Genomic DNA, 1,153,433 nt, shown 5'->3' on the forward strand with positions numbered 1-1,153,433 from the left:
GGGAAAATAAAGGAATAAATATCAATGGTCAGGGCTTAGTCATCTACGATTTGCAGATGACATTGTCCTGATTTCAGATGACCTAAAAATTGCCAATGATATATAGCGATGCAGCACATAAAGTAGGTCTAAATATTAATTACCAAAAGATAAAAATGATGACGAATTTAGTTCCGAGCCATCCTTTAAAGGTAGACGACGTAAAAATTGAAGTTGTTTACAGCTACATATACCTTGGACACATGGTAAAAATTAGCAAAGATAATCAATCTGCTGAGCTGCTAAGGAGAATAACTCTGGGATGTTCTTACCTACGGCGTAGAGACACTTAGTCTTACAAGGACATCGGTTTGTTGGGCATAACGTTGAAAAATAGGTTTAGAATCGAAGAAATTTGTAGAAGTTGTATAAAGGACATTATAAAACACATAGCAAAAATTAAATGGAAGTGAGCAGGACACATCGCTAGAGTGAAAGATAATAGATGCACCAAAAAATCTTGGAGTGGAGACCGAAAGCAGATAGACAAAACCCGGGAGGATATGTACCAACAGGATTGCAACCGCGCAAGGTAGATCTGAATGGAAGTTTTTCGAGGAGCCTATGTTCAACAGTGGACTACTATGGGCTGATGATGATTTAGCACTGGATCAATTTTCTTTGAAAATATTACTGATCAAGCAATGTGTCTAAATTGCAAAATACAGACGTGGCAGATTCCAGGCAGGTTTCAACAAAGAAGTTGCCAAATGCTGTAGAGCTCAAAATGTTGGACCATTTTATTTGAGATTTTTTCATATAATCTATAACTCTATTGTGTATACTTTATTACTTTAAATACTTTTTTTAAATTTTATGATTTTTAATTAAAAACATATATTTTTTATTCAAACCTGGTTCTTGCGAGAATTTTAGGATATCCTTTTGAAGATGCTTCCACTGCACTGATAGGGCCAACAGCTAGACAAGATAAATATCATTTGGTTTATTTTAAAAACTAGTCTTACTCTTAGTATCACATTTTCTAATGAAGCACTTGAATTTCACTCATTTTTAATACGTATTGTAATAAATACTTTTTCTATTGTATATATATATATATATATATATATATAAAATTTTATGTAGTGAAAGTAATAAATTTAAAAGGACTTTTTTGGAAATGGTTTGTATTAGCAAAAATGATAAGAGTTTAAACAAAAGATCTGAGATTCAAAATTTAAGTAAAATATATAATTATATTCTTTCTTTATGATTTATATATAAAAATTGTAAAATGTCATATTCAATTCTCCATATATCTGTCACATTCTTTCAGACATCTGTCAAGGGTGAATAAATCTTCTTCTTTTTGTTACTAAACAAAAAAGAATGTTTAAACGAAGTTTTACTTTTGGCAATATAATTGTCAAAAATAAAAAATTTTATGTTGGCATTTATGACATTGAGGCTATTTGTAATTGGTTGCTATTTGAACTTATTTATAAATTCAATTATTTTTATATTAAAAAAAATGTTTTCAAAATTATAGAAATTTTCGGAGAAACATTTGTTAGATCAAAACATTTTTATATAAAATATTTTGAACATGTAAGCAGTGATTTTTTACTTACCAAACTAATTTTTATTTGGTAAGTTAACAAAAATTGTTTTTTCTTTTTAGTTCAACCTTGTAAGTATTTTGTCTTTTTTAGCTCTTGATAATAATTGTAAACACAATTGAAAGCTCGAGATTAAAAAAATAGTTAACCAATAGCCCTATTATTGACTCCAACCCATCCAAAACAGTTATATATTATATATATATATATATATATATATATATATATATATATATATATAACGAGTTTATTACAGCTGCCGCCGTTTCTCGCAACCTAGCTTCCAACGCTTGCGATCGTTCCAGTCATCTACTTGTAGACCCCTATCTTCCATTGCACCTTTTACTTTTTGTCTCCACGATCTTCTTGGTCTTCCCGTTTTCCTGCGGTTGGTGGGGATCCACTGTAACATTCTCTTTGGCCATCGTTGATCATTCATCCTTTCTACATGGCCATACCATTTCAGCCTTTTGCATTCTATAGTTTCCAGGACGTCAATGTCTATGCCCATACGCTCTCTGATTTCAGTATACCTTACTCTATCTCTTCTAGTGAGTTGGCAACATCTTCTCCAATAATTCATTTCCATTGCTTTTATTTTGGATGCGTCATTTTTATTTATTACCCAAAGCTCTAAACCATATGTAGCAATGCTTTCTATGATACTTTTGTATATCCTAATTTTTGTGTTTCGGGTGATGTGGTTATTCCAAAGTATACTATTCAGTTGACGTATTGCTGAATTTCCTTGACCAATTCTAGTAGCTATTTCTTTTGTATTCCGACCATTGTTTGTAATGTTTACACCGAAATATTTATAGCTATCAGTATTTTGAATTTGTTTGCTTCCTAGTTCTAAGTTCTTTCCTTCACCTCCCACTGCTACGTACTCTGTTTTTGATGGATTAATTGATAAGCCCCACTTAGTATATTCTTCATCTATTTTTCGTAACATGTAGTGGATATCATCTTGATCTTCTGCAAGTATTACTTGGTCATCAGCAAAATGCAAGCTGTACAGTGTATGGTCTCCAATTTTAACACCCATAGGTTCACATTTTCTTTTCCAAATATCCAAAACCCCCTCCAAATAAATCTTAAAGAGTGTAGGTGCAATGCAGCAGCCTTGGCGAAGTCCTTTGGTCACTTTTATCTTTTTTGTCACTTTTTGTCCAATCTTTATTACACTCGTCATATCATCGGACAACTCCCTTACAGTATTAATGTAAATCGGTGGAATATTCTTGTCTTCTAGCACCTGCCATAGCTTGGCTAATGGGACACTGTCATACGCTTTTTGAAGATCAATAAATACCATGTGTGTCTCCATATTATGTTCCAAACGCTTTTCTATTGTTGGTTTTAGGCAGAACACATTGTCTATACAAGAACGACCAGTACGAAAGCCACTCTGATCTTCAGCGTCTTCCCAGCAATCTTCAATTCGGCTTTTAATTATCTTCCCGTAGACTCTACAGATTGAGTTAGTTACACTAAGCCCTCGGCAGTTCTTACAATCTTTTCTGTCGCCTTTATTTTGGTATAGATTACTGATATATGCAGTTTTCCATTCTGGGGGTAGCTCTTCTCCTCTCAAGAATAAATTAAAAGTATAAGCCAATAGCTGAAATAGTTTGTCAGGGCCATATTTAATCAGTTCAATGGGTACTCCCCCCGGTCCTGGAGCCTTTCCATTTTTCATAGCGTTGGCGTGTTTTTTAATTTCTTCTGGTATTATTTCAGTTTCTTCGCGGTAGGAAATATCATATTTTTGGTAGCCAATATCTTAGAATTCTGTTCGATCTTCTGTCAGCATTTGTTCATAATATTCGACCCATAATTCTGGGGCTATTATAGTTAACCTACTGCATTCTTTTCTATCTGTTCTACTACCTCTAATTGTTTTCCAGGCTCCTTTACTTCTTGCTGTACCCATAAAATTTTCTACGTTATCGCAGGCTTTATTCCACATCTCATTTTTGGCTTTATTTACCTCTTTTTTTACTTCTTTGTTTAAGCTGTTGTACTGTTGTCGATAGTAAGGGTCCTTTTTTGCTAGCCATTTGTTATACGTATTCTTCTTCTTCCGCACAAGATGTTCTATTTCTTTATTCCACCATTCATTTCTATTTTTTATGCTATCCACTTCTCCAATAGCTTCCATTGCAGCTTCGTCAAGAGCTTTCATAATTTCGTTGTACATATTAATTGGTGAGGAGTAACAAACATCGTGCAATTTCAGATTCGACCTCATTCGATACAGAAACTGGGTAGACTCATTTTTCTATTGTATTACAATTAATTCAAACTTGAGCTATTACAGTTTAGAAGCTACATCTGTTGTTCTTATTTTCCCTACCACTTTAATGATCGATTCTATGATTATCTAAGTTGGGAAACATCCCGTTTAAATTAAAAGAAAAAATCACAGTGGTTAGCTGTTTACCATTCTTCTTCTTGATGTGCCTATCCGTTACAAATGTTGACAATCATCATGGCAATGTTTATCTTATCTGCAGCAGCGCGGAAAAGCTGCACATACATATGTTGTATTGAACCAGATTCTGAGGTTCTTTATCCAAGATGTTCTTCTTCTTTCTGGACCTCGTTTTCCAAATATTTTTCCTTGCAGGATGGCTTGAAGGAGAGCATATCTGGATTCATTTTGCTTAATATGTCCGAAGAATTGTAACTTTCGAGATTTGATGGTGGTCAGTACCTCTCGGTTCTTATTTATTCTTCTGAGGACCTTCTCATTTGTGACTTGTTCAGTCCACGGGATCTTAAGTATTCTCCGATATAGCCACTTCTCAAATGCTTCTAGTTTTCTGCACCTATCTGCGTTCAAGGTCCACAATTCAACACCATAAAAAAGGACAGAGAAGATGTAGCATCGCAGCATTCTTACTTTTGTATCAAGAGAGAGGTTGTGACTAATCTCCTGGTGCTCTAATCTCCCGTAGTATTGTTTTGCAGAGTTTTATTTTTGTATTTCTCGTTACAATTGTGCATTTAAGCAGAAGATTGAGCCCAAAATAGCATCTGTTTGCCGTGCAAATTCTGCGGTAGTATTAATTTCAGTGTTAAGGAGCGCTCCCAGGTATACAAATTCGTTCACTGCTTCGATGACGTCGTTATCTATAACAAGTGGTCGTAGGATTTGTGATTGCGTGCTTATTTTAATATACTTCGTTTTGTTGGTGTTTATTATTAACTCACATACTCATAGGCTAGTAACAACACTGTCATGTCATTTATTTATATTAATATTTTTGGTTGTGGTTTTCTAATCAAACTGATAGTTTTATTTCCTACTTGTATTTTATATTTTTATAGGGAATTCTTAAGATGTTGTAGATGAAAATTTAGACTTTTCTATTTATGTTGGAGTACGTGTTCAGCTGTAAAAAATATATTTATAAAAACATAATTAGCTTAATACAACCCAAAATATCTTGAAAGCATCATGAGAAAATGTGAACGTTATACTTAACTCAAAGTTTATAAATAAATAAATTTTTAATACCATAACCCTAAAACTATTAATGACAAAAATAATTTAATAAATTCGAAAAACAATTTCAGAAGAAAAAATATATTTTGTTTCAATCTTTGTTTATCGAGAAGAGAATTGAGCAAAACACAAAACTTTTTAAATGAATACTTTTGCGCAACGCATAAAAATTTTAATATAGAATCAGAGCTAAAGAAAAAAAATCGGAAACGTTAAATGCTCTAAATCAAATAAATACGGTGATGATGTTTAACCAGATGTCTAGATAATTAAAATATACCGAACAGGCGAACAGTTTATCCCTAAAAGGCCGCTTAGAAACGTAATATACAGACAAATTTTTTTTTGCATTATTTCTAATACACCAAACCTTTTTTACTCGATTCTATATATTTTTATAAGTTCAAATGTATCTTTAAAAATTTTTCCAAGTAGGCGGGCAATTGTTATTAACAAATAACTTATATAACAAAGACAATTTCACCGAATCAATTCGGAATCAATTTTTTTAGGCGTATCTCATCGAAATAAACACTTTTCCTCTTTCCTCTCTTAGTAGTTTTTCAAAAAAGCTTGCTTTTAGAGTTATTTGCAATTTTTTTTTAAATCCGTTAATTAGTGATTTTTGGAATAGACTTTTTTTTAACTACTAAATGAATTGTAATTCTATAAAAAACTTTATAATATTTAAACCTTCAAGTAGGTATAAGTATGAATATTTGCACAAGAAGATTTTGCCCATGAAAACATGGGCCCAAATATTTCGAATATGCCTTTCGAGCTATCTACCGTTAGGTGTGTACAGCCAGTGGTTGCAGCAATACAGGCGCGCGGATTCCTACATCTTTGTTTAAATTTAAAACATTAATTTAATACAAATAATATTACCTACCGTTTATTTAGAAAAAGAGATATTTCTAATTATCTTTATAAAGACTTATAAGTAAAACAATTGAAATTCATTTTTTGCAATGCCACAATAGTGTCCATTTTCTTTTAATATACGTGGTGCCTATTATTGAATGTTTTATCACAGTGAAATATTAAAATCAATATATAGTTTACTTTTCGTGGAAAATATAATAAAATAAAAATATAATATTACTTATACATCGTTTTTATTGTCAATAATTTGAAATTTTTCGCCAGCAGCAGCAGGATTTCCATCTAAAGAGCTGATTTTATTGTCTTCAATATTTCGTCTTTTTTTAATTTTAACATCGTCTTTAACATTTTTATGATTCTCTGGTGTACATGCTCATACAGTCGACTCGCGTTAATCCAAACCTGCGATAATTCGAACCTCTCTATAATTCAAAGTTATCACGAGTTCCCTACAAAATCTCTTTATATTTCGAACTAAATCAATACATTTTTATGCACTTGGTAATTCGAACGAAAAAAATCATCAATGCTGGAGTACTACTAAAGAACTACTAAAGGTGAATTTCCTTGTCTGGAAAAAAGTCTGGTCATTTGGCCAGACTTTCAGACAAGACAAAGTAGAGGACAAAAAGTGGCTATTAGCGGAAACTTGTTGAAGGGAAAAGCAAAAGAGTTCGCGTCTACTCTAAGCATCAAAAACTTCGCGGCAAGTGGAGGGCTTACAGCTGAAATTTTATCTGCGGCAGACAAGAATGAAACAAGTAACGATGAAGATGAGTACAATACATCAGAACCTTTGGCAGAGGTGTCAGTTAAGAAAGCAAGATCATCATTCGATACCTTACAAACCTTCTGTCTACAAAAAGTGATGAAAAAGCATTTCAGGCATTTTTTGTCTTAAAAAAATGTGAGCAGTCTGAGCAGCAGCAATGTGCTTTGAAGCAAACTAGTTTATTACAGTTATTTCGAAAGATTGATTAATTCACAAATTCTCTCGCAAATTTCGAACCCTTTGATATTTCAAACACTCAGTAATTCGTAATATTTTAAGAGTTCCTCGAGTTTGGAGTTAACGAGAGTCGACTGCACAGCATCCTATATTGGAAATACAATAAGAATTTTTCGTGGAACGTTTTTCGCGACATGAACAGAAATATTTTTGTAACATCTTAACAAGTTTCGCCTTCAAAATATTTAAAATCGAGAAAATTATTTTCCATGCGTTAATGGATCAAGAGATGAAATAATACTGTTTTTTGCTTGAATCCTTTCTAAAATTTGCCAATTTGCTTTTAGGTAATGTTGTAATAATGTTGGTTTCGATGATTGTAATTTCTCATTAGATGCATTTATAGTTTAATTATGGATTCAGTTTTTTAAACTTAATTTGAGGGTCATATAGTTTAGATCAGAATAGTGTCAAAATTTTAAGTCCTTTGTCTAAAAAAATACATTTAAACTGAAAAATATAGTCGGCTTGTACTCTGTTTATAGAGGTAAACCGGTCGGCTATAAGGACTAGGTAGTTCTCGGTGTTTATAATATTTTAAAATTTAGTGGAATCAATGCCTGAATTCTTTTCAAGAAGTCATTAAAAGCAAGTCTAGACATTTTTTATTTAAGCTAACCGAGCGGGCATGTGAATGCTTCAAACTTCTAATAAGATTGTAATTAAATAGTCAGATTTGTAATTGGGTCCAATATAAACGATCATAAATAACCATATCAATTTTTTTTATTGTTTTTTGCGCATTTAACTAGTACCGTAGTTCTAGCTTTCAACTTTCCTTTAATGGCACATTTGTAAATGGACTAATTCTATTAAAATTACTAAAATATTAGTTGATTTATAATCAACGTCTAACAATTTGTTTATTCTAAGTCTATTTAGAAATGTGCTATTAAATAAAAATTTCACAATAATCAAAATCACATTAGAGAATGATAGAACAATACCAAATGTATCAGCAGCTATAATGAAGGTATTAAATAATTTTTTATTTAAGCGAAACATTAAGACCATTAAAGTGAACATTAATATTAAATCAAAATAGGGAATTTGACGGATCTTAGATATGTAAATAATACATGGGAAAATAAGCCTATAATTAATTGAATGTAACATTCATCTATAGTTCCAGTAAGAAGGACCAACGATTTTCAAAGTGGAAACCAAAACGTCGATTTAAAGTATTTTTAATCGAAATTTTTGGTGTATTTATATAGTAAAATCTGCACTCAGCTGGATTTTTATTTGGGTTTGGGCACTTGAAAGTACATATATTTAGAATTCTATTTAACCAAATTTTTAGCTCCCTATCGTAAAAATATGTTTTTTCGAAAAAAAAAAAATCTTTTGCTTGAAAAATTCTGAAAAAATTCACGAACATTCATTTTATAATGCTCAAAAACTCTCTGATTTTTTTTCAGATTTTTTGCATTAAAATTGAGCTTAGAAAAATATTTGATTTTTTCAAAAAATTTTTAGGTTGTGTAGGTAATTTTTGGCAAACTTCTAAATCATTATTTTTGTGTATTTTTTTCCGGTATTTTTAATGGCGGGGTTAGATATTTCATTTTCGTGCCAGAAAATCCTTAAAACTCGAAAAAAAAAATTTCTTGATTTTGTTTCCATGTATTCCAAATAATAATTTTTGATTCTTTTCTCCCTTTATTCGAGTGATTAAAGTGACATCGTATCCTCTCTTAGAGTTAATGACAGTGAACGCTCGCATTTAAAATAATGCATTTAGCAAGAAAAACTTGTTAGTTAAAGTTATATGCTAAAAACATGGAAGAAATATCAAAAAAGAGGGTTTGTCGTATTTTGAGCAAATTCTGGTCTGAATATGGCAAACCAGATTGCGCTATTAGAAATAAAAAAAATATATATAAAATCGTTATTTATTGACACATAGTTGGGTTTATGTGCTAAAACCATGGGAAAAAAACATAATAAATGAATTTTTTCGAATTTTGACAATTTTCCGGAGAGAAAATGAAAAATCTAACCCAGCCATTCAAGAAAAAAGGAAAAAATACGAGCAAAATAATAATTTGGAAGTTTGCTAAAAATTACCTACATACATAAATTTTTTTTGAAAAACTCAAATATTTTTTCTGAGCCCAGTTTTGATGCAAAAGATCTAAAAAAAATCAGAGGGTTTTTGGGCATTAAAATGTATATTTTTGAATTTTTCCGGATTTTTTAAAACAATGAATCGTTTAGCAATTTCTTTTCAAAAAACACGTTTATTGCGATAGGGGCCCCAGGGGCCACCTAGGGACCTAAAAATTTGGCTTAAGGGGTTCTAAATATGTACTTTCAAGTGCCCAACCCCAAATAAAAATCGTTCCAAATCTTATTCCGCTATAGCCTCTGCAGCAAACTGAATAAATTTGAGAATTATTGGTGATGGGGTAATAGTGGTCTATAAATATACCAAATATATTCTTTCTTTAAGTCTTTCATGATCCTTGGACTATCTGAAATTGTTTTCAATTAAAATATGTTGTATAAATCTTTTAAGTTATACTGTAATGTTTATCACTAAATATAAACTTATGCGCTTCGCGCTTTTTAACAAAATTCCATAGCTTCCTTATTTCTGTTTCTAGCGTATTAGCCGACCCAAAAAGGAACGGCTGAGATACGTTATAAGATCTATAAACGACATTGTATAAGTTAGATTCAGATAAAACCAACGGTTCAATATCGGTATGAGTAAAATTAAGTTTCTTAAAAAGAGTACCGGTAATGTGGACGTCGTCTATCCAAAAGTAATGCGACTTCTGAGCTTCCTTGTAAATAGCAAATATCACATCTGGTGTGTAGAGCAGCACCCACCCTGGGCAATACGTCGGGTAAACCCGTTCCGGATATTCCGAAAAAGACACCCTCCATTTTGATCTATAGGATCTTAAGACTAAACTATTATATCTAGGTGTACAAAATAAACCTTTCCTAGCACCATGAGGGGATAAATCGTAGATCAGAAAATTTTTCATAGTTGGCATGTTGACAAATACATCATCATCAGTCTTCAAGATATATTTGGCCTGAGAGCAATGGTAAACGAAATATTTCAAAGTCATCACATGCTTATAAGTAAGATTTCTGTATGTATCTGCGAAACTGCCTTGAATAACGTCATTGTGCAACACATTTTCCGCTTCGATCATCTTCTGTGTGTGCTCGGAATGAACACTGCCAACCATAAATAATACTTTCACGTTTTCTTCCTTTTCTCCCCACGTTTCTCGTATAGTCTGTCTTTTATCAAAGTTTACTGGCGCTGAGTGCACTAATACTAGAAGTAATAGAGGAATGGTTTCGTTGCAAATGAAGTTAATCATAGAAAAATTAAAGTTGAGATCAATCAGTTGGTTGTAATCGTTCTCTGGTACATGTAGAACTTTTTCAGGAAAACCGGTGTCATCCTCCGTCAAAACTATGTATGGTGTAGATATTGTAGTGGACGCTGGAACTACTATATAACGAGGGGTTGACAATTTGTGCCATAATAACAACACTATCACAAATCCCAGTAAAAAAACTACCAACTTTGACCATGATCTTTTCTTAAGCATGTTCAGTTGTCATCCTGCAACAAAAAAAAATACTTAAGAATAAATAGTAAAAAATTTGTATTTGATATTTATGTGAAGCTTTCAAAGTATACTAACACATTCGAAATAATTTACCAATAAAAACATTTTAATAGACCAGTCAAAATTATATTGGGAATGAAAATCAAGTTCACGCTCTTATAAAACAATTTGTATTAATAAGAAACCACTTTGGAAATTAACAGTATTATTAAACAACAAGATTAATAATTATTATAATATGAAGAAGCAACTTTTATATAGCACTAATAACAAAAAGAAACTTCCGCGGTTTTCAACGGATATCATTATAAATATCAGAAAGAAACACTTAGCTCGGAACAATTATATAAAAATATGGTAAGTCAACACTGTGTCAAAAAGTTTTCAGCAATTATGATTTTTATTCGAAAAAGGGCAACATAACAGTTATTGAACTGGCATTAGATGCTTCTGTCATCAACCAGACGCCGACAGGTAAGGAGCCCCCAATTGATACATTCGTCTTCGCATGTATCACTACTGTTTTAATTTCGTAAAAATTGCAACAAACCAATTGGAGCAAAAATTATTTCAAACAAATTATTTTTATTTTTTCATGTACATTTCATGTTGACATGGGGAAACTTTGCACCAGGGTAATGAACTAACAATTTGGAGCTGTGCCGGACAAAATAAAAATAAAATGTTATTGTTTTTATGGATTTATTTAGTTTCCAAGGGGTATTTCGACGAGATAAATCAGAAGTGACTAATATCGGGTCATTCATTTATGAGTTGCGACAAATTGAAAAGCGAAAAAAAGCAAGAGAAGTGTCAGCTACCTATGGATTTGGTAAGAATGATGACAACAGCTGTAAAGAAAACACCATTTCTTGTTATATTAATGAACCGTGAGGACTTCTTCGATTTTAAAGTTGCTTCTGAAAGTTCAATCAGTACATCCAAGCTTCAAATTTCAAAAGCTCAATGGATCAACATTAACCGACAAAATTCGGGATTAGTTAAAATACGAGAAACTCTGAGTGAATTGGAAACTTGGAAATCAACAAAGGTTTTAAAGAGAAATGCTACAATTAAAACTATTGCAGAAATGACTCTTCCTAACTTGACCTGCCAGAGTAGAATTTCTGAAGAAAAAAAAAAAAAAAACAAAACTTGTTGGGAATGGTTCCCTATTTGAAGAAAGGAAATAGAAAATTTTATGAAGACCTATTTAATCCCAATACTCCTTAGAACCTACATGTTTTGTGTTTTTCATTATTACTTACCCCAATATTTTATATTTTTGTGATGGCACTTAGCACATTCTAAGATTTTATAGCTGTTTTATTTTTTTTACAAATATTTTACAAAAAGTTCGCAAAATTATTTAATGCACAAAAACATAATTCACTTGAATAAACCTATGTTTAATTTTGAGAAAGTTATTTCTAATACATTCATTGTGGAAGAAAAAAAATCGATTATTTCGAAATAATGATTTTGGCACTTACCACATTATTTATTTCAAGTCTTCAATTACCTATCCAAAAATTCTTTCAGATAAAAAATATACTTTTTATATAATATAAATCATAATTTTTACTTTAATTCTGTAAATTAAATTTAATCTCATAAAATTATTTTGTAAAGTTCATTTTTATTAATGTATCATAAAAAATATTAAAAAAAATTAATTTGCTCAAATATTTTCGCCTTTCTCAAAGACGCAAGCTGTTATCAAAAATCTAATATTTTACTTTGTATAGGTTTAGGTGTATTTCTAATTATGTATTGCTATGGTTAATATTCTATTGTTAAGTTCTAACTCTGTACCACAATTCATACACGCTAATCACCCTGCGTGGTTGATGCGTCGTATAAGAAAAAAAAAAGATTGTTTAAATAATTATACAGCTTTCAAATGGGAATATTGTATTTAAAGCGTTAAAAGATACACGTTTGCTAAGTTTTTCTACAAAAAGTATTCAACATAGGAAAAAATATGTAGTATTATTTTGTTATAAATAAATTAAGTTATTTATAAAAAAAATAAAGCATATCTCGGATTTGGTAATTTGGTATTTAGGTCTCTCTATTTGAGTTACAACGGATTAAGAAAAAAAAATAAGAAATTTTTTTTTACGTATAGATACCGATTTTGAACTTTTGAAATATTTTTGAAATTTATGAAATAAAATTTTCTTCAATATATTGTTTCTATATCCGTTAGTTCAACTGGTTATCTGTTATAATATTGATATAGATATTATCCATTTACAAGAACGTGGCAGTTGTGAATCAGATAAAGTGCCTCCAAAACGATAAATGCAGGAATACAACGAAAAATAGATCTGGCATAAAAAGGCTGGCATAAAAAGTTCTAGGTGGTTAAAGGCTGGTAAGGGGTCTTGGGGGCGACATGAAGCTGCCGATGCTTTTGTAGTAACAAAACGCTAAGAAATGCCCACTGTTTTCCAACGAATGAGTTGGAGGTTTTAGGAATAAAACTCAGCTCTGCCAGCAAATCCTACTCTCACGTCCACGAAGACATACCATGTCGCGTAACCACTGGGTGCATGGCGTACAATGGGAGTACGTTATGTAGCAGACGAGAGAGGGTAAAAGGCGAGTTTCTGGCGCCTAAAAACTGGAACATATCGGCTAGGGGAATAAACCCCAACAGAAAATTCGGTCCTCCAAGGATGGGGGTAAAGTCGTAAGGCTAGCGACCTTACACTTGTGAAAATTCTACAGTGCTAAAATACCCAATGAGCCTCGGTTACCGGACGGAAATTACAGTAGACGAAAACAGCAACGAAAATGGACCATGAATTGCGGAATCTGGAATATACAGGGAATCCGGAACAAACAACAAGAAATTATGCAGGAATTCGTAAATCGAAAATTAGATATAGCCATTCTCTCTGAGACCAAGAAAAAAGGAAATGGAAGCGAAAAATTAAAAGACTATATACATTTCTTCTCAGGAGTGGGAAAGGATCAAAGAGCAAGAGCAGGGATATCAATATTTGTACACAAGAAATTTGAAAAATATATTAAATCTTGGGAAGCATACAACGAACGTTTTATTAAAGTGACGGTTCTCCTAAGAGGAACACAAATAACAATTCTGGGGGTATATGCCGTAAATGATGACTACTCAGTGCAAGAAAAGGAAGCTTTTGAAGAAGACTTTAGAAAAATCCTGAAATTCCTAACAGCCATGAAATTATATGCGGAGGAGACCTGAATGCCAGAGTAGGAAAACAAGTTCAAAGTAAAGTGGTAGGCATGCATGGAGAAGAAACTGTTAACAACAACGGAGAAAGACTCATAAATATATACCAACAATATGAGTTAAAGATTTTGAATGGTTTTTTCGCCCACAAGAACATACATAAATACACCTGGTATCAGCACACAAGAGGTCTAAAATCGATAATAGATTATTTTATAACAAGACAACAAACTAAGTTAAGAGTACAGGACGTAAAGGTGCATAGAGGAGCAGAGTGCGGCTCGGACCACTGCCTGATAATAGGAAAAATATATACACCATTCGTAGACAGGAACCACACAGACATCAACAAAGAACACAGAGAAAAAATAGAGAAAACTACGTACACCGTAGATAATCTAGATAACGAGAGCACACAGTTACTTTACTCCTGGAGACTAACACAAAAACTACAGGAATCACACAGATCAACGACGGATGAATACGAACATATAAAAAACTGTATGAAAGACGCAGCGCTAGATAGCCTTAGGGCCACAGGTACGAAGAGTAGATAAACCATATTGGTGGAATAAAGAAGTGGAAGAAAAGATAAAAAGAAAGAAGGAAGTATATCTACAGTTATTACAACAGGGAGACGAACATACAAAACAACAATATAAAAACTTGAATAAAGAAGTCAAACGAGAAGTGGTTAAAAAGAAAAATAGTACATGGGAACAAAAATGCCATTACCTAGACAACCATATAGGAGGGACAAAGAGCTCTGAAGCCTGGAGAACTATAAAAACGATGAGAACAACGACAAAAAAACCAAGTCATAATAAATAGAATACCAGAGAACACATGGGTAGAGCATTTTGAGAACTTATTAACAGAGAGAAGAGAAAGGTTTAAACAGACAAATGAACAAGTGGAAGTAGAAGGAAGAATCGAAATATCAATAGAACAAGTGAATGAAGCAGTTAAGGGAATGAAATTAAAAAAATCTCCAGGCCCAGGCGGAATACATCCAGAGTTGATTAGGTATGGATCATCAAAACTGTTTGAGATGATCCGAAAATTATTCGAAAGATGCTTAAACGTAGAAGAAGTTCCAGAAGAATGGAGACAATCGTATATCTCTTCAATACACAAGAAAGGCACAAAGATGGATCCTAAAAACTATAGAGGGATAACAGTGATTGCTACTATAGGCCGACTATACTCAAAAGTACTACGAAACCTGATAGAAAATGATATCAAAGACAAACAACCCGAAGAACAAGCGGGATTTAGGGCCGGACGCTCCACTATGGATAATATCTTCACATTAAAAATTGCAATGGAAAAACGAGTGCAGAGAAATAGAGAAACTCATATAGCTTTAATAGATTTGGAAAAAGCATATGACAGTGTACCGATCTCCCAACTATGGATAGAAATCGGTAACTTGAAAATAAACCCAATTCTTATTAACGCCACTCAAAAATATTACGAACAAAACTTTGCAAGAATTAAAATGGAACAAGAAATCACCTCTCCTTTTCAAACAAGAAAAGGACTAAGACAAGGCTGCTGTCTGTCACAAACCTTATTTAAAATCTATTTGGACAGATCCTTAGTGAAATGGGTAAAAAAATGTAGAAACATGGGAATAAAGGTGGAAGAAAACAAGCTATATACACTTTTCTTTGCGGATGACCAGGTAGTAATTGCCGAAGACAGCTACGATCTTAGCTATATGGTAAGAAACCTGCAAGAAGAATATGAGGTAGCAGGTCTAAACATGAATATGACAAAATGTGAATATCTCTCAGTGGGAACAGATGAAATATGTGACCTAGTCTTGGAAGACGACAAAATCAAAGGCGTGCAATCCTGCAAATATTTGGGGGTCATTTTCAACAAGAAGGGAAATAGCGCAGATGAAATCAGGGAAAGAATAAACAAGGGCAGAGCAGCGACCCGTGCCTTAAACTCTCTTCTCTGGCAAAAAACAATTCGATGAGAAACCAAAAAACACATTTACGGTAGTATAGTCCAAAGTATTACACTTTACGGTTCGGAAGTATGGGACGTCACCAAAGCTAATAGAAACAAACTTATGGCGACAGAAATGGATTATCTGAGACGAAGCTGCGGTAGATCGAAATTGGAGAGAGTTAGAAACGAACAAATAAGAAACGAAATGAAAATGGAGAGAAATATCAATGATGACATAGAAAGAAAACAATTAATCTGGTTCGGACATGTTAAAAGAATGCCAGAGTACAGATGGCCTAGGAGAGTACTGGAATGGATCCCTCCTGAAAGAAGAAAGAGAGGACGACCACAGAGAAGTTGGCGCAACGATATTGATGAAGCAATGGCGGCAAGAGACTTAGAAGAGGCAACTGCATATGACAGAAAAAGATGGAAATTGGGGGCGGAGAAGCGGCGACAGCCGTAATAAATCCGTTATTATATATATATAAAAAGTTCTAACTCATCCTAGCTCATTGTTGTATAATGAATCTCGAAATGAAATAATAATAGTTGGATGTGGTAGTAAAGATCTTGGTTGCAGATTTATTTGAAAATGGTAATAAAATTTAGATTAAAGGATTTCCAGGACTTTCAAATCAGTTTCTATAAATAATTTTGTTGTAGCTAATGTAGAAACGACCAACGATTCTTGAAGTTAAAGACGCAGTTATTATTATTGTTATTATATAACAAATGAGGCAGATGAGCGAGCTCCTATTATGCCCAAAGAACAAAGAAAAATATCCTTTTTAAACTAATACCAAATACAAAGTTACAATAAGTATATCATACAAAAATTCTGAAACAATAAATAAATGATGCGGTACTAAAATAACAGAATCCTATAAATAAAATAAAACGCTATCAAGTTTATTTTTAAATACGATAACACTAGTTGCTGGAGCAGATACACTTTCGTCCGGAATATCGTAATGAGTTCAGTTTTACCTTAAATTTTTATCTGAAGAAATAACACTTTCGTCCAAGTCAAATATTTTGGCATATACACTTTCGTCCACGGGTCGAGCTCCGCGGGGATCAATCCCATTAAAAAAAAGTTGTCTTACTGCGTTATAAAGTTTATTATCTTAGATTACTGAATTCCATTTACAACTTACAATATAAATAACAAATAATAATAAACTTACTTAAAAACTAAACTAATGGGATGTATATTTAACATATTTCAGCCTAGTAATAGTTTTTTCATTAAAATTTTCTATTTTACTTTTCAAAAATTTCTCACGAGCTACAGTTTTGTTATTAGGTCTACATTTATGAATACTTTGAATTGTAATGTAGATCTCATTTTGATATTTTCCCAAGCCTGGGAAAGATGTAATCTACATCCGATTATTTTAGATTGACCCCAAACTAATTTAACAGCCTTATGAATTGATTTTTCAAATCAATGACAATATCTTTTGGAAGAAAATTTAAAGTTAGCTCTGAACATTTGGTTCTTATCAAATTGAAACATGTTTCATATGTAGATGATAATTTATCTGGCAATAAACAAAATACTAGTGGAGAGATTTTTAATACTACGAAATTTAGAGAATTACAGACCGATTAGCCTCCTCAGCCATATATATATATATATATATATATATATATATATATATATATATATATATATATATATATATATATATATAAGTTGTTTACGCGAATACTAGTTAAGAGAATGGAAAGAAAATTAGAGACTTATCAACCAAGGGAACAGGCAGGATTCCGAAAAAGTTACGGAACAAATGACCATCTACAAAGTATAAAAACCCTAATAGAGAAAGCAGTGGAATACAATAAACCTCTAGTTCTAATATTGATCGATTTTCTGAACTGAAGAGAAGAATCGGCCTTGGGTGGGCAGCATTTGGAAAACTGAGAGAAACTTTTAAAAGTGAGCTGCCCACATGCCTAAAGAGAAAGGTATTTGATCAGTGCGTCCTCCCAGTCTTGATGTACGGAGCAGAAACAATTACCTTAATAAAAGCAGCAGCTACCAAACTGAGAGTCACGCAGAGAAGAATGGAGCGGTCTATGTTAGGAATAACTCTGTGAGACAGAATAACCAACGAAGACATCAGGAGAAGAACCGGAGTGACTGACATCATCGAGAAGATAGCCAGACTAAAATGGAGATGGGCAGGACACATAGCCAGAATGACAGATGGGCGATGGACAAAGAGGTTATTGGAATGGAGGCCAAGGGAAGACAAGAGAAGCGTCGGTCGACCACCTACAAGATGGACTGACGATTTAAGAAGACTCAATAAAAACTGGATGAGAGCGGCGCAAGATAGACGGGGTTGGAAACATGAGGAAGAGGCCTATGTTCAGCAGTGGACTCTTGAGGCTGGATGATGATGATGACCTCTTTTCGTTACACTTTCTTTCACCACCATACGTTTGTCGAAATTCTCCATAACGTTTCAAGAATAAATGATTTTCATAACACAATTCAAGACTATAGAAATATAAACACTTTGAGAATATTTTTACAAATGAATAAACTTGAAGATTCGTACATATTTATATATTTAATATTAATTGCTTCTTCGAAAAGCATGACAAAATTTACCTGATCCTTTGGACGAACTTGTATACCTCAATTTTAGGGGCTTGGACGAAAATGTATACCTTCTTTTATGACATAATAATGTATACCCTCATTATTTTGGACGAAAGTATAATCGCCGAGTTGCTGGTATGGTGTCTTTATCCAAATTGTTCCAGATAATAAATATTCTATTTGGCAAGAAGTTCACATTGGTCCTTGCAGTAGTTTGTTCACTCTTTAATTTGTAACTCGCTGTGAATATGGTGTTTAGGTTCCAAAAATTATATTTTAAAGTACGGAAGGACATAATTAGCTCACCTCAAAGACGTCGCTGCACTAATATCGTGAGATGAGCCATGGATAGTCTATCTTCATAATTAGATCTTATACGGCCGTATACCAGTCTTGTGGCTTTGCGCTGAACATTTTTAAGTAGGATTTTATCGCGACTGAGATCGGAATTCCACACTGGCCCGGCAAACTCAAGAATAGGTCTAACGTATATTGAGTAAAGTTTACTAACAGAGGTTAGAGATATGTACGTTTAAAACATTTACGGATCAAAAACAGTTTCGAGTTTGCGCGTTTACACGTAGACACTATGTGATCAGACCAATTTAAGTCACTATTTATTATCACTCCAAGATCGTTGTGAAAGCTTACAGATTTTAAGGGATGTCCATTATTAAAGTACGGTAGTAATGGGTTATTTTGCCGATATGTAAACAACGCATTTTTCAATGTTAAGCGGAAGTAACCATTCTGAGGACCATTCATATATTGCATCAAGACCTCGAAAAGGGGTGGCAAACACCCTCAGGGTGGAAGCGCACATCGGCACTATATAACTTTTGTTCCTCAAGTAATTATTTACCAACACACAAAATTTCAAATGAATCGATTCAGTTATAAAGAATTCGGAGGTAAAAACCCTCAGTAACTGATCTATAGTGTTAAGTTCAATAGATTAATTTAGCTGTTGTTAGCTGAACAATAATTTAAAAATTTATTAGTTTATAATTTATAAATTTAATATGTAATATTTGCATGATCTATCGTAAAATGCGTATTTCGTTATATAGTCTGTCTATCCTATCTTCGGAGGCTTAGGTGGAAGAGCAGTTGTATGTCGCTGTTACACAGTGGTAAAAACTGAATCTCTTCCCACTGATATAATATTTTATTGTAAAAAATTGATTTGTTTGTCAATAAAGATATTTTATACTATTATTATTATTACTAATACTATTTTGCCGTTTTACACAGGTGTAGTTTCTAAATATAAAAATATATAATAAAAAAAGTCTTACCAAAACAACTTTGTTTTAACTGATTTGTATGCAATAAATACCTTACAATGCGATTTGCAAATTTCATCTGATTTTATGAAATACTGTAACTAATATTTATTTAATGCATATCTATTGATAACACTATCACTACTACTTTATCGGCTGCATAATATTGAGTGGTAGGTTTTGAAAATAATATTTTAGAAACTATTATTATATAACTTATAACTGAAAAATTCTCCGCGGTTATCTATGGAGTTTAAATATCTGGGCATAACATTATCTAGCTACAGAAAGCTCGAAACGAAAGTGGGAGATCAAGTGAATAGAACAAACAGAGCCGCAGACTGACTGAATGAAACAATATGGAGAAATAAAAATATCGAAAGGCAGAATTTACAAAACAGTCATCAGACCAATAATGAAGGACATACGCGGCAGAAACAAGACCTGACACAGAGAGAACAAAAAGGATGTTAGAAACAGCAGAGATGAAAACACTATTCATACAAGTAAAAACGAATGAATTCATGTCAACATCGAAATCACTCCATAACGGAATTCCTCAAGGATCGGCCTTAAGTCTACTATTATTCTTAATCGCAATAAATAATATAAAAAAATCACATCAAGATTCCCGTAAAAGCTAATCTTTTTGCTGATGATCCAGTAATATATGTTAAAAGTAAAAATATAGAATTAGTTACGCAAATTTTACAGAAAACATTAAACAGCTTAGAAACGTGGTCTTTAGAGACTTTAACTTTTTCAACTGAGAAGATTAAAGTAATAATGTTTGACAAAAGAAGAGCAGAATACAACATAAACTTGTATCTAAATGGTCATTCTCTGAAACAAGTCCGTGAAATCAAATTTTTGGGTGTAATATTTGAATCACAACTCACATGGACTTCACATATCAACAATTTGATCAAATCCTGTCAGAGAATAAACTTACTAGTTTTATCCAATCATAGATTCAGATACTAAAATTCTTCTAAATTTATATCAGACATTATTAAGAAGCAAACTCGACTACGGATGCATCTGTTATGAAACAGCAAATAAAAATCAAGTAAAAAAAAAAACTTGATGTTATTCAAACCACATCTCTACGACTAATATTTGGAGCCTTTAGAACTACTCCAATAAGAAGCCTTTAAGTGCTAGCAGGAGAAATGACACTATACCTCAGAAGAAAATATATATATCACTATGCTACGCTTCAAAAATTCTAAGCGCAAAGGATTATACCTTTCTCGCAAGTTTAGTATCGGTAGAATCACTAGAACAATACACTAATTACACCACCAAGATAGTACAATTTTACGAACAAGTTAAAAGACTACCATATTATATAAATCAAATCACCTTGGCCCCATAAAAATATACCAGACACCTCCCTGGACAGTTTCTTTACCAATAGTAGACCTCTCATTACTTAATCATGATAAGCATTCACACATTTCTGCTAAGGTCAGACTTCAGTATCATGCAAATTTACTTAAATATTCCACTTACAAATTGTTCTTCACTGATGTCTCCAAAGATTGCAACGGAGTAGCAGCTGCTACTTTATCAGAAAACGTAATTTCTACCACTAGATTAACTGACGGCTATAGTATTTATACCGCAGAGCTCCAAGCAATACTTGATGCACTAAATCATTGTAAAACCACAAATGAAAAACAAATACTAATATGATCACATTCATTAAGTTCTTTACAGACCATTAAACATGTTTATCGTACACACATCAATCTATTCCTAATTAAAGACGCGTTGCAACAGCTCCAATTTTCTGGGAAAACCATATCATTTATGTGGGTCCCATCACATGTCAGAGTAACTGGTAATGAGCTAGCAAACAAAACAGCGTTTGAAGCAATAAACAATGTGAATATTCCGACTACAACAGGTATACCAATATCAGATACTAAAACTTTATTCAAGACTCATGTAAATAAAATCTGGCAAGAAATATGGGATCAAACAAACACAAATCTTAAAAGCATCAAACCAGACGTATGTATCTTCAAAAAATTTTCCTATACCACCAAAACGAAAAGACCAGGTAATTATCAGCAGACTCCGGCTTGGGCATAGACGACTTACGCACGGCTACATAATCTCAAAAGAACCACCAATGTGCCAAAGATGTCAAACAGCTTTCACAGTCAACCATATAATAATAGAATGTCCAGAGTACACCTCATCCAAGGCGATATTCAAGATACCGAACAACCTGAAAGAAGCACTGGTTACAAAATTCAATAAAGTTCTGTCTTTTTTAAATTACTGTAACTCTATAATAAATTATGATTTAATTTTTGTTACATGTACATGCATATACATTGTACCATATTGTTATGACTTTTAAAATGTACCTTATTTTCTCTATTTATCATATCATAAACCTATCGCTAATAACCCCAGTGGTTGATGCGGATAAATAAAATAAATAAATAAGTAAGAAAATAATAAATAAATAGAAAATGATTATAGTATAAGTTTATTGCTCTCAAATTTGTTTCAGGGCCTGCGTAGCGCAAGCGGTAGGATGCTTGACTCGCAAGCCGGTGGTCCGGGGATCAAATCCCACCGCCGGCAAGAACATCTAGACATTTTAAAAATGTCTATAGGCCCCAGGTCGACTCAGCCTGAATAAAAATGAGTACCTTGGGTAAAACCAGGGGAAATAATAGACGGTTGAAGCGTAGCACTGGCCATGTTACCTTCCTTGTATACCGTAGGCCCTAGATATAGCAGACTACCCTGCTATACTCCCAAAGCCGCGACAGCGGTATAAAACGGGAGACTATTATTATAAATTTGTTTCAGATGCTTCAATTTTTGCCGATAGACGACAAAAGCGAAAATTTACCGTTTTTGACGTTAATTTGTTAATAACTAATTAAGTTGAAAAAATCGACTGCAGGAAACATATAGGTTGTTGTTTTAGAGGTCCATACTACTTAAAACAACTGTCGTTTGCGTGGCCCGACGAGTTTTACGAAAAAACAGCTTATTTCCCAGGGCTCTTATTAGTTCAACTGTTGTTTGTCTCCGATCAGAAATTATTAGGTTTGAAATTAATTACTTAATTCAATTTAATTCAAAATATTAAAAATCTATATGTTTATAAAAGTACTTACCCAATGAAGCAGCACAATTATAACATTTTAGATCGAGTACTTCCTCGAATCGATTCTCGAATCGATTATCGAATAGATTATTAAATCTATTATCGAATCGAATCGATTATCGAATGGAGTCGATGTGGCACTCCCAGAGTACCACATTCCGTGTTTTTGTTTTTTACTTGAACCCATCCTACAGGACTCTTAAGCTAGCGGGGACAAATGAATCCAATTTAACCCACGTAATATTTTTTCACCCATTTTTCATCAATTTATTACCACCCTAATAACTTTTCACCACCAAACCAACCTTAAGGGGAGCGATTCTGCTGGCTTAAGGTTCAAGCTAGCAGAATTCAGAAAAAAAGTTTGTGCCGATGGCATATTTTTTTTACCCATTTTTCACTAATTTATTACCACGCTAATAATTTTTCACCACCAAACCAACCTTAAGGGGAGCGATTCTGCTGGCTTACGGTTAAAACTAGTAGAATTCCAAAAATAATATTTATAATATACCACAGTGCTCTGCTAGGTTTTTATGAAGTTATTATCATACTAATAATTAGACTTCGGCAAATATGCATATTGCATATTTTGCATATTGTGCATATTTTTTGCAAATATTTCATATTTTGGCATATTTGTATAAAAGTTTGCATAAAGTGCATAAAAGTTCAGATTTTTATACTGTATTTGAAAATTTTTAAACATACCAATTTATTTCAATTCTTGTATAAAATTTTGTAGTCATTTTAATCAAGAAATGATCTAAGTACGTAATCTCTACAGGTACAAAACATTTACAATTTCAAAGAAGATCAATTTAAGTAGCCCTCAACATTCTTAGAAAGTCTCGGTCACTGAGGCATTCAGTTATTGGATAATCGCTAAGGGTTCGCTCATTTGCATTTTATGATCTAATCCCCAAATCTATCTACAATTTATTGTATCTTAACAGCAGGTAAACGGCTAATAGTTTTGTTCCTAATTTAGGGATTTTCCAAAATCTCCCAGTTTATTGAATTAGGTACCTAAACATTTCTAATTTGATGCCCAGATTTGTAAATCATTTTTGTTTTGATATTCAAAGCGCAAACACTCGTTGTGCGTAACAAAAAGGAAGATTGTGATTTTATAATGCCTAAAACAACCAGTGCTTCAACTTGGATTAAACCTTATAAAGAGCTGTCTATGGATATGGGAAAAATCTACTGTTCAGTCTGTGGCAAAATTGTAAGTATCCAATATTTTCTATTAAATATCTAATATTTCATACATACAGGGTGTTTCCAAATGACACTTACAACGTTTGACTGTAGATACTTCTCGAAAAATTGAACAAAACGATATAGTTAATGAGGGGTCAAACTTATTTACTTTTCGAGATACAGGGTGTTAAAATTAAAAAAAAATTAAATTCTTTTAGTTAATAACAACAATAACTTTAAAACCAATAAACGTATTTACTTGAAATTTAGTACTCGTAGGTTGTTTTTAAATGAAAAATAGCTTCCTTTAGTGAGAAAAAATTGTCCATGGTACAATACAATGGTGTGTATTTAGAAAAAATTTTCACCTTTACTTTTTTTTATGAAGTCAGCTATTCTAAAACACAATTATTTTTATTGTAATTGAATTAACAAAAAAAAAACTTTTGTTGAATTTTAAAATAAGTTATATGATGTACTAATGGTTAGTAACAAAAACTAATTTGTGGATTAATACTGCATTTAAAACACTTAGCGAGTGTTTTTTTTTCCAAACCAGTTATTTGATTAACCAAAAACACCTTGTATATTTTTATATTTTAAAGGTTGGGTTAAAATAAAGGTTTTTATTTTTATTTATAGATAGCATGTGAGAAGAAATTTCAGATAGACCAACATGTGAGAACTGCTTCACACATTGCAAAAAAAGGAAAAATAGGAGGAAAACATCAAACTTCAATGGCTAAATGTTTTCAATCTACTTCAAAAAAATTAGATGAGCAAGCCACTTTTAATGAAGACTTGTGTCGCGCATTAGTGTCTGCAAACATACCGCTTTCAAAATTAGCAAATGTAAATTTTAGTTCGCTTCTAAAAAAATATTGTACACTTAATGTTCCAAGTGATCGGTCTCTAAGAAGAAATAATGTGAACGGGCTATACTCGTCGGTGTTAATTAATATTAAGGAAGAAATTGCAGATAATTATTTTTACATATCTGTAGACGAAACCACTGATTCATCAGGAAAGTATATTGCTCATTTATTGATTGGTGTTCTTAAAGAAGATACCTTACCAAAATCTCATCTTATTTCATGTCAGCAACTTGAGAAAATAAATGCTTTAACAATTTCGCGTTTTATACAAGAAACATTATCAACTTTTTTTCTTCCGACAACTATTCCTTCTAATAAATTACTGCTTATTTTATCGGATGCTGCTCCTTATATGGAGAAAGCAGGACAAAATTTAAAAATATTTTTCCCAGATTTAATACATGTTACTTGTGTAGCGCATGGATTAAACAGAGTTGCAGAGGAAATACGAAAAAAGTTTCCTCTTGTAAATACCATGATATCCAGTGTCAAAAAAGTATTTCTTAAATCTCCTATAAGAATTCAACTTTATAAAGAAATGCTACCTAACATTCCTCTTCCACTACAACCTATTTTAACGCGATGGGGAACATGGTTAGAAGCAGCTAATTTTTATGCAGATCATTTTGTTAAAATAAAGAACATAATTGATACGTTAACAGATGAAAGTTCCCAATCTCTTTTGGATTCTAAACAAACTTTTCAGAGTAACTTGCTTTAACAAGAACTTTCATTTATAAAATCAAATTTTAGTTTTGTTCAAAAAACAATTACTCAGTTAGAATCACCAAAACTGTCATTGTTCGAAAGTACAGCATTAATAAAAGAATTTGCGTCATGTTGTCGGAACGTTAGAGGTAATATTGGAAAAGATATTTTAAAAAAATTTGAAGCTACTATGGAAAAAAATAAAGGTTACTTCTTTCTGAAGTAGTCAGTGTTCTAGCTGGAAATATTTCGGAAACAATTAATTTAGAACCAAATGTTTTGGTTAGTTTGAAAAATGCTCCCGTTACATCAGTTGATGTTGAACGAAGTTTTTCCATATATAAATATATGTACTCAGACAGAAGCCACAAGTTTTTGTTAGAAAATTTTGAACACCACTTGGTCATTTATTGTTACCATAATTCTAAATAAGTTTATTCATACTTAAAAATGATGTAGTTACTTAAAATAAATGTAAATCTTAATAAATAGTAGGAAATATTTAGTTATGTACACTTTTTTTTTTAAATAAAATTGTTACTATTTTACGATTTTTTTATTTATTTGTATGCATATTTTGTAAAATATTTGCATATTTTCGGGTAAACACGTGCATATTTTTGCGCATATTTTCTACATTTTTATTTGCATATTTGCCGAAGTCTACTAATAATAATTATTCACCTTTCAACTACTCCTTATGAGAATTCAATAATTCTGTTGGATTAATATCTAACGTGATAAAAAAATCTATTTTTACAATTTTACTGTACTCCTCTTGTAACTGAAAGTTTAAATTGCTTGCAAGGATTTTACTGAATTTTATCCACCCCCATAATTTTTAACCCCTTAAGCCACAGTTAATGGGAAACATTCAACAAGCTACGCATTCACGATAGCTAAATGCGAAATCTTTTTGGAAATACAAAAGTGCTCTACTAGATTTTTACTATATTTTTACCAGCCTAGTCATTGTTTTCTTAACTACCCTAATTAAAAACATTCTGAAATGTTACTCTGTACTAACTAATATTTATTTTTTAAATGTTTAAATATTGAAAATATGAAAATACTTTATTACAAAAATTATAAATTTTAACCTTTTTAAAAAATTGACTCTGATTATAGTAGTGAGTACATGGCTAAGAGAAATCGAATCTTGAGTCCATTTTATGAATATAAAATAATTGAAATCAAGTTGAGTTTTAGTAAATACAATGGAATTGTTATATTTCACAGAATAATTACCAGGTAAGAAAGATTCAAATTCAAATAATTTTGTTATGTCTATTACATTAATTACCTAATTGTAAAGGAGGGTCGGGACACCTTGCACCCCTATTGTTAAAAGATTAAAAGATTTGTATTTATTGGGTACATCCATAGACCTGAGCTAAGTGTACCGCCAATCAAGAATTGTGGGCTGCAGTCTTAATCGGATTTTAGATTGATACCGCCCTCTTCACTATTATTTAACTTTGGCAATAAATTGCAAATATAGCGCCTCTGTACTGTCCCTGAGTGTGTTTTATGCTAAGTACAATAGTTGTTAAGTAATTTTTAATAGTAAACACCCGTGCACATTCATCTACGCACGATCACGGCTATAGTTGATTTTTTTTATACCGGACGAAAAAATACGACTTTACGCCTCCAAAATTAGAAATTAAAGTGCGGAATTTATACTCAGTGTGTTAGGTGAAAAATATGAAGATAACAAAAAATAGTAAAAGGTTGAAGTAAAAGTACAATAAAAAAAATTATTAAAAATACCTTTTATAATTTTGTTTTGTCTTCTTATTAGCTATATATAGCTTATATAGAATTATTGGCTTCTTATAGAGGGGTAAACAATTGTGAAGGTGGTAAATGAATTGGAAAAGCTTTGTAGCACACAGTGGTATTTAAAACTCACTTTTTTTATTTTAACCTAAGCTACCACGGGTCAGTTGAGAGGCGAAAAATAAATAAAAATCGAGCAGAATCATGTGGTATTTCAGAATTTTTATTGGTACTAAATTCATTTAACAGAAAAGTAGCCGACAACAAATGCATGTACAGAACACGCGAAACCTGATATTTATATAATTGTACAGGGTTGTATTAAGATTCTAGCAATCTATAACATCTAAATTTGAAATGAATTAATTTATAATTTTTAGGATTACTGTTAAAATAATAGTAATCAATGATTAATCTTCCAAAGAAGTATACTTTAATATTAGTTTTTGTAAACTGTCATTCACACATCATTAGATAATTGTGGTATTAATCAAAAGGAAAAAAATAGAAAGTTGTTTTTATACATTTTACGCTTTAAGACCAATATTTGGAAATAAGTAATAATATTATCATTAATGATATAAAAAAGAGACCTCTTCTTGTGTAAAAGTTAGGGAAAATACTTATACATATATTATTGGGTAGATAGACTTATACATTTAACATTACATTAACATTAAAAATTAAAATTTATTAAGTCGACGTTTCGATTTCGATTTAGCATTTATTTGTGTCAGCAGAAACGAATGTATATTTAGAAGAATTGTGACGTCACTATTTTTGACTTTGATGCCGGTTATGTCGAAGATGGTTCGACATATCAAAATGCCGTTTTCAGATTTTGATTCAGGAGACAAAACTATATATGAATCCATTGATAGATCGTCCCCAATGTTGCATAGGCGACAACTCACAAAGAAACGTACTTTACGGATGTAAAACTAAAGGTTTTCTTTGAAAATGATGAAAAAAACTTTTTACTATTACATATAAGTAATATCCAATTACGAAAAATAAGTACTGGAAAACTACATAGGTACAATGAGTAAAATGGGTTACAGTTTTTCATTTTTAAAATATTCCATTTTGTTTATGTAATTTCGAATAATTTCGTATCTTTTATTTATCATTGCTACTCATTTCCACATCAAAAGCTAGATCCATCTTCAACCGGATGGGGGCCTTCTTCAAGAGCCACAACCTCTCTCTTGCTATAAAATTAAGAATGCTGCGATGCTACGTCTAATCTGTTCTTTTTTATGGCGTTGAATCGTGGACCTTGAACGAAGATATGTGCAGAAAATTGGAAGCATTTGAGATGTGGCTGTATCGGAGAATACTTAAAATCCCGTGGACTGACCGAGTCACCAATGAGGAGGTCCTCAGAAGAATGAAGAAGAACCGAGAGGTACTGACCACCATCAAATCTCGAAAGTTACAGTACTTTGGACACATTATGCGAAATGAATCCAGATATGCCCTTCTATAAGCCATCCTGCTAGGAAAAATATTTGGACAACGGGGTCCAGGAATTACATGATGGATTCTTCAGACCTGTCGAGAGTCCATCCAAAAATGCTTGTCTTGATGAGGTGACTGACTTATCAATGCATGTTTTTCATTTAGTATGACCGGCGTTAATCCAAGTCTCATCTAAATAATATATTTTACGATAGCCATTCCTATATCTGCCTTAAAAATTCTCTTCTCCAGATTACAAGGTCATCTCTGTCTGTAAGCATACTGTTCCTGCCACGTTTTTCAAATTTGAATTGAAGTTTTTTTAAAAGCTTGTAAAAAGTAGTACGTTTGAAATCAGGTAGATTGGGTCGTCGTTGACCTGTTGTAGAACTCGTATCTATCGTGGGAATTTCATTTCTAAAAAAGAATTGATGCACTATTCTTCTTATCGCTCTAATAACTTTAAACACAGAACTATCCGATACTCCAACAAGATCAATACTCAAAATCTTTATTTCAAGGTGTTACAGAAGCGACCGATTTCGAGGCTTACAATATTTGCCTCATCCTCAGGCAAAGCAAAAAGTTTGTTTTGTTAAAAAACAATAATATAGATATCGGCAATAAGAAGTTTTCCGCTTACATCCAGGGTACTGTCTGTCTTCATCTTTTCCTTTATGACTCTATCCATTGTAGTGAGCTGATATGTTGATCATTATATATGTTGTTGTTATCAAAGTTTTTTTATTATTAAAAAGGTAGGATTATCTTCTGGTGTGTAATAAAATTAAAAGTAGTTAAAGACAAATACACATATGTACAGTAAAAGCTGCCACATCCGGACTTTATATAGTTTAAAAACTTATGGAAGATGGAAAATCACATATTATGCAGTATGATGTCCTTTTTTTGTTGTTTTTGTCACAGGTTCTTACAAGGTAAAGACCTAATCAGTTACAGTATAAGTGATTTTGCAACAAGGAGATACCTCTTCAGCATCTCTAGATTTTGGGAATGAATATATCACGCGTCCGTAGTGTTGATATTCTACTTTTCTGTTAGGCGAATATAATATAGCTTAATATTCGAGATTCCGCTTAATAGCTTAATATTGATTTTCCACAATGAGTAGTTAAGAAGTGAAAAATTAATAGGGTGGTAATAAATTTGTAACAACCTATCAAAACACTGTGGTACTTCAAAAATATATAAGTTTTTAAATTCTGCTGGCTCGAATATTTAGCTAGCGGGAACTTTTCAAAATAAAATTGCTTTAGTGGTGGAAAATCAGGGTGGTGAAAGTGTAGCAAAAACTTACCAGAACCCTTTTTTATTTCAATTATGGAGTAGAGTACAGTGGAATATAAAAAAAATTTTCGCCATAAATTTTAACCTAACAGAAATATTGATTGATAGAGTACAGTAAAATGGTAAAAATCGATTTTTCATCACCTTAAATTTTAATCTAAGAATTGTTGACTTTTCAGATGGAGTAGTTGTAGGTGAAAAATTACTAGGTTGGTAATAAATTCGTTAAAACCTAGCAGAATACTGTGGTTAGTGTTGCCCAAATGCAAGAACAAGACGAGACTTAGACAGTCTTGGTCTTGGTCTTGCGCCAATACACCTGGTCTTGGTCTTGGTCTTGGTATTGCACTCCCGGTCTTGGTCTTGGTCTTGGTCTTGCAGCAAGAGTCTTGCAAGTCTTGCAGTTACCCATTAATTAGCCTATTGCTATTTATTAAACGTTACTTTAGATCTTAGAACAACGTAACAGAGTAAATACATTTTAAGCTTGAATTAACATAGCCATAATAAAGACTAACCAAATTAATAAATGTCTAAACAACTGAGACCGGGTGGGGTTTGAAGCGACGATCTAAGCGATCCGTGCCTATGCTCTAACTAACTCAGCTATCTACCAGGCCATACGGAAGTCAATCTGTTTCTTAATAAATGTTTGCATTTACTAAACTTACATGTGCTAAAACATGGTTAAAACAAAAAAAAAACAAATTAATGACATAAGCATGCCTGTATTTTAAAGAACATTATCTGCCTAGAAAGGGATTGATGGACATATGGGCAAAAAATCCACATACATGTATCATGGGCACAGATTTTTTAGGTGATAAGATAACAAACTATAATCCACTTATTAAAGCAAAATAAATGTTTTTACCAATCTTATCTCTACTTTTATATAAAAAACTAACTTGAAAAAATAAAGAATAGTTAAAAAAGTAATGGTAATCAAAAGAAGTTATTTTAAATTAAGAAGATCCTACTTAATAAATACATTAATTTACCAAAATAAAGTAGTAGGTACATAATATATGTAATTGGTAATAAGGTAATAACTATATTTTTTTACATGTCCACCTTTTCTAGAGGTTATTAAAAAGCTTGTGATATCTCCACCGAATTTTTGTTTTTCGGGAAGAAATATTTGTAATTCCCTTTTTGTGAAAAGATATTAGATGCTTCCTTAAATCTGACGTGTTTCTGTTGATCATTCTCATTTCACCCTTTTTATATAGGCACAATTTACACAAAGCAATTTGGGATGCATGAGAAGGATTAGATGAAAAACAATTATTACATTAGACTCAATGGAAAGCTCAATTGGAAATAAAGTTAAGTGATGTCGAAAAAGTAACTACTATACTACTAGTTACTTTGTGTTCGTTACTATCCAATACCCTAACTATCTAATAACAAACCGAGAATTATATATCGTTACTTCGTTATTCTAAATACTTCATTACTAACATTATTTGTTATTACTAATTTGTCTCGGTACTTTTGAATATTAGCCACGCTCTTTCAGCAAATTTCGTTTAACCGAATGATCTCATCGCACACTCAGCAGAAACAATTTATAGTCTTAGGCCGATAAGCGATAAGATTTGTTTATTTAGATTCCTCCTGACTAAATTATAATGGGAAAAAAATTGAATTATTAAGTGGGTGTCCGTAACAATTATATTTTTTATTAGCTAGGTTGACATATTTAAAAAAATATCGATACGATATTACTGTCGGCGTCGCAAGAATATTATTTAGAAGACGGCTATTCTCAAAATATGGACAATTAATTTCGGAGCGAAGAAGTCGTCTGCTGGAAAAAAATGTACAAAATATTTTATTTTTACATTGTAATTATGACCTCTGAGCACGTGTCAAATGTGTTTTTTTAATGAATATTTTGATTCTGTATGTATGTTTATGGTATTGTTTGTAATGCGCATAAGTCCAGTTTTTCAAATTTTTATTACATATTTTTTTGCGTCTCATAGAGTCTTTAAGCATATACCCGAACTACTATACTCGCTAAAACCACACTCAGTCCTAACTGCAAGACGCAAGAGTCTTGGTCTTGGTCTTGCTAAAATTAGGCGGTCTTGGTCTTGGTCTTGCAAAAACGCAAGAACAAGACCAAGACTGCAAGACCAAGACCGATTTTGGGTAACACTAACTGTGGTATTTCAAAAATAGTTTGTATTATTTCCGCTGGCTCGAATATTAAGCTAGCAGGAACGTTTCCAAATAAGATTGGTTTAGGGGTGTAAGATTATCAGAGTGGTTAAAGTTTAGTTAACATTTAAAAAAGAGTTTTTTATTTCAGTTATAAGTACCTAAAGAAGAGTGAATTTGAAAAAAAAAAAGAATTTTTCCCCTTAAATTTTAATCTAACAGAAATATTGACTTTTCATTGAAGGGGTAGTTAACGGGTGAAAAATTACTAAGGTGGTAATAAATTCATAAAAACCCAGCAGAGCACTGTGGTATATCATAAATATTTTTTTTACAGCCAAATTGCTCCTCTTAAGGGTGGTTTGGTGGTGAAAAAATATTAGGGTGGTAATAAATTAGTGAAAAATGGGTAAAAAAATATTACATAGGTTAAATTGGATTCCGTTCATTTGTCCCCGCTAGCTTAAGGGTCCTCCATCCTACCGCTTCCTCACATATCATCCTCAGAGATCATCCTCACATATTATCTTGCTGTCTGAAAGAACTAAAGTAACTGTAGTGCAACGGTAATAGAGAGTCCTATGAATTAAAAACATTTTCCATTAAAAAAGCCAGTATTTGAGTTTAAAAATATTTTATTGTCGTTATAAAGTAAATATATTCCTGGGAGGTTCATGCGTAGAAACATATTTCCAAACAGTTTGCATCTCTGTTTTGTCCATTAATCTAAAAAGGAATGGATTAATTGTAACATTCGTGAAATCTTTATTAATAGCATCCAAACTTTCGCCTGATAACACTAAAGATTCGATATCTGTGTGTGTATAATTTAGCTTTTTAAAGAGAATACCAGTTACGAATGCATCGTCTACCCATAAAAAGGAATTTGATTTTTGCGCTTCGTTATATAGAGCTACTACTACTTCTGGTGTGTAAATAAGAACATATCCAAGACAATACGGTGGATAGACTTCTTCTGGATATTCTTCAAATGTTACCACCCATTTTGACTCGTTTCTGTCTACATGGCTGTCAGTTCTCGTAATACAGTATATGGTTTGTCTATCACCAGAAGGACACAAATCGTAAGTAAGGAAATTTTTCATACTTGGCCAGTTGATGAAGACGTCGTCGTCGGTTTTTAATAAAAATTTCGCATGCGGACAATGATAAACAAAGTATTTAAGAACCGTTACGTGCTTGTAAGTCAGGTTTCTGTAAGTGTCTATAAAATTACCTTGTACAATATCACCAAATAAAGCACTTTCTGCTTCAATCTTTTTCTGTTGTTCTAGAGAACTTGGATCTCCTATTATAAACACAACTTTTTTAGTTTCATCCACTTGTCCCCATGTATCCCTAATTGCCTGCCTCTTATTGAAATTTAAAGGTGCAGAATGAACTACTGTAAGCACTAACACAGGGTTACTTTCGTGGCACACTTGATTTATTATAGAAAAATTAAAGCTGATGTTTAATAGACGATTGTAATCCTCATTTGGTAGCAGGAAGGTCTTTCCATTTAGCAATAATTTTATAGGTTGTAATGTGGTTAACGAATAAATGTCGTTTTGGAACAGCGAATCTTGAAAACTCATTAAAAAAATTATTGTAAGTCCTAAAATGACTAATCCTATTAAACTAAGCTTTAACGCTGGATTAATCTTAGTCATAATTAGTAGGCACCCTGAAAAAAAAATGGAAGATTTAGTTTTTCTTATCAGAAATAATTACAGTTTTATTTTAATAAACACAGCTTAGGTACTACAATATTTGTCAAAACTGGCAAAAGGAATATGGAATCTTTTAACCTCTTGGGGACCAGCGTATCAAAAAATGATTCTATGTACAGTTGGTACAGTCTAAATCACGATGCGCGTCATCTGCGTCATAATAAATGATGTCACATGATACCAACACAAAATATCGAACGAAGGTGACTTTTGACTACTTATTTAACAGTTGCGGTGTTGAGACTTCAGATTTGTTTTTATTATTTACTATAAATATTAATTAAACTCTGTTCATTGTCAAACAAAATTAATGTGATTTAATTCCAAAATGTCACATAAGAAGTGAAGAGATGGTAGCTTCTTTAATTCATTATTTTGAACAGAAACGTGATAATAACGGTCCCATTCTACCGTTGACTGCTGTTGACGGAAGTATGTAATATATTTTTTATATGTTTATGTAAATGCTTAAAATAATTATACATTCTTGTTTTAGCGTGTAGCTGCAACTTTAAATTTACATATTTCAACTGTGAGTTCTATCTCTCAGGTCGTCAAATCTAATACACCTCTAACATTACCACCCAAAATACGCAGTAGGCCTAAGAAAGTTACCAATACTGAAATACTAAATACAAGCGAAATTCGTAATACAATATGGAATATGATCATATACATAACTAAATGATCATATGGGATATTTGATATTCTTTTACGTACTCAATTAGTACCTTCATTGTAAATATTTAAATAATCAAATGTACTGTATCCTTTTATGAATACTGCTTGCTCTTTGGTTTGGTAGTTGTCTTTAGAAGTTGTTGGTTATTATTTTAGTGGATTATTTAGTAGTTACACTAGATTCAACCAACTTACACCTATAAACGATTAATGGAATTCGCATAAACCCTTTCGTTGTAGTAAAAGGCACGGTCAACTGCACTGGAGTTCTAAATAATCTTTATAATTACTTACTTTATTTAGAATATTTTGCAAATGTAATTTTAAATATTATTATTTATATTATATTGTATTTGGCTAATAATGAATGTATAAATATAATGGTTAACCTGCTGTACACTTATTTTGTAAATAACATTATAATACTGTACTTCTGATTATTTAAATTTATAAATCATCATCATCGTCACTAAATTCACTACCGCTATCATTATGTAAGTCTATAATCACTGGATTAATTTCACTAATTTTGTTTTCCCGGATCCATCACTCTTCTATTGATTTTTCACATTTATTTACAGTTTTGGCCCATATTTCTGGAGTTGCAGTTCTAAGAGCTTCTTGCCACATTTCCCTAACTGCATCATCACTGTATCCACTGCATCCAACGTGATTATCATAATACGGTTTACATATACTCCAGATGTGTTCGATGGGATTAAACTGGCAGTGATACGGCGGTAACCGTAGTACTTGATATCCATAACTTGATACAATTTGGTCAAGTATATAAACTTTGGTTTTCTATTACGTTTCGAAATCTCCAGTAACTCTGATTTGAAGGCGTATTCCGTAAAATTAATATTATTTTTAACTAACCAATTTTTTATGCTCGGTACGTTCCACGACTGTTTTGGTTGTTTCTCCAAAATCTCCAAATGGTAAGGTGCATTATCTAAAACTATAACTGATGGTTCACTCAGACTAGGTAACAGTTTCTCCTCAAGCCATTTGACAAACATATCAGCATTCATGTTGTCATGGTTATCAGCAGATTTTGATTTTGAAGAAAAAATCAAACCTGCGTTTTAAAGAATGATGTGAATGATAAAGAATGATGTGTCTTTTGCCTTCATTATCTGTGTGTTTTATTGATTTTATGCTGTCTTGCCAAATTTTTTAAATTAAACCATTTGCAAATATCCATGTCTCAACTAAGTATACGAATGTTGCATTTTCAGATTTAAGTCTAGTATATTCTCTCAAAAATTTAATTCTTTTGTGAGCCAAACTACTCCTTCACATAAAAGTAACCTATTATAATTTTTTTGAATTTAAATCCTAAATCTCTCAACACTTTCTAAAGGCTAGTCCTGTTAATTTCAGAAACTTGTCTTTCTCTTATTTTGGCCAGCAAAGTATCTAAACTGACAAGTTGATTGTTTTCACGCATTCGATACAAAATATTGCGAATTTCAAATGTTTCTCCATCAGGTAAGTCAATGTTCCTAGAATGTTTACGAGTTGTTTTCTTGTCTTCGTGATACTCAGTCACAGTAAGATCTTCTTGAGAATCTCTGACAGTCTTCATTACATTTTTTAGCTTACTTTCACTTATCCCGACTGCGTCACGAACGCGTTGATTTATACATAATAATGACTTTAAAGGTCCACCATTGTCTCTTTCCATGGTAAAGTATTTATGCACATTTGCAATTAATTCATCAATATCCAACTTACGTCTAGGCATGATGGTCCATTGAAACTACACGTTTGAATTACAATATACTGAGTTTTAGATCAATATGACAGAAACTTTCTAACTGTTGTGCTTAAGAGGTAAAATATAATATAACCGTTTACAAACATCCTAAACACATTAAGCAAATAAGTCTAATGATCATTAGGAATGCCGACTGTAATTTAATTATGTTTGATAAATAGTTTAGAAATGGTTGGAAACCGTACATAAACAAATTAAAATGTTTCCCACAATTATTTTATTTTTAGTACAAGTATTTTCATTTGAAAATAAAAAGTTAAACATATTTACCAAAACCCTAACTTTAACCCGTAATCGCAGACGTCTCAAAAACGGTACACTCTAACAGACATATGGTCAATCTAACCACCACTATTAAGATGTTCTATAGAAAATGTCACACCGAGAGTGCAGTACGGTTAATATAGGAATGCACAATTACCGGATTTCACGCCTTGTGCTTGGCGATACAAACAGGTCCAAGTGGTAGTCACAGAACCGTACCCAGATCTCTACGCCGGGCTTTGTTATTTATTATAAAATAATATATTGATAAAATAATTGCCTTCAAGTAGCCAAATAAGAGGCATGAATTTGAATAAAAAGACCTTAAGTTTTTAGCGAGAATTTTATTATAAAACTGTATACTTTATTAAACTAACAAATGTATTTTAAATTACATTTCTTGATAGCTATAAATATACCGGGTGGAACCTCCGGTAACTCGATTTCCGTGCACCCAGCCCAATATCCAAGAAAAACTTTTTCTTTTGTAAATATGTGAAAAATTATCAGGAATGGGAATATCGAAAAAGCTTTGCACATTTTTTAATCCCGGCGATGTTATTAAAAAAACAAGTTGCGCGCTTGAATCACTGCGAAATTTTAACACCTACTATGAAATTTTTTTTTGTGGAAATCTGAATTGCAGTTTTTGTCCTTGTTAAAACATAATGCAGTCTCGCATTTTTTACACACAACATAAGTTTACCTAGTTCCTTGGCATAGCAACCTGGTAGTTTTCAGCGAAACCTTGTGTTATTCCATATGGGATAATAGTTTTCCTTGCCCACGCTTGACCAGATGAGCAGGTATAAGGTTTATAGTGTAAGTTATTTAACATTATATTATATTTATACTTTATTAAACTAACAAATATATTTTAAATTACATTTCTTGATAGCTATAAATATACAGGGTGAAACCTCCGGGAACTCGATTTCCGTGCACCCAGCCCAATATCCTAAAAGCCCATACTCTGATTGGACTGGTAAATGCATTTTATTGGTTATACAGTGTAAAATAATCGAGGTTACTCACAGATATTCAATTAATTATACTAAAGTCGTCCTCTACATCCGAGATGTCGGATTCGCTTTCGCTACTCTTCCCTGTGTTCGCGTGTATTATCAATTGGTCTACGTCATCTTGCAGGTTCTCCGCAGTCCACATCTCAGTTTCCGTTTTCTCAACAACATGAGTGACATAATTGCGCCAATTTTGCTCTGTGACGCGTGCGAAACCGTCGTCGATTAACTGGCGTACCTCGTCGTTTTTAAAAGTGGTATTATGGGTACCTACATATCGCTTAACTTGGTTCCACACCATTTCTATAGGATTCAATTCGCAGTGATATGGAGGAAGCCTTAAAATATAAACATTATGTTGTGAAGCATACTCATCAAGATGATACTTATCGTATTAATCTTTAAAAGCACGCGCTGCTTCTAATAGCTCGGATTTCAAATATTACTCCTCAAAAAAAATTTTTTTTTCTACTAGCCATTCCTTGATTGCAGCTTTATTCCAGGAATTGTTAGGGAATCTCTCTTTACGGGAGTGGTACGATGCATTGTCCATTACAATGACATTCCTGCGACCATTATTTGGTAAATTTGATATTAATGTCTCCTTAAACCACGACTCAAAATATGCGGCATACATTTCGTCGTGATAGTCGCCATAATTTTTCTTTGCCAGAAAAACACGCTGTGTGCCAGGAAGGAAACCTCCTGAAAAACCTGCATGCAATAAAACATATCGTGGACCTCGTTTAGTAGGTGCTTTTAAGCCAGTACTTAATCCTTTGAGAAAAGCATCACGACTGTTTTGTATCGTAGTATCGCACCATTCGTAATTTATAGATTGGCCAACATTAACCCACGATTCGTCCAAATATATGATATTGCAATGGTCTTTTCGCAAACGTCGTATAGTTCTCAAATAATTATGGCGCCAATGAATAATATCCTCTCGCTCCACCATGATGCTTCTTCGGCCACGTTTCTTATAAACAAATCCAATATCTTTCAGAAGTCTGTATAAAGTAGAAAGAGACAACGGCTGTATATTCTCATTACCTTGTATGAAGTTATGTATATGCTTTAAGAATGGCGGCAAATTTTTCATGAAAAATTCACAATGAACAATTCTCCGTAGAATACTTCTTACACCCTCGTCATATGTGAATATTCTAGAATTTGATTGACACACTCGTTTTTTACGTTTTTTTGGTGATTTCAACGTTCCACTCTGTTCTTTTTCTTTTTTGAAATTGCAAATGCTTCTTTTGCTAACACCAGTCATCAACGAAGTACGTCTTACAGCAGCACTTACATTAAGTTGTTCCGTATTTTGTAAGAAACACAACACATTTAACACTACGAGTTTAGCGCAACCGTTAAATAATTCACCGGATTTAAACTTATGGGACTCCATGCTCTCTGTTGAAACTCGGACTAAATTTTGAAGTGTAGTTTCGTTTTCCAAAAGCACTTTCACCCTAAGGATGGGTGGGGGTGAAATAGGGAAAGCTTGGAGTTTATCAAATACTAATTATGACAAACAAGTTTATGGCCATATTTAGGTCATTATGTTAATGATGGTAATTTGTAGCAGAAGTTTTACAAAAGAAATGAAGACCTATTTATAGAAACAACATAACTGTATTTTTAATATTTTACATACAATAGAAAAAATCTAATTTCTATGAAAGAATTGGAAATTTGAATATTATATATAATACTTATCTATAAATAATATCATTTCCAAGTTTCCAAATTCTTTCCTAGAAATTATGTAGGTTTTTTCTATTTTATGTAAAACATTAAAACTACAGTTATTGTATGTTGTTCTTGTAAAGAGGTGTTTAAATGTTACTCTTATGAATATGATTCAATTGTATATCTCATGTTGACGTTTTATATGCAAAATTCATAGTTTTCGTTGTCAATAACTCATCAATGCCTTTTGTATACGTATACATGATATAAAATATTTTACTCGTACTGCCGGCAGATGCATTTTATCCAAGCCGGTCCTGTGAGACAATGAGCAATCAACAGCTGGAGAAAACCGACAACCCTGCGCGTTTATTCTCCATAAGAAAAGCATTGCCGTATCTTACCCGTACTGCACTCTCAGTGTGACATTTTCTATAGTTTACTCCGAAGTATTTTTTAACAAAAATTATATCTACTTTGAATATAAATTATCCTTAGCACGGTAATGTTCAGAAAAAAATTATTAAACAAGTAGGTGAAAGAAATGTACGTTAAATAACATTATGCAAAAATACTATTTATTAAAAAAATGTAACAAAAATGCAAAACTAAGAACAACGGGTTAATGACCTACTGTAGGACCAACTGTATGTCCAACTGTAGGACCATCAACGCCGTCTATGAACAACGGGTTAATGACACATAATATATTTATTTTATACCTAAAATTTAGCAAACTGACCAAAGTGTTAAACATTATGGAGAACGCCAGTGCAGTTTACCGTGCCTTTTGCTACAACGAAAGGTTTTCTGCGAATTTTGTTAATCGTTTAGAGGTAAGTTGGTTGAATGTACTGTACTTGAACATAACATGAAATAAACTAAATGGACAACACTGTATAAAATAGTTTAAATCAAATGAAAGTGATTCATATTATCGACAACAAGAAGCCATTGACACAGTAGTTTTTTATGTAATTATCAATTGTTTGACTTTTAATTTCCTACATATCTATTAGAAATCGTTTAGGTAAAAAAAGTAATAAATAATTTAGTGAATTTTATTGACGTAAAAGGTTGGATAAAAAATTGTTTTCTAAGCAACTTAATATACATAACATATTATGTGTCTTCCGTTCGTGTATGTAAATACATGAAAATAAATAATCTGTAAATAATTAAATAATGTTTGTAGTAACTTCCACAGTATAGACAACAACACTTCTTTCAATCAATAATATTCATTAGATAACTTATTTTAACTATTTTTTAAAACACAAAATTCAGCAAAAGTTACATTGAACTATTTTTTTTTATGTTTTTAGGTATTTTTATATAATGTAGTATTTTTGTAAATCTACGTAAAAAGATTATTTGAAGTTAAACGAACTTGCAGTTAATTACTTAAATATCTTTGTGTAGACTATGAGTGGACTATCTAAGGCACGTGTGGTGCACCCCAGAAATAGTGTCATGCGCCGAATTGTTGGACTACGAGATTGAAAATGTTTCTCGGTGGCTGTGGACGAAAGCTGTGAAATCACAGATAATGTGCAGTTGAGCATATTTATACTCTTCGTAATACAGTGGAACTTGATTATAGCACAGTATATTGCTGTGGTTATAGCGTCATTTCTAGAGGCACTGGTAGAGTACAACGAGGGCATCAAGATTAATGGCGTACCAATAAGTAATTTTCGATATGCAGATGATACTGTTATACTGGCCGATAACATCGAAGATTTACATATGATGCTAAATAGAGTAAATACAACTGGCAACCAATTTGGACTGAAGATCAATAGAAAGAAAACTAAATTTATGGTGATCAGTAAAAAGAACATTCAACATATCGACCTGAATATTGAAGCCGAACGTATTGAAAAAGTACACCGATTTAAATATCTGGGATATACAGTAAATGATAAGTGGGACCCAGATTAAGATCCGAATTGAAATAGCAAGATCCAAATTCATCAAAATGAGAAATCTCTTAAGCAACCGCCACCTAAGCGTTAACCTCCGATGGCTAGCCACGAAATGCTACGTACTCTCTACGCTACTTTACGGAGTTGAAGGGTGGACGTTAACAGCAGCAACTACAAAGAAGTTAGCGGCTCTAGAAATGTGGCTGTATCGACGCATACTGAGAATACCTTGGACAGACAGAGTGACCAACACAGAGGTATTAAGACGAATGGGTAAAGATGTGGAATTGTTAACAACTGTTAAAAGAAGGAAAGCGTCATACCTGGGCCATGTGTTCCGTAATGATAAGTACAGTCTACTACAGCTTATTGTGGAAGGCAAGATTGAAGGTAGAAGAGGTTTGGGCAGAAAGAAGAAATCCTGGCTGAGAAACTTGAGAGAATGATTTCAAATACCAGAACCTGCGAACATAATACATGCGGCACAAAACAGAGAAACTTATCGTTTGATGGTCGCCATGCTTCGGTAGAAGACGGCACATAAAGAAGATAGCGTCATTGAAGGGTCCAGTAAAAAAATGACGCAGAGTGTCGTTATAAAAGAGGTAGAAAAAAATCAAATTTTAACGAGGCAATATTTTATTACAGCATTATTTATTATTACAGCTGCATTTAGGATAAAAAAATTAAAAAAAAACATATCATGTATATAAAACTTACATTTTTTATGAAAAATTTCTCTAATGCTAAAAAAAGTCAGTTATTTTCTTCTGCAGGGTTCCGAAAAATAAAGATTTTCTGTAGTGTCCTTAATAATCTGAGCTGCTTGTTTGGTAGCTGTGGATGCCTTCCTAAACTGGTAAAACCTGGATATGATCTCAGCAGCTCTAATTGCTTCTTGGATTGTAGGACCATCAACGCCGTCTTCTTCTTCTTCACTATCTTCATTAACATCCATTTCCACATTTTGCACTTGTTCCACAATTTCTTTATCACTTAAAACTTGAAATGTTTCTACCTGATGGTCTACTAAAATGTAGGAGTCAAGATCAGTTTCAAACTATCTCTGGTTTACATTAAATTTTTGTATCTACTCTGACAAAGGCATTTCGTCATCCTCGTCAACATCCTGAACATTGGGAAAACTACAGTCAATTTAGCTTGATGAAAGCACTTAAAAATTGTCACAGATGTAACCGCACTCCACGCATTGTCTAAAAACTGAACTACACGGTAATGGTAATGTTCACGAGTTCATCATTGTCCATACAAAAAATCATCTTTTCAAAGGCTGTTTCCGATAATGGCACTTTAAACTTCTTATTACTCCTTGGTCCATAGGATGCAAGACACTCGTGCAGTTGGCTGGTAAGAAGACTAGGTTGATATTGGTCAAATTAAGCTTGGGATGGGCTGCTAAGAGTTGCGTTAGATGCGTTAACTAAGAGAAGAATTTTTCTCTTTTTTGAAGAGAGTTCCTTGTCCCACTTTCTTAATTCTTCTTCAAAAATAGCAGAAGTCATCTACGCTTTTTTATTGGCCGTGTAGTTTACAGGCAGTGTTTTTTCTATTTTTGAAACATGTAAACTTTAACCAATATCCAAAAGCTTTCTTTTCTCTACACATGTCATGTTTGCACAAACAAAAGCCGTGACATTTGTTTTGAAAGCTTTCCACCGACACATTTTTGATTTTTGAAAGTTTGTCTGGCGTTAATTTGTAAAAGACAACAGTTTCATTGCCATTGAAGATATCTTTATCCTTGCATGGTTGCTTTAGTTGTGGCCATGTGTTTTGTAACCAATCACCTGTCACGTTCTAGTCCACACATTTTGCCTCTCTAACAATTTAGGAAATTGAGTGCCGGGCACTCAATTTTCGATCTAGTCAGGCGTTAGATCATGTGAAATCTTCACCAAACAGTTTTGTGAACTCTGTAGCTTTCTCCTTTAAAAGTGGCATGGACACAGGAATATCAGAACTGCGATATTGCTTGAACCATTTGAGTAAAGCTGAACCTACATCACCACGAACGCACTTCCTAATCTTTTTAACATTTTCTCCGTCTTCATTAATGGCTTTCAAAATTTTCTCCTTGTTTTTTAGGATTGAGCCGACATTCGAATTAACAAGTCAAAATTGCCGCAAAATTTTTCGACCACTTTCAAATGCTCTTAACACGCACTTTATCTTTAATATGCAAAGCCTTCCTTTTAGTATTACAACTTGCCATATTAAAAAATAAAAAGGTAATTACTAAATTAAAATCTAAAAACAAAATCAGTCGAACACAATTTCACGGTAGCAAAAATGTCTCAAACTGACTGTTCTGAAACAGAAAATTTGACTGTTAGGATGGCACTGATAAATGAGAAATTATAGAATTGTCAAGGTCACCTAACTGTACACAGAAGGAATAATCGGGCTTTCTCACATTCTTGGAAGGAACAATGCAGCAAAGCCGGAAACTATTCTTCATAAAATAAAAAACTACAACCTACTATAAAATTTTATGACGCTATAGACGAGGCTTACTTTATTTTTAGCCGATAAAACCGGGTTTTCAATAATGTTATCGAATAGTCGGACGCTCAGCCGGCGAGGAGAACAAATTCTATTTTGCCAATTCGGCGGCTGAGTGAGCCAGCACACACAATCTGGACACAAGTCCCAAATCCTGCAAAAGTAACTTAAGTCAATCATAGGGAGAAAAGCTCTTCTAGCTACCCCTAAAATAAGGTGGCTTCCAGTTCCATTACCCAGGGCATCCAAAGTAACGTTCAGTACAAAGCCTCCACAATCGTTATGTTCTGCAATGGGGAGGGGCGGTGGGTTATAACTTGGGGGTCAAAGAGGTGTCTGTCAAACAGCAGAGATTAAAAATTGAGGATAAAACACTATGGGACAGAGCTAGAAGTACAGATATACGACGTAGATGCAAGGTGGAGAACATCAAGGACTGGGTAAAAAATATAAGAGTAGGATGGAATGATCATATAAGCCAAATGACAACAAATAGAGTAGTAAAGATGGCAAGACACGGTTCTCTAATAGGAAGATGATCAGTAGGATAACCACAAAAACGATGGAACGACAACTTACTGGAGTCACATTGAAAAACAGAGTTATGTCTACATAAAAAGAAGAATACAGTCATGTTTACATAAAAAAAGACGAAGAATAATAATATTATTATTGTAGGATCTTCTAATAGATATAGCCATAGACATAAGCAGAAACAATGGGAAAATATATATCTCAACACTGCTAATAAATCAAATATTCACTATTATTGCATACATAAACACCTTCCCAAAGCATTCCTCATCTTTCATACCCAGTTGCCAAATTCTGTAAGTCTATTCTACATACATCCAAGATGGCGGAAAGTAAAAATGTGCCGTCACCTCTCTCTGTAGTAAAAGAGGTAGATTTTGAAGAGAATACATTTAAATGTTGTCAAACTAAGCCTAATAAAATACTCGTTTGTATAGTATGTGGAAATAGTTATCACATCTCATGTGCTGTGAAAAACAAAGTGAAATTCTTCAAGATAGGAGATTCACGTGTAATCTGTTGCCAAAATAGTGATGGACAACCCATCGAATCATTTAGTGCCATAGCGGTAGAAAATCAGTGGTTAAAAAGGCTGTTAGCTGAAAAAGATGATAAGTACAATTTATTATTAAATAACAATAATTTATTAAAATCAAATAATGAACACTTGCTAGAAAAATTAAATTTATTGAAATCAGAAATAACCAGAACCAGAATCTCACAAAAACCCAACTCAACTGTTAATGAGGGTTTAATAAAAACTCAAGGTAATGAAGATAAGACGGCCAGTGTCCAGTTGACTAATTCTAAATACAAAACAAACAATGAAACTGACTCAAATAAAAATTTTAATGATAAAAACACCAAACATGTTGAAAGGAATTCCAATATACAGGGCATTTCAAAAATTACTGCAAACAAATTAAATGCACAATTAATGGAAATTCAAACCAAACAAACATGTGACTACATTACAAATTTAGTTGTTGAGAATGAGGAAAGCACAAAAATAAATCTTAATCATATCACAACAGGGGGTTCAGAGAATAAAGCCGACGATGAAGGATATCAGATTGTGACAACAAGACGCAAGAAAATAATGGGAACTGGAATTGGTGATAAGGATTTCTATGGAAAATCCGAAAAACCAGACAAAAAATTGTGGCTATTCATCTCAAAAGTTCCGGATAGTGTAAATGAGGACCACATCAAGAATTTCATAATAACTAAGACAAACTGTGAGAATATACAAGTAAAATTGTTACCAACTGACCATAAAAGAAGGGATAATCAATGTTTTATGATAGGTGTACTACCTGACTTAAGGGAAGAAATTTACAATCCTGCTTTTTGGCCGAAAAAAATTGGCATTGAACGATTTAACTTTAGGTTAGGAAGAAGATTCTTAGATCGAGAGCATCATAATAGAGGTCTGTCAACTGGAGAAGATAGACCAGACTCTTTTTTAGTCAAGTAAATCCAAGAGAAACGTTACTTTTATCATCACCAGACAGTTGTTTAAAAATATTGCAACTAAATGCTCAATCTTTGACAAATAAGTTACTCAAACTTGAAGTCTTAACATTGCAGGTAACACCTGATATAATTTGTCTATCAGAACATTGGTGTACTGAAGAAAACATCCAATTTATGACCCTGAATGGATACAACATCGCCTCTTATTTTTGTCGAAAGTTCCATCTCCATGGAGGATCCATCATCTACATCAAAACTGATATTAAATTCAAAACATTAGATGTCTCTAACTTTAGTGAAGAAATGGTGTGTGAGTGCTGTGCGATTTCTCTGTTTATAGCCAATAGGAAAATTTGTGTTATTAGTGTTTATCGTTCGCCATCAGGAGAAGTTCAGAGTTTTCTGTGTAAATTACATAATATATTGGAGCTATGCAGTAAGTCATATCATGATATTTATATTTGTGGGGATCTAAACATTGATTATCTTGTCATGTCTAATAATAAGCAATCCTTTAACGAGTTTTTAGTAAGTTATAATCTGAGAGTCACATCTGAGGCTCCTACAAGAGTTTTCGTAGATAAAGTAGGTAAAACATCATCTACAAAATTGGATTACATATTGACAAATATCGAACCACATCTTTATAAATCAAATGTGTTCGAGGGTCACTTCAGTGACCATAAAGTATTTTCACTTAGTGTAAATTTGCAAGCCAATAAAGTATCGAAAAAAGATAAAAAACCCATCAGTTACAGGGATATGTCAGATGAAAATATGCTGATGTTTAAAGCAGGGATTTCTTCTACAGTTTTTGATGAAGTTTATTCACAATTGAATGCTGAATATGCCACAAATTCATTTGTTAGCATTTTAGATTACAATCTAAATTTATATTGTCCAATAAAAACACGGTATAAAGCACACAAAACAAACAAGGCTACATGGGTAACAAATGAGGTAAGACACGCTAGTGAAAAACTAAAAAATTTACACTGGATAGCAAAAAATATAGGGAGTCTCGAGTCTCAAGATACCTATAAACAGGCAAAAAAAGAATATAATTCTCTATTAATAAATACTAAAAAAAACTTTCATAGTGACTTAATTAATCAATCTTACAATATACCAAAAACAGTTTGGAATTTAGTAAACAGTGAAACTGGTAGGCAAAAGAACAGGTCTGATATTATTCTACATTATGATAATAAAATTATTACCAAGTCTTGTGATATTGCTAATTCGTTTGCCTCATATTTTGCTACAATTACAGAATACAATATTCAAACTCATTTTGGCACATCGTTACCTTCTTCTTGTACTACCTCAAAAATGTGTAACAAAACATTTTTCTTTTTACCGGTAACTCCAATTGAAATAAAAAATACAATCGATCAACTAAAAAATAAGCCTAGTACTGGTATTGATAACATATCTGTAAAAATAATAAAACTGATAAGTGATCATATATCGATTCCTTTAACCCATTTAGTTAATCTCTCAATAACAACCAGCCAATTTCCATCCATATTTAAAATGGCAAAAGTTATTCCAATCTTCAAAAAGAATGACCCTCATGATATTTCAAATTATAGACCAGTATCTGTCCTTAGCATAATTTCAAAAGTAATAGAGAAGGTTGTATACAACAGAATGTTAAATTTTATAGAAGAATACAATTTATTAACTCCAACCCAACACGGCTTTAGATCAAAAAAGTCAACGCTCACGGCTGCATGCAGCTTGTTTGAGCGTATTTATGATGAATTAGATAGTAGAAACCACGTGGCAGGACTATTTTTTGATCTATCACGTGCTTTTGACTGCTTAGATATAACATTTATTCGCAATAAATTATATAACGTTGGTTTTAGAGGGATATTTCTAGAATGGATAATAAATTTCTTAAGTGACAGGAAAAGTGTTGTTAAGATGAAAGAATCAAGCTCAGAACCATACACGACAAATAAAGGAGTACCACAGGGATCCGTGCTGGGACCATTATTATTCCTAATTTTTATTAATGACCTACCAGATCACATAAGGGCACTTATAATATCAATGTTTGCTGATGATACCTCGTTAATAGTCTCTGCACGTACACTAGAGGAATTAAAAATGACAATGAAGACTGTTGTTGACTGCTTTATACGCTGGTGTAATACCAACAGACTAATATTAAACATTGACAAGACGCAAATTATTTATTTTCATTCATACAACTCATCTAAATATGACTATATCTTAACCATCCACGATAGAAACAATATGTTATCTTCCACTCACTCTACAAAGTTTTTGGGTGTATTCATTGATTGTAATCTCAAATGGTCAGAGCAAGTGAATTCAGTGAACATGAAATTGAATAAAGCTTTTTATGCTATGTCTAGAATTAAAAACACACTACCCATCTCGGCATTAATGAACGTTTATTATAGCCTTGCTTACAGCCACATGTGCTACAATGTAATTTTTTGGGGGAACTCAGTAGATAGTAACAAAGTGTTCATTAACCAAAAAAAAATTATCCGTAAAATTTTTAATTTGGATTATCAACAGTCTTGTAAACCAGTTTTTATTAAACATCAAATTTTAACTTTCTACTGCCTATATATCTATAAATGTTTACTTTATGTCACAGAGGAAATCAATACATTTCCAGTAAATTCAGACAATCACTACTACAATACAAGAAGTGCTGAATCTTTACGAGTTCCTAAGCACAGAACATCCAAATTTCAAAATTGCTTCAGATATATGGGACTGACCTTATACAATCATTTGCCAAAAACTGTGAAAGAAATACCACATATCTCTAAATTTAAAAAAAATGTTAAAGATTTACTCTTAAGAAAAGCATATTATTCTATAAATGAATATCTTGAGGACAAACTGCAATAGCTTCATATTTTACTTGTAAAAATGTTATTTTATATATTTTATGTTTTGTCAATTTCTTTTACACTGTGAATATTGTATTATACACACTAATGTTTTTTATACCAAATTCTGTAGTGACGTATCCTATACATTTATTTTGAATGTCTTAAAGGATCAATAAAGATGACTATGACTATGACTATTATTACAAGATTAAAACTAAATCATAAGCGTTTTCCCGCTCATGTATATAAAATGAAAATTATAGACTCACCTAACTGTTCTTGTGATAATAAGACGTTGGCAGATCAAAACCATACATTTTTCGAATGTCTTAAATATGATAATGAAAGAACCTCTTTAATGTCCTTATTAATTCGACTACTGTTTCCTCAACCAGCCAACGTTTCAACCCCTCTCGCTTGTTTTGATTGAAATGTTTACGATTTATACGGTAACTTTGTAGTAAAAAGAATGGACTTCTGTCCATACACACACTATATAGGGATTACATTCAATTTCTGATAATTTAAAAAAATATATATTGTGTGTTATCTATAAAGGTGTCATTTTTGTTTGCCAATGATTGCACAATAACAAAATTTTATATATTTTATTACATAAAAAAGTTTGTGGTATTATAAATATGTCAAGTGGTATTTATTTAATGAATTTTTGGTACTCATACTTTTATTATATAAAATTAAAGTGTCTTGCTGTAATCACCCTGTAATGATGACGGGCTAATTAACAAACCACGTAACTCACATTATCCTGTTTGTACAGGAGCAACAAAAAGCTAAATAACTTTGAAAAAGTAGGCCTTACTGACTTTATATTTTTAGAAACATAATAAATATAATTATAATATCAGTAGGATCTTTTCTTTGTATAAATATACCTAAAATATAATCCTTTATTGGAGTTAGGAGTTTTTCCTGATTTAGTTACGGAGTTACGTGGTATTACTTTAACAGATACGTGGTGTGCAAACCTTCAATTAAAGAGTTAAGTAATTTTAAACCTAATATTTTATTAATTCGAATAACTTTCATTGGACCCAATGTTCCGAATATTATCTACATAGCAGAAATAAAATAAGGACAACTGTTTTAAAAAAACTCTGGTTCCACCAACAAAGGTCATTTTTACGTCTGGGCGGAAAACGAGGTATGTTATGGAAACATGTCGGACAAAAAAACAAATTTAAAGTTACGCGAATGCTATCTACTGAATTTTTTGGAACTGCCGAGTTGGAAAAACAAATAATAAACAGAAAAGTCGATGTGGAAAATAAGGTTGTAATAATAAGATATTTCTTGATAAAGAAAAACCATTTTCTATTTTTTGAGAACAAACTTTGAGAGTGATAATATTTATTCTGAAATAGATATTAGAAAAAAAAACAAGTGGGCCGACCAGCAGTATTTAAAGATCTACTACTACCTATGTGGTTCAATGGAAAACAAATATCAAACCCAAAACTAGTAGACATAAAATCAGTAATGCATTTGATTCCGAATGATTGCAAACATTTTTATACAAATATTACCAGCACAGACATTATGGACTATGTTGATGGCTTCAGTGGTGCGCCACATTTTGAAATGGAATCGTCAGAAATTTAATTATTGTTAATAATGTTTTGCTCTCTGTAGACAATAAAGTATCTTTAAACAGAATCTGATAATTTGTATTTTGTATTTAAAAGAACCAACCCACAAAATATTGTGTGTAAATTTTCATTTTTAATTTGTTAATAATTATGTTGTATTTACATTTTTAACACTTTAACTTCTGGGCCCTATGTGTATGAGTTAATTCTCTATATGTTCTATATGTATGAGTTAATTCATATAATGACAATTTTTTTTATTTAAAAAGGGCTTTGTAGGGTGCGTTTATTTTTGATACACGCAGTTCACCTAGACGACTTTTTTTAATGTCATTACTCATAGCCTATATGTATTGAAGTTGATACACATTATTTATGAAACTTATATTATATGCCGGTAAAAGCAATCCCCCACTAACTGAACAACGGCTTCGGGCGGATGAGTTAGTAAGTGGTAGGGCACTTTTTTGTCCTGGGGTTGAGAAATTGACCTCAAAGGCGGATGAGCCTATATATGGTCAACGGCATAAGGATGTAGAAGGCAACGGGAATACATTAAAGATCGTCAGATTTCCCTAGACTAATGACCATGCAAAGCACAACCACACGATTGGTCCCCAGTCCGTGGCAGACCTTAGATCGTCAGGGGTGCTAAGAATCCCCACGAAGAAGGCTAGGACCCACCCGAAAGTGGAAAGATTTAAAGATAAACAAATCATACAAATTGAAACCTGGAATGTCAACAGTATGTTTGAAGCCGGCAAAATCCACAACACCATCCAAGAAATGAATAGACTTGACATTAGTACCCTTGGCATCAGTGAGATGAGGTGGCCTAATTCAGGAACGATGAAAATTGACAACAAGACAATATACTACTCAGGTAACAATCAAAGACAGCATTGGAATGGAGTTGGTATCATCGTAAGCGAAGGTATAAAAAAATGCATTAAAAACGAGTGATCGTATGCTACTTCTACAATTACATGGAAGTCCAATCGATATCATTATCATACAGGTATATGCTCCAACAACTGATAAGCCCGACACTGAAATTGAAGACTTCTACGGAGACCTACAAGGACTAATGCAGCTTACAAAAAAGCATAAAATATCGATAATAATGGGAGTGAAGCAAAAGCACAGTGGCTTGTAGAAACTTGCGAAGATATAGAAGACCTACAGAATAAACATGATCATAGACTTCTCCATAAGAAAATTAAAGAAATGTGTGGGATCAGAAACGCTAGGCAGTGTAGCACAATAACAAGCACGGATGATAGAGTCCTGACGACAATAGAAGAAATAAGCGTTGAATGGCAAACATACATACAAAACCTATTCTCAGACAATAGAACAATAAATATTGATAGACAAACAAACATCGAAAATAACGACTTGCCCATCTTAACATCAGAATTAAAATACGCCTTAAAAATATGAAAACCGGAAAAGCCTCTGGACCTGACTAAGTTCATAGTGAAATTAAACAACTTTTGGAAGAAGACAATTTAGAACTATTATCAAGACTCTTCAACAGTATATACAAAACTGGTACAATTCCACAAGGTTGGTTAACGTCTACGTTTGTGCCTATACCTAAATCAAACTACGCAAAAAAATGTAACGACTTTCGATTAATAAGTCTCATATCCCATATTCTGAAGCTATTTATAAAAATTATCCATAACAGAATTTGCAAAAAATGCGAAGAAGATATGGGTCCGGAAAAATTTGGCTTTCGAAACGGTATGGGAACTCGAGAAGCTTTGTTCAGTTTCATTGTTCTCGTGCAAAAGTGATGGGATCAACAAAAAGATGTCTACTTGTACTTTATAGATTATGAAAAGGATTTTGACAAAGTCAAACACGATCAGCTAATAGAATGCTTGCAAAAAAAAAGAACCTGGATCCAAACGACATTAATACAATACGTGAACTCTACTGGAACCAAAACACCTCTGTCAGAACTGAAATGGGTGATACTGAAACCATAAACATCCAAAGAGAAGTTAGACAAGGTTGTATACTATTACCATTATTATTTAACGTACTCAGAGGACATCTTTGCACATGCTCTAGATGAAGCACAAGAAGGAATAAAAGTCAATGGAAAAATCGTGAACAATATCAGGTATGCCGATGATACAGTACTGATTGTTGGCAGTGAAGAAGAGCTGGCAGTAAGTATCTTGCACACATATTTAGACACGACAGGTACAACTTCCTTCAGCTTACTATAGAAGGGAACATAGAAGACGGACGCGGCCCGGGTAGACGACAAATGACCTGGCTGCGAAACATCAAAGATTGGACAGGATTAGACTTTCAAAGTTTAATAAGGAAAGCCCAAAATAGGGAAGACTTTCCAGAGGTCATCGCCAACCTTCGCTAAGAAGACGGCACCTAAAGAAGAAGATATTATATCTAAACAAATTATTGTAAATATACATTATGTGTTTAAAAAAAAAAACAATTGTTACAAATCATTTTTTTTTCTCTACATTCAGTACCAGTACAGCTAGTGTTGCACTGTTTGGAAATCTTAGATGCATGTGCGTGACCAAAGGATTTTGTCAGTGTGCTGTAACATATAACACATCGTCCTCTTTTGTCATATTCTTCCAGCCTATGGTGTGTTTGTTGAGATTTTGTAACATTATTGTCTTTGCAAATGGAAGTCACTAATTCTTCGCGAAATTGTGTTACATCCATTGTTTTGTTCAATGCTTTGTTGTACAGAATTAAAGCATTCACTACGGCTGTATTAGTCAATAACCGTTCAATAACTCTATTCCCACTTTCCGATACCATTTTATAGACCGTCTGATGGGATTACTGTAGGAAGCTTTTTGATCAGAGACGTCAGTGTAAGATTTAACAGAATTATATTCTACTATTGTAGACGGTTTTCTTTTTATTCCTGATTGTTTATGAACGTCGACCATTTCTGGACAAGATTTTGTAGTCAAAAATGTTACCTCTCTTTTGTCGATCCATTTTCCTACAATAACTTTTGTGTTGCTCTGTAGCGCCATCATATCTCCTTAATTTAACTTTTCTTCAAACACCGACTTAGGATTGTATTTCCTATTTTTACGAAGTGTTCCAATTAGATGAATATTGTTATCATTAATTCCATGACCACTAGGGATGCTAGTGATTGTTCCTTTAATCTTTTTTGCTTTCCACCATAAATTTTTGCGTGATATGTGTAGCCGCCTTTTCCACAGAGTTTGAAAACTTTTACGCCATATTTATTACGTTTGCCAGGTATGTACTATAAAAATGACAAACGTCCTCTAAAGGGAATCATCGATTCATGAATGCAAACGTATTTGCCTGGTATCAAAGCAGATTAAAAACTTCTATTGAACGCCTGCAACAATGGTTCAACTTTGAACAATCTGCTTTCTTCAGGACAAGCTTCATTATCTGAAAAATGGAAGCAAGCCAGAAGAGCCTCAAACCTACACCTCGACATGTTTGTCGTCTTGTATATTGAACAATGATGGATAAAATTAGTGCTCCAGTAATCTCGTAGTCGTGGTTTTGTATTTAAATCCATCCATATCAAAATTTCCAAAAATTTTAATATTTCTTCTCTGTTAGTATCATTCCAGTTAGTGAGATTTGAATTTGTCCTTAACGTTTTCACGATTTATAGCATCAATAATTTTTTGTTCGGCATATCGATTTGTTTACTGCACTAAAATATCGAGTATCTCGTTTGTTAGGAACAGTCTATAAAATGTTAAAGGTATATCAATTTCCGAACTTTCTACAACTGTACCAAAAAAAGTATTTTGTACTTAAGTTTGTAAACAGACTTAAGATTTATGAAATAATGTCGCAAGTAGAAAAAAGAAAAGTGGTGGAATATTTGTATAGAAAGGGTGTCCGAAACGTTAAAAAATTAGTGCAATTGACTGAACTCAACAAAAGTGCTGTGTATGAGACAATAAAGAGGATAAAAAATGGCATAGATATGAGACATAGACCTGTTTCGGGTTAGAACAATTTAAATGCTTTTGTGGCTTTAGGACGACAACATCCGCGCCAAGGGTTTCGAAAATTAGCGAACAGATTTGAAAATCAACGATGAATAAAAGTGTGCCCAGAAACTGTCCGCATGTCACAGAAAAAGCAATACTACATATCAAGGAATCAAAAAAAGTCCCTACAATGACACCTCTGCAAAGGCAACAAAGAATAGGTTTTTGTCAACGTTTTCGAGAAGATAATTTTAATAATGTCTTTATATCTGATGAAACTTGTTTCCAGCTTGGTGCAAATCATCTAAAAGTCCTATCAAGAGAAAATGTTACCGTTCAAATTTCCAAATTTCCCACTATAATAATGGTTTGGGGAGCAATATCTCAGCGTGGTGCTACACATCTCTGTATAGTTACCGGTACTGTTGATAATGCGAAATATTGTGACATCCTAAATGGTTTTCTTCTTGAAACGGCTCATGTTTTATATCCAGAGGGGTGGCGTTTTCAGCAAGATAATGCAAGATGCCATACTTCTGCTTATACTTAAGCTTGGATCCAAGAACACGAATTGACAACAATTCCGTGGCCAGCAGCATCTCCAGATCTTAGCCCCATTGAAAACATATGGGGACCGATGAAGATTGAAGTGGAAGAGCAGCGCCACGAGATAAAGAAGGTTTGATTCGGTCAGTTTTACAGGCCTGGAACACCATTACCAAAAATTATGGCCTTGACCTAGTTTCGGGTGTACCTGGACATTTAGTTGAGTTTTTAGATTTAAATGGAGGTTATGTAAGTAAATGATATGAAATATTTAATTAATAAAATTATAATTCTTTCTTTTTTCCGGATACTTTCTAGACGGACTATATTAAAGCCGATGTACGAGTATGTTTTAAGTTTAAACTATTTTTGATCTGAACTGAATTGTCAATTACCATCAGAACTTTAACGCCAATTTACTCAAGAATACGATTTTGGGGTTGGTTCCTTTCTACAAAAAGCAGTCCAATTTTAAAGTATTCGAATTATATACCTACACTGTAATCCCTCTAATCTTCTCATTGTGGATGCCGTAAAGAAAAAGATGAATAATAAGGAATCGCAATAAGGACAAAATCACATCAGAAAATAAAAAGGTATAAGTAATTGTTAAAAGTATTGTTATTAAATAAAACCAATATTTGAGTTTTTTTAACAAAATTTTATTACCGATATAATTTGTAAATATTCTTTGGAGGTTCATGATTTGAAACATATTCCCAAACAATTTTCATTCCTATTCCATTGAGCAATTTAAATAGAAACGGTTTAATTTTAACGTCGGTGGATTGCTCAACAATAGCATACAAATTTTCGTCCGATAATTCCAAAAATTCGATATCTGTGTGAATATACCTCAATTTCTTAAAAAGAATACCAGTTACGAATGCATCGTCTACCCACAAAAAGGAATTTGATTGTTGCGCTTCGTTGTATAGAGCTACTACTACTTCTGGTGTGTAAATAAGAACATATCCAAGACAATACGGTGGATAGACTTCTTCTGGATATTCATTAAATGTTACCACCCATTTGGAATCGTTTCTTTCTACAGGGCTGTGAGTTCTTGTAACACAGTATATGGTTTGTCTATCACCGTAAGGCCGCACATCATAAGTAAGGAAATTTTCCATACTTGGCCAGTTGATGAACACGTCGTCGTCGGTTTTTAATAAAAATTTTGCATGTGGACAATGATAAATAAAGTATTTAAGAACCATTATATGCTTGTAAGACAAGTTTTTATAACTGTCTATAAAATTTCCTTGTATAATATCACCAAATTGCGCATTTTCAACTTCTATTTTTTTCTGTTTTTTTGAAGAACCAGGATCTGCTATCATGAACAGTAATTTTTTATTTTCTCCCACTTGCCCCCATGTAGTCCTTATTGTCTGCCTTCTCCTGAAATTTGAAGGTGCGGAATGGACTAATATAAGCGCTAATAATGGGGCATTTTCATGGCACACTTGATTCATTATAGAAAACTCAAAGCTGATATTAAGCAGGCGATTGTAATCGTCAGTTGAGAGTACAGAAGTCTTTCTATTTAACAATAACTTTATAGTAATTGGTTTGGATAACTTATAAAAAATGTCGTTTTGCAACTTTGAGCTCTTCAAATATATTACAAAAATAATTGTGATTTTCGATATCATCAATGCTATTAACATTAACTTTGTTTTATTCTTAACCATAATTGATAGTCAACCTAAAACAAAAATGAGTAATGATTCTTACAATCAATAATTAGTTTTGTTATAAAAATAAGTTTACGGCATTACTACTGACAGACTGGGAGTAGACATCCATTTAAATGTGAAAACTTTCTCACATATACTTCATCCAATTAACATACCGTTGCACGTCATCGGCGTCATAGCCCGTGACGTCACATGATACTGTAGCGTTTTAAACTTTTTTAACTACGAAATATTTATATGTTAAAAATTTCTAAAGACGCCCCTGTTTGTCTGTTTGCAACGTTTAAAATAATCAATAAAAGGCGTGTTGTTTATCTCGTAGTAAAGACGTATTAGCACTGGAGTGTTTTTTTCTTTATTTACATTCAAAATTCCCCATTTCGTACATGTTATTTCTAACTATAATATTTCAAGATTTTTTTGTTGCTGAACAACGATTTGTTTACATTCAAGCCCCCAAATATTCCGGTTGAAAAGAGATTCTTAGAAAAAATATTGCGAGACAGGTACTCAATTTTTCTAAAACGTAATAAAGCTGGGAATATTTCAATGTTTTTTTGTCGGTTCGTTGCTAAGAATGAGGTCAAGAAGGGTAGATTGTTTGTTTAGGTTCATAGACCACAAAAACTAGCTGTGAGGCGCGAGGTGAATTCATTTTGGTTGAATTTGTAAAATCTAACGCAAAGGAGTCAAGCAAGAGATCTCAGACAGAAAAGATGTTTGGGTGATTAGGAATCAGGAGTTGATTCAATTTTCTTGGTGTGGATGTCTTAAGACCGGTTAAGATGATAATCGTCATGGAACAACTACATGAAACAGTTCGAACCAGCCGCAAGAGCGAATGGATGGTCTAAAAAAGAAAAGGCTGTAAACCTGACTATCGCTCTTCGAGGAGATGCCTTAGATGTGCTTCAGACCATAGCCGTAGAGGAGACCGATGATTTCGAACAACTGAAGAAGAGGTTAAATATGCGATATGGCCACGAACATTTGGAGCATGTATATCAGTCGCAGCTTAAAAATCGTAGACAGAAGAAAGATGAGGCTCTTCAAGAATATGAGGTAGATATTGCCAGATTAGTACGATATGCTTATCCAACAGCTCCCGAAGACATGATGGAAAAATTGGCCGTTCAAACGTTTATTGATGGTCTTCGTGATCATGAAATGCAGAGAACACTACGATTAGCTCGTCACAAGACGCTGGTTGATGTCTTATCCGCCGCTCTCGAATACGAGTCAGCTACGCAGGCCTCTGGCGGGTACAGTAAAGTTAGGACTATAAAAGAGGAAGGAGATGAAGATAAACTTGACCAGCTCGTTAATATGATGAAAAGCATGACATATAAGAAAACGAAGACCATCAGATGCTGGAATTGTGGCGAAATAGGACACGTACGAAGCTCCTGTTAACACCCTAGGTACGACGCAAATCAAGAAACTCACCATCAGGAAAACTAGAACGGGTCAGCCTTAGGGGGGCAGCTTCGACCCAGAACTTTTCCAAAGACCCTCTCATACTAATAGCTTCTTTGAAATGTCGTGAAGATAGTGTATATGTAGATGGAGACATAAATGGTAAAAAGCATACGTTGTTGGTGGATACCGGAGCGACCAGAACCATTATAGGCCCGACAGTTATAAACAGCCGAAAGAAACTGTTACCAACGAGGTTGCGACTTCGGACCGCTACAGGTGAGAATGCCAACATTCATGGAGAAATCCAGGTACAATTGGGAATTGGAGCAGAAAAGTTTGTCCATACTGTTATAGTTGCTGACATCGAAGAGGATGTTATATTAGGAATGGACGTAATGAGTATGCATGGATTCCAATTGGATTTTAAGAATAAGGTAATCAAAGTTGGCAACGAGGAAGTATTTCTCCATCCACATAATGACAACACTGTTCAAGCAGCCATTAAAGAAGATACAGTCGTGCCTGCGAGAAGCGAAACGATCATAGTAGCGCGGCTACAGGGAATTGTGGACGAAGGGAGACCTGTTATGATGAAGCCTTGGAACCACGACGATGAGGTTGGCCGTGGAATCATAATTGGAAAGGAATTGGTGACTTTGGCTAAGGAAATTCCTGTGAGGCTTATCAATGTCAATGACTACCCAGTGACCATAAAGAAAGAGACAAAAGTAGGAACTTGTGTACCTGTGACATCCATAATCGGTCAGGCGACAACATCTGATAATTCCAACGACAAATTCGACCAAGTGGTTGCAGTTGCAGGACAGTCTCTAAACCAGATGGAGAAAAGGAAATTAAGGGAATTTCTTCGGCAGTATCGTGATATTTTCGTACCGAAAGGAGGAAAGACGGGAAGAACTACCGTTGTTAAGCATAAAATTGATACTGGTAATGCTAAGCCAATTCGTCAAACAGCTCGACGATTACCACAGGCGATTAGAGAGGAAGCTGAAACGATTGTTCAGGAAATGAAGAAAGACGGGGTGATAGAAACTTCTACGAGCCCATGGGTCTCTCCGGTGGTCCTGGTTAAGAAGAAAGACGGAACGACGAGGTTCTGTGTGGATTACCGTTTGCTGAACAACGTTACCAAGAAAGATAGTTATCCTCTGCCTCGGATCGATGACACATTGGACACATTGGCTGGAAGTAAATTGTTTTCTACTTTGGATTTGAAGTCTGGATACTGGCAGGTAGAAATGGACCCAGTAGATAAAGAAAAGACAGCCTTCACCACAGGATCTGGATTGTGGCAATTCAACGTTATGCCATTTGGACTCTGTAATGCTCCTGCGACATTTGAGAGGCTTATGGAAAATGTGTTGAGAGGGTTATCTTGGAAAACATGCCTGGTTTATTTAGATGACATAATCGTCTTGGGGGAGACATTCGAAGATCATTTGAGGAATTTAGAAAACGTTTTTAATCGACTTAAAGCTGCCCAATTGATGCTAAACCCCAAGAAGTGCCAGCTATTTCAAGGTAGAGTCAATTATCTGGGTCATATAGTCAGTAAAGAAGGAGTGGCCGTGGATAAGGGAAAAATCGATTCCATTAAGGAATGGCCAAAACCAACTGACAAACATCAAGTGAGAAGTTTTCTTGGACTATGTACTTACTACCGGAGGTTTATTAAGAAGTTTGCAGATATCGCTAAGCCATTAACGCGACTTACGGAGGAAGCAAGAGATTACCGCTGGGATACAGACTGCCAAAATGCCTTTGAGACCTTGAAAAAGCATTTAATAACAGCACCAATTTTAGGGTATCCACTGCCAGAAGGAGAGTTCATCTTAGATACACATGCAAGTAATGTGGGAATTGGAGGAGTGCTGTCTCAGATTCAAGGAGGACAGGAACGAGTCCTCGGATATTTTAGTAAAGTTCTTTCAAAACCTGAGCGGAATTATTGTGTCACGAGAAGAGAACTTCTAGCAGTAGTAAAATCAGTAGAGCACTTCTATCAATACCTTTATGGTAGGAAGTTTCTAATCCGAACCGACCATGCCGCCCTTAAATGGTTGATGCAGTTTAAGAATCCAGAGGGTCAGATAGCCAGGTGGATCGAACGACTCCAAGAATACGATTTTAGGATTGAGCACCGGGCCGGAGTTAGCCACAGAAACGCTGATTCTCTTTCCAGAAGGCCATGCTCAGCAGAGTGTTCCCACTGCAACAAAACGGAATCCAAGGAAGCAGCAGTGCTAAGAACGACGATTGTCAACGACGACTGGACGCCTACTAAGATAAGGGAAGAACAAGAGAGAGATACAGTTATACAGAAAATCCGAAAATGGAAAGAGGAAAACCGTCGACCACCTTGGCAGGAAATATCAAACCTATGCTCAGTAGTTAAGACGTATTGGGCCCAGTGGGACTCATTTATCATCGAAGATGGCTTGCTCAAACGAGTCCTGGAAAATGATGACGGTTCAGAGAAGAGAAGACAGTTGGTGATCCCAAAGAGCAGAATAGCCGAAGTACTTCGTCAGTTACACGACAGTCCATCGGGAGGGCATTTTGGTGTAAAGAAAACCCTTCAGCGAATTCGGGAACGGTTTTATTGGATGAACAGTTCCGACGATGTAAAAGACTGGTGTAAGAAATGTACTATTTGTGCCACGAGTAACGGGCCTTACGGAAAAAGGAGAGCTCCTATGAGACAATATAATGTTGGAAGCCCGTTTGAAAGAATAGCTTTAGACATCGCTGGGCCATTTCCAGAAAGTGAGAATGGAGGCAAGTACATGTTGGTAGTAATGGATTACTTTACTAAGTGGGTCGAGATTTACGCACTTCCCGACCAGAAGGCCGCCACCGTTGCAGATAAGTTGATCCAAGAATATATCAGCCGATTTGGAGTGCCTTTGGAGATACATAGTGACCAAGGCAGGAACTTCGAAAGCGATCTATTCCAAGGAATATGTGATAGACTAGGCATGAAGAAAACAAGAACTACCGCGTATCATCCGCAATCGGATGGTATGGTAGAACGAATGAATAGGACAGTTGGCAAGTATTTGACAAAGATGGTGTCCGATCATCAGCGAGACTGGGACCAATACCTTCCGTTCTTCACAATGGCCTACAGATCTGCTGTTAACGAATCAACAGGCCAGACACCAGCCAAAGTCCTATTCGGACGCGAAATGCGACTACCTTGTGATCTCGAGTTTGGATGTCGACCTGGAGAAGATGTAGCAGGTGAAGATTATGTGATCGAATTACGAAGAAGAATGGACGATGTACATAAGTTGGTCCGTTCTCACCTTCAGATCGCTAGCGACCGAATGAAGAAACGGTACGATACACAAGCCGAAAAGGGTTGCTTTAAGAAGAACGACAAGGTCTGGCTCTATAATCCCAAGAAGCGAAAAGGTTGTTCTCCCAAATTGCAGCAGTTTTGGGAAGGCTCATACCTAATTATGGAGAAGATCAACGATGTCATCTACCGAATAAGCAAGATTCCGAGGGGAAAGCCGATGATAGTACACCATAACCGGTTGGCGTCTTTCGAAGGTGACCACAACGTAGATGAAGAAGTGGAAGTAAACCAAGTCCACGATGTGTCTGACCTCACGTTTGAGGAATTCATGGGTGCCTATGGAGGTACCGGTAAAGCGAGACATGGTGTTACCACTGAAGAAAAGCAAGATCTACTCGCGCTCCCCGATGACTACTCGCTGGCCCTTACCATCCCGGCCAGTATCAAAGACGCACCAGGGTTGGCATCCGTCTTTCGAAGGAAGTTTGGTCGAGTTGCAGAACTTCAATGCCAAGTGCCAGCTCCCGGTAAAACCTTGAAACTCCAAGATGCATCACGTTACCTTTTCTACCTGGTAACAAAAGACACTGCCCGTGGCCAACCTACCTACCGAGATGTATGGGAAGCCTTACTTCAATTGAGAGAGCACGTACTGGAGTCCGACGTGCAAAAGTTAGCCATGCCAAAGTTGGAGTGCCGCCAATTAGATTGGAGGGTTATCCGAAATATGGTGGAAGAGATCTTTAAAGACACCGAAGTCCAGGTGTTAGTCTGTTGCAATCCGCATAGTTACTGGTGCGGAGAGAAAACCGTACCTTGTCATTTTTATACAACTGGAAGTTGTAAAAGAGGGTCCAGTTGCCGATACCAGCATACCGTTCCGGTTCCAGTCCCGACAAGGTTCCAGGAGGAACAATCTTTTAAGAGGGGGGCAATGTTACGATAAATTCTGACCCAAAACCGTAAATATATTTATTACTAATATTTTCATTCATTCACGTATTTTTTAGGTAATGCCTACCTGACACACGATGGGTCCCCCTTTGTAATAAAAACAACAATTCGAACCTTCTGGAGATAAGCCGATTTAACCATACCGGTTCTGAGAACAATTCGCCGCTCTGTCTAGTCAAGAAGGCCGTAGACGTTTCTAGTCTAACAGTAGGGAATATATAACAGGACTTTTTGGAGAATAGAAAACAGTTAATAAAGAAGATTCGCGCCCGCGATAAATGTTACGTTCGCTTTTTAATAAATTATGTATCTTTAGTGATAAATAAATTAATATCAGTTATTGTGCTTTTTAATAAATTTAGATAAGAACCTTTTGATAAAGACATTATAAATTAAAGACATAACAATTAATAAATTCACAACAATATTTTTTGTGCAATCTGTATTTTTGTAACTGTTTGTTAGAGACACAAATAAATGTTTAATTTATTGCTCCAACCATTTTGTTTATTTTAGTTTAGAAAAATCTTCTAACCTTTTTTTTGTGTGTTTACTTTTTACGAAGGAAGAGCCCTTTTCTTCTTTCCTTCAGCAAGTTTAGTATCCTTCAAAGCGGCGCCCTTATTCTAAATTGCTAGAAGCCCTAACTTGTTGTTTTATTTGCCCAGTTGCCCAGGAGATTTGTGTAAGTATTCTTTTATTTCATATTCTGGTAGTTATCCCAATCTGACACCCTTTTCGTTCACTTATCCACGACCCCAACTCTCCAGCTAACCCCTGAGTGCCGTTCGCACATATACCGATTGTTTTGCTTGCCCTATCTTCGCCCCCATAGTTTCAGTCCCCAATTTTCTACCCCCATAATCTTACCCTGAGGTAGGCAAAATAAATTCTTTACAATACCAACACGAAATATTTAGGCGGTAGGTGTGTTCTTTTTTAGAATCACTTTGCCGAGTACACTGGTATTACAGCCACTAGACATATTTTATTATATACGCGTAGAAATAATATTTAAAGATTTCTATTAATGTTAACTTAAAGAAATATATATATATATATATATATATATATATATATATATATATATATATATATATATATATATATATATATATAAGCGGGGATCCTACAGCTTCTGCCGCTTCCCGCATTTCGATCGCCATCTTTTTCTATCTCTCCAGGTGTCTTCATCAATGGCTCTATCTTTCATGGTTTCCATAACACCTTGTATCCAAGACTTAGCTGGTCTTCCTCGTTTCCTTCTATTACTTGGATTGTATTCCATAGCTCTTTTTGGCCATCTGTTGTCGTCCATCCTCTGTACGTGTCCATACCATATTAACTGTCTAGTTTCTATTCTTTCAGAAGTTGTATGTACTCTATCTGTTTTTCTTCTAATTTCAGAATTAGGTATACGTTCTACTCTTGATATACGGCAAGCTCTTCTTAGGTAGTCCATTTCAACCGTGTCAACTTTTTTCTTTCCTTAAACTTAAAGAAATACACAATAATATGTTTTATTTCATTTGTATAAATGCATTTTAAAGTGTTTTTATGAAGAACATTTGTTCGGAACACACTGTAACTGTAATCGAACGAAGGTGATATTTTGGCATAAATTGGTAACACTTATTTGACAGTTGCGGAGTTAACACTCTTTATTTTACATTTTACATAAAATAAAATAAATATCTATGTATTCCATTTTACATCTTTATACGACTCATAAAAGCGGCTCAAATTGTTTTTAAAGTACATTCGTTTACCAAATTCCCATCAGTAAACATGAGCACGTGTTGATATTCGCCGTCTCATTGGTCAAGAGGCTATTAAATATAATTTATTACCTTAAGTCAGACAGATTCTCATGTTACAGATCCAAACTTGCCAGCATTTTAAATTCAAATTGTATCGTGTTGATTTTTAAGTTAATATATTGTGTTATATTTATTTTATAGTTATTGTTAAGTTATTTACAGGTCGTGTTATTTTTTAGAGTTTAGTTTAATTGTGATATAATGATTAAATTTCAAGAAATTCTTACACTAACAGTTTCAAAAGTAAATATTTTTAAAAATCATATGATACATAGGTCGTACATCAGTACGACCCTGTTTGGCTTACACGTGGTTCTATTGACGATTGGGAATTTGTAAAATGAATACGGTTTAAGATTATTTTTTAACTCTTGTTTTGTTTCTATTTATTTACATTAAATATTAATTTGTTTTGTTGTATAATCCACTTTTGCAATAATTATGTGACCTATTTGATTTAAAATGGATTCAGGATTTTTTTATACTTTGGCAACTATGTCAACTTCGATCTCTGACGTAGATAATGACGTGCAACGGTTTGTAAATTAGATGGACTGTATATTCATATTGTAATGTTTATTTCAATTTATTATTAAATCTACAATTTAATTTATCTTATATATATATATATATATATATATATATATATATATATATATATATATATATTGTTGTGGTATGCAAAATTGAAGAATAAAAATATTAAATGTACGACGAAATCAATATTTCAGAGATTATAGAAAATAAAAATACTCCGAGCTGCCTGGAATTTATACAAAAGATTATTTATGACTAAGATTACTTAGTCATAAATAATCTTTTGTATAAATATAACAAGTGAATAGTGCGGGTACAATGAATAAAAGTTAACGATGGTTTTTCCCCATAAGCCATAAAGTGTCCCGTAATCCGGGTTTGCGCCATGAACAGGACAATAAAAATAGTTAATAAGTAAATGATTTTTCGGAATCTGTAAATACCCAGTAGAAATTAAGTGTCCTTGTAGAAATAATATGAATTAGGAAAGTTTGTAGATATTTCTGATTTTATGTGGGGAGTGGTATGCAAATTTCTGATTGGACGAGAATTTGGAAAGGGTGATGTGGGTGTGTATAATGAGAGGTTGGATGGATGGATAAAAGAGATGAGAGAGTTAGTTAGTTCCAGTTTCTTAAAGTGAATGGTTGGTTTTCGAGGTGGTCTCCAAGGGTAGTGAGTGATAAAGAATAAGTTGTGAGTTGATGAAGTACGTGTGTTCGACGATAGTTGATCTGGTAAATTTGTAAGTAAACTTTTCCTACTTGTATTCTACGTATCGCTGTTTATTTCGGAACGAGAGATTAAGTTTGGCGAGAGGAAAAGAGGCTGGCATCATTGAAAAGGTACGTGTATTCGAAGGAGAGCATTGAAGACACTAAATTGCAATATCTTGTTTAATATTTCAAATTACATAGGAGGCTGCTGAGAACTGATAGTTAATTTTGCATAGAACGAGGAATTGGACAACTCAAGGCAGAGGAAGCGTTTCAACGGGAAAAACATTCATAATATATTCAATTTGAGAATTTTGGGTCAAATAATATTATATCATATTAGTAACGTGTGAATAAGTTGTCGATAGTCGAAGGAGATCAAATTTGTTCTGAGAGGGGACACGGAGCTGTGGAGAGAATTGGATAATTCATACAAATTTTTCTTGGTACAATATATATATATATATATATATATATATATATATATATATATATATATATATATATATATATATATATATATATATATACAGTAGACTCCCTCTTTACCGGCCACCTCGGGACCCGAGCCTGGCCGGTTGACCAAATGGCCGGTTAATCCATTTTCATAAGAAAAATCAAGTACATACATACATATATCAAATACATGTACAGGAAGGTCAATAATAATAAAGATCACGGAGTATACAGTTGAAAAATACTATTTATTTCTATGTACATATATACACATTTAAATATTTTACAAAGTTGTTTTAAAAAAATCGGTAACTTTCTTCTGTTTCTTGACATTAAGTGAATTTTTAAAAGCTATATCTCTGCATTTTTAAAATAACAAGACGTCTATTGAAGATGACCCAGGTTGTTGTTCAATATACTTCAATGCCACCTCCATTGCAGCTCTCGCTTCGGTGTGGCCGACCTTTTCCTCTCCGCCAACATCATCATCATCAGTCGCCTCATTTTCATAGGGCTCTTCATGTGTTGCTAGTGTAATTATTTCGTCGTCTGTCAAAAATTCGTTTACAAGTTCCTCGTCACAGTTCATCCATTCTTCAATATCTTCGGCCTCAAATTAGACATTTTCGGATAACGTTTGGAGATCTTAAAGAATGGTGGTAGAATTATCTTCTTCGTGTGATTGTTGGCACTCAAGAAGTTCCTCAATGTTGGCCCAAAGTTTTCGCCAAGACTTAACGAAAGTAGAAGCAGGAATTTCTTGGAAGGCGGAAGCTAACATGTAAATTACGTCCTTTAGGTTAATTTTTTTGAGGATATCAATAAGATTGAGATCTTCACTTTCTGCGCATTGTAACATTTCGGACAGTAATTTATGTCTGAATCGTCTTTTCAAGCTTTCAATCACACCTTGATATATCGGTTGCAACAAGCTTGTCACATTAGGAACAAGAAAGATAATTTTTATGTCATCTGTCTCACATGTTAGCTTTCTAGGATGAATTGGAGCATTATCCAGAAGTAGGACTGCTTTACTACTCTCGGAACAAATTCACGCTCAAACCATTCTTTGAATAGATCAGAGCTCATCCATGCTGATTTGTGTGATCTGTAGAATACGGGGAGGGACGATGGATGTAAATTTTTAAATGCACGCGGTTTAGCGGACTTACCAAAAACGAAAAGAGGAATTTTGTGTGTTACTGCTGCATTTGAACAAACAGCAACTGTAATGCGCTCTTTATTCTTTTTAAATCCAGAAGCCAATTTTCCATGACTTTCCAAAAATGTTTTTTCTGAAAGCAATTTAAAATTGAGACTCGTCTCATCCATGTTATATACTTGTTCGGGTTTTAATTTTTCCACTTTTATAATTTCTACAAACTTGGAGGTAAAATTAGTTGTATCTGAAGCGTCCGCGGACATTTTTTTCTCCACTTACGTGTGCATAATTAACTCCGTGACGTGCCTTCCAGCGAGTCAGCCAACCTTCACTTGCAATAAATTCGCCTCCGTCTATAATTATGCTGTGTATACATAAAGCCTTTTCCCTTAGAATCGGGCCTCTAATAGGTGTGCCCCTTCGCCGTTCTTAAAGGAACCACAACCAAAGAGCTTCATCTACTATCTCGAATTTCGTTTTTTTAGTGCATCTAGTTTTTAGATTTTTATCTGATTCCATTTGGGCGCAGAAATCCTCCATTGAACGCCGATCCCTTCGCCAGTCATTCACTGTACTTTTCCCCACATTCAACTCTGAACAAATTTTCTTTACCGATTCACCTTTGTCGATCCTTTTAAGCAGACGTAGACGTTTTTCCATCGTCACAACCACACGTTTACGCTTCTCACTCAATTTCGCACAAGACGAATTCAATCCTCCTCGAAAGCAAAAAACAGAACTGACAACCGGAGGCGAGAGACGATCATTAAGCGGCGCAAAGTATTCTGCACAGAAATATAAAAGAACAACTAAAAAATTTAGGTATACATCTAATAACTTCAATTGACTTTCTCAGGATAGGGACTTCAAATCCAGCATTCAAGCATATCTTGAGTTTCCGACGATACACTTTTATAGAGCCAACTAATTTAGACAAATTACCCGATTCTATGTTAATTAACTATGAGGATAACACCTATCGAATTTTTTTCCATCGAAAAGCAATCTTGCTACTTATGCAAGCAGCAAGGACATTTTGCATCTCAGTGTCCCAATAAAAATAATCAAACTCCTTCAATCAACACCCAAAATACTGTTCATCTAAACTCTCTACATAAAGTACACCAATCAGCTCCACTTTCGACAATTTCTTCTACACAATGCTCTCCTACTGAGACTGAAACTACAGTACAACAATCAGCTCCTTTGTCGATAAATTCTTCCACACAATCCTGTCTTTTTGAGGCTGAAACGTCTAGAAAAATCATTACCTCTCAATCAAATAAACTCCGATAAACTGCGACTTATCCAATAAGACTCAAATGGATACCTTAGATCAAGATACATCCTCATCCTAGCACCCTAAACGAAACGTTTTCGAAAAAATATCCCCCCGATAAGAGACTACGAAAATGCCTTCGTTGAACCGAAGCCACGAAGCAAAAAACCAAAAACTCAACAATAAAAGAACAGAAACCTAGTAGAAGATCTTACTAAATGCGCCAGTCAATTCTTCAAAGAAAACTCCAACAATGGTTACTTAACACAGGAAGAACTTATTGACTTCTTTGAAAATGCGCATGGTTCTTCAGATTCTCTCAGTGTTGCCAGAACTTACTCGGAGGATATCGAAGGATTGATGGACTTTCTAAAGAAAATACATCCTATGTTAAGTCCAAGATATCTTAAATCTTGTTGTTCTAGAATTAAAAAGACAATTACAAAACAAATTACAAAACAAGTAATAGTTCTACCGATAATCCTAGCGATTCCTCTCCGAAGACTTATTATTAATATATTTTCAAAAATTAATGTAATGGAAAGGAAAAACTCTAATCATCCACTTTCAGTGCCATTTAGATTTTACGAATTAGAAATAAGTCTTATAGTGTATTTTTATGTATGAGAGAGTAATAAAACAATAAATTATGTATGCAAATCCCTAAACTGTTGATACGGGTGACTCAATGAAAAACAGATATTTGTCAACAAGTTTACAGAAGTATATAGGAAAACAATTTTAAATTGAGTATGACCACCAGGTATAAAGGTTGGAGCAGAATAGAATACAATAGTTGTGAGGTTTACTAATCCCTAAATAAGGTTGCCAGTGTCGGAGTGATGGAGGTTAACAGGTACTAATGAATTTGCAAGAAATGTAAGATGTTTATTTTATTGGTTATATATAACCAATAAAAGTTTAATAAGTACCTACCTATTTGCAAAATAAAGTTTAATTCTTTAGATAAAATAAAACGTTTTATTTTATCTATTTGCAAAATAAAGTTTAATTCTTTAGTGCCGTGTAAACGCCGAAAAATTGGTCCTCTAACAGTTAATGAAAAAACATTAATATTTATTTGTTTTAAATCATTTACAGACAAACGTTTATGTGAAAGTGTTGATGAGACCGTTGAGTTAGTTAGCAGTACACTTGGTGTTGGGAAATCTACGATTTACAGAGTTATTAAAGAAGAGAAATGTGGTAGTTTTCAAATGCCACGTAATGCTCCAGGGAAACCAACATTTCAAATAGAATATCATTTTAAAGAAGGACTTCGACGGAAAGTGCATGAATTCTTCTTTAGACAAGAATTTCCAACATTGGATAAAGTTCTTGTCTCAGTTCGAGATGATAAGGATTACCCAGAAATGAGTCGAAGTACGTTATGGAAACTTTTAAAAGAAATAGGCTTCCGCTGCAAAAAGAATCCCAGAAAGTCTATTTTATTAGAAAGAAGCGATATTGTCATATGGAGAAGACATTTTCTAAGAACCATAAAGGAAATGAGAAACCAAAAAAGAAAAATATTTTATCTTGATGAAACATGGATCAACGAGGGTCATACACCAAATAAATTTTGGCAGGATGAAACTGTTACAAGTCAAAGGCACGCTTTTGTAAATAACTTATCTACTGGTTTAAACCCACCATCAGGAAAGGGACGCAGGCTGATAATAGTACACATTGGCAGTTCAGACGGTTTTGTTGAAGGTGGTTTATTAACTTTTGAATCAACTCGTACCGGTGACTACCATGAAGACATGAACGCTGATGTCTTTCAAGAATGGTTCGAACAAATGATAGATCTTCTTCCTAAGAACTGTGTAATAGTAATGGATAATGCAAGTTATCACTCCAGACTTATAGAAGGACTGCCCACAACCAAGTGGTTAAAAAAGACTTGCAGAATTGGCTGAGTTCAAAAAATATTACGTACCATCCCGGATCTATAAGAAAGGAACTTTATTCGTTGTGTGCCCTTCATAAAGAAAAATTTAAAAAATACGAAATTGATGAAATTGCCAAAAATCGTGGAATGACAGTACTTAGATCCCCACCATATCATTGTGAATTAAACCCGATTGAACTGGTATGGGCACAGATAAAGAGTGAAGTTTAAAGAAAAAATACCACTTTTAAAATTCATGATGTTAAACAGTTGTTTTTGGAGGCCGTAAATAATGTAAAACCTGAAAACTGGGAAAAGGCAGTAAATCACACTATTAAGGAAGAGGGAAAAATGTGGAAGCTGGACAATATTACTGATAAAATGATCGAGCCAGTTATTATAAATCTTGGTTCTGAAAGTTCATCTTCTGAATCTGATTTGGATTTGTAACAAGTAGCTGTAAGTTTTATATTAATATTTTTATTCATCTATTTAACATACCTTAGACGGTTTTAAAAACTCTTTTTCTCTTTTGTAATTTTTAAAAATTAAAAAAAATGTGAATTTTTTAAAACCCTTTTTAATGTAGGCCAGTCAGTTCTAATATAGTGTGTGATAAAAGAGGTCACTTTTGTTTACATACACATAACACTTTATAACACTGAAATAATTCATTTATTTTTTACAATTATTCAAAGTAATTTTTCAATTAATCTTGAGCACGCCCATGGAGTGGTCGGAGCTACCAGTTAAAATTATGCTAATTACTCTCTCGTTCATAAAAATAAACTATAACAACAAGAAAAATACTCCGGGAATAGATAATATACATTATATTATGTTGGCAAATTTACATCAAAAAGAAAAAAAAACGCTATTAAAAATTTTTCATCAAATATGGCAATCAGAAGATATTCCAGATAGTTGGAGACAGTACCTACCGGGTGATTCTCATACTTAAAGCAAATCGAAATTCTGTTTCGGCAGAATCTTATATTCATTAAGCTCCTGCATAACAAAAACACTGAAAAGATCGATAAAACTTAGGCTCGAAAGATGGTTAAAAAAAAATAATAAAATATCACAAACACAATTTGGATTTCGAAAAAATCATTCTACTGTGGAAACAGTGAGCTTTACTAACAGCTCTTTTATTATATGTTGAATCAGCATACGACAACGTTAATTTAAGTATACTATATTATAACAAAATTACACAAATAGGTCTTCCCCAATGTTTCTATCAAAAAATAATAAAACTATATGACTGTAGAAAAATTTATATATCGGTAAATGGTAACATAATTGGTCCAAGGCTAACGATGGATGGTTTACCTCAAGGAGGAATATTAAGCCCGTTGTTATATTTAATTTATACTGCTGATCTAGTAAAAAATTTAAACTCCACAAGAATTTTACAATTTGCAGATGATATAGTCATTTATCAAGAACACATTAAAATAGAAAATGCAATCAAATCCATTGAAGAAGGAGCCAAACATATTAAAACATGGAGTGAATTATATGGACTAAATATCTCTGATTCCAAAACTAAATTATGTATTTTTACAAGAAAACGAAAAGAAATACCCAACTACATCTTAATAAACAATGTCTCCTATCCAGTGCAAAGTTATGTTAAATATTTGGGTATTACTCTTGATAAACAACTTCTCTGGAAAGAACATATAGATAATATACATAGTTAAAAAAACAGAAAAGGGAATAAATCTTCTTCGATTCGTGTCACACTTACGATGGGGATCAGATCCAAATATTTCTTTGTTATTATTTACAAATAATATAAGAGCTATAATCGACTATGGATCAATATTATACAGTGACGCATCACAGTGTCATTTAAACAAAATAGACAAAACGGTTAATAAATGCCGTAGATTGTGTATAGGAGCTCTGAGAAGTACACCCATTAGTAACCTACAAGTCGAATGCTGTGAAATGCCAATGGATATAAGACGAAAAAAAATTTGGTACTACTTTGAAACTATGTAAATATGACATAAACCCAAATTACAATATTGACTTTAATACTCTGGAACAAGTTCAGGTATACTTCTTAAGGAACTACAGCAATTTGCCTTTATCTTTAAGAAAATTAATGTTTATATCTGACAGTTCACAATTGTTCAAAGATTGTTATATGCTATATACAGATGCATCCAAAAGTATCGAAGGTGTGGGATGTGCATACTGGGATAACAATAATAAAAACAGTAAAATGTTTAAACTCAATTCCATCATGAGTATATACACAGCTGAATTAATAGCGATAGTGGAAGTACTAAAATATTTATCTAATATAAATCATTCAAAGTTTATAATTTATAGTGACAGCAAATGTGATATCAAGAATTTTAATTTTCAAACTTTACAAAAAATATATATAAAACATTATTTAAATTTTTGATTTATGATTTATATCACACCTTTCAATTTTGTTATCTCAGGTTTTACTCGTGCTTCAATATCTATACTTAACAGCTTATGGGTTAGGTCCAAAGAATAACGGAATAAAACAACATATGATATGAAAATAATGTAATAAAATAAACTGATTAAAATACCTCCAAAAATTATTAGCATACAATGTTTATCAAACAAAATTCGTTCTACGTACGTAAACCTTCAATAATGCATGGATAATATAATACAATTACAATCGAAAATCCAGCTTATTATTCTACATAAACAAATCAAGTAATATTCAGTGTAATTCCTAATGCAATTTTGGTATATCGATTGTACCAAGAAAAATTTGTATGAATTATCCAATTCTCTCCACAGCTCAGTGTCCCCTCTCAGAACAAATTTGATCTCCTTCGACTATCGACAACTTATTCACACGTTACTAATATGATATAATATTATTTGACCCAAAATTCTCAAATTGAATATATTATGAATGTTTCTCCCGTTGAAACGCTTTCTCTGCCTTGAGTTGTCCAATTCCTCGTTCTATGCAAAATTAACTATCAGTTCTCAGCAGCCTCCTATATAATTGGCAATATTAAACAAGATATTGCAATTTAGTGTCTTCAGTGCTCTCCTTCGAATGCACGTACCTTTCCAATGATGCCAGCCTCTTTTCTTCTCGCCAAACTTAATCTCTCGTTCCGAAATAAACAGCGATACGTAGAATACAAGTAGGAAAAGTTTACTTACAAATTTGTACCAGATCAACTACCGTGTAACGATAATATTTTGCCTACCATAGGGGTATTACTTTTAGGGGTAGAAGATGGGGGATAGAAATTCTTGGGGCGAAGATAGGGTAAGCAAAATAAACGCTACTTGTGCGAACGGGCACTCAGGTTTTGGCAGGAGAGCTGGGGTCGTGGATAAGTAAAAGACAAGGGGGTTTGAATTGGGGCAACTACAGAAAAATGAAATAAATGGTCATAAATCTCTTGGGACAAACAAAAACAAAACGAAACAGGAAACACCTCAAGAAATTTAATATAGGGCGCCACTTGAGGTGCCTAATTATACCTATTACAACCAGCTAGTTGCAACTGGAGATATAATTATTAACCATAAAAAAATATATCTTTTTCAAATAAAACTCAATAAAAAAGGTTAGAAAAAAAAAATAAACAAAATGTTAACAAACAAAATTTAACATTTATTTTTGTGTCACCACAAACAGTTACAAAACATAGACAATACAAAAATATAATAATCATAGCTGCAAAATACAAAAATCCAAAATTAAATGTTACAAATACTTTTAAATTTTAATGAAAGCAAATCATTACGTTTATTTAAAAAATGTCTGCTTTACTTTAAATTTACACAAAAAAAATGTTACCTGTATTTCACTATTTCGCACCTAACTTTCAAAAAAAACTTGGTTACATCTCTGGACTGAAACTGCAACAGGACCAAAAAAAACATTTCTATGCTCAGGAACGAAAATCTGACGTGGATGGAGTTGAATCCTGGACACGAACACACGAACAAAAGGGACTGGATCTCACACTATACATTGGATCGACCATTTGAGGCCGAAGCCGGCACTGAGCACAAAACTTATGACTCTGCCTCTTAATTAGACGATTAACTGCTACTAAAATTGATTTCCATAACGTAATACGAAGATTTCCCTGAAAAGGGACAAAAACAGAAAACTACAAATTCATTTGAATTTGGACTTGACGCTGAACCACTGGAGATCACCGTGGCTCCAACGAAAGTGACGAAATTATCTTTAAAAATTGCTCGCATAAGTTCGAACAAACAAAGCACTTAGCGTATAAACTAAACACAACGGAAATTAAGACGTAAATTAATTTGAAAACGCAATATCGGGCAATATCGAAGAATTTGCGCCTGTGACATAAATAAACAATAAAATGAATTATTATCGGCGGCGGCGACTTAAAAAAAATAACGAAAGATTATATGGGTTTTAAATTGAAGGATACGAACTAAGAAACATTGAAAAAATTCTTCGTTATTCTAATGCATATGTAAGGGGATTTTAATTAACACATATACGAGGGGACTTCAAAATAAAATGATACAACCGTCGGACACACTTACTTCACCAACTCATAACTTATTCTTTATCACTTACTACCTCTGGAGACCACCTCGAAAACCAACCATTCACTTTAAGAAACTGGAACTCACTACCTCTCTCATCTCATCTATCCATCCATCCAACCTCTCATTATACACACCCATCTCACCACTTTCCAAATTCTCGGCCAATCAGAAATTGCATACCACTCCTCACATAAAATCAGAAATACCTACAAACTTTCCTAATTCATATTATTTCTACAAGGACACTTAATTTCTACTGGGTATTTACAGATTCCGAAAAACCATTTACTTATTAACTATTTTTATTGTCCTGTTCATGGCGCAAACCCGGATTACGGAACACTTTATGGCTTATGGGAAAAAACCATCGTTAACTTCTATTTATTGTACCCGCACTATCCACTTGTTATATTTATACAAAAGATTATTTATGACTAAGATTACCTTTGGTTAATTCCAGGCAGTTCGGAGTATTTTTACTTTCTATAATCTCTGACATATTGATTTCATCGTACATTTAATATTTTTAAAAAATATAATAATTCAAGTAATTCAACTAATAAACTATAAAAGATATTTCGAAGAAATGAAAATCCATTATCCTGGATGACCTGTAGTAAACAAAATTTAAGATATGCATAAAGTATTTTCTTTGTAAAATATATTCGAGTGACGTGAGTGAGCTTAAGTGAAGTCATGAACAATGCGAGCGGGTTTTCCAAATAGAGTTGTACAGTGAATAAGACAATAGAATAGAATATTTAGAAATTATATTTCTCCGTTAGTTCTTAAGAATTTGTAGAAACCGATTAGCATGTTAATAGTTTTTAGGAAATTTATAATTGTAGGTAAAATTGTTGTTTGTTATCTAAATGAAGAGATGAGGATACGTATGACGAGCTTTGATTGGAGGAGATTGAAAAAAGTGGAATAGGTATGTAAGAATGAGAGTTTAATTTGTTGTACGATTGCTGATTACCTAGGAAACTGCTAAGAATAGATAGTGTAGGCTACAAGGAACAAGGATTTGGACAACTCATCATCAGAGAGATAGTTTTTTACCATTCGTCAGTTTTTCTTTATTAACAAAGTTTTTTTTTAATTGCTTTAGAAAAGATAGAAATATTTTGATCAGGAGATTTAGAACAACAATTTTGATTTGAAATTTTAATTATATTGTATATAACATTAATTTTTGAAGATTCACGTACGTAGAACAAAATTTTGATAATCATTATATGAGATATTTTTTGTTGAAGATATTTGAGTGTGAATTTTATTTCAATATATAATGTTGTATCATATATGTTTTATTATCCCGGTATTCTTTGGACCTTACCTATCATATGTAAAGCATAGATATTGAAGCACGAATATAACCCTGAGATAAGAGAATTAAATAGTGTGATAAAATCATAATTGCATCATTTAAATAAGTTTAATCAATTAATTCATTAGCTAATTAATTGCTCGGCGCACCTCTGACTTTTATAAAACAGAGAAGAAAATATAAACAAAGATAAATTAAATAAAAAAATAGGCTAACTTCGTCCCAAATTATTTTAGTACAATTATTTTTTCTTTTAAAATTGTGAAAAAATTCAGGCTTTTTAAATATAAAAAATAATATTTTAACAGGCAATGGTTAAAAAGTTATTCTAATGGTTTATAAGCAAAAAAACAGGACGTGTTTTTCCAAAATTATTTTGCAATATTTAAAATTAATTTTCTTAATTTTTTTTAATGTAAATATTCGAACAAGTCTTCTCCTCCCAGAAACTACCCTTAAAATTACTAAAACTGTATAATTTTCTGACTTGTTGCCTAATATTGTTGCAAAAACGATTAATTTGGGATAACAAATAAAACAACTTTTAAAATATTTGACTGATCATTTTGAAATTTTGAACGTATTTTAAGTACTATAAGACACAGCATTCCATGCAATATAAATGTTATTAGTTTATTTTCAAAAAAGTTATTAACATTTATAAAAAACCAAAATTTTTGACTTATTTTGCAACTTCCTTAGCAACAAATAAAGATAGAAAGGTTTAGAAAACGCTATTTTAAAAGTTTTTATGTAAGTTATAAGTTTCTTCTATGGATTATGAATTTGGGTGCTTGGAACATACAAGGAATAAGAACAAAACAGGAGGAGGTCTTCCGTGAACTGAGTAAAATGAAACTAGACATCTGTGTATTAACTGAAGTAAAGAAAAAAGGAAGAGGAAATGAAAAGATAAACGAATACCTGCATTTCTATAGTGGCGTAGAAAAGAGCGAACGAGCTAAAAGGGGAGTGTCTATAGCAATACATCAGAAACTGAAAAAATGTATTAAATCATGGCAAGAAATAGATGAAAGAATTATCCTCATGGAAATTAAGAAAAATGGCCATGAAATAGTGGTAATTGGAACATATGCACCGACGGATGACTCAAGGGTTGACAGCAAGGAAGAGTACTTTAACAAGTTAACAACTGTTCTAGCCACAATTAATAAGAAGAAAGAAATTTGGATCTTGGGTGATCTTAATGCAAGAACCGGAAAGAGCTCCAACAGTGAAATAATAGGGAGATATGGAGAAGACATTCTGAACGACAATGGTCAAAGATTAATAGATTTTTGCGAGGCACATTCTTTGAAAATATTAAATGGTTTCTTCCCCCATAAGAATATACATAAATTTACATGGACGCAGCCTACCAGGAATTTAAAATCAATAATTGACTATTTCATTCATCGTAAAGATTCTAAACTAAAAACGAAGGACGTGAAGGTGTTTAGAGGGCCAGAATGTGGAAGTGACCACCATATGATTATTGAAAAAGTAATGGTGACATTTAAGAGAGAACAATCAAGTCACAAAAATGATGAAGTAACAGACATAGGAACAACCATAGAAAACATAAAATATAACCTGGAAAGCTTTAAACAAGATTCGACAAAGTTCTTATATAAAATTAGAATAGCTCAGAAAATAAAAAATATAGAAACAAAGGACTTAGACCCTGAAAGTCTGTATGAGGTAATTAAAAAATATATTCATGAAGCGGCAAATGAAGCACTGTAGTGAAGCACTGGAAAAGTTGAAAATCGGAAAAAAGGAAAACCTGAATGGTTGTCAACGGAACTAGAAGAGAAAGTTCTCAAGAAAAAACAAGCATATCACATATGGCTTCAATCCAAAGATCCTCAAGACAGAGAAATATACGCTAAATGGAATAGAGAAGTAAAAAAGACGTGGATAAGGTGAAAAATATAAACTGGGAGGCTAAGTGTGATGAACTGGACAGATTTATGGGTGGAACAAAAGTGGCGCAAGCTTGGAAAACATTAAAACAGTTTAGGAAAAATGAGAAAAATGAAGACAACATTTCTCTCATAAAGGTAAATGAATGGGAAGAATATTATACGAAACTGCTGAAAGAGGATAGAGTAGAGTACAGATGGGAAAAGATAAGGGAATTAATAGACAACAGAGACGAAAGACAGGAAATCCCTATAATAACATTATCTGAATTGACGGAAACCTTAAAAGAGGTTAAAAACGGAAAAGCCGCAGGGCCTGGAGACATTCCCATAGAGCTGGTTAAATATGGGCCGACTGCACTTTTAGAATTAATAGTAGACCTTTTCAATAAATGTATGTGTGGAGACCAGGAAATTCCTAAAGATTGGAATAAATCTTATATAAGCTCCATATATAAGAGAGGGAATAAAAGAGACTGTTCCAATTATAGAGGTATTAGTGGGACGAGCTCTGTGGGCCGGTTGTACGGCAGAATATTAAAGAAGAGAGTTGAAAGACAGATAAAAGATATTGAAGAACAAAGCGGCTTTCGTACCGGGAGATCCTGCCTTGATAATATATTCATCCTACGACAAATAATTGAAAAGCATGTCGAAAGAAGTAGAGAGACCCATTTGGTATTTATAGACCTTGAGAAAGCATATGATAGTGTCCCGTTAAAGAAAATGTTTGAGGTCCTCAAAAGGTCCGGATTGGATTCGACGTATATCCGAGCGATATATAAATTGTACGAAAATGCAGTTAGTTGTGTAAAAATTGGAACCAGAACCTCAAATGAATTTAAAGTCACTAAAGGCCTAAAGCAAGGATGCTGTTTGTCACCGACACTCTTTAAAATATACGTCCAAGAAGCATTGAGGAATTGGAGAAATAAATGTAGATTTATGGGCATCGAAGTGGGACAAGAAACTCTGTATACATTGTTGTTTGCAGATGATCAGGTGGTGGTTGCAACCGATGAGGAAGATATAAATTATATGAATCGAAAATTATTTGAGGAATATGCCAAATGGGGGCTTACTGTAAACATAAGCAAAACAGAATATTTAAAAATTGGAGGAAATACCACAGATCTGAGGCTTGAAAACGCAGTCATAAAAGGCTGCAACCAGTATAAATATCTAGGAAGCATCATATCAGCAGATGGCAGAGTTAAAATAGATGTACAAAACCGAATAACCCAAGGGAAAAAATGCATCCGAATACTGAATTCATTACTGTGGTCTAATAAAATAAAGATGCATATGCATATGCAAACTTCGCGTATACAGAGCAATTGTACAACCAATTACCACATATGGTGCCGAATGTTGGACGATGACAAAGAATGAACGAGATAAAGTAGACGTTGTGGAAATGGATTAGAAGGTCATGTCGAGTATCGAGAACGGAAAGAATCAGGAATGAGGAAATACGAAACCGTACAGGAATTAGAGATACTCTTTCAGATAGAATACAAGGAAGGCAATTACAATGGTCACATGATGAGAATGGAGGAGGAGCGGTGGCCAAAGAAAGCCTTAATGTATGTTCCGCCAGAAAGAAGGAAAAGGGGAAGACCACCAAATTCCTGGAGAAGAGAAATTACAAAAACAATGCAATCTAGAGGCTTAGAAGGGGGAGATTGGAGAGATAGGAAAAGATGGAGGCTGAAATGCGGGAAGCGGCAATCGCCGTAGGACCCCCGTTATATGATGATGATATAAGTTTCTTCTTTTCTAAAATTTGTTTTAAATGCTCCACTTTTTGCTGATACACGAAAAAAACAAAAATTTTCCGTTTTTTGGCCTTAATTTGTTAATAACTAATTAAGCCCAAAAAATCGACTACAGGAAACATATAGGTTTTTGTCACAGAGGTCCATACTACTCAAAACAATTTGTCGTTTGCCTGGCCGGACGAGTGTCATGAAAAAATGCTTGTTTTCCTTGGCTATCAGTGCTATGTTCTAGGCGAGGATACCATGCGATGGTCTCCGTAAGTGTGCGTTCATAACGAGGCGCCGACCCTCTATCAGACCATAGGATAGTATTATATTGTCATCGCCGTGTAAAATAAATGCTATATTTTAAACGCGAGCGTTCACTGTCAGTGCTATGCTCTAGGCCAGTGATTCCCAACCTGGAGGCGATCGCCCCCCGGGGGGCGATTTGAGATATTCAGGGGGGCGATAGAGCGAAGGGGGCGATATGGGTAGCGACAGAGAAAAGGGGGCGATAAGGGGGGCGTTTAGCATCCGGAAAACGAGAAATGGGTAAATGAGAAAAATAATAAAAGAGAAAAAAAATACAATACTTTCGATCGGATATCCATAGGATAATAAAAAGTAAATATATGTATACCAATGCAGGTAATAATAACACAAACATCTCGTCTAGTCACAGAGAGCTATGAATCATAATACAATTTAATTATATACATTATCGTTATAATTATACACTATAACGAATTCTGCATTTTCCTTTGATCGAGCTTTCGTATTGTGCGATCATCCGCACAAAAGAGAAAGAGAGAGAAGTGGGATAAGAATGATGAGAAGTAGGTACCGCTCCTGCCGATCTGACTCGAACAAAAAGCGAACGGCCTAGGTTGTCGTCGCTTCAAATGCGGAGTCTTTCGTTCCCGAGTTTTGTATTGTGGTATATAAACTTGTTTTGTTTCAACTGACAGTCATTGTGTTCAGTGGGTTAAAAGTGCCAAGCCGCACACAATTGGAGAAGAACTCATCCTCCCAGCTGTTAAAGAGATAGTTGACACTATGTTGACCCAGTCAGGCCGGCCAACTAACAGATGCAGTTCCTCTCAGCAATAATACTGTCTCCAGAAGGATTGATGAAATGGGAGCGAATGTCGAAGATGTTCTCTGCAACAAATTGAAAAGCAGAGAGTTTATTGTGCAACTTGACGAGAGTATCCTGAGGGACAGCACAGCTTTGCTGCTGTCATATGTCCGATTCATTGACGACAATGGAGAAATGGCCGAGGAAATGCTGTTTGTTAGAAGTCTGATTACTGATACAAAAGGATCTTCCATATTTGAGGTCGTTAAGAGATTTTTTGAGGAAAAAGAGATTCCATTATTAAATATGATCGCCTGTGCTACTGACGGTGCAGCAGCAATGACAGGACGCCATCGGGGATTTATTGCACATCTAAAACAAGCAGTAGGTACCTGGAATTTTGTGTGTTCACTGCGTCATTCACAGAGAGCATTTGGCTGCCAAGAATTTGAGTGGGAGGTTGCACGATTCTCTTCCACTTGTCATAGATGCGGTAAATAAAATTAATAACCAAAGAATGATCGAATATTTCGTACACTTTGTAAAGAAAATGATGAGATATTTAATACATTGCTACTACATATGGAAGTCCGCTGGCTTTCTAAAGACAATTGCTTAAGGCGGTTCTTCAGCCTCATGGATACTGTTATTGAATTTCTGAATACTACTGACCCCACACTGAGTACAGAACTACAAGAGAACCGAAATGACATCGCTTACTTATCAGATATTTTTCAAAAATTAAATGAAATGAACCTGCAACTACATTCAGCATTCATTGACAAACTATCTATTTTTGACCAAATTCCCCAACTTTAAAAAGGTGTTGATTCTGAGGATCTTCAAACATACTGCCTTCACCTTCAAACACTGAAAGAAGATCTGCAGTCCCGATTCCAAGATTTTACTAGTCTGAAAGTGCCAACTTGGTTTATCAATCATTTCAGCGTGGAAGTTTCAACGGGATGTCCTTCTCTTCAAGAAAACTTGATTGATTTGAGACATGATGTTGAAATTGAAAGTTTGTTTCGGGAGTGTGGTACGAAAGATTTTGGCCGCGGATAAAAGAAGTGTATCCAATCTTGTGGAATGCAATCAAATTATTATTATTGGCATTCCACACAACATATCTAGTGGAGAAAGGTTTTAGTTCTATGTGTATATTGAAAAACAGACGAAGAAATAGGCTCGACATAATAGAAAGAGGGGATTTGAGGTTGTTATTAACCAACATTGAGCCAGACATAAACAAATTATGTGAGGGACACCAGGCCCAAGGAAGCCATTAACAATTCTTTTACACACATATATCCATTTATCATTTTACGAAATGTAAAAATAAATAAATATGGATACTTACCTTTTGTATAGATTCATTATTTGTTTCAATTTAGTTGGGTGGGGGGGGGGGTACGATTGTAGTATTCATAACTGGTGAAACCTGTCTAATGGGGCGATCATGGGAAAAAGGTTGGGAACCACTGCTCTAGGCGAAGATACCATGCCACGGTCTTCGAAATGAACGCACCCTAATGAACGCACCCTTTTCGTACTCACTACACTTGGATCAACTTCACGAGTAAAAAAAAGACTATATATTAAAGATCAATACTAGCAATAGATTTAGGATAAGATTTTAAACGAAACAATGACTAATGAAAAAATTAGTAAAAATTGTAAGATTGGCGAATGGATTTAGTATCCGCAGTCATATAAACATAAACAAACAACAACAACAACATACTTATGAAACATTGAAAAATATCACTATCCTATGGTTGTCCGTGGCCAGTATTTTTCCATTCGTCCTATCGGACTCGTTGGACCTGTTTCACATCGTGTGTAATAAACACTTACATTTTATACTTACTACATAAATATCTGCCAAACAACTAAAAATCACATTATTATAAATAGTCAATAAAATTAAAGCAATAACTTTTTAACAGCTTTTTACGAACACAATGAATTCAATCTCACGAATGAAAACTGTAAAAATTAGAAATACATTATTAATAACATTAATTCTCTTATACCTTACCAAAAACACTTTTCTTCCTCAATATTGGTTTAACTAATACCTAAACACCACTAACAAAACAATAGGTTTTAAAACTTCAGATAAATGTTAACTAACAAAACAGTGGCGTCCAAAACAGTATATTACCTAAATAAATTTCCTATAATATGATTTACCTGGAAAAAAGTAATCCGATTCTTAAAGTGTCGGCTGCATACATTCATGAATTTTGTCTTTAGTCCAGTTACTGTGGCATTTTCCCTTTAAATTTTTTATAACTGCACCGATTTATCTGAAATTTTTACAGTGGGTAGTAAATTACTCAAAAAACATAAGTTATATGGTGTCGATGTGTGCTTCTACCCCTGGGGTGGTTGGTACCCCATCTAGGAGGTTGAACTTTTTACACTCAAAATAACCCCTTGAAGTGATATAGAATCAAATTATAAACAAAAAATGTCATATAAATTTTTTTCGCTAAATTAATACTTTTTGAGTTATACGCACTTGAAAAAGTAAACTTTTCGCAAAAAAGAACATGTTTTCCAATGATTTTGTACGAATAACTCAAAAACAAAGCATTTTATTGAAAAATCTATAATGAGCAAAAAAAAGCTTATAAAAAAACAAAGAGAATGTTTTTTTATTAAGTTTTATAAGTACAATACTAAGCGATTTATAATTGTTTGAAGATGACTTTTTGTTTTTGGGATACTATACTCAATGCATTTAACATCAAATATCGGAAAATGGACATCTTTTTTGATAAAAACTCATACAACACTTTTTAAAGAGCTAGAAAAAACCTTTAAAATGAGCTATGTAAAAAGCCATTTCGATTAAAACAAAGCGAAATACGAAGGAAAGAATTTGAATTACTCTAGCGTTTAAAAAAAAACGAGCAGTATAAGTAACACTATTTCGATCAAAATTGAAATTAAACGTATATCTTCTACAATTCATTTTATTTTAGTGTTATTTATAAGTTTTGAAAGTTTAGCCTGTTTAAAATGCGTATTTTTTGAAAAAATCATGTTTAAATTAAAAAATCTTTTTTTTTAATTATCTAAAAATTTATATTTTTTCAAAATAAATCTAAAACTATAAGAGATACGTGAAAAATGGTTCTATACCAAAATGTAGTTTTTTTCTTAACAAAAATTTTGATGTTTTTATTTTTGTTGTAGTTCGAAAAATAATAGAGATATAGCCAATTGAAGTTTGAGATACAGCGGCTGACACACCTGTAATCAGCACTTTGGCCCTTTACTATTTAAAAAAAAAGAATTTTAACATATTTTAATCTACTTAGTCTTGTAGCTTTTGAAATTACCTTCAAAATATTTTTTTAATGGACACTGTAGCTTAAAAATTAACGGAGGGATTCTAAAAAAATTTTGGAGCATGTTATTTATATTTTGGAGCATCAACTTATTTTCTGTATATATAAATGCTTTATTCAAGTATATTCGAAAAACTGGTAACAGACACACTAACACTCACACAAATATGTATATAATACATACATACATACATATATATGTTATGTATATAATATAGGCACCTCTAAATTGAACATTTGCTTCAGAGAACTAACGAACACAGAGAACCGACACTCCTTTGAAGTTGCGTGGGCAAGCCGCCAATGAGTGCCAATGACAGGAGCACTTCAGATCTCGAAGACATTTTAGAAGCTGGGAGATACTGTACAATTTTGCTGTATGGCCTTGCCAAAGACACCCACATGAACAAAATGAGTAAGGTCGAAGATTATTCATCATTACTTGAACAAATGCGATACGAATCGTTTATTAAAGCCACAACTAAAAATAGTGCAGTTAAATTATCATCTCTTGTACCAACTGTAAGTGCCCTGAATGAGCATATCAAAAGAGTTTATTTACAAACTCAGATATGGCTTGGAAACAAAGAGATTGATATAACGGATTGGGGATGGTTCAAGAGTGATGATATTTTACAACCAATAAAAATGACAAGTTCACCTGCACCAGAAGAACTATTGAAACTGATTTTTTGCAATTGCAAAAAGGGTTGCGGCTCAGCGTGTGGCTGTCGTACACTAGGTCTATTTTGCAATGCTACAATTCTCAAAACTGTCCTGCAATAGACGAAGAGGTGGAGTTAGAACACGACGAGAATGACGCTTCAGACAATGAATAATTTGATATATTGTAAATAATTTTTATTTTTGTAAATATATTTTGTATACTTTCTAATGTAAAGTATTTTTATGCATTTTTTACAATAAAAACAGCATGGGTATACTTAATTTTTTTATTTATACATTTACCAAAGGGGAATTTGTTTCGTGAGCATAGAGGTGGTTTTTAAGGGATGAAAATAAGCAACCAATCAAAAAATATTTTATTGATAAGAAAGGAATTTTTGAATATAAATGTACATTAAAAACTTTTGAAGTTGTTTAAAAAGATTTTTTTATATATTTTGACATAGAGGGTAGTTTTTAAGGGTTGAAGTGTTGCAATCAACCAAAATTATTTTATATAAGCAGAGAATTACATTGCAGATGATATAAATGCACTACAAAAGCGTTTGAACCTGTTAAACGATTTTTTACAATTATTTTTATTAAAAGGGGTGGTTTTTAAGAATATTTAAGGGTTGAGAATGTACACAATATCTATTAATATAATTGACAATATTTCAATTACCTAATTTAACATGATTTAAATCCATAAAATGCTTTAATATAAATTTTTTTCATTATTTTCAATAAGGGGTGATTTCACCCCTTAAAAATAAAAAGCTCACCTATCGCATATATAACTTTTGAAGAGGGAGGTAAAATAAGCCTAATTCCAAATTATTAGCAAAATGGATTCAGTTATAAAAAATTTAGAGGTATTGACCTCTTTTCCTCCACAGTGACTGGAGTACTTAGCTTTCGCAATACGAAGAGTTACTTGCCAGTTTTTCCGTAATTTCTCGCCCTTTGGAAAGTAGTGGAGATTTATAGCTTTCGTACATCGAGCAGAACAATGTGGCACTGAACAATATCTATTACTTTTCTTCTTATCGCTCATTATTTTTAAAATTTGATGAAATTTATACCAGTTTTAAACTCTAATTTATTAAAATTTTTGACATTTATCCCTATTTTGTTAGTTATCTATTTTGACAGCAGTTGGCAGCACGGTCGATTGAGAACGCGAATAAGTGTATTGGTTGTTTTGAATGTTGTGATGTTTCCTATCTTTTTAATTTTGTGATAAGCCCCTTACGTATAGTATTGTTGTCCTATAATTTTCCCATGGTTCAGATTTGTATATGATTAAATGTTAAAGTACATTCATTTTACAAATTCCCAATTGTCAACAAACACACGTGTTGATATTCGCCCTCATTCGTCAAGAAGCTATTAAATATAATTTGTTAAGTCAGACGGATTCTCATTTTACAGGTCCAAACTTGCCAGTCAGTAAATTCAAATTGTATTTTTAGCGTGTTGGTTTTCAAGTTAATATATTGTGTGTTATATGTTATAGTTATTGTTAAGTTATATACTGGTCGTGGTATTTTTTAAAGTTTAGTCTAAGTGTTTAGTATTAAGTTTTATAGTGTGTAGTGAACTTTTAGTATCCAAAAACAAAGTATTTGTTAATCAAAAGTAAAAATAGCTTGCAGTAATCACCAGTGGCGCACCGATGGGGGATTTTGGGGGTTAAAACCCCCTAGGACCCTATTCCGACACTGTTACATAGACATTTTAAGGACTCAAAATGGAGGTAACATCAAAAAAAAAATTTTGGTGACCAACCGAAACCCCCCCCAGAGGCAAATTCTAGGTACGCTACTGGTAATCACTTTAATAAAGGTAAGAGAAACCAATATTTTAATTTATTGATGTTTCGAAAGGTTTTATTTCTTTTTAGTCCATTTATTCACGGTTTTTGCTGTAAATATTAAAGAACCGCTTGGATTGACATGAAATTTGGCATATAAATAGCAAACGGCAAAGAAAAAAAGTGATATTGTGCCGATGTGTGCTTTTGCCATGGGGGTGAGTTTTATCCCTTGCGGGTGTGAAAAAACATGCGTTTAAAATAAGTCCAGAATTTAATAAACTCACTAATTCTAAGCAACTTTTATTTTATACATTTTTTGCACAAAGTCAATACTTATCGAGTTATTTGCGAGTGAATATAATCATTTTTCAATAAAAAACCACGTTTTTAGAGGGTTTTTCGTAAATAGCTTAAAAAGTATTTTATCAAAAAACATATTCTTAGCAAAAATATAGCTTATAAAAAAGTTAAAAAAAATGATGTACTTATACCTATATGAAGTCTGTGGACTCAGTAAAAGCAGAATTGTAGCTAATGAAAAGTAATTCAAATTTCAAATCGAATTTTTCAAAGGGAAATATCAAAAAATAAAGCCTCTTTCTGACCAATAAGAACCTACTTTTTATTAGCTACAAATGTGCTTCTGGCTTTATACGTATACCTTTTTTTGCTATTTTATAAGCTATATTTTGTAAAGAATATTTACTTACTGTTTGAGTTATTTGCAAAAACCGTCTAAAAACATTGTTTTTTGTTGTTGAAAAATAAACATATTCACTCGCAAATAACTCGAAAAGTATTGACTATTGAATTAGTCAGTTTATCCAATTTCTGACTTTTTTGAAAGTATGTTTTTTCACCCCTGAAAATTGATGAAACTCACCCCTAGGGTAGAAACACACATCGGCACAATATAACTTTTTTTGTTTAACATGTTAGCTATGTGTATGTCAAATGCCATGTCAATCCAAGCTGTTCTTTGGGGAGCTTTTATCGTGAGTGAATGGAATATTTCTGGACTTGAAAAAGTATACGGAATGCAGTTTCATAACTTTACCGATATTTTCGATGATGCTGGTTTTATTAAAATAGATATTACTTTTCCCTAGGCTATTTTGACAGTCTCTCAACCAACTAAGTACATTAAGTTATTGAAGATAAATAGAATAACCAAAATATCAAGCACTGATACAGCCTATAAACTTTTAAACAATACAGGCGACCTGCATCAACACTGTCGCAGTTTTTTTTTTAAACTTTCATTAAACTCACGGTGATTTAACAGTGAACACACTTTTTATGTCCTCCTTCGCCTTCAATGTTATGTTAACAATTACTATCGTTGTTTTTTGTTATGTTTAATTACCAAACGGTAATAAAAGTATAAACTAATAAAAGTCTATATTACACACACATAAAAAATTTATTTTTATTCGTTGCCATTGTCAGTATTTTCATTTTTATTGATATATATTACATATAAAAATTACGTGATAAATAAAACAGTTAAACTGCTATTTTCTTACCACATTTATGAACACTCACTGCAGATGTTTCACGGTAAAGACGCATGTGTTTAACTCTTTGAGGAGCAAAAGTATTCATGCAAAAAATGCGCTAGGGGTGCAACAATACTTTAATTCACAAATTAATAAAGAAAAACACATCAAGCGGTTAATTATCTACTATTGATACACATGTTTTTTTTTGCAACTAAGTTTTTATTTTTTTAGTTATGGGTGGTACAGATTTTGTACCAGTTCGTACAGGTTTGCAGACATAAAACTAATATAATTTAATATAAAAAGCGAACTTACAGTTTATTGTGGTATTTCTAAAAGCATGATTTGCTTTTAGATAAACATAATGGAACTTTACACACAGAACAAATCCATTCACTCCTAACTTGTTTGTCTTTGGTTCTACACAAAGCACATATTCTTCTTGAACTTCGCTGTGGCTGATGTTCTGAAAAATGTAGTCCCTCCTCAATGGGAACAAATTGCTTTGCTTTTTTGAATCGTATTGTGTCTAATGGCATTCCATTAGATAGCCTCTTTTTAGAAACAATTTGGTCTGCCAATAATCAATTAATAGAGGCAGTATGCGTTTACAACCGCAGCATCTAATGAAAAAAAAAAAAAAAAAAAATCGATGACACCATTTTTTACTGTGGCGATCAATTTTGTAACTTGATAACATCTGGTCAAATGTATCTACAAAATTCATATTTTGATTGTAATCAGTTACAGCATGAGGACATGATATTAGATGTCTGTCGCCATTTTTTTCTTTTCGACTCACTTCACTGACATCTTCAGGGTTGTGGAAGTTGGAAAGTATATGTACTGCTCTCCTATGAACCACTGATACTCTCTTCGATTCATTTTTTATCCATCTTAAAAGTAGGCAGATATCATTGATGGATTCGACCGTTACTTGATGGAAATTCATTTTATGTAACAATAAAACACTGAAATTTTAGTAAAAAAAAACATAAAAAACACTTACACAGTGGTGTGTACAAACTTAAATGTGGCGACTGCCCAAAAACTTACATTAGTCAAACGGGTAGAAATTTTAATAAACGAATAGCAGAACATAAAAGGGCTTTCAATAATAGAAAAACAGATTCTACATACGCACTTCACCTTCTAGATCACAATCATTCTTTTAACGACGAATTTAAAATTCTCCACATTCAAAATAAAGGCCTTAAGCTATCTTTGTTAGAATCTATGGAAATCAACAAACTAAAAAACACAGATATAATTCTGAATGACCAGCTTGAGAAAAACAGCTCTCCCCTCCTCAACCTATTTCATTAGAGACTATAAAGTGTAAACCCATACGAAAAACAGATCACTTGAGAGAGGCAATCAGCCGAAACAGCTGTAGTGATAAGAATTTAAAATAAATTTTGTGGAAGTTTGAAAACAAAATTTTCAGTGTTTTATTGTTACATAGACAGATATCGATGAGACACATTTATAGTACCTACTGCATGGACGTTGTGTCTTTTCAATTCCTCCATCAAAGGTACTATATTATAAAAATTATCAAAATAAAGAACATGATGCTTTCCACGAATATAAGCTGTCAGATAATTGACCACCCGTACCCCTAAATTTTTTTCTGCTAAATCAGCCTTCCCTGCATACAGATCAAATTTTAGACAATAGCCTTATTTATCAGCCAGCATTCACACCTTATAGCCTCATTTTATGGGGTTTTTGGCATATACTGCTTCAGTGTACTCCGACCTTTGAACTTTATCATGGATTCGACGACGGCTACTTGCTGAGATGGTTACAAATAATTCTCAAATTTATTTAGTACACAACTTTAATCTACATAAAAAAGTCAAAGAACTAACCTGAGTAGGAAGTAGAAGAACCTCGAATATATTGCTCGACAAAAATGGAAATATTATATTGGAGACAGAACAAAAACTACGACGATGAAAAGAGTACATTGAGGAATTATTTCATGACCAGAGAGAAGCTAGTACATCTGTAGATAGCCAAACGGGAGACGTAGGCCCAGAGATAACCAAATCAGAGGTTAATCACGCATTAAACTCAATTAAAACTAATAAACCTGCTGGTCCAGATGAATTACCAAGCAAGCTATTAAAGTTGGTCAACGAGAAAAACCTGGATATAATAGTAGAACTGTTCAACGCTATCTATACTACGGGAATCATCCCTAGAGAAATGTTGACATCAGCATTTGTGTGTTTGCCAAAGAAAGTGAATGCCAAAGAGTGCAGTGATTATCGAACTATAAGCTTAAGACATACCTTGAAAATTCTGTTGAAAATTATCCACGCCAGAATTCACTCTAAACTGAATCTGGGATCTGGATATTAGTGACATACAATATGGATTCCGCAATGGTGTGGGTACCAGAAAGGCACTATTCTTCTTCAACGTGCTGACGCAGAGATGTTTGGATGTTAACAGTGTACTATACTATGGAGTGGAATCATAGACGTTAAATCTAGACACAATGAGACGACTTTACGCCTTTGAAATGTGGATCTATAGAAGAATTATGAGGGTTTTCTGGGTAGATAGAGTTACGAACAATGAAGTACTGAGAAGAATAGGTAAAGAGAAGGAAGTTGAACTTACAATTAAAGAAAGAAATCTACAGTATCTCGGACATGATGCGGGGCGAGAAGTATGGCATCCTGCGACTCATAATGCAAGGACAGATAGATGGCAGAAGAAGCTTCGGAAGAAGACGAATTTCATGGCTTAAGAACCTGAGAGAATGGTTTGGATGCAGCTCAAAACAACTATTTAGAGCTACTGCCTCAAAAATTAAAATAGCTATGATGATTGCCAACCTCCGTAGCGGAGATGGCACCTGAAGAAAAAAAAGAAGAATAAATCTATTATTGGACGCAGTTTATACAGCTTATCAAAATTCGGTGAACCAAGAACAGGCATAGCAGAATTATCGTTTACATGAAAATGGCCAAGTAACCAACTAAATCGTTTCAGACTCATCAAACTGGATATGTACGCATCTTGAAGGTCAGGTGCAGTGGACCAGTAGTCTTTAAAACTAGGATATCGCTTTATACCCATTAGCAAGTTTATACCCAAGAATGTACCCATTATAATTCCTCATACTCAAAAGCCCCCAGTTATAATTTGTATACACAAATGTCCACAAAGATAAAAGTTATTAAGAAAAATATAATTTTAAATTTCAACTTTAACACCCTGTATCTTTTAGTTAGTATAAAACTAAATAACGTGCCACTAATAATTTATTTATTATTTTCTTTTTGAGATGACATCTTAGACAACTGGCAGTGAGCAACGACAATCTATCCTACGAACCGCATTTTTATGGAACTCCTTAGAGGAGAAGGTACAAATATGGGCTACCATTTTGTTTATTGCTGATATATTGACTATTTTTTGATCGAAAAGTTCAAATTACACAATTGGCTTGTAGAGTTTTGCTCTTTTGTGCTAGTCCGTTTTTCTGCCTAGTAAGATATTTTTTCTGTAATGTCATAAAAACACTCACGGTGTCATTTAAGTAAGAAACGGAAAGGTGATATAAATATGGGCTACTAGTAAAAAAAAAATTATACAATGAGACGAATATGTGTGTACAATATTCACACACATATTCGTTTCTTTCTGTACCAGAACAATCTGTACTGGCACTGGCAATATTTCAAATGGACTTACAAACTTCTGCAAACCAGAAGGACCTGGTTCACTGATGTTGCTTGCTTCTGGTGTTTTTGGTAGGATAGCAGGTTCAATAGCTTGCGTGGTCTCCTTAAAGCCAATGTATTTTTATGACGCACCAAGAACAAATCTAGCCAACCTCTACCAGCTTTTTTTAACTGCATAAAGGTATGATTTAATCCATTTGATTCAGCCAGATTAAATGCCATTCGTTTGATATCATTCCGCATTAAACCATAGAATTTCGCTTCCATTTGAAGAATATAGTCCACCAAACATTTTTTTAAATCTGGGCCAAGAATAGTTCCTGTTCCCAGTTTCTTAAGTACTACTTCATCTGGACTCAGTTCAGTCATTTTTGCTAACCGTTGTACTGTCGATATTGGGACATTATAAGTTTTAGCTGCTTTTAATGTACCCATCGTTTTATCTCTCACAGCTGGAATAGCAGATTTCATGCTATCTGGATCCCAGGACTTTCGTTGTTTTGGACTTACAATACTTTTTTTAGGCATTCTGAAAAGAAAAAAACCCTGTTGACTAAACTGATACAAATATGGGCTAGCTCTTATTTGTAGCACCACGCTAGCCTATATTGCAACATAACCAAAAATATATTCAAATATTATTAACTAAAATGCAACACAAATTAAAAGAAAAAGTCGAAAATATTATGAAAATATTAGCCTTTCGCTTACGATGTGTGATAAAATATTAAATTTATTCTTAGTTTTCATCAAAAAAAAAAAAAAATGAACAGCGTCAACAATAATATGTGATTGTTTCAACGGTCACTGTAAGCTCTATTAGTTATTATTTTAGACTAAAGAGTCTAGTCAAGCTATTGACGTATAGATGGTGGTGTGTACTTCATATTAATTGCGATAGTCCATATTAGTACCATAGCCATCGAGTGTCATCGCAGCAAGAGTGGACCTATTAAATTATCCACTTTGCTGTACGCTCTACTTAGGGGCTTCATGTATAATGTATGAAGTACCCCTAAGCATTGATAAGCAAGTCTTGATAAAGACTCCTTAGAAGAGTAATTAGGTAAACCATCGTTGGAAATAAAACAACTTCTGATGTGTGAAGAAGACTATCTAAATGGTTTTTGCGGTAGCAAATGGAGCAGAGCCCCGACCGGCGACCTCCTAGAGCGTCCGTGCTCTAGGTAAGACCGTGGTCTATCGACTGATGCCAAGATCCGAAGAATGTGCATATTTAAAAGTATTTTAATATTTATATGGCATTTTCGGATCTCTCGGCCAATAGAAATATAAAAGGATGTTTAAAGTCGGGGCGATGCGCATCAGGATGCGTATTAGTCCACGACTAAGGCACCAGGATGACACGAGCTATAAGACAAAAGAGGGAATCTAATCATTATGAAAAGGAGACCCAAACAGTGGTCTCTGATGGCGGACATATCCGGAAATGCGAATGCGCCAAATTTAAATTTCATGATACTTCACAATAATCATACAGTGGTGTAGGGGTTCTAATTTATCTATTTATTTGTTATATTTCATAATATTAATATTACATAATATTAATACATAATACACTTAAAATACTTTTTTTAACACTAGAATACAATAAAGTTTTAATTAAATAATAACAATAATAGTCTAAAATGTGAAACAATTGTTAAAAAACTTCAATAGAAAATACAAATAATCTTTCATGTGACAGTTGGGACAAACAATAACATCAGCAATAACATAACCCAACTAAATTTGATTTCTTAAACAAGGAAAGAGTCTCGCTTTCCTTGTTTAATGTGGCCTCTCAAGATGGCACTTCCTGTCTAACAATATTTTTGCCCCCACTACCTTTACATTCCCTCTTTTGTCTTTTTGCTCGATGAGCATAGTCCATATTTGTACCTTTTCCTCTATACAGGCTTCTAAGAAGTAGAAGCGTTCTTTTCTTTAGATTATAAAATCGGTTTTTTGTTGCTATAGATTTATAACAGTTGCATATTAAGGTAAATAATAAATAAAACTTCACAATAAAAACACATAAAATCTTTATTTTTTCCCATACAAGAGCAATAATTTTCTCTTTACTCTATTCTATTTTGAGTGTAAACTTGTAATTTATTACATTATTCTGACATCAAGTCGCAATTACTGTTTTAAGATTGGTACATTTCTTGATTCTAAAATAACTGAATTGCCTCAGATTTTTACTAATAGCACATAATTTATATTATTTTCTCGAATCTGCACTTATTTACATCTTTCTAAAAAGTGTTGACAAGTAATTGAAATAAAATATTCCAAAAAGGTTTCAGCCAAACTGCCATAGGGATATTATTACAATACACATTTAATTGTGTCATATTGCCCATGTCATCTCCTTAATAGTTTACATTAAACTCTTTTGTAGAAATAAAGAGTCTCTTTCCAAAAGCAAAAATTTAAACGGACCAAAATAATTTTTCGAATAAAAATAAAGTATATGTGAGTTGTAAAAGGTATGTAGAGGTTAGATCTAATTTTTAACTATTTGTCAAAGAGAGTAGACATAAGCTAGTAACTAGTCTAACATGATTCTAGAGTTTGACTGAGCTGCAGTGAAAACAGCATAACTAATTCAGTTTGTTTAGAATCCAGACCTAAAACAAAATGGTTATATGACGTCATAACAATGTGTGGTGAGGTGGAATGTCATTAGATTATAAATTTTACATTTCTACTAACGAATAGGCAACCGTGCTTGCGAAGAATGTCGCTAACGAGCAAGCAAGCTAACACTTTTATCTTAGAAACTTACTTTACTGTATTTTTGTTTTGTTTTCAAAATAAATAATCGTAAAAAAGAGAATTTTCAATTATTAAACTACGAATAAAAATAACAATATAAAAACAACGTAAAAATGTTTAAAAATAAAGTTCAAATTTCATAAATTATTTATTCTTGATATAATACCGTCAATATAAAACTTTAAGAGATAGTTAATCCAGTCTTCCACGTTTAAGCACACAACTAATTTCTTAAGACTCATGTAAAAGTCTATCGTAAAAATAAAAATCAATAAGGAACAACTTATTGAAGATTTGGATAATAAATCGATAAAAAGAGGAACATGTTTGTCACATAAACTGTGATAAAACTAAAACCAAGACAAACCAACAAGAAGACTAAATATATGGAATAAATTACTGAATAAAATATATACTTATAGTAGAAACCCTCAATTTAGAAGAGTGATTTCATAGTTTAAACGCCGAATATCCTCAAATTTAAATGTACACAGCGGCCCTCGAAAACTGCCCGTTTTCTTGATTGCAATTTGCTTTTCCTCATAAGAAATTACAGAATATATAAAGTAGTATATTTATTTGTGCTTCTCTATAGTAGACTTGACCAGAAGTTGTCGTACAGTGTAGCCAATTCTTGTTCACAAGTAGTAATTATGGTCATACAAAACCCTCCACGCGTCGATTATTACCGTCATAAAAATACAAAAAAACATGATTTTTTCAATAGTATAAATTAAGCACAAAATTGTAATAAAATAAATTTCATTTATATGTTCCGTCTCGTTACATATTTAAATTTATAAAATAAAAATCGATATTTTAAAACATTATTTTTCAATCGTTTGGCAATGTTGGAATTAGCGAGGAAATTCCGTTTTACAATTCGGACCCAGACATGCCGTAAAACTAGTTTTTATTATTTTTTCGCCGAAGAAATGGTTTATCTACATTGGCGTTTCTATGGGTAGTGCATTTTGTGAGTATATTTTATGTGATAAGTTTGTAAACTTATTGTTGTCAATACTGTTTTAACAATACTGTATTGTAGTATTGATAAAACGTGTTATTGATAATAAGAGTGTTATATTTTGTCGTTTTATAGTAAATTTTTAGTTATATTCTTATACAGAATTGTTGAAATTATTGTATATACAGTATATACACAGATTATTGAAATACAATGGACGAAAAGCCGAATTGTTCCAAGAGAAGACAGCAAAATTCTGATGTTGATTCCAAAAATGAAAAGCCGCAAAAGAGACGGAAAATGTTAACGTCCGAAGAGAAGGTAATGATACGAATTGTTTATGAAGGAATTGTCGGCAGAAAAATGGCATTAAATGTTAGCCAAGCGGTCGACATATGTAGCAGTTTAACAAAAGTATCCGTTAGCTGTATTTATCGTATACTTAAAAATACATCGGAAAATAAAAAGCAAGAAAAAGGTAAAACTAGAGGTAGGAAAAGCATTGTTTTCGATGACGAGACAAGGAATATTATACGTCGAAAAATTCATTCATTTTATTTTCGGAGTGAAATTCCAACACTGAAAAAAATATCTTTACCCAAGATATCTCGTAGAGTCTTAATTAGAACGATGCGCGAAATGAACTTTCGATATGTAAAACGCCGCAGAAAAAGTATGCTATTAAAAAAAAAATGAAATTATTCTGTGGAGAAGAAAATATTTAGAAGAAATATGAAAAATTCGCAGCACTGGACGCAAAATATATTATTTGGATGAAACCTGGATTAACGAAGGTCATACAGTTGGAAAAGTTTGGCAAGATTTAAATGTCAAAAGTAAACGCGAAGCATTTATAGAAGGCTGGTCTACAGGATTAAAAGCTCCATCAGGAAAGGGACGGCGTTTAATCATCACCCATATAGGAAGTGATACAGGGTTCCTTGATGATGGTTTGCTTTAATTTGAGTCGAAAAAAACAGGTGATTATCATAAAGAAATGACTTCCGAAGTATTTGAGCGCTGGTTTAAGAGAATCTTACCAAAATTGGAATCTGGGTCTGTGGTTGTTATGGACAATGCGCCATATCATAGCCGCAGACTAGAACAATTATTACCGACGACGGCATGGCGGAAAGGGAGAATTCAAGAATGGCTTCCAGAAAAGGGGATTGCATACGAAGAATCAATGCTCAAAATTCAACTACTTGACACTGCACGGTTAAGCGATTAAGTGAATATCTTAAATATGTTGTGGATGAAACTGCAAGAGATTATGGTGTCAAAGTTCTACGTCTACCACCTTATCATTGCGAACTTAATCCCATTGAACTTATCTGGGCGCAAGTGAAAGGAAAAGTAGCACGCAATAACAAAACGCTCAAATTAAACGAAGTTAAGGAACTTTTGATTCAATCAATCCTCCATGTAACTCCAGAGAAATAGGCTAAATGTATAGGCCACATTATTAAAGAAGAATATCGTATGTGGGAACTTGACACTCATGTCAAAGTTTTACTAGAGCCAATTATAATTACACCAGGTGAAGATAATGACAGCGATAGCAGCACTGCATCTTCAGATTTAGACAGCGAATAATATTTTCTAATAGTTTAGTAGGAACATCAGCATAAAAAAACCAAAAACAAAAAAAAAACGAGAAGAACATAGTGTGTGTGTATAGTGTTTGTGTTTAAATAGAATAGTACAATGTTTTGTTACATCCAAAATTATTTTTATTTTGTTTTTATAGAATTTTATTTTGTTTTGTTTTATACTGTTTAAGTGTTTTGTTTATTTTATTTAATGGGACAATGTGGCTCTTGGCGAACACCCATTTAAAAAAAAGTGACGCGCCACAAGACATACCTCTCAGGTGGTGTGGAAACTGTCTTAAAATTTGTTTTAAAAAAATTTCATTGTGTAACTCTTTAAGGACGGGTCACGTCAAAAGACGTTTTAGCGTAACTTCCGCGACAGCCTGGTAGCATCAGTAAGCTTTCTGCAAAATTGCTTATTTTTATAGCTTTTTGTTTGTGGCATTCTGTATTTTTAGGAGACTTATGGAATAAGCCACAAAATATTTATTTATAGGTTTAATTTACTGATTTTTCGATCTCTATATAAAGACATCGTTTTCAAATATACAAGTGATAGTAATATTTATTTTTCTATGGCTTTTTGCTTGCCGTTCTGTATATTTAGAAATAATGTTGGGAATAAGTAACAATATATTTAATTGAAATGTTTAATTTACTAACTTTTCGATCTCTATATAAAGAGATCGTTTTCAAATATACAAATGATAGCAATATTTATTTTTCTGTGGCTTTTTGCTTGTGGAATTCCGTATTTTTAGGGAGAATGTTGGAAATAAGCCACAATACATCTATTTACATGTTTATTTTACTGACGTTTCGATCTCTATTACAGAGACCGTTTTTAAAGTTAAGAAAAAAAAAGAAAATAATATAAGAATATATAAATATATAATAATAAACAAATAAAATAAATATAACTATAATTTATATCTTTGAAAACGGTCTTTGGATATAGAGATGGAAACTTCAGTAAAAACCTGCAGATAAATATATTGTGGCCTATTTTGAACAATAATATTTAAACAATATAATATAATTAACGTTGAAATAAAAGTGAGTGTACGCCACTGGATTTTCATACGTCTTTCCCCACTTCTATGCCTTCAAACGATGACTCACTCTCCCAAATAGTGAAATTAGAGTTTAGAGCAGTCACAAAACTTAGTAAGGAAAATCAGACTAATCAAGTAAAAATAGGGAGAAGACAAGTTTAGGCGTATTTGGTAAACTTTAAGACGTATTTGGTAAAAAGTCTTCAATAAGTGTAAATAACATTGAAAAGATAGCGACAAGACAAAAATTAGTTTTCCTTGTAGTTATTATTTATATAAACGATTTTACGATATTAAACAATTCTTTAATACTAAAGATCAAAATTCCATAGAAACATAAACAAATCTAATTAGAGTAGCCTGTACAGTGAAGATGACCTAGGGTCGTATTTTCGAATTCGTTCGAGCATATTTCGCATACGAAATTAGAAGAAATTCGCTCGAAATCCAGTTTTTTATATTTTCGAATAGTGCGTATACGAATTTTTTCGTATACCACGACACGAATGGGTATGAACTATTCGAATTTCGATGATAGTATACGATCAAAATAATTTTTGTCATTTCAGTTGTCACTGGGCCCGTGTACGTCAGATAAAATTTCAGCTGATAGTTTTTAATCGTTGTTTTAGATTGAACAATACAATAAAATTTACATTAATACCTACCATATTTTTACATTGAACTTTGTTTTTAATGGGTGGTTTAAATAATTTTTTAATAGAAAGAAATAGTTAACGCCCTTACCGAGGCGATAATATTAGCGGAACGAAGAGGCAAGTTTACCAACTCATTCTTAACCATCTAAAGGACTATTCGGATGTACAATTTCAAAAATTGTACAGATTAACCAGGCCCCTCACAATGGAGTTGATAGAATTGCTTTTTTTTTGTTCGGCCCGCACTGAACCACCATATTTCATGCCCTTTTTTACTTCTTGTTTTAGATAACAAATTTACTATAAACTAGGTTAAGTAAAACTGAAAATTATTCTTCTTTTTTTATTATTTAAGTTTTGGTTGTTCGAATTTGCAGTGTTGCCGGTACAAATTCTTTTAGTATACGTATAAAATTTCGAAGGACGTTCAAAAATACAGATTCAAATTCGTATACGAAATTTTTCTTTCGAGTTAACTTATATACGAAAAAATTCGATTGATTTCGAAAATATGACCCCTGGTCTGGGATTCTAGCCACTTCTATACAATAACATTTACAATACCTAACTGGTTTACAATTTTTGAACAATATGTGTACAAATCAAACAATTAACAATAACAAATAATTAATGTGAAATGGAAAAATTGCCAAACACCGTCGTTTAAATGCAATTTCTACGGCCTACTCTAATTGTTATTTTCGGTATATGTACTCGTACTAATAGGAAGATATACAATCTAAAGACACTCCACGATAATTATTTGAGTATTACCTTGAAAATATGATTATGAGTATTTTGTTAATGACTAAAATATATTTATGAAAAAGAATATCAGCTAAAAGTAAATCAATTCAATGATGTCTAATCCTAATATTAATATCACATATGTTGTAACCTGTCTGCAATAATGGGACATTGCTATTCAAAACATATCCTAGCAGTTATCAATTAGATATGATTGATATAGTGAGTCTATAACTTTATCGTCACTACTTTTATAACGATTAAAACGTGCAACTCATTAAAAATATTCTATTTTGGTCTTCTAAAAAATTATTTACTAAAAATCTGAGTTTAAACATTATTTCTACGTATTTCTTCTTTCCAATCGATATGATCTCCCGGTATTTCTGGTCATGTTGTAAGTATGTTCTAGCGGCTGATATAAGGGACACAGATGCACTTGTTCTCTTGTATTTATGATAAGTATTTGTATGTCTAATTGTAAAATTCATAATCTATTTTTTGATCTAAATCATCATCTGAACACCTTGTTTATATTTTTTATCGCTACAATCTCAAGTTAGATATCACCAACCGTAAAAATATTAAGTCAAAAGACTTGTCATTGATGGCGATTTAAGTAAAGTGAGAATATTTTTACGAGACATTAGTTGGACCTTCCGAGTTTGAATTTGTACCAGCTCGAGTTGTCTGACGAGGTAGGGAAGCTGAAATAACCGTTATAACACTCTATTGATACCGATTCAAACTCGGAAAGATTCCATCCCGATTCCATATTGAGCCCAGAACAGGTAGACTTGGTTCAAAGCAAATCGCTGGAAACGTTCTATGCTGCCCCTTCAGACAGTGGTAGTATTCCTCAATTTGAGAGATCTTCATTTAACGCAGGAGTTAACGCAGGGTTAGGACAGAATCCAGGTCTTTGTCTATCAGTCAGAGTCCGTAGATTAACAAGTGATCAGGACGCACCTTAGCATCAGAATCCGATGCTGAGGACACGGAACAGGTTCCTGCTGAGCAAGAAAATAGAGAAGGAGGGTCAGCTCGTAACTTTCCCTGTAGATGAAGAGTCCTGTAGGAATATGAAGGAGAAGAACTACAAAGCTTACTATGGACTTAATAGGGTAACCTTCAGAGACTTACAAGTCAAGAAACATAGGGTTAAGGATAGTTCAGAATAACTAACAACCTGCAAGGCAGTCTTCGCAGTCCTAGATTTTAAAGTACCTCAGGAACTATCGCCAGGAGTACGAAGAACGAATCCTGCACTAAGGTCAGTCAGGCAGCGTCCTGGACTGAGCTGATGAATATACAGACGAAACAAAAAGGTTATTAGGTAATTACTTAGCCTCCGTTATTACTAACAGTGGAGGATGCGACGACAAGATCCGTCGATGCATCACAATGGCCAGATCGGCAACAGCCAAACTCACACAAATTTCGAAGAACACTGACATCACAAAAAACACAAAATAACGCCTTGTTCGGGCATTGGTATTTCCTATCGCCACCTCTACTTCAGAAACTTGGACAATAAAAAAAGCCGATTCAAAATGTATAATGCCATTCGAAATGTGGGTCTACCGTAGAATGTTGCGCATACCATGGACCGCCCATCGCACAAATAGCTCAATTCTAGCAGAAATCATAAAAACTAGACTAATCACAACTATCAACCAAAATATACTGAGATATTTTGGACATATAACTAGAAGAAAAAACGACATGGAGCGAATGATAGTTGAAGGTAACGTAGCTGGTAAAAGATCCAATGGAAGATCTCCAGTACGATGGTTGGACCAAATAAAGGACATGACGGCTTACTCATTCTCCAAAGCAAAACGGCATGCACAAGAGAGAGATAATTGGACAGAAATAGTCAAACAAATTACATGACGCCACTACATCCTTACCAAGGAGAAAAGGTAGAGGAGGAGGATTCATTTTGAGTTCCAATCTTGCCTCTGAACAAAACTGACTGTCGAAAGAGTTGACAGTCGGTTCGGTTCACACTCGCCTGTGGCGTTCAATCGTGCCACATTGATCTCTTATCTATAATATCCAACGCCTAATTGAAAAATGCCAATATTTTAATCGAAACAGGTACCCTCTAATATCTAACCTTTTAGTTAAACACTTATCGCTTAACAGTTCTGTGTGAAAAGAAAAGTATTTTTGATTTTATATTATTCTAATCTTTCTCAATGACCTTATTTACATTTTTTTGCTCCGCATCAGTGGCGGTTGGTATATAAGTGCTGTGGAGCTGCAGAACCACCAAAATAATCCAAACAAAATTAATTTGAAAATTAAATAAAAAATATCACTACTTATAAAATTTAAATTCATTTAGATGGTTTTCGTGCATGGCCGCCTTTATTTTAATCTGTCGTCCGTCGCATCTCATGGCGACAGCAAGTCCCACTTATTGGACCGGACCGGTGCTACTCCGAGCTGTGAACTGTTAAAGATATCCCCGATAACACCCGCTCAACCCCTCGCCTACACTTTTCAGGCGACGACTGAAAGCAATATTTGAGCTGCATTTGTCGCAGTTCGAACTAGTGTGTACAAACCTGTTGTAATTTTAAATAATCGGTGATCGCGACGCGACGACTGTTAAAATAAGTTGTCCTGCACGTAATTCGGTATTTATATTAAGTATATGAGAATAAAAGTGCTGTTCAGGATGGATGTTATTTATAATTTGATTAATGTTAAGAGATTCTTTAAATATTCTTATGACGAAAAACTAGAATTAAAATGCAAAGGACGTCCTTTGCCGGATATTAAAATCGTAAAAGAAGGATCAAGCCGAGGGAAAAATTACAAACGACAATTTAATTGCGATATTTATACGAGAAATAGTTGGATATGTGGCTGCAACAGAAAAAACGCTCTTTTCTGTTTTCCTTGTGTACTCTTTGGAGGTGATAAGTCATGGACGCAAGTTGGTGTAACAGACTAAGTACATTTAAGTGATAAAATAAAAAAGCACGAAACTTCTAAGCATCATTTGCACAATCAAATGGAATATGCTTTATTAGGCTCCGTGAATATTAAAGAACAGTTAGATTCTGCATACTGGATAAATATTCAAAAATTCAATGAAGCTGTAACAAAAAATAGGTATGTTCTCTCAAAAATTATAGACTGCATAAAATTTTGTAGTGTTTTCGAATTGGCGCTTCGGGGACACGAAGAGACACAAACATCCGACAATCCTGGAATTTTTCGCGGCCTCATAAATTTTACTGCTGAATTGGATAAAACTTTAGCACAACACTTGGAAGAATCGACGGTTTTTAAGGGCATTTCTAAAGAAATTCAAAATGATATTTTGGACTGCATGTTGGAATTATGCCAGGATAAAATTTTGGAGGAAATTCGGGAATCTCCATATCTAGCTGTCATGGCCGACGAGACTACAGACATTTCAGCAAAATCACCAATAATTGTAGTATTTAGATATTGTCGAAATGGAGCACCGGTAGAACGATTTTGGACATATTTGGTACCTTCAAAATTAAATGCAGATACTTTAAGCAAAAACATTTTCAGTGTTTTGGATCCTATCCTGGAAAACTCAAATAATAAACTAATTGCTCAGAGTTATGATGGGGCAGCGGTCATGTGTGGACAGCACGCAGGAGTTCAAGCCAGAATCAAAGAAAAATATCCATTTGCTCATTTTGTACACTGTTACGCGCATCAATTAAATTTAATAATGTCTAAGGCTTGTTCCGAAAACTCTCAAGTTAGACTTTTTTTTGGAAATTTAAATGAAATCCCTACCTTTTTTAAAAATTCGCCACAACGAGTGGCAGTTTTAGATAAAATCGTCCAAAAGAAAATTCCTCATGGCGCTCCAACTCGCTGGAACTTCAATATTCGAACTGTTAATGTTGTGTTTGAACATCGATCTTCTTTTATCGAATGTATGGAAGAAATAGAAGAATCGTTTGATAAGGCAGCTGTCTGTAGTTCAGCGTCTTCCATTCGAAGAATACTAGTGGATCAAAATTTTGTTTTTTGGTTAACATTTTTCCATCGCATAATGCCACAAGTAGACGTTTTGTATAATGCCCTTCAAAAGACTAAAACGGATCCTTTGGAAATCAATAAAAAGATGACAGATTTCGAAAGATACATGAATTCAGTTAGAAATTCAATAGATGATACCATTGACCAAGGTTCTAGTTTATGCGTTGAACCATTACCAACTAAAAGGTTATGGAAGGATAACAGTCCAGTAGGTCATCGGAGAGCATCTATCGAAGTTTGTGATATAATCATAAATTGTTAAAATGATAGATTTGCTTTTAAAAATCACCTACTTGCAACTTCATTGCTTTATTCTGAGCAATTTGATAATTATTGTGATAATTTCCCAGATGATAATTTAAGCCTGACTTGCGCGTCATATCCAAATTTAGATAGGGAGCGCTTGAAGACTGAATTATCTGTTATTTATTTTAGAAGAGACTGTAGAGACATTAATGGGGCAATACCTTTTTTAAAATTTTTAATTGAAAATAATTTAACAGAGCCTTTTCAAGAAACTGTAAACTGCTTCAAATTCTAATTACAGTGCCCATGAGTACGGCAGAAGCTGAAAGGTGCTTTTCGAGTTTAAAACGGATTAAAACATTCTTGAGAAATTCCATGACTGAAGACCGACTTGTAGCATTAACCATGTTGTCAGTAGAAAAAACACTTCAAAAAGAAATACCAAACTTTAATGAAAAAGTTATAGACAAGTTTGCTTTAAAAAAAAATCGACGAATCGAGCTTATTTATAAAAAAAAATAATATATTTGGCTCTGTGTGTAGTTAGTTCGTAAGACCCTATAATGCAATTATTGTTGTGGCGATTTTGTTTGTAGTGTTTTTTCGTTTGCATTCCTTAGTTTCACGTATTTATCGATAAAATTCTACTAAAAACATAAACTATAAAACAATTACTAGTGTGCCATAATGTACCATTGCTATTTTTGATATAATTGGATTTATCTTCAATTTGAAAAGAAGAAAATCGGTAAGTTCTTTATTATTTTTTAAAAAATATATAATGAATAAATATATGGTGTAAAATATCAAACTAAAAGCCTCGTTGTAAAATACAACGATTAAAAGATATTGAATTAAAAAAAAAACCAAAAAATACTGCAGAACTACCAAATTTTTGAGTCACCAGCCGCCACTGCTCCGCATACTCTGTAATTTCATCTTTTACTGTGACCGTATATTCATTTTTCTACTTACTGACTAGATATGTTATTTTCGTATATATCCTCACGAAAGTATTGATAATATATTTTGAGCAATAACTTATCTACAACTCATAACAATGACTTCTTTTTGCAAACAGATGACAATTTTTTTTACATTCCTATCTAAATAAATATTTATATCAGTTAATCAACTTAAAACATAGAATAAGACAAGTTTTTGATTTTTAGAATACACGATTTAATTTTTATTCGAGCCTAGGTCTCGATAGAACACCATCAGTAGCGCTTGTGCTGTTGCTAATTCGAGATTCGGTCTTTTAAGTTCAAACAAAGAACAAAATGTGCCTCCTAATATTCACGCATTTAAATTTTACACAAGTTGCGTAGTGTTGATGTTTCTAATAAAAAATAATGACAATTTGTAGGTTTCCGTTTAAGTTACACCCGAAAGAACAAAGCATATTCATTGTTCAACCTTATATTAAAAGTAGTGGAGGATTGAAGGCTACAGTAATAATTTTCGTATAGATATAATAGTGATTTACCTCCATCAACTGTGGTGAACATATTTAGAAATTCAGGAAGGCTGAATCAATCAGATATTCAACACACTATGACTGATGTCAAATTATTATTAAAAAAATATTAAAATTTGTGGATAGTATTCTCGCGCTTAAAAACTTCAATTAAATGATGTACTGTAGCCTACTGAGTACTTAAAGTCAATAGACTTCGTTGAAAAGATTGAAAAAACCTGGATACCAATTTTTCAAACAATATTATCTTCAACGATAAAGTATACTCATTTGGCCTTTAAAAGTTTAGTTGTTCGTCGTGGCATTTTAGATGCATAAAATCTACGAGATTGTTGGGAAACCAATGTTTCAAACATGGCAGAGATGAGGTTTCAACATCGAGTTAGAATCTGTGTAGAGGCCATCACTTGACTAAAAACGACCTCACTTCGGCCATATTGTTATGATAGTTGTGTCAGATCGTGTATAATTGTTTACGTTTGTTGTTTGTAAAATATTTTTTAATTTTAAAATTTTTATAGTAACTGTAATATTATATGGTGACAGTGCATAATCATAGTTTCTTGTTCTCAACGTAGTATCAGTAGCAATGTTGATAAAAAATCTTCAGGAATAACGTTTCTTAGGTTAGTACACAAATATGTAAATAAAATAATGGCCCGTACTTCAGAGAATAAATTAATGGTATTCATAAAAAATCTTATAAGTAACGTAGATTAGTTTTAATTAAATATTTTCAACAGTTTACAAAATAGTAATTAAAATAGCAAAGAACATAAATATATTATAGTCCATTTCCATCATATTGATAGCACATTATGTATGTAAATCTCTAAACTGTTGATACGGGTGACTCAATGAAAAATAGATATTTGTCAACAAGTTTACAGAAGTATATAGGAAAACAATTTTAAATTGAGTATGACCACCAGGTATAAAGGTTGAAGCAGAATTGAATACAATAGTTTTGAGGGTTACTAATCCCTAAATAAAGTTGCCAGTGTCGGAGTGATGGAGATTAACAGGTACTAATGAATTTGCAAGAAATGTAAGATGTTTATTTTATTGGTTATATATAAAATAATTTGTGGCCGTAACAGGGGCCGATTTGTAAAAAAAAGAATATTATTTTAATCAAATTCCATTTCAGATTCACTGCTTTCTTCAGAATCTAAGGAATCTTCAACTCCAATGTTAATTATTACCGGTTCCAGCATTGCATCAGTCATATTATCCAAATTCCACATTTTATTTTCTTCCTTGTGAGCATGACTAACAGCATTTTTCCAATTTTCTGGAGTTACTTTTGATAAGGAATGTTCTAATAATTGTTGTAAGTCTTCCAATTTAGAAGTTTTGTTGTTGCGTCAGACTTCACCCTTTACTTGAGACCATATATTTTCTATCGGATTCAGATCACAGTGGTATGGGGGTAAACGTAAAATAATTACATCACGGTTTAATGCCATTTCATCAATTATATATTTTTTATAAGCTGCTTTATGTTGCCTTACAATAGGTAATAATTCCTTTTTTGTCGAATTCTCCTTGTACTCAATTGCGTGTTTATCCAACCATTCGATTGTCTCTCCTTTTTTCCATGCCGTTGTTGGCAATTTTTCTGCTAGTATTGAATGGTAACTAGCATTATCCATGACTATGACAGAATTTTTTGGAATTAAATCCAACATTTGCTCAAAATATTCTTCAAAAACGTCAGCAGTCATTTCCTCGTGGTAATCTTTGGTTGATTTTGAGGCAAAACTTAATAATCCACCATTGACAAAACCGTATTCGTTTCCAATATGGGTTATTATGAGTCTGCGTCCTTTTCCAACGGGAATATTGTTTATTCCAGTAGATACACCTTCGATGAGTGCCTGACGGGAACTTTTCACATTTGTATCAACCCATAGATATGGTACAGTATGACCTTCATTTAGCCAAGTTTCGTCCAAATAAAAAATTGTTTTCCCTTCTTCTCGGTACTTTTTAATAGTTCTTAGATAATCTCGTCTCCAACATACAATGTAATCTTTTTCAATTAAAACGGATTTTCTTCTATTCTTTTGCCAACGAAATCCCATCTCTCTCAATAATTCCCATAATTTCTTGTTGCTTATAATTGGTAACTCTTCGTTTTCTCTAATTAATGTTTGGATTTTGTCCAATGTTGGAAATTCTTTGTTAAAAAAAAATGAGTGGACGCTGCGTCTTATCATGTTTTTATGTATTTCTTCAATTTCCAAGGGTTTACTCTCTCCACTCTTTGTACATCAAGGGCGTTGATGAACAAGTGCATCGTGTAAATTTAATATTATATGTTTCTCTCTTAGACTGAAGGCACCTTTAAAACTACACTTAACCGGGATAAAACCTGTTGTCGACGTCATTTTTAAATGCAAATAACAAAATATCGACACCAAAAACATAGGTAGGTAAAACATGAACAATTTACATCTACAAACTAAATGGAAGATGCAAACAATTTCTAATTTATATTATTGGCACAACCTGTAATGTAGCATAAAAACTACTTAAACTATCATTAGTGAAGCCTTATCAGTAATTCCAGGTAATCGTTCAAAGAAGGTATTCTTTTTGTGTCAGGCGATAACTTGCATAGAAAACAATAATCACCTTTAAATTACTGTTTACATTAATTTATTTCATGAAACATCGAATTCTCTCGTTAATCACCCGTGTATAATTAACAATAATCGTGTGGCATATATAACGACGTTTTTTACGCACAAAAAAGGTATAGTGAGATTAGTGGACACTTATTTTACAAAAGATTTTTTAAAAGATAATGAATTGTTGACGGCATCTTAAAATATTAATTTTTTTTATTTATTTCAAAACAAGTATAGGGTGACGCCTATGGTTTTTGGACCTGTTGAGGATTTGCATACATAATGTGCTATCAATATGATGGAAAAAGGCTATAATAAACAATATCTAAGCTTTTTATAATATTTTTGATTTCATTAATCATATTTCTATTTAAAATATAAATTTGTTATTAATACTTAGGGTTGCATGTAATTTGTTTCCTACTTTTTAATACTCGCGCAGTTAGTAAATTTAGTGTACGTCACACGATTTTTTAATAGCTACCCAATGGCAACCCCTTTAATTTTGATTGAATAAATCATAGTTTATTAAAAATGTAATGCATAGTTTATAAAATATGTTTAAATCTTCAAATAACTAAACTCCCATTTCATTTAACAAATTCCCAATCGTCAATAGAACCACGTGTAAGCCAAACAGGGTCGTACGACCTCTGTATCATATGATTTTTAAAAATATTTACTTTTGAACTGTGAATGTAAGAATTTCTTGAAATTTAATCATTATATCACAATTAAACTAAACTCTAAAAAATAACACGACCAGTAAATAACTTAACAATAACTATGACATAAATATAACACAATATATTACCTTAAAAATCAACACGATACAATTTGAATTTAAAATGATGGCAAGTTGGGATCTGTAACATGAGAATCTGTCTCGCTTAAGGTAATAAATTATATTTAATAGCCTCTTGACGAATGAGACGGCGAATAACAACACGTGCTCATGTTTACTGATAGGAATTTGGTAAACGAATGAACTTTAGTCATATTGTTATCAATTATTGTATAGTAGTTTTAATATTATTGAGTCCGGCCCTGATCCCACCGCCATATTGGCATGATCGTTAACCACACCTTCTGACGCCGTTTTTAATATACACGTAAATATACTCATAGCTTCTCCATAGATTCTTACTCGATGGGTTTCAATAAGAAGTTGCCAAATGCTATAGACCTCAACATATAATTCAATTAATACTATATTCATGATAGTGCAAACAAAATGTTACACCATTTTATTTCTCATTTTTTCACATAATCTATAACTCTATTGTCTCTCTTCATTACTTTTCATTACTTTAAATACTTAGTAAATTTTATAATTTTTAATTGAAAACATATATTTTTTAATCAAACCTGGTTCTTGCGAGAATTTTAGGATACCCTTTTGAAGATGCTTCCACTGCACTGAGAGGACCAACAGCTAGACAAGATCAATATTATTTGGTTTATTTTAAAAACTAGTCTTACTCTAAGTATCACATTTTCTAATGAAGCACTTGAATTTCACTCATTTATTAATACGTATTGTAATAAATGTTTTTTATACAGGGTGAGTCATGAGGAACTTTACATACTTCTACCATATGTAGAGTCCCTCAGGGAGCATATCATGTGGCCACTAAAAAATGTCAACTCCTCTTCTTTATTAATTAACAGGGTGATTTGTGTAATTGACCATTTATTTCATTTTACTGTAGTGTTTATACGGCTCATTTGATTTTTTTAATTTTTGCATGATACAGTACACTACTATCAAGCATTCGACTGGTATTAGCTAAACTAAAAAATTCCAGGACTGGCTTTGGAAAAATTAATTTAGGGATTCGTATTAAATATTACACCCTGTATAAATTCTTTTTAAAATGCAATAAGTGATTTTCAAACTACATAAATAGCCAATGAAAACGACATATGCGACAATGTTGTCGCACTTTTATTAAATTTTTAGTGAACGATCAAATCTTACCAAAAATAGAACAACCATAATGAAGTATCAAATTATAAGGTATTAATTTAAACAAATATTATAAATTTCAAACATTTTAATTTAAATGATAAACTGAGTCACTGCACAACAAAAAACAGTAACTACTAACAATAACGAAGAACAATTTAAAAAAAAACTAAAAATATGTACATAGTTATGATAAACCCATAAATTAGAACTGGAAAAGATACAATAATGGTAACAAAATAAAAATAATTCAAAATAGATTTTCGAAATGGAACCCTGCAGGAAAAATGACACTTTTCCTAGTGGAACAACAGAGCGACATGTAGATGAAGCGCAGGAAGATGACATTATGGACGCCGTTACTATGAACCCTACAATAAGCACTAGACACTATTTACAGATGAAGCCCAATTTACCAGAGACGGGATAAATAATTCACGAAATTCACATGTGTGGGCAGAAGAAAATCCCCATGCTATTCGAGAACGTCGTTCTCAGTTAAGGTTTTCGGTTAACGTGTGGATTGGTGTCATAAATAACCAATTAGTAGGTCCTCACTTTTTTGATGGTCCTTTAACAGGGCAGGTCTATTTGAACTTTCTACAAAATATTTTGCCGAATTTGCTTGCCAACGCGAAGGTTGCTATCCGAGGGATGTATTTTCAGCATGCTGGGGCACCCCCACACTTTTTACTGGCAATGAGACAACATCTCAATAATGTTTATGGCAACAGGTGGATAGGACGTGCAGGTCCTATTTCGTGGCCTTCAAGATCCTCTGATTTCAATCCCGTTGATTACCATATTTGGGGACGATTGAAGCAACTAGTTTACGCAGTGAATATTAATAACCGACAACAATTAATTGATAGAATTATACATTGTTGTAATACTATTAGAAACGATCCCCAGAGTATCCGTAATTCAATACGTCAATTAACAATTTGGCAACAAAAATGTGTACAGGCTGCAGGGTTCCATTTCGAAAATCTATTTTGAATTATTTTTATTTTGTTATCATTATTGTATCTTTTCCAGTTCTAATTTATGGATTTATCATAACTATGTACATATTTTTAGTTTTTTTTTTAAATTGTTCTACGTTATTGTTAGTAGTTACTGTTTTTTGTTTTGCAGTGACTCAGTTTATCATTTCAATTAAAATGTTATTGAACTGAAATTTATAGCATTTGTTTAAATGAATTACCTTATAATTTGATACTTCATTATGGTTGTTCTATTTTTGGTAAGATTTGATCGTTCACTAAAAATTTAATAAAAGTGCGTCAACATTGTCGCATATGTCATTTTCATTGGCTATTTATGTAGTTTGAAAATCACTTATTGCATTTTAAAAAAAATATATACAGGGTGTAATATTTAATACGAATCCCTAAATTAATTTTTCCAAAGCCAGTCCTGGAATTTTTTAGTTTAGCTAATACCAGTCGAATGCTTGATAGTAGTGTACTGTATCATGCAAAAATTAAAAAAATCAAATGAGCCGTATAAACACTACAGTAAAATGAAATAAATGGTCAATTACACAAATCACCCTGTTAATTAATAAAGAAGAGGAGTTGACATTTTTTAGTGGCCACATGATATGCTCCCTGAGGGACTCTACATATGGTAGAAGTATGTAAAGTTCCTCATGACTCACCCTGTATTGTATTACAAGTAACTCAAACTTGAACTAGGACACTTTAGAAGCTATATCTGTTGTTCTTGTTTTCCCTACCACTTTAATGATCGATTCTATGATTATCTAAGTTGAGAGAACATCCCGTTAACATTAAAAGAAAAAATCACAGTGGTTAGCTGTTTACCATTCTTCTTCTTGATGTGCCTATCCGTTACAAATGTTGGCAATCATCATGGCAATGTTTATCTTATCTGCAGCAGCGCAGAAAAGCTGCACAGATGTTGTATTGAACCAGAATATGAGGTTCTTTAACCAAGATGTTCTTCTTCTTCCTGGACCTCGTTTTCCAAATATTTTTCATTGCAGGATGGCTTGAAGGAGAGCATATCTGGATTCATTTCGCATAATATGTCCAAAGAATTGTAACTTTGAAGATTTGATGGTGGTCAGTACCTCTCGGTTCTTATTCATTCTTCTGAGAACCTCCTCATTTGTGACTCGGTCAGTCCACGGGATCTTATGTATTCTCCGATATAGCCACTTCTCAAATGCTTCTAGTTTTCTGCACATATCTGCCTTCAAGGTCCACTATTCAACACCATAAAAATGGACAGAGAAGACGTAGCATTCTTACTTTTGTATCAAGAGAGAGGTTGTGACTAATCTCCTGGTTGTTGGTCCATTCTTCATTTATTACACATATTCATGTGTACCATAGTTAACAAACACTAGTAAACTTGTTAACAATAGAGTAAAAACCAAAGTAAAATTATGCAAAAGGAATAAATTTTTTTCCAAAAGTTCCCCAACATTTATTATAAAATTTTTATAATAAATATATACCACCATACATCACAAGTTTTTACTTAATTGTAACTTTTTTTACCACCGTCTCCTTTTATTTTATATTTTTGTAAGGGTGTCTTCTACGATTGTTAGACTAACAGTTAATAAACGGGGGCGCCGGCCCTGACAGAGAGGCAGCGAGGTCGATTTAAAATACTGGAGAAACATTATCATAATCATTCTCCTCAAGAATTTCTCTCCAATCGTCCCTATCCATTGCCTTCCTTTGCCAAACACGTATTTCCATATTCCTCATGTCTTCATGGATGTTATCAAGAAACCTTGTTCTGGGTCTTCTTCTTCTTCTCTGACCAATGGGTCTATCAAAGAGCGTTTTTCTAGCTGGGTCATTTTGTTTCATCCGCATTACATGCCATATCCATCTCACACGTCCTATCTAATATGTTTTACGATATCAGGTTCCTGGTATATTTTATAAAGTTGTATCGTCTTCTCCACACTCCATTGTCATTGACTGCTCCATAGATTCGTCTTAGTACTTTTCTTTCGAAACATCCTAACAGGTTTTATTATTTTTTGTTAGAGTCCAGGTCTCTGAACTATATGTTAGTACTGGGCGTAGTATTGTTTTGAAGAGTTTTATTTTTGTACTCCTCGTTACAATTGTGCATTTAAGGAGAAGATTGAGCCCAAAATAGCTTCTGTTTGCCGTGCAAATTCTGCGGTAGTATTAATTTCAGTGTTAAGGAGCGCTCCCAGGTATACAAATTCGTTCACTGCTTCGATGGCGTCGTTATCTATAACAAGTGGTCGTAGGATTTGTGATTGCGTGCTTATTTTAATATACTTCGTTTTGTTGGTGTTTATTATTAACTCACATACTCATAGACTAGTAACAACACTGTCATGTCATTTATTTATATTAATATTTTTGGTTGTGGTTTTCTAATCAAATTGATAGTTTTATTTTCTACTTGTATTTTATATTTTTATAGGGAATTCTTAAGATGTTCTAGATAGAAAATTTAGACTTTTCTATTTATGTTGGAGTACGTGTTCAGCTGTAAAAAATATATTTATAAAAACATAATTAGCTTAACACAATCCAAAATATCTTGAAAGCATCATTAGAAAATGTGAACGTTATACTTAACTTAAAGTTTATAAATAAATAAATTTTTAATACCATAATTCTAAAACTATTAATGACAAAAATAATTTAATAAATTCAAAAAACAATTTCAGAAGAAAAAATATATTTTGTTTCAATCTTTGTTTATCGAGAAGATAATTGAGCGAAACACAAAACTTCTTAAATTAATACTTTTGCGCAAAGCATAAAAATATTAATATAGAATCAGAGCTAAAGAAAAAAATCGGAAACGTTAAATGCTCTAAATCAAATAAATACGGTGATGACGTTTAAGCAGATGTCTAGATAATTAAAATATACCGAATAGGCGAACAGTTTATCCCTAAAAGGCCGCTTAGAAACGTAATATACCGACTATTTTTTTTTTCATTATTTCTAATACACCAAACCTTTTTTCAAATCATGAATGTGTTGCTTGTGTGAGTCCATTTCAAAAGGTAAAAGAAATAATAAGTTAGACTTACTCACAATCAATTTAATTTAACTAATCGGACGACCGGTTTCGCTTTCTATAATATGCAAAGCATCTTCAGGTCACGATACAAAGTTAAAATGCTGAAAATAATAATCCCATATTAGGGTGTTGTCTAATAAAGATAAAACAAAGGTAGGTGATATAAATTATATAAATTACAGTAATTATGCCAATATTACATGTCTGTGGTTTTATAAATGAATAAAATGTTTAAGCAGACAAGGTAAGACCCACAAATTGGTAAAATAGTCTATAAAACTGTAATGAATTAATAAATAAACAAATAAATAAAACATTACTTACATGCCGGTACTCTATTAATTGATGGTTGAAAGAACATGGTTCAAACTATCTTGTATTGTTGATTGGAGAACTCAGGTCAACTATTGTAATTGTTTAACAGTAAACGGGGAAGTTCTTGAGGAGACAGATTTTATCCAATGAAGTAGAGATAGGTGAAATGTAATTGTTTGTTTGATGAAAGTAATGTTCTATACCATTAAGTTCTTTAAAGTTATTTATATTTATTCTGGAGATATATTTATGAAATGTGTGTTATTTATTGAGATTTTTATGTTTTGTTTTGGAAGGTGACAGTTGTAAGACAATGAATAAGAATGGATGTACAAATTGTGTGGGTGTGCAATTATATCAGCTTGTAGTTATCAAATTTCTTTGATAAAGTTGTTGCAATATGTGGCAAATTGTTGTAAAGTCCAAAAAAATTAATGTTAAAATCAAATTAAGATACTTTTATATACACAGAAACACACAGAAAACACTTAAAAAAACGGGGGACGAAACAGACATTTAATTTAAAAGGGGAGGATTTTAAAAAGAACTACATTTCTTACTTGGAGACAATGAGTTTTTTATGTTATATATCAGATTTTAGAGGTAAACTTGACAAATGTAGGTTAAAGTGTGACAGTTCTTCTTCTATTTTAAATGCTGTAAGTTAAGTTATCTAGTTTATGAAATAAGCTGATATTAATAAATGTCTAAAATTTTAATTTTAGATATCAAAGTTATTTGATGTGTTAATATTGGCATACTTAAACAAACTTTAAATAATTAGATTTCAATGTAACAATATAAATAATAGTAATACTTCTTCTATGATAACTAACTCAGCTTAGTCAAAGTTACAGAACAAACTTAAGTGATTATTTGTTAATTAAATTAAATATGTACATTTGTAATCAAAATGTATAACGTATAACAAATTACAAACTTTCTTTGAAATAATTGTTGGTGTGAGTTATCTGTCATGGTGTGTATAAGTATTTTCAAATATTTGAAAATTTCACCGAATCGATTCGGAATCATTTTTTTTAGGCGTATCTCATCGAAATAAACACTATTCCTCTTTCCTCTCTTAGTAGTTTTTCAAAAAAGCTTCCTTTTAGAGTTATTTGCATTTTTTTTAAATACGTTGATGCTAGTACTTAAATTTTGACGACACTTTTCAACGTGCCTCAACGCGCCTTTGTTTTTGTTATGGTTAATTTGACTACGTATTTGACACACACACTTCTCACGAATTGGTTTGTTTAGTTATTAGTTACTGTTACTCTTTCGTTGGTATACAGATTAAAATTTTGTTAGTCATGAGCCCTAGAAAACATCATTGTTTGACGATTGCTGAAAAGAACAAGTTAATCCAAAAAGTAGAGGAAGGTGAGAAGAAAAGTGATGTTGCAAAAGAATTTAAGATTCCTCTGATTACTCTCTCAGACACAATAAAGCACAAGGAGAAAATTAATGTTGCTCAAACTGCTGGAGTACCGAAAAGAACTACTAAAGGTGAATTTCCTCGCCTGGAAGAAAGTCTGGTCATTTGGCCAGACTTACAGACAAGACAATGTAGAGGACAAAAAGTGACTATTAGCGGAAACTTGTTGAAGGAAAAAGCAAAAGAGTTCGCGTCTACTCTAAGCATTAAAAACTTTGCGGCAAGTGAAGGGTGGCTTACACATTTCAAAAAGAGAAATGGCGTTGTGTTTAAAAAAGCTTGTGAGGAAAGCGAGGGAGCAAAAAAGATTGGATGAAAGAACTTACCGAATTTGCTTTTAACAGTTAATGGGGACATGAAACGACAAAAGCGGATAATTTTACTACTTATAGACAATTGCCCTCTCCATAATTGTCCTCCTACATTGTCCAACGTAAAACTCTACTTCTTTCGCCAAATACAACTTCCAAATTGCAACCATTGGACCAAGGGATCATTCATAATTTTAAGACATTCTATCGCAAAGAAATTGTTAAGCTCGTTTTAGAATCTCTCGACAAGCAGCTAACTACAAATATCTCGATTCTGACAGCTATTTTACTGATTGACAAGGCATTGAGAGGTGTAACATGCTAACAATCCTCAATTGCTTAAAAAAATCCGGTTTCTTAAAAGAAGATCAGAAAAATCTTCCAATACTTATGGATGATGAAGAAGCAGCAATAGAATTATTAGTTGACATTGTGGTGTAAGTTTTTCTGACTTTGTTCAAGTGGATGAAGATATTGTTGTCTCAGGTTCACTGACCGATGGCGAAATTTTATCTGTGACATACACGAATGAAACAAGTAACGATGAAGATGAGTACGATACATCAGAACCTTTGGCAGAGGTGTCAGTTAAGAAAGCAAGATCCTCATTCGATACCTTACAAACTTTCTGTCTACAAAACAAAAGTGACGAAAAAGCATTTTTTCTCTTAAAAAAAATGTGAGCAGTCTGAGCAGCAGCAATGTGTTTTGAAGCAAACTAGTTTATTACAGTTCTTTCGAAAGATTGATTAATTCACATTATGAATACATACATGTATGTACACGAATGTACCTCTAAACTTTTTTCATCGTTATAGAATAGCAGTTAATAAATAATAATTGATCAACACTTAATTCGAAGTTTTATTTATTTTCTCTCACAAATTTCGAACCCTTTAATATTTCAAACACTCAGTAATTCGTAATATTTTGAGAGTTCCTAGAGTTTGGAATTAACGAGAGTCGACTGTACTGTGCAACATCCTATATTGGAAATACAATTACAATTTTTCGTGGAAAATTTTCCGCGACATGAACAGAAATATTTTTGTAACCTATCTTAATTAGTGTCGCCTTCAAAATATTTAAAATCGAAACAATTATTTTCCATGCATTAATGGATCAAGAGATGTTTTCTTGCTTGAATCCATTCATTTATTTGCTAATTTGCTTTTAGGTAATGTTGTAATAATGTTGGTTTCGATGGTTGTAATTTCTCATTAGATGCATTTATAGTTTAGTTATGGATTCATGACATTTTTTTAAACTTAATTTGAGGGTCATATAGTTTAGATAAGAATAGTGTCAAAATTTTAAGTCGTTTGTCTAAAAAAATACATTTAAACTCTAAAAAATATAGTCGGTTTATACTGTTTATACGGGTAAACCGGTCGGCAAAAGGACTAGGTAGTTCTCGGCGTTTTATATTTTAAAATTTAGTGGAATCAATGCCTGAATTCTTTTCAAGAAGTCAGCAAAAGGAAGTCGAGACATTTTTGATTTAAGCTAACCGAGCAGGCATGTGAATGCTTCAAACTTCTAATAAGAATGTAATTAAATAGTCAGATTTGTAATTGGGTCAAATTATAATAACAATAACAATTTTTTTTTATTTTGTTTTTTGCTCGTTTAATTAGTACCGTAGTTCTAGTTTTCAACTTTCCTTTAATGGCACATTTGTAAATGGACTAATTTTATTAAAATTACTAAAATATTAGTTGATTTATAATCAATGTCTAACAATTTGTATATTTTAAGTCTATTTGGAAATGTGCTATTAAATAAAAATTTCACAATAATCAAAATCACATTAGAGAATGATAGAACAATACCAAATATATCAGCAGCTATAATGAAGGTATTAAATAATTTTTTATTTATGTGAAACATTAAGACCATTAAAGTGAACATTAATATTATATCAAAATAGGGAATTTGACTGATCTTAGATATGTAAATAATACATGGGAAAATAAGCCAATAATTAATTGAATGTGACATTAATCTATAGTTCCAGTAAGAAGGACCAACGATTTTCAAAGTGGAAACCAAAACGTCGATTTAAAGTATTTTTAATCGAAATTTTTGGTGTATTTATATAGTAAAATCTGCACTCAGCTGGATTTTTATTTGGGTTTGGGCACTTAAAAGTTAATATTTAGAATTCCTTTTAACCAAATTTTTAGCCCTCTATCGTAAAAAATATGTTTTTTCGAAAAAAAAAATCTTTTGCTTAAAAAAATCTGAAAAAATTCACAAACATTCATTTTATAATGCTCAAAAACTCTCTGATTTTTTTTTCAGATTTTGGGATTAAAATTGAGCTTAGAAAGATATTTGATTTTTTCAAAAAATTTTTAGGTTGTGTAGGTAATTTTTGGCAACCTTATTTCATATATTTCATTTTCGTGCCGGAAATCCTTAACATTCGAAAAAAAAACACTTTCTTGATTTTGTTTCCATGTTTAAAGGATATAACGATTTAAAAGTAGATTAAAGTAGGATTTAAAGTAGATAACCTTATTTAAATATGACAAATAACAATTTTTGATTCTTTCCTCCCTTTATTCGAGTGATTAAAGTGACATCGTATCCTCGCCTAGAGCATAGCAGTGACAGTGAACGCTCGCATTTAAAATAATGCATTTAGCAAGAAAAACTTATTTAGCAATATATAGTTAAGGTTATGTGCTAAAAACATGAAAGAAATATCAAAAAAGAGTGTTTGTCGTATTTTGAGCAAATTCTGGTCTGAATATGGCAAACCAGATTGCGCTATTAGAAATAAAAAAATATATAATATAAAATCGTTATTTATTGACACAGTTGGGTTTATGTTCTAAAACCATGGGAAAAAACATAAAAAAAGAATTTTTTCGAATTTTGACAATTTTCCCGGAGAGAAAATGAAAAATCTAACCCTGCCATTCAAAAGAAAGGAAAAAACACGAGCAAAATAATAATTTAGAAGTTTGCCCCAAAAATTACCTACATACCTAATTTTTTTTTGAAAAACTCAAATATTTTTCTGAGCCCAATTTTGATGCAAAAGATTTTTAAAAAAAAAATCAGAGAGTTTTTGGGCATTAAAATGTATATTTTTGAATTTTTCCAGATTTTTTAAATCAATGAATCGTTTGGCATTTTTTTTAAACTAGGGGCCACCTAGGGACCTAAAATTTTGGCTTAAGGAGTTCTAAAGATGTACTTTCAAGTGCCCAACCCCAAATAAAAATCGTTTCAAATCTTATTCCGCTATAGCTTCTGCAGCAAACTGAATAAATTTGAGAATTATTTGGTTATGGGGTAATAGGGGTCTAGAAACATACCAAATATATTCTTTCTTTTAGTCTTTCATGATCCTTGGACTATCTGAAATTGTTTTCTATCAAAATATGTTCTATAAATCTTTTAAGTTAAACTGTAATATCACTAAATATAAACTTATGCGCTTCGCGCTTTTTAACAAAATTCCATAGCTTCCTTATTTCGGTTTCTAGCATATTAGCCGATCCAAAAAGGAACGGCTGAGATACGTTATAAGATCTATAAACGATATTGTATAAGTTAGATTCAGATAAAACTAACGGTTCAATATCGGTATGAGTAAAATTAAGTTTCTTAAAAAGAGTACCGGTAATGTGGATGTCGTCTATCCAAAAGAAATGCGACTTCTGAGCTTCCTTGTAAATAGCAAATATCACATCTGGCGTGTAGAGTAGCGCCCACCCTGGGCAATACGCCGGGTAAACCCGTTCCGGATATTCCGAAAAAGACACCCTCCATTTTGATCTATAGGATCTTAAGACTAAACTATTATATCTAGGTGTACAAAATAAACCTTTCCTAGCACCATGAGGGGATAAATCGTAGATCAGAAAATTTTTCATAGTTGGCATGTTGACAAATACATCATCATCAGTCTTCAAGATATATTTGGCTTGAGGGCAATGGTAAACGAAATATTTCAAAGTCATCACATGCTTATAAGTAAGATTTCTGTATGTATCTGCGAAACTGCCTTGAATAACGTCATTGTGCAACACATTTTCCGCTTCTATCATCTTCTGTAAGTGCTCGGAATGAACACTGCCAACCATAAATAATACTTTCACGTTTTCTTCCTTTTCTCCCCACGTTTCTCGTATAGTCTGTCTTTTATCAAAGTTTACTGGCGCTGAGTGCACTAATACTAGAAGTAATAGAGGAATGGTTTCGTTGCAAATGAAGTTAATCATAGAAAAATTAAAGTTGAGATCAATCAGTTGGTTGTAATCGTTCTCTGGTACATGAAGGACTTTTTCAGGAAAACCGGTGTCATCCTCCGTCAATACTGTGTATGGTGTAGATATTGTAGTGGACGCTGGAACTACTATATAACGAGGGGTTGACAATTCGTGCCATAATAACAACACTATCACAAATCCTAGTAGAAAAACTACCAACTTGGACCATGGTCTTTTCTCAAGCATGTTCAGTTGTCATCCTGCAACAAAAAAAAAATGTTTAAGAATAAATAGTAAAAAAATTTATATTTAATATATATGTGAAGCTTTCAAGGGATACTGATACTACAACAGCTCATATTAGAAATATGGATACAGACATCCTTCCATAGTGATTGGAACGTTTTAATACTTTGCACCAGGCAGAAAAAAGAAGCTATCTTTGAATACTCTAATTGCAGAGGAATTATGCTCCTAAATGTAACGTATAAAATATGTTCCACTATTCTATGCCGTATGGCCCCGTATTCAGACGTAGCAGAGACGTATGTAGCAATAAAAAAAAGTGGGTACAAAAATGGGTTAAATACAAAAATTGGCAGAATGAAAGATTTAATATGTGTTATTATAAGGTAAATATTGTTTATTAAAAATTAATTGATTAAACGATTAAATAATCCATGATTTATATAAAGGTATTAACAGTTAAGAAAAACTAATTACATACTATTCTTAATCAGCGTGGGCGAATTAACTAACAAACATTCATTAAAGTGCAACAAACAAAAACTATCAATTGTTGCGTAGTGCACGCAACGGGAAAATTAAAATCAAAGTAGATTTACTAAAGCAATTTAAATATTGATATGAATATTTAATTTATATAAAAAATGTATCTGTATTAAAAACTATAGTCAAGATAAAGACCCAATAACCTTGAATAATTCATAACCGGAATGTCCGAATCTGTACACTGTAATTATGAATCAATTATATAATTGCAATAAACAATTCTATGAAGTTGAAAAAACCGCCAGTAATGGGAAAGTACGTAATATAAATATTCAAGAAAATTTAAAGAATGTGATGATGTTTTTGTAGCAGTAGGAGGCTGGTTTATAAAGAAGTTAATATTGTTGTAAGTTATGTAGACTAACGATGGGAACTTATGATTTTCCCGTGACACTCGTTGATACAGGTACCTAACAAATGCTTTTTATAAATTTAGTGATAACAATAATAAACGAAATATGCAAAAGAATAAACGTTATTATCCTAACGCACAATGACAAATATAGTCGGTTCGCTATATTTACGCGGGTTTCGGATTAAAAATTTTATTGTAAGTACCCAGTTTTAATTACCTGCTCTTTGGGGCAATATCAACTGGTCAAATGAAATGAAAAATAATCCATAACTTTTTTAAATTAAATAATAATGGAAAATCTTTTATATAATTGACAGTATAAAAGGAGAATTACTTCATTAATGGAGTCTAATGTGGCTAATATAAACCTAAGAATAATTTTATATTACACTTCACACAGAAAATATGGTCTATGTATATTTGTTCAATGGAGAGAATTTCTAATGAAAAATAAAAAAATTTAACTTGCCAACAAAAATGAAAATCAGTCATTATCATCAAAAATATCATAATCGTCATCATCATCACTGTCATCACCATTAATTGTTATTATGATTGGACTTATTTCGTTTATTTTATTTTCACGAGTCCACCGATCTTCTATTAGTTTCTCGCACTTGAATATACAGTTGCACCACACTTCTGGAGTTACAACTGAAAGTGCCTTTCGCCAAGTTTCACGAACTGCGTCGTCGCTATAACCGTTAGGCCCAATATGGTTGTCATAATATTGTTTTGCTATTCCCCATATATATTCGATGGGATTAAACTGGCAATGCTACGGTGGCAGACGTAAAACTTGATGACCGTAACTTTCAATAATCTGATCCACAACAAAGGTTTTTGGTTTTGCGTGGATATTGGCCAAGCTTAATAATTCTGATTTTAAAATATGTAAATGGTATATGTTCCTTTGTCAACCATTCTTTGATTTTATTAACAGTCCAAGAATTCGTTGGACTTTTGTTTAATACTTCAGAATGGTAAGGTGCATTGTCTAAAATAATTACGCTGGGCTCACTTAAACCTGGGAGAAGTTTTTCATGTAACCATTTTACAAACATTTCTGTGTTCATATTATCGTGATAGTCACTTGATTTTGATTTAGATGAAAATATTAAATCAGCACCTTCTATAAAACCCGATTTCCCTCTTGCATGTAAAATTATGTGTCGCTTCCCTTCTCCATCAGTATGTTTGATAGACTTTACGTTATCATCTTGCCATACTCTCTTGGTTGCACCCCTAGAAAATATCCATGTTTCGTCTAAATATATAAAATTTGCCCTTTCTTCTTTTAATTTAGAATATTTTCTTAGAAAGTTAATTCTTTTATGCACAACAGAACTTCTTTCACAAAGGGCTTTTCTGTTATCCTCCTTTTGAAATTTGAAACCCAAATTATGTATCACTTGCCATAGACTTCGTCAAATTTTCTATCTTTTAATTCCGAGAGAATTGTATTTAAGGTCACATGTTCCTTGTTGGCTCGCATTCCATAAATGGTATCACGAATTTCAAATTTTTTTCCATCTAGAATATCTTTCGTTTTCAATGATAGGCGAGTTTTTCGGTGATCTTCTTTCGGCCGTTCATTATTGCGATTTTGTAATACTCCTCTTAGTTTGGTTTCACTAATTCCTAGAGCATCACATACGCGTTGTTGAACAGATTACCGATTTCAAAGGACCGCCATTTTCTTTTTCATCCGTAAAATACTTATGTACACTACAAATTAGACTATCTACATCTAACACACGTCTAGGCATTTTTAAATATTTCCACCAAACATACAATGTCAACACTGGCAAAGAATCAATTCAACTGCAATATTGTAACAAATTTATACCTACCCTAATGTTATTTTAATGTATTTTAAAATATGACCATTAATGCAGTTTTTACCTAATTTTCTGGGAAGTCGTTTACTGCAACTGGTTATCAATGAGTCATTAGCATAATTTTGTTAATCCGAAACCCGCGTAAATATAGCGAACCGACTATACAACATTTACTCCCTTTGATGCCACAAAATTCATTTGATTTGAACGTATTCAAAAGTTTGGTTGGATTTAGGGCTGCACGCCCCCCTTAAAATTTTTCTATGCGCTTAGATTTTTTTGTTTCTTTTGTATGAAAAATGCTTTCAGAACAAGAAAGTAACGTGTTCATTTTTATTACAAAATGTCAAGTAGTTTAGGAGATAATGCAAAAAAACAAATTTTATTTTGTAACTTCAAAGTGCTGTAACTTTTTTTGTGTACACTTTTGTACTAAGGTAAGTTGGATTCAATCAATTTATTTTTGTCCCTGGAATGCGCGATTTAATTTAAGACACACCTTTTTGAAACACCCTGTATACAAAGAAGTATAGTAACATTCCACAGAATATATTTTACGACTATATTTCAGAATTACGTTGTTTTCTCAACTTCGCATGCATAGCTCTGTAATGAATGTTGATTAATTACTGTGATTATTTACATTGTTGTATGTTTCTAGGGATTATATAAAACACAATGCGCTGGAAAGGAGATGCATTATACTAACTAGCAACACGTTCACTATAAAAACTATTGTCATAGTAATGGCACGTACAAACGTAATATGAGAAATCGTAAAATAAATTAAGGGATCGTAAATTCTCATAGGAACATGAAAAAATATGATACATTATAGGCCAATTAAGTTAGATTTGTACTCAAGACAACAAAGGCGGATCCAGGACCGATTTTCGGAGGGAGGGACATGAACTTTTTATGGGGGTACCGGGGAGTTGGGGGAATTTTTTTAAAAATTAGGGTTAAAATCGTGAGTTTTAGGGAACTTTTCACACACTTTTAAGAGCCATTAAGACATTCAAAAATTATCGTTATTAAAGTATTTTTAATTGTCTAGTAACAAAAAATGAGCAAATTTTAACCTTAAACCTCATGAAATCCAACAAGTGCAAAGAAAGAAATGTAGTTTAGTTTATGAAAATAAAATGTAATAAATAAAAGGAGACACAATATTGGTCAAGTTACTTTATTCGTCTAGTACAAAAATTATTCTTGTACACTGAACCTTACAACAAATTCGACTCGTCTAGATCGCTTGTGTGTAAATCGCTCTATTACTTTTTCAGTGTCTACTTTAATGTCTCGGTGAATATGAAAGAGGCAAAAGGTTTTCATATCTTTGCCCTCAGCCAAGTCTTCACTCTTAATGTATAGAAGGACCTCTCTGTTGTAGCCTTACTGACTAAAAAATATTAAAATATAAATTGAACGTCTGTATTATTCTTCTGAGCCACCTGAACGACTGGCTCTTTTAGTCAGTCTACCCACAAATCTAAGTAACTTCACTTTAACGTCCGGCCCATCTGGTAATTCTTTAACTTCGGTAAAGATTTTACTAAAACTTTTTTCGCGTATCTTTGAAAGTCGGCGTGGTATTGAAAATAACCTTAGTCACCAGGTTAGCATTATGAGATGTTTGTAGAAGGGGGCTAACTTCACTTTAACGTCCAGCCCATCTGGTAATTCTTTAACTTCGGTAAAGATTTTACTAAAACTTTTTTCGCGTATCTTTGAAAGTCGGCGTGGTATTGAAAATAACCTTAGTCACCAGGTTAGCATTATGAGATCTTTGTAGAAGGGGGCTAACTTCACTTTAACGTCCAGCCCATCTGGTAATTCTTTAACTTCGGTAAAGATTTTACTAAAACTTTTTTCGCGTATCTTTGAAAGTCGGCGTGGTATTGAAAATAACCTTAGTCACCAGGTTAGCATTATGAGATCTTTGTAGAAGGGGGCTAACTTCACTTTAACGTCCAGCCCATCTGGTAATTCTTTAACTTCGGTAAAGATTTTACTAAAACTTTTTTCGCGTATCTTTGAAAATCGGCGTGGTATTGAAAATAACCTTAGTCACCAGGTTAGCATTATGAGATGTTTGTAGAAGGGGGCTTCTAAGTCTAAATTCTAAAACAAAGAACATTTTTCTCGTGGCAAGCGGGATATGTGTTTAACCATCATGGATCCGCCCTTACCACACAATTGTCTACACGGGTTTAATAGTTGAAATGTGTAGTATGAGATAATACAAAATGACTCATCTAGGGGTTCATTAATTTTTTAGTGGAAATATGTTTAAATAAACAATAAAAACGCCAAACGTATGATTTTGCTTATAACTTAAAAACTTGTCTATTTAGATATTTGACGTCAACAGAGAACTTTTCAGAAAAAAAAAGATACACAAAATGAGATATGTTAAATTAAAATCGGATGACAAACAAAAAAGTTATTGCAAAATGAACAACAAAATCGCTGTCTTTGAATATTGTTAATAACTGCTTTTTTCTGTATTAAAATTTACTTAAATGTACCTGAACTTGATGGCTCTATCGTGTTTAAATTGCAAAAACTGGACTAGATCGGTTAAATGAACAAATCCCTCACCACATTTATTTATAAGCAATGGCATTGTCTTAGCTAATACTTGATCAACAAGATTGCGTTTATCATTGTTCATAAGAGGAGAGGACAACGTTTCAGAATATTTCAGAATATTTCAGGCGGTCTGTAAGCTGTGATATTTGTTCGAAGTGACTGCCCTCTTTAGGTGAGGGTACTCCTCACTGTACGTGCGATCACGTTTTTGTAATTTCAAAGAAACTTTTATGTTTGTGTTTAATATTTGGGTAAGTTCAAGGTATATCATTAAAGCAATATTGCTTGGTTAGGAAGCCATAGGCATTTTTAATTTGTATCTTTTAGTAAAATGGATCCTCGTCAAGAACCAAGTGACTATTTGGGAATTCGTGATGAAGCACAGCCTCTAGAAATAAATTGAGAATCTAATAAATGTTCCTCTTACTCAGACAAAGTAGTGAAAAACAAATTGTGAAAACCCGATTTGTAAGAAACACACAAAAATTTTTTGTGTAGATCCTGTTGGGAAATAAAGAAGGAAGAATCTGTGTAGATGCGTTCATTATCTTTAGATATACATATTACCTTTAAAACTTTTCATTTGTGTATTTATTATCTTATTTGTTTATTACAATATTATTTACAATATTTTATCACTTTTTTTGTTAAATTAATAATATTTTGGTTTATATATCATCATTGCACTACACTTCATGCGGAGTGATCTGGACCCTTCCGATTTATTTGTCGCGGGGATTAGTCCGCATTAACATTTTAGTTTTACAATTGGTTGTGTGACTTGGCGCCTTCTATGATATTTCTCCATTCTTTCCTGTTTTTGCCTATGTTTTTCCAATCTCTAACTCCCATATTATTGAGGTCGGTTCTAACATCTCGTCTTTGGTCTCCCTCGTAGTCTGCCTGATACTGGTCTCCATTTGGTGATTTTCTTAATAACTGCTTCTAGATTTCTTCTTTCTAGATGTCCAATTGATCTAAGTCTCTGTACCTTGATAAATCTGACGATGTCTTCTCCTTTCAAAAGTTCTCTTACTTCATTCTTCTTCTTCGCGTGCCATATCTTCTGCAATATGGAATAGTTGTCCTGCATTTGATATCTGTGTCCATTCACTAATGTTTTTTAACCAGGAAAGTTGGTTTCTTGGAGAAGACCAAGCAGGGTTCACAGTAGGAAACTCATGCCTAGATCATACTTACACATTAGAACAACTGATAGAGAAGAAAATGGCAAAAGGTAGACCGGTCCATCTGGCCTTTGTTGATCTAAAGAGAGCATATGACTTAATACCTAGAGTCAAATTATGGGAAGCAATGAATGATCTCGGAATCCGACAAACACTAATAAAAGCAGTTAAAGCACTATACAAACAAAACAAAGTAGCTATTAAATGTGGAAATAAAGCCTACAATCCATTTAAGACGACAAAAGGACTTCTACAAGGCTGTGCTACGTCCCCTACTCTGTTTAAAATATTCTTGGAAAAGACACTCAAACCATGGAGGAGAAAGTGCGAAGGAATGGGCATACCAGTAAGAGACGAATACCTATACACCTTAAGTTTTGCCGACGATCAAGTAGTCATCGCACAAGATGAAGAAGATCTCAGCTTTATGCTCAGAAAACTAGAAGAAGAATATAAAAACAACGGAATGGAAATAAACTTAGAGAAAACCGAATACCTAACAACAGAAAACAAGGATATGAGAAACCTAGAGATAGACGAGGGAAGACAAATAAATGGAACAGATAAATTCAAGTATTTAGGAACCATAATATCGAACCAGGGAACAACAGAAGAAGATATAAACAACAGACTGAGACAAACAAGAAACTGTATAAGACAACTAAACTCAGTGTTGTGGGATAAGAACATTACGATAAAGACAAAAAAGAGAATATATAACACCCTGACAAGAAGTATCCTGACATATGGGTCCGAAAACTGGACAATAAACAAGAGAAATAGAGGTAGAATAAGAGCAGTAGAAATGGAGTTCCTGAGGAGAAGCTGTAGACTTACAAAAAGAGACAGAATTGAAAACGCAGAGATTAAGCGGAGAATGGGAGTGCAATCAGACATAATCGACTATATAGAGAAGAAGAGACTATCCTGGTACGGCCACGTCAGAAGAGCGGACAGAGGACGCTGGATAAACAAAATCACAGAATGGAGCCCGATTGGAAGAAGAAAGAGAGGAAGACCCCGAAGGTCATTCAGAGATGAAATCGACGAGGCTATGGAGAAAAGAACCCTGCGAGATGGAGACTGGAATGACAGGGAAAATTGGAGAAAACGGTTGAGTGAAGGAAGACAGTGAAAACTGTGGAAATCCTTAGTAGTAGTAGTAAGTTGGTTTCTTCCTACACCTCTACGGCCCTCTATTTTGCCTTTAAGGATCAGTTCTAATATTTTATATCGACTTCCCCTTACTATATGTCCTAGATAAGACATTTTTCGATGTTTAACAGTCTTTTAGCAGTTCTCTATCTTTGTTGACGCTCCTTAGTACTTCTTCAATAGTTTTCCTTGCTGTCCAAGGTATCTTTAGCATTCCTCTATGGACCCACATTTTCAATGCTTCAATTTTGTTCATGATCGATACTTTTAGCGTCCACGGTTCTGCAATATACAAAAGTACGGACCAAACATAGCACTTAACCATTCTTTGTCTTAGATCTAAACTGAGATGATTATTGCAAAGAGATGACTTCATTGTCATAAAAGTAGTTTTAGTCATTGCTATTATACGTTTTATTTGTATGTCTAGATCTAGTTGGATCTTACTTCATTAGTTTTCCAAATTTATTATTACCTAAGTTTAGTAGGCCTGCTATTCTCCGAATGATTTTTCTCTTTCTTCTTCTTCTTCTTAGCCTTCTGTCGTCCATGTTTGGACATAGGCCTCTCCCAACTCCTTCCATCGGTCTCTATCCTGATCAACATATTTCCAATTTCTTCCGGCTATTCTTTTAATATCATCAACCCATCTCATCTGTGGTCTTCCTCTTGGTCGTTTACTTTCATAAGGTCTCCAATGCTGTATTGTAGTATTCCAACGTTGGTCTTTTTGTCTAGCAGTATGGCCAGCGAAGCTCCATTTAATTTTGGCAATTTTTGTTGCTATGTCCTCGACTTTTGTTTTGGATCTTACCAAGTCGTTCCTCTTTTTATGTGACAATCGTATACCTAACATTGCTCTTTCCATTGTTCTTTTTGTTGTGGCTAGTTTATTCATGTTTGCCTTGGTTAGGGTCCAGGTTTGGACATCCATATGTCATGATAGGAAGGATGCATTGGTTGAACACTTTGCTCCTCAAGTATTGGGGTATTTTGCGGTTCTTAAGTATCCAACTAAGTTTTCCAAATCCCGCCCATGCTAGTCTTGCTCTTCTAGTAATTTGGTTCTCTTTGTCAAGTCTCAGGATTTGGCCTAGGTAGATATATTCCTGGATTTGTTCTATCTCACTGCCATTTATAGTTATACGTCTGGGGTCATCTGTGTTTGTCATTATTTTTGATTTTTCTCTTTAAGATCCTCAATATTTCTTCATCTTTCTTCAGGCATATGACTTCAGCACCATATGTGATTACTGGTCTAATTGCTGCTCTGTAAAGTTTCAGTTTAATATTCTGAGTAAACTTCTTATCTTCGAGGAAGTTGTTGTATTTTTCCAGTAAGTTCTATTTACTGTTTTATTCTTTCATTGATTCTTCTTTTATTAGTTAAATTAACGGAAACTCCAAGATGTTTAAAGTGTTCTACCTTTTCGAACTTATATTCCCCGATATTTAAACTTGTCACATTAACTGTACTTTTCCTTAAGCGTATTAGGTATTTTATTTTATTTTGATTTATTGCCAAACCCGTCTTCGATGCTTCATTTCACAACTTCGCAAATTCTTCCTTTAAACTGCTTAGGTTTCTACTAATCAGTTCTATCTCGTCAGCGTACTGTATTAGATTCTCGTTTTATTTTTGGACGCTCTGTTTTATCTCGAATTTCCGAATAGTCCCTTGGTTCTTGACGCGGATCCATTTTACTAAAAGATTCAAATTAAAAATAGCAAGGGCTTCCTAACCAAAAAATAATGTTTTAATGATATACCTTCAACTTACCAAATATTAAACACAAACATAAAATGAAAAAGACAGAAAATATTTGATTTCACGTTCAAATCGTCTATGTATCTATTGATACGTATTTCGCTTTAATAAAGCTCATCAGAATAGTTATTCATAGCCGTTCTTAACGTGAAAAATAAAATTCTCTGTCTTATTAGAAGTAACAATAACATGACTTCGTTATGGACGCAATAGCGACATCTGATAGAAAAATCGGTAAGATATTTGTTTCGAAACTATCTTACCGATTTTACAAACATAAAAGTTTCTTTGAAATTACAAAAACGTGATCGCACGGGTAGAGAAAAGTATCCTCACTTATAGAGGGCTGTCACTTCGATCCAGTATCACTGGGTGACTGCCTGAAATATTCAGAAACGTCATCTCCTCTTATGAACGATGCTAAATGCATTCCTTGGCGGTCAAAGTTATCGTATTAGCTAAGACAATGTCATTACTTTTAAATAAAAATGGTGAGGGATTCGCTCATAGCGCGTATAAAGACAGGATAAGCAACTATTGCCTGTTCCAGCACAAAATTTTGCTCAGTACTTTCAAAGGACCTCTTTCAGTTTGGGAGAGGCTTGGAGCCTTATCATTACATTTTAAATTGTCTGATGACCTAAGAAACATGTCCTTTGCCGAGTAGATATATGATCAGATAGCAATGTCGTTCTACGAATAGCCAAATTAAATCTAAAAATACAAATCTCTCCTTTCCGGCTGAGCTTTAAATATCCCTTTCGTTGTCGTTTTATGGTTTATAAACCCTGTCAGAGGTCACGGCAAGGTCACTAAATCCGATCATTTATTCATAAACAATCAAGTCGAATTGGTAGAAACTATTAATTAGGACAGAATAAACAAGAGTATAATCAAGTTGGTATATTATAGGAACGGTAATGAATAATATATTCACGGTAATATCGATAATAATTGTGATGTAGGGCAAGAATTCTAAATTACATGGGCGGGAACTGATATCTGTCTCTAATATCGAAGTAATTTTCTGAGTTATATCCATAAAATAAAATAAAATATCCAAGTAATGAATATTCTGTTACACGGTGGTATCTTCGAGTAAAAATAACGTCTGCTATTAGGTTCATGGTTTTACAAATACAATTAAACTCACATAACTCGAAGGTCTGTAATTTGTATTTTCCATATTTCGAATATTTCACTTTCCGTTAATCTATAGTATAATTTGAGATGCATAAATAATTTGAATTCTCCGATGTCTCTAGTTCGAAATATTTTTGTGTAATACGTTTTATGACTAATTGCAACAAGTCAAAGGGAAGATGATAATAGAGAGTTATCAAGTAAAATTTTATCCTTCCGTTATTTTGACAAGTAAACGCTATTTTTGTATGGTATAAGTTTTAACGGATATGTAATTTTAGATTTATCAAATGGTCGAATTGGTGCTTCACGTTAATAATAATAATAATAATAATAATAAATGTCTTTATTAACAACAAATTAAATTTACTTTACAGTGAAATATAATATCAGTAGGGCGAGATTCAGTTTGTGTACCACTGTGCAACAGCGGCACACAACTGCTCTTCCACCTAACCCCCCGAAAATAGGATAGATAGACTATATCTAAATAATGAAATTGTATTTACAATAAAACATAAAAATATTAAGTACATATTAAATTTATAAATTATAAACTATTTATCTTATTTTATTTCTTAAATTTTTAAATTACTGTTCAGCTAACAACTGCTCATAAATTAATCTCTTGAACTTGACTCTAGACAGATTTTTAATATTGTAGGACAAACTGTTAATATTGCAAGCAATTGAATATGAAAATGAACGTTTAAAAAAGGATGTTGTATGTTTAGGTAAAGTGAGGGTATTCTTGTGTCTAAGATTAAGATTATGAACGTCCGTCCTATAAGTTATTCGATTGTACAGGTATGGTGGAACTCTCTCTTGAATGATTTTATGGTAAAAACGTAAAGCATGGAGTTTCCGACGATTTTTCATATTTAGCCACTTGACTACAGTGAAAACATGACTTATCCTTTGGAATTTCCTGATGCCAAAAATCAAACGCAAACAAGAATTTTGCAATTTCTGTATTCTCCATGAATCAAATTCGGTGAGACACGCATTGTAAAGCACGTCACAATAATTTAATTTTGATAATACCAGAGCATTACATAATAATGACTTTGTGGCCCTACTTAATAAATTGCGGCTTTGATACAGTAATTTTAAAACGGCGTAAGCACGTTGTAAACAAATACTTACATGATATGTAAACCTTAAATCTTCGTCGAACCAAACCCCAAGGCTTTTAATCTTTTTGCTAAAAATTAAATTATCATTTCCTAAGATAATTCGATTGGCATAATTCTCAAAAAATATTTTCCTATGGAGATTCCTCCCAAAAATGATACCCTGAGTTTTTGATGTATTCAATTTTAAACAATGATTTTGAGAAAAAATCTGCAGCTGAAGAAGGTCATGATTTATTGCATTTACCGCTTGATCACACTCATTTGGATAAAATGACATATATAGTTGGGTATCCTCTGCATAATAATGTTGTGAACAGGACAAAAACACAGAAGGAAAATTAGATGTGTATATAGAGAATAAAATTGGACCTAATATAGATCCTTGAGGCACACCAGTATTAAGATCTAGAAATGAAGAAATATTTTGATTAAGTTTTACTGCTTGACATCTATTAGAAAGATAGGATTTCATTAGATCAACTGCTCTCGCTTCTAGACCAATATATTTTAAAATAGAGAATAACAAATTATGGTTAATTGTATCAAAAGCTTTTGAGTAGTCTAGAAGAATTAGAATTGATATTTTGTTTTGGTCATAGGCTCTAAAAATATCATCTGTAATATTTAATAAAGCAGAAAGACAGCTATATCTGGACCTAAAACCGGACTGCATCATAGGGATTATGTTGTTATTTTTTAAATGCGTTTGTAACTGAATATCAATCACCTTTTCCAAAATTTTAGATAATGTAGGCAGTACACTTACTGGTCTTAATTCATTCATGCTTTCTGTATTTTTAGTCTTCGGTAACGGAATAACATGTGCCCGTTTCCATTTAGTGGGAAAAATTGAATTTGTTAAGTAAAAGTTAATGATATGTGTGATATACGGTAGAAGAAAGGGAATACACAGTTGAAGCGTTAATATGTTAATACCATCATCACCAATAGCTTTACTTTTAATATTATTAATAATATGTAAAATATTAATTTCAGATACTGTTTTAAAGGTAAGAGAAGAACTGAGGGAATACTTAAAGTTATTTTCATAGAATATTTGTGTATCAATGTCTGCTTTCATGTTTGGTATGACTTCAATAAAGTGTTTATTTATCTCATTTGCATTCCACACGTTTTTAATTTCAAAGTTATTTTTGATTTTGCAATTATTTACCAAATATTTTAAGTTATTCCACATATCTTTAGAAGATTGATCATGTATGTTTTTAAAATATGATTTTTTCTCCCTTATAGTCATGGCTGTTACTAAGTTACGCAATACTTTGTAGTCATTCCATTGATTTATATTTCTAGTTAACTTGTAAGCAGTAAGTGCTTTATCCCTATCTAACATTAATTGCCTGATGGTATTAGTTAACCATGGAGCATATTTCTTTGAGATTCTAAAAGTCTGATATGGAACATGTATGTCAAATAAAGTAATGGTATTATTAGAAAGAAAATCGACTTTACTGTCTATATCTGGCAATTCATATATTCCATGGTATAGATTCCAGATCAGATTTAAATTGACTGTAATTTAAATTTTTGAAATTCCGAGTAGTAATAAATTTATTTGTATTAGATTTGATATCACAACCAAATTTTAAAACAACCAATTCATGATCGCTTAAGTATAATAATAGTTGGCAGCTGTCAGTCAAATGTCGTATGTGACAGCAAAATAATTAATTTTTTTTTGTTTTCTTTCACCCAAGGTATATATTTTGTCTGGTTTTGTACATTTTGGGTTTCAAATTTTTTCTACAGAAATATGGAAGACATTTTAGAACAAGCGATAGTAGTTCAAGCAAATGACGAAGTTATAGAAGATTTAATACTAAATCATACTTTTAACAGTATTTTCGGTTTGAAAAACAGTACATTCCAGGGGTCGTATTTTCGAATTCAATCGAATATTTTCGTATACGAGTTAACTCGAAAGAAAAATTTCGTATACGAATTTGAATCTGTATTTTTGAACGTCCTTCGAAATTTTATACGTATACTAAAAGAATTTGCACCGGCAACACTGCAAATTCGAACAACCAAAACTTAAATAATAAAAAAAGAAGAATAATTGGCAGTTTTACTTAACCTAGTTTATAGTGAATTTGTTATCTAAAACAAGAAGTAAAAAAGGGCATGAAATATGGTGGTTCAGTGTCGGCCGAACAAAAAAAAGGCCATTCTATCAACTCCCTTGTGAGGGGCCTTGTTAATCTGTACAATTTTTGAAATTGTACATCCGAATAGTCCTTTAGATGGTTAAGAATGGGTTGGTAAACTTGCCTCTTCGTTCCGCTAATATTATCGCCTCGGCAAGGGCGTTAACTATTTCTTTCTATTAATTTTTTTTATATGTTTCAAATAAAAGACTCTATACCATCAGAAGATCAAAAATTATCGCTATTTTAAAATACCATAAATTTTATAAAAGTTTTTTTTACGTCAAAGGATAATTATTAATATTGCTTAATAAATTTAAAAAGTTTCTTTTTATAATATTCAGAATTTTATTTTTTTTTAGTACAAAAACATATGAACAAAGATTTCAATATTTCCAAATTTTCATAGGAAGTGTAATTATTTAACGAATATCTAAATTTCTTGTTTATGTTGTTTTATCAATGTTATAAAAAACAAACCGATAAATATTTGGTAAATTAAAATTATTTTATATGGTACAATTTTCATTGGGACAGGCTCATGGAATTTATTTGATAAATTTTCATATTATTTCTTTTGATAATAAAAGATATCTGTATTTGTTTATTTACGTTATTTCTATTTATTTCCTTTCCTATTTTATCCCGATAAGGAACAACTAAGAGATACTGGAAGCCACTAGAAAAGATAAGTATAACCAAAGCTGATTAATTTTTTTTTGTATAATAAGGTGTTTGTTGAGATTGTTTTCTGTATGTATGATTTGCGACACTTAGATAATTAATTAAATAATTAATTAAAGTAATTAAATAAATAAAAAGTTAATATAAAAGTAAGAAAAAGCAGATCATAGTAATAATATATATATATATATATATATATATATATATATATATATACATATATATATATATATATATATATATATATATATATATATATATATATATATATATATATACAGGTTGAACGAATTTAAAACGGAACATACGAAATCAATGTATTTCGGCTCAACTCCGCTCTAGGTGGTTGGCCAACAAAAGGTTGTCAAATAATTATATTATAAAAATCCAATACTTCAGAGGGCTGCTGGATTCTGAACTCATTCAAGAACAAGTCAAAACTCCACCCAAACAGGTTGCCTAGAATCACTGTGAAAACTAGACTACACAAGCAGTTATTATGCTGTCAAACCACCTATCGCTTAGTTATAGTCCAAGAGATAGAGCCGAAATTTTGAACTGATCAGTAATATGACATTTCTCTATTGGAATATATTCATTGTGACTGGGTTAAGACTTTGCCTTACAGGCGGACGCCGCTCGTGGTACAGGGGGTGGCTATACAGGGATGAAGTTGTCATTTTTTTCGGAAAAATTAACGATCGATAATATGGCTGAAAATTTGCCCAGAGTAAGATCTTGGTATAACTAGACGAAATCCCAAAGGACGGACGCGAGAGTGGATACATAAGGGGTGGCGGACAGCTGGGTTGGTACAGAGAGCCATTAAACGGGGTCAAATGTACCACTTGCCTGCACATTTTAGGTCTCGGTAACAGTTTTCAAACTGATTTTATTATGATATTTTTATACCGATTGATTTAAAAATTTGTATGCTCACTTCTGTTACTATTCTGAAAAGCGTCAAGTAGAGTTTTCCTCAAAATTTTCCGTAAATGAAAATTTTCGTAATTTTTTGAGGTAAAATCTAATTTGTAGAATCCTTTCGATTTTCTGTAAGTTATACCATGATTTTGTTCCAAAAATTTTCAAACGATTTTTCCAATAAGAAAAAAAAATTTAGAAAAACTTTTCTAAAACATTTGATAAAACTCTACGTCATCGTATGAATCTTTTATAGAATATTTTGTAGTTTTAAAATGATATTATGATAATGTTTTTTTTTCAAACTAAAGTCATATTTACTTTACAAATCACATTTTTTTCTTAAATATAAATACTTTACGAATTAATTTTTAATTGAATAAATGTTTGATATTTAATATTTTATTAAATTAAAGTAATTTTATAATGTTAACTATTAAATATTTTTGGTATAACAAATAGTAATTTTACTTATTTTTTATTACAATAAAAAGGTATTTAAATTTATATTGCATAAATAATAGTTGTTCAGATATAAGAAAAATTTGATTTATTATTACATTAATAATCAAATACAAAATATATTATTTCTATTTATCAATAGGTAAAATTCAATTTGTAGAATTTCTTTAACATTTTACAAATAATTATTAATAAAAATCAATTTAATAGTGGAATTATCAATTTTTTAAGTTTTGAAATTTACTTTGTAGATATTTTCAATATTTTTTTTAACTTTCAAATTGATTGAATTTTTTTTTCATTAGTTAATTATAATTTTACAAATTCTGTTTGGACATTAATTTTGTATCATTATTATTTTAAAATATTAAAATAATAATGATGCGCGTTCCATTTAGATCAGTAATTCTAGACGCATGCGCTAAATGTAATAAGTATCAAGATGCTTTTATCCAACTTGATGAAACTGACTTCGATTGTAATGAAGTTTTTGAAACCTTAGAAACTTTCATATGTCACTTATATGGAACAGGACTGACGAGAACGATTCCAAAAAGAAAAGTAAACGATGTCAGATTTTCACTATTTAACCGGCAGTATAAGTTGCATGATGTGAACGAGCCTTTAAAAAAAAACTAAAAAATTTCGATGCTTCAAGCTTACCACCATGTCAAGATGAATTACACCAACATCTACTCCGAGCTCATTATATTTCAAATATTTGGACAAATGCTCATAAAAAAGTACCAACAGAATTGATTGTTGAAGAACATGGTTGGGAGTTTGAAGATGAAACATATAAATTCAAATGGTTTAGTGGACCTCAGATGCCAGAATCAGTTCGAGAAGTAGTGATTGAAAATGAAGCAGATAATGAACGTGATATTATTGAAAGTGAAAGTGACGAAGATGATGAATGTGATGACATCAATGAGAGTGAGAAAAATGACGAAATTTTTAAAGTTTTTCTAAATTTTTTTTTCTTATCGGAAAAATCGTTTGAAAATTTTTGTAAAAAAATCATGGTATAACTAACAGAAAATCGAAAGGATTCTACAAATTAGATTTTACCTCAAAAAATTACGAAAATTTTCATTTACGGAAAATTTTGAGGAAAACTCTACTTGACGCTTTTCAGAATAGTAACAGAAGTGAGCATACAAATTTTCAAATCAATCGGTATAAAAATATTATAATAAAATCAGTTTGAAAATTGTTACCGAGACCTAAAATGCGCAGGCAAGTGGTACATTTGATCCCGTTTTATGGCTCTCTGTACCAACCCAGCTGTCCGCCCTTTTGGATTTAAAGTTTTTAGGGGCTAAATAATGAGCCATGAAAATGGCGGACATATTACTTATCGTTAATTTTTTCCCAATAATTTTTCCCAAAAAATTGCAATTTCACCCCTGTCCGCCACCCCTTATGTATCCACTCTCGCGACCGCCCTTTGGGATTTCGTCTAGTTATACCAAGATCTTACTCTGGGCAAATTTTCAGCCATGTTATCGATCGTTAATTTTTCCGAAAAAAAATGACAACTTCATCCCTGTATAGCCACCCCCTGTACCACGAGTGGCGTCCGCCTGTAAGGCAAAGTCTTAACCCAGTTAAAATGAATATATTCCAATAGAGAAATGTCATATTACTGATCAGTTCAAAATTTCGGCTCTATCTCTCCGACTATTAGGCAAGCTCCTCTTTCCGTTAAAGGAGACAGATAGTTGGACGATATTTTATACAATGTCTATCACCGGGTATGGATTTATTTTTGTCCAAGTTTTATATTGGTCCACTATTTCAAATGTAGTTCAAACAGACATATATTAAATTGTATGTTCCGTTTTAAATTCGTTCAATCTGTATATATATATATATATATATATATATATATATATATATATATATATATATATTCAAAATAGATTTTACACTTTATACATATTTTATTATATTTCTGATAGGTTAACACCCTTTGAGAGACACAAAACCTTCTAGGCTGACACTAACACGCCCCAACCAAAAAGGAGAATAGGTGAATATTAGTAATTCTAAATATTATAGAAAACGAATAAATCGATAAACCTTTTTAATGAATAATTGATGAAACACGTAGTAGCATAAGTTTCTAACCTGTTCAATTCATTTTATTGATGCTTTTAAATTTAATATTCTTTATTAACCTTTCAAGGTAGAAATAAGTAGGTTAGTTTAGATTATAATTTACGTAATAAACTGTTTTTTGTCCCAGATGTGGACAATGCGATGGAACGGACAATGTGAAGAAGCGATGACGTCGAAGAAAAATCAATTACGATGAATAATTAGCAACTTCTAAAACCTGTTTTTTCGTATATAATATAATATACAAGAGAAAATTTTGCCGGTAATATTTTTGACTGGTATGAATGTTTGTTACCTGGCAAGTTTTGCGAATTAAATTTTGACAGTTAAATCACAAGACGTCAGTCGAGTGATTTTATCAAAATTTAATAATAAGGTAAGTAAAAAAAATAATAAGGAAAAACGTGGACAATTGAGGACGCAGCCTCGAAATCTATACCTATTAAGAAATCTTTTACACCTTTTATACAAAGAATTGTGAATGGCTAGCAGTAATGTACTGGGATCCCGAGATCTCCTTTGTGCCCTCATCGAAAGGCGATAAAATTTCAGTAGTCAGATGTAGAGAACAGTAAACCAAAATTATTATACTACTGCTCAACAGAGAGCGCTAAAATAATTCAGGTTCTATTGTCATTGAATATATTATGAGAGTAGAATATAATATGCAATTATTGTATTTAATTAATGATGCAAATTTAATTTACCATTTAAAAATATAATCTTCTAAAATACCCACCAATTTTCCTCTCCTCCCAAACCCAAAAAATTCCCCACCCCAACCATTTCAACTTATAAAAAATGTCCCAGACTCTTTCAAATGGGATTTAAAAAAAAATAATATCAACATAAATATTTTACTTAAAAATAAATTGGATATTGCAACTCATCTTTTATTTTTACTACCATCAAAAAAAATTTATCATGTACATATTACTTTTAACACGTTTGTATACTTATTTATATAACAGATACATTTTAACTCATTTAATACTTCCTGTATGGGTGTATCGTTTTTAAAAGGTAGGGAAATCCTTGGAGATTCGTATTCGTAATCGGTAATTCGATATTCATAGTCAGAACATTATTTTTGGTAATCAGAAAAAGCCATTCTCCCACTTTCAATGTCAAGAGTCAAGTGTGAAAAATAGATGATGTACCAGATCGCTTCTTATGTAAATATTACGACTACAAATACCTTTTCAACGAAATATTATAATAAAAATTAATTGTTTCTGGCTGATGTGAGTTTGCACTTTCAGTTTGTTTCTGTATTTATAAAATAAAATACAATTTGAATTATGGTTTTTATGGAATAATTACTTGTGAATAATAATTATGATTGGTATCCAAAATAATACCTAACCTAATCCTAATCACGGTAAAAACCTAATAACCGGTTTTTACTATAAAAATAAAAAACCGGTTATAACCGGGACAAAAAAACAACCGATAAAACCGGTTATCGCGAAGTAAAAAACCGGTTTTCGGTTAAAACCGGTAGGTTTTTTCCATCCCTACTAGAAGAGTCTCAAGGCGACAGTACACAAAATACGAACGAGATCCGAGATCCAGCGAGTGCGACGCGAAACATAATATTATATACATTAGCGGGACGGACGCCAACCGTCTTATATTCATGTATTTATATCTTATTGTGTTAATTCAAATAAAGTATTTTTTCACACGGAGTTTGACTATTTACCAGCGGCACATTCAAAGTGCAAATCAAGTTACAATCACCTACACTATTGAAACATTTCCGCTAATGCCAAACGCCCTTTAAAACGTAAACAAAAAAAAACAGTTGAAAAATGTTTTTTAATAAAATCTACAAAAAAAATGACTGGTAAGAATATAATTAACCGGTAAAGGGATATTGTCGATAAAAACGTGAAACCCCCATTTTTGCATACCTGAATGTAAACGAACCACGGAGAACAAATTCTGAAAGAAAGAAAAACTACTACAAAAACTTCGTATTTTTGTTGACCAATCGGTCATAAATCTATTTCAAAGCCGGAAATACTACTCTTTTACAGAAAAAGTAAGCCAGATCTATAATCTGCATGCCACATTCCCATTTGTTCATAGCCAAAAATTACTTTTGACTAAAAGCCGTATTAATTTAAATTTCGTGAATGAGACTAGAGATCTGGAAAAGATAAATGTGTCTGGAAAAAGAGGTGGGCCGAATCGTTCTTTTTAATGTGTCTATTACTTTATTTGGAACGCATTGCTGAGTTTGTTCGGCGGTAACTTTATAAATTCTGTTTAAAACTTATTTTATCACCGACCACAGCCAGAGCTTGGCAGCAATCCCTAACCTATTAAGTGTTTTATATAATAACTTTGCAATACAATAAAGTATATAAGGTAATTGGGAATTATGCCATAATATGGTTAGAATGGTAAACGACAAAAAAATGTTTTATAGAAAATAATTATTCTTCTAGGAAATATTAAACAATTATGACAACAAATAATATCAGTAATAATTTTAAACAATAATACTAGTGGCCTTGATCAGTGGCTCACCTAGAATTTTCCTGGTGGTAGGGTTGGTTGGGCAACGAATTTTTTTATGCTACATCCATTTTGGGTCCTTAAAATTTGGGTTTCAGTTTAATTTAAAATACTAAAGATATCAGTACCAAAGATTCAGTTATCTGTTATCCTACCTACCAACTAAAACCACCCTCTCCTACGTGTGCGCAGTTCACCTGGCATGTACCGTACTCCGAAAGTGGGATGGCCGCTGTAAGGGTGACGACATTTTTGAGACACTCCCTTCTCTTATCTAGATCTTATCTCTGTCGGTCCGGTTGGTGTTTCTCTTCTTTCTTTTTAATTGCTGTGCGGATGTAATTGTGAACACCATTCCATTCCACAAGCGTCTATTCATACCTTGTTACAATTCGTCTTCGATGCTCGCGCATCCATGTAATGTCAAATATTTTATATTCATTAGGTTATGCCTGTCAGCTGTCAGAGTCAGAGGTTTGTTGTTCATAGGATTTATTCCATCGAGTTAGAATGAATACTCTATGATTTATTCCTAGATAAGGTTCTGATATATGATTCGTTTATGTGTTTTGTAATTATTGTAATTAAAATTTATTGTTAAAGTTAAATTTTAATAAACAAATTTATTCTTAAAGTAAAGTTAAGAATTTAGTTTAGAATTTTAGTTTATTACATAAAATAAAGCGGTAAGTAGATATACCAGAACAATCACAATTAATTACCTATCATTCTTTTTCCTTTGACTTACAGGCATGGAAAATCAGAAACAGAGGGAAAAATGTGGTGAATGCCATAAAACGTTTTCCGATATTTCTAATTTGAGGCGGCATATAAAAAAAAATCATGAAAATGATCCCAAACTGTTGCAATTAAAATATAAGGCACAACATCTGTATTCCTACACTTGCAATTGTGGTAAAAATTTTTCAAAAAAAAACATGTTTACTCACCATTTAAAATCGCACGCAGAAAGTAAAAATGAAACATTGAAAAAACAGCAAAAATGTCCATTATGTAATTTTAAGTGTTCGTTTGAAAAAGATATTATCATTAATTTTAAGGGTAAACATGACATTGATGTTAAACAGGAAACTTTAAACTTTAACACTTTTGAAGAATTCGAAATATGGAAATATGGTATAGAAAATGAAACTGATTCTAGATTTATTACACTTCGAAGCCGATCTTTATCATCAGGAAAATATATCAAATATGTATGTAACAGGTCTGGGTACTATAGTCCTTCAGTTCAAAATCGTACTCGATATTTGAAAACCCAAGGTACTAATAAAATTAATAGTTTTTGCCCTGCAGCAATGATTCTTCAAATCACTGAAAGCGGAAAATGTACGTGCAAATTTACAAAAAGTCACATAGGACATAGCAATGATTTAGGTCATATATACTTAAGTCCTTTAGAAAGAAAAATGTGTGCTGAAAAAATCGCTTCAAAAGTAGCTTTCAGTGATATTTTGGATCAAGTTCGAGATTCAGTGTGTGATTCAAAATTGGATAGATTACACTTGCTAACAAGGAAGGACTTAAATAATATTGAGAAGTCTTATAATTTATGTTCTGAAGCTGTAAGACATCAAAATGATGCTACAAGTGTAGAGGCATGGGTAAATGAAATGAAGCAAGAAGATAATATGTGTGTACTTTTTTACAAACCTCAGGATACAGTTGTTGAGGAACACTGTGAACTGAAAAAAGATGATTTTATCTTAATTATAATGAACCAGGCTCAGTGTGAGATATTAAAGAAATTTGGTTCTGACTGCATATGCCCTGATAGTACACATGGCATGAATACTTTTGACTTTCAGTTAACCACATTGATGATAATTGATGACATGCGTCAAGGGTTTCCATGTGCTTTTTTAATTTCAAACAGGGTGGACAAGGAAGTATTAAAAGTACTTTTTTCCCATATAAGAATGTATTCTAATGTTATTACTCCACATGTCTTCATGACAGATATTGCAGAGTCTTTTTACAATGCATGGGTTGACATAATGGGAAAACCAGTTATGAGGTAATATTTGAACTTTAATTTATTTTATCTAATAATATGAGTATATTTATTTTTTACAGACTTTATTGTTCCTGGCATATTGACCAAGCATGGCGTAAGAATCTAGTCAAAATTAGAATCAGGGATAAACAGGTATGCTTATCAAGTTACGGTTTATGTACAAAAATTAAAATTATTATGTATATGTATTTTTTAGATTGAAGTCTATAAGTTTTTAAGGACCATTATGGAGGAAAGAGATGTAACTGCATTTTCTAAAATGATAGATGAATTTTTGTAGTTCATTATTAGGAGATTTAGATACACAAGAATTTGGGGAGTATTTTATAAATTATTATAGAAATAATTGTAAGTCTTGGGCTTATTGCTTTAGATTAAGGTCTGGCATCAACACCAATATGCATCTAGAAAGAATGCATCGTACTTTAAAGCATATATATCTTGATGGGAAGCGTGTAAAAAGGTTGGATAAAGCTGTATGTGCAATAATGAAGTTCATAAGAGATAAGTTATTTGATAGAATAGTTGTTTTAAATAAAGGCAAAATTACAAGCAAATTAAGAGATATTCGCCAAAGGCACAAAACAAGCCTTAATTTAAATCCTGGTAAGAAATTTAATAATAAAATATTTTTAATAATTTCCAGTTTTAAGTTTTTTGTCTTTATACTCCTCTTTGTTGCACATTTATATTTTAAAATATCCATTAGTTAAATCTACATTTGCATGATTTGGATGTTAAAAATAATTTACTGCTGAGGATATGGAAATATGTATTGTCTATCAATTTTTTTTAAACATATTATGGATACATTTTTATTTAATTTAATATTTTTTCAGATACAAAAAACTCACAACCAATCCAGGAAGATAACACAGATTTGGAAATAAAATTTGATGATGAGGCAAAAATGGAAACAGACTTTTTAGCATCCCAAATTACCACAAAAAACAAAACAGACCATGGACATTTTAATGTTACTAAAGAATTAGAGCGAATAAAGCAGCAGTTTCTGGATTCACTCAAAGATATTAAAACGATGGCCCAAGTTGAGGTGGTGAAAAAATGTATTGCACCAATAAAACCCAGACAGCAAGCTTTAGAAGCCTGTTCATCCCAAATTGCATATAAATAAAGTCAAGTCCAGTTAATAAAAAAATATTACCTCAAAGGCAATTTTATGCAAAAAATAAAAAATCAAAGAAATCTAAAAAGCTATGTCTATAGCAAATGCAACTCGATCGACGTTCGAGTTGCATTTTTCCGTACACTAAAGTACACTAAAGTGGTTTTAGTGTCATTGTTAGAAGACTATACATTAAAATTAACATTGCAGTTCTAAAACTGTTTTCTTGTGTCATTACTAAGTTTAATATTATGTTTATTTGGCATTAAGACATTTTATTGTAATGAAAAAATTACATTTTTAACAATTGTTTGACCTTTCGATTTCCACTTCGGCAATCGTTATCAAAAAAAAGATTATTTTAAAAAATTGTACAAAAATGTATAACCGACAAGTTGCTAGCAGGTTATGATATTGTGTTTTTTAAAAATAATGGTTGACTTACATAGCCACGTGTTCGCTGAAGCTAGACCCGACAACGTTGACCACAAACTTGTCAGTGGTACACTGGGAACAACAGGAATACATTAATCAAATGCCCACCGTAGTCCTGCTCCTATTTAACGATTCATTAAGGATCGGCTCAACTCTAATGTGTAGTAACCGATTTAAGTCGATGGACGATAAGTGAAAACGCGAAAGAAGTGCACGATAGCCATACATAATTCATATTATTTCGAATTCGTAGCTTTACTAAAACAGGTTGAATACGAAAAGCGAGTTAATCCGTTTTTTGAACTTAACTCCGGATGGTCGTAAGGTGTATGTGATATTGTAAAGAACAAATATTTTATAACGGTCTCAAAAAGAATCCTAGCACATGAGTAGTCTCAGATATATATATATATATATATATATATATATATATATATATATATATATATGTATATATATATATATATATATATATATATATATATATATATATATACATCCAAAAGAAATATTGTCCAAAAAGAAAAATTCCTTAGTCAAACCAAACCCCTAAATTTATCTACTACAAATAAAAAAACAAAAAATGTACAAGCCAAACCTTTAAAATCCTCACGTCCAATAAATTCTTGGTGAATCATAAGGTTGTATGTACCTTTTTTACAAATTGTGTCAAATCAAATCTAAAACTAAAAAGGAAGTACTTAAAAATCAATTAGTAACAAAACAGTTCCGCCTTCTTTATAAAATTACACTAGTACTACTGGTAAGATTACTGGTATTAGTACCGCCCTAATTTTGATTTCGTGTATTACTACTGAATTAGGAATATAAAACCGATATAAATTTACGATTTTATAATATGCAGCCAATACATTTTCTTATAGGGCGGACTGCAGAGATCCTGGCCTATACAGTGCAACCAATACATTGGCTTATAGGGCAGTCCGTACAGCAGAGATCCTGGCCTATACAGAAAAAAGCAAGCGGGTGTGGGATAATAATACTGCACTTTGTTTGTAACTATAAACAATTTTTTGGCTTATAAACATATAGAATATCTCGATAACTATTAGCTTAAATTAAATTCAGGAAACGGCGTTGTTCTTATAAAAGAAAAAAAGTTCAATTTTGAGTAATGATTTATGAGATAGAACCGATCAAAGTTGGCCGGCATTTGCGACGAAGTTATGAACAATAGGATGATAATCTATTTTCTTTCTAAGCTCTTTCTTGATAAAAATTTTCATATCTTCAAGATATTTTTAACATATATTATAATAATAAAAACCGACGGTATTGCTCGTGAAAAATACCAAAAAATTAGGTTGAGGAAAATTGAATTTCAAATATCTAATTGCGAACTGGATGTTGGATTACACAAAATCTAGATCCATCCTTCGAAATTCGATGTAGAATTGAACAGGCAAGAAACTCATTTCAAAAATTCAAGCCTCTATTATCCAATAACTCATTAAATTTGGAAATCCGTGAAAAGTTTACAAGATGTTACGTGTGGTCTGTACTTTTGTATGGATGTGAAACTTGGACTTTAAACGCCGATATCATGAATAAAATCGAGGCGTTTGAGATGTGGTTGTATCGAAGGATACTAAAAATTCAATGGACAAGCAGAACTAGAAACGAAGAAGTTCTTCGAAGAATGGGACATCAACGAACTCTATTAAATATTATTAAGAGGCGTAAACTAGAATATCTTGGACATAAATTCAGAGGACCAAGATATGAGTTCCTTCGGCTAATTCTCAACGGTAAAATCGAAGAAAAGAAATGGATAGGACGGAAGAAACTCTCTTGGTTGAGGAATTTGCGGCAGTGGACAGGTTTGACAGCGGACCAATTGCTACACGTAGCGCAAGACCGAGATCGGTATAAAAATATTATAAGCATGGTAGTTGCCGACGTTCCGTAGGGATATGGCACTCTAAGAAGAAGAAGAATTGCGAACTATTGTCCGATAAGTAAATATGGTGGCTATGGTGGAATTTCAAATGCCGCTTCATCTTGTTCAATTAACGGAACTTACACTCACAGGCGTAGAGAGTGTAGTCAGAATCCAAAACGACTTTTCCAGACCCTTCCATTGTAAAAATAGACTGAGACAGAGAGATAGACTGTCGTGTCTCTTATTTAACCTTGCACTAGAAAAAGTAATTCGAGAGTGCCATATTAATACGAATGGCACCATCTTTAATAAATCTGTACAAGTGGTCGGATATGCAGATGACATAGACATTATTGCTAGGTCCACAGAATCTCGGATCGAAACATTTCGATCACTAAGGGCGTCTGCACTTAGAATGGGATTAAAAATAAACGCACAGAAAACCAAGTATATGTATTGTACTAGATCAGGCAACCAGATACCTAGACTATTAATTGATGATCTGGAACGGAAGATGCGGACACCTTCGTCTACCTGGGCTCTCTGCTGACCAAAGACAACAATGTCAGCGAAAAAATTAAAAGAAGAATTGTGCTTGCCAATAAGTGCTATTATGGCTTGAGGAAACATATGGCCCAAAAACTACCCAGAAAAATTAAAGTTACCATATATAAAAAACTAATAAGGCCAGTGTTAACATACGGTTCTGAAACGTGGTCACTTACACAGAACGACCAAGAATTGCTTAAACGTTTCGAGAGAAAAATTCTAAGAACAATATATGGAGGAATCCAAGAACAGGGTTTGTGGCGTAGGCGCTACAACTTTGAGTTATATCGAAGTTTTGGGGAACCTGACGTTGTAAAATATATTAAATTAGCACGCCTTTGATGGGTAGGACATGTAATTAGACGAGATGAAGATGCAACGATCAGAAAAATTTTCGACCGAAGAGGACCAGTGGGAAGACGAGCCAGAGGAAGACCAAAACTTAGGTATCAAGATAACATAGATGATGATCTAAAATCTATCGGAGTTAAAGCATGGAGAATAGTTGCCAGAGACAGGGGCGAATGGAAGATTGTTCTGAAGACGGCTTTGGCTCATAACGAGCTGTAATGCCACTGATGATGATGATGATGATAAGTAAATAGTATTTTCTCTGAAATGGCCTTAATAAATTCTTATAAAGTCGACTGCATTCCATTGTAAAATTTAGTTTGAACTTCAGTTTCGATGCAAGAGTTTGTTTTTAACACCTGAAAACCATGGCTTCTGCAAGCAGGCGTTATTGTGTAAATAACCCAGACGTTTTTTTGCTACATATGTGGTGAGTATATTGTAAAGGAAAGTAGAAAACCAGTTTGTAATTTTGTAAAAAGGGCTTATCAACACTATTTTGATGTTCATTTAGTAAATCAAGATAAATCCTGGGCTCCACATGTAGTGTGCAAAACTTGTCTTGAAAATTTGCGACAGTGGACGAAAGAAAATGAAAATGTTTATTGTTCCAATGGTATCGAAGGTACCAAAAAGGACATTAGTCGTAACAATCGACATACTTGGACATATTCTAACCTGGATTCAGCAATACGACCAATTCCACATCAGCTTGAGCAGATACCCATTTCAATATTTGGCAGTCTACCTACGTTACCAGAGGACAATATTGAAACGTTCTCTGATGAACTACAGATTAATAGATTTGAGAAAGACGACAGTGATTTTGAAAGAGATTTACTCAGAAAGAGCTAAGCGATCTTATCAGAGATTTGAACCTTCCAAAGGATTCTTCCGAGTTGCTTGCCTAGAGACTAAATGAAAAGAATATTCTTCACCCAGACACCAAAATTACATACTACCATAATAGACAAAAAGATCTTTTACATTTTTTCCCCTGCAAGATGATATGGTTTTTTGTAACAATATTAAAGGACTGTTAGAAAAAATTGGTGTATCGGAGTATACACCAGATCACTGGAGTCTTTTTATCGACAGTTCCAAACGAAGTTTAAAGTGTGTCTTTCTACATAATGGCAACACATATGGAAGTATACCAATTAGGCATTCTACAAAAATGAAAGAGGAATATAAAACAATATCGCTGGTGCTAAACATCAGTGGGCGATTTGTGTTGATTTTAAGATGGTGAACTTTCTCCTGGGACAACAAGGTGGCTATACAAAATATTCTTGTTTCCTGTGTCTTTAAGATAGCAGGGCTAAGGACCAACACTGGAGTAGAAGAAAATGATGTTCCAGAAACGCTTTATTTCAAGGAAAAGCTAACGTAGTTAACGAAGGATTGGTCGACCGAGAAAAAATAATATTACCTTCGTTACATATTAAACTATGGACTGATGAAATCATTTGTAAAGACCTTATTTTGAATTCTTGCTCAGCAAATTCCCTGTACTTAGTAAAGAAAAATTGAAAGCAGGAATATTTGATGGGCCTCAGATACGACAACAAATAAAAGATTCGCATTTTACAGAGTCGATGACTGAAATTGAATGTAATGCATAGTGCTCCTTTGTGAAAGTTGTGGAAAATTTTCTTGAAAACAATAAAACGGAAAGTTACCGGGTTATAGTAGAAGAAATGCTCAGCAATGTTAACAAACACGGTTGTCATATGAGTATTAAAATTCATTACCCCCACATCTACTTAGACCGTTTCCCAGAAAATCTTGGTGACCTTAGTGAGGAACAAGGGGAACGCTTCCACCAAGATATCAAATCGATGAAAGAGAGGTATCAGGGAGATGGGACACTCACATGATGGCGGATTACTGCTGGAGTTTTCAAAGGGGCCGTTCTTTAAAAGCCTTAGCAAGAAAATCTATAAAAGGAAGTTTTTAGGTGACGCCGAATAACAGATTTGTGCTGCGATGCTGGTTAGGTTAGATGAAAAGTTAAGTTTTTTATGACAGATATGTGCGATGATTTTTGTAAGTATATTGTTGTACAATAAATATCTTACTTTTTATTCGTATTTTGTTTATTTGATGGGTAGCTGCACTACATATATGGTAGTGCTGCGTTAAATTACCCCATATGTTAGAAATGTGATCTGTTGTAGTATTTTCTAAAAACAATCTGATGGAGGAAATCTGGTGGCATTTTTGGATTCAGCAGATCCAAATTACCTAGAAACAGTAAAAAATTTGCGGCAGCAATTGTGTGTTTACCAGTGTTATCTGATGCCTGATGCGAGTTGTATTTTGCAAAAACGCCATGATCAATTGAACCAATAAATCAATCAAATAGCGAAATCGGAAGCAAGTAAAAACATACACTCGCGATCATAAAATCCGGGTCACATTGAAATTTTCAAGTTTCTGGAATATTTTTGCCTCTGGTGCAGTAATAACCTTTTTTTTTAGACTAACGTATTTTTTATTTGTCATCAATGTTTGTTTTGAAAGAAAAAAAAAACGGTTTTTTATTGTTTTTATTGAAAAAGCAGAAAACAAACCAAATTGTTGATAAAAAAGGCATACGAAAAAAATGGAAAATACAGAACGTGGTAAAATGTCAGTGAAATTTCAATGACTAATATCGAGTATTGCCTCCACTTGCTCTAATGACCTCTTGCAGACGACGGGGCATACTCTCAATTTTTCTCCGGATTACATGTTGTGGTATGTTATTCCACTCTCACTAACAGATCCTTAAGCTCCTCTCCGTTGTTAGGAGGAGATGTTAGGGGTTGAATACGTTTTTTCAAATCGTCCCAGATATGTTCGATGGGATTCAGGTCCGGAGACCTAGCTGGCCAGGGTAACCTCGTAATTCCAACCTCGTCCAACTATTGCATACTGATCGTGATAACGTGCGTTCGCGCGTTGTTCTGCATAAAAACGACGTTTTCTCCAAGCCTTGCCATGGTATGCATAACATGTTCTTCCAGAATCTCCGTAATGTCCCTTCGTGCAGGTAAGGATCCATTTTCGATGAAGGGTAATTCTGTGCGGAAGTCGAAAGATACACCTCCCCAAGCCATGACCGAGCCTCCACCAAATGGCATTCTTGGAGCAATGCAAGCTTGTGAAAATCATTCACCGGTTCTCCTCCAAACTCTTACACGTCCATAGGATCCAGTTAAGCAGAAACGGGATTCATCTGAGAATAACTCTTTGCTCCAATCGTTAGATTGGAGCAAAGTTAATTCCCCAATGCGCGTATTGTCGAGCAAAAGCTAGTCGTGCAACTCGATGCGCCAGGCGAAGTGGCGGTCCTGTAGCCATTACCCGAGAAGATAGTCCAAAAGAACGAAATCTTCTCCTGACTGTTGCAATGCTAACATTGCGATTTCGTACTTCCTGTAGACGATTTCGATGCATAATCGCAGTTGAGGTCAGGTTTCGTAAAGCCTGAAACACAAGAAAACGGTCATCTCGTACCGTGGTCATTCTTCTTCGTCCAGAACCAGGTCGTCTGGATAGCAAACCCTTCTCCTGAAAGCGTTGAAGCACTTGTTGAACCGTAGAAAGGCTTACGCCAACAGTTTTTGCGACTTGCTGTTGAGTGTGACCGTCTTTCACAAGCGCAACAATTTGTGTCGTTTCAACAACAGTCAAGAATATTTTTGGCAACAAATAAACAATAATAAACACTAATAATGGCACTAATAAACACTAATGGTGGCAATAATAAACGTTTGTTCGTTGCGTTTGAACAGAAAGTCGAAGCACAAATGAGACATTTAAAACAAGCGGCAGTTACAGGTACCGTTCATTTTGGGAAGTGTGCGCTTTCCCGCGAAATCGGTACTATTGAAATTCTTTGTTGCAAAGGAAACCGCTAAGCCGACAACAATTTCCAGAAATATGCATTAGTTTGTATTTGTGTTATTATTATTTACGATAAAGCTCGTTAAAAATGAAATATCGGTGATTTTCAAGGTGACCCGGATTTTATGATCGCGAGTGTATTTTAGGGGAATATTAAATTTTTTTATGGATAGATGCTAACGAAGCAACGAAGGCAAAATACGCACCAATACTAGAAGGCCGGTGGGCCAGTCCGGCCGTGATTGTTATATATTATAATAATATATATATATATATATATATATATATATATATATATATATATTATTATAATTATTATATTATATTATAATTATTATAATTAAACCGTTGACTAGACTGGAATAGAATATAGAAGTACAGTTAAATAAATTTATTTCCCTTTGTGCTAATTTTTAAAGTTAATAATAATTATTAAATTATTACTACGTCTTTTTATCATAGTACATAATGACAGTTCTATATTTTTTGCAGATATGTCCCATTATTCGATTTTATAAGTAAACACAAGTCCGTTTTGTGTTTACCTCTCCCACTACGTCTGTCTACAGACGCAAATAAAAACCTGTAATAAACCAATTTCGTTGAAATAGGTTATCAATATTTCGTTGTAGGTATATTAGACCACCGTAATTTTAGTAAAAAAAGGACAGCAGTCACGAATATGACATAAAAACAGTAATATAATAATAATCAAATTATCGCATGGGAAGTCAACATGAAATAAAAATAAAAACATTAATTAATTTTTATTATTTAAAATATACTATTTTCTTTTGAAGCTATTTTTTCTTGTGGTACCTTAATGCAATTACTATCTTTAATTGAGAATAAGCCACAATTTTAGTTTAAAATAAGTTTATTTTTGACATTTCAATTTCTACTTCGGAAATCGTTCTCAAAATACAAAACATTAATACATTAAACATACAACAAATGTTGTTTTTTGTTACTTGGTGAACAATTCTTCTAATAATTTAATTGTATCTGATTCAGTCATATTGACAATTCGGACATACATTATTCTATATCAATGATGACGAATATCAATTAAGAATATTTGTCAGAAAGATCATAGTATGTGATTCGTCTTTAAAAAGACAACAACGACGTAAAATTCTGGCAGTGATTCCAAAGAAGGAATGCTGCTAAAGTCTTAATATATCACCAATAATCCCTCATTATTTTTGTTACAATTAATACATAATAAAACACGAAAATATATTGTTTTTTCATTTTGATATAAATGTCAGCTCACATAAAACGACTTTTTTGTCTCGTCCGTTTTCCGTTGAGACGCCTGCTAAAACAGGTTGTTTCTTTTGATATCTAAACACGCTGCGATATTATGTTACCGCTAATTCTCCTCTTCTCAGTATAAAAATTATTATTTTTAGGACCATAACTGGACATAAATGTTTTTTCCTGTACCAACCGCTTCGCTAATTTATGAGAAAAAAAGTTTTTTGTCTACCTAGAACAGAGTCAATAATCTTTGTTCGTTTTTGGAACTCGTAAAAGGGCAATATATCTTTTAGGTTTATTGTTTTATTATTATAGAAAAAGTGGCTTACTATAACCCACCGTTGCAAAGTACAAATTCGTTAAAAACGGTTGAATTTGGCTGGTCCCTATTTCCTATAGAATATTGGATTGAAGCGGCATTCAGAGACTTCTCTCTCGATTCTAGCGTGAGATAGTCATCCCAGCGGCACAGACTTCTCTCTCGATTCCCACGTGGGGTAGTTATCTCAGCGGCATCGACTCCATTCTTGGTCCCCGTGTCGGACAGTAGATACATTCCAGACTCCGTTCTCGGTGCCCGTATCTGACAGTTGGTACATCTCGACTTCTCAAGATTGTGCAAAAATACTCTCTACGTAAATTTTCGTTCGCACATAGCAGAAAAATAAAAAGTTTTAGTTTTAGTTAAATACATTTGTAAATAAATAGCTTTTTTAACAGTGCAATGTGAAATAAAGTGCCATTAAATTCATCAAGCATTATTATTACCATTTCGACTTTAAAAATTGTTTCGATGAAGGATTATTTAATCCAAGTCTAAATACTTAGCCAGTTCCAACGCCTGGTCGTCTACTTGTGTTGTAGAAAGGAGACAATTCACAACAAATTCCATATATATATATATATATATATATATATATATATATATATATATATATATATATATATATATATATATATATGCACCGTACTGAAGACGACCAATAGTCAGAAATACGTATATACGGTTGCCTTCCATCGATATACCATATTTGGTTTTCTGTGTAACGATGTTATGATCGTTTAACAGTTCGAACCGTGGGAGTGTCAATATTTGCGCATCCACTTCTACAACGTGACGGTGAAGGGAGATTCAGAACGGCTATTTAAGGCGTGTGAATAGCGAAATTAGACAGTCTTGTAGCTAGCGCTCTAGGCTCCCTGACTCGCCGGTGTAGTGAACCAGCGAGACATTCTGGACAGAGATAGTTCCGTATTGAGGATCATACTCTGTCCCTAACCAAGCGGAACCCATCGGTATTGCGTATTGAGCATTACCGTGGATCTGCACAGAACCAACCGGGACAGAGATTTCCGTATTGAGGATCATACTCTGTCCTTAGCCAAGCGGAACCCGTCGGCATTGTGTATTGAACATTGCCGTGGGTCTGCACAGCTAAATATTTTGTTTGCGAGCATATACGGAGCTTTCTCTGAATTGAAGCGAAAGCGAGTATATTAGTAGTACTAATTAGTTTCTTTTCTTTTATAGACGTTTGCCGGGAATTCATTCATCGCGGGACCCAGACGGAAACGTAGAATTCATTTTATTTTTGTTTTATAAGTATATAACGTAGAATTCCTTTTTTTTTAGTTTTTATTTATTGTATATATATACTTAATAGATTTATTTTTATTTCAAACCTGTGTTTTACTGAGTCTGTCGCTCCGAAAGAGCTACCCATCACAAACTGGCGCCCGAGCAAAAATTAATAACATGCCGACAGATAAAGACACAGACTCAGTAACAGGTACGTCGTGGATAAATCGACTTTGCAAAGAGGAATTGCAGAGCGAGGCCGAAAAATGTGGCTTAAATCCCAAGGGAACCGTCGACGAATTGAGAGCACGACTCAGAACCTATTTTAAAAATCGCGAGGAAGCTACAGGAACAATCCCAAAAGAAAAAACTTCCAAGGGAACAGAATCCGACACACTGGCCCAGGAAATTTCGGGCATCCGAAGACAATTACAGGAATTAGCAATAACGAAACAAATGGGGCAACCAGAATTGCTAAATCAAGTACGAAAGTGGAACACACACTTCGACAAGAAACATTCGGATGCAATAGAATTCTTAGAGAGGATAGACGAATTAAGCTTGGCCTACGAGATCGATAAACAAGATCTACTAAGAGCATTACCAGAATTATTAGGAGACCACGCCTTGTTATGGTACAGAAACAATAACAAAAATTGGAAGTCATGGACAGATTTCAGCGAAGATCCCAGGGGATATTTGCTACAACTAGAAGAGGAAATCCGAAACAGAAAACAGAGACAGAACGAACCAGTAGATAGATATATCACGGAGATTCAAACATTAATCAGACGAGAAGGATCTTTTTCTAAAAACCAAGAACTCGAAAGGATATACAAAAATTTGTTACCAGAATATAAGCTTTATGCTCGCCGCCGGGATTTCGGAAACTTAGCCGAATTACAAGATTTAGCCCAAGAATACGAAGCTGTAGAAGATGAAAAAACCCGAGCAAATCAGATTTGCCGTGGAAACTGGAGACGCGCGGACCAAACAGAGTACGATGCGAAAACAGCATGCTTCAGATGCAAGATGCCAGGTCACAGCCGTAAAAACTGCAAAAACCCATGGAAAAAGTTTTGTTCGCGTTGCGGCAGAGAAGGAGTTTACAGCAGCGACTGCTGTTTCAGGCGTCAGGGAAACGAATTACAGACTGGAGAAACAAGGAGTCGTCCCAGTCTGTAAAACAAGATTCGACTCCATTCGTTTTCGCCGTTACACAGCCAGCAAGCAATGACATTCGACTGTTCGCATCACTAAAAATAGGGCAAAGAACATACAGAGCGCTCATCGACACAGGAACTACTAAAAATTACGTCGGGGATAGAATAGCTCAGATATACAAGGACTCTCTAGATAGCTACAGCGGGAGAACAAGACTAGCAAATGGAGCGTCAATTGAGCTTAACCAGAAGTTGACAATTGAATGCGAGATCGATAAGTTACAAACCCGACAAACATTCATAGTAATGCCAGGGTTGACGGAAGATGCATTACTAGGAGTGGAATTCCTCAGGAACCATTCTATCGAACTTAAATTCGATAAACATACGACCAAACAATACATACAACATCAAGAAGAGACATGTAACACTTTAAAAGACTCCACTCAAAAGACGGATTTAGAAAGGTTCCTAAGAAAAGAACTAAGGGAGTTTGAGAACATAACAGGACCCACCAACTTAATAAGACACGAAATAAAATTGAAGAAAAAGTGCGATCCAGTCAAGCAGCCTTATAGGCGGCACAATCCCGCAATGCTACAGATCATCAACCAAGAAGTGGACAAGATGTTAAAAGAAGGAACCATCGAACCCTCCACAAGTGGTTGGAGTTCACCGATTGTACTAGTTAGGAAAAAGGATAACTCGTACAGATTTTGCATTGACTTTAGAAAAGTCAACGAACTATCAGATAAGGACGCATATCCGTTACCCAGAATATCGGAAATTCTGCTAGAAAGAGCTACCCATCACAAACATTTTGTCAGTTTGCAAACAAGCCAGTTTGTGATGGGTAGCTCTTTCGGGGCGACAGACTCAGTAAAACACAGGTTTGAAATAAAAATAAATCTATTAAGTATATATATACAATAAATAAAAACTAAAAAAAAAAGGAATTCTACGTTGTATACTTATAAAACAAAAATAAAATGAATTCTACGTTTCCGTCTGGGTCCCGCGATGAATGAATATTCCCCGGCAAACGTCTATAAAAGAAAAGAAACTAATTAGTACTACTAATATACTCGCTTTCGCTTCAATTCAGAGAAAGCTCCGTATATGCTCGCAAACAAAATATTTAGCTGTGCAGACCCACGGCAATGTTCAATACACAATGCCGACGGGTTCCGCTTGGCTAAGGACAGAGTATGATCCTCAATACGGAAATCTCTGTCCCGGTTGGTTCTGTGCAGATCCACGGTAGACGCGAGACATGCCATTACTTTTTACTTTTATTATTCACTCGCATTATCCTTTTCCATATATATATATATATATATATATATATATATATATATATATATATATATATATATATATACGGATTTCCACAGTTTTCACTGTATTCCTTCACTCAACCGTTTTCTCCAATTTTTCCTGTTTAGCCAGTCCCCTTCCTGTAGGTTTCTTCTACTCATTGCTTCGTCCACTTCATCTCTGAAAGATCTTCGGGGTCTGCCTCTCTTTCTTCTTCCTATCGGGCTCCACTCTGTTATTCTATTTATCCACCGATTTTGGTCTGCTCTTCTGACATGTCCGTACCAGGTTAACCTCTTCTGTTCGATATAGTCTATTATGTCAGAGTTCATTCCCATTCTCCTCTTAATCTCCATGTTATTTATTCTATCTCTTCTTGTTACTCTGCAGCTTCTCCTTAGGAATTCCATCTCTGTTGCTCTTATTTTGTTTTTGGTTTTCTTATTTATTGTCCAATTTTCACACCCATAAGTGAGGATACTTCTTGTCATGGTATTATATATTTTTTCTTTGTTTTCATGCTGATGTTCTTATCCCATAGTACCGGGTTCAATTTTCGTATGCAGTCTCTTGTTTGTCCTAGTCTATTTTTTATATCTTCCTCCGTTGTTCCTTTGTTTGATATTATGAAACCTAAATACTTATACTTGTCTGTTCCTTTGATTTGTTTACCTTCGTCTATTTCCAGCTGTTTTATTTCTGTATTCTCCGTTGTTAGGTATTCAGTTTTCTTTAGGTTTATTTCCATCCCATTCTTTGTATATTCCTGCTCCAGTTTTCTCATCATAAAACTGACGTCAACAAATGCCATCAACCACATATCGCACAACAATGGATAAGTGACCAAAATTAGTTGCATCTGTTGTATCATCAAGTGCACTTGAAACAACGGATACTTTTTTAATCTCATTTTTAATGTGATCCATTACAACGTCAGCAGTACATTTAATTAAATCGTTTTGGATTCTGTTTGAGGTATCTCGGAAAACTGTCAGATTAATAAAATGATTTTTCTGGGGTCTCATCATATTTTGTTAAAAAAATTACAAGGTCTATATAATTTCCCGGATTGGTGGATTCACTTGTTTCATTATAACCCCCGAAACCTAATTCATGCTCTCCCAAAAAACAATACATCAATTAATTGTTTTAACGCATTATTTTAATTTAATTATTTTTTTTCATCCCTCCAGTGTTTTGTGGATTCTCCCGGTGAGCTCTAATTCTTCTTTTAAGCATATCCCACAATTGATCTATAGGGTTAAGGTCGGGTGAGCAAGCAGGTCACTCCAGAACAGTGATATCTTCTGCTTCAAGAAAGTCTATAATCACTCTGCGGGTATGTAGAGGCGCATTATCATGCATAAAAAATAAATTTTCTCCCATTGCACCTCTCCAGAGCCTAACTATAGGTTCTAGAACTAAATCAACATACCTACGAGCTGTTAAAGTTGGTTAACAGCTCGTAGGTATACCTAGTTGTAAAAGTTTTTTTACTCATCATAATGCCTCCTCAGAATATGACACTTCCTCCTTTATATCTGTTACATGAATCAACTACATGAAATCAATTACATGAAATCAACTTTAACTTGAGAATATCCGTCATTAACATATAGAGAATACATCATTTATGTTTTTTAAATAACAAACATATAAAATCAGAATTTGGTGTTTATTGAAGGTAAACTAAATGTACGATCAAATACTTACCATGTCGGGATAATATTATGAGGTTTTTTTCCTGGTTTTTCCCTCATAATTTACTATGGAATCACTAACAGGAGAATTTTACTGTCATCATGGCATGTATTTGTCTTTTTAAAGACGAATTACATGTTATGATCTTTTCTGACGGATATTCTCAAGTTAAAGTTGATTTCATGTAATCGAATGAACTATCTTATAAGTAAAGTCGTCCCAGGAACGCAATTCAACAATATTGGCAATATCATTTTAAAGTCGTCTACTTTAAAATGTATAAGGTATGTCTGAATTGTCAATATAGATGAGTCAGATAAAATTAAATTATTAGAAGAATTTTTTCACTAAGTAACAAAAAAACAAAATTTGTTTAATTTACTAATGTTTGTATTTTGAGAACGATTTCCGAAGTGGAAATTGAAACGTCAATAAACGTATTTTAACCTTTAATTGTGGCTTATTCCCATTTAAATATAAATTTCTTTAAACACGTGTGGAAAAAGGAAAAAAGTTGTATTATATTTTTTTATTTCCTGTTTGTAAGAAGCAATTTGACGATATATCGTGAATATTAATTAATTAACACTTTGATTTTATATACTGATATTTTATGTTAACGATGTTGAACAACTCCGGAATGGTGATGTCACAGTGCAATGAATGATAGCAGCGAAATATTCCGATATATTTAGAAAAAAATAAATAAATATCATTTTTCATATTTGTAAATGGGAAAAAAGAAACATCAATATAAATATGACACTAATGTGCATTTGATTTTATTCCTAATGTATGGGTAATGTATTTTAAATCATTAGTGGAGATAATATATTTTAAAATGTTATATCCGTCAAGTTGTCGTTGTTATAGATAAACAATATAGTTATTTGACTGGAAAATTTCTAGATTTGTACTTTTGTAAGCCGATCAATACATATAGACTGTTAAAATTGATGTTTTTGTAAGTACATACTCACAAAACGTTTTTTAGTTTGTAGAGGAAGAAAAATGAATCAGAAACAAAATGACCCTTTTTACAAGAACTGATAGAGAAGTGATAGAAAAAACTGACATACTTAAACAGTGTGAACAGAACTAACTTAACTTGATAATGTTTTTTTAGAGCCGTTAAACTGAGTAGGTACATACAGAGCAAATGAATTCAAAAAGACAGAAAAAGAATTCTTTCTCAAAAAAGGTTTGTAACTCAGTCGATAGAGGCACTAATGATACAAGTTAAAACAAATTAGACAAATCACGTTTGATATTGAGCATAACATTTGACAGCTGACCCAGGCGTGTGACGTAGTCAAGAACGCCCGAATCCATTATTTGTAATGATAGTTAACGAGTTTTTTTGACAAAGCTTTTATTTGCCAATTTATATCTGGTTTTGTACCTTTTTAAAAATGCGCTATGCAGTTGCTTGTTGCAGTAGTGACAATCAAGCTAAAATCTTTAGGTTTCATACATTTTCTAAAGATAGTGTGAACAGAAAACTGTGGATAATATCTTGTTGTAGACAGGATAATTTTAATTGTAATACTGCTAGAATTTGTTCTAAACATTTTAAAACTGAAGATTACCAAAGAAATCTACAACAGGAACTTTTAAATTACGTTTCTAAAAAGGGTCTAATACTTATCAAAATTTGCCTAAATCAAAATCGGCTACCCTTTTAACCAAACAAAAGAAACGGGTACAAAGAGCCGAGCACAGAGAGTCCAAAAAGTGCAATTTGCAATTTATTTAATTGATTATTTTATTATCTTTTATTTTGTGATATTGGCGATTTTTGTAATTTCAAGAAATTTTAATTATTGTTATTTTCTGACTTTTTGTAAGCTTAGTCCATAAAATTGTACATTTTTTTATGACAATAAAGCATATTTCTATTTTATTCTATTCTATACCATACGATGTAAACTTATCTTCTTAGTGTTTTAAACATAGTGTTAAAGAATTCTTGATTTACCACCGTTTCTATTCTATTGATGAGTATCTGTCTCATGTATTGTATTGTATTTTTTATGTTGGGCAAATGTAATAATGTAGAAATTTACATGAATAAATCTATCTATCTACTTTTTAAATTTCCCACTTTTTTCCTATTAATATACATATTACAACACCATTAACTCTTCAACGGACACTGAATAAAGTCAAGATAAACAATAGGACAATAGTATAACAGAAATCTTTAAGGTACATTCTAAAATGTTTAGCATAATATTAGAAAAGGTTACACAGGAAGCAAACATTAATAAAACAGATCTGATCTACCACAAAAAAACATCACTGCTTAACATTTGCAAACGACTTGATAATCTTGGCTAGAAGAAAATAGAGCTGATGGAAACAGTCATGAAACTGAAAGAGAGGATAGCAACCAAGGGAATGTACAATAAATGAAGCAAAAACGAAGTATATGGAATGCACAAATCAGAAATTCGTTCGAGGGCAATAACAATGATAACAGCAAAGATAAAAATATAAATTCGAAGAAGTTAAAAAATTCAGTAGTTAGGAAATGTCTTCACAAGAGAACCTAACTGTGAGGAAGAAATACAGAAAATAATTATCTTTGGCAACCGCGTTGTACATGTTCTCAATGGGTTGTTAAAAAGCAAATATATCTCAAAGAGCAAAACTAAGGACATACAAGACCGTAATAAGGCCAATAGTGATGTATGCTTCTGAAAAATGGGTCACAACAAAAAAACACCAGGAGTTTTTATTAGTTTGGGAGCGCAAGATCTGGTGGCAATATATTAGCGGTAAAAGGTTCAAAGACTTAGATGGTTGGGCCATGTGCAGAGAATGATTCCATCTAGAATTCCCAGAATGGTACTACCTAGTGCATTGGCAGGCAAAAGGCGAAGAGGAAGACCGAGGTCAAGATGGAGCAACGAAGTTAAAGAAGATATGAGAAGACTTGACGTAACGAACTGGGAAAGAAAAGGGAGTGACAAAGAATATCATTATTAAACAATACCAAGATAAGTTTATGTGTGAAAATTACAAAAGATGTCATTTAAAACATTGTGTAATATTGCATGACCTCACTTCACTCATATTCGATGGCCAGCTAGCTCATCCGATCTAAATAAACTTGACTTTATTATTATTTAATTTGGTTTTGTGTTTAGTTCAGTATATACGTACAAATTTTGTGTACCTACATTACAAAGTGATCATTAACAAATTAAGAAGTGGAAATACCTTGTATATTTGAAAATAATTTTAAAATTTTTAGCTGTACCCGACCCATTTTTATGTAGATACCACTTTTTTGTATCTTTTTAAACATCTGAAATATCGAACTCTGGAGTATAAGTTGATCAACCTGTACCTACGTGTAATAAAAGATAATTAAAACTTGTTTTATAAAGGATATCTATGTTAGCAAAATAACTGTACCAAAAACCAATAAAATTAAATTAACTTCAAAATATTATTTATGATTAAATATTATAATAACATAATTTTATCATCTCTTTATAATTACAATAATTAAATCAGCCAAATTATATGTATATTAACTTAAAATTAAAAGTCTTTCCTATACAACTACATTCAAATGTTGCGTGAAGAAGCGTTCCTGATTACGTCATGCGCGAAGCGAACCGATTTTGGAACATTATGTATCATACCTTGTGTTCATCATGGATTTCTACCTAAAGGATAGTTTCAAATAACTGTTTAATTTATTAGCAATTAATAGTCAACAGTATTTTCGATACTTTATCAAATTATATATTGGGTTGTTTATAGTCCTTCCGTTAATTTAAATTCCAGCTAGCTGACTCATCTTCTGAGATATCTTTACGCTTTTTTTATCTTAATTGTCTCTGATATGTGATATTCGGTACTTTACTTATCTTAGCTGTTTGACCCTAAGAGATTATTAGAAGTTAAGTGATTGTAAATAGTTTTTTTATATTTGACATTGTCAATATCTTTACTGCATTTAGGAAGCAAATATGGAGGTCTTGGTTCATATTCTGGTATTTTGGCAATTAATGGGGATGGGGATATAACCCTTTTGCTACTTAACCCACTACGAAATCCAAACTGATCACATATTCCATAGTGATATTTTTTAAATCATGCATTCTGGTGTTTAATGCTCGAAATAGGCAGACGATTGATAAACAAAGATACAAAAGGTTCACAAACTAGTCGACGAATTCTGCGAAGGCAATCGCGGAAATTGTTAAATGTCACTCCCATACGCAAACCGTAAAAAGATGAGGCATAAAAGGGAAGAAGGGCAAGGATATAAACTTGCCAGGGTAACACTAAGTAACATTGAAGAGTCAGCATCAAAGATGTACTTGGGAATGACCAGGAAAAACCTACGTTTGGCAGTTGGTTTTTTAACTGGTCATTATCAACTAAGCAAACACCTCCACACACTGGGAGCTAGGACACACATGTCCTATGTGAATGCCCGGAGTTATCGTTAATATGAGAGTACGCGTTCGGCGAGTCCTGTCCCACACCTGCCCACATAAGAGAGATGTCTCCTGGTGACTTGTCCACCTTCCTAGAAATGGCAGGATGGATAATGAGCTAAGGGTGACAGCTCCCTGGGAGGATGCACAATGGGTCAATTGTGGCCTAAGTGCTGTGAAACTTAACTCGCCCTCACTACTCTACAGATTCTACGAAGGCAGAAACAAAAAGAAAAGCCTTCCAAATTCTCATTATGATGCAGCAGCATCAAGAGGGATATTCTCTACCATATACAACTGGATCAAAGCAAAAGAGGGAACTATGTTCTTCCCTCCTGAGAGATGACCTGATCTCGCTTCTTGACGCACAAGCAGTAAAAGTGCAGGCCTATGCAGGTGATCTAGTAATTATGGTGAAAACACGGAAATTTTCTATTTTGCACACTTCAACGAACATTAAATATGGGACAAGGCGGTGCGACAGGGAAAAACTCTGTTTTTTAGTATACAATCTTTCACTAGTTTCATGAGTAGACGAAATATAGATAACATCTGAATGTCCGATTTGTATGGGGAAACAGTCACAAGCAAATGAGGTTAAATATCTAGGAGTAATACTAGATAAGCAGCTTATATGGAAGGTCGATCTGGAATATCCAACAAAGCAAACCTTTTTATTGGGACGTGTCGAAAGGTATGTGGGAAATTATGAGGTATGGAACCCAAACCGATGTACTGCCTATATATGATTAAAGTCAGACCTATGATTATATATGGCGCACTAGTATCTTAGTCTAAATGCCAATAAAAGGCCACCAAAGAGAAGCTGACTAAGCTTCAACGACAAGCATGCTTAATCATAATAGGAGCGATGTCGACTAACCCAACCCCTCATAGGTGACCTCTCTCCATTACATATATGGATGGAGAAGAAGGATACTGGGAGATAAAATTTGGATAGATAATAAAAAATTATCCATACTTGGAAATAGTACCAGATGCAATCTAAATTATAATTTCGAAAAACCGTATACCGTCGTCTTTCCAGGAAGGGACGAATGGAACACTTTCTGTGTAACTGCCCGGAGTTCAATAGCTTTGAGCAAGCTCTAAAGCTTCGTAGAAGTCACCAAAGGCCATATTAGGCTTTGTTAAAAAGGCTAGGCTGAAAGAACAATTTTAAAATAGAGATGGGCCACAATATACCTCTTAGGTCAAGTGCAAGGGTGGTTAAACGCCTACTCATTCCTGACGTCCTAACCTATTATTTATTTGTTGACCTAATTACTTGAATGCATACTTCAATCATCATCATCATCATCATGCCTTCATTTATCACGTCCACTGCTGGACATAGGCTTCCCTTAAACTCATTCATTCTTTACGGTTTAGTGGTCTTTGTTGCCAATTTTTGGTGATACGCCTAATGTCGTCAGCCCAATGTGTAGGTGGCCTTTCTCTACCACGTTTGTCTGCTCTTGGCCACCAATTTGTAATTTTGCTCGTCCATCGTGAGTCGTGCATTCGTGCTGCATGTCCTGCCCAGTTCCATTTCAGTTCCGTTATGAGTTCCACAACATCCGCAATACTCGTCCTTCTTCGCAGATCTTCGTTTCTTATTCGGTCCGGCAACGTCACTTCCAGCATACACCGTTCCATTCGTCTCTGTGCCACTCTTAATTTCGAAGCCGCAGTCTTGGTTAGAGTTAGCCCCGTATGTCATGACCGGTAATACGCATTGGTCAAATACTTTTTTTTTGAGGCTAATTGGTATGTTGGTCCTAAGTGTAAAGGCTGCCCACGCTAAAGTAATTCGTCTTTGGATTTCGTATGTTTGGTTATTCCTGCTGATTCGTATTTCATGACCCAAATATGTATATTTCTCTACCAGTTCTACCACTTTTTGAATAGTTAAATGGTTATTGGGGACCATATTTGTCATGAACTTAATTTTGGTTAAGTTCATTCTGAGGCTCACTTTCGAACATGCAAAGTCTCATTCATTTAATATATCTGTGGCTTCTCCTAAATTATCTTTGATAAGGATAATGCCATCTGCGAAACGGAGATGGTTAAGCTAAGCGTCGTCTATTGTTCCTCTGTGTATCGTATCCTATCGTAATATCGTAAAACCACGATACTTCAATCCTGCCGTAAAAAACTAAGACCTTTTGTACCAAACTTAAGCTTCACTGCATAATTAAACAGTAAAGATCACACATATATATTATGATACCTTTTATAAAGGATTTTTTAAATAAAATCTTAAAGATTACATTTAAGGAAACATTTTTGTTGAAACACCAACAATTTACTCGCTTGAAATATAATCTCCTAACATCAGTACTAATTATTTCAAAATTCACATAATACCGTAGATCCATCCCTATAATTAATTATTTACGCAATTTATACACGTTCTACGAACATTGTTAGCATATTTCTTGTGGTTTTGTCCTTACGTGGGCATCACAAATGAGAATGGAATTAATGAACTCGGCTGTATATCGAAATACTTGCATTTTTTGCTATGATTAGATATTATATAAACTAGTTTTTTTTGCCGTTTTCGTGAAATATCTACATCACAATTTGATGACCAAATTCTACCATATTTGAAAGCAGAGTCAAACAACAATTTTTATCGATAAATGGGTTAAATGTGCATTTATAAATACAGTGTGCTGTAAAAACGCTCATTGTCAATTCGTATTTGAGCTTTAAAATGTTTTTTTTTTAACAAAAACTTTGGCTAGTTTCAAATGCAGTAGGAAGAAGTTCCACGAAATATTTTATCGGGTAGTAGGCGATAGGAAACAATTTTGCAGTGGTGTTGCAATATTTAACATTTTAATATTTATACTACACACTTAAACAATAAATAAGATTTGCTTTTAGAAAGATTGATAAATATTAACACCACAATGTGAAATATTGAACTTAACACTGCAGTGTCAATATCCTGTTGTAACCCAGACCACCAAACTACTGCTCTGGCCAACATTTTAGACCGAACGATGCCTATGTAACCCTTATGAATTATTTAATTCCAAAATACTTTCACGTAAAGTTTGTTTAGCATTAAATGGTTGACTTCAATTAGTATCGACTATAAACATCCTGAGTTAACCGATAATAGTATAAAAGGCCCGGTTTCAGGTAACAATGGTTTAACTGAGGTACAAGGTCTTAACAATGGGCCAAGTTAGATAAATTTAATAATATTTATGACCGTACTAATTAAACTCAACCATTACCACTCTTATACCTACCACCTAAACGCCCCTGAGACGTAGTTCCAGGATATGCAAAGAACCTATCAGATTAAATATTTAGTTTAGGGTCAGAGTAAATCCTTATCTTTATTTTTTTTGTTAGTAGGGAAGGAAATGTTACATATTTGTTTAGTGTTAAGTTAGTTATAGCTGGGGATGATTGGTAACATTGTCATGGTAACAATTGACAGGAGACACAGTCGTACCTTTTGGGTAAGGGTTAAGTAATCTAAGAAGTAGTAAACGTTGTAATCGATCATATAAAGTTACTTATAGTACTTTATGTTAAATATAATTGTTTAATCGAACCAAAAATCTTTATTTATCAAGTAATATACATAACCGAGTCTAGTTCGCCTTCATCGACCTAGTCAATACCAATGCGCCTAATCTAGGCGACTGGCAATAAACGTTTTTTTTTGTGCACCAAATCTGCATCGGATGTTTCCAACACTGGCTTCCAATATTACAATCAATATAATTTTTAATACATGGTCTCCCAACAGGCAGATGTGAGTGTGGAACTAGCATAGCTGATCTAAATCACATATTCTTTAAGTGTCCCTTACATCTAAATATAAGCACGTGGTTGCTACAAGAATTACTGAAAGCAGGTTTAACCCTACGTTAGTGGCGTGGGTGACATACGTCACCAACTCCATTATTTCTACTCACAGATTTAAATCGGTAGGTGTCAGCGCTACCTAGACTTCAGTACCTTCCAAGCAGTGTATGAGTGAATGTATAACACGGTTATGCACAGTAACACGCGCTTAGTTGCCAAACATTTCCATAAGTCTTTTAGTGGTTAACGACTGTCCCCCACGCTACTGACCGTGTTCTTAAGTTTTAGATTTTGGTCTACTAACTATACTAATCTTTTAGCACATATTGATAGTACTTACGAACCCTGATTCATAATGATTCGTGATTTTTTACCGGATCTTCCTTTTGTTAGAACAAAATGGAGAATTCGAAGAAGCGTAAAATTGAAAGATGGTTAAAAATGGTTCGAGGTGTTGAGCGATAACAAGGATGGGCCAAATATTGACGATGAAAGTGATTTTGGAGAAGACCACGTGACTGAAAAAGTGAACACAATACGACTTCCGAACAAGCAGCAGATAAAATTGATAGAAGTGATACTAGGGGAAGTGAAAGTGATAACATTGACAATCGAGCAGAAGAGTATTATACGGAAAAAGATGGAACAGAATGGAGGAAAAGGGGCTCTGTAAAAAACGTACAAACTCGTGCACATAACAATAAAATACCATTTGCCAGGTTTTGCTCGAGAAAAAAAGACTGAAGCTGACATCTGGAGTTTTTTTCAATGAGATAGCAATAAACACAATAGTTCATTGCACTAATATTATATAGATAGAATCCGTAACAATTTCCAACGAGATCGAAATGAATAAGATAAAGATTCAACGGAACTTCGAGCATTTATTGGTTTATTGTTCCTCATAAGTTCTTTGCGATTATCCAGGAAAAACTTAAACAGTTTCTGGGATAATTCAAAGGGAAATGGTCTGAAATCGTGCTACTTATCTATAAGTGAATCCAGACTTCGCTTCTTGATACGATGCTTACAATTTGACAGTGTTATAGATAGAGATAAGCGAAAAACCATTGACAAATTGGCACCAATAAGAGATGTGCTGGAATTACTTTTGAACAATTTTCAAGTTTACTTTTCACCAATTGAGTACCTCACAGTCGACAAATAACTTCTAGCATTTAGAGCTAGATGCAGCTTTAAGCATATACGGCCTGAAAGTATTTGTTTTAACTAACAATAAGACAACTTGCACGTTGAATTTGGAAGCCTATGTAGGTAGGCCGCCAGAAGGTCCTTACCAAGTAAGCAACTTGGTAGAAGTTGTGATGCGTTTAGTTGAACCAGTATCTGGATCTTATGGAATTATCACAGGCGATAAGTGGTTCACCAGTATTCCTTTGACGAAAAGGTTTTTTACAAAAAAAACTAACTTATGTAGGAACGATGAAAAAAAATAAATGGGAAATACCAAAGGAATTCCTTCCAATACAAAATAGAGTGGAGCACTCCTCCGTATTCGGATTTTACGAATGCTGCGCTTTGGTGTCCTATTGTTCGAAAAAGAACACGGTTGTACTGGTTTTATTCACATTTCATTCCACCGTTGATATAGATGAGTCTACTGGAGATAAAATTAAACCGGAGGTCGTGACTTTTTATAATGACCAAAGTTGGCGTCGACCTGGTTGACCAGTCTGTTCTAGAATGTGCTAAATACTTTCGCAATAAATGCTCTTTGCATTCACAAATATCACCATCATATAAACGAGAAGATTTCACGTGTTCGGTTCTTGCAAAACCTGAGTTGGGAGTTGTTCAAACCTGCAAAACCGTGCAAAACTGCTGCTTGTATTGAGGAAGATGAGCAGCCAGACGAAGCTAGAACCGGATCCCGAGGAAGATGTTATGTATGTGGAAGGGTTCGGAATAAAACCACCAAAAAATTCTGTTTCAGATGTGGAAAATGGGTTTGTGGTGACCATTTGAAAGAAATGGTCACCACAAACCAGTAAAATAAAGTTTTGTTGTTATAATTTTTTGGTTTTATCTGGATAAATATACTGTACTGTAACTAAAAGTCCAAAAAATGGCAAATCTAAAAAGGATAACATTTGTCCCCGACGCCACTAAATATGTCATTCTTAGTCACGCCACTAACGGAAGGTTAAATACTGCCTTATTTAAATGTACTAACTAGTGAAGATAAAACAAAAAATTCTAAACAAATTATGATATTTCTCCAAAAAATTAAATTAAAGGTGTAAATGAAAAACTGATGTGTAGTAATTGCCCACCCATCTAACCGTGGTTTATATCTTGTGTGTTATAACAAAGTGGCTCTGATGTACCCTTGAGAGCGAAAAGTGTCCTCCCTGTACAATTCTGTAAGAATTATTACTAATATTTATATGTAATTACATTGCTGAAGGTTCCCAACAAAGGTAAAAAAGAAAAACAAAAAAACATTGCAAATCATTTTTTTTCAAATCATTCAAGTATTTTTTTAACTCCACTGCTTCGTTAAGTTAGACACAACTGTTCTGAGAAATTCTAAAACCTTATTTTAAATATAACATCCGGATTTTTGTTTTTTTTTATTTATTTATTATCTTTATTGGGAATCAACCACAATTTTAATTTAAAATGCGGTTATTTTGACGTTTAACGTTAATATTTACGAAAAAACTAGAACTTGTAAAGAAATGTCTCTACTATTATTTCAAGAAACTGAAATTTTACGAATTATATAAGGAAACTTTCTGGGTGGAATTTCTTTCCATCATGAAATATAAAATTTTTCAAGATCGATATTCTTAAAAGTGGAATTGAAATTAGCATCAATTGTAAGAGTTCTTAAGATCAATATTATTAAATGTGCAAGTGAAATTAACATCAGAGTTGCGTGTCGAGCAACAATTTTTTCATTGTTTAACTTCTTTAAAAAAGAACACATGACTTAATAATTTATTAAATCTCGACTTTTAAGGTCAATCTTAATGCTCATACTAAACATACAAGCAATTTTCTTCTGATTTTTTGACTCTTATGACAATATGTCTAATAAATGGTTCATAAACGAAAACCTATATTGCCCAGCATGTACAATACCAGTTTAACAAAAAATTAGAATGAGGGGTAAATTTCAACTAATCGTGTTAATTAAAATTTATAAATTTTTACACAGTGTGCTAAAAAAATCATTAAAATAGGACTAAAAATAAAAAGAACTGAAATACTTTGAATTTAACCAAAATTTTCTCTATTGCGTTTTTTTTTTACATCTGAGTGTATTATTTTTTGGAATCTGGTAATTTTTTAATTTTTTTTTTAAATTTATATAAAACACGAACGAATGAATATTTGTTTCTTTCGATGTTAGTTGCAGTTAGTTATTAGAAAAAAAAATTATAATTGCGCTTTGGTAGATTAGGGGATAAATTTACCATATTGCAACAGATGTTCAGCAGATTTCAATTTCATGGGATGAAATGGTACCCTGAATACCGTTTTTTAATATATTAGTTAGCTACTGGAAGTTGTTCAGATCGTCACTACATTTAAATTGTGTGAATTTGTGTGTTCGGTAAATAGAATTTCAATTTTAAATAATGCCTACAATAATTTTTGAACCTAAAAGGGCATTAAATGTAACAGAAATGCGACAAGAACGATTTAATTTAACCAATTTAAGTTTTATAAAAATGCGTTCGACTCTTTAGCGTGGTGTGTGTTACGTCAATTAATTAAAAATAGTATCATATATAACTTGTGTAACATAAGTAAAAATCTAATTAAATCTAATAAAATGAATTAACAATATGTCGCATGCTCTTTCGCGATTTATTAAAACGACATGGCAACACTGCCAAATACAAAACTTTCCTTTATTTGTAGCTAACTTCACCGAAACGTTCTATATACTTTTACCAACTATACTTCATCTAATTTACTTACCGTTGCACATCATCCGCGTCATAGCCCGTGAGGCATTTTAAAATAGAAGAAGAACTGTCACACTTTAACCTACAGTTGTCAAATTTACCTCTAAAATCTAATAAATAACATAAAAAACTCATTGTCTCCAAGTAAGAGATGTAGTGCTTTCAAATCCTCCCCCTTTTTAAATTTAATGTCTGTTTGGTCCCCCCTTTTTAAGTGTTTTCTGTGTGTCTTAAATTGTCCTTAATTTTTAATTTTTTAACTTTAAATACTTGACTTTACAACCAACAGAACTTTATCAAAGAAATTTGATAATTACAAGTTGATAGAATTGCACACCCACACAATTTGTACATCTAATATCATTCATTGTCTCACAACTGTCACCTTCAAAAATAAAATCTCAATAAATAACACACATTTCATAAATATATCTCTAGAATAAATATAAATAACTTTTAAATAACTCAATGGTATAGAACATTACTTTCATCAAACAAACAATTACATTACACCTATCTCTACTTCATTGGATAAAATCTCTCTCCTCAAGAACTTCCCCGTTTACTGTCAAACAATTACAATAGCAGACTTAAGTTCTCCAATCAACAATACAGGATAGTTTGAACCATGTTCTTTCAACCATCAATTAATAGAGTACCGGCATGTAAGTAATGTTTTATTTATTTGTTCATTTATTAATTTATTACAGTTTAATAGACTATTCTATCAATTTGTGGGTCTTACCTTGTCTGCTTAAACATTTTATTCATTTTAAAAAACCACAGGCATGTAATATTGGCATAATTACTGTAATTTATATAATTTATATCATCTATCTTTGTTTATCTTTATTAGACAACACCCTAATATGGGTTTATTATTTCAGCATTTATTTAACTTTGTATCGAGACCTGAAGATACTTTGCATATTGTAGAAAGCGAAACCGGTCGTCTGGATAGTTAAATTAAATTGATTGTGAGTAAGTCTAATTTATTATTTCGTTTACCCTTTAAATATTATTTCTACGCGTATATAATAAAATATGTCTAGTGGCTGTAATGCCAGTGTACTCAGCAAAGTGATTCTAAAAAAGAACACACCTACCACCTAAATATTTCGTGTTGGTATCATGTGACCTCACGGGCTATGACGCGGATGACGTGCAACAGTAAGTAAATTAGATGAAGTATAGGAGATTATTTACATTTCAGGTGATGTGGAATTAAATTGTAAAGTAACTCTTTGAGACCCACTGACCGTTGCTTAATTCCAAACCAGCCATCTAATCTGGTTTCGACTACACTTGTATCCAATAATAGTAGTATCCAAAGTATGAAGATATTTTGGCAAGTTTGCAAATTACGTCCGCAGTAGTAGTAGTCACTTCCAACACTTGCAGTTTTTATTTTACCTTATTTTTCAATGTATTGAATGAAATTTTACCTGCAAATCACTAAATTACCCTCTTAATACAATTATAGGGTAAGTGTCCAGATTTTATTCGAAAAATAACGGATGTTTCATTAAAAAAATAATTGTGGTAGGTCGGTAAATGTTTGGATAATAAATCTTAGATATTTAAATTTACACACTGTTACAAAAGAAGTAAATAAAATGAGTACATACCACAGATAACATTTCAAGGTGCTGTATTTCGAAGGAAAATGAAATTCATGTTTTCTAAAAAACATTTAGCTGTGTTTGTCACAGCCCCGAGTAATCTCCCACAGATTTAGGTAGACGGGGACGTGAGAGATGCTGGGAAATATCGATTGGAAAACACGGGCGTCATCACAAATATTAATGAACTTTACTTTCTGTTATTTATTGTAGCATACTGTCGTCACATTGATATGAATTTGTCGTTATTTTTTCCGGTGCTTATCACGCGACAGTCCAAGAACTACTGAACTGCGAATGCGAACTGCGACGTTCGTGCTCGCTGGTCTACTTTGCTGTTGGGTTGGCAAACCGGCATCCCCTTGACGTTTTCTTTTTATCCTTGTCTGGTGGTGGCGGCTGGTGAGTGGATGAATGCCCGCCGATGGAAGTGGCTATTGCTGCGTACTCCACTCTTCTGCTGGGTCGGTTTACTCGTGTTGTGTTATTTCTGTGGCTAGAAGGCAAAAGGGAATAACTCTCATTAGGAAGTTTTTCAGTACAGACATTTTTAGTTCATATGGTCTTTTTGTTACCTTATAGACGTAATATTAGTAACGTTTGTATATTTCTAGATCCGACTTACATTCTGTTAGATATATTTAAGTGTTTTTTCTTAAATTAATATCTATGTGTCCAATATTTTGATAAATTAAAAAAAATATTTTAGGATATTTATTATTTTTAATTATTTCAAGAAAGCATAAGGAGATAAGTCAAGTTATAGTTGAAATGCACATAAAATCATCTTGGTAAAGGGGGTTATGTAGATTTATACCCTTATGCTCGGTAGTAACTTGGCTAACATTATATGTGCACTGTAGTGTTAACTGCAGTTATTTGTACTTACAACGGGCAGCCACAATAAAGCAAAGAAAATATTTTGTTCTGGATATAGCATTGACAGAACAAGAAATAAAACGTAAATTTTTTCAAAAAGTTTATTAAACATGGAGGTTTCTACAGCAATCTGATGATACGTTTACAAATTAACAATTGATCAAGATGATACTTAGAAAGATAATTAAAGGCGCATTCTAAACACAAAATAAAAACATATATTAGTCCGGTAAAATAAGGATGCAACCTCGGAATGAAAGAATAATAAGCTGAAAATTTGCATACGTCTTTATTTTGATGGTATAAAACTTACCTCAAAAGTCTCATATAATCACGTGTCCGCGACTTATGATATTTAAGGTCAAAGGTCACGAAAATGAGTTTTCTGCAAATATCTCGTTTCCCTTACACTTTATGACATTTAAGGTGGTAAGAAAAATTGTAGAATGGAAAATTCTCTTTAATTTTTGTCTGAAGTACTTTTATGTATAGTCGACACGTAATTTCGTGAGAAAATTTATAGGAACCAGAGGAGTAAAATACTACTAAAATGGCAACACTGTTAGAGTTACCACTACTTTATTGAACAGTAGCGTAGATATCTAATTTTTAATTAAATAAAAGTTTTTATTTTTATTTAAGGAAAAGTTTCATTTTCTATAAAGTTTAAATAAAAAATATTGGTGTTGTTAACTTCTGTGATATATCTAGGAAGTGATAACACTAATCGACTCGGCTAAATAGAACTTATTGTAAAATAACAATACCTATAAAAAATTGTTAATAAAAGTAATTATCACATACAATTAAATAAATTTTTTATGTACAAGTATTTTAGTATACAAACGTTTTAATAACACAACTGCTCATAAGTTTTAAAACTTATGATCACATTTTATCCCTGATAACTTAGTTATTGTAATAAAAAACATAAAGAATTAATTTTTTAAATTATATACAGCGTATTCTATTAACAACTTTGGTTTGACACCGTGTGAGAGAAGACTTAGTATCTCAATAATTTAAAAATGGGTAATAGGTCTAAAACTTTTATGAACATCTTTTTTATATATCTAGCAGGTATTTTATAATAACCTAACCTGTACTTTGATTATTTTAAATTAAATTATGTTGTATGTTTTTGTTCTATCATGAAGTGTATTTGTACTCTATTTTCAAAGATATATAAGCAAAACAAGAATTTGTACAATTACAATAAAAATAAAGGTTTCAACTAACACCTAGTTGGAAATAAGAACTTAATAATCTACTAATAATCACTGTTATCACTAGTATCAGTTGTATCTTCTATATTTATAGTTCATTTGGTTAATGCTGGTAAATATTTAACATAGTCATTTTCCACTGCGATTACATGTTTGATTACACTTTTCCAGTTGGTTGCTGTGATCTTTGTGACTTCTCTTCTAATTAACTGGAGAGCAGTAGACAAAAATTTAGGAGCCACGTTTCTTCTTCTTCTATTACCTTTAAGTTGTGTCCATATTAACTCTATTGGGTTCAATTTACAATAGTAAGGAGGAAGTAATTGTAATACTGGGCATACCAAGCACGGTATGCCCATTACTGCGAGTACAGTTATCAACAACATATTCCTTCTGGTACTGTCTACTGTCAACAACCTCCAACAATTCCTTTTTACTATATGATGCTTCAAAGTACAAATCTTTCTCAAACAAATTCTTGAATTTGTAATTTGTTTCAAGTAATATTTTGAATTTTCTCATTAATCTTGAATAATATGATACGTTGTCCATGATAATCACACTATATTTAGGTAATCTCGGAAGAAGAGGTTCCTTTAATATTTTTTTGTAGGTATTAATAATACATCATCGATCCATCTATTTTCTCCACCGCAGTGTAAAATTATAATTCTCTGTCCTGTCATGTAGGTAAGATGTTTCTCCTATAGTCTTGTAGCAGATTGCTTTGGACACTCTGATAAACATGTTTCTACAATTGCTTCTGATTTAGACAATTTAGAACACAATTCTTCATAAACATGTTTCAGCATATGTTTGGATGGTATCATCAGAGAGGTATTGAAAATGTCGCTTACATTTTACTACACGGCTTTGTAAAGATATTCCAATTGATTAGAGGGTTCCGCTGGCTCTTCAGCTGCAGAAGTTAGTTTTATAAAAACTAACTTCTGTTTTTTTCTTCAAAAAAAAACATTAAACGTTTACATCTATGGTTCCTGAGTTGAACTTTTTTTATACTTCATTTCCATCATATTGATAGCTGAAAGCATTATAATTGACGCTCGAACTTCTTGTGCGATATATATATGTATATATATATATATATATATATATATATATATATATATATATATATATATATATAGATTTTTCAAACCATGATTCACAAATTGAACCATCCTATCCTCATGATAATCTAGATTCACGTCTTTATTTTTTTTAAAGATATTAATAATAAATCGTCGATGCATCCATTTTCTACACCGCAGTGTAAAATTATAATTCTGTCCTTTATTGGGCGGTAATGAATTAGAACACTTTTTGTTATTATTCGTCCAACTTTTTTCACGGTGTCATGAATACCATACCAGGTTTCATCCAAATAAACAATATTTCGTTTAAAAATAAAGTTTAAAATAATATAAAATATTATACCTGCCTACCCAATTGTAAACCACTGGACGGTCGAAACGAAATTTATTGGGATAAACTACTTTATGGTTTCGGTTGCTCAGGCAAAAATTGTTATCTTACGTAAAGAATGCATCGATGATAACTTTATCTGAGCGACTGTACATATTTTACCAGGCGCATCTAAATGTAAATATCGATGAGAATATTAAAACTTTGTATTATTATACATCTTAGTCATTGATAATTTTGCAGTTAATAACTACTCCTGGTAGAGTACTTTTATTTTATTTTTTATTGTCTGCTTTTATTACAGATAAATATATTTTTACACAGTCTCACCGAAATACGAGGCGACTATACCTTCAACCCTTCTTAAGATAGAGCACAAAGAGTGGGGGACCGCTTACCTGTGTATACGGTAACGCGAAGTCAGCCAGTAGGATTCAATAAATAATAAGTTATATAGTTAATTATTCACTTAAAATACTATTATTATCATTAAATTTTTATTATTTATTATTTAATAAACTATATTTATAGATATTAATTATAAAATATATATTTTTTATATAATATTTATTTTATTTTTAAAAAACATACAATATTAAATGAAATATTTCAAATGAACTTTAATGATATTTTTAACAGCTGTATATACGATAAATTAAGATCAAGTGCAGAATTCAACAATAATCATTTTTATTTTAATTAGATACTGAAAAAATCATATTTATTATTTTTTTTAAATTATATATTTATTTAATAATCCAATAATCGATTTATTAAAGTTAAAAATATAATATATATTCTTTTATTATGTATGGTTAATATTTTTGTATTAATTTTCTTCTTCATCGGCTTCTTCTTCTTCTTCTTCCTCTGACTGCTCAATATCGGATTCATCATCATCATTCTCGTTTATTAAAGTAGCAGAATAAAAATATTCAAGAATATCAGGTGCATATTCACTTTCTTCATTGAAATCATCTGAAGTTGATGAAGCGTTTAGACATGATTGTCCATTACACTGCCCACATATTAAAGTACATTGCAATCCTGATTTCCTGCATCCGCAATTAGAACCACAACCTTTCTTGCAATTGCAAAATATTGTTGTTTATTGTTGTAGTGGACTGTATTCATTGAAATTAATTAATAGTCTAAAATACTGCATTTATTTATGAATTTGCACAAAAATATGAAAACAATAACAAATAGTTCTATGCTTCTCAACGGCTGGTGATGGAATGTCATTCTGTCGTCTGTCGTCTGTACCGACTAGCTGGCTAGCTGGGCTGCAGTGGCGGACCGTTCAAATACAAAATGGGTTGTCGTCGACATACTCCCGGCCTTGAAAGATCCTGAATCTTTCAATTTAATGGAAGGAGAGGACATATTTTGGAGAATGACCTCGTGATGATACCTTCTTGAGTCTTTATTTTTGCAACTCTAGCGGTATTCTGCGATCCGTCATGTATGTGAGTTATTCTGCCTAGTTTCCACTTTGCTGGTGGCAGACAGTCATCTTTGATAAGGACTAAAGTTCCTTCTACTAATTCTCCCTTGGATATTTGCCACTTAGAACGTCTCTGTAGCTCGACGACGTATTCGGAAGACCATCTCTTCCAGAAACTTTGGAAAATTTGTTGGATGCGTTGAAATCTATTGAGTCGTTGTGGAATCTCTTGGAGTAGATCTGGTTCTGGAGCTAGCGTTGGCATTTTACCGATGAGGAAATGAGCGGGACAGAGTGGTGTTAAATCATTAGGATCAGGACTAATAGGACACAAAGGTCTGGAGTTGAGTACTGCTTCTATTTGTGATAGTATTGTTGCAAACTCCTCAAATGTAAGATTTGTATTTTTAAGTGAACGTTTTAAGTGAAATTTACAAGATTTTACTCCGGATTCCCAGAGTCCCCCGAAATGTGGAGAATATGGCGGAATTAAATGCCATTCAATACCCTCATGTGTACATGAATCTTGTATGTGTGCATTGTTAATTTTTAAAAATCTTTTAAGTTCAGACATGGCACCTACGAAGTTTCTACCATTATCTGAGTACAATTTGGCTGGCTTTCCTCTACGAGCGATAAAGCGGCGCAAGGCAAGCATGAATGTTTGAGTGCTCAAATCGGTTACGAGCTCAAGATGAATCGCCTTTGTAGCAAAACATATGAATAATGAAATATAGCATTTATTTAATTTGGCACCTCTGCCCTTATTTTTATACAAAAACGGACCGGCGTAGTCAATACCAGTGATGGCAAAGGGAAATGTGTATAGTAATCGGTCACGTGGTAAATCACCCATGATTGGTTGTATAGGTTTAGGATTAAATCGTAAACAAGTAGTACATTGTTTAACAGTCAACCTAGATAGGTTTCTGCCTGATATAGGCCAATATGTCTCCCGAATAGTAGATAGAAGCAGCTGAGGGCCTGCATGATATAGACGCAGGTGTTCATGACGGAAAAATAATATCGTGAAATGATGTTTTGAATCCAAGACAATGGGATGTTTTTTGTCATATAGAAAATCCGAGTTAGCCAAGCGACCACCAACACGTATTAAACCATCCTGGTCAATAAATGGGTTTAAAGAGAAGAGCTTGCTGTTGGAACTAACGCTTTTTTGTTTTGACAGCTGATCATACTCTTCGCGAAAAGAGTGTAGTTGTATGATCTTCAATAAATAACGACGAGCGTCATTAATATTGGTTAATGTTAGAGAGCCACACTCTCTAAGAATTTTGGGTGTTAATAAATTATTTTTAAATCTAAGGATGTATGCAAATGCGCGCAGTAAACGCGAATATTGTGAAAAGGCCTTGAATGGAAACCATTGTTCTTGCTGAGAATAGGAAACAAAATTGAGAATAGTTTGAGATTTTATTTCGGGTAGAATGTCTACCTTTGGATTTAAAAGGGGCCAAAATTCTTCCCTTAAAGACAACCATGACGGACCGTCCCACCATAGTGAAGAATTTAGTATTTGAGAAGGAGATAATCCCCTTGATAGATGGTCTGCAGGATTATCTTGTGTGGGTACATACTTCCATGTATAGGACTTTGTTAAGACCTGAATTTCGGAGACTCTGTTAGCTACGAAGGTTTGAAGATTGTTAGGAGAAGTATTGATCCAAGCAAGGGTTATTGTGGAATCTGACCATAAATAACATTTATTGAGGTCTATATTAATGGATTCAATTACCTTAGTTAAAAGACGTGAAAGTAATACAGCCGCGCAAAGCTCTAGGCGTGGAATGCTTAGAGTTTTGATAGGGGCAACCTTTGATTTAGCACATAGAATTTTAACCGAGATATTTCCCTTGTCATCAGTACTTCTTAAATAGATACAAGCACCGTAGGCTTGTTGTGATGCGTCCGAAAAACCGTGTATTTCTATATCTTTAGCATTATTGCACACTGCATGACGTGGTATACTTAATTGTTTCAGATTGGCAAGATCATTTTTCAATCTATTCCAAGTATTTAGTGATGAACCGCTTAATTTTTCATCCCAATTCAGTTTTTCAGTCCATAGCCTTTGCATTAGAATCTTCGCAAGTATGATACAAGGACCTACTAAGCCTAGTGGATCGTATATTCTTGCAATTAAAGAAAGAACATCTCTTTTGGTACAAGTTTCCTTGTAATTGTTATATTGTACATTGTATAATAGTGAATCACGTTGGGATGACCAAATAAGTCCTAAAGTTTTTGTGACTCCATCTTTAGAGAGGTTTAGAATTCCAAAGGAATCATCTTGATTATTTACCCTTTCTAAAACTCTTGGGTCATTTGAAATCCATTTTCTGAGTGGAAAACAACCTGTAAGTAAAATACGTGAGACTTCACGGCAAATGTTCGAAGCTTCAGTAATAGTATCCGCACCGGTTAACAAGTCATCTACGTAGAAATCCTGACGTAATATCTTCGCGATTTCTGGTTGCGACAATTGGCATTCGTTAGCTAACTCGAAAAGGCATCGGATAGCAAGAAAACTAGCTGATGCTTGGCCATAAGTAACCGTATTTAAAGCAAAATGTTGTAATGGATCTGAAGGACTTTCCCTCCAGACTATTTTTTGAAGACTGCGTTGGCTGGGATGAATTAACACCTGCCTGTACATTTTGGTTACGTCTGAGCTTATGATGAATTTGTGTTTTCTGAATCGGATGAGAATTGAGAATAGATCTTGTTGTATACTGGGTCCGACGCATTGAATATTGTTTAATGATAACCCGTTGCTTGTTGGTGAAGATGCGTCAAACACGACACGAAGTTTTGTTGTAAGACTGTCCTCCTTTAGGACACCATGATGTGGCATGTAGTAGTCGACAGTAGAGTTTTCAGAGATATCTGCTAACGACATGTGGTTTAGCTCCTGATATTCGCGCATGAATTGTATATATTGTTCGCGAAGAGGATTGTTTTGTGCTAATCTTTTTTCTAGATGATGAAATCTTCTTTCAGCTTGTATCCTTGAATCACCCAACACATGCGGATATTGTTTTAATGGCATCATAACTATGAATCTACCATTTGGATCACGTGTAGTAGTTTTTTGAAAATTGTCCTCGCACAATTGCTCTTCTTCAGATAGATGAGGAATATTTGGCAATTCCTCTACTTCCCAAAATTGCTGAAGAAGTTTAGTTAGTTCCAGATTTGTGCTAAGATTGCAAGATATTGTACTGTGGGGAACCGATCCCAGCGGGCCAGAAATTATCCACCCAAATATTGTTTCTGTTAAAATAGGACCTTGATCTAAAGATATGCGACCTTTACAAATCAAATGCCAAAAAATATCTGCGCCGATAAGAATGTCAATAGATCCAGCATTGCCAAAATTAGGATCTGCTAACCGAATTGTATTAGGAATGTTTATAGCGCTTACATCAATGTTTGTATGAGGAAGAATATTTGTTATTTTTGGCAATACAAAACAGTTGATTATTTTTACAAATTTATTATTAGATGTGCAAATCTCTAACTGACATTGACCTGTAATAGTTGATAGTTTGTTGTCTATGCCCAAAAGATTTAAGCTGACATCTTGTGGTTTGATTCCTAGTTTGTTACACATGTTTGTTGTGATAAATGAAGATTGAGACCCGCAATCCAATAGTGCACGAGCCCTTTGCATTTTACCATTCATATCTTTAACACTTAAGATTGCTGTTGAGAGAAAAACATAGCCTGTATCAGAACAAGAAAGCATGCTGTTACCACAAAATGTATTGTTACTTGTTACTGGATTTATTGGCTCACTTGTACTTTGTGATGGATTTGTATTAATACTGCTATTGGATATATTCGAATTTCTATTGAACGTGCCCGAATTATTTTGGCTTATAATGATGCTCCTATCATTTGTATTATTGTGTAAAAGTGAGTTGTGACGTGCTTTGCACTTGCGACATGGCCCGAGTTTGCACTGTTTATTGGAGTGACCCGATCGCAAGCAGTTTGTACACAATGATTTTGATCTAATAAAATTCCACCTTTCGTTTATTGGATAATTTAAAAATGTTTCGCAAGTGTAAATGCTATGGTCGCCTTGACAAGAGACGCATGTGTAGTTTGTTTTTGTTGCTAAGAATCCCCTAGTCGTCCTGTTCTCCTTATTTTTATTTTTTGTTTCAATGTTCATTTCAATTGCCTCTAGAAAATCTGCTCTTGATTTTAAAAATCCTTTTAGATCGGATAAAGTTGGTAGTTCCGTTTGAGTAGCAATATGCTTTTCCCATTCCCTAATAGTAGTTTCGTCTAGTTTTGATGTTATAATGAATATAAGTAAGGCATCCCATTGTTCACACGGCTGATTTAATTGTTGAAGTGACTTTAAATGTTTTGAAAAATCATCTACTAATTTACGAAATTTTACAAAAGATTCTTTGTGAATAGATTCCAATGAAAATAAAGCTTTAATATGATTGTGTATTAAGAGTTTTTTATTATTGTATCGATCACATACAGAGTCCCATGCCAAATTGTACCCGTTTGCGGAAAATTCGATAGGTTTTATGACTGCGGCGGCATTTCCTTGTAATGATGCCCGAAGATAATGATACTTCTGAATATTTGTAATACTATCATTTGTATGAATGAGTGACTCAAAAGTGTCTCGAAATTCTAGCCAAAATTCGTATGTGCCGTCGAACTTTGGAATTTGTATTGTTGGCAGTTTTACACCTTGTAAACGATAAGCCCCGTCAGAAATAGAAGTGTTATTGTCTGTATGCTCGCTTGTCACCGACTTTTTATCATCAATATCTGAAATGAATTTATTTAACAATGCTTTGGCATTAGCCGATAGTGAATAAAAATTGTTTTCAAGTTCTTCCCTTATCACAAAGTGTGGTTCGGGATCGTCTGCCAATTCTTCTATTTCTGATTGGATAATTTTAATTTCTAAAAATGTATTTTCTAGTTTATTTATTCTGTCGCTTAGTTCGATTTTTTCAACATCATGTAATTCTAATTTGCATTTAATAGACTCTAGAAATTTGGAGAAAATTGTAAATGAAGCCTTATGACCAGCGCGTTTTCTAATTAATCTTTTTAAGTGTTCGTCCGACATTGTTTATTAATCAAATAGATTCGAATTGAATTTAAATAGATATATAGATTGTAAATAGTTTTATGCAACTTACACAAACAAAAACAGTATAAATAGGTATAGGAATCAGATGCGAACTCACCGGTATTTTTGGCTGTATATTGTTCGGCAATCCCACGTGTTCTTTCACTTGACCGTTAACTGTGAATCACTTTTAGCACTGATTTTATCACAAATATCCGGCTCGAAGGACCAATGTTTATTGTTGTAGTGGACTGTATTCATTGAAATTAATTAATAGTCTAAAATACTGCATTTATTTATGAATTTGCACAAAAATATGAAAACAATAACAAATAGTTCTATGCTTCTCAACGGCTGGTGATGGAATGTCATTCTGTCGTCTGTCGTCTGTACCGACTAGCTGGCTAGCTGGGCTGCAGTGGCGGACCGTTCAAATACAAAATGGGTTGTCGTCGACAATTGTATTAAGCAGTTCTTCTGGTGCTGGCGGTAATAATGTTGTTATTGGTTCCAGAAATTCATTTTGCATTACCCAGCCGAATTCTTGGGGTTCTAAATCATTTCCCAACCAAATTTGGGTCTGATAATAGACACGAATGATATGCTGACGAGCTGCTGCACTTGAAGGTGGAAGACTTGATAACTGCACTGGTTTGTTGAGTCTTGTTGATTTGATGAACTGGGTGTATCGAAAAGAGTCTATATCGTCTTCTGATGTTGGAGCATTATACGCTGCTAAGAAAATACGTACTCCATTTTCAAATAGTTCTTGTACAGAGCAGTTTTTTTGTTGAAATAGTTGAGGTGACTGATGTACATGGTGATTTTTTTCGAACATTTTAATAAACGATATTTTACCTCTCCTATAAATCGCAGAAGTCGTATCACATCCACTAAACGCATGTAAAAATAAGATGTGTTTCTTAGAATGAGGGTATTTATCAAAACTTTTCGATGAATATAATTTTGTCTCCGCATTACCCTTACCAATTTAAAAAAAAAAAATTTCTTGTTGATGTGATTGAGCTCGTCCTATCAAGATAACTAGCAAATCAATATCTTCTCCTACAATGACGGAAGTTTTTCCTACATGTTTAGACTCTGCAATAGCTGTTTCTACAATGAGAACATCAGCATCATCTCTGGCTTGTTTTGTAGTGATATTAACAGCTTTTAATTTGTCGATAAGCATGTCTATAAAGATTTTTTTATTAGATGTGCCATTTAAATCAGCCATTGCAATTAAAAATATTCACTCAAAATTATACGTCTGTCGATGCTAAGATGTCGTTTTCAACTGAACAATAAAATAAATTTTTTTCGGTAAAGAAATACTAACGCAGAGAAATAGCTCTAGCCTACCATTCCCATCATCAAGTGAAATATCCCTCCACCGCTATTGTGTGTATATACATAGAAGTCCCAAACTCATTCGCCACGGTGTGTAGAAAGTCATATTAAAAAAACACCGGTTAGGTCATGTATAACAAAGGAGCATCTGCTAAAGCTTCGCAGAAACAGCAACCGCCGTACAAGAGATTTGTATTTCGAGATATAATATTCGTAGTAATATGGACGAAAAGTATTTTATTTAATATTGTATGTTTGTTAAAAATAAAATAAATATTATATAAAAAATATATATTTTATAATTAATATCTGTAAATATAGTTTATTAAATAATAAATAATAAAAATTTAATGATAATAATAACATTTTAAGTGAATAATAACTATATAACTTATTATTTATTGAATCCTACTGGCTGACTTCGCGTTACCGTATACACAGGTAAGCGGTCCCCCACTCTTTGCGCTCTATCTTAAGAAGAGTTGAAGGTACATAAAAGTGCTTTAGACAAAAATTGAAGAGAATTTTCCATTCTACAATTTTTCTTACCACCTTAAATGTCATAAAGTGTAAGGGAAACGAGATATTTGCAGAAAACTCATTTTCGTGACCTTTGACCTTTAATATCTTAAGTCGCGGACACGTGATTATATTAGACTTTTGAGGTAAGTTTTATACCATCAAAATAAAGACGTATGCAAATTTTCAGCTTATTATCTTTCATTCCGAGGTTTGCCTCCTTTTTTGCCTTATTTTACTGGAACGAACATAATACGAACAGAATAGCTTTCGCAGGAAGAAAAAAAAATTTTGATGAACACAAATATTTTTTGGAAGCTGTTTCTTTAAAATAATAAATTCCACAAATATTTGTTCTAGAATATTTTATAAAAAATCGTCATCACTAAAATAATTATCTATGTCTGGATCTGTGTCAGCAGTATTATCCAGATCTTATGAATTTCGTGGGATTTGGGCAAGTCCACGATAAAATTCTTTTGCACTCTCATCAACTAACTCAATAAGGTCTGAAAGATCGCTTACTTTTTTTTCACTTATTTGTCTTGGCTTATCATACAAATGATCTAAAGTAATGTTCTTGATATCGATGGGTGTATCTTTTTTTTTGTCTTCTAAAATTTATTTCTTGAATTGGCTCACATTCCTGAAGCGATGTTTGAAAATTAATAATACCATATTCCTTGGTGTATCTTAGCCATTTCATATTTTTCCAGCAAATTTCAGTCTTATTGTCGCTCTTCTTTCTCTTTATTAACATTCTTCTTCTTCAAGTGCCATCTTCGTTCCGAAGGTTGGCGATCATCAGGGCTATACGTATTTTCGAAACAGCTGACCGAAACAATTCGTTGTTGCTACAGCTATACCATTCCCGTAGATTCTTTAGCCAGGATTATTAAATTTTTAAAATTAAAAAAAAAAGAATTGGTGTCATTTCAACTACCGTAAACTTATTTTTTTTTCTGTTTGGTTTGTTTCCTCTGTTTTTTGTTTTTATTTAGCGGTAGTAGTACGTTTTGTTCCTGCAGATCTTACTAAGTTATACCAATCTCTAGGTACATGGATAGGAAATGGGCATTTTTTTAAATCTTTCTATTGTTGCGTGATCTACGTCACACTCCATGTGAGTATGGCCAGGCACTAAAAATTTATGATCAATTACCTTTAAGTTATTATTTTGACTTAATCAAAGCGTAAACATTGCTGCCACAATTGAGTTTTTATTTTGTCCGCCACAAGCATCACTTTGTGCAAAACTCTTAAATAAACAAGAAGCAATTTCGTTGGCACCTCGTCCCGCTATACCTTCATGCCATATATAATGAGTGGAGACCTTTGCAGAACAATCATTAATTGTTAAGTGATACGTATTTAATTGTCGTTTGTAAAACACGGTATTAGTTTGTAAGTAAGGGGTAGGAAAAACCTGTTGTAAGTCAAATACAAATATTTTTTGACTTTTGCTGTTTATACATTTTAATTTGTCTAATCTCTTTGACTCGTAAGCAGTTTCAGCTTCTATATGATGATCTGCTAATAAATTCTCATACTTTTTCCTTGCATCAGCTGTCTTACTGATATTAATATGATTGTGAAATATATCACAATTGTTACAGGTATCGTTGCTTGGTTTTTTAAACTTTAAGCCTAATTTATCGATTGTTTGAGAGTAAACTTTATAAGAAACCGGTTCAGATGTTATGTCCTGGGTATACAATTGATACATCTTAGCTTTTGTTAATTCTGCTACTAGATACTTTTTACTAGTATGTTTTCGTGAGTAGTGAGACTCATAGGCAGGAAATTTTGATATGTGGCTATAGACGAGTTCCATTCTAGATTCGGAAATTTTGTTTTTTGGTTCATGCCTGCCTCTGCCATCAGCCATAGGAATACCACAGTTGGATTACATTTTCTTTTCTGCAAGTTTCTATAAATTTATTACTTTCGTCAAAAATAGCACAAAAACATACCTTGCAGCATTGGATTCTTCCTTCTTGGATTTTTATAAAATATGTAAAACACTTTTCCCTATTTTTTGAAGGTTTATCAGTATCACTTCTGTTAGTAGTAATCTTCTTGTCAGAAATTTGAATTAATGAGGCAATACAACTTACCCTTCTATCGTAGTTGCCCATTCCCCAGTAATTTTGAAACAGAGATAATCTATGTTCATCAAATATTTTTTCTTTTCACTTTCTTCTACAATCTCGCAGTGACCGTGACTGCCTAGCTTTATTGCGTTTCCTTCGTTTGTTTCATATCCTTTACCCGTATTTCGTAAAACCTGTCTATTTTTTCTTTTTCCTACTTTTCGTTTCAATATTTTGTGCATTGGTTGGCCATGTTCTTCATTGTTTTCAAAATTCGGTTCATCTGAGCCATTTTTCTCCTGTTCGGTGTCAGAATCACTATTTAATTTAAACAAAAAACAAAATTTGTTTAATTTACTAATGTTTGTATTTTGAGAACGATTTCCGAAGTGGAAATTGAAACGTCAATAAACGTATTTTAACCTTTAATTGTGGCTTATTCCCATTTAAATAGTAATTAATTTAAAATGCCACAAGAAAATAGCTTCAGAACAATATTTTAAATTTTTTGTTTATATTAAGCAACTACCCGATCTCTGCGTTATCTGAGTTTTCCGGTATCCGAGGTATGGGCGGTCCCAATTAACTCGGATAATCGCGAGTCTACTGTATTTGGACACTCAATATAACTTTTTTTTTCAAACCAGACGGTTCAGTACACATTAATAACTAAAAAAATTTTTTAAAATGATTAAAGGTTCTAGTTTTTGGTATAAAAATTGGGATTAAAAAATAACATACAACTTTGATACATCAAAGATGCGTTATTGACTTTTTTCAATGTCACATATATTTTTTGCATCACTGCATCACTGCAAAAAAGGTAGTCCAAGCAATACAAAAAAAAAACAGACTATTATCACCTTTTATTGAAAACTTGGATACATATAAATAAAATGAACTTATTCATAGAATTCATATTTGAAATATAAATTTCTTAATAGCTTGAAACAAAAATAAGTTATTCTCTTATTACTAGTATGGCTACAAGATATTCTGACATAATCTAAAAGAAATCCTAGTTTCTACAAAATTGTCATATAGTAGTTTTTGTCTACCTCGGGCATCCATCGATACATATACTAAACCGTATTCATTTTACAAATTCCCAATTGTCAATAGAAGCACGTGAAAGCCAAACAGGGTCGTACTGATGTGTATCGTATGATTTTTAAAAATATCTACTTTTGAAACTGTTAGTGTTAGAAATTCTTGAAATTTAATCATTATATCACAATTAAACTAAACTCTAAAAAATAACACGACCAGTAAATAACTTAACAATAACTATAACATAAATATAACACAATATATTAACTTAAAAATCAACACGATACAATTTGAATTTAAAATGCTGGCAAGTTTGGATCTGTAACATGAGAATCTGTCTGGCTTAAGGTAATAAATTATATTTAATAGCCTCTTGACGAATGAGACGGCGAATATTAACACGTGCTCATGTTTACAGATGGGAATTTGTTAAACGAATGTACTTTAAATCGCTTCTATCTTGTTTTTTTGTAACTGGTTTTTCTTTTTGGAGATGCTGGGATGTGCTAACTTATTTTCAGTCTCCTTAGATCTTGTGGTTTTATAGTTTTTTAAGTTAGCAGTGAAAGTAGTTGCCTGTGGCTGTGCTACATATGAGATTTTATGTTTAAGTTTATAAGGACATCTTGAAAACATTAAATATGTTACTTTAGAAAAAGGTTCACGAGAATAGACATAAGATGTTGCACTTTCTTGGAAATTTTTTAAATCGTTTTCTTGCATTTGTATAATGTGATAAGGCTTTTTCTGTTTACCTTAAGGAGAAGTCGAATCAATGAAATTGGAGAATAATAATATTCGTCCTTCGATTAAATAATATTTAAAAACAGTGATTTTTTTTGTTCATTATGCAATAACTTTTTTGTTTATTATGCGATTTTTATTTAGCATATCTTATTTTGTGTATCTTTTTCTTCTGAAAAAGTTGTCTGTAGATATCAAATCTCTAAATAGACAAATTTTTAAGCTGTGAGCAAAATAGTGAGTTTGACATTTTGATTGTTTATTTAAAAATAGTTCCACTAAAAAATGATGAATCCCCAGATGAAAGTCTTTTGTAATATCTCATACTACCCATTTCAACTGTCAAATCCGTTTATACATTGTGTCGAGTAAAAATGGAACTTAATTGGCCTATTATAAAAATTATTGTTATATATTAATTAATGTATATATATTATTGTTAACCTATAAGTTAAATAAAGGAAAATTTAAGAAACCGCATTTTCAAGATTCATGGAATTGCAGATGAAACAACATGCAGATTTTTTAGAATACGGTGTATTGGCTTCTTTTTCTGAACTGACACAACAACAAGAGTTATCAATAGTGCGGTCGAATTATTCAATGATTAATAATAAGTTAACTTAAGCAAAGAAACAATGATGTACAGGATATTTATAGTTTAGAATGGATCAAATTTTATGAAATATATAAAGTCCTTTGTCCAGTAGCATCTTAGGATCGCTGTCTGTTTTATACATATAGCAATGAGAAATGTGTCAATTAGGTTGTGATTAAAAATCAGTTTTATAAGATACCTGAAACACTGGCTAATTTTCTTTAACTTTAAAATGCCAACTCATGTGTAGATCATTCATTTCGAAAATCATCTACTACATTTTTAGTCGAATCTGGGAAGACATAATGATACTAAAGAAACATAACGTTTGGAAGTCATCAACAGTCGCTGAAGAGTAGGTTGATAAATCTTTAGTGCACAGGACAGAAATAGCTACTTAAGTGTTTAGAAAACATGGCAGTGCTAAAATATTGCTTGTCAAATTTAACGTGATACTTGGCCGATTTGAAATTAGGCTCCACCCACGATGCGCATTCGACCACAACACAATTCGTCTTTATTATTTCTTGGCCCTTCGAAGGGAAGGTACTTGTATAGTCTGCGACAAAGTTTTTTTATTTTACCTTATGTTTAAAGTTACTGTGTGTTGAAGAAATATCGTATTACAATAGATTTGACTTTTTAAATAATTATTCTCAAGTATTTTAAATTATAAAAATGGATTTTCATTTAAAATTAGAAGGCATAGTCTTGTCTGGACAAACGAGATGAACTATAATAATTATAAAAAATGGATTCGTGAAAAACTTATTCCTAATATACCAGCCCGTAGTGTATTGGTTATACACAATGCATCATACCACAATGTCCAAGTGCAAAAATGTCCCTCTATGGGGTGTAGAAAAGACGAAATGAAGGAATGGTTAACACACATATCTCTGTAGGAGGTGTGTGTGTGTGTGTGTGTGTGTGTGAGTGTGTGTGTGTGTGTGTGTGTGTTTTTATTTAAAATAAAAATTATTCTTAGGCTATTTTCTTGTGGCATAATATTGTAATTTACTATTTTTATTAGGAATAAGCCACAATTTTAGTTTAAAATAAGTTTATTTTGAAGTTTCGAGTTCCACTTTGGAAATCGTTAACTCAAAATACGAAATACCAATAAATTAAACAAATTTTGTTTTTGTTACTTGGTAAAAAAATTCTTCTAATAATTTTATTTTATCTGACTTATTCATATTGACAACTCAGTCACTATTTGAAATATATTTCATACGATATATTTCTACAAAATCTCCTTATAAAAATAAAATATTCGGGAAAGTTAATAAAGTTATACAGTTTAGTACCTAAATACCGAATGTTGACAGCCATCCCAACGGGGCTGGTATTATTCGATTGTAAAGAAATAAACAGATTAAAATATTTATGACTTACTAAAATTTAGAACTACTGTTCTTTTATTCTTATACAGTTTACTGTAACGCAAATGTAAAGCTTTCACCTCTGCCAATATTCCTTTTATAAAATTACAGAACGAGACATTTATAGAAGTGTTCGAAAAAACTGCCGCTTCAACATGACTGAATGGTCAATATTAATGAGTCAAATAAAATATAATTATTAGAAGAATTTTTTTACCAAGTAACAAAAACAAAATATTTTGTATTTTTAGAAAAATTTCCGAAGGAAAAATTGAAACGTCAAAATAACATACAATATAGACATATCATAGAAGTTCCATTAATAAATAAGGTCACTCTCTGTAAACTTGTAGTATGGAGTGTACCAATGAGGCGAAGAGACCGAGCGCATTATGTATCTCTTTTCCTCCGAATGCGTTCTCACTTAATTTTCTACGCAAGTGGACAAATTTGTCAAGTATCACCTTAAATTTGACAAGCTGTAACACCCGATTTGCGATTGAATGGCAATTGTGTCTATGACCGAATATGTAATTGCAACTGTTTTACCGAATAGCGCAATGAACATGTCATGCATGCAATGCACATTTAATAATTATATTTTTAATACAATAGTAATAGTATTTTATTAACGGGTGATGACTTTTGAGTGTCTTTGGATACCCAGTCGCCATCCATCTCTATCTCTCGATCTAAGTTGTGTCTATTTTCACTGTCAACGCCTTCTCTTCAGCTTCTTTTTGGTCTTCCACGTTTTTATATTTATCGTCCATGTATATTTATGTATATCTTTGTGCTGGTAAAAACCATTGAATATTTTTAGGTTATTTTGTTCACATATTATTATAGTTTGTCGGCAATTGTCGTTTGTCTTCTCTGTACTGTCTGATGGACTTTTTTTGTGTCATTACCAATTTTTCCAAGATTTCAATTTTTACAATTTCATCATTTTATTTATTGTTAGTAGAATTCATCTTTCATGGCAGTCGTGGCGATTTGGTTCACTCCAGAAACTACTAATCTCGGTATTTTTTGACTGTGGATAGATTGTTAACTTTTATCAGTATGGTACTAATTGCTTCCCATGACGTAACGAGCTTCCTCAAACTTTTAAGTATAAAATTCTTGGTTGAGTTTATCGAAAGTAGTTATTCGCTCCGTGCGTGACCATGGTAGGGGTACCTTGAAACGATGCCAGCGTGCGTAGCGGCGAAATATGACACAATTGGCCCTACCTTTTTACGCATAAATTTTATTAAAAATGTGTGCAAATATATGTTGCGTATTTAGTTGTGCTAATAATAGCAAAAATAGTAAGTGTAGTTTTTATAGGTTCCCAAAGATTACATATAAATTAGAGAAAAGAAAAAGATGGATCCGTGCTATTAATATGAAAAAGGAAATATCACGTAACCTCATTTTTATGCAATTGAAATATTTAAATAATTTACCTTAAATGATATTTTATAAGGCTTCAAGCTAACTGCAGAGTGCCTGATGACTTTAGCTTTTATATCATAACTTTTACTATTACTGTTTTTAATTATATGCTCTTTCACGTGAAAAACTTGATTTGCCAGTACTAGATTTTTAACTTTTCTTTTCCGTTTGGGCTTAAAAAGATATATTATGATGAATTTTGAGAAACCCAGTTTTTAATACTACATTTATTTTGTACATAAACTGAAAAAATATAGTTAAAAAGTTAATTATTAATGATTGTCAATTTCGCCTGTATTTAACAATGTCAAACATATGTCATTAATGTCATATGTTTAACCTGAAAATTGGTAGACTCCAAAACTGTCAGATGAAGGCGGTAGGTGTCGCGTCAGTCACGCACGGAGCGAATACAAGCTGATTATAGCCGCTATATCAAACATGGAACAAAACATTTCCAGCAGTGTTGGCATATTTTTATAATGTAGATGCTGTATGCTTCAAATATAAAAAGATAAAGCTTTAGAGAAGTACATTTTGTTTATATTATGTTATGAATTCTGTAATTTTTGATTTATATAAAACAAGAATGGGTAAATACTCGTATTTGTTTATTTGGAGATTAATTACAGTTAATTGTCAGAAATTTTTTTTTTGCAATTAGCCTTTGATAGATTAGGGGATAGATTTGGCAATCGTCAAATCAGCAGTTGCCAGGTTGCTACAGATATTTGCAATTAATCTCGAAAGAGAAAAATATTTACTCGTTATTGTTTCATATAAATTAAAAATTGCAGAATTCATAAAATGGTATAATCAAAATGTACTTTTTAAAAGATTTCTCTGTTTATTTTTGAAGCATATGCATTATAAAAACATCCCAACACTGCCATACCGAAATATTTTATTTCCTGATTGACATTTGCGGCTACATTCAGTTTGTACTTTCGGTAAACTCAACCAAATTCTTGATATAACTCTTCTTGAGCTCTCGTGTCTTTAATCCCGGCACTATAGAAATGGTTTTATTCATAAAAATCATTTAGCTTTCTCGAAGCTTGGGTGGTCTTCGTTCCGAGGCTTGTTTCTCGTTTTTTTTTTTTAACATTTTCTATATTTTTCAAGTATCGAGGAGTTATCCCGAATCAGTTTGAAAGCGCAGGATACTGGCTTTCACCCTATTCTATTTTGGATTAGGATTTGCTGGTAGCGCTGACAGTAGATCAGTCGGGAGACTTTTCGTAATATTTTTAAAGAATGCTTTTAACGACATCAATGTGTCCTTCTACGACCTTTCTAGCAAATTTCTTCTCCTTCTTCCTTTCTCAACCGGGCTTGGGATCGGCTACGGCTGAGCTATTTTTAGACAACACTTGCAAAAATTGTGACGTGTAGGTACAACAAAATATCCCCAAGACTGATTTTTAAAATTTTTTCGTTTACAAGAAATGACAAGACAAGACATTAAAATAAAAATAAGTTATTACAATCAGTAGATAGTACCGATTTAAACAAGTAAGTATAAATAAAAGTACCTACATTAAAAAATATTCAGTAATTTAAAGTTATTGCTTTTAATGGAAGTAAGCCACAATTGAAGGTAAAAATAAGTTTATTGATGTTTCAGTCTCCACGTTGGAAATAGTTTTCAAAATACAATCATTAATAAAGTAAACAAATTATGTTCTTTGTTATTTGTTGAAAAATTCTTCTAATAATTTAATTTTATCTGACTCATTCATTCATTCTTATTCATATTGGCAATTCGGACATATATTATACATTTTAAAGTAGATGACTTTAAAATCATATGGCCAATATTGCTGAGTTGCTTTCCTGGGACGACTTTATTGTAAGATAGTTCATTCGATTACATGAAATCAACTTTAACTTGAGAATATCCGTCAGAAAAAAATCATAGCATGTAATTCTTCTTTAAAAAATATTCTCCTCTTAGTGATTCCATAGTAAATTATGAGGAAAAAACCTCATAATACTATCCCGACATGGTAAGTATTTGTTGTTACATATAGTTTACTCTCAACAAAAACTAAATTCTGCTAGCTGCAACCGAACCACTCTCTCAAATTTCTTAGCCAGGATGTTTTGCGTCGGCCTGGGTTTCTCTTCCCTTGTATCTTTCCTTGCATAATTAACCTAAGTAATACGTACTTCTCGCCCCTCATTATATGACCCAGATATTGAATCTTTCTAATTTTCTTTCTTCATTCTTTGTAACACCTCTATATTAGTTACTTTTTCAGTCCACGATATTCTGTGCATTCTCCTGTAGTACCACATCTCAAAGGAGTTTAATTTTTTGATTTCAGACTGTTTTATTGTCCACGCTTCCATGCCGTATAGTAAAGTAGAAAAAACGTAACAACGTAGCATTCTTGTGCGGATCTCTAGATTACGGTTACGGTTGCAAAGTAAGTTCTTCAATTTTATGAACGTGTTTCTTGCCATTTTGATTCTAGATCTGATTTCTTTTGTTTGATCTCCATCTTCGATTAGCCACGTTTCTAAATATTTATATGTTGTTACTCTTTCGATCGTCGTATTATTGATGATCAGTTTATCTACATTTTGTGGTTTTTTTGAGAATATCATTGATATCGTTTTCTTGAGATTCATTTGCAGTCCGTACCTTTCACATGCATTGTACACATGTTGTATTATGTTTGTTATTTAAAAAACATAAACTATGTATCCTCGATATGTTACTAACTTACTAATACTGGTATTTCCTTTTAATAACTTCCTCTTTTAATATGGGTAACCAGATCCTACTGCATCCTACCGAGGAATTTGCGACACAATTGGTCTCATTTAGCATAATTAGAGCCGCTTCTTTGATTTTTACCATCTATTTCTTTTAGGACTATACTTGAATCATTCCATTGAACCCTATGTTCATTTTCATATGCCTGTTTACATATTGGAGATCTATCAAATTCTCTATTTTTAATATAAAATTGATGTTCACTTATTCTAACATTTAATGTTCTTGATGTTTCACCTAAATAAAACTGATCGCATTCACAAGGTATTTTATAAATTAATTTTCTTTGTTCTTTATTGTTCATTGTTTAGTTTAGATTTAGATAAAATAGATCTCAATGTGTTTGTTGTTTTGAATGTTGTTAAAATGTTAAAAAGTTTTTCTAATAATCCTTTTATGTATGCTTTTGTTATTTTCCTCGTATTACTCCTTGTATATGCTGTAGGATCTCGTTTTAAGTTGTTCCATTCGGTCGATTGCTGAAAATTCCTTATTGACAAACGATAAATGATAATCATTTTTTTAATATAACAGATGTTAACAAATAATCTTTTCCCTCTGAGAACGAATTTTCGTTACAAGTAGTTTGGCTCTATCGTATAATAATTTAATGATTCCCTTTTTAATATAAATATTGTGATTTGATTTGTAATTTAAATATCTGTTGATCTGTGTTGGTTTTCTATTCATCTGAGAATATAGCTTTAGAATAATATTAAGTAAGTTTTTAATGTCTTGTACGACTTCATGTTAAATAAGCTGGAGAAAAAAGTCTTCTAATGGCTTATTGGGTATGTATTAAAGTATTTACTCTTCAGACCACCACTCCACGTTCTGTCAGATCGCGCCTTATTAACGGATTGTGGGCGGACTGCGGACTTCCTGTTCCAGTGCCTAGAGATAAACATTGACACAAGGACCACAAAATAGCATGTAGAGTTAGGGTTGCCATCTTTCCCATAACAAAAAACCGGCCCTGGGTGTGATTTTTGAGACCACGCCTAAATTGTGCCAAAAAAGTATCAAACTTGTTTCATGAGACCCAAATTATTTCAGTCTAAATCAGATATTAAAAAATAGCAATTACTAGATGCATATTTTAAAATAAGTATCTACAACTAAATGTATTTATTTTTAAATAACACACAAAATTTAACTTTCCAGCTATATCAGTCAAATAAGATTAATAAATAACAAAATCAAAACCAATTATAAAGTGTTATATCATCATAATCATCATTGTCAGCATATTCTATCGATTATGGTGCAGCCTCTCTTACATAGTCGTTATTCGTTTCTGCCCACGATTGTCTAATACATATTCGTTTTTCTGTGTCATGTTGTTACTTATGACATAGTCCCATCTTAAATTTGGACGTCTTCTTGATCTCTCGACGGCTCTTGGATACCACAGTGTAATTCTAGTAGACAATTTATTGTCAGTTCTTTTTGCTAAATGTCATACCCACTGACATTTTAAAAATTTAGTGGATTAGAAAAATGCTCGGAAGAACAATTTTTAAGTAACTTGCCTCCAAATACTGTAATAGTGTTACCATAATGTACAGGAAGGTAAATGTATCATATCCTCATCGAAAAAGTGTTATGCTGCAATGGTTTTAAGAAAAAACTATTCCATATACTGCTTCTATGTTGAAGCCTGATCTGTATAACATAATAAAATTGCATAAACCTCGTTATGTAAAACATGCAATCGATAAAATTATACGAGCACAAGGATATGATGTATTTAGATTCCCACCATACCATCCCGATTTGAACCCTATTGAAATGGTTTGAACAGCTTTGAAATCCTATGTGGGAACTAGAAAAGTAGACTTTATATTTACGTCAACAGAACAGCTATCCGACGAATTTTTTCAAATATTTCCTGTTGGAAAAAATAACTGAAAAAGTCATTACAACTGAACGTGAGTTAATATCAAAGGAGCCATTAATTGATGTAGTCGTGGATAATATGGTTATCAATCTAGAAGAAGGTTCAGATAGCAAAGATTTTCAATCCAATTCTGACAGCGAAAACAGAAATTTGCAGATATGAAAAAAGCCATACTAAAAGCAGGAAAGGAGGTCTTGGGCGAAGAAGAGAAAACCACTAGAAAAGACTGGATGACACCGGAAATAGTTGAGCTAATAACTGAAAAAAGAAAATACAAAAATAAAGATGAAAATAAATATAAAACCATCACGAATAAAATCAAATATGAAATCAGAAAGGCTAAGGAGGAATGGATGAACAAAGAATGCCAGGAATTGGAAGAACTCAGCAACAAATATGACACCTCAAACTTACATAAAAAAATGAAAGAACTTACAGGCAACACCAGACAAAGAAGAACACTCATAACAAGAGATAATAATGGAGAAATACTTCCTGAAGAGAGCAAAATAAAGGAAGTATGGGAACAATATATAATTCATCTGTTCCATGACGAGAGAGAAAATGAACAAGATATAGGTGAAGAAAAACAATACCTACAAATTTTACCCTCAGAAGTAAAGAATGCCCTACAGAATGTAAAACAAGAAAAAGCACCGGGTTCTGATCAAATTCCAGTTGAATTGTTAAAAGCCTTAGATGACGGTAATATAAAGAGACTCACCCGAATTCTCAACCACATATATGTAGAGGGCAACATCCCGGAAGAATGGCTTAAATCGATATTTTTACCTCTACCAAAAAACAACAATCCCAAATCATGTAATGACTATAGATTGATAAGCCTAATGTGCCACCCTTTAAAGATTCTCTTGAAAATTGTTCAAAACCGAATTTATAAGAAATGTGAGGAGCAGATAGATGAAACTCAGTTTGGCTTCAGAGGAGGCATGGGTACAAGAGAGGCATTATTTGCGTTGACGGTACTCTTGCAGAAATGTCGGGAATATAACAAGAGAGCATATGTATGCTTCATAGACTTTAGGAAGGCCTTTGACCGAGTGCAGCATATGAAGTTAATAGATGAATTAAAAAACATCAATTTAGACAAAAAAGACATTGAGTTTATTAAGGCTATATACTGGAACCAGAAAGCAGTAGTAAAGGTGAACGATATAGAAACAAATAATATACCGATTGCGAGAGGGGTTAGGCAAGGATGCGTCTTGTCTCCGACGCTTTTCAACGTGTACTCACAGGTCATATTCAGAAAAGCCTTATGGGAAAGAAAAGAGGGAATAAGAATTGGTGGAGAAATCATAAACACCATGAGATTTGCAGATGACACGGTAATTATGGCTGAGAGTATAGAAGAACTACAAAATTTACTAGATGCAATAAATAGTGAATGCATTCAAATGGGACTTGACATCAACACAGATAAGACCAAATTTATGATAGTATCAAGGAGTCCAATAAATAATGAACAACTAACTCTTGGTGGACAGCAAATAGAGAGAGTGACCAAATATAAATATCTGGGAGCTTACATCAACACAGAATTAGATCCAGACCAAGAGATCCGGGTACGAATAGAAATGGCAAGGGCAGCGTTCTTAAAATTCAAGCAATTGTTCTGTGACAAAAATCTGAATACTGCGCTGAGACTGAGGTTTGTTGAATGTTACGTCTGGTCGCAACTATTGTACGGGGTAGAAACATGGACACTAAAAGCGCAAATAGTTAAGAAGATTGAAGCCTTTGAACTTTAAATACGCCGGATAATGTTGAGAATTCCATGGACTGCCAGGGTCACCAATGAGGAAGTGCTGAGAAGGATGGGTCGAGACAAAAAATTGTTGAGAACGATAAAAGTACGCAAGACTGCATACCTTGAGCACATACTAAGAAATAATAAATATAGTCTTCTGCAGGTCATCATGCAGGGTAGAGTCGATGGCAAAAAGGGAATAGGTAGAAAGAGGAAATCATGGCTGCGAAATATTCGAGACTGGACAAACATGACTGTAGACGAATTATTCCACGTTGCAAAAGACAGAGAAGCTTTTAAAAATGTGGTCGCCAACCTCCGTTAATGGGGACGGCATAGGAAGAAGAAGAAGATATTTTTATAAGCTTCTACCACTACCGTTAAAAACAATTTATTTTACCTAAAAAGCTTATTATTATAATATATTTTATCAATTACTTAATTTTACAGTTCAAAAACAAACCTCTAAAATAATAATCGATTAGGCAACGCCGCATAAATGACTCTATCACTTCTCTTGTTCGCGGTTTTAGATAAATATGTTCTACTGTATATAGAGGCATATCCCGTTGCATGCGATCATTTTTAATGTGAAATTTTAAATTCAGCGTTTTTTAAGCATCTTTCAAATGCCTCACATTTGTTGCCAAAACTCAAAATCAAAATTCCATGTTATAGGATTTGAAGATTAGGCTCTAACAATGAAGATTCGATAGTCATCATTAAATGGAAGTGATAAATTTTATTGCTCTCATAAGAATCGAAAAAATGGCAAATCTCGCGAAACCTTTATTTGTTTAGCTTATTTATAAAAAATTGTCTTCATTTACGACAAAATACAAAAATTGCGTACGAAAGCTGCACTTTTCACCTTTAAAACGAATTTTGATTTTTGTGGATAGGACATTCTGATTAATAGATATCGAATTTTTACCGTCGCGTTGATAGAAATTTTATTTAAAATTGATTTTGCGCGCGTAACTGACATTCAAAATTGCCGGTCGCTTCAAGCGTTGTTTCTAAGAGAACGGTTCATTCTACACAAAAAGTGCTAAAAACCGTTTTATTCAAAATTATCTCTTTTTTTCTATTGCGTACAGAATCTTGGTAAAGCGATTTTTTCTGTTATCTCCCCTGCGAGGGGTGTTTTAGAGGAAAGCTGGGGAATAGGAGTGGCAAAATTTTTTGCATATTTTTTGGGGTTCTAAGATTGACATTCTCGGCAAAATTCAGCTTGTTCGTCTCGTGATTAGAGATCAAATTTCTGACGGATGGACTATAATATGCTGTGGAAATGAAATTCGTTTAAGTAAGAGTGACAGATTTGTTTTAATTCATTCGATGAAACGAAGCTGCACATATTATGAACAAAAAGGTAGGTTGTATTATTAATCCTAAATTGATTACGTGAGAAAAATGAACTTTTATTAAAACACGTTTATATTTATTAAATACATACGAAACAGTTCACGTACAAGTATCTAATATCCAGTCATTATTATTAAGTATCATCAATAAATGATGATAGTTACAACAAAGTATTTATAAACCAGTTCTTGGTAAACCATATAATGGGCAACAATTAAAAAAGTAAAGTTGCATTCGGAATTCTACAGGAGCAGACTTAGGTGTTTATGAATAACTTATACAAATAAACAATGACCTGGAGCAGCAAACTCCCCAACTATTAACATCTGATCAAAGAATAGATACTAACATCTGATGGGATCTGATATTAACATCTGATCAAACAATAGGTACTAAGTAAAGTTAACAGTAAAGTAATAATTCATCATCATTTTGGCTTTACAACCCTGTGTGGGTCCTAGCCTCCCCAAGAATTTTTCTCCAGTCGTCCCTATCCATCGCCTTCCTCCGCCAAGCACGTATTTCCATATTTCTCATGTCTTCATCGATGTTATCTAGGAATCTTGTTCTGGGTCTTCCTCTTCTTCTTTGGCCAATAGGTCTATCAAGGAGCGTTTTTCTAGCTGGGTCGGTTTGCTCCATCCGCATTACATGGCCTACCCACCTCAGACGTCCTATCTTTATGTGTTTTACGATATCTGGTTCCTGGTATATCCTATAGAGTTCGAAGTTGTATCGTCTTCTCCAGACACCATTTTCATTTACCGCTCCATAGATGCGCCTTAGTATTTTTCTTTCGAAACATCCTAACATGCTTTCATTGCTTTTTGTTAAAGTCCAGGTTTCTGAACCATATGTTAGGACTGGGCGTATTATTGTTTTGTAGAGTTTTACTTTTGTATTTCTTGATATAACTGTAGATTTAAAAAGCAGATTAAGCCCAAAATAGCATCTATTAGCCGTGCAAATTCTGCGGTTTATCTCTGCGGTAGTGTCATTTTCAGTATTGACGAGTGTTTATTATTAAACCCATTTTTGTAGCAGCTTCCTTTAATGCTACGTACGCCTCTCGTGCTGCGTTTTCCGTTCTCCCAACAATATTGATATCATCAGCATGTCGCCCAGCCTGCTGAATTGTGATTGGTCAAATGGAAACAGTAATTGTAGCCAATCATAATTCAGAAGTCTGTTGCTCATTTCCTGAATTATCGTTGGTCGAACGGCATCTGAGCTGCAGCCAATGATAATTCTGAAAATTGGGCATTGGTCGTCGTGCCGGTCCAATCGTAAAAAGGTCCAAAACGACCGTTACGATTGACCTACTTTTTTCTGCATAAAAGAAGTGCACGACGGCCAGGAAATCAGATCTGGTCAGGTTTGGTCCGCAGATCCAGCCCTCGAGGCAAGTTAAGATCTTCTGGTCGATTCAGTTCCTAGAGTTTCTTGTTTTTCTTTCAGCTCACCTATAAACCCGGAACCTAACGTTCCCATCTTTAACCACGGTTTGTCTGCAAACCACGGCGGCCATTTTTGAAGGATTTATTTATGCTTTTTGACTTAGTCAAATTTGCTGATAAATTCCTTTAAGAGCGTCGCCATTTTTCGCCGAATTAATCTGTGTTTTTGGACTTAGTCTAAATTCTGATTATTTCGACAAGCTTACAGGTCATGTAAGAAAATTTCTCTTACAGATTTGCTAAGTCCCTACTTTACGGGACTTTGCCACCGGACGGTGCATATATCCTTTTGCAAAGATTGAGATTAAATAAAGACTTCCTGTGTTGTTTTATTTTTCTCTTTCAGGTACATATATATTGCTATATTGATACTTGCAAATAAACGTATATAAACTGTGTTTTACTTCCCTTTCCTTTTTCAGGTACACTGCAAAACTTTGGTATTTGAATTTTGACTTTGATATACATATTTTGATACTTATATATTTAAACTTTGAATATAAACTTTCTGATATATATATATATATATATATATATATATATATATATATATAACTTGTATGCTATTTCTGTTCTCTTTTTCTCTTTCAGGTACACTATTAAAAATAACTTGTACTTTTTCTATCTTTGAATTTATGATATTTACTCTTCTGCTACACTGTTAAAAATTTCAATTATTATTTTATGACCTTAATATTTGTTGTTTATTTTATTTACAGCTATTTTGAATTTGATATACATTATTTATGCCTATTTGTCACCATTTAATTATTTTCTACAGGTCCCATTGACTTAGAAAATTTGTTTGAAAAATAATTTGAATTTTTGCTTATAATTATTTTTACAGTGTACTTCTTCCCCATTTTATTGTTGATTATCCCGATTGGCATAACAACCGACATTCCTGTCCTTATCCCGAGTCTCTAGCTCAACTCCTTCCTACTCCAAGTACTTTTGACAAGTGACATTCTCCATACTTACTAATTTGAATTTTGTTTATATTTGGTTTATTGATAATAACTAACGTGTATTACCTTCCAGATTCTTAGTTTAAGGCTAATTAGTATAATTATTCTCCCGATTTCCGGATCAGGAGATAATTATACGTCTCTTTCAGATTCTTAGCATAAGTTATATTATATCATTTCTACCTATTATAATTATTGTGCATTTTGATTAATAAACTTTAATTACTGTGTTATTCTTTGAAAAAGGCATTTAATCCCTAGCTAGGTAATAATGGCCTCCGACAGAGAGCCTTACTCTCTGAGGTCACTCCAAGCGACGGATAGAGCGGTTAACCTGCCTTCTCCCTCTTTAGAAGAAGATGGGAGTTACTCTAGTTACCGACAAGCATATGCTAAAATTTGCACAGATTTGTTATATATTGAACCGGTAGTTGTGATTTGTGACGTACGTATTACTTTTTCCAGAGCTAGATTGAATAGTATACAGGAGAGTGGGTCTCCCTGACGTAGCCCGTTATTTGTTTTAAAAGATTCAGAGAGTTCCCCCTGGATTCGTACTTTGCATTCAACTTTTTCAAGGGTTAGTTTGGTTAAACTCATCAACTGATTTGGTACTCCTAGGTCTATCATTGCTCTAAACAATTCTCTTCTATTTACAGAGTCGTAGGCTGCCTTGTAGTCTATAAATATGTGGTGCGTGTCTACACCGTATTCCAGTGTTTTCTCTAGAATTTGTCTTAGGGTTGAAATCTGATGAATTGTTGATTTACCACCTCTGAAACCAGCCTGGTATTGTCCTATTATTCGCTCTGCATATGGTGCCATACGATGGCATAGTATATTGGAGAATATTTTATACGCTGCATTTAGGAGCGTAATTCCTCGATGGTTAGAGCATTCAAAGATATCTCCTTTTTGTGTATGGTGCAAAGTATTCCAATATTCCAATCATTGGGAAGGGACTTCTGATATCTCCTTTTTGTGTACGGTGCAAAGTATTCCAATATTCCAATCATTGGGAAGGGACTTCTGTATCCATATTTCTTTTATAAGCTGCTGTAGCGCTATTATGATATCGTGGCCACCTTCTTTATATAATTCCGCTGGGAGATTATCTATTCCGGGTGATTTGTTTCTGGCTAGTTTGTTTACAGCGTCTTTAACTTCCAGGATCGTTGGTGGATCCTCCTTCCTCTCGTCTGCTCCGCTTACCTCGCAGCTTTCGTCTTCCGGGTTTTCTTCTTCCTCTATATTAAGTATCTGGTTAAAACATTCCGTCCATCGGTTTAGTACGTCTGTTCTTGTTGTTAAGAGATCGCCATTTAAACTTCTACATTGATTTGTGTTTGCCTTAAATTCTTTTCTGTTGATGTTAACTTTCTTATAGAATGTTCTGAATTCTTTCTCTCTGTTGAGGTTTTCTATATATTGAAGTTTTAAGTGGTTTCGTTTCTTCATTCTGTGTATTTTCTTTTCTTCTCTTCTCTTTGTCTGGTAATTCTCTATACTTGTTCTAGTTCGGCGGGTAAGCATTTTTGCATAGGCTTCATTTTTTTTCTGTGTTGCGTCTTTGCATTCATCGTCAAACCAGTGATTTTTTCGGGTATAAGTTTCTGTTCCTATTTCATCTTGTGCTGCTGACTCAATATCTTCCCTTATCCTGTTCCAGAATGAGTCTATATCTCTCTGGTCTTCTTCGCCTAGACTTTGATTTCTTAACCTATTGGTAACATTTTCCCAGTACTGTTTTGCAACAGTTGCATCTCCCAGCTTCTGTACATTCCATTTCTTTCTATTTATTTCTTTTTCTTTGTTGGAGTTTGAAATTCTAGCCCTTAGTGTTGAGATCACTAAACAATGGTCTGAGTCTATGTTTGCGCCTCTATAACTTCTGCAGTTTATTATGTCCGTTCCGTGTCTTGAATCTATTAAGATGTGATCAATCTGACTAGTTGTTCTTAAATCAGGGGAGGTCCAGGTTACCTTGTGTATATTCTTGTGTTCAAAATAGGTGCTAGCGACGGTCATGTTCACTGCTGCTGCTAAGTTTATCAGTCGTAATCCATTATCGCTACTGATGTTGTGTAGGCTATGCCTTCCTATAGTCGGCATAAAAACATGCTCTCGTCCTATTCTTGCATTCATGTCACCTAGCACTATTTTAATGTCATTTCTGGGGCATCTTCCGTAGGCTTGTTCTAGGTCTTCGAAAAACTGTTCTTTAATGTCTTCTAGTTTGTCGTCGGTCGGGGCATGTGCATTAATTAAACTGTAATTAAAGAATTTACCTTTTAAGCGTAAATAGCACATTCTTTGACTGTAGGCTTTAAAATCAATAACTAGGCCTTTTGTTCTTTGGTTTACTATAAATCCCACTCCATCTATGTGTTGGTTTTCATTGCAGCTGTAATATATGGAGTGGGTTCTCTTATCAAGAATGCCTGTTCCCGTCCATCGCATTTCCTGCAATGCCAAAACATCTACTCTGTACATGTTCACTATGTCTAGTAGAGATGCGAGTGCTCCAGCTCGGTACAGGGTTCGAGTGTTCCATGTTCCTAATCTTAATTCCATGGGGGACGCGTCCGATGGGCGACAGAAAACATCCACTAACACAAAGTAATAATTACTAATACTAATACTGTTGTAAGCACTTTAAATATGTCTAACTCTCTAAAATGTGTCCCTAAATATGTTGTTTAAAAAATATACAGGTTGTCCCCGAAAATGGATAAAAACAATGTCCCACATTTTTTAAAACAAAATTTTTCAGAAGTAAACTGTGAGCATTTTGAAAAGGTGATAGGTATTTCAGCTAAAGCATATTTAAATTAGAAGTCAGTATGTATATTAAATTGCTATAATCTGCTTTTGGTAATGTTAGGTAATACTTTTTTTGAATCATTAGATCGGTGGTAGAGAAGATAGTCAAACCTAATATATATTTATTTATTTGAGACGATTTCAGTATCGATTCACATAAAACGAATTTTAACTACAAAAACATTAAATATATTTTCATTGTATGGGTTTAGTGATAATGGCGTCTACCAACTATTAATATGTGTAATTATTAATGAATTGTCAAATAAAAAATATAATGTTAATGATTGAAATATAAATGACAACGTTCTTTATATTGATGAGTATTTAAGTTTTTGACCACAGATTTATGAAAGTTAAATGGTATTTAATCACATGTGTATATTGCAAAATAGCTTCACAACATTATTAATAATACCTTTATGTATTTTACAAATATGATAGTGGGCATGTAAGGATTTTAATTCACTCATACTAAATCTATTTCCAAGTGTACACACCAAATATTATTTTTCTTAGGTAGACTTTCTAGTTAGGCAACCAGTTCAACCTTATTTTTTGTATGTCAGTCATTTACCAATTGTCAAGTGTCACTGATATTTTCTGTCATTCGTCATTGTTTTGAGTTGATATGGAATTTATCGAAGGCAAAAAATAAATTACGTTTTAAATAGTTCTCAATAACCAATAAATTTGTAGGTATAAGTTAACTTCCATTACTGTTGAAAAATTATTTGATATTATGTCGGTAGGTCAATTGGAAAACCAAAATCCCAACGTTTACAAAAAAAGTGATGACAGAACAGCCACTTTGGATGAAGAGGATGACACTGTAGTTGATGAATTTGATCAAAGAGAAATATTTGGTAAGTTGTGCAATATTTACGATGTTTATGTGACTGATTGAATCAAATTTTTCAGATTTAATTAGAGATATCAACGATCCAGAACATCCATTATCTTTAGAACAATTGCATGTTGTACAGGAAAATCTCATCAGCATTGATAATGGAAAAAATTCAATCCTTATTAACTTTACTCCAACTATTCCGCACTGTAGTATGGCCACACTTATAGGTCTCTCCATAAGAGTGAAATTACTTAGGTGCTTGCCTTCGAGATTTAAAGTGAGAGTTGAAGTTACTCCAGGAACTCATAACGCTGAACATCAAGTCAACAAACAGTTAGCGGATAAAGAACGAGTAGCGGCAGCTTTAGAAAATTCTCATCTTATTAAAGTTATTAATCAGTGTATTGCTTCAAGAAATAGAGGTTAAGATGAGTAATTCCAACATATACCTCACTTCCCCTTGTAACATGGCATCTGCCTATAGTAAATGTGCTAGATACATGAGAAAAATATTCAAGTTTGATCAAATGGACTTTCAATTCGCCATGTGGCAAATGTTTTATTTATTTGTTAATCCCCAAAAACTAATAAAACTGTTTAGGGCTAGGAAGCAAGCTAAATCACAATATGCAAGGGACGATCCTGCCTTTCTAGTTCTATTTGCAGGAGCTCTTAGTATAACAACAATAGCATTCTCGATAGTTCTGAAATTATCATTTTTTCAATTCATTCAGAATTTGCTGTTTGTAATTTTTGTAGATTGTATAGGAGTAGGGGTAGTGATAGCCACATTTTTGTGGTATGTAACAAATACCTTTTTAAAACCAAAATCTAACCCTGAAGATGTTGAATGGGGATTTTGTTTTGATATCCACCTAAATGCTTTCTTCCCACCCTTAATATTATTGCACTTCATTCAACTGTTCTTCTATAATGGGATCATCAGCCACAACTGGATGATATCTATTGTATTGGGAAATACATTTTGGTTATGTTCTTGTCTGTATTATTTTTACATTACATTTTTAGGTTACAATTCTTTGCAAATGTTAAATAACACAAGGTACTTCTTGTTGCCTGTACCTTGGATTGTGTGCTTCTACGTCATTAGTTTGTTAATGCATTGGAATATTACTCATAAGGTTATTAATTTCTATAGACATATGTATATGTAACTACTAATAAATATTTTTAGAATAAATTAAGATATTCAGATTATTTACATAACAAATACAAATACAGAGTGAGCCACTTTCAACAGAATTATATATACTGAGAAAGTAGATTACACTATTAAAAGTTCATTTAGTAGGAATGTAAGTAAAATCAGCTATATACAGTACAGGTTTTCATAGGTTCACAATTGTCTTTTCATTTAATTTCAATATTTTCATTTAATATTTGTAGATTTGTTTGTCTTATTTGAGGAAACACAGTGTTGTTAAATTTATCTAGAAGTTTAATAAGATGAATAATTACAGATTCATGGGAAATCGCTTTTATCATTTATCCCCTATAATATTTAAATCAATGCTTTTATCTTTCATTTCTGATGGAATGCTTGCTGCTCTTACTTAGAGCTTGCAGATTCATTTATTGCAATGAATCACTTCGCATTCCTCTTACATTATCAGAGTTTGCTGTATGACTTGGATTTTGTTACAATTGTTTTCCATTTATTTAGATCTGTGCATAGTTCTCTCCAGTTTCTCACTTTCAGGATTTAAAGATCTCTACCTGATCCTCCTATCTCTCTCTGGGTCTTTCACTTTGTGGCTTCCATCTGATGACCTTCTTAATCAGTAGGTTGTTTTCCTTCCCTCTTAGTTCATGGCTTATTCATCTCATTTTTCCGTTTTCTATTCTTATTGGTCCCATTATTCTTCTGAGGATTTTCCATTGGAATATTTTGAATTTTTCTTCATATTTATCTATACAACTCTTTAATTTCAGTTTTGTATTTTTGGATAAGTTTTTGTCCTTCATTAAGCATAACAGTATGCTCTGTTGCCTGCTAGTATTCTCCCAAATTTTTAAATTGTTGAACTCTTTCAAAAGTGTAGTTTTCTATCTAGATTTCTCTCGTCGTTATCTTCTCTCCTAGAACAGATTAAATATTTTGTTTCTACTTCATTCACTTCTAGACCTCTTTTCTGTGCTTCATTTGCCAGGATTATTAATAATCTGCTTCTATTAATCTTTCTTTGTCTCTTTCCATAAGAACTATGTCATCTGCATATGCTACTTTTTGTGTTAAGGAGTAGGCTATAGTGCATTTAATTCCACTGCCCTTGACTGTTCCTCCTACTGATATGTTAAATTGTGTGGTTGACAGGGAATCGCTAGAATATATCCTGCATAGAGTAACGTAACTCACATTTTTGGCGATGTGACACTCCGGGCACAGAATAAATAACAATCAGAATGCCCACTCTCAGATGCCGCCTTTGAAGTGTGTCAGCACGCAATCGCCATATTTTAAACGAAAACATAGACTCGGATTGAGAAATTTGTGACAAGCTATGACTGAACTGTAATTTAAATTTTTAAGAGTTTAATAATTTAGTACATTTTAAATAATTTAATCTATTCTTCAACTAAAAGTATGAATAAAATAGTACATATTATGTCTAAAGTTGCCGTAAATAAATAAAACCGGGTTAATTTTTCTATGCACACCAGATAAAGTGTCAATGAACAGCACTGGTTCCGTTTAAAACATGGCTGATTCCGTCTGCGCGCACTTTCTTTTAAGCAAAGTGGGTATTCTGATCGTTTATTATTCTGTGCTCCGGGTGTGATCGAGAAGAGGGAGCATAACTTTCTTTTTCGTCTAAGCAAGGAGCCATGATTTTAATTTATTTTATTTCATTTCTATTCGATTTGATACTTGATTAGATTTGATAATCGATTTCGTTTAATTCGATTAGATTTGATAATTGATTTGTTTCGAAGATCGATATTGTCCATTGGTGCTTTTTTGAGGACAGTAGATAGCTGATAATGGATCAAGTTTATATATTTTTTAATGCTTGGGAATAGTTTGCTTTCCCTAGAAACACAAAGAGAACTTACAATTGCTCAAATTTGTTATTTGATCATTTCAATCCTTTATAAAATCATTTTGGCACTTTTTTAACATATTTATGACAGTAAAATTTAAAATAATTTTACAGGATATTTATAGTTTTATCTTATGAGTTGAATGTGGCACACTCTATATATAAAAAAACCCTCAAATATGGATATCAAGAAATCATTATAAAGGTAAGACCAAGTTCTTGGGTTAACCCGCATATAATAATAATAAATGTCTTTATTAACAAACAAATTAACTTTATACAATATGATATAGCAGTAAGGTGAGATTCAGTTTTTATACCACTGCATAGCAGCCAAATACAACTGTTCTTCCACCTAACCCCGATGATAAGATAGACAGACTATATTTAAATACTGAAATAAGTATTTTACCATAGATAATTAATAAAAAAAACATGAACACAGAAAATTTTATAGACAAAAGAAAAGTTTGTAAGCCACAAGCGAACCAAGTCAAGGCTTGCCTATAATGGAATTCTTTTGAACGAGAGAGTAGAAGTACTGAAAAGGTGGCAGGAACACTTTAGTAAGCTACTTAATGGAGAAAGTAGAGATGATATAGAATTGGAACAAGAGGAAACTGAGCTACCAACTTTGGAACAAATAAATAAAGTAATTCAGTCTCTAGCCAGAAACAAGTCAACTGGAGCAAATGAACTACATGCAGAAATATTTCACTGTTGGGCGTGAAAAAGGCGATAAGTCAATTTTTGATGAAAACACTGACTAAAAGGCACAAGTCAATGTAGCTGAATTTGTATGTTAGGTTGATTGTTCTAAAAGAGCACTTACAAAATAGCACATAAAGTTTAGTGTAAAAAGCTCGTTTTTTTCATTCTAAATACAGCATACAAAATTTTGTCCCTGAGACGAATGGCTGGCACCGTATACTGATACTATAATAGATCTTAAAAATAGGCTTTTTGAAAACGGATCTACCATTGATCACATATCCGTCCGAGACCAATATCAGAAAAAACGAAGGAGCACGACATAGACTGCCATTATGGCAGCATATGATACTGTTGAGACTTAATATATTCGGCTATGATTGAATTTGGAATACCAAAAGTATTGGTAGAATTAACTAAAATGATGTGTTTTTATGAGATTAAGCCACAATTAACTGTAATGATATTTATATTTTTAACTACAAAAATTTGACCTTTGGATTTAAACTCCGAATTATTTAATAATTTTGTTAAAAAAAGTGTATAACCGTCAAAGTTGGTTGACGAGATTATGTCATTTAAAATAGACACTGTGTTGTATCCAAGTGTTAAAATCTAAATGACCTGACGACGGACCTGTCGTCTTTGGAACGGCGCAAGCATGGCTTGGCAACAGCTTGTCGCTAAGGGAAGATAAGTAAGAAGTCCCGTTACTTCTTAACGGAAAGATGGTAAAACCAACCCTCCTCCGGCAAACGCATTCTGTTTCAATTCATCGAAGTAACAACATGTAGTATAATATCATATTAATATATTTGTAATATTTTTTATTTTCATTACAAACAATTAAGTTTTTTCATATTATAACGTTTACATAGAAGTATTAAATAGTTTAATTTACGGTCTTGTGTTCTTGACTAAAACCACGGGAAGTCCAAATAATATTTAGCAACAAGTAACTGGAAGAACTCAAGATTCCATTTTCCACTGAACAGTTACACAACACCAAGCTTTGACTGAACATATATGAGGGAGGAAATTTGCCGTATGGAATTATTAATATGTGCTATAAGCGTCTGTGTGAGAGAGTGTTAGTGTACTATGTGTTGCATATTTATTGTGTATGATTGAAGATAAGTGTCTTATGAGTTTCTTAATTCTCTATTTTTGGTGTATTCTTGTTGACTTCTTCTTTCAGCATTAGCTAACAAATTTCCTACCTTCTGCTGATGGGTTTGCCACACATTTTTCTTCATTGAGTAGGATGAGTGCTGTTTCTTTGATTTTCTCATTACCATACTTTCCATTGTACGCTGTGTTCAATGTTCTAGACACGTTTGCGTATCTCATTTGGTCAACAAATTTTATTGGATTTGGATCAATAGGTCTTCTCATATTTTTGCCATATCTTTTCCTTGAAGTTCTTAAGTTTTGAAATCTGGCCAGAGGTTGATGTAAGAAAGAACCCTGTTGAATTGAGATTCATGTTTTCTTTTTCTTCTTGGTACATAGTTCCTCTTCAAGAATTCTGCCTGGTCCTTCGATACAGCGTTGTAAAAGTAAATTACTCTCAGTTCTCTATTGGTATTTTATAAGCCGAGTGGAGCTGAGGTTTATAGATGTTAAAACCACTTATGACTTTTTAAAAACTATTTTTTAAAGGTTGTCTTGTTGGAAATTATTTTTTTAAGGTAAGGGGTTTGGAAAAAAGGAACAAAAACAATAATAAACATGGTTTATTCTAGAACTATAAATCAAAAACTGCTTCACCTACTTTTCGCACTAACTGGAGTCGTCTTATTAGGATCTACTTGTTTAGTGGGATCATATTTGTATGTTTTCACTATAGGTCCTTTGCCTGCACGTTGGAAGGATAATTCGTCCAATCTTCTTCTTTCCTCTAACGCCTTTGTGATCTTAATGTTCTCCCACGCTAAAATGTTTTAAATCAGTATTCCGATCGACTTAAATACTTTCTATTTAATATATAACTCAAAAGAGTGATAATTGGAAATATTTATTAGATTTTGTGAAAATCCTTTATTTATTTAAAATTTAGTTTTTTTTTTAATTTTTATTTACTTTACATTTAATAAAGTTTCCTATTAATGTTGCAAATTATCTACAATGTAGTTTTTGACGTGGCGAAAAAAATTGAAATTGATACTAGCACAACATAGGCGTAACATTTACTTTTTTTCCTAGGTGTAACACTGAAAAAAGTCATGGATGCCTGAATTCTTTAGCGAAATATCTGTCTAATGATGTGCCACACATGGTGTATTTCCTACTTAAAGTAAGGGTTTATATACTGGAAGGGAGTGATTGACAAATGATGTATATATCGTCTAAAGATGATAACTTTGTAATAAAAATCGACCTGTTTCAGCATTTTCCCAATATCCAATGAATATTACCAAATATCAGTTTGGACTCTTGAGTGGTCAATCCTGTATAGATTGACTTTGTAGGCTTTGCAGATCATTTTTTATTTTATATAAACTATTCAACAAAATACTAATAATTAACACATTGGCTGCCACAACCAGCGATCCTAACTAACAGATTACAATTGTGTCATTAGGACCAAATTTTGGACCGTTGCTCCAAAATAAATCGTTTTAAAGTTACAAGCAAGGAAAATAAAAAAGAACAATGATTTTAGTAATTTTTAAATATTTTAATTTTTTTATTTTTATTCCTGACCTATTTGAGAGGGATTAAAAGTCAATTATCATTACTGAAGTTATCACACAAATTTTTCTACAAAAATCCGAATGTCCCCTGTCACATCCACCTCAAAACAAGTCCGCCTTGGTCTAAGAGGTCTCCGGTAAAAACAAAAATACTGAAAATAAGAAAAAATTGTCCCGAAAGCGGAACATTTGTATACCAATTATTATTTGAACAGATAATTTTACATTAGATGTTTAATTAAAACGTAATGAATACATTTTCAATACTTACAATCCTTCAAACCTTCTTTAAAACCTTTCGGTTTCACAGGCATCTCTTCAGCTTTAAATTTACGCATCTGCTCAATTTTGAAATACTCTCTAACAGCAGGTATTCTCAAAAAACCAACTTGAACTAGCGAAATTAAATTACTAGAGGCCCAATAACAGAGTATAGCACCAGGGAAGTTGACGGTAAATGGTAATACAATCAATGGTAATCCTCTTAATACATACTTCATTAACTGCATGTTTTGGGAAGACAATTTAGCTGTATCTGTTCCTAACTATAATAAAATTAAATATTTATTAAAGAGTGAAGTAAAATTGATTTAAAATTGCATATAAACAAAAATTTAATTGTGATATGTAAAATTGAGCTACGGCAATTTGCAGTGAGACGTTGGGAGGACTTCTTTATCTGAAAACTAATACAGTAATCATCTTACTACATATTTAGTGCTGTATTACATAATTTCTGTTTATTACCGAAAAATTTTTACTTGAAAATAATATTTGTCAACTAACCTCAATAGTAGCATATAATGTTGCGCTTGTAATAATGGGCAATAGAAAATATTGATCAGGTAATGTAAGATCAGTAAACCAAAATAATCCCCCGGTGCTCAAACTGGCAACAGGAACATTTGTCATCTGACGGAGACCCATGAAAAAGGATATAAAGATGGGCATCTGAAACAGAGAGGGATTTTGTTGATACTTCTAATTAACTTTTTAAAATATCAAGTGCTTTGAACACAATTTATAATATCTAAAACATGTTGAAAAATCATAAAAATGGAAGTATTGTTGTATTCAGCATTACAGCTTAGATTTTAGACTATAAGAGAAAGAAAGGCACAAAGTTACAGTTATTTTTCTACACTTTAAATTTTACCCTTAATCAAATATTTCTATTTTGACAAACATCTCGTAATTCTTGCAAATGCTTGGCTTTGTTTACTACTTATTCTGTTATGTGTTAACAAGGTGCTGAGGCACTTAGAGAGCTCTCACCCCAGGGGAGGCTATCCCTCCTTGGTACTCAAGATGCTACCTCAAGTCTGCTACATGCAATTAGCTCCCCATTCAACACCTGGAACAATTGATATGTTCATTTGGGTTAGAGTAGCTATAGTCTAAGACATTTCGTTTTGTGGCTAATTAAACAAACTGTTCATAATTTTATTATTTATAAAGTGAATCAAGTTAATTGCAGAAGATAAATATTATATTACCTACTATACATCTCACATTATTAATAACTTCAATTAATACATTGTTTTTGTAGACTATTGCAATCCTTTTAGATAGCCACAATAGACCTTTTAGGTCAACTAGAAGGGTGATTACTTGGTATGAGCCCACTCCTATTGAGCCTAACCTAACTTAATCCCTTTAGAACACATTTAAAAGACTTTTCCCTGTACCTCAATAGAAATATAATTTATAATTCAATCAATATTATTATACTAACGACCTCACCTGTGCTAAAGGAACAATCATATTTTTGAAGGGGTTTAACCCCTTTTCTTTCATGAACATCATAAGTTCTTGCGAATATCTTGCAGCATCCATTTGGTTGCCAGTTTGCCTAGCTTCAGTCATCTTCAATTGAAGAACTTGCATCTGAGGGAGGTAGTTATTCATTTTTGCTGCGTTTCTTTGAGCCATAATCACCAAAGGGAAGAGACAAATTCTGATCACTAGTGTTCCTAAAACATATGTAAATAGATTAAATATATATATATATATATATATATATATATATATATATATATATATATATATATATATACATCCTACTATCATTTTCGCATCGATACATTATGCTTTTACCATCAATTTAGCATCGTCTTGCAAAGTAGCATCTGTATATCGACGCTACTTTACAAGACCTTAATAACTGTTTTCCCGTACTTGTTACAAGAATTTTAACCATCTCATTGATTAGAGTCTTGATACCGTGTTGGTATTTTAAAATATCCGCTTTCTCTTTTTATCCCTTACTGAGTTATATAAGTTTATTCCAGAAAATGTTTGAGTCTAAAATGATGGTACAGTGAAAATATTATATATATTTAGTTCAGGGTTTTACCGTTTACTCGCTGCCATTATATACATGAAAATGTATATCCCACTTTCATTATCAATCATTTTAGCATCAGAAATTTGGCATCGTTGTTGAATATAATATTACCCACGACGAAATAGTAAATTTAAGAATATATATATATTTTTTTCATCTACAAATCATTCTGGCATCATATTTGGTTAAAAGTAACGGGTTATGATATATTGCAACTACCTATTGTATCTTCGCTCCAATTCGTCCAGTCGCGACGTACAGCACCTCAAATGATAGGATTTAACCAATAAAATACAATAAGACAGAAAAATCAAATATAGCAGCATGTCAAAAAGGCCTTAATTATATATCTTCGTTTCTATAAGTCCAATCGTGACGTACAGTATCTCAAATGACAGGATTTAACCAATTAAAAACAATGAAATAAAAAAATTAAATACAGCAACATGTCCAAAGGGCCGTAGTCACGTATCTTCGGTCCTATTAGTCCAATCGTGACGTATAGTACCTCTAATGATAGGATTTAACATAAATAATACAATGGGATAGAAAAATCAAATGCAGAACAATGTCAAAAGGGCCTTAGTTGTGTATCTTTAGTTCTATTAGTCCAATCATGACGTGCAGTACCTCAAATGAAAGGATTTGACAAATAAAATACAATGAGGTATAAAAATTTAATGGAGTAGCATGTCAAAATGGCCTTAGTTATGTATCTTCGGTCCTATTAGTCCAATCGTGACGTACGATACCTCAAATGATAGCACTTAACCAATAGAATACAATGACATAGAAATCAAATACAACATCACGTCAAAAGGGCCTTAGTTACGTATCTTTGTTTTTAGTGGCCCAATCGTGACGTACAGTACCTCAAATGATAGGATTTAACCAATCGAATACAATAAGATAGAAAAATAAAATACATCAGCTTGTCAAAAGGGCCTTAGTTATGTATCTGCGGTCCTATTAGTCCAATCATGACGTTTCGTACCTTAAATGATAGAATTTAACTAATGTAATACAATGAGATATAAAAATTAAATAGAGTAGCTTGGCAAAAGGGCCTTAGTTATGTATCTTCGATCCTATTAGTCCAATCGTGACGTAAAGTACCTCAAATGGTACCATTTAACTAACAGAATACTACGACGTACAAATCAAATACATCAACACTAAAAGGACTATAGGTATATATCTTTGCTCCTATATATGTTATGTCAAAAGAGGCTTGGTTGCGTAAACGAATTAACGCACAGAAGTGTGTGGCATATTACGTGACAGGATTATTAGCGAATACCATACGATTACGTCATACATCTCTTTGCATACGTCCACTTTTAGTTAACTACTTAGTATGTATTCGACATACTAAGTAGTTAACTACTACTAAGCTTACTTCTTTTTCTCATTCAAACTGTTTCATAGCTAATTTTACTTCCTCTTTATAGTGCCCTGTTCACCTGTTTTGGTAATTTCGGACTATTTCATCTCTTATAACATAAAACAGTTGTTTCAGATATCTTTATCGCGTTTCCTTTTTTTTATGGATGAATATGCTGCCGTTTTCATCTCCTACTATTTCATATGGAGCTACACGATTAACAATTCCAAATCAAGAAAAGACAAATAACACTCCGAATTATATTATACAACTAATAGTCGAAAAATAAAGAGCAAGAGGTAGATAATCAGACAATTAAGATGAGCGCTACATGATGTACGCAATGCCACATTTGAATACTACATTAGTACATTGTCTAAAGAAGATCATTCACTATGGATAGCAACAAAACACTTAAAGAGACCTGATCAATACAACCCACCAATTAAGAAAGATGACGTTAGTTGAGGGAGATCAGACCAGGAAAAAATGTCAACATTTTCAGAATACCAGATAATAATAATCAAGCAATAGAACACTGAAAACTTTTGTTTTTAACTGTACGCCCGTGAATGACTTATTATTTTTTAAATAACACTTAATATTGCACTTTTTTATTGTATTTTTTTTCATCTTTCAAGATAATTCTTATAGGAATATATTTATTTATAACATACGGTCTTATGGGAACAAGAGTTGCAGTAAAAGATTTTTCTAAATATAGAATGTAAACCATATTTCCAATATATTTGTGAAAAAGAACCAGTTTATAATATTCCGGACGACGTAATAAAACCTTATTTTAGACTATTGGTCGATGAATTGAAATCATTGTTCAAGAAACGAATTATTCATGTGCAGATGTTTTACTATAAAAACATGTAAAACCAAAATCTCGATTAAAAAAATTGCAACCAGTTACTCACGATGAAACTTAACCCCATTATTGATTTTACAAGTAATAAAATGGGTCGACAAAAGACCAGTTTTAATCCTTACAACATTTAAACATAATAGTTATATCTTGGTTTAATCAGATGAAAAGAAAAATTATACACAAGTACTAAAACCACAAACTATTCTCGATTATAACTTGGTGAAAAAGAGTGTTGATTTTAGTGATTAAGTGGCTTCTTACCAAAGCCCAATACGCAAAATTCTGAAGTGGTACCGGAAAGTGGCAGTGGAATTAATATTTAATACCGCATTTAATACCGCAGTAGTAAATGCTTAGTTGCTAAATAATAGAAAACGTAAAAAAGCGACAACCTATCCTTGAGTTCAGACTGGGGTTCGCGAAGGCATTTGCAAATAAAGAAATGTTGTAACCCTCACGAACAGTTACACCCAAAAATACCATCTCAGGCAAAGCGATGTAGATAATACAAAGAGAAGAAAGTGTACAAGATGTAACAAAATTTTAAGAAGAAGCATGACTAGTAGAAAGGACGATAGAAAAGTTAAAACATACTCTGAAGAATGTGATGGCAAAACTGGAATATGTCTAGTGTGCTTCAATGGAGCACATTAAAAAACAATTTTACTTATACAGGAATTATTATTGAGTAAAAACGTATTATACCTCAAGTGGCCTTATAGTATTGGAAGTCGTAAGTTGATAGTTTTAGTAGAACATTTTAATTGTTAATTACCTCCGTAAAAGTGAGTTATAGTATTTATAAAAAGATGGATGTAAATAATATGCCTTCGACATCTAAAAAAGCTAAATGTGAATATAAACGTAGATTGACCACTGCTGAATTACAATCATTGTTAGAAGCATCTGGCGAGGACGATGTAGATTAAATGAATGGTGGAAGTGACTCTGATTGACTCTGACGAAATATTTGCACAAAGTCGTTCAGAAAAATCGAGGATTGCGTTTTGGAAAGAAACAACACAAACAGAATTTAAGACTTTTCTCGGACTTATGTTCCATATGGGGACAATTAAGATGAACCGTCTGAATGACTACTAAAAAAGTATGGGTAACTTCTATAATAGTGTTGACTTGACTAGATAATTGCTCATAGCCCATATTAAGAAATAAGCGAATAGATAATCCTCACTTGTCAAAGAAACTGAAAAAACGTGAAGTGGTCTAAAAACCAAAAAGTCCCCTATTCAAACTGGTTTTTAATAAAAAATTTAATAATATGTTAAAGTTTTTTTAATATACCCTAAAACTAAAAGCGAAAAGAATCGATTGCAAGTTACAAAATACTTGTAGAGTCATACTGTTTGGACAAGTACAGTTGTTTAAATAATCGCTTTCTGTCATAAACAAATTGAATAAATTGTAAAATATTTTTTGATCTGCTTGATATTTAGCACACTTTAATAACTCATCAATTGCCATAATTGCCTGTCGTTAGGCCAAAAACAAAGTTATTAACATTATTTATAAATTACTACAAACATAATATCATAGAGTTTACGGTTTTTTGGAATTATATTAATTATTTATGTATTTAAATTTGGTATTTTCCTAATTAAAAAGCTTTTTATGGTCTACAACTATTAGTTAAATTATTTTTCTTTAGAATGTATACAAAACGTTTTATAAGCAAAAAATTATTTTTTTTTGCCTTTTAAGATTGTTTAAAAAAACAAAGCAAAATCAACTGTACGTCTTTACGAATTTTTCGTCAGCTACCCCTCATACTATTTAGAATTTAAATTTCTGTATAAGATTTTTTTAAATTATTTAGCGAGGTTCCGTGAACTACTTTCTTATGGCATGGTCAAAGTCAAATATTATTTTTTTATGTGATTAAGCCACAATTATTGGTCGTTATTGAGATGAAAATTACATTTTTAATTAACTAATATTTAACGTTTTGATTTCCACTATTATTTTACAATAGCTTTGTTTATTGTACTAATTATGTAAACATGTGTATACACATTTTGTACAGAAAAACGTTGTTTGAGAACGATTTCCGGAATGGAAATCAAAATTTCAAACATTATCACAATCACAACCAATAATAAAGGCCTTAATCCCATAAAACCATAATATTTATCTCAAACTATTCATCGATAGCGTCGACTAAACAGATTGTAAATTAAAATTTATGTAAAATATTCCCCTACACGATTCTCTGGGCAAAAATATCTAGGTTAAATAAATATAACATCTAAACGAAGAAAAAAACCTGTTGAGACTGCAACTTGTGAGCAGGTAGTTTCAATGTCGTTATTCGAACTTGACCCAAACAACCGATCGATATTTAGGTATCTAAAATATTATTTTAAGGATTAATACCGGCAACATCTACTGGCTCTAAAATGATGCCAAATACAGTGATTTTACCGCTCGATGTTAAAACGTAGGTTTGATGTAAAAATTAAATATATAAAAAAAATCGGAATATTAAAAAACCGACAACAGTGCCAAGCCTACAAGGGTGCCCTAAACGAACATACACAATTTATAAATAGAAAATGATAGCAATTCTTGGTGATGCTAAATTACTGCAACGTGAAAAGAGTTCTAAAGGATAGCGGGATGTATATATATATATATATATATATATATATATATATATATATATATATATATATATATATATATATATATAGTTATTTATAACATACCTATAGCTATTGCTGCCCACCATTCCATACCCATTGTTACATGCAAATATTCAAAGCAATTCTGTACTATTCCTACAGGACTGTAACCTCCCAAACCTAAAGACGCGAAAGTTGGTTCTCCTAGAGCATTCAACTGATTCAACACTTCCCCAGTTGATTCAACTACTTCAGGAACTACAGGTGGCTCTGGTATGGCCTCTATTATAGGTTCAACTTTAACTTCTGTAACACTAGATACTGCATTAATATTGCTGTCAAGCGTTGGTACATCTGTTACTGTTGGATTGGTGGATCCTACTGCTGCAACTCCTGCAGTGGACCATGCTAATGGTTTATTTTGGGAAATATGCTTTTGGAGATTGCTACATAGTTTTTGGATTTCTTTGTGTAATAGTTTTGGATTTTTAGTCTAAAATCATAAATTATGTTCAATTACTTAATAAACCAGAAAAACTTTTAGAAGTTATCTTATGAAGTTAATTCTTATTTTCCATACTATTATTTAATCATAAATTGCCGCATTGGAACAAAACCATTAGATTACAGGTTAATATTTGGCCAGTAGACTACATAGCAATAATAATAATTAACATGTTGAGGGTCATGGTCTCATCATTTATTCCAAAAAAGTATAATGGCCTATGATAGACCTTTTTATTTGTGTATGGTGGCCTTATTATTGCAAAATTGAATTTTTTTGTGATATGAAGGTGTTATTCCAAGGTAGATATATGTTTAAATCACCACTGTAATTAAGGTAATTAAATAGGTGAAATTCGTCAAACTTAGACAGTATGCATCTTCAAGGAATTTATTTTATAATATAACAAATGGAGACTAAATGGATTAACTACCACGTAAAAGAGTAAAGTGATTAATAAACAGTAATCATTTATAAATATTAAATAGTTGTATAAATATAACAATACCATACCTTCCTGTTAATGTCATTCCGCTGATCTGCAATATTGGTGGAAAAAACACTAATGGCCTCAGAAGAATTATTTGATTTAATTTTCGCAATGTTTTTCTAGAATAATTACAATATAATATAATAACAGCCCAATAATGGTACTTATAGTACATTATACAGTGATTACTTAAAACAAAAATATTTTTTAATAGGCTATACTGATTACACTGTAATTCAAAAGCAAAATTGAATGCACAACTTACCAATATTTTGTTCCAAAAGCTGGATGTATTCTTTACATTCTTACTTTGCAAACATATTTGAACGACTTCCTTATAATCATTTTTCAAGTTCTAAAAAGTGTGTGTAAATAACTGAAAAGTATTTTGAATATTATAACTTACCAATGAATTTTTAATTGATTTTGTTAATTTCTGACAGGAAGCTATAGAACAATATCGAGACATTGTACAAATTAGTGTTATTTAATTTAATTTTTACATTAAATCATTAACAAATACAGTCATATAAGATATAACCTAAATAAAATTTAAAAGAATTTCCTCTTCTTTTTCAATTTTCCACTGAGTTTATTAAGCTAGTGTCAAAACAGAAAAAAAATTGTAATCTTAATAACTCCAAAAAGAATATAAGTAATATTTTTGTTACATTATACTTAAAACATATTACTTTATTCTACTTTAGTGATTTATGTAACAAATTATCTTAATTTTCCATGTAAGTTTATCCTCCACACGTCCTCTTATAGACAACCAATTCTACAGAAAATTTCACGAAATCAATTCTTTTATATATAAAAGAGCTAAAATAATATGAAAAGCAAGCAACACATTTTAGAGCATTCTGAAAATAATATTAAACATAAATGGGTACATCAGTTCTTAATATTTTCTACAAACATTCTAATAGGGATTCTAGGGATAGAGAAAAGAATTGAAAGAATTAATGAATGAATAAAAGTTCTTATTAGTTTTTATTGCATCCCTTACTTAATTTCTCACTCTATATTCCTGAAAAATATTCTGACTATAGCTATGAGACAAGATGAAAAAACAAGAAAAACTATTAAAATCAAAATGACATTGATATAAATAATAAAGGATTAAAGAAATAATTTTGACAGTTTACTTTTAGTTGAGTATTTTTCTATTTGTAATATAAGATGGATACCGAACACAAGAAACCTTCTCTCGAAGACAAAGAAGTAGACAGTCTTTTCAATTTATCATCTTCCCATTTAGTAAATCTGTTCGTCAAAGAGGCCATAAATAATGTTTTTGATGAATGTCTACAGCAACTTAATATATTAAGACATTTAAATATGCACAATACCATTGAACTGGATCGCGATGTTGTTAAATATGAAACTCTTCGTGACAGGTATATAATTCAACTTATACCTAATAAAAACTATTTTTAAAGCATAGTCTATAATAGGGCATCAATTTGGATAGTATTTATAACGTTTATTTTATAAACTTTAAAACCAGTACAAAAATATTCCAGGCGCATCTGTCCTGATGGAACTTCCTTGTAGCTGTTCTTGTTGCTGTCTTTGCAACGCCGCAGAAGGGTTCCGGTCCAATGAATGGCATTGATGAGCCTTGTTTGGCCATTTTATCTACTTTTTCATTGCCCTTTTGACCCTCGTGCTACGGTACCCAGGCTACCGCAACCTTGCTACGGTCTCCTAGTTTATTAAGGGGACACACACAATCCCATACTAGTAGAGAATTGACCTCTACAGAATAGAATGCCTTAAGCGCTGCCTGACTATCTCTGAAGATGACAACTGAACGGAACGTTCTTTCCTGCCTTTCTATTTTTTCCACGCAGTGATGGATTGCCGTTATTTCTGCTTGGAAAAGTGTCACCTCCTTAGATATACTTACCGGGAAATGTATCCCTTGATTTGTCCCCTTTACCCAGAGTGGATATTCCTGTCCGGTTCTGTAGGGATGCCCTCATCCATCTAAATATTACTGCAGGTGCGCCTCGTCTACTCATAGTAACTGTCTGGAAGTAACATTGTTAAATGCCTCTTCTATTGCTAAAAGCAGGTATTGCTATTTCTTTGTCTTCCATTGACTTTGAGATAAACCTATTTAGATCATCCAACGCAAAGTCTGTAGATTTACTAGGTTGGTATGCATATTGACGATTGCTTAGAGCATTATCTTTTAGCACTTCGTCTCTGATGTACCTATCAAGAAGCCTTTCCAGCGTTTTTAATAGAAAAGATGATAGGCTTATCGGTCTATATGACTTTGGTGTTAGGTCTGATACTTAACCTACCTTAGACAAGTATATGACTTTAACCTTTTGCCATATTTCCGGTACGACCCTCCATGCTAAACTGGCTTTGAGGAGCTTGCATAGGTGTGGTATCAATACCTCTAATCCCATATGTAACAGTATTGGATATATGCCATATGTCCCTGGAGACTTATATGGCCGAGACTTATTTATATCCCATCTAATTCTGTTTGGTCTTGTGATTACTGTGGCTATTTCCCAATCTGTAGACATTGGCCTACTCAGCTTTGATCTATTGTATGTTGTTTTGCCTATCTGCATCGTCCAGAATTGTTGAGCCCGGAAAGTGTGTATATATCAGTTCTCTAAGATTTTCCTCTTTGGTGTCCGTAAATTTGTCATTAGCTTTCTTTAGGAAACCTACTTCTTTAGTTGTACCACCATCGTTTGCCAGGACTTTATGGATTCGAGAACATACTGAGATATCTGTAATTTTCTCGCAAAACTCTCTCCATGAATTCCTTTTAGCTTTCCGAATTTCTTTTTTGTATAGCGTTAGCTTATACCTGTAGGCATCCCTGTCTTGGCTACTTTTGGCTTTGTTATACAGGCTTCAGACTTCCGACCTCATCCTCTTTAAGCCATTGTTCCACCAGACTGTATTACTGCCCATACTTTTCCTTGTTTTTTCTGGATAGTTTTTCTGGTAAGCCGCCATAATAGCTTCCCTTACCGTTTCTGCCTCCGAATCTATAACCTCTAGGTCTTTAAACAAGATCATACTTTCCCCGAGATTTTTACTGAGGGACTCCCTATATCCTACCCAGTTTGTGTCTCTAGGATTTCTGTATTTAATTTCCGTTGAAAAAATATCAAGGTCAAATCGTATATGTCTGTGATCCGAACATGAGGGTTCGTCAGACACAACCTAATTTGTTAATATATTACTTATCTTGCCTGTACATAGTGTTAAATCTAACACTTCTTTGCGTGCCTTAGTGACAAAAGTTGGCTTATTTCCTATATTAGATATAACCAAACCTTCAGATAAGATGAAATTCAAAATAGACTCACCCCTTGCATTGTTGCTTGTGCCGCCCCATATGGTGTTCTGTGTGCACCGTGGTACATTAGTAACAAAATCTTGCATGACGACTCTGGTATACAGTTCGTTGCAGAAGAAATCAGCAGACTAACAAGAAACTATCCAGAACACCTGCCAGCCCACCCCAACAAGGAAGCAAGACAACTACACCTTTAACCAGTAGTCAGACGAAGATTGAAGAGACACTGGCCAACAGACTTCATTCTTTAATTGCAGCTTTAATTTTAATTTCACTTTCAATATCATTTTTAAATTTAATCCAACATTAATTTAGTTTATTAGTGTGAGTATTGGGAGTGTTATTGGTGAGTAATTTCTCCTCTACAATATCAGTATCTACAATATTCACATTTACTAATACCTCTCAACAGCAGATTGTAAATTTGCAAATTTAATTCAAACAAAACAAGCATATTTGATCAATTTTCACGAAGGTTCTTCCATGAATTAAGATCATTACTTACTGACCATTTCTAGGACAAGTTTTAAAAATCTGTCAAACCTATTCGTATAAAATATTGTACAATATAATAGTTACTTTCGCTGACAATACGGTGGCCAGGAGGCGTCAGATGTCAGATGTCTATGCGGACTTTAATATCATAATCTGTATTACTAGTTTCTTATAATTTTTAGATACACAGGAATCGAGGACCATGCACAAACACGGATCCCTTTCATGAGTACTAATTACGATAAAATGGTTATTGATATTAATACATTTTCGAATATAATTAAAGAAACCTCCACAGAACTACGCGACAACGGTACTACCAAGATATTAGAGACATGTATCAATGCCCTTAGGAACATGATGTTGGACGATGAAAAACTAGTAGAAGATAAATCAAATAATTTGAAGGTAATTAAGGAGTTAAGAAAACAGTATAATAATGAGACTTTCGATAATATACGTACTATAGAGGAAACTAACGAAAAAATTAAGAAGCTGGCGTTTGATGTTGAAAGCGCTATAGGTAATATTTCTTTTGTTATATAGTAGTTTATATCGTTATATAGTAGTATACACGTATCACGTATATCTTAATTCTAAACTCTCTTTCTCTCTTCATTTCTGGTACTTGATGGTAACATCTTTGTATTAGATCCTGTCCTTTTATTAACCTCCACTAAGAAGTCTTGTACTTTATAACAGCCAGCAACTTTTATAAGAAATTTAAGGGTTTTTACTGACTACAAACATCAGTTCTACAAAAGATACAGATTTTAGTTTTAGTATCGGGTAAAATTAATTATACCTACAACTAGCCCTATCTCATAAAATTAGACATCCTTATCTTGTTACTTATTGGTTTACATACTGGTTTTAAAATCCCGTGTGGATCCTAGAATAGAGTTAGAAATAATCCACAATACCACCTATTTGGGCGCCAATGTTAGCGATAACTGAGATATAAGCAAAGAAATGAGAATTCGCATTGAAAAAGCCAGATCTGCCTTCTATAACCTAAAGAAAATTCTCATTAATAGAGATATTACATTAAACCTTAAAATCAGATTAATACGCTGCTATATATTCTCCACATTACTGTATGGCATGGAGAGCTGGACTCTTACGGAGTCTCTCTCAACTCAAATGAAAAAACTTGAGGCCTTTGAGATGTGGATTTACCGACGAATATTAAGGATAAGTTGATAAATTACACATGAAATAAAATTTTACACATAATGAAAAAGAGTACAGAAGTAACAAAAACAATAAAAAATTTAAAGTTACGATATTTCGGCCATGTAATGAGACATCCAGAGAGGTATAACCTTCCACACCTCATAATACAGGGCAAGATCATCGGAAGAGGAGCCCCAGGCAGAAGAAAAACATCCTGGCGCCAAAATCTCCGAGAGCGGTATCAAGAGCCATCCGCTAATATGTTACGAGATGATTAACTTGCCAAAAGAGCATTAATTACAAAACTTGTGGTCCAGAGCCAACCGTGAAAGTTCCAAAAAGCATTGTTAGTGACAAAAAAAAACTGAAACCATGAAAAAGGCAACCTAACTTTTACTGGGAAAATGTATGCGGTTAAAGCGCTCTTCCGATAACATGGGTCTTAAAGCTATAAGTTGCTGTATCATATTAAACGTTCCAAAAACTGCTGAAAAATTTAGAGATGTTAATGTTATGTTTATTACGTTTATGTATATACCAAAAAACTTATTGACTGTTTTGGTTATTATATTTGTTGTTAAATACATATTAAAATGTCAAAAGAAAAAATACATATACAATACATCTACTAGCTCTAAAAACTATATATGAGCACAACCTTCTAACTTTTCTAATCGTCTATTTTACTGTCTTTTTTCTAAGCCCACCTTCATACTTCCTGATATTGATAACCTTATTACCTAATCTTTATAACCTAACCTAACCTAACCTAACCTTATTTCATGTCCAAACTGTTGTTTTTTAATGAAAAAGACAGTCAAGATTTGATTTCACGTACAAAGCGTCTATGTATCTGTTTATACGTATTTCGCCTTAATAAGGCTCATCAGAACAGATATTCATAGGCGTTCTCAACGTGAAAAATAAATCTTTCCTGTCTTTAAGAAGCAACACTAAAATGGTTTCGAAACGGACGCAATAGCGACATCTGATAATAAATCCGTAAAATAGTTTCGAAACACAATTCAGATTTCTGCCTTAATCTGAGCCTTCTAAAAATTGCAAGACAAAGCAGACGTTGATAAAGATATTATTTGTTGGTTATTATCTGATTTATCTGTTGTTTTTTAGTGTATGGTCGTCTAGAAACTAAGTACTTTATCAATTGGGAGATCATTCGCGTAGAACAAAACCGAATTACTTGCAAAGAACGTGAACAAAAATTTTGGAACATTTCAAAAGAAGGCAGAGACAAAATTGAGCTAGAGAAAAAATGCCATTATCAATTCAACAAATATATAGACGAGGATAGGGTGGTAACTGAATATTATTACCCATTATTTATTTATTTATTTTTTACTTTTTTTTTATTTTTACGCACAACAGACCCCAGGGCATTTTTTTTAAAACATATTCCTAATATTAACTAATTACAATTATGTTAAACAAAACTTTAACTTAAATATGTATATACTATATTCTTAGATACTCTAAAGGACCTGGTGTACAATATTTCTCCATTCGCTTCTATTTTGTGCTTTTCTTTTCCAGTCCCTCACCTTCACGTGTTTAAGGACTTCCTCCACTTTACTAATCCACCTCGTTCTGGGTCTACCTCTTCTTTTGGGGTTGATTAATTTTCTGGTTATTACTAGTTTAGGCATTCTGTTTGTTGCCATTCTTTCCACATGTCTCAACCATCTGATTCTTTGTGCCTTGACGAACTTGCTAATGGTAGGTTCTTTGTATAAAGCCATTAATTCATTGTTGGTTCTTCTCTCCCAACCATCCTCTGTCTTCCGTCCTCCGTATATGCGTCTCAATATTTTCCTTTCCCATCTTTCCAGAGTGTCCTCTTCCTTCTTATTTAATGTCCATGTCTCACCGGCATATGTTACTGTGTGTCGAATTACTGTTTTATATATTCTGAGTTTACCTTGTCTAGAAACGTATTTTGAGTTCAGTAGGCCCCTTAAACTACCTAATTTTTTATTCCCTTTTGCTATTCTGGCTTCGAGCTCCCATTTCTCTTTTCCATTTTCATCGAAAACTACACCCAGGTATTCAAATTTATCCACCCTTTTAAAACTATAGCTTTTACCACTTACAGACCTCAAATTAAAGTCTTCTTTTTTCCCTTCTTTTCCTCCCATGTTCATATATTTGGTTTTGTCAACATTTAGTTCCAATCTGAATTTCTGTGCTTCTTCGATGATTTTCTTCACAACTCTTCTTAATTCTTTCTCGGTTTTTGCTACGATCGTTAGATCGTCAGCAAATGCCAAGCACTGGTGCTCATTTTTCATGATTGTTTCTTCCACTTTCAAGCTGCATTTTCTGATTACAGTTTCTAACACTAAGTTGAATAATGTAGTGGATAAAGGATCTCCCTGTCTCAAGCCTTTTGCAACCGTAAATTCATCTGATATGTGACCCTGCCAAGCAATTTCACACGTAGAGTTATTTAGTGTCATTTTAACTAGCCGGATCAGTTTCTTTGATATACCCAAATGTTCCACTGCTCGATACATTTTGACTCTATCGACTCTATCATATGTTTGTCTAAAATCCACAAACAAAACATGCAGGGGAACTTTACCTTCATAACAAGTCGTTTGTATCTCCTTTAATGAGAAGATTTGGTCTACAGTAGATCTGTATTTTCTAAAGCCGGCCTCATACTGATATTATTACCTATAATTGTATTAAAAGTTCTCTGAAGAGAGAAATATTTTATTCTCTTTAAGGTTTACCACTTTATGGTAATAGCATTAGCTAATATTTTCAATCTTTACTTACCTTCAAAATGTTTCACTGAAACAGTAAAGAATTTTCGTCCTTTTCAAAAGTTTCTGATCTTCTTCGGGCTTTTTTGTATGTAATTCTAAATATTTGAATACGTGTTTTAAGTAATAAAGTTGTTTCAGATTACCTATATTTTCTACACGACGTTATCATCTTCACACTACACGATTTTCATTTCTATTATTACTTAACAGACAAGCAATAGTATAATTTGAAATTAAACTTTGGTTTTCTGATATGGGACTTTTAAGGTACATCTAAAGTTTATCTTATGGTTTTGAAGATTTATTACTGAGCCCATATTTTTAGTGACTTCCTATAATATACTTCTTCCTCTTCTTTTGGAGCTCTATATACTAAAATTAGAACAGCAATTAGATAGACAGCATATTAACATGGCTTCTGCCTAAGGATGACATACCAAGACGTAGAGTTTTCCATTTTTTTTTTTAATTTTTACTAAAAACATATTGGGAAAATTTTGTCTTGAGTTTGTTCGTACTTCAAGTAATTCGTTCATGTGCAATACAAGAAACCTCAGTCACTACTACGATTTTACACGACTGGCATTTCTGAACAATGATATTATTGAATTTACAGGTACATATTTACATTTTGATTACATAAATCAAATTGATTTAATAAGAGATTAAATAAAATGAGATTGTTGTCGAAGGATAGTTTTAACTTTCGGCCTCCAGCCAGTATTTTTCGTTTTTAGATTTAAATGGTTTATTTACTTGATTACTTATCCTTTTCATGTCAATTTATTGTCCATCAATCTGAATCAAGAATATTGATAAAGAACTCTCGGAAAATTTGATGAAACGCAATAAACGGACGATTATAAAGGTCACTGAAATGGTGACTGGACATTGTCATTTGAGAAAGCACTTTCACCTACACAAAACAGATAAGCGGAATGAACTATGGAGCAGAAAATACGAAATGGAAGAAGAGACTGCCATACACGTCCTATACCAGTGGAAAGTGCTACGTAATATGAGGCAATAATTCACTAGTCAATTGAGGCTTGAACCAGAAAAGATCCTTAAACTGCCAGTGAGGAAACTAAGATCACTGTTTCATAACTTTGTTTCAAAACGAGATTTCCACTATAGAAGGCATAAAGAGTTTCAAGTTTTCAACAATTTCAATAATTTCAAAGTTACTTTTTCTCATCTAAGCTAGACCATTGTTTGTTTTTAGAATTGCTTGGAAAGCATAAACTACTGGGTTCAAAGATACGACAATGAAATAGAAAATCGAGAAGCGGAGATGCTTCAAATGAAAACTAAACTAGAAGCGATGTCTATAACTCACAAAAATGTTCTACAGGAACACAAGAAACGACAGAAGGAGATGGCCGAGTGGAAGGCTTACAAAAAGGAGATGCACAAGAAAAAAGCACGTGAAGCTGATGTTAAATGGGCATCATTGATTGTTCAGGTAAGTATTCTTATTCTTTTAGCTTCTTAATTCTATTAGGATATAGTCATTACATCTCATTCTACATTGAGCTATGTTTCTTCTTTTGATTGGTGGCTTATCTTAAATTGTTTAAACTATTCTATTCTCTGCTATGCTAATAATGTGATCATTGTATTCTTCTCTTCATGAGATTGCTCTTCTGATTGTACTCAATCATTTACGTTGTCTCTTTTATACTTGTTTTTGGTATTGTTAATATTGTTCTGAAGCTATTTTCTTGTGGCATTTTAAATTAATTAATATTTAAATGGGAATAAGCCACAATTAAAGGTTAAAATACATTTATTGACGTTTCAATTTCCACTTCGGAAATCGTTCTCAAATTTTGTTTTTGTTACTTAGTGAAAAATTCTTCTAATAATTTAATTTTATCTGACTCATCTATATTGACAATTCAGACATACATTATACATTTTAAAGTAGACGATTTTAAAATGATATTGCCAATATTGTTGAGTTGCGTTCCTGGGATGACTTTACTTATAAGATAGTTCATTCGATTACATGAAATCAACTTTAACGTGAGAATATCCGTCAGAAAAAATCATAACATGTAATTCGTCTTTAAAAAGACAAATACATGCCATGATGACAGTAAAATTCTCCCGTTAGTGATTCCATAGTAAATTATGAGGGAAAAACCAGGAAAAAACCTCATAATACTATCCCGACATGGTAAGTATTTTATCTTGCATTTAGTTTACCTTCAATAAATACCAAATTCCGATTTTATATGTTTGTTATTTAAAAAATATAAATGATGTATTCTCTATATGTTACTGACTTACCAATACTGGTATTTTCCTTTTAATAACTTCCTCTTTCAATATGGGTAACCAGATCCTACTACATTCTGCCGAGGAATTCGCGACGCAATTGGTCTCATTTAGCATAATTAGAGCCGCTTCTTTGATTTTTCTCTTTTTACCATCAGTTTCTTTTAGGACTATATTTGAATCATTCCATTGAACCCTATGTTCATTATCCCATGCATGTTTACATATTTGAGATCTATCAAATTCTCTATTTTTAATATAGGATTGATGTTCACTTATTCTAACATTTAATGGCCTTGATGTTTCACCTAAATAAAACTGATCGCATTCACAAGGTATTTTATAAATGCAATTCTTTGTCCTTTCTTGTTCATTGTTAGGTTTGGTTTTGGACAAAATAGATCTCAACGTGTTTGTTGTTTTGAATGTTGTTGAAATGTTGAATTTATTTCCTATCCTTTTAAGCTTTTCCGATAATCCTTTTATGTATGGTATTGTTATTTTCCTCGTATTATTCCTTGTATATGCTGTAGGATCTCGTTCTAAGTTGTTTTGTTCTATTCGATCGATTGTTGAAAATTCCTTATTTATAAACGATAAAGGATAATAATTTTTTAATAAAACAGTTGTTAACAAATGTTTCTCCTCCAAGAACGAATTTTCGTTAGAACAAGTAATTTTGGCTCTATCGTATAAGGATTTAATGATTCCCTCATAATTTACTATGGAATCACTAACGGGAGAATTTTACTGTCATCATGGCATGTATTTGTCTTTTTAAAGACGAATTACATGTTATGATTTTTTCTGACGGATATTCTCACGTTAAAGTTGATTTCATGTAATCGAATGAACTATCTTATAAGTAAAGTCGTCCCAGGAACGCAACTCAACAATATTGGCAATATCATTTTAAAGTCGTCTACTTTAAAATGTATAATGTATGTCTGAATTGTCAATATAGATGAGTCAGATAAAATTAAATTATTAGAAGAATTTTTCACTAAGTAACAAAAACAAAATTTGTTTAATTTACTAATGTTTGTATTTTGAGAACGATTTCCGAAGTGGAAATTGAAACGTCAATAAATGTATTTTAACCTTTAATTGTGGCTTATTCCCATTTAAATATTAATTAATTTGGTATTGTTGATATACAGATCTGTCCATCAGTGTCTTTTCTGTAATTCTTCTTAGAACTCTCATTTCAATTGTTTCTTGGCATCTTCGTGCGTTAGTGTCTGGTCTCGTTTCAGCGATGTATGTCATGATAAGCCGAAAAACATTTATGATCGTTTTCATTTCTAAGTTTAAATATTTGTTTCAATATATTGTATCGTTAAGGCATTTTGCTATTATATTTGCTTTTGCCACTTGTCTCTTGAGGTTTTCCTCGATATAGTTCATAAATTGATATTGATATATTTTGATATTAGCCATCATTAGCCTTCAATTTGAGATGATGTACCATTCACTGTAAGTCTTCCTCATTTTTCTCTTCATGAAATATTATTTTGATTTCCTTATTTCCTCTTCTCTCTAGCAATACAACCCAATTATTCATCGCTGACTTAACAATCGCCACTTGCAAAATTTCTATCCCATTATTAGTTCCTCTTATAGTTCAATATTAAGATCGCGTAAATCTGCTGCAATATTATATCTCGACTGTATTCTTGGTCTCCCTAGTGGTTGCTTTCCTTTCGAGTTTTCTCCCAGACCAGCTTTACGGACAAGCTGTCTCTTGATATTACCTGCGTATCATATTTTAATCTTCCCGTTTGATATCGTCTGTTCACAGCTGGACATAGATCTTCTTCATAATTTTTCACCTGTTTCGATCTTGTACCTCTTGCTGCCAATTCCTATGACAACATGTTGATCGTCAGTCCAAAGTGTTGGTGAATGACCTCTGCTTCTTCTTCTTCTTATGCCGTCCCCATTAACGGAGGTTAGCGACCACATTTTTAAAAGCTTCTCTGTCTTTTGCAACGTGGAATAATTATAATAACCTCTGCTTCGGTAGGCATCATCTCTTGATTTCCATTTCAGTATCCGCTTTGTGGGTCTGTTATCTGTATCATTCGAGCCATGTGACCTGCCCAGTTCCACGTCAGTGTTGATATTCCCTCTACAGCATCAGCCACTCCTGATCTTCGGCGTAGCTGGCGGTTTTCCGCCAGTCTAGTCTTTTCAGAGCTTTAGAAGATCAATTTTGTTCAGAAATATGCATAATAAACGGATTAGTTTGAGGGGAAAAAAGGAAACTATAATAAAAGCAAATGAAATTATCGAAATAACTTTTTTATATAACAATTTACCGATAATTTAAGCAAATTTTGTATATTTTAGACTTGGTGGCGAGCAATTATGACTATTAAGGGCATAGGTCCTTATAAACCAAAGAAACATAAAAAGAAAAATGATGAAGATTAAATGATTAGTGAATAAAATCGTACATATACCTTTATTTTTATAAGTTTTATGTAATATATCTTATTATTTCTACTGAATCTCTTTTTAATTAAGATAAAATTGTAAAAGAATTCAAGACCCAAATAATGTTATCAACAGATTCAAAGGAAATCAAAATTATATAGAATTCAGATCCGAAAGAAAAGCAAGAAGTCATGTTTCTACCCCCAGCAGACGCTTTATATGTGAGCTTAATTATTCGTAGAGAGTATAACAGGCTCTAGTAAAGAGTATGGAGAACTGGCTAACTAAAGCCATGCCATTGAGATACCTTGGACATAGAATATTCGGCCCGGCTGAATTTTTAGTTGCTCTAAGAGAATCATCGTAGACCTGACAGTACTAGCTGTGTCCACGATGATGCTGATGTATTTTTTTTTTTTTTTTTTTTTTTTTTTTGATGATGCTGATGTATGTTTCGTGGGAAAACGAGCTGTATACGCATTTGAGAATCATTACCTAAATAGCACAAGAAGACCTACAAAAGCTCTTATAATCTTACAAGAGTACTATTTTTTTTATCTGTGATATTAGGGTTCTTGTGGGTAGAATAATTATTTTCAGTTTTTTATGTTCTAGCAAACGACTAATTTAGCACAACGTAACTGACTACAGTTATTTATTGCCAGTCGTGATATGAAAAACATATCTATCTAATTAAAATTATATCTATCTAATTTATATTGGAATCAAACTGCCAGGGTAAGAGTTGACAACCAGTACACCCAAAATATCAAAATACAGAGAGGAGTCCGCAAGGGTTGCGTGCTGTCCCCACTACTTTTTAATGTCTACAGTGAAGCGGTATTTCGAAAAGCGCTCTCAGACTCAACAGAATGTATGTCTATCAATGGAGAAGTTTTGAATAACTTACGTTTTGCAGTCGACACAGTAATAATGACGGATAACAACAATAATTTACAGAACGTAATGCAACGCTTTAATGAATGTTGTCATGAGTACGGACTGAAGACAAATTTAAAGACAACTAAATGCATGATCATGACTAAATCTGCACATGCAAATATCCAACTGACTATTGAAGATACTGCAATTGAGAGTGTTGAGATAACATCAGATGTAGACCAAACCAAAGAAATTAGAACACGTATTGAAATAGCACGTGCATCATTCATTAAACTTAAAAAGTTTTTTTGTTGTCGGGATATAAGGTTAGAACTACGCCTGAGAATGCTTCGATGTTACGTGTTCTCTACTCTTCTTTATGGCTTGGAAGCGTGGACACTAAAACAAGTCCATCTGAATAAGTTTGCCGTCTTAAATTTTGGTGTTACAGAAGAATCCTAAGAATATCATGGATTCAAAGAATGTCAAACGTGGAAGTACTAGAATGATAGGAAATGGGGCGGAAATAATATTAACTATCATAAGACGAAAACTTGAGTACTTAGGACATGTGATGAGAGGGCAAAAATACGCATTATTACAACTTATTATGCAAGGCAAAATCCAAGGAAAGCGAAATGTGGGAAGACGAAGAATATCCTGGCTTAAGAACTTAAGCGAATGGTTTGAATGCAGTAGTGCAGAACTTTTTAGAGCGGCAGTTAACAGCATCCGCATAGCCATGATGATTTCCAACCTTTGATAGAAGATGGAACTTAAAGAAGAAGAACTGACTACACTCGGAAATGATCACTTTGCACATTATTTCTGCACGAATTTCAATCTTGATCTACTATTTCCTATTCTAATTCAGTGTTCTCTTCCTCATTGTCTGAAGAAACATATTTTTTGCTCAAAAGAGCAAGAGCAAAAACAGTCATCTTTTTAATTTCATCTTTTTGAATTGTTTCGTGCAATTAACACACGCCCTCATCTGGTAAATACTATCAAAATTAGAAAGACGTCATATCTAGGACACATAATGCGCCATAGGGAATTTGAGCAGTTCCAGGAAATATTAGAAGGCAAGATTTAAGGTAAAAGGAGCATAGGAATATAGCCTCAGAGGCCACCAACGCGAGTCACGCGGTCTTTGACTATATGACAATGTATGAATGTTATCTAGGCGCATTTTTCAAAAATTATAACAAATATCTTCTGTCCCATTGATAAATTGGATGATAAAACATGAAACCCTCAATTTCATTGCTTACTTTTTAAATATTCAAAAATTAGCTGTAATAAAAGGTTGTAAAGTAATAAAAGTAAAAGCATCGGTAAGCTTTGAAAGAATCACCAGATGTATTTAGATTGTATTGCATTTGCAATAATTTGTTGTATTATCATAATCTAATCCCGTCGGTTTATTTTGCTATGCATTCAATATTTTCTACGCCTTCGGTGTTAGATGTTTTTTGGTTTTACTGTTAGTCATTGCACGTGTTTTGCTAAATACTTCAATTTTAAATTATTTTTAAATTGAGTGATGAATATGGCCAACCTTCGACTTCTAAACGAGGTAGGTGGGAAACTTCTCAGCCAATCTCAGATGATGAACATATTAGAAGATTCACATGACGCTAGTGACGTAAGAGATGAAGACTTATATTGTGATCAAGATGATCGGACAGACGATCCTAATTTACAAGAAGAATCTGAAGATGATGATGGTGATGATGAGTCTCAAAATATTATTGAATGGTCTTCAGAGGTTCAACATCCTACAGTGCTACCATTTACAGCAATACCAGGATTGAAAATTAATGTGGGTGGCAGCAATCCTATTGATTACTTCAATTTATTGGCATGTAAATTATTCTATGACCTGATTATTCAAAATAGCAATTTATATGACGTTGATACTCTTTCTCTAAGTAAATCTGAGAAAAGTAGAATTGCAGCTTGGAAGGATATAACTGAAGAATCTAAAATTTTTCTTGGTTTGTTGTTTCATATGAGAACCATAAAAATTAATCGTATGAATGATTATTGGAAGAAAAATCATTTATTTAGTATTCCAGTGTTTGGACAATACATGAGCCGAAATCGCTTTATGTTAATTTTGCGTGCCTTACATTTTAACAATAATAGTGACAATAACCAGTCCAGACTTGCCAAGATATCTCAATTATTAGATTTTTTAATAATAAAATGGAGAATCTTTATTATCCAGAAAGAAAATTAGCCCTAGATAAATCTATGATTTTATGGAGAGGAAGACTTAGTTTTCGTCAATTTCTCAAGGGCAAATGACACAAATATGGTGTCAAACTGTATACTTTGGCAGAATGTACCGGGATGATTCAAAGCATATTAGTTTATAGTGGAGCTAGTGACCCTGTAGTTGGAGGACGTAATCATACGGAAAAAGTAGTGCTAAATTTGATGGATTCGAAACTAAATGTTGGTCACTCCTTATATATGGATAATTTTTATAATAGTGTTCCATTGTGTAAAAAACTACTTTCGGTTAAAACTTATCTTACAGGAACATTGAGAACAGGAAGAGCGGAAAATCCACACGAAGTTGTTTCTCAAAAATTAAAACAAAATGAACTGGTGAGTGCTTACAATAATAAAGTGATATGTGTGTGTAAATGGAAAAATCAGCGAGATATTTTAATGATCTCTTCAGAATTTGGTCATGAAATGGTTCCAACAATATCTAGGAAAGGAATTAATAAAGAAAAGCCCTGTTTAGTCATTGAATATAACAAAAATAAAGGTGGTATTGACTTAGGCGACCAGATGTTAAATTATTATAGTTGCGAACACAAAACTATGAGGTGATACAAAAAAATAGGCATACATATTTTTCAAATTATGCTAATCAACGCATACTATTTCTATAATAATTCTAATACAAAAATGTCATTGTATGACTTTCGATTGTCGGTGATCGATAGTCTTTTGGGACCAAACCCAAAAATCCCTCAAGTCAAGAAAAATTTGACGTTTCATTTGCCATCCCATTGCCCTAAATCAGCTAATGGTATTACAAAACGACGACGGTGTAAATATTGCTGGCAAACTAAAAAAGAAAGAAAGGACTCATTGTTTCATTGTGCGGAGTGCCCTGAACATCCGGGATTGTGCTTAGAAAATTGTTTTAGACGTTTTCATGAAGAAATTGAAAATTAGATAATTAATTTGTTTTCTTGATGTTTTTGCCATTTAATAATTACTTATGTTAGTTATCTAGGTTCATAATTATATCTTTTCTCAATCAGATTATTATTTTTTTTTTAAGTTCAACCGACACATGTTCTGCCCTGTGGCCACCAACGCGACTCACGCGGTGAGTTTTTTTTGTGACCAAATTAATTTTTTTTGTACCCATATTTATTATAAATGACTTTTTAAAGTGTACCTTAAAAATTAATTAGTTTACACAAATACATCTCAGTGGCCCACTGTTTTCACTTAAAAAAAGAGACGGAGCTGAACGTATAAATAATATAGTGACCTAAATGATCTACAACTAGGTTCCCTTTAACTTCACCACACTTTTGACGTTAGATGGCAGTGCTGGTTAAATGAACAATTTTTATCGAACTGCAAGTTTAAATTTCATTTTGCTTACTAATTTTGGAAAAAAATTGATAAGATAATTATCAGCTTGTTTATTAAATTATTAAAATAATAAATTATTGACTTTCTTCAAATATTGTAAATATGAAATAATATCCGCTAGTTTTTGTAATATTGTACATCACGTAGTTATAACTTTTCAGTTATTTAACGTTACAATTTTATTTTCATTTTAAATTATTATTTATGTTATTATTTTTTCTCGTCTTTTCCTCCTCTTTTACTACCATTTATTCCCATTTCCAAATATTATTTTTCTTATCTATATCTGGAATTGACTGACCTATTTTGTTTTTAAAACCACAAAGTGGTCTTTTCCACAAAGTGTCATTTCTTTTTTCCTAATGTTTTATTAATATTTCTTTTAGTTTCTCTTACCATTTTACGTCTCACTCAAGAAAGAACTAAATCGAACTAGCAGCATTTTCGAGCTCTTGTCTATAAAAATCACCGATAACATTTAAGAAAACAAGTTATAATCACCGATAACAAGTCTTTTATACTTGTACATAATACCGGTCCATCCTACGAGTGCGAAGCAGCCGCTTCAAGCCCTTCCTTGAACATCTGAATTAGAAGGAGAGCAGTCAGTTTTAGTTAATATAAATAAACGATCTTGTAGTTATTATTGTTCTTATTAATCAACCCACATCTAATTTGTTTATTTTATAGAGTTTTAGAGTCCCAACGCTAGCGTGTTATGAGTATAACAGATTAAAATTGACTTTGATTTTATTGTTTAAAATGTTGGTACAAATCGGTAATAACATTCCATATTTTGTGATTCCGAAATCTCGGCACGATATAGTAACTATATTTTACAATACAGTGATCTACATATTCGTCGATTAGACTCTAAGAAACTTCACTAGATTAACGTAAGATGGCAGTATGTGTATTAAACCGCAATATAAAAATTCTATATTTGCATGTAAAATTCTCACTGTAACAACCTCTGTAGAAAATACATTTCTTGTTTTTTTTTTCTTTATGTTTCCGTTTTTCTATTCACATATCTAATTTTTTTGTTTAAGTTTTTGTAATGTGTTGTAAATTTGATGGAAGTTTTTTAAAAGTATGGCGAGATGTAATATAATTGTTGATTTTAAAAGACAATATTTATTTTTATCTAAATAAATCAGATTCTACACAGATAATGATTGCTAGGGCGTTATATTATATATCTATCATTCACTATTGTTTAAAAGTTAAAATTGAAAAAGCAGCAGCAAACTTTATATAAATGAAAAAGGTGCTTTGTAACAGAGGGTTGACATAAGGCCTAAAAATACGATTGACTATACAGTGTGTAAAAGCCAAATGGAATAAATTCATTATTTAGGTTACTGTACATATTTATAAAAAATCCCGAAACACGTCAAATTTAAATTATAACTTGACATTCTTTAACGTCAAAATGCAACCCCTACCTTCAACCCCCTTAGAATGACAGGTGCAACCCCCAATTTTTAAAATAGGAAGTATAGGCTTGTGATATACCGTTTGAAAGGTCTTTTTATTCTCCATTCAAAAATGTGTCGCTTTTAAGTTTATTGAGATTAATTAAGATAAAATAAATTAAAATCATGTGGTTACCGAAATTCGCTAAAATATACTCAAAACTTATTTCGAGTTTAGGTCTTGATAATGAGAAAGTGAACAAAAACCATAGCAATGTGGTTTTTAGATGGTAACCATTAAAAAACTTTAAAGAATTTCCGTGGCAACGTTATTTTAACACGCATTAGTAAATTGTTTTAAGTTGTCAGTATTTTAATTTAAGTAAAAAGTTCGTTCAATTTAATTCTGAAAAATGCTTAGATTAACGAAAATGCATAAAATAACAGTTTTACAAATGATTGGTTACGGAGATAACACCCGAACACAACAGGAAGTAACTCGCCTATTTCATGAGAAATTTCCTAATTTACCGCCTATATCCCAAGGAACAATAAGTAAAATAGAGAAGCAGTTTCGCGAGTTTGGTCATGTAAGGCAGATAAAAAAAGCAGCTGCCAATGCACTGAGTGATGAACTGAAATTAGATGTGTTGCTTGAGTTTCAGGAAAATCCACATACATCGAGTAGACAGGCATCCACTACATTCAATGCTAGCCATACATCGATAGTAAACATAAATTGCATCCCTATAAGATGATACCTACTCAGGAGCTCATGGAAGACGATTTTGATAGAACTTTTTTTTAGAAGATGTTATGTTTTCTGATGAGTGTACTTTTTCACTTAACGGTCATGCTAATCGGCAAAATTGCCGCTACTGGGCCACGGAAAATCCTCACTGGATGAGAGAAGAACACACTCAATACCCTCAAAAGGTTAATGTTTGGGCAGGGATTGTAGGAAACAATATCATTGGTCCATTTTTCATTGAGGGCAACTTGAATGGCAACAATTATTTGGCACTACTTCAAAATGATATCATTCCAACGTTGGCAAATTTATATCCTGATCCAGGAAACCCTCAAGTTCCAGCGAATACGATATGGTTTCAGCAGGATGGAGCACCACCACATTACCAACTTAATGTCCGGCAGTACCTCGATACAATATTTCCCAATCGGGGGATAGGGAGGCGAGGATCGATTGAATTGCCAGCGCGATCACCTGATCTTACATTATTAGATTTTTTTTTATGGGGATATGTGAAGAGCCATGTGTACAAAACTAAACCTTCTGATTTAAATGACTTAAAAGAACGAATAACGCTTGCGATTAGATCGATCACGCCTGTTATGTTAAATAATGTTAGAAGACAGTTTTATTTGAGATTAGGATGTTGCCAAGACATTCGCGGTGAACATTTTGAACATCTACTTCATTAACATTCATAGTTCGTTTTCGTGTTCTACATTTTATTACGTTTTGCATTACATTTTAGTTTTTGATTTTATTGTAGCGAATTTCGGTAACCACATGATTTTAATTTATTTTATCTGAATTAATCTTAATAAACTTGAAAGCGACAACATTTTTGAATGAAGAATGAAAAGACCTTTCAAACGATATATCACAAGCCTATACTTTCTATTTTAAAAATTGGGGGTTGTACCTGTCATTCTAAGGGGGTTGAAGGTAGGGGTTGAATTTTCACGTTAAAGAATGTCGGTTTTTAGAGTTTTTGAGATTTATTAAGGGAAAAACAAAAAAACAAAGGGTGTAGTTCGAACAAAGGTTTAACTGAAACACATGTATATATTTCCATACAATTTATTTATTAAACTGCGTAATGACTATACTTTATATTATACATATCTACAAGATGATACAGAGATATTTCGAAGGTAATAATGGTTCTACAATATCTACTCCGAATGTACTTTTTTAGTACAAAAATTTCTAGGCCAGTTCCTACTTTGTCAAATACTAATCAATTAAACCGTCAAGTCAGAATATTCTTTAATCTAATATTACAATATTACTAGAACTTTTTAGAAAAATATATCAAGTAGTTTCTGTATATTTAGTGTCGTTTCCTATTTTTGTCAAGATTTAAAGTTACTATAAGAAAATCAAGACAAAAATAGGAATTTTCATATATCAACTAACTAATCTACTAATTTTGTGGTACAACTGGGTAATATAATTGTTAATAAAAGGTTACATAGAAGTATCTATTCTCTAGTTAATTAGTATTTGGCACTTATGGAGACTAGCCCATTAAAATCTTACAATAAACATGATCTGGAGCACCACACTAAGATTCTAAAAGTTATGGACGTCATATTTTACAATGTTTTTGGCACCGAAACAAAACATATAACTCCTACTTTACTTCACTGTTATTTGGTACTTGCATCTGAGACACATAGTTGGAGTTGGAAGCCTTATTTTTTGTGTATTGAGGATTTGGCCCGAAATAAAATACCTCTAGAGGCATAGACGTTATGCTAAAGTGAGTAGATGACATATGTCACAGGGTAGAAAACTTCTAAGTTGACCAAAAGATGATAAGATAGTTGGACATCGTTAAAAATTCAAGAAAAATAAAAAAAAAGATAAAGTTTTACAGGCAGAAGCAAAAAGAGAAATAAGTAATCAGCCACAGATTTTTAGACGATGTAAATTGCACATAAACAAACTTATGGGAGGAGTTTGGGTCTAAATCATGATAACTATTAAAGTATCTAATTGGTACCAGCGTAACATAGGTTATACTTAGCGAAAAACAGTATGCTTTTGCATTTGATACACAAACAATCAGGTAGGTCTTAAAGTAAGCCTCATTTACAAGAATAAAAAATAGCACCCCCGAAGATTCCCTTCCTTTTAAGTTACTTTAGTAACTTCCCCCAAGTTATTCTTAGTCTGTCGTAAATTAGATACAATTAAAGAAATACCTTAAAGGAATACAAACACAATTGCTGTTTGGTTAGATGTTTCTCACAAAATGATTTGAAAAATATTTAAGGAAATACAGTTTCATCCGTTTCTTAATAATAGTTTATTAGTTACTACTGGAAAAACACAATATCTTGGCCACGTAATGAAAGATACAAAATACCAGTTTTAATACCAAAATATAAAAATCTCAGAGGATAGTGTATTTAATCGTCTTACCAGCTTTTTAGACCAGCAGTAAACAAAGCTCAGGTGATTATGATAATCGCCAAACTTTAAAAGTAGATGTCACTTTAAGAAGAAAAAATCTGGATACATATCGATGGTGTAGCACACAAATGTTGTAAGTGCTAAAGTTACTGTTTTGAGAAAAAGCGGTTTGAAGTTTAAACCTTTCTATTAAATCACGAATTCCTAAGAAAATCACAAATTATCTTCAATAACGTCAAAAGACAATCAAATATAAGTTTAATTAATAACATTTAAAAAAAAATGACTTGTAATATTTTTATTAAATACTTTGTTTCTTACCACCTTTGTGCATAAACATTACTTGGGAAACTGGTTCAAATTATGTTACGGTGAACAGATGATAAAACACAGGTTTTGATTCAAATAACAACAAACAATTAATCCTAACATTTTTCTTTAAATGAAATAACAAAATGTGTTAAAAAAAAATTAAAACAAAATTTGCATATTAAAAAAAAACTATTCGTTTCCGTCCGGTAATAATGTTTCATTAGTAACAGGAATGTCATTAATAAAATGAGCGTAATCTTGTGGAATAATACCACAATTTAAAAGAGATAAGAGATCCTTCTTCTTTTTTTGGGATACCGGCAATCTGTGAAAATATTTTTGGGTTAGTGCTAATGACTCCCAAGTTTGTGACCTTCCTCTTAGTTTCCTTGTATCAGAAACATCTATGGTTAAAAAAGTATCATTATACAAATTGTATTTATATTTAATTAAAAAAGGATCTTTTTTCTCAAAACGAATCCATTTAATTTTTAGCCACTGAACCTTTTCTTTATCTGTATTTAAAGTATTGTTAGGAGTCATAAGGTCAGCAAGTTTCTGTAGATCATAAAAATCGTTGAAATTTAAATTATGTACACAGTATGGTTTAGGTTTTACTCTTGCAGCTGAAATTAGCACAGACCACTCTCTTGTAGAATAGATTTTTTTATGCTTTCTTGCTCTTTCGATTGTGGCGTGCATCGAATCAGCTTCCAAATAGGAGTGCCCTGTCTCCATAAATTTTAAATCGAAAACTTCCAAATGTTTAATTGTATTTACTGCATAGAGCAATGCGGCTGACACATACTTATTCCTGTTCTGGCCTCCACATGTATCACTGAATGTAGAAACATGCGTCACAGTTTCCGATAAGCTATACAAGTATTTAAGGAGACACGTTCCTATTTCTGTACTGCCTTTTTTCCCATGGGTTTCGTCCCATACATAACAATGACCTGTTGCATCTGACGCATCAAAAATTGTAAAATTATATACATTTAGCTTTAACTTATAAAATATTTGATTGTCTCCCGCAAATGGCACTGACAAAATTGCTTGTAAGTCAAATGTTGCGGCTCTAAAAGTTTGTCCTTTTTCTCTAGCGGCTCTTTCCTTATCTTCAGATTTCATCTGCATTGCATCCTTTTCTCTCTTTTTGTGACTGTCAAATTCCTCTTTTAATGGCTCCTTGTCTTTAGCAGTATTATAAGCATTACACTTAAAACACTGGTCCTTTTTCGGAATGAAAAAATCCAATGCTGGGTCATATTTGTGGAATATCTTCTGATAAACAAATTTAGAAACCTTGGTCACGTTTCGATTTTCACAGAAGCCAATGTATAATCTGTACATTTGGGATAAATTTAAATCTGAAGACAAATACTGTTTCGTTGAATCTCGCCGGCAATAGTGTGATTCCACACGTGGAAAACTATCAATGTGTTCCTTGACAAGCAACACATCTTGTTCCTTTGTAACATTATGAGGTCTTTTACCTTTTCTTTTATCAAATCCAGTGTAGGTATGAGTATTACCCACATTTTTCATACATGTTTCAATTACCCGATGGGAAATATTAAATGTTTTACAAAAAAAATTTAAACACACTCGAATTCTCAAGCCTTCGAAGTTTTTTAAATAAAAAATCCTTGAAGTTTTACGTCTTGACTGTTCTACTTGTTGTTTTCTTCTTTTTATTGGAACATCGGTCACTAATGAACTCAGGTGTAATTTTTGCTTATCATAGTCGCCCATTTCCCAGTATTCGCGACAAATAATTATTCTTAGTTCTTCAGTAATATTTTTTTCACATTTATACCTACATTTGGTGCAGTTAACGGGCAAAGGCTTCTTTTCTTCAACTGTTTTTCCACTCCTGTTTATATATTTCTTTCCACTAAGCCTATTTCTTTTCACAATGGACCTTTTCCATAAAAACTTATTACCTTGTTTTCTCTTCTTTGTTTTATTGTTTTGTTGTGCGAGCTCTTCCCGGTGTTGTTTCTGAATCTGAAGGTACGTATGACTCACTAGAATTTTCAAAAGGGTCTCTTTCACTTTCACTGTCATTGTTTGATGCATCCGAAAACATTTTTGCAGTCCCGGATGTGCTAGGAAGCTCACTTTGTAATCTGCTCACATCTACAAACAAAAATTACAAATGTATAAAATAGGGACTATTAGTTACCTAAATTAACCATTTTTAAAATTTATTTCATATTATTTATGAGGTTTTCTCTACAATTACTTGATATAATATTACTTACTTGATATACTTTCCGTGGATAGAATAACCTCAGACGTACTTATGGAACTTTCCTTTTGATGATCAATTATACTAGAATCTAGAAAACAAAACTTTTACTTTTAAAATTAAACATGTCTTATAAATAACATACCAGTTTTCCTTTGCATTAATGCCAATTCTAGTATTTTTGCCACCCTGGAAGTCATTTTATTACAGAAAATCAGGAGCAAGCACAAAATACTTTTGTCACTCAAGTAAACAATATTGTATAACCTCAAAATTAACACGTGTAAAGTGGTAGGTACACCATTTGTTGGATAAACCGTCAAAGAAATACATGCACAAATGTGGTAGGTGATTTTACAATAAGTGCGCATACAGATTTTAAGTGTAAAGTACTTATACTGAATGGCAGATGGCGCTAGAGGTATTAAATTTATGGATTTAATCTACCACCTTTGTGCATAATAATTCTATAGCTTTAAATATACTTACGTGATACTTAACTCATTTTTCCTACAGATTGCACTTACAACATTTGTGCGCTACACCATCGATATACTATTTTATTTACAGACGGAGCTATCTTTATTAGAAATGGAATTATGAACTTTTATAACGCGCATATTTAGGCGGAAAGAAATCTTCTCTAGAAACCAGAAAGAAAGAAATCATGGCAAGGAGCACATGGCAAGGAAATTACAAGAAGAATATAGAAAGTGGGGACTAGAAATTAATACAGAAAAAACAAAATACCTACCAATAGGTACCGAACTATCGAACATCACATTAGAAAATAACGAAATCATCATGCCCTGCGACCATTACACATACATAGGAATCGTTTTTGACACAACGGGGAAAGATTATTAAGAAATAAAGAGATAGGTTGTCTAAACAGCGTACTGTGGAGTCATGAAATAGGAAAAAAAACAAAACACAATATCTACGAATCTCTTATTAAAAGCAGTCTATTGTACGGAGCGGAAACCTGGCGAATAACCGAAAACAAAAGAAGAAAACTGGAGGCAGTAGAAATGGACGCTTTTAGAAGATCAGTAGAAGTGTCACGCAGCTGACGGTTGACGGCTCTCTAACAACAGACATAGAAAGAAAACAGCTGATATGGTACGGACACGTCCAGAGGATGGATAACTCAAGACTCCCAAAATTAATTATGCTATGGATACCACCAAACCTCAGAAAGAGAGGAAGACCCAAGAAATCTTGGAGAAAGGGAGTAAAGAAGGCGATGAGCGCAAGAGATCTTAGAGAGGGCAAATGGGATGATAGAGTGTCATCTTCTCAAAAAATAGCAAAGGAATTTTAAAGTAAACTTTTGGATTAAAATTGTGGACAACAGATTGTGGACAATAGCAATAGAATTTTGCCCTAATATCGATTTAAATATTGAAAATTGTTTCTTTCAAAATGTATAACTAAAGAGGTTGATATCGCAAATCGGAAAAATATGTGCATTTAAAAGATAGCGCTTCAGCTCGTTGGATTACCTTTTCGGACTTTGGACGTTGTATTGGAAGACGCTACTATTTTTAGACCAATTTTGTGCACATTGTGGTAAGGTAAGGTTGACTTAATCAAGATAATTATGTTATTGAACCTGAATAGCACATTGAACTTGAATCATTATTTATATCTCTCCATACCAATCAAACAGGTAACTGAACAATATGTGAACAGGTGATAGGGGCAAAGGGGGTCATATTCGATGGAGGTCTATGAGATTGTACAATTGATTATTATGTATTTTGGCCAATGAATCCGAATCTTCGTACGATAATCCAAATTTTTGGACATGATTTAACAGTTAATAACAATTTAATTGTTTAAATGCCTATAACTAATGAACTAATAAAAAATACCCTTTTTTTAAATCATGTTTTGATTATTTTATAAAAACAAACCAAAAAAATTTAGAAATATTAAAATCGGTTAATTAAAAGCTAAAATAGGAAGTGGGGGGTTCATCTGCGTCACAGTAGAGACTACCCAAATATACTGGAACTAAATGCACCTATACAGAGTCGAAGGGCTGTGTTCTAGATAAAGTTTATAAACTTTAAGACTTTTCATCTTCACCCCAGTGATAATGAGACAGTGTTTTAAGAATATTTAATCTTTTGTAGCAGGAACTTTTTATATTAAAAATATGCTGCTTCCAAGAGAGGCGAGAGTAAATTGCAAAGAGCAAAACGATTGAATCATTTATAAATATAGGTGTAGGAGGCATTGGAGGCCGTCTGCTAAATTAATTAATTTTAGATTTTGCTAGGGGTAAAGTTCGTCCCAGAGAGTGAGTCTGGTTGAGCAATAGGTAATTGACTATTATGTTTAACTAGTGGATGCTGAACGACCGTGGCAGTATAATATTAAATCATCTGTAGGTATAAGCTACATATTTGGTAAGAGAAAATAAATTAAAACAAAGATCACTTATGACGAGACTAAACAAGGTAGGTTTTAATACTGAACCTTGAGGAGAACCATCGGTGTGAGGATAAACAGAAGAGAATACACCATTTATAGAAACTTTAAAGGTCCTTTGAGACAAAAAGTCTTTTATGACATAAAATATATTTCCGGTGATGTTATGTTGCTTTGTCTTTGCGAATAGTTTGTCGACTAATCGTGTTGAATGCCTCTTTTATGTCAGTGAAGACAGCCGTTACTTAATCTAAGCTTAATACCTTAGACAAGGAAAAGAGTTAGCTTAATACCATTCATTTATTGACATGGTGATGTCATTCTGGTTAAGGACAAACTTCAAAATTCGTGACAAAATTCCCGTGTTTGGGAAGATACCAGATAAGACGATTATTGATCATTTTTTCAACTATTTTACACATGGTACAGGTAAGAGATATAAGTCTATAAGGCTTATCTTCTTCTTCCTTTCCCTATCCGTTTCGGACGTTGGCTATTAACAAGGCTATTTTAACTTTGTTTACGGCACCTCTGAATAGTTCGGTCGATGTTAGTCCGAACCATTGTCGCAGGTTATGCATCCATGAGTGTCGTCTTCTTCCCGGTCCCCTTCTACTGTCGATTCTTCCTTGGACTATTAACTGTAGCAGCCGGTACGTAGTATGCCTCATGACATGTCCGAAGTACTCAAGCTTCCGTTTCTTTACGGTGAAGATTATTTCTTTGCTTTTGCCTATTCTCTGCATTACTTCCACGTTAGTGATGTGGTCTGTCCAGGATATCCGAAGAATACGGCGATATATCCACAGCTCAAAGGATTCTAGTTTCTTCAGGGTGGCTTCCGTTGTGGTCCATGCCTCTGCTCCATAGAACAAGACCAGGAAGACATAACACTTGACCAGTCTTAATTTTAGTTCCATTGAGATTTTGCTTGTGAACCACTTTTTCATATTGTTGAACGCGTTTCGCGCTTTTTCAATTTGTGATCTTATTTCTGTTGACTGGTCCCATTTTGTGTTGACTGTGGTTCCAAGGTATGTGTATGTCTCCACTTGTTCTATTTTTCGGTTGTTTAATGTCAATTGCATCGGAGGTTGTTGTGTTCTGCTGATGAGCATGCATTTAGTTTTGGTTGTATTGAGTTCTGAACCATATTCTTGGCTTGCTGTGTGTATGCTTTGCATGAGTCTTTGAAGCTCGTTGCAGTCATTTGCGATAATAACTGTGTCGTCAGCATATCTAATATTATTGATTACCTCTCCGTTTACTTTGATACCCTCCGAAACTTCTCCCAGTGCTTCTCTGAAGATTTGTTCAGAGTATATATTGAACAGGAGCGGCGAGAGGACGCATCCCTGTCGTACACCCTTTTTAATATCTATCTTCCCACTGTGTAAGTTGCCCATGTAAGGCTTATATAAGGCCATATTTTATTATATATCCCCAGAAGTATATATAGATATGGAGGTGACAATTTCTTTAAGAATATGTAGAGAAGGTCATCAGGGCCAGCAGATGTGTTTTTACAGGATTTGAGAGCAGATTTTAGTTTGGAGAAGGTTAAAAGAGACAGCAGCTAATTGGTATTTTGTGAAACTGTGCACGAATGAGGAAAGGGTGAAGAAAGAAAGCGAAGAGTATATAGGGTTAAGTCCAGATTTGTAGCAAAACATCTTTTCAAAGTTTTTTGTCAGAATCTTGGCTGTCTCTTCATTTCCAATGAAAACTTTTTAATTAAAAGAAGATATTTGGAATTTTACGGTTAAATCGTAGCTTTAAAATGAGCTGCTTTAACTATTTTTACGTTGAGTAAAACCCCTTCCAAGTATCTTCTCCAACAACAGACCATGCAGACGAAGAAATCGAAATGTTTTATTACCATATATATATATATATATATATATATATATATATATATATATATATATATATATATATACTGCGCTTAATGACTCTGGTGCTTAATTCACAATTTTATATGGCGATTTCAACCCAAAAATATGTGTAAAAGAAGCAGAAGTATAAACAATTTGGGAAAATTCGGTTTTCTAGAAAGAAATGACCAAGGAAAATTGCTACTAGTATTCCTACTCCAGAATAATTTATTTAACATGAACAGCTTATTTTACAAAAAGATGCACAGAAGATGGACAAGAGAAAGTCCAAACGGTAGAACAAAGAACGAAATCGACTACATCATAAGTGACAAAAAACAAATAAATAAAAGATGTAACATTACTCAACAAGTTCACCACAAGCAGTGACCACAGAATACGAGCGACAGTCCAAATCACCATAAAACAAGGAACATAATGATTATAACTCAATCTCATGGTATCTGGACACCCCCATTAGATATCAGCCAATATCAAGCACATATCAATAATAACCTACTACTGCATGAAACCCCCGAGAACGATTTTAATGAATAATTTCATTATAAATACCTTACAAGAAAGTCACCGAGTGCACTGTCCTAAAAGAAAATCAGATAGTAAAATAAGTAAAATAAGACCATCTACACGTGGGGCTGACGACTTCAGGCATATCACCAAAAATTGGCAACAAATAGCACAAAATCGTAAAGAATGAAGGAGTTTAAGGGAGGTCCATGTCCAGTAGTGGACGTGATAAATGAAGGCTGGATGATGATGATGAAAAGCAAAATTATAACCAAATATGTCTGATATAGTCGATAATCTGATATTTTTTAATTATAAATTAAATTCTTAATTATTTTAAAAAAATATATAATCATATTTGCAATATCTCAGCTTCTAATGGATCGATTTTAATTTTTTAAAGTTTGTTTGGTTGATTATTTTAAAAGAAACAAAACTTATTTAAAAACAGGTTGTATCTTCATTGGTTTATTAGTTATTAGCGTTTAAACAATTTAATTGTTAATAATAAATTCCTGACCAAAAATTTTAATTATCATGTTGAGGATTCGGATTTCGCAGAGCAAAAAATATATAAATAAGTGGTAAAATCTCATTAACTTTAATCGGCTACGAAACCGCCAGTTGTCTCTAGACTAATAGATTTTCGACGGAGTTTATTTTTATTTTTTTTATTTTTTTGATGAGTATAAAAAGAAAAATTAAATAAAATAGCAACTTTTACCGTCTAAAGGGACCAATATATTTGCAGCAAAGTAGAGTAGGAAAAAAGGAGTCATAAAATACATTCTTTGAGCATGTTAAACATGTAGAATTCTAAGGCTGAACTTTAAAGTAGATACAGAAAATAAGTCATGGGTTATGTATTAATTTTTGTTCCAAATTAAAGCAAATATTCACTTTAATATTTACAGAATACTAAAATCTACTTAATGTAGGTGTAATAACAATGAAAAATGCATTATCAGTCGAATGAGATGTTAACCCACAACATATCTTGGATCCATATACCTATGTTATTACTATATAATATTATCTGTAAAAAGTAGAGACAATTTATATCAGGTTGACAAGGTTAATTACAATAGCGTAGTCAGCACAAATAATAATCTATGTAGATATATTGATCAATAAGTATCATTTAACACTCAAAATGTGGCACTGACACGGCGATTCTGGTACTACTAATTTGGTAACAAAAAATGCTATTCATATCCCAATATATCTACAAATGTAGGATAAGTTGTTATTTTATTTCTAAAATTGTTCCACACAATTGCTAAAAAATGAAGAGTTCCACAGGTATATAACTTGAAGTGCTTGCTAACCACGCTACCTTGGCATGCCACTGCATTACGCTCTATTTTTGTTGTTCTATTAACTTGTAGATATTTTTATATCGTTTTTAAAAATCAGATACGTCACAAATAGATAACTATCCTCTGTATGTATTGCCAATTTATTTAATTTAAGAATTTTTACAAGGCCATTATGAGTCTAACGAATATTAAAAACTAATATATAAAATTATTTAAAATTATATAAACAGTGTTGTGTTAAAAAGGAGTAATCCTACCAACAGCTTAATTATCTGATAAATATTCTTTGAATTTATTAAAAAAAATTCGGCTTTTTGCAAAAGAAATCAATCATCATCATGATTAACATCAACATAATTATCATCAACCTAAAGAAAACTGAATACCTAACAACGGAGAATACAGAAATAAAACAGCTGGAAATAGACGAAGGTAAACAAATCAAAGGAACAGACAAGTATAAGTATTTAGGTTTCATAATATCAAACAAAGGAACAACGGAGGAAGATATAAAAAATAGACTAGGACAAACAAGAGACTGCATACGAAAATTGAACCCGGTACTATGGGATAAGAACATCAGCATGAAAACAAAGAAAAAAATATATAATACCATGACAAGAAGTATCCTCACTTATGGGTGTGAAAATTGGACAATAAATAAGAAAACCAAAAACAAAATAAGAGCAACAGAGATGGAATTTCTAAGGAGAAGCTGCAGAGTAACAAGAAGAGATGGGATAAATAACATGGAGATTAAGAGGAGAATGGGCATGAACTCCGACATAATAGACTACATCGAACAGAAGAGGTTAACCTGGTACGGACATGTCAGAAGAGCAGACCAAAATCGGTGGATAAATAGAATAACAGAGTGGAGCCCGATAGGAAGAAGAAAGAGAGGCAGACCCCAAAGATCTTTCAGAGATGAGGTGGACGAAGCAATGAGTAGAAGAAACCTACAGGAAGGGGACTGGCTAAACAGGAAAAATTGGAGAAAACGGTTGAGTGAAGGAATACAGTGAAAACTGTGAAAATCCTTGTATATATATATATAATTATCATCATCATGATCGTAATTAATAAATGCTAAAACACATAATTTATGCGGATCAAAATTAAAAGAGGGACTAAATGCTTTGATGGATATACTATCAAAAGAGAGCAACGACTCTCTTCTTCTTTAAGTGCTATCTCCGCGACGAAGGTTGGCAATCATCATGGCTATTCTGACCTTCGAGGCAGCTGCTTTGAACAATTACCTTGAGCTGCAACCAAACCACTCTCTCAGGTTCTTCAACCAGGAAACGCGTCTTCTTCCTACGCTTCTCCTACCCTCTACTTTTCCTTGAATTATAAGTCTCAAGATGTTGTATCTTTCGCCTCTCATCATATGTCCGAGATATTGCAATTTCCTTTCTTTTATTGTATTTTCTATTTCCCTCTCTCTGCTCATTCTCCTTAACACTTCTGTATTCGTGACTCTATCTACCCATTTAATTCTTAACAGTCTTCTAAATGTCCACATTTCGAACGCGAAGTTAATTTATTGTATTCCGGTTTAATGTCCATGATTCAGCTCCATAGTAGAGTACACTGTGTACGTAGTATTTAATTATCCTTATTCTGAGGGCCAAATTTCACCCCTTATATTCCTCTTATAATTTTTGAATCATGTAGATTCTTTATATACCTATAATATAGATAACTATTTAATTATCTGCGAAACACAAAGTAGAAAATGTTGTGTCCGTCAATAGTACTTCTATATAGAAACAATCCAATTCCTTGAAAAAATGCCTAAAAAAAGATTACCAGAAGTATCTCCTCTTTATCAAACTATCTTTTTTATTTAGTAATGAGTGATCGTCTTCCATTCTCTGAGTGCTTCTTAAATATAGATCTTAAATAGTCTTAGTGATGTACACTCTTCTTTATAAAACACTCTAGTTTTCTTATCAAGGAAAGTATTTCATTCTGTGAGTGCTTCTTCAATATATATCTTACATAGTGTTTGTGATGTACAACATAACTGTCTCAAACCTTTTTAATTAAATTGAGACCGCTAAAATGTTACATTTATGTTCCCTAATACTATCATCTAAGAATCATTAAACGCCGTTTGCAACAATACTTAGACAAACAAATTCCCCAAGAACAAGAAGGCTTTGTCAAAGGAAAGGGTACGAGAGAGCAAATCCTTAATATGCGGCAGCTCATAGAAAAGGCCCGCGAATTTAAAATTCCAATAATAATCTGTTTTCTAGACTACCAAAAGGCATTTGATTGTGTGAAGTGGGAAGTTCTCTGGACAGTTCTTCATGAGATGGGAGTTCCAGATCATTTGGCACTATTAATTAAAAACTTATACGAAGATAACTCAGTTAAAATAAGAATTGAAAACCAGCAATCTGATACCTTCAAAACCAGTAGAGGTGTACGACAAGGGTGCATACTATCTCCAGACCTGTTCAATTTATATGGAGAATACATAATGAGAAACACACTCGATGGATGGAGAGGCGGCATCTCCATTGCAGGAAAAAAGATCTCAAACTTAAGATTCGCAGACGATACAACACTGATAGCAACATCTGAAGATGAGATGTCGAGACTGATAAAGAGAGTAGAAACCGAAAGCAACAAGTGTGGGCTCAAGATTAATAATCAGAAAACAAAAATTATGATTGTGGACCACGCGAATATCCTCCAAACAACAGGCGCCCTAAATCAATTCGAGAAAGTAGACGAGTTCACGTATCTAGGATCTTCCTTAAGCAATGCAGCCTCCTCCCATACGGAAATTCGCAGAAGAATAGGGATGGCCAAGCACGCGATGAGTCGACTGTCAAAAATATGGAAGGACCGCTCTTTATCCAAAAAACTCAAAATGAGACTGGTACGGACACTCATTTTTTCAATCTTCAGTTACGGTGCCGAAACATGGACAATAAAATCAGAGGATAGGAAAAGGATTGACGCATTCGAAATGTGGTGCTGGAGACGAATGCTACGCGTCTCGTGGACGGAGCACAGATCCAATCAGTCGATTCTCGAAGAGCTAAACATTCAGACCAGACTCTCCTCTCAGTGTCTTGCAAATGTTTTAAAGTTTTTTGGCCACATTGCGAGAAGAGACAATGACAACTTAGAAAGACTAATTGTATGCGCAAACGTAGAAGGACGTAGAGGCAGAGGACGCTCACCTATCCGATGGTCAGATCAAGTACAGAAAGCCACTGGAGAGACGTTTTCCGAGTCCATGAGAGCAGCCCAAAATCGCAAGAGGTGGAGAGAATTGACAGCCCGCATTGTAGGAAATCACGATCCTCAGCAATGAGGAAACGACAAGAGAGAGAATACTATCATCATCATCATCATCTAGCGTTCTACGTCCAAAGTTAAACATAGGTCTTCCCTAGTTTCTTCCAGTACTGTGGGTCTGTAGTGGGTTCTTAGCAATTTTTTATGAATATCCATCATATAAGTGATCTACCTCTGCGTCTTCTGTCTACTGGTTTTCTCCACATTGTAAGTTTTTGGGTCCACTACTCGAAATTCCTTCTGGTCACATTCCGCGCCCAGTTCCACTTCAACCATGATATACGCTCTATGACACCTGTGACATCAAGGAAAGTATTTTGGCACCGTATGTAATGACTGGTCGAACATCTTTTTTTTAATACTTGATATACGGATACGAAATATGTCATCCAAATATAAAATATTTAAAAATAATCATCTTTAGTCCCTTTCAAATGTTTGGCGGTACGGCAACATGCTGAAGTTTGTTCCGGATATTCCCATTCTGAGGCATTCTTAAACGCCTTCATTATCAAAATTTCCCAAACTAAAATTAAAATGAAAAAGAACTATTTCATCTATTTTTATTGGGATATTAAAATCAAAAATAGCTAAAGCAGTAATACCAACGATTTGGATAAAGATGGACTTATATTTGAAAGGGTTTGGAGGTTTAGTAGATTTACAAAGATAAGCTCAATATTCTTAGCGATTAATATCTTTCGTATGCGATTATAACAAATTGAATTGCAAGTTTTAAAAGAAGTATTTTTTTACTGAAGATGTGGACCAGTGTCTGTTATAACCCCCGTAAATCAAGATTCAATTCAATCAGATTATCTCAGACCCTATAAATGTGCTAAAACGAATATCTGAGATTTTGCATAAAGGATCACACAATTCACACCGATTTAAACATGAGTAAAGTTTTTGCAACATCGATCTGCAGACATTTAAATGTTGACCAGAAGCGGGCAAGCGCAAAAATCGTAAATAACAAATTAACAAAAAACAGGAGACGAAGTCCACGCTGGTCACCTGATAACTTGGAGATTACCGCCGTCGTAATATTCATGATTAGCAACCCCAAAGACCCTCGAGTAATGACTTTTGACTGTAATAACATAATTCTTTGGAAGACGAAGTTCAACCTGGGCACCAGGTAGTTCGAGGATCATCGCCGTCATAATATTCGCGTCCAACGACCTCAAAAACCTTCCAAGTAATGACCTTCGATTGATTTAGAATAAAATGACTCTACTCCAGGAGATGTGGTCCACCTTGTACACCAGGTTCCTATGCAAACTATTCGTAATTTAGGGTTCGAATCACTTTCTTCTGAATTCACCAGATCTGGCTCCTTCCAACTATTATGCCTTTCCTCACCTGAAAAATGTCTGTTTGTAAATTTTGTTCCAACGAAGCGATGATACAACAAGCGGAGGCTTTGTTTACAGAGCAAGAATCAATTTTTTTCGAGGTCTACAGTACAGCTGTTGCAGATCCAATAGAGAAAAAAGTATGATGAATAATAACATAATTTAAAATTTTGTTTAGTTCCATGGTATACTAAGAATATATATCATAAATATATCCCCGTATATTGGTTACATATTTTATGTTTTATACACAAAAGATAAAAATAATTTTTTTCTTGTAAACAAATTATTAACTAATAAAATTTATATGATTATTGTTTGTCCTGTTTTTAGAATTTTATATTTAAAGCAAAATTGCATAAATGATTTTTATTAAAACTGAAAAACATCAATGTTGTATATTACAAATTTTATATTGTTTATATAGAACTATTCGAGAAATTAATATTTTAATATCGGATTTTGCATAAGTGAAATTAATTTCACTCATGCAAAAACTCTACGTAAATAAATAAAATCTTTTTTAATAAAATCAAACACATTTTGTGATAATTATTGTTCTTTTTTTTTTTGTCGAATTACTCCCTTACTGAATGATATTTTTAGCGATATAACAGTAATTATAAACAAGTTAGTAATGTTAAATATTTTGTAAATTATAAATTACAAAAAATATGTATGTATATGTAATAAAAGTCAAATTTTTGTTCTAAATAAAGATACACAGCATCACAAAGGAATTTAGAGTTTTCTTGAACGACAACGAAATTGAATCGAATTTTTTTCTTCTTCTTCACTTCACATATTATCTACTAGTACCTGCTATATTACACATTTTCTCGTATGTTTTTCTTCTTTTTGTACACTTATATAGAAAATGAAATCGCATCCCAACTGAAAAATAGAAAATCTTGACCCATTGCTGACTCCATTTTTATTGGCAAATATTTGCCTCATGCTTCAGTATAAAAACAAAGAATCTGACATAAATTACATCAAAATTGTCAAACTATTTTGTAACACTTCCTCCCCCTCTATTACAGAAAGAAGAAAAACAAATGGAAAAGGTTTTAGACAAGGAAAGGGAGAGGACAGGTAACGTTCATTTAATAAACCTTCGAAAAGTGACCCCCAAGTGAACCCCAGTTTTGATGTGACCGCCATGTTTTGTGAGTGTAGGTTGCCCAGTACTACCTCTCGCACGGTTACCAGGTCTACTGATTTTTTATTAGATCTACTGATATCAACTTCAATATACTGATTTACTGAAACACTATACCAATCCACTAAAAAATATGTAATGATGAAATCATGTTTAAAAAGTGATCATTATGTCAGTGTTCAATTATAAATTATAAAAAAAATCTATTTATTGATATATATCTATTATTTTTATAGGGACAAAAAGATACCCCAAAACATTCGAACAAAAGTGTTCGATTCTTGTATCCTTCCCGTTCTCACTTACGGAGCTCAAACCTGGACATTCACAAAAAAGAACATGGACAAGATTCGAAAAACTCAGCGAGCCATGGAACGACAGATGCTTGGTATCTCACTAATAGTACGGCAAACGAACGAAGCAATCTGGAACAAAACAAAAATAAAGGACGCCGCGAAACAAGCAGCTAAATTAAAATGGAAATGGGCTGGACACAACGAACGTCTCAAAGATGGTAGATGGAACAAAGAAGTCGGAAAGTGGCGACCGTACGATGCGAAGAGACCAAGAGGAAGACCTCAAATGCGCTGGAGCGACGATATCAAAAGAGTCGCAGGACCAATGTGGAAACGCCTAGCACACAACAGGGATGAATGGCGAGAAATGGCAGAGGCCTTTATTCGACAATTCGGATAGAAAAAGGGCTATAAAAAAATCTATTATTTTTAATCTAAGGAAGAAATAAAATATGACCTGGCAACTTTTTTGATGCCATTGGTGCCAATTTAGGCTTCAGTCAATTCCATACTATTCCTTGTCTAAGGAAAAGGTAATCATTCAGTATTACCCAGCTGCCAATTAGCAGTAAACAGAGCTTTATCCCTGGTTGTGCATTGCCTAGAGCAAGACGAGCATCACCTTACATGTACTGGGTAAATGATTATATAATCAAAACCCAAAAAAAAATGAAGAAGTTAAACTATCTTTCACCGTTGATAGAATTAATTTATGTTTTCCTTGTTGCTTCTTAAAATAAACCAAATTTGATGAAAAATTTTTAAGCAAATCATTACTACCTAATGTATACTTATTTTTGTACTGTTTTTACCTTTCTATTCTAACTTTGTAAACTTATGTTGATAGAGCCATTTTGTTAGACTACTCCAGCTATATTTTTATTGACGCATAGAATTTTTGCAAAGAAAAACATTCATATTGTTACGAACATGCTTTCGGCATGGCCTATGTAACGGTTGCATCTCGAAATGGCTTCGAGAACCTTCGCGATGTATCGAGCGCTGTAGAAATCCATTTTTCAAACAACGAATTAGAGGTGGGACTACCACAGAAGATTAGAGAATAATACTTTTTGGTATATATATGTGAGGATGTTATGAGTGAGTTCAGTTGTTAAGATATTAGCGAACTGTAAACTTATAAATAAATATATTTATATAAATTCGAACCGCTCGTTTTATTTAAAAACGGTACAATATGGTGCCACTTAAACCAGACACCTCAGATCATGTTCAGCGTTTGGACCTGATTTTATTTAGTCCTTTAAAAAATGCACTTTACAGAGAATCTGATCTTTGTCTGTCTAATACAGCCCATTAAAAAATAACCGAAAGTGGTGACGTAGATTACATTAAAATAAAGCATTTACGAAAGTTGCCACTACGGAGAATGCAGTGTCAGTGAATACCTTAAACAATCGATAAAAAGTAATAGAAATCGACTGATTTTCATCTCTATTTTGAAATTAACTCTCAAATTTAATTCAAAATTAAAATCAGTTTTTGAACGTACTAAAATATAGCATTTTTCATATAAAAATGCTTGCACGTCACAATTTATATAAAGTGACATCACTTATATTTAAAATTTCCAGAACGTCAACCTTAGAGTTCAAATTATCCTAACACAGCTAATAATACGAAACCCATACGGAACTGCTCGATCTTTCATAGGCGTCAACATGGTGTAATAATCAGAAAAATGTAATCATCATTATATTGGAAATTTTAGAATTATATTGATTAAATAACCAAAAACATTTGTTATTATTAATAATATAAATTTTATGAACTAACTCTTTAAGTCTAATATTTCACAAAATAATAATTTTAATTAAATAGATTAGACAATTGTACGCAACTGATACAGGAATACTTCAAATTTTATTGACAGTTCAGTGTGTGGCAAAAGTGTATAAAGTGTTGCCGCTTTGTTAGAGTAAGAATTTTGTTTATGTTTTGATTGTTTACACAATTTGATCATAATATAATATATATTAATAACTTGTATTTATAAATACATATTAAATTTAGATTAATAGCTTTAAAAACTAATTATTGTTGTGTATGGTGATTGTGCTATGCCAAAACAACTAAATAGTCTGTAGAAAGCTGATAAGCTTTCATATAAGATGATTATTTTGAACAAGAAATAATGGCGGGACGTTTTTACTATTGAAGCCCTAAAAGAGGTAAATTTAAAATTTAGAATATATAATTTTGTATTAAAATGTTTTCTTATGTATTTTAGTGTGTTGCAGTAGTCTTGAAACTAAAGTATTTACTGTTAATATAATAGTTTAACAAATAGTTGCCATTTTAAAAATTCCTCACTTACTAACTATTCTGATGTTTTGGCAACGCTGTGGGGTTCTAACGACGTAAACCTTGAATGACGTGCAAGCATTTATATATGAAAAATGGTATACTTTTAGTACGTTAAATTTGTTTGTTAAAAAAGAAATCGATATTTTTGACTTAAGACCTTTTTACTTATCAGTACAGAATTGATATATGGGTTATATTAAATTTTACGGAAAAAACTACAATTTATACAAAACAGATCTACTTAAAAACCATTAGTTTTAATATTTACTTTGTTTGTCAGTGTAACTATAACTTTACTACTGTTTTGAACGACTTCTTCATTACTTTTCCAAGTGTACTAAGTAGTTTAACTGTCATTCTCCCTCCTAAATTTCTGTCCTACAAACATCAAAGGTACCGAAAAAGCTTTCGCTTCTTGTTGGGTGGTGTATTCTGTGGACAAACCAAATTTGTGACGTTTCTGGTTTTTTTACTTGTGGCTGTCAGTGTGTTGGATTTTTTGCAGTTTTTTTGTCCTATTTTTGCATTTAGAAGTTATTTCTATTACACAGTTGTTTTCAAAATTAATTTTCTATTGGGTTTGAAATTTTATAATAGGTGTGTTTTATTTTGCCATTTATTTATATACAAAGTTAACTTCATTCGCATAGTTAAGCAATGGTTTTGTTTCAATTTCCGCAAAAGTGAAAGAAATAAAAGAAAATATTTTATTGAATTTTTTTAGATTATGCATGGAAAAACTCTCACCTTACAAGCACAAGAACTCAATTTAATCGAGTACTTTCAATTAGAAAAAAGGAATGCCGGACTGTTCGAATCATTGCCATTTGTTCAAGAGGTACAAAAAGGACAATTTTCAAATGTGCGCTATTATAAAGCTTTAACGATGACAAACATATTGTAATTTATTAATATTATTTATTTGCCAACTTCATTACATAACAAAATATTTATAATTAAGAATTTTTTATTTTTGTTTTTTTTTTCAATTTCAGTTTTCAACTTTGTTTTAGAGGGTAGCAGCTGCACTTAAATTAGCGAGAAAAACAGTATACAATAGAAGAAAAAGAAAAGAAAATTATCCTGTTTTATCTTCTCCGGGAAACAGTAGACCTCGTTTAAAAACGAAGACTACTGATTTATCTAAGGACAATAAAATGGCAATTCAAAATACAATATATAATATGTACCAGGATAGTAAGTAAACCAAATTTCTTTTGAGAATTACGAGTAGTTAACATGTTATAGTAATATACTCAAATAAATAAGATTTAAGAGAAACGTGTAACTTGTAAAGCGTTGATCAATAAGCTGCAAGCTAAAAAAATTTTTTCTACAAGTAAAACATCCGTGAGTAGAATATTAAAAAATTTGGGATTTAAATTTAAAAAAGATAATCATCTAAGAGCTTTATTTGAAAGAACGCATATCGCAGCAAAACGAGCGTGTTTCTTACATAGATACATGGAAAATAGAAATAGTACATATCCACGAGAAGTTGTATTTTTAGACTAAACGTGGATTTTTCCAGGGGAAATAAAATGATGTCGTGCAGAAGTGTACTTAAACCAGGTGATTATAACGGAAAAATATTTATTGTGGTTCATACCAGCAAAAGGGTTTATTTCAGACGCCAGTTTGTTATTTTGCTTCAAATCATTGATTACAGATTATTATAGTGAAATGAATAGTACAATATTTACTAAATGGATAAGTACACAAAACACTCATCTTTGATTGTCATGGACAACGCATCCTACCATAGTGAAATTACGAATAAACAACTTTCCGCTAAATGGTTAAAATCAGACATTATAGATATCCGAGAGAAGGATTATAATGGGAAAGGACACGATCGTGGACGCGACGGCCGGGGTTTCCCAGGGATCTGTCTTGGGCCCGACGCTATGCAACCTGGCATATGATAAGATTATGAACTGTGAATACGGAGAGGGTACAACCCCCTTCGCAACCCCACGGGTAACGGCCCGGGATGAGCCAGATCTCAAATACCGGGTTCGGAACGCCGGCCGCGTCGTAAAGAAATGGATGACGCAACACGGACTGAAACTTGCGGCAGAGAAAACCGAAGCCGTCATTCTAAAGGGAAAAAGAAGCAAGCAAAGTGTTAAATAACAATGTGCAGGAGCTTGTCTAACACCCAAGAAATACGTAAAGTACCTAGGAGTAACATTGCACCAGAATGGAAAATGTGGGAAGCACGTGCGGGAGGTAGCCCGGAAGGCTGCGAATAGTGCAACTGGGTTGGGGAGGGTAATTCCAAACATTGGGAGACCCAAATCAGAAAGGAGAAGGGTCTTACACGGTGTTGTACAGTCGATCGTCCTCTACGCAGCCCCAATCCGGAGCGGAGCGGTAGAAATAACGGCCTATAGGAGGCTCATGACACGAGTGGACAGAACAAGTTTGTTACGAGTGGCATGCGCCTACAGGACTGTGTCTGCGGCAGCCTTGTGGACCACCACTGGATGTGTTCCGTTGCATGTTTTGGCAGTGGAAAGAAAAGAGCTCTATGAGAGAAGAGGCCCAAACCTTGCTATAGCCGAGAGAAGACAGGGAAGGGAAAAGCCAATTAAAATATAGCAAGAAGAATGGAACAACACAGAAGATATGCCACATGAACGAAAATGCTGATCCCGAACATAAGAGATTGGGTGGACTGTAACCACAGGTGACTGGATTATTTCCTGACGCAGATGCTCACAGGACACGGGTGTTTTAGGGCCTACCTCTCTAGGTTTGGAAAGACTGACCCAGATGAATGCCTATACGGTGGACACTCGGACACTGTGACACATACGATGTTAGAGTGCAACAGATGGATAGTAGAAAGGAACAGAATGAAAAGAGAGACAGGTGTGAATTTTGTTACAGTGAGAGAAATAATTGAGAGAATGATTGAAAATAACGCAGGTTGGACTAGCGTACACCACTATATCCGTGATTCAGTGATCAAGGATATAGAAGAGGAAGAAAGATAGCTGGATCAACGGCAAAGGTAAGAGGGAAAGTTGCTGGAAGTTGAAGGTAAGAACGTGGGTCAGACTGTGTGAGTTAGATTGCGTGAGTCAGACTGTGGGGAAGGAAGAAATGCTCGTGTGGGAGTGATGCCGTACTAAGAGCGATGATGGTCTTCTACGCGCTACCTGGAACGAGACAGGAAACCTCCTTGCTGATGAATGGCGTGTGAATGTGGATGAATTTAGAATGAAGGTAGTGCTACGGAAGTGATGACGGCCTTACAGCGGCCAGTCAGCTTCCGGATCGTTGGATGATAGAGGAGGGTTTGGTTTAGCAGGTAGGCGTTTGGCGTAGACTCGGCGACGAGAGGGCATTTTAAAGTACCTCGGAAACTATCGACGGGAGTACGAAGAACGAATCCTGCACTAAGGTCAGGCGGTGTCCTGGACTGAGATGTCTCTTGAAGATTCCATACCCCCCTCTATAAAGACGAAAAAAAAGACATTATAGATTGGTTGAAGAAATACAATGTTAATTTTGATAATTTTGATATTGTAGATGAATTGATACGTGAACATGGACACAAAGTGCTTAGATTGCCACCGAAATTCCAGATTTTTTTTATATCGAGTTAGTATAGGTAGATTACAAAACTTATTATAATACATAAATTGTAGAAATGAACATGTTTTAAGTATGTGGAAGGAAGCAATTCAAAAGTGTAACGATGTCGCCTGGGCAAAGTGTGTAGAACATACTAACAAATTAATTGAACAGTGGTTTATTAGAAAGGAAAATATGTGTAATAATAATATCGAGTCTGTAATAATAAAAATTGAAGATAGCAGTTCAGATTCTAAAGGAAAATGGAATATGAGAAACAAAAAGATATGTTCAAAATATGTTGCAACAATATTATTTGAGCTAAATAATGTTCCATTCTTTAAATATTTTTACTGTTACCTACTGTTTACTGTTTTACTGTTACATCAACACACTGTAAATATTATTGTACATTTAATTATATTTTTTTTATAAATTGTGTATTTATTTATTAATCACTAATGATATTAAAATAATTTATGAAGCAACTTTGAATATAGCTGTAATTCTGCACCAAAATTTTTTTAAAGCAAAACTAACATTTTACATTATATTTATTTGATAACGCCAACATTAATTATACAATACGTGATCGGAGCAGTAGCCACTATCTGTCACTTGCTGTTGCGTGGAGTAAATTTCCAACTTATTTCGTATGTCTTAAATGATGACGCACGGATAAAGAACCATGAACTCAACTGTAACAAATCACAAAAGATAACATGGAAAATATAGGGAAAGCATAACAATCCATGGAAAGACAAATCCTGAAAAACATAAAACAATATGTTTGGTGATGAAAATAACCCAGAATGGAGGACGATCAAGAAAATGCTAGATATGATAATTTAGCTGACACTAGCAATAATTGGGCAATAAACAACGGTTATATATAATAAATATCTAAAAGAACAAGATTTTTAACTGCTTTTAAAAATTTACTTTTATTACTTTTATCTTATTTAGAACAATATCTGAATTTTACAACAAATTTCTATCACTATTATACTAACAAATTTAATAAATATTCATTTATAAAGACCTTTCGGGATACAAATTTTTATAAAATTTACTTTTAAATGTATAGATTTACAGAAAATATCGCAAAAAATATACATGCTTTGGTATGTGTTAAAAATAAAAATACAAAAGTTCAATTTGTTTGTTCAAAACAAGGCATTTAATAGAAAGTGCTACTTATAATTAAAAACTAATAGACTACCATTAAATAAATATTTTTGTAATACTTCCAAGTGAAAGAGACCAATTTATGGCTTCAACTTTAATTTTTTTTACATATTTAGCTTCTAGCTATACATTTTAACGACACATTAAGAGACATCTTCTTCTTCTTATAGTGGCGTGCATCTATAGTGCGTTGACGAATTATCTTAAGGCCAGATGTCTATCTTCGCGTCATGTAAAACCTCGCCAGTGTTATTTATGCCTGTCCAGTTCTTTATATTTCGTAACCACGACATTTGTTTGTGACCTACTCCTCTCTTGCCTCAATATTTCCTTAGATAATGATTAACAGACATACTATAGTGGAATAAACATTTTAAATTGAAAACATAATAGGAATACATAAAATCTGCGGTACAGACGTGATTGAAATGTAAGCTGACAAAAAAAAAAATTAAAATCCATAGTACGGGAAACCACGTGAGACTGAGTTAAAAACGAAAATACGCGACATTCAGTTCGATGGGAACTGAACTGGCAACTGGCAGAACGAAAGGACTGGAAGATAAGATTGGATCCTACATAATGAGAAACGATGACGATATAATAGTAAGGATGTTAAGAATTAGTAGGTCAGCAGGAAAGACTACTAGGAAAATCACCAAATAAATATGGCGACACAGCTAGTCATTGGGACCACAAATATTAAATACTCACCCTGTAAACACAGAAGACGACTGACGATCGGCACCTACGCAGAGATAATATTCCTAATATATATATTGGCGAAGATATTTTAAGATGTTTAGGAAGTAAAATCTTCGAAAAAAATTATAGGAATAAAGAAATTCGAAGAGAAAAATTTAGTATATTAGCAAAGCAAAAGATAGAAACAGATAAAAGAGCATCAATATATTGTTCATTAAATAAAGTTGGAATAAGTGGTGCAAAAAATGGGGATAAAAATTTGAAGGAAACAAAAATTTCAAAGAGTAAATCAGATAATATAAGCGCTAGAGATAAAGCAAAATATAAATGGGAAGATCAGGTCCATGAATGTAACTCCTCACAATATACTTTTCATTAATTAGTAGGAAACTTCTAAGAAAGAACTCTTAAACAAATAAAAATTATCAGGTTTACGAACAAAAAATTTAAAATTTATAATTTAATTTCATACTGTTTTCAACGCTGATTTAGGTAAAAATAGTAAAAAAATTTCATCACGTACAGTTATTTCACAAAATGATATAATAAAGAGTAACTATAAGAAACCAGTCTTTAATAGTCTTTAATAGAATGCGCAAACTCTTTTGCAATCGTGATATCAATATAAAGTTACGAATACGAATGCTGCGGTGTTATGTCTTTTCTACCCTGTTGTATGGAGTAGAGGCTTGGACACTAAAACAGTTGACCACAAAAAACATCGAAGCTTTCGAGATGTGGTGCTATAGGCGCATTCTCAGAATATCATGGATGGACCGCGTCACTAACACGCAAGTACTCCAAACTTTAGACAAAAGATGCGAAATTCTAAATGAGATAAAAACTAGAAAGATGGAATACTTGGGGCACATTGTGAGAGGTAAAAAGTACGAACTTTTAAGAAATATCATGCAGGGCAAAATTAAGGGCAAAAGAAGTGTGGGCAGAAGAAAAATATCGTGGCTTCGTAATCTACGTGAATGGTTCGGGTGTACTTCGATTGAACTTTTTAGGCGCGCTGCTAACAAAGTCGCAGTGGCCATGATGATTTTCAATCTCCGCTAGGAGTGGCACGAGAAGAAGAAGAAGATAAGAAACCAGCAGTATTTTCATGTCAGCACTTGTTCTTGCCGTAACCCCTCCCCGTCCACTTGCTGACTCACTGCGCCTTCTTTCATATCTGTACCTATCTGTCGCGCTGCCCCTGTCTCCGCCATTAACAAGCAGTGAGCCACTTTTACTACTGTCCTACAGTTTACAGCAGCTCTGCACTTGCAGTGGTGCAGTGTGCGAGTTGTTACTACTGCTTTAAAGAAGTGTTTTCTTGTGTTAACTTATTGTTTTGTATAGACATTGAATCGTACTAGAGAAGGTATAAAAAGCAACAAAGAAACGTTTCCGATTTTGTTAAAACAGTATATTTCGCTTACTTTGGTATAAAGTTAGGCAAGAAAAGCCTTGGGCCCCACAAACGTTTATTTAGTGTATGTCAAAGAACTGAGGAAATGGTTTCAAGGAGGTAAAAAGCAGTCCTTATGTTTTGGAATACCAAAGGTTTGAAGGGAGCGCAAAAATCATAGTAATGACTGCTTTATTTGTTCTTGCAATGTGCGAGGTTTCAATTTGAGAAACAAAAAGGATATTTTTTAACCTAACATTCAATCAGCCATTCGTCTTGTCCCTCATGGACCTGCAGTGCCAATATTCTCTACTCCAGATACTTTGGATGATAAACATTATGATCATGAGCCATTTGATCAGTACGGTGGTAGAGAAGAATACAGTGATTGCTATGATACTGACACCACCAATCCCATTCCATTCTCACAATTTGAACTGAACGATTTACTAAGACAGCTAGGCCTTTCTAAAGAATTGGCAGAAGTTTTAGGATCTAGATTGAAAAATAAACATATGTTGGCTCCAGATACATCCTTTTATTTATATAAATAAAAGGAATTTATATCTTTCTTCTCCCAAGAAGATAACCTGCTGTTTTGCAGTGATGGTCCTGGATTTATGGCACATTTCAATTTAATGAGTGGAGATTTTTATGGACTTTTCAAAAAGAAACCTTAAAGCAGTACTTTTACACAATGGCAGTAAGTATGCTTCTATACCAGTTGGTTCACTTGCAAGAATAATACAAAAACATTGAATTGGTTTTAAGCGAACTCTGCTATTCAGACCACAAATGGACACTATGTGGTGATTTAAAAGTGATTTCAATGCTACTTGACCAATAAAGCGACTGTATAAGGTTCCCTTGCTTTCTCTGTGATTGGACAGTAGAGACAAAAAGTAAGACTACATAAAAAAACTTAACCCTTGAGAGAAAGCTTACAAGTAGGGGTTAAAAATGTTGAGAGGAAAAGCCTTGTGGATCCCAAAAAGGTGTTACTTCCACCACTTCACATTAAGTTGGGGCTGACAAAACAATTTGTCAAGGAATTGTCTAAAGAAGGGGAGTGTTTCAAAAATCTATGTGGACACTTTCCTGATTTATTTAAAGGAACTTTTGCTGGACCGTACAGTAGAAAACTAATGACAGATCCCAACTTTGTGGATAAAATGGAAACAAATATAAAGACAGCATGGACATCTTTTAAATAAGTATTTAGCAGTTTCCTAGGTAACAAAAGAGATCCAAACTACAAGACAATCGTCGCAAACATGATCGACAACTTTAAGAAGCTGGGCTGTAACATGAGCATTAAACTTCACTTTCTCCACACACATCTTGACTACACATCTCGGCAAACCTTGTTGATTTCAGTGAAGAGCAGGGCGAAAGATTTCACCAAAACATCAAAGAAATGGAAAGAAGATACCAAGGAAGATAGAACGTGAGCATGATAGCAGACTACTGCTGGACGATGAAAAGAGATGAATCTCAACGAGCCCACAGTCGGAAAGCAGTAAAAGAAGCTTCGACAGAAAGCGAAAGTGTTATTATAAGGATTTTTAGTTTGCGTTTTTAAAATCAGCGCTAAAAAGTGCATAAAAGTCAGTTATCTAATTTCAAACAACTTTCAAAAAATATTTTTGCACGCCTGTATTAATTGCGTACCAAGAATGCCCAAGCAATCGTCTGAATGCTACCGCTTCGCTTAGTTAGCTGTCCAGCCGCTGAGGTCGCCTGAACGCACCCAATGACTTTCAAATCATTAGACTTTAGAAACCCAGTTTTTAATACTAAATTTATTTTGTACATAAACTGAAAAAATATAATTAAAAAACTAATTATTAATATTTGGGAGGTCCAAAACTGTCAGATAACGGCGGTAGATGTCGCGTCAGTCACGCACGGAGCGAATACAGTAATCAATATTTATAGCAATATTAGGGAACAAAAGCGGAATGGACCTTAAAAGGTAATTGTTATGTTAAAAAATTGCCAGTAAAAAATTATAAAGTGCTAAGTAAATTTCTTTTATTGAAATTATTAGTGTGTTTGCGAAAATTCACAAAATTATCGGAAAATAATATTTTAAATAAACATTTAATTGGTAATCTCTTAGCTGCTTACAAAACTAAATTAAATACAAACTATTATTTTCCTTTTCAAAAAGACAAATTTTAAACACCTAACAATAATAAATAAAATGAATAACGAAAAAGACAATAATAGTTTATCTCAAGTATAAACAAGCTCTAGAAATTAATAAAAAAAAACATGTTCATTTTAAACAGGCGGTGAAATAACTACAGCATTGCCAGGTTGTTAATGTTTTGTCTAAAGGCAAAAATAACCGCTCAATCTTCCCATAAAAAAAGAACAAACTTCTAAGTCGTATATAGAACATTACTAATTGTGTGAGCTGTCACCACAGGGATTGCTGTGACTTAAAAGACAATCGTTTATTAGTCATTTACAAAGTATAATAAATATAGACAAAATAAGACACAACATTTTACAACACATTTTTCTTTGGACTTTATTACGTCGATTGTAAAAAAAATAATCTAGCGACCTGGCAACGCCGTATATGTGTGCCAACCACTTAACAGTAATGTTATGTCGAGTAAAGCTGTCATGACAAGAGCACGCTACCGCTTGTTTACAATAAACACAGTATACTTACTAAACCTTTGGCAGTTGACACACAAGACATATCTTTTAGTTTAAAGAAGACTATAACATTCTAATAATAACAAATATCGTGTACGGTTCTCGATATGTTCAAAAACATTAAACATTGACTGATAAAATAGAAAATTTTATATACATATAAACCTTTTTTTTGTTCGACAAACTTCATAAGATTTTTCTTAAACATGTGATAAAAGACACGAATAATGACTGCTTAGCTATAGGCTGAGTCCGGAAATATTTATTGGTAAAGTTTTGGTTTCTATTTACACGGATATAGGACAAGAAAATAATAAACAACTGTACTATAAAATCAGGAGAATAAATATACACTGCTAGCCAAAAGTCCCCCCTATCGTATCTTTTACGGTTCTAGTAGCATCAGTACCGTTTTAGAGTTCAGGTCTAAAACAGTTTTTTTTGTTATATGTAGTATAATTTGGAGGAAGAAAAGTAAAAAGACGGAAACTTTTTAACTAGTCATAACACGTCATGTAATTTATAGTGATAGTTGACGTTAACAGCCACTGTGACCGATAATTTTAAATGGGACCATATTATGTTAAGTGGTAAAAGAAAGAAAGTGACCTCGTTTAAAACGTATTGAACATGCCTATTCAATCTTAATAATTATGTTTGGGTTTAAGCTGATTTTGATGAATAAATTAAAGAAATACTAAAGATTATAATGCCTGTCTCTCGTTATTTGTCAAAAAAGTTGACGTTTTTTAATTCTTTAGTTGTTCAACTTTGCTAAGTTTTTGCAAAAGTGTTTATACATTGAATATTTAGTTAAATTATTATTAAACGATACGTTTAAATGTTTACATAGGCAGAATGGTACGTACTGTAACCGACAAAGTAGCCGCTGTCTTAAGAATTGGTGAATGTAGAAATAATCTAGAAACTTTCCATGAAGCGGAACGTCTTTTTAATGAGAGGTACCCAGATCGCCCTATATCGAAGACTTATTTGAGGAAGCTTCTTCGGTAGTTTGAAGAAACAGGTAGTGTTCAAGATGCCAAACGATCTGGTCGACCAACAATTAGTGATGACAAAAAAATTGACATAATTGCAGAAATGGTAGTGGACCCTACTTTAGTATAATACACCGAGTGTTGGCTAAAAATAAATTTCGTGTATACAAATTAAAAATTGTTCACCAAATTTTAGATGGTGACCCCAACCGAAGACTAGAATTATGTGAAAATATGTCCAATAAAATTAACAAACAGCCAGATTACTTAAAAACACTTTGTTTTAGTGACAAAAGTACTTTTTGTCTTAACGAAAATATTAACACACAATCTGAAGTATTGGAGTGACTCAAACCCTGACGTCTTTCGTGAGAAACATACCCAATTTACAAAAAAAAAATAAATGTTTGGGCAGGTATTTTGAAAAACCACATAGTTAGGCCTATTTTCTCAACCTGTTAGATATTTTAAAACGCAACTGAGCCATTAATTCTTGAAATTTTGGGAGATAATACAGATCAGTTTGGAAACTTGGAAATAACGGAATAAGATAGTGCTACTGCACACCATTATGGTGCAGTAAAACGTTACCTAGATAAGGAATGTCATAGTAGATGGATAGGACGATGAGGTTAGATAGAATGGCCAGCTGGGTCAGCGGACCTCACACCATTAGACTTTTTTCTGTGGAGTTACTTGAAATCAAGGTTTGCGCTACAGCACTCAACAGTATTGACATTTTAAAACAACGAATTGTTGAAGAGTGTAGGTCAATTTCCACCGACACATTTGAACAAGTACGACAATAGTTCAGCGATAGGATACATTATTGTCAGGAAGTAAATGGAGCTCATTTTAAATACTTAACATAAGAGCTTGTTCTTAAATCTTTAATAATTAATTGGGATACTACAATTTTAGTATTTATCTAATTTATTAATCAAAATTAGCCTAAATCCAAACAAAATTAGTATTTCAAATGAGAAATGTTTATTTCCTCCCTACAAAATTTAACTATTATAAGTATAACCATTCAAAAGATACGAGAGGGGAGGAGACTTTTGGCTAGCACTGAAAATTGGCTTCGATTTATGAAAGGGTGTTACGGTTATCTTCTTTTCTTAGCAGTTTTACTTAAATTATTGAACAGAAGGTTATACATATTTATCGACTTAGGTTTAGTGCTGTAACATTTTTATCGATTTCGTTACCTTTGTTTAGTTTAGCATTACTTTAAACTGATCTCGCTTACCAACATGAACCATGATATTATAAAAGAAAGTCAATAAATACTGTAAAAACTCAAACAAATGAAGAAACTAAGAGTCCCTAAGAGACAACGCCTTATTTTCGCCTAGAAATACTGAAGATTAGATACATCAGAACGTTAAAAGATTCGAAAGAACCAAGGTGCTCAGTCTGAACAGATCTTAGTTTGTAAGAGAATGCTAAAGATAACAAACCCGAGTTTTGCTCCTAGAAATATTGATTGCATATATATATATATAATATATATATATATATATATATATATATATATATATATATATATATATATAAAGGTACTCAATATTATAAGGCAGTTAAGACATAGATGGTAGAGATCTACGTATCATAAAAAATTTATATTGGAAGCAGAAAGCAGTCATACTAGTCGATAAGAGATTAAGCGACCAATGCTACATTTAGAGAGGCATCAGACAGGGATATTTTCTATCCCCGCTGTTATTTAATATCTACATGGATGTAATTTTCAAACAGACTTTGGAGTGGAAATCAACGCTGAACTGATTAAGAATCTTAGATACGCTGGCAACACTGTCATTTTATGAGATAAGATATATTATGTCATATCCTGAAGGCCCAAGTTATTTCGTGAGAGTTAATTAGAATACGCAGTGTCCAAAAACTATTCTGATTAGCTCAAGACCGTGAATAAGTCGCTAATGTAATTGCCAACGCTAGGGGGGCCTAATATGGCACTGAAATAAAAAGAAAAAGGAGCAATATCCTTTCCCAATAGTAAAAGGCTTTCAAAACATTTTTTACCTCCTTCTGTCAACAGGTGGTTGTTACCTCTTAGGGAATAAGGTTCCCTTTTTCGAGCTGGGAAATTGTACGAAATATGTAACAAGCCTATCAACAGAATGCATCAGGCTTTGATTACCAAAACTTAAAAAAGAAGTCAGCAATATGAATATATCAACATATCAATCTGGAGTACAAAATCACTATCAGAATTTCAACTCAAAACATGGCTAATTGCCTACAAAATTGAGGCCAACTAATCAACTGACAGATTAGCTGTTACAAAGCGCCAGTTGGTAAACTATCACAGGTTAATTATTTTTTATTTATAATGTTTTTTGAAAATTATTTCCGGAATGGAAAATTCCGAATTGGCAAAATGTACAAAATTCATGAACAAAAAAAGCTATCGATTCAGGTATAAATAATAGTTTTAGCAATCTATTATTGACGAAAATTTTCTATTCGAGTGAAAACTTTTGTTGAAAATGTTGATTTTGTACAAAAAATCTTATATGTAGAAACTATTAAAAATGCTTCTGATTTCTAATCGGCAAATAAAATAATTTTACTTATAAACAACTTTTTTCAAGCTTCTTTTTAAGTAGCTCCAAGTTAAGCGGGCTACTATTTTGATCGATAAACTTTTAAAAAGTTAATATTGCCAGTCCTTCTATTTTAGATTTAATAGCTAATTGAGGCGGTGGCTGGAATAAGGGGTATATAGGCCTAAGGGCCCTTTTTCCGGAGAACACAGAATTGGACTTTTTATGTTGTTCTCTGCCAGTCTACCAATTTTTTTACGTTCTTCCGGTTTTTTACGTTGCTACAACATTTTTTTAGTGAAGAGATCAACTCTGTTTTGGTGAATTCTGACAATGTGATTAAAGTTCTGTTATATTTTAAACTGTAAGTTTAAGAGTATTTTAAAGCAATGGCTAATCGTAAAGCTATATTAGATGACGCGGTGTCAAAAGGTGCCAAAAAGAAAATGGTTCAGAAAGACCTTAGGCAAGGATGTTAAATCTTTGAATGTTTGTTTTTTAAAATACACTTTTAGCAGATAGACCATTCTTCTAGCTACCGCGTCAATTACACTTTTTTTAAAAGTTAGAATTTTGGATATAATAAAAATTTTTAAGGGAAAAATCTTGAAACTACTCTTAAACCTTCAACTTATTGATAATTACCAATAATTTAAGTATCGTAACAAATGAAGATAAATGTAAAACACTTGAAAACAGATTTTTGTTATGCAAAACATCTAATTGAGATTATTCAGCTAATAATTTATTATTTCATAACAATAGATTAGTATTTTATTTTGTAGTAATATATTTAGTACAGTTGAATAAAAGTAGAACTAAAAGATGGTGCACACTTTTAAAAGCTCTTCTATGACATTAGATTTCATTGCAGCTCTACAGAAAGTCTACTAGACTATAACTGTAAAATACTGCAGTAAGTTTTACTTAACAAACCACTTTTAAAATCTACCAAATTATCTGCATATTAAACATCCCGTTTTTTTCGTACTTGTCAGTTGTCACTTGTCAATTGTCACTTATTTATAATGTTAAGTTGTAGAAGTTTGTTTCCATTAATAAAGAAAATTTAGACATACAACAGAAATTCCTAAAGCTACTGAAGCACGAACTAGTAAATAATCTATGTAACATAAAACAACTCTTAGTAAAGTGTGCAGCATCTGATGAAAACCGACTACATACCTATATTTACTTATCACACCGCAGAAAACCAAAAATTCACAAACACAAATTTTAAACATGTACCAAAAACTAATCAAATTTTATATTCTAGCAACAACACCGTATCAAAAATCACTTTAGAGTAAATCGTCCTTGTTAATAGGTTCGAGTTTATTATTGTTGTTTTTGTTCTTCTTAAGTGCGGCGTAGATGGAAGCTGCCTTGTAGTCAATGGGGCCGTACGATTTATAGTCCACGTCGGCGTATTCAAGTTCACACGGATCAGGCCTGTAGGGCTGGAATTCAAAATAAATTATATTAAATAAACAATAATGTAAATTTTTTTTTAGTAAAAAGTCATATTTCATCTTTTAGCCAATTAAAAGGAAGAGTCAATGGTTTTTTCATATGCAATGTACTTTACAATTAACAATAATTATTATGTCATGATATCAATGACATTTTTTTGTTGGTCACAACTGTTAAAATGTTAAATTTTCAACTGTCAGAATTATTTTTGGTTAACATCACCTTTTGGTTAAGGTCTAATAATATGCTAATAATTCAGAAATTTAGGTGTTACTAATAAGAAACAAATCTTGAGAAGGTGTAGAAGGATAGTAAATAAGATTCGTGAGATTCAGAAGGATATAAAGCGCCAGATGGTAGGTATCTCTCTAAAAGACCGAATCCCAAACGAAGAAATACATAGTAGCACAAAATAAAAGACGCTATCGAAAGAATCACGTTGCTAAAATGGAATTGGACAAGATACGTTGCCAAATTATCTGACAATCGACGGACAAGATGTATTGTCCAGTGAATGCCAAGACAAGAAGCTCTATGGAGCAGAGGCCGACCGCCAACCAGATGAGCTGTTGATTTGGAGCGTGTTAGCAGTAACTGGTTACAAGATTAAATAAATAGATTGTGAGTAAGTCTGCTATTTACTTTAAAACCTTAGATTGCAATGTACTCACATGAGAAACCAATTCATTATTCGTTATAACTTGGTCAAACTATTTTTTTGTATCATAAGGTACACCTGTTATTAATTAAATTTGTTAATTTTGCCCCAATAGTCACCCTCGGATTAACGAATTAATTTCAGGATTGTAGTGGCGTAAATAATTCTTTTTCAGACTTAATCCACCTGGTAGCGAATAATTAATTTAAGTAATTCCAAGCTTTCAATGTGTTATGCGCTAGACACTATTATGCACAGACGAAAAATTACCCTACACAATTGGATCAAATCAATTCTGGAAAATAGGCTGATTCTAACAGACCTGAAATGAAAGGACGTGGTCGTGACCAAAACAGCTAAGGGGTACCCACGGGAGACGAGTTCTTTATCCCCTCTGGTGGTAACTCTTGGTGGATAACCTGATGCACACCTTGATGCACAAGCGACAGAAGTCAGGACTATGCAGATGAACTAGGAATTGGAAAGAAGAAAGAGGAAACATCGGTAAGAGAAAAATACGGAAGCATACTCCAACGAACATTAAATATCCTTACTGGGTGAAAGACATTCATAGCAGGAGCGATGTCGACTACCTCAACCACCTCCATGCAGGTCATACTTGACCTAGCTCTATTATATATATGGATGGAGAAGGCCACGAAGATAGGAATATACAGAAACGGGTAAGACGTTAGAAAGCAGCGCAAGAGGACACCTAGATAAAATCTAAAGGGATAATAAAAAATTATCAAGAGTTGAAAATGGTACCGATGCAATGCAACCTAAATAAAATTTCGAAAAACAGCTTACCGCTGTCTTTCTAGGAAATGGCGAGTAAGAGTCGAATTAAACGAATCTCGTAATGGCCGATCAATGCTGGCATAGAGTCGGCTCTAGGCCAATCAAGGAGTTGGAGCTGAAGTACACGAAGCTAAACCTTAGTGAAACCTTATATAATCACTTCATTTTCAAGAACTAATAAAGATGAAATGAACTGCAGGGGCACATTTATAAAAATTATATCGAATAGCCAGGTGGCACTAAAGGTACTGGAATCGAATAGAATTGATTCCAAGTTAGTTTGGAACTACCATATTCAGAATCTGATTCGCATTGGAAAAAGTAAAAAAGTAAGTCTACTCTGGATGCTTGGATCTACTGGTATTGAAGGGAATGAAAAAGCGGGACCTACTTACCAGAGGAGGAGCAAAATAAACATTTATATGCACAGAACCTGTCGTTGGAATATCAAGAAGTACAGCCAAAAGAAAGATATTGGACTTTGTGAAACGGATAAAACGTAACGACTGGTTATACTGGTTATTGAAGCTAATGGGTCTTAAAGTTAGTCTTTACTGGAACCAAACATAACCAAAAATTATGAGGTTTAATACCAATATGAAATTTAAAGGAACAACATCTAATCACTCCTCCACGTGGCTTAGAAAAATATTGAGGTATTCTGTGCTATTCAGTTTTGAAGAAAGATGGCATGGGGCTATTACGTAGTTACCAATAATGCCAATTCAAATAATAGCAAATTAGGTTTCAAACTGATTCTCCCTAGTAGGATGTAGATTTTCACTTGCCCACAAAAGTGGGCAATAATATTTTATTAATTTTTTAATTAAACACCCTATTTTGAAACAAGCAGCATTTTATCTAAGCATTTTTTATTGTAACATTTTAGATTCTTAATGGGATTTCCTGTATAACGTATAGACATACAAATTCGTAGTTTCTTTTCAATAGAGCTAATTTAGTAAATAAGTAAATCTAGTTCAGAATGTTGATATTTTCCATTTGTCTTTTAATGTGCACTTTCGAACAATTTAAACCATCTGTGGGAGTTCCTTAGATATTAGTAGTATTTGATGAAATATTTATGGAGTTATGGGCATTAATTTTATTTTATTTCTCTTCTTTTATCTTATAGTTTGTTCATACTTGTTCTGCTTCCTTATTTTTTATCCCAAATTTTGCAATACTGAAATTTAGTTTGTGTTTTACTTCTTGAAACGAGTAACTCATACACAGTGAGGCTCTAGTACTCACCGTACTACTTATACATGGAACGACTCGATTGATTCGCAAATTACAGTTCAAAGCTTTACATTATTTTTAATTTATCATGCTTCGTTTAAAAGACTTCTCTCTAGCTAACGTATAACTCGAGTTATGTGCCTACTAAACTGCTTACATGAAAGTTAGTCGACCAGTACGTTGGGCAATTGCTGCGTTATATATAAAATTCTTATTAGATTCAAAATAATGACTAGTAAACACTATAACACGTCATCACAATCATCAAATATTTTTACCTGGAAAGAGTGGCGTGACTTAGAAAAAGTGACGTGGGCGCTGCAGAAGTAAATAGTTCAGATTTAATATCGGAATATTATCTTGATGGCTCATGTTCTATAAGGATTTTCTTTCTCGGAATCTTCTTCTCTTCTAAGAGACGTGCTCCGTTTCTTATCCTGTCTAATGTCACCTCTAGATTAGCATTCCCGTTGAGAGTCCTGGTAAACAGGACTTTTATGCAAAACAGCAATTTATGGACTTAGACAACTCAAACCCCCAGGATAATTTTTATACGTTATATAGAAAATCAACAGCCAAAACTAAAAAGAGGATAAAAAATCGTTACCAAGGAAAATACCATGTCAAGTTCTAACTCTATTGGGTAGAAAGCAACCTCGTTTGATTGTAGATGCTCTATCTGTAGAGTAGGGAGGGCGAGTTAAGTTCCACAGCACTTGGGCTACAATTGACACATTGTGCATTGTTCCAGGGAGATGTCCTTAACTCATTGTCCATCATGCCATTTGTAGGAAAGTGGACAAGTCACCAGGAGACATCTCCCTTATGTGAGCAGGTGTGGGCCAGGATTCACCGAACGCGTATTCTCGTATTAACGATAACTCCGGGCATTCACATAGGACATGCTCTACAGTTTCGTCTTCTCGATCACAATTCCTGCATAGAGGTGTGTATACTAGCCCCAGTGTATGGAGGTGTTTGCTTAGTTGACAATGACCAGTTAATAAACCAACTGTCAAGCGTAGGTTTTTCCTGGTCATTATTAAGTACTTCTTTCATGCTGACTTTTCAAGGTTACCTAGTGTTACCCTGGCAAGTCTACATCCTTGCCCTTCTTTCCATCTTTTTACGATTTGAGTATGGGAGTAACATTTGACAATTTCGGCGATTGTTGCAGTTGACCAAACAAAAAGATCCCCAGGTTCTAAGACTCTTACGCCTGCCGCCTTCCTAGCAAATTGGTCAGCAATGCGGTTGCCTTTATTCCTATCGTGTCCTTTAACCCACCTCAGGATGATGGTATTACGATCCGAAAATTGAGTTAGTGACTCGTGACACTCCATTACTAACCCTGATGTGACACGAAGTCTATTCAAGGTTAGAAGACGCTTGTCTGCTATCTGTGCAGATTATTATATTTTTCCCGGCTATATCTTTTTGGGTTATCTCTTTTGCGGCTTGTAGATGCTATATTCGTAATTATTTTGTTATTAAACATTGTCGACTCTGAACAAAAACCGATAATTCAAATTCAAATAAAGACATAACCGTAAACTTTTTACCCCGCATCGAACACACATTTCTATACTGCACAGTAACAATACTGTTCTTAAGAAGAACGAACAGACCTGCTAAATATAATAGCCTTTGTAGTGAAATTTGACCATGAACATCTGTTAGTTATTGGAAAGAGTTTTGCGATCAGGTGTTTTTAAAAGTACCTACAACAGGATAATATGATTTTAGTTGTACCTGTAAAACTTGTGGTTTTAAATATTTCCTTATTTTTACTTTTAATTAAAACTGTAGAGTGGATTCCAAAAAACAGAGCTGCTACGATAAAAAGGACATTTTTAAAATCCGCTCATTAAAAATAGTTAAAATTTGTTATTAATTGTTCAGTATCAAGTTTTTTTGGTCATTTTGTTGAATTGTCTAATTAATGACGGGGTCTTATTTTATATCTGGTAAAAAACAGACTCATACATTTTAGTTTGTTTATCATTACTTAGTGCTGTTTCAAAATGTTCGTCATGATAGTTGCATCATCGGCATAATCTCTCTCGTCGATCCGTTATCCTACGCAAGGATGACGCCATGACGTTTGATTGGCATAATCTATTTAATCCCAAAATAAAAAGTCATAAGAAGTATTTGATATGGTTAGTTCAAATTCAAATGTTATCACAACAAATTTTCATGCGTATGAACATTAATATGACAACACACAGATGAATGTACGACTTTAAGAGAAATGTAAGAAACGAAAAGTGTTAGCTAAAGTGTAATGTACAGGCCTGCTTAAACATTCAGCGAAACTTTGGTTTTGTGGTGTATGGTATTTGAGAAAAAAAAATTACTTGCTATTCTAATTATGGGTCAGTGCAATGTACTATATGTCATAATCTTAGAGAGACATTATTTGACATTGATATCATTAATCTCTGCATAATCTAGGCAAGTTTTTGTATTGTATGAAGCCTTTTATTTCTAATAAAGATACTTTTATAAAGAAAACAATTACCTTAAAAAATATAAGTATCACTACCAGGATTTGTTGTCCCATTAGTCTAAAACAAATTTAGAATATATTACAAATTTGCTAAACTAAATATATTTGCGCAAAGAAAAATATCTGTTACTTTAAAATGTAAATATCTTACTATACAATATAACAGGAATAAAAAGGGCACATTTTCGGGAGTAAAATTAAAAAATAAAATAAAGAATAATAAGAAATTTAAAACATAACATTGCAGGAAGAAATAATTTTTCTTGGATAAAGTGTAATGTCTGGAGAGGAAGTTTTAGAAATGGGAATATATAACCTGTTAGAATATACAGGGTGTTTCAAAAAAAAGTAACCCCGTCTCTAGGGTAGGAAAAAAAAATGAAAAATAATTCGGGTTTGCTTTGTAAAAAATTTTTGTAACGCCATCCGTTTTCAAGATACAGGGCGTTGAAGAAAAAAAAATTTACGCATTTTTTACGATTTTGCCGAAACTACTGGCAACATTGTAATGAAATTTAATACGAATATGTTTTGGAAGCTGATACATCCCATAAATTTGTTTTTATATCTGATTCTCATAGAGGGCGCTAGTTACACGGATCGTACTAAGTATTAGTCAATATAACTTTTTTAAGAGTATAATTATTAATCAAAATTTTAGTTAAACTTAAACATCATTCAGATTTACACGAAAAATGTACTCTTGGTAAAACTCGATACTGTGTACCGTTTTCGGAATATTTTGATTTGAAAATTATGAAGTAATGAAACACCCTCTATGTTCATTTTCTAATATATTTTGCTAAATATCTAGCGACTTTTGTTTAAAATATCAATAAAAATATGAAACCAACTTGTACAATTATTTTGATATCCACATTCCTTACAATAAATATCTTCGTAGAAGTAGGATTTGAAATAAATTAAAGCTGGGCAGTTTTTCTTGATTTGCGTGTCGTTTTTCAAATAAACGCTTCAATTATTAATAAAATAATTTTATTATATATATTCAACACATTATTGTCTAGTGTTAAATTAAGACACACACTTCAAGTTACATTGAGTGCTTTGTTATCTGCTAATTTGTTATTAGTTGTTAACTGCTATCGAGGAGCCATACAGATACCTTCCCTTGGATTGGCAACTCCTGGGAGTCTTGGGAATCTGTATTAATTAACAAAGTTAGCATTATTTAAAGGGTTTTGACTCACATAAGTTGGTAAGTGTTCAATCACATGTTCTTTAACATCGGTCAAAATTTAATATATGTTTACTTTCATTAGAGTGTTGCCTTTAGGTAACACTGAGGATATAAAAAATTTTTTAAATAAAAACTTTATTGAAAAAACCAGAAGCACTTTTAACGGTTTTAAAATAATTTTCTGCAAGTTATCTTTGAGTATCGATATACGCATCAGAATTTTTAGATGTTACGTCTTTAGTGTACTCCTCTATGGAGTGAAAAGCTGGAGCCTTACAGAAGATGCCATAAAACGATTAGAGGCATTTGAAATGTGGTGTTACCGACGTATGTTAAGGGTATCTAAATGTGGTCGCCAATATCACTGGAAGATAGGCAACTTTAAAAGAAGAAAAAGACGATTGGTTCATAAGAAACGGCTTGCAAAAAAACATCAAACGGGTATTTTAAGACTGGAAACCCAATCAACTTTGTTCAGTAAATAGTTTAGTAAAATAATCACTTAAAATCTCAAAAAACATTCCAGAAATTAGTAACTAAATTGACGACAGATTTTCCCACTAGATATTTCTTTCTAAGGTATTATCTTAATAAGATAGGTTGCTAAAGAGTGAAAATTGGTTTTTTGAAAATGAAAAACGAGATATACTTCTACAAACGGATTAAGTTTCTAGGACACATTCCCATACGATCAGACATAAAAATATGTCTTAGAAAACTGGTTAACTTTATTAAAAAGTATTTTCTACAATAAATAAGAATCACTCTTGCTACTGATTAAGCTAGTTAAAGTAAAAATAAAATAAAATATATAAATATATTCAGACAAACCTTTTTTTATTTAATAATGATCGAAAAGTGTACGTTAGACATCAATTTCTTGACCGATCTCATTAAACTTAAGCGTTGCATACTCAGTCTTTTGTTTTGAATTTTGTGACGATTTACTTTTAGAGGAAGTGGTCGAATCGTGCGAACTTCTTTTGTTAGCAGGCATGTCAAGGTCTGCGTAAACGACCCCGTTAGGCTTGTTAGTGGTTAGTGGCATTTGGCGTCCAAGCAGAGGCTGAGGATACTGGAGCTGCACGGAATTCTGCATGTTCTCTTGGAAATGTACGTTCTCTTGGTAGTCGCTCGGTCTTCGCAGGACCAGAGGGCCCTTGGTCTTCTGCTTGTGCTTCTCTCGCTTGTGGTGTCTGCTTCGATGTGCGGTACTCTCGGGAAAATCCGATACGTAACCGTTTCTCATGAGATTCTCTTCGTGGATGTTTTTTATTGGTTGGAAGTAGCTCTCAGCCGTTTGGAATTTAAAACTGTGGCACTTTTGAAGAGGAATTTGGAAATGGTTTTTCTTTTGTTTGGATTTAGAGGAAAAGGACTTGCTTTTTTGCACTTGTTCTTGAAATAAAGCTTTTGGTATTAGTTTGGTGTGTTTTTGATGGGGTATTGTTGCTGAATATTGAGGAGGCGCCATTGTGTTAAGTTGCTTGAAATTAGGGGTTGATAGGGTATAGAAAGCATTCTGAAAATAAGTTAGTTGTTAGTGTTTGGCCAATGTTCTACAAATGAGAGCTTAAATATTTTGGTTTAAATAATGTGTATACAAAGAAAAAACGGAATATTCTTTTTGCTTTTCTATAATTTATCTACGGCACCGTCGAAATACTTAGTCTTATTTAACTTTTCACAGTGACATTGTCTTGTGATTAATAATTTTTATTACTGCCACAAGAGATGTCATTTTAATATTAGTTAAAAGCTTCAAATGTTGACTTTTGCAGAGAAATGCAATTAAATTTTATTAATGAAACTTTGCTAATTGAAGAAACCCATGATTATTACATGTATAACGCGCATAACGTCTGCAAATCCACTAAATACACTGTGCTCCAAAATTAACGCATAATTTAAAAACCCTGGTAAATCAAATAATTTTAATGTTTCGATTTTTGTGCTAATATATTATTGTTACCCCCGGTATATTGTAAAATTTACCGAAAGAACGGTAAAAAACGCTGATGTTTTTACCATTTTCTGCAAAAAAATAAAAACATGCGAATTGTGCTTCATTTTATTTCGAATTTAGTTGGGTTGGATTACGTTCTGCTGAACGTTTAAAGGGGTTTTAGAACTCGCTGAACGTTTTAACGTCACCCAGTCAACCATTTCAAGAGTGTTAACACGTTTTTCTGTTACTGGAAGTAACTCAAGAAGACCTGGTCAATGTCGTAGAAGGGTTACAACTCCTAATCAAGACCGGTTTTTGACACTTCGTACACTGAGACAAAGGTTTGTTACCAGTACTTCTCTACAAAATGAATTTTTGGATTGTTATAACTTTAGAATCAGCCGAAATACGATTAGAAAAAGACTTGCCGAAAACGACCTACACCCTGGAAGGGCACCAATTTGCCCATTATTGACCAGAGACCATAGAAGGCAAAGATTGCATTTTGCTCGTGAACGTGTTGATTTGAATAATGACGATTGGGGAAGAATATTGTTCACCGATGAATCCAGGTACTGTCTTTTTTCTGATGACAGGAGAAACTGAGTGTACAGAAGGCCTGGGGAACGTTACGCACAGTGTAACACCGTAGGGACTGTACAGTATGGCGGCGGCTCGGTAATGGTGTGGGGTGGGATTAATTTAGAGGCTCGTACGGAATTAGTTAGAATAGATCACGGTCGGCTTACATCGCAGATGTATATAACAGACATTTTAGAAGAGTATGTCGTGCCATTTACGCCATTTATTGGGGATAATTTCATGCTTATGCAAGATAATGCCAGGCCATATACGGCAAGAATGGTGCAGCAGTATCGTCAGGAGGTTGGAATTCCTGCCATGGATTGACCTGCGAGAAGTCCTGACCTCAACCCAATAGAACATGTTTGGGACATCATAAGCAGACAACTACAAAAACTACCTAATGCACCAAACACATTAGATGAACTGTTTTTGCGGTTGGTTGAAATTTGGGATCAAATTGATCACGAAGAAATCAGAAGGATTATTCTCAGTATAAGAAATCGTTGTCAAGCAGTAATAAATGTCAGAGGTGGCAATACTTGATACTAGTATACGGTACTAGTATTTTCTTCAACTTTAAAAATTTCAATTTCGTCATTAATTTATAATGTTAGTTTGTTTAGATCAGTTGTTTGTTTAGATGTTTAGATTTATGATGTTATATTGTTAATTTCAATACATTTTTTGTAAAAAAAGAAAAGTTTTTTATTTAAGATGTTCTAAAACAATCATAAAGCAGAAAAGAACAAACAAAAAATTTTTCATTACAACTCAAAATAAGAATTTTAAAATTATGCGTTAATTTTGGAGCGCAGTGTATTTCGAATACATTTTTGCTCAATATAACATAAAATTTAACATATTAAATTCAAAAATATTTTAACATACTAAAAATAAATATGAGATAGCGAGAAATATATTGAATGTTGAATAAATAAATTTGTTTTAAATAATTATCAAGAGTTATGTTTATTTTCGATATAGTGATTTCTTTTTATCTATTTCTTTTACACATACATATTTTTAAGATTATTGAAATTAATCACTTAAACCAAAAAATCAAGTCTCTTTTTAGATTATCTAAAAATCTATTACGGAAACAGTTAAAAAATATTTTTTTACAGCAACTAATTTAAAGAAAGTGTTAAACTTTATAAAATAAAAAAAAATCTTTTACTATTAGCTAATAATGTTGAATAGGCCAATATTGCCATGAAGTTTCTTATTGATATTTTTTAACTTGTACATTTTAATAATGTTAATATTGTTTAAGTCGAATTTAACCAAAGTAAGTTGTATTAGTATTGAAACAGCTTGTCTCTATTCAGTTGGTATTTTTTTTCCTTAAGTTTAGTTTGGTTTTGTTTATTGTTACCATCTTGACTATAAAACAGTCCGTTATCGCTTAACTCTTTGATGACTGTCGGTATGCTGAGATGACCATGTTTACAAACATTTCTTTTAAATTTCACAGCGGTTTAATAGTCATACCAGTGTGTAAAATTGGTTGCCTATACTATATTCTAATAGCGGCTTCCCACGATCGGCGATATTGCGGACGGACGCGGACCAGTTCGCACCCACGCACCGTGGGAAATGTCTCGTTCGTGGGAGCACAGGCACGTCTGTGCTGGTGCGTCGTATCCATCGAGAGTCGGTAAGATCAAAGCTGCGGTACATACCCGTGCGACGTGATCCGAGCGCCTCCGTGTTTTAGCAGACAAGTTTAAGTCAGAAATTGTTCATTCGCTAACAAGAGTAGTTGTCTGTAGTATTGTCTGTCTATCTGTAGTAAGTTTTTTTGCAGTTTTTTATAAAAAATGGAGTAGACAAAGTTATTTTTAATTTTTTAAATTTGTATCAAAATGAACCAAGTTTATGGAATTCTACCATATGGAATAAAAATAAGCACGCCTTCGATGGATAGGACATGTAATTAGGCGAGATAAAGATGCAATGATCAGAAAAATTTTCGACCGAAGAGGACCAGTGGGAAGACGAGCCAGAGGAAGACCAAAACTTAGGTATCAAGATAACATAGAGGATGATCTAAAATCCATCTGAGTTAAAGCATGTAGAAGAGTTGCCAGAGACAGGGGAGAATGGAAGATTGTTCTGAAGAAGGCTTTGGTTCATAACGAGCTGTAATGCCACTGATGATGATGGAATTCCACGGCGTCAGGGCATAATAACCGGAACGATATATACGATGCATGGAACCGAATAAAAAATCAATTGAAGAATAGTACTATTTCGATTAAAGACTTAAAAAAGAAGAAAGACAATTTAATGTTGACATACAGAAGGCAAAAAACAAAAGTGGACACCTTCACGGACCGTAGGAAGAGCTCTGTCATCGGCTGTGCGCGATGATCTGTAGAATCGCCGATTGTGGGAAGCCGCTATAAGTATCTAAACAGTTTAGAACCGATTTGATTGAATCACATTTACTGGATAACATAATTAGTCAAGCACACATTTGAAGCGAACGTTCGGTATTGACAGAGCGACATATATTTTAATTGTTTTCTTGTTTATTCTATCAGATTTAGCCATACGGCTCTCACTCCCTCTAAGGGAAAAATTCACTCATCCCAGATACCTACGGTATCAAAAGCATTGAGCTCTGGTGGGACTCTTTCCGTGTTATCGAGCCCTAGGTGACTTGGTATGCTGGAGTATCTCCCAAAAATTTTCGTACACATCTGGACGTTGAGAGAAGTACAGCTTTCTGCATGGTCTTGTAGAGATGTTCATTCAGACCTAGCTTTCTTAGGTTTTCTAGGAGGTTCTTCGGAATGACTCCAGTAGTAGAGAGAATAATAGGTATTGTTTATTCAATTATTATTAATTACAAAAATTACGTGTAAGTAATATTTTTGAAGTCTGTTTAACACCAAGTACTGTTATTTGTAAAAATACATTTCAATTTTTTTTGTGGATCACTGTCTTTTATGTAGTATTCTGGTACGACCACAGGGCATTTCCTATATGAATTTTGCCAATACGCAAAATCAAAAAATATGTCCCAAAACGAGGTTGACGTCTTATTGAATGAAATTCCAAGTGACCAGTAGTCAATTGTCTCTGATATTGAAAGCGTCTTGGAAGATGAATTGAATGTTGATACATTTCGGCGACCAAATAATGAGGATGTCTTTGATATTGGAAATATGGACATCGTGTTTGAAGACCAAATTAACAATCAAGATGAAACAACCAATACTCCAAATAATCAAGGATCGGAATCGGATATTAAAGACGATGTACCGCTAGCAGTACGGCTAGCAAAGTGATATAACTCTATTTTGGAGTCTTGAAGTAAATTTATTAATGGGTATAAAGGAAATGCCCAGTTACAGAGATTTTTGGTCGTCACGTGATGAATTACGAGACTCTTTCATCAGTTCGGCTATGTCACGTAACAGCATCGCTGGTTACGAGGCAATTTACATCTGCTTGATAATACAGTGCAGCCAAAAAAAAAAACTGATCTCGAATTTGACAAATTTTACAAAGCGCGACCTCTACTGGCCAAACTCACGGAAATACGAGACGTGTCTCAAACACGACAAAAATTGTTGTGCAACGTTCCATGCAAAACAATAGGTAGGATAGGAAGAAAGAAGTGCTACCTGGTTTTTACTTCTCATTTAATTTTTTGTTACGCTATGTTCCTGCTGGTATCTTGAGAATACCACATCCTGCAGGATATACTTCAGGATCAGCATTATTTATTTCGACTGAATTTGTTTTATAAATATTCTAAAATAAATAAATTTCACAAAAACCCTGTTTTTTTTTTAATTTAATAAAAATCGGGCTTTAAAGGGTTAATCTGTAACGATGGTCGAAAGTGATTGATTTTACAGTGATATATGTATTTGCCGATTCGGCAAATTTTCAACTACCGTATACGTTATTCAGTATGTGGAACAAAGATAAGACTTAATTGTTTGAATAGGAGTGAGACACAATCCACGCACTTGGAGTAGCGAGTCTAATTTTTAAACAGTGTTGCGAAATTTCTGTAACATAACTCCTTCTAAAACATTAGTCGGATACATGAGTGTAACATAATGTTTAAATCGACTACAGTTCATTGTAGAATGAAAATTAATATTGCCCCAACAAACCTTACATGAAGTAATCATGTAAGTATTATTTTTTAAACGATTATATCATTACTTCATTAATTAACAAAGAATACTGAATTGAGAAATTGAGATGCGACAACAGCGTGAGCTAAATAAATAACGCACTTCAGTAGACAGAAAAATAGTATAAACCATATGCCCTCTCTACCACTTCCCCTCAAAAGAATAGGCGGTCCTTATCTGTACAGCAGGTTTAAGGTCAATAAGGTAAGGTCGATTTATTTGATTTTTAGCTGTCGTGGTAAAAGGTTGAAAACAAATAATTAACATGCCAAGCGTATACAGTAGAACCTCGATAAGTTAAATTCCAAGGGAAAAACCAAATATTTTAAGTTATAGAGGTTTTAAGTTATCAAGGGTCTATGTTGTGATGGATTAATATAGGTCAGAAGTTCATTAAAATATAGGCATTTATTATACACTACATTACTACATACACTACATTCATTTATTATATTTGTTATAAAAAGTTAAAGCAATAATTAAAGGTATAGTCTACTAAAAAAAGTCTGTGATTTTCTTTTGTTTTAAACAATTCATAGATTCTAAATCGATTTGATTTTCAATAACATAGAGAAGAAAATACGTTATCTTTTATGTTTCTACACTGCTCTATAAATGATTGTACAGTCGTTATAGCACTCTTGCTTCGTTGATTGATATGCTCTTAGATGAAGTTTGTGGGTCGTCATTAAATTCATCGTCTTTATAACTTTAAATACAGTACATGTTGTTATTCCATTATTCAGGATCATTATTATCTTCCTCTTCAAAATGATTTCTTGAGGTTCTGAAGAAAAACCACAGGTTCTAAAGCAGTTTTTCACTGTGAGGAGTGTTACGTTTTGCCATGTTTTGTCCACCATCCTCATTACTTGAAGAACATTGATAGAAGAAATCGTATTTTGCTCCATATCAGCTATCATTCTTCTAACAACTTCTTTTCTGTATAATGTTTTAAAATTTTTAATGATACCCTGATCCAAAGGTTGAAGTTGTGATGTTGTGTTTGGTGGAAGAAATTGTACTTTGATTGCCTTTAATGGTGGTATGTCCCCGTGTGCTGTTCAGTTGTCGATGAACAGAACAATTTTTCTATTTCAAGTTGCCCTTTGCTAATCTATATTAATCAGCCATTTTTTAAAAAGTTCTGCTGTCATCCATGCTTTTTTATTGGCTTCATAATCCATGGGTAGTGATTTTAAACCTGCAAAACACCAAGGTTTTTTTGACTTACCTATATAATTAAAGGTTTGAGGTTTTCTGTGCCCGTAGAATTTGCACAAAGCAGAATCGTAAGTCGTTCCTTGGTGAGTTTTTCTCCATGACATTTTTTATTTTTGAATGTTAATGTTTTTTCGGGAAGACATTTAAAAAATAGACCAGTTTCATCAGCATTAAAAACATCATTGGGATCATAATTATTCACTAAATTATGCAATTTCCATTGGGATTTCCATTCTTGGCAGACTGATTTGCTTACGCTCGTACTTTCGCCGCACATTTTTTTAAGGCTAAATCATTCGTTTATTGAAATTCTCTAACCAGCCATTGCTGGCTTTAAAATTATCGATTTTTAGTTAATTAGCGAACTCTACAGCCTTTTCTTTCAGTATGGGTCCACTGATACTGATGTTTTTGTTTCGATACTGTTTTAACCACGTAAACAAACACTGTTCCAAATTAAATTCTTTTTTTTATGATGATTGATAATGTACTCTCGTGTATTCCAAACAGAGCCGCAACTTCTTTTCTTTTGAATCCATTTTTCACTGCTTCTATAGCTTTTAATTTATCAGCATATGTTAGCGTTGTTAATTTTCTTTTTGAACTCATTTTAAGCAAGGTATCACACAGTACCTAAATCGATGTTTCTAGAACAGTGATCAAAACTTATGATACAGTAAGCTGTTCAGCTGTCATTGGTAAACAATTTTATGTTATAGAGATTGTGAAAACATTTCTTTAAGTTACTGAGGGCCAATATTGATATTATTTATTTAAGTTATCGAGATTGTGTATTTTAAGTTGTAGAGGTTTTGGGCTCCGATAGGAAGTGAACATATAATTTTTGGAAGTTATAGAGGTTTTTAAGTTATTGAGGTTTGAACTATCGAGGTTCTACTGTATTTTCAAAAAGAAAAGATTCAAATGGTGAAATGGTATTATGGGAACCATTGTAGAAATAATACAGTTATTTATTGCTGCTTTTTAAAAACAATAACTTTTTAACAAATGTTTTCCGATGAATCTTCATTCACAATCCATAAATGTCATAATCCATCTGTCGTCCGCTATTGGTCTAGTGAAAAGAAACATTTGAGTATTGCTGCGAAAACACAATTCCCAAAGAAATTAAATGTGTGGACTGGCATTTATAACGATAATATAATTGGTCCATTTTTTATTACGGGAAATCTGAATGGACGAAAGTATCTAGATTTATTACGCAATCAGATTATTCCAGCAGTTCGAAACCTTGCGGTCAACTTCGATGATGTTTGGTTTCAACAGGATGGTTGCCCAGCACATAATGCAATCGAAGTTACAAATTATTTGGAACAAACATTTCCTGGACGAATAATTTCTACACGAGGAACAATAAAATGGCCCCCTAGATCACCAGATTTAGCACCTTTGGTATTTTATTTCTTAGGAATGCTAAAATCAAAATTATATCGCCATGAATTCGAACGAGCCACCAATTTAGCAGAATTGTAAAAAAAGATTGTTCAACTTTGTAGTCGAGTACAACCAAATCAGCTAAATGCAATGAGACTTGCTTTAATTGATAGATTCGGATTTTGTTTAGCTTAAAATGGTGGTTTGTTTGAACATTTAATTGGTTAGAGATTTTTTAAAAATGCCTTTAATTTTAATTATTTAGAATAATTTTTTTGATTGGTTTTTTTTCTTATAAAAATAATATTTATATTTAGTTAATGTTTGTTAAGTTAATTATTGTTTTATTTCCTAGCTACCACAGCTAAAAATCTACAAAAATTACATTTAAAACTCGAATACCTATAAGTGTTTGAGTTTTTCTTAAAGATTTACCGACGGAAAGTTGGCGACGAAATAATTTTATGCAAAGAACTGCACCCCACCAATGTCCGATAATTAGAATTTACTGTCGGTCATCGGTGTATTTTTATGCCGCTTCGCACTGTAAAAGAAGGCGTTGCTTAAAATTTTAAACTTTTCAGGGGAATAATGCTTTGTTGCCACACATAAATTACTTAAATCACTGTTCTTTGTTAACTAATAAAGTAATTAATAAAATCGATTAGAAAATAACAATTACGTGGCTACTTTATTTGAATTTTTTTGGGACAATATTAATTTTTATTCTACAATGAACTGTAGTGGATTTAAATATTATTTTAGACTCATGTATCGGACTAAAATTTTAGAAGGAAAGATGTAACAGAAATAATAGCAACACTGTTTAAAAGTCATACCTACTCCATCGAGATGGTGACTGCCTCTCACTTATATTCAAACAATTAAGTGTTATCTTTGTTCCACATACTGAATAACGTATACGGTAGTTGAAAATTTGCCGAATCGGTATATGTAAGTATATGTACAGTAAATAAACATGTCAGGTTAGGTTAATAGTTAAGTAATAGTAATAGTACTAGTAACAGTACTAACTTACTGTTTATGTTAATGTCATAATATTATTAAATTATATATCAATAAATTTCTATGAATCGTTATATTATGTAATTTCAGAAGTCAAACACTTTCTTATAATTCATAATAGACTTTTAGATTAGTTAAATTCAGTCAGCAAACTTATTTCAAGCCATCATATTTACATAAATAATCAGCTTCAAACTGCTCTGACTGATATACTCAAACATTTACACACCTGATGATTTTTATTAGATACATTAGGATTCCAGCTGTGCGCAGCATTCAAAATGGGCATTTTTGGCACACTAGAAACTTGCTCACTCTTTTTACCGTCAACTTTGACATCAGCCTTGTCTACTTCTGCAGAAGTTTTAATTTTGGCTTGTATTTGAAGTGAAAGAGCTCCTTTGGGGCTTACTATGTTGGGTTTAATGAAATTAGGGCTGACTTTTAAAACTGGAGAATTTTTAAGGGCTTGCGGTGATATTAGAATTGAGTTGTTGGTCTTAGGACTGACAGCTATTAATTTTGGTTTATGGTCGAGTATAGTTGATGTAGAAATATTTTTGGAACGTGCCAATTGTATCATACTATCTCCAGGCTGTGGTTTAGTAGTTTCAGCATGAACTTCCACTTCAGTTATAGAAGTTTCTTGTTCCTCATTTTCACAAGAACTACCAGATGTGTTTTGTTCTGAATTAAGGGTACTATTTAGAGATTTAGATATGTTGGCATAAACGATTTCGTGTTTTTTTCGACATCTCGGAGCAGGGATAGGTAAGGATTGGCTGAGTCTAGCATTTGGACTTTCTTCAGTTATCTGGATGCTGTCTGAAAGATTTTCTGTTTGTTTCTCTGGCTTATTTGATAGTGCTAATTCACTAAAACACTTTTTGGGAAGTGTTACTATTATTGGTCTCTTTTTGGCATGTTTTTTGCATCTCATAGAATAAAATGTTGGCGAATAACATTTATGTTTTCTTATATCTAAAGAACCAAAACGTTTTTCAACAATTGTAGCTAACTTCCGGTTAGAGCCGCTACTGACTCTTCTTCTTAAATTAATCTTTTCTGACTTTCTAACCGGCTCTTCGGTGGATTTGTTAATACCTGATGCTGTTCTTCTAATATCATCACTTCTTCCTAACACCGCATCGGCCGAACTGACAGAGTTAAGTCTGGTAATTTTTCTTAAACCTTGCATCGAAAAATCAGCTGAATGTAAAGACTGTACCCTATTAATTGTTCCAGAGTTCTGATTCGGCACACCTGAGAAGGTAAAAGCTCCAGTACGTTGGGAAAAATTGTGTGGTAAATAAGAAAATATTGATGGCAAGTATCGGGTACTGTTGTTGTTATTAAGAGAGGGCTGTGAGTTAAAGGATCCAAATAACGAATTGTTCATGCTTCCCGTAATGCTAAATATCTGCTGAGAGCTTGTAAAATGAAGTCTACTTGGAGGGTGATTCTGAAACCCATTAAAAGACTGGTTTCTCTTTACTGTATGCGGCGCACTTTCACTAAACTGGAATGGACCAGTAGAAGCCAACGTTTGTGTTGATGATATTAAAGACTTAGTTGAAGTTGACGGTACAAATTTTCGAGCAATATTTCTTTGATGAAATGGAGCTATGATTGATATAGGCTGAAAAACATGCAAACATAAACAAAATGCAAAACAAAACAAGCTAATGTTATAATAAAAAAAAAATGAACACAAAAAATTGTCTTTTAAAATACGTCAATTCAATCGTTTTTTTGATTTTGTATTTGTATTTATAAGATGAGACCTATCAGAAGTCCAGCGTGCTAATATAACTCATTTTGTTGTGAAGCGATGTAGTTACGATATGTTTGGTTAAAGCATCGTGTCAGCCAGAGATGTTTCAAACCACGAAGCATACAATCCTTTTAAAATCCGCAAACAGTATAAGGTTGGAAATAGTTCAGAAACAAAAATGTCTAAGAAAATAAGTGGGTAAAATCCAAAGAATAGCCAAGCTCAGAAAACTTGGTGCAAGTACCTAAAAATGTAAATGGGAAAGCACCGTTTTGATAGATTCTACGCAATATTCGAGACGTATTTATTATATTCTTTGTACCGATTAACTTTCAATTACAATCTGGACAAACAGAGGCAAAGTCTTATTGGCCAAAGTTGATGATTATTCTACATAATTAGTAAAATTCGCTCTACATATTTATCTTCTGTAATATTAAGTATTAATATCAGTATAACGTTCAAGAACTATGGACAAAAATATAGACAGGAGATCTATATTACTTATGGTACCAAGGGCCACCTGTTTCGTAGCTGCATTGGTCTGCAAGCTAAACTAAGTGGGGGAAGCCAGATAATCCGAAAACTATCGACCGATTGTAACTATAAGCAATCACCAACTTACTTGTGAACACAGATTGATCACATCCTAATAGATTCAAGGCATGGAATAAATGTAATGAACTGCAGACGTTATTAAGGCGCAAACTTAGAGTCATATCATTGCCTAATGATCTTAACAGTGGGAGTTAGAATTTAAAACGTCAACAAAGAGAAAAAAATGGATAGAAAAAAATTAAATGAACAAAAGCTGAAAAATGCAACAGTTGCAGAACGGTATTCGGAAAGCATTATAACATGAAAAGGAATCAAATGTAAATAAAGATGGCCAGAAAGATATAGACTACTACTGGACCAAAGTAAAGGAAAATATTGAAGCTGAAGCGAAAGATGAAATAGGAACAGAAACTTGTGCCCATAAAAGTGATTAGTTTGAGGATAAATTCAAGACCGAAGAGAAACATGCTATCACGAAGAACTAGAACAGCTATAAATAATTATCAGGCAAAGAGAAGAAAAAAAGAGAGAATAAACAAAAGAAACACACAAAACCACTTAAATAAAGACCTTAACTATATAGAAAATCTTACCAACAGAAGTATTACCCACAAAACTATTAGCTTCCCATTCTGAGTCACATTCTACCGCCGAAACTGCAGAAGAAGTCATTGTCTTCTAAGAGAATATCGAAAAATCGAGGCTAACCATCCTCCATGATAAGTTTGATGTTGAAATAAACAGACTGCACTCCAGATATCCTCTATTGTTAAGAGCCTAAGTTAACTGATTACATCAGGAACATTTCAACTTCACCAACGCTTAGAGAAGACAATGGGAGAGCGACTCACCCGCTCGTGAATACATAGACAACGCTAAACAGAATAAGAACAAGCAGCAGTAAATGTGCTAACAGCTTATATAGATGAGGAAAAGCCCTTACTCCTGAGTGTGACTGTGGTGCGTAACGACAGACGATACAAGGGGCGATTCCCTGGAGTTTTCAATGAGTTCATAAATGCGACCGAAAATGTTTTACATTATATTAATAATATGTACATTAGATGTTCGTTTGTAATACTTCATGTAAAGTTTTATATTGATTTTTAGTTATGTGTTCTGATTGTATGCCATATGATAAATACATAAATAAATCTCATTTCATCAAATGAAAGTACCAAAAAAGAGATAACTAATCGATAACAATAAAAGACAATTATAAACATATTTGGACTACTTAATAGAGGTACAAAATAGAATCTTATACATCTGTTTTTGATATAAAATAAACCAACATATCGTTACTGTTCAATTTGGAAAACTAGTTTGACCACACGTCTAGACAACTAAATAAATTAACAGTAAATATTATGTAAATCATGGTGACAGGACCCTACATTTACACGTAGCCAATTCAATAAGTAATCGACAGTTTTAAAAGACAATTTACTATTTTAAACATAAATTTAAATAAAAAATGCGTGAACATATTATCCATTTGTATATTTCTTACTTTAGTGGGTGGATTTTGCATTCCATGGAACGGAAGATTTTCGTAGAATCCCTTGTCGGGGTCACTTAAGGGGTCTGCAGTACCTCCAAGAGGTAGGCCACCCCCCAGCCTCGGTTTATCTTCGGTAGAGGACATGTTGGGTGCTACAATATAGATTTTTATTAGTTTTAGGAATACGTATTAAATTGTTAATATTTTAAAGAATATCAAATGAAAATACATTTAAAAAGAATTATTATTTAAAGAAAATATTTAGACTACAAACATTGGAATGTGTAATTGGTTATAATCAAATATTCCAGTCTATCTGTAAGAACATCGTAGATTTCATGTAAAATAAATTTTTTTAAAGGTTCTAAAAGGTATATGAGGGGTAGTTGATGACAAATCCTTGAAGATGTAGAGCTGATATTGCTTTGTTTTTTTAAACGATCATACAAATTAAAAAAATTGTTTTTTGACAAACTATTGACCATGGTATGTAATTGCAAAAACCCTTATTTTTGCAGTAATTTATAAATGTTAATAACTTTGTTTTTTAAAATAATGACATGTAAGATAACAACTTTAGAAATTATTGCAATTAATGAGTTACTGAAGTATGCTAAATCTCAGATAGTTCGACCTAATAGTTTGTAAGTTATTCAATTTGTTTATCCCGAACAGAGACTGTATAAACAACTGTAACTACTGACACAGTGAATCTAGAGGTATTTAGAATTTTAAGATATATTACGTTAAGTTTTAAATTAGATATACACACTATAAATGGCAACATTGCGCGCCGTCGACTTTCCATGAACCTCCGTTGCCCCGTCGCCAATAATTTGTCATTCTACAGTGGTTGTTTAAAGCACACTAATAAGAGCATAGATTTTTAACTTATTTTTATAAACAACATGTCTGTTTATACGCCCGCAGAAAAAGTTCAAATAATAAAAGGGTTTTATGGTGGTAATTCTGGACTACAGTGTGTAGATTTATTTTCTGTGTTTTTTTGATGAGGGGAGATCAATTCCTTGCGTACAGGCGATATTAAGTTGGCTGCGCGATCTCCAGATCTTACACCCATGGACTTATTTTTTTGGGGACATTTCAAAAGCATTATGTTGAGACTAGAGCCCAAAATGTGGATGCATTAACAAACTGAATACGAGAAGTCTCCAATTCTATTACAGAAGAAACTCTTACATATGTCCGCAGAAGTTTTTATGACAGATTGGGATATTGTTTAGCCGTAGAAGGTCAAATATTTGAATCATTTCTACAGGGCATAAATAATTATTTCTTATTTTATTAAGAATTATTTTTTATTTACAATAAGTGTATATTTTTTGTTTTTTTCTTTTTAATGAAATGCACTTTTATTTTTAATTCAACCACAAAAAATTGTTCAGATGATTAAAAACCGATACAAATGCATCGACTTATAATGGTCAGTGTATTTTTATCGAGTTTATGTTATAAGAAATAAACCGGCTGTAAGTAAGCAAAACAAAAATTGACGGAAGGAGTTGCATATCCCTTGTGTTGTTATGTGTTACTAAATAGTTTTCTCGTTTTCTGTCTAGGAGTATAGGTGTCTGAGCGGAGGGGATCGGAGAATTACAATTACCTCGTATCAGACAATGTTGCCAATTTTAACGCTTTATGTATTTGCAATATATAATCAAAAACTAAACGTACTGTACATTAAAAAACATGTTATCAAAAGTGTTATTAAAAAAATATTCAAAAAGGGCTATCTATTTAGCTTATAAACATTTATAGTAACTTTGATATTTTTTTGTGTCATGTGTTTATAAATATACTCACTAAAAAGATGGTGAAATAACACAATCTTAAAATAATAACCTATAACCAAAGACAAAAGACAGCATTTAAAAAAAATCATATATTAATTGTTAATTAACATTAAGAGCTAAAAATTGAACAAATTATAAGTGAAGATCTAGATTTTATGATCCACTTTATAGATGGCATATACATAGACGATGTAAAAAGTTATAATCCGTTAAAATGATTGTACTCGTAAAATACCGCCATGTTAACGTAGACGGAAGAATTTGACGAGTACCGTTTTTTAAAAATGGAACTTCAAATTGAAGCCCGGTGGAAAAATTTGCCATATCTCACCTTCTATGGCACTCAAAAAATTCATTTTTTTTAACTGGGTACCTCGAGAAAATAATAGGATCTGGGCTACTTTCACCTGCTGGAAAAATTGAAAAATCTTGCCAAAATAAATAAATTTATTTTTGCCATAAAAGTTATTAAATTCTACTATTTAGGTTATGCAATACAACAGCAAAAAGCCCGAACCTTCCATGTTTCCGATGCCTCTGGTTCACAGAACGGGCCTCATCTCCTAGAGTTTTGTGGCAATGCGATACAAAATTAGTGCAAACTTCTCACTCGGGTGTTTTGGGTCGCAGAATACTAACAAGCGTGGGGTTTTGGGGTCGTTAATCACGAATACAGTGACATCTCGCAGACACTGCAGAGTAAGGGTAAGACTTGGCAGGAAGCAACACAGATGGCATCCAATAGGAAGGAATGGAGAAAATTCATTAAGAGCTAGGACACCTCAGAAGACTGTAAATTATAGTAATTTAATGAATTGTATTATAAACGGCCCAACACCGAAAGGTACAAATGGGCCTACTGATTAAGCAAGTAAGTAAGTAATCACGAATATCATGGCGGTGCTGGTCTTGAATGTCCTAGTGTCCACAACGGGCACAACGGGAGTTTTGTGGAAATTCTATACAAAATCAGTACAAACTCGTTACTCGGGGGTTTTTGGGGGTCGCGCATTACTAATATTGTATCGGTGATGGTGTTTGAGGCACCTTGTCCACAACAGTCCTCGTCTCCTAAAGTTTTAAGGAAATTTGATACAAAATCAGTGTAGACTCGCTACTTAAGGGTTTTTGGGGTCGCTGCACACTAATATCAATGTCATGGATGATGTGCGAGGTACCTGGTGCCAGGACGGACCACGTCTCTTAGAATTTAATTCACTGTGGCAAGTGCTTTGTGGACATTAATAAAAATTAGAACAAGTAGTCTATTTCAATATTCAATAGACTTTCCGACTAGAGTTTTAAGGCACTTCTTCTTAAGTGCCGTCTTCCAATCGAAGGTTGAATATCATTATCACCAATTCTTCACACACCAATCAATTCCAATTGTGAGCTCATACCGACTATTATCTAATTGGATTTATATAAATATAGATGAACTAGACACATTATACATCATATAATAATGATTACCATGCTATACAACTAGTAAAGCAATAATATTTCCCTAAAAGTATATACTCAGAGATGCAAAAAAAACGCAACGGAGAAAATTTTGGTTAAATTCAAAGTATTTCAATTTTTCTATTTTTAGCCCTATTTTGATGATTTTGTTAGCACACTGTGTATAAAGTTACAAATTTTAATTTGGTATAGTCAGTTTTTTGATAAAATTTTATATTTGACCTATTGTACGGGATTTATTAAAACGTGGTTTATTATCCTAACTTTAAATAATCCTGTGGAATAATGCCGTTTGCGAATTTTCCTAAAACTATATTTTTCGGTTGCAACCATGTCTCCTAAGCATTGTGTTTTTTGTTTTATGTCAAAATATGCCTTGGTTCATTTTTTAGAACCAAATGAATTTGCCACCCACAATTTAGGACTTTTTAATTATGATTATTTTGTTATTTTGAAATACGACGAGGTGGCTTTGGTGACTGTTATCATTATGTCATATTGACACTAACATTTTGTTTACCTATGATTGATAATGGTTCTTAGTGTCGAAGATTTTCCAAAAGCCGTTGCTCTGGTTGAAATTGGGCGAAATTGTGAATATGTGAGTACTATACTCTACCATTCAAAGGATAGTGGAACGTTTTATACGAACTGGAACAAACAAGCGTAAAGCGGGAAGTGACAGGAAGTACAAAACTACCGCTTTAGATGATCGTTTTATACGAGTCAACGCTTTACGGGATCGTCATTTAACAACGGTGCAAACAAGAAATCAGCTTTAAGAAGTTCGAGGCAATAATGTAAGTGTATTGTTGTGAATTTATTAAACGGTTCAATATTTATAACACTTACGGATTTAATTTATTTCTTTATTTATATTAACTTATCTGACAATTTATTATATCCGTACGTACAAATTCGCGAGCGCGGGTCTTGAGTATTAACTGCCCTCCATATAAAAATGTTGTATTTATATACGAAATCCTGATATACTAGAACAGCATCGAAAGATCGAGAAGCTTAGCCGGCTCATTCACCATAATTTTGGTTCTAGACTTCCACCGAAATTTCTACAATAAAACAGAATAATTAGTCATAAAAGTTAGGCCAGTATATTTATCGTAACATTGCCCCCCTCTTAAAAGATGGTTCCTCCTGGAACCTTGTCGGGACTGGAACCGGAACTGTATGCTGGTATCGGCAACTGGACCCTCTTTTACAACTTCCAGTTGTATAAAAATGACAAGGGACGGTTTTCTCTCCGCACCAGTAACTATGCGGATTGCAACAGACTAACACCTGGACTTCGGTGTCTTTAAAGATCTCCTCCACCATATTTCGGATAACCCTCCAATCTAATTGGCGGCACTCCAACTTTGACATGGCTAACTTTTGCACGTCGGACTCTAGTACGTGCTCTCTCAATTGAAGTAAGGCTTCCCATACATCTCGGTAGGTAGGTTGGTCACGGGCAGTGTCTTTTGTTACCAGGTAGAAAAGGTAACGTGATGCATCTTGGAGTTTCAAGGTTTTACCGGGAGCTGGCACTTGGCATTGAAGTTCTGCAACTCGACCAAACTTCCTTCGAAAGACGGATGCCAACCCTGGTGCGTCTTTGATACTGGCCGGGATGGTAAGGGCCAGCGAGTAGTCATCGGGGAGCGCGAGTAGATCTTGCTTTTCTTCAGTGGTAACACCATGTCTTGCTTTACCGGTACCTCCATAGGCACCCATGAATTCCTCAAACGTGAGGTCAGACACGTCTTGGACTTGGTTTACTTCCACTTCTTCATCTACGTCGTGGTCACCTTCGAAAGACGCCAGCCGGTTATGGTGTACTATCATCGGCTTTCCCTTCGGAATCTTGCTTATTCGGTAGATGACATCGTTGATCTTCTCCATAATGAGGTATGGACCTTCCCAAAACTGCTGCAATTTGGGAGAATAACCTTTTCGCTTCTTGGGATTATACAGCCATACTTTGTCGTTCTTCTTAAAGCAACCCTTTTCGGCTTGTGTATCGTACCGTTTCTTCATTCGGTCGCTAGCGATCTGAAGGTGGGAACGGACCAACTCATGTACATCGTCCATTCTTCTTCGTAATTCGATCACATAATCTTCACCTGCTACATCTTCTCCAGGTCGACACCCAAATTCTAGATCACAAGGTAGTCGCATTTCGCGTCCGAATAGGACTCTGGCTGGTGTCTGGCCCGTTGATTCGTTAACAGCAGATCTGTAGGCCATTGTGAAGAACGGAAGGTATTGGTCCCAGTCTCGCTGATGATCGGACACCATCTTTGTCAAATACTTGCCAACTGTCCTATTCATTCGTTCTACCATACCATCCGATTGCGGATGATACGCGGTAGTTCTTGTTTTCTTCATGCCTAGTCTATCACATATTCCTTGGAATAGATCACTTTCGAAGTTCCTGCCTTGGTCACTATGGATCTCCAAAGGCACTCCAAATCGGCTGATATATTCTTGGATCAACTTATCTGCAACGGTGGCGGCCTTCTGGTCTGGAAGTGCGTAAATCTCGACCCACTTAGTGAAGTAATCCATTACTACCAACATGTACTTGCCCCCATTTTCACTTTCTGGAAATGGCCCTGCAATGTCCAAAGCTATTCTTTCAAACGGGCTTCCAACATTATATTGTCTCATAGGAGCTCTCCTTTTCCGGTGAGGCCCGTTACTCGTAGCACAAATAGTACATTTCTTACACCAGTCTTTTACGTCGTCGGAACTGTTCATCCAATAAAACCGTTCCCGAATTCGCTGAAGGGTTTTCCTTACACCAAAATGCCCTCCCGATGGACTGTCGTGTAACTGACGAAGTACTTCGGCTATTCTGCTCTTTGGGATCACCAACTGTCTTCTCTTCTCTGAACCGTCATCATTTTCCAGGACTCGTTTAAGCAAGCCATCTTCGATGATAAATGAGTCCCACTGGGCCCAATACGTCTTAACTACTGAGCATAGGTTTGATATTTCCTGCCAAGGTGGTCGACGGTTTTCCTCTTTCCATTTTCGGATTTTCTGTATAACTGGATCTCTCTCTTGTTCTTCCCTTATCTTAGTAGGCGTCCAGTCGTCGTTGACAATCGTCGTTCTTAGCACTGCTGCTTCCTTGGATTCCGTTTTGTTGCAGTGAGGACACTCTGCTGGGCATGGCCTTCTGGAAAGAGAATCAGCGTTTCTGTGGCTAACTCCGGCTCGGTGCTCAATCTTAAAATCGTATTCTTGGAGTCGTTCGATCCACCTGGCTATCTGACCCTCTGGATTCTTAAACTGCATCAACCACTTAAGGGCGGCATGGTCGGTTCGGATTAAAAACTTCCTTCCATAGAGGTATTGATAGAAGTGCTCTACTGATTTCACTACTGCCAGAAGTTCTCTTCTCGTGACGCAATAATTCCGCTCAGGTTTTGAAAGGACTTTACTAAAATATCCGAGGACTCGTTCCTGTCCTCCTTGAATCTGAGACAGCACTCCTCCAATTCCCACGTTACTTGCATCCGTATCTAAGATGAACTCTCCTTCTGGCAGTGGATACCCCAAAATTGGTGCTGTTATTAAATGCTTTTTCAACGTTTCAAAGGCATTTTGGCAGTCTATATCCCAGCGGTATTCTCTTGCTTCCTCTGTAAGTCGCGTTAATGGCTTAGCGATATCTGCAAACTTCTTAATAAACCTCCGGTAGTAAGTACATAGTCCAAGAAAACTTCTCACTTGATGTTTGTCAGTTGGTTTTGGCCATTCCTTAATGGAATCGATTTTTCCCTTATCCACGGCCACTCCTTCTTTACTGACTATATGACCCAGATAATTGACTTTACCTTGAAATAGCTGGCACTTCTTGGGGTTTAGCATCAATTGGGCAGCTTTAAGTCGATTAAAAACGTTTTCTAAATTCCTCAAATGATCTTCGAATGTCTCCCCCAAGACGATTATGTCATCTAAATAAACCAGGCATGTTTTCCAAGATAACCCTCTCAACACATTTTCCATAAGCCTCTCAAATGTCGCAGGAGCATTACAAAGTCCAAATGGCATAACGTTGAATTGCCACAATCCAGATCCTGTGGTGAAGGCTGTCTTTTCTTTATCGACTGGGTCCATTTCTACCTGCCAGTATCCAGACTTCAAGTCTAAAGTAGAAAACAATTTACTTCCAGCCAATGTGTCCAATGTGTCATCGATCCGAGGCAGAGGATAACTATCTTTCTTGGTAACGTTGTTCAGCAAACGGTAATCCACACAGAACCTCGTCGTTCCGTCTTTCTTCTTAACCAGGACCACCGGAGAGACCCATGGACTCGTAGAAGGTTCTATCACCCCGTCTTTCTTCATTTCCTGAACAATCGTTTCAGCTTCCTCTCTCTTCGCCTGTGGTAATCGTCGAGCTGTTTGACGAATTGGCTTAGCATTACCAGTATCAATTTTATGCTTAACAACGGTAGTTCTTCCCGTCTTTCCTCCTTTCGGTACGAAAATATCACGATACTGCCGAAGAAATTCCCTTAATTTCCTTTTCTCCATCTGATTTAGAGACTGTCCTGCAACTGCAACCATTTGGTCGAATTTGTCGTTGGAATGATCAGATGTTGTCGCCTGACGAATTATGGATGTCACAGGTACACAAGTTCCTACTTTTGTCTCTTTCTTTATGGTCACTGGGTAGTCGTTGACATTGATAAGTCTCACAGGAATTTCTTTAGCCGAAGTCACCAATTCCTTTCCAATTATGATTCCACGGCCAACCTCATCGTCGTGGTTCCAAGGCTCCATCATAACAGGTCTCCCTTCGTCTACAATTCCCTGTAGTCGCGCTACTATGATCGTTTCGCTTCTCGCAGGCACGACTGTATCTTCTGTAATGGCTGCTTGCACAGTGTTGTCATTATGTGGATGGAGAAATACCTCCTCGTTGCCAACTTTGATTACCTTATTCTTAAAATCCAATTGGAATCCATGCATATTCATTACGTCCATTCCTAATATAACATCCTCTTCGATGTCAGCAACTATAACAGTATGGACAAACTTTTCTGCCCCAATTCCCAATTGTACCTGGATTTCTCCATGAATGTTGGCATTTTCACCTGTAGCGGTCCGAAGTCGTAACCTCGTTGGTAACAGTTTCTTTCGGCTGTTTATAACTGTCGGGCGTATAATGGTTCTGGTCGCTCCGGTATCCACCAACAACGTATGCTTTTTACCATTTATGTCTCCATCTACATATACACTATCTTCACGACATTTCAAAGAAGCTATTAGTATGAGAGGGTCTTTGGAAAAGTTTTGGGTCGAAGCTGCCCCCCTAAGGCTGACCCGTTCTAGTTTTCCTGATGGTGAGTTTCTTGATTTGCGTCGTACCTAGGGTGCTTACAGGAGCTTCGTACGTGTCCTATTTCGCCACAATTCCAGCATCTGATGGTCTTCGTTTTCTTGTATGTCATGCTTTTCATCATATTAACGAGCTGGTCAAGTTTATCTTCATCTCCTTCCTCTTTTACAGTCCTAACTTTACTGTACCCGCCAGAGGCCTGCGTAGCTGACTCGTATTCGAGGGCGGCGGATAGGACATCAACCAGCGTCTTGTGACGAGCTAATCGTAGTGTTCTCTGCATTTCATGATCACGAAGACCATCAATAAACGTTTGAACGGCCAATTTTTCCATCATGTCTTCGGGAGCTGTTGGATAAGCATATCGTACTAATCTGGCAATATCTACCTCATATTCTTGAAGAGCCTCATCTTTCTTCTGTCTACGATTTTTAAGCTGTGACTGATATACATGCTCCAAATGTTCGTGGCCATATCGCATATTTAACCTCTTCTTCAGTTGTTCGAAATCATCGGTCTCCTCTACGGCTATGGTCTGAAGCACATCTAAGGCATCTCCTCGAAGAGCGATAGTCAGGTTTACAGCCTTTTCTTTTTCAGACCATCCATTTGCTCTTGCGGCTGATTCGAACTGTTTCATGTAGTTGTTCCATGATGATTTTCCGTCGAAAGTTGGGACTTTAACATGAATAGAACCTCCACTTCCTTCAAATTTCGGCCGTGTCTCCAACTTAAATTTCGTCTCGTCTTCTTTTATCTCCACTGTAATCGGATTGTTACCTCTCTCTGCTGTCCCTGTTTCTTCCATCTTCCTTTCCATCTCTTTAATCTTTTCTTCGAAGGCCAACTTATCGGCAGCAACTTGGTTTTTTAGCGAAGACACTCTATCGTCAAGAGCAGATATTTCAGAAGTGACTTTAGAGATGTTAGCAGAAACTTTGCTTTCCAGAGAAGAAATCTCGTTAGAAACTTTGCTTTCTAAAGAAGCGATGTCGCCGGATACTTTGTTCTCCAATGATGCGATGTCGCCGGAAACTTTGGCTACATCAGAAGACACTTTCGAAATATCGTCGGAAACTTTGTTCTCTAATGATGCGATGTCGCCGGAAACTTTGGCTACATCAGAAGAAACTTTCGAAATATCGTCAGAAACTTTGTTCTCCAATTTCGAAATCGACGAGATGACAGCATCATGTTTGTCTTCAAATATATAAGTCTCTGGATCTAGTCCTTCTTCTAGCAAAGCGTTCTTTAGTCGTTGGACTAACTCAGCCTTTTTTCCGGTGGAAGATAATTCTCTGTCTTCAAGATGTCTTCTTAAATTAGTCACTGTCAGCTCATAAATCGTAGCCATTTTCACAATTTATTTTATATTCACTTGTATTATTATTATAAGTCTAATTTATGTTCGATCTCACTCTGACACCATTTGTTGTGAATTTATTAAACGGTTCAATATTTATAACACTTACGGATTTAATTTATTTCTTTATTTATATTAACTTATCTGACAATTTATTATATCCGTACGTACAAATTCGCGAGCGCGGGTCTTGAGTATTAACTGCCCTCCATATAAAAATGTTGTATTTATATACGAAATCCTGATATACTAGAACAGCATCGAAAGATCGAGAAGCTTAGCCGGCTCATTCACCATAATTTTGGTTCTAGACTTCCACCGAAATTTCTACAATAAAACAGAATAATTAGTCATAAAAGTTAGGCCAGTATATTTATCGTAACAGTATTTACAGTTCGTCGAAGATTAAATGAATTTGGTTTGCAAAGTTGCAGATCAGAAACTGGACTCAAATTACTTCCACGACACAGAGTAGCTAGACTACAATTTTCCAGGGAACATTTACTTTGGAATTTAGGAAAATAAAGTACTGTTGCTTTTACGGATGAGTCGAGATACTGTCTTTACTCATCAGATGGGAGAGAACAAGTATGGCATCGAACTGGAGAGAGATTTGCGGAGTGTGCTTTTAGTCCCCGCGTTAGCCCTGGAGGAGGTTCGGTAATGGTATGGGCAGGAATATCCCGAGAGGCGCACACTGAATTGATATTTATTGAGGGTTGGTTGACTGCATACCGGTATATTGAGGAAATTTTAGTGAATCATGTAGTACTTTTTTTCAATATATCGGCGATGATTTTCTATTAATGTAAGATAATGCACGACCCCACTCTGCAATGTGTGTCACGCAATATTTAGAGGAAGTTGGTATTAATAAAATGAACTCGCCAGCGAGTTCGCCAGATCTGAACCCAATAGAGTACGTTTGGGAGATGCTTGGTAGAAATATTAGAGGTCGCGAAGTCGCACCAGCCTTAATTAACGAATTTCGCTTGGCTTTAGAAGAGGAGTGGCAAAACATCCGGGAAGATGATATTCGCAACCTCACAGACAGCTTGAGCTGACATGTACAGGCAGTTATAGAGACTAGGAGAGGCAATACAAAGTATTAAATGAATGCAAAAGATAATGGTAACAATAGGAAAAGTCGTAAATTGTGGATGGCAAAGTCATTTCGCTCTTAAAAAAAAACTTATCCATATTTTTACATGAAACAAAAAACCAAATACTTAGAAGACATGTTTGCAACCGAAAAACAAGATTTTACGAAAATACGCTGACGTAATAATTCAGACGAAGTTTCAAAGTTAGGATAAAAAAACACCTTTCGATTAACCCCGTATAATAAGTTAAATACAAAATTGTATTTAAAAACTCACTATACTAAATTAAAATATATAAATTTTTACACAGTGTGCTAAAAAAATCATTAAAATAGAGCTCAAAATAAAAAATTGAAATACTTTGAATTTGACCAAAATTTTCTCCATTGCGTTTTTTTTGCATCTGAGTGTAGAATCAACCGATTTATCGAAAAATAATCTAAAATGCACTGAATAGTGTAATAACGTATTTTTTATAAATCTTTATTAATAGTACAAAAATAAATATATGCAAACCTCATATTTTTGGTGCCTTTATAACATCCCAGTTTATCAAAAAAGCCATAACACATTACACAAGCATTAATATTAAATATTGCATGAATATCTAATACGTACCTGATCCCGGTTTTTTCCTCTTCCTGGATCTTACAGGGGGATATTGTATAGGACGATTATGGTGAATCTTTCGAAAAGTCACAACTAGCATGCCAAAAACAAAACAAACATAAAACAAAAATGCAAAACAATAAGATATTCAAAATGCAGAAAAAAATTTGTTTGTGTTACGCGAAGATTTTTTATTAACGATTTGAAAGTTCTTTTTTTATCAGTTTTTATTGTTGTATTACCATGTACTTGTCTTTTTTTCGTCATTAATTTTAAAGATTAAATTATTTGTTAACGTATTCAATGTTTTCAGATTTCATGTTGGTCGCCATCAGTGTTAGTTGTCCTTCATTGTCCTCTATTCGACTGTCTTAATGTCTGGACGGATACCAGTCGAAAGAACAAGCTGGTTTTAGAAAGGGATTCAGCATATGTGACCATTTACTAAGTATAAAAATACTTATTGAACGAGCAAATGAATACCACATTCCTCTATAGCGTTCATAGATTTCGAAAAAGCTTTCGACAGTGTCGAACATTGGGCAGTGAAAAGTTCTTTGATTAACAGCAGAATTGACCACAGATATACGGAACTTATAGCCAATATATATATATATATATATATATATATATATATATATATATATATATATATATATATATATATATATATATATATATATATATATATATATATATATATATATATATATATATATATAAGGAGGCCAAAACAAAGTCTATAAAGGAACAAAATCAATACAAATAAAGAGGCGTGAGACACAATATCACCGAAACTTTTCAATCAGGCTCTGGAAGATATTTTTAAAAGATTAGAATGGGAAGAAAAAAGTATAAAAATTTGAGAACAACGCTTGACCCATCTAAGGTACGCTGATGACATCGCATTGATAACCGATAAAAAAAAGAATTATTTGAAATAATGAAAGAACTAGACGTACAAGCTGGAAAGATAGGCCTTAATATGAATTACAGCAAGACCAAAATCATAACAAATACAAAAAATGAAGACATCACAATGAGGATCGGACAAGATGAAATAGAACAAGTTCAAGATTACATATATCTGGGTCAAACTATAAAACTTAACAAAGAAAACCAAACAGCAGAGATAAAAAGACGAGTTAGACTGGCATGCGCGCCATTTGGCAAACTAAGCTACATTCTTAAAAACAAAAGATAACCACAGGAACTTAAGACCAAAGTATATAATCAATGCGTACTCCCTGTTCTCACTTATGGTTCCCAAACGTGGACATTTACAAAAGCAAACATGGACAAAATCATAAAAACCCAAAGAGCAATGGAAAGACAAATGTTGCATGTAAGACTAATGGATAAAAAGAAAAACGAGTGGATATGAGAGACAACAAAAGTGAGGGATGTTAGACAAGAAGTTGCAAAATTGAAATGGAGATTTGCCGGACACGATATAAGACAAAAAGAAGACCGCTAGAATAAAATTCTTATAAGTTGAAGACCATGGGAATATAAACGAAGCAGAGGAAGGCCCCAAATGAGATGGGCAGATGATATCAAGAAGCACGTGGGCTCTAGGTGGATGACTATAACGACAGACAGAGAAGAATTGAAAAGGATTGGGGAGGCCTATGCCCAAAGATAAACCGAAGAAGGCTAATTATATAGATTAGATAGAATGTCTGTATCTACAAAAGAGCCCAAAAGACTCAGTCATATACAGGGTGTTCGTTCATATAGGATCTAAAACTATTATGTGTGCTAGAATAATTTTTCATAATCGAACTGTTCCCGTTTTTGTGGAAAGCACTTTGAATTAATATCAATATATTGATCGAATCTTAAAAGCTGTTGTCCTCAAGATCTTCTTACAGAGAAAAGGATCCTATTGCCTCAAAACAAAATTGATAAGTATTAAATTTTAAGCATGCCAATGCCGTGTCAAGCTGTAATTAATGCTGCTGGAGGAAACATAGATTATTAAACCCATTTGTTGTTGGATTTTTATGTTTTATATTGAATTTATGTTAAAATTAAATTCATGTACTTCTTAACATTTCTTTATTTATTTCATCGTAGCGAATTCATATTACACTGAAATTAAGATAAATTCATTGCTGATTAATTGGACATTATAACGCTATGTAACTTTTTAAAATCAAACCAAAATTTATGTAGATATGAAAAAAAACTTTGTGTTCCTTAAACATTTTTGATTTGTTTATTATAATAAAATATTCAGTTGATGCGGGGTTATGGATGTCGAAAAAAATACTAAACACGAATAGCGACTGGGATGCCTGATGTCATAAAAAGACATATATACAAAGATTTTATATATAAATAGACCCTGTAGATATTGTGAAGTCAAGTTTTCTTTATAGTTCACAGTTACTTAAACATTTCCAATTTTAAAGCCATCCCAGAAACACAAACAAATTTTCCATCTGCCTCCAAAATAAACCTTACCTCCACTAGCACTTTCTTTTATCCCACTAGGAATTCTCTCCCGTCCTCTAGCCATGCCTAAAAAATCCGCTATCCTCTCCAATCTAGCGTAAATTTTCGATTTGTTTCGCTTATATTTAGAATACTTCGAGAAGTTTCTCAAAGTCGATACGGATGTTGTTTTGTAGGGGGTGATTCGAGGGGTTAGTTGACTGATACTGACGTTATTCATTTTGTTAATGTGTATTAAGACGCCCGGTTGGAGCGGCCATTTTGATTGGTCGGTGGAGTCAGGAGAATGACCTTCGGGACTGCAGTTTAAGAGACGATGTAGTAAAATTTTAAGCAATATATATATATATATATATATATATATATATTTATATATATATATATATATATATATATATATATATATATATATATATATATATATTTATATATATGTATAATATACAGGATGCGTCACACTAAATGTTTTTTTGTTAGAGCTAAATTATAGATATATAAAAATGTTATAACGAACCCGATGTATATCAAAGACGTCTAAAATATTAGATATACAGTGTCACCCATTTAGATTGGCAACACCTCTATAAAATTTGAAGTTGTTAACCGATTTTAACCAATTTTTTTTTAATGTTATGTAATAAAAGGTCTATTGCGGGACAAAATATGAAATATTTAGTTAAATTTTCAGGGCCGTCTACGATACTTTTTCTTCGTCGAAAATAAAAAATTTGTATAGTGATATTTTTATTAAAAAAATTTCTACGCCACTGGATTTAGAGTAGCTTCAAATAACTATGAGAAAAATTTCATTAAGATATATTTATTAATAACAAACTTATGACAACTTAAAATTTTAAAACTCACTAAGAAAAAAACACTCTGTATTAACAGAAACATGGAAACATAATTTTAGTTTAAATCCTAGTTGCCTCTACTAATCCACCACCTACAAAAAAAATTTGTATTTGAAAATAGTGATGACACTGTATATTGTATAGCTTCATGTCAAAGATATTAAATTATTTAAAAATGACACTATAAAAGAAAAACTTTCACATAGGGGAAGCCGGGGCAAAATGAGCACCGGGGCATGATGAACAATTCCTTAAATTTAGAAAATTCCCAATGCAGTTTGGCAACACCTCTCTAGCATAATGTAAAAGGCGCGTGCCCGTAACAGGCAACTCAGTTTAGACGAATCAACCGTTCGCTGCGGTCGTTATTTGTAATAGATATCTCTTTGTACACATGATATAATTTTGTATGATATTGTTTAGTATACTACGGCAATCAGTGATTAGTTTTTAAAATTGTTACAGCTCTACGATCAAAAGGTGAGTTTAGTTATTACATTAATGTAACTTAAATCAAAAGAATTGTTGTGGTTTCTTTTAAGGAGGCAAAAATAGTTAAATATGAAGCGTGGGGCATAATGAGCGGGGCAAAATGAGCAATAATAGGGTGCCCATAATGCCCCTGTCCGTATTGCCCTTCGTTATCAAGCTGTTAGATACACTCTTAAACCAACGTTTGTTTCTATTTCAGTTAGGCAAATATGGTGCGTAATTATATAAAACAGACCAACAGACAATCTTGGACAGAGAATGGAATGGCACAAGCAATTGATGCTGTTATAAATCGAAACATGGAGTGTCAAACTACTGCTACAAATTATGCTGTTCCTCGTGCTACTTTACAACGTCGCATACGTAAATACCAAGCCAATCAAGACATGTCTTGTGCCGTTAAAAAAGGGATGGGATTCTTCAAACCGGTATTTACACCAGAGCAGGAATTGGAGTTGGTTGGCTATATTCAAGATATGGAAAATCGCCTTTTTGGGCTTACATCAAGAGACCTTCGAAAAGTTGCATATCAGTTAGCAGAACAAAACGAAATTTCCCATAACTTTAATCATACCACCAAAATGGCGGGAGAAGATTGGTTGTCTGCTTTCCTTAAAAGGCATGATGTTCTATCTTTGAGAAAACCAGAGGCAACTTCTGCAGCATGCGCTATGGGGTTTAACAAAATTTCAGTAAATAGGTTCTTTGAACTTCTTACTACGACTATTGAGAAATACCAGATAACGGCAGATCGATTATTTAATGTTGATGAGACTGGCATAACCACTGTTGCCAAAAGTCTCAATAAAATTATCGCAACCAAAGGGAAAAAGCAAGTTGGGTCTTTGTCGTCCGCAGAGAGAGAAAAGATGCTTACTGTGGAAATATGTATGGGTGCAGATGGTTCATTCATGCCTCCACTTTTTATTTTTCCAAGGAAACGAATGAAGCTGGAACTGTTAGATGGCGCACCACCAGGGTCTTGGGCTGAGTGTAATGATTCAGGCTGGATGCAAGGTAATTTGTTTGTTAAATGGTTTAAAAAATTCGTAGCATGGTCAAGAGCTTCAAAAGAAAATATTGTGATGTTATTGTTAGATGGCCATTTTACGCACACAAAAAATTTAAAACTTATTGACCTTGCAAGACAGCATGGTGTAGTTCTGTTGTGTTTTCCACCTCATTGTACCCATAAACTCCAGCCACTAGATGTAAGCTTTATGAAACCATTAAGTGTCTTATTACGCTGACGAAATAAAAAATTGGTTAAGGTTGAATCCAGGTCGAGTAGTTACTCACTACCAAGTGACTGAACTTTTTGGAAAGGCGTTTATTCGAGCGGGAACAATGTCAATAGCTATAAATGGTTTTAAAGCTACCGGGATATGGCCACCTAACCCAAATATTTTTGTGGATGCTGATTTTGTGGCAGCGGATACTACAAATATAGAACAGTCGCAAAATGCTGGAATTATGGAGCCTCGGCAGAACACGCCACCTTCACAAAGCATAAGGCACTCTCCACAACCTGGACCGTCAAACAGATCACCTTCTTCAGACTTACCTTCCCAAAAAATAAGGCACTCCCCACAGCCTGGGATGTCAAACAGATTGCCTTTTCACGATTTACCTTATCAAAACGATAAGCCAACTAAATTTGTGTTTGCTTCTCCACAGCAAATTTTACCCATTCCAAAGACTACAAAGAAACAAAGGCAGAGAAGAAATCGGGAAAAGACAGCTATTTTAACAGAATCGCCCTACAAGAACGAGCTCATGAAGTCAACTCAAATTAAAGAGGCTAGAAATTCTAACGCTGAATCTAAAAAACGAAAAGTGTTTAAGAATGATGAGGATGAAAAAGAAAACAAAACAGAAAACGTAAACACAAAAAAAGAAGCCAAAAGGTCTAAAACCAATGTGAAAAAACAAAAAACTGTTGAAGATGACTCGGAAAGTGACGTTTCCGATGTAGATTGTCTATACTGTGGATACTCATACTTGCAATCAACTGAAGGGTGGGTAAGTTGTTGTGTATGCGAAAAATGGGCTCATTGCGCTTGTGCTGGAGAAGAGGACGATGACGATGAGTGTAAATATATTTGTGAACAGTGCCAGAAATAAGCAAAACTTTTCTTAAATGCTGTGCTCATTGGGCCCCATACCCGGGGCATAATGGTTTTTTGTTAACTTAACATTTTTTATTATTTTTTTTATTGTTAAGTGAGTTTTAGGTTAAAATTGTATTTTGTAATAAAAAATAATAAATATGTAACTATATAGAACTAAAATAATTTCCATATTACCACGAACAAGATCAAAATTACCCAATGTCCTTAGGGTGCTCATTATGCCCCGGCTTCCCCTACCATTTACTTTTCGATTATTTTCGAAAACGAATCCGAAGCGCTTTAAATCTTACCATTTTTCTCAATAAAAATGTAAATATTTTGAAAATTGTTAAATTTAGACCTATAAAACCTTATACAAATTCTTTATATTTTAAAAAAATACTTTTTTTTATTAATTCGTAATTCCACAAAATTTTACTGAAGTGTTTATTTCGCAGGATCGTTTGAGGTATCTGTAAATGGAACATTAGTTCATTCAAAACTTTCAACCTTAAGGTCGAGGCATATTATCATGCACGTTGCGTTTCCAGCACGTAGCGTTTAGTTACCGAAAAATATAATTTAAATGGTTTTAAATATGAACAATTCACAGTGTCCGGAACGTATCGTATCAGACACCTAACGGTTCCGTTCAGTATATTCGAAAACAATATTTTACGGATGCCGACGGCTACGGAAAAAGTCGAAACCTGTTGGTACGGATAATGTGAATTAGGGGTCCGTCGTTTTCTCCTCGTTGTTTATTTAGGTATTTGTTTGATTTAGATACAGAATATTTAAAATATTTAACAGAATATTTAGAATATCGAAAAAAATAATTTTCGAGGCTATTTTGTCATTTATGCATGTGTTTCTATTGCTTTGTGACAATTAATCACGGAAGTGATAAATAATTAGGACTTTTGCACGGAAGTGATACCTCTTCTTTTTTAAAAATATACTTTGGTTTGATATGTATGGCTTCGTTAAATGTAGTATTTTGTTTTTTAACTAAAGGTGTAATTAAATTTAAAATATATTTAAACTGAATCCTATTCATTCTAAAATATCCATAATATTTTTCATCGTCATTAATTAATTCTTTGTATAAAGTCACTTCCTTTTTCCTTCCTCCTAGCATTGGATGTACTTTAAATCTTCTTTTTACTACAGTTTTTCCTTCTTCATCGTTAAGTAGAAGATGCAATTGCACATAATTTTTGTTCAGAAAAGAGAGATCATAATATTCACTGAACCAAACGGAAACGTTCTGTGTATGAAAATATGAACGTGCAGTCCGATTGCTGGACTGGAAACGCTACGTGCCGGAAACTATACGTGCATGATAATATGCCGCGACCTTTAGCCTATTCAGATTATGATGATCTCTCAAAAATAGTGCATGATGTTCAAGATGGCAATTTTGTACGAGCTCTATGTAAACAACAGCCAATTACCAAGATGCTCTATCTCTTAATTCATAGAAAAGAATGATTTATATGTTTTAAAAAATATATTCAAAAAGCTTCAATACATACGGTGTTCCATTAAGAAAAACACAACTTTCTTGTACCGACTAACTCTATATAATTAAAAATAATTTTAAATTAAAGACTTATTTGACATCAGTTTCGTTATAAACATTTTTATATTCTTCATAATTTTTACCCCTAATAAAAGAAAGCTAGAGGTTTGGCGCACCCTGTATATTGACGGCAAAACTAATGCAAAATATAACCCAAACCAACGAAAACTACTATAAAAGTACCGAATGTTTTAAGATTATTGAATTATTTACAATGAAAATTTGAATTAGACAATAGAGATACTAGGTAGATAAGGATGTAATTGTTGTTGAAGAAATGCATAATCTTTCAGATTTATTATTATTATATATTTAATATTTATCCAATTAAGCAGTAGATATCGGAATCATTACTTTTCATCCTATTGTGACATTTTGTTTGAAGATCTGCTCTCTTCTTTTGCTTCATCCACATCTATATACATACATATATACAGAATACGGCAGATTAACGGCCAATGAAAAGTATCTCGAGAAGTACAAGTAACTGAATCATGAAAATTCTAATGAAGAGGTTTTAAACAGTGACCTATTTATTTTTTTATTAAGACACCCTGTATATTTTTTTATTTTAGATATATTCACGTTGTTCTGAACATTTTTTGTTAGTACTTCCCTATACCTATTGTGCCGCTGTTTATCTGCCGCACCCTACTATATATATATACAAATATTTCTAAAAACAAAGAGAAGTTGATTCACAAATTATCGGCAATTTTCAACAAATACCTACCGAATTCGTAAACGCTGTAGACGCAACTGAACATGATAATTCGATTCCGAATACCACCATCCACTATTAAATTTCGATTTGGTTCATTCAATGTCGTAGATATAACTGCCAACGTTACAACCTACATAAAATGATACGAATCCTCATGCCCTAGGGATAAGAAACATCTCGCACAACGTTAAACCCATCAACAAGACAACAAAGAAGTAAAGCTACAACGTTCAACATGCAGTAGAATACAGGTTGTCCCGACGCTTTAATACACAATAGTACATACAATAAGGAAAACTATTAGTATAAAATTATTAAGCTCTATCTAGAGTTCCGGTATGGCATACAAATTTGTTAATATGCCCATTTTCTTCCATTTTTTGGGCATTTCCTTTGAAATTTTTTATGTAGCCTTCTCATTATATTCATACTCCATAAATGCTTAAAATTTTATCTCACATACATTAACTGAACAGCGCATATTAAAGTTTTTTTAGTAGGTACGTTAAGTAACTTGGATCTAAGTAATGATTTGTTGTCATTCAGATAAGCTTTGTAAATTCTATTTTTTGTCCCAAGTATATATATATATATATATATATATATATATATATATATATATATATATATATATATATATATATATATATATATATATATATATATATATATATATATATATATAAAGTAAATGTCGAATAAAGTAACAACAATTTACCCATACAAATTACCATCATTTTTCTACTTGTTTCGTAGACTCCAGATGAGACATCGATAAAGTAAATTCAGAGTTGCTAAAGCTATATCTCACACTAAGTAACAAAGTACATCCAGCTCTGTGAAATATCTTTGACAAAATCACAAACTTTCGATCGGAGAATCTTTGACAAAATCACAAACTTTCGATCGGAGACAGATGCTGATCTCACCAAGAAAAAACCAATCAAAAAGTTTGAGAAATTGATACTACAACAACGACCAAAGAATAAGGAACTACCAACAGAATTTAGTAATTTAGTCTACAATTTCTCAAATCTTACTTTGGAAAAAGCTACAAATAGTGTCCTTTCCAAAGGGTTCAATTTTGCTATTGCACCGAGAAGGATTCCCGTCGAAAATATCATTAGCAAAATGGAAACTACTATGACTAAACTACCATCAGAAACAGCTGAGATTATTCGACAAGATGTATCACAAATATTAAGAACAGCAAAAACTTTGAAAAAGAATTTAACTTAGGAAGAAAAGAAAGTCTTGCAGAATATACAAAAAAAAAACAAAGACATTATCGTACTTTCAGCTGACAAGGGCAACTCTACAGTGGTAATGAACATTGAAGACTACGACACAAAAATAAAGAACATTCTAAACGATAGTGCAAAATACAAGCGTCAAACATAAAGAAAGAACAACAGTTCCAGCTCATTTCACGAGAAAAGTCGTCAAGATGTCCAAAACTTAACGATTTACCCAAAGTACATAAGGCAGAGCTACTATTACGACCAATAGTCAGCTCTATCGGATCAACGTTACAATCATTGGCAAAATTTCTGGCTGACCAGCTACAATCATATGCGGAGGAAGCGAATTCTTACGTCAAGAACGCAAGCCACTTTGTCGACCGTTTAAAGGACGTTATTCTTGAACCTGAACACTTATTAGTGAGCTTTGCTGTAATCTCATTATTCACCAATGTCCCAGTAGAATTATACGTAGAAAATATCCAATACCACAGGATACACTAAACTTAACGGCGCATTGCTTAAACAACACCTATTTCATCTACAAGGACCAGAGGTACAAACAAGTCGAAGGAGCACCGATGGGTTCACCACTGTCACCCGTAATAGCCAACCTTTTTATGCAAGATGTGGAATCGAATCCAATAGGAACAGCAGATCATAAACCCAAACTGTGGCTTAGGTATGTTGACGAGACATTTATTATCTGGATACATGGAGAAGAGAAACTTGAATTCCTACAACACATTAATAATATCCATCAAAAAATACAGTTTACCATGGAACGGGAGAATAACCAACAACTTCAATTCCTAGCTGTATTAGTTATTAAGAAAAAAGACGGAAGCATAGGACATACAGTATACAGAAAACTAACCCATATTGACAGGTACTTACACGCAGACTCACACCATCATCCTACACAATTAAATTCGACAATAAAAACCTCAATAACAAGATCTGAGAAACTGGCAGATAAGGACCGTAAGAACGAAGAAATGTACAAAGTCAAAATAGTTCTAACAAGAAATGGCTTCTCCATGTTTACGATTGAAAAGGCACAGAAATCTCGAAACAAAAGCAAAGATCCAGAAAAAGAAAAAAAAAAAACCAGTTGAAAAACTATCCTGCCCCATATAAAGGATACGATAGACAAAATCAGCAGAGTGCTAAGAAAAAACAAAATAGAGACTATTTTTAACACCGACAGAAAAATCGCAACCATATTACCATCGGCAAAAACAAAAGAAAGTTACATATGACTTTTGTAGATCTTAAGAAGGCATATGACACAGTCCCGCTAAATAAACTATGGGAAGTCCTGGGCACATCAAACATACATCAAACATTGGTTAGTGCTCTCAAAGATCTATATTATGGTTCAAACTCCCAAATGAAATTCGGAAACCTCTTAGCTGAAAAATTTGCAGTTACTAAGGGTCTCAGACAAGGATGTTGTATCTCTCCGACTCTATTTAAGATTTATATCTCTGCAGCTCTGAAACAATGGAAAAGGAAAGTCAAAGGAAAGGGTATACAATTAAACGATCAGGATTACATATATACTTTAGAATTTGCAGATGATCAGGTGGTGATCTCAAATGAAAAAGTGGCATGGAATACATGCGTAGAAAACTAATTGAAAAATACCAGAAATGGGGATTAAATATCAATTTAGAAAAGACAAAATACCTCTCAATTGGAGCTGAAGCAGAACAACTCGATATCGATGACAATCAAAAAATAAATCCATGCAACGAATATAAATACCTGAGCGTCATCTTTGACCGTAGTGGAAAAGACGAACGAGAAATAGAACATCGAATTGTACAAGCACGAAGAGCTATAGCATGTTTGAACGGAATTCTATGGAGTAAAGAAATATCAAAGAAAAGAAAATGAAACATCTATGAGACAATGGTTAAAACTAGCCTACTTTATGTAGCTGAGACATGGAGAATAACCGAAAAATATAAGAAAAAAGTCGAAGCCACGGAAATGGATGCCATCAGAAGATCGATGAGAATATCAAGAGCCGACAGAATACAGAATGAAGTGATAAAACAACAAATGGGTATAGAGGGCACTATAGTTGAGGATATTGAGAGAAAACAGCTCATATGGTATGGGCATGTGAGCCGAATGGGGGACGAAAGATTGCCTAAAAAAACGATGATGTGGCAACCCCCAGAGAAGAGGAAACGAGGAAGACCACCACAGAGCTGGAACCTGGGAGTTAGGAAAGCGATTAGCGCTCGAAATCTGGACGAAAACCTAACTCAAGACAGAATACAGTGGCGTTTGGGAGTCGGACAACGTCGTAAGACGTTATAAAAAAACCGAATATATATATATATATATATATATATATATATATATATAAACAAAAGTTGCATTGAAAAATCAAGGTGTATACAGAATTCCGTGTGAGGACTGCGATAAATCGTACATCGGACAGACTAATCGAAGGATACAAGTTAGACGCGAAGAACATCGAAACGCCATCGAAAGAAAAGAGAAGACTTCATCCCTAGCACTACATGCCATAAACACAGGACACAAAATTAACTTAAATGGAACAACAATGCTAGCCAACATCGAAAATAAGGCAAAACGTGCAATCAGGGAAGCCATCGAAATCGAAAAACATCCAAAAAATTTAAATACCAGAGATGATGCCCAAAGAATCGGATCTACCCGCATACGGGTACAATATCTCTTCCATCAACAGCAATATTTCGATTTAGCAGCGGATTAGTCATTATTTGCGCCTTGTTCATATTAATCTTTAGTTCGACCTCCAAGGAAGCCTAATATAATTTTTCAAACATTATTATTGCATCATCCATACGATACGGAAAAGTACAGGGCAAAAGATCAGTAGAAAGACGCCAGAACTCGTGGCTGAAAGACCTGAGGAGATGGTTCGACCGCTCATCCGCAGAGATCTTTCGCGCAGCAGTTTCCAAAACTACAATTGCCATTTGGATCGCCAACTTTCGAAAGGAGACGGCGCAATGAGAAGAAGAAGATCCATACGATCGGCTATAAGGACGATGTCATCAGGAAATCTCAAATGACTGAACTTCTCTCCATTTATGTTGATACCATGCTTGTTTAGATGTGCCTTCTTACAAGTATGTTCTAAAAGCGTCATGTATAGTGCCGCGACTAACGCCCATTTAACTGACAATCGAACACTATTTAACTGCTACAAAATAATATTTATTGAATATAAAATTTCTACGAAAATCAAACGCTACCTTCTGTTTTATTATATCAGGTAATGCGGATCAGCCCATTCAAGCCGCTCTAGAAGAATGGGCAAACTTACCCCAAGAACAAGTTGACGATTTGATTAGAAGCATTCCCCGTCGGATTAAAGCTTGTGTTATAGATAGAGGCGGCAACACTGCCTATTAAAATGAACAACAAGACTGTATCTTTCTTTAGTCAACCATTGCAATGTTTTCATTTGTTCGTATTTTTTTGCGTTTTTGTTAATTTCAAGCATTTGTAACATTTGTTGATTTTTTTTTGATAGTAATTAAACTGGTTTAGTATAAAATTCATTTTCCATTAAAAAAAAATTAGTAATTCGGAACACAATCGGAAATATTGGATGATTCCATATACGTTTGGTTGTGTGTATTTAAAACAAACGAATAACAAATACATAATGAGTTCAGGCTTGTATAAAAGATATAATATATTTCTTCTTCTTATATTGCACTAAAAGCACTAACATAGTTTTTATTCTAGAAAGCTCTAAATACGATTGTATAAACAATATTTAATCAGTCATTACTTACAGTTAATGATGTTTTATTATAAAAATATTTGAAATATTAATGAATTATTAATTTAAACTGATATTAAATTGAAATAAAAAATGATTTAGTGAGGAATCAGTATCAACACCGTAAAACTATTAGGATTAAAGTTATTAAATTAAAAGGTAAACTATTTCTTAAGTTTTCATTATTACAATTTTTGTGAATTACTTTTTAGTTCCATCACCTTGGCAGATTAAAGCTTGGGACAACCTGTACATCTAATGGGAGGCAAAGTATAAAATAGTTTGTAGTTATGTATGAATTGAAGTACCTTGGTTTCCTAGATAAGTTAACCTGCCGCAGGGCACTAAAGGCAAGCCAAGTACGTCAGGACTTTGCGTGCACAGAAACCTGAGAAGGGCAGTAATAATGTTAGTAGTGAATCTAGTCAACAAATACCACAAGATATTAATACAAGAAATTTCGTGAGGGCTGTTTAGTCACCTTGTTATGGCAGTTCACTTATAAGTCCTTAAGATGCTTTATAATTGAAGACGAGAGGTACATATTGGTGACGCAACTTAGCTAATTTGCTACGTCATTGCAATATTGCCAAATTTCGTTAATAAGGGAATTATAAAATATATCATAGTTTTAGAAAAGTATAATTATGGATGAATAATTATGAATAAATTCAAGAATCGGCAACTTTAAGGACAAATCCCAAAACAGATCGATTTTTATTTTTAAATTATGATTTTTTGGCATATATATGATGTTCCAAAGGAGAAAGACGGTCACATATTTCGCGAAATTTACATCGGATCGAAAAACGTAAAATAATATGTTCAATATTTTTCAAAAATCTATCGAGTGACATCAAATACGACCCCTAGTCCCACCACTGTGAGTAGGTTGGTTTACATATTTTTTGATGAGAAATTCAAAGCTGCAATAAAACATGGGGGTTCTCATTATAAAGTTCCACGCCGCTCCACCCACAGGAGATGGGGCTAGAGGTCATGTTTAGTGTCGTTTGATAGAGTTTTGAAAAATATTGACAACGTGTTTTTCAGTTTTTCCATCCAATGTAAATTTCGCATAGATATTCGACCGTCCGCTTCTTTTCGCATAGTCTGTCTATGTCCTACTAATCGATTGATTGTGGATCTATATTATCGATCTTCTTGAATATTGAGGTCAATTGGCGATCTAGATCATCCTAAATGATTTCTTAAAATGTATTAAATTAAATGAGAAGTAAAGAAGTCCCTAATTTTGCCTAGTAATAAAACACTTGAAGATTGACATAATACATAAATGCTGAGAACTAAAAATAACTAAAAAGAATATTATATACAGAGTATTTACTTAAGTTATTTGAAAGGCAGCATATGGGAAACTTTTGTATTATTAAATTTACGAAAAAAAGTTATATTTAATAAAAAGTTCTGCATGTTCTCAAATCTAAAATACAATAATCAGATAATAACTTTTTTTTAATCTTATATAAGATATGTCAAAAAAGATAAATTTTATTCAAGAGTGGAATGCCTTTATATTACAATATCGCAGATTGTTATTGTTGTTTGGAATTAAAAATCACGTTGAAATATGTAGTTGTCTTAATTTGTAATATCTTTTTTATTTATCAAATTATTTTTACAATGACAACTAAATTTAACTTTTATCGTATTTAATAAATTGATGTATCACAAGTAGGGGTTTGCAATTTAAACTTTCTTGGTTGTGGTTAGTGGAGCCTAGGGGTGAGTTCTCTTTTATGTCATTTTAGTTCCCGCTCACTATTCTAGAAACGGTTTCAAGCATTTTTCGATATCAGCTTTTGTTCGTGAGATATAGCCCATTGTAAGTTTTAAAATTGACACACTGTATAAATATTTGATAGTGACATTCAAAACATCAGTTTTATTTAGCGAAATGATAGATGTGGGTCCAAATTATAAAACTTATAGCGAAGCTGCAGAAATTTTTAATAACCGACACCCAAATAAAAATCTCTGGATCTCTGAAAAATTCTGGAGATGTAAGCAATTTCAGCAACAAACGGCAACAACGGGTTACCAATGATGGCATGGAATTTGAAAATAATAATTTTAGCAATCGAACATCCTAAAAAATCCTTGCTAAAGAGGTCAGCTTCGATGCCAAATCCTATAACAAAAATACAGTTTCAAAAATTAAAACAAGAGCAAGTTGTATCCATACAAGTCCCAATTTATTCATACGTTAAGACCAGGAGATAATGAAAAACGATTTGAATTCTATTGTAGTATCTAAGGAATGTTAGAAGATTCATTTTTAACAAGACATATTCTTTTTTTTCGATGAAGCAACATTTACATCAAATGAAATAGTCCCTAGCCAAAACTGCCAGTGGAGTGATAACACATTATAAGTTGTTTAAACGGAAAAGTTATACATTGGTTTTCTGAAATTTTTTGGCATCCCTAGTCTCCAGATTTGACGCCACTTGATTTTGCTTGTGGGGGGTTACCTAAAGGAAAAGGTGTATCTTCAAAGGCCATTTCAGATATTGCCCATATGAAAATAGACATTAAATAATGTGTTTAGAGTATTACTTCGGCTATGGTTAGAAGGGTATAAGCACAAGACAGACAATAACTAATCGAAAGGCTATCAACTGTTTAATATTCAAGATATTTTAAATAAATTTTACTTTGTTAATATTTATTTAATATTTTATACACGAAACGGAAAGATAAATATAAAATACCGAAATAGAAGGATGCAATCGCATATTATTGAAACAGTTTTTATTTCCAAACCACAATTTTCGATATCGAGAAATATTAAGGCTGTTTTATCGGTGCATCAAAACCTAGGGACAGTGTTTTCTCTGTTATTTACTAACAAAATGTCTTGAAATTTGGACACGTTATTCTAAATTATGTTGCCTTTAAACTGATGGTTTTACTTTTTTTATTTTTTTGAAACTTCTGTTGAAAAATTGGAATATACTGTTTAACGTTCTATTATAACCAAACTTTTTACGCCCATCACTCGAAAGAGTTTTTTTTTCTGTAATCGTTGATTTTTGTTTCACCTTTCTGTGTCCAGTAATAGTCGAGAAAAGGTACTTTACTCTTCAGTAAAATTCATATTTTTGACATGCCTTCTATAATTTTGTCAAAATTTGATATCTGATAGTGCATCTTGCGTTTTAAACAATCCATATATTTTTATGAAGAATAACTTTTTTTGATAAAATTAATAAACAAAATAAAAATCGACCTGTTTCGTACTTTGTCTCCAAAGTCACACATTCTGAAAAAAAAAAAAGAATTTATTCCACAATTTTGCCCCTCACTGTATAAATACTATCAATTAATAAATTATTTCTTTAAAAATATTAAACAATTATAAGTAAGGATCTTATATCTTAAGATATTTTATATCATATTTTTATTGTGTAGGAATGGACAGAACCAATATTATATACCTACTACTTTTCATTAGATTGGTTTATTCATTGGATTTGTATACTGTATTTAGCATTATGAATACAATTATTCAAACTACAGTTCACTTAAAAATATTCATTAAAAGAGGTGTCGGAAACAGCAAGGGACGTCGATTTTTGATATTTTAATCTTATAGCCTAAGATCCCACTACAGGATTATTAAGTTCACAACGTAGTTAATCAAACTCAGATTTGTACACACATTTAAATTAGGAGAATACAAAGATAATAGGTTGCCAGTCAACAAGTGGCCGCAAATATTTTTAATTCATTAATACTAATTAGTTTTTAACAAATATTTTATTTCTTCATTTATGTTTTAAATATAATACGCTGCTTATGACGTGTATGCAAGTTTTTTATATCAAATTAAAGCTAATTGTTTTCTTAATATGGTAATATAAGTTTGCACAAGAAAAAATGGTCGAAACTTAGGGTTGCCAGCTGTTACAAACGCAAGGTATCAAAGATAAAATAAAAGACAGCTAGCTCTCAGTTGTCGTTGGAAGTGTCAGTTGTGTGAGATTTTAAAGGTGCGTCGATAGATATATAATAATATACATAATATCACTTATAAAGCCAGTGTCGTTGCGCCCTAACTCTATTTTAATTTATTTGCTAAAATTGTTTATTAGGCAACCTTATATTATCATATTAAGAAAAAAATAGCTATAATTTTATATAAAAACAGGCATATATGTCACGAGCAACGAATTTTATTTAAAAAAATAGATGAACGAAATAAAATGTTGGTAAAAAACTAAATCCAATTAATTAAATTAAAAATATTTGCGGCACTTTTTGACTAGAAACCTATTATCAATGTTTTTTGCTAATTTTAAATGTATGTAAAAATGTGAGTTTGATGAACTACGTTATGACGTAGTGATCCTGCAGTGAGATCTTGTATTATTCTATTAATAAATGTTAAGTGATCACATTAAACATGATGGTAAATCCCTTCATGAGCCTTTAATAGAAGAGAAAGATTAAGGGTACATCAGTTTTACTAATATATATATTTTCTTGAATATATTTCCACTGCAGCTTTTTAAGATTAATAGAAAAAATCTATTGAAACTATTAAAAATGAAATTAAATAAAAAAAAGTTAAGTTTTCTTCAAATTTTAGTGAAATAAGAAATGCAGAAGAAGTTATTTAATTATAATATACTTCAATTTCATAATAAGCTATTTTATGGCTTTGCTCAGATATTAAAATATATGAACCAACATAAAGTTACAACTTTAACAAATTTTTCAGTTTTCTTTCAAATTACTGCAGCATTTACATCTTCTAATAAAGTTACCTAATATACTAACTCTATCTCCCTGACGCTATTCAATCTGATTCTAGAAGCTAGAAGCAGTAGTAGGAAAAGTAAACATGGTAAACAAAAACATTATCACAAATCAGTTTCAACTAATAGCATGTGCTGATGACCTAATTATTATAGCAAAGACAAAGATCTTCTTCTCATTGCGCCGTCTCCTTTCGAAGGTTGGCGATCCAAATAGCAATTGTAGTTATGGAAACTGCTGCGCGAAAGATCTCTGCGGATGAGCGGTCGAACCATCTCCTCAGGTCCTTCAGCCACGAGTTCTGGCGTCTTCCTACTGATCTTTTGCCCTGTATTTTTTCTTCCAGTATAACTTGAAGTAATTCATATCTTTCGCCTCTCAACACATGACACAAGTATTGCATTTGCCTCTCTTTGATTATTCTTAGTAATTCTTTTTGTTTACACGTGCGAAGAAGTACCTCAACATTAGTAACTCTTTGTACCCATGGAATCCTCAACATTCGTCTGTATATATACATCTCAAAGGCATCTATTCTTTTTTCTATTTCAGAGTCCATTGTTCAACTTTTACAGTCATACAGTTCTTCTTCTTCTTCTGGTTCTTATCCGTTTCGGATGTTGGAAATCATACAGTAAGACAGAAAAAACGTAACATCTGATGATTCGGATTCTAAGCTGTAGACTAAGGTCTGATCTTGTAAAAAATGTTTTCATGCTCATCAATGTTTTCCTTGCTTGTTCGATTCTTGATAGGATTTCTTTTTTTGGATTACACTGACTATTGATATTTGTTGAAAGACAAAGATGACATAAAAGTATTTGAAAAATTGGACTCCACTATGACAAAACAAGAAGATATGCAGTCACGAGAGCAGCCATAACATACAGTACGCTAAAAAGTATAAAAAGAGGAATATCCTATATCACCCCAGACTGTATTTTGAAAACGTTCAGGCATTAATAGATAATCCTCAGAGATTGCAAGGCTTAATGACGATGAAAAGTTGTAGCGTGAACAAAATAGTAAAGCACAATAATATTATCTTTGATCTTAACACCACTGGGAAGTCTATATCCAATAATTCTATTTAAAAAATATCCAGCGAATCCTTGCAGATGAATATACAGGCGAACCTTTCCCAAATATCTTTAAATCAGAGATTTTTAAGGTAATAAAACCAAGTAAACAAGGAATTGCAGCCGGACTACATGAAATATACATGGAAGTAATAAAACTGCTAAATGACGAGAATATGGATGCACTAGAAAAAATATTGAACAGCTTTTATTAGACCGGCGAAATACCGCTTGACTTGATGCAGTCTACCTTTGTATCTATTTCGATGAAACCCAAGGAAAACAGTTGTGATCAATAACGAATGATTAGTGTATTAAGTTAGGTCCTAAAACTGTTCTTGAGGATAGTAGGTATAACAATTTATAACAGACGTAAAATATATATAAAGTCTACTCAGTTTGAATTCAAGCAAGGCTCAGCAGTCTTCAGGTTGACTGTCTTGCTTCTAAAATACACAGATCAGTGCAAAGAGTTATTCTATGAGCTATACTTCTGCCGATTACCAGAAGTCGTTCGAATGGGTCAAAGATGAAGAGCTAATAAAATTACTACAAGATATAATACTAGACCACAATGAGAATTATTAATCACCTATAAGGGTTGCGTTTTGTCTCCCCTACTTATCAATTTTTATTCTTAAGCAATTTTTGAAAGAGTATTGGAAGATACTGAAGATGGCATAAAGATTAATGGACAGGATCTAACTAACCTTCGCTAGGTCGATGAGGCAGTCATAGTAGCTCGATTATACAGCCAACGCTGAAGTACTACACCAAACAAGGAGAGAAAGAGAATTGCTGCAACTAGTGATGTGAAGGCAAGCAGCCTACCTGGGTCACATATTTAGCAATTCCAAATACCAATTTTTAAAATTAATTATGAAGGAGAAAATTTAGGGAGAAAGAGGCATTGGGAGAAGAAAATACTCGTGATTTAATAATATATAAGGAAATGGACAAAACTTAGACGCCTATGTTGTTTTCAGAGCAGCACAAGATCGAAATTCAGTAAATAAATAAGGCACATTAAACAAAAAGAAGAAGAAGAATATGATTATGATAATGATGAATATATTACTCATCAGGATAAATCAGTCTATGATACTTAAATTTGGGCGTGATACCATTAAAGCGTATAAACAACATAACCAACCGATAAAATGATTTTATTAAAGTAGTAGAGTATAAGTGAGTGAGTGAGTGAGATAGAGTGAGTTTATAGGTGAGTAGGCATAAGAAAAATTGTTTAGCAATATAGACCATATATAACACACACTCTTTCTCTTTCCAATGGCTTTACGGCCCAAATCGAGCCTTAGCTTGCTCCAAACTATGCCTCCAACCTTGCGGATCCCGCGCCGATCTTCTCCAGGTTCTCACGTATTGCAAATTTTGTGCGTCCGCTGCCACTTCATCCCCCCACCTTTTCCGCGACCTTCATTTTGGTCTTGTGACTTTTGGTCACTACATGACCAGCCTATCGAAGTCTGAGATCGGTGCCTCTTTGAACAGTTGGTAGTGTTCATGGTTGTACCTGATCTCCATACTTGATTTTCGTTAATAGGTCCAAATATCTTCGTTAGGATTTTCGTTCGAAGACATCCAGCTTTCGTTTTATGTCTTCTGTCATCACCCATGTCTCGCATCCAGAGTATACTACTGGTCTGATAATAGTTATGTAGACCCTGATTTTCGATCTCCAGTGTGTGTTTTTGGAGCGGAACATATGGGCGAGTGAAAAGTAAGCTTTGTTTTCCTTTACTATTCTTCTGGTAATTCAACTGTGCGTCTGTTTCCCCTAGCTCTTGCCTGTGTTATTTTTTTTTTCTTTTGAATATTTATTTCTAGTCCAGTGTCTCCTCTGCCCCTGTTTTTAATTGTAAATATATTTCTGCCGCCTCTTCTATTCTGTAAAAGATAATGCTAATGTCATCGGCATTAGTGGCAATCTATTGAAGACTATTGAAAAGTTCTCAGTAAGCTCATTTTGTACTCTGACAGTTGCTGTTGACGAGTCCATTGTTGCTTTCACTAGTCAGATGTATTTTTGGGGGATGTTAAAGCTATGCAATATTTGTTATAACTTTTGTCTATTAATTGGATCGTAGGCCTGTTTGTTATCTATGAATATGTTGTGGACGTAAATCTCATATTTCCACGATTTGTTTAGAATTTGTTTCACTGTGAATAGATAATCAGTTGTAGATCTTCCTTGTCAGAATCCGGTGTATTATTCCTTGACAATATTTTTGGTTAATTGTTGGAGTCGCTTATTTAGTACGTAAGTAAAAACTTTGTACGCTGAGTACAAGACGGTTATACCGCGATAATTTTCGCATTTCAGTTTATCCCCTTTTTTATAGATTGGGCATATAATCCCGGTTTTCCAGTCGGTAGTGGAAAATTTAGTTACATATTAAACTGAATGATTCACCAAATAAGTTATTTTTGTAACTTTATTAGGAGACGTAAAATCCGAAACAATATTTCGAACAGACTTCTCTAAACTTTTTTTTACACAATGCATCTACACTTTATAAAATATTGTGTGCAAATCTATGTATCACACCTTTCAATGTATTCACTAGATTGTGACTTATGTACACTACACAGCCTGAAGACTAGTACAAATATGTATGTATAAATATGTTGAAAGAAAAATATTTCTAGTGAAGTGCATAATGGGGTGTGATTGGTTCTTGTTTGTGCAAAACAATTATGTACAAAGGTTTTAAAACGAATTGTAGAACTAAGCCATAACATCAGGCAACGTTTTCTTACCTCATCGAGAGATCTCTCCTTACAACTAGATTAGTGTGGACTAAGTTTAGCATAAAGGTATGGTGACTGCAAGATATCTAATAAAATCAGTAATATTGCATCCTTTAATATTACGAAATGCTTCTATAACTGATTTTGTATAAAGCTATAGCAGTCACACTTGCTACAGTATATTCAACCAACTTACACCTCTAACTGGTGAACGGAATTCGCAGAAAAACTTTCGTTGTAGTAAAAGGCACGGAAAACTGCACTGGTATTCTCTATAGTGTTTAACACTTTGCTAAATTTTAGGTATAAAATAAATATATGTGTCATTAAGCCGTCGATCATAGTTTTGCATATTTACATTTACATTTTTTTTAATAAACAGTATTTTTGCATAATGTTATTTACCGTAAATTTCTTTCACATACTTGTTTAATAATTTTTTTTTGAAACAAATGCTACCGTGCTAAGGATAATTTATATTTAAAGCAGATATAAAAAGTACTAAAACATCCCTTTTCATAATTTTTGTTAAAAAATCCTTCGGAGTAAACTAGAACATTTTGTCAATTTAAATAGTGGTGGTTAGATTGACCATATGTCTGTTAGAGTGTACCGTTTTTGAGACATCTGCGATTACGAGTTAAAGTTAGGGTTTTGGTAAATATATTTCTTTTTATTTTCAAATGGAAATACTTGTACTAAAAATAAAATAATTGTGGAAAACATTTTAATTTGTTTATGTACGGTTTCCAACTACTTCTAAACTTTTCATCAAAGATAATTAAATTCTATTACTAATGATCATTAGGCTAATTTGCTCAATGTATTTAGGATCTTTGTAAGCAGTTATATTATATTTTACCTCTCAAGCACAACAGTTAGAAAGTTTCTGCCATATTGATCTAAACTCAGTATATTGTAATTCAAACGTAGAGTTTCATGTGACCATCATGCCTAGATGTAAGTTGGATATTGATAAATTAATTGCAAATGTGCATACATACTTTATCATGGCAAGAGACGTGGATTGGTTTACCAATGGTGGATCTTCGAAGTCATTATTATGTATAAATCAACGCGTTGTGAGGCACTCGGGATAAGTGAAAGTAAGCTAAAACTATAATGAAGACTGTCAGAAATTCCCAAAAAGATCTTACTGTGGCTAAGTATCAAGAAGACAAGAAAACAACTCGTAAACATTTTAGGAGCATTGACTTACCTGATGGAGAACAATTTGAAATTCGCAATAATTTGTACCGAATGCCTGAAAACAATCAACTTGTCAGTTTAGATACTTTACTGGCTAAAATAAGAGAAAGACAAGTTCCTGAAATTAAGAGGACTAGCCTTTGGAATGTGTTGAAAGATTTAGGATTTAAATTCAAAAAATAAAATAATAGGTTACTTTTATGCGAAAGGAGTAGAGTGGTTTAAAAAAGAATTAAATTTTTGAGAGAATATACTAGACTTAAATCTGAAAATGCAACATTCGTACACTTAGATGAGACATGGATATTTGTAAAGGGTGGGATTACAAAAATTTGGCAAGACGACAGCATAAAATCAATAAAATACACAAATAGCGAAGGCAAAAGACACATCATTCTTCATGCAGCAGGAAAAGAAGGCTTTTTCAAAACGCAGATTTGATTTTTTCTTTAAAATCAAAATCTGCTGATTACCATAAAAACATGAATGCAGATATGTTTGTTAAATGGCTTGAGAAGAAACTGTTACCTAGTCTGAGTGAACCATCAGTTATAGTTTTAGATAATGCACCTTATCATTCGGAGATTTTGGAGAAACAACCAAAAAAGTCATGGAACGTACCGAGCATAAAAAATAGGTTAGTTAAAAATAATATCAATTTTCCGGAATACGCCTTCAAATCAGAGTTACTGGAAATTTCGAAACGTAATGAAAAACCAACAGTTTATATAGTTGACCACATTGTATTAAGTTATGGACATCAAGTACTACGGTTACCGTTGTATCACTGCCAGTTTAATCCCATTGAACACATCTGAAGTATATGTAAAATGTATTATGATAATCACGTTGGATGCACTAGATACAGTGACGATGCAGTTAGGGAAATGTGGCAAGAAGCTCTTAAAACTGCAACTCCAGAAATATGGGCCAAAACTGTAAATAAATGTGAAAAATTAATAGAAGAGGGGTAAATCCGGGAAAATAAATTAGTGAAATTATTCCAGTGATTATAGATCTACATAATGATAGCGGTAGTGAATTTAGTGACGATGATAATGATTTATAAATTTAAATAGGTTATCAGTAAGTACACTATTATGTTATTTACAAAATAATTGTACAGCAGGTTAACCATTATATTTATACTTTCATTATTAGCCAAATAAACAATAATATTTAAAATGTCATTTGAGTCTTTGCTCCTCATTTTATACAAATTAACTTTAACTGATAATACAGGCAAACATATTCTAAACTAAGTAAGCAAGTAATTAAAAAGATTATGGAGAACTCCAGTGCAGTTTATCGTGCCTTTTACTACAAGTAAAGGTTTTCTGCAAATTCCATTAATCGTTTAGAGATAAAGTTGGTTCAATTTACTGTATAGCAGTTACATCTACTATAGAAACCACACCTTCTATAGTAGCCACACCTACTATAGTATCTATCTTGTTAATAATAAAAGCTACTAAATAAAAACCACCACCTAGTACAATGAAATTATATTTACACTATATTACATTTATTTAAATTAAACAATAACATCAGAACTTACTTTTCTCGTTCCTCCATCTCCAGCGGACTATTGTCTGTGGTTAGCGAAAACAAAACAAAACAAAAAATAACGTGTTAGTGCGAAACCCAAACAAAGCAAATAATAAATAAAAACAACGCTAGTATAGAAGCTTCGCTTCAAAAATGCTTATTTACTAGATTGTTGACGTCGAAAATAAATGTTTTTAAGATTTTATGTCTTTACTTTTTATTACTACGGAATTTATGCAATTTAATAAATCATGGTGCTTGACCATGTCTCCACTTTTGCTTGACTATAATTTCATCCACAATACTATTAAATCCTGGTCCTTTTTTGGCTTATACAAGATTATAGGAGATAACTAGATAAATACAGGTAGTGAGTACAGAGTAGTTGTAAATTATTTCGACTTTATTTATTTTTTACTTTTATACTTTCATCAGTTAGGTCATTTTTTCATATACAAATACAGAATTTATGGAAATTTAAAAAAATCTAAAACGAAGCCTCTTCATTTAGTATTGCATGTTGTAACACTTTGAGTTACTATTTTTGTTTTGTTGTTTACAGAAACATTTATTATCGCATGACTATAAAACCTTTTACGACTGCCTCTACGAAAATCGTAATGAAAAACTTTAGATGACATATTTTCTGCAGTTTGCAAGACTATTATTTGATTCAGACATAAACTGCGAATTTATGGTGAATTACACAGCCCAACAAAAAAAATTGTCTTGCTGTCGAAAAAAAATCAACTGAGCTGATTTCAAAAATACAAACCTTTTCTTTGTATCAGCTCTAGTTTTCGAGATAAAAGATAATCATCAAATACTTAAATATTCTTACATTTTTGTATATTCCACCACTATAATTGCAATATGTTTTGTTTTGAAAAAAATCGATCTTTTGTTTATAAACAAACTTAACAAATTCTAAGACAAATTCATACTAATGACTTCTAATTAAAGTCTACTTATTGGAAATGCCCATAACTTGAAATTAGCGCTAATTGCTCCTTAACTATTGTCCGATAAGTAAATAGTATTTTCTATGAAATGGCCTTAATAAATTTCTATAAACTCGACTGCATTCCATTGTAAAATTTAGTTTGAACTTGAGTTTCTTTGCAAGACTTTGTTTTTGACTTTTGCTACATATGTGGCGAGTACATTGTAAAGGAAAGTAGAAAACCAGTTTGCAATTTTATAAAGAGGGCATATCAAGCCTATTTTGGTGTTCATTTAGGAAATCAAGATAAATCCTGGGCCCCACATGTAGTGTGCAACACTTGTCTTGACAACTTGCGACAGTAGACGAAAGGGCAACGAAAATGTTTAAAGTTTTGTGTTCCAATGATATAGAGAAAACCAAAAAATATTTTTGACGATTGCTGTTTCTGTCTTGTAAATACAAAGGATATTAATCGTAACAATCGATATATGTGGACATATCCTAACCTGGATTCAGCAATAAGACCAATTCCACATCAGCTTGAGCAGATGCCCATTCTAATATTTAGCAATCTAATTACGTTACCAGAGGAGAATGTTGAAACGTTATCTGACTAACTACAGACTAACAGATCTGAGGAAGACGACAGTGATTTTGAAGGAGATTCAACACGTTCTGAGCGCTTTACTCAGGAAGAGCTAAGTGATCTTATCAGATATTTGAACCTTCCAAAGGATTCTTCCCAGTTGCTTGCCTCCAGAATAAAGGAGAATAATCTTCTTCACCCAGACACCAAAATTACATACTACAGTAATAGAGAAAAATACCTTTTGCCCTTTTTTTCTCAGCAAAAGGATATGGTTTTTTGTAACAAAATTAAAGGACTGTTAGAAAAAATGGGTGATACGGAGTATACACCAGATCACTGGCTGACACCAGATCGACAGTTCCAAACGAAGTTTAAATCCTTCTACATAATAGCAAAAAATATGGAAGTATACCAATTGGGCATTCTACAAAAATGAAAGAAGAATATAAAAGAATATCTCGGGTGCTAATAAACATCAAGTATGACCATTATCAGTGGGCGATATGTGTTGATTTTAAGATGGTGAACTTTCTCCTGGAACAACAAGGTGGCTCTGCAAATTATCCTTATTTACTGTGTCTTTGGGATAGCAAGGCTAAGGACCAACACTGGGGTAGAAGAAAATGGCGTTCTAGAGATGCTTTAGTTCAAGGAGAAGCTAAAGTAGGTAACAAAGCATTGGTTGACTGAGAGAAAATAATATTACCTCCGTTACATATTAAACTAGGGCTGAAGAGACAATTTGTAAAGACCCTATACCAGAATCGTCCTTCTTTTGAATACTTATCCAGCAAATTTCCTGCTCTTAGTAAAGAAAAATTAAAAGCCGGAATATTTGATGGGCTTCAGATACGACATCTTATAAAAGATTCGCATTTTACGGAATCGATGACTCAAATTAAATGTAATTCATGGTGCTACTTTGTGAAAGTTATGGAAAATGTTTTTGAAAACACAATAAATCGGAATATGGTCTTCCGGAAGATATCGTATTCAATTTCAAAATAAATAGGACTTGGGAATTTAGCGAGGCAAAACAATAATGTTATGCAAATAAGTCCATCTCGACTCACGTCAAAAAACACCAACTGAGCAGATTTTCAGTCCTACCTAGAAGAAAACACTAATCTTAATCTGCGGATCAAATCTACACATGAAAAAGATAGATCAGCTCAATCCTTCACCACACTTGTGCAAAAACCGGCATGGCAATATACACCACGAACTGAAGGCAAACCAACACATACCATAAATGTTTCCCTGTACATTCGCTATATCATTGCTAAAAAACGTCGTGCGAGGAGAACCTGACAAAGATCTAGAAGTAACATAGATCTTCATATATTCAATAGACTACGTAGGCAACTTGGAGTAGCCATCAAAGCCGCACACAACGAAACCTTTGAACAGTAGATTACAAACCTTACACCAAATTAGCAGACGTTATGGAAGGCGAATAAGAAGCTTCAAAAACCATACACAACTATCCCTCCCATCCGTAAACCAAATGGCGAATGGGCCTGTTCCAACAAAGGTAACAGGATGGACATTCTTATCAAACGATATCAAATTTTTACCGTTGAGTTTGATACAAATTTTATTTAACATTGATTTCGCGCAAGAAACAGATTAAAAATCGCCAGTCGCTTCATTATACACAAAAAATTCCTTTCTATTAGTAGGAAACACTAATATAAACATATTATTTACAATAACTGATTAAAAATAAAAGTGAGTTATATAAACATTTATTGATCTTCAAAAGTATGTGCATATTTTTACAAAATCTCTCACAAATGGCTAATACGGTAGAAAACAGATTTTTTATTATCTTTAACATATTCTATGTTAATTTAAAATGTGCCACACAGAACCCTGGGGTTTTATTCATTTTAAATTTTAATAAAACCAACATAAAAAACTGGTTAAATTAACATGTACAACCTTCAAATCGTTTTTATCGCCACTACTTGGTGCTAAATCATAATATTCTGCATTTCTAGTTGTAACTGACGAATCGAATGATATTGTAGGCAGTCCTAGTCAATCTAATTAGTCGGAGAGAAGTACCACCTTTTGTAAATCAGCTAATAGAATTTATTAGTACGTACAGTGGGTGGATCTATAATAGATATTTGTAGTACTGGTTAAGTAAGCTGTTTTAAAGTGATTTAAAAAACAATATCATGATTTCAAATAAATACGAAATTCGAAATGTATAAATGTCTTCCTCTTCTCTTTTTAATGTAGACTCTGTCTCTTTTTCAATGTGCCTCCAGTAAGTTGTAGTGCCATCATTTTCGCGGTCTTCCTACTGATCGTCTTCTTATTACGGTACCATCTCTTGCCGTCTTTACTACTCTATTAGTAACAAAAATAAAACATCTTACAAATGTTTTTCAAACAGAGCCAGCAGATCCTAATGAAGAAGTAAAAAAACTAATTAGCGCAGCATGTCAAATGTCGCTCCCGATTAAAAGTTCTACTTCTATAGAAGTCAAGAAAGAAATAAACAAACTCAACTCACGAAAAGCCCCAGGTTATGATTTAATCTCAGCACAAGTACAAAAACCACTTCATTGCAAGGCCATTACTTTGGTAACAGTGATATTTAACTGCATGCTAAGCTTATTATACTTCATATATACTCATATACTCCAAAAATATGAAAATTGGCTTAAATCATTATGATCCTCAAGCCAGGAAAAGGGCCCAATGAAGTAACATCTTGTTGACCTATTAGCCCACTCCCAACGTAAGTAAAGTTTTTAAAAGATTGCTGCTACAAAGGTTATAAGCAGATTATGAATTCCCATACATTACTACCAAAATATCAGTTTGGTTTTTGGGAAAATCACTAAACTACCTAACACTACCATCGAATGATTATTGAAATATCAAGTTTTAAAACAGACATATTATACCGTTATATGTCTAGACATCTCACAAGCGTTTGACAAAGTCTGGCACAAGGGTCTGCCTTATAAAATAAAAATAGCACTATCAAGTAACTATTTCCTCCTAGTCAAATCCTACATGTGAAATAGATTTTAATGACCAATAATCCAACCTATGTTCTATCAATTCCGGAGTCCCGCAGGGTAGTGTTCTAATGCCGCTGCGTTTCTCACTCTACATAGCCGATATACCAGAGACTAATAATGCTACAATCGCTTCCTTTTCTGACGACGTAGCAAGACTAGCTGTAAATGAAGATCCAAGATACAAAACAAAAGTAAACAAAACAAAATCAATTCAAATAACATTTACCAACCGTCCTTTTCCACAACATATGCCCACATGTAATAATGGAAAATGTAAGAATACTAACAGTAACAGACTCACTTGAAAGAAACATATGCAGACCAAAACAAGACAGCTAACTTAAAATTTGGCAAATGTATTTTATTCTTGGACGTAAATCAAAACTTTACATCTAAAACAAAATTCTTCTGTACAAAGCCATACTCAAACATATCTGGTTCTACGGACTATACCTATGGGGCTGTGCAAAGCCAACCTCACTGAATATCATCCTAAGAATCCAGTCTAAAGTGCTAAGATTGATAATGGAAGCACCATATTACGTAAGTAATCAAACATTTCACTACAACTTAAAGATTCCTTTCATCAGAGAAGAAATCGATGGAGCCACGGAGTCACAAAATGAACGTACCATTCCCCATGAAAATTAGCTAGTACGGAAATTATTCAACAATGGTCCAACCACAAGAAAACTAGATAGAACCTGGCTTCAAGACCTACTTCAAAACTAAACCAAAATAGAAGGTGAGACATCATTGGATGTCTTTCCTTCACACCCAAAACAAGTAACACATTTACTTAATACTCTGTACTGATGTAGATTGTAAATAAATACAATTATAAAAAATAATATGTACATACAAATTAGGGATAATGAAAACATATGTCTAAAAGAAGGTCAAGTTTACAGTAATTTAAATGAGTAATAAATTCAACGAAGTAGAAAATGACGAATATTTAAGATTTTGATAGAAATCGACTAAACTCAAATGTAATAAATTCCATTTCTTGTCTAAATTGAGTGATAATAATGACAAAATTAAATACTTTTAAAAAAATACAGCAAATATGTCTGCCGAAAGTTATGGTCAAGTTTTTCTAGACATTTAAAAGGTTTAAGAGGTTTTCTGCTGATAATAAATGTTCTTGCAAATAAAAAAACTGTCTATTTCATTTTGTATAACATTTTGTGAAGTACTCTTTATGTATGTCTGTTCGGTACAAAAACATCGTTAAGGCATACCACAAACGTTAAACTATAATATTGGTACCGATATTGCTATAAAGTAGTAGTAGCAAAGGTCAGAAGGGAAGACCAGGTAAATGGGCTACCTTATGCCTTTAATCTACCTGATCACCCTGAATTTCCAAAATCCACTAGTAAGTGAATCTTACACTTAATCGAAATCAAGTGTAGAAAATCACCTTAAGGTATCTTTAGGCTTAAGAGATCCTAATCATCACAGGTGTAACCTGGAGGAAGTCTTACACTTCTCAATTAAATGTAAAGCAGAATCTGTGTTAAATAGATGGATTCTTCTAAGCCACCAGCTTACTATACTCCTAAATATTGTTCTTAAAAAAATTAAGCAAAACTAAAATGTAAAAATGTGTATATTTAAACTTGTGTAAATTATTTTCTTACTCTGACTTAATTGTAATATTTCAGTAAAGGGTATAGTAATGATTATTACTTCTAGATGGGATGTGCATACCACTAAGCATAGCAAGTAACTTACACTTGGTATCCGCTCGTTTTCTTCGGCAGAGGATGATGATGATGACGCAGATTATGATAATGAAGATAACAATGGCTATTATGGATGCGATGATGATGATCCATTTATCTTGATTCAGGTCTTTCCACCATGACAGGCTTCCTGTATTAAAAAAAATATTAAATCATGAGATTTACTATCTTTAATGGAACTCAACTACAATAATTTCAGTTTAAAATACATTTGAATCGCTATATGCAGAAACAACACATGTCCAAAAAACGAATTTTTTAGGACATGCAAAAAACATAAACAAAAAAGGTTTTCGGTAAATTTGATGGTTAAAAATGGTAACTAAAGGTATTTTTAACACCTCTAAATAATGGTTTTAGTTTACAAATAAAATTTGTAGTTTCTATGATACCTTTTTTAAGTGAACGAGCTTTCTGAGTAGCATTGATAAAATTAATAGATAAATTTAATTCATACGCTAAATTTTATTCATAAACCTTACAAAAAACTCTCAACAGTTAATTATTTCCAGTAGTCGGCCAAAGAAGTAATAAATTATAAAATTCTTTGTATTGTTCTTCAACAAATACGGACCATTTTTTGAGTCCTCCATTTTTTTCAATTTGATGGGAAATTTTTCTAATGGATAGGCAGGTTTCAGCGGTAAAACGATACCAATTTTTCCATGCTGTTCTAGTTGGAATGTATGTTTGAAGGCGCCATCTATAAACTCGGAAACAGTGACAATCCCCCTTATTCCACTCTCGTAAATAACTGATATGCAGTTTTTCTTATATAAAGTAGGCTACCTTTAAAATTAATCAGATCTTCTGTTTTTACTTCTTTTACAAAAAAAATATTTTTTTTTAAATTTTTTTAAAGGTTAAAATACGTTTTTTTATGTTACTGCTAGTTATAATCATTTCGGTTAGTTGATGGACCGTAAAAAACCTGTCGAATTTTCTCATGTTTCTCTTTACAGTTGCAAAATCCCTATCACATGGGAGAAAGGAATGTTTTCTAACTGGGAAATTGTGTATAATTTTCGAAAATCTAGCACCATTCGTTAGAAAAAGGAGCATACGAATAAGTGTGAGATTTTTATCTTGTCCCCAGCAGTTGTCACTATATAAATGAAGTTCGTTTATATTCTAAATTCTCATTTATATTATTATATATATATATATATATATATATATATATATATATATATATATATATATATATATATATATATATATATATTATATATTATTTATATTAAACAAACACATTTCATTACCGGTATTTTACCTTCTCCTTCCTGTATTAAACATGTAAATAAATATGTAAATAAATGTAAATAAACATTCTACCAGTATTGTCTTTGATATCATCGTCATCATGTAGCGCTACAACCCTGGGTGGGTCTTGGCTGACTGTACAACTTTTTTCCAATTTGTTCGGTCTTCCATCAAACTAGGGTCAAATGGAATGTTCATTTTCCGGAGATCCGCTTGGATGTTATCTCTCCATCGTATTCTGGGACGTCCGAGTGGTCTTATGCCTGTGGGAATCTCCTCCCATACCAGTTTTACAAGTCTCATTGTCTTTGATATTGTCGATACAAAATACAGAGATTTTAATTCTTGATAATAAAAGACCTCCTCTACAGACCGTTTTGGCAATTGAATATTCTGCATAAAGTCGAATGCTAGTGTTAATATGTTACCATTGTTGGGACCATCATTCTCATTATTCAATATGGTGTAAAATTTTTTCTCCGACGCTTATGGACCATAAATTCCGCCAGTGCTGCTCATTTGGAGGTTTCAGTTAAGTTGATGTCTGTTTATCTTATTATTCAATGTCTCATAAGTCAAACACACATCAATTTGGTCGACCAAATCTAAGAGAAAAGTTTTCTCTAAAAAGTCTCGTGTAATAAGGATAACTTATTTTTAACCCAAGATGTTTCTTCTTAAGTAAGTCAAACATAATTTTAACATTTAACTGACTGTCAAGGTATTTAATTTCTTGATTGGAATAATGACTGATTTTAACGGGAAATGATGCGATATGCTGGCGAACAGTCGATTGTACATCTTCTCCTAATTTATTGACACTTGGATTAAGACCATGCAGATCTCTTGGAGATTTTCCGAGAACAGCAAGATCTCTAAGTCTTCTAACTAGATTTATAGTAATAGCAAACACTGAAGTAAAGGCGTTTAAACAAACTTCAGTTATAATAGTGGTTTTATAATATTTAAAGGCATTGGACATGAAGCCTAGCGCGCTGTCTCTGAATGTTGCAAACTTCTATTAGTCCTTGCAAAAATATGCCTTGGTTGTCGTTACAATTCAAAGAATAAAAACTTCTTAAATTTTCTTGCAATTCCTTGTTAGCAAATTTCTCAAAATGTTTTCGTTTGCACCTTAAGGTGGATCTAACTGTTTACCATGAATATTATCTTCCTTGTAATTTATGTATGGTTCGCCTTTTGTACGTGACTTTTTCATACCATTTCGTCGGTAATTTTCAGGAACTGCTTTCCTCTTTTTGTGGGTAGTAACTTCGATATTCGCTTTCATTTCACACTATTTTTAATAACAAATTACTTCAAACAAGAACTTCTAATCTCTTACTCACCAGAAACCACAGATGTCCAGGACTCATGCTGTTTCTGCTGATTACCAAATAAATATATCGTTGACTACTAGGTAACTTAAATATGGACATGTGTTATTTTGCTGTAGTGCGATTTAATTACGTATGTATACTCATATTCTTTCAAAAACCCGATTTACGGAAAAATGGACATGTGTTGTTTCTGCACAAAGGGATTTTTCAATTCCTATTAATGATAGTAATATTAAAATTCCACATAGAAATAGCTTTTGAAAAAATACAATTTTATATCGGTTTTGTTTTTTTTTGTTGGTAGACCAAATCTAAAAAGTATTAAAGACTATAGAGATTATTCTTGTCAGTATAATTCCTTTATAGTTTGACTAATTTTTTCTCTCTTTTCCTTCCTAAACATTGGTAGTTGGTACTACATTTGCGAGCAAAAAAAAAAATCGACTCAAAAGTAAAATAAGTTATATTTTTTTACTACGGTGTGTGGTCTAAATAAAATGAAATTTTATTTAATACTAAAAAATATAATCGTTGCTTTTTGGCTTACTAATAGCCGATATCTACGACTTATCTACAATGCCTAATTTCTCCATTTATCATATTTTGTTACTAAATATCTATATCTTCTTCTTAAAGTGCCTATCCGTTCCGGATGTTGGCGATCATCACGGCTATCTTTACTTTGTTTATTGCAGCGCGGAACAGTTCAGTGGTAGTCGTGTTATACCACTTTCGTAAATTTTGAAGCCAGGAAATGCGTCTTCTTCCCGGTCCTCTCTTACCATTTACTTTCCCTTGGAGAATCAGCTGGAGAAGGCCTTAACGTTCTTGATTTCTCATTACATGTCCTAGATATTCCAACTTTTTTGTTTTGACGGTCATGAGAATTTCATATTCTTTCCCCATTCTACGCAGGACCTCCACATTAGTAACTCTGTCAACCCAGGATATACGTAAGATGCGCCTAAAACACCACATTTCGAAAGCTTCGAGCCGATTCATAGATGCAACAGTCAGTGTTCACGCTTCCATTCCGTAGAGCAGAACTGTGAATATGTAGCAGTTCAATAGACGGCATTTTGTTTTTAATGATATGTCTCGACTGTTGAAAATGGTTCTCATTCTAACGAATGCTGCTTTTGCTTTTATTATTCGCTGTTTCATTTCTGTTGAGTGGTCCCATTGGCTATTTAAATTGGTGCCTAGATATGTATATTGCTCGACTCTTTCGATATTCTGTTGGTTGATTGTAAGTTGAGCGTTTATTATTAGTTTTTTACTAATTGTCATAAATTTGGTTTTCTTTATGTTAAGAGCTAGTCCGTATCTGTTGCTGACTTCTGTTATGCGATTTGTTAATATCTGTAAGTTATTCAGATTATCGGCAAAAACTATAGTGTCATCTGCATATCTAATGTTATTCAACCGTTCACCGTTTATTAGTATTCCTTTCGCACAACCGTCTAAAGCTTCCTTAAATACCCATTCAGAATAAATTTTGAACAACAATGGAGACAAAATACAGCCCTGTCGTACTCCACGTTCTATTGCACTTTTATCAGTTAACTGGTCTTCTATTTTGATTTTGGCCGTTTGATTGTAGTAAATGTTTCTGATAATTCTAAGATCTTAGTTGTCAATTCCAATTTCTTGCATTAGAGTCATTAATTTGTCATGTTTTACTTTTACAGAGTAAAACATGACAAATATCTATATAACACCAAACAATTGTTACTCATCTTTTACTACACCCCCTCTGGCGTTAGGGGAGGCTTTCTTGTACATCTACACCGACCCCAACGCCACCTAACCAATTATGCCAGCAAATTATTCATTGCAACAAACACGTATTTTCTACTTCTCACCATTTTCAACCCTATGACGACAGGGTGTACTTCTTCTATACTTATACTTCTTGTACATCACCCCCTACATCCCCAGAGGCTAATTCTACGGCCTCAACGCCACATACCTAGCCATTTAACTGTCCGCCATCTTGGATTTTAAATTCTCATATTTCATCTACTCAAATCATTTGCTTGGTATAGTTCTATTTTTCTTTATTATCTCTTCTGACGTAGCCTTCATATCTCTTATATAATTATTCTCATATAATCTATATATCTCATAATTATTATATAGTCTGTCCCAAACCCTTCTTTCAGTGCGTCACTAATTTTGACGTCATATAGGATTTTAAGAATGTCGAGAATTATTGCATGACATTTTAGTTAAATTTGACAGTTGAAGGATCGCAATCTCTCTTTTTCTAATTGAAAATAATTTAATAATTTTAATATTAAATTATTAGTTCTTTCTCGATGTATCTCGGAATATTTAAAATATTTTTATGAAAATAAATACAAAATTAAATTTTCACTGTAAAATGTCTGATAATACTAACCTGGAATGACAGTTATCATTGCGAAAGTACTGTCACGGTCGAGACAATCTGCGTCAAATTATATTTATGCGCATCATTGATTGGATATTTATTTAGCGTATTCTAAACTCCAACCAATTATACATCCGCAAGTAGAATTAGCTTTACGATAAATAATTTTCTAAGTTCTATGTATAATAATCACAGACTCACGTTTTTCTGTCACTTCTACTAGCTTAATGTGTTAGGAGAGAATTCGATCAACTATGACGCACTGAAAGAAGGGTTTGGGATGAACTATATTTTCTCCCACTTTGTCTTATTGTAATAAATGTTGTTATAACGTTGTTAAACTTATTTACAGCCGGAAAAATGAAAGATTACCCATGAAGGATCATATCAATCACTTATTTTGTATTTGCTGTGTTTTTCTATAAATAACAAATGTTTGTTATAGAAAAAGAGAGCAAATAAAAAATAAGTGATTGATATGATAGTTTATGGGTAATCTTTCATTTTTCCGACTGTATGTATTTTATTATACAATTTATTATAACCTGTCTTCAAATTCTAGTACCTTTTCTTTTTTGAATGACTTACCTGCCACCTCTGCATGACAAGCGTTGCTGAATCCTATCGAATTATTTGCTATGCAGTAATACGTTCTAGGATTTTCCACGCTGGAATCGAGAAGGAGATAACTCTGCACACCCTCTTGAATAATGTTGCTTGTTGCGTTAAAAGTTTCGTTGCCTTCTTTTACTCTCCATACGAAGGTCATTTCTTGAGGATTCGCTAGTGCTGTACACACTAAAGATGGAGTTCCGTCTCTCTCTACGTGGGTTATACTGCAATCTGGAGCATCTGCAAAAGAAAATAAAATTGAAAATATGAAAAAAACTATAAAGAACTACAGGTTTAATAACATTGGTCAACACATATTTTGTGACATGGAGATTTTTTGATATTTCCAATTTGTTTCGGCATTCTAAAATTCAAATTAAAAAGAAAAAGTGTTTATCACCCACCAATCTTGAGTAATAAGTAATTATTTTTTGAAAATAGGTAGATAAGTGAGATATTAATATTGGCCCGTACCGCTACTGTGTATATTGTCTTCGCAGGACAAATATCTCAGTTTAAAACAAAATCAATCTGTTCATTTCAGTTCATCCGATTTTTTACATTAGTAGGTATATATCGGCGTATTACGTATACTATGATATACACAGATATTTAATAAATATCACTTGATCCCTTTTTCCACTCACTTTTTAGTCATGGATGATTTTGTGAATTAAAATATAAATATTGGAATTGTAAATTAGTCAATAAAATATACAGACGACTTACATTGAACGTTGAAATGCACCATCGCAGTTTTCAAGCCATGTTTGTTAGATGCCTCACACATATAAGCAGCCTTATCACTTCGAGACATTTTCGAAAGCGATAAAACATCGTTAGTCGATATCACCTCGGAATTGTTCATTTTCTTCCACTGGAAACTGAGCGCGGGTCGTCCCTTACCGTAGCATTTTACCGACGCGGGAGCTTCTCCTTCTTTGACATTGACCATCTTGGTACTAGTAGTGACCTCCTCGGGAGGATCTGAAACAAAGAAACAGTTTAAGGATCAATAGATTCAGTCAAACAATATCACAATAATATGGATTTTGTGAGAATGTTCGTCTATAGATAGTTCCATTCTCATAAAATATAGATGCAATTGGAAAAATGTAATAAATTAATACAGACCCATACAAAATCATAAAAAGAGCAGGTCTTAGAAATAGTCTTCTATTCTAAGAATATTCTTCGTTAGTTACAAAGACAATATTGTATATAAAAAGCAGAACAAGAAGCAATTGAATACATTGAAAAGTAGGGACAACAAAATAAGAAGTTCATAAGAAATAAGAGAGATAGTAGATATTTCTAGTTTAACAAACCCGGTTGCATGAAAAATTCAGAAAATTTTAGAATGTATATATAGTCACTAGAATAGAGAAATTAAGGAAAGTGTAACAAAAAGAAAAATCGTACATAATCGTATCTATAGAAAGTGCGAAACAATCATCGGAGACGATCAGTTTGGATTCAGAGCCGGCATGGGAACGAGAGAAGCCCTGTTCAGTTTACTAGTTCTCGCCCAAAAATGCTACGACCAACAGAAAGATATATTTATATGCTTTATAGACTTCGAAAAAGCATTTGATAGAGTAAGACACGACCTACTATTAGAACGTTTGCAAGAAGTCGGTTTAGATGGAAAAGACATCAAATTCTTAAAAAACTTGTACTGGAACCAAAACGCCAGAGTTAGGATCGAAGGTTCCACATCCGCAGAAGTAGAAATTAGGAGGGGAGTTAGACAAGGATGTGTTCTGTCGCCTCTGCTGTTTAATCTTTACTCCGAGTTTCTATTTAAAGAAGCATTGGAGGATTCCAAGGATGGAGTCAGGGTGAATGGCGTAAATATCAACAGTATCAGATACGCCGATGGTACAGTGTTAATTGCGGATTCCGACGTAGGCCTACAACGACTCATCGACAAGACCAACTCGACCTGTGAGCAATTTGGTATGAAAATAAACATTAAAAAAACCAAAGTGATGTCAATCCGAAAAAACCAAAACGTATCTCAACCTTGTACAATAAATGGGCACATTTTAGAACAGGTCAATAGATTTAAGTACCTGGGATGTTGGATCGATAGCAGCCTAAATCCTGATCTAGAAATAAGATCGAGAATAGAACAGGCCAGAAAATCTTTCGAAAAAATAAAAAAACTGCTTTGTGATTCTCGAATAAAACTCGAAATTCGACTACGTTTATCAAAATGCTACGTCTGGTCGACTCTTCTATATGCAGTTGAAACGGGGACCCTGAAAAAATCAACCGTAAATAAATTGGAGGCCTTTGAAATGTGGATCTACCGGAGAATGCTCAAAATTTCATGGACATCGCATACCTCAAACGAAGAAGTGCTGCATAGAATAGGCAAGGAAAGAGAACTTTTAACACAGTAAAAGTTAGAAAAACATCATACCTAGACCACATACTGAGAAATAATAAGTACCAATATGTCCAACTTATAGTGAAAGGAAAAATCAAGGGAAAGAGAGGCCTAGGAAGGAAAAGACTATCGTGGCTCAGAAACATCCGACAATGGACAGGGCTAAATTTTGAACAGCCAATAAGACCAGCTGAAATAGAGAAGATTTTAAAATTGTAGTAGCCAACCTCCATTGAGGAGAGGGCACTTTAAGAAGAAAAACAAAAAGAAAAAATGAAACATGGAATATAAGAAGCGAAGAAATTGATAGATATCCCTATAGAATTGGTGAACGGTAGACCAGATAAATCTTATAGAACTCTAATCTCACATCTTAAATTGTCTTAGACAACAAAAATATATTCCAGAAGATTGTAGAGTGGTAATAATAAGCTCAATCCACAAAAAAGAAAATAAAACTAGTAATAAGAGTTTATTTAATGCAGTTAATAACTCTTATCACTAGTTTTTATGAAACGCAGTTTCGCTTATAAAGATTTATTTAATTTTAATCCTATCATCATCCATCAATTAACATTAGTTACCAATAATGTAGGATAGCGCTGGCAGCTCGTTAAATAATTTCATGTATCAATATGTAATTCCAAACATGCAGAAATATATACAACAACCAATTACACAATTCTTTCATCCAACATATTCACTACAGACACACATGTTAAACACTACACCACATATGCCAACGTCGTTTCTACCATCTCAGCACCAACAATATACGCTGTATCCACAACAACTCAATATTCAACAAATGTCAAAACTAAGTCAAGAAATCTACAGAAAGAACGGAATATAATGGACATACAAGCGAGGAGAATAAAACACTGGCAGATAATGAAATCTAAATTGTTAAAAGTAAAAGGAAGAAATACAGTTCACATAGAAGTACAAATGCTATGCGACAAATATAAAGCACTAGTTAATGCAGATGAAGAGGAAAACTTGCAGCAAGTATCTTTAAATAAAAATAATAAGATCAACTATCATCAATTAGAAAAAGAACTATTGAGAACAGTCAAAAGAAGAAAAACCAGTTATTTAGGGCATTTGTTGCGCAACGAGAAATACTACATCCCTCAGTTGATAATAAAAGGCAAAATAGAAGGAAAGCGAGGAATGGAAGAAAAAAATTGTCCTGGTTACGTAATATCAGAAACTGGACAGGACTTGGATTTGAGGAACTCTTAAGAACAGCTGAAGATAGACAAACGTTTGCCACCATAACCGCTAACCTCCATTGATGGAGACGGCACTTGAAGAAGAAGAATAAGATCAACGTAAAGATTTCACCTTTTATACTACACAGTGTAACAAATAGAGCGCGAATTTATATACAAACTCTTACAAGAAGATAAACTGAACATTCAAGTAACAACAGGTGAGAATTACAAAGTTCTTAGAAAAGCATTTGTACAAAATAAGATAGTGTTCCATATTTTTGTACTCCCCGAAAGGAAATCATTTAAGGTTGTTTTAAAAAATATCCACCACAGTACTTCAATTCAAGAAATCCAAAATGCCCTGAAAAATCACGAATTTTCATAACAGGGAAACAAAGTAACCCAAAAATCTATCACTTATCGATTTGATACATAATGAAAACCACAAGAACATCTTTAAAATAACAAACTTACCACATGTTGAAGTACGTGTCAAAGCGTCCCATAAAACGGTCACTCAAAAAACCAATGTGTTAAATGTGCTGGAAATCACGATAACCGGAATTGCAAGAAACATAAAAATGATGGAAAATGTACCTTATGTGAAGGTGCCCATCTATCCAATTATAAAAAATGCCAGGCTTACCTATTAGGGTGGAACGAAAAAACTTTTTTTCTCCAAGTCGTGTGACATAGTTGTTAAAATATGCGTAAGTGCTAACAAAAAAAGATGGCAAAATTTTTTTAACCAATTTTAATATTTTGGGGTTCCTCAAGACCCTTAAATTTCGGAATTTCACCGATTTCCGATTAAATTGTCATAGTAAAGATATTAATAAAAAAAAAGCATTTTTAAGCTGTCATAACGGAAAAAAGATACATTTTACATGTACAGGAAAACTTTTTAGAATTCAGTTCTAGTGATGAAGACAATGAAGAGGCCGACGTTGAATTTGATAGCAGTTTTGATAAATCTCTAGGTAAGTTTACCCTCGATTTTATCAAACCATGTGTAAAAACATTGATATTGATTTTATTTTTTAGGTGAAATAAATTCAAAAACTACGACCTTAACAAGAAGAAATCTGAAATTTGAATCGGTAGCCTCTACCCTTAGCCAAGAAGAGGAAGACGATATTCCTGGTAAAAGATCAGATCCAGGCCCAGATGAGGTCTCGGGTAAGTTTAGGTTATAATTTGTTTGAATCATGTACCTTAGTATAAACATGAAAACTTTTCTTTTTAGACAAATCAAGTCTGAAAAATAAAAGTTTATCACAAATGAGACTAAAGTTACCATCAGTGGCACTTGCATGTGACAGAACTGGGTTGTCCGATCGTGCAGCAGCTATAATAGTTAATGCTGTTTTGGAAGACACGGGTGTTATATCAAAAGGAAATGCAACAATGACAATAGATAGAATGAAAATCAGAAGAGCCCGAACATCACAACGAGAACTTTGTATGGCCAAACCCACGGAAACACCTGCTATTATAGGATTATTCTTTGACGGCAGAAAGGATCGAACACAAATTTATGAAACAACTGTAAATAAAATAAACGCCGGTGTATTACAGAAGAACATATATCTCTTGTTAGTGAACCAGGTTCTCAATATATAGGACACGTCGTTCCAGAAGGTAGTTCAGCATTAAATATCAAAGCATCAATTATAGTTTATTTACGCCAGAATTTTAATTTAAATGACTAAGTTGCTGTTGGATCAGATGGAACGGTAGTAAATACCGGAGCAAAGAACGGGGTAATTTGTTTGTTAGAGAAAGAACTAAAGCGTCCCCTGCAGTGGCTTATTTGCTTATTTCATTTTAATGAGCTTCCCCTGCGGCATCTGTTTAAAGAAATTGATGGCGAAACTTCAGGTCCTTGCGGACACAAAGGTTCAATTGGGAAAAAAACTGGAATCCTGCGAAAATCTTCCAGTAAAACAGTATAAAAGAATAGAATCAGATCTACCACAGCTAAATCGCAACGGGTCTGATTTAAGTACTGATCAACAGTATTTATTGGACATAGTGCAATCAGTTGAAACTGGTAACGTATCTGCTTCTTTGGCCTCAAGAAATCCAGGGAAACTGTCACATGCTAGATGGCTTACAACAGCTAACCGAATTATGAGGCTTTACGTAGCAACCGAAGTTCCAGATGAAAGTCTTTTTCTGTTGGCAACTTACATTTCCAAAGTTTATGCCCCCTTTTTATGCCCCCACCAAATTTATGATAGTATCAAGGAGTCCAATAAATAATGAACAACTAACTCTTCGTGGACAGCAAATAGAGAGAGTGACAAAATATAAATATCTGGGAGCTTACATCAACACAGAATTAGATCCAGACCAAGAGATCCGGGTACGAATAGAAATGGCAAGGGCAGCGTTCTTAAAATTCAAACAATTGTTCTGTGACAAAAATCTGAATACTGCGCTGAGACTGAGGTTTGTTGAATGTTACGTCTGGTCGCAACTATTGTACGGGGTAGAAACATGGACACTAAAAGCGCAATTAGTTAAAAAGATTGAAGCCTTTGAACTTTGGATATACCGGAGAATGTTGAGAATCCCATGGACTGCCAGGGTCACCAATGAGGAAGTGCTGAGAAGGATGGGTCGAGACAAAAAATTGTTGAGAACGATAAAAGTACGCAAGACTGCATACCTTGGACACATCCTAAGAGATAATAAATATAGTCTTCTGGAGGTCATCATGCAGGGTAGAGTCGATGGCAAAAAGGGAATAGGTAGAAAGAGGAAGTCATGGCTGCGAAATATTCGAGACTGGACAAACATGACTGTGGACGAATTATTCCACGTTGCAAAAGACAGAGAAGCTTTTAAAAATGTGGTCGCCAACCTCCGTTAATGGGGACGGCATAGGAAGAAGAAGATGCCTTCTTTTGGTTCAGAGTGAAACTTCGGCCATCATGTACTGACGGATCAAGACACTTATTCCAATTAATCAAATCATGTAGCACACTACCTGAAATGGTTAAAAAAATTATATATCCCGTTATCCAACGTAATGCATTTTTCGCTCATCCGGAGAATATATTGTTGTCAATGCTTACGGATGAAGATCTGAAATACAAAGAACTTGGCATACGACGTATTCTAAAGGCGAGGAGGGAACGTAGACAAACTATAAGGGAGTTTAATATCCCTGTGCTACGTTTTGATGCCGACCATTATTCGGAGATGATATCTTGGTACATATTAAGCGCTACTGAACCACCACTGGCAATAAAGATGCATATTAATCTTGATTTAATATCCAGTATAAATACTTCTGATTTTCCATTATTAGCTAGTAATACTCAAGCAGTAGAACGTTGCGTTCGCTTAGTAACTGAAGCGTCAGCTGCAGTGTGTGGTCAGAGTAATCGCGATGAGTTTATTAAAAATCGGATTCAGTTAAGACAAATGTTGCCATATTTTGAAAAAAAAATCTGACTATTTTAAAAATAGAAATGAATAATGTTAATCAGTTTAGTTACAGATCATTTTTGAGTTATTGTTTTGTTTTTCATTATTCTGAACTTAAAGTTAATAAAAATGTTATTTAAGTAAATACCGTCTTTTTGTTCCAGTTTGCTATTTTTCAGGTCACTTGAGGATGCATTAAATGTTAAAATTTCAATTTGAGAATTGTTAGGTTATTTCCTACAATCTTAAGCAGCATAATAAAATATGTGTCATGAATGTCTTACAAAAATTTAAAAAATAATAAAAATTATCTTAGAGGCTGAAAGTTCATATATTCTCAAATATGTCATCCTCTTGAGGAACCTCAGGATATAAAGTCACCTGTTTTATTTTTTGTATATTTGGTTTTGATTGTAAGAAGCATATTTTTTCAACTATGACACAATGCTATTCAACTTTTTTTTTCTGGCAACCTATGCCTTATTACCTTACGATAACTATGCCACAACCAACAACAAACAAAAATCAACAAGACAGTTAATTTCACTTTATCAAAATCATCTCAAGTTTACAGAAAACGATATAAAACCAACAACAAACAATAAATCTATTAACACTACAAATACAACAGTTAAGAGAACTCATTACTAAAAAGAATTGATGGCATTACAACAAATAAGAATTGAACTTCTAAAGCGTAGACAAGAAATAGAAATATTCTTAGCCACTAATAAAGGACATTCTATTAGTATCTGAGACGCACTTATCCGCCAATGCATAATTTAAAATTACCTCACATAAGGTCTACAAGGTAGCACATCCTGATACAGATAAAAACTCCAGTCATGGAACAGTAATCATAATTAGAAATAATCTAAAACATTACGAACTACCGAAAATCGGTCTAAAAGTAGCTTCAATTTGCATAAAAGACACTTGTGGCCAACTATGCATTTCAGCAGCTCATTGTCCGTCAAATTATCAACCTAACAAGAATTGATTTGAAACACTTTTTAGATCATTAGGAAACAGGTTATTTTTTTGTCATTTTTGTGATATTAAATAGATTTTATACTTACAGTCAACAGCTATTTCTGCAGTGGAAGTAATACCAACTCCAATTTTATTTGACGTCGCTTGACAGGTATAATTTGTGTTGGGAGCTGTTTTATTTAACATACCTCCTGGCCATGCTGTCATGTTCCATATCTGAAATAAATATTTAAATCGTATTAAACACAGATCTATCGATGACGGCATATGCATATTCTATATATATTTTATATAATTTTAGTTTTTTTAAATACAATCATCTATTCACATAAAAGGCTAGGACGACAAGTCACATTGTTTGTCCGATAGGGTAACTACGGCACCTAGGAAACAAATCTGAACTACCAACATTTGCCAAATTTTCATACTTAGTACCTTAGGTAGCAGCTTCTAAAGTAGGTGCTTTCTTTTTCTTTTGGGAGGTGAGAATCTTCCATAGACCTCTGGGAAGGTGTCCCAGGTGTGTTGGACGACTACGCCTCACCGTAGTTGACCGGTAGGCGGTCACTAAACTAAACTCACCCTATCTTTCTCCAACCGACGGGTCTGGGACCGTCTTTAGCGAACATTACCATCTGACCCGTCAGCTTTACTCATAACTCCTATCTGTCGCTCTCCGTCTGCGCTCCATGATTGCCATAGCAACCCAGTCGTGCCACTCCACCCATGTCTGCACCGGACTTAGTTTGTAAGGTAACCATCCTTGTGCAGAGCGATAGGCAGGAAGGAGAGACCTCACTGTTATTTCAACCATCTTGAACTTAACAAGAAAGATCAGACAACAGGTACAAGCATCTCCAGACATTCATATTCCACCCTCGGGGGTGGTCCATTCATTTCTCCATCTACACCAGCCCATTACTTAGTAATAGGCTGCTCCAAAAGGAGACACAGGCCGTACAGTAGATACAAGTAGAGATAGAATAAAACAAAACAACATGTATGTAAATTGATTTCTGTAATGTAGTCATGTTAAGATTTTGGCGTCAGTAGTGGAAGCTGAATAGTGGCTCACCCCACTGACGCCGAAATATACGACACATTAAAATAAACAGTTCACCTTTGTTGCAGTCCCCTCTCTGCCTCTTCCTTGTGTTTTATGGTTTCTGTCACAAAACCAATGATCAAGTTAAAGATTCTTTTGTTTTTAATTGATTTATTCATTAGTTCATGTAGCTCGCCTAGAGGTGATCCCAGACCCAGCTGCAGCAAGGTTTGCCTCACATTGTATGAGCATATATGCATGGGCATACGAGTACTACATGATGCGCGTCATCCACCACTCCACATTCGAGATACAGATTGTCCTCGCTCTTCTTTATTCTATATGTATAAGACCGGAAAGATCCATCCCCCATCATAAATTGGCTAAAGTAGTAGTTGACACGTCTGTGTATACACTCATACCACCTTAGTACATCTGGGATAAGGGCCCTCGTCCAGGCAGCCTTGTATGCTTCCCTTGACCATTGGTCCTGCCAGATCTCCAAACTCCTTTTTTTTTCTTGTGTTCCTAAACCTAAAGCTCCGTTGCCCCTTTGGTGCATCCGAACCCTTTCATTAGCCAGGATATGCACCGGTACAGCACCGGCCACTACTTGTAAGGCAATGGTTGATACGGTCCTATACGCGCTACATACTCTGATCAATGGTTTCCTCTGGGTCCTAAGAAGTATGTCTTAATATTTCACTTTGTTGAGGATCTTATGCCACACTGGGGCCCCATATAGTAAGACGGACATGATTGATTGTAGGATAACTGATCCTTTATGTGACCCGGGGCCTCCTATATTCGGCATTATCTTATTAAGGGTCGAGGTCCTCCCTTCCGCCTTCCCATATGCTTCTTGTATGTGGTGTCTAAATGTTATTTTGTCGTCTAGTATGATTCCTAAGTATTTTACGGTCTTTTGGGGTCTTAGGTCGGAGCCTCTGAACTGAAAATTTAGGTTTTTTTCTATCCTGTGGTCCCCTTAAGATGATTACTTCTGTCTTTTCTACTGCAAGTTTAAGGTCATTTCTCCCTATCCAACTCGCAGTTTTTCTATTGCTTCATTTACTTTGTTTATATTACCCCAATTCATATCTTCTATAAGTAGGGCTAGGTCATCTGCGTATGCAATAGCCCTAACTATTTGTGTTTTGTTTACTTATAGTACCCCGTTAAAATATTTCATAGTGTGGGTCCCAGGACTGACTCTTGGGGTACTCCAGCAGTCATTTTCATCTTATTTTTCTTCGATATGCATACGCTTCTTACGATCTTCTATGCATTCCTTTATTACATTGGATACATATTCCGGGGTCCCAAGTTCGACAATCTTGTCTACGATGAGATTCCAGTTCACTGAATTGAAGGCGTTTTTGATGTCCAATAAAACAAGTACGACCCATTTCTTTTTGCTTACGATCTGGATAAGAAACCGCGTTTCTTATCCAGATCGCGGCGTTGACTGCTGATCGACCTTTCTGAATCTATATTGTTGGTTGGATAGAGCTCTTTTATCTGCCAATACGCCTTCTGCCCCCTTCTTGACAAAGATTATTATAGAACTTGCCAACGCAGTCCAGAAAGCATATTGGCCTATAAGAGGATGCTGAATCGGAGGTCTCTTAGGCTTTAGGAGCAAAATTAGATTTGCTTTCTTTGAATGTCGTCTAACTTGAATGGAGCAATCATCTTTAGTGACTTCATTGTTATTTTATACGCGTCGCCCCATATGTCGTCTTCTAAAGCATTTATTAGGTTCTGCCACCTTTCTTTTTTTCTTTTTTGATTGTTTTATTGAGTTTCTTTTTTAATGATTTGTATACTTCTTTGAGCTAGTAGGCGCCCTGGCTTCTCGTAAAATTCTTGCGAGCTCGGAGACACTCCTCCCGTAGCTCATCCGTCCACCAGTAGGGGGTTCTTTATTTGCTCCTTTTCTTTACGGTGTAATTTAATATCGTATAAAATTATCAACAACCATGTAATTTACTACCAACTAAATAACATTTGGCGGGTTTTCAACCATGTATTAATGGCTTTAAGCATGTATACCTACTAGCAGCACTAAGGATGGAATATTTATTCCGAAAACGTTCAGTCAATTAGTCCAAAAGAATCATTTTAAATAAATATACCTTTTATGAAGGAATTACTATTTTAATGGGAATAAGCCACAATAAAATGGTTAAATTATCTTTATTGACGTTTCAATTTCCACTTCGGAAATCGTTCTCAAAATACAAAACCGATTTTGTATTTTGAGAACGATTTCCGAAGTGGAAATTGAAACGTCAATAAATGTAATATAACCTTTAATTCTGGTTTATTCCCATTTAAATAGTAATTACTTTGAAATGCCTCAAGAAAATAGCTTCAAAACAATATTTTCTAAAGGATGATTTAATAAAAAAAAATGTGATACCTATATGGTATCTAGCCGACTACAGTAAATTAACTTTTTTCTTGTGGTTTCTTTCTTTCGGAATAATATTATAAATCGGTTAAATTATATCTATCTTGATATCTAAAATTATTAGTAGACACAGTTGATCCCATTTTGACAAATATAATTAAAAATGTAAACAGGTACTCAGAAGATGATTGTTTTTTCAACAAGTAGACGCAAATCAGAATTGTGGTATAACCATTATAATTTATAGCGATACCTTAATGAACGGTTTCTTAGGCCGTGGATTGGATGAAGGAGATTTATTGAATAGCCAACAAGATCCCCGATTTAGTTCTCCTGGACTTAGTTTTATTAGGTTATTTAAAAAGTAAAATTTCTAATACCATTCCTGCTTCATTAAAATAATTAAAATGAACTAACTTATTAAAACCTTAATCAGTACAACAAGCTAACTTTTTGAGCATGTTCAAAAATGTGAAAGTAAATTATATCTTTTAACGTAAAAATTTAACACACTGTTCACTTGCAACTAAAATTGCTAAAATATAGGTTATAGCATACTGTTTTTATTTCTGCCTAGTATTACTAAAAGCCCTCTAATAAATGGCGTTCGACTATCTGTTATGTAATTATTTAAAAAGTCCTTTTAATCTGCTATCAAAATAATAGAAGTCGATGGCTTGTGAATTTAAATGAACCGCAAAGCAAACAAACGCTTGTGTCCGCAAGCCACTCGTGAAAGCAAGTTATATAAACTGCCAAGCGCAGAAAATAGAGAAAACTGAAATTTCATTTTTGGCCATTTTAAACAAAAACAAGTGAGTTATATATTTAATTACAAAGTTTTTGTAAATGCACATTTGTAATGACCATTGTTAGCATAACAAATTTATCTCATTATGTAAATGCGAATGTAGGTTATTCATAAGTTGGTGGTTTATCTCGAAACATTTTATACTAACAACAAATTTTCAAACAATTTAAAAATGTTTAGTAGTTATCCTGTAAACTGTTTAGAAAGGTATACGTAAAACTGTATGACTACTACTCCAGTCTGCATACATAAGAGACCATAGATATATAATACATAGACGCGCTGCAATCTAAATCCGTTCCCCTAGTGCCACAGAGAAAAAAGATACAGTCTTTGCATCTCTTTCTATTGGTCGAGGTTTATACACCACGTGACCTTTCAAATACCGAACAATCTCCAGTGAAAGTTCAGAAAGTATTGATAAGTGCATTTTGACAATGGCGAAATATTTTTTTTCAAGATCAAGAAAAATTTTGCAGTTGGCAGAACTGCAGATCGCTTAGGCCGAGATAATCAGACAACTGAAAATTTTACCGGTTCTTACATATGGTGCAGAAACACTGACTCTGACAAAAAGAACAATAGATAAAATAAGAGTTACACAATGCGCTATGGAAAGATCAATATTAAGTATTATCATCAGTGGTAAAGTAACAAACCTAGAAATAAGAAGAAGAACAATAGTCACAGATGCAGTTGAAAAAATAGCCATGGGTAAATAAGTTTGGGCCGGACATGTTGCCAGATTAACGGATGATAGATGGACCAGAAAGATTCTGGAATGGCGACCAAGGCAAGAGGCATATCGAAGCAGAGGACGACCACCGACTAGATGGACGGATGATATCAAGCGCGTCACCACAAACTGGATGCAAGAAGCACAAGATAGAAATAGGTCGAAAATTTTACGGGAGGCCTACGTTCAGCAGTGGACAAATATGGGCTAATTGATGAGAGCTGCTTTTAATACCGTTTAGTAAAATAAACAAACCATTACTGAATGTTACTACGAAATTTGTATTTTATTTAAACTTAATAAATATTATCAGTTTTAGAACAATATAAAATCAATGACATTGATGATAGCTCAGAAATGGAGAACATCATAGAAGAAAGAAATGCGATGACAGGCGATTTCAATGACGGTAAAAAAATAATGAAGAAAAACGGCCTACAAGACGTATGGTTCGGCGAAGATGAATTGTTTTGGGTAAAGAAATCTCTTTCAAGAAAAAGAATTTATTCAAAAAATTTAATCATAACTGATGTCGGTGTTCACCATAGTATACCAACATCCATAAATATGACGAAGTTGTTCAAATTATTTATTTCTGAAGATATTGGACGATATGCGGTGACTTTTACAAATCCAACTAGCTCGATTTTTCCTCTTCTTCCTCTTTATCAGCAATTCTGGTTGTTCATTGGCGGATTAATACTTCTATGAAAGGTTGTCACTCCATCTTTTGCGTGATCATCCGATACTTCTTTTGCCAATTGCTGACTTATCTTTTACTACTTTAACGACACGGGTTTCCTCCATTCTGCTTATGTGGTTATTCCATTATTTTTTTCTATTTTGTGTACTCTCATCACTGCCGTGTCCAGTAACCTTTGCGTTATGGATGTATGGGGTCTTGTTTCTGAGACATATGTCATTATTGGTCTTACACTGGTTTTATAAATTCTTGACTTTGTCTCAGTGTTAATGTGTCTGTTTCGCCATATAGTGTTAATAATGTATCCTGCCAGTCTATTTGCTTTTTGTACTTGATCTCTCACTTCTTTGTCCAAGTCTCCATAGCTGGACAGTGTAATTCCCAGGCATTTTATTTCCATTACCTGTTCAATACTGATGCCAAAAATTTCTGTTTAACATCTGGTTGGTTCTTTGCTGACTACTATTCTTTTACTTTTTTGAGATGAGATTGTCATATTAAATTCTTTAACTCTTATCAATATTGCGTCGTCTGCGTAACTAAGTAATTTTATTTCTTTGTTTTCTATTCTGTATCATCTTCCTTGTCTTATCCCGCTTCCTATTTATATAGGTTATATAAGTTGTTCATCTATTTTGACTTCCATTTTATTGTTTTGGTAGATGTTTTCGATAGTTTTTATAATATTTAGGGAAACTTCTCTATTATACAGAAGATGGATTACATCTTTGAGTCTTACTCTGTCCAACGCTTTCTTTAGTTCAATCAGACACAGAAATGCTGGTCTATTATACTCTGGAGATTTTTCACTAATTTGCTTTATAACGAATATTGCATCTGCACACTATACAGGGTGAGTCATGAGGAACTTTACATACTTCTACCATATGTAGAGTCCCTCAGGGAGCATATCATGTGACCACTAAAACATGTCAACTCCTCTTCTTTATTAATTAACAGGGTGATTTGTGTAATTGACCATTTATTTCATTTTACTGTAGTGTTTATACGGCTCATTTGATTTTTTTAATTTTTGCATGATACAGTACACTACTATCAAGCATTCGACTGGTATTAGCTAAACTAAAAAATTCCAGGATTGGCTTTGGAAAAATTAATTTAGGGATTCGTATTAGATATTACACCCTGTATAAATTTTTTTTAAAATGCAATAAGTGATTTATAAACTACATAAATGGCCAATGAAAACGACATATGCGACAATGTTGTCGCACTTTTATTAAATTTTTAGTGAACGATCAAATCTTACCAAAAATAGAACAACCATAATGAAGTATCAAATTATAAGGTATTAATTTAAACAAATGTTATAAATTTTAAACATTTTAATTAAAATGAGTTCCTACAACATAATCTAATACGTAGAAAATTAACATCTTTACTGTCACTTTGTATTATCTCTACGATAGAATCAATTGTTTTTCAATTTTAAATTTTTACTCATAGATCGTATTGGGGCATTATTTTCGATAAATAATAAATTAAATTGATTAAAAAGTTAAACCTCTTGTATGTGTTAGTTTTTGTTGATTGTTAATGATTAAAATTTTATGTCAAATAATAATACATTGCATCAACTGTACTAAATAAAAATAAATCTAAAAAAGTTTAAAATGAAGGTTGGCGTTGACCGTTTGACGTTTCTTGATATTTTATACCCATTGTCATTATTGTCATTATCAATTGTTATTTATGTGTACAAGAATACATATTTCTTCTGTCATATCTACGTTAAGTACATTGTGTTAGTTTTGGTAGAGCTTTTGTTACTTTCGTTCAAAATGCCACATCAGTTTTCGACCACAGAATATGCAGACATAATATTTGTTTATGGATTCTGTAATGGGAATGGTAGGGCTGCTAGTAGAGAATATCGCAGGTGATTTCCTAATCGTCGAACTCCCAGTCATCCAACATTTGGGTCAGTTTTTAATTATTTGCGAGAAAATGGCACTTTTCCTAGTGGAACAACAGAGCGACATGTAGATGAAGCGCAGGAAGATGACATTATGGACGCCGTTACTATGAACCCTACAATAAGCACTAGACAAGTAAGTCGAGAACTCAATGTTACTCACTCAAAAGTAAGTAGAGTCTTACAAAAAAATAATCTATACCCATATCACATTCAAATGGTTCAGCGACTACATGCTGGAGATGAGATCGATAGGTTGGAATTTTGTAGATGGATTAACAATAATCGACCAACGCTATACAGGACACTATTTACAGATGAAGCCCAATTTACCAGAGACGGGATAAATAATTCACGAAATTCACATGTGTGGGCAGAAGAAAATCCCCATGCTATTCGAGAACGTCGTTCTCAGTTAAGGTTTTCGGTTAACGTGTGGATTGGTGTCATACATAACCAATTAGTAGGTCCTCACTTTTTTGATGGTCCTTTAAGAGGGCAGGTCTATTTGAACTTTCTACAAAATATTTTGCCGAATTTGCTTGCCAACGCGAACGTTGCTATCCGAGGGATGTATTTTCAGCATGATGCCCACACTTTTTACTGGCAGTGAGACAACATCTCAATAATGTTTATGGCAACAGGTGGATAGGACGTGCAGGTCCTATTTCGTGGCCTTCAAGATCCCCTGATTTCAATCCCGTTGATTACCATATTTGGGGACGATTGAAGCAACTAGTTTACGCAGTGAATATTAATAACCGACAACAATTAATTGATAGAATTATACATTGTTGTAATACTAATAGAAACGATCCCCAGAGTATCCGTAATTCAATACGTAAATTAACAATTCGGCAACAAAAATGTGTACAGGCTGCAGGGTTCCATTTCGAAAATCTATTTTGAATTATTTTTATTTTGTTACCATTATTGTATCTTTTCCAGTTCTAATTTATGGGTTTATCATAACTATGTACATATTTTTAGTTTTTTTTTTAAATTGTTCTTCGTTATTGTTAGTAGTTACTGTTTTTTGTTGTGCAGTGACTCAGTTTATCATTTCAATTAAAATGTTTGAAATTTATAACATTTGTTTAAATTAATTACCTTATAATTTGATACTTCATTATGGTTGTTCTATTTTTGGTAAGATTTGATCGTTCACTAAAAATTTAATAAAAGTGCGACAACATTGTCGCATATGTCGTTTTCATTGGCTATTTATGTAGTTTGAAAATCACTTATTGCATTTAAAAAAATATATACAGGGTGTAATATTTAATACGAATCCCTAAATTAATTTTTCCAAAGCCAGTCCTGGAATTTTTTAGTTTAGCTAATACCAGTCGAATGCTTGATAGTAGTGTACTGTATCATGCAAAAATTAAAAAAATCAAATGAGCCGTATAAACACTACATTAAAATGAAATAAATGGTCAATTACACAAATCACCCTGTTAATTAATAAAGAAGAGGAGTTGACATTTTTTAGTGGCCACATGATATGCTCCCTGAGGGACTCTCTTAAACTTATCTTTTAATTTATTAGCACTTGTAAAATTTTAGTTGTAAGTTTTAGGGTAGTATTGAACAAGTTTATACCTCTGTAGTTTTCTGGCTGTTGTTTATCTCCTTTTTTGAATAGTAGAATTAGTTAGCTCGTTCTTCATTCTTCCAGTATTATATTGTGTTTTATAATTTTATTAATTAATGTTGTTAAATTGTTCTGTCATTGCTGTTCCACAATAATTTAGTAATTCGTTTGGTATCCCGTCTTTACATGCTGCTTTTCTGTTCTTCAGCTTTTCAAATATTTTCCGAACTTCCTGTACATTTATATTAAGTTTTTTATTTGTGGCAATTTCTGGTGCCTCGGTTCTAGCGTCGTTTGTTCTTCATCTGCATAGAGCTTTTTTTAGGTAATCAATTCACGAGCCCGAATCGAGGTAGAAAATCGTAATGAAGTTATAAAGACGATAGTTTACAAAAACGTTGACGAAATTAAAATTTACGAATAATATTGGACTTTAAACCGATCGAGAACCTGCAGGAATACTATGGCAAGATGACCATTGTTTCAATAGACCAGCATATTCTGCAACAATGCCGCATACCAAGTTTTCACAAATAAAAGTACTTAGAAACGCCGTAGACAAACCGACAAACTGGCACCTAACTCGACACGTGATTGAAATGTTCGTAAGTAATTCTCAAGAACACTATAATCCCGGTACTAATCTTACTGTTGATGACCGGTTAGTGCCATTTCTTGGTAGATGTCCTTTTGGAGCCTAAATGAAAAGTAAACCAGCAAAATATGGTGTCTTGCAGATGTCGTTCATTCTAAGAAATTACGAGTATATTTGGGGAAACAAGGAAATACTCCGGAATGCAACCAAGAAAGAAGGGCAGTTTTAAATTTATTGTTCTTTATTGGGCCCTGGTTACAAAATTACCACGAACAACTTCTTCACTTATTTGGAATTAGCAGAAGATTTCATCGAAAAGGAACTAACACTATGCAAAACGCTACGAAGGATTAAAACGTGCATACCTCAGGAGTTTAGGCCTGCTCTAAATCGTGATATTTATTCTTCAGTTTTTGGATTTCAGTCGGATATCACATTGGTGTCCCAAGTCCAAAAAGTAAACTGAAGTGTTATTCGAGTATCTTATTCTCCCAACACCAACATTCCGCAGTTTACGAAGATATAAACAACAACCAAATACAATAACACGTTATAATGCCAGAAAGGGTTTCGTAGATACACTTTCCAATGAATATACAAAGCGAATGCAGAATGAATATAGGAATGAGATAAGAAGATCTAAGAAAGAAAGGTGGAGTAACCTACTTTAGGATCTCGAACTGGGGACAGGACTAAGATCGTCTGTATCGAATTGAAGGCGAAAAAGCCACCCTACCCATGCTCAAGGAGGAGAAACTTCGTTTAATAGGGGAACTCTTTCCTCAGGCGGAGGATAGGTGTTAAAGGGTTACTAGTTTCGTAGAGGCCGAACCTTTATTGAGTTGGAACTCAGTGAGGCTGTTGGCCGGATAAAGATCCAAAAGGCACCTGGCATAGATGGAGTCATGCTGGAGACAGTAAGACTCGCCTCAATTAGATACCCGCAGGTTTTCATGAGACCATAGACCATAGACTATTTTCGCACTAAGACGCGGTCATACAAGTAACCTCTTTAGTCACGCAGGATACCAAGAGATGGGTGGATCTCATCCTGCTTGACGTCAAGAAGGCCTTTAACACCTGGTCAACGTAATTAAAAGATACTTTACTGACAGGTCTATAAGAGAAAAAGATACCAGCATCAGTTTGTCGCAGGGTGTTCCTCAGGGTTTAGCACTAGGTCCCACCTGGTAGAATGTTCTGTACGATGGGGTGTTGAGGCTACAGATGTCAAGGGGATGCATTCTTGTAGCTTATGCTGATGATCTCGCACTGGTTTCGAAGGCGAGTCAGAAAACGGACATGGCTAATGTGGCTAACACAGCTCTGCGTCGTATTAGTAGGTGGATCAGAAAGAACCATCTACAGCTAGCACCTCAGAAAACTAAGGTGTTAGTTCTCAAAGGGAGCCAAGACAATTTCTTTCTTTGCTGTATAGTTAAAGGTGTGAAGGTTACACAAGTTAAATCGGTTAAGCGAGGGTGTCCTTGCTTCATGACGTTAGATGTTTCCCCCACCGTTACCTGCCAGAATTCAATGGATAACTTCTTAGGCTCTTACTGGAATCTAGCAATACGACAATTAAAATAAAAAAAAGATACACTGTACAAGATGATTGCTGAATACACCTGCAAAAACTAACCAATTTATCTCAATCCTAAATGGAAATGTCAATATTTAGACAAAAAAAGAACATTTGGTCAGAGTTAGGCAAAAGGCTTTTAGAACCACACTTAAAAGAAATAATAAGAGACTCAATAATCCAATATCATCTAACCGACGAAACAAAAGAAGGTATTAACCAGATATTGAAAGAACTGGAGGATCACTACAACGTAGAAGAACCCGTAGAAATATCTAATTTACCACAACCAAAAGAAAAGGAATGTACCATATTTGTCCAAGGTAGAAATATTCCAAGTAGCAAAGCAAATATTGTAAATGTAATAATATTGTGTGTCCATCACACAGTAAGAAAGTAAAATATGTAATAAATGTGATGGTTAATTTTTTAACTTAAAATTTTTTTAATGAAAATTGTATTTCTTAATGTTTAAATTATTTCTAGTAAGAGTTATTGGCAAAACGTCTTTAAAATTATAACATCTTGAAATATTACCGCTTTTATACCATTTTAGTAATAATTTTGTATGAATAAACAAAAAAAAAACATTGGAGCGTTGACTCATCCCACCTGGTACTATTAGGTGTTTTAAAATTGTCTTTGTATTAGGAAGGATAAATCATTATTTAAATTAATTATTTTTTAATTCATTTCATACAATTTCATATAACTCATTAAAGAATAATAACTTACCAATGTGGAATTGATCGACTCAAAATCGTTCATTTGTTGATTGGGTGGTAAAAAGTGTGTTTCAACTGTGTAAAGATGGTTGTGCTTAACATCCAACTTGATACCGTCTTTGTACCAAACAATTCCGCATTCAGGATAACATTCCACGACGCAGCTGAGGTTGATATGTTTCGAAGTATACAAAATGCCTTGGTAGGTTGGAGGCTTTTTCGTAAACGCCGGTGCAGCTAAGAACAACACAAAATATTAGTTGTTGATTAAAAGTAATAATAAATTAGAGTGTTTAGGTTATGGTTACTAGAGGCAAGTCAAATAAATATAAAAATTTTAATATATGTAGGCCTCTTGCAAAACTTAAGGATGCTACAGCTGATAAACAATTAAGAGTATTTTAACATTTCCATGTTAAAAACAGTACTGTTTTACTTTGCTTCTGGTTTGTTTATTAGTTCCTTGATTTGCGTTCTAACTCACCGCAAAGAAGTCTTAAATCTTTATTTAATCTGATTTGTTTTTTTTTTGTTTTGCAAGTTGATTGTCACAATTATTGAGATAAATCCGTGAGGTACTACAGTATATTTTAGTGCTGCAACCTGTAGCTACTTCTTTGGTACACTATATTTTGGCGCCCAACGTGGGGCTTCTTTGTAACATTTTGTCGGTGGATTCGTTTTAAACTTAGTTTAATACCTGCCACTAGACTAGAGGGTTGGTGCTGAGATCTAATATATGCTACTGGAAACTCTACTCTTCAAAAATATCCGATTCTGGTCTAGTGTTATGAAAATAATCACAACTGTGTAGCAAATGAGTACAAACAATTAGGGTAAAACAAAGCACAAGTGGATAGATATAAAAACACCAAAGAACAAAACAAACCAAAGGACAAAACAGTTAGTACAGGAAACTTAAAAAGTTCGAGGACCCATAAGTGAAACTGATCTGCTGATGATGATTACTCTATCAGATCGAAAATTTTAATTAACTAATAAAGACTTAATAAAACAAAATTATCAAAGATAAGGGGGTGTAATATTGAGTTTTTTACAAGAAAAATCAAAGATATTTGATAAAAAGTAAACATTATGGTGTAAGGTGAACGAAATTTAAAAGTATATGGAAAAAACCCTGTTTTTTTTGGCAAAAATTACTTTTTTAAAAAAATTTAAAATCCAGAAAGTCCAAACACAACAAATACAACTAAAATAACATCTTAGCAATCAGATTACTGCTAATAACTTGTAAAATATGAATGTACTCACCATATACATTAACGAAAACGCTCGCCTGAGCTCCCTTTCCACCCTCGTTCTGGGCAGCGCAAGAAAAATTATTCCTCGTTTCGAGTCTCGCTGAGGTGATGGTATAAACAGATTGGGTGACGTTTGTTAGCACATGTGATCCCCTATGCCAGATGTAACTTATGTTGTCTGGTCGGCCACTTGATTCAACGGTACACGTTAGGTTTACTGAACCTCCTTTGACGACTTTGGATGGTGCGTATCGTATGCGTGCTGGACCGGGAGGATCTGAAAATGGTTAATAATTGCTATTTAAAAAAAAATTGTTTAAACAATTCGTTTATAAAAAAATATTAATATAAAAACCCTATTGGGCTACATCACATAATGTTTTCGGAATAACTATTCCATTATCAATCAGTGCTATCTGGATTTATATGTTTGAAGCAACTTAATATGTAAATATTAAAAAATTATGATGTTTAAGCTATAAACGAGATTTCGTTTATAACTTTAACATCATAGTTTTTTAATATCAGAGATGTTATTTAAAGTTTATTTCCAGAGTCCCTAAAGACAACCATTATTATTATTCTTTATAAGGGTGGTGAAAAATCGAATGTCTACAACTATAGACCTATTGCCTTACTACCGGTCCTATTCAAAATTATTGAGAGACTTATAAAAGTCCGACTTAAGTCTTTTTTCGTTGAAAAGAACATTTTATCACAAAGTCAGTTCCGATTTTTATCTAATAAATGTACCAGTGATGCTATGTTTTCTGTACTACATGAGGCCTATTAAGCACTAAACAATAATCTTTAAACTGCCACTGTTTTTTGTGACTATGCCAAAGCTTTTGATTGTGTAAATCACGGCATTTTGATAAAAAAAATAAATTTCTACGGAATTTAAGGTATTTCTTTGAATTGGTTCCAATCCTGCTTGAGGAATAGGGAACAACTAGTTAGAGCAAATGATACTGACTCTTGTCACAAAATCATTGTATGTGAAGTACCACAAGGTTCAGTATTGGGTCCTATACTTTTTCTTATCTTTATAAATGACATCACTAACTTAAAAATCGACGGAAACATTTTTCTTTTTACTGATGGTACCATTATTACCTGGAGGAATTTTAATATTGCAACTTTTCATGCAACTATAACTTCTAATCTACGTAAAATAAAAACCTGGTCCGACTCTAATTTACTCTCTTTTAACGTGAATAAGACAGAAGCATTATCCTCTAAAGGAGCTCTTCAACCCTTGCTTCTTAATAACAGCCAGATCAAAATCGTTGTTTCTATACAATTTCTTGGTATTTTTATAGACAGTAACCTTAAATTGATTCCTTCATATCGATTTGTTAAGTAAGAACTAACCTCAGCCTGCTATGCAATAAGATCTGTTTCGAAGGAAATCAGTTTAGCATCTTCCAAAATAACATATTTTTCTTTGTTCGAGTCTCATCTTCGATATGGCCTTCCTCTTTGGAATTCCAGTACAGCTGCCCAATCTGATGTTATTTTTGCATTACAAAAAAGATCAAAACGGTATCTTTTTGGCCTCAGTAGAATAACACATTGCAGAAGTTACTTCAAAAATCACGGGATTTTAACTCTTCCCTCCTTGTATATTTTAGAAATAATTTGCTTAAATTGTAAACACTTACATGTTTTTCCAGCAAGACCTAATCATTACTACTCCACCAGAAATTCAACCTTTGATGTGTATTTACCGACCTAGTCCACTAAGTTAGTAAATAAATCTATATTATATTCGGCAAAAAAATTATACAACCATCTCCCTTTGCACTACAACTTCTTTCCTCAAGTTCCGTAAATTTACAAAAGCCTATCTCTCTGAAAGGAAATATTATTCAGTGAAAGAGTTTCTTAACGAATAACTATGAAATTACAGTACGTTTAGGTACAATCAACTAAAGTATTGTTATATTTATATATATATATATATATATATATATATATATATATATATATATATATATATATATATATGTATATATATATTTGACAATATTGACAATTTTTTTTTCAGAAGTTAGGCCTTCAAATTCCCCCAAATAAAGGAATCCTAATTCACGACTTAGCTCTCCAACCAAACCACAAGTAGCCGTTCGCAAAAGTTTCAATTTATTTGCTAACCCTATCTCTAAGCCCAATTATTGTTCAGTCCCCATTAATTCAACCCTTAATTGTTACAGATTCCCCACCGACGAGAAGTTTTTTGTTTTGTCAAATCCACTATCATGAAATGTAATGATAATTAAAATGAAGTAATTAAATATAAATACAAGATAATAATGATAATGTAATGGCGAATTTATTGTCGCGAATACTTATTATGATCTGCCGCCTAAGAGACTCTATACATGGAAATCTCCAGCAGACAACCAACATAACGTCATCAAAAACCAAATTGACTACCTTCTTATCTGCAAACGATACCCAAATTCCATAAAATCAGTAAAATCATACCCCGGAGCTGATGTGAAATTAGATCACAACCCAGTTGTAGGAAGGTTTAGAATTAATCTAAAAAAAGCTTGTGGCTAAAACTAAAGTAGAGAGAATACAAGTATCCCGTTTGAGAGATCCATCAACAAAAGATCAAGTTACACTAAAAGTTAAACAAGAGCTCACCAAAATAGAAATTATTCCTACTGAAGATGCAAACAGGAAATAGCATATGTTAAAAGATGCTCTTGTACGCACATGTGAGACAACACTAACACCTAAGCTGATCAAGCACAATTAATGGATGACCGATGAGATTCTGGATCTCATGGAAGCAAGGAGATCTTATAAAACCAAAGACAAAAACATGTATAATATTATACACACAGAAATAAGGAGAAAGATCAGAGGTGCAAAGCAAAGATGGTATAGTGACAGATGCGAAGAGATTGAACAGTTGGTAGAGAAACATGATAACTTAAAATTTCATAAAAAAATTAGGGAAATAGGAACTAATATTAAGAAAAAAACAAACATACTGATGGATAAAAACGGCAAAATAATTATAGACGTCGGTGAAAGGCTTAAAAGATGGCAGGAATATATTCAAGAGCTATTTAAAGACGAACGGACTGAGATAGTACTAGAGCAGGAAAAGTTCGACAACGGCCCAGACATAACAGAAGATGAGGCGATAAAGTGAACAAAGAACAACAAGGCAAGAGGCCCCCACGAAATACCTGTAGACATAATACGGTTAATAACAAAAAAGAAAATTGGTATATTGGTCGACTTATTCAATACAATATACAGTACAGGAATCAATCCCAGAGATTGGCTGGTGTCAACATTCATAACACGACCAAAAAAACCAAATGCAAAAGAATGCCAAGACCACCGGATAATAAGTTTAATGAGTCATACGCTCAAAATATTTTTAAAAATTATACACCGGAGAATACACAACAAACTTGAGCAGGCCATAAGTGACACACAATTTGGATTTAGAAATGCACTGGGAACGAGGGAAGCCCTGTTCGCTGTGAATGTACTGTGCAAAGGTGCATGGCTGTTAATCAGCCAGTATATATGTGTTTCTTGGATTACAACAAAGCCTTCGATAAGGTCAGATATAACCGTCTTATCGAATTACTTTAAAAGAAAAACTTAGATATGAAAGACATCAGGATCATTAGCGCTATCTATTATAATCAGATCGCTGTGGTAAAAGAGAACAACGTCTTTTTAAATGAAATACAGATTAAGAGGGACGTCAGGCATGGCTGTGTCCTGTCTCCTACTTTGTTCAATTTGTATTCAGAGGAAATAATCCAGGAAGCACTAGAAGAACTAATTATGGGAATAAAAGTAAATGGCCAACCAATGAATAATATACGGTTTGCCGACGACACTATTTTATTAGCGGAATGTCTTGAGGATTTACAACAAATGGTTGACAGAGTGGTAGAAGGCAGTGAAGAAAACGGACTGTCCTTAAACACAAGAAACACACAATTTATGGTAATTACAAAAGCCCAACAGCGCCAAGAAAACATAACAATACATGGAGAACAAATTAAAAAAGTTGAAAAATATAAATGTCTGGGTACAATAATTAACGAAAATAATGAGTACACAGAAGAGATTAAGGCAAGAATAGGACAGGCAAGAAATTCTTTGAATAAACTGAAAAAAGTACTCTGCAGCAGGGACATTTCAATTTCTTTAAAGATAAGACTTCTAAGATGCTACGTGTTCTCCGTATTATTTTATGGGTTGGAGGCTTGGACTTTAAAGAAAGATGTTTCGGACAGATTAGAAGCCTTCGAGTTATGGGCCTACAGAAGGATATTAAGAATAAGTTGGGTGGATAGAATCACGAATGTCGAGGTGTTGAGAAGAGTGGGAAAAGATAAAGAGGTTATAAATACAATTCAAGTCAGAAAACTGCAATATCTGGGACATGTTATGAGGGGCGAGCGTTATAACTTGTTGCAATTAATATTGCAAGGAAGAATACAGGGTAGAAGGAGTCGCGGAAGAAGACGCATCTCCTGGTTAAACAATTTGGGAGCTAGGTTTAACTGCACTTCTGCTGACCTCTTTAGAGCAGCGGTATCAAAAGTGCGAGTTGCCATGATGGTTGCCAACCTTTTTAGAGGAGATGTCACATGAAGAAGAAGAAGAATGGCGAATAAATTTTATATATTATATATTATTATTATTAAGTATATTAATTATAGTATATAATTATAGTTTATTTAACAAATTTCTGAAAATTACGAAAATCATTAAACAAAATAATTAAAGAAGAAAATTAAGATTTTAAAAATTTTAAAGAATTTAAATGTGTGGTGTTATAAAAAATATTACCAATTCAGTAATAGACATACATAAACTTTTATTAACCCACATATGGTAATAACGCGCTATAAGAAGTATCCACTTCTGTCAGTACTCCCCAAGTGCCACACGCCGTTTTTTTAAACGTAGTCTCGTTATTTGTTTTCGAATTTCAGGACAAAATAAGTTATAATAAAATAATTTAACTTTATATTTCAGAATCAGCAGTTTAAAGACTATTTGCAAAGTTGTCCTCAGTCATTTTAAATATATTTCCCAGTAAGAGCAGTGAAAAATTATAAATTTAAAGATACTACTTGACATAGCTGTTACATGTCTAATTTATATCGGTCTGGTGTATCGGAAAAGGTCACCCGTCTTATTTACCAAACCAATAATAGTTGTCGACATTCGAAAAGGTAACAAACGGAAACTTACAGTAAACTACCAACTCCTGTGGCTCGGACACCGGTCCCCAACCGCCCTTGTTCATTCCTTGACACGTATAGTTGCCGGAAAACGACTCGTCGACCCTTTCGAGGCTCAAAATGCTCGGATCCAGACCGCAGAATGGGCCGCCGTTCCCTTCGGCATTGCCGTTCTCGTCGATGTTCGTATAGTTGCATTCCGGGAATTCTTTCATCAATTCACCTTCGAGGAACCACCGGACCTGAAAGAGATGAATGAAGACCATTAGTAATAAATAGTTTTATGCCACTTACTATGTGCATACGGTAATAGTGGGTTACATTGCGTGTGATAGGTCATCGAAACCCGATCAACCAGAAAAAAATCATTACAGCTGATCTAAATGGAAGGAAAATACGATAACCAGATGTAAAAAATAAAAAAGTTTGTTTTTAAACGTAACTGATGAAATGTAATAGTTGTAAAGAAAACAGTTTTTAATAAAATTTTCACAATATTTATCAAAATTTTTAACATAATGTTCAGATTGCTCCACCTTTTCTATCTGACCAGTATCTTGAGAATATTGATGAGAGACTTTTATGACAAGAAAAGACATTTTTTTTAGTAACAAAAATTACATCAGCCAAACTGGCTATTAGCGAAATAATAGTAGCAAACAATAATTTGTATTACACTTATATGTTTAGATAGTGTTTAAAATGTTAATTAAAGTTAAGAAACTTTTAAGGTTTGACATATTGCGCTGTAGACCTAAAATATGCAAGATACCAGACTGCAGACTTCACAGAGGAGATACAGAAGACCCCAACAATTCTTCTTCTTTACGTGCCATCTCTGCGAATGAGGAAAGATTAACAATCATCACTGCTATTCTAACTTTTGACACTACAGCCCGAAAGAGTTCAGTTGAGCTGCATCCAAACCATTATCTGAGGTTTCTCAGCCAGGACATTCTTCTTTCTGCATTATTAGTTTTAGCAATTCATATCAGTCACGACGTGTTAGATGACCCAGATATTGAAGTTTTCTTATTTTGATGGAATCCAGTATCTCCCTGCTGTTCTCTATTCTTCTTAGTACTTCGTCATTGGTTATTCTGTCTGTCCAGGAGATTCTCAGCATTCTTCGATATTTTCACATTTCAAATGCTTTCAATTTATTGAGAAATTGTTTATTTAAAGTCTATATCTCCACACCACACAAAAAAACAGAAAATACACAACAATTTAGTACTCGTTTTCTAAGATTTAGTCTGGGGTCTCTACAACATAATATTTGTTTCATATTATTGAATGCATTTGTAGCCTTTTCTATTCTAACTCTAATTTCTTTGGTATAATCGTTTGTTTCATTAATGTTTGCCCCCAAATAGTTAGAATTCTGAACTCATTCTATCGTCTTATTATTTAAGTGTAGATTGATGTATTTAATATTTTTCTTTGATATAACCATGAATTTTGTTTTCTTTATGTTTAGTGACAGACCAAATTCTTCACTCGCTGCAATAACCTTAACTAAAATTCTTTGTAGATCTGCCCCAACAATTATAGAGGTATAAATCTACTGAACACCGCACTTAAGCTTACCACAAAAGTCCTAACCAACAAAATCAATAAACTAACAACTTTATCAGTTGAAAAACAAGGATTCAGATCCTGCGTACAATAAACTAGCATATCTATGTTTTATAGATCTGACAAAGGCTTTCGATCGCATCCAAGTCGAAGACGTCTTACACCTACTGTATAAAAGAAACATACCAATCAATATTATACAAACTATTGAAAACATCTACTTCCATAATCAAATACAGGTAGAAATAAATGGAACACTAACACAGTGTATACCAGTACAAAGCGGAATCAGACAGGGTGACTTGTTAAGCCCACTTTTCTTTAATATAATAATGGACGAAATAATACAAGCAGCACGTACATGGTTACATAATGCGGAACAAAGAAATCCAAATACTATGTTATGCAGACGATTCCGTATTAATCGCCGAGACAGAAAACGAGCTCCAAACATTATAACACAATTTCAATACATCAACCACGAAATACAATGATGTCAGTACAAAAAACCAAATGTATGACAAAATCTAAATACCCACTACGATGTAAAATCGAAATTGATGGGAAAATAATAAAGCAGGAAGCAAGGTATAGATATGTGGGAATAGATATAACTATTTATGGAGACTTTAAAGAAAAAGTACGGCAACAAAGCTTAAAATCAAGTAAAGTGACGGGATCTTTCAATTATACAATCTGGGAGAAAAAACACAGGATAGAGACAGGACCTGATATATTTAATACGGAAAGACTATTAGAAACAACAGAGATAAAAATACTTCGACGGATATCAGGGAAAAGTTTGTTGGATAGGGAAAGAAGCGATAAGAAGATTATATGGAAGACATAAATGGATGGGTGATAAAATGGAAACAGGAGTGAAACGAATATATTAGGAAAATGGCAGAGGATAGGATAGTACGTTAAGCATGAGATAAGTCACCAAATGGACATTTAAACAATTTAGGAGGCTAATATTGAAGAAAAAACAGGCTTTAAAGCCTACACATAAAAAGAGAGAAAAAGAAGTAGAAGAAGACTTTAAATATCACTTAGTTTTTTGGGTATATTGTACAACATGCGCTTTGGTGTTAATGCTGGACATTTCTCTAATATATGTTTGATTATTAACTTTTCTTCACAGTTGTCACATCTTGGTTCTTGTTTGTTGGAGAACACGTAGCTATTAGTTAATCGCGTATGGCCCACTCGGAGTCGCGTTAATATTACCTGGTCTCTTCGACTTGTTGGTAATGTGGGCCAGGGTTTTATCGATATTTTACTATCGCGTAGCTTGGCGGATGACACTTTTCACTTCTTTTCCCACATATATCGTACTTTAAATTTGACCACCGCTTTCACGCCCGCACTCGTAAATGTTTCAGTACACTTCGCACTATCACTAGTTACAGCTTCTTGTGCAGCGTTGTCTGCCTCTTCATTTCCTTGAATTCCAATATGGGATGGTATTCAGAAGAATATAATATTTTTTTCATTGAGTTGAGCGGTATGAACTTGTTTTATCTTGATGACCAAAGGATTAGTTGGGTAGACATATTGGTACGGAACTTGGAGAGTCTGGGAGTATAATATAATTGGTATTATTGGATGCGTTGACAGCAAGGTTGGCCTGGTATAGAGCGTATAGTTCAGCCGAGTAAATGGAGTACTCTGAAGGGAATTTGTATTTATTTGTGTATATATGTGTGTAATCCTTATAGTTGTGAAGCAGATCATTGAAGGTGGATTTGATTACCTGTGGGTTTGTTGAATATTTGTAGCAAGAAATGAGGCGGGTTAGGTTCTGAGGGTTCTTGATTTGAAATGGGGAAATTGAGGACGATTGAGCAAAAAAGCATTATGGAAACGTATAGTTTAATTGATTTAAGTAACTTCTAATCCTTGCGTAGAAGGGTTTGGCCGTTTTTGACTTATGTATGAAGAGATTTGGGAACTTTTCAGTAAAACAATTTTGAATAGCAGGGTAAGAAAAGACATAAATGTCACCCAAAATGATAACAACGAATGTATGTGAATAATTTCGCCTCTTCTTCTTGTCCCTTTCCTATCGGAGAAGGTCTAAAAAGTTCTTTTAAAAAGTTTACTTTAAAACCTTTTAAACGCCAACGTTCAAATTTTGGGAACACAATAAAAAATTATGTTGAAATTAGAAAGTGTTGAAGTATTTAAAATATTTTAATAAATATGCGTCCTGCATGTCCCATTCTTACTTTCTGGTGTCACTTGCTGTCACTTGCTTTTTTGTGCTATAGTTGTTGCTGGAAGTCGATATGTACCGAATTATGCCTAATTTTTTGGGACATAATGGAACTACAGCGAATAAATTATATAAAAGACTTATTTACAAAAATCCCCTTTAGATAACTTATTTTTAAAGATATTAGGTTTATAATTTATTGTTCCCAAAATGGGAACATTGGCAATAGCGAAACACAAGTGGCCACAGATAAAATAAAAATTAAAAACACTAACCAAAAAGGAAACTATATCATTGCGAATATTCGCCAAAAAAATTGCAGATATTTCACAAAATGGATAAGTGCATTTCTAAATAAAAATTTAACGCAAAAGGAGCTATTACTAAGATCTTTAATGTTAGATAGTCTAAGGATAATGCGATAGAATGTAATTGAATTACTATAAAATCAGCAAGACTTACAGACTCTCTAAACCATTGAAAAATTTGATATCTGTCTCATTTCCTAATCATACTTTGCAAATGACATGTACATTATTTTTAAAGAATATAAAGTATACCATGCTTTACATCCTCATAATGGAACCAAAAGTGACAGTGCTCTTATAAAAGAGAAACTATTAGACATCACAAAGTAATAAACTATTTAAGAAAAATGTTCTAAGCTAGTTCAGTGCTACAACAAACTATTTTTAGTTTGTCGTTACTGCTGTGCACTTCCCACCAAAATATAACCTCAAAAAGATGTTATTTAGAATTTTTGAAAAGACATAGGAAAATATTTTTAAATTTTTATTTGATGCTCATTTAATTGCCGAGGACATCCATTGGAGTTCTCTAAATTATGGAACTCATACATGCAATTAAGTAATTAAAATGCATTAATTTTGACATTTAAGTTAACTAAAATACATTTTTTTTGTCGAAGTTTGTTAAGGTATTTTATAATTAGACACAAAATGTTCGCTTTTTGATAATTTGTTTTTAATATATGTATATATATATATATATATATATATATATATATATATATATATATATATATATATATATATATATATTTTTAAATATGTATTCAAAAAAAACTATTTTTTCGATGTCGCGAATAACCTAGTTTATAACCAACAGTTTAATCTAATATGAAAATATACAAAATTACAGAACATACCTTGAGCAAATTCGAAGGATTCCCAGAAGTTACGTTGCACATAATCAGTACTGTTCTTTTGTCGATTGCTTTAACTGGTGCAAAAGGTTCCATCACCACTTCAACATCCGGAGTATCTGAAAGAAAGTCAAATATAACTATCAACTTCATAGTACAAAAAAGTTAAGTTTAGACATGGACATATATTATTCTTTAAAATATAAAAATCTACTTCTTGTTTAATAAAATATGTGTTAACTACAGAAGAATATTTCCAATTTAAAGCGTATACACGATCTTTTCAAATATTCATCTTAGTAGACTAATTCATTATGTCCAACACATTCTGGGAGAATACCAATCTGGTTTTACGACAAATAGATCAATAATAAATCAACCTATCGTACAGTTCCTGCATCTCTGTCTAATGGGCCGGTTTTATTGACCACATGACCTTCCCATTGGTCGTTTGGGTTACGTGGTGGATAAACCTGGCAAATCAGAAAGAGATGCAGGGAATGCTTTGCGTCTATGAATATAACCATAGGCATATAATACAAATACACTACAAGGTACTTGGACCTCCCCCAAATCATAGACGACGAGGGAACAAACTTCGAAACACAAGAAAAAGTGGATGCAATCGCTAGCAGAATGGCAGCAACAGACTGACAAAACCAAAACATGTAGGATGCAAGAACCATAGAAGAGGTCAACAAAGAATACGAAAGGATGAAAAGAAAAAATGAGTTTTAAGTAAAGGAAGAAGACTAAACTAACCCATCAGAAGTCACCAAAATCATAAGAAGATTAAAAGATAGCAGAGCTCCAGGATCAAAAGGGATACATAACTTCGCCCTCAAGAAACTTCCAAAGAAGACTATAGTAAAACTGTACTATGTATTCAAGTACTGCTTGGAAAAAGGACATTTTCCAAGTAATTGGAAGTACGCCAAGATCATCCCTTTACTAAAATCAAAAAAAGATGGAAGAAGCCCGAAAAGCTACAGGAGAATAGGCCAATACGGGAAACACTAGGAGAAGTACTGGAAAAAATCATTTATATAGAAGAATGATGAAACATGAGGAAAAAAGAAGAATCATTCAATTCGGATTTCGAAGAGGAAGAAATTGCAAACTTCAACTAGCAAGAGTCATTAGCTACACGAAGATAAGATTCAACAGAAGATAGAAAACAGGAATGGCCATCCTAGACATCAAGAACGCATACGACAAGGTCTGGAAGAAGGCACTAATATACAAGATGAACAGAGCTAGATTGCCCCATGATTTAGTTATTATATGTGTTACATATCTAACTAATAGAACATTTCAACTTTCAGCTGACCAAAAGACGTCTACGCTCTAAGAAATACAAGAAGGGACTCCTCAGGGCAGTATTCTCTCGCCCATTTTATATAATATTTTTGTTTCAGATTTACCAACAGATCCAAGAACATCTACAATCCCATACGCAGACGATACGGCAACAGGAAAGGATCATAGAAGACTAATCCAAAACATAGAAAATCACTTCGGAAAAATCACGGAATACACCGAAAATGGAAGATTAAAATCAACGCAAAGAAGATATAATTTATCATTTTCACCCAAGAAACGAGTCCACCAGTGATAGAAATAACAGTAGAAGGAAACAGGATCGGAGAACTCAGTCAAACACCTAGAAGTCCACCTCGACAGAAGACTAAACTTCTGTCCAGGAGATACACACACAAAAAACCAAGGTAAAAACAAACGCTGCTAAAAAACTAATACTTCCTTATATTTTTAGGTCCAGTCCACTATCAAGGGTCAAGAAGATTCAATTATACCAGGCCTACGTAAGATCGGCAATATTGTACGCTGTCCCAGTTTGGAGTTTTATTTCGAAGTGCAACTGGAAGAAACTTGAAGTAACAGAAACATCATGTTACAGGATCATCGATGGATCAACTTGGGAAGAACGTATAATAAATGCAACCATCAAAGAAGAGTACACACCATTGAGGGAGGTGGCTGACAAGATATTTGTTCCACCAAGTCACAAGAAGACTTCTTAAGACCAGAGACATCCTCGCAAAAAATCGGATCCAGAGGATGTTCAGAACAACTCATAGACTGATCGACCATATGATCAGGGTCAAGCCGGGTGGTTGTCGAAGACAACCAATCAGGGAAGTAGATACGATGCCAAAAACAAGTACCTACAGAAGAAGAAGCCAAGGAGTCCATGATGACAGAAAAATTCAAGGTCCGAGAGAAAGAAAATCAACATTAGGCGATGCAACAGGGGGACGTCAAGAAAAAAGAAGGCTAAAATATTTTAAGTATAAAATATATTAAGTGTGAAATGTAAATATTATTAGGGCAATAAATGTTTTTGTTTTTTATTTTTATTTTTATCTTTAGGTACTTGGCAACTCTCACTTGTATATAATGTGGCACATTTCAATTTTTACCATAGAATAAAATCTTTAAGTAATTAACTGTGTTGTACTGATTATTACTATGAGAATGGAACAAATTCTAGGTTATCTTGTTACTCTTAGTATATACAGGCGACCAGATATTTTAGATCTTAACATCATTTATTTATTATAGCTATAGACAATTTGACGCAAAAAGATTGGAAAAAGTTTGTGAAAAATTTGATTGCATTGTACGTTAAACTTATTTCTTGAACACTTAACATGTAAATCGATCTACTGCATTCAAGTTCAGAGGATTTCATAACATAATATATTTCCAATACTATATCGCAATTTAGAATTGGTACAGTTGAAGTTGTATCTGAAATGTTATTCGCGGAAAAGCACCAAATTTTTCCACGACTATCTCCTACTTTATGTTATTTTCACTTTAATATATCGCTCGTCACGTTATGCAATATCTGTTAAAGAATTTTTACTTACATATAACATTTAGTGATAAACTCTCCTCGGATGTTTCCGTTCCAATTTCGTTTCCCAATGCACAAGTGTACTCCCCCAAGTCTTCTCTAGTTACGTTCGTGATATACAAGGGAGGATTCGATATCGTTCCCCCGATGAATTTTTTGGTGTCGTTCAAAAGAAGAGGTTTGCCGTCTTTTAACCTGGAAAAGGAAAAATATTAGTATATTAATAAATTAATTAGTGTATTAATAGTGTATTCATGTAAGCTTTAGTAAGAACGCCTTTTGCACTCGTGGGTGGATTGTGTAGCTTACGGTGTCACTATCGGTCCTCAGCCTAGGTAAAGAAGTAGAGTTGGGTAATGGGCAATTTTCATGCCCTTAACGAAACGTGCGACCATGAGACCTACAAACAAGCCTCGAATAGGACAGTTTTATCGTTGACGAATCAGACAAAGAAATATGGATCAATATTTCGGTATATAGATCGTTTTCACATTGAATAAATCAGGAGCTCAAGCTTCGCAGCCAAATAAATAGAATTAGCTGAAATACAAGAAAAGACACAAAAATAGTTACAATAATAACCAATTACCACTTTGCTCCAAAATAAATCGTTTTAAAATTACGAGCAAAAATATTAGAAAAAAAAAGGACGTTTTTAATCATTTTTAAATATTTTGATGTTTTTATTAATATTTTCGACCTACTTGAGAGGGAAGGAAATTTAATTATTATTATTATTATTATTAAAGTTATTACACAACTATTTGTTGCCACCTCTCACGTCCAAATGTACTCGTTTTTTTTCTAGTCTACTGACCAATGCAGACAACCTAGACCAGCGGTCGGGGAACCGGGATAAATTACCCCAAATGGGGTAAAAATTAAATTTTTGGGGGTAAAAATGAAACTTTTGTGAGTAAAAAGTATATATTCTTAATTTGCTATTTTATAAACCTGTTAGTATTTTTTCAACTTTTAAACAATTTAGCGACATATGCAGGCTACGCCATCTTACTCTCCACCACTAGAGTGTTCTCGAGTTATATCTTTGCGTAGTAAAGCACAGTCCCGGCCCCGACTACCTGCTCAGTTCGTGCTATGCCGTCAAGATACAAATACATTGACGAGTCAGAGAGCAAGTTTTTACTAATTAGTTGCTGACAAGATCACCATTTTATCATTAATCATCGATATATTGATCAAGGTAAGCCGCAATTTAAAAATTTAATTCAAGTATTTTACAACTATTATTTTCTGTCTTCCTTAAGATGGCAGCAAATAGAAAAAGAACATACCAAGACGAATTCCTTAATTACGGCTTTACATAAATAGAAGACAATGATACAATGAAATTAGAGTGTGTTGTATGTGTGAAGGTACTGACTTCAGAATCTTTCAAAAAAAAGGCAATTGAAGAAACATTTACAATTTAGATAATTTGCATTCACACCTGTCTTCCAAACCGCGAGAATACTTTGCAAATTTAGAAATACCTGTTAAAAGACAAATATTGAATAGCAACTTGTTTGGTACATTTGATCGGCGTCCAGCATCAAGGGCTAGCTCTGAAGTAGCCTGATTGATTGCACGAATTAAGAAACCATACACTATTGGTGAATATTTGGTTAAACCAGCTGCTGTAAAAATGGCAGAGACTATGTGTGGTCAAAAAGAAGCAAAGAAACTGAATTCAGTGTCCTTGTCTGCGAAAATTGTGAAAGAACAAATTTCTATATTAACAGAAAATGTAAAGGAACAGGTTATTTTCGTATTAAACAGGCTAAATATTTTGCTATTCAGCTTGATGAGACAACTGATTTTCGTAGCAATTCAAAGCTAATGGTATATGTTCGCTACATAGGTGTAGATAATTTTGAAGAGGAATTGCTGTTTTGTTCTCCTCTCGAGTTGAGATCTCGTGGAATTGATGTCTACAATAAAGTAAATGAATATTTCAATGCGCAAAGTTTAAAATGGGAAAACTGTATTTCTGAATCTTTGTATGGAGCTCCAGCTATGCTGGATCATATTAATGGTTTTTCGGCTTTTGTAAAAAAAATAACCCAAATATTGAAGTTACTCACTGTATGATCCATCGCCAGGCCCTTATGGTCAAATATTTAGAACCTACACTGGAAGCTGTCATGCATGATGTCATCAAGATTGTAAATTTTATCAAGGGACATGCACTAAACACGCGGCTATTTCGTGAATTATGTCAGGACGGTGAAGCTGAATATACGGACCTACTTTATTATACAGAAGTAAGGTGGCTTTCTCGCGGAAATGTACTAAATCGAGTATGGACTCTCAAAACTGAAGTCGAAATTTTTATGGTTGATTAAAAAAATATTCTCGCAGATATGTTAAAAACTCTTCCTATGTTGCATATCTCGCATATTTAGCGGGCATTTTTGAGAGTATAAATATATTAAACAAAGAATTGCAACGAAAGAATATTAATATCATTTCAGCGAGAGAAATAGTGTCAGCGTTTGGGTTAAAGCTGCAATATTGGAGACAGAAAGTAGAACCGAACAAGACAGCTACTTTTTCAAGGTTAGCTTTGTTTTTGGAAGATTGCAAAAATATTACTTTTGCTGACATCAAGGAAACAATTGTAAGACATCTTATCTAACTCAGAAAGCGGTTTTCAGATTACTTTCCAGATCTTGATCCACTTACTCTCAGTTGCATTGCAGATCCTTTTACATGTGAAATTGCTATGATACCAGAAGAACCTTCAGGTTTAGCAGAAGCAATTCTTGAACTTCGATCTAATATTCAATTTGAGAGTAAACCAAATCTGTTATCTTTTTGGATGTCAAAAGCTGCAAAGGCTTTCAAAATTGTACATGAAGATGCGGTTAAAAAATTGTTGCCATTTGGAACAACATATTTGTGCGAACAAGGCTTTTCCACTCTAATGAACATAAAAACGAAGAACAGAAATCGATTAAACGCTGAAGACTGTGTTCAAATCGCTCTTACACCAAGTCCCAATTTTGACGCAATTGCATCGAACATGAAACCTCTCCCATGAAAATTCGCCCCCACAGAAAATATAAGCAAATGATAATTTCTCGTTATTTTGTAATTCATATGATATTTTTCTTGTATGACAAAATAACAAGAAATTATCATTTACTTATATTTTCTGTGGGGGTGAAAGTTATGGATTACTAGGTATTACATTGATAAATTGAATAAATGATGTTTAAATTAAATTTTTAATTATTGTTTTCTTTTCAAAATTATCATGGGGGCTATAACATAAAAGATGCTAAAAAGAGGCGATTTTGTTTTTTCTTGCTCTTCGCCATGGGGTAATATCAACTTACACAAAAATATTTTGGGGTAATGATTAAAAATGTTCCCCGACCGCTGACCTAGACAGTAAAGGACATTGGAAAGAATTAAAAAGAAAAAAGAAAAAAAGAGAAATAAAGAGAATGGTATCATAAAGAATATAAATGAGTCATTCAAGAACGAAGCACACAAGAAATGTGTGAAAAGGAGAACTAGCAAAAAGAAACAACTTTTGATCAAACACAACGAAGAGCAAATAAAATATCCAGAAGAGAAAAGCTAAAGAATTGAAATGTTGAGAATTATGAATATTTTTAGTAATATTTTTCAGAAAAAAAACTGTCTCTTCAAAGATTAGCAAACTTACCATGCTGCAGATGTTAGTTTCTGAGGATTTGAAAAATAGACACAATTAAGAAATGCGCTGGTGGTGTTCTGTTCTGTGGATTCGTTAACAACTGCATATTTTGGCCCAACGGTTATAACGGGAGGATCTGAAAAAAAAAACAATGTAATTAACTTAATATAAAAATACTAGTTATAGTCTAGGCGGGATCTGTTTTGGATTGGACATTTTCTATAGGAAGCTATTTTTTTGCTGGAATCCCTTCAGGATGTGCCCAATATCGATAATCACGATATGCGCCAGTCGCAAACCCTGTGCTAAATTTTTTATATAACAAAATCTGAAAACAATTGAAAATTTCCCATTTTTTTGCTCCTATTTTCGTTTATAATTCGGAAAATATTGATCCTAGATAAAAAATTATAAGAAGTAAAAAGTTTTGTTATTCAATTTTACACAATATTTCGTTAGCTAGAAATTGAAAATTTAATGTTTATTGTTGAAAAAATAGCAATAATGGGAAAAAAAAGTACAAAAAAATGAAGTTAATCCTTTAAATGTTTTCGACTTTCTAAACTTGACTTACAAGCTCTATATTCCGCCTAAAAAAACTTCTTAATATGTTTAAAACGTGTGCTAAATTTTGTTAAGATCGGTCGGATAGGTTTTGCATAATAATTTTGCAATCCAGCCTACTGGAAAAAAAATCGCAAATTTTCAAATTTATAGTATGCCCTAAATAAGCCTCTCAGATAGTTGCAAATTTTTTTACATATAAAGGAAGGCACAAACTTTCAAACGCTTTTTGTAAAATTCAAATCGGTTTACTAGGAGAGCCTAGAAAATTTTTTAAAATTTTAAACATTTTTTATATATATATTAGGCTTATAAACAAATTGAATAACTTTACGAGCTTTAAACATATTAATTTCAAAATTTATACACTTAAAGAATATTAAAAGACGCTTCTTTTAAAAAAAAAGATACATTCGGCTTACTGGTTGCCGAGATATTAAAGGTCAAAGTTGGCATACATTTGCCGTGTAACCATAAGTGATAGAGGGCTCGTTTTTAAACAAGTACCCTCGCCTTGTCAAGTACTGTTTATATGAAAAGTTTTACGTAATGCGCTTCATGGCAACATCCATAAAAAAGACAAATAAAAAACCGTTTTCGCGCAAAATGTCGCTCGGAAGGCGTGAGAGGTGGTGGTGGGGGACATTCACTCGAAATGTGAATCGGTGAGTTCAAAATCATAGCGCGCGCTAAAAATTGCATTACCTCGGCTTCTTGTTAACCAATTTTGCTCTTTTTTTTAATTGATGTCTCGGACGACAAGGATTTCAAATATCATATTTTCAAATACCATTTTTAATTGCAAATTGGGAAATTTACAATAAACAATTGTATGTTAAACAAGTAATTTCATTTTTTCTTCATGAATTTTTTTTGAGCTTGCAATTTATACATTGAAGTAAATTGTTACTTTTAGTAAACAAATATGTATTTATAAATTGTTAATAAATAATTTAAATTGTTAAAACAAAGGCGAACGAAAAAAATTTTTTTTTTCATAAATAAACTTTATTTTGACTCAATCTTCAATAATTTTTTTTAAGTCTTTCTTTTTTTGGAAGGACAAAAATCTTCAGGTCTTACTTCTTCCTCAAAACCTTCATTTTCCATTTCAATATCTTCATCCTCCATCTGTAAATTTAATGTTTCTTCTCCTTCATCTGTAGCTTTATCTTGTGCCTCTAGAAAATCTAAGGAATCCATTTTTGAACAAAGTTTTTTACATTTGCAACTAATATTTCTGAATAATCAGTGAGTCAGGTAGTAATACCTGCTCAGTTTGTATTGGCTCAAGACCATTTTGAGTTAGTTCCCACCCCCACTCAGTAGCATTCAGGTTATTTCCAAGCCACTGCTGTACTTGGAAATATACACGAAGCGAGTGTTGCTCAGCTGCAGATTGTGTTGGTGGCATCATGAACAATTGAAAATTTTTATTTTTGCAACCTTTATTAAAGCACAAGTAGCGAATTCTATTCAATGTAAAATCGCAATTTGAGTGGCCCATATACAATGCCGATATAATTTTACATCCGCTGCGTTTAATTTCTTCCTTAGTGGCACTTTTTTCATTAAAAATGGTTACTTCTTGCGATATATCATTATTGGTTGAAAACAATTTAACAATTTTGCTTTTTCCTTGATAAAAAAATGCAGAGGTTGTATCACAACCTCATAAATTTTGAAATTGATATGTTTAAAGCTCGTAAAGTTATTCAATTTGTTTATAAGCCTAAAAAATGTTTAAAACTTTAAAAAAAATTTCTAGGCTCTCCTAGTAAACCGATTTAAATTTTACAAATTGTGTTTGAAAGTTTAAGCCTTTCTTTATATGTAAAAAAATTTGCAACTATCTAAAAGGCTTATTTGGGGAATACTATAAATTTGAAAATTTGCGATTTTTTTCCAGTAGGCTGGATTGCAAAATTATTATGCAAAACCTATCCAACCGATCTTAACAAAATTTACCACACGTTTTAAACATATTAAAAAGTTTTTTTAGGCGGAATATGGAGCTTGTAAGTCAAGTTTAAAAAGTCGAAAACATTTAAAGGATTAACTTCATTTTTTTGTACTTTTTTTCAATTATTGCTATTTTTTAACAATAAACATTAAATTTTCAATTCTTAGCTAACGAAATATTGTGTAAAATTGAATAGCGAAACTTTTTACTTCCTATAATTTTTTCTCTAGGATCAATATTTTCCGAATTATAAACGAAAATAGGAGCAAAAAAATGAGAAATTTTCAGTTGTTTTCAGATTTTGTTAAATAAAAAATTTAGCACAGGGTTTGCGACTGGCGCATATCGTGATTATCGATATTGGGTACATCCTGAAGGGATTCCAGCAAAAAAATAGCTTCCTATGGAAAATGTCCATTATGGTCTGAATTTCTACAGATCCCGCCTAGTCTATTACTATTTAACTACATTTAATGTATAATATGATAAAATGAAAGTAATTTTTTATTGTGACCTTATATTTGATATATATTTTTTTTATTTTTTTTTTATTTCTTTTTAAAGGGGGAACTCAAAAAGGTGAAAATTAAAAAGGGTGTCTGCTTTTGAACAGAGAAATAAGATTTTTAAATATTATCCTATTTACTTTAATAAATATTGTATTTATTATTAATTTCATTACTAAAATATTTTCATGTATTAAGTTTTAATAAATCTCTCATCATCACATTTTTCTTGATAATTAATAAATAAAGCTAATGCTGTTAACTTACATCTTACGTCGAGGATCAGGTTACTTCGTAGCTCAGTCTCGACGTTTTTGCTCATTACCGCATTCTCCGCAAAGCAGTGAATGGTTCTTCCATTTTCCCAATGGCTGGCTTTGAACGAGAGCGAACTTATTGTGGTAAATGTTCCGTCTTTCTGCAAAAGACAAACAAAACATTAGAAAACATAATATTAAATAATAAATATAATTTATTATTAAACATATAAATTTGTTCTATGTTCATGCAAACAGCCATACATAATTTAGACCAACGGTTTTCAAACTGTGTTCACTAACGCACCTCTTATAAAGAATCTTATCTCTATGGTCACTAATTTAAAATGCTTTACAAACAATTTCTAAATAATTGTTTTACTAAAAAAATAAACACAAAAGTTGTAAATATACACGGTGATAATAGGCAATATGACGATTTTGAACTAAATGGTACATAAAAAAAAACTCGAAGGAATTTCGCCGAATAACGAAAAAGTAGTTGCAATATTTACCATGTCTCCTCTTAATAACGTGAAACAACTCTTAAGTTTCTTACAAACTTGCTCATGGTACTGGCGTTTCATAGAAAACTTCGTTTAGATTTCAAAGCCGTTAAGCACTCTGACGAAGAAGAACTTTAAATGGACCTGGGGCCACAAGCAACACGAGGCTTTTGAAGCACTTAAGACTCTACTGTGTTCGCCTCCAATTTTAAGACAAGCGGACAGCAGACTACCCTATATATTACGCACAGATGCTAGTGGTTATGCAATCGGTGCATGTTTACTCCAGGGGGAGAACGACGATGAACGATCAGTGGAAAATGCATCTAGACTCTTGCCTTCCGCAGAGCAGAACTACAACACGACGGAACGTGAAGCTCTTGCTGTTGTGTGGGCTGTAAAGAGATTCAGAGGTTACCTGGAAGACGCTACCACCACTGTTGTTCAAAGCGACCATCAGCCTCTCAAATGGCTGATGTCTATTAAATCACCAACCGGACGCCTCGCCAGATGGGCTCTAGAATTAATGCCTTATGATCTGCGCATAGAATATATTATTGGCAAGAAAAATGTGGTTGCCGATACACTTTCGCATGTGCCAAGTGTCTAATCGACGAGGTCATATGAGGTATGGATTGCCTCGACGGGTAATAAGTGACAATGACGTTCAATTCGCCGGATTCGTAATGCAAACGGTCGCAGAGTGTTTCGGTTCCAAAAAATCGCTGATTCCTGTGTACCACCCCACATCAAACCCTGTTGAGCGTAAAAATCGTGACATGAAAACCAAATTAGCTATCTTATCTAAAGATGATCATACGATTTGGTCAAATAAACTTTCCGCCGTACGTTTCGCAATGAACTCTGCCATGTGTGAATCCACAGGCTTTTCACCGGCGTATCTAACATTCGGACACGAGTTACGCACCCTGGATGATGCTAATCGAGACTTTCGTGCGATAGTGCAGACTAAAGATTGTGTGCCCCAAATCACTCCGTATTTACTTACTTTTAGTTATACGTTACGCGCCGCGAGCGAAAAGCATGAACTAACTCAGGACCGTAGAAACTCTTATCAGGACTCTCATCATCGTGACATCGCTTTTAATGTAGGTGATCAAGTTCTCGTGGACACTCACGTCCTAAGTAATGCAAGCAAGATGCGTACAGTGTACAGATTCTAAATGTGCCGGTGGGAGATGGCTTCTATGTGCTGTATTATAGTCGATGTATGAGAGAAAGTTTTCAAAATAACGAAATAACAAATAATAATTTAAAATTTGTTATTTCATTATTTCGAAAACTTTTTCTCTCATACACCAACTATAATACAATGCATAGAAGCCATCTCCCACCGGCATGTTTAGAATCTGTGCACTGTACATCTAAATTTGTGCCGCGTCGTGATGGACCGTATCGCATTCTTCGCATAGTAACTCCTACAACCTACGAAATCGCTTCTGTCAGCAACCCAGATGCACCTGTTGGAAAGTATCACGTATCTCCGCTGACGCCCTATCGTGCAGACCCTGGAAAAGTCCCTCCAGAGCCCATTGGGCCTATCCGTAGAAGAGGACGCCCTAATAAGAATACCTTCTCAAGATAGATTCTTGCCCCACATTCGAGACGATTATGTGGTGCAAAGGGGGAGACTATGACAGCCACGTGTGTATTACCCACTAATCTCCCGTACTATGCCATCAGCAGCTCCGTCGACTTCCCGAGCCGACACGAAGCCCCGCGAGAGAGCCAGTTGGACAACGCAAGCGAACCTAGAAACAGCACCGCGTGGGTTCCTCGCGATATGTATTTTATTTTATTGTCAACTCAATGTTTAATCTCAATATAATCTACAGTATCAAGTGTTAAACGTGTATTTCGTGTACCTATCCCCAAACCCCCCTTGCTTGATATTAGAGCTTGATATTAGATGTAAGAAATTATATTGGCTGATTGGAAAAAATTGAACATTATCCATTTATAATTAATTATCCATTTTCAAGAGGCAGAGGCAGAGGACGCTCACCTATCCGATGGTCAGATCAAGTACAGAAAGCCACTGGAGAGACGTTTTCCGAGTCCATAAGAGCAGCCCAAAATCGCAAGAGATGGAGAGAATTGACAGCCCGCATTGTAGGAAATCACGATCCTCAGCAATGAGGAAACGACAAGAGAGAGAGAGAGATCCATTTTCAAACAAGTACTGAGGCCAGTATGGGTGTATGGGTATATGGGTGCCAACTCTGGGGTTGTACCAAAGCTACTAATCTACATATTATCCAGAGATTTCAAAACAAAGTACTGAGGAACATTGTTGATGCTCCTTGGTATATCCATAGGAGCAACCTCCACCAGAACCTGGGTATGGAAACTGTGACTGAAGTTATCAAAAGAACAGCAGCAAGTCATGAGCAGAGGCTGCATAGTCATGTGGATGTCGAGGCAATCCAGCTTCTTGACAACACTGAACTAAACAGAAGACTCATAAGGACAAAACCATTTGAGTTAGTGTAAATGTGTAACAGTTTATTGTAAAAAGCAGAGTATGGTGCTGTGATGTTATTGCATGTGAGTTGTAATGCATTAGTTAATAGATAAAATAAGAGTAAGCTCTTAGATTTAAGTATTTGCTATTCATTAAGTTAGGTCAAAAAATAACTGATAATTGGTCATTTGTGACCAAATAGCAGTATACAAACACCATACCGGGTATAAAACCTCTAGTTTTATACAAAAAAAGTGTATTAGTCTTTTATTATTGGTACAGTTAATATAAATGTTACATTTAACATTTTCACACCTTATGAATGCACTGTACAATAGAAATATCATTATTTCAGTCATTTTTAAACACAGTAATTATTTTAGACTACTTAAAATTATGGAAATCAGGTATTTTGCATATTATATTTTCCTACCTCACAAATCGCTTTCATTTCTAGGCAAAAACCCGTACAAGATATTTCAGACGCTTTCATATTCTGCTCGGTACATCCACTTTTTCTTACTCGAGAACGGTAGAATCGTATAATCTCTACCATCTCTAGTCTTTAATGCATCGTCAGCAAATAAACATAGTCGTAGAACAAACACACGTTGGCATCTACGAGAAGTAAACATTTGTTTTTCGTTCCGTAAAATTTGCATAAGATATTCATAGCACTTGAAAGCCGTTTAAAACGCAACATTCAAAAGTTAATACTGTGTTTAGGCCAGACGAAATTTCCTCAACAGTCAAAAACTGCTCAGTGGTTGTTTGTATCATTAATTGTTTTATGGGCAGAGTATATGACGTTTCAGGCTCACTTTAATTTGCTATCTTAATGTAGCCCTAAGTATTTAACTGTTTTCTTGTGAGGGGTCTAGAATCTCCACTTTGACAAATTTTTCAGGAAATAGAATTTTTTAATAAAATTTTAGCGTTTTATTAAAGTTTTATTTTTTCTGTTATTTGTATTTGTTTGTACATTTTCTTTAGTTAATCACAAAATTAAACTACTTACTTCATTAAATATTAAGTAATTAACTATTTAAGTTTGGAGATTTCTGGTTTTGCTTCAAACACATGAATATCGCCGATTTTGCAACAGAAAGAACTAATATATGAATGCAATAAAACACAAATCTTCCTTGAAACTAAATTTTTATTGAAAAAATCTTAAAACAAATATATATGAAACAAAAAATTTTAAACAACCAAATATGAAATTTTATTACAAGCATCAGCTTCTACTTTAATATGTTTAATATCTCCTTCATTTTCTTCAGAATTAATAATGTTTTCTAGCATATCATTATTCGTTTTTAAAGCGTTATGGTAAAACTCAAGATTTTCTAAGTTTTTCCACTCTTCTCTGTCCTTTCTGTCCACTTCTTCAATGTTTTGTTAGGAGTTTATTAACGTTCCGAGGTTTTAAGGGGTTAACTTTAATAGCCCTCAATTCAATAATATCAGGATTAATCATCCTGATATCTTTTCCAACCTTAAGGCGCGTCCACACTGGAGCAACATTTGGCAACTTGTAGCAATTTTATGTTGCAACAAGTTGCTAAATGTTTAATTTATTAAACTTTTGACATAAAACAAACTGTCCTCACTAGTGCAACAATGTTAATGAATGTTTGAACTTGTTGAATCACAAATTCAGTTGAGTACAACATTCTGTCCATACTGCTGTAGTTTTGTGACATGATGGAAGAAGACTTATTAACTGCTACCGCGTGCTTTCTAATTTTGTGTGGTGATTCACGAAAACGGAAGCGTAAATGTTGGGTCCGTCCAAGTTTGAAGAAAAGGGAAAAATATGGTGGAAAGGAAATATTATCGGATTTAAAGAAAGATGACATTTTATTAGAACTTCGAACCGATGGGTGCTTCAAAAATTTTTTGCGCATGAGTAGTTCAGATATCGAATAAGAAAAGCAGATACTAACTGTAGAAAGGCTATACCTCCACAAGAACGATGAGCTGTAACATTGCGCTTTCTGGCAACTGGAGATTCCTAGCAGCTTGATGTATTTATTTAAGATTTCGAAACAAGCTATCTCAAAGATAATACCAGAAGTATGTGCTGCGCTAGTAAATGCAATTAAAGACCAAGTTAAGGTAAGTAAACTTGATTGTACTTTTTTATTGATAACTTTAGAAGTTTTACATGTTACTTAATTGAAATGCCTCTGCGAGAATGTTTGAGGAACCAAAAGCAGTAGAGGAGTCTGAAGAGTTTTGTATGTATGTCTCCGCTGGTGATATAGCTGGTGTGCTGCAATACGATGAATGTGATTGTGGTCTCGTGGAAGGTTGCATTGATAAAATTGGCTCATATGTGTTAGTTGATTGTAGCATTCCATAATCATATTTACCCATACTTGCACCGAACAAAATATTACCTATAAGATGTTCTACAATATTTTGTGCGCAGGTGGTATTCAAATCCCTAATTTTACACGCCATATGTTCTCCAAATACATCGAATTTGTCTCGCTGTCGTTTATTTTGTATGTCTTGAATTATTTTATATGCCTCTTCTTTTCGAGCGTTATCATCGATTTTTCTTGTAAGTGTTTGTGTGACACGTCTAGTTTTATTAGGGTGTTTAAATTCATCAAGATTTGTGCTGTTCGGATTTTCTACGGTTTTTTTACGAGGCTCTTGAGAGGATTTGTTAGATGCCGAAGGCTTCTCACAAGCAGCGTTAGATGTTGATGGGTTTTGAGAACCATCGTTATACAAGTCTTTCATGCCTTCGTTGCCATTTTCTGCATCTTGAAATTCTTGGGTCTCATTTCCACCTTCATCACAATCTGTTACTTGTGAATCATCTAAATCCGTTTCGGAGGAAGAGTCATTAAGGTCATCCTGAAAAGAAAAATACATTGTATAAAATGTAAACACTACAAAGTAGGAAAACGCCTAATATTACAGTGATCTACATTTTTAGCATAAGTAATGATATCTTTGTATTTCAGATGCCTAAAACTGCTCAAGAATGGGAAACAATTACTAATGGTTTCAGTGTTCTTTGGAATTTTCCAAAATGTGTAGGCGTCATGAATGGCAAGCACATTGCAATACAAGCACTAAAAAACAGTGGAAGTGATTTCTTCAATTACAAAACGTTTTTTAGCATTGTTTTGTTCGGCGTAATGGATGCTAATTACCGATTTTTGTATTTTCATGTAGGCTCCCAAGGGAGAATATCTGATGGAGGAGTTTTCGAAAATACATTATTCAAAAAACTATTAACTCGCTGCAAACTCAACCTTCCAGAATATAGCTCTTTACCAGGACGTGAGAAATTAGTCCCTCACGTATTTTTAGGGGATGATGCCTTCCCATTATCACCAAATTTACTGAAACCCTACCCTGGGGCGCAGGACAAAGGGTCTCCCAAAAGGATATTTAATTACAGTCTCAGTAGAGCGAGAATAATATCAGAAAATGTTTTTGGAATGTTATCTTCGATTTTTAGAATATTTAGAAAACCCTTACTTTTAGAACCAGAAACTGCAGAAGTTGTTGTTATGGCTTGCATTTACTTGCATAATTTTTTAAGGAATAGTTCAAGATCTAAAAACTCCTACAATCCCCCAGGTACATATGACGGTGAAGATAAAGATACATGACGTCTTTTAGAAGGATCGTGGAGAAGAGAAACTCAGAGTAATACATTTACTCCATACAAGAAAGTTGCACGAAATGCATCAACTGAAGCAAAAGATATTAGGCAAGAGTTTGTAGATTTTTTCGTTACACCTTTGGGGATGGTGCCGTGGCAGAATAATTATTGAATTATAATTCATGTATAAATTGAAATTGCCTATTGATTTGTTTGAATAATTAATAACAGAAAAGTTAATATCTAAAAACATTGTGTGTTTACTTACCACGTTCTCAGCTTTACTTTCCTTGCATGGGCGGACTTTGTTTTTGTCTTGAAGAAATACTAATGCATCGTAGGCAAACCACTTGGAATGAAACTGAGCGCCTGCTCCAGATTTTTTCATGCTGCGATATTTTTTTTGCTCTCTATAAAACTGAGCCACCAAATTACGGATTTTTCTTTTTGCCTCTTCCTGAGATGAGCACCCTACAGCTGAACAAACTGCATTCCATGCATCATTTTTTGATTCTCTGCATTTATATTTAACATTTTTAGGATTCCAAATACATGGATGTTGTCTATAATTGTCAATTAAATTTAAACAATTCTCTGAAGTCCACTTAAACGCCATCACTAAAATAAATATAGACGCGGCGGTCTGTCTACTGTCTAGTCACTCAATTTGCAACAGGTCTCAACTCGCAACAATCCGTCCACATCGAAGCAATGTTGACACATGTTTCACTTTGTTTCATATTATCCTTTGATCTTTACCGCTAGAAACGGATTTATACAACATACTACAACTTGTGTTGAATCGCAACACCAACTTTATGCAACGCAACACAACATATTCCAACAAATATAAACATTTTATGTTGTAACAAGTTTTTGTTGTATTATGTTGGAAAATGTTGCTCCAGTGTGGAGGCGTCTTTAAAAACACTTTTTGGTTTTACAATATCGCCAAAACGGTGTTAAAACGTTTAATCAATTCTTAGTCTTGGTAAAAATAATATGTTTAATAAAAGAAAACTTAGGCAGTGCCTTTTAACACCCTATAGGCTTCTTCTTTCCAATTAGCAACTTCAAAATCTTTTACCATACAAATTACTTTGCCAAATTGACTGAATACCTCCTTTTATTGCTCTTACCTGGTAATAATCTCGTGGGAGACTCCATTCTATCCACGAAAGGCATCTTCAACAAGGTGGAAGGAGCAACAAGTGAAGTAGGGCTGAAGATTAATGAAGAGAAGACGAAATATATGTGTATAAATAGAACGACACGAAGAGACAGAATAGTAATCAGGGCATCAAAGTAGTTTTTTGGCGCGTCTAATGTCGGGTTAAGAAGAAGTAGAAGAAGACGACGAAGAATAAACGAAATCTATACATAATATAAATAATGCCTTATTATATAAAAAACGTGCCCCATTCTCATGTTTTTAAGTTTTTAAATTAGTAAATACATTCTATTAAATTATCACAGCGTACAAAATATAATAAAAGAATGAATTGAGCGCACAATTCAATATCTCCGGCCTTTTGACCGTACTATCCGTCTGAAAGCTCTTAAAGCACAACGTTCAAAAGTTAATACTCTCTTAGGATTTGTTTAATGTATGTTTAATCCTGTCTTTTCATTTGGCTTGGTTTTCATACTAGCATCGACTGAAACTTTTAAGAGGGAATGTTTGCTATTTCCCTCTTCTCTACGTCCCTTTACCTCCATTTTCTTTATTGTGCTAGGTTTTATTTTTAAATTATTATTTAGTTTTCGAGTTAATCTATCTTTTTGGAAAGCTGAAGTATTTGTATAATTTCAAGATTTGAAGTTTCTTGAGGAAATAATACTACACGAATTAGAAGAAAAACCGTTAAAATTTCAAATTAAAGCGTGTTTGTAAAATAAATGAAAAATTGATAAAATTATCAATTATGATGAGTAACAAGCCAGATATTTGCTTTACAGAGAATACAAACTAGTAGGTATGAATGTAGCAGTACACTTTGTGAAATCCCTGTTGACTTTAACCCTCGGTTAGTGTTCTGGGGTATACCATACCCCAGGGACTCCTTTTATTTCTATAAAATCGAAAATAGATGAAATAGCGCCTAGTAGCTGTAGTTTATACATGTTTTCTCACGATGAGCTTGTTACCAGATGTATACAATTTCAGTTTGAATTAGGAGTTGGACAAAGACGGTTGGGGTGTGTGATACCCCGGTACACTACCTACTGTTGTAACTTTGAGTTGTTTTGTGTTCTAGAGGTAAATTTAGATGATATTTTGGATATTTTTTGGAGATGTACTATGATTTTTATTTTTCTTTCAGCGATACTGAATTATAGAATAATTACGAACAAGAGCAGGAAATGTTAAAACGTTTATGGGCGGAGTTTGGCACTATTTCTGACGATAATAAATCGTTCATTGATAGTGAATTTGAGGAAACCGCATTAGAAGGTCAAGAGACAATTATATTGAAAGAAGGGACTTAAGGAGGGACAGCACACAAAGGGGAGGATTCTGAAGAAGAAAGTGAATTTTCAAGTGGTTCAGAAAGTGGTAGTGAGAGTAATGGTAAGAGATACTTTTTAGATAAAGACAAATCAAAGTGGTTCAAGCTTCCAAAAAACAAACAAGTGAGAACAAGGTCGGACAATCTAATTACATATTTACCTGGTGTAAAAGAAATAGCACGAGAAAAGCAGAGTGTTCTTGATTGTTGGTTGTTGTTCTTTACAAAAGAAATTTTAGATGACATTGTTGACTATACAAATGTAAAATTAGCTAAGAAAGCCCCACGGTACGATGCACGATATCAGTATTTGCACGATATCAGTATTTAGTCAAAGAGACTGACAAAATAATAGAAATCAAAGCTGTTATAGGCATGCTCCATTTGACGGGACTTTACAACTCAAACCAACAAAATATTTCAGATCTTTGGAATACTGATGGCAGCGGTATTGATCTCATTCGAACAACAATGTCACAACAAAGATATTCCATTTTGTTGCAATATTTGCGATTCGACAATGTGCAAAATAGAGTAGAACTGAAACAGATCGACAAATTGACAGCAATTAGAGGTATATTTGATCAACTCGTTGTCAACTGTAAGACACACTATAACGTATGGTTCTAAAGTTTTGGGAAAAATTTCACCTGGTCTGATTGAGAAGCAAAATGCATTTAACAAAGAAGGCCATGGAATTGAAATGTCATCAGTTATTGACATTTAATAAACAAAGCAGAATATTTTGGTTTGTGCTCTGCAAAATGTCTTATAAAATTGATATTCGTCGAGGTGTTTATAATATGGTTGGGCGAATGTCGAAACGAGATATTGTTAATATTTATCGAGATCAAAACATAAGCAAATCGGCAATTTATCGCACAATCAGAGAATGTGAACAAGGGATACCATGTGTTAACTTGCGTAAAAGTGGCCGACCGCGGATTTTGAACCATATAAGAGAGGTAAGACTGATTGAAGCAGCTAAGAACAAAATTGGGGTCTCACAGCGAAAACTGGCCAGAAGATTTCATGTTGGAAAGACTACAGTATACAGGACCCTATCGAGTAACAATATTATCTACCGGAAAAGAAGGAAAGCTCCAAAATATACAGAAGATCAATTAGATTGAGAATTCCGAGATGTTGCCGCGCGTTAAGGCGAGTGCATTTCGTCGAAGTTGATCGTGATGGACGATGAAAAATATTTTACTTTGTCCAACTCTGAGATGAAGGGTAACGATGGGTTTTACACGAACGATTACGAAAATGTACCTGATAAAATAAAATTCAAAAGTAAGAAAAAATTTGAGGACAAAATTTTGGTATGGTGTGCAATTTCTGAGGCTGGCTTTATCGCAAATCTGAGGCGAAACCTTAAACGCAAATATTTATATTCAAAGATGTCTCTCTAAATTGCTTCAGTTTGTGAACACACATTATGCAAATAATCAAATAGTCTTTTGGCCAGATCTTGCTTCATGTCATTACGCGAGGATCACAAGGGACTGGTACGAAACTAACAACATTACCTTTGTACCGAAAGCAGACAATCCCCCCCAACCTACCTCAGGCTCGTCCAATTGAAGAGTTCTGGGCAATATTAAGTCGAAAAGTCTATAATAACGGATGGGAAGCATAAAATCAGGAATAGTTAAGACACCGCATATATACAAAAATTAGAGAAATTGACGCCGAGGTCGTCCAAAGGATGATGCAGCGTATCAAGGGAATTATTACACAAATCGAAAATAATGGTCCCTTGTCTGTCATTTGAATTTTGATTTATAATAAGGAAAGTTAAGTTAAATTGTTGAATAATTTAATAAAAATATAAGATTATTGTGGTCAGAGTTACAGGCTTTTGAAATTTTTCCCAAAACTTTAGGACCATACGTTATATCAAGTCAACATCTCCTACTATAGAAGAAAAACTAGAATCGTTCAGGGGACGTGTGTCATTTCTTCAATGCATACCGAATAAGTATTTGCGTTAGTGGATTCCAAAACTTACTACTGTCTAAACATGGAAGTTTACGTCAACACACAGCCAGAAGGACCTTTCTGACAAAGTAACAATCCGCAAAACATAGTTGAACGTTTGATTGGACCAGTTTCTGGTACTAAACGTAATATTAGTTTCGATAACTGGTTTACCAGTTATCCGTTCATGATTAATCTACTTCAGACTCATCATCTTACATCGGTTGGGACCGTTAGGAAGAACAAAAGGCAAATTCCAACAGCACTTCTGAATACACGAGGAAGAGAAATTAGCAGTTCAAAATTTGCCTTCAAAGAAGATATAACGGCAATCTTATATGTGTCAAAAAATGGAATCCTCTTTTCTACATTGCATCATGATGATAATATAATTGAAGAAACTGGTGAAAAGAAATTACCTGATATTATCGACTTTTACAATTCAATCAAAGGCTGTGTAGACACATTGGGTGAGCTATCTGCTAATTACAGCGTATCAAGAAATAGTCGTCGTTGGACTTTGATACTATCATTTTCGTTTTTAAATACAGCTGGAATGAATGCTCAAGTTATATATAAAACAAATACAAAAAACAATTAATTAAAAAGACGAATTTTTTTGAAAGAACTGGGTGTGCAGCTGATTTCTGAGTTTCGAAACCAACGAAGACAAAATCTTTCATTGCGTCGACCACTACCTGATAATAAGCAACCAAGATACATCAGTTGGGACCCAAGCAACGTAGGACAAGCAGTAGATGTTCTGTTTGTCCAAGAAATAAAAATAGAAAGACCTTTTACATATGCATGCGAAGTGATACTCCAATTTGTTTGGAACACGCAATAATGACGTGTTCAAATTGCGACAATTTTGAGGAGTCGTAACTTTTGTATTTTTCAATGTATTTTGGCAAACATTTTTTTCTTTAGTTTGTAGAATCTTAGGCTATAAGTTTATTTAGAATTGTGTGATCAATAAAATTTTTCATAATATCTGAGTGATTTTTCATAATCGATCGAATGGAAAAACGTGTGACCACTTCGGAGACGCTTTTGGCGATGATACGGCGCGATCCGAAGGATTTTTTTCTCCGATTTATCACCGTTGATGAAACTTGGGTGTATTATTTTACTACACACCGGAAACCAAAGAACAGTCGAAACAGTGGCGCAAACGCGGCGAAGGGCCGCCAAAGAAGGCAAAGAGTGCACATTCGGCCGGCAAAGTGATGGCGACTGTTTTCTGGGATGCGAAGGGCATCATCAACATCAACTACTTGGAAAAAGGAAAAAAATCATTGGTGAGTACTATGCAGCATTATTGGATCGATTCGATGCCGAATTTCGTCGGAAACGCACCGGTTTTGAACGCAAAAAAGTGCTCTTTTACCAAGACAATGCACTGGCTCGCCAATGGACCGTCGCCATGGCAAAATTACACGAATTGGTCTATGAATTGGTTGAACACCCACCGTATTCCCCAGATCTTGCCGCCAGCGATTTTTTCCTGTTTCTAAACCTAAAAAATGGCTCGGAGGATGCCGTTTCGCAACAAATGATGAAGTCGTTGCTAAAACTTCGGCATATTTTGAAGAGCTTGAGCAAAAGTACTATTCGAATGGGATAAAAAATTGGAACATCGTTTTACTAAGTGTATCGGGCTAAAAGGGAACTATGTTGAGAAATAAATCGATTTAATTCCAAACAAATGTTTTTTCTATCAAAGGCTAGTTTTATATCAATCCACCCTCGTACAGTAAGTAAATTTTTGTTAGATTGTATTTTAAATGTTTGAGCGAGTAGTAATGTTTTACAAACAATCTCTAGAGTTTTTGAAATGCTTTCTTCTTCTTAACATGCCATACACCAAAGTGCGTAGGCGACTATCTCATTACTAGAATTCTGTTCTTGGCAGCGTGACACAGCTCGCCTGTATTGTGTATTCCTGTCCATTCTTTAATATTCCTTAACCAGAATAATTGTTTGCGGCCGGCTCCTCTCCTACCTTCGATCTTCCCTTGTAGGATTAACTGTGGTATTTCATATTTTGCTCCTCTCAATATGTGCCCATGGTAACCAATCTTGCGTTTTTTAATTAATTCAAAGAGTTCTCTTTCCACGCCGGCTCTCTTAAGGACGTCATCGTTTCGAACTCTATCCACCCAAGGTATGCACATCATTCTTCTCAATGACCACATTTCAAATGCTTCAAGTTTGTTGATAGATGTTTTTTTCAAAGTCCACGTTTCCATGCCATAAAGCAAGATGGACCATATGTAGCACTTGACCATTCTGTAGCATATTTCGAAATTTAGGTTTTGATTACATAGGAGCGGTCTGAATTTCACAAAAGCTTGTCTTGCCATTTGTATTCGGGTTTTTATTTCTTGTTGTGGATCCGATTGGTCATTGATTGTGGTGCCAAGGTATTTAAAAGTTTTCACGCGTTTTATGCGATCGTCACCTAAGCACATTATCGGGTTTTCTGGAGGGTTTCTGCTAATGACCATATATTTCGTTTGCGAAATATTCCGAAATGCTTTACTGTAAAGCTATCCAAATGTCGCTGGGTCACTTTTGCCTTTCAGTCGTCGATTTAATGTATTTTCATACAATTTCATTATTATCATTTTCTTCTATTTTTATTTTTTTTATTAAATCTTCTTTACTTTTTATTATTAAGGGTTTTCATATATATTATGTCAATATTTTAAAGGACAGCACGCTTTTGTCTTCTTAAATAAATACATCAACGATATTCTGTCATATACAGTCGCTTTGAGAAAAAAAGCTTCAGCATTCCCCTATGGAAGTTAAAAATAACATGCTTTATTTTTAATGACACGTGCCTTTAAACGTTCCTGGAGTTTTTTTGATCTTTGAAAAGCGGTCCATAGTTTACACAAGAAAATGTGACATCGATTTCTGGACCCGAAAAGTCCCACTTGTTCCAGCTTAGCGAGATTGAAAAGGATCAAATGTGATATATATGCCAATACCTGAAAAGCAATCGTCCTTGAAATGATAAAGGAAAAGGTCCAGATTAGATTGAGACGTCATTGAAAGTAATATTAATCTCTCGCCTTTTCGGCCCGAGCACTCCAGCTATTTTATAAAATACTTTTCTATTGAATCTCCATTTCTTTTATTTTTCTTTTTTCTGTCATTTTTTAAGAGACGATGTTCAGCTTTATATTCGATATTAAGCTCAGTTTACAGACAATTTTGCGAGAGATATTAAAGCAGTAATTCGAGGATGTTATTATTTTTGATCACAGAGCAAATTTTTACATATCAACGCAGTTGAGGAGCTACTGAACAAAACGTATTAAATCCAAAGTATATGATTTTGAATTATCGACAAAAAACTAATTGAAGGGGTCAGATGTAAAAGGGTTTAAGGGTATTTTTGATACTTCTGGGATAATCAGCTTCAGAGTTGTTTGAGTTTTATAAATTCTAGGAATGATGAAACTAAAATATGTCCAGTGTAGAATGTTCTAGAAAATGATAAAAATATAAGGGTATATTATTACTAGACTTAGGCAAATATGCAAATTGCACATTTTGCATATAATGTATAAAAAATGCAAAAATATCAAATTTTGCATATTTTTATAAAAGTGAGCATAAAGTGCATATAATTAGAAAATTTATTGTTAACTATACAGAGTGTTTCAAAAAAAGGTAACCTCTAGAGTAGGTAAAAAACTGAAAAATAATTGGGGTTTGCTTGGTAAACAATTTTTGTAACGCTATCCGTTTTCAAGATACAGGGCGTTAAAGAAAAAAAAATTACGCATTTTTTACGATTTTGCCAAAACTACTGGCAACATTGTAATGAAATTGTATACGAATATGTTTTGGAAGCCGATAGATCCCATGAATTTGTTTTTATATCTGATTCTCATAGAGGGCGCTAGTTACACGGATCGTACTAAGTATTAGTCAATATAACTTTTTTAAGAGTATAATTATTAATCAAAATTTCAAGTAAACTTAAACAGCATTCAATTTTACACGAAAAAGGTACTCTTGGTAAAACTCGATACTGTGTACCATTTTCGGAATATTTTGATTTGAAAATTATGAAGTAATAATTGATGCTGGTAGTAATGATAAAGTTCTAATAGGTATACCTCTATTTTCTCCAAGTGTGCCATAGAAATCTGACATTTATTGATTGTTGACGATAAATCAACAATAATTAGAGTTTTAAAACCTTGTTATTTGTAAAATCAAATCAAAATGTACTCAAATGTTGAATATACTGACATGTTATTAACCTTAGGCGAATGTTTAGGATGTTCTAGTGCAGCTGTGACACGTTATGCAGAAAAGTTTCCTAGAAGAAACTTACCAAGTAAAAAAACATTTAGAGCCGTTGAACGACGTTGTCGAGAAACTGGGAATGTGAGACCAAATAAAATAAATTCTGGTAGACCAAGAACAACAAGAACAATTAATAAAGAAAATAATATTTTAAATTTACTTGATCAAGATCCAACAGTTAGCGTAAGGAATATAGCAAGACAAACAAATACTTCTTCTTCAAGTCTTCATTACATCCTTATCATTACAGACAAGTCCAAGAGCTCTTGCCAGATGATCTACCGGTTAGAGTGGATTTTTGTGAAACATTGCAACAAAGGACAGCCCACAATCCAAATTTTTTAAAATGCATTCTTTTTACGACGAGGCCATCTTTACGCGACAAGGTATGTTTAACTTCCATAATGCACACTACTGGTGTGATGAGAATCCACAAGTCAAAAGGGTATCACATTACCAACACTCATTTAAAGTTAATGTTTGGACAGCAACTTTAGGTAACAAATTAATAGGTTATCATATTCTACCTGGAAATTTAAATGGTGATATGTATCTTGATTTTTTAAACAATTCCTTATTCGAGATATTAGAAGATTTAACGCTAAACGAGCGAAGATCTTTATTTTTTGTGCACGATAAAGCTCCACCACACTTTGATAGAAAGTGTCGTAATTGGTTGAGTAATCATTTTCCGAATCGATGGATTGGTAGAGGTGCAGAAGCTCCAATTCATTGGCCTCCTCGGTCATGCGATTTTAACCCTTTGGACTACGCAGTTTGGTCGTATATTAAGGAAAAAGTCTATGCTACAGAGGTAAATTCACGCCAAGAATTGGAAGAAAGAATTCAACGTCAATTTAATGACATCATAGCTGATCCCCTACCGTTTAGAAGGTTAATGGAATCTTTAGAAAAAAGAATAGACTTGTGTATTCGCGAAAACGGAGGGCATTTTGAACACTTACTGTTTATGAATTTTATTTTACGTCCTTAGTCATTAATTTAATTTTCTTCTTGTGAGTTTTGTTTAATTACTAACTATTTTATACCAGCATCAATTATTACTTCATAATTTTTAAATCAAAATATTCCGAAAACGGTACACAGTATCGAGTTTTACCAAGAGAACCTTTTTCGTGTAAAATTGAATGATGGTTAAGTTTACTTGAAATTTTGATTAATAATTATACTCTTAAAAAAGTAATATTGACTAATACTTAGTACGATCCTTGTAACTAGCGCCCTCTATGAGAATCAGATATAAAAACAAATTCATGGGATGTATCAGCTTCCAAAACATATTTGAATAAAATTTCATTACAATGTTGCCAGTAGTTTCGGCCAAATCGTAAAAAAAAATTTTTTTTTTCTTCAACGCCCTGTATCTTGAAAACGGATGGCGTTACAAAAATTTTTTACCAAGCAAACCCCAATTATTTTTCAGTTTTTTACCTACCCTAGAGACGAGGTAACCTTTTTTTGAAATACCCTGTAATTTTTTATATTCAAACAGATAGTATGAAAATGCCAATATTTAATTTTGTTTTATAATCACTTGGTATTCAAATTCTTGGTATAGTAAATAATAAAAGACAGTGGCTTATAGTTTTGTCACGTTTTGTCCTGGAATTAAGGGTGTGTGTTTGCCAGTTTATGTCTCTAGGTAAAAATTTTTATTTTGACGGTCAGTTTCACTTGGTTTCACTTTTTTTGTAAAATTGGAGGCGTAAACAACGTGTATTTCTAATTGTGAATAATTATTGTGCTTTGAAAATGCCGAAAATAAGCAATGTTTCAATTTTGATAAAACCCTACAAAGAGCTATCTATGGATATGGATAAAGTTTATTGCTCATGCTGTGGCAAAACCGTAAGTATATATGTATTATTTTTAATTTAATTTTAAAAATTTACACGGTGGTACAAACAAAGATTTTAAAATTGGAGATTATATGATTATGTACGAAAAGTACCGACACAAGGCTAGTTCGCAATAAACCGATGTATTTTTTCTTTTTTCAAGTATTTTTTAAACTCTTTGCGATAAAAAATAGGATACCTATTTAAAATTCAAATCATTCGATAGTCTACTGAAAGGTCGCTAACATTTTTTTTCTAACAATAGCATAGTTTGCTTTAATAATAGCATACTTTGCTTTAATAATAGCATATTTTGCTTTAATAATAGCATACTTTGCTTTAATAATAGCATAGTTTGCTTTAATTTTGCTAAAAACAAAAACATATATATTGGACTTAATTAATTAAGTGCTTTTAAATTATGCTCACAGTATTTTTTCTTTAAATGTAAACAGAAACGACCAAGAGCCTCTTGTAAATATTTGGGGGTTCATCCTTCTTGCACAGTAATTTCTTGACGTTTTCAAGATTACTGCACCGATTTTTATTTGATTTCATATAAATATTTTAATTGTTATGCAAAAACGGTTCATTTTTAGTTTATTTCTACAATCTTAGATTTTAAAAATGGGTACAACTATAGAATATTTATATTCTTTTTTAGATTTCATCTGAAAAAAAATTTCAAAAAAGTAAAAACCACTTTCGGTAAAAAATATCAACCTTCAGTGTCCAAATGCTTTCAGTCAAGTTCCAAAAAACAAACCGAACAAGAAACTTTGAACGAAGTTAATTGCATTAGTATCTTCTAATAAACCGCTTTCAAAATTATCTAATGAAAACTTTAGTTCTTTTTTAAAAAAATATTGCAAACAAAACATTCCCAGTAAACGAACTCTAAAGAGAAATAATTTCAATTTGTTACTCCTCAGTTATCCACAACATAAAAGCCGAAATAGGTAATAATTACTTTGATATAAGGTTGAATGCTCGAATATATGAACTTTGAAAAATTAAAGGCAAATATCGAGCACAATTTTAATAATCAAATCTTGCCCAAGTACTTTCGCTTTCTACAGCATCATCAGGGACATTTCGTCAAATTTGGGCTATCCAGCAAGCGCAGAATGTAATAAACATGAAATTGAAACATAAATTGTACATAACACTACACTAGAACAAGGACAAATAGTTTAAAATTATTTAAAAAGATTCTACGCTACATTATTGTCGGCAACAGGAGAGAGAATGCTCTTCTGTTGCCGACAACAACGCCCTTTTGAATAAACAACCTGAAATCTGCGCACAGAAATGTCAAAAGTACGTTAGACGTTTTGCAGACACGTTTTTCGAGCAGAGTTATTATTGTACTGTAGTTTTTCTTTTTAGAAGCTTCTTCGTTGTGTCTTGCTGGGCCAACCTTTTTTATACAGGCATACAAGAGAAACGCTGTTTGCAGATCATATAAAGGTAATTCATAAAGTGTTTAGAATATTTTGCGTCTTTCCGTTTCATTAATGTTCTCGTTGCAATGAAATTGTTATTTACTTGAAAATAATCCTTTGTGTTACATGTGTTGTTACAGAATACTAAAAAAAGTTTTGTGGTAAAACAGTTCAAGCGCACTTAAACCTGTGTAATACCAAAGGAAACTGCAATTGTTTTCAGTAAATTAAATGTAACGGCGACAGATGTCGACTGTAGGGGCGAAATATGCTTGAATCGTTTTATCACCAAGTTATAATTTACCCCATTTACACCATTTAAGTATGCGAATATACTTCCAGTATATTTTAGAAAAGTGCACTTAAACCCTTTTACTTCTAACCCCCTCAATTGAATTAAACCTAGTTAAAAGTAAATATTTTATTGACTATAGATATAGAACTTCATTATTATCATTATTTTGAACAGAAAGTTGGACTTTTGTATTCAATTTCGGAGGTTTAAATTTTTAAAGCTTTCATTTTGTTGGAATTATCCCAGTTTGCTTAAACATTTCGTAAATTTATAGCATTTTGCTCCATATAAATGGATTTACTTTATTTTGCTAAACCGTGGATTGGATTTATGTAATTTTGCTAAAGTAAATACCTAAATGTCGAAAATAAAACACCAGTATACGAAAATACTATTATTTATTTATAAAACAAAGCTTCTCAAATATGTAGGCCTGTATCACCTTCTAAATAATCACATTTCTTTTCCATTTCATCACCTTTATTAGCGGTGTCATCTTCTCGGTTTTCTAGAATGTCATTACATTACATTTAAGGTCTTCTTCTTTTCACGTATTTCCAAATTCTTGTATCAGTAAATGTTTTAACGATTTTTTTTCTTTTCTTTTTTACCTTTCTTAAGCAAAGTTTTAGAAACTAGACCGTTTCCACACTTTAAGAACACACTGTATAATATAAATGAATAATTAGGGAGTCATTGTAAAAATAAATCAAGAAAATATTTAAAAAGTCGATCAAAGTTACTACAAAAGACTGTACCTATAAAAATGACTGAATTACACAATGAATTGCACAATATATTTTACACACGGTTATATTTTCTACCATTCTTTATACCTCACGCCGGTGCTGTATATCGAAGAAATGTAGGCAATTACACACATTTTATCAATACAGGGTGTTTTAAAAAAAGGTAACCCCGCCTCTAGGGTAGGTAAAAAACTGAAAAATAATTGGGGTTTGCTTAGTAAAAAATTTTTGTAACGCCATCCGTTTTCAAGATACAGGGCGTTGAAGAAAAAAAATTTTAGGCATTTTTTACGATTTTGCCGAAACTACTGGCAACATTGTAATGAAATTTTATACGAATATGTTTTGGAAGCTGATACATCCCATGAATTTGTTTTTATATCTGATTCTCATAGAGGGCGCTAGTTACACGGATCGTACTAAGTATTAGTCAATATAACTTTTTTAAGAGTATAATTATTAATCAAAATTTCAAGTAAACTTAAACATCATTCAATTTTACACGAAAAAAGTACTTTAGGTAAAACTCGATACTGTGTACTGTTTTCGGAATATTTTGATTTGAAAATTATGAAGTAATAATTGATGCTGGTATAAAATAGTTAGTAATTAAACAAAACTCACAAGAAGAAAATTAAATTAATGACTAAGAACATAAAATAAAATTCAATTACAGTAAGTGTTCAAAATGCCCTCCGTTTTCGCGAATACACAAGTCTATTCTTTTTTCTAAAGATTCCATTCACCTTCAAAAAGGTAGGGGATCAGCTATGGTGTCAATAAATTGACGTTGAATTCTTTCTTCCAATTCTTGGCGTGAATTTACCTCTGTAGCATAGACTTTTTCCTTAATATACGACCAAACTGCGTAATCCAAAGGGTTAAAATCGCATGACCGAGGAGGCCAATGAATCGGAGCTTCTGCACCTCTACCAATCCATCGATTCGGAAAATGATTACTCAACCAATTACGACACCTTCTATTAAAGTGTAGTGAAACTCCATCGTGCATAAAAAATAAAGATCTTCGCTTGTTTAGCGTTAAATCTTCTAATACTCGAATAAGGAATTGTTTAAAAAATCAAGATACATATCACCATTTAAATTTCCAGGTAGAATATGATAACCTATTAATTTGTTACCTAAAGTTGCTGCCCAAACATTAACTTTAAATGAGTGTTGGTAATGTGATACCCTTTTGACTCGTGGATTCTCATCACACCAGTAGTGTGCATTATGGGAGTTAAACATACCTTGTCGCGTAAAAGTGGCCTCGTCCGCAAAAGGAATGCATTTTAAAAAATTTGGATTGTGGGCTGTCCTTTGTTGCAATGTTTCACAAAAATCCACTCTAACCGGTAGATCATCTGACAAGAGCACTTGGACTTGTCTGTAATGACAAGGATGTAATTGCTGTTCTTTCAGTATCCGCCAAGTACTTGAAGAAGAAGTATTTGTTTGTCTTGCTATAATCCTTATGCTAACTGTTAGATCTTGATCAAGTAAATTTAAAATATTATTTTCTTTATTAATTGTTCTTGTTGTTCTTGGTCTACCAGAATTTATTTTATTTGGTCTCACATTCCCAGTTTCTCGACAACGTCATTCAACGGCTCTAAATGTTTTTTTACTTGGTAAGTTTCTTCTAGGAAACTTTTCTGCATAACGTGTCACAGCTGCACTAGAACATCCAAAACATTCGCCTAAGGTTAATAACATGTCAGTGTATTCAACATTTGAGTACATTTTGATTTGATTTTACAAATAACAGGGTTTCAAAACTCTAAGTATTGTTGATTTATCGTCATAACAATCAATAAATGTCAGATTTCCATGGCACACTTGGAGAAAATAGAGGTATACCTATTAGAACTTTATCATTACTACCAGCATCAATTATTACTTCATAATTTTCAAATCAAAATATTCCGAAAACGGTACACAGTATCGAGTTTTACCAAGAGTGGCTTTTTCGTGTAAAATTGAATGATGTTTAAGTTTACTTGAAATTTTGATTAATAATTATACTCTTAAAAAGTTATATTGACTAATACTTAGTACGATCCGTGTAACTAGCGCCCTCTATGAGAATCAGATATAAAAACAAATTCATGGGATGTATCAGCTTCCAAAACATATTCGTATAAAATTTCATTACAATGTTGCCAGTAGTTTCGGCAAAATCGTAAAAAATGCGTAAAATTTGTTTTCTTCAACGCCCTGTATCTTGAAAACGGATGGCGTTACAAAAATTTTTTACTAAGCAAACCCCAATTATTTTTCAGTTTTTTACCTACCGTAGAGACGGGGTTACCTTTTTTTGAAACACCCTGTATACGTATTTTACTGATTGCTTAAACAATTTTTCTATAAAATTGAAGCGCTTTACTTCGAATATGTATAACTCTTTCGAACTGAAAGCGCAGTGTTGAAAGAAGCATTTATAGAAAACACAAATTTGCGGTAATCGCTGGTTTATGTTTGTTGATGCAGTCGCTTTATATTCTCTTTGAGCTCAGAAAGAGTTAAACTGTTTCGAAATCGAGTTTTTGCCGTTTCAGTGTTTTGTGGTCGGCGTTTATCTAGAGCACTCTGAATAATTTCGTTAGTACGACCTTTTCAAACAAGCTAAATTTAAATTTGCAGTGGGATAGTGAAAACTGTTGTTACGAGATTCCGCTTATGAGAAAACTAGCAATTTATTTTAAAGTTTTACTTTAATAATAAACATTAACTTTTTTACCATCCTAATATATACAGTGTGGCGCACCGAAAACGAAACAGAGGCATTTACTGGCAGATGATTCCTTTTTTGAAAAAACGCTCGGACCCGTCGATTTTGTTTTCGAGGGGGACACAAAATTGGCATAAAATCACTTTAACATTTGCAGCCCCTTAAGCGGGAGTGGCATCATCCCTAAAATCTTAAATGAAAAGGGGGGTCGAATGATCCATTATTTGAAAGGTCTTTCAACTCCCTTTATAATGATGTAAAATTCATGTATTCAATTTAGTAGTTTTGGAGATTTATTGATTTAAAGTTTAAAGTAGATTTTAATAGGTACATCAAATTAGTTTGTACTTCTTTCAGAAGAAATTTGAGTAAAAGCATTTTCTTGATAAGTAAATGCTTTTATTTACTACGCCCATGGTTTATTAATAATAAAAATAGCAATTGAAGTGTCTTTTGTGACAAAAAAAGTTGTTTCTTGAAGAAAGATAAGTAGAGAATGCCACGTACTTATTTTAAATAGGAAATAGTACATTAGTTTGCGATTGATTTGACCAATCTTTGTTGTTAAAATATCATTTATTGCTTTACACATAAATTAACCATGGTATATTCCACGGCAGAAAGGGTTGAAATTATTGAAATATTTTTCGGAAATAATCAGTGCGCTAATAGAACAGCACAAATTTTTAATGAGCGACATGAGAACAATAATGTGCACCGAAAATATGTTCTAGAACTTGTAGCTAAATTTCGAGAAACTGGATCAGTCGCCAATAAAAAACGTAATATTGAAAATCCTATAAGGAACGAAGCAACAGAAGTGGGGGTTTTAGGGCAAGTTATTGTAGATCCTACATTAAGTACCCGCAAATTGCAAACTTCGTGTGGTGTTAGTCGACGTACTATCCAACGGATTCTAAAGGCCCATAATTTTCATCCGTATAAAATTCACCTTGTACAAGAACTTAATGAAGACGATTTTGATAAGCGATTAGAATTTTGTGAAGTTATGAGTGAACGAATTACAAACGATTAACAATTTTTATTTAACATTTGCTTTTCCGACGAATGTTCCTTTTTTTTAAATGGCGAAGTAAATCGTCATAATTGTCGATATTGGTCGGACTCTAATCCCAGAATTTACCATGAGGTACACACACAGCAGCCACAAAAATTAAATGTTTGGGCTGGCATTTTTGGCGATCATTTGGTTGGTCCTTTTTTCTTACCTGGAAATTTGACTGGTGAAATGTATTTGGAATTACTGCAAACAGATATAATTGAAAATCAGAATGATGGTCGATTCGTTGAGAATATGTTGATGTTCCAACAGGATGGTGTCCCACCACATTACGCATTAAGAGTTCGGCATTATTTAGATCAGACCTTTCCAGGTCAATGGATTGGTAGAAGAGGTGCCGTTGAATGGCCCCCAAGATCGCCAGATTTATCACCTTTGGATTTCTTTTTGTGGGGTTACTTAAAAAGCAAAATCTATGCTACTCAGCCAACATCCTTAGAAGATTTACGACAAATAATTGTGAATGAGTGCCATCAAATTACTCCTCAAATATTGCAAAATGTCCGGCAACGTTTTCAGCAAAATCTTTATTATTGCATGGAAAGTAATGGTGGTCATTTTCAACATTTAGTCGGCTGACAGGTCAGTTCATTCTTCATTTTTTAACAACTTTGCTGCTATGTATTGATCTCCTCTTACGATAAATGTATTTAAACTTTAAATCAATAAATCTCCAAAACTACTGAATTGAAGTACATGAATTTTACATCATTGTAAAGGGAGTTGAAAGACCTTTTAAATGATGGATCATTCGACCCCCCTTTCCATTTAAGATTTTAGGGATGGTGCCACCCCCGCTTAGGGGGCTGCAAATGTTAATGTGATTTTATGCCAATTTTGTTTCCCCCTCGATAACAAAATCGACGGGTCCAAGCGTTTTTTTTTAAAAAGGAATCATCTGCCAGTAAATGCATCTGTTTCGTTTTCGGTGCGCCACCCTGTATAATATATCCTAATATAATAGGAAGCTAATGTTTTAGAAAACTACATATTCATATGTATGCACAGTATTATTGTTGTCTGATATAACGAGATCGGCTTATAACGAGGTATAAGTCTGCCATTTCAGTTCTCGTTATAGAGGGAGTCTTCTGTATATATATATAATATATATATATATATATATATATATATATATATATATATATATATATATAGATTATATATAATATATATATATATATAATATAAATATACATATATATATATATATATATATATATATATATATATATATATATATATATATATATATATATGGTGTGTGTGTGTATATTTCTATATATGTTAAAAAGGCCATATATTGCGTTGCAACTTTTATCTAAGGTTATGTACTACCTAAAAAACGAACTTTTATATTTTCCTTGTAGTTTCAACATGCCTTTTCAAACAAATTCGTAATTCTCGCTTGTATTTCGGCGTCTGTTGGGCATATACACACGCAGTTCAAAAAATACAAAAGAGATGTAAGCCTCCAGGCAGGCAAAGAATCGTTTTTGGTCGTATTTCAGAGGCAAATGGTTTCGAAATGATTTTTTAGTGGAAATCACGAAACTGCTCGTGAGTGAAAGTGTGCCCATATTTGATCGCTAATGTTGAGAGAAATTGTGTCAGAGATACGGAATTTTACGGAAATTGAAGGTTAAAGACATGAGAAATTCTATTTTCGTCAACGGAACAATGAAGCGGAATGTAAAACATGTTTTAACACGACAGCTGAGAATAAGACCCAAAATAGATATTTACTATGACCGGTACAAATATTTCTGAGGTATTTAACTATAATATTTGTTTTTTTAATAAAATTGTTCTCTTTTTTCATGAAAACTGCGTTTTGTGGTCTTATTTATATGAATTTTTGATCGAGTCTCTCTTTAAGGTCCAGCAGTAATCAGCCATCATTCTTATATCCCATATTCCTTGGTAACGTTTCTCCATCTCCTTTATATTTTGATGAAACCTCTCGCCCTGCTTATCGCTGACAGTTCCAAGATTTTCGGGAAAATAGTCAACGTGGGAATCCAGAAAATGAAGTTTGACGCTTATATTGCATCTCAGTTTTTTATAATTTTCGACCAATTTCTTTATAGTTTGGAGACTTGTTGTCTCCAAGGAAATCGTCTATGACTTCTACGAAAAAACTCCATACTTCAGATTCATCCTGAGTCATTATATGCTAAAACAATCTGTCCGATATTAAGGTTCGAATTTAAGGGCCTACAAAAATTCCTTTTTTAAGTTTAGCTTCAGAAAATGCAGGAAATTTATCGCAAAGATATTTAAAGCAGTCACATTGTTTATCTAAAGCTTTGACAAACTGCTTCATTAATCCTAACTTTATGTGAAGAGCCAGCAAAAGAACTAATTTTAGGTCAACTAGTGTATCACGTTGCACATTTTTTTGTCCCGGGACAAGCCTTTCTTTGAGTGGCAACTCTTTCTTAACGTAATGTAAATTTCGTGCTCGACTGTTTCACTCGCACAAAAACATGAATACTTTGTGAATCCAGACTGCTGACCCAAAAGCATGGATATTATTTTGAGATCTCCACAGTGTCACTAACAATATTCGCTATACTTTATTTCATTTAGCAACAGCTCAAGATTCTTATATGTTTCTTTAAGATACACGGAGAGAGCAACAGGCACTAAAGCATAAGTATTACCATGGTGCAACAAGACACCCTTCAGAATTCTCTTAAAATAATCAATAACTAACTGCCATGACGTCGAATCGTAATTGTCAGCTCCCAGTTTTATTACTACTTCAGGAATATTATGACAATACACCTGTGAGTCCTCTTGAGAAAAATATTGCGCGAACTCTTTTTCACGATGCCTATACCAAATGTGGTTCCTGGAGCCAATAGATTTTTATCTTTCAGTCGTGATCCTAAGATTTGTGCAGCATCCTTTAATAAGCCCAAGTTTCTCACTAAGTCATTTAGTTCAGCTTGGATAAACTTTTAAGGTTGGTCTATTTCAAGATTGAATTCATCTTCATCGGTTTTTTCGTCTGAACTTTTATCTGATAATTGCTGTTGGATGGTGTGAAAAAAAGGTGGAGGAATAGGGATTCCTGGTCCATGAGATACAGGTAGGTTAGCAGAAGGTAAATCAGGATATTGAATTTTGTGTTTATTTTTTGAATTAAAACTTTGATATTGCAGGAGCAAAAATGGCAGTCGTCTCCATGGTTTTTGGTTTTCTCCATACCATAGAAATGCCAAAGGGTAAAGAGTTACGTGCACCTTTTGTCCTTTTTATTAGTAGTTCGACACACTGAAAGCACACTTTGTGTGGAGACCAAGGTTTGTCCTAATCACCAAGCTTCACAGCGAAGTAAGCGTGATAAGCTTACTTTATAAAGTCTGTTATGTTTCGTTGATGCTTTTCTACTGTTAAATCACCACACACGTAACAAAATATATCAGGAGTATTCTTACACTCTTTTGATGACATTATGGCGCGATAAACACTCATAAAACAAAATACAACTCGATTCTACAAACAACTGACGCTAACTAACTCTATTTACGCAACACACAACTGCCGAAGCCGTCAAATTGACGGCATCGACAGTGTTGCCATTCAAATGAAATTAACATAGTGTATTAAAATATTTTGTTTCGAGTATTTTCAAGAAATAATTTGAATGCAATTTACGAAATATCAATAAGGTACTTGTTTGCGCTAGTATATAATATCTCACAAGGTTTTTTCAATTTTTTGAACAATTTTGACGTGATAGGCAGTGTTGCCATTCAAATGAAATTAACATAATATTGTTTTCAAATATTTTCTATCGATCTATCAAGTATTCTAAAGAAATAATTTTAATGCAATTTACGAAATATCAATATGGTACCTACTTGTTTGCGCTAGTAGATAACAACTCACAAGGTTTTTTTATTTTGTGAAAAATTTTGACGTGATGGGCTTGAACCGAATTCGTATTCAGAATTAGCGTAGCCATCCCTGACAGAGAGATTTCCATATTGAGGATCATACTCTGTCCTTAACCAAGCGGAACCCATCGGTACTGTGTATTGAACATTACCGTGGATCTGCATAGAGCCAAGCCGGACAGAGAGATTTCCGTATTGAGGATCGTACTCTGTCCTTAGCCAAGCGGAACCCATCGGTATTGTGTATTGAACATTACCGTGGGTCTGCTATTTCATTTCTTTATTAGTAATAATTAGTTTCTTTTCTTTTATAGACATTCGCCGGGGAATTCATTCGTCGCGGGACCCAGACGGGAACGTAGAATTCATTTTATTTTTGTTTTATAAGTATACAACGTAGAATTCCTTTTTTATTTTTTATTTATTGTATATATACTAAATAGATTTATTTTTATTTTAAACCTGTGTTTTACTGAGTCTGTCGCCCCGAAAGAGCTACCCATCACAGTGTTATATCCCAATTCATGTTCCCCAATTCCTCTTCTAGAGGAACTAGAACTTCTAAAACTTCTAGAACTCCTAGTTCGTAGAGTTTTTTACCTTTTGCCATGAAACAGACGTTATATGTTGCTATATAGAGTTGTTTGCTGTACAAAAACACTATTTTTGCTGATTTCCCCTGTCCATTAATGGATCAATGTGATATGTTTTAATGAAAGCCAACCATATTTTAATTTTAATAATGTATATTTTCACATGTTTTGTATATAAAAAAATAATAAATAGCGTTATATTCAACAAATGCCAGCCTTTATTGATACTAAGTAATTTTTACCCGTAACTACAGTCCCTTTCGCACGGAATAAAAGAAAATTCACTAAAATCAAGTATAAAAATACGAAATACATCGCATTAGCATTCAAATGAGTTTTTCTTTAGACGGCCATTCATACGGATTCATTTAATGACCGTAGCTCTTAAAGAAAACGTTCTAAGTAATTTAAAGTATTATAAATGTGTTTTAAAGAGTTGCGGCCGTTGTATGCTTTCTTTAGCGAAAAAGCTCGGCACGATGTACACTATAAATCTTCGTCGAAAGTGAAAAAGACTTGTGCATTTCGGAAACAGTGCAGTACATACAAAACATAAAGTACATTTGCTGTGAAATACTACTCTATAATTCACACTTAATTTAAAAGAACCAAAAAGTTTATTAAAAAGATGTAGACTATCTTTTTAATAAACTTTTTAAACCTATGCGATGTGCCAAACATTTTAGGACATACTCTAAGTTCTCCAGGGTCCACCAGACGGAACTCCACTTTTGATGCAGCTTCGCAGATTCTTCAAACAAAAGAAAAACTTCCAATTTTGCTACAAGATCTAACATTAGAACCAAAACTGAACTATTACATCTAGAAGAATACTATTTACTTGTGAAATCTTTGGCTTTAACCTTAGATTTGTTACAAGGTGAAGACAATGTATCTTTTCGATATTTGTTACCCAACTTAATTTCGTTAATTAATTATTATGAGAAACTCCTTGCTCAAACGAAATTGAAATATAAACGCGAACATCAACCAAAAATGTGCATCAGAAGCTTAATATTTGTATTACTAATATTTAAAATTTGGAATGGGTAAATTCAATTATAGCTTCTGTTAAAGTCTTAACATATCCCTAATAATCCCTCATTATTCTGTTACAATAATTAAAAAACACGAAAAATTCTACTTATTTTCGATATATCTTAACTCAAATAAAACGAGTTGTTTGCCTCGTCCGCTTTTCGTTAAAAGAGGTTGTTTCTTTTGGTATCCAAGTACACTTCGATATTATTTTACCGCCAATTCTCCTCTTCTCAATCTAAAAAGTTTTCATTTTTACGACTACAACTGGTCATGAATGTTTTTTGCTCGTACCAACCGCTTCGTTAATTCGTTACAAAAAACAAGTTTTTTATAACGAATTGTTTTATTAATATGCAGTTTCTTAGTAAATGTATAGAAAAAGTGGCTTTTTAGAACCCACCATTTGGGACATTTAAAGTTCGTTAAAACCATTAAAAGTTGGCGGTTTGTTTCAGTATAAAAGGTTGAATCAAAGCGGCATCCAGAGATTTTACTACTGATCCTCGTGCCGGATAGTCGACATTCAAGACTTCGTACTGGGCCCTCAAGACACTCAAGACTTCTGTCTAGTTTCTCACGCGCACCAGACTCTCAAAATTGGTGTAAAAATATACGCGCTTTATGTAAGCTTTCGTTTACATATAAGAAAAATCAATAGCTAAAATGTTAGTTAAATACTTTTGTAAACAACAATCTTTTGTAACTAAATTATTATTACCAGTTCGACTTAGAAAATTGTTTTGACGAAGGATTATTTAATCCTTGTTTACATACTTAGCCAATTCGAAGGTCTGGCCAGCTTTTTGTGTTGTAGAAAGGAGACAATTCACAACAGCTTCTTCTTTCCAAAGTGTACCTCGGTTAAGATAGACAAAATGCCCGCACTCCCAGAATTCATTTTTTCTTTAAATTTTTTTTACATTCTGTGTAATTTTTAAATAAGACAGCGCAGTTGCAAGCCGCCACCCTTCCCTCCAACCTATTACACCTAAAAACGTCATTTTTTTGTTTTTATTATTTTTTTTTTTTCGGTGAGTTGCAATCAATTATAATTAACGCTAAAATTGTGCTGGGTCTCATTTTTTATTCACGTACAACGGAAAAAAATGAAAAAATTTATTCAGGTTGTATAGATCTCAAAAAATATAAATTTCTATTTCGTTCATCGTCTCCATCTGTGAATCTATAAAAAAAATACAAGTTTTGATAAAACTTCAACTATGCGTGTGAAGTTTTTGAAATTTTTAAATCGATTGAAACTCACCGAAAAGATCTAAAATAATCTATAAAATCTAAAAAATAACTTTTGGGAGTATTTGTGGGGGGAGGGTGTGGCTGTCTAAAATTGCGTTAAGTCTTATTTTTTAGTCACATAGAACGTAATAATGTCCTAAAAATTCTGAAAAAACTTTAGAAGATACCGAAAAATGTATTATAGCTATGCCTAAAAAACAAATTCAATTGGAAAGTTGCAATGATTCAGATGAAAGTGGAGTTCAAAATTTAGATAACCTTTTTGAGTTTAGTAATTTTGGAGATCAGTAAGTTCTCAAAAGTTGTGCGATGACGTATAAAACTTGTTCACATAATTATCTTCAGCTTCTTTAAAAATGCTTTACTTTTTATTGATATCATGGGAACTGATATCATTATTTCCATGGACTGCTCAATGTGTTAAGGCGTACTCAAACGACTCGTGTACTTGACAACTACAAAACTATTTGCCTACTTTACAAGTATATGAGCTTTACGATTGCGATGGCAAGCAGAGCGCTCATACGACGTGCACAATTGACAAGTACACGAGCGTGAAAAGACATGGCAAGTAAACGCAAGTATTCTTACAAACCTTGACAACTAAATCAGCGGTGTGACAGTTAATATGGATAGAGGACGTCCGGAAAATCTCGTTGCTTCCTCAGTTTTTGTTGCGATAAGCTCTGCTTTTTTAATTAAATTAAAAAAAAAGAGTAGAAGATGGTGAATGGTATCATTAAATAAAGGTCGAAACAGATAATTACCTGTTTTACTATTTTACGAAACCAGCATTGTAGATACAGAAACTTAAAAAAATATACAGGGTGAGTCATAACTATTGGGACATAGACCAAATATGCCTTAATAAAATGTTCCTGAGAAAAAATATACAGGGTGTTAAAGTTAATTTTTCTTTTTCGTTTTTTGCCAATAGTTTTCCTGTATATTTATAAATTGCTAACAAAATTGGCACAGAGGCATAATCTTAGACAAGAAATAGTATTTTATTTACAATTTTACATTTTGTCATAGAGGGCGCCACGTGGATCATTCCTAATGATCAAATTGAGTCTAAACTTTTTCTGATGAAACTTTTTAGTAATTTTTATTAGAAAATATGACGTAAATATCATTTTTACGTAAAATTGGTACTCTTGTTTAAACATGATAATTTCAACCGTTTTCGATAAAAACGCAGTCGAACTGCTTAGAGTCTTAAAAAAGGATTTCAAATATTATTTCATTTATGTAAAGTATGCTTTGGACTGTCAGATAATTGTTGTTGGTAAATGTCATTTGTTTAGAGTAAATTATTTTTGATGTGACAGTGTAGTGTAATGTTGCATTTTTTAAAAGTAATCATTACTTTTTTTAATTGAAATGTCTCGTCACAATCATTTTACTAATGAAGAAATGCGAGATATGATTTGCGTATACACACAAGAAAATTTTTGCGGTCTCGGCAGCCAGAAGGTATAGAATGTTATACGCAAACAGAAGGCAACCAAATCACAAAACTTTTGCAAGATTATATCGTAGTTTAGGTGAAACTGGGTAATTTCACAATAAAAATCGGGGTGGTTGACCGAAACAAATCACACCTAATCAAGAAGATGAACTTTTGGTTCGAGTAGATGAAAATCCTGAAATAAGCTCACGACATCTATCAGCAGCAACAGGAGTAAGTCAGTCGTCTATTGTTAGAATTCTAAAAAAAGAGAACCTCCATCCTTATCACTTCACTCCTGTTCAAAATTTACTTCCAACAGATCTTCCACGACGGTTACAGTTTTGCCAACGTATTCTGAATAAACATCGCAATGACAGACACTTTATTAAGAATATTATGTTCACCGACGAAGCAACTTTTACCAGACGAGGGATTTTTAATTGGCGAAATAGTCATTATTGGGAAGAAGAAAACCCGCATGCTATTAAAGCTAGACATTTTCAGCATGACTTTAAATTGAATATTTGGTGTGGCATTATAGGCGACCAACTACTAGGGCCTTATGTTCTTCCTCCGAATTTAAATGGAGATTCTTATTTATTCTTTTTGGAAAATACTCTTAGTGATATTTTAGATGATCTGTCAATGGATATAAGAAGAAAAATGTGGTTTATGCAGGATGGAGCGCCACCTCATTTTTCATTAGCTGTTAGAAATCATCTTAATGACGTATTTCCTCAACGATGGATTGGCAGAGGCAGTGATTTTCAATGGCCACCAAGATGTCCTGAGTACAACCCGCTAGATTTTTATTTTTAGGGACATATGAAGTCCTTAGTTTATGCCAATGAAATTAATACACGAGACGAACTTTGGAGATACATTTAAAATGCAGCTAATCTTATAAGGGGACAGACTAATATTTTTTTAACGTCCGAAAATCCTTTATAAAAAGAACTAGAAAAGGCATAGAAATCGAAGGAGACCATGTAGAACATTTAGTTTGAGTTCTTTTAAGTTAAAGTGTGTTTAGTTTTGATTTATCGTCAAAATGGAAACCTTACGTTAGTTGCATTTTTGTTTATTAGTTTGGTATTTGATAGTGGAATTGTAAATAAAATACTATTTCTTGTCTAAGATTATGCCTTTGTGCCAATTTTGATAGCAATTTATAAATATACAGGGAAACTATTAGCAAAAAACGAAAAACAAAAATTAACTTTAACACCCTGTATCTTTTTTCTCAGCAACATTTTATTAAGGCATATTTGGCCCAATAGCCATATTTTGGTCCAAATAACCTGTCCTTAGTCTATGTCCCTATATTTATGACTCACCCTGTATATAGATATTTTTTTGTAGATACAGCGCCACCTATATGTTGCAGAATCTCAAACGAGAACCTTCAGCGAATTAGCAAATCTTTTTTTTCTTCAATTCATCTATAGTGCACTGTATGCGCTTGTATTCTTTTATTATTATTTATTATGTTTTATTATATATTATTTATTTATATATTTTATTCTTTTATATTTAGTTCTTGTATTCTTTTTCAGGCATCATTAACTGTACGACGATTTTTATGTTCTTTGTGTTTGGTCATCGAGACGACCGGCTCATTTTTATAAAAATCAAGAAACTGCAACACAACGTCATTTGTCCACTCCATTTCAAATAAAAAAACACACACACACACACACACATAAATAAAACGTCTGTACGCTCCTGAGGTCTTTGAAAACTAAATGAATAGTCGCAGTAACTGCCAATTATTTATACATTTCGTTTGATCGCCTCGACAAGTATGTACTTCGCAAGTGTACGAATAATCGATGCCTTTGACTCGGGTCATTTTTACCGACAACATATGGAAAACCAACGATTGACAAATAATTGTACGAGCAACTCACTCACACGACATGATAAGTATACGCAAGTGACGATTATTCGCCAAGTACACGAATTGTTTGAGTCCGGCTTTAGTCGTACATATTAGGTATTTTAATTGTTATTTCTATTGAAAAGTAATTTTATTCTGATCTCTACTAATAAGTCATGTTTTATAGTCTTAATATAAGTATATAAGCCTAAATATTTGTCATGCAAAAACTACTCTATATGTTAATTATTAAAAACAGAAAAAAATACTACAAACGCGTTACATATTCATGCACTCTACGCCAATGTTCGTACTACTACCATGCCGCCGTGCACATAAAACACCCTAAAGGTCATTATTTCTTACCTCCTCCACGTATTTCGTGTTTATTGGGGACTGTAAAAAAAAGAACATTATTATTTGTATGCTTGTGTCTTTTCAGAAAAAATAAAAAACCTATTAACACGGTTAGCTTGTCAAAGGAAGTATGAGTTTTTTAGACAGTCAACCTTTGAGGGGAGATTGGATTAACATAATGAGTTCTTTCGTTTGTGACTTTAAAATGATGTACGCAGAAAAGTAATGAGCCCTTATCTTTATTTGTTTTCTGTAGGAAAATAAAAATCGACGAAAATATAAACACCTTATATGTAATATATGTAACTTCGTTTAAAATCTTTTTAACTGTAGCTTAAATGAGTTTTTCCAAAAATAATCTCCATATTTTTAAAATAATATAAATTCCATTTTTTATTATAGAAGATTATATTACAAGTCAATAATCATGGTAATCATTCCCGAGGAATATATATATATATATATATATATATATATATATATATATATATATATATATATAACAGGAATTCCACAGTTTTCACTGTGTTCCTTCACTCAACCGTTTTCTCCAATTTTTCCTGTTTAGTAAGTCCCCTTCCTGTAGGTTTCTTCTACTCATTGCTTCGTCCACTTCATCCCTGAAAGATCTTCGGGGTCTGCCTCTCTTTCTTCTTCCTATCGGGCTCCACTCTGTTATTCTACTTATCCACCGATTTTGGTCTGCTCTTCTGACATGTCCGTACCAGGTTAACCTCTTCTGTTCGATGTAGTCTATTATGTCGGAGTTCATTCCCATTCTCCTCTTAATCTCCATGTTATTTATTCTATCTCTTCTTGTTACTCTGCAGCTTCTCCTTAGGAATTCCATCTCTGTTGCTCTTATTTTGTTTTTGGTTTTCTTATTTATTGTCCAATTTTCACACCCATAAGTGAGGATACTTCTTGTCATGGTATTATATATTTTTTTCTTTGTTTTCATGCTGATGTTCTTATTCCATAGTACCGGGTTCAATTTTCGTATGCAGTCTCTTGTTTGTCCTAGTCTATTTTTTATATCTTCCTCCGTTGTTCCTTTGTTTGATATTATGAAACCTAAATACTAATACTTGTCTGTTCCTTTGATTTGTTTACCTTCGTCTATTTCCAGCTGTTTTATTTCTGTATTCTCCGTTGTAAGGTATTCAGTTTTCTTTAGGTTTATTTCCATCCCATTCTTTGTATATTCCTGCTCCAGTTTTCTCATCATAAAACTGAGGTCATCCTCGTCTTGTGCGATCACTATTTGGTCGTCGGCAAAACTTAGCGTATATAGATATTCGTTCCTTTCTGGTATACCCATTCCTTCGCACTTTCTTTTCCATGGTTTCAGGTTTTTTTCCAGGAATATTTTGAACAGGGTGGGGGATGTGGAGCAACTCTGTAGTAGTCCCTTTGTCGTCTTAAATGGACTGCATATTCTATTGCCCGTTTTGATAGCTACTTCGTTATTCTTGTAGAGTGCTTTTACCGCGTTTATTAATCTTCGTGGAACTTCGATGTCTTCCATTGCTTCCCATAGCTTGGTTCTAGGTATTGAGTCATATGCCTTCTTAAGATCAACAAAAGCCAGATGGACCGATCTATTTTTGGCCATTCTTTTTTCTATTAGTTGTTCGACCGTGTAAATGTGATCTAAGCATGCTTTCCCCGCTGTGAAACCTGCCTGGTCTTCTCCGATTTTATCTTGTATATATATTTCTAATTTTTCCTTTATGGTCTTTCCATACAGTCTGCCTATAGACGATATAATGCTGATTCCCCGATAGTTTTCGCAGTTTTTTCTATTTCCTTTCTTGTATATTGATGTCATATATGCTTGGGTCCATTCTGTTGGTAAGTCTTCTCCATTAAGTGCTCTCTCAAACATTTTATGTATCATACGGAATAACTTTTCCGATCCGTTTTTTATCAATTCATTTGGTATTCCACCGGGACCTTCTGCTTTTTTGTTCTTTAGAGTTTTGATCGTTCTTTTTACCTCAGCTAGGCTTAATTCGATTTCATCATGTGTGTAGATTTCTATTCCGTCTATTTCTGATTGTTTGAATTCGGGGCGGTCTTCAGTTAGCAATTTTTTATAGTATTCTTGCCATTCGTTTTCTTTGATTTGACCGATCTTGATTTTCTCTGTCTTATTTCTTTGGAGCGACCTTAAGATGCGCCATGACTCTCAATTTCTCGTTCCTCCTATGTGCTGTTCTATCTCTGTGCATGTTTTTTCCCATCTTTCATTTTTTTCATTTGCCACTTTTCTTTTCACTTCTTTATTTTTTTTTCTGTATAGTTCCAAGTCCTCATAGTTTTTTGTTTTCAGGTATTTTATATGGAGTTCTTTTTTCTCTTTTATGCATGTTAGTGTGTCTTCGGTTAATTTCGTAGTTTGGTGGGTGTATTTTTGGTCCACTTCTCCAAGAGCTTCTAGGGCTGCTGTCTTCATGCTGGTTTTTTTGTGTTCGTATGTTTGTTCTAATGTTTCATACCAAAACTCTTCTAGCTTTTGGTCCAATCTTCGCTTATATAGGTCTTTTATTGAGTCTTCTTCTAATACATTGATTTTAAATTTCTTTTCTTGGGTTGAGCAGGTATTGACATGTGTAGCTGGAGCCGTAACTTGGTCAGACTCTCCCTGGGTCGGTTACTGTTGGGTCCATATAAAGGGGAATTCCATCCACGCGATTACTAGTTTGTGATCTGTGCCGCATTCTGCGCCTCGCTTTACTCTCACGTCTTTTATTTTTATCGAGCTTTCGTGGTTTACTATAACATTCCCGAGGAATAACCCAGTCAAAATAAAAAAAAAATATGTCGACCTTCATTTTATTTTAAATTGGAACCTCTTGTGAATCAAAGTTTATTCGAATAGCCTAATCCATTTAAATATCTATTTAGGTTTATTTTCAGCCGTTAATCTTAAGGCTCTGTGACCCCAAAACTCTCATCATATACAACCTAGTCCACCTGATATCCCCGGCACCTTGAGAAGGCAAGATTTGGGCCTTCAGACTTGCCAATCGAGAAGCCGATGAATTGGTATTTCGTGCCGGTATTTATACTTGACCAGTACTGCCCAGAAATTGACAGGGCGTAGCGTAGCTGCGTAGCGAGGGTGACGTCGATGTACGATCTGGAATCGTCTCTCACAAATGTTGGCTTCAAACCTGTCTTTAAAACTACAAGATCTAGTGATCCGATCCATTCCATTAACATCTGCCCCCAAGTGTCAGTGATAGGTGAGACCTATTCCGCAGATTTTGCGTTGAAGTAGCCGAGCACCACGCACTCGTCATCCAGTCGCCTAACCTCTTTCATGGTTACATTTAAGCTATTCTCGTACTCTATATTCGGTAAAATATAGCAGCAGATTAGATTTAATCTCTTTATTTTCACCTATATATAGCCTAAATGAGCATCAATCCCTTACACTCTTAATTTGCGAGTGACCGACGATACACCGACGATACCAGCTTCATTCACAAACCAGTCGCCAGATCTCCAAACAGGGTTGAGCGTGCTGAAAGCTTGTTGAGCTTTTCGTATCCTCATACGAATATCGTCTTCTGTACCTCCGTTTTCTGTTATGACACTTCCAAGATACGTAAAGTTTTCCACATTTTCAATCTGCATATTGTCGATAGTAAATAGCGTGTTGTTCCTTGCATTTATTCTCATGGACTTGGTTTTACTAATATTGATTTTCAAACCTATTTTATTGGCTTCAGTGGAAAGTGTTTCCAATTGGTAAGCCAGATCTTGGAACCTTTGACCTAATAGACAGATATCGTCCGCGTATTCTAGATCGCTTAGGCGTGTGGTTAACGTCCATTGTATCCCTCTTGTGTCGAAGTCTAGTTTGGAGAGAACATAGTCTATAGCTATGTTAAAAAGAAACGGAGAAAGCACGCATCCCTGTCTAACTCCAGTAAGTACGTTGAATTCGTCACTGTTGATCCCATTGTGTGTCACGCTGCATTTCGCATCAGTATATAGTGACTTTATAATAGAAATTATTTTTTGCGGGATGTTTCTTAGCTCTAAAATTTTCCATAGAGCAGCGTGAAACAAGCTATCAAAGGCACGTTCAAAATCAACAAAAACCATGTATAGGGGTGTGTTCCATTCAACCGATTGTTCCATTATTACCCTCACAGTATTAATGTAGTCTATGCAGGACGATTCTGGCCTAAAGCCTGCTTGATTAGCTCGAAACTCAACCTTGTTTGTTATTCTTTTCAGTATGATGGTCGCAAGAATTTTATTTATGACAGTAAGCAAGGTTATTCCTCTCCAATTTTTGCACAGTGTGAGGTTGCCTTTTTTGGAAGCTTGATAATGTTACCTTTTTTCCAGCCCGCTGGAATGTGGTTTGTTTCCCACACCTCTCGGATTATGGGGAGCAAAAGTTCAGCAGTTAGATGCGGATCAGCTTTAAGCATTTCAGCAGCAATGTTATCGATTCCTGGTGACTTGTTGTTTCTCAGATATTTGATAGCTGTTATTATCTCCGTTTTGGAAGGGGCCTCGCAAGAAATATGCAAGTCTATATTCTGCGGGTTTTCGACTATTTCGTCTGCGTTATCTCTGGAAATACCTAGCATCTCCTGAAAATGCTCTTTCCATCTCTCTACTTGGTCATCTGTTGTAGTAAGCAATTCGCCTGTTTTGGATCTTACAATGTTCGAACAGTGGGACCCTTTTTGTGTTAGTCGTCTAGTAATTTGGTAAAGCTCCCTAGTTCTGTTGTGTTGTGCAGCTGTTTCTGCTTGTTTTGCAAGTTCTTAAGCCCACCTTCTTTTGTCTCTTCTTGCTTTTCTTTTAACTGATTTATTTATTGTTTGATATTCCTGTTGTCGGTGTGCTCTTCTTTCTATAGTTCTTGCTTGCAGGATATCTTTTTTTCGTTGTTTTCTTTCCTCGATAAGATTCCATGTTTCATCTGATATCCATTCCTTTCTATCTTTCTCTTTTATATTCAGTTTGTCTTCAGCTATTTCTGTCAAAACATCTGCTATATCTTCCCAGCTATTTATTTCACGTTCTCTTGTTTTGAGTTAAAGTTCCTCTCTAAACATATGTCTTCCTGGGACCGTTTTTAGTTTAGGGAACGAACTAAGAATAAACAACACATTTTTTGACCAGAAAGACCAACACAAATATACATTTAATAACACCCGTGGACAAAAATCTATGATAGATTATGTTATAACCAACCGAGATATACATCCATCGAAAATAATCGATGTAAGATGGCTCAACTCAGCAGATGTAGGTGGCGACCATAGCCTAGTATTATATAAAATAAGAATCGTCCTGAAATACTTCCCCCCAAGAGAGCGGCGCCAACACAAATAAAAATCAAAGTCGAAGGACTAAATACGGAATCCACGGAATACTTATACAGGAAAAGAATATCACAGAAGACCGCTGGGTATGAAATATTAGAAAACGATAACATCGAGGATAGCTTGTAAAACACAACAAACACAACGGGCATACAACCACTATAAACGAATCAGAAATGAAACGAATACTTTAGTTAGACAAATAAAAAAGGAACACTGGCAGAGATTCTCAAAACAGATGGAACACGATTTCTACAAAACACAAAAAGAAATATGGAGATTGATCAGAGGACAAAGAAGAGAGATAAACGAACTAATAAAAATGAAACTTATTCAGAAGGAAACATGGGTAGACTACTTTGGATTCCTATTTGCTAAAAGTGACGATAATGAAACACCAACACCAGAGGTGACGACAAACGAAGAAATAAATATTGAGGAGGAAGAGGTAAAGGATTAAAGCAAAAATCTGAATTTGGTTTCGAAAATTAGTTTACGGATTTTAATATCAGATGTCGCTATTTGTGTCTATACGAAGCCATGTTAGACTTGCTTTCTAAGACAGAAAAGATTTATTTTCACGTTCAGAGCGACTGTAAATATCGTCTCTAAAGAGCCCTATTAGGGCGAAATACGTATAAGGTATTTTCGTAAGCTCCGGGGGAGGACGGTGTCGTCACGGAAGCGATAAAGATAGGAGGCTCAGTACTGATAACCAAAATTCAAAAGCTCTTTAATCTATGCCTATGGAATCAAAATATCCCAACAAAGTGGAATAATTCAATAGCTGTACTCTTACACAAGAAGGGAGATATAGCAGACCTGGAAAGATACAGACCAATCAGTCTCCTTAACCATCTTTATAAATTAAACACCCGAATAATAACGAACAGATTAGAGACAAAGCTGGATTTTTACCAACCTAGGGAACAAGCCGGTTTCCGCCCTAATTACGGCACAAACGATCACCTGCAGTGCCTAAAAACCTTGATAGAAAAAACTAACGAATATAACCGTCCCTTGGCATTGATATTTGTAGACTTTAAATAGGCGTTTGATACAGTGGAACTACCGTCCATCTTAAGAGCACTAAAATATTGCAGGGTCGACCACAGATATTGTAATATAGTTAAAAATATATATGAAAATGCCACAACAACCATAAGTCTACATTCAGCAACTAATAAAATAAAGATAAAAAGGGGAGTCAGGCAAGGTGATACCATGTCACCAAAGCTGTTTATTACCGTTCTTGAGTATGCATTTAAAAGACTAACATGGCAACAGAAAGGAATATTCATCGATGGAGAAAGATTAAACCATCTACGTTTTGCGGATGATATCGTGCTTCTGTCAGATAATCTGGGAGAGATCAAAGACATGCTCCAAGAACTGAATGATATACTACAAGAAACTGGGCTGGAGATAAATTTCGAGAAAACCAAAATGATGACCAATATGGTTCCCAGCGAAGAGATACAGAGCTAAATAAACGAATCACGTTGGGATGGGCGGCATATGGAAGCATGAGAGACATTTTTAAAACAAATACCCAATTCACCTGAAAAGGAAGGCATTTAACCAATGCATCTTACCAGTCTTGACCTACGGAGCAGAGACCCTAACTTTAACGAAAGCTACTGCCGAAAAACTGAGGGTAACACAAAGGCGAATGGAGAGATCAATGCTGAGCCTGACCTTGAAAGATCGCGTGAGAAATGGGGAGATACGCCGACGAACTGGTGTAGACGATATTATACTGCGAATCAATAAACAAAAGTGGAGGTGGGCTGGACATGTTGCTAGAATGGAAGACGGAAGATGGACGAAGAGATTATTGGAGTGGAGACCAAGAGCCGACAAGCGAAGTCGAGGCAGACCACCCACCCGATGGACCGGATGGAGAGAGAACTGGAGACGTTTGGAGGAAGCCTATATCCAACAATGGATGTGAAAATGGGGCTGGATGATGATGATGATGACGTATAAGGTGGATACACAGACGCACTGTACGTGCAATTAAATCTTAACTGTCTTTTTCCTTTCCTAATATATATGTCTTAATGCACTGCAATTTTTTTAAAGAAATAGATCGAAACCTGTCTGTTTTAAAAGATAGAAGAACAAGAAGAAGAGAAACCAAAAATATTTTAGTGACAAAATGAGTTAAATATTGAATGAATTATATACCAAAGTACGTTTCGGTGTCTTTTATTACAAATCAAGCTAACAAACTTATTACACATTTTGGTCCTTTCAAATTAATGAAATGAGTCCCTTTGTATTAAGCGACATAAGTTTCGGACGAAATAAAAAAGAAGCTCGGCGAAAAAATCAAGATTTACGAGAAATAAAATCTGACTTAAATTAAAAGATACGGGCACCGGGGTCGCTAGCGAGTAACAATTCTTAATTTCAAGCACCAGATAACCCCGTAAGTCATATCTTGAGACATATTTTTCGCCAGCAAAACGCTGATTTTTATCGTAAGACAGTGGAAAACCGAATAAGGAAAGTTTTAACCGTCGACAGGGCGCATCCAGTCGACTGAGAATTGTCACCCCACGGGCGTATACTCTGTCTTTTTGTCAGACATTCCAAATTGTAATGCTACAATGAATTTAGAAAAATAGTAAGGTTAAGAAAATCCTATACAAAAAAATATTCAGTCGGTTATTTATATTCGAAAATCGAAGAAACTGTGACGCAGTAGATCCAAACGTAGTGGTAAAATGTGTCAATTATTGTGATGGTTTTTTGTTGGATATCTAGAAGTATACAAGAAAAAAGTTTGTCCACTGCTGGACATAGATCTTCCTCATAATTTTGCATCTGTTTCGATGTTGTTCCTGTTGCATCCAATTCTTATGGCAACGTTTTAGATCATCAGTCCAACGTGTTATTGGACGACCTCTTCTACGGTAGTTATTATCTCTTGGTCTCCATTCCATTATCCGTTTTGTTCATTTGTAATCTGTCATTCGAGCCACGTGACCTGCCCACTTCAATGTTGTTATTTTCTCTAGAGCAACAGCTACATCTGATCTTTGTAGCTGGCGGATTGGGACCGTATCTTGCAGTGAAACACACAGCAGAGCATGCTCCATTGATCTTTAAGCCACACAGATTGTTTGCACCGTTCTCCTTGTCATGGTCAATGGTTTCGCTTCGTAAGTCAACACAGATCACAATTTTTGGCTGTTACTGTATAGATCTTAATTTTTAATCGACAGTCTTCCATATATCTGTAGTTTATATATTGTATTGATAAAAAATTATCCCTACAAAAACATTTAACGGTTAGATTAAATTTAAACTTTAATTTTATAAGCTGGGATCTCATAATACCCCGCCAGCCGTTTATGTCATATAAAATGATTTTTTTTTTGTACATGTTTAAATTAACGAAATAATATACATATATTAAGTTCCAGTGTCAGTTGGTTTCTTGTCGTATTTGTGAATAGTGCATAAAATTGTAAACATGAGCTACGTTTCATTTATATCTAGCCAAAAGCAACTGAATGAAGGTAAACTTTTACGTTTACTTGAAATTGATGATCCAGAGCTTGATATCAATGAGGATACAGTAAGTGATTTGAAAAATAAAGACAATGTAAGAGAGGTGGAAGGAGAAAATGACCTTATTATTGATCAAAGCATTAGAGTAAAATGAACCAACAGTTACTGACTCAAAGTTTACCGGAATATGTATCTAAATATGGAACTGACTGGTCAAGGTTGCCAAAAAACACAAAAGTGAAACGCACAAAGGCCAATATTCGTAGACATGCTCTAGGACTTTCAAATTACAGTGATAATATATTAAGTATCAAAAACGCTTTCCTTCTGTTTTTTTTTCACACGAAATTCTAAACATAATTGTCATGGAAACTAATCGGAAGGCTCAAGCGTATTACGATAAATGGAATAGTGAAAACCAAAATAAAACTAAAGTGTATGTTTGCGTTGATTCTGTAGATTCAAGCCTATATTGGAGTATTGCTTATACTTAGAGCTTTTCATGGATCGAAAGAGGCGATCGATGTGCTTTGGTGAGACCCTATTGCTAATTGCCGTCCTATAATACCAGCTGCTATGTCAAGAGATAGGTTCAAATAAATAATTTCATTTATACGTTTTGACAATTTTGAAATCAGACAAGAACGAAAATCAGTAGATAAACCGGCCCCTATAAGAGATGTATGTAATATTTTTATTTCTAATTGTAAGAAATCACTTAACCAGTCGACCATCTATGTGTAGATGAGCAGCTCGTGCCTTTTAGAGGTAAAGCACCATTCCGAGTTTATATGAAGAGCAAACCTGACAAGTACGGTACAAGTACAAAAATTAGATTTCTACCAACCGAGAGAGCAGGCAGGATTCCATTCAAATTATGGTACCAATGACCACCTCCATACTGCAGGATTGACCACTGGTATAGTGAACTTATTTAAAATATTTACAAAAATGCCACTAGATACACGATAAAATCCGACCAATAAAAATAAAACGTGAGATAAGACAAGGAGATACATTGTTACCGAAATTATTTATAACGGCATTAAAGTATGCCTTTAAGGTGGCCAATTGGGATCACATAGGAGTAACAATACACAGCGAAAAGCTTAACCATTTCCGTATTGCAGATGACATTGTCCTTAATACAGATAATTTAGGAGAAGCCACAGATATGTTAAATTAATTGAACTTTGTATGTTCGAAAGTGGAGAAGTGAAATAAACTTGACCAAAACTAAGTTTATGACAAATATGGTCCCCAATAACCATTTAACTATTTAAGACAAAGTGATAAAACTGATGGAGAAATATATGTATTTGGGTCATGAAATAAGAATCAGCAGGGATAACCAAACATGCGAAATCCAAAGACGAATTACTTTAACGTGGGCAGACTTTAACAAACTGCGAGACACACTTAGGGCCAACATACCAATTAGCCTCAAAAGAAAAGTATTTGATCAATGCGTATTACTGGTCAGGACCTATGGGGCGAAAACTATGACTCTAACCAAGACTACGGCCTCGAAATTGACAGTGGCATAGATACGAATGGAACAGTCTATGCTGAGAATGAGGTTGCGGGACTGAATAAAAAACGAAGATCTGCGAAGAAGGACCAGTATTGTTGATGTTGTGGAGCACATAGCGGAACTGAAATGGAACTGGGCAGGCCATGTAGCGAGAACGCACGACTCACGATGGACAAACAACATAACAAACTGAAGGCAAAGAGCAGACAGACGTAGTACAGGAAGACCACCTACACGTTGAGTTGACGACATCAGGAATATCACCAAAAATTGGCAACAAAACGCACAAAATCGTAAAGAATTAAGGAGTTTAAGGGAAGCCTATGTCCAGCAATAAACGTGATAAATGAAGGCTGGATGATGATGATAATGAACTACTGCGCCAAAAGAAAATTATGTCTATAAAAATGTCATGGTATAACAAATATATTACTCTCCCATTAGTGTCCTAGTTATAGATGATATACAGCAATAAAACATGGCTAACGAGTGTTGACGCTTTTATTTTTCAGAACGACTATAAGAAAATATAAATTTTTTACAATCACCCTCACCTATTATAAATCATACTAATAATTTGAGAGGGGACATTTTCTTTGTTAATGTTTATCAGAATATTATTTTTTTTTGTTTTAAGATAAAAACCTGTCTGGGTTTAGTCAGTCTGTTATCACGTTATTCAAGAATGTTCCCTATTGAGCGAAAGCCGATATACCGGAATTCGGCAATCGATTCTCCTCTTGATTAATGCGCTTTATAGTGATAATGGTTACTTACTGGGATTGGGCCGTTTCGCGAATGAAGGAGATTGATTTGACAAATTAACTTCGTAAGGTGGTTGGTCACTTCAGGATTTAGTAGTATCGAATAACAAGATTATTAGTAATGTTTCGAGCAATTTGCCGATAACGCCCTTAATGGTCTAAACGTTAATCTACATGACGCTATTATTCGGCTCCGTTTTAACCTCAAACAGCCCTTTAAACTGGGTAAATATTTTGATATGTATATTAGTCCATAATTACATTAAGCGGAAATATTTAAATGTTTTAATATTTTTTAATACACTCATATCTTCTTTTTAAGATTTTAAAAAAGACTTGGATTTTGAATGTCAATCAACATGATGATCATACTAAATTGTTGTTTTTTTCAAATTTTATTTAATTTTTAATTGTGCCTACTGCTGGTTTCAAATGTAATGTCTAACCTAATGAGGCACTATCAATCCAAAAATACATATGATTTACAATAGGTCAAATTGTTGCTACAAATATCTAATATTAGCCCAAAAGGCGGTAATATTAGAAAAGCTCTATTAGGGTCATAATAGCATATAAAACGACCTTGACGGTAGTCCTACAAGTAACAGCCGCGATACCACCAATGCACCTCCAGGTTAAAGATAGAGCCAAAACATACGGCAAGAGTAATCAAGAAAAGAAAGAAGAAAAAAGAGAAACCACACAAAATGGCAAGAAGAGTGCGTAAACGAGCAAAGAGCTGCATGAACAAGAACATTGATCCCGGTCGTAAAGGAGTGGGTGGAGTACAAATATAAAACACGAACTACTTCTTCATTGGTCATTAAGACTCCACAGAGAGAATACAACAGATATATGCCCGGAGAGATAGTAAAATGAACCCTAGAGAAAATAAAAACAAACCCCAGATATATAAAACTGTATAGGCCCCAATAATTAGGATTTTTTTTAGAAAATCCTACCAAATCAATTAAAAAAACATAAAAAAACGGCTTCGGCCACCAAAAAAGGCAAAAAATACTAACTAAAAATCGACGAAAGCCACCAAAAAAATGAACATAACCTAAAAAATTCGTGATGTAGGGCTCAAACCCTTAAGCTTCAAGTTTCCAAACTGAGCACATCCCAGGCTTGAGGCTTGAGGTCCAAGCAAGCAATTTCAGTTTAGCGGACATGTCACAAGAGGATAACAGGAATAAATCGCTTAAAGCTAGCCTAAATTTGATCGGTTAGGGAACCATGTCGGAGTTCTATTACCCAGAACTCCAACATCAAGAGTATTTGGCTGATAGTTGTGCCCCTATCGTGCATCAGAGTACTACAGGGGAGAACGGATGGTCTGGAGTATTGTAGAGTGGTGTGATTCCTGTTTATACACAAATTAATACACCTCGCTCCAATGGATTGTTACACCCGAACATAATTTCAAAGGGTGAACAAGTCTCTCATGTTGGGTTTAATTTAATTGCTTGCTTGCTTGCACTGGTCATTTAGAGCATACCTTAAGAGGATAGGCAAAGCAATATATGGTAACTATGTGGACTACAGAATAAGCGACACAGCAGAAGACTGTGTGCTAGAAAAGAGCTATGTGCAAGGGTAGGCATCTTTGGAGCACACAATTTTATGACAGTAGAAAGAAAGGGGGAAATGAGTTTAAAGAATAGGTAACATAAGCAACGGAGAGAAAGAAAAAAGAGAAGCGAAACGGTAGCTGCGTGTGCGAGAGAACGGTTTGGAAGGACGTGCCTCGCGCGTAAGCCGAGAGTGGTTTTAGTTGGTAGGAAGAACTCCGTGGATACATCCGGAGGCAAGATCCCCCAAAAGAGAAATTGCGTTTTGTTGTACTCCATCTACTCTGAATTTAACACACATCAGGTACGATTCACTTGGTACGGTATTTAGAAGATTTTTTTTTATCCCAAAAACTGCGAAACATTGTTAACTCACTAAATTGTACAAAAATATTTAAATATTTTATTTGTATATTGTTACTTATCCCCCTCTAAAGATCTTGTATGACTGATATGCATAATTGAATAAAAAAATATACTTTAAAAATAGGGTTGACTGTTTTTTTTTTCAAATAGTGTTTATCTGCATCTGTAATAATAAACAGAGATATGTAAAACACTCTTAAAGAAAAAATATTGACAAGTTATACCAGAAAAATAGAAAATATTATCACATTTATGTAGGTAGTTTTTATTTTTGTCTGCTTACCTCCATGACTGTTTTGTTCTCGATGCTTATACTATTGGAACCGTTAGCCCATCGTACTGTCGCTGCTGGTCGTGCATTAAATACTTTACAGTCCAACTTTACGTTGGTCCCTTGGACGACGTGATTTTCGACTCCTGTCAAGTTTATGCCGAGTGGTCGAACTGTAACAAGACATAATTTAAGGTAGTTTTTATTTTATTTTTTAAGAATATCTTAAAAAGATAATCAATTAACAAAAGATCTAAAAGTATAGTAAAAAGTGATTTATTAAGTATAGTGAGTTTTTAGGAATATCATCCAACACGTCTTCCAGGTGTCTCTCAGTAGGGAAACACAGAAAATATTTACGTGATTTGCAGAATAGTGTTTTGCCGCCGCCGTAAGTAGGTAATAAAAAGTTCAAATATATCAGATTATTTAATTAATTTGTAGTATTTAAGATATGTATTTAAATGTTTTCAAATTAAAGTAAAATTCAAATTATAACGCGCGGTAATTTTACGATTAGGCTTTACCTATTAAAATGACAACACTGTTTCCTGTATTTCTTGCACTGATGATCAAAAAGATACGAATGTTTATATTTATTAGCACTTTAAGATGGGCATGCATATTACGGACCTCTATATGAAGCAAGAGATCGCTACTATAGTAGAAGCCACAAATAGGATGCAGTGTTGGCCTTACGGCGCGCAGCGATGCCGCTCATGTCGGCACAGTGGTAGGTGTGTGGTAGTTTGGCGATAGACTGATAAATCAGGACCGTACGCGCTTCGTTTCAAAAATCTTTACTCATTAATTCAACTGAGTTAAATAAGAGAGTAAACAAAATAAAGCAAATTAATTGTATAAAAAATGCCTGTACACATAAAATATCTAATACCTCGTAAATACTTATATACATCATCATCAGGACTTTTTATTCCGGGTGGAATGTTTGCCGCTCTTACTTAGAGCTCTCTGATTCGCTTATTGCGGTGAATCACTCCGCATTCCACTTGTATTTTGTCAAAGTTTGTTGTATGACTTGGCTTTCGTTACAATTTTCTTCCACTCATTTCGATAAGTGCATAGTTCCCTCCAGTTTCTCACTTCCAGAATTTTGATATCTCTCATGACCTGATTCTCCCATCTCTCTCTGGGTCTTCCCCTTAGTCTTTGAGTTACTGGTTTCCATCTGGTGATCTTCTTAATCAGTATTTTTCCTTCTCTCTATGTGTCCCAGCCATCTCAGCGTCTGTGCTTTAATAAATCTAACTATATCTTCTCCCTTCATTATGTCTCTTAGTTGATGGTTCATTCTTCTTCTCATTTCTCCGTTGTCCATTCTTATCGGGCTCATAATTCTTCTGAGGATTTTCCTTTCGAAAATTCTCAATTTTTCTTTACCTTTTTCCGTGAGGTACATTGTCTCAGCTGCGTACTGGTCTGATTGCAACTCTGTATATTTTCAGTTTTGTAGTTCTGGATAAGTTCTTGTCCTTCATGAGCCTATGATATCTCCAGTATGTTTTGTTGCCTGCTAGTATTCGTTTCGTTACTTCTTCACTTCTTTTGTTTTGGGCTTTCACTATTACTCCCAAATATTTAAATTGTTGGACTCTTTCAAAAGTGTAGTTTTCTATTTTGATTTCTCTCGTCCTGTTATCTTCTCTTCTAGAGCAGAGTAGATATTTTGTTTTTCCTTTATTAATTTCTAGATCTGTTTTCCGTGCTTCTTTTGCCAGGATTGTTACTGCTTCTTTTAATCTTTGATTGTCTCTTCTAATAAGAACTAAATCATCTGCGTATGCAACTATTTGTGTTGAGGAGTGGGCTATAGTTCCTTTAATTTTGCTGGCCTTGACTGTTCCTTCTATTGCTATGTTGAATAATGTGGTTGACTGTTTCTATTGCAATTTATTTTGTGCTACATACTTCTGTTGTTACTTTAGCTCGAGCTCCATCCATGGTCATTTTTGTTAATCTGAATAATTTTGCTGGTATATCTTGATTTTTCATTTTAATAAATAATTTATTTCTTCCAATACAGTGAAAGGATTGTCTATAGCACCTCTTCAGCTGAATTCAAAATGGATTTTTTTATATATTTCCATGTGGTATTTGCTTCTGTTAGATTTTCCTCTAGGGTTGTCTCATATTGTTGTCTTAGTTCCTGTACTTTTAACTTCTTCAGATTCCATCTTCTTTTGTTTTGTCTTGTTCTCTCTGCTTTAATTATCTTTATTTTGATTTCTCCCATTACTAGAAAATGGTCTGTGTCCGCGTTTGCTCCTCTATATGATCTAACATCGTGCATTATTGCTTTCCATTTTTTGAATATTAGTATGTGATCTATGTGATTGTCATCTGTTGTACCAGGTATCAACCATGTTACTTTATGTTCTCTTCTGTGCATGAAGTTTGTACTTATAATGTATCTGTTTGGTATTGCTGCTAGTTGGCATAATTTTTTTCCGTTATCGTTTGTCTGGTCATGAATGGTTTCTTTCCCTGCTACTTCCTTATACTGGTTTTCTTTGCCTACTTTTGCATTAAAGTCACCAACCATTAGTACTATATCATTTCTGGGTAACCTTTTATATAATTCTTCCAGTTGTTCATATAATTCAATTTAATTATTTTCTTGTGTATTTTCTGTGGGTGCATATATGTTTATGATAGTCATATTGTCTTGTTTGCTTTCTATTTTTATATATGACATTCGCCCATTTATCGCTTTAAATTTTATAACTTTATAACTTTGTCCCTAATTTTATTGTTAACCATAAATGCTGTGCCGTTTTCCCTTGCTTGTTTTCTCCCGAGTAGTAGGTATATTGTGTAGTTTTTCTTTTTGATATTTCCTTCTCCTTTCCATCGTACTTCTTGTAGTGCTAGTAGTCACACACTTGCAATAACAGTTTAACATTAACTAGCTAAAACTCGCGAACTATTTCTTTAGCATAAGAATAGAGGTGACCGCTACAGCTGACCTCTCTGGCGTAAACAGGTTATTTTGTCTACCTACGCCAGAGCGGCCATGTTATTTTCTCAGTCAACGCCATTGCGGTCATTTTAACCGATTTTAAATTTTGGTCGTAGTTTTTTTTTCTTTTAATTTATAAGTTAATTTAGTTTGTGCAAAACTATTTTGGAATACACCTTTCTATAGATAAAGTCACGTTGAGATGGCAGTGTACGGATATAGGATAACAGCGTTGCCAATTCTACTGCCATTGTAAGTTTTGCTACTTTTGTAAAATAAGCAGGGCCAAACTCACGGTAAACTAAGATATGTTTAGGTAAGCTAAAGTTGTTAATAGAAAATTCGTGAATGAAATAAATGGTAATAATTCCTAAAATGCTTTTATACATAATACCGCAGTTAATAGGGAAAAAAATATGAAAAATATTCTACAGGTTTTTTAATGTTCTAAACGGTAGATAAGGGATAACTGATGATAATTCCTTGAAGAATTACAGCCAATTTTGCTTTGTTTATTTTTTAAAGAAAGATGAAGTTTGGAAAAAATCATTTTTTTTGCCTATTTTGTTCCTCGTGCATTTTAGGGAAAAATGTTTCAAATAAATGTTGCAGATCTTAAACAGTTTTTTAATTTTTTAGTTTGTAAATTAAAATACATAAACAAATGACTGAGATAATTGCAAAAAACCCCTAATTGAGGCCCCTAGAACACAAGGGTGTAAGTGCAGTTGCTTATCACTTAGCAACTGATATCTAACAACAGGCACGTACTTTTGGCTTCAAACTTTCTACATTAACAACAATAACACCATCAAAAATTACATGTCATTGAAAACATGCTGAAAACTGAAAAAGTGCTACCTAGGTTTTTAAATTTATATCGAACTTTGAACAAAGATTTTTCAAAACTTTGTTTTTGGCACTTACACCCCTTGTGTTCTAGGGGCCTCAATTGTGCACTAATTTATTAAATGTTCATAACTTTATTTTTTGCATCATGACGTCTAATATAACTACTTGAAATTATGTCGATTAATGAGTTCATAACTTTATTTTTTGCATAATGACGTCTAATATAACTACTTGAAATTATGTCGATTAATGAGTTATTTAAGTGTGCTACATTTCAACCAGATCAACTAAATATTTTATTACCTTTACTGAGAAAAGAATACCCCCGAAAAACAATTTTCAATCATCTTCATTTTCATAATCTAGTTCATCTTCAGAGTCATCGTTTAATGAAATTCTAATAGGTTCAATGTCATCTTGAATGTTGTCTACTGTCCAAAAATTATTCTCCAATTTTATAACATGGTTGACGTAATTTTTCCAATGTCCATTGTTCTGTACTTTATCATAACCTTCATAAATCAATGTTTTAACGTCGTTTTGTTTGAAACTTGAATTCTTAGAGGACACGTACCGTTTCACTTCACTCCACACCATTTCTATTGGGTTCAGTTCACAGTGATAAGGCGGAAGTTTTAAGATATGTACATCTACGCGGCATTGTTCGTCACTGTGATTCCTGTATTTTTCACCAATACAATCAATTTTGTATTTGTCATAAATATTTTTAAATACATTAGCAGTTTCCAGAAGTTCATTTTTTAAGTAATCTTCTTCAAAATAAATGTCCTTTTCATAGAGCCACTCCTTAATTTGACGTTTCACCCAATATTGTTTGGGAAAATTTAATTTCCTAGAGTGATAAGATGCATTGTCCAAGATAATGACATTCTTTTTATTTTTTGGGAGATTCGGTATTAACATCTCTTCAAACCATTTTTCAAATAGATCTCCGTCCATCTCTTCATGGTAATCTTCAGCACCTTTTTTGGCAAGAAAAGTGATGTCAGCACCTTCAACAAATCCGTCTTTGTTTCCTGCATGGACTAAAACAAATCTTGGTCCTTTTCCGGTCGGAGTTTTTAAACCTGTGGTAAGTCCATTTACGAAAGCCTGTCGGCTATTTTTTATTGTTGTATCTTGCCATACTTGCCCATTGGTTATTCCAGTATTAACCCATGATTCGTCCATATAAAGTTTTTCTATTAATATTGAATTTCTACCTTGTTTGCCATATATAAAACCCATGTCGTGCAATAGTCTTCTCAACGTACTCTTGGAAAAATTCGGAAGATGCTCCATTTGCTTAATTTTTTCTAGTACTACGTCAAGGGTTGGAGGAATATTGTCCATAAAAAACCGTGCACTACTTGTCTTATTCTAGACCGAGTTGCTTCATCATATCTATTCTCACGACTATTCAAATAACCGGTTCTTTTTTTTCTTATAGGAGTTACGAGTGGACCATTTTTACTTTCACTTCTATATCGGAATATCGTTCGCTCAGAGACTCCAGTCATAGCAGAAACTTCCCGCACTATTGTTGATACACTTTTATCATTATTACTGTTTGATAAATAGTTAAAAACATTAAACACTATTTTTTTGCATTCACTATTTAACAAATTACCGTTTTTGAATTTTATTACACTCGCGGCCATTTTGACACTGACACGACACAAACGTCTGATATCAACTGAAAATTCTTTTAATGACTCTCAAGTATTTACCTGAATTTATAATTGCTGGCATTAGACAATAATTTTGAATTTATAAATAGGTATATTTTTTTAATTCTAAATTATTTTTTAATGTCTGTAACTGTAAATGCAGGTAGAGAAAGTGTGTCATTAAAAGGACATTAAGATCAAAAACGGATTATACAAATAATTATTTCATTTCCACGAATTGTAAACAATTTTGAACAGAAGATATAATTCCGAAAAGACCAGATTTCCGAAATATAACTTTCTATTTTTAAAATACCAACAGAAAAATTATATAATTAAAAAAATGTAGTATTTTTCCGTTTCACATTCATAAATATTTCCGAAATTATAATTCTTTTATAGGAGCCGGCCCATAACGTACGATTGTAGGTACGATTAAAAACTGACAACAATGTAGTTATTTCTGGCATATAGAAAGTACAGGCCTATCTCTGGAACGCTGCCATCTGAATGTGAATTTATCTATAGTAAAAGTTACTTTAGCCCAACAGAAAAAAATTAGAATTTTTAGCTTCGCAGTTAGCTGTTAATAGCTGTTCCGATCAATTTTGCTAAAATAGTGTACCCTTTTTCCACACTATATATAGTTTATCACCTATGATAGATACATTTTTCCATATTTCTAAGTTAGAAAAATTTAAAACAAGTAAGTTTATTATAATGACTTATTACCAAACTATTCCAAATGCTAAATGATGCTTATTTAGCGTCGATCCATTTAACTAATTTCGAAATTTCACGGAATTGTAAATGACGTATGAAATATCATCGATTAATGTAAGCCATACGTTTGTTTGCTTTGTATATTAGATCAGAACGATGTTTACTCTATGCATAGAAATAATTACCCGAACTTCAAAACTGAGAAAACACGATCCAATATAAGCGTGCACGCTTTATTTAATCTATCTGGTGCCTAGCAAAACTAATAAAAGCAACACGGAAATGTGATTCTCACTCAGAAATCGATCAGAGTTAAGAGTTCATCGATTGTACATGTGTCGAAGTTCCCACGCAGCCAATAAGACCTACGGGATGGATCCAATTTCGGAGCTTTTTGGATTGCTAAATATTAGCTAACACAAAAACTCTTTTAGATAATGGTTTATCAGAAAACCGTTTTAAAATATTTTTTTTTTCATTTGTATTGTAATATAAAGTTTTTAAAATAAAAATCTGTATACCAATTCTTAAAACTTATTCATAATGATATTATTATGATCTGCCTTTTCTTACTTTTTATTTAACTCATATTCATATATAAAAAAACAATCTCAGGGTGCCATTTTATAAAAATAATAAATCAGCTTAGGTTATACTTATTTTTTCTCGTGGCTTCAAGTATCTCTTAATTGTTCCTTCTCGGGATACAATAAGGAAAGGAAATAAATAGAAATAACATAAATATACAAATACAAATATGTTTTATTATCAAAAAAAAATAATATGAATATTTTTAAATATTGCAATTTTTGTTCATATATTTTTGTACAAACAATTCTGAATATTATAAAAAGAAACCTTTTAAATTTATTATGCAATATTTATAATTATCCTTTTAAGAAAAAAAAACTTTTATAAACTTGATGGTATCTTAAATAGCGATAATTTTTGTTCTTCTGATAGTATAGATTCTTTTATTTGAAACACACAAAAAAAATTATGTCATAAAAATTATTGACTGACCTTTTAACTCACACACGACGATGTCTTCTTTCGACCAGAACAGCTTCCCCTTGTTGATAATGTTAGGCTACCAATCAAAGCCTTCTCCATTCTAAGTGTCCACCTGTCAGCATACCAGCAAACTCTTTCTCCAAAACACGAGCAGGCCTCTTTTACCAGTATTCGTTCAACAAACTCCAAAATTCTCTCCTCTCTTTCATATACTAACAATCTTTCACTTGGACTTTATAGAATCCAGGAGGTATTAGACTTCTCAGCTTAGATCTATCTCTCGTTCCACCTTTCAGCCAATCACTTCTAATTATTAAACTACTGGCACTTGCTTCTAAATTGACTACACAAAACTTCAACTGCTTCTCTCCGATGACCATCAAATAATAATCTTTTTTACTCCAAACATTCAAAACATTTACTTTTCCCATTCCAAACTCGCTAACCAATCAGAATATTTCTATATCCCGCCTCTTAATTGATATCAGAAAAACCCAAGCATCGCTTGTAAACAAACTCTTTGAAAATGATAACGGTTTTTTTGTGACTTACTGTCTAAATATAATAACTAGGTACCTGGGGGCTTTTGGCCTTTCCAGCGAAACAAAAAACAAAGGCTTTTAAAATATTATATCTACGAATACCGGGAAACAATTGTCTATTCACTTTAAAGTATTTACTAATGTTTTTCAGTCCTTCAGGGTAAAACTCATTATGGAAAAACCCACTGCTTAAAACTACTTATAACAAATATTTAGAAATCGATGTACAGGGCGTTGGAAATTTATGAGCCCGCGTTCTATAACAAAATCAAATTTTTATTTTATCTTTGATTGATAAAATGAATCATAACAATATATTTAAAAAAACTGAGTAAATATAACCTTTTACCAAAAGTATCTTTTTTTTATATAATTAACAACGCGAAAATAGTTATCGACGATTTTAACATCCTAAATATTTACAGATTCCAGAACCTCTCTCTTTTTTAAATTTTTTTTGTTACAAACATTGCAACATTTTTTTATAATTAGAATAGTAACTTATTATTATATATTACTTAAAGATTAATTTTAAAAACCTTTTGCAATTCTCGCAGCTACGCCAATGGCCGTATGCAAAAATCTCCCTTTTACACCTCGCCGAAACAAATGAGAGACCCCGATATAGTCCTTTATGAGAATGTAACGGTGCTTTAGATTTTGTATTTTTATAGACCGATATATAGATAATTCTTCGATATCTTTCAGTTTTTTTGTCTTAAAAGAAGTACCGATATATGCAGATTACTTGATGGCTGATTTGTTAGAAATTTGAGAGCAATCGTCATTTTTTTTGATAACAAAGAACATTTAGGCCTCTTTTTTTATAGCGCTAGGAAAAGAGTAATAAAATTTGTTAAACTTTTTACAAATAGCTTTACTTTAAAGAGAATCTTTTCCTCAATATGGTACAGTTATCTGCCTTTTCGCTTCCATTTTTAAAAAATACCGTTATGTTTATATGTTTCCGCCGAAAATAAAAATAAGTCGGTTCTTGTTAAGAGGAAGTTCTTTAGGTGGGGGTGATCCTATTCTAGGGGATAGTTTGTCCAATTTAAGAAAAAGGGGATCACTTTTCATTGGGTAGTCTAAGAGTACATCAAATATACATTATAAATTAACTTAAGTGTTTGACACTAAAGTTGAGTACAGTTTAAATTCAGTGCTATTTAAGAGGCAACATCATCCAGAGTTACTGTAAGTGATCTTATTATTAATATTAGCTTCAATTATCTCCAAAGTAGAGTAATCTACGGGCTATTTTCGACAACATTTTCCTGATCTGTGGTTAAAGCTGGCTACCATATAATAATAACTGTACCATATTGTGGAAAAGGTTCTCTTTGAATTAAAGCTATTTGTAAGAAGTTTACCGCATAGAGCGGTGGCATGCTATTTCCCTATCTCAGAAAGAGTAATGGTACTGAAGTTAGTGACATCTCATGCCAAACTGAATTTGATACAAGTTTATGCTCCTACGGCGAATGCCGACGAAGAAGAAGTAAAATTATTTTATCGAGATATCGAAGAGGTACTTAGAATAACGAAAACAAGAGAAATCACGATAGTCCTAGGTGATCTCAATGCAAAGATTGGAAAGGGACAAAGCGGAAAGTGTATAGGAAACTATGGTCTGGGAAATCGAAACGAGAGAGGAGACCGTCTGTTACAATTCTGTCAAGAGCAGAACTTTATTATTACAAACACATTTTTCATGTTACCAAACAGACGACTGTATACATGGCGATCACCCGCAGATACATCGGAGAAAGTAGTCAGGAACCAGATAGACTACATTATGATCAATGAAAGATACCGTAATGCTGTTAAAGCCGTGAAAGCATATCCTGGATCAGACGTGGCCTCAGATCACAATCCACTTATAGCCAAAATTACACTCACCCTTAAAAATATTAAAAGACATCAAAGAATCCCTACAATAGACACAAGAAAACTTAAAGAACCTAAAGTAAAAGAATGCCTCCAACATGAACTGCATGTGAACTGCAACAAATTGAACACAAACACCAATGATATTGACGAGTACTGGAATCGACTAAAAGATTGTCTACTGGAACCCTGTAAAGAAATACTAAAGACTTCCTCAAGGAGAAAAGAGGAATGGATGAATGACGAGATACTCAATATGATGGAACAACGGAGACAATTTAAAAACAAGGATAACAATAAATACAGAGAGATAAACCACGAGATTAGGAAGACGATAAAGCAGGCAAAAGAAAAATACTTTGAAGACCAATGCGAAGAGATCGAAGACCTTCAAAATAAATTTGATCTGTTTAACCTACACAAGAAAGTCAAAGAACTGGCAGGACTAAGAAAACAAAATCCCACTTGTGCAATTCTGGATAGACACGGTACTGCTATAACACATACGGACGAGAAAATACAAAGATGGGCAGAATATATCGACGAATTGTTCGATGATGAAAGAGGAGATCTGGAGCACATAGAACTTACGTCAGAAGAAATAGGTCCATATATTACAAAAGAAGACATATTACACACATTAAAATCAATGAAAAGTGGGAAAAGTCCTGGACCTGATATGCTTCCTATAGAAATCCTAAAAATTCTAGATGAGAGGCACATTGATGTTTTAGTGACACTCTTGAACCAAATTTATAGTTCAGGCGTATTACCCAAAGAGTGGTTAACATCTATTTTTATTTGTCTCCCTAAAAAGAAAAACGCAAGAGAATGCAGCGATTACCGCACCATTAGTTTAATGTCTCATATGCTAAAGTTACTACTTAAAGTCATCCATAACCAAATATATCACAAACCGGACATAGACGTTAATAATACACAATTTGGTTTTCGCAAAGGCCTAGGAACACGTGAAGTTCTTTTTTCACTTAATATACTAATACAAAGATGCCTGGACGTCAATCAAGATATATACGCATGTTTTATTGACTATAATAAAGCATTTGATAAAGTACGACATAAACAATTAATGAATGTCCTGAAATCAAAGAAGATTGACTACAACGACCTTAGGATCATATCAAATTTATACTATAAACAGCAAGCAAAAGTACGTGTTAACGAACAGCTGTCAGAAGAAATTGAAATTAGATGTGGAGTAAGACAGGTATGCGTATTGTCGCCAATTCTTTTTAATGCCTACTCCGAAGAGGTCCTGAAAAAAGCTCTTGAGGGTGAAACAGCTGGAATAAAGGTAAATGGAGTTCCCATTAACAACATTAGATATGCGGACGACACTGTGATCTTAGCCGAAAACATTGAAGATCTTCAGAGACTGGTGACCAGAATAGCAGAGTATGGAAAAGAGTATGTTCTAACAATTAATGTCAAGAAGACGAAATTTATGAGAATATCGAAAACTCAAAGAAATAACGAGAATCTTCTAATAAACGAAACCAACGTCGAACAAGTGGACAAATATGCATACCTGGGAACAATGATTAACTCCACAAATGATTACAATCAGGAGATTACAATCAAAATAAGAATAGAAAAGGCTAGAGCAAATTTCTACAAAATGAGAAGAGTTCTATGTACCAAGGATTTAAAACTGGAACTAAGAGTTAGGTTGGCGAGGTGCTATGTTTTTTCGACTTTATTTTATGGAATGGAATCTTGGACCTTGAATGCAACATCAATGAAAAAACTGGAATCATTTGAGCTGTGGGTGTACAGAAGAATTCTGAAAATATCATGGACAGAACACGTCACAAACAAAGAGGTTCTGGGAAGGATCAACAAAGAAATGGAAATTTTAAATACAATAAAAACAAGAAAATTAGAATATCTCGGATATATTACACGTGGAGAGAAATACACCTTGCTCCAACTGATTATGCAGGGAAAGATCCAAGGAAAGAGAAGCATATGGAGGCGTAGAATGTCATGGCTGCGCAACCTGAGAGAGTGGTACGGATGTACATCAAATGAACTTTTCAGAGCAGCCGTCTCAAAAGTCCGAATAGCTATGATGATTGCCGACCTCCGCCGCGGAGATGGCACTTGAAGAAGAAGTAAGAAGTTTAACAAATTTGAATACTCTCTTCCTAGCGCTATGAAAAAGGGGCCTAAATGTTCTTTGTTCCCAAAAAATGACGATTGCTCTCAAATTTCTAACAAAGCAATCATCAGGTATTCTGCATGTTTTGGTACTTCTTTTAAGGATTAGAAAAGCTCAAAGATTTACGAAGAATTCGGTCTATAAAGATAAAAAATCTAAAGTACCGTTACGGCACCTCTCCTACCAAACAGACTACAATAATAAGACCTATATAAAATATGAGATTCTAGGTCTACTTCCAAAACATCGTTATTCGTTTCGGCGAGGTGCAAAAAGGGAGATTTTTGGATACGGACATTGACGTAGCTGCGGTAATTGCAAAAGGTTTTTAAATTAATCTTAAAGTAATATATAATAACTAGTTACTTATCTAATGATAAAAAAAAATGTTACAATAAAACAATATAAACGTGATTTAAAATCTTAAGGTTGCAAGTAAAAATAGGATATTTTCTCAATTTTGTTAATAAAAAAATGGGACTAATTAATTAGTCGCCGGGATAAATTAAAAATACAAAAGCTTTGTATTTCAATTTACTCGCAGATCTTATGATACACCAGGAATGTCTGATTTTTATTATGTATTTTTCATTCATTTTAATTTACTATTTTTGTTGAAAATAAGACACAATTTTAATTTAAAATAAGTTTATTTGACGTTTCAATTTTCACTTCGAAAATCATTCTAAAACATTTCTAACGTGATAACCAATAGCGTAATTCCGTTAATATTCTTTAAATTTGGAGCAAAAGGAAACTTAAACTAAAAAATTACTATTAAATTGTGTAAATCTAACAAAAGAAGAAATACATTGGGTAATAAAAACTGAAACAGCTCTTCTTTACATTAAATGTAAAATATCCTCTACTACTCTACATTAAATGTAAAATACCGTCATCTATTGTTAGTTCTTCTAATGTCCTGAAATTTTAATCGTGTTTAAAAATGATCTCACGTTAAGAGAAAATCGTCAACAAATCTGACACATCCTGTATTAAAGTGTCCGGGAAAACGCTTTTATTCGAAATAACAGTTTCGCAAAATCGTGAAGCTATTATGCAAATATGGCCAAAATGAACAAAACCGTAATAACATCGACGATGCCGCCAAATCCATTCCCGTACTTTAGACTAACAATAACAAAAATCTAAATTGGTGGAAAATATTGACCAAGTGACCTGGAAAACATAGAAAGGCTCAAAAGTACAATATTGTAGGTGTATAAAACTCATCCAAGTAAAAGGGTTAAAGTGATTTTAGTTTGGAAATGACTTGAAAATTCTAGCTTTCTGCGATTTATTTCAAATAAACAATAACTTCAAATTCAACCATTTTTAGAGTTAATATAATAGGGAAGTAGCTAAAAACAGTAGATATACATAACGAGATTTAAAATCGTTATCATCTTCTGTGTTACTAAAATTTGTTAATCGATCGTATGATTGTTTTTACTTAGATATAAAAATGTTTGATCTCAAATTTCATCTTTACCCACTATTGGTACGTTTACATCTGGGCCACGAGATTAAATTAGGAAGAGATAATCAAACAACGGAGCTAAACAGAAGAATAGGACTGGCATGGGCAGGTTACAGAAAACTGAGAGAAGTCTTTAGATCAGATATTCCCATGTGCTTAAAAAGGAAGGTCTTTGATCAATGTGTACTCCCAGTCCTAACATATGGAGCAGAAACATTGACCATTACCAGAAAAGTAATCAATAAAATACAAGTGGCACAGAAAGCGATGGAGAAATGCTGAATATATCCCTCAAAGACAGAGTATCAAATACAATAATTAGGAGAAAAACTGGTGTTACTGACGCAGTTCAAAGGATTATAACATTAAAATGAAACTGGGCGGGGCATGTTGCCAGATTATAAGATGGAAGGTGGACGAAGAAAATTCTGGAATGGAGACATAGACACGATGCTTATCGTAATCGAGGACGTCTTCCAACAAGGTGGTCAGAGGACATCAAGCACATTCAGCACAACTGGATTCAGGGTGCTCAAGATAGAATGCATTGGAATTATTTACGGGAGGCTTATGTCCAGCAGTGGACTCAAAACGGCTGATGATGATGATTATTTTGTATTAAATAAGATTCCGACTATACTTTCCTGGACTACTAATATTCCCACTATTAATATATCCCTCACGACCTATCCAAAGAGCACCACAAATCGATAATGATTAACAATCTATATCAAGAACGGATATCAGAATACACTGGCATGCAAAATCAGACATGCAGCAGCCTTTATATTAGGAAATACTGAATATGCAATTCGGACTCCTCAATTCTGCAACATTTTTACGGGAGTGTCTCAGAATTACAAGCAATATATCCAGCACATGCTGTCCTGCAACAAATATCACATCCAACTATTACATTTAATTTTCAACAAACAATTTACATACTACATACATTCCTAGTCTAGTTGTTAATATCTTTTCCCTTCAAGAACTATCCCTTTATTCGTTAAATAGTTGCAGGAAAACCGATGAACACCTGTCACCAGTTTACCATAACGGATTTTTAATCTATGTTTTCTCAAACATTGAACAATAATCCTTATATCGGCACGTAGGTAATATTTATTTAATTTCAATTTTACTACATCATTTTTCACTAAATTTTTTTTAATCAATAAATATATATTTAATAATCACACACATATAATATTGGCATTATTGCAATATATTCTGTACCAGACAGCACCCTAATACGGGTTATTATATTTTCAGCCTTGAGTTTACCATGTACCGTTGACCTGAAGATGCATAACAAATTATAATATGCTAAACCGGTCGTTGGTGGTAGAATAAATTGATTGTGAGTAAGTCTTATTATTATTTCTTTTTGCCTATTAAAATGTATAAGGACATACATTTACTACATAAAATTTAATAGCTATTATTTTGTAATTTGTAATTAGTATATTTAGTAACTAACTGTAAAATCTGTAAAACCCGCTCTAACCCTTTCGCCCTTACTTTTTTTTCTTCTCACCAAAAACTAATGTTTATCAATTGGTCATATAATGCGGTTCTACAGATGTGTTTGATCATATTAATTTTTCTTATTAATTTAATCCTTCTATCCTTGAATATATTGTCCCAATGGTTTTTTTAGTAGGACGATTTATCGCAACGGTATCGGCATTAATTTTTTCAATGGGATTCAACCCTTTATTATATGACAAATCTTAAAAACAATTTTCTTTTAAATTTAACCCATTAATAATTCAGAGTATAAGTAACAAAATATTTTTACAAATGGTAAGGAGTAAAGTATTCTTTATATAAGGGTACCTGACACATTTGACATATCATTTGTGTTCGTATTTCTTTTTTCTTGGTAGGACACACCGTACAACGACGATGAGATTTTCCTATCATTGGTAAATGATCTTTCACATTCAACCTATTCTTTGATTTCTTTGACGGTGTTCCTACAGATCTTTTCGAACATGATCTTTGTTAGAACTTCTTCCTTTGGTTACTAAATCTTCACCTACTGTCAGTAAAAAATCCCCTTGAATAGAATTCAAAGGGATCAAAATCATACAATCCAGACATTTGGTCACCAAAGTCAACTCCACCCAAACAGCAGTTGTAAAAAGATATAGCTTCTGGGCAAGAGACGTCTGCTTTTGTACCATCAAGTCCTTTACGTTTTACAGTGGCATCTGTGTGACAAATACTTAATAACAATATTTCCTTAGTGTCTTGCCATTTCGTTCCAATTATTCCTGCATCGGTGCAAACAAACTGTGACTCTCCTCTGACTAACTTATTATTGAGCAGAGGCATATTTTTTCTGGTCTTTATGGCAGTCCCAATAGATAAAAACTTGATTTCGTGAAGTAGTTTTACAGTAGTGAAAAATCTAAAACAACTCTTTCCCCTAAGGTATCTTCAAATTTTTGGATTTATTTTTCACTGTAAATATTTATATCATATGTGTAACCTATATCAGAGTCGGATCTAACCCAAGATTAAGGACGAAGTGCATTGAAATCATATATTTCGAACAAACCAATATAAAGAGCAATAAACTTAGCAAGACGAAAGCGATCTGACTTGTATTTCTGAAAAGTGTACTTCAAGCAAGAAACAAATTTATCAGTATAGTAGGTTTTTGAAGCATTTTCTGGCTTTTTCGGATGATTCATGTACAATTTAGGTAGAAGCACCAAATATTTATCTCTTGAAATGCTTTGTTTTATAAATTGGTTATCCATAGAAGGCCTTGAAGACCAGTAATCAAAAAGGCGCGAAAGACGGTTAATGCACATAATATATGTTATTTCGATTACGATCATAAATTTTCCATCTGTGTATGTTCCTCTTTGGGTTGTCTTCTCTCTTCTGTAGAGATCAGTTCTCTAGTTGGTACAATCCACAACAAAGAGTATCAAACTTGACGGAAATACTTTCTTGAAGACTTATAACGGACGTAATATTCTTAGGAGGAATGGTTGGAAATCTGGGTTCAAAATGGTTTGGAATATTATACCAACATATTTTTTACCCCTTTCCCCTTTTTTTCGGTACCTTGTTCTACATTTTTACCTTTATTGTCTAGCTTTTCATTACTATATCTATCATTTCTTCATTGTTTTCCTTACTTTCACGGATATGAATTAATAGAAACTTTACAATTTGTATAGTTTGGATCTTCAGAATTATCACTATTGGCACATGGATCTTAAACATCAACTAATTCTTAATCAGAATAAAAATTGTTGGCGAACTTTTCTATATCTACTTGAGTCAGCGGTTGACGTCGTCGTTTTATTCCGAAAAAAAAAACCATTGAAAAGATTAGTCCCACCAAAAACAACCATTGGAATTATATATCCCGAAGATCAAAATAGTCATTATTTTTACCACTCCGATTTGTTTTTCATAATATGATTAATTTCAGTCATTCTGCAGGTTTACTTATAAATACAAATCAACATCAACTCACCTTTTGCAGTAATTTTGTTTTAAATCACACAAATACTTTAAAGTAAACAGACACGCCTTCTAGAAACGTTTTATCAATGAGATATATAGGTTAAACAAATGGTGGGTTGCTTAATTTTGGTCATGGTCATATGATTATAAAATTCCACTATGTTTAATTTCAAAGTAAAATTAGGCTTCATTTAGCCAACAGCATTTTTTGAATTTCTAATGAAACATATTGTTCCAAGGGGGTCGAAATGGTTAATGGTTGATGCGGCACATCATGCAACTTTTAGTTGTGAGTTTGCCTATATCTTTAATTAGGAGATTTAAAAATTTTGTTTAGTTTTTATTATCCTTCTTCTCGTGCCACTCTTAGCGGAGATTGGAAATCATCATGGCCACTGCGACTTTGTTAGTAGCGCGCCTACAAAGTTCAATCGAACTACACCCGAACCATTCACGTAGATTACGAAGCCACGATATTTTTCTTCTTCCCACACTTCTTTTGCCCTTAATTTTGCCCTGCATGATATTTCTTAAAAGTTCGTACTTTTCACCTCTCACAATGTGCCCCAAGTATTCCATCTTTCTAGTTTTTATCTGATTTAGAATTTCGCATCTTTTGTCTAAAGTTTGGAGTACTTGCGTGTTAGTGACGCGGTCCATCCATGATATTCTGAGAATGCGCCTATAGCACCACATCTCGAAAGCTTCGATGTTTTTTGTGGTCAACTGTTTTAGTGTCCAAGCCTCTACTCCATACAACAGGGTAGAAAAGACATAACACCGCAGCATTCGAATTCGTAACTTTATATTGATATCACGATTGCAAAAGAGTTTGCGCATTCTATTAAAGACTGATCTAGCGATTTCTATTCTACATCTAATCTCTTTTGTTTGATCAGTATCGTCTGTGATCCAAGCACCTAGATATTTATAACAGGACACACGCTCAATCGTTGTATTGTCTATTACAAGATTAGCTCTGATGTTCTTTGATTTCGTGATTACCATAAATTTAGTTTTTTTCAAATTAATTTTCAAGCCGTAACTGTTACAGTATATATTGAGACTTTGAACGAGATGTTGTAGTTCTACTAGCGTTCCCGTTAGGAGAACCGTATCGTCAGCATACCTTATATTGTTGATCGTCTCACCATTGGGGAGGTACTGGGTTCTCGGGATACAGAAAGTTTCAGATTGAGCCGTTTAACTGTATAATGTGAGATAAAATAATTATGATGTTTTCTACTCGTCTCATCATTTATGTATTATCAGACCAAGATCTTCTTCCTCAAGTGCTTGTTCACAAATAGCTTCACTATACAGATTAAACAAAAGTGGCGACAAGATGCATCCCTGCCGGACTCCTCGACGGATTTGAATTTCTTCTGTTAGCCTACCCTCAACCTTCAAATTTGCTGTTTGATTCCAATATAGGTTGCATATAATTCGAATATCTCGGCTGTCTATATTTTTCTTTATTAGAATTTGTCTTAGTGGTTCATGTTGTACTTTGTCAAAGGCCTTTTCGAAATCAATAAAGCAGGTGTAAATTTCTTGGTTCATGTCTAAGCATCTCTGTGAGAGAACGTTCATTGCAAACAGAGCTTCCCTTGTACCTCCCTTGTAGTTTTTATTATAATATTTAAAACATAAAGTATATTTTGTTATCTTTTTAACAATTATTTGTTATTCTAAGGGCCGATTGTTCGAACGCTAATCAGAACTTGATTGTAATCAAATATTTAATTACAATCAAATACGTCACAGCAGTTGTCAAAATTATTAAAAATTGCTTATTATTATTATCGATTTGTAAATAAAAACATGAAATTAACATTAGAAAGAGTTTAATTATGGTTTATTTTAAATTAAAACGTAAAATAATAACATTGAATAAAATAAATCAGTCAACATAATCTTAAAATGTGACGTATTTGCTTTTAATTACATACTTGATTACAATTAAGTTTTGATTAGCGTTCGAACAATCGGCCCTTAATTAATTAAAATGTAAACATTTTACTAAATACTTGATAATAGCTGCAGTATTGCTCTTATTGTTTTTAAAATGGTATTAACGGAGCAAAAAAGTTCACGATTAACTATTAGAGAGTGAAAAATTCTAATTAGTATTCATTCTTCGTAAAAATTCCGAGACTCCCGACCTTATATCAAACAAAATTAGCTAATTAGTCCGTTGTTTAACAACACTTTGTATTCTTCGCCATCCTATAAAGCCCTCTTTTGTTTTCTGTTATTAAAACAAAAATTCAAAAGATTTTATGTACAGAAAAATGAATTCAAGTTACCAAAACAATGAAACGGGACGTCCTTTAATTGAAAAAATATTTATCACGCTTAGTAAATAAACAGTCGTTGTTTTGTAACATATCGTATATATTAAGTAGCTAAAATTATTGAAAATGCTTCTCATATCATAACTATCTGTAACAATTTCTACTAGCCTCATACTAGTTCTTCAATACCTATGTCTCTTTTTACAGAACACGTTAATTCTCCCTTTTCTCTTTCTTCACATCTCCTTCTACTTCTCCCTCCTATTTCCAGTCTTTCTTTTCTGCTGTCACTAACTGTCGCTCTGACTCATATTCTCTTTTTATCTCTATCTCACTACTTGTTTTATTTTTTTTCTTCTTCACCTCACTTTACATATTCTCCTTATCTCTGAACAAAAAACACTGAAATAGCTAATATAACATACAGGACGAAATCACTTTTAAGTATTAAACATTTTAATTAGAATATTGACATTCATAATTAAGTCTTTGAAATCAGGATAGAGTTGGAAAAATTAGGATAAAGTCTTGGAATCTTAATAATCTTGTTATGTATTTGACATATCTACTTAAAAGACGGAACGTACAAATTGCTTGCATTTAATAGAGTAAGATCCCAGAGCGATCAGATATAACTTATTTTCACACAGATGAAACCTTAGAGTCTGAGTAGCGTCTCGTGTGCTTTGAATAGCTGCGTATTTATGAAACTTGCTCAGTGACACCTGAGCAGGTACCAGGTGAGAAAGGTAACTAAAAATAAGAGCTATTTAACTTAAATTTACATAACTGATTTTTATACATATTTTGTAGAATATTATTTTGAAAATAGTGTAATAAGTGTCGGACACTTGTCATGAACCAGAACTTTTGTCAGACGCTTTAAAGCTCCACTAAAATTAAATGAACTTTACTTACTTTAACATGTCTGATTTTTAAATAAAGATGCAAAAATATTTAATCGGATCAAAAACAGTAAGTATTCTTAATGTATTTGAATTTTTTACTCTGAGGCTCATGCGCACATCACTCTCGCGCTCATACTTCTGGTTAACTAATTTTTGTGTTTGAGGGATGTTTCATTTTAATTTGTCTGACTGATTAAATATAACTTAATTATAGTTCCATTAATAACATATTTAAAAATCAGACATGTAAAAGTAAGTAAAGTTCATTTAATTTTAGTGGAGCTTTAAAGCGTCTGACAAAAGTTCTGGTCCATGACAAGTGTCTGACACTTATTACAGTATTTTCAAAATAATATTCTACAAAATATGTATAAAAATCAGTTATGTAAATTTAAGTTAAATAGCTTTTATTTTTAGTTACCTTTCTCACCTGATACCTGCCCAGGTGTCACTCAGCAAGTTTCATAAATACGCAGGTATTCAAAGCACACGAGACGCTACTCAGACTCTAAGGTTTCATCTGTGTAAAAATAAGTTATGTCTGATCGCTCTGGGATCTTGGACTATAAAAAGAAAGAACAAAATGCGAAAGAACTGGGCGAATAATAAAATTTGTTGTGTGTAGACAAAAGTAGCACTAGGAGTTGGTATAATTGCTGATAGTGAAATAAAAGATTACGTAGTAAAAGTTGTTTCAGATTGAACGTTAGTACCTAATTTAAGCTTACGTTTCTTCAAGGAGAGGCTGATTTCTTGTTTTTTGAGGATCTGAGCAACATCAGTTGCGAATGGATAGATTTGGGTAGCATGCTGATAGTGGAGTAGAGGCATTGAAGGTGGTAGTTTTCGTAAGAAAGAAGCACCATGAAGAAGAGATTTTGAGTTAGCCAATGAGGCCATGAGCAGAAGGAACCTCTGGTGTCACCAGCCATGCAAAGGGAACGGCTTTTAAATAAGCGTTTTTGACGTGCGGCTATTTTATCTGCGATATATGAGAAGGGGTTAATTCTAGGGTGTCGTAATACTCATCAGAAAGTTTTATATCAGAAAGTTTAGGCTGGAGGGAATGGAACTTTTGTTTGTGAAAGTCTGTTGTTGGAGCCAGTTGTTGGGCGGAGGACGTATATTTTGCTAGGGGTACGGATTCTGTGCTTTATTGTTGGAATGTTCGCAACTTTTTAAATAAATGTTGACGTATAATGCACATATTTCCTCATGTACTTTCTTAGGATTTTCCTTTCTGTTACCAGAATGGTGTTGGTTTAACGATTGTTTAGTGATGCGTATGTATATCTTATTCTCGATAATGGGCTTGATGAAAGTCTTGTGGGTGTGCAAGAGAGTGTAATTTGATCTAATTAGATAGTCCTATTAAAATGAACTTCCAAATAGGACACCGAGTTTCTGAATTCGAGATTGTCTTCATCTATTGCACCACCTAACAATTCTGTCCAGCAGGTTTTACGTCCTCTTGAATACAGACACATGTCTCAACGTCCCACAATATGTGCGCCCGGTAAGGAAAGCAGTATCGTCAACAAACAGTAATATTGACCATGATCTATCTGAGGGTTGGGGAATGTCACTGTGGTAGATTATGTATAATATTGGTGCTAGAATTGAGCTCTGTGTGACTCCAGCTTGTGATATAAATGGTGTGGATAACGTATCAGCGACCTTAAAACGGATTATCCGATTGGAGAAATAGGAATGTATTATTTTTACGAGTGGTGCAGGCAGTCAAATCAGGCCTGTGTACCAAAGCCAATCAAAGGCCTTCTGGAAATCTAGGTAGATGACTATGACGTATTCTTTTTGTAGAAGGATTGTGATATGAACGTTGCTGCTTCGATTAATGCATTTTGTCTGAAGCGTTTAGCTTTAAATTCAAATTGGAAGTTTGCGATGATAAAGTGTGCCTCTAGGAATTCTACGAGTCTCTCCTTAAGGATCCTCTCGTAGACTTTACTCGTAGTGTTTAAAAAATAACTTGGTCTATATAGTTCAGAGCTGGTTCGAGGTTTCCCTGGTTTAAAAATTATGACAGTGCTGGCCACTTTCCAGGGAGCAAGAAAGTAACACAGCGAAGATAATACTTTCTTTGAGTTTTTTGAGGCATCTTTTGTGTATGCCATCTTGGCCAGAAGATTTGTTTTTATACAAGTTACACATCTGCCTGACGGTGTTCCTTGGCATAGGAGCCACCATCGGATGAGGATGGGCCTCCATGTGTGACAGAGAGTTGTAGAGTATGTCTTTCACTCCCCATTCGGCTTTCATTTTAGATCGCTCATTAAGGTTTGGATTGTTTGGGGAGATGAGTGCGGCCTGAAGTGAATTTTTAATATCCCTGCCTTATCTTGTGGATTGTGGATAATCATGTTATTGTATTTAAGATGATAATGAGTCTTTGTTTTTGTCCGGTTGAGATTTAGAATTTTTGTTCCAGAATTTTAAACCATCCCGGTAATCAAGGCTGGCTGTTAACTTCTATTGTTAGCCTCTATTGTTCTTGTTTTAGCTTGTTAATTACCAGCCTTATTGACGCCGAGATACGGTTGTATGCTATTTTGATGAGAGCGACTCGGAATTTTTTACACTCTCTGATTGGTCTGCGTTTTATTTTGATCTTTGCTATAATTATTTGAGGGAGCTTTGGAGTAAATCGATTGTATCACGTCATTTTTTCAATTTTAAGAATGAGTTACGTAGTAATGTCAGTGAAAGTTGTATTTGATAAAGAAGTGTTGAATGTTGTGTGTATATGCTACTCACGTCGATCTCAGTAAGAATGGACGAAAACTTTCTGTGATCAATTAGAAGATATTTAGTAATATTCCATTAAAGGAGAGAGTTATAATAGGAGGTGATTTAGATGCACATGAATATGAAGCATTATTTGGCTTTAGAATTAGAAACGAAGCTAAATACAATATGTAAGAATTAGCAACTGCATTAGATATTCTAATTTATACGACAATGACCATACTTATTTTGTTATGGAAAAGCTGGATAGTGATGTAAGAAAAGCCTCTATATTCAAAGTGAGCGAAATAAGAATTATTAGAAGATTTAACACCATTACAATAGTTAATAGATAAAGAAATGAAGATGTGATACAAAAGCTAAGTATATACTTGATAAATGAAAAAATAAAACACTACAGAACAAAATGGAAATCAATGATCTAAAAAAAGAAGTATATACAAATGATTTTGAAATAGTCAACAAAATATCTAAACCCGTAATGAACAAGAAAGAGTTAAATATATTAACTCTTTATATTATTATCTTTAAAATTAATTTTAGGACAACATTGAATGCAATTTTTTTATTTTTAAAGAACCCAAAAACTTGAAGAATGACGAGTTGACGATAAAAACGTCAAAAATTATGAAAATGGCAATTTTCTTTATAATTTGTATAAAAATTCAATAAATTCCTTCAGCTACACGTAATTTATTTTAGCAGTGTCTTTGTTGCATTTTTTTGACCTTACATGAACTTTCTGGTGGTTAATGCACTTCCGTTCGGAAAATTCTCTTCTTTTTACCGTAATTAACTACTCCCAAAAGGTAATTTCAAATTCTACAGCAAAATCGATACCACTATCGTAAAAAGTCTAGAGTAAAGCCATAAAAAAGTAGTTTAAGTGATTGACAAGACTGAGCTATTCGTGACGCCCTGTGGAAGTGGAAGCAAAACGGCAGTCACACTTCGTACCCTTCCTATCCGATTCTTAGTTTAATTACGCAAAGGCGTGCATGGTGTCTCGTCTGATAAACGTAAAAATTGCCTGGTTAATGGCACGAATCACAAACATAGTAGATATATAAAAAATAAAACAGGAAGTATTCGACAAAGCGAAGCTTAGTTTTTTTTCTACAATATTTGTATAAAGAATAAAATTTTTTCTTTAAACCACTTGTAGATTGCTGTATTCGGTTTTTCTTTTTATTTTTAGTCTTTGTTCTAATGTTCTGTAAAATATTCAATACTTTTGAACAAGTATGAATGTGAGATCTTCCGCTTAGTTTCTCATGAGTTTCTTATTGCAGTAAGGCTTTTATTTGATTTTTGTAAAATGTGTATTTAAGTTTGCAACATTTTTTATTTCTTTAATCTTATGTTAGAGTCATAGCCAGTGTAACATCTATCGTTAACTGGTAAATATATTTTAAAAACACTTTTTTATCGATATACCATCTTGTTACATACTTATCGACTAAATCACTTTACTAAAATGACTTCTTGTTCACGCCGATGGCAGTAAATTCCATAACGGTAGTAAGTGATAGGAGAGAATAGGCAGATGAAACGAAAAGTTGTACGATATAGCGTGCTTTAGAATTACCTTCCATTCCTGACAACAACATGAACAACATGTAGACTTTGCATACCAGGTAGCACGTTCCGGTATCAACTTGACGCCTCGCCTCGCGCCCTCTTTTTCAACAACTTTATTAGAAACAGGAGGGTAATGAGCGCTATTGGAACTTTCTGTTATTTATATTATAATGAATTGTTAATATTACGTATAAAATTTTTACCTATAAAATGTTAATAATTGTAAATGCTTTATTCAAGCTCAATCTGAGTTAGTTTACAAGTTACAGTTGTTTCAATGAAACTACTTCTACAATTGCAAAACAATGAATGAACCTTTATTTTGTGAGATCCTTTCTAATGAGAAAAATACTACTCAAGTAGAGCAATGATGATAATGCTGAATTATATAACAGACACGTTGAAAATGTCGGAAATCTGTATATTCACTTTTTACCATGAATTCATGTCAATTGAGAAATATGAGATCAAAGTGGGTGCCAAGTGCTTATAGTCATTAAAAAACAACTACAAACGACGACTGTTTGTTTTCAATTACTCAGTAAAATAATCATAAGTTTTTTCATTTGAATATATACTAATATATACCTAACCTAACAATTGTCATGGGTGACTACAACGCCAAAGTTGAGGCCAGCAAAACATCATCTGCAGTTGGACCATTTGGACTAGGAAACCGGAACGATCGGGGAGATACATTGGAGATTTTTGCGGAAGCAAATCAATTAGTAATAATGAACACCTGGTTTAAGATACATCCAAGAAAATTGTAACATCTGGAAATCTCCACGGGATTCTGTGGGAAGGATTTAAAGAAATCAGATTGATTACATGCTAGTAAATAAGAGGTAGGGGAACAGCTGTACATCTGTCAAAATATACCAGGGGACAGACATAAATTCTGATCATGTACCAGTTGTAGGTAATTTCAAAGTCAGAATAAAGAAGGTTACAAGTAAGTCGATGAAGAAGTATAATGTTAGAAAACCAAAAGATTTCAATGTTCGACTGAAGGTGAGTGAAAATCTCAATAAAAAAGTGCTAAACTGCAGAAATGCAGGAACTATAAAGGAAAGTCTGACCATCATACAAGAAACAGTGAGAGAAATAAAAGAAAAACACCCGAAGAAAGATACAGAGAAACAGAAATCGTAAATGACCGATGAAATACTTGAACTTATGAATCAGAGAAAAAAACAAAGAAAATCTTCAAGAATATAAGAGAATACATACTATCGTCAGAAAAACCATAAGAGAAGCCAAAGAGAAACAAAAAACAGAAAAATATCAAGAAATAGAGGACTATCAGAGTCGATATGATAACTTCAATGTCCTTCGAAAGGTGAAGGAAATATCTGGACAGTTCCGAAAACGCAACAGCGGAAAAATAACAGATGATAAAGATAATCTGGAAAAACTTTTCCACGAATTTTCAATAATACAAGAACCCACCATTGAAGAAAATTCAGCTCTCGAAATTCTACCAGAAGAAATGACGGCATCCGTCAAAAAAATGAAGGATGGAAAGGCACCGGGACTTGATCAAATTCTTGCAGTACTGCTGAAGCTATTAGATGCAGAACAAATAAAAATAATAACTGTAATATTTAATGAAATATACAAGGCAGGAAAAATACCAGTATAGTGGCTCAAATCGAAGTTCGCACCATTGCCCAAAAGACCAGAAGCAAAAGTTTGTGAAGAATATAAGACCATAAGCCTAATGAGCCATATGCTGAACCTGTTTTTAAAAGTCATCAGCAAAGAATTTATCGGAAATTCGAAGAACATATTGCACCCAATCAGTTTGGATTTGTGAAAGCCGTTGGAACGAGGGAAGCTTTATTTAGCGTGCAGATATTGTTTCAGAAATGTAGAGACGTCAGTTGTGATGTTTTTGCATGCCTGGTTAACTACAGGAAGGCTTTCGATAGAGTCAGGCATAGCCTTTGTTTTGCGAGTCAAGTAAATTTGTTGTAGTTTATATTTCTGCCCTCATAAGCTAAAAGCCCCTAACTCCAACATTTTTGTAAATTTCGTTTATAAGCATTTATGAATCGGCGTATAAAAATACACCTATAAATGTCGTTAGAAAGCCGTAAATCCATCAAAATGACGAGTTATTGTGAAATATATATTGACCCTTAATCCAGTTTGGTGTCATTTTTGTTAAAAGACGAAAATATGAAACGAATATGAATACGAAAAAGACTATGTAACGAAAAAGAACTAGTATTTTCAAAAGTATTTGTATTTTCAATAAATTTTTTATGTTTAGTATATATAAAATTAGTTAATTTATAAAAGAAAAAAGCTTTAACTGCCTATAGGAGGAAGTTAGGGCTTCTTAGAATCTGATATGTCAGCATCCAACTTTAAAATCTTCTTCTTCTTCAAGTGCCATCTCCGCGGCGGAGGTCGGCAATCATCATAGCTATTCGGACTTTTGAGACGGCTGCTCTGAAAAGTTCATTTGATGTACATCCGTACCACTCTCTCAGGTTGCGCAGCCATGACATTCTACGCCTCCCTATGCTTCTCTTTCCTTGGATCTTTCCCTGCATAATCAGTTGGAGCAAGGTGTATTTTTCTCCACGTGTAATATGTCCGAGATATTTTAATTTTCTTGTTTTTATTGAATTTAAAATTTCCATTTCTTTGTTCATCCTTCCCAGAACCTCTTTGTTTGTCACGTGTTCTGTCCATGATATCAGAATTCTTCTGTACACCTACAGCTCAAATGATTCCAGTTTTTTCATTGATGTCGCTTCAAGGTCCAAGATTCCATTCCAAAAAATAAAGTCGAAAAAACATAACACCTCGCCAACCTAACTCTTAGTTCCAGTTTTAAATCCCTGGTACATAGAACTCTTCTCATTTTGTTGAAATTTGCTCTAGCCTTTTCTATTCTTATTTTTATCTCCTGATTGTAATCATTTGTGGAGTTAATCATTGTTCCCAGGTATGCATATTTATCCACTTGTTCGACGTTGGTTTCGTTTATTAGAAGATTCTCGTTATTTCTTTGAGTTTTCGATATTCTCATAAATTTCGTCTTCTTGACATTCATTATTAGACCATACTCTTTTCCATACTCTGCTATTCTGGTCACCAGTCTCTGAAGATCTTCAATGTTTTCGGCTAAGATCACAGTGTCGTCCGCATATCTAATGTTGTTAATGGGAACTCCATTTACCTTTATTCCAGCTGTTTCACCCTCAAGAGCTTTTTTCAGGACCTCTTCGGAGTAGGCATTAAAAAGAATTGGCGACAATACGCATCATTGTCTTACTCCACATCTAATTTCAATTTCTTCTGACAGCTGTTCGTTAACACGTACTTTTGCTCGCTGTTTATAGTATAAATTTGATATGATCCTGAGGTCGTTGTAGTCAATCTTCTTTAATTTCAGGACATTCATTAAATGTTTATGTCGTACTTTATCGAATGCTTTATAGTCAATAAAACATGCGTATATATCTTGATTGACGACCAGGCATCTTTGTATTAGTATATTAAGTGAAAAAAGAGCTTCACATGTTCCTAGGCCTTTGCGAAAACCAAATTGTGTATTATTAACGTCTATGTCCAGTTTGTGATATATTCGGTTATGGATGACTTTAAGTAGTAACTTTAGCGTATGAGACATTAAGCTAATGGTGCGGTAATCGCTGCATTCTCTTACGTTTTTCTTTTTAGGGAGACAAATAAAAAAAGATGTTAACCACTCTTTGGGTAATACGCCTGAACTATAAATTTGGTTCAAGAGTGTCACTAAAACATCAATGTGCTTTTCATCTAGAATTTTTAGGATTTCTATAGGAAGCATATCAGGTCCAGGGCTTTTCCCGCTCTTCATTGTTTTTAATGCGTGCAATATTTCTTCTTTTGTAATATATGGACCTATTTCTTCTGACGTAAGTTCTATGTGCTCCAGATCTCCTCTTTCATCATCGAACAATTCATCGATATATTCTGCCCATCTTTGTATTTTCTCGTCCGTATGTGTTATAGCAGTACCGTGTCTATCCAGAATTGCACAAGTGGGATTTTGTTTTCTTAGTCCTGCCAGTTCTTTGACTTTCTTGTGTAGGTTAAACAGATCATATTTATTTTGAAGGTCTTCGATCTCTTTGCATTGCTCTTCAAAGTATTTTTCGTTTGCCTGCTTTATCGTCTTTCTAATCTCGTGGTTTATCTCTCTGTATTTATTGTTATCCTTGTTTTTAAATTGTCTCCGTTGTTCCATCATATTGAGTATCTCGTCATTCATCCATTCCTCTTTTCTCCTCGAGGAAGTCTTTAGTATTTCTTTACAGGGTTCCAGTAGACAATGTTTTAGTCGATTACAGTACTCGTCAATATCATTGGTGTTTGTGTTCAATTTGTTGCAGTTCACATGCAGTTCATGTTGGAGGCATTCTTTTACTTTAGGTTCTTTAAGTTTTCTTGTGTCTATTGTAGGGATTCTTTGATGTCTTTTAATATTTTTAAGGGTGAGTGTAATTTTGGCTATAAGTGGATTGTGATCTGAGGCCACGTCTGATCCAGGATATGCTTTCACGGCTTTAACAGCATTACGGTATCTTTCATTGATCATAATGTAGTCTATCTGGTTCCTGACTACTTTCTCCGACGTATCTGCGGGCGATCGCCATGTATACAGTCGTCTGTTTGGTAACATAAAAAATGTGTTTGTAATAATAAAGTTCTGCTCCTGACAGAATTGTAACAGACGGTCTCCTCTCTCGTTTCGATTTCCCAGACCATAGTGTCCTATACACTTTCCGTTTTGTCCCTTTCCAATCTTTGCATTGAGATCACCTAGGACTATCGTGATTTCTCTTGTTTTCGTTATTCTAAGTGCCTCTTCGATATCTCGATAAAATAATTCTACTTCTTCTTCGTCAGCATTCGCCGGAGGAGCATAAACTTGTATCAAATTCAGTTTGGCATGAGATGTCACTAACTTCAGTACCATTACTCTTTCTGAGATAGGGAAATAGCATTCCACCGCTCTATTAGATTTTTTATTAACTATTACTGCCACGCCGTGTCTGTGTTGGTTATTCTCGCTACCGGAATAATATATTGTGGCTTCGTCTGTTGAAAAACAACCTGAGTTGGGCCACCTAGCTTCACTGATACCCAGTACATCGATATTCAACCTGTTCATTTCTTGAATAAAATTGTGCATTTTACCAGGCTGAAACATGCTCTGAACATTCCATGTTCTTATTCTAGTGTTGGACAGTCTTATTTTTTCATCTGCGTTCTTTTGACAAGGAATTCGCTGATTAACGACCTGAGAGTCCTTGTCTTCTTCTCCCCTGCCGGATCTTGGCTTCCGAGGGCCATGATCAGTAACGCCCTTATTAGTTTCTAAAACCATGATGATTTTACTAGGGATATCCATGGGGATCTTTAATGTAGTGGTTTCCCCTTGCCTTCTACATCCTTATGCTGTTGACCAGTATATTGGTTCCTCCATCTTCGAGATCGATTTCTCAACTTTAAAATAAAAATCCCTAAATCCATTTTTCTCCTAAAAAATTTAAATATTCTTATGTTAACGTTAAAACCATAATTTTAACATTGAAACAAAACTGTTTACACATTAAATTCATTTAAAAATATCAAAACTGTGATGCTGGAGAAAAAATTGGTTTTCCTTGTCTACTGTAAAATTTTGTTCTTTGGAAATAGGACTTTTTAGCTTATGAGGCCAGATTTATTTTAAAACTGACCAGTCTAGATCAGACGAGAAGATTTTTTTCATTAGGAGAGCATGCCGCAAGTTCGCTCTGAGGATTCCATAAGGATGAAATATGTATAAGCGAATGATAGTGCTCTGTATTAAAATTAAATCTTAACTGTCTTTTGTAATTTTTTATTATTAGAATTTAGAGCTTTATCATCTGAACACAAAATAAAGGAATGTATCAGCTTCTATTTTTAATTCAAAATGTTTTTTAGACCATTATCAAAGTTTCTCGCTATGAGAAAAACCTCAATTTATTTATTAATCTTAAATAATAGTCAATACGATTTCCGATTTGCTGTGAGTCAGGTCCTGGTAAGAATGTCGTCAGAAAACAAAGTATGGCAGGATCTAATGCGAGGATAAAATAATTAGCGGCATTCTTAGAGTCAAATTGCTCTTTTCCGGGGAAAATTGCGTAACACATGTTAAACGTTAAGGTTCACTTCCTGAAAAAGTTTACCATTAATAGAAGTAACACGAAGATTTAATTAAATATTTAAGTAATACGATATGATGACAAATTCGACCAATACTTGATGGATATTCGCGTTATAAATTAGGCACAAATAGGCCAGTAGAGAAAAAAATCAGCTGAAAATTATTTTTACAGGTTTTAAAAGGGTCTAAATGGTATATGAGAGATAGCTGAGTAAACAAAGCGAAAAGCTCGGGTTCGTTCGAAATAATATTTTCATGAGATTTTTTTTACAATCATTTTTATAACATAACCCAAAATAAGGTTTAACAGGTCGCCCAGGCGAAAAGTTGTTCACATTTTATTAACAATTTTTTTCCCGGCAAATTTTTTTTTAGGTTTTTTGGGTTACTACAAACAAAAACGGTCTGTTTTTTTTATTTAAACACAAAACCACATCAACCACGTAGGGTTATTAGTGGATATAACAAATGCATGAAATATTACATTAAATGAAATTGAATAACTTGATGTCTTTTAAATAGCTTAACACTGTCGAAATATTTTTGGTGAGAACTGTCTTGAGATCATCATCTGTGAATCCGTGGGATCTTCTTTTTTCAGGATGTGTTTCACAGTCAGTGGGTTACAGCAGCTGGAGCTGATAGGTAGTGGTTCTTTTGTTATTAGGTATATGTGTGTTAAGGCTAATTCCTAAACGATTAATAATAACTTGGTTTCTTCTGTTTAAAGGAGTCTCCAGGACATCAGTATTAATACAGTCGACTTTAACCAGGTTTTTTAGATCGGTGTACGGATATGTCTTCAATTTTGCAGGATGTTTTGAGTTGATTCGACTTTTGTTAGCCAGTTGGTCTGCTTTTCCATTTCCGTAGATACCTGTATGTGGAGGTACCCAAATAAAAGCCGCTTCCTTTCCTAATGATCGAAATTTTTCTAGTTCGTTTTTTTAGACTCTGTATAATAGGATTGTTGGTATATATTTGTTTCAGTTCCAGTAATGCATTTAACGAGTCTGTTACGATAATGCACTTCATCGTTCTACTCTTTTCGAAGAAGATTAGGGCTTTCAAAATAGCTGTAGCCTCACCTGTTAGTATACTGTAGTTGGTTGGTATCGATTTGCTATAAGAATTTTCTGTACTGTAGTAGGCAGCAGCGTAATCATTGGGAGTTTTAGAGGCATTGGTAAAGATTTGCAAATAATTAGGATAGTGGTCTAGAATTTCCATGAATAGAGATTTAATTATTGTGGAATTTGTAGTTGATTTGGGATACTAGGTAAGTGTTACTTTAATAGTTAATGGGCGGCTTGTCCATGGGGGATAGTTTGAAAAAAACGGTCTATTGTAAGTTTTCTCTAAAATTGATCGTTTTCAAGTAATAAATAATTTAAAACTGAAAAAAACGCAAGATGACTATTGCTAAAAAAAAAAACAGGTAAAAATATTATTCTTGGAATCATGAAATGCCTAAATTTAAGTTCAAGCGTTCTTCACTTCCCGATGTAAATTCTGAGTTCATTTTATTTTAAAACATTGTTTTTTAATAATTGTTAACAAAGCGCGTATGACAGGGCGGGCGTTCATTTGTACACTGAGAGTTCAATCCAGCAAAAGTTTATGCCATAGTTTTTCTCTTAGCCCAGTCTGGTTAAAAAAAAAAGGTCGAAAAATTGTTCGCAAATATCTGAAGCTTTTAAGACATAGGTGGGGGTTACTAGATGACGAATACAAGATGAAAAAGTACTCGTATTTTTATTTTGCGTTTTTTTAAACAATAATTTATGTTCACAATTTGGTTTTTTGTCTATAATTTTTTTCTTATATTTTACATAAACAAAATTTATATCATTTTTTTTATATCAAGAATATCTTTATTTTCCCGTTTTTTAAATTAATATTGATAAATAATTTACGGAGATATTTGCAAAAAAGCAGTTTTTTTGCACTAATTTATAAATTTTATTAATTTTATTAACAAAATAACAAAATTAACCGTTTTTTAAATTTGTGCCAAATTCCCCCCCCCCCCTTAATGTTGCTAGACACATTTAGCAAATTTCATAAGATTCTTTAAGACTTAAACTATCTCAGAAGTTAAATGCATACTGCGTTTTCATCGAAATTATTTTTTACTTATAAACAATTGTAATATCTTCTTTATTTTGCAAGTTACAGACTTGTACGTACAATCATTGGATAGCTGGTAAAAAACTCACATTAAAAAAAAACCTTCCTGACCAATAGGAACGAAGTTATGGACTATTTTTAAAAAAATCATATCTCCATTGTTTATAGACATTAAGAAGTAAAATTTGTACAAATTTTGAATGAAAATCTAAACTTTATATCGAAACTTATAGCTATAAAATTCATCCAATTTTTCGAAACTTACAGCCCTTCGAAACGAAGGTACTTTCGAAAGATCGACATAGAAAAGTGGAGGGGATAATTGTTTCAGCTCCGTTTTTTTTTGAGATCGGAACTTCACATTGAAACACATAGGAAAAATTTTCATTATCTAGGCTTCCATTGCAGCTAAAAGCCCCTTTTTTTAATCTGGGGTAGCTCATCGACATATGAACAACTACATAGTTTTAACTGGTCGGGAAATATGGAAAACCTCGAAAAAACTGAGTCCATTTGAAATTCACCGTAAAAACTTACTTTTTTTTTAAATTTGGGTGAAATAGTCTGTCGCAGTAATAATAATGATGACATAATTCTCACCCCCCGGGAGTCTCAGAAAATCCCGGAAAATCAATATAATTATAATTATATTGATTAATTAACAAAATTTAAAAAAAAAGGTAAGTTTTTACGGTGGATTTTAAATTGACTTAATTTTTACGAGGTTTCCCATATTTCCCGGCCAGTGAAAACTATGTAGTTATTCATATTTCGACGAGCTACCCCAGATTAAAAAAAAGAGGCTTCTAGCTGCAATGGAAGCCGAGATAATGTAAATTTTTTCTACTTGTTTCAATTTGAAGTTCCCATCTCGAAAAAAAAAAAACGGAACTGAAACAGTTATCCCCTCCACTTTCCTATGTCAATCTTTCGAACGTACCTTCGTTTCAAATCATTGTAAGTTTCGAGAAATTGGATGAATTTTATATAAAATTTGTGCAAATTTTCCTTCTTAATGTTTATAAACATTGGAGATATGATTTTTAAAAAATAGTCCCGAACTCCGTTCCTATGGGTCATAGAAGGTTTTTTTTTAGTGTGAGTTTATTTTACCAGCTATCCAATGGTTGTACGTACAAGTCTGTAGCTTAAAAAATAAAGAAGATATTACAATTGTTTATAAGTAAAAAACATACCCCTTTTTCAAACGTTTATTTTATAAATAATTTCGATGAAAACGCAATATGCATTTAACTTCTGAGATAGTTTAAGTCTTAAAGAATCCTATGAAATTTCTTAATGTGTTTAGTATTATTAATAGAGCAAGTTCAATAGTTTAAATATTTAGCCTCAGGGATAAACAAATTAAATAACTTTTATTCTTGTTATAAATAAATGATATAAATATTGTTTATGTAAAATCTAAGGAAAAAAAATTGAAATTGTGACCATAAATTATGATTTAAAAAAACGCAAGATAAAATTTTTCATCTATTCGTCATCTAGTAACCCCCCCCCCCCAAAATCGATGATTTTTGCATAACCAGATTGGACTATTTGTTTATGGCCCCGATAAAACAAAAATACTAAAAGTGGTTTTATAAATATACCTGGAATTTAGTAAACAATAAATAGTTTAATTTTTATAATTCAAGTAGACGACAGGTTTTGTTTATGACCCCAAAAAATCGAGAATGCCGGGAGTTGTTTTATAAATATACCTGGAATTTAATAAATAATAAATTTATTTATTTTATTTAAAAATTATCAACTGGTTTTAAATAATGTTTTCTTTTACTATTTTGATATAAGTAATTTGTATAATCCAAGTAGACGACAAGTTTTGTTTATGACCCCGATAAAACGAGAATGCTGAAAGTGGTTTTATAATATTAGAAAATATATCGTAGTAACTAGAAGACAGCGACTTAATTGATTGGATTAACATTTATTTAAAAGTATTAAGTAGGAAACTCAACAATTTTCATTTTGCGATATTGCTAGATAATCTAAAATATAGTTCACTGTTTCATTTCTTAAAACAGTTTTGTGATTAAAATACCAAAACTCGGATTAATATTAACATGTAACTTTATTGTTGTAATTTTTGTAATTATTTAATTGTTTTTGTTTTAAAATCAAAACGTGTATTGCCTTTTAATCTGTGTTTTTCAGTATTGTGTCCAAAACGACTGTATAGATGTAATCAGTCAAATCTATGCCACATTGAACCAAATCCCTCACAGTGCAATCTACCTCACTCTGCCAATGCCCCCCAATGTTTTGGTTGGTAATTATCAGCGTAAGTAATTCTCAAGATATTTCAAACATTGTTTAAAGCTCAGTAAAATTCCTTCATCAAGCCTGACATTATAAGACTTTTTCCGTAATTTGAGTTGCTCGCTACAAGACTCTTTGGAGGCGAAGTTAATGAGACAAATTGGAATGCTTGGCGTATCTGCACGTAGACTCTTTCTTTGTTTAAAAATGTTACCATTTCATCGTTGAATTAATTTTTTGCACGTAATTATATACCGCACGCACGAGCTTTACCTCTATCTTAATTAAATCTAAAAAGTTTTTTTTAGTGCTACTGAACATTAGTTTTAAAATTTCCTTGCATGTATAACTGTTTCTTTGGGGTAAATTAATTTTAAATGCAATATACGTGTACCGTATTATGTAATTACCGTAACGGTGCAAAGTATATGCGACTATTACCCCGAGAAAAAAATTAGGGAGAGTAAAACGAAAAAGCCACTATAGTGCCAGAAATGTGTATTAAAAAATATAAATGGCCTAATCATCAAAGGTAATTTTACTAACACTTAACAATACCGAAGAAAGTTAAAAAGAAATCAGCACCTAAAACTGTGTCATCTTCATCCGCAGTTCCGACTTCCACAGAGGCCAAATAAAAAAACACCAACCAAAGCGAAGAAATCAATTGAAGGCAGTCCTACGAAAAAACCCAAGGCACCTAAGCCAAAGACCGCCAGGGCTGCTGCAAGTTCACCAAAAGCTAGAAAACTGCTGCCTCTAAGAAGAGGAAGTAATTGGACAAATAACATCTTCGTAAGAAATTTCATATCTCCGATCAAGAGCAATTTTACTAAAAATATAAGTAATTTAATAACAGAGTTCTGTCTAGATTTTCTCAAAAAAGCCCAGAGTAAATTATGGTTCTTAACAATACTTGTTTAATTGCCAGAGTTGTATGTTTTTTTATTCTTCTTCTTTGAGCGTAGTTCATTGGGACTGCGCAAAACTTCCCTACTGCTCTCCCTCTTCTCTTCTGCTCGTATAAGTTTTCGCAGATTGCTTAGTCGATTAACTAATATTTTTCATCTAGAACTATATTTTTCTTCCAATGCTGCAGAAAACTTTGATTGGATGTAGAATATATGATATTAGGTACATGGATTAACTTTCTGATGAAAAAGGAATTGGTCGATAGACTTTCTACTACACTGGGGTGCAAAATTAAAGGCACACTCAGATTTTTTTGTTTATTGTTGGTGTTTCGTTTAAAACTTGTTTATTTGTTTGACTTGTATTTTGTGCCTTATTAGCTATAACGTTTTTTCTTGTTTGAACCGGTTTAGATGTTTTGTGCGAACAACACTCTTACACATACGTTTTGTTATTAATGTGAAATAGTGGCTTAGTATTAATTTAAGTTTAGTGTGGTACTGTACCTGATTATAAGTTCGGCTGTAGGTTTTTGTATTGTCTTCTGTTTTAAACTTGCATTAACAAAATAATGCCACAAGAAAAAGTAGCACAAGCTGTCGTTTTACAGGATGATAGGCGGAACACTCGTTACATCGCAAATGCTTAAGGACTTTCTCGAAGTATAGTATTTGATGCAATACAAAGATTTCTGGAAACAGAACAATACACCAGGAGGTCAGGTCAAGGTAGAAGAAGTATCACAAGTCAAGTTGAAGATCGCTTTCTTAGTTACAAGCGTTACGCGATCGTACATTATCAGCACTATAGTCAGAATCTAGAAATCTAGGCAGTAAATTCTTGTAAATATTGTAGGTCTTCCAATGGCGTACGAAAAATATCATAAAAAGTTACGACAAAGCTACTTGTATTAAATAAATATATACCTATTTATAATTATGTTAATTTTAATATGATTATTGTTGACATTTGGGTTATTATATATATTAATATAATATACATGGTGTTTGGTAACGAATGGCCATAACTTAATCTTAGATTCCTGAGATTAAAATAGGCCGATTTAAACTAACTGACTTTAGTACGAAAGTTGATAATAACCAAAACAAAGGGGGTCAAAGTTAAACTTTTATTTTTAAATATTTCGTGATAGGCATGGGATAACAACACGAAATTTGGTAAGCTGCAGTTTTTTTGGGACGAGAAATTAAAATTCGCCACTAAAAATGATGAAGGACGCCACATACATCTTTCAGTGCTCGTTTAATACGTTCAATTTTTTTCCCCCACTCGACATACTTTTAGAATCAAAACTTTTATTCTCTTAATATTTTTACTTAGAAAAGATATACTACATCGCTGTACAACCCATTACTTTTTATTATTGTTTTATAAATTTAAATTAATTACAATAAATAATAATTTTAGTTTAGAAGGTAATAGTTACACCTCCCTAAAACCGCGATAGTCGGTGAAAGTCGGCTACTCAGGTATTCAGTTGTTTTGCTATCGAAGTAAACAGTGGTGTGATGACGATGAGTAGAATACTATTTTGCTGACGTCACGTTGCCCAGCAACCGTCGATTCTATTCGTCGTTGCTACGCAACGTGACGTCAGCAATATAGTATTCTACTCATCGTGGCCCCACCGCAGGACATGACTCACATATCGATTAGATTATCTAAGAAGTGAACACTTATTTTACTGTTGTGAGTAATATGGAAAGTGAAAGCAGTAAACGTAAACGACGTCCAAATTTTTCGATGGGATAAAAAACTATTATATTCAATGTGTATTGTGGACTCCGCGAAAGGAATAAAAGTATGTCGGTCAACGATGTAGTTACCCTGTGTAGTGATTTGACTAAAGTTTCGACGAGAAGTGTATACAGAATTGTAAACAATTTTAAACAAAGTGAAGGCAAATTGAATGATGGACCTGTTGAAACCATTGAAACCAGAGGTAGAAAACGCATTCAGCTTGAAGATCATACCAAATATGCTATTCGGAGGAAATTTCATGCTTTCTTTTTTCGGAACGAAATCCCAACCTTAAAGAAAGTTGAAGTTGAAATAAATTCCGATAATTCAATTCCCAAAATATCACGACGTGTTTTATTGCGAACTTTAGAACAAATGAACATTAAATATATAAAAAGAAGCAGGAATAGTGTTCTTTTAGAAAAAGATGAAATTGTTTTGTGGCGGAGAAATTACTTACAAAAAATCCGAGAGTATCGTCGTGAAGGACGAAAAGTATACCTACTATTTAGATGAAACTTGGCTAAATCAAGGTCATACTGTCTCAAAGATGTGGCAAGATTTGAAAATTAAAAGTTGTCGACAAGCCTTCATTGAAGAGCTTTCATTAGGATTAAAAACACCAGTGGGTAAAGGACGGAGGCTCATAATAACACATATAGGCAGCGATTCGGGTTTTTTGGACAACGGCTTGTTACTATTCGAATCCAAGAAAACCAACGATTACCATGAGGAAATGGACGCTCAAAGATTCGAAGGTTGGTTTTCAAATATGGTTTTCAAAGCTACCAAGCCTTAAAGCAAATTCTGTCTTTGTTATGGACAATGCGTCATACCACAGTCGACGGTTGGAGCCATCACCAATGACTGCCTGGCGAAAAGGTGAAATAATCAACTGGCTCTCTCAAAAAAAGATATCATTCAATGACAACATGTTGAAAGTACAATTATTAAACCTCGCGAGGATACATATACCCGTTTTCAAGAAATATGCAGTCGATGAAATGGCTCGTGCAAACAACATAATTGTACATCGCCTCCCTCCTTATCATTGTGAGCTGAACCCTATCGAGCTTATATGGGCTCAAATAAAAAACCAAGTGGCAAGGGAAAACTTGAGTTTTAAAATGAAGGAGGTGAAGTGCTTGTTAGCTACTGCCATACAAAATGTCACACCTGAGTCTTGGAAAATTGTATAAGACACACTATAAAAGAAGAAGATAGAATGTGGGACTTAGACACAAGAGTGGACATTTCGGTTGAACCATTAATTATCAATGTAAATAATAGTGATCGCGATAACTCTTCATCAGCCGACGAGTCGTCTTCATACGATGATTAATATTTTAACTTCCTGTGGAGACCGAACCATTTTATTAAGATTACTTTCGTATGTAAGTAAGTTTGTTTTGTTAACCTAGTTTTCAAACTAAAATACATTTTGTACCAATATACTTGGCTCTTAAAAAAAATGAAAACTTCTTATATATATATTGGGTAGGTATATTCGATTCGATTTATTTTATTTAATTATAATATATATGTGTGAGTGTTTATATGTTTACTAAAAGTAAAAGTTCACTTCATGTAATCGGCAAGTTCAGAATTGGATTTTCATAATTATGTAAATTAGTATATTTAAAATATAAGTAATTCCAATGAAAAGAAACCTTTCATTGAAATAACAGCAGAGTAAATCTCTCTACCTGCCTTTTTGATAATTAATTTTTGTAACAAACAAAAAATGTCATTAAAAAAAATTATAGTTTGTCATTAAATGTCATAGAAAGTTTCTTTGTCTCGTACGTTTTGTACAAAATTATGGAATTTGAAAGTAAGTGTTTTTTTGTGATAAGAAGTATACACTTCAAAGTTAAATATAAGTCTCATATCATATTATATTAAGATTAATTTTTAAAAGTCACTGCAACAGTGTGAACGATACGCTACTGAATGCTAAGCTAGCAAGTCAATGAGCAATTTATCTCTCTCTATATTATGACAACGTTGATCTACTATTCCTTTCTACCGGTGCTAGAATGCGATGTTGTCATGTATGACTTTTACAAAGAATATTATCGTACTTTAGATGTTTTTTATATATAAGTATTGTATATAAATATAATATTATACATAAATATTGATGTTACTAAATACATTTTATTATATACCTTAACAAAAAATACAAAACGATCATTAATATGATAATTTTGCTGCATGTCAATGCTTAAATGATAAATTGGTAGAATATCTATCATTACAAACTGGCAACGATGTTGTTGGTTTATCGCACTCACAGTTCGGAGAATTTACTGCCTACAAATTTGATTCTCAAGTATAGTACTTGTTGAACGATTAAATGATGTCCATAGAAACACAGTTTCCATTTAAATAAAATACTCATCAGATGGGCTGCCTAGGATATGGAGCTAATGAACGTTATCAGCATATGTTATTTTACTCCGAGAGTTCAATTTGGTGGAGGTGGTATAATGGTGTGGACAGGCATTTTCCTATAAGCTCATACAGAACTTGTTACAATTCAAGGGGATCAATTTAAACGCTCACCAGTATATTCAGCAATATTTGTAAGATCATGTAGTGCCATTTACTTTATTTGTTGGAGCAAACTTTCGTCTAATGCAAGATATTGCTCGTCGGCACATCGCAAGAATAAAACGGGATTACTTGGATGAAGTTGGGATTCGTTTATTACCATGGCCCCCAAGGAGTGCAGACTTAAATCCAATAGAGTATGCGTGGGATATTCTGGGATAACGTATTCGACGTAACCATGAATGATTTGAAGCAACTAGCTCGTGACGACTAGGAGCAAATCTCTCAAGCAGACTTTGCTGCCTTAATTAGAGCCGTGATTAGAGCTCGAGAATACGAGAAATGATGGGAGTCAAGCATACAATAGTTGATGACATAAAAACAAAACAGTTAATATGGTACGGCCATGTACAGAGAATGCCAGATGACAGGATTCCGAAACAGATTTTAACATGGACACCACAAGGAAGAAGAAAAAGAGGAAGACCGAGAAGAAGCTAGAGAGAGGGAATTGAAAAAGAACTAGAGGAAAGAGAAATCCCTCCAGGCCTATGGTTAAATAGAGAAGAATGGTGGTTAGGAGTCGGAAGGCGTCGGAGAGCGCTGTGAACTGATAGTAGTACCTAGTATTAGAGCTCGTGGAGGTAATATACTCTACTAAATATGTTTTTATGTTGTAATAAATTTGACTTTAAAATTTTGTTTATTATTAAATACCTAATTGGGACATCTTAAATTTTTTAAACGCCAATTTTTAGGAAAAATCTGAGTGTCTGCTTAATTTTGCACCCCAGTGTAGAAGGTGATATTTTTAAATTAAAATTGGATTTTGTTTTTATTTTTAAATGTTATTGGAACTTGCTAAACATTTTAGCAAATTATTTTTACTGATGTATTTGCATCGTAATCTGGCTTTTTTCTTTGCTCTCATATGACCGTGAAAATCTACGCTTTACATTTTCCATGTACTGATTCCTTAGGTATTGAATACTTTAAAAATCTTAAATTTTATGATCTTCGGATACAGTTCTTGACTTTGGACACGTATTGTAAAACTTAATGAGACAATAAAAAAGAAAAAATGGTAAGTCAAAAACAAGTTCAATATAAAATCTACTATAAAATGCTGTGCTATAGCGCAAAATAAAAAGTAACTAAAATATCATTTTAGCACAGCTTGTCCGGGATTTCTATCAGTTAAAAAGATGGATCCGGCTTGTAATCAAAGCAATAATGACACTATTTCACTAAAGGAACCATAAAAGTAAAACAGCTTATGCAACATAGTTTTTTACGAGGACATTTTACATATCAGATATCGCATTTTCTCCGACACAGTGTCGTTTTTGTTATCGCGAAACCGCCGAGACAGAGACTATACGACCGATATCATAAAGATGTACGAAAAAGCAGTGGTGTCGTCCTGATAGGACATTATGTGCTACTCGTGAAGAAAAATGAAAAAAAAAATGTTAAATAATACCAACAAATTATGGACGTAAATAAAAAATATATTACTGAAGTTAATACAAGAATAATTGGATAAATAATAAATAGGATAAAAAATAATGATGAAAGAATACTGCTATATTTGGAAAAATAGGAAAAATACAAACGAGACACAACGAATAATTTTTCTTTTTCTCTTTCTTTTTATGTACATATGACTTCATCTGTTTTTCAATGTGTCTCCAGTAAGTTGTCATTCCATTGTTTTCGTGGTCTTCCTATTGATCGTCTTCTTATTGGGTAACCGTCTCTTGCCGTCTTTACTACTCTATTTGTTGTCATTCGGCTTATATGATCGTTCCATTCTACTCTTATCCAGTTCTTAATGTTCTCCACCTTACATGTACGTCATATGACTGTACTTCTAGCTTTGTCCCATAAGGTCTTGCAATGAATTTTTCTTAGTGTTTTTAGCTCTGCTTTTTCTAACATCCTTTTTGTCCACTCTGTGTAGGTCGCGTTTCTGTCGTTATGTCATTATTGGTCTGATGACTGTTTTGTAAATTCTGCCTTTCATTTCTTTTCCGATATTTTTAGTTCTCCATATTGTTTCATTCAGGCAGCCTGCGGCTCTGTTTGCTCTATTTAATTGATCTTCCATTTCAATTTTGAGTTTTTCGTAGCTATAGTTTATTTTTATGAACGAGAGAGTAATTAGCATAATTTTAACTGGTAGCTCCGACCACTCCATGGGCGTGCTCAAGATTAATTGAAAAATTACTTTGAATAATTGTAAAAAATAAATGAATTATTTCAGTGTTATAAAGTGTTATGTGTATGTAAACAAAAGTGACCTCTTTTATCACACACTATATTAGAACTGACTGGCCTACATTAAAAAGGGTTTTAAAAAATTCACATTTTTTTTAATTTTTAAAAATTACAAAAGAGAAAAAGAGTTTTTAAAACCGTCTAAGGTATGTTAAATAGATGAATAAAAATATTAATATAAAACTTACAGCTACTTGTTACAAATCCAAATCAGATTCAGAAGATGAACTTTCAGAACCAAGATTTATAATAACTGGCTCGATCATTTTATCAGTAATATTGTCCAGCTTCCACATTTTTTCCTCTTCTTTAATAGTGTGATTTACTGCCTTTTCCCAGTTTTCAGGTTTTACATTATTTACGGCCTCCAAAAACAACTGTTTAACATCATGAATTTTAAAAGTGGTATTTTTCTTGAAACTTCACTGTTTATCTGTGCCCATACCAGTTCAATCGGGTTTAATTCACAATGATATGGTGGGGATCTAAGTACTGTCATTCCACGATTTTTGGCAATTTCATCAATTTCGTATTTTTTAAATTTTTCTTTATGAAGGGCACACAACGAATAAAGTTCCTTTCTTATAGATCCGAGATTGTACGTAATATTTTTTGAACTCAGCCAATTCTGCAAGTCTTTTTTTAACCACTTGGTTGTGGGCAGTCTTTCTATAAGTCTGGAGTGATAACTTGCATTATCCATTACTATTACACAGTTCTTAGGAAGAAGATCTATCATTTGTTCGAACCATTCTTGAAAGACATCAGCGTTCATGTCTTCATGGTAGTCACCGGTACGAGTTGATTCAAAAGTTAATAAACCACCTTCAACAAAACCGTCTGGACTGCCAATGTGTACTATTATCAGCCTGCGTCCCTTTCCTAATGGTGGGTTTAAACCAGTAGATAAGATATTTACAAAAGCGTGCCTTTGACTTATAACAGTTTCATCCTGCCAAAATTTATTTGGTGTATGACCCTCGTTGATCCATGTTTCATCAAGATAAAATATTTTTCTTTTTTGGTTTCTCATTTCCTTTATGGTTCTTAGAAAATGTCTTCTCCATATGACAATATCGCTTCTTTCTAATAAAATAGACTTTCTGGGATTCTTTTTCCAGCGGAAGCCTATTTCTTTTAAAAGTTTCCATAACGTACTTCGACTTATTTCTGGGTAATCCTTATCATCTCGAACTGAGACAAGAACTTTATCCAATGTTGGAAATTCTTGTCTAAAGAAGAATTCATGCACTTTCCGTCGAAGTCCTTCTTTAAAATGATATTCTATTTGAAATTTCGGTTTCCCTGGAGCATTACATGGCATTTGAAAACTGCCACATTTCTCTTCTTTAATAACTCTGTAAATCGTAGATTTCCCAACACCAAGTGTACTGCTAACTAACTCAACAGTCTCATCAACACTTTCACATAAACGTTTGTCTGTAAATGGTTTAAAACAATTAAATATTAATGTTTTTTCATTAACTGTTAGAGGACCAATTTTTCGGCGTTTACACGGCACTTCCAAATTTTCCATAACACTAGTATACACAATAAACTGCACCTTGCAACTGAAGTACCTACTTTTAGTGAACTGTTAAGAATTTTGAATACGCCACTTGGACCTTCCTACAAAATGGAAAAACCCACTATCACATTTTCTGTGGAATAAGTTTAGAAGGTAATTATCTAGTCAATTACTGTCGTAGATTCCTGGAAATAAAGAATTAAATTACTTACGACTTATTTCTGGGTAATCCTTATCATCTCGAACTGAGACAAGAACTTTATCCAATGTTGGAAATTCTTGTCTAAAGAAGAATTCATGCACTTTCCGTCGAAGTCCTTCTTTAAAATGATATTCTATTTGAAATTTCGGTTTCCCTGGAGCATTACATGGCATTTGAAAACTGCCACATTTCTCTTCTTTAATAACTCTGTAAATCGTAGATTTCCCAACACCAAGTGTACTGCTAACTAACTCAACAGTCTCATCAACACTTTCACATAAACGTTTGTCTGTAAATGGTTTAAAACAATTAAATATTAATGTTTTTTCATTAACTGTTAGAGGACCAATTTTTCGGCGTTTACACGGCACTTCCAAATTTTCCATAACACTAGTATACACAATAAACTGCACCTTGCAACTGAAGTACCTACTTTTAGTGAACTGTTAAGAATTTTGAATACGCCACTTGGACCTTCCTACAAAATGGAAAAACCCACTATCACATTTTCTGTGGAATAAGTTTAGAAGGTAATTATCTAGTCAATTACTGTCGTAGATTCCTGGAAATAAAGAATTAAATGTTTGATTGTTGAAACCCTTACTTCGTGGAATGCACTCATTTCAGATAAAATAAAACGTTTTATTTTATCTAAAGAATTAAACTTTATTTTGCAAATAGGTAGGTACTTATTAAACTTTTATTGGTTATATATATAACCAATAAAATAAACATCGTACATTTCTTGCAAATTCATTAGTACCTGTTAACCTCCATCACTCCGACACTGGCAACCTTATTTAGGGATTAGTAACCCTCACAACTATTGTATTCTATTCTGCTCCAACCTTTATACCTGGTGGTCATACTCAATTTAAAATTGTTTTCCTATATACTTCTGTAAACTTGTTGACAAATATCTGTTTTTCATTGAGTCACCCGTATCAACAGTTTAGGGATTTGCATACATAATTTATTGTTTTATTACTCTCTCATACATAAAAATACACTTTAGATAATGTGATGCATAGATATTTAAACTTCATTACTTGTTCTATTATCTGACCTTCCAGCTCCAATTTACATCTTAGTAAATTTGCTGTTGTAACCATGCATTTTGTCTTTTTTTGGGAAAATTATCATGTTAAATTTTCTAGCGGTTATATTAAATTGGTGCAGCATACGTTGTCAATCATCTTCACTTTGAGAGAGTAGTATTGCGTCGTCTGCGTTATTTTAAGTTGTTTCTCCCATTTTTTTAGTTCTTACTTTTTTTATTATTTTATTCATAATCATGTTGAACAATAAAGGACTCAGGGAATCTCCCTGTATTTTGCCAGCTTCTTAGTGTCCACGAAATATAGATATGTCAATTTGTTGAATTTTAATGATTTATTTTGCACTTGCCTCATAATAAATATTGCGTCGGTGCATGATCTTCCCGACCTAAAACCTTGTTTTTCTTCTGTTAGTGTTATGATTTCATTCAGTTTATTTGTTATCACTTTGGTTGTTAATTTTAGTCTGTGTTTAATAAATTAATTGCTCTGTAATTTTTCGGGTCCGATTCCCATTTTGAAAAGAGGCAATTTGGTGATTTTCTATTTTTTAAATTTTCTTAATTCACCCTTTACCTCTTTCTCCTTAATATTTTTTTCTTCGTTTGTCGTCACTTCTGGTGTTGGTGGTTCATTATCGTCACCATTAGTAAATAGGGGTCGAAAGTAGTCTACCCATGTTTCCTTCTGAATGTGTTTCGTTTTTATTAGTTTGTTCATTTCTTTTCTTTGTCCTCTGATCATTTCTTTTTGTGATCCGTCGAAGTCGTGTTCCATCTGTCGTGTTCCGTCTCTGCCAGTGTTCCCATTTCATTTGTCTAACTAAAGTATTCGTTTCGTTTCTGATTAGTTTAGAGTGGTTATATGCCTGTTGTATTTAGCGAATAATTAGAGTGAATACATAAATAAAACACTTAAAAAAATATATTAGATGAAACAATGTAAAAAGATAATCAAGACGAACTAGAAGCAAAATGTAATATGAAACATACGCATAAAAATAAGAGAAGTGGCCGCAATGAGTAAAAAAGTCATTGACGACACATAAAAGACAAAACAATAATAAGGTGGGAGTAGTACCTATGTTAGATAACTGTTCCAAGACGAAATATATGAAGCACAATGAAGTAGATAAAATCAAATATCCTATCACAAAATCTAATTATAATAAGGCAGCTGGATTAGACGAAATACCTGAAGAACTATTAAAACTGTTAAAAAAGGATAGCTTAAATGTATTTGCAGATCTATTCAGCATGAAATACGGTACGAGAATAATACTGCAATAGTGACTGATAGAGTTTCTTAATATTGTTCTAAAGCTATTTCCTTGTGGCATGTTAAAGTAATTATTATTTAAATGGGAATAAGCCACAATTAAAGGTTAAAGTACGTTTATTGACGTCTCAATTTTCACTTTGTTTGTATTTTAAGAACGATTTCCGAAGTAGAAATTGAAACCTCAATAAACGTACTTTAACCTTTAATTGTGGCTTATTCCAATTCAAATAACGATAGAGTTTGTAGAAATGCTAAAAAACAAGACAAGCTGCAAAAGAGCGATCTGACTATCGAGAATTGAGTATCATGGGTCACGCTTTAAAAGTACTGCTTCAATTGATAATTTAAAAAAAGATAGAAGAATAGATTAGTAAGATACAGATTGGATTCCAAAAAGAACTGATTACTCGAGAAAAATTTGTCATAAAGATACTGATCAAACTATGTCGTAATGTTACCGTTGATCTATCTGGTAGTCTGATAAGTAACAGCCTTTGCCGATTCGAGAGCTGCAATCTCAAACACAAACCAACTTTTTGGTTACACATTGCCCAAAATTTTTGAAATATTCATTTTTGTAAATGTCACGATCATCTGGCTACCATCCCATATCGGCGTCCCCGGTAATGAGAAAGCAGACCAAGCAGCCAAGCAAAAGCCCTCAAAGAATCCTCAAAAGCCCAACATATTCAAATCCGTAATGACCTAAAGCAAATATTCAAGAAACAACAGTATCATACCTGGCAAACCCACTGGAACACAATCAAGAGTGCATTACATGAGATCCAGCAGACTGTTGAAACATTTGAACTTCCAACAATCTCTAGAAAAGAAAAAGCTGTCATCCGAAGATTAACAGTCGGACATACCCGACTCACACATGAATACTTAATAAGGTCCGAGCCGAAGCTCAATTGCCAAATCTGCTCAAGTGTATTAACTGTGAAACACATCCTGATCGAGTGTCCCCGATACGAAAAACACAGAATGCAACATAAACTTAAGTCAAATATCAAAGACGTTCTAAACTCACCCGATCAAGTCTTTAACCTAATTGGTTTCTTGAAAGACATTCAGTTGTTCAACAGAACCCTTGTTTTCCATGTACTTTACTTTTAACTTATAACTTAGTGATAAAACTGTATCATAGGTTCTAAGCTCATAGATTAACTGTAGCAATTAGTAGCATGTGCTTTTTGTAATTATTGTACACAATATTGTTTCTGTCAATGGTCTTTGTAGCCGAGACACATTAATTTAAATAAAAAAAAATCGATTTCCGGAGAGGAATTCGAAACGTCAAACTTTATTTAATTAAAAATGTGAGTACCATTACAATAAAATTGTGACTAATCCCATATAAACATATTCAAATCAATATACACACTTCACAAAATGATTATTCCGCAAATAGCTTCATAGTTAATGCAAGTAATTTTTAATAAAATAAAATATAACATTTCTTAAATTATCTGTACGCCAATGAAACATAAAGCTTTAGAAAAAAGAGTAAAGCGCACAAGGGCTACAGAGAAAGTTTATTTTATGGCGTGTATTTATGGGAAGAAGTTCGTAGGTCCGACAAGCAATCATGAATTGAGGTTGTCTTTTGAATTATATTCAGTTTTTTTAGGAAAACTCAACACTCAAGTAAATTTTAAGTTTAATTTTTATAAAGAATTGATCAGCGTAATTTTCGTAGTACATCGAGTCTATTGGTTATTTGACATATCATGAAAATATTTTGTTTTGGAAGTCAAAAAATTTATATAACTTAAAAAATACTTAATTGACGAAATAATATTTTATCGATATATTTGTTTTAATTAGTATTAAATGAAAAGAAGAAATAAGAAAGTTCTAGTTTATTCCTGAATGACGTAATGAAAAATTGACTATTTTTTTTTGTCCAGTTCTTCTATATTTGTATATACTTTTGACTGCTGCTTGCAGTCAGGTGTACAAGCATTAAGTATCCTTCCATAATTTTAAATAGTTTGTCTTTCTCGAGCCGGTTAAAGGCTGTTTTAATATCTAAAAATGCAATATGAGTGTTTTGGTTAAATTCTCCTCGATTTTCGATGATAATTTGTTTAATAAAAAAAATTGTCATGAATGGGCCAAAGTTTTCAAAAATTGTGTTAGTCTTCTTCTAAAAATGTAATTCTTCTATAATAATACCTCAGTTTTTTTAGACGTATAGCGTCAAGAATACAACGTCTAGAAATACTCATCGTTATTAGACAAATTAATGGCAAATGATCGCGAAGGAGGTCTTTAATACCCTAGATCAAGCTAAAGACACTTTCGCCATAGTTCACGTGAATTTTTTTTAGCAGCCGAATAGAAAGATAAACTTAAATCCATGATCCGATCAATTAGGAGATGGTCTATAGTACTAATTTTAGAATATATTGGAATATATTTTTTACATTGCATTCAACAGACTGATACCTCCATAGTTTTTGCTAGTTAAGACTTAGAATTTCAGAACAGTATTTTTTTCTTTTCTATTAATTTGTTTAATCATTTAATAAGCATATTGGACCTTTTTTGAATGAATGAATATTTTCCATGATTGCTGATGTATTTGTCTTGGACTCTTTTTTTGCATAATTTTAAGCTTCTGGAACATATTGCTCTGTTTTCCTGTATCTTGTTTTGCCAAGTGCTTGTGATATGCCCATTTTTTACTAGATTTTTACTTGTTGATTCTGTCAGAATCCTTTCTTGCTTTGATTTTGTTTTTTCTGAAATATATATTCTCAAATTCTTCCATTCACCATTTATACATGGTTTTTGTAGATTTTTGTTCCAGATTTTGATTTAACCGTCTTTGGTGAAGATCCCTTTTACTTGCTTCTTATAAAAATATATTCTAAATTATTCTTCTTGTGGAAGTGGTATTAACTTATTTGTCTCCGTCGACTCAGTATTTAAGTTGTTCCAAATACGAAATCTATCTATCTATCTAATTAGCCTTCTTCGGTCCATCTTTGGACATAGGCCACCCCAATCCTTTTCCATTCTTCTCTATCTGTCGCTATAGTCATCCACCTAGAGCCCACGTGCTTCTTGATATCATCTGCCCATCTCATTTGGGGCCTTCCTCTGCTTCGTTTATATTCCCACGGTTTCCAACTTATAAGAATTTTGTTCCAAATACGAAATAGTGGTATTTATTTGCTTTACATGTAGTCTGTTACTGACCTTTACTTTGAAGTACTTCATGGGCATTTAAGAATGCCTTTATGTCTTAAAGAAAACCTGGTAGACAGGTAAAAGAAAGACAACAAAAAGGCAGTGGACTTAAAAAACAAACGCATGACCTCCAACGTTTGGACAGAAACTACTAAAAACCAAGAAGAAGTACAGAGGTGTACTGAATAGTAGTAATAATAGAATAGTAAATAAATTATCTTAACTACTGCTGTTTGTAATTATCTTCAGAACATTTGTCTCTGTAACTCTGTAAATGATTTTTTGTGCCAAAGGAGAAAACAAGGCAAAAATTAAACAGAATACAATAAATACATCTCATTTATAATGAAAGTAAATTACATGATATTAGTACAAATCCTATCTGCTATGCAACCAAATTGTTAATGGTATAAATTATCAGATAGGAAACGTAAAATCACTTCGTCTTTGTATGCCCTGGTTGTTTTCAAGTGTTAGCTATCGCCATGTCAACAAGGTTCTTGAATGTTTCTCGGCCTCAGCCAGGAAGGTTGTTTTCTTTTGACCTAATGTTTTCTTCTATTTTGCCCTGAATGATCAACTGGTGTAAGCAATATTTAGGCCACTTTATTATACTTAGATGAAAAAAAACTTAGATGAGAAAATTTTGGCCAAATTCAAAGTATTGTAATTTTTTTATTTTTAGCCGTATTTTAATGATTTTTTTAGCACACTCGGTATAAGTTTATTAGTTCTAATTTGGTATAGTCAGTTTTTTAATAAAATTTTGTATTTGACTTATTATACGGGGTTAATTAAAACGTGCTTTTATTATCTTAACTTTGAAACATCGTGTGAAATAATTCGGTTTTCGAATTTTCGTGAAATTTTATTTTTCGATTGCAGCCATGTCTCCTAAGCATTGTGTTTTTTGTTTCACGTCAAAATATGCCTTGAATCATTTTTAGAGCCAAACGAATTTGCCACTTACAATTTAGGACTTTTTTAATTATGATTATTTTGGAGTTATTTTGTAATACGACGAGGTAACTTTGGTGACTGTTATCATTATATCATATTGACACTTACATTTTGTTTGCCTATGATTGATTGATGCGAAAGCCGTTGCTCTGGTTGAAGATAGGCGAAATTATGAATATGTGGCTAGAGTACTACACACTTATCGATCTAGCATCCAAAGGGTAGTGGATCGTTTTATACGAACTGGAACAAACCAGCGTAATGTGGGAAGTGGCAGGAAGCGCAAAACTACCGCTTTAGACGATCGTTGTATATGTCAAAACTTTTTGCGAGATTGTCATTTAACAGCGGTGCAAACAGGAAATCAGCTTCAAGAGGTTCGTAGTAATAATGTAATGTATTTACAGTTCGTCGAATATTATATGAATTTGGTTTGCAAAGTGGCAGACCAGCAACTGGACCCAAATTACTTCCACGGCACAGAGTGGCTAGACTAAAATTTTCCAGGGAACATTTTCATTGAAATGTAGGACAATGGAGTAATGTTCTTTTTACGGATAAGTCGAAATACTGTCTTCACTCATCAGATGGATGGAACGAGTATGGCGTCGAACTGGAGAGAGATTTGAGGAGTGCGCTTTCAGTCCCTGCGTTAGTCATGGAGGGAATTCGGTGATGGTATGGGCAGGAATATCCTGAAAGGTGCACACTGAATTGAAAATGGGATCCCCTCTGGAGTGTAATAAAAAATATGGGAATACCTAACCACCTAGTTAGCCTTATAAGAAATCTGTATGACGAAACTCGAACAAAGTTAAAATACACGGAATATATTCAAATGCGTTAAAAAAGGAACTAAACAGGGCTGCATACTATCATCATTGTTATATAACATATTCTAAACATATAATGAATGTATAGAAGTCAGGATAATCAGCAACCTGCGATACGCAGATGACACACTAGCTGCGAATGAAGTCGAAATAATTAACATCACTGAACGACTAAGCCGGATAAGCGAAGAATTCAGACTTCAGATTAATACTAGAAAAACAAAACTAATAATCATAGACAGAGTAAATAATAATATACCGCACATACACCAAGTGGTGGATTTCGAAGTGGTGGACAGATATATGTATATACTTGAGCTCCCTGATAACCAACAATGACGATTGCTCCTCAGAAATCAAGCGTAGACTAGGAATGGCCCGAACCGCAACAGCTAAAACAGCTAAATTGATTAAAATAAAGAAAGAACAAACAATAACAAGGAATAGATACTAAACTTCTGTTGGTCACTGCCCTTATTTTACGATTGCTACTTACGCAGCTGAAACATGGACTGTCAAAAAAATCGATAGGAGTAAGATTGAAGCCTTCGAAATGTGGGTCTCTGGAAAAATTCTATGCGTGTGAAAGAGCTTTATATAAAAGACAGGCTATTAAAAAAAGACAACCGAGTATGTATTAGGTACGTACGAGGACAATGAGATTATTAGTAGTAGAAGTAAAGGTAGATGGCCGAAGACAAAGAGAAAGATCTCCAACACGATGGGAAGACCAAATGAAGACTCTGGTTGGAAAATCCGTACATGAAGCCGCCCATATGACACAAGATCGCAGCCAATGGATACAGCAAGCTAATATTATTTAGAGTATTATGACGCTGTGACAAGGGCTCAAAAAATGAGAAGGAAGATATAAATGAAGAATACGAAAAAATTGTCTGGATCATGGTGCCACACTATAATATTTCTGAAACAAATCCTGACGCGGTGAATATTCAATATGATAAATTAAGTTAAACTTGCTACAGAAACCTATCTACAAACACAAAACAACTTGGCAACTTATGGTAAATACCTTTCTAAGAAGCTACATCCAGCATATTTATCCCATCTAGGGATAAAGAAAGCAAAATATGATGATCACTGCAGAGTTTATGTAGATCGTAGAAGGCAATGGATTCCTGTCAAACAATTATTTTAAAAATCTCCAGTTGATTGAAAAAATGTATTAATCCATACAGCGATATTAATATGGAAGACTGAAGAAATAAAATAAATATGTTTATTTTTAAACTTAATTCGAATTTTTGTTTAGTTTCTAATAAAGCTTGAATTTTAAAAATTATTCTACTGTATTCTTTAACCTACAATAAGCAGTTATTTGAAATACGTATTAACATTTCCGATACGAACGTTGTAAATGAAGTTACAAGATTATTGGATTAAACATTATGTTATCTTAAAAACTGGAGCTGACACAGTTAAAAAGCTATCTTCTAATCAAAAATAGAAGGCCTTATTCTAAAAGAGGAATTTAACATTTATATAAATACTTACTTCTTATACAGAAAAAACGTCACATGCATTATAAAAAGGCAAATAAAAGAAATTGGTATCTTTTTTTATCATTTCTGAAGAATATTTTAAATGTTGATTAGAACGTTATTTTTTGGAGGGGTGGAGTTATAAAAATGGATCTAGGCAATAGTTTTAAAACTGGTCTGAACTGGTTTCAAAAAGCTATTTTTTACGATGGGCAGTTAAACCGAAATTATTTCTACTAATATTTCAGTTTGAAGTTTTTATTGTACTTCCTTGTACACAATACAAAAATCACCAGCATAAATTTTTACACTGTCTATTATGAACTGTATCAAAATAAGCTATCGCAACAATTGCTATAAAATCAATCCATCCCCAATAATTGGCAATATTTTTGAGCGACACCAATTTAATCGCGCTCGTGCCAAAAGTCTGTTAGTCACAGCAAAAAATGAGGTCAAGTGGCCTCTTCAAATGAAATCCAAAGTTGAAAGCTGTAAAAAAAATGAAAACTCACCGTTTACATCGATTTGAACCCATGATATGATTGGCTCTTTGAGAGCGTCACTTTCGACCCTGCACTCGAACCTGGCCAGTAAATCACCCCTTCTGAGGGTCAGCTTGAGGGTTGACATTCCAGTTTCGACGTCATCTTTCGATTTAGAGACACTGTATTTAGCTGAAACAAAAACTTATTGTTAGTATGATGAATTTTTAAACCGTTTAGTTGGGGAGCTGTAGTAACAGCACCAATATACGATCTTAACTTCGTGTATAAAATCTGTTACAAATATTATATGTGTTATAGAAATAAGAAATAAAAAAATAGATTTTTTGTTAAAAATATTTGAACTTTTAAAACTATTACTAATAAATAACTGTAGTATAGAAAACTGTGGTAGGGAAATTTATAACACGGGCAGCTCAACAATGTAATTAAACAGAGTCTGCCTCCAAAAATATTGTGAATTTAAGACTTTTATATACCTATACCCACCAGTAAAGGGGAACTATAATAGCAACAGTTGAACCTTATTCACAGCTGTTGACCAGATAATCACAATAAAACAGGCAATGAAAACAAAACTAAATATATGCATAAGAGCCGCAATACTCGAAGCAGAGATAGAATCGGACAGAACATCACTATCGATGATTTTAGAGCAAAATTTTTAACTTTTTGTTTACGTTTTTACTAACTCAAACAAATAATATATATCCTCACCATACATTAATGGATTTTCTGAACAGATATCAAAAATGTTGGCAAAGTTAATCTTGGACATGAATCATCAAAAACATCTAGAAAATATTTTTCAAAATTTAAACCCAAGGTTAATTAAGATCATAAATCAAATGTTATTTATAAAATAAATTAAAACGCCTGTTTTTCAACATATTATATTGGGCAAACACACCAATATTTGCATAGAAGAGTTGTTGCACACAAACATAGTGTACACACCAATGCATTAAACATAACAGCCGAACAGCCTAGCCAAATATTCTCTAGAAAATAGTCATTCTTTAAATTTTGAAAATGTACAGATTTTTGAAAAAGAGCAAAAATACAACAAAAGATTTATATTGGAGATGATTCACATAAAAAAAGATCCAAATTCTATCAATAATAAGATTGACATTAAAGATCTTTCCAATATGTATCACAATTTAATAAATTGAGTTCTTTTTAAATGCACTATACAGATATTTAAGATACGACCCTGAACCACTCCTATTTTAGGATACCTGCCAGATGTCATCTGTCAATGTCAGATACCAATTTTCAATTTTTTAGTCCATGTTAAACTTTTAAAAAGTGTAAAAGTAATTTTGTCGTAAAATAGCAGGTATGCGGTCTGTTATATATTTGTAAATAAAACTCCTTTTTTTTTCCTTTACATCTCTCTACTCCGCTAATTATTTGTTAGCTTCATCAGGAAAAAAGAGTTACGAGTATTTTAACATTTCCACGTTCAAAACAGTACTTACTGTTGCAGTTTTACAGTCTATGTATAACATCCTATAATATAAAAGTCCTATTTGATAAACGCAAATAATGAAAATAAGTCAAATAAAACTCATATTTAACGTAATTATACAGAACAAATGTTCCATTTTCATTTTTAACTGTTTATAAGTACATTCACACTGTCACTTCGAGACATTTCATTTTGGCACGGAAAATAAATTGTCCACTAGGCGGACATTTCACAGGTCGTTTTATTCCAAAGACGTCCACGTCGGATTTTTCGCAGGAAACTGCAAGTATGATTAATGGATAAATGATCCTGTGACGTCTTCACATGAAGTTAATTCAATAAAAGTTTACTTTCGCGTAATAAAACCGTCAAGAGAAATTCGGCTGACAAAAGTACGACTCGAAGGTTTCAGAAAAATACGTTGTCTCTAGTAAGCAACAAATCAAAGTTTCGAATGAGTTTGAAAATAATTTGCTGGATGTGAAAATCTATTGTGCTTTTACTACAGAATATATGGGGTGGACTGAAAAGCAAAGCAATTTTTAATGTAGATGGTGTAATAAAAATGTAAATTTTAGGCGTTGTATTCAGAAGTACCTGGTTAAATGACTTTAAATAAAATACTATATTTATTGCCAGACCATCCAGGGAAAAGTAGAAAAAAAAAAAGATATGGACTATGGCTTGAATACATGTCATGTATGCAGCCTTTCTAATAGTATACTTCTAAAAATTTTAAATGTAGTAAATAAAAAGAGAATTAAAAAAAAAAAACGAAATTATTTATTATAGGTTTTACAGCTGTCATTATTACAATTACCGCCAGGAAACTTCTTCTTTATGTGCCGTCTTCTACCGAAGGTTGGCGACCATCAAACGATAGGTTTCTCTGTTTTGTGCCGCATGTATTGTGTTCGCAGCTTCTGGTATTTGAAACCATTCCCTCAAGTTTTTCAGCCAGGATTTCTTCTTTCTGCCCAGACCCCTTCTACCTTCAATCTTGCCTTCCACGATAAGCTGTAGCAGACTGTACTTATCATTACGGAACACATGACCTAGGTATGACGCTTTCCTCCTTTTAACAGTTGTTAATAATTCCACCTCTTCACCCATTCATCTTAATACCTCTGTGTTGGTCACTCTGTCTGTCCAAGGTATTTTCAGTATGCGTCGATACAGCCACATTTCTAGAGCCGCTAACTTCTTTATAGTTGCTGCTGTTAACGTCCACCCTTCAACTCCGTAAAGTAGCGTAAAGAGTACGTAGCATTTCGTGGCGCGCCATCGGAGGTTAACGCTTAGGTGGCGGTTGCTTAAGAGCTTTCTCATTTTGATGAATTTGGATCTTGCTATTTCAATTCGGATCTTAATCTCTACGTCTGGGTCCCACTTATCATTTACTGTATATCCCAGATATTTGGATCGGTGTACTCTTTCAATACGTTTGGCTTCAATATTCAGGTTGATATGTTGAATGTTCTTTTTACTGATCACCATAAATTTAGTTTTCTTTCTATTGATCTTCAGTCCAAATTGGTTGCCAGTTGTATTTACTCTATTTAGCATTATCTGTAAACACAAGGAAACAATAGAACAAAACAACATTTCCGCAGCAAGAATATCAATAGTCTGCAATGTTAGTGTATGATCGGAGACGACAACGGAGATGGATAGGAAAATGTCACATGACAAACGGGTGTGACCTACGGCATTCACAAAACATAGTCAACTTCATTGATATTTAGTCGCCCGGTGGTATGATCGTCTTCGGATTGGAAGGTTACATGAGAGGTATGATCGAGCTTTTAGTCGTAAAAGTCTCTCATAATTGCAGAATATAAGACGTTGAATCAGTATTAGTAAAGACCAACTTTTTCGTACAGTTAAAGATCGAGATAGGTTTATTGACATTCTCATCGAGACAGTTAACGCCTGAACACAGGCAGGTCACTAAAAGAAGAGATGAATGTGAATAAAAAGTGGTTGATAACAAGGAAGATTCTTGTTTTAGGTTTTTTTAAGTTCAGTAATGGGATGCTTATTTGGATTGGATTGGGGAAATGATTTGTTCGGCTATGATGATAAGGTAATAGAGGTTCTACAATGGCAAATTATAGCAAATGGTTTTCTTTTGTGTTAGCTCAGGTACGTTTTGTTGGACGAATTCTTGAGGTCAGGTGATTCATTCAATAAAAATTCGGTTATACTATAAAAACCAGTCCTTCACAGATTTTTCTGATTAAATAATAAGGGATATCTTGCAAAAATGAAAATATAGCAACGTAAAAGTTTAACAATTTTCAACTGTACATTAAAAAATATATGTTTTTAATATTTCATTATCTTTTATAACGGTTTGGTATTGTTATCATATCTACCATATTATTAAAGTAGACAAAAACCTCTTGTCCTTTGTCTCAAATGACAAAGATGACATGGAATACATGCTTAGAAAACTAATTGAAGAATACCAGAAATGGGGATTAAATATCAATTTAGAAAAGACAAAATACCTCTCAATTGGAGCTGAAGCAGAACAACTCGTTGTTCTGCTTCAGCTCTGCAAATATCGATGACAATCAAAAAATAAATCCATGCAACGAATATAAATACCTGGGCGTCATCTTCGACCGTAGTGGAAAAGACGAACGAGAAATAGAACATCGAATTGTACAAGCACGAAGAGCTATAGCATGTTTGAACGGAATTCTATGGAGTAAAGAAATATCAAAGAAAAGAAAATGCAACATCTATGAGACAATGGTTAAAACTAGCCTACTTTATGGAGCTGAGACATGGAGAATAACCGAAAAATATAAGAAAAAGGTCGAAGCCACGGAAATGGATGCCATCAGAAGATCGATGAGAATATCAAGAGCCGACAGAATACGGAATGAAGTAATAAAACAACAAATGGGTATAGAGGGCACTATAGTTGAGGATATTGAGAGAAAACAGCTCATATGGTATGGGCATGTGAGCCGAATGGGGGACGAAAGATTACCTAAAAAAACGATGATGTGGCAACCCCCAGAGAAGAGGAAACGAGGAAGACCACCACAGAGCTGGAACCTGGGAGTTAGGAAAGCGATTAGCGCTCAAAATCTGGACGAAAACCTAACTCAAGACAGAATACAGTGGCGTTTGGGAGTCGGACAACGTCGTAAGACGTTATAAAAACCGAATATATATATATATATACAAAAACCTTTAAACATTTTTTTTTTAATTTGGTGGTTAGTTTTATGATTATGTCTTGAAATAGCTCATTTCTCGTGGAGACCAAACTGTAAGTTCATCTTGTGTTAAGTCAAGAAAAAGCACCGTATGCGTGTATTTATCCCCAAAATCACCAAAAATTCCAGCAGCAATTCAGGCCAACCGACAAACCTCTCGAGGTATTCGAAGAGGAGTATCATTTTTTGTTATAACATTGCCAGCAAACTTTGTTTTCTTCTTTAAGTGCCATGTCTTTGATTAAATGTTGGCTATTATTATTTTTATAAGTTCTTAAAATGTTTCACTATCAGATGCTGTGCGAAATAGTTCTTTAGCTCTTAAATCACACCATTGCTTTATATGGCGTAGCCAAAAACAGCTTTCTACGTCACAAGTTAAATGATATTTTGAGTCCTCTAATTAAGTGTCAACAATTCTCCGTTTTTCTTCTATTTATAGTATATAGCAGCTGATGTTTAGGTTCATTTTCTGAGAACACATTCGTTAGAATTGTGCGAGACCATATTAATATATTCCAGCGGTAACATCACATTCTAAGCGATTCTCGTTTGTTTACGGTTGTTGATTTTAGAGTCCATGTCTTTCAGTCATAAAATGGGACCGACCAAACATATTATAACCTCAAAATCATTTTAAGAAGATTTAATGATAGAATTATATTACAAAGAAGTGATTTGCATGTCATAAATGCCTTACGTGATATTTCAATCCGTGTTACGATCTCCTCATCATAGTTTGCATTCGCGTTTAACCAGCTGTCACCAGCACTCTGTTTTCTTAAAATTAATTTTGAGAGCTTAACGGCTTTCTTCATTTAGCAAATTTAACAACAGCGTTTGAACGTCTTTTGTTAAAGTAACTGTTTCTGCTCATTATGTCAACACTGGGAGGACGCATTGATCAAATATTTTTCTCTTCAGACATGTGGACAGCTCACTTTTAAAAGTTTCTCTCAGTTTTCCATATGCTGCCCACCCAAGACCTATTCTTTTCTTCAGTTAATGGATCTGATTATCCCTGCCAGTTATAATTTCATGTCCTAGGTATTTATATTTATCTACGAGTTCTACTTCTTGCCGACAAATACTGACGTTCTGGTTTTGTACCAAATTTGTCATTATTTTTGTTTTCGGGATGTTTATATTTAAACCTAGATATTCTGTAGCCACAAGTTCCTGTACCATTACTCTTGCCATTCCTAAGTCCTCTGTTGTTTAGATACTCTTCATCTATTTTTATTTCCTTTGTCAGCCAATCCAAATTCTTAAAAGCATGTTCCATCACAGTATTAAAAAGTTTATTAAGAAAGAATAATATGTACCAGTAAAAAATGTGACTAATTTTTCTTTGTCAGATTTCCTGTTAATATATGTTTTGTTTAATGTCATTTCCAAAATTAAATGTTTTTGTACATTTCTTTCCTTCTGTAAAGTGATAACTTTATTAAGGGAAATTAAAGTCATGCTTGAGATTGAGTGCATGATGTGTTAATGCACAAGCTTTTGATTTTTTTAAGTATCTTAAGTTTGATTTGTCACTTTGCATTTAGTAATTTATAGTATGAACTTATGAATTATAGTATATATATAAGACGAATAACGCCAGAGAGTGTTCAGACCACAGAACTATAGCATTGCTGAGCCACACACTAAAAGTATTTTTAAAAATAATTCACAAAAGAATATTTAATAAATTAGAAGAGGACATAAGCGCCACACAGTTTGGATTCAGAGGTGGACTGGGAACACGGGAAGCTTTGTTTGGTCTGAATGTGTTAATGCAAAGATGTTTAGATGTAAACCAAGACCTCTACGTAGGTTTCATAGATTTTGAGAAGGCCTTCGATAAAGTCAGACACCAAAAGCTGTATGAAATCCTAAGAAGCAAAAACATCGACAGTCGCGACATTAACATCATATCCAGGTTGTACTAGGGACAAACAGGAAAAATCAAAGTTGATAATGAGTTAACCGAAGAAATTGAGATTCGTCGAGGTGTGCGTCAGGGTTGTGTGCTTTCTCCACTATTAATCAATATATATAGAGAAACAATATGTCAGGAAGCGCTCCTAGAACAAAACATTGGTATGAACATTAACGAGAGAGTTAATTAACAATAAACGATGCGCTGATGACACGCTAATAGTAACAGATAATCTAGAAAATTTACAGTTTTTGATGGAAAACATAAACACCCATACCAAAAAGTATGGTCTAAAACTGAACATCAAAAAGACTAAATTCATGATTGTAATAAAGAAGCTATACACCAATGTGAATTTAACCATAAATAATCAGCCAGTTGAAAGAGTTACGTCAGGGGTTTGCTTCACTGATACTAATGACCAGACAAGAGAAATCAAGAGGCGAAAAGAGATAGCGAGACAATCGTTTGTCAAAATGAAAAAGTTCCTATGCAGCCGGGACATAAATATAAACTTAAGAACGATAATGTAGGTGCTATGTTTTCTTCGTTCTGCTGTACGGCATGGAAGCCTGGACACTAAAAAAGATAAACATAAAAAACATTGAGGCATTCGAGGTGTGGTGTTACAGGAGAATGTGGAAAATACCATGGACAGAAAGAGTAACAAATCAAGATGTTCTGCTGAAGATGGGGAAGGAATGCGAAGTCATAAAAACCATACAAACGAAAAAACTGGAATATCTGGACCACATAATGAGAGGAGAAAAGTACTCTCTGCTTAGACTCATAATCCAAGGAAAAATCTCGGGAAAGAGAAATGTGGGACGTAGGAGGATTTCCTGGTTGCGAAATTTAAGGGAGTGGTATGGGTGCAGTTCAATACAGTTGTTCAGAGCTGCAGACAACAAAGCAAAGATTGCTGTGATGGTAGCCAACCTCCGATAGGAGACGGTACTGCAAGAAGAAGAAGTATGGACTTATGTCAACAAATTTCAGGAAGAACTAATTCTTGGACACCACCCAATCTAGAATCATTCCCAACATTTATATACCAATAAAGAAACTCTACCATCGTACACCTATACCCCCTGTTAGTACAATTGTCTTGAGCAATGCATTTAACGGCTATAGCTTATTGGTATTTCATTATTTCTTACAAGCGTACTATCTAGAATTTTGTATATATATATATATATATATATATATATATATATATATATATATATATATATATATATATATATATGATGATGAAAACTGAAAATAAAATTCCGGCATAAGATAAAAGAATGATAAAAGAATATTTCTTGCATAATTTTCAGCGCAATCTTATAATATGCCTTCTTTTGATCGAAATATATCATATTGTTGTGAATTTATTTAACTGCTATGTCTTTATTTAATTTATAATGTCTTTATTAAAGGGTTCTTATTATATTGTTCTTATTTTAATTTATTAAAAAGCACGATAATTTATATTATACGAACACGATAAGTTTATTAACCACCAATAATACATAATTTATTTTATACGAACGCTACAATTAAAATCGCAATTAAAATTCCTTCAATGAAAAATCCGTTATTATATATGAAAACACAACTGGCCTAGAATTCACGAGAATCCCTCTGATTTATACTAGAAGGTAAATCCGGGTCATCGTCTGACCGGTTTCTGGAAAGTTCCGTCTCAAGTAAATTTCTGCCAGCTAATCGAAGGATCTCGTAAAATCTAAAACATATACGTGAATAAACAAGATGTTTACAGGTTTTTAATATGACTCATATTTTTACGTAACAATATATTTGCCATTCCGTTTATTTTTATTGAAAAAGCTTACTAAATTTCTGTTTTCCCAAAAAGAACATGTATATGCGCGCACCGTTTCATGCATAATTTTTGTTTAATTTTCATCTCCGACTAAAACTTCGCAGCTAATTTTGTAGCAAAATACGAATATGGTGTTTGTTTGGAACCAGTAAACTGTATTGATTCCTTTTTAATGGAAAGTTAGGTAATGCGGATTATTATAGTTTCGTTTAATTTCTAGTTCGCACTTTGTTGTTTGGGTAAAGTTTTAATAAATGAACCGGCAAACAATTGTTGAGGCTTCACTGCAGGTGCGTTTGTAAACACGGTAATTAGATTAATTTGCGAAACTTTAACTATTCAAATTTATTATTCAGTAGATTTAATTTTAATTTGTGTATTTTGCGATATTTAGATTTGCATTTAATTTTAGAACTCTTAGTTTGAAAACTATTGACCTGTCGGTACCGTTTGACGGTGCCTAAAAGACGCTAAAAGTGTTTTTGCATTATGGAAATTTAGTTAAAATAGAATAAATTGTATAAATTTAAAGTTATTGAAAAATTCTTACAAAATTCTAGGTGGCCTCTTTTTCGTGACGCGCGTATAATTCAATAATTTTTTAGTAAACCCTTAATCTTTCTAATTAACATATTAATAAAGACATAAAAAATTAATTAATAGATATCGGTAAAATTCGGTTCTAAATTTTAATTTGTACGAAATTAATTGCCCTCAATAAATTATTAAAATTCAATTTTTTTAATATCGAAACATTTATTGTCCAAACTTAATTAGACAGTAATAAATCAGCGTTATTTAATATTGTTTAGAACAAATTTTAATGGTCCTTAAATACTTAATGGGGAATAAGAGTTTATTTTCCAATGATGCCAAATTCATCCACTAAAACCTTTTAATTGATCGTTTATTTTAACAAACGATCAGTGGCGTAACCATACCATGCCCGTGGCAAATTTGCTGAATGGCAAGAAAAATCATCACATTGTAATAAATCATTGATATAGTTATAAACAACAGTAATATTCAAAAGCATACCTATGTTAGTACAAATTTATATTAACCCATTAATGTCCACCGTATTTTATGTAATACGAGAGACACTGCTACATACTTCGCCATCTAATCGTGAGAAAAAAAGGTAAATATTAGTTGTTTTCGCAGTAGGTTATACTGGTTATAGAGTAGATGTTAGAGGGTAACTGTTTATCATCACGTTAGAAATTTATAACCTCTTGGCGGTAAAGGGTGATTAGTTTTGTGCTTAGGTTTTATTATAGTTCATCGGTTGCATTTTCGGAGAGTTTTTATGACTTTTCGACTTATTTTAAAAAATATTTTGTAGTCTTCAACTAATAAGGCTTCTAAATATCAAATAGTGATATAAATAGTATTAAAATTTATACTGGTGAGTATTTTGAAGGTATTTGATTCTTGCGTATGATATACAGTGATGAGTGTCTTACAACCCGGCAAAATAGCGGAAAGGATAGAAGACAGATTAAGTTGTGAGAGAGTACGAGGAAGCTAGTTCTTAGACGTAGCTATTTCACTTCAGTCATAATTATACGGATGACCTCGAAAATATTTTATTTTAATAATCTCTGATGTTAGAATAAATGATTGAATAAATTAAGATATATTATAGTAAAAAACATTAATTAGTAGCGATTTAAAATTATAAATCTTTAAGTTTATTTAATAATAAAAATAACTCAACTGAAATATTTGACTAAACTAAAGGTAGGTAAGTTCTGTCGGAAAACAATTATTGTATGTAGAATTGACCAAAGATAAAATTTTTGCTTTACTCAATCAAAAAATAATAGAAAATATGATACATATTAGGTAACAAGTTTTCGAAAAACTCATTATTTACAATTTATTCTTATTACAATGTTATAAAATAGAAATACAAAATAATTCAAATTCAATTCCAGTTTTACAGTCTTTAGTTGTTAATGCAAAATAATCCGGTGAAGACTGTTTAATGTCAAATTCATCACTAAAATCTCAGTGTTAATATCAATTCCTCTGTACAGGTAATGATTTTCAAAACAATTGACAACATTGTAATGGATGCGCGCCAACAGCTGCCTGCTTTACAGCTAACCAAATCATCAAGCCATCAAATAATAACATATCGAGAAGTGTTTTGCACGGCAAACAGAAACTTTTTATTGAAAAAACAATTCGTGAAAATGGTTTTAACGGTCGAGGAAAAAGTGCAAATTGTTGTCTGACATATGAATGGATTATCAGACAACATGATTAGACAACAATTTGTAAATATGTTTCCAAATAGGCCGGCTCCAGCACGATCAACAATTCAGTCTATTATACGTAATTTTTTACTTATGGATCCGTGTTCGTTTCAAGAGTTCGTAGACGAAGGGAGGTAAATCCAGATTTGGAACTAAGGGACAATTTGATTTGTGCAAGTATTGAGCAAAATCCAACGAATAATTCCCTGGGGCTCAATATAGAAGTTTAGAATTTTGTCAAACTGCAATTGAAATGTCACATCAATGTGAACATTTTTTAGAGAACGTTCTGTTCACCGATGAATGTACGTTTTCATTGCATGGCCGTCACAATTCAATGAATGCTCGGTATTGGTCTCGAGGAAATCCTCGTCAGATTTATGTCGCTCGTACCCAGCGTCCTCGAAAAGTAAATGTTTGGGGAGGCATAATAGGGAATCATGTCATTGGTCCATTTTTTATAGACGGTATGTTGACTGGGCGGAAATACTTGGAACTTCTGCAAAATCAAATTGTCCCAGCCCTTCGTAATTTACCAATACCTTTCGATTCCATATGGTTTCAACACGATGGTTGTCCTGCACATAATTCTCGCATCGTCAATGAATATCTCAGTGCGACTTATCCTAATCGATTGATTAGTGGCCACGGAGATATTTTTGGCCTGCAAGATCACCTGATCTTGCACCTTGTGATTTTTTTATGTGGGGATATATCAAGTCCAAACTATATGGAACTGAAGATGATAGGCCTAATTCCCTCCAAGAATAAGGAGAAAAGATCTCTGATTCAATGAGAGATATTAGTCCAGAAACATTAACTAATGTTAGACGAAACTTTTATAATAGATTGGGTTATTGTTATGCTGCTAATGAAGGCTTATTCGAACATTTTTTGTAAATACATTTCATTAGAATAAAATACGTTTATTTAGAATATTTTTATAGAATTTCTACCTATTTAAACATTTTTTGTAAGTACATTTATTTAGAACGTTCTTTTATGTTTGAAGAATTTTTACTTTTTTTTCGAAAGATTTTCATGTTTTACTATAAACACTTCTAATAAAGACTAAAATAAATGTTTATTGATTTAAAGCAAAACGATATATCTACATAATTTCAAATTTTAAAAAAGTAAAACCTTCATGTGGGATTCGAACCCTGAGCGCCTGCATCAGAACATCGTGCCTTGAACTCTCATCCATCAGACTTTTATGATCCTTGAGTGACAGTTTGGGTTATTGTTCTGCTGCTAATGAAGGCTTATTTGAACATATTGTAAATACGTTTATTTACAATATTTTTTTTATTTTTGTAAAATTTTTACTTATTTAAACATTCTTTAAACGTTCTTTTAATTTTGAAGAAATTTTACTTTATTTTCAAAAGTACGACGATACTGTTTTTTCAATAAGATATTTATGTTTAACTTAACACTTCTAATACTAGTAACGACTGACATAAATGTTTAGTGATTCAAAGCAAAACAATCTCTGCACAATTTCAAATTATTAGAAAAAAAAAAGGAAAAAAAACATTTGGGTTTTGAACTCTAATCGTCTGCGACGTCTGTGTCGCAGTGTCGAATTATTACCACTAATCCACGAAGGATTAATAATTATTCCGTGACAAGAGTGTATGAAACTTCTCAAATCATAGTAGAAATTATACTTGGTTCATAATTTAAAACTTTAGATTAAATAATCACTATTAATTAAATTATTTTATTCACATTTTTGCTTTATTGTGGTCAATTATTTTTTACTTTATGCGAAATTAAAAAATGGAAATACGTCACACATTCGACGTTACTCATAATAATTATGACCGAGGTGATTTAGCTCGAAGCTAACGTCTAATGGTGTGAGACTATCGATAGTGGTAATATAATGTAATGTAAATTATAGGTTTCTAATGATTATTTCCCACCTCTACGAGTTTCATCTCTTTTTATTTCACAAGGTAACTGTGTTTTCTATCTCTTGCGTTAAAAAGCCGGGTGGTAAGACACTCATCACTGTATAACACGCTGGGCAATCGTGGCAACTAATCAATATTGTGTCTGTTTTAGAAAAAATGACGAAAAAATATTATCGTAATATTTTTCAAGATGCAGAGAAATTGCTAAAAATATATAAAAGTTTAGAAGATGACGATTGGCCCAGGAAATTGACCAGTGTAACGAAGTTCAACTCACGTTGCCTTATCCAAATGACGGAAATGATTCTGACAGAGATGAGGCCGGAAGTGATGAGGAAGACCAGTTCAATTACACTTTTCAAAGTATTGGCCGAGGTACACTATCTCAAAGCATGGATATTACAACTGTTTCTCGAAAGAATACAGCAATTGAGAAAATAGTGCTGTCAAAATCTCTCTTTATTTCATTAAGTTTTAATTTCGTTTTACCAAAAATTTAATTTTGGGCCTTAATGGGTTAATAATAATAGTTTAACGGTGACAAGATATTTAATAATAAAATTATTTGTTGCTAAATTAATAAAATAAGCAACAAACTGACAAAACTTTATAAACTCTCATTTTAACCGAATTTTTATGCTTTTTCAGTGAAATTGTGTCACTTTTCCATTTAATAAAATATAAAAGACAATACTTTAGATGCTGTGAAGAATAATACAAATTAATGTAAGTACACGAACGGTGGCTAATATGGTTGGAATGTCGAAAAACGTTGTCCATGGAACATTTCGGGAACAACTTCTACATCCATAACACTATCTAATCTATTAACATTTTGTAGGTGGTTTCAACTCGTCAGGGAACCTGAATTTCCATCTAAAGTGTTATAAAACGGATGAAGTCTGTTTCAAGTGAAACGAAGTATATCATTTTCATAATTGCCACAATTGGGGTGACGAGAACCCTTATTTAATGCGTAGGACAAATTTTCAACGAAAGTTTAGCATACATTTATGGGCTGGAATAATTAACAATCGTCTGATAGGAACGTCTGAATTACCCAGAACACTAAATAAGAGGCCTACTATAATTTATTGAGAGGCAAAATGTTTTGTAGGTATTTCTTGAAGACGTGCCTTTGCAAACACGCCGTGAAATGTGCTTTCTTTACTATGACTAAGCCACAGCACATTTTACAAGAGCTGTTAAAAATCTTCTTGATACCACTTATCCTTGTCGTTGGATTGGTATAAATGGACATAATATGTGGCCACCACGAAGTCGCGAATGCCAAGTACTAGATTTTTATTGTTAGCGACATCTGAAATCGTTAGTTTATGATAACCGAGATAAAATCGAAACAAAAGCTGAATTACGGCAACGAATTTTTAATGCTGCAGAAACTATCCGACATAATTTGGTTAACTATGGCGTGACTAACAATTGGATCCGAATTTATGTGTTCGCGCAGGTGGAGGTCACTTTTCAACAATTATTGTTAAGTAAATGATATTGATAACAACGGATATCCTAAACAAATTAAAAAAAAACTAATTTACAGCACTAATTTCTATGACGGTCCCGTCCATGATTCTAACAACAAATCAATCAAATATAAAAAACTTCCCTTTATTAATGGTCTAACTCATTCTGTCATGTCCATATTCAAAAATGTTCCTAATATTGGTATAGCTAAATATAATACCATGAACAGCAAACAACTATTTTCAAAAATCAAAGACCCAGTACCAACCTTATATAAAAGTAATGTCGTTTATGAAATACCGTGTTTAGGATGTCAAAATAGTTACATTGGTCAAACATCACAATGGCTAAAACAACGCATCACACAACATAAAAGTGATTGCCGCTTGGGAAAAAATACTTGCGCAGTGGTTGAGCACTATGAAAACACTGGTCATATGCTAGATTATAACAAAGCTCACATTTTGGCACAGACTGATAACTACAAAAGTAGATTATTTCTTGAGATGTATTACATTAACAAAAATAAAAACACTTTAAATTATAAAACGGACACTGGACAGTTAAGTAACATATATTGTAACATATTGTAACATATTCAAGTGAGCTCCGTGGTGAAGTGGACACCGATATACGGAGCTCACTTGACCATTCCATAATATTGGCTGTGTCGATTCGTTAACATGTATAGTTTCATAATTTTTAAAAATTTTGTAGAGTCCATAAGTACCCCTGTATTATAAATGTATATCGCTTAGTTCACGTGTATATATTATAGGGGTCGTTCAGATCTTTTTCACTGTATATTGGAACCATAAGTATATCGGTTTAAGTAAGCTCTGATAGTTTGGCAACTATGCGATTAAGCCGTATATTTTCAGCGTATATTCTAAACGGTTCAAACGGACTCCTTAGTCCTTATTTTTGTTATCATTCATACGCATTACAGTATGTAATAGATATGTATACTACCAAATACCTGTTTTTGGTAGGTACGTGCTTTTATAAAAATAGCTTTATAGATACCAAAGGATTTCGTTATCAAGTTGGATGATTTTTTCATATGCGGAAATTTCCTAATGCATTTTGTTAACGTTAGTATGTCTTTATACGTTTTATTTAAGAATCCGATTAATATGAACTTGTTTTATTTCATCCATTTATTGTTTTACGATATCTTGTAGCTTCTTTATTATTTTATTTCTGGTTTTGTTTGTATACTACATATAATTATGGATAGGTTATCTTAAAATAAATATTTAAGTGCTAAAATAGATATTTTTGTGTAAAAATGGATAGTAGTCCGCAAAAAATGGAATGGAAATGGTCAATGTATAATTTCGCACGTATTTTAAGGACGACAAAATCATGGAAACCTCTTCCCTAACAGCGACTCTTTTTATAAAAAAAAAACAATTTGCTTTTTATTTTTTAGTTATCCAAAAATACCATTCATATAAAAGAAGTAAGACTAAAGAGTTCGTTTGTGTAACATAGAAATTACAATCGACGGATTGACTAATCGTGTCTCTCCAAATAAACGACAAAAGCTATTTACACACCTCCAATACTCGTGTAATTTCCTTTGGAGTAAGACAACCGACGCTTTAGACATTGGATTTATTCACTTTATTTGCTCTTCCGTGTCAGATAAGCGGAAATTCCTACTCGACAATCTAGTATCTGTCCCAGCTACTAATTACCCAATCTGTCAAGCAAAAAAATCCCCTTTGTCGATAAGAAAAGAAAATCGCTGCATAGGCGAAATCGAATTAAAAACGGGACAATAATTCTCCGAGAAATCCCACAAAACCTTAGAGAATCGGTTGAAGTTGAAACCGAGTAGATGGGAGTTGGAACGGTTAGTAGGTCAAATTGTTACTCGTCATATAATATTTAGTAACCGTTATAAATTAATAGGAGTAATAACAACACTTTAGTACAAAGTAGTAATTAGACTTAAGACATTATTTACGTCTATATTAATGTTTATATTTATTTTTTATAAGGATCGATTTCTGATGAGAATATAAAGATAGAAAAACGATGTTACAAATTATTGACTTACAGATTTAGAGTACTTTAAACATTTCCATGTTCGTTCAAAACAGTACTAACAATTGTCACTTGATGATGCTCATGAATGCTAATAAATAATTTGCGAAATATTTGTTTTTTTTTCGTTATTTTTGTTTTCTTTTCCTGTTTTTTGGGGGGATGTAATGGGATATTGATGCGCAACATAAAGCCACTCCTATTCAAATGTCAACCTTACCTGCTCGTATGATGATTAAGATTAGGGTCATCTGGTGCATTCTGCTAGATAACCAACGAGGCTCTGACGTCCGAGTGTTTGCCGGGATAAGCAATGCACCATTTACTGGCCAACGGCTTCGGGTGGATGAGCTGGTAAGTTTAAGGACACTCTGTAGTTTTCATTTAATGAGAAAGAATCCGTGTAACGAAGCAAAGGAAAATGATTAGATACGTTGTAAAAACGACCCTACATTTACTATGGGTTCCTTTGACCTGCAAAGTGTCCTGCAATTACCTGTCTCTGGTGTTTCTGTGTTCTATTATTCCAAAAAAATTTGTGTATACAATCTCACTATTTATGTTGGTTATGGGGAGAAAGCACATTGCTTCACCTGGAATGAGCTGAATGGGAAAAGGGAGGAGTAATGAAATAGGGTCAATTTTATTCAAGTTTTTACAATTACTTCCTTCCGTAGTTAATCACGTTTCTCTCTTTTGTGATACATGTAGAGAGTAAAATCAAAACCAAAATATTGATGTTGTATGCTGTACAAATTATTTCAAACCTAAAGATAATCGTGATAAAATTTTTGGAGTCAGGGCACTGACTCTTTATGGAATGCGACTCCATGCATTTAGCAATAGAGTCTGCAAAAAAATATAAGAGTGCCTTTACCATGAATGATTGGGCGAAAATATTTAAATCTACCCATTCCTTCAACCCAAAAAAGAAAAAAAGCTGAATATGAGGTGCATATCCTTAAATATACAGACTTTTTTTAACCTGCAAGAGTTATACTGAAATCTTATTAAAATCAGAAATAAAAATAACAATGGAGAAACAATTTCATGGTTGAATATAAAATGGTTCAGGTTTCAGGACGAAAATCCTCAAGCATTCTTTTACAGATATGACAGCTATGACAGATATGACAAATATGACCATTTAAGTGATTATAAAAAAGTAAATATTTTTGAACGAGGTCGCCCTAAATAGTTACCAGTTGAACTGAAATCTTTATATCAGCAATTTTTACCGATTTCAAGTAAGAAAAAATGTGATCTTTTAAAATTAGTCATATCAGGACACATACCAGAAGAAGTAGCTGCCTGGTATACAAACTTACCTTCAGTTGAAGCAATAGGCTCAGATCGTTTACCGGAACCTAATCATAATGACTCTGAAGATGAATGAGTTCATTTATTAAACTTTTATTCAGTTTTTGTTATAGAAAAAGAATTGGTTGATTTACTCAGCTTTTTTTCAGTTTTTGTTATAAAACCTTATTATAATAAAATCACAATCAAGTTCATTGTTTTATTTACGGTTTTAGCCAAGTTAGTTGCAGAAAAAAAAACAATCAAAAGTACTAAAACTCCAAAAATTTCATAAATATCAACAACAAAGGTAAGTTATTACCTTAGTATTATAATTATTTTATGTTACGTTAAAACTTTTAAGTTTCATAATAATCAAAACAAAAATGAAATTTTAGTCAAATAAAAGTGGAAACGTCCAATTTTCTCAGATAGTTTGTAACAGCACTTATTGACTTTTTCTTGTCAACAGACGATTTGTATCTTAGTTCCGATAATGAATCAAAGTTCTAAACTTGATATTACATATTTTGTTTGATATTAAACAAGTTTAACTAAGTTTATATATTTTCAATACCTTTCTTAAAAAAATTTTATAATCTCTCTCGTCTAAAAAATATATACGAGTATTTGAGTATAGCACTGATTTAATAGAAAGATTTTATGAAAATCGATTAAGAAAACGAGCCAAGACAATAAAATTTGCTTTAAAAGTAACAGTCCCAGCTTGCGAAAGCCCAACTGATAGCGGCCCATAAAAGGGCCGAGGGCGAGAAAAGCCCAATGTCCATTTTATTTAGGCCCGCATCCTTAACAGATATAAATCTAACGACTTCGAAGTCATCTCCTGAAGACGATGATCTTCGTGCCTCCGACGTCCGCCGCTCAGTTTGTCGTGGGGGAGGTTAGTTGATGGGCCAGATAACTTTATGGATGGACTAGTGATGCTCGACGTGTAGGGAACTTCGGAATTTCTCCAATTCCAGCGGAGATAAAGTTTTTAGGGCATGGGAGAGGGTAATTATACAAGAGTTAGCGTTGGCGTTGAATTGTAGCAAAGAAAATATCTCTATCTCACACTTCTGAGATGTAGCATAATATAATTCGTCCGTAAAAATATTCTCAAACTTTAAATGTACAAATTACATTCAAATTTACAATAAATTCTAAGAAATAGAATCAATACTCTCAGTTCTAAAGGCAGGTCCTTTACGAGTGTACAAGATCATAACTAAAAAATTAATTAAACATAATACACAAATTAATTCACATATTATTTTTTTATTAGTGAGATAATAATATTATCTTGCATTTTCGATTCCTTTTATAGGATTATCTTCAGAACATAGCTGCAGCCCTGTTGTGAAATCCCATTATGCATTCGGACTATGACTACGTACGTTGCTTACTATTGTGTCTTCCTTTATTCTTTAAACAAATTATTCATTTACCATCCTAAGCCTTACAAACTATTTAGAATGTCTAAGCCTTCTTCTTGGTGCATATTTAATAATTGTTTATTATAATATTTGTTCATTGACTTTAAATCAATGATATTCCAAGCATTGGAAAAATGCTTTTAGAGATATTGATCTCTAAACAATAATTGTTATAACAAGTAAGAACTAAGTGATCCTGGCCCTCATCTACAGTGGCGACTTACGACTCACCTCCTGCTCTCTCTATCGTTGCCACACCGCCTTCGGAAAGATAATTTACGCGATGTTCATATAATTTGCCGATTGGTGACTTATCTCTTACTATATTGACGACACGGGTCTTCTCCATTCTGCTTATGTGGTTATTTCATTTATTTTTTCTATTTTGTGTCCATTCATATTTATACACTGTACGTTAGATTTTCTTCTATGCCTTCACTTCTCTTTCTATCTTTTAGCGTATTTTCTGTAATATTTCTCAGTACTCATATCTCTGCCGTTTCCAGCAGCCTTTACGTTGTGGCTGTGCCAGGTCGGCAATGCCGACCATTGGCGTGGAAATTAAGAAAAGGGATCAAATTCAAAATATCACCTTTTGTGCTCCAAAAAATATTTTTTAGGTTTTTGGTGACTCTAAATAAGATCTATGTCATTTTTCTCAAAAGTTAATAGTTTTGGAGATATAGGCGATTTAAAATCCGAAAAATGCGATACCTAATATACATTTTCGAGGCTTGAAAAATATGTAAATGAGTATTTTTGAGATTCAAGAGTATCTAAACTAAAGTCTCAACATTGATTTTGGTGAGAAATCGGAGCAATATTTTCGGTAGCAGAAAAAGGTGATCTTTTGAATTTGAATTGTTTCCGGCAAAAATGTCCGGCACCCTTCAACCTTCGATTTGTTTAAACGGGGCATTTTTGAATAGGACTCTTCAAAGGACAGAATCAGTTTTTTTTTCAAATGGGAGCGAGCTCACAACATCGAATAAATAACAAATTAATTCTTTCAAATTAAAGCTTGTTAATTTTAGTGATTTATAAGAATATTGGACTTATTATTTAGTTTTTACATAAACCATATTTTTTTACAATTATCTGTAAATAATGGCTCGTTCTGTCAATGAAAATTTTAAAAGATTGTCTATCCAGCAATTAAGATAGTCAACTGAAAATTAATTTTTAAACACGGCCTACTGTTAATGCACAAACAGGGTGAATCTTCAATATTTTGCTTCGAGTTAGAGATATCTGAAAAAGTTATTTGGAAAAGATGTTCCAAATATTATTATAACCCCACATAACAAAGTTTTATGTCAAAATTCGCACTTTCACTTTTTTCATTAATTGGAGAGCTTATTTCCAAAGTGTCTTAAATCCAAAATTTCGATTTTTTTTATTTTCTTTTTTTAAACTTTATAGATTTCTTCAAGTCTAAAATAAAGTTATATGTACCAAAACAACTTCTTATTTACCATTTAAAAGTGCATATGAAAATTGTAAAATTGTATAATTTTTATGTTAAATTTGTATGAAAATCTGTAATTTCATGGATTTCATTATATGGATTTAAGACACTTTGGAAATAAGCTCTTCAATTGTAGTCAGGATTCTAAAACGGACAGTTGGCTGTCCCGAGATGCATCTTTAGACAGCCAATTGTAGATTTAACAACTTTTAGAACAACTTTTCCAAATAAGTTTTTCCGATTTCTCTAACGCGAAGCAAAATATCGAAAATTTACCCTGTTTGTGGATTCGCAGTAAGCCCCGTTTAAAATTTAAATTTCAGATGACTATCTTAAAAAAATGTGCACTATCAACATGTATGACTGTGCAAAATGTCAAATCTGTATGTATTTTAGTAGCTGATATATAGAGGTGTCTTCATCTTAAATGTGACACACTTTATAATAATGAATACTAGTGTTCAAGTTGCATCGCGATAGCTGTAAAGAAATTAATTAGAAGGACTGAAAAGAATCGTCAGAGTCTTCTGAAGTCGAATCGTTCCCAGGTTGGATAACTATTGGTGCTATTGCCGGTAAAACAAGATATTCGTTTTCTATTTTTATAACTATTTTTATATTATAATTTTTCCACACATCGCTATTAATGCCACTAATTATTTCTCGAATATTCTCAATGGCCATTGCGCTTAATGTTGGTGACTGATTATATTTTCGCAATCGTTTTTTTACGGTACCCCAAACCATTTCAATTGGATTAAAAATGCAATAGTATGAGGGTAATCGCAAAAGAGTATAACCGTGCCTGCTGCAAATGGTGTCAATAACGTATTCGTTTTTAAAATTCCGACTTTTGATAATTCTAATTAATTCTTTCTTTACTGGAATCTTTTTAGGAACAGTAATGTTTTTAAGTTGCATAAATTTTAAAATTTCGTCCTTTTTCGTGTTATTATTAGGTATTTTATTTAATATGCGGGAATGATACGAAGCATTATCCATAACAATCACTGAATTCGGCGGAATATTGGGCAAGAGTTGTTCAACAAACCACTTTTCAAATAAATCGGCTGTCATATCTTCGTGATAATCGGCAGAAGACTTTGTTATACATATTTTTGGCCGACAATAGCAATGCATTATATACAATTAGAACAATTGCATTATCAGCCATCCCAATATTTTCTTTTTTCAAACACTCATACATATTTAAGACTATTCTTTGGGATTGTACGTGCAAATCTTTATTTTTTAATTCGGAGCTGTCATTAACATAATTGTCATTATTTATCGATAACACAGAAGTTAACGCATCTTAAAAAATGCCATCCTAGAAAAATATAATATTACTCACCTTATAATAAGCCTCCGCCTCTGCAAAAGGAAATATTTTAGGGTGTCACATAGCGAGACAAACAGGTGTTCATTACGATTTATAGCTTTGCGATTCGCTGTTGCCATAATGCATGAGTTATATATGAATGAGCATATTAATATATCTGCAATTTTTCATGTTTCCAGGTAAGGTATAAAATCAATGAAATTTGGAAACAAATAATACAATTCTTGAAACCGTTTTTGAGAACTTGGATTCTTAAAAGTTGTCTAATTTCTTAAAAGTCGATCATTATATCTATAAAAGTATTACCGCTTAATTCACCAACATGACAACGTCGATATGGACGGAAGGTTCAAATTCTCTCCAGACTACAATGTTGCCGATATTCGAAAATTACTTAGAGTATAAGTAATATATACAAAGTTCACGGTTGCTTTAATTCATTAGTGAAGAGTCCATGGAAATATTAGTACCTAGTTAATTAATTTATAGATATATTTTTTGAGAATATGTTCATATTATTTTTTAAGAGTGTCGTTCGTTGACTAGCAATTGAATAATAACGAATAGAGAATAGAGCATATTTTTTAAATATAACCTTAGGAATTTTAGGAAATATGTCTGACAACCTTGATTTGAAAGGCGGTCTCTTCGATACCAGAATGAGGCATGTTTATGTTGGAAAATTATTAGTGGATGTACTATAATGTGTCTGTTTCGCCATATAATATTATTAAGGCATCCTGCCAGTCTATTTGCTTTTGATACTTGACCTATCACTTCTTTGTCCAGGTCTCCATAGCTGGACAGTGTAATTCCCAGGTATTTTATTTCCATTACTTGTTCAATACTAATGCCATCAATTTTTATTTTACACCTGGTTGGTTCTTTGCTGACCATTATTGTTTTAATATCCACAGGAAAACTACAATATTCTTACTATTGTTTTAGTTTTCTCAGGTGAGATTGTCATATTAAATTCTTTTGCTCTTATATAAAATATGTGGACCAGCCTTTTCAGACTATCTTCAACTTGGGCTATCAATATTGTGTCATCTGCGTAACAGAGTATTTTTATTTCATTGTTACCCATTCTGTATCCTCTTCCTTTGTTAACCCTTTTGATGATTTTATCCATGATTAAATTATTAATCTGCTTTCCTAATTTTTTTTTGTTAGGTACATTTTACGAAGTTTTTAGGTTCTTAATTAGGTAGTATTTTTTATGTTTAAGTTTGGAAGAATTTTATTTTTTTTTTATTTAAAAGTACAAACGATTCTTATTCTAATTTTTTTCTTCTTTCTTGTCTTATTGTTATAAGCTTTGTCCATAAAATTTTTACAACTTTCAGTGACAATAAAGCATATTACTTATTTACTTACTTATTTATTTGTCTTGCTATTAAGGCTAAAAAATAGCCAAAAAATTAGTTTTGGAGAATTATAATAAATATACTCTATAGATGGGATTGAAACAAATCTTAATTCCTATTGTCAACAAAACAATGTTGTTATTTGTATAACCTATTTCTAAATAGTTTGTCAAACAAATTTTATTTTACAGTGTACTAAAAAAGCATATTTTTATATTTTTAGATTTTTTAGTTTTATCAAAAAGTTACTTCAACCATAACAATGACCGCTCAAAAAAGTTTACATAAATATTACGAAACAATATAATATACACTCCTGTTAGTAATGTGTGGCTCTCGGACTAATAAACGGAACAACCTCGAGGCACACGAGGATACCACGGATAAGCATTAGAATGAGCTAGCCAATTTCCTCCCTTTGGACCACAACGATATGAGTTCCTCTTGTAGATGTCCGTAACCGGAGATGAAAATGAGGATCTTCGATACAACCTTGTGAAATATTCAACGACAACGAACCTATTTTCTGTCTCTGTACCTTTTAAAGTTTGATAGCGTTTCTCGGTAATTGCTACTTTTCTTATCCCCCGATAATCGAGTGTCCCTTCTCGCAAAGCCGTTCTCGGATGCAGGAGAAAAGCAAAAAGGTGTTATCAAAAAGAATATCTTATCTTTGTGCGGAACGTCTTATTAAGTTCAACGATTCATTTTATTGACATATAAATATTTAATATCTATATATTGCTAATATTAAAAAGATCAATATTATTTTAGAGTTAGTTTTCTAATCAAATAATTATTGTAGTGAGCGTGTGTAATTTTCATACGTCTTTCTAACTCAAGCAAGATACACAATATTTTATTTTAAAATAAATAAACAATTTATTAAAAAGAGAAATAAAAACAAAAAACAGGTTTTAAATTGTAATATTTTTGTGCCTCTTGTCAGCTTGATCTGCTTCTAGGCAGGTCCGACCTGAGGAGACTTCTTCTTCGCGTGCCATATCAGAATTATCCGACGTTGGCGATCACCATTGCGAAGGCTTCTCGATCTTCTGCAATATGGAATAATTGACCTGCATTTGATATTTGTGTCCGTTCACGAATGTTTTTTAACCAAGAAACTTGGTTTCTTCCTACACCTCTACGGCCCTCTATTTTGCCTTTAAGGATCAATTGTAATATTTTATATCGCCTTCCCCTTACTATATGTCCCAGATAAGACATTTTTCGATGTTTAACAGTCTTCAGCAGTTTTCTATCTTTGTTGACGCTCCTTAGTACTTCATTAGTTTTCCTTGCTATCCAAGGTATCTTTAGCATTCGTCTATGAACCCACATTTCCAATGCTTCAATTTTATTCATGATCGATACTTTTAGCGTCTACACTTCTGCACTATACAAAAGTACGGACCAAGCACTTAACCATTCTTTGTCTTAGATCTAAACTGAGATGATTATTGCAAAGAAATTACTTCATTTTCATAAAAGTAGTTTATTCATTGCTAGTCTACGTTTTATTTCCATGTCTGGATCTAGTTGGTCCGTTATCACAGTTCCCAAATATGTTATTTTGTGAACTTTCTCAACTTGGACTCCGTTTAATTGAAGCTTTGCATCGGGATGTGGGTCACGACTAAACACTAAAAATTTCGTTTTGTTTGAGTTTATTTTAATGCCCATTTCCTCTCCTACCTCGTGAATACGATCAAGCAGAATTTGGAGACCTTCAATATTATCTGACAGAATTACTGTATCGTCTGCATATCTAATCACATTAAGTAGTTCCCCGCTGATTTTTATTCCATATGGTTGTCTCTCAAGTGCCTTTTTAAACAACTGGTCCGAGTAAACATTGAACAATGTTGGCGACAAAATGCAACCTTGTCTGACTCCTCGTTGTATGGAGATTTCATCGGTGTAGTTATCTCCAATTTTTACGATAGCAGTTTGATTCCAGTACAAATTTTTAATGACACGAATATCTTTGTCATCTATTTCGATATTTTTCAGTATTTGCATTAATTTTACATGCTGTACTTTATCGAATGTCTGTTTTAAGTCCACGAAACATGCAAATATATCTTTTCTTTGGTCACGGCATGTTTGTAATAGAATGTTAAGCGCAAAAAGTGCCTCCCTGGTTCCCATAGCATTTTTAAAACCAAATTGGGTATCTTCGAGATCTTCGCATTTGCGTCCAATTCTGTTGTGTTCTTCTTCTTCGCGCGACTAGGATTACTCCTGTTTGTCTGCCTCTTATTCTGTTTCAGTCGTTGTTGACTGTACATTATCTTTCCACCTTTTTGGCGGCCTTCCAACGGGTCTTCTGCTATATCGCTTGTTGTTTTTACAGATGTTCGCTAATCTATCTGGTCCCATTCGGTTTACATGTTCGTTCCAGTGTTTTTTTCTTGTTTTTATCCACCTGTTAATATTTTGAATTTTGCATTGTTCGCGCATACTTCTATTGGTTTGTCTGTCTCTTAATGATATGCCCGCTATTGATCTTAATACTTTCATTTCGATCTTGTTGATTTGTTTTGTAGTATGTAGTTGTTTTAAAGTATTCTTAGGAACATTTTAAGAGTGTGGCTCATTAGGCTAATTAATCGATATTCTGAGCATTTTCTCTCATTGTGTTTTAAGGTATTGCGACAAAGATGGATTTGAGGTAATCTGTGAAATCACTCCGGTGTTATATATTGAATTAACAAGTCCTACTACTACTTTTATGTTATCATCCTCTATTAGTTTTAGCAACTCAGTTGGTGTATCATCTTAACCACAAGCTTTTCTAATGTTAGCATTATTTATAGCGTGTTCTACCTCGCATTTCATAATTTCTGGGCCGTCAGTACAGTTTTGGCAGAATTCGGCAATATTATTCCTGTCATCTTCAAATAACTCTGATAGATACAGCTGCCATTCTTTTCTCATTTCGTGCTCATTTACAATAATTTTGTTATTATTGTCAACATGTACAGAGAGAACTCGTTTTTAAATATGTTACTCATTTCTTTTAGTTTTTTGTGCATATTAAATAAGTCGTGTTTAGACATTACATCCTCCATTTCGTCACACCTTTCTCTCGTCCATTTTTTATATCCTCCATGTTATCATCCTCATCCTCCTTCCTCCATGTTATCCAATAACTATATGTGCCCCCTGAGGGGGCACATATATTTATTGGATAACAATGGAACTACAAAATAAGTCTCCTGGCATTTCTGATTATTACTGACATTCAACTTCCTTAATGGAAGTTGAGCTTCCATTAAGGAAGGGGCAGAGACTGAGCCATTAATACGAAAATTAATCAAAAACATATACTTTTCGCGCCTAGATTATGTAACAGATCTATATTTGAGAGAAATTTGTATAGCTTAATAATAAGTTTTGCAGATTTGACTGTATTTTATTATGGTATTATGGTTAGTGGTATGTTTATCCAATGAAGTTAGTGGAGTTATTATTTTAGGTACTCCCAATGTCTCTGGTGCAGCAGGTTCAAAACTAATATGAAAGCAAGGAGGTATAATGGTGTTAAGAGATGAGAGATCCATTTTCATTTGGTAAGTGAGAGTGGAAGGTATTTAGGGTAGCTTCTCTTTAAAAATAATGTAGCGTTATAACTGCTACATTGCCTGCTTTCTTTCTTATGTTAATATATTTCGTTAATTCTATTCTCCAATTTCCATATCTTCTGTCATAATTCATATTCTTCTATATCCTCCATTGTATCTCTTATTTTTCTATATATTTTCTCAGATATAGATTGTATCAGAATTATGTCGTTACTCAATTGATTCATTATTCTCTTTTCATTTTTACTGGTATTTGGTATAAAAAACAGTTGGCGTCCAAATCTATCTTCTTTACACATATATATATATATATATATATTCAGTATCTACCTTTCCTATTTTATGTTTCCTATTTTATATTTCCTTAATAATCATCATTTTTATCTTTTACTCAAGTTTCTAAAGAATGAATTTTATTTTCATCTCTATTTCTGTTACTTTGGAACGAGAGGTGCCATCTTTATTCTCTGTTTAGTTTAATGCTAGTGACAAAGACTCCTTTTTGTTGACATTTCCCCCTTCCCGTTCGATACAAAAGTCGATATAATTGCTTCTATTTCTAAAAATGTCGATTTTCTTCATGACTTCTGTAAAAGTATAATAACCAATTGTTGTGTCGTCTCCTGAATTAGGAGTCAACCTCCGGGATACATTTCTCAGGTGCGGGTTAAATTATATTAACATCCAGAAGACCAACCGGCCTGAGAATGGCACTATCATTCCGATAGGAGAGTTGACTCCAGGGCAAGAAAATCCACAACTAACAACATGGCTTGCTAACAACCATAGCAGAAAAGACCAGGATAAAACCTAGGATTTGGTGACAAGCATTTTTCCTTACTTATAATGTAACACTGTAGCAAGAAGTCGAATAATTTTTATTTAAATTTAATATCATAGTTAAACATGTATTTTACTGTTATTTTTTTTAAATATTTTAATAAACATGTGTTAATTTAACTGTGTATTGTTTCTTCTTTTTACTTGTTTGCGTGTGTTGCTCCAGAGTAGGCCATATTCACGTCCTGAGTGAGCTAGCCAGGGAGTGTTTCGTATAACGTCTAATGTAGCAATTTTGCAGTTGATACATTAGGGGTTATGACATTAAAAATTGGTCCCAACGGGAAACGATTTGTCACTCCAACGTTGTTAGTGATGTTAGTCGGATTGTAGCAGCAAACTAAGATTTGCGGTTACAAGTTGACAACAGCAGCTCAACGTTGGGATGTTACAAATTGAGCCTCGAAGGGTTACAAATTGGCACCCAATGAATGTTCGTTGGAACGTTACAAATTGGTGCCTAACGTTACAATAATATAAATTGTATTTGTTCTGTAAAAAATTGAAATCCACAACTTTGCGACCATTTCTCTAGTTGATGGTAAAACGTTTGTGGCATACTGGTGATGTTTTCCATATTTTGACTTGTCGCGTAGATAACAAGGTCGTCTGCATATAAGAGACCTTTCAAAGGTGAGTTCTTATGGACCAAGACATCATTTATTGCTACTAAAAAAGTGTAGGGCTTAGAACTGATCATTGCGGAATACGAATAAATCTAGTCGGACTCCCGTCAGTTAAGAGGGACAAGTTCAGATGATCTATAATTTCTTCAATTACAGTACCCCGTTGGTCTTTATTTTCTGATCCCCAGATCTGATTATATGCCTTCAGGTCTTCCAAAATAATTCTAGGATTAGGAATTTGATTGAAAAGATCCTCTTCTTCGTTTCTGGATATTACCGCTTGAGAATAAATATATTATATTAGTTTTTCTAATGCCTGTGACAGCAATGGTATCTAGAGGTGTATTTAGAGGTATTCTCATCGAGGCATATGACACAGATAATTTATATTTTGATTTTGTTTAAAGTTGGGATCTTGTAAACAGATACTCCATTTTATTAATTACATTTATTAAATAACTCGTTTGTCACAGTCACTTTCCATACCGTATATTAGGTCTTAATTATATATATACAGTATACTCCCTTTATAACGAACACGGTTATTACGAGGTTTCGCTTATAACGAGGTACATTAGATGTCCCGTGAAATTTCTATTGAACTATAACTCTTTATAGCGAGGTAAATTTGCTTATAACGAGAGAAAATAAGATTGAAAAACGTGTTTTTTACGTTTTGGCCCGGCCGTAGCTATAAATAAATACCCTTTTTAACTGCGGGCCGCCCGCAATAAACTTCTTACAATTTATGATTCTTAGTCGGAAATGTAAAATTTATGATTCACAAGTGTGAATCACATTGTATTGGGTTGACCATTCACACCTAATAATATGGGTCCTAATAGACAAGATGTGGAAAGTGTTTTAAAGGTTGTCAGAAACTATCCAAGGACAAAACGCAAATGAAGAAGCATAAAACTGTTTCACATCTTTAGAAAATATTATAGATAGAATACTGGACAATTTAAAGCAGTCAAAAATGACAAAATAACTTTATACGCTTTATACATATTTACAGAATACAGATTTTTTGTTTTAACGTATATCATTGACAGTAAAAGTAAACAACTCTTTTTTGTTTTAATGCATTTCATTGACAATAAAAGTAAACAAATTTGTTTTAAAAACGCCATTCAAACAATATTTATTAGCATCTTATATTGCTCCGAATGGCTTCACTATAGAAAGTTAATGTTTTAGAAAACTACATATTCATATGTATGCACAATATTATTGTTGTTGGATATAACGAGATCCGCTTATAACGAGGTAATTAGTCTGCCATTTCAGTTCTCGTTATAGAGAATATATATATATATATATATATATATATATATATATATATATATATATATACTATATAGTAAGCCTTATAAATGTGACGAATCAACAGTAATTAATTTAACCACTTAAAAGTTTTTAACACAACCAGTTTCAAATGTCATCTTAAAGACAAATATTTACAAAAACAATCCCAAATGTGGTGTGTCAATAATAATTATTTTAATATATGTAGTGTCCTGATGTATGTGTTTTTACGTTTTGTTATGTTACTTTTTATCCAATGACCTCAGTATGCTTCTATGTATCTACATTCCTTGTATCGGAATGTAAATACAATTTATAGACTGTATAAAACCAAGCATGCATAATACTGGCATACTTTATGGTATATTTGATAGAATATAATAGTTTTAATTTGCAATTTTTATCATTTAAGTAATCTGCCCGGAGACAGAAGATGAGGAGATGAACGGCAAATTTTAGTGTTCAAAATCGGCCCGTCCAAGGTACAATAAATTGATTGTAGCAAATCTAAGATTTTTTTTAACCATGATAAAGTAGATACTATTTTATTGGAAATAAGCCACAATTGAAAGTTAAAATAAGTTTACTGACGTTTCAGTTTCCACTTCGGAAATCGTTCTCAAAATACAAACATTAATTAGGATTTGCTGTAAGTATTTTAGATGAATTTTCATTTACTTGATATTTCGGGTCTTTGTAGATCTGTCTTGAGTATAGAGATATATTTTGCTTAACATATTGATGAGACCTGTGAAGTTGTTTGTATAATTTTCAACGGTAGCAAGTGAATCGGATGAATCCTTTATGTTTTGGAATAGATCTGTTATCTGACCATAACTTAAAATAAATAGTGGTGAATGTAGGTTTATACATGCTTCTAGAGATTTTCCTTTATTTTGTGTTTTTTTGTTAGAATTGTGTGTGTGTTTTATTGGCAAGTTTAAAAGAAACAGTTAAGCAAAGCCTTTGAAATTTATTATCCAAATATATGTTTTATATTCTTGGTTTTCTAAATTTTGAAAGCTTCAATGTTTTTTTTATTTTCCAAATTATAGGTATCTTTCTTTCCTTGCAAGTGTAAACCCATTTTTTTACTCTCAACTTCCACTCCTGCTTATTTAATTTCAAACATTTTGTTTTTTAATTTTGTACCCGTTTAAATTACGCTAGAAATGAAGTTAAAAGTTCCCATCTAAAATTTTATATGCCGTCTCAGATTTCGTCCAAACTAACCGGAACAGAATTTCATCCGAGCGGTACGTTTCAGATATCCCAGAACTTATGCACCGTCTCGTTACTATGCTTCAACTGAAAATTACACGAATTAAAACAACTTTCCTAATAAAGCTCGAACAGATGGAAAAGAGTAATAATACTACTTCATTACACCATGTAGGTTTCCAAATGAAATAATATTTCTTAGCAAATTTCGTTGTAACAGAACTTTTACATACTTTAGATTGCACTTTGTACATAGTTGAATGCTAGAATTTAACTGGGACGTCTTTAGAATTGCAGAAATAGTTTCGACGCTAACGCTGTTTCGTTTTATATAACACGGCTGTTACTTTTAATTTCTGTTTCTTCAAAATCATATTAAAAGTTATAAATTAGTATAATTGTATTTCTCTGTGAACGAATTACAACAAAATGATATTATGCATATCATATGAATCCTTGATTTTAATGATAAACATATCTACACAAGAAGTGACACCATTTTTAACAACACCGGAGTAGAAATGTAGGAACTTTTACATTGATAAAGTTTCTATAGTCTACCTTACGACTACTCTTTAGATCGTAAAAATAGTAAAACGTCTTGGTCGTGGTTATTATATAGTTTATCTATAGATTTACTGATGATGTGTCTGGATTTATATACGAAACGTCTTCGTTAATAAAGGATGAAGTAGCAAGTAACTTTCTTTTATTCTCCAAATTTTTACCGAGAGGTTCTTGATAACTGGTCCACATAAGACAACTAACTCTCACTTATGGCTCCACGTGCCACACCCCGGGCAACTGCGTTGGTCTGCAGGCTAAACTAAGTGAGGGTAGCCAGATATGGTGAAAATTCCACCGAGAGATTGCCGGTATAACTCATCCCACACTTACTGATCAACGGCTTCGGGTGGATGAGTTTGTAAGTGAAAGGGCACTCTTATGTCCTGGCGCTAAGAAATTGCAGATGGCGTACTAAAAGGAAAAAATAAACTGATCATGGGAATCGGAGCCCAAAATCCAGCAGGGAAGGAACAGACAGGGACTCCCAGGTCGTTAACCGTTGAAACCTTTGTCGAACATCAAAGCAAGACAAAGTAAAATTATCAAAAGCAAAAATAGCCATAAGCATGTATCAACTTGGTAAAATGCATAACCTCCTTCAAGAAATGAGAAAAATGAGTATAAATATATTAGGTGTAAGTGAAACATGGTGGTCTAACTCAGGATACCTTTCTGGGTCCTGGCTTTTTCTAGGATTTTCCGCCATTCTGTTCTGTTCCTTGCTTTGTTTTTCCAGTTGGTAATCTTAAGTGTTTTCAGATCTTGACCTTCTCCCTACTGGTGTTTGCCTCATTATATGTTTTGGTGTTTCAGTCTCCAACAACCGTTCAACATGGCCCATCCAGCGCAGACGTCTGATTTTTATGGATGTTATGACCTCGAGTTCATTGGATGCTGTGTATAGTTCAAAATTATATCTTCTGCGCCATATGTCATTTTCTTTCACCCCCTTATATATGTGTCTAAGGATTTTTCATTCAAACATACCTAATAGGTTCTCATCGCTTTTCGACAGTGTCCATGTCTCTGATCTATATACAAGGACCGGTTTTATCAGGGTCTTGTATATTTTGCATTTGGTTTTTTTGTGATGTTAGATCTTAGATGTTTAGTTAGTCCATTATATGTTTTATTAGCGATATGTATTCTTCTCTTAACTCCTTCACTGAAATTGTTATCTGCGGTAACTAGTGAACCTAGATATGTAAAATTTTTCACGCTTTCAATGTTATCATCTCCTATTGTCAGATTCTGTAGGTTTCTTTGATCTATCGATTTGCTGGCCTTCATGTATTTGGTTTTTTTTTCGTTAATGTTTAGGCCACTGTTTTGTGCCGTTCTTTCTATGGCATTAAATGCTTCTATCATCTCTCTTTCGCTTCTAGCTATGATATCAACATCATCTGCAAATGCCAACATTTGAATACTTTTTGTTATTATTATTCCTCTGGTGTTGACTTTTGACTCCCTAATTATTTCCCCTAATATGATAATGAATAGAATACAGGATAGGGTATCTCCCTCTTGTAGGCCCGTTCTCACATGAATTGTATCAGTGTGTTTTGAATTCTAATTTTGCTTTTTACTTTAAGTGTTTCTTTTACTGCATCAATGAGTTGAGTTGGAATAATACAACCCACCAAGTGTTACAACAGTTAAAAATACCATTAAACATTTTCAAACTTCGGGATGTGTAAACAGTTGTAAAAAGTGTCATGAAGGTAATGAACCAGGTGTTAGACCTGTCGATAAGGAGCGTCAAAACAGGGATATTGATATTTGCGCTTTTGTGGAAGCTAGTGAACCCTGCAACAGTGTACAAATTGCTAGGGAAGTTAACGTGAATACTCGAACTGTCCAGCGAGTTCCCAAAAGTGATGAGTACCACTGCTTTAAGATATAACCAACACAAGAACTGTTCCCGGAAGATAACTTTAGGCGGATGACGTTTTGTGAAATTACTTGTTCCCACTTGTTGTGTACAAAAAAGTTATCTTTTTCTCTATAATTTATATAACTAATACAGAATCAATTTCTAAAGTTATTTAAATCACATGCCAATGAATATGTTTTTATATTATTAAACAATCTATATTAAAACAATTGAATGAGATATCATATATATATATATATATATATATATATATATATATATATATATATATATATATATATATATTGGAAATTCCCTGTATTTTCCCTCTATGTTATTTACGTTACGTGAGGAAGTTCTTTTGAGATAACTAAATGTATACGAAGGCCTCTTTGTGTCATTTATTTTGAAACCCGAAACCTCTGTTTTCCATTTTCCTCCATTAGCTGTACACGTTTTTGAATCCGGGGCAAATACGAAAATATATGGGTCAGTGTTTGTTGATTTTTGATGCATAGAACATGGGGTTTGTAACCTTCTTCCTTAATATATTCGGTATATTTCTCGATCCTAAAAGCAAGGTAAATATTGTATAAGGATACTTAAGCAAACATAACAAACTTTGTCTATTTTATTGTTATTTTTGTTACATTTGTATGTTAATTTAAACTCAGTGTTTTACCGCCAAAATATTATACATTATGAATAAAAAAAATCTATCAATACAGTTGAGTTCATGGTTCTTCACCCGTGCGTCATCATTATAATTATCATTAATAGAATATCTTATATCGTCGTTCCATTCTACACTTCTATTCTTTACCCAGTTCTTGATGTTCTTTACCTTGCACCTACACCGTATATCTGTACTTCTAGCTCTGTCCCAGAGTGTCTTAGCATCAATTTTTCTAAGTATTTTCATCTCTGCTGTTTCTAACATCCTTTTTGTCCTGTCTGTGTCAGCAACCTGCGGCTTTGTTTTCTCTATTTACTTAACCCTAGATTGCCACCGTTACCCGGTAGTCGCTTGTTGCCAGGCGACAGTCTCATTCAGTCTCATTTATTGTTGCTTCTTGATGACAGGAGGAAACCAAAATCACCAGTTTATTTGCTTTTGGCTTATAGGATGCTAAGCTCATATTTTGATCAAACCAAAATAAAGATGTTCCTGGTTTCCTCTCTTGAAAATGAATATCACAAAATTCGACGGGTAGTTCCTTTTTATTCTTTTTTCAAAGTGCCAAAAACAGTAAGTTTGTAGTTTACAAGTAAGTTTGTTACTAGAGGTATACTAAAAAACCAGTTATCCATAGTAACATTACGATTTGATCCCTTTATTGACGATACTAAATTTTCAACAAAGTAGTCTGCTATTGGTTTCCCTAAATCTGTTGCTTGCTTACCAAGATAATGGATGGTATCAATCATATACTTTGTTGAATTGTCACACATTATCACTATTTTAATTCCATAACGATCAAGTTTAGAAGGTGTGTACCGGGTGGTCCAATAAGCCGATCTCTCGGCTATATATCAGAAATTATTCATGTTATAACTTTAGGAGAAAAAATTCCAACCGATTTTAACAAAATTAGTGTCATTAGAAAGAGTATAAATGACTTAATTTAAATCTACTATAAAATAATTGCATTTAGTTTTAATTGTCATCGGTAGAGGGTACTTTCGAATAGAAAAAATTAAAATTTGTTTTTCTTTAAAATGTTTAATAGAACTACTTATTTATTATAAATAATAATAAAACTGAATTAAATTAGTAACAAAATGGCGCAAACCGCATGTTAATAGCTTTTGTCGAACTCGAGATATGAATAAAAACGCATAAACATAAGTAAGTATAGTATTGACTCACCCTGTGTTATAAATTAAATTAAAAAATAAGTCAGTAGGTACTTTCAAATTTTTTTATAGCAGAAGAATCTTAATGTTGGTACCTATTTTAACCATTGTTATTTCATATGATTAAAAATAGTTTTTCGAAACTAAGTAGGCTACGACAATGAATTTGACGGGGAGTTCATATTGTTTATTTATTGACAGCAGTCAAAACATTGTTAAGTATTATATTATAATTCGAATTAAAGATTGCACTTTTTTTAATAGATATTGAATAATATTAATAATAGTAATATTAATAATTAATTATCAGTACTAATAATTCGTGATGAGTATATCAAATGCAGAATTGTATGATATGATTGGAGTTTATTTCGAATGTCACCAAAATGCAGCTATTGCCTCACTTATACAGGGTGGTCCTTAAGTAATTGTACAAAAAGAAACAGTAGATTCTACACTTTAAAACATTACGATTTAAGCTAAATTGCTTTAATAAAATGTTGATATTAAGAAAGATACAGGGTGTTAAAGTGCAAATTAAAAATTTTATTTTTGGCTATAACTTTTATGTTTGTAAACATTTGTGCATAAAAATTTACAACTGGGTACTTTTAAATATGAGAAATTATAATTTGATGCACACTTTGATGTAGCGGATAGAGGGCGCCACATATGCCACATATGTGGCATAAATTTGCACTTAACTTTTTTGCTCTTTGAGTGAACTGTATTTGTGATACAAAATATTAAAGATACAATATTTCAACAAAAAAAAAGGTATACCTGTTAATAACTTTTAAACTCAATAGTTTTCGAGATAATCGCATTTTACAAATCAGCTGCATATTTCTGAGTTAAGGCAATTACCCCAGGCAACGAAGGAAAAATAGACAAAAACATTAATAAATCTAAATTTTGGTATAAAATACCAATAACTAAAGTTAATAGTTAACGAAATATTAAATAAAATAAATATATCAGCAGGATAATTAATAATAGGATATGACAAAAAACAGAATAATAGAATTTTACATCAAACATTTTATATTTTATGTTAAATTAAAGTCGTAATCAAAACATTTTGTTTACAAACCAAATTAAGAAATAGTTAAACTAAATTACTAAACTTTTTGTTAAAGTAAGTGTTCGATACGTCTACCATTTTCATTAATTCATTTGTCAATATATTCCATAAAAATCATCTCATATTAAATAGCATCATTGGTTCTAAAGAAACTGTTGCAGTATTTATTTCTTCCCATATTTGGTTGCAAATGTTTATGGCATTCTTATAGACACGTTGTTTTAATACGCCCCATACACCAAAATCAAGCGGATTAAATTCTGGGCTACGTGGTGGCTATAATGTATAATGGACGAATCTATATCCAAATCTTATAGTATATTATGTCGCAAAGGTTAAATAATGTATTAAACTGTGATGTATCTCATTCATTGGTTACTTATATACACTCATATAAGCTTACGAGTAACTATAATTACATATCGAACAAATGGACTATTATGATAATGATGATAATATTATGAACTAACGAATTAATATTATGCTGAACTAAATTGCCTGTTTGTTTACTATATTTATAACAATATCGGTTATTAGGCCAACGATGATGTTTTTGTAAAAATGCTGAGTCTTTAAGGTAAGATTTGTAGCAAAAGTATTATGAAACAAGACACGTGTGTTATTTCATACCTGTGCTTTAGTTTCCATTTGTCATAATAAAAATGGGTAAACAACAATTTACGTAATGAATAATAAGTATTATTTTGGGTTTTTTTATAAATTAAATAATTATATCAATATCTCACCACATTGCCAAGGAATATGACTGCCACGTCAAATCCAACGTTCAGAAAAGGTATATTTAACTATGTTCTCAACGCCTTCTGTCTAGAATGTGGTGGTGTACCATCTTACATAAACCATATATTTTGGTTTTTCAGCATTTTACAATAGGGAAAAAGTAATACAACGCCAGTAGGTATAGAAATTTAAGAAGCGATATAAAAGGGAAATTGTATACATGATGACGGCCAGCGTCTGAATACGGACACGGCACCTAAAGAAGAAGATGAAAAATATTTTCTCCAATAAGACATTTAGCAGCCATAACAAAAATTTTGTAATGTTACATTATCATCTTTGAGTTGTTTTAATAAGAATAAACTATGAATTATGCTTATCTACAGGTATTGAGTGCTTTACCGCACAAATATCACAACTAAGAATGATGAGGCAGCTGACTTATAAAATGCGATTATCTCGAAAACGGTTAAATTTTGAGGTTACTAACAAGTATACCTTTTCTTTGTAAAAATAATGTATGTTTAATATTTTTTAACACAAATAGAGGTAACTTTAAGAGCAAAAAAGTTAAGCGCAAGTCTATGCCACACCTGTGGCATATGTGGCGCCATCTATCAGTAACATTAATTTATGTATAAAATTATAATTTATTCTACATAAAAGCGTCCAATTATAAATTTTTGTCGAAAAATATTTACAAACGTAAAAGTTATAGCGAAAAATAGAATTTTAAATTTCCACTTTAACACCCTGTATCTTTCTTAATATCAACATTTTATTAAAGCAAGTTGGCTTAAATCGTAATATTTTAAAGTGCAGAATCTATGGTTTCTGTTTGTACAATTACTTTAGGACCACCCTGTATATTCTGTAAGATATCCTGGCAGGAGACATTATGGCAAAGAAGTATTTGAAAGAAAGGCAAGAAGATTAAGAGAAACTAGTAGTTTTCATCGTCCTTGTTTTAAACGACGTAGTAGAGGTACGACCAAAAATAATTCAATCAATATTCTTGCTTTAATTCAACAGAATCCACATATAAGTAGTCGGCAAATCTCTATAGAATTAAACATATCCAAAATTACTGTTCTAAGCATTTTAAAACATCACAGGTTGGTTGTTAATATTATAAAGTGAACGTGTAAGTCAGAAACTTGGAATTTCCTTTAAATTTTAGATTCAACTGTTATTTTAATATTCCGATAAAAACGGCAACACGGCGCTTTTATCCTGTTATCCGTTTCTTAAAAATACTTATGCACGATTTATCTTGTGAAACAATTTGTGGATTTTTCAAGATTTTTTGAGTTTTAGTAAATATAGTGGTTTCTTTTTCACCAATATTTGTTGTTCAGCTTTTTAGACTGCATCCTTATCATGTAGTTCTCCACCAAGCTTTACATGAGAGAGATTTTGATTCAAGGCTGGATTACTGCAATTGGATGTTAGTTCTGCTGGAAGAACAACCGCATATCATGTCAAAGATTTTGTGGACAGACGAGGCTACGTTTAATAGTGCGGGTGGTGGTAATCTGCAAAATATGCATTATTGGGCTAAAGAAAATCCGCACTGGATACATGAGGTGCAGGTTCAAGGTAGATGGAGTCTTAATGTGTGGTGTGGTATAGTTGATGGAAAGATCGTAGGTCCATATTTCTTTGATAGAACTTTAAATGGCGAAGCATATTTGGATTTTCTGGAAAATCAGTTGCCTGTTTTATTGAAAGATATTTTCTTACAAACAAGATGAGATGTGATATAACAACATGACGGGTGTCCTGCGCACTTTTCCAGATGAGTTCGAGATTATTTGTATGCAAATAAATGGATTGCACAGGAAATATTTTCATGGCCAGCTAGATCTCCAGACTTAACATGTCTGGACTTTTATCTGTGGGGAAGATTAAAGGACTTAGTGTACCAAACTCGACCAACCACGCGAGACGACATGAAACAGCGCATTATAAACGCAATAAATAGTATATCAACAGCTGAGATTGAAGCAGCTGTTATGTCTAGATTAAAAAAATTAGAGATTACATCTTTGTGTGGACAACGATGAAAAACAATTTAAACATTTAATTGGACATTAAGTTTTAATGATCGAGATATTTGTATGATCTTTCACATATTTAATTTTAAGTTATAATAAAGGGTGAGTCAATACTATACTTACTTATGTTTATGCGTTTTTATTCATATCTCGAGTTCGACAAAAGCTATCAAAATGCGATTTGCGCCATTTTGTTAAGAATTTATTCCCGCTCCATTTTAATTTACACTAAATAGGTGTTTCCATTAAACATTTTAAAGGAAACAAATTTTAATTTTTTCTATTCGAAAGTACCTATAAAGTCTCATTTCTTTAAATAATATGCATGTAAAAGAAAACCAACAGTTTACGAATTCCTTGTTATTTGTTAAGTTCTTAAGTTATTTGACAAAAATTCAGAAAAGAGATTGAAACCAATTAAAATTAAGATCAAAAATAAAACAAACAGAACATTGTGTGGAATATTTAAGCAAAAGAGTCTGATTAATACCAATAGTAATAAAAAGGTCACGAACAAAATATTTTAACGGCGGAAGCAAAAGTGGTAGCGAAAATCAAAGTTTTTCAAATATTCAAAGATCGCTTAATATAAATTTCACACTTCAATGAGTAGTTTTAATGAAAATTCTACAAACTCTTTTGTTTTTGGATGCAGTTATTGGATAACTATCAAAATAAGTATTTTCATTAAATGGTTAGAGAAGTAGCAATAGCTTGGAACAAATACGAGGGTAGTAAAAAGAAATTTAATAGTGTGGCAGGCATTATTAGGCAAATATAAATAAAGATATTCATTTAAGTGAAGATCTGATAAATATCGAGTTCCTCGAATACGAAACATCACAAATTTGAAATTGCTTTTTGCACGGTAGATCACGGTGAACGGTAGATCACGCAGCACCTGAAGATAAACCAAAAAAGATCGCCGGTTGTCATTTATCATTTCTGGTAATATAATTGAATAATTTGTCGGCAGCTAATCATAGTTTTTGTTTGTGTTGTACAGCGCAGCTATATGATTCTTCTTCTTCTTTTTCTTGTCTTTTTTTATATTGGGCCCTTGGTCAGTTATTCATTAAGTTTGAGCTTGTATTCGTAGCTGTGATATTGATTGACAGTTATGTCGCCACCGTTTAAAGTTTCTTTTTAATAATCTTTTGCATTTCTCAATATTCTCTGGGTTTTCGCTATGTCGGCCACTACGCTGTATCAAACATCTGTTATCAAACACTTAACATCTGTTTTATTAAAAAATGTTTATCCTTTATCGTTTATAAATAAGAAATTTTTAAGAATCGATCAAATGGAATGGACAAATTTAGAAAGTGGTTCTAGAGCATTTACAAGGAATAATACGAGAAAAATAACAAATATATTCAACATTTCAACAACATTTAAAACAACAAACGCATTGAGATCTATTTTATCTTAAACTAAACTTAACAATAAACAAGAAATAATAAAAAATTGTATTTATAGAACACTTTGTGAATGCGATCATTTTTATTGACGTAAAATATCAAGACTATTAAACAGCATACATACAGATTTGTAACCAGAGTTTGCTATTTATTGAGAGTAAACTAAATGTAAGACCAATTAAGTGATGGAATTGGATCCATTACTAGATGAAAATTGATTTTATAGAACAATAAACCACTGAAAATTTTTGTTTTCAAAAACTTGTACAAAATTTATTATATATTCTTATCATCACCGCTGATGGATGAAAGGCTTAAAAAAGCTGGAAAGTGTGCCTTTAGTGATACTTTTTTGTGTGTTTACACTTTATAATCCTTAACTTTGATAAAATAGATTGAGAAGGGGAGACATGTTTGTCTTTTGGTCATTCAAAATTACGTCTGTATTTTTAATTTGTTAATTTCCATAGATTCTAATAAAGTTAGCTTAAGGCCTTTTATTTTATTTTAAATGTGAAGAGTTTAAGATTCATCATTAAAAGAAGGATTACTTTTTAAGTAATCTAACAGCTGACCAGAACACAGATTATTCGTTATCGAAGGCAACAAAAAGAATGAAGAGACCAATTATTCATTCTCCTCCTATCAAGTTGGAAAACGATAACTGGGCTAAAAGTAACAAACATAAAGCCGAACGATTTGCACATAATTTAAAAACCACGTTCAAACCCAACGACAATGATAGTGAAGAGCTCAGATCGGAAGAACCATTCTAAACCAAAGAAAGAATAACGTTGACATTATTTGAGAAGTATCAACAGAGATAAAAGAGAATATAAATTAAAAATACGATCACATAACAGGAGAACTATTAAAAAATCTTGCAAAAAAAGCCATAGTTCAGCTGACACACCTAATAAATGCTGCTTTTAGATTGAGATATGTTTGAAGCCAATATAATCGTCAAACCGATTAAACCTCCTAATGAAGTGACATTATATCGACCAATATCACTCTTTCCGGTGATATTAAAACTATTTGAAACATTTCTATTGAAAAGATAGAAAAACTTTAATACCATAATCAATTTGGTTCCAGAAATAAACACTCTACTATAGATCAAGTTCACAGAATAACGGATATAATAGAAAAAACTTTAGAAGAAAAGAAAGTCTGCTCTACAATCTTCTTGGACGTAGCACAGGCGTTTGATAAAGTCTGGCATGAGGGTTTAATCTATAAACTTCTAAACTAAAAGAACATTTATGCCTAGGCAGTATTCAGAAATTTTAGAATCATCCATTACAAATGGATATTTCAGAGTAAAACAAGAAGATGTGTACACCGATCTAAGGAAGATCAAAGCTGGCGTTCCACAAGGGACTGTATTAGGACCAATCCTGTACCTATTGTGTACGTGTGACATTTCAGAGCTAGGTAAAACACTATTGCCACCTTCGAGGATTATACAGCCATACTAGCGATAGAAGACACTAGTGAAGAAGCGACTGATAAGTTGCAACTACTAGTAAATACAATACATATCTGAAGCAGAAAATTGCGAATAAAATTAAATAAGACTAAATTTGCAGACATTAAGTTTACAAATAAAAATAGAGACTCATGTTCCTTATGTAACGAGGCTGTGCTAGAAAGTCCATGTCAAAAAGAAAAGAAGGGAGCTTGATATTAGATATAAAAACTTGTATTGGCTGATTGGAATAATTCAACATTATCCATTCATAATAAATTATCCATTACAAGCAAGTACTGAGGCCAGTATGGGTATATGGGTACCAACTCTGGGGCTGTACCAAAGCTAGTAATCTACATATTCTCCAGAGATTTTAAAACGAAGTACTGAGGAACATTGTTAATGCTCCTTAGTATATCCATAACAGCAACCTCCACTAAGACCTGGGTATGGAAACTATGACCGAACTAATCAAGAAAACAGCAGCAAGTCACGAGTAGAAGCTGCAGAGTCACGTGAATGTCAAAGCAATCCAGCTTCTTGACAACACTGAACTAAAGAGAAGAATAAGGACAAAACCATTTAAGTTAGCCTAAATGTCTAAAAGTTTAGTGTAAAAAGCGGAGTATAGTGCTGTAATTTTATTGCATGTTACTTGTAATGCATTAGTTGATAGATAAAATGAGAGTAAACCATAGGGTTAGCCTTTAGATTTAAGCATTTGCTGTTTATGAAGTTAGTTCAGAAAATACACACAACGCAAAAGTCTAGGGATATTTTTATAAATAGACGTATTTTGTTTATCTGTAATCAACTTAAAAAAAAAGAAATACAAAATTTGTAGTTTAAATTGTTGTTTAATATGTAAAAAACCATAAATTGCAAAAAACATAAAATTGGAGCAAAAATAAATATATTGCCAATCACCCATCTTTCACATACCACCATAAAATGTTAAAAACACAAAATAAAAACTTAAAATAAAGTATGGCCACCACGTTTGTTTATCACAGCTCTACATCTACTGTTCAGGCTCAGAATCTCATTGTTAATGTCTGCTTGAGGTAGTTGTGTCCATTGTTCTCTCAGAAGCTCTTTTAATTAAAATTCATTGTAAAAGTCATATGTGGGGTAATTCTTCGTTGGCGCATGTCCCATACATGCTCAATGGGATTCAAGTCCGGTGATTGTGCTGGTCACGGCAATACATCAATACCCTTGCTACCCAACCAGTTTGTTACAATATGCGCAACATGTTGCCGTTATCATGCACAAAGTAAAAATTTTCTCCAACAGCAGCAGCAAACGGGCGCACAACGGGTTCAAGAATAGTGTCCAAATATTGCTGACTTATGAGAAAGTCACGTGAGAAAATGAGGTCAGTTCTTCCGTCAATCATGATTCCGCCCCATACCATTAATGTACCACCTCTGTATGTATACACTTCTTAAAGATGTCGTAATCGTTCTCCATTTCCGAGTTGTCTCCAAACTCTTGACCGACGAGAATCTGGATGAAATCCATATCTAGACTCGTCACTAAACAAAACTGTGGCCCAGTCATTGTCAATCCAATTCTGAAACTCTTAAAATCAGGTTAATCTTGCAGCGCGATTGCCTCTAGATAGAGGTGGACATCTCAGTGGTCGCCGACTACAAAGATTGGCTTCATGGAGACGATTCCTCAGAGTACTGCTGCTAATTGTTACATTATGTGCAAGCTGTAATTCATTAACCAGCTCGAGTGCTGTGATTGTTATCTGCCTTCTGGCATTTAAAATTAAATATCGGTCTTGAGCAACGGTTGTAGAGCGACCACATCCTGGATGTTGCTCGGCTGGACTCCCAGTGTCTCTAAACCGACGCCATAAACGACTTACAACGCTTTGAGAGACACCCAGCTGGTCAGCAACTTGAGTTTGTCGCATACCAGCTTAAAGGAGGCTCGGCTCTATTCATCTCGTCCAACGTTAAATGTTGTCGTTGCATGGTAAAAAGACAATATCTTTAACTCACCTATTAAGCAAGAATAATATAAAGTGACTAAAATTAAAAACAAACAAAACATAAAAATGTCGATTTTTTTGTCCCTTATAAAAAATATTCTAAAACACGTATTGCTATCAGTTTTACAATTTTTTTTGATAAGAAATGAGTGTCTGTATCAACAATTATAGTACAAGCAAATTTATATGGTCATGAAATTTCTGTCATTGGTATTGTCAAATTATTAAAATATCCTTATACTTTGGCGTTGTGTATAACTGATATTTGGTCATTTGTGACTAAATCGCAGTATACAAACACCGTACAGGTGTTTAAAATAAAAAATAAAATTAAATTAAAAAAAAACACTTATTAGCTGTAATAGTAATAGCTTTATTTTTATTTCGTTAAATTTCGAGTTAGTTGACGATCAGAATTATTGCAAGAATAAATAAAGTTATATTTGAAAAAAATTATGTGGTTCATTTATTTAGTTTTAATTTAGAACATTCCTCGTATTTTTTCTCCTTAACTATAATTTAATATTGATATTTTTCAAGTTATATTTTGAAAACAAACACTGAGCTCAGTTCGGAAACTTCACATTTATTAATTTCGGAAAAAAGTAAGTGCCTCACCGGTAAAAGCTTTTAGACGATTGAATATTTGAATGTAAAATTAGTTTTAAACTTTCTTCTACAGAAATCTCATATCAAAAGCGTCGGAAATGATTTTGTTCGGAGAAAATTTATCAAGAACTGTTTATTGTGAAGATTGTTCGGGAAAAACAGGTAGCGAGAGATATGAAAAATGAGACATTGTGATTTGATCCTATACTTAAGAGTTCTCGGAAAGAATTTTACCGGAATCAGTCGACACGTCATTAAACATCGAAACAGATAGACTTAACTTGAAAAATATTACTCTATTTTATAACAAATAGCCACTTCTACTTATCGTTTTGTCTTATTTTGTTTTACAAAAGATAACTTGAATGGAAACAGTACATTCCGCTCAAAAGAGTCGATTTGGCATAAAAAGTTATATGTTGTGTGAATCTAAAAGCGGTTATGTTTGGTCATTTATAATATATACCGGAAACTGTCATTAACCAAAATTATGCAACGTATTGATTTACATTGCAAATTGTACTCGCTATTATGGAGCCGCTATTCGACTTAGGCATTTGCCTCATAACTGACAACATTTATTCTTCTCCTCAGCTGTTTGATTTTCTGATTACAAAAAAAAACCGACACTTATGGAAGCGCAAAAGCTAATAGAAAAGGAATCCCACTAATCATGCACACAAAAAAAGTCCTAAAAGGAAATATCATTGAAAAAATGTTTATTTAAATTTTTTATTTACCTAGGAACTTAGTTTCCTAGTGGATTGAAATATCATTGGTTATTAACTTGGAAAACTATTAGCATTAAAATGGCGAGATAAAAGAGATATAATTATGCTTTCCACTGTCCATAACAAAGATACTACAGTTTAAAAAAAAACGAAATGAAGAAAATCAATAGTAGTAAATGACTACAATTCTACAATGGGAGGAGTTGATAGAGTTGACCAGCATATCAGCGATTACGAGAAAACGTGGAAAGGTATACTACAAGAAAATATTCTACCAACTGAAAGAGTGATGTCTTTGGAACTCTTATTTGTTATACAAGAAAAATGGAGGACAATACACACCATAACAATTTCGAATGAATGTGATTGAAATAATATTTAAAACCTATCACTCCAGTATAATCGTGCCAAAAACTAGTCGCTCTGGATCATGTGGTTTGACCATTTACAATTACTGTCTAGAAGTACCCCCAGCAACTTCGTGCAGTCTGTTTTATCTATTGCTGCTTCTATAGTGGCTTGATGGTTTAATAAATTATTTGATGTGAAAATCATATACTTTGATTTTTCTTCATTCAAAACTAATTTGTTGGATAAGAAATAACTGTTGATGGTGGATAGTATCTGTGTGGTTTTATTTTGCAAATTTTGATCAGACGTTCCTGTGACTAGAATGTTGGTATCATCCGCATAACTGATGATGTTAACCCCAGTCAGTGAACTAGTTACCAAAGCTATATCATTAATAAACACTATAAAAAGCAGAGGACCCAATACACTACCCTGAGGGATACCATAATGGATATCCAATGTGTTTGATTCGTTTACAAGTTCATTAGATGTTATCTTTACTTTTTGTCTTCTATTCTCCAGGTAGGAAGTAAACCATTTTACAACTACACCACGAATACCAATCCCCTCAAGCTTTTTTAGCAAGAAATTATGATCCAAAGTGTCAAAAGCCTTGGGCAAATCGAGAAATAAACCACATGCCTTCTCTCGTCTGTCCAAAGCATCCAACACTAAGCTGACGAAATTTGCAAGAGCTGTAGTTGTAGACTGAGAAGATGTAAAACCATGTTGAAAATTATGTAAGACACTATGCTTTTTTAGGAATGCGTTCATTCTAGTATAAACCAGAGTTTCAATTATCTTTGAAAACACAGGTAAGAGACTTATAGGACGATAGTTGTTAAGGTCATCTTTATCACCACTTTTGAATAAAGGGATTACAATAGATAGTTTAAACATACTAGGAAATATTCCTTGTTGAAAACAGGCATTACAAATATCTGTCAGTGGATCTGCGAGAGCATGAATGCATTGTTTTAATAACTTAGGGGAAATCTGATCAAAACCACAACTGTGTTTGGATTTAAAACTTTCGACTATACTAGTTATTTCCTGTGGGTTAGTTGGATATAAAAATATAGAACAACTATTACGGTTTTTGATGCTGATATAAACCCACCTATTTTAGTATTAACTAATAATGCAAATTTTTAGCTTAAACAGTTTTAATTTTGTTTATTTTATAATTGTTGAGAAATAAAATACCAAAAAAGTTATAAAGAAAGTTCAATTAGAACTCGGCTAGACCTTCACCATCACCTCAAATTTAATTTTGAGATCATTTAATTATAAAAACAGAAGCAAAAATTTTATCGAGAGAACTATCACAAAAATTATTTTACTCCAATAATTATTAGTAAGTAAATCTAACGGTACTTGTAGACACATTAAATCATCATCTTTTAAACGATTTATATACTTTTAAATAAATCTTACCCTTCTATTTCTGTTAAAGCAAGTCAAAAAGACCTAAACTTTATTTACTTTAATACTACAATTTTCTAATCAATAAAACTGCCAAAAGGGTAAAATATACGATTCTTACACACATTTTTTTTTAATTCTATTTGTAGGTAGAGATGGGCACTTCAAGTATTTCTATTAAGTATTAATAAGAATTAAAAACAAAAGTACTTTAAAAGTGTTTATAATTTAAATTTAATTTTTACCTAGAAAAACGATTATAGTACTATACACTGATGCTTAAAAAAATGATGCAGGAGTAGGCTGTTCTGTTACAACGATACATGCCCTTATCACGTCATCCCTTATCCTCTCATTTTGCAGCGTCCATACTGGAGAATTATAAAGTATACTTCAAGCTATCTAATACATTTCATCAACAAATAAGCAAGTTGCTATATGCATAGACTCTCTAGCCTCAATCCAATCTATCCAAAATGTATTCCCTGATAATCCTATCGTCCAAAAGATCGACGACCATTACCAACTTATCTTTTCCCAAAATATACCAGTTACTCGAATCTGGTTACCATCCCATATTGGTATAATAGGCAATAAACTTGCAGACCACGACGCAAAGCTTGCCTCAACATGTTCTGATCCCACTGTTAACTTTCAAATTAGTAAGTACTTAAAATCTCGCAATAAAAGAAGAACAAGAACGCAATGGTAACGATACTGGAAGACCAACTGCTCAGCTTTACATCAAATACAATATTCAATAGACCGTTTTCGTATTTTTGGGACTACAAGTCTGTCCAGACGAGGTCTTATCGTGGCAAAGAGACTTTGGATCGGACATACAAAATTAACACATGGTAACCTGATGTCATAAAGCTGAAAGGATTGCGAGGTCATAAAGCACATCAAAACAAGAAAGCTGGAATATTTAGGCCACATTACCAGAGGTGCGAAATATGATATATTAAGGCTCATAATGCAAGGTAAAATCAAGGGTAAAAGATCTATAGGAAGACGAAGAATTTCCTGGCTGAGAAACCTAAGAGAGTGGTATAGTTGAAGCTCAGTAGATCTTTTTAAAGCAGCCGCCAATAAGGTACGGATAGCTGTGATGATAGCCAACCTCCGACAGGAGAAGGAACTACAAGAAGAAGAACCTGATGTCATACAGAACTACTTGTCAAAGCTGCCAATCACAACCGACAGTCAATCACATACTCACCGAATGCCATCAATATTCTGCCAGAAGACAACTTTATCACCTCAAGCCTAAAATACAAGATATACTGACTAAATAAACTCCGCCCTAAAGTATCTAAAAGATTTCATTGTACGATAACATTTTGTATTTTGTAACATAATATTTATTGTATAATTTTTTGTTTTATAATCGTCCCTGGGTAAGTGGCCTTAGTAGCCGAGCACATTAATTAAAAAAAAATTAACTGAGTGGTTTTTACTTACAAAACCATCTTGTCGTCCAGTCGTCAGTGATTTGTTTCTTAACATCAAACGAACAAGCAGAATTTTGCAGAGAATATTAACTTTGAGACCCCAAAAAAGTTTACCACTTTTACCCCCGAGCTTCCCCCTAAAACTTATCTCATAGGGGGGTGAAAACACAAAAAAATCCAATTATCAAGAATCTGTATGCTGCAGAAAAAAATGTTTTAAATAAAAAACGTCCGCAGTTCGAAATAAATTAACGTTTATCCATTTTATGCAATTTTTTGTATAAATATGTAAAATCCCCAAATATTTGCATAAAATATGCAAAATATGCAATATGTGCATTTTGCATATTTGCCCAAGTCTACTTATAATATATTACGGTTGTAAACTAAACCATCAGTTAGTATTGATGTCTATTTTGTTCTTTTAAGATTATAACTGTTATAAAAATAACAATTTTGTTCCACCTCTAGTTTCAGCCAGTCTCTTTCGGAAAGTCTTTTCTGCCAGCGATGACATTGCGACATTAAAGAAGAAAAAGCTTCATATAAGTAAAAACTTCTTGGTGGATAAATCGCTGAAGTGAACAATGGTGCAGTGTCGAGAAAGAATTTTCAAACTTTCGGAAAAGTTTCTTTTTACTCTGTTAGATGAAGTGTACCGACGTAGCGGTATCATGTAGCGCTGGCAGTTCTTTGAAATTGCAGCACGGTCGTCTGCCCGTTGCTCCGATACGAAATAGTCTCTGTGTTTTTGATAACTTAAAAAGCTTCGAGGTTGCTTTATAACATCAAACGAGTGGAATTGAATTAAAAATATTGACTGGCTTGTTGTGTGAAGAAAGGTTCACTGAATTTGGACTCGCTACTTTTCCCAGTGGGTTTTAACGTACCCAATTCTCTATGTTTTAAAGAGAAGAAATATAGGAAATCAATTAATCCAGCTAATGTGGAGACTCTTAAAACAAAAGTTGTTACAAAAATCATTCTAGTCACCAATTAATTTTAATTTAATTGCCGAAAGCTACCGATCATATTGTAATAGGATTGGTAAAAAAATCTACCATTTTTATTTGTTTTGGAGTTCGTTTTCATAAGGAATATATCTTGCTTACCGCTGATATAAATAACTCTATTAATGTTTTGTTGCCTTACTCCCTTATATTCTTAAACTGGGAATTTCGCCGTTTTCTTGGTCCACTTTGATCTTTCCTTCAATCATGAATTCTCGAAGATTATATAGGGTGAGATATGTGGAACTATATACAAGGTGGTGCAGAATTATGTACATTAATTTCTAGAGCTCATAGTACGTCCAAAAATAAGGGTACTTCTTTATGTACACTTTTTTATAAAATTGAATAATAAGGGAGATACAACCCTTTAAAGGGGTGAATTGAAATTCTTATTTTTTCAAATATCTTCCAAACGGTTTTGAATACGGAGTTCATATTTTGGGAGTGATTATAAGACATTAGGATAATTAATTTCATGTCACCACCTACCACATCCTATATTAATACTGGGTAGTTTTGGAGGGTAAGTGGGGGTTATTGGGTAATTTTTACATATTTTAAAGAAATATTTTAAAAATTGTTTCCTTAGACTTTTCTACGCAAAAAAGGTGCTCATGTAATATTTCGATAGATATCACCGTTTTCGATTGATTTAAACTCGAAGGTATACATGTATTTTCTTAATATTCATCAAGTATGCTTTGGAATTGACACTTGTGTTAGCAATAATATTACAAATTAATGGAAAACTTAATTAATACTTAACATTTAATTAATGGCGAAAATAATATTTCACAACAACTGTTCAAAATGTCCTCCATTTTGTTGAATACATAATCTAATTATTTTATTTAGCGAACGCATTAATCCATTTAATGTTGCTGGATCGTTTTGTAAATCGGTAAATACTTGTTCAATTTTGTCTCTTAACTCATTTACTGTATTAATTGGAGTGTTATACACTTTTGATTTCAAATAACTCCATACTGTAAAGTCCATTGGATTAAGATCACAACTACGAGCAGGCCAAAGAATCGGTGCATCCGCAGCCCGGCCTATCCACCTATCAGGGAAATGTTCATGTAACCACCTTCTACAAATTCTTGTGTAATGTGGTGTAGCACCATCATGCATGAAAAACATGTTTCTTCGTATTTGTAATGGAATATCTTCCAAAATATCATGTAAAATATTGTCTAGAAAATTGTAATACATGTTACCATTTAAATTTCCGGGAAAGGTGTGGTATCCTATGAAACTATTTCCTAAAGTAGCTGCCCAAACGTTTATCTTGAATGAGTGTTGGAAGTGAGTTTCCATTGTAGCCCTTGGATTTTTTTCAGCCCAGAAGTGCATATTTCTAGAATTAAACATACCTTGTCTTGTAAATGTGGCCTCGTCTGTAAACAGAACGTTGCTTAAAAAATTTGGTGCAGTTTGAACTTTATTTTGCAATACCTAACAAAAATCAACTCTAAGTGGCGTATCGTCAGGTAACAATTCGTGCACCTGTCGATAGTGGTAAGGATGTAATTGCTCTTCATGCAGAACTCTTAAAACACTTTGATGGGAAATATTCGTTCTTAATCCTAACCTGCGTGTATCTATTGTGGGATCATTTATTACAGCATCCAATATTTGCTGTTCAACGCGAACATTTCTTGCTTCTCTGCGACGACCAGCATCTGTATTCCTTCTTTGAAGACAACCGGTTTCTCTAAGTCGTCGTTCAGTACTTACAAAAGTCCTGGCATTGGGAATATTTCTGTTCGGATACTTTTCTCTGTAGCGTCTTACAGCTAGCATTTCCCGAACATTAGCAAAAGAGGCGTGTTAAACAAATTTCACTGTCGAGTACAATAAAAGTGTAGATAAAATAATTTAATTGTTATTAAACGTCACTGACAATTCATAGACTACTTGAGATTAAAGTGTTGTTTCTAACACAAGTGTCAATTCCAAAGCATACTTGATGAATATTAAGAAATGTAACGATTACAATAAAATACATGTATACCTTCGAGTTTAAATCAATCGAAAACGGTGACATCTATCGAAATATTACAAGAGCACCTTTTTTGCGTAGAAAAGTCTAAGGAAACAATTTTTAAAATATTTTTTTAAAATATGTAAAAATTAAAAAACATGTGACGCAATAACCCCCACTTACCCTCCAAAACTACCCTGTATTAATATAGGATGTGGTAGGTGGTGACATAAAATTAATTATCCTAATGTCTTATAATCACTCCCAAAATATGAACTCCGTATTCAAAACCGTTTGGAAGATATTTGAAAAAATAAGAATTTCAATTCACCCCTTTAAAGGGTTGTATCTCCCTTATTATTCAATTTTATAAAAAAGTGTACATAAAGAAGTACCCTTATTTTTGGACGTACTATGAGCTCTAGAAATTAATGTACATAATTCTGGACCACCTTTCCGGTTCTAATCCTCACTTATCAGAGTACGTTAATAAATTAACACTAACAGTGGAAAAGATATTAAACATTCAATGTTGAACATAACTTAGACGTTATTGTATGTAATCAGCATACAAAGACAAACAAGGAACTAAGTACAATGAAAAGTAAACTGCAACAGTAAGTAAACATCATTTCATTTAGAAAAACATATGCAACAAAATTTATTTTCTTTATTAAAAGATAAATAAAATAAAAGTTCAGCCATACTCATACTAACGCCATCTAGCGAAAAACTGTAATTAAAGCTGGCCCGAGCAACTCAGGTTCTACCAGACAAGAACTCATTAAATTGTCATTAAAGAAAAATACAAGTTGACCTCATTAATAAATGAGTGATAAATGAAAAGAAAATAAAAACAATTAAAAAACAGTATACTCATCTTGAAATACCCAATCGAAAAAAGAAAACAAATACAAACCGATTATTGGAAGCAACGAATCGTCTACTGTAAACACCATTCCTAGACAAGGTCATGTACATGTGTCCACTATAGGCGTTGATATGAAAGCCGATGATCTAAAATTCTTGGGTGAGACGGTACTCGATCTGGCATAGAACTGATAAATACTCCACATATAAGTATCTTTCCCTTTCGATAAAATTTACGTCTACAGACCTAATATTTGGCCTAAAGAAGCTGCAGTTAGGAGATTTAACGTTAAAAGAATTTTTAGCACATAAAGAAGACGGAAAAAGAAACCTAGAAACTTCTACAAATTTTTATCAAAATAAACTAATTCGACAAGGTAAGGTGAGCAAGTTTTATGTTAATTTGTAGTGTATTTTAAATAAAGTCGATATGATCAATGCCTTTCTTGTGGATTAAAATTTATATGACGTCATATGTTTTTCAGAGCACTGGCAAAGTGAAGAAAATTTAAAATTAATAAGCCAATTTGGCTTTTCATTAGCTAATTTCTTTTGTAGGGTAAAAAAGGAACAAGGTAGAGTGGCAATTTATGCAAAAGAAAACCTTATGTATTCTTCTCTTAATCTAAATAAATATAATGCAGTGTAAAGTTCAGAGTTTTGTACAATTTATGTACCTTTAATAGAAACCAACATTTTAACTGTATACAGATCGGGTAAGGGTGACTTTGACCTATTTTTGGTGAATTTGGAGAATGTCAAATTCACCAAAATTCATTTGTTGGGAAGACAAAAATAGCCAATAATAGCTATTTAATAGAGGATTTAATAATAAATAGAGGAGAACTGAATGGTGGACGGACGAAATACGAAGGAAAGTAAAGAACAAAAAAGAAAAATGGAAGAGGTATCTAAGTACAAAGCGCCCTGAAGATTATGAGGCATATAAAGAAAAAAGAAAAGAGGTTAAATTAGCTGTGAAAGCAGAAAAAGAAAGGTCATGGGAAAAGTTTGGACTAAAAATGAAAAATAATTATAGAGAAAACCAAAAACTCTTCTTTGGCGTATCAAAACAGCTCAGACAAAAGAAAGAACACATGATGCCGAATATAAAAGACAAGAATGGAAAGGTAATAACAGAAGAAAACCAAATAATGGAAAGATGGAGAGAACATTTCAAAGATCTAACTCATACCGACGTAGACAACATAGTGGAGATACAAGAAATTAATGAAGAACAAAAAGTAGAACCCATAACAACAGAGGAACTAGAAAAGGCAATTGAAAAAGTTAAATTAGGCAAAGCACCAGGCAAGGATAATATCACCCAGGAAATGATAAAATTCATGGGAATAAAGGGAGTGGACAGCATGAAAGAACTAATGAATGATATCATCAAGAGAGCAGAAATACCACAGGACTGGAAGAAAGACATTATACTACCAATACACAAAACAGGCGACAAGAGAAACTGTAATAATTACCGAGGTATTACTATATCAAGTATTCCTGGGAAGGTATTCGCAAGAATAATAGAAACAAAAATAAAAACCCAAATAGAACCAACTATGGAAGATACACAATGTGGATTCAGGAAGAACAGAAGCACGCCAGACCACATATTCACAATAAGACAAACAAGTGAGAAAGTAATCAATAAAAATAGAGAAATACATATATGCTTTATTGATCTGGAAAATGCGTTTGACAGAATACAAAGAAAGGACGTATGGAGGACATTAAAGGAAAGAGGAGTTGACAGGATAACAATTGATGTAATAAAGAATATGTACAATAATAATACAAATACGGTGAGAACCAACAACGAGAAATCAGAAGAATTTACTACAAGTCAAGGCGTCAAACAGGGATGCGTGTTGAGCCCACTGCTGTTCTCAGTGGTACTGGATGAAGCAATAAAGAAAGCCAAGGGAAGAATGAGAAAACTAACATTAGGATACTGGCAAATGAAACAGACTCAACTATTAGAGCTTCTATTGGCAGACGACATGGTTTTGATAGCAGAAAACAGAGAAGACCTACAGAACAACCTTGAAATCCTAGAAGAAGAACTGTCAAACATAAATATGAAAATAAATACAGAGAAAACAAAAACAATGATAATTTCAAATAAGAGAAAGACACACGCAATACAATTAAATAGAAAACAACAAGAACAAGTGGAACATTTTAAATACCTAGGAGCAATAATTGAATCAAACGGTAAACAAGACATGGAAATAAATGAGAGAATGGGACGAACAGGAAGTTTATTTAACACTATGAAAACAACATTTTTGGGGAAAAAAGAAATACCGGAGAAGGTAAAAACGACAGTCGTTAAATCAGTAGTTAGACCTACAATCATCTATAATAGCGAGTCATGGACATTGACTGGGAGACAAAAATCTCGAGTCAATGCTATGGAAATGAGGTTCCTGAGGAAAATAGCAAACAGAAAGAGGACAGACAAAATACGAAACGAAACAATCAGACGAAACCTAAAACTAGAACCAATAAACGAAAAAATAGTAGAGGGGCAACTAAGATGGTTCGGGCACGTGTGTAGAATGTCGAATGAAAGATTAACAAAACGATTGTTTAAAACGAGAATGCAAGGGAAAAACAAACGAGGAAGACCAAGAGTTAGGTGGGTAGACGAAATCAGAAAAGAAGTTGAGAAGAAAGGATTGACATGGAAAAGTGCACGAAATCTAACACAAGACCGCATAGCATGGAGACAACAGTGCAAAACTTAACCCCACCAGCCTTACACCTAACGGTAGAAAGGCTTAGGACTAAGTAAGTAAGTAAGTTGGAGAATGTCGTTACGCCTTTGCTTAGTAAAGCAGACAAACTGATCATACTTGGTAATTTTAGTATAAATTTTTAAATTAAATCTGATCCTGCTTTTGATACTCAAAATCTATTATTATCTTTTAGTCTAAAAATAACTATAAGCGATTATTCTAAAATCACATCCCAGTCCAGTAGTTGCATCGACAACATTGTGACCAATTGTTTTGAAAATATCTACAGAGAGGCGTATTTAAACCTTGTTTTTCTGACCATCAAGCTTTATTTTTATTTAGTGACTCTGAGCATAAAGTTGTTTACACTAATCAAACATTTCAACGGTACAAACTAGTACAAAGATGGATTTTTTCTATGATATTAAAAATCATTCTGATTTTTTGAGAGTCTGTCTTATCAAAACTTATAACAATTTAATATTAAAGCATTTTTTACTAAAAAAAAGTACGACAAACTGCTAAAAAATACCTGTGCAATGGTTTAATACTGAATTAGGGTCTCTAATCTTTCTCTTTCTAATTAATGTTGTGAGAGAGGTGATTGATGAGCTTGAACACGGCAATCGCATAGCAATTTCTCTTTGCGACTTGTCGAAGGCTTATGACTGCGTTTCACAAGACATTTTGCTCTATAAATTAAAATAAAATAAATAAAAAATAAATTAAAATAAAATAAATTAAATTACTATCGAATCAGAGTTATCTCTCTTAAGCTCATAACTTCTTACCTATGTGGCAGACACCAGGCGGTAGTGTTTAAACGTCATCTTTCCGATTTTCTATCCGTAAAACATGGAGTCCCACAAGGTTCGGTCTTAGGACCTCTTTTGTTTATTATTAATGTCAACGATTTGCCTAACTTCATATCTCCTACATATCCGTACAATTTGCAAATAAAACGACATACGTTATGCCAGGAAAAACTAATTTAAAAAATTACAATAATGATGTGGGCGTTCGATGAAACAGATAGGCCAAAGATGCTAAAGCAATTATACATGCTAGGTATACCCAAAAAATTAGTTAAACATATACAAATGATCTTATTGTATTTTATGGTAGTGGTGCGAATAAATGAAAATTAGAGAGAGGTATTTGATATTAAAAGTGGAGTCAGGATAGGCTCCTGCCCTATCAAGAGTATTTTTTAATTTAACTTTAAGAGCCATTATTTGAGAATTATATATCACCAGCAGTATAAATACAAAATCTTCTCAAATCTGCGCATTTGCAGATTACCTTACCATAATAAGCTGCAACTAAAGTATTCGGAGCAAAAACGAATTGCACAAAATCTGATCGACATGAGAACCCTAACAAAGAGAATCACAAGAATGTGTTTGCTTTTCATAACTAGTCTCAATAATAAATGACAAGAAGAACATCAAGCAATAAGAGCTTTTATATGTAGAACGACCTGATCAAAAACAAACAACTGCATGGAGAATCTACAAAAGAGTGATATTAGGCCAGTGGCTAACACAGGGATGTAAAACAAAATCTCTCAAGCACTTATGACAACCAAACTGAAAATCTTTAAGTGCAAAACAGTAAGAAATATATTTAGATCAACTCATTGTACCGATCGTAGGTGAAGAATTAGAATAAAGTACGAGTTATATGAATAAATGAAGCACAGGCATTGTTATATTTATAAAGTTAAAAAGACAAAATCGGTTTAATTATTTAGAAAAAATGCAGGATAATCGAGTTTAAAAGTAATTCGGAGATGAAAACCCTAAACCCAAGGAAAAAAAGAACAGAAGGAACACCCTGTAATGGATGGACAATGTAGAGGAGAACCTTCAATCCATGAATATCAGGCAGTGGAGAAAGCAAGTAGCCCACATGGCAAACTGAAAAGAAGTGGCAAAAGAAAAATAAGAAGGAGAAGGTTTCAAGAGGTATTATTGTTGATCTCCTTACAAAACTATTTTTTTTATTATTGAGTCACTCCTAGTACTTTTTCTAATTAAATTAGATTGAGGATAATGATTTAATGAAATATTTGTAGACTTTGAGCAAGCATTTGACTTAGTCCAGCATAGCTCGATGTTAAGAGCTCTTACAAGGTGCAATATTGATTATAGGTAGGGGAGCACAGGGCACAATGAAACACAAATTTGTTTTTTATTTTTCCTGTTTTTGCATGTAGGTATATCAGTTTAAAATGTGTTTTATTAAAAGATGGTCTTCGGTACTAGGAACAGACTTATAGTAGCATCAAAAACCTTTTTATTAACTATTTTATGTAATAATCATTTCAAATCAAGTTTTAAAAAAATGTATTTTTGTACACTGCTTGAAAATTGAAGACAATTCTACATAAGCCCTTGTGAAAGAAGTAGCTTGGGACAAACTACATCCCTCAGGCGTTCTTTGACTGAGCGATGGATTTCTTTTCAAAAACCCATAGAACCAATCTTGTACTGCCGATTTGTTAGCGTCCGATGAAATTGGATATTTTATTTTATTTATAACTGCTATGTCATAGGCAACTGTCTTGCATTCCGCCACTGGAAGACCATAAAACATTTTGGAACACATTAGCAAATACTCTCTCAGTTTATTTTCTTGTTCTACATTAAACACTTGTCGGACATTGTAGTGCGAAACATACTCGTTGTCATACTCGTTTCTTTTTCACATACCTAGATAATGATTTCGAACCACAATGGAACAAAAATAGAAATATTATTTGGATTAAATATTAATGGGGCGCCTTGAAACGTTTCAAAGTGTCACGTCGAGTTATGTTTCATTGCACACCAAATGTCCATATTTTCTATTTTATGCCAAATTCACAAAAAACATAACAATTATAGAAAAGAAAATGCATAAAAGCAATTCAGGAAATATAAACGTTTCGAATAATGCTACTCAACTGGATAAAATATTGTAGTTTTTACTTTTACCTTAAAATCAAACGATATCCGCACTTAACAATTTAGTTTTGTCACAAAGAAACACAATTTCCTCAGCCGCGTCCAAACTACAACTAAGATTATAACGAAACAAAGATGACTAGTTCTGATGTCCACCAGACCACAGTACCACTGACAGTAACGGGTTCTCATTTATACGCCACATACAATGTTTCAATTTGCCCCTTGTTTCAACGTGCCCCGTGCTCCCCTATGAAATTATTTACCGGAGGCCTATGTTCAGCAGTGGACTCAAAACTGTTGATGATGAGGTTAATGACAAAAAAGAAGAGAATTAAGCGTATGACAAAAAAAATGTGATTCGTGGAATACAAATCCCGTATTTTTGCATTTTTTCATAAATGATGTGTTTTGAACATATTAATTCCGTTTTGGTTTCGTTGACATAACACACAAAACTAAACTAAAACGAATTAATATTACTTAATGGACAATTTCCCTAAATCAATCAATCCATATTTAACATCAAAGACAATACAAAACGGTTCTTGAATTATCAACAGCCTTGATTAAAGTCCTAATTCCTAAGGCAATAAAATCAATATTCGATATTCCCAATTTGGCGTCTTCCGATGAAGAAGATGCATCGTCACCTCGTCGTCATTCCATTACCCTTAAACGTAAGAGCTCCTTAATAACATTAATAGAGGCAATATCGGATAAAAGGACTTACGGCCCGAAATCCAATCAGATGTAACTTAATTATTGCAATTGAAAGAAGCCATCGTGACAGCGACGGAGCTCAGATTTTTGTTGGTAAAATGAAAACTACTTTCAAGTAATCCTAAAGTTACGAAACTTATATCATCTAGTATATCTACATAAATAGGTTTCTTCTCACAGTTTTTGTGTATTTTTTTATTAACAAAATAGCATCCGCCAAATTGGCTATTAGCGAAACAATGATACCGAACAATAATTTGTATTACATTTATAATGTTAGTTTAGATAGCATTTAAAACGTTAATTGAGGTTAAGAAACTTTTTATGTTTGAAATATTGTACTGTAGACCTAAAATATCACTAAGTTTGTTTGGTATATTGTACAACATGCCCTTTGGCGTTAGTGCTGGACATTTCTCTAATGGCTCCAGTACATGTTGGACCAACTACTTGGCCAATGAGTTGGGCCAATAAGTTGGGCCAAGTAAGAACAGTAATTACACGTTGGTGGAGTTGATCAGTCTGCATTAACCTTTCAGAGAGTAGAGTAAACTCTGATTATGGACCTGGATGTGGAGATTGTAGCAGTCTCCGCAATTAATTTGTATTGCGCTTTTAATTTGTATAGAAAAGTGTACCAAACAAAGGTAATTAAAAAACAATGGCGCAAAAGACGGTGCTGGATGCTGAGTATTCATCGAAATAGGACAAGGTAATTATAAGAATCATCAGAACAAATAATAAGCTATTTTGGACATGTGCTTCGAAGAAATGGTCTTGAAAAACTTACCATCCAGGGAAAAGTAGAAGGCAAAAGAAATAGAGGTAGATCTCCCACACGATACACGGACCATATTGTTGCTACCATTGGCGCTCCATTGTCAGAATGTGCTGGAATGGCAGAAGATAGAAAAACGTGGAGGAACATTGTGAAATTTAGCTAATAGCTTCATGATATCACGATACCTGCATCAGGTCAACGACTAAGAAGAAGAAGAATTATAAGAATACATTCAGTTTGCATACAGTATGGTGCAATATTGTAGCGCCATTATAGCTCGTAAATAGACTTTTTACACCTTAAAAATATTAATATTAAAACCACAACGTTAAAACTTATAAACAGTAGTATATGGGAAAACAAATATTTTAAACTCAACGATCAGCTGTCAATAACCAAACATGACCAACAGCTATTTGGCAGATTGCGCAAGCCCCAAAAATCGTTTGATTTGTGGACGAAAAACCGACAACATTCGGTTTGTAGACCAACGCTGGTCGCCAATCGCAAATTTATGCCAAGTGGTCGTGTACACGTTGGCCCAACTGATTGGTCCAACGTGTACTGGGGCTATAATATATGTTTGGTTGTTAATTTTTCATCACAGTTGTCACATCTTGGTTCTTGTTTGTCGGAGAACACGTAGCTATTAGTTAATCGCGTATGACCCAGTCGGAGTCGCGTTAATATTACCTGGTCTCTCCGACTTGTTGGTAATGTGGGCCAGGGTTTTATCGATTTTTTAACATCGCGTAGCTTGGCCGATGACACTTTCCACTTTTCTTCCCACATATATCGCACTTTATATTTAACTGCCGCTTTCATGTCCGCACTCGTAAATATTTTAGTACACTCCGCACTATCACTACTTGCAGCTTCTTTTGCAGCATTGTCTGCCTCATCATTTCCTGGAATTCCAATATGGGATGGTATCCAGAATAATATAATGTTTTTTCCATTCACTTGAGCGGTGTGGCTTTCTTCTTTTATCTTAATGACTAAAGGATTAGTTGGATAGACATATTGGATTGACTGTACGGAACTTATAGAGTCTGTGAGTATAATATAATTGGTATTATTGGATGCGTTGACAGCAAGGGTGGTCTGGTATAGAGCATATAGTTCAGCAGAGTACATGGAGTACTCTGAAGGGAGTTTGTATTTATTTGTCGATGTTGGGGCTATGACTGCAGCACCAGTACCTTCATTTGATTTAGATGCGTCTGTGTATATATCTGTATAATCCTTGTAGTTGTGAAGCATATCGTTGAAGGCAGAACTGTGGGTTTGTTGAATGTTTGTCAAAAGAAATGAGGCGGGTTAGGCACTGATGGTACTTTATTTGCCATGGAGGAATTAAGGACGATTGGGAAGAAAAGCATTCTGGGAACGTGTAGTTTAAATGATTTAAATAGCTTCTAATCCTTGCGTAGAAAGGTTTGGCAATTCTTGGCTTATTTATGAAGAGATTTGGGAATTTTTTTGTAAAACAATTGTGAATAGTAGGGTTTTTTTGGGTTAGACTTGATTTTTGCGGCGTATGCTACACTTAAATAAAGTCTTCTGTCTTCTAAGAATAGTTCACCAACTTCACAATAAATACTTTCGATTGGTGTTGTGCGAAAAGCTCCAGATATTATACGTAAAGATAGGTTGTGAAGACTGTCAAGTTTTTTTAGCAGTGTCTTAGTGGCTGTACACAGTAAATCCATAATCTAATTTTGATCTGATTAATGTTCTGTATAATTTTAAATGTATTGTTTTGTTCTAATATGTGTAGATACGTGATAGAGACAAAAAAATTGTCTCTTTATAGTTAAGGACTATAAAACATATAGTTAAGGACAAGCGTGGTAATTATTTTAACCTGGAAAAATGTATTTTTACTTACATGTTTTTGTTAAAAATTAAAATATTTGTTAACTATATATTCTTAAAAAGTATTTTCAAGTATATGTTTTTTAAATAATTAAAATAATTCAATTGCCATAACTTAAATATGCCTAAAGATTCTCAAAAAGTACAAACTTGCAGCAGTTGCGATAAGTACAAACTTGCAGCAGATCTCAGCACAACTAGTCTTAAGCCAGGCTACTCTCCAATTTTACAGTATATTTACAAAGCAGTCACAGTAATATTAGACTTTTTATATCCATCTCTTTCTTGATTTTTCCTTCCTTTATGCTCCCTTCTTTTCGTCTGTGATATTCTTAAGGCCTTTTTTTCTTTAGTATATCTCAAGTACATATCTCAACCATCTCATTGTTTTTAAAATATCTATCACTCTAAATTAACTTCATCATCTATTCTATATATATATATATATATATATATATATATATATACCTATATATATATATATATATATATATATATATATATATATATATATATATATATATAACAAACGAAAAATATACCTTTTCTGAAAAGGTTTGAAAATGGAGGAAAAATGTCATTTTTTCCATACCATTAAAAAGCCTCAAAAATATTTGAGGTAAAATTACAGAGCTTTATCTTTTCAAACATTAAGAAAGCTTTAAGATATCGATTGCTAAAAGTAAAGAACCATTTTTAGAGAAATTTAGCTTCCATAGGAAGCATATTTCAAGCCGTGTTTTTCTTGAAAAGCTTTAGTGGACATTCTGTATAAAATAATATACTTTTCGACCGACTCTGTAAAAGTTGGAAATACGTGACTATAATCGCAACAAAAAAGTTGTTTTATTGTGTCAAAAATAATGGAAATGCTTCATCATTAAACCATATTCAACCCTTTTTATGTCCGACACTGATACTGATACCGATGACGCGTTATGTCGTCGGGAACGAAGAGAATCTGATTGAATGCAACAATGGCGCATTGTCATTTTGAATTTGCCGTTCCTACAAATTCCAGGACATGTCCCCAGTGACCCTGATACTAATCATAAAATGTGGTTGGTCATCACTTTTAGAAAAAGGCAGATGTCACGTGTTCCTATTTGTATATACGTTCTGTGAACAATGCAACCGATCTTTCGTGCAGATGTTTAAAAATAATTAAATTACCAAACTATTTTTTGGTTTTAGAGTTAATTTATAGTATACCTAAAGCAGACTACTTATTATTATTTCCCTAGTGCCGTATCCTTCTACATTAATACTAATGTAATTATCGTTGCACGTGTGAAATTTATGCTTTAATCATACGCAAAATAAACATAAATCATCACTCAACGTCAAGGTATCAAATGAAATCGCTTAACTAGAGAATCAATTTAGGCGTACTCTCCAAGTTTGTAAGTGAGCGCTTCCAGAGATAATAAAAAAACCACTTTGGTCAATCACCTAAAAAAATATTACAATGCCTATACATTTATTATCTATTTGCCAATTTAATAATATAATAACTCTTGTAGAATCAGTCCTATTAAACTTTCTTAAAACAAAAACTAATAAAATGTTGATTTTAAAATTTTCCATTTGAATATTCCTGTAATTGATGCCACTTTGGCATCAGATGCAGGAATATTCAAAAGCCCCACTGGTTGGGCGGCAAATTGTAACGGAAAAAATTGGAAATGAAAAATGGAGTTTACATTTTTGAACAAAACAGATTAAAAGTTATGTGGTTATAATTTACAAATGTCAAAAACTAAAACTAGCTGTCAGATGTCAATATTGAATTATAAACTTTAATAAAAAATAATTAATATGACAGCTACGAGATATATCACAGATATAAACATATTTTTGGTGGAAAAGACGTAGTATCCTTTATAAAAATAGGAAGACTAAGATGGGCAGGACATCTGGCAAGATCACAGCAGAACAACCCTCGTAGAAGAATCCTTGTCACAACCTGTGGGAAGTAGAAGTAGGCGTAGGCCAAAACTCAGATGGATGGATGGTGTAGATGAGAATGGTAGACAAATAGGCGCAGCAAACTGGCAACAGTTGGCAACGGATAGAACTGACTGGCGTAATAGACTTGGGAAGGTCGAGGCTCTTTTATAGGGCTGTAGCACCAATAATGATGATGAATTAATATGACAACTAGGCCACACACTAACATTTATAATTTTAATTATTACAATTTCTCAACTTGTTATGAAGGCAATTCTTTATGGCAAATGTCTATTTTTATTTTAAAAGTTCAACAAAAAATGTTACCTGTATTTCACTAAATGTTAATTTTATTTCTTTAAAATTGCTGAGGTTATAACTGGATTTAGATTCACTGCCACACAAACAAATGTATGTCCAAACTGCGAAAGAGCCTGGGATGACAACCAAGGACAAACAAAATAAGGATGGAAATTTACTGGTTCTTAACGCCGACCCACGCCGCGTGTTGTGTCTTTAGAAATTCTTCCAAACCTTCTTTAATTACACTTACTGCACAATTAACTGCCACAATACTACACATTTTCCCATAAAAAAAGAAAAAAACGAAAAAATTACGAATTTGGAGAACAATTCGGACTCCCATAATACTAATTGCCTTTAACAGCGGCCGGCTTACCTTTTTTTCTTTTTGAGTATGACAATAAAAGTCATGGTTTTGAATATTTTATATTACTTAAGAAATTAATCAAAAATATAAAAAAAAACTTAACTCAGTATTAACAGTAGGTACAATTTTCTGAATATTTTGAAACTAGTAAATAAACATTACTCATCTCGTATGTCAAAGTCTAAGTCTCCATCAAATCCGTCAATGTCATCTTCTACTGTATTGTTACTGAAAGGGAAGCGATACAGAGGTTTGGCATCATTTGGTATTATGTGCATTAAAAATCTTAAGTCGTTAAGTTTAAGCACAGAAAGTGGCTTGCCTGTGGGAAAAAGAGGAATCAAGTGGTAACTTAGGGATTGCATTGCAACGGACCGTCTTTTTTGAAGTTTCTTGTGAAGATCTACTTCAACTTCACTAGTGTTAAAATCAGTTTTCATAAAATACTTAGTGATTTTTTTAAGCCCTTTTCTCTTTTCGGATTGCCGAATATAGGCCTCTCCTAATTCTCGCCATTCATCTCTGTTGTTTGTAAGACTTTTCCACATTGGCCCTGCAGTTTTTTTAATATCGTCGCTCCATCCCATTTGCGGTCTTCATCGTGGTCTTTTGGCTTCATATGGCCTCCAATTCCCTTCTTTATTCCATCGGCCATCCGTAAGAGGTTCGTTATGTCCAGCCCATTTCCATTTCAGTTTATCTGCCAGTTCGACAACATCTTTTACTTTTGTTCTATTACAAATATTTTCATTGGTTTTATGGTCTCTGAGTGAGATACCCAGCATCTGTCGTTCCATAGCTCTCTGAGTGTGGAGATTCTCCATGTTTATTTTAGTGAATGTCCAGATTTAAGCTCCATATGTAAGTACATGTAGGATACAGAAATTCAATACTTTGGTTCGGAGTCATTGATGTATGTACTCAGTGATTTATCCTTTCTTATTTTAATTGCTCTTGTTTTAAGCCAGTTTACCTTACTGTTTTCTATGTCTGATTTACGGTTTGTAATCATAGTTTCCAACTTCTTTGTTTCAACGCAAAATAGTAGATTTTTCCACCAAAATGGGATATCTCTCAAGTAGTGGTACTTTTTAAAACATGACGTACGTAAAAAATTGTAAACTTTAAATTAGTTATCTATATTAATGTTCTATTGTAGCATAGCTTTGATGACGGCTTTGTAAGTAGAAAGCGCTCAGCTAGAAAATAAATATTACACTCTTCTAAAATACTTATCTGTTCCAATCTTTGATTTGAATAATTTGTAATTTATCTTTTTTTGGACTACTCTGTACAAAATGTAAATTAAAGCTGAAAACTTTACAAAAGTTCGGTTTCCTTTTAAATTTTAGGGCATTTAAAATAACATTTGTACGTTAAAAAATCAATGAAAGTCTCTTTTTTGTTTCCACTAATTAAATTTTTGGTCTTATCTTTTTCCCCAACTCGAATCTTATTGCTTGATTCTGATTAAATGATAACGTAACGGTGCTTTAATTAAACGCTTTTTTATGGCTCGCCATCGCCATCGCAGTCGGCGAGGAGTCCTACATTTCTTCGCAAAACACTCAAATTAAACTATCCCAACACAATCTTAACTTCATAAACTCTGGAGAGACTCGGCGCATTTCTTATTCCGTGAACCCGAAACCAATCCCCCACCGAGCGTCTTCGTGCTACGTCTTATGTTTCGTCTATTTATAGGCCAGTGTTTTATACAGATGGTGTACGAGGAAATTAACTTTCTTTTCGATATAAATTTGTTAAAACCGCCGAGTCTAAATACTTTCTCGAGAAATTTATATTCGCCGAAGGAGTACATATTATAGTAAAGTACCTAATTAAATCTAAGGATCTCATTAGATGACTGCTATGCATTTAAGACAAAACTAATATTGTACTCGACAAAATGAGGAGAACCGAACATAGAAATGAAAATTTTTCGCGACCTTTAGTAAGCGAAAGAATTCTCTGCTCTGTGCGTAAAGAGAGTTATGTAAGTTTTACAAAACTTGGTATTATAAATAAAAATAAGAATTTAGTTTATACTTTATACGTATTTTGTAGTACATACTCTACGTGGTATGAATAAAAAACAGAAGTTGATATCCGTCTTGAGTAGGTACTCTTATGTACAGTTTGTTGTGACAATATTTTCATTTTTTTTTTATTTAAAGAAATAAAGTCGCATCCACCCAAAGGTTATTAGCGACATTCCTAATAATAGCGACAACCTAATCAATTTTGGAACTAAATTTTTGTTGAGGAGTGCTTTAAAGTTATTTGGCAAATTTTAAGACTGTCTTTGATTTACATATTTAGGACAGTCTATCAAGAAGTGCTTTATACTCTCTACTGTATTGTATGTTTCGCATTTTGGAGGTTCATTATTTGAGAAGAGATATGCATGAGTATACCTACAGTGTCCAAGTCGTAGATGTTTAATAATAGTTTGGCATCTTCTACTTCTGGCTGTGGACTTCCATGAAAAAATATCACTTTTGATGGTTTTGAGTTTCGAACTAGAGTCATTCCACACCCGATTCCACGCACTTAACACCTTATTTTTGAAATAAACTTTTAGATCGCCTGCGATACTCCAACACTGTGTTTCTGATGTGTCACTGGTGATAGCGTTACGCGCACTAGTATCTGCTTCTTCATTCCCTTCTATGCCTATATGAGATGGTATCCATAGGAAGTGGACTCTTCTGAAATTTTCTTGAGCTTTCATTAATTCGGCCCTGATAATTTTCTCAATGGGGTGTTTAGGGTATACATTTTGCATAGCTTTGACTGCGCTGAGAGAGTCAGAAAGGACTAGACAACAAGGGAAGTTTTTAATTAATGTTGGCTTAACTGAGATGTGTCACTTTCCGCTTCCGATGCCTCACTGCTAATATAATTTTGGATTTTTTTCATTATGGACGTGAATTTACGTTTTATGGATCTTTCCTTTAAATGAGGATAAACTTGACTGAGCATATGGGACAAAGCTGATAGGTCTGTGGTATATTCTTTAATTGTGGTTATAGGATCTGCTGACCCCGTGATATTCATTAGGAGCATGTTAAGTTGATCAAAGTTTAGAGTGAAAGGTAGAGGGTGATTTTCTATGAAACTTTTAGCAGGGTCAAGTAAGAGAGAAAATGAGCATTCAGAAGTGCTTGCTGAACTAATTTTAGCTTTTTTAGATTTTGCTTGGACTTTAGGTGGTGGAAAAATGTTACATTCTTTTGAAGATGGATCTGCTTCAGGTGAAATAATTTCATCAAAGTTTCTTTTTGGTTGATTAATTATGTGACTGTCCTTATTTGATGAGTCTACTTTGTTCGATATCTTCGGGATATTAGAAATAGACATTTGTTCACAATGAGAAGGGTTTGTGTCATTGGATGCTTGCAAGGATATATTTGTTGCACTGGATACCGATGCTTCGTTGTTTTGGTTGGGGTTTAGTTGAGCTAGTGGTTCGGAGCACTGTGAAGCGATGTGTCCTGGCTTCTTGCATCTAAAGCTAACTAAACTGTCTTGAGAAATGAATATTCTATATGTCGTGTTGTCAAAAACAAGAGTAAATGACTCTGGTAGTGTTAGATTGTGAGGACTGATATAGATTTGTCTTCGAAAACTAAGGATGTGATTTTACTCAGGCATAGAAGAACTTATTTTAAGGAAGGTCATGTGGGAGACAGGAACTATGCCGATTTTTTGTAACTCACTGATTAGCAAGTCGTGCGGTATTGAAGGACATACGCCGGAGAGCACAAGTCGTTCCGCTGGTGTAACTAACCTTCTTGCTCTGAAAATTTTACCTTGTATTTCTATTTGACCATGATTATTCATAAAATCGTCCACTATTTGTTTATTGGATAAATACATACATATGCGATTATTAGATAATCTAGAAGAGAAGATTATATTTTTCGGTTGAATTATATTTCCAAGTGGGAGAAGGTAGTCTTGAAGTTTGGTGTTTTCTAAGGCACTAAAGATAATTGCTTGGGACTTTAATGGAAATTGCACTCTCGACGCTGCCGAAGAGTATGACTGTGATGTGTTTATTTGATTTTGATGGTCTTGTATTGTAGAACTGTTGTGTGATTCTATGTTTGAATTCATTTCGATAAACGTTTGTGAAAAGTAAGTCCGACTCTGTACAACTGCTAAAACAGGTATATCGGTCTTTACTAAAAACGGTTTTTTGCTGGTAAAACTGGATTTGTTTATTGACAACAATAACAAATAATTGCAATTTGCTGACTTTAATACTAATTTAACTGGATATTATGTAAGGAGTTTGTACACTTACAGTTTATTTCAATATATCACTAAGATTCACAATTTATAACTTACATTAAACTTTGTTAATGTTAAAAATATTCGGAGCCCATATTGAATACAACATTATAATTATCAATGCAGATCCAAACTTCTATTTTCATTTTTGATATGAATAAAAATATCTTTATGCTTTTTAGGATGAGAATCTACTCCATAAATTTGGAGTTTAATACGCTATGGCTGAGTTCATGTTTAATTTGCGTTTAAAAAAATATTACAAATTAAGCAGTAGTACGTGCGATTGTGACTTTAAAGTATTATATCGATTTAATAAAGAAAATAAACTCATAGTCACATACATGATACAACATTAACACCGATGAACTTTACATATATTTTCAAGTCCATCAAGTAGGAATAAGGAGCTCTCGAGTTGTAAAATTGGTCCCAAAACCGGAAACGGAAATGTGATGTTATCGACAGATTGGATGTGCGGTTGCGATGGACAAAGATATGCTACGCTTCCTGGTGAACCAGCATATCGTCTGTCTTAAAGTGCAACGATTTTCCAATTACACTCTGTGGAAAATCGGGAGACGTGCTCTGAAGTGGTAATAAAGCGGTACGGATTGATGGAGATTTCGTTAAGGTCGATATGATGTTATTCACACACAATTACTTCGTAAAACTTTACAAAAAAATGTAATATATTGCTCTGTTAATCTAGGAACAGGAACTTAGTCAATACTTATCAAAATGGAACTTGCAGTTCTTTTAAATTTCATATTAACTAATAATAACTATTATTATATTAGTAATGAGTCGGGCCTGGTATAGTGGCGATAAACACGTATTTATGTCGCTGGGAGAACAAATCAAAATAACTTTTGTATTGGTAAAATTTTATACTTAAAAATTGATATGTTGCACAGGTAAAGTATGTGAGAATACCATACCTGAGAATTAACGCCAAACCATTTAATATATCCATCATAAACGTATACGCACCAACTGAAAGTGCTGTAGTAGAGGAAAAAGATAACATTTATAAGAAACTGGAACAACAAATTGACTCTTTACCCAAAGAAGACACAATTCTGGTAATGGGAGATTTTAACGCCCAGATAGGAAAGGAAGAGTACATTAACCAAGTTGCAGGTAAATACACATTACATGAAATAATCAAACATGATTGTCAGTAGTACAAAATTTGCATACCCTGTATACCACAAAGTAACTTGGATCTCACCAGACCAAAAAACATGGTCCCAAATAGACCATATACTGATCACAAACAGAAAGCAAACATCGATAATATATGTGAGAACATACAGAGGTGCACACGCAGACACAGACCATTTTATGGTTACCACAATGTTAAGATAAAAAGTCAAAATAACGCTAAAAAACAAGACAACAAAGGACAAATGGTTCATAGAAAAACTAAATGCTACAGATAGAAGATGTAAATATGCAGAAGATATAAGCAAAAAACTGAAGGAATACTGTAAACATAGAGAGGATGTTGAAACAGAATGGAGAAATATAAAAAAATGTATAAATGAAACAGCTTTTAAACATGTAGGGATAGAGAGAAAGAACAAAATTGAAAAATGATATAATCAAGACTGTCATAACATGTTAAAAAAGAAGATACAAATAAGACAAAAGTGGATCAGAACAAATAGACAAGATTATAAAGAAGAATACAACAAATTAAGGACAGAATGTACGAAACAAATAAGGAAAATTAAATGAACCTGGTTAAATGATAAGATAAATGAAATAGAAAAAGAAAACACAAACAGAAACACAAAAGCATTTTATAAGAAAATTAGCAAGCAGAACAAAACCTTTAAAGGAAAGATAAAATGCATGAAGGATAGAAATGGAAAAGTATCAGAAAATGACAAAGAGTTTAAAGAAATCTGGACTGATTATTTTAAAAAATTATTAACAGTATAAGAGAACCAAGACTTAAATGAAAACATGGAAGAAGAGACCACGATGATAGAAAATGAGCTAGAAAAACCAACGAAAGATGAAGTTGAGGAAATTATAACCAGTAGTCGCAACGGTAAAGCACCAGGTATAGATGGTATAAACATGGAACTTATAAAATATGGTGGACATAAGCTCAGAGAGAAAATATACCAATCAATAAATGTCATATGGGACGAAGAAAAGATGCCAGAAGAATGGTACAAAGGACAGATTATTATCACAGTCCATAAAAAAGGAGAACAACAAATATGTAATAATTATAGAGGACTGACATTATTATCACCGACTACACTATCACTACACGACCGACTACAAATATCATGGGACATTATCAATGTGGATTTATTAGGGAAAAGTCAATAACAGATGCCATACATACGGTAAAGCAAATTATGGAGAAAGCTTATGGATATAAAATAAAAATTGAACTGCTTTTTATAGACTTCCAACAAGCATTTGATTCAATAAACAGAGCAAAATTACTTACAGCTATGTGAGAAATAAGAATACATAACAAATTAAGACGATTAATAAAAATGGCAATGAGTAAAACTGTAGTAACTATAAAAAAACAAGAAGGAGTAATACCCAAACTCCTTTATCTAATATTGTATCAGTACCTAATGTCGAATAGCTTTATCATCTTTCATAGTTCAACCAGGCATATTGGAAACTAGCAAAATTTTATAACCACACTCATTCGATAGCAAAACGACAGGAAAACTTCGTGTTCGTTTTTAATTCAAAGCTGCAGCAAGAGCAAATGGCTGGACTGTGAAAGAAATGGTCGCTTTCTTGGCAGTTTCGCTTCGAGAACAAGCTGCAATCGCCTTGCAATTTCTTCTAGAGAATGCACCCAGTTATACCTCTCTAAGTTATAGAGACAAGATATGACCGTCTAAAGTAGGTTTTCCAAAGTCAGCTGAAAGTTTGATATCAACAATATAATAAAAACCTCCAAGAATTTGAAGCCGATATTAAAAGACTATTGCAGTTGGCGTACCCTTAGGCACCTAAAGATTTTTTAAAACAAAATGATATAAAGGCATTCATAGATGGACTACAGGATGTTTTAATGCAACACACTCCCCCGATAAAGCGGTAAAAAGCAGTTCCTGATCTCGCCCAAAATTAAAAGAAATAAAATTTCGAGAAAATGAGGAAGTCACAACCTATGTACAATCCATTTTACTCCAAATGTTGTGCATACTGTAGAATCTTTAACACAAATCTCAAAATCAAAACAAAAGATGTTTTAATTGCGAAAGAATCGAGCATTTGCGAAATTACTGCAGAATTCAATCCCAGGCAAAGATAGGAGAACCAAATAGTGAGGCCAGAAGGTCGCCCAGATCGCCATTTGGAAGCCCCTCACATAGTCCTTCTAGAAATACTAGTAAATATAAGTTTCTAAGAAATCGATTTCCCACAACTGTCTACAGAAAGGAGAAAGATACTCCGGAATCCGAAGTTCCTGATTTTAGTAAAAATTAACTAGAAAGTTAAAAAAATCAGGTGTTAATTTTACGGAATGTGTTAAATAAACGAGTTACGAGTGTTAAATAAACGTTAAGTAAACGATGACATAAACGTTCTGTGGAAAACTATTAAAGAACAAATGAACAATGTAACGGAAAAACATCTAAAAGTAACACCTAGAAATAACAAACAGAAATGGATGACAGAAGAGATTTTACAATTAATGAACAAACGAAGAGAATCTAAAGGAAAAAATGACAAGAACGGAGAATACAAAAGACTACATAGAATAATTCGAAAAAAATAACCGAAGCAAAAGAGAAATGGCTGGAAACAAAATGCGTGGAAATAGAAGAACTACAACAAAGGCACGATTTTTTTAATTTACATAAAAAGGTAAAAGAGTTTACATCGACTACCAAGAGAACGACTTTTCACACCATGCTGAACACGGATGGCAAACTGCTAGAATCAACGGAAGACAAACTGAAAGAATGGGAAAACTATATTAAAATTCTTTTTCACGACATACGAGAAGAACCAAGATTGGAAAATAACAACGAAGGGCCAACAATTCTGAAATCTGAAATCATAAATGCAATTAATTATTTTAAAACAAATAAAAGCCCAGGTCCAGACGGAATATACCCAGAAACGTTAAAATTAATCAGCGAAGAAAATATCGAAATATTTGTCCTTTTATTCAATCGCATTTATGATACAGGTAAAATACCCCAAGATTGGCTGGAGTCAATATTCATCCCACTACCAAAAAAGCCAAACCCACAACACTCCAATGAGTTCCGTCTGATAAGCCTTATGAGTCATGCAGTAAAAGTCCTACTAAAAATCGTGCATAATCGTATCTATAGAAAGTGCGAAACAATCATCGGAGACGATCAGTTTGGATTCAGAGCCGGCATGGGAACGAGAGAAGCCCTGTTCACTTGTTCAGTTTACTAGTTCTCGCCCAAAAATGCTACGACGAACAGAAATATATATTTATATGCTTTATAGACTTCGAAAAAGCATTTGATAGAGTAAGACACGACCTACTATTAGAACATTTGCAAGAAGTCGGTTTAGATGGAAAAGACATCAAATTCTTAAAAAACTTGTACTGGAACCAAAACGCCAGAGTTAGGATCGAAGGTTCCACATCCGCAGAAGTAGAAATTGGGAGGGGAGTTAGACAAGGATGTGTTTTGTCGCCTCTGCTGTTTAATCTTTACTCCGAGTTTCTATTTAAAGAAGCATTGGAGGATTCCAAGGATGGAGTCAATGTGAATGGCGTAAATATCAACAGTATCAGATACGCCGATGATACAGTGTTAATTGTGGATTCCGACTTAGGTCTACAACGACTTATAGACAAGACCAACTCGACCTGTGAGCAATTTGGTATGAAAATAAACATTAAAAAAACCAAAGTGATATCAATCCGAAAAAACCAAAACGTACCTCAACCTTGCACAATAAATGGGCACATTTTAGAACAGGTCAATAGATTTAAGTACCTGGGATGTTGGGTCAATAGCAGCCTAAATCCTGATCTAGAAATAAGATCGAGAATAGAACAGGCCAGAAAATCTTTCGAAAAAATAAAAAAACTGCTTTGTGATTCTCGAATAAAACTCGAAATTCGACTACGTTTATCAAAATGCTACGTCTGGTCGACTCTTCTATATGCAGTTGAAACGTGGACCCTTAAAACATCAACCGTAAATAAATTGGAGGCCTTTGAAAATGTGGATCTACCGGAGAATACTCAAAATTTCATGGACATCGCATACCTCAAACGAAGAAGTGTTGCATAGAATAGGCAAGGAAAGAGAACTTTTTAACACAGTAAAAGTTAGAAAAACAGCATACCTAGGCCACATACTGAGAAATAATAAGTACCATTATGCCCAACTTATAGTGAAAGGAAAAATAGAGGGAAAGAGAGGCCTAGGAAGGAAAAGACTATCGTGGCTCAGAAACATCCGACAATGGACAGGGCTAAATTTTGAACAGCTAATAAGAACAGCTGAAGATAGAGAAGAGTTTAAAATTGTAGTAACCAACCTCCATTGAGAACTTTCAGAAGAAGAAGTTAAATAAACAATTACAAGAATTCCTAAATGCTTTGGATGAATTACAGGTTCAAAATCAGTGTCTTCTTGAAAAACGAGAATGTAACCGAAGAAGTAATGGTTGCGGATAACCAAAGTTGCACAGGAAGAAAATAATGATCGGACTTCCCATGAAAACCTTAAAAGGAGTTAAGAGAAATATAATGACCCAAAAGTCATACGAGAATGTCTTAAAAATGGAGTTAGACCTATTTGTCAGAAAATATCCAAATATAGTGGAATTATAAATGCGTATGGGAATCTCTGTATCTTTTTATTGGTCTATTATATCAAAAGTAGGAAAGTCCCGATGTACGTACAGTTCAACAAGTGGTATTGCCAAAATCATATATTAAAAGTGTGTTGCAAGAACTTCATACCAGCCTTTCTGGAGGACATTTTGGTGTCAAAAGAACACTGGCCAGAGGTCAAGATAGATTTTACTGGATCAATTGTCACCGAGATGTAGAAAATTGGTGTAAAAATGCGATTTATGTAACGGTAGACAAAAACCTAGAACAAGAAGTCGTGGTAAAACGGCGCAATATGTTGCCAGAAAGTCTTTTGAACGACTTGCAGTAAATATTCTTGGTCCACTTCAGATGACAGAGAGAGAAAACATGTACTTAATGGTCGCAATGGTTCATTTTTCAAAATAGCCTAAAATTACACCCCTTCCTAATCACGAAGCGACTACAGTAGCAAAAGCATTCATAACACACGTTGTATCAAGACATGTTACTATATGGAGTTGAAGCCTGGACACTGACGCAAGCCACTGAAAAACGAATCGAAGCCTTCGAGATGTGGATATACAGAAGGATACTAAAAATATCTTATGTGGACCATGTCACCCACGTTGAGGTCCTACAGCGCAAGACAAAAGAAAAAGAAGTGCTTAATTTAATTAAACACCGTAAGCTTGAGTACCTCGGCCACGTGATGCGGAACGAAGCAAAATATCGAATTCTTCAACTTTTTATGCAGGGTAAAGTATTTGGCAAAAGAGGACCGGGACGCCGTCGTATCTCGTGGTTGAAAAATCTCCGACAATGGTTTGGGATGACCTCAGCGGAGCTGTTTCGCAGAGCAGTCAACAAAACCATGATAGCCTTGATGATCGCCAACATCCGGACCGGATAAGGCACTGAAGAAGAAAATCAAGACATGAAGTTCCTTTAGTGTTATATTCTGATCAAGGACAAAATTTTAAATCAGAATTACAGCAAAAATTTTTTAAAATCTTGGGTATTAAGAGAACTTGCATTACGCCTCTTCACCCTCAATCAGACGGAATGGTCGAAAGACATAATAGAACTGTCTGTCAATATCTTTTAATGTTTATCGCTGATCATCAAAAATATTGGGATACTTTAAATATTTTATTCCTGCTAGGCTATAGAAGTTACAAACATTTTCATTTTCTTTATTAAATCGATATAATACTTTACAGTCACAATCACACGTACTACTTCTTGGTTTGTAATATTTTTTTAAACGCAAATTAAACATGAACATTTAATTTTTCAGTTTAACTGGTCCTCATTATACTTATATAAGGATATTAAAAATGCTTTTAATGTTTGTTATAGTCAAATGTACACTTTGTTAAATTGTTCTATTCCTAAAGCGAAAAAAAGGGCCAGCAACTTTACTTCCAGGTTTCCAAACTGGTTTTCTCAGGATTTGATCCATAAAATTAAAAAAAAAATAGTCTGCATCGTTTGTATTTAAATAAAGCCTCAGGGAGCCCAAAGAGTGTTGAATTTTAGCTTTTAAGAACTGATATTAAAAACCAAACCAATTATGAGCATAACTTATAGAAACGTTCACTTGAAAACCATCTACTTGCTGGCCCAAACAAATTCTGGACTTTCTTTAAGTCAAAATATAAGAATAGTGGAATTCCCATAGAAATGACATTAAACAACTCCAAATTTAATGCACCTTTTGATATTGCGAGTGCCTTTGCTAAATATTTTGCATCAGTGTATGATACATCTGACAGCACACATTGTCATTCTTAAAGTAATGAGTGGGGTTTTTTTAACTTTAAATATCTCACAGAATTAGATGTTGTAAATAGTATTAAAAAACTTAAACCCAAAAAATTTACAGGCCCTGATGAAATACCACCCTATATCAATTAGGGAATGACCGAACCCTTGGCTAAACCTCTGGCGTTTTTGTTTAATATGTCGATTGAACTGGGAAATATTTTCCAGATATTTTAAAAGCGCCAACAATTTCTCCAATACATAAAAAAGATAAAAAAAACATTTAAAACTACAGGCCTATCAGCCTGTTAAATAGTATTGCTAAAATTTTTGAAAGTATTCTTTATGATGATATATAATGAGCATGTTAAGAGTAAAATCAGTAAATTCCAGCATGGTTTGTAAGAGACAAATCAACAGTAACTTCTCTCTGAACATAATGCTAAGGCTATTGAGGCAGGGGAACAGTTGGACGTTCTCTATACTGATTGCGAAAAAGCATTTGATAAGGTAAATCACTGTATTATTTTAAATAAACTGGTACAGTTTGGTTTCTCAAGAAAAGCTTTTAATTTATTAAAATCTTATTTGTCAGATACAAAGAATACAGTAAAAGTAGGTAGTTGCTTTTTTTACCACTATGTGTCATCCTCAGGAGTCCCACAGGGGTGCAAACTAGGACCATTGCTCTTTATTTTATTTATTAACGACTTGCCAGACTGTATTAAATCTTATAACAGCTTAATATTGTTCTGAAGCTATTTTATTGTGGCATTTTAAATTAATTACTATTTAACTAATAATAAGCCACAATTAAAGGTTAAAATACGTTTATTGACGTTTCAATTTCCACTTCGGAAATCGTTCTCAAAATACAAACATTAGTAAATTAAACAAATTTTAAAAACAAAATTTGTTTAATTTACTAATGTTTGTTATTTTGACAACGATTTCCGAAATGGAAATTGAACCGTCAATAAACGTATTTTAACCTTTAATTGTGGCTTATTCCCATTTAAATATTAATTAATTGTAACATATTATTGTATGCCGATGATTTTAAACTTTTTGAAACAAACTCTAATAAAAAAAAATGCAGTCAAATTGCAAGATGATCTAAGATCAGTTATTCAATGGTTTAACGATTCAAAAATTACTCTTAATGTTAAAAAGTGTGCAGTAGTTTCATATACGCGAAAAATCAATAGTGTTATTTAAGATTATTTTATTAATGATGATCGAGTTGAGAGAGTGAATGTTAGGAAGGATCTTGGAGTTAAATTCCAAATCAACATGAAGTTCAATATACACTTTTATGAAATAACTAACAGATCTTATCGTGCTTTGGGTTTTGTCATTAGAAATAGCAAAAATTTCAGAATAAGCACAATTATAAAACTCTAATAATGCCCTGGTGAGACCACATATGGAATTATGCTTTAATCATCTGGTCTCCTAGTGCATTTTCAAACTCAGAAATGATAAAAAAAGTGCAAAAACGATTTTTAAGATTTCTATCTTCTTCTTCTCGTGCCACTCCTAGCGGAGATTGGAAATCATCATGGCCACTGCGACTTTGTTAGCAGCGCGCCTAAAAAGTTCAATCGAACTACACCCGAACCATTCACGTAGATTACGAAGCCACGATATTTTTCTTCTTCCCACACTTCTTTGCCCTTAATTTTGCCCTGCATGATATTTCTTAAAAGTTCGTACTTTTCACCTCTCACAATGTGCCCCAAGTATTCCATCTTTCTAGTTTTTATCTCATTTAGAATTTCGCATCTTTTGTCTAAAATTTGGAGTACTTGCGTGTTAGTGACGCGGTCCATCCATAATATTCTGAGAATGCGCCTATAGCACCACATCTCGAAAGCTTCGATGTTTTTTGTGGTCAACTGTTTTAGTGTCCAAGCCTCTACTCCATACAACAGGGTAGAAAAGACATAACACCGCAGCATTCGTATTCGTAACTTTATATTGATATCACGATTGCAAAAGAGTTTGCGCATTCTATTAAAGACTGATCTAGCGATTTCTATTCTACATCTAATCTCTTTTGTTTGATCAGTATCGTCTGTGATCCAAGCACCTAGATATTTATAACAGAACACACGCTCAATCGTTGTATTGTCTATTACAAGATTAGCTCTGATGTTCTTTGATTTCGTGATTACCATAAATTTAGTTTTTTTCAAATTAATTTTCAAGCCGTAACTGTTACAGTATATATTGAGACTTTGAACGAGATGTTGTAGTTCTACTAGCGTTCCCGTTAGGAGAACCGTATCGTCAGCATACCTTATATTGTTGATCGTCTCACCATTTATTATCAGACCAAGATCTTCTTCCTCGAGTGCTTGTTCACAAATACCTTCACTATACAGATTAAATAAAAGTGGCGACAAGATGCATCCCTGCCGGACTCCTCGACGGATTTGAATTTCTTCTGTTAGCCTACCCTCAACCTTCACATTTGCTGTTTGATTCCAATGTAGGTTGCATATAATTCGAATATCTCGGCTGTCTATATTTTGCTTTATTAGAATTTGTCTTAGTGGTTCATGTTGTACTTTGTCAAAGGCCTTTTCAAATCAATAAAGCAGGTGTAAATTTCTTGGTTCATGTCTAAGCATCTCTGTGAGAGAACGTTCATTGCAAACAGAGCCTCCCTTGTACCCAGCCCTTTTCTGAATCCCATCTGAGTGTTACTGATGTCTACGTCTAATTTCCTATAGATCCTATTATGGATTATTTTCAGGAACAGTTTTAGAGCATGACTCATCAAAGCTATCGTACGATATTCGCTGCATTCCCTTGTATTTGCCTTTTTTGGCAGTAGTATAAAGGTCGAACTGAGCCATTCCCTAGGTATTATTCCAGTTCTATATATTGTGTTAAATAGATCTAGGAGTATTTTAATAGATTCATCGTCCATAAGTTTGAGCAGTTCTACGGGAATTTCATCAGGACCGGGAGCCTTACCAAATCGCTTGTTTGATTGCATAATCTATTTCTTCTCTGATTATATCAGGCCCTGTAACATCTGTATATTCGTTTGAGATTTCTTGTCTATCTTTGTCATCAAAAAGTTGTGATATGTATTCTGTCCATCGATTCATTTTTTGTTGTAAATCTGTTATGAGTAAACCATCTGTATCTTTGATCTGTCCTGTCTGTGTTGTTCTTTTCCTTCCTGTCATTTCTTTAATCTTTTTGTGTACATTAAAAAAGTCATATTTTCGCTCCAGTTGTTCCAACTCCTGGCATTGCTCACTTAGCCATCTTTCTCTAGCTTCTCTTATTTTCTTTTTTATCAGTTTATCTGAGAGATTTCTATACGTAAGGAAAAATAAGAAATATCCATATGTGGTCCCATACAGGGTAATCTTAGACTCATTTCAGTTGCAGTCACTTGCCACTAGAAAAAACAGTCAGGCCATTATGCTCATATACTTGATTGTTAACAGTATTAAGTACACAAACTGTGGCTAAAATGGGTTTATTTATTTTAGTACCCAAGAGCAGGTTAAGGATAACTAACCTAGATCTATTCTTTACAAATTACTATAGAAACATATCACCAATAAACAATATGTTAAAAATTTGTAATGAAGTATTTAATAGACTGACTCATTTGGATATATTTAATGTAAAAAGATGTGAACTTAAGACATTGCTTGCTTATCATCACTAGGTTTAAGGTGTTTATTGTATTTTTTTATTGTAATATTAATGTTTGTTTCTTTCATTCATTTATTGTATTTTTTTTGTCTTAAACACTTTACATGTCATTACTATTAGTCTATGGTATTTTTAAGGTGTCTAAATAAATAAATAAAAAAAAATAAAATACTTCATTTTTTTATTAGTGTACTTTATTTTTATAATTTTTTTTAGTGTATGCAATGAAATGTTGCTCTACAAAAAACAAAAATGATGTGATTATTATTATATTTGATAAAAATTTTAAAACAATAATCTGAGTATTTTATTTTTAAAATGAATATTTTTACCAAGTATTCATCAACTTTTCGTCGACTATTGGAAAAACCTTTTTGTCTCTGCTCTAATCTCTTTCCTTTCATTCGGAATATAAACGAAGTGCCCAAACGCTGCTCCATCAAAAGTAATATTCAAATACTTATTCATCAGAAAATACAATTCCACATATCCGGCAAAAGAACGAAACGGAATATATTCACGACACGTATGAAAGTCTTATTTTTTCATCCGCCTTCGATTTAGCAATATATTCTTTTATCGTACAATTTGAGTGTCCAATATATCCATGCTTTGGATTTCATGCACGTCTATTGTCGTTTGTCTCTTTCTTCTTGCGTTTTTTTTGTCGTTTAGTCGGTCAACTGAAAGTTTCACCAAACGTACAGGGGTTTGGCTCTTTGTACTATCTAGATTTATTTGTTTCCTATTTTAATTGAACGTATTATAAAATGTTCAAAATTAAGGCATGTACAATTATAAAGGGGTTATAATTGAAATCAATTATTAAAACAGAACTTGTTAATATGTAAAAATACAACAAAGGCATGGTATATATCCCAGTCCCGTTCCAACTTGATTAGATTTTTATTAATGAACCAAATTGTTTAAACCACATACTTTAGAGATTTAACAGTTTTAAACAAATTTAACATTTGTAACACCTACATTCTATTAGAGTCTGTATATTTTTGACAACTCTTACCATAATTTCTGTCTTTGTTGCTCGTACAATTTATTCGTGTTATACTTTCAAATATTTAAGACAGTTGATTATGTCTACAAAATTTGCTAAAATATCGCTTTTTATATATACCTCAAATTCCGTTTTTTTTTTAATTTTTAATTACTACCTAATTATCTTTACTTAAGCTTATCAGCTTTCAAGCTTTTGTTTTTGGAAAACTGAAAGAAAAAAGTGTAAGAAAAAGAATTAGCTTCTAAAATCCATCAACACGAACAATGTGAAAGTGGATGAAATCGAAAGCAAATGAATCGTGTACAATGAAACCCGTCTAAGATAAAATAAAAAAAAATGAAAAAAATTTTGTACGTCATCGGGGGCGTCACGTCTGTTTTTGTCTTTTAGGTCGAGCTGCAACGTTCAGTCGAGTTTGTCTTAGTCGTTGGTCTTAGTCTTTGTATTTGGGTACACTGTAAAACTTTGATAAAAAAATCGAAGTTGGTATTGTCTAAATTAGTATTGAATTTATTGTACTGTTTTTTGTGAGTATGCCAAAGCTTTTGATTGTTTAAATCACGACAGTTTGACAACAAAACTAAATTTCTACGGAATTTGAGGCATTTTTTTTAAATTGGTACCAATCTTACTTAAGGAATAGGAAAAAACTAGTTCAAGCAAATAATACTGACACTAGTCACAAAAGCATTGTATGTGGAGTACCAGAATGTTCAGTATTGGGTCCCCTACTTTTCCTTATCTTTTTAAATGACATCACTTACTTAAAAATCAATGAAGAAATTTTTCTTTTTGCAGATGACATCAGCATCACCTGGAGGAACTCTAATATTGCAACTCTTCATGCAACTATAACTTCTGATCTACTTAAAATAAAAACCTGGTTCGACTCTAATTTACTCTCTTTTAACGTGGATAAGATAGTAGAATTATTATATAAAGAAGCTCTTCAACTTTTGCTTCTTATTAACAGCCAGATTAGTGTCTTTGATTCTGTAAAATTTCTTGGTCTTTTTATAGAAAGCAACCTTAAATGGTCCTTTCTTATTGATTTGTTAAGTAAGAAACTAGCCACAGCCTGCTATGCAATAAGATTTGTTTCAAAGAAAATCAATTTAGCATCTTTCAAAATAACATATTTTTCTTTGTTCGAGTCTCATCTTCGATATGGTTTTCCTTTTTGGGGTAAAAGTTTAGCGACTCTTCAAAACTGACTTATTTGTTATGATTGTTGTACAACAGATTGTTGTACAATTGATTGGATCTCCCGTCGCATGGTGACAGGCAAAATCACTAGTATAAATAAAACTAATGAAAATAAACTACTTAAACAAATACTGTTCCTTAAATCGAAAAGAACACACAGTGTGGAAAGTATTATAACAATAAGAAACAGGTGCAAATTGAATGAAAAAAAGCTAAATAAAGTAATAGAATCACATTAGGTAATTATATCCATCTTAGAAAACTTTTTTCTGCGTGTATAAATGCCTGCCAGCATTTTTAGCAGTGTACCTCTTAAGATTTCCTGTTTTCCTAAGTTTCCGGTACGGAAAGTGCTCTGCGCTAATACTTTCGCCAAACTCAAAAAGGCGGAGACGGCTTTCCCGGCCTTTCTCTTCGGCCTGTTTTTCCACACGATTGTCCTTTGTTTTGTTTAGTTTTGCTATCACATCTAGATTCTCCTAATGAAATTTGCCGTGAAAAAGTTACAAGTCGATTTACGAGTTCGTGTAACAATATTAAATTATTGTTCTAACCTAGTTTGCCGAGCAGACGTCAGATCCTCGGTATCACCTAGAGCTACGAAACAATGAAAGATGTTTTCGGAGTGTTTATTCGCTCAAGCAGATTATTTCGACAAAAAAATGTCAATGTAAATATTACAATTAATAGTACAATTTGTCATCTCTCATCGACATCCTCTGTTAAAAGTATATAAACAAACAAAATTGATGTTTAGTTTTCTTTACCTGCTTCTCCTATTTTTTTTTCTTTCCTCTTTATTTTCATTTTCTTGTACCATTTATTTTATTCCCTCATTTTTGTTTGTAAGCCTCGTTGCCGTTTTCGGTTGTTTCAATATTTACTACTTGTCTTAGAGCTTCCTTCTGTTTACCTAGCTCTTCGCTTTTAGCCGTCTAAGTTAAATTAATTCTGTTCTGAAGGTATTTTTTGTGTCATATTAATCCATTCAATATTTTTATTGTGAATAAGTCACATTTTAAGTTTAAAACAAGTTTACTTTTGACGTTTCGATTTCCTTTTCAGAAATCGTTATTAAAATACAAAACATTAACACCTTGACTGCGGCGGTTAAATACTTAATATACTAGTTCTGGCGTCACATGCCCCCGGAGATACGTTATGGTCTATTCTGTCTGTGTGTCACATGCCCCCTATGGCATGTGTGTAAATGTACTTTATGCCCTCTAGTAGACAGAAGTATAAATTTTGCTTATATTACATACAGAAAACTATTATAGAAGTATTATTCTACTTTCCTCTTAAACAGGATATGCCGCCAAAATCCGGTGTAGCACACACAGCTAAACAAATTTTCTCTTGGAGATAATTGGATAAAATTAAAGGCGTTAAAAATGTGTATAAAAACAAAATACTTTATACTTAAATAAACAGAACTGTATTAACAAATAATATAAAATATTTAATCAGTTACGAAATTGCTAAAAACGTCAATTGGCTTCTGTACCGCGTGTGGTTCAATCCCAACTAATGTACTCTTTCTCACTACAAAATCTTCACCATCTACAGCCTCTTCCAAATCACAGCATTCATCACTATCACTTTTATCAGCATTCTGTTCATTATTATCTGATGAAATTTGCTCATATGGTGTAGTAATAATTTCGTTCACTATCAATAGAAGAATTTAAATGGGAGAATGAAGAAGATTTAGGAAAATTACTTTTATCTATCAATGAATCGTCACTGTCAAAGGGATCTTCGATACAGTCGGCATCAGATGAAGATTTAGTTGTTGTCTGCTCATTTTCCTATCGATTTCATCAGCCCGTTCCAAAATCTCCAAATTTAACTCCGTTAGACTTTTTTGTGGGCATAGTGTATCGTATTTAAAGAGCAGAGTGTATCAAAATCAACAGAATAATGTAGAAGAGTTGAAAAAGCGCATCAGAACGGAAATTGCACAAATAACACCTGAAGTCGTCGAAACGTAAGGAAAGAATTTATTGCCCATCTTACATATTGTATTATTGCTGAAGGTCGACAATTTGAACATTTGTTGTGATTTAATTGTACTTAAGTAAACATTTATTGTAAGTTAATTGTATTAATAAACCAACAGTTTTGGTTAACCCTGTAGAAATAAATATTCAAATGATTATATCGTTGGAAAGACAATAAGGAGACCTTTCGATCGAGCTGTCGCGTGACCTCGGTTTGTATTTTAAAAAATCGTCAATTACGTCATTACGCCGACACTGATGACATAATGTCCAACACATATATCAGTTGATGGTCATTCAGTAATTAAAATTGACGTGTTTTAGGATTTTTTTTTTAAAGTCGTCTGTTTCTGAAATAATGAATTTATTCCATACATTTGCATCATACTGTATAGTATATGAAAATTGATACAGGAAATAAAGAAATATACATTTAAATAAATTTATTATTCTTAGTTTGTTAATTTTCTTTTTTGTTATGGGATCTACAACTGCGTTGAAACCCGTTTCTACTAGATAAGAAGACGAAAAAGCAATTAAAAAGTTTCTCGCAGTATTCCGTAATACGGGATAAATAACAGGTCTGTCGTTTTATGGGCAGAATTTTTGATATCCGTTACTAAACTGTACCTTTAAGTTCTTTGTTAGTGCTTATTTCAATCAATTTTTCTTATAATGTAATATCCTTTTCTTCAATGTCACTAAATAAATTGATAATCAGTGCGCTATTACCACCGTCAAAATATTTTCAAATCTAGTTTTAAAATCTGAATAGAAGGGATTCAAATGTTGGACATAGATTGAAACATCGTCTTCCTGGCAGATTACCTGGAACAAATTGAGACTTAGACATAATTTTAATATGTGCAGATCACACATCCATGATTGTGACTGCCCATCAAAGCTGTCATATGTCACATGCAACCTTAACATTTCCGTTAAATACCATTCTCTCTCCTGTTGCCGACAAGAATGTAGCGTAGAAAATTTTTAATTAATTTTAAACTGTTTGTCCTTGTTTTAGTGTAGTGTTATGTACAATTTATGTTTAATTTCATGTTTATTACATTCTGCGCCTGCTGGATAGCCCAAATTCGACGAAGTTAGTCTAAAACGTTAATCACAAAAAACTTTTTTCATCCATTAACTTCGAGTTTTTTTATCGAAGTTAATCAATTTTCTTCATTTAAAAAAACGTTTCTTGGCTTATTTCAGATGCCCCTGATGATGCTGTAGAAAACGAAAGTACTTGGGCAAGATTTGATTATTAAAATTGTGCTCGATATTGGCCTTTAATTTTTCAAAGTACAAATTGAAGAACTGGGAAAATTAGTACCGTCCAATGTTTTGCTTCATCAGTTTAATTCTGGAAATAATCGCTGAAATGATCAACCCTGCAACTGCAAGCCATATTAAACGTATCAATATATCTGTCTGTTTTTCTCTTTAATAAATTCTTCTCTTTCTCTTTTTTATTTTTACTATCGAGAAACTCCAAAATAGTTTCAAACAATGTAAAAAATCTTGTTGGGCATATGCCTTTCGACATCCAGCGTACATTAGTGTAAAGAAGTAATCTGTTGAAGTTATTGCAATTTTCTTCACACAACTGCCCAAATAAAATCGTAACCAACCCATTGTTTCGGATTCGGTTTACTGCATCAATGACTATCTGAACAGATTCATAAATTCACATTTTTAACGAACGATAATAATGCTTCATTACCAGGTAAAATTAAGTCGCCCAGCTGTGTAGAGAAATGGGTCGTTTGAAAATAATTACACAAGCTTTCAACATCAAAGCTCATTTCATTAATGTATATTTAAACTGTGTTGTTAGTTAAAGAAATTGTTTTGATGATATTAGATGCAGGTTTATGTAGAACAGTTTTTAAGACAACTTCAATGGCTAGAAAAATTAACTGTTCTTCGATAGTATGCGGATTTAGGATTTTGCTCTAAGCAACCAGATATTGTATGACGCCTACAAACAAGTTTTTGAAAATATTTTAAACTTTTTTCTCTTTTATCAGGGTGACATATTCTCAGATGATCTTCCAGCTTAGATGGCTTCATAGAGTCATTGTTAAAAACTTCGTTGCATAAAATGCACATTTTGCTTGTTCGACAATGATTGATGATTGAAATTTTTTGCCATTGACCCCATTTTCATTTTATAGACCACAAATTTTTTTTTCGGCCACGTAGACCACTTATAGCCACGATATAGACGACTTTGGGAATCACTGCTCTAGTTGAAGTGATCCCGATCGTTCACCCCTGACCCAGCTTCAATCTAAGTAGAATTTTAAATATATACTTAATAAAAAGTCATTATCCAAGATGAACTTGTCTTAAAATGGACGCAAAATATCAAAGATGCATGACTAAACATTTGTTAAAAAGACAGTTATCAAAAAAAATCAATACTGATTTAACAAGGACATTAAGGTACTGTGCTGTACCTCACGACATTAAAATGATAATCATAAATATAAAAAATTAAAAAGTTGTTTTAAAAATCTAGATAATACCTAAAAATCTAGATAAATCCTAAAAAATAAAAACTACAATGTGGTAGAAAATTCTTCTTGGTGAATCCATCTAAAAACTAAGCAGAAGTGAGTGAAAATGTTTTTTTGATTAAAACTGTCAAAGTATTCATCCTGGTCGAGTTTTAACTTTGGAAATATCAAAAATATAATTTCCGCCGTCAGCGTCATCCATTTTTATAGACATCTGATGTGTTTTCGTACTAAATCAACTGTTTTTCCGCTTTTATAAAAAGGACACGCCAATCAACAACACTTGGCTTATCCCCAATTGTGATGGAACTCACCGACGGAAAATAAAAACGAAAAACAATCGAAAAATCAACATTTGCAAATAAAACAACTCGTCGCACTTCAAATACATCACTCCTCGTTGCCAGCTGCGTTGTGGAAACATAGATTTAACAGTGGCCTTCGACAAAAAATTTACATTTCAATTCAAGTTGATAATCAAATTGCCGATGGGGTCCGCTATAAATCAAAAACAGAGATTATGTAGTCGTTCATTTCTTTATCCCAGTTTTCGAGTTTCTGTAATCAGCAGGCCGGCGATAAATTTTCGTTTGAGTTCCAATTGTCCGGTAACCGCGATTCAGGGTCGTAGATTTATCTTACTTGTAGAATAATAATTAAATCCTATTAAAAGCTTTTACGATATTTTACATATTAAAGTATGTTCTACAAATTCTAAAAAGGTTATAGATAATACAAGTTACTTATAAAGTTTCTTTCAATGGCATTAGAAACCTAAAAAATTCAGCTTATTATATTAACTGGAAATTAACCACAATTTTGGTTTAAAATATTGTTATTAAGTACAGTTTCGAAGAATTTATTGCATGAAGTGTAAAGCTAATTCGCTGGTCCGAATTAAGTCCGTGGTAGAATACTACACGTGCACTTTGGGTAATGTTAAATGAACTAGCACAATAGGCAGCCAGACAATCTAGAATATATAGATCCTCTGGCAAGAACACATCACGAATATAAGATATGCCTCTAACCAACAATTTTAAATGGACCTTCTCAGGACCAAGCGACAAAAGGACTCAGACCAAGCATCCGAATCTACCATTTAAATATAGAAGGTATTAGTAGAAGTAAATGTGAGTACCTTCAAAAGGTACTCATTATATGCTTTGCTAACCTGAAGCGAAGAGGCTGACAATTATTTAGTCTTTGACGTTAAAGATCGGGGAACTTTTCGATATGCAGCCTGGACGCGGGAATACAACCCATGTTTTGTTTTCACAAATGAAAACAATCAACTCCTGGTAGCTTCACGTAGAGTACTTCCAGATTTTCCACATAGCCAACATAGATCAGTTGTAATAGAAAATGGTATTAAAATACCAATATTATCATCTTTTCCTCGACCTAGGTGGAACTTTTAAAAAGCAGACTGGGCGACTTTTACTGAGAGATTGGAAAAATGTCTGGGATGGATAATCGCAACACGCGCAAACTACATGTGATTTGTTGGTGCTGTTTTCTTTACAGCGAAGAAAATTATTCCCAGTCGTTCTGATATCGTCAAGTATGTCCCAGAATGGGATAAAAAATGATAGAAATTGTATCAAGAATAACACGAAAACCAAGACCAAGAAATTGCGGACGAAGGACTACACAGTTTGGATGCAGCCAGATGATAAAAATATATAAAAACTGTGGAAACATTAGACTTTGGTAAATCAAGCAGAAAAGTATGGTATTTACTTCGAAAACTTGGTAGTAGCAGACTCCCAACTAGACACCAGTACCAACAGCTCTTGAAAGAGTAGCTTTCCACATGGTAGCAATCTAGAGATTGCGCCCAAGCCACCAAAGTAAAACAAGAACGAAAAAGACTAAAGTCTGCATGCCCGCCTACATCTGAATACTTGGACGAGTTTACTCTAAAAGAAATTATTTCAGCAATATCAGAAATTTTCTGGAAAGGCACCTGACTTCCATGAATAAAATCCATCCAGAATTTTTACTCCACTGTAGCAAATATGCTAGGAAGTGGCTGGCTAATTCCTACACATATATGTTAAAATCAGGGGAAATCCCCCATACCCTAAAAAAGGCCTCCATTATAGCCATATGGACCAAGGACCCAGGACCATTATAACCAGAAAAGGCAAATGATCAGCCCCAAAATTACCGACCGATTGTACTGCTGAGCTGTGTCTATAAACTGTTGGTTAAAACGCTTAATCTACAATAGAATTAGTAGAAACATATTTGAACTGATACTTATTGAGCAAGCTGGGTTCAGACCTAACCGCGCTGCATAGATCAGATCCTATCCCTAACAACACATATTAAATCAGGTTTTTAAAGAAAGCAAAAAACATCTGTTACTTTCATCGACCTATCAGCTGCATACGATACTGTCTGGATACAAGGATTAATCTACAATTTTATCTCTGTCATCCCGCGTCAAAAGGCAACTAACTTCATTGATAGCATGCTCACCGACAGACCTTTTTAAATCACAATAGGCAACTTTAAAAGTATCCAAATGAAGCTCAGCAATGGATTGCCACAGGGATCTGTTTTGGCACCCTTACTGTTTAATTTATATATCGCAGCATTGCAGAAAGACAAAATAACATAGATATTATAGAAACAATACTAACGAATGACTTTACCGTTATGGGAGAATACTTTCGTAAATGAAGGCTACGGTACAATGCAACAAAAACCGTGCTGTTTCAATCTAAATATTGCTCAAGCCAACGAAAAATTCTCCGTTCAAACATCAAAATATCTTGGAGTGACTCTGGACAAAGCATTAAGTTTTAAAAAACACCTGCAAAGAGCGGCAGCAAAACTGAAAACGCGAAATAATATAGTCCAAAAGCTATGTGGCACCACATGGGGTTCCTCAGCTTGCATACTCAGATCATCCGTCCTCGGACTTGTATACTCGGCGGCTGAATATGCTTTCCCGGTATGGCTCAATAGCAAACACACAAAGATTATTGACACTCAATTAAACCAGACAATGCGAATGATCTCAGATACGCGAATGATCTCAGATACAACTAGACCCACACCGAACAGATAATATCGAAAAATCGAGGCTAATCATTAATTACCCATTCACCATGATAAGCTTGATATCAAAACAAACACAGACTGCGCACCAAATATCCTCCATTGCTAAGAGCCAACTCCTTACATAAGGAACATTTAAACCTCATCAACGCTTGGAGAAGACAATGGGAGAGCGACTCACCACAGGAATCACACCAAATCGCCTGTATCGATCAGAAACCGCCAAGCTTTGAACTGACCCACAATACATGGACAACGCTTAACAGAATAAGAACAAGCAGCGGTAGATGTGTTGACAGCTTATATAGATAGGGAAAAGCCCTTACTCCTGAGTCTGACTGTGGTGCGAAACGACAGACCGTCCGTCACATTGTTAAAAAATGCTTCCAAAGACGATTCTCTGGAGTTTTCGATGAATTTTTGAATGCGTCTGGAACGTCAGAAAATGTATATAAAGTCAGGAAGTTGACAGTTCAAGTAACAGCAGTAACTGATTTTTTGAATAGTTCTGTCATTTATTTAAAATTATTATTAAATATTGTAATATTGTTGGCTGTTTTAATAACCAAGTAGAATGGAAAGATCGTATAAGCTAAATGACAATAAATAGAGTAGCAAAGACGGCGAAAGTCGGTTCGCCAATGGGAAGATGATCAGTAGGAAGACCACCAAAACGATAGAATGACAACTTACTGGAGGCACATTGAAAAACAAACAGTTATGTCTACATTAAAAAAGAAGAATAAGACAAAGTTTTAATAAAAGTGGTTAAAAAAATGTGTAACATTGGTGATAACAGTATGATGAAAGAGATATTTTTCTTCTTATTGTGCCGTCTTCTAACGAAGGTTGGCGATCACCTCCCTAAATACTTCCCTATCTTTTACAACGTAAAACATCTGTTCAACACTGAAGTTAGTCCAATCTCTGATATTCTTCAGCTAAGATTTCTTTTTTTTTCAAGCCTTTTCTTCCCTCTACTCTTCCTTGCATGATGACATACAGAAGAGAGTATTTGTCCTTTGGAAGTATATGGCGCAGATACGATGTTTCTCTTATTGTAATATGTGTTTATAAGCTTTCTGCCATGTCCAACTCGTCTTAGCACTTCTTCGTTTGAGACTTTTGGAAAGAGATATTAAGTAATTATTAATTTATCTACTGAAATTGATAAATAAATGGATACGCCAGGACTCCCCGCATGGTTTTTAAATATGGTAAGAGGAAAAGTGTTAACGTAGGCAAAAAGATAAAGAATTAATCGAGAAGAACCAAAGATGAGGTCAGAAAAACTCCGAAATCGACATCACGAAGCCCGTTACGTAGCCCTATCAAAAATACTAGTCGATATAGTTGTCTAAGAAATTAATTTCCTACAACTGACGACAAAAAGGAAAGAGATACTCTGAAATCTGAAGTTCCTTATTTAAAGGAGCAATTAGCGATTAGTAAAAATAAACTAGAAACATTTGGAGAACAGATGTTAGTTTTGCAGAATGTGTTAAATAAAAATTTCAAGAATTCCAAGATGCTTTGAGTGAATTGCTGGTTCAAACCAGTGTCATATTAAAGAAAAAAAAATTTAACTAAAAAAATAAGTCTCTAGGCGACCACCGTTACACAAGAAGAAGATAACAATCAGACTTCCCTGGAAAACATTTAAAAAGAAAGATTTGACCTAAAAGTAATACGAGAATGGCTTAAGAAGTAAGACCTATTTTGCAGGAAATAACCAAATACAGTGGAACTTTAAAGGCGTTCCAGGCTAAATGTAAATTTCTGGAGCTTTCCAATTGCCTAATATATTGAAAGTGAGAAAGTCCCTATGGAGTAGTGCAGCTCAACAATTGCTAGCCGGAAATTTACCGGAGTTTTTCATTTCGATTTTATTTCATTTCATTTTCCAATCCGGAAATCGTTATTAAAAAAGATTATATTAAAAATTCTGTAAATTCTGCCAAAATGTTTTTATTAAGTCAAAAACTTATAAATTAACAAGATAAAAAAACTAAACAAAATAGAATTCTAATTCAGAAAAATAAAATTATGTTGCATTTTGGGTTTGGTTCAATTCATATTCGTCTGGTCTTCTATATGTCGCAATTGTTTTTTAAGTATATGTTTTATAAAGTGATTATGGCGCTGCACTGGATTTTACTCACTTATATGCAAGTGAATCTCGCCAGATATATTCATAAAGAGGATCTCGAATTTTGGAGGAGAATCGGGCGAAACAGAATGAACCGGCACAAAAGACCCGACCCCCTAAAGCAAAACGGTTCGGCGCGTGGGCGGTACACTGCCCATAAATTCACTAAATACGTGTAAGATTAAACCACAAATCGCTGTTGTTTTACGGCTAATTCATTTATATCGATCGGAAGGAGAATCGGGCGAAGCCAACGGCAGCCCGTGATCTAGCCATCTACTACCGCAAGATCACATACCCTCCATAAACTCCTTTCCAAGATTGGGAGAATCTCTCTACCAGCTAGCGTGGTTGCTTCGATGTATAACGGCCAGAGCCGTATTGACATATTTATTGAGTGGCTTATCTCTAACTAGGGAAGCATGTACGGAATTAACTACGTACTTCTGGAATAAACATTGATTCTGATAAATAAATAAAGAGAAACAAGCAATGCTAATGCATATTATTGATTAGTTTATATTTATAAACGTAATACATATACTTATTTAATTGCTATACAGTGTGTACAGAAAGTAACATTATTATTTTTATCATCATCGTCATCAAAGTTTCCAATTAATTATACTTACAGCAGTCAAGGCCAAACTGTTGTAAATTACTATTGATATTACGAAACTACAGTTCATCCCAAACCCTTCTTTCAGTGCGTCATAGTTGATCGAATTCTCTCTAACGCATTAAGCTAGAAGTGACAGAAAAAAAAGTAAGTCTGTGATTATTATACATAGAACTTAGAAAATTATGTATCGTTCACGGGTATTTGCATAAAAAAGCGAATTCTACTTTCGGATATATAATTGGTTGGAGTTTAGAATGCGCTAAATAGATATCCAATCAATGATGCGCATAAATATAATTTGACGCAGATGGTCTCAATAGTGACAGTACTATGATAATGTCAACTGATAAAATGATAATTGTCATTCCAGGTTAGTATTTTCAGACATTTTACAGTGAAAATTTAATTTTGTATTTATTCATAAAAATATTTTAAATATGCCGAGATATACCGAGAAAGAACAAAGCCTAATATTAAAATTATTAAATTATTTTCAATTAGAAGATATTCATATGTATTAAAACGGTTCTTTTTAGAACCACATTTTATTAAAATATAAGATATAATTGATGCCAGCCACATATCCCCTGTAATCATTGATTTTAATGAATTAGGTTCTGAATCGGATTGTTAATTGTTTGAAATATAATATTCATTTTTGTTATTCATAAAAAAAGAAGGTAAACTTACATTCGGTATCTTGTTTTTTAACTAAACTCCATTAACACTATTTCATCTGCATACCGAAACTGGTAGATTAACTCAAAAATCGACTGCTTCACTATTTAAAATATTTACATAAACTTACATTCGGTATCTTGTTTTTTAACTAAACTCCATTAACACTATTTCATCTGCATACCGAAACTGGTAGATTAACTCAAAAATCAACTGCTTTACTATTTAAACTGTCCATTGTTTCTTTACCTAAACTTCATAACACTCTTTCATTTGCACACCCAATCTAGTAGAATAACTCACTATTTAAACTATTTTCACGATTTTATGATAAATCTTCACAAAATTAAACTAATATCTGCCACAGAAACTTTCCGAAAATTACTTATCCGAATATGACTGATTTCAATCGATGCTATTTTATCACAGGAATATTTGCTTTGATGCCTTGCAATTGCCAGTAAATTTTTTTATCTCGCAGTCAACTCTTAAAAGATTCTATAGGAGGAAGCATTATTTTAAATAAACAAACATTCCAATTCCATAGTGTTTATAATAAATAATAATAAATCCATAAATAAATCTTAGCTAATTAAGCACTTTCTTTAGAATGTATAGAATAGCAATTATGACAAAATCCCGTTCCAATATAATGCGCAATAAAAATTTTTATACAGGACGGGACCTCTAATATGTAAAGTAAAAAAAATTTGAATTCTTAAAGTTTTTACTTCACATTTTAAAAAAATAATCTTTTCACGTTTAGCCGATTACAATCCTGCAACTGTCAGATTTAACTAAAATGTCATGCAATAATTCTCGACATTCTTAAAATCCTATATGACGTCAAAATTAGTGACGCACTGAAAGAAGGGTTTGGGACAGATTGTACGTGTTTACGACACAAATAATTAAGTTAATGTAAGGCTTAAGGTCTAAGACTAATTGGGACACACTATGATAATTGAAAAATATAAAATGTGAAGGAATATAATGCAGGATACAATCAAATGCAGAAAAAGCGTAGGAAGATGCAAAATATCGAGTATGGTTTGGCTGTAGTTTAATTGAACTGGTCAATAGATATTAATTAATTACCTTCTTATCGATGTTCAAATAAGATAGCCTAAAATTATAGAAACCTATTGTTGACATGAAGAAAAAATGGGCATAACTTTCTGAATGAAAGACTATAAGATTTATGAATCTTAAACTAAAAACTGACAATTTCAAAAAACTTAGAATTTAAAACAATAAATAGACAGTTCAAAGCAAGGATGTATCGACGCAATCAAAGAAACGAAATGTAAAAAGAGGAAATTTAATTAAATAAAGAAAAGACAGCTAAAATTATATTTAACGTATACTGCTTTTACAACTCGCTTGCAAGTATTTTCTTTTAGGACTTATCACACCGACTCGGTAAGAAGCCCTAAAGGTGAAATTAAAGGTTTTAATATTATATATATTGATTGTATAACTCTTTAAGAATATCCAGTTAACATCTAAGTCGATGAATGAGCTGAGTAATTGAGGCAGGTAACAATCGAATTACTAAAGCGAATAAAATGGCTACAGATGCAACAAAAAAAGGCAGAGTTCGTCGAAAGCGGGAGCAAAAAGATGCTCTAGATATTTTAGCAGAAAGTATGCCGCTATATATATTGTGTGAGTATAAAAAAAATTAGCTTTTTTTAAAGCGCTTTTCTCGGAATTTTTTTTTTCTTGGTGTTCATCATCATCACCATCATAAGCCCATAGTCGTCCACTGCTGAACATAGGCCTCCTCGAAAAACCTCCATTCAGATCTATCTTGTGCTGCTGCAATCCAGTTGGTACAAATCCTCTTTATGTCGTCGGTTCATCTTGTGGGTGGTCTTCCCGGGTTTCGTCTATCTGCTCTCGGTCTTCTCCAGTCCAAGATTTTTTTGGTCCATCTGTTATCCTTCATTCTAGCGACGTGTCCTACCGACCTCCATTTAATTTTGGCTATGTGTTTTATAATGTCTTCTACACCACTTTTTCTACGGATTTCTTCGTTTCTTACCCTATCTGGCAACGTGATCTTTCCATTCTACGTTGCGTCACTTGTAGTTTTCGTGTAGATGTCCTTGTTAGGGTAAGTATCTCTGCGCCATATGTAAGGACAGGCAGGACACACTGATTAACGGCTCTCCTTTTTAAGCTGATAGGTATATCACCTTTAAAAATATCACGCAATCTTCCATATGCTGCTAAAATATCTTCCATATTGTTGGTGTTCACTGTATCTAAAAAATTACTTGATCGATCCTTCTCAAATTTCGCACACTTCTTTTATAAATAAGTTACTGTGTAGAAACGTCAAGGTATCGCCCATTTTGTTGTTATAATTAATTTTACATCAAATTTTAACAAAAAATTCTCGAAAATTAAAAAAAAGTGTCTTTTTTGCTTTTAAAATTTAAAAAATCTATAAAATGAACAATATCTTAACAGCGCTGCATAGAAAAACTCATAATTTAACGAAACTTTTTTGGTTTTTTGTCAACAGATGATCCAGTTATAAGTTACAATGAATACCGCAAAGTAACTTTTTTTTTTATTTTGGAAAATTAGCTGATTTTTTTCTTAATTTTTAATATTTTTGTATCAAAATTTCAGATAATACTCTCGAAATGTACTGTAACGAAATTTAGTTATAAATAAATAAATTTATATTAAAAAATTTATCAAAAAAGAAAAAATAATTCTTAACGTAAAACGAAAAAACGGAAGAAAATACCAAATACATTAAATAACTCTTTCTTAGTACCAGGGTACTAAGGATACCACTTATAAAGCAGAAGTGGAAGAGCCAGCAAAAAAAAACAGAAACTTAATGGCCCCAGGTCATAAAAAATCCCATCAGATTTGAGTAAATTCCTCAAAAACTCTATAAAGACGATTGAAGTTTACATGTATCCTACTTCCAGAAAAAAAGAGATATTTTTCATTAATAATACTAATCGCAATCCACATCTAAATCGTCCTTATCTTCTGAATCATCTCCTATATTAATTATCACCGGTTCAATATCTTTCTGTAAATTGTCCACCGCAAACATTTTTTCTTCTACTTTCTTGATATGGTTCACATAATTATGCCACTGCTCTTTAGACAGGCATTGCTAAGCTTCTTTTATCATGCGTTCCACCGTTTTTTCTTTAAAGTCGACATTGTTTGAAGCCACTGTCCTCATTCACATTCACTTGACTCCACACTATCTTAATCGGGTTCAGCTTGCAATGGTAAAGCGGCAGTCTTAAAATCTTAACGTCATATTTTTTCGCAAATTATTTCAAATTGTGTACTTGTCGTATTTGTCTTTAAATGCGGACGCAGTATCCAGTAATTTAGTTTTTAGGTAATCTTCCTAGAAGAAAATGTTCTTTGGTCTTATGGCCAGTACTCAAATCGACAAAAAGACATGTTTGCTTTGCGTGGGCAATGGGGATAAAAACTGATGTGCTTCTCCTAATAACTTTATAATTATCTTTATTTCCCAAATTTACCTGCACTGCATTCTAACTGTGGCTTTTACTACAGTCATTTTCGGTCTTCCTCTTTTTTTTTCATTCAAGTGCCAAACTTTCTATGACGGTGATTGTTGATTTTTTTAAACTTTTTTCTCAAAATTTTAGTAGAATAAAACATAAATATAAAGAAACAATGAAAAAAAAAACAATTATTAAAAAACAGTTATCAATACCAACATTATTTTAATTATTATTTCAATGGAAATAAGCCAAAATTGTATAATCGGAAATCGTTCTAAAGAAAATTAGAAAAATAGCTGAGAACGATTTCCGAAGTGAAAATTAAAACTTCAATAAACTTATTTTAAATTTTTATTGGGGCTTATTTCCATTAAAATAGTAATTACTTTAAGATACCACAAGAAAATAGCTTCAGAACAATATTAACATTATTTTAGAGATCTGGACAAATTGTAATATGCCATATTTTTTCTTCTTTATAGACTTCTTCCAACCCCTTCCATGGATTCCTATCTTAAGCAACATACTTCCAATTTTTTCCGGCTATTTTTTTAGTATCATTACGCATCTCATCTGTGGTCTTCCTCTTGGTTGTCTACCTTTGTAAGTGTTCCAATGTTTGAGCATTCCAACGTTATTCTTTTTGTCCAGCAGTGATCTGCGAAACTCTGTTTGAGTTTGGCAAGTTCCTCTTTCTGACAGTCGTACCTATATCTAACATTGCTCTTTCCATTGTTCTGTTTACTGTGCTTAGTTTTTCATATTTGTTTTAGTTAGGGTCCAGGTTTGACATCCATAGGTAATGATAGGAATGATACACTGGTTAAACACTTTGCTCATCAAGTGTTGAGTTATTTTGCGGTACTTAAGTATCTATTAGTTTTCCAAATCCAGTCCAACTTTGTATATATTTTGTACAAAGGGGTGTTGTGATGCACTCTTGTAGCTTATACCGATGATCTTGAACTGGTTGCGAAGGCGAGTCAGAAAGTGGACATGGCTAATGCGGCTAACACAGTCCTGCGTCGCATTAGTAGTTGGATCAGACAGAACGATCTACAGCTAGCACTTCAGAAACCTGAGTTGGTAGTTCTCAAAGGGAACCGGGAAAAGTCCTCTCTTCACTTTATAGTGAAAGGTGTGGAAAAAGTATCTCGGGGTCTGGTTGTCGGAAGGACTGAGGTTCGGAGTACACATCCAAAAGATGGTAGAGAAGATGAACTAGTCTGGAGGCATTGATACGGCTGATGCCAAACATTGGATGCCCAGGTAGCACCAAAAGTAGGGTGCTAAATGGAGTTTTCCAGTCGGTAGTAACCTACGCTGCCCCCGTATAGTATAGCGCACTTAACACTTAGAAATACGCCAAGCTAATGGAGACTTCGCAAAGGCAAATGCTCCTAAGGGTATCTAGCGCATAGAGGATGGTTTCAAATGAGACTCTGTATGTCATTAGAGCGGTGATACCGATCATAAGATAGAAGCAACAGAGATGAAATGACTGCGAAGATGCTGCAGAGTAACACGAATGGATAGGATAAGTAATGACGAAATAAAGCAAAGAACATCAATAGAAACAGACATACTAAGAACAAAAAAGACTAAAGTGGTATGGACATGTAAGAAGAACTAGCGACAGCAGATAGATAAAGAGAATAACCGAATGGAGCCCCATAGGAATGAGGTAAAGAGGACGACCATTAAAATCCTGGAGGAACTAAGTAGACGACGCCATGAGTAAGAGAGGCCTAAACGATGGAGAATGGGAAAACAGAGAGAGATGGAAACGGTTGAGTGAGGGAAGGCAGTGAATACTGTAGAATTCCTAAATATATATATTGATCATTTTGTTGTGAAAATTGCGGGCGAGAGTGTATGCGAGGATGAATGGAAATATAGATGAGAATGAGAGAGAGAGAACGATAGTGGTGTAGCAGAAAGAATGTGTGAATGGTAGCGGATAGGTAGACAAGGTAGACAGGGTAGACAAGGTAGACAAAAGAGTTTATTCTTGATCTGAGGTCGTGGTAGAAATGCAGGTTCAGGAAACTAGACTACTTTCTGACGCAGTTTCTGACCAGACATGGTGGTTTTGGCACCTTCACAAATAGAATAGGCAAATCTGCCTTGGCAGACTGTACTGTTTGTGTGGTACTGGACGCTTCCGCCTACATTTTTAACTACCAGAGATATGCAAATGAGAGGAGAGACTTCGAGAGGCGAATGGGTTTCGGGCTGGATGAAAGAAACATGGTAAACCATAATGATGAGGAGGACAGAGGAGGAAATTGAACCAGGGATCTGAAATTTATGGTTATTATTATTTATAAGTTTATGGCCTTACGGAAATATTTTTCTGAAATACGGTGATAGTTATTTGTAAGTTTTTCCTTAAAATAATATAGTTATTCTTCTTTTAAATTAATTGTTAATATAAGGATTTTAGTTGTTTTTTGAGTGGAAAAATCAATACTCTGGAACGGTGGTTAAGATTTAAGCCAGAACACTGTTAATCCGGCACTACCCTGACGTCTTCTGGCCTAGTATCTTACTCGGCCAAAAGATGCCAGGGTGACTTGCTGCGTGTCTAAAAAAGATTTTCCCCACCGCTGCCTGCCAGAATTCAATGGATACCTTCTTAGGCTTTTATAAGAATCTGGCAACACAACAAATAAAAAAAAGGTAGATATATTTTGGGACTTGATTTATATCATTGCTATTTATAGTTGTACGGCTGAGGTTAAACTAATGGAAACAAATTTTGATAAATGATGACGGAAAAATGATCATTTACAATACTATAGAAGTCAAGATTAGGTTAGCGAACGATATATGCTACAAAAAAAGCATGAAAGTAAGTTGCAATAGAGATGAAATTTCTAAGATAATCTTAGAAAAAACAATATGTAGAAGACAAAAGAAGAAGAAGAATGTAAATAATAAAAATAAAATTAAAACAACTTGCAACGATTTAGACTTAGAATCTTAGAAAAATGTTTCTAGGGGAGGTAATTAAGGCTAAAAGAATAGACAAAAGAAAAAGATGTAGACCAAGAAATAGCTGAATGAATAGAGTTTGAGAACTAATAATAAAAAGCAGTAAAAATTTAGAAAAAAACCAACTATTGTATTATATTATATTAATTATGAAGCATGGAGAAGGTTAATTACAAGCTAAAGTAGATAATTCTAACATTCAAAATGGATACAAGGATACGCGAAGAAAACGAAAACGAATTTTCGCGAATTCAATAATTAGACTTCACATATGGCTACTATTTAATGCGGAATTATTACAATAATTAAAAGGAAGTTTTTAATATGTTGAATTTTTGTGGGCAACCAAATAAATTTCCTAAAACGGCCCTGACTACCAGAAATAGAGAGAGTGCGGACAAGCTTCCGAATGGCGATAACGTCAATAAAGCTGGATTAATTTAATACCTACATTGTTCGGAATTGTCTTAGGATATTTCTCGTTTCTTCTTGACACCATATACGGCTATAATATATACGATATTGCTGGTAATGTTATCGTTCAAAATATTCCTGTATGTCCTAAATCATACGATTCAAAGATATACAGAACATTTCAGCCATTTCATAAAACCGAAGAAATATAAATGATGATCGAGAGACTTTAATAAATCTCTTCTCCTTTTAAAATGTTCCACTAAAAACTAAAAACCCAAAATATTTAAATTCCACACCTTTTTCCAAGTATTACGATTTTTTTTCAATAGGTAGCTTTTTATAATAACAAAATCTGTTACTTTGCGTTGGACTCATAATTGTACCTTCAAAATTTGCCTTTTTTATTATTAGTTGGTTTTTATATCGTTTCAAGTTACAGCGTTTGATTACTTGTTGGAATGACTGTATTCACGTGAGAAAAACATCAAGAGAAGTTATTACAATCTAGTAATTCAGGCTATATATTTTTCAAGTTGCTATATACATATAATCTAATCAAAAAGTCATTAACAAATATGCGAGTTTTCTAGTGAATATGATTCGTTATCGTCTTGGGACATTTCTCATTTCTCGCGCGATTTATTACTCTGCACTGTTTTTCGATTCTCTACAGTATTGGATCGTACGAGAATTTTCATATCGGGTTAGTTTTGTATTTTCCAATTTTCCGAAGCTATTGACAAATAGTAACAATCAACAGAAACGATATAGCACAAATCAAATAAAAGGAGATGCCTATAGTCTAACGCTATATTAAGATTACTGTTAGTAGTAGGAAAAATAGAACTGTAGAAATATTTGAACAGTAACTATATTGATGGGTTTCTTTTAATATTGATACAGTGTGTTGTTAGTTTAATAGTTAGTTGTGTGGAGGGATATGACAAATTTTGCTGTTGATACTCCTAGATCATTGTGAAGGATTGTATTGCTCACTTACCAAGGGGCTTCGAGTGGATTTTAATATTATATATAATTTAATTTCTTTAAAATATAAACAATAAATTATTAACACCTTCGTGACAATGTGACCCGGTGGGCCACACCGTTTCTTGCCAAGAGCCGTGCGCGCCCACCCGTGGGTCACGTTCTAGTGCATATCTTATTCCAACTAAAATTCTTTCAACTTAAAATTCAACCTAAAAAAATACTTGAAGTCTAAAAAAGTATATTTTAAGTATCAAAATGATTTAAAACTTAACTTAAACATTAGGACGTCTTGTTTTTCTCTCCAAAAATAATGATATAAGTAAAGGGAAAAATACTAGTGATTAAACTTAAATTTATACTACAAAACATAATTTATTTTTAAATGAAGGTAGTAGATAACATAATGTTTGGGCAATAAAACACATTTTAATATAACATCTTACCGTGGCTGTGGCAACAAATTTCAAAAAATAAATAATTCTACTAATTTATTATTGATACAAATTGCTTAGCCTATTCGTAAATTTTTTTAAAACACGGAATACATAATGCCGGCTGTCCATTGCACTCTTCGCAAAATGTAAATATCTTACTTGCTTTTGCAGATGCCACTTTTCTACCTTTCTCATCTTTAAGCGTTTAGTAGTAATTAGAACATCGTTTTCTTTTCTGCTTTTTCTCGCATTTCCTTCATATTTCCCTAGCCTATGGCTACTTTTACTTCGTTTTCTCGAACTCCTATTACACGGAACATCATGCACTACTCTTATTTCTTCAGTGACAGTTCAGTTCATTTTCTTCTGTATCGGATAGCAATCCTTGTATAAGTTTTTCTCTAAATCGCAGCATTTCAAGTTTGTTTTTAGCTTGGTTGTGAGAGCTATGTATCACCCATGCATTAACAACACATGTTCCGAGAATAATCTCAAAAATAACCTTCTTATACCACTTCAGAGAGCAGAACTTTAGTTTTGCTCTCCGTAAATATGCCCCTTTTTTCAGCTTTTTAACGCATACATCTTTAGGATTTCCCTTCCTATTACTCCGTAAAGTACCACAGACATATTCACATTCCTTCAGTTAAGAGGTCCTTGCACTTGTATAGAAGTTATCTATAAACAAAATTCTTCCCGAATGTTTAAGATCCTGCATTAACTCCATGCATATATTATATGTATGCCCCTACGTGTTCGTTGCTATAGTGGCATCATTTTTTCCTGCATAACTACGCAAATCGTACGTATAACCTTCAGTCGTACATATTTTATTTCACTCCATATTTGTGTGTTTTTGCTGGTAAGTACTGACGGAATACCAACCTGCCTCTCCAAGGTCCCATGCTCTCATCAATCACGACTTTCTGATCGGGAACAAGTGTCTCCTTAAACTGTTGACAAATAAGATTTACATCTTTTATTTTCGACAGTCTGTCTTGGCCAGCTAGTGGATCGTTATTATTACACCGGTTACGGGTTAATTCTAATACTTTATTTGTATAATTTAATAATGTCGTTCGAATTTTTTTGTCCGTGAACGAGTAGAAGATATTATCTAGTTTGAGTCTGTCGTCTGTCTATTTGAGTTTGAATATGTCGCTTGTGAGTCACTCTTTTAAATAATTCCATCCTTAAATAAAAAAACATCAACACAGGGAAGGTGAAAACTTGTGTTGTAGATTATGTTATTGGAAACACACAAAAAAATGTTATTAGAAAAGCCAGTAAGCCATACAAATATAGGCTTTGATGATGATAAATATAGACACAAACCTTTTATTAGAATAAAGTCCGAATGACAGTAAGATGATTAAATTTCATATAACGAATATTTTCCAACACAATAACCCTGTTGAAACTTACATCAGATTTATTATTTTAATAACTACTGGAAAAACTATACCGTATTACATTTATTTCTTAAGTAATACCATAAAATATTAATCGCGTTAACGAACATATTACCTTTCATCAAAATTTCAGATTTAACTATATGCACTTCATATCCACACTTACAGGAAATCTTGCAGCCATAACGTCAAGTTTTAAGATGATCTTAGAATGAACGTCAGACTCCCCGGAGAATAAGATACCAATCATCTCTTCAAGTTAACCGGTAAATTTGAATTTTCACATAGGAGTACGTCGTAAAAGGTTATTACTCATTTCACAAAACTACGTTATGATACAATAAAGATGACTCTAGGAAAATCGTAAAATATGATGAAACCATAAGCGGTGTGGGGTAAATAGTATGGTGGATATGTCGGTGGATATTAAATTCGCGAGACTGGTTGATTAAAATTTGCATCTTATATATAATAGAAGTCTAAATATATATATATATATATATATATATAAATATATAAATATATAAATATATATATATATATATATATATATATATATATATATATATATATATATATATATCAGTATAAAATCAGTATTTCTTGAGTTTAGGTTTAATAAGTAATGTTAAATTTGGAAATGACACTTCATAAGACAACAAAGAAGCGAAATGAAAGAACTAGTTGAAATAGAACACATACAAGAGGATACATGGGTGGCCTTTCTTACAGAAATGTTTAATATTGTTCTGAAGCTATTTTCTTGTGGCATTTTAAATTAATTACTATTTAAATGAGAATAAGCCATAATTTCTGAAGTGGAAATTGAAACGTCAATAAAGTATTTTAACCTTTAATTGTTGATTATTCCCATTTAAATAGTAATTAATTTGGAAATGTTATAAAAACAAAACGAAGAACCTTTACCAGAAACGCCAAATATAATAACTGAGGAAAAGACCGAAATATCCCAAAACGATGTGAAAGAAGGAATAAACAAATTAAAAAACAGAAAGTCACCAGGAGAAGATCAAATACCAAATGAACTCTTAAAATCTGAAGGTGATCACCTTGTACAACAACTGTAACTTCTTATTAATAAAATAATCATCACGAACAAAATACCAGATGAATGGAGGGGAGTGATCATGGTGATGTTCTTCAAAAAATGAGATAAGAAAGACCCCAATAATTATCGAGCAATAAATCTATTAAATACAACACTCAAACTAACAACAAGAATAATAGCGACAAAAATAAACAAACGAATATCTCTGCAAGAAAAACAGCAAGGATTTCGGACAGGAAGATCATGCACGGATGCAGTTTTTGTAATAAGTCAAATAAAACAAAAGTCACTGGAATACAACAAACCAGCATATATGTGTCTGATAGATTTAAAGAAAGCGTTTGATAGAGTGAGAATTCTTGACGCAATACATTTATTATATGAAATGGGAATATCACTGGATTTCGTAAAAACCATTGAGAATATATAAAGATAACATAGCTATGTTAAGATGTAAAGGAAAACTATCTCAACCTATCAAATATGAAACTGGCATTAGACAAGGAGACTCGCTGAGCCCATTAATATTTAATTTAATAATGGATGAAATCCTAAAGAAAGTTAAAAAAGAAGAGAATATAGAATGGGAGAAAAGGAAATAAGGATAATATGCTACGCCGACGACGCCATAATAACAGCCGAAAATGAAGATGACCTACAAATATTAATTAAGAGCGTAGGCGCAAAATTTCGGGCCAATGCTTTTTAAATGCATTCATTTTTTTCGAATCATAAAAAAAACTTTTTTTAAAGTCTTTTTAAAGACGAATTACATGCTATGATTTTTTCTGATGGATATTCTCAAGTTAAAGTTGATCTCATGTAATCGAATGAACTATCTTACAAGTAAAGTCGTCAAAGGAACACAACTCAACAATATTGGCAATATCATTTTAAAGTCTTCTACTTTAAAATGTATATTATATGTGTGAATTGTCAATATAAATGAGTCAGACAAAATTAAATTATTAGAAGAATTTTTCACCAAGTAACAAAAAATCAAAATTTGTTTATTTTACTAATGTTTGTATTTTGAGAACGATTTCCGAAGTGGAAATTGAAACGTCAATAAAATTAATTTAGCCTTTAATTGCGGCTTATTTCCATTTAAATATTAATTACTTTATGTCACAAGAAAATAACTTCAGAACAATACTGTTATGTTTGGCTAAAAGATTCGCCAGTTGTTCTTCGCCAGTTGTTCTTCCATATATAAAACTTTTATATACGGAAAAAGGTATAAGTAGTCTTGGTGCTGTTGGTGTTGTTGTTATTATATAACAACATATATGGTATATATGGTATAATTGTGATATTTATTTAGCCTTTATTTAAAAACCGTTTCGATTAGGTATTAGGGATATAAATTACTTAACTCTTTGAAGCCTGATTTTTATTAAATTAAAATAAAACAGGATTTTTGTGAAATTTATTTATTTTAGTGTATTCTTAAAACAAATTCAGTCAAAATAAACAATGCTGATTTTGAAGTATATCCTGCAGGATGTGGTATTCTCAAGATATCAGCAGGAACATAGCGTAACAAAAAATTAAATGAGAAATAAAAACCAGGTAGCACTTATTTCTTCGTATTCTTGCTACTGTTTTGCTTGAAACATTGCAAAACAATTTTTATCGTGATTGAGAGAAAGTACACATTTTCTATGTGTTCTGCTAACATTTTCTGTCGTGCTGCAGTTGGCACATATCAAAGAAGTAGTTCTTTGGGACATATGAAAAGACTTTGAATGGCGCAGTTCCAAGGGAATATGCATTTTGAATTTACTCACTGCTTTTTCTGCTGATGGTCTTCCCCTTTTTAATTGTTCGGGAGCTCCAATAAGGCCTCTAATCAAAGAGAGCTGGAATTCTTTCAAAGACATACTTTTCGATGGGCTTCTAAGTTGAAATAGAATGAATGCGTTTACGACGCAAGCATCTACAAAATAAAAAAAATATGCTATGCCACCGCTTGTTTGATTTACGATGCACCTCATAAAGACATAGTTTGGTTTGAAATACAATCAGGTGAATTAGATCCTCAGAAAATAGTTCCAAGAACCCGAAACCTGAATATTCTAATAAGTCTAAAATTCATCCAACACACGTTGACACTAAAACTTGTGTAAAAGTCCATCCTAAACTAGTGGTTCGTTCTAGCTATGTGTACCCACATATAGGCCTAAAGTACCTGTTTAGGCAGATATCCGCCAATGAGAGATATGAAATAGAGGAAATACACAATTCAGACTGCACAGTTTGTAGTGATTTTGATCGGTCTGGAAAATAATAATTGAAGAGCTTAATGCGAAACAATGACAAGCCATACATGAGTTCAAAAAGAGTTAGTGCTATGATCGGTTAAAGTTATAGTATAACAAGCCACTAAACATTTATTTCAGCCCGTCGTTAATAGATGACGCGACAAACCTATGGTAACAGTGTTGCATAGATCTAGTTTGTCTTAGTATCTACTCGACATAATGACAAGCCACATCAAAATGGCGAACATGGGCGAAAGCGCTTCAGATATTTCTGTGAGTTCTGACGATTCTAGTAAGACAAATACTGAAGTTCAGTCGACATTCGATGACAGTAACCGTGATCCTGACTATGTACAATCTAGAAGTGACTTAAGTGATGAAAATACAGCGGTACGTAATTTTTTTGTTAAATGTGGCTTGTCACATTATTACCATTAAAGATTAAAGTATGATTGTTGTGGCTTGTGACATGGCTTGTTATATTATTGCATTTTGTTGTAGGATAATGAACAACGTCCGTCAAGAAAAAGGACAAAACCAAACACACCCGACAAAACTCCAACAAGTCGATGGAGACAAAGCAATGAACACTGTTATTCAAGATCAAAAAGAAAAATTCGACGAAATTTAGGGCAACCATATGTAAGCGACAAAACGAAAAAAAAAATGTGCCTGGTCGAGAATTGGGACCGCCTTGCAGTTGCACTAAGAAGTGTAGGGAAAAGCTTCAGGGCCACGAGAGCAATATTTTTAACGAATTCTGGAACCTCGGTTCATGGGAGTTACAAAATAGCTACTTATTCGGATGTATAGATATTGTTAAGAAGAAAAGGTCCTACCGAAAGAAGAAAAAACATGAAAAATCGCATAGAAAGAGCAATGCAGTCTACTCCATTAATGTTAATGGTGAAACTACACGTGTCTGTAAAACAGAATTTTTAAATATCCACGGCCTTCAAGCTTCTAAGGGCAGAGTAAATAACATTGTTCACAAGAAGATAGAAGGAAATCTAGTGCCAGAAAGAGACAACAGAGGAAAGCATACAAACCGTGTGAACAAAATATCTGATTCTGAAATACTAAGTGTTAAAAACCACATACATTCGATTACAAAGTATCAAAGTCACTACAGTCGACACAAGAACATGAATAAAGTTTATCTGGATCATAACATGAGTATAGCCAGTCTCTATTTGGATCGATACGTCCCTTGGTGTACAGAAATGGAAATTGAACCAGTCAAGGAGCATACTTACCGTAAAATATTTTTTACCGAGTATAATATTGGATTCAAGCTGCCAAAATCAGATACTTACAAGACATGCGACGAAATTAATATCCAAATAGAGTCAGCAAAATCAGAAAAAAATGATTATAGCGAATTAACAACAAGACTTAACTTGCACAAGTGTAAGGCTCAGGCAATGCAACAACTACTGAAGAGCGAAACAGCCCAGTCCAAAATTGATAACAGGACATGTGTTATATCGTTTGACTTGCAGCAAGCGTTACCGATTCCCAAATTAACCACTGGTCCTGCATTTTATTGCAGGAAAATCTGGATGTATAATCTATGAATCCATGATTGTACGGAAGACGCTGGTCATATGTTTGTCTGGACGGAAAACATTGCAAAAAGAGGAAGTGATGAAATTGCATCAATACTTATAAAATTTCTAAGCTCAAAGATAGGTGAAGTAGAGCATCATGTTTTCTTCACGGATAATTGTCCCGGGCAAAACAAAAACTGGCTTTTAATATCTTTATGGTTCCAGCTAGTGAAGGAACAAAAGTTTAAGTCTATTACACACCATTTTTTAGTCAGCGGACACACTCACCTTCCCTCCGACAGGGATTTTGCTCTTATAGAAAAACGACATAGAAAGTATGCTCCGCTTGTGTACTCTTCTGAGGAATGGCAAAAAATTATAAAAGAATCTAATAAAAAGAAGCCCTTCAACTTAACTGTTATGAAGCAGGAAGATTTCCTCAATGTACAACCACTCTTAGAGAACATTAAAAAGAGTACTCGCACTGATGACCAGCAATCTTTGGATTTTTCCAATGTTTTTTCCTTTTTGTTCAGGAGTGATAACAGACAAGCATTTTACGTTAAACATTCTGTGAATGGTACCTACAACCCCGTTAGTGTTTTCAAGAAGGGACGTCCTAATGTGCTTACTGTATCTGCTTTAAAACAGAAGTATATTGAGCCCATTCGGATTGCAAAAAAGAAACTCGAAAATGTAAGATCATTATTACCCTAAATACCTTCAGCGTATCATCCATTCTACAAGAGTTTACAAGAGGATGTCAGCCCTGATGTTGCTGATGAGGTCGCCGAGTTGGTTGATTAAATAAGATTTTGGGTACTTATCATTAATGTAATAATGTAACAAGCCACATTTTTTTTTTAATAAAGACTGTTTTTATCTCAACTTTGGAGTAATTTTATTAATATTGTTATAAATATAGTTCCATAGCGCAACATGCACCCACATATCTAAATTAAAACAACAAAAGTTGTTACTGGATTTTATAATATTATTTTTAACATTCAAAGTCAAATATCTCACTTTTGCCTTTTTGAGGCTTGCCATTGTTTCACATTAAGCTCTTCAATTATCAAATTTAACAATCCAGATGTGACAACTTTAATTGTTAGCTTTGTGTAGTGATTGTAATGTTGATAATGTAAAAATATTTATTAGTATTTTATAGTATAACTGTATCCGTAAGTAAAATTATCAATTTTTAAAACTGTTATAGTAATCCCTCGACTCCAAGATAAATGAAGCAAAAGCCATCCTTAAATTAACGTCGTGGCTAAATATCCTAGTCCCGTTGACGACCTCTCAGAAATTAGATCAAAAAGGAATTAAGGTTCTTTCACGCACGTCCTCGCAAAATGGACTAAATAATTCCTGAAACATTTTCAAAGGCAGGCCCAATTAACTATACCAATCCAATTTAGATTTCTATGGGGCTATATGGGCGTCAGGAACTGAATCGGCGACAACCGCCATGCCATGTATGATGTAATTAGCACATTATCAACTTTGGCAACTATAATTTGCCGTAAAATGATATTATCCTCAGCAAACCGAGCCCACAACTCGGGCAGCAATTAACTTAGTTTAGCTCAATTTATGATTTCAATAAGGAATCAACACTTAATTCGGTTTTGCTCGGAATATTTCAAGTTTACAGTAAATTAACTTGGAACTTGAGTTTAGGTACGAAGCACAAAAGGATAGTAGTATACAGATAACGAATGAAATATCAATCAACAATACAAAGGCAGAAACTCGATATAACTGCTATGGTTTTAAAATAGAAAGCTAGTTTAAACGACAAAAATAGATTTATTGTTTACAAAATTGTCCTCCATAAACTACTATAATTGGCGGGTGTTGGGGAAAAGTAATATAAGTCGAAAAATGTAAAAAATGAGTTAAACATAGATACCACTTTCAAATGCATGTATCTTTGATAGGGTGAAGTGATATAAGTCAATTTAATAGGCAAGCAGGTGTTATTTGTTTGCGTTACATGATATAAGTATTTTTAATATCATTTAATATAGTGAAAAATGTTATAAATATTCTAGTACTATTTGTTTTGCCTCCATCTGCCAGACAGGAAAAAAAATTATAGAGAAAACTGAAATAAGTCTAGTTATAATAGTCTTCCCTATATAATTTTTTGATTAATATTTGTGAATAGTGATACAAGTGCAAATATATCAAAAGTTATTGGTAAAATATGATTGTGAATAAAGGTATATGTAAAAATATATCACTATTCTCATTAAAAAATATAGGGAAACACATTATATGTTGACATATCATAAATGTTTTAACTCCAAAATTGAAAACCGATGATATCTGTTGAGATATACTAGTAGTTACGGCAATAGAAATTCAAACTGTGCAGTTTTAGGTCGACTTACCTCACTTTTCCCTATTAAAATAATGACCGCTTTGTTCCCGCTCAATCGACTTGTCTGTCATTTGTGGTTTAGTACTACACGTGTGTTACTGTTGGTTTTATCCACTTTTGTTTTGGCCTTTTAAATGAGCTTTAAGTATTCGCGAGAAATGTAATAAGTACTGAAGTGATAGTATACCTCACCTAGTTGTAATATAACATCAATTCCTGTTCGAGATTATTTAGTAATAGCCGTGAGAAATAAAAATTAGAGGTTATGGCATCTCAAAGAAGCAAATTAATTTTCAAACTGTTGGAAGAAGATAATGTAAATACTGGAGACCTCCAAGGTAATAATTGTTTATTTATCTGTACAATAATAATTAAAACAGTAATATCATTATTTTTATTTTTAACCAGTGGCGTTACTTTAATTTGTATCTCTAAAAATTTTAAAAATTAATGTATGTAAAAGTTGATGCTTAACTTACATACTCAATTCCAATTTCAGATTTCTTATCATTTTATACATAAAATAATATATTTTCGGTTTTCTCTAGAGGGGACCGAATTTCCATAAAAAGTAAAAACCAATTTTGGCGTGACAATTTCATTTTTCTGGAAAAAAAATTGACAAAATTTATTAGTTTTTCAAAAATTTGATATTAATCTGGGTTTTACGATGAAAATTCCATGATGGGCAATGCGGGTGTTTTCCTTGAAGAACCTGTCTTAACAGATGAAGATAATATATCAAGTCCTGCACCTTCACTGTCCTTCTGTGAAACGAATGTTCTAAAGACTTTGGAAGAAGTTATTGATCAAGTATGTGGGATTGATGACGACGACAAAGGTTATCTGGAATATCCAGGTAATGAGGAGGCGTTTGATGATAGTGACGCGGACCCAGATTATATACAAGAAAGTGATACCGACTCCGATAATGACATGCCAAAGAAAAAGCTGCAAAAAATACAACAGCACTTATTGCACCTGAGTCAGGAAGAAAATCGCTAAAAAATGAAACTAGGCTAATTCGTGAGGAACGAAAGCAGAACAGAAACCTTGGGTTATCGTACACCACGAACAGTGGGAAAGTTATAAAAGCACGGACATGTCAGGAGCTATTAAGTTGCTGCTTAAAATGCAAAGACAGGATAACTGAAGAAAAACGACAGGAAATTTTCAAAGAATATTGGTCTTTGGCGAGCTTTAACAAACGCGTGTCTTTTATAGCTAGGCTTATAACAACAGACAGAAAGAAAACCACAAAACGTAAATTAGAAAACAAAAAACATAAAAATAGCCTTCTGAAGAATACAAAAAATGGCTACCTCACGAGAAAACCCCAGTATCGAAATTCAAATATCAAGAAGTATTCCATTCCATGGAAATAAAAATCAAACAGCCTAAAAAGGATACCTGCGCTACATGCGATAAATATCATAATGCTCCTGAAAACAACTAAAGATGCACAAAAAATGCAATAAATTCAAAATCTTCTTGATAATCACCAACAAGAAGCATCAAACGCTTATGAGGCTAAGCGTATAGATAAAAATACTGCGTTAGAAAATGAATCAAAAATCATTTATACGTTTGATTTGCAACAGTGTCTCCCCACACCTGATCTTTAGACTTCAATAGCATTCTATAAAAGGTAGTTGTGGACCTTTAATTTAACATTACATAGATTTAATGATAATCAAGCAATGTGTTTTATGTGGCATGAGGGCGTAGCTGGACGGGGTAGCAAATCAGATTGCGTCATGCGTATACAAGCAGATTTCACATATTTCACCTGAAATAAAAGAGATCACCTTATATTCTGATATGTGTGCAGGACAAAACAAGAACTCTTTTCTACCTGCAATGTTCATGATGGTTTTAAAAGAGAATCCCAATCTATCATACATTAACCACAAATTTCTCGTTCCTGGTCACACCTACATGGAGTGTGAATCAGATCACGCAATCATAGAGAAAAAAAAAGAAAAGATATCCATGTTCGATAGAACACCCAAGAGACTGGATGAATTTGGTAAGATTATGTGGAAATAAGCGAACTTTTTTAGTTACTGAAATGTGCAGATCGGCTTTTCTTGAGTTTTTTTCTTTGTATAAGAATGTCCTTCAACAAAGAAAAATTTACAACTTAGGAGAAAAAGTCATGTGGAAACAAATAAAATGGTTGAGATTTTCACAGAATCCTGGTGTCCTTGAATACAAAAGTAGCTTAAATGTAGACGAACCATTTAAAAGCGTATGTTTTTTAGGAAAAGGTAATACGTGGCCTAAAAACATAAAAATTCCTCTGTCATATAAAGGTCCCAATCCAATAAACATCGATAAAAAAAAGAACTTGGTAGAGCTATTGCCTTATATTTCAGAAACATTTCATGATTTTTATAGAAATTTAACTACGAAGGAGGATATACCAAATATGTTACCCGAGGATGAAAATAGTAGTGACGAGGAGAGTGTACACACAGAAATTGAAATTTTTAAAAATTAAATAAACTTTTACGTTGTATTTGACCATAAATGTACCCCCTTAAGTAAACATAAAACTTTTCAGTTTCACATTTTTTTTGTTAATAATTGTGAAAAGTGATAAAAATTGTACAACTAGGTCCTTTTTACTAGTAGATCTATTTTAATCCAACAAATTCAAAGCCATTTCCAAAAACTGTTTAAAGAAAATACCTTATTTGTATCCTAACAACAATATTAAATTTGAAAAAACTATAATTGCGTTTTTCTCGAAACTTAAAATTTAGACTTATACCACTCTTCTCCAACACCCGCCAATTATTGGTGAATTCCCCAATAACCTTATGAAAAAGCACGACCGCCAAAGTAACTAGAAAGGTCGCGAGTGTCTCCGACATACGCGTTTTTATTTACATCTTACGCAATAATTAAAAATAACATTAATATATATTATTTATTTGAATGTACAGTTATTCTAAATGATTAGTGCAAAAATAAAAACAATGTAGAGAAGTAAAAGTCTTACATTTACGTTGTTTAACCCTTTCATTACTGATTTCTGTTTGGGTAAATAAAACTGTTTAAATGACTTTAATGATATTCGTTGATACCTAGAAACCTAACAAAGGGATTTATTTTTTTTACATTATTGTGTGTCCTTGTATCCTAAGAAAAGACATGGGACATACATGCCCCATTAGTGTTAAATGGTGGGATAAATGAATCCCATCGGTAAAGAAACAAACTTATAGTCAAAATAAAAAAAAAGTACATGAAACGAAAAAAAAACATTACTTACTATGAATGATGTGGTAAAAAACAATTTTTGTATAGAGACACATAGCTGTACTAATAGTCGTAGATCGATTGTCTCGAGTTTCTGATTAATTTTGTGAACATCTAAAGCACCTTCTGTTAATAGGTATTTGTGGTGGCAAATGGTTTCCAACGTTGATCATATGTTTAGATATTCTTCCAGAACGGCCATCTTTTTCGTCTTTTTACATTTACTTTCGATCTTTCTAATATAATTAGCTGTTCTGCCAGTGGCACCAGCAAATTCAAAAGTGAAAATTTTGTATTATCTTGTTCACAAGTTGTACACTTGTTTTATGCAAATTCTTGTAAATAACCCAAGAATTTAAAATAGCGTACATAACTAATTTATAATAAACTTTTCTTCACCATTTCGCAGATTTTCGCTCCATATCATATCTGCTAACGTTTTGATCGGCGAGATCTACTTCTTCCATAAAATTATTCTCGAGTACATATTGAAAGATACACGTTGCTTTGTAAGATTATAAACTGTAGAAATTTCAGGTTTGTTTTTTATAATGCTTTTAACGAATGGTATTTTTTTTTGTCAATTTTTCTACTAATTTTAAATCTGAAAACCAAAGTTCGCATGGTCAATTTCTTCCTGAGTTAAATATGGGCTCTGTCAGACGTTTTTCTACATCGTTTGGAGTGTTCTTGGGATACTTGTATATTGTGCGTATAGGAAAGTCTCGCTTCTACCATTCCGTAAATTTTTATACAGTATTTCCCAGGTTTTTCTGGCCATATTCTATTTATTGAATAAAATTACATATTTTTCTAAAACCCTCCAGTTTCTCTCAGATTGCTAGGTTTTAACGGACCAAACAGCATTTTTGACAGATTTTGCCATCCGCTAGTTGGTATATCATCAAACCCAACATAGCGTATTAAAAACTGATAACGTTTTATGCTCAGTATTTGTCTGAAGTCATTCATTTTTTTATCAATCAATAAGAATAAACGATTGTCTCGGGAAACCCCAGCCAAATAGAGAAGCCTTAAAAAGGCTTTTACCTCACTTGCATTTATTTTTTGTGTTTTTATCGATCGAGAATAATTATCTTATGTAAAACTGACATAAATCTTTGTATTAATAACTATTGTGTCGATTATCGTATCAGTAAATAAATAATTCCAAATTTCTAGAATATTTTTCATATTTTTAACTGGTCCTATATGTCGGACTACAATAAATTGGCCTGTTTTTGTCCTATACTCCATTCCACGAATATACGACTGTTTTAAATTCGATTTAAGGTATCGACTTAAATGGTCCAATGTGCTGAATTGTACAATAGTAAATTCTCCCCATTTTTAAATGACTTATGACAGATATAAACCTTAGATTTAAATATGAAGTCATGATATAAATATAGAGTTGATAGTTTATAGAACAGTTGTAATTCAGATTTTTAATTATATAATTACTATCATTGAGTTTAGTATTTAAACAAGTTAGTTTTTGAATTAAATGATTTAAACAAAGTGTAACAATTCTTAAGCGATTAAATAGTGTACTTTATTTAGTCGAATATTCAAGTAGTATTAAAAAAAAACAAAAAAACTTACTTATTCTCCTAATCTCCTAAAGCTATCATCAACAATCAGATTCACAGCCATAATCACTGTCGTCGCTATGCTCATTCGGATGGTAAATTATAACAGGATTAACTGCTTCGATGCGACCTTCACGGATCCACCATTCTTCAATTAAGTCTTCACATTTTTTTACACTTTTTCCCCAAATTTCAGTAGTGGTAATATCCAATGCTTGTTGCCATGTTTCCAAGACTGCCTCGTCACTGTAACCCTTGTATCCAATATGGTTATCATAATATGTTTTGCATATCCCCCAAATATATTCAATTGGATTGAATTGGCAATGATAGGGCAGTAGTCTTAACACACGATGTCCAAAGCTATGTATAATTTCGTCTACTATATATATGTTTGGTTGTGCATGACTTTTAGCTAACGTTAGTAATTGAGGCTTAAAATAGTATTGAGGAAAAGTAATATTTTTATTCGTTAACCATTCTTTTATTTTATCTACGGTCCATTTGTTTTTTGGTTGCTTATTTAAAATTTCCGAATAATACGCAGCATTATTTAGTACTATAACGGATGGTTCATGTAAACTTGGCAACAGTTTTTTTTCAACCATTTCACAAACATCTCCGTATTCATATTATCATGATAATCGGCTGATTTTAATTTTGATGAAAACACAAGATCTGCTCCCTCAATAAAACCATGTTTTCCACCTGCATGCACTATAATACATCTCTTTCCCTCGTTATCGATGTGTTTTATGGATATTATGCTCTCGTCCTGCCAAATTCGTTTGATACCGCCTTTAGCAAAAATCCATGTTTCGTCTAAATAAACGAAGGAAGAACATTCTTTTTTAAATTTGTTATAATTTCTTAAAAATTCTATTCTTTTGTGAACGACACTAGCTCTTTCACACAAAGCCTTTCTATTGTCTTCCTTTTTGAACTTAAAGCCAATCTGTCTTAAAACTCTCCAGAGACTTGTTCTGGAAATTTCAAATATATTTCTGTCTTTTAATTTTTATAGCACTGAATCTTAAGAAACATGTTCTTTCTTTTCGCGCATTTTATATATTGTCTCACGGATTTCAAATTTGCAACCTTCGGGAAGGTCTTTGGTTGTCGGCGAGATTTATATTGTGCGACATTTTGTTCACTTTGTCCACTTTTTTTGCTTTTTGCAAAACCGACTTTAGTTTTGTTTGACTAATACAGAGTTCATCACACACACACGTTTATGTACGGACTGAACAGGTCGCAAAAGGGCCCCCGTTTGTTTTCTCAGCAGTAAAATAAGAAAGTACATTAAATATAAAGTTGTCTACATATGAAACACGTCTCGGCATTTTTGGCTTCCATAAACAAATACACTACACTAAACTCTCTCCTAACGGACACCTTTCTTCACCGGACACCTCTATACGGACGGTTTTTAAAACTAAAATCAGTCGGCGATATATGAAACTGTATGTAAATTTTCGTTACTTTTTAATATCTGTAACGACCCGGTACTTTAACTATTAATAGCCGGTATGTTATACCCGTTACTTTCGGAGCTTTGTAGAGTACATCTACTCAAAGCAAACAAATATTTAAAACTAACAAAGTGAAATATTATATAGATTCTTTTTCTGGTTTCTAACCCATCGTTCTGCCAATTTCTTTTCATTTATATTAAAAATAGTACATTTATTTTTATTATAGTTGTAGTACCTAATAAAGTAATAAAATATTGTAATATCAAAGAAACCCGGCACGCCTCTTTGGTGTATACATTTCACCGAAATCCAACCCAAATGTCTGATGAACACATTTGCGTAAAAATGAGCTTTTGCGTAAAAATTTTTGTTAGTTTCGGATTAAATTTCACAATAAATTTTGCGTCTATCTTAACATCTATTAACTGAAATTATTTTAGTTTAGATGTCATACTAACAGTAGATCCTTTTTATTGGAATAATGATAAGACCAATTTACTTTCATACTTCTACTTGCACAGTAAAATATTCGTTGTCGCAATAATCAGAAACAGTCGTATTTTCGTGGAATAACCTTTAACTGAGCTTTATTTCATTTCTAAGAATAAATTACTTTATTATTTTTCATTTGAAATGCTTTATAAAATCCATATTATAGGTTTTCCTATATCGCACTTTGTTCGGACCTAGAATCGTTTTCAATTTTCTGGATATGTTTTGAGCCGTCCCTTGTGCTTTTTTGGTGTTTGCCGTTGGTAATTTTGTGATATCCCTCCTTTCATTGTAGGTTTAATAAACGCGCCACTGTGTTAGTTTTTTATATTTTGTTTTTAATTTATTAATGTCCTCAAAAAACTTCCATTTAGATCTATCTTGCGCGGTTGCAATCTTCTTCTTCTTCTTTTTATTTATAAGTAATTCTGGTTGGTAGTTAGCGGATTAATTTCTTTATGGAATGTCACTCCATCTTTTGCGCGGTCGTCCGATACTTCTTCTGCCGATTGGTGACTTATCTCTTGCTATTTTGATGACACCTCAATCATTTTGGGTCTCCCCCATTCTGCTTATGTGGGTATTCCATTCTTTTTTTCTATTTTGTGTCCATTTATTTATACACTGTACGGTACATTTTTTGCTAACGTCTTCACTTCTTTTTCGATCTCTCAGCGTATTTGCTGTAATTCTTCTCAGTACTCATCATCTTTCAATTCAATTCAGTTTTCAGTCCAATTTCAATATGCAATCAGCAAAACTATGCATCTACATGCACTTTACATAATATATTTCGCTCCCCAATAACAATGCATAATTCTTATTATTCATTTTCATTTCCAGTGTTTTTCAGCACCTAACCAGTATTTCATCTTAATTGTGCTATTTCTAGTTGCAATTAGGGACGCTCAGGAATGTTATTGAGACCAACTACAGTCAGGTCAGCTTCTTTCGGTAGACTCCATTGTTCTCATCATATTATCAGTGCATTTCTACATTTATTCGTTAACCCAGTTCACCCACAGGATCCCCTTTGGTGCTCCTTTTTAGGAGAAGGTTGGTTATGGTATTCTGTCGTGGTTACTATTTACCCTCGTCTTTTACCAGAATTGCTCTAGTTTTATATGGTTTCTCCTTAGTCCACGTCTCAGATGGAATTTTTACCGTTTTGCTGATATTCATTTTCTAAACTTCAAATATGTTATAATCCCCTGAGTTCGACATCTCTCTAAGGAACAGCAGACCTGTAATAAAGTCGGAACAAAAAAAAAACTGAAAGATTAAATATTTGAAGATAAAAGACATATTATTTAATGTAATAATAAAAATGTAAAGAATAAAAACAAATCAAAACCACTAAAGAGGAAGATAATGTAAAATGTTATTCATTAATTTTACAATCAGCTTTAAGGAGCGTAAGACAGATCATATATTAAAATGCAGATATTGGTTCCCTAAATCTTTCAAAGGCCTTTCGCATTGTAGAATATGCACTGTATATATAACTCCATCTGTCGCATGTCGCCTCAAAAGCACATTTATCTGAGTTCCGAGACTTCACCTTATAGTTCATTCGACAGCATTTTGATTCGCCATAAATTGAGTAATAAATTTTGCGGTCGAATTTATGGAGACGCTGGCAGGCAAAAGCAGCCAAGGAAAAGGAAAAAGTGCGCTACGCACGTATAATATATCCCGAGATTGTCGTCGTCGATAACGAATGTTACGTGATGTTTCTCGACGTTGCAAATTTGCCGGCGAAATTTATTACTCCATATGAGTAATCAAGCGTGCGTGTAGATGGCGCTGCTCTACGCAATTAGTAGGCGATGTAATTTTCTTTAAATGTCTAATAAAACAAGTTAACTTGCCGGAATCTACCCTTCGAATCTGGGCTTTTATGGTTCATAGTAAATTAAACCGTTTAGTTATAAACACAACGCTAAATTTTCGTGTTGTCTAAACATTTGAAACATATGACGCTAAATATTATTTTATTACTATTAATATAAGTGTTTCTTCTTCCTTTTTACTATATTAGTATCGGCACAGTTTGTCTTTTTAATGTATTTTTGTCGTCAGAGGCAATATAATGTATTATAAACGATGTAGTATAATTGGAGATAAGATAATTGACTTCTAACTAAAAGTTGAATTCTCTCTGAACAAAAAGGGTGTACATATGTGAAATTATTTCAGTGTATGAGGACTGTACTTTATAGGGCTGGTTCAAATAAATTAGGTAAAATTTATGTGGTAAAAGGTTATACAGATTATAGGAAATTAAGTTTATACAAAGTCTCACCAATTCTTCTGCTGCACACACACTCGCGGTATTTCCATGCTCTCACTCGCGGTTGTTCTTCACACGGTGAAGGTGTCCAGGTACTGGTTTTTAATCACATATCTCGCGGTACTAACACTGAGATCACGAGATAGAGCACATTTGCGTCTGTATATCATTTAAAACAGTATTTGCGGTAATTTTCGCGTAACTATTAGCGGGAGAGAGAGGATGTGTGTTGTTGGCGGCAGTCAACAGTAGAGAGTATCCTCTGTTACTAACTATAGTTAACAGGGAAGAGAGAGGGTCTGTGCTCAGCGATAGACAACAGGCAAGAGACGACGACTGTCCCTAACGCTAGGTAACAGGCAAGAGATAGCGTCTTTCTTGTTTGCTATCTTACAACTATCTGTATTTTTAATGGAGTGGTGTTAAAATGTAAGTGGGAACGGTTGAAGAATGGGAAATAATTGTAAAATTGTGGTAGAATGATAGTACAGCGAAAAAATAACATGATTTTTCGCATGTGAAAATTTAACACTCTTTATAAGTCTTTATAAGTCTTCGATGCCTTAATTTACACATTCATACATTTGGTCAACCATATATTTTCTGAAATCTTGTATTTACATGGCATTTAAATATTTTAAGATGTTATCTTCCGACTTTTATTTGATAGGTTATACGTCAGAAGCTCTTTGCAGATGTCCTGTCCACTTATTAAGCCTGTGTAGAGGTCTAGTCCACACTGAGGCGAAATGCAGCGTGACTCACAATGAAATCAGCAGCGACGAATTTGACATACTTAGCAGTAGACTATGTTCTCTTCAAACTAGACTCCGACACAAGAGGGATACAATGGACGTTAACCACGCGCCTTAACGATCTGGAATACGCCGACGATATATGCCTGTTAGCACAAAGGTTCCAAGATGTGGCTGATCAATTGGAAACACTTTTCACTGAAGTCAATAAAGTAGGTTTGAAAATAAATATAAGTAAAACCAAATCCATGAGAGTAAATGTAAGAAACAACACGCTATTTACTATCAACAACATGCAGAGATTGAAAATGTGGAAAACTTTACGTATCTTGGAAGTGTCATAACAGAAAACGGAGGTACAGAGGACGATATTCATATGAGGATACGAAAAGCTCAACAAGCATGCAGCATGGTCAACCGTATTTTGGAAATGTGGCGAGTAAACAACAAGAACAAAGATCCGCATATTTCCGTTAAATGACATGTCTGTTCTACTCTACGAATGTAGTACTGAAATGTGACAAAAACCCTTACATATTAACTGCAGTTCTTTATTAATAAATGTCTACGAAGAATTGTTCGTATTTTCTGGCCTAACATCATCAGAAACTAAGATCTACTACACTTGACTGAACAAAAAGGAGTAGAACATCAAATAAAGCCCAGAAAGTGGAGTTGGATTGGTCACACACTCATAAAAAATAATTCCAGTATTGCAAAGATTGCTCTAGAGTCAAATCCCCAAGAAAGCAGAAAAAAAAAGCGCAAAATAAAACCCGATGGCGCGTTTTCACTAAAGCTCTATGCTCCACTTAGGAGTTCAAGAACCTTATACACACACACATATATATATATATATATATATATATATATATATATATATATATATATATATATATATATATATATATAGACATATATATATATATATATATATATATATAGACGGTTAAAGGTAACCGGGAACGACCCAATACTAAGGAAGCAATAAAAAAGGGGTGCTTCTAAGTGAGTGTCTTTTATTAAGAGTCAAGCTTTCGCCACATAATTTTGGGCTTTATCAGAACTTGCTGTAATGAAAAAACATTCTTTACAATATTATAATTAAAGATGTTATTTTCATCTTACCTTAATGTCGACACTATCTCTTAGTGTATAATAAAATTGACATGGAAATACATATATTTTTAAAAACAAACCAAACGTATCTCCCAACTGAAGGAAAAGTGGCAAACAAGGCCTTTATTCAATTGAATTCAACAAGACAAGAATTGTTATTTAAGTCATGTGTTGCTTCAACTGTCACTTATCGAAACAGCACCTGTCTTCATCACATCTTCTTTTTGTTGGCATAGAACAATAACATTATTCAGTCAGCAATATTAGACTTTTAATTGTCACACAAAATTAAATTAAAAATTAAAAATTAATATAGGTCACTCCTCTATATAAACATATCATGTTTAATAAATTATCTGGTTTGTGATTAGTGTTGGGTATAGTAGTCAACACTACGGTGAGATGTATGTATAATATACCTTTTGTTGAAGAAACAAGTGTATTAATAAAGTTAATAGATATAAAATAAAAGTTAATCTTGTTCTCACAAAAGGGGAATAACACATCCGTGTAGTTGTTAGTATATCACAATTATATCATTGTTGTATTTTTACATTATTTATGTTAGTGGTATAAATATAATATGTTGAAGAAAGGTTAGACCTTTACATTTTCTTTTTTAAAATTCAAATTTTGACAAAGTAGTCTGATTGACATGACAAGATCGTTTTTACCTTGTTTAGGCCTGGGCCTCTTCAAGGAATGGGATACTCCGTATTTTTTTTTCTAGGAGTCGTGGGGGTGTGGTAAACGACAATCGCGTGATACGTGATGCATGTGAAGGTGGAAGTGGTGTACTACTAAGAAACAGGAGGGTAGCTGAAGGTGACTGTGTGTATGATCTGAGAAGATCCAGAGGCGCACAAGAAGAAGTGGGTGCTGCCAAGCATGCCAGTTCAGGTACTTCAGGGTTACCAGCCAAGTTTTTAGGAACGGCTCTTTATCAGCGTTGTTGGCGCGAAGACTTTATCTGCGATATTGGATGGGGAATGATTCTAGTATATCAAAATACTCATCAGGAAGTTCGTGTCCAGTGTTTTGAAGAAGTTTTGCTGGAGGAAATGGAACTTTCTTTAAGGGAAGCCTGGTGAGTATTTACCCTCTATGATTGCAAGGCGTCTTTAGTGTTCGTTTGGCTCTGTTGTTCGAGCCGGCTATGGTTCTTAGGACATAATTCCTGCTGAGGGTTAGGATTCTGTCCTTTATCGGTGTTATTTGTGAAATTGCGTAAATGTGGGCTGATGGATACGACCAGTCCTTCCTCATGCAGTATCGTAAGATACGACGTTCAGTGGCCGTAATGGCGTTTAGTTGATGTGCTTTCAGGGAGATGTGAACGCAAGCCTTGTATTCGACTATCGGTCTGACAAAGGTCTTATATGTGTGCAACAAAGTTTTGGAAGATGTCCCGCCCAGTTTGCCGGATAGCACTTTCAGGACGTTAAACCTCTGCCTTATCCTATCTAAGGTTTCTTGAACGTCGGCCTTCTAGTTGAGAGTTCTCGTAAAACGAACTCCCAAGTAGAGAACCGAGGTCCTGAAGATCTGGCCCCGGACGTCCTGACAACAAGGAGATTTGAATAAGATTGCTTGTGTTTTGGAGGGGTATATAGTCACCCTCCATTTGTTGCACCATATAGAATTATAAAAGATATATAGTCAAACATGATTTGTACATGAAGTTAAGTTTTAAAATGTTTTAATTAAATTTATTAACAATTGTCTTGTGGGTTAAATTGAATTTAGTACTGGCAGGCAATAAACTGAGCCACAGCAGACAGAAAATAATAACAGTACGTTACAGTGAAAGTTTGGAGGGACAGTATTATGAAAATCTAATATAAGAAAGTGGTAATTTTTTATTTTTAGTGAATTTCTGTTGTAAAACAGAAGTATAGACGGAACTTAAGTCATCAACATCTTTTTTGGTTCAGTGAATTAGAATTAGTTCAGTGAATTAGTAAATATCATTTATGGACATTGCAAATGACATCACTTCGTCTTTTATTTTTCTGTTTTCTTATTGAGTACTATTACTAATAGAGTACACATCAAAATACATTATAAATTAATTACTATTTAAATGTGAATAAGTCACAATTAAAGGTTAAAGTACGTTTATTGACGTTTCAATTTCCACTTCGGAAATCGTTCTCAAAATACAAACATTAGTAAATTAAACAAATTTTTGTTTAATTTACTAATGTTTGTATTTTGAGAACGATTTCCGAAGTAGAGAGTGAAACGTCAATAAACGTACTTTAACCTTTAATTGTGGCTTATTCCCATTTAAATAGTAATTACTTTAAAATGCCACAAGAAAATAGCTTCAGAACAATATTAAGAATTATTATAAATTAGTACACAATTTTGGTTTTTTAACTTCAAACAACTTTCAGGTAAATTTTGATGTGTACTCTATTAGTAATAGTACTTCATAAGAAAAAGAAAAAATAAACGACGAAGTGTTTTCGAACAAAGTTGCTTTCATAAAGTCCTCGTAGATAAACCGTCTCAGGACTTGCAACTTAATGTAGAGTCATATGTCGCCATGTTACCAATCCAACGGTAACTTTACCATCTTAATTTTATACAAGAATTAATGTAAACTAAATTTCAATTAGTAATTTTTAAAGGGTTTTACCTCCATATTTGGTGGCTACATTCATGTATTAACCTGACACTGATGATGGAATATTTATTCCGAAAACGTTTTGTCTATTTAACATAGACCGACTGGGTTTTAATATACCTTTTTATAAAGGATTTTATTAAAAATTTTTTATCAAAATGTTTAAATAAATTCAATATTATTTTACGACTCTGTTCTAATATCACCGATTTACACCTTTTATTTTCCACGATGGCAGACATTATCCAAATCACCAATCACTTTGCAAATACAGATACATGAAACAAACAATTACATCTGTACATATACAATTATTGTTACTGACAAGTAGTTACGCTACTGACAGTAAGCAAGAATAAGGTTTAAAGTGTAAGTCGACTTTCAAGTAAAAGAAATATGGTTTGTGCGCTGGTTCTTCAGATTTGACTTTCACTGTATTATATTGAACATTTCGAGTACACGTTATTCGATATATATATTGTTGTGATCTGCTTTATGATGTTTTATTATTAATTAACACTAATTTAATTAATCCAATTATTTAATTAATTAATTCACTAATTTATGCAGAGTCATACAATTCAATTACTATTAAAAATTCTCAGGGTGCCTTTTTAATTTTACTTTAATCAGTTTACTTTATATATCTCTTCTAGTGGGTTCAGTATCTCCTAGTTGCTCATAATCGGGATAGAACAGGAAACGGAACTAACATTAAAACAACATAAATATGCACACAAATTATTATTTATTTTCAATAAGCAGTACGATGAATGTGAATAAATAACTTTTTGTGGGCAATTATCTTTCCCAACAAACTCCTATACTCAAAATTTAATTTTAATTACAAACTATCTATTGATCTGTTTTATAATAATATCTACTAAAAAAAAATGACCATATAAAAATATAATTTATTCACAAAAAAAAATAACTCTTTGAAACTTGGAATCTTAGTTCGTATGCTTATATTTGATTTTATTTTTAGAATATCTTAGATTTTTCTTTCATTCAAATTATGTGACTGACCTTTATTTTTTACACCAATGATGTCTCCTCTCGATCAAACCACAGTTCTTTCCTTGATTGATTATGTCCGGCTACCATCAAATCTTTCCCGTTCTCAGCATCGATCCAAACCGCATACCAGCAAACTACTCCTCCGAAAAACACAAGCCCAATCCTCTTTTGAACGGTACTCTTTACTCACAAATTCTCCTTTCTTTCTCAATTATATCTCGTGGACTATGCAGACTCAAAAGAGGTATTAATCTTCTCGATTTTGATCTGCTCTCAGCTTCCACCTTTTTCACTAACAAACGAAAAACACTGGCACTCAGATTGACTACACGAAAACACGTCTTCTCTTCTGGTCTGCCGGTAACATAATAAATCTTTTCAATCTCCCCAGACAAACCTTCTCAACTCTCTCATTCCCACCATTCCTTTTTAACCAATCATAAGCATTCATCTTTCCCACTTATTTTCGATTTAGAAAATTTCCAACATGATATTTAAAACAAATAAACTACTTTCACTCAAATTACTTTTCAGAAACCATTAACAATTTTACCTTTTTCAACAGAAATAAGTTTCCAAATTCTTGTTATCTCATATCTAAATCTAATTCTTATTTACTTTCGAAAAATGCCCACCGCAAAATACAATTACAAAGTTTATTCCTTAAATCTATAATTATACGGGTTCCATTGTCCTTTCACTATTCACTCAGTCTTTCACGGAACAATGTTTTCTCTTATGGTCTATTACAAATAAGTACAGGGTTGTATTTTAACTTATATGCCCGCGGTATATTAAAATAATAAAAAAACTCTTTATTCTATTTCTGATCGATAAACTGATCTCCATAACAATATATATTATATATATATATATATATATATATATATATATATATATATATATATATATATATAAATACGTCAAATTATCGGGTAAAGTGGTCTGTAATAAAAATCTTTCTTTTTTCTTAATTACTCAATATTTCGCCATTTATTTAACAGCTTCTTCAGGAGTAAACTAAAACAATTTGAACATTACAAAAAATGGCGTACAAATACATTTTAAAACACTTACAGAATTTAAAAGATTTCGCAAATAAAAAATGACATTGAAGTATTTGAAAAACTGAATGTCAAGATTAAATTGTCTTAAGCACGTTCGTTACAGCTATACGATAAAAAATTAAAATTATTTCAAATGTAAAAATAAAAATAACAATAAAAGAAAAGTAAGAAGAATAATATTTCTTTGATGAATTATTAAGGTTAGTTGTTATTAAGATGAATGTTGGCTATTTTGAATATTTATAAATTTTGTTCAATATGTTACAATATATGTTACTTAACTGTCCAGTGGTCGTTTTATAATTTAAACGGTTAAACTGTTTAAATTAAGTAACACTGGACAGTTAAGTAACATATATTGTAACATATTGAACAAAATTTATAAATATTCAAAATAGCCAACATTCATCTTAATAACAACTAACCTTAATAATTCATCAAAAAAATATTATTCTTCTTACTTTTCTTTTATTGTTATTTTTATTTTTACATTTGAAATAATTTTAATTTTTTATCGTATAGCTGTAACGAACGTGCTTAAGACAATTTAATCTTGACATTCAGTTTTTCAAATACTTCAATGTCATTTTTTATTTGCGAAATCTTTTAAATTCTGTAAGTGTTTTAAAATGTATTTGTACGCCATTTTTTGTAATGTTCAAATTGTTTTAGTTTACTCCTGAAGAAGCTGTTAAATAAATGGCGAAATATTGAGTAATTAAGAAAAAAGAAAGATTTTTATTACAGACCACTTTACCCGATAATTTGACGTATTTATAAATTATTTTTTGGTCGAAATAATCATTTCTATTATATATATATATATATATATATATATATATATATATATATATATATATATATATATATATATATATATATATATATATAAAGCATACACAATCTTGACCCAGTTTATTTAACTCAGTTTATTTGATAATTATTAGTACAAATTAATATTTCTAATGCATATAAAAATATCCATAATTACTCTCATCACATCACAAGTAAACAGATGAGGCACATACGTGGTTCTGCTACATGGGAAACAACAGATGAATTATTTAAATAATTAACCTAAATATTGATTACTTCTACCACTACAATCGAGATACTTTATAAAAAAAACTGAGTTATAATATACTTAAACACTATTCAAATCATCATAATTTCAGTCGGTAACGATCGAGAACCCTAGCAATTCGTTAATGATACTTCCAAGTGGAGAAAACCCGTTAAAGTAAAAGCGAATAAATAACACGGACGGCGATAGGCAACGAAAATCGAAAAGAAATGTAAACACCGAAGTTATCTTTAAACGACAAAAAAGGGGATATGCCATTGCCGTAACAATAAATAAAAGAAAGTGGCAATCCATTTGAATAATAAAAGAAGGAAGTAGATAGTATTATGGAGTTGTAATCTTTTCAAAAATAGATACTCATTCGTTATCGTTTGATAGGAATTTTTAGAGATTAAAAGGGGAGATCTCGAGAAAAAGTTGTTTATATTACACTATAAATATATCACGAACATCTTGATATTATTACGAGATTTATATTAGCTATTGATTTTACAATATTTTGTAAATAAAAAAATGTTGTTTTGTATATTTCCGCTTTACGAATATTAGTCAAGTCTTGATCTGTACAAAAATAGCGTATGTTGATTTACGTCAGATCTTACATTTTGTAGAAATATTTCCGAAAGGTTGTTTATACCTACTGGAATTTGAATATGCTGCAGCTGAAAAAGTTGTGGAAAATTCAGGAATAATTTTTTAGAACGAAAAATCGACGTTAGAGATCTCTATTTTTTAACCTTTTGAAAAAAAAACACAAATTGATAGAAGTTTTCTCGTTTTTAACATTTGTTAAGATCCATTGATAAGAAGCGCTAATTAATCTACAAAAAAAACAAAAACTACGTTGCCAAAGTGTGAATTATAGTTAAAGTATTTAACGTTTAACAACAGATTGTATAAAATATACCATTTTTATAGTCTGACAAATAATAAGTGAAAAGGCCAGGAGAGTACTGTGCGGAGTGTTTTGAAAATGTTGAAAGGGTTTTAGTAGAAAATTTAGATCAGAATGTTGAAAATGGTTTAGTTGTAGGTGATTTTAATGCAAGGTTGGGGGAGGATGGGATTTTAGGTGATGAGCTTGATGAAGATGGGGTATACAGAAGGACAAGCCTGAGTGAAAGGAGAGTTTCTAAAGATAAGTTGATTAATCATCATGGGAAAAAGATAATTGGACTATGTGACGACTTTAATTTGGTTATTTTGAATGGTAGAACAAAAGGCGATATAGAGGGGGAGTACACATTCTTAGGGCCGTTAGGCAGTTCTGTCATAGATTTTGCATGTGTATCATGACCGATGTTAAATTTAGTAGAAAATTTTTTTATAGGTTGTGAATATTATTCTGACCATATGCCTCTAATAGTGGAGCTGACCTTCGATAATGACGGTCAGGGATCAACGAGTAAAGTTTTGCCACTGCTTCCTAAAATTACTTGGACCCAAACTGATTCGGAAAAATATAAAGAAAGAATGTCTTGTGAAATTAATAGGGTGAATGAGTGGACTGATCAACCGGAGACAACTTAAGAGTTACTACAGCAATGTATAAAAAAGTCAGCACACAAGGGAGAATGTAAGCTTTTTAAGGCAAAGGAGGAGTGTACACAAAGCCAGCAATGGTTTGATGGTGAGTGCGCAAGAAAGAGGAAGCAAGTAATGTCATATCTCAGAGTATCTAGAAAAATTAGCTCAACTTATGCAACAAACATATAGAGGAATATTAAACAGGAATACAAACACCTTTGTGACTTAAAAAAAAAGAATTTTATAAGAATGCTGCATTGGGTTTAAGAAATACTAAAAATTCAAAAGAATTTTGGAAGGCTGTTGGACTGTAGTCTGGAAGTTTGGAAGTTCGGCCATTGGGGAAGGTGTTAACTTAAATAGTTTACTGCAACATTTTGCAAGACATTTGAATACGGAGATAACAGCAGATCCTGTGTTGTATGCAGAACCGTTTATCCTCAATGAACATTTAGACCGGCCGTTTAGTATGGAAGAACTTCAAATAGCATTGGATTCTTTAAAACCAAATAAAGCACCAGGAGTGGATAGAATTGCTGCTGAGTTCTACAAGTTTCTTCCAGAAAACGGAAAAGTGCTTGTACTTGGGCTTGCTAATAATTTTTTCGTCAAACCAAACTTTCCTCGGGGATTTTATGATGCAATAATTTTTCCTCTTTATAAGAAAGGAAATATGGAAAGTGCAGAAAGTTATCGAGGTATTAGCTTCTTAAATGCAGTAACCAAACTCATTGCGGCATTGACTTTAACCAGACTTACCTCGTGGGTACAAAATAATAACATTTTAAATGAGTTTCAGGCAGGATATAGAACTGGCTACTCAACTATAGACAACATTTTTAATCTTACGAGTATAGTAAACATCCAACATGCACGGGGAGTAAAAAATGTTTATACATTTTTTGTGAACTTTAGTGCTGCCTTTGATACAGTTGATCGATGGGCCCTTTTTTACAAGTTGAGTCGCTTAGGATTATCTACTAAAGTGCTGAATTTGTTAAAAAGTATGTTCGCAAGTACAAAATCGGCAGTCTGGTCAAGGGAAGGTCTATCTGAATGGTTTGACTGTAATGTAGGGGTGAGACAGGGATGTCTTTTAAGTCCATTACTGTTTGCGCTTTTTATTATTGACCTGCATGACGCATTGGGAGGCGGTTTGGAGATAAATGGTTTAATTATAAGACTTTTATTATATGCAGATGATTTGGTTTTGATGGCAATCAATCCGAAGGTGCTACAGCGGATGATTAATGAACTGGAAAAATACTGTAGGATGTGGAATCTAAAAATCAATTTAGATAAATCCAAAATTCTTGTATTCAGAAGAGGAGGTGGTGTGATCAGGGAATCTTGGAAGCTGAATGATCGAGTATTAGAGGTAGTGAATAACTATAATTATTTGGGAATAATACTAACACCCAAGTTGTCGTTTAAAGCACATCTAAAAAAGCGCCAGAGTTTGGTAAAAGTAGCGATTCACACGGCTTGGAGTAGGTTAGTGTCTAAGGCTGATATACCCTTTTTGGGTAAAGTAACAGTGTATGAGTCGGTGATAAGATCAATTTTGACTTATGGGTCTCAGGTATGGGGTCTTTTTGAGTACGATGAGGTGGAAATAATCAGAAGATTTTATATAAAAAAAATGTTCTCTTGTCCAAGGTATTGTCCTAACTTTATGTTAGATTTGGAGACAGGTATTGCTAGAGTCAGCCTATATACAATGAATTTACATCAAAAATATGTTAAAAAAATACTAGGATATTCGAGTGATAGGTTGCCAAAATTTCTTTTGAAAGAAATGATAAGAGCAAGGTGTGGCTGGTGGAAAGATTGGATGAACATGGGAGACAAATTTGGAATTGAGGTAAGGTGTGAATGGGAATGGAGAGAAAGCTGGCCTAGTATGATTGAGAATATGATAGAAAAAAAGAAGGAGGAGATACAGCGTCAGGCTGAGAATAGGGCACTCGAATCAAATTTTTGTGGACACTACAAAGAACTGCGAGAAGAAGGAGTAAACATGCATTATCTACTGGAAATGGAAAATTTTGGGGACATTTGATGGCTCTTCAAATTAAGATGTGGAGTTCTATATTTGAATGATCGACCTGGCAGAAATGATGAAAGAAGGTTTTGCACAATGTGTAATACGAAGGAAAGGGAAGATGTGATACATTTTTTGGGAAAATGTTCGGTGTTGAGACATATTAGGTTAAAGTGGTTGGGTAGACATGAACTTAGTAGAGTGGAAGTAGTTACAATGATGAGACAGGGAAAGGCTGAGTTAGCAGGTTATTGTAGGGAAGCATGGGCGTATAGGTATGAGTTAGTGAGCCTATTTAATTACTAAATCTATTAGCATGGTGTTATTTCAATAGTATTAAAATATTAAAATTAGTATTAATAATTTGTTTGCGAATAGCTATTATCTTTTTATCTGTCTTGTCTATCTTGACTATCTTGTTATTATTATTATTATTATATCAACAGCTTTCACCCCCTCTAAGGGACACATTCAATTATTTTAAATGCAATATATACCTTACTGTTATACTTTGTTATTACTGTTTAGTCTAGGGCGAAGTGCTACTTAGTAGGATATACACATTTAGTTTATTACTTACATTTATATGAATATTTACTTAATTTATTTTTTATTAATTTTAATGAACTTGTTAGATGTAATGAGCCTTAGTGTAATTTTTTGTACATTAATTAGGGAATAATATTAGTTTGCCAACCCTCCTGATGGCATGTGCCAAGGAGAACAAATGTCACTAAAAGAGAAAATTGTATTTTTTTTTAATGGGAAATAAAAAGACATTATTGATTGATTGAAGTGAAATGACTCATGAGCTTGATCAGTTGGGTTTCTTGTATCGTTTAGCTATCGCAATGAATGTTATCAAAAAGCGTGTGCGTAGCAAAGAAAGGATGTGTATATGGTGAGTATATAGTGTTTTCTCAGAGTTATAAGTAAAGTTTTTTTAGCAGAAAATGGTTGACTTCAATTAGTACGGTAGTAAATATTATTAAATTTATCTGACTTGGCCCAATGTTAAGACCGGTCCGGAGCGATAAGCCAGCGAGGTAGACAGAGTTGATCTTTTGACAATTAACACTGACTAGACGGTACTTCTATAATAAAGCAAAGGATCCACAATATTTACAATAATTACGACGACAAAAACAAAAAAAACGGATGTTAATTATATTGCTTTGCCTTATATACCCGAAACTAATGTTTTCAAATGAGTTTTAATAGTTATTTAACCAACAAATGTATTAATAAGGGCGATTAACAATTGAGATATATTAATGTTCGAGATTGTTAATCGCCATTTTAATTTATGAGTTAGTTACAAAACTTTTCCGTGGACCGTACTTTTCAGAAATAAAGATATCTTAGTTTAAATATTTATTTACTTAACGATAAAAAACAATGTTTTCAGCTTTCATTGACTTTATTCAAAGTTTCCTTAGTGGTAGTTTTATTATAGTAAACATTAATATTCGAAATGGTACAATTACTGAAATTAAAGGAAGATATTGATAAATAATTATCTGCTGTATAGCATTTTGACAAATTTATATTTAAGTCTTCTTGGACCTCTGTAAATTCTGTGATAGAAGAAGTTAAATTCTGGTGGAGTTAAATTAAACTTTTTGTCAATATACATCCTTTAATTTTTCAAATACACAGAATTTTAAACAATAGTAAATAATGACATACAATGACAGATAGTACTAACATCGGCTACTTCATTTAAATTAATTTTTTAGTGTGTTTATAAATAGGTATATGTTTGGTTGCCTACACCACAGGTAACTGCCAATCTCAGAGCGTTTAATTAATTTATGCAAGCAATGTATGTTGTGTTGCCTATAATAAAATCGTTCATTAATAGAAAATCATTCATTAATAGGAGTCATTAATCAATGATTTTGAGGGTGTTAAAATTGATCATAAATGGTCGGTCGACGGAAAAATAAATTAAATCTATTTTAATTGCTAAGATTACAGAAAAACAAACATTAATAATAATTTGTGGTTCTGAAAAGAACCGTTTTTTTTTAATCGTAACATTTATTTGTAGATTTGATGACAGTATCACTCCACACATAGTTCTATTTCGCTATCGCTATCCTCATCTAAATTAATTATGATCGGTTCAATTATATTATGATGAATGAATGATAATGAATGAAATTATAATGAGTTTGGATTGTACGCAATTAAATCAACATTAAGAAATGAAAATTGACAAATTTTACCAGGAAACATATTTAAATTTTACCTGAAACCGGGCCTTTTATACTATTATCGGTTAACCCAGGATGTTTATAGTCGGTACTAATTGAAGTCAATCATTTATTGCTAAACAAACTTTACATTGTGTGTTTGAAGCAGTGGCGGCTCATATCACTTTAAGAAGATAGTGCCAGAATTCGGGAAACTGCCTAAATTTTTAGTGAAGTGTTCATGATCTTGTCAAAAAAGGTATAAAATAGAAATTAAAATAAAAATAGGCGCCGATACTTTTATCTTATATATGTATGTACTATTTCTGGTGTGCCAAGAAATTGACCAAAATTTAACAAAACAGTTCCGTAAATTAATTAATAATAAAAACTTAACCTACCGTCAGTATTTACTGCTAATGTACTTGAAGTTTGTTATTACGATTTAGTCTCTAAAGTCTATTTACAAAATTAGAAAAATAACACTATTCCAGTATTTACACACACGCACAAGGTTGTTTAATATCACTTTTAAAGTTTCCGATATATGAACTACATCCTTCTTTCTTTTTTTGGTTGCGAAGTTTTCAATCACTTTACTATTAAAATTATCAATTCCATTTACAAAATGTTTTTTTGAAGATGCACTAAGTCGTTATTTCTTCATGGTATTCCTAAGGAATGTTTTAATTCGTTTTAGCATCGAAAAACAACGTTCTGTATCAGATGTTGACATAAAAATGGTAATTAGTGTACTTAAAAGTTTACTAGTTTCTTCAAATGCACATTTTAAACCTTCATCATTTAATAAAACTGATAGCGGAACAGTCCTAGAGGTAGTACTTAATTTGTCTCGCTGATGCAGTACTTCAATTTTAAGTGGAGTTTTGTTTAAAAATAAAAACTGTCTGCATGATTTATTAAGAAGTGATTCGGGGAACTAATGATGATAAGCAGAAAACTTTTCCGACATAAATATATTAGAAGCAACTTAATGTCTGGAGAAGGTAAACCTTGTTTTTATTCGTAACAAAACTGCATTGCACATCTCTACGGCTTCCCGTTTTCTGCTGGGCGTGTCCTCTGCTGGGGATTATCATTATCCGTTTGTCTCTGTGACGTGTTTACTTCTTCTTGAATTGCTGCTTCAAAATTTCCCAAATATTTTTTTACTTTAACAGAATCAGTGCATACTTTTTGCAATTGATGAAAAATAATTTTAATTTCAAAGCAAACTAGAGAGATAAACCCTTTGTCTGTCAATACTTCTGTGCACTGTTTATTTCTTGCAAAATGTACCCCTACAAATGATCCAAGAAATTTGAAGTCACAAATGTTCGAGAGTAAAATTTGAGCAGAGCCCCGTGTGTTAAAATTTTCCTTGGCATCGTACAATTTTTCTGTAACTTAAACTTATTTATAAAAATTTTGAAACTATTTTCATAAAATTTTTATGTAATTGCAACGTGTATTACAATACCTACTAATTTTTTACAAAAGAAAACATAAAGTAAACATTAAAACTATTTTATGTTAACTACCAGATTGTAGTTTTATATGTTTAATTTTTTTTTTTCGTTAGGTTTATAATTTTTATTTTTAATTTTAATGCCAATTTAAAGGCTTTCACATATAAGGCGCACAGAACATACTGCCCTTTCCCCCGCCCTCCCAGTAGTTACGCATCTGTGAGGTGTGGTAATACATAGACAGTGAAAATAAGAAAGGACGTTTTAGATGAGTTCAGATCGATCAACAATACGGCCAGGAGCGGAAAGTGACTAATCAACACTTAGCCTCAGAATACGTCTGTCTCAGATCAACACTCGAAGACATGTAAGGAACAGTCGAGTGAGTTCAGTCAACACAATACTTTGTATAATGTCCATAACTGCAATGAGGTCTTTTCTATTTTCATGAAGAGTATGAACACCCCGTGATTAAAAATTCCAACGTGTTTGGAAAGATTTTGACAACCTGCGATTAACCACTTCATCCAAAATGTTTGTTCTTTGAGGAGAGGTAGAAAAGAATGAGTACAAAGCAGATAAATTAGAAAAAAATATCCTAGCCTGCTTATTGATAGAACATGCACTTGCCATGATTAAATTCATTTGGTGTGCATATCAATGAACGTAATTCGCAAAAGGATATGTCTCCTTAATAATTTTTGCACACCATTTAATCCACCGCTCATAACAGATGCGTCATCATAACTTTGAGCAATGTTTTAATAATGGATTTAAAACATTTAAAATACATTCAGCGATGGACTTTCATCGGCAATCACTGCAACATAAGAAGAATTTTCAATTTCTTTTTTAATTTCCTCGTGGTAAACATCAAACATGCACTCAATGAGTTCATTTAGGGTTGTTTTTAACCTGTAAAAGATTTAGAACTTTGAATATGAACCTTTATGTCGTTGTCGAATTCAACACTAAAATTAACCAGCTCCTTAAATATGACTGTTTTATGAATTTTTGGTTTCATCTTGACCTCCAAGTGCTATCTCAAAAGCTCCACAAAATCTTATAAAATTTATGACTTGATTCAAGACATATCGATTCTAATCCATCTGTTCATTATGTTTAATTAGAGTATCACGATAAGCCGACTTTAGTTGGGTTTTTATATTTAAGTTACCAAGCATTGTCCGTTTCAATACACCAAAGTACTGAAACGGACAAATTGACTAATTACTTTCATGTTCTGTAATGTAAAGATGTTTAAGTTTTAGAAAGCTAATTTTTAGTATTAATGATACGATACGAGGTTAAGAATGTACTTTTTTACTGCCAATCTATTTTTGTATTTAAAACTTCTCTGTAATAAATATCAGCCTATACAATAAAATGTCCGTTACATTGCCATTCTCTCCTATTTGCTAGTTTTTTTTTTTATTTCAAATATCATAGTCCACTTTGCTAATATTTTTATTTTGTAAGGAAATGCCTAATTTGAGGACAAAGGATATGAACCAGTAGCAGTGTTTTAGAATGAATGTGCAAACCCAGGGCCTATTTTGATGTTCTCTTATGTAATGTAGAAACCATTACTTATGCAAAACGCAATATTAGGTTATTGATTATTTTCCTCAGTCATTTTTTGCTAATAACAATACCATCACAAAATTTCACAACCAAATATAAAAATAAAACAAATCATGAATGTGTGAGCCCATTTCAAATAGGTAAAAAGAAATAAAATAAGACTCACTCACAATCAAGTTAATTTTACCACCAAAACGACCGGTTTCGCTTACTACACATTGCTAAGCATCTTCAGGTCTAACGGTACCAGGTAAATTAAATGCTGTGATGTCAGATATATTAAAATTTTAATATATCTGACATCACAATTTTCTGCCAAAACAGATACCAAATTCAATTTATTAAAATTTGATAAAAAGCAGTTGCACAACCACAAAATTATACATCTAACTTCATTCATTGTCATATACCTATCCTTTTAATTTAAAAAATCCAATAAATTAACACATATTTCTAAAATATATCTATGGAAAAAATGTAAATAACTTCTAATAATTTAATAATATAAAACATCACTTTCATTTAACAAACAATTACATAATACCTTATTTCTATTTCATCTGTTAATATCTTCCCCTCAAGAACTTCCCCGCTAATTATCAAACAGTTACAATAAAACAAATGTTCACCCATCACCAGCAATCTAGAATAGTTTGTACTATGTTTCACGAATCATTAATTAATAATTCTTGTACTGGCATGTAAGTAGTATTTTGGCTATTTACTAATTTATTTCAATTCAATAGATTATCTTATACCAATTTGTGGGTTTTTACTTTGTCTGCTTCATCAAGTTCATTCTTAATAATAATCAAAGGCATGTAATATTGGCATAATTACTGTCATTTTGGTGGTAAAATTAAATTGATTGTGAGTATGTCTTATTTTATTTCTTTTTACCTATTTAAAAATAAAACATTTTACGTGCTGTAAATTAGGTAAAAAAGATCATAAAGAAAGAAGAACCATGATATCTCTGTAAAATTTAGATTAGAATCCGCTGAGTAGAAAGATAAAAGTTCCGTTACTGGAATACCAAAAAATGTATCTTAAAATTAAATAAAACTGGTAATTCTTTTTTGTGAGCATTAACCATATAATTACCGTTGTGGTAGAATGTCTCGCAGCAATGTTTTTGATGTTTTCTGTTCTAAAACATCAACTCCTATTTTAATTGTAGTCTCCCGGTGCATCGGATGCAAACTAAACTTTGCCGCCTCTGGCATGAAAGAACTACCCCATTTAAAAGCATTTTCACAAAATCCAGTTACTCGTGTTCAATTTATTTTACTTTTTCAAAGTTCTCGCTAACGCTCTCAGAAAAGCGCAACTCCAAAACTAATTAGAAAATTAATAAAGGACAGGCACAAAAAAAGTTACTGTCCGAACTCTGGGAGTTTAATTAAAGAATTTTTGACGGGGTGTGTTGTTGGCCCTGCTAGAGACACGTTTGAAAAATGATCTTACCTACTTTGATGGCGTCAGGAAAATTTTCTAATTGGATTCCTTTATTGACCCGCTCCCGTTTTCCATTTTACGGTACCAAGAGCTCCAAAACTTTTATATAAGCTTGTCAGAAATTTTAAATTTTACATTTTTTTGCTTTTATCTTATTTCACAAAACGGGGCACTTAATTTGTAATTGGCATTCTAAGTAGGTTTATAAATAATGATCCAAGTAACTTACGAAACCCATAAAGAAAGGGACTATCAACTTATTAATGGAATGTAATAACACATCTATTTGGGCTGTGTCTAGAACCTTGTCAAATGGAGTTCATCGGTTTTTACATATTGTATAAAAGCATACTGAATTCACTCACAAATCAAACTTACCTAGAATGTTTTTAACGTAGTGTACAATGGGACGAGAGTGTATTTGAGTGTGCCAAAGCGTCAACAGACCATAGAGTGTCAGGGCTTAGAATTTTTCCACTATTTTCCTCAATTTTTTTCTGTCCATGGCCGCAGTTCTTAAATTTGTTATCCCAATTGTTTGTAGGTCTTCCTTACATACTTCTAGTCACTTTTTTCGTGGTCATCGTCTTCTCTTTTTTCCTTCACCTCTCATCAGCAAGTTCTTTATTCGTCATCCATCTTCCATTCTCCCAAGATGACCTAACCATCGTCTCTTTGTTTTGACAATCTGACTAATTTCTAGTTTCCCGTACAGGTATCCAATCTCTTCATTTGTTCGTTTCCCTTCAAACGTCTTCATAGTCTTTTACTTTCCCGAATATCTTTCTTAAAACACTTGATTCCCAGATTTTCAGCATATTTTCTTGATTTTTGTTCATCACTCATATTTCGCTTTCGTATAGGATCACCGTGGATTGGATCACTGTTCAGTATCATCCGCTTCGGTATAATTCTCTTTTCAATTTCTTGGCATCTTACCCCTTTACTTATTTGGGTTACTTCTAGATACTCAAACTCCGTCATATTTTTAAAGTAATTCTCGTTACGCTCGTTGTTTGTGGCAGTATTCAGTTATGTGCCTTCATATGTGGATTGCCCTACTTCCATATACTTTGGTTTTTGCTCAATAATAATGAGTCTATACTGTTTAGCCTTCGTTTCAAAGAGTTTAAAAATCCTCACCAGTTGCACTTAAGTGCTTGCTATTAACACCACTTCATCCGCAAAGGCCAGGACCTAGCTTCTGTTGTCATAAACCATACCTTTCGTTCGTATTCTACTCTCTCTCATTATTATACAGGGTGAGTCATAACTATTGGGACATAGACTAAGGACAGGTTATTTGGACCAAAATATGGCTATTGGGCCAAATATGCCTTAATAAAATGTTGCTGAGAAAAAAGATACAGCGTGTTAAAGTTAATTTTTGTTTTTCGTTTTTTGCTAATAGTTTCCCTGTATATTTATAAATTGCTATCAAAATTGGCACAGAGGCATAATCTTAGACAAGAAATAGTATTTTATTTACAATTTTACGTTTTGTCATAGAGGGCGCCACGTGGATCATTTCTAATGATCAAATTGAGTCTAAACATTTTCTGATGAAACTTTTTAGTAATTTTTATTAGAAAATATGACGTAAACATCATTTTTACGTAAAATTGGTACTCCTGTTTAAATATGATAATTTCAACCGTTTTCGATACAAACGCAGTCGAACTGCTTAGAGTCTTAAAAAATGATTTCAAATATTATTTCATTTATGAAAAGTATGCTTTGAACTGTCAGATAATTGTTGTTGGGAAATGTCATTTGTTCAGAGTAAATTATTTTTGATGTGACAGTGTAGTAGTAATGTTGCATTTTTTAAAAGTAATCATTACTTTTTTTTATTGAAATGCCTCTTCACAATCATTTTACTAATGAAGAAATGCGAGATATGATTTGCGTATACGTACAAGAAAATTTTTGCGGTCGCTCGGCAGCCAGAATATATGGATAGTTATACGCAAACAGAAGGCAACCAAATCACAAAACTTTTGCAAGATTATATCGTAGTTTAGGTGAAACTGGGTCATTTCACACTAAAAATCGGGGTGGTCAACCGAAACAAATCACACCTAATCAAGAAGATGAACTTTTGGTTCGAGTAGATGAAAATCCTGAAATAAGTTCACGACATCTATCAGCAGCAACAGGAGTAAGTCAGTCGTCTATTGTTAGAATTTTAAAAAAAGAGAACCTCCATCCTTATCACTTCACTCCTGTTCAAAATTTACTTCCAACAGATCTTCCACGAGGATTACAGTTTTGCCAACGTATTCTGAATAAACATCGCAATGACAGACACTTTATTAAGAATATTATGTTCATCGACGGAGCAACTTTTACCAGACCAGGGGTTTTTAATTGGCGAAATAGTCATTATTGGGAAGAAGAAAACCCGCATGCTATTAAAGCTAGACATTTTCAGCATAAGTTTAAATTAAATATTTGGTGTTGCATTATAGGCGACCAACTACTAGGGCCTTATGTTCTTCCTCCGAATTTAAATGGAGATTCTTATTTATGCTTTTTGGAAAATACTCTTAGTAATATTTTAGATGATCTGTCACTGGATGTAAGAAGAAAAATGTCGTTTATGCAGGATGGAGCGCCACCTCATTTTTCATTATTTGTTAGAAATCATCTTAATGACGTATTTCGTCAACGATGGATTGGCAAAGGCAGTGATTTTCAATGGCCACCAAGAAGTCCTGAGTACAATTCGCTAGATTTTTATTTTTGGGGACATATGAAGTCCTTAGTTTATGCCAATGAAATTAATACACGAGACGAACTTTGGAGATACATTCAAAATGCAGCTAATCTTATAAGGGGACAGAATAATATTTTTTTAACGTCCGAAAATCCTTTATAAAAAGAATTAGAAAAGGCATAGAAATCGGAGGAGATCATGTAGAACATTTAGTTTGAGTTTTTGTGAGTTCTTTTAAGTTAAAGTGTGTTTAGTTTTAATTTATCGTCAAAACGGAAACCTTACGTTAGTTGCAACTTTGTTTATTAGTTTGGTATTTGAAAGTGGAACTGTAAATAAAATACTATTTCTTGTCTAAGATTATGCCTCTGTGCCAATTTTGATAGCAATTTATAAATATACAGGGAAACTATTAGCAAAAAACGAAAAAAAAAATTAACTTTAACGCCCTGTATCTTTTTTCTGAGCAACATTTTATTAAGGCATATTTGGCCCAATAGCCATATTTTGGTCCAAATAACCTGTCCTTAGTCTATGTCCCAATAGTTATGACCCACCCTCGCATTTCTTCATTAGTAAAATGATTGTGACGAGGCATTTCAATCAAAAAAAGTAATGATGACTTTTAAAAAATGCAACATTACACTACACTGTCACATCTAAAATAATTTACTCTGAACAAATGACATTTACCAACAACCATTATCTGACAGTCCAAAGCATACTTTTCATAAATGAAATAATATTTGAAATCCTTTTTTTAAGACTCTAAGCAGTTCGACTGCGTTTGTATCGAAAACGGGTGAAATTATCATGTTTAAACAAAAGTACGAATTTTACGTAAAAATGATGTTTACGTCATATTTTCTAATAAAAATTACTAAAAAGTTTCATCAGAAAAAGTTCAGACTCAATTTGATCATTAGAAATGATCCACGTGGCGCCCTCTATGACAAAACGTAAAATTGTAAATAAAATACTATTTCTTGTCTAAGATTATGCCTTTGTGCCAATTTTGATAGCAATTTATAAATATACAGGGAAACTATTAGCTAAAAACGAACAACAAAAATTAACTTTAACACCCTGTATCTTTTTTCTCAGCAACATTTTATTAAGGCATATTTGGCCCAATAGCCATATTTTGATCCAAATAACCTGTCCTTAGTCTATGTCCCAATAGTTATGACTCACCCTCGCATTTCTTCATTAGTAAAATGATTGTGACGAGGCATTTCAATCAAAAAAAGTAATGATTACTTTTAAAAAATGCAACATTACACTACACTGTCACATCAAAAATAATTTACTCTGAACAAATCGCATTTACCAACAACCATTATCTGACAGTCCAAAGCATACTTTTCATAAATAAAATAATATTTGAAATCCTTTTTTAAGACTCTAAGCAGTTCGACTGCGTTTGTATCGAAAACGGTTTAAATTATCATGTTTAAAAAAAACCAATTTTACGTAAAAATGATGTTTACGTCATATTTTCTAATAAAAATTACCAAAAAGTTTCATCAGAAAAAGTTCAGACTCAATTTGATCATTAGAAATGATCCACGTGGCGCCCTCTATGACAAAACGTAAAATTGTAAATAAAATACTATTTCTTGTCTAAGATTATGCCTCTGTGCCAATTTTGATAGCAATTTATAAATATACAGGGAAACTATTAGCAAAAAACGAAAAACAAGAATTAACTTTAACACCCTGTATCTTTTTTCTCAGCAACCTTTTATTAAGGCATATTTGGCCCAATAGCCATATTTTGGTCCAAATAACCTGTCCTTAGTCTATGTCCCAATAGTTATGACTCACCCTGTATAAGGATATGATAAACAGCGGATCTCCCTGCTTTAGCTCCCACCTTCTTACTTCAAATTTTCTTGATAGGCTTCCTTCTATCCTTACTCTATAGTCTGTCTTCATTAAAGTCATTTTTACTAGTCTGATCATCTTTTCTTAAGAAATTCAAGTACTCTTAGGTCATGGTATAGACAGCTCCATCAGAGAATCGTACGCTTATTTGAAATCTATAAAGAGGAGGTTTAGCTTTAAACTGATGATCGTAATTACTGCTCCGAATCATTTTTAATACGAATATTTGATGTATGGTGGATCTGCCCTTTTTGAATCCTCTCTGGTATTCACCATCCTGCTTGTTTAGGTGCCTTTCCAGTCTAGTTCTTATGACTCTGGCGAGTACCTCGTTAGTTACATCCAGAAAAGTAATACGCCTATAGTTTTCGCGTACTTCATACTTCCGGCATTTCCTCTTGCTTCCAAATTTTCGTTAGCAGGCTACATATACGCAATATATGTGCTTCTCCTCATGCTTGATTAGTTCTGCAGGAATACCATTGCTGCCTGTTCTTTTATTATTTTTCATGCTATATATGATTTCTCTTATTTCTTTCACGGTGGGAATCTCCATTGTTTCCTCCATGTCGTTGACTTCCCCTACCAATTCCACTTTCTTCTCATCATTTCCATCCGATTCCTCATTAAGCTCTCTAAAATGCTCTTGTCATCTATCTGGCTTCTCCTTCTTATCCCCTATTAAATGCCCTTTTTCTCTTGCAGTAATTATGTTTTCTTAAGCCTTGGTCACTGTTCCTTTTCGCCTCCTGAAGCTTTTCACATTTTTATTAATGTAATGTTCTTTAATCTCTTGGAGTTTTTTATCCATATGCTCCCTTTTCTTACTCCTACACACTTTTTTCGCGTCTCTTCTCTCTGCTTTATGTTCATTTCTATTTTCGTCATTTGATTTGTCCCATATATTTTAGTCTTGCCCCGTTTCGTTTGTTAAGGCTTTCCTTGCAATCGCTATCAAACCATTCTTTTTCTTTTACTTTATGGCTTTTTCAAAATGATAGTGGGATGTAAAGGATGAAAAGTGATAATATTTATATTACTAACACTATCTATCGACGCATGCAAAATATACACAACTGACAATAGCCATGTCAAACTAGTGCTTGCCGCTAGCTTCTTTGACTTTATCTTTGATACCTCGCGTTTCTAACAGCTGGCAATCCTAATTTGTGACCATTTTTCACAGACAAGCTTATATCATCATATTAAAAACAAATTAGCTTGAATTTAATGTAAAAAATGTGGATATACGTCATGAGCAACGTATTTTATGTAAAAAATCAATGAACAATATTTCACTTTTTGACTGGCAACCTGTTATCAATATATTATCCTATTCTTACATGTATGTAAAAATATGAGTTTGATTAACTACGTTTTGAACGTAGTGATCTTGCAGTGGGATCTAGTACTATTAAAATCTTTTTTTTTTTTTTTAAAGAACTATACATTCATATCTACAACTCGTACAATAATCATCAAGTTCTCAAGATCTTGCACCAATACTTAAATAAAGAGACACATATGATCGTAAATATACAAGCTACCAGACGGTAATTGTAAGTGTAAGTCCAGACTAAGTATCTAAAGATACCAAACCTTGACAGGACATGATATATACTGGGGGATGGCGAATAAAGTCAACAATTTTATATAATTCTTGTGTTTCATTTTTTAATCTATAACTAGATCCCAACACTTACCTCGACTAATTTCGGTGCTACCATTAAACCATCTCACCATTGGGGTGGGCTTGCCGCCAGTTGCTTCACAGATCAAGTCAAGTTCATCGCCTTCTTCCATCGGACCTATGACAGTAGCATTCGGAAGAGGTGCTGGATCTCCACGTTTATGAATTTTTATATTATCAGGTATTTCTGCAATAAAAATATATAAATCAGGAACGTTTTAGTTAAATGTTAAGATGCTAGTAGTAATAATATGAAAAATTTTAATGATAGCAATTCATTTTTAATTTTCAGCATAACTTCCAGAGATTTCCACTTTACCGATAGTAGAGAAGTTTAGGGTATACATAACACATACAATTATTGTTTGTAGCAAGAAAAAAATACAAAGTATATAAAAAAACAATATAAAACGTAACTTAAATATATACAAACTAGAACACATCTTAAACAGAAAAAGATTTATGGCAAAGTGTGTTTCTAAAAATTTGAAGTGCGTTTGTTGAATTACCCCATAAGATTATACCATAGTTTAGGTAAAAGCAAAATAAAGAAAAATATAATATTATTATTGTTTCAAAGTTGACAACCCTTGCTAGTTGGCAAATAACAAATAATGAACTTGATTGCTTTTTCTTAAGTTGTGAGATATGAGCCGACCAGTTGAGTCGATTATCTATGATTATTCCCAATAGTTTAACAGTCCCTTTGTTATGTGGATCATTGTGTAAATTACTTGCAGATATAACCAAATTTTGTGTTTTATCGGAGTTTAGTTTTAGTTTGTTTGCAGCAAACCAGAGCTAGATTTAGTAGAAACTTCCTCATGAGACATTTTAAAATCATCATTATTTTTTCCTGACATAAAGTATGTCTTATCATCTGCGAATTATATGGTTTTGTACGTAGATATGAATTTAGACAAATCGTTGACATAACTAATAAACAAAATAGGTCCTAAGACCGAATCTTGTGGGTCTCCATGTTTTACGGATAGAAAATCGGAGGGATGACCTTGTGATTACTCTCTTTTATTATTTTCTCTTCTATAGACTCGTCAAGATGTACTAAAGTTTTCTTTTTTCTTTTTAATGAAATATTTGGTCCTAAGTATGGAAGAGAAAAGCAGTTGAACCAGTTAAAAAGAAAAAAGACAACAACTAATACATGAGGCGGAAATGAAATTTTCTAAATAGATAAATAGAGTGACAGTAAATTATACAATTAACCATGGATATATTAAGAGAAGTCTATAGGTGACACCAATTCGATGCCAAAATAAGAGAGCCTAGGTTAAGCGGCACCGGTCTGGAATGGGGCAACAGAGATATCGGCTTACAGGATATCTGGCTGTTGACACAAGTGGACAGAAAAAGTCCGCTGCAAGTGGCATGAGCCTACAGGACTGTGTCTACAGTAGCCTTGTGTTCAATCACTAAATATGTTCCTCTGCATATGTTGGCAGTGAAAAGAAAAGAGCTATATAAGAAAAGAAGTCTAGGCCATACTATGGCTAAGAGATGACAAGAAAGGGAAAGGTCAATTAAGAGATGGTAGGAAAAATGAAACAAGATAAAAACCGTGAAAAATATGCCGATCCCTAACCTAAGAGATTGGGTGGATTGTAGGTAAAGACAACTGATTTATTTCCTAACTCAGGTGCTCACAGGACACGAATGTTTGAGGGCTTACCTCTGTATGTTCGGAAATGATGATACGGATAAATGCCCATACTACGTACACTTGGATACTGTAAAGCATGCTATACTGGAGTGCAATAGATGACCAGCAGAAAGAAGCAGAATGGAAAGAGTGATGGGTGTGATTTTTGTGACAATGAAAGAAACAATTAAGGGAAAGATTGAATATAAAGCAAGTTGGAGTAGTGTACACAACTATGTCCGTGTAGTAATTAAGAAAAAAGAGGAAGAAAGACAGCTGATCCAATGGCAAAGATAAGAGGAATATATGTTGTAAGTTGAAGATATTGGGAATACATTTTGATAAGAGGCGAAAAAGTGAATCAAACTGTGTTAGTCAGATTGAGAAAGGAGAAACTTCTCGTCTGAGACTGATACCGTTCTAGGAGTGATAAGGATTTTTCATGCGCTATCTGGTTTTTGGTCCCAAATACCTCAATTTTTGGAGAAAATGTAGATGATTGTGGAGGATCTAAGAACCAATTAGGAGAACTGAAGAACGCAGAGTAAATATTGTAGTGTATAAGGAAACAGGGTGAAGTAGATGTGACGTACTACCACATAGGCACCATGCTTTTTTCAACGTTTGGACGTTATTAGTAGGTAGAAATTTTACACTACATTCTGGTATAGCCTGGATATGTTCTTTTAAAGCTCTTGTGACAACCGCGTACAAAAACCATTCCTATAAAAAAACGAATGAAGTTATTTTCCGAACAATGCTGATTATTGTACAAAATTACTGTCCTAAGCAGCAAAAGATACGATGAAGATCAAGAAACTATTTATCGATATTTTAGTAGATTAAGAAAATTGAAGAAGGGTTACTATTTAGCTCTTCTACAATAGTTCATTCGAGCTTGTATATTTTTGTTATAAAATTAAATACAAAAAGCTCTAAATCAAAATATAATAATTATAAATAAACAAATAATTTTTGTTATAAATTAATCAAACACAATTAAAATAGGATCACTTAGCATGGAATATATTTGAATATTCAAATCAATAATGCTTTTTCAGTATTATATTAAATACCGATTTCAACTCAGTTTATTAATTTTCATGTCGACTGACCCGAAAATAAAAAAAAAATGTAATATATTTGACATATTTCGTTGAATAAAAAAGCAAAATCGTCCGTTCAAGGGGATTAACAGGACAAATAAACTAAAATTCACAAAAATAATATAAGTTAGTATGGGGAATATTTACCTATTTTGTTGTTTGTCAGAGTACAGTTTTGTACATAATTTATACAAAAGCTTAAAAACTAATTACAATTGAAAGCTTTTTACGAAAGAGTTTAGTCAATAAAAAATACATTTAAAAAAAATTTAAATGAATTCGGGGTAATCCGTTTATACTGCTAGCTTAATCGGTTAATAGTGTTGTAGAGTTTTCCCATATAAGCATATTGGCAAAATTTTTGTCTGCTCTCCCCTTATTTTAATTTGAAAATCCACAATTTATCTATAGATTTGTAGAAGTATAGGTATACACTTAAATTATCGTGACAATAGCTTAATTATTAAAAAAATTAAATAGTATGTCGTCAGTATGTCGCCGTGGAAGCCCCTATCTAATTAACGAAATTATAAGTTAGGTTTAATATGAGCGCTTCTTCTTCTCTTGGATTATTGGTTTCGCTGCGAGGCGATTTACCAACTCGGTTTGAGTGTGGCCTTAATGTGGTCTGGCTCTAAGCCATATTAAGGTCACTGTATTTTCCTAGAATAAATAAGTTTCATTTTAAAGTCAAATCTAGCTTTTGACTTTATATCATTTGACTTTTAATGTAAAAGGTTATAATGGTTGTGGAGACGTTAAGCCTTCACAGTCCACAGTGGAGTATTGGAATTTTATGATCTGTTTAATTGTCTCTTCTGATGGTTGGTAAAGTACTGTATATATAAAGAGGTGGCATTATTAGTGCATTAAAAAGAAGGTCATTGTTGGGGATGGCATTATTAGGACATTAAAAAAGAGATGTAATTTAGATCCTCCATCAGTCCACATTCACAATATGGGTTTTCTTTTATTTTTAATTTGTATAGGTGTTGCTTTGTTAGGCAATGGCCAGTACACATTCTGATGATTGTGGTGGTATGTCGTCTACTTTTGTACGGGATACCCATGTACCAGGGTTTAGTTCGATATATGGTTTGGACTTGTAGGTATTGGTAATTGTTATTCTCCATAATTGTGCTTTACTTGTTTTTAAAGTCCTTTATTATGCTTCTTTTAATAGCTGCCAAGCATCCTGGTGGTGTATATGCATATTCATGGGTATATTCAGCTCTATTCCAATTTTTGCTAGAGTGTCAACTTTTGTGTTGACTAAAATGTCTGCGTGACCCGGAATTAATTATGTGTAATCCAAAGATATAAGCTATTGTAGCTCCGTACGTTATAATTGTATTTTAGCACTTAAAAAACGGTCTTACAAAAAGACTAAAACTAATACACAAGAATTGAATATCAGTGGTATTCGTGATGTTATTTGCGACGTGTAAAAATTTTGATAAATTAACAAATGTAGACATAATGCTTGTTCTTAAGAAATGTGTATTAATTGTAAATTTAAAATTATTAAAAGATAACTTGGTTAAGAAGCAGATGTTCGATGGTTCCTTTACATCATTATAGAGGTAATTAAAGGAATTGGGTTTCGGATAAGAAAATATTCACCAAAGCGTAGAATTATAGAACTCCCTAAAATTGCAGTAAAGAGAACTTTCTTTATAAAAAATTATATTTCAGAGAAGAAAGCATCTTTGTACATGTTTGCTTTCATTTATGAAACATGGATCTTCCAAAATGGAACGATATGTCGTTCATGGCAAAATAAAGAAAAAAAAGTGCCAGAACTACAAAAGCAGATAATAAAAGTTAGTCACATTAGTCAATTCGTTTTTTAAATATTATTTTTATCTAAATTGGGTTTATTAATAAAGAAATTTCCCATTTGTTGCCAACTTTTTCAGACATACTTTATACCTTACTAACAATTGAAAAACTTCTTCCCTTACATGGAATATAAAATATAATCATATACAGCTATATGTATATAATTCATTACTACATTAATTCATTTTAATTTTTACTTCACTATTTTATTGTTTCACTTGCAGTTTGTTTAACATAACAAAAATTGTTTATTACTTTCAAAATTTGGATATATTTAATAAAAAAGAAATATAATAATTAATTAATTCTAATACTCTATCAGTTTATGTATTTTTCCCTTAATTATTTAGATATTTATTTAAATTAAATATGTAATGTAAATGCCAAAAAATATATAAAGTTCGTTAAGCTGGCCCTTTTTACTATTTACCTTCTTCTTCTTCCTACTTTATAAATAGGCAAAATGCCTGTTTTACTTCGGTTTTTAGCCTCAATTGACGTTGTCTGACCATCTTTTCCTCGGTCGTCCCAATGATCTTCTTCCATTTGGCGATTTGTCCCTTGCTATTCGTACTATTCTATTTTCTGTCATTCTTTCGATGTGTTGATTCCATTCCACTTTTCTTCTTTTGGTCCACGCGTTTATTTCCTCTATACCACATCTCGTTCGTATTTCCTCACTTCTTACTCTGTCTCTTAGAGTTTGGTTTGTTATTTTTCGTAAGACTTTCATTTCTGTTGTTTCCAGTAGTCTTTGTGTTTTCGCCGTATCTACTCTTGTTTTCGCTATGTACGTTATTATCGGTCTTATTGTTGATTTATATATCCTGGTTTTCGTTTCCGTTGTGGGGTATTTGTTTCTCCAGATTGTTTTGTTGAGATATCGTGCTGCTCTGTTTGACATGTTCACTTGTTTTTGTACTTCTTCTTCCACTTTTCCGTAGCTTGACACTTTTATTCCCAAGTATTCAGTTTCCATCACTTGTTCTATTATTTTGTTATTTACGACTAGTTTACATCGTCTCGGTTCCGCTGATATCACTATCGCTTTAGTTTTCTCTGTTGATATCTCCATGTTGTATATTAGCGCCGTATCTTCGAATTCTTTAATTAATCTTTGTAGGTCATCTTCATTTTCAGCTGTTAATATGGCGTCGTCGGCGTAGCATATTATCCTTATTTCCTTTTTCTCCCATTCTATATCCTCTTCTTTTTTTAACTTTCTTTATGATTTCATCCATTATCAGATTAAATATTAATGGGCTCAGCGAATCTCCTTGTCTAATGCCAGTTTCATATTTGATAGGTTGCGATAGTTTTCTTTTACATCTTACCATAGCTATTTTATCTTTATATATATCCTCAATGGTTTTTACTAAATCCAGTGATATTCCCTTTTCATATAATAAATGTATCGCGTCCCGAATTCTCACTCCATCAAACGTTTTCTTCAAATCTATCAGACACATACAGGGTGGTCCTTAAGTAATTGTACAAACAGAAACCGTAGGTTCTGCACTTTAAAATATTACGATTTAAGCCAACTTGCTTTAATAAAATGTTGATATTAAGAAAGATACAGGGTGTTAAAGTGGAAATTTAAAATTTTATTTTTCGCTATAACTTTTACGTTTGTAAATATTTTTGGACCAAAATTTACAGTTGGATGCTGTTGAGTAGGATAAATTATAATTTTATACTTACTTTAATGTAACTAATAGAGGGCGCCACATATGCCACATATGTGGCATAAATTTGAGCTTAACTTTTTAGCTCTTTAAGTTAGCTCTATTTGTATTAAAAAATATTAAAGATAAATTATTTTTACAAAGAAAAGGTATACTTGTTAGTAACCCGAGAATTCAACCGTTTTCGAGATAAATGCATTTTATAAGTCAGCTGCACAATAATTCTTAGTTTGATATTTGTGCGGCAAAGCACTGAATACCTGTAGATAAGCATAATTCATAGTTTATTCGTATTAAAACAACTCAAAGATGATAATGTAACATCACAAAATGCTTTGTTATGGGTGCTAAATGTCTTATTGGAGGAAAGATATTTCATCTTCTTCTTTAGGTGCCGTGTCCGTATTCAGACGTTGGCAGTCATCATGTTTACAATTTCCCTTTGCTATCGCTTCTTAAATTTCTATAATGGCGTTGTATTACTTTTTCTCTATTGTAAAATGCTAAGCACCCAAAATATGTGGTTTATGCAAGATGGTACACCACCATATTCTAGAGAGAAGGCAGTTAGAACATACTAAAATACAACTTTTCTGAACGTTGGATTGGTCGTGGTAGTCATATGCCTTGGCAATGTGGTGAGATATTGATATAATTATTTAATTTATAAAGAATCTGAAAAGAATACTTATTGTTTATTACGTAAATTGTTTACCCATTTTTATTAGGACAAATAGAAACTAGAGCACAGGTACTGAATAACACATATGTGTCCTATTTCATAATACTTTTGCTACAAATCTAACCTGAAAGACTCAGCATTTTTACAAATACATCATCGTTGTCCTAATAACCGATATTGTTATAAATATAGTAAACACACAGGCAATTTAGTTCAGCATAATATTAGTTCGCTAGTAAATCCTAATAGTCCATTTGTTCGAGATGTAATTATAGTTACTCGTAAGCTGTAACGTAATCATATAAATAAGTAATGTCATCGATAGGTTATTCCGTGTGTATATAAGTAACCAATGAACGAGATAAATTACAGTTTAATACATTATTTAACTTCTGCGACAAATAAGATGTAGTTCCATAATATACCATAAGATTTGGATATGTATCCAAAATAATATATTCATCTATTATACATTATAGCCACCACGTAGCCCCGAATTAAATCCGCTTTATTTTTTTTGTATGGGACGCATTAAAACAACGTGTCTATAAGAATCCCATATACATTCGCACCCAACTATGGGAAGAAATAAATACTGCAGCAGTTTCTTTAGAACCAATGATGCTATTTAATATGAGACGATCTTTTATGGAATATATTGACAAATGAATTAAAGAAAATGGAGGACATATCGAACACTTACTCTGACAAAAAGTTATGTTATTTAGTTTAACTATTTATTAATTTGGTTTGTAAACAAAATGTTTTGATTATGACTTTATTTTAACATAAAACGTAAAATGTTTGATGTAAAATCCTATTATTCTGTTATTTTGTCAAATCGTATTATTAATTATCCTGCTTATATATTTATTTTATTTAATATTTCGGTAACTATTAACTTAAGTTAAAGGTATTTTATACCAAAATTCAGAAGTATTAATGTTTTTGTCTATTTTTTCTACGTTGCCTGGAGTAATTGCCTTAGATCAGAATTATGCAGCTGATTTTTAAAATGCGATTATCTCAAAAACTGTTGAGTTTTGAAGTTATTAACAAGTATACCTTTTTTTTTGTAAAATAATTTATCTTTAATATTTTTTATCCCAAATACAGGTAACTTAAAGAGCAAAAAAGTTAAGTGCAAATTTATACCACATATGTGGCATAAGTGGCGCCCTCTATCAGTTACATCAAAGTGTGCATCAAATTATAATTTCTCATATCTAAAAGTACCTAACTGTAAATTTTTATACATAAATGTTTACAAACATGAAAGTTATAGCGAAAAATAAAATTTTAAATTTCCATTTTAACACCCTGTATCTTTCTTAATATCAACATTTTATTAAAGCAATTTGGCTTAAATCGTAATATTTTAAAGTGTAGAATCTACTGTTTCTTTTTGTACAATTACTTAAGGACCACCCTGTATATGCTGGTTTGTTGTATTCCAGCGACTTTTCCTTTATTTGACTTATTACAAAAACTGCATCCGTGCATGATCTTCCTGTCCGCAATCCTTGCTGATCCTCTTGCAGAGATATTCGTTCATTTATTTTTGTCGCTATTATTCTTGTTGTCAATTTGAGTATTGTATTTAATAAATTTATTACTTGATAACTATTGGGGTCTTTCTTATCCCCTTTTTTGAAGAACATCACCATGATCGCTCTCCTCCATTCATCTGGTATTCTGTTCGTGGTGATTATTTTATTAATAAGAAGTTGCAGTTGTTGTACAAGGTGATCACCTCCATATTTTAAGAGTTCATTTGGTATTTGATCTTTTCCTGGTGACTTTTTGTTTTCTAATTTGTTTATTCCTTCTTTTACATCGTTTTGGGAGATTTCGGTCTTTTCCTCAGTTATTATATTTGGCGTTTCTGGTAAAAGTTCTTCGTTTTGTTTTTTAAACATTTTTGTCAAGAAGGCCACCCATGTATCCTCTTGTATGTGTTCTATTTCAACTAGTTCTTTCATTTCGCTTCTTTGTTGTCTTATGAAGCTCCATACTTGATTCTGATCCATAGAAATCCATCTCTAGTCCTTTTGTGAATCTTTTCCAGTAATCTGTTTTTGTTTTTCTTACCATTTGATGAGTTTCAGTTCTTATTCTTTTATATTCTTCATATGATTCATTCGTTTTTTCTGATTTATATTTTAGGAAAGCTTTCTTTATTTGGTGACATTTTTTATTATTGTGACTATTTACCTAAAGAGGCAAATCCCTTTATGGCTTCGACTTTATCAGCGAGATACTTTTAAATTCTGCATAAGTCAGTTCTTTTAATTGTGAATGAACTTTAATAGAAAATCGCGAAGAATTATTTTGTGCCATAATTTAACACAGTGTATGACGAAATATTTGTGATAATGTCAAAAACTAGTATGCTTGCCTACTGGTTTGTTGTTAAAAATAAACTAATTATGTATGAACTTGTCTGCAGGTGGATGTTTTCCACAGTTATCTCATTCTAGATCGTGTTTAAAATAACTTTAGCACTAAATATTAAACAATTTTATAGACTAAGCTTACAAAAAGGAAAAAAAATAGCAATAACAATTAACTGAATGCAAACATTTTTCTAAAAATGAATTTTATAACAAATAAAAACAATATAGCATTATAAAACCAGTTTGCTTATTGATTTATTGAAATTGCTACAAAAATCATAAAATGATGTCTAATGTTACAAATAAGAGCTGAAGAAATCGACATAATTATTTTGAATAACTCGAATTTGACATTCTAAAAAGAAAAAGAAATATATACTTTATTTTAAAGATCGATAGCTGTCGGACTCGTACGTTCATACCTTTAAATCTGTAGCCCACAATTCAGCCAGAAGGTAAAGTTGTACGTACAAACATGATTTGATTAGCCTGGAGGATTGCCAGTACACCCCGCAGCAAAACGGCGTGTCTGTTTGTTCTTTCTTTGACATGAGAAGCGACTGGAAAACATTAACTGTGAGCCCGGATAAAAAGCTTGGGGCCAAACGTTGCCAACTTTAACTTTTCCAGCCCTTTATATCGGCCGTTTTATCATTTTTGTTTCGAGAAAGCTGACATTTATCTTATCAATAAAAGGAAGTGAACAGCGACAAAGTAATTTTTTGTATCGGTCTGATTTCCGAATGGCTTCAAGTTTTCTTTATTGTGATCTGTCGATAGATGTAATCGCTTTTCTTTAGAAAAATTACAAAAGTTTTAAGTAAGTACGTCGATAATTCAGTGCTGCTTTGGCTATTCAATTTAAATATAGTCTGACAAGAAACAGTCTACAAGACCTTTTCAAAATATAAATGCAATTTTGTTCGTCTTTTTTTTTTACTTTTCCTTTACTGAATAATCAGCCAGTACATTTGTTTTGTTAATTTTTGGGTCACTGTTGTGCGTCCGAGAATATATTTCATGCCCTATTATTAGTGATAATACACATTTCGTATATCTACATTTTATATATTTTTTGTTTTCTTATTAGTCATTTAAATGTTACTATTGGATAGGTTAATATAAAGGTTATTATTTTAGATGGATAATCTGTAGGAATCTGAGAAGAATTTTGATAATTTTAGGGTTAATATCGAATAGAAGCATTGGTATGTTAATTGGGGTTATAATATTAATTTTGATGAGTTTCTGAGAGTTTCTGAGTTTCTGAGAAGATCATAATCTTCTATTTTATTTATTGGGCATTCCCAAAATATGTGTTCTAATGTTTTCATTTGTCCACATTTACACATTTACAGTATGGGTTATTAAGAATGTTGATTTTATATAAATGTACTCCTGTCTGGCAATGACCAATACTAATTCTAATAATGGTAGTAATATGCCGCCTATCTATGTATGGGATTGTGTCACATCATGGTTTATTAGGAAAACATTTTTGTATGTTGTTATACCAGTTACCTTTATATTGAAAAGAATTAAACCATGGACGTATAAACATAGATGGACACAGCAATAAGATACCTTAAACACACACTGTTTTGAAGCTTTGATATTTCTGGACAAGAGGGTAAAGGGGAGTAAAACGGGTATCGATAGACTGTGATACTTCCTCAATGAACATGAGCGTGCTTGAATTTTTACTCGCGGGGATAATTATTCAGACGTTAATAATTGGAAGTAGTAATAATGTATAAAAACACGTTTTTATCAAATATTTTGTATCAATGTCATATATTGTGTCAATGTATTTTGTATCAAATAATCCTACGATAAAAAAAAACAAATAAAAAATCTACATTTGTCAAATTTAAGTACATACCTATATTTATTGATAATTGTATTAAAACATATTTTTTAAAATTGTGACAAATTTGTTTTAATACAATATGAATAGATTCCTCGTAGTAAGGGTTTCTGCTACAAAAATATTTATTGATCATTCCAAAGCTCTTGCTGGCATTTGACATAAAATTATTTGCAAATATACCTACTTATTAAAAAGTAGGCGTGAAAATGTATAAATTATTGGAAAGCTATTTAGCGAACAGAAATATTAAAGTAAAAATGGTAAATAGACATAATAGAAGACGTTGGTACAGAAATAAATTTTTATTGATTGCGAAATAAAACAGTCTTAGTAAGAACGCTTCTTATGCGCACGGTGTTAGCATCTAAAGTAGTCCTCGTTTCATGATGAATTCCAATTTTAAAATATTTCTCAAGAACCAATTTTAAAAGTTGCATAAAATGACTATCGATTGCATCTTCATCATACACATGGTCACCAAAATGCTCATAAATTGATTTTGGGACATTTTGTATGGTTTTAATAATCAAAATATTCATAAGGTTTTTAACTCGTCTGTTGTAGATATTTATAGTTTTATTAAAAAATCTGAAATATTTTTCAGCTTCCTTACAAGTTTTAATAACCAAAAATGATGCTTTTGAAAGGTTTTTATACTGTTTTCTCTGTTGAAGTTTTGAGTAAGTTTCATCATTAATCAATATTATTTGGAAACCTACATAGAAAAATAAATGAGTTTTATTCATTTCACTAATTTATTTGAATTCATGAGAAATATTAAATTAAAAAGCTACTAAACAGATCTTTTTAATCAGATGATGTCTACTTACAATTTAAAAATGTCTATACTAATTTCATGAACTAATATCTTGTTCAATACATTAATGAATATGAATAAACCCAATGGTACGCCTATGAAAGACATATTTTAAAATGTAAACAAACAGGCTTCCTCAGTTCCTCATCTTAATAATGTAAACAAACAGTACGTACAAATTAAATGAGACATTGGGATGTAAATATTTCGTTTTTTTGCAAATGCAATACTGTAGCACCAATATTATAATATGTTTATTTCACTATTTACAAATATCACTTAAAATACAGCCAAAATATCAAAAAACAACTTTTCCTCATCTTGGGTAAAAAGTAAACAAACATGGACATGACATGGAACAGCATTTGACGTTTGACGTAGAGCCATAAGACAGAGAAATGTAAACACCGTTGCCATTAATAAATAGTTTTCAGTGCTTCTACATATAAAATAATTGGTTGATATCTGTTTTATACGCTATTATTAAATGATATGCATACTATGTGCACACTTGATGTTTAATTACAATTAAATATATTAATATAAGTAATAAATTATTATTTTGGTTTGATAGTACCTGTAGAGTATAAAATAAATATAGTAATATTTTCAGCGATACGTGAATAAGATATTTTAATAAAAAAACGTGACAACATTTGAAGGTGCTGAGAATGTAACCTAGTCAAATAATTTTGGCTTCACATTTTTATGTAAATAACTGAGTCCATCTGTGTTTATACGTCCATGAATTAAACCAATTATTTTGATGCATAGGACATATAAATGCAATATTCGTTTTAACGTTAAATTTTCTTCGTTTTTGATAATTTGTTTTGTAATAAAAAGTTTATTTTTAGTTGACCTACATTTGAGTATATTTTATATATTGAATTTCGTCTCCTTCTTAAGGTAGCGTACATTTCTGCGTAGGCGTCCTGCTTAATTTGTAATCTCACACTATTCTTAACTTCTTAACATTTTATAGTTTCACCGTGTATAATTGAGACATTGTGAAACATATCGAGTAATATTTTAATAATTAGAGTACATTCACCTGCAAAACCTGCAGACTCAATAAATTGTAGAATAATCTATTTTCCAATTGAACTTCCTAAGTATTGCAATAACGACCTAGATTAAATTGTATTGTAAGCTCATAGTTCAAAGTTTGTTAGTATGATAGAAGCATTAACCTCTGTGCTGAGGTATACATTATTTGTGAAATTTTAAATTGGGGATTTAAGCTCACATGAGCGCAGTCTATTATAGAAAGTTACCTAACTAACATGTATAGTGTAATTATCAGTAGCTGTCAATAAAACTATAATTTTTACTTCAGGACTTTAATATTTTATTGTATTACCATCGTCGATCGAGAAGAATCGGACAAAGGAGCATAAGAAAACAATTCGATCCTGATATATACATCGAATCTGTCCAGGTTAGATAGTCAGAAGTAAGTTATTCTATTTTTAGCAGCATTGAGAAGATGAAACAGAAAAAAAACATCCTTTGTTTGGTCTAAATTATTATGTATTAATATTTGGTGTTATGGTATAATTTCGTTTATGGCAACAACTTGCTTGATTTTATATAATAGTAGCGTTTCTAATACTTTAGACATTCTAGGGAGTATGCTTGTAGGACAATATGAATTTGCTTGCGTTGCGGACTTACCAGCTTACGGAATCACAGTAACTTGAGCAAATTTCCATTGTATTGGAAAGTATCGAAGACGTAGTATGCTGTTGTGTATTATTGTTAATAACACCACTGCTTTTCTCGGTAGCTTCTGAAGTAATTCTCCTGTTATCAAATCATAGCCAGCAGCTTTCTTAGGATTTAGCATTTTTATTTGTTGTCGAACCTCTGTCGGAGTAAATGTTGTCAGAGGAGGAGATAGTTAAATGGAGTTTCGAGATTTATTCTTATATCATCATCTTCATCGTTATTAGTATCTGGTGCTGCGAATAAGGTTGCAAGATGCTCTGCGAATACTGTTGTTTTTTTATATCTGTTTTTTTTTTACATCTGAATGTATTATTGTCGGTCGTTTAAATTTTTGGCAGCTTTTTATATAGAGTGGTCTTGATGTGAGAGGTTCGAAACATAAACCTGGAGAGTAGTTTTTTTCTTCATGTAATGCTCTATTTAGTCTATGAATTATTCTGTTAAGATATTTTTTATTTAGTGGATTTCTCGTTGGTTGCCATATGCGCTGAGCTCTTCTTTTTTCTGCTACCAGTTCTCTTATATCATCATCATTGGCTTTTACAACTCTTCGTGAGTTTTTGCCGCGTTTACTATGGCCTTCCATTGATTCCGATCCTGTGCTATTATTTCCCATGGCCTTACTTCCATCTTCTCCAGGTCTTCCCTGACTGCGTCTTTCCACCTTTTTCTAGTCCTTCCTGTCGATCTTCTACCATCTGGTCTTTCCTAAAACACATTGCTAATCAGTCTGTCGTCATCACTCCGTACCACGTGGCCTGCCCATCTTAATCTATTGGCTTTTATGTATCTTACGATGTTTCCTTTCCCGAAGAGAGTCTCTATTTCATTGTTGTATCTGCTCCTCCATTCATTTGTCACGCAGTTCTCTTATATGGAAGGATATATTATCGTTTTCTTGCAAAGTAAAAATATAATTCACATTGGACTTTATAGAAAAAAAAAACAGCTGAGTTGGTAGGTCCATTTTCACCGGATCAAAGATTCCATACCAGTCAGAAGAGTGTGAAAAACAACAAAAAAGTAGGAGCAAAATACAGACATGGACAGACAGAATAACATTAATACAAAACGGAAAATAACAGTAGAAATTTGTTAATCAGTAAGATATACCTTACATCTTTATATGATGTAAAATCGTAAAGATTTTTCTTTTGTGTTCTTTGCACGATTTTCTGTTTTTTAATGAGATATATATATATATATATATATATATATATATATATATATATATATATATATATATATATATTAATGTGATATTAACAATCAAAGGTGCGCCAAGAAATTAATTAGCTAATTAATTAATGATTTTATCACACTATTTAATTCTCTTATCTCAGGGTTATATTCGTGCTTCAATATCTATGCTTTACATATGATAGGTAAGGTCTAAGGAATATCGGAATAATAGTCATATATGATACAAAATTATATATTGAAATAAAATTCACACTCAAATATCTTAAACAAAAATATCTCATATAATGATTATAAAAATTTTGTTCTACGTACGTGAACCTTCAAAATTTAATGTTATACACTATATAAATTAAAATTTCAAATCAAAATTGTTGTTCTATATCTCCTGATAAATATTTCTATCTTTTCTGAAGCAATTAAAAGAAAAAACTTTGTTGATAAAGAAAACCTGACGAATAAAAAAACTATCTCTCTGAAGATGAGTTGTCCAAATCCTTGTTCTTTGTAGCCTACACTATCGATTCTTAGCAGTTCCCTAGGTAATCCGCAATCTTACAATAAATTATTGCGAGCCTCTCGTCTTCAATAATCTCCTTCAGATGCACGTATCGTTCAAAAGATGCTAGCCTCTCCTCCTCTCGATAAACTGAATCTCTCGTTCCGGCCTGAACAGCGACTCTTGGAATATATAAGTAGAAAAGTATGACTTCCAATATTTTACTGGATCAGCTTCCGTCAGGATACACTTAGTCCACGAAAACTCACAAACATTCACTTCTAATGCTTACTATTACTTGATGATCATCATGAAACAACTGATGATCTTCCTTGTCTCTAAAATCTAGCTAAACTCCTATTCATCTATCTCTCCCACTTTTTTTCAATCTTTGCCAATCAAAGTTCGTCATATTTATCCCCATTTAGATAACAAACAACAACCTTAACTACAATTATAACTGTCCTAAAAACTATTAACATGTTAATCGTTTCTACAAATTCTTAAAAACTAACGGAGAAATATAATTTCTAAATTCTACCCTATTGTCTTTATTCACTGTACAAGTCCATTTGGAAAACCCGGTCGTATTCTTCAATTCACTACGTTTACTCAAATATATTTTACAAAGAAAATAATTTATATATCTTAAATTTTGTTTACTACAGATAATCCAAAGATAATGGACTTTCGTTTCTTTGAAATATCTTTTATAGTTTATCAGTTGAAATATTTTGAATTATTATATTTTATAATTTGAAATATATTAAGAGCAAACCAATATTATTTTTAATTTTACATAGCATAACAACTCTCCAGGATATCTTGAAAATCTATTTAGATGGTCTATTTAGTAATTTTAATTTTATCTTTGGCGGATAAAATGAATCATAACAATATATATATATATATATATATATATATATATATATATATATATATATATATATATATATATATATATATATATATATATATATATATATATATCTTAAAGAAATAATTGTATATAAATTTTAGACATAATAGAACATCTGAGATTTATGTAGCGAAACCTATACAGTTTCGGAAATGTTGAAATTAGTTCAAATGCTAAGAAATCGACTAAAAATTAAACATTTTCCCGTGTATAGTAAAAAGGTATGTAAAAGTATGCTAACAACCAATTATAACTTCTATTGATTGACCGATCATGAGATCATTTTCCTCTCCTTAATAATCATCACTTACGATTCCTATGCCGACGGTAGCAAATGATGGCAATTAATATGCTGTGCTGCAGTCTGATCTAACGAACCCAAGAAAATGTAACATTTATCACAGAAAGATTGACATCTGATTAAAACCGTTTTATTGTAACATGTCCCGTCCACTTTATCCTGATGCAACGGCTTTCTGAATCGAAACAGAATATTTGCGTTCATTAAGAGATTTATTTAGCCTGATCCTATTTGAAAACGATACAGGGATGTACTTGTACGTTTAGTAAAGAAGGAGAAATGTGTTAAATATGTGGTATTAACTAACACAACATAAAAATTTAAGAAAAACAAAACTATTAAGAAAATAATTATTTAAATTGATGATGTGGCAATAAATTTGCCAGAGTTTCGCAAAAGTCAGAAACCAACTGATACAAGTAAAGTCTCAAAGTAAAATATTTTGTAGCAGAAGTCGGGTCCATCAATATTTCGTCCGTCGGCAAATTCAAACAGATAATATTTGTATGTTATGAAGTTCGGGTAAACGATGTCCAGGGAGGTACCTCGATATTGGTTGTTTCACCGACACAAATTTTGATACAAGTATTAAATCATAAAATAACAATGTGTATATTATAGTCAAAGAGCAGAAAATCTGATTTTGGAACAAGAAACAAAACGTTATATTTCTTTGTTTTTTAAATGGTTAAAATAAAATGTAAAAAAAGATTATCACTCTACTACCCTGTCGGAAAAAACACTAAGGTGATACAACGGCATCTTCTATAGGACTTTTCAACGCTTCTCATTTGTTTCAGGCACTTGTTATATGTCATACAATTTTAATATATCTACGTCATACGTCTTTGGTGTGTATAGTTACTGTTATATACTATATACCAATAACGTATGACGTAGATATATTAAAATTATACGACAAATGACAAGTGCCTCAAACATATGAGAAGCGTTGAAAAGCTCCATTAGCGTTTAACGATGACGTACATAGACGAAACTGTGGAAAAGTATTTTACAAGAAAATATTGTTTTAAACAAAGTTAGCAATTTATAATGAAAAACTGAGTTGTTTTAACTGAAATAATCATCATATAAGCGTACCTTGTCTAAAATATTTCTCCTGCAGACAAGTTCTCATCATCGTCACTATCCACCAGATTAATAATAAGTTGTCCACTGTTTGAAAATAATTGTCCTAGTTTTCTATACTCATTTTCTACTTTTACTATATGGTTTACTGCTATTTTCCAGTCGGTACTTGTAGTCTCTGATAGTTAATATCGAAATAAATCGACCACTTTCGCGTCAAATTTTGGAAAACTATTTTTCCTCCAAATCCGTTTTTTTTACTTGTCCCCAAATAAGTTAGATATGATTGAATATGCAAAAATAAGGTGGTAACCTCAAAACAGTATGGCCATATTGTATTGCAATAGTGTCAAGTATATATTGTTTTTTAGAAGTTTTAGTACGAAGCACTTTAAGTAACTGTTTTTTATTATAGTTGTCTTCAAAATACAAATCATTATCTGAAAGGAAATCTTTTAGTTCCTGTTTTAAAGACGAACTGTTAGAAATTTGTTTGAGAAGTTTTGAGTGGTATTGTCCATAACTATCACACTACCCGGTGTTATATTGGGAAGAGTGTATTTTCAAACCACTCTTCGAATATAGTAGAATTCATATTCTGATGATAACCTACACTACATTTGTCTATTTTTTTTCCGCAAAGCATTAACCCATTTGGCACCCAACCATTTGCAGATCCACAGTGCACAATAATCATCCGAGAACCTATATTTGGAGGTACTCCTTCCAACTGGCACCTAAGTGAACCATCAGTCCAATTCTTGCTAGCGGTATCATGCGTGTCATACCATGTCTCGTCCAAATAATATATAGTTCGATGTTGGTCTCAATATTCTTGAATTTTTTAAAATAATCTAAACGATAGTGTACTATCCTCTTACTTTCCATAATAGCCACCCATTTATCAACGATTTTTTATTCGAACCTAAGTTTTTTTAGTCGCCTACGTAAAGTGGTTTTAGGTCAGCTTCTTCCCATCGCAACAAGCTTGGTGTATATAATATCGATTGTTGGTATTACATTTTTTTTTGTATTGCTCGTAAACCAAATTTCTTAAACATTTAGCAGTCACGATATTAATTTGTTAGGTTTTCCAGCATCCGATCTTGTTTTTCTCCTTTTAATACCACTTTTCACGATGTCACGCATGGTAGAATACGCAATTCCTGTTAGAAAGGTCGCTTTTCTTATAATACTGCCTTTACAATTTTCAGGATCTTTCATTTTTGTAAACGTTCATACAAATTCTCTTAGATTTTTCATTTAAAACAATCCTTTTCTTTGGAAGTCTTAAACACTTTTCTACAGTTACAGTCTCAGTGTCATTGTTTTTTGTATCACGTACACTTAAAAGATTGTTGACTACTACACTTTCTCTACTACTACTCTTGCTCTCATCCACGAAAAACTGTAGGTGATTTTTCCCATGGTCTAAACATTTTCTTTATACACAAATAGACAGTTTCAAACAAACAAACAACAAAAAATACTACAATTATTATAACTACTCACAACAAAATTTCAACACAACTCAAAATTAAAGCAATGCACAATGCACATCTATCTATAAACAAGCTAGTTGCAAAGATACAACTAAACCACCGCTAAACTAATAATTACAAGTCCAGTGTTTTAGATAAGGTACATGCCGGTATTTTTACAACCGGATTACTCATCGTAAATCAATCAGTTTATTGAAAATTTATACTTGGGCATTAGTACAGTTAAAATTGTTTGACAATTATATTTAGACGAAATATTAAGAAATATAACTGAAACTTTTTCTACTTTTAAGGACAAAAAGTTCATTAGCGGAAAGTAATTCAAAATTATTCTGCACATTATATTTAAAGCATTATTTGGTTAGCACATCTCATTTTTGGGGGTAAAAAATATATTAAATACATATATTAATTTGTCCGGACTAAAGGTGGTAAAAGATGGTCTGGAAGTTATATTTTTGTTTAAATTTGCCGACAGACGATAGATAGATGGAGCCCACTTTACTAAAAGAAAGCAGAATCGTGTTCAAAAAAAAAAAAATTCATTCTCGCTTTCACAGCGGTAACTGAAACGTAAAAATTGACAAGAACATTTAAAAGTTACTAGAATGTTTTAGACTTAACGATTATTGTTTTGTAGTTTTAGTTTAATAAACGTTTTTATTTTGAATCATAAAGTGTTTATAGACAAACCATAGGCACCATTTGGTGCCAGAAGTGGGATTTCAACATTAAACGGGATGCAGTGATTCAGAACCAGGCGCCAGAAAGATTTATCAATGGAATCCGGTAAGGAGGCAAATCTGCCCTCAAACAAGTGTCTTTAAGATTATCTAGACAGTTGCGCATTGCGCATTGGAAATCTAAAAATTAAAAATTGTGTATAGCTAAAACAACAAACCAGGCAACTTCTTCTTCTTCAGGTTCCTTCTCCTATCGGAGGTGGGAAATCATCATCCCTATTTTAATTATATTGACCGTGCTTCTGAATAATTCTAATGAGCTGCAACCGAACCACTCTCTCAAATTTATTAGCCAGGATATTTTACGTCGTCTTGGGTTTCTCTTCCCTTGCATAATTAACCTAAGTAATACGTACTTTTCGCCCCTCATTAAATGACCCAGATATTGAATCTTTCTAATTTTAACAGTTTTTATGACTTCACATTCTTTCTTCATTCTTTGTAACACCTCTATATTAGTTACTTTTTCAGTCCACGATATTCTGTGCATTCTCCTGTAGCACCATATCTCAAAGGAGTTTAATTTTTTGATTTCAGACTGTTTTATTGTCCACGCTTCCATGCCGTATAGGAAAGTAGAAAAAACGTAACAAAGTAGCATTCTTGTGCGGATATCTAGATTAAGGTTACGGTTGCAAAGTAAGGCTTTCAATTTTATGAACGTGTTTCTTGCCATTTCTATTCTAGATCTCATTTCTTTTGTTTGATCTCCATCTTCGGTTAGCCACGTTCCTAAATATTTATATGTTGTTACTCTTTCGATCGTTGTATTATTGATGATCAGGTTATCTACATTTTGTGTTTTTTTTTGAGAATATCATTGATTTCGTTTTCTTGAGATTCATTTGCAGTCCGTACCTTTCACATTACGTACTGTAGACCTTCCATGCCACTTGCAAATATGACCGTATCGTCCGCATATCCAATATTATTAATGCTATGTCCGTTGACCAAAATATCTTCCACAATATCCAATAAAGCTTCTTGAAATATCACTTCACTGCAGACGTTGAATAAGGGTGGTGAAAGTATGCCCCCTGGTCGAACTCCTCTAAGTATACTTACTTCCTCTTTCGACTCTTATTCTTGCTTTCTGATTTTGATACAGATTCGATATAATTTGTAGATCTCTACTATCTATGTTTTTGGTCTTAAGAATACTTAAAAGCTTTTCATGTTGAACTCTGCCAAAAGCTTTTTTAAAATCTATGAAGCAAGCATATATGTCCTGATTTAGATCCAGACATCGTTGTGTTAGAACATTGACTCCGAATAATGCTTCTCTAGTTCCTAGACTCTTTCTTAAACCCATCTGTGAATCACTTATTTCTTGTTCTAATTTCATGTGGATTCTGTTATGTATAATTTTAAGAAAGGTTTTCAATATGTGGCTCATTAATACAATTGTCCGATAGTCATTGCAATCTTTAGCATTTGTGATTTTTGGAATCGTTACAAAAGTTGAGAAAAGCCATTCTGTGGGTGTGTGTCCCGTCTTGTATATGGAATTAAAAAGGTCTACCAAGACATCAATATTATCTTCATCAATTATCTTCAATAGTTCAATTGGTATATTATCGGGTCCTGGAGCTTTTCTACCTTTTCTGTGTTTTATGGCATAAATAACTTTCTCTTTCATTATTTCTGGTCCCGTGATTTCTCCGTCAACTTCTAATTGTTCTACTTTTTGGTCATAAAATAGATGTTCAATGTATTCTTTCCATCTACGTAACCAGGTAACTATTTCTCAATTAAGTCTTCATTAAAGCCCTACTAAAGCTATATCATGAACATTCAGAGGTATAAATGGTTGATCGGTTTATTTAAAGCAGTTTTAGTTGGTTGTAAAAATCAACTTGTAGTCTGGCTAAGAGAAAGCAACACTACCTGTAGCTTCCTTGCGAGAAGCCCTGAATGTGCGACAGAATATCTCCGAGAAGCAACAAAAGAATTATCCAAGCTTATTTTCCTACCCAGAAATTAGATATGGCGCTAAACATCTACAGCAAGTACCAAGTAGGCAACAGAAGTTAAGTGAATCTTTACAGAACTTTGAAGCCCTTATTGCGTGCCTTAAGTGGAACTAAAGTGAAGTATGTTACTGAATGTGTCTCAGAGTGTAACTTGGGCATGAAATTGTTATTTAGACTTTCGGACATATTATGCGAAATGAATCCAGATATGCTCTCCTTCAAGCCACCCTGCAAGGAAAAATTTTTGGAAAATGAGGTCCAGGAAGAAGAAGAAAATCTTGGTTAAAGAACCTCAGAATCTGGTTTAATACAACATATGTGCAGCTTTTCCGTGCTGCTGCAGATAAGATAAATATTTCCATGATTATCACCAACATTCGTAATGGATAGGCACATCAAGAAGAACAAGAGGCATGTCATTTGAGAGCAACAAGATGCGTTATACACCCACGATTGACGGCGGAGCAACGTGAACGCAGATATCATTGGGTGATGGAACACAGTTAATGGGGCATCCAATACTGAAGACATAGCCTCTTTTCTGACAAATCAAGATTGGTAGAATATTAACCTAGAAATAAAGAGGACAATAATATATTGAACATTTAATGTGAGTAACCTCTCTCCTTGGTGGCGGATCAGTATGTGTCTGGGGTCATATGTCAAAATCTGACGAGGTCATAAAGCCAATAATAGTGATATATGGTGGTACCATAGGTTACAGATTTGTTTTGATCTACGATAATGCCCGTCCTTACGGTGCGAGAATTGTGAACGAATGGGTAAATTACTATGTAATTACAATAATGGGGTGGTCACCCCATTCTCCGGACATGAATTGTTTAAACTGTTAAGTCGTTTAAACCGACTTTTACAGATATCTGAAACTTTAAAACAATTAGCTAATAAATAACAAATAATTTGGGAAACAATACCTCAAAATTTTATTGATAATTTAATAAAGACATTCCCAAACAGACTAATAGCTTGAAAAAGAGCGAGGGGTGGCCCTAAAATGTATAAAATTGTTTATTAATAGAACAATAAAATAATTTTGTGATTATGACTTTTATTGAATTTTTCAATGATTTTATATTATTTAGTTATTTTATTAAAAAATATTTATTTGCATCTTTTAGTTGCCAAATAATATGATCTCTGAATAAAGTTCTTGTTTTACATATTTGAATTTTATTTATTTCGAACTTTCAAACATGTATTAAATTAAATGGCCAAATATATGGCCTAGGAGGACAAATTCGTTAAACTTCCCGTGCTCGAATCGGTATCAATAAAGTGTTATGATCATTTCGGCCTAGCCCAGCCTCATCAGACACTTTGGGCTGATACAAATTCAAACTCGGAAAGTCCAACGAATGTCTCCCAAAACTTCACTACAACAGTAGTTAGCTACACAGGCGCCACCTGCTTTGGCGGCCGTGAACGAAAACGATATAATTATATCGTTTTCTGTATCCTCTGCGCTATGCGAAATGTGTAAAAGATATAATCTTTTAGCGAAAGCCGCTATCGCTTTATTAAATTAAATGGCCAAATATATGGCCTAGGAGGACAAATTCGTTAAACTTCCCGTGCTCGAATCGGTATCAATAAAGTGTTATGATCATTTCGGCCTAGCCCAGCCTCATCAGACACTTTGGGCTGATACAAATTCAAACTCGGAAAGTCCAACGAATGTCTCCCAAAACTTCACTACAACAGTAGTTAGCTACAAAGGCGCCACCTGCTTTGGCGGCCGTGAACGAAAACGATATAATTATATCGTTTTCTGTATCCTCTGCGCTATGCGAAATGTGTAAAAGATATAATCTTTTAGCGAAAGCCGCTATCGCTTATTCGTTTGACTTTCCGAGTTTGAATTTGTATCAGCCCAAAGTGTCTGATGAGGCTGGGCTAGGCCGAAATGATCATAACACTTTATTGATACCGATTCGAGCACGGGAAGTTTAACGAATTTGTCCTCCTAGGCCATATATTTGGCCATTTAATTTAATAAAGCGATAGCGGCTTTCGCTAAAAGATTATATCTTTTACACATTTCGCATAGCGCAGAGGATACAGAAAACGATATAATCATATCGTTTTCGTTCACGGCCGCCAAAGCAGGTGGCGCCTTTGTAGCTAACTACTGTTGTAGTGAAGTTTTGGGAGACATTCGTTGGACTTTCCGAGTTTGAATTTGTATCAGCCCAAAGTGTCTGATGAGGCTGGGCTAGGCCGAAATGATCATAACACTTTATTGATACCGATTCGAGCACGGGAAGTTTAACGAATTTGTCCTCCTAGGCCATATATTTGGCCATTTAATTTAATAAAGCGATAGCGGCTTTCGCTAAAAGATTATATCTTTTACACATTTCAAACATGTAACATAAATATTTTTCCGATATCCACTTCAATCATTGAGCAGTGTATTTAATAAAACATTAAATTGTAATATGATTGAAATATTTCCACAATGAATATTAAAGAAAACACCATACGTCAAAAAATGATCATTGAATGTTAGTAAAATCTACAAAAAATCTAAGTTCAACCCTGTCCTGTAAATCCAAAAATCTGGACCAAACAAAATAATTTGAATCGATGAGGGTGATAAATCCATTTCGAGAGAATGTTTTCCATTACGACCTAAATCGCCCCCATCAACGAAATCCCGACAAAATACAATCACGTCTAAACTTAATTTTTTATTTTTTTGATGCCGGAATTCTGTGCGAAGACCGTGAAGCTGAAAAAAAGGTTTCTCAGATATAATTTGTAACTATTTGACCCAGGTGAAGCACTTTTTCTGAATTGAAACGGTTGTCTTGTTAATAAGTAGATACTTGTGGAATCTTTTTTTTTCTTTTTGATAAATTGAAGTAATTTGAGTTGATGGTTTGTCATTTCAGTATTACGGGTTTCGTTATAGCCTGCCTAACAATACAAAAAACTCTTATGTCATTCCAGTGAAGGGTAATAGATTTTTTATTGCAAATAAGATAAAATAAATTGGAAAAACGTCCCAGACACTAAACTGATTTCAAACAAACTGACAGACGCCAAAAAAAAACTAAAGAATTCTATTTGTGTATTTCTGTTATTTATGTCACTTTCTAATTTACCATTGCTTTTTTGACGTATAATTTTTTATGCCTATTACTTTTTGTTTGACATAAAATATGGAACTTATTAGTTTTTTAAGCAAATATTTATTTCAATTTTTCGACATTTAGAGATATAAACGAAATATTCAGCCTAATGGATATTATGGTATTTCTAGGTAATATTCCGAGTATTAGAAAAATGGGGAGTGTAGGGGGCGGGGATCAAGGGAGCAAGTACCAACTACACGCTGGTACATAACAAAAAAGTTTGAAGGTTACGTTCTTTTATAAAAAAATAGTACACATTGTAATACACGTTGCAGTCACATAAAAAGTTTATTCAAATATTGAATAAGTAATGATATTATAAACGCACTGGAAAATGATGGATTGGATCTACAATTGTGTAAGAGTCAAGGCTATGATAATGAAATTCGCTATGTCAGGCATCCATACGGGTGTCCAAGCAAGGATCATGGAAAAAATAGCAAAATCGTATTTGTCACATCATCATCATATAACGGGGGTCCTACGGCGATTGCCGCTTCCCGCATTTCAGCCTCCATCTTTTCCTATCTCTCCAATCTCCCTCTTCTAAGCCTCTAGATTGCATTGTTTTTGTAATTTCTCTTCCACAGGAATTTGGTGGTCTTCCCCTTTTCCTTCTTTCTGGCGGAACATACATTAAGGCTTTCTTTGGCCACCGCTTCTCCTCCATTCTCATCACGTGACCATACCATTGTAATTGCCTTCCTTGTATTCTATCTGAAAGAGTATCGCTAATTCCTGTACGGTTTCGTATTTCCTCATTCCTGATTCTTTTCATTCTCGATACTCGACATGACCTTCTAAGATAATCCATTTCCACAACGTGTACTTTATCTCGTTCATTCTTTGTCATCGTCCAACATTCGGCACCATATGTGGTAATTGGTTCTACAATTGCTCTGTATACGCAAAGTTTGGTATGCATCTTTATTTTATTAGACCACAGTAATGAATTCAGTATTGGGATGAATTTTTCGCTTGGGTTATTCGGTTTTGTACATCTATCTTAACTCTGCCATCTGCTGATATGATGCTTCCTAGATATTTATACTGGTTGCAGCCTTTTATGACATCGTTTTCAAGCCTCAGATCTGTGGTATTTCCTCCAATTTTTAAATATTCTGTTTTGCTTATGTTTACAGTAAGCCCCCATTTGGCGTATTCCTCAAATAATTTTCAATTCATATAATTTATATCTTCCTCATCGGTTGCAACCACCACCTGATCATCTGCAAACAACAATGTATACAGAGTTTCTTGTCCCACTTCGATGCCCATAAATCTACATTTATTCCTCCAATTCCTCAATGCTTCTTGGACGTATATTTTAAAGAGTGTCGGTGACAAACAGCATCCTTGCATTAGGCCTTTAGTGACTTTAAATTCATTTGAGGTTCTGGTTCCAATTTTTACACAACTAACTGCATTTTCGTACAATTTATATATCGCTCGGATATACGTCGAATCCAATCCGGACCTTTCGAGGACCTCAAACATTTTCTTTAACGGGACACTATCATATGCTTTCTCAAGGTCTATAAATACCAAATGGGTCTCTCTACTTCTTTCGACACGCTTTTTAATTATTTGTCGTAGGATAAATATATTATCAAGGCAGGATCTCCCGGTACGAAAGCCGCTTTGTTCTTCAATATCTTGTATCTGTCTTTCAACCCTCTTCTTTAATATTCTGCCGTACAACCGGCCCACAGAGCTCGTCACACTAATACCTCTATAATTTGAACAGTCTCTTTTATTCCCTCTCTTATATATGGAGCTTATATAAGATTTATTCCAATCTTTAGGAATTTCCTGGTCTCCACACATACATTTATTGAAATGGTCTACTATTAATTCTAAAAGTGCAGTCGGCCCATATTTAACCAGCTCTATGGGAATGTCTCCAGGCCCTGCTGCTTTTCCGTTTTTAACCTCTTTTAAGGTTTCCGTCAATTCAGATAATGTTATTATAGGGATTTCCTGTCTTTCGTCTCTGTTGTCTATTAATTCCCTTATCTTTTCCCATCTGTACTCTACTCTATCCTCTTTCAGCAGTTTCGTATAATATTCTTTCCATTCATTTAACTTTATGAGAGAAATGTTGTCTTCATTTTTCTCATTTTTCCTAAACTGCTTTAATGTTTTCCAAGCTTGTGCCACTTTTGTTCCACCCATAAATCTGTCCAGTTCATCACACTTAGCCTCCCAGTTTATATTTTTTGCCTTATCCACGTCTTTTTTAACTTCTCTATTCCATTTAGCGTATATTTCTCTGTCTTGAGGATCTTTGGATTGAAGCCATATGTGATATGCTTGCTTTTTCTTGAGAACTTTCTCTTCCAGTTCCGTTGACAACCATTCAGGTTTTCCTTTTTTCCGATTTTCAACTTTTCCCAGTGCTTCATTTGCCGCTTCATAAATATATTTTTTAATTACCTCATACAGACTTTCAGGGTCTAAGTCCTTTGTTTCTATATTTTTTATTTTCTGAGCTATTCTAATTTTATATAAGAACTTTGTCGAATCTTGTTTAAAGCTTTCCAGGTTATATTTTATGTTTTCTATGGTTGTTCCTATGTCTGTTACTTCATCATTTTTGTGACTTGATTGTTCTCTCTTAAATGTGGCCATTACTTTTGCAATAATCATATGGTGGTCACTTCCACATTCTGGCCCTCTAAACACCTTCACGTCCTTCGTTTTTAGATTAGAATCTTTACGCTGAATGAAATAGTCAATTATTGATTTTAAATTTCTGGTAGGCTGCGTCCATGTAAATTTGTGTATATTCTTATGGGGGAAGAAACCATTTAATATTTTCAAAGAATGTGCCTCGCAAAAATCATTTAATCTTTGACCATTGTCGTTCAGAATGTCTTCTCCATATTATTTCACTGTTGGAGCTCTTTCCAGTTCTTGCATTAAGATCACCTAAGATCCAAATTTCTTTCTTCTTATTAATTGTGGCTAGAACATTTGTGCCTTGTGCAAATCAGTCTCTTAATTTGTGTGGAGCTCATACATTTACAATCAACCCTAGCTATGTAACGTTTTTTGCAACTTTCGAAACTGTATATAATTTCTTCTCGTCCTCTCCACATAGATGGGGATTTTATTGGAAGTTATAGGTGTATCTGTAAAATAGCTATCTGACACTAGATGTTTCATGAATTAGTTCAAGTTACAGAAAAATTGTGTGATGGCATGAAAAATATTATAACACGGGGATCTGCTGAAATTTTACTTTTGAATATTTTTGATATCAAATTTCTTGGATTCCTTCATCTATAGGAGTACATTTTGCAACAAATAAACAGACCAAAGAGGTATTTATAGACGTAGTGTTTAAGCATTAAAAACGTAATAAACCTCCACAGTTTGAAAGTGTTTTTGGAAGACAGTCCATATGCGTTGGTCACGAAGGCTCTCCAGTTTGCTTTGGAGAAATATGATAAAATGGGAATTTCCCTTGAAAAAAAAAGTAGGAGACGTTTAAAGAGATAGTACCTGGAGAAACAGTCGAAGATGCCGAACAATCTATCAAAGATGAAACTAAACGATGTATGCTTGAATGTTTAGACAAGCTACACCAAAAAGTTTAAACAAGAATGTAAAAAATGGAGACTGTATTCGAGAAATTTATAATCGTGTTTACTCAATTGTGACACAGAATTCAATAAGCAAGAAATTGTTAATGAAATCAAAAGACTTCGCCACCATATAAAAGATGTAACAATAAATAAAGAGGCCAGAAAGAAGCTCTTCAAAATTGAAACTCATAAAATGCTAGTTACTATCCACGATGAGCCAGACCTGGCTAAATAGTTTGGCCATGCCCTCGGTTAAACGTAAAGTATCTTGTTTTATCGATGTTAACCCTTGCTTTATTGCTTGGATAATGAATAAAACCAAACCAGATTAATTAAATTAAAAGTTATTTTTAGCATAGCATAGATATAAATTTTATTATATTTTATCTTCAAACATGTTTTATGTAGGTAGTTCCTATATGGAGATAAGTCTTAGCTTTTTCTTATATTGGAGAGAGGGGCCTCTTCAATTACTTTCGCAGTTCACAGAAGGCAAAAGCTTCATCTTCCACTATAACATGTGGTAACTTATTAGCGCAGATATTTGTTATCGATTTGGGTTCAGGAATATTTAATGCCTTTTCAGTGAGTTTTTTGTATAAGGTGTTTTCTTGAAAATTCCTGAGTCACTATCTTTACCATATGCTCCAACCTGGACCCATATAAAGCACTAATTAGCGTCACATAAAGCCATTAGCACCAATGAAAAAAAAATGTTTAAAATTATAGTACATAGATCCGCAGTTTGGAGGCTAAATTAATCGAATGTGCTTTCCGTCCAATGCACCGATCCAGGTAGGAAAATAAGCTTTTTGTTCAAATTCTTCAGGTATTTGTATCCATTTCTCTTTACTCGGTGCATTCATGACAACTGCTTTTAACTTCTCTCATATCACCTTGCACACTTTTTGAATTGCACCCGATAATGTAGACTTTCCAATTTTATAACCATACTGCAATTCAGTTAACGAACAACCACTTGACAGATATCTGCAATAGAATAACAATTATTATCATTTCTATTTCAGGATCAACACTGCAGAAGAAATGAAAGAATTTACGTGATGTATATGTGAGAGATATAAAAAAAATTAAAACCTTAAAGTCTGGTTCGGCAGCAACATCGAAATCTGCTTCGGCGTATTTTCAAATATTAACATTTTTCCAACCCACCGTACAAAAAAGAAAATGTGACAGTAGTTTTCAAGTAAAGGATGATAATGATAACGACGGCGACGTTCCTGAATCAGCTGAAGGAAACAGTGACAGCAACTTCAGACCTACGGGAGCAGGTGGATATTCACCTGCTACAAAGAAGTATAAACTTCATCCAGCAGACGAACATTTTGCCAAAATATTAGAAAAGAGTATTAACCAAAGAAGACCAATGGAAAAAGAAGAAGACGATGAAGATAAACTATTTTGCCTATCATTACTTACAGAACTAAAGAAAGTACCCGAGCACAACCGTTTAAGACTGCACGAATAGCACGAAACCAAGTACAGGCAAATACTCCGCAATTCCAGGAAAGGCAGCCACTGTCTTCTAATGCATCTATATACGATATTTCTTATTCAACAAATCAGCCATCTAGATCTTTCGGTCAACATAACGCAAATCCTCAGGAACGCCACCCATTGCCTAGAAACAATAGATTAGTTAGACAACAGAATTCCGTCCGGCACTATGAGTATCAACCTCATTCTCAGTATGGATATAGACTACAGAGACTACAAATACAAATTCACAATATACACCATTACCTACTATCTAGTGCAGAAACTCAAGAACTTGATTTGTTTAACAGCGATGAAAACAGTACTTAACGAACAAGTGTAAAAATATTTTTGATTTATAATAAAATAGTATGCCTTATTCACTATAATAATACTTATATTTAATTAAAAGCTTACCTTAACATAACAATGATTTTTCTTTCGGCGATATGCAGTATCGTATTGCATTATCACTGCACTTTAAGTCGTTTTCAATAATGCTCATTAAACAGTCAAATGACGTAACCGACATCCTGAAATAGTTAAAAAACTTCGTGTCCTCTCAGCTTTGGATATAAGGTAATATATAGACTCAAAGTGATTCTCTCGCTTAAAATTGGATGAACCCAATATCTTCTTTGTCTTCGTCGACGTCGATGTTTCAACCTCCGATACAAAACCCATAAACAGATTGACTCATCAACTTCCATTTTCGACGACTACGCCGCTACAATGCTGCGTTCTCGCAAACTCGGAATAAAAAAAAACGCGCGACCATCTGATACATCATCGCACGTTAACGAGATCCAAACGCGCGTTGTCGCGCGACCATGTGAACTTAGCCTTAACCTTAATATTTTGTTGTCTTTTATATTTTCTTTTAGTATGTTTTACAGTGTCTAACTAGTTACTTTATCGAAGACTTTTTTAGAAATTTAGAAATAGGAGAAAAACTTTTATGACCAACAAAAATTAATATGGAGATTCATTGTAAATGTTAGGTCTATAAAGGGGAAATGAGTAAGTACAAAATATTAACGTGCGAAAATTGAAATATAGTTTTTTGCGTTGGTATTCAATCAACGTTTTTAGTTAATTTTTATTAATTAAAAGTTTATCCGGTAATATCGCGGAACGAGTTAAATGCACTAACTCTCATATTTCATTTTCATTATCAATTTATGAAGCCTCAAAGCTATTTAATTGTATAGACTTCATTTTATAATATTTATTATAAATGTAGATATATTGAAATGATATTGTTAAAAAAAATAATTTATAAGTTATATACTAGAGAATTTTATAAAAATTATTTATATGAGGGTATTCTTAAGAACGACCATTGTATATTTGTACGTATTGTATATTGAACGTATTGTAATAGCGACCATCAATTTTTATCAGCTGAGTTCCGCATGAAATTAAGAAACAGTCCAAAAACAGGAAATACAACAACTAAATGGCATCTAAGATATAACGATTCGTACAAAAAAGCCGCAACGCAAAAGCTATGTGACCTCAAACAATCATTAAATCCAGAAGAGTCCTCAAATAGCATATGGACAAAAACAAAATCCATATTGCATAATGCTGCGAAAAACATTAAGAGTGATAGAGAAGAAAGAAGGAAACAATGGATAACAGACTCCACGTGGACTAAAATACAGGAGAGGAAGTGCTTAAAAACCACAGGACTGAACAGTGAAAGTGATAAAGAGGCCTATAAAGCGCTAAACGGTCAAATAAAACGACTCTGCAAAAAGGACAAGAACACACACTTGAACAAAATCTGCATGGAAATAGAAGGGCATAAAACCAAAACTGAGACCAGAGACATGTTTAAAAAAATAAAGCAGATAACACGCTCCTTTACACCAAACTACCCTGCTATCAAAGATGATAACGGAACTCTACTCACTTCTATTTACACAGATGGAAAGAATACTGTGGACGACTGATGATGGAGGAAAGCACAGACGCCCCATCACAACAAGAAGATGCCAGTTTGGCGACGGAACCTGACGTACTCAAAAGTGAAGTTGAAGCAGCAATTATGAGGCAAAAATGTCAGAAAGCTGCCGGTCCAGATAACATACCTATTGAAATGATTTGGGCCCTAGATGACGTTGGAGTAGATATAATACATCAAATTTGTCAAAGAGTATGGGAGACAGGTAAATGGCCTGAGGACTGGACACAATCACTATATATTCCCATACATAAAAAGGGAGCGAAAGATTTATGTAGCAACTATCGCACAATTGCTCTAATTGCGCATTGCAGTAAGATACTCTTACACATAATTCTCGAGAGGATAAAGCCCTTTTTACTATCTAACATTGCGGAGGAACAAGCAGGTTTCTTCCCCGGACGTGGTACTAGAGAACAAATTTTAAACGTACGGCAGATTGTAGAAAAATCCAGAGAATTTAACATCACAACATATTTGTGCTTCATAGATTATAGTAAAGCTTTCGATTTGGTCAACTGGAGTAAAATGTGACAGGTTTTGTCTGAAATGGGAGTCCCCAATCATCTGATACTGCTAATTAAAAGCCTGTACAATAACAATTATGCCAGAGTTAGAATAAATGGGGAACTAACCGATAGTTTCAGGGTCACAAAGGGCGTGAGACAAGGCTGCATACTAAGCCCAATTCTATTTAACATCTATGGTGAATGGATAATGCGGAAAGCTACTGAGGACTGGAACGGTGGCATCACCATTGGCGGGAAGAAGATTTGCAACTTGAGATATGCAGATGATACTACTATCCTCGCTAGTTCTGAAGCTGAATTGATTCACCTGCTACAACGGATAGAAGACGTAAGCTTAACGATGGGCCTTAAAATAAACAGAGATAAAACGAGAATCATGATAATTGACAGAGCTAACAACAATCAAAAGCATCTGGTCATGATAAACAATATCGCTGTTGCAGATAAATTTGTGTACCTGGGCTCATTAATAACCCACAAAGGAGGCTGTACTGAAGACATAAAGCGGCGATCAGCAATCGCAAAAAGCGCTATGGCAAAATTAACAAAAATTTGGAAATGCCATGAAATAACTACCGATACAAAAATGAGACTAGTAAGAAGTCTAGTTTTTCCAGTTTTTACTTATGCATCGGAATGCTGGACCCTTACTGAGAAAGACAAAAAGAACATAGATGTATTTGAGATGTACTGCTGGAGACAAATGCTGAGAATACCATGGGTGGCCCGAAGAACAAATGAATCCATACTGGACCAGCTAAACATAAAGAAAAGACTAAGAACACAAATATCAGAACAAATAATAAGCTATTTTGGACATGTCCTTCGAAGAAATGGTCTTGAAAAACTTACCATCCAGGGAAAAGTAGAAGGCAAAAGAAGTAGAGGTAGATCTCCCACACGATACACGGACCATATTGTTGCTACCATTGGCGCTCCATTGTCAGAATGTGCTAGAATGGCAGAAGATAGAAAAACGTGGAGGAACATTGCGAAAATTTAGCTAATAGCTTCATGATATCACGATACCTGCATCAGGTTAACGACTAAGAAGAAGAAGAAGAATTTTTAAGAAATTAGCATATAATAAGTGTAAAAAGTTTTATTTTAATAATTATATTATTATAAATATATTTAAGTGGGACATGTGATTAGGCAACCAAATATACCTACTCGGAATAAATGACAGTTAGAGAAATTAATAATTTGCGAATGTGAAATAGGGTTATGTGTTAGTTTAAAATACATATAGTTACTGATTTAAGTTTATATTCTGATCTGAAAAGCCTCAATGTCGATAAAATTCTCAATAGAAAAGAAAAGAATTCTCTAGATCACGGAAGATAACCTATTTCAAAAATAGACTATTCCAGAAAATTCAGATATGTAGGAAATGGAACAAATCGAATAGGATTTCTTGTCAGATGGTTCTGGAAGATTGAAAAGGTATAAATACTAGGTGATTTGGATTCAAAATGGCCAGTCAGTTAGTAAGAAAGTTAGTTACAGTTATAAAGTCAAAAGTCAGTCGGTCCTATTTTCAAGACAGTTCAAGATAGAATACAGTCAATCAGTTGGTGAAATGTTCAATATAGTGAGTTCAATGAAGATTAAGAAACAGAATAAAGAAAATATTATTGAAGATTAAAAATTATGTTATGTATAAATGGTGATTGGATAATGGAAGGAAGTATTAATTGAAAATTAAAATTATATAATATATTTGGTGATTGGATATTGGTATATTGAAAAGAAGAATAAATATAAATGCTGTTAAGAAGAAAAATATTTTAAATTGGTGGAAGCTGATAATTGGAAAAAGTAATTTCACAAAAACAAGGATAATCGAGGCTGAGAACGAAGACATTGAGTGGTGAATAAAATCTTTATTTTGGAGAACATTTTCATTTAGGCATTCAGTGAAAGAAAGGTACAAAATTTTGTTAATATAATTTAGTTAGTGTTATAAGAATTTCAATTTTAAAGATAGTTTGTTTAAAATTTACATTATCTATATAGTTTAATTAGTTTCATAAGAATTTTAATTTAAAGATAGTTTATTTTAAATTTTACATTGGTTATGTTAGATATATATGTGTGTTTCATAATAGATATAATAAAGATAATTTCAAAAAGTGCTTACAAACTAATTCTTTGAGAACCGCGATAAAAACCCTATATATATATATATATATATATATATATATATATATATATATATATATATATATATATATATATAAAATAAAGATTTATTTTGAGGTTGCAGTCATTAATAGGGCAGGAAAGTGAAACTCTTTGTTCTTTATCAAGCTTTCGCAAAATTTATTTGCTTCTTCAGGATATGCTAAAATATGGTATCAGTAAATACAATGAAATTAGAATTAAATACCATTGTATAAAACTTGTATAAAAAGTTACAACATGAGGTTAATCCATTAAATTTTCAAATTTACAAAACATTAAAACTTAACTTATTAAAATTATATAGTTATGAAGTACAATATTTTAATTTTATTTAATTTTGTACAAATTCATTATGACATTGATTATGTTGATGTTTGATTTATGTCAGAAAGACACTCGTTTCTGTTTATTATATTTTTTGTTGTTGATAACTAGCTTTTGATTGTTATTATGGTTACGTACAATTAAATAAAAGAGAATTCTTAGAAATGGTATGCATAAATAAATATCAATGCGTTAATAAAAAAACTGATATTGATAAACTAAGCAATATCTATAATTACATTCTATCTTACGAAAATTAATACTATAATTTTCTAATATTAGATTTTCTGACTATAAATACTATAATTTCAAAAAATTTAAATATTCATATTTGGCGCCACTTTGTACGTAACCATAATAACAATCAAAAGCTAGTTATCAACAACAAAAAATATAATAAACAGAAAACAATCAATGTCATAATGAATTTGTACAAAATTAAATAAAATTAAAATATTGTACTTCATAACTATATAATTTTAATAAGTTATAGTTAAGTTTAATGGATTAACCTCATGTTGTAACTTTTTATACTAGTTTTATACAATGTTATTTAATTCTAATTTCATTGTATTTACTGATACCATATTTTAGCATATCCTGAAGAAGCAAATAAATTTTGCGAAAGCTTGATAAAGAACAAAGAGTTTCATTTTCCTGCCCTATTAATAACTGCAACCTCAAAATAAAACTTTATTTTACATAACGTGTCAGTCAATAATACCTAACTACTCTATATATATATATATATATATATATATATATATATATATATATATATATATATATATATATATATATATATATATATATATATATATATATATATATATATATATATATATATATATATATATATATATATATATATATATATATATATATATATATATAGAATAAAAACGAAATTATTTTTTTTTAATATAATTTATCCATTAATTATGCTATATTTTACAACAGGGTAATATAATCCGTTTTATCTCATTTTAATGTTAAACATCACCTATTATTTATAACTTTAATATGCATTTAAATTTTCTGAATTACGTTTTATATTTTATGTGCCTGAAACTAATTTTATGTAATAATAAACTAATACTAGTTTATTATTGTTTTTATTGCTTAGTTACCAACTATGTAATAGTGCACTTTATGCCCGCGAGGGGCATACAAACAAAAAGATAACTTATTAGAAACATCTTTATTTAACAACATTTCAAAACATTATTTAGAATTTATTATTTAATTGTAATTTTTCATATTCCTTCTCATAGGCATCTCTTCGATTTATGTGATAGTAACTTTTGCGTTTCTTTTTTCTCTTTTTTTTAAATTTGGTTAGAGATCTCAAAAATATCTTGCATTTTCACGGTTTTAGTTTAAAACTTTTGACAGCATATTTATTTGCTACGCGCAAGCCGCGTAGCGGCGATCGCAGCAATTTTACAAGCATTTAATAAGCTTACAACTCAAGTTGTGTACTATACTTTTTCTACGATTATTTTCATTTATAAAAATAAAAAGTATAACAAGTAACTTTTATTAATTTAACAAAATTCCGTATTTGTTCCGAGTTTGGTGGATGTTCAATAATCTGTGGTGAATGGTGAGATGACGTAAACTGTACGGTGTGTGCTTTTTAAACATTGGTATTTTCAGTGTATGTAAAGGTCTGTAAATTACTTTCAATTGAATTTATAATTCTATTGGCTGTTGACGTCATATTATTTATTGACTCATCGACATATCCTTCGGTCGTTGTTGAAGATTTCAATCCGCCATGTCGTTTAAGAGCCATTAAATCACCACCGGCATCTACCAAAATAGTGGCAGAAGTCCGTCTTAAACAGTGATTTGTGTACACTTTGGGATCTGGTAACTTTAAATATTCGGCTATTTGTTTAGGAACACCGCCTATTTCGTTTAATCCTACCACCTGTTTCGTACATTTACTTCATTGATAAGAAAAAATTGATTTATTTGCGGATCGCTAATCTGTAGTCAAATTTCTATATATTGTTTGCAGATTTTATAGCAATTTCCGCAAATAACGAAACGATCTACATATTTTGGTTTTCGTATCAGGAATTTTTACCAATAATATGGTACTTAAATCATCAATGTCACAAATGTCAAGATTTGTTAACTCTTGTTTCCTACAAGCTCCACATATTCCAGTAATTGCAATAACCTTAAAATGAAAGTATTATAAGTAGGTACATTTATGTTATACTTTTAAATAACATACCTTTATTAACAAGTACATCAGGAGCTCCATTTAAAAAAAGTTTTATTTCATCAGGATGTAAAATTTTAGATTTTTTGTTTTTAAAACCTTCTGATTGCTTTTTTAGATAAGCTCGCAATTTCGGGTAATTTTCAATATTAACATTATTTTTCAAAGTTCTAACACTTCTTAGCATATAATAATATATTGCCCATAATGAGGATGGTTTAAATTTCTTAGCGATTTTTCCAAAATAAGCCAAGAGTACGTTTTCAGAAAATGAATTTACATTATTTGTTGTACGCCAATCCATAAATTGCTAATATACCTTTTCATATCTTCCTCTAGATTTTTCTGGTAATAGGTTCTCGGTAGTGTTCGCAGCTAACTACATAATATTGGGTGGTGTGCTACTAAATTCATCTTCACTATTCGATGAACTCATTTTATTTATCTCTATTTAAATTACCACTATATTTACACTGACAGATTAATAATTTTTAATCTGTCAAAATAACGTCTGTTAATTCGTTTCCATGGTAACTCGACCAACTGACTTACAAGGCTTATGTGATATTACACATTTTTATAGAACTGAAGCGAATTTTTTTTTATTACGTGGTAGTCATTACGTGTTAGTATCTGTTTTGATGTATTTACTTAGCATCCAAATAGTAGGCAATATACAGTTTACTACTAAGAGAGTACAAAAAGTTTGTATTCACCGCGCGTATTAATAGATGCATATGTCCTCGGGCTACTTACAAACCCTCGGAAATCGTTCTCAAAATACAAACATTAGTTTTAATAATGTTTGTATTTTGAGAACGATTTCCGAAGTGGAAATTGAAACGTCAATAAACGTACTTTAACCTTTAATTGTGGCTTATTCCCATTTAAATAGTAATTATAAGTTTAACCCTAATTAGAAAACTGAAATACAGAGAGGATAGGTAATACGATATAATAGTAAAAACCAACCTAAAACTGACGGTTTAAGACGTTTTCGACTAACCCACCTTATATCTGAAGGAATACAATACCTTATAATCCTATTACGGGGTTATTTTGAATGGTTAGAGATGAACGACCAATGTCGTAGAGTATATGATTGAAATATTTATTTGTACTAAATAAATATATTTTTTAAATTGTATTTATGTAAATTGTATTTTTTAATAAAACTTATTTAATTTATTCAAAAATAAAAAGTTTCTTGCCATTTGTAAAAGATACATTTATTTAATTAAGGAAAAAGGCGCCAAATGTCGCCTGGCATAATTTCCAATGTGTTTTAAATGCATCCATTATTTTCGAATCCGTAGAAAACTAATAAATATTTTTGAAAAATTTAAACGCAGAATGAAAGATTACATTATTACTGAGGGCAGAAAGTCCCTGAAAACTTCTAAAATGTTTATTTTAATATGTTATGTAACAGGGGTGAAAATAAAAGAGAAAATATAGTATAATTTTTAACTGAAAATATTGCATGCAAAAGAAACTTTTTATTTATTCTAATAAATATTTCATTCTGCCTTTAAATTTTTCAAAAATGCTGTTTAGTTTTCTCAGGATTTGAAAAAAAAATGGATACATTTAAAACACATTGAACATTTTGACAGGCGACATTTTGCGCCTTTCCCCTTTAATACCTTACGATTACAACTATTATTACTTACCTTATATAATTACGATTAGAAAACTATTCAAATTCAAAATAAATAGGATCAACTTCGGAATCAGAGTCATCTTGAGGGTTAATAATTAGCGGTTGTGTCTCTAAGGTCGCATCAATTATGTTATCAAGATCCCACATTTTTTGTTCTTCTTTTATTACATGCCTTACTGCATCTTTCCAGTTTTGTTCTGTAATATGTTGTAAAGACTCGTATAACAGTTCACGTACAGCTTGTATTTTATATAACGTATTTTTTCTAGCCACATAACTTTTCATTTGTGCCCAAATGAGTTCAATTGGATCTATTTCGCAGTGGTAGGGTGGAAGTCTAAGGACTGTAATGTTTCGCCTTTCCGCCATTTTGTCAACTACGTATTCCTTGAACTTAGATTTGTGTTGCCGGGCAATTTTTAGAAGTTCTGCTTTTACCATTCCATCTTCGTAAGGCAGATACTTATTCCGCAGCCAGTCAAGAATATCCTGTTATCCACGCAGTCGTTGGAAGTCTTTCTACTAGTCGTGAATGATAAGGTGCATTATCTAATACTATAATTGAATTTGGTGGTATGTGTTCAATCATCTGCTCAAAATACTCTTCGAAAACATCAGCTGTCATCTCCTGGTGATAGTCTTTTGTGCTTTTGGACTGAAATTCCAACAAACCATGCTTAACAAATCCTTTTTCACTGCCAATGTGAGAAATTATTAATCTACTGCCTTTACCAGAAGGTGGGGAGATACCAGTAGACCAACCTTCCATAAAGGCTTGCCTGGAGCTTAATATATTTTTATCTGACCAAATTTTTTTTAGAGTATGACCTGAGTTTACCCACGTTTCATCCTGGTAGAAGATGGGCCTTCCTTCAGCCCGGAATTTTCGTTTGGATCTTAGATAATTTCTTCTCCAACATATTATCTCCTTTCGGTCAATCAAAAGTGATTTTGGGTCTGATTTCTCCCACCGGAAATTTAATTCTTTTAAAACTTGCCACAATTTAGTTCGTCCGATATGAGGCAAATCCGGGTCGTCTCTAACTTCTTGTAAAATTTTGTTTAGGTTTGGTATTTCTTTTTTGACAAAAAATCTATGAATTTTCATTCGAATACCATTTTTGGCAAATTCATCAATTTCAATAGGCTTTTTCCCTCTTTTTAAGTGTTCGTTTGTGTTTGGGTTAGCTATACCGTGTTTTTTTCTTTCTGATAGGAACCTATATATAGTTGACTCTCCTACGCCAGTTATGTTGACACAACTTTCGACTATGTTGCGAACAGTGTTTGTGGGATTCTGAGAAACCAGAGTATCGTGAACATTCAGGACAATAGTCTTCTCTCTTGGTGAATAGACAGACTTACTGACTGTACGCAACAGTACCGGTGTAAAACTTGATAATGTTGATGATGAAGCCATCACAAATAATCCAACAAAACGAGCACGAGCGAAAGGTACGTATATGTTCGTAGGTATATGGAATAAAAAATCACTCACGCACTGCATATAATTCGCAAAAGAAATATTCGAGACGCTAATTACTGCCGTAGACGCGGACACACCGACGAGCCGTAAATTACATGGGATCAAAAGCGTACTTAACAAAAAAATTGTTTTCGTTCGTAATAACTTCACCCTTTTAAGTTAAGTTTCGAATATAAACTGAACAAACGAGGCACGTGGCCAAAGCATACCCTTATTATATTATTAAAAATCTGAGGAATTTCATCCTAATTATCTTGCAACGAATAGTACCTTCGGATATAAATTCCAGGTTTTCTAGTAAAGTGATTAAACGCAAAGATTAGTATTGAAATATCCAAAGAGATAAGGTATTCTTATTTACAAAATTGTTAATGGTTAAATTCTTATTTTTATTAATATAATATAATTACATAACATTAGCCGTGAAAGTTTTAATTGTTTTTTTGGCAAATATATTAGTATTAAAATATTATTAATATTATATATATATATATATATATATATATATATATATATATATATATATATATATAATGAATAAACACCTCAGGACGCCTATGGTTTACGACCGTTTTATGAGTTTGAGGCACATTTCGTGCTCTCAACAATTTATGAACGGAGAATATATATATATATATATATATATATATATATATATATATATATATATATATATATATATATATATATATATATGCCGCTAATAACTTTAAGTGATTGATATTCCATTTGCCAAAATAAAAGAATCTGCAATACAATTCCGAACAAGCGAAATCAAAAAGAAAATTAATAATGATCGTTTAATTTGATAACAAAGCCACTTTCATCTGCTCCGCTAGATTCCACCACGCATCGCCCTTCATTTTGTAAATGAAACTCCACGGTATACTATAATTTCCAATGCTATCTTTGTTGAATATACAAGCATGTAATACGGTGATTAGATAGAAAGCACAACCGCTAACCGTATTAAAATCTCATTTTCTGTAATAATGTCAATAAGTGGTTAGAAAGATTGTTAACCTCTACGTCGGATATAATCTTAAGGGGAGTAAATAATTATGAGTTGTGAGTTTGGCAAAATGGGGTAAATAATTGAGAAGAGTGTATATGAGTAGTTTGAATCATGTAGTAGAAATCTTAATAGTATGTATTGTGGTGTACTTCCGGAAGTGGTCAATACATGAGCGCTATCGAGTAGCAAGACACTATTTCTCACCGTACTATTCATCTATCAGCCAATTTTATTTACTCGAAAATAAACTAAACTTATTTGATGACGAAAAATTTGCGTGTTTCCCTTGCATTGATGACAGCTTACTGAATGGTTCAAAAATATTAGCTATTTACGAATAAAAGTCATTACTTCGTGTTCCCTGAGATATTGCCAAGATAAATTCAATTTCCAGCTTTTTTGGTCCTTTGACAAAAGTTGAGTAATCCATTGTAATAGAAGGTATTAAAATCTCGTAATGAGTAGAAATTAAACTTACAGATATCTGGAACACGAGATTAAAATAAGCAGAGATAACAAACAAATGAAAACCATAACAAACCTTATTAAATTGCAGGAAATTTTTGATTTATAATTAAAAAAAACAGTTTACAAGATACTGCATGAATTAAATTACAGTTCTGCATTAATAAAAGCAATTCCCTAATTCCTTAAATAAGTAAACAAAACATTACCAACAATTGTCGTAATTCCTTAAATATGTGTAAAATGGGAAAACTTTAGCCGGAAAATAAGCCCACGTACTTGGAAAACATTTAATTAAAACTTCCACAATTGACACTCGAAAAGCGACGCCTACAGATGTGACCGCTTACAAGAGTCTAGAGATGTGGTAGTTATATCTGTTACGGACCGGTTTAAAAATACCAATGTTGTTATCTAGTGATGTCAGTGTACTCATCATAATCAGCATCGCTGAAAATAGAGACTCGACTTTGCTTTCTGTACAAGTTATTAGAACTGTCGTATGTCACTTCAATTCACATTGAATCTGTCATTTTGTCTGTCATAATATTTATGTTGTTCAGTTTATGTTTTGTGCTATATATTTTTATCATTTGACCTCATGATTCTAATTTCCACTAAAGCTCTACTTTTCTGTTTGTTTTCTATATAGCATCCACCTTAGATAACTTACACATCCGGTAAATTTCTTTCTTATCTAGCCTTATTACAGTGCTGTCAATTTTTAATAGTTTTAATAAATAATTAACAAACATTTGTAAATATATTATTTAAAAATTTTGTAAACATCTCCAAAAAATGCAATAACAACGTACTAATCAAAAACTAAACGAGATTCTTGAACGAGGCTACCTTAACTGCACAAACATCTTTACCGATGCCTCTAAATCTAACGATGGCATTGGTTGTGCATTTGTTACTCCAACGTCTACTTTATACCGCCTAGCTCAAGTGTTTTCACCGCTGAACTGTTTGCTTTGTACCGTGCTCTAAAACATGCAAACCTCTCAAGAATTCCAAAACCTCTGTTTCTCACCGACTCGCTCAGCTCTCTTCTTGCAATACAGCATCTGTATCCTAAACAGCCCTTGGAGCAACTAATAAAAACTGAACTACAAATCGCTCAAGAGAACCACATAACTCCTAAATTTATATGGATCCCATCGCATATAGGAATTATCGGCAATAAAGAGGCAGACAATAGTGCTCGTGATGCAGCAACCAGTGCGGAATCAGAATTAGTGCGTGAGAGTGTATGTAAAGATCTCAAAACGTTTTTTAAACAAAAAGTAATTGATCAGTGGCAGCGCGAATGGTTTCTATCGCAATCTAAATTAAGATCGCTAAAACCAGATACACGACAGTGGAAAACTAGTGCTAGTACACGGTTTATTTAAACGGTTCTCACGTGCCTACGTGTAGGACACACTAAGATCACACACTCTTATTTACTTTCGGCCAGTGAGCGCCCCCTGTGCGACCTATGTGCCACGCCTCTTACCGTCATCCATTTGTTAATTGAGTTTCCAAAATACCATAGAGAACGTTCAATAAACAATATACCAAATCTTTCTCTTTGTCAACCAGTTTCCATCCACTCCTGAATGTAGATCTCTCCCAATTGCTTCCATCTTTCTCTATCTTGCGCCAATCTAATCCACTGTTTGCCTGCCACTGCTCTTATGTCATTTACCCATATTTTTTGAGGTCTTCTCATGCTTCTTGTTTTTGTCCTTGGTCTCTATTCTAGAATTCTCCGTGTCCACATGTTGTCATTATATCGGGCTACGTGACCTGCCCAGCGGTATTCCATTTTTGTAATTTCTTTCACAATAACCCTAATCTTTGTTCTACGTCTTATCTCCGTGTTTCTAATCTTATGTCTCAGTGATATTTCAAGCATGATTCGTTCCATTGCTCTTTGCGTTGTTTCTCATTTTTTAGCAGATTTTTTGGTAAGGCCTACTGTCTCCAAGCCGTAGGTACAAACTGGTAGTATGCATGTGTTATACACTTTTTTCTTTAAGTTTACAGGGATGGAGGTGTTTTTCAAGATATATGCTAGTTTGCCGAAAGCGGCCATGCCAGATGTGTTCTTCTTTTAAAAGAACAAAAACTTTTAAAAAAACTTTTAAAAAATAAAGAAAAAAAATATACCAAATATTGAGTTTCCAAAATACCATAGAGAACGTTCAATAAACAATATACCAAATCTCTCTCTTTGTCAACCATTTTCCATCCACTCTTGAATGTAGGTCTCTCCCAATTGCTTCCATCTTTCTCTATCTTGCGCCAATCTAATAACCAGATTTATTAGGAGAAAACTGTCACGTAAAAAAACATGTTAAATTACCTAAGTAATTAATCAATAGTTTGTATCATAACTTTGAATAATATAACATCACTAAAAATTTTTTTTGTTGAGGTATTTCGTCACATGTGTAAACAAAAAGAATTACTAAGAATAATCAAAGAGAGGAAAATGCAATACTTGGGTCATGTGCTGAGAGGCGAAAGATATGAATTACTTCAAGTTATACTGAAAGGAAAAGTACAGGGCAAAAGATCAGTAGGAATACGCCAGAACTCGTGGCTGAAAGATCTGAGAAGATGGTTCGACCGCTCATCCGCAGAAATCTTTGCGTAGCAGTTTCTAAAACTACAATTGCCATTTGGATCACCAACCTTCGAAAGGAGACGGCGCAATGGGAAGAGAAGAAAAATTTTTTGACAAACAATCTATGATGTTCGTCTCTCAAACTAGAACTTGACGGAGTTCTAGATTCAGCATCATTCCGAGAGAATATACAGAACACCAAGAAAATACAGATATAATTTTTGGCACTTTAATACAATTCTAATGTATTGACATTATGATATGTCGTGATGCGTTGACAGCTCACAAACCTTCCATTTATCCTTCCACTTCATTACTAATGCCATTCCTTTTTAAAACAAGATAAGTTCATTTTTCTTAAGTTTGTTCTTCATTTCTGGAGGTAGAGCCTTTCTTTGCATTCTAATAGTACCGTACGTATCTGACCAAACTACTAATAAAAGGTCAGTTAATTTAGGAGATGTATAAAAGTTGGCTGTAGTCAGACAGTGACCTTTCGACAGTAGAGGTTTCATTAGCGTCATATCAATACGTGTTGCTTCTAGAACTTTTTTGTATTGTTCGTCAAACTTTTGTATTCTTTCATTTATAAATTATGTTATGCCAAATATATCTGGAGTAGGACTTAGACAGGATGTGTTCTTTATACCAAATCGTGCCCTTTTGTTTGAAATGTATTGAATCCATCCGAGTCTGCCTTTGTAGAGAAGTAAGCTCTCGTCAATTGTTACATCTCTTTCCAAATCATACAAAGATTTGTACTTAGTATTTAAGTATTTATAAACTTTTCAGATCTTATACAGTTTCGGACTTAAGTATCTTTTTCGAAAGATTCATTATTAGAGAAATTCAGGTACTGCTTTATTTTGAAGAACCTTTTAAATTTGATAATATTAGAGAAAAAAAGGCGTTTCAGTTTATGGTTTTTTGCACCAATAAAGCCAACGCACTGGTTTCTTTACCAAGCTTTGCAGTAATATAATTACAAAAAATACTCGCATTTTATACCTATCCGTTGGTGTCCATTTTTTTTCTTTTATAACTCTGCAAAACACTGGTCGCATTTTTTGATTAGCAAAACGATTTGTTTCTTAAACAATTTTGTCCACTAGTCCATCATCGAAAAACATATTAAAAAACTCAACCTTATTTTTAACATCCTGTTCATTGCTGGACTGCTTGAAGTAAACCGGTTGCACTTTGATCTTCACTGGAATCTAAGACATTTGATATTTAAATTCTAGCGTCACTTATTGATGTCCCGGATACATCGAGCTCAAAAGTATCATCTGAATAAAATGAAAAAGACAGAAAAGATTTGATTTCACGTTCAAAGCGTCTATGTATCTATTGATACGTATTTTGACTTAAAAAGTCTCATCAGAATACTTATTCATAGCCGTTCTAAACGTGAAAAACAATCTTCTCTGTCTTATTAGAAGCAACAATAACACGGTTTCGAAACTATTTTACCGATATCATCTGAATCTTCACTTTCCTGACTAAAATTCATAGTGAATATAATAACGATTCAATTCCATAAAATGTCTTTACGTATACACAACCGGACGCAGCACGTGTTGTTACACACTGAGGTTGTTAACAAGCCCCCTTCCTCCTCCCACCGTTTTATTGACGCCATACAACTTTGTAACAACTTCTTCTTTGTGTACCGTGCTTGATTTCAAGCGTTGACTATCCAAGCTGATGAAATGTTTCTCAGTCAGCAGCTATACGAAACAAATCCTCGACGGTTAGATCTATCCATTGTCCAATATTAAGCAACCAGGACATGTAAGAACTACTTGTTTTAAATTCGTTCAAATTCTTAAAGCCTAACTCGAAAGAACGAAATAAATCGCTTAAATTTCCACTAAATGGCTCAAAACGAGATATCTCGGGTTGGTTATTTAGATACAACAAGTGCAAGACGAATTATCTCGGGACAGTTTCTTAAGGGGTTAGGTAAGTATGCTTACAAGTAGATATAACTACATTTCTTGTGTCTCCATGTGAGTGACATTTATGTAATCTTAAAAATTGTGCACCTTTAAAACTGTGCACATAATATAATATAGGTATATTTTATATTTTACCTGACAATACCCTAATAATGACAATTTATATTTTAGCATTTAAGTTACCTTTCCACAGACCTGACGACGCATAGTAAATTAATCTCAAAAAGAATTATTGCATCAATTATTAAATGCATGCTTATTAAAAATTTCAAATCGATAAATTAGTTGACTATTGCAGTTAAAAAAAGACAACCTAAGTGGTTACAAAATAACTACATACACAGTCCCACCTCATAGCAGGTCAGGAATGAGATCACCGTCAAAATAAGCTAGCTCCGTATTTTATACAAAGGAGGCATTAACTCGGCATTAGCGCAAGTGAAATGGACTTGATGGCTTTATTTCTATGTTCCGAATGCCTTGTATCAACGTATACTGTTTCAATTATGGGCCCTGCAGGACACCAATATATCTTTCAATTAATTGTTTGCGGGTGGACGGAAGATCACCATTAGCGGTGAGTAAGTACCTCGGAATTAAAGCAGTTGAAATTGCTTTATCAGATGACGGAATGTGAATTTATCAGATTCATCATAATCATGTGACTACTAGCTAGGTTTTTTTCTAGAATCTGCATCGTCATGTAATGATTTCTGTACTTCTAATATACCTCACATTTTCTATATAACTGCTCTGTAACGTTTCATTGTACGGAGTTGTATTGTGTAAAAAACAGCTTACAACAATGTAAGGAAAATCTAAGTGAACTGTTTAAAAACCTGATATAAGAAAATTCATTTATGAACAATTTAAGCAAAGACATAGAAATAGAACACATACCAAGCGAGTTGTTTAAGTTAATCAATGATAAGAATCCAGACAATTTCGTGGGATTATTAGATTATATATAAGCAACACAAATCTGTCCCAAAAATGGCAAAATCGACATTTTATGCTCATAAAAAAGCCGAATTCAAAATAATAGAAGGGCTACTGGTTTAGTAGCCTTATGCAAACTATAATTTATTTTAATCCTCCTATGCGAAGATGTTTAGATACAGACCAAAATTTTCATATATATTTCATAGTCAACACTAAAGCCTATGGCGTTAAAAATTATCAACTCATGAAAATTTTAAGTAATAAAAACGCGGATGAATGACATTGAATAATATTATCAAACCTCTTCTACAATCAGCAAACGGCAGTAAAAAGTAACAGCATGTATCCTCAGATACATATGTTTTAATATAATCCATTATGAAGGAGTACACCTCGTTAGGGCTCTTTTTGCCTAATCCTTCTTGATATACGTAGAAGTAGATTTTACCTGTTTTAAGATCGTGTATGTTAAACACACTGACCGTAAGTTGAATTAGGTACAATGTATCTTGGATATGTGTTACTGATAGAAATAGATTTTGATAGTCAATGCATATTCCTCCAATTTGGTAAGGGCCTCTAACTCATTAATTTTAGCAAAAAACTTTTTTGATATATATATATACATGCAACATCTTTTCAACTATTGCTACCCTCTTAGCATTATCATTCAAATATTGGGACTTTAAATCTAGTTCTTCGTATTTGCTGCAGGTGTCAATCTGAAGCCTGCTGAAGCGAAACTGAGAAATCGGTGAAGACAGCTTTATAAAATCCATATTTAACTGAGAAATCTGAAAATTTTTCCGAAAATAGCGAACGCAATATGTTTATATTTAGTTTTTCGTTCAAATATTTCACTTTGCATAGAGTGTAATGTGCTAGTTTGAGAAGAAATGACTCAGTATGGACTTTTATACTATTGACTATTTCTTCAGGTTTTGCATTAGCTGGTTTTTATTTACTTTTCATGTCAACAAGTACTTGTCCTTTTTCTAAAAGCTCTATCAACCGACCTACTCTGAGCTTCGTTATAGCATGCAGACTTAAAAATGCGGATTTACAAACAGAATAAACTTCTGTACTTTATATCATTCTGTACGAAAATGAGTGTTTAGGTGGTTTTTCCCTGTTATCTTCAGCTTTTTGTCTAGGACGCCGTCAGTTAACTGTCAATATTTCAATAAGGGACTAAAGATAAGCGTCGTGAGCATTTTTGTCTTCTAATTTATAAAATTTTGTAAAAATCTCTTTTCTACATTCAAGAGGAATCGCAAGAAAGAATTTCTTCTTACATCTACAATGTAATAAGTCTAGTAAGAATTAAATATTTAACAAAATTTGAGGTTATAATCATACCTGCATGGGTTTCCAATCGTTTTGTTTGGAATAGTACGACTTCAAAATCAGTATACTGTTGTCTAGATTGTCTTGATTTTTATTGATAACAGCTTTGAAATACTCTGGATTTTGCCTTTCTTTAATTTTTAATTTAAGATTTTCATTGTTCTGAAGCTATTTTCTTGTGACATTTTAAATTAATTACTATTTAAATGGGAATAAGCCACAATTAAAGGTTAAAATACGTTTATTGACGTTTCAATTTCCACTTCGGAAATCGTTCTCAAAATACAAACATTGTAACATTGTAACATACAAATATTGTGTTGTCCTTTTGTCAACTTGATGCCGTAAAACTACTTTCACCAATCTTCACAAAATGACAACGGTAGATACAAGGACCTCTTTCAATCTACTTACTTTCTCCTTCTGCAAAACTATTCAATTCTTTTTACAATGCCGGTATCCAACTCACGAACCACACCCTATCTTGAGACAAACGACTGTTTCCTTCGATGACCAAATTATAACTGCCTTCTCCGGTCCTCATGATCGGCTCACAAATTCTCATTTAAAAACTACCGTCCAATCAAAAGCTCAAATTGTGTTTACCATGATTTTGGAAAAGCCTAATTTCGGTTTCAGAGAAAAACTAAATAGCTTACTTTAATATTGGTTTTGTCAATACACAATTTATACATATTTCAAAAGATTAGAATATGGTCATTTAATACTCGATTATACAAACAATGAAAAGATTAACTTACAGGTAAAATGTCTTCTAATTCTAAACAAAGGTTTTTTGATAATTTTGTTTGAAACGGAAAATTTCTATTCTTATCTACACTAAATCTTATCTTAAATTACTATATACAATTTGTTTCTATTGATATCTTAAAATTTTATTTCGATGGATTTTTTTTTATTTTTCTTTGGTTGGGAAAGAAGAAACATAACAATATATATATATATATATATATATATATATATATATATATATATATATATATATATATATATATATATATATATATATATATATATATATGTTCGGATAAGTTTCCGCGGTCAGATGAATGAAAATTACTGAGTTCTCGGGAAGAACCGCGTTGAGAATTCCTTAATGTTCTTATTCAGAAAAATCCACCTCACAGTTTTTCCTATTCCGTGTACCGGAAACCCACTCATACAAACCGCTATCTCAATGCTCAGTCACATCATCACCCCGCCCAACTTAATTCAGTCATTAACACTCTTATTTCCCGTTCCATAAGACTTAGCGACAACAATCACAGGTCATCCGAAATCAATTCAATAAGACAAACACTCCTACAAAACGGCTACCACAAAACCCAAATCAATAGAAGCATTCAAAAACTTCTAAACCCCATTCCATCCAAAAAAGAAACCTTGCCGCCGGATCAACCCAAAATCTTTCTACCTTTTATTAAAGGTGTCACTGACAAGATCAGTAGAACCCTTATCCCTCTTAATATCAAAACCATCTTCACCACTCACTCCAAATTGTCCAATCTCGTTAGATCCGTAAAAGACCAAATCCCCAATGAAGACCATGGTGTCTACGAGATAGCTTGTTCCAGTTGCCCACGTACATACGTAGGACAGACAAACCGACGAATCCATAACCGTATTTACGAACATTCTCTATCAGTCAAACATTCCGATACCACTTCAGCCCTAGCCCAACATCATATTCAGACAGGCCACAAAATAGATTTCGAAAAAGCAAAAACCATCGCTCCCATCCGCTCATTAAAAGCGAGAATAATTCGTGAAGCTATCGAAATCGAAAAACGGCCTCACAGCTTGAACACGCGCGATGACGCGAAACGATTGCCGGCAACATGGCGACCCCTTCTTCAGCGACCTCCCGCCCACACCGCTCAGGCCACGTCAGTTCAGACCACGTCAGCGCATACCGTTCCCGCGCATACAGCGAGTATAAAAGCAGCCACACAGGGTAAGACCGGTTGTCACTCGACACTGGGGAGTAGGCAGATTGAGACCTCAGTGCCGAGAGACAGTTCTTGCAATACAGAACACGATACTGGTACGTCTCGAGTGAGGGGAGTAGGCAGATTGAGACCCCGAACTCGAACCGAACCGTATCCCTCTTGATAATGGCTCCAAAATGGGTGCCGAAACGTCGAGTTTTAAATTCTCAACGCGGTTCTTCCCGAGAACTCAGTAATTTTCATATATATATATATATATATATATATATATATATATATATATATATATATATATATATATTATATATATATATATATATATATATATATATATATATATATATATATATATATATATATATATATATATATATATATATATATATATATATGCAAAAAATCATAACTTACTTAAAAATAAAAATTAAACAATTTAAACATTATTTGTACTTAACAATATATATCAAAATAATATCTTGTTAACTATTTAAGATAAACAAAGCAAAAATTCCAATTCTAGTAATACCGTTATTCCAAATCGACTTCTGTTATCAATCTGAATCTGAAATATTTCTCACCTCTGCGAATCAACTGAACGCTAACCGAAAAAGAAAACAACACAAAGCTTTTCCAAGCTCCATCATAGAGCGGTGTCCACGGAATTCGGTTATCCCATCGCAAAATTAAATTCCGAACGCCAAGAAGACGTTTTAGTGGTCACCAGTAGCGCCTTGGGCGATTTCCGCCATTCTTAGAGTTCTGGAGTAGTTTTGCTGCATACGGCCAAACACGAAATAAAAGATGTGTAAGATTTTTATTGCGCTATTTGCAATAATACTCAGTGACGGTCAAAGAAAAGGTGATAAATCAAAACTGAAAAGCTGTCGCCTACTAACTCATCTATGTGTAAATTGTTCATAAGGCAAAATTTTAAATATAACAATTCAGGAAACAAGCTAGTTGCAGAATAGTACATTGTGTATCTAGTAAAAAAATAACACATTTTCGGGAGGTGCCAGCCGAAGCCAACAAGCATCGAAGTTCAGAAATGTGTTTTTACTAAGTAGTACATACTATTTTTTCTGAAATCGCATTCAATGTTATTAAAAGTACTTAATGTGTCATAAAACATATCTGACATCTGCTATATACGTCATTTTAATAAGAGGTTAATGCCTGTCAGCATAACTACTTCCCATAACGATAACAATTTCAGTAAGTGTAAATGGGATGTGTAGCGACCCGATTCACACTCGGCGCCATCTCGATGCTGGCTCGGATGTTGTGAAATATGTTACCGGATGTCAAGGTGTGAGGAACCAAACACCTGGAAGAAATTATGCGACTGAATCCAAATTTTCACTCAATTTAATAAAATATCAGCAAATTGGTACATGGAACGTCCAGGGACTGATCCAAAACCCTGGAAAGTTACACAAAATTAAAAAAAATGGCAGACCTCAATCTTCCGGTACCGGGACTCTCAGAAACTCACTGGAGAGGTTAAGGGCATTTTAAAACAACTGCTGGCAACGTCGTCTATTTTGCAGGCCCAGATAACACAAGTACAAATAAAGTTGCAATAATTTTACCCTTAAACTGAACGACTGCGTAATTGGATATAATACTATTGATAACAGGATAATATTCATTAAAATGAGAATATCCACCAATACCCTACACATTATCCAGGTATACGCTACTACAACAGCTGCACAAGAAAAAGACATAACACGTTCTATGGTCGTCTAGAAGAAACATGTAACGTTATTCCAAATCGTGAATTAATCATAGTTTTAGGAGACTTTAACGCCAAAGTAGGGCCATCTAATGCAAATATTGAAGGAGTGCTGGGCAAACATGGACTGGTACAGGGAAATGAGAATGGCGGTCATCTAGTGGAGTTCTGTGAAAAACAACATCTTACAATTACAAACACGTTCTGATAACATCGTCCACGAAGATTATACACATGGCACAGCCCACATGGACGAACAAGAAATCAAATAGACTACATGCTGATAAGATCAAGATGAAAGCGTCGGCCATCAACTGTAAAACATGTAGCGCAGACTGTGAAAGCGATCATCAACTCCTGGTGTTGAACGTTCGACTTAGACCCCTAAAAAAAGTCATGTCTCTAAATCCATCAAAAATCAATGACTTTCAACAAAACCTAAAAGATGCTCTTTCTTGAGACCAAGTAAATAGTGCCCTGAGAGTACTTGGATCTATCTCAAAGATAAGGTAATCGAAGCTGCAAAAGACTGTACGGCAGCAGTCTCCACGGGCCGTAAGTCGTGGATATCCGATAATACGTGGACTGTGATTCAACGCAGAAAAGAACAGAAAAAAAACTAAATATGGAACAAACGATGAATACAAAGCGTTATCGAAATAAATCCGAACACACTGTCGCAAAAACAAAGCTAATTACATATTTCAAATATGCAGAGAGATAGAGGAACACGGTTGTCGAAATCACCGAGGGATTTATTTCAGAAGATCAAACTCTTTACCACAAAATCTAAATTTCAAACGTGGTCTGTAATAGATAAAAAAGGTAATTCAAAGGCCGATTGTAATAAAATATTGGAAACATGGCGAAACTACTGTGGCGAGCTATACAAAAATAAAGAGGTATCAGCAGAAAATCAGTGGTCCTCTGACTGTCCTAAAGAACCTACTGTCTTACTCACTGAAGTCAAAGATACAGTTAAATCGCTGAAGAAAAATAATTCTCTAGGCATTGATTCAATACCAGGTGAAATACTATACTTACTAGGTAACAAAGAATTACATATCATCCATTCTATCTGTGTCACTGTTTGGAATTTAGGAAAATGGTTATCAGATTGGTGTACCTCAATTTATATCCAGCTACATAAAAAAGGAACTACTACCAGATGTAACAACTACCGCACACTGTCACTAATAACACATGCTAGTAAAATCTTGTTGCCTATTATCAAAAACAGATTAAAAGCCTATCTACATTACCAAATACCTCAGAGACAAGCGGAGTTTATTAAGGGTAAAGGTACACGAGAACAAATCCTGAACCTCACCTGAGATAACTCATTGAAAAGTTTAGAGACTTTTAAGTACCTATGAATATATGCTTTGTTTACTACCAAAAGGCATTTGATTGCGTAAGCTGGATAAATCTGTGGTCCATTTTAATAAGAATGGGCACACCAATGCACCTGGTGACACCAATCTGTACCAGTCCAATATAGCAACAGTACGACTAGATCAGAAGTTCTCAAACAAATTAAAGACCGAGAGAGGTGTTAGACAAGGATGCGTGTTATCACCTGACTTATTCAACATTTAGGGTAAACATGTCATGAGGATGGCTTTAGATGGATGGGCCTTTGGAATAACAGTGGCTGGTAGGAAAATCTCCAATTTAAGATTTGCTGATGACACTACACTTACAGCAGAAAATGAGAAAAAAGTGTTTTGAAAGACAGATCTATCTCTCAAGATATCAAGATGAGACTGGTAAATGCCATTGTATTCTCAATATTTCTATACGTAGCAGAGACTTGGACTCTTCGCGGATACGAACGCCAAAAAATTAAGCCTTTGAGATGTGGTGCTGCAGAAGAATGCTGCGCATACCTTGAACAGCTCATAGGACAAACGTTTCCAATATAAACCAACTCGAGGACGATCAATAGGAGATCAATAGGACGATCACCAACTATATGGTCCAACCAAATTAAGAATTCAGCTGGAAACTCATTTTGCGAAGCTCTCAGCTGAAGATAGAGACCAATGGGGAAAAATCGTTAGAAATATAGAAAGAAATGACGATTCTCAGTAATAAGCAAACGACAAGAGAGAGAGAAAGAGAGAGAGATCGAAATGAAACTTCTCAGAAGACTCAAAAATATTACAGGACTTAAAAGATAGAAAAACGAACACTTGTGACAAGAATTAAATATCTTCTCAATCAGTTAAAAAAAATAATAAGATATAAACAGAATATAAATAGAATCTATAAAAATTGACCACACAAATAGATACTAAACTACAAAAATATCATAACCAAAAGGAAGGAAAAATTTAAAACGCTTTTAGAATTTTTTGTACAACATCTCTACTTCTTCTTGAGTGCTTGAGTATAAAATGTAACTACATAAATGTGCAAAAATTATGTCTCGGCGCCTCTGACTCTTCTGCTCCGTGATGGTCAGAAGGTGACAAAGACGACCGCTTACGGTAACCGGAACTTTAATTACGAGAACGTCAGCAAAATTCCGCAACGACCGCGCCATACTTCTCGACGTTAGCCTCGTTCGTTGTCGTTCGCACCTTTTACTATTACACGACGGCCAGCTTGGTTTGCTACCCACCCGTTTCGCGTTCCGCAATACTTTTTTTCCAACAAACCGAACTTAGTAGGTTACGATAATCTAACTGGCGTTTTAAAAGGCGACTTTTTTTATAAGTGTTTGTTCTAGCTGATAGCGAACCCCGTTAAGGTATCAAAAGAAAGAGCTGTGCAAAAAAAAACGGAAAAGCGTTATTGTTTTGGTTGCCTGCATCAAAAACATAATAGTTGAACTTTTGTAGAACGTTTTATATAGAGGAAAACTTTTACATACTCAACTAGCATTATTGAAAATATTTATTAAACAAGTTACAGGTATAGCAAAACGCATACACACAACCAAACGTATCTATCCACATTCACTTTTCCGTGCAATGACAGTGTATTGTAAACTAATATTTATTTGCGTTGAAAAAGCTTGCCACTGTTGCGACGTAGGTACAGTCCATCTAATTTACTTACCGTTGCACGTCATTATCACTGACAGAGATCGAAGTTGACATAGTTGCCAAAGTATAAAAAAATCCTGAATCCATTTTAAATTAAATAGTTCACATAATTATTGCAAAAGTGGATTATACAACAACACAAATTAATATTTAATGTAAATAAATAGAAACAAAACATGAGTTAAAAAATAATCTTGTTAAAAACAATTTGAACCGCCTGTATGCGTCGTATCAAGATGTAAAATGGAATACTTAAATAAAAACAAAACTTTTTTCATTACTTATTAACATTAGTCAACACCGCAACTGTCAAATAAGTGTTACCAATTTTTGCCAAAATATCACCTTCGTTCGATTACAGTTACTGTGTGTTCCGAACAAATGTTTTTCATAAAAACGCTTTATAATGCATTTATACAAATTAAATGAAACATATTACTGTGTATTTCTTTAAGTTAACATTAATAGAAATCTTTAAATAGTATTTCTACGCGTATATAATAAAATATGTCTAGTGGCTGTAATGCCAGTGTACTTGTCAAAGTGATTCTAAAAAAGAACACACCTACCGCCTAAATATTTCGTGTTGGCATCATGTGACCTAACGGACTATGACGCGTATGACGTGCAATGATAAGTAAATTAGATGAAGTATATAAAGGTTTACTGCTGCTGTCAGATTACATGCTAACAGTAATCGCATAAAAATAGAACGGGGGGTTAGACAAGGAGATCCAATGTCACCTAAACTTTTTAATACGGTGCTAGAACATGCTTTTAAGAATTTGGATTGGATGACAAAGGGAATAAAAATAGATGGAGAATATCTAAACAACTTACGTTTCGCCGATGATATACTTATAATAGCTGAAGATCTAGGTATGGCAAGAGAGATGGTACAGGAACTCGTTGTGGCTACAGACAATGTAGGTTTAAATATAAATATCTCGAAAACAAAAATCATGACCAATTTGGTACCCAACCAGAACATCAGTGTTAGTGGGAAAGAAATAGAACTCGTAGATAGATATAAATACCTGGGACATGAACTTATGATTGGCAGGGATAACCAGACTCATGAACTGAAAAGAAGAATCGGCCTTGGGTGGGCAGCATTTGGAAAACTGAGAGAAACTTTTAAAAGCGAGCTGCCCACATGCCTAGAGAGAAAGGTATTTGATCAGTGCGTCCTCCCAGTCTTGACGTACGGAGCAGAAACACTTACCTTAACAAAAGCAGCAGCTACCAAACTGAGAGTCACGCAGAGAAGAATGGAGCGGTCCATGTTAGGAATATCTCTGCGAGACAGAATAACCAACGAAGACATCAGGAGAAGAACCGGAGTGACTGACATCATCGAGAAGATAGCCAGACTAAAATGGAGATGGGCAGGGCAGGACACATAGCCAGAATGACAGATGGACGATGGACAAAGAGGTTATTGGAATGGAGGCCAAGGGAAGACAAGAGAAGCGTCGGTCGACCACCTACAAGATGGACTGACGATTTAAGAAGACTCAATAAAAACTGGATAAGAGCGGCGCAAGATAGACGGGGTTGGAAACATGAGGAATAGGCCTATGTTCAGTAGTGGACTCTTGAGGCTGGATGATGATAATATAAAGGTTTTGCTTGAAAATAAAAAAACCCATAAAACTGTCAGATACAGCTCGGTACGTTATATAGATTATTTATTTTAGTTGAAAGTTAAAAAAAAATATAAACTAACTTTTGCGTTGAAATGCCAAAATATGCCTTATGTGGAGTTAAAGAAGGTGCAAAGGGGGAAATATTATTTGTCTTGTGGAAAAAAGGAATGCCTTAGACATAGCTGCAGTGGTAGGCATAGCACAGGGCGATGTTAAAAAAGCTATTCTAGGTATCAGAAATTAGGAAGTCTTAAGAACAGACTAACAGAAAGTCGCAAAAATAACAACGGCTCGCTACGGTCGTTTTTTTTTGTCCAAGTAGCTAGAAGAGACCCAACAATTTCTCACCTATTGCAGGTGTAAGTGTTTCACTTGAAACGATAAGAAAAAGATTTCGTGCCCAAGGACTATACATCAGTAGACAATTATCTTCTTCTTCTTTAGATGCAAATCCACTAATGGATGTTAGTGATCACATTTTCCAATAATTCTCTATTTCTTGCAATATGTATCAGAGATTGTATGTCGTTAATCCCTGTCCATTGCCTTATGTTTCGGAGCCAGGACATTTTCTTGCGTCCCATTCCTCTCTTGCCTTCAATTTTACCCTCGATTATAAGTTGGAGGAACTGGTATTTTTCATTTCGCATGATGTGACCTAGATACGCCGTTTTCCTTTTCTTGATGGTTTCGAAAAGTTGGCGTTCTTGGTTTATTCTTTTAAGGACATCTATATTTGTGATTTAGACAATTATAAGTTCCCTAAATTAGTGTCTTCAGCAACACAACTGTTGAAGTAACATGTTCTAGGGAGAGGGATTATGATCAGTGAAAAACTCTTGTTTAAGTTCCATACAATCAACTTTAACAGCTCGCAGGTATGTTAATTTGGCTCTAGAACCTACAGTTAGATTCTTGAGTGGTGGATGGCGAGAAAATTTAAATTTCATGCATGATAATGCACCTCCACATACCAGCAGATTTACTACAGATTTTCTTGAAGCGGAAGACCACTGTTCTGGACTCTTCTGCTTGCTCATCCGACCTTATGAGATATGCTCAAAAGAAGAATTATAGCTTAAAGGAATAATCCACAAAACACCGCAAAGCTAGTACAAGCTGCTCTTGTAGAATGAAACAATCTAACACAACAAAATGTTGACAAGTTGATTAGAAGCATACCCACGCGAATTAACGCTTGTATAAGGACTAGGGATGATAAATTTAACTACTGCAAAACCATTTTCGTTTTTCATTCAAATTTTTTATGCTATTAACTTAAAAAAACTATTTCTACTTGTTATTTCAAGAATTTTTTGTTTCCTTCATTGAATGATTTTATGTAATTGTCATAAAATTGCTTTAAAATAAAGTTTTTTTTCAATTTGTTTGAAATAATTAGAACTACCAGATTATTGTGTGTATTATAATATGTATACAAATATCATTCTATTCAAGACGTTTGAACGTTGGTTTTAACTCAGACACTTAGGGTGCAAGAGATCATAGGAATTTGTGTGCAGTATATGGTCTGAAAGATGTTTCAACAAGAGTAAGTTTAAATAGTCAAGATTCTCACATTCCAGGTGTAGAAATTCAAGCAATAAAAATCAAGGATGAGAACAAATTTCAGATATAACCGAAGAGGATAAATTAAATCAGCGTGAAAAGATATGAAGAAGATGTCACTGTAAGTTAACTGATAAAACTTGGAGGCGAATGCGTCATAAAAGCTTTAAAGACTCTTTAGAATGTCTGAAATTACACCAGAAAAATGGAATAATGGCATTATCATAATAGTACATAAAAAAGGAGATGTAACAGAAATTAAAAACTACAGACCTATTACCTTGTTATCTTATTTATATAAGCTCTTTATAAGAATAAATACTAACAGACTGGAATCTAAGCTAGATATTTACCAACCACTAGAGCAAGCTGGATTTAGGAGTGGTTTTGTAACAAATGACCACCTACAAGTAATAAAATCTTTGATAGACAAAGTTATAGAATACAAAAAGCCTTTGATATTAATATTTGTAGACTTTAAGAAAGCATTTGACTCACTCCAGAATAGTTCCATGTTGAGAGTTCTCAAATACAAATGCAAAAACAATAAAAATATAAACAGATGCAAAAATCAGGGCTATGCCAATCAACAGAGGAGTTTGCCAGAGAGATGTTATCTCACCAAAGCTATTCACACTTGGACTGGAAGATGTTTTCAAAGACACTAACTGGGCAGATAAAGGAATAAATGTTAATGGAAGAAAACTGTAGTTTCGTAATATTTGCAAGTAATATCCGCTACAAGTTTCGAAGAACTACAGACCATGATGACGCAACTATTTCAAGTTTCGGAAAAAGTAGGTCATAATATGAACTTGGAAAAACACAAAAATAATGACAAATACACAGAACATTGGACAAATAACGTTAAACGACATAAATTTAGAAACAGTTAGAGAATACATCTACCTGGGATAGATAAATGAAAGTTAACAAAGAAAATCAAACTGCCGAAATTACCAGAAGAATAAGGTTATCGTGAGCAGGGTTTGGAAAATTAAATTAGAAAATGAATTAGAACTGAAACGGAAAACTATAAGAAGAAAAACCAAAGTAAAAGATCCTGCCAAATTAAAGTGGAGCTTCGCAGGACACAATGCCCGACTGAAGGATAAAAGATGGAACCACGAAATATAACAATGGAGATCATGGTTAGGAAAGAGAAGCACAGGAAGACCACACATGAGATGAGCTTATGGCATTAAGTAGATCAGGGGACACAACTGGAACAAGTGGCGCAAAATAAAAAACACTGAATTGATTTGGGGGAGGCCTATGTCCAAATTTAGATTACTTAAGGCCGAAGAAGAAAAAGACACATCTTCTTCGAAATATTTATAATTCTAACATTCTGCTTAATTTCGGGTATTACTTTATTGCCTATTCGAGCGTTAAAATCCCCAATATTATTATCTTCCCTCTGACTTGATTTACTACTTATTGCAATTTGTCATAAAACGTTTCTGTTCCAGAAATGAACATATCGTTTTAAAATATAAAACAAAAATATAATTACTTATACTTTTCTTAGTGTAGAATAAGTAAAATAGTCATTTCATTAAGTTTGCTCGGGATAGCCGACTCATTGGCGCCACAGGCTCTTAAATAGTTTTCACACCTAAATACAAGAGGGATAATCTTCACTTTTACGCATCAAGTAGTATTTTATTAGTTCATTCTCACACGCCCTTGAGGCATGTGCATTTTAAAACACTCTCAATTCATATATAAAATATTTCTCTACGCCGAAATCGGGCATTTTTCTCATAAATACGGTTTTCTCTTTTACGTGTTATAAAGAAAGAATTATTTGATATTATATAGTCAGCTACGGCCGTGTTGAGGCTTCTCTACTCTAAAAATAGTTAATTATAAGTCGATAAACTAAAAGTGATTTTACTTCTCTGGAGCTATATTTGCTCACATTAACAATCCTTATCCTTCAACGGTCACTGAAGAACCAAACCTATGGAGATACATCCACTCACAAGTCCTTTGAAGTAAGGCTTGGAATCAAAAGATTTCCAACCCTCGAATGTAGGGAGCCAGTTATAAGGCTCCCCACAGTTTCCTTTGTTGTTTGAGGCTAGTAATTTTCTGGGCCGTATACTCTGATGATGTTTAGGTCTAGCGTCCTAATTTTTATCTTTGGTTTACACTCTTTGATTTAATTTTTTTTTAATTTGTTTTTTATTTCAATTAACGTGTCTCGACTACCAGGTCATTGACACGATGACAGTATAATACAACATAAGCTATATACAGTTTTACATTGACAATACATAGTACATAAAACACAATACTTATTTTTTACAAATTTAACCGTTACACATAATTATTAAAATTTAGAGTTTACTAAGCACTTGAATGTCTTTTAAATATTTAAACAGGTTCACAAATTTCTGAGTTTCACTTAACATTTCTTTAATATTATCTCCCAACTGTTGTTGTTTTCTTTTAGCAGAAAGATGCGGGCATTCTTTAAGAAAATGTCTGACTGTTAAGGAACTGCTGCAATGGCCGCATGAAAGTGGATCGGTAGATGCCATTAGAAAGCCATGTGTAAGACGAGTGTGTCCAAGTCTTAATCTTCTTAGAATAACCTTGTGTCTTTTGGGCATAGGTGGTAGCTCTAAGAAAGGTTAGGTTAGGTTAGGTGATTTATTAACCACACTTTACTTTAACCTTGGTCAAAATTTAAATTTCTTGTTCTTTTTAATTAAGTGGTTACATATTTTCTATGACACTGATGATGGAATGATGGATTCCGAAAACGTTTTGTCTAACACAGCCCGTTTGGGTTTTTAAATATATACCTTTTACAAAGGATTTTAATTAATTTTTTAATATATGGTATACAGCCAACTACAGGAACGTAGATTCCTTGTGGATTCTAAGGAAGGTATAACTAGTTGTATATCGTATAAGTGACTCTGAGTTGTCTTCCAATTAGCTTGCCATTTGTCATATATACGCTTTTTAAACATTTTCTTAATATCATTATGCAACTGGATATTTGATATATCCAAAGTAGAAGCTTCTTTTGCGGCTCCATCTGCAGCCTCATTTAATTTTGGTACCTTTTACTTTTTTAATTTTGTTTTTACACCTTTTTTTAAACCCATTGTTACCTGGAGCGGTTTGGATGTTGCTCAGCCTACTCGAATACCATTCTTGGGGTTATCGACACAGGTCTTGGTCAATCTAATTAATTTTTGTGGAATAGATATTTCGGCCATCTCGCTCCAGATATCGACACGAATAATGCTGTTCAAAAATTATTTATTTTCGATTATTCCACAGAAAACTACTGGAAACCGTATTTATATGAAACTAAGCTGACTAACATGACCTGAATAAATTGGGCAGTAGTAGCCGTATTCTTTCCGTGACAATAAATAATAAGATCATCAGCATACAGCATGATTTTAATAAGTGAAATGGGCTTAAACGCGAGCCCCGAAAGACTCTAGTAATAGTTGTGATTTGTATTACCCATTTTTGTTAATATTTTTTTTATGTTAAAATATTACTGTTCATTCTTTTTAATATTTTTAGCTTAAAATGTAAAAATATAAAGTAAATGTAAAAAAATAATTAATAATATTATAAATAAGTCACATAGGTAGGTATTTTTTTTGTACAAATGATGCATATAAAAATATATTGGACAAATTGATAGTTCTTATTTTCACAAAAGGTATGTCACTGCTATTTATTATTGTCATTTTTTTTTTCTGAAAAATTGCCTCGTTTCCATCAAAACCTATTGCTGCAATCTATTCGCGTCTTGTTGTTCAATTCTCTGCTAGCTATAGCATAAATTATGTAGCCGATATCATGCCGAAATAAATCTCTTTTATATTTATAGGTGAAAATTTAAATCAAGATTTATAGCCTTTGTTTTTAATTATCATACGCGTTGCAAAAATAAACGAGAACAACTTTTGTTATATTGTTTGGTCATCACTATTTTCCGTAGCTTTAATTCAAATCGTACGAGGGAGATGTGATATTTTAGTAGTGTATTTTACCAGATTTAAGGTTTTTAACAAATATTCGGTTCTAATTAATGTATAACCTTTAAGGGATAACGTGATATGGTGGTACACAAAATGTAACGTCGGACTAGCAGTCCGCAAATCTAGAAAAGGTCCAAAAGACAAATATTTGGGGAAAAACGGTCTGAGAACTTGTTGATTCTTTAAATATATAATTAAAATAAACAACAAAAACATTTGCACACGAACTTATTATAACTTATAATTATACAGTGTAGGTAAAAGTTTATGGTCGGTATGGTAAAATTTAACAGGATATCTAACACACATATAAAATCATATTTTCAGCGAATAGACAAAGATAACAATCATATTTCTAATTGGTCTCCCCTTCATATTCCAGATTAACGCCCATTGCCTATTAGTGAGACGATTAGTTCCAATTATTTCCTATCAGAGATATTTTACAATATCTTTGGTTCTGATCCTAAGAAACTAGAGGTGGGTCGTTAACATTTTGATCGGAACTAAACTGTAACTAGTTGATTGCTTACCAGTAGTTTCAAATAAGCGAGTACACAAACAAACAGATTAGCTGTTATATTAAAAGAAACTAACGAAGGATATATTTATTGTAACTTGAAAAATAAATTAAACAATACAAATAGTACTTACATTTACATTACACATTATTAAATCGCGAATCGTCTAAATTGACATTTAAAACATAAGTTTTTCCACTTTTCTTGTTAACCGTGTTCTTCTTTTATTTAAAATTAAACCAGATTTTGAACATGTGTTCACAAGGAATAGATTTTGTTACAATACTACAATATTTTATAAATATAGTGGTTAAGGTAGGATATACATGGCGATGGTTTTTCCACCACTGTAATGGACAGTTCCAATCTCCGTTCGAAATTTTTTGTGGGTAATATCATCAGACAAGTACATGTCGACTTCTTTTATATCTCTCGATACAGGTGTATGTGTAGATGAGCCATGTCCAATTAATTCATCAAAAATACACCATGGACTTAAGTCATCTTTATCAGTTTCTTTTTCTTGTACTGGTTGATTTTCACTAGTACAATCTTCTTTTTCTTTTTTTATAGATGTAACCAGGTTCTTAACTCTTTCTTTTGTTTTTTATAACTAGCTATTCTGATTAATGAATGAGTTTCGATTTACGATTGATCTGCATTTTCGATTTCAAATCTTTATTGATAGTTCGTCAAAGGATTTATTTATTGTAAATATTCAATTAAGAATTCTTTTTCTTAGTCAAAATTATTGACCTAGTATAAGAATAATAATTTTATTTTTAAAAAATGCACATTTGTAGAAGATGCAGTTTTTATGGTCCGCTTTCTGAATATTGCAATGATTGAAATTTCTCCTGACGCATTTCTGTTCATTTCGACTACTTTTACTACAAGTACTGACATACTGCCACCGCCACCCAAGAGTCAAAAGGTGATGGATACTTCCATTAATAAAAATATTAGTTTAGAACAAAAGAAACAAATAGGTATGGGTTTACTAAACCTATGCAAAGACTCGTTTCATCCGTTTTCCATAGTTAAAGAACGAGCGTTTAAAAAGTTTGCAGGGTGGATTCCTGGATATAAACCGCCAACAAGAAATGTTAAGACTTGTTTATTACGTCAGGTTCATTACTTCAGGAATGTTATATCAAAACTGAGCAAATTATTAGATCACAAGTTGTTAAAGAAGTAGAAAATATCTGTATTACTACTGACCTCTGGACATATGGAGTAACTGAGAGTTACATCGCATTAACAGGACAATCTTTAACCGAAAATTTAGAATTTAAAACGGTTTTATTAGGATGCTGCCATTTTTTTGGAAACCATAATTCAGAAAACATCGCTTTTGAAATTAGTGAAATTATTAATCAGTGGGGTCTAAAACGAAAAGTAAATTTTGCAGTAACTGATAATGCCTTAAATATGGTCAAAGCTATTAAAGATGTTTTGGAATGAAAACATTAAATTTAAATTGTTTTGCTCATACGTTAAATTTATTGGTGGAGGACGCACTTAAATGCTGTCGTGTCGAAATAGATAAAATAAAAAGTCTTTTTTTCGACAATTCGGCAAAAAACAGATTTCAAAAAAGTACCTTATCTTCAGAAAGGCTTTTAAAGTATCAATTACAACATAACAAAGTTCCCAAACGGCCAATCCAAGACGTGGAAACTAGGTAGAACTTCACCTATTACATGTTAAAAAGAATGACCGAGTTAGAAGAGGCAATCCGTTCCACATTGGTATTAGTTAATACAGACTTAGATTTAGACCAAATCTAAATAATGAAGACTGGATTATTTGTTCTCAACTTTCCCAAATTTTACGACCTTTTAACGAAATAACTAGTACAATGAGTGGCCAAAAATACTTGAAGGGTAGTTCAGTGATTGTTATGGTACGCTGCCTGCAAGAATCCTGCAATAAAATTTTAGCAAACGGTAACCTTACATCCATAGTATCCGACGTAGTACAATTACTAATATCGGGTTGTATTGTTTAGTTTATTTTTCAAGTTATAATAAATATGTCCTCATTAGTTTCTTTCACTTCAATAAATATTGTGTATAAACGATAATAGCCATTATGTTTGTTTATGTAGGTACTTTTTTACTTGAAACTACTGTTAAACAATCATAGTAACTTGTTTACGAAAATCGGTTTACGATAAAAACTTTAAAGAACCACCTCTTTCTTTTCCCCTTTTTTATTATTTCAATTTATTCATTCTCAGCGATAGAAAAGGCTGACCTAAGATACCTCTCTCTTTTTAAACAGGTGTTTCTTACTCCATCTCACGTAAGGTCCACATCGACCATAAACTTTTACCTATACTTTATATTGTGTTCATTCTACTTATTTTCTTAATGTTATTATGCAAAATTATAATTATATTAATTTTCTTAATAGATCAAATCTCTTCTTGGGCAAGCTCAAATTAATAAGTAATCTCAGGGTTTTACGTCGTTCAAACAACAGAAATACAAAATCAATACTCAGAGAAAGCTCATAGATAAATAGAATTCAAAAATTAATTATAACCGTATCATAAAAAATATTGTGTTTATACCAAAGAAATAAATGCAAATTTTTATTAATAGAATAAATTGTTTAAACAAATACTCTCTGAAACGAGTATTTAATTGATTGTACAATATAAAAAAATATCACAAGTTATTTAAAGATAGCATACCAGTATAGATACAAAATGAATTATTACTGTTTCTAAGAAATACTTTTAAAACACATTACGAAATTGTTTATGTCAAATTTCACTAGAAGTTGATAAACATTGAGAGAAGGAAATATAGTTAGAAATATAGGTGAACATCTTGAAACAATTTCTATATACGATGTCAGGATACAATTAATTGAGTACTTACAAACTGTTGTCACTGATCACTGAATTTAATCTTTTAGTTTTACTTTTACTTTTACTTTTTAAAAAAATTTTCTTTCTACTTTTTAACTTTTACTGATGCCAAAAAAACTTTGGTTTAACGTAGACAGGCACTTTTTATTTTTTTCTAAGTCACCAACTGCTCCTATCTGCTATCTCGAACACACTGCTGTTTTTTCCATTTCCAAAATTTCTCCTCTGATACAGCCCCCTTTTCTCAATAACCATTCCTTTCTTTTTATTAGGCACGAAAACCTTAATACTATACAATTCCAATCTGTACATAATTTTTTTTCGATAAAACCGACAAATACTACGTGGCGTGCCGGTATTTTACATAATTGAATGCAATATTTTAACAAACAAATATTTAAAAAACTAATACTTAACCGTTTTACAAATTGACAAATTTTATGTACATAAATTATTATACAGTTAGTAATTTAGATTTTCCTTCTTCTTCTTATCTGCCTTTATTTATCTACACTAATATATATACTCATGCTTTGAAAATAAAAGTTAACTGATATATCGTTTTCACATTTTGAATACCATAAAACACAAAAAACAAATACAAAACAACTATTTCTAAGAAATTAAACAAAGACTAAATAAAAAAACAAATGTTTGTGATGCGCAAAGTAGATACATGAATGAACGAAAATAAGGTTGCTGTTTTCAAAAATACCATCCTGTAGGCAGTCGGAGCAAATGCATTTTATGTGGTCTAAGCATAGTACAAATTTTTGACATTTTTGACAGGTATATATAATTGTCATATTTTTTTGTCTACCACAGTAAAAACAACGACCTCAATGATACGATTGTGAATTTGGTGCTTGAACAAGTTTTTCTTCAATACGGGAAATTTCTTTTATTCTTGACATAATTGATCTAGGAATAAGATTATTAAAAAATCGACGTTGTAAATCAGGTATATATGTAAAAGTATATGTTAGATTAAAATAATTTTTACAGATTATCCAAAAAAATCATTTATTTATAGAGACATACGCCAAAACTCAAAAATACAAGAATATTCAAAACTTTCTGACATTAAGAAAAACATTGATAATAAATTAATATCTAGTGTTTCCCCTCGGGCCCTTTATAACAGCCTGTACACGTCTAGGCATTGAGGTAATTAACCTCTGGATATCAAATTGATCCAATTGGTCAAATATTTCTTGAAGAGGCGCTGTAAGTTCAGCCAAGTTGTTTGGACGGGGTACTCGTGCTCGAAGACGTATTCAAATCATATCCCATAGATGTTCTATGGGATTGAGATCGGGACTGCAAGCTGGCCAGTTCATACGGACAATTCTCACCTCCTCTATATATTGGTTGACGATTCTAGCACGATGAGGACGCGCGTTTTCGTCCATAAAAATAAAATTAGGTCCAGTGAAAGGAGCAAAAGGTACCACATGTTGATCTAAAATACTTGTTATGTATCTTTCAGCAGTCATAGAACCTCTATCTACAATAACTAAATCAGTATGGGCTTCTGAACAGCCCAAACCATAACGGAGCCCCCCCCGATAACTTATTCTTTCCGCAATATTACATCGCTCTCCGTGTCTTCTCCAAACCCTTTCTCATCCGTGGTGACCTTAGACAAAATCTGGACTCACCTGAGAACAATACATTGCTCCAATCTGCATCACTTCAGTTTTCATGTTCTCTTGCAAAAGCAAGGCGAGCTCTGCGATGTTCTATGGATAGTATTGGAGATAGGGCTGGCCTTCTGGATAATAAATTACCTTCTAGAAGTCGTCGACATACTGTCCATCTGCTTACATCCACATTTCTCACTTCGCTCAGACGATTTGCCAGTTCAACTGAAGTTAGATGCCGATTTCTCAAACATGATGAGACCAGAAATCGATCATCTCTTTCGGATGTTACCCTTCTACGACCTATATTGGTCTTCTTGTGAAGTTACCGGTATCGCTAAAACGCCGAACTGCTCTTTGAACCTAAGATCGACTAACACCCAACATTTCAGCTGCATAATATTGGCTACGACCATCTTGAACTAAAGTCACCGCCCTTGCAGCATCTGTCGGAGTTAGAGACATTTAGGAAGGATAATTAAATAAAAATATAACACGTTTTGAAAATAAAATCACTACACTAGTATGTTGTTGAATTAAAAACAACATTCAATAAATATCTAGGTACTTGCTTCAGATCCTTTTTGACAAAAACCTGAAATACCAATTTGTTTTAAGAAATATAAAAAGTAATATTAAAAATATTATTTTATTTCTCCTATACGAGGGTACACCTAAATTTACATACATAATTTAATGTCTCTAAAATTATACAACTTCAAATAAATGAGAAATAAGGAATGGATCGATTTTTTTGCACCTGAGTGTAGTTCAATATCAAGAGCTTCTAGAAAATGTCTTCTATCTCATTAGATTTATATTTGTTTATTACAAAGGAATTGATACCGGCTATATTCATTGCAGAATAAAAAATGACCATAGGCTATCGGCGAGTGTCTTGAGCGCAATTGTACGCGATACACATTTTGTCAACTACATCTACTCCTTCTTTGGATTTATTGTAGTCAATGATGTATTGTAGTCTTGCAAATCGTCGTGGTGCGCCGTTGAGACTAAAATAATAGTTTATTTGGGTATATAAGACACAATCGTACATTTTCCTCTAAAAGCAAACATACTTGTTTTGTTTTTTATGGTCTCTTGGGGTCAGTAAATTTTTTGGAAGCTCTTCTTTGTTTTTTCTCATAGTACCTATCATAGTCAGATAATGTTCGTTCAAAAGAAGATCGGCCAAACTAAGGCTCGTAAAAAAATTGTCCATTGTTACATTTCTGTGAGTACCAGATATAGGACTGCAGTGGTGAGGAACGACGGAAATATTGCTCGTATCAACTTTATGTGGGCCAATTGGCTGTTGTCTAACGTACACCTCTAGATTTGCGGTCTAAGGAAAGTTAGCATCTACTAATGCGTAGATTTTTATGCCGTATTTATTAGGTTTATTGGGCATATATACCCTAACGCCTTTGCTACGTTTTCAGGAAACTTTGAACCTATAGCATTTGTAATATAGTCGCATAGTTCTGTGTATTTTAGTGTGTAAGGAGTAGTAGCTGAAGATAAAATGGCTTCTATAGGTTTCATTGAGGTTTCGATATTCAAAGCGTTTTTAATCCTTTTAGGTGCAGATTTCTTTGGAACAGGAATTATTATTTTTTGATTTTATGACTATATTATTTTACTAGATGTTGATATTTGTCTTTTATAGAGGTATGTGATATTATATTGGTATTATTAGATAGTGATTCGGGAAGGTTTTGTAAGTTGGAGGAGGTAGTGGTCTGGTTGAAGAAGTAGCAAGAGTACTGGATTTATGAACATTTGGGCTTTCTGATGTAACGGAAATTTTATTTATTGGATAATTTTCTGTTTCAGAAATATTAACATTTATAGATTGGGATAGCTGGTCAATATTTTGTATAATAATTGGTTCGATAGTGCAGTTTTAATCTTTGTGTCCTGTGGTATTACATTTGGAGCAATATAGGCCATCTAAGAAAAGATAAATTCTGTAGGGGGTATTGTCATGAGATATTAGAAGTGAATTTGGGATATAGTTATTAGTTGTTGGAGCAACAAATACTTGACGCCTAAAGCTTAATATATGATTGTATTGAGATTCAGGCATGCCAACAATTTTTTGATAATAGTGTTTGGAATACTGGGGCAGACATTTGATATCACTAGTCGGCTCGCAGGAGTAATTAATCTTCTAATTAAGTATTGGTATTATAAATATTGGTATAAACAAAAAAAAAGCACGTTTTATTCGGAGCTGAAATTTATTGACACTATTCTAATGAGTACCTTTTTTCCTGCTAAATATTTCTTTGTTTAAATATATATTTTTAGGTCTCACGCACAAAGGGTACTACTTTTATAGTAGCTCTACTTCAGTGAGTTTTTATGTTTATTTAGTATATAGTATGATTTTTGTTTCTTGTAATCTATGTAAGCTTTCTAAATAAACATTAATATTATTATTATGTGTTTATTTATTTTGCCTTACACCAATTTAGCACATGTCCCTGGTATAGTGCAATTCAGTATGATTTTTAAATTACGTTCATTTATAATAATCGGCACGTATCCAAATTTAATTATTGCTTTCAATATTTTAATGAAAGAAACAATGTTTTACAGTAATTTTCGATATAAATAATGTATCCATTCTAAATGAATGAACACTACTCTCAAATTAAAATTCACGGAAATGATAGGTACCTGTAACTCATTATATACTGAAACGAACTCGCCATGTTGATTTGGTTATCGACATTATTATATTCGGGTTAATGAATTAAATTTAAAATTAGAATAAACGCATGTAGATTACAACAAAATAATAAAATATATATTTTAGATAACTGCAATGATATGATGATTTATTATTATTTTGTTTTACCTGAAGCTGATAGATGGATGCTTGTTAATGTCATATCCAGTATAAATGTATTTGTCAATTAGAGGATTACTCGTATAATCAGCAGAACTACAGTCGGTTCACAATTTGTTGATAGCTCACTACAAGTTTAACCCTAACTGGAAAACTGAAATACAGAGAGGATAGGTAATACGATATAATAGCAAAAACCAACCTAAAACTGACGGTTTAAGACGTTTTCGACTAACCCAGCTTATATCTGAAGGAATACAATACCTTATAATCCTATTACGGGGGTATTTTGAATGGTTAGAGATAAACGACCAGTGTTTTAGAGTATATGATTGAAACATTTATTTGAACTTAATAAATATATTTTTTAAATTGTACTTATGTAAATTGTATTTTTTAATAAAACTTATTTATTTTATTCAAAAATAAAAAGTTTCTTGCCATTTGTAAAAGATACATTTATCTAATTAAGGAAAAAGGCGCCAAATGTCGCCTGGTAAAATTTCAAATGTGTTTTAAATGTATCCATTATTTTCGAATCCGGAGAAAACTAATAAATATTTTTGAAAAATTTAAACGCAGAATGAAAGATTACATTATTACTCAGGGCATAAAGTCCCTGAAAACTTCTACAATGTTTATTTTAATATGTTATGTAACAGGGGTGAAAATAAAAGAGAAAATATAGTATAATTTTTAATTGAAAATATTGCATGCAAAAGGAACATTTTATTTATTCTAAAAAATATTTTATTCTGCCTTTAAATTTTTCAAAAATGCTGTTTAGTTTTCTCAGGATTTGAAAAAAAAAATGGATATATTTAAAACACATTGAACATTTTGACAGGCGACATTTTGCGCCTTTCCCCTTTAATACCTTACGATTACAACTATTATTACTTACCTTATATAATTACGATTAGAAAACTATTCAAATTCAAAATAAATAGGATCAACTTCGGAATCCGAGTCATCTTGAGGGTGAATAATTAGCGGTTGTGTCTCTACGGTCGCATAAATTATGTTATCAAGATCCCACATTTTTTGTTCTTCTTCTATTACATGCCTTACTGCATCTTTCCAGTTTTGTTCTGTAATATGTTGTAAAGACTCGTATAACAATTCACGTACAGCTTGTATTTTATATAACGTATTTTTTCTAGCCACATAACTTTTTATTTGTGCTCAAATGAGTTCAATTGGATTTATTTCGCAGTGGTAGGGTGGAAGTCTAAGGACTGTAATGTTTCGCCTTTCCGCCATTTTGTCAACTACGTATTCCTTGAACTTAGATTTGTGTTGCCGGGCAATTTTTAGAAGTTCTGCTTTTACCATTCCATCTTCGTAAGGCAGATACTTATTCCGCAGCCAGTCAAGAATATCCTGTTTCTTCCACGCAGTCGTTGGAAGTCTTTCTACTAGTCGTGAATGATAAGGTGCATTATCTAATACTATAATTGAATTTGGTGGTATGTATTCAAACATCTGCTCAAAATACTCTTCGAAAACATCAGCTGTCATCTCCTCATGATAGTCTTTTGTGCTTTTGGACTGAAATACCACAATCCATGCTTAACAAATCCTTTTTCACTGCGAATGTGAGAAATTATTAATCTACTGCCTTTACCAGAAGGTGGGGAGATACCAGTAGACCAACCTTCCATAAAGGCTTGCCTGGAGCTTAATATATTTTTATCTGACCAAATTTTTTTTAGAGTATGACCTGAGTTTACCCACGTTTCATCCTGGTAGAAGATGGGCCTTTCTTCAGCCCGGAATTTTTGTATGATTTTCGTATGGATCTTAGATAATTTCTTCTCCAACATATTATCTCCTCCCGGTCAATCAATAGTGATTTTCGGTCTGATTTCTCCCACCGGAAATTTAATTCTTTTAAAACTTGCCACAATTTAGTTCGTCCGATATGAGGCAAATCCGGGTCGTCTCTAACTTCTTGTAAAATTTTGTTTAGGTTTGGTATTTCTTTTTTGAAAAAAAATCCATGAGTTTTCCTTCGAATACCATTTTTGGCAAATTCATCAATTTCAATAGGCTTTTTCCCTCTCTTTGAGTGTTCGTTTGTGTTTGAGTTAGCTATATCGTGTTTTTTTCTTTCTGATAGGAACCTATATATAGTTGACTCTCCTACGCCAGTCATGTTGGCACAACTTTCGACTATGTTGCGAACAGTGTTTGTGCGATTCTAAGAAACCAGAGCATCGTGAACATTCAGAACAACAGTCTTCTCTCTTGGTGAATAGACAGACTTACTGACTGTACGCAACAGTACCGGTGTAAAACTTGATGATGTTCATGATGAAGCCATCACAAAACAATCCAACAAAACGAGCACGAGCGAAAGGTACGTTATGTTCTTAGGTATATGGAATAAAAAATCACTCACGCACTTCATATAATTCGCAAAAGAAATATTCGAGACGCTAATTATTGCCGTAGACGCGGACACACCGACGAGCCGTAAATTACATGCGATCAAAAACGTACTAAACAAAAAAATTGTTTTCGTTCGTAATAACTTCACCCTTTTTATTTAGTTAAGTTTCGAATATAAACTGAACAAACGAGGCACGTGGCCAAAGCATACCCATTATATTATTAAAAATCTGGGGAATTCCATCCTAATTATCTTGCAACGAATAGTACCTTCGGATATGAATTCCAGGTTTTCTAGTAAAGTGGTTAAACGTGAAGATTAGTATCGAAATATCCAAAGAGATAAGGTATTCTTATTTACAAAATTGTTAATGGTTAAATTCTTATTTTTATTAATATAATATAATTACATAACATTAGCCGTGACAGTTTTAATTGTTTTTTTGCTAAATATATTAGTATTAAAACATTATTAATATTATATATATAACAGTATTAAAAAATATTATATTATTATTTAATGAATAAACACCTCAGGAACGCCTATGATGAACGACTCAACAATTAATGAACGGAGAATAGCTTTAGTGAACTTTAAATCAATATATATTCACATCTTTTGTCGACAATCGAAATCGGAATGGTTGTGCGTGCATTTTTTTTATTTTAACTAAGGACTTAATGCATAAGATGAAGGCTAAGTTAAATTTTTCAAATCAGAATTCGATATTTTCCTTACGGGAGAGGTACAAAAGACAAACATTTAGAGATTTCATTTGAGTTCAGTAACTTTAATTGATTTTTCTGCTCTCATACTTAATTATATCAATTACAATTTCAACGCCTGTATCATAATTTGCTTCACTGACACATATTTTCATTATTAGAGCTCGAGAAATATTCAAAATGCATATTAAGTGCAAATTTTCAGGTATACCACAATAAAGACAAATATCTGAGAGCACAAGTAATGCAATTTAGCGAGGTAGGTAAAAGTATCGCTTGGAAATATCCCTTAGTGGTATTAGCATAATATGACAATATGAACACTAAAACAGAAAGTTCAGTTTGGTGTAATCTTTGGTTCAATAAAGTTGTGTTTAAGTGTTTATCAAAAGTGTTTGAAAATGCCAAAACAAAGTGCAAGTAAATCCATTTTTCCGAAAAAGTGGATTAATAGTAAAACAGAGTTCAAAATTATTAATGACAACCATATATTTTGCACGGTTTTTACCAAACTGTTAAGTATTAAGTTTAATTTAATTATTGTTTTAATTTTTAAATATTTTTCTAAAAATCTAAGCTAAATATAATTTTAAGTTAAAATGTATGTTTTAAAATAGGACTATCATTCATTATAAAAAATTTATTTATTTTAATGTACTGATTTTAAAATTATTTTTAGCAAATTTGTAAACATGGTTTTAAGACTAACTTTTTCACCATAAATTAATACGTTATTTTTTGACGATGAAAATGTGATATTTTACTAAAACCTCTGATATTTTTGAAGAAAAATTCTACGATCAAAACTAAAAAAAATTTATATAGTCTTATATAGTCGTATATGGTTTATATAGTCGTATCTCTCATACTCGCATCATAATGATCATCACTAAATGCTCATTATTTATTGATTATATGCTTATCAGTTATGTCATATTATGTCATTGTATTTTTAGGGCACCCGCAGACTCCAGACTTTTTATGGGCTGATAGGTTTAAACTCTCTCAGCCAATGCACCCAATACTCTCGAAATCTCTTCTTGAATTTTCTTCTCCGTTGAATGATATCGGTTGATAAAAAGTATGTACTCTGCGGGGATCCTAATTGCTTAGTTACTAACTACATTACATAAATTTTCTTTTAATTTTTAAGAAACATTCACAGGAAGTTTAGATTGGAATAAAATATTTATCGGTAACTAAATAGAAACAATTTTCTCATTAATATTATTAGAACCGGAGATCACAGAAATATGTTGATACATTATATTAATGAATTTTACAATTGATATTTTTATTAATCATATTTCGATTCAACATATTGATGAAATTTACATTTGCGTTCTTTCAAATATAAAAATAAAGATACAGAGCCACAAAAGTATAACCTGAGACAAGTTAAATTATAGCTAAGCTTTTTGATTTAGAATATTATAATTCAAAATTTCTATTTATTCCTCACCATAATAATATGTATCAAAATCTTATATACTAAAACGCTAAGCCCTTTTCTTGTCCACCACTTTACTCAAAAACCATATTAGATAATTAAAATATTTTTTCGGAATATTATTAGTATTACGTATGAGATTGTCAAGATATAGTTTTGGTACAAAAATTCACTTCCGGTTTTGAGAAGACCAGAAGTTAAAATTTACTTTAAGTTTTAGACCCCACAATGTATATATTTATGGATCGAAAGGTCTCGTCGAGATGAATCTAAATATGTACTTCCGGTTGCGATCCGACACCGGAAGTGACCCGAAACGCGCATAAAACGTCAAGATAGAGCAAATCTGACACCGGATTCGTGATCAGCATGTAAAATTAACTGCTAAATGATAACATTGTAACAAAAAACATTGTTTTCGACGAAATATTTCGTGATATTTAATGCACTTTTTACTTGCATTATTATTGATGAATGTTATGGATATTCTTGCTTATATTGTTTGTATTGATCTCTTAATTTTTCTCGCAAAATAAAAATTTCATTTAAAAAACTCGATATCGAGTTGGTTTGCTAGTATATATTAAAATGTTTGCACAGTTTAAAGCAGCGGTGCTCAGAGGGTCGATCGCGATCGACCGGTAGATCGCCAAAGTTTTTGAAGTCGATTGCGATTCACAAAGAAAATACGGGGACTGTCCTGACTCACCACACGTGCATGATTGAAATAATTATGATGCTATCTCTTCACCCGAAAGTTGCGATAATGCAGATTCGGCATATCAACATTCATAGTGGGAGTGTGCTGTATCGGCATTGTATTGCTTAAAGAAGAATTGTTAACAACGCTGCCTCTGAAAGAAAAAACTCGCGGAGAAGATATATGCAATGTTTTTATAAATTTTGTGAAACAATACCAGCTACCGATTTACAAACTCGTGTGTATTACAACAGATGGTGCAACATCCATGACTGGCGTTAACAATGGATTTGTTGCATTATGTCAAGCTAACGATGACTTTCCATCGTTTTTTTCGTTTCACTATCAAGTTGTGTGTTCCAAAAATTTTAAATATAATTTATTTTTTAGAAGAACGAGGGGACGACACTCTACATTAAAACGAAAAATGGCTCAGTTACCTGGCTTCTCTTTAACAGATTTAACAAATCATTTGAACCTCCTTAATTTTGAACTACAAGGTAAAAATAAAACAATTATCGAAATTATAAGCGCAATACATTCTTTTGTCAACAAATTGAAATTATTGATTAAGCAAATTAGCAGAAAGGATTTAAACAACTTTCCATCGTTGAAAAAAAGGGTAGCCGCTCATTTGAGTTATGTTTATTGCGAGACGAAGCTGCAAACACTTCATAGCGAGTTTGAAAGACGCTTCGCTGATTTTAAAAACTAACAGATATTGTAACATTCATGTCTAATCCATTTTCTTATCAAGACGTGGACAAAATAGCCACTGAAATATCCGTTACGTTCAATATGGAGATCATTTCGGTCCAAAATGAGGTACTGAAAATAACTACTGATATTTTAAATTTAGAGAGACCGATACGAAATTTTGGTCTTTCATATCGTTTGAGAAATATTCGTCTTTGAGACAAGTAGCTCTGCAGCTCACGGCATTCTTTGGATCAACATACTTATGTGAGTCTGCATTTTCCCAAATGAAGATAGTGAAATCAAAATATCGTAATCGGCTAACTGACGAACATCTCTCTTCATGCTTGCGTTTGGCCTCGGTAATTATGTACTATCATATGTGTTTGGAAAAGTATCAAGACTGATTTAAATATTTTATTTTTAATATTCAGAATATGACCTTATTTAGTTTTAAATCTTTTATTCAATCATAGTATATTAGCTAAGTATAATATGGCTTTAGTTCATCCTTTAAATTCTCGAACTCAAATTGGCTGATTAATTATTGTCAAGTTCTGAGAATTCACTTGTCTGAAAACAACATGTTTTTGGGAAACATTTATCAACCCAAACACTTCAGAGTCCTTAAGGAAACGTACCCATTCTTTGTGTAGAAAATTTAAAATGCCACTTTAAGCTTAATTTACGGCTATTCACGGAGGTACTAAAAACAGAAGAACCACCCCAATGGATTCGCGTACATACATATTTTGTTTCGTATGATCGGCCACTTTACAACAACCTCTCATCGTGCACAGAACCAAGCAAACCAGCATCGGGTGTGCATCCCATTTTTTACCCTTAGACCTTAGACTCCGAGCGAGGCCCAACCACAGACAAAAGGTAAGTGAATTTCATATAGAATTGACAATAAGATATTAAATCTGCCAATTGTTATTTGAATTGCATTTTATTTTACATATCTATTTACGAACATTTGCTATTTTTCGCTAATTTACTTACAAACAAATTATTTCATTTTTTCGTTATTATTATTTATCGATTATCATTTAACCAGCGACCTCATTAAGTTTTATACAAAACAATATGAAATACTTGTGGATGATATGCTGTGCCATGCATCAACATCCAAATAAAATTAATACGAAAAACATGACTTTAACTTTTTATCAACTAGAAATGTACAATAAAGTTTTTTACTTTCAAAATTGTTTTTTTACTATGCTTTGTTTTTAAGCCAGAAGGAGTAAACTAAAGAGACAGATTCACATCCAAGAAAGTCACTAGAAAAGTTACCAAATACATCTTCTTTTTTGATTGATCATGTCGGCCTTCGACAGTAATCCAAAAATATTATATCATACTAATATGTCGCTAAAGAGTTCTAAAATCAACTGTTTTGTATATAAAAGCAGACTAAAAATCTAAAAATTAAAAGAATAACGCAGAAAACACAAAAAATCGCCGATATAATTTAATTAACCTATGAAATGCCATTAGTGTCAAAATTTCATAACAGTGGAGTAAACTTATCTGCGGCGTTACCTGTTATTTCATAACATTGCGGCGCGGTAAATTTGAATTGCTCCTCCTGGTTTAAAAACAGGGAATAGCAGTCGATACTGAGGAGAATACTAGGACCTGTGAGGGAAAACGGAATCCTCAGAATTCGATATAACAACGAGCTCTATCAACTGTATAAGGAAACACCCCTGTCAGACTTCATTAGAATACAAAGATTGCAATGGGCCGGACATGTGATACGAATGGGAGAGGATAGGCTACCAAAACGAGCACTGAACGCCAGAATGCAGGGAAAAAGACCAGTTGGAAAGCCAAGAAAGCGCTGGGAAGACACAGTAAGCAGCGACGCACAAGCACTTTTAGGAGTCCGTGTATGGAGAAGAGCAGCCACAGACAGATAAGGGTGGAGGCAAAAAATAAAGGAGGCCAAGGCTCATTTTGGGCTGTAGTGCCGTAGAAGAAGAAGAATAGCAGTCGATCTCCAAACGCTTGCAGTTTACGTAGTAGATCCATCGAGCAAAAAGACAAAAGAGGGAACGTAAAGGTAGTGGGGGCAAAAATATTGTTAGACAGGAAGTGCCATCTTGAGAGGCCACATTAAACAAGGAAACGGAGTCTCTTTCCTTGTTTAAGAAATCAAATTTAGTTGGGTTATGTTATTGTTTGTCCCAACTGTCACATGAAAGATTATTTGTATTTTCTGTTGAAGTTTTTTAATTGTTTCACATTTTATACTATTATTGTTATTATTTGATTAAAACTTTATTGCGTTCTAGTGTTAAAAAAAGTATTTTAAGTGTATTATGTATTATTAATATTATGTAATATTAATATTATGTAATATAAAATAAATAAATAGTTAAATTAGAACCCCTACACCACTGTATGATTATTGTGAAGTGTCATGAAATTTAAATTTGGCGCATTCGCATTTCCGGATATGTCCGCCATCAGAGGCCACTGTTTTGGTCTCCTTTTCATAACGATTAGATTCCCTCTTTTGTCTTTTTGCTCGATGGGTAGATCCCATGCAGTATAAGTCTGAGCATCATTGGTTTAAAGTATCTAATAAAAATTTGATTGAAAATGCGAATTATGTTGAAGTCGACTTGTTTAATATGGAATGTGCAATAAATGTTTAATCACTTAGACTTACTAATTACAAATATGTAATTACTGTTCGTAGTAGTATAATTGAATTAATTTAATTTTAATTTTGTGCATGGTCAACACTATGCAAAATAGGAATTTAAACAACGTTTTATTGATTCCACCAGAAATTATAAATAACAATATTTAGTGTTTGTTAAAGCTACGTTAGAATATTTAATTTGTATTGTTTTTATAATGTAATTAAAATTTAATCAGTTATATGTTTTATCTTTATAAAAATCTATTTTCGGTCATTTAGTTACTACAGCCAGCTACAGCATACTAGTCCATTAATAGAAACAAGATCTCATATCTATTGGTAATTTCAGTAACAATATTACCTGTAACTTGTAATGTTCGTCGCTTTCTAATTATAATTTAAAAATCTCTATAAATTAAAAAAGTCTTTTATAATCACTAAGGGTTAGGCAGTTCATATTACTTATGCAGAAACTTGGAGTTTCTTACTCCCTATGTATTTTCTTCTTCTGGTTTTTTTACTTGTCGAATTCTGCCAAAGCGAGGAGATGGTAATAATGAATACAAATTTTAAATTACCTAAAAGAAGACTTTATACTTGGAAATCACCTGCAGATTCAGAAGACAACATTGTTCGAAACCAGATAGATTACATTTTAATAAAATCTAGATATAAAAACGCTATAAAGTCTCTGAGAACATACCCCGGAGCTGACATAAATTCAGACCATATTCCATTAGTAGGCGTAATGCAGATAAAATTGAAGAAGATTCAAAAACAAACAAATATACCACGGTTTGATGTCTCAAAGATAAAAGAAGAACCTATACGTCAGAGCTTAAAACAAGAAATAAATGATAACTTAAAGAAAATCAAACAAGACGTGATAAAAACAACAGATGTTAATGACAAATGGAACATGGTACAGGAAACTTTAATAAAGGCAGGAAAAAAGCTACTGCAAACAAAAATAAGAAAAAAACAGAGATGGATGACTTCAGAAATCTTAGATCTAATGGAGGAAAGAAGGAAACATAAAGGCAGGAGTAAAGCAAAATACAAGGAACTACAGAGATTGATAGGAAAGAAAATAAAAGAGGCCAAATCCACCTGGCTTGCTAATCAATGCAGTGAAATAGAGGCACATGCTAAACAGTATGATAGCTTTAACATGCATAAGAAAATAAAGGAAATGACAAATACACTGAGAAAAAAGAAAGATGCCCTTCTGAAAGACGCAAATGGAAAAATCATTATAGAAATTAAAGAGAAATTAAAAAAATGGAAGACATACATAACAGATCTGTTTGAGGATAATCGGCAAGAACCGGAAGAAATCGACACCGAAACGGGGCCAGAGATCATAATAGAGGAAATCGAACAAGCAATACGAAACGCAAAAAACGGAAAAACTGTAGGTCCAGACGAAATACCTGCGGAACTACTGAAATGTCTAGACGATGAAACTCTACCTGTACTTCTGGACCTATTTAATGAAGTATATAAAACTGGAAAAATCCCACAGGAATGGTTGGTGTACACCTTTGTAGCAATACCAAAAACAGTATATGCCAAAGATTGTTTAGACTATAGGACAATATCACTAATAAGCCATACCCTCGAAATATTTCTAAAGGTGATTCATGGAAGATTATATAGAAAACTAGAAGATGATATGGATGATACTCAGTTTGGGTTCCGCAAGGGACTGGGAACGAGAGAGGCATTGTTTGCTTTTAATGTCCTCTCTCAAAGATGCTTAGATATGAACCTAGATATTTATTCCTGTTTCATCAACTTCGAGAAGGCATTCGACAGGGTCCGACATGAAAAACTAATAGAAATACTGAGAAACAAAGATATAGACAGACGAGACTTACGAATCATTATCAATCTGTATTGGAATCAAAAGGCCAATATAAAGATAGAAGAACAAAAGTCCGAAAATATAGATATAAAGAGAGGAGTAAGACAGGGCTGTGTTCTGTCATCATTACTGTTTAACGTGTACAGTGAAGCCATATTCCAGGAAGCGATAGCGGATCTGGGTGATGGAATCTCTGTAAACGGAAGAATAATAAATAACATAAGATTCGCTGATGACACCGTTATAATGGCAGACACCCTGGAATCGCTACAAGAATTGGTAAATAGAATTAACGATTATTGCATTAGATACGGACTAAAAATAAATAAGAGAAAAACTAAATTTATGATTGTCTCAAAGGATTACCAATGCTGAGGTACTACGACGTCTAAATAAGGAGTTAGAAATTATGAACAGCATAAAAAGAAGAAAACTAGAATATTTGGGTCACATAACCAGAGGAGAAAAATATGAGCTGCTGAGAATTATTATGCAAGGAAGGATCCAAGGATGAAGAAGCATAGGAAGAAGACGCATCTCCTGGCTGAAGAACCTTAGAGAATAGTTTAACTGTAGTTCACTACAACTTTTCAGAGCAGCAGCCAACAAAGTGACCATAGCCGTTATGATATCCAACCTCCGATAGGAGATGGAACTTTAAGAAGAAGAAGGTTTTTTTACGGCTTCGCTACTAGGCGATTCGCCAGCACTATTTATTGGCGACCGTGATTTAATCAGTTTCTAAACCATATCAGGGCTGCAGACATTTGCGTAATTTTTTTTGATTTTTTAAATTTCAGGTTAAGATGTTATATACAAATAAGGAACACAGATTGTAAACAAATGGTAAAGGAAGAGTCATATAGTAAAAAAGACGTCACAAAGGAAAAACTGAAAGGCAAAAATATAAAATTAAAGTTGAGCATCATAAATTACAAATTAATTTTATTTTAATTAATAAACTGTAAAATTGCATTGACTGATCTTTCATTAGGGGTTATTAAGATTGTGTCTATATTGAGATTGGGGTTTTGAATTTTATTGAAATACAAATTGAACATAAATCCATGTTAGGAATAACATTAATGAAGCATCCAAAGAAAATATGGTTGAAATCCTCCACTGCTCTGCATTCACATGCTGGACTGTCTATTATTTTGATGTTTGATGATGAAAAAAATGTTGTTTAGTTAAGCAATGACTTGTTCTCATTCTTATTATTTTGATAATATATATTCTGTTTTTTAATGTTAGGGTTGAGAATGCCTTAAGGGAAAAAGAGGTTTGCATTCTCTTATACTGTTAGTTTTTCTTCCGCATTATGGCCTCCCAATTAAATTCCCATTTAGAAATAATGTTTTTCTTTATGATGTTTAGAATATCTTGGAAGTCTAGTAACACAGTTAACGGAATGTTCAATTTTGTTCCTATTTTGGCTAGTAAATCAGCTTCTACATTGCCCGGAATGTCAAAATACCCTGGAATCCATAAAATTAAAATGTCAAAACCATTAATATTTGCTGATAAGATGAGATTTTTTATTTTAAGGAATATTGAGTCATGCGAGGATAAGATTATAGAATTTTTAATTTTAGTTAAAGCATTTAGAGAATCAGAGAAGACAATATAAGACTCAGAATAAGACTCCTAGATGCCTTTAGATATTATAATTTTAATTGCTTGGTAAATTGCCACATTTTCAGCTTTTTTTTATAGATATCTTACCAGGAAACCTAGAAGAAAATTTCTAGGCTTCTAGGGAATATTAATTCCAAATCCTATATTCCCATAATTTTTTGAAACGACAGTATATACGAGGGAGAAATCCCTGTTATATTTTTGGGTGAATGTTGAAAATTTTTGTTTTGATTTATTTTTCTTAATATTACTTTTTAAATATATTAGATTTTATTGCATTGTTTAGTGTGTTAAAATCTAAGTGATATCAAGAAAAATTTTGATGTTTATGTATTTTATTTTGATAGGGGAAAAACTGTTTGAGTCATTAAAAGGAGAGTTACGAGGTTTGCCTTGTGGAAAATTGGTTTATTTATGATTTTTTACGTATATTAAGCAGCGTTACTATTACTAGATGATTATTAATTTTCATAATTTTGGATCTAAAAATTTAGGCCAGTATTAGACTTCTATGTTTTAGGACAATCTGAGTAGATTTAGCTAAGATTGCCATGCATGGAATGGATTACATGTACACCAGGCAGCTTCTGAGTCCTTCAAAAGATATTTTATTTAGGCTATTGCTAAATTTCTGCGTAATTGGACTGAATAGAAAGAAGCCGTAATCCATATGACCTAATTCATTCATTAAAGATCATAATTAGGGTTTTGGGATCTGCACCTCACGAAACTCCACATAGTGCTCTTAATATGATATTTTTCTTTGCTTCAAGTTTAATTGTGTCAATGTGAGGGTCCCATTTTAAGTTTTTATGAAAAGCGATGCCCAAGAATTTAACCTGATTTTTAAAGGAACTGTTTTTGTTATTATTAAGAGAGCTGAACGGAGGGTTCGTTTTGCGTTGTCCTTTTGTGAATCACACAGCTTCACATTTTATCAATTAAAACAGACAATCCGTGAGCTTCCAGCCGATTATGAATATTTATAATTATTATCTGGAACGATCTTATTATATTACGAATGTCTTTGCCGCTAATATACACAACTAAATCATCTGCATGTCCACATATTTTCAATTCATTAGAGATTAAAATTCATTAGATTTCTCAAAAGATTTTTCAAAGTCAAAAAGAAAACAGTGACAACAAAAATAGACATCTCACAACTGAAGAACCCTGAACAGAAAAAAGAAATAAGTATCAAGCTTGAGGAAAAAATAAAAACGATCGAAAACTTGGTACAGACAGACATTGAAGTAACATGGACTGCTCTAAAAACAAAAATAACAAAGATACAAGAAGAAGACATCGGGTTCATAAAACACAACAAAAATCAAGAATGGATAACGCAAGAGATCATGGACCTCATGGACGTAAGACGAAAACATAAAACAAGCCCAATAGAATACAAGCGAATCAACAAAATCATTAGAAAAAAGTGCAAGGAGGCGAAAGAAAACTGGATGTCAACAAAATGCCTAGAAATCGAACAACTTCAGGAAAAATACGACACCTTTAATATTCATAAAAAAGTAAAAAAAATGACAGGTAGACACAAAAAGAGACAAGCAACAATATTAAAAAATGATAATAACGAAATAATTATGAGTACAGAAGACAAACTAGAGAGAGGGAAAGAATACATACAAACTCTTTTTGACGATAGACCTTGTTCTCCACCATCCACAGATAATCGAATAAATGAAAAAGGCCCAGAAATAACCAAAGAAGAAGTGATTCATGCAGTAAAATCTCAGAAAGATGGAAAAGCCACCGGTCCAGACAATATCAATGTCGAAATACTTAAACTAATTGCAGATAACGAAAGTAAAAGCCTAGATTTAATAACAGCACTATTCAATAAGATATATGACACAGGTAAAATACCAACAGACTGGCTAAAATCAACATTCGTAGCATTACCAAAAAAATCGAATTCCTCACAATGCGATGATTATCGAATATTAAGCTTGATGTCTCATGTCCTTAAAACTTTTCTCAGAATTATCCATACACGAATTTACAAGAAGCGCGAGTTCCAGATGAGTGACACTCAATTCGGATTTCGAAACGGATTGGGAACACGAGACGCTCTTTTTGCTTTAAATGTGTTAACGCAACGATGCAGAGACATGAATGTAGATGTATATGCATGTTTTATTGCCTATCTAAAAGCATTTGACTGCGTTAACCATCAAAAGATGATCGAAATTCTGAGAACAACTGGAGTTGACGAACAAGACTTGCAAATTATCTCAGAACTATACTGGCACTAAACGGCAACAATTGAAATAGAGCACACAACATCCGAAGACATACAAATCCGACGAGGAGTGAGACAGGGTTGCGTCTTATCACCGCTACTCTTTAATTTGTATTCGGAGTCTATATTCAGAGAAGCATTAGACGAGGTCCAAGGCGGAATTAAGATTAACGGAATCAGCATAGACAACATCAGATATGCTGATGATACCGTCTTAATAGCAAGCAATGCACAAGAACTACAAAATATAATAAATGCAGTAGTTCACCATAGCGAAATGTTCGGTTTACATCTAAACGTTTCCAAAACTAAAACTTTAGTATTTTCAAAGACACCAATAAACGTACAGGTGTATGCCAAGGGTCAAATAATAGAACAGGTAAATTCCATAAAATATTTGGGAACAAATATCAATAGTCAGTGTAATCCAAAAAAAGAAATCCTATCAAGAATCGAACAAGCAAGGAAAACATTCATGAGCATTAAAACATTTTTTACAAGATCAGACCTTAGTCTACAGCTTAGAATCCGAATGATCAGATGTTACGTTTTTTCTGTCTTACTGTATGGATGTGAAAGTTGGACAATGGACTCTGAAATAGAAAAAAGAATAGATGCCTTTGAGATGTATATATACAGACGAATGTTGAGGATTTCATGGGTACAAAGAGTTACTAATGTTGAGGTACTTCGTCGCATGTGTAAACAAAAAGAATTACTAAGAAAAATCAAAGAGAGGAAAATGCAATACTTGGGTCATGTGCTGAGAGGCGAAAGATATGAATTACTTCAAGTTATACTGGAAGGAAAAGAACAGGGCAAAAGATTAGTAGGAAGACGCCAGAACTCGTGGCTGAAAGACCTGAGGAGTTGGTTCGACCGCTCAGCCGCAGAGATCTTTCGAGCAGCAGTTTCCAAAACTACAATTGCCATTTGCATCGCCAACCTTCGAATGGAGACGGCGCAATGAGAAGAAGAAGAGATTAAGTAGAAAAGATCATGAATGTATATGTTAAAAAGAATGGTGCTTAAGGGAGAACCTTGAGGGAGCCTCTTGGTACTCCCTATGTAGGCATTTTTATTTCTTAAAGGTGGTAGAGTGTGGCATGAGCGAAACGAAAAATTCGTATAAGCCCTGGGCGGGGTCGTTGCTTCCATACAGTCACTTGAAATGACGGGTTGAGTTGTGTGACTAAGTTTTTCAAGAATTTATTTTAATTTAAGAAGAAGTATTAAGTTTTGAAAATATGGTTTTTTATTTTTATTAGAAGGGCAGGAGTGGTATTTTGGTTTGTTTCTTTTTCTTGGAGAAATCCATGATTGACTTGGTAAGTGTAAAATTTAATATTGAATAAACAGTCACCTTTGAAATTATTCATTGAAACATATGGTTGAAATATATGGTTCAGAGACCTGGACTCTAACAAAAAGTAATGAAATGATGTTTCGAAAGAAAAGTACTAAGGCAAATCTATGGAGTAGTGAATGACAATGGAGTATGGAAAAGACGATACAACTTCTAATTTTATAGAATACACCAGGAACCAGATATCGTAAATCATATTAAGATAGGACGTCTTAGGTAGATATGGCATGTAATGCGGATAGATCAAAATCACCTAGCTGTAAAAACGCTCCTTGATAGATCCATTGGTCAGAGAAGTAGAGGAAAACCCAGAACAAGATTCATTGATAACATCGATGAAGACATGAGAAATATGGAGATACTTGCTTGGCTGAGAAAGGCGATATACAGGGATGACTGGAAAGAAATTCTTGAGGAGGCTAGGAACAGGCAGGGTTGTAAAATCAGAATGATGATGATGATCTTTGAAATATTCTTTTATAAAATTTATGCATTAGCCAAAAATTTAAATGTTTTATTATATCATACTTGTTTGCGTTTTCCTTAATATTCTAATAATTTTCTATTCATTGAATTTATATATTTCATTACGAAACTCAAATTGTTTTAATTTATATAAGGTTTTAAAAAATTTCTCAACCCATTAACGTTTTCATTTTACTAAATCAACTTTTTGTTCAAACCTTTACCTTTATACAAGACTAAAAACTTTTGTTTTTGTTTCCCACTCTCTTCCTCCATACATAACAAACGAAAATGAAAAATAATCTGGTCTATATTTTTGAGCCGTCTGAAAATTTCGACAATGTACACTTAATGGAAAATCCCTCAGGAAGTTATTCTTATGGGAGACTAGAAGTCACACAGAATTTGAATCTTGGTAATTTTTTAAATATTAGGGTTTTTGGATTTTCGTTCACTATGATTTGGTCTGTTATGTTAACCAGTTGGGTTGGTTGAGAGCTCCTGCACTATCGTCTATACCAAAGGTCCGGAAACTCGTAGGACCTCAACAATATTGTTTGTGGTACAATAGTAATTTTTATTTTTGATACATTTAAATTTTATATATTTTAATTTTATTATTAAATACCTTCCTCATAAGGGCATTAAATTTTCAGGTAATATTAATAACTGTCAATATTATAAATGGTAACTATTTATTAGGGGTTTACTACTACAATAATCTCGCGGTTATCAGATATTTGTGTACACATCTAACCGAAGAGCTTTTTTTTTATTCCGTTAGGCTAGAGTGCCCATTTTACTTGCTTTCATATTTTAATCTAAAGCCGAAGTGCAGAAATACTTCTTTCTAGTAGACGAATAGATTACCTTTTCAAAAATAGTTTTTCATCATCAGCCTGTCTCAATCCACTGCTGAACATAGGCCTCCCCTGTTTGTCTCCAAAGTGTTCTATCTTGTGCTTGCTGTATGAAGTTTTTTGTTGTCTTTCGTAAGTCGTCTTGCCATCGTGTTGGTGGTCTTCCTCTGCTACGTTTATCGACTCTTGGTCTCCATTCAACTAGTTTGCGAGTCCATCTTCCCTCCTTCATTCTGGCAACGTGTCCAGCCCATTTCCATTTTAAGTTACAGCTTCTTTCAATGACGTCTATGAGACTTTGGTCTTAGCTCGTAGATCTCCGTTTCTAATCCTTTCTCGCAGAGTGGCCCCTATCATTGATCGCTCCATTTTTCTCTGCGCTACTCTTAGTTTTTGTTCGTTTTTCTTTGTGAGCGATAATGTTTCTGCACCATAGGTCATCACCGGCAGCACACATTGGTCGAAAACTTTTTTCTTCATATTAGTTGGGATGTCACTCTTAAAAACGTTCCTAAGAGCTTCGTATGCTGCCCATTCTTGTATTATTCTTCTGGATACTTCGGTTGTATGATTGTCCTTACTTATCTTAATTTCATGAACCACATTATTTGTCTACCAGTTCTATTTCTTCATTTTGTATTTCAAGGTGTTTACTTGGTACTAAGTGCGTCATATATTTTGTTTTTGTTATATTCATTTTTAAACCTATTTTATGACAGGCTACTAAGTTCTTCCAACATTTTCTTTATTTGTCCCAAATCGTCTGCAATCAGGACTATATCGTCTGCGTAGTTTAGGTGGTGTAGCATCTCTCCGTCCACATTTATTCCTTTGTCACCCCATTCGAGGGTTTTGATCGCTTTTTCTAGAGCCGATATCAAAAATTTAGGTGACAACGTGTCACCTTGTCGGATACCTCTTTGGTTTTTTATTTGGTTGCTGTTAGCGTGTAGTTGTATCGAGCTTGTTGCATTTTTATATATATTACATAATATTAACCTCGAATATCGGCTATCAATGCGGCTTTCGTTTAGTGCTTCTATAACACTGTCGAGTTCTACTGAGTCGAATGCTTTGTGGAAATCTACGAATGTTAAAACTAAGGGCTTGTTATATTCTATAGATTTTTCGATGAGTTGTTTTATTGTTTGGAGGTGATCGTTGGTTCCAAAGTTTGCTCTGAATTCAGCTTGTTCTCTACTTTGATATAGGTCCAATTTCTTGTCTAATCTTGTAGTGATTACTCTCGTGAAAGGTTTATAAAGATGGTTTAACAGACTGATTGGTCGGTAATTTTCCAGATCAGTTTTTCTCCTTTTTTGTGCAGAAGAATTGTTTTGGCTCTATTTCATTCAGATGCTATGGATTTCTTTGTCAAACATAGATTAAAGAGATCTTTTATTTTCCTCATTAGAGGTTCACCGCCATTCTTAACAGCCTCGATCACAGTGATCGGGGCTGTGAAAAATAGTTTTTACTATTTCTTATTAATGAATTTAGTATTAGGTTATACATATTAGAAATAAATTTATTGTTTTTTTTTCTCAGTAATGGATTCCATTATACTCAAATGTTAAATTTAATTATTCATTGTATATATTCTGTAACTAAGCAGAGACATTTTATTAGTACCATTTTTTGTATTCATTTTCAGAAACTTTTTTTTTAATTGCCGTATTGCCAGATTCCAGTAAGAGCCTAAGAAACTAATTAAAATAACCCTTACAGCAATATCACACACCTTGGGAAGTAATATTTATACTTTCCTGGCGCTTACAATTTTTTTAGTAAGTTCCTTTTTTCAGTACTGTTTTTTTGTTCCATAATTATTCTTGATTCGATCAGTTTATCATAATCATTCTTAGGTAACTGTCTTTTATGGGCATGCAAATTAGTCAAATCCTTTCTGAGTTTAACTTAGTCATCCTCCGGTCTAGCCTGCTGGCCAAGCTGCACTACGTCTCACAAATTTTGAGTTGTGAGCACCTTTCTTCCATTTTTGTTGCAGTAGCCATTCTTCTTCTTCAGTGCCTTATCCGGTCCGGATGTTGGCGATCATCAAGGCTATCATGGTTTTGTTGACTGCTCTGCGAAACAGCTCCGCTGAGGTCATCCCAAACCATTGTCGGAGATTTTTCAACCACGAGATACGACGGCGTCCCGGTCCTCTTCTGCCAAATACTTTACCCTGCATAACAAGTTGAAGAATTCGATATTTTTCTTCGTTCCGCATCACGTGGCCGAGGTACTCAAGCTTGCGTTGTTTAATTAAATTAAGCACTTCTTTTTCTTTTGTCATGCGCTGTAGGACCTCAACGTTGGTGACATGGTCCACATAAGATATTTTTAGTATCCTTCTGTATATCCACATCTCGAAGGCTTCGATTCGTTTTTCAGTGGCTTGCGTCAGTGTCCAGGCTTCAACTCCATACAGTAACACAGTAGCCATTACATCATCCATATTCTTGTAAAATTGGTACTTACCACAAAAGCTCGTATTAACAATTTTTGTTACAAACTGGGAAATTTTATAGTATATGTATGTGCAGTATACATAAATACTGCAAAATAAAGGCCTATGGATCTTTTTGACATAAATTATCTTCAGTAAAAGATGTCAGAAAACTATGACAGGTAAAACTAGCTTGTAGCAATAATAATCATGTCAGTATGTGAGGAATCGCAAGTTAGGACATTTGAAGTACTTATCAAGCGGGTATTAGTGCCAAACTAGCATTGATGAGATTATGCTCAGACGTCCCCAAGGCTGAATCATTGATGTTATCCATTTACGGTGGCATCGATCCTAATTAGACACAGAAAAATGTTAAAATATTTTCGGTGTTGAATTAAGGCAAAATCAAGGCCTACGGATCCTTTTGGCCTAAATTATTTTCAGTAAAATATATCAGAAAACTGTGACAGGTATAACTAGCTTGCGGTGATTTTAATTATGCTCAGTACGTGAGGAATCGCAAGTTAGGACATTTGAAGCACTTACTCAAGCGGGTATTGGTGCCAAACTAGCATTGATGAGATTATGCCCAGACGTACCCAACGCTGAACTTTGTTAAACATGTTAAAAAATGTTCGATATTAAAACTAAGAATTGTATGTAAACCACTTTAGTACTTGATAGGGTATTGCACCTTGTAGTTTTTTCGTAAAGACAATATTCGCTAAATGGTGTGTATAGTCGGAAAACCAGTGTGAAAAACGTACTATCTTTCAAAATACTTTCTAAAAATTCCTACTAAAAATACAACTTTTGCATATTTCGTCCCTTACTAAAATATTTTCTTCGAAGACACTGTTTATATATCTCGAATATTTTTTTGGCTGTTAATTGTGTGGAATTACTTTTACATGCGGAAACTTTCTTTTTCCGTGATTTACAGTTGAAGATAATAAGATTTTCAGATTTAATTTCGCTCCAGCTTTTTTACTTAGCTGTTATCAAATTAAACGACAAAGTTTTTTAGCTGAGCCACAATTAGGAATATTTATGGTTTCTTGGCTGAAAATAATGCTGTTATTTTGTTTGAAATAGAAAATTGCATGAATAAAGAAAGATGAAACATCCAAAAAGTAACAGTTTTTTTATCTTAATTAACCGCAAAAATTAGAGTTTTAAATGTATTAAATATTTTAAATATTATTTGAAAAAGCAATTTACAAAACAATAACAATATTAAAAATTTAGTTTATGATATAACTTTTAAGATAAAAGAAATTTCTGAGAAAAGAGCAAAAACACACTATTTTCTTAAAATCGTAAAAGGTGATAGTTTTTTGAGGATTGCTTGAGGATTTATTTAAATTTTTTTCATAGTTCTTATAGATGAATATTGACATTTGTAAAGAGCTTATATTAACAAAATATCGAAGAAATAAAATGCAATGGGAAGACAAATGTACCACACAGTAGAAATAGCAAATCCGAAATGGAAATTCGATTTTTAACTGCTTTGTACCACTTTAAAAATTTTGAAACAGAGTTTTAGTGATTATACATATTTTATCATATACACGTAGAAATAATATTTAAAGATTTCTATTAATAATAACTTAAAAAAATTCACAATAATATGTTTCATTTAATTTGTATAAATGCATTATAAAGCATTTTTATAAAGAACATTTGTTCGGAACACACTGTAACTGCAAACGAGCAAAGGTGATATTTTGACATAAATTGGTAACACTTATTTGACAGTTGCGGTGTTGAATAATGTTCATAAGTAATGAGAAAAGTGTTGTTTTTGTTTAAGTATTCCATTTTACATCTTTATACGACGCATACAAGCGGCTCAAATTGTTTTTAATAAGATTATTTTTTAACTCTTGTTTTGTTTCTATTTATTTACATTAAATATTAATTTGTTTTGTTGTTTTGTTGTATAATCCACTTTTGCAATAATTATGTGACCTATTTGATTTAAACTTGATTCAGGATTTTTTTATACTTTGGCAACTATGTCAACTTCGATCTCTGTCAATGATAATGACGTGCAACGGTAAGTAAATTAGATGGACTGTATATACAGGGTGGTCCTTAAGTAATTGTACAAACGAAAACCCTAAATTCTACACTTTAAAATATTACGATTTAAGCCAACTTGCTTTAATAAAATGTTGATATTAAGAAAGATACAGGGTGTTAAAGTGGAAATTTAAAATTCTATTTTTCGCTATAACTTTTACGTTTGTAAATATTTTTGGACCAAAATTTATAATTGGATGCTTTAAGGCAGGATAAATTATAATTTTATACAAACTTTAATGTAAATGATAGAGGGCGCCACATATGCCTTATGTATGGCATAGATTTGCGCTTAACTTTTTTGCTTTTAAAGTTAGCTCTATTTGTGTTAAAAAATATTAAAGATGCATTATTTTTACAAGGAAAAGGTATATTTGTTGATAACCTCAAAATTTAACCGTTTTCGAGTTATTCGCATTTTATAAGTCAGCTGCATAATAATTCTTAGTTGTAATATTTGTGCGGTGAAGCACTGAATACCTGTAGATAAGCATAATTCACAGTTTATTCTTATTACAACAACTTAAAGATGATAATTTAACATTATAAAATTTTTGTTATGGCTGCTAAATGTCTTATTGAAGAAAATATTCTTCATCGTCTTCTTCTTTAGGTGCCATGTCCGTATTCAGACGTTGGCCGTCATCATGTTTACAATTTCCCTTTTCTATCGCTTCTTAAGTTTCTATACCTACTGGAGTTGTATTACTTTTTCCCCATTGTAAAATACTGAAAACCCAAAATATGTGGTTTATGTAAGATAGTACACCACCACATTCTAGAGAGAAGGCAGTGAGAACATACTTAAATATAACTGTTCTGAACGTTGGATTGATCGTGGCAGTCATATTCCTTTGCAATGTGGTGAGATATTGATATAATTATTTAATTTATAAAAAATTCCAAACGAATACTAATCATTCATTACGTAAATTATTTAACCATTTTTATTAGGACAATTAGAAACTAAAGCCCAGGTATTGAATAACACATATGTGTCTTGTTTTATAATACTTTTTCTACCAATATAACCTTAAAGACCCTTAAAGCATTTTTACAACAACATCGTCGTTGGCCTTATAACCGATATTGTTATAAATATAGTAAACACACAGGTAATTTAGTTCAGCATAATATTAGTTCGTTAGTAAATCATAATAGTCCATTTGTTCGAGATGTAATTATAGTTACTCGTAAGCTGTAACGTAATCATATAAATAAGTAATGACATCGATAAGTTATTCCGTGTTTATATAAGTAACTCATGAATCAAATACATCACAGTTTAACACATTATTTAACCTCTGCCACAAATAAGATGTAGTTCCATAATATACCATAAGGTTTGGATATGTATCCAAAAGAATATATTCATCCATTATACATTATAGCCACCACGTAGCCCAGAATTTAATCCGCTTGATTTTGGTGTATGGGGTGTATTAAAACAACGTGTCTATAAGAATCCCATAAACATTCGCAACCAACTATGGGAAGAAATAAATACTGCAGCAGTTTCTTTAGAACCAATGATGCTATTTAACATGAGACGATCTTTTATGTAATATATTGACAAATGAATTAAAGAAAATGGTGGACATATCGAACACTTACTTTGACAAAAAGTTATGTTATTTAGTTTAATTATTTCTTAATTTGGTTTGTAAACAAAATGTTTTGATTATGACTTTAATTTAACATAAAACGTAAAATGTTTGATGTAAAATCCTATTATTCTGTTTTTGTCAAATCCTATTAGTAATTATCCTGCTGATATATTTACTTTATTTAATATTTCGTTAACTATTAACTTTAGTTGAAGGTATTTTATACCAAAATTTAGATTTATTAATGTTTTTGTCTATTTTTCCTTCGTTGCCTGGAGTAATTGCCTTAAATCAGAATTATGCAAACTGTATGCGAAAAACTGTTTTCGTGACTCAATATAATAATATTGAATCTTAATAACGTAATTTCAAAAAAGTTTTGAAGTTATTAAGAAGTATACCTTTTTTTGTTAAAATAATGTATCTTTAATGTTTTTTATCAAAAATACAGGTAACTCAAACAGCAAAAAAGTTAAGTGCAAATTTATGCCACATATGTGGCATATGTGGCGCCCTCTATCAGCTACATTAAAGTTTGCATCAAATTATAATTTCTCATATTTAAAAGTACCCAGTTGTATATTTTTATGCATAAATCTTTACAAATATGAAAGTTATAGCGAAAAATAGAATTTTAAATTTGCACTTTAACACCCTGTATCTTTCTTAATATCAACATTTTATTAAAGCAATTTGGTTTAAATCGTAATATTTTAAAGTGTAGAATTTACGGTTTTTGTTTGTACAATTACTTAAGGACCACCCTGTATATTTGAGATATTGATATTTGTTGTTATTTTTTTATAGGCGTTTAAAATGTTGAAATGTTCAAATCAATTTGAATTTCGGGCCAACTCATTTTTGTTCAAATATTTTTGTAGAGCACAAAAAAACTTTGATAAAAATAAATTTATTTTTGAAAAAAAAATAAAAGAAGTTATGGCCAAAAAAAATTTTTGACATTTTATTGAATTTTGAGATTGTGTCAAAATTTTTTGCTAATATTTGGCAAATTTTCTTTTTTGTGATGCCGAACAGTACACCCAAAATTGGGGTCAAGTTTCCGCTGGGGCAAATTTAACATTCTTATCCGGCTAATTCCCTTTGTAATCCCCATTGTTAATTTAAAATCTTTTCTAAATATTTCTTCCTTTCGAATACGGCGAAAATATTAATAATTTTATAAAATAGCTATTTTCTAACCACAAACTTCTATTTAGCTTAAGATAAACTTGTAAAGAGCTTGTAATTTTTGAAAGCTCTTTCGAGATAATTAAAATAAATGTCAACAGCAGCAAACTACTGTTGCTCTTTAGAAGAAACTACGAGATAATTAACTACAAAGTATATTAAAATATGGTCCCCTCTATCAGCGTCTTATTTTTTAACTAAAATGAATTTTTCTATTAAGTCTACAAACAGGGGTGTAGTTCTCCAGGGATAATTTTCATGTTTAGGGATAAAAGATGGTTTTTGATCATCTGAATAATTAAATCCACAAAAATTTAGGTGTTTATATGGGGGTATATATGAGATAAGAGTTTCAGAAACTTTTTATCCAGCATTACGTGCCAACACATTTCCTCTATTTTCCCAACATATATTCATCTTTTAAAGTTTCAATTTTTGAACAAAATTTCGGTAAAGCGATGGACCCAAAACTATGGCCAGTAGGCTCCTATGTAAGTAGGTTTTTTATGAAGCGTCCAACACATACGCAAATAAAGTGAATTATAAACAAATGACTTTTAAAGAGGAAAAAGGAAAGGATGAGTACGATCTCCTACTGTCAAATATTCAGGGACTAAATCAATTTAAAATGGATTGTTTATTTGCTGATTATAAGGAGTCTGACTTGAAATTTCTTTGTATGACTGAGACGTGGTCAGCTGATGGCGAGGTGATTCATTATAGTTTTCCAAATTTTAATATTGTAAATTCTTTTAGTAGATCCCAATATAAATGTGGTGGCGTTGCAATTTGGGCAAGGAATGATATGAAGGTTAGTTCCATTTTACTCGATCAGTACTGTGTTGAAAAAGACATTGAGGTATGTGGGCTGAAGTGGCATTATAGTTTAAATCAACACACAATTTTAGTTTGCTACAGATCTCCTAAAGGTAAATTTGATGTATTTTATGAAAAACTTAATCTTATTTTAAATTCAAATTTTAAACCAAACCAATTCTTATTTTTAACAGGCGATTTTAATGTAAATTCCATGACACTAAAAAATTCACACAGATTTTCTGGTCTTCTAGCATCGTATGGTTTGTCACCCAGAAACTTTACACCTACAAGGTCGACTTCCACATGCGGAAATATTTTGGATCAGGTATATACAAATTGTGATGATTGTATAGGTACTGTAAATGTAAATACTGAATCGGATCACGATATATTCCTATTGAGGTTGAATTTTATTAATCTAACTATGACATCAGTTCTAAATACTTTCAGAGTAACACATGAAGGCGCTATAGATGCATTCAACAATCTCTTGAGTAAAGAAACATGGCAAGATGTTTATCATGCAACTGATGTTGAGAGTAAATATAATGCCTTTCATGATAAATTACAGTTCTATTTCAATATTAGTTGTCCTATTAGAAAAACCAAACATTACCAAAACCAAATAAAAAAAACATGGATCACACAAGAAGTAAAATCTTCTTCAGAAAGTCTGAAGGATTTGTATATTTTGAGTAAGGCATACCCTGACCTAAAAACTCTATACAGGCAAAAAAAATATCAGCACAAAGTTCTTGTTGAGGCCACAAAGGGTCAGTTTTATTTTAACAAAATCTCTGAATCCTCTCACAAAAACAAAACCACATGGGCTGTTATAAATGAACTTAATGGAAAACAAAAAAATCACACAAATATGATGTGTGATATATAACTACTAAATGTAATGTCTGATGCATTTGTATCAGTTTATGCTGATGACTCAACAATGCTATATCGCGGTAAAGACATAAATTTTTTACAAGATAAAATAACAAACTCACTGAAGACCTTCTCTGATTGGTCCAGTAATCAGTCGCTCCTGTTTAATGTTCACAAAACTAAATTTTTATCATTTACATCCCGTTCAAATTCTACTAAACCAAATTTAAGTATTTCCATCAATGGTGAGGGTATTTTGAGTTGTAGTGATGTGAAGTTTTTAGGAGTGACTTTCGACTCTCATTTATCTTTTAAGACTCATTGTTGGAATGTATGTAAAAAACTCAATTCTAAATGTTATCAATTGAGAAATTTGGGTAGAATACTTAGTCTGCAACACCTTCGTCTTTTTTATTTTGCTGAGGTACAATCGACAATGAGTTACGGTATAACTGTCTGGGGTGGCTCTTCTAGTATAAAGGACGTTTTTAAGGCCCAAAAGCGTATTGTCAGATGTATTGCAGGTGTTCCGTATGGTTGGTCTTGTAAAAACCTATTTAGAGATTTAAATATATTAACAGTGTATGGAATTTACATTTTGGAATTATTGATACTAATTCATAAAAATAAAAGAACTTTTTTATGTAACAGTGATATTCACTCACACAACACAAGAAATAAGAGACAGTTTGTAGTACCCTATCGACATTTAGAAATAAGTAGGAAGTCACCTACTGTCTCTGGTTTACTACTGTATAATCAACTTCCTCAAAAATTTAAAAACATTCATTCAACTACAGCTTTTAAAAACCAAGTTAAAGAGTACCTAGTGACCATGTGTCCTTATACATTAGGTGAATATTACCAGAGTGTATCTGTAAATGCCCAAGCTGCAACATAACCAAATTTAATATTATTTTAATTATATTATGATGTCCATATTGTACGTTTTATATGTATTTTAATGTTTTAAATATTTTTAGTGTATTGTTTTCATTTTTTTGTAATGACTTTATAGTGATTTATATTATACTTTGTAATTATTTAAAATTTATATTTATAATTTTAGTTTTGACTTGCTGTAAACCTTGTTGTAACTTACAGTCAAATAAACTATCTATCTATCTATCTATCTAAAATCAACTTTTAGATTATAGAAAGTTGGTTAAGGGAAAATTTCCTTTTTCTCTAAAAATCTATTTTTTATTGACAAATTTTCATTACATATATTTTAACATAACAAATTTTCATAAACATATTTCCCACTTTACAACACTAAACACTTTCCAAAGCGATTTTTCATCGAAATATTCCAGTATATGAGCATCCTGGCCGTTCAAATAAGAAAACTAGTATTAGAATTTTGTGGCAAATACATTTTTTTACAATTCTTTACAGATACACACTTGTTCTCTACGTAATCCATTATTGTGCTTAATATTTAAACTTGTAAAATCACCTGTTACTTTTACTAATCATTGGTGGATTATGGTATCCATAGCGTCTCTTTTGGAGTATAATACAAACCGTTAGTACCGTGGTTTAGTACATTTTTATTTTAAATTTTTTGATATTTCTAAAGTTAAATTAAAATTCCGGATAGTATATTCCTATCGCTTATAACAAATCTAGGGTTTCGCTCGTTTAATTGTAAGCTGTAAATTACTTATTTCTTTTTTTTTCAAATTCATATTTTCTAATAGGACTTTCCATTTCCATTTCCAAGTTAATAAAATTGCACACCCACAAAATTGTACATCTAATTTTATTCATTGTCATACAACTGTCCTTTTATTGTAAAAATTTCAATAAATTAGCACACATTTCTAAAATATAATAATTTAAATAATATTAAACACTTTCATTTAACAAACAATCACATATACCTTATTCCTATTTTATTTGTTAACATCTCTCCCCTCAAGGAACTTCCCCGCTAATTATCAAACAGTTACAATAAAAACCGAAGATCACCCATCATCAGCAATACAGCGATAGTTTGAACTATGTTTCCTGAATCAATAACTAATAATTCTTGTACCGGCATGTAAGCAGTATTTTGTTTTTTACTAATTTATTACAATTACCATTCATATTACAATTCAATCGATTATTTATACAAATAACCAATTTTATTCACATTAATAAACACAAACATGTAATATTGGCATAACTACTGTATTTTTTTTATAATTTCAGCATTTAATTTACTTTGTACCGTTTGACCTGAAGATGCTTTGCAAAGTGTAGAAAGCGAAACCGGTCGTTTTGGTAGTAAAATTAAATTGATTGTGAGTAAGTCTTATTTTATTTCTTTACCTATTTTAAATGAAACATTACAACGGATAATGTGTTTTTTTAGAATTAAGAAACCTATAAAATGAACAAAACTATACTAACTGCATCTCTACTTCTTATAGAGAAAATGTATTTTTATATTTTGCAAAAAATATATTCGTCCATTTATTTAACATTTTTAATATATAAGTAAATATTTATGATATAAATCAAATATTGCCACAAAATTGGCTGATCTCCATCTAGAAATTCAATTTGTATGAAAACTTTTCGTCCGACTCTGCAATCACAGTAGTAGTTCTTTAAAATTTTCTTCCGACTGAAATTTTAATTAAAATTTAGCAAGTGCAGGTGCGAGGAATGGTCCTTTATCTAGGCGATTTATCTACGCGAGTCCTCCGTACACTCTTTACGACCCACCGAAATGGCTGCGAAGGTATACGTGACGAGATAAAGCTATTTTTTTACGGGGACCTCTAATCTCGATATCTTCACTCTAAACGGGAATACAAGGGTTGAGGGTTGTACGATAAATGGTGGAATAAATAAAGCAATAAACAAACAGCGATATCAGAAGGGATAGTGGGAAAATGTGGTATGTTTTATTATGTTTAATTATATTTTAAAAAAATGGGTATGAGAGTGGAGGGTATTATGGTTAACAATATAAACCTACACCGATATTTAATTTGAGACTTTACTCAATGATGTGAATGTTATTAATATTAAAAAAGGCTTTAAATTTGTTTAAATCTTCATTATTAATAATAAAATGTATTTTCTATAACCATCCCAAAAAATAATAAACTTTCGATATAATTTATTAAATTGAAAGTTCCACTTTACACAAATCCTATCGAAAGCAATTATTTTTGGAACAATTTTTTTTACTTTTGATATAATTTTTTTACTTTTGGAACGATTTAAAATATCTACTTAGGCTATCTTAACAATAATATTAACTTCTATTTTCATTATAACAGCGCTTGCCATACAAGATTCGAAATTATTTTTGCTTTTTCATTTCGCAAAATGGAACTCAGTAGTGACAGTGACGCTGAACTGATTCCACATCTTAGAGCAGAGCAGAGTTTAGTGAAGCTGCTAAAACGACTACTTGTGAATTATTGCTGCTAAGGAGAGAGGTAAGAATTAATTTAATTAACTAAATCTTCATCTTAGGGTGCCTGTCCATTCCGAACGTTGGCAATCATTATGGCTATGATGACTTTGTTGGTTGCTATACGGAATAACTGTGAGCCAGGATATTCTTCTTCATTCTGGGGCCCTTTTTCCTTCAATTTTACCTTGCAAAATGCATTGGAGTAGCTCGAATCTACCTTGCTTTCTCATTATATGTTCCAAGTACTGCAGCTTACGGCCCTTCACGATGTTGACCAAATCCGCGGTTGTGTTCATCCTCCGCAGTACTTCATTGGTGACTCTGTCTGTCCATGGTATCTTCAGGATCCTTCTGTATAACCATAGCTCAAAAGCCTGAAGTTTTGATAGAGTTTCCGCCTTCAATGTCCACGTTTCTACTCCGTACACAAGCACTGAGTGCACGTAACATTTAAGGAGCCTTATTTTTGTTTCTAAGGTGGGGTCATGGCTCCTGAACACAGAGCTTACAGTCAAAAATACACTTTCTGTCTTTCCAATGCGACATTTAATCTCTTGGGTATTGTCCCACGACTCATTGATTATAGTTCCCAAGTAGCTGTACTGTGAGACACGTTTAATTCTCATTTGGTTCACATACAGATTTGCTCCAGTTATGTTTTTTTTGCTGATGATTAGACTTCGGCAAATATGCAAATAAAAATGTAGAAAATATGCGCATAAATATGCACGTGTTTACCCGAAAATATGCAAATATTTTATAAAATATGCATACAAATAAATAAAAAAATCGTAAAATAGTAACAATTTTATTTAAAAAAAAAAAGTGTACATAACTAAATATTTCCTACTATTCATTAAGATTTACATTTATTTTAAGTAACTACATCATTTTTAAATATGAATAAACTTATTTAGAATTATGGTAACAATAAATGACCAAGTGGTGTTCAAAATTTTCTAACAAAAACTTGTGGCTTCTGTCTGAGTACATATATTTATATATGGAAAAACTTCGTTCAACATCAACTGATGTAACGGGAGCATTTTTCAAACTAACCAAAACATTTGGTTCTAAATTAATTGTTTACGAAATATTTCCAGCTAGAACACTGACTACTTCAGAAAGAATATGGTAACCTTTATTTTTTTCCATAGTAGCTTCAAATTTTTTTAAAATATCTTTTCCAATATTACCTCTAACGTTCCGACAACATGACGCAAATTCTTTTATTAATGCTGTACTTTCGAACAATGACAGTTTTGGTGATTCTAACTGAGTAATTGTTTTTTGAACAAAACTAAAATTTGATTTTATAAATGAAAGTTCTTGTTGAAGCAAGTTACTCTGAAAAGTTTGTTTAGAATCCAAAAGAGATTGGGAACTTTCATCTGTTAACGTATCAATTATGTTCTTTATTTTAACAAAATGATCTGCATAAAAATTAGCTGCTTCTAACCATGTTCCCTATCGCGTTAAAATAGGTTGTGGTGGAAGAGGAATGTTAGGTAGCATTTCTTTATAAAGTTGAATTCTTATAGGAGATTTAAAAAATACTTTTTTGACACTGGATATCATGGTATTTACAAGAGGAAACTTTTTTCGTATTTCCTCTGCAACTCTGTCTAATCCATGCGCTACACAAGTAACATGTATTAAATCTGGGAAAAATATTTTTAAATTTTGTCCTGCTTTCACCATATAAGGAGCAGCATCCGATAAAATAAGCAGTAATTTATTAGAAGGAATAGTTGTCGGAAGAAAAAAAGTTGCTAATGTTTCTTGTATAAAATGCGAAATTGTTAAAGCATTTGTTTTCTCAAGTTGCTGGCATGAAATAAGATGAGATTTTGGTAAGGTATCTTCTTTAAGAACACCAATCAATAAATGAGCAATATACTTTCCTGAGGAATCAGTGGTTTCGCCTACAGATATGTAAAAATAATTATCTGCAATTTCTTCCTTAATATTAATTAACACCGACGAGTATAGCCCGTTCACATTATTTCTTCTTAGAGACCGATCACTTGGAACATTAAGTTTGCAATATTTTTTTAGAAACGAACTAAAATTTACATTTGCTAATTTTGAAAGTGGTATGTTTGCAGACACTAATGCGCGACACAAGTCTTCATTAAAAGTTTCTTGCTCATCTAATTTTTTTGAAGTAGATGGGAAACATTTAGCCATTGAAGTTTGATGTTTTCCTCCTATTTTTCCTTTTTTTGCAATGTGTGAAGCAGTTCTCACATGTTGGTCTATCTGAAATTTCTTCTCACATGCTATCTATAAATAAAAATAAAAACCTTTATTTTACCCCAACCTTTAAAATATAAAAATATACAAGGTGTTTTTGGTTAATCAAATAACTGGTTTGAAAAAAAAAACACTCGCTAAGTGTTTTAAATGCAGTATTAATCCACAAATTAGTTTTTGTTACTAACCATTAGTACATCATATAACTTATTTTAAAATTCAACAAAAGTTTTTTTTTTGTTAATTCAATTACAATAAAAATAATTGTGTTTTAGAATAGCTGACTTCATAAAAAAAAGTAAAGGTGAAAAATTTTTCTAAATACACACCATTGTATTGTACCATGGACAATTTTTTCTCACTAAAGGAAGCTATTTTTCATTTAAAAACAACCTACGAGTACTAAATTTCAAGTAAATACGTTTATTGGTTTTAAAGTTATTGTTGTTATTAACTAAAAGAATTTAATTTTTTTTAATTTTAACACCCTGTATCTCGAAAAGTAAATAAGTTTGACCCCTCATTAACTATATCGTTTTGTTCAATTTTTCGAGAAGTATCTACAGTCAAACGTTGTAAGTGTCATTTGGAAACACCCTGTATGTATGAAATATTAGATATTTAATAGAAAATATTAGATACTTACAATTTTGCCACAGACTGAACAGTAGATTTTTCCCATATCCATAGACAGCTCTTTATAAGGTTTAATCCAAGTTGAAGCACTGGTTGTTTTAGGCATTATAAAATCACAATCTTCCTTTTTGTTACGCACAACGAGTGTTTACGCTTTGAATATCAAAACAAAAATGATTTACAAATCTGAGCATCAAATTAGAAATGTTTAGGTACCTAATTCAATAAACTGGGAGATTTTGGAAAATCCCTAAATTAGGAACAAAACTATTAGCCGTTTACCTGCTGTTAAGATACAATAAATTGTAGATAGATTTGGGGATTAGATCATAAAATGCAAATGAGCGAACCCTTAGCGATTATCCAATAACTGAATGCCTCAGTGACCGAGACTTTCTAAGAATGTTGAGGGCTACTTAAATTGATCTTCTTTGAAATTGTAAATGTTTTGTACCTGTAGAGATTACGTACTTAGATCATTTCTTGATTAAAATGACTACAAAATTTTATACAAGAATTGAAATAAATTGGTATGTTTAAAAATTTTCAAATACAGTATAAAAATCTGAACTTTTATGCACTTTATGCAAACTTTTATACAAATATGCCAAAATATGAAATATTTGCAAAAAATATGCACAATATGCAAAATATGATATATGCCGAAGTCTACTGATGATCATTAGCTACGTTTTGCTGATGTTTATATCCAGTCAATATCTTCTAGTTATTTCCGTTACTTTGTTTCCATAGTGAAACTTCTGTTATAATATTACTTTAATAATATTATTATAAGAAATAAAAATAATAAACGACTGCAAAAAAAAATATTGTACGTAAAAAGATCCAACAATTTTGAAGTTAAAAATTAAATTGTAAAATAACTGGCAAAGTGTGGATACGCATTTTTAATTACTCTGTATTTTAAACTTTAATTTGTTGAATTTAAAACAATACTGCCTAATTTAAAACTAATTTTTTTGGCTAGATTTTTGAAATTTATAGTGTTTAATAAAAACAAATTCGCTTGGTGCTTAAAAATGTGTTACTTCCCCTTTGGATGATGACATAGACTCGAGGACACTTTTAACTGCCTCTTACTTGTTAGGTCATCTAAAGTAATGGAGTCTGAAGAAAACGTGGTACCCAATAGAGGATTTAACATAAATTCCTTATTAAATATTTAAATATTTTCGTTTATATCAACACCGATCTTGGTCGCTTACATCCAACTACAATAGATTATATTTTGTACAAGAAACTAGAAATTTCTAATATCCTTCACGTAAGAGGAATTGGTAGAAACATAATTAAGGTGGCAGTACCTTGTATATATGATGCAAATAGTCTTAAAAATAATAGTAAACTAAAGGAAGAAAATTTAAAAAAATTTATTTACAATAAAGTGACCCTTTATTCCGGATCACTTATTAGAGAGCAAGGGTTTAATTCAGGTTATTGATACTCAAACTAATATTGTATCCTTCTTTATGTGCCGTCTTCTACCGAAGGTTGGCGACCATCAAACGATAGGTTTCTCTGTTTTGTGCCGCATGTATTATGTTCGCGGCTTCTGGTATTTGAAACCATTCTCTCAAATTTCTCAGCCAGGATTTCTTCTTTCTACCCAAACCTCTTCTACCTTCAATCTTGCCTTCCACGATAAGCTGTACTTATCATTACGGAACACATTCCTCCTTTTAACAGTTGTTAACAATTCCATTTCTTTACCCATTCGTCTTAATACCTCTGTGTTGGTCACTCTGTCTGTCCAAGGTATTCTCAGTATGCGTGGATACAGCCACATTTCTAGAGCCGCTAACTTCTTTATAGTTGCTGCTGTTAACGTCCACCCTTTAACTCCGTAAAGTAGCGTAGAGAGTACGTAGCATTTCGTGGCGCGCCATCGGAGGTTAACGCTTCGGTTGCTTAAGAGCTTTCTCATTTTGATGAATTTGGATCTTGCTATTTCAATTCGGACCTTAATCTCTACATCTGGGTCCCACTTATCATTTACTGTATATCCCAGATATTTAAATCGGTGTACTCTTTCGATACGTTCGGCTTCAATATTCAGGTCGATATATTGAATGTTCTTTTTACTGATCACCATAAATTTAGTTTTCTTTCTATTGATCTTTAGTCCAAATTGGTTACCAATTGTATTTACTCTATTTAGCATCATCTGTAAATCTTCGATATTATCGGCCAGTATAACAGTATCATCTGCATATCGAAAATTACTTATTGGTACGCCATTAATCTTGATGCCCTCGTTGTACTCTTCCAGTGCCTCTAGAAATATTTGTTCCGTGTACAGGTTGAAAAGCAGTGGCGAAAGAATACAGCCCTGTCTAACCCCTCTCGAAATGGTTACGTTTTCACTCACCATATGTCCATTCTTCATGTGGACTGTTTGATTCCAATATAGATTTTTTATAATCTGGATGTCCTTAGTGTCAAGTCCTGTAAGATGTAATAGTTCTATGAGTTTGTCATGTTTGATAGTATCGAATGCTTTCTCATAGTCTATAAAACAGGCGTAAACATCTTTCTGTTGATCCAGACATTTTTGAATCAAGACTTGTATTGCAAAGAGCGGCTCTCGAGTTCCAAAACCGCATCTAAAACCGAACTGTGTTTTACTTATGCTGTGTTCTAATTTTGCTCGTATTCTGGATTGGATAATACGCAAGAATACTTTAAGGGTGTAACTCATTAAACTTATAAGGCCGTATTCACTACACGTCTTAGAATTCGATTTCTTGGGAAGGGGCACAAATGTAGATTTCAACCAGTCCGATGGAATTTAAACAGTATCGTATATCTTATTAAACAGTTCTAATACTACATTCAGGTTGTTCTCGTTAAAAACTTTTAAAAATTCGACTGGTATTTCATCGCATCCTGTTACTTTCCCATCTTTCGTTTGATCTATAGCTTTTATCACCTCACTTTTCAATATTTTTGGTCCATTCAGATTAAGAGTGTTCGTAGGAATATGACGATAATCCGTAAACAAATCTTTTATATAATTTGCCCAAGTCTGTAACTGTTCTTCTTTATCTACACTAAGTTTGTTGTTCCCGTCTATTAACCTACCAAACTGTTTTTTCTTGTAAGTATAAGTAAACTCCTTGATTTTTTTATGCATATTAAAACTATCATGTCTTCGTTCTAGCTCTTCTATCTCTTGACATTTTTCTTGTAACCATTTCTCTTTGGATTCTTTTATCTTTCTGCTGACAGTTCTATCCAGTTCTTTATATTGTTCGGGATTATTCTTATTTTCCCTCCTTCTGTCCATAAGGTGTAATATTTCATCTGTCATCCACTCGTTCTTCTTCTTCCGCTCGTAGTCACCAATGATTTCTTTCGCACCGTTGCATATAGCGTCCCTTAAGTTGATCCAGTCTCTTTCAATATCATCAGTATTAGTTGTTAAAGCAACATTACTATTAATGCTATTTGTAAGCTTAACTTTTATCTCGGGATTTCTAAGTTGATCCATATCTAATCTTTTGTTATTCTGTTTCTGGATTAATATTTTTCTGTAATATTGTATATTTACAGAAAAATATTGAATCTCCTTCACGCACCTTAAATATTAAATGAATGCATAGAAAAATTTAAGAAAATTAAGTATGTTGCAAAACAAACTGTAGCTTTGGAAGATAATATACTGCCTCAGTATGTTATCATAGATCTTTTTTTTTGAGTCGAACAATTTGTAGGTAGGGTGACTCCGTGTCATTGGTGTTTGAAGCTCTCAAAATCTATGTATTCGTTGTGGAGCCAATAAAAATGAAAATTTCTCATTCAAAAATTCAGATATTAGTTGCATTCATTGCAAGAGAAATGAACATGTTTCGGTTTCAAAAAATTATCCTTCTTACCAAAAAACTAAAAATATTATCATTAAAAATAAACTCTTTTATAAGTGCCAAGAAAATTAATGAAAAGTCGTACTCAGACGCTCTAGGCCAAAATAAGTTTTCAATTTTATCCAACTACGATAAAATGTTTTCTAATATTACACAAAATAAAATATCCCTAACATCTGCATAATCTACTTCTAATGCAGCTACTAATTTTAATTCAACTTTTCGCCAAAACTCGAACAATTACTCAGTTCATAACAAAAAGAGGAAAGCTAATTCTTCCCCTGCTGTATCTTCTAACTCTGTTCAGCTATCTCCCATGTTTAACTTCAGATTTGGATCATCTCAACCTCTACCTGTTAATCCACCCCATTCCGCTTCTAACAATGGAGAAAGGGAGAACCAAGATATTGCTCGAGGTATCTTTGTAATTAGTTTTTTAAAAAACATACGTACATTGTACGATTTTAAATCTTTAGATAATGAAATAGCAAATCATGAAATTACTTCTATATTAATAATAATAATCTCCCGTTTTATACCGCTTCGCGGCTTTGGGAGTATAGCAGGGTAGTCTGCTATATCTAGGGCCTACGGTATACAAGGAAGGTAACATGGCCAGTGCTACGCTTCAACCGCCTATTATTACCCCTGGTTTTACCCAAGGTACTCATTTTATTCAGGCTGAGTTGACCTGGGGCCTATAGACATTTTTAAAAATGTCTAGTTATTCTTGCCGGTGGTAGGATTCGAACTCCGGACCACCGGCATGCGAGGCAAGCATCCTACTGCTTGCGCTACGCAGGCCCTTCTATATTAAAGTATACAAAAAAGATTACATAGTTTTTTCTGTCTTACATAGATTTAAAATCATACACATAGATCTGCTGTCGCCAACAAAAACAGTTTAACATATTTTTTAAACGAAAATTATATTGGATTGTTGTTGGGTGAGACATGGTATAAACCCATAAACAATTTTTAAGGGTTATAAGATTGTTCGTCATGACCGATATGACGGTTACGCGGGAGTGGCTGTACTTATAAAATATATTCATCGTTTTAAAGAAATCTGTATTACACAAAATTTTAGCGACGATATTTTTGTGTGTGAAATCACTTTAAAATAAAATAACGACCAACAGACCAACTATACTTTATACTAAAATCTTATCTTAACCGTTACTTTCAAGTCAAAATTGAAGACAGCTACTCAAATTACCACATCATACAATCTGGCGTACCTCAGAGTAGCGTTCTGGGTCCATTTCTGTATCTGATATTTACAGCAGATATTCCAACCAGCAATCATAATTTCTTAGCTACTTTTGCCGATGACACGGAAATCTTGGCAGTGCATATCGACCCTAATAAAGCATCACAAAAAGTAAAAAATCATTTAGACCAATTACAAAACTGGCTTAAGCGAAGAAAGTTCAACGTTAATACCAGTAAATCAGTACGTTTTTTTTACAACAAGAAAATCTGTAATTTCCACAAGTTTCTATTAATAATACTCACGTTCTCATTAAACCAATTGTCAAGCGATAGTCCACATAACAAACATTATAAACAGCACACTTCGGCTGAGATACTTCCCAGACAGATGGAAAGAGGCACATGTCATAATGATAGCCAAGCCAGGAAAAAATGGCACGTTCCCACAAAATTACTGACCCATCAGCCTACTCTCCAAATACTGGAAATAATACCAGAAGCTCAATTCGGGTTTAGAAGCGAACACTCATGCGAGTTAAAACTGTTAAAAGTGCTCAAATTAACTGAATATATAACAAAATGCTTCAACGATAAAATGTATACAACAGCCACCTTCCTCGACGTCAGTAAAGACTTCGAGTATGTCACCAGGGACTGCTATATAAAATTAACGGACAAGGGTACAGCGAGGCAATGACATGTCTCTTTGCGTCATACCTAGCCAATAGAAGGTTCAGAGTTTGGATAGGGGCAACTCTGTCTGAAGTCGGAACCCTGGAGGCGGGGGTATCTCAGGGGGCTGTGTTGTCGCCGTACCTGTATACAATATACACGGCCGATACACCGAAAGAACCAGGAACCCTGCTAAGCCTCTATGCAGATGATACGGCCATAGCCGCAAAAAAAACAACCCGAACACTGCAGCTAACTATCTGCAGAGAGCACTAGATAGATTCCAAAGGTGGTTTATAATGTGGAAAATCGCCCTAAACCCAGATAAGACACAGGCTGTCGTGTACAGATATCGCATAGTATACCAGAAAACTAAATAACAATAGATGACACCCCTATTGAATGGGCAAACGAGGCAAAATATCTCGGAATAATACTTGACAAAAAACTATCATTCACCGAACATGTCAAGCAAACAGTATACAAAGCCAAAGCACTAAAACAACAGCTCTCCACACTAATAGGCAGAAGAAGCAAATTGACAAAAATGAGAATAGTAAACAGCGTAATAATACCAACGCTCACATACGCCTCCACTGCTTAGGGACACACCTGTAAAAGCAACAGGAAAAAAATCCAAACGACACAAAACCAAACGATTAGGGAAGCAATAGATCTACCAAGGTATGTGTTCCTAAAAAATCTATCCAGAGATTCCGGGTAGGAAAGAATATTAAGAAAAACCCAAGCAAACTGCTATGAGAGCTAATAGACTACAACCAAAATGTTAGAATGGTATACAGACGACCATAGCTGGATTCAGAGCGAACCAAGGATAGCCACATAGTAACGAATTTTTAGACAGTGAGCACCAAAAAAAAATGAGGCGGAGTTGCTGCAGCCAATCAATGGCTGGTTGGATGTGTTGGCCCGTAAGGCCTTTTATACCAGCTATTAGTTACAGGCCCCTCAGGCAGATCGTATGCTGATCTAAACGCGAATTCCGAGCACCGAGGTCATTTGCGGCATACGTGGGCTCGGTGGCCGGACCCTACTCGGATGTTCAGCCGGCGAGGAAAACAAAATTCATTTTGCCAAATCGGCAACGTGTACGAGCACACGCTTTTTGGACAGAGATTCATCAGCCCAGCCTGGTGGCTCTCTGTTCGGAACACACACTTTTCTTTTAGGGCCACCAGTCCCGATGTCAAGGTAGAGTAAATTCTATAGAATCAGTAAAGTAAGTACACAGTCAATAAAAACAGAGGGTGTCTCATTATCCAGGGCACCCAAAGTAATTTTCAGATCATAAGCTACCTCACGTCAGTCACACGCAGGCTGAGGAGGGGTGAAGGAAAAGCCTGGGGGTCAGATAGGTAGCACTTCAATAGCGAAGTGTGACCGATTTGATCTTTGGACATGTGGATCCCACTTTTACAATGGTAAACACATGTTCCCTAGGGCAGGGTTGATCACATGTGTGTGTATGAACCAGTTGTCAAATACTTGGGATTGCATCTGGATGAAAAACTTACATGGAAAGCGCACAAAAAAAACTAAACACGCAATGTAAAAAAGACAGGAAAAGCGTTTAAATATTTTAAGATTTTACTTACTTAACAGACAGATAAGCTGAACATACAAAATGTATCGATACAATACTGTCTTTTGCTCATTAATTTATTTTTAATTTGAAAACTTCATCAAGAAAGTTAACTTCATCCTATCATCATATATAAATTATAATAATAATAAACTCTGATACGATAAATTAGATAAAATCCAAGTTGCCCTTGTATTACTTTATAAACTCCGTTAAAACATAAAATTCAACTTAAAAATATTTTTACACCCTCGTACGTTTCCGCCGCCCTCTTTATGGATTTTTCTACATAACCGTTGACGCTGGCTGATGCCAATAGCGATAACGTTTTCATACAAATTTTTATAGGGTTACGTTTAAGTTATGGTCCAACAAATTACTTGGAAAAAATGGCTTATTACCTCATAGTGTAAAATACGACGTAGGTAGTAGACATTCTTTATGGTCGTTATAATAACTTTATATAGCACCTATAAAGTAAAAAATCGAAGCTTTAGGGTACTTCCAGGAATAATTTTAGGTCAACAGTAAAATGTAAAATACGCCGGAATGTTATAAAACCAAAGGTAATCAGATATTTCAAACTACAGTCTTCTTGTTAACATTTTATTATGAACATATTATTAACACATTTAAACGATAGCTGACTACATTCACATCAAAAATCTAAGGAAGATATTTTTTTTTTTATTTTTTTTTTATTTAGAAAATCGCATCGACCAAATGTCCATTAGCGAGAAATTAGTGGATTACATTAGGTACAATTACTTCATTACAATTTGGATTATTAAATATTGTGGTACTTATTAATATATATATATATATATATATATATATATATATATATATATATATATATATATATATATATATATATATATATATATATATATTGTTATGATATGTAAAATCGAGAAAAATATTGGGTTGATTAAAATATTTCAAAGTTCAAAAACATTAAAATAATTCAGATAAGTAGGATAATAAACAACAAACATTTCGAAGAAGGAAAGTTATTAAATTCTTGGATTACCTGTACTAAACAAAATGTAAGCTATACATAAATTATTTCTTTGTTATACTTGAGTGACCCGCATAATTTTAAGTGAAATCCAAAGACAATTGAACAGGGTTTTCCAAATACATTAAATGCAGTGATTAAAGACAATAGAAGGGATTTTAGAAAGAGGTTTTTGTTAGTTTTTAAGAATTATAGAAAAATATTATTTGTAAATAAGTTTTAGGAAATTTATAATTATAGGTAAAAATTTGTTTGTTATCGAAATGAAAAAATGGGGGAATTGTGACGAGTTTTGATTGGCGGAGATTGAAAAAGGTGGGATAGGTATGTAGGAGTGAGAGTTTGGCTAGATTTAGGAGAGAAAAAGGATAATCAGTTGGTTTTCCAAGTCTGTAAGACGAACAGTGATTGTTCTCTGACGGTTCCCGAGATGTAGCAAGCAGTAGTGTTGAATGTTAGTGAGTTTTTGTGGAGTTAGTGTATCTGACAGAAGCTGAAGCAGCAAAATATTGTAAGTCATATTTTTCTACTTATATTCCAAGAGTCACTGTTCAGGCCAACGAGAGATTCAGTTTATCGTAAAGAGAAGATATTCCAAGAGTCATTTTTCACTCGGGCCAACGAGAGATTCAGTTTATCGAGAGGAGAAAGGCTATCATAATTTGAATGATTTGTGCTTTTGAAGGAGATCATTAAGGACGATATACTTGCAACAATCTGTTGTACGATTGCTGATTACATAGGGAGCGGTTGAGAGGAGATAATATAGTCTACAAGGAACAAGGATTTGGACCACTCATCATCAGAGAGAGATATTTTTGTTTTCTGCAGTTTTTTCTTTTATTGATAACACAATTTTTACACTTAATTTAGAAAGGATATAAATATTTTGATTAGGAGAGTTAGAATAGTTTGGGATTTTGAGATTTCAATTAATATTGTTTGTACCATTAATTTTGATTGTTCACGTACGTAGAACAAATTTTGAGAATCATTATATGAGATTTGTTTATTGAAAACGTTTGAGTGTGAATTATTTCATTATTTTTTATTTCAATATATAGTGTTAGATCATATGTGTTTTTTATTATTCCGGTATTCTTTGGACCTTACCTTTCACATGTAATAGCATAGATATTGAAGCACGAATTTAACCCTGAGATAAAAGAATTAAAAATTGTGATAGAGTCATAATCATATCATTTAAATAATTTTAATTAATCAAAAAAATTAATTAGCTAATTATTGCTTGGCGCACCAAGACTTTAAATATCACAATAATATATATATATATATATATATATATATATATATATATATATATATATATATATAAATATTTTGATTAGGATATATATATATATATATTTTCGTCTAAATATATTTCGTATATATATGTCATATGCAGTTGCCTCTTCTAAGTCTCTTGTCGCCATTGCTTCATCAATATCGTTGCGCCAACTTGTCCGTGGTCGTCCTCTCTTTCTTCTTTCAGGAGGGATCCATTCCAGTACTCTCCTAGGCCATCTGTACTCTGGCATTCTTTTAACATGTCCGAACCAGATTAATTGTTTTCTTTCTATGTCATCATTGATATTTCTCTCCATTTTCATTTCGTTTCTTATTTGTTCGTTTCTAACTCTCTCCAGTTTCGATCTACCGCAGCTTTGTCTCATATAATCCAATTCTGTCGTCATAAGTTTGTTTTTATTAGATTTGGTGACGTCCCATACTTCCGAACCGTAAAGTGTAATACTTTGGACTATACTACCGTAAATGTGTTTTTTGGTTTCTCGTCGAATTGTTTTTTGCCAGAGAAGAGAGTTTAAGGCACGGGTCGCTGCCCTGCCCTTGTTTATTCTTTCCCTGATTTCATCTGCGCTATTTCCCTTCTTGTTGAAAATGACACCCAAATATTTGCAGGATTGCACGCCTTTGATTTTGTCGTCTTCCAAGACTAGGTCACATATTTCATCTGTTTCTACTGAGAGATATTCACATTTTGTCATATTCATGTTTAGACCTGCCACCTCATATTCTTCTTGCAGTGTTCTTACCATATAGCTAAGATCGTAGCTGTCTTCGGCAATTACTACCTGGTCATCCGCAAAGAAAAGTGTATATGGCTTGTTTTCTTCCACCGTTATTCCCATGTTTCTACATTTTTTTACCCATTTCACTAAGGATCTGTCCAAATAGATTTTAAATAAGGTGGGTGACAGACAGCAGCCTTGTTTTAGTCCCTTTGCTGTTTGAAAAGGAGAGGTGATTTCTTTTCCTATTTTAATTCTTGCAAAGTTTTGTTCGTAATATTTTTGAGTTTCGTTAATAAGAATTGGGTTTATTTTCCAGTTATTAATATCTTTCAAGAAATTCAGAGTATTGTTAAAGTTACAGTCTACACCTAGAGCTTCTATAAGTGTTCCTGGTATCTTCTTATTACTTCGTCGTTGATTGTAGAGGGGACATTCACATAGTATGTGCATTATTGTTAGTGTCGTATTACACGTTTCACATCGCGGCGGTTCGCACTTTTTAATTAAGTAATCATGCGTTAACGAAGTATGTCCGAGTCTGAGGCTCGTTACTATTATTTCTTGGCTTCTTGACTTAGGTAACACATTCTATGTCTCAAAGCTGGGTTTTACTTGTTTTAATTTTGAATTCGACACATTCTAGGTTTTTTGGATACAGTTGTCGGATGCTTTGTATGGCACTAAGTGAGTCTGTTGAGATAATATATTTGGAGTTTGTTGTCAGATTGATTAGTTCTATGGCGCGATTGAGAGCATACAGTTCAGCTGTATAGATAGTAATAACATTAGATAGTTTGAATTTAAGGACCTTCTCTGGAGTTACTACAGACGCTCCCACACCTTCGAATGATTTTGAATCATCAGTATCTGGGTAAGATTTTTATAACGACTAATGATTTTTCCAAAATGGGAATAATTAGATCAGGATTAGTGGAGTTTTTATCAAATGACGTAAGTTCAAAGTTATATGATGGTATGTTTTGAATCCAAGGTGGATTATGATCAAGGTTGAGGTTTGGGAAATTATCAGTAAAAGTATTTCTATAGACAGGATTTTTTGCATTATCCTTAATTTTTGTTGCATATATTAGACTAAGGTAAGCTCTTCTATCATTTAACGACAATTCATTTGCTTCGCAAAGTAAACTTTCAATCGGTGTTGTACAAAAGGCTTCCAGGCATATTCTGAGTGCTGTGTTATGAATAGTATCGAGCTTTTTAAGTACTGGTTTCGATACTGAGTCGTTAGCTACAGCTGCGTAGTCTAGCTGTGATCGTATATTAGTTCTGTATATAATTAGCAATGTACTTCTGTCTGAACTCCAATTCTTGTGTTCTAGAATTTTTAGTAAATTTAATCTTCTGTAACATTTACATGTTAGATTATTGATATGTTCTTTCCAATTTAACTGTCTGTCAAAAGTAACTCCTTGCAATTCTAGCGAATATTTTTGTTGTAGTGATTGGTTGTATAGATATAATGAGATTGGTGTATAAGGAAGTTATTGTAATAATATTAATTGGTTTTTGGTTTCTTAGTGGTAACAACACCCCAAATGAACTGAATTCCAACCTACAAGAAATCTGGAAGTTCAACTTTAGCAAAGAAATAGAAAAGAACAAAATCTAATACTATTAATTATTATTATAATATTAGTAAGTCAGTAATGTAGTAAGTTTTTTTTTTTAATAACAAACATATAAAATCAGAATTTGGTGTTTATTGAAGGTAAACTAACCGCACTATGCACGACCAAATACTTATCATGTCGGGATAGTATAATGAGTTTTTTTTTCCTGGATTTTCCCTCATAATTTACTATGAAATTACTAACAGGAGAATTTTACTGTCATCATGGCATGTATTTGTCTTTTTAAAGACGAATTACATTTTATGATCTTTTCTGACGGATATTCTCAAGTTAAAGTTGATTTCATGTAATCGAATGAACTATCTTATAAGTAAAATCGTCCCAGGAACGCAACTTAACAATATTGGCAATATCATTTTAAAGTCGTCTACTTTAAAATGTATAATGTATGTCTGAATTGTCAATATAAACGAGTCAGATAAAATTAAATTATTAGAAGAATTTTTCACTAAATAATAGAAAAACAAAAATTTGTTTAATTTACTAATGTTTGTATTTTGAGAACGATTTCCGAAGCGGAAATTGAAACGTCAATAAACGTAATTTAACCTTTAATTGTGGCTTATTCCCATTTAAATAGTAATTAAAATCTAATACATTTTAAAATATCTTTAATCCTCTATTGTGATCATTAGAACCCTCACGTCAAAAATATTTTTATGTTTGTATGCAATTATACTATGACCAGCAGTTTTTGAAACAAAATAGTTTTTAATAATCCCTTGGTTGATTGTAGGATCTGCTAGAACTCTGTTATCAACATTCTTATCACTAAGTACAGGTACCTATTGCTGTCTTCATCAAAAAGGACTAAATTTTCTGTGTGTAAATTTTGTAATTTCACACTTGGACATGAACATGGACAATCTGTTTATGCTTGGTTTACAATTTTAAATTATTACCGACACATTACAAAAGAAAAGGTACGAAGAAGAATGGAGGTACTACTTGCTGAGAAAGACTTTCGGAGTAACATACTTGCGACAGATACAATAAGTAGTTTTAAATCATCGCAAACTAATACCAAATGTAATGCTGGTGTTAACAAAAGAACTGGATTGCTAACTATCGTAGGACACCATTCTTTTTTATTTGCAAAAAAAATGCTAGCTTTTCGAATAAATAAAAATTATTTTTTCCTAGCAATAGCAAAAACGTTTATAAGCAAAAAATGCAATATTTTGCAATTAAGCTTTGCAATATTTGTAACGGTTTTATTTTCACTTTTTTAAAATTCTTTTTATAGAATAAGTCTCCTGATACTTATGGCACCCGTATAGTCATTGTAAGTTCATTTTTTCTGATTTATACTATTGCAAAAAAAATTTTTGAGACACACAATTTAAATCTTTTGAATCAATCTTAAAACTAATCAATGAATTAACCTGAAATTTTGAGGATATTTTTAATACTGCAAGAAGAAAATTTGCAAGAAATATCAAAGTGGTAGGAAAATTTTTATAATAGTTATTAATATTATTATTTATTGAAAATGAAGAATTCATAGGGTTTTTACAATTTAATATGAAACCAATTCTAACGTTAGAAACGTCACATTTTTTCCCATTATATTCATTTATTAACTTTCTCAACCCTTTGATCAGCCTTGTATTTATTAAATATAACAATATAATAATATTAATGTTTATTTAGAAAGCTTACATAGATTACAAGAAATAAAAAGGATACTAAATACTAAATAAACATAACAACTCACCGAAGAAGAGCTACTCTGGAAGTAGCTCCCCTTGTGGGTGAGACTTATAAATATTCATTCAAAGAAATATTTAACAATTGTATAAATATAAATAAACTCCTGGACAAAATTAAAGCACCACTCATATTTTTCTCAATTATCCTTATTTATTGATAATTTACTGTACGACAAGTTGCCTATGGACCTTGTTTGACAGTGACAGTTGGTATGTAAGCTAATAATAGTCTTGTTTTAACAATAATTACAAGCTTTTTATTGTGATATTTTTCATCACGTGCATGTTTGGAAGTTCATTTGCATAAAAATCAAATAAAAAAATGAACCGCCAAAGAAATTAGTCAATGGATGAGGCAGTGCGAGCATCGACTCTCCTAGATGAAGGATATTCAATGCGATACGTTGCAGGTTTTTTAGGAAGACATCATTCCACCATCAGTCGCAAGGTGAGGCGATATAATGAAACAGGGTCGTACCATCGAAGACCAGGGCAAGGGCGAAAACGTTGCAATAATCAAATTGATGATCGTTTTTTGAGACAACGTGCTCTAAGAGATAGGAGAGTCACCAGCAATTTGCTAAAACAGCAGAATTTGCTTTACATGAAGCAGAATTGAGCAACAGGAAATCGGCCAAAAAACACTTGCTTACCACAGAACACAGGGTTCAGAGATTGAATTTTGCAAGATTGCATCAAAAATGGACCATCGATGATTGGAAACGAGTTCTTTTCTCCGATGAGACTAGAGTAAGCCTAAAAGCCCCAGATGCTCGTGAGCGTGTCTAGCGACGGCGAGGGGAAAGTTTTTTAGCTGCAATATCTCTCCTAAAGTACCTTTTGGTGGTGGCTCTAAAATGTTTTGGGGGGGAATTTGTTTTGAAGCTCGTACGGAGTTGGTTCCCATACGTACGAGGTCTATGAATGCTCATTATTACTTAGACAACATTATTGTCGAACATGTAATGCCTTTTGCTGCGTTTCTTGGACCTAATTTTTTATTCATGCAAGACAACGCTCGTCCTCATGTGGTTCGACAGGTTATTGGCTACCTAAATGTTGTTGATATTCCATTATTAGAGTGGCCACCTAACAGTTCGGACATGAATCCTATAGAGCATCTATGGGACTATCTCAAAAAAAAAGATTCGAAGTCGTAGACCCCCTATTGCCAATCACAACCAACTCATTGAGGTCGTTATTAAAGAGTGGGAGAATATTCCGTAAGCTTTTGTTGAACATTTGATATCAAGCATGCCTCGACTTAAATTTTAATTTGTAGCTTATTCCCACTAAAACAATAATTACTATAAAATGCCACAAGACAATGGCTTCAGAACAAAACAACAATATTAAGTTATTGCTATTTTATTTTGCCTTATACGTTGTTGTAGATAATAAGCATTTATCTTGTTTTTTTTTTCTGAATCGGTTTTTACGCCACAACATTCACTCAACATAATTTTAGGGAACCTTAGCTTCCACTACCTACATCTAAGCTGCTTATCTCTATGGATTCTTCGCAATAAAAAGGTTCAGTAGTTTCCTATTTCTGGCCTTATTGCGTTAAATCCCTTATAATAAGATGTTTCGGCAATAAAAGACAGAATATGTCGGTGTCGTCGAAAAAATTGGCTTGTCAATTTTACGAGAACACTAAAGATGTTATTTTTTTGTAGCGAACTGAATTGTTACCTTAAACATCCGAAAAATTATATTAACTTTAATTAAATGTTTTTATTAGTACGACTTAATACATTTGCGGAAATGATTAAAAGTTGTAGTGTTGTTACAGTATATGACTGCAATAATTTAAAGGGTGTTTGTCTTTCTCTATATAAAAATCACTAAATAATCACAGCACATTTATTCTTTTTTTTGTTCTTTATATTTATAACTATTTAAAAAAAATTGATGCTTTTGACACTCAGTACGTTAATTTGTGGATTAGATATTGCAAACTACATAAAGCGCTAATATCGCCAACATTGCCTCGTACGAGATAAATTCTCTGACTTCCTCCTAGACTTCTAGTGGCAGCCTTGACACGAAGACCAATGAACACAGTATGGTCCATAATAAAATAACCGATAGTAAGTAGAACAAAAAGAAAAGACGCTGGTATGTTAAGTAAACTAGACCGGAGTGATGATGTATGAAGAACAGATGGTCTCTACGTTAAAAAGTTGCAGAAAGATGACACAGGAATCAAGTGGGACAGTAAGGCAATGTCTTCTAAAAACGGCTTTAAAATAAAAACGATCGATAATCGCTAAGTGGTTATGGAATCTACTCGTCTACAAATATGGAGGACTGATTTTTAATTCAAATTCATAAATACAGAAAAAGTGGAAGAGAAATTGTTTATATGGATGAGACGTGGTTTGACACCCATGACGTTCCAAAATATGGTTGGCTAGATTCTTCTGGTCGCTGTACACCAAAAGCTCTATCAAATAAAGGAACCTATTACAATAATCCATGCAGGAACAAAAAATGGTTTTATACCTAATGCTTTAGCCCTGTCACGCAAAAACATTAAGGACTCCCGTGTCGACTATCATAATGACACCACGTCAAAATTATTTGAAAACTGATTTTCAACGAAATTATTGCCAAATATACCAGCAAACAGTGTAATTATGATGGACAATGCCAGCTACCACAGTCATAGGCTGAATAAAGTTCCATGTTCTAATGGCACACACTTGGAATCCAGGAATATATGCTGGAAAATGATATATATTATAAAGATAATTATTCCAAAAAACACTTACTTGAAACTTTCAAATCATTAATTACTATTTAACTGGGAATAAGCCACAATTAAAGGTTAAAATACGTTTATTGACGTTTCAATTTCCACTTCGGAAATCGTTCTCAAAATACAAACTAATGTTTGTATTTTGAGAACGATTTCCGAAGTGGAAATTGAAACGTCAATAAACGTATTTTAACCTTTAATTGTGGCTTATTCCCAGTTAAATAGTAATTAATTTAAAATGCCACAAGAAAATAGCTTCAGAACAATATTTCAAATCATTTTCAATCAGAAAACAATATTATTGCGACAGTTTGGCGAACGAAATGGGGAAGAAAATTATTAAGATTTCCTCCTTACTATTGCATGTATAATCCTATTGAACACATATGGCATGAGCTAAAAGCATCGGTCTGATGGAGTAAATAAATAAGAGAATGGTTTGAGGACAACAGAAATAACATTGTTTAGGTAAATGGTGAAACGGGACCTGAAATCCTAAAATGTGAAGTAGAAATAGCACTTAGAAATTACAAAACTGGAAAGGCAAATGGACCTGATGAGGTTCCTACTGAATTTCTAAAGCTCTTGAATAATGACAATAGGTATAATATTGCACTTATTTAACACAATATACAAAACTGGTATTATATCTCAAGAGCGGCTGTTGTCTAGATTCGTTACATTGCCAAAAAAATCCAATGCAAAAGAATGTTCAGAACATCGAACAATATCTTTAATGAGCCATCTACTAAAGATATTTCTAAAAGTCATCCACAACCGAGTTTATCAAAAGTTGGATTTAGATATTAGTGATACACAGATGGAGTTCAGAAAGGAAATAGGTACTCGAGAAGCTCTCTTCGGTTTGAATGTTCTTACACAAAAATGCCTAGACGTTAATCAGAAAGTACATGCATGTACTTGATTTTGAAAAAGCGTTTGACAGAATACGTCATGATAAGCTAAGAAAAATTCTTGAAAGAAAGAACATAGATAATAAAGATATATGCAAATATGCAATAATTCTCAATCTATATTGGAATCAGAAAGCTAACATTAAAATAGAAAATGAGATATCACAAGTAATAGAAATACGTAGAGGAGTACGACAGGGATGCATTTTGTCACCGCTGCTATTTAATGTTTATAGTAAAAGCATCTGCCAGGAAACCCTTTTGCAAGCAAACGAAGAAATCGTAATCAATGGAGAGGTTGTAAATAATATTCGATACGCAGACGACACTGTACTAGTTGCAAGAACAGTAAAAGAATTACAACGATTACTTACAAATATAAATATTGCCTGAAAAAATTATGGCATAAGTATCAATATCAAAAAAACCAAGTATATGGTCTTCAGTAAGAACATGACACAACCAGCACATATTAGTATAAACGGCATTCAAATTGAAAAAGTATCAAGTTACAAATACTTGGGGACTTCAATAAACGAAACTGGACACCAAAAAAATGAAATAAAAAGACGTATTGAAATTCACGTCCACCTTCATAAAGATGAGCAAATTCTTCTGCAATAGAGATATAAGCATCCCTCTACGATTAAGAATGCTAAGGGGCTACGTATTTAACACGCTATTATACGGTGTAGAGGCCTGGACTCTCAAACAGAACAACATAAAAAATATTTTAAGTTTCGAGATGTGGTGCTACCGTCGAGAAGTTGGGTTGAAAGAGTCACAAACTTTGAAGTAATGCGAAGGATAGGAAAAGACCCAGAAATTTTGTCAACGATCAAACGAAGAAAACTCAAATATTTGGGTCACCTGATGAGAGGACATAAATACGCATTACTTCAAAATATAATGCAAGGAAAAATAGAAGGAAAACGGAATCCAGGCTGTAGAAGAATGTCATGGTTGCGTAATTTGAGAGAGTGTTTTGGCTGTACCACTAATGTACTCTTTAGGTCAGCTGTAAACAAGGTCAGGATAGCCTTGATGATTTCCAATCTCCCATAGGAGTGGCACAAAAAGAAGAAGAAGAAAAACATCGGTAAGAAGTAATGTTTCGCCCACCTTAAATTCATCTGTGACTCGTCTAATTGAATTGTAGATAATAGCCAATAACAGCTGGAAAAATAGTGTTGCCCATGTTCTAAAGATGGAACGATCTTATATAAATACAGATAGGTTAATTGATTTTTTAAATGTAAGTACGTTTTAAATTGTATTTATAAATGGTAAACTTTCTATGTATACGTAATTTATGTAAATATTTTTAAATTCAGTTGATAACGGTATAAAACCAGCTTGAAAACACACCTCAATTTTGAATATAATTTTCCAAAATATTGTTACAATAAATATTATGGCGTATAAAACTAAATATATTATGAGTAATTCTTTTCTATTCTAGTTATTTCGGCGCTCAGTTAAAATACCTGTTTACCTGTATTGTGATGAGTCACCCACGATTCGAAATTTCCAGAGGCAAGCCGAATAAAACGAGCATGGGTGACTTTCTCGGCTCTTTGATGGGGGATCGCCGCGATTCTCGATTAACAGCATTTTATATTTAAAGAGGCATTTTGTTGTAAACAGGACAGTTAGTTTTTGAACATCGAGTCGCGTTTTAAAATGTAACGCACGTATTATAATAAATTATATAATTATTAGTGTAACATAAATTAGTAATAAAGACTTTAATAAATTTGTAAGTGTTATAAATAGAACCTTTAATTATAAATAAAAACAATACATTCGATTAATAAAAACAGTTCAAGGAAAAGACAGTTAAGATTTTATTTCACGTATAGGGAGCTTGCGCATCCGTTTATACGTATTTCAGCCCAATAGGCATCATCAGAACGGCTTTCGCAAGCGCTCTGAACGTGAAATAATTCTTCTCTGTCTTAGGAAGCAACTATAACATGGCTTCGTATAGACGCAATGTAGCGACATCTGATAATAAAATCGTAGACTAATTTTCGAAACCAAATTCAAGAATTCCGCTTTAATCTGTGCCTTCTAAGAATTGCAAGGCAAAAACAGACGTTGATAAAGGTGTTAAGAGAGACATGGGGAATCTAAAACTTGCATTCCACAACATATCTTGTATACTTTAGTCTACGATTTTATTATCAGATGTCGCTACATTGCGTCTATACGAAGCCATGTTATAGTTGCTTCCTAAGACAGAGAAGAATTATTTCACGTTCAGAGCGCTTGCGAAAGCCGTTCTGATGATGCCTATTGGGCTGAAATACGTATAAACGGATGTGCAAGCTTCCTATACGTGAAATAAAATCTTAACTGTCTTTTCCTTGTTATTTCGATATACTCTGTACGAGTACTAGAAACCAATTCGCTAAGAATTTTGCTTAGTTGAAAAGATATGTTGTGGAATGCAAGTTTTAGATTCCCCATGTCTCTCTTAACACCTTTATCAACGTCTGTTTTTGCCTTGCAATTCTTAGAAGGCACAGATTAAAGCGGAATTCTTGAATTTGGTTTCGAAAATTAGTCTACGATTTTATTATCAGATGTCGCTACATTGCGTCTATACGAAGCCATGTTATAGTTGCTTCCTAAGACAGAGAAGAATTATTTCACGTTCAGAGCGCTTGCGAAAGCCGTTCTGATGATGCCTATTGGGCTGAAATACGTATAAACGGATGCGCAAGCTCCCTATACGTGAAATAAAATCTTAACTGTCTTTTCCTTGTTATTTCGATATACTCTGTACGAGTACTAGAAACCAATTCGCTAAGAATTTTGCTTAGTTGAAAAGATATGTTGTGGAATGCAAGTTTTAGATTCCCCATGTCTCTCTTAACACCTTTATCAACGTCTGTTTTTGCCTTGCAATTCTTAGAAGGCACAGATTAAAGCGGAATTCTTGAATTTGGTTTCGAAAATTAAAAACAGTTCAATATATTTGCCTCTGTTCTTTTTGTACTCGAAATGATAAAGTTTTGAAAATATGTGAATGTGGTGTATGTAAATATTTTTGCAACTATTATAACTTTAGTAGTCAATGATAAAGACTTCTTTTAAAGTAGGTCTTTAAAAGCAGAGTAAGCAGAATAAGTAATGCAAATCGAAAATAAAAGTACGATCCTGTCCAGAGGCGATATCCCACTGCCTTGCGGTAGACACTTATCGATAATAAATATAAATGACTCTCTTAGATCTCTGGTAGGACTTTATCAGTCTTTTCATAAATATTTACATTTAGCCAAAATTTCAAAATGAATATTTTTTTTTCTAAAAATATACGTGTCGTACACTAATAAACAAATATTGGGACAACTTGTATGTCTTGACAAATAAAAAAGTAAGAAAATCTTGAAAAATGTCGCATCTGACACTACACCTCGAACACACTATATTAAATTAGAAGAAATACCTTTCCACGCCTCATTTTCATTGCCTCGAACAATGTACAATAAAACACGAAAGAAAAACCCGAACCGCCAACCGGAATGAGCAAAAAATAAGTCAAGCAAATATAAAAGGTAAAGCTAATATGGCGTGAAGTTACAGAAAATCAACAAGGTCGCGGCTCTGGGGAAAATTTGCAATTAGAACTAAATGTGGATAACAAGTAAATGGGTTGGTTCGTTTAATTTAATTCTGTCTCCATCGAATAACTCACACTATGTGGAAAGGCCGCAAGGAGAATATTGTATTCAGCTATATTTTTGGCCTTTTGAAACTTTTGGCAACGCTATAGACTGATTAAAAATTATTACTAAGAATTAAGTTTAAATAAATTATTTTTTATTTTTAACTTAAAAAAAATCGTATAAATTTTTTATTTACAAACTAGCATCGGCCTGTATGGCTATTAGCGAAAAAAGATACATAATCATATAATAGTATAGTTCATTGCAAGATATTTCGGATTTAATCTTCTAGGTAAAGTTGTATACAGGGTCGGACTTATATACTGATACATTTTATCAAAATTACGGCAATCCCACAAAGTAAAAGAAAAATACATATAAGTAATACTGTTATATTAAAATATATATTTAATATATTGAAAAAATATAAAAAAAAAAAAAATTTAAACTGAACTATCATCTACGTTTAAATCAGTATCACTATGATCGCTATTAAGAAATAAGATTTTTGACTTCAAAAAAGACAGTTTCGATCTGGCTCGATTCGTCTTCAAAGATAAGGGAATTTTCCGTTAGATCGATAATCGGAGTGGCTTTCTGAAGGGCTTTCTTCAGAATAGACTTTTTTTTCGGAAAGAGTTCTATTTGACTTTATACCTCTAATAAGAGTATAAAGTTACCTCTGAGATAAGAGATAACAGAAGACTCCATTTTTTAAAACTCGTTTAGATAAAAAAAATTAGTCGAACAGAGAAGATAAGATTCTTATATTTGAAGACTGCGTTGCGGTGCTATTTTTTACCATTTAGCTACCACGTTTGGGCGTCATTTTCTTCCATTTAGCTGCCACGTTGGGCGCCATTTTGGCGCTGCAAGAGGGTGTCTATGGTGTTAGTACGTTCTACTTGGGGGCTTCAGGTATAATGTATGAAATACCCCTAAGCATTTATTCATATTAACTTCTGGATGTATGGTATTTTACCAAGTCTTGATAAAGACTTGGTGTGAATTTTCTTATATGAGCTATCAGTAGGATCATCGTTGGAAATAAAACAACTTTTTGGAGCAGGAAAAAGACTAGCTACAGAGTCCTAAGGTTTGCGGTGGCAAGATTGGAGCAGAGCCCCGACCAGCGACCTCCTAGAGCATACGGGCTCTAGGTAAGGCCGTGGTCTATCGACTGATGCCAAGATCCGAAGAATGCGCATATTTAAAAGTATTTTAATATTTATATGGCATTTTCGGATCTCTCGGCCAATGGAAAATTAAGAAATGTGTAAAAGGCGGGGCGATGCACATCAAGGTGCGTATTAGTTCGCCACTAAAGGCACCAGGATGACAGTACCCTCCTTAATGACAGATTAGAGGTTACACGAAGAACGGCACTAGGCTTGGGCTGCAGTCTGGTTGAGGTCTCTTGGTTGGGGCTCTTATTACAGCTCAAATATAAAGAATCAGTTAGAGAAGTACTGAAGATACAGGGACGAGAAGTTAGCAGATTAAGAGAAGAGAAGTTAGAAGATAAAGAGAAGAGATGTAAGGGAAGGAAAATATTTGGCAACACCCTATTTTTAGTTGAACAGGAAAACCTTAAGACATATAGAATAAGATAACAAGAAAGGTAAGGTACAGTTAAGATAATACACCCGAGAATAAAGTAAACCGTGAGAGAAAAGGTATTATGATTGTGCGATACACACTTAATACTTCGACACGGCTTCACAAAAATATAAATTTATATCATAACAAAAAAATAAAAGGCGAATAGTTCCTCAACAAAGTTATATTGTAGTTATAAAGTATATTGTTTAAGGTATAAGGTATATAAGGTATTGTTTAAAGTATAAGTTTAAGTTATAAAGTTATAAAGTAGTTAAAGTAAATGCACTATAACAATTTTTACTGAAATTTATGGTAACCGAGGTAAGTTATTACACAATTTATTATTGCATACAACGAAAAATATCTTTTTTAAAAAATAAATCTGAATAATGTAGTATTAATTCTCATGAATAGAAAAAAAAACAAGGAATATTATAATTGTCAATATTCGTCAAATAAGTGAATATTATGCCTTCTTCTTCTTGATGTGCCTATCCGTTACGAATGTTGGCGATCATCATGGCAATCTTTATCTTATCTGCAGCAGCGCGGAAAAGCTGCACAGATGTTGTATTGAACCAAATTCTGAGGTTCTTTAACCAAGATGTTCTTCTTCTTCCTGAGCCTCGTTTTCCAAATATTTTTCCTTACAGGATGGCTTGAAGGAGAGTATATCTGGATTCATTTCGCATAATATTATGCCTTAAGAATACTTTAACATTTAGTAAGTTTTTAAACGTGATCACCTCAAATCTATGCATGAAATTTATCATAAATATAACCTACATTAATATAAAACAAATGGTTCGTAATTTATACGTATATATTATATCGTAAGTTTATACTCGTAATAGTTTATTCGGTTAGAGTTAACCATAAATAGCAAAGTTACTAAACTGAAGTCGTAAATCAACTTCTTATGATTTGGGTAGCGAAGATGAGCTTTAGTCAATAAAAATATGGGTACTCACAATACAACAGACAACAGGTAGGCACAGGTAGTCACGTTCGTTTATAGAAAGCTCTCAATAAAAGCATTTGACACGTTGTCCTCGCAACAGGTACTTGGGACTGCAGGTACGGTAAGGAATTACGATCTTCAACCCGGAATCTCTCAAATTGATTTAAGCAGCCGAACAGGAACAGCACACAGTAGTAATACAAGTAGTAGTGAACAGTAGAGATAAATTAAGAGACGAATGAAGCGACGAGTGAAGAGACGAATCTAAAGACGAATGAACGGCAAATAGAAGTGACTTCGTTTTGCAAAGAGAAAATAGTTAATATAGGAATCACTGTGTAAAGATATATAGATAAAGGTGAATTGAAAATACACTTACCGCCGTTTGATGGAGACAAATTGCTTGCCACAGGAACCAACTCGAAAATGAATTCGAATTATGTTCTTGGACAAGCTACGGATAAAAAAGGAGTGGGAGTATTGGCCGAACAGTGCCACGCAAAAATTATATTTAAATGGCAAGGCTAGTGTGGTCATTTTTGTAACATAACCCCTCTCCCCCGAAAGGAATTATAATTTCACCGAAAACAAACTCCTCTGCTTTTCTGTGAAGGTAAACCGGGTATTCGACAATAGGCACTGATTCCTTTGTTACTAGAAAAGGTTTCTATTTAGCAAATAATAGATAAAAAGAGCAGGATACATTTGGTGAAATATTTCATTGTTAAAAAAAAGCGTGACAAATCGCTCGTTGCCTTTGGGTTAGTTTTAAGGCTTTTAACAAAATATAGACATAGGCGGCGTGAAAATGATTTTCTAAGGGGTATAATTTAAAGAAATTTTAAACATGCTTCAAAAGTTGTATACAGGGTCGGACTTATATACTGATACATTTTATTAAAATTACGGCAATCCCACAAAGTAAAAGAAAACACTGGACTAGTTTTCGCAACACTGGACCGTCTTTTATATGTTCGTATACAGTGGATCGTGGCACTTGTGTAAAAAAAAACCGCCTTTTTGACTGGTTTTGATTTAACCGTCGTTATGCGTATACCTTACGAAAATGAACCTACGGATAATTTAGAAGATGAAGATGAAAGTGCGGGGCCAAGTACTCAGCAAAAGAAGAATTGGTGTGTAGCTGAGCAAAATATTGTGTTAGATGTATTTGATGGACTTTCTAACAAAATGACCACATATGAAGCTGTTAAACAAACGGCAGTTTTAACAAAAATTTCTTGTGCAATACTGTACCGTTTAATAAAGATAGGTTGGAAAAAGAGAACAACAAGAAAGAATTTGGGAAGCTCTAAAAAAATTCAACCTCACCTCTTGGAACTTATTAGTGAGACAATATAATATGTATGCAGCTAAAGTTATGCCTAACCTAACCAATATCATGGTAAAATTAAAAGAAAAACATATTATTGATGATTGTTCCACAAAAACTTTGGGAAGATTTTTGACCAAAAATGGTTTTAAATATAAAACTGTCAATAATTGACAAACCATTATGAAAAGTAACCACCCAATAAAATGGAGGAATGAAGACGGACGAGATATCTGGACGAGACTTGGTTTGATTTATACGAAACAATAGATAAAGCCTTGACAAACGGTACAAGAAAATGCCAAATAGATGTAACCCATTCTCGAGGCAAGCGAATATGCATATTACATTGCAAAGGACAACATTGATGGGTGAACGATGCGTTATTGTTGAGTTCCAAAAGTATTAAAGACAGTTCTCTAGACTACCACCCAGACATCGAAGGGACGCTTTTTGAATCGTGGTTTGAAAATACATTACTCCCAAATTTAAAAGAAAATAGCGTGATTGTTATAAACAATGCATCACTCCAGATGCATTAACAAAAAGACCAATCAAACAGAGTAGGAAGGATGAAATTCAAGAATTTTCAATAGCCGAAGACCTATATTTTGAGGATCATTACAGCAAAGATCAACTAATCCAGGTTTTTCATGCCAAAGTCGTAACTAAAGAACATATTGTAGATAGATTAGCCACTAACAATGGACATATGGTTTTAAGATTACCTCCATATTAATGTGTGTTTAATCCCATAGAATTGCTATGGGCTCAGTTAAAAAACACCATGTCCGGAGGAACAAAACATCTCCAAAAGATGCCCAAAGTGTTGTCGAACTAATAAAAACAGAGTTCAAAAATATCAGTGCTCAAAATTGGCAAAATGCAATAGAACATTTAAAGAAGATTGAAAAAGATTACATGGAAAATGTCCCCGCCTTGAAGAAAATTATTATTAATTTGGCTGAGAGTGATGAAGAGAACGATAATGACGATGAGTTGGAATAACTGTTAACTCTATGGGTAACTTTTTGTAGCATTGCATGTGACATGTAAGTAAATAAAAACTACTTCTGAAGTTATACTTCTTTAGGCGCGTTTGGGAACAATTGATGAGAGTGAATTTTTATAAAATTCAAAGTATGAAGTACGCGCATATTCACAGCATGAAGTTAGTTGCTACATCTAAATCTTTTATGTTAGGTATTAATGCAAATTAAGTGTGAAAAAAAATATATTGGTGTTTTTGTTAATTCGATTATATTAGGACGATGAGAGATATTTTCTGATGATTTGTATATTGTATATGTATATTTTTGTGTGTAAAAATCAACCTGGTTTGGTAGTTTTCATCTACTTTATACTTACGTAAAAATAACATTTATCCGTTACTTTAGGACCTCATTGTATAATATATTAATATGAAGTATTCATTGACGAACTTAGCACGGTTAATAAAAAAACTTTTAAATTCACCAAAAGAAAATTTTTATTTTTGTAACTGAAGAAATATTTTATTTTGCCAGTCTTAATTTTGAAAAAAGGTGAAGGTAAAATTTTCTAAATAATATATTATGAGGTAGTTTACTTTAAAAATAATCAGTATTTCGATCAATTGGTAAAAACATTTAAGTACACAAATTAATAATTCGAAATTCAACACTTTCTCTGATAATTTTATTTGAATGTTGGATACAGATTAGTACAACTCTGTAAATGTCTCTCTGGGGATCTGTGTTACAATAGGTATCAATATCGGATTACCAGGAGGTCGGTTTTTAAAATTTCGCATAGATCTTGTCCCTCACTGTATCTCAACTTCGTTCGAACAAGTCTGACTCCCTATTACGTATTCTGTGTACGTACTTATCACCAATCTTTTGCAATTATTGTGTATTTCCTTTTTCTCTCCGCATTTATCACGTAATACCCAACATACTTCACTTAACAATAATTTATTCAGATCCTATTACCAGTTTTCGTACATTATATGGAAGAATGGTTTAACCGCCCCATAATACTTAACCCTTAACTATAAAATGCTCCAAACTACCAAGGCTTAGAACAATCCTTTTGTGTTTGAAGGGATTTGTTGACAAGTAATTAATTGAGTTGTTTAAAGGGAGATTTAATATTTTATAAGCTTTGTCGATAAATATGCTTTAATAGAATTTACCCGAAAATATTAATCTTCTTAGTATTAGAGATATATGTTAATTAAATTTTAATGCAATAATAATCGAAAGAGATATTTTGTCTTATATAAACTAGTCTTTAATTAGAGTTTGGCTTTCGTCGAAGGATTAGTGTGGATAAACCGGTACTCTCAAACTAAACAGATTGAAATTTATGTGATTACTAAAATCTTATCAAAACTAACTTTGGGTATGAGTTGACATAATGCAATTCTAAGATAAATCTTCTTAGCTTCTTCGCAATATTGTTCTTAATATCGTTTAACATAACGACAATGTTAAGCAAATTCTTTACAATGGTAGGAGAGTTTAGAATGACAATAAATTTGTTTAGAGTTTTTTAGCAAAAGCTTGCTATTGCTCTTATTAAATGATACCATATATGAATCGTTTATTTCAGAAACCCGCTAAGTGCAGTTTTTCATATTTTCGGCAAATGAAGAAAAACTGTTTATCTCTTATAAAACTGAAAATTGGCTCTTTAAATTTTTATGAATAATACTTAATACCTTTCTGAAATAGATACTATACACTCATGGACAAAAATATCGAATATTTTGGAATTTTCCAATTTTTTTTGTAGTCACTATTATTTTAAAATAATTTTAGACTACTGATAATACTCGTATAGTAGGCTGATGTACTCAACTGGTTTGAAATATTTCGACGTTTATTTTGACGTTTATTCAGTGGTTAGTGTTTTTCGTACATTTTATCATAAAAAACCTTCACGTAAAGGAAAAATCCTACTAATTCGGTTATTTTTCGTTTGATTTATTAAGTTTAATTAAATATTGTTTTGATTTAACTAAGTTTAAAACAAGTATGCCACCAATTCGACACTGTGATGAAGCCCAAGTAGCACATATTGTAATTTCGTACGAGGACGGATATGCACAAAAAGGTATCGCACGACATCTCAGCAGACGCCCCGCCAAAGTTCCACGTCTTCTCCAAAATCATAAAGCTCGTCTTTTAGAATCTGCAAGAACACATAATATTTAGTGGAATCTCGACAACTGGAAAAACGTTCTTTTCACTGATGAGACCAGAATTCTATTATGGAATCCAGATGGTCAAAACTACGTCTACAGAAGAGTTGGAGAACGATTCGCCAGCTGAAGTCTCGCCCAGACCGTTAGTTTTGGAGTTGATGGCTTAATTCTTTGGGAAGATATGAGTTAGGAGGTATGTACCGCACTTGTGGAAGTGATTGGACGGATTACTGGAGATTCTTACGATTAAAACATCCTGCAAGATCATGTTTTGTCATATGTTGGTTAGATTGGATATGAAAGATTCACGTTAATGCACGATAATGCTCGACCACCTGCCGATGCAATAGTGAGTAATTATCTTGACGAGGTCCAAATTCTAAGATTGGATTGGCCACCGTTTAGCCCAGATTTAAATCCAATAGAGCACATGTGTGATCACCTAAAACGCAGCATACGACAGAGAAATCCCGTTCCAAATACAATAGAGCAGCTTCGGCTTGCTGCACAAGATGAATGGAATGGAATTTTTGGAATGGATGGAATAGAATGGAATTTTCTAAGGATATGTCCAAAATTTACTTGCAAGCATGCTGAGAAAGATGCAAGCATTAATAAGAGCTAGAGGGGGAATTCTCGTTACTGATCATGCACTTCTTTTAGTTAAAATGACTTGTTTAAGCAATTTAAATTATCTTTTAAGTTTAGAGTAAAATAACCTTATTTACCTAATATTAAGCATTTATTTTTTTCGCAATTTTCCTTGCATAAAAACTTAAAATTGTTTATTAAACATTGTTAAATAAACTCTATTTTACAATAAACGACTTGATTGGCCAGAATTTATTGTGAAAAAACAAAAATATTCGATATTTTTGTCCATGAGTGTAATTTAGTAGATTCCAATTAAATAAAAAAAATTAATAAGTTTTTTCACTTGACGGGTTTCTGAAATAAAATTGGAAAAAAATATTTTTGACGAAATTTCTTTCAATTTTGGAACAGGACGTGCTTTTAAATAAAATAAATAACAATTAATGAACTTATTTTATTATTATGATCAAGAAAGAATAATGTAAATGGAATAGATTATACAATAATACATCTGTAGTAAACAGTAAAAGTAGTTAAAGAAAAAGAAAGGCTTAATCAACATATCCCCTGTCAACATTACACTCTGCTTTTGTTGTAGGCCACTGTATGATGTTATAGAAACTACCACATCCAGATGTGTATTTTGTAAACTCTTTTATGTCAATGTTTATGTAAATTTTTTTAATGTTAATAATAACTTTTCCAAACGGATGTGAAAAGTCTGTTGGAAACTCAGGAACATTAAAGTACCTCTTTAAGGTAAATGTTTAAGAAATAAAGCCCACATAACAAAATTCCTTATAGGTAGAAACTTTAAACGGTATTCTTTGTTCCTTTGGAAAACCTCTCCCACATATTTCATTAGAGTTCACAGTCTTCTTGTAAAATTGGGTCCACCAAGTACTAAAAGAAAATATCATATCACTGTTTACCTTGTAGACAGTAAAGCGACCAGTTTTACTAGCTTTGGGGATCATTTCGGCACACCGATCTGGTGTGTATACTCTATCAGCACGTCGCACAACACGTTTTATGTTCCCAAAGTTCCCACAGATTCATAAGAAACCTCACAACACAGTGAATTTTATTTTGGCCAGATTGACCGCCACTGAAGAGTACAAGATGTTTCACTCAATTTGGAAAAACTTCTGTTTGTAGATAATGCAAATGGAACAAACCCCATCAGAAAACTTATTCGCTTTGCCTTCATGGTATATATAAATTTTGGCTTTATCTGTCTTCATATCATGAATGCAAAATATATCTAAACAAATCTGGCGCATGTAAAAGACTTCTTGAACAGGTATGTATGGTAATAATAAGTTCTGCGTATAATCAATACACAGAACTACCGTACCATTGTCCGTTTTTTAGGCCATTTCTTTTTGTTTTAAATAAAACTTTTTGGCTATGCGTTGGTATACGATTTGTTAAGCGGCATTGTCACATAGATCTGGATCTCTAAGTTTTGATTTAAAGTTGTCACACTCGCTACATACGTCCACTTGTAGTCGTCCAAAGGATAAGTTAAAAGTTTCCTTAAAATACTAGTAAAAAAACTATACTTAACTTTTTCCCTTCATTTTCAATTCAGGGTATGCAGTTTGAAATACTTCGTACTATTTTAAAATATTTAGTGATGCATCTAAATATTGCTTTTCCTTTGACCCATAATGAGTTTCTCTGACTTCAAATCAAGAGATGTGTTCATGTATAGCAAGACAAGCATTACCATAAATCGCATTACCACTACGGTTTTTGCCTCTCATATCAACGGCTGTTGTGTTTTTGGCTAATAAGACTTATTTTTTATTCGTGTCGTTGGAGTTTTATCTAGGCCTAAGTTAGGTCTATTATCTTGATTTGGATATTTTTGAAGTTATACTTCTATACGCATGGTCGGCGTTGGAAATTTGCATGGGAGTGAATTTGTGAAACCATTATATATGTAAGATAATGAGTAAGAGAGAGATAGAAGATATATTTTCTCTCTCTTGCTCTCTCGAGAATAATAATGTTCCTTTTGTATTTAATATTATATATATTTATTATATATAATATTGTATATATATATATATATATATATAATATTATATATAATATAATATGTATTAATATTATTATTTATGTGATATGTTTTGTGCTATTTAAAATTAAACGTTTATAATTATTTTAGGCTTTTGTATTTCAAAATAATCACTGTTTTACCGAGAACTGTCAATTTTGAAATCCATTAGTGTCATGTCTAATTGGAAAATCCTTTACGTGTTTGGTTCATACGCTGGTGGTTGTGAGTTCGAATCCCAATTATGAATTTCCTTTTTTATTTTTTAAATATTTAAAAACCTCACGTTAATCTTATTAAATATATGTAATATACGCAAAAAACATAAATTTTAAAATAAAATGAAAATTTACAACATAATCCGAGTTGTTGGTTTTTTATTTTTAACTTGGTAAAGTAAGTTAATGTATATTGGCAACTTTAAATACTTATGAATATTACATTTTAATTTATATTGTATTATTATATTGAATTATGTTGCAGTGTATTTATTGTATTGTAACTTTTATATTAATAACAAAATAAACAATGAATTTTACTGCAGAGTATGTGTAAATTTTTTTTTTGCATTCAACTCCTTTTATACATATATAAAAATAAAAACATATATTTTCATTAAAATATTGATACAATCCTTCATTTACTATACTCCTATTACATGTCAAATGTTTATATACAGGAAACGATGCACCATATACCTATATAACTAATTCTTTTTCTCTTTCTGCTCTCTCTTACCTATAGCATTACATATGTAATGATTGTGCAGATTGACTCCTATATAAATTTTTAATGGCGAACGCGTGTATAGAAGTATAACTTCTACCGGCAGTCCCACTGGACTGCCACATCCGTTTTTTTTTTCCACGCTTTATTTCAGTAGCTTTTATTAAGGTGTTTAAATATAAATCTTGGTCATTCTTGTTATTTATAGAATAAAAAGCTTTCCAGATCTGATTTTTAATCTTAATATCAATAGATAAATTGATAACATTTCCGTAGACATTTGCAAATTAGGTTATCAGCAACAGACTTACATGGAACAACATAACCTTTATAGTTTGTGTAGTCCTCAACATTTACTCTTGATTTTCGTACTACATTACGTTTATATTTTACTTTTAGTAACCACTAGTAATACCACGTTTTCTTTTTACTTCAGGTTCATCTTCAGAACTTTAACTTTACATTTTTGTAAAAAGACTATTAACACAAAATATAGAGTAAGAATGCAAAACACCAACTATAACCTCAAATTAAAAACTAAATATGTTGTAAAATAATTGACTGTTGCTGTTTGTCTAAATAAAAGTAAACTTAATCCTGCTAGCTGTGAAAATAGATTTCTACAAACCAATGCTGCCAAAGTAAGAAACTGAAATTTACTGCAGAATCCCGTTACTTGAGGTCGCTTGACAGGTTTCTGCACTAAACTCAATATTTATGTTGACATTTTAACTTGAAGAATCAGAATCTATTTAATTATAAACTCATTTTTGTAAAAAATGTCAGTTGACGGGTGTCTGAAATAAACGATAATATTATTATGGTATTGGAGTTTATTCTGAAAACTCAAGTTTTCTGTCCTCTGGCCCGTCGACATTTGCAAAACTAATATTTGCAAATTACAGACCACAGGACAGACAACAATTTATTTATTTAGGTGTTTGGTTCTTCGCCACCAAAGCAGGTGGCACCTCTGTGCTTGAACCACTGTATGTTATTAATACAATGTAAGGGTAGAGTGGTAAACAAGAATATTACCTCAAAGCTCACTATGACATAATTGTTTGGTAGTTGCTAGTTACCGATAAAGTTACTTACTTTAAAGGAATTTTGAATAGGGAAACTATTATATAAGTTATACGATTTTTTAAGGATTTTATCAATAAATCTTGCTAACTACCTGATGGGTAAACGAATTGATAATATAAATGGTCATCGTTGAATTATCGAATCATCGTTGATGGTCATCAAATCGTGGTGTGATTGAGTTATAAATGATGTGAGTTGAGGCTTCTGCTTTGGTGATCATTTTGTGATTTTTTAATTCAGTACCTATTTTTTTAGCTTTCTGTTGCCAGGCACTTCTTGGTACTTGTAATAATAATACCTTGCACCATGACTAAATTTTTTTCATTCTCAGAAAATCTATTTATTGTGCTAATAACTTTTTTGTAAACATTTTTGAATTTGGAAAATCTTATTTTAAAGAGAATATTTTCAAGAAAGTCGCCTGTTGAACGTTTTTATCTAGAATGCATAGTTTTTTTACAATATTGAAATGAATGAAAAAAGTCCCTTTTCTTACTGAAATGTCATAACGCAGTAAACGTTTCGATAACCACGAGATAATACTCCCTTTCTGTCAACGTCCCCCAGATATTCAAAGTTAAAAAATAATGTATGTAATAATGGGATAATAAACTGTAAATGTATAAAAAAAATCCAAAAACTAGTCTTGTTGATGTAGATAAGTGACTCTGATAAGTGATAATTGTTGTATTATTGTTTATTTAATATTTAGCTATACCCTTACTTATACCTATATGTTTTATGTGATTTTTCTGGTTAACCTTCAACCCTTTTTGCTGGTGCTTGAAGTAAACTGACTCTCCTGGTCGTTGCGGTTACTTATATTGACGATCAAGGCGCGCTTCTCTGGAAAGGTCATTGGCAAAGCTTCTTGTGCTTGGTTCTGTCCGTGTGTAGGTAGGAGAAGTCCTACTAGTCGGTCTTGTGGTTCTATATATTTTTGACTTTTTCTTTAATACCATTTCCTATATTGTTGGAATCCTTTGAGCAACATCTCTTTTGTTTAGATTGTTGGGATTTTTTTCTAATTCTAATAATTCTCTGATTTCGCATTTTCTTTTAAGTTCAATATTAGCTAGCATCGTAGTTTGGTTCAGGTTTATTGTATATCCTGTGTTTGAGACATCGTTTGAGACAGCACTTTGATGTTCTTCTCGTCTAACATTGATTCTTTAGTTGGACTGTCCGATGTACGATTCGCCAAAGTCTCCACATGGAATCTCGTATACTCCTTGATTTTCTAACGATATTTTTCTTTTGACGGATGGTAAAATGGTTAAGAGTTTTCTGTCGGTATCAAATATTGTTTCTATTTTGTGTTTTCTTCCTATTTTTTTTGTTGTACCCTTTACATATGGTAGAATAGCTTTTGCAATCAGTTTTGCGACTTCTGTTCTTAGCGCTGTTTTCACATTACGCATTTCTTTATTTTTATGTTCTTCCTGTCAGTGTTTTGAATCGTGTGATCAGGATTTTAATGACTGAATGTAATTCTGCAGAATGGTGTTGTGAATCGGCATGTAGATATCTGCCGGTATGTGTAGTCTTTCGAGAAAGAACCGTTTTTTACATTCTCATATTCCTATACTTATGATAGTGCAAACACTCCTGACCACGGCGCAGTAGACGAAATTTGGTTTAGTCCCCACTTCCACGCGAAACGCATTGTACTATGCACTGTATAATTCCACTTACAATAGAACTTTTCTGCCTTTACGTGAATTTGACTCCGCCTTCGCGCAGCTCCATGGTCACGAGTGTTTGAACTATCTTTAACTAGTTTTACTGGGAATAAGCCACAATTTTTCTTTAAAACAAGTTTCTTTTGACATTTTGATATTTATAAAACGGTATAACTGACGGTATAACTTATACCTAAAATTGAAGATTGTTTCCAGTAAAACTATTAAATTATATAAACATACTATAAGATAGCTTCAGAACAATACCTCCATATTCCCTTCTCTACCCTTTCTATCTTCTCAACAAAAGTTGAGAACATCCGACTACCAGTGGTAGACAAGTGCATCCCCAATCGAAAAACACGCCCAGAACAGCAAGAGTTGCCTAAATGGGAAACCCTTAAAACCAAAATAAATTACACGCAAGAGACAAAGCGGACAATCGAATGGACATAGAACAGCCACATTTTACGACGCAATAAATTTTAAATACTATATAATTAAGTCTATAAATCAAGAGCTACATGATGAAGAAACTACAAGAAGAATATACCAAGGCTGGCCTAGATATTAACCTCGCGAAAACAGAGTAGCTATCTACAAGTGAAGAAGACATAGAAGATCTACAGATTGATGAGAACGTAACAATCAAAGGAAAGGATAAATTCAAATACCTGGGGTTTATAATCACGAAAAAGGCAACAACAGAGGAAGAAATTACACAAAGATTAGGACAAACAAGAACAGCAATCCGACGACTTAACTCAGTATGGTGGGATAGACACCTAAATATGAAGACAAAAACGCAGATTTATAAAACATTAGTGCGAAGTATTATGACATATGGGGCTGAAAATTGGATCATAAACAAGAAAAACAGCAGTAAGATAGTAGCAACAGAGATGGAATGCCTGCGAAGATGCTGCAGAGTAACAAGAATGGATAGGAGAAGTAATGACGAAATAAAGCAAAGAACATCAATAGAAACAGACATACTAGCATATATAGAACAAAAAAGACTAAAGTGGTATGGACATGTAAAAAGAACTAGCGACAGCAGATGGATAAAGAGAATAACCGAATGGAGCCCCATAGGAAGGAGGAAAAGAGGACGACCCCGAAAATCCTGGAGGAACGAAGTAGACGACGCCATGAGTAAGAGAGGACTAAACGATGGAGAATGGAACAACAGAGAGAGATGGAAACGGTTGAGCGAGGGAAAGCAGTGAATACTGTAGAATCCCTAAATATATATATATATATATATATATATATATATATATATATATATATATATATATAAATCAAGAGCTTTCATACAATTTCCTTAAACAACTACAGCAAATTGCTCTCTATCTTGAGCTGTTCTTAGTGTCAAATGTGTGTCCATGCCTGTCCAGTCTCTTACATTCTTCAACCTGGAGCATTTTCTTCTTTCTGGACCTCTTCTTCCTTCTACTTTTCTTTTTATTATAAGTCGTAGGAAGTTGTATTTTTCTCCTCTGTAAATATGTCCTACATAACTCGTTTTTCTGTTTTTTACAATATTTAGGAGTTCTCTCTCAGTACCCATTCTTCTTAACGCCTCGTTGTTGGTCATGTGCTCTGTCCAAGAGATCTTCAGCATCCTTAGAAAAACCCTCATCTCAAAGGCTTCTATACGCCTCATACTTGTAATTCCGAGAGTCCATGTTTCCACTCCGTATAGCAATATGGAATAAATAAAGGTTTTAACAAATTGGTATCGGATATCCAACGATAACGTAGAGTTTATTAGAAATTTTTTCATTCGTTGAAATGCAGACCTAGCATATTCTATACGAGAACGTATTTCGACCTCGTGGTCAAGGTCGTTTGTTATCCAGCAACCAAGATACTGGAATCTTTCTACTGGTTCATTAAGTACATTAGAAAATAAAGCAAAAAATCAATATTTTTGTAGCAAATCTCAGAAATATAAAAGTAATAAAAAAATTTATTAATAAACTAATGATACTCATCATTTGCTTTTTTTACATTTCTTATAAGTTTAGATACTACACTATATGGACGTTAAGTACAAACAATATTGAGTCTAGTTCGAATATAAGTATAGTTTCTCATCAATCAGAACGTTTTCATGGAATATCTAATAATGTAGCACACATTATATGCAAGGCAGCGAACTGCTCTGGTAAGTGTTATTATAAACAACTATTTATTGTTTATTTGAAATACGGTATATCTCATACTAAGAGCTTAAATCAGTCTATTTGTTTCCTAAATCAACTGAATAAATGGTATTGGCTATGTAGGATATTCATTTGGTGTTATTAGAACAGATATACCAAACACTTGATACATTAATATTTGCTGACGCGATATATTGGATGCTATACATGTAGGTTTGACGAATTTCTGATCATTAGTAGATACCGCACGTTACTAATAGACTGTTTAAATATGAATAAGCTCTCTCTTACTTACAAAGCTTTATAAACCCATTCGCTACTACAGTTATTGTTACAGATTCATTAGAAGTGGTACCGTATATTAAACAAAAATGTTATTTTGCTATTATATATTAAACATTTATAGTGATTATGACTGTATAAAGAGTTTTGAGTATGTTTTTGTTTATGTCACGTATGTGTGAAATGTGGTGTGACGACTAGATCGTGACATTTTTAATAAATATAGAACACGTAATGAAAAAAATATAAGTTTTATTTTAAAAATAAAATAAAAACTAGACATCCAACTTAAAAACGCGAAATGCATAATATGTATATAGAAAAACATAACCACGAGTAATACCAACATAATGTAGAGTATTGGAACGTTTTGTCGAAATCAACAAAACGTATAACTCATGATGCAGGAATTCGGTACATGCATCGTTTTCGGCACATTATATATTGTGTTATTAGTGGTCTCTTCAATACGAGTTCAACCATACAGTGTGTCAATTTTAAAACTTACAATGGGCTATATTTCACGAACAACAGCTGATATTGAAAAGTGCTTGAAAGCGTTTCTAGGATAGTAAAGGGGAACTTAAATGACATGAAAGACAACTTACCCCCATCAACCCCCTAGGCCCCACCCACCACAACCAAAAAAGTTTAAATTGCAAACCCCTACAAATGGAAAATGTAATAAGGTTTTTGTTGATGCTGTTGATGACACATATACAGAGGAAATTATTGGCGATTACCAATGGGGCTTTAGGCCTGGAAGATCAACAATCGACCAAATATTTACTATCAAACAAATGCTAGAAAAGTATTGGGAATATAATAAAGAAGTACACCAGATCTTCATAGATTTCAAACAAGCATATGATTCCATAGATCGCTTAAAAATGTGAAGTGCAATGATGGAGTTAGGCGTACCAAAGAAGCTGACCATGATTGCGCGAATGTGTGTCAACAATTCCTTTGCACAAATTAGAATAGGGGGCAAAACTTCAAAGGCTTTCGGCATAAGCACCGGACTCAGACAGGGAGACCCGCTGTCCCCATTACTATTTAACCTAGCATTGGAATATGCAATGCGAAAAATCTATACCAGAGTCAAACCAGACATAACTGCCAGAGGAGCAAAGATTATTCTCGCATTTGCAGATGATGTAGATGCAGTAGCACAGACAACACTGAAAGTTAAGGATATAGTATCGAACTTTGAAGAAGCAACACTAAGCGTAGGCCTGAAAATAAACGAAGAAAAAACTAAATACATGATCGTATCAAAAAAGGAACGACAGCGAATAAGACAAAACATTACCATAAACGATCATAATTTTGAGGTGGTCAAAGAATTCAAATACCTAGGAGCAACAATTACCAGTGAAAACACAGGAGAACGGGAGGTTGAAATACGAATACTGGGGAATAAATCATTCTTTGCCATTCAACATCTAATGAGGTCAAAGCTCCTCTCAAGGCGTGCCAAAATCCAAATGTACAAAACCATAATACGACCAGCAGTGACTTATGGAAGTGAAACATGGACATTGAGAAAGAAAGAAATCAATAAGCTATTAGTATGGGAACGCAAAATCCTGCGAATTATATATGGTCCTTGCAGGGACAGCGTGACAAATGAATGGAGGAGCAGATACAACAATGAAATAGAGACTCTCTTCGGGAAAGGAAACATCGTAAGATACATAAAAGCCAATAGATTAAGATGGGCAGGCCACGTGGTGCGGAGTGATGATGACAGACTGATTAGCAATGTGTTTTGTGAAAGACCAGATGGTAGAAGATCGACAGGAAGGCCTAGAAAAAGGTGGAAAGACGCAGTCAGGGAAGACCTGGAGAAGATGGAAGTAAGGCTATGGGAAATAATAGCACAGGATCGGAATCAATGGAAGGCAATAGTAAACGCGGCAAAAACTCACGAAGAGTTGTAAAAGCCAATGATGATGATGATGATGATGTTGATGACACTGTATAACTATTGTGTACTAATTATACAGGGTGTTAATATAACAGGCTTACTATGACTTCTGTATTTGTATCTCACGGACTATTATTTTTAATGATAAGTGTCCGTCCGACTTTTTTTTGGTAAATAAAAACTTAATTTGTCGTTTTTGCAAAACAAGTTAAAAACATATGTTTTTTGGGTTCGGTCAGATTCAGTAATTTTTGGTTTATTTGAGAATTTTATCATATGTAAGATCAGTACTGCCATTCAGCAATGTTATTTACGAACAGCTCAAACATTTCATGAAAGGCATCCAGACAGAAATGTAAATTACGTGTACGTCCGCGATTTAGTTGAACAGTTTAGAGAAACGAGATCAGTGCAAAATAAAAAAAGGGATGCACCAACATTACTGAATAAAGTATCCCAAATTGAGGTCCTTAAAAATTTTGCAATAGAGCTTACTGCATCAACACGTCATGTATCTGCAATGACAGGACTTTCACACCAGTTGGTTAGAAAGGTGTTGAAATTACATCAGTTTTACCCGTACAAAACACAAATTCTTCAAGAACCAGGCGATGATGATCCAGACTGACGAATTGAGTTTTGTGAACTCATGACTGAAAGAATTTGCGTTGAACCGAGAATGTTAAAAAATATTAGTTTCACTGATAAATGTACTTTTATGCTGAATGTAATTACTATTTAAATGGGAATAAGCCACAATTAAAGGTTAAAATACGTTTATTGACGTTTCAATTTCCACTTCGGAAATCGTTCTCAAAATACAAACATTAGTAAATTAAACAAATTTTGTTTTCTGTTACTTAGTGAAAAATTCTTCTAATAATTTAATTTTATCTGACTCATCTATATTGACAATTCAGACATACATTATACATTTTAAAGTAGACGACCTTAAAATGATATTGCCAATATTGTTGAGTTGCGTTCCTGGGACGACTTTACTTATAAGATAGTTCATTCGATTACATGAAATCAACTTTAACTTGAGAATATCCGTCAGAAAAGATCATAACATGTAATTCGTCTTTAAAAAGACAAATACATGCGATGATGACAGTAAAATTCTCCTGTTAGTGATTCCATAGTAAATGATGAGGGAAAAAGCAGGAAAAAACCTCATAATACTATCCCGACATGGTAAGTATTTGATCGTGCATTTAGTTTACCATCAATAAACACCAAATTCCGATTTTATATGTTTGTTATTTAAAAAACATAAATGATGTATTCTCTATATGTTACTGACTTACCAATACTTATATTTTCCTTTTAATAACTTCCTCTTTTAATATGGGTAACCAGATCCTACTACATTCTGCCGAGGAATTCGCGACACAATTGGTCTCATTTAGCATAATTAGAGCCGCTTCTTTGATTTTTCTCTTTTTACCATCCGTTTCTTTTAGGACTATATTTGTATCATTCCATTGAACCCTATGTGTATTATCCCATGCGTGTTTACATATTTGAGATCTATCAAATTCTCTATTTTTAATATAGGATATATGTTCACTTATTCTAACATTTAATGGCCTTTATGTTTCACCTAAATGAAACTGATCGCATTCACAAGGTATTTTATAAATGCAATTCCTTGTCCTTTCTTGTTCATTGTTAGGTTTGGTTTTGGACACAATAGATCTCAACGTGTTTGTTGTTTTGAATGTTGTTGAAATGTTGAATTTATTTCCTATCCTTTTAAGCTTTTCCGATAATCCTTTTATGTATGGTATTGTCATTTTCCTCGTATTATTCCTTGTCTATGCTGTAGGATCTCGTTCTAAGTTGTTTTGTTCTATTCGATCGATTGTTGAAAATTCCTTATTTATAAACGATAAAGGATAATCATTTTTTAATAAAACAGATGTTAACAAATGTTTTACCTCCAAGAACGAATTTTCGTTAGAACAAGTAATTTTGGCTCTATCGTATAAGGATTTAATGATTCCCTTATTTAAGGGAACCATTAAATTTTTCCTGGTTTTTCCCTCATAATTTACTATGGAATCACTAACAGTAGAATTTTACTGTCATCATGGCATCTAATTGTCTTTTTAAAGACGAATTACATGTTATGATCTTTTCTGACGGATATTCTCAAGTTAAAGTTGATTTCATGTAATCGAATGAACTATCTTATAAGTAAAGTCGTCCCAGGAACGCAACTCAACAATATTGGCAATATCATTTTAAAGTCGTCTACTTTAAAATGTATAATGTATGTCTGAATTGTCAATATGGATGAGTCAGATAAAATTAAATTATTAAAAGAATTTTTCACTAAGTAACAAAAAACAAAATTTTTTTAATTTACTAATGTTTGTATTTTGAGAACGATTTCCGAAGTGAAAATTGAAACGTCAATAAACGTATTTTAACCTTTAATTGTAGCTTATTGCCATTTAAATAGTAATTAATTCCACAGTGTGATGCAAACGTACACCCGGTATACAATGAAAATTCACTTGTTTAGCAATAATATTATTATAAGGATATTGTCAAGGAATAAGGCTATAATATATTAAAAAAATCACTTAAATCGGACAACAGGTTAAGGAGTTATAAGACATCAAAAATTACCCATTTTTAAGCTGGCCGGTTAATTTTGGCCCAGAGTGTATATTATATAAATCCCGAAATTCCGAAAGAGCGCCGCTGAAGAAGACGTGGGCGGTCGACACATCGAACGGATAGATGGCACTGCGGATCCGCTGCAATACTGCACATTCAGCAAATAAAGAACGAGGCGTAATCCTAGAGATATTTGCATTGGTAATAGCGTGCAAACACCGCGTTCAAATCCTTGACAGACCAAGATTTTGTCTCCGTTTACTGCCTTGATGCTCATGATCTTGTCGCGTACTTTATTTAATTCGACGGATTTAATATAGTGCTTACCACTGCTGGCTCCAAATATAATCTGCTTAGCCACTGCAGATAAAAGTATATAAAAATTTAAGTGGGTTTATTTAACGTCTTAACGTTTGTATACATAAAAATAACTTTGAGTAATATACCGGGTTACGAAAAGGGCTAACGACAATGTACAATGAACTTATACTTAGGAAATTATGGTATATAAAATGATATTTTATTCCATATGATTTAGAGAATGCTTCAAGTTTGGAAATTTGAATGCACACGTACATCGGACAGACCAACTAAAGAATCAATGTTAGACGCGAACAACATCGAAATGCCATCGAAAGGAGAGAAAACCTTCATACCTTGCACAACATGCCTCAAGCACAGGACATACAATAAACCTGAACCAAACTATAACATTGAAATTAAAAGAACACGCGAAATCAGATAATCAATTCACAATCAGAATCACTCTAGCACAAAAATATGTGACTTCAAAATACAAACATTAATGCTTGTTTCTTAATATTGTTCTGAAGCTATTTTCTTGTGGCATTTTAAATTAATTTATATTTAAATGGGAATAAGCCACAATTAAAGGTTAAAATACGTTTATTGACGTTTCAATTTCCACTTCGGAAATCGAACGATTTCCGAAGTGGAAATTGAAACGTCAATAAACGTATTTTAACCTTTAATTGTGGCTTATTCCCATTTAAATATAAATTAATTAATGCTTGTATTTTAAGAACGATTTCCGAAGTTGAAATTGAAACGTCAATAAACTTATTTATACCTTCAATTGTGGCTTATTCCCATTCAAATAGTAAGGTTTTTTTTATAAATTAAAAAAAAAATTAGGGATAGTTTTAACTCTTAAAAACTAAAATGCAGCCGTCGGCACAATATAGATTTTAAAGTAGAGAGATCATCGGTAACTTTTTCAATAATTTTGAGTGATAGCTAGCGCTATCGAAAACAAAGATAGCATTATTTGGTAGAATATTCTGAAAAATACCTGAGAAAAGTAATTCTCAAAAGAGTTCACATCGAATTCCTGACCTGATCGTGCTACCAGCAACTGGTTTCACAAACAGCTCTGAAATATTAATAGTAAAAACCGATAATTAACAAGTTAAAATTATTACTAAAGTAATTATAGTGATTGTTTAAGTGCAGGAAATCATACGTGAGTAAAGAAAACTTTGATTTTGTTTGATTGCATGATAATAAACTGAATAAATTATTGTCCTAACTAACCTAACAATTTGGTTAAAATAAAAAGAGCAATTATCAAAATCTGGTTGCTCGTCAACTTTTAAATAAAACAGATCCGTACTCAGCCGAATTGATGAAACCGAAAAATCGAAAACGACCAAAATGAATAGTAATAACGGCAATGTTATTATTGAGACTGAGAACTCACCAAACGCTAAAAAATACTCCACAGCATTGATTCACTCACCAACAACTTTTCCTAGCAAAGATCAGGCAATTATCTTTTCTGCAATAGAGGGCCTCAAATTACAAGATTATTTATTAGAACTGGGACCACTTGTAGATCCGAAAAACATAATTTTTTCATCCAGAATTTCAAACAACCGTGTTTGTGTATACTTATCAAGTAAATCAGCTGTAGACAAATTTTTAAAAGAACATAATTCTATTAAGATTAATAACACAGTAATACCAGTACGAAAGCTAGTTACCCCGTCACAAAGACTTGTTCTATCCAACGTAAGTCCCACAATTCCACATAATTTATTGGAAACCGAGTTACAATTCCACATAATTTATTGGAAACCGAGTTAAAAATCATTGGATTACAGCTAATGTCACCCCTTACATTCTTACGAATTGGAGCAACCGATCCAGCGTATAGTCACATACTTAGTTTTCGAAGGCAGGTGTACATATCTCCTCCAGAAGATAGTATCCAAATTCCCGATACACTAGAAATTAATTATGATGACTTAAAATATCGCATATTTCTTACAACAGATTCATTATGCTATAAGTGCAAGCAACCAGGACATTTTGCATCTCAATGTGCCGGCCTTCAACTCCAAACTTCAACTTCTTCATATACTAGATCACAACAAGAAAGTTCCTCTCTAAACCATTCCTTAGACAGCAATAATGTAGGTGAGTCTATATCAAATACTACTAACCCTGAAATGATATGCGAACAAACACCAATTACTCCTACATTTAATGAGCCCAATCCTGACATATCCGCTTCTATTGAATTTCAAACAACTCCGATAACTAAACCTAAGACCTCCAAACGAAATTTATCTGAAATTGCAACACCTAGCCCAGAAGATACACCAGATATTACTCCAGAACCAAAATCTTACTTTCCAACACCTGTTCCAAAAGCACCAAAGAAAAAGTTGAAGTCGAAAGATAAACCCTCATTAGAATTTCGAGAATTGCCCCAAAAGATAACCAATTTTATTAACAATCACAATCCCAAGTTCCCACTCGATAGTCAACAATTCACTGATCTGTTAGAGAACACTCACGGTAGTAATGATGCATTAAGCATTGCTAAAGACTATACCCTACATATTCCATCTCTTATAGAAATGATAAATGAAATACATACCCAGGCTGAAGATCGAAATATGAAAATTAAATGTACTAGACTAAGTAAAAAATTAACCAAACAACTGCTCGAACATGTTGGCTCATCTGACGTAGACAGCGATATATCTCAAAACTAATTATTTAAATAAAAATAAATTCATGTATAATAATATTTTACAGTGGAACTTAAACAGTTTTTATACCCGCCTACCCTTATTTCAGGTCCTTATTAGGAAATATTCACCTGATATTATATGTCTTCAAGAAACTAATTTTAAAGGCAACAATGCGTATAACTTGAGGTCATATAATGTTTACAACCAAAATAGACAAACAAATCACGCTAGTGGCGGTGTTGCGATATATACTAAAACCGATTTACAAGTAAACAGAATAACAATTAAAACAAACTTAGAAGCAATAGCAGTAACAGTAACAATAGGTAGTAATCAAAAAATGAACATATGTAACGTTTATATTCCCCCGAGCCAAAATATTCAAGGCAATGAACTTTCCGACTTAATTATGCAAATTCCATCACCAAAATTAATTCTCGGGGAATTTAACAGCCATAATCTTCTATGGGGTTCCGGAAAAACAACTAAAAATGGAAAGGTATTAGCAAACGTAATCAATAGCATGAATTTAACAATAATGAACGACGGAGCTAAAACTCGTTTCGACGCAGCTACTGGAAATTTTTCAGCTATTGACTTGTCTATTTCTGACCCATCGACGTTACTAAATCACACATGGCAAACCGTAGACGATTTATATGGAAGTGATCATTATCCAATATTAGTAACAAAAATTGCCAACCCCACAACAAAAACCAATCCTTTGCAAAAGTGGAAAATTAAGCAAGCCAACTGAAACATTTTTAAAACAAAAATTACTGAAGAAATACCGAATATCCCTATAATTGAAGAAGACATAAACTTAACTTTAAAATTGTTTAATAACTTAATCACTGAAGCCGCCACAATTGCAATGGGAAAAACAAAGTATATAACAAAAAACAAAGTTGTTCCCTGGTGGAATGAAGAGTGTAAATTGGCAATAAAACAAAGTAAAAAAGCTTTAAATACTTTCAAAAGACATAAAACCAATGAGAACTTAATAGAGCTAAAGAAAAAAAGGGCATATGCAAAATTAATTACTACCAGATCTAAAAAAGAGTCTTGGAAAAAATACGTTCAAAGTATTAACAGGAATACAAACATGTCATCAGCATGGAAAAAAGTTAAGAAGATTTCTGGCGTCAGTACACAAAATGGAATAAAATACCTAGAACGAAATGGAAACATAATTAATGAAAACAAAAAAATTGTAGAAGAATTAGCTGAAACATACAGACAAGAATCTACAAATGAAAATTACAGCAATACTTTTTTACGATATCGGGAAGAAGAAGAAGCAAATCCAATAGAAATTATAGCCAATAACGATGATATAAATACTCCAATTAATAAAACAGAACTATTAGAAACAATCCAAATGTTAAAAGACACATCACCAGGTCCAGATGACATACCAGCAATATTCTTAAAACAGTTACCTAACGAAGCTTTAGACTTTCTATTGAATCTTTTTAATACAATCTGGTGTAAACAAAAATTTCCTGACTTATGGAGACAAGCTATTGTCATCCCTATACTAAAACCTAACAAACCGGCTACAGCGGCAGAATCATATAGGCCAATATCACTTACATGTTCTACTTGCAAACTGCTAGAGAAAATAATAAATAATAGACTTATGTGGCATTTGGAACATCATAATTTACTTATACCGGAACAAGCTGGATTTTGTCCTTTGAGATCTACTATAGACAATGTTTTACATTTAGAAAGTCAAATTAATGAAGCCTTCTGTAACAAACAGAAATGCGTAGCTGTTTACTTTGACATCCACAAAGCATTTGACTTAGCATGGCGACACAGAATATTAACAAAGCTGCAGACTTGGGGAATTCAAGGAAACATGTTGGCATTTTTGAATAACTTTCTACATGAACGCAAATTTTCAGTACGTAGTAATGGAGAAATTTCCAGTATTAAGTCTCAAGACAATGGAACACCACAAGGATCTGTAATTAGCCCTACACTTTTTCTAATTGCAATGAATGATGTTATAAAAAATCTCAAGAGACCTGCACAGGCTAGATTATATGCTGATGATATGATAATGTTTATCAAAGGAAAAAATATTAACTCGATGGTCAAACTTTTACAAGAAGAACTAAATAAAATCGAAAGGTGGTCTAATAGGAGTGGATTCTATTTTTCAGCTGACAAGACACAATATATTATTTTTTCCAAAAAGCCTATTCACACTAACATACCTGCCTTAAAATTCGGCACAAAGTTTTTAAAACGAAGTACAAAGATAAAATATTTAGGCATAATATTCGACGAAACTTTAAGTTGGAAACCACATATTAAACAATTGGCGATATCATGTCAAAATGGTATAAATCTTCTTAAATGTTTAGCCAACAAACAATGGGGTGCTGACGGAGATACATTATTACTGTTGTATAGAAGCCTAATTCGATCAAAATTGGACTACGGATGCATTGCATATTCTTCAGCGTCGAAGTCAAATTTAAAAATCTTAGACATTATACACAACAATGCATTACGCATAATCTCTGGAGCTTATAGAACAACTCCTGTTGCAAGCCTCGAGTGGGAACTTGGAGAGCCATCATTACATGAACGACGGAAATTACTTAGTCTATCTTACGCTTCAAAACAATCATCACTACAACCTGACAACCATTTTCTTACTCAGCCATCGTTACCAAATATCAATATAAGAACACATTTACCATTTCAATTAAGAATCAAAAACATTTTAAACTCTATTGAAATTTTTAACTTTCCCTCAACACATTCAGCAAACGTAAAGACGCCACCTCCCTGGTTAATACCTTTGCCTACTTTAAATTTAGAACTGTCATCATATCATAAATCTGAAACTAATCCACAAATATTTATAAGCCATTATAATAGAATACTTTCTTCTTTTCCTGAATATACCCAAATTTACACAGATGCATCTAAAACAACTTCTGGTGTAGGATCGTCATTTGTTATAAGAGACATAATAAAAAGTTTCAAATTGCCCACAGAATCCACTGTGATAACTGGAGAATTGTATGCAATATACAGAGCCCTAATTCACATACAAACAGTCAAACCAGATAAATTCCTTATTATTACTGACTCAATCAATTCCCTTCATATACTGTCAAAAATGTACACTTGCAACCCGATAGCTAAATTAATTAAAAACAAGATGCAGCAGCTGGAAAACAAAACAGTAGTCTTCGTATGGGTACCATCACATATAGGCATTAAAGGAAATGAACTAGCTGATAAAAATGCTCGGGAAATAGCAAATTCCCCAAATATCAGACCGATAATAAAACCATTAGCAAAAGATCTCAATCCGTACTTTAAACAAAAGCTGATATGTAATTGGACTAAATGTTGGGAAGAAAAATCCTCGAAATTAAAAGAAATTAAACCAAATTTTGGACGATGGACTAACAACGCCCCTAGCCGTTTCCTTCAGGTTGTATTAACCAGGCTCCGATTAGGACACAGCAAACTCACCCATGAATATCTCATGAAGAAGGAACCTCAACCAAAATGTACGAGTTGTGACGTGCCGTTAACAGTGAAACACGTATTAACGGAGTGTCACAAATATAGTGCTGAAAGACTAACTAATAAAATTCCATCAGTTACAAGGGACATTTTTAGAGAGTGTACCATTGAGAATATTGTGAAATTTTTAAGAGACTGTAACATATTGAACCACATATAAGTATGTTATTTATTTGTTATTTGTAATCATTATTGTTTGTATTAAATTCATCCGCTAATAACCAATATGGTTGATGCGGCTGCCTTTAAATAAATAAAAAAAAGAGTTCATTTTTTCGTGGTAATTTTTAATCGATTTTGTAACAAACTCAAATAAACCATTCTCCACAAAACCATGTTCGTTTACAATTTACCCGATTATTTATCTTCGACCGTTTAATACGGGAGCATTTCCTCCTCCTAAGTGCCTTCTCTGTTGAGGTTGGCGATCAATATGGCAAATTTCTCTCTGTTCTGGGCTTGATGAATTAATTCATTTTCTTTTGTGTGGGTCCAATCTCTGATGTTTCATAGCCAATATTTTTTCTTTCGTCCTATGCTCCTTTTACCTTCAATATTGCCTTCTAATATTACCTGGAGCTGCTCAAATTCCCTATGGCGCATTATGTGTCCTAGATATGACGTCTTTCTAATTTTGATAGTATTGCCCAGATGAGGGCGTGTGTTCATTGCTCTCAGTACTTCTTCATTCGTAGTTCTGCTGGTCCAGCTTATTCTTAGCATTCGGCGGTACATCCATATTTCAAATGAATATAATTTGTTGACGTCATACTGTTTTAATGTCCAGGTCTCACACCCATATAGTAATAGAGACCACACATAACACTTTAGTGTTCTCAATCTTATTGAGACTGATAGCTTGGGGTTATAGAGCATTTTACGCATATTCATACGGGAGCATTTAAACCAGTAGAATATCCTTCTAGAAAGGCCTGTCGAAAATTTGTAATATTTTTATCTACCCATACTTTTAAAAGGATATGATTTTTGTTCAGCATCTAAATAAGAAATGTATCTTCGTTCTAATCTAAATCTTTTTATCGTTCTCAAATATTGCCTTCGTTAACAAACAATATCTTCTGTATCATTCAATATAGATTTTTTCCTCTATCTCTTTCTCTAATAAATAGAACGAATAAACTTTTCTCCGATGAACGTTTCTATGAAATTTATCCATTTCCATTTGTTGTTTTCGTTCATATGTTTTTGGCTTAGTAATTTTTCCTTGTTTTCTTTCACTTAAAAATCTGTAAACAGTTCTTTCACTAATATCTGTCATACCGTAGCATATAGTCACTACATTATTAACCATTCTTAAATGTTGTTAATAAACATTTGCCCAAATTCATATCTCCGTACAAATACCATACAATTCGCAGATGATACGACCTACGTTATATCAGGAAAAAATAATGATGATTTAAACATGTCACATGAGAAATTTTCTAAATATAGCTCATGGTTTGCTGTAATCAAACTAAAACTTAACTCGTAAAATTCTGTTATATCTGCAAGTAATTTACACAATGATACAGATAACCCTGGAGGCGGGTGTGCCTCAGGGAGCGTTGCTGTCGCCGTACCTGTACACCATCTTTACGGCCGACACGCCAAAAGAGCCAGGCTCTCTGTTGAGTCTTTACACTGACGACACAGCAATAGCTGTTAGCTGGAAAAACCCGGATCATGCAGCTAATCATCTGCAAAGAGCACTAAAGAGATTCCAAAGATGGTGCATAAAATGGAAAATAGCCCTAAATCCAGACAAAACACAGGCTGTAATGTTTAGTCACAGAAGAAGTGTACCAAATCGCGAAATTACAATCGAAAACACCCCAGTAGACTGGACCAACCAGGCTAAATAACTAGGGGTACATCTAGATAAGAAGCTAACGTTCACTGAGCACATCAATCAGCAAATACGCAAAGCCAAAGCGTTGAAAAGTCAGCTCTCAACACTTATTGGAAGGAAAAGTAAACTACGATTTAAAACCAAAATCAGGGTTGCAAATAGTATTATCCTGCCAGTCCTAACATATGCATCCGCTGCGTGGGGACACACCTGTAAAACAAACAGGAAAAAGATACAGACCACTCAAAATCAAATAGTCAGAGATGCCCTTAAGATATCAAGGTATATACCTTGAGATATGTATATAGAGACTCAGGACAAACAAGAATCCTACTCACGCTAGACGAGAGAGCATATGAAATTTTCAACTGACTAAGAAACCACCCAAGCAGAATGTTAAGAGAGCTGACTAACTACAATGAAAACACAAGGACGGTACACAGAAGACCAAAACAACAGATAGCTCGATATAGGGAGAACCCGAAGGAATAAATAAAGAATGAGATGGTTGCAAGAAGAACGAACAAAGAAATGCAGTCAATCAGAAAACACACCAAAAAAAACTCTGGCGAGAGGGTACGCTTTTCTTTTTTAGGTTTTTAGGTTTTTAGGTAATTATAAGTCAAATATACACCAGGGTGTGTGAGAGCATTATACACTTGGGAATACACACCCCAATACACGCACACAAATAGGATTAAGGAAAAAAGGAAAGAATTGTTGCCCAGGCATTTTATAGTACCGAAGCCACAAGGAAGTCCACAAAAAAAATGTGTTTTCTGATTAAATAACGTAAATTCATATTGATATATTCATACTTTTCATTAAACCGTTTAACGTAAATTTACCTTATATAGCAAATATAGAAGGGTCCCGTCAGGCGTTCTATATACCGCTCCGCGGACTAGGCCCTTAAGGCAGATCGAATGAAAGATCTACTCGCGAAATCCGAGCACTGAGGTCATGTGCGGCATACATGGGCTTGGTTGCCGGACCCCTTTCGGGTGCGAGAGCCGGCGAGGAGAACAAAATTTATTTTGCCAAATCGGCGGCTGAATGACTGAGCACACACTCTTTTTCGGACATAGAGTCATCAGCTCAGGCTGATGGCTCTATGGTCGGAACACACGCTCTTTTTTCTTTTTTTTTTAGGGACTCAAGTCCCGACGTAAAATAGAGTAAAATCAATAGAGTCAGTAAAGTAAATAGGGAGAAAAGCCTAGATGTGGCTACCCCTACAGTTAGGTGGCATAACCACATTCACTAAAAACCGAGGATGTCCTATTACCCAGGGCATCTTAAGTAAATTTCAGATCATAAGCCTCCTCACGTAAGTCACACGATGAGGAGGGGTGGTAGAAAAGCCTGGGGGTCAGATAGGTACCACTTCGAGGGGCAGGGTTGATCACTGCGCGCGCGTGTGTGTGTGTGTGTGTGTGTAAACTTTTCTGAATAAACATAGATAATCGACTCAAATGGTCGGCTCGTATCTCACAACTTAAAAAAAGCTATCAAGTTCATTATTTGTTATTCGCCAACTAGCAAGGGTTGTCAACTTTGAAACATTAAAAATGACATATTTTTCTTTATCCCACTCTCACCTAAACTACGGTGTAATCGTATGGGGCAATTCATCAAATGCACTTTGTGTTGTATAAAACTTAAGAGATCACTGGTTAAATGATATTAGAATAAAAAAACGGGTGTGGCAGTCCAGTGGGAATGGGAGTCAATCTGCACAATCATTACATATGTAATGCTATAGGTAAAAGAGAGCCGAAAGGGAAACAGAATTAGGTATATGGTGCATCGTTTGCTGTATATAAACAACATTTGACCTGTAATATGAGTATAGTAAATGAGGGATTGAATCAATATTTTGATAAAAATGTATATTTTTATTTTCATATATGTATGAAAGGAGTTAATTGCAAAAAAAATTACACATACTCTGCAGTAAAATTCATTGTTTATTTTGTTATTAATTTAAAAATACAATACAATACATTGCAACATAGTTGAATATATTAATACAATACCAATTAAAATGCAATATTCATAAGTATTTAAAAATGACAATATAGGTACATACCTTACTTACGCATATGTTTAATTTACCATGATAATAATTATAATAAGAAAATAATAATATTATTAATAAATATCAAATATATTTACAAAAGGAACATTTTTAGTCTCGAGACAAAAAGAGAGAAAAAATATATCTTCTGTCTCTCTCTTACCTACATCTTACATATATTATGATTTTGCCGATTCACTCCAGTACAAATTTCCAACGTCAAACGCGCGTATAGAAGTATAAATTCAATAATAAAGAAAAAATGCAATATTTTGACTGTAAATCCATTAGCGGAAAATAGCAACTATTTAATTGTGAATAAATTGCGAGAATTACCAGGCTTTAGCTCATACTATTATCTGAACAAAGAATATTGACTTAACTTTTAGTATATTGATGTATTCGTTGCCAATGGATTAACGTTGGAACCACGTCACGACGTTAAGAAACGCCCGGCGCCGATGCTTAAAAGAGGACTTAACCGATACACTCGATGTTTTAAGTAAACTATCTCGTGATGAAGTGTCGTCTTGAGACTTGAGATTGTCAGAAACCCTCTGGCCATTGGGTGGTTCATGACCAAGTGCATCTCATAAATCAACCCTTTTGTAGGGCGCTTCTAAATAGCGACAATCCAATTCAATGATTTGAATTGATATAGATTTTATATATGAGATCTTCATAGATTTCAAGCAAGCATATGATTCCATAGATCGCTTAAAACTGTGGAGTGCAATGATGGAGTTAGGCGTACCAAAGAAGCTGACCATAATTGCGCGAATGTGTGTCAACAATTCCTTTGCACAAATTAGAATAGGAGGCAAAACTTCAAAGGCTTTCGGCATAAGCACCGGACTCAGACAGGGAGACCCGCTGTCCCCATTACTATTTAACCTAGCATTGGAATATGCAATGCGAAAAATCTATACCAGAGTCAAACCAGACATAACTGCCAGAGGAGCAAAGATTATTCTCGCATTTGCAGATGATGTAGATGCAGTAGCACAGACAACACTGGAAGTTAAGGATATAGTATCGAACTTTGAAGAAGCAACAGTAAGCGTAGGCCTGAAAATAAACGAAGAAAAAACTAAATATATGGTCGTATCAAAAAAGGAACGTCAGCGAATAAGACAAAACATTACCATAAACGATCATAATTTTGAGGTGGTCAAAGAATTCAAATACCTAGGAGCAACAATTACCAGTGAAAACACAGGAAAACGGGAGGTTGAAATACGAATACTGGCGGGGAATAAATCATTCTTTGCCATTCAACATCTAATGAGGTCAAAGCTTCTCTCAAGGCGTGCCAAAATCCAAATGTACAAAACCATAATACGACCAGCAGTGACATATGGAAGTGAAACATGGACATTGAGAAAGAAAGAAATCAATAAGCTATTAGTATGGGAACGCAAAATCCTGCGAATTATATATTGTCCTTGCAGGGACAGCGTGACAAATGAATGGAGGAGCAGATACAACAATGAAATAGAGACTCTCTTCGGGAAAGGAAACATCGTAAGATACATAAAAGCCAATAGATTAAGATGGGCAGGACACGTGGTACGGAGTGATGACGACAGACTGATTAGCAATGTGTTTTGGGAAAGACCAGATGGTAGAAGATCGACAGGAAGGCCTAGAAAAAGGTGGAAAGGCGCAATCAGGGAAGACCTGGAGAAGATGGAAGTAAGACCATGGGAAATAATAGCACAGGATCGGAATCAATGTAAGGCAATAGTAAACGCGGCAAAAACTCACGAAGAGTTGTAAAAGCCAATGATGATGATGAATTCAATGGTAACAGTAATATGATACTTTACATATTTTGTGTATATTGGCGACACAAAATACAAAAGAAAAAGCCAAATTATCTGGACTTAAAACAGAATAAATGAGCTAGCCAGTTTAACAATGCGATTTTACGAAATAACAGGAAGCAATACATTTTATGTGGCTTTTTAGGGGAATTTTGAAGATACCATGGACCGATCATATTACGAACGAAATGGTGTTGTACAGAATGGGAATAGAGAGAGAAAAGGCGAAAGACAGCATATTTGGGACACATACTTAGAAATTATCTAATTACTATTATCTGTCAATACACATTACTCCTTAAGTATTAAAGTATTTTGCGTTTCTTAAGTATCTAATTCTATCTTATTGCCATTTATAGTTATACGTCTGGAATTGTCTGTGTTTGTCATTGTTTTTGTTTTTGTAATATTCATTTTTAGGTTGACGTATTGTGAGCTGTCTGCTCCACCATAGTTTGTAGTCCCTCAAATGTATTCTTCTTATTTTTATGTAGACATATTTATGTTTTTCAATGTGCTTCCAGTAAGTTGTCGTTAGAATATGCCATTGAATTAGATCACATTATAGTACAGTAAAAAAAAACATTAAATGTAATATATGAAAATAAATACTACATACTTTCCCAAACAAATTTACACAATAATACAAGCGAAGAAATTAAAAGACGAGTAAACGTTACTAATAGGGAATACTATGGACTTCAAAAACAATTTAACTCAAGAAATATCCAAAGAAAAACTAAAATTATTATATACAAAACACTGCTGAGGCCAGTCCTCACATATTAGAACGTAAGATATTCCGCAAAATATTTGGAGCTATAAACAATCAAGAGCAGTGGCACAAACAATTTAATTTTGAATTATACCAACTCTTTAACGTCATTACGTTCATTAAAACATAGCGACTTAGGTGGGCCGAACACATAATATAAATGCCTGACAACATGATCGCTAAAAAGCTAACGATAGGAACACCTACAGGACGAAGAAGCAGGGTCACCCTGCGAATTAGAGGATTAGATGGAGTTGAGACCGACTTAGGGATACTAGAGATCAAAAGATGGCAACACGTTACCAAAAACCGAACAGAATGGCGACTAATCTTAGAGCAAGCCAGGATCCACAGAGGATTGTCGAGCTTGTTATCCACAGTCGATGATGATATTATTATGTAACTAAACAGATTAATGCATAACTCTCTTTGTAACTCTGCATAACTCGCGCTTTAACCTCTATTTAAAGATTTTCATTTGTAGTGAGCTGCCAGTTGCAAATAGAAAGAGGTATATTGTTCTGAAGCTATTTGCTTGTGACATGTTAAATAAACGTACTTTAACGTTTAATTGTGGCTTATTCCCATTTAAATAGAAAGGGGAATAGTGTATTTGACATGGTTATCGACCTCAAATTCGTAGATTTCTAAAGCTAGCAAAATACTCCAAACAATATATTTATACATTTATGGAAGCTTTGTTGTTGTAATGTTAAGACGTGATTTTATTTTACACAACACGTACAAAAACAAAATTAAATTAAATCCAAAAGCATGTGAATAGTAAGTAGTAAATTAAATTTTGCTCTGTTCCTAATGCACTCTACATGAGTGGGCGTTATTAGATTTTAGCGCATGTAACAGTAGAGACACGCGAATTAATAAAAACACAAGCAGGTATCTAATTATATGATTAGAGGAAGGAATCCGTTTAGAGCACAAAGTGCCTCACAATTAGTAGAGATTTGTTAACAGGTCGGCGGTTATCGGTGGCGTATGTGGCAATCACCGAGAATCGATACTTGAAAGGAGATTGACTGAAGGCTATACCGGCAGTGTTAAATTAATTGGGGCTTGGGCTAAAATAGATTTTAAATTCGAGAAGTAACCATACAATGCTTTAGCAAATTCTTCGAACGCTTTGTTAAACTTTTCGCCTCTAAATTCAAATATTTTCATTTAAGTCGTAAATAGTAGATAGTTCTAATAGTTGGGTATAAATTAATGCGATTTTATTGATACATATTTTGTTGTTACATAGAATAAGGTAAAGGGAATGGTATCGTATATTTTACGGATTTGTACGGGGTGAAATCATACTCCAGGCACATTTAAAGTTACATCTCTGTCAGATACAAGTAAGATATAATTTTAAACTTTGATGTATGTTTTTTAACCTTCCAGCGGTCGCGCGTATGTGGTAGATATAAGGGTAATAGATTTAGTATAATATCTATTACCTACGCTGCGCTGCGATCGGGTGCTTTTCGCTATTCTTACTTTATTACTAAAGCAACCTTTCAGTACACAAATAATCTGTCAAGGGACAGTACGTTGCTGAGAATTTTGCATTTTTGAAACAGACAAGACATTTTTGTAATATAAGTGTAATATAACATTTTTGTAGCATAAGTTATAAAGCCATATTCACTTAAACTTTCTTTAAAAAAAAAAGGAAAAGAAAAAAAAAACCTTAATTTTAAATCTAGTACTTTTAAAGATGAATTAAAAATGTAATATATAATGCTGTTTTTATTGTTTTATTTAATGTGTTTATCATATTTACTGAAGCATCTGTGTTTACACTTAAAAATCTTGTTAACTAATTGATTCATACATAAGTACTGTATTCATACCAAGGGTTTCTACTAAAACTTTAATTATGGTTATTTATGATTCAAAAAGCAGTATATAATATTGTATTGTATACATTGTATTGTTTATTTTACTTAGCATATTTACCAGAACATAATTTGTGTATTTGCAGATCTCGTTAAATACTTATTAGTATCTAAGTTTAATTTTATTATACATCTGCTTGTTGTATTGTTGTATCTAAATTTTCGATCTACTTGTTTTTTTTATGGTTAAATATAATCTTATATATATTTATAGTTTAGTATAGTATATTGTATTTTTATTTATTGTATGTTACATTTACCGAAACAGGTGTTCCCACATCTCTCGGAGACCTTCGGGTTAATTTATTCACATATTTTTAATTATTGAAACAAATTTTGTATGATTGTTGAATAAATTATTATTATTATTATTTGTATTTCAGATATACGCGCGACTTTTTAGGTAAGTTTTTATAGCATCTGTTTTTTTTTGTTATAGTTACATTATTCTTATTGTAATATTGATAACATATTACTATTTCATGCATTTTTTGTGTTGAAAACTTTCTACGTTGATTTAAGAGGTCTGTATTTCTCATATACACACGACCATTTGTGGCAATTAGTTCCATTTTGTTTATTTTATTTTAGAAATGGCGTATAAGAAGAAGATTTTCAATCTCAATGATGTCACTGATATAGAAGCTGTTACAAATTTGATGTTTGCTGAGTCGGATGACGATATACGTATGGATGATAGCAATACAGACGAAGAGGAATATGTTTCGGAACGTGATGACGATTCTGAGTCCGAATTGAGTAATGGAAGTAATGCCGAAGACGAAGCTGACAGTTCCAACGAGGCTTATATAGCTCACCTAAAGAAAAATGGAAAAGTTTTCGACTAATGGATTTGGCAAAAAAATCCAAACAAAAAAGTAAGGGACCAGCCTCGCAATATATTACTCCATCTCCCTGGGGTCATTGGACCAGTCGCAGACATCGTTGATATTTGGAAGTACCTCATAACTGATCCTATGATTGAGAGCATCGTGAACTTCACAAATAAGTACATAAGTTCTGTAAGATCTAATTATTGTTGTCCAAGAGATGCCAGGGATACAGGCAAACTAGAAATAACAGCCCCTTTGGGATTGCTTAATTTGGCGGGCAATTATCATGGTAATCGAGTTAACCTTGAAGAACTATGGAGAATTGATGATTTCAAAACAATGATGAGTTGCAGAAGATTTCTATTTTTAATGAGAGCATTACGTTTTGATGACATAGCTACGAGAGTAGAACGTAAAAGAATGGATCGCTTGGCTCCAATAAGGAATATTTTTGAGGTGTTTTTGTCTAATTGCCAAAATTGCTACTCGCTTGGAAAAAATGTTTTAATTGACGAGAAATTAGAGTCATTTCGTGGAAGATGTTTTCATATTCAATACATACCCAAAAAAATCCAATAAATATGGGACCAACATTTCTGCCATGGTTGACGCGAGCATCTTTTATACTTATAACATGGAAATTTAAGCAGGGACTCAACCAGATGGCTCATTCTCCATAAGTAACAAACCACAAGACGTGGTAAAAAGGTTGGCAACACCTATATTTAATACGGGCAGAACACTGACCACTGACAACTGATTTTCTGATTTTGATTTGATAAAAGATCTTGATGAGAAAAAAATTACTTTTGTAGGAACGATGAAAAAAAAATAAGGCTCAAATTTCCAGTGAATTTATTTATTTCCAAAGTTACAAAAAAAGCGTGAGCCCAATAGCAGTATTTTTGGGTTTCGGAAGGACATGACTCTTATTTCCTACGTGCCTAAGCGCTATAAAAACGTAATATTAGTTTCAAGCCTACATGATGACGCAGCAATCGACGCAGAAACAGGTGACCAAAAGAAACCCGAGATTATAACATTCTATAACAAGGTAAAGGAGGTATAGATACAGTAGACAAACTTTGTGCTTCTTACAATGTTGCCAGGAACACCAGAAGATGGCCGATGGTAATATTTTTTTCCATGTTAAATATAGCCGCGATCAATAGTTATATAATCTCTTCCACCAATAATAACGCAAAAATACTTAGAAGAAAATATCTTCGACTACTTTCAAATGCTCTTGTAAAAGGACACTTCGAACGAAGAACACAACACTTCCTTCAAAATGATCTCAAAGAAAAAATTTGAAAAAGAAAAGCAGAATTAGTTATCGAGACATTAGATGAGGCCACAGCAAGTAAAAGAAGCTGTAAGCCTTGTCAAAATGATAAAAGTTCAAGGATCACGCTCTTCAGCTATGAAATTTGTCAGAAATTCATCTGTATGGAACATTCAAAGCATATTTGTCAAGATTTATATATTTGAGATCTATCAAATTCTCTATTGTTAATATAGGATTGATGTTCACTCATTCTAACATTTAATGGCCTTGATGTTTCACCTAAATAAAACTGATCGCATTCACAAGGTATTTTATAAATGCAATTCCTTGTCCTTTCGTGTTCATTGTTAGGTTTGGCTTTGGACAAAATAGATCTCAACGTGTTTGTTGTTTTGAATGTTGTTGAAATGTTGAATTTATTTCCTATCCTTTTAAGCTTTTTCGATAATCCTTTTATGTATGGTATTGTTATTTTCCTCGTATTATTCCTTGTATATGCTGTACGATCTTGTTCTAAGTTGTTTTGTTCTATTCGATCAATTGTTGAAAATTCCTTATTTATAAACGATAAAGGATAATCATTTTTTAATAAAACAGATGTTAACAAATGTTTTTCCTCCAAGAACGAATTTTCGTTAGAACAAGTAATTTTGGCTCTATCGTATAAGGATTTAATGATTCCCTTTTTAATATTAATATTGTGATTAGATTAGAAATTTAAATATCTGTTGGTGTGTGTTGGTTTTCTATATACCTGAGTTTCGTATCCAGTATCGTTCTTAGAGATTAAAACATCCAGAAAAGGTAATGTCCTTTTCCATGGTAAATGTTATTGTCTCTTCTTTATCGTTTATATCATTTAGGAATGTGTCCAACAACTCTGATCCATAAGGCCATATTGAGAATACATCATCTACATATCTCCACCATACTGAGGGTTTTAAATTTTGTTTAGAGATAATATTTGTTTCAAAATCTTCCATAAATATATCGGCTAATAATGGAGATAAACTAGAGCCTATTGCTAGTCCAAAACTTTAGAACAATATTTTTGGGTAAGTTAGTGCATATTTATACGCATATTTTTACTTTTTTGCATATTTTTGCATGTATAGTGTACAAAAACATATCGTTGTTTTCAATAATAAAATGCCTAGAAATACTATTTCTGAATAAAACAGACAATTTGCGTTCAATGTTTATAGCATATTCCTAAATTTTTCCCAATTTTTAGTTGATTGCACCTTGTTGTTTCCCTTTTTCGTAACTAACTCCTTATATTATTCATTTCATTTAATATTTCCCTTATTTATTTGTGGATTCCTGATACCCAACTGGTAATTTGCTCACCTCCTTTAGGGCTTTTATGGTAAATTCTAAATCATTTTCAAACTTTTTAGGGGTAATATTGATTTTCTGTAATTTGCTCACCTCCTTTAGGATTTTCATGGTAAATTCTAAATCTTTTTGAAACTTTTTAGGGGTAATATTGATTTTCTGTAAGTTTCTCTTAAACACTTTCGCTGTGCGTGACTCCGATCGGAGTCAAAGTGGTCCTTTGCTAGGTGCGCATGACTCCGATCGAGGACAGTAACCCGTTAATTTTTAAGATGGTATATTTTACGTAGTACGACGCCGACGTCAGTTAATGTTTGTCAGGATATGGCTAAGGACTTAAAATGTCAAAAAATTATACCAGTTCTTTGATGTCGTTTCGTGATTCAAAATAGCGGAAAGTATGCCGGGCTCTTCAAACTGTGAAAAACAAGAAATATTCCTGCCTCCAGACATAGTATTTCAAAAATTTCTATGGTTCATAAGGGACGCACAAAGAGAAAACTTTGCATAATATGCTCCGAAAACAAAATTAGAAAGCAGACAATATATCAATGTGAAAAATGTCCTGATCAACCCGGATTTTGTGTTCAATGCTTTGAAATTGCTTATATGTGATTTAAAATCAAATCAATACGTAAATCTTTTTGTATTTATAGAATAAATGAATTTATTTTTTCTAAAATTACGTTATATAATTATTTTTTCAGAAAAACGTTATAATTTTCCCTGTGCCGATCGGAGCCAGTCAGCGATACACTATAAATTCTTAGCCAGGTGCGCATGACTCCCATCGGAGTCAAAAATTCAAATCACATTTTATAAATAAATATACACTTTATTTAATTAATTTAATAACAATATTATTATATATTCTAATATCAATTACAATGATATTTTGGAAAAAATTCATTGCCGCTTCTGGGTAACAACTTTCGAAAAAAGTCGTTACTGCAGCGAATGTGTTAAGTATACTTCATTCACAATTATAAGAACTGACTTGTGCAGAATTTAAAAGTATCCTGCTGATAAAGTCGAAGCCATAAAGGGATTTGCCTCTTCAGGTAAATAGTAAAAAGGGCCGGCTTAACGAATTTTATATTTTATTTGTCATTTACATTACATATTTAATTTAAATAAATATCTAGATAATTAGGGGAAAAAATACATAAACTGATGGAGTATTAGAATTAATTAATTATTATATTTTCTGTCTCGATTCTTTATTAAATATATCCAAATTTTGAAAGTCATAAACAAAAATGTTTTGTTAAAAAAATTGCAAGTGAAAAAATAAAATGGTGAAGTGAAAATTAAAATGAATTAATGTAGATATATACATATAGCTAAATATGATTATATTTTATACTTCATATAAGGAAAGAAGTGTTTTAATTGTTAGTAAGGTATAAAGTATGTCTGAAAAAGTTGGCAACAAATGGGAAATTTCTTTATTATTAATTTCATGAAAAAAACTATTGTTCATAAACATTTCTGCATTTCATAGAAATCAATAATCAATAATCAAATTTATAAAAGTTTAAGTGGTATACACCGAAAATCAAAAATATTGATTTATGCTTAAAAGTGAAGTGCTTTTAAATTTAGGTGCAGCATAAAATGTTATTTTAATTTGGTTGTAGGATTTAAAAATTATTTTTAAATTTAGATTCATGGCCTTTTAATGATGTATCAGTAGGTGCATTAATTTTTAATTTTATTTCTAATTTACCTTATTCAATATACAAAATAAACAAATGCAAAAGTATTTTTTTATTTATTTCTTACTTTAAATGTATTATTTAATTATTAGAAGGCCATGAATCTAAACTTGGACATAATTTTTAATAGCTACAAACATTTTAAAATTACATTTTCTTGCATACCTAAATTTAAAATCACTTTCCTCTTTAGTATTAATTAATAATTTTGATTTTTCCTATCTACCACTTAATATTTTATAAGATTATCTGTTTATGATTTCTATGTAATGCATAACCTTTAATGAAGAATAATTTTTTTTTCGTAAAATTATTAATAAAGAATATTTTCCATTTTTTGCCAACTTTTTTAGACATGAAACGGAAAACTTAAACATAACAAGTCAACATGAATAAATATGAACCTTTTAAAACGAGTAAATCGGTACTCACCGAAGGGACCTCAGACGTTCAGATACAATTAGCGTCTCTTTGTAAAGACAATGAAGTCGACTTTACTTAAGTAACAAGACATTTACTTAACACAGACACTACTCAGTACTCCCCTGAGTTAGTGATAAGTTATAGTCTAAAAAAATCATTATGAAATTGACTGGCCAGTGTGAAAACTAGTGCCAATAAAACACAAAACACACACAAAACATTTTCTTCGTTGAGACTTAAAATAATGATTAATAATAATAATTATGGGAAATTTGTATGTTTATAAAAAGAGTTTTTTGACATTATGCTTTATTGATAATATTTGATCTGATTATATATACCTATATACAGTCGTGCTATGCTTGGCTATTATGCCGGTCCTGGCAGCTTTGGTAGCTGTGATAATTATACAACAATAGAGTATTTACAAGGGATTATTTAGTTTTACAGCTGTTATTAAAATAACTTTTATAATGAGACACTAAATTTCTGGATACAGTATACCTAGGATCAATATTACAAATATACTAGGTTTCTTTCATTACCAAAATTTTTCACATATATATTAGCATCCTAAATTTTGTATAATTTTTACTCTTTAACGCAAACTTTTTTCTAACGTTTTGATATTGATTTAAATCAAATAATACAATCTGAAGCGGTGAGCTAACCACATAAACAACGAACTGTTTGAATATAATTTCTACCTACCACTAACAATGTACGGTGTTTCATACGGCCTCACACACTCTCACACACATACACACACCACCGATTATAATTAAGTGAAGAGCCTAGTAGCATATCCAGCAAAATATTCAATAATGCATAATGCTGTGATGCTTAGAGGTCAATCTAATGAACTACAGACAGCTTGTGTTTGACGATAATCTGGTCGCGTCCCAGCATAGGGCTCGTTGTGAAGCTTGAGCTCACCAGTACGTTTCGAATATTTGATTAATTATTCCTGACATATCCTTTGGGCAAGCAAGTATCGTGTTTTACATCAATGCAGGCTTTCATTATGTGCAGGTGCTTATACCAGTTTCTGTTACTAGAAAGGTAAATGTATTTACTGCTGGCACACAATAAAGGATGAATATAAAATAAGGTACACAAAGCTATGTAGTCTAATAACAATTTAATATTTTTTATATAGTAGTAATTTATACATACATTTTTGATTCCATGGCTTTCCAGATGTTGGAGAAATATTGTCTAGCTTGCGATCAATCCTTTTGGTACTTTTTAATTTGAATGTTATAATATATGTTTATTATATTAAACCTAGAGCTACGATTAATGCTATTACAAGAATTAATTATAAACTCAACAGTCTTCCGTGTTGAACCGCGTTGATTATTATTACGCCGAGCTTTCGACAGCTTTGATGTCTTCTTCAGGGCTTCCGAGGTCTCAGTCTCCCGAGCCCACAGACGCTACTACACTGATCACTAAACAATGCATTACTTCCACTGTGAATAAAGGACGGTTTATTTATACCGTCGATGGTGACGTAGTTTGAGTGGAGGATGGCGTGGGGGTTAGCGTAGGGTTTGGCGCGGAGAGTGGCCGGGGGATTTTAGCGAACATCTCCGATAGTAGATATTTGATTGGCGGGTGGAACGGACGCTATTTTCTTTATGAGAGATCTTCATGTCGAAGGTAAGATATTACTTATTGAACGTAAACCCAAGAAACACTAATTTTATATTCTCCATATGCTCCCTAATCTGCGAAAGAGTTTACTTATCTGACCACGGAATATGGAATAGGCTATATGCAAATAAAAGAATATATCGATGAAGTAACCTGGCTTCCCCAGATGACGTGTTGTGACGAAAAAAATGTTATAAAACGCCCGCTAGAAATTAAAAATCCCTACGATTCTGAATGTATTTTAAGCTACATGTGATACATGAATTTCTTTTCTCCAATAATACTCCAGTCACTGTGGAGGAAAAGAGGTCAATACCTCTAAATTTTTTATAACTGAATCGATTTTGCTAATAATTTGGAATTAGGCTTATCTTACCTCCCTCTTCAAAAGTTATATATGCGATAGGTGAGCTTTTTATTTTTAAGGGGTGAAATCACCACTTATTGAAAATAATGAAAAAAATTTATATTAAAGCATTTTATGGATTTAAATCGTGTTAAATTAGGTAATTGAAATATTGTCAATTATATTAATGGATATTGTGTACATTGTCAACCCTTAAATAATCTTAAAAACCACCCATTTTAATAAAAATAATTGTAAAAAATCGTTTAACAGGTTCAAACGCTTTTGTAGTGCATTTATATCATCTACAATGTAATTCTCTGCTTATATAAAATAATTTTGGTTGATTGCAACACTTCAACCCTTAAAAACTACCCCCTATGTCAAAATATATAAAAAAATCTTTTTAAACAACTTCAAAAGTTTTTAATGTACATTTATATTCAAAAATTCCTTTCTTATCAATAAAATATTTTTTGATTGATTGCTTATTTTCAACCCTTAAAAACCACCTCTATGCTCACGAAACAAATTCCTCTTTGGTAAATGTCTAAATAAAAAAATTAAGTATACTTATGATGTTTTTATTGTAAAAAATTATGCATGAAAATACTTTACATTAGAAAGTATACAAAATGTATTTACAAAAATAAAAATTATTTACAATATATCAAATTATTCATTGTCTGAAGAGCATGTTCCACACGTAGCATTGCAAAATAGACCTAGTCTACGACAGCCACACGCTGAGCCGCAACCCTTTTTGCAATTGCAAAAAATCATTTTCAATAGTTCTTCTGGTGCAGGTGAACTTTTCATTTTTATTGGTTGTAAAATATCATCACTCTTGAACCATCCCCAATCCGTTATATCAATCTCTTTGTTTCCAAGCCATATCTGAGTTTGTAAATAAACTCTTTTAATATGCTCATCCAGGGCACTTACAGTTGGTACAAGAGATGATAATTTAACTGCACTATTTTTAGTTGTGGCTTTAATAAAGGATTCGTATCGCATTTGTTCAAGTAATGATGAATAATCTTCGACCTTATTCATTTTGTTCATGTGGGTGTCTTTCGCAAGGCCATACAGCAAAATTGTACAGTATCTCCCAGCTTCTAAAATTTCTTCGAGATCTGAAGTACTCCTGTCATTGGCACTCATTGGCGGCTTGCCCACGCAACTTCAAAGGAGTGTCGCTTATCTGTGTTCGTTAGTTCTCTGAAGCAAATATTCAGTTTAGAGGTGCCTATATTATATACATAACATATATAGATGTATGTATGTATGTATTATATACATATTTGTTTGAATGTTAGTGTGTCTGTTACCAGTTTTTCGAATATACTTGAATAAAGCATTTATATATACAGAAAATAAGTTGATGCTCCAAAATATAAATAACATGCTCCAAAAATTTTTTAGAATAACCCCGTTAATTTTTAAGCTACAGTGTCCATTAAAAAAATATTTTGAAGGTAATTTCAAAAGCTACAAGACTAAGTAGATTAAAATATGTTAAAATTCTTTCTTTTTAAATAGTAAAGGGCCAAAGTACTGATACAGGTGTGTCAGCCGTTGTATCCCAAACTTCAATTGGCTATATCTCTATTATTTTTAGAGCTACAACAAAAATAAAAAAACCAAAATTTTTGTTAAGAAAAAAACTACATTTTGGTATGGAACCATTTTCACGTATCTCTTATAGTTTTAGATTTATTTTAAAAAAAAGGAAATTTTTAGATAATTAAAAAAAATATTTTTTAATTTAAATATGATTTTTTCAAAAAATACGCATTTTAAACAGGCTTAACTTTTAAAACTTATAAATAACACTAAAATAAAATGAATTTTAGAAGATATACGTTTAATTTCAATTCTGATCGAAATAGTGTTACTTATACTGCTCGTTTTTTTTTTAAACGCTAGAGTAATTCAAATTCTTTCCTTCGTATTTCGCTTTGTTTTAAGCGAAATGGCGTTTAACATAGCTCATTTTAAAGGTTTTTTCCAGTTCTTTAAAAAGTGTTGTATGAGTTTTTTATCAAAAAAGATGTCCATTTTCCGATATTTGATGTTAAATGCATCGAGTATAGTATCCCAAAAATAAAAAGTCATCTTCAAACAATTATAAATCGCTTAGTATTGTACTTATAAAACTTAATAAAAAAAACAATCTCTTTGTTTTTTTATAAGCTTTATTTTTGTTCATTATAGATTTTTCAGTAAACGCTTTGTGTTTAAGTTATTCGTACAAAATCATTGGAAAACATGTTCTTTTTTGGGAAAAGTTTACTTTTTCAAGTGCGTATAACTCAAAAATTATTGATTTAACGAAAAAAATTTATATGACATTTTTTGTTTAAAATTTTATTCCCTATCAATTCCCGGGGATATTTTGAGTGTAAAAAGTTCAACCTCCTAGATGGGGTGCCAACCACCGCAGGGGTAGAAGCACACATCGGCACCATATAACTTATATTTTTTGAGTAATTTACTATCCACTGTAAAAATTTCAGATAAATCGGTGCAGTTATAAAAAATTTAAAGGGAAAATGCCACAGTAACTGGACTATAAGGACATTTTTATTAATTTTATAGTCAACTGGCTATTAAAAGATAAACAATATCATTACATATTTGTACATCAAAGTCAAATATTAATAAATTTGTATTTAACCGGAAATTGATAATAATGTTGGGTACACACTACCTTCTTTTAATAAAAGGATATGAGGAAAAGGACAATATATCACGTCAGTTCAATAATTTAACGATAGTTAATTTTCCCGTTTTACAAGTTGCACTCGAGAGCATTAGAAGGATGCTGGATGCAAAAAGTCTTATTCACCGACTCGAAATTGATTCAGTTTCCATGAATAATACTTGCATTAAGTGGGAATCGCAGACGAGTGCTAATTAGCCGCTTTTCTCTAAAGGAAAATTCGAAATTTCAGAAGGAGGTCGAGGTTTCGAATTGAGCGTTTATCAGTGGGTACGTACATTTCGGGGTTTTGACATTGCAATTGGCACGTAGGCGGCCTGGGAGATCTCATTAGGAAATGCATATTTTCGGCAATATAGACACAGTTTTATAATTAATACGTTATTTTCTGTCTTGTGAACCATAAACATTTATTTTCTTCTTTATTTGCTGATATTTCTGTGTACAGAATTATGCTCGAGCTGAAATCAATCAACGCGAGTGACGAACTATATATATTCACACAACACGAACTATATTCTAATTAGTAATGACTAATGTCTTACGTCTTACAAGAAAGTTACCGAGTGCACGGTCCTAAAAGAAAATCAGATAATAAAATAAGTCCATAACGCTGCTGGATGAAAGAAGCAACACTTCCAACACTTTCACACTGTAATAAACGAGACTCCAAAAGATGAATATGTAATCATTATGGGTGATTTTAACGCCCGTGTTGGCAACGATATAGTTCCAGGAGTAAAACAGCGATATAACGAAAATATCAGAAATGAAAAAAGGGACCTTCTGACGGTCTGCAACATAAACGAGATACGTATTAATAATACATTTTTCCTCACAAAGAACAATACAAATACACTTTTGAAAATAGTAGAGGACAAATATCTATGATAGACTTTATTCTGTCGAATAAAGAGTTACAGCCCTATCAAATCTTGGACGTAAGAGCACTAACATCAGCAGAAATAGGAAGTGATTATAAATTAGTATTTTGCAAAATCCGAATAAAAATACCTATTCCAAAAAAGAATAACCGAAAAAAGCAGAAATACATAAATATTACAGAAAGTGATAGAGTCGAAGAAAGCTGGGCAGAAATTAAGTCTGATATCGTAGCCTCGTCCAAGGAAGTTCTTGGTGAAAAAAATATAAATAAAAATAAATCGTTCCCAAGGCATGGGACTCCATGGTTTTGTACAGAAGTAAAGAAAAATGTAAAGAAAAGAAAGAAGCTTACCTGAAATACATGTCAACCAATGCACAAGGGGTATACCATAATTACAAGGCAATTAGAAACGAAACATATGCACTTATAAGAAAAATAAAAAATAATCACTGGAAACGCTTTTTGAAAGAAATGGAACATGATTTTTACGGTCTGCAAAACGAAATATGGCGCTTCATAAGAGGTCAAAGAACAGAGGTAAAAAAACTAATAGAACCAAAACACATACAAAAGGATACGTGGATTGACTATCTAAAAAAGCTATATGCAGAGGAAGAACAAACAACGGTTCGGAAAATACTTGAAAAACCTGAAGAACAGAAAAGCAGCAGGTATAGACGAGATACAAAACGAGTTATTGAAATATTGTAGAACAGCAATGACAGACAATAACAAAATTAATTAATAAAATTATAAAACACAATAAAATACTGAAAGAATGGAGAACGAGTGAACTAATTCTACTTTTAAAAAAATGAGATAAAAAACAGCCAGAAATCTACAGACTAACTACAGAATTACTACAAACTAACTACTACATACTACTAACTACAAACTTGTTAAATACTACCCTAAAACTGACAACTCAAATTTTACAAGTACTAATAAATCAGAGGATAAGTTTAGCAGATGAATCACAGGGTTTTCGAAGTGGAAGATCGTGTACAGATGCAATTTTCGTTATAAACCAAATTACTGAGAAATCACTAAAGTATAATAGACCAGCATTTCTGTGTCTGATTGACCTAAAGAAAGCGTTTGACAGAGTAAGACTCAAAGATGTAATCTATCTTCTGTATAATAGAGAAATTCCCCTAAATATTATCTACCAAAACGACAAAATGGAAGTCAGAATAGATGGACAACTTACAGAACCTATAGAAATAGGTAGCGGAATAAGACAAGGGGATTCATTGAGCCTCATGCTCTTCAATTTGATCATGGATAAAATCATCAAAACCGTTAACAAAGGAAGAGGATACAGAATGGGAAACAAAGAAATCAAAATACTCTGTTAAGCAGACGACGCAGTATTGATAGCCCAAGATGAAGATAGTCTGCAAAGACTGGTTCACATACTAACGTAATGTAATATGAAAATCTCATCTCAGAAAACTAAAACAACAGTAGTCAGCAAAGAACCAACGAGGTGTAAATAGAAATTGATGGCATCAGTATTAAACAAGTAATGGAAATAAAACACCAAAGAATTACTCTGTCCAGCTATGGAGACCTGGATAAAGAAGTGAGAGATCAAGTACAAAAAGCAAATAGACTGGTAGGATGCCTTAATAACACTATATGGCGAAACAGACACATTGACACTGAGATGAAGTCAAGAATATATAAAGCTATTTATAAACCAATAATGACATATGCCTTAGAAACAAGACCCGACACAGCCACAACACAAAGGGTACTAGAAACGGCAGAGATAAGAAAATACTGAAAATAATTACAGGAAATACGCTGAGAGATCGAAAGAGAAGTGAAGACATTAGAAGAAAATGTAACATTTAGTGTATAAATAAATGTACACAAAAAAGGATGGAATAACCACATAAGTAGAATGAAGGAGACCCGTGTCGTTAAAATAGCAAGAGATGCCACCAATTGGCAAAAACAGTATCGGGTGACCGCGCAAAAAATGGAGTGACCACCTTCCATAGAGGTATTAATCCGCCAATGAACAAGTAGAATTGCTTATAAAGAGGAAGAAGAAGAAGAAGTAGAAATCTTTATTTTTGTGTTGTTTAAATTGAGTGTCTTCTACAAAATAATTTGGTTCCGAATGGATTTGTGCTGAATCTTGTGTAACGTCAGTAATAATGTCAGATGTTGTTATGGTGTTATTTATTATTGAACTGTAGTTATTATTTTTTTTAAGACAGTTGAAGGCGTTATAGTAAAGACATAAAAATTGTATAGTTTGTATTGTCACGACAAATTAACAAGGATTCAGAAAGTATTAGGTCGACTAAAAATAAAATATATACCTACAGAAATTTTCGGGACCAGATGTGCCAATTCTAAGGAGTGTTATGGAAGACATAAGTTTAACACCCAGTTTGTGTAGTTCTATTTCTAGAATATCATGTAGAATTGTTGGGCATACATTGGATAATATTAGTTGTTTACTAGGAGTAATTTTTCTTCTTTTTTGTATTATTTGATTTTTTACTTTGATTTTTCTTTGATGAATATTGATAAATTTGTCAACTAATTCTTCTCTAGGTCAATAAATACAAATCCTATTATTAGCTGTACGTGAAGAGAACAATATATCTTTTGAATATATACCTGATCCCCGTGATGCAAGGTAAACTGCATATAATAATACAGTTGACTCGCGGTAATTCAAACCTGCGATAATTCGAACCTTTCTATAATTCAAAGGTATCACGAGTTTCCTAGAAAATCTCTTTATATTTCAATATAAATCAATACATTTTTGTGCACTTGGTAATTCGAACGAAAAAATCATTGCTATAAAACAAAACGATGCGTTAATTCAAACTCATCGATGTCCAACACTCGACAAATCAAAATTATAAAGAGAAAGAGGCGGAAATATTGTAGCGTTATTGTAGTAAGTAATGTTCAAACTTGTATCAACGCACCTTTGTTTTTGTTATGATTAATTTGACTGCACACTTCTCACGAATTGGTTTGTTTACTTACTAGTTACTGTTACTCTTTCGTTGGTATACAGATTAAAATTTTGTTCATGAGCCCTAGTGAGTATAAATGTTTGACGATTGCTGAAAAGAAGAAGATAATCCAAAAAGTAGAGGAAGGTGGGAAAAAAAGTAATGTTGCAAAAGAATTTAAGATTACACTGAGTACTCTCTCAACCATAATAAAACACTAGGAGACAATTTTTCTTCTTAGAGTGCAATATCCCTACGGAACGTCGGCGACTACCATGCTTATAATATTGTTATACTGATCTCGGTCTTGCGCTACGTGTAGCAATTGGTCCGCTGTCAAACCTGTCCACTGCCGCAAATTCCTCAACCAAGAGAGTTTCTTCCGTCCTATCCATTTCTTTCCTTCGATTTTACCGTTGAGAATTAGCCGAAGGAACTCATATCTTGGTCCTCTGATTATATGTCCAAGATATTCTAGTTTACGCCTCTTAATAATATTTAATAGAGTTCGTTGATGTCCCATTCTTCGAAGAACTTCTTCGTTTCTGGTTCTGCTAGTCCATGGAATTTTTAGTATCCTTCGATACAACCACATCTCAAACGCCTCGATTTTATTCATGATATCGGCGTTTAAAGTCCAAGTTTCACATCCATACAAAAGTACAGACCACACGTAACATCTTGTAAACTTTTCACGGATTTCCAAATTTAATGAGTTATTGGATAATAAAGGCTTGAATTTTTGAAATGAGTTTCTTGCCTGTTCAATTCTACATCGAATTTCGAAGGATGGATCCAGATTTTGGGTAATCCAACATCCAAGATATTTGAATCTCTGAACTCTCTGCAGCGGTTGTTGGTTTAATATCAGTTGGGTTGCGCCGATATCCACTTTACTGGTCACCATGTATTTAGTTTTATCGATATTTATCGACAGTCCCCAATTTATGCATTCCATGTCAACTCTATTGATTAGCTCCTGCAGATCGTCGATGTTTTCAGCTAGAATCACAGTATCGTCGGCGTACCGTATATTGTTAATTATTTCTCCACCTATGATAATTCCTTTTTGATCTTTTAAAGCTTCCCTAAATAGATTCTCAGAATACACGTTAAAGAAAGTGGGAGACAGTACACAGCCCTGTCTTACGCCTCGTTCAATACTGATTGGCTTTGATTCTCTGTTGTTGGTATTAATAATGGCTGTTTGGTTCCAGTAAAGTTTGGCAATAAGTTTGATGTCTTTCTCATCTAGTTGGATGCTCTGCAAGGCGGTAATTAGTCTGGTATGCTGAACGCGATCAAATGCCTTTTCAAAATGAATGAAGCACATATATACGGGTTTTCTTACCTCCCAACATCGTTGAAGGAGTGTTTGCATAGAAAATAGTGCTTCTCTAGTTCCAAGGCATCTCCTGAATCCGAACTGCTCTTGACTAATTATTTCTTCGCACTTGTTGTTAATTCGGTTTAGAAGAATATGCAACAGTATTTTAACGGCATGGCTCATTAAACTAATGAGTCTACAATCGCTACATTATTTAACGTTTGGTTTCTTAGGTAGAGGAATAAAGATCGATTTTAACCAGTCCGATGGAATTTCACTGGTATCATATATTTGATTGAAAAGTACAGTGAGTTCTTTTATATTGTCATTTGAGAGTAATTTTAGCCATTCGCTGTATATTTGATCTGGTCCACTGGCTTTGTTGTTTTTGGCTTGGTGTATGGCTTTTTCCACTTCAGCTTTTAAGATTGATGGTCCTGTATTTGCACTTAAGTTAGGTAGTAATCCTCGATCATCCTTAAATAATGCTTTAATGTAGTTTTCCCATTCTTCCATTACTTCGTCTTCTAGGGATAGTGCATGACCTTCATTATTCGTTAATGTTATGGGTGTATTTCTTTTGTGTACTGTAACTTCTTTTATTTTCTTATGTGTGTTAAATTCGTCATGTTTTCGTTGCAATTCTTCTAGTTCCTCACATTTTGCTCGCATCCATAACTCTTTGGCTTCCCTGATTTTTCTTCGAATCAGATTATGCTTTCGTTTATACTCTGAGTTATTTCTATTTTTAAGCTGTCTTCTTTCGTCCATCATTTCGATTATTTCATCTTTCATCCACGCTTGCTTTTTATAATGGGTGACAGTTCCACTTTGCGTTGCTGTATGATACCAATCTTTATGTTATCCCATCTTTCTTCGACTGTTGGTACATTGTATACTTGTGTGACGTTGTCTTGAATTTTTTCGTTCATTGTCTGCTCAAAGTGATGTTTAAATTCTTCTTCTTTTAGTTTTTGTCTATCGTATTTCTTTGTAATGGAGACAATTAATTCTGCTCAAACTGCTGCTGGAGTACGGAAAAAACTACTAAAGGTAAATTTCCTCGTTTGGAAGAAAGTCTGGTCATTTGGCTAAGACAGTGTAAAGGAGAAAGAGTGTCTATTAGCAGAAACTTGTTGAAGGAAAAAGCAAAAGTGTTCGCGTCTACTCTAAGCATCAAAAACTTTGCTGCAAGTGAAGGGTGGCTTACAAATATCAAAAAGAGAAATGGAGTTGTGTTTAAAAAAGTTTGTGAGAAAAGCGGAAGTGTTGATGATGCAGTTTGCTTATATTGGCACGGCAAATTGAAGACCTTGATTGAAAAATATGATGCCCGAGACATTTTTAATACTGATAAAACTAGCCTTTTTTCAAATGTTTAACGAACAAGATGCATACTTTTAAAGATGAAAAATGTCATGGGAGAAAACATAGTAAAGAGAGATTGACAGTTTTACTTGCAGTAAATATGGACTGATAGGAAAAACTTAAACCCTTAGTGATAGAGAAAGCAATGAATCCGCGATGTTTCAAAGGTGTGAAATCGTTTATACTATTTTACTATTTTTAGACAACTGCACTGTCAACAACAGTCCTCCTACTTTGTCCATTGTAGATCTCTACTTCTTTCCGCCAAATACAACTTCCAAATTGCAACCATTGGACCAAGGGATCATCAATAATTTTAAAACATGGCAAAAACATTGTTATTGTCATTTTAGAATCTCTCGATAAGCAGATAACTGCAAATGTCACGGTTCTGATAGCTATTTTACTGATTGACAAGGCATGGAGAGGTGTGACAACCCTAACAATTCTCAACTTCAAAAAATCCGGTTTCTTAAAAGAAGCTAAGGAAAATCTTCCAATACTTATGGATGATGAAGAACCAGCAATAGAACTGTTAGTTTCATCAGCGGTGTGAGTTTTTATGACTTTGTTCAAGTGAATGAAAATGTTGTTGTCTCAGGTTTACTAATCGATGGCGAAATTTTATCTGCGACAGATACGAATGCGAAAAGTAACGATGAGGATGAGTACGATACATCAGAACCTTTGGCAGAGGTGTCAGTTAAGGAAGCAAGATCCCCATTAGATACCTTACAAACCTTCTGTCTACAAAACGAAAGTGATGAAAAAGCATTTTAGACACTGTTTCTCTTAAAAAAAATTATTGAGTAGTCTGAGCAGCAGCAATGTGCTTTGAAGCAAACCAATGTAGTACAGTTCTTTCAAAGGATTGATTAATTTACATTGGGAATACATACATGTATGTACACGAATGAACTTCTAAAGCTTTGTCATCGTTATAGAATGACAGTTAATAAATAATAATTGATCAACACTTAATAATTCGAAGTTTTATATATTTGTTTTAAAAATTTCTACCAGTTGATATTTCAAACACTCAATAATTCGTAATATTTTAAGAGTCCCTCAAGTTTTGGACTAATAAGAGTCGACTGTATTATGTTTTATATATTGTATTATAATAGCAATATTCTGATGTGTTGGTTACCTGTGTATGAAAATAAAAAGATGTCACCATACAAATATTCCAATAGTTGACTTCAAAAGTCCCTTCATATTCTGTATCGTTCTGTACGTATAGAGACTTTATTATTCGCCAAACTGGTACAGTATTTTCGGCTTCCAGATGAAGTACAAAAACTTTTATGACATTGCCCGGAAACTTAATCTTGGCCAGTCGACGTCACATCCTGTTCTTTTCACTTTATCTTAGAGCTACTTTGTGTCATACCCCCGCAATCTACAAACCCTGATCTGCCCTGCCGTTGGATGAGCTCGCGTCTCTCATGATAAGGGTTTTTAAGGTCTCCCTCCTCTCTTACTTGCTTGACATAAATTGAATAAATAAATTTCCAACTTTTGGGAAGGGCCCTTGTTAGATTTTTATATCTTTACCTGTAGTAGTAAAAGTAGGGTAAGGAGTCTTTTAATATGGTAATTGTTGACGATTGATGAAAAGGGTTGAAAGGATATTTGAGGTAGGGATAAATTTAGTATTTATATATACCCTTTCCTACCGTAGCTCAGAAGACATAAATTTTGTTGTTTATGAAAAAAAAAACAATTATTCTAGTTATTAATCTATGATACATTACGTTGGGCAGATACACTTTCGTCTGGAATATCGTAATGAGTTCAGTTTTACCTTAAATTTTTACCTGAAGAAATAACACTTTCGTCCAAGTCAATATTTTTGCATATATTCTTTCGTCCATGGGTCGAGCTCCGCAGGAATCAATCCCAATTAAGAAAAAGTTGTCTTACTGTGTTATAAAATTTATTATCTTAGATTAGTGAATTTTATTGACAACTTACAATATAAATAGCAAATAATAATAAACTTACTTAAAAACTAAAATAATGGGATGTATATTTAACATATTCCAGCCTAGTAATAGTTTTTTCAATCCAATTTTCTCACTAGATTCGGTTTTGTTATTAGGTCTATTACATTTATGAATACTTTGAATTCTAATGTAGATCTCATTTTGATATTGATTGATAGCCTCTAAATCACGAATATAATCGGATGGTATGTATTAAAGGATTTATGTAAATGTGAATGGAAAGATTCACACGAATTGGTTGTTCTCGTAGTTTCTGACGATTTTGCAGCCCAGAATATCGGTGGAAATGTTGAGTTTTCATCAACATGTGTCTCAACTAAATAATCAACAAAAGAATTTAGTTCGACACTCTCGCGCATCTCGATCAGATCAAAAACTAAGCAATCACCGACTTCTTGGTGATCTAGAAAAAGAATACCAAAGCAATGACCAATCCATTTTCCCACTTCAGTTCTGTTTTTGTAATCATTTGTTAAGCCAAGTTCTCAAATTTTACGCCACCAAGCCTGCGAAAGATGGAATCTACATCCGATTATTTTAGATTGACCCCAAATTGATTTAACAGCCTTATGAATTGATTTTTCAAAATCAATGACAATATCTTTTGTAAGAAAATTTAAAGTTAGCTCTGAACATTTGGTCCTTATCAAATTGAAACTTGTTTGATATGTAGATAATAATTTATCTGGCTATAAACAAAATACTAGTGCAATTGTAGTATCCATGAATTTTGTAAACATTTGATAATAGAATTTTGGGCAATATTTAAATGAACCATCCATATATATTCTAGAACACTTATATAAATGTCTGAGATTTGTCTTACAAGATATAATAGTCAATTTTGCCCTTTTATCATTTACCAATAAAAAGTTTTCATTTCTAGACGTGATTATAGGGTACTCTAATTTTTCCAATGATTCTAGTACTTCTTCTAACGTTTTTGGTAAAACTGGGAGTAATTTTCTTCTTACATTATAAATACTTCGTTTCACTGATTTCACATTCATAATAGTTAAATTGGTATTTTCTTCTTCACTTAAAACGCGATGTAAAAAAATTTTCCTGGGTTGAGTACTTATATCTTCTGCAGCTTTACGCTTAGCTGCTAATCTTACAAACTGTTGTTGAATGAAGTTGGCCTTCAGACTTTCATGAGAATAATGAATGAAAGTTTTGTCAAGAAATTATTACATCATCCCCAATTGTGTAGAAGTAATTTTCTTCTTACATTATAAATACTTCGTTTAACTGATTTCATAATAGTTAAATTGGCATTTCCTTCTTCACTTAAAACGCGATGTAAAATTTTCCTGGGTTGAGTACTTATATCTTCTGCAGCTTTACGCTTAGCTGCTACTCTTACAAACTATTGTTGAATGAAGTTGGCCTTCAGATTCATTCATTCATTCATGAGAATGATTTAACTTTTGTCAAGAAGTTACTTCATCATTCCCAATTGTGTAGACGGCAGCGTTACAACCTTTGGTACAACATCTCCATCGGATTCCCCACTCTTTAACTTTTCGGCAAAATTGAATTTATTAGTTATTCACAAATAAAAGAGGAGCACCTTTTTTCATTGCACTTTTTTTCACCACCATACGTTTGTCGAAATTCTCCATAACGTTTCAAGAATCAATGATTTTCATAACACAATTCAAGACTATAGGAATATAAACACTTTGAGAATATTTTCACAAATGAATAAACTCGAAGATTCGTACATATTTATATATTAAATATTAATTTAATGTGCCCCTTTGGACGAACTTGTATAAAACCTCAATTTTACCCTTTTACCTCAATTTTAGGGGCTTGGACGAAAATGTATACCTTCTTTTATTACACTCATTATTTTGGACGAAAGTGTAATCGCCGATTACGTTTGTCAGATAAGGAAAATAGACCTAGGATAGTAAAAATAAATGAAAAACTTATTTAAGGTATATCTCAATCCAAAGTGCTGTAAGCTAAGATTACTGAATAATTGGCTTAGCATTATTTTCTTAAACTTTAGCTATTTCGGCTATTTAGCGTTTTTTTATACATCATAAATATAATAATCGCTAAATTTTTTTTTCTTCATATTTGAAACTAATTCCATTTTAATCGGGTTATTTTGAGAATTTTTAAACCAAATAAAGTTGTTATAGACAAATAAATATAAATTTTCAGTAATTCCTTCAGCCTTTCACAAATGGATTAAGCAGAAATTTCTGTTTGACTTATTTCTAATCCATAGATGAAAATTAAATTTTAATTTGGATTTTCTTTCTATTTTTCCTAATTTACTTTTCAACTCAACCTTTAAATTTTCTTTCTCAAAATTTTTTACTTTTTTATTTAAACCTTTAACATTCATTATAATTCGCGTTTCACTTGCCTCTATGAATTTTTTCAGACCATCAATTTCTTCTTTAAAAGATTTCATTAAGTGTTTTACATCTCTCATTCATCAGCGTTCATCAGAATTCATCAGCATTCAAATTTTTTAATTTTTATTTCTTTATTCAAATTACGTATGTTGTCACCTTTATTATCTTCAAATTAATCTTAGTAATTAGTTAAATTTTAAACTTTACTATCTTTTTTTCTTTTAGTTGTTTTGCAGATAAATTTAATATATTGATAAGAATTGATTTTTTGATCATTTATTTAATACTCTGTCTTTTAAACTGTATTAACATAACTAATTTTGATTATTTTACTTATTCTTTATACCAGCCGTACTCAAACTGTAGTACGCGTACCACTGGTGGTACGCAAAGCACTTAAAGGTGGTACTCTATAAACTAGAAGAAACCGCCCTTGATTCACGTTCATTCTGTTCATCAGTTTCCTGGTGGCCATCAGTCGTTGTGGTTGGTTTTGTGGAAACGAGTAATTTGCTGTTAGTGATTCGTGCTAATCAGTAAATCAGTAATCAGAAAGTGGCTTAGAATAGATAACAGAACATCTGAAAATCCCGGTCCATCGAGCTTCACTTCAAAGTCGGAGCCTATACAGGGTGATGACAAAAAGAGTTCTTTCAAAGAACTAAAAGTGGCGGTTAGGAAATATGATCCTGAATAAATTAATATGGGATTTACATTCGCGAATATAAATGATGAGCCAAGGCCCCAATGTGTAATCTGTTCGGAAATTCTTTGTAACCAGTGAATGAAACCTTCGCTATTAAAACGCCACTTCAATACAAAACATTCAGTGTTGGAAAATAAACTTAAGGATTACTTTGTTAGGAAGTTAACGGAGATGAGAGGCACAAAAAAATGAATGCCAAATTTCACCGGCAGCAACCAAAAAGCAGTAGAGGCATCCTTCCTCGTGGGTTTAAGAATTGCGAAGTGTGGAAAAGCACATACCATCGGTGAAGAACTAGTTCTGCCTACCGCATAAGATATGGTATGTGTATTTTTGGGGAGAATTCAGGTAAACAGCTTAGTATTATACCATTATCCAATGATACCATACGTCGTACGATTGAAATAATGGCATTAAATGTTAAAGAAAAATTGGTAAACCGAATTAAAAATAGTATTTTTTTTTGCAATACAACTTAATGAGACCACAGATGTAAAAAACTATGCTCAGCTTATGGTTTATGTGCGATATATATTTCAAACCAAAATCGAAGAAGAGTACTTATTTTGTGAGGTGGTAACGGAATAAACTACTGTCGATAAAATATTCAAGAAAATCAATGATTTTTTGTGGAAAATGGACTAGACTGGAAACAATGCGTTGGTTTCTGTTCGGATGGTGAACCAGCCATGATAGGAAAATACGGTGGTATAACTGCCAAAGTAAAACTGGATGTAGAAAATTGTACTTTTACCCGTTGTAGTATCCACAGAGAAGCTTTGGTAGCAAAGCGAATGCCAGACCAATTTAAACATGTTATCCATGAAGCCGTTCAGATATTGAATTTCATAAAATCCCGAGCCTTAAACTCGCGTTTATTTTTAAAACTATGCTCTGAAATGGGAGGTGATCATATTCAGTTATTGCTACATACAGAGGTAAGATGGTTATCAAAAGAAAAACTGTTGAACAGGTTATTCGAGTTGTGTTCTGAAGTACATGTGTATTTAATAAAAACCAATTCTGAACTGCGTGATCAATTACTAGATGAATTGTGGAACACTAGCATACTTAACAGACATATTTAATCGATTAAATGACCTTAACTTAAGCTTAGAAGGTAAATCACATAATCGATTTTCTGTACACGACAAAATAAATGCTTTTATCAAGAAATGTTATATCATGAAAAATAATGTTTCAAACAAAGACTTGCAGTTGTTTACCAATGTAGAAAATTTTGTGGTTGAGCATGAAATAAAGATTAAAGATGATCTTATTTTTAACATAAAACAGCATTGTCAAATGCTAATTGATAATTTTAAACAATATTTTGAGGAAGATTAGTTTCAGTTTCTTTGGATACGACAACCATTTATTTTGGATGGCATTCCTGAAACATTAAAACAGGATGAAAAAGAGTCTTTAATAGAATTATCTTGTGATGGGAGTTTTAAAATAGAATTTTTAAAATTAGAATGAGTCGAATTCTGGCTAAATATTAAAAATGAATATCCAGCCTTATTAAAAAAAGCATTGTTATTTTTACTTCCTTTTACGACCACCTACCTGTGTGAAACTAGATTTTCTGCTATGCTGCAAGTGAAAAATAAATTTCGCAGTAGGCTTAATCTTGATCCAAATTTACGAATGAAACTAAGCACAATTGATCCTGATATCAATTCACTTGTTGCAGCTATGCAGAATTATCCTTCTCACTGAATTTTCTGACTGGGTAAAACTGTAAGTTTTATTTTGTAACATTTATAATATCCTTTTTTAAATAAATACATTTTTGCCAAAATTAGTAAATTTTATTATCTACTACTTTTTTAATATGTGGTACGCGATTAACGCAGGATTTATATAAGTGGTACGTGTAAAAAAAAAGTTTGAGAATCGCGGCTTTATACCCATATAGACCGTTATTTTGGAATCAGAAGGTTAAAATTTTGATAAATCATCATATTTTATAGTACAGAATATGCCTATCTAACTTAAGTCAAATCGAGAAGGGTCACAAACTTTACATAGTTGACGTGGAATTAGTAGATTTTAATAGATACATACTAAAGTGGTCATTTCTATAGTTACATCAATTAGACATACAGTCAGACAGTACGCTTCTTGTTATAAAAAGTGACTCCACTTATGCTCATAAATTATCAGAAAATCTGTAAAAATATGAAGAAAGAAGTTTTTTTTTTATTTAAAGAAACAAAGTCGCATCCACCCAAAGGTTATTAGCGACATTCCTGTAACATTTGTAATAATATTAAATTTAACATTTGTAACAATCAATCATTGTAACAATAAATTACAATTTGTGAACAATTGAACATTTTTAACAATTAATTAAGTTAAATTTTGTGTAACATATTTATACATTTTAAGTAACCTAATAAATTGTTCGGAACTAAACTTTTGTTGAGGAGTGCTCTCAGGTTATTTGGCAAATTGTAAGACTGTCTTTGATTTACATATTTAGGACAGTCTATCAAGAAGTGCTTTATACTGTCTACTGTATTGCATGTTTCGCATTTTGGAGGTTCACTATTTGAGAAGAGATAGGCATGAGTATACCTACAGTGTCCAAGTCGTAGACGTGTAATAATAGTTTGGCATCTTCTACTTCTGGCTGTGGACTTCCATAAAAAAATATCACTTTTGATGGGTCTGAGTTTCGAACTAGAGTCATTCCACTACCGATTCCACGCACTTAACACCTTATTTTTGAAATAAACTTTTAGATCGCCTGCGATACTCCGACACTCTGTTTCTGATGCGTCACTGGTGATAGCGTTACGCGCACTAGTATCTGCTTCTTCATTCCCTTCTATACCTATATGAGATGGTATCCATAGGAAGTGGACTCTTCTGAAATTTTCTTGAGCTTTCATTAATTCGGCCCTAAGAATTTTCTCAATGGCGTGTTTAGGGTATACATTTTGCATAGCTTTGACTGCGCTGAGAGAGTCAGAAAGGACTAGACAACAAGGGATGTTTTTAATATTTACTTGCTTGATGGCTTTGAGCAAACCAAATAGTTCTGCAGTATAGATGCTGAATTTAGAGAAAGTTTAAATGGAAAAGTGTCATTAGGGGTTACCACTACTACTCCAACGCCAAGTTCACCTTTGGATGCATCTGTATAAATTTTAATCCACTCATTGTATTGTTGATCTAGGATTGAATTTAGTTTAACTTTAAAAATAATAGGACTAGTTTCATGTTTATTATATATACTTAACGCTGTAATGACTTTGAACTGTTCGATAGTCCAAGGTAGATAGTTATTGGTATTCGTTTGAAATACTGTTGGGAATTGAATGTTCAGTCTGGAGCTATATAATCGGATTCTCTCGTAATAAAGTTTGGGGGCACGGGGCTTATTATTGTAATAATTAATATATTTGTTATTAGAAGTATTACAGTAGAGGGGTATTTTATATTTGAGGCTATAGATGTAGCATGCGCTAGAGCTAAGTATATTCTTCGGTAATTTAGAGGTGGTTCGTCGGCTTCGCTCAGTATGCTTTCGGAGGGAGTTGTCCGGAAGGCTCCGAGTGCAATACCAGCGTTGTGTATGCTGTCAAGTTTTTTAAGTAGTGTTTTTGAAGCAGATGCATATGCAATTGATCTATAATCTAATTTAGATCTAATTAGTGTTTTATATATTCTCAACAGAGTTTCCTGATCTGGTCCCCAATTTCGGTTTGCCAATGTTTTCATTAGATTCAGTCTTTTATGACATGTTAAAATTGTTTAATGTTCTTGCCAAGTAAGTTGTTGATCAAACCACATACCTAAGAACTTTGCTTTAAATGGGAGCATAGTGTTGTATAATTTTAATGTAGAGGGTATTGATGAAACCTTTTTGGAGAAGAGTATACCTGATGTTTTTGTTACTGAAAATTTAAATCCGGTCGTTAGAGACCATTGTTCTAATTGGTTTAGAAAACACTGCAAAGCGTTTGTCATTGATTCGGTGTTATTTCCTTTGATATAGGCAACAAGGTCATCTGCGAAAAGTCGAGCCTTTAGAGGTTTAGTTAGGTTGTTAATAATATTATTTATTGCCACTAAGAATAAAGTAGGGATTAGGACTAATCCTTGGGGTGTTCCATTTTCTTCACTTTTCTCCTCTGAGTAAGTATTATGTACTCTTACGCAAAAAGACCGGTTCTGTAAAAAGCTTTTAATAAATTTCAGGCAATTTCCACGAATATTCCATGAATGTAGTTCTTTCAGAATATTGAATTTCCAATAAGTATTAAATGCCCTTTTCAAGTCGAAAAATATTGCAATACAATGTTGTTTGGTTGCTAGCGCTTCATGAATGTCAGATTCTAGATCAAGAATATTGTTAATGCCCGAACGATTTTGTCTGAAACCGTTTTGTTCCGAAACTAAACAATTTGATAATTCTAATGTCCACGTTAATCTAAGATTTACCATTTTTCCATCAATTTGCTCATAGAACATGTTAAGCTGATTGGTCTGTATGAATCAGGTTCTAGGATTGATTAGTGAGGTTTTAAAAAAGGTAATATAATAGCTTTAGACCAAATTGATGAAAATTTATTATTTTGCTAAATTAAGTTAACAAGTTGAAGAATAAATAATTTTGCTAAGTAAGGAAAATGTTTTAGAAATATTGCCGGGATATCGTCTGGGCCCGGGCTAGTATTTTTTTATTCGGATAAAGCATTTTCCAGTTCTTCAAAAGTGAAAGGTAGATCTAATGGATCATTTAAATTGTCATTCGCAAAAAAATCAGTATTTTCTGTTATTATTTTCCTTTCAAGGAATGTATTATTGTAGTTACTGTTTGAACACATTTCTCTAAAAGATTCAGCTATGGTATTAGCTATTTCTTGAGAAGTTGCAATCCTATTGTCAACTTTTAATTTAGAAATCATTGGCGTGTATTTCAAACCAGAAATTTTTCTTATTTTTTCCATACTTCGCTGACAGGAGTTAAGGTATTTATTTCTGAAACATACTTGGACCAGGAAGCCTTCTTAGCTTGTTTTATAATAAGTTGTGTCTTAGCTTTTAGTGATTTGAACATGGTTTTATTTTCAGGTGTTTTATGTCTTTTATATTTATTAAATGCAGTTTTACTTGCTCTAATAGCTGATCCACATTCTGAGTTCCACCAAGGTACAGGAATCTGACTATTCTTTGTCTTAATTGATTTTTCAACGAATTGCTCAGCACTCCTTATGATAATGCTATTGAAATTGTGTCAGGATTCATCAATGCTTTCAGCCATTTTGCAGTTAGGCATTGAGTTGTCGATATAATTTTCGAATTTTAACCAATCAGCAGTTTCAGTTTTCCATCTGGGTATGAAAACGTCATGGGTCAGAGCCATAGAGTTTTTTTATTACTATAGAATGGTGGTCGCTCCCATAAGTGTATTGTAAAACTGCAGAAAGAAGTTGATACACTTATCTTACAAAACTAAATTTTTGTCGTTGAAAAATAACTTCATTTATTTAATAACATAATGAACTCTATCTATTCTAAATGCTAATACTCTGATGACATCGCCTCAAGTTCAGTCATTCTTCGAAGATACACTGTCTTGAGAACGCCTTAATGGAAAATGAAACAAAAGCTCACCGGTTAAAGCAAATCTAAGGTAACTTTTCAATGAGTCTCCAACTATTTACGTTTTCTTTTCTTAATCTAGATAATAGACTACACAAGCGAAAATGTGAAGGTAATATTAATATTCTGGTGTGTCGCATGGTTTTATCTCCTTCGCGTCTGGAGTATTAACAATAAACTTAACAAACTGGAATGATTATTATCATTATTATAGTGGGAACTGAAAGTGGAGAGAGAGGATCAAGTAGAATTAACAGTTTTGTGCGCCTTAAACTTTTCAGCGTGCAGCACCGTCTGAGAGGATTTTATCGATGATCCTTCATAAATGAACGCTCAAAAATATGTTGGTAAATCGCTGTAACTATTATAAAAGAGTAATATTATAGTAAAGGCAGTTTGAGCTATTAACTTATATGAGGGGTTTCGTTCCAAAACTGGCCTTGTTTACTTTAAGTAATATTTCACAATTCGCGAAAATCGTTTTACTAGAACTACTGAAATTATACAACCTGATAATATACTAGTAGATTGTATTACAACATTAACAGTAGTGATTCAGTTCTCATTTAAATCATGTTTTAGAAAAAATTTAAATATTTTAAATTCTCCTCAAAATGTTTTCCTCAAGGTCCTTCGCAAAACTCATTCGTTTTGATATCTTCATCTAATCTTTCAATATTTCTGGCTTGTCCCTTGCAGAAACTTTTTAAAAAAATTAAATCTTCTCGCTCCACTCAATGGTCTTCAAAGTGGGAGTCTACTAACATCTTGGCGTCCTTAAGTTTCTTTTATTTACTGCCACACTTCTCTAAATCTCAACAGTTTTCACCTGGGTTGCTTGTTTTCTACGTTTAAAAATTGGTTTTGCCTCTCCTGTATTGCTTTTGTAGTTTTTCTCAGCTTAAACTTTTATTTTGTCTTAATTTTTTTCAATTATACATATTTTGAAAGGTAAAAACTTGAAATGACTTTTAGGTATTGCTTTGCCACTTCCCTTCATGAGTTTACTCCATAATCCGTTAATTTATAAATGGTTCACCTTTTCATAAAAATACCAATATACGTTTCACGGCTAGATTCAGGGCTATCATAAAAAAGAAATAAATTTCATTTATTTTTTTTTTAATACCAAAAACCCGATCGGATTTTAGAAACGAATGTCCTCTAATAGGAAATACCAGTTTAATTTTTTTAATATGTGGTGGTGCGTTTTAAACCAAAAAATTAATACACATTACGACCATAGTTGAGTTTCTGTCTGCCCTTCGCAACCATCCGCACATAATCTTATATTGTTGTCAGTAAATAAATCAATAAGATTTGACAAGTAATGAAAAACTGCTGAAGCAGTTTCATTTATACTTTGTAAAATTTTTGCTCCATCCAGGCGAATATAAACACATTGTTGTTGTGAAGTTTGTGCAATAGCCGATTCGGTATTGTACTTTCGGATTGACCAAGTTATTTTGATAGTCAAAAGATAAAACGACGATATCTGGCTTTGTTTTCCTCAACTTATAAAAAATGCTTTTCCTTTAAGTACATGCACTCTTTTCTCAATTTGAAGCCGATTACGTGTCTCGATATCCTTTTCTTGTTTTATTTTCTTTGTTAAAGAACTGCACGAATCAGATGCTTTGACTGCCTGTTTCTTTTGAGCATAAATGCGTTTCTGTTGTGAACTACATACCTCGTTTCTCTTTTGGGAATAATCCGTTTTTGTAAAAATGCGACAAATTCTTTGCGTGCGATCCTAGAAAAATTTTAAAATGATTTTTAAATGCATTTTGACACACCTGTACTTTGAAATCCTTCGTTTCCCTTATTTTTACAAAGTACTTGATAGCTACCGCCTTTATAGATGAACCTGCTTATTTTGCTCTAAATCTTGAAGGTTCACCGACAAAAAAACATTTCAAGTTCTTTATCTATTGCTGAGGTTTGACAATATTGCTCACTGGAGCAGCTTTATTGATGGTCGCAAACAGAGATGCAAACTTGAATCCTGCAGGAATTAGTCTGGCTCGAAGTGTGAAAAATGTCAAGTTTTTTGATATTATAACAAAAAATAGCTGTTTTAAAACACATCCTCTAAAATAATTTGTTTAAGTTAGTAACAAGCATAATAGTTTGTTACCCATTTAAACCCAGTAGTGGCAATGGCGATAGCTTGCTGGGGAACTTTGATGCCGAAAGAAAAAAATTAAGAAAAACACGCAGCGGACGCCGAATCTGACGAACCCGCGCACAAACCAGATTTCGTTTGCTTAAAAGTCGACACGCCCACCTACACTTTAAACCTTATTCTGAGTTACTGTCAGTGGCGTAACTACTTGTCAGTAACAATTATTGTACCTTTACATATGTAATTGTTTGTTTTTTGTGTCTGTATTTGCAAAGTGACTGGTGATTTGGATAATGTCTCCCATCGTGGAAAATAAAAAGTGTTGATCAGTGATATCAGGGCAAAGTCGTCAGATAGTATTTAAATATTTTGATAAAACACAAACAGAAGAGGTTACTTTAAAAGATATCAAACGACAAACTTCACAAGCAACAGGTAAAAATATTATGTAGTTTATTTATAATAAAACGTAGTTTTTCATATTTTTATATATTAAATATATTATACATTAAGTTTTTTTTAAATTTTTCTATGTATATAAAAACCAGCTTACTAAAAAATGTACAAAACATAACAATTTTGTCAAATAAGAATAAGAAATTATTCTCTTGTTATCTTTTACTACAATAAATCTACTGACCTTTAGCACAATAATGAAATTCATGGAATATCAGGATAATTTCGATGTCGTTAATTATGCGTAAACATTCTGTTGGAAATGCTAATTACATGTAATTCGTAACTTAGCTTTTGAAATGATATTATTTTTAACCCGGCATCACCCAGGTGGGGTCTAATGGTACCCCCAACACACTTAGAACTATAATAATGCTGTTCAATTTTTTCACATGCGAAAAATCATGTCATTTTTTCGCTGTATTACTAGCTACCATTCTACCACAATTTTACAATTATTTCCCGTTCTCCAACCCTTCCTACTCACATTTTAACTCCACCCCATTAGAAATACAGACAGTTGTAAGATAGCAAAGAAGAAAGACTCTCTTGCCTGTTGTCTCTCGATGATAACGGACACTCTCTCTTGACTGCTGACTGTTGCTAGAAACAGTCGTCCTCTCTTTCGTCTGCTGAGTCCTACTAGGCAGACGTATAATCTCTCTATCGCTACCTATCGCTTGGTACAGACTTACCACGCTTTTTCTCCACTCTAATTATCTCTCTCGCTTATAGTTACGCGAAAAATACCGCAAGTACTATTTTAAATCGTGTACAGACGCAAATGTGCTATATCTCGTGATCTCAGAATCCGTTCAGAAACCGGTAACCGGACAGTTTCCCTGTATGAAGAACAACCGCGACTGAAAGCCTCTAAATACCGCGAGTGTGTGTATGTGCAGCAGAAGAATTGGTAAGACTTTGTATAAACATAATTTGCTATAATCTGTATAACCTTTAACCACATATCCTAATTTATTTGAACCAGCCCTATGTAATAGAGTCCTCATCAACTGAAATTATATTCATAATTTCACATATGTACACCCTTTTTGTACAAATGCTATAGTTAATACACGGATGTTTTATTGGTTGCCTATAGCGTCCTAAAACATGTTGCCGTTGGGTATTCTGAACCAATTTCAGTTGCAAGTTGATCGTCCAAGTGAGTACAGTGTTCTGCAATTCGATTAGGTGACGGAGACACAATTTTAATTCGTGGCGTGATTTGTTGTACATATAAACTCTTTTCTCTAGAATGAATTACGAAAAAGAACAAGCCAAACTATTGGCACTTTGGCAGGAACTCGAAGATGATGAGTACGAAATTGATCACATAAGTAATCAGTCTGATGGTGAACAAAATAAAGAAATTAAGGAACTAGAAGTATAGGAAACTGAAAATAAGCGAAAAGAAGATAAAAAATATCCTTATTATTTAGGTAGGGATTCTAAAACAAAATTAAGAAAACACCATAGTAATAAAGCATTTAGAACAAGGGCAGAGAACATAATTTAGAACTTACCAGGATCCAAATCATATGCTAAAAACCACTAAGACTCTTTTAGATTGCTGGTTTCCTTTTTTTTGATGAAGACATGCTTGAAGGTATCACGGTCTGCACCAATGTATTGATAAATAAAAAAGCGTTAGCCTACAAAGATAAAGCATATTGTAGCAGGACTAATATTGTTGAAATAAAGGCATTATTTGGCCTCCTCTACCTAGCGGGTGTATATAGAAATGGTCATTGTAATCAAAAAGACCTTTGGCGAACAAATGGTACAGGAATCGATATTTATTTCGTTCAGTGATGGCACTCAATAGATTTAAATTTTTATTGCAGTGCTTACGTTTCGATAATGTAGACAATCGACAAAAAAGGCAACAGTCTGATAAGTTGGCTCCTATTAGGGCAGTTTTTGAAAAATTTGTCGCAAATTGTAAAAAAGCTTACTCACCAGGATAGTACTTGACTATTAACGAAAAGTTAGAGTCTTTTCGTGGGCGTTGCTTATTCCGGCAGTATATTCCGAACAAGCCCGCGAAATACAGAATAAAAATTCAGGCCCCAGTAGACTCCCGTACTTTTTATGTTTTTAATATGGAAATTTATGCAGGGACCCAGCCAGATGGATAGCACCAATTTTTGGTAAATATAGAAATATCACTTTCCATTATTGGTATACCTCTTACGATCTTATGAAAATCTTACGTGAACGACTTAGTTTAACTTCAGTAGGAACTATGAGGAAAAACAAGCGAGAGATTCCCCCAGAATTTTTACAGATTAAAATCAGACAACCACAGTTCTCGGTATTTGGATTTCAGGAACATATAACTATGGTATTCTTTGTACCAAAAAAAAGGGAAAAACGTGATTTTATTATCATCACTTCCTATCGATGATGAAATAGATAAATCTACCGGCGAGAAACTTTTACTAGAAATAATAAGTTTCTATAACTTTACAAAAGGAGGGGTTGATACGGTGGATGAGTTGACAGGAAGTTACAGTGTAGCTCGTAATTGTAGAAGGTGGCCATTATATATTTTATATGAAATATTTTTTTCACTAATGGACACAGCTAGAATCAACAGTCAGGTAATTTACAGAACAAACACTAGTGACTATTCAAAGAAACGTCGTATATTCCTAGAAGATCTGGGATTAGCATTAGTTACGCCAATTATGGAAGAACTTACAAAACATTTACGATCCAAAATAGTTCAAGTTTTCTGAGAAAATGACCAAGCTCCACCGAAAAAGCAATATACGGGACGTGGACGGTGTTAAAAGTGTTCCAGAAAATCTGACCGGAAAACTAAACAAATGTGCGATCAATCCCAAAAATTTTTATTGTTTAGATCACCTTCATCGCACTTGCGACGAATGTATCCAGTTTCGGGACTCCTAACTTTTTTAAAGATTGGATATCCAATGTCCTGCTTGTTTATATTTTTATTTGAACCTTTTGAAAAAACTTTTTTCAAAAATCTCTTATTTTGAATCATTATCTTTTGTTTGTGAACTTTTTATGTATCTAGTGTTTTTTGTTTGTAGGAATTTTATTATTTTGTAAATTCTACCTAATACGCGGTCTAATTTAATCCAGTGGTAAAAACTGCTGTTATTTATGAAAACTTAGATAGTCAAATAAGATATTTAAAAAAATTAATTCATGCTTTGAAATGTTTGTTGAGTTTTACCAGTTAATTTTAAATGGGGTCAATAATACCCCACTTGGGTTATTATACACACATTTATCACCTGGGTGATGCCGGGTTAAACAACTGTAAATATTTTTTCGCTGTTTACAGTATTTGGAAATTGTATAAAAAGCTTGACTTGGTGTCAAAAATACAGAAAAAGACTTGAACCCAATTGAATTCATTTGGCAACGGTTAAAAATAATGTCAGTCAAGGGAATGTCACGATCACAGACCACTAATAACTAGACATTTCACGCAGGTAGCTCAAGGTCAAACTAAACTAAATGTCATTTGTAGTACCGATACAAATCTTAAGATGTCGCTATACTCTGTCTATAGTCTATACTTTGCAGTTTAGGTTTAGAGCCAAACTAAAAATTATAATTGTCAATCGCAAATTGTCAGTAATTGATTAGCGTAAATATAATCAGATTTCAAATGGTTATTATTCGTCTAAATTGTTTGATTTAATGGTTATTATTGCAAAAAAATCAAACTAAACTTGGTTTAATATATCTGGGTTATTGTTAGCATCAACCTCAAATTAGTTTGTGTTTTAAATGTTCCTGGACTTCAAATAGTATTTTGCAGATTAATAATAATTAGTTAAATATAGTTTTTCACAATAAATGTTGTATCCTACAATGTACCAATTCGTCAACAATTAGACATGCCTTTCCAAATTCTGATGAAAACATTATACGATTTAGGAAGTGGCTTAGTGTTATAAAAAAATCCTAATTTTGATATGATGAATTCCACAATTCCACTACAGTTTTTAAAACAAAACGAATATGCCACAGGCACTTTGAAGATAAGTTTGCTTCTACATGGAGTCATAGCTTGTACCAAAATGCTATTTCCGAGAACAAATAGCTGATTGATTTTAGATTCCTGTTCTAATCTACATCCCAGAAGTATTTCAATGTTGTATGCGGAAGCAAATGTAACAGAAAGTAAGTAACCCTGATATGTAATTAATAAAAATTATTTTATTTGAAGTGAATCATGCTATAAATTATTATATTAACTTTTTGTTTTGGTTGAAAGTTCTTCAACAAGTAGAGATGCACAATCTACACACATGTTTCAATCATTTGAGATACCCCATTGTAGTAACTATTGGGAAGATAACAAATTAATAATTTTCCAATTGGTTACTATTTTATGAAATTTTTTAGTTGCAGAACACAATTATGCACAGTTACCAAACGAAGAGATTTTAATTGTAAAAACTGGTGAGAGTAAGGATTTAAAAGGTTATTGTAGTTAAAATTTTATATTTTGTATTGTCATCAGCAGATTTGTAAACATTCTCTAATATGATAAAATTAACAGTTTGCTTAACCTTCGGATAGTGATAATAGAGTTTTTTATAAGATTAGTTGCCTCCGTGTCATAGACCAGCTGGGGCTAAAAACTAGAAATAGGAGATTTGGAAATAAAAAAATTGTTGGTGAAAGTCATTTCTAATTATTTAGAAGCCTCAGCCTGCTAAGCAGTAAGATCTGTTTTGTAGGAAATCAATTTAGCATCTTCCAAAATAACATATTTTTCTTTGTTTGAGTCTCATCTTTGATATGGTCTTCTTTTTTGGGGTTCTAGAACAGCTGCCGCAATCTAATGTTATTTTTAAATTTCAGAAAAGAGCCATACAGTATCTTATTGGCCTCAATAGAATAACATTTTGAAAAACGTATTTCAAAAATTGCGGAATTTTAACTCTTCCCTTTATATGTGTTTTAGAAAGTGTTTCTTAATTTGTAAACACCTACATGTTTTTCCAGCAAGAACTAATCATGACTACTCCACTAGAAATTCAAAGAAATCTATATTATATTCAGCAAAAAAATTGTACAACCACCTCCTTTTGCAATTTAAATCTTCAACTTCTTTCTTTAAGTTCCGTAAAAGGACAAAAACCTATCTATCTGAAAGACCATTATTCAGTAGAAGAGTTTCTGAACGAATAGCTTTATGTACAAGTAACTAAGGTATTTATATAAATATATATTTCACATGCAGCAACTAAAACTATGCAGTTTGCAATTTATTTAAATTTTGCAATATATTGTGTATTTTATTATCTTTTATTTTGTCATATTGACGAATTTTTCTGACTTTTTGCAAGCTTTGTCCATAAAATTGTACAATTCTCAGTAGTAATAAAGCATATTTCTATTGTATTCTAAATTAATGTATGTATAAAGTTGTTTTAGATGTATTAAATAAATAAATAAATTATATTTTGTCTTATTTTTTCGTAAATGGTATCGTGTATATTTTAATTTAAAAATAATTTGCACATTTTAAAATTTCAAATGCAATTTTCTTTTAAATACCAAATTATATTTAAATATTTTAAGCTTTATATAAATTTTCCCACCAAAATTAAATTATGAAATTCCCGCGTAATTTCCCGCTTGAATTAGTTCCGATACAAATCTCTTGGAGCGCTGAATTTCATATCTACCTAAAGTATTGTCGTGAAGCATCTAGAGGTAGGTGATCTGTGGTCACGATGAAACTTGAGGACTTAAATTAGCAGGAAAAGAATTTAAGAATTTAATAAAATCGGTACTGGAGAATAGAAAAAACGGTGCAATTATGTTATAAGAAGACGAATGTTTTGAAAGAGAAAAATACAAACTGATCTATATTCGGAAACTAATCCTATCGTCATTAATCTTGGAAACCATTCCAGTGACAGTGACTTTGACAGTCTTCTTCTAATGAGAACATATGAATATTATTAGTGTAATAGAATGTTAATAGTTGTAAATAATTTAGGTTGTTATACTCTTTAAGATGATTATTAGTTTTTTAAGCTGTGTTGTAATATATTAACCGAAAATATATAACTCTGTATTAATTTATCTTAATAGCCCTTGAAAATATAATTTCGGTATTTTTTTTTTTATAAATATACCACACAACGGCCTAGTCACTTTTCTGTTAAGTAACAAAATATTCTTTTTTCCAAATAAATGATTAAGATTAGTAGGGTTTAAGTTAAGCTAAAAAATAAAATTATTGTAGTAATTTTGGTTGAAAATTATTCCCTACAAATTTTTTATTTTATTTTATAGCATTACTCATTTAACATTAACGTTTGTATTTTGAGCACAATTTCCGAAGTGGAAATTGAAATATCAATAAACTTCTAGGTGTCAAGTGTTCTAATTAACCTGTGTACCAATTGTATCTACCGGTGAGCGTGCTCGAAGTATCATAAATTCTTCATATTTGGCGACTACTGTATTATTTATATGTTCATGTTTTAAAAATTGCACCCAAATAATTTTTATCTTAAATTAAAAAGAGTCAGAGCTGAAAGGCTTATGAAGAGGAAACTATTTTAAGTGTCATTTTTGTAATTTAACTGAGCTATTGTTGCAAACTCGCTTAAGCAGGTCCTGATAATGGGTCCCTTCGAAACAGGCAAGATGCGGTGGATTTACTATGTAATTATAAAATTTACATCCGAGGTACTTTGATTAGATTGAATAAATTGTTCGTCAGGTAGAGTGGATATATTCCATTCGTTTCTCGCGACTCGTGAAATACGAACAAAACTCAAAGGATCGAACCTAACCAAGGGAATAGAGAACGAAAACGAGATTAATTAATATAGAAATTCCATGTAATAGTAAATCGTTCTCGACCCGCGTCTGTGTACTTGATAGTTGAACGAGAGAAGTAACTGTTTTCGTTTTTAATTAAACACTAATTCGTTAAGATAATGTCTTTAGGAAGATTCAAGATCATGTAATCATTATACTTATTATATAGTACCGTTCAAAAATATACTAAAATGTTCTATTTTATTTTTAGGAGATATTTTTTGTGTAGGTATTTGATACATTTTAAGAGTACAGTCAACTCTCCCTTAAACGGACAGTAGTAGTTCCGATTAAAGTGTCCGTTTAAGGGAGGTGTCCGATGAGGGAAAAAAATTGGAAACTAAAAATTTTAAAAATAAGTGTATTTATGATATAAATTGCTTTTTTCTTCAAACGTCAAATAATGATGACATTACTTATCTAACTTGATCCTGTCAAAGTTTGATGTCTCCGCCGGCAGCAGTTTTTTTTTCCCATTTCTTTACGGCGGAGGGAAAAATGTTGTCATGGCAACAATATGAAACATGTCACAAAGCAACAATACAAATGTCATTAACAACAATTAAACATCATTTTTACTTATAGTAATATTAAAAGTACAGTTAGTTAATGAGGCATTTTCAAAATTGAAACCGTGCAAAAATGTTCCCGACTCTTGATACGCATTGGTAATTGTTGATGATACTGATGGTAGAGAACAACTTTCAGCAATCATTCCAACGTGCTACTGCATCATTAGCCGCGGACTCAATTTCGTTTAGGTTTTCCATTTTCGCACTAAATTTGCGCTTGTGGTTGCAACAACAATAAGCTGTCTTTAATAATTGCAAACAACTGTAATCAGAGAGACGCAAATCCCACCGACGACTTAATTATTTTAATTTCTAACATCTAGACGACTTTGATAGTTGTCACAGTTAATTTCGAGTAAAAATAGCGTATGAATTGTACTATTTATGGTTGAAAATTGCTACGTTTGAAGAAAAAATAGTATACTTTATTCGGCAAAGAAGCGACTTTTCTTGACTTGCCCTCTATTACGCGCCTCACTTCGTTCAGCGCGTAATATCGGGCGCGTCAAGAAAAGTCATGCTTCTCCGCCTCATAAAGTAATATACTATTATCAACGCCGGTCATGCATTTATCATATAATCTAATAATAGCTTGTCTGTCAATGTATATATGAGATCTTTTTATTCTGTCCTATCGCCTAACTTTGTCAATAGCATCTACAGAAAAAAAATTAAAGCCTTATTAACAACTCTGTTATCAAACCGTCTTACAGATACTATAGTCGGGCCGTCCAATAGATAGAATCTCAAGGACGCGTGATCATAGAGTGTCTTTGTAGAAATTGGCCGTTTGCAAGGTCATGGGAGTTTAAAACCGAAGTTTGTGTTAGAATCTCGGCTCATTAGTTTTTATGACATTTGCTGTCTGTTAAAAATAAGTTCTTTTAAAATATGGATGGAAATGCTCTTTCGCCTAAAAAAAATAAAATTTACTAAAAGAGAAATCAAACGATTTCTACCTGGCGAAACCGAATTAATTTTTACCACTGTGCTTTCTAAAACTTGCAAAGCAAACAGCTTGATAAATTACTTGGCAAGGGAATCTAAAATTGCATTCCACATGCCGTTCATCATGGTCAAAATTCGTAGTGAATTCAGTTTTTGGTAAAGCAATAAAACATAATGGAGACCAGGAAAATCCTAAAGATTGGAATAAATCTTATATAAGCTCCATATATAAGAGAGGGAATAAAAGAGACTGTTCCAATTATAGAGGTATTATTGTGACGAGCTCTGTGGGCCGGTTGTACGGCAGAATATTAAAGAAGAGAGTTGAAAGACAGATACAAGATATTGAAGAACAAAGCGGCTTTCGTACCGGGAGATCCTGCCTTGATAATATATTTATCCTACGACAAATCATTGAAAAGCGTGTCGAAAGAAGTAGAGAGACCCATTTGGTATTTATAGACCTTGAGAAAGCATATGATAGTGTCCCGTTAAAGAAAATGTTTAAGGTCCTCAAAAGGTCCGGATTGGATTCGACGTATATCCGAGCGATATATAAATTGTACGAAAATGCAGTTAGTTGTGTAAAAATTGGAACCAGAACCTCAAATGAATTTAAAGTCACTAAAGGCCTAAAGCAAGGATGCTGTTTGTCACCGACACTCTTTAAAATATACGTCCAAGAAGCATTGAGGAATTGGAGAAATAAATGTAGATTTATGGGCATCGAAGTGGGACAAGAAACTCTGTATACATTGTTGTTTGCAGATGATCAGGTGGTGGTTGCAACCGATGAGGAAGATATAAATTATATGAATCGAAAATTATTTGAGGAATATGCCAAATGGGGGCTTACTGTGAACATAAGCAAAACAGAATATTTAAAAATTGGAGGAAATACCACAGATCTGAGACTTGAAAACGCAGTCATAAAAGGCTGCAACCAGTATAAATATCTAGGAAGCATCATATCAGCAGATGGCAGAGTTAAGATAGATGTACAAAACCGAATAACCCAAGGGAAAAAATGCATCCGAATACTGAATTCATTACTGTGGTCTAATAAAATAAATGGATTATCTTAGAAGGTCATGTCGAGTATCGAGAATGGAAAGAATCAGGAATGAGGAAATGCGAAACCGTACAGGAATTAGAGATACTGTTTCAGATAGAATACAAGGAAGGCAATTACAATGGTATGGTCACGTGATGAGAATGGAGGAGGAGCGGTGGCCAAAGAAAGCCTTAATGTATGTTCCGCCAGAAAGAAGGAAAAGGGGAAGACCACCAAATTCCTGGAGAAGAGAAATTACAAAAACAATGCAATCTAGAGGCTTAGAAGAGGGAGATTGGAGAGATAGGAAAAGATGGAGGCTGAAATGCGGGAAGCGGCAATCGCCGTAGGACCCCCGTTATATGATGATGATGAATAAAACATAATGACAGTATTAGATTTTTGTTTCGATACAGGGCAGCGACAAGCCGCTTATACGTATTTCGACCTCTTTAGGTCTCCACAGAACGGTATAGCCACTGCTCTGAACCAAGCACCCAATATTATTACTCACCAATTCTCAGGTTGTCAATTTATTACTCATTCATGACAATTTTCTTCATATGAAATGTCCCACTGCAAAAATGTTAGAACTTTTGACTGTATCAGATAATCATTTTTGCTCAGACAAGATTAGACCTCCTACAGGAAATCTTGTCAGATCCATAACTAAGTTACCGCAATACAATTAAGTATATTTTTCCCTTTTATTTTCTCTACGTATCTCCTCCTCCTTTCTCTTTATGCGTATAAACTTTCTTATTCCAGTTCAAGCCGGTGGGAGTTATGTTACAGTTATTTATTTAGGGATATTATGTTTCTGGTGTTTGTGGTCCCAACGTACTTGGTACTGTGGTACTTGAAACTAGAAGTCCCAAAAGAGCATTCACCAAAATTATTTGACTTAAGAGCGTAGGCGCAAAATTTCGGGCCAATCCTTTTTAAATGCATTAATTTTTTTAATCCTGGGAAAACTAATGAGTATTTTTGAAAAATTTAAAGGTAGAACAAAAGATTAAGTTAACACCGAGGGCAAAAAGTTCCTGAAAACTTCTACAATGTTTATTTTAATCAGTAACAGGTGTGAAAAAGAAGAGACAATTGAGTGTGATTTTAATTTCAAATATTTCATTAAAAAAATTTTTTGTTTACTCTAAGGGACTTTTCGGCCCTCGGTAATAACATTATCTTTTATTCTGCGATAAAATTTTGCACACATAGTTATTAGTTTTGTCAGGATTCGAAAAAAATGAACACATCTCTGTGGTGATATTTTCCAAACCGAACATTCGCTATCTTTGTCATAAAACGCACTCAGTCAAACAGAATGTGATGCTTCAGGAATATTTTGAGTTGTTTATTAAATAATTTTGATAGTGAATTCAATAAATAATTGATTTAAGACAAAAAAAGTTATTTATTGTTTATTATTTATAGAAGATCGAAGTCTTTTAAGTAATTAAAGTTCAATTAATAGTTATTTATTGTACAAGACGATAAAATTATACTTTATCTTCGAGAGCGTTTTTTAGCGTCGAGACGTCAGTCGAGACGCTAATTATGCTCGAGAAGATAATGCGATTTTATCGTCGTGTGCAATACAACATTTTTTTCTATAGCAAGACTTCAAGTTCAGGTGAAAAATAGAATTTCAAAGGAAATTGTAATTTTTAGCACAAAAATCGCAATTGTGTTGCTGCGTTGCTAGGGATATGAATTACTCTGTCAACAAATGTCAAACAAATGTTACGTTTTGGTTTTTGCGGAGAATATTGTTGCGTTTTGTGTACAAAGTGAATAAATACGAAATGGACGGAAAAGAATTGACGCAAAAAAAGGAAAACCTGCCATCAGATGTAGAAAATGCAGCGTTGGAAGCAGAAAGTTTATTGTTGCCACAAAAATCTAGGATGATGTATGAGAAAGAATACCAGTCTTTTAAAAAGTTGAAAAATATTAAGAATACCAATGGCGTGAGTAAAAAAACACTTCTGGCGTATTTTTCTGAAAAGTCTAAGAAAGCGATGCCATCGTCATTATGGTCGAACTATTCGATGCTGAAGCGTACGTTGTTGGTGAATGAACATTGTGACATTTCTAAATTCAGCAAGTTAACCACCTTACTAAAAAGCCTGATTGGAGGATACAAAGCTAACAAGTCCAAAATCCTGGAGTCAGAGGACATTATTAAATTTCTGACAGAAGCTCCTGATGACGTCTATTTGTTGATGAAGGTTATTGCTATTTTTGGTGTGCATGGAGCGACTAGGTCCGATGAATTGTACAAGTTAGAAGTGTTTAACGTGGACGACAGAAAATCGGTGATAATCGTTTCATTATCTGATACTAAAACCAAGCAGGAAAGGTCGTTTTGTATTACTGACAAGAAAAGTGGACTGAGTTTCTTGGAAATTGTGAGAAAGTATATTGCCTTGCGCCCCAAAAACGTACCTCACAGTAAGTTTTTTGTAAATTACCGACAGCAAAAGTGCACTACTCAACCGGTGGGAAGTAACACTATATATAATATCTCCAAGAAGATTGTAGATTTTTTGAAACTTGCAAATTCAGAAATGTACACGGGGCATTGTTTCCGTCGTTCTTCAGCTACTATGTTCGCTAATTCTGGAGCTGATCTAGTAAAAGTTAAACGTTTAGGTGGATGGAAATCGTCATTTGTTGCAGAGTCTTACATTGAAGAGTCAATAAGCAATAAGATTGCTGTATCAAAGTGTATACTTGGCAGACCAGAACATCAATCCAGTACCTCGAGTCAAGTGTTTAAGCAAACGAGTACAAGTTGTGATGCTCCATATTTCTAATAATGTTAATTGTAAAATTTCAGTTGTTTTTATTCCTTAATGTGTTTGAATTTGTAAATTTTATTGAACAAAAAAAAATTAACATTTTATCTACTCTTGCTGTTAAAGTGTCACTTTATCTACCCTTGCGGTTAAAGTGATACTTTATCTACTAAAAACAGTTGTTATAGCAACACTTTAACATTAGCTATGGAAAAAAAGTATTATTTAATAAGAATTTATTTCTATAACCGTAAATACGAGTTTAGCAATAAAATAAAGTGTCCATGGTGTAGACATTAGAAGGTGACGTATGACAATATCTTGAGTGAATTATTAAATTTTGAGGTTATGTTATAACAAACATAATTGTAAGAGAAGCGAGGAAGATACGACAAACGGTGAAAGATACCTAGACAACTTAAAAGACGACTTAAAATCTCTCGAAGTAAAAGAAGAAAAGTTGCTAGAGATATGTCAAAATGGCATGTTTTAAAGAAGATTTTGGCTTACAAAGGGCTGCAGTTTCGGTAATAATGATGATACTTTAAGACACTACATTTATCAATAACGATGTGATTATAAGGAACAATATTATACTCACATCAGTTTTCTATTATATTTCCGACAAATAACTGTCGTACATATGTAATAAATAATCGAAAGTGCTTAAACATATTTTAAATGATTTCATTTATATCTTAATGCAAGCATTTCAGTTTTCTATTATATTCCTGACAATTAACTGTGCATATATCATAAAAGTAATCAAAATTGTTCGAACATATATTTTAAATGATTTTATTTATATATATCAACTCTTGCGTGGTTGTGACTAACTTATCAACCGAAGGAATACTAACATCACATTAGACGTATGTGTTCAATCTTATCATATCTTATAGCAGTCCTCGTATTTGTCTTTTTTATTTAAAATCAGCATACATTATTCTTAATAATAGGTACGTAAACATTGTTAACATAATTCGGGTGTTTTGCAAATAAGTCAAGTTCACACCATATCAGAGCTTCCGGCATGAGCCCACACAGTGTCTGTACATACACATAAACTCGCTTTATCTATCATTGTTATTGATAGAGATAATAATGTCAAACATCGACGAGCACAACCGACAACAGAAGCGATATTTAACCTACAAAAGTGACAATAAGATATTGCCATATGCAATAGAATCTCTCTCAAATCGTGCCTCACTCTCTAGGAAACGTATATAGCAATATCGAGAGAATTAAACGACTTAGTTCAGCTGGTGTTGGATTATTTCCCATATCTGTTAGGAAGTCTGCTAAATGCATAGTCGGTGGCATACGCGGCTGAATCGAAGTTTTGCTCTAATTACTGAAATTGCTTCGATGTGGGTTAATACGGCGTAGGGTTTCGCTATAAAATCACGATAAGGAAAACAATGTACTTAACAGGAAAATCTAATAGAAAGCAACTACATTCACAAGTATTATCTCAACTTTTATTGGACTTTCTTGTATATTTTTGTTTGATTTAATATTATTCTTCTTATGTTTTTTATATTTTTGTATTCTTGTTTCATACTTCAAAAGACTTCGCAACAATATTATTCGACTTTAGTATGTATTCAATTTCCTTTATTTAGATTTATTTGTTTATTTAAATTTATATTCCTATCAGAAGCTAACGTAATTTTATTGCAATAATTCTTCTTTCTATTCCGTGTATTTACCTTTTTGTAAACTTTCCATTTGTACCCATTATATTAAAACTTTTTCATTAGTAGATGATATCTATATATATATATATATATATATATATATATATATATATATATATATATATATATTATATATATGGTATAATAATAGGAAGAAGCAGGAAGAGAACAAGGAAATGGTTTGATAGAGAATGTCAAGAAAAACTGCACGACAGACAGATAAAGCAAAACATTATGCTTCAACAAGGAACAGCAGAAAGTAAAGAAAACTATGCAACTTCACGCCGAGAAACAAGAAAATTAATTAGAGAGAAAAGGAAGTACAACAGAAATATGAAGAAATGGAAAGGAATAGGCAACGGTCAAATAGGCGAGCATTTTACAAATCAGTGTCAAACGAAAAGAAAGGCTTGGGTTGGATGGTTTTGTGAAAATAATTAACCATGTGAAGAGCCGTCCGCTTGAAACACGCCTTTTAAAGCTTACCGCTGAAGATATGGGTATGGCTCACTTCCATCTTTTGCTCCACAATAAAAGGTCTGAGGGAAACAATTTTAGGGAGACTATTTGAACTAACCAAAAGATCCACTGATTATCACATTTACAGAGGAGTCTTTCATCCAAGAATGAAATGTTAAAATTGGGATACCAATTGGGATTGGAAAACCACCACTTCGCTTCAAGGCAAAGGAGGAGCACATTTAGACAAAATCAACTCCTTGCGTAAAAAATTTCCCTTTTTCAAAGCGTGTTAAAAAGAGGAACCTCACAAATTTCTCTCAAAAATAGGAATTTGTTATAACAAATGAAATCAATCCTCAAACGAACTTCTTTGAAATTGTTATTGCTCATTTGCAAGGTTTGAAAGAAAGCATTTTAAACTATTTTTCTAAAATTCAATCAGATGACTTATAGCTGAATGACAAATGAAGTTTTTCAAAATCTACTTGAGATCAGCGAAGATAGCAGTTTAAAACTCAAATGCTGCGAAGGAAGCCAATAAGAGTTCTGGATGCAGATACATTCAGAAAATAATGTTGTTGGCAAGATTGCAGTGAAAAACTTGTGTGTTTCACATCGACTTATCTCTTTAAGTCTTCTTTTTCCGCATATGCTTACATTAAAAACAAATACAACTTCAATAATGAAGGGATTTGAGAGTCAAACTTCCCATAATTATAAAGGATATAATGAAAACATCATCGAAACAGTTTCATTCATCACATTAAGTGAGGACATTTGAATATTAAATGTACTGTATTTTATTAAGCTGAAAAAAAAAGTTTATATTAAACTCCAATCAGCCTCAGAATTGATTTTTTTGTTTCATTTTTTGTCGTGTTTTGAGAAAAAAGTTTGAGAACGACTGGTCTAAAGTATATATATTGTTCTGAAGCTATTTTCTTGTGGCATGTTAAAGTAATTACTATTTAAATGTGAATAAGCCACAATTAAAGGTTAAAGTACGTTTATTGACGTTTCAATTTCCACTTCGGAAATCGTTCTCAATCAATCATTAGTAAATTAAACAATTTTTTTTAGATGTAGTATGTAAAGTATGTGACACTTGGGCCAGACAGACTCTGACGTCACTGGCGCCAATGTCGTGAAGGCACAAGATGGCGACTGACAGCTGGCATCTGTCAACTGTTATCTGTCAACTGTTATCTGTCAACTGTCATGGCAACTGTCATCGTTCCAACCTGAAGTTAGCGTCAATTCTTCTTCTTTTCGTATGACATTTTTTAAACGTAGAAATTGCGTCAATTCTTCTTCTTTTCGTATGACATCGTTTAAACGCGAAGATGGCTTCAATTCTTCTTCTTTTCTTATGAAAAGGGGAGGTGTAACGAATACGTTAACACAAAAAACTAAGATGGCAGTATTGCCAAAAGGACACTAAGCTTGTAACGTTTAAACGGCTCAACCTGCAACAACGTGCAGGGTAATAGCGGAACAAAATTTGTTTAATTTACTAATGTTTGTATTTTGAGAAGGATTTCCGAAGTGGAAATTGAAACTTCAATAAACGTACTTTAATCTTTAATTGTGGCTTATTCTCATCCAAAGTATATGTTCAAAATGTCCACCTTCAACGTTTATAGTTTGTCTAAGTTTGTAACCGATATTAAAATGACCGAACCACATTTCTGTAAGTCAATTTTATTAAAAGTTTCTCTTATTCTATTTTTCATATCATCTGGCAAAGTTGGAGGCTTTTGGTATACAAGGTCTTTTATATAGCTCCACATAAAAAAAAATCAATTTTGGAGAATTACGGTGATCACGGTGGCCAAACAGTTGGTCCTTCTCTTCCTATCCACCTCTCGGGAAAGTTATTATTTAGATGATTGTAAATAGGAGCAGTGTGGTGAACTGGAGAACCGTCGTGTAAAAACCACATTCGTTGTCGAATATTAAGCGGTACATTTTGCAGTAGTATTGGCAAATGATTATTTAGAAAATCCAGATATACGATACCTTTCACACGACCGTCAAGAAAGTGTGGAAAAATCACATATTCTCCAACAATACCACCCTAAACATTTATAGACCACCTAGTTTGACTATGAGTGTTAACATAATAGGGATTACTTGATGCATAGTAATGAAAATTATGCCGATTTATTGTTCCATTTTTTTGTGAAATGTAGCCTCATCTCCAAAAAGCACATAATCGAAAAAAATCAGTCTCTATACCTACTGCTGAGACCATTGACAAAAAGCTAATCTGCGTTGATAATCATCGACTGTCATATCTTGATGTAACCGTACGCGGTAAGGATGCAGTTTATGTTTACGAAGGATTTTTGCCGCCGAAGTTTGACTAATGTCATGTTGACGTGAAATTTCACGAGTGTTAATATGGGGATCTTCAGTAGTAGCTATATCTCTGTAAATTAGAACAGTTTCGGTTCTTTCATTTTTTTTATATACAACTGACCCAGTGCGAACCAAACGATCCATAAATTTTTCCAAACTTTTGCGTTTGGCTTCCTCCGTTAAGGATATCGCTCGTGATATATTCTGGATGTAAGTAAGTAATTTCTCGAACTTTCTTATAATATCCAAATCATGTCTGTTAACTTTTCTACAGAAAACTTCATTTTTATCAATAAAGACGAGCCACACAGACTGATATGATCTGTAAAAACTATCATTTTCAGAGCATACCGTTTACTGTTTAATAATATGAAAACTGTAATTCTTTCAAAGCTTTGCATATTACCTTTGTAATTGACACGAATGGTATTTTATTTATTAATGACTACGCGACACAACCGGCAGTTAGGACTGTTTTATTAAAAATTCCTGGCTTAGAATACTGTTGATATACCAATCTAAAAAGATTGTTACATCAATAGTATATTGTTTTGCTTTCTGTTTTGTGTGAGTTATTTATTGAATAAAAATAATCGTGGTATTATATTATTATACAAAACACATTATCTTGGAGGAATTTTAGGAATCTTGTACTTAGATAAAAATAAGCCTAATTTCAAATTTTTAGCAAAATCGATTCAATTGTAAAACATTTATTAGATATAACGACTTGTTTTCCTTCACAGTGACTGTGTGTAAAGCAAGTGGTGGATGAGGCGTATATTCAAATATGAATATACAAGCTAAGAGTGAGATGAAAATAATTTTTTAAAGCAACATATAAATACTGCAATTTCCATTTTCCTTATAGTTAGTAGTAAAAAAGTTAACTTGAATGTAAATTTCAACTTACACAACAAAACTTTTTAAATCCTGGTAAAATGTTCTCGTTTCAATTCAAACATTTGAATAAAGGTGGAAATCTTTCAAAAAAAGTTCCTTATAACTTGTATTTCTACTCACACTGATCCCCAAATTATAAACTTTTTTAACGCAAACCGACAAAGCGAAGGTTTCACAATTAAAGCCTCTCAAAGAATATTCAAAAAACCTTTGAACACAAAAGAATAATAATACTTCAACGAATAATCAAAAAATAATTCTCGAAGTTCTATTCTCGAGCTTAATATTATGAATTCCGTTTCAGAGTCGGCGTGGGATTTGAAAGCTTTTATGAGAAATTACGTATTTTAGAAATAAAATTGATATATTAAATAAGATACCTACATTATATATTCATAAAATTTCAACAATGCATTCAATAGAGCTTAACAATTTGAGAAGATTGAGTTGTTACTTTTTTTGTTAAAATATTTCAGATTTTTCTGCCGAATATAAACAAAAATTAGTAAAGCTCCAAAATATTGAAAAATAAAGTTGTTTGTCAAAGAATTGAGGAGCTAACTTAATAAGTTTGTCCAAAGTTAATGGATGTAAAAGAGTATTAGAAAAAACAAAATTTTTTATAAAGTTTGTTAATTCTCGCAGGTTTTAACCAATCTGGGCTGGTGAGCTATTTTCTGCTTGTTCAGTCGATGATTGGAGATTTTAAAAATAGTGTTTAAATTCGATGGTAAAAACTTATAGTCTTTCTAAAATTTGTCTTATCTTGATTCTCTTAACGATTTATTTGCTTATCACCATTTTTAGTTCTTCTACTTCTTCTTTCTCTTTATAAGCAATTCTGCTTGTTCATTGGCGGATTAATAGCTCTATGAAAAGTACCTCCATCTTTTACGCGGTCGTCCGATATTTCTTTAGCCAATTGGTGACTTATCTCTTGCTATTTTGAAGACACGGGTCTCCTTCATTCTGCTTGTGGTTATTCAATTCCTTTTTTCTATTTTGTATCCATGCATTAATGCACTGTACGTTACATTTTCTTCTAATGTCTTCACTTCTCTTTCGATCTCCCAGCGTATTTCCTGTAATTTTTCTAAGTACTCTCATCTTTGTCGTTTCCAGTAGCCTTTGCGCTGTGGCTGTGTCGGGTCTTATTTCTGAGGCATATGGCATTGTTGGTCTTACACTGGCTTTGTAAATTATTGATTTCATCTCAGTGTTAATGTGTCTATATGTTTCGCCATATAGTGTTATTAAGGCATCCTGCCAGTCTATTTGATTTTTGTACTTGATCTCTCACTTCTTTGTCCAGGTTTCCATAGCTGGACAGTGTAATTCCCAGATATTTTGTTTCCATTACTTGTTCAATACTGATTCCATCAATTTCTATTTTACATCTGGTTCGTTCTTTGCTGACTACTATTGTTTTAGTTTTCTGAGATAAGATTGTCATATTAAATTCTTTTTCTCTTATGGTAAATCTGTGGACCAGTCTCTGCAGACATCTTGGGGTATCAATATTGCGTCATCTGCGTAACAGAGTAATTTTATTTCTTTCTTTCCCATTCTTTATCCTCTTCCTTTGTGAACGCTTTTGATGATTTCATTCATGATTAAATTAAAGAATGTACTGAATGTACTGATAGTACTGAACTCTTGTCTTATTTCGCTGCCTATTTCTATAGGTTCTGTAAGTTGTCCATCTGTACTCACTTCCATTTTGTTGGGGAATATTTTAGGGAAACTTCTCTATTATATAGAAAATGGATTACACCTTTGAGTCTTACTCTGTTACACGCTTTCTTTATATTAATAAGATACAGAAATGCTAGTCTATTATACTCTAGTGATTTATAACGAATATTGCATTATACACGATCTTCCACTACGAAAACCATTTTCAGTTGATACAGCAAAAGTCTTTTATTTTAAAATTTCGGCGTAAATATTTCAGAATCATTTTTGCGACAGTAAAAAAGTTCTGGAAATTAGTCGCTCTTGAATTTGAAATATTGATTGCCGTAGATATCCAAGCTGCACTAAAATCTCTAAGGTCTACTGCTTATAAGTCGGCAATGACTTGGCCCCATCTAGGGGCATCATTGACTTATTTATTAAAATTAAAAATAAACAAAATTTCAAAAAAATAAAAACTGAAATACACATGAACACTGATATAATAGGTACTGAGGATACGGCATACAAGTATGGCAAATACGAGCTTTACCAGAAGATTGAAATACTGGAATTGTATGCTCTATACACAAAAAGGAAACATCCTTGACTTTTCCAACTTGAGTACTGATACTTAACTAACGACTGGCACAGTATATTGACAATATTCTAGAATCCTACCAAAGAGGCTATTTAAAACACAGATCTACCATTGATCACATATCATCCCACAGACAAATTTTAGAAAAAAGATCGTTCGAAAAGCGTCCGACTCTGAGGAGATACCCTAATTATATTTGGCTATAATCAAATTTGGAATACCAAAAGGATTGTTAGAATTAACTTAATTAACTAGTTACATTAAAGGAAAAATGTAAAAAAAATAAAAAATTATCTCAGAACGCTTTTCGAAAGAAGTGTAATATGATTTTTACGGTCTGCAAAACGAACTAGGGCGGAAATACCGGAAGAATAGAGAACGAGCGAACTATTTATGCTATTCAAAAAACAAGATAATAAACAGCCAGGAAAATACAGAGGTATACACTTGTTCCATACTACCCTAAAACGTACAACTAAAATTTCACAAGTGCTTATAAATCAGAGGATAAGTTTAGCAAATGCACAACAGGGTTTTCGTAGTATAAGATCGTGTACAGATGCAATGTTCGTTATAAAGTTAATTACTGAGAAATCACTAGAGTATAATGGACCAGCATTTCTGTGTCTGATTAACCTAAAGAAAGCGTTTGACAGAGTAAGACTCAACGACGTAATCCATTTTTTGTATAATAGAGCAGTTCTCTAGAATATTCTAACAACTATAGGAAACAACTCCCAAAACAATAAAATGGAAGGCAGAATAGATAAACAACAGAACCTATGGAAATAGGCAGCGAAATAAGACCAGGAGATTCATTCAGTACCATGCTCATCAAATTAATCATAAATGAAATCATCAAAAGCATTAACATAGGAAGAGGATACAGAATGGGAACCAAAGAAAAACAAAATACTCTGTTACGCAGACGAAGCAATATTGATAGCCCAAGATGAAGATAGTCTTCAAAGACTGTCCACAGATTTAACATTAGAGCAAAAAAAATATTATGACAATCTTATCTTAGAAAACTAAAACATATAGTAGTCAGCAAAGAACCAACCAGATGTAAAATAAAAATTGATGGCATCAGTATTAAACAAGCAATGGAAATAAATAATCTGAAAATTACACTGTCTAAAATAGCTATGGAGACCTAGACAAAGAAGTAAGAGATCAAGTACAAAAAGCAAATAGACTGGCAGGATGCCTTAATAACACTATATGGCAAAACAGACACATTAACACTGAAATGAAGTCAAGAATTTATAAAGACAGTATACAAATAATGACTTATGGCTCAGGCGCAAGACCAGACACAGCCACAACACTGGAAACGGCAGAAATAAGAGTACTGAGAAGAATTATAGGAAATACGCTAAGAGATCGAAAGGGAAGTGAAGACATTAAAAGAAATATAACGTACATTGTATAAATGAATGAACAAAATAGAAAAAAAGAATGAAAGAGATAAGTCAGCATTCATCAAAAGAAGTATTGGACGACCGAGCGGAATATGGAGTGACAATCTTCCATAGAGTTAGTAATCTGTCAATGAACAAGCAGAATTGCTTATAAAGAGGAAGAAGAAGAACTAAATACATTTAAAGCGATGATGGTATTCTTGTTGTATTAATATTTCTGTACCTCTACTCTTTCTATTTTAACAATTAATTATCATAAACGATTATTCATCATCATCATTGGTGCTACAGCCCTATAAAAGAGCCTCGACCTTCCCAAGTCTATTACGCCAGTCAGTTCTATCCATTGCCAACTGTTGCCAGTTTGCTGCGCCTATTTGTCTACCATCCTCATCTACACCATCCCTCCATCTGAGTTTTGGTCTACCCCTTTTTCTACTTCCCACAGGTTGTGACATAAGGATTCTTCTAGGAGGGTTGTTCTGCTGTGATCTTGCCAGATGTCCTGCCCATCTTAGTCTTCCTATTTTTATAAAGGATACTACGTCTTTACCACCAAATATATGTTTATATCTGTGATATATCTCGTAGTTGTACCTCCTTCTCCAAACACCATTTTCACAGATGCCACCAAATATTCTTCTCAGGATCCTTCGTTCAAATATAAGCAGGAGATTTTCATCTGCCTTGGAAATGGTCCATGCCTCCGACCCATATGTCAACACTGGTTGTATAAGGGTTTTGTATATGGTTATTTTTGTTTTTTGGCTTAAGTTTCTGCTTCTCATATGTCTACTCAGTCCAAAATAGCATTTGTTTGCTAGAATTATTCTTCGCTTGATTTCTTCCGTCATGACGTTCTCCTTGGTGATCAGGGAGCCTAAGTATGTGAATTTGTCCACCACTTCAAAGGTAGAATTATCAACCGTGAATTGGTGGCCGATGTTTCTGGCTCTATAGTTGGGTGTTGATGCCATTATCTTAGTTTTATTTTCATTTACTTGCAGGCCCATATTTTTTGAGGCGTGTGACAAGGTGGTATACATTTCTTCGAGCTTGCGTGTTGTGCGGGCAACTAGATCAACATCATCTGCATATGCCAAAATTTGGGATGATTTATTAAAAATGTTTCCTCTGCTGTCTATTTGGGCATCCCTGACCGCCTTTTCCAAAGCTATGTTGAAAAGGAGACACGCCAGCGCATCTCCCTGTCGCAGCCCAACATGCGTTTCAAATGCCTGTGATTGTTCGCCCTGTATTTGGACTTTGCAAACAACTTTACGCATTGTAGCCTTAACCAATCTTATCAGTTTATCGGGGATGTGGAATTCATCCATGGCTTCATACAATTTATTTCTTAGGACACTATCATAGGCCGATTTAAAATCTACGAAAAGATGGTATGTGTCGATATTAAATTCATTGGGTTTTTCCAGTATTTGCCTTAGCACAAAGATCTAGTCTGTTGTTGATCGACCAGTTCTAAAACCACTTTGATATTCTCCAAGAAGCTCCTCTGAATATTCACTCAGGCGACCATATAAAATACTTGAAAATATTTTGTATGCTGTATTAAGGAGGGTTATTCCCCTATACTTTCTACATTCTAATTCATCGCCCTTTTTGTGTAGCGGGCAAACGATCCCAATACACCACTCTTCTGGGATTTGTTCCTTATTCCAGGCTCTTAGTATAATTTTATATATATGATTAGTCAGAGTAGCACCTCCACATTTAATACGTTCCGCGGGTATATCATCACTTCCTGGAGATTTATTATTTTTTAGGTGTTTTATTGCATCCCGTACTTCCTGAATTGATGGAGGCTCCAATGGTGTATTGTTGTTAGCTCCTGGGGGTTCTTCTTTTGTATTGAGTATATGCCCCTCCTTATCCTTACATAGTCCGATCCTTGGTTTAAATTCTTTTCTTGCTTTATTTAGATTTTTATAGAATTTTCTTATTTGATTTTCCTTTTTTTTTATTTTTCCTTTATAATGATTATTATAAAACAATAATTAATGCCGAAACCTTGCCTATAACCGGTCCTGACAAATCGAGAGTTACTTTTTACAAAAGCCCCATATTTGAATGAATACTCGTGCAACCGCGAAAAAGTCCATCTTCGACTTTGTCATCCTGCATTGTAGCACCTTGTGTTTTTATGATCCGGAATTTGTTTTTCCCTTTGTGGCACATTTTTCATTAGTTTTCCTGGCGGTGTCTGATTTATGATCATCTGAGCTCCTTCCAAACGTTTTTCATCTGGGCCTTTGCATAAATTCATGTCACTTAAGCCACATAAGCGAATTTTATATTGTCTCATAAAAATCCAGATCAAGAAGTGCAATAAATTTTTTTCGTATAAATAATACAAAGCGGGCAAGAAATGAAAAGTTTTATTACGAGAATTCGCTTCACTTTTATATCTCCAAGGACTCTCGAAAGAGGTAAATTTATATTTTAGGAAATCGGGAAATTTACAACTTCTTCAATGACATGTAAAATTTGGATTAAATGGGGTAGTGGAATTTAAAGTTTAGTGTTAGAAGATGTGTGATGTTTGATTAAAACTTACGTTTTTATAGCCCGGAAAGCAATAGTTTCATTCAGATTATTATAGCACTTAGTTTATGTCAACTTTAGTTTAAGATATTTGCTAATAAAACTTTTGATATTATGTTTTACGACTACTAACGAAATTGCTTGTTTATTCAGCATATACAGTGTGTAAAAGCCAAATGCAATAAATTCATTATTTAGGTTACTGTACATATTTATAAAAAATCCCGAAAGACGTCTAATTTAAATTATAACTTAAAATTCTTTAACGTGAAAATACAACCCCTACCTTCAACCCCCTTAAAATGACAGGTACAACCCCCAATTTTTAAAATAGGAAGTATAAGCTTGTGATATATCGTTTGAAAGGTCTTTTCATTCTCCATTTAAAAATGTTGTCGCTTTCAAGTTTATTAAGATTAATTAAGATAAAATAAATTAAAATCATATGGTTACCGAAATTCGCTAAAATATACTCAAAATTATTTCCCGTTTAGGTCTTGATAATGAAAAAGTGAACAAAAACCATAGCAATGTGGTTTTTAGATGGTAACCATTAAAAAACTTTAAAGAATTTCCGTGGCAACGTTACTTAAACACGCATTAGTAAATTGTTTTATTTAAGTTGTCAGTATTTTAATTTAAGTAAAAAGTTCGTTCAATTCAATTCTGTAAAATGGTTAGATTAACGCAAATGCATAAAATACCAGTTTTACAAATGATTGGTTACGGAGATAACACCCGAACACAATAGGAATTAACTCGCCTATTTCATGAGAAATTTCCTAATTTACCGCCTATATCCCAAGGAAGAATAAGCAAAATAGAGAAGCAGTTTCGCGAGTTTGGTCATGTAAGGCAGATAAAAAAAAGCAGCTGCCAATGCACTGAGTGATGAACTCAAATAAGATGTGTTGCTTGAGTTTCAGGAAAATCCACATACATCGAATAGACAGGCATCCACTACCTTCAATGCTAGCCATACATCGATAGTAAACATATTAAAAGAAAATAAATTGCATCCCTATAAGATGATACCTACTCAGGAGCTCATGGAAGACGATTTTGATAGGAGATCTTTTTTTTGTGAGCAAATTATGGACATGTTGGATAATAATATTATCCAATTAGAAGACGTTGTTTTCTGATGAGTGTACTTTTTCACTTAACGGTCATGCTAATCGGCAAAATTGCCACTACTGGGCCACGGAAAATCCTCAATGGATGAGAGAAGAACACACTCAATACCCTCAAAAGGTTAATGTTTGGGCAGGGATTGTAGGAAATAATATCATTGGTCCCTTTTTCATTGAGGGCAACTTGAATGGCAACAATAATTTGGCACTACTTCAAAATGATGTCATTCCAACGTTGGCAAATTTATATCCTGATCCAGGAAACCCTCAAGTTCCAGCGAATACGATATGGTTTCATCAGGATAGAGCACCACCACATTACCAACTTAATGTCCCGGCAGTACCTCGATACAATATTTCCCAATCGGTGGATAGGGAGGCGAGGATCGATTGAATGGCCAGCGCGATCACCTGATCTTACATTATTAGATTTCTTTTTATGGGAATATGTGAAGAGCCATGTATACAAAACTAAACTTTCTGATTTTAATGACTTCAAACAACGAATAACGCTTGCGATTAGGTCGATCACGCCTGTTATGTTAAATAATGTTAGAAGACAGTTTTATGTGAGATTGGGATGTTGCCAAGACGTTCGCGGTGAACATTTTGAACATCTACTTCATTAACATTCATTGTTCTTTTTCGTGTTCTACATTTTATCACGTTTTGCATTACATTTTAGTTTTTGATTGTATTGTAGCGAATTTCGGTAAACACATGATTTTAATTTATTTTATTTTAAATAATCTTAATAAACTTGAAAGCGACAACATTTTTGAATGGAGAATGAAAAGACCTTTCAAACGATATATCACAAGCCTATACTTCCTATTTTAAAAATTGGGGGTTGTACCTGTCATTCTAAGGGGGTTGAAGGTAGGGGTTGCATTTTCACGTTAAAGAATGTCAAGTTATAATTTAAATTTGACGTGTTTCGGGATTTTTTATAAATATGTACAGTAACCTAAATAATATATTTATTCCATTTGACTTTTACACACTGCATGTATTTTATCTTTAATATAAAATTAAAGTAATATGCAAAATGTTTACTATTTTTAAGAAGACTAAACAAATATCAGAAAACTTTAGAACTGCAAATTAAATCAATAAGGAAATAAAATTGTAGTTTTTATATACCGAAATAATTGTCCACTTATTGTTTATCTATTTTGATATTCACATTAAAATACTGCTTATAAAGAGATGAGCTTTTTAATTCTGTAACAAAGGACAATATATTTTTGATATCCACCGATTTTAGTTGCGCGTCTCCAGGTGCCGGATAGGGGAATGCCCGACCCGGTTTACCGGTGGGTAGGAGGGAAATAAAATACATCTCGTGGACCAACAGGAAATTCTCCGAATGATTGCCGGTATAAACAATCCCTCACTTGCTGACCAACGGATTCGGGCGGACAAGTTGGTAGGTGTTAGGGCACTCTTTTGCCCTGGGGCTGAGAAACCAGCCCCAAAGGCGAAAGAATCAGTGGTTTGGTCAACGGCATAAGATTGTAGAAGGCAACGAAAAACCGCTTTAAAGATCCTTATGGATATCTCTATTGCACAAACTTGCTTACTGATCATAGACATCGGAGAGCAAGATCCGGCAAGAGAGGTGATTCTCATGACCACAGGGCCTTCCGGGTCGTTAATATGCAAAATATCTGTTTAATGCCCAATAACACACCTATAAGAAAAATCCACACGAATTGTCTGAAGAAAATATCCACTTGGAACCTTAGGACTATGGCTCAATGAGGAAAAATCCAATACGCAATCAAATAAATGGAAGCATAAAAATAGCAATAATGGGCACAAGCGAAATAAGGGGGCCTGGCTCAAGTTATTGTGACATAGAAAAATACAGAGTATACTATTCAAGATCAGAAAATGCTACATATTAAAATGCAGTCGGAATTATCACACATAAAAGTATAGCCAAACATGTCAACAACTTCATACCAGTGAACGATAGAATCCTCTTGTTACGAATAAATACGTCACCGATGAACACTTACATTATACAAGTCTATGCACCTACAGCAGACCACAGTGATGAGGAAGTATCAGAATTTTACAAAAAAATAAGCAACCTTATAAGAGATATACTGAGATATGAATTTCTTATAGTTATGAGAGATTTTAATGCTAAAATAGGTAATGTAACGGAAGAGCAACCTATTGGTCCTTATGGATTAGGAGAAAGAAATCAACAAGGAAAAACAATGAGTATCTTTGCAGCTGAACATGACTTAATTGTGCTAGACGCCTGTATACGTGGAAATCACCTAAAGAAGACGTTATTATAAGAAACCAAATAGACTATATACTTGTTAACAAAAAAAATGTACTACGAAGAAGAGGGAAAGAAAGACAAGTAATATATATGATTAAAAGGCGAACATTGGAATATCTCGGACACATATTGAGAAACGCCACTAAATATAGATAACTGAAAATATTCCGGTAGTTGGATAACTGAAGATCTAGATCCAGACATAGAGATACGTAGCAGGATTGAGCAAGCCAGAACAGCATTTACTAATATGAGAACCTTGCTAAAGCTATCGCTTTGTAAAATGTTAAATTTAGTCCATACTGCTATATGGTGTAGAAACCTGGACCATAAAGGCCAATGTGATGAATCGATTGGAGGCCTTTGAAATGTGGGTATTTAGAAGACTACTTAAAATTTCCTGGACAGATTACACAACAAATGTCGAAGTATTAAATCGAATGGGCAGAGAACGAGAATTGCTGCCAATAATAAAAAAAAAAAAACTGCTTATCTCGGTTATATATTTCAAAATTGCAAGTACAAGTTCTCACAGCTTATTATGGAAGGGAAGATAGAAGAAAAACGGGGCATCGGAAGAAAGAAATATTCATGCCTTACAAACATTAGGGATTGGACAAATCTCGATGCTCATGCACTCTTTAGAGCCACACAAGACCGAGAAAAGTATGCCAGAATTGTCGACAACATCCACTAATTGGATAGTACACCATAAGAAGAAGAAGAAAATATTCCTTTAAGGCAAAGTATTCGGAAAGCGAGGAATAGGGAGAAGAAGAATATCATTGTTAAAAAACCTAAGGAAATGGTTCTCCACAACAATAACTAATCTATTTAAAGCATTAGTTAATAAAATAATTATAGCCAGAATGATCGCCAATATTCGAAACGAATAGGCTCTAGCACTACGCTACCGTAACCTTAGCCATTTCCATATCAATTAATGTATCGAGCAAAAAAGAACTCTAATTATACGGACTAACTACTGAACTGAACGCCTTGTTTGAAAATCAGTGCTAGTTGGCAAGCGATTTAAAGCAGAACTAGTTGGGAATAAACACAAACGATATTAAATAGAGAACAAAAGAAAAACGATTTAAACGAAAAATACGCCAACTCTAGTTAAACAAAACCATGAAAACAGTCAGTGGTGAGTAAATTTCGTACAGTTTAAATATGATGGAACCACGTGTAGATAGATTATTTATTTTATTTGATAATAATTCAAATTTAGTGAAGCTAATGCTAAAAAGTTATTACTCAAATATTATTTTCGATTTTATTGTGTAAGGTATATGCGTGGAAGAATACCGTTCAGTATCTGAATAAACTGGTCTTTCTCACCTTGTATCCACGGAAAAAAATTCTAGATAATTATAGGAACTTCTTTTTAGCCGTACTTACTAAATAGAAAAATCACAAGTAAGCCTATATAAAATAAACCTCAGGAACAACAAAAAATAAGGAAATTGGAAGGTAAATCTTACCGATCACCCATTTTCATAAGGAAATCTTATTGATGTAAGTGGCCTACAAACTAACATCGATTTGGAGCAGTTAATCGCTTATGGTCGTTATTAAACTGTGTAGCAAGTATTCCTTGTCTGAAGTTGCATTAAGATAAGTGTCCTAATTCATTCTTATGTACTGTACTTTTGGTTAAACAACGTAAATACTTTAACGCCAGTGTTAGTAACTAATCTAATGAAAGTTTTAAATTTTTTCTTCTTTAGTTCGCTTCAATCATAAAGATTTAAATCAACTTTGTCTTTGAATTTTACTTTATATTCACCGTTTTATTCATATATTTGAATTAATACATTATGTAAAGGGGTATAAGTACTTATCAACCTAAGCATTGGTATTTTAATAAAAAAAAAACTTTTATTAAGCTAATTAAGTGTTGTTATAACTATAATTTTTCATGGTACCACCTATACGCTCAGTCACTAGCACTCAAAATGTTCTGTCTGTATCTTTTCAAAGTTTTAATATAAAATCACTCAAAATGTTCTTTCTGTATCTTGTTAAAGTTTTAATACAAAATCACTCAAAATGTTCTGTCTGTATCTTGTTAAAGTTTTAATATAAAAGCACTCAAAATTTTATGTCTGTATATTGTAAATTTGTAATGTATATTGTAAAAATGTTTGATTTAAACAACGGGAACATTATAAAAAAAAAGAGTATATCATATATTTTACATTTCTATACATTATGTAATATATAATTAAGCCATTTTTTTTATTCATTTTTCTAGAATAAAACCACATATTGTATATATTGCGTTTTACTTTACCTACACCTGGTTTCTCTCAGCTAATTGGGTTTTAAATAGTTTTTAGGATGAAATCATACTTTTATCGTTTATCACTATACTTTGTAGCACTCCCACTGTAATATCAACCAAGTAGAAGTTCCAACAAACCTTTACTCTTGGCGCCCATTTTTTTGTTATCCACTCCTTTCCTCTTCAGCAATCTTCGGTTTTATGTGTTATTTCTTTATCATCATCTATTTTATTCTAACACGACACGAAAAGCCAGCCGATCTCCATTTCCTGAATATTTACGTCTCATCCTCTTATCGTTCTCTATATCTCTCTCACCCACTAAATTTTAGTTAACCAGCTTAACCATCCGGTCACTTAAATTCCCTTCCAATTAATATCGCTTGCCTCTAATTTTTCTCCATTTTCTTTATCTCTCGTTTGATCAAATTGTTAAGCCCGGTTTTTATTTTTCTTTCTTTCTTTTTCTTTTCTTTCTCCAATCCAGTCTTTCATCTTTATTACAAAAAAAAATAACCGTATAACCCCAAGTTATAAGGTTATAAGGCACCAAAAGAAAAGAACAAATGTGGCATTCTTTGATAATACTTAAAAAAGCTTAAATTTAGTTAGTAACCTTACAGCAATTATAACTCAACAAACAAACGGTAAATAAAAGAATATAACTGTTTGTATTTACTGGAACGTTTCGAGTTTTTCCGTTACAGTTGCTTTTCGGCGTTTTCTTTATGTCTGCTCGAAATCATTCGAATCTTCTCTTAAAGAAATTAACATTTTATTAGCCGAGCTTCTAAAAGAAAGCCGTAAAAAATAAAAACATACCCGCTTTTATGGAGCAATCCCTGCATGCTCCTTTTTATTCGTGAAGTCGACGCAATTCCATCTGAGATTATGTACACAAAGTATCACATTGCAAACACGAATACGGAACTTCAACAAGAGTTTGCTCTTATAAAACAAACCTTTAATTTTGAACTTTTATTGCATCAACAAAACACTTTGATATGTAGCAAAGCCGCATTCATTTCATGTTGATCTTCAGACTCAGTGAATTTTACGGTTGTGTAGTCCGTACAACTGCAAGTGCTGGTTTCTGAAAGAGTTTCCCTGGAAGACTCATACCTCTTTTTAAATCTACACTACAAAAATATCGGAACGAACTTATACCCAATATTTAGATTATCATATGTAAAGAATAATCTTGATTATAAATAATTTCAAACTATATTTTAGGAGCAAAACGCTCCACACAAAACAGTATGCAGGTTAGTAATTCGACCGTGCTTCAATTTTATGTTTCTACTAAAATATCTGTATTAAAACTACTGAACAATATTTAAGATATAGATTAATCGTTAGTTCTTTTTACATATATAACAAATTCCGTAGAAAGCTTATACAGTACGTTAAGTTTTAAATTAGATATACACCCTAAAAGTGGCAACACTGCGAGCCGTCGACTTTTCACGAACCTCCGTTGACCCATCGCTAATAATTTATCATAATACCATGGTTGTTTCAAGCAATAACAGCGTAGATTTTTAATTTACTTTTGTAAACAAGATGTCTGTTTATACGCCTGCAGAAAAGGTTCAAGTAAAAATGGTTTTGTGGTGGTAATTCTGGACAAAAGTGTCTAAATTTATTTTCTGTGTGTTTTTGAGGGGAGACCAATTCCCCCCGTACAGTCAATTTATAATATTGTTAAAAATTTTGAGAGTTATTGCAGAAAATATCACGTTTAAGAAGTGTCACCAGAAAAATTTGAGGAAAGAGAATACCGGGATATACAAATCTGTGCAACAATCGAGGTAGATTCAAGACGTTCAAGTAGAAGCGTTGCTAGAGAGTTAGATGTTAGCAATGTTACTGTAATGGAAAAAGCACGGATACACGAATTTTAAATATTCGAAAATGCAGCAGCTTTATCTAGACGACTACTTTCGAAGAATGGAGTTTTGTGAAAGTCTAATACCGGAGGCTAATGATGATCCAAATTTTATTAAAAACATTTTATTCAGTGATGAATTTTCTGTTTTGTCAGTAGGGAGACAAAAAACTTTCATTACGAGGTATTGGGCGCGGGAAAACCAGCACAGAAATATTGTTTACAGAACTCAACGAATCTTTTGTAATATTTGTGTCAGAAGACTGATATTTTACTCAATATTCCTGATGTAAATCCGGAAAATGGTTGGTTTCATCAAAGCGGCTATTTAATTTACAACGCTCGAAAAATTAGGAAGTACATAAACAATACTTTTCCGAATCGAGTTACAGTGGAATAGGCAATATCAAGTGCGATCTTCAGATCTTAAGCTATGGTTTGTTAGAACAGTGAGCGACGCATAACTCACAGTCAGTCGAACGCCGCGCACGTTCGTCAAAAATCAAAAACATGGTTCTCTATGAGAACGGTTTGTTAGGTTCTGCTGAGCTGCGCGCACTGCAGACCCATGGTACAGTACCATGCTGCAGACCGATAGCCGTGTACGTCGATGGTGTGCGCTGAAATCAACTGTGATTTGATTTGGACGCAAACGTTCAGCTAAGCTCACAGCGTAACAATACCGAACTATACACCCACGGACTTCTTTTTTTGGGGACATTTAAAAAGCATCCTCTACGATTATCCTGAGGTTAAAGTCCAAAATTTGGATAAATTCAAAATTCATCAGTCCGCAGAAGTATTTATAACAGATTAATAGATTATTAGCACCAATACAAATGCACCGCCTTATAAAGATCAGTGTATTTTTACCAAAAATATGGCCTAGAAGAACAAATTCGTTAAACTTCCCGTGGCCGAATTAGTATTAATAGTGTTATGACTCATTTCAGTATCCCTGCTTCATTAGACAATCCAGCTGATACAAATTCAAACTCGGAAAGTCCAACGAAACTTTATTAAAGAGCACCAGTGGTTAGCCTACAGAGATGCCTCATGTTTGGGCGGTCATAAACAAAAACGATTTAAATCATGAATGTGTTGCTTGTGTGAGTCCATTTTAAAAGAGGTAAAAAGAAATAAATTAGACTTACTCACAATCAGTTTAATTTTGCTACCCAAGACGATCGGTTTCGCTTTCTAAAATTTGCAAAGCATCATCAGGTCAGTGGTACAAAGCAAATTAAATGCTGAAATTATAAAAAGCCCATATTTAAGTCTTTTAAAAACGATTTAATAATATCATTTTCTGTCCTCTGAGCTATACGAAATGTGTAAAAGATAAAGTTTTTTAGCAAAAGGTTTTGCTCAGTTGCCTTGCAATGCATAGATATTAATAAATCGTTTTCGTTTATTGCCGAAGCAGGTGCTACCTCTGTACGCTAACCTGCAGTGGAAAAGTTTTGGGAGCCATTCGGTGGACTCTCCAAGTTTGAATTTGTATCAGGGATACTGAAGGGAGTCATAACACTCTATTGATACTGATTCGAGCACGGGAAGTTTAACGAATTTGTCCTCCTAGGCCATATATTTGACCATTTAATATATATATATATATATATATATATATATATATATATATATATATTTTTTGTATTAACATTTAAGATTTTTACAATCTGTTTTACAGTGAAAACAATAAGTAAAATTTTTTGTCTTTACATGACAGAGAGATGTAAGGTCCAGTGACCAAATCATCACGACACAAATTGGCTTTTTACCGGTAGGATGCGCACATACACTGATACGCATATATATATATATATATATATATATATATATATATATATATATATATATATATATATATATATATATATATATATATATATATATATATATATATATATATAAATATATATAAATTCTCAACCATCAAGACATCAGTCTAATGCGTTTTATAACTCTAGTCCATTACCGGTAATAATATTAGTACTTTACTCGTTCTAGATAAAAAGATCAAGTAATTATATTTAATGGCACTTACTCATTATTCCTAGTTAACTTTCAGCAGTATGGATTTTACTTACCTGAAAAAGAAAAGATAAATATTAGAATGTTGTTTTCATTAAATAATACTGATATTTTTCGAGGTATGAAAAATAATTTAGTGCTTGATACTCCTGATTTTTAGCATTTTTTTATAAAAACAAACAATCACTTTAATGACTTTTTCTAAACATATATACAGACACATTTCTGTGTCTGATTGACCTAAAGAAAATGTTTGACAGAGTAAGACTCAGAGATGTAATCTATCTTTTGTATAATAGAAAAGTTACCCTAAATATTATAAAAACTATTATCGAAAACAACTGAACAGTCCAGGGGAAAAATCCCGTCATTGATGCAAAGCTGATTTTAAGAAAAATAAATTTGAAAGTTGACCAACTTTAAAGAACCTTGAAAAACGATTTAAAAATTCAAAAAATTTGTTTTTGAACCATTAGCTATGCAGATCCAAAATAAGTTTCCCGGACAACCATTTTTCAGGCTATTCAATGATATTTTATACCCTCTTTTACCCCTAAACCAAACAATGGAGAGAATGAAATATTTTGAAGAATGCAAAAACATATTTTATTATCCGCAAACTACACAAAAACTTTCTTTGTACAATTATTTGTAAACTGTATATCTACTAGGTTTTAAAACAAATTTACCTAACATTTACGAAAAAAAAAAAAGTTTTTACGAACGAAAAATACGGTTCCAAAAAATATTGTGGAAGTCACTGAAGTTGATTATTGGCGGATTCACTGGTCATATTCTGAGTTTTCAGCGTCATAGGGAGGGTCGTCGATGTAAATGTCGCCGTCGTCGTCTTCTGACGCAAGTCCATCTGACCTCAAGCTTTGGTAAAAACGCCTCACTTCAGGGTTATCCAAAAATTGTACCAAGTGAAGCAGATCTTTGAGTTTGGTGGCTTTATTAGGGATTGTCCCATCATATGATCTTTTCAGTTCCACGACTGGCTTTGGAGCTTTCTGTTTTCTTTTTTTCGAAGTCTTCGACAACGTTTTCGTAGGTGGCAGTGGAACCAATAATGGAGAGCTTGTATACGAGCCAGAGTACGTGGCTTTGTGGTAAACCAAATTCTTGCTGGTAGCACTTATTTTGAGGACTCTTATTGGACTGGTGGGGAAAGGACATGTCTTTTTCAGGTAAATGGACGACAGATGTTCAGTCCAATTTTAAAAAATGTCTAGGTCCAGGCCACAATCTACCACTTGGAAAGGAGTGGGTTTCACGCGGGCGTGCCTGAATACATCTCTCCAGTCCTCAGGAGTTTCAGTGTGTGACTTTTGTTTGATAATACTCATGTCACGGTCGCACTCCAAGTACGAGTGGCCTGGAATCGGGAAAACAACCTTGATATTTTCCAACTTCCCTTATTGGTTACCAAATTGTGCAAAAACTTTTTGTTTTTCCCTCCGCAAGAGTTGCAAAATATTGTAAGTTCCTTCACTGTTGGGGGCAAAATGTTGCATACAAAATGTTGCATACAAAATGATGCAACATAGAGCAAACCTCATCGGCTCCTTTTTTTGCTACAGAATCGTTGTACGTGTAGAAAATCGCCTGTTAAGTAGACAGTACATGAATGTTAAAACTGATAAAGTTAAGTTGACGCCTGTAGTAGACGTCATTAGTAGTTATGTTTGGGCAAGGTAAATTTTTTTGGAAATCCATGGCAATTTCTTCAAAAGATGTCGACTTCATTGCCTTCTTTAGGCAAAGTCTCTTCAAGTGATAGAAACGCTCACTTTTCTTTGGGTGTATTTCCCTATTTCGCAACTTCACAGACAACTGGGGGTCTGTTCTGGATGGGTCTTTTGCTTCCAATATGGAAATCTCAGATTTCAGGGAGTCACATGTGCTGCAAGTATCCTTGCGAGGATAGCCGAAGAAGATGTTGAATTCATTTTCAAAATATTTACAAAAGGATTCATACGATACTCCATTTTCCAAATACTGATCCGTGTACATTTTGTGCAGCTTTGTAATGTTGAGTTCTTCAGGTAGGTATATTTTTTCCGTTTTCTTCAGAGAATAGTGTCTTCTTAGTGTCTTTTGTTAGCTTGTTGGGTCTGTTTAAGTGCTTGCCGCGCTGATCTGTAGGTGCTTTTCCCATTTGAACAAAAGATTTTTGAATCTATCTCACTTTGCCTTCTGAGATTCCATGCATACTCATGAAAGCTTTCAAGCACATTCTCACATCACGGATAACACCATCATCTGTTATAGAAAAAACTCTGTAGGCAAAGGAAGCTGTATTGTACTTAGTTTGATTTTCATTTTTCCCTCTTCGTATCACCGGCAATACACTAATGACAATACACTTCAATCGCATTGAACTCGCAAATGATTCTCTTGCGCTGATCCTCAAGAACTGCTTCAAAACAGCGAAGCATCTTGAAACAACAATCCGGCCTGAGTTCATGGCTCACAGCTCTCAACAGTTTCATCACATCTGTTACTCTACCTGTTTTCTTCTGCTTCTTGCTGGTTGAGGGCTACGTCTCATCACCACTATCACTCCAGTTTCCATCATCGCTGTCCATTTTCACAAAAATACGAAACGCAATACACAAGATAACAATACGGTACTGAGCGCGGAAGAAATAATACTAGCGTCTAGCCCCCGGTATGCAACTACTACCAAAACAACAAAATGGGAGTCAGAATAGATGGACAACTTACATAACCTATAGAAATAGGCAGTGGAATAAGACAAGGGGATTCATTGGGTCCCATGCTCTTTAATTAGATCATGGATGAAACCATTAAAAGCGTAACAAAGGAAGAGGATACAGAGTGGTAAATAAGTAAACATACTCTGTTACTAATCAGTAATTAAACAAGCAGTATTGAACAAGTTATGAAAACAAAATACCTGGGAATTACACTGTTTAGCTATGGAGACCTGGATAAAGAAATGAGAGATCAAGTACAAAAAGCAAATAGGCTGGCAGGATGCCTTAATAACACTATAGAGCGAAACAGATACATTAACACTGAGATGAAGTCAAGAATTTATAAAACCAGTGTAAGACCAATAATGACGTAGGTATACCTCAGAAACAAGCCCCAACACAGCCACAACGCACAGGCTACTGGAATCTGCAGAAATGAGAGTACTGAGAAGAATTACAGGAAATACGCTGGGAGATCGAAAGATAACTAAAGACATTAGAAGACGATATAACGTACAGTGTATAAATAAATGGAGACAAAATAGAAAAAAAGAATGGAATAACGATATAAGCAGAATGGAGGAGACCCGTGTCGTCAAAATGGCAAGAGACCAATCGGCAGAAGAAATATTGGACGACCGCGCAAAAGACAACCTTTCATAGAGGTATTAATCCGCCAATGAACAAGCAGAATTGCCTAAAAAAAGGAAGAAGAAGAAGAAAAAAAAATATTTTTGATGAGTACGATGGGAAGTAGTTCCCACATCCGTTCAATTTTTTTTAGTGTAGGGATGAAAGTGCCCGTTTTATAAGAGTTTCCATTGCTGGCTGTTGCCTCTCTCCACATCTATGAGCCTTCAGTAATTTGAAACACAAGTCCGTCCCCCTCCCGTGTTGGCACTATGCCGGAGTCTCGAGAATTTCGAAATTGTCGTTTTATTACTTCGTTTTGTATGCTGTTTGAGTTTTTCCGCACTTGAATGTGAATTTGTGTGTTGAAGTAGTTAATATGAATTTTACTACGTTGCGTGCAAAATGAAATGAAAGAAATTATGTATGGCAAGGAATGCAGCGTATCATGTTAAGTGCTTAGTGCCTAGGTCGACTTCATTATTTATCGAGTTGTTTGCCTCAACAATCCCAGAGCACACTTCGAAAAGTTTATAATTTTCGTTGTTTATTTAGATGTACTTTATATAACACGAAAATAAGTTCACGATGTGAAAATATTGCTTTAGATCTTCTTCTTAAAGTGCCTATTTGTTCCGGATGTTGGCGATCATCACGGCTATTTTTACTTTGTTTATTATAGCGCGGAACAGTTCAGTGGTAGTCGTGTTATACCACTTTCGTCAATTTTGAAGCCAGGAAATGCGTCTTCTTCCCGGTCCTCTCTTACCATTTATCTTCCCTTGGAGAATCAGCTGGAGAAGGCCGTAACGTTCTTGATTTCTCATTACATGTCCTAGATATTCCAACTTTTTAGTTTTGACGGTCATGAGAATTTCACATTCTTTCCCCAATCTACGCAGGACCTCCACATTAGTAACTCTGTCAACCCAGGATATACGTAAGATGCGGCTATAACACCACATTTCGAAAGCTTCGAGCCAATTCATAGATGCAACAGTCAGTGTCCACGCTTCCATTCCGTAGAGCAGAACTATGAATATGTAGCAGTTCAATAGACGGTATTTTGTTTTTGATAAAAGTTTAAAATACTTAAGTTTTCTGATATCCATTCGCTGCTATATTGTAAGCACTTGAAATTTCATATCAACTCTTTGACATTTTGAAAAAAACCTCAACTTTCTGAAAATCGTATTAAACAGTTGTTAGATCAAATTGCACCTTCATCTGTCTCTGGTAATGTTGATAGGATTAAAGAATTTTTTCGTTTTAATACTAGTATAGATTCCATGTCAAAACTTTTTACTCCTTCAGAACTTGATTTCGCACTAAAATAAAAAACAGAAATACAGCTCCCGGTTTAGACGGTTTTACTTATAAGATATTGGACAAATTGCCGTCAAATGCCAAAGATATTCTCTTACAAATCTTTAATAGTTGGTGGTTGAAACAAGAATATTGCGATACTTTAAAAAATATTATCATATGCCCTTTACTCAAATTTAACTTAAACCCAGAACTTTCATCATCTTATAGACCCATTTCTTTATTATCATGTGTGACAAAATCCTTTGAAAGGCTTATAAAATTTAGATTAGAACATCTTATTGAAAGTAGTTCTGTTTTCCCTACTCAAAGTATGGATTTCGTAGAGGTCGAGGTACCATTGATGCTCTCATACATTTAGTTACGGATATTCAACTCTGTTTCTCAAAAAACGAATTTATGCTATGTTTGTTTCTAGATTTAAAGGGTGCATAAGACGTGGTTGATTTGGATATATTATATTCAAAAATGGTGGGGTGTGGTATTGATAAAAGATTATCTGTAAATATAATAAATTTGTACGTGAATAGAAAAATATACTTACGGGGCCATAGAAATGTATTACACAGTCCAAGAATATTATATAACGGTCTCCCACAAGGCTCAATTCTAAGTTCTTTATTATTTAATGTTTATACTGCAGATCTGCATGGTTTGATGGATGAAAAATGCAAAATAATTCAATATGCAGACGATATATGTTTATATACCAGCCATAAATCCTATGAAGATTGTATGTTGAATCTAAAACTTAGCTTTAGTAACATAGATACGTGGGTGAAACAAATGGGTTTTAGTATATCACAAGACAAATCCTCGATTGTATGTTTCACTAGACGTAGACAAAAAGTCACAGGCAAATGCCAGATAGGTGATTATAATTTCCCCTTAGCAGAAGAGTATAAGTATCTAGGCATGATCCTAGATAAAAAACTCTTGTGGTCCAGCCATATAAAGTACGTGAAACAAAAGTGCGAGCGTGGAATTAACCTTCTGCGTTTCGTTTCTAAAAAAAGATGGGGTGCAGATCAAAATATCTCTTTAACGTTTTATAGATCCTACATACGATCCATTCTGGATTACGGTTGTGTTCTTTACGGTTCAACATGCAAAACAAATCTATTTACTCTTGACAGAATACAATTTAAATCAATAAAAATTTGTCTAGGAGCTATGATGTCTTCACCAAACCAAGCAGTTCTAGCAGAAGCCCAGGAACCACCTTTACACATACATAGGCAAATGTTAGCCAACAAACGTCTAATAACATACAGATCGTTTAGTAAAACTATGGTTCACAAAATAGGTTTACTTTTGACAGAAAATTTAACAAATTCTTATTGGAGAATAGAAAATTCTACTCCTCTTGCAGAATCTTTTATCGATACGAATTCATTTTAATCTTATATATTACAGCTACCAAAATTTCCTTTATACATACAAGACTTTGAAGTTCTGATAGACAAACCAACCATTATAATGCCCTCTTATTCAGACTTGCCAATTTTAACTGATATGATATTCAAATCATTCTGAAGCTATTTTCTTGTGGCATTTTAAATTAATTACTATTTAACTGGGAATAAGCAAAAAAACAAAATTTGTTTAATTTACTAATGTTTGTATTTTGAGAACGATTTCCGAAGTGGAAATTGAAACGTCAATAAACGTATTTTAACCTTTAATTGTGGCTTATTCCCAGTTAAATAGTAATTGATATTCAAATCCATACTAAGCAAATTAGGGGAAGATTTAACAATAATTTATACAGATGGTTCAAAAACTGTTGAAAGTACTGGTTTCGCTTTTTTTGTTTCAAACAGCAATTATGCTGAGAAATATCGAATTCCTGAATGTTGTTCTATTTTTACAGCCGAGGCTGCTGCTATACAGAAAGCACTAACTTGGTATGTCACTAATTATTGTGAGAACATCGTAATAGTATCAGATTCTCAGGCAGTATTACAAACTATTCGTAGCCATCCATTGGATAGTTTTCAAAACTCCATTATACTTGATATCAAAAAATTATTACATGATCTAAAATTCAGAAAATAAACAGTTACTTTACTCTAGGTTAAAGGACATAATGGAGTAATTGGAAACGAATTAGTGGATGGTATGGCAAAAAATACATCTGAGATATCCGAAATTACAAATTTTTACTACTTTAAAGATCTTTTTTCTATTATCAGGAGTATTGGCAGGGAAAGATGGATGTCAAAATATAAAGAGGTTAAGAAGACTTCAAGAAACCATTACTTTTCTATTCATCCATGCTTACCAAAAAATATTCCCCATTTTAATTTTAACTATAATAAAGTACATTCTTCGTTAATAACCCGGTTAAAACTTAACCATGGCCTCTTTCCAGAGCATCTGCATAGGATTTCAATCTATGAAACCCCTTTCTGTCCTTATGATGGTAAATCTGTCGGAGATTTGAACCACTTATTTTCCGATTGTCCTAATCAAAGGGAGCAGACTCGAAGCCTATATTTAGGTTTAATTGATCTCAATATTAGCCTACCAGTTAACATCGGCAATCTGTTATCTTATTCTGACAAATCTATATATAATATTCTAATCAAGTTTATAAACGATTCTAAAATAAAAATTTAAACATCCGTATAACAATTTTCTGTGGCAAAAAGGTTTTTTGTCTAATGCCATCTCTCTCCCTCTCTCACATACACACACACGCACACACACACACACACACACACACACACAAACTCTTTGACGAGTCAGTCGCTTAACTTCTCAGAATCATCATCATCATCATTGGCTTTTACAACTCTTCGTGAGTTTTTGCCGCGTTTACTATTACCTTCCATTGATTTCGATCCTGTGCTATTATTTCCCATGGCCTTACTTCCATCTTCTCCAGGTCTTCCCTGACTGCGTCTTTCCACCTTTTTCTAGGCCTTCCTGTCGATCTTCTACCATCTGGTCTTAACCAAAACACATTGCTAATCAGTCTGTCGTCATCACTCCGTACCACGTGGCCTGCCCATCTTAATCTATTGGCTTTTATGTATCTTACGATGTTTCCTTTCCCGAAGAGAGTCTCTACTTCATTGTTGTATCTGCTCCTCCATTCATTTGTCACGCTGTCCCTGCAAGGACCATATATAATTCGCAGGATTTTGCGTTCCCATACTAATAGCTTATTGATTTCTTTCTTTCTCAATGTCCATGTTTCACTTCCATATATCACTGCTGGTCGTATTATGGTTTTGTACATTTGGATTTTGGCATGCCTTGAGAGAAGCTTTGACCTCATTAGATGTTGAATGGCAACTTCTCAGAATGTATTGTCATTATTAGGGAGCGGATTTTATGCTTAACACATATTGCTTGCATATTTCGCATATAATGAGAACTTTATCAAATTTTGTATATTTTTAAAGAAACATGTTTATTATTTTTGTGCAAAAAAAATTCTATGGCTCATTCACTGCCTTTTCGGTTTTTCTTAGAAAACATTCGATCTTTATCCACAAAGTACGCATAGTACACCGTCATAAAATTATTTTAAGGAGGGATTACCGAGAAATCCGGATTTTATTACATTTAGTAGTTATATTTTGGTAATTTTTTTAAACACTTTATTTTTAAGAGAATATTTACACCTCTAACCATCGTTTTACGATTCACTAACGAAAATTTAAATATGATTTAAATTAGATCCCATTTTGTTCCTCTTATAAATAGTATTGACTATTAGCTGAGCTTATTGCTAATTAATACTGCAAATTCCTTCAAACCGATTAGTCGGTCAATGCGAATATTTAGTTTTTGTGTAAAAGTACTTCTGTTGTGAATAGTGCAATATGCCGAAATACTCTAACCTGGTTTATTTCTAGACCAGAACCTATCACGAGCTTCTTTACATCAATAGAAAATTATTCTGCAAAGCATGTACTAAATTGGTGAGTTTAAGATTGCTTTCTTCCTCTTTTTTCTGTAATAAATATTATTTGGCTGCTTCCTCAACATTTAAAGTATAAACAGTGTGAAAAGTATTTTAAATCGTTTAAACGGTTAAAAAGTAATTGTCATAGATACCATCTTAGCGAATTTTTTTCATACAACACGACGTGACAGAACAATGTACTTAAGTCAAAATGCAAGAAAATGAGCGAATCGAAAGTTGTTCAGTTACCCATTAACAGTACATAATCGTTGATGACTTCATCTGATAAACAACATAAATTTAATTTTGATTAATGCGAGGCGATGCTTTGTACAAACATAGCTTTGAAAAAACTGGAAAATCCTATGTTTAAAAGTTTTTTTTATTAAACTTATTCCAAGAAAAGTGTTCCAGATGAAAGTACATTGAGAAAAAATTACGCATCTCTATTCTACAACGTTTCCATAAAAAAAAAAACAAGAAGATAGTGGAAAATCGATACATTTATTTTATTGTTAATGAAACGTATTCTTGTGGACGTTACATTGTAAATTTATTAGTATTATCTATGCGTGAAGATGAACATAAAATAGTGAGTGTTATTTAATTGCATTTTATAAAACCCACTAGAATAGAACTAGACTAGGCGGGATCTGTAGTAATTCAGACCATAATGGACATTTTCCATAGGAAGCTATTTTTTTGCTGGAATCCCTTTAGGATGTGCCCAATATCGATAATCACGATATGCGCCAGTCGCAAACCCTGTGCTAAATTTTTTATTTAACAAAATCTGAAAAAAATTGAAAATTTCTCATGTTTTTGCTCTTATTTTCATTTATAATTCGAAAAATATTGATCCTAGAGAAAAAATTATAAGAAGTTAAAAGTTTCGTTATTTAATTTTACACAATATTTTGTTAGCTAGAAATTGAAAATTTAATGTTTATTGTTGAAAAAATAGCAATAATTGGAAAAAAAGTACAAAAAAATGAAGTTAATCCTTTAAATGTTTTCGACTTTCTAAACTTGACTTACAAGCTCCATATTCCACCTAGAAAAACTTTTTATTATGTTTAAAACGTGTGCTAAATTTTGTTAAGATCGGTCGGATAGGTTTTGCATAATAATTTTGCAATCCAGCCTACTGGAAAAAAATCGCAAATTTTTAAATTTATAATTGGCCCTAAATAAGGCCCTCAGATAGTTGCAATTTGTTTTACATATAAAAGAAGGCTCAAACTTTCAAACGCTTTTTGTAAAATTCAAATCGGTTCACTAGGAGAGCCTAGAAAATTTTTTAAAATTTTAAACATTTTTTAGGCTCATAAACAAATTGAATAACTTTACGAGCTTTAAACATATCAATTTCAAAATTTATACACTTAAAGAACATTAAAAGAAGTTTCTTAAAAAAAAACGATACATTCGGCTTACTGGTTGCCGAGATATTGAAGGTCAAGGTCATACATGAAGATTCTTGTCCTTCCAAAAAAAGAAAAATACTTTAAAAAAAATTATTGAAGATTGAGTCAAAATAAAGTTTATTTATGAAAAAAAAAAATTTTCGTTCGCCTTTGTTTTAACAATTTAAATTATTTATTAACAATTTATAAATACATATTTGTTTACTTAAAGTAACAATTTACTCACAATGTATAAATTGCAAGCTCAAAAAAAATGCATGAAAAAAAATGCAATTACTTGTTTAACATACAATTGTTTATTGCAAATTTCCCAATTTTGTAATTAAAAATGGTATTTGAAAATATGATATTTGAAATCCTTGTCGTCCGAGACATCGACTCAAAAAAAAAAGAGGAAAATTGGTTAACAAGAAGCCGAGGTAATGCTATTTTTAGCGCGCGCTATGATTTTGAACTCGCCGATTCACATTTCGAGTGAATGTCCCCCACCACCACCTCTCATGGATTCCGAGCGACATTTTACGCGAAAACGGTTTTTTATTTTTCTTTTTTATGGATGTTGCCATAAAGCGCATTACGTAAAACTTTTCATATAAAAAGTATTTGACAAGACGAGGGTATTTGTTTAAAAACGAGCCCTCTATCACTTATGGTTACACGGCAAATGTATGCCAACTTTGACCTTCGCCAACTTTGACCTTTTTTTAATATCTCGGCAACCCGTAAGCCGAATGTATCTTTTTTTTTTAAGAAGCGTCTTTTAATGTTCTTTATTTGTATAAATTTTGAAATTGATATTGATTTGAAAAAAAATTTCTAGAGTCTCCTAGTGAACCGATTTGAATTTTACAAAAAGCGTTTGAAAGTTTGAGCCTTCTTTTATGTGTAATAAAATTTGCATCTGTCTGAGGGCCTTATTTAGGGCCTACTATAAATTTGAAAATTTGCGATTTTTTTTTTCAGTAGGGCTGAGTTGCAAAATTATTATGCAAAACCTATCCAACCGATCTTAACAAAATTTAGCGTACGTTTTAAACATATTAAAAAGTTTTTCTAGGCGGAATATGGAGCTTGTAGGTCAAGTTTAGAAACTCGAAAACATTTAAAGGATTAACTTCATTTTTTTGTACTTTTTTTCCAATTATTGCTATTTTTTCAACAATAAACATTAAATTTTCAATTTCTAGCTAACAAAATATTGTGTAAAATTTAATAACGAAACTTTTAACTTCCTATAATTTTTTCTCTAGGATCAATATTTTCCGAATTATAAACGAAAATAGGAGCAAAAAAATGAGAAATTTTCAATTTTTTTCAGATTTTGTTAAATAAAAAATTTAGCACAGGGTTTGCGACTGGCGCATATCATGACTATCGATATTGGGCACATCCTGAAGTGATTCCAGCAAAAAAATAGCTTCCTATGGAAAATGTCCAATCCAAAACAGATCCCGCCTAGACTAAACGGAAAATGTGGTTTCTCGAAATGCGCATTTTTAAAATTTTTGTGCATATCTTGAGAATATTTCGTAATTTTTTACTATATATGTATGTCATTATTTTATTAAAATGAATTGTATATAAATCCGCTCCCTAGTCATAATATTGTTTTATTATTATTACAGAATTTTAAATAGCTGATTTAAAACATAAATCATAGCGTTTCCCTAATTGAATATTTCAGTAATGTAAGCAGACTTGCAATTAGGTGGTACATTTACACAATTATTAAATATAAGCATGTAACAATATAACTACCCACAGAAAGTTGGCAGCCAATGCGTACCAATAAAACTCCAACTTTCTTTGGGAGCCAATTGTTTTTGCTTTGTCTAGCATAGTCTCTTGGCTATGAGAACGTCTTATCTTAAAGGAAAATCTGAAAAATGAGTTTGGCTGATTAGATTTCAAGTTAGTTATGATGCCGAGGATTCAACCCGTTGTAGTTTCAAGCAGTTATTGTTTTTGCATGGTATCTGTTATGCTGCTGCAATTATTATCTAATGTGTGGTACATCATAAGGTTTCCGGAAGTTTCACAACAACAAAGGGAGACAAGACAAATTTATTTAAACCAAATAACCCAGAAAATGATTTTACAATGTAAAAATTTTCGCCCCACGTTGGGCACCAATGTGTAACCATAAAAGCACCAATGTGTTTGGAGCTTAGGTTATGTCAAAAAAAGAAATAAGAATTTTAAAATTTTATCAAAACATATACTGAAGATTAGTGAAATGTTATAAATAAATAAATCAACTTACTTCACTGAAGTTTTAAGGATATAAATGACTCTTTGAGCAGAAAGTCGCTTTAAGTAGAAAACTGACATGACTGAAGTCAAGATTTTGTCAGTCAAACAACATAGTGTGTCGCTTGAAGTAGGTCTCTAGACATTTTATATACGTCTATGGCATCGAATAAAATGGAGTAGGTATATATGGGGTCTGAATAAGGGGAATAAAATCGAAATAAGGTGCAAATAAAAATTGGATTTAGATTATGAAAGATTATTTAGTAAAAAGAAAGCTGAGCGCCAACTATTTTTAGAATAAGAATAGTTATATCACACAGAAAGTAAGAAATGAATAAAATCAAAAGAAATTGCCAATATATAAAATTATTATATAAAGAAAAATAACATGTGACGTTTTTAACGTTACAGGCAAGTTGTCAGTTTTTATCTTTTTTTTAAGTACCTTGTCCTTTAAGAACTTTTGAGGAGCAACCCAGCAAAAAGCAATAAATGCAGTTTTAGACATTTTTTAAGTAAATATTTCAAAGTACTTGGATTAGTTCAATCTACATTGTGAACTATTCATTTCAGGCAATGTACTTTAAATCCAATATTATATTGCTACTAGCTGACCCGGCCACGCGTTGCTGTGGCTAAAGTTTTTGTTATATTACATTATAGTAAACAATCTAAGAGGAACAATAAGAGAACATCAGTCACGGAGTCCACTATGCTTTTTCACACAGATGGTATTTGTAAAAAAATATGGTGATCTCCTTATTTGACTTTCTACTACTATAACCCTTTAGTACAATGAAATTATTTACGAACAAAGACGAAAATGTTGATGTTGGTATACAAATTCACTGGATTGAGATTTGAAGGGGAAGTACGTTGAACACAATTAATTAAAATGTTCTTACACTTGATATTAAGCAGAAATCAATAGGTACAAAATAAAAATTTATCAGATTTATTATTTCCATTTAATTTTATAACAAATATAAGTATATTACAGTATAATACAGTAAATAACATGTGACGCTTAAACTCATGAATGAGGTAGGCAAGGCAGACAGTCTTAAACTTTTAAACATTAATATCTATTTTTTTGAATTATAAATACTTTCAATTTCAATTTAATTTAACACCAGTCGGTGCACAATGTTTTTGGTTAACCTGTCTTTAGCTAACACAAATAGATTCGACGGTTTCCCAACACGTGAACACGCAACATATAGTTAGTTGTCCATGAGAAAAACATGGATTTTCCAAATCTAAACCACAAATGGACATTGTTTGACCTTGAGATTTATTTATAGACATGGCGAAAGCTAAACGAATTGGAAACTGTAGCCTTTTGAAGGATATGGTATAATCTGATGGTATCATCGGAATACGTGGCAGCAGGACCACTTTTCCTTTAAACTTCCCAGCCAAAATGGTTGCTTCAAGAATGTTTCCGGTGATCTTTTTGACGACCAAACGCGTACCGTTACATAATTGAGGTGGATTCAAATTACGGAGGAGAATAATAGGGGAACCAATCTTTAATCGAAGATTATGTGGTGGCATTCCAGGGATACCTAATGAATTTAAAAATTCAATCGGAAAATTTACACTTTCATTTTCATCAACAACAGTATCGATTGATTTAAAAAACATCAGATCACCTGGTAACAACTGTTGTATCTGGAAGTTAATTTCGTCAACATCAACGTTTTGGCTGCCAAAATCGCCCGTTGGCTAAGCCATACATATGGCTTCTATAATAATTATTCTGTATATCCGGGAAAATACTCTGAATCAATTCATTTTTATCCTGAACAACAGTGCAAAAATTGTCTGGTAGTTTAATGCATTGCGTATTTGGTTGCAGTTCTATTTTACCGTTCCCAATATCTAGTAGTTGTTCGGAAAATATTTGTGCTGATGGATCATTTTGCAATTGTACTCGCATATTTATGGTCAATCGAAGTGTTTCAACACTTCGCCATAAGAATGATTGTTTCAAACATGCATTAATCTCATCCGCGAAAGTAGAGCGAGGTATAACCGGTAAGGTCTGCCGGAAGTCACCAGACAAAAGTAAGATAGCACCACAGAAAAGTTTATTATTGCTGTTTAAATCTTGCATAGAGCAATTAACTTTTATAATTATGTGATAATACTGACATGTACATATTTAAATTATAGATTTTAAATAATAATTTCAATAAGAATTGAAATACTAATTTATTCGTTTAAATATAAGAAAAAAAATTTGAAAAACTTGTTATCATAGCACATTGAAATAATAAGTGCTAAATATTTTTTAATAGAGGTTAAATAAAAACAATAAAAAAAAATATTTGTACAACTATTGAAAAAGTGTCGGAAATTGTGTATCATTTTTGCATTGACATTTTAATTAAATTTTATAATTATGTGATAATACTTACATACATATATTCAAATTAAATTATAAAGTTTTGATCAATGAAGCACAAATAAGTAAAAAACAGGATTAATTTCACTGTATTATCTTTATTATAATTTGAATTCAATTTACACTTCAGTCTAAGTAACACGTGGCCGGCTATGCTAACACCAAAAATTTAAAAAGTGGAAATAATTGAATTTTACAGTATTTCGTTCACTACAAAATAAATTTAATTAATTTTATAGTGTCAACAACACGTGGTAATTATGCTATTAAAATGTATCTTATATGACACGTTCGTAGATTTACCATAGCAGCGCCATCTATTGATTACTTACTCAACCCAGTCGAAAGGTATCGACATCTGTTAGAATCATTTGGAGTTAACAGATAATTGTGACTGTCAAATAATAACAGACAAATAATTAGCAATAAATTAAAATTGCGACTATAATTTGATATTTAAACTATCCTATCTCTCAAGTTGGATCGAACTGCACATGGTGTGCGAATTTTATTATAATCGGTTAATTGGTTTAGGAGTCCATTGAAGACAAACATTGTGACACGAGATTTATATATATTAAGATAGGTATGAATAATTTAAAACCAAACAAACATGCATTAAATCCCATTTTAAGACCAAGCATACTGACATAAATCTGGTAATTCATATAAAATCATATAAAAATATGGTAAAAGGTGTTCATTTTGTTATGCGTAAGAATGTATTTAGCTTACTTAGGTACTTTAGAGGGAGTTGTTTGTAGAGTTACATCAGACAGTGCGTGTTAATTTACTATAATGGAAGACGTTATATCTATAATCTGTCTACCGAAAAGACGGAGTAATAAAAATGCATGATCTGCACGTGATCGTTGAAAAGCGATAGCCAAATTACTTTCTTCGCAGAAGTTGTATGGGTCAGTTATCGGTATTTTATACAAGGGCGTACGTTAAGGTATTTTGAAGAAATATTGTACTTTGTATTGTGTTATTTTGTTAATTGTATTTATTTTATATGTTAAGACTTATATTGTGTATTCTACATTTTTGTGTTTTGTAAAGAAATTAGGTAAGTACATATACTAATACAGATATTGGTCAAAAAAGTATTGTGGATGTAATCACGCAGTATAAATATGTATAAATTATTTTATAAGAAACAGGGACGCGCCAAGTAACTTCCAGTAAAATTACCAGGGTAGAACTATTATAATCAATCACTCCTTACCATTGTGAGTTTAACCCAATTGAGTTGATCTGGGCCCAAATCAAGGGAGAAGTGGCAAGAAACAACACCTCATTTAAAATTGCTGATGCCAAACAGTGTTTTTATGGAGTAGTGCAAAATGTAACACCACATAATTGGCAAAAGACAATTGAGCACGTTAAGAAAGAGGAATCAAAAATGTGGGAAACTGATAGAATAATGGAAATTACCGTCGAACCATTAATTATTAATCTTAATGATGATTCCGAAACTTCCACTTCCGACAGTGAATAAAATTCCTTGAAATCGCACTTAATCGAGACCAAACATTCTTGCCCTTTGACAAGTGAAGAAATAGAGATCGCCCTTAAAGACGTTTCACCGGGAAAAGACCCAGATTTCGACGGCATCCACCACGAATACATACTCAATTGCATTCAGAGTCCCACGGGAATTTAAACATTTAAAATTCATAGCAATACTAAAACCAGATAAACTAGCTGATCACCCAAAAAGCTATCGACCAATTTCTTATAATATAAATCTTATAGTATAAACTACTTAAAACAGTAATGTTTAAAAGAATCAGCCCAATGATCTGCAGCTTTCAACACAGTCTGACCAGAAGGAATGATTTATAGACTCTTACGTACTCTGCCTTGCAAATTCACCGCTAGACTAATAGAAAATATGCTCACCGACAAAGTATTTCAAGTAACTATGGAATCCGAAATAAGCACCCTCAGAAAACTCAAAAATAGTCTACCACAAGGCTCGGTACTCGCAATATTGCTTTATAGCCTTTATATCGCAGACATACCGACAACATCAACAAAGTTTGGCTATGCTGATGACTGGGTTTTATTAACAACAAGAAAATCACAAAAGAAGCTGAAGAGATTCTGACGAAAGACCTAGCAATTATGGAACGTTACTTTCAAAAATGGAGACTTTGTCCCAATGCCTCTAAAACTGAAGTAACCTACTTAAACCTAAACAGCAATCTGAAGTCCAGAATACTACTTAACGTTCTTTTGATAACACATGACTCAACCACAATAAACATCCAAAATACCTAGGCATGGTTTTGGGCAGAACGGTAAGCTTTAGAAAACATTTAATTAAGTACAGTTGCTAAAAAACTAAAAACCAAAAATAACATAATTCAGAAGCTCTGCGGCACAAAATGGAGGCATCGTTATCCAGACTCACGTCTTCAGGCTTAGCTCTTGTTTATTCTATAGCTAAATATTGCATACCAATATGGATCAACAGTACTTACGTTCAAAAGATTGATATCCAGCTCAATAACAGCATGAGAATGATAGCTGGAGTAATCAAACCTAAACCAACCCATTGGCTACCAATCTGCTGACCAAAGAATATAACAAGATCCTTAGCAACATGGCGCTGCCGATTCCTAACTATATAAAAGATGCAAACTAAGGTCGACTGCGCTCCAGAAAATCTCCAATACAAACCGCAGAATTAGCTGCAGCTACCGAGTTCAACATGATCACCAAATGGATCCATGAATGGTCGGAACCTCAACCAAATACAGTTATACTTTGCATCACAGAAACACCTCCTGGATTTGACCTACCACGTAAGACCTGGCACTTAAGACACTTAAAAGCATCAGAACTCAACATGGTCGATGTTGCGTAGTTGCGTATATGTTGTACAAATGGGGTAAGCTACCATCACCTACACATTTAAATTTACATGTGTATAATGTCCACATTGCCTAAAGTTAGCCTATAGTATTTTGATTCCCATTTCTCCCCATTTGTTAAAGACACTTCCAGGTTTTATTGTTTACTTTTTAAGGAACTTCTATTATTTTTGTATTGCATTAAAAATTTTTAAGTTATAGTGTCAGATTGAGGTTATATTTTAAAATTGTATTGTCCACTTCTACGCCAAATGAAAAGTGTTTAAAATTAACGCTATATATATTTCCCGTACAGTCAAGCTTGCGTTACTTACATTTTAGCGGTATCTCAAGCTTTTATAACGCTCCCAATTAATCCTATTGAAATTTACATTTTTTTTTTATTACGATGTACATAACATGTTTTTATAAAATAATCGTTCATTTAAATTTTTGTCTGTATAATAATTTTTTATTTTATTTTTCTGGTACGTCACTGGTTTAATGAGAACATGGCGGTATCAATAGGTTCCTTCGAACAAGCGGTCAAACCGTCCGAAACTATGAACGAATAGTCGACCAGCGCGAGTAGGGAGGATAGCACTAATGACAGTATTATTGTTCTCTCACTGATCAACTGTTTGCCACGAATTCTGACTAGTTTGACTATTTGTGGGAATGATTATAATATTTCATGAGTTCACATGGTATTCACGTGATAACTCCGTCTGTTGGGTAGACAGATTATAGTACTGTATAAAATATGGTAACAAGGGAAGTCGAAAGAGAATGGCTAATGGGAAAGTGTCTAAAGGATCGGCTAAAAAATTTGTCTAAAAATCTTGTCAACAGCTCTAGGAATCAATGAGCACAGATTAAATACAGTTTATAAAAAGAAACACAATACTGTTGCACTCAAAGAACGAAGAGGGGCAATAAGGTTTCTCATAAAATAGTAAAGATAAAAAAAATATAAGTAATTTAATTTATTGAAAACCTAAAAGGCTGCGTAACTCACAATGTACGGATAGGAACCATATCTTCAGTTTGATGATGTTTGCCAATATTTTTAAAACAAAATTTAATATCAGATTTTCTTCCCCTGTATCTAATTGCTTTTTTCTGTGTACTCGATTAAATCACAAAATTAAAATAGCAAAGGGTGACAAGGAAAAAAGCGACTTGATGTTACAGTATAAAATTCATAATAAAAAAGACAGGGCTTTTTATGAGTTACCAAGAGAAGTGCCACCGGATTCAATCACCATTTGCTTTGATGTGTAGCAAATGCAGCCTCTTTCACGAACACCTATTATTGATGATTTTTATGGTCAACAAATGAGTTTTTACGTTTTATGTTGTATCAACATGCACGCTAAAAGTCCCGTATTCTACAAATAGACAGAAGATATGGCTAAATAAGTATCGATGGAAGTATCACCTGCTTTATTTTGTCATCTGGATCAATAAATCTTAAAATTAAACAAAAAGTTCATTTATTTTGTGACGGATGTAAAAGGCTAAATAAAAACGCTCATGGGATCCATGCCCTGTACTATTGTTCCTAAACCAAGTTCCTAAAACGTTGCTTAAGAAAGGTAAAAAAGATTCACAGTTGACACTAGAAACCGCGATATTGCGAAAACCACTAAAAGAAAAGAAAAAAAAAACGTAAAATCATTTACTGATACAAGAATTTGTGAGAAAAAGAAGAAGACTTTAGATGGTCCACTAAGGACATTGTAGAAAACCGAGAAGATGACACCGCTAATGTAGGTGATGTAATGGAAAAGGAATGAGAAGATGATGCAGGTCTATATATTTGAGAAACTTTGTTTTATTAATAAATAATAGTATTTTTGTTTACTGGTGTTTTATTTTATACATATAGGTATTTATTTATTTAGAAAAATGACATAAATCCAACCAATGCTTAAACAAAACGAAATAAATCCATTCATATGGACCAAAATGCTATAAATCCACACAATGTTAAACAAACTAACATAATTCCAACAAAATGAAAGCTTTAAAAATTGGAAACTCTGAAATTGAACACAAAACTCTCACTTTCTGTCAAAAATAATGTTATGAATAAAGTACTATAGTCAATAAAATTCAATATGCAGACGATATATGTTTATATACCAGCCATAAATCCTATGAAGATTGTATGTTGAATCTAAAACTTAGCTTTAGTAACTTAAATAAGTGGGTGAAACAAATGGGTTTTAGTATATCAGAAGAAAAATCTTCGATTGTATGTTTCACTAGACGTAGACAAAAAGTCACAGGCAAATGCCAGATAGGTGATTATAATTTCCCCTTAGCAGAAGAGTATAAGTATCTAGGCATGATCCTAGATAAAAAACTCTTGTGGTCCAGCCATATAAAGTACGTAAAACAAAAGTGCGAGCGTGGAATTAACCTTCTGCGTTTCGTTTCTAAAAAAAGATGGGGTGCAGATCAAAATATCTCTTTAATGTTTTATAGATCCTACATACGATCCATTCTGGATTACGGTTGTGTTCTTTACGGTTCAACATGCAAAACAAATCTATTAACTCTTGACAGAATACAATTTAAATCAATAAAAATTTGTCTAGGAGCTATGATGTCTTCACCAAACCAAGCAGTTCTAGCAGAAGCCCAGGAACCACCTTTACACATACGTAGGCAAATGTTAGCCAACAAACGTCTAATAACATACAGATCGTTTAATACAACTATGGTTCACAAAATAGGTTTACTTTTGACAGAAAATTTAACAAATTCTTATTGGAGAATAAAAAATTCTCCTCCTCTTGCAGAATCTTTTATTGATACGAATTCATTTCAATCTTATATATTACAGCTCCCAAAATTTCCTTTTTACATACAAGACTTTGAAGTTCTGATAGACAAACCAACCATTATAATGCCCTCTTATTCAGACTTGCCAATTTTAACTAATATGATATTTAAATCCATACTAAGCAAATTAGGAGAAGATTTAACAATAATTTATACAGATGGTTCAAAAACTGTTGAAAGTACTGGTTTCGCTTTTTTTGTTTCAAACAGCAATTATGTTGAGAAATATCGAATTCCTGAATGTTGTTCTATTTTTACAGCCGAGGCTGCTATTATACAGAAAGCACTAACTTGGTGTGTCACTAATTATTGTGAGAACATCGTAATAGTATCAGATTCTCAGGCAGTATTACAAGCTATTCGTAGCCATCCATTGGATAGTTTTCAAAACTCCATTATACTTGATATCAAAAAATTATTACATGATCTAAAATTCACAAAAAAACAGTTACTTTACTCTGGGTTAAAGGACATAATGGAGTAATTGGAAACGAATTAGTAGATGGTATGGCAAAAAATACATCTGAGATATCAGAAATTACAAATTTTTACTACTTTAAAGATCTTTTTTCTATTATCAGGAGTATTGGCAGGGAAAGATGGATGTCAAAATATATAGAGGTTCAGAAGACTTCAAGAAACCATTACTTTTCTATTCATCCATGCTTACCAAAAAATATTCCCCATTTTAATTTTAACTATAATAAAGTACATTCTTCGTTAATAACCCGGTTAAAACTTAACCATGGCCTCTTTCCAGAGCATCTGCATAGGATTGGAATCTATGAAACCCCTTTCTGTCCTTGTGATGGTAAATCTGTCGGAGATTTGAACCACTTATTTTTCGATTGTCCTAATCATAGGGAACAGACTCGAAGCCTATATCTAGATTTAATTGATCTCAATATTAGCCTACCAGTTAACATCAGCAATCTGTTATCTTATTCTGACAAATCTATATATAATATTCTAATCAAGTTTATAAACGATTCTAAAATAAAAATTTAAACATCCTTATAACAATTTTCTGTGGCAAAAAGATTTTTTGTCTAATGCCATCTCTCTCTCTCTCTCACACACACACAGACACACAAAATATTTACTTTTAACTATGTTTAATTCAATTAATTTTTTATCGATAACTCAAAATCAGATATTTGGGATTTAATACATTTTGCTCAGTTGCTTATCATTTGCGCTTTTTAAATTCGTTTAAAAAATATCCCATTTTTGTTTTCCAGAAGCTTCGTTTTGCTTTAGGGAATGTACCTTTTGTATATATTAGCTGCTAAAGGCGTTTTTCCAAAGGACACAGTGCGTTCATTTGAAAAAGATTATTATAAGCCCTTAATAATCTTTTAGCTTAATATCTTACAAATAATCTTAAATGACGAGAGCTCATCGTTGCTTACTTGTACAAAGACCAGTAAGGAAAAGTATCCCTAATGTGAAAATATTCTGCAGCTGCGACAACGATCAGATTTTCCCAGTGATTTAACTTTCCACTGGTATCTGTCTCGAAATAGAATTCATCGGTATTATTTTTGTTTATCGGCAATAGTACAGAAAGATATTTCAAACGAATATCATTACTTATTTGCAACGTCATTCTTCTTCTCTATTAAATTTTTCCTTTTTAAATGTGTCAATGGCAACAGCACTTTTAAATCTCACCTCTTTACAGCTGTCAGAGAAATTTAATTCCGTATTTCCTCCTTATAAATAAAAAATGAAAAGTAGGTTAGAAATCTTCGAATGAAATTTCTTGTAAAGCTTTCGTAAACCGTAAAAGAGTAAGGGATTGAAAGGAAAAGAAGCGAACACGGCGCAAAAGGAAGGTTTTCATTACAAACTGTTCTTCTTTCTTGGTTGAATCGGATGAGGGCCTAATGCAATGCATATGTTGTTTTCCGGAATCCATTTATACCGGTAGAATGAATCGTGTCGGGTTAAGTGCACACCGAAGTCGGCGAACGCTGTTCGCGGCTGTGCCGCTACCGTCTCCAATGCCGCCTCCGCCGCCTGCCGCCCAACTTTATCAACTAAATCAGATTTCGTATTTTAGGCCAGTTAGAAATTGGCTACTATACCATGATTTCTATTAATACTTTTTCAAAAAGTTCCCAGAAGATTTAAAATAACTTACAGATGTATCATAGGTAAATGCAAAAGTGACACTAAAGGTACCATTCAGAATACGCGTCCGAAATATGAGGCCGAGACAGGCGACAGATAGGCGACACCGATTGTGGTTTCTTAAAACCACAGAAAACTTGTGTTGTGAGAAAACTTGTAGACAAATACTACATTCTATGTAACAATTATTGAAACTTGTTTAATTTAGAAGCTGTTTAGTATCGAATAATTTAACAATGGCCGTATATCCTGAAGATAGTCACGTACAGAATAATATATCTGTTATAAGAATTTGGGTCTCTTTTTAAAAGTACTTGTTTACTTCTTTTCTATATTGTACTTTTTGCGATTGAATACTGTAAGTCATAATCTTGCAAAGCTGTATTAAGCTTTACAACTTGATTTTTACGCGCCTTAAACAAAAGTGATCACAATTTGACGAACACACAATTTCGCTCCGTAATATCACTCGAAATTAGAGCTATTACAAGTTAAATTTTAAGGTGATTTTGTGCAAAAGTGGTAATTAGTGGTAATATTAGTATGTATTGTAGTTAGTGTCAACAAAAAGAGTGCAATTCGAGAACAAAAACTGTTAAAATTTGTAAATATTAGAGGTGAGAACTAATATTTTTGAAAGTTACAAAATAACTAGGATTAGAAAAGGAATAATTGATAATTATTACATAATTAAAAAGAATACAAAGAAATTAGTGATATTAAATATTGATTTATGTAATAAGAGTGTAGAGTAAGTTAAGAGAAAAAAATTATTGGTAAGTTAAATTAAGAGGAGCTGGAACTGTAGAAATATGTTTTGCTAAGACACCGAGAAGGAACCAAGACTCTCAGGGGTTCCCAGGCAAGGTTTCTTATCGCGGTATAATTAAGGTATTTATTTATTTGTTTTACACACTGTCAGCACTGTCAATAAAACCAGAGGTGGACAGAGAGCTGCGATAAAATGTTATACCGTGTTGCCGGTTGTGACGAAAGTATAAGCCTTTCAGTAAACGAAAATAGCTTCTGGCAATCACTTTAGAACGTAAGAAATCATAAATAATTATGTCATGAAAATGAAAAATTATACACCTGACAGCAATGAATCAACCAATTAATATTCCAAAAGAAGAACAAGATATGATGATGGAAAAGAGGAAGATGAAAAATTCAAGAAAAAAAATGACCCCAAGGAGACCACAAAGAGGTGGTACAGAAGATGAAAAAATATACATAATACTAGAAATGATGAAAGAACTGAAAACTGAAGTGAAGGAAATGAGAGGTGAACAACAAATGTTTAACGAAAAAATAAAATATCTACAGATTAAAAAAAAATAAGCTAAAACAAAAACAGAACAACTTAATAATGAGAATAAAGAAATAAAAGCAGAATTAAAAGATGTTAAAAATATAATGGAAACATTAGAAAAAGATAAGAAAATTAATAACGGTGTTGTTTATGGCCGACAAATAGATAGTAAAGACTAGTAGTTGAATTACCAAATGAACAAAAAAAAGAGAATGTTATGCAAACGAAGTCAAAACTAAAATTTTTAAAGAAGATATAGTTTATACAAATGATGAGTCAATAAGAAAAGAAAGAGAAATGCAAAAATAGCATTTAATTAAATACATTTTAGTATTAATTCTTTTTGACATGTATTTGCAGCAATTTTTATTAACGAAACTAATTTTTTTTTGGTGAGTTAACAAAAAAATGTTTTTCTTTATAGTTCAACTTTGTAAGATATTTTGTCTTTTTTAGCAGCTCTTGATAAGAATTGTAAACACAATTGAAAGCTCGAGATATTAAATAGTTAACCAATAGCCCCTTTTATTGACTCCAACCCATCAAAATTATATATTTTTTCCAAATCAGTCACAAGTACCTACTTCTTTTTTCTTACTCTTATATATATATATATATATATATATATATATATATATATATATATATATATATATATATATATATATTTCAAATTCAAAAAAGTAGAAGAGGAAAGAGAGAAGGATGTTTTTCTGACTACGGATCCGGCAACGATTATGGATATGAGAAGAGCACTGGAAATTAAAAAAAACAAAAATGAAGTTAACCTAATGAATATGGCCAATATTAATATTAATCCATAAATCAATATATATATATATATATATATATATATATATATATATATATATATATATATATATATATATATATATATATATATATATATTTTCTCCCAGCGTATGAAGTGAGCCACATATCAAAAGAAACTGCGGTTGAAGTGAGGTCCTGTACAAAGTGAGGTCCAGTGTATGGACCTCACTTGGTCAATCAATGTAAGACTTTTTCGTAGACATGTACTGATGGCAAAAACTGTTTTTTTACAAAAAAAAAGTGGGACCTCATTTTGTATGGTCCACATCAATTTTTAGTTCAGAGATTTTCCGCATAGAGGCGCTGACTTTGGCGTATATTTTCTAACCATGTATATTCTATGCCCTGTTGAATAACATACGATACACATAGTGAGGACCATACAGCTGGCAACATCTGTTCAACCTATTTTAAAACAGTGGACCGTCGAATAAATTCAAATAGTACAAAAATGTATAATACTTTAATCCTTTTTGAGAGCGTAGGCGCAAAATTTCGGTCGAATTATTTTTAACCGCATTTATTTTTTTCGAATCGTGAGAAAACTAATAAGTAGATATTTTAAAAAAATTTAAACTCAGAATAAAAGACTACAGTATTGCCGAGGGCAGAAAGTCCCTTATAATAAACAACAAGTTTCTTTTGAATGATATATTTAAAATAAAAAATCAGACTAAAATTTTTTTCACCTCTGTGACTTATTAAAATAAATATTATAGAAGTTCTCAGGGACTTTCGATCATAGATAATACAGTAATATTTCATTCTGCGTTTAAATTTTTCAAAAATATTTAATAGTTTCCTCAGGATTCGAAAAAAATGAACGCATTTAAAAACATTTCGAGCGAAATTTTGCGCCTGTGTTCTCAGAAAGGCTTAAAATAATATACATTCTTGTAATCAGTATTTCAAAAGCTTTTAAATAAGGTGTCACATGATGTACTTTCCTATTTAGAAAATCAAAGTTATGGCTGTCACCTGAAATTTTCTTTTATAGAAACCTTTACAAAATTTGCAAGGTAAATAGGATGATATTGTTGCTGGTTCTAGTTCTCCCAATAAAGGTTTTCGCACAGGGACAACACGATCATTGGTACAACTTTTTAGAAAATTTCCCTTGCTTCTGAGTTTATTAAAAAGTATTTTTCTTTTTTTATTACCAACTGAACATGACAAAATTTCTTGAACTTCAATCTCGGCTTCATGATGTCTGGTAATATGTCGAGAAAATTTAAGAACTTCTGTATCGCAAAAAAATCAATAGTCTTTTTTATTACATAATCTTTTTTCTTTTGATCTCATTACCTAAAAAAATGGTAAAAACAGAAAATGTTTTTGATAAATAATAAACATTAAGCATTTCAGAAACTTTAAAATATTTATGCAAAAAGTTAATTGTATTGTACAGGGTGAGTCAAATTAGATGCAAAGTATGGGGATCTCGTAAACGGTAAAACATAGGGAGAAGGGTAAACTGGGGCAAAGTTGCGTAATCAAAAGCGCAATAATTTGACACTAAAAAATCAAGGATATCTTAAGCCGTTTTGAAAAAATTCGCAAAAAACCAAAATTTTGCAATTCGGTTTTTATTTATTTTTGGAGTTATTAACAGACTAAGAACAAAACACTTTTTCATTGTCGCTTCTAATGCTCTATTAAACCGTTATAAAAATTTTTATATTCGACGTTTCGTCTTTTTGGAACCATCATCAACTTCATTTTTTCCCTTAGTACTAAATTCAGTTTTCTGCAGATTTGATATTATCTTTTTATTAGAAATTCAACGATATATAAAACTTTATTGATAGAAAACGTTTCGATGCCATAACACTTTATGGCTATAAGGACTTTATAGTAGACCTTATTTAGTGAAAAAAAGTTTATATAAACATAGGTTGTATAATGCTTTTTTTCTGAGATACAGGGTCATAAAGTATAAATATTTTTTTAGTTTTTTGCATATATCTCAAAAATGGTATCTACAATTGACCAATTTTACAATTAATAAATATAAGGTTGAATGCTCGAATAAATGAACTTTGATCAGATAAAAGGCATATATCGAGCACAGTTTAATTAAATCTTGCCCAAGTACTTTCGATCCCTAGATCATCTTCAGGGGCATTTCGTCAATTGTGGCCTATCCGGCAAAAACAGGATGTCATAAACATATTATGTTTATGACATCCTGTTTTTGCCGGATAGGCCACAATTGACGAAATGCCCCTGAAGATGATCTAGGGATCGAAAGTACTTGGGCAAGATTTAATTAAACTGTGCTCGATATATGCCTTTTATCTGATCAAAGTAAATTTTACAATTATTAAAGCGGCATCCAAACTTGTCTAAAATACAAATAAACTCATCTTATTATCAATCAGTGGTGTACATTGGGGTTACTAGTTGCACAATTTTAAATAGAACTTCTACGCCACTGCATATTTGGCAACATTTCTAAATTTTATTAAATTCTCAATCAATTTTACATAAAAAATGCCTGTTGTAAAAATGTCGTATCTCTTTTAGTTTTTGAGAAAAACAGCAGTTAATCGTTCTTTGCAGATATTTTTTTAAATGTAAAAATTTATCTTTTTTAATATTTGCTGTTGGTAAAAGTTCATAGTAAAAATAATATTAAAAATATTAAATTTTGTACAAAATGTTATTATTCATCAATAAGAATATTATGATTTTTACTATTAACTTCTATGAACAGCCAATATTAAAAACGATAAATTTTAGCATTAAAAAAAACACTGCAAAGAATGATTAACTGCTGTTTTTCTCAAAAACTAAAAAGATGCGATATTTAAACAACAGGAACTTTTCATGGAGATTTATAGAAATGTTGCCAAATATGCAGTGGCCTAGGAGTTCTATTTAAAATAGTGCAACTATTAACCTCAGTGCACGTCACTGATTGATAATGTTATGAGTTTATTTATGTTTTCGATAAGTTTGAATGGCCCTTTAATAACTGTAAAATTAGAAGTCAATTGTAAATACTATTTTTGAGATATTTGCGAAAAACTAAAAAATGATTTATATGTTATCACCCCGTATCTCAGAAACAAAGCATTATACGACCTTTGTTTATATGAAATTTTTTTCACTAAATGAGGTCTAGTGTAAAATCATACTTCAAAAAAACAGACTCACCCTGTGTATTATTTTTCCATTTAATTTCACTGAAGATGGTTTTATGAAGTCGAAACGTTGTCTAACAATAAAGTTGATGATGGGTTCAAAAAGACGAAAGGTCGAATATAAAATTTTTTATAACGGTTTAATAGAGCATTAAAAGCGACAATGAAAAAGTGTACAAAAGCAAATGCAGACAACCCCTATTCCCTATTTAAAAATAAGAGGAGAGGGAAGTGGAACGGTGGGGTTTCGTTATTTCCTTAAAATATAATAAATACTGCCAAATATCGAAGTGGACTGTTTTCCTTGGCCCACATTGTAACACATAATATTGCAATATAAATTTCGCATTCCTGAACTATCACTGTATCCTCCATTTTGATTATTATTTTTCTCAACTAATGCCATTTTCAAAATTCTTGATTTCCTATCCATCTTTAATGTAAATTATTGAAAAATATAAAACTATTTCTTTGAGCTAGTCTCCGACAAGTCTACCGTGATTTGATGCTTAGGTACTAAAATATAAAATTAACAAACAGTACGAGCAAGAACAAAGCGAAATCCTTCTTATAACTACAAGTTATACTGAAACATCTAAACAATAATTCTTACTGTGTTATACAGAAAAAGGCGGTAGAAACCACTAATCTCATATTTATCGACAACACTGTAGGGTCCTCACTTGATGAGCTGTAAGGAAATATACACGTAAAGTTGTCCTCTCTTTGTGTGCATAACTAAAAAATATATACAGTCTCACTTTAACAGCTGCATATAATGGCCTCACTTGGGTGGCAATATACTTGAACAATACGGGACACATACACGTAATTTTTTTTGTGTATATTGCTCATTTTTTAATTGCTATTTACTTGTCAAGGTCACTATGAAGAGTTGAATCGATTATGTCTACGTTTTCTACCGGTCCTCACTAAGTGCGTGTATTGTCAGGACCTCACTTTGATATCTGTGCATAATTATATATATATATATATATATATATATATATATATATATATATATATATATATATATATATATACGTCTTCATAACAAGGCGAGATCCGATTAAATCGAGGACAACCCGAGATCCACCAATAGGAAATTAATTATTTGAGTATATTGTTCATAACTATCCTTATAATTAACATATTAATCATGGCACACTTAGAGGGGAAAAGATTTTTGAACTTAAATTTTTCTGATAAATTAAAAGCGAAACGAGATCCATAGCTGAAAAGGGGAGGGGAAGACTTATATACAAAATTTTAGATATTTTCCGATCAACGCGAGATCCCACACTGTTGCCAGCTCTAAAGGGTATTAGTCGAGCGACCAGAGCTCGTCTTGTATTGCATATTTCCTACTCAAGGAGTAAAGTAATTTGCGGTTACGGTGTTTTATATTTTAAAAATGTCTCGAGGGCAGCGGTTAGTTGAATTAGTGAAACAAAATTCAAAGATAACAGAAGGTAAGTAATGATTATAATTTTTCTGTATATAATCAAATAATTCAACATAAACTTTATAAACCGAATAACTAAAATGCTCTGTTTTATTGAATTTGTTGAATTCTATTCTCAAAGCTATTTTTGTTTATTATTTATGTACAAAATTAAAAAGGGAAAATTATTTAAACTTAACAGTTTATCTGTATAAGAAAAGCTATCATTGTAACATTCTAATCGTGTTTTTACATAAAAATATTAGTTTTGCACAAGAGTAAATACGTTCCATATAGTAGAGTAAATCGACTGACAAAAATTTATTATTTACTTATTTGTCAATAAATTTGTTCTGTCTTAAATTAACTATGCTGTGGCTTTTTAAATGTTGTAATTTTTTAGATATTGGTGACTAAGAATTTCTCACTGTGGTTTGTTTTAAATAATTCCCTTGACTTTAGTAGACTGATTTATTTTCTTTTTCTAATAGGTCAGCACTTCGAAGGGCAAAAGTGTAGAATGTAGTCTGCGGAAAGGAAGGGTGTGGAACAAGAGAGACCGCTACCTATACTGCAGTTTGGACGTAACAAATGTTTCGAGGCATATTTTTAGAAAACATCCTAAAGAGGAGAGTGTGAGGAGAGTAACCATGTTACCCAAAAGAGATATTGCTAGAAAGATGCCATTAGACCTGTCCAGAGACCTTCGTCTTTTTCAAATTCTAATACTGTATCAGCAGATTACTTACCCTGTATATACTGCAAAGGTTTATATAAACAAAAATCCCTGAAGCGACATGCAAAAAAATGTTATTATAATAAGGAAAACAAAGCAGGAATTAAATATGCAAGTAAAGGCCAAACCATGCTTTCATTCACAGAATCTCGAAAGAGATTTTTGGATAAATTAAGATTGAAATCTGAAATTTTTAATTCGATGCAGGCTGATCGAATTTCATTAAATGGAAAGGGAGATGTAATAATATGCCAATATGCGGAAGATTACTTAAGAAAGCATAAAAGGCCCCATATAAGAAGTGCTGTTTCAAATAAAATTCGTGAATTAGGCAGATTGTTAATTCCTCTACAAGATTTGTATGACATTAATACTATGAAAGAAGCACTTAAAACTGAACATTTCGATAAAGTTATTACAGCGACTCGAATAATTTCGGGTTATGATGAAGTTACACATTCCTTTCAAGCGCCTTCTTTAGCACTGCATATGAGAACCACATTGATGGCGGTAGCTGCAGTTGCCAAATCCCTACTCTTTAAAAAGGACCCTATTTTACCAGTTCAAAATTATGAATAAAGTTTAAAAGATCATTCAAGATCATCAAAATTGAATCCTATGTTATTAACTCCACTAACAGTAATCAGGAAGAGTGTCTAAATATACTTAGTGAAAGCGAAATTGCTCTTTCAAAACATTTAAAAAAATTATTACTATTGGTAAAGGCAGCAAAGCAGTACCAGTACTTTTTTCAAAAAATATTCAAAGATATGTGGATAGTTTGCTTTCTGTTAGAAACTCTACAGACATCGTGCCAAAAGATAATCCATTTCTGTTTGGTCTTTCGGGAAGTTCCTCAAAATGGGCAGATGGCTCAAAAGCTTTAAGAAAATTTGCTGAAAATTGTGGTGCTAAAAATCCTAAAACTCTGACATCGTCAAGATTACGAAAACAAATTGCCACAGTGTTGCAGATCTTAAACTTAGATGAAACTGAAATGGAGCAAGTGGCCAGATTCATGGGCCACACAAAAAAAACGCACGAGGAATTTTACCGGTGAGTGTTATACTTAAAATAAAAAAGCTAGGGTACTTATATTGTATATTTCTTTTAAGATTACCTCAGGATATTTTCCAGACGGCAAAAATAGCAAAATTGCTTTTGATGATGGAGAAGGGCGTTGGTGCTGAAAACAAAGGCAAAACATTAAATGAAATTGATTCGCAACTAGAAATGTGGAACAATCAAGACACACGACCAGAAGAACCTGATGATATATCTAATATGTATGCATCAGAACCAAATAGTAGTAAAGAAATGGATTCCGATGTGTTGAATAGAGAAGACCACGAACTCGAATCAGATTGGTCGAAAGATATCTTAGTGGATCCAAACTGCAATGAAGAAAACTATCTCAACGCAAATAGAGATACTAAAGAGGGTAGGTAATATTTTATTATTTGTATTATATATTACATATGTTACTATAAGATTATATTCTAATTTTGCTATCTAAGGCGTTTATAAAATATACTCCTATATACTAGAAGTTATTTTGTTGCAGCTAACTATGAGACAGCTAAAATTCGAGTTACCTATTTGTATTACTTATCAAGCGGCAATATGAGTTGATTAGCTTACATTTAAAGTTACATAAACCGAAAATCACTTAAATTACTAAAACATGTGAATTAAGTTCATAAATTTAAACATTTTTAAGAACTTAAACTAAAACAATCCATTTACTAAATTGAAAATAAAGATAATATGTATTTTAATCTCTTAATTATTTTAGGTTTGAACCCTGAAATAATAAAAAATGTTTGCGACAACAAGAAAAAAGAGAAAATGCATTACCGGGGGACATGGACTGCAAAACAGAAGTCTGTTATGTCTGCATTTTTTAAGAGCCATCTTAAAAGTAAAGTGGCTCCAAAAAAACCAGAGTGCTTAAAACTTAAAAATGAGAGACCTGATTTATTCAGAGACAAGACCTGGGTTCAAATTAAAGTTTTCGTTTATAATTCTTATATAGGAATAAACTATTCATTTACAGTGTAAATTCAAAACTCAATTTAACTAGATACATATTTACTGTTTAGTCTTAGTATAATAATTATTAAATTGTTTATATAATAAGACAATTCAAAAAATCTCTGATTCAAAAACATTTTTTTTTTCAAATACAACTAAATTTTGATTCATTGAGTTAAAATCCCCTCCCCTTAAAAAAACCCTCCCTACTTTAACCTTCGTCCGGGCTCAATAAACGAATAAATATGAAGTTAATTTGTTTATAAAGCTGTAGCTCGTAAACTATTTGACGTACAGTGTCCAAGTTTAGCAGAAATGAACTACATAATATTGAAAAATATTCCCTTGGAATCTCAATATAGTACGTGAACAGCATAGTTGGTCCCTTAATTATAAATGATATGCAAAATAGATTTGTGTTAATAACTCTCAGTCAAATTGAAAGCGGTTGGGTTTATTTTATAGGTCTTTTAAAAGTGATTAAAATAAATTTTTAACATATTTTGTAAAACGAACAATGGAGAAAAAATATAAGAAAAATTGTAAAAAAATAATACTACAAATAAACAATATTCCGATACGACGTTTAGTTCTCGAGATATTTGACAATCGCCTTTCTGGACAGAGCTCTTTAACCCTTTAAGGCGCCAAACTTTTTTTTACGTCGTTCAAAGCTTATATTCAGTAAAACAATGCAAAACAACTATAAATAGAGTCATAATGTATCCTCTTGGTATTATGTTTTTTTCTTTGTCGAACAGGACCTGGTTGATTTTTCAACCAAAGAACCATTGCTGTCCCAACAACTTTAAAAATTTTACTGGTTGAAAAATCAACCGCAAGTTCAATTTGTTAAGGAAATTGTGTTACCAAATAAAAAAACCACTTAAGACAACGTTTTATTCAAAAGACAATTATTGTAAGAGACAATTATTACAAATGGAAAGGTGTAAAATATTCCAAACAAGGGGCAACATCACATTTTTTGCATGTCATGTGAGATCGCTTTGGCTTCTTCTCTGTGCTACAGAAAGCACAATGCCGAGAGGTACCTTTTACAGGTAAATGTTCACCAACCATCGAACTTCTAACCACAGGATCAGTGGAGACCTTTCGTCCTTCAATCTTGTTTATTTTACGAAATGTTGTTGCTACAGGACGCCTTTCTAATCGAAAAATTATGTATGAACTAATTGGCAAAAAGGCTGCGGTATGCCAAATGTGACATAGGCTTGCATGAATTTCTTTTCATTCCAAGATTATACAATATATAACTATTTACTACTGTAGCATTTAGGAGTAGTACAATAGTTTCATCCACCAAGAGAGCGTAGCAAGAAAGCATCTGATCGAATCTGTCGACGCCCCCCATAAACCGATTGTAATCACAAACTGATTTTGGGCATTCAATTTACCACCATCTTCTAAGTCCATAACTTGGTCATCAGTTATACCATCAATCCATATGTAGATTTGATTGGGATCTAGCTCTTGTAGCTTGTCAATCCTGAGTCTAGACATTCTGAAACAGAAACTTCATTTACTGTAACAAAAAATTTAATGTTGCTGCTATTACCAATGCTTTATAATTATTATTTTGTTATAATAATTGCTATCATTATTATACAGACAAAATAAATAATTGCCAGTTTCAAATCAACCAACATGTTGGCAGTATGAACTGGATATAACATGATATAATATCTCAGCCGAAACTTTATATATACTAATTTAGGATTTTATTTCATACATATAATGTTTATTTAATGAAAATAAGCTTAAATAATTTTGCTAACACTACTAATTGGAAATTTAAAACAGAAATAAAAGCACTCGTAACCTAAAAAATTTGACGTCTAACAATATTTTATTGTGTTTATCACTAATAATCTGCATTCCGTTTGCTTTACATAATCTGAAAACGTTCTGTATAAACAAATATGATATAAAATAATTAAAACTTACCTAAATGCCGGTTTTTTCATAAAAATTGGGCAATTGAAACAACAAAACAGAACACATGTAAGACAGCTAGTACACTAAAGGCGCACCGGTTGAATTATAAACCACTTGTGACCGTAGTTTGCGCGCTTTTGCATTTACCGATACTGACTTATCGAAAGATCTTTCCTTAGACACAATCGTGATAACTGGCTTATTCACAAACCTGTGCGACATTAAGAAGTCAGTGATTCATAACCGGTTGATATATCGACCAGAAATCGTTAAAGGGTTAATAATGTAAATACATAATATTATTATTCAAACCAGAAATAAGCCGAGGGGAGGAAGAGAGAGACTGTAAAATTCATTTGCGATGTTGCCAAGTTTACCGGATCTCGGGTTGTCTACAAAATGTATATTTAGCATATACACAACGGATCACTCGCCCTGACCTCTACAGCGAATTTCGTGGAACTACTGCAATATAAAATTCGCCAAAAGGGGTGCAAAATGAGGTCCAAACAAAAATCGATCTCCTTGTACCCCCATCATTGTTACATCGAGATATCACTATATACACGTGAATACAAGGTGAGATCCAAAATCGGATCTCGCCTTGCAAAATGGATCTCATCTTGTATAGCTTATGATACAAACGGATCTCGCATTGATATGAAGACATATATATATATATATATATATATATATATATATATATATATATATATATATATATATATATATAAACTCCTGGACAAAATTAACGCACCACTCATATTTTTCTCAATAATCTTTATTTATTGATAATTTACTGTACGACAAGTTGCCTATGGACCTTGTTTGACAGTGACAGTTGTTATGTAAGCTAATAATAGTCTTGTTTTAACAATAATTTGTATTAAACTTCGTTTTAGATTAAAGGTGACTTAAACTTTACATAAAAAGTACCGATTAAATCAAAGTGATTTTGAGAAACAAGCTTTTTATTGTGATATTTTTCATCACATGCATGTTTGGAAGTTCATTTGCATAACAATCAAATAAAGCATGGACCGCCAAAGAAATTTGTCGATGGAGGAGGCAGTGCGAGCATCGACTCTCCTAGATGAAGGATATTCAATGCGATACGTTGCAGGTTTGTTAGGAAGACATCATTCCAGCATCAGTCGCAAGGTGAGGCGATATAATGAAACCAGGGTAGTACCATCGATGACCAGGGCAAAGGCGAAAACGTTGCACTAATCAAATTGATGATCGTTTTTTGAGACAACGTGCGCTCAGAGATAAGAGAGTCACAATTTGCTATAGCAATTTGCTAAAAAATGAACTAGCAGATGTTCGAAATGTCACGATATCGTCTCGAACAGTAGAAGACATTTACATCAAGCAGAATTGAGCAACAGAAAAGCGGCCAAAAAACCCTTGCTTACCAGAGAACACAGGGTTCAGAGATTGAATTTTGCAAGATTGCATCAAAATTGGACCATCGATGATTGGAAATGAGTTCTTTTCTCCGATGAGACTAGAGTAAGCCTAAAAGCTCCAGATGGTCGTGAGAGTGTCTGGCGAAGGCGAGGAAAAAGGTTTGCCAGCTGCAATATCTCTCTTAAAGTACATTTTGGTGGTGGCTCTAATATGTTTTGGGGGGGAATTTGTTTTGAAGCTCGTACGGAGTTGGTCCCCATACGTACGAGGTCTATGAATGCCCATTATTACTTAGACAACATTATTGTCGAACATGTCCTTTTGCTCCGTTTCTTGGACCTAATTTTTTATTCATGCAAAACAACGCTCGTCATCATGTGGCTCGACAGGTTATTGGTTACCTAAATGATGTTGATATTCCATTATTAGAGTGGCCACCTACGAGTCCGGACATGAATCCTATAGCTATAGAGCATCTATGGGACCACCTCAAAAAAAAGATTCGAAGTCGTAGACTCCCTACTGCCAATCACAACCAACTCATTGAGGTCGTTATTGAAGAATGGGAGAATATTCCGCAAACTTTTGATGAACATTTGATATCAAGCATGCTTCGACGCATAAATGCAGTCATAAGAAGTAGAGGAGGAATGTATCAAATATAAGTGATGACCCAGATGCATTTTATTGTGTTACATTACTGATTTTTTTCTTTTTGCAATTTGGAGTTATGCTAGCTTATTTACGCATTTCCGACATAAACAAATTTTTAAAGAAACAATAAGGCAAATTAAGATCATGATAAAGTCATGTTGGACTTATTTGTAGGTGTTTATTATTATTTCAATGTAACTTAGTTTTATTTTGTGTTCATATTGTAAATATTTAGATTATTTAAAGTGGTGCGTTAATTTTGTCCAGGAGTTTATATATATATATATATAGAGGAGACTACCCGAGAGAAAAAATCTACAAACTAATATGTGATATCTGGGAAGAGTGGTGCAAGTCTATGATATACCCAATACATACGAAGGGAGACCTGCCAAGTTGTGATAACTATAGAGAAATAGCACTGCTGGACATCACATACAAGGCAAGTGTATAAGTGTACACAGAAAATATATTGGGCGATTATCAAGCTGGTTTAAGAAAAAATCAATAAACTAGTGACCATGTATTTATGCTGAAACAAGTTCTCTCTGGTTCATATGAATACGACATACAGACCCACCTTCTGTTTGTGGATTTTAAGGGTGCTTATGATAATGTAGGTAGATCAAAACTGATGAAGGCACTACAGGAGTTCAAAATCCCATCTAAAATAATCAGACTGGTAGATATGACGCTTCAGAATACTACAAGCACAGTTAAAATTAATAAAAAGAAGAGCCAATGCTTCAGAGTTCAGAAAGGTGTAAGAAAAGAGGATCCTCTATCCACCACGCTGTTTAATTTGGTCCTTGAAAAGATAATTAGAGATAATTAGATGATGTTGTACTTTTGGCTAGGAGTAGAAAACAATTAGAAAAATAGCGGAGAATCTTCTAGAGGCCGCAGGAAATATGGGATTACAGATGAAGCTTAAGAATAAGCAGAAGAAAAGTAAAAAACTAAATATGGAAATTGCATAAGGGAGAGAAATTCTGGAAATTAAAGAGGTGGAGGATTAGATGTATCTATGAGTTCATGTGACAAATAAATGTGGAAAAGAAAAGAAAATAGATCTACGAATAGCAAAAGGAAACTGGTGTGCAGGCAGTTTGCAAAGAATAATATCGAAAGAGGTATCGAGAAATACAAAAATAAGGCTGTATAAAACTATCCTGAGAACTACTCTAACGTGTGGGTGCGAGACATGGGTGTTAACAAAGAAACTACAACAGAAAATTGAAATATGGGAACGAAGAATATTAAAAATAATTTTTAGAGGAAAGTTGATAGAAATAGGATGGAAGCGAAGAACAAATGCTGAATTTTATTAAATATTTGGTGAAAGGAAAATAAGCGATTTTATCAAAGGTAGAAAGTTGCAGCGGCTAGGTCATCTTCTTAGAATAGAGAACAGTAAAGGGGTAAAGAACATAGCATGGAGAACACCGGAAGATAAACGGAAAAGAGGCAGGCCGAGAAGAAGATGGAGGGAAGCAGTTGCGAAAGATCTACAAGAAAACATAGAAAACTGGAGGAAAGAAGCTGGAGACAGAAGGAGATGGAAGAGAATTAATAAGCTATGGGCCTGAAACGGCCTGCTACAAGCTTTTATATATAAATAAAAGTGAACCGTTATCTCCTTCACCTGTTTATGAGGCCCCATTACCAGGATGTTTTCTGCACAGATTTTGCACTCCATATCGAGAAAACAAGAGCAGACCAAAAAAGTTTTTCGCATATACCTATGCCTATATACCTATGCTGTAATCTATACTATGTCTAAAATCAAAAAATTAAACTCCTTTGAGATGTGATGCTACAGGAGAATCCACAGAATATCGTGGACTAAAAAAGTAACTAATATAGAGGTGTTACAAAGAACGAAGAAAGAATGTGAAGTCACAAAAACTGTTAAAATTAGAAAGACTCAATATCTGGGTCATATGATGAGGGGCGAGTGTACGTATTACTTAGGTTAATTATGCAAGGGAAGATACAAGGTAAGAGAAACCAAGGACGACGCAAAATATCCTGGCTAAGAAATTTGAGTGGTTCGGTTGCAGCTCATTAGAATTATTCAGAAGCGCGGTCAATAAAATTAAAATAGCGATGATGATTTCCAACCTCCGATAGGAGAAGGAACCTGAAGAATAATACCTTTGCTCCTGCCAAAAAGTTGTTGATTTATTAGTTATGTCCAAAAGTCATTAACTGAAGTGATATACAGAAAATTATAGTAGAAACCGACTAATTTATTAAAAAATACAGTACCAAAAGTGCAAAACAAAATTTCAAACACTTTCAGCGTATTAAACTTTTAAATTTACAGTACAATATCGTGCCAATGATACTCAGTTTGTACTATTGCTTGTCTTGTTTAAAAACTGGCCTAGGAACGTCATTTACTCTAAAACCTCCAAACTTTATCAACTAAATCAAATTCCCGCTTTCTGCCACTTTCGTAGTAGGTATGTTCTGTGCTTTAGTGGTGTGGTAAGGAAAGATTCTTAAATTTCTGATTTTGTTAAATTAGGTTTTTATTCAAATTACCCTCGTAATATATCAAGAGATATTTTATTTCGCCCCCTTAGTGTTGTAAGGGATTATGCGAGCGTGATAAGGGCTTTTTGTGATTAAAATAGAATAGTTTAAATGTGTATATTTTAATTTTACGTGTGTAATAATAAAGAGTCCATAACACAACTGCCCACGTACATAATAAGTACCTAAAATTGCGTTTATATAGATGGTACACAATGATCACCAACCTTCTTACGATTCTTCAACCTTTTAGAAATTTATATTTATCTATAATTGTTATACATTATTTTACTTCTCGGTGTTAGTTACAGTGGCGACTCGTGAGTACAATTGGGGCACTATTATTTTAAGCCGCAAATACGAAATTACGAACAACCAAAAAATGTTAGTTAAAGATAAATATCGCTTCTTACTAATGTATAGATAAATCGAGCGCCTAATTCCAATCGTTTGAAGAATGAAATAATTAAATGGTTGACATAACACAATACCTTTTACTTCAACGACTTTAAAACCAAAATTATATGACCTAATTAAATTTCATAAGAACCGATATGTAACATACGCATTTGATGAGTTGTGCCGAGGATACGATCACACTGGTTCACAGTTACCCCCGTATCACCCAAACTTGAACTCAATCGAATTAATTTGGGCAACGATTAAGAAGAATGTAAGTCAAAGGAATGTCACGTTTAAATTTGAGGAGGTAAAAAAATTAGCAGAAGAAGATTTTATTAAAATCAATATTGAAGAATGGAAAAAAGGGTGCAATCATGTTATAAAGATAGAAAATGAATATTTTGAAAGAGAAATACAAACTGATCTATATTCGGAAATTAATCCTATCGTCATTAATCTTGGGGACTACTCGAGTGACAGTAACTGAGAGTCTTCTTTTAACGATGATCGACGATCTTTAGGTTTATTATACTGTTAAAGATGATTGTTAATTTTTAAGATGTGTTGTAATATATTTAACTAAAATATATATGATTCTGTATTAGTTTATCTAAATAGTTCTTAAAAATATAGTTTCGGTATTTTTTTATATAAATAGAGTAAGTCCGGTAGAGATGGCTCGTCGGGTGAGATGACTCGGTCGAATATATCACAGTTTTATCCTATTTGGAGTCAGTTGCATTGCGTTATTTGATGCGTGCGTATGGTATTAGCAATACTCTTTTGTTTCCGTGTTTTCCCAAGGTTGAAAGGTAAGATATTTAGAAATTTTTATTTACATCTTCTTAAAACTTTTTTCGGGTATCGTCAAAACTATCGTGCACTTATTTTTGTCTGTATTTTATCGAAGTCACGTTTTGATGGCATGTTGTTTGTATGGTTGAGGTTATGTAGGCATAGTTGCCAGTCCTTTAAAACGTTACCAACATACGGAAATTAAGTGGGCCATCTCACCCTGACAATTCGGGTTAGTTGGTTCGCAAATGTTAGGGAGATATGGCCTAGCTTTTTAGTTACTTACATAAGGATATTTTTAATAGATAAATTGATTTTCAGCCATGCCAACGAAGTATAACAGAAAGGGAAATTGCCAACGTGGTTTACGGACTGAAAATAAACTCGAATCAGCCATACATGCCGTAAGAAGTGGACAAATGGGGATCAATGCTGCCGCCAGGAATTTTGAAGTGCCAGCACCTACATTAAGAAGAAGAACGAAAAGTAACAATTTAAAAAAAAAGTGCATTAGGAGCCAGTAATGTTCTCGCCAAAGAAAATAAAAATAAAAGAAAGAAACATATCCCAAAGTTGCAGAAAGCTGGTTTTGCACCTACAAGAGCTGGAATTAGAGAAATGGCATTCAGATTAGCGGAAGAATTAAATATTAAAACTACTTTCAACAAGGAAAAAAACTTGCAGATTTTGACTGGTTACAATCATTCTTAAGAAGAAACCCTGACTTGAGTATAAGAAAATCGGAAAGCGTATCATTAGCAAGAAGTCGAGGCATGAACAAAAAGAATGTAAGCGATTACTTTGATCTAAGTTATTCTAGAAAATGAGTTGATAGAGAAGCCCGGGAGTTTATTTAACATGGACGAAACAGGACTCCAACTGAATAATAAACCCGCATTTGTTGTAGCCCAAAAGGGATCTAAAAATGTAGCATCAGTAACTTTTTCGGAGAAGGGGAAAACAATTACCTGTATCACCTGTTGCAATGCTGAGGGGAACTTCATTTCTCCGACCTGCATATTCAAAGGCACAAATAAAAAGCAAGAATTCGAAGACGGTATGCCCCCAGGATCAAAGGTTTACGTGAATTAAAAGTCCGCTTACATAAACACAGATATATTTATTGATTTGTTAACAAATCACTTTGTTCTTACAAAGCCCCCAGGAAAAGTCCTACTGGTTTTGGATGGTCATGCATGTCATTGCAACTCCGTCCAAATGTTGGAGTATGCAGATGAAAATGAGATCATTCTACTGTGTTTACCGAGCCACACTACAAAGTTTTTGCAACCATTAGATCACTCATTTAAGTAGCTAAAGTCACATTATTACAATGCTTGCAATTCATTTGTTAAAATAAATAATACAAAGAAGACTAATCGCTTGCAGTTCGGCAAATTATTAAATAAGGCTGGGACAAAAGCTGCCTCAGTACAAAATGCCGTATCTGGTTTTCGCGCGTGTGGTATTAATCCAGTCGACCGGAATGCAATTCTAGAGTACGCCTTTCTTGAGAGTTCAACAACACAATATACTGAAATAGATGATCTCCAACGTCTAAACCTTCCATCTACAAGCAGTTCGACGCCGTCTCACACATCACCATCTCATACGTCACCATCAGAACTACCATTTATACCTGGTAATAAGCCGACCTGTAAAGAAAAAATCACTCTCGGTAAAATTTTAGATAATATCTCTCTAGTACCTTCTACATCAAGTATTTCACAAGTAAGGAAACGCGGTAGACAATTGGCAGCAGTACTTACTAGCCCAATGAATTTGGTGATACGCAAAGATTTAGATGTTAAAAAGAAAGAAAAGGATGCTAAAAAGATTAAAGGGCCTCTGGAAAAAAAAGTCAAGAAACTCAAGAACCAAAAGAAGATGTTTTGTGAGTCATCTTCTTCCCAAGACTCTGATCATATGGAAATTACTAAAGACTCTATGATCTACAAGATGAAACAAATTGTGCATGTGCCGACTGTGGGGAAATATATTCAACCACATCGAAACAAGAAGACTGGGTAAAGTGCGTGCATTCCAATTCTTGGTTTCATGAAAACTGCTCAAAATATTTATGTGATATATGTGGAAAAGTATAAGCAAAAAAACGTGTCAAATACAGTTTATGATCGAGCCATACCACCCTTAGTGTCCGAGTCATCTCACCCTGACACATCGGGTGAGTTGGCCTTTTACAATTTTTTGTATTTTGATGTTTACTGTTTTTGTATGTAAGTATTTGGCTTAACCAACTCTGTACACTTTCTTCTAATGATATTTTAATATAAATATATAAATATTTCAGAGCGTAGACATTTTTGTGCTAAGATACAGACAGTCAAAAAAATGTGAGCCATCTCTCCCGGACTTACACTACCACACAACAGCCGAGTCACTTTTCTCTGAAGTTACAAAATATTCTTTCTTCCAAATGAATTATTAAAATAAGTAGGGTTTAAGTTAAGCTAAAAAAAAATTATTATAGTAGTTTTGGTTGAAAATTGAGTATTACTTGAAAATACCGATTTTTTATTTTATTCTATAGCATTACCAATTATTTCATGTCTCAAAATATGCCACTGTTTCACAATGTTCTAAGTAACCCATATACCAATGGTATCTACCCGTGGGCGTGCTCAAAGTATCATAAATACGCACCCTTGGTTCTTTATATACTAAGTGACACAGAAATCCGAACACCCAGTTTAAATGATTTTATTTTAATAAAATTTTGTATAAGTACTTAATGAAGCATAATAAATAAATGATTAAAATTTCAAAATGATTGCATTGCTTTAAAGCCCTTTTACCTTTAATAATGTGTGGATGCACCCCGATGTGTTACGCATTCTCCAACGCGCTTAGGCATGCTTCTGATCAGGTGGTCAATGTCCTCTTGTGGTATCTCATTCCAGGCAACCACCAACTCCTCTCGAAGTGCTTGTAGAGTCTAAGCAGGACGTTGCAAATTGAGCAATCTTCTACTCATCATATCCCACAAGTGCTCAATTGGGGATAAGTCGGGAGATCTTGGTGGCTATGCTAACAATGTAACATCATTATGTTGAAAGAAGTCTATTGTGACTCTTGCAACATGTGGTCGGGCGTTATCTTGTTGGAAAGTTGGATTTGCCAGGGTGTCAAGATAGGGTAAAAGGTGGGGTTCTAGAACTTCTTGGATATAACGCTGCGCGTTCATGTTACCTCTGATGAAGATTAAAGGTGACCTCGAATCATAAGCTATAGCACCCCAAACCATAACTCCAACAGTGTGATGAACATGTCTTTCAACAAAAAACTGTGGATTCCTCCTTTCACCACGTCGCCTTCTAACCCTCGCTCGACCATCGTGCATGCCTAACCAAAATTTAGACTCATCACTAAAGACAATACTGTTCCATTCCTAATTCCAGAGTGACCGGTCTCTGCACCACTAAAGGCGATTACGGCGGTGTTCTGGAGTTAAAGGGAGGACCCAGTGTGGTCGGTATAAAAACAGGCTAAAACTTCTCATTCGTCGGTAAACACTTCGCATGCCAATAGGTCTTCCGTGTTCTGTAAACCATTTATTTGCAATGGAGCTGGTAGTGGAGAAACGGTCTCTTAAGGCCAATAATCTTAGGCGGCGATCTTTACGGTCTGTTGTTCTACGGCGGTGTCCAGTGCCCCTTGCTCTTTGCGTACGGCCTTCTTGAAGCCATGCCTGACAACACCTAACCACAGTGTCTACACTTCTTTGCACTCTAACTGCAACTTCCCGAAAAGAAAGTCCAGCTTCTTGAAGTCCCATTATACGGCCCCTATCAAACTCACTAAGTTGACGAAATCGTACAGGTCTCCGTACTCTAGGCATCGTAACCAATCGTAAAGAATGTCAAGAACCACAATCCGCCAAATTTGGATCTTTACTGCGGCTGAAATATTCATTTTTAGATTGTTAGTGAATTTAAAAACAAAAAGTATAAAAACCGGAATCTCCAACTGATAAGGCTAAAAACTTTATCACTTGTTTTTTCCAGTAAGATAAATAAAGTACACCAAATTTTATTGAAATAAAATCATTTAAACTGGGTGTTCGGATTTCTATGTCACTTAGTATATTTGGCGACTACTGTACCATATTTATATTTTTAAGCCCAAATTCTGTTACAATCTGTATAATATGATGTTTATAATAGGATATAGAAGTAAGTTTATTTTCTCATTTTCTCAATAATGAATTGACAATGAGCTTAACCCAAACGCTTCGCAAGTTGAACTCCTTTCAGAAATAAACTTCGAGAGTTCAAGCAAATAAACCGAGAGAAAGATTTTGTTTTCAGTTATTCCGCCCATTTTCTTATTACGTACCGATAGAAAGTTAAGAAGAAGCAAAAGAAGAAACAGGAAGTGGGAACTTGCACAAGTTAACTTCGCTGACAACACTCTAACCACTTAAATAAATTATATGACGAAACTTTACAATAATTTGTTCTTGGTGGAGCCGTGTCTGCGTTTTGGATGAGATATTTTGAATAGTTAATTCGATGAATGTGAAAATACCCCGAGGAAATCAGAATTTCATAATCGGTTTTAATCTTGGATTAACAGACTAGTTATATTATTGCAGTATATATTACGACGTGACTATAAATTCTGCAAAATTGAAATAGAGAGATTGATTAAGCAAATTGCATTTTTTAAGTCATTTATAAAAAAGGGCTATTCATGACGAAAACAGGGTACATCAAATTAACAATCAAAGAATATATAAAGTTTCGACTTGGTCATAATTAGACTTCGGCAAATATGCATATTGCATATTTTGCATATTGTGCATATTTTATGCAAATATTTCATATTTTGGCATATTTGTATAAAAGTTTGCATAAAGTGCATAAAAGTTCAGATTTTTATACTGTATTTGAAAATTTTTAAACATACCAATTTATTTCAATTCTTGTATAAAATTTTGTAGTCATTTTAATCAAGAAATGATCTAAGTACGTAATCTCTACAGGTACAAAACATTTACAATTTCAAAGAAGATCAATTTAAGTAGCCCTCAACATTCTTAGAAAGTCTCGGTCACTGAGGCATTCAGTTATTGGATAATCGCTAAGGGTTCGCTCATTTGCATTTTATGATCTAATCCCCAAATCTATCTACAATTTATTGTATCTTAACAGCAGGTAAACGGCTAATAGTTTTGTTCCTAATTTAGGGATTTTCCAAAATCTCCCAGTTTATTGAATTAGGTACCTAAACATTTCTAATTTGATGCTCAGATTTGTAAATCATTTTTGTTTTGATATTCAAAGCGTAAACACTCGTTGTGCGTTGTGCGTAACAAAAAGGAAGATTGTGATTTTATAATGCCTAAAACAACCAGTGCTTCAACTTGGATTAAACCTTATAAAGAGCTGTCTATGGATATGGGAAAAATCTACTGTTCAGTCTGTGGCAAAATTGTAAGTATCTAATATTTTCTATTAAATATCTAATATTTCATACATACAGGGTGTTTCCAAATGACACTTACAACGTTTGACTGTAGATACTTCTCGAAAAATTGAACAAAACGATATAGTTAATGAGGGGTCAAACTTATTTACTTTTCGAGATACAGGGTGTTAAAATTAAAAAAAATTAAATTCTTTTAGTTAATAACAACAATAACTTTAAAACCAATAAACGTATTTACTTGAAATTTAGTACTCGTAGGTTGTTTTTAAATGAAAAATAGCTTCCTTTAGTGAGAAAAAATTGTCCATGGTACAATACAATGGTGTGTATTTAAAAAAATTTTTCACCTTTACTTTTTTTTATGAAGTCAGCTATTCTAAAACACAATTATTTTTATTGTAATTGAATTAACAAAAAAAAAAAAACTTTTGTTGAATTTTAAAATAAGTTATATGATGTACTAATGGTTAGTAACAAAAACTAATTTGTGGATTAATACTGCATTTAAAACACTTAGCGAGTGTTTTTTTTCAAACCAGTTATTTGATTAACCAAAAACACCTTGTATATTTTTGTATTTTAAAGGTTGGGTTAAAATAAAGGTTTTTATTTTTATTTATAGATAGCATGTGAGAAGAAATTTCAGATAGACCAACATGTGAGAACTGCTTCACACATTGCAAAAAAAGGAAAAATAGGAGGAAAACATCAAACTTCAATGGCTAAATGTTTCCAATCTACTTCAAAAAAATTAGATGAGCAAGAAACTTTTAATGAAGACTTGTGTCGCGCATTAGTGTCTGCAAACATACCGCTTTCAAAATTAGCAAATGTAAATTTTAGTTCGTTTCTAAAAAAATATTGCAAACTTAATGTTCCAAGTGATCGGTCTCTAAGAAGAAATAATGTGAACGGGCTATACTCGTCGGTGTTAATTAATATTAAGGAAGAAATTGCAGATAATTATTTTTACATATCTGTAGACGAAACCACTGATTCCTCAGGAAAGTATATTGCTCATTTATTGATTGGTGTTCTTAAAGAAGATACCTTACCAAAATCTCATCTTATTTCATGCCAGCAACTTGAGAAAACAAATGCTTTAACAATTTCGCGTTTTATACAAGAAACATTAGCAACTTTTTTTCTTCCGACAACTATTCCTTCTAATAAATTACTGCTTATTTTATCGGATGCTGCTCCTTATATGGTGAAAGCAGGACAAAATTTAAAAATATTTTTCCCAGATTTAATACATGTTACTTGTGTAGCGCATGGATTAAACAGAGTTGCAGAGGAAATACGAAAAAAGTTTCCTCTTGTAAATACCATGATATCCAGTGTCAAAAAAGTATTTCTTAAATCTCCTATAAGAATTCAACTTTATAAAGAAATGCTACCTAACATTCCTCTTCCACCACAACCTATTTTAACGCGATGGGGAACATGGTTAGAAGCAGCTAATTTTTATGCAGATCATTTTGTTAAAATCAAGAACATAATTGATACGTTAACAGATGAAAGTTCCCAATCTCTTTTGGATTCTAAACAAACTTTTCAGAGTAACTTGCTTCAACAAGAACTTTCATTTATAAAATCAAATTTTAGTTTTGTTCAAAAAACAATTACTCAGTTAGAATCACCAAAACTGTCATTGTTCGAAAGTACAGCATTAATAAAAGAATTTGCGTCATGTTGTCGGAACGTTAGAGGTAATATTGGAAAAGATATTTTAAAAAAATTTGAAGCTACTATGGAAAAAAATAAAGGTTACCATATTCTTTCTGAAGTAGTCAGTGTTCTAGCTGGAAATATTTCGGAAACAATTAATTTAGAACCAAATGTTTAGTTTGAAAAATGCTCCCGTTACATCAGTTGATGCCGAACGAAGTTTTTCCATATATAAATATATGTACTCAGACAGAAGCCACAAGTTTTTGTTAGAAAATTTTGAACACCACTTGGTCATTTATTGTTACCATAATTCTAAATAAGTTTATTCATACTTAAAAATGATGTAGTTACTTAAAATAAATGTAAATCTTAATGAATAGTAGGAAATATTTAGTTATGTACACTTTTTTTTTTTAAATAAAATTGTTACTATTTTACGATTTTTTTATTTATTTGTATGCATATTTTGTAAAATATTTGCATATTTTCGGGTAAACACGTGCATATTTATGGGCATATTTTCTACATTTTTATTTGCATATTTGCCGAAGTCTACATATCAGTATTTAAGAACTACCTTAAACAAAAATAAAACATTATTTACACGTTCCAAACAAAGATACTTTTTACAAATCGAATAAAAATATTTTGTTATTCTATTCTTTTTCCTGGATCTAATTGATCCTGGAGTTACCAGATGATAGATCTCCTTTAGTCGAATCCTTATTGTCTTGGGTATATAGACATTTTGGCTTCGATTCTTCTGGTAGTTGTACATAAGGCTAAATGTTAAATTTGTTAAAACTTCTCGTCGGATTTTTGTGGAATTTGGAATGTTACAATTAAATAATCCTGAAACGGCATATAATCGACAACAATGACGGCTGCAAAGTTTCACCATTTAACATTCATCATTCAATCTTCGCTTATCCACTGCTGGACATAGATCTCCCTCATAATTTTCTATCTATTTCGATCTTGTGCCTCTTGCATCCAATTCCTATGACCATTTAACATTATTTCGTTTAAATTAATGCCATTGGAAATAGGACAAGAACTATCGTTAACCACACGATTTCCTGTACTCTGACACCAATTTTATGTCTGTGAATTTAAAGGGTCATTAGGGAAAATATTTACCTGTAGTAATTAATAATAATAAACTTAAATAGAAAAAGAATTATTCAAAAAATACACCGTGTAATATGTTCTAGTATAACGAGTTGGTAAGGCTCATATTGCAAAACCGCGAAAGAGAAGAAGTTTTCCCATATCCTCCGCCACAAAACAACCCATATATCAACCCGAATTATTAACCCTCTTCCTCTCAACATTTTTCATTTTTCGTTTGCATCTCAACGTAATGAAATCTTAATCAATATTTCAATTCTCCCTCGACCATCATCAACTATCAACCACCACGGCACGTCATCTTTCACGACGTTCGGTAGCTGCAAGCGATACCAGCGTTCCGCCTTCTATCCATTTCAACTAATGATTTGATAAGATGATGACGAATGGTCGATGAGGTCGCGGTCGAACCGGCATCGCCGCTTAGCTCGAGTCAATTAATCAACGCCAACTTCGCGCTGATGGTGTAGCTGCTATCTGGGAAATACTTAAAAAGGAACTTTGTGGATGTATGAAGTTTGATGAATAATATAATAGTTCGAGATTCGCTATTGATATAATTATATGAATGTAACTTCATTTACACAGACTTTTAATAGAAAATCGGTACTTTTAGGCAAATAATTTGCTGCACAGTGTTATACTAGACGTCCAATATAATTAAAGTAAACATTATTCGTATCTCGCGTATCAAAGTTACACAACTTTCAAAAATAAGCGCAATCTACTGCTATGATCTTTCTCACGGCTTTTTTTCAGCGCCGTTCATTTCTTTGTAATACGTGTACTAGATAGCGACAAAAAATTATTTATAAAAGAAAATTAAGATATTGCATCATCCAAATTCATATTTTAGGAAGTACATTAGGTACAGATACTTAATTAAGCAATAAAACACTAAAAACTTTGTTGACGACGCTTCTAAAAATTTTATTATAATGTACTTTCACTACTGCTGTTTCGGCAGAGTGCCTTTCTCCAGTGAGCTATTTTTATTATACGGCTAACACTTTATAGTCTGTAAATGAATAAGTTTAGGGAGGGAGAACTGTTTGTCTCATGTTGGTTATTTAGAATTATATCTGTATCTTTTAATTTGTTTATTTTCATAAAATGCCTTGTAGCATTTTAAAATTCCTTGGTATATATTGAAATCCCCTCCTATGTGTTAAAATACCATAAAGTATTTTTAATCCTCTTTGCGTCGCCGAGTTGATATAAAAACATTTTAAGTTTGTTTATATCACGGACTATATTCTTTGATTTAAGTCGCTAGATACAGCGTTTTAAACAAACATCCATTTAGATCGCTGAGAAGGTTTCCCCGGAAAGATAATTGCGACACTCTCGCTTAGACGTGGTCAAGAGCGGTGGGCTTCAGCGTTTGTCCAAATTTTACATCAAATTTGAAACGTTGTCTCGTTTTTTGTCCCTTTTTATGAAAAATAAGTAGTTTTGTGGCAGTTAATATTAGCAGTTCAATGTGTCGTTGCAGTTTGAGTGAGGTTTGGAAGAATCGTTGTTTCCATCCTCGTTTTTTTTGTCCCTGGTCGTCGTTCCAGACTATAGATGTAGTTTTTTTGTTCGTGTGTCGAGAGATTCCGAGTCCAGTTCTCCCAGAAATTTTCCAGTGAAGTCCAGTTTACAACTCAAGTGTACTCTTGTGAAACTCAGGTAACTCTTTTGTGTTCGATTTTTAAAAGAAGAATAAACATTTTTTATAATAATTTGCTTACCTAATTTAAAGAAATTGTAATAAATAGAATTATATGTGTAAGGGCGTGGGTATAGCTGTCATAATTATTCTCAGTTTTAAAATTCAAGTATTGACATCTGGCAGCTAGTTTTAATTTTTGACATTAGTTTGTTTTGTTTTTAGAAAAAAGTTAACATAGTCTCATTTAAAAAATATTCTTTTATTTGTAATAATTTATTTTTACCACAGTTTATCGCCCAGTAACAATTTTTTGTAAGTTTTGTAGCAATTCCCACTTTTACTTGTCTTTTTGAACCTTAAAAAACAGTTTTTGTTTTTTCTTATTATTAAAAAATTGTTCATAACTGAAAAACGATCAACATAATTACAAAAGGCCTTCTATGTTTCGAATGTTTCAAAAAATCTAAAATACTATCTACCCGGGTCAATTTTTTTTTACAAAGTTTATTACAAATAAAACAAAGAAATTTTTAATTATTAATTATATATAGTCAAGACAAAGTTATATCGGGCACACCTTTTTTATAATTGTGGCTGATACAGAGTCTGCGGATAAAAATGGGCAACTGTTACCACTAAGTCCTCCTAGGAAGAGAGCTAAAAAGATATCACATAGATATGTTAGTCACACAAAGTTAATACTGAGGTATTATACCTAAAATATTGCAATTTATAAAAAGATTAAGTTTAAAAGGAACGTGTATTACATTTCTCATTTGTTTATGTAAAATATGTTTAATAATTCGAATCGAGGACATTCATAAAAATAGCCTCGGTTAGAATGTGTAAGTCAGCAGAATTATGAATCACGAATTACATTTTTTTTTCTGTTGCTATTACGTGGTTTACGTAGATTTTCCATTTCTCTGGCGTAATGACCTGGTACGCTGCTGTAATTAAATTTCGTATTTCATCTTCTTTAAAATTCGCGTTGCGTCCAGCTATATACCGTTTCACTTCACTCCAAACCGTTTCGATGGGATTGAGTTCATAGTGATAGGATGGGAGCCTCAGAATCTTCACATTGTGCTTTTTGGCAATATCTTTTATTATGTACCTGTCATATTTTGCTTTGAAGGCCTTGACTACATCAAATAACTCGCATTTTAGGTAGTCTTCTTCAAAAAATAGGTCCTCTTGTCAGAAGTCATTCTTGAATATCTTTTTTTAGTGTTAAACTGTTGGGAAATTGTTCTGACTTTCTGCTGTGATAGGAGGCATTGTCCATTACCACAACAGTTTTTTTCTGGCAAAGTTAGCATTAAGTTATTTTCGAACCAATCTTCGAAGGTCGGTTCAACCATTTCGTCGTGGTAGTCCTGAGTATTTTTCTTTGCCAAAAACGTGAACTCTGCTCCATCAATAAATCCACTGGTAGATCTTGCGTGCAATAAAACGAACCGTACACCACGAGCTGTTGGAGCTTTTAATCCTGTTATCAGACCACGGACAAAAGCATCGCAATGAGATGTAATTGTTTTATCAACCCAATCTTTTTTCACATTGTGCCCGATATTTACCCATGATTCATCCAACTACACTATGTTATATCCTTCTGCACGATATTTACGAATTGCGCGTAAATAACGATGACGCCACAAGATAATTTCTGGTTTTTCAATCAAAATTGAATTTCTGCCACGTTTTATAAACACAAAATCCATATCACTCAGCAAGCGATGTAGCGTGGCCCGTAAAAAGTTGGGCAAAGTTTCTTCGACATTTACAACAGAATATGGTGTTTATTGTTGGTGGTATGTTGTCACAAAAAAATTGATGAACTACTCTACGAATTTGGCCCCTGACACCTTCATCGTACTTGTCACGAGAATTACCAACCTTTCGCTTCTTGGGCCTGCTTATAGCAGGTGATGAATATTCCTGTCGTATGCGAAACAGAGTCTTTTCGCAAACATCACTCATTTCTGACACTTTCCTAATTACACTTGATACAAAATCGTTGTTATCCTGATTAAGACGATAATTAATAATATTTATTAGTATCTGCTTCTCTGAAAGTTTCAGAGGTTTTCCACATTTCCATTGAACAATTTTCCCCATTTTGCGCTAAAATTTTGGCGTCAAATATAACAATAGCCAACAATAGAAAATATCAATAACTGCCAACAGCAAATCATAATCACCAACAAATAATAACAATAACAAAACAGTAACAGTACATCTAAGATGGTACAAATAATCGTAACTCGAATATGTTTACGCGCTCCGAAGAACAAATACAGACTAATTAAGTCCCTGGATGTATCAAGCTTTTAAACATATTCTGTACAAGAATTACTCTAATTGCTTCTTAATTACTGAATAACTTAGAAGAAAGTATTCGCAGTTGATATCAACCAAACTTAAAAATTCCTTACACATTATGGCAGTAATTAGCACCGCAGGGACATAAATATAATATTTTAAATACTAACAAGTTAGTAGAAATTACCGGATTATTATTTTAAACTTTGAAACAAATACAGACTAGTCACTTTGAGACAAAGTATAGTCTATCTATGCCAATAAAAACAAATCTAAAATTTTCCAAAACCTTTAGGCACACACGTTAATAATCAAATCACTCAACATGTCGATTGCCACCTTATCCAGTTTTTGTCGCGACACTGTACTTTTCGTATACATAATTACGTATTTACAATATTAAAAACAATATTCTAAATAGTTTCTTTTTTTCAGTTTTACTTTTATTGCTAGTTTATAATCCAGAATAAAACCTGCGAAGATAGCGAGGAAGTTTAAGTGTAGAAAAGACGTAACATATCGGCAATACCTGACAGACATATCGATATAAATGGTGTGAGAAAAACACCGTAAACTAAGATGTGTCTAAACTGTATAAAGAAGTATACGGATCGGTTACGATGGTTGCTCTCGTCGGTAAGAAATCAAAGAAGTGTCAGAAGTTCGACTCCGTCGAGAAACATTTTCTGGCTTTAGGAAAAATTTAAGTGTTTTAGCTTGTGGCAATTTTCAATTTATTACAGCTAGTCGAACTCGATCATGAAAAGTCGTATGATAGGTGAAATAAGTTGTTTTTTTTTTAATTTTTTCTGCTACGTAAACATGTGTGTAACGGAATTTCTGTCAAAAAAACCAAAAAAGTTAAGATCTTGGTAAATAGACGGGATATCAATGAAAAGTAAAAAATAAAAAATATTTCTTTATAACAACACATAAAAAATATGTCAAAGAAATAGGTGTCAGATGTATGGTTCAAAAGAATTAGAAGAGGTAATTAAATGATGTACAAATTATAATAGCTGAATTAAGTTGACAATATTGACAATTTTTAACAATAATTGTAGTATTTGAATTTTAAGACATGGCTAAAGGCTGATCGCAAATTGGACTTCAACCTCCGATACAAGATGCTTAAGTGTTACGTGTGGCCTGTTCTCTTGTACGAAATGGAAGCATGGACGTTAAAAGCGAGTTCCATTAACAAACTTGAAGTGTTTGAAATGTGGTGCCTGTGTCGAATGCTTAGAATATCATGGACGGACAGGGTCAGAAATGAGGAAGTACTCAAAAGAGCGGGCTTACAGGATAGGGAACTTTTTAATTATGTAAAAAGTAAGAAGACTGCATACTTGGGATACACATTACGAGGAGAAAGATATACTTTTCAGCAACTGATACTCGGAGAGGTCTGGGATCTAAAAAAATGTCATGGCTGTACAATATTCGACAATGGACAGGAATCCACAGCTATGAAATGCTTCGCAATGCTGCTAAAAACAGAATTATTTATTCCTGACTATTTAATATCTCACCTGACAAGACGATGTACGGTGGATGCCTATGCAGAAATGCACGGCAGCTTAAGAAGAAGAAGGCTAAAGGCCCTAGGATTTACAAATCACCTACCTCTAGATGCTTCACGACAATACTTTAGTTGGATATGAAATTCAGCACTTCAGGAGATTTGCATCGGAACTAATTCAAGCGGAAAATTACGCGGAAATTTCAAAATTTAATTTTGTTGGTAAAATATAAGTAAATCTTAAAATATTATTAATAACTGCATATTTTAAGTTGCTGCATGTGATACTCAAATATATATTGCTACAAATACTTTAGTTACTTGTACGTAAAGCTATTTGTTCAGAAACTCTTTTACTGAATAATATGGTCTTTCAAATAGATAGGTTTTTGTCCTTTTACGGAACTTAAGGAAAGAAGTTGCAGATTTAAGTTGCAAAGGGAGATGGTTGTATAATTTTTTTGCTGAAAATAATATAGATTTCTTTACTAACTCAGTGGGCGGGTTCAGTGAATACAAATCAAAGTTTGAATTTCTGGAAAGGTAGTCATGATTAGGTCTTGCTGGAAAAACATGTAGGTGTTTATGAATTGGGCAAACACTTTCTAAAATATACAAAGAGGAATGAGTTAAAATTCCGTGATTTTTTAAATAGCTTCTGCAATATGTTATTCTACTGAGGCCTAAAAGATACTGTATTGCTCTTTTTTGAAATTTAAAAACAACATCAGATTGGGGTAGCTGTTCTAAAATCCCAAAAAAGGAGACCATATCGAATATGAGACTAGAACAAAGAAAAATATGTTATTTTGGAAGATGCTAAATTGATTTCCTTCAAAACAGATCTTATTGCATAGCAGGCTGATTCTTCTTAGAAATTAGAAATGACTTACACCAATATGTTTTTAATTTGAGGGCAGAGGAACATACCTCTGCTACAAAATTGGTATGAAATAGGTTTTCACGGGTTTTCCCATTATGTGGTGATTAGGTCCACGGTTTTCTTAGACCTCTTACCATAAAAACTAGAACATGATCTGCTATATATGAATCTCTGTCATCTCCGATATCTTCAAAACCTCATATACACTTACTATGCTCATTGTAATGAAGACTTGGCATAATCGCCATTTCATCAAATATTATAGCTATATATGCTTATCCATTCCCTCCATTTTTGATATTGTTGCTTTTAGTGACTTAAATATTAGATTTTATATACAGAGTGATTGATAAGTGTGAGGAAGCTCAGTAGATCTGTTATAGTAAAAATTATAAAAAAAAGTTATTAACAAAAATTGTAGGCAGATTTAAACTCCACATTTTAAAATTAGTTACAATCTTACAGGGTGTTCCATAAGTGGCAGACCAAACTTATGTTTTTTTTTTAAATGTAACATCCTGTATTTTATTTTAAATTTAAAATCTGCTTCACTTTCACATCACAACAATGTAAAATTTTATTATGTTATACTAGGTATTTAAAAAGTTATACCAATATTACCTGAAAATCGTATCAAGTTTAACTCCCTGTATAATTAAAAAGGAGTATAGGAACATTGATCTATTGCAACCATAGTTTTTTAATAATTGTTAAAAATTAAAAAATATATTCGTTTTCATATTATTCGTTAAATCAAATACAGAGTAAGTCAAAATGCAAGTAAATTATTTTCTTGGTAATTTTAAATAGAACACCCTGTATTTTATATCACTATCGAAAAGTACTAATATCTTACTTCAAATTTTATGAAGTACTCCCTATACCTAAAGTTACCAGTTTTCTAGATATTTTTATTTTTCCATCAAAGTATTAATTTGGTAGATATTTTAACGTTTACCAATAATTATTGTGAGTTGGCCATGATTGATTTGTCAGAAACTGACAGTTTGACATTATTGAATGTTGACATAAAAGAAAACAATTTATTTCAAATAAAATTTATAAAAAATAACCAACGGAAAATTAAAAAAAAACAACACATAGAAAAATAAAAAACAATTGTAATTTTAACTTATCTTACTTAAATAAGGTGTTTAAAATGACCTCCCAAAACATCTATGCATACTTGAAAGCAGTCATTGAAAGAGTTGCTTACATTACTAAGCATTTGTAAAGAAATATTTTGAAATGCAATTCGGATTCTATTTTTCATATCATCCCTTGTTGTTGGGGGTATTTTATATACTTCGTTGTTAACGTAACCACAAAAAAATGAGTCCATTTTATTGAATTCTGGTGACCTTGGGGGACATCTTACCGATCCATCCCTTCCGATCCATCTTTCACCAAACTGATCATTAAGTTCACCACGTACTAATTCGTTGTGGTGCGCAGGAGCACCGTCATGTAAAAACCACAGTTGTTCACGTATATTAAGTGGAACCTCTTCTAATAATATCGGTAACTGATTTACGATAAAATCTAAATAAATCTCACCATTTAAGTTATCTTCAAAAATATATGGTCCTACTACATGGTTACCGACGATACCTCCCCACACATTTAGAGACCATCTTGTTTGACTATGTGTTACTATGTGGTATGGATTACTTGTTGAATAGTAGTGAAAGTTATGCCTATTCACAGAACCGTTTCGATGGAATGTAGTTTCATCACAAAATAGGACATAATCAAAAAAATCTCTCTGCTCGTTAATTTTTTTTCTAAGGCCCATTCACAAAATACTATTCGTTTCTGAAAATCCTAATTATTTAATTCTTGGTGCTTTTGAATATGATAAGGGTGCATCTTGTTTTTAGCTAGAATGTTTTGAACAGAGTAGTAACAGTTCTTGTTCATTAGAAATACTCCTTATACTTGTGTGTGGGTTTTCTGTAACTGCCATCAACACACTCATTTCGTTTTCCTCTGTCACACTAGTTTTTGTTCGTTCATATTTTTCATAATTCACTAAACTAGTGCGGTTAAATAGATCTTTCAATTTTTTAAATGTATCTTGTCTAGGTTGTCGCCTATCTGGAAACCGTTCTTGATAGATTCTAGCTGATAGTAATGAATTTTTATTGCATTCCCCCAATATCCAGATCATATCTACCATTTCATCAGTAGTAAAATTCATTATTGCTAATTTAAATTGAATTAATTACTGAATTACTAAATAATAATTGTTGCTAATTTACGGTGTACTCCAATACTGAATTAATAAACAATAATGTCAAACTGTCAGGTTCTGACAAATCAATCATGGCCAACTTACAATAATTATTGGTAAACGTTAAAATATCTACCAAATTAATACTTTGATGAAAAAATAAAAATATCTAGAAAACTGATAACTTTAGGTATAGGGAGTACTTTATAAAATTTGAAGTACGATATTAGTACTTTTCGATAGTCATATAAAATACTATTTAATACTATTTAATTAAAAATAACGAAAGTTCTATTTAAAATTACCAAGAAAATAATTTACTTGCATTTTGACTTACTCTGTATTTGATTTACCGAATAATATGAAAACGAATATATTTTTTAATTTTTAACAATTATTAAAAAACTATGGTTGCAATAGATCAATGTTCCTATACTCCTTTTTAATTATACAGAGAGTTAAACTTGATACGATTTTCAGGTAATATTGGTTAGAACTTTTTAAATACCGCCTTAGAGACGATACACATCAAGTACCCAGCACATGAGTGGCTCCACATCTACTGCGATAGATCCTCGATACCGGACTCGGAAAGAACAGGAGCAGGATATGTCCCAACGTTCTTCAAGGGCTCTATAGCTGTGGGTGCCCCTCTCACCAACTACGACGGCGAAATTGCTGCTATACACGAAGCTGCAAAAAATCTTGAGAATTTTCAACACTCCCACAAAGTTGCCTTCTTCATCGACTGCCAAGCCGCAATCCTCGCCCTGTCGACAAATCGATACACCGACTGTGCCAAAACAATATCTTGCCGTGTCCAACTATCGAACTTGATGGAAAAAGGGTGGCTAATTACTCTACAATGGATCCCTAGTCATGTCGGTGTTGAAGGAAATAAAGCGGCGGATGAACTTGCAAAACAAGGCACTACTCTTCCACAGCCCCTAGCTTCCAATCGTACACATCAGCAAAGTCCACCATTAGAAGAGAAATCAAAGCAAAGATAAAAGAGCAGCAAATACAAGCCGGTGCTGGAAAATCTTGGGCTCACCTAATAGAGTCACCAATCCCTCGCAACTTGCCGAGACCCATTAGTGTAGTCGTGTTCAGAACAACTACGGGGCATGACTACCTGGCCTCCCATCTACATCGCATCGACGTCCGTGAAAATGACAACTGTCCACTATGTGATCAGCCCCAGATGGATGCTGCTCACCTTCCAGAGTGCCCAGCTTTGAAAACAGACCCACCCGAGGAGGATGAAGATCGCCTACGAGAAACGGTTCGTCTATACTGGTCAGCGCGCCACCAAATGGCTAACATGCCAAGGGTGGGCGTTGGCTAGTAAGTAAGTAAGTACTTTTTAAATACCCAGTATAACATAATAAAACTGTACATTGTTGTAATGTGGAAAACAAGAAAATTTCAAATTTAAAATAAAAATCGGTTGCCTGTAAAGTCGGTTTTACGGGCGAAGATTTTACGTGACAACGTCTTTTTCTCGGTAGAATATTTATTGATATGAATATTATTAAATTGCACAATAGGAAGAAGGAATTGAATGAAAATAAGAATTGCACAAATTTTAACTATAGAAATATATTTTGTTTAGTAAAACATTGTACATGTAAACTTAAACTTAACTAATTTCTATTTGAGTGATTTTGTTGAGGATAGGACGATGATAGGAGAAATATGAAATGAAAGGAAGTGTTTCTGCTGTAATGTGTCTTGCGAAAGTCAAGTCGATGGTTGTTCCTTTTAACGTAGTTGACTTAGAAACGTTTGATACGCAATCAAGATTATACTTACATTTCATGAAATTTAGAAACGAGTTGTCTGACTTTACGTTTTTGTTAAAATCACCACACAGAAGAATCGGTATACTAGAATCAACTTGCACGAACGGTGGCACGTACTGGCTGTTGTGAACGTACGGACCGAGTCCTTGCCATAGTAACATTCCAATGTCTTGCATACTAGCTCCTGGATGATTTATTTTATATTATATTATTGATCTTATTATTTTCTATAAAATTTATTTGAAAATTTTTTCGATATATCAATTAGTTGCGGAGATATCGATCATTGAAGTTATTGTTTGCTACCAGTATTTTATATATTTATTTTTTTCAGTTATAAAAAATTACTATTTCCAATTGTGTCTACCAAGTATGGTCACATGTATTTGCCTACATATTAAATAATAATAAGTACAGATAATGTTATGTGACGTTCACTTCTGATTATATATATTTTAATATTTTTAATTTTAAAGAATCAATTTGAAAATCAAAACACTTATTCAGATCGAAGGTTCAAATTTTTGCTAAATAAATTTGAAATTAATTAAAATTTGTAAATGTAAATGGTAAAGTTGAAAATTAAAACATTTACTAAAATTGGAATTTGAAATTCTTGCTAAACACAGTTAAATTCTAACTCCGCGCGTGGTGATTGGTCGGTTTAGTTTGTTTGTTTGGTCGCCCTGTTTTGACAGGTTAGAAGTTATAATTTGTTCTTTTAAATGTTTGACTAGAAATACGCGCTGTTTCTTCTCAATCGACTGAATTACGATTGATTGCAGAGTGATTTAAACTAATAATTTACTTAACACTATCAACATTTGTCAATAGTATGACATAACCTATAAACTCAGTTTCTCAACTTTTGTGTCAATCTAACAATTAATCAATCAATCATAGTTTACGATAATGAAATATTAGTGTACAATTATTTACCTTTATTGTTGTAGTTGTTGTAAATGACGAATCTAAGCACTCCACATTTTCACTACAGACACAGCTGACGATACTTTCAACGATTTTCAACTTTAGCGATTCAACGCGCCTAATTCTCTAGTGCCGCGCGCAGCGGACCGATCATGTTTGAGTGGGAGAGAGACGCAAGGCATTCGCCGGTCCGGCGGGCCTCTCTTTCGTTCGGCGACTCACTGTAACAGACGTGAGCGGGCGTTACACTTTTTCTTAAATGACTCCGAGCCACAACCTAATTTAAGACGTTGTCACGTCAAAAAATACAGGGTGTTCCATTTAAAAAAAACATAAGTTTGGTCTGCCACCATCTTATGGAACACCCTGTAAGACTGTAACTAATTTTAAAATGTGGAGTTTAAAACTGCCTACAATTTTTGTCAATAACTATTTTTTTTGTAATTTTTACTATAACAGATCTACTGTGCTTCATCACACTAATAAATCTCCCTATATATTTATTTTTATATTTCTATATTTAATGGACTGGAGAAACACCGAAAAGTGAAATTTTAGTTACAATCATTGGTTAATTTCCAAAAAATGTAACACATTCACTGTAATATTGTTCTGAAGCTATTTTGTGACATTTTAAATTAATTACTATTTATATGGGAATAAGCCACAATTAAAGGTTAAAATACGTTTATTGACGTTTCAATTTCCACTTCGGAAATCGTTCTTAAAATACAAACATTAGTAAATTAAACAAATTTTGTTTTTTGTTACTTAGTGAAAAATTCTTCTAATAATTTAATTTTATCTGACTCATCTATATTGACAATTCAGACATACATTATACATTTTAAGGTAGACGACTTTAAAATGATATTGCCAATATTGTTGAGTTGCGTTCCTGGGACGACTTTACGTATAAGATAGTTCATTCCATTACATGAAATTAACTTTAACTTGAGAATATCCGTCAGAATTTTTTTTTTAATAACAAACATATAAAATCGGAATTTGATGTTGAAGGTAAATTAAATGCACGATTAAATACTTACCATGTCGGGATAGTATTATGAGGTTTTTTCCTGGTTTTTCCCTCATAATTTACTATGGAATCACTAACAGGAGAATTTTACTGTCATCATGGCATGCATTTGTCTTTTTAAAGACGAATTACATGTTATGATCGTTATGATAGTTCATTCGATTACATGAAAGTTGATATCATGTAATCGAATGAACTATCTTATAAGTAAAGTCGTCCCAGGAACGCAACTCAACAATATTGGCAATATCATTTTAAAGTCGTCTACTTTAAACTGTATAATGTATGTCTGAATTGTCAATATAGATGAGTCAGATAAAATTAAATTATTAGCAGAATTTTTCACTAAGTAACAAAACACAAAATTTGTTTAATTTACTAATGTTTGTATTTTGAGAACGATTTCCGAAGTAGAAATTGAAACGTCAATAAACGTACTTTAACCTTTAATTGTGGCTTATTCCCATTTAAATAGTAATTAACATTCACTGTACAACATGATGTAGAAAATAGTTTCACAATCATAAAAAAGGATAGTTTAAAAATTCTTAAATAAGGTAGCATTGGAAATAGGTGAACAAAGTAAGTCAAGTGGTTTTCACATCGTCAAAGCACGGTGGTCTCTTGCAGTGCCATCGCGGTCGAATATCCTGTTGTATCCCGGACGCGTACACTCTCTCCAATTCCGCTAAACCGGATCCAGCGACCGGAACGCATCAATACTCCGTTTGATGTATTTACTGCCGATAACTCTGGTACATGTATACCGTGGAGGATATGTGCCGCTGGCTAGATGTGTGCCTGTATGTCTATGTGTCTGCACATTTATCCATGCCAACATCAACGTAGAGGATTTTTATGGAAAAGGCGTTTTCGATTGATACAGGTCAAACAAATGGGAAAGTGTTGTTCCATGCAGATGCTGTGGTTTGGTGGTTGCGAGATTAAATGACCCAAAATCGTTTATCGAAGTTAACTATTTACATATTCCTGAATTAGTTGATGTAGATATGTCTCTAGTCTACTTATCCAGCATGAAATTAGAGCAAACATTGACCTATATATTTGGTATTTTAGGGTTATATTTATTGTTGTCCTAACAATCTCTCCTTTTTTAGTATCATCTAAAAAATCACAAATAAATTATAAAATAAAATCAATTTTAATTGTTTTTTAAAATTTTTGAGGTTAAACGTCTATACGCGCGCTCCACGTTTGAAATTTGTATGGAAGTGAATCTGTGAAATCATTACATATGTAAGAAAATGAGTAAGAGAGAGACAGAAGATATATTTTCTCTCTCTTCCTCTCTCGAATATAAAAATGTTCCTTTTGTATATATATTTAATATTATATATATACATATAATATTATATATTGTTAAGATTGTTTATTTTGACTTTAATCTTAGTTTATTGAGCCAATAAAAAAATATAACTTATTTGTTATCAAAAGTAAAATAAACTCCTTTTATCGGGATAGAGAAGAAGGATAAGAATAAAAAATATATTATATTACAAAAATTTACGTTTCTTTATTTTATATGAACGAATAAAACAATTATCAAATTCTGTCGTTATCTTATCAATCAGCATACAAGAAAATAAATCAAATGTTTATAATAATAAGATTTTAAATCTACATACATTTATATTAAGTTAAAACCAATTTTACTTAAATTTTTCTTTACTTGAAACAAGAAACAACAAAACTTTAAACTTTTGATTAGCCTAACAAAACCTCAGTTCTTAAATTTGAATGCTAATGACCATGATGTCAAACCGATCCTTCACAGATATAAAATTCAATTGTACAAAACACTTACAGCTTATTTTCTTATTGAGTTGTATGTTGGAACATACCCAGAAAAATCCAGTCTCCTCAACGATGTGATCTCTCCTTTTTTGGCACCTAAGTTCCTTCCTAACGTCTCTGCAAACCTGCTGCACTAACCAAAACACCTGATGCACTTCTCCAAAAACTCAACTACTTATTAACGACACAAGGACCTATTTTTGTCAACTTGATGCCGTAAAACTACTTTCACAAATCTTCACAAAATGCCAACGGTAGATACAAGGACCTCTTTCAATCTACTTGCTATCTCCTTCTGCAAAAACTATTCAATTCTTTTCACAATGCCGGTATCCAACTCACGAACCACACCCTATCTTGAGACAAACGACTGTTTCCTTCGATGACCAAATTATAACTGACTTCTCCGGTTCTCATGATCGGCTCACCAACTCCCATTTAAAAACGACCGTCCAATCAAAAGCTCAAATTGTGTTTACCATGATTTTGGAAAAGCCTAATTTCGGTTTCAGAGAAAAACTAAATAGCTTACTTTAAAATTGGTTTTGTCAATACACAATTTATAAATATTTCAAAAGATTAGAATATGGTCATTTTATTACTCGATTATACAAACAATGAAAAGATTAACTTACAGGTAAAATGTCTTCTAATTCTAAACAAAGGTTTTTTGATAATTTTGTTTGAAACGGAAAAAGGTCGTTTGCCAAACAAATTTCTATTCTTATCTACACTAAATCTTATCTTAAATTACTATATACAATTTGTTTATATTGATATATTAAAATTTTATTTCGATGGATTTTTTTTATTTATTTTTCTTTGGTTGGGAAAGAAGAAACATAACAATATATAATAAAATATTTATTAATATTATTATTTATGTGATATGTTTTGTATTATTTATTAAATGTTCATAATTATATTAGTCTTTTGTATTTCAAAATAATAATCTCAATAAATCACTGTATGACACAGAACTGTCAATTTTGAAATACGTTTGTGTCATGTCCTCAGTAGTATAGTAGTCAGTATCCCCGCCTGTCACGCGGGAGACCGGGGTTCGATTCCCAGTATCCCAGTCGGGGAGGACTTTTTTATTAATATTATTACGTGGTAAATTAAACATATGCGTAAGTAGAAAAGTTATGTATATTATTGTCATTTTTAAATACTTATGAATATTGCATTTTAATTTGTATTGTATTATTATATTGAATTATGTTGCACTGTATTGTAGTGTATTTTTTTATGTATATTATTGTCATTTTTAAATACTTATGAATATTGCATTTTAATTTGTATTGTATTATTATATTGAATTATGTTGCAGTGTATTGTATTGTATTTTTATATTAATAACAAAATAAACAATGAATTTTGCTGCAGAGTATGTGTAAAAAAATTTTTGCATTCAACTCCTTTCATACATATTATATGAAAATAAAAATATACATTTTCAACAAAATATTGATTCAATCCTTCATTTACTATACTCCCATTACAGGTCAAATGTTGTTTATTAATTGTTAGTAAGTTGTTATTAATTATGTTTCTCTTTCTGCTATGTCTTACCCATAGCATTACATATGTAATGATTGTGCAGATTGACTCCCAAATAAATTTGTAACGGCGAATGCATGTATAGAAGTTTAACTTCTACCGGCAGTCTCACTGGACTGCCACACCCGTTTTTTTATTTACGTTTCAATGTTTACGAGTTGATATATATTGTTTTAATATTTTTTTTGTAATTACCTTGTCTTTATTATGTAGTAAATTAAGTAAAAAATTGCGTTGTAGCAATAGCTTATTTTCCCAATTAATTTTTTTTGTTTAGATTGAGTAAAAACTTTTTTTAATTGCATGTAGGGGAAAGAAACAAAATTAAGTGCATATGCCTAAAGGTAATTTCAAGACCTTTATTCAAGGCGTATTAATTAATTTAAAAATATTTTTAAGCAATGGTAAAGTAAGAAATAGTAATGTTAAAATAAAGAGAAAGTTAAGAACTTTCATATTAGTATCCTGAACTGAGCCGCAAGCAATTATTATTCCATATGTAGTAGATATCGTATATTACAGATTTTGAGAAATGTGATACATTTATATTGTAGATATAAATAGATATAAATAAATAGATATATATATATAAATAAATATAAATAGATATAAAGTAGATATAAATCAACCTTCCTAGATGTGGCACAGGCGTTTGATAAAGTCTGGCGTAAGGGTTTGATACATAAACTTAAATCATTCATGCCTAAACAATATTCAAATATATTACAATCATATCTAGCGAACAGACATTTTAGAGTTAAACAAGAAGATGCATACACTGATCTCAAGGATATTGAAGCAGGTGTTCCATAAGGGAGTGTATTGGGTCCAGTCCTATACCTAATATACACGTGTGATATACCTGATCTAGAAGACGACACCATAGCTACCTTCGTAGATGACACTGCTGTCTTAGTGGTAAGTGACACCGTCGAAGAAGCTACAGAAAAACTACAAAATTCAATAAATAAAATTCATGAATGGACCAAAAAATGGAAAATTAAGCTGAATGAGAATTAATCAGTCCATATAAATTTTACCAATAAGAGAATTAATAATATTCCAATTAGAATAAATGGTGTCCAAGTGCCTATTGCAACATCAGCAAAGTACTTGGGGATCACTCTTGATGCGAAACTTCGCTGGAAAGCTCACGTGAAGAAAAAAAGAGAAGAACTAGGCATCCGCTACAAGAAAATGTATTGGTTAATGGGAAGACATTCCTCTCTATCCATAAATAATAAACTCCTAATCTATAAACAAATACTGAGACCAGTATGGACCTATGGCTGCCAACTCTGGGGCTGTGCCAAGCCTAGTAACATCAAAGTAATCCAGATATTCCAGAATAAAGTGCTGAGGAACATCGTAGATGCGCCTTGGTACGTTAGGAACAACGACCTTCACCGGGACCTCAAGATGGAAGACGTCAATCAGATAATCAAGAAATTTGCAGGGAGCCATGAACAACGACTCCATCATCATGTAAATGTCGAGGCTATCCAGCTCCTCGACAATATGAACCTAGATAGAAGGCTCAAAAGAACAAAGCCTTTTGAACTGGTATAATGAGTAAGTGAAAAGCAGAGTAAAGTGTTGTGCGAGTATGCATGCTAAATTTAATGCTAGTTATTAGAAATAATATTAAAGATACTAGTGAGTAGACACCTAATTTTAAGATTTCATTAGTAATTTAAGTTAGAAACAAATTGATAATTGGTCTTACTGACCAGATTTTAATGTAAGTACACTTCTGTGTCTTCAGTAAAAAAAATTTATATTGTAGGTAGCGTAAGTATTGATATAAGTATATTGCGCATGAGCGTTTAATGTATATGTGAGTAAGCGCTTGTGCGAGACAAGAGCATGTAAGCTTAATCTTGACGTGGAGCGTCAGAGAATTGTATTTTGTAATAAAATAGCAAAAAATGGCAAAACCTTTTTATTTATCAAACTATCAATTCTTGATTAATATTTTTATAAATAAATAATAAATAGTAATAAAACTTCATAATTCTACTGGAAATACAACACAAACCGGTATCAGGAAAACCGAAGATTCTAACCAGATTTTTGTTTTTAAAACAACACAACTCTCGTTCTAATGGTCCGAAATGGTTCATTCAAAGTCCAAATTAAAGGTATTGATGTGATCTGATAATTCAAAAGAGTACTTTTACTCTAACGTTTCTCTAACTAAAGGTATAACTCAAAAACGCCGGATTTTTATTTATTTGTTTATCGTATGGTGCTTGACACATTTACATTTAATTTTACATATACCTATTTTGTATAAAACATTACATATAGATGTACAAACGAAGATCTAACTTATTTATATATTCTATCGACTCTGGAGTCGCCATTAGGAAATCCTCTGACCTGCCTTGATAGGATCTTGTGGGACACTGTTCTGTAATTTGACAGATGGTTTGGGCTTGTCCGCAGTCACAGAGTGGGGATGGTCGTTTACCCCATTTGTGCAGCATATAACCGCATCTGCCGCTTTGGGTTCTGATTCGGTTCAGCATAGTCCATGTGTTGCGTGGTAAGTCAAAACCTGGTGGTTTTTGTGTGATGCAGGGTAAGCTGCTATTTTGTCGTTTCATCCATTCTCGAGTCCAAGTGGTCGTTAAGTTGAACTCAATTTCCATGGCAATCTGTGTAAACGGTTACCGTTGGCAGCATCTATATCTTGATGAATTGGCAGTATCTCGTTACTAAGTATCTTTTTGTACTCACTAGTGAGGGAGTGGAAGACAAGGCCCAGGGCAGATGATCACAAGGTGGAAGCCGATGCTCCCCATGTTGTGCAGCACAGCTTCTGGACGATGTTGTTTCTGGATGTAAGTTTTCCGCTGTTTTTGGTAGATGTTCCTTGAAAGACAGGGTTTTGTCAAGAGTCACCCCAAGGTACTTTGCTGTTTTATTGTAGGCGAGTGTGATGTTTTCGAATTGGATGTTCAGTATTCTTCCTGCAAGCTTGTTATTTGGATGAAAACAGGAAACCTCTGTTTTGGTAGCGTTTGGTTGGAGCCTCTATTTACGGAAATACTTTCCCACTGTGTGTAAGTCTGCTGTAAGGATTTTTTCTGTTTGTTCAAATGACTTACACCTTGTTGCAAGGACCCAGTCGTCGGCATAACCAAACTTCCTTGATCTGGTTTCTGGTATATCAACTATGTACAAGCTAAACAGAAGAGGAGCATATCACTGAGACAGTCCATTCTTCAGTTTTCTTGGAGTGCTGATGTTGGTTCCCATGACTACTTGAATCGTTCGGTCGGCTAGTATGCTGTTGATTATTCGAGCGGTGGATTTACAGGAGATTGTATGGAGGAGCTTGTATATCATACCTTCTCTCCAGACTGTATCGTAGGCCGTTATTAGATCTATAAATACGGCTGCAGTTTTAAGTTTTCTCTGAAACCCTGCCTCAATAAATGTGGTACGTGAAAGAACCTGATCTGCGCAGCTTCTTTTCGGTCGGAAACCTGCCTGATTAACCGGTATTAATTCAAGTAGCTTTGGACTAATTCTGTTATAGATAAGTCGTTCTAGTAGCTTGAACGTTGCCGATAGTAGGGTATGTAGTTCTTAGGGTTGTTATCATTTGTTTTCCCTGGTTTTAATACAGCAATAATCTTTGAGCGTTTGAGTTCCTGTGGTATGATACCGGTTTTCATATCTGTGAAAAAGTGGGCCATCCATTCTCTCCCATATTTGCCGCTGTTATTCATCCTGAATTAAGAATTCGGGATGAATATTGTCAAAACCTGGGGCTTTACCTGGCTTTACATCCTTAAGAGCTATAGTGGCTTCTTCGCAAGTGAAAGGGCGAGAGTATTCGGTTTCTGCAGATTGAAATTTTAAAGTTTTGAGCCATCGTTTTACCTTGATTATATGTGGCTTGTCTTTTGGGGCCCTAGATGTCGATACCAGATGTAAGGCAATAGTGTTTGGGTTAATTGTTGTTTTGTTCCTTGTTATGGGAGTTCCGCTTCCTAATTTTCTTAGTAGTGTCCATTCTTGCCTACTAGATGTTTGGAAATTAAGACTTTCTACAGTTTCCGTCCATTTTTGTTGTCTCGCTGCATCTAGGCTATGGAGCAGTTCATCGGCTAATTCGCCGGAGAACCCACGCGACTGTTCTTATCAGATTTTCGTCTTTTTAATCACCAGAACTCCGGTTCTAAGAATCCATAATGGTTCAAATTAAAAGTATTGATGTTAACTATTTACTAAAACTACTTTATTTAAAATAACTCATTTTAAAAGAGTAGCGTATCTGTAACTAAAAGTTTACTCATAAACATAAAACGGTTTTTTTCAATTTTTAGCTGCTTTGTATCACTTTAAAAATTCTGGAGCATCACTTTTTGAATCGTACGTCTCATGTATTTTTTTTTTTCGAGCAATCCATATTTTTTGGTTATTTTTTATAGGCGTTTAAAATTTTCAAACGCTGATTTTGAATTTTTAATTTGAATTTCCCGACAACTCTCATTTTTTTTCAAATATTTTTGGAGAGCACAAAAAACTTTTAATTCAAAAAAAAACAAAATCTATTTTGGTGAAAATTTAAGCGAGGTATGGCCAAAAAACAATTGTTTGCTAAAATTTGGTGAATCTTCATTTTTTGTGATGCCGAACATTACTACAAAATTTGGAGTCAAGTTTCCGCTAGGGCGATTTTTGACATTCTTATCCGGTTATTTGTTATTTATTATCTTTTAGTTTGTTAATAATCAAATTAAGTTGTCTTTAAGTTTGTATCTACTTGTATGCACTTTTAGTTTTTATAATATACACTGTAATGAGGGTATTGCATCAAACAAACATATAATAAGAATTAAAATTTTGATACGACATTTTTAATTATTTACCATGATATAGTCTTTTTGTAACAATACAAAAACAACAATTCGCAATTATACGAACGAGACTAAAATTAAATGAACCAACATGCAGTTTTTTTCAAAAAGTCCAAAGTTACTAACTCAGTAATATAGGTTTACATATAAACGACAAACAAGTCACAATGTATTCACAAAGATTGATCGAATGTCCGTCCCAAAAGATTAATTTTCACAATGTTTTTAGAACTATATTTTTCATTATTCTCGAATAACGTTTCACCATTTCATGCACATTTATTTTGATCTGCTGGACTATACGGGGTTATTTACCCAAAATCAAAAATTAGAGAACAATTTGGCGTTTTAAAATTGTAATAAACATTAAGCAAGTCAAACAATGCAAATATACATATCGAAAATGTCTAAGGATCACTATTATCATTATACTTTGTTCAAAACTTGTTTGTTAATACATACCATTCGATTTGAAAATATGTTCTCTATAAATAAAGATATGGTAAGGTGGAGAAGTGAGACAAGGAGACGTAATATCGCCAAAGCTTTTCAACCTAGCCCTAGAAGACGTCTTCAAAACTACAAATTGGTCAACCTATGGCATTAACGTTAATGGCAACAAGTTAAACCCCCTCAGATTCGCTGACGACATAGTGATTATAGCGAGCACATTTGAGGAACTGCAAATGATGATGGGGGAACTAGCAACCAGCTCCCAATACGTCGGACTAAAAATGATTATAAAAAAAACAAAAATAATGACAAACACAGATGATTCCAGACGTATAAATAACTATAAATGGTGATGAGATAGAACAAATCCAGGAATATATCTATCTAGGCCAAATCCTGAGACTTGACAAAGAGAACCAAAGTGCGGAAATTACTAGAAGAGCAAGACTAGCATGGGCAGGATTTGGAAAACTTAGTTGGATACTTAAGAACCGCAAAATACCCCAATACTTGAGGAGCAAAGTGTTCAACCAATGCATCCTTCCTATCATGACATATGGATGTCAAACCTGGATCCTAACCAAGGACGACATAAAGGAATAAACTAGCCACAACAGAAAGAACAATGGAAAGAGCAATGTTAGGTATACGACTGTCAGATAAAAAAAAAGAACGACTGAGTAAGATCCAAAACAAAAGTCGAGGACATAGCAACACAAATTGCCAAACTTAAATGGAGCTTCGCGGGCCACACTGCTAGACAAAAAGACCAACATTGGAATACTACAATACAACATTGGAGACCTTACAAAAGTAAGCAACCAAGAGGAAGATCACAGATGAGATGGGTTAATGACATTAAAAAAATAGCCGGAACAAATTGGAAATATGTTGCTCAGGATAGAGACCGATGGAAGGAGTTGGGAGAGGCCTATGTCCAGACATGGACGACAGAAGGCTAAGAAGAAGAAGATGGTAAGTTAGTGACGCCAAATAAGGCCAGTGTCTTAATAAGGCCAATTGTAAATATTTCCTTAAATAGAAATATTATGTACAATATGCCACTGTAAATCGCTTTCCCCAGTCAAAATCGTCTATGCCATTCAGTTGATAGTATCAAACAGCAGCGCGAAGTATACTAGACACGTGTGTACTACGGAGCCGAAGTTCGGTTATAAATTTTTATGTACCAAATATTATTTCTTTGTAAGGCAATAAAAAATTAATACTCTTTTAGAAACTGGTACTGTTTTCTCGCTATATTGCTTTTTATTATTATTATTTTATGTTAAATAGAAAAGTAGACAGTGCCTATTAAGGCCAATTGATTCGCCTTATTAAGAGTCGACGGGCCTTATTACGAGCTGGTTGACATTATAAATAATTTGTTTACATAATCGTTTCAAATATTTTTTTTGCAGATACGTACACCAGGAAAAGGGCGCAGTGGACCGAAGAGGCCATTGAAGCTGCAATGAATGCCGTACGAAATGGCATGGCTGTTCATAAGGCAGCACTTACATTTAACATTCCTCGGCGTACGTTATGTAACCATCTAGGTAGTGGTAATTCACAAAAACGACTTGGGCGGCCTCCAGTACTTACAAAACCTCAGGAAGATGAATTGGTTAGACGTATAGGAAGATTGCGTGACGTGAGTATGCCATTACCCCCAAAATATTGGGAAAAAACCTGTATGCTTTTGTCAAAGAGACAGGAATAATTCATCCATTCTCGGTTGAAAAGGAAATAGCTGGAAAAAAATTGATGAAATTGTTTTATTCTAGGCATCCTGACATTGCAAAGCATCGGGTTCAAAAACTCAATTTGGCCAAAGCCCAAAAATTGAATCGTACAGTTATTAGTGACTATTTCGAGAAACTTCGACAGATTTTATATGAGAAAGGCTTCGCAGTGAAACCTGCTCAAATTTACAATATGCACGAAAAAGGATGCCAGCTTACACTGCATTACCAACAAACTATATTGGTTAGTAAAGGTGCTAAAAGGGTGCATATCGTTGCATCAGAGCACAACGAAAATATAACAATCGTGGTATGTGGCAACGGCATAGGCAACAGCATTCCGCCACTTATCATTATGAAAGGGCAACGAGTTAAACCAAAATGGTATTGTAATCTTTCAGCAAAAACAAAAATTAAAATGACCAAGAAAGGAAGCCAAATGACCAAAAATCCTGGACCAGCCCTTTTAATTTTTGATGGAGCTTTACCTCATTTAGACATTAGAATTGTAGAAACTGCAATAAAAAAAAGATGTAACTCTGTTTTGTCTAGCGTCCAACACCACCCATGAGCTTTAACCACTCAATAAAGCAGTATTCAGGAATTTTGAATCTTACTAGGATGAGGATTTGTTAAATTTTTGGATGAACCATAATAACGAACGTACCAGCAACCGAGCAAGTTCTGAAAAACGCAATGACGCAAAAAAATATTTGTTCTGGATTTAAAGCAACTGGAATATGGCCATTCAATCCAAATGTTATTCCGGATGCTGCCTTTGTACCTAGTTGTCTGAAACAACGAGCGATTAAAACAATCGCCGAAGATTTTTAAGAAAATCCTACAACCGAACCAGAAATTGAAACAACTGACAAAAAGAATACAAATTTCGAAGAACAGCTATCCTGGGCGATGTAAACAAAAATAATAAAAGCATTCCCGAGTAGTGAAAAACGGAAAATTGCCAAAAAAAAAAGGACTGACCAAAGTTTTTCAAACTTACATCTCAGATGAAGACAGGGAAGACAGATGAAATCATTTTCAAAATACAAACATTAGTAAATTTACTTATGTTTGTATTTTGAGAACGATTTCCGAAGTGGAAATTGAAACGTCAATAAACGTAATTTAACCTTTAATTGTGGCTTATTCCCATTTAAATAGTAATTAATTTTTGATGTGTTTACAATGTTTTTAAGACCTTGTTTTCTAAAACCCATTATTTTATTTTGTAGAAATATGTAGTCAGTATAACCCTGTATATTAAGTTATTGGGCATATTTTTCGATTTTCGTAATTGACCAAAATATCGTCCATACTGATGATCGTTAACACAAGCGAATATATGCTAATATGTGATTTTGTGGACAAAAATCTGTAATCCTGATCTCTGACAAACATTTTTGTAACGGGGTTGTATTAAAAAAACCAGCAAATGATAGTCTAGCATAAAAAAAAGATAGGCACAAGTCAATCCGACCATACCATTTAATTTAAAACTAAATGAAAAGCCACTCTGGTTTTAATTACAAAACAAAATGCCAAAGTAATGTTTGATATACCAGTTATAGGGCGGTTTTTTAATGAAACAATGTTTTAAGCAGTTCTCTCTAAATGGGTTTATTTTTAAGCCCATATATCTTTTATACGAGCTCTTTATCATACGATATTCATTTAAACGAATTTACAACATTACGATTACCACTACAGTATAATTTGCAGGAATAAGCCTCAATTTTAAAAATATTTTACAGGGTTACAAGAAGGAGCTATTTTTGTAATTATTAATTTAGTTTGCATTTGTAAAAATATACTTCAAGTCGAATTTTTAAACTAGCATTGTATGATGAGAAATATATTACTAAGAAGCTTACTTCTACTTTGCAAAAATAAAAAAAAACAAATGTTATTTTACAACACTTTCTCACACTTTAACACTGGTAATGTTAAAGTGAATACTTCTTATCGCTTGGATTGCACGGGCCCGAAATAATATTTAGGGTGACGCGAAATATCGAGACGCGTGCAGCAACCTTGAGGTATACAGTAAAATACATAATATACATACTGTAACGTAAGCACACGTATCCTGGAACTGTCATTCATTACGTGTGGACTTTTATAGCAATCACAATCTAGTTATAAAAGATTTTATACTAAAAAGGTTTGTTAAAGTTAAAAGGAAAAAAAGTCAAGAAAAACAGGCATCTCACGACTGAAAAACCCTAAAGAAAAAAATGAAATTAGCATTAAGGTTAAGAAAGAAATAGAAACGCTAGAGAACGCTACAGACAGACGTTGGAGTAACATGGACTGCCCTAATAATAAAATACCAAAAATACAAGAAGACGGCGTCGGGTTTACGTAAGACGTAAGACGAAAACATAAAACAAACCCAATAGAATACAAACAAGTCAATAAAACATTAGTGTAGATGTAGAAAAAAAGTGTAGATGTCAACCAAATGCCTAGAAATTGAACAACTTCAGGAAAGATAGTACACCTTTAATGTCAATAAAAAAGTAAAGAAATGACAGGTAGACACAGAAAGAGACAAAAAACAATATTAAGAAATAATAATACCGAGATAATTAACGACCGCCATCGTTTTCTGTCCATCCATTCGTCTTCTTTGATGGCTCTATCTCTCATTATGTGCCATACATTTTCTTCCCAAGCAACTGAAGGCCTTCCCCTTCTTCTTCTTTATTGTTCTGAAGCTATTTTCTTGTGGAATTTTAAAGTAATTACTATTTAAATGGGAATAAGCCACAATTAAAGGTTAAAGTACGTTTATTGTCGTTTCAATTTCCACTTCGGAAATCGTTCTCAAAATACAAACATTAGTAAATTAAACAAATTTTGTTTTTTTTTTTAATTAAATTACAAAATTTGTTTAATTTACTAATGTTTGTATTTTGAGAACGATTTCCGAAGTGGAAATTGAAACGACAATAAACGTACTTTAACCTTTAATTGTCGCTTATTCCCATTTAAATAGTAATTACTTCTTCTTCTTTGTTGTGGTATGTAATTTAAAGCTTTCTTTGGTCATCTATCTTCATTTATTCGCTTCACATGACCATACCGCACTAGTTATCTCGTTTCAATTCTGTCTCCTTCTTCATTCCTGATATGATCTTTTTTGAATACACCACACGCTCTCCTTAGGAAATCCATTTCTACTACTTCTACTCTTTTTCTATCTTTTTTCGTAATCTGCCAAACTTCTGCCCCACAAGTCATAATAGGCTCTACCAAAGTTCGATAGATTGTCAATTTCGTTTCTTGTCTAATATCTTTAGACCATAGTAGAGAGTTTAGAATGTTTACCGCTTCTTTTTCCTGCTGCGTGTTCTATTTTCGATGTCTCTTTTGGTAGTGCCTTCTTTTGGTAGTTTCTTATTTCTAACTCTGGATCTTCTTCATCATCTCCTATTTTAAGATACTCTATCTTTGACATTCATATTTTGGCCCCATTTTTCATATTCTTTCTTTAGTTTTTTTAAAATATAGTCCATGTCTTCCTTATCATTCGCTACGACTACTTGATCATCTACGAAAAATAAAGTTGTTAGACATTTACCATCGCCTATTCCCATTCCAGATACTTTTTTCCTCCACTGCTCTAGCGATGATTGAATATATACTTTAAATAAAGTCGGAGAGAGACAATATCATTGTTTAAGCCCCTTTGTTATTGAAAATAATTTAGATATCAAGTTCTCTTCTTTAACGACACTTGCATTTTTGTATATATTTGCGATAGCATCCACATACTCTCTACTGAGACCTACTATCGTCAATGTTTGAAACAGTTTTGTTAAAAGTATCGTATCGTATGCCTTCTCTAAATCTACAAACAATAAGTGAGTAGATAGATTCCTTGCCTTCTGTTTTTCGATTTCCTGAAGCAGAACGAATATACCATCAGTGCACGATCTTCCTGCACGAAATCCATTTTGTTCTTCTGTTTTCGTATTCTGATTCTATTTTTTCTTATATTATTCGACTGTACAACCTCTCCCCTGAGCTGATAACAGTTATTCTCCTATAATTAGAGCATTTGCGTTTATTTCCTTTCTTGAGCTGATGTATCCAACATTCCAATCATCAGAGATATTTTGTTCTTTTAATATATACTTTACGAACTCAATTGGGATGTCTTCAGGTTCTGCTGCTTTATAGTTTTTGATCTTTTGAGGGCATCGCTTAACTCTACGGTTGTTATCTCAATTATTTATATATGTTCGGATATTTCTTCCATGCCGATCTCTTGAAATTTACATCTATCCTCTGTCAGTCTTCTTCTTCAAGTGCCATCTCCGCGGCGGAGGTCGGCAATCATCATAGCTATTCGGACTTTCGAGACGGCTGCTCTAAAAAGTTCATTTGATGTACATCCGAACCACTCTCTCAGGTTGCGCAGCCATGACATTCTACGCCTCCCTATGCTTCTCTTTCCTTGGATCTTTCCCTGCATAATCAGTTGGAGCAAGGTGTATTTCTCTCCACGTGTAATATGTCCGAGATATTCTAATTTTCTTGTTTTTATTAAATTTTAAATTTCCATTTGTTTGTTCATCCTTCCCAGAACCTCTTTGTTTGTGACGTGTTCTGTCCATGATATTTTTAGAATTCTTCTGTACACCCACAGCTCAAATGATTCCAGTTTTTTCATTGATGTCGCATTCAAGGTCCAAGATTCCATTCCATAAAATAAAGTCGAAAAAATATAGCACCTCGCCAACCTAACTCTTAGTTCCAGTTTTAAATCCCTGGTACATAGAACTCTTCTCATTTTGTTGAAATTTGCTCTAGCCTTTTCTATTCTTATTTTTATCTCCTGATTGTAATCATTTGTGGAGTTAATCATTGTTCCCTGGTATGTATATTTGTCCACTTGTTTGACGTTGGTTTCTAATAAATTTCGTTTTCTTGACATTCATTGTTAGACCATACTTTTTTCCATACTCTGCTATTCTGGTCACCAGTCTCTGAAGATCTTTAATGTTTTCGGCTAAGATCACAGTGTCGTCCGCATATCTAATGTTGTTAATGGGAACTCCATTTACCTTTATTTCAGCTGTTTCACCCTCAAGAGCTTTTTTCAGGACCTCTTCGGAGTAGGCATTGAAAAGAATTGGCGACAATATGCATATCTGTCTTACTCCACATCTAATTTCAATTTCTTCTGACAGCTGTTCGTTAACACGTACTTTTGCTCGCTGTTTATAGTATAAATTTGATATGATCCTGAGGTCGTTGTAGTCAATCTTCTTTGATTTCAGGACATTCATTAAATGTTTATGTCGTACTTTATTGAATGCTTTATTATAGTCAATAAAACATGCGTATATATCTTGATTGACGTCCAGGCATCTTTGTATTAGTATATTAAGTAAAAAAAGAGCTTCACGTGTTCCTAGGCCTTTGCGAAAAACAAATTGTGTATTATTAACGTCTATGTCCAGTTTGTGATATATTCCGTTATGGATGACTTTAAGTAGTAACTTTAGCGTATGAGACATTAAGCTAATGGTGCGGTAATCGCTGCATTCTCTTGCGTTTTTCTTTTTAGGGAGACAAATAAAAATAGATGTTAACCACTCTTTGGGTAATACGTCTGAACTATAAATTTGGTTCAAGAGTGTCACTAAAACATCAATGTGCTTCTCATCTAGAATTTTTAGGATTTCTATAGGAAGCATATCAGGTCCAGGGTTTTCCCACTCTTCATTGTTTTTAATGCGTGTAATAATTCTTCTTTTGTAATATATGGGCCTATTTCTTCTGACGTAAGTTATATGTGCTCCAGATCTCCTCTTTAATCATCGAACAATTCATAACGGTGTTTCCACTGTTTTAGATCTATTAACTGTAACTTAGATTTTTCCTTTCCTTCCCTCCGGAGAGACTTTATCACCTTCCACGCTTGCCCAACTCCTCTTCCACCCATATACCTATCCACCTCTGCACATCTTAGATCCCACATCTTATTTTTACTTTTCACTACTTCTCTTTTTAAATCCCGATTTAATTTTTTATATACGTTATAATCTTCCTTCTTTCTCGTTGACATCAATTTCTGATAAGCAGTTTTCTTCTTGTTTACTAACGTTTGCATATTCTCCGACCGCCATTCTTGATTTTTTGTTTGATGTTTGTCTTTATACTTCAAAGCTTCACTTGCAGCTTCATGAATTCCTTTTTTAAGTTGCTGGTATAATTCTTTCGCTGATATATTTTCTCGATCCATATTTTGTAATTTTGTGGCCAGTCATAATTTGTAAAGAAATTTCGTTGAATCTTCTTCTAAGCTTTCTAGGTTATATTTAGGGATGTTACGTCTTGTCCGTTTTCTATATTCTGTACCTGAGTGTTATTGTTGTTGCGATAGTTAACTATCACATTGGCTGTAAGTAAACGATGGTCGGATCCACATTCTGATCCACGGTACACACTTTTGATACACGTCAGTTTGATTACATAGTCGGTTATCGAATGCAGATTCCTAGTAGGTTGTATCCATGTAAATTTGTGAATATCTCTATGCTGATAAAAGCCATTCATAATTTAGAGAGACATTATTTCACAAAAATCTCTAACGCATTCCGTTTTCATTGTTTATTTGTTCCTCATATATTCCTTATGGGGAATATATAATATCCTTATAATACTTATCTGTTATTTTCTTCTCTCCCTACTCTACCGTTTAAATCGCCTAGTATAAAGATTTCACAGTTTTCTTTAACTTCAGAGAGTATTTCATTCATCTTATTGTAGAAATTGTTTTTACTTTCTGGATCTGCATCTTCATTTGGGGCATACACTCCGATAATTACGATGTTGTGCCCATTATTTTTTATTTCCAGTATTAGCAGTTGTTCATTTACTTCAATAAAAACAAGAAAGTTAGAATATCTCGGACCAATTACACGTGGAGAGAAATACACCTTGCTCCAACTGATTATGCAGGGAAAGATCCAAGGAAAGAGAAGCATAGGGAGGCGTAGAATATCATGGCTGCGTAACCTGAGAGAGTGGTACGGACGTACATCAAATGAACTTTTCAGAGCAGCCGTCCCAAAAGTCCGAATAGCTGTGATGATTGCCGACCTCCGCCGCGGAGATGGCACTTGAAGAAGAGAAGATTTACTTCAGTCCACGATATAATATTGTTTTTAAGATTTTTTCGAATGGCAATAGAGACTCCTCTCTAAGTTCTGTTACCTTTACTCACTCCACTATATATGTATATATTCTCCTATCTCTTCATTTCCTTTTCCTTTTTTCTTGGTCTCGGTGAGAATACATATATCTATTCTTTCCGCTAATTTTTTGAATACTTCTGCTTGTTTGGTTCTAGGTCCTTGTACATTCCATGTAGCCAATATCATTTTCCATTTCCATTGCATTAGTCGTCTTTGTTTTGATCCATCCTTTGTATTCCGACTCTTTTGTTCGAAACTTTTAGCATTTAATTCTTTTGACAAAGGATGAGTTGCTAGCCCATCGCCTCAACCCTCCTTCTTTATCCAATGCAATTCAATCTTATAGGCTATCATAATCTTAAGGTCAATCTTATGCTATTATAAATACTTTAATACACTTACAGGAATTATTTTAAAGTAGGGAAAACTCTTATATTGGCTACAAATAAATAAGTTCTTAAAAAAATGCTGTACACCACCAACACACGACCTAACGATTAACAAATCAACAAACCAAAAAAACAGTGTTGCACAATAACTACTGTGACTCTTCATTCGACAGACAACGAAGCAAAAAAAAACGAAGTGCATTCCTGTTAGCCCAACAGCATGACTAAGATAGTCCGATAATTTATGGCCAATAGGAAGGCGTTCGTCACGTGCACACTCAAATATCACGCAATGATTTGTATTTATTCTGTTCATAGCTCAAAGTTGAGTTTACTTTAATAAAAAATCGACTGCAGGAAACATATAGGTTCTTGTTTTAAAGGTCTATACTACTCAAAACAACTGTCGTTTACCTAGCCAAAAAATCTTATTTCCTGGTCTATTACTAAAAGATTCTAAAATACATTTTTATCCCGTAAATGTAAGTTTTTATTTTAAATATAAAAACACTCAGCGTTGTTCCATCTTTCCAATCTTCCATGAAATATAGAAATTTTTTACTAAGTCATTGCTCAACTTTACAAATCTAATATGCATTACTACAAGCGTAATAAAAGAAAAAACTCCTACACTCCGGTCCTGGTAATGGAAAACTCCAAATCCAATTTCAATACGATCCCGTCCTTAGAATATGAATCATATGACCCGGACCAGACAGACACACTATAGTTGTGAGTGCTTTTTAATGAGAATTAGAGAATTTTCTATGAATATGTAATGAAGATGAGCCAACTAAGGAACGATAAAATGAAGATCATCGCTGGCGTGGGGATCTGGAGATAGTGCTGCTGGTAATAAGCGAATTGTGACTTTTTATGAATGCTGAGATAATGTTCTACTTTATGAACTTTTAATGGTAAATGGAGAGAAGAAGGCGAGTTTTTGCCGCTCTGTTCGAATAATAAATAAAATATCAGTTGTCTCTTTACTTCTTAATTAACAGATAAAACGCTTTACCTGCTTAAATCCTAATAAGTATGGAAATTAAATGGCTCTTTTAAGAAACGCTAATAAATATTAAAAAAAAAACTTGGAAAAGTTTATTTTTAACAATACTTTTTGATACTAATAATGAAATGTATGGAGGTTTAAAATGTGCTTTTAAATTTCAAATGCTAGCAATTAAAAAAAAACAAATCTGCAATAATATCATTTTTTTACAAAATAAGAAATATCAAAATTTTTTCTTCTTGCAGCTGTTTCTAGCCTTAATTATTGATTTTTTATCTGATGCTGCACCATGTATGGTCAGAGCAGGACAAAATTTAACAATATTTTATACCAACTTAATACACGTTACTTGTTTAACACATGGAATGAGCAGAGTTGAGGAAAAAATAAGAAAAAAGTTTCTTTTTGTAAACTTCCTGATATCAAGCATAAAAAAGTATTCCTTAAATCTCATCTAAGAATTCAACTTTATACAGAAATGCTTCCAAATATTCCCCTTCTAAGAGAACCCGTTTAAACACGATGGGGAATATGATTGAAAGCGCTTTTTCTATTGAGACTACTTCGTAGATTTAAAAAATATAATTGCTGCTTTAACGGATGAAAGTTCCCAATCTCTGCTATAAGCTGGTAGCGTCTTCATCAACCTTCACTCTGTTCAATATGCTGTCGACCCTTGGTGGTATGTTTTCCAAAAAAAAAATCATGGACAATTTTCCTTAGTCGAGATTTCTCTTGCTCATTGTAAATATTCTCACGTGAATTGGACTGAAAACAGTTTTCCTTCCTTTTTTGTACCGGTTTCAGTTTGAGCTGATGATTTATGACACATACCGGCAACGGCTCCATGATGTGGGTATTTTCATCCGCTTGCGAAAAGAAAATAGAACTGAGCTTTCATAGTTTTTGCCAATAAGTTTTTGGTCTAATGACCAGTACCCAAATCGACAAAGGGTCATGTTTGCCTTGCGTGGGCATTGGGCATTAATACTGATTTGCTTCTCCTAATGACTTTATAATTATTTTTATTTCCCAAAGAATGTGTTTACAATGGAAGCTATTGAAAATTTATAAATATAGCTAAGCTATCGACAATGAGTTTTTGCTACATTTTACTTTTTTTATAGTATTTTTCTTTATGATATTATTTAGTTCCACAATGTAACTCTCTTATTTATACATCGATGATTGAATCATGCTTTAGTTAAAACAATAATCATATTCCTTTATACCACCGTAGACAATTGTTGTGTGCACGTATATTCCAGTGCTATGATTTTTAAATCCGGTCCTGCAATTCAGCTGTGGCTTTTACTACATTTTTAAAAACAAGGTGACTTAGCAATAACTTTCATATATTAAATCGAACTTTAGTTTTATTCCAAAAACTGTTACTCAATTAGAATCATCAAATATATGTACACAGATAGAAGTTTTGATTTGAAAATTTTGAACACTATTTTGATCATTTATTGTTTCCATAATTCTAAGGAATGGTGAGAATGATGCGACTGCGCTTAACTGGCGTAAACCTTGATGTAGGAATGGGACAATTGAGAACTCGTTTCTGGCGAGAAGAGTTGGGTGCGTTACCACTCCTACAGGCAGGCTACGACTCAATTGAACCAAAATTTGTCTTTAAAAAACCCTACAAAATCGAAACAAGACAATACAGGGAGACAAACGTGGCAAATGCCTATTGCATATACACCGATGGCTCCAAAATGGAAGAAGGCTTAGGATACGGGATATACTCCAGATCACTGAAACTAAGAATAAAATGGGGTATGGGCAAAAATGCCAGCGTAGTTCAGACAGAACTGGCTGGTATCTCCACAGCCGCAAAAGAGATAACCCAAAAAAGTGTAGCAGGGAAAACTATAATAATCTGCACAGATAGCAGACAAGCATTACTAGCCTTGAATAGACCACGTGTCACATCAGGGTTAGTAATGGAGTGTCACGAGCCACTAACTCAAACTTCGGATGGTAATACCATCATCCTTAGGTGGGTTAAAGGACACGATAGGAATAAAGGCAACCGCATTATTGAACAATTGAGTAGTAAGGCGGCAGGTCTAAGACTCTAAGGACGTGGGGATCTTTTTGGTTGGTCAACTACGACAATCGCGGATATTGTCAAATGTCACTCCCATACGCAAACCGTAAAAATATGGGAAGAAGGGCAAGGATGTAAACTTGCCAGGGTAACACTAAATAACCTTGAAGGGTCAGCATCAAAGAAGTACATACTTGGGAATGACAAGGAAAAATCTATGCTTGACAGTTGGTTTTTTAACTGGTCATTGTCTAGTAGCAGTTTAATATGTTGCTGCAGTCTAAGTGAAATTTTGAAGATAACCACATGTTTCCATTGTGTTCAGTTGTACCTGTTCCAGTTATTTAAGGAGAAAAGATTCCAAAGTTTGTGTTAAAGTGCTCCAACTTCTAACCTCAATAATTCGCAGTGTGATATGCAGTTTTTATTTGTGTGGTATAGAGTTTAAGCCCAGTTCTTCCAGAAATTGTCCAGTGAAGTCTAGTTTTCACCCCCAACATTTTTGTGCAAAACTCCAGTGCAATCCAGGTAACTTTTGCGTTTAAATTTTAAAGGAAAAGTAAAAATAAACATTTTTATTAATAATTGCTTTCATCATTTAAAAAGATAATTTTTTTATTTGTTATAATTTATTTCTGCTATAAATTTTAACCCAGTAACAATAGTAAGTGTTTCTTTTTGTTATTATTGTTATTACTTTTGTGAATATTATTGGAGTATTTTTGTATTGTCTATTTTTGTAACTGTTTGTGATGAGACAACAATAAATGTTTAACAAACTCGCACAACCGTTCGCACAAGTATCGATTATTTTGCTTGCCCTATCTCCACCCTCAGTAACTTTGCTCCCCAATCCCTTATATTGTCAACCTCCTATATAATTGTCAACCCCTTATAGTAACACTCTACATGGTAGGCAAAATATTTCGTTACAATTTTGGCGCTCCCAACGTGGGCCATGTTCTAGATTCTGAATATTCCTGCATCTGTAGTAGTTTTCCACCAAGTCATATTCTTTTGTTCAATTTTTCCCTAGTTTCTTTCATTTATATGAAACCCCCTCTTTCTAATAGTGCCCCAGCGTCTCACAAACAGTGATTGTATATGTTTTTTTGTATTAACATATGTATTGTTGTTTTTTTGATTTAATGTACTGTAAAAATGTTTGTATATATATTATGATTTATATGTATGTTGGAAATGAAAGAAAATATTTTGAGATTAAATATTTAAATATGAATTTTACTAACAGTAATAATTATTATAGTTATTGTTTGTATTTATTTTTAATTGATTTGACAGGCTTTACAGAAAAATCGGTTTTTGTAATTTTGTTTGTTCGGTCATTTTGAGTAAATGTATGTAATGTTTGAGTAACTTTTGTTTGAGCTGATGAATGTAGTTGTGTTTTTCCCTTTGTGTCAGCTATGTAGTTGTTTAGTGTTGTGTTCCCCTTTGCCCTTTTTGTTTGTTTCCTACTAAAGCCCATCTTGGACGGTGTTTTTTATGCCACGGGTTAGTTGGAGATTGTGTTCCCCTTTGTCCCTTTTGTTTTCCTACTTAGCCCTCTCGGACGGTGTATTTTATGCCACGGGTTAGTTGGAGATTGTGAACGAGAAGTAGAGATTGTTTTCTGTGTTCCCTTTCTTGTATATGGATGACCACAAGTGTATACTCGTGATCGGAGGTGCTGTTTAGTTTTGATTAGGAGCAGTCTCATTTAGTAGTCAGAACAGAATATTGTCTATTTGGTGTTATTTTGTGCAGTTCACTCAAAAGTCAAGTTTTCAATATTATTAGTATTTTTGTGTACCCCCCTGTATGTGCAGTTTATTATGTCAGTATTTTTGTCTTCCCCTGTATGAGTAGTTTATTGAGTCTGTTGTTTTGAAACATTTTTTTTTAGTTATATTTTGTATTTGCTTTCATCCAATTTCTCGTTGAATCAAGTCTACCCCAAGTTTAACTGCTACTAGTTTCCATTTTATTTCCCAAGTTCAAATGTCCATTTTCTTTTAGTTCTGTCTTCGTAAAATTACGTAGAAATACTCTCTTAGTATTTTTAATTTTGTGAATCAAATAATACGTATTTATAATGATTCACTGCAGCTACTCCAAATAAACTCTGAGTGCCGTTCGCATAAGTTTCGTTTATTTTGCTTGCCCTATTTCCACCCCCAGTAACTTCTGTCCCCAATTTTCAACCCCTTATAGTAATACCCTATGTGGTAGGCAAAATATTTCGTTACAACCTGCCCACATAAGGGAGATGTCTCCTGGTGACTTGTCCACCTTCCTAGATATGGCAGGATGGACAATGAGCTAAGGGCGACAGCTTCTTGGGAGGATGCACAATGAATCAATTGTGGTCTAAGTGCTGTGGAACTTAACTCGCCCTCCCTACTCTACAGACAGGAATAGTATTTTAATTTTTCACTACTTTCGTTACAATCAATTAGTATGTTACAATTACCAACTTAGTTTTTAAATTTGTTTCTATTGTTTTCTAATTATTAAACTAAACATTAACTAATATACCATTATTAAATATATATTATAAATATAATATATCGTCGGTATACTACGAAAACCAGGTAAATGACAAATTTTAAAATATTGAGTTAAGTGTACCAAAATTCTCAGCTTTTTCCGCTCTACATACAGGTAAAACCCAATAAATGATACGACTTACCATTCAGCAGATAATTTGTGAATAAATAAATAAGTTACACCTAATCAACTTTTCATTTTCAAATAAAACAATATATCGCTACTTACTTCCATAAAATTAAAGTTCTGTTGCATGTAAAACAAAGTAAGCCCACATATATTATTATGCCGGACAACAATATATTTCTACTACTGCAAACCATATTCAGTAAGAAGGTGATAAGTTTCTTTAATACATTTTACATGAATGATTTATTAAAATTTCTCTTTTATATCGACTAGTAAAAACCTTTAAGTACACTTACTTCATTCTACCTGAAAACGGGTTGAGTTAAAATTTAGAAATGGTTACTAAGCTAAACCCATAAATGATCTTTATAACACATACACAGATAGAATAACTGAAGACAGCAGTTCAATTCTTGATCATTCTGAGAACAATATAGTCTCAATGATGGAATCCATTTTTGATAGTGACTTTTCAGATGTAGACCCCACATATTAGCCAAGTGAAGAGGGATCACTCTCTCTAGGAAGTCTATATGATTTACACACTTTGATAGCCTAAATAATGAGAAAAAAGATACTGAAATAGGTGCACCCACGAACAATTTAGTGTCAACTGAAATAGCTAGTTGGATATTAAATCTACTTTTTGGCAAAGTATGGAAAGACGTACGTCCACCAAAACGTTAGAGAATAGCTAACCCCAAAGATTGGGTAATAAATGTCGCAAAAAGGAGGCGTGCTGAGGGTTTGCCTTATAAGATAAAAAAAACACCATAGACCAGCAATGCCAAAACCAGTTAATTGTTCAGAGTGCTTTTACAAATGTGCCAGTTATTTCAGCGAAGATTACAGACAAAGACTATGTCGTGATTATTGAAAGTTAGAATATATAGGCCAGAAACATTTTCTTATGCACGTATTAATACGGAGCCACCAAAGAGAGTCGTTGCAGTTCGTTGAAGTTTAAAAAACCACGTGCATTTTCCAAAAAGTGTTACTTTTCTTTGAATGGTCAAGACATACAGGTATGTGAGAAATTTCTTTGTAAGACACTTTGTATATCACCGTCGTTAATACAAGATGTTGTAAGAAAAACTGATATTCAAGGCTGTTATGCAGATACTGATAAAAGAGGCAAGCATACACCGCCAAATAAAACAAACAGTAAAACCCAAAAAATAGTGAAGGCTCATATTAAATATTTTCCAACCATGGGCCCACATTATATTCGCCAAAGTTCAAAGCGTAGATATTTGGACAAATATTTAGATATAAGAAAAATGTACCAACTTTTTATAAATGACTATGAGCAGAAGAAACTGGAAGGTGTTAGCGAAATTACATATCGAAGAATATTTTCTAACGACTATAATTTAAGCTTTTTTGTTGCTAAAAAAGATCAATGTTTAGTTTGTAATAAATATGATAGGGCTAATCCAACTGACAAATCGGATTTAGAAGACAGTTACAGAGAACATCAGAAAAGAAAAGAAGTATGTAATCTTAAAAAACAAAATGATAAGAAAATATCTAATGAACAACGGGATTTTGTTTCAGTTACTTTCGATCTACAGGCCGTACTACAAATTCCAAGTGGATTGACTGGAAAACTATATTATTCTCGAAAATTATGTGTCTACAATTTGTGTGTATATGAAGCCGCATTACCAAATGCAGCTTACTGTTTTGACTGATCAGAAATTAACGGTAGACAAGAAAGTTCTGAAATAGAACGCATTATACTCCACTACTTATCAAAATGTGTTCCAGAATATGTAAGTGAAATAAGTTTATTTTCTGATACCTGCAGAGGACAGAATCCGTTTAAATATTATTGAACGCAAATTTTTAGAGTCTGGATATTCCTATATGGAAGTTGACTCTATGCAGAGTAGTAACGAAACCGCTAAAAAACACAGATCTATCTATGGGATGCCAGATTACTTGTCTGTTTTTTAAAATGCAAGAGGAAATAAAAATATCAAGGTTGATAATAAGATAATAAAAAAGTATGTATAGAACCATACAAATGTAAAGAATTTAAATACTACGACTTTTATAATTTAAAAAACTTATCACACACTTTAATTAAAAACCGGACAAAAGACCAAAACGGCGAAACAATAATGTGGTTGAAGATAAAAAGAATGAGATTGGTGAAAGAAGAGACAAACAGGATCTATTTTAATTATGACATATCAACAAGCTTCAAATATTTCCTTACTAATACTGCACGGCAGTCAACAAGAAAAAAGCACGCCAAGTTATAAACTAATTCAAGCAATCTTGAAGAACTTAAGCGACTTTATGATGCACATTTGCACAATTAGCATAGCAAAAAAGAGAGATTTGGTACAGCTATGTGATAAGGGAGTGATACCGGAGGAATATCACGGGTGGTATCGTAATTTGAAAACGGGAAATGATGTAACAGACATCTTGCCACAGCCTGCTTTCAGTGACGAATCGGACGAGGAAGCCTCATAATAATAATATTGTTATTATTATATTCGAAATAAATTTGATTTTTTCTATAAAACTGCCTGTTATTCATATAAATAATAACTATAACTACACACAGCTGTTAATAAAATTTTCAGGGAAAACCAGTTAAATGTCCTAAATATCGACTAATACCTTAAAACATTGCTATTACCTAGTAAAAGCCTCATATCTCGATCACAAAACTGGACAATAATATACTTGGTTTATTATATTTGTGTTAAATATGTTATTTGAAGAGTAATTGATTTATTTAGATTTACAGGTAAAACCAGGTAAGTGATAGCATTTCCAACTTAAATTTAGGATTAGTCAGATAGGTGTCTCAACTTTTTCAAACTAACGATAGAATATCATTTCAGATATATGCATCTTTCACTAGAATACCTAATATCAAAAACAAGCTGACTGCTTAATTCACAATATTAAACTAAACTTTAAAAACGTTTTTTCTCGATTTCGGTATTCCGACATTTACCTGGTTTTCGCAGTATACCGACGATATATATTATATATAAATAAATATATTAAATATATATATATATATATATATATATATATATATATATATATATATATATATATATATATATATATATATATATATATATATATATATTATTGTTTTCATTGACAGTGTGCATATTTTCTAAAAAAAACTGCATATTTAATGCATATTTTCTAACGTGCTAATTTTATTTACCGTGCCCATTTTCCTATTTTATTTGCAAGCTTAATCATTTTTGATATAATTTTTAAAAACTAATTAACTTAATAATTATGCTACAAATATCCCGTGCATTATGCACTTTCAAATTAAAACGTCAATGCCAAAAGTTTCGGTTAAATCATTTGAAATAAAACTGTTTGTGTCGTGAATGTAACTAAAACGGAAAACGATAAAGAAAATTGTGCATGTGCGGACGGAAGTAAAACGCTAAATTTATAATGAAGGTCTGTTAACTGGTCATTTGGATTACTTCGTTATTAGAAATTCCCCAAAGGGTATGCCGTTCACAAAATTAAATTGAAACAAAACAGTTGTCAGCAACATACAGCTCTGGGTAACATATTCCGGAGATATAGAGACCTCTGCAATGCGCATTCCGAACTAGATAACGATATACGAACACACCGCGGGCATCAATAAAGTATGTGGTTGATACTTTGATGCCATTGGGACAAACTTAAAGCCTTTATATTCAAAAAGTAATTAAAAGTTATTTATTTTATATAAATACAAAATTTATAACTTTCCTAAAATTTTACTTTCAGATTACATTAAAGGTCCAAACACGAAAGGATAACGAAACTTTCTCAGGTGAAATATTCATAAATAAACAGCTAGTCCGAACAGCCAAAATAAGCCCACTTAATGGATTTCGACAATAATGTACACTTTTACTCAACGTGTAGCACGAATTGATATTTAAAAAAGGTCCAGCTGGTTCCTAAAAAAACTGATACGACTCTAAAAAAAGCGTATTTTGTAGAAAATTAAACAAAATTTGTATTTTGAAGGATAAATACTTATTATTTACAAATACACTGGGCTCCAAAATTAACGCATAATTTTAGAAACCCTGGTAAATCAAATAATTTTAATGTTTCGATTTTTGTGCAAATATATTATTGTTACCCCCCGCATATATTGTAAAATTTATCCAAAGAACGGTAAAAGACGCTGATGTTTTTACCATTTTTTGCAAAAAAATTGAAAACATGCTAATTGTGCTTCATTTTATTTCGAATTTAGTTCGGTTGGATTACGTTGTGCTGAACATTTAAAGGGGTTTTTCAAGTTTATTAATTGTTTTTTCTTTGAAATGAACCGCTGGCAGCAAGAAAATCGAAATTTGTCAGAAAGTGACTGTTTTAGAATCGTTACTCTTCGCGAAGAAGGATACACTCAAGAAGAACTCGCTGAACGTTTTAACGTCACCCAGTCAACCATTTCAAGAGTGTTATCAAGTTTTTATGTTACTGGAAGTAACTCAAAAAGACTCGGTCAAGGCGGTAAAAGGGTTACAACTCCTAATCAAGACCGGTTTTTGACACTTCGTACACTGAGGCAAAGGTTTGTTACCAGTACTTCTCTACAAAGTAAATTTTTGAATCGTTATAACTTTAGAATCAGCCAAAATACGATTAGAAGAAGACTGGCCGAAAACGACCTACACCCTGGAAGTGTACCAATTGGCCCATTATTGACCAGAGACCATAGAAGGCAAATATTGCATTTTGCTCGTGAACATGTTGATGGGAATAATGACGATTGGGGAAGAATATTGTTCACTGATGAATCCAGGTACTGTCATTTTTCTGATGACAGGAGAAACCGAGTGTATAGAAGGTCTGGGAAACGCTACGCACAGTGTAACACCGTAGGGACTGTACAGTATGGCGGAGGCTCTGTAATGGTGTGGGGTAGGATTAATTTAGAGGCTCGTACGGAATTAGTTAGAGTAGATCGCGGTCGGCTTACATCGCAGAGATATATAACAGACATTTTAGAAGAGCATGTCGTGCCATTTGCACCATTTATTGGGGATAATTTCATGCTTATGCAAGATAATGCCAGGCCACACACGGCAAGAATTGTGCAGCAGTATCGTCAGGAGGTTGGAATTCCTGCCATGGATTGGCCTGCAAGAAGTCCTGACCTCAACCCAATAGAACGTGTTTGGGACATCATAAGCAGACAACTACGACAACTACCTAATGCACCAAATACATTAGATGAACTGTTTTTGCGGTTGGTTGAAATTTGGGATCAAACTGATCAAGAAGAAATCAGAACGATTATTCTCAGTATGAGAGATCGTTGTCAAGCAGTAATAAATGCCAGAGGAGGCAATACTCGATACTAGTACACGGTACTAATATTTTCTTAAACTTTAAAAATTTCAATTTCGTCATTAATTTATAGTTTGTTTAGATCAGTTGTTTGTTTAGATGTTTAGATTTATGATGTTATATTGTTAATTTCAATACATTTTTTGTAAAAAAAGAAAAGTTTTTTATTTAAGATGTTCTAAAACAACCATAAAGCAGAAAAGAACAAATTTTTTTTTATTACAACTCAAAATAAGAATTTTAAAATTATGCGTTAATTTTGGAGCGCAGTGTATAATATTTACAGATAACTTATTCTGTTCAACCTTAAAAAATGATGCTAGCAAAGAACTAAAAGCAAAAATTGTAACGAAATTAGAAGATTGTTGGTCACTATCTGCCGTAGCGAAACATTTTAACGTAAGCAGAACAACAGTCTTTAATGTTAATAAAAGATGGAGAGAACAATAAACTCTTGAAAGAAAACAAAGTTCTGGAAGACCAAAAATATCCACCGCCTATGAAGATCGTACACGTTTGGAAAAATTAGAAGGGGATCCTTTTGAAGATGTGAAAACTGCAAGAATTATGTCACAATTTTCGGGAAGAAAGACAACAACTTGGCGCAGAATTAAAGCATCGAGTCTTAGATACCGAACTGCAGCAAAAAATAAGCTCTTACACCACAACAGAAGCAATCAAGAGTTATATTTTCTTTAAACCATCGGCCATATCAAGATTTTTGGGACAGGGTAATATCTACAGATAAGAAAATTTTTCTATCTTCTAAAAAGGGCAAAATTGGGATGTATAGACCAGATAATAATATATTTAATCCGCTATATGTTGTTAGATATCAAGCAGATTGTCATTTTAGCGCCAATGTATGGGGACGGATTTCATCTAGAGAAATGGGAATGGCATGGCGTATTGATGACAGGTTTGTTGGGCAGACTTATCTGAATATTCTAGAAAACATCATGGTTCCCAGTATAGAACAGTTGTATCCGGAAAATGATTTTATCCTTCAACAAGATAATTGTCCTGTTCACACTGCAAATATAATAAACCAGTGGCTCCACAATAACAACATCGAAACCTTACTATGGCCCAGCTGCAGTCCAGATTTAAATTCAATCGAGAATTTATGGAGGCTTATTAAAAAACGGTTGTATCGGCGTAATTTTATACCTTAAAATGCTGAAGAGCTGTGGCACGGTATACAACAGGTTTGGGAAGGGCTCTTCAAAAAAGATAATTCTCGCAGAAGTTCCTTTCACGCAGATGGACCGAAGACTACAAGCTGTTAATAATGCTGATGAAGATATTACAAAATATTAATTTTGTTTTTACATACCTAAATTTAGTATAGTTTTGGTCTTCCAGACCCTCGCTTTCTTTCTAGAATTTGTTTTTTCCATTTTTTAATAATAGAAAAACTGTAGTTCTGCTTGTTAAAATGTTTTGCTGCCACTAATAGTGCCCAGTTAACTTTTAATTTGGTTACAATTCTTGCTTTAATATATTGTTGAGTTAAGTCGTTTGTTGTATTCCTTAATAATAATAAAAATAATAACAACAACCATATTTTATGTAAAAACTATCATACACTCTTTATAAAATGCAGGAATTCAAAATAATATCAAAATTTAGACTTTAATAATGATTACAATTTATGAATTAACATAAGTAATCAACTGTTTGTTGTTTGTTTGTTTATTTTATTATTTGTCTGTCATAATAGATATAATATAATATCAGATTAATCAAATACACTGCTCAAAATGATCAAATATTACTAAGAGTCGTATCAGTTTTTGGGAACCAGCAGTCCATCAGAAGTTCTTGAGAGGGTATTGTAAAAGTATTTCCAAACGATATAAAAGAATTACAATGCAAACAATAACAAATATACAACATCTGCAATAATTCTAATCTAAAAATGTAGCTGAAGAACACAAAAATTTTTATTTTCTCAGAACATTCGTGATATGTAGGTAGTCAAGTAGAAATCAACAGACCATAGAAAGAAAAAAGAACTGAATTAAACTTCGGATCAACGTTTACATAAGATGCAGACCAGACAAAAAAAAATTGTATCCAAAATCAACAATACACAAATTGTAGGACAAACTTTTCAATTGTAACTTTAACATAAAGACTTGCACAAGAAGGTACTTCTTACTCCACAGTCCTATTGGATGTGAATACATAAAGAACGGGACAATCTAAAATCAAATAACTAACACTAAATAATATCTTTAAATAAACATTGCAGATACTCTCTCTTTGTTATAATAAGTTTTAAACCTTTTTTTCTCCTCTCTTCCAGTTTTTTTTTCTTAATCACTTTCAGTATTTTCGACTAGCACTACATCATCAGCATACTTGAATCAACAAAGAATTTTACCCTGTAGTTTTTCTATTATCTGCTCTCACCCATACCTGTCCTAACACGAGTTGTTACTTCCTTCTTTACTGCCCTTAAAGTTTAATACCAAAATTGTCAACATTCCCTCACTGGTAATAAATACCGACATCGATCAACTAAATGACGAGATTTGGAAACCCGCCAACAAGAATAGCTAACCATCTTCCAAACAATTTCATAATCGATGAACATTGTAACGAAAGAACGAAGAAGTTACCAATGCTCACTAACCTAATAATATGATATTGACCAAAAAATTTAACGAACTAACTAAGAAAAATTTTACATCAAATAAATATCTAACCTTACTTCAATTTACAAATCTATCAGATATATACTACTCTCCAAAATTAACGCATCACCTAAAATGTTTGATTATGATTATTTGATTATATATAAATGACTATATTAATGTTTTTTGAGAAATGTCAACTTTTTACCTATATACAGGGTGTAAAAATAAAGTTGTGTTTTTTCATCTAATTTTGCAACACCCTGTGGAATGTTTTAGAAACAAACGCTACATGTTATTAATATTTTGAGATCACTTCATTCTTTCTTCACATTTTCGTAAAAACATCACTACGATATCTCTATAATCAAAAACGGAAAGTATGTTCAAAGCATTACGTGATTTTTTACTTTCCAAAATTAACGCACGGCCTAAACTCTAGCATAATTTTTAACCTATTTTTCTTGTGTATCCTTAATTGGATTTCGATATTTTTTTTTGCATTGCAGACCCATTTCTAAGTAATTAGTATATTAATTTTTTCTGGGAAATGTCAACGTTTCACCCATATATGGGTGTAAAAATAAATTTGATTTTTCATCTTATTTTGCAATACCCTGTGAAATTTATTAAAGCAAACGCTACAACTTTACATCATTAATACTATTTAGAAAAAGCTTCATTTTTTTCAACATTTTCGTAAAAAAAATCATCGATATCTTTATTATCAAAAAAGAAAAGTACGTTCAAAGCATAACGTGATTATATCGAATTATACTACTCATTAATGGAAGCATTTAGTTGGCTATGAAAAATCAAACAATTTTACAGGACAATTTTAGACTGTCAATATTTTTTACATTTCTAAAAATTGTTTTGCTATTTTGCATATGTTCGTTAGTTGACATGGACCGTATTTCAAGAAATCTGAGCCGAGATGAATGTGTTCAGGCAATTACTTTAGCTGATGTATGGTAAAGCTATCGTGAAATAGGCATAAAGTTAAGAGTATCTCATACTATCAATATCACGAGTCATTCAACATTTTCGGGAAACAAACGACCATACGAGACGGCGTGGACAAGGAAGAGAAAGACTTACAACACCACGACAAGGTCAGTTTATTAGGCTTCGTGCTATAAGATAATGTTTTCTTCCAACGCGACATTTACAAATACAAGTGGCAAATGTTCATAATGAGAAACACTATACAAAGGCATCTCGCTGAACAAGATCTGCGTTATAATGATACCAGTCAGAGCACCAGCTTTAAACGTAAATCATCGTAGAAGTACATTACAATTTGCCAGAGAGCACCTTGACTGGAATGTTGATGACTGGCAGCACGTGTTGTTTACTGATAAATCGAGGTATTGCTTATATAGCTGAGATAGACGTGTGAGAGTAACTCGACGGCCAAGATAACACTACGCACAGTGTTATAGCTATTACTTTATTCAATGAAGGATCTGTAATGGATCGGGAAGGAATATCTCTTACAGCGCGAAAGGACCTTGGTGCTTTACAAAGAGGTGACCTTTTTAAGGAAAAAAAAGAAAGGTATATTACATACATTTTGTCTAACCATGTAGTTCCATTTGTTCCTTACATAGAAAATAATTTTTTTTAATGCACGATAACGCTCGACCACATGTTGCACGTGTGGTCCGTGAATATTTGGACGAGGTTGGAATATAAACCACGAACCATCCTACAGCACTGATCTTAGTCGCATAGAGAATTTGTGAGATATAATTAATCGTCAACTCAGGAGCCGACAACCACCACCTGTCTATCTTGACGACATAGAAGTTATGGTGAGAGAAGTTTGATATGCAATTAATCAAGACCTAACACGCTGCTTGATTTTAAGTTTACCTCGTCGCTATGAAGTAATTATAGTGTATTTTTATGTATGAGAGAGTAATAAAACAATAAATTATGTATGCAAATCCCTAAACTGTTGATACGGGTGACTCAATGAAAAACAGATATTTGTCAACAAGTTTACAAAAGTATATAAGAAAACAATTTTAAATTGAGTATGACCACCAGGTATAAAGGTTGGAGCAGAATAGAATACAATAGTTGTGAGGATTACTAATCCCTAAATACGGTTGCCAGTGTCGGAATGATGGAGGTTAACAGGTACTAATGAATTTGCAAGAAATGTAAGATGTTTATTTTATTGGTTATATATAACCAATAAAAGTTTAATAAGTACCTACCTATTTGCAAAATAAAGTTTAATTCTTTAGATAAAATAAAACGTTTTATTTTATCTGAAATGAGTGCATTCCACGAAGTAAGGGTTTCAACAATCAAACATTTAATTCTTTAATTCCAGGAATCTACGACAGTAATTGACTAGATAATTACCTTCTAAACTTATTCCACAGAAAATGTGATAGTGGGTTTTTCCATTTTGTATATAGGAAGGTCCAAGTGGCGTATTCAAAATTCTTAACAGTTCACTAAAAGTAGGTGCTTTAGTTGCAAGGTGCAGTTTATTGTGTATACTAGTGTTATGGAAAATTTGGAAGTGCCGTGTAAACGCCGAAAAATTGGTCCTCTAACAGTTAATGAAAAAACATTAATATTTAATTGTTTTAAATCATTTACAGACAAACGTTTATGTAAAAGTGTTGATGAGACCGTTGAGTTAGTTAGCAGTACACTTGGTGTTGGGAAATCTACGATTTACAGAGTTATTAAAGAAGAGAAATGTGGTAGTTTTCAAATGCCACGTAATGCTCCAGGGAAACCAAAATTTCAAATAGAATATCATTTTAAAGAAGGACTTCGACGGAAAGTGCATGAATTCTTCTTTAGACAAGAATTTCCAACATTGGATAAAGTTCTTGTCTCAGTTCGAGATGATAAGGATTACCCAGAAATGAGTCGAAGTACGTTATGGAAACTTTTAAAAGAAATAGGCTTCCGCTGGAAAAAGAATCCCAGAAAGTCTATTTTATTAGAAAGAAGCGATATTGTCATATGGAGAAGACATTTTCTAAGAACCATAAAGGAAATGAGAAACCAAAAAAGAAAAATATTTTATCTTGATGAAACATGGATCAATGAGGGTCATACACCAAATAAATTTTGGCAGGATGAAACTGTTACAAGTCAAAGGCACGCTTTTGTAAATAACTTATCTACTGGTTTAAACCCACCATCAGGAAAGGGACGCAGGCTGATAATAGTACACATTGGCAGTTCAGACGGTTTTGTTGAAGGTGGTTTATTAACTTTTGAATCAACTCGTACCGGTGACGACCATGAATACATGAACGCTGATGTCTTTCAAGAATGGTTCGAACAAATGATAGATCTTCTTCCTAAGAACTGTGTAATAGTAATGGATAATGCAAGTTATCACTCCAGACTTATAGAAGGACTGCCCACAACCAAGTGGTTAAAAAAAGACTTGCAGAATTGGCTGAGTTCAAAAAATATTACGTACCATCCCGGATCTATAAGAAAGGAACTTTATTCGTTGTGTGCCCTTCATAAAAAAAAATTTAAAAAATACGAAATTGATGAAATTGCCAAAAATCGTGGAATGACAGTACTTAGATCCCCACCATATCATTGTGAATTAAACCCGATTGAACTGGTATGGGCACAGATAAAGAGTGAAGTTTCAAGAAAAAATACCACTTTTAAAATTCATGATGTTAAACAGTTGTTTTTGGAGGCCGTAAATAATGTAAAACCTGAAAACTGGGAAAAGGCAGTAAATCACACTATTAAAGAAGAGGAAAAAATGTGAAAGCTGGACAATATTACTGATAAAATGATCGAGCCAGTTATTATAAATCTTGGTTCTGAAAGTTCATCTTCTGAATCTGATTTGGATTTGTAACAAGTAGCTGTAAGTTTTATATTAATATTTTTATTCATCTATTTAACATACCTTAGACGGTTTTAAAAACTCTTTTTCTCTTTTGTTATTTTTAAAAATTAAAAAAAATGTGAATTTTTTAAAACCCTTTTTAATGTAGGCCAGTCAGTTCTAATATAGTGTGTGATAAAAGCGGTCACTTTTGTTTACATACACATAACACTTTATAACACTGAAATAATTCATTTATTTTTTACAATTATTCAAAGTAATTTTTCAATTAATCTTGAGCACGCCCATGGAGTGGTCGAAGCTACCAGTTAAAATTATGCTAATTACTCTCTCGTTCATAAAAATAAACTATAGATGTAGAGGTGGAAATACTATTTATTAAGTGCTTTTGGAAAAGGAGAATTGTTAAAGATTAATTGGGCTATATTTTTTTAGGATTTATTTGTATTAGATGTCAATAAAGTTTATGTAAATAATCTTTGCTTTGCTTTAAATGTTAATAAAAACTTGTTACATTTAAAGATCTGTATAATCTTTGATAATAGAGATATCAAAATAATTTTTTTACAGAAATCTTAAGAAAGAATAAATCTATTTAAAAATGTTAATAGGATATAGCGTTTTTTTCTAATAAATTTCACAGGGTGTTGCAAAAAACGATGAAAAAACACAGCTTTGTTTTTACACCTTGTATACGGGTAAAACGTTGATTTTTTTTTAAACATTAATAAATTGATTTACTAGAAATAGACCTATAACATAAAAAAAACCTCATCAAAATCCAATCATTCGTTCAGAAGAAAAAGTGCTTCAAACTTATGGTACATTTAAGGTGGTGCGTTAATTTTGGGCAGTAGTGTATATAAAAAAATTTATTTAGTTAACATTACTTTAATTTAAATTGTCGACGTCAAATATGTGTAATTTCCGTGCATTAATTTTAATTTTTGTTTATTTTTATGTATAACAGCTTCAATTTAAACATGTTGCCAAACATCCTCACTTGGTTTTTCTCCAGCTTTCCCTGATGATGCCTATAAAAATGTATGTATATATCCCTTTTAAAATCCACATACAGATTATAGGTCTCATTTTAATTTTTGTTTTTTCCAGACTATTCGAATGTGACTTGCTGAGGAAGCATCAGTGTTGATCCTATAGCACCAACGTGGCAGTGACAGTGTTAATAACGATTACAATTTTTAAACACTCTTTTTTTCTTTTACCATTACTAATTTTGACTATAACCGTTGATTAAAATATTATAGGGGAAATATTAGATACAATATTTTAATCAACGCTATAACATTCAACCTTTTATTTGAATAGGTCCATATTTTTAACAAATGTCTTGTAGTAACTAAGTAATTATGGATGTAATGTTTCTTTACTAATATTATGTAACATAGAGGACAATAATTGTCGGTAGACTGACTGTCTTCTCCATAAATTTTTTATTGCTGACGTTTATTGGAACCTGGCAAATAAACTATCAAATTCGTTTAACAAAGATTTTCATGCTGTAATAGACTAAAACGCCTTATAATAAAAAGATATAGCAAGAAGTATTTTTATACGGAAAAATATGTACTAAACCCCTTAGTAAGACCTGCACAATTCGTGTATCACGTTACCACTATAAGCGGTCAATTTTCCAGTATATGAATCATAACCGAGCTGCTCCCCAGCAGGAAACATCTGGGAAAGTTCGCGGCCTCTTTCCACCCCAACGCAGCAGTATTCAAACTGTTGCGATTCCAACTTCTACATTCCGCACATATGCAGATGCTTAGTGCGCCCCATTAGATACAAGTTCCTGGAGGACCATTTCGCATAAACGAATCAAATAAATAACCTTTCGAAGTTTCGGCCTTACCGCTCAGAAAAGAAAACCTATATAAACGGGCCGTTGGACCGGCGGAAAATTTCAAGACGATTTATTATAGCAACAGCACTGCCAACATAAATCATTTCGAGATATGGCCACAACGACAGCTCTCGCCGGGCTTTTTAATTTTACTTAAAAGAAATTCAACGATATGGCTTCATGGTAAACGTTTCGGATACGAAGAGAATGGGAAATCGGCGAAGAAATGTTCGGTAATTAAAGCAGAGATTGTTTAATACTGCTCTTTTAATTTTAAATTTAAAGACTGAATTTGAATTTTGTGTTTTAATTTAAAAGGAAAGAAATATTTTATGACTCAACTGTACTCCACTAATGGTGATTAATTAGACAATTTTTCTAACATCACATTTACGATCGCTATGTAATACAAGAAAATAAACGTTATACTCCAGTCGTCAAAGACAAAAATGCCACTGAAGCTCTAAAAAGCATACGGACAAGCTGAATTTTGCTAATATTGTCAATATTGGGACTCCAAAAAATATGCAAAATAGTTTGCTACTACTATCCCCGCGTTTCCCTAAAACTCCCCTCATAAGAGTACCCTCACATCGGCTTGCAACAGCAAGGAGTTTCCTTGCAGCAGACTGTTAAAGTTTCTTCTAGACATAATATGCACAGCCTCTAGCACACAACACAATATCTTTTTTCAAAATCTCACAGCATATCTTGCAAAAATTAGCAGAAATACATTACGTCTCCAACAATATGCTAGTCACTTTTAATATAAACAGTCATTTTACCAATGTACCAATGGATACAAACTTGAAAATATTAATATATAAAGACTGCTTATCTTATTTGTCCATTTGATCAATACATTATATATCGTAAATAAATAAATTTTTAAAATGCGTTAGGCTTTCACGGCCATCGTCTAACTTGTTAAACTGTTTGTTCGGGCTGTTAGGCCGTTGTCTTCTAAAATTAGTTCTCGACGTTTCACCAACACTAGGGGTTGGCATCTTCTGGAGATGTTACTGCTTCGCTTGTAACAGTTTTAGCTTACAAGCGAAGCAGTAACATCTGAAGAAGAACTAACCCCTAGTGTTGGCGAAACGTCGAGAACTAATTTCAGAAGACAACGGCCTAACAGCCCGAAGAAACAGTTTAACAAATAAATTTCTATTGGCGGTAATTAGTTTTATTATGCACCAAACAAATGGGAGCCAAAAGCTATTTTGTAAATAGTAATCTAAATAGTATTCTTTCTATTTGTAAGTACAAATCTATCGATGATTGTACAATTTCAAAACTATAATCATTAAACCGTTGATTTATAGTTTCACGCAGTTTTATTTTGCATTTGTTAGTAGTAAATAATTTTTAGTTAGGCACATATATACAAAACCACCAGTTTATGAAGGTTGGCCAAGATGTTAGAGAAACACTCTTTTGACTTTTTGTCAAGCTTTTGGAATTATTTTATTCCTTTTTCAAGACATAGTCGTTGAGATTATTTACAATAAACTTTGACACTCAGCATTAACACCACAAATATAAAATATAATAATGGACAATACATTCTAAAGATTCTGGTAAGTTTAGTAAAACTTTCATGGCTTTCAAAACCAGTTTATTTCATGACATCTTTTGATGGTGTGTTTTAACTCTGATACATAGAGAACAGAAAGAAAAAAAAGTTTATTGTAAATAATCTCAACGACTAACGAAAAAACTGTTTTTCTAACATCTCGGCCAGTATTCTGACTGCAGCCCTAATAAACTGGTGGTTTTGTTTATATTGACAGTCAATAATAGTCTTCTTTTTCTCTTCTTAGTTACTTAGTAACATAAACTCTGTTGCTTGTTTAATAAGTGCAAACGAAACATTTTTACATATTATATCAAAATTTTCAATAAAGGTTTGCATAAACATAGACACTAAAATAAATATTAAAAATAGAAGAGACATGGAAATCATAGTAATAAGTTTGACTGAAAGAAAAAGAAAATCAAATAATATAATATCAAATGTTAAGTAATTCTGCTAATTTTCTAGTACAATCTTCACAAGGGTAAGCCTGTTGAAGATAACTACTACATTGTCTAATGTAGTTTTTTTGTTTTAATTTTTAGTATTGTTTTGAGAAAAAGTTAAATAAACTCAAAAACTTAACAAACCTTAAAGAGTTTTACTTAAAGGCCAGTATAAAACTAACATTGAAGTATGTAAACTTTTGAATATCAAGATTAAACTATCCTAAGCACGTTTCCCACAGCAGTACGATAAAAAAAATTATTTCAAATGTACAAATAAAAACCACGATAAAATAAAAGAAACGTTAGAAGAATGATATTTCTTTGATGAATTATTAAGGTTAATTATTGTTATTAAGGTGAATGTTAGCTATTTTGAATATTTATGAATTTTGTTCAATACATTACAATATATGTCACTTAATTGTCCAGTGTCTGTTTTATAATTTAAAATGTTTTTATTTTTGTTTATGTAATACATCTTAAGCAATAATCTACTTTTGAAGTTATCAGTCTGTGCCAAAATGCGAGCATTGTTATATGACCGGTATTTTCATAATGCTTAACTACTGCAAAAGTATTTGTTTCCAAGCGGCAATCACTTTTATGTTGTGTGATGCGTTGTTTTAGCCATTCTGATGTTTGGCCAATGTAGCTATTTTGACATCCTAGACACGGTATTTCATAAACAACACTACTTTTATATAGGGTTGGTACTGGGTCTTTGATTTTTGAAAATAGTTGTTTGCTGTTCATGGCATTATATTTAGCTATACTAATATTAGAAACATTTTTGCGTATGGATATGACAGAATGAGTTAGACCATTAATAAAGGGGAGTTTTTTATATTTAATTGATTTGTTGTTAGAATCATGGACCGGACCATCATAGAAATTACTGCTGCAAATCAGTTTTTTTTTTAATTTGTTTAGGATAGCCGTTGTTACGAAAAATGTTGTATCATATGTCCAGATTTTTTGGTAAAAAGTTGTCATCAACAGTGGATATTATTCTGTTTTTCATACCTTGTACGGTATTATATTTTTGACGGGTGGTATGATTTGAATGGTAATTTATATACCTGCCTGATGCTGTCGACTTTTGGTACCAACCCAATGTATTCAATCCAATTTTAATTTTTGTGAGTGTTTTTTAAATCTATCTGTACATCATTTGTTTGTAATGTTTCTAATTGTTTTACAGATTACTCCTGATGAAGCTATAAAATAAATGGCGAAATATTGAGTATAATCACTTTTAATATATATACTATAATATATATATATATATATATATATATATATATATATATATATATATATATATATATATATATATTGTTCTGTTTCTTCTTTCCCAACAGGGTCAGAAATCATCTCAAAGATGAGGCGTGTCTATGGTTCGACAGCAAAGTGGAGGAATTTGAAAATTGGCAAGAATTTGAAAATAAATTTCTGAGTTTTTTCTGGGGAAAGAGAGAGCAATTACAGATAAACAAGGAATTGCAAAATGGGAAATACCATGAGAGGATGGGTATATCAGAAAGAACATACGCATTGCAAATGTACAATAACGCAAAACATCTGCAATACAATTATTCATCCGAGCAATTAGTAGAGTTGATTGCAAGACACTTTGATGACACAATTGAAGATCAAGTCAATCTACAAAACTACAAAGACATCGATAGTTTATGCCAATTCCTACAAATAAGGGCATTACGGATACAGGAAAAAAGAGCAAGAAGGTCACAACGAAATTACAGACACCGAGAAACTCAGGAATACAGAGAGAGAGGACAAAATTTTAGGAGGGATTACACTAGACGAGAATTTATTCCCAGGAGGGAAAACGAAAATAGGGAAAACAAAAGAGGAAATGATAAGTTCAGAAATCGGCTATGGAATGAGCACAGATATCGAGAAAATCACAACAGAAATAACACACGCGCATATCCCGAAAACAGAAATTACAATAGACGAAATGAACAGGAATATCGTGGAAACCGGAACGGATATGACAGACCAAAAGAAAACAGAAGAGAGGTAAATCATACACAAATAGAGGAAAATGAGAATGAAAGACACAGCGATGAAAGAAGAACTACGGAAGAACAACAGACGGTTTTTCACGAAAGCACCCACTAAAACCAAAAAACCAGGCAGGAATTTTTTGTCATCCGAAGGAATTCATTAAATTAGCAGGAAATAATGAGGAAAAAAGAGGAGTTAATTTAAAATTTGTAGATGGTTTCATAAAAAATAGACCAATCAAAATTTTGATAGACACTGGTTCAGAAATAACATTGGTAAACAGAAAATTAATAGAAGAAGTGAGTTTGACAAATTTAATTTACAAAATACCAAGGGTAAATTTGGTGGGTGCAAATAAACGGACATTGGCAACGATAAATGAAGGAATACGAGTGAGGGTACGATTGGATGAGAAAATGTATGCACTACAATGTGTAATAATGCCAAACATGTCGCATGACATGATTGTAGGAGTGGACGAACTGGCAGAAAAACATGTAGTCATAGATTCCAAAAATAATACGATGAAACTAACAGAAGAAAAAGAAGGAGAACAGGAAAATGAACATGGGAAAGAGAAAAGTGATAATTCGAAAAAAGAACAAACAGTGGAAATGAATTTGGCAACGAAGCAAGGACAAAGAAGAACAGGAAGAAAACTTAAGAAAAGGATAAAGGAAATCAATACCGGGGATTCCTCGAAAGAAGAGATGAGCCCCGAAGAAGAAAAAGAAATAGTATCAGCAAAGGAAAATGAAAAGGATATGATTGAAACAGTGGTATTTAAGGAAGAGATTGATGAAAAAGAGGAGGAAGAATGTGCGATAAATATGTGTCAAGAATCAGAGGAAAAGGAAAGAAAATTGATATGTGGAGAAGAAAAAGAAAATGAGGTGCGTCTGATGTTAAAAGATCACGAAACTTTAATAAATGAGGAAAACAGAGTGGCAAAAAAAGTACGAACATTCATTTGAGGTTAAAAACTTGGGAAACTTGCAATCGAAGACTTACCCGATCCCATATAAATATCGACAACAGGTGAAAGAAGAAATTAATAAAATGTTGAAAAACTATTCTTTATTGTTTTTGCATAGAGAAAAATCCCTGCATAATTCAGTAATTTTTATCATATGCAAAGGCGGGGATTTGTTATGTTTCTTCTTTCCCAACCAAAGAAAAATAAATAAAAAAATCCATCGAAATAAAATTTCAAGATATCAATATAAACGAATTGTATATAGTAATTTAAGATAAGATTTAGTGTAGATAAGAATAGAAATTTGTTTGGCAAACGACCTTTTTCCGTTTCAAACAAAATTATCAAAAAACCTTTGTTTAGAATTAGAAGACATTTTACCTGTAAGTTAATCTTTTCATTGTTTGTATAGTCGAGTATTAAATGACCATATTCTAATCTTTTGAAATATGTATAAATTGTATTGACAAAACCAATTTTAAAGTAAGCTATTTAGTTTTTCTCTGAAACCGAAATTAGGCTTTTCCAAAATCATGGTAAACACAATTGGAGCTTTTGATTGGACGGTCGTTTTTAAATGGGAATTTGTGAGCCGATCATGAGACCGGAGAATTTAGTTATATTTTGGTCATCGAAAGGAAACAGTCGTTTGTCTCAAGATAGGGTGTGGTTCGTGAGTTTGGATACCGGCGTAACGAAAAGAAGTGAATAGTTTGCAGAAGGAGATAACAAGTAGATTAAAAGAGGTCCTTGTATCTACCAAGGGCATTTTATAAAGCATATGTGAAAGTATTCTTACGGCATCAAGTTGACAAAAGGAGGTCCTGGTGTCATAAATAAGTAGCTGAGTTTGGAGAAGTGAATCAGGTGTTTTTTGTGTAGTCTGCAGGAGGTTTGCAGAGACGTTAAGAAAGGAGCCGAGGTGCCAAAGAGGAGAGATCACATCGTTGAGGAGACTGGACCTTTCTGGGTATGTTCCAACATACAACTCAAGAAGAAAATAAGCTGTAAGTGTTTGTACAATTGAATTTTATATCTGTGAAGGATCGGTTTGACATCATAATCATTAGCATTCAAATTTAAGAACTGAGGTTTTGTTAGGCTAATCAAAAGTTTAAAGTTTTGTTGTTTCTTGTTTCAAGTAAAGGAAATTTTAAGTAAAATTGGTTTTCACGTAATATAAATGTATGTAGCTTTATAATCTTATTATTATAAAAATTTGATTTATTTTCTTGTATGCTGATTGATAAGATAACGACAGAATTTAATAATTGTTTTATTCGTTCATATAAAATAAAGAAACGTAAATCTTTGTAATATAATATATTTGTATTCTTATCCTTTCTTCTCTCTCCCGATAAAAGACAACTAGAAAATCTTTTGAATCCATCGAACACAGGTAATATAAGGATTATTTTACTTTTGATAACAAATAAGTTATAATTCTTTTTTATTGGCTCAATAAACTAAGATTAAAGTCAAAATAAACAATCATAACAATATATATATATATATATATATATATATATATATATATATATATATATATATATATATATATATATATATAAATTGTGTGTACGTGAGTTACATTATTTTGTCAAAACTCTAAAAAAATGTTCTTAAATTATTTATTTTCATTATAGTTTTTACAATTTTACAAAAAGGTATAAAATTTTTATACGTATTTTAAAAGCGTTTATTTTAGAAACATCGGAAAACTCTAAACCAGATACATGATTTAATTGCAACGAATAGTAGAATATCGACTATATTTAAGCGGGAAACTGTCGTTTTTGCTTCTGGAAAAGCGTTTAATTGTTCTGTCGGAAGCAGCAGGGTAATATCTATCTATTGAATCGATGTTTTTGCATTTTGCCATTTCTCGCCGACTGCTGTTAGCTATCATCTCCAGTTATTCGAATTTTTAATTTGATTTTTAATGAACTATGTCGACGAGTCTATCAAAATAAAATGTCAGTGCTCGTTCCACCTGACAGAAACTGGTTAACGATAAGATCAGGGCAATACTTCACTATTTTTTTGTATTCTTAAATTAAAAGAATATTATTTATTATTGTATTAAAATGCCACAAGAAAATAGCTTCAGAATGAGATTATTTATTAAAATAAACATTTAGTTAATCTTTCGGAATTAGGTGAATAGTTTTTTTAGATTTAACATTTAATTACAAATAATGTGAGCAATTTTTAATACTGTTCGAAATGTATGGGCCATAAATAATCCTCATAAGGATTCTTCATTCTTCACAATTAAAGTTATATATACTTTTATAACATTAAATAAAAACATATTTATTAACTTTAACTGACAATCAACTGTCAACCAAAACACAAGAGGCATATCATAAGTATAAGGCAATTAGAAACGAAACACATGCACTTGTGAGAGAATAAAAAAATGATCACTGGGAATGCTTTTCGAAAGAAATGGAACATGATTTTTACGGTCTACAAAAGGAAATATGGCGCCTCATAGGATGTCAGAGAACAGAGGTAAAGGAACTAATGGAACCAAAACACGTAGAAAAGGATACGTGGATTGACTACCTAAAAAAGATCTATACAGAGGAAGAACAAACGACTGAAATGTACTGAAAGTTCATAAAATACTTCTGAAGGAAATCTGAAGAACAGAAAAAAATGAATTACTAAAATATTATGCAGCAGCAATGACAGAACAATTAACAACATTAATTAATAAAATTATATATATATATATATATATATATATATATATATATATATATATTCGGTTTTTTTATAACGTCTTACGACGTTGTCTGACTCCCAAACGCCACTGTATTCTGTCTTGAGTTAGGTCTTCGTCCAGATTTCGAGCGCTAATCGCTTTCCTAACTCCCAGGTTCCAGCTGTGTGGTGGTCTTCGTCGTTTCTTCTTCTCTGGGGGTTGCCACATCATCGTTTTTTTAGGCAATCTTTCATCCCCCATTCGGCTCACACGCCCATACCATATGAGCTGTTTTCTCTTAATATCCTCAACTATAGTGACCTCTATACCCATTTGTTGTTTTATCACTTCATTCCGTATTCTGTCGGCTCTTGATATTCTCATCGATCTTCTAATGGCATCCATTTCCGTGGCTTTGACCTTTTTCTTATATTTTTCAGTTATTCTCCATGTCTCAACTCCATAAAGTAGGCTAGTTTTAACCATTGCCTCATAGATGTTCCATTTTCTTTTCTTTGATATTTCTTTACTCCATAGAACTCCGTTCAAACATTCTATAGCTCTTATATAGTGCTTGTACAATTTGATGTTCTATTTCTCGTTCTTTTTTTCTACTACGGTCGAAGATGACGCCCAGGTATTTATATTCGTTGCATGGATTTATTTTTTGATTGTCATCGATATCGAGTTGTTCTGCTTCAGCTCCAATTTAGAGGTATTTTGTCTTTCCTAAATTGATATTTAATCCCCATTTCTGGTATTCTTCAATTAGTTTTCTAAGCATGTATTCCATGTCATCTTTGTCATTTGAGATCACCACCTGATCATCTGCAAACTGTAAAGTATATATGTAATCCTGATCGTTCAATTGTATACCCACTCCTTTGACTTTCCTTTTCCATTGTTTCAGAGCTGCAGAGATATAAATCTTAAATAGAGTCGGAGAGATACAACATCCTTGTCTGAGACCCTTAGTAACTGCAAATTTTTCAGCTAAGAGGTTTCCGAATTTCATTTGGGAGTTTGAACCATAATATAGATCTTTGAGAGCACTAACCAATGTTTGATGTATGTTTGATGTGCCCAGGACTTCCCATAGTTTATTTAGAGGGACTGTGTCATATGCCTTCTCAAGATCTACAAAAGTCATATGTAACTCTCTACTTGTCACAATTTTCTTTTCTATAATTTGTTTAAGACAGAAGATGTTATCTGTACATGAACGACCTGCTCTAAATCCTCCTTGTTCTTCGTCTTCGGACGATTGACAATCTTCCTCTATCAGGTCCCGTAGTATTCGACCGTATAGTCGACTCATTGAGCTTATGACCGATATCCCTCTATAGTTTTTACAATTTCTCCTGTCACCTTTTTTATATATTGGGGTCATATATGCTGTTTTTCATTCATCTGGTGTTGGATGTCCATTAATATATTCGTTAAATATCACCGTGATCATTCTGTGTAATTTCTCTGAGCCATTCTTTATTAATTCCGTAGTTACTCCCTCTGGTCCACTTGCTTTTCCATTCTTCATCCCTGCTATAGCTTTTTGAACTATGTTGATATCTATGGTAATATGCTCTCCCAGAGTTTCGATTCTTGATGAATTCATATCTTCTTTAACTTCGTCTCTGTTCTCATTTTATAGATGTTTGTAATAATGTGTCCAATCCTCGGGATTTATGGGATTTAGAATCACTTTCTCGTTAGTCGGCTTCTTAACAGAGTTTATAAACTTCCACGCCTCAGTGCATTGTCGTCCTCCAATATAAGATTCTATCTCTCTGCACCTTCTATCCCATATCTCATTTTTGGAGGTCATAATTATCTTTCTAGTTTTCTTTTTTATTTCATTGTATCGGTCTTTGTCTGCGTCATCTTTTGTATTCAACCACTTATGGTATAATCTTTTCTTTTCTGTTACCGCATTTTCGACGTCTTCATTCCACCAAAGCTTGTTACTAATTTTATTTTGTTTGATTTCTAAGACCTCCTGTGCTGTTTGATGAATACTTGATATTATGTTCTCATATATGCATTTGGTATTTGTTGGTGTTTCGTCAAGTTTGGAGTCCATTCGAGTGTTATATAGTGTGCGGGTGTTCTCATGAATTAAACTGGACAGATTGTATTGAGGAAGATCAATTCTTTCTAAAAGTTGTTCGTCTTGGCTTGATGAGACACTGTCCTTTAATCTATATGGGAAAACAATTTTTTGCCCTGACCATGTGGTGATCTGATCCGCATGCTGCACCTCTCATAGCTCTAATATCTCTAATGAGTATTTGTGAATTTTGTTTAACTATCACGTAATCTATTATAGACTTAAGATTCCTTGTTGGTTGAAACCATGTATATTTGTGTATGTTATTGTGATAGTAATATCCGTTAGTTATTTTGAGTCTATTACTTTCACAGAGATTGATAAGTCTTTCTCCGTTATCATTTACGACGTCTTCTCCATAAGGTCCAATTACATTGTTGTGGCGCTTGTTTCCTGTTGTAATTAATAAAATTATAAAACACAATAAAATACCGGAAGAATGGAGAACGAGCGAACTAATTCTACTATTTAAAAAAGGAGAAAAAAAACAGCCAGATAACTACAGAGGTATAAACTTGTTAAATACTACGCTAAAACTTAAAACTAATATTTTACAAGTTCTAATAAATCAGAGGATGTTTAGAAGATAAACAACAGGGTTTTCGTAGTGAAAGATCGTATACAGATGCAATATTCGTTATAAAGCAAATTACTGAGAATTCATAAAAGTATAATAAACCATCATTTCTGTGTCTGATTCACCTAAAGAAAGCATTTGACAAAGTAACACTAAAGATGTTATCCATATTCTGTATAATAGAAAAGTTTCTCTAAATATTATAAAAACTATGGAAAATATCTACCAAAACAACAAAATGGAATAACATAATAATACAGCGGAATAAGACAAGGGGACTCATTCAACTCCATGCTCTTCAATTTAATCATGAATGAAATCATCAAAAGTGTTAACAAAGGAAGGAGGTAAAAAATGGGAAACAAAGAAATAAAAATACTCTGTTACACAGACGACGCAATATTGATAGCCAAGAAGATGAAGATAGTCTGCAAAGATTGGTCTACAGATTTAACATAAGAGCAAAAGAATATAATATGACAATCTCATCTGAGAAAACTAAAACAATAGTAGTCAGCAAACAACCAACCAGATGTAAAATATAAATTATTAATAATATTAATATAAACTATAAATTATTAATATAGACAAATAGAATGACTGGATGCCCTAATAACACTATATGACAAAACAGACACATCAACACTGAGATGAGTCAAGAATTTATAAAGCCAGTGTAAGACCAATAATTTATGGTGTTGAATCGTGGACCTTGAACAAAGATATGTCCAGAAAACTGGAAGCATTTGAGATGTGGCTATATCGCAGAATGCTTAAGATTTCGTGGACTGACCGAGTCACAAATGAGGAGGTCCTCATAAGAATGAATAAGAACCGAGAGGTACTGACCACCATCAAATCTCGAAAGTTACAGTTCTTCGGACATATTATGCGAAATGAATCCAGATATGCTCTCATTCAAGTCATCCTGCAAGGAAAAATATTTGGAAAACGAGGTCCAGGAAGAAGAAGAACATCTTGGTTAAAGAGCCTCAGAATCTGGTTCAATACAACATCTGTGCAGCTTTTCCGCGCTGCGCAGAGAAGATAAAGATTGCCATGATGATCGCCAACATCCGTAACGGATAGGCACATCAAGAAGAAGAAGACCAATAATGACAAATGCTTCAGAAACAGGACCCGATACAGTCACAACGCAAAGGCTGCTGGGAACGGCAGATATAAAAGTACTGAGAAGAATTACAGGAAATACGCGGAGAGATCGAAAGAGAAGGGAAGATATTAGAAGAAAACGTAACATACAGTGTATAAATGAATGGACACAAAATAGAAAAAAAAAATGAAATAACCACGTAAGCAGAATGGAGGAAACCCGTGTCGTCAAAATAGCAAGATATAAGTCACCAATCGACAGAAGAAGTATCGGACGACCGCGCAAAAGATGGAATGATAACCTTCCATAGAGGTATTAATGCGCCAATGAACAAGCAGAATTGCTTATAAAGAGGTAGAAGAAAAACTGACATAATCTATCTCAATATCTCAAAAACCACGTGATTATCTTTACGAGGACCTATTCACTGGTCAAAGGATTGTCAAACAGTAATGGAGAATAGATTATTGCTGTAATTATTAAGTAAATTACCGATGTAATTGCATTAAATCATAATATAATAATAATATAATATACTATAATCAGTAATATTTGAATGTATATTTCATACTAAATCATTTATATACTTACTCAGTGTTTTTAGCTTTAGTATTTGAATGACATCACAGTGCTCCCTGACGACGATGTAGGTGATTTCACATTTGTAAGTGGCTTCATCTTCGCCTTCTACAGGAGATATTTTAAGAACTGCACCGTTAGTGTCGTTGTTGTATTCGACTGTCATTCTAAAACAAATAAAAAAAAAATTAATAAACAGTAACATTTAACATATATTTTTAAAATATCGAAATGCAAGAAAACATGTTTGTAAAGGTGATACAAATTATTTCTTTTACCCTTTGTTACTGGTTTGTTCTTACTCTTACGAAATTTTTAATATAGACAGTTGGATTTAAAAAAATTGGACAGTGGTTTTTAATTTTTTACATCTATTGGTTATCAGATCTATATTACACTTTTAGACGCTTTACTACACTATTACACGCTTAGTAAATTAAGGTTTTTTAACAACAAAAGTAGGTTATCTATTGTTGAGTTACAATATTTTTAAAATTATTTGGTAAATGATATTTATTTCTGTGACGAATGAACTTTTCGCACTTTTCTACTAGAACATGTTTTTCCGTGAGGGGTGAGCCGCAATCATCACAAATTGGGGGTTTTTCTTTTTTAAACAAATGTTCATGAGAAAACTGGTTATATAAGTCTAAAACGACAAAAATTGAAGAGCTTAAAGCAACAACGGTACAAGCCACAATCTTACTGAAAATGAGTTATATCTATTTTTCAAATGGTTAGGTTCCTATCTACCTACAAAATAGAAACTACAGCTTTTCATCATCATCATCAGCCCATAGTCGTCCACGAAAGTCGTCTAACATAGGCCTCCTCGAAAAACCTCCATTCAGATCTATCTTGCGCTGCTGCAATCCAGTAGGACAAATCCTCTTTATGTCGTCGGTCCATCTTGTGGGTGGTCTTCCCGGGTTTCGTCTATCCGCTCTCGGTCTCCACTCCAAGGTTTTTTTGGTCCACCTATTATCCTTCATTCTAGCGACGTGTCCTGCCCACCTTCATTTAATTTTGGCTATGTGTTTTATAATGTCTTCTACACCACTTTTTCTACGGATTTCTTCGTTTCTTACCCTATCTCGCAATGTTATGCCTAACAATGATCTTTCCATTCTACGTTGTAGTTTTCGTGTAGATGTCCTTGTTAGGGTAAGTGTCTCTGCGCCATATGTAAGGACAGGCAGGACATACTGATTAAAGGCTTTTCTTTTTAAGCTGATAGGTATATCACCTTTCAAAATATCACGCAGTCTTCCATATTGTTACGATAAATATTATGACTCATAAAACTGTAAACATATTATTTCTAATTCTATTCTATTCTAGTAAGTTCGCCGCTCAGCTGAAAAACCTGTTTGCCTTCCATCCTTTTCGAGAGGATCGCCGTCCGAATTCGAAGAGATTCTTGATTAACGGTATTTTATAATAAATAAAGTTAATAAATTATACTAATAAACTCAGTACAATATACTGCCCATCCCAGTGTTATTCTTCTTAGCAGCTCAGCAGTTTGATTATCTCTGCTAATTTTTACCGTATGTCCAAGGTATATGTAGCTGTCAACAATTTCAGCTTTTGCTTAATAGATAACTCCACGAGTTATAAATGTACTTGTTACTTTCATACTAAAATCAACTATTTTAAGTGCAACAACGGTACTAGCCACCATATTTTTATAATGGCCGTTTCAAGTAGTCAAACAACTACACAAAATTCGTTTTATTATGAAAATTCCGAAAGTGGTTCTGATTTGTATTATGATTCTGATGATAGTGCTAAAGACAAATACTATATTGAAAGTAATAGTGATAATGAACACCCTTCAGGTAGTGAACCACAGGTGAGTAATTAAAATTTGTGGCTTGTCCCTTTTTAAGTAAAATTATTTTGTCTTAAATTTTCTTTTTTGAAAAGAAAATTTAAGACTTTTTTCTTTTTAAAAAAATGGGCTTCAGGAGAGGACTCACGGAAGAGGAATTACGAAAAATCCTTGAAGAAGACTCAAAAAATGAAGATGAATCTATCAATTTAGAAACCGTCACTAGTGATGAAGAGTTAGTAGATAAGGAATTTTCTGAAGAAGGTCATGTATCTACGGTTGATGATGACAAAGATGGAAGCAAAAATTCGGAAAATGAAATCGAAGTTCCCGAACAAGAAGATTTACAATATACTGCTCGCGATGGGACAGTTTGGAACAAATATCCACCACCTTAGTCACGTGTAAGGTAAGTGGTGGCTCAAGTGCCACACATATTTTCTTACTAAATTTGTGGTTTTTACTAATTGCGTTGTATATTGCTTAGATTTATCAATATACTAAATCCTGTGCCAGGTACCACCAGATATGCCAGATATACCGATGAACCTATATCTTCAATGAGATTGTTTTTCACTGATGAAATGCTCAATTTACTCTTAGTGGAAACTAACAGAGAACGTGGTCGCATATGTAATGAAAAAATGTTAACTGTAAAAGAAATATCACTGGTAGAGTTAGAAGCTTTTATAGGTAAATACTTTCATTACAGTTATAAAATAAATGAACTTGAAATTTTGCATTTTTACTCAAGGTTTACTTCTTTTGGGCTGATGTTAATAAATGTGCCGGAGAATCTCTGCAGGAACTTTGGAGCAATTCTGATGGTAGGCCCAGATTTAGAGCTACTATGTTTCTGAAAAGATTTTGTAACATCAGCCCCTTTTTGCGATTTGATAATAAAGAGGATAGACCTATTCGACGGAGGCACGACAAGTTAGCTCCAATTAGAAGTTTTTTTATTTATTTGTAGCACAACTTCCCAAAATGTTTGTTTCATATGAAAGCCTCACTGTCGACGAACAAGTTGTACCATTTAGAGGTAAGTGTCCCTTTAGACAGTATATTCCAACAAAATCACGTGAGAAATATGGAATTAAATTATGGCTTTTATCTGATGTCAAAACTGCGTATGAGTATTGTGCAGAAGTGTATACAGGAAAAGCAGAAAATCAGCCCCGTGACGTACATCAGAAATGTGGTTTTACGACTTATAAAAGATGTTCAGAATTCTGGGTGAAACATAACCACGGATAAGTTTTTTAATGACTACCATTTAGCGACTAAATTATTAAAACGTAAACTAACACTAATTGGAATATTACGAAAGAACAAAACTTTTATTCTAGTTGAATTTCTACCAAATTAAAGTAAAAAGGCCCTATCATCAATTTTTGGGTTTCAGAAGAATATGACTTTAGTTTCATATTATAGTCCTAAAAAAGATAAATCTGTTATTTTTTTGTCCTCGATGCATTTAGATGACCAGGTGTTATTGCAAGAACATAAGAAACCAGACATTATTTTAGAATACAATAGAACCAAAGGAGGTGTAGATACAACAGATAAATTAGCGTCAGCTTATACCTGCAAAAGAGGAACTAGAAGGTGGCCACTTTACTGGGAAAAAGACAGAAAATCTCGTACAAGATGTCACGCATGTAAGAGGTTTATTTTTCCTGATAATTCAAATATCTTTTGTAAAAGATGCATTGAATAAATATATAATTTTAGTTAAATATAAAGTTTTATTATATTTTTTATTACAAAAAAAATGTTTTTAGTTTTGATACATCGATAACATGAAACTACAAAAGCTTCTACGAATTAATAAAAAAAAAATTGGAATTCAATTCACAACAGGTATGAGTTTTATCCAATGGATCCACCCGTACCCATAGACAAAGAATGTAACATTAACTTCGGGAGAGCAGGAAGGTTATATGAGCAGTGTTTTACCATCGCTACCCCAAGTTTGGTGAGCTAATAATTTAACAAGTTAAGGCTACTTCGATATGATAGAACTTACTGCTAATGAACTTTTCGAATTTAACTGTTAATCAAATATTAGTCCTAGAAACTTTATTTCGTTTGTATAGAAAAGATTTTTGTTTTCAAGCGTTAGGTTTGGTTTATCCTCGATATGCCTTTTTGAAAATATTATACATTTTATTTTATTATAGTAAAAACTAAAACAGGTACTTAGGGACCAATTTATTAGTTTAAGTGTTCTTGTAATATTGACGCCATACGATTAACGGTTTTTCTTAACCTTTAAACTACATTAAAGCTACATAATTTACCTAAAGAAGTAACGTGGTTTCTATAAAACAAACAAAATCTTTTACACTACGGCTTTTGAACGATGTAACGCGGGCATTAATCAATCATCCTTGTAATTATTTAGTTTGAAACAACTGATGCATTTTCATTGCTTCCTTTAATATTAATATGTCAAGGCTCTATGACAAATTGCTTATAGTTTAATAACGATTTGGATAAAGTTTATTTCAGGGCATATTCCTTAAATTACAATATAAAAAGTGGTACTTAAGAGACCAAAATAGTAAAAAACATTGTTTGGTAAAAAAATAATATACGAGCAGTCAACATCAGTCAATTGTCGGAGAAAAAAACCAGTCATGTACTCGTCAAAATGAAAATAATACCTGATGGACCTAAATTTACCGTAAAAACTAAAACTAGTTAACAAAATACAACATTTTCAGTTACCTTTTATAACTATAGATTAATTTCATTTGACATATGGCATATCTAAATGATAATGGCTTTATAATGGGCTGTAGATCAACAATAAAATAAAATAATGTGGTAATTACTGTATTTAGCATAATGCCAAAAATCAAGTAGGCTGTGGAGACATGTCAAATTCCTTAGCAACCAAATAGTAAGTTCGTAGTTACCATTAGATATGTCAATATTAAATTGATTTGTTGTGTCACATCGATCACTTGCTGACAAAGGACAGCAACAGAAGTATGAAGACATGGTAGGCACGCAGTTAGAGTCTAAGACAATAACTCCCACTAAGGAGAAGACAATAAAAGAAAACATTGATGACATGTGGAAGAAAATTAAAAATACTGTCTTGGAAGCAGCAGACTAAAGTATACAGAAAGAAAACCGTAAACATAGAAAACCATGGATGACAAACGAAATGTTAGAAATTAGCGAGAGGAGACGGATAATAAAAAACAAAAACCTAACAAGATATAAAGAACTCAACAGGAAAATTGAAAAAAAAAATAAATGTAGCTAAGGAAGAGTGGATGAAAGAAAAATGTAAAGAGGTAGAAGATTTGCAAATGAAGCATAAAGATAGAGCACTACACAAAAAAGTTAAAGAAGTAGCTGGAATATGGAATCCCAAACACTTATCGATTGTAACAAACAAGAAAAACCAAATGGAATTAGACCCTGAAAAACAGAAAGAAATATGGGAGCAATATCTTAAAGATTTGTTTGGTGATCAGAGAACAGAAGAGCCCCCACAAATAGATACAGATAAAAAATTAAACATTCCCACCGAAGAAGTTTTGCCGGCAATAAAAGACGCAAAGAACAACAAAGCACTCGGCGAAGACCTAATTACAGCCGAACATTTTAAACACCTAAGTGATAATGCTATCAGGAAATTAACATCCCTCTACAACATTATATATGAACATGGCATAATACCGCATGACTGGCTAACATCCACATATATAGCTCTTCCTAAAAAACAAAAAGCAAGCAAATGTGAAGACCATCTGTATCTGTATATGAAGAACTCTATCCCTAGTGAGTCATGCGGCTAAGATTTTTATGCGAATAATTTATAACCGAATTCACTATAAGTGTGAAGAATACCTGAGTCGTTCTCAATATGGTTTAAGAAAGGGTACAGGCACCAGAGAAGCAATTATGGGATTGACACTGATGGCAGAAAGGTAACTTGAGGTTCAAAAATGGCTGTATTTGTGCTTTGTCGATTATAGAAAAGCCTTCGACCGCATCAAATACGTAAAATTGATTAAGATGCTAAAAAAAGTAGGATTGGCTGGACACGACATGGCTATCATAAGTAATACATACTGGAACCACACAGGATGCGATCGAACAGACAACGGAAACACTAAGTACATCAACATAGAACGAGAAGTGCGTCAAGGGTTCATTTTATCCCCCCAATTATTTAATGCATATGCCGAACATATAATTAGAGTTCTCTTGAAGATTGCCCTGAAGATGCCAGAGCCAATGGAATCATCATTAACAATATAAGATATGCCGATGATACCGTAGTATTAGCAGAAACAGAAGACCAACTAAAAATATTGATGAACATATTATCAGAAGACAGTCACAGGCTGGACCTGGACATTAACTTTTGCAAAACCAAAATTCTGGTATTCCACAAAAACCCCCATGAACAAGTTACACCTAAGATACAAATAAATGGTATCACTCTTTAGAGTTCCCAAAGCTTTTTAAACCTAGGCTGAGAACTAAATAGTCAACTAGACCACTCAAAAGAAATGAAAAAAAATTAGAAATTTTGGAGAACACTATAAAAAAAAAATAAAAGTTACCTCCCAACCGTATCTATAACGTCGATGAAACGGACATTCAGACAGTACCAAACCATCTGCCCAAACGTGTTGTCACAGTTGGAAAGAGAGATATGGCAAAAGCTGTAGCTGCCGAGCAAGGACAAACGATTACGGCTGTTTGCTGTACGAGTCCAACTGGTCACCATGTCCGTCCATTCTTCTTATTTGCTCGAAAACGGATTAATCTTCTTCTAATCAAAGACTGGCCCACTGTCTGCGACATGGATGTTACTGATAGTAGTTACAAGAACACTCCCACGTTTATCAAGTACATGGAGCATTTTAAAAAACATACAAGTCCATCAGAGGAGAACCCCGTTCTTCTGATTCTAGATAATCATGTATCTCACACAAGTCTTCAAGCAGTAACATTTGCAAAGATAATTTTATCCATTTATTAAGTCTGCCACCACATAGCAACCACAAGACCCAACCACTCGATCGGGCATTTTTCAAACCATTAAAAGCCTATTATGAGAGCGTCGCTGACAGCTGGACCCGTTCCCATTCAGGACAATTCCTCTCCATTTACTATGTGGCTGGTCTCTTTTTCACAGCATTTGCAAAAACTGTTACTGTATATATAGCAAGTGAGGGCTTTCGGTCTACAGGAATCTACCCACTAAATATTTTTCGGACGTAGATTTTATGCCAGCGGAAGTCACAGAGCAATATTTAGGTGAAGATTCAGACGATGAAGTTCATATTTTTATCCAGTTTCAGCACGAAGAAGAACTTGTTACTGAGTTACTTGTTACCAGTCATCAAAATCGGAAGTCATAATTTCTGTACCTGGTTCTTCAAATATTGGAAAAAAAACTATTACTGACACGAAAGAGTTCCAGCCGTCACCAAAATCAGAACAGTAATTTCACCTTCAGACATTACTTCCTTCCCAAAAATCCCAAAGATAAAAAGAAAACGAACCAGGAAAAGTTTGAAGTCAACCCTAGTTACATCGATACCTAAAGAACAAGAAGAACCGAAGGAAGCAGAAAAAGATAAGGAGTGGAAAGCATTACTGAAGAGTCAAAAGATCAAATCCCAAAGTGCTTAAGTTCGTACTGCCAAAAGGAAAGTTTTCGACGGATCATCATCTGATGATTAGTAGCACTCTCCTATCAAGAAAGTATTGAATCTCGTGACATTCATTTTTCCGATAACGATGAAGAGCAAGACGTTGATGTTGTACCAAACATTTTACCTGATGACTTTGTCGTAGTGAAGGTTTTTGGAAAAAAATCATACAGATTATTTGTCGCCAAAGTCTGCCAAGTAAATTATGATGATTATGAAAAACCCGCTCTTTCAGATTTTCAAATTCTTTTCTATTTTACATTTGGTTATTTTCAATAAATATAGGTTTTTTTAATACCTACCTATCATCTCTTTTATTTGGGGTTTTATACATTTAAGTTTTATTTTATACATTTGTAAAGAGTACGCAAATGAAGATTTTTTAAAAACTTTTATTTTCATTTATTAGTGAACTTATAGAATATACTGTCGATACTTAAAATGGAAAAACAATATGTAAGCTCTCCCGTAATAACATTGGAAAAGCTCTAAGTTGATATAATTTCTAAAGACGACAGGGGATAACGAAACTGCGTGTTTATGCCCCCAACTACCCTAACCCATAAATTTTTAATTATTTTGTTTGTATTTAAAAGGTTAACTTTAGCAAGTAAGCTTTATTTAAAAAGATATTTTGATTTATAATAAGTATTTAAATACTTACAACTAGTTGTTGGAACGGCTACAAAATGTCGCCCAAATAGTGTGCTCAACGTCTAGAGATTTTTGTAAACCGACAGCACCATTGTAAGTTTGTTTTTGTATTTTGTTATGTAACTGTTTATGGTGAAATAATACTAAATATGTAATGTTTCACCCTAAACCAAGTGTAGTATTATTTTCTTAAGAAATATTCTAACCCTTGTGATGTATTTTTTAGAAAAGAAAAGAATATTTTTTCATCCAGCAGGAAGATTGTTGTAAGCGGCGTCCATTTTAAATAGCTTAGGAACCTTCTTGTATTGTGTTGTCCAGGAAATCCATGTAAGTACTTTTTTGATTTTCTTCCTTTGTAGTTACCCCTTTCCAGTCCCTTTTCAATTCACTTACTCACGATCCAGCTCTCCAATCAAATCAAGAGTAGCCGTTCGCAAACTTTCCAGTTTGTTTTGCTTACCCTATCCCCAGCCCAGCAATTTCTGTCCCCAGTTGTCGACCCCCTATAAGTTATACACTATGTGGTATTACTATAAAATAATTATATAAATTGATAATTTTGCATAAATCAATTTCATTTTTCTATAAGCTTCCAAACAAAAATTGGATAATTAATTTTTTCTAAATTACATTATCGTTTAATAAAAGCGTAAACAATTTTTCGAAAACTTCTAGCGAACATTATTATAAGCCTACAAAGTTTCGTCCAGGAACTAAAATGTAACAAAGTAACGAACTAATAGAGGAAAAAAATCAAAAACGACCGCGATGACAAACCGCCGTTCGGCGATTCTCGTCATTAATTCTTAAGTTAAAAAGTTCAGGTTTGAGGTTTAGCTCTTATCTCTTAAATGGATTTTCTTGTAGAGTTTACCTAGTCCGTGATTAGAGTACGCTTGATAAGCTCCAACGAGCACTTTCTCAACATTGTAGAAATCGGTGTCGTAGATCCTTGAAAGATGTTCTTTCTTACATATTTCATGGGAAGTTTAAGAGGTATTTGTGCGATTAATTAGATTATTACATTTTGGAATATTATTTTAATACTTTTACTGTAGTATTTTAATAATACTGTTTACTCTTAAGATAATCAAATACACAAGGGCTGTTTAGATAAAGCATAATTTGAATACTTATGTGTATATTGTATATTTTGTAATACCCTAAAGATATGTAATAATAATTTTTCGTTTGAAGGGCTTAATGTGAAACAATGACAAGCCACATATGAGTTTAAAAAGAGTTAATGCTATGCTCGGTTAAAGTAATAATATAAGTAATTCCAATGAAAAGTAACCTTTCATTGAAATAACAGCAGGGTAAATCTCTGGGTACACGTAAACTCATCACCAATTACCATAAATACCCTCGTACATAGTACAAACTCATCACCGCCATAAAAGTAGGGTTTTCAAAATAGACCCTAAGAGATTGGTAAACTGATCACTGGCCTACCTGCACCCCGGATTAGGTATAGACCATAAAATTCCAGCAAACGGTTAGTTTTTGGTAATTTCACAGAATAATCCAAATCCAGATGTCTTAAATGCAACTGCAATTTATTGGTTTTTATTTGGGAATTCCACAAAATTCTATTAATGCGGACAAAAAATGATGGTGATGGTTATCAATAATTTCAAATTTCAATTGCGAAAGACTCTAAAAAAATCGAATTGCCTTTTGTGGACTTGTTCGACGAAAGGGTGTAAGGCTAAAATGTCATACAACTGGTAAGTAGAAATTCTATACCGTTTTGGTTTAGTTGTTTCGCACTGTTTTTCGCGAATCATCCTGATTAAACAGAAAAAAATCAGCGTAATTAAGTTCTTTAAGTTAACTGCATAAGATGTTTCTTGCAGGCAAGGCATAATATTACTTTGTTGCTGTAGATTACCTTTTCTGATATTACATTTTGAGATTTCTCATTAAATTGTTAAAGTCACATTGTTATATGTATATAATATATATATATATATATATATATATATATATATATATATATATATATATATATATATATATATATATATATATATATATATATATATATATACAGGGTATCCAATTAAGTCGACACCATATGTGAAACCTTTTTGTTTTTTGTTTTATGAATTTTGTTACATATAATAATTATGTTACATAAAAAGTTTTGAATGATCTAAAACCTAGAATACAATGATCAGATATTGAATTTTTTTTAGTTGTATACGCGGTTTATCAAAAAAAATGAATTGTGGATATTCTTAAGTCTTAATAAAATTCATGTTGTTTAACGAACCGCGTAAATGACTGAAGAATACTAATATCTGATTCTGAAATTAATTGAAATGATTGAAATTCTATATCATTCAGAACTAGAGAATAAATTTTTTTTCATCAAACTTAATATAAAAAAATTTCCATATGGTACCGACTTAATTGGACTCCTAATATAAGTATATATACTGAAAAAGCGATAAACGCCTGTAGTCAACGCTGATCAGTTAGACTACAAAACACAGCTACATATTTGGGTGTGCAGCCGAAGATAGGACAAAGAAGTACTCTTTTTAGTGTACCAAGCTTTAGCAAATCTTTATTTGCATCATCAGGGTGCTACAATAAACAAAATTAGTACAAATTACAGAATAAAAATTATTTTGTATCTTACACTAATTGAGGTTAGTTGTCATGATGTTTATAAAATGAAATGAACAACTCATTGACTCCTACAAATAATGGCGAAAACTAACCAAAAAATGTAAAAAAATTGCTTTTAAAAGCACTCTAATTGTGGGATCTTTGTACAAGTCATTAAAAAATAAAGTACAGGAAACTGTACTTAAGCATTTTGATGCATTCTGTCACAATAAATGCATTGCTGATTACTTTAAATTTAAAAATTTCCGCCAATGATGCCATAAAATGTAAAGCTTTGCACGTGTAAAAAATTAAGTTTCCTTCGACTTCAATGCACTAATAGCACACTCAAGTTTTTAGCTTTTCCTATTTTTCAGATATTTTATATTTACTAACTGTCCAAAATCGTCTATTATTTTCAAGATAGTCAAATAGCGCCAAAACGGTAAGACATAGACCGAATGTATGCTTAACAAATTATCTCGAAAATTCAATGAGAAATATAAAAATGCAATGAAAATCAAATAACGAAGGTGGGACTACTTCCGATATAAACAAAAATACCACATATTGACAAATATTTTCATTTTAAAGTTCACTATCGAAATCCTATGTAACTAAATTTTTAGATCTCAAAACCATTTAGAGTGGCAAATACGTATAATAGGCCACACCGTGAGACATATTAATATCTCAGTTAAATTTTAAAGCTACTTGCTTAAAATAATTTCTAAATTTATTAAGTTATCACATAAACGAGAAGTATTACAGGTAAGAGGCAATCTTTCGCATTAGAAACCAGGCAAAAATCCCGGTGATGAGTTTACCTATCTGCGGTGATGAGTTTACCAATCTCCAAAGGATGCCGGTGATCAGTTTACTATATCTCCGAGGGTCTAATAATTTTATGGGGGGCTATATAGTGATGAGTTCGTACACGTCCAAATCTCTCTACCTGCCTTTTTGCTTAATTAATTTTTGTAACAAACAAAAAATGTCATTAAAAAAAATTATAGTTTGTCATTAAATGTCATAGAAAGTTTCTTTGTCTCGTATGTTTTGTACAAAATTATGAAATTTGAAAGTAAGTGTTTTTTTGTGATAAGAAGTATACACTTCAAAGTTAAATATAAGTCTCATATCATATTATATTAAGATTAATTTTTAAAAGTCACTGCAACAGTGTGAACGATACGCTACTGAATGCTAAGTCAATGAGCAATGTATCTCTCTTTATATTATGACAACGTTGATCTACTATTCCTTTCTACCGGTCCTAGAATGCGATGTTGTCATGTATGACTTTTACAAAGAATATTATCGTACTTTAGATGTTTTCTATATAAAAGTATTGTATATAAATATAATATTATACATAAATATTGATATTACTAAATACATTTTATTATATACCTTAACAAATACAAAACGATCATTAATATGATAATTTTGCTGCATGTCAATGATTAAATGATAAATTGCTAGAATATCTATGATTACAAACTGGCAACGATGTTGTTGGTTTATCGCATTCACAGTTCGGAGAATTTACTGCCTACATATTTGATTCTCAAGTATAGTTTGTCTTAGTATCTTCTCGACATAATGACAAGCCACATCAAAATGGCGAACATGGGGAGGCAGTGATTCGGATATTTCTGTGAGTTTTGACGATTTTAGCAAAAAAAACTTTTTTTTTTTTTACCATCTACCTTGCCTTCAACCACCAAACTCTCCATGCCTTCCATTCGTCTGGTAATGTGTCCAAAGTACCTCAATATATTTTGGTTGATGATTGTGGTAAGCTCGGGCTGAATACAAAGCTAAAATCGCGCTCATTTTGTGAACATTGCTCTTGGAAAAATTGCATTTAAAGTGGTTTAATTAAACATATAATTAGTGAAAACATTAGATTCTAAGAAAAAAAATAGTGACTAAAGTATCTTGTGATAAACGTAAATCGAAAAGCATAAATAGTTGTGCATATAGTTAATAGAAACTGGTGTCAGTTTGTTTACGGTAATGGGCTACGAGTTTGGTACTTATACAAAAACTGGAAACAAGGCTGAGTATAAAAATAATTAAGACAACAAACCTAAGGTAAATACTTATAATAACAATTAATGTAAATTTAAATAATAGGACATTTAAAGAGATTTCCAATTGGAAATAGTAGGATTTATTTGTATTTTTGCTTATATAAAACATATACCTTTAACTAACATAAAGGATTTATGTATACAGAGTTTTTAGAAAATAAACACGTAGAAATGTAAAATTTAACTAACTAAATTTAATTAACTAAATATTTAAGAACTAAATATAACTAGTAGAAAACAAAATAAAACGAGACGGATGCGTTAGCTATAAAGCAAAATAGTGAAAGGCCTCCTGAGAAAAGCTATTATAGCCCCCGAAGGGTTGACTTGGGCGAAACTTTTAACGCTGAGACTTAGACTAAACGAGAATATCAAATATTTTTAATTATTCTTAACTATTCACAATTACTGTAGTGGATAATACCCTGTAAATGTAACACTAGACATAGAGATAAACATAACAGTAAAATACTATTAAAATATAAGTAAAAGTAAATGTAATACAATCCAGGTAACAAAATCGAATGAACAGCAAAAGAAATAAACCAGAACACCATAACTCATCCGACGAGGAGGAAGCCTTCAAAAGAAGCAAAGCTACGTTAAGAACACCTCCAAAGGACAACATAAAAAATCGCGAAATGGAAAAACTAAAGAAACTACTGGAAGAAATAAATGAGGAGATAAAAACGGAAATGAAAGAGCTGAAAACAGAAATGAAGGAAGAAAATAAGTAGATCAGAAGATATATAAAAGAAGTTAAAGAAGAGATAAAACAAAATAATAAAGAAATAAAAATCATAAAACTGGAAATAGAAAGGGTGAAGGAAGAATGGACAAAAGAGGAAGAAGAACTGAAAAGAGAAAACGAACTAACCAAAACCAATAACAAAAAGATAACGGAAGAATTAAATGATCTAAAACGTTCATTGGAAAGATTAGACAAAGAAAAAAGAAAAAAGAATATAATCATTAGTGGAGCAATAATAGACTCTGAAGACCCAAAAACCTTGAAAGAAGGAATGACTACTATGTTAGAAAATCATCTTGAAGTCAAAACTAATATTAAAGGAGCACAAAAAATAGGCACAAAAACATGCTTAATTGAACTAGAAAGCGAAGAAGAAAAAACAACAATCTTAAGAAACAAATACAAACTTAAGAATGGGAAGATCGAAAAAATATGGATTACAGAGGATCTCACAAAAGGAGAGAGAGAGAGAGAGAAAAAAAGAAAGCTTTAACAGATAAAGCAAGAGAAATGAGGAAAAATGGAAAAATGGTCAAAATAGGATACAATAAAATCACAGTAGACGGCAAGGAATGGAGATGGTGCTATAAAGAAGAAAAAGTAATGGAAATAGCGAGTTCAAAAAACTACCAGAGCAACATAAAAAGAACCAAGGAGAGATCAAGCAACGAATAGGGAAAGAAGAAGTACAAAATAAACCGGACAATGATGATAAATGTTTAGTTTTAAGTAGTAATAGGAATAAGATTAGAAATTTAAATGATAAGTATCCCATTAGAAATATGACTTGTGATAGGAATATGGGTATAAGGCATACTAACAGTAGTGATAATATTATAGTTAGGGGGAATATCAATAATGGGCATAGCATTAGTAATGAAGGTAGGGAAAAATTAAATATTAGCATTAAAAATAAAAACGGTAATAAAATAAATAACGGATATAATGTTAATACAAAAACCAGGGAGCATGAAATCAATGTTAACACCAATAATGGAGCAGAAGAATATAGTAATAAGGAAATACCCTGATGAAATACAGCCCTGATGTTGCTGATGAGGTCGCCGAGCTACTTGAATAAATAAGATTTTAAGTATTTATTATTAATGAAATAATGTAACAAGCCACATTTTTTTTAAGTTATACTTCTATACGCGCGCTCCACGTTGGAAATTTGTATGGGAGTAAATCTGTGAAACCATTACATATGTAAGATACTGAGTAAGAGAGAGACAGAAGATATATTTTCTCTCTCTTCCTCTCTCAAATATAAAAATGTTCCTTTTGTATATATAATTTAATATTATATATAATATATAAAGATAGATATACATATAATATTATACATATAATAAAATATTTATTAATATTATTATTTATGTGATATGTTTTGTATTATTTATTAAATGTTCATAATTATATTATTCTTTTGTATTTTAAAATAATAATCTCAATAAATCACTGTATGATCCAGAACTGTCAATTTTGAAATACATTTGTGTTATGTCCCCGGTAGTGTAGTAGTCAGTATCCCCGCCCGTCACGCGGGAGACAGGGGTTCGATTCCCAGTCGGGGAGGACTTTTTTATTAATATTATTACATTATTGTCATTTTTAAATACTTATGGACATTGCATTTTAATTTGTATTGTATTATTATATATGGAATTATGTTGCACTGTATTGTAGTGTATTTTTTTATGTATATTATTTTCATTTTTAAATACTTATGAATATTGCAGTTTAATTTGTATTGTATTATTATATTATTAACAAAATAAACAATGAATTTTACTGCAGAGTATGTGTAAAAAAATTTTGCATTCAACCCCTTTCATACATATATGAAAATAAAAATATACATTTTCATCAAAATATTGATTCAATCCTTCATTTTTAGTAAGTTGTTATTAATTCTGTTTTTCTTTCTGCTATGTCTCACCTATAGAATTACATATGTAATGATTGTGCAGATTGACTCCCAAATAAATTTGTAACGGCGAATGCGTGTATAGAAGTGTAACTTCCACCGGCAGTCCCACTGGACTGCCCACCCGTTTTTTATATAAAGACTGTTTTTTACTCAAGTTTGGAGTAATTTTATTACTATTGTTGTAACTATAGCTCCATAGACTATGATGCATCGACATATCTAAACGAAAACAACAAAAATTGTTACTGGATTTTATATTATTTTTAACATTCAAAGTCAAATATCTCACTTTTACGTTTTTGAGGCTTGTCATTGTTTCACAGTAAGCCATTCGTTTATATTCTTGATAATTTTCCATAAATTCTCCATGTTTCGGAAGACTAGTTAATAGAAATTGGCTGTGCCGCCAGTAGTTTATTAATAAAACTCAACAACAGGTTTAGAAAAAAATTCTTGAGTTATAAAAAGTCAACACAATTTTTTCAGCACACATATTATTTTTGTTTCCTTTATAGAGGCGTTGTGCTTCGCTGATACAGCAAATAAAAAGGCAATAGGGACAAGTTAACGTGTCAAATCCCACAAAAGATTTGTGACATCGACTATATCTCAGATAGTTACCGAAATAACTTTCCCATTTTTCCATTTCCAGCTGTCCAGCTCGCAATCATGCAACTGAAATGTTCGCCAAACAGAGACTATCATTTTGTTTTGATTTATAGAATGTATCTTGTCAAGAACAGATTTTTGTTTGACGTCAAATAGAGACGCTTGCAAAGATTTTCTGATATAATATAAAAAACGGCTTTTCGAATACACACTACGCCGATGCAGTCTTTAACAACGTTTCGCATTTTTTAATAATTTGGTTATAAAAGTAAGTTACGTCATATCAATTAGTGCTTGCAATATGTTTATGTTTATAGAATATGTTTAAAATATATATATATATATATATATATATATATATACAGCACACAGTACTTTTACAGAGCCCATATGTATTAAATTCTTCTTCTTTTGAGGCCTATTCGTTTCGAATATTGGCGATCATTCTGGCTATAATTATTTTATTAACTGATGCTTTAAATATATTAGTTATTGTTGTGGAGAACTATTTCCTCAGGTTTTTTAACCATGATATTCTCCTTCTCCCAATTCCTTACTTTCCAAATACTTTGCCTTAAAGTATTATTTTCAGTAATCTGTATTTAGTGCCGTTTCTCATTATGTGTCCGAGATATTCTAACTTTCTCCTTTTAATAGTATACATTACTTTTCTTTTTTTCCTTATTCTTCGTAGTACTGTCTCGTTAGTTATCTTGTCCTTCCATGATATTCTTAGGATTTTTCTGTATAGCTACATCTCGAAGGTTTCAAGTTTTTTCTCCATCGCTTCAGTGAGTGTCCAGGATTCAACTCTATAGTATATTATCGAGAATCTATAACATCGTAGGAGCCTTACTTTTATCTCCAGAATAAGGATGTGGCTCTTAAAGAGTTTGGCCATGTTGTTGAATGCACTCCTAGCCTTAAAAGTAAACTATTTAAACTGTCTGCAAAAATAACGGTGTCATCTACATAGCGGATGTTGTTTAGGCGTTCTCCATTTAAAAGGATTCCATGTTCGCAATTTTCCAAGGCTTCACTAAATATTTCCTTTAAATATAGGTTGAATAATATAGGTGAAAGTATACATCTTTGTCTAACGCCTCACAGAATCTGGATCGCTTGCGTCGGTTCATCTCCAAGATTTGTTCTTATTGTGGCTGATTGGTTTCAGTATAAATTTTATATTATACGCCGGTCTTTATCATGTATTTGGGCTTTTGTTAGAACATCCATCATTTTCGGTGTTGAACTATGTCAAATGCTTTTTGGTAGTCCAGAAAGCAGGTGTAGATATCGCAAGTCATATCTCTGCATCTTTGGAATAATACCTGTAGACTAAACAGTGCATCTCTTGTACCTAGGTCTTTCATGAATACAAACTGTGTGTCTTTTATTTTCTCTCGTCACATAGCTTGTATATTCTGCGATGTATAGAAGCTTAAGAAATTCAGACTGTACTACGTCTGGTCCTGGAGCTCTCCCTTCTTTTAATGGTACTATGGCTGCTCTTCTTTCTGCTACTAGTATAGGTGGTCCCGTTTCCGGACCTCCTTAGATATATATCCTTACAAATCCACAAATTCTTAGAAATAACAGAAAACACTCTCACTTATTATCTATCCATCCTCAAGAAATATTTTAAGAAATGGAAATTACAACAAAGTACTACAAAAGCTGAAGTATTAACTTTCTGTCTTACTAATAGGCTAATAAACAGTGTATTTTAACAACAAATGTTTAAAACACAATAAATACCTGAAATACCTTGGGATTACTCTAGATAGAACGCTTTCGTTCAGAGAACACTTGACGAAAATATTAGCTAAACTAAAAACACACACCAATATAATACAGAAACTGTGCGGTACTATATGGGGGTCCACAGCATCAATCTTAAAATCCTTCGTTCTTCGTCTGATATTCCAGATTCATAGCTGCATTTTTAGACATCATTTATTGGATGGAATTGATGAGAAGGTAAGTTTATTGTTAATAATTTTAGTATGGAAAAATGATCGCTTCCGTGCAAATGGGATGTCACATCTCACGACAGAGATGGTTGCAAGACAGGGTCACAGAGCGATAAACCTATTGGGGACCTATCGCCAGTGGAAACGTTAAATCTTGTGTTTCTTCCATCATTAATGATATTCATATTAGAATCATTAAAAGTTTGTTTAATTTTACGTCCTAAGGAATCGGTTTTTTTGCCTCCCCAAAGTATATTGTGGGCATCAAAATCGCCTAAAATAATACGAGGATCTTGGAATTTGATTGAAGAGTTCTGTTATTTTATTTATAGACCGGTTTAAGTCCGGAGAAAAATAAATATTGCAGATATTAACTTTGTATGGCCCTTTTATAGTTACTGTTGTTGCCTCTACCTCAGTTTTTAAACATATGATTTAGGAATTATATGAGTTATGAACATATATTACTACTCTCTCACTAGCGTGGCTACTAGTTATTCTCTTCTTAAAATATGAAGTATAGTTCCTTTAGTTATGATAATTATCTTCTTTAAAGTGAGTCTCTTGTAGACATAACATAGATGGTTTAAATTTAGCTATAAGTAATTTAAATTCTTCTAAATGGGTGTAATACCAATTTAGGTTCGACTGCAATATGCAGTTGAATGTTGTTCTAGTAAGTGTCAGCAGAGGTATCGCTGCTCAAATCAGTAGACACGCGAGTTGCAGACTGTTTCATAATTTTATTTTTTAATCTAGTAAAGCGAGTTGGTGCTGAATAAATTTTAGTTAAAAAATTGGGTAGTCAGTCGATATCTTCTGTGTACGTTTTAGCAATGTTGAGAGGATGAGAAGAACCGTGTGCATTTTCGAAGAAATCAATTAATTCTTCCTGGGTTAAGTATCCATTATCAGAAGTATCTTTGAAGAAAGAACTAGTGCATTTAATAACATCTTTTAATACGTTTAAGGTTTTTGGTTTCTAAGATTTACTTATGCATCTGTGAAAATGGTGTTTGGAGAAGGAGGTACAACTACGAGATATATCACAGATATAAACATCTATTTGGTGGTAAAGACGTAGTATCCTTTATGAAAATAGAAAGACTAAGATGGCAGGACATCTGGCAAGATCACAGCAGAACAACCCTTCTAGAAGAATCCTTATGTCACAACCTGTGGGAAGTAGAAGTAGGGGTAGACCAAAACTCAGATGGAGGGAGGGTGTAGATGACGATGGTAGAAAAATAGGAGCAGCAACCTGGCAACAGTTGGCAATGGATAGAGCTGACTGGAGTAATAGACTTGGGAAGGTCGAGGCTCTTTTATAGGGCTGTAGCACCAATGATGATGATGATGAAGATTTACTTATAGGTTCTTTAAATGGGTTCTGGTCTTCTGTTGTCAGGGAAGTCGTTTCTGATGTCGTTCATTTGGCGTTTAGACGATTAACTGTCAGAAGATGTTGGAGGGTGATTTTTACTGAGATTATTAATTTCAACGTTATCTCTTTGGAGGGGAGTTTGTACGGGATTTGAATATAATGGAGGAATATTGATTGTTTCCTCCGACTGTGAACTAGTCGATTATTGTGGAGAATTTAAGTGACAATTTTGGGTACAATTTGGTTGGTAGATAATTGTGTGTTTGTATTATTTGTGCACTGAGATTCTAGACGTCCTTACTGTTTGTAAAATAAATTCGATAATTGATTTGGTGATAATTAATTAACATGGACCCAAGATTTTTAGGAGCAATGTAAGTATATCGTTGGAAGCTCAAGATATGCTTAAATAAAGAGTTAGTAGTTCCTATTCATAGAAACTCCATTGGAGTTATTTGATGAATGCCAATATTTTGTAAATCAGCTTACTATGAGGTATTGTTGGGCAGACATTAGAAATTATCAGTCCTTCGTTTGATGTGACTACTTCCTAGCATGCGTACGTGATTGATTACTATTGTTTCATTATCTGTTCCTAAAAATTCTGCGACTGTTTCCTCAATAGTAAAATAAATGCAAATAAGATTATTTACAATCCTGGAAATGGCAATAATTTTATTAGGATCGATTTTAGTAGCTAAGGCATTTAAATAATCTTCAATTTTAGTATTTGGAAGTGAATTGAATAACATAGCTGGTTTTTTGCTTGGGAATTTTTTGTTAGATTGACTTACAACAGTAGAGTATAATTTTGATGTATTGGATGGAGGAGTAACATGTTAAGAATTAAGTCCAGAAATTCCTTCCCCTGGATCCTGAATATTGGGTCTATGTTGCCTGATTACGGCCCTCGTACTTGAACAGGTTCATTAGTAAGAACCAAATTAATTAACCTTATGTTAATATTTCTGGTAGGTTTTTGCTATTTGTTGATTAGCTATTAACAAAAAGATGGTCTAACTTACAGTAAAACTTGTCCAGTAATCACTTTACTAAATTACACTATTCACAAATCATAAAGAAATATTAATTACTAGTGATAAGGCAAACTGGAATTTATTTATATTTGGCAAACGTCTTGCTCGTTCGAGTGCTAAAACAAGAATCTATACTGTAAATTTTATTACGAATTTCGCTTGTGTTTATTATTCAGTATCGGTAATTTTCTTAGGCCTACTAAGTTTTTTGGGTTATTAGTTTACTAAATGGTAGAGGTGTATTAGTTTTTACGGCATAACAAAACTACACGATTAAACAAGAATGTATATTTTATACAGTGATGAGTGCCTTTAGAACCGGCAAAATAACACAAAAGATAGAAAACATAATACGTTGTGAAATAAAAAGAGATGAAAGTAGTAGAGGTGGGAAATTATCGATAGAAACCTCTAATTTACATTAAATTGCATTAGGACTATCGATAGTTTCCCACCTTTAGACGTTAGCTTATGAGCTAGTTGACTTCAGTCATAATATTACAAGTATGACGTCGAACATTAACATTTTTTAAATTTCGCATAAAGTAAAAACTGATTAAAGGCAATAAAGCAAATGTAAGTAAACAGTTTAATTAGTAATAATTTGATAATTAATTCCGTGTTGACGAATACAGAATAACAAGCTATGATAATTCTGTATTGAGAAGAGTGTATGCGACCTCTCAAATCATAGTTTATTATTAATCAATACTTTAATTTTGGATAAAAAAATACTCCTACTTAAACTGTTTTTACTTACATTACGTGATATGTATTACTATGACTGAAGTCAACCAGCTCATAAGCTAACGTCTAAAGGTGGGAAATTTTCGATAATTCTAATGTAATGTAAAGTAAATTATAGGTTAATATCGATAATTTCTCACCTCTACAACTTTTATCTCTTTTTATTTCACAACGTATTATGTTTTCTATCTTTTGCGTTATTTTGCCGGTTCTTAAGGCACTCATCCCTGTATATTTGCATAAACATAATTTCATAAAAAATACATAACATACTTCCCGAACAATATTCAACTGTAGATAGGGGCTGTTATTATCACGTTCCTGTTCAAAATTATCAATCGAAAAAGCTACCATCTCTTTACAACGACTATTTAACTGTTCATGTGACATTTTGTAATTAAATCATACAAATTAAAAAAAATATATTAAAAATCCTTTATAAAAGGTACATAATTTAAAAACCCTAATCGGGCTATATCAAAAAACGGTTTCGGAATCCATATTCCATCATCAGTGCACTAGGTATACATGTATTGAGCTACTAAATATGTGGGTGAAAACCCGTTAAAAATTGTTTGTTTGAATTTAGTTTACATTATATGGTGGTAAATATTATGATCTTAAAGTTACCAGTGGATTTGGTAACATGGCGCAACAACAAACAATTTTTAACGGGTTTTTACCCACATATTTAGTGGCTCAATACATGTATACCCACCTAGTGCACTAATGATGGAGTATGAATTTCGAAAATGTTTTGTGATATAGCCAGATTAGGGTTTTTAAATTGTATACCTTTTACAAAGGATTTTTAATAAAATTTTCTGTTATATATGGTATACAGCCATCTACAGGAACTTAGATTCCTTGTGGATCATACCAGTTTTGTTCTAAAATAAACACAGTTTAGTTAATAGTAAATAATAAAAACAAATCTGAAGTGTCAACACCGCAACTGTTAAATATGTGTTACCAATTTATGCCAAAATGTAACCTTTGTTCGGTGGCAGTTAAAGTATGATCCGGACAAGTGTACTTCTTAAAAACGCGTTATAATCCACTTTACAAATTAAATAAAACAAATTATAGTGTATTTTTTAAAGATTACATTAATAGAAATCTTCAGATATTATTTTTACGCGTATATAATAAAATATGTATCGTGGCTGTAATTCCAGTGTACTTGGCTAAAAAATTCTAAGGAACAGACTTACGACTTGAAATTGTGTTGGTATCATGTGAAATTACTTAATATAACTGTATTAATTTTACTACCAAATAAATTATTATTCCAAAATTTTAATTGTCTATTTAAAACTTCCATTAACCAACGCCTATATTTCCTGTATTTACTTCTGTTGAAAGTGCCTTTTCCAAAAATGTTTGAGACATTATTTGATTAAGATACATAAAGGAAATATGGGACAAATTTTTCGATCTTATCACATACTTTCCGCGTCCGTAATTTACAAAACGGTTCACCGGAGAGTTGCTAATGTTGCCTGTTTATTAATCAGTTTGCTGTAATATATCGTTATCGTTAGGTTTATTTGACAAAAATGTATTATTTGGATATCATTAAGTATATTTAATATTAAAGAAAGACTCTATAGTAAATGCTCAAATATGGATAAATAAATACTGGAATGTTTGATCCAAAGCAAATATATCGACATCAAAGCACTGTTCAATATAATCGAGGAGACTGACTTTTAAGTCAAGGTACTCGTATACATTTTCTAAAATATCTAACTTATTATGAAAACGTTGTTATTACTTTAATAATCAATTTTTAGTCAGTGGCTTTATATGGAATTCTTTTTAAAAAAAAATCTATATAATAACAATTTTATTAGTATTTTGTTGGCTTCGAGGTAGGTTCAATATGATTCGGAGCCTAACCACTCTACCCCGGTACGTGGTCGTACGTCTTAATCCCCGATTAGACGTTATCAAGAGTTAACGGTCGATTTACTTTAAGCAGCCAAAAGTAGTATGATTAACGGACGTTTAAAGATAATCAAGGCATTCTGAAAGGTAGAGGGTAGGAGAAGCGTAGGAAGAAGACGCGTTTCCTGGTTGAAGAACCTCAGAGAGTGGTTTGGTTGCAGCTCAAGGCAATTGTTCAGAGCAGCTGCCTCGAAGGTCAGAATAGCCATGATGATTACCAACCTTCGTCGCGGAGATGGCACTTAAAAAAGAAGAACGCATTCTGACCTTACATTTATAGAGTTTGAGGAACATTTTGATGATGATGAAATAATAACATATTTTTTAAATAACGTCTGAACTTATACAAGAAAACGAAAAAATTATATGGAAGAATTTGATTATTACGAATTTTTGTTAAGGTTCCATTTCCATAAAAATACTATGAGACAATTCATACAAGAGCTGGATCCTGTTCTTCGGCATACAAATCTTCAGTACAGTACAAATCAAGTATATACTTATTACTTGTGTTTCATTGAAACATATGTTAAATGTATATATTTTTTTGATTTGTATAACTAACTATATCACAGCACAAATTTTAATAACTTTATCTATTCCTCAAAGTCTGAAGCATGATATTTGGATACATGAAAATTTGTTGAATTTATATCTTACTTTTTTTAGCAATAAAAAGGAGAGTCCCAAATTATAAATACACCATATTAAAACTCAAGTAAAATAGTTCACGATATTAAAAAGGTTTAAATACGAAACGGTTCAAATAAGTATAGTTTCATTTTCAACAAAAAAAAAACAATTAAAATAATGAAATGGCAAAATAGAATACACTTACCATAATATTCATTTGCCAAAGAAACAAAAAACCTTGGGGTATATTTTGATCATAGGCTTATATGGAATACTCACATACTGAAAACCACACAGAAAGCTACTATAACCTTGGGCAGATGGACAATGAATATGGTTATACACAAGGGTTATTAGACCCATGATAACCTATGGCTCGGTGACGTGGTGGACAAATACGCAGCAAATGGGAGCAATAAGGCTGCTAGGCTGAATCTGCCACCACTTCATATCTGTATACAGGGCGAAACCAGATCAGTGATGCACAGATTAATCTATAGTCAGCGACATATAAGCCAGATGCATGGTGCTGACAACAGAAAGCTAATCGAGGAGCTAAAAGCCGATATTGTGATGGGGAAACCTATCGATGCAACAGTTACGAGATATAGCTTTAACGATAAGTTCACAATTAGGATACCAGGCAGGGAAGACTAGAATAAAGGTGTACTCATACAAGCTGCTGCTACCTGGTACACGGATGGCTCAAAAACATCGGAGGGTGTGGGAGCCGGCATAGTATGGACAAATCAAGCGATACATTTCCCGGTAAGTCTATCTAAGGATGTGACAGTTTTCCAGGTAAGAATAACGGCAATCCATCACTGCGTGGAAGAAATAGAAAGGCAGGAAAGAACGTTCTTTTCAGTTGCCATCTTCACAGATAGTCAGACAGCGCCTAAGGCACTCAATTCTGTAGAGGGCAATTCTAAGCTAGTATAGGATTGCGTGTGTACCCTAAACAAGCTAGGAGACCGTAGCAAGGTTACAATAGCCTGGGTACCGCGGCACGAGGGTCATAAGGGCAATAAAAAGCAGATGAAATGGCCAAACAAGGCTCATCAATGCCATTCATTGGACTGGAACCCTTCTGCGAAGTTGCAAAGTCAGTAACAGAAATAGCTACAAGGAAGTGGGTAGCTCACAAATCTTTGGAATAGTGAAGAAATTCCATTACAAAGACAGGCAAAACAGTTCATTACAGAACATTTGACAAAATTTACGGCCGACCTAATAAGCAAATACAGGAAAACAGTCAAAACCATAGTAGGTCTTCTAATAGGGTACTGTAAGCTGAATATTCACTTGAAGCTACTGGGATTATTAGATGATGACCTGTGCAGATACTGTCAACCCGAAGAAGAAACAACAGAGTACATTTTATGTCAGTGTGACAGTCTGGCAAATGTGCGGTTCTTTGCATTAGGAGAAGAAAATTCACCGGCAAATAGCTACATGGAAGGTATAGTCTCGAAACTACTAGACTTTATACAAAAGGTCAGGCTAGAAAATGTTATCTAGGACTATAGGACCACAATAGATCCGAAAAGGTCTCAGTGGAATAGGCCAAAAGGCCACCTCTTTGAATCTAATCTAATCTACCATAATATTTTAAACTTTAATATAAAACTGTTTGTTTGTACTTATCTCTTTTCGATGTACTGAGTCTAGAAAGTGCATAAAAATAACATGTGCCTTTACTTAGGCGGTAGGTAGTTTGTCTTTAGCTTCATGGGTGGAAGACAATGATGCTTGGTAAAAATTATCTGTTTTATCTCACCAGATATTAATGACGCACAAGTAAAGAACCATGGACTTAACTGTATAATATTTTAATAATTAAATTATGCCGTATTATGCCGTCCAGCAGTCAGTAACGAAACACCAACAAAAACACAATTTCGAAAACCAATTACATAAGCAAACCAGTAAGTGTTTTGGAACTACCTTCGATTAAAGTGTAAATTAGGAGATTTTCGCCGAATTTGCGGCACTCGACACGAGTCGTATACGCGGAAAGCGTCTTATATGTGCTTGGGGATTAGTAGTTTAACAACTGACGACTCATCCCTTCAATAAACAAACCCTAATAATGTTGTGGTCGTCACTAGGGCCTTGATTAAGGGCACTGCGAATAATTCCCCCGTTTTCGACGCAAGCCCATCCTTGCGACAAATTTTGGACGAAAGACGACAAAAGGCTCATTTCCATTTCAACAATCTCATTAAGGAAAGTTGGCGTCACGGGGATTATGTGTACCTGTTAAGAATAAGACGGTATTTATAATGTAGAATTTAGGATCTTTTGATCGTCCTAATAATTTATTACCTCAGAAATTGTTTGAAAACTGTAAACAATTTCTAGTCTGCGTCTTTCAAATATAACAAAACTAAACAATTAGGTGATGAATATTAGACTTACACTAAAGAAAGATTCATTTTATAAACCAGACGAAAAAAAAACACGTAGAGTAGTATTTTATTAAAATTATGAATGAACTGGCATTTTGGTATATAGTATCGTTTCAAATGTAACATTAATACGTTTCATTTCGTTGGGGACTTTAAGTCAGCCTACGATAGCGTCCTAAGATGTAAATTATATGATTCCATGAATAAACTTAATATTCCCCATAAATTATTAGGACTTGCAAAAACAACTACGAGTAAAGTGATCTGCAAAGTGCAAATACAAGGTCTGACAGTAGTAGTCTGACAATTTTTACAAAAACAAACATAACTTCTCCATATTTCATAAACCTAACGATACTGACATGACTATACACAATTAGCCTATTATAGTATATATCATTAAGCAAATGGCAGTAAACAATGAATACAACGAACAAACAATTAATAAAATTTTAAATCATAAACTACACAAGAAAGCCCTGGAATTATTATTTCCACCACCAGAGGAAAAAAACCCAGTACCTTGTGCTCGATTACATATATAGGCAAAATATCAACAAAAATAGCCAAACTCACAAAAAAAGAAAGAAATAATACCAGTTTGCAGAACAAACAACAACTTGGGCAAATATATTAAAAATAACAAGAGCCAAAATAAAAAGCACTTTGTTACGTCCCTTCACATAATATATTCTTAGTTTTTTATTAATAATTTTTATTATTTTATTTTTATATTTAATTCTTTAATTAACGTGTGTGTATGTCTTGGCAATCGTTAATTAATACGGACCTGTACAGTCCGCCCCCTCCCCTAAAAGTCTTAAGGGAGCAAAGCTACGGGACGACACGCACTTCAATCTTAGATATAGTCTTGTATAAATCAGCGCGCTAAACACTCCAGTATTTTTTGTGTAACGTGACCACGCGACCTTTTGAGAAGATTCTGTTCCCGAGTCAACCCAGTGCACTGAGGAAGAAGAAGAAGTATTACATCAACATCACAGGTACCGTAATTTGATTGCATACACACACAGTATTTATATTAATTGATAAATTTACATATAACTTATTTTCATATTAAAATTGTACCAGCACCTAAATAAAATATTATGAGTGAGTGTTTCTTTTATAGAATTTAAAGCTCATTCACACTTACACAGTGGTGTAAGTGCTTTTATGTATGATAGCTTTAATTTACACAAAATAATCAAAGAAATAACAGGTTCTAGAAAACGTACAAGAACGAATATCCTTAAAAATGATAAAGGGGATATTATTACTGATATGAAGGAGAGATTATGTCACTGGACCAATTACATCCAACAACTATTTAATGATGAAAGAGAAGAACTGTCATTAGAAATCACCGAGGATACCAGACCACCAATATTAAGAGAAGAAGTCATCTATGCGATCAAAAACACAAAAGAGGGTAAAGCTACTGGACCAGATGACGTGCCAATCGAATTATTAAAACTCATCGATGAAGATGTTATCGATGTAATGGTTGAACTCTTTAATCCAATATATCAGACTGCCACAATCCCCAGACAATGGCTGCAATCGACCTTTGTAGCAATTCGCAAAAAGCCAAGTGCAACAACTTGCTCAGATCACAGAACAATAGCTTTAATGAGTCACACACTTAAAACTTTCTTTCTTTTTCCCCTTCCTTTTACCCTAACAGGGTGTCGGATTTGGGCTAGCTATTTTAATTTCCATTTACCCACCTCTTCCATTCTTTTCTGTTTCCTGCCATTATTTTCAATTCCTCGAGTGATTTTTGTTTAAGTTTTCCCGCCTCTACTACTTGTTGTATCCATTTTTTTCTTGATCTGCCTCTTTTTCTTTTTCCGATGTTTTTTGCTTCATAAATTTTTCTTGTTATTCTATTGGATTGCATCCTCATCAGATGCCCATACCAGTTCATTTGTCTCTTTGCTATTTTGTTCATTATCGGTTCCTGGTTGGCCATTCTCCTAATAGTATCGTTGCTTAATCTATCCCATTTTGTCTTTCCAACTATCCTTCTTAGATATCTCATCTCCATTGCGTTTATCCTGCTCTTATGTTTTTCCAGAATTGTCCAGTTTTCACTTGCATAGAGCACAGTCGGTATCACTATTGTGTTATATATTTTTATTTTTGTTTCTCGTGCAAGTTCTCTTTTTCCCATTATTGGGGCTAACGCATAATATAACTTGTTTGATTTCTTTGCTCTATTTGTTATTTTCCAGTCTATTTTTCCATCATTAGTTATTATACTTCCCAGGTATTCGTAAGCTGTTACTATTTCCAATTCTGAGTTTTTACATTTTATCTTTATTTGATTATCTTCCTTATCTCCTTTGCCGCTGATTATCATTATCTTACCTTTTTCCTCGTTTATCTCCATTTTAAGTTCTTCTATTTGTTCTACCCATATATCCATTAGTTTCTGCATTTTATTCTCGGAATCTGCTATTAGTACTATGTCGTCTGCATACATTAAGGACTCTATTGTTACCGGTTGTAATCTGCGGTAACCTATTATTGTCTGTAGTTGATTAGTTCTGACTCTAGTGTTTCTTATCAATTCGTTCATTACTATTATGAATAGCAAAGGTCTGAGACTATCTCCTTGTTTAATACCTCTCTTCCAATTAAATGCTTCCGATCTTTCCCCTGTTATTTGTACCCTTCCTTTTACCTCTTTGTAAGTACTTTCTATAATGTTTATCAATGCATTAGGTACGTTAATTTTCCTCAAGCATTTCCCTGTGAATGAATGCTAATACTAGTTTTTCCCCGTATCTATGCTTCTTTCTATTAGGTTTCTAATGATATATATGTTGTCATTTGTCTGTCTTTTCGGTCTAAATGCCATTTGTTCTTCTCCCAATACCATTTCTACTTCTTGTCTCAGTCTCCTCTCTATTATTTTCGTATATATTTTAAAGCACACCGATGACAGACATATTGCCCTATAGTTGTCGCAGTTTACATGTTCTCCTTTTTTGTATATTGGCACGATGATATTGTTCTTCCACTCTTTAGGGATTGTTTGTTTTTCCCATGCCTCTTTTGGTCACACTTAAAACATTTTTGAAAATAATTCACAGCAGAATTGTTAAAACTCTTGAATATGAAATTAGTGACACACAATTTGGCTTTAGAAATGGTATGAGTACAAGAGATTCTTTGTTCGGCTTGAATATGCTGGCTCAGAGGTGCATGGACATGAATCAGGACATGTACTTATGTTTTGTAGACTTTGAAAAGGCATTTGATAAGGTTCAACATAAAAAGCTTGTAGATATATTAAAAAGCTGAAATATTGACAGTCTTGATATGAAAATTATATCTAATTTATATTGGAATCAAACTGCCAAGGTAAGAGTTGACAACCAGTACTCTCAAAATACAGAGAGGAGTTCGCCAGGATCTCCCCACTACTTTTCAATATCTACAGTGAAGCGGTATTTCAAAAAGTGCTCTCAGACTCAATAGAAGGTAGCAGGCATTGAAATAGCACGTGCATCATTCATTAAACTTAAAAAGTTTCTTTGTTGTCGGGATATAAGGTTAGAACTACGCCTGAGAATGCTTCGATGTTCTCTACTCTTCTTTATGGCTTGGAAGCGTGGACACTAAAACAAGTCTATCTGAATAAGTTGACCGCCTCCTTTGAATTTTGGTGTTACAGAAGAATCCTACGGATACCATGGATTCAAAGAATGTCAAACGTGGAAGTAACTAGAAGGATAGAAAATGAGGCGGAAATATTATTAACTATCAAAAGACGAAAACTTGAGTACTTAGGACATGTGATGAGAGGGCAAAAACACGCATTATTACAACTTATTATGCAATTCAAAATCAGAGGAAAGCGAAATGTGGGAAGACGAAGAATATCCTGACTTAAGAACTCAGGGAACGGTTTGAACGCAGTAGCGCAGAACTTTTTAGAGCGGCAGTCAATAGAGTCCGCATAGCCACGATGATTTCCAACCTTCGATAGAAGATGGAACTTAAAAAAGAAGACACAGTGGTGTATACAAACTTAAATGTGGCGACTGCCCAAAAACTTACATTGGTCAAACTGGTAGAAATTTTGATAAACGAATAGCAGAACATAAAAGAGCTTTCAGTAATAGAAAAACAGATTTTACATACGCACTTCACCTTCTAGATCATAATCATTCTTTTAATAACGAATTTGAAATTCTTCACATTCAAAATAAAGACCTTAAGCTATCTTTGTTAGAATCTATGAAAATTAACAAATTGAGAAAGGCACTCTGCCGAAACAGCTGTAGTGATAAGTTTTTATAATAAATTTTGTAAAATTTTTTTTTCAGTGTTTTATTGTTACATAAAATGAATTTCCATCAAGTAACGGTCGAATCCATCAAAGTTACTTCTGTTGGCATGGCACGTGAAAGTTTTTCAATTTGAATTATTTTAAGTTATGACAATGTTTAATGACAAGGTTTGACAGATAATTAAAGTAATAATTTAAATTAAAAAAATATAATCAAAATATAAAAAAGAAGGGTATTTAATTTCTTTTTATTAAACTAGTTTGAACAGTGCGATTTATTGTGTACGTATATGTTTTTATTTTATAATATATGAGCCAAACTTATTTTAAATTTGGCTTATATGTTTTGATTTATTAACTATAATACGAATAATGACAATGTACAAAGATCTAGAAGACCTACTTTATTTTTGTATTGCCCAATAAGAAACAGTCGTCGGTGCTAACTAATCAATTCACTTCATGTACCCCTCAATCTCCTTTCTTAGGTCGAGAAAAATCGTAAAACCGATTCTAAAATATTTCCTTTCTACATCGAAGGTCCTCGGTCCTTCGTTAAAAGCGAGCATTTTTTATTCTCCGTGTCCATATGTGGATTTTATAGAACAATTTACGATTATTGGAAACCAAAGTTTGCTGCAATAAATCGGAATTGGGGGCCCCTTGATACAGTTTCAGTTTGGAATCGTAAACACAACGGAATGCGAATATATGCCGGGGCACGTGCGTCTCACATCCTACCACTTTCGGCCGCTGCCGAGATATATTTTTATTTAAACGTAAAAAAAGACATATAATACGGTGGTGAGTGATCGCTCGATGAAACGGCACGTTGATGTTAAAACAATCGCAAAAATTTTCGACTGGACATAATTAATCAAATACGAAATGCGCCTTAACAACAAAATTATTTATTTATCGTACAGTATCTGGACATATTAAAAAGTATAATATTTCAATATAGTACAGGGATGAAAGCTTTGACTTAAACGGTCCACTGTGCTGAGAAAGTTAATACCACATACTGTACATACATTTTAATTTTTATAAAATATATTCTAAACTAGCTTACGACGCATTCAATTTCACTCATGCTACGTCGATAATAAAAGCATATCGCTTACCGAAATAATCTCCTTTTTAATTCGTTAGAAGTTTTACCGAAGATGTGCTTAAAATAATCTGTGTGTTATGATATTTTTGTAAATGCTATGTACGAAAACGTTTGATAGAGTGAGAATTCGGGACGCGATACATTTATTGTATGAAAAGGGAATATCATTGGATTTAGCAAAAACCATTGAGAATATAAACGACGAAATCATAAAGAAAGTTACAAAAAGAAGAGGATATAGAATGGAAGAAAAGGAAATAAGGATAATATGCTACGCCGACGATACCATAATAACAGCCGAAAATGAAGATGACCTACAAAGATTAATTAAAGAATTCGAAGATACGGCGCTCATATACAACATGGAGATCTCAACAGAGAAAACTAAAGCGATAGTGATATCAGCGGAACCGAAACGATGTAAACTAGTCGTAAATAACAAAATAATAGAACAAGTGATGGAAACTGAATACTTGGGAATAAAACTGTCAAGCTACGGGAAAGTGGAAGAAGAAGTACAAAAACAAGTAAACATGGCAAACAGAGAAGCAGGATGTCTCAACAACACAATCTGTAGAAACAAATACCTCACAACGGAAACGAAAACTAGGATATATAAATCAACAATAAGACCGATAATGACGTACGCAGCGGATACAAGAGCAAATACGACGAAAACACAAAGACTACTGAAAACAACAGAAATGAAAGTCTTACGAAAAATAACAAACCAAACTCTAAGAGACAGAGTAAGAAGTGAGGAAATACGAGCGAGATGTGGTATAGAGGAAATAAATGCGTGGACCAAAAGAAGAAAAGTGGAATGGAATCAACACATCGAAAGAATGACAGAAAATAGAATAGTACGAATAGCAAGAGACAAATCGCCAAATGGAAGAAGATCATTGGGACAACCGAGGAAAAGATGGTCAGACAACGTCAATTGAGGATAAAAACCGAAGTAAAACAGGCATTAAGCCTATTTATAAAGTAGGAAGATGTACGAAAACAACCATATGCTGAAACAAATTTATTGAATCTTCTTACAAGTCCACCGCTCTTTTTACAACTTGTCATCGGTCTGTTTGTCTGCAAAATTTGAAAGATAATCCCTCAAAGCAAGCGTCGTTCCGTTATGAAATATCCTAATGCCCCATCCAAATTATGATAATATTTGAATACTTGATCTGAATATTTGATTTTAATTATTTTATATGGTTATGATACTTGATAAAATTTATATGGTAATTATGTATTTTATTTACTTCTACATAACGAAGTTCTTTAAATGAACTTCTTTGAACGAACGAAGACGACTTAAACTTAGAAAACGGAAAAAAATAAACTATGGATATTGGTACTTGGAACGTTCAAAGGCTGTCCAATAAATTCAACGACATAATTTCGGAAGCCAATAAATCAAAAATGGATATTTTAGTACTTACCGAGAATAAAAAAAGAAAGGGCAAGGCTCAGAAAACCTAGAAGAATACGACCAATTTTCTCAGGAACACAGAGAGATAAAAGGGCTCAGCAAGAAGTGATTATACTTATAACGAAAAGGCTTAGAAAGTGCATCACTCCTGAAGAGCAGTGAATTACCGCCTCATCAAACTTAACCTGAGCCTGCATTGTAGTAAAGTCACCATTCTTGCCCACTATGCAGTAAACGAGGACGCGTTATTAAAAGATAGACGCTTTATTAGAAGAGTTCTTTGAGCAACTATCTTACAAAATATTAAAAATAGGAACATCGAGAGAAATACTTCTAATAGGAGACCTAAATGCGAGAACGGGCAAAAAAGTTAAAGATAAAATAGTTGGTCAATTCGGAGAAGATGCTAGAAATGACAATGGAGATAGGCTTATTAACATATGTGAATAAAAAAACCTAAAAATACTTAACAGTTTTTTTTTCAGCACCGAGAAATACATAAATTCACTTGGGTGTAAACATCAAGAAATTTGAATTCCATTATAGACTATGTGATTGCCCGACAAAATACGCAACTCAATATACAAGACGTAAGAGCGTTTATAGGAAGCACATATGGAAGTGACCGCTACCTAGTTAAGGCTAAAATAATGCCCATACGACTAGCCAAGAAAAAAGAACACAACGAGGAACAAGAGCAAAAAACAATAGAAACCAAATACAACTTGGATAACCTCTACCATGATAGCACAAAGGCACTGTAGAAAAAGTGACTCGATGGAAAGCTCTTACCAGAAAATTTTTATAGTTTTGAGCACCATTACAATTACTCAAAACAATGTCTCAAAAGTGCAGCAGAAGAAGCCCTGAGTAAATATGAAAAAACCGAACGAAGGAACCCATATTGGTGGGATGAAGAAATCGAAGAAAAAATAAAGATTAAACGAGATAAATACCACAAACACTTAAACATAAATACTGATCAAAGTAAAAAACGAGTATTGAGCCCAAAAAAACGTACGAGTTGTAATAACTGAGAAGAAAAACGAAAGCTAGAAAAAAAGCTGCTCCAGAATAAACAGTTACTTGGCGGATAGCAGAAGCACCGAAAACTGGAAAATACTTTGATCTCTTCGACAAAATAAGACTAAAGGCATTATCTCACCAATCAGCCTAGGTAAATGGGACGAATACTTCGCAAATCTACTGGCGGAAGAAAGGGCAGAATATGTGCAAACACTTCAAACCCAATAAGAGAAAGACAAAGAAGTAGCACGACTAGGCCAACCATTAAGGAATAGAAAATCACCAGGCCCTGGCAATATCCCACCTGAGCTACTCAAGTAGTATAAGCAAATTATATAAGCAGCTAGCCAGCCTTTACCAAAGATGTATTAATGTAGAGAGTATACCGGAAGAATGGAGGATATCGTTTATCACGACAATATATAAGAAGGAAAGTAAAGATGTATGTAACAATTATCGAGTAATCGCAGTCCTTAGCACCATCTCGAGAAGTAACTTACCAAAAAGAGAATGGAAGATGAATTCTGTGATATAGAAGCCGAAGAAGATTGGCTGTTACCCAGCCAATCGAAAAAAAAGAGCACGAAATCAACCAATACATCTTCTCTACGTGGACTTTAAAAAAGCTTATGATAGTGTGCCTCAACAAAAACTCTGAAAAGCTCTCGAGAAAACAAATATTAGTGTAACCTTAATCAACGGTGTTCAAGACCTCTCCAAGAACATTACAAGTAAAATAAAGAAGGGTCAGGAGGTATCCAACGGTTTCACTATCAGAAAACAACTCAAACAAGGATGCTGCCTGCCTCCTACTTTGTTTAAGATCTACTCGGAGCAAGCGATGAAGGCGTGGAAAAGAAAATGCAGAAACATGGAACTCCTCTAAACGACGCAATATTGTACACATTGAGTTTTGCAGACGACCAGATAGTAATGGCTCAAGACTATAAAGACCTCGAATATATGACCCTAAGCTTATCGAACAATACGATTTATGGGGGCTAGAAGTAAATATCAAGAAAACTAAATACATGTGTATTGAGGAAATTCAATAAAATCTAATCTTGGAAGAAATACATCGAGAAATAAATAACTGTCAAAAATATAAATATTTAGGCATGCAAATAACCAACGATGGCAAATTAGACGAAGAAATTAAACACAGAAATAACCAGGGGAGACAAGCCATTAGGCAATTAAACAGTGTACTATGGAACAAAATAATCTTCAAAGAAAACAAACACAAAATCTATAACAGCATTATAAAAAACATTGTTACATATGGAAGTGAGCTATGGCCATTGAAAGAAAAAAACTTAAAAGCATTAAAAGCAACAAAAATGGACTCCTGGAGAAGAGCGGCTGGAACATCAAGATTAGACAGAGTTAGAAACGAAACAAAACGAGAAATTATGGGTGTTAAGCAGAATATATCAGAATAAATCAACTAAGATGGTATGGATACGTCCAAAGAATGGATGAACACAGAATACATAAGAAAATATTGAACTGGACACCGCATGGAAGAAGAAAGCAAAGTAGACCAAGATTAAGTTGGAGAGAAGGAATCGATAAAGACTTAAGGGAGAGGGAAGTTGAAGAAATCCAGTTATAAACTGATTGATTAATTGATTTGCTTCTACTTCTTTTGCTACGCTCTATTTCCGCTATTTGACATAATATCTGTAGCTGTTCATGTTTATTTGATTATTTTAAGTTATACTTTGCATTTAATATGTTTGACTATTTTATCGAATATATGATATTTGCTTATTCTACAATATGTACGATATTATTATTTTAAATATATTTTGGTTTAGTGAATCTGACTTTAATAATATTTGCTTTTCTCTTTGTTTCGTAAATATCCCATTTCTATTTTTTTCGGATTCAAACAATAAAACTAAAAATAAAAAACAGTAGGGTCCTTTTTTGAAGAGCTATTCTTTTCCCTGTTTTCTTTTTGTTATTATATATTTATTTTTTATTCTATTACTGACCTCTGAGAATGACCCCGCCCATAATCTACCGGTACTGAGCATCGGAACCCTCGAGCATATTGGGTACCGGTATCCTAGGATTAACTCTTCATAATCTACATCATCTTAGATATATCACGGTACAGTGCTAGCCCCTATGTCCAATATAGTGATCATAGTAAGTTTTGCATATTCCCCAACTATGTTCAATGGCATTGAATTCACAATGTCTTAACACATTATGTCCAAAACGGAACTTATAAAATCTGGTCTATTATAAATATTATTGGTTTTTAATTCCTTTTGGGTAACTGTTCTTCGATATAATGGTCCATGTTTTATTTTATTCTTTTCTTTTATATCTGTGGAAAAGATTTATGGTATTGGATGCATTATGATGATTTCCCTATAGTTATATTTATTGACTTTTGTCACCTATTTTGAAAATGGACTACATATATGATAGATTGTGTATGTCAAAATCTAATTGCCTCTTGATCTGAAAGCTAGGTTTATGATTTTTACACTCTTTCTGTAAGTTTTCTTTATTTTCAGACTCTAACATCTTCTTTTTGGTTTCAGTCTTCTTTCATTTTTCTTTAGCGTCTTTATGTGTTTGATCTTTTTTTGCTCACAGAACCTTTTTAACAATTTCTGCCTCCAAGTCTGATGTATAAGGGGACGAAGTGATTATGGCAGACTTGCAGGGCTTGCGGCCTCTTCCAGATGAGTTCTTTATTAGTTTGGGTACAGGCAAGATTTGAAAGGGGCTTGTGTAAACTGGAGAAGGATTGTAAGAGAATTTGATGAGGGGAATTGTAGAGGAAGGAAAGAGGTTCTACCAACTGAGTTGAGGTGGACGCTTGTTTATGTGCAACAAATAAAGGAGAGTGTGTCACCAGGTGAAAAGATTCAGTATTTTCCTCATCAAGTGTGTTGTTCGAAGATTAACAGAATCATCAGATATACAGCCGTTATCATCGAAATTATTAGGCTTCTCTTTTTGGGCTTCTGCAATAAACTCGACATCAGAAAACTTGTTTCTATCCAGTGGAAAAATTTCAGTTCTCTTGAATCAATTAATAGCTATTTCTTCAGTTTGGCACTTTATGTAGGCCTTACCAAACAACTCCATTACGTCAAATGCTGTTAGAGGGCGTTGGTTTATTAACAACCATTGCCTAATCTCCTAACTATAACAAGTCTTTAAATGAGACAAAAAAGACTTATCTAAGGGCTGCAACTTATGAGTTAAATGAGGCGGTAAAAAAATGACTGTACCCTGGTTCTGCCTAGCCTTCTCGATATTGTCAATATTTCTAGTGTGGCTGAAACACCCGTCAAAGTCTGGAGAACAGGTGATTCAGTTGTAGGTTTTGTAGTGCTTAAAAAATGGTTGAACCATTTTGTAAACAGTTGTGTTGTAATCCATCCTGATGGCTGCACGTAAAAGACAGCACCTGGAGGAGCTCCTTTTTGCAACTGATCATTCATATATTTTCGAGGAAATATCATCATGGGTGGAACATAGTCGCCACCAGGACTTATACAGACTACAATTGTTATCAAGACACCTCTTTCTGCTGATGTAAGAGAGCCTACCTGTTTTTTCCTCGGAGATCGATGACTAGTTCTACTTTACTCTGGACTACCGTAAGAACACTTTCATCAACGTTAAAAATTCTGTTTACTAGATAGCTGTGTTTGTTAAACGCATATTCAATGTTGTCAAAAAACATTGACACATTTTATTTGTTAAAACTTACAGCTCTTGCAAGTAAGGTTCCTGTTGGCTTACGAATTAAAAGTCGGTCCTTATGCCATTCCATTCAGTCAGTTAATAAGTCATCTGCTGAAGGTCTAACCTAGTCAAACCAAAAAATGTAGATTCCATGACCAAACAATACTTAACGAACTGTTCCTCCAATTCCGAAGACAAAAAAGGAGGCCTTTCTGCCTTTTTTGCTGGTTCTCCATATTTTTCCATTGACAAACGCATCAGCATGATCTTGGATACTTTAAAAGTCTTGGCAGCATTCTTTCATCCCATTTTTTCCCCAAGTGACTTCTTTAGCCTTTGTTATATTTTCCTACGACCACAACCTCTTATTTTTTTCTTTGGTAGTATTCGGCATGGTTTTTTAATCTGCAAATGTACATTCGCAATTAGTTTTTAATAATGAAACGTTTTTACTAATAGTCCGAGTTGGAAATAAAATGGGTCCGAATTAAGAACTCCATGGGGTTCGAATTAAGAAATAAAACGTAAAGAAATCAAAGCTAACTTCACTCAAAAACTTAGCAGTAGAGTTATATTTCTGTCACTTTAAGCACTACAATAACTTAATTACTACATACTATGTTAGTATTAAATTCTTACGAGAATTTATCTTCACGAGAACTATTGTAAGATATAATAAATAGGAACACTGCAAATATTCCAGGAGTCACAAAAATAATAAAACACTTGTTAATGTCTATACTCAGTTACTACCTCAACAGCGGCAGAGCCTCGACATCCGACAATGCCAAGGAAAGGTTTACGCTGTTTTCTCCTTAGTTATATCATCCTCTGTGATTTCGGCTTTCTCTGTTATTGTTATCACAGTGTCTTATGAGATATATTGCGGTCTATTCTCCTGCAATAATTTTGTGTAATTCTTTGTTCACTTCTTTGACGTAATTATCTGTATAATATTTTCACTTTGTTTATTACTTCTGATATTTTTTTATTTTTAACCTTCGTATTTTAATTTGAAATTTCTTTTTTTTTTAATGGATTTCCGAGGTGGAAATGAAATCAAAACAAATATAACATATAACAATTTTTATTACAATTAATTGTGGCCTGAATGACAAGAAGATATTCTTATCAATAAGACAGAAGCTGTCTTTTATCTGGTTGGAGTTTAATGAGAGGACTGATTTTGTTAAGTTCTCACACCAAGTAGTGTCTTGTCTGACTTAAGAAACAGATAGAAAAACGGAGAGAAGAAGAAAAAGGAAAATCTACAGGTAAGAATCAAATAAAAACAAAGAACGTTAAGTCTTAGCAGCAGTCACTACCACATCATATTTCGTCGGAAGATACATCTTCCGAAAAAGAAAAAACATCGACTCAGATTTATTTGTCCGCTGTCGTACTGTTATTTTATTTTCCTTCTAATGTGATTTTTGAAATAATGGCAAATATTGGGCGTTATATCGCCAAAAAGGAGATATTTTAGTATTTATTTGACTTTAATATATTTCCTTTCAGTACAAAGATATGTTTACGAGTACTACAAGAAAACTTTTTAGACATTAGATTTGATTTTTATATTTGTTTGATGAGTACGGCTTCTGGCAACGAAAACTTGAGTAAAATAAATGGAGTGATGTTTTTCTTTCAAACGAAGTAAACATAATTCTCATAACTTTTGAAATAAAGTTTTTTCTTTAATTTCACTATATAAAGTAGACATTAATTGCAAATATATAGTACATTTTACGAATATGCAACTAGTTTGGATTGACGATGAAAGCTTGGACTTAAACGGTCAGCTGTGTTAAAAAAAAATTTAAAAACACTTTAAGTAATTAATTTGAAACAATCTGTAAAAAATGTGACAATTTTTTTATTGTTATATTTTAATAGATATATAAAAGTAATGTAAGCAAAATGTAAGTTAACAAAAAAATAAAAAATAAGACATATTAAAGAAAAAATTAACCCTTTAAAAAAATCAAAATTATTACCCCGAGTTATCTCGTCACAGGAAAATTAAGTTCTGAAAACGTTGTTTGCCAATAAAAGCATACATTATATATTTGATTTAGTGTGATAGTCTTTGAAGCATGGCACATGACAGTTAGGACAGATATATCTCGTCTCTTTTCACCAACTCTTTTTCCAGCGTTATAACTTTTTTTGCTGCACATTGCACATTGACGTGTCGAATTATTTTTCTTCTGTTTTAGGAACATTTTCTGAGAAATGTGTATTAGATAAACGAAGATGCGCTAGAGTCGATCCAGGGCGACTAGTTTTTGGCACGATTATACTAGAGTGATAGGTTTCAAATATCATTTTAATCACATTCTTGCGAAATTGTAATGGTGTGTATTGTCCTCCATTTTTCTTGTATAAAAAATAAGACTTCCAAAGATATAACTCCATCAGACGGTAGAATATTTTCTTATAGTATACCTTTCCATGTTTTTTCATTAAAGGGTAATCGCTGATATGCTGGTCAACTCTATCAACTCCTCCCATTGTAGAATTGTAGTCATTTACTACTATTGGTTTTAACCTTTCTTCATTTCGTTTTTTTTTAAACTATAGTATTTATGTTATGGACAGTGAAAAGCACAATTATATCGCTTCTATCTCGCCATCGTAATGCTAATAATTTTCCACATTTATAACAACGATATTTCCTTTTGGGACTTTTTTTGTGTGCATGAGTGGTGGCATTTCTTTTCTATTAGCTTTTGCTGTTCCATAAGTGTAGGTTTTCTTTGTAATCAGAAAATCAGACAGTTGAGGAGAAGAATAAAAGTTGTCAGTTATGGGGCAATGGCCCAAGTCGAATAGCGGCTCCATAAGAGATAGTACTTTGCGATGTAAATCTGTAACAAATCGAGCTCTCTTGAGCGGGATGTATTGTTTCCATCCAAGTCGTCCTTTGTACAATAACAAACTTCAGTCGTCTAGTGTAACGTCACGATTGAGAGAATGGCACTTACTAAATTTTTTTGAAAAGTGTTCATAAATTGGCCAAATTTTATTTAGTTTAGGATGTGGATGCTCGGTTGGTTTATATTCTTCGGTATTCGAAATCTATTTGGCAATATCTCTGATAGCTCATAGCTTCTCTGAAAAATGAAGTTGATATTGTGGATTGTTTTGACCAATACAGTTGTTGGCACAGTTTTTTTATGATGCTCTGTAGAATAACTAAACCAAGGAAAACACGTATTTCAGCATCTGTAGGTAGTTTCCCCCCAATGTAATCCTTTCGACGTAGCTGGAGCATTTCTTGTTACTTATAAAATATTTATTTCAATCTTATTCAAATGCTGCTGTTACATCAGTATCACTATCATCTGAATCATTAAATTCATTAAAAACACTTATATTTTGATCCACTACTTTCGTACTGATAATGTTCGTCTTCACTATCACCCTCTATGAATGCCGTACAGTATTCGTAAATAAAAGAAACAAACTGCGATACACTTTTTCAATTATCAGACATCTACTAAACCGTTACCGTTAGCTATCCGTACCACTGCGCTCAGCGTGGTGGGTGGTGGCTTGGCACAACAAGTTTCCTCACCATCGTGTATAATACAGCGACAACAAAATCTGCGGCAACAAAATAGACGAGTTAACGTTTTAATACATTTTATGCCACTATTTAAAACGATTTTACACGGTTTGCTACAGTTCAGCTGTTCAATCAACATTCAGCTCGAGATATCTCGGGTTAATAATTTTTGTTAAACATTTTTTGGCCGAGCATACTCGGGATAAAGTGTTAAGCGGTTAATGAAAAAATTAAAACATGCTACCATATAGCGTAATGTAAAAACAGATCCATATTTATAATCACTGTCGACATCATCCTCATTTGGATTGTAAATGATGACTGGGTTAATTACTTCGATACAATTTTCACGCGTCCAATATTCTTCTAGTAACTTTTCAAATTTCTGCACACCGTTCTTCCAAATTGCAGCGGTATCACTATTTAATGAAAAAAAGAAAGGTATTTACTTAAAATACCTTATCAGGCTACATCTTCTTCTTCTTCTTCGAAGAAGGCTATTCGATCTTCTGCAATATATAATAATTGTCTTGTATTTGATATCTATGTCCATTCAAGAATGTTTTTAACCAAGAAACTTGTTTTCTTCCTACACTTATTCGGCCCTCTATTTTGCCTTTAAGGATCAGTTGTAATATTTTATATCGCCTTCCCCTTATTAAATGGCCTAGATAAGACATTTTTTGATGTTTAACAGTCTTCAGCAGTTCTCTATCTTTGTTGACGCTCCTTAGTACTTCTTCATTAGTTTTCCTTGCTGTCCAAGTTATCTTTAGCATTCGTTTATAAACCCACATTTCCAATGCTTCAATTTTGTTCATGATCGATACTTTTAGCGTCCACACTTCTGCACTATACAAGAGTACGGACCAAACATAGCACTTAACCATTCTTTGTCTTAGTTCTAAATCAGGCTACATCACAGAACGTTTTTGGACTAAAGAGTCCATCATCAGTGTAACATTACCCGGAATAAGTATAACCACTTTAGCAAAAGCAAACATAAGGTAAAATTTTGAGTAAGGTTGAAAAAGGCCTTGTGGTTAAATATTTACCAAGTATACTTAAGTCAAGCCACTAATTATCTGGGTAAAAACCCTCCAAAAGTTACAAAATTTATTTTGTTTTACATTAATGTTGAAAATACGTTGTGATGTTAAAGCATATAACAGATATCTTGCATGGCAACGTAAGATTCCCAATAAGGATTGTTGCTGACCCTCAGACCTTGTTTGAATGGGTTCTAGATTTCAATTAATTTAAAATGACAATTTTTGAATGGATGCATGAATAGAGCAGTCAATGTTACTTGTAGTATGTGTCTTATGTTGAGAAATTTTAATTTTTTTTATTTAATTATTGTTCCTAATAACAGTAGCAAACATCAGTATGTTTATATACTGATTAGTATTGTTCTAAAGCTATTTTCTTGTGGCATGTTAAAATAATTACTATTTAAATGGGAATAAGCCACAATTAAATGTTAACATACGTTTATTGACGTTACAATTTCCACTTCGGAAATCGTCCTCAAAATGATAAAATTACTATTTAAATGGGAATAAGCCACAATTAAAGGTTAAAGTACGTTTATTGACGTTTCAATTTCCACTTCAGAAATCGTTCTCAAAATCTTTATTTTGAGATTTGCAGATGAACACGCTGGTCGGTTCATTTTATTAATTCCAACTTCCTCTTAATGTTGCGTGGCATACATTGCGGAGTAGGGTCGCGTATTATCTTACACTAATAGATAATCATCGCCGATATACTGAAAAAAGGGTATTACGTGATTCGCTAAAGTTTCCTCAATATACCGATGTGCAGTTCAATAAATACCAATTTAGTGTGCGCCTTTCGGGATATTCCTGCTCATACCATCACCGAACCCCCTCCATGACTAACGCGGGAACTGAAAGCGCACTCCGCAAATCTCTTTCCAGTTCGCCGCCATACTCGTCATCTAATATCTGATGAGTGAAGACAGTATCTCGACCTATCCGTAAAAAGCAGATTACTCCATTGTACTAAACTCCACTGCAAATTTTCCCTGGAAAATTGTAGTCTAGCCACTCTGTGCCGTGGAAATAGTTTGGGCCCAGTTGCTGGTCTACAACTTTGCAAACCAAATTCATTTAATCTTCGACGAACTGTAAATACACTTTAATTACTGTCTTGAACCTCTTGAAGCTCATTTCTTGTTTGCCCAGCTATTAAAATTTAATAGCAACGATCCCGCAAAGCGTTGACTCGTATAAAACGATCATCTGAAGCAGTAGTTTTGCGTTTCCTGCCACTTCCCGCTTTACGCTTGTTTGTTCCAGTTTGTATAAAAGGTTCCACTAACCTTTGAATGGTAGAGCGATGAATGTGTAGTACTCTAGCCACATCTTTCGGCTTTCAGGCTTTAACACAATCTTCGACACTAAGAACTATGATCAATTATAGGTAAACAAAATGTAAGTGTCAATATGACATAATGATAACAGTCACCAAAGCCACCTCGTCGTTTTATAAAATAACTCCAAAATAATCATAATTAAAAAATCCTAAATTGTGGGTGGCAAATTGATTTGGATCTAAAAAATGAATCAAGGCATATTTTAACACGAAACAAAAAACACAATGCTTATGAGATATGGTTGCAACCGAAACATAAGGTTTTACGAAAATTCGCAAACGGAATTATTCCACAGGATGTTTTAAAGTTAGGATAAGAAAACCACGTTTTAATTAACCTCATATAATAAGTCAAATATAAAATTTTAAAATTTATACATTAAAAAAATCATCAAAATAGGGCTAAAAATAAAAAATTTAAATATATATTTACTAAAACAATCATAGTATTGTTTAATCCATTCTCTCTCTCTCTCTCACTCACCTACATACAGGTACTGAATAATTAATAAAATAAAAATTTAATGTACGAGTATATAAATGTAATGTATAGAATATTTCTAATGAATCTATTTTTACTAATAAGCCTATTAGATCGATATTAATACCGTTTGTTTCAGGACTAATTTCTCATCGGAATGCATTCAACAGATGCCTATTGATCGGTTTGGACTATGCTGCATATGTAATTATGTTTGAGGATATAATAGCAATACAGAAGCTGCAATACCATATCTCATTAGCAATTTGTAAATACCATTGTCTGTGGAAGTCAGCTTTGTATGTGTTGTTTTAGCTCACATTTGATGGATACAGCGCTGGTCTCGTATATGTAGCGTTTTACCCAGATTGCTACATTTAATTTGGCCTTTATTTATGTAGGGTAAACACATTCCTCCTAGCAGTGGGTCAATAGTTGTACCGCCGATTAAATTAAATTAATTTAAAAACGCCGCATCACGTCGCATCGTGTTTAACAGCGGAATTAAATAACTACAGCCATAGAAACAATCACACGAATAAAATAGGTGGTTGGTATACAAAACATTAAATTGAATATTGCATAAACACTTCAACAGGTTAGTGGAAAGAGCAGAAAAAACTTAATATGTGTAAAACGTCAGATGAAGAGGTTTTTGATAGATAGATGAGATAATTGACTCTTTGTAAAGACCTTTGTAAAAAAGTCGATCTTAAAATGAACTTGGAAAAAACAAAAATAATGACAAATACACCAAACATTAGAGAAATAACGTTGAATGACATAAATTTAAAAACAGTAAGCGAATACATCTACTTGGGACAGATAATAAAAGTTAACAAAAGAAAATCAAACTGCCGAAATTACCAGATGAATAAGATTAGCGTGGGCAGATTTGGAAAACTGAGTTGGATCTTGAAAAGCACTAAAATAGAACAATATTTGAAAACTAGAGAACCTCGCTATGCTCACGTATGGTTCTAATCTCGCAAGTTCTTCAACCATGAGGTTCTTCTTCGTCCTGGACTGCGTTTGCCTTCTATTTTTCCTTGCATAATATTTTGCAGCAACCTATATTTGGGACCTCTCATTATATGTCCGAAATACTTCAGCCTTCTCTGCTTGATGCTTTTTATGATCTCAGTAGTCTTACTGAGACGTTCTATTATTGTGGAGTTTCGAATCTTTTCCACCCAGGAAAGCCTCAAGGCGATTTAGATCAATTTTATTCACAGTCATTTATTCATCTCTGCCGTACTCCTCTTTTAATATTAAGAGCCTGAAATTCCACACCATCTACTAAAGCTGATGTTGTTTGATTCGAATATAAATTTGCAATTATTCGAACATCTCTGCCGTCCAAGCCAATGTTTTTAGAGCTTCGATCAATATAGAGTGCTTAACACGATCAAATGCCTTTTGGAGTTCAATAAAACAACAGTATACGTCTACAGATATATCTCGACACCTTTGAGCAAGTACGTTCATTCCAAACAGTGTCATCCAGGTATTCTTCCCATTTACTGTAGATACGACCATGTATTACCTTCAGAAAGATTTTCAATAAGTGGTTTAACAAACTGATGGTTTTATAATCAGCACAGGTTTTTGCTGTTATCTTCTTAGGTAGAGCTATAAACAGTGAATTAGACCAACCATTAGGTAGTTGTCCGCTGGTATAAATGGTATTGAAAAACAAAGTTATAGCCTCTAAAACAATGCTATCATTTATAAGCTTGTATATTTCAGTTGAAATTTTATCAGGACCAGTCGCTCTGCGATCTTTTGATGATTGTATGGCTTTTATAACCTCAGAGCGTGGACACTCACCAAGTCTAATATGGATAAAATAGTAAAGGCACAAAGAGCGATGGAAAGATCAATGCGGGTGAGACTTATAGACAAAAAACAAACAAATGGATTAGAAGTAAAACCAAAATAAAAGACGCAGGAGAACATACTGCCAAATTAAAATGGAGCTTCGCAGGACATAATGCCCGACTGAAGGATAAAAGATGGAACCACGAAGTACAACAATGAAGACCATGGTTAGGAAAGAGAAGCAGAGGAATACCACACATGAGATGGGCTGATGATATTAAGAAGATCGGAGGACACAACTGGAAGCAAGTGGCGCAAAATAGAAGACACTGGATTGATTTGGGGGAGGCCTATATCCAAAGTGGGATTACTTATGGCTAAAGAAGAAAGACCACGATGCAAACTCTGCTAAACAACCAGACATTTACTTAACACGCACTATCTAAAAACAATTATTTACAGTTCACTATGTTTCTCCGGTTTTCTGAATATGATGTTTTACACGGTCGTACGACAGTCATTTCGCATATGGTACCTCTTCTAGTAACTATTATACTCATCAAAACTATAATAACAAGTCATTGGGACTTTAACAGACCTACTATATATAAGTTTGTAACCGTTTCAAAAGTTTCAAATTTATTTTATTAAAAATTAAAAATAATTCCTACCAAAGATTTAAATTAATTGGCCTTTTGGCCTCACTAAATCCGTGCGCTGATTACCTCCTACTGAACGCCATTTCATTTCTTCTTTTTTGTCGTCCAGCAATAAGGACGCATGTTTGGTGTTGGTCTTCAGAAGATTTTCATTGAGAACCTAAGTTATTTCTGGAACTATGTAATAAGCCCAATGGTACGCCGATATGGATTGTAATATGATTTGTTTCGAAGCCATGGTATCTTAATTAGCCGCTATGAAATAGCACACCCAGTATTTAGTTTTTCAACGGTTTGCTGTATGATGGTTGACCATCTCCTTTATCTTGCACATATTGCCTTTTGTCAAATATTCCGTTTGTTCTGTCCAATGGATTTTTATAGTAAATTATAATGATTTTGCCGATATGGATTCAACGCATTCGAAATCCCATCATCTAACTAGTTGGTAAAAATTATATCCTGTCTACAAGCGTTTAAATAATTCAGGTTGTACCAATTTTATATTTTTTTTATGGAACAGTGAAGATTATCTATGAACTAAACAACAGTAATGTGATTTTATTATTAATCTTTTAGTTACATAAATATCAGAATTTTTTTGTGTGAACAAATTTTGAAATTTGGGATAAAATATGATTTTGTTTTCATATAAGCATTTCTCATTTATAATGTAATACCAAGATACAGCATGTTTATTTTCTTTCTATATGATGCCATTTAAATTTTAGTTTCATATAAGCACTTTTTATTTGTAATTTAATATCTAATTAAAGAATGTTTATTCTTTTCCAATATGATACAATTTTCCTAGAATGTTTTATTAAGTTTTTGTTCGTTACAAAATAATAAAGGTTAGCTTTAGTAAGCTAGTTTTTTTAAAGGGGTAAATTATAAAGAATGATGGACAAAAAGAGGGAATGATAACCTTCCATAGAGGTATTAATCCGCCAATGAACAAGCAGATGTTGAATGAACAATGAACAGAACAGAGCAACAGCTGCAGTTAGAAGGCCTGGCATGCCTTCTAACTGCAGCTGCATGGCCGCATGGCGGCTTACGGAAAACTGAGAGAAGCCTTTAGATCAGATATTTCCATGTGCTTGAAAAGGAAGGTCTTTGATCAATGTGTACTCCCAGTTCTAACGTATGGAGCAGAAACATTGACCTTTACCAGAAAAGTAATCAATAAAATACAAGTGGCACAGAGAGAGATAGAGAGGCCAATGCTAATATATCCCTCATATATCCCTCATTGCTATATATGCAATATATCCCTCAGAAACAGAGTATCAAATACAATAATTAGGAGAAAAACTGGTGTTACTGACGCAGTTCAAAGGATAACAACATTGAAATGGAACTGGGCGGGGCATGTTGCCAGATTAAAAGATGGAAGGTGGACGAAGAAAATTCTGGAATGGAGACCTTGACAATGCTTATTGTAATCGAGGACGTCCTTTAACAAGGTGGTCAGATGACATCAATCGCATTCAGCACAACTGGATTCAGGGTGCTCAAGATAGAATGCATTGGAATTATTTACGGAAGGGCTATGTCCAGCAGTGAACTGAAAACGGCTGATGATGATGAACAAGCAGAATTGAGTATAAAGAGGAAGAAAAAGGAGAAAAAAAACCAACTTTTCTGGAAAAAATTTCTAATCTAAGGACCAGTCGATTGGTCAATTCCTTTTTCCCTTTCTGCATATAGCAGTACTTTTTTCTTTATTGACATTTCTTGAAACAGAATATTTCGCACAATCTCGCAAAGCCTTGGAAAATTTCTACGTGGCAGTTAATAAATTATAATAAGTTCTTAGTTGATTAGTGGTAGGTAAAAAAATGCCTTCTTTACGTGATAAATAATTAAATATTTTGTTTTTTTTTTTCATAACATTTGTTTAAATTGTAATGCACTTGCATTAATTATTTCTTGATGTAATTATCGATTTTCGAGTTTATTATAAACGAGCAATAAAACAAATATTGCTCCAATCGCTTCGACGTTGATGCTCCATCATTATTGATAATAATGTGCATTATTATTATTTTGAGATATTTTAACATTTTAATAAGCATTTTAAAGTATATTCGTTAACAAATCCTTTAATACAAATAACACTCGGGACATCATCGTCATTTAACCTTTGACTGTGCTCTAATGACATTTCAATCCATTAGCAATAATACCATAAATCGATAGGTGTTAAACCTTGTGTTTTCTGTGATTAGATGAAGCACGTATAGCTCGTTAAATCGATAAAACTGGATCGTGAAGCTTTTCTTGTAGAAACAAAAGAAGTTCAAAGATATTACCGCGATTTCCGAGCAATAATCAAAATTGCTTCTAATCGTAATATCTAATAAAGTTCAAGCACTAAATCAACCGAACTAGCTAATCAAGTTGTTTTTTATCTTGGTTTCATTTTGATGTATAACTAAACTCGGTTAAAAATATTTACTGATTATAATTAAATATTTGCTATTATTATTGAGAATAAGTCACAATTTTACTTTAAAATAAGTTTATTTTTGCCGTTTTGCTTCCATTTCGGAAATTATTCTCAAAATACAAAGAGCTACTCAAAAATAAAGCGTAGACTAGAAATGATTCGAACGGCAACAGCTAAATTAATTAAATTATCGAAATACCGAACAATAACAAGGAAAAATTGGAATAATGTAATTTTTTCCATTGCTACATATGCAGCTAAAACATGGACTCTTAAAAAATTGGCAGAAGTAAGATTGAAGCTTTTGAAATGTGGATCTTCTTATTGCGCTATTTTTTTTTTTGGTTGACGATTCAAATGGCAATTGTAACTTCAGATACTGCTGCACAAAAGATTTCTGTGGATGAGCGATCAATTCATCTCCTTAGGTCTTTTAGCCACGAGTTCTGGCGTCTTCCAACTGATCTTTTGCGCTGCACTTTAGCTTCCAATATGATTTGGAGTAATTCATATCTTTCACCTTTCTTTCTCTTCTTTCTTCTCTTCTTTCTTTCAGCATATGTAGGTAGTATGATTGTGCTTTCCTTTTCTGCACTGTTTTGAGTTTCACTCGAAATACTCCCACCAGTTGAACGTGGTCTGTCTCCAAGTCTACTCCAGGATAAGTCTTGACTATCAACTATAAAGTTGTTTCGAAATCTTTTATTTACTTTTTGCGTAGTCGTTTTGATTTCTAAGAATTCTTCCGGGTCTGTCTTGAGGTGATTTTCACGTGTACAGCTTGCGAAGTGGTAATCGTAAGAATGTAGTGGTAACTAGTTTTGAGTCTTCTGCGAATTTTTCTAGAAGGTCTCCTTTCTCGTTTCTGTCTACAGGTCCATATGCTCCAATGTACGATTGTCATGTAAATTTGAGATATTTCTCGTTAATTAATGCTAATCGCAATTCATATTTAAATGGTCGTCTCATCTTCTATATTAATTATCACCGGTTTAATATCTTCCTGCAAATTGTCCACCGCAAACATTTTTTCTTCTACTTTCTGGACAAGTTTCACATATTATGCCACTGCTCTATAGACACGCGTCGGTAAGCTTCTTTTATCAATTGTTTTACCGTTTTGTTTTAATTGACGTTATTTAAGGCCACATACCTTTTCACTTGACTCCAAACCATCTCAATTGGGTTTATCTCGCAATGGTAACACGGCAGTCTCAACATCTTAAAGCCATATTTTTCCGCAAATGTTTCAATTTTTTACTTGTCGTACTAGTCTCTAAATGCGGCTGCAGTATCCAGTAATTCATTTTTCAGGTAATCTTCCTCGAAGAACATGTTCTTTTTGATTAGCCAATTCTTAATTTGCCTTTTGTTCTACAATTTTTTCGGAAAATTAAATTTGCGGGAGTGGTATTGTAATAAAAGAGGGTTGAGGCTAAGGGAGGCTTAGCACTGTGACCACTGTAATATCCCCTGTGATTAAAGGAGATTTAGCTGTCCGAGCGTATTTGAGGCATACTGGTCCACTAGTTCGAATAGGTCGTGTTTTCGCCCTCGCGGATTTACAAGAGGGTAGGAAAAAAACAGGTTATGGTCTGAAGGATACTCCGATGCAGGCCCTGTAAAGAGTCAGAGGCTATGGGCTTGCATTGGAAGCCAGGAAGATGTACAAAGCAAAAAATTTGTTCTTTTCTTGTCTCTATCTAACGGTAAAATAAAACAAGCCACTTTTAACTTACTATATATTTAACAAATCGTAAATTTATAACTACTATACAAGACGTTCAAGAAGCTAGTAGTGGTTATCAATGTTTGCGAAGGGAGACGAGAAGAGATTTTACTAAGGCAATTTAAAAGGCGGACAACCCACTAATAATTGTTTCTCTCAATGGTTAGTATATATTTGTTCATTACCTTAGCGTACTTAGGCCCTAGCTAACGAATACGCCTTGTAGCCCAAACTGGAACTCAGGAACAGTCTGGATGAACGCTGGAATTCACTGCACGTTATGGCAGTACTGAGCGAGACGAAAATTCGTATTTTCGATTCCCTACCTTCCGTCGGACACGATATCACGATAATTGACCGTAACGCTGGCTGAGACACTCTGCCCCGCGCTGACTGACCGACTGCCCCCTTTCCGCCGACTTTCTTATTTCTATGCCTCCCAATGCGTACCGTAAGTTTTTCTACGTTTTTCGCTGATTCTCCATCTACGCCATGTGTTAAAGTCGATCACGACATGAAAACTTCTTACTCAGCTCAATTCTTATCACTGTTTAACAATTTGTACCTTGTATTATTTTCCAACAAGGTCTAAAGTGTCGTAATTTTTTAAACATTCAGGCTTGTGTCAAAACTAGGTCAAATTGTTATTCTTTGTTTAATTTGAAATGTATACGTTAAACGGTGTCGAATTTATTTTTATTCATTTGGAGTATGAAAAAATTATTTAATTAATTTTAATTCTTCGTTTCTAGGCTAACTACCCCTTATTTTGTTTCTTTTATTTACTTGCTATGTTGACTTGTTACCTACCGGCTAACTGATTAACGATTGCGTTTGGGGGTGGGGTTGTTTCCCTTGGGTATGTGGCTGATACATTACAGTATGACGCTTTCTTTAAAACAACAACCTTTCTTTGTCTTTCAGCAAGTTTGGAATTAACGTCTTTTTAAACCAATCTTCATATAGTTTCTTGTCCATTTTGTCATAGTTATCAGCAGTTCCCCAGAAGAAAAACAAACGAGGACCTCTTTGGGTTGGTGCTTTCAGTCCAGTAGAGAGCCCTTTTATGAAGGCATCTCGTGGATTTTTGATCTTTGTGTCCCTCCATTAATTATTGACTGAAGCACCAAGATACTTGTGTCTCCAGGATAAGATAAATTTTTTTTTGTTTCCATCATTATCAAATTTCTACCTCTTTTGCGAAATTTAAAACTCATGTCATTTAGTAGCTTACAAAATGTGATTTTAAAAAAGTCGGTAGGTCCTCATGATCCTTTACTCTATTCATTATGCCGACAACGGTTGGTGGTATGTTTTAAAAAAAAATCATGGAAAATTTTCCTTATTCGCGATTTCAGTCCCTCATCGTATTCTCACGTGAATTGGACTGAAAACTGTTTTTCTTCCTTTTTGTACCGGTTTCAGTTCGCCCTGCTGGGCCTTTTCGCGTATGTTGTAAATTTGCGAACACTCACACCGCACATTTTCGACACTTTTTCCACAGTAATAGTCAAGCTGTCACCATTCTTTAAGTTTAGATGATAGTTCAATAATTTAACATCACACGTTTTACTTTCACACTAAGAGTCAAACCCTGTTTGAAATTTACGACAGATACTGGCAACGGCTCCATGATGTAGGTACTTTCATCCGCTTGCGAAAATGCTTTTATAGTTTTTGCCAACAAGTTTTTGCTCTAACGGCCAGTACCCAAATCGACAAAGAGACATGTTTGCTTTGCGTGGATAATAAAAATTAAAACTAATTTACTTCTACTAATCACTTTTTTAATGATCTCTGTTTCCCAAAGAATAGCTTTACAAATGGAAGCTATTGAAAATTAATAAACGTAGATAAGCTATCGACAATGAATTTTTGATATATTTTAATTACTTTTTTTATATTATTTTTCTTTATGTTATTGTTTAGTTCGACAATGTAACTCTCTTATTTATACAACGATGATTGAGTCTTGCTTCAATTGAAATAATAATGATAGTCATTTATACATCATCATCATCAATGGCGCTACAACTCTTCGTGAGTCTTTGCCGCGTTTATTATTGCCTTCCATGTTTGTCGGTCCTGTGCCAGTAATTCCCATTGTCGCACTCCCATTTTCTCTAGATCTTCTTTGACTGCATCTTTCCACCTTTTTCTAGGCCGCCCTACAGACCTTCTTCGCTCTGGCCTTTCCCAGAACACATTATTTATAAGGCGATTGTTGTTACTGCGTATCACATGCCCTGCCCATCTGAGTATATTTTCCTTTATATATCTGACTAGATTTTCTTTTCCGAATAGGGAATCTAGCTCGTTATTGTATCTGCCCTTCCATTCGTTTGTCACGCTGTCTCTGCAAGGGTCATATATCATTCGAAGAATTTTACGTTCCCACACCAGCAATTTATTTATTTCTCTTTTTGTTAGCGTTCATGTTTCGCTTCCATACACGACTGCTGGTCGTATTATGGTCTTATATATCCGGATTTTTGTATCTCGTGAAAGAAGTTTTGACTTCCATTAGATGTTGCATTGCAAAGAAAGATCTGTTTCCTGCCATTATTCTCGTTTCAACTTCTCGCTCTAATTTGTTGTCATTTGTGATTATTGCTCCTAGATATTTAAATTCTTTAACCACTTCGAAGTTGTGATCATTTATAGTAATGTTTTGCCTTATTCGCCGTCGTTCTTGTTTTGAGACGACCATGTATTTTGTTTTGTCTTCATTTATTTTTAGACCGATGTTTAATGCAGCTTCTTCAAAGCTCGAGAAAATATCCTTAATTTCTAATGTTGATTGTGCTACTGCGTCTACGTCATCGGCAAAGGCGAGTCATTTATATATTTATACAACCGTAGAAAATTGTTGTGTGCGCACAATGAATAGTTGTATTATATAGTAAAGGTGTAAAATAAAATAGTTAAATAATAGCTTCAAAATCATCTTTATGATATACGATTTACACATAACAAAACTAAATATTAACCTTCAGCATAAATACAATTTTATTTAAAAACAAAAAAGACTGGGCTCCTTGTCTAGATGTGCTCGTCAAGATGTAACATATTCGATAAACAACACTGAGCCACGGTAATCAAGTTAAAATACAGACGTGGTTAGATAACAAATGTAGCAAAATAAATCTAATCTACTTAAGAAACTACATGACTATTTTGATACTTGACAGAAACTTCACTAACGCATTATAAATTATCTCGTTTCCATTAGCTAAGAGACTTAGAATATTACATGTAAATTAAATGTAAATTTAACCCCATGAGCTGTAATCTGCGTTTATTTGACAACCTATAATACAAGAAAAATCAATTTGTTCTATTATTTTACAGCAATCAGTGGACATCAAGCGCATATGTTGAAGTTTATAAATTAGAGCCAAAGTGAGTTATTAGATATTATTCTGAAGCTATTTTCGTGTGGCATCTTAATGCAATTTACTACTTTTTGTAGGGAATAAGCCACAATTTTACTTTAAAATAAGTTTATTTGACATTTCGATTTACAGTTAAAATATCGTCCCCAAAATACAAGAATTTATTAATTCAACAAATCTTGTTTTTGTTACTTGGTAAAAAAATTATTTTATTCATTTAACACTCTCATGCATTGAGTCCATCCCAGTGCACATACTTTTTTACCTTCAAAAAATCTGTGCATTTTAATTCTATGAACCTTGTGCAAAATGCATGAAATCCCTTTCAGTGGACCCCAATCAAGTAACTACTACCGCCATCTACAATATTTATTTTGAAAGTCAAAGTTTGTTTATTATGTTAGTATTTAGAAATCACCTGACCTATACTGGGTTCACAATTTGTTGATAGCTCACTACAAGTTTAACCCTAATTAGAAAACTGAAATACAGAGAGGATAGGTAATACGATATAATAGTAAAACCAACCTAAAACTGACGGTTTAAGACGTTTCCGACTAACCCACCTTATATCTGAAGGAATACAATACCTTATAATCCTATTAAGGGGGTATTTTGAATGGTTAGAGATGAACGACCAGTGTCGTAGAGTATATGATTGAAACATTTATTTGAACTAAATAAATATATTTTTTAAATTGTACTTATGTAAATTGTATTTTTTAATAAAACTTATTTATTTTATTCAAAAATAAAAAGTTTCTTGCCATTTGTAAAAGATACATTTATTTAATTAAGGAAAAAGGCGCCAAATGTCGCCTGGCAAAATTTCCAATGTGTTTTAAATGTATCCATTATTTTCGAATCCGAAGAAAACTAATAAATATTTTTGAAAAATTTAAACTCAGAATGAAAGATTACATTATTACTCAGGGCAGAAAGTCCCTGAAAACTTCTACAATGTTTATTTTAATATGTTATGTAACAGGGGTGAAAATAAAAGAGAAAATATAGTATAATTTTTAATTGAAAATATTGCATGCAAAAGAAACTTTTTATTTATTCCAAAAAATATTTCATTCTGCCTTTAAATTTTTCAAAAATGCTTTTTAGTTTTCTCAGGATTTGAAAAAAAAATGGATACATTTAAAACATATTGAACATTTTGACAGGCGACATTTTGCGCCTTTCCCCTTTAATACCTTACGATTACAACTACTATTACTTACCTTATATAATTACGATTAGAAAACTATTCAAATTCAAAATAAATAGGATCAACTTCGGAATCCGAGTCGTCTTGAGGGTTAATAATTAGGTTAATAATCTCTACGGTAGCATCAATTATGTTATCAAGATCCCACATTTTTTGTTCTTCTTCTATTACATGTCTTACTGCATCTTTCCAGTTTTATTTTGTAATATGTTATAAAGACTCGTATAACAATTCACGTACAGCTTGTATTTTATATGATGTATTTTTTCTAGCCACATAACTTTTCATTTGTGCCCAAATGAGTTCAATTGGGTTTATTTCGCAGTGGTAGGGTGGAAGTCTAAAGACTGTGATGTTTCGCCTTTCCGCCATTTTGTCAACTACGTATTTCTTGAACTTAGATTTGTGTTGCCGGGCAATTTTTAAAAGTTCTGCTTTTACCATTCCATCTTCGTAAGGCAGATACTTATTCCGCAGCCAGTCAAGAATATCCTGTTTCTTCCACGCATTCGTTAGAAGTCTTTCTACTAGTCGTGAATGATAAGGTGCATTATCTAATAATATAATTGAATTTGGTAGTATGTGTTAAACCATTTGCTCAAAATACTCTTCGAAAACATCCGCTGTCATCTCCTCGTGATAGTCTTTTGTGCTTTTGGAATGAAATTCCAACAAACCATGCTTCACAAATCCTTTTTTACTGCCAATGTGAGAAATTATTAATCTACTGCCTTTACCAGAAGGTGGAGAGATACCAGTAGACCAACCTTCCACAAAGGCTTGCCTGGAGCTTAATATATTTTTATCTGACCAAATTTTTTTTAGAGTATGACCTGAGTTTACCCACGTTTCATCCTGGTAGAAGATGGGATTTTCTTCAGCCCGGAATTTTCGTATGAATCTTAGATAATTTCTTCTCCAACACCATCTTCTCCTCCCGGTCAATCAAAAGTGATTTTCGATCTGATTTCTCCCACCGGAAATTTAATTCTTTTAAAACTTGCCACAATTTAGTTCGTCCGATATGAAGCAAATCCGGGTCGTCTCTAACTTCTTGTAAAATTTTGTTTGGGTTTGGTATTTCTTTTTTGAAAAAAAAGCCATGAATTTTCCTTCGAATACCATTTTTGGCAAATTCATCAATTTCAATAGGCTTTTTTCCTTTTTTTAAGTGTTCGTTTGTGTTTGGGTTAGCTATACCGTGTTTTTTTCTTTCTGATAGGAACCTATATAAAGTTGACACTCCTACGCCAGTCATGTTGGCACAACTTTCGACTATGTTGCGAACAGTATTTGTGGGATTCTGAGAAACCAGAGCATCGTGAACATTCAGGACAATAGTCCTCTCTCTTGGTGAATAGACAGACTTACTGACTGTACGCAACAGTACCGGTGTAAAACTTGATGATGAAGCCATCACAAACAATCCAACAAAACGAGCACGAGCGAAAGGTACGTATATGTTCGTAGATATATGGAATAAAAAATCACTCACGCACTGCATATAATTCGCAAAAGAAATATTCGAGACGCTAATTACTGCCGTAGACGCGGAAACACCGACGAGCCGTAAATTACATGCGATCAAAAACGTACTAAACAAAAAAATTGTTTTCGTTCATAATAACTTCACCCTTTCAAGTTAAGTTTCGAATATAATTATATTATTAAAAATCTGGGGAATTCCATCTTAATTATCTTGGAACGAATAGTACCTTCGGATATGAATTCCAGGTTTTCTAGTAAAGTGATTAAACGCGAAGATTAGTATTGAAATATCCAAAGAGATAAGGTATTCTTATTTACAAAATTGTTAATGGTTAAATTCTTATTTTTATTAATATAATATAATAACCAACATTAGTCGTGAAAGTTTTAATTGTTTTTTTGCTAAATATATTAGTATTAAAATATTATCAATATTATATATAACAGTATTAAAACATATTATTATTTAATAAATAAACACCTTAGGAACGATTTACGACCGTTTTATGAGTTTGAGGCATATTTCGTGCTCTCAACAATTTGTGAACGAAGAATAGATGGCCATCTGTGAATTACCTGAAAAAGTGCCCGTAGTTTCTATGGAAAAGTAAAAAAAATAATTGAGAAACTCACTGAATATATTACCTTGAAGTCATGTCCACTAGAATGGACATCATGCAATATGTAACTTAGAATTCCACTCTTGTGGTATGTTTTATAAGTATAATTTTCAGAGTGGTAGTAAGTTTCTTGTTCACATATTTTTTGTTATTTTCTTGTCAAAGATTTATTATTTATTTATGAACATGACAATAGGGATGAAACACCTTTATGTTTACCAGAAAATGAAGAATTTATAGGTATTGACAATGATGACAGATTTACTAGAAGGTTCAGATTTAGGATCGAATTATAATGACGAAGAGACGTATTCGTTTGAACATGTAACGGCTGAAGATCAAATTGTTGAAAGTGACTTAGAAGAAATACAGCTAGACAACAGTGACGATGATATAAGTAAAGATAACATTTCATTAACTCAGCGTATTTTGGCATTTTAATCAAAACATAAAAATCAAGAGAAAAAACCAAAAAGGGCTGAGAAAAAACCTGTAAATGGTGCAATAATGACAGCAAGTATGGGCCAGCAACTTTGCCACAGTTTAGAGGAACAGAAAATATTCGTGTTCAAGGAAACAATCCCATTGATTATTTTTTTATTACTGTTTACCGCAGACATAATGGATGATATCGTCTTTCAGACCAATTTATATGCTGGCCAAAACAATAAATTAAATTTTGGTTTTAAAAAATATGAGTTATATGCTCTCTTGGACATAAATTTAGTGATGGCGTACATCAGATATCCCAGAATACAACTTTACTGGTCAAGTGTTAATGGCTTGAGGATGGACCTTATGGATGAACAGACCATTTTCTTTTCAGTTTTATAACAAAAACATGGAAGAAGTAGACCTGATGGACCAGTATTTGGCCCTTTATCTTTTAAGGAGAAGAAACAAATACTGATACATAAGAGTTTTTATGAATTTTGTGGATGTTTTTGTTGTAAATGAATGTTGTTCTTGCTGTACAAGAAAAACGTAAATCTAAAAAAAGACCTGCTTGAATTTAAATCAAGTATTGTCGGAGCAATAACAAATTTAAGAGCGCAGAAACCTAGGTAGACCTTCGTCTGGTACACCACCTCCCATTTTGAAGAAGACGAAACCGAATTATCATGCACCCCCTGAAATTTGACAAAGTAATTGGGGCACTGGCGACAACTAATTGATATACCAAATGGTTAAAGATGACAGTCTAAAGCTTGCACAAGAAAAAGAAAATATATCTTCAGAAGGTGCAACGAGCTGCTGTGTCCATCTTGCTTTGAACATTTTCATACCAGTAAAAGACGCTTTCGCGATTCCGCAAGTGCATAGTGGCCACTAGAGTGGATGGACTATTTTTTAGGTTTTAAGAAAAAAATTTCATTTTTTACACTTACTATACTATTTTCTAATGTTAATTTTTAATTTCGCAATAAAATATTTTTCTAATAAAAAACAAAATTCTTAAAATTATGCATGAGAGGGTTAATTTTATCAGACTTATTCATATTGACAAATCAGACATATGCGTTGCTGGGATGACTTTTATTGGATAATAATTCATTTAATTACATAAAATTAACTTAAACTTAAAAATACCCTTAAGAAAAATCAACAGGTGATTTGTTTTTGAAAAGGCAACCACATGCATGATGACAGTAAAATTCTTCTTTAGTATTACTATGGTAAATCATTAGGAAAAACCAGAAAAAAGTCTCATGACATTATAGTAACTTTTAACATAAAGAATTAATTTACCAATATGCATTATATTCCAGTCGTCATAGAGACGAAAGAGACACTTTTACCCCCGATTTTCTCCTAAAACGCTTCCTTATAGTGTGGAAAACGGAAAAAATCGAATTAAAAATCTGTATGCCGTAAAAATATTGTTTCATATAAAAAATATATCATATATAGACCACATAAATACAATAGACCAAATATTTGACTTTCGTTTTTAACCAGCGAAATGAGATCAATTAATTCTTCTTGACTGTTGGCAAATAGTAAGTTGTTTCTGTTTCGGAGATTTATTAAAATGCCCTTTTCCCATCCTCAAGCACTCTTCTTATAATATGCTCCTCATACATATATTAAATAATTGTGGAGGCAGTATACATCCTTGTCTGGCACCTTATTCTAGATGGAATTAGTTTGAGAGTCTGTCAATTACTTTAACTGTTCCAGTAGTTTGCTCGTATAGTTCAGTTATAAGCATAATTAAATGCTGTGGTACGCCTAATTCTATTAGTATCTGCCACAAATGTTGCCATTTGATCCTGTCGAACGCTTTGCGATAATCAATACAACAAATGTGTAGTGAGATATTAAATTCCCTAGAGTTTTCTGTTATTTATCTTGTTCAAAAGATGTTCTCGAGTAGCTCTATTTTTGGTAAATCCAATACCATTTCTTCTGTTATCGTATCTGGACCAGATGCTTTGTTATACTTGAGTTTACTGATCGCCAATCTCATTCTATTCTCGATTTCTATGTTAGGTTCTTCTTAGATTTCTTTAGGAGTTTGGTAAACAAGTTTATATATATATATATATCATCTTTATATAGATCCTGGCAATATAATCTTCATGTCTATGCTATATCTTCTCTGTTGGTTCTCAAGGTTCCTGTGTGGTCTTCAATGGCTTAAGTTCTGGCTTTATAGTCTCTTGTTATGTATCGTATTTTTCTAAATAGATCTCTTAGCCGATTGTTTTGTTCATATTGTTGTTTATCAGCCTTGCATCTTAGTTTTATTTCTTTGTTAAAGTCTCTTAAACTAGGTTTTCCTCTTTATTATGTACACCACTTAGACAAAGATTTCTTCTATTTTCAATTATTTTAAGGGTTTCATCTGTTATACAGTGTTTTTGTTCTACTGGATCATTTACCTTTGGGCGATTAATTGGTGTTACACAATGTTTAATAGCCTCCCATAGTTGATGTGACTTATTCTTATCAATAGAGGGCATACTTTTTTGCACTTCTTAAAGAAGATCCTCCTTTTTTTTAATTATATCCTTGTTGTCTCTCTCTCTGTATAGTTCTGGGTTTTACTGCCAAAGAAGTAAATATAATTACCAATATATGCTCTAAAATTGCCCACTCCTAAACAACGCGTTTTAGCTAGTTCAGAGATTTCAATGTTATACCTTGACAGCACTCAATAATTGACAGCTTATTTGTGATTGTCTTTAGCCCTTGTACGTTCCATATAATATCGACATTAATTTTCTTAGTTTTAATTTCTGTGAATAAGTAGCTTAACTTCCACATAATGATGGATCACTAACATTTGCGTGATCAGTGACCAATTTCGCACTCCTAGACCCTGACTCAAGGTAGCGCCAGTCGTCACCCGGACTGCGTGATTCGAGGAACATTCCAGGCATTCTCTTAGATATCACGCATAACTTTATTGGTAATGATAATGCAATGGATTTAACTACCCTTTTATATCGCAGTATTACAACGCAGTATAACAACCAGTCTGCTTATACAGCTCCGCTTGTGAAAAACCAATGATAAGCCGGTCCAGGATCAATTTCCTATGTGCCTTATCTTGGTACTGTCGGTCGCTGCTGCCATTTGTCAGGAATATTTAATGATCTTCTGGTCGGGGTGATGAAAAGAAAGTATGAGATACATGGGAGTTAGATGGATTACAGGATTAAGACCTATTTTCTCCTAGGGGAAGCTTAGGAGAGAAACAGTAGCTGGCGTAGGGTAGGGTTGCAAAGCCTTGAAGTAGTATGTCCTTTACTGGGAACTGTAAAAGAGTACTATACACGTAAATAATACCTATTTTCAACTAAATAATGAATTCTTTAAACAAAATTTCGGTCGAACAATGAGATCTGTTTCATCTTTATTATTAGCGAATACATTTATGGATGATTTCGAGCAAATTATATATCTAAACAAAATTTAAAACCCACAGTATGATTGTTTAATCATTTGATGAGTTTATTTAGATTAAACTTGCATTTTATTGAGTCTAATGTTTAGTAGATCTACCCGTCACAGCTTATCCTAGTTTAATTTTAATTGATGAGACAGGTTTAGAAATAATTACTTAGCTATATATATATTGAAACTGTTTATTTTGGCGAAAACTTAATTTAATTAAAGCGATGGTAAAAAGTTTGAATTATCGATGTCTGTATCATCCATAAAAATATGTTTTATTAATCAAAGAAAATAAAAAATCAATTAATTAGCCAAATTGTATCATTAAATATCCATCTACTACTCCCTTGTTTACTAATTTCCCTTTATACTGGTTAATGGACAGCACCACAATGAAAACTTCCAATAACGAATAATTGGCATTTCGACCCCAGCAAGCAACACGAAAAATAAAAACTCACCCCTTCTCTTCCTTGCTTTTGTAAGCTTCTCGGCCGGTCAATTAAAAAGGGAATGAAAAGGTATAATAAATTATTACGTTGAGGAAAGAAAAGACTTATTTAAAATATAGGGGGAAGTCAACCATCAGTCTTTGTTGGGATTTTAGCACTTTCATCAGTTTGAAAGCTGTCAGTGTTCGATATAAAGATGAGCGAAAAGGTTAATTTTTACAAGCCTGTAAAAGACAGTCAATATAAATTTTAAAATAAATCATTGTCATCTTTTAATAAGGAAATGAATTGTTTCTTTTAGAATTAATGACAAACGGCCAACTATTTTGCCTGACTGTTGCTCAGCAGGTTGTCGCCTACCAACAGTAGATGATTCATTCAGATCCAACAACAAATTTTACTATAAGGACAATTTAAAAATATTGTTCAATCTTGCGTAAAGTGTTTAAAAAAATAAGCTTATTTTTTATTTTTCATAAGAACTAGTAGAAATAACCTTCTGGGTTGTTTATATTTACTACTTTCAATAAATTTTATGTGAGTCAAAAAAAAAAATTGTAATATTTTCCCCTTGATTCCTTGGTTATTATTATTATTTATTTTGTATTTGGAGCCTGTCTTTGTACACAGAGATTGTAGTGTGGACCATAAACCACTTTATATTAATGTCCAGGTAAGGATGGAATATTTCCTGCCCTACTACAATAAGGATGGATATCTTATTAACAAAGCTCTTTAGAGCTAGTGTGGCACTAGGTTTTATACCAAAGACTTATAGCCCAGTCTGGTTAAAAAAAAAAGGTGGAAAAATGTTTCGCAGATATCTGAAGCTTTTAAGGCATAGGTGGGGGATACTAGATGATGAATAGATAAAAAGATACTCCTAGTTTTACCTTGCGTTTTTTTTAAGCAATAATTTATCTTTAAGAATATTTTTATTTTCCCGTTTCTTTAATTAAAATTGATAAATAATTTACAGAGATATTTGCAAAAAAGCAGTTTTTTTGCACTAATTTATAAATTTTTTTATTTTTTTATTAACAAAATAAAATGGTATTAATACATTTAAACATCAAGGAATTACCATCTTTTAGATTTGTGCGAAATTTCCCCCCGATCAGTCAAATATTTTATGTTATTTCATTTGTTTATCCCTGAGGCTAATTATTTAAACTATTGAGCTTGCCCTATGCATGATGCTAGACACAATCAGCAAATTTCATAGGATTCTTTAAGACTTAGACTATCTCAGAAGTTAAATGCATATTTAGTTTTCATCGAAATTATTTACAAAATAAACGTTTGAAAAAGGGAATAATTTTTTACTTATAAACAATTGTAATAACTTCTATATTTTTCAAGCTACAGACTTGTACGTACAACCATTGCATAGCTGGTAAAAAAGCTCACATTAAAAAATAAAAAACCCTCTATGACCAATAGGAACGAAGTTAGTGACTATTTTTTTAAAAATCATATCACCATTGTTTATAAACATTAAGAAGTAAAATTTGCACAAATTTTGTATGAAAATCTAAACTTTATATTGAAACTTATAGCTATAAAATTTATCTAATTTTTCGAAACGACGGTACTTTCGAAAGATCGACATAGGAAAGTGGAGAGGATATCTGTTTCAGCTTCGTTTTTTTTTCAGCATCGGAACTTCAAATTGCAACACGTAGGAAAAAATTACATTATTTCGGCTTCCTTTGCAGCTGCAAGCCTATTTTTTTTTTATTCTGGGGTAGCTCGTCGAAATATGAATAACTACATAGTTTTCACTGGCCGGAAAATATGGGAATCCATTTGAAATTCACCCTAAATACTTACTTTTTTTTAATTTGCTCGAATAGTCTGTCGTTAATAATGATGACATAATTTTCACCCCCCGTAAATCTCGGAAAATCCCGGAAAATCAACATATGTTTTTTCATTTTATATCAATGATGTAATAATAATTATATATTTTATAAATTAAATTTCAGGTAATTTTTTACACATTATATTATTATATTCCTTATATTAATTATAATTGTTTGTATTTTTATAATTAACAATATTGATTTTTGTTCTATTTTTCTTACAAATATGATATACAATATTAATCTAATCTGCCTTACTGCTTTGATAAAATAAGTCGATTTTTTCATCACTTGCCTTATTAAATTTTGCAATGTTTATTGAACTTTACTTTTTTTATTTTCTTTACATACATTGGTTTAAAAGTTAAAATTTGGTTCATTTATTCGACTTCACTGTCAGGTCTGAACCTTTTTGTTGCAGGTTGTTTGTCTTCACTTATTAAGTCAGTCTTTCCATACATTGACATAATAATGGGCGATCTTAATGCCAAGGTGGGTCAAGGTAAGGTAGGAGAACATGTAGGAAAATATGGGCTTGGAAACAGAAATGACAGAGGAGATCGATTGATTCAATTTTGCCAAAGTGAAGACTTCGTAATAACAAATACCTTTTTCAAATTACCTCCTTGACGGTTATATACATGGACATCTCCACAACATGCCAAAGAAAAAATAGTGAGAAATCAAATAGACTACATTATGATAGCAAGGAGGTATCATGATGCTGTTAAATGTACTTAGACGTACCCAGGAGCTGATATAGGCTCAGATCATAACCCCGTAGTTACTGTGATAGAGGCGAGACCAAAAAAGATTAGAAGACCACACAGAAAGGCACTAGATTTAAATAAACTTAGAAACATACGACAAGAAACAGGAGAAGAAATAAATGAAAATCTCCGTTCAGTGCAGGAACAAATTAACGATACAAACAACGTTAACCAAAAATAAAGTACATAAATACAGCTATACAAACAGCAGGAAAGGAACATCTTACAAAAACAACAACAAAGAATAAGGGGTGGATGACACAAGATATACTAGACTTGATGGAACAAAGAAGAAAGATGAAGAATTACCCAGACAAATACAAAGAAATAAATAAACACATAAAACAGAGAATAAAAGAAGCCAAAGAGGAGTGGATTAAAGAACAATGTGAAGAAATGGAAACCTATGAGAAAAAGTACGATGCGTTCAATATGCACAAAAAAGTAAAAGAGATAACAGGAAGCATAAAGAAATGCCAAATAGGTAAACTTAAAGACAAAGATGGAAATCTTATTGTAGATCTAGAGAATAATAAAAAGATGGACAGAATACCTGAATGAATTATTTGAAGACGATAGAAACAACTTAACTCAGATAATCAATGCAACTGGGCTAGACATATTGAAAGAAGAAGTAGAATACGCAATAAGAAATGCTAAAAATGGAAAAGCAAATGGTCCTGATGAAATTCCTGTAGAACTGTTGAAGCTTTTGAATGATAAATCCGTAACCATAATATTAAATTTTGCAGCGAGGAGCTAAAACAATTTTCCCTCCACTTTCCTATGGTATAAATATATTCCTATATATTTATAGCTATAAAATTCAATATAAAGTTTAGATTTTCATTCAAAATTTGTGCAAATTTTACTTCTTAATGTTTATAAACAATGGAGATATAATTAACAAAAAAATTGTCGCTAACTTCGTTCCTATTGTTCATAGAAGGTTTATTTTTTTTGTTCAATGTGAGTTTTTTTACCAGCTTACTAATGGTTGTACGTACAAGTATGTAGCTTGAAAAATATAGAAGTTATTACAATTGTTGATAAGTAAAAAACATACCCCTTTTTCAAACGTTTATTTTGTAAATAATTTCGACAAAAACTCAATATTCATTTAACTTCTGAGATAGTATAAGTCTTAAAGAATCCTATGAAATTTGTTAAATGTGTCTAGCATCATTGATAGGGCAAGTTCAATGGTTTAAATAATTAGTCCCAGGGATAAACAAATTGAATAACTTTTAAACTATTTGACCGATCGGGGGGAAATTTCGAACATATTTAAAGAACGGTAATTCCTTAATGTTGAAATGTATTAATAACATTTTATGTTGTTAATAAAAAAATTAATTAAATTTATAAATTAGTGCAAAAAAACCGCTTTTTTGCAAATATCTCCGTAAATTATTTATCAATTTTAATTGATAAAACGGGAAATTAAAGATATTCTTGATATAAAAAAATGGTATAAATATTGTTTATTTAAATTATAAGGGAAAAAACTTATAGATAAAAAATCAAATTCTGATCATAAATTATTGTTTAAAAAAAACGCAAGGTAAAAATAGGAGTATCTTATTATCTATTCGTCATCTAGTAACCCCCACCTATGTCTTAAAAGCTTCAGATATCTGCGAAACATTTTGCCGTAAAATCGATGATTTTTGTATAACCAGACTGGGCTATTAGTCAACTGTTGTGGTGGTGTACATTCGCAAAATAGGATGACAAGACAGCGCCCTATCTACATTCTATCGATCGATCAGTCTTAAAACATTGCTATTGAAGAAAATAGAAAAAAATCTTGTTAGACATATTAAAAAAAATCCATTGAGGGATGGCAACCAGCATGTTTAAAGTTTAAAGAAAATCGGTCACTTTATTAATAATGAAGAGAATGCATTAGCCGCATTACTAGATATGGAAGGCCTATTTAATAATTTACCACTAAATTCTCTTTATAAATCAGCAGCACCAAAAGGAATATCTGCTACCGTATGCAACTGGATCAAAGCAATAATGGAAAATAGGCTGATTGTAACAGACCTAGAGATGAAGAGGAGATTTTGGCCATAACAGCTAAGGATGCCCACAGGGGGGAGTGCTTTCTTCGCTCCAGTAGTCACTCCTGATGAACAACTTGATCTCATTCCTTGATACATAGGGGGTAGATTAATTTATATTTAAATGGGAATAAGCCACATTAAAGGTTAAAATACGTTTATTGACGTTTCAATTTCCACTTCGGAAATCGTTCTCAAAATACAAACATTAGTAAATTAAACAAATTTTGTTTTTTGTTACTTAGTGAAAAATTCTTCTCATAATTTAATTTTATCTGACTCATCTATATTGACAATTCAGACATACCTTATACATTTTAAAGTAGACGACTTTAAAATGATATTGCCAATATTGTTGAGTTGCGTTCCTGGGACGACTTTACTTATAAGATAGTTCATTCGATTACATGAAATCAACTTTAACTTGAGAATATCCGTCAGAAAAGATCATAACATGTAATTCGTCTTTAAAAAGACAAATACATGCCATGATGACAGTAAAATTCTCCTGTTAGTGATTCCATAGTAAATTATGAGGGAAAAACCAGGAAAAAAACCTCATAATACTATCCCGACATGGTAAGTATTTGATCGTGCATTTAGTTTACCTTCAATAAACACCAAATTCCGATTTTATATATTTGTTATTTAAAAAAAAAAAAAAAAAAAAAAAAAAAAAAAAAAAAAAAAAAAAAAATGTCGAAAGGATATGTGGGAAAATATGTTGTATAAAACAGATATATTAACAGATGAACTGGCTATATATGACTGTAGTCAGACATATAATTACATATAGAGCACTAATAGGTTGATTACTATTTAACTGGGAATAAGCCACAATTAAAGGTTAAAATACGTTTATTGACGTTTCAATTTCCACTTCGGAAATCGTTCTCAAAATACTTTTTTTTTTTTTTTTTTTTTTTTTGAAAATATATTTTTTATTGTATAAATATACAAGAAAATCACTAAAAAATATAAACAAGGACTTCACGCACGTTCAGAGCTCGATTTTTCAACGACACCTTCCCCCACAACTACTTTTCTTGCCTCTTCTGCCTCTTCCGCCACTTCTTCTTCCACCTCTTCTTCCACTTCTTCTCCGTCCACGTCCTTTTCGCTTACTTCTGATGATAGGCATCCTGAACGAGAACTTTTTCTGGATCGTGAGGATGACATACTAAAATTTTGAAATGAATATGAACTTTTTTACATACTGACTTTTAACAAAAATTTGACAATTTTATAACTTATGAAAGCCAGTTCATAAGATAGCGGAAGAAGCCGCCAAGAGGTGGTGTCAAATGAAAGCTGAAGATAGGAAAAGATTTTATAGAGAAGCTTGTACAAAAATTAAGAAGAAGATCAGAAGTAAGCGAAAAGGACGTGGACGGAGAAGAAGTGGAAGAAGAGGTGGAAGAAGAAGTGGCGGAAGAGGCAGAAGAGGCAAGAAAAGTAGTTGTGGGGGAAGGTGTCGTTGAAAAATCGAGCTCTGAACGTGCGTGAAGTCCTTGTTTATATTTTTTAGTGATTTTCTTACAATACAATACAATGATACAATAAAAAATATATTTTCAAAAAAAAAGGTATTTTGAGAACGATTTCCGAAGTGGAAATTGAAACGTCAATAAACGTATTTTAACCTTTAATTGTGGCTTATTCCCAGTTAAATAGTAATTAATTTAAAATGCCACAAGAAAATAGCTTCAGAACAATACTAATAGGTTGGTCTAAATACTAACAAAATACCACCAAAGACAAGCTGAATAAGCTTCAATTACAAGCATAATTAATCATAATAGCAGCCATGTCTTTTATTATCTCTTGGTCTTTGTTATTAAAAGAAGTAATATTCCATGTCGCTTATCTGATTATGGACTTATTTTTTCTTCTAGTTTTCCTTTTCTTTGTGTGGTTCATCATCTTAGGTTCCGTCTTGTTCTAGGGCTTTATATCGATTTTTTAAGCCTGGTATTCTTCTACAGGTAAAATCCAAAGAGACTATAACCAATATTTTCTAGCATACAGTGGAGCGAAGAAAGAAGAACGAGCACGAGCAGGCGTAGGTATACTTTTTCATAAAAAATTTAAAGACAACATAAATAACTGCCGTTATATTTCCGAAAGAATAATACATAATATGAACATCACAATGGACTACCAAAAATTAAATGTCATCTTTATCTATAGCCCCGAGGACTGCAAACCTACGGAGGAACGAGAGGCATTCTATGAACAATTGCAAACTATCCTGGATAAAATACCTCATGAAGAATCATTAATTATTATAGGTGACTTTAATGCATGGATCGGAAATGGAATAGTCGTAGGAGTAAAACAAAGGTTTATTAAAAACCATGTCAACGCAAATGGAGAGCTAATTTCTGTGCTTTTAACGAACTAAGAATCAATAATACATGTTTCGATCATAATCTTTAGTATAAATATACATTTGAAAACTCTAGGGGGCACAAATCTATGGTTGAGTTTATAGTAACTAATAGAAAAATCCACCCTAAGCAGATTCTAAATATTCCAACTTTAAACTCAGCACGCAGGGATTGAACACAAACTAGTACTAACAAAAATAAAAATGAAAATATTACCAGAACATGTTCTGCAGGAAATCACTGAGGAAAAATTCAATGTAGAATCACGGTGGAACAACTCTATAAGAGAAATGTATCAAAGAAGGCTAGCACAGAAAATACAGCAGAAACAAATAGACGACATCGAAGATATAACCGCGAGCTGGGAGAAAATTAAAAACAACATTAAAGAAGCATCAACAGAAGCTCTAGGTAAAAGGCTAAATAGAAATTATTGACACAATCTGAAAGAACAACCACCTAAGACAAGACACAAAAACTAGAATCTATAAAGCAGCAATTAGATCTATATTAACATACACGGCGGAGACAAGACATGACACATCTAAAACGAGACCACTACTAGAAACAACAGAGATGAAAATACTTCGAAGAATATCAGGGAAAACTCTGTTGGATAGAGAGAGAAGCGAAAATATAACAAGAGCATGCAATATAGAAGACATAAATGCATGGATAACAAAACGGGCACACAGGAGTGAAACGAAGACATTAGTAGCAAGGCAGAGGATAAGATGATGGGAATAGCAGTTCACCAAATGAACGAAGAATTATTGGCAGACCAAGAAAAAGATGGTGCGATAATTTAAACAATTTAAAAGGCTAATGTTAAAAAAGAAACAGGCTTTAAAGACTACATACAAGAAGGAGGAAAAAAAAGCAGCCATGTCGACTATCACAGCCTCCTTAATGAGTAGAAAGAAATCCACTTTAGCCCACTTTGACATTTAACTTCCGCAGCTCAAACCGTACGCGCATCCACTTCGCGGCTTGGCAACCATCCAATAAAAAGTCGCTAAGGTTCATTCTGCTCATTTCTTGAGTGATTTGTGGTGAGGGTAGAATAGTTCATCGGATCGTGACGTATGATACATCATTGAAAAAAAAACATACATGACGACATTGCCAGAAGAGCAATATATCTCCATTTTTATTAGTTTAATTAAGAGTGTGATGCGTCAAATGAAAGGGGAGGGGATAACGATTATATAAAGATAAAAAACAAACCTAGAGATGACTTCAAGGACACTACACAGCATCTTCATTATTATTGAACGTATAGTTGCATATGAAAGAATAGGTATGTATGCCTATAATGACATTTGGCCAAATATTAAACATGCGCAATGCAGGTGTGAAGGTTCGGACACCCGCTTACAGTAAAGCCACGGAGGTCAAAGGTCAAAGTGGACTAAAGTGGCCTCCTTTCTACTTTCATGGAGGTGATGCTTGACCTCATGCTTAAGGTTATTATTTAGATATTGATTATGAATTAGATCAGTGTAATTAAAAATTCTGCAGCAGTAATGGCAAATGATTATTTAGAAAATCCAGATATGTCACAAAATAGAAGAAAGCTGCTTTGTTTTTATAGGCCGATATATCTTAGGTTAACCGTAAAGATGCTTTTTTAAAAGCTTTAGATATTTGTTATTTTCTACGAGCTTCTTTTTTTCATTTATTATAAAATTTTTACTTCGTTGATAAATATTTCTTTCAAATAGCTAACAATATAAAAGTAGCAATAGGGAAGTTACCCAATCTACGAGCACTTTAACTTCAATACCATGGAAATCTACGAGAACTTTGATTATTAAAAATGTAAAAACTAACGTTTTTTCCTTGAAATATAAATGGTTTTTAAGAAGCTCTGGCATTCTGAGCAAAAAATATAAAATATCGCTTCAGTTATAGGAGTATTCGCCTGGCATACATTCATTTAAAATAGCTTTAATAAACTTGAAAGTTGAAGTACATCTTCGAGTAAGATCCTTCTCCGGCTGAAATAAATTAACGTGAATTATTCACGAGATATTTCACTGACGCTTTTAAGCAGATTAACAAATTTTCATGTGACTAAAAAAACTGTCTTTTAAGTCGAGTCATCATAATTAATTAAAAATTAGAATTTTTAAAAGTATAATTAGAAATACTGCATTTTTAATAAAATTTAAATACTTTACTGAAAACGTGAACAAAATAAGGATGGACGTAATAGTTGATATAGAAATTAAAAAGACAGAACAGGGCTCTGAATGTATGAGTTATGCGAAGAAAGCTAACATGTGGATAAAAGGAGATTATTAAACTAAAAGAGAAACATGGTAATGAAACAAATAACAAAATAAGATAACTAGAAATAACACTATCATTTTTATTTATTTAACTGTTCAAGTATAAAGACGTAGATAGCTCTACTATCTAATCAGTGGTAATTAATTAGTAATTAAGATATCATTAGTCGTGAGTGATATTAATGGCCATGACTGTGATCTTTCACAATAAATTAGTAACCGTAGTTAAGCGAAATATTTAAACATTTATGTTGTCCATTCACACCTAAACGGGCGCACTAGTCCAACAAAATAATGCGATGTTCGCAGAAAATACAAAACGTTCACAAAATGAGCAGTCGCTTTATAAATGGGCATGGTGTCAGTCAGAAGAAAATGTTAAAAGACGTAATATGGATAACCAACGGTTAAGTCAAATAATCGGCGATATGGAAAAGAGATTAGCACAGCTGGAAAAAGCCGAACATACAGGGTTTACAGAAAGAAGGTTTAGCGTATGAAACGGGATGGACAAGAAACGAAAACAGGAAAACTAACAAACAACGTAAAATGGATACCTTATTATCTCCTCAATCTCCAATCTCACAAATTAAAAAACCAATCAAACAACCAAAACCACCACCTCAAGTTGTAGTAGAAGGTGTCCAAAGTGCTGTTCACCTGAGTAAGCTCCTGACTGAGGCTGGTATTAACTTCACTATGAAAATCATAAACAGTGGAGTTATAAAAATTAATACAGCCAATAGCGATCATTACAGAGCTTTAATAGAAAAATTAAATACGAGTAACTTTTCGTACCACACTCTTACAATAAGCAAGAATGACCAATTAGAGTTGTTAACAAATTACGTCACACATGGTCACCAGACGAAATAGTAAAAGACCTACCAAAACGACAAAATACAGCAATTAAAGCTGACAAGAAATTCAAATGAAAAATTAAGAAAAAAATAACTAGATATGTTCATCCTAACAATTAGACAGGATGAAAATATAAATAGAATTTACGGCGTAACAGGCATACTTAGTGCGGAAGTTGAAATCGAGCCATTAAGGAATTCCAGATTAGTCCCGCAATGTAAAAGATGCCAGGCTCACGGACACACGGGAAAATACTGTAAAATTGTGATGGGTAGCTCTTTCGGGGCGACAGACCCAGTAAAACACAGGTTTGAAATAAAAATAAATCTATTAAGTATATATATACAATAAATAAAAACTAAAAAAAAAGGAATTCTACGTTGTATACTTATAAAACAAAAATAAAATGAATTCTACGTTTCCGTCTGGGTCCCGCGATGAATGAATTCCCCGGCAAACGTCTATAAAAGAAAAGAAACTAATTAGTACTACTAATATACTCGCTTTCGCTTCAATTCAGCGAAAGCTCCGAATATGCTCGCAAACAAAATATTTAGCTGTGCAGACCCACGGCAATGTTCAATACACAATGCCGACGGGTTCCGCTTGGCTAAGGACAGAGTATGATCCTCAATACGGAAATCTCTGTCCCGGTTGGTTCTGTGCAGATCCACGGTAATGCTCAATACGCAATACCGATGGGTTCCGCTTGGTTAGGGACAGAGTATGATTCTCAATACGGAACTATCTCTGTCCAGAATGTCTCGCTGGTTCACTACACCGGCGAGTCAGGGAGCCTAGAGCGCTAGCTACAAGACTGTCTAATTCCGCTATTCACACGCCTTAAATAGCCGTTTGAATCCCACTACGCCTTCACGTTGTAGAAGTGGATGCGCAAATATTGACACTCCCACGGTTCGAACTGTTAAACGATCATAGCATCGTTACAAAATATAGTCAAGATTAGTAAAATCTGTTGGTAAACACCTTACTAAAGATTGCCGAAAACTACTGGAAGATAAATCAAAATGTGTTCATTGTGGAGAAAACTATCCTGCAAAATAATCCACGGATGTTTCGTAGCTAAAAAATTACAAACACTGAGAAATTAGAGAACAAACAAAGACAATCAAAACGCCTCATAGGGTTTTTGAAAGCAAAAAACTAAAAACGGTAGAGGTCAGTGAAAATAGAAGTTACAGCGATATAACAAAAGATATGCACAATCGCAACAAAAAAAAAGAAACTGATATTACATTAAAAATGATATTTGAAAAGCTCACCAAGATTGATGACAAAATAACTCAAATCGATATCAGAGTTACCCGACTAAAGCATAGCGCTATAGAAGCTATTCTGAAAATCAGAAATGGCTAAGGACCTCCAAATAATGGCGTGGACCGCAAATGGACTGTTACAGCATCAGATCGAGTTGCAAGCAGTACTCCATCCATCCATCCAATGGCGCTACAGCCCAAATCGGGCCTTGGCCTCCTTCAACAGGCTTCTCCAACCATCTCTATTTACCGCTGTTCTTTTCCATGAACGCGTTCCCAGGCAGTTCCTGGCATCCTCATCGACTTCATCTTCCCATCTCTTTTTAGGTCTTCCAACAGGTCTTTTTCCCTGCATTCTTGCATTTAATAATTTTCTGGGGATTCTATTCTCATGCATGCGGACCACGTGCCTGCCCATCGTAATCTCTGCAGTTTAGTATGTTGTGCTAGAGGTGGTTCGCTATATTGCTCGTATATTTCTCTATGCAAGCAGTACTAGACAATGAGAAAATTGATCTGTGTCTCGTTTCTGAAACACATTTGACTAAACAATCATATATTAAATTTAGGGGTATAGAGTATATTCTACTGTACACCCAGATAATGCAGCTAAAGGAGGAAGCACTATCTTGCATAATGAGGAATTAAAATATGCAACTGAGCAACAACAACAACAAGCTACACTAGTATATGTTAAGATGAAAAACACATACCGTATAAATAAGTTCAATATATTGTCCTCCTAGACACTCCGTTACAAGAGAACAATATAAAGAGTTTATGAACACTTTAGGACAAAGATACATCATCGGTGGCGACTTTAATGCAAAGAATACGCACTGGAACTCTAGGCTATCTACAACTAAAACGGAAAAACTATCGTCAGCTGTTAAAGCACAAAAGCAAAAAGTAATATCTACTAGTAGACCAACATATTGGCCTACCGATAGGAATAAAATTCAAGACCTGATAGTCTTGACTTCTTTATTTACAAACATATTTCAGCTAACTATCTGGAAATCAATGACGGCTGGAACATGAACTTTGATCACTCACAGATAATTTTAACTATGTGTGATACAGTGATCAAAAAAGAGTTCAATCCAATATTGACTATTAAAAAACTGACTGGTAGAGCTTCAAAATAAACTTTGAACACAAAATTAATCTTGCTGTGCCATTAAGAAACATAAGGCAACTTAATGACGAATTAGAAGTTTTTATAAAAAATATCCAACAGGTAACTTGAGAAAATTCTCCCACAATAACTTCTAAAACAAAAGGGAATAACTATCCAGAAGAAATCAGAAAATTCATAGTAGAAAAAAAATCTTAACCCTTAACTGGTAAAGTCCCACAGTTGTCACGCCACTGGAGACGTGCCGTCAAATTGACATTGCCATCAGATTAATATTAAGAAATTGCGAATGTTTTTATTTTTTAATTCATCGTCATCATCATCATCCGCCCATAGTCGTCCACTGCTTAACTTAGGCCTCCTCGAAAAACCTCCATTCAGATCTATCTTGCGCTGCTGAAATCCAGTTGCTAAAAATCATCTTTATATCGTTAGTTCATCTTGTGGGTGGTCTTCCCGGGTTTAGTCTATCCGCTCTGGGTCTCCACTCTAAGATTTTTTGGTCCACCTATTATTCTTCATTCTCTAACGCTTAAATACACCTCGCAAAGTGTATTAATTTAGATGAGCCAGAATGTAGCATCACCAAAAAAAAAACAAAGATTCACTAATTAAACGTTTTACTAAAATTTTCTCAAAAAACAATAAATTTCATTACAAAACATTCAAAAGGATAGTTCATTTACTACGCTTATTAACAAAATAAATCACTTCTTTGTTTTACTTAGACAAATGCAATGGGGAAACTTAGGTATAAAATACGATACTTAGCGTAGACTGTAACAAGTATTACAAATGTTTTTTAAACAGTCCAAACAAGTTGGTCTCTTGCATTCAACACACGCATAAGCATTTCTTTTTTTTTAGCCTTGGCGGACAGATAAGGCAGGTTTTTCCATTTGGTAACTTCTTGTTCACTGTTTCGACTACCGGAACTGGAACCTGAAGTATCCTACTAATATTCATTCGAATTTCTCTAGGAATTCGTATGTTGGCTAGTCTTCTGGTAAGCAGTGGTGTTACTAAATCATGTGCTAAACTTTTGATAAATTGGAATCGAGTTATTTTCTCTTCAGCACTTGCCGAACAATACACAATATATGAATTTGTAGAAGCTATATCAACAACTTTGTAAAACATTGACATTAGCCATCTGCGTGTACGGCGACTGCTCGAATATTTGCTGCATTTTTCATCCAGAGCAACTACTCCATCCCTTGTCGCGTTATACAATGTTTGTATTTTGAGAACGATTTCCGAAGTGGAAATTGAAACGTCAATAAACGTATTTTAACCTTTAATTGTGGCCTATTCCCGTTTAAATAGTAATTAATGCAATAATTTCAGGCTTTCCAGAATCACCGTCAATACTTTCACTGTGGTGCATCGATGAAACAAGTATAACCGCCGTGTTTCGCTTTGGCACATGAAAAAAAAAGTTAGTTCTTTAGTAAACCCATAAAGAGATTCGTCAACTTTTCTGGAAGCCATTGGAAGGAACGCCGGTGGAATTTCCTGATTATTTATTTTTTTTTCAACGTACCTACGTATGTCAAACCTTTTATCTTTAGGATATCCACTAGTTCTATAGAGGAAAACTAGTTATCGGCGGTAATATTCCTGTTTGTCTTATAAAAAGGCTTGCATAATCGGAGAACAGATTGAGTTGGAACATTTAGTTTTTTTTCTTGATCATCTAGGCCTACTCCATCGGTATTTTTTCCTCCATATTATTACGAAAGATTTATCCCACATAAGAAAAGTCCAGTGACGAAAAGGAAGAAGTAGTTCGAGAACATTCAAGATGACATCGAAAATTCTTGAAATGTCTAGTGAAGTTTGAAACGTCAGAAGGACAAGTGGCTTGGTAGATACAGAGACTCCAACAGTATAACTTCGACGTAGTATATAGAAAAGGGAGTCTCCATAATAATCCTGATATTCTTTCTAGGAGACCCTGTTTGGAACGACAATGCCGGTACTATAAAAGACTTGAAAATAAAGAGAACATAATCGAAGAAGTAAGTCTCCAGGTAACCACAGTTATATAGGAAAAAGATAACGATTAGACTTCCCTAGAAAACTTTAAAAAGAGTCAAAAAAAAGATAATGACTTAAAAGTCGTACGAGAATGGCTTAAAAATGAAGTAAGACCTATTTGGCAGGAAATAACCAAATATAGTGGAACTCTAAAAGCGTACTGGGCTCAATGGGAATCTCTGTATATTTCCAATGGTCTATTATATCGCAAGTGGTAAAGTCCCGATGAAGTACGTATAGTTCAACAATTATTACTGCCGAAATCAGACATTAAAGGTGTGTTGCAAGAACTTCATTGCAGCCTTTCTGGAGGACATTTTGGAGCCAAAAGAACACTGGCCAGAGTTGGAGGCAGATTTTACTGGATCAATTGTCGCCGAGATATAGAAGATTGGTGTAGGAAATGCAATTTATGTAATGGTAAAAAAGGACCTAGAACAAGAACTCGTGGTAAAATGGCACAATATATTTCCGGAGAGCATTTTGAACGACTTGCAGTGGATATTCTTGGTCCACTTCCGATGACAGAGGGAGAGAACAAGTACTTAATAGTCACAATGGATTATTTTTCGAAATGGCCTGGAATTGTACCCCTTCCTAATCAAGAAGCGGCTACAGTAGCAAATGCATTTATAACACACGTCGTATCAAGATATGGAGTTCCTTTAGAGTTACATTCTGATCAAGGACGAAATTTTGAATCAGAATTATGGCAAGAATTAATGAAAATCTTGGGTATTAAGAAAACTTGAACTACGCCTCTCCATCCTCAATCAGACGGAATGGTCGAAAGACACAATAGAACTGTTTGTCAATACCTTTCAATGTTTGTCTCTGATAATCAAAAAGATTGGGATAGTTTAATTCCTCTATTCTTGTTAGTCTATGGAAGTTCCGAACATGAAGCAACTAGTTATTCTCCATCAATGATGATCACCGGAAGAGAAATGAAGCTTTGTCAAGATCTTATTTTCGGAAGATTGCCTTAATGCGAAGAAGAACGTTCATCCCCGACCTACATTAAAAATTTGAAAGAAAAATTAGAAAAAGTCTACGAATTTGCTCGTAAAAGAAGCTTCAAAAAGATACAGCCAAGGCCAAGCTCGACATGCATTCTACTGGTACAACTTTCGCAGAGGTGACCCAGTATGGTTATCCAATCCCACAGGTAAGAAAGGACTTTGTCCGAGACTTCAACGAAACTGGGAAGGCCCGTATACCGTCCTGCAGAAAATAAATGATCTAATCTATCGCATCCAGTTTTCAGCTAGAAGTAAACCCAAGGTAGTTCATATCGAGAGACTAGCTCCATACCATGGAACTGATCCACCCCGTTGGCTTCAATCAATCCCTGATAGTCCAGTTATCCGAGGCGAATAACTATAAAGGAGAAAGCAGTGTTACCAAAGATGAAGTAGTTCGAGAACATTTTAAGATGACATCGAAAATTCTTGAAATGTCTAGTGAAGTTTGGAATGTCAGAATATATATATATATATATATATATATATATATATATATATATATATATATATATATATATATATATATATATATAGATGTTTTTGACAGTTGGGGGACAGTTGTATTTTTAATTTGTAATGTTGAAGTATATAGTTGTCAGTTAGTTAAAAAGTATTGTAATATTGATGGTGTTGAATAAAGTGAATAAAGTTAATAAACAAGAAGTGTAACAATATATATAGGGATTGAGCAAATAACTGGTTCGGGCATCACTTAGACACATTACTAATTCCATATTTTGCAGGCTTCTGTGGCATGTAGATCTTGTATTTACATCTCTTTCTAAATCCAGTAAGCATTTCATCGATGCATCCAGTGGGATGCATCATCGTAAAGAACAATCAATCTTTCAGAAAAAACCAAATCGTGATAGAAGCTCTTCAAATGGAAGTTGAGTAGTGAGTAGTAGTTTTAATATATAATCTATGCTTTGAAAATAGTATAATCCCAATCATTTGGAAAAATGCAAGTAAAGTTCTTATAAAAAAAAGAAGGTATAACAAATATCTACAACTATAAACTAAGTAATTTCTGTTGTGTATAATTTTATCCTAAATTTAATACTAGTATTAATCTTTAATAAATAATCTGTTTTTTATGATTTGTTTTAAATATTTTTTTTGTAATAGATTTTTTTTAGTTATATATTATAAAGAAGACGATGAATTCCTCAGAGTTCCACAGCAAACTCTGTGCTATGGACTGTCCAAGATCTTCACCATATTGTAAGTTTTATCAAAGACACAATAAAACAAATGGCTCTATATAGGCAACACCTTATTCAAAAAGACGTATTTACTTACTGATATAGATTTTCAAACAAAGAAGTTAAAATCAAACAGTTGCTGCATATATTTAGTTCATATTACAACTACCACCTAATTAAACATCAAATACCATAACTTTACTATTGCAAATTTCACTTTTTTGTTTTATATTATGTTTACATGTAAATATGTACGTTTTTTAAATAAATATAATATAATTATACATTCGTATAAATTTTATAATCGAGGCAACCAAAGCTCCTGTTTGTAAAACAAACACAGCAATGCCATTAAAAATTGAAAATGTTTTTCATGTAAATTATATTTTCTGCTTAACAAATATGCAAAAATCTATAAATAATGATTTTAATTAAATATGTTTTGCGGACTTTGTTTAAATACTATATTTTATATTTTATTTTAAATTGTAACTGAAAATAATTTGATTTAACTAGGTATATTCTATAAATAACTAGAATTGATCCAATTAGGGAAAGCAAAAAAATAGACGTGATTTTCGTAAAGCAACGCATGTATTGCATGCATGTATTGTTGACTTAATGAGAAAACTGCAAGTTTTTGAGATGTGGCTTTTCAGGAGAATTTTGAAGTTACCATGGACCAATCATACTACGAACGAAATGGTGTTGTAATCCAGTAAAATAAGGCAAAAAAGGGGGCAAACCTCGGAATGAAAGATAATAAGCTGAAAATTTGCATACGTCTTTATTTTGATGGTATAAAACTTACCTCAAAAGTCTCATATAATCACGTGTCCGCGACTTTATTAGATATTTAAGGTCAAAGGTCACGAAAATGAGATTTCTGCAAATATCTCGTTTCCCTTACACTTTATGACATTTAAGGTGGCAAGAAAAATTGTAGAATGGAAAATTCTCTTCAATTTTTGTCTGAAGTACTTTTATGTACCTTCAACCCTTCTTAAGATAGAGCGCAAAGAGTGGGGGACCGCTTACCTGTGTATACGGTAACGCGAAGTCAGCCAGTAGGATTCAATAAATAATAAGGTATATAGTTAATTATTCACTCAAATTACTATTATTATCATTAAATTTTTAATATTTATTATTTAATAAACTATATTTATAGATATTAATTATAAAATATATATTTTTTATATATTTATTTTATTTTCAACAAACATACAATATTAAATAAAATACTTTTCGTCCATATTACTACGAATATTATATCTCGAAATACAAATCTCTTGTACGGCGGTTGCTGTTTCTGCGAAGCTGTAGCAGATGCTCCTTTGTTATATATGACCTAACCGGTTTTTTTTAATATGACTTTCTACACACCGTGGCGAATGAGTTTGGCACTTCTATGTATATACGCACAATAGCGGTGGAGGGATATTTTACTTGATGATGGGAATGGTAGGGTAGAGCTATTTCTCTGCGTTAGTATTTCTTTACCGAAAAAAATTTATTTTATCGTTTAGTTCAAAACGACATCTTAGCATCGACAAACGTATAATTTTGGGTGAATATTTTTAATTGCAATGGCTGATTTGTGTTTTATTTGTAACAAGTTAATATCAGAAGGTGTCTACATTATTACCGCCAGCACTAGAAGACCTGCTGAATACAATATTTTGCAATTGCAAAAAAGGTTGTGGATTGCAAAATCAGGATTGCAATGTACTTTAATTTGTGGGCAGTGTAATGGACAATCATGTCTAAACGCTTCATCAACTTCAGATGATTTCAATGAAGAAAGTGAATATGCACCTGATATTCTTGAATATTTTTATTCTGATACTTTAATAAACGAGAATGATGATGATGAATCCGATATTGAGCAGTCAGAGGAAGAAGAAGAAGAAGACGATGAAGAAGAAAATTAATACAAAAATATTAACCATACATAATAAAAGAATATATATTATATTTGTAACTTTAATAAATCGATTATTGGATTAATAAATAAATATATAATTTTAAAAAATAATAAATATGATTTTTTCAGTATTTAATTAAATATAAAAATGATTATTGTTGAATTCTGCACTTGATCTTAATTTATCGTATATACAGCTGTTAAAAATATCATTAAAGTTCATTTGAAATACTTCATTTAATGTATGTTTGTTAAAAATAAAATAAATATTATATAAAAAATATATATTTTATAATTAATATCTATAAATATAGTTGATTAAATAATAAATAATAAAAATTTAATGATAATAATAGTATTTTAAGTGAATAATTAACTATATAACTTATTATTTATTGAATCCTACTGGCTGACTTCGCGTTACCGTATACACAGGTAAGCGGTCCCCCACTCTTTGCGCTCTATCTCAAGAAGGGTTAAATGTACATAAAAGTACTTTAGACAAAAATTGAAGAGAATTTTCCATTCTACAATTTTTCTTACCACCTTAAATGTCATAAAGTGTAAGGGAAACGAGATATTTGCAGAAAACTCATTTTCGTGACCTTTGACCTTAAATATCTTAAGTCACGGACACGTGATTATATGAGACTTTTGAGGTAAGGTTTATACCATCAAAATAAAGACATATGCAAATTTTCAGCCTATTATCTTTCATTCCGAGTTTGCATCCTTATTTTACCGGACTATTGCACAGAATGGAAAGAAACAGAGAACTTTTGACCACCATTAAAAGGCGAAAGACTACATATTTGGGACACATACTTAGAAATGATTAGTACGAGTTGTTGCAGCTGATTATAAAGGGTAAAATCGAAGGAAACAGGGGTCCTGGTAGACGATAAATATCCTGGCTGAAAAACATTCGTGACTGGACTTGGTCAAACGCTCAGACGCTCTTAAGAAAAGCAGTAGATAGAGACCAATTTGCAATGGTTATAGCCAATTTTCATTAGTGGAGACGGCACTAGAAGAAGAAGAATACATGTATATGGTGGTCTGATAAGTAATCTTCTTCTCCGATGAGGAGCTGAAATACTGAGACGTCTAGAATTAAAATAATCGATATCTCCATCATTTATGTATATCTAACAACTTACTTAAAGGTTTTCTTATCTCTCTAACTTCCTAATATATTATACACACAACAAATATTAGAATCCTACTATAACCAGATTTTTTTTATGCGTCAAAATTTTCAATTTAATTGACAAAGTAGACAGACAAACGTCAAACTTTTCTAAGTACCTTTACAAACAGGAATCGAGGAAAAGGAAAAATGTAAATGTGGAATCCAAATTTAAAGTTATTAAAACTAAGGTAAATGCCAAACTACAAAAACCAGCAACAGATGATTATCGATCGATTAATAGCTGACATACACATACCTACATATTATAATACTTTAGTACTAGATTCATGAATTTTAAATTCCTTTACAGAAAAATAGATCAAAGCAACAACTGTAATCTATACAGATGCATCCATAACATCGGAACGGACTGGATGTGCTTTCTACATTCCATCCAAGTCGATATAAAAAATGTTCAAACCACCTCTCAATTGCTCAATTTTTAGTACTGTAGCACAAGCAATTCTTGAAGCCATGATATATTTTGACAGTTTAAACAATAATGCAGCTTTACTATTTAAATGGAAGTAAGCCACAATTAAAGGTTAAAGTACGTTTATTGACGTTTCAATTTCCACTTCGGAAATCGTTCTCAAAATACAAACATTAGTAAATTACTAATTTTTACTGATGTTTGTATTTTGAGAACGATTTCCGAAGTGGAAATTGAAACGTCAATAAACGTATTTTAACCTTTAATTGTGGCTTATTCCCATTTAAATAGTAATTACTTTAACATGCCACAAGAAAATAGCTTCAGAACAATACTAATTTTATTGGGATTAAAGCTCATGTTGGTAAAAAATATAGTGAGATTATTTATTCTATTGCGAAAGCCACAGTAAGCTCTTCAGCTGCAATTTTACCAGATAAGAAAATTGGTGTTCCTGACGGTTTTCTTATCTCTAAAAGATAAATTGTTGAAGAACTTCTTGGCCAACTTTTGTCGGCTACTCAACAACACAATACGTTTCTATACAACCACATATTCCAAATTCCAGGTGGTTTAAGAAATTTAATATCGCTCGTAAATATATAACAACCATAATAAGACTGAGATTTGGTTACGCTTGTTATCCTACATATATTGCAAAAATCAAAACTTATTTGAAATATGTTAAGAACCAGATCTAAACCATATCTATTTTGAGTATTCCAAATACTTTTAGCATTCAGCAACTCTTTTAAATAACTTGCAAACTCTGCAAATATTTTCTTCGTACCAAATAAATAACCAATTGGCAACTTATAAAAAGAAGTGTATGATTGTTTGATTAAATTTTTACATAATGCAAACGTGTGTCTGTAGTTAATCCTATCTAATCTCATTAACCTTTGAGTTTAGCCCAATTATTATTTACCTTCTTTTTTGTGACCTACTTCTTGTAATGTCTAACAATAATCAGGAAAGACAGGGAAGTATCCCTGTCTTTCCTGATTATTGTTTTTCTCACTATCATTTTCTCTTTTTGTTTGATTTGAGTATAGGGATTTTTACGGGGTTTTTCGACTCGCATAGATAAACTTTTTGCATTAGCAATTATTAGTATAGACATACACTTTTTTATTTTACTATTAATTATATTGGAATACTAAAATTCGTAATTTTTTATTCATTATTTTTCAATACGTATGTGGCTAGATTATCATAAAAAGACTAAACGATAAATTAGATTTCTATCAGCCTAGAGAGAGAACATGTTGGATTCAGCACTAACGACCACTTACTAGTGATAAAGAACCTGATAGAGAACTCTGCATAATACAACAAACCATTGGCACTGATATTTATCGCTATTCACGACGTTTTTAGAACATACTTGTAAGAACGCACATCTGAACGAGCATAGTATCAACATAACTGGAAAGAAACTCAGTCATTTAAGATTTGCAGATGACATCGTCCTTATATCCGATCGTATAGATGATGCAATAATAATGTTTGAAAATTTATATCACGCTTCCGTGGAGGTCGGACTAAAGATTAATATAAACAAGACGCAAATAATGAATAATCTGGTGCTAAATCGAAATATTGCTCGTTGATGGAAGAGATATTGTGCAGATTACATCGTTTAAGTACTTGGGACATGAAATTCGGTTAGGCAGAGATAACCAGACATGCGAGCCTTCAAGTCGCATAGGATTAGCCTGGACAGCGTTTGGTAAATTAAACTATGTATTTAAATCGGATCTACCCATATGCCTTAAAAGGAAAATCTTTGACCAATGTGTGTTACCTGCACTCACTTATGGAGCGAAAACGATACTCACAAAAGATGTAGTGAATAAGCTTTACTACATTTTTAGACATAGAAGATATTACATAGAAGAAATACATCGTAGAACAAAAACCACAGACGCCATCGAAAAAATCGCGTCGCTAAAAGGGATTTGGGCAAGACACGTTGCCAGATTATCAGACAACCGATCGACAAAACGTATTTTAGAAAGGAGACCAAGCCAAGAAGCAATACAGAGCACAGGACACCCACCAATAAATACACTGACGACCTAAATCATGTTAGCGAAAACTGGAGGCAAACCGCACAAGACAGAGACATATGGAGAGAGCTGAGGGAGACCAATGTGCAGCAGTGGACGCATACAGATCGATGATGATGTGGATAAATAGCTAAGTGTGCTAAAGTGCTAAAGCCATAAAAAAACTAAATAAGCTGAAATAGATACTAAATTGTCATTAATCAAACACATTTAAATTTGTTAAGGAATTCAATCTAATAAAAAATTTAATAATAATATATGACTCTCCAGTAATATTATACTGAGACCATAGTAATCAGTTATATGGTCCACGAATAACTCATACAGGATTACCACCGGGGTCTGTATTAAGCCCAATTCTCTTCAACATATTTTCGGCAAGTATACACGACATTTTTGTTGATTCCATAAAATGTATACAGTACGCCGATGATATATGTATTTATTCCGTCCGTGATTCATATGACGATTGTGTGGAGGTCCTGAAACACATCATGAAACTAGTAGATAATTGGACTAAAGACCATGAACTTACTATATCCCCAGAAAAATCTGCCATTATGATATTTACAAGACATAGGTTACGTACGCCTGATAGTCTACACCTGTCAGGATATGATATACCCGTTGTCACTGAGTATAAATATCTTGGTATAATCCTAGACCCCAAATTACTATGGTCTAAACATGTCCAATATGTAAAAAAAAGATGTGAGAAAGGCATTAATCTCCTTAAATGTGTCACTTGCAGGTAGTGGGGTGCCGATCCCAAAGTTGCATTGATGTTTTACAGGACCTACGTGCGATTAATTTTGGATTACGGATGTGTATTATACGGATCAGCAAGCAAAACACATTTACTAAAAATAGATCGTATTCAGTTTAAAAGTTTGAGATTAACTTTGGGTGCTATGAAATCAACACCATGCCCCCTGTTACTTGCTGAAAGTAATGAAATGCCATTAGAAAATCGTAGAAATTTATTAGCAACAAAATAAGTATTAAAATGAAGGGCTAGAACAAGTGGTCTACTAAGTAGGCTGTATGAATTATCCATACAAAATCTAGTAAACAATTATTGGAGAATAAAAAATTCACCACCATTAGCAGATGCCTTTCTGGAAACCAATGATTTACCGGTTACACTTTCAACAAATTATATTAAACCATCTTATAAATTAGAATTTAATACAATCTTCAAAAAATTAAATATTATATTTCCGAAATATTCAGATTCACATCAAATAAATAACAAGCTGTTGAACTCCATATTGAGTGAATATACTAATAAAATTATAATTTACACAGATGGCTCTAAACTGAACGATGGGAAAGTAGGGTCTGCAGTGTATATTCCTTCCAAAAACAAATCACTTAAAATAAAGCTTCCTCCACATTGCTCTATTTACACTGCAGAAGCGGTAGCTATTAGGAAAGCTCTAGATTGCGTAGAGCACGCAAATTTGCAAGATGCTGTGATCATCTCAGACTCTAAGCCAATTCTTAGGACTTAATAATACTGAGTTAAACCATAAAACATGTGAGCTGATATGTGACATTAAACAAAAAATGAGAAACAAAGATATAACATTTATTTGGGCAAAAAGTCACTCCGGGATAAAAGGTAATGAAATAGTAGACGAGCTCGCTAAGGATTCTACTCATTCAGGTATACAAGAACATATTTACACAGTATCAGACCTAATCAATTTTTATAATAAAAAAATAAATTTTAACTGGCAAGACAGATGGAAAATATTGGCGAATACTTCAAATAATCATTATTACAAGATCCATCCTACGTTACCATCCCTAACAGAATTACCACACATATTCCATTATAATATATCTAAACAGTCAGCAGGAACTATTACAAGATTAAAAACTAGTCACGGTGCTGTTCCTGCTCACCTGGCTAGATTAAACATTATAGAATCAGGAAAGTGTTTATGCGATAATATTTCCCAGTGTGATGTTAATCACATCCTGTTTGGATGTATTAAAAATAAAGCACTCTCATCTACGTCTTATGAAAACCTGGTTAAAAGTAATGTGCAACTTCCAGTAAACATAACCCACCTACTGTCATTGAATCAGAAATCTATATACGAACTCATATGTAATCACTCATATGCATCCGGATATATAATATAAATTTAGTACAATCAAGTTTTTAATTGATAAACATAACATAAATCTTTTAAAAATCTATGGCAAAAGGACTAGTTTCCATGCCAAACACACTATCATCACTATCACTAGTAATATTATATTATAGACTTTTTATATCCAAAAACCCCTTTATTCTAAATAAAGCGGTAATTTTAAATAAATAAAGTCTTATTTTGTTATATTAAGATCTTCATATTTTTCAGAGTGTTTTAAAAAAATACATCAATAATGTATAACAAATAATCAAATACAAAAAACATAAAATACATATATACAAAAAAAATGAAAAGAGAATCCCTAAGACGCCTTTAACGGGACACACACCAATTTTCGCTGAATGAGACGAAATAATTACATTAGCTCCTCGTTTATATTTCAAAGCAATAATGACCTTATTACCAAATATTTGAAATGAAGCGAGTCAACGATTTAAGCATTTGTCAAGTACATAAAATAGCATAAATTAGCAATAATTTTTCAGAAAAGGATATTACTGAGACACCCTTAGTTAGCATGTTTTTGTGAGAGTTCACGTGACGAATTTAACGACTAATAAAATAAAATATAAAGGTAAAAGAAAGGCAAGATATTTATATATTATATATTTCAATACACCAAATTCTGTTAAATTGGGGAAATTTTAAGATATTATGTTTTTGATGAATATAAAATGGGGAGAAATGATTACTTGTAGTAACTCACTTTCTTGGTATTAACTACTTTACAATGTACTTTGGATCCAGCAATCTGCACTCATAGTTTCGATCACAGACACAAGAACTTTTTTTTGAACCGGTTTTTTAATTTGTTTGTCATTCTTTTTTTATTTGGTTACAAACTTATGTCCCACTTTTATTAAAAATATTCACAATCCTGCGATCAAACCAATTATTGTACGCTCTTCAAATTCCCAAAACCTAATCCCTGCTTGAAAGAGTATTGGAACAAAACCTGTAACAACCAGGACTTAAGCTTTACTATGTTACACATAGACTCCACTTCTTTATAATTTCCATAATTATCCAGGAGAAGCTGGAATAATTACTGTCAAAATCTAAACACCGCAATTCAAGAAGTTTGTAATAAAGAAAACCAATATAAAAATCCTAAACAAATAAACCGCCCACCAATAAATCCTGAACATGACTGGATAAGTAAATTTCACGTTAAAATCTCTCCCCCATGGATATAAAATGATGTTACCTACCAAATAAACCCAGTTAGCAAGAACACTGTCTTTTTGTCATCGGTATTTTACTTATGAGAACTTAAAAAATGCTTAAAATTAACAAATAATAAATCTTCTAGTATGAACAGCATCTCATACAGTATTTTACACAAAAGGCCCTTAGCATATAAAAAAGCTCTATTGGGTTCAGCGCCCACAACGCAACTATTTTAAAACAACGGATGAAAACTAGTTTCATCTGCCATCAGTTTACAACCAGTTTAAAATCGAAGTAAAACCTGATCAGTTGGATTAGAAAACAGTGTCAATTGTGGTAAAACAGTACGTATAAGGGAAATCAATTTAAAAAGCTATCTGTTAAAATAATTATTTAGTTGTTCTGAAACATAACGTAAACAATAAAAAACCTTTCTATAAAGTAAAAACTTCTTCTGTAAAATTGTATAAATTTATTAAAATTTATACAATTAAATATATAATAAAGTTTCTGCACGTTTTCACTCTGATCGAACCATCATCAGTAAAAAATCTAGAAATAAGTATTACACGTTAAAAGATAAAGCAAACAGGTAAAATTCTGACGGTTATCACTTTGGCTGCTACGCCAAATCAGTGCAGAGTTCCTTTTGTCCACGACTGTTTTTTCTTTAAACTATCTCTAAATTACTTAATTAAATAAATAAACAACATTTTTGGAAACAGAAACATCAGAGCAGAATTCAGGTAGTAGAGATGAAATATCTCAGAAGAACAATCGGAGTAAAAAGAACTGATAGAATCAGAAATGAAGAAATAAGAGAAAGACTCAAAATCAAACTGATACTCGACTCAATCGAGGAGAAAAAATTGGCATGGTTCGGACATCTAACCCGGATGGACAATAATAGACAAGTAAAAAGCGTGTGGACGCCAAACCAATAGAAAATAACAGAAGAGGAAGACACATTAAATAATGAAACAGTGACATCTCGCAGATACTGCAGAGTAAGGGTAAGACTTGGCAGGAAGCAACACAGGTGGGATCCAATAGAAAGGAATGGAGGAAGTTTGTTACGAGCTAGGACACCTCAGAAGACTGTAAATTATTGTAATTTAATGAATTGTGAGATGACCTCAGCGGAGCTGTTTCGCAGAGCAGTCAACAAAACCATGATAGCCTTGATTATCGCCAACATCCGGACCGGATAGGGCACTGGAGAAGAAGAAGAGAAGAATGAATTGTTTTATAAACGGCCCAACACCGAAAGGTACAAATGGGTCTACTAATTAAGTAAAGTAAGTAAGTTTGGAAAAAAATAATAGTGCGCATGTGTGTTTGGTATGTGTGCCAAAACTATACACGCAGCGCAGAGAATGGAAAATGTCTCTGTGCGTCACGTGTATACTTTTAAATATACATATAAGAGGGGAGTTACCATGTCTAGTCTTGAGGAAAACGTTAATAATAAGTAACTCAAGAACACAAGAACGTCAGTTGTAAAGACACATTGGCAATGTGCTTTAACTGTACTTTAACTGGCTGTCTTACGAGAAAGAACCACGGAGATTGCAGAGTTTATGAGATGACAATATGACCGATGACACCGAGGATCCATATCACAACAACTACTTAGATAATGATCCTGTGTACAAACAAGATAGCTCGAGTGCTGGCAGTAGTGTATTGACTTCCAGCGAACCCAGGGTAAAAAGACGTAGGATTGAGGAGCTGGACCTTGATGGTTAGCATTGAATTGAATCAAAAGCATTGAATGTTGAGTATCACAAGGTTCGGTATTGGGTCCACCACTTTTCCTTATCTTTATAAATGACATTACTAACTTAAAAATCGATGGAAAAATTTTTCTTTTTGCTGATGATACCAGTTTTATTACCTGGAGGTACCTAATATTGCAACTCTTCATGAAATTAATACTTCTGATCTACTAAAAATAAAAACTTGGTCCAACTCTAATTTACTCTCTTTTAACGTGGATAAGACAGTAGCATTATCCCATAAAAGAGCTCTTCAAACCTTGCTTCTTAATAACAGCCAGATCAGTATCGTTGATTCTGTAAAATTTCTTGGCATTTTTATAGACAGCAACCTTAAATGGTCCCTTCATATCGATTTGTTAAGTTAGAAACTAGCCTCAGCCTGCTATGCAATAGGATCTGTTTCGAACGATTTTAGCATCTTTCTAAATAACATACTTTTTTTTGTTCGAGTCTCATCTTCGCCATGGCCTTTCCTTTTGGGGTTCTAGTACAGCTGCCCAATCTGATGTTATTTTTAAATTACAAAAAAGACAACTTTTGACTTTTTTTTTATTTTTTTGACTTTTTGTAAGCTTTGTCCATAAAATTGTACAATTTTCACTGACAGTAAAGCATATTTCTATTCTATTCTAAATCATCACTTACGGAATTTTATTTTTTACCAAAGTTATAACACCAAAACGAATCTTAAGATTATTTCTCAATAGGTAATAAAAATTTAGTATCAAAAATTAAAAAATAATAATATTAATAATAATATTCTGAGTGGACTAAAACGGATATAGAAACCCTTCAGCGAAAAGTACGAACACACCTCACAAAGGCACAAAAACACCATCCTCGAAGTGCAGTAGAAAGAACGACATGCGGAGACATCTACTCTTTATCGCGCGATTTGTGCAGTAGATGACACAACACCAATCAAACTGAGGGAACAAGAAATGCGCACAAACCATCTTACTAAAAACGAAAAAATGCGCATCTGGATGGGTAAACCTCTGCACGAGCGACATCCGAATGAAGTCAGTCAAGACTCTGTCAACAATGTAGCGTCGAACTATTGGCTATCAGGAAAGATGTTCCCTGAAACAGAAGGTTCATTACTCGCAATTCAGGATCAGGTTATACTAACCAAAAATTACCTGAAATATATCGTCAAAGACCCTCAGGTCCAAAACGACAAATGCCGATATGGATGTCAAGCCCAAGAAACTATCCAACATCTTACCGGGGGCTGCCAGGCATTTGCTGCAACTGAATATAAGGAACCGCATGACTCAGTAGGGAAGATCCTCCATCAAGAGATAGCTTTTAAACTGGGACTTCTACAAACAAACTATCTCTACTATTATCAATACGTTCCTGAGAGTATGCTTGAGAATGAAAACTACAAGCTATACTGGGATCGCACTGTGCTTACAGACCAAACTGTAGCACATAATAGACCAGATCTCATGCTAGTTAATAAACTAACAAGACAAACAACACTAATCGATGTGGCGATACCTAACAACAATAATCTGCGTGTTAAGTATAACGAAAAGATCGCCAAGTACAGAGATCTGGAAATATAAATAAGGAGACAATGGAGAATGGAAGTACCCAGACGATACCTATTATTCTTTCTACCACTGGAGTCATCCCGAACAACCTCCTAGAAAACATAAGAAAGCTGGGTCTAAATGAACATCTATATAAGATCATGCAGAAAGCTGTGCTACTTTTGACGTTCAGATGCGTGCGAAAATTTTTGGGAGATACACCGACGTACCAAATCACCTAGGACTCGATAACATGGAAAGATTTTTACCAAAGCTCAATCCTTTTGATACCGTAGGTATCTGGGATGAGCGAATGTTCCCCTTACAGGGAGTGTGATCCGTATGGCTAAATCTGGATAATCTGAAAATTCTAAAACGTTCGTCAAATGTTGAAGAGACTGATAATACTTTTTATTCTGGCTTAAAACATAGGTATACCCTTAAATGATATCGTCGGGTCATTTTAGATTCAATTGGATTTCAAATTTCTCTTCGTATTTTGTTCCCACAACCTTCAAAAAACGGCATCTTTTAGAAGTTCTCCCAAATCATGGAGATCATTCGAGATATCAGCGATCATAGTCCTGTACTTTCAGTAGTAAGTAGTGATGGTGAAGATAGTGAATGTTTTCAAGAATTATCAAGGTAACTTTATGGCAAAAATAGTTGCAAATGGTCAAAAAGTTCCCCAACTCCTGGCAAAATACGAAGTCACACATTGTTGTACATCTTCATGGTTTAAAGTCTGCTGCAAAAGACTACGCCGAAAAAACGCCGTATATTTTGTGGAACATTTTAATTGATGATGCAATTATAAACATAATTGTGGAATGCACAAATGAAAAAATTAACGATTTGTCATGTTCATATGGTAGTACAGCTTCTTTTGTTCAGCATACAGACTCTTTATAAATAAAAGTACTCTTTGGACTTTTATTCCTGACCTCCATCTTTAAATCGAATCATGAGGATGCTGAAGGACTATTTGGTGCGACGATGTCACTGAAACGATTTCTGTTTCTGTTAGCTGCCTTACAGTTTGACAGCACGGCTACAAGGAGTGAGAGACTTAATGACAAATTGCGTTATATTAGTGAACTTTTTAATAAGTTTATAGAAAACTGTAAAATGTGTTATATACCAGAAGACAGACTGTTTAACTATCAATGAGATGCTCGTTGGTTTTAGAGGTCGTTGTTCCTGTAGCATTTACATAAAAAGTAAACCTAACAAATATGGCCTAAAAGTAATGTTTCTCTACGATGCCAAAACTGATTATGTGTTAAATGCCTTTATTTATTCAGGTATAAGGAAAGTACCCAATCCGCAGAAGCTTTCTCTTCCGATGTTATCAGTATTATTTCTTATTGAACCGGTAAAGCAAACTGAAAGAAACATAACTGGAGATAACTAGTTTACCTCAATTCAACTGGTAGATAAATTGCTCGTACAAAAACTAACCTATGCTGTAATGGTACCTAAAAACCAAAAGAGATATACTATCGTATATAATTCCGAAAAAAAAAAGATGCACTTGATTTATCCAAATTTATTTTTACTTCATTAAAAACAATGATATCTGCTGTAACAAATCAAAATAAGTATGTTCTTCATCTGTCCTCACTGCATCATGATGACAAGATAGATAACATTATAAAGAAACCTGATATGCTTTTAAACATGAAACATTCCCAGTGGAGCTTGGAAGAAATGAGTGATCTATAAATATTTAGTAAATCCGTTTTTTCCACGCCCCAATGGTAATGTAATGTTTTAACAGCATTTAATAAAAAAAAATTATTGTCTTGATTAACTTCTAAACCTCAACATTATAATCACACTAATAACGTCAATAATAAGATCAACATATTTAATCAAATCCAATAGTTCTAGCCGGGTATTTTTAACATTAACCTTGTATAAACGTCTGGTACGAAGCCAACTATTGTTGATCGATTAATTTAAAGTCTGGTGCTAATGGTCTTATATACATTCATAGCGTGTTCGATAAAATCAAGACATATCTTAATTTCGAGATAGGCGGTTAGAGTTCGCTTAAAGTTTCCCATTTATCGCTGAACTGTTTAATCGAGTTTCGACCAGGTCAAGACCCAATCAATGGATCTGCAAACGGAATATATTAGGAAAGTTTCGGAAGCTAATGATGCAGCCAAGACTATACAATCTGCTAACAATCATATTGAAACATATTTGTCTATTTTCACAAATTTCGTCTGGGATTAACACCGAAATGTTCTTGTCTTACGTAAAATATTTATTATTTTATAGAAATTAATTAGTTTTATATGTGTTTTATATTTATTCGTCTTTTTTATTTGTTATAGTTGTTTTATTGTCTAAGCTCTTCTTAAAGATCTTCACATTTTCACTCATTTTTAAAAACTATGTATTTTTAGTTTCGTGCGATCTTAATGTCTAATAAATTGTCATGACAAGGAAAGAGGGGATGCTCTGTAGACGGCTTTAAGTGTCTGTGGTGAAGGATCCTCTGCGTTCATTCCATCATCGGTAGATTATTATCCCTGAACTACTATCGTGGGGTCAAATTTGACCCCAGGACTTAAACTTTCGTGCGCCACTCGTAGACAGTTAGTCAAACGAATGAGCAAACAATAGATAAAAATACAAATTGTTCAAATATTTTTGTCGCAATATTACGAAAAAAGCATGACTGCTGTTTTTTTTTTATATGGTTACTCTATGATGATTTTCTTTTGTATTAGGTTAAGACGTTTATTATTAACTACTTTTCAGAAAATAAACCGTTAATTTCAATTAAAATTTCTCTTAAAAGTTTTGAGGTAAAATTATAGACAGCTTTAGACAAGACAAAATTTCTTTTCCAGACTTTCATTTCAGGGGAATAATTAGGAACCCCCTGAGGGATTTCCTGCGCTCCGCAATATTTGCGGGCACTCTAATGGTAAGTTCGTAGGCCAATTCATCTGTTTTAAGGTGGTTTGGATTAAGAAGGAGGTCCATGATTAGCAAAGAGAAGCTAGTTTTACATACTTGCAAAATGTGAGCGAGAAAAGAAGAAAAACAAGGAGAATCTCACAACTGGCGAAGAGTAAAGGATGTAATGATAGTAAATGGTATAGAAAATCAAGTAAACATAGTAAAAATATCAATATAGTATAGCAAAATATAAATTCTGAAAATTTACTATTTTTGGGAAAAACTGTATATATACTTACATTACCACAAGCAGTAAAAATATTTATCGTAATAGTAAATAATACAGATAGAAATATTATGAGATATCATTAAATATAGATTTCTACCAGCAAGAGGCAATTAAGTAGTTCTAAAATATAACAAAGGAAAAAATGTAAAAACAAGTATTTGAACCTTGTCATTACTGTTGAAAACAAAAAAACCAGAATCGATATAAGAACTAATGAGTTAAATTATGAAATTCCACATATTTGTGTATTAAAAATTGTTAGCGATATAAATCTGCAAAATACTATAAAAGTAAATTTCCACTTCCTGCATCCTGACTAAGGAAAGCGTGAGAAAGAATAAACAGGATTTAGCTGGTTGGGCGCCATTTTGTAACGTTATTCTTATTAAGACCAGGGCGTTAAGCAACACCACACTGCTGGAAGAAACGAGGGGAGATATTGTTCGAATATCCCTAAGGATACTCAAGAGAAAGACGGCCACCGTTCCATCCATCAGAATGGTACTCTGCCCGACTGCTCAGCCCTGGGTTCGTTCCTTGTTCATTCTCTCCCCACACCAATCCCAGAAAGGTACAGGAAATAAAAAAAATTGCGAAGTTATGGTAAAGGTATATATATTTATTAAATAATAATAAACAGAATTCATATTATTATGAATGTTAAACAAAAATAAATTTTTTAACTGAGACTCAAAGATTCTGCCGGTTGCCGGTATAAAATAATTTAGGTATAAAAAAAGTACTCAGCTTTAGTTCGTTCTGAAGGAGTCGTTCAGTTCTCTAGGAAGGGATCCGATCTTTGTGGAAGTTCGCCACTGTCGGTGGTTGTTGGTTGGGCTAAGGAGGGTTGTTGGTCTAGATTATAGCAATCATTTTTGTCCCCATGTTGGTAAATGGGTTTCAAATTATATTCTGATGCATCAGTGGATTTAAGGTAGTATGGGTGGTTGCTGATTGTTTCACCAAGGTAGTGTGGTTGTCTGTTATTTGCTACCCAAGGTAGTGTGGTTGGCTACTGCTTGCTCCCCACGGTAGTGGCAATTTGTGTGACTAAAGTTTCATTGTAGAATGATTGTAGCGATATGATTGAAAAGAGAGCGCATAAAAATTTGTATCAGCTAATATAGGATGGAACGGCTACTAAAAATATTTATAATTTAGTGAGGTTGCTTTGGAATAATATAGTACGGGGAACAAGTACCAAGCGGAGCTTGGTGTTATGTTCACTTGGTGTCACGTAGACGAAGAAAATGACCTTATAATTGATCAAAGCATAGAGCAAAATGAAGCAACAGTTACTGACTCCGAAGGCTTATCTTATGTATATGTATCTAAAGATGGAACTGAGTGGTCAAGGTTGCCAAAAAACACAAAAGTGAAACGCACAAAGGCCAATATTCGTAGACATGCTCTATGACTTACAAATTACAGTGATGATATATCAAGTATTAAAAGCGCTTAATTTTGTAGAAAATCAAGCCTATATTGGAGTATTGCTTATACTTGAAGATTTTCATGGATCGAAGAAGAAATCACTTAATCCAGGCGAAGATCTGTGTGTAGATGTAATAACTCTCAATTCCTCCGTCACAGTCCCCGTGGAGCGTTGCTTTTTTATTTTCCCTTAGAATTTCTGCTGATTGCGCCGTCTGCTCCACATGTTAAAATGGATCATGCCATGTGAAACCTCCTAACTTTTCAACGAAGGTCTAAGGTGTCGTAATTTTTAAACATTCGGAGCTGACCTGATATCGAAACTTATTTGTGTAATACACGTTAACTAGGTCAATTTTCATTCTTTGTTTAATTTAAAATGTATACGTTAAACTGTGTCGAATTTATTCTTTATTTAATTTGGAGTATATAATGATTATTTAGTTAATTCTAATTATTCTTTTCTAGGCTAACTACCCCTTATTTTGTTTCTTTTATTTTCTTGCTATGTTGACTTGTTACATACCGGGCTAACTGGTTAACGATTGCATGATTGGGTATGTGGGTATGTGGCTGATACATTACAAAGATGAGCAACTCGTGACTTTTAGAGGTAAAGCACCATTCCAAGTTTATATGAAGAGCAAACCTGATAAGTACGGATTAAAGATATGGGCCCTTGTGGTTTTTGAAATGATAATAAGAAAACAAGCAAATTTTTAAATCTATTAATTTTTAGGAAAACAACGTCCTAAGGCTGAAAAAGCTCAAGGCCAAAGAGTTCTCCTAGAATTGTTAGACCATAGGGAAGGAGCGTTTGGAATAATAATTGACAATTTTTTCACGAGTTTAGAACTTGCGGTAAGTTATGGGAGAAGAGTATAACTCTATGTGGAACTCTTCGAAAAAATAAAACGTTTATTCCAAGGGAACTTCTACCAGTAACATATAAAACAGATTATTTAAGTATGTTTGCTTTTAGAAAACATCGAACGTTAGTCTCTTATGTTCCAAAACCAAGAACTGTAGTCATGTTACTAATATGAGTAATCGTAAAATGTATGTTTTGGCACTGGGCAAAGAACTTATAAAGGGATATGTTTTCAGACGTTATAACAATAAGCACATCGAAAAGAATAAAAAGCGTCATATGGCAGATGTATTCCCAGAACTTTTGAATATTACTGAGCCCAGAGTAGAACAAATAAAAAATACAAGGGAGCGGTGCCATGTATGTTGTAGAGGCAAAGACAGAAAAACTAGTAAAATATGTTAAAATGTCACAATTTTGTATGTCTAAAACACACAATCACAGAGATAGTTTGTGTACATTAAACAAATAGTCATCATCACTATCATCATCCAGTCTTCATTTATCACGTCCACTACTGGACATAGGCCTCCCTTAAACTCCTCCATTCTTTGCGATTTAGTGCTCTTTGTTGCCAATTTTTGGTGATACGCCTGATATCGACAGCCCAACGTGTAGGTGGTCTTCCTCTACTACGTTTGTCTGCTCTTGGACTCCAATGTGTATGTAGTTGTTATTTAGTCTCTTGCATCAGCAGTATAATGTATTTTGTAGTAATGTGTATGCTTTACTCTAATAAATGTTCAATACTATAAAAATAATGTCTTACTGGTACAGTTTTTTTTTTTCGTATAAGCATAGTTTACCCATTTAAGAATGGGGCCCGTTCAGTCTTTTTTGTAATATTTTGAGGCCCGTCCGATGAAGATTAAAGATTTCAATAAAATTATTTTCATTTGTCTTATAAATCATACTTACATACTGAATGAAATAACCTGTCTCCCTTACCTGTAACAAAAGGATAATTCAATATAAATAAAAAATAAATTAATAAAAATTTTAATAGTAATATCAGCAGTAATTCAAGTTTGATACTGAGATAAATTTTCAATAGTAATACCACTAGTGATTCAATTTTCGCGATAAGTCTGTCGATTTACTTCTAAACGAAACTGAGTTGCTTGAAAACACGAGTCCGTAGGACGAGTGGTGTTTTCTTTAAGAAACTCAGTTGAGTTTAGAAATAAAAGACAGACTTATAAGCTAAATTAAATCACGAGTGGTATTTTATTAGACTATTTCATGAACAAAGTGATAGGTCAAAAATTCAGTAGAATAAGAGGAAGGAATTTAATAATAATACATTTGATCTAGGTAACCCAAATCTACCCATTTTTTGAATAATTCACATATAACAATAACTAATTTGTACACGAAAAAAATACATTATTCTCGACTATAATTATTATAAACGGTGCAATTGTAAAAATTTTGAATAGTATGACCGTTATTAGGTGGATTATTGTTGCTATTATTACTTGATGTACTTGGAGTATTCCTAAAAGTATTCACTATGTTCTGATGATGTTCGGCACTAAGACGTAAATACGGTTTCATCGAGTTCGAACTTCCATGTCCAGTAATTTTCATAGCTTGTTGTTCACTAACGCCAGATTGTAGCAACTGACTAACTGCAGTGGCACGATTAGAGTAATTCGTTATTTTCACTTTTTTAGTGTCTAATCCTATCTTTTCTGCAGACATTTTTGTCCATTTGGATATTGTATTAATACCAATAGGACAATTCTTGTACCAATTACTATTATTATATTTATTCCACTTGCCATTCACAGTCAGAAAAAGTCTATCATTGGTAATAGTTTCCCTTTTCGATATAAGTTTCCGGTATAATCTCACAGGACACATTTCAGGATTCTTCAAATTTTGAGTAAGCCATTTATTATCTGCACAGTTTTTATCACCACCTTGGCGGGTTTTGGAGAATATCGGGTTATATGCAATTCTGTTTGTTAAACAGCCTTTGTTGTTAGTCTTTTCCTTGAAAAAATGTAACATGGAAAAACTTGCTTCGTTACCTCTCCAAGCTAATTCTACGGCAGCTATATGAAAAAACTTCTTTTGGAGTCCCTCTGGCATGTCTTCGTCCTATTGTAAGCACATATTTTTATATTCATCCGAAGTCATAGCGACAGAACTCATTTTCCTTTTATCGGGTACAGTTTGCAACAATTTTCTCTTACTATCACGAGCCGCTCTCGATTCCTTGAAGGTTATATCTTTGAAGTGATCAATATGTCTCTGATACTCACAGAAATATTTTTCTTGTACCAATTTTGCAGTAGAGTTCCATATGGTTTTAATAACACTCTCCTTGTAATCACTACCATTAATTTTTCGCATGTCGAAGGCCCAGTCTTTTAGAATGAATGCTAGTCTTTCGTTGTTATTTTCTGCATCTAATTTGTAGTTGCGATCCACAGAGAAGATTATAAATTGTCTCCATATATAAGATTTAGATTTTCTTGTGTTACTCGGTATATTTTCTTCAATGTTTTGGTTCATAACTTCGTTTGAAGTACCACCGAAACGACTCATTTTGACGTATACAGCTACAATAATTTTTTTGGCAAACGTCAAACTTTGCTTTGCGATCGGTATCCATGGTTACGTCGTTGAAAACACGAAGCTGATAGACCAATCAGAATTGAAAGACAGTTGGTGTTTTCGCGATAACACAAGCTGTCTTTGGTTTGTGATTGGTCAGATTATGTGAAAATTTTAAGATGAGTGAAATAGTCACTAAAAGCCAGAAAAATTAAGTAAGTATAACTGTCCCTTTTTACAAACCAAAAATGATGGAAATGCGTCACATACTTAAACATCCAAATTCTCAATAAGAGAACAGACGTTAGTAATTTGAGTCAAATCTATCATTCGTTAATTTTACAGTAATTACTATTTAAATGGGAATAAGCCACAATTAAAGGTTAAAGTACGTTTACTGGCCTTTCAATTTCCACTTCGGAAATCTTTTTCAAAATACAAACATTAGTAATGTTTGTATTTTGAGAACGATTTCCGAAGTGGAAATTGAAACGTCAATAAACGTACTTTAACCTCTAATTGTGGCTTATTCCCATTCAAATAGTAATTACTTTAAAATGCCATAAGAAAATAGCTTCAGAACAATGTTAATTTTACAGACTGATGTATATTATGATTCTTCATACAGTTTTTTACCAGTTAACATTTAGCTGATTATTTAGATAATAATTTTTATAAATTTCATCCCCCTTGTTGATTTCTTAAAAGAGCAATTAAGTAAATTGATGAATGTAATAAATAAATAATTAATTAAATATTAAATATTAATAAATATATACAGTGAATTTCATGTACATATTTAATTTGTTGAATATAGTGAACCACAGATTATTACTATGATTTAATCCTCTGAATCATTAGTGCCTCTATGTAAGCACTAGTTGTATACTAACAGTTTAAGTTATGAACACGCATGGGATAATGAACATAGGGTTCAATGGAATGATTCAAATATAGTCCAAAAAGAAACGGATGGTAAAAAGAGAAAAATCAAAGAAGCGGCTCTAATTATGCTAAATGAGACCAATTGTGTCGCGAATTCCTCGGATTTAGGATAGTAGGATCTGGTTACCCATATTGAAAGAGGAAGTTATTAAAAAGAAAATCCTAGTATTAGTAAGTCGGTAACATATAGAGGATACATCATTTATGTTTTTTAAATAACAAACATATAAAATCAGAATTTGGTGTTTATTGAAAGTAAACTAAATGCACGACCAAATACTTACCATGTCGGGATAGTATTATGAGGTTTTTTTCCTGATTTTTTCCTTTATAATTTACTATGGAATCACTAACAGGAGTTTTTTACTGTCATCATGGCATGTGTTTGTCTTTTTTAAGACGAATTACATGCTATGATGTTTTCTGACGGATATTCTCAAGTTAAAGTTGATTTCATGTAATCGAATGAACTATCTTATAAGTAAAGTCGTCCCAGGAACGCAACTCAACAATATTGGCAATATCATTTTAAAGTCGTCTACTTTAAAATGTATAATGTATGTCTGAATTGTCAATATAAATGAGTCAAATAAAATTAAATTATTAGAAGAATTTTTCACCAAGTAACAAAAAAACAAAATTTGTTTAATTTACTAATGTTTGTATTTTGAGAATGATTTCCGAAGTGGAAATTGAAACGTCAATAAACGTACTTTAACCTTTAATTGTCGCTTATTCCCATTTAAATAGTAATTACTTTAACATGCCACAATAAAATAGCTTCAGAACAATATTAAGAAACAGTTTAATGTAAAGGTAAGGTCCGTATTAATTTTTTCAGCAGTTTTTTTTCTTTACTGTCTTAAAGGCATCGTTAGAGGCTTTGGTTCATTATTGTCCCCTCCCCACTTAGTTTTCTTTTGATACAACGGTCATTCAACATTCCATTTGTCAATATTTTCTCTTTATTCGGAAGTATGACCTGCAATTTAATCCACTTGACGCTGCATTGATTATTTGATAATGTTCCTTTTAGATCATTTATAACGTATATATTTAACTTTCTCCGGAATATAAGTTAAAAATTCTGTTTAATTATATATCCCGAAATGTTAGCTTCCATTCGACCCAATTTTCTAAACCACCCAGTTAAAACAGCGAAAATGTTTGTTAACAATACTATAAAGTGACACATGAATTATCCGAAATCCCAGTTGTATTTTTATATAATGCCCATGGCGTGCGAGATAACTGACCGGAACTTTTGCTGTTATGTAATTGTTGCATTAATTTGAAGCAAATTTAACTAAAGCTGTTTAATATTCATTATCATTAAACTTTTTGTTGGTGGTTTGCAGTTGACAATTACTCTCTTCTTTTTTTTGTTTTTCTAGTCGTATTTTTTTACGGTTATGAATCTGCGTAGTGGTTGCTATAAATATTCTAGTCGTACTTAACATTTTTTTGAGTCCAATGACCAAAACGAACTAAATTGCCTGTGTAATAGACTGCAGCTTGGATTATATGAACTAAAAATAAAAATTAAAAAATAGGATTACATTTTTATGTTTCTGTTTTTAATTGGGCCTTTATTTTATTAGCTAGAAAGAAACTGCTGGAAAACACAAGCTGGGAACAATCCTTTTATATATATTTTTTTATAAGTTTAACACTAAACGAGGAAACGGTCAATTTGACCGTCAAGACCTTTCCTTTATCTACGGTAAAGGTTAAAGGATATTTCGCAGCAAATAAAAAAGTTTTTTATATTTTTTTTACAAAATATGTGCTCATTGAAATTTAAATGCTTATCAGTACTCGTAGTTTCAATAAATAGTAGTCGTCCAATAGTAATGTACTTCACCCTTCGTTCAAAACTCGAACATCTTATTTCGAAACAGGATAAATCCCAATAAGGGATAGACTCAACTCTCTTCTTCGATATACGGAATCATCTTTTTTTGTTGATCCTATCGTATACAACGTCATTACAATCGCAAATAGGATAGAATAAAACCTCGAAAAAGGGAAAAAATAAAAGATAAAAAATGTGATTCGAGAGGGATTTGCCGACGACAAAGCATTACTTTTAATCATAGTGGCATCAAACTATATTCACGCGAAATCCTAGGTCCAACAACAAAAGGAACCAATTTACACACGTGATAACAGAAAATAAATTCAAAAGGAGGAAAATACGTGAAAATGCAAATCCGCCACAACATTCAGAGCCGTACTTGAAATATTTGCTCTATAAATTTAATTATTTTTATTTGCCACGAAAATAACTAAATAAAAATTGCGTTCAAGTGAATGTGTGATTCGAACTATAGTATTCGCCAAAATAAATAGTACCGAGAAGTAATCATTGTATTTATTTTTTAATTGACATATTTAACTTAATAACCATTTTCAGATTATCCAACATATTTGTAAAGAATAAAGGCTGCAGTTGTAAAAAACATGTGATTATCTTTTTTCGTAGTTCTCCAATATCTGTTGAAGGAACTTCTGACTTCAATATTGACTATTTCGGCATGCCCAAGTGTATGCATCAAGGTGTTGTCGGATCAGGTGAATAATCTGGGTACCCGAAGTCTGCCCACAAGATTTAATTATGTTTTCAAAACGTTCGTAAAGTAAGGCTAGGGAGCATACAGCTGTATGGCTCGTTGTGCGATTGTATTAAAACCATTGCCTGTCCATTCTTGGTTAATAACTGCATTCTCAAATGAAATCGTAGGCTTCCACGGCCAGAGTCAGAATTATAGTTTATTCGTCTTCCGGGTTTGGACCGTGTCATTTGTGAGTGACCCAAAAGTGGGTTCATCTCGACGTTTCGCTACAATTGTATATAGCTTCTTCAGGAGAACAAAAAAGAAAAAGAAACAAAAGACAGGAAGATGGGTAGTTAGCAACGGTAACTCAGTTACTCAACGCAACCAGAGGCGAATACTAACTACCAAGATGGGCATTTGGTCACAGTAACTCAACTACTCAACGCAGCCAGAGGTGAAAACCGAATGCCAGGACAGGGATTCACGTCCAACAGCTCAGAACACTAACGCGTCGAGAGTGAATCCGATTCACTCCCTGCCTCTCGACGCGTTAGTGTTCTGAGCTGTTGGACGTGAATCCCTGTCCTGGCATTTGGTTTTCACCTCTGGCTGCGTTGAGTAGTTGAGTTACTGTGACCAAATGCCCATCTTGGTAGTTAGTATTCGCCTCTTGTTGCGTTGAGTAACTGAGTTACCGTTGCTAACTACCCATCTTCCTGTCTTTTGTTTCTTTTTCTTTTTTGTTCTCCTGAAGAAGCTATATACAATTGTAGCGAAACGTCGAGATGAACCCACTTTTGGGTCACTCACAAATGACACGGTCCAAACCCGGAAGACGAATAAACTATAAAACTGCATTCTCGTTCTCATTTTTATCACAATGAGGATCAATAATCGCATGCCCAGAAACAGCCGGTACCAGAACGAGGTACCAGATGGTACCTCGTTCACTATGGAGTGATTTCTCTACAATGACATCTGGGCGTTTAAATTCGAAATCGAGTTGTTTGTCTATTTAAATAAATGTTAAGGCGTATGCGACTTTCGTCCAAAAACCATACATTTCTCAATAAATCGGGATTTCCGAACTCTCAACATTCGTCCACGCTCTAAAGCCAGAATGATGATGATGAAAATACAACCAAATATTGGTTGTCTCATAATAATACGAGATTCCACTGCAAAATCACTAAGTTTATAATGTAGTTAATCAATTTCACAGTATTACATGAATTTAAAGATAGCAGAATACATTGATAATAGGTTGCCAGTCAAAAAATGGTAGCAAATAGTTTTAATGAAATTAATGGCGATTAATTTTTAAATAAAAATTTCGATCATTTATTTTTAAATAAACTACGCTGCTCATGACGTAGAGTGCAACAAATTTAGGTTTGGGAATGTGACGTAATGTTTAGCGCCGGTGGGCGGAGTGTTTCTACCAGTGGCAGGCGGAAACAGGTAGATTTAAATCATTTTTCATAGGTATATTCAATTAAAGTGAAGAATGAATTTTTTAATTTTTATTTTTATGGTTTTTAATCATTATGAAGTTTATAGTCAGTTGGACTCGATAAAATAATGAGTAAAATATTAGGAGTACTTTAACAATAACAAATTTCTGAATACTTACAATTTGTTAACATTAGCACGAAGGAAGGGTTTTAACAATACAGAAAAAATAAGTAAGTGGTTTATTTTAACCAATTAAATAATATATGTATTTATCTAAACAAGACTGCTTTAATTATGATTCCTCGCATGAATTTAAGATCTCCATTCCTGAATTTGAATCACTATCTTCATCCTCAAAAGGCTTTCTTCGAATGAACCAGTATTACAACAAATGGTAAATGGTCCAGCGTAGTATCTAACAAATGTTCTTTTTCAATTTGAGTTTTTTCATATTTCGGTACGTGTTTACATATTTTAGCCCACTTTCTATTAACACTTCCGAAAATTTGGTTTCTGTTGTATTATGAATTGCCACTCTACCTTTTATCAAGCCCATATTTTTTCGATGGGATCTAACTCCGGATGATAGGAAGGCAAGCAAAGTACGTTTGTCCATATTGTTTAAGCTCATAATCTAATACATAAATAGGTGAAAAACGTATTTTATGGGCTTGTATAATGCTATATAACTCCGGTATGGTAAGTGTTTGTGGAAAAGAAATACTTTTTTCCTTTTTTCCATTAGCACATAATAATAGGATGCATTATCAACTCCCAGGACCGAATTATTGGTTAAGTTAGGTGAGAGCTGACTTCTGACTCAGTTCATAAAATTAAGGTGGTTCTAATTTAAATATTCTATTTTATAGTTTTAAATGAATAGCAAAAATTACCAATAAGACACTGCTATTGTCTTCGGTTTTTCGCCACTGTAATTTGTTTGAGATAATTTAAAGAATATCTGTTCAAAAATATAATGGTTTAAGTTTCACAAGGAAACTAAATTCCTGTAGCTGGCTGTATACCATGTATCACAAAAAAAAATATTTAAAAATTCCTTTATAAAAGGTATAATATTATTGGGTATTAAATGGTCGGTCTGTGTGAGTTTCCTATAGATACTGAAGTCGAAGTGGTATATTATACCATTTATAAAGGAATTTTTAAATAAATTTTTTCGTTTAATTTTGTTCCTATCTTTTTTTAGGATATTGTTAAATAACTATTATTAATAACTGAACTAAACACACTATATATACACTAAATGACTTAATAGTACACTAACATTAAATCAACAAGTCAAACACTCTCTCCGATACGTACTTCTCAAACTACGACACTGGCAAGCGGCACACTCGTCGTTTCCATGGTAACACTAGTAAACACGATTCATTGCGCATGGTCGAGTTATGAGTTTTATTCCCAAACTTAAATTAAAACTTAAATATAAAATTAAAGCTAATTTTTGTTTAATACGATGGTATTAGGTTGCCCGAGAAAAAATAGTCGCAAATTAGTGTTGTCAGCTGTTAAAAACGCAAGGTATCAAATATAAAGTGAAGGAGACTGTGAATGCAACGCCACTGGTTTGACAAGGATAACGAGTGTCAGATTATTCTGCCTAAGTTTTGATGCTCGTTATACTGCTATTACGTTATATAAAGTAAAGTTTGCATTTTAGAAAAATAAAAAAGAGAATTTTATTTATATTTATATATTATTTATGTTATACATTCAAAACCTGGACTATTATACTTTTAAAGCCATTTAATAACATTTTTTTGTACGGAATTTTGTTTTTGTTGATAATTAATTAACAAAATTATATCAATGCTGTACAGAAATTTTTCGTAAGCTTTTAGACGTTGGCAGTGTCTCTCGAAAACTATTATAAAATATCGCAGATTTAAAAGTGTATCGCAAAGGTAAGATTCTTAATAGATCGCCGTATAAAAACTGCACTGAGCGAGCATTTTCGAGTTGCTAAAAAATGGATTTTGGCCTTTCTTATAGATAGGAAGTGTCGAGAAAAGAATTAACACAAAAATCTATCAGATCGATTAACTTTAACCATTTATGGCAAAGTGTCAATCCAGTCCATCATTTTCCCTTCTACTCCTTCTACTCCTTTTAAGTTTTTCTCGGGATTTTGAAATATTCTAGGTATATAGCAACGTCTTTATCTAATACATACCTATAAAAAATCCCTTATATTTTCTGAGGAAGAAAGAGTGCCATATGTAAGAGTAAGAGCTGTACCATTAATTTGTAACAACAAAAAGTGCAAAAATAGTTCTTAATGTAAGATCTTTTTCCAAAAATTGCAGTGATTTTCAGAATATTTCGAATATTTGATGATTTGTTGTTGGCTTACATTTGGAATAACTTTTTAAATTACAGCTTGCAGATAAAATTGTGTTTTATATTTAGGGGTTAATATTTTTTAACAAATTAAAAAAAGTTTTTTTAATTCACCGCTAATTTACTACTGTAAACTATCGACTATCTAAGACTTGTTTTTTATTAATAATGTCTTAATACAACAAATAAAATGGTAAAAAAACATCCTACTGATGATTTTCCTTATTACAACACTGTTCAGAGAATAAACGATGCCAGCTGGAAAGCTTCTGAAAGCGAGAGAACATATATTTTGCTTGAGGATAGACTCGTACGTACATCATAATCGAAAATGTGACAACAACAAACAGATGTGATATATTTAACAATATTCATCGTGTGTATTTCATACTGTATTTTTAAACGTAAAATAATATGAATATTTTATATTTTTCCCACTGACTGAGAAATAATAATTTTACCGTAATTGTAACGTAAATTCGTATGAAAATACTTGAAAACCTACTGAAAAATATAAATATAATTACTTAATGGGAATCTTACTTAAAAAAATCCTCAACTTACAAACAGTTACTTGACTTTTTTGAAAACACTGAGGGTTCAGCAGATCCACTAAGTATTGATAAAATATATAATGGAGAAATATTAAAAATCACAACTTACTCGCCAAAATTTACCCGTATCTTAAAGACAAGAAAATAACAAGCCGATGTACCCAAGTAAGCAATAAACTATTAAAAGAACCAAATCAAGAATATTAGACACAACCAAATAGCGATACCTGAATTGAAACTTACTAATCTTTCAAGACTTCTAGTTTTTTTTTTTTTACGTCAAAACGTTTTCATCATGCATTGTCAATATTAAATACTTATAAAAAGAAAAATCTATACAATAGTCTCTTACTACCTAAGTTTAATAACCACATTAAAGTAACTGTACTGCCACAATCATTTTAATATATATCCTTACCATACATTAATGGATTTTCTGAACAACTGTCAAAAATGTTTGCAAAGTATAATATTAATGTTGGACATAAATCAATAAAAACATTTGGAAAATATTTTTTTAAATTTAAACCAAAAGTTAATAAAGACCATCAATCAAATGTTATTTATAAAATAAATTTTAAAGACTGCAATTCAACATTGGACAAACACACCAATACCTACATAGAAAAATGGTTGCACACAAATATAGTATACAAACAAAGGCATTAAACACAACAGTCCTAGCCAAACATTCTCTAGAAAATATCCATTTTTTTGAATTTGAAAATGTACAGATTTTGGAAAAAGAACAAAATTACAACAAAAGATGCATATTGGAGATGATTCACATAAAAAAAGATCCAAATTCCATCAATAATAAGACTGACATCAAAGATCTTTCCAATATTTATCATAATTTAATAAACTGAGTTGTTTTTTAAATGCACTATAGCATATTTTTAAGATACGACCCTGAGCCACTCATACTTTAAGATATCTGCCAGATGTCATCTGTCAATGTCAGATACCAATTTTAATTCAAATTTAAATGTAAAATGTAATGTTTAAAGTTTAATAAAGTGCTTATTGAAAATGGCAAATTTGCCGAATCTTATGATAATTATACCTTTGAGATATATCTTAAACTGAGAATGTCAGTGTTATTTATATATTCGTTCTACGATCTTTTTAGTTGGGCACTGATATTTCAAAATGATCTCGGGCATCTTGTTCTTGGACAACTTAGTTATTGTACTAGGAACACTATTTGGTTCACAGGTAATTGTGTACTTATTTTCTTTCTTCTATTTAAAAATGTGAAAAAGTGCACCAAGTACACGAAAGAAGGAACATATTACAACATATGAAACCGTTCAGCGTCAGCCGCTGAACAGTACGGACGTGCAGTAGAAGCGACACCTGAAGACCGCCGAGGAGCTGCAGCGTTGAGTCGAAGCCGGACTTATCAGTCTGTGCCGTGAATGTAAGCACGGCAGAGCGGAGACTTGCGTTAGCCGCGGCCGAGGCCACTAGAGGCAAAAGCCTATGCCGAGACAAAGCTGAACCGGGGAGATTTGTATTAATCGAATCTTCACGGAGGCCAAAATCAAGGCATAGGCAAGTGAAAAAGTAAACGGGCTTAGCCCGTCGGGATACTTCCTGTACTACGATTGGGATGACACTGTGAGGTGTAATATTTTAGAAATTACACCTGGCAGACACGGCCCCAAGGTCAGGGAGGTAAGAAATTCAAGCGGATCCCACTCTAGTTCTGCCTAGAGCGTGAACTTCCGAGTAAAGGTACTGGGTGGCACCCAGAAGCCGTGCTGACAACGGGTCAGACGGTCAAAAAAATAAGCTTTCCTCCAAAGATTAGGACTTCCACCCCACGCGATTATGGATCGGTCACGATCCCCACCCTGCCGAAAGGCCACTCCAAGCCCCAATGGTTATAGTTCGAGGTATAAACTCAACTATAATATCTATGATGCCCTCCTAGAAGACCAGGACACAAATTACGAGATCTTTGAAAATCTCCCCACCGAGGACATACACGAAGGGGACTTCAAACGCCCCAAGACCAAGAAAAAACGAACAAAAGACCGCGCGGAGGGAAACCGCGAAAAAGAAATGTACTCCACTGACGACGACGTACCACTCGAAAAACGAGCCACTACAAAAAGGATGAGACAGAGGAGCAGTGAGGACGAAAAGTCCGCACTGGCAAAGATGAAGATGATATTGAAAGAAAAGGACGCCGAAATAGCAGCACTAAAACAGAAAATTGAAGAACTGCAGGATACGATAGTAACCTCGCAAAAAACAATAATTGGCCACATTGACTCAAAGTTCCAAGAACTTAGCAATGGAAAAGAAAATAAAAAAACCAAGAAGACAACAGAAACGGTCTCAAAAGAGAGCAGCAAAGAAGATACCTGGGAAACCCAAGCCAAAAAGGCGTCAAAACCGGAAAAGTCTACGGGAACAATCCCAAAGACAAAAGCAACCGCAGAAAAGTCCACGGGAACAATCCCAAAGACAAAAACAACAATAGAAAATACAAAAAAGGGAAAACAAGCAGAAGAACCCAAAAACAGCAAGAAGAAGGCCGTGAAGGAAGACTTCCCTCCACTAGCGACCCCTAGTGCAACAGAACTAGAGTGTCATCAGGAAAGAGATGCGCGCGCTACACCACGCCCTCCGACTCCATGCCAAGCACAAGCAATGGAAACCGACGGAGAACAAACCACGAAATAAGATAAACCAACGTGGAAACCAAAGCCGCCTGTAATTAAATTACAGAGCGTCAGCCAGACAGGAGCAATACTAGAAATTGCTCAGAAAAAGAAGGTGATAACGTCGAATAGACTATCGAGAAGTGGACGAGAAACGTTAATACAAGCGAAAAATCCAGAAGATTATAGGTCTATGGTAAAAATCATAGAGGAGTATAGTCAAAATACACCTATACAGTGGATTGCCTTCCCACTAGAGGAAGACATAAAACCAAGAATGGTTTTAAGAGGACTACCTCCAAACACAGACGTTACAGAAATGTTCAATACTCTCAAAGAAGAGTATGATATCGAATGTGAATCAATAAAGAATATGATTTCCAGAAAGAGTGATAAAAGAAATCTACCAATGTTTGTGCTGACACTGGAGAAGGAGGACGTGGAAAAAGCCAGGCGCATTACTAATCTGATGCATATGAAGGTTCACATCGAAGACCTCAGAAAAGCAACTGGGCCCACGCAGTGTTTCAACTGCCAGGGGTACCACCACGCGCAGAGAGCGTGTTTTAAGACACCTCGATGCGTACGATGCGGAGAAAATCACTCCACAAGAAACTGCCAAATGCCCCGAGAACAAAAGGCAAAATGTGCCAACTGCCAGGGTCAACACCCGGCAAACTTCAGAGGATGCCCCAGATGCCCAACCTGGGGAAGAAAACAACCACAGAGACAACAAGCCCCGCAAACAAGGCCGCAACAAACATCAAGCGGACCTTCCTACGCACAGGCAGCAAAAGCGCAAAATACCGAGAACACCATCTTGATCTCGAAACAACAGCAAGACGGCCTAGTGAACTCAGTTAAGGAACTGGTCACTAGAATTGTCCACGAGGCGATTGCAGATATAAAGCTAGCACTGAACTAGTGCAAGCAAACAGGGGATACTTGAGGATAGGCTCCTGGAACCCAGGAGGCATAAGGACCAACCAGAATATGCTGGACGAACTGGTCAATAGATATGAAATGGACGTCGTGGCAATACAGGAAACAAAGCTCACGAACAACATCAACATCAAGTTTCCAGGCTACGACATATACAGGAACGACAACACAGCAAGATCAGGTGGCACAGCAATATTAGTGAAAAAAGGCATAGGTCACATCAGAATTCTAACACCACAACTAAATACTATGCAAGCAACAACAATAAGAGTACAAATGAGGCAAGGAGAAGTCAGAATTACCTCCGCCTACGTAAGACCACAAGACCTACTGATTGAAGACGACTTAAATATGTTCCTAAACAACGAACCCTCAATCATAATAGGAGACCTAAACGCAAGATCCCCAAACTGGAACGACAGAGCTACGAACAGAAACGGAAGACTACTAAACACATACATAGAAAATAATGACGACGTTATGGCAATGGGCCCCACAGACCCAACGCATTACCCAGGAAACGGACTTCCTACACACATAGACATTGTAGTAGCAAGAAACCTAGGACTACAAACAGAAATACAAACATTAAACGAAGGCACAACGGACCACAACCCCATCCTATTAGAACTAGGAACGTGGGAAGAAGAAAGTACAATCAAAAGAGTTAAAAAGAAAACAAAGTGGACAAACTTTAAAAGACTCGTGAGCACTGGAATTAACATAGTTCCAGTGATAGACAACCCACGAGAAATAGAAGACAGAGTCCTAGAGTTGAAAAACATCATCCAACAAGCACTCAGAAACAGCACTACAGAAGAGGAAGTAGAAATGCACACGGGAAGATTTAAGGATATACCACAAGCAATAAAAGACTTAATAAGGGAAAAGAACAGAGCAAAGCAGACAGCGAGAAGGACAAGGAACCAGGCAGACAAAAATAGAGCAAATAGGCTAAACAGAGAGGTCAAAACAGCACTACAACAACACCGTAGTGAAAGCTGGGAAAACCACATAAGAGACATGGAGGAGCAAGGACCAAATATGCAAAATATTTGGAGGCTCCAGAGAATACTGAGAAACGACAGAAAGCAAATCCCTCCATTACATGGAGAAAACGGAATAGTCTACACCACAGAGGAAAAAGCAGAAGTAATGAGGAGTACTCTCGAAAGAGAGTGTACATTAAATTACCACCCAGATGAGGACATCGACTTCATAGAAGAAGTCGAAAGACAAAGAGGAAGACCCGAAAACCCGAACGAAATCATCCCTCCTACATCACCGGAGGAGATAAACGAGCTAATTAAAAATAGCTCGCCGAAAAAAGCACCTGGTCCTGATCAAATAACGAACAGGGCTCTAAAATACTTACCAGCGAGAGCCATAGTATATCTAACAAATATTATCAACGCGATGCTAAGATTCAAGAAATTCCCAAACAGATGGAAAGAGGCTCATGTCATAATGTTACCAAAGCCCGGAAAAAACAGCACATTCCCGCAAAACTACAGGCCAATAAGCTTACTACCTGCAATCAGCAAGATTGTAGAGAGAATAATACTCGTCAGACTCCAAGCTGAAACAGACAGATTAGATATAATACCCGAAGCCCAATTCGGTTTTAGATCAGAACACTCCAGTGAGCTACAAGTACTCAGATTAACAGAGTACATAGCAGCTGGATTTAATGACAAACAATTCACAGGAGCTGTCTTCCTAGATGTAAGCAAAGCTTTCGACAGAGTCTGGCATAAAGGACTTATCTACAAAATGAGACGATACGGCTACAGCGGAGCAATGACAAGACTAATCTCTTCGTACTTAAGCAATCGTAGTTTCAGAGTCCGGATAGGACAAGTCCTATCCGAACTCGGGAACCCGGAGGCTGGAGTGCCACAGGGAGCGGTACTGTCACCTCTACTGTATACGATATACACAGCAGACATACCTAGAACACCAGGTACACTACTAAGCCTCTATGCCGACGACACAGCGATAGCGGCCAAACACAGAAATGTAGACATAGCGGTAAACAACTTACAAACAGCGCTAGATGACATAGAAGAATGGAGTTTAAAATGGAAAATCGCTATAAACTCCGAAAAGACACAGGCTGTACTTTTCAAAAAAAGGCACCAACAACCAGAAGAACAAGTAACTGTGCAAGACAATCCTATCGAGTGGAAAAGTGAAGCAAAATACCTCGGAGTAATCATGGACAAAGGCTTAATATTTAGCAAACATGTAGAAGCTACAGTACAAAAAGCCAACATGGCAAGAGCATCAATAAGAGGCCTAGCAGGAAGAAAAAGCAAACTTAGATTGAAAACAAAAATAAGATTAATAAACTGTATAATTCTTCCTATACTAACATATGCATCTCTCGCATGGGGACACATATGCAATACATCAAAAAAGAAAATACAAGCGGCACATAACAACAGCCTAAGAGAAGCAGTCAACGTACCGAGATACGTAGCAGAAAGATTTCTCTTTAGAGAACTACAACAAATCAGAGTGACCGACACAATGAAAGAAAAAGCTAGGACAAAGTTCGCGGAGATAGAGAACCACCCCAACCACATATTGCGAGAGATATTGAGGTATGACGCTTTCCACAGATGGAAGCACAAAAGACCCAAACAACAAATAGTAGAATAAAATCATAATACTAGAGAGAAAATCAACAATCACACCAGAGAGAAAACAAAACACCAGAGAGAAAACACTTCAAAAAACAACAACAACGCACAATGAAGATAGTTCGTAGCTCATAACCCTTGTGGACAATCGCAACGTACAGCGTGGACCCAGTAAATTTTATGTAGATAATTTATTATATAAATATGCACTAATTCTGATTTTATGTTTCAGGCATCCTACAAAAAAAATCCAAAAAACAACAAAAAAACGGCTTCGGCCACCAAAAAAATCAAAAAACTACTAACAAAAACCGGCGCAAGCCACAAAAAAATATTAACAAAAACCACTAAAAACTCGGGCATGTAGGGCCCAACCCCTTGAGCACCAAGTCGCCGAACTGAGCCTAGCTCAGAGCGGAGACTTGAGGCCCAAGTAAGCAATTTTAGTTCGCGGATAAGCCACATTAAGATAACAGGAATATAGCGACAATGCGCTGTCCTGAGTTTTGAATTCGGTTAGGAAACCATGTTGGGGTTCTATTACCCAGGATCTCCACATGAAGAGCATTTGGCTGATAGTTGTGCCCCTATCGCGCATCAGAGTGCTATAGGGGGGAAAGGGATGGTCTGGAGCATTCGAGCGCGGTGGAGTGACTCCTGTTTTTACTCGAGTTAATACACCTCGCTCCAATGAATTGTTACACCCGAACGCAATTCTTAGGGGTGAACATTTCTCACAGGCTGGGTTTAATTAAATTGCTTGCTTGCTTGCACATATGAAACCAAAAACTTCTAGCTTATTTTGGAGATTGTCGTTTTTTAACCCCATATATCTTGTATCATATAACAAACTCTTTTGTAATGTATATATCTTTCTGCTAATAACTCCTAGTACTTGATGCTAGTTTTTTTGTTTAAATAAAAAATTAAATAAAAAAACATGTTCATGGTTTCGTGTAAAATTTTATATAAATGTAAACAGTTTTTGTTTATTTCCTTACACGATTTCTGTGAAATGCGCCATACCCTGTACACGAGGATATACGTACATTTAAATCTAGTGTTCCGTTATTTGAATTTTATTCCATGTCGCCACTATTACCACTAGCAGACAAAATACGGCCCAATTTTTAAAACATTTGCCAATGTACGTCCGCTTCCTCCATATGGAAAACGATGAATTGGGAATTCTATCTGATAGTACACGGGGTTATTCGGTTAACAGGCTTCTATTATCGGACAGGGAGTATATGTCGATACTGTTATGTATGTCGGAAATGTTCCTGACCTGATCACTATCACTATTATCTGAATGATATGAATTCTGTTTTAGCTAGAATGGCATGAATTTCGCATGTTCGCTAATTTGATATCTGGTTTGTTTAGATTTGCATTTGATGTATTTTTCGGAAGCAAAAAGCTTTGTTTTCGATGCTCAGTGACGGATAATATTTATCACATTTTTTGTAACTTACTCATTATTTTAATTGCACTGTTTAAGTAGCTACCACTAAATGATAGCATAATTTAAGAGGGTTATATTGGGTTAATTTTTTTAATCTTTATATTGGGGTAATTCAAGTTCGTCAAGGTGAAATGATTTTGTGCAAATAGTGTAGCAGCTACAGTCAATAGAGAACATTTTCCTCTGACACCATGTGGGATCTAATGGGAATCCAGCAGACTTGCTTAGTAAAGGTTTAGTAGTGAAAGAGCTATTGTTACAATTGGAAGTTGAACAATTTAGAATGAGTTTTAGTTTAGAGAATATTTTCGAAGAAAAGAAGGTTGTCGTGTCAAATATTCAAGTAGAAAATAGCTTTTGGTTATTAGCTTCGGAAAGACATTTATCGTTTAAAAAGATTCAATGTATTTTCGCATACGTTTTACGATTTATAAAAAAATTAAAGGCTGTCAAAGACTGATCTAAATCGACTAACGGGGGTTTTAACTCCCAAAGAATTAGATTGTGCAAGGAATCTCATAGTACGTGAGCTTCAACATAAATATTTTAGTAAAGAAATTTCTGAGCAAATAGAATTTGTTCTATTGAATTTGGAAAGAGAAATGTGGGACGTAGGAGGATTTCCTGGTTGCGAAATTTAAGGGAGTGGTATGGGTGCAGTTCAATACAGTTGTTCAGAGCTGCAGCCAACAAAGTAAAGATTGCTGTGATGGTAGCCAACCTCCGATAGGAGACGGTACTGCAAGAAGAAGAAGAATTTGTTCAAATAAAAACTTAGTTGCATTGACGCTCATGTACACTCTAGAGGACGGGTTCTTACGTGTGGGTGGACGATTGGAAAATGCTGACGGACTATATGATCAGAAACATCCTATTTTGTTGCCAGCTGATAATCGTATTGTTTTACTTATGTTGAAAGAAATGTATATAAAATTGGAACATGCAGGTGCGCAAACCACTCTATCAAACTTTCGCCTGAAGTTTTAGCCTGTTAATGGTTTATGAGACGTTAAAACAGTGATACATCGCTGTATGGTTTGTATTCGTTTTAACTGTAAACCAATGACTCAAATTATGGCAGACATGCCCAAAAATAGAATAACAGTCTCTAAACCTTTTCAAAAGGTAAGCATAGTTTATATTTAAAAAAAAAAGCTCTAACCTTCGAAAAGCACCAATTACAAAACCTTATATAGCTATTTTTGTTTGCTAAGTTACTCACGCAGTCTACTTAGAACTGGTTTCAAGTCTGATTATTCAGGATTTTGTATTAGCCCGTAGGGCAAACCCTACTGTTATTTATAGTGATAATGCAATTAACTTCTTTGGAGCACGTAATCAGCTTAAGGAATTGCACGAATTTTTATTACGTAATGAACAAACCATTAGGTTAAAAAGTTATTGTACAGAAAATTTAATAGAAATTAAAATTTTTGTCTCGAAATGCTTCACATTGGGGAGGTTTACATGAAAGTAAACATGAAGTTTACATGAAAGTAAAGTGTAAAGTTACACATTTATCGATTACTTGATAAAAATGTTGGTACCTTTAAAGTGTTTCACCTTTTACGGTGGTCGTGCAAATTGAAGCAATTCTAAACTCACGACCCCTTACCCAATTATCTAATAACCCAAACGACAGCGCATGTTTCACTGCTGAATACCCGGAGTTGGATGTTACTTTAGGTAAAGAAAATAAATTAGATGTGTAAAAGAATATTTCACAAGCACAGCAATTATTCTGGCAAAGATAGGTTACCGGTTATTTAAATCAGCTATACCATAGACCAAAGTGAAAAACATGTACTAAAAATCTGAGGTCAATGAGTTTTTGCTTGTTAAAAATATTGAAAATCGTTGATTACTTTAGCCTCTGGGCCGTATTGTAAAAAATTACATGGGACGAGACCAAAAGGTTGGGTTGGAGACCAAAAGGCGATTGCTGATTTGTGTAGTAGGCCAGTGAGCCGTGGCTCAAAGTTTCAAGACCACAGCAGATTTGCTTCGAGTTCGAGGAAAAGCTAGTGATCACCAGCCATCGTGCTGTACAATAAAACTGGGTAGATATACCAGAACTTTCTAATAAACATTTTAAAAGAGTTTTACATCCATAGACTCTTAATTTATCTGATAATCAACAGACTTTTAATTTATCTAAGTTAGTAATGTCCCCTAAAATTCAGTTTATTTGTTGTGTTGGAATAATTAAACCTATATGTAATTAACTCATCTATTATTTTAATCTCACTTAAAGGATTAAATAAACTTTCTACTACCTCCTTATGGGGTGTGATATTAAACAAAAGAGTTGGTAAATAATTACAGTCCACAAAGATTATTAAGACCATTCTATTTTTCAACAAATTGGGCATTCAATTCGTTTACTCGTATTTTCTTCTCTATTTCCTTTTTGGCCAATCATATTTCATAATAAATTGTCCGTAACTAACACCTCATTTCTTCGAAATTTTTGCCATCTAAATTCCCAATTTTGTTTGACTTACTATCTTACAGAAAAGCCCAAATTTCTTATGTCTCCTCCAAACAAATTTGTCTAATCTCTAGAGATTAGCATAAATTAACCTTTTCTTACTTCTATTCTATTTTAAATATCGCTAAATAAAGCTTTCTATCTCGAATTACTATTTACAGTACCATTTTTCTGTAAACTGACAAGTCAAAGAAAATTTAACAATGTACATTAGGAATTCCAACTATTTCACTAAAAGTAGATATTAAAATAAGTAGATAGATGCTCCATAAATATTCCTAATATTCGGAGAGACTTCGACAAAGAAAAGTCCTCTATATTCATGAATCTCCACAAAATTTTTCGCAACTTTTGAGGTCAAGATTTTAGATAAAAGACAAAAAGGAGAATGAGCATTCCGTGGACAGAACTTGCGGGAAATTATTCAGTATACATAAGAGCGGTTTTTGTAAAAATTACGTTAAAAGCTGATCTTTTTACAGGTTGAGTTTAGTGCATTTTTATTCATTTTCCTCGTAGGTTGAAAAAGATATTAGGTCAATACAAAAACATAGATGAACCAAACTCAGTGACTGAATACTGCGAACAATTTCAATAAGTAGGGGAGACCTAGGAGAGTTGTGACAAATTTTACCTTATGGGACATATCTCGGTCAAGAAACATTCCACAGGTATGATTGATATGAAATAATTTAGTGCTATTCTTTCCGTTTTCAAAATAATTTTTTTAAATTGTAATGTTTTCTGAGAAAATCAACCAAATCAAAGATCGCTCCCGTTCTTACAACTCTCCTACCACCGAGGTAAGTTGTGACAGGTACAGGGGTGGGTTGTGACAGCATTGTATTGAATCTGTTAAGATATTAAAAATAGGTGTTAGATTTAAAATAAATGAATCCAACATGTTTTTTTTAGGAAAACATACTTTAATCGTCCTTTAGTACAAACTAAAACAATTTTTTAACATTTTCGTAACTACCTAATTATATCTTTTAAAGCAACGAAATATGGCATCGCTTGAGAGAAATCACTTTATTATTATATATAATCAGTCTAAAAAATTTAATCTGATTCACAATTATGGCAAACGTAATGCAGTTCGTCTCCAGAGTACAATCTACGTGTTCCCAGCCTTTACAGTCTAGGCATTGAACCCACTTCTCTTTCGATCTGCTGTCTGCATAAGCTTCAAGGCAAACCAAGCAAAAACAATCATTTTCGGTTTCTTCATCGACACTTGTTCTCTTCTTTATAAGAGTCTTCTTGGTTTTTTAGGTTTATTCTCTCCTTCGCTAAATACACGCTTCTTAACGTTCTTAGTCTTCCTATTAGCCTCTATAGCGGCTATTTCGTTCTTCGTGGGAGTGTCAGTCAGGACAGCAGATTTGATTTTACGTCGGTTTGGTCGGCTGTTTTTTTATGGTGGAGCTTTTGGCAATGGCCTAACTGATTCTGGCGAGAAGACATTAGAAACAGTGGTAAGTGGACAGGGGGCTGTAGATGTAGATGCAATTGGTTCAATGGCATTATTGTTCAAAACTGTGGTATGGGCTGCAGACGTGGAGGCAACAACTTCATTGGCATTATTGTTCACAACTGATGATTGGCTTGATGGCATGATCTGATCTGTAGACGTACCTGGAGTAATGGCTCGTGCTTCATCATTGTCAACTGCACTAGTGTTAAGATTTGGAGTTATGGTCCTTTCTGCTGGATTGTCCACAACTTCTGAAACGGTTTGCTCTACTTCTGAATTGGGACGATCAGTGACTTGACTTGGCAAGAAATCAGCTTCTCCAAATATGTCTGTGTTAACTGGCCATGTTCCAGTTGCAGCAAAACCAGCGCTCATATTCTTTGCAGTGATTGCTACATCAAATGAAAACTTTGCTATAGACGGGATATCATAAATTATCATGACTTTCCCGGCATTGCTTCGCATCCAATTGTCGCAAGCTGTATTGATTGCTTTTTTTAAAGGCCCAAAAATAGTACAATCCAGCGGCTGTAGCTTGTGCGTACAATGTAGTGGAAATGTTAGCAAAATTATGGCATTTTCTCTGCAGAATTCAATGTTCTTTAGAGCTGTATGCGAAGAATGATTATCAAGAAGCAACAGAGCTCTTTCCTCTTTTGATGGTCTAACATGATTTTTAAAATGCTTAAGAAAAACATGAAAATCATCCTCTTGCATCCAGCCTGATCCATTAGGTGTTCCGACTGAACCAGTTGGGCCGTCCCGAATAAAATGGTCTTGGAATCATTTACGTGAAAATATAAACATAGGTGGTATATAATTACCTATTGCGTTTCCAGCTAAAGCCAACGTTACCATGGTTCCCCTTTCTGCCGATGTCATCGCACTGACTTGTTTTTCACCGCGTCGTGCTATTATCCTATCAGGCTTTTGCACGGTAGTGATTCCTGTCTCATCGACATTCCAAATATCTTTTGCCTCAAGTTTATGTTTGTTTAAGACACCTGTGTAATTATCAAAAAAAAACAGCCACATTAATTTCGGGATTAATTTGGGATTTAATAAAGTTAAATTGGGATGTCGTTGCATAAATAGCTTGAGCCACACTTCTCCTGCTTTTTCACTCTTCTCCCATGACTCTGGAATTTTTTTATTATATTTTTTGGCTAACTTATACGCAATGACTCTAGTTTCTTTAGTTGTGAGCCCATAATTATATGCTGCACATGTTAGCAAATATTCGCTTAATATATTCTCTTCTTCTTCTGTAAAAATGGTTGGAACGGTATAACCCATGGACGAGGCTTGGCCTTCTGGGTTTGCGTGGTAAACCTCTTTCTTCTTAATGTATCTTGACAAAGACACTTAACCTAATCTCTTCAAAGGCCAGGTCGTAGATTTCTACACTAGCAGTACCTCTATCAGTTTTTCTTGTATATTTATTAGGCATTCTTTATCTAGGCACACGTAGTCTTGCTCTGGAGGGGGTTTTGCTTGGGCACAGAATATTTTTTGTATTGTTTTTGAAAGACAAGGTACATTTTCCTACTATTCTTTATATATTTTTATATGCAGTGGGAGGGATTTTAACCCCAAAAATCCCCCCTGTGTGTGCCACTAATATGCTATTATACACATGTGCCTACTAACACAGACAAATATTTAAAATTAATACAAAAACATTGTGGAAATAGTACAGCAGAAAAATGGAGAAAGATAGGAGAGTTGTGACAGACTGTCACAACTCACCTAGGTGTTTAAAATAACTACTTGGTCCGAATAATAATTCATATTTTCCGAACACGATACATATTCAAAAGATCATTACAACGTTTTGAGACTTGAATAACCATATAACATAACAATGCACAAATACTAGAATATTATATAAATTTAAATAAAATTTTGAAGAAAAACTTACTTTTCGTATGTTTTGGGCACAGACGTCAAATTTAAACAACTGCACTGCCGCCTGCTGGTATTAAACCGAGTAGCGTGTCTGGAGACTGACGAACAAGCGTTGTTGCCAATTCGCTCACTATAATAGTTGGGGAGAAATCGTCCTTGTCACAACTCACCTCTGTCACAACTCTCCTAAGGTCTACCCTAATAGTAATAATACTATTTTCCAAACAAATTGTGGAATTCATAAAGCTTTAAATATAAATAAAGCTGTAATAAATCTACGTTGGATCATACTCTTAATTAAAGTTTTTCAATGTTAAAATTTTAGAAAGATAATTTCTGAAAGTAAAAATTTCCGATTTGCTTTCATTTTCAATGGAATAATTACATCTTTTGAAGCTTGCAATCGAATTTTTCACGATCACATATAAGTGTGATTGTTACCAAAGTAGAAGCACTCGATCACGACTCTATACTCAAATTTTTAAGGTTGATCTGACCAACGGCAAGGGTAAGAGTGAAAGCTGGAAGTTAAACCTAGAAAAGTGGGTCAGACTGTATAAGTTAGAATGCGTGAGTCGGACTGTGGGGAAAGAGGAAATGCCCGTCCGGGAATGATGCCGTACTAGGAGCGATGAAGGTTTCCTACGCGCTACCTGGAACGAGACAGGTAGCTTTCTTGCTGATGAATGGAGTGTGGATGTGGATGAATGGAGAATGAATGAATGAAGGTAGTGCTTGGGAAGTGATGCTGGACTTACAGCGGCCATTCTGCTTCCGGATCGCTGGATGATAGAGGAGGGTCTGGTTTAGCGAGTGATTATTTAAAGTGATTTCAAGAACAGCTAATCTTCAATAGATTTGAAAGGGTACATATGTGTATTTTTTATATAACATCTGTGCGGTGTTTGTATACTGCTATCTGGTCACAAATAACCTATTATCAGTTATTTTCTGACCTAACTTAATAAACAGCAAATACTTAGATCTAAGGGCTAACCCTATGGCTTACTCTTATTTTATCTATCTTAACATGCAATAACCTCACAGCACTATACTCTGCTTTTTACACTAAACTGTTACACATTTACAATGACTAAAATGGTTTTGGCCTTATGGAGTCTTCTATTTAGTTCAGTATTGTCAAGAAGTTCGACTGCCACAACATTCACATGACTATGCAGCCTCTACTCATGACTTGCTGCGGTTCTCTTGATTATTTCGATCACAGTTTCCATATCCAGGTCTTGATGGAGGTTGCTGTACGGATATACCAAGGAGCATCAACAATGTTTCTCAGTATTTGTTTTGAAATCTCTGGATAATATGTAGATTACTAGCTTGGGTACAGCCCCAGAGTTGGCACCCATATACCCATACTGGACTCAGTACTTGCTTATAAATGGATAATTTATTATGAATGGATAATGTTGAATTTTTTCCAATCAGCCAATACAATTTCTTATATCTAATATCAAGCTCCCCTCTTTTCTTTTTGACATGGACTCTCCAGCGCAGCTTCGCGTCTAGAGTGATGCCCAAGTATTTTCCTATCTTGCATAAGGAACTTGGGTATCATTTATTCTAACTGGGATATTTTCTATTTTTCTATTTTTTTATTTGTCAAGTTAATGTGTGCAGATTTACGGCCGGTTTCCGAAACGTTATTCAAATCTCCAATCATGTAATCAAGTATCAAATTTGATCAATTGTTAACAAGCGACAGGTTTCCGAAACGAAAATTATGGTAAAATTACGTGATCACCGATTATAGATTATTTGACATACGATTTTACATGGAAACAGTAGAATCGATTGTAATCGTTTATTATTTCTGTACGAATTGTTCTTTATCTTGCTCTAAATTAAGAAAGTAATGTTGCTGTTTCACTTTACCATCATTCCTGTTTATGCGTAATCTGCATTCTGAAAATCAACAAACAAACATAACCTAACTAACTAATAATTTTGTGTCGTTCGGTAATTTATATAATATTATATAATAATATTAATAACCAAATATTTTATTTTATTTACTTACATAATACCATTGGTAAATAACCAAAGATTATAAGATTAATCGTCCAAAAGTCTCAGATTACCTGACAAGCTAGTATGACAGAAGTTTGACATAGATAAAACGATAATTAGCGTTTCGGAAAACCAAAATACTTCTGACAGGCTGTTAATCATCGATTATTTGCTTGTTAGATTAGTTAATGTGTGTTATGTGATTGAAGTTTGATCGATGTTTCTGCAACTCAAAATGGATTTAATCGACTGTTAACAGTAGATTACCTAATTTTGATAATGATCAGCTTTTCGGAAACCGGCTGTTAGTCTCATTTAATTTTATTCGCCATTTTCTGGTCCAGTTATATATTTTATTTACTGATAGTTGCAACTTGTCAGTTACTTCTTCACTAGTGTCTCCTTTTGCTAGTATGGCAGTATCATCCGCAAAGGTGGCAGTAGTGTTTTGTTTTAGCTCTGGAATGTCACACGTATAATAGATACAGGACCAGACCTAAGACACTCCCTTGTGGCACGCTAGTTTTAATCTCCCTTAAGTCGGTGTACACTTTTCTTGTTTTACTCTGAAATATCTATTCGCAATGCATGATTTTAAAATTTCTGAATACTGTTTAGGCATGAACGTTCTTAGTTTATAGTTTAAACCCTCATGCCAGACTTTATCAACCGCCTGTGCTACGTCCAAGAAGATTGTAGAGCAGTCTTTCTTTTCTACTAATGATTTTTCTATTATATTCGTTATTCTGTGAACTTGATCTATAGTGGAATGTTGATTTCTGAAACCAAATTGATGATTTAGTACGAGATTTTGTTTCTATTATTGGTTTTAATCTTTCCAATAGAAGTTTTTCAAATAGTTTTGACGTCACCGGAAGGAGTGATATTGGTCGATAGGAAGTCACTGCATTAGAAGGTTTACCTGGTTTGGCGATCATAATGACTTCGGCTACTTTCCAGAGTTTGGGAACATATCTCAATATAAAAGCAGCATTTATTAGGTGTGTCAGCTTAACTATGGCTTTTCTTGGTAGATTTTTTAATAGTTCACCAGTTATGAGATCATATCCTGGAGCTTTCTAAGGATTTATATTTTCTTTTATCTCTGTTGATACTTTTTCCAATGATGTCAACGTTATTCTTTCTTCAGTTTGGAATGCGAATTACCATCTCAGTTCTTTACCATCATTGTCATTGGGTTTGAACGTGCTTAATTAATGGTTGAATTGTTTATATTCTGTATCTCCCATTTTAGTTTTTGTGTAGCATTATTTAGACTAGTTTTGTTTCGTGGAGCTCTGTATTGCTGCCATTTTTTCTTAACTTCGAAAGAGCAAATCGTCAGTTGCCAAGTAAAACTCACTAAGTACAAAAATGATCGAAATTGACATTTTATCACCAAATGCATTTATGGTTTAAGATCTTTGCCTGGAAAAAGTCACTAGCTACAAACATCATCGTTTCAACACAGACTTTCAATTTGAAACATTTCATTATTTGCAAATTTTAATAAGATCCCGGCAGGTAAAATCATTATTGCATTCTATTTTAAGGATAATGTTAGTTCAGTTAGTTGACTTAATCAGTATTTATTGTTTTTTGTCGTTCTTAAGTTGTAATAATTACTTTATTAAGTAAAAATTTGTTTAAAACTCATTTACATTCCTTCCTTCCTTTATTGAGTGTACCTTCTATTATAACATGAGTTTTTAGACAATGTTTCGGCAGGTAGAATTTACTAATTACATTTTTCTCAAGAACGTCAAAATTCACCATTTTTTAATAAAAACTCTGTAATGTTAGATAGCTTAAACTTTTTCTAAAAATCAGCATGAGTTTTTAGATAATATTTCAGCAGGTAAAGTTCACTATTTACATTTTTCTCAAAAACTTCAAAAATACAACATTTTTTAATAAAAACTTGATTAGATAAGGTAGCTTTAACTGTTTCTTAAAATAATTACATTCTGTTAAGGGTAAAAGGTACATTCTAGGTAAAATTCACTAATTGCATTTTTCTCGAAAACTTGAAAAATACACAATTTTTTAATATAAACTCTGTAACATACGATAGCTTAAATTATTTCTCAAAATAAGTACCCTCTGTTATAACATTGAGTTTACATTCCTTCCTTTCTTCATTGCATTTACCTTCTGTCATAGCATGAGTTTTTAGACAATATTACGGCAGGTAAAATTCATTAATTACATTTTTCTCAAAAACTTTAAAAATACCCAATATTTTAATAGAAACTCTATTACGATAATAGGGTTTCGGATTTTTCCTAATATTAAAAATTGTTTGTAAGCGATTGTATCTAAAGATAAGTAGTAAAGATTAGAACTTTAGTCAGAAATATTTGTATAAATTGTTTAGAATAGGAAAATGGATATTTACGTTTGTATGTTATATTTATTTATTATATTATTGCAAAAAAATTGTTTTAAGCAACACAGAATAAGTTACTCAAAGTTTAAAGGAGTTTTAGATTGCATTCAGACGAAATTTAACCAACCAAACCGCCCAGACGTATTCCACATCCTCAATCCACTTGATAATTAGCCATAATGAGAAAAATTTTGATGTTGTTTGTAAAACTTCTAGATTTTTTGGCGCATATGATGAAAAATGTCTGCAGCCGAAACGATTCATTATACTATACAACACTTACGGAAGAGAACAAATCCATAATTCATGGAACATACACATAATTTGTTCAGGTACCCTCCTATATAACTTTGCATTGGCCGCCGTATAAAGTTTCGGATTAATTTTCAAAATGCAATAAATTTCGCATATAAAGCGTTGTTCAAAACTTCCCAACGGCTCAATTAGCATTAACGCCACTTGAACATACATCAAAACTTAACACTACAAATTCGTCGAAACTAGCTGCCGGAATTACGGGGCAAAAGAAACGGCCGAAACCCCACGGAAAAGGGATTTAAAAAATCCCTTCTAAAACAAGTGAAATGCCTGTCTGATTGATTTACTTTTCACAACTCACAAACAACACGTCCCTAATTGGTCTAATCTTGTTTCGTTGCGGCCAGTCCAGTAACGAGGTGTTGAAATCTCGAATTTCTTTCTTCCACTGTTTTGTCGAAGAAAACTCAGTCGGCACCTGGATTGCGCGAATTAAAGGTAAAGTAACCAATAATGAAAAGCTTTTTTAAAAGCCCAATTAACAGAAAAGGTTTTAGAAACTTTTAAACAATTGTCAGTGAAGCAATTAAAGTTTAGTAAACAGTCGATCTGATTTTAATTCATTTTAGAGCATCAAAATAGTTTTGTTGTCGTAATACAAAAAGACTATTTTAGAGATGTGGTTCTTTTTTTTTTAGTGTTTATCTGTTACCGAATATACTCCTTGAGTTATTATTCTTTGGTTTCTCTGGTATTTATCCAATTGGTTATTGATGCACTTATATATGTTCCTATACTGGTTATTCCACGAATATACGACTGTTTCTGATTATTGCGACAACGAATATTTTACTGTGCAAGTAGAAGTATGAAAGTAAATTGGTCTAATCATTATTCCAATAAAAAGGATCTACTGTTAGTATGACATCTAAACTAAAATAATTTCAGTTAATAGATGTTCAGATAGACGCAAAATTTATTGTGAAATTTAATCCAAAACTAACAAAAATTTTTACGCAAAAGCTCATTTTTACGCAAATGTGTTCATCAGACATTTGGGTTGGATTTCGGTGAAATGTATACACCAAAGAGGCGTGCCGGGTTTCTTTGATATTACACTATTTTATTACTTTATTAGGTACTACAACTATAATAAAAATAAATGTACTATTTTTAATATAAATGAAAAGAAATTGGCAGAACGGTGGGTTAGAAACCAGAAAAAGAATCTATATAATATTTTACTTTGTTAGTTTTAAATATTTGTTTGCTTTGAGTAGATGTACTCTACAAAGCTCCGAAAGTAACGGGTATAACATACCGGCTATTGATAGTTAAAGTACCGAGTCGTTACAGATAATAAAAAGTAACGAAAATTTACATACAGTTTCATATATCGCCGACTGATTTTAGTTTTAAAAACCGTCCGTATAGAGGTGTCGGGTGAAGAAAGGTGTCCGTTAGAAGAGAGTTTTGTATGAGAGACGTGTTTTATATGTAGACAACTTTATATTTAATGTACTTTCTTATTTTACTGCTGAGAAAACAAACGGAGGCCCTTTTGCGACCTGTTGTGTGTCCGTACATAAACGTGTGTGTGTGTGATGAACTCTGTATTAGTGAAACAAAACTAAAGTCGGTTTTGCAAAAAAAAAAGTGGACAAAGTGAACAAAATGTCGCACAATATAAATCTCGCTGACAACCAAAGACCTTCCCGAAGGTTGCAAATTTGAAATCCGTGAGACAATATATAAAATGCGCGAAAAGAAAGAACATGTTTCTTTAGATTCAGTGCTATAAAAATTAAAAGACAGAAATATATTTTAAATTGCCACAACAAGTATCTGGAGAGTTTTAAGACAGATTGGCTTTAAGGTCAAAAAGGAAGACAATAGAAAGGCTTTGTGTGAAAGAGCTGGTGTCATTCACAAAAGAATAGAATTTTTAAGAAATTATAACAAATTTAAAAAAGAATGTTCTTCCTTCGTTTATTTAGACGAAACATGGATTTTTGCTAAAGGCGGTATTAAACGAATTTGGCAGGACGAGAGCATAAAATCCATAAAACACATCGATAACGAGGGAAAGAGATATATTATAGTGCATGCAGCTGTAAAACATGGTTTTATTGAGGGAGCTGATCTTGTGTTTTCATCAAAATTAAAATCAGCCGATTATCATGATAATATGAATACGGAGATGTTTGTGAAATGGTTGAAAGAAAAACTGTTGCCAAGTTTACATAAACCATCCGTTATAGTACTAAATAATGCTGCGTACTATTCGGAAATTTTAAATAAGCAACCAAAAAACACCTGGACTGTAGATTAAATAAAAGAATGGTTAATGAATAAAAATATTACTTTTCCTCAATACTATTTTAAGCCTCAATTACTAACGTTAGCTAAAAGTCATGCACAACCAAACATATATACAGTAGACAAAATTATACATAGCTTTGGACATCGTGTGTTAAGACTACCGTCCTATCATTGCCAATTCAATCCAATTGAATATATTTGGGGGATATGCAAAACATATTATGATAACCATATTGGATACAAGGGTTACAGTGACGAGGCAGTCTTGGAAACATGGCAACAAGCATTGGATATTACCACTCCTGGAATTTGGGGAAAAAGTGTAAAAAAATGTGAAGACTTAATTGAAGAATGGTGGATCCGTGAAGGTCGCATCGAAGCAGTTAATCCTGTTATAATTTACCATCCGAATGAGGATAGCGACGATAGTGATTATGGCTGTGAATCTGACGGTTGATGATAGCTTTAGGAGATTAGGAGAATAAGAGAATAAGTAAGTTTTTTTGTTTTTTTTAATACTAATTGAATATTCGACTAAATAAAGTACACTATTTAATCACTTAGGAATTGTTACACTTCGTTTAAATCATTTAATTTAAAAAGTAACTTGTTTAAATACTAAACTCAATGATAGTAATTATATAATTAAAAATCTGAATTACAACTGTTCTATAAACTATCAACTCTATATTTATATCATGACTTCATATTTAAATCCAAGGTTTATATCTGCCACATGAGTATTTTAAAAATGGGGAGAATTTACCATTGTACAATTCAGCACATTGGACCATTTAAGTCGATACCTTAAACCGAATTTAAGACAGTCGTATATTCGTGGAATGGAGTATACTTATCTAAAGAAATTGTTTCTGAAAGAAAAGTAATTTTAATTTAATTTAAAGTAATTTGAATCGTCTTCAAAAATTGATGGAGGAAGCATTATTAGATCATGGGGAAGAAGAAAAACTAAGTGGAAAAAAGACGCATCATCAAATATTTTTAAATCCAGATCTGTAAATTTATTGAAACATTTTCATGGTCCGAAAACATATGTTAAAACTTATTGTCGAATATACAAATCAGCATATTGCTTTAACTGCAGCCAATTATTATCGTGAATAAGATACATCACTTACGGACATGTGCGAGCTTCAAGCACTCTTTGGATTGTTGTACTTAGCCGGCGTCTTAAAATCAAGTCGCTTAAATTTACGGAACTTATACAATACCCAAGAAACAGGGGAGGAGTTATTTCGATTTGTGATATCTCTATAAACAGGTTTTAATTTCTTTTACGGCACTTAAGATTTGACAATTCTAAAACTAGCGAAGAACGCAAGAAACTGAACAAGTTAGAACCCATATGGAAAATATTTTATGCCCTCGTTACTAACTGCAAAACTGCTTACAGTCCTTTTTATTTAATAACAGTAAATGAGAAACTGGAAGCGTTTCGAGGGTGTTGCTCATTTAGGCGATATACTCCAACTAAACCTAATAAATATGGGATTAAAATTTTCGTCCTAGTTGATGCCAAGTGTTACTTTACTTCAAATCTTGAAGTCTATGTAGGGCAGCAACCTGATGGCTCTTATGCTGTAAGCAACTCTCCCAATGCGGTAGTCTTGAGATTATGTGAACTCATATATGGATCAGGTAGAATATTACTCTAATAACTGGTTCACAAGTATGAATATGTTAGAGTCGATGTAACTAGCTCTGTAAATAGCTGACGTTAGTTGGTACAATTCATAAAAACAAAACAGAATTACCACCTTAGTGTTTTACCCCTTAAAGTCACAGTTAATTAACAGTAATTTATTTGGCTTTCCACAAAGCGACACTCTTGCGTCCTACATACCCAAGCAAAATAAAAACGTCTTACTGTTGTCCAGTCTTTATTATGATGATAAAATAGATAAAGTAAAGGTATTATAACAATACTAAAGGGGGTGTTTATACCGTGGATAACCTTTTTTTCATCTTTATAGAGGGGGGGTCTGGAATCATTAAAAGACATCTTAATCGAGGACGCTGCTTGACTGACCTTAGTGCAAGATTCGTTCTTCGTACTCCCGGCGATAGTTCCCGAGGTACTTTAAAATGCCCTCTCGTCGCAAAGTCTACGTCGAACGCCTACCTACTAAACCAGACCCTCCTCTGTCATCCAGCTATACGGAAGCGGAATGGCAGCTGTAAGGCCGGTGTCACTTCCGAAGCACTACCTTCATTTATTCATTTTCCATTTATCCACATCCACTCTTCATTCATCAGCAAGGAAGCTCTGTTTCGTTCCAGGTAGCGCGTAGAAGACCCTCATCACTTCTAGTAGTGCATCATTCCTAGACGGGCATTTCCTCCTTCCCCACAGTCTGACTTACGCATTGTAACCCATACAGTCTGATCCACTTTTTTGACTTTAACTTCCAGCATCTTTCACTCTTACCTCTTCCGTTGGTCCAGCTGTCTTTCTTTCTCTTCTTTTTTCTTGAGCACTGCACGGATATAGTTGTGTAGGCTAGTCCAACCTGATTTATTTTCAATTATTCCCTCAATCATTTCTCTCACTGAAACAAAATTGACACCTGTCTCTCTTTCCATTCTGTTCCTTTCTACTATCCATCTGTTGCAATCTAACATCGTATGTGTCACATCGTATGTGTATAGGCATTCATCCATGTCAGTCTTTCCGAACCTAGAGAGGTACGCCCTAAGGTACCCGTGTCCTGTGAGCACTTCCGTCAGGAAATATTCCAGTCGCCTGTGGCCACAGTCCACCCAATTTCTTCTGTTCGGGATCAGCATTTTCATCCACTGTGCCACATCCTCCGTGCTATTCCACTCTTCTTGCCATCTTTCAATTGACCTTTCCCTTTCCTGTTTTCTTTAGGCCATAGTAAAGTTTGGGCTTCTTCTCTCATAGAGCTCTTTTCTTTCCACCGTCAAAACATGTAACGGAACACACCCAGTGATAGTCCACAAGGCTGCCGCAGATACAGTCCTGTAGGCGTATGCCACTCGCAACAGACTTGTACTGTTCACTTGTGTCATGAACCTCCTATAGGACGTTATCTCTACCGGATCGCTCTAGACTGGTGCCGCGTGGAGGACGATCTACTGTAAAACACCGTGTAAGAGCCCCCTCTTTTTAGATTTGAGTCCCCCAATGTTGGGAATCACATTCCCCAACACAGCCATGTTATTCGCAGCCTTCCGGACCACCTCCCGCACGTGTTCCCTCCATTTTCCACTCTGGTGCAATTCACTCTTAGGTACTTTACTTGTTTCTTCGGTGTTAGACATGCTCCCGCACATTGCAATTCAACAACCGTGGACAAGCTGTGTGCTATCTATAACACTGCAAGAAATACCTGAAGATGGCCAATGGTAGTTTTCTATTCGATGCTAAATATTGCAGGGATTAATGCAAATGTCATTTTTCATTACAACAATCCCGATAATGTAAGCAGAAGATTTTTTTTTATAAAGTTTAGCTAGACAATTAGTTGATAATTACCTTCGTGCTCGTGCTACACTTTTTTATTTGCCATCATCAATGGAATTAGAAAATACAGAAATGGTTGAATCTAAAGATCCACTACCGCCTCCAGCTGGTAATATTGGCCAACGAAGGGGACACTGCAGTTACTGCGACAGAAAAAAGAACCGTACGATCAAGTATTCATGTGTTAAATGTGAAAGAGATATGTTTGTGAAACATTGCACAAATAATTGTAATTAAAGTGTATAACATGCAAAATAATTAGTAAATAATTGTTTGTAATAGTAGTTAATTTTTAGTTGCACGTCTCATAGGTACTTCCTATTTCAATATGCGGACTCACAGCACGAGCGTGTACTAATGTAACTTTTTGAGACGCCTGTACTGAAATGTTAAAATCGCTGGTTGCTTCAAGCGATATTTTTGAGAGAACGGTTTATTCTTTAAAAGTGCTGATTAACATGTTTGTTCAAATTTATCTCAACTACAGTTCTTGTTTAAAATATTTTGTTCTACAACGTACAAATTCTTGGTAAATCGATGTTTTTCGTTCCCTTTTATGAGGGGGGTTTTACCCGGAGTAGTAGTGGCAAAATTTTTGTATCTTATTTGGCGTTCTAAAATTGACATTCTCAGCAAAATTCAGATTGTTTGTATTATTTTAAGAGATCTAATTTGCGACGACTGAACTATATGATTCAAATTGATATTTAATACCTCTTTAAATATGTTGATTTAAGATATATTTAATATCCATGTATTATTTGTTATCCATCTCTACATAATATATCAAACTCTCCAACAATAGTTAGTGGTATTTGTTCTGCCTAATGACTGGTTTGCCCGATTTCGGTCATAACTATTTCATTATTAAATGGAAACTCGGCAATATACCAACATAATTCCCATTAACTACTAGTATTTAATTCTTTGGGTAGCATTTTCTATTAGCTGTTTATATGTTGCTATCTCTACCCTGCTTCCGGAGCTTTATGCGCCATAATATATTCCATAATAAAATTTTAACGCCCCATAAATTGGACGAGACTCTCCTAATAAAGTTTTTCTGGATAATAGGTCGTAAAATTGAAAAAAATCGGGATGAAAGGGAGGTACTTGGACCATAAAAATATAGTAAAAACATGTAAAAATAACGTAAAAGCTCGTAAACGTAAATAGCTAATGAAGTTTTTTGGTCAAGGTGTGCCCATATCCATTATTGATATTAGCTTTTAAAGTTAAAAAGGAGTTTTTGTGGCGTCACGATGTTTAACGATGTTTTTATTACTTTTTGCAAACAATTTGTTCCAATAAAAAAGCTCACATGTTTTTTATAGAATTACGAACATTTAAAGCAGACAAAGAGAAGCTATATCTATATACGTATATACGTATATTAAAGTATTCATGTAGAGCTACGAGGCCTAACAACTAAATGTTAGGACAAAACAAAGAATTATTGAAAACGTTCATCTTCACAACTTTGCTTATTGAATTACTAACTCTATTATTATCATAATATACTGCATCTTCTCGCTTTAGACAGAAAAGAACTTTAAGATTGTTTGCTGTCTTTCGTCAGAACAACGAATATACAAATATAAGCACCTTTGTTAATACCTGATGTCTTTCCTTAATGTACGTATACCTATCTGTCGGAGGCCTAACTTTTATCGTTTATATAAAAATGCCCTGATCGGCCCCTGGACGAGAAGAGTGTAATCCCTGTGTAATCCTTGTATCTGTTTTTTAAAATTTGTGTCTGGCTGTGTGAGTATTTACCCTAAAGCCAAAAAAAACAAAATTTTTTGCAACAAAAAATATTGCATAATATCGTGGCAACTAAATGTTCGAAAATATTCGGAAATGTTCAGAATAATCTAGTTACCGTGTGTAAAGAAAAATAATTTTGACATTAACTCATCATAAGTCCTATGTTTCTTAACAGTAAGTTGTAACAAATCTCTAACAAATGCCCAGAGGAACTGCGACATTATTTACTAAATTTTGTCAATTGATAATTAAAAAATATTTTTAGGGTAAAAATACGAGAAATTGATGAAAAATTAGATCTGGCTAAATCTAAATTTGCGGACGTACTTAAGCATTACTTAAGCATTGTCTTGAGAGTATGATTTTTTAATATCAGGGTTCTTGTCTAACCGACAAGACGAATCCCCAAGCCGAGGGCTGAGTTTCAATAGATCGCAGCGTGGAAACTGCTCTACCAGGTAGAACACCCTGTCAGGTATATAAGTCGTCTACAGACAATTCCGAGTTCCAACATCGGAAGATTGCCTTGATGGCAATCGTAGCGAACTAGGATTGCCTAGGAAAGTCAGATTTTTTTGAGCCTTTTCACTCTCAAAACTTCAAGAGATATCGTTGCCACCTTTGACTATAAAGGATACGGCCTTGGAGGCGTTCAGGCATAATCCCACGTATGGTAGCTTCGCACCATTACCCTCTAGAGTACGTGCATCAACTAAATGTTCGAACCTGCGGTTCCTCTCGTACTGAGCAGGCTTACTATAGCAACGACGAGTCATCAGTAGGGTTAACCTGTCTCATGACGGCCTAAGCATTATCTCTAACGTAAAGGAAAAGTTCGGGTAGACCGGGAATTGTGTCTAATAGGGATCGACGATTACTAGTAATAGGATAACAATAAATACAGAGAGATAAACCACGAGATTAGAAAGACGATAAAGCAGGCAAAAGAAAAATACTTTGAAGAGCAATGTAAAGAGATCGAAGACCTTCAAAATAAATATGATCTGTTTACCCTACACAAGAAAGTCAAAGAACTGGCAGGACTAAGAAAACAAAATCCCACTTGTGCAATTCTGGATAGACACGGTACTGCTATAACACATACGGACGAGAAAATACAAAGATGGGCAGAATATACCGATGAATTGTTCGATGATGAAAGAGGAGATCTGGAGCACATAGAACTTACGTCAGAAGAAATAGGTCCATATATTACAAAAGAAGAAATATTGCACGCATTAAAAACAATGAAGAGCGGGAAAAGCCCTGGACCTGATATGCTTCCTATAGAAATCCTAAAAATTCTAGATGAGAAGCACATTGATGTTTTAGTGACACTCTTGAACCAAATTTATAGTTCAGGCGTATTACCCAAAGAGTGGTTAACATCTATTTTTATTTGTCTCCCTAAAAAGAAAAACGCAAGAGAATGCAGCGATTACCGCACCATTAGCTTAATGTCTCATACGCTAAAGTTACTACTTAAAGTCATCCATAACCGAATATATCACAAACTGGACATAGACGTTAATAATACACAATTTGGTTTTCGCAAAGGCCTAGGAACACGTGAAGCTCTTTTTTCACTTAATATACTAATACAAAGATGCCTGGACGTCAATCAAGATATATACGCATGTTTTATTGACTATAATAAAGCATTCGATAAAGTACGACATAAACATTTAATGAATGTCCTTAAATCAAAGAAGATTGACTACAACGACCTCAGGATCATATCAAATTTATACTATAAACAGCGAGCAAAAATACGTGTTAACGAACAGCTGTCAGAAGAAATTGAAATTAGATGTGGAGTAAGACAGGGATGCGTATTGTCGCCAATTCTTTTCAACGCCTACTCCGAAGAGGTCCTGAAAAAAGCTCTTGAGGGTGAAACAGCCGGAATAAAGGTAAATGGAGTTCCCATTAACAACATTAGATATGCGGACGACACTGTGATTTTAGCCGAAAACATTGAAGATCTTCAGAGACTGGTGACCAGAATAGCAGAGTATGGAAAAGAGTATGGTCTAACAATGAATGTCAAGAAGACGAAATTTATGAGAATATCGAAAACTCAAAGAAATAACGAGAATCTTCTAATAAACGAAACCAACGTCGAACAAGTGGACAAATATGCATACCTGGGAACAATGATTAACTCCACAAATGATTACAATCAGGAGATAAAAATAAGAATAGAAAAGGCTAGAGCAAATTTCAACAAAATGAGAAGAGTTCTATGTACCAGGGATTTAAAACTGGAACTAAGAGTTAGGTTGGCGAAGTGCTATGTTTTTTCGACCTTATTTTATGGAATGGAATCTTGGACCTTGAATGCTACATCAATGAAAAAACTGGAATCATTTGAGCTGTGGGTGTACAGAAGAATTCTGAAAATATCATGGACAGAACACGTCACAAACAAAGAGGTTCTGAGAAGGATGAACAAAGAAATGGAAATTTTAAATTCAATAAAAACAAAAAAATTGGAATATCTCGGACATATTACACGTGGAGAGAAATACACCTTGCTCCAACTGATCATGCAGGGAAAGATCCAAGGAAAGAGAAGCATAGGGAGGCGTAGAATGTCATGGCTGCGCAACCTGAGAGAGTGGTACGGATGTACATCAAATGAACTTTTCAGAGCAGCCGTCTCAAAAGTTCGAATAGCTATGATGATTGCCGACCTCCGCCGCGGAGATGGCACTTGAAGAAGATTAATAGTAAAACTTTACAAATTCAGCCGTCGCAACACTTTACGAGATATCACAGCACAATGGAACGCACAAACAAAAAAAAATTATTAAGGGAGAGCTGCAGGAAATGCATACATAAATCAGGACTCAGTTTTTATGAGGTTGAATCGTAATTTCTTACTCAATGCGTACATTTTTATTACTCATAACATAATATTTTAGGCGAAAGAAAAACCTCTGCTAACAGAAAAACAAACAATAACCCGCTTTAATTGGGCAAGATCAAAGATTTCATGGACCGTTGATGACTGGTCCAGAGTCATATTCAGTGACGAATCGAAGTTTAAGCTTTGCGTGAGAAACTTTCGAAAATGGATTATTAAAAGTTAAAATAAAGCATTCTATAAAGGTTGATTGGTTGGTTCTTAAAAGAACTGTGAAGTTTACCAAAGAAATTATGATTTGAAGGTTCATGTCATTAGCGGGTCTAGAAAGGTATGATGTGGTGGAAGACAGAATTAACGCTGCAAGAACTTTTAAAAATAGTCATGTACCAAGTGCTCACGATCTCTACCCGGACTTGAATTTTATATTTCAGGAGGACGGTGCTGCATGCCATTCAGTTAAAACAACTAAAAAAATGGTTTGAATACAATCACATTAAAGGCGTCTTATGGCCTTTGAACAGTCCAGACCTTAATGTTATTGAGATATTGTGGCATAAACTGAAACAAAAATTAAAGTGAATTAGAGTAAATTAAGTGAATTATGGGATAGTTTCGAGCCTGACTTATAGAAATTTATAGTACGAACAGTGCCAGAGAGGATTGCCGTGGTTGTAAAGGGGTGTGACGATGTAATCCCATATTAAAATAGTAATTTTTTGAATTGTCACAACATTTAGTTTTCATGATATTATAAAAGTTTATAAAGACCATGCAATTTCAATATTTTATCAAAAAGAAAATTAATTATTATTTAAATTTTCAAAAATTAAAAATGATGGCTACGGACTACAACTTTTCAGCTGAAAAATCTTTTTGGTACGAAATCATACACTCAATACACGAATGAACCATATAATTTTGTGTTACTTCATAATTAACGAAATAAATGAAAATTTAGTCGTAACATAAACATCTAATGTAAACTGTCTTCAACCTTCAACAGGCTTAAGAGGCCATGTGTCTGGAAGCAAAAAAAGGTGTAGGTAGGCACGAATCTTCAAACATAGCTCGAAATCTAATGTGATGACATGATAATGAGAAGGGATACTGAAAATAGACTGTCGGTTGAACTCTAGAAAGATAAATCTTTCTGTATTTTTGCGATCAAATAAAGAGAGAGAAAATTAAATTAACTTACTGCTAATGCGAGTTATCAGCACAAAACAGTATTTATGTTCAATAAAAATAATGTGCCTAATAATGTAATAAATATAATAACTAATAATAAAATAATATGGTCATAATTGTTTACAAAAACATATCAGCCTTTGCATTTTTTAAAACTAAATGTTAATATAAAGAGTTTTAAAAGATACTTTCAACATAGACTAAACACAAACAAAATAATTATATCGAAACTAAAACTACGGCGTTGTAAGAGGCAATAAAAATGATCTACGAAATATTATAGGCATATTGTGGTACAGCACAATCAAACTTTAAGGACAATTATTACTAGCAAAATGAAAACGTTACAAATGAATGGTACGAATTGTACAAAACAGGAATATACCCATTTTGCAAGATGGAGATATGAAATTTGATGTAACGTTTTACAGATTTACCGTTTTTCTGATATCATTAGTCTATTTGTTTTTTTTTAATACAACACCCTGTACATTGTACCTTTATTGAAATCTCCACTTCAATATCAGTTCAGCCATGCAAAACGCATGATTGGAACAGCAAATTACACCTGGTCAAGCTCTTAACTTGATCGTTTTCATTATTTCAGCAACTCACCTTGCTAACAATTGTTCACGAAAGAGGAGCATTGGATTAAATTGAAAACCTACTGACAGACTAGTAAAACATATATGTCATGTAAAAGATAAAAAATATTCTTGATCCTTAGTATATACATGAAAAACTTCAAATGCGTGTATAAAACATACTTGAAAACTTATATATATATTTGAAAACTTACAGATTTTCATACAAATTTAACATACAAATTATACAATTTTACAATTTTCATATGCACTTTTAAATGGTAAATAAGAAGTTGTTTTGGTACATATAACTTTATTCTAGACTTGAAGAAATCTATAAAGTTTAAAAAAAGAAAATTAAAAAAATCGAAATTTTGGATTTGCACTTTGGAAATAAGCTCTTCAATTAATTAAAAAAGTAAACGTGCGAATTTTGACATAAAACTTTGTTATGTGGGGTTATAATAATATTTGGAACATCTTTTCCAAATAACTTTTTCCGATATCTCTAACTCGAAGCAAAATATTGAAGATCCACCCTGTTTGTGCATTAACAGTAGGCCGTGTTTAAAAATTAAATCTTAATTGCTGGATAGACAATCTTTTAAAATTTTCTGACAGAATGAGCCATTATTTACAGATAATTGTAAAAATATTATGGTTTATGTAAAAACTAAATAATAAGTCCAATATTCTTATAAATCACTAAAATTAACAAGCTTTAATTTGAAAGAATTAATTTGTTATTTATTCAATGTTGTGAGCCCGCTCCCATTTGAAAAAAAAACTGATTCTGTCCTTTGAAGAGTCCTATTCAAAAATGCCCCGTTTAAACAAATCGAAGGTTGAAGGGTGCCGGACATTTTTGCGGGAAACAATTCAAATTCAAAAGATCTTTTTCTGCTACGGAAAATATTGCCCCGATTTCTCACCAAAATCAATGTTGAGACTTTAGTTTAGATACTCTTGAATCTCAAAAATACTCATTTACATATTTTTCAAGCCTCGAAAATGCATATTAGGTATCGCATTTTTCGGATTTTAAATTCCCTATATCTCCAAAACTATTAACTTTTGAGAAAAATGACATAGATCTTATTTAGAGTCACCCAAAAACCTAAAAAATATTTTTTGAAGCACAAAAGGTGATATTTTAAATTTGTTTAAAAAATTGTTTAAACAATTTCTGCCCAAAAATTGAGAAATTTTCCTGAATATAATTATGTAAAAATGAATAAAAATTATATGATTTTTCTTGAAATATGCGTTTGATGAACTGATCCCTTTTCTTAATTTCCATGCCAATGGTCGGCATTGGCATCAAAGAATCTCAAAAGCCGACGCTTGGCAAACTGACATTGGAAAAAGTATAAAACATACTTGAAATTTAAAAAAATACCCTAATTATTTTAATGCTTGTTTGTTCAAAATGAAATACCTATTATATATAATATAAAAATCTTTTAAGTCAAATTATTCAAACGTGTATATTTTGATTTAATGTATTTTGTTTGGAACCCGACGATACATCTTTCATAAGAAAAAAATCAAATTTACAGATTTTATAGCACTTAATGTTAATTAGGAAAATTGTTTTTGATCGTTGTCCATAAATTTCTAAGTACATATATATAAGTCACAAGTTTTAAAGGCACATTCTTTTTCTATTGGTTTATCGTTTTATCGTATAATATTTCAGCTTTACTCATACACCTTCAAAAAACAGTACATTCAACAGTTACTCGTTAGTGAAGCGATTAAAAACACACCAATGAATAAACCCACCAATCTTAAAACTACTTTTACTGAAAAGAGGAGTAAAAAACCTGTCCTAAATTTATTTGACTAATAGCAAGTTTTGGGTGGTATCGATATATAACTGGTTTTGATTTGGACGAATCAGGTACTCAATATTATGGTTTCGCCAATCTTAAAACTACTTTTACTGATAAGGCGAGTAAAAAACCTGTCCTATATTTATTTGACTAATAGCATGTTTTGGTTGTAATCGATTTATAACTGGTTTTGAATTGGACGAATCACATGTTGTTATTATGGAATAATTCTATTTTAAATACGAAATTAATTGATGTCATATTAAAATAACATAAAATAAAAACATATAATGTTTGATGAAATAGTTACATTATTTAAATATTTACGTTAAGAAAATACTTAAATGCAATTTTTTTACAAATTCGGCACTTGTAACTACATAACCTGAAGTTCGTTTCGTCTACAGTTGAACCATGGAGTTAGAATCTATGGAGAAGCTATGATCATATTATTAAAGTGTGTATTAACGTCGTCCTTAGAAGGTGTGATTAACGATCATAAAAATATGGCGGTGAGATCAGGGCCGGACTTAATACTATTAAAACACACAATTATGAATAGTTATTTAGAAGATTTAAACATCATCTAAAAAGTGCAATACTTACTTACTTAGTCCTAAGCCTTTCTACCGTTAGGTGTAAGGCTGGTGGGGTTAAGATTTGCACTGTTGTCTCCATGCTATCCGGTCTTGTGTTAGATTTCGTGCACTTTCCCATGTCAATCCTTTCTTCTCAACTTCTTTTCTGATTTCGTCTACCCACCTAACTCTTGGTCTTCCTCGTTTGTTTTTCCCTTGCATTCTCGTTTCAAACACTCGTTTTGTTAATATTTCATTCGACATTCTACACACGTGCCCGAACCATCTTAGTTGCCCCTCTACTATTTTTTCGTTTATTGGTTCTAGTTTTAGGTTTTGTCTGATTGTTTCGTTTCGTATTTTGTCTGTCCTCTTTCTGTTTGCTATTTTCCTCAGGAACCTCATTTCCATAGCATTGACTCGAGATTTTTGTCTCCCAGTCAATGTCCATGACTCGCTATTATAGATCCGTAGGTCTAACTACTGATTTAACGACTGCCGTTTTTACCTTCTCCGGTATTTCTTTTTTCCCCAAAAATGTTGTTTTCATAGTGTTAAATAAGCTTCCTGTTCGTCCCATTCTCTCATTTATTTCCATGTCTTGTTTACCGTTTGATTCAATTATTGCTCCTAGGTATTTAAAATGTTCCACTTGTTCTAGTTGTTTTCCGTTTAATTGTATTGCGTGTGTCTTTCTCTTATTTGAAATTATCATTGTTTTTGTTTTCTTTGTATTTATTTTCATATTTATGTTTGACAGTTCTTCTTCTAGGATTTCAAGGTTGTTCTGTAGGTCTTCTCTCTTTTCTGCTATCAAAACCATGTCGTCTGCAAATAGAAGCTCTCATAGTTGAGTCTGTTTCATTTGCCAGTATCCTAATGTTAGTTTTCTCATTCTTCTCTTAGCTTTCTTTATTGCTTCATTAAGTACCAATGAGAACAGCAGTGGGCTCAACACGCATCCCTGTTTGACGCCTTGACTTATAGTAAATTCTTCGGATTCCTCGTTGTTGGTTCTCACCGTATTTGTATTATTATTGTACATATCCTTAATTACATCAATTGTTATCCTGTCAACTCCTCTTTCCTTTAATGTCCTCCATACGTCCTTTCTTTGTATTCTGTCAAACGCCTTTTCCAGACCAATAAAGCATATATGTATTTCTCTATTTTTATTGATTACTTTCTCACTTATTTGTCTTATTGTGAATATGTGGTCTTGCGTACTTCTGTCCTTCCTGAATCCACATTGTGTATCTTCCATAGTTGGTTCTATTTGGGTTTTTATTCTTGCGAATACCTTCCCAGGAATACTTGATATAGTAATACCTCGGTAATAATTACAGTTTCTCTTGTCGCCCTTTTTGTGTATTGGTAGTATAATGTCTTTCTTCCAGTCCTGTGGTATTTCTGCTCTTTTTATGATATCATTCATTAGTTCTTTCATGCTGTCCACTCCCTCTATTCCCATGAATTTTATCATTTCCGGGGTGATATCATCCTTGCCTGGTTCTTTGCCTAATTTAACTCTTTCAATTGCCTTTTCTAGTTCCTCTGTTGTTATGAGTTCTACTTTTTGTTCTTCATTAATTTCTTGTATATCCACTATGTTGTCTACGTCTGTATGAGTTAGCTCTTTGAAATGTTCTCTCCATCTTTCCATTATTTGGTTTTCTTCTGTTATTACCTTTCCATTCTTGTCTTTTATATTCGGCATCATGTGTTCTTTCTTTTGTCTGAGCTGTGTTAATGCGCCATAGAAGAGTTTTTGGTTTTGTCTATAATTATTTGTCATTTTTAGTCCAAACTTTTCCCATGACCTTTCTTTTTCTGCTTTCACAGCTATTTTAACCTCTTTTCTTTTTTCTTTATATGCCTCATAATCTTCAGGGCGCTTTGTACTTAGATATCTCTTCCATTTTTCTTTTTTGTTCTTTACTTTCCTTCGTATTTCGTCCGTCCACCATTCAGTTCTCCTCATGCTATTATTTGCTATTTTTATCTTCCCGCAAGTTTCCTCAGCAGCTATGATTAAGCTGGTCTTGAGATTTTCCCACTTTTCTTCTATACTTGCAGTTTTTGCCCTACCTTTCAAAATATTGTCTAATTTTTCTTGGAATATCTTCTTATATCTTTCTTCTTTTAATTTGTAGCTTTTTACTTTTTCATTTACTACCTTTCTCATCTTTTCTTCATTTTCTTTTGCTGTTCTCATTTTCATTATTACTAGATGGTGATCACTGCCAATCTCTGAGTGCAATAATTTTGTAATAAACTATGATTCATTCAATCAAAATTATGGGTAACAGGTTTGCCATTGGGTAGCTATTAAAAAATCATGTGATCTACACTAAATTCACGCACTGTCCGAGTATAAGAAATATAGAAAACACATTTAGTAAAACTTAGCAATACAAGATACACATTGCTTAAAAGTGTAGCGTATTAAATGCCACACTGTTGGGCTGTGGAGAGAAGTGTACCTAATAGAGGACGGAAAATGCTCTAATCATTGGCAATACGGTTACATAAATAAGAGTACTACGGTTCGTGATTAAGTCTGGTAGAGGTGTCTTGATCGGGGTTCGACACAGCTAGACTACAAGAGATTCGCGAGTGAGGTAAAAGAAGAAAGTTTTGGGCACCACCCTATTTTTAAAGGAATGGGGAAACCTAGTAAATACGAGAATGGATAGAAAATTGGATAAGAGCGATAACGGGAAAGATATAAAATGACGAGAACAGAAATAAAATAAGACAAAAACAATACGAGAAAGATACAGATGGTTACTAGACTTGAACAAAAAGAGTCTTCTTCTTCTTGATGGGCCTATCCGTTACGAATGTTGGCGATCATCATGGCAATCTTTATCTTATCTGCAGCAGCGCAGAAACCTGCACAGATGTTGTATTAAACCATATTCTGAGGTTCTTTAACCAAGATGTTCTTCTTCTTCCTGGACCTCATTTTCCAAATATTTTTCCTTGCAGGATGGCTTGAAGGAGAGCATATCTGAATTCACTTCGCATAATATGTCCGAAGAATTGTAACTTTCGAGGTTTAATGGTGGTCAGTACCTCTCGGTTCCTATTTATTCTTTTGAGGACCTCCTCATTTGTGACTTGGTCAGTCCACGGGATCGTAAGTATTCTCCGATGTAGCCACATCTCAAATGCTTCCAGTTTTTTGCACATATCTTCGTTCAAGGTCCACGATTCAACACCATAAAAAAGGACGTAGAAGACGTAGCATCGCAGCATTCTGACTTTTGTATTAAGAGAGAGGTTGTGACTCTTGAAGAAGGCCCTCATCCGATTGAAGGTGGATCTAGTTTTTTCGATGCGTGCTCTAATTTCCTGGTTGTTGGTCCATTCTTCATTTAATATGGCGCCAAGGTAGTTGTAGTGCGCCACTCTTTCTACAGGGGATTGGTTGACGTAGAGTTGACCTTCCGTTATCCTTTTCTTGCTAATTATCATAAGCTTTGTCTTCTTAACGTTTATATTGAGTCCATTATTGTTGACTGTAATACGTGATTTTGTTCATAAGAACTTGTAGATCTTCTAAGTTGCCCGCAAATACATTGGGTCATCTGCATATCTGATGTTGTTTAGCCGGTAACCATTTAGTAGAATATCTTTTTCAGTTTCGTGCAAAGCTTCGATAAATATTCTTTCAGAGTACAGATTGAAGATTAAAGGAGACAAAATACAGCCTTGCCTCACTCCACGCATGATTTTCATATAGTCAGTGTGTTCACCTTCAACTCTGCGATTTGCTGTCTGATTCCAGTAAAGATTTCTAATTATTTTCAGATCATGGTTGTTAATTCCTGCTTCTTTTAGTATTTGCACCATCTTGGCGTGCTGTACTCGATAAACAAACAAACAAACAAACAAAAAGAGTAGGGAATAGTAATTATATCCCGTATGCATAATATATAAAGATAAATTAATACAATCAAATCACAAGTTGTACCTGAAAGAGATATTAACATAAATAGTGTTTCAAGGCGTAAACTAAATAAACGGTATGAACTAAAAGAAATACGTTCGTCTTACAACTTATGTATTTGATAACTTCAAATTAACTGAACGCTGTGCAAATTTCATTCCATACTTAACCAAAAATTACAAAAAAAGTTAGAAAAGTTATTATTAAAAAAAAACAACAATAAATTTTTGCCAAATATAATCAAAATACTGTGTAGAAATAAAAAAACTATGTTACCGTATTTAATATTGAAATTTTAAAATATTTAGATTTAAGATATTTGAGTAGGTACTCTCAAGAATAGTACGAAAAATTTTTTCAGAATTTGATTCTGTTACGGTTTAATTAAAAATGATTTTAAAACTTACCTAAAAATAAATAATTTTGAAACCTAGATTCTAACTCGATAAGTCGAACGTACGCTTTCTCGTCTGCGCGTTACATTCTGAGTATTAAATAAATTTTTTGATAAGGATGGCTTGTGGTTGTTGCCGGTATGTGCCGATTCACCTTGATTTATCTTACCAGACAGGTAACTGTCTCTTCATTCTTCTAATTATTGCTGGAGCATTGACAATGACGCTGATTAGTTTATTATTATGGACCAAGTTTCCATTTCTGTATTTAACAGAATGTTCGTGTATATGGAAGAGTCGGCTATTAGTGTGCACCTAAAGACAATTCAGGATAGTGCAAAAATTTTTGTTTTTCTCTTTGCTCCTTTGTCCATTTCAGTTTCCAACTTTTTTGAAGATATACTTCAAGGACCTAGGTATATTAATAGGGACTGCATTCAATGAGTGGTTGAACAGTAGAAAAGTGAGAAACAAAATTTCCAATTAGTGTAACGCCACAATTACCCGACCTATTTGGCTAATGGTGCGCATATTTCGGATAACTGTGGGCAAAAGTAGAACTGAAAAATTACCTTCGAAAATGTAGTATATTGTAGTAGACCAACTATTGTAGTATAAATGTAGGAGACCAAGTTAAAGATATATTAAAAAAAATCTAAGGATCGCAGAAGTCATAAATATATCCTTCTGGACTTTCCTCTCCTGTACACATGGCATGAGCCCATTGACAATATATCGAATACATGTACCATATCTCGTCTTTTTTGCTACCATCACCAAATAATACACAGAAGTCATTTTATTTGACACGAGATCGTCTAACTGATCATCATCGCACAGTTCACTTTCTGAAACATCTTCGAAGCTGCTGTCTTCAAAAATCTTCCTTTTCGTACCTTTTTTTTAGTTTCGTAGTTTTCTCTTTACCCCTTTGTCCATTTTAAAGCTTGTTTATATAATATTGCCTTTCTTTTCTTTTTCAATTTTTACTTCTGTTTTTTTAGGCGTTTCTGTTAATATCTGAGATTCTTATTTTTTTTTTCGGAAGTCTTTTTTGTTTAGGGTGGTTTTGAAAATAGACTAAAATTTTCCAAAATGCTGCTGCTGTATGTACTTACTTGGAACTGCAGCATCATTATTTTTTGTAATAGACACTTAGTGGAGAGGCTGTAATTGAGACTAAATGATAAATTGCGGCTAAAAAATCATCATACATGAATTTATCTTTTTGAAAAGGCCAGATGCCAGCTGTCTTAAAGCCTGATTATCATTTGTACATTATTGCTTTATTAAAAATCTCGGCTAAATCATATTGAGTTATTCCCTCTACTGTCAATAAGTGATAGCCTCCATACCTGTTAAGTGCTGATTTCAGATGACCAAAAAAAGTTATATGCAGTAGTTGGAGCTTGTATGAAGTGTGAGGAGGTATTGTTACAAGATAAATCACATGGTCTTTATAGTAATTAAATATAGGAAGAGAAATGTAAGTCAGTCGTTATCCAAAACCAAAATGACTGGATCATCTTTCGATAGTTTTACGGTATTTTTGAAATGCTGGAGCCGTTTATAAAAAAAATCTTTGTTACTCCAGCCACTTCTAGACCAAGAATTAATAGATTTGTTTATTTGCTTATTCCCATTTAAATAGTAATTATATAGATTTGGATGGAACATTTTTTGTTAATGCGTCTGTCGTTCTAATCCTTGAAAAGATAAATATTGGTGGAATGTAACAGGTCACTGATGCATTGAAGCAGCCAATAATTGTGACTGTCTTTCCTCTTCCACCGGATGTTTTCCCTCCAAACTGTTCTACACCTTGGGCCCCAATTTTTTGCAAGGCTTTTGTACAGTGGTAATTCAGCTCCTATCGACGTTAAAAATTCGATCTTCCTTAAAGTTATATTTCGTGTATAATTATTGCAAATGATTAAAAAAGATGGTAACTTGCTTTTTATTAAAAACCGAGATCCTATTTATTTTGGAAAGTTCAGGTTTTCTTAGAGAAATTTCTGGATGTCTCTTTAGAAGACATAATACCAGTCTTTGCCTGCTATTTGTGTCTAAGCATTAAAATTATGTTTAATATGACTAGTATTCGCAAATGAGAATGTAGGTCTGCTCAGCTCATTATTTTTTTTATTTAATTATTTCATGGTCAAATTATGAAATAATTTCGCCATCTTTAAAAGTGATCTGTTAATTGTTTGTTTTGATCAAAGGAAAAGATGCAACGCTTTCCAACCTAAGGATTTATGATGTCAACATTTTTGAATAGAAAATTCTGAAATATTGAACCTTCTTTAAGTGTCGCGTATTTTACAACCATTTTTTACAAAGTCCAGAGCTGTGCTTATAATTTCTGCATCCCAGGATGCCCTTGTGGTTTTTCGTTGATATTTTGGCATCTGGAAAATAATGGCTCTTCTAAATAAAACATATTATATGAACGTTTAGACTTATTTTGTTGCAGAATGGTAATAAGAATCGCTGAATTTAAAAATCTGTTTCAATTTCATTGACAGAATTTATTGCAGTCACAAAACGTCACATAATGCCTTTATACATTTTGTCGGTTAATGGCGCACAATGCGCACTATTAAACGACCTTCCACTTCACTACATAACACAAAATTGGATAAAAACAAAAATTAATCGGGCAAAACTAATACCAGTGTCTAAAATGGTAAATAAATAATGTATATAAGTACTTTTTAACTATATTTCTATCAATAAAAATACTTTCCGCTTATTTTCTCAAACGCACAAACAATAACATACCTCGCGAAAACATGTAAACTGCCAACCGGTAAAGTATCTCCCGACGTTCATTCGTGTGGGATAGATTTGGCAGTTGCTAATAGATACTGCGACAATATAGTTTTTTCCATTTCATTAAATAGGCGATTAGAAAAATTGATTAGCACAATTACAAGACGCGCACCATTAGCCAACTCTCCCCTATTGTGTTTTATGAATGGTATTTTCAGGTCTTTATGGAGAGTTGTACTTATACATACCAAGCCACCTAAGCATACACACCAAGCAACCGAGTAACTGCCAAGATTTAGGTCCAGATCGGTTTCGATGTAGTTTTGTTTACTATTAACTTGTTCTCTAGTGTTCAAATCATTCTGATAATTTATTAAATTAAGTTTGTTTTTTACTTTTATCAATCAGTAACTACTTTATTTTAAAGCTTAACTGACAATTAACAGCGTAATAAATTTATGTATGTCACTCTAATTCTGCGACAAAGATTTTTAGTGTATAGCCGAAAGCTATATGATGAACAAGCAGGACAATCATAAGCTAATTTACATAATACCGCCGGAAGGCTTCAGTTTGATAATCCGAAAATTGACATTCTGGTATCAACAATTCGCTTCGGGCCATTTAGATAACTGTTTGATACAACAGTGTAGACTAAAAGCTATTGTAATTAGTATTACTTATTAAAAATAATAAGTGTTTGAATTTTTGCACCAATCTGAGTGTTTAAAAAGACAAAAACGCACAAATAATATATTAATATCTAATAACAAAACACTGAAAACTCTTGTTTTCAACACTTCCACAAAATTTATTTTAAATTATTATCCCTGCAGCTGTTTCGGCTGATTGCCTTTCTCAAGTGATCTATTTTTTTATGTGTTTATACTTTATAGTCTTTAACTAAATAAGTAGAGGAGGGAAGAACTGTTTGTCTCAAGTTGGTCATTCAGAATTATGTCTGTATTTTTTAATTTGTAGATTTCCATAAATTCTAATAATGATAGCTTAAGGCCTTTATTTTGAATATGAAGAATTTGAAATTCGTCATGAGGAGGAATCATGGACGTATAAATAAAGAAGGACCGGGCTATTTACATCTCTACATGAAGTCATGAGATCGTCACAGTCATAGGCACAAATCCCTAATTTGACAACGTCAAATTAGTCAATCTTCGAAATAATTTTTCGATTTTTAGTATAATTTATTTTTAATTTATAAATAAAAATGTATTATCTAGTTATTGTGTTATCTAGTAAAAGAAAAACATTAATTTTTTAATTTTTTAAAAGAAAATATATTCTGATAATCTTAATTTTTTGTAAAACTTGGCATCATTGGTGATATACACCAATCGTAGCGATTTGAGGAATAGGAACATGGCGTTGTATTGTTTACCTTTAAATTGATAATTTCCTTATTTGGGACATTTTAGTGAATTTGTTAATATATTTTAAATTTTAATTGAAGAATAGTTAATAGTTAAGTGTAATAATGGTGCGTAACTGCATAGGAAAACTGCATATTTACATCCAGAACTATCATTTCATTCGTAAGTATTATAAACAAATAACCAAAACTGCTATGGTCTGCTCAGAATACTTTAGAAAGCATGATTTAATTATACAGCCAAGTGGACGGATTAATTTAAGGAAAGGAACTGTTCCAATAAATATTTATCATAAATCACCAGAACCAAGGTAACTATAACGAATTTCTATGTAATTTACCATACAGAGTATAATAAATATAATGCATATTCATAGTATATTCCATAATTATGATAGCATGTCTTTTTTCTTTTTTTTTTATTAATTCAATGTTTCAGTTCTACAAACGATATGGAAAATAAAGAAACAGCTTCGAGTAGTATTGATAAGGATGATTTTTGTAGACCTTTAGGTGAGTTTGTATCGAATTTGTTTATTAAATTTACAAATAAAATCTAAATGTGGATTTTGATTACTTATTTTATTTTAATATTAAAATTACTCACACTGATACTGACGAACGTAATATCGAGACAGACTTGGGCTTTAATGTAAAATATAATTCTCCTAAACTGTTAAAAAGAAGGTGAGTTTTGCCTTCATTTTGTATGAGATTATTTCAATATTAAACCAATTTTAATATTTTTCTTTAATGTACATAAATTGAATATTCTAGATGTTTAAATGCCAATGAAGAAAACAAGGAAAATATAGATTTAGAAAATGTATCTTCGAGCAAGATTACAGCATCAGAAACTGAAACTGTAGAGTTGTTACTGTAATAGATTACAGATTAGTACTGAAATAATTTAGGATTGATGATGTAAATATAAATCTAATAAACCACTCTAATAAATGCTGTCACCATTGTAGAAGACGTCTGTCTCATTATCCTTATCAATGCATCTACAATTCTTAGGGGATACTTATCCCTGCGAGCGGGGCAAGGCTTACTGGTTCCACTAGTCTGGACTGACTGGTTCCGCCCTCGCAGATTTACAAGAGGGTAGGGAGATTTTTTTGGAAGGAAGGGGATTAAGGACTTCTCAGGTCCTGCAAAGGGTGAGAGGCTATGGGCTTACGTTAGAAGCCGGAGCACTGCATAAGCGGAAATGTGTATCTATTCTAGTCTCTACCTGTAACGGCCGGGAATAACAAAAAAAAACAAATTTCGAGTTTACAATGTATTACATAGACTGTACACTACAAAATATCAGTTATGACCAATAATGTTTCGATCACGCGCGAAGAGACAAAGCAAGGAATTAAAGGTCGGACAATTCCGTATCATTAGATATACCTTGGGTTAGTATATAGATCTTAGTTACCTTAGCGTATTTAGGCTCTAGCTACTGAATACGCCTCCAGTCCTACAGGGATTCGAGATCCGTCAGTTTTTTTGAGAAGTCAAAACGGCGCGCTGTCGCGAACCTTCGAATCTCCAGTTACCGGCACTTATACGTCACACCGTCCCGTCGAGTTACACCAGCGCGCTTCTGTTTGTTTTTATCTATTGCCAACTCGTACCTTAGATTCTTTTGTCACGTCCGAAGTGGAGATTTGTTTCTACGTTTTCGCTGATTATGCCATCTATTCCATGTGTTAAACTGGATCACGCTATGTAAAACTTCTTAGTCAGCTCAATTCTTATCACTTGTTTAACAATTCGTACCTTGTATTAATTTCCAACAAGGTCTAAGTGTCGTAATTTTTTAAACATTCAGGCTTGTGTTAAACTGGGTCAATTGTTTTGTTTTTAATTTGAAATGTATACGTTAAACTGTGTCGAATTTATTCTTTATTAATTCATATATAATAATTACTTAAATAATTATTACTCTTTACTAGGCTAATTATCCCTTAATTTTTCCTTCTTTATTTCCTTGCTATGTTTACATTACATTACTTGGTGATAATACTTTTTCATATGTTCCACGTAATATTTATAAAAAGTGAGTTTTACGTTTAATTTATAAAAACAAGGTTTATAACTATAAAAGGCTAATTATATGTTTTAGAAATAAAACCGTTGAAGACATTTTAGAGTGTTAAAAAATACTTATTCGGATTCGAAATCTTTCTTTGAATTGGTTCCAATCTTGCTTGAGAAATAGGAAACAAATAGTTACAGCAAATGATACTGACTCTAGTCACAAAAGCATTGTATGTGGAGTACTGGGTCCTCTGCTTTTCCTTTTCTTTATAAAAAATGACATCACTAACTTAAAATCGATGGAAACTTTTTTTCTTTTTGTTGATGATACCAGTATTACCTGGAGCAACTCTAATATTGTAACTCTTCATGCAATTATAACTTCTGATCAACTTAAACAAAAACCTGGTCCGACTCTAATTTACTCTCTTTTAACGTGAATAAGACAGTAGCATTATCCTATAAAGGAGCTCTTCAACCCATGCTTCTCAATAACAGCCAGATCAGTATCGTTGATTCTGTAAAATTTCAAATATTTTTAAAGACAGCAACCTTAAATGGTTCCTTTATATCGATTTGTTAAGTAAGAAACTAGTCTCAGCCTTCTATGCAATAAGATCTGTTTCGAAGGAAATCAATTTAGCGTTAACGTTATTATATGTTAAAAAATAACGTTATTTTTTCAACGTATCACTCACTGAATAAGAGAAGAACATACTCAATACCCTGAACAGGTTAATGTTTGGAAAAGATTTTTTTAAACTTTTTATTGCTTGTGTATTATTTTAATTTAAATAAAATATTATATAATGTACTTCGCGATTTTATTTACTCCATCTTTATTCTTTTGTGTAAATCAATTTTTATAAATATATTTCTATACACTGAAAATTAAAATTATTCATCGTTCGTTGTTTCTCACTTATTCGAAATATTTTATATGTTTACGATACTAAAAATATAAGCAATCAAACCAATAGTCATTATTTATTCAAATGAAAAAAGTGTTTGAATTATTGGAAGGTACGCCGCTGACTGAACGGAAAATGTCACAGTCTATCACCTCGTCTCTTTCCCCGCGCCTATAAACTTTTCGACTTCAAATTTAGGTGAACAGAATGCAGGGCATGCCCTTCTTCTTAAAGTGCCCTCTCCTCAATGGAGGTTGGCTACTACAATTTTAAAATCTTCTCTATCTTCAGCTGTTCTTATTAGCTGTTCAAAATTTAGCCCTGTCCATTGTCGGATGTTTCTGAGCCACGATAGTCTTTTCCTTCCTAGGCCTCTCTTTCCCTCGATTTTTCCTTTCACTATAAGTTGGGCATATTGGTACTTATTATTTCTCAGTATGTGGCCTAGGTATGATGTTTTTCTAACTTTTACTGTGTTAAAAAGTTCTCTTTCCTTGCCTATTCTATGCAGCACTTCTTCGTTTGAGGTATGCGATGTCCATGAAATTTTAAGCATTCTCCGGTAGATCCACATTTCAAAGGCCTCCAATTTATTTACGGTTGATGTTTTTAGAGTCCACGTTTCAACTGCATATAGAAGAGTCGACCAGACGTAGCATTTTGATAAACGTAGTCGAATTTCGAGTTTTATTCGAGAATCACAAAGGGCATGCCCAGTCCATCTTTATTTATACGTCCATGGGAGGAATACTAGGAAAAGGGTTTTTGACGTCAAATTAAATTAATTTTGAGTTCATAATGTTTTTGAGCACTAAAGTTAATAATCTAAACAAATTTGAAGTCTGTTTATAATTAGCAAACTGTTCTTCCGAGAAGAAATATTACCTGTCTCACTTTTTAATTCTTTTTATTTTTTTTTCTTGTATGGGGATTTTAAAATAAAATACTGATTCTCGAAGCCGTATATGTAGGGAATAAATAGTAGTCCATTTAAGGAAATTTCCGTCCATCTTAGTGGGGACAATATGTTTTGTATCACGTCATTTTCCTTTAAACGGCTAAAGGAAAAGTAAAAAGCAGTTCTTGTACATTCAATGCTGGATAATAAGACCTGTATGATTAATATGAGCAAATAAGAGACCCAGACGTAGGTAAACAACTTCTTGTCACTGAATTCTGCAGGAACCACCAGTTGAAGGGAAACTCTCGAAAACGTTAACTTCACGTATAACAGTCGCACTGCCCGGAACATACTCAGAAAACTGAAAACAGGTCCGAACATCCCGACAACTAACTCTTCATCACCAAACAAAAACATATAGCGAAACGCATTGCCCAGCTCTCCAAATCGGCCATAAAAAAAGTTCAAAAAAGAGAAGTACAATATCAGCCTAAAAAGATCAAAACTGTACAACAGAAAAGCCTGCCAAATATAAGGCAAATAGAGACCGAGGAACTTTTCAACGCACTAAACTTAATTAAGTGTCCCAAAGCTGCAGAAATTCACAAAATATTTCTTGAGTTCATAAAACACACTGGGCCAAAAACTCGTAAGTGGCTCCTCGATTTCTTCAACCAGATAATGACGGCTAAAAGTTCCCTAAATTATTCAAAGAAAGCAAAGTTATCGCAATCTGTAAACCAGGTAAAGACACTTCATTACCGGAGAGTTAGAGACCAATCGCTCTTTTAAGTGTCTGGAGAGGATAATTTACGCGAAGATTTTACAATCTGTCAGCGGAAACATTCTGATAGAACAAGCATGATTTATGCCAGGAAGGAAAAGCAGTCATCAAGTTCTTTCTCTAACAACATTTATTAAAAGTAGCTTCCAAAAGAAAATCAAAATGGCAGTAGTTTTCATTGATATGACTTGAGCTTATGACAGGGTATGGAAACAAGTCTTACTACTTAAATTGTACTAGATGGTACCATTCCAAGCATTAAACAACTTAATAAATTAAATGCAGTGCGATAGATTATTTCAAATTACCATGGAAATATATGGAAAACAATGGAAAACTAGCAAATTTGAAAGTTTACAGAATAGCTTACTCCAAAGTTTGGTTCTATCGTCGCCATTGTTTAACATTTCACAGAATTCAGAACCTAACTAGAAACTAATAATTCAGAAGCTCCTATTACAATCCTACGCAAATTTATTTGGCTTTAGGTATACAAAAAAAAAAGCATCGAGAACGCCTAAACTATTCTAGAAGGTGACCTAAATATTAATAATACATATTTTAATAAATGGGACGTACAAACAAATAAAACAGACAGAAGTTAACTAAATATAACAAGCCAAGGGCTTATTCTAAAACATAACATAAACCCAAAATATCTCGGTGTAATACTAGATCGTACTCTAAGTCGTAGCGTGAGTTACGTATTCGCGCTCATGTTAATGTATTAGTCTGTTTAACAGCCGAATGTTGTGGTCTAGTCTGTCTAAACAGCCTCAACACTAACGTTCGAGATGCACAATTAAATCAAACCAATACATATATTAACGGAATCAGCATAGACAACATCAGATATGCTGATGATACCGTCTTAATAGCAAGCAACGCACAAGAACTACAAAATATAATAAATGCGGTAGTTCACCACAGCGAAATGTTCGGTTTACATCTATATACGTTTCCAAAACTAAAACTTTAGTATTTTCAAAGACACCAATAAACGTACAGGTGTATGCCAAGGGTCAAATAATAGAACAGATAAATTCCATAAAATATTTGGGAACAAATATCAATAGTCAGTGTAATCCAAAAAAAGAAATCCTATCAAGAATCGAACAAGCAAGGAAAACATTCATGAGCATTAAAACATTTTTTACAAGATCAGACCTTAGTCTACAGCTTAGAATCCGAATGATCAGATGTTGCGTTTTTTCTGTCTTACTATATGGCTGTGAAAGTTGGACAATGGACTCTGAAATAGAAAAAAGAATAGATGCCTTTGAGATGTATATATATATACAGACGAATGTTGAGGATTTCATGGGTACAAAGAGTTACTAATGTTGAGGTACTTCATCGCATGTGTAAACAAAAAGAATTACTAAGAATAATTAAAGAGAGGAAAATGCAATACTTGGGTCATGTGCTAAGAGGCGAAAGATATGAATTACTTCAAGTTATACTGGAAGGAAAAGTACAGGGCAAAAGATCAGTAGGAAGACGCCAGAACTCGTGGCTGAAAGACCTGAGTAGATGGTTCGACCGCTCATCCGCAGAGATCTTTCGCGCAGCAGTTTCCAAAACTACAATTGCCATTTGGATCGCCAACCTTCGAAAGGAGACGGCGCAATGAGAAGAAGAATAGATATATTACGAGAGCCATAATGATTACGCCAACTCAATGGCTTTCGGTTTTAATAAGTTTGCGCCATCCAAAATACGACGGTTAGCTGGGCTTAAAGCTCAATATCCGAAATATTAGAAGAATTCTCGAACTGATAAGTAAACAACGTACACCTAATAGAAAATCCCACAGTCAAACTCAAGGATTGTTCCTTTTTTTAGCGAGAATGGTGTAATCTGAACCAAATCAGAGTAGGTGATGGAGTATACAATAAATTACTCAACGACTGGGGAATTGCAGACAGCCCAATATATAACAAACGCAATGCTGATGAACATACAGCTCACCATATTACCCAAGAATGTTCAGCCACACGATTAGAAGGTAGTTTATATACAATCTACGAACTAACTCCTGAGACAATGCCGGCACAGGGAAAGAACTCTAAGAAGAAGATATTTTATAATTTAAACACAAGTATAACTCAGACTTCCCACTTAAACTACAAGTTGTCTAACACACAACTTGATTTTAACGTCACCGGCAATTGCAATAATAAAACTAATACTGAATCGAAATAAGGGCGTTTGTGTATTTATCCTTTGTCCAGACAACTTGAATACGTTTATATCAACATTTTTATTAGGTAGGTACTTGGGGAAAATGAAAATGCAACTGCGTCTAAAATAAGCAGCTTGTTTCGGTAGAAAAACTAAAAACTTCTAACGTAATCACACCCAGACAAAATTAATGGCATGGGAACTGAAGTACGTAATATAAATAGTCTGCGAAAAATAGTTAAAAGTACAGTGCTAACCAAAATTTTAAAGACTATAAAATTTAAAGGCTATAATATTTCTAATACCGGTTAGCTCTTCAGCTAATAGAATTTAAAGGGTTCTCTATAGTGTTAGGAAGTGAAATAAAGAAAGCCGTGGTGCAATTTCAATGTAAATGTTTATAGAAACTTATTCCATGCTCTATTGATTTCCTTCTTCTGCACCTTTTAAGCGTTTTTAATTTATTTTTATAGTTGATTGCTTTCTTTTAATATAAAATATTGTGAAATTAGATGCACAAGCAAAATATAAACAGAAGAAGAATTAAAACAAGCAATAGAAGAAGTAAAAAACTCAACAACGAAACAATATAAAATGGTAAGACTATTTTAAACGTCAATATTTTTGTAAATTTCGTTAAATATTGTATTTAGCAAATAAGCCAGTAAATATATTTCATTATAGTCCTAAAAATCATCAGATCCGTCCTGGATTTTATTAAAAAACTAATCTTGTTCTACTCCGATGATCAATTTTCTCTAAAGCTACTTTGAAAATCCGCTCCTGTTCTGCGTTATCGCAGTATTCACATCCGTTGATGGGTTAAAATGGATGCGCCTGGTAAAAAGGGAAAGACGATTAACCCCAATCTATCAGTTAAAATGGAGTAATTGCAAGTATAATACCGTGCAATAAATTTTCCAACTTTTTGTATACAAACTTCCATCCAAAAAGAGAATGCGACTCAAAAAGATTATAAATAGAAGAGATCGTGTTCAACAACTTTATGATTTTAAATGCAAAAACTTATATAAGTGATATCTGTGAACCTGCTTAGCTAATAGGGCGTATAATGGACCAAAAATAGAGGGTGTGTTTTATACAGAGTAATAATTTTAGATTAATAAGTAATAAGATTATTTATTAAATTTGATTAAAGGTTTAATAAAGGTGAAGTGAAGTATACTGTTTTCATTTGAATATAAAATAGTAGACAGAACCTTCAACACCACTTTCCGAGAGAAAACACTCTGAACAATTATGTTATCTAGGAATTTCACAGTAAACGGTACTCTCTCTCTTTCTCTCTATCTCTCTCTTTCTCTCAGGTCATCAAAGATCTCAACTTACGTGTGAAGATTAAGAGTGCGGATGGAAGAGTGTTAAGAACCGATGTTGAAATAAAGCAAAGAAGGTATCTTCTTCTTAAAGTGCCTATCCGTTCCGGATGTTGGCGATCATCATGGCTATCTTTACTTTATTTATTGCAGCGCGGAACAGTTTAATGATAGTCGTGTTATACCACTTTCGTAAATTTTGAAGCCAGGAAATGCGTCTTCTTCCCGGTCCTCTGAGAAGGTATGAGTGCTGTAAAAAGCTGCTAAATGCAGAACACCAGAGGAGGGACAGAGAAAGCAGGATCCCAAATGAACATGCAGTTTCGCGGATGGCGAGAAATACAAATTGTCAAGGCGTTAAATAGGATAAAGAATGGTAAGGCAGCAGGACGTGATGAAATACATGTAAAGATTTGAAAAGCTCAAGGAGAGGAAGGGGTTGATGTTTTGTGGCAAATGGTGAATAGGATATATGAGAATGTATAAAAGTAAAGGGGACATTTAGGACTGGAAGAACTGTAGAGGGATAAAAAGTAAATGTCGTATACAATGAAACTTGTGTACCTTGGCACCAAAGTAAATGCAAAATGGGAACAGGCCACAGAAATTAAGGCGAGAATAGAACGAGCTAGAGCAGCATTTAGCAATATGAAAAAGCTCCTCATAAGCAGGGATTTGTCTCTTCCCCTAAAACTACGTCTAGTTAAATGCTACATTTTTCCGATCTTGCTGTATGGTGTGGAGGCCTGGACGCTGACGGAGACGCTCACGAGAAAACTAGAAGCATTCTAAATGTGGGTGTACCGACGCATTCTTCGTATATCCTGGACCGAACATGTCACCAACATAGAGGTAATCCAAAGAATCGCAAAGGAGAAAGAAATCGTGAATACAATTAAACAAAGAAAGCTTGAATATCTAGGCCACATATTGAGACACGATAAGTACCGTCTACTGCAATTGATTGTCCAGGGAAAAATAGACAGTAAGCGAGGGCCAGGCAGTAGAAGACACTCGTAACTCCAAAATCTGAGGAAGTGGTTCGGGCTCACATCGGTCGAACTATTCAGAAGCGCCGCAAACAAGATCAGAATTGCCATGTTAATAGCCAACGTTCGCAACGGACAGGGCACTTTCAAGAAGAAGAATGAAACTTGGAGAGAGAACTGTAGAGCGAAGGTTAAGGGAAGAGATATTGATAGGAGAAGAACAGCTTGGTTTTATGCCAGGAAAGAGGACAACGATGCCTTTTTTGAAAGAGTTGATAGAGAATACTGCTAAAAGAATAAAGATCTACATATCTACAGATCCTGAGATGTACGACAGCTTCTAGACAAGAGCTATGGAAATGTATGATAGAGAAGTGGGTTCCTAAAAAGTACGTTAGGCTTGTAAAGAATATTTTATGTGGAAGGGTATATCAAAGTATGGACTTCTGTCGGATTGATAGAAAGTTTTCCCGTGACAGTTGGTTTGCATCAAACCAGTGACAAGGACTCTTCACTGAATCACTACCTTATGTTACCTCATGTTAATAGAGGAAAGTAACAGAAATAATAGAGGAGACGTTGGACATTTAGAAAAAGATAATTACAGAGGGACTACTTAGGGTGTACATGTCGAAAATAAAGTATATTTGATTGAGAGGAACCGGTATGTTTGGGGACAACTAGGTAACTGAAATAAAAAGGTTACGATGTATGTTGGGTAAGACTAGAAGGAATAAAATCAAGAACGATTTGATTAGCGAAAGAACTGGGGTGACTTCTGTTTTAAAAAAGATTCAAGAACAAAGAGTCCAATGGTTTGATCATGTCAGACATAGAAATAAGAACTATGCAGGACGAAGGAGAGAGCTGTTAAAAGTTGATGGAAAGAGAGACATAGAAAACCGAAGAGGAGATGGAAGGACTGTTTGGCAGGGGACTGAAGAGAGAAATATTTAAGGGAAGTAGATATGATGAACAGAAATGGGTAATAAAAAAAGTAAGGAACAGATACTTCTGAAAGGGGAAAAGAAAAGCTGAGAAAGAAGAAAAAGAAGACACTAGACGGTACTATCTATTCAATAGCGTTGTGAGTGAACTTGGAGATTTTCAGCTGCTACTGGTGTATTCGGTAGCAGAATGTTGTGCTCCTGCATAGATGAACAGCCTTTACAGTACTATGAGCGTGATAGCCGAATTTCATTCCATTTCCATGTCTTCCTCTCTTATCAGGAATATCCCCACTTGATATCTGCAGAAAGAGATCGATAATAAAAGAACAAGAAAAATTTAACAACAACCTTGTTTTGCCTATACCTACACCAAGAAATTTTCGAATTACAAAGAAACGGGTTAAAATCCAGCTGCCGCCACTTCTTACATCTAGGTAGATATAACAGAGTTAATTTTTATAAGTAAATCTTCTAGGTTCTAGAATATAAAGAAATTGAAAATATTATTATTATGGCTAAGAGAGGCATAGTGGCGGTATCGAAGCAAAGGGAGGTTTTTTTTGTTTTGCAGAAATGCCTATACATCCGACAACAGCGTATATCTCAGTCGAGTGGTTGTCAGGTTATGCGCGACCTTTCATAATATGTCAGATAATTATTATTCGATTTACATTTAGGGCGCATCTTTATAGAAAAGTGCTTTGAAATTACTTACACTCGTTTTTTAATTGCATTTTTTTAGAAATCAAACAAACTAAGACATTGGATTTTTTGCTTGTCGAAAGTGCTGGCTATGTGTTTATTAGTACCTTAAAAACCAGATGAATATATGTGAAGGTAAACTAGCATAATGTACTATTACATTTTCTATGACAATGTGGAAAAGTGGGGAAGGATACAAGGGGTAAAATGTGGTTCAGTTTACTAGAGACCCCACTTTGCCCCTATTATATTGTACTTAGACTATGAATATCTACTAGCAACTTATTATATTTTTTATAGGTTAGAACAAACAAAAAAACCAAACAACATTCCTGGAGTGAGGAATCGATGACGAAAGCTGTCTCCAGCATGATATCGAATCAGATCTGGTATATAATCATCGCTAACCTTTGAAGTTCCACAAACCACGCTTGAAAGGTATGCGGCCAAATATAAGGCAAACCTACATCTTTCTACTTCTGTAGAAAAAAAGTTGGGTCTATACAGAACTGTTTTTACTCTCGAATTGAAGAGTGAATTTAAGGCTTATATTAATCTTATGGAGGGACGATTTTATGGACTAAATCCTTGTGAACTGAACGCGATCTTTCTACTAAGCAGAAAAAAATTATATTGCACACAAATTTAATGTAAAGAATGGCATGGCTGCTCTGCTGTTGATTGGCTGCAAGGCTTTTGAAAAAGACAAAGATATAAGCCTTAGCTGAGATGAGGCCAAAGAACTTTTAAATCAGCTCTACCTTTCCTCGCTAGAAGGGGGATTGAAAATAAATATATCTAAAACCCAGATGATGACAAATCTTGTAGTCAGCGAAGATATATGCGTAGGAACAAGATCCATAGACCAGGTAATGGCCTATAAATACCTAGGTCATGAGATTCGCATAGGAAAAGATAACCAAACCGTTGAGCTTCTCCGTCGTATAAGACTGACTTGGGCAGCCTTCGGCAAGCTGAACCATATTTTCAAATCGTCTGATATACCAATATGCCTTAAAAGAAAAACGTTTAATCAGTGTGTTTTGCCAGTGTTAACTTACGGTGCCGAAACGTTGACCATGACAAGGAGAACAGTTCAAAAGATCCGTGTGTGTCAAAGGGCGATGGAGCGTGCTATGTTGGGCGTTTCACTACGAGACAAGATCCCAAATCGCCAGCTACGACAAAGAACAGGAGTGGCTGATGCAGTAGAGAGAGTAGCAATACTGAAATGGAACTGGGCAGGTCACGTGGCTCGAATGACAGATAATAGATGGACAAAGCGGATACTGGAATGGAGACCAAGAGATGATGCCTACCGAAGCAGAGGTCGTCCACCAACACGTTGGACTGACGATCTAAAACGTTGTCATAGGAATTGGATGCAAGAGGCACAAGATCGAAATAGATGGAAAATTATGAGGGAGATCTATGTCCAGCAGTGGATAAGCGAAGATTGAATGATGATAAGCCTTAGCAAACCTGAAGCCACATCATCTTCACGAGCGCGAAGATTTAATAAAGTTTCTGTTAGAAGTTTTTAAATCTGCTTGAATCAGCTATTGACAAATATGAAATTTAACTTTAGCATATATATGTCAGCTGGAAAACGCCAGACAGTAGTTTTGACTTCCGCAGAGCGAGGGAAAATTATGACGACGATCATATGTTTTAGTGCTGTAGGAAACTACATGCCCCTATGTTTATTTTTCCACGTAAGCGTATGAAAGCTGAATTAATGGACGGTGCACCAATTGGATCTTGGGGTAAATACCATGAATCGGGGTGGATGCAAAGTGATTTATTTCCATTGTGGCTAAAACGTTTTAATGAATGGTCTAATGCTCTAAAAGGCCAGAAAATGCTTTTATTGTTAAACTGGCATGCTTCCGACGTAAAAAACATGGCAGTGATTGATTTCGCCTGTAAAAATGATATTGTACTACTATGCTTCCCCCCACATTGCACCCATCGTCTTCAGCCTTTAAACGTGGTTTGCATGAAGCTTTTTCTAAGCACGTTTTATAGTAAAGAAATGACTGCGGTACCATCTTGGGCATGTAGTGAACCAATTCCAGTTTGCAACTTTATTTGGTCAAGCCTTTATACGCGCAGCTAGCGTGACAACTGTCATTAATATGTCTAGTGCTACTGAAATCTGGCCAATAGATTGACACATTTTTAAAATTGGGAAATAAATACGAAAGCAATACAAACACGAGAGACAAAAACGCCTTTAAACAATTTACTAAAAGTAACGATCAAAGGCCTGGTTGTTCATGGATGACTAACAGCAAAACACACTCCTCTTTGTTCTTAACATCTTCAAACGATTTTATGCCCATACCAAAAGAAACTCGAGTAACAAAATGTGTCACGAAAAGAAGAGGAAAAACCGTTATAATCACTGCATCACCTAACAAGAATTCCATTTTGAAGTCACAATAAAACAGAGAAAATCCGGCAAAGAAAACAAAGGTCACCAAAAAACTCCAAATCAACTCAAAAAAACCTATAGGTAACAATATACAAAAAACAAAGAGAGCAATGAAAAGAAGAATCTGAGGAGGAGAATGCTCAGTGCATCTATTGTGGTTACTTTAGGTTGCAATCCGATGAAGGATGAATAATATGCCGAAAATGCTGTGGTTGGGCACACCGCTTCTGTACTGGAGAAGAAGACGACGATAATGAAGCAAGACCCCTTTGCACTAGGTGTGAAACTTAAGTTCTGTTCAAAATAATGTACAATTTATTTGCCTAATAATAAAAATACATTTTTCCAAAAAGTCAGATAATTTAAAATTATTAGGTATGACAAACCAAATTAAATTTTACTTAATTATATTGTATTAGGTGCCCCCACTTTGCTCCAATTAGTACCACGGTTTGGTCCGTTATAGTTTTATAATTATTTCGTCTACAAAATGTAGTTGCCGAAGATAGTAAGGATCTAATTTTTTCAGTGAATTTGGTATTGTCTGGCAACTTTATTCGAGTTATCAAACTCATGAAAAAAAGTTACTTACCAAAGAAAAAAAATATATTTTTTAGAGACCCCACTCCCCCCTAGATGAAATTAATTAGGAAAATTAAAAGCACCGTCCGATAACCTTCGCTCATGATACTTCATTTCCTTTTTGTTGCAAAGATTGCAAATTCATACTTAGAAATAAAAAAGATGCTGCTTTCATTTTAGGATTGTTTAAAATTTCTTTCGTATTTGCCATTATTTCCTTCTTGGCAATTTTAACCTTTTCTTTTTCCTTAGAAACTTTCCTATTATTCTTCGTTATTTAGTTTTAAAATATATTCTTTGATTCTTTTATAGATCTATTGTAGGATTTTTGTAATAAAACACTCGGTACATTCATTTGTTTCCCCAAAATCCACAGTCTTCTGTTAATCTAGTATTGATTTTAATAACAGTTGCTTCGTTTTGTCAATTTTACTTTGAATTTTGGCTTGACTTTTTTATTTCAGACTCTACAACTGTATTGGCCGATTTACTAGTTAAATTCTAGAGAATCCTCTTTTTTGATGACTTTTATATTTATAAAAACTGTTTTTTGTTTGAAAATACATTTATTGGAATTAAATTATGTCTAAATTGCCAATATTATTTTCTTTCTATTCAAGCAGTACCACCTCCGTCATTAGGTACTATTTACCAATGAACACCTCAGTTGACTGTGATTTGTGCGATCAGTTACTTAAACAATCGACAAATAGAAAAGCTGTGAGAGGGGACATTCCTCGGTGTGGCGTACGGGTAGGCGGTACCAGTCACTATAGATATGATTGGTAACTGATCGTACACCTATATGAAGGCGGTCGCAATATAGATATTGATCTAAATTGAATGGGAAAGTGATTTTAGATGATAAAATTATGGTAAAAGAGTTTCTAATAATTTTCTACATGTAGCATTGATATTAAAAAATGGAAATGCCACCAATCAACTTAAATTAAAGACTCAATTGTAAAATATTTTTAAATAATGTCTATTCCCAAAAAATATAGTACCGTAAAATGGGGTTAGATAGATCTCCCGGGATGACATTGATCATTTGTCATTGTATTACATAATAGGTATGTGTAGATACAACCGACAACAATGTAAAATTGTTTCTGCGCGTGGCGATACTCATTTTTTTGGGTATCGACTATGATAAGTTCACGTTGTTGTTACTTTTCAATTGCCATTGGAAAGAAGTTCTGTTGCTTTGAGTTTAGCCATAATTTTTGAACCATTTTTATAGTTTGTGTACTTCTGATGGTAGAGAAAAAACGAAGGTAAGTTCACCTGTTATTTGTAGTGTTATAAGATTGTTTTGTAGGGTTCTGCAATAGTTATTTTAAGTATCTATAGCATTTTAGCATTGATTATAAACCGCACCCTAGATAGGTCACCTCGTGGTAACCGAAAGACGTATCAACAACTAGATGGCGCCATTCGAAAACCGTATCGAGATTTCTTATTCTCTCTCTGACTTGCGAGGAGATAGGAGTAGTGTCAGGGCCGAACTTACCCTATAGGTGTATTATCTGTGATTAGTGTTGTGAGAAGTTATAGCGGAATTTTATCAAAAAAAGGATTTTAAATAAAATGGCCTCTGTAACGCATAAGTGTGTTTACGCGGGATGTTTTGAAAGAAACGATGGAACAAATAATAATATATCTTTCTTTAAATTTCCCCTGAAAGACGTAGAGCGCACAAAAATTTGGCAAAGAAATTGCGGGAATATTGATATTTTATTGATGGATATCAGTGACCTGAAACAGAGGGTAATTTGCCAGCATCATTTTGCAGTGGAACATATTTACCAAAGTGGCCAAAGAAAACTATTGCAGTAAGGAAAAATGCAGTTCCTCTAAAATTTATACAGTTAGCAACTGATTTAGGTGAGTACTCAACTTTGGAAATATTTTTATGTTTGCCTAATGAGCTTTGTCAATGAGAATAATACAGTTAAAATATATTTTATATAAAATCAGTTGATATTGAGTGATTTATATATTTTTTATACAATTAAATCAAAAGAGATTTTTTTAATATGAATGCGTTGTTAGTATCATCATCATCATCATCACTGGCTCGACAACCCTTTTCGGGTCCTGGCCTGTTCCAGGATTCTTCTCCATTCTGATCTGTTTCGTGCTTTTTTTCTCCAGTTTTTTATTTTTAAGGTTGTTATATCATTTTTTATTTGTTCTAAGTATCTCAGCTTCGGTCTTCCTCTTGTTCTTTTTCCTACTGGCCTCTGTTTGAATATTTTGTTTGGTATTTCGCCTTCTTCCATTCTTTCTACATGTCCTATCCAATGCAGACGTCATATTTCCTTATCTCTACACATCGTGTGGTTTATAATCAATGATTTTAGCTAACGCCAGCTTTTTTAAGATGACAGATGATATTGAATGAGATGACATTGATCAAGTAATTAATCTAACCCCAATTTACGTATGTTCCAGTAATTAATTTATAATTTTTGTTACAATTTTAAGAATATCAATCAAAATGGGAAGATCGTGCAATACCTACAAAAGAAAATTAGGCAGTAGGAGGTATGGCAATTTTAATAAAGAAGAAGTAAATCAGGCGTTGCACGATGTATTGGAAAATTGATTCTTGCTAAGAAAACCTGCATGAGCTCTTTACAATTATTAAACACATATCTAGACGTAAACGAGTAAAATCAGAAAAAATTCCATTTCAAAAATTCAGACATTAGACCATTCCCAAATTTGTGATTTTATTAAAAAATCTTCATTTTGTTAGCCAAATATTCATGAAGCAACCGTTATAAAACTTAACGATCAATATATCAGACTTAATGTATCCTCCTTCGATCCAGACTAAACATCTCGATACATTTAACGCCAAAGGTAAGAAAAAGCCGACTTCTTAAAAGGGATAATGTCTGCCTGTAATTGTTATCATCGACGAGTGGATGTTGGGCTGAAGTTGGCTGAAACGCGACTGTAAAACTGCCTGATTTAGGGCTAATAGCTGCGAACATTACACAAATGACTTTTTCTCTTCCACGAACGTTAAACTGCATATCTTACGGCTTGTTTCTTTTCTCCTATCGCTCCGGGGGGAACACCTAATTTTTCTCAATTTCTTTTTGCGACTTGTAAACCGTGTTTCTCTCGTTTGTTGGCTTGGCTTAAATTAGATGGATTCAGAAATATAATGCTGTTTTATCTAAGGCTTTTTACATTTTCTTTACAGTTATTATTTTATTTTAAAATATCAGTTGGTCGATTGTCGTATTTTTTTTTATTTCGTCTAAAAAATTATGTGATGTGATAAGAATGATTATTTAGTATATAGTATAGGCCGAAATAAACAGTACTGAAACTAAAATATAGGTATCTCTTTGTGAGCTCTGCCATACCCAAACTAACAAGCATAGACCTGTCAAGTAATCCTTAAACATTTAATTAGTACGGCCTAATTGTTAAAAATGCCGTTAAGTACAGGGGAGAAAGTGTTTCTGGTGGAGCAGCTATTTTCGCTCTTAGTAAACGTTCTCCAAGTAATGCTGTTATTTTAAAGGTTATTAAAAAGTTCACAAATACGTATAATGTATTGTGTAAACGAAAAGAAAACTTGGGGCGTCCCATATAGTTAACAACAACAATAAAAATAAACGTGTTTTCGAGGGAATCTTGGAAAATCCGAAATTTAACCAAACAATGACAGCGTTGCATATTGGCTTAAAAAAAACTTCTTTTCAAATAATCCTAAAGGAGCTCGGTGCATTTTCGTATGTGATCAGGTACATCAACAATTACATTATCAGGATTATCGCAGTAGAGTGGAATATTACGCCAGAATTCTTGCGTTAGAGTAAGAAAATTGTAAATTTTTCCGCTCGTTTTTCAAACTAAGCACATTTTGATTTGTCGGGCCATACAAATCGTCGCACAAATCGATTTCTGGACTTTACCAGACCAGATTACCTTCGAGAAGTTTCTTTACATAGTGTAAAAGTAAGTGTCTGGTGTGCAGTTTCGGAACACGGAATCATTGGTCCGTACTTTATCGAACAAAATGGTAGATAAGTCACACTTAATCAACAGAGGTATATACAAATTTTAACACGCTTCATTTCTGAACTACATAATCGTAATTTAGCATTTCGAGACCAATTTTTACAGCAGGACAGGGCAACTTGTCATACTGCTGTAGTAATTCGTCAATTTTTTCAGGGACATTTTCCAAGCAGATTTATTTCATGATTTACTGACTTCCTTTATCCTTCATATTCTCCAGACCTTACACCACCAGACGCATACATTTGGGTTATGGCTAAAACTGCCGTTTTTAAACGGCTACCACAAACCATCTGAAAATTAAAGGATGTCGTAAGAGCCTTCTGCGCGGACCTAAGACAACCCTTATTTTATAACATCACGAGAAACCTGAAACATGAAACACCTAATATGAAGTCTCTCTTGAATGAGGAGGAGCACATTTAGAACATTTAATAAAGTGTCAATAATAATAGAACATCTAATAATGTGTCAATTCCTAAAACAATAAAATAATTACAAGTTCAGTATTGTTTATTTTGGGCTATAGCAGCCATACTCACTACGCGGCCCGTGGGCCGCATGCGGCCCTCGGAGCGATTTTTCGCGGCTCTCAGACTTATAGGCAGTAAAACAGAATTTGCTAGTTATAATATAATTATGTTTCTATATATGTATTTAATCAGATTTCAGTAGTGTAGATCGGCGCCATGCATTGTACCGCATTTCGCATTAGTCATCTTAACCCCCACCACAGTGGCACTGGCCGGCTAGTAAAGATGTTTCAAAACCTTGTGGACCTCGTAAATACGCATGCCCGAAAAAATAAATGGACCCTAACAGAAATAACTTATGTCACAATATGGGGACATTCTTTACCACACAGAAGTGAGATGGCTGAGTGAGGATAAAGTTTTCGAACATTTCTTCAGCATTCGACATTGGATTACTCTGTTTTTGGCTACAAAGAATAAAGAGTTTCCTGATATTCATAATTTTAGTTGGTGGCTTATAGTAGCGTTTCTCACTGATACAATGAGCATTATGAATGAAACATTGATCAAATTGCAAGTAGACTACAATAACATTGTAACGGAAATGATGAGTATTGTGTTTTCACTGGAGCAGAAGCTGAATATGTATATTGAAGAATTGTCAAATGAAGATTATTTTAGCTTTCCTTCCGTTAAAGCACTGTTTGATGAAAATCCAGATGAAAGTCAACAGATTTCTGACCTACTGAAGCTGTTAGCAGACCTAAAGGATGAAATGTATATGAGGTTTAGTGACTTCAGGAAGTTCCAAGAACCATTTCGCTTGGTGAAAAATCCATGGGCAATAACAACAGAAAATGCAGCTCATCTTTCAATTTTTGGATCCGAAGCTAGGCATTTGAAAAATGAGTTAATTGATCTTCAGAATTATACAGAGCTCAAAAGTATTTATGAAGAAAAAACAAGGAAAAAGCTCACTATAAGTTTTGGGAAGCAGTTGAAAATGACAAATTTCCTACCTTAATAGACTATGCTCAGAAAATTTTTTGTATTTTTGCATCTACATATGTCTGTGAATCTACGTTCATCAAAAACATTTTGAGAATTGATTGAAAAAAAAAGTTAAAAACATTTTGGGAATTTCAGTTTCTTCCCAACCTGCTAACATAGATACCATTCCAGAGAGCTGTGAAAGATTTCGCCCGTCGAATTCAAAGATTTAACAAATTCAGTACTTGACATTCCTGAAGTCAAATAAAATACATTTTCCTATTTTTACATGCCAAACAGTCCATATAATTTATAATTATAATGTTTTCACTTCTTCTTCTTCTTCAGTGACTTATCGGGTCCGGATGTTGGCGATCATCAAGGCTATCATGGTTTTGTTGACTGCTCTGCGAAACAGCTCTGCTGAGGTCTTCCCAAACCATTGTCGGAGATTTTTCAACCACGAGATACGACGGCGTCCCGGTCCTCTTCTGACAAATACTTGTTTAATTAAATTAAGCACTTCTTTTTCTTTTGTCATGCGCTGTAGGACCTCAACGTTGGTGACATGGTCCACATAAGATGTTTTCACTTAACTTGTAATAAACTTATGTTATAGTCATATAGTTTTAAAGTTATTTCATACCACCACTTGTACTTGCGGCCCTGAGGAAAATTTCTTTCAAACTATTAGGCTCTCAAAGAAATCCTAGTGAGGATCCCTGGGCTATAGTGTATAACTATATAATTTTTTGTAACTACATATAACACATATAAAATGTCTAGTAAAGGAAAACACAAGTCTCTAGACAGAATGGACATTTTAAAGTATGAAAATTAATTTTGAAATAGATTTTAAATATATTTTGAAATATGTGCCAAATATGTATTTTGCAAACTGGCTAAAGAATATGAAGTTAAGCGTTCTATTCTACACGATCTTAAAAATAAAAAACAAAAGATAGTAGACTACGCCAAGATGATGGAATCTACATCAGGAAAATGTAAAACACTAAGAGTTGGTGAATGTACAATGATGGATAACGCTCCCTACATGTGGTTGAGAGTCTCTAAATGTGGCCAGAGATTTCTAAATACATTTATGTGTCTGTAGAATTTCTGAAAGCAAAAGCAGTCAAATTTTATAAAAACACAATACAAAGACCAATGATTTTTGTGTCAATGTTAGGTGGCTACTGGATAAATTTAAAAACCAATTTGGCATCCGTTTTATTTTTAAGGACCAAGTAGAAAAACTACATAAAATGCATAAACATCAGTTTATTTCGAATTTCAGATTTTAAATGATATTTATCTAACCGTATAGTTAGATAAAAAGTTAATTTTATTCCAATATTTCAGACTTTATTATTACTGATAGTACATACACCCACCACAACCAAAAAAGTTTAAATTGCAAAACGAGATAGATTTACAATAAAAAGATCATAGTAAGCCGGCTGATATTAATACCCTGTATAATTATTAAACAATATTTATACCTACAGGGTCATCAACAGAATCAACAAAAACCTCACTAAATTTTCCATTTAAGTCAAAGTTTCACAATTATTGATTCAACCAGTATAATTATTATTTATACCATTGGATAGCATTTGTTATAATCTTTTCAATGATGTATCACAATTGGGGGTTTGCAATTTAAACTTTTTGGGGGTGTGGTGGGTGTGGCCTAGGGGTTTGATGAGAGTGAGTTCTCTTTCATGTCATTTTAATTCGCTCTTACCATTTTATAAACGGTTTCAAGCATTTTTCGATATCATCTTTTGTTCGTGAGATATAGCCCATTGTAAGTTTTAAAATGGACACACTGTATAAGGTTCTTATTAAAACAATTTCAAAAACGTTTAACTAATACATACTTTCCACAGTCTTTATCTACCTGAAAATAATTTATTCAAAAACAAACATTTCGAAACGATGTAGTTGCCCTTTTAGGTCAGGGAAGAAATCTAGATTTTACCGAAACATCCCATAAACAAAATGATGCAGCTAAAATCTCGGGAGGATTTCGCTAGAGTAGTGGATTGCATTGGCCCACAAACATAATACAATCTTATTCGTTTTCGTACGAAACACACCTCTTACACAAGAACCAGTGGTGCTGGTTTTAGTTAAAATAAGAAATAGGGTATAGATTATGCTACAAAAAGTATTTATATATTTTATACAAATGTTTATTTTTTTAGATGCCTACTCTATTGCTGAAAGAAGAATTATCATCCAGATTTGTGCATGGTTTTACATTTTTAGCCATCAGTAATTTCTTGTTGCCAGATCCATGTTTGCCTTAACTTTTTCTCCATTTATGAGAAGCACATATATTCTTCCCCCCATAAAATTGTTATATACAATTCATTTTCCGAATTTCATCAATTAGCTTATATCTGTCCACTGCTAAATGTAGGACTATCGTTAAATTTTCCACCTAGTTCTATCTTCTTGCATCCAATTTGTGGTGATGCGTTTTATATCATCCATCCATCTAGTCGGTGGTCGTCCTGTGCTTTCATGTGTCTCTTGACTTGATCACTATAATCTTTCTGGTCCATCTATCATTCGTAAATATGGTAACATTTAGCCATGGCCATAACAAGCCCATTTAGCCATGGCTATTTTTTCAATTGCATTCGTGACTCCTCTCTTCTTGTTTTAATTTATGGATTTATTACTTTATCTTTATCTCTATGTAAATCATAAAATTCGGCATATTTACGCATAGGCTGTAAAAACAGTTACATATTTAATCGAATGCCTTAAAAGATTTATATCATCTTTACAAAAATAACATAACAAACCTTGAAAAATTGTTTATTATTACTCAAAAAAAAAATACAAATAGTTACATGCCAATATCGAAAATTAGCAAATATATATTTACTAAATACTCAAAAATAACATTAAACATTGTTGTCACCATCTTATAAATAAACGAATTACAAGCTGTAAAATAAAAAAAAACTCAACTGAATAAAGTTAATTTTTCATCTCTTAAAATGTCTCAAAAATTAATCATTAAATAAAACATGAGCTATAATCTCGTAAAGAAACGTAAAATTTTCTGTTTCTGCCTAAAATATGGTACACAAAAGAATGAAACATAACATTCTTTTCATCGCAGAAAAATACATTACTTTTAATATTTTAACTAAATATGACTTCATCAAAAAATCTTCAACTAAATTAGGCCAAAATAAAATAAAATATTTACTAATAACAACTTACATTAAAAGTTCAATGTCTCTGAAGGGAACATCTGATATGGCCAAAAAAGATGGGCTTCGGTAGTATTTAAAAGGGTCGAAAGGTTGGTGCTCTTAAAAAATTACTTTTCTATACTTTGTCTCAAAGTGACTAGTCTGTACAGGGTAAAATATGCAATGCTAACCTTATGGGAATTTCGCCAAGACGTTGCCAGTTTTATGCAGTGAGCGATAGCGTTCCCTATTGTCTATCTTTCAAAATAAACGAAATAAACCAGGAGTTCTCAACAAGTCCTCACGTACAATTTTATGTAATTTACAAATATCGTTTGCTAATAATTTTACATAATACTATAAGTACATTATATGTTTCTAATAGTAACTTATCAACTTTTATCTTTTATTAGTAACAGTAGTATAATAAAATGTGCATTAAATAAACATTTGTATCAAAGTTGAAAATAATTCCGGTAATTTCTACCAACTGCCAAATTTAAAATGTTATTGCAAATACTTTCTTCTAAGTTATTCAGTAATTAAGAAGCAATTCGAGTAATTCTGGTACAGAATATGTTTAAAAGCTTGATACGTCCAGGGCCTTAATTAGTCTTTATTTTTTTTTTCGAAACTCGTAAACATATTCGAGTTACGATTATTTGTACCATCTTAAATGTAATGTTTACTGTTTTGTTATTGTTATTATTTGTTCGTGGCTGTTGTTAAGATTTGCTATTGGCAATTATTGTTGATTTCTGTTGTTGGCTATTGTTTTATTTAACGTCGAATTTTTACCGCAAAATGAAGGAAATTGTTTAATGGAAACCTGAAAAAGCTCTGAAACTTTCAGAGAAGCAGATACTAATGAATATTATTAATTATCATCTTAATCAGGATAACAACGATTCTGTATCAAGTGTAATTAGGAAAGTGTCAGAAATGAGTGGTGTTTGCGAAAAGACTCTGTTTCGCATACGACAAAAATATTCATCACCTGCTGTATTACAATCTCCAAAGAGCAGGCCCAAGAAGCGAAAGGTTGGTAATTCTTGTGACAACAAGTACGACAAAGGTGTCATGGGGCAAATTCGTAGAATAGTTCATCAATTTTTAAGTGACAATATACCACCAACAATAAACACCATATTAGCTGTTATCAATGTCGAAAAAACTTTGCCCAACTTTTCACTGGCCACGCTACATCCCTTGCAGAGTGATATGGATTTTGTGTTTATAAAACTTGGCAGAAATTTAATTTTGATTGAAAAACCAGAAATGATTTCGTGGCGTCTTCGTTATTTACGCGCAATTCGTAAATACCGTGCAGAAGGATACAACATAGGGTAATTGGATGAATCATGGGTAAATATCGGGCACAGTGTGAAAAAAGAATGGGTTGATAAAACAATTACATCTCATCGCGATGCTTTTGTTCGTGGTCTGACAACAGGATTAAAAGCTCCAACAGCTCGTGGTGCACGGTTCGTTTTATTGCACGCAGGATCTACCAGTGGATTTGTTGATGGAGCAGAGCTCACGTTTTTGGCAAAGAAAAATACTCAGGACTACCACGACGAAATGGATGGACCGACCTTCGAAGATTGGTTAGAAAATAACTTTATGCTTAATTTGCCAGAAAAAACTGTTGTGGTAATGGACAATGCCTCCTATCACAGCAGAAAGTCAGAACAAATTCCCAACAGTTCAACACTAAAAAAAGATATTCAAGAATGGCTTCTGTCAAAGGACCTATTTTTTGAAGAAGACTACCCAAAATGCGAGTTACTTGATGTAGTCAAGATCTTCAAAGCAAAATATGACAGGTACATAATAGAAGATATTGCCAAAAAGCACAATGTGAAGATTCTGAGGCTCCCACCCTATCACTGTGAACTCAATCCCAACGAAATGGTTTGGAGTGAAGTGAAATGGTATACAGCTGGACGCAACGCGAATTTTATAGAAGCTGAAATGCAAAATTTAATTACAGCAGCTACCAGGTCATTACGCCAGAGAAATGGAAAAACTACGATAAAGCACGTAATAGCAACAGAAAAAAAATGTGGGAAATTGACAATTTGTTGGATGATATCGAACCAATTATTGTAAATATAAAATAACGGAGATAGTGATGACAGTGACAATAATAATGATGATGATGATAGTGAAGCAAAAACTAAATGTGACAGCGATTGACAGAAAAAGGAACTAAATATAATGGTGTACAATTACTATTACTTACACACGAAATTAAATACAATGACTTCTTTTATTTTCAACTTATTTATTAGTTTTATTTTCTGATATTTCTACGTTTTGTTACTGCAAACATATACAGTGCGGTTTTCAAAAGTCCTTCCCCTTTTATGGGGAACTTTTGAACGGAACAATACATATATTTTAGTTTTATTTTACTCGATTTTATTTAAATCTATAAACAAATGGTTTGTATCGCTAGCACAATCTGTGGAATTAAAAACAAACTGCTTGTGTGACATAAATAAAAGGCACTTCTTAATATCTATTTTATTTTAATTGAACCCAAGTATGTTGTAGCAAATATTATTTATGTTTGAGAACCACTGACAGAAGGAAGCCAGGCAGGGTCGTTAGTGGGCATTAGTACTTAAGCTACCCTCAACACAAAAGATGGATTAGGCTAAGTAGTAAGAAGTAACGTTTATTTTAATACAAGTTTGCAAAGATTTATGGCATCGATGTTGTGCAATTACCCTGTACAGACTAGTCACTTTGAGAAAATCTATAGTAAACCAGAATGAAGTGTTCTACATCGTTTAGATGTAGAACACTTCATTCTGGTTATGTAGATAGATATGGTAGATAGAACTATAGAACTACAAACTAGTGTTAACATCGTTTGCAGAAATCAGATAGTCAAATAGGCCTGGGAGAGAGCAGCGGAATTAAAAGTGAATTGCCCGTGGGACTCTAATATTGCAATGAATTAAAAACAAAGAATTATCAACTTAACACATGTGTGAGTAAATAAAACTTTAAACTTCGTAAATATTAACGTGTGAATGCATATTGATTCGAGACAAAAAACGAACTGAGTCAAAATCAAGTTGTACGACTGTTTTCATAACTTTCCCATAAGAAACATATTCCTTAGGTCCTGAGATTTTGTTTTAAGTGGATCTCTCATACCCAGAACTAATTTATTAGGAAATAGAGGAATTTTAAGTAAAAATACTTATACGTATTCGAAGCGATAAAATTAATAATCTCTAGACAGGGTTAACTGAAAATACAGTCTCGTCAAAAGTTTTAAAGTCAAGAAATTAAAGCGAAATTAACATGTCACACCCCACGTCTGTTGTTGATTTATGAAATCTATCTATTAGTGTATGTTCTCCAATTTCGAGAATTTCAGCTGGTATGATGTCAATATCTGGGTCTTAATTATTCTTCAGTGCTTTAATGGCACTCACTATTTCCTGTCTTGTGTGTATGTTAGTTCATAGCTGCATGGGCTGTATTTGTTTGCATTTGCTCTATTCGTAGACCCTCGAAATAGTTTTTCCAGACTGCTTCATCACTAATAATTTTTGCTTCACTAATTCTAGAACGATTGGTATGTGGTTTATATCGCGTTTTGAGTTGTTTCAGGAATTTATATGCTACTTTAATGTCACCTTGAATAAAATCTTCCTCCATTTTTAGTATTTGGTCGTTTTCAGATCCCCTTTGCTTTCTTCTGCATATTTTGTCTGCCTTTGTCATTCTTTTTCAAAAATTTTCAGCCTGTCTCGCATTCTTATTTGCGCCATAGTTCAATTGTTGCTTGTTTAAATTCTTCATTAAACCAAATAAAGCTCTTTTCTTTGATGTTTTTAATTCCCATTACTCTTTTATGCCTTCCTTACTCTGGACTTTTCTCTGCATCTCTTGTAAGCTCCCTATTCTCTAAAAGAACTCTGTTCACTATTTCGTGACAGTCTTTAACATTCACTATTTTAACTGTGTAGTCTCCTTAAGTCAAGTAATGTATGTAAATTTCATCGTCTGTAATTTCATATTCCATATTTTCAAGTGCTCTTTGGAAAAAATGTTCTAAATATATTTTTAAAGAAGTAGAAGAAATACACAACTCAATCGTACTCATCTCTTTAGGTATGGACATATTTTAATACATACAGTGTTTTCCTAGTACCAGTAATAATGAAACAAATGCGATATTTTGAGAGTGAATGTCATAGATGTTTCTACTAAAGCTTTATATTTTATTCATACACAAGATTCATACATTCATTGTATTCTTAATATTTTTAACATAATATGACCTTATTTATCGCTTACCCACACTGTAGGAAAATCATTAATTTATCTCAAAATACTGAAATTAATTAAGGGCTTAAAAATTAAAAATTATCTAATTTTTTACGTCTCTTAAACGGTGCCATCGACATTGGAAAATATTCCCACAGTGCTTTCGACCCACGCTCTACAGCTTTTTAAACGAAAAGAACTCAATAAGCATTCATTGCTCGAGCACCTACATTTTAGTAGACTTTCAAGTATTTCTTACTGCCAGGCACTGCACGCGATGTCGCCGAGTTTAGATCCTGTCCTTCCTACCTGACATTTACTACATTCAAAAAAAGTAAGTGGGTTTTTTTGTGCCGATAATAATTTATGAGTTATACTACTACTACTACTTGTCGGTTTATAACGTTATTCGCCATTTTCCGACTTTCAATCGCCACTTAGTCCGGTTGTTCCTTAGGTCTTCTTCTATGGCCCTCTCTCTCAGTTCTTTATTTATTCCTTCGCTCCAACTTTTTCTCTTTCCTTTTGGTTGCCATTTTAATATTTCTTTTGGTATTCGTTGTCAACCATTCTTTGTATGTGTCCGAACCAGATAAGTTGTTTTGTTATTAGGTCATCTGTGATTTTTCGTTTGATTCCCATTATTTCTCTAATGCTTTCGTTGGTCATCCTTTTCGTTCCAGATCTTCCTGCAGCTCTTCTCCAAAAATCCATTTCCGTTGCTTTCAGCGTTGTCAGTGTTCTTTCTTTCAGTGGCCATACCTCACAGCTGTACAAAGTAATACTTTTTACTGTAGTCTCATAATATCCTCTTTTTATTTTCTTTGCTGCTGGATTGGTCCCATAAAATGCTGTTTAACATTGTGATGACTTTTCTCCCTGGCGTATTTCTCTCTCTCATGGCTTTGTCTAATGTTCTATCTTGTAAAATAGTGATACCTATATATTTGTAGTCACAGCAGTGCTTTATTGTGGGTTTAACATCTAATATGAGATCTTTTTGTTTTACTCCAATGCACAGGTATTCGGTTTTCTTTTTATTTACTTCTAGACCCAATATATCATACTCTTCAATTAATTTTCGTGCCATGTAGTTTAAATCGTCATAATAATCTTGAGCCATTATTACTTGATCGTCTGCAAAGTTGAGCGTATATACCATAGGGGGTTGGTGAGCGGTATCTGATTTATGAGTTATGCCAATTGTTATTCTTATTTAAAATCATATATATTTCTTTTCATTGTTTATTTAATTAATTAACCAGCTATTTCTAATATTTGTTACATAAACATAGGTACATATTTTTAAAATATGTATGTTGTTTTCATTAATTTTGTTATCGAATTGTGTATATAAAATTTCTTGTTTCATTTATATTTTCTTCATATCATCCTTATTTTCCTACGATTGCTACCAGAAACTTTTATAAAAAGTATCGTTTACGATCTACGCCACTGGCGGAAAAGCTCGGAAAGCTGAATGAGAATTTATGATTATTTCAACGGTAGTTTAGATCTAAGGAAATGACTTTCGATATTTACTATCAGCTGTAATGCTTATTTTATATTCTTTCTGAGACTATCCTATCCTGTATACCGGCTTCGTGAAGTTGTTTTTCATTGGGATTTAAATGTTTTTCAATTTACTTTAGATATCTTTATCGGTATGCATGCCTAAGTTTATTCGAAATGTATGCAATAGGTTATGAAATACATTAGACTTACAATATTACTAGCCAAAGAATATTCTTAAATTGTTCTTTCTTGGTTAAATTAGTTCTTTTTTCTTCAAGTCTGGTTTTAAATAACTAATAATAAATTTTTATTGTTAATATATTATTATTAATTTACTTAACTGCTCAATCCATTTTTTTTTATTTTATTAGAGATAATTTTACTTCACCTGAAAGAATTAACGCATATTGTCAATAACATAGGGTACGTCCGGGAGAAATGGACCACCGGGAGAGATGAATCAGTCCATTATTTGCGAACTGTGACGCTCGAGCGCTACCATCGTTTGTTGTGGTTATGCTTCAGTTACAGTGAAGACATGCTGTTAGTTGTGTGGTGTTGTAGTTAATATTTGTCGAGAAAAACGTCATTGCCTGTTTTGTTAAGTCCAAAAGTTTTTTGACGTAGTAACATAGTTTTAGTTTTCAGTTTAAGTTTACGTGATATCGACGTAGGATTCTTGTAGCGATGTACCTAACCTAAAAAGGCCGCCATGTGTACGTTAAAAATGCGAATTATGATATGAGGTGGTCCTTCTCATCCGGACTTTTGGGAGAGATGGATCAGTACGTTTTGGTAGAGATGGGCCAGCTATTTCAATACGGGAGAGATGGACCAGTACCAACGTTTTTAAATGTTACTTTTATTAAAACAACTTATAGTGTAATAAAACAACTAACTAAGTAGCTGGTAATAATATATCGTATGGCTTTTTTGCCGGGGAGACCCTTTCGGATTGTACCGGCGACAATTGCATCTTTAACCCTGTTTCAAGTAGCTCTAGTAGCAGTAACGGAGTTACCAGCTGAAGTCCGTGTGAAGAGGTCTACCCTCCGGATGCTGGTACTCACGTGAGGCATGGTTATATGTTGCCTGAAGTTACATCTAATAAAATATTAAACATCATTCATTTTTAACAACAACATGTACATTTTTTATTTTTGTAAAGGGTTGTACCCTAATATTTGGTAGCTCAGGCATGTTAACCTGCTTTTAACTTGATGATGGAATTATTATTCCGAAAACGTTTGTGTTTATTTTAATGTAGCCCTTCTAAGGTTTTTTAAATATACCTAAATACAAAGATTTAATCATCATCATCTTGGTGCTACAGCCCTTAGAAGGCCTCGACCTTCTCAAGCTTTCTACGCCATTCTATTCTGTCCCTCGCTTGCATTTTCCAGTTGCCGACTCCGATCTTCTCGGCATCTTGTGTTACCCCGTCCATCCACCTTAGCTTTGATCTACCCCGTCTTCGCATTCCCACGGGTTGCGCTGTTAGAATCTTTTTTATCATGTTTGACTCAGGGGCCCGGGCTACATGTCCTGCCCACTGCAGGCGGTTTCGCTTAATTATAGTGGTAATATCTTTACCACCAAACGTATGCTTGTAGATATTCTGCAGTTCAAAGTTATATCTACGACTCCATATTCCGTTCTCATAGACCGCTCCGAATATCTTGCGTAGCACCTTTCTTTCAAAAATGGATAGAGCGGATTCATCTGTTTTCGTTAGCGTCCATGCCTCTGATCCATATGTGAGAACGGGGACTATCAGTGTTCTATACAGCCTTATACGAGTTTTTTGAGACAGACGTTTGTTAGCTAAGTACTTTGATAGACCATGATAACACCTGTTTGCAATTATTATTCGCCTTTTTATTTCCTCAGATGTGTTATTATTGGGGTTAACCGATGTCCCTAGATATATGAACTCTTTGACTGCTTCGAAGTTTTGGTCATTGATGATTAAATTTGTGTCAACATGTCCAGCTCTTGTGTTTGTGTTAGTCGCCATGAATTTGGTTTTATTTTGATTTATCTGTAACCCCATTCGTTCTGCTGCTGCTACTAGCTCGGTTAGGATTTCCGCAGTTCTCGCCCTAGTTCTTGTTATAATGTCCACGTCTTCTGCATATGCTAGAATTTGGACTGATCTATTAAATATTGTTCCCCTGCTATCTAAATTAGCGTCTCGTACAACTTTTTCTAAGACGACATTAAAAAGCTGACATGCCAGCGCATCTCCCTGCTTAACCCCCTATGTATTTGAAATGGGGTTGACGAGTCGTTTTGAATTTTTACTGCTGATAGCATCTTCGCCATTGTCACTTTTATCAAACATATGAGTTTTTTTGGAATTCCCAACTCATTCATAGCATTGTAAAGACTTGGTCTTAAGACACTGTCATATGCCGCTTTAAAATCGACAAAAATATGATACATATCTATGTTAAACTCTTGCGCTTTTTCGAGGATCTGTCGTAGTGTTAAGATCTAGTTAATGGTTGAACGTCCACGCCTGAATCCCGCCTGATATTCTCCTAGAAACAATTCAGTATAATCTCTCGTGCAAAATATTTGACAATATCTTTTATGCTGTATTTAGGAGAGTAATTCCGCGGTAATTATTGCATTCCAGTTGGTTTCCCTTTCTGTGTAAAGGGCAAATTAAGCCTAAGCTCCATTCTTCAGGCATTTGCTCCTCAGACCAAATTCTACAAACAATTTCTCGCATCACCTTGGTGAGCTGCTCTCCACCGTGCTTAAATAACTCTGCTGGGATGCCATCGCTACCTGGGGACCTATGGTTCCTTAGTTTTTCTATAGATATTTTCACTTCATCTACCGAGGGGGGTTCCACGAGTTCCTCATTTCGATATTCCAGCTCTATATTGTTAGTAGGTTCCCCTTCCAGCAACTCTCGAAAGTGCTCTACCCATCGTAAAAGGATATCCTCTTTGTTGGTAAGTAAGTTACCTTCCTTATCATCACAATAGTTGATTCTTGGTTTGAATTCTTTTCTAATAATATGTATTTGATGATAGAACTTTCTTGTTTCTCCTTGACTCATATGGCTTTCAAGCCGTTCTAATATGTCATTTTCCGAGTCTCGTTTCTTTTTTCAGTGTATGCGTTTTTCCTCTCTCCTTAAGTTTTTGTATCTATCTATTGTTGTTCTAGTTTTTCGTTGTTGCATGGTCCTAAATGCCTCGTTCTTCTCATCAGTTATTTTTTTGCAGTCTTGGTCAAACCAGTCGTTTCTTTCTTGGGTTCGGGATATTCCCAATGTGCTTTCGGCTGCTAATTTCAGAGCATCCTTGCAGTTGTTCCACATTTCCGTGCTTGATTGGTCGACTGTCCAGGTGTGTTCTAGGGTTTCTTTTATATGTGACTGGAACTGTTTCTCTTTGTTTTCATTTTTTAGCATATGTAAATTATATTTTACTTGTCTAGTGCCCCTTTCTTTCTTGGCATTGGAAATTCTTTGTCGTAACTTGGCCCTTACCATGAAATGGTCTGAGTCAATATTTGCGCCTCTGTAACTTCTTACGTCCATTAGGTTTGTAAAGTGCCTCCTGTCAATTATAACATGGTACAAAGATTTAAACCTCTTTTTATTTAGTAAATAACTCACTTTATGAAAGTTCGTTAATTTAGTTACCAGACGCTTTTTTGTTACAACTTTACTACTTAAAGAAGCTAACTCGAAGATCAAAAAATAATACACCAGTAGAACCTCTTTAATAAATCTTATAGAAAATACATGTAAAATTTGAGAATGGTAATCTCACTAATCAATTACACAAAGTAATAATTATAGTTGTAATAAGTAGCAACCACAGGAAGGGTATTTTGCCAAAATTATTTTCTGGCTGCACATAAAAGATGACCCATTAAAATTTTTTGTTTAAAAGACTAAATTTTGTGCCAAGTTAACTGCTAGAAAAAAGCAATGAGTTTAATGTCGACTAATCCCTACCTCCCTATACTCGCGTATGGTTCACAGACGTGGACACTCACCAAGTTTAATATGAATAAAAGAGCAAAAGCATAAAAAACGATGGAAAGATCAATGCTCGAGGTGAGACTTATAGACAAAAAAACAAGCAAATAGATTAGAAGCAAAACCAAAGTAAAAGACGAAGGAGAACATGCTTCCAAATTAAAATGGAGTTACGCAGGACCCAATGTCCGACTGAAGGATAAAAGATGAAACCACGAAGTACAACAATGAAGACCATGGTTAGGAAAGAGAAGCAGCGAAAGACCACAAATGAGATGAGCTGATGATATTAAGAAGATCGGAAGACACAACTGGAAGCAAGTGGCGCAAAATAGAAAACACTGGATTGATTTGAGGGAGGCCTATGTCCAAAGTTGGATTACTTAAGGCTGAAGAAGAATCCCATCTTTCCAGTAATTTAAAGACAGCTTATTATAGCATAATATGAAATAAATTGTACGCAGTTATGACAAATTGGGTTTTTCGAAGAATGCTGAAGATCTCTTGGACAGAGCACGTGACCAACAACGAGGTACTAAGAAAAATGGGTACTGAGAGAGAACACCTAAAATTTTAAAAAACAGAAAAACGAGTTATCTGGACATATATTTACAGAGGAGGAAAATACAACTTCTTACGACTTATAATGGAAGGGAAAGTGGAAGGAAAAAGAGATCCAGGAAGAAGAAAATGCTTCTGGTTAAAGAGTGTAAGAGACTGGACAGGCACGGACACACATTTGATACTAAGAAGCTAACCTTCAGTAATGGAGAAGGCACCTTAAGAAAAAGATGACAAATTGAACATCTCCGATTAACTAAAATATAAATTAACTCAAAGCTAGTTTAAAGTTAAACAGGAAATCAGCTGACTAGAACAGATCCTAATCAGCTTTGAACAGGTCTAGAACAGATCTCGAACAGATATTGATTTACTAGTCTAACACATTTTTGGTTATCCATTCTTGAACCGCCAACTTTTCAATATTTACTTCTTAATATATCCTCTTTCTAACCAGCACTCATACATCACGACCAAATGAGCCATTTTACCTCCACAACAAAAATGACCACAATGAACCTTAGCTGTTTTTGGCGTTTTCTTATAAGAAATAACACGGGGTCCCTCCAACAAATAGCTCATTTTGTTGTACCTTTACTTCGTGCCTCTAGAAATAGGCGTTTCGATTGGTAGTTTTTTTGTCCTAGGTAACTTTATTTTTATTGTTTTTACTATAATATATACCGGGCATGGGCATGCGCATGCTCAGAGATTCCTACAATTATTTTAGAACTGATTGCAAAAAAACTATTTTAGGAGGTCCTAGACATAGGAGTACGAAAGCAGTGTCTACGTGATTAACCAACATACCTTGGTTTTAACTAATTGTTGACAAGCTGGCTCAACCGTCCATTGATTTACATAAAGCATGACCCAATAAAACTCTTCCAATTTGTCGACTGTCCCCCATATTGAACATATTACAATAATTCTTAAGTAAACAACTATTACTGATACAAATCTCTTCATTTATATTTAGCAGACCGTAACTAATGTTTGCTAAATATTCCACGTACCGATTAAAATCAGGTTCTTCGCTCAGTGTGTATTATTAAGCCAGCACCGTGTTTGATGACTCAATAATTGCAATTAAAATGTCGGCAACCCCTTTACGTCGGTTTTTTATTTCATACGGATTTTTAATGAACGTGTGAAAAAATACCTACGCGGATTATATATAGCAGATATAAACCTTGTTAAAATTATCTATATGGTATAAATGTAAAAATTATACGAAATTAAATATACACGGTAAAAATTAAATTAAAATCGTTTTTGGTTTAAATATTTATATAACGGACAAAACGTTAATCAGGAATTAAAGTTTTTAATTCAATTTAAAGTTTAAATTCACGAGTAAAATACCATCAAAATTTATTAATGCATGTTATAGCCACTTATGTACCTGATGCCGCCCAGATGATGATCAAAGAATAAGAAGCATTTTGTGAAAAACTACAAAATGAGCTGGTTTACATTCGAGCACCATCCGACAATAAAATAATCATTAGGGAAGATATGTACCTATTTAGAAGAAGTTAAAAAAATATAACACGAAGAGATGATAAACGATCGTGATCGAACCAAGCAAACGATTAAATGTTTCCTTATCAAACAATATAAAAAACTCATTAAATTTTTGTAAATTTAAAATTAATTTACCATTTTATTTATGTTTCCAACAGGGACAGACCATTTTGACAACTTTATAGTTATGAATTGCTACTCACTAATGCAGATTCCAAACAACACACAGGGTCAACCAAAAATCAACAATATACTGGGTTATCCACAAATTACAATATGCAAATAAACAATAAACCAACCTACAACATCTTCCACCAACATGATATTTCGCCCAATTTAGAACAATATATAAATTAACAAAACGCGCCACACAACACCAACAAAAATAACAGAAACAGTCTTCTTCTTTTCATTCTTTTTATGTAAACATGACTGTCCGTTTTTCAATGTGCCTCCAGCAAATTGTTGTTCCATCGTTTTCGTGGTCTTCCTACTGATCGTTTTTCTATTGGGGAACCGCCTCTTGCTGTCTTTTTTACTCTATTTGTTGTCATTTGGCTTATATCATCATTCCATTCTACTCTTCTATTTCCTACCCAGTTCTCGTTGTTCTCCACCTTGCATCTACGTCATATATATCTGTACTTATAGCTTTGTTCCATAGTGTCTTACCATCAATTTTTTTAAGTGTTTTCATCTGTGCTATTTCTAACAACCTTTTTGTCCTCTCAGTGTCAGGTTGAGTTTCTGCCGCGTGTGTCATTATTGGTGTGATGACTGTTTTGTAAAATCTGCCTTTCATTTCTTTCCTGATATTTTTATTTCCCCAGATTGTTTCATTTTACTTCCACTTCAGTTTTGAGCTCTCCGTAGCTAGATAATGTAATGCCTAGATATTTAAACTCCATCAATTGTTCTATTATCTGACCTTCCTGCTCCAATTGACATCTTCGTAAATTTGCTATTGTAACCATGCATTTTGTATTTTTTGGGGAAATTAACATGGAACATTCGGTTAAATTAAATTGGCGCAGCATACGTTGTAAATCATCTTTACTTTGAGAGAGAGAGAGAGAGAGAGAGAGAGAGAGAGAGAGAGAGAGAGAGAGAGAGTAGTATTACGTCGTCTACACAACAGATTATTTTAAGTTATTTTTCTCCCATTTGGTATCCTTTTCTTAGTTCTTACTTTTTTTATTATTTCATTCATAGTCAAGTTGAACAATAGATGATTCAGGGAATCTCCCTGTCTTATCTTATTGCCAGCTTCAATAGGGTCAGTTAGTTCTTCTTCCGTTTTTACTTTTATTATATTGTTTGGTAGATATTTTCGATCGTTTTAATTATTCCAAGAGGTATCTATCTTGCCTAAAATAAGTGAATAACGTCCTTTAATTTGACCCTGTCAAATGTCTTCTTTAGGCTTACGAAACATAGATATGCCGGTTTGTTGTATTTTAATGATTTCTCCTGCACTTGCCTCATTATAAATATAGCGTCGGTGCATGATCTTCCCGACCTAAAACCTTGTTGTTCTTCTGCTAGTGTTATAATTTGATTATATTTATTTGTTATCACTTTGATTGTTAATTGTAGTGTTTTGTTTAATAAATTAATTCCTCTTTAATTTTTCGGTTCCGATTTATCTCCTTTTTTGAAGAGAGGTATAAGGATACTTGGTCTTCATTCTTAGAGAATATTGTCTGTTCTATTGTGTTTTGGATTAGTTTTAATACCTAATTGGTTGTTCAGATCTGGTCTTCGGTACTTTAGGAGTTCGTTCGGTATTATGTCGTTTCCTGGTGATTTTCTATTTTTTTAATTTCTTTAATGCTTTCTTTACTTCTTCCTTCTCAAGATTTATTTCTTTGTTTGTTGTCACTTCTTATGTTTATGGTTTATTATCGTCATCTTTAGCAAATAGGGATCGAAAGAAATAGTCAGCAATATTAAAGACTGTCATCAACAAGTGATGACGAACCAGAAACTGCGAATATGGCAACAAAAAACTCATGGCAAGTAGTTCAAACTACTAAACGCAGGAAAATCAGATCAAATGTGAAACGAGATAAAGAAGATGATACCATTACACTATCGAACAAATGTAATACGCTCACGGATAGCCAAGAAAATTAAACAAATCAAAATGAAACAGCGCCAAGAAAACCAAAATGACAACCTTGTTTAAAAAAAAGGAAATCTATATTTACAAAGAAAATGGTTAAAGATCACGAAGAACAGATTGGTGGGACAATACCAATGTGGATTTACAGATCCAAAGATTTTCAGAAAAATGGAAAAAGCAAACGAATACAAATTATAATTAAAAATGCTATTTATCAACAAACAGGTATTTGATTCGAATTACCCTTTAGTACTTGCGCAGAATACCAGTGTATCCCACTTACTTTACATAAGAACAGTTTATTTAAGACTTTGATGAGTTGCGTATATGTGAGTTTTCGGCTCAGAGTTATTGCTGAGGTTAAATTTAGTTCTGGGACACATGCGTATCCCACGCGACCTCCGAATATCATTGTAACCTTAATATTTGTCGATGAGTTATTTATTAATTTTTATTAAATTTTGTTTTTTTGATGTGATATCTATATGGATTGCTTTTGATGACAATTTTCGATATTTTCTTTCCACAGTACAAAATTTTTCACTTCTCACAAGATGAAGTTCTGTATCGTTGTTGTTTCTTGTAATTTCTCCAAGATTTGGGTTTTGTATTCATCACTGCTGGCATCTAATGTCTGGAAAAGCAGAATATATCCGCTTTTATGGTGTCACAGTAGTACATACTTAGCAGTACATGTGTCCTTCCTAGGACAACCGAATGCAATATTAAACTTTGTTTTAAAAATTTTGCGAAACGTGTCCTACAATAACATTTTTTCTAAGTATATAGTATGTAACTTAGTTATGTTGTGTTTTTAGGGAGAGTTTTTTCCTTTTTTCCGCGAGTAATGCGATTTTCTTCTTTTCAAGGAACCAATAAATCCTGTCACTTTGGCAATAGTATCTTTAGAAATTTTGTGAGGCCTATTCCTATGTTTTTCTCTAGCGTCTAATGATACAATGCCAGTTGAGGAAAGTGATTCTCGAATTCTTTGCACTCGGAAAGCAGAAATTCCATGAATGGATAAGAATGCTTGCACACCACGAAAGTCTCCATCAGGGTCACTCCTAAGACGATAGGAATAAGAAGCAAGATTAGCTGTTCCTTTACCCACTCGAATTCATCGAAGCATAACTGGGAGAACGATTATTAGATCACCTTAATACCGATTCTGGTCGTCGTAGTTAGCAAGTTGATTCAATTGAGACAAAATGCGTTGCCTTTCAGCTTCATTGACGTTTCCAAAACAACGAAAACGGTGGCACTTGGAATCTGGCAACACTCGTGAGAGGTAGCTCTCAGAAGTTTCCTAACGTCATGAACATGGACTGTTTTTTAATTGTTTTAGCAGCTGTCCCCACATCTACATCACTACAATCGCTACTAACTACTTTACTATTGTTTAAATGGAATCAACTGGCAAACTAGAACACAGCAACGAAGTCGCTAAACTAAGAAAGAGAATCACAGAAATGGTGCACCCGACCCGACCTGTTGAGACAGAGAGGAGGCGCTTTCGGACCCTGATGGTTATTTCCTAGCAGCGCGCGGACTATGATAGTTCTTCCCCAAACACCGTTTTATTTAACATTTGTAATAAAAGGACTGTAATTGTTTTTCCCTTTTACTTTGTACCATCCGAGAGTAATATGTATTCGTCATAAGAAAACTCATCTCAATTTCAACCAAACGTGGACTATGATTGGTTTTCCCCTTGTGTAAGACCAGATACTTATTAGGTCGGCATAGTATTATGAGGTTCTTTTTCCTGTTTTTTTCCTCATAATTTACTATGGAATCACTAACAGGAGAATTTTAATATCATCATTGCATGTGGTTGTCTTTTTAAAGACCAATCACATGCTATGATTTTTTTCTGACGGATATTCTCAAGTTAAAGTTGATTTCATGTAATCGAATGAATTATCTTACAATAAAGTCGTCCAAGAAACGCAACAGCAATATTGACAACATCATTTTACAGTCATCTATGTCTGAATTGTCAATATGAATGAGTCAGATAAAAATTAAATTAGAAGAATTTTTCACCTAGTAACAAAAAATAAAATTTTAGTGCAAGTTTAATTTATTAATGTTTTTATTTAAAGAAAGATTTCCAAAGTGGAAATTGAAACGTGGATAAACTTATTTGAAACTTTAATTGTGGCTTATTCAAATTAAAATAGTTATTAAATGTAATGTTGTATTCCAGCCAGTAAAATATTTGCATTCAATTGTATTGAATATCTTATATTAAAAAAATTGACCATCGGGTATTAATATTAATAGTTATCTTAAAATATATTTTTGTAATAGTAGATTTTTCGTATGCGACCGTTTCAAGTAATTCCTTTTTCGTTGCCTTAAATTAAACGAAAGTCACGAAGATTTCGGAATTAGCAATTTAACATCCCTCCTTCGTACAATTAGTCTTGCTGTGCTTCGGAGTGGAATGTCCTGTCAACAATAAAACTTGTCGGATGTCTTTGTTAATGTTTGCCAGGCTTTACGAGAGGTTGGTCTAAGTCGGAAGCTATTTTCATTAAACACTTATTTGCATACTACACCTTCAATTAAGGGCTTTAATTAAAAGCGCCTTAGTATAGTTTTTTACTCCTATTATTCTTTTGCTTTTGGTGTTTGTGACACGAGGAATTCTCAGGCGGTTAGCGATGCCGTTGTTGCTGTCGGGCTCTTTATTAAGCTAGCAAATTGGTTATTGATTTGGTAATAGCTAGCTAAAAGTTATAAAAAGATTTATCACAAAAAGCTTTATTGAGGTTAATTAATTAGAACTTCTCTCATTAGGAATCATAGTGTAATTCTGGTATATCTATACAATCTATCAACTGTCTTGGTTTTATTGTAAATATAATTGACATTTTTGTATATATTTCGTAAAATTGAAGAAAACTATTGTCAATAAGCTAAAGATTTATCAGCAAAAAAACATGTTTTATGCTAATAAATATATCGTATCTTATTTAAGATCACATAATAAGAAAATTCTAAACAAAAGAACTGAATACTGACAATATCTGCTTCAAGACAAAATAAATTTGATCTATGAAACGTCAAAAATAACCAAGCAAATATAGTATTTTTCAAATAAAAATGCGTGCACGTCACCATTTATATACAGTGACGTCACTTATATTTAAAATTTCCAGAACGTCAACCTTAGAGTTCAAATTTTCCTAACACAGCTAATAATACGAAAGCCATACGGAACTGCTCGATCTTTCAGAGGCGTCAACATGGTATAATAATCAGAAAAATGTAATCACCAATATATTGGGAATTTTAGAATTATATTGATTAAATAAGCAAAAACATTTGTTATTATTAATAATATAAATTTTATGAAATAACTCTTTAAGTCTAATATTCCAAAAAATAATAATTTTAATTAAATATATTAGACAATTGTACGCAACTGATATGGGAATACTTTAAATTTTTTGACAGTTCAGCGTGTGGCAAAATTGTTTAAAGTGTTGCCGCTTTTTTAAAGTAAGAATTTTGTTTATGTATTGATTTCTTAAACAATTTGATCATAATATATTATATATAATAAATTGTATTTTTAAATACATATTAAATTTAGATTAATAGCTTTAAAAACTAATTATTGTTGTGTATTGTGATTGTGCTATGCCAAAACAACTAAATAGTCTGTAGAAAGCTGAAAGCTGATAAGATGATTATTTTGAACAAGAAATAATGGCGGGACGTGTTTACTATTGAAGCCCTAAAAGAGGTAAATTTAAAATTTAGAATATATAATTTTGTATTAAAATGTTTTCTTATTTATTTTAGTGTGTTGCAGTAGTCTTAAAACTAGAGTTATTTACTGTTAATATAATAGTTTGACAAATAGTTACCATTTTAAAAATTCCTCAGTTACTAACAAAAAAAAAATCAGTCTCGGAACTTACTTGCCACACCTCATAAGAGTATGCCGTCCAAATACTTTTTTATTATATAATTGGTAAATATTTATAATTATTTTAACTCAATATGATTTTAATTTAAAATTATGTTTATCCAATATAGTTATATTTATTTTTAGTATATAATATCATTTTGAATCCTTTTAACTAATTAATCTGCTGTGGATATTTTGCGATCTATAAATGTACTATTTACTTGTAATTAAAATTTGATGGCCTATTAAATATATTTAAATATGATGGTAACGTTTATTATTTCCATACCGCATTTATTCACATAAATGCTCGCTTATATAAAAAAAAATAGTAGAAATTTTGAGATAATTTCTTTTCTTCTTATGCTTGGACCAGTGTTGCTGTAACAAATATATCTTTTTCCTCTTTCAGTACCCAGTCCGATTACCGAAGGTTATTATTTGGTCTGGGCCTTTTGTTCCGGCGACATTGCTCTGTATTATGAGCTGTAGAAGATTATGTCTCTCAGAATGACTCATGACATAGCCGAAATATTGTAATAAGTTATGAATATTTTTTGCTATCGTTATTTCTGTTATCTTTTTCATTTGGTCTAATAGTATTTTATTTCTTATTTGATCAACCCAATTTATCCGTAATATTCGCTGGTAGATCCACATCTCAAGTGCCTAAATTTTTCTCTCTCCATGCCATACAGCAATGTGGAGAAGATGTAGCAGAGTAATAATCTGATTTTAAGGTCATCTTCATATTAATAAGAATTTAATTAAAGAAAAGTCGCCTAACATAGGGTACTTTTTTAAAAATACTATTAAAAAATACCGTAATTAGTTTTAGGCACCATTTTAAAATTTTAGGTTTTCTAGGACACTTTTTAAGCGTTTATTAAAAAGACCCAGCTTAAAAAAATGCAAAAGCAAATGGGCAGTATTTAAAAAAGGTTTTCTACCCCGTATTAGAGGCACAGGGTATCCTAATATGGAGTACCATTTACAATGTGGAATTTCAAAATAAATTCAATTATTTTGGCTCATTAGTCAATCCAATATTGACTAATAAAAAACTGACTGGGAGAGCTTCAAAATAAACCCCTTAAACACAAAATTGCACAAGCTTGCTGTGCCATTGAGAAACACGAGACAACTTCTTGACGAATTAGAAGTTTCTCTAAAAAATATCCAACAGACAGCTTGGGAGAATACTCCCACAATAACTTCTAGAGCAAAAGGGAACAACTATCCAAAAGAAATCAGAGAACTCATAGTAGAAAACAAGAAACTTAAGAAAAAAATAGCAGCAATACAGAGCTCCACGCGGAAAAACTAGTCTAAATAATGTAACACAAAAACTAAAAAGGAAGATACAGAATATAAAAAATTCAACAATTAATTCCAACTGATTAATGAAAACAACAACAAAAATAATGAAAAGGCCAATTATTCGTTCTCCTCCTATCAAGTTGGAAAACGGCCACTGGGCTATAAGTCATGAACAGAAAGCAGAACGATTTGCAGATCATTTAAAAAGCACGTTGAAATCCAACGACAATGTTGGTTACTAACTGAGATGGGAAAAACCATTCCAAACCGAAAAAAGAATAACGTTGACATCATTTAGAGAAGTATCAGCAGAGATTAAAGAGAATATAAATCGTAAGAAAGCTCCAGGATATGATCTCATAACAGGAGAACTATTAAAAAAACCATAGTTAAGTTGACACACCTAATAAATGCTGCTTTAAGATTGACTCTGGAGAGTAGCTAAAGTCATTATGATCGCCAAGCCAGGTAAACCTTCTAATAAAGTGACATCCTATCGACCAATATCACTCCTTTCGGTGAGGTCAAAACTATGTAAAAAACTTACATTGAATAGATTAAAACCAATAATAGTAAGAAACAATCTTGTACCAAATTAACATTCCACTCTAGATCAAGTTCACAGAATAACGGATATATAATAAAAAAAAACGTTAAAAGAAAAGAAAGTTTGCTCTACAATCTTTTTGAACATAGCACAGGCGTTTGATAAAGTCTGGCATGAGGCTATAAACTATAAACCAAGAACGTTCATACCTAA

At 33.2% G+C, this 1,153,433-nt stretch overlaps 10 protein-coding genes across 11 annotated transcripts; 4 read left to right on the forward strand and 6 right to left on the reverse strand.

Moving 5' to 3' along the window:
- Positions 1-823: 823 nt before the first annotated feature.
- LOC140449655 (beta-1,3-galactosyltransferase 1-like) lies at positions 824-20,011 on the reverse strand. 2 transcript variants are annotated; one of them, XM_072542936.1, is made up of 3 exons: positions 19,712-20,011; positions 9,753-10,604; positions 824-960 (listed from the first exon to the last, which is right to left on the reverse strand). In XM_072542936.1, the coding sequence occupies exons 2-3, from the start codon at positions 10,588-10,590 to the stop codon at positions 884-886; spliced, it is 915 nt and encodes a 304-aa protein (XP_072399037.1). In that variant the 5' UTR covers positions 10,591-10,604; positions 19,712-20,011; the 3' UTR covers positions 824-883. The 2 variants fall into 2 exon arrangements, with proteins under 2 accessions (XP_072399037.1, XP_072399035.1); XM_072542934.1 differs by lacking the exon at positions 824-960 and having other exon boundaries at positions 5,220-10,604; positions 19,712-19,875.
- Positions 20,012-32,649: 12,638 nt separating this feature from the next.
- Positions 32,650-49,441, reverse strand: LOC140449656 (beta-1,3-galactosyltransferase 5-like). Its single transcript, XM_072542937.1, has 2 exons — positions 49,141-49,441; positions 32,650-34,034 (listed from the first exon to the last, which is right to left on the reverse strand). Exon 2 carries the CDS (start codon positions 34,018-34,020, stop codon positions 32,992-32,994), a length of 1,029 nt encoding a protein of 342 aa, XP_072399038.1. The 5' UTR covers positions 34,021-34,034; positions 49,141-49,441; the 3' UTR covers positions 32,650-32,991.
- Positions 49,442-55,668: 6,227 nt separating this feature from the next.
- Positions 55,669-172,914, reverse strand: LOC140450461 (uncharacterized). Its single transcript, XM_072544105.1, has 5 exons — positions 172,585-172,914; positions 119,736-120,799; positions 92,138-92,608; positions 66,372-66,562; positions 55,669-56,729 (listed from the first exon to the last, which is right to left on the reverse strand). The coding sequence occupies exons 2-5, from the start codon at positions 120,783-120,785 to the stop codon at positions 55,688-55,690; spliced, it is 2,754 nt and encodes a 917-aa protein (XP_072400206.1). The 5' UTR covers positions 120,786-120,799; positions 172,585-172,914; the 3' UTR covers positions 55,669-55,687.
- On the forward strand, positions 142,338-143,714 carry LOC140450462 (uncharacterized). The gene is made up of 3 exons (XM_072544106.1): positions 142,338-143,434; positions 143,494-143,566; positions 143,631-143,714. The coding sequence occupies exons 1-3, from the start codon at positions 142,338-142,340 to the stop codon at positions 143,712-143,714; spliced, it is 1,254 nt and encodes a 417-aa protein (XP_072400207.1).
- Positions 172,915-205,538: 32,624 nt separating the features above from the next.
- Positions 205,539-206,217, forward strand: galla-2 (MIP18 family protein galla-2). The gene is made up of 2 exons (XM_072542940.1): positions 205,539-205,806; positions 205,862-206,217. Exons 1-2 carry the CDS (start codon positions 205,683-205,685, stop codon positions 206,215-206,217), a joined length of 480 nt encoding a protein of 159 aa, XP_072399041.1. The 5' UTR covers positions 205,539-205,682.
- A 1-nt stretch (position 206,218) lies between these two features.
- Unc50 (Unc50 RNA binding protein) lies at positions 206,219-206,991 on the forward strand. Its single transcript, XM_072542939.1, has one exon. It carries the CDS (start codon positions 206,219-206,221, stop codon positions 206,963-206,965), a length of 747 nt encoding a protein of 248 aa, XP_072399040.1. The 3' UTR covers positions 206,966-206,991.
- A 4,293-nt stretch (positions 206,992-211,284) lies between these two features.
- Positions 211,285-221,067, reverse strand: OXA1L (OXA1L mitochondrial inner membrane protein). Its single transcript, XM_072542941.1, has 8 exons — positions 220,908-221,067; positions 220,767-220,856; positions 220,525-220,620; positions 219,591-219,999; positions 214,003-214,232; positions 213,046-213,210; positions 212,531-212,804; positions 211,285-211,496 (listed from the first exon to the last, which is right to left on the reverse strand). The coding sequence occupies exons 1-8, from the start codon at positions 220,968-220,970 to the stop codon at positions 211,330-211,332; spliced, it is 1,494 nt and encodes a 497-aa protein (XP_072399042.1). The 5' UTR covers positions 220,971-221,067; the 3' UTR covers positions 211,285-211,329.
- A 552-nt stretch (positions 221,068-221,619) lies between these two features.
- On the forward strand, positions 221,620-233,095 carry LOC140451379 (dynein regulatory complex protein 9-like). Its single transcript, XM_072545149.1, has 5 exons — positions 221,620-221,904; positions 224,522-224,862; positions 226,647-226,831; positions 229,530-229,769; positions 232,940-233,095. Exons 1-5 carry the CDS (start codon positions 221,687-221,689, stop codon positions 233,021-233,023), a joined length of 1,068 nt encoding a protein of 355 aa, XP_072401250.1. The 5' UTR covers positions 221,620-221,686; the 3' UTR covers positions 233,024-233,095.
- A 9,534-nt stretch (positions 233,096-242,629) lies between these two features.
- On the reverse strand, positions 242,630-245,252 carry LOC140449664 (uncharacterized). The gene is made up of 2 exons (XM_072542942.1): positions 244,708-245,252; positions 242,630-244,582 (listed from the first exon to the last, which is right to left on the reverse strand). The coding sequence occupies exon 2, from the start codon at positions 244,520-244,522 to the stop codon at positions 242,630-242,632; it is 1,893 nt and encodes a 630-aa protein (XP_072399043.1). The 5' UTR covers positions 244,523-244,582; positions 244,708-245,252.
- Positions 245,253-290,858: 45,606 nt separating this feature from the next.
- On the reverse strand, positions 290,859-962,291 carry nrm (neuromusculin). Its single transcript, XM_072544107.1, has 21 exons — positions 962,138-962,291; positions 628,540-628,713; positions 485,370-485,531; positions 431,804-431,964; positions 418,410-418,439; positions 384,313-384,463; positions 381,022-381,148; positions 377,359-377,540; positions 374,468-374,583; positions 369,514-369,745; positions 364,274-364,540; positions 363,012-363,238; positions 350,942-351,071; positions 343,542-343,799; positions 342,789-343,052; positions 337,192-337,332; positions 330,883-330,916; positions 308,683-308,972; positions 306,223-306,306; positions 294,514-294,656; positions 290,859-292,307 (listed from the first exon to the last, which is right to left on the reverse strand). Exons 1-21 carry the CDS (start codon positions 962,289-962,291, stop codon positions 290,859-290,861), a joined length of 4,776 nt encoding a protein of 1,591 aa, XP_072400208.1.
- Positions 962,292-1,153,433: the final 191,142 nt, after the last annotated feature.

The sequence above is a fragment of the Diabrotica undecimpunctata genome, chromosome 9, assembly GCF_040954645.1.
Source record: "Diabrotica undecimpunctata isolate CICGRU chromosome 9, icDiaUnde3, whole genome shotgun sequence".
NCBI classification, from domain to species: Eukaryota; Metazoa; Arthropoda; class Insecta; order Coleoptera; family Chrysomelidae; genus Diabrotica; species Diabrotica undecimpunctata.

Bases quoted from the DNA above. Each gene is read 5' to 3' on its own strand.
- LOC140451379 (XM_072545149.1), top strand. From the start codon at position 221,687: ATGGATACCGAACACAAGAAACCTTCTCTCGAAGACAAAGAAGTAGAC. The intron at 224,863-226,646 runs GTAATATTTCTT...GTTGTTTTTTAG, and splicing joins TGATGTTGAAAGCGCTATAG to TGTATGGTCGTCTAGAAACT. The intron at 226,832-229,529 runs GTAACTGAATAT...GTTTGTTTTTAG, and splicing joins ATATAGACGAGGATAGGGTG to AATTGCTTGGAAAGCATAAA.
- LOC140449664 (XM_072542942.1), bottom strand. From the start codon at position 244,522: ATGCATCAAACAATGACAGTGAAAGTGAAAGAGACCCTTTTGAAAATT.
- Unc50 (XM_072542939.1), top strand. From the start codon at position 206,219: ATGAGTAATTCCAACATATACCTCACTTCCCCTTGTAACATGGCATCT.
- nrm (XM_072544107.1), bottom strand. From the start codon at position 962,291: ATGACAGTCGAATACAACAACGACACTAACGGTGCAGTTCTTAAAATA. The intron at 384,464-418,409 runs GTAAGAAATAAT...TGTCTTTTGCAG, and splicing joins ACACGAAATACGTGGAGGAG to AAAGACGGAACATTTACCAC. The intron at 294,657-306,222 runs GTACGTATTAGA...TCTATATTGTAG, and splicing joins GAGGAAAAAACCGGGATCAG to CACCCAACATGTCCTCTACC.
- galla-2 (XM_072542940.1), top strand. From the start codon at position 205,683: ATGTCGGTAGGTCAATTGGAAAACCAAAATCCCAACGTTTACAAAAAA. The intron at 205,807-205,861 runs GTAAGTTGTGCA...CAAATTTTTCAG, and splicing joins TGATCAAAGAGAAATATTTG to ATTTAATTAGAGATATCAAC.
- LOC140450461 (XM_072544105.1), bottom strand. From the start codon at position 120,785: ATGCTTGAGAAAAGACCATGGTCCAAGTTGGTAGTTTTTCTACTAGGA. The intron at 66,563-92,137 runs GTGCGTCATAAA...GTCTAATTTGAG, and splicing joins GTTGGCTAGATTTGTTCTTG to GCCGAAGATATTGAAGAATG. The intron at 56,730-66,371 runs GTATATTGAACA...TGTTTTAGGTTG, and splicing joins GCAATGGAGGTGGCATTGAA to ACTATCAATTATGGTTAAGA.
- LOC140449655 (XM_072542934.1), bottom strand. From the start codon at position 10,590: ATGCTTAAGAAAAGATCATGGTCAAAGTTGGTAGTTTTTTTACTGGGA.
- OXA1L (XM_072542941.1), bottom strand. From the start codon at position 220,970: ATGTCTCGATATTGTTCTATAGCTTCCTGTCAGAAATTAACAAAATCA. The intron at 220,621-220,766 runs GTAAGTTGTGCA...TAATTATTCTAG, and splicing joins GCTTTTGGAACAAAATATTG to AAAAACATTGCGAAAATTAA. The intron at 213,211-214,002 runs GTGAGGTCGTTA...TCTCTGTTTCAG, and splicing joins TGATTGTTCCTTTAGCACAG to ATGCCCATCTTTATATCCTT.
- LOC140450462 (XM_072544106.1), top strand. From the start codon at position 142,338: ATGTTTACTCACCATTTAAAATCGCACGCAGAAAGTAAAAATGAAACA. The intron at 143,435-143,493 runs GTAATATTTGAA...TATTTTTTACAG, and splicing joins ATGGGAAAACCAGTTATGAG to ACTTTATTGTTCCTGGCATA. The intron at 143,567-143,630 runs GTATGCTTATCA...TGTATTTTTTAG, and splicing joins TTAGAATCAGGGATAAACAG to ATTGAAGTCTATAAGTTTTT.
- LOC140449656 (XM_072542937.1), bottom strand. From the start codon at position 34,020: ATGACTAAGATTAATCCAGCGTTAAAGCTTAGTTTAATAGGATTAGTC.